Below are 1,028,492 nucleotides of genomic sequence, written 5' to 3' on the forward strand. Positions count from 1 at the left end.
GTTATATCGCGGGGGCCTGCGGGCCCCTGCAGCCTTGGGGACCACCACATTCCTGGGACTATGTAAATTAGGTGCGAGGGGCACACAACCCTTCCGCAGCCCCGGGGACCACCGCCTCCCCGGGGCATGTTTTGCAATTCATTATTTAAATATGCAGGGGGGCCTCGCAGGCACCCTGAAGCCCTGGGAACCACCACCTCCCCAGGGCTTTCAAAATAGAGGGCGGGCCCCCCTCCTGGAGCCCTTGATGGCCCTGGGGACCGCCCCCCCTGATATTGCTATTTGCTAAGGCAGGGCGGGAGCATGACTTCCGCCCTGTCATAGCAAACCCTGCTTTGCTTCATTGAAGCGAGAGCAGGAAAACATGCTCTCGCTTCAATGAAGCAAAGCAAGATTGCTTTTGGGCAAGGGGAGCTGCATGTTAGAAACTCTCCTTGCCCAAAAGCAATGCCGGTTCCCACAGGAGGCGGGGAGCCAATGGGACCATGGGGGCATTAGGGCTCCCCCCAAGGTCCCCAACGAAGAGGCCAGGCCACGGGGTTGGGGTCACCTGGGCCAGAAGTGAACAAGGGAAGGGGAACCACGCAGTCCCCCTTCCTAATAATTAAGAAAAACATTCAAGAATTGGGCATGCCCCGGGGATGGGGTCCTTGGGGCGAATATAAATGAATGGAAGTGGACCGTTTTTTAAAAAAAAGGTTTTGAGTGGCGATCCTAACATGGCGCTCAGCATGGCCCCCTAGTGTGAACGCGCTGGGTGCACGGCTCTCAGCCTGACCCCCTAGTGTGAACGCGCTGGGTGCGCGGCCTTTAATGCGGCCCTCTAGTGTGAACGCTCTGGGTGCACGGCTCTCAGCGTGGCACCCGAGTACTTCACAGGTCTTTAAAATACCATTTACCTGTAAATGAGGATTCGCTGTGTTTTCACCCCTGCATTTCCACTTTGCCTATGACTCGAAGAATTAGCTCCCCCCTGAAATGTTTATCAGCCTCCCCTAAATTTGGTTCTAGTTGCGTCCCTGACTGGCGTACGCCGGCTCTTCCCACTGCGCTTCGCCTTACAGAATTCCAATGATTCTATTAGTGAGGTAGTGTGGCTCACTGGTTAGAGGCGGCAGACCCGAGAGCAGAGAACGGCCCGAGACCAGGGTTCGATTCCCGGCGCGGCAGGTTTCTGGACCAGGGTCAGCGGACTCGATAATTCTCTCGCCTCGGTGCCCACTCTGATCAGCGATCACACTCGGCAACTCTGGGCATTAGCTTGCCTCATCTTCACTAACGGCCCCACCAGACCGCCGGGGATGCCTGGTCTCACCCTGGAGATACCCATTAAGGGACCATCTCTCAGGGAAGCCAGGAAGGGTTTCGCAGCGGTCGAAGCGAGGAGATACTCCTCCGGGAGTGATTCTAGCGCTATATAAACACGCAAATTATAATTATCCACCGTATGTCAATGATCCAGCTGTGGGGCTAGGAATATCTTGCAGACAGGATTCTGGGCCTTTTATTACCGGTGCTCCACGGACCTAGCAGCTCGCTTTAGGGGATCCAGTGTAAGGGTTCTGGGTTACAACAGTCAGAATTCCACAGAATGAGAATGCAGTATACCACAATTAGTATTCCAATCTCCTGGACTCGGTTTTCCAGGCATCCGGGGGTATTCTCACTAGCCAGTGGCCTAGATTTTAGTGGGCAGGAACCCAGGGTACTAAAGCAAAGGCTGTGGGGATCCCGTAGCAAAGAAGGCGGGTGCCTCAGCAACCGGTAGAGTTCCTATTCACGCTCCATGCGTACCGTCGGCTCTCCCAAGGCTTAGTTTGCAATCCTGACGCTCCGCTGGGATTGCCACTGGGTGGCAGCCAATTGGAGCCAAGCTCGTGCCCGGGGGTTAGGTTCCGCCAACGGTACACAGTCAAAATATCGAATCTTTAATTTCGACTTACACTTATATCGAGTTGCTAATATCGAAGGGACAGAATATCGATGTCCAGAATATCGATGGCCAGAATATCGACCCTAAGGTAAGTAATATCGAAATTACTTATATCGACAGCATATATATCGATGTAAGTAATATCGACATTACTTATATCGATAGCATATATATCTATGTAAGTAATTTCGATTTACTAATATGTGTTAGAAATTTTAGTTAAGTATTTAAATTAATTGTTATAATATGTGTTTAATATGTTTTTATAAATAAAAAATATATAAAAGTAAATTATATGTTTTACTACCAGAGCGGGTTGTGGGTTTTTAGGGGAATAGGGTGGGAAGTAATTTATTTGTAATTAAATAATTATTTGTTAATGATTCATTTATTTTGCAATTAAATATTAATTGGCAATGAATTATTTTAATTGATTAATTGAATAATTAATTGATAATTTATGTATATTTTTAACTAAATTATATGTTTTACTACCAGAGCGGGTTGTGGGTTTTTAGGGGAATAGGGTGGGAAGTAATTTATTTGTAATTAAATAATTATTTTTTAATGATTAATTTATTTTGCAATTAAATATTAATTGGCAATGAATTATTTTAATTGATTAATTGATTAATTAATTGCTAATTTATGTATATTTTTAAGTAAATTATATGTTTTACTACTGGAGCGGGTTGTGGGTTTATAGGGGAATAGGGTGGGAAGTAATTTATTTGTAATTAAATAATTATTTTTTAATGTTTAATTTATTTTGCAATTAAATATTCATTGGCAATGAATTATTTTAATTGATTAATTGAATAATTAATTGATAATTTATGTATATTTTTAACTAAATTATATGTTTTACTACTGGAGCGGGTTGTGGGTTTATAGGGGAATAGGGTGGAAAGTAATTTAATTGTAATAATAATTAATTTTGGGTAAAGGAGTATTTTTAGGGTTCAGGGTCAGTTTTGGTTTTTTGGGTAAAGGGATATTTTTAGGGTTCAGGGTCAGTTTTCAGTTTTTGGGTAAAGGGGTATTTTTAGGGTTCAGGGTCAGTTTTCAGTTTTTGGGTAAAGGGGTATTTTTAGGGTTCAGGGTCAGTTTTCAGTTTTTGGGTAAAGGGGTATTTTTAGGGTTCAGGGTCAGTTTTCAGTTTTTAGGTAAAGGGGTATTTTTAGGGTTCAGGGTCAGTTTTCAGTTCTTGGGTAAAGGTGTTTTTTTTTAGTTCAGGGTCAGTTTTCAGTTTTTGGGTAAAGGGGTATTTTTAGGGTTCAGGGTCAGTTTTAGGTTTTTGGGTAAAGGGGTATTTTTAGGGTTCAGGGTCAGTTTTCAGTTCTTGGTTAAAGGGATATTTTTTGGGTTCAGGGTCAGTTTTCCCCACTGTTGCACCCACTGGAGTGGGAATAGTAATTTTAACCCCTACGCTATCCAACACTATCCATACTGTTGCACCCTCTGGAGTGGGAATAGTAATTTTTACCCCTACGCTATCCAACACTTTCTCTACTGTTGCACCCTCTGGAGTGGGAATAGTAATTATTGTTAAGTAAGTATATATTATATATGATTTGTAAATATTATTTTTTTTATTAAATATGTATTATTATTTTTTTTACCATTATTAAATATATTTAAATATGTTTAAGTAATTTATAAGTATTATTTACAGTATTTTTCATGTTATTTTAAACCCAAAAAAACGATATATTTGACAACGATATTTTTAACATCGATATTATTTTTTCGATATTTTGGTACTTACCATGTTGTACATAGGGCGTCGATATTCTTGTAATCGATATAATTACGTCGATATTTGTGTCGGTCGAAATTCTGTCTGTCGAAATTCTGTCATAGATTCTCCGCCAACATATGTACTTATGCAATCACTCCACCAATCCCCAAGCACTTATAAATTCACCATACACTCTCCTTGCACTACTCTAATCATCCAGTCTCTACCCATGTACTCATAGAATGACCCAGACAAAGTTACATAACCGAGGTCTTCCCCACTGACAGAGGTAACATGGTCGAGTGCACAGTAAGCAGCACAATGTAATGTGGTAGGGCCCAGGACCATCATGCTTACATAATGAACACACAGTCACAGTTAGATAGATAGTGGAACTGGCTACAGGCACGTGCACCCGCCCCCTTTTTATTACCAGGGTCACATGTCCAGTGACGCCTGTGCTGGATGCGTGTGAGGTGAGTGTAAGCCAGCCCTCAGGGAATGGTTGGTGCTGGCAACAACTACAACATTAATCATCGGATCACACATAGAGATTCAATCATAAAGGGTACATGACTTGTTATGCACTAAGGTAGGGGCACCAGAGATGAACGTGCTCATGTGAAGAAATTGTTAATGTCCTTTCGGGATATTCCTGCTGCCTGAGGTGAAATTGTTGTGTCCGGTGTCTACAGCACGAAAGTCAATCATAAAGGGTCCATGAGTTGTGATGCATGGAGTTAGTGGCACCTGAAAAGCTCAGCGTGTGCGCAGCCAGCGATGCTGGCGTGTCCTTGCAGGTCAGGATTGGATTGGATATGTGTGAGACCTGCTGACCGCAGTGTAGGCAGGAGGCAGCGGTCAGCAAGGGCCCACAACCATGTGGAGCTGACTTGAGCTGCACAGTTAGTGGCACCTGAAGGACCCAGCGTGTGCGCAGCCGGTGATGATGTGTCGTCCGGGCGGGCTGCACTGGATACAATGTCTTTTGCCTACTGGACTCTGCAATTAATGAATCAAGACTCAATTTTAATTGTAAGGCCTGATGAACGCAGTGTAGGCCAGAGGCAGCGGTCAGCAAGGGTGCACAGCCACATGGCACTGACTTGAGCTGCACAGAGTTAGTGGCATCTGAACCACTAAGCGTGTGTGCAGCCAACGATGATGCGTCGTCCGGGCAGGCCGCACTGGTAGCAATGTCTGTTGCCTACTGGACTGCATCATCTGCAATCGCAACTTGATCTGAATTGTGAGCCCTGCTGTCCGCAGTGTACATCAGAGGTAGTAGTCTGTACAGACATAACTCTGTGGTACTGTGCGGCTGGGTTTGCAGGGAGCCTGTGTTGCGGAGGTCATGGCGGCGGCCTCGTGGCAGGGTGAGGGCCGACGCTCTGGAAGATGCATTGGCCTTTCCAGGAGTGCCCCACACCCATAGCCCTGGCCTATTTATTCACACTCCTACACTGGAGTGGCGTACGTTGGACCAGAATCAAAATGGGGTTGTCTTTTAACCTCAAACCAGTGGCACTGCCTCTCATGCTTATGCAAATGTTCATTTTCTTTTTGAACTTTTTCTACAAATTCACTCCTTTCAATTTCATGTTCCAGTCGCTCTTTCATTATACTCTTTTGAATCCACATGCAAGTGACTGCAATTTTCTAAGGTTTCTCATGTTTAAGTGGGCCATCCGAACCTCTTCTTCAAAAACACGTACAAAGGCAATTTCCATCAGAAGCAGTTTTTATTAATGTCCAATGCATTTCGAGTCTCGAGGACTCTTCGTCAGGGACAACTGAAATTAACAATAAAATGTACATTACAATATTGAAAATACACACTTTCATTGTATTCTACACATGTACTAATTTCACTCCATCTCAAAAATATAAACGCCTTAATCCCACATTTAAAATTACTGCACTTTACACTATACTAAAACAGTTTACCCTTCTGTGTAAATACATGTCACTATTACGTTCAGTCAGAGACTCCCAGATCCAATTACCTCATTCTCATTAGTAAACATCAAGACTCTGACACCTCCCGTGTTCCATTAACCTAAAATGTAATCCTCCCCACTCGCAATCATCGGTCTCCTCCATTTACCTCGCCGTATGTAATGGCCCTGGTTTACATCCCTGCTTTTCCTTCCCCTTCGTGCATTTTTCCACCCACTTCTTTCCTTCTTAATCCCCCATTCTTTTCCTCCCCACTTATAGTTCAAGCCATCTCTTTTCTGCATACTAACTCCTCTCCCCTCTACCTACTCCCCAGATCAGCCCTCTTTAATCTACACCCGAACGGCAGGGAAACAACCCACTTGTACCTGCTGTTAAAAACTGTCCTCCTCACATCTTGCGCCGGAAGATTAACTCCGTGATTTCCCCACCTCCATTTAAACTTAATCTCTACCCCTCCCCTATTCTGTCATGTGATCTTGTCTCACCTACCTGTGACAGAATAGGGGAGGGGTAGAGATTAAGTTTAAATGGAGGTGGGGAAATCACGGAGTTAATCTTCCGGCGCAAGATGTGAGGAGGACAGTTTTTAACAGCAGGTACAAGTGGGTTGTTTCCCTGCCGTTCGGGTGTAGATTAAAGAGGGCTGATCTGGGGAGTAGGTAGAGGGGAGAGGAGTTAGTATGCAGAAAAGAGATGGCTTGAACTATAAGTGGGGAGGAAAAGAATGGGGGATTAAGAAGGAAAGAAGTGGGTGGAAAAATGCACGAAGGGGAAGGAAAAGCAGGGATATAAACCAGGGCCATTACATACGGCGAGGTAAATGGAGGAGACCGATGATTGCGAGTGGGGAGGATTACATTTTAGGTTAATGGAACACGGGAAGTGTCAGAGTCTTGATGTTTACTAATGAGAATGAGGTAATTGGATCTGGGAGTCTCTGACTGAACGTAATAGTGACATGTATTTACACAGAAGGGTAAACTGTTTTAGTATAGTGTAAAGTGCAGTAATTTTAAATGTGGGATTAAGGCGTTTATATTCATGAGATGGAGTGAAATTAGTACATGTGTAGAATACAATGAAAGTGTGTATTTTCAATATTGTAATGTACATTTTATTGTTAATTTCAGTTGTCCCTGACGAAGAGTCCTCGAGACTCGAAATGCATTGGACATTAATAAAAACTGCTTCTGATGGAAATTGCCTTTGTACGTGTTTTTGAAGAAGAGGTTCGGATGGCCCACTTAAACATGAGAAACCTTAGAAAATTGCAGTCACTTGCATGTGGATTCAAAAGAGTATAATGAAAGAGCGACTGGAACATGAAATTGAAAGGAGTGAATTTGTAGAAAAAGTTCAAAAAGAAAATGAACATTTGCATAAGCATGAGAGGCAGTGCCACTGGTTTGAGGTTAAAAGACAACCCCATTTTGATTGTGTTTAGTAATAACGTGCAGTTTGGGCTAGGCACGTCACCAGTGTAAACGCACGCATATAGGATGGATTTTGAGAGCTACGAGAGAAACTTTGGTATTGGAAGGGGTGTGCAACCCGATTACTCATGATGTACGTTGGACCAGCCCACTGTGCTTCCGCTTCCGCTTCCGCTTACAGGGGGGACAACACAGTTACATGACTGAGATCTTCCCAACTCCCTGAAGTAACGTGGTTGCATCCACTGTCCACAACACTACAAGCACCAGCAGTATATGTACACATGGAGAGGTCTGTGCTCTGCATAGTGAGGTCTGTCCATCACATCACTGCTACACTTGGCATTGTGTGCATTGTTAATGATGGGTGACTTGCCTCCTTCACACATACTTGGTTCCCACCTCTCCCAACATTCAGCTGTTGTGTGGCCGAGGGACCATGCCAATTTGGGAAGGTCTGCTGTCCTGTCCTGCACTGCCTCGGTTGTAGTAGGGGGGTGGTCCGGGGGAGATGTCCTAGGGTGGTGGTGGTGGATGCTTGTGGCCTTCTTGGGTGTTGGGCTGCATGATCAGTAGCTCTATGACATGTGTTGGTCTTCAGATGTGGCTCTGGGCTGGGCTCCCTTTCATACTGTAGGTAGTTATCCTGCTTTACACCAGTAAAAGGCAGATGTTAAATTGTTACTGCTAATGCGGCTTATCGCCTGTTTTTGGTTTTGCATCGCAGATTTGGCTGGTCGTTGAAAATATCGGGAAGTGGTGTTTTTGTGTTTGTTTTGCGTGGGAATGCCTACTCTGCATATCATTAGCGTTAGTTGTCGTTCTAATTTGTGGCAATGTTTTTTGTGGATGCTATCACCGGAAAACTGGTGATATCGGCAGTTTTCACCAGGTTGAGAATGGGATGATAATTCTTTTGCCACTTTTGCTAAAGTGCTGATAACTCAGAGGTAAGTCCTTGAGAATACGCCCCATTGTTTTTTTATTTTTCCATTCGGATTCGTGCACCCAGCCGCTTTAAAAAAAAATGTTTTATAATTTTTTGGCCCTGGGGATTTTTGTGGGATCACCTGAGCAGGCCTAGGGTATCAGGATGTTTGTACCCTGCCCACTTTTCTTGTTTTTTCATCTTTTTTCTTGAGATTCACATATAGCTACAGCAAAGTCCTAATAAACATAAGGGCTCATTTTAGAGTCACCCTATAACCCAACATTGGTGACTTATCACTGAGTTATCGGCACTTTAGCGCAGCAAAAGCGGCTAAAGAATTATCGCCCTATTCTCAAGTTGGTGCACACTGCCACATTGCCCACAGGCTGTTGGTACCAACACAGCGGACAATAAACATCCTTCCGCAGACAAAGAGGTTGGCTGTGCTGCACCTGTTGGCCTCTGGTACCTTCCAACTAACAACTGCGAGAATCAGAGGAGTTTCATAGCCAGCCCTCTTAGACTTCCTCACACATCTTGGATGCATGTCCACAAAAGCAATGTAGGGCCCCTGTATCCGCACCACCCATTGGTCCCATTTCATAGTATTCCTGCACAACAAACCCCAACCCCAGCCGTTGCTTGACGCCTCTGTGCTCCAAATCTAAGATTGTAGTCACTGAAATGGAGTTGCGCCAAGTCATGAAGTCTAGTACTCAACAGTAGTGGAAAAACAGTACTTTATTAGAAAAACATAAATTAACAACACAAAAACATCAAACAATGAGTGACATTCCCAATGGGGAATATCAATTTGTGGATCTAAATAACTGTAGATTATCTTGGAAATCCCAAAACTCTGCATTCAGAAACCTGTTGGATAAATGAAGACAATGGTCAAGCATTAGTATGGTCACAAAAGTAATATGGTACAATGTATTGCACTAGGACAAACCAAAATGCTTACAGGTATGATCAATCCTGCCCAAAATGACCGTAACTGAAGTTTGTGTGGTCATAACCTTTGTAGAAAAGAAAAGGAACGTTACAACCAAGTGAATGTTTGTTACGGTCTCATTATGCAGGATTTATCATACCTGTAAGCATCACGGTTCGTTTCAGCTTGATACACCTGCATGTTCACTTCACCCACACTGCGCAGGAACAGCTGGAGACCAAGCAAGGGAACCACGCCATAGCAGGCTTCCTGCATGTGTAGGGGGCAATTGATTGCACTCATGTAGTACTTGTTCCCCCTGCCGACACTTCACACAATCACCGCAACAGAAACCACGCGCATTCCAACAATGTGCAGGCAAAACTGGACCATCAGGGCCTGTACACTAATGTCATCGCAAACTTCTTAGGCAGTGTGCATAATTTCCTACATCTTTCGTACATCCGAGCCTTGGTCCCAGACCAGTCCACCGCCCAGTGATGACTGCCCGACACTGCGCACCCGGACCTCAATGCTGACCTGCAGCCACTGGGGTGTCTCCAAGAGGGCCCACTACGAGCAACCTCCTAAGCCATTGCTGGAATCCGCTGCAAAGGCCCCCAGCACATGCTACTGCACCGCTCCGAGGACACATTTCTGTACAGCCAGCTGCCTTTAGCGTACATGTGGTCCAGCTGATCTCACAATTCATATTGGGTCTTGATTACCAATATGGTGTATCAAGGCCTACGCATCATTGCAGGCTGCAAACTGCTCAGCTCTGGTGGCACTAACTCAGTGCAGCTCAGGCCATCGCCACTTGCTGGGAGGCCTGTGTCGGCCAAAATGCCTCGGCTGCCACCAACTCTGTGCACCTCAAATCATTGAGCAATTAGTATTATCCCCGTGCACTCGTTTGTTATCTTCAATTGATCAATTCATTCAATCAGTTTTATTTTGGCGCTCATTTGTCGCACGGCGTCTGCCCGTGCCTTTAAGTGTCCAAACGTGATGTGGGGAGGGTCACCTACCCACTAGAAATGTGCGCACAATCTCTCATTAAACACTGGGTTTTTTCACAAAGTTCAAATTTATTTAATTCAATGTTCGTACTCCAATCAAAGAGCTTGATTCAATACCATGTTCAGATTAAATTTCATATGTTGGCATAATCAACATCTTGTGTCGCAATTAATCACAATGGTTCCCAGTTTTTCATCAATACCCAATGCATTTCGGGTCCACAAAACAGGACCCTTCTTCAGGGGTCTGTAAAGAAATGAAATGAAACAGGACCTGTTCACTCACTCCACTAAAGAATACATACCAACAGTATAATCAAAATACGTGCTCAACGTGTATATAGTGCAAACATAATTTCAAATCATAGCGTGAATAGGGAGGTTTCCTCCAGAATTCCCACTGTCACTCCTTGAGCACTCTTCCAATCACCTTGTCAGCCCCATGTACTTATCCAATCACTGCTCCAATACCCTAGCACTTATAAATTCACAGTGTACTCTCTTTGCAGTACTCTAATCATCCAGTCACTAACCATGTACTTATGGAATGACCCAGGCACTAACACATGTAGTGCTACAGTACCCTGAGGACTACCTATGCATCCAGCAATCCCAGTGTCAGTCTTTGACCGCTATAGGTGTTATAGTTGTTTTGATTAGTGGATGGTAGTGGCTGGGTGACTGGAGGAGTGCACGGAGGTGACAGTGTAATTGTGGGACTGCATGGGTACTCCCTGGGGAATTGGAAGAGCAAATAAAAAGTGCATAAGTGGTTATAGGACTGCATGGGTAGTGCATAGGGGATTGTAGCAGTGATCAGTTATTGCCTGGATCATTGCATGAGTACAAAGCTGCTGACTGAAGCATTAGAATACTGCAAGGAAAGTGCCTGAGTGAATTTATAAGTGCGTGGGTATTTGCAGAGTGTTTGGTTTAGTACATAGTAGTGGCTGAATGACTGGAGGAGTGCACGGTGAGTGACAGGGTGATTGCTGGACTGCATGGGTACTACCAGGGAAATTGAAGGAACGAATGAGAAGTGTGCAGATTGTCAGAGTACTGCACGGGTAGTACACAGGGATTGTAGCAGTGCATGTGTTAGTGCCTGGATCATTTCAGGACTACATGGGTAGTGACTGGATGATTAGAGTACTGTGAGTGCTTGGTTTTGGCGCAATGATTGTATAAGGACATAGGACTTGCTGGGTGATTGGAGGACTGCATAGGTAGTACAGGGAGATTACTGGACTGCATAGGTAGTCCTCAAGGGATTGCAGCAGTGCATTAGTTAGTTAGTTGGGTCATTGCATGAGTACATGGGTAGTGACTGGATGATTAGAGTACTGCAAGGAGAGTGCATGGTGAATTTATAAGTGTTTGGGTTTTGGCGGAGTGATTGGATAAGTACACACATGTCACATCAGGCCCGCCCCTCCCGTCATCACTGTGAAAACGCGACCCCTGGCGGGTTTTAAGTTGGGGGATTAATTCCCCTTGAATCCTGAGGGTCCCTGGGGGTCAACTAGCCCACCAGGTACCTGCAGTAAGCGCCACAGAGCTGCATTGCAGAGAGGTGGTCTAAGGCCTGCCCATTTTTTATACCTCTCTGCAACGCAGCTCTGTGTGCTTACTGGAGGTACCTGGTTGGCTAGTAGGACCCTCAGGATTCTAGGGGGACTTAATCCCCCAACTTACAACTCAGGGGGACAGACGGCAAAGTTGATGGCTGTCTGATCCCGTCTTGCTGCCATGCACGGAGATTCAATCATGATTTCGGAGTTTCTAGGATCGACTGCACATCAGAACACCAGACTTCGGTTCCGGAGGGTACGCTACTCCCAGTGGTGTCGGTGTCGGTAACTAATATGTGAGGAATTAAGCAGCTTTAATGTCAGTAACTTTGCCGCTTGCGTGATCTGATGAATGAAAATGGCGGATTTTGGCCGATTTGTTAACGGAGCTTATTAATGGCTCATTAATGACTCGGATCGACACGGGCCCACGAGCACTGCAGAGATTATCTTTCCGGCTTTGTGTTAAGGCGTTCTGCCAGCAAGGCCATATGTAAGCATGAGGAGCCAGTGCTATCAGATTTTGAGGAGCAATTGATAACGGGGCCAACCGCAGATTCCTGATGTCCTGCAGCTGTACGGTGCCTGACTCTAAAATGGCGGCCGTGTAAGACGAAGTGGATCGCTTTATGTTCCTGATGAAATCGGGCTTGGTGTAATAGGTGAATAAACAGTGGCAAGGTGGCCTGAGTGTACTGTGACTGGACTGTGGAGCACTGCGGCGGCGGCCCACCATGAGGGACGTCACCCTCCTAATGACCGGGGGGGCTTGAAATCGGCCCACGGTGATTCAAATTGTGGCGGGCGCCCCTGCACTTTGAGAGATCGGATTGCTCCTGGGTATCAGTGGCATTCCTGGGACTTGACGCCATAAGCTCTTTCACAACCCTAATCCCGGCCCCCGTGGAGCGAAAAACTAAAATGGGTACCGGCTGTTTCTAATTCCAAGGTCAGAATCCCTGGCCTGACCCCAAGATGGCTACCACAGTTTTCCCTACCACCGGACTCCGACCAGACCTTGATCACATCCCCAATCGGCCTATATGGTAGCCCCAGCTCCTTCTCTAGTCTGTTTTTTACTCTCTCCCCTGCCTCCTTCTGGTACCTCTATCCTCGTAGCGTATGTATCTATTCAAAACTTTTTTCCCAAATTTGGAGACCTGAGCAACATGGCTGATGCCTGGTGGAGTTGCTAGACAGCCAATGAGGAGATTGGCCCTGGTTTTCCCCTCGACCATCACCTACCCAGCCAGACATTTGGACAAGGATCTTCCTTGTCTCCCTGCTATGGCTCCTTCCTCCCCTCCTTTCCTACAAATTATCTCAACCTCGTTGTTTGTTTACTGTACCTTACTACGCTATTGTAACAGATGTAATTTGTAACGCAATGATCCTCTGATATAGCGCTCCGATACCTCAGGGTCTAGCCAGCGCTATATATAAATCTTTTTAGATTTACCTTGTTATGCAACGATCCTCTGGCTAAGCGCTATATAACCTTCTCAAATCAAATAAAATAAAAACTGGTTTTCCTGAACGCTGAGACATGAGCAACATGGCTGATGCCCAGTGGAGCTGCTAGACAGCTAATGAGGAGATTGGGCCTGGTTTCCCCCTTGACCGTCACCTACCCAGCCAGACATTGGGCACAGTTCCTCCTCGTCTCCCCGCTATTACTCCTTCCTCCCCTTCCTTCTACGAATTCTTGAAACATTGTTTATGTGTACTGTACCTTACTATGCTCGTGTTTCTGATGTAACTTTTAACGCAACAGTCCTAAATGTAAAGCGCTCTGATACACTCTTGGGTCAAGTTTGCGCTTTATAAAACTTTATAAATAAATAATTTAAAAAAACAACACACCAGAGCGCCTGTTTGCACGGTGGTGAAGGGAAGGGGTGGGCCTGATGCGCCAAGTGTGCAAACGCGCTCCGTGGCATGTTTTAAGTTAGGATATTAAGTCCCCTTGAATCCTGAGGGACCCTGGGACCCAACTAGCCCACCCAGTACCTCCAGAAAGCACTGCAGAGCTGTGTTGTAGAGTGGTGGTCCAAGGCCATGCCCCTTTTTACACCTTTCTGCATTGCAACTCTGTTGCACTTACTGAAAGTACCTGCTGGATTAGTTGGCCCCCAGGGACCCTCAGAATACAAGGGAACTTAATCTCCCACCTTAAAACGCTCCACGGAGCGCATTTGCACACTTGTCGCATCAGGCCCCGACCCCTTACTTCACCACTGTGCAAACGGGCCCTGTGGGGTGTTGTAAATTGGGGGATTAGGTCCCCTTGAATCCTGAGGGTCCCTTGGGTCCAACTAGCCCACCAGGTATCTCCAGTAAGCGCCACAGAGCTGGGATGCAGAGAGATGTAAAAAGGGAGTGGACTTGGACCATCTCTCCGCAACGCAGCCCTGTGGCACTTACTGGAGGTACTTGGTGGGCTAGTTGGCTCCCAGGGACCCTCAGGATTGAAGGGAAATTAATCCCGCAACTTAAAATCCAACACAGGGCACGTTTGCATTCTTGTCACATCAGGACCCTCCCCCTCCCTGCACCACTGTGCAAACATGCCCAGTGGCACATTTTTAGTTGGGGGATTAATTCCCCTTCAATCCTGAGGGTCCCTGGGAGCCAACAAGCCCGCCAGGTACCTCCCGTAAGCCCCTGCTACATAAATAAATGCCCCTTGGACTTGGCCCATTTTTTTTAAGGATTCGCGCACCGGCGCAACCCCGCCTGAAAATTAAAGGAAAAAAATGCTTTTTTTGGGCCTGAGGTTCCCTATGGGACCCCCTGAGCAGGCCTGGGGGTGAGGGTGTTTTTACCTTGCACCCTTTTCTTGCTTTTTTTATGTTTATTCTCACCTTTTCTTTCTCCCTCTGTCCCAGCACAAGATGGCTGCCAACACTTCCTGGTTTGAAGTGTTGGCAGCCAATTAGAGACAAGCTTGTGCTGGGGAGGGGGGGTTAGGCTCCGCCCCGATATCAAAACGTTTTAGTTTTTTTAATATCTCAGGAACAACTGAACGGATTTACACCATTTAACAAAAAGGACTCTTTATGAACCAAGAGCTACCTTTTTGCTAAATGTTGTGTAATTCCATTCAGCAGTTTGCGCTGTGGCCGTGTCTAAAATTTCTTATGGAAAATAACATGGGGAAAACACGTTTTGGGACCTCCCTTTTTTTCTCGTCACCCGCTTGGCGAATCACCCCGGAACTTTCAAGACAGGAGCTGACTGGAGCTGATCACTAGTTTTGAAAATTTCGCAAAGATTCGTCAACCGGCGCCAAAGTTATTGGGAAAACAAAAAACGCTTTTCCTATGGAAACTAGGTCCTAACTATAACTACCCACTGGCGATCGCCAGTGTTGAAAATACTGGGCCTGATTCACAGAACTAACTTAAGGCAAAATCCTAAACTTACTACCATTTTGGTATTTACAGAAGGCACTTACTCATTTTGGTATTCACAGAAGGCACTTACTCATTTCGGTATTCACAGAAGTTAGGAGTCCTAACTTTAGGACTCCCAAATGACTTAAAGTTAGGATTTTTCTCAGTTTAGGAGTAATAAAGTTTGGACTCCTAAACTGAGAAAAATTCTAACTTTAAGACTTTCGGTATTCACAGAAGGCATTTACGAGTCCTGTAGTTAGGACTCCTAACTTCTGTGAATACTGAAATATTAGTTAGTTCTGTGAATCGGGCCCACAGTCTTTAACTTTTTTTTCAAATAGTTCTTGGGGTGGGAACCCCCTAAGGCCCTGTTAGTAGTAGTTGGGTTCAGCAAAATACGACTACTAATACGACACTGTTTCCAAAGCTACTCTACGTTTCCAGGCCGACCCTGCATTACACCGAAAGCTCTTGTCTACCCTCCCAATTGTCCCCATGTATTTATGACTCGATCCACCCCATTAGCACATAGCCATGCTGTGTGCACCTGTGATAGCGAAGGCAAGTGGCCTGGTTGCACCGGGGTCGATGCGAAAAATGAATGAGAGAATTATTGTATGTAGAAAATGTATTTGTAATGGCAATAGAAGCTGACCTGAAATTAACCCCCCTATAACAATGGATAGCAAATGACAGGGCGGGGGAGTAAAGGGGAGGGGGCAGATGAAGAGCAACATGCATGTCGCCTTGTTTTGTAGAATTATTCTTCAGAAATGATAGTGATTGTTCGTTTTCAGAGCGCTGCGAAGCTCCATAGTAGAAACGCCTCATTGCTGGAGGGAGATAGTGGTACAGCTTTTGATGTTCAAAGCTTCATGTTATCCAGTGTAATACATGGAACCAAAGACAGCCGGCCTCTTGCATTTCCATATAAACGACTCATAAAACATTCAGCGCTTCTTTTACATAAAGAGCATTTCTACAAAAAAACAACTTTCATTTAGTGTAGCATACTGAGAATGGAACTGAAAAGCCAGAACAAACCTCTGGTTTAACTCTTTAATCCTTTGACAGCTTCTGACCTTTGTGCTTTGCGAAGAAGAGCCGGATTGGCCTTCTTTGAGGCATCGACTGAACCAGGAGGCAGCGCCGCGGCCACAGTAAATCTCCCTTCCTCTTTGTCTGCCGATGCCTCTGAACACTTGTTTGCATGTTCAAGTGGCTGGCTGCTCGGCAGCGCCTGATCCAGCCACTGTGTTTGTATTCCCAGAGCAGGCCTTTGAATTTAAAGTGTCTTGCCTCATACATATCAGGAAGGCGGAAGAAGGCTGTGCCCTTTTAATATAAAAAGGCATTGTGTTCGCCACCGCTGGGCCAAACTATTCTTTCAGCGCATTAAACTTCATGTTTCCATTCCTTATAACCTTGATATAAAAAGGCCAATGCCGAGTCCATTGCTGCGTTAGACCTTGCAGTAGGCGGCGGAGAGGAAAGGCAAGTTTTAGCAAGATTAAGATATTTTTTGTTTTTTTTTTTAAGAGTATTCGTGTGATATTTCCAGTGAGGTTTATGGTTCATTTAGGTAATGTTAAGCGCTTTGAATGCCTGCCATTACAGTTGCGCTTTTTTGTGCACAAAATGTTTCAACTAACAAAAAATATGCAAGAAGTAGGTACACTGTTTTTTCAGTGTGGTCAAGGTGTGTTAAAGTAGGCATTTTGTGAGTACATTCAAATGTTTAGACATATTCCCAAAAAAGCCAGTAAGACCTAATGGGCCTGAAGTACGATTTCATTTCGTAGATGAAGGATGTACAATTTGAACACCGACTGGTTTGCGAATTGGAATGCAATTTGCATTGTCACCTATGTTATAATACGTAGCATCGGAAATTGTACATTTGCAAGGGGTGGCAAAATAACCTTCATAATGAATATTAATTAAGCAGGTCTATCCTACATGATTGGTTGCAAATGCAGGAATAGAGGCCTGCAATGGACAGCGGAGTTCCACCACTATATGCACATTCCCAATCGCTGAACATTTGTTTTAAAGAAGCTCTGTCTATTTAAAGATCTGGTGCAGTTTGTCAAAAAAAGTTAACCATTTGGGAGGGCATTGTGGAGAGCAGATACTCTGAAATACTCCCTGCAGTCATGGGTAGGCCTTTCTTCTTGACTGTATGTACATTATTATATGAAATATATGTCATTGTGTCATGCATAAAGCAGCCACTAGACTTGATCAGCCGCAAACTCAGTGGCAGAAGAATAACAAATCTGCAATGGGTCGATGGGTGCACATAGTTTCTGTGATCTTTCTGAGTGGAGCACTGCTGACATGGGACAGCAGTGGCAAGGTAGAGACATGTAACATTGATAGAGCAGAATCATCAAAGTGCAATTGGAAAAAATTAAACAGCACTGTTTATTGGATGGGTAGTGGAGTTGCAGCCTATCCTGCTGAGTTGCCCATAAAACGGGACATATTCTCAAGGATTTAGCGCTGAGTTATCGGCACTTTTTTGCAGCCAAATTGGCGATAAATCTATCGCCCCATTCAAAGGCCGGTGCTAACATACCATATCACTAGTTTACCTGCGATAGCAGCCACAAAAAACATCGCCACAGATGACCCCGGCAACTAATGCTAATGAGATGGAGAGTAGGTGTTCCCATGCAAAAAACAGTGAACACACCATTTTGCAACATTCTCAATGACCAGGAAGATCGGCAATAAGAAAACAAAACAGGCGATAAGGCGCGTTAGCAGCAAGAATATAACACCTGCTCTGACCTAGTGTAAAGTCGGACAACAACCTTCATCACTAAAGGGAGCCCAGCCCAGAGCCACACCAGAAGAACAACAGATGCCATGGAGCTAATGAACATGCAGCTCGGACACCCAAGAGGGCCACAACACCATGGCCACCCCCGGAACCCCCCGCCTCCCTCCCCTAGACTACCACAGAGGCAGCACAGACAAAGACAGCAGACCTACAGAAAATGAACCAGCCTCACAGACCTACCACCAGAGGATGTCATGGCCCACTACTGCCTCAAAAGGACAACCATCCTCCGCATCCAGGACATCATTGCTCACAGACTGACGGTACCAACACAGCGGACAACCAACATCACACCTCAGACAAAGCTGCTGACTAGGCTGCACCTGTTGGCCACTGGTACCTTCCAACCAACAACTGCCTGAGTCAGAGGAGTCTCACAGCCAGCCCATGTCACCCAAGCGAGTGGGGAAGATCGTGAAAATGTAGCTTGTTACGTCCCTGTAAGTAATGGCACGGTGCACACCTTTTTTTTCTTTTTTTGTTTTTTAGTTGTTCGCCTTTCCTTCGTTGCATGCGTGCTACCCGAGGAGCGTGGACAGCCCAATGCCACGCAGGTAACTGAATACTGCACTGAATCGGAGCAACATGATGCCCCGTGTCGGATGCACAGCTTAAATGTTCATTGCATTCACAAATGCTACTAAACTTGTCTTTTGTATTCCAATCTTTTTATTTGATGTTTGTCATCCACATTCTTTTTTTCATTGTCTTTGTAATCCACATGTAATCAAAACTTTTTACGCAAGTCACAGGAGAGACATTTATGTTTTCACCATATTCTTAAAGACACAGAAATGCTCATCCAAGCTTCATCCTGCACCCCGAGGGTGTACGTAAATTTTATCCTCTAGCATGATTGTTTACCCAATGCATTTCGGGCCATCCATTCGGCCCTTCGTCAGGGGTAGTCTATCTAAAATGTAAAAACACATAAATCAGACTATGTTCTCCCCAGTTTCCCTCGATCTTTAAAAGCACATTATCGCCCATAGCCCAACCCCCACCAATCAACGTCTTCCCGCAATATACATAGTTGTTGCTACATCACTTATCGGGTATTTTCAACAATGCCTCTATCCCCTCCTACTTCTCTTCCCAAGCTATATTCTTTATAATTCGGTATCCCCCACTTAAATCATGTGTCATTCCTCCGAAGTACCTCTCTTTAAGTTGTCACCCCTCTTAACACACCTGTTCCCCCTAGTCTTCAGCCCCCTCACGATTTCACTGTAAAAGTCTCCTCTCCGCCCTTCCATTCTCCATACCTTTCAATCTGCTAAAGCTAGCCTCTTTTCCATCAACTCTTGCCGAAATCACCAACTGAATCAGTCTTCTCACACATGCTTCTCAAGTCACTCCTTCTTATGCCGGAGTTTGTACCCGCCCCTCTTCCACACCTGTTTCCCAACCGCCTCTTCCCGTGCAACGCCTTACTTAAGTTTCACCACTGTAATACCACTGTCGCCTATCAGGCCCACAATGCACTAAACCCCTTTCTCAAAACAGAGGCTCCAGTTCCCGTTTCAACGATTGCACTGTTAACACAAACATCCTCACTTAATTAAATACCCAACCTCTATTGCCCCGCCCACCCCCTGATGTCAAACCTGACGCTGATTGTTCTGTATGTATGTCCCGCAATATACCGGGCTTTTGTGCGTGCTAAGTTAAACTTGTTTACCCTTTTGAACTGTGATATTTTCTATATATTAAAGAAAGAGTCCTCTATTCTTGTGTATCACATTCGATCCCAGTCTTGCTGTGTTCAGATAAATTTCAATTGTCTCTCTTGTGACATTAACTCCTTTATGATCTTTTTTAATCTTGCGCTTTTTCACTAGTAGAATTTGCTTCCGTGGGTGCTCCGTGTCCTGTGGGCTGAAGAAATTCAAATTACACTGTCAGTAAAGGCACGGTGCACACCTTTTTTTTCTTTTTTTGTTTTTTAGTTGTTCGCCTTTCCTTCGTTGCATGCGTGCTACCCGAGGAGCGTGGACAGCCCAATGCCACGCAGGTAACTGAATACTGCACTGAATCGGAGCAACATGATGCCCCGTGTCGGATGCACAGCTTAAATGTTCATTGCATTCACAAATGCTACTAAACTTGTCTTTTGTATTCCAATCTTTTTATTTGATGTTTGTCATCCACATTCTTTTTTTCATTGTCTTTGTAATCCACATGAATATGGTGAAAACGTAAATGTCTCTCCTGTGACTTGCGTAAAAAGTTTCGATGTGGTGCCACCAAGTCTGTGCATAGCATTCCAGTCACACATGTTTGTGCCGGAGCTGGCATAACAGCGGTTGACCCGCCTCTGGCCTACACTGTGGTCAAGTAGGTCACACAATTGGAACTGAGTCTTGATAACATGGTGGCCGAGTTCATATGTTCATGGGACATTGGATTTCACTGTATTCCCTTCAATTAGGTACCACCAACTCTGCGTATAGCATTCCAACCACACATGTCTGTGGTCCCTTTCTGACCACTGGCTTCGGCCTACACTGCAGTCCAGTAGGTCACACATTTGGAACTGAGTCTTGATCCATGGACACTCTCTGGTTGAACTTTGGTGGTGTCTGAGTCTATGGACCGGGGGTTGTCTTCATCCTTATGTAGCTGATACCGACTTGGTGGCAATGACCAGGCAGTAGCATTCCACTCCTCCATTTGCCGCTTCCAGATAGCTTCTGCCCTCTGCATCATGCCCTGAAGGACACTGCCAGAGTCGAAACAGTGATGCTGACAGATTATCTTGTTGTGCATGCCATCATCTTCCTGATACCCTGCTCAGCACTCCAGGTGCCAAGAACTCAGTGCACCGCAACCCATGGACCGTTACTGGTTTAGTTTTGTGCTGTGAAGAGGTTACGCTGCAATGTCACCTCAGGCAGTGTGGGAGACCTGGGATGATGATGAGGAAGATGATTCAAGTGTAACATACCCCACTGCAGCTCCATCCGCAAAATCCTGAAGGGACACAATCCTAGACAATTTCTTCACATGAGCGCGCTGAGCTCTAGTGCCCCAACCTCAGTGCACTGCAACTCACGGACACTTGTGTTTGCATATTGGGTGACCTCCGGCTACCACCATGATGCTCCGCAGTTGTCACTGTAATGCTGATGTTTTCTGTTTCCATTTTAATAGTGTTCACTTTCAAGTTGTTGCCAGCACCAACTATTCCGTGAGGGCTGGCTTACACTCATCCCACACGCATCCAGCACAGGTGTCACTGTACATGTGGCCCTGCCACTAAAGGGGCCGGGCACATAGCCAGTTCCACAAACTATCTGAGTGTGTCTGTGTGGTCATGATGTATGCATGAGGGCGCCGGGCCCTACAACATTATATTGTGCTGTCTGCTGTGGACGCAACCATGTCACCGCAGGCAGCGGGTAAGACCTTAGACACGTATCTTCGTCGTCACCCATTCAATACGTAAGAGGAGTGGACTGGCTGTCGTACGCAGGTCCAGCGTGGGTGTGTGTATGATAATTGTGGGGCAATGGGCGTGGTACAGTACAGGAATTGTGCAAATGACTGTGTCTCTGTTGCAGTGGGGGTTTACTTTGTGGCTGTAGGTGGTCCCTGATGGGAATTAGACACCCACGTATGTGAACTAATTTTGCTTACATGAACTTTGACCCCACCCACACCTGTTTGCCCCCCTCCTTTTGGCATTCTGACACCTGGCATTGACATGGCATGTGTGCCTCGGTGAAGTGTTGGGAGTCAGCCGTGCTGACGGGTGCTTCCTGCTGTGTGGTCTGTGCAGGGGCTGGGGTCTCCTCTATTTAGCTTGGCTGCCGTGCTCCTGGGAGTGGGTTGCCTAGGATGCCCATGAGCTGTTGTAGGGCGTTGGTGTTGAAGGTGTGGTGGTCTGCTACCGAATCACTGATGAATTGTCTGGTCTGCTCTTCTGGAGGTGTTGTGTGGTCCTCTGCAATGCGAAGGGGAGATGCATGTTGACATTGTGTTGACATGTATGTTGGCACATTGTTCTTGTTTACATGCAGACTGTATGACAATGTACATTGTGACTGCTTGGGAGGTGCTGGATTTTGATGTGGGACAGTGGCCATTTGGACTATATGACGGATGTGAGATTGTACGGGTACATTTCCATCTCACAGATTCCTGCTATGTTAGATGTAATTGGCCTGTTTCTGTGTATGAGCGGACCCAGTTGTGTCCTCTGTTCTGCAGTGTTGGGGTTGCACATTGTACCACATTGTTGTCAATGTGGATGTGCTGTTATTGCTATGTGTGTGTGCTGCAGTGTGCCACGGGGATCAAGGACATGATCCAGGGTCTTTGTGGATATGCAGTGTGCTACACATCGTTGTGCATGTGTTCCATTGTGCCCGTCTCCCCCGTCCCCCCAGTCCGTGGTCATTACTCACCCTGGTGATGTTGTGTCATGTCCTATTGAGCTGTGTTCGGACTCCCAACTCCTTGCACTGTCTCCACACTATTGATTGTAGCCTCTGTTGCCTCCAGCTCCTGTTGTGGCAAAGGACTCCCACCTCCTGTCGTCGTTGCTGTGTTCTTGTTGGCAGGGGGTTTGTGCTTGGCTTTTTACATCATGCCAGCGCCTCCTGGCCTCATCCGTTGACCTCCTCGACACTCCAATTGCACTCACGTTTGTCTAATTGTAGATCAGTTGATGGTAGTGTTCTGTCATCTCCGTGACGCTGATCTGGTTTTCCTGCGGACTGCACATCTTCTTCCTCTCCCTCTTCTCCTTGGCCTTCCCCGACCCCGTTGTTCCTTGCTGGTGGTCTGTGTGGGCTTGTGGGGTTTGCGTTGACCTCTGCACTCGGTCTGGGTGCATCCATGGTGTTAGGATGTTTTCTTTTTGTTTCCCTTTGTTTTTGTTCTGCTTTTATGGTGCCTTTTGCCGCTTGACGGATTGGGATTGCAGGCCTGTTGCTTGTTTTTGCTGCTTTTTGTATCGCGATTGGCCTCTTCGCAAGTTTTTTGTGTTTGTGTTTCGCCTTTTTGGGGCATCATGTTGACTTTATCACAGACATTTGACGCCTTATCTTGAGCCTGTCGCACCGAGTTGAGAATACGATGTTAACACAGAGTTATTTTCCCGCAATAGACTGCGATGTGAAGAGTTGCGTTAAGCTAATTTTGCGGTTTATCACACGTTCTTATGAATATCCCCCATATTGTCTTGCGAGTTTTATGACAGAATACTTCTGGCTCTTAACAGACTCCATAGAGCTGTGACATAGGTGTCAGAGCAGAATGCAATGAAAGCTTGTTTTGGAATGTGGCATTTTCAGTTACATGCAGATGAATAAAGATGTGTAATATAAATCTCTGTGTGTGGTGTAGTCATTGGCGGGTACCCAGACTGGCGAGACGCTACAATTGGAGATGAGATAGGGGATATGCAACCCAAAGAACAACCTTGTTCTCCCAGAGAGTTTGCCACAGTCCAAAAAAACTGCTCTTTTGTGTCATGCGTGTTGCTGTCGAAGTACAAAATCAGTGCTTTATGCAACTGGAGTCAAAGTGCCACTCCAGCTGCTGTAAAGCAGGTAAAGTTGACGGAAGCGTGGCAAAGAATCTATATGTTGATGGCAGAGAACCTGCTGGTTGGGCCATACATAAAGTTTCCGCTCTGCCTCCAAAGATCCAATTGTACATTATACTGATCACTAGAGCAAAAAGTGGTTACGTAATGATACAGGAAAATGTGCTAAAAACTGCAGTAGTCAAATACTAACAAAACACATAGAAGTGCTGGCTGACAGAATAAGTAAGACAGTAGCATATTATCATTGCACTTTCCAAAGTCTCGATAAGCGAAGCTTTATGACCTTAGCACTGGGCAAGGAGACCCAAGAAGAAGCACAGGGGTTGTGCTTACTGAGCTGTCTAACACCTGAAGTGGCTGTTGCCAGGTGATGGCTCAGAACGACTCCAGAGGTCTCCAACCAGTGAACGGCTCCAATGGAGACCAAGGAGGAGGTCACACTTTCCCTGATTGTCTATGATGCTTCTGAAGCACAAAGAACACATGACGAAGGTTCAAATGGATAGCCCACAGTAGCAGAAAAAGCTTCACCTTCAATGTCAGCCACTCACATAACTAGTTACCATGCTGCCACCTTCCTGAAACCCCCACCACATTTCCATACAGCCAAAAAGCAAATATTAGCGATAGATGGACTGGTATAGACCTTTGATGATTTCATTGATGCACTTAAAGTGACTGATAATAAAAAAGTTTTCAAATATCTCAAAATTCTTGCTGGTGATGGTGTGAAAGTAGTCATAAAGAAAATGCCACAAACTGACGAAGAAATCATATATTATACTTTCAGGTTAAAGAAATGCTAAATTTTAAGTTTAATCCTGTACCTAATGTTGATTATGACAGATATATTTTCAGTCAAGAACACTAAAAGGTTGGTAAAAAAAATGGATGGATTTTTGGAGAAACTAGATACACTCATAAAACACAGTAAATTCAATTAATTTAAGGATGAAGAAGCTATGCGTCTTATAGTTATTGATGGAGTCTTGTCAGATTCAGTCAGACAACAAATGCTAAGTGAAAGTCTGGAGCAAGTCTTGATGTCTGCCAGAGCCCAGGAGTGTGCTGAGAGACAAGCTGCTGACATTAAGGCCAGAGGTGCACAGAGTGATTCAGTCATGAGTCTAAAAAGTAAGCCAAAACAAAAGACCGAAGGACACAAAATAATGTCTACATGTGAAAAGAAGTTATGTCTTAGATGTGGATTTCTGATTTCACACAAAGGTAAATGTCCCGCCATTGGACAGATATGTAAAGGCTTTGGGAAAGAGAACCATTTTGTGATGGTTTGTGAAGTGAAGGAAAAAGCAAATTCGTCACAGCATGAAGACAAAATAGCGGTCAGAACATTCCAGCAGCAACATTTGACGCACAACCACAAAGCAAAGAGGTGGCCTCAATTGAGGCGAATCGACACTGAACAAAACTGATTTTCATCTAAATCATTGGCAAATAGTTCTTCCGTTTCAATATCAAATGAAAGTAAGGAAGATGGTGTGCCATGTCAATGTTTACTTCGGGGTGCGCATGTGGGACTGACTGCATGTGAGGAAAAATGTCAGTCAAAGAAAAGTCGACATGCCAAAGTACCAAAGTCATACAAACATTGTCAAAACTTTACATTGGAAATAAAGGGCTGCTCGATACCTTTCATCATTGACAGCGGTGCTTCAGTAGACATATTGCTTGAATAGAAATACACTGAATTATCTCCTTTGTCATGACTTGCACCATTGAAAACTAAAGTGTACACATTGACTTCATTGATGCCCTCATAAAAAGTCAAGATTTATTTGTAGCGACAAAGAAACGAATGTGTAAGCAACCATCCATGTGCTTCAAGGTACAGCGTCAAGTGCCTGTCTGCTCAGTTTCAGTACAACTGCTGATATGGGACTGAGTTCTGTGAATTATAACATGAATACTCACCACAAAATAGTAAGTCAATTCCCTTCATTGCTTCATGGTTTAGGAACGTTTAAGAAATAAAAATAAAGTTGCATATGAATGAAGACATCCGTCCTGTTGTTAAGAGACATAGACAAATTGCTTTTCATTTACATTGAGCTATTAAAAAATAACTTTAGTCATTCCTTAAGCATGAAATTATTGAGTGTTCAATTGGACTGACTTCATGGGTTTCTCCCATAATGGCAGTGCCCAAAGAGGACCGTGAAAGAGCTTTACGCATATGAGTTGACATGCATCAAGCAAACATGGCAACTTAAAGAGAACGACATCCAGGTCCACAAATTGCTGACATGATAACGCAATTAAAAGGTGCATCCGGAGACAGAAGCTCTACAAGCTGAACCCCGGCTGCACACGGCCGGATTTGAATTGAGAACATTTCCCAACCAAAATAATCTCCTGACGGCACTCGTAGCTATCGTCTGTGCCCAATAACTACCCGACTAGGACCGGGTTGGAATTATCACCGGCTCCCCGACCACGAGTCACGATCATTTGATCAGCCCTGATGAGTCACAGCCACATGCTGTGATGAAACACGTGTAGGCTTAAGTGATTGATACAGTGAATCCTGAGAAGTGGACACTGTTCACAAATAAAACTCTTTTGAAAAATCTACTTTGGTGTGATCTATCCGGAATCAATAAAGTACTCAATGAGGAAGATATTTTGAATAAATATAGTGTGCTCTGGTTTCCTGCCAAGCTTTACGCATATGAGTTGACATGCATCAAGCAAACATGGCAACTTAAAGAGAACGACATCCAGGTCCACAAATTGCTGACATGATAACGCAATTAAAAGGTGCAAAGGTTTTCTCTCACCTAGATTTAAATAAAGGTTGCCATCAGTTGGAACTCAAAGAAGATTGATGGTACATTTACCACTTTTTCTACACATGTTGGTCTGATTCAATAAAAAAGGCTCAGTTTTGGTGTGTCATCAGCTTCAGAAATTTTTCAAGATGCAATTTGCCTCTAATACAGCCTGTTGTGAATGTATTCAATTATAGTGATGACATACTGATTTTTTGAGCTACACAGAAGGGGCATGATAAAGCTCTCACACAAGTATGTTGTATACTTACTTATGCAGGTTTGACTTTGAATGCAGACAAGATTGAGTTCCACAAGACAAAGTTAAAGTTCTTTGGCCATATCTTGTCAGATGGGGGTATGACAGCTGATCCTGCAAAAGTACAAGCCCCATCTAATGTTGATTAACCACAGGATGTTTCTATGATACATTCATTTCTTTGCATGGCCAGTTACTTTTCAAGATCCATGCAAGACTTTGCGTTTATAAGTGATCCATTACGAGAGTTAACCAAGAAAAATGTTTCATGCACGTGGCCTCAAAATGAGAGAGAAGTTTCACGTAAATCAAACAAGCCATTGGAACTGCATCAATAAATTCATCACATGCACCACCGAGTTTGTGGTGTATCTATTAGAATGCCCATGAGACATGCGCTATACAGGCAGTACTAAACTAGCTCTAAAAAAATGCATCTTGGAACTTCAAAGAGCTATTACCAACATGTTTTTTAATTATCCAGTAGAGAGGCATTTTTATAATACACACAATAGTGATAGAAAACTTCTCAATTTCTGTGTCATTTGAGATGTCATCAGTGATGTCATCAGTGATGTCACTGACCATGTCATGAATGATGTAATATGTGACATCATCAGCAGTGGATTGCGGGCGCGCGAGTTATAGTGAGTCCAACTAACTATAACGTGGGAATTTCAATGGTTTTATGTCAGTAAAATTTCCAGCTAACTATAACTGGTGTCAAACCTATGTTTTTTTTCAGTGAATGTAATAGGTTTTTTAAATGCTAATTCCTAACTATAACTGGTGTGAAACCTATGGTTTTTTCAGTGAATATATATATATATATATTACATTACACCCCAGGTGCTGTCTGGAAACGCTGTTCGCCTGCCATTGAGCGCCGGTACCAGCCGTGGCGACAGCTACCACAAATTATCAACTCCACAGGATAGGAATGAGGTGGCACACCAGATTCGATTCAGGTAAATATAATCACCAAACAACAACGCGTTCCAGCCCTTTTTTTTAGATTCAAGTAAATGTAATCACCAAACAACAACGCGTTTCAGCCGCAAAACGGCCTTTGTCATGTTGTTTTCAGTCCTTCACAGTCACCATTTCGTATTCATGATGTCATAATCGACATGGAAGAAACATTGCGATCCGCAATTGCAGTAATTACCAAAACAGAATGATTTGTCTCATTTGTACATGATTACATATCGATAAATATATATATATATATATATATATATATATATATATATATATATATATATATATATATATATATATATATATATATATATATATATTACATTACACCCCAGGTGCTGTCTGGAAACGCCGTTCGCCTGCAATTGAGCGCCGTGGCCAGCCGTGGCGACAGCTACCACAAATTATCAACAGTTCAACTCCACAGGATAGGAATGAGGCGGCACACCAAATTCGATGTATATATATATTTATTTTTTTTTCACTGAAAAACCATAGGTTTTAGGAGTGTTATAGCTAGCAGGGCATTTCATTAATACACAACCATTGAAATTCCTCTGTTATAGTTAGTTGTACTAACTGTAACTCTCCTGCCCGCAATCCACTGGTGATGATGTCACATATTACATCATTCATGACGTGGCCAGTGACATCACTGATGACATCTCAAATGACATCACTGATGATATCACTGATGAACTCATCCAGTGAATGTGGTTTGGTTCCATATTTAAATTTGTAATATATATATAGCAATCTGTATTGAAGAATGAGTGGATATACAAGTGTCTGGCTGGACGATTTATTAGCAGTGTGATTGACAGTTTACTTGACTAATTTATAGTGTCTCACTAAATATATTGAATAGTGACTAAACCTTGTGAATATCTGTATTACGTTCTCAGTTGTTGTGTGAACTGCTGCACCATTTGGTTACTAGCTACATGAAAGTCTATATTAGTTATTGATTAGTTAACTGATTATTTGTATGGGAGAGTGAATGTGTGTGTGGTTCGGTGGGGGGGGGGTGTGACTGCCCAAAGATGTGTCAATAGTTGATTCAGTAGATATATGATGTTAAGACTACATTTTATAAAAGTTGTTTGGGTGAGTGAATATGTATATGGATGTGCTGATGAGCAAATATATCTCTCAATTGTACATGTCCAACAAACTACAATAATAAAAGGCAGTGTATGTGACATTTGTTGTATATAAATAAGTATACATAAGACTCAGTGATTGCATGAGTGTCTGTATGAATAACTGTATACTGGTAATAGTGATTTTATAACACACTAAGTATGAGTTACTATCTATATGAATAAATTAAGTGGTGTTTGTATAAGTGTGTAGCTGAGTAAATATAAGTATGATCCATTGTTTGCATAAGTGAGTAGGATGACTGCATAAGGAAATAGGATGTGTGCTAGTGTGTAATGTCACTATAGTTGTATAAGTATATTTGATAGTATTCTATTGATTCTTGACAACATGTATGAGTGAATCTATAGGTAATTGATTAGATGTGTGTGTAGATCGAGGAATCACTGAGTGGGTTTTTAGATACTTGTATTGGTGTGTCAATGGATTCAAATATGATACTCTGTATTTTACAGTGAGTGATGAAAGATTATAGTAGTGTATGATGAGGTGTATCTGATTGTCACGTGGATGATGTCATCAGTTATGTCATTTGAGATGTCATCAGTGATGTCATCAGTGATGTCACTGGCCATGTCATGAATGATGTAATATGGGACATGCGGACATGTGGATTGCGGGCGCAAGATTTACAGTTAGTGCAACTAACTATAACGGCGACATTTCAATGGTTTTGTACGAGTGAAATGTCCAGCTAACTATAACACCCCTAAAACCTATGGTTTTTTCAGTGAATTTCCAAGGTTTTTTAAATGATAATTCCTAACTATAACCTGCTTGAAACTGGTATATCTAAGGTTTCTCTCTTACATCTTCCCTGTTTCTCTGCCTCTGCTGTTCAGCCAGTGAGTATAGAATGTGAGTGTGAATGTGATGTCATTGGAATGTTTGGTATACTGTGGGTGGGACTGTCAATTGGATCCTGGGCTGAGCAGCAGAGAGGATGCTCCTGGTGGGGCTTTGATTACATATGTACTGGAAAACCTATCTGAAGATCTAAGAATATTAAACTTATCATCTGTAACCTACCAAGTCTACTAGAACTTCTTACCTACGACACAACATAAATTGGTGACGAGGTGGATACAAACTAAGCGTGACAACCTTCTTCAAGCTTCTAAAGGACCTTCTTCAAGCTTCTAAAAGGTACTTTTATTCAAGATTTGACTCAAAACGAACATACTTAAGGATTTTACGCCCTCCCGCCCCACCAGTGTTCATATTTCACCGGACAGCCCTTGGACTAAGCGTAAATTTCCTGTTACCTGCTTCTTCCTGCCTAATTCCTACTGCCTGCTTCAAACAGGACATATGCTACTGAAGGACTGGGTTTTTCTAAGACCCAGTGGTGCCAGGGATAATACCTGAAACCTTCGTGGGTAACCTGTTCCGGCGTACAAATGACAAAGTGTCAAAGATTCGAGGTTTATTACTGCAGGGAACACAGAAGTCACAAGAAGTACAACACGTGTAGGTTCTAGGAGACTGCTTCAAATTGTATCTGTGGATCGCTCTTTTTTTGCAGTTTTTTGTCATAGGATAACATGACAAACAAAAGATTACAACCTGGTTCCCACAGTAAATGTCATAGGGGGTCGCTTTCATGTATTCAGGGCCCGGAACATAATTACAGTAGCATTTGGCAATTCCCAACTGTAAAAGTACATCTTCCCACCACTAGTACATTCCGTTCAGCTGTAAACGAATCAAGGAAGAGACAGAAACAGGTGCAGAGGAAGACGAGGATAGCGAACAGATCGAAGAGGGTGTAAAAGGGGGTGGTATCAGGAAACACGATTGCAGGGATCAAAGGAGATGTGCCTAATGAATGCACAACTGGAACAATAGAACGGCACGGCAAGATGAGCCTCGAGCGTGGCCATCTGCCTTACAGTGTCCCCCTCATCATAAAGACACCCTCAAAGGAACACGTGTCTTCCGCAAGAGTTTGGGAATCCCAGGGTCACGAACCGAACAGCGTCCATTCGCTGGCTACTTGAGGGCAAGAAACAAAATGGATGCGTATCTAAAATGGAACCCGTGGGTTCAGATGAAGAAACCCACGAAACAAACGAACGGTTTAGGCTAGCACAGCGAAAACGCGTACACCCACTGAACCCGTCATTTGCGGTTCATAGATACCAGACTCGACCATATTCGGGCGAGTCGAAAAACACCACTTACGATTGTCACGGAACCTCAGACGCTCCTTTTGCCCTCATGTAGGCAAGCACTAGTCGAAATCAGAATCGACTTCGATATTCATCAGGCCATCCAGATGCTGCTGCAACATTATTCCATCCATCAGCATCTCCTTGGTAACAGGCGGCCGCCTTATACACGTCGTAGCACAGAGGCCACATAAGGCAGGACCACACTGCACACAAAGACAACACGTGAACAGGAATGCTGCAACAACCCCAATGATCATCAGAATTTTCCAACCCCAAGTCGACATCAGGCCCCAAAACCACCCTAGTAGCGTCCAATCCCCTACGTCCACGTGTATGGACTCGGAGATCTTATGCAACTTCGAGATGGCTTGATAGACAGTCGGAGCGTTGTCAGGAATGAAAATACAACAACTCGAATGGATCACCTTACATACTCCACCTCTATCTGCTAAGACGACGTCTAAAACCATTCGATTTTGTAACGTCATAAGCCTGTCCGCCTGAAGCTCTGCTGTGATGTTGCCAAGGGCACTCGCAGTGATATTAGCGGTCGATTCCACCACTCCAGTCAGCTGTCTCAGGTTCCTACTATTGATCATAGGTCCCCAAACGGCAAGAAACCCTTAAAGAAGTCTCCTGCTTCTTGACCGGCAGTGTCCTCTTTGCTAATCACACCTCTCACAACTCTGGTCTTATGATAGTCTGAGGCAACAGTAAAAGTCGGTGGCAGCAAATTTGCAATATAACAGGTGCCCGAAAAGTCAAGGGGCAACCATGTATATGCACGGTCGTAACAGACAAAGTACGTACCCTTGGCAGTCAGGAGAACAGGGGAAGAGAGCATTGGTAAAACATACGTTTCAGTGCAAGCACTCTCCCCAAGGTGAGCTCTCGGGCTTCGGTCACGACCTTTCAAACAGAAATTACCAAGGTGGGGTACGATCCATATTGGAGATGAACTTTTGAGTTGTCTATCACCCACTAATACACTATACTCAGCCTCACTCAGATCCCTATAGGCTCGTACCTCTTCCTCTGGGATAAGCGATGGATCAAAGATATCCCTATCTAAATCAGCAATCGCTATTGCCAAAGACTTATGGTACGGGCCGGGACCAAAGTGTGGAGAACGTGGCTCTCAATTGGGGTAAGAATCTAGTGCACTACGAAACATTGTTTGGAATGCTCGAGCTGAACCCTGGGAACTGTAGGCAAGGACCAAGTACGGAATTCCCTTATTGGTGGTATGTGGCATTAACCCACACACCCAACAATTGGTAGTGTTCATCACCAACTGATGCTGATGAAGGAGCTGAACGAAGGAATTGTTCATAAATTCCACACATCTAACCTGCTCGTGTTGAGGTAGGATATGGAAGGAGTGAGGAGAAACAGTGGAGATAGGTTTAGGTTCAGAAGAAGGGGTAGGTGAGGCAGAAGGCAACAATGACTGTATCTTGTAATACACCCCACCCACCAATAACGAAGAAACAGTTAGGAATAGAAGGAACACCTGAAACATGAAGCATTTAGTACGTGCAATTCTATGCAGTTCGAATCTTTGAGCTTGAGCCTTTTCCAATTCCGACAGCTTCGAGAAAGCCATCCTCTAAAACCGTCCGCAATGTTCTTGACGCACTTCGTTCTGTGTAGCAATAGTCAATCCCCAGGAGTTCCTAGGAATCGACGGTCTCCAACCTAGTGTCAGGACCTACTAACCAGAAGGAAGTACCCGCACGGCCCTACGGTCCACCCGGATGTAAGGTACTTTTAATTAAACAGTATACACAAAATCTCCTAGCTGTGGAAATAAATACACATATGCAGAAAAGGACTCAAAATTTACGAAAATTACAGTTATTCAAAAATGTTCAAAGTGAAGAGTGATAATGGGGTAACGTGAATGTCAGGGGAGGAAGAAAAAATATTCTTTATTAGTCTTTAGTGTTGGATCGGAGAAAATATCTGCTTCTCCCAGGATGAGTCTGATCTTCGAACAATTGGTCAGATGATGAAACAGAATCCTGTCGACCAGACAATAGTTCAGATCTTGAGTCCTCTGATGACAAATGTTGCACTGAGATATCTCCCACAGGCTGAGCGTCGCTGAATGGAACAAAGTTCGGCAAAACCTCAACTTCAGACGAAGCGATGCCCTTCCTCACCCACGAGTCCGCTGGCAAAGGTATAGGTACCTTCTTGGTGTGGGTGGCGTGCACCCAGTGCTTGCGGCCCTCCAAACGAACAGCAGTTCTCGTGGCAAGGAGCACCTGATAGGGTCCGATGAATCTTGGCTCAAGAATTTGTTTTCAGCCAAAATTCCTTGTAACCACCCAGTCTCCGGGCTGGAGCTGGTGGCCTGGACCCTCCGTCTGCGTTGGTAGTGCTTCGAAAACCTGTTGGTGAATTAACCTCAGTTTAGCAGTCAGATCATGAAGATAATCGATCAACATTGGGTACTCAAGATCAGAAAACACACTGGGTCTAGGGACCCCCCAAACATTGGCAGGACGGCCGAACACAATCTCATATGGGCTAAGCCCTACTCGAGAGTGTACAGTCGCCCTAGTTGACAGAAGAGCTAAGGGCAAAGCGTCAGGCCACGAGAGACCAGTCGTAGCCTGAATCTTTGCGAGTTTTAGTTTGAGAGTTCCATTGTACCCCTCAACCAAACCTGCTGACTGGGGATGGTTGGCGCTATGGAATTTTTGTGTAATTCCAAGGCCCTTACACACACTCTTCATCACACTCCCCACAAACTCACTTCCGTTATCAGACCATACAATCCGTGGCATTCCATACCGAGGAAAGTATTCCTTCAGTAGGACTTTTGCGGTGGACATGGCAGTATTGTCTTTAAGAGGGTAGGCTTCAATCCATCGGGAGAATGCGCAAACCACAACTAAAACGTATTTTAAGTTATTGCATCGCTCCATATGGATGAAGTCTAACTGGATCACTTCAAAGGGACATGAAGGAGGAGCAAAATGGCCAGGGGGTGTAGGAGTTCCCTTACCAGGATTGTACATCATACATATCATGCAATTCTTAACCAATCTCTCAGCACATTTAGCAATACCATCATTCTTCCATACGGGGGACAACAACTTACAAATACCCTTCGCACTAATATGTGAAAAACCGTGCGCCATAGTCACAACAGCCAGCACATACACATCCGGCAACATCCACCTTTTATTCTCAGACAAATCAATCCAACAGCCATTCGCGTCCAGCTTTCCCGTATTCTCTTTCCACTTGGTCTTTTCAGTCTCGGTGGCCTCATTCTGAATCGCTTTCACACTCTCAATAGTGTCTTCACACATACCAGCTTCTACAGGCCACCTTACCGAACTCGTCACATACATTCTAGTTGTAAGGTTTCTTCCAGTCTCCTTAGCAATCTCATCAGCGAACGCATTGCCACGACCAACATCATCCGTCACCTTACGGTGTGCACTACATTTAATGATTGCCACCTGCTTGGGCAATGTAAGTGCATCCAAAAGATCATTCACAAGCTGTCCATGCTGAATCTTCGTACCATGCGATGTCATAAAACCTCTCTCTCTCCACAATCGTCCAAAACTGTGCGCAACACCGAACGCATACTGACTGTCCGTAAACACATTCACCCGTTTCCCTTTCGACAAAACACACGCTCTGGTTAAGGCAATTAGCTCCGCTGCCTGTGCAGAATTCTGATTTAATCTCGCAGTCTCCACAACCGTACTCAATGTCACCACAGCATACGCAGTCGTCACATCACCATTCGGCAACTTAAAACACGAACTATCCACATACAAGGTACCATCGGGGTCTTCCAATGGAGTGTTTTTTAGGTCTACACGACCTTTTGTTTCCTCCTCAGTTCGTAAGTAACAGTCGTGGGGTGCTACCTCATCTGATTCCATATTGGTTGGCAACAAAGTCGCCAGGTTTAGGACATTGCAGCGCTTTATTTGAATGTGACTTGCCAGAAGCGTCAACTCATAACCAGACAAACTTGCGCTCGTCAGATGTTGAGTTTTCGTACGATTCAAGAGAGTGTCAACTGCGTGCGGAACCATCACCGTAAGCATATTATCCATGACCAATCCTGCAGATTGTCGGATGGACACCGCAGCTGCCGCTGTTGCTCTCAAACAACTCGGCAATGCTCTAGCTACTGGGTCCAAGGTCAAGGAAAAATATGCACATGGACGCTGCTTACCACCGAATTGTTGCGTCAAAACACTCAACGCACAACCTTCCCTCTCGTGAACGTATAGTGTAAACGGCTTACTGTAGTCAGGAGTACCTAACACAGGAGCCGAACACAACGCATCACGTAGTTCAGAAAAACTTCTCTGACATTCTTCCGTCCATGGCAAAGGAGTTGGAACATCCTTGCACGTGAGGGCTACCAATGGTTTCGCTAGCAATGAAAAATTCGGAATCCATTGCCTGCAGTATGACGTGATACCTAAGAAGGCACGCACATCTCTCTGAGTTGTTGGCACAGTCATTCGAGCAATCGCTGCAATTCTCTCTGGGATCAACCTTCTTCCCTCCTTTGACAATAAGTGACCTAGATAGGTTACTTCTTGGCAACAATATTGCAGTTTAGAAGGTGACACCTTGTGATGCAAGTCACAGAGATGCTGCAACGACGACACCGTAGCAATTTTGCAAATGTCCTGAGTGTCCGCAGCCACCAATAAGTCATCGACATATTGGATCAAGGCCGCACCGGCCGGCAGCATAAACACGTCAAGTTGGCTCTTCAAGGCTTGGCTGTATATCGATGGACTCTCACAGTAGCCCTGAGGGGCGCGTTTAAACCTAAAGCTGCAGCCACCTAGAGAGAAACCGAAAAGGTCCCTACTCTCCTCAGCAATCGGAATGCTAAAGAAAGCATTCTTCAGATCGATCACTGAAAACTAAGATGCAGATGCTGGAATCAGATTCAGTAAAGCTGTAATGTCGGGCACCACAGGGAACTGAGGAATCACAATTTTATTCACCTCCCGTAAATCGATGACAAAACGATAAACAGGAGGCTTAGATGGATCAGGCATTTCAAAATGGGCAGCACAGGGCTGTTACACACGTTTCCCCGAGTCTCCTCAATAACATCTTTTTCGATCAAATCGTAGATGATTGCTAACAACGCTCGCTCACCATCAAGGTAGATACGATACTGGGGAATACGTGGTAATCGCACATTGGATTTCAACTGAACAACATAAGGGGAGATGTCAAGCAGGCCCACGTCATTGGGACCTGTTGCCCACAAAGATGCAGGAAGAGAACTCAATTCCGGTGGAAGCTTATCGATGGATAAGTACATAGGAGAGATAACTCTCTCACCCAATGTAAGCTTTACTCCCGCAGGAGAACAATACAGAGTCGCATACAGACGTTTCAGCAAATCCAGCCCCAAAAGATTTTCACCACAACCAGTAGTCAAAATCAAAGGAGCTTGCAGCTCACGAGGCCCAATTGTAAGGGGCAAAGGGTGTGAAACCGGATTGCTAACAGGGGCGCCAGAGAATCCAACGGAAACATTTGTTAAGCCAGACAAAGGTGTGCCAGGGAGTTTCGAATGCATGATGGAACTTTTTGCTGCACCAGTGTCTAACAGAAAAGGCTCAACTACGCCCGAGGTGGCAACTGCAACATAAGGCCCTCTCTGATCAACCGGAACTGATACCACTCCCTCTCCTTGTCTATGGCTGTCCTAGTAATTACCGTCGTCAGTACCCTGATCGACATAATAATCATCCACATTGTACTGTGCGGATCTACCTGATGATGATCCACGCTGATCGAAACAATTATTAGAATCAGAGGAATTATTAGAACGGTCATTTTGATTTTGCGTGACACCACGACCTCTACCTCGTGAAGCCTGTTGAGGACCACTACGACCTCCTCTAGATGAATTACCACTATTTCGATCACGCAAAACTGGACAATCGAATTTCAAATGACCCTCACCCCTACAATAGGCACACTGATTGTACCCAAGCATAGATCTCTGCGAAGAGGAGACATTCCGCGATTGTGACCTATTTGACTGAGACTGCGATCGATTCCGCTGCTGCGAATCATTCTGATTTGAGCGCGGAGGATACGCTTGTTGCAACAATACTTTCGTTTTGAGCTCTTTCGTCTTTTTGTCCGCACGATCATTTTCCTCTTCTCTCTATTCTCATAATATTGGGCCGTAGCCAATATCTGAGCAGAAGTGGAAACAGCCCACGCACTCTCTGAATTCTTTAATTTGTTGCTTAGGTCCGGCAACAAATTTGACACAAATTTGTCCACAAACAATCTCTGACCACCCTCAGTGCCCATATCTTGACCACTATGATCAATGAATGCCTCCTCAAATCTCGTAAAGAAATCAGAGACACTCTCATCCTTCTTTTGCTTGCAAGCGGACAATTTGTCCCAGTTAACTTTCATAGCTGGCATAAGCGTTTTCATAAGGGTGATTATTCTCTGAGGAAGATCGGTAATGAGCTGTTCTGGCTTAGCCCCACCAATTTGTCGGGTATCAGCCGCCACAAGAGCAGGCCAGTCACCACCTAACTCGGCTACATGGTTTTCCTGACGAATTTTCGCCCATACCGGTTGCGGAACGACATTGCCGAACAGCATATCGATGTCGGCAAGATTCATTATCGTAGCATCCACTAGCTGAGACAATTCTTTATAATACCCTGCAGGATTTTTGCGAGGGTCGGGCAAAGTCTGCTTGACCTGCAAAACTTCCAATCGTTTCCACGGAAGATGTATCCACACTCTCTGGAAATGTGGCAGAATAGCAGGATTAACAGTAGCATCACCTGGCATCCACACTGCTGGAACTTCGCGCATGGGGTACTGACCTGGCGTTGGTATCCATTCCTCAGTTTCGTCTTTAAACAATGCTCGAGGCATTATAGCAGGACGAAAAGATAGTAGCTGATCGACAGCACGTCGAACATTGCTACCCACCAATATTCCGCTCGCAAACTGAAGCTGAAGGTCAGTTAGGGCAGCCAATACATCATCAGCCGCATCGACTGATATCTCATCGCGTACGAGCTTGCACATTTCTTCGAACACGAATCTCTGTGTTGGCTCATTGAATTGAGAAAACGTATCAACAACTACATGCGGAGGATTCTTAAGGGGATATCTAATCCAATTTTCCGCCATATTGTATAGTGTGTCACGTTCCCTACCGCCAGGAAGCTGACTTCGTCTTTGGGGAGCATCAGAACCAGCGGACCCAAGAATCGGTCCAAGAGAAGTGAAGAAGTTAGCAGCAACAGTAGCAACACGACGTCGAGCAGACGAGGTAGAAGAGTAAAGCAAAGGGGTAACAATAGAAGGGTCAGAAACAGAAGGAACAGCAGGAGTAACCACAAGAGGGGAAGTAGCGAGAACAGGAGTATGAGTGGGTATAGACGGAGGAGAAGTAGGAACAGGAGCAGGTAGAGGAACAGGAGCGGGTTGAGGAACAGGAGGAGGTTGAGGAACAGGAGGAACCACAGGAGCTGTGGTATCCTGTGCATACGGAGGTGGTGACTTCAGTAGATAGGACAACAAAGGGTCCTCTACTGCTTCTTCTCCCTTCTTGTCCGTACCCGTCGGTAAAGCGGGGTAACACTTATCAACTGTCATACGCTGCAATCTATCAAAAACTTCCTTTTCCTTCTCCTCTTTGTCTTGCTGAAATTGCTCTGCATTTCTCATCGTTGTAACGATACCTTCTCTCTTATTACGTTTAAGCTGCTTGATTTCTTTCTGCTTGGCTTCTTTACGCCACAACCGAAAGGAATCAAACATGGCCGGCCTTGCTTTTCTTTGGAACAATTTAGCTTCAAGATTATCTAAAATCGGGGCCTCAAAACTACCATAAGGTGGCCAACTAAGGACACCATCATCTTTGGTGTAGCGAACCCAACACTCATTGAATGTGATTAGACCCAAACCATGTCGACTATATAATTCGTAAGTTGGAGTTCCGACCGGAGGTATCGGACACGAGTCCTCCAACCGGGAGTCCGCACCACAACCCCTAAAGCAACTGAACAGAGTACTACGGGCAGGCATCGTGCACACTAACCGAGTTTCACAAACGTCAAGGGTTATAGGATTACAATGTCCCTGCAAAAGTGCAAAAACCCTCGGTTTTTGGCGACTGCAGACGTCAAATAGCACAACAAAGAACAAAATACCAAGAACCACAAATGCAATGGAACCATGCAACAACTAAGCACCCACAACAACAAAGGGCTCTGGGAGCGACCCACAAATACTTAACTCAAAGATCAATGGCGTCACCAGGAAGGCCCGTCAATCGTCTCGCTGTACCAAGGTCTACGCCAGGTGCCAAAACAGGTCTACAGTCAGGGCAGCAGTCCGTCGCAGCCGTCAGGAGGCGGGGATCTTCGCGAGAAAAGTCGTCGGGCCACTTGTTTCGACAACAGGATCGATGAAGCGGGGTGCACCTTCCCTCGGAGATTTCACACGAAGTTCCTCACGATCGTCGGGCTTTGGACCGGTACCGCTGATGCAGCCCCACATTGGGCGCCAACTGAAGGACTGGGTTTTTCTAAGACCCAGCGGTGCCAGGGACAACACCTGAAACCTTCGTGGGTAACCTGTTCCGGCGTACAAATTGACGTAAATAATTAATTTACTCTCTTAATTTCTATGCAGGTAAGTACTTAATCAATAATAACTCAGATCGGGTGAAAAAAGACAGAGTCCGTGGTGTTAGAGTTCTAAGGGTTTTATTCCTTAAAAAGGAATGGTCATGGCCAGGATATCATGTTCTGACCACCACACAGGGTGTCAGAAGGGATAGATGAGCGCGCTAACATTTTATTAACAGTACATAGCTTATATACTTATTGTACACCATTGAAAACAGTATAGAAGGCGTAACAGCTGAGAGAAGACAAGATAACAATATGCACGTGGTACATGTGCGTAATCAAGAGGCGTGAACTAGAGGTGTGTTCTGGAAACGTCACTGATAGGTGTCACAAAGGGGTGGCACTAACAGAAAATGTGGCAATGTCAGCAGAAATCGGAAGCTTGGATGCGCACGCAGCTGCATGACGTGTAATTGGAGGGGTGCAGGGGACTTGACATTTACACTGACGGAAAGAGACAAAAGTCTGGCATGTCAGATCAACTTGGGCTTCTATCATATCTGATATCTGATGTTTAGGAACTAAGCTATCTGGGCGGAAAGGTCTCTGGGGCAGAAGCTATTCTATACTTGCTGTGAGTGCGTGTATAAGCGCCTGGGTGTCTGTATGAGAAGCGTGGGGGCATGGGGCCTTCCATGGAAGCATGGCAACGAAGCTATGAATTACTTGCACAGAGACAGGTCGGCCCTTTAGCCCTGTAGCTGAGGAAGGATGTTTACTGAAGCTAGCAGGCAGGAATGTATTTTCGGGGAGGGAAACAGATAACTCGAAGGTTATAGTCAATCTTGGCAGGCAGCAGGCTGAGCCGAGCGCGAGGGGCCGCGCTGAAAGTAAGTCAGAGTTCACGAGTACGGGGGCTGCCTGGGCAGAGATTTCTCGGAGTCAGAAGCCAGAAAAGAGGCTCGGTGGCAGAGATTTAGGGCCTACTTCAGCCAGAGCTGAAAAACGTAGGAGTACACTACAAAAAGACGTTGGCATAGCATACTTAGGAACGGACCATTCGACCCATTCATGGTGGGTCTGAAAGAGGACATGTTAACGTTGGACGCAAATGTATTTGCGTCTTCATAGCTGACACAGGAGGGAAGTTACATGCACTTTAACTCGTACATGGAGACGGTGGGGTACTCGCTAGGGAACACAACTTGACCATAAAATTTAGATTACCTCATTCCCTCCTTGTTCCCTACGGACCCTTCATGATATATCGATCCTCATAAATCGATCAGTCTGTTCTTGTAACATTATATGTTCATCTTTCTTTCTTTGACGATTTGAGAGACAACTGGAATGTTCAAAGCACGAGGTGGCACACAGTCCACATATCGCTGGCCCACACTGTAGGCACAGGCAGCAGCTGAATACTATAACAAGGCCAATGCCTAGGAAGGATAAGATCTTCCATCCCCAAGCTGTTAACGTTGTCCAGAACCAACCGGACCAAGTCCAGGTGCCTGGATTCTGATGTATCTGATTCGCAATTTTATGCAGACGGGTAATAGCTTCATAGACAGATGGTGCATTTTGTGGGATGAAAACGCAGCAACTTGACCCGATGACCTTACAGGCTCCACCTCTATCTGCCAAGATGACGTCAATAACAAGACGATTTTGAAGGACAACAACCCGCATAGCAGATTGCTCCTCTGTTAAGTTACCTAAGGCGGAGGCAGTTTCATGTACTACTGCTTCAAGTGTTCTAGTTAATCTGCGTATTAATTTACTGTTTTGGACAGGTCCTAGAAAGAAAAAGAATCCTTTATTGAAATCAGTGTACTGTTCCCATGCCGTTTCTGTGTAGTCGACAAGTGGAATATCTCTTTTGGGTCTATTCGGTACTAGATTCGTATTTCTATGGTAATCTGGGGGAGCTAGAAAAACAGGTGGCAGAAGGAATGCAATGTAACAGGTACCATCCCAATCTGGAGGCAAACGTATGTATGCGGTATGACCACAAACAAAATAGGAGTGACTGATAGCTTTGAAAGACGATTTACCATGATCACTGAATTCGACCACAGTAGTGCATTTACTATGACCTACGTGTACTGAACCTTTCTTGCTAACACATAATTCACCTGTGACTGGTAATACTAACATATGGGGCAGAACTGGAGCATCCTCGGATTCTACAGTAAGGATCATAAGGCTAATTGTGTAATTACCTAATCCATATACTTCATTTTCTAGATCAGTTCCTATTCGAGTGGGAAGTCCCTCTTTATCAGGATAACAGACGTTGAGCAGGACTAAGTTCAAGTTTCCCCAAACCCAGCCCCCATCGAAAACAGCAATATCAGGATCTAAGGAATTAATTATTCTAAACCATGCCCCACAGGAGCCATTGTGAGTGAACGGGTACGGAAAGAGGGGCAGAGCTCCCTTGTAATTCTGGTAGGGAGGGAGTCGGCCACATATCCAGCAGTCGGTAGCATTATTTGTCTGATGGGAGTGGTGTAACATACTAATGAATGTATTGTTGCGCAGCGCAAGTCTGTAAGAGAGTTCATGTGCAGGAAGTTCACTAAAAGTGTGTTCAGCAGAGACATTGTAAACAGATTGTTCACGCCTGAAAATAGGCCAATATATAGGTAGCAGAATGCTGGCAATAATAATTAGAATACTTAGAAAAAACATTATTAACAACGTCACTATACAGTGACTACGCAGTGATTTGCAGTATGTACGTTTCTTTGCTTCTCTCTCTCTCTCTCTATCTCGATCTAGGGGATACATGTCAGAAACTATTTAACCGATTCACCTAGGGGAGGACTTAAACAATTAAACTGTCTGACTTGCTAGATCGGAGTTTCATACGATATAGTTCTTGGGGAGTCTTTTCTCGTTCAGACACTGTAACGTCTTTTCTTTCATCACAGTCTTTGGTGGGGGTGGACGAGTCGGAGTCCTGTTTTAGTCCGTTTTTTAGTTCATTGCAAAGTTTGATGTGACTCGTGTGGACCCACCCCTTTCTTCCCTCTATCTTCACGGCGGTCCTGGTGGTAAGGAGAACGGTCTTCGGGGACTTCCAGCGGGGCTCCAGCGGACTTTTCCGGTCGAAATTCCGGACGAGTACCAGGTCCCCAGGACGGACCTCATGCGCCTTTACATCGGTGTTGTCAGGGAAGGCTGCGGCAACCTGTGAACGACATGATTGGAGTGCAGACATCAAGGAGGCAAGGTAATCTGTCAACATATTGCAATCAACATCAGTTATTTTCTTCGGAATGGGCGTCCCCCACATATTCGGTGGTCTGCCAAAGACCACTTCGTACGGGGATAGCCCTGATCTTGAATGGGCGACCATTCTCATGTAGAATAGTGCCACGGGCAGGGCGACTATCCAGTCGACCCCCTTTTCTTGACAGATCTTTGCAAGGCGGATTTTTAGTGTCTGATTATGCCTTTCTACAAGGCCTGCTGCTTCGGGATGTCGGACACAGTGGAACCTCCACTGATATCCTAGCAAAAGGGAAACCTGTTTCATCAACTCGGACGAGAATGGCTGTCCGTTATCTGAATACACGACACGGGGCAAACCGTATCGTGGGAAGAATTCACGAACCAACTGTCGGGCAGTGGTCGGAGCAGTGTAGTCTGGAACTGGGTATGCTTCGGTCCAGCGGGACAGAGCACAAACAACTACAAGGACATATTTAAAACCTCGACAACTGTTCATCTGGATATAATCCATCTGGAGGACTTCAAAAGGGTGATCGGGAGGATGAAATCCACCTTGTTCTACAGGGACGCTTTTACCTGGATTGAACTGACAACAGATCATGCAAGTACGCACTTTCTGTTTTGCTGCTGCTCGTAAGTGTTTGTTGTACCAGAGATTCTGTAAACTGTCTAACATCGCCTTCTCTCCTAGATGTGCCGGGCTATGTGCTGTGTTTATCATGACTTGAACCATTGAGTCAGGGAGAAACCATATAGATTTTTCCTTCGTTATCCAACCTTGATCTGTCTGAATCCCTCCTAGTTCAGTCCATTTCTTTATTTCATCTGGCGTAGCATGTGTCTGAATGTCAATTACGTCTAGGGCGGGATCTCTAACTGTCATACACTTTATCGGTACTATTGTCTTTGTCACATCAGTAATCTGGATGTGAGTCAGTGCTGTATGTTTTGCTGTCTGGTCTGCCAGGTCGTTACCCTGGGAAACAGAATCTGTAACTTTAGTATGTGCCTTACACTTCATGACTGATATGCCCGAGGGCAAATGTATTGCTTCTAACAGTGCTTGAATGAGGGGACCGTGTTGAATCTTGGCCCCATGAGAGGTCAGGAAACCTCGTTCTTGCCAGAGGACTCCGAAGTCGTGTACAACCCCGAAGGCATAACGGGAATCAGTGTATATGTTAACATTTCTGTTCTTGGCTAGAATACAAGCTCGGGTCAGAGTGATGAGTTCTGCTGCTTGAGCAGACAGTGTGTCAATACGGTGTGTTTCTTTAACTTCAGTTTCAGTGGTCACGGCATATGCGGCCACTAATTCTCCTGTACTTGTTCTCATGCATGAACCGTCCACATAAAGTGTCAGGTCTGGATTTGTCAATGGAACATCTGTTAAATCTCGTCTAGGCTTGGTTACTGCATTAATGATTTCTATACAATTATGTGGGGCTGGATCTGTCATAACTGTTGGTAATAGTGTTGCGGGGTTCAGGATACTGCAGCGTCTGATTTCTATGTGTGGCTGGAATAACGTTAATTCATAACCTGTCAGTCGTGCTATAGTCAAGTGTTGAGTCTGGGTTCTGTTTAACAAAACCTCTACAGAATGTGGTACTTGAACTGTTAACTGATGACCTAAAACAATTGAGTCACTTTGTCTTATTGCTAACGCTGTTGCTGCTACTGACTTTAAGCACGCAGGGAGTGCTTGGGCTACTGAATCCAATGTACTAGAAAAATAAGCACAAGGCTTATGTGAACCTGCTTGATCTTGGGTGAGGACAGACAACGCTGTACCATCACGTTCTGTAACAAAAAGTGTAAACGGTTTGCTGTAACATGGTGTCGCTAAAACTGGTGCTTGACATAAGGCTTTCTTTAAGTCTTCAAAAGCTTGTGTATGTTCCTGAGTCCAAGGGAGGGCAGTCGAAGTCGCTGCCTCCTGTGTCGTTAACTGGATGAGTGGCTTTGCTAGAAATGCATACTGGGGAATCCATTGTCTGCAGTACGAGGTGAGGCCTATGAAGGCCCGCACTTCCTTTTGTGTCTGGGGTTGTGGCATATTTGCAATTAACTGAATGCGATCGGGAGTGAGCTGTCTCCCCACTTTGGACAGCAAGTGACCCAAGTACACAACTTGCTGAACACAGAATTGTAGCTTCGAAGGAGACACCTTGTGTCCCTTGTCGGCCAGGAAGTGTAAAACTGTCAGTGATGCTTTTTCACATTCGGGCTCACTTCGTGCGGTGATCAGCAGATCATCGACGTATTGCAGTAAAGCGGTGTTAACTGGCATTTGAATACAATCTAGTTGTCTTTTCAGTGCTTGACTATAGATGCTGGGGCTTTCTGTGAATCCTTGAGGTGCGCGCGAAAATTTGAAGCTGCGTCCATTTAAACTGAATCCGAAGAGATATTGGCTCTCTGGATCAATAGGCACGCTGAAGAAGGCGTTCTTGAGATCAATTACAGTAAAGAACGTTGCTTCTGAATCAATAGCAGTCAATAGAGAGGAGATATCGGGGACCACAGGATACTGTGGAATAATGCATTTATTCAATTCTCGAAGATCAATCACCAGCCGATATACTGGCGGTGCATTGGGATCAGTACGTTTAAGAATCGGAATGATGGGTGAATTGCAGATATTGGAGTCGGTCTCGACGACCACTCCTTGGGCAATGAGCTCTTCAATGATTTTCAGTAAAGCCACTACAGCATCGGGTGGTAACCTGTATTGTCTGATTCTGGGTAATACAACACCTGCCTTGAGTGTAACGCGGTATGGTGTAATGTGCATACAGCCTACATCAGTTGGGCCTTTTGCCCACAAGTAATCTGGTACATTTTTCAATCTGACATCAAATTCACGCAGAACATAATGACCCTTGAAATCCCGCAGAAAGAGTCTAACTCCCTCCGGGGAACAGCATATTATAGCTCCTAGAGCCTTCAATGTTTTAATTCCTAACAGATTTTCTGGACATGATTTCGTGAGTAACAGGTCTGTAACACGTGATAATGGACCCACAGCCAGGGGAACTGGTTCTGATACCTCATTTACAATAGGCTGTCCTGAAAAACCCAGGGAAACATTCTGTGAGCCTGAGAGGGGTGCCCCTGGAACTTCATCATGGCTGATTGTAGTGCGACTTGCCCCTGTGTCAATTAAAAACTTTCTGTCTTTTCCCAATACTTGACTGTGTACATAAGGACCTTCTTGATCTACAGGAATCTCAATAAGAGGCAAGCCACCTTCCCTCTCTAGGCTGTTTCATGTATATCGGGAATATTCGGGGTAAGCGGACTGGGCATACTGGTACATCTGCTGTGAAACTTGCTGAGTTGCGGCAATGGGCTGTGGCTGTGGTACTGCTACGGTCTGTGCTGGAATCGAGGAAACATGCATAGGCTGTGTACCCTGTGTATTCTGTGAAGACTGATGTTGGTTATGGTCTTGTCTAGGCGGATGCGGTCTTTCTTTAGTTTTACCTGTCGCTATGTTATGTTTCAGAACTGGGCATTCATGTACGTAGTGACCTGGCTGCTTGCAATAATTGCATGTCCCTTTAACGGGAGCTGCAGTATGACTTGTCTGGGTCGTACCCTTTCTGTGACCGTCGGATGGGACCGTCTGAGCTACTAACATTTTCATCTTTGTGTCTTTCATGCGTTTTTGTTCCTGATCTTGTTCTTCTCTGATTCTGTTCTGATGATATTGTAACATTTGTAACATCTGTGATGGCGTATTTGCTTGCCATGTACTCTCGACCTTGTACACTCGATTTTTGACTAACGGTAAGGAATTCTCGACTAACTTTGATACAAAAAGATGCGGGTACGACTCGCTACTTGGCTGGAGGCCACTATTGATAATGAAACATTTCTCGAATCTTGAATAGAAGTCACTAGTATCTTCATCATGTTTCTGTTTACAGGACGATATAGCATCCCAATCCTCCTTTCTAGTTGTCAATAATCTGGGCAGGACCTGTACTATCAAACCTGGTAATGCTTTAGTTTTGTCCCCAAGGCCTAACCCTGGGACCCGTTTCTTTTCTTCTTCCTCTATTTCTGCCCAGACAATCTTTGTGTCTCCCACCTCCCATTCCTTTTCCTTTAATTTCTCGAATATACCCGTAGGCAATAATACTTTCAACATTTTCATGATATCATCATACGTGTAATCCCCCATTAATAACATGTCTTTAAGCTCTCTATGAAAACCTGCAGGGTCTTTATCATGGCATGGTACTAGTTTCTTCATTTCTAACAGTTCTAATTTAGTCAGAGGCGTGTGTACATACACGCGTTTTAAGGTTTTATCCTCACCCATAACAGGGTGCACTTCTCGTAAGGGGTTCTGACTTTCAATACCACCCCCGCATTGCATGTGGTACATTTTCCTTTCTGGAGGTGGGGCGGGAACATATTCAGAGCTTACAAAGGTATCATATCTGTGTCGCTGTTCTAGAATTATTTGAATTAGTTTAGTGCTTAGACCTCTCCATCTATCCATCAGTAGTGCTTCTAGTGTCTCGTGTAAGGGACCTGGATCAGAATAATGTTTCCTGTATTTGATAAGAAGGTGCTGAATCATGTATACACCTGCTAATTTCTGTTCGTCGGGGGAGAGGTTCAGAAATGTCTGTGCTACTGTGTCATCATTATATATGTCTGCATTTTCGGCCCATGATACAGCTGATCGGGCTAGTTCTTGTTCATCCATAGAATTGAGTACATGGTACCCAACTCGATCTCGAAGCCTTTTATCAGTTTCCTGGAACTGATGCTCAGCAGAATTCGGATTTGTTAAGGCAGAGAAGAAAACTCTCTTGCTCTCTGGACGGATACCCTTCCTAAGGTAAGTTCCCTTACCTACATATGCTATGGTGCCTACATTTCTTTCGGGTTCTTCCTGTTCTGAACAAACTCATATATTCTGTCTAGACGCTCCTTCATTCCTGCATAGCATAACAAGCTATCAGTAGCAGATCTTAACCGTAATGATGCCAATATCATTAAATCGTCTTTTCCGGGTACTGGATCATATCTGCAAACTGACATGTTTTCTTTTAATGTGTCAAGGCGGGATGAATTAGAGGAATGGGGAGATCTGTGCATAAGAGGACTCTGCATACCTCTGAGATTGAATCTGTGAGTTGGTGGCGGGGTCTGAGGACCCGCGGTCGCACCTCCTGAAGCGGACGCTTGTGCATTACCTCCCTGTGGAGTCTGTATCTGAACTTGAATTTGTCGTTTAGGTGGATCAGGCAAACGTGGTTTTGGTAGGTCAGTTTTGAGTACAGGAAGCGGCGGGGCTGGCGGAACGGGGGAGGTCTGTTGCGGTACCGGCGGAACGTGACCTGGGGGTGGAGTGCCACCCCCGTCCCTGTCAGTAGGCAGGGCACGAACAGGCAGATTGGTGTAGGCTGGTGCTACATCTTCTAAGTATGAATTTAGGAATATGTCTTTAGTAGTCTTGTGCATTACTTTAGTTGGAACTAATGGTGACGGCAAATTTTTCGGTATTTCTGAAATGGCGTCAGGTGTACCTTCGGCCAAAAGATACATGTTGTTCACTTGGCTATTTCGGATGCGATCTATTTGTTCTGATTTTACTCGAATTCCTTCAATAACTAATTCGTTTTCTTGGGCCTTTTCTGATTCTTTAAGTCTGTCTTCTCTACGAAGTGCTCGTTCAGCACGTTTATGGGATTCCTTACGCCAAAATTCTATGGCGTCTTTCTGAGATTGTCTGGCTTTCTTTTTCCGTAATGCTTCTTCTACCTTTATGATGCACTCGGCATCCCATGTTCCGTTAACTGGCCATCGGTATCTTTCCTCTAGGTGCTTGGTATAATCAGTCCATAACTCTAGATACAATATGGCGTCTATGCCATGTTTGTTATACATGAAATTACCTGGAGTGTCCCTAGGGGGGATCGGAATTTCTTCCTCTAAAATCCCTTTCCTAGTTCCTATCTGCTTTAACTTGTTGAAAAACGGCATTGTGCCTACTTGATACTGAAATGCTCGATCCTTGATACTTAATTCTGAATGTAACTATTTATACAAAAAAAACACAATAATGCACAAGAAAACAATCACATTCATACCACGACATTAATCACAAAAAACATTTAAAACGTAGATGACTACCCCACTATACTAGATGTACTGCTCAACAGTACAGATACACTGTTGTAACAGTGCAAAAATTCAGAAATTCGGAATACTAGATATACTGCTAAACAGTACAGATACACTGCCTAAAACAGTGCAGACCGGACTTGCGTACCCAAACCCGTCTAGATACGACCCAGCAATGGTACTCACCGGGAAGCACGGAAACAGAAGGCCTCGGAAAACTCGACTGGACTCGACTCGATACTTCGGAAAACTTCGGAAAACTTCGGGAATTTTCGGAAAACTTTCGGAAAACTGGTGGGCCTCTTGACACCTCGGACCTTGCTTCTTTCGGCTAGGCTCTGGTCGGGATCCTCCGCACTCCTCACCGCCTCGTCTGGGCACTGATCGCAGTCTTCGTCACCTCCGTGGGTCAGAGGGAGATGCAGGAAATCCTGCCGGTACGCGTATGTTCCTTCTAACTGATGGCAGGGGACAGAGCTTGCAATGCGCCAACCGGCGCGTGAGGTGGGGGAGGGGTCCCTGTTCGGGCGCCAAAATGACGTAAATAATTAATTTACTCTCTTAATTTCTATGCAGGTAAGTACTTAATCAATAATAACTCAGATCGGGTGAAAAAAGACAGAGTCCGTGGTGTTAGAGTTCTAAGGGTTTTATTCCTTAAAAAGGAATGGTCATGGCCAGGATATCATGTTCTGACCACCACACAGGGTGTCAGAAGGGATAGATGAGCGCGCTAACATTTTATTAACAGTACATAGCTTATATACTTATTGTACACCATTGAAAACAGTATAGAAGGCGTAACAGCTGAGAGAAGACAAGATAACAATATGCACGTGGTACATGTGCGTAATCAAGAGGCGTGAACTAGAGGTGTGTTCTGGAAACGTCACTGATAGGTGTCACAAAGGGGTGGCACTAACAGAAAATGTGGCAATGTCAGCAGAAATCGGAAGCTTGGATGCGCACGCAGCTGCATGACGTGTAATTGGAGGGGTGCAGGGGACTTGACATTTACACTGACGGAAAGAGACAAAAGTCTGGCATGTCAGATCAACTTGGGCTTCTATCATATCTGATATCTGATGTTTAGGAACTAAGCTATCTGGGCGGAAAGGTCTCTGGGGCAGAAGCTATTCTATACTTGCTGTGAGTGCGTGTATAAGCGCCTGGGTGTCTGTATGAGAAGCGTGGGGGCATGGGGCCTTCCATGGAAGCATGGCAACGAAGCTATGAATTACTTGCACAGAGACAGGTCGGCCCTTTAGCCCTGTAGCTGAGGAAGGATGTTTACTGAAGCTAGCAGGCAGGAATGTATTTTCGGGGAGGGAAACAGATAACTCGAAGGTTATAGTCAATCTTGGCAGGCAGCAGGCTGAGCCGAGCGCGAGGGGCCGCGCTGAAAGTAAGTCAGAGTTCACGAGTACGGGGGCTGCCTGGGCAGAGATTTCTCGGAGTCAGAAGCCAGAAAAGAGGCTCGGTGGCAGAGATTTAGGGCCTACTTCAGCCAGAGCTGAAAAACGTAGGAGTACACTACAAAAAGACGTTGGCATAGCATACTTAGGAACGGACCATTCGACCCATTCATGGTGGGTCTGAAAGAGGACATGTTAACGTTGGACGCAAATGTATTTGCGTCTTCATAGCTGACACAGGAGGGAAGTTACATGCACTTTAACTCGTACATGGAGACGGTGGGGTACTCGCTAGGGAACACAACTTGACCATAAAATTTAGATTACCTCCTTCCTTCGGCGTCAAAGATTCGAGGTTTATTACTGCAGGGAACACAGAAGTCACAAGAAGTACAACACGTGTAGGTTCTAGGAGACTGCTTCAAATTGTATCTGTGGATCGCTCTTTTTATGCAGTTTTTTGTCATAGGATAACATGACAAACAAAAGATTACAACCTGGTTCCCACAGTAAATGTCATAGGGGTCGCTTTCATGTATTCAGGGCCCGGAACATAATTACAGTAGCATTTGGCAATTCCCAACTGTAAAAGTACATCTTCCCACCACTAGTACATTCCGTTCAGCTGTAAACGAATCAAGGAAGAGACAGAAACAGGTGCAGAGGAAGACGAGGATAGCGAACAGATCGAAGAGGGTGTAAAAGGGGGTGGTATCAGGAAACACGATTGCAGGGATCAAAGGAGACGTGCCTAATGAATGCACAACTGGAACAATAGAACGGCACGGCAAGATGAGCCTCGAGCGGGGCCATCTGCCTTACAGTGTCATCCCCCTCATCATAAAGACACCCTCAAAGGAACACGTGTCTTCCGCAAGAGTTTGGGAATCCCAGGGTCACGAAGCGAACAGCGTCCGTTCGCTGGCTACTTGAGGGCAAGAAACAAAATGGATGCCGTATCTAAAATGGAACCCGTGGGTTCAGATGAAGAAACCCACGAAACAAACGAACGGTTTAGGCTAGCACAGCGAAAACGCGTACACCCACTGAACCCGTCATTTGCGGTTCATAGATACCAGACTCGACCATATTCGGGCAAGTCGAAAAACACCACTTACGATTGTCACGGAGCCTCACTACCTGCTACTTGCTTCTTTTTGCCTGATTTCTGCTGCCATTGACAGAGTATGTGTTTCCTGATTTCTACAGCCTGCTGTTGTTTCCTCCTACCTTACTCCTACTGCCTTTAACATATAATTTCATACTGCCTATGTCAGGTCGTATACTTTCAGCTGACACATAGTCCCTGCTACTTTTTACAAGGCATATTCTTACTGCTTCTGAGCGTTTGTACAGCATTTCAGCAGCCCATTCCATGACTAACAGTGATTTCTGACTGACTGGCAGACTGCTGAACAGTGATTGCTCCCTACTTATGCCATATTTTTCCTTGTGGAGGAGCTGTTGTCTGCAATTTACCTCTCAATGTCATTTGGATTGGGACTTGAAACCTTGACTGTTTTTACATCTTGCGCATGAAACCTGCTTCTGCTTTTAAAACAGCCTTGAGCATCTTTGACAAACTTTCATGTTTTATTATGTGCAACATCGCTGGGGACACATTTTTGGTGTGCTTTGATACTGTAAACCTTGCCTTTACATTTTGTATCTGCGCCATAAAAATGGAATAAACTGTCACCTACTTACAATGTCTGTTGGTTGCAGCGCGAGCTCTGTCCTCTCCTCGCACAGCGCCCTGCTGCCTCCTTGATGTACTGCCAAGACGTGCCAACAGCTACCCGGCATTGCGTCCCCTACGTGATGCCATCTTGCGACTGCTAGCTTACTCTGCAGTTTCAGTCATTGCCATCCGCGCTGCTCGTTCAATAAAGTTCATTCTCATTTTGCATTGGACCTTTAACATCGGTGTGGCATTTTCGGCTGCAATTCATGTCTCTATGAAGATTTTCATGTCTGTTATCCTCTATGTCTCCACATCCACAAGTGAAACCAATGGAACTGGACTATTTAAAACCAGTGAATACCACGAGACACTCTCCCGGAATACCACGGCCGGACAACAGGTTCTCTACAGGTCCCGACTGAAAGTCTTGTGAGTACCATGCCCTTTATCGACAGTCCGGGTAAGCTACCCCCGCTTTTCTTTGCAGGTTGCCCCATAACTGCCACTGCACATTCACGTGGTCTCAGGTATCGCCCTTACCTCATCTAATTATACCCTAAAGGCTGGCTTAATCAATGCTAGATCTCTGCCAAAACATGCCCAGCATATACAGGATCTCTTAATTGACGACAACGTAGACTGTCTCTCTATTACAGAGACTTGGCTTAAACCTTGGTGCACTCCTGATCTGGTGCATGCCCTACCTCCAGGGTATGGCATTCAAAGGGTTGACAGAGGTAATGAACAACGGGGGGGAGTAGCCATCATACATAGAGATACATTTGGTTGTTCGGTGACAGAAATCCATGAATTAAAGGATGCGGAAGGGATGGGTTTCTGTCTTAAAATCCACGACAACTTCTCTTTTGCCGGGGCACTGATTTATCGCCCTCCTGGATCCTGTACAGGTTTTCTAGGGAGTATTGGAGAGGTGCTAAGTCCATTGATACTTAGATACTCTAATTTTACTATGCTGGGGGACATGAACATTTACCTAGAGTCCACAACGGAAGCATCCACTGCCTCCTTTAGAGAAACCATGGATGTACTGGGTCTCAAAATTTGTGATACCCAAGCCACCCATGAGGCTGGACACACGATAGACTGCATTGCCACTAACTTAGATAAATTAACAACAGACCATCTGAAACCCCAAATATGGACGGATCACGTACTAATACCTTTTACGCTTACACTGGAGACTAATGCTAAAAATAAACATACAGTTGAACGCAACCAGGCCAGACAAGATGACTGGAAAGCTACTATGAACCATCCAGAATTAATTACTATAGCTAGAGAATGCAGATCTAAGCTAGCAGGATCCCCAAACCTAAACACTTTTAGGGCTTGGATGATTGAACTAAAAAGTATGACCGGACAGGGAAGACTCAAATCTAGACCCGGGAAAAAGAAGAGATCAGCTCCTTGGTTTGACCGAGAGCTTAAAAACAAACAGGGGGAGCTACGACGGGCTGAACGTAGCTGGCGGAAAAATTACCACAGCACAGAACGTGGTAAATATAAAAAGATTAAGAAAGCGTATCACGCACTAATCAAACAGGCTAAAACAAAGTATTTCACGTCAGCCATAGTAACAGCCAATAGCAAACATAAAGCGATTTTTAAAATTGTGAACGATTTTAGTAAACCTAAATGTCTAATGCAAGACATTCCACCCTCACAAATGCTTTGTGACTCTATCGCAGACTTCTTTGAAGAAAAGCTTCAGGGTCTGACAAAAGATTTTGAGGTCCCTATTACTGGTCCAAGGTATGAGGACGATAACACAATGCAGGAGGCCACCCAGCTTACAGCCTTTCGTACAATCAGTCTGGAGGAGACAAAACGTGGCATCCTGGCAACTAAATCGGGATCACCATTTGACCCATGCCCTATCGGACTCCTGCATCTCATTGTAGATATTGTCATCCCAGACATAAATGACATTGTCAATAACTCACTGTCTACGGCCAACGTCCCCTCAGAGTGGAAACTGGCAGCAGTGAAAACCTCTACAAAAAAAACAGCTTCCCGACCCCACCACACTATCAAATCTACGTCCCATCTCACTACTCCCGGCACTGTGTAAAATCACGGAGTCAACAGTAAATAAACAGCTCACACGCTTTTTGGAAGACAGTGAAGCATGGCACCCCAACCAAGCTGGTTTCAGGACTCAACATTCCACCGAATCAGCTCTCCTGTTCACTACTGAAACTATCCGCTCAGCCCTAGATCAGGGCAAGAAGGCCGTCCTGATATTATTAGACCTGTCGGCGGCCTTCGACACGGTCTCGCATGTTATCATAATAGACCGGCTAATAACATCTGGCATTAAAGGCACTGCCTTGGAGTGGATAAAGAATTTTCTCAGTGACAGGAGACAAGTGGTGACCTTGGGGGAATTCCGTTCCAGTGAGAAACCACTGTCGACGGGAGTACCTCAAGGTTCCAGCTTGAGTCCGACATTGTTCAATGTCTATACCGCACCCCTGATAAAGTTAATATCGTCCTTCGGCATAGAGGTAATAGCATATGCCGACGATACTCAACGGATCCTGGTAATGGAGAAAGATAACCAGGTCTGGGAGGAAAAACTTAAATGTTGCTTAACGGCCACCTTTGATTGGATGCAGAGAAACCATCTAAAATGCAACACAGGCAAAACCGAGATCATGCCGATAGGCCCAAAAAATGAATTTATTCCCAGACTATGGTGGCCCGAGAAGGCAGAAATACCACCCCATACCACCTCCTCAGCCCGTAACCTTGGGGTACACTTCGACGCCGATTTATCTTTTAAACATCAGGCGTCAAAAGTGGCAGGCACTTGCTTTGGGGTGATAAAAGGGCTCAGGAAGTTCTTTGACTTGCTGCCCCTCGAAGCAAGGAAAACAGTCACGATTGCATTAGTTACATCTCGCATTGACTATTGTAACAGCTTGTATGCCGGTACCAATAAGGCGGTCACCCATAAACTCCAGATGGTACAGCACGCGGCAGCAAGGCTGGTTTTAAAATGGCCTAGAAAATCCTCAGCAACCAAAGCCCTTAATGTACTACACTGGCTGCCCATAACAAAAAGGGTACTGTACAAAGTGCTGATAATTACCTTACGAGCTGTCCACGATCTAGGCCCACTATACCTAAGGAAACAATATGTAAGATACTGCCCAACTCGAGAACTACGGTCCTCAAATGCCAACCTACTGACCGTTCCAGGGTTTAGACTTAAAACCCGTGGGGGTAAATCCCTGGCGGTGCTAGGTGCAAAAGCAAGGAATGCCCTCCCCCCACACTTAAGAGCACTGGACAAGGAATTAGAATTCCGCAAACAATTAAAAACTTGGATCTATAATCTTCCAGATATAACCGCCAGAGCACTAGTGTGACTCCGGTCCTGGTCTCCTCAAGCAGTAAGGCAACTTTAACATCAGGTTGACCACACATTGGCGCCGAGATGCTCCTTGGAGCGATTGTTAGCGCGGTATAAATGGGCCATTACATTACATTACTCTTGGACTCTTCGTTTTCTAGGGTCAAAACCTCTGCCGGGTGATTCCTTGAGGCATTTGCGGCAACTAGCCAGTGTGAGGATACCTTACTTTTTATGTGCCTACCACCCCACTATTTGTGAGTGTTGCTTACGCTGTTTAGCCCACTACAATACCCACGCATATCTTGTTAATCCTCACCTTAACCATACCACCAATATGGCTACACATTTTGCCGCTGTTTTATCGTCTACACAGCACTTTTTTGCATATTACACGTTTACTTAAAATTAAGACTGCACTATAAGCTATCTTTTGGTCCTGAGGAAAGCCAGTTTTAACAGTAAAGGCCTGGCTGAAACATGTAGACCACACCTGGATGCAGAAGGCCCTAATAAATACTCCTATACATCCATCAGCCTTTTTAATGCTAACAGAGGCCCAGTGATTAAAGTATTGATTACCCTCGGGTATTGGGACCACTGTATAGCTTTTAATTTTCACTTTCACGTCACCACACTGCACACTCAGCAATATACCTGCTCCGCTGTATCCAGGTGTCGAAGTACACCAGGGACACATTCGGTGTCACTGGGTGGGCCCGATGATGAAGCATGCCACCAACTAGGTTGGTGGGTGAGGGCTTCATGATCAAACCAAATGGTTTGCCCCTTAACATACAGTTCTGAGTCACTTCACGAAAAGGCTAGTCCTTATTGATAATACAGGTTAGATTAATAACCTTTCTTTCCAGAGCGAAGATCTTCCCTCCAAGGAGAAAATATAGGTGGAGCTAATCCATCAACTGCTGTTGCTGGGTGCCAGGCACCAAGTTGAACCACAGTGAAGGCAGTGAGGGGGAAAGGAGTTGGGTTTCAGAGGCCATGTGGCCAGAGACACTGGACAACGCCATTTTGAACAAACCCAGAAGTTGTACAAGAAGGAGGGAGTAGCGGCAGGGAAGTGATGTATCGCTGTTTGATAGGACACACAGAGACTTCCTGCCAGCCCCCTACTCAACTTTTCAAATGTACTTGCTCAGGAAGAGAAGCTCTCTCTGGGGTGTGGTCTGCTGAGGTGGAAGGTGCTGGAGCCTGGCAATGGGCAGTTGGAAGGAGAGACGCCCTGACTGTCACCCAGGCCCCTGACAGCACCAGAAACACCACACAGAACCGGTGCGCAGAAGCAGGGGCCTCTGCGCAGGGAGAAGAGAGGTGCAGGGAGCCAGTTAAGACCGCTCCCTGCAGAATGCACCCTCATGGAGACTCGGAGAGTGAAGGAAAGTGCTGCCAGTGGTGGCTGGGGGACACCACCAGGAGCAGGAAGACGCAAAAATGGGGCAGATCGGACCCCCAGGGGCTGAGATATGGCCCCTGGAATGTAGGCGACCTTTGACCCCTAAGAAGACCGACGACGAAGCACGTGGGGCTCCTCCGCCGGTCTCAGAGATGCCCCTGGGGTGGGTCAGGTCCTGGGGGCTGCCCCCAAGGAGAAGTAAAGCTGGGGAGCGCCTTCGCGCTCCCCGTGAAGGTGCCCTGAATGGGGATTAGGACCCCACCCTGGCCCCCACCGAAGATGGAGGCGGGGGAGCGATGTTGTGCCCCCCCACGTGGAGGAAATCCAGGGAGCGCCATCGCGCTCCCCATGACAATGCCCGCACGGGGTGCCAGGAGCCCACCCTGGCCCCCCTGAATAAAATGGCGATGGGGCGCGCCATCGCACAAGCCCATGCAGAGGAGGAGGAGGGGTCCGGGACCCCATCACCGGGCCCCGGAGCCGAGCCAGGGAGCGTCGCGCTCCCTGTGAAGGTGTGCGCGAGGGGGTCAGGAGCCCACTCTGGCCCCCCAAAGAAGAACCGAGGTTGGGGAGCGCCATCGCGCTCCCCGGGACGGAGTGCCTGGGGACCCGAGACCCTGTCTCTGGGCCCCGTGAGGAAGAAGAGGGGGAGTTCTGTCACGTTCCCCTCTGGCCCTGCAGGAACAGCGGGATCCGGTGAGGAGCGGGCAGACCAGGTCAGAGCGTCCGGCTCCCGTAGCAGTACGAGAGAGTGCTGGCCCATCGACGAGCCGGCAGGGGCAGCCGGGGGTGGGCTCCGGGGCTGCCCTGCAATGAGGCAGCCATGTGAGGGTCCTGGGTGGGACCGGAACCCCTGAAGGAAAAGAGGAGGCGGCAATGCGGGTGCCCAGGTGGGACCGGGCCCCGCAGAACTAAGAGCAGCCGGGGTTGGGCTTCCCCCCGTGGCAGCATGCACTCACCGGGAGAGGAGCAGCCGGGGGTAGGCTCTCCGAGCTGTGAAATATACCCTGGGTGGTCCGGGTGGGACCGGGCCCCCACCGAAGAGCGGAATGCGGCGAAGCAGACAGCCGGAGGATCGCGCTTTTCCCAACTCAGTGGGGAGCCGCTAATCAAATATGCACGCCTTCCCATAATACTTTGCAGGGCCTGCAAGGTCAAAACATCATGTTTTTCAGCATGTGGTGGCCCCAGGAGAACGGGTCACCGCCACATTAGTCAAAAGGTTCAGGGGGAGCTGCTTGAGAGGCGCAGTTTCCCCCAGCATGAAACTGGAAGTCCCTCCCTAAGTGTCTTAGGGACTGGAGAGAATAACCCCTCAAGGGCTCAGCATGCATTTTAAGCCTTCTGAGCTGGAACTTTAGTTCTTCAGCTGAGGGTGATTGAAACGTGCTTCATGAAGTGAAGGGCTGAGATGGTTGATGTCTGGAAGAAGGCATCCACTGGAGGTGAAGAGGTGTAATTGGACAACAAATGCTTTTACTAATGTTATCCTTTATAGAGGGACTGGAGTTCATGTGTCTAGTGTGAAGTACATGATTAAGGTGGAGTCATAAGCAAAGTGGATTTAAGTGGCTAGACAGTCCTGCTAGGGTATCTGACTGTATTTACTTAAACCTGTGATTTTATCTGTGATGCCTTTAGGGGCTGTAATTGCGATGCATTCTAATGATATCCAAATGTTATGAGTACTGTCACTCTAAAGTGATGCTTAAACATGTGTTCTTGCTGCTGCGCTTAGGTGAAGAGCCCAGACCGTTAGCCCTTAAGATTTAGAGGTGCATACCTTATGGTCAGTGGGAAATGCTTGGTTAGGGTTTTGTGTCACCAAGGCAGGGTTACCTATTTTAAATGCTGGTGGAAGTACTGGGGTGGGTCGCCACTGGGATGGTGCCATTGCGCAGGGCCCTTGCTCCAGGTTGTGATCCACTAACTGCATCGGGGGCAAGATGATGTGCATACATGGGAGTGGTGGTATTAGACCCCACCCCCCCTTGCGGGACGGGTGGAGATGTTATGCAATGTCACAAAGTAATTCCAACAATTTATGTATATTTGTAAATTGGTGCAAAGTATTTAGTAGTGTGTGTGTTTAATAAATGTACCCTTACTTTTATAAAGCAAAGTACAGACTGGACAATCAATTATTGAGTGTTATTTTTGCACACCTGCAAATGGCGATTACTAGCTCACACCGCCTTCCTTGAGTAAGACTCAGAGTGCTCTGCAACGCTACCCTCTGAGAGTCAGGCGCTACAATTGGGTGTTTGGTTCCCAGTGAAGGACAAATGTAGTCATGTTATTTGTGCAGGCCTCACAGATGCTGCCTCATTCTCCAACAGAGACCCACCCTAGGGCAGTGGTAATGTTGCTGTTTACATCATTGCTGAGCTGGAAAGTACACAGAAAGGCGCACAAGAGGGTACACACTGGATCCCAACACCAGTGCATGACACAGGTCCATGACAGCTGCCCTAAGGGCAGATTGGGGTTGAGCAGAGGGAAGTGTGGAATGACTATAGACAGGGCAGATGTGAGATAAAATTCCTTCAATGACCCCAACCCCAGCATACAACTGCCTAACATGGAACATACGGAGAATGGTGATGCCTAGCAAATGGAATGCAGTACATGCTTGTCTTCGATGCCACCATGTTCAAATAGCCTGCCTGGAGGAAACACATTTGGTAGCCATTAAATTACAAAAAGTGCAGAAGAGGTGGAGGGGACAGTATATGGCACAGGTTTCTTCACCTTTGATAGGGGGGTGCTGGTTTGGATTTCCCTGGGGTCTTTATGTAATAGAGTCACATAAATGTGATCCTTATGGTAGATATGTAGTACTAGAAGGGGATCTAGATGGAAACCCCCTCTCGTGATAGCACTCTACGCACACAACACTCAGCTTTCCTGAATCACTTGACACTGGCCATCCACCAGAATCCACAGGCGCCATATCTATGGGGAGGCGATTTTAACTGTGTCCCAGACAATGACCTGGATAGGTCCACCCAACCAATGGTTGAAGCCTGGTGCTACTGCCTTACACAACACTTCAGTCACTGGATGGGTCGCTGGGGGAGATATGGCAGTTGATACATCAGATTGGGATAAAGTACTTATTTGAGGTCATATTGCCCAATTTCTCTAATCAATGCAGATTCAAAGATCTATACATTTATTCTCACCAACCGACTATCAGCCATCATCACAGGATTGATCCACTTGAACCATCATGGCTTTTTTCCGGGATGTGACACAACCTCACACGTCAATACAGCAATAACCGCCTTGGAGTCTGCATCTGCTGTCGAGGGCCCAGTGGGTATGAGTTTTCTTAACCCGGAGAAGGCTTTCGACAGGGTCTCTTGATCCTTCCTTTGGGAGGTTATGGAGACAGCTGGAGTTGATTCCCGCTTTGTCTCCAGAATCCATCACCTTTGCACTGGTCTGAAACCAAGAATTCGCGGTTCGGGATCTCTCTCCGATCTCAATGTTATATTCCATGATGCCAGGCAGGGGTGTCCTCTTTCCCCTCAGTTGTTCACTTTATACATTGAGCCCTTCATTCAATCTCTCAAATCGGCCGAGGATATCCAGCCCTTGAGAATACATTGGTTTGAGGTTAAGGTCCTAACCTATGCAGGTGACATGTTTGTTTTAAATCCTACCCATGCTAGAGACTTAAGGGCGGTAGAGGCAGCCACTCACTCATGCAGGCAGTTTTCTGGCTATAAGCTAACTTCTGATAAAGCACAGGTTGTGTCTAAGGTCACTTCCCCCGTTCAGGATAATAGATGAGTTACAGGCAGTTGTGTATCTGGGAGTAGAGCTATTGGTTTATATGGTGGAGATTGTTGAAAACAACGATGGGAAGCTATATCAACACACAATTAATGTTTTTACTAAGTGGAATAGTCTTAATCTGGACTTGATAGTTCACTGTACCGTTATTAAAATGATTATCCTCCCGAGGTACTTATATCTCTTCCACTGTATTCCTCTTTTCCTCCCTGTGGCCTTTTTTGATAAGATAGAATTTTCATGGAAGAAGTGTATTTGGTGTTATAGGAAGCCTCGCTATAAGATACAGTTTCTTCAGCAGCCTAAGGAGGATGGTGGGGTCTCTCTCTCAGTCCTGCAGGTTTATTATCTCGCCTTGTTTTATTTCTCGACTTCATTTGGTTCCGGACTGGGGAATATGGGAACAGGGGCGTATGTTTGATGACTTTTTCTGTTAGGGGAATCGATTGTTCCAGGAGTTGGTATATTTATTTATTTAATGTGATGTTATATAGCGCAAACATTACCCGAAGGTGTCAGAGAGCTTTACAAAAGAACAATTTTCGTTACATAAGGGCTTAGGATTACATGATTTACATAAGAGATACAAACAGAATACAAATATATATATATTGCAAATGAACAAGTGGAGTGAAAGGAGGGAAAAATTGCAAATGTACAGGTTGTAAAGTCACTCATGGACGAGATACAAACAGATAAACTCTAAAACCACATAGGAGTGCTAGTAAGTACAAAGGTCTACTACGTATACTAGTGGTTTGAGTTATATATACAAGTGGAGTGAAAGGAGGTAAAAATTGCAAACATACAAGTTGTAAAGTCATTCAAGGAAGAGATACAAACAGATACACTCTAAAGTCACATAGGATTGGTAGTAAGTACAAAGGTCAACTACATATACTAGTGGTTAGAGTTATATATATATATATACTTGAGAAAATGTCTACATATGCACTTAATATGAGGCTGTAAAAATGTTTAAAGCGCGTAAAGCAGAGCGTTTGCTTCTAAGTCTGTAAATAGTACTAAAAACGTTGCTATCTGCAATTTTGCATAAACATGAAATGTAACTTGACCACAAATCCCATAATGCACCATAACTGTCTGAAATGGGATAAATAGTGGACATAGAAAAAAGCTCACTTACCGTGAACAAAGCCTGTGATGGCTGAAACGCGTTGGTCCGAGCTGGAGAAATAAAGGAATTGTTGTTTATAACCATAAACGCTGAGTGCCGCATCATTGGGGAGAAAAAAAAATATATATATATATATACAAATAGCAAATTCACTCAGGATTACATTTTAACAGCGATTAGGTTTGGACAATTATATGTTACATATTTACAGAGCAAGAAATTCTTGCCATCGTTCAGCCAGGTGTTCAGGTGGTGTTGCACTCAAGGGTGGTGGTCTTGAGTCTGGAGGGATCCCCCAGTTGGAGATGTCCATAGGGGTAGAAGGCCGTTGAGTTCAGTCTGAGCGGCACATAGTACAGGAACAACGCTCCTTGGTGCACGTGAGCACAGTGTGGCTAGCCTGGCACGGGGTTGAGGCATAAGAGCTTTAGCATGGTGTCTGGTATACTGAATCAGTTTCTTGTAGAGTTCAGTCTGAGCGGCACATAGTACAGGAACAACGCTCCTTGGTGCATGTGGGCAGTGCGAGTGTTCCCATGGCGTTGTCAGGAAGTGCTGGCACAGACTAACATGATACCACGCTTCAGAAGTTCTACTCCATCTGGGCTGGCTATTCACAGTCTGTATAGTGGACACAGATTATGTGTAGTCGGTTTAAGACCTTAAAGGTGTTTCATCTCATTTGAGGTTCTTTCAAGCAAATATTTCCAGCTACAACTCTGCTTAATCAACCTACATAGATATAACCCTAATCTACCTTCTTCTATTCATGATAGTTTTCGGGAGAACTGGGAGAAGGCCAGCCTCCTTAATATGGATCGAATGTTTGAGGGGGGATATCTTTCTCTTCTTTGAGAATTTGCTGCAGCAGTTTCCCCTTCCTCGTACTGGCTTTTAAAGGTATCTGCAAGCATGGCATTTTATTTCTAGTCATAATAAAGATGAGAATAGCTGCTCCAACAATGTCTTATTAGAGTTGGTAATTAAAGCTCCAGTGGAGAGAAATATTGGTTTGGTTTATAAGTTAATCTATTTTTTCTCACATGTTGAATCTGTTGATCCTTTTCAGTTGAGGGTGATTAAATGCAGTAAGTTCCTTAATACAGAGGTAACAACTGTGGATTTGAGGCGTAGTATTCCCTGGCTCAGTCGATTCTGAATGTGTCGCACATTAAGGCTAATCATATTACAGGTATCAATGGTTTTTATTATACTCCTTACCAACATCGACTCATGCAGCTTTGGGTGGATGATCGCTGCTTCTGCTGTGGTCTCGATGTAGCTCATGTTTTGGCCTCTTGCCTTACCCTGCAATTGTTTGGGGGTTTTGTCTTTGGGAAAACTAGCAGCATCTCAAATGTATCAGTAGTGTGGGATTCAAAGCTTATCATGCTAGGGCACTCATTGGTAATCCCTCAGCACTTGGCTGGCTTATATTTCTTCTCAATCTCTTTGGCTAGACTGGTGCTGGCACATTTCTTCCTCGCAGGTGGGGCCCCTGATCCCTGGAACTGGTGGCGCGAATTTCTGAACATATTCCTGTTGGAGATGACTTTGTTAGAGAATGATGCATAGAGGTGGAGGCTGAGTCGGATATGGGACCCAATTGGGCTTTGGATGAGGGAAACGCTTGCTGGTCATGATGCAGGAGTTTAGCTTATACTTATTACCACAATGCTCCCCTGCATTTTTAGGTCTCAAATATTCTATCCCGTAAGGGATAAATAGACAAGAGTATAGAGGGCAAACCAAGCTCTGAAACCATTGCGGATTGCGTCCAGTTCATGTGGTGCACTCGTGCGGAACGCGCGTCCACATCATAGCCATCAACCTCCCTCCCACGGGCATCTGAAGCTTCCCCAGCGTGCGCTCGGCCTCAGGCATTGAAGCGTGAAGCTTCCCAAGCGCGCGCTCAGCCTCACTTCTCCTCCCCCCTAATTCACCCCTGCCAGGACCCTAAGGCTGACTTTTCCAAATCTCTGTCCCTCACCCCTTCTTTATTTATTCTTTCTCTCACCCCTTTGTTTCTTTTCTCGTCTGCTTCTTTTCTATGTTTACTTCTCTCACCCCTATCATTTTCTCTCGCTATCTGACACTTTTTTTCTTTCTCTCTCCACACTATTCTTTCCTACTTCCCCCTCTATTCTCCCTCTCATCCTCCTTCTTTATCTTTCATCTCCCCTTCTATCCTTCCTGCCTCTCTTTAGCTCTCCATTCGTATTGTCGCGTCTTCTCTGGTCTCTCGCCTTTTCTCTTGTTTGTTCTCTTTCTCACCCTCTCTACTCTTAAAATCCCCCCCCTGCTTCTCAAGTGACTGAAAGAGTGAGTTCTAAAAACAAAAGATTCAATAGAAGTTCGAATTTACTTGAAAAACCCACTATAAGCTACAACATAAAGCATTTAAACCTGCGAGGATTGTACCTCGGGAAGACTGGGATAATTGCCGGCTTTGCCTTTCTGCCTTTGCCCTTTCATGAATACATGCCCTCTTTTGTTTGGTTTCAGTGCGCCACAGTTGTCTTCTGTCTGTGTACACACACGTACAAACAAATCAGCCACCTGAATGCACATGAACAAATGCTCCCACGTGCAACATCTCAGATAAATATCTACCACGCAAAAATACACACACACGCACACCTAAACAACCAACCACACAAACAAACGCACACGCAACTACCCAAATATACATACACAGTTACACACACAGACGCAACTACTCAAATACACGTATCTGGGCAAACAAATACACCAGATGCCTCACAGACACAAACAACCACATAAATACACCAACTCTCAGAAACGTGCAAACGCAACCACAACAATACACTTGGTACCCATGCAAATATATCCACATGCACAGACGCAGCTACCCAAATACACATTTGCACACATTCATAAGCTTCCATATACACACCTACCTGCACTGTTGTATTTCTATCTAGGACCCTAATTCAATATTCCCGATTCATGCCCTTATCTGGTTATAACTAATAATATCCTTATAAAGGCATAAGAATCATATCCATATTTAGTAATAGCTCATGCAGTCCAAAACACGGCAAGGTTACTCCCATAGACTCCTAGAAAGCACAACGCGTTCTTTAAACAAACCAAGCCTCCAGCAGCCCGGGAAAACCCCTTGCTTTTGTTTTGATTTGCACAAGAACTCCTAGAGTCCAGAAAGAACTGTTAGTTCTTAGTGACGTCTTATGTCCAACCTTATGTCAAACCCGGCACCTTTCAGTATAAATATACCAACGTTGCCTTAAGTAAACACACGGTGGTTGGGAGCAGAGCGACGTTCTACTTGCCCGGGAGCCCAGCTGTTTTGAGAGCCGACGGAAACCGCCCCTCCCCTTGACGCACTGAGAGAGACGCTGTCTTTTTCTCCAGCCGAGAAAATCCAGCTCCGGTGTTCCCAAGTCACCCTCGCGGGTTGCTGGGAGATCGAGTCCTGAGAAGCGAGATACAAGACCTCCTTCATTCTATAACCAAGGTACGGAGCGGATTAAAACCTTAAAGAGAATTCTTGATTGCGATACTTGGCAAGAACTTAACTTAAAAACTGCAACTTACTTACTCCTTCCCATGTATTAGGCTTAGGTCAGGTAGACCGGGGTAGGCGTATTTAGAAGCACCAGTTGAGTTTGTTAGTTAATGTTTTTATGTATGTATATATTTTATCCATTTTAAAGTATCATATGGCTAAGAAAACCATATCAATGCTTTTACAGTATTATTTCATAATACTACTTTTACTGTAAGCACTTTACTTTATAATAAGTATTGCAATTGTGGCAATTCATTTCTCTTGCATGAGAAAGAAGACTGCTCTATAAAATAACACCTTTTATTGAAAACGCCCGTCTCTCTATTTCTCTGCACTCTGGTGGAACTAAGCATGCATGATTAACTGAGTGAAATAGTTGTCTACTGTTTTCACACAACTCTGGAGATACACTCTTTATTCTGGGGGAGAAAAGTTGTCTTGTTTATGCGGTTGTCAGAAACTAATCCCTTCTTGTCTAAATCAGGACGGTTAACCCTTTCCTGAACATTCGAGAAAGTTTCCAGTGACCTCTGAGCTAGCTGTCAAAACTAATTAAGTCTAACATAGTCAGTAGAGACCTAGATGACCTTAGTCCTACGTCTACACTGCTGTTTATGTTATTCCAATGCGCAGAGCCTATTGGGAATATAGGAACTACAATACAGCACAACCACATAAATACACACACAGACATACGTACATTAGCAAATATACCCACGCGCACAGATGCAACCACACAAATAAGCATAGATTACACCCAAGCACACAAACATTCACAAACAACCAACTACACATAAACCCCTGCACACAAACGCCACCACACAAAATACATACGCGCACACAAATGCGTGTACATACTTACACACACTAAAACATGCTCACATATACACAGATATGCTCGCATATACACGCATGCCTACACGTATCCACACACACATACATACACGTGCATAAATACCTTCAGCGGTTCAGTTGTTTGATTATGCGGTAGTCACTGAAGCAATATTCTCGTGGTGTTTAGTAAATATGTATACTATCTGCCCGTGACATTTCTCTGGGCTCAGATAGCTGGACCAAGGAATGTAATGTTTATGAAATGCGTGAATGGCCCCTCCACTGTTTTCCTCGTTAGAGTCAACAAAAAACAATATAGGGTTATACCTAATGTTTATGAAAACCCAAGTCCTGTAGCAGGACAGATGGGAGTCGGGAGAGATATAGGCACAGCCTACGCTTTCAAAGTCATTGTCTTATCAGACTGTTCGACCTTCACCATCATTGGTCGCATTAGGACACAGGTAACTGGAAACAGATAGGGAAAGGCTGGGGATTTCGAGTACATAGAGGCAGTAAAGGCCTGTGTAGACAGAACCACCACAGCACCACTCAGCACCACCACAGCATCACTCAGCACCACCACAGCACCACTCATCACCACCACAGCACCACTCAGCACCACCACAGCACCACTCAGCATCACCACATCATCACTCAGTGCTACCCCAGCATCACTCAGCACCACCACATTATCACTCAGCACCACCACATTATCACTCAGCACCACCACAGCACCACTCAGCACCACCACAGCATCACTCAGCACCACTACAGCACCACTCAGCACCACCCCAGCACCACTCAGCACCACCACATTATCACTCAGCACCACCACATTATCACTCAGCACCACCACAGCACCACTCAGCACCAACACAGCATCACTCAGCACCACCACAGCATCACTTAGCACCACCACAGCACCACCCAGCACCACTCAGCACCACCCACCACAGCACCACTCAGCACCACCACAGCATCACTCAGCACCACCACAGCACCACTCAGCACCACTCAGCACCAATACAGCATCACTCAGCACCACCACAGCATCACTTAGCACCACTACAGCACCACCCAGCACCACCCAGCACCACTCAGCACCACTCAGCACCACCCACCACAGCATCACTCAGCACCACCACAGCATCACTCAGCACCACCACAGCACCACTCAGCACCACCACAGCATCACTCAGCACCACCACAGCATCTCTCAATTACACCACAGCATGTAAATTGAAAATTGATACTTGTATAGCGCACTACTCACCCGCAAGGGTCTCAAGGTGCTTGTACGAATACCGCTGTGGAACCCAGCCTGGCTTTCCCTGTGAGGCGTCCACTCCTGGGCACCCCCAAGGTGGAGGCCAGGCATCCTTAGCGTTGTGGGGGCCGTTGTGGAGATTAAGCAAGCTATTGCCCAGAGTTGCAGAGTGGGACTCCATGATTGGAATAGGCACTGAGGCGAGATTTATCAGGTCCGTGGAATTTTGAGCCCAAGACCTGCCGAGGCGGGGAATTGAACCCTGGTCCCGGGCTAGACCTCTGCATCAAGGTCTGCCGCTCTAATTATTGAGCCACACTTCTCCACTCTGGAACACTACAGCATCACTCTGGAACACCACAGCATCACTATGCGCTACCACAGCATTATTATGCGCCACCACAGAATCACTCAGGGCCTCCACAACATCACTCAGGGCCTCCACAGCATCACTCAGGGCCACTACAGCATCACTCAGGGGCACCACAACATCACTATGCGCTACCACAGCATCACTGAACGCCACAGCATCGCTCGTCGCCACCACAACATCACTCCGCGCCATCACAGCATCAATCTGTGCAACCATTCAACAACAACTGGTTCAAATATATTCTCTCAATGTTTCAAGCTTTATTACAAATGTCACAAAAAGATGTTAATATTTCACTTCTGCTCTTGGATTTTCGTCACAATGAAATACACTGAACATAATCTTCACAAAAGTTATTTACAAAAGTTTAAGCTATTGCCATTATAAATTACAATCACTTTTATTTAAGTATTAATTATTAAAAAAAATTAAAAGCCATTGTTATTTGTAATATCAATACATCTAAGTCACGTAAATACAAAACATGGTGCATTACAAATGCTATAGGTGTGACATTTGCAAAAGTTATAACTATTGCCATTGTAAATGACAAAGCTATTAACCCGTTGGCTGCTGCCGTCGGCCATTGGCCGACGGCAGCACTACCTCACTGGTGCTGCCGTCGGCCAATGGCCTACGCGACCGCGCCCGCAAAAGAGCGGAAGCAACCAACGGGTTAATTTAGCTATTTTCAAAACAAACACATAAATAAAAAAATTGTCATTTACAAGTCTCCAATAGCTCAAACGTTCCTAATGCGAGACCTATTGCATTGCAAATGCTTGTTAATTTTGAATTCTAAAACTTGAATCTGAATACTGACTGTTCTGTTGCTTCCTGTCTTATGTTTTTCGCTAAATGTTTTGTGGATACTTTATTCTGGGTACTAAATTTGTGTTTCCATTTCATCAATAAGAATAGAAAGGAGAGTGGCTGCATTTAAAAAAAAAACATTATGAGGTGGAGGGCATTAGAGGGAGCATGAAGTGGTCTACTAGACAACTGCTTGCTCTCTTCAGTACTCACAGTCTGCATTCACAAAGTGGACACTGTCCCACACAAACATCTTCCACTTTCCAAATTAATATTACCCTCTTTTAAGTGTCATTATCCAATCAATGGGTTGCAATTGGGGTCAGAAATGTCGGTACATCTCAATGCGAATTGTTTGGAAAGGGGGCTATCAATGTCCTGTCTTCTTCATAAGCAGTCGCAAAGTGTAGTATTCAAGCTTGTACCTTTCTTTCTGTTCCTGCAACCAAAGGTTTTTTTGTGACAGCTCTTTAAAACAATTCTAGTGTAGAACTTGATAATTAAAAGCTTGCAAAGAACGACTTTTTACCCTTCTCAAAAACAGCACTTAAACATTACAAAGAACACAAATCCTCCATTTGATGATTTTAATAACCCATCAAAACAAAAACAAATCTGATTTGCTTCATAGGGACTTCAGACTTTATAGAAATATGTAATTTCTTAAAAAGCTTTTCATATATCAGATGAAATATACGGCCTGCAATAATAATACTGGCATGCGGTTAAGGAGCAAAATACAATAAAAAACTGAATAAACAAAATGTTTTTGGCAAGCCGCTGTTTGCATTTGGGTATAAATCGCGCAGCCACAATAAACCACTTTATTTTTTTACTAAGTCCTGCATTGTAAGATAATGGCCTTGACTGATCACAACGCTGGCATCCTTCTCGAAGCTGTCTAATTCTCTTTCTCTGGCATTTACTGGGCCCTTATTGCTGTAAATAAAAACATCTAACATAAATGAAAAGAGTATTCCTTGCCAGCGACTTGTTCTGTTCTGAAAATCTCTGCTAACACTACCACTCTCGCAGGCCACCTTCCCTAAATTACAATGTCTAGACACTCCATGTAATAATATATTGTTTTACCTTTCAAGCACATGTACATTAAATTCAGGGATATTTATTAATTTGGTTCAACGGCAGCTCCATCTTTCTTCTTGACCTGCATAGTCGGAAATTGTTTCAATTTTCCAAATTGGTATCATAACAGCAAGGAACAGTTGTACGTACTGAGAGCCATAAACCTTAGTTCACGGCATTTCATGAATATTTCCAGCTTGTGCTGATGAAATGAGGAAGACAATAATTTGGAGTACCCATAAATTGTGCTTGGCTGGCTTGCAGAAAAGGTCTTAAACTTGAACAAGTACAGTTTTACAGCCACGAACACTACTGCCATTACACTGGGATCAACTGCTAACCAACACGTCCTATTATCTCAATGAATTACAGCAGCAGGAACAGAATTGACCACTGCCCTGAAGATGTATTTGTTTATCTTTCATTTTTCATAAATTGTTCTTGGCCATTTTCCCCTTTATTAAATCCACATGGATGCTCTCAGTGGCCTCGTGATTTACATCATAGTTATCTGGCCACTGCTTCTGTTCTAGTCATGTTTCTTTTAGGCCAGGGTTCTTCCCGCTGATAGGGCATTTTTTCTTTTTTTGTTTTCTACAATGAATTACTCTTTTCATGTTAATTATCCAAGGTTTTGATGTAAAGAGCACTGTACAGCACAGCTTCATGCAGCAACTTTTCATTTTTTTCACGTCAAAATATGAACCGTATTTATCAAGGGGTTGCGTCGCTTTTGCACCACACAATATGGTGCTTGCGTGACTCAACCCCAAAAGGCGATTTATCAACTCACGCAAGGCCACTTTGTGTGACCCTGAGTGGCTTGATAAATCCAGAGTAACACAGCACAAATTGCTGTGTTTTGTTACTTGATCCCAGGGTTACTGCAGGCGTGTTCTCACACAACACCCACGGGTTTTGACACATTCCCCGATTAAGATTACGTTAAAAAAATACTTGTAAAGTGCATGGCTGCCTCAGCAAAGAGGCGTCCCAGTGCTGAAAGCCAGACTAAGCAGGAAATAGAACAGAGGGAAATATTCCTGAGATGGGACAGGAACAGGACGGAGGAAATTAGGCCTGGGAAAAAACCCACATCTTCACAAGACGTCTGAAAGCCTGATGGTCAGGGTTGCTGCGGATGTGGAGGGGGATAGAGTTCCAGAGAATGGGGGCCAGGCGTCTAAAGGAGTGACCGCCGGATCTAGCTCTGCGAATGTGAGGGATACAAACAAGACTCTGGTTCGCCAAACGTAGGGCACGCAAGGGGGTGTACCGAATACAAAGATTACTCAAGATGTCTGGGGCACTTCCTGTCCGTATCTTATGCGTGATGCAGAGCGTCTTGAAGCGAATACGCTGTTCCAGAGGCAGCCAGTGCAGGCAGCAGAGAAGATTAGAGGCATGACTGAATTTAGGAAGGGCAAAAATAGTATGGGCTGCCGCATTCTGGACCCTTTGCAATCTGATAAGCACTGATCTATTGGAGCTGAGCAGGAGCACATTGCAGAAGTCCAGGCGAGCCAGTATCGAAGCTTAGATAATCAGTTGGTGTGTTTGGGCATCAAAAAGGCCCAAGATCGGTCAAAGGCCATGCAATAGTCCAAAACGTTTCCTGGCTACTGAGTTGACATGTGTTTCAAAGTTGAGATTTTCATCAACTCGGAAGCCTAGGTTTTTCACCGCAGGTTTGGGATGAGGGGGATCACCTAGTGCCCGGGGCCACCAATCATTCGTCCAGAGATGAGGCTCTTTTCCAACCAGAAGAATCTCAGATTTGGTGGAATTCAATTGCAGGAAGTTTGCTGTCATCCATTCTGCAATTACCGAGATGTCTTCTTTGAATTTTATTTTGTCCTGCTCGGGTTCATTAGACAGGGCAATCACCAGTTGGGTGTCGTCAGCTTATGACACCAGGGATATTCCTCGTGCTTTGGCCATCTGTGCCAGAGGGCTCATATATATATTGAATAGCGTGGGGCTCAGTGCAGAGCTCTGCGGAACCCCACAACGGAGGGAGTGAACTTGAGAAGAGAAGGGAGGAAAGGTCACTTGATAGGTCCAGTCAGTCAGGAAGGAGAACCACTCTAGAGCTTCACTCCCAATTCCTATCTCTTCCAAGCGAAGGAGCAGGATTTCATTGGACACTGTGTCAAACGCCGCCTTTAGATCCAGCAGCACCAGTGCTGATGTGCTGCCGGCATGTAGCGCGGAATTGAGTTGCTCTACCACAGCCAATAAGGCTGACTCTGTGCTATATCTTGGTCGAAACCCATTTTGTGGGCTGTCAAGTATATGATTTGATTCTAGAAACTGTGTTAGAGAAGAGTTCACATGTGCTTCCAGAATTTTAGAGAGGAAAGGGAGTAATGAAATCGGGCGGTAATTCTCTGATTTACAAATGTCAAGTGTAGGTTTCTTGAGTAGAGGGACCACTTTTGCGTGTTTCCATGACTTAGGCACCATCGCAGTCGAGAGGGAGAGATTAGGTAGCTCCAGACACTCAGGCAAGAGACCTTGTTGAATTTTCCTGAATGCGTCTGGTTTAAGAGGATCATCTGGAGATCCAGATTTAATTTTGACTACTAGTCTCTCTAATTCCTTCAGGGAAATGGGGGGAAACGATGCAAGGAGGAGAGTCCAGTAAGAACATTCTTTTCACAAGCCCTGGGGGATATACCATGATTGAACTTTTGGTAGATATCTTCAACTTTCTTTAAAAAAAAGGTTGCAAGATCTTCACAGTGTTTGTTGGAGGAGATAGTCTTGCGCAATTCCCTTGGCGCGGAAATCAGGTCTTTCAAAAAAGAAAAGATAGTTTTACTGCGATTGGTGCTAGTATTAATCAAGATAGAGTAGTGAGCGACTGTGGATTTGCGCGCCAGCTTATGATAGGATTTGATGACCGCTCTATATAGTTTTTTGGCCTGGGGGTCATATGACCTCCTCCAAGATCTTTCCAAGGCCTTGCAATTTTTCTTAGCGAGGGTAAGATATTCTTTGAACCGGGCACTGGCCCTTGTGCTTTTAGAGTGTGTAAGTTTGAGGGGGATACACATATCTAAAGCTTGAATTATCCACCTTTGGCATGACGCATTAGCCTCTTCCATGTTTGTGGCTTTAACCAGAGGCTTTGCACAAAGCTGTGAGGAAGTCTACTTGGTTCAATTTATGCCAGGGCCGTTTTAAGGAGGGGTGTTGATTAGGGTGGGGGTTATGGCCAGCTATCGTTAGCCGCATCAAAATGAGAAAATGATCTGTCCAGATCATAGGGAGCGGTGACAAAACTTCCAGTGGCTCTAGATTCAAAAAGATAGGATCAAGGAGATGTCCCGCTCTGTGCGTCACACTGGGCGTCAGTTGAATCAGCTGACAGGCTGCCAAATCCCCCAGAAAGCTGATAATCTCCGTGGATTCTTGTAGCTCTAGATGGAGGGTCAGATCACCTATAATGGTAAGGTTGGCAATCTGGAGAGCCACTGTTACGACAGTATTTATTAGGGCTTCTCCAAAGACTTTAGATGGGCCAGGAGGTCGATAGATTAGCAGACCGGAGAAAGTGAAGTTAGCACTCAGTGAAATTTTAAATAGTGCACTCTCACAGTCAGGAAGATCAAAGGGGGACAGACTGCAAGAATGTACAGATTTGTAAATAATTGCAATCCCGCCCCCTCTTCCTCCAGATCTGGGAGGTCACTTCGTTCAGAAGGACAACATCTGGTGGTCATTCCCCGTACCAATCTAGCCAGAATGGGCGGTCGATCCTTTAGCCTGCTCGCTGCCAAGCTCTGGAACAGCCTCCCGGAAACTATCCGTGGCATGCAGGACCTTCTGGCTTTCAGGAAAGCCATCAAAACCCACCTCTTTCAGTAACCGCACCTCTTGCCTTCTGGTGCTTTCTTCTTTTTCTGTCTTTAGCTCTGCTCGCAGCGCCGGGACGCCCCTTTGCTGGGGCAGCCGAGCGCTATACAAATCCCAATAACATTAACATAACATTAACATCTATTTATGCTACATAATAATAATAATAATAATAATAATAATTATAACTATTATTAATATTATTACTGATAGACCTGCAAAGGAAAGTTTGCCCTCAAACTCAGGGAAGGCATCCAGCGATAATCACTGATCAAAGTTCAGATGTGTGGCCAATTGCCCTTGCCATCCTCTGTTGTTTCTGGAGCACGGTAATCATTTGGAGTGAAGTGTTTTGTTCATTTTAATCATCACTAGTCACTCCACATTTTGAGGAAAGAGGCAGGTCCTTCTGATGGCTACCGGACATGCAAGATACTTTCTTGCAAGCCTACAGAGGACCGACCAGTGTGCACTCTTGCCAAATCAATAGATCAATGGGTCTTGATCCAAGTGCACCTCTGTTGGGTGATGCAGATAGTCTTGGACCACCTTCTGTATTGCCAGTGGTGCTGCCAGTTGCTATCCTGCAATTCTGAACTTGACTAAATTCCTGCTGAATGAGCCTGACCTATTGCAGAGGTTGGCTGTGAACATAAAGCATTTGTTGCTGTGGGATTTGAAGTAGCTAGCAATGGTGCTGCCTGCTGGTGCAGAAGGTGCGAGCAAAGAGTACTGACTTCCGGGGGGTTGAATGCTGCACTTCAGAACCTCTGCCCTGGCACCAAATTTGCACCCAGTAGGCCTTTTTTTATACTGTACCACAATATTAAATGGAAGACCTTGAATATAGAGCTAGAACCCTTTGTAGTCTTGACAAATCCCTGTGTCATAATCTCAAAAGGAAGTAGCATTTGTAACAGGCACTCCAGTAGCCCCCATTTGTCCACCTCCATTGTCATGGTTTTGGCAGTTACATCCCCTCTCCTTTGAATTCCATAATTGTCGATAGTCTTGTATTGCTCAAACAGGCATTCCCGCATGTTGAAGGTTGAATTCCAAAGTGTTGGCATCTCCTGGACAAAGGCTTTTACAGGTCTTTTATTAGCATACTGAAGGATGCTCAACTGCTCCTAGGCTTTGGATGAATGACTGAAATTAGTGCACTAGCCCTTCTTTTTTGAGAAAGTCCTGCACAATTAGATTGAAGAAATGTGCAGAACACAGGACTTTGAAACATCCACCGTCAGCCATGGTTTTTTATTATATTAATGCCATTGTCAGCAGAAACAGTACAAACTGTGAGACCTATGGGTTTAAGCCATTCATAGACCTTGGTATTAAACTGTTCAAAAATGATGGTAGCTGTATGAGATTTCTCCATTACAAACATTGCAACTGTTGCATGCTGTCAAATGCCCTGAAAAGCATAATTTGCAGTGAGATCAGCAGGTAGCCTTCTTAGGGAGGTGGATTGGATGGACTGAACAGCACTCTGCTTCATACTGTTGTGAACCAATTGCAGCACTTCAGGATGTAGTGCTATCACAGCAACTCTGGCAAAATAGCTCCATCTAGGAACCTTTCAATTTCGGCAGAGGGCCTCCACAAATTCCAGGAAGCCCACTCCTGCCACAAAAGAAAAAGAGAGGAGGTAAAGCACTAACATTTTAGTAAGTTTCTCATTGTATGCTTTTTCTGGTGTTACAGCAACTCCTTAGTTAACATATCCTTAATAGTATCTGATTTTCTTTTGGTATTACAGCTACAAGAGACCTAGGTGTACCAGCAGTAGTTAGGCTGCCTGGGCACTTCGGGATGGAAGTTGCTGTATTCGACTGTGCCTTGTGCCATACAGAGATTTCTGTGATGAGGACTGTATGCTATAGGGAGGCTTACAGGGCTGCTTGGCGAGATGCTGCTGCTGGTATCCGCCTCTTCTTCGTCTTCCTTACCGTCTTCTTCTATTACTTGAGCTGCCACTTCTCTCTCACCACCAGCAGCTAGGTTTTTAAAGAGTACTTCCCAAATGATTGCATGTTGTTTTCTGGTACTGTAGTGCGATATGTGGTAAACAGAGCATATCGCAATGTAATCCTCATGCAGGGTAAACATAAGAAAGTTTCAAAAGGGGAGGAGAGCTTACTTATTGTGCCAAAGCTTGAAAAACCAGAGGTAAAGCTAGCTGATGTGTTGTTGTTTGCCTTTCTGTAGGGCATGCTTCCACTGTGTTAGGGGTAGTGGTAATGGCAGCTGCAGGTTTCTGATTGGTGGAACCACATGCTTCTCAGCAGGTTCAAGAAAGGTGATTTATACCTCCTCTGTGCCACTCTCTACACTGATGATCACTGGCTTGTCATTCTCATTACCACGAAGGTAAGGCTTTCAGGAACCTTCCAGTTCCTTTGTCTCTCTGACCCAGCCGAGAACCAATCCATGTCCAAATTATCAGAAGGTGTGCTTGGAGAAGATGGGGGAGTACTCTTTCTTTTCCTTGCTGAAAATTGTGAAGCTAATGGGGAAAGAGCAATCTTCTAAAACATATCTTACTCAGCAAGAACCTTAACCTTCTGTTCTGCTCCTACATCTGGAGACAATTACATTTCAGATGTACTGCTCTCCATGACTGCAGCCACTGCAGTGCTGAGTGGCATGGCCTTAGGGTTTGCTGGTAGTGGTGTAGTAAGGCTTATACGTCCATTGTCGACAATTGCTAAATTAGCATGAGCTTCACTGCCATGAACCTGCTTTTGCGCACGACACTGCAAACATCTATTTTGCAATATTTATTTGTGCCCCTTTTACACATGAGAACTGTCTGCTTTGCTGTGCTCTGAGGTTTAGTCTGCACATGATTTTCAGGGTTAAACAACAATGCCCCTTGTTATTCGGTTCTGATCTGTCTCTCTCACCTAGACATAACAGGCTTCACACAGCTGCACCTCTGGAAATCATGTACTTTAATGTTGCAAACACAAGCTGTTTTCACAAACATGGAGAGACACCTTTCCAGAGAGAAGACCTATTTTTACCTAGCGATATGAACATTGCATCTAGGCTGAGAGGTATGGGGGTCTGATGACAAAGCCCAGAGGTCTTCTGTTTTTATAATAAGCTATCTCTTGTAACAGGGAGGGTGGTTAGGTCGTTCTGTCCTTTTCCATTGTTTTCTATAACATGACATCCCAGTTTGTATTCTATGGAATTGTAACAAAGCTGACTATATTGTGTTTATGCATTCTGCTGCTAGTATTGGCTCATGTACTGCACCATAGAGCGTGTTAGTTAAAAAATTTTTTTTAACTATACTGCTTACTGATTACTTACATTTTGGACAAGTAAGAGTGGCTAAGCGAAAGAGTGTCTAGCTCCTGCGATTCCCAAGATAGAGTTACATGTTCTGGGTTGTCTAATCATTGGTAGCTTCACTGTAGACGGAGAACGACTGAGACACTATAGCTAGTTGGTAATGGATTTTGGGTACGGATGTGGTAGGTTGGTACACCACCTTTTCACTGAGGTCCTGTTTTCCAGTGCATAGTTCTGTGTATGTGCAGAATCCCCGCAACAGTGGTACTGTTGATTCAGGAGTCATATTCTTTCTTTATAGAGCAAGGTGCCGCAGGTGCGTTATGTTTCCTGAAATAGGATGAGGGCTTGATGCCAGTGGTGGCACCTCTCTAATAGCCATTTTCTGGAGTAATCTTTGTGAAACTGGCAGTTACCACTTAGGACAATGAGTAGAAGCACTTAGCAGTGGAGGACTTAGGTGCCACTGTCAGCTGATTCCTTCACTGACATATCACCCTATCAGTACAGTGTGTGAGGTCTTTTGCAGCACCTGCAAGCAATGAAAAAGTCAGTGGCACTTGGGCAATCAGAATAATCTATCCTATGTAACACAAGGGAAGTCAGCATCCTTATTGTGTAACAATGGTGTACCCAAAACATTCATAAACAATTCTTTCATATGATGTTACACATAAAAAGTACGTTTGTGTACCTCTAGAGCAACACCATCACCCTGCTCGACAACCTCGCCAACCTCGGACTCAAGCAGCTGGTGTCCACCCCCACCCACCTCGCCGGACACACCCTCGACGCCGTCTTCTCATCCAGCAAAGACATCGCCTTCAGCCACGCCACTGGACTCCACTGGACGGACCATAGCTGCGTCCACTTCACCTTCAGAAGAACGACGATCCACCACCACCAGCAACCGGTTGCCCGAAGAAGCTGGAACAAGATCACAGCCGACCAGCTCACCGCTTCCCTGAGCCAGCTCAGCGAACCCCAGCCAGGCCGCCGACAACCTCACGAAGTGGATCAACAACTGCGCGGACGAACTCGCCCCACTGAGGACCCCGCCCAGCAGACCCGGCAGTAAGAAGGCCCCATGGTTCACCGACGAACTCAAGAGCTCCAAGAAGAACTGCCGAGCCCTCGAGAAAGCCTGGAGAAGGGAACCAACACCGGACAACATGACCGCCCTCAAGCTTGCCACAAGGAAGCACCACCAACTGATCCGCGCCACTAAGAAAACAGCATTCAAGGACCGGCTGGCCAACAACGCACACAATTGCAAGGAACTCTTCAACATCGTCAAAGAGCTCTCCAACCCCAACGCTGGAAACAACGACATCACCCCATCGCAAGACCTCTGCAATTCCCTCGCCTCCTACTTCCACAACAAGATCGCGGACATACACAACAGCTTCAGCACCCAACCGACGCACGCCACAACTGAACCACCGCCCCCCACCACCACCCTCCGCGCCTGGACTCCGATCAGCACCGAAGGCACCATCCGCATGATGAACTCCATCCACTCCGGATCTCCGACCGACCCCTGCCCTCACCACGTCTTCAACAAGGCCGACGCAATCATCGCACCCCACCTGCGGGACATCATCAACACCTCCTTCGACACCGCCACCTTCCCGGAGAGCTGGAAGCACGCCGAACTCAGCGCTCTACTAAAGAAACCTACAGCGGACCCCACCAAACTCAAGAATTACCGCCCCATCTCGCTCCTCCCGTTCCCAGCCAAAGTCATCGAGAAGACCGCCAACAAGCAGCTGGCCGCCTTCCTCGAGACGAATGGATCCCTCGACCCCTCACAGTCTGGTTTCCGAGCCAACCACAGCACCGAGACCCCCCTCATCGCTGCCACCGATGACATCCGAGCCCTGATGGACAACGGTGAAACAGCGGCCCTCATCCTCCTAGACCTCTCCGCGGCATTCGACACTGTCTGCCACCGCACCCTAGTGCAGCGCCTTAGCAACGTAGGAATCCAGGAGAAGGCACTAGAGTGGATCATCTCCTTCCTCGACGGAAGAACACAGAGAGTCTGTCTACCACCGTACAAGTCAGAGGCCACCGAAGTCATCTGCGGCGTCCCTCAAGGATCCTCGCTGAGCCCCACCCTCTTCAACGTCTACATGAGCCCCCTCGCGGCCATCGCACGCCAACACAACCTCAACATCATCTCCTACGCTGACGACACCCAGCTGATCCTCTCCCTGACCAACGACCCCGCCGCCGCCAGAGCCAACCTTCACGAAGGGATGAAAGACGTAGCCGAGTGGATGATGACCAGCCGCCTGAAACTGAACTCAGACAAGACGGAAGTCCTCATCCTGGGTTCCTCGCCCTCCGCCTGGGACGACTCCTGGTGGCCCCCCGCCCTAGGTAGCGCACCCAAACTGACAGACCACGCACGCAACCTGGGCTTCATCTTGGACTCCTCCCTCACCATGACCAGACAAGTCAACGCCATCTCCTCGTCATGCTTCAACATCCTGCGCATGCTACGGAAGATCTTCCGGTGGATCCCCACCGAGACCAGGAAGACGGTCACCCAGGCCCTCGTCACCAGCCGACTGGACTACGGCAACGCCCTCTATGCCGGAACCACCGCCAAGCTCCAGAAGAGACTCCAGCGGATCCAGAACGCCTCAGCCAGACTCATCCTCGACATCCCACGACACAGCCACATCTCCGGACATCTGAGAGACCTTCACTGGCTCCCCGTCAACAAAAGAATCACCTTCCGCCTCCTCACCCACGCACACAAAGCCCTACACGACCAAGGCCCGAGCTACCTCAACAACCGCATCAACTTCCACGCTCCCAAACGACATCTCCGATCAGCCAGCCACGCCCTCGCCACCGTCCCCCGCATCCGAAGAACGACAACAGGAGGAAGATCCTTCTCCTACCTGGCCGCCAAGACCTGGAACTCCCTCCGGACCGACCTGCGCCTGACCCAAGACCACCTCTCCTTCAGGAAGAAACTCAAGACCTGGCTTTTCGAGCAGTAGCAGCACTCCCCCCCCCCTAGCGCCTTGAGACCCTCCGGGTAAGTAGTGCGCTATATAAATGTCTGTGATTGATTGATTGATAGAGCCATCCAACCCCTATAGGAGGTAGGGATGCAGGAAACAACTAAAATAAATATATTAAATAATTGCTGGTGCCCCACTAGGGCCCAGGGTATCTCTATAGGAGACAGGGGAAGGCAGGCAGACATTTAAAAACATGAATAAAAACCCAATATTGTACTAAAATCAGCCACAAGCAACACACATACATAAATGAGGAGAAAGAAATAAGATTAACTAAAATGTAATAGGACTCTTCTAACAGTATTCCTAGAAAATGGCTTTTAAAGTGGAATAAAGGCTGGGATGGAAGCACACACTGGCTGCACAAAATGGTGGAAACTAGCTCATCCACCAAATGGCCACTGAAGAAGGAGGCATGGAAAACAAAGACTGTTAGATTTGGGGGTCTCTAGTTGGCACAGGTAGGTACTTGTGACAAATAGGGACCCTTGCCTCTAGTCAGGGTAAAGGGGTACACTCCTAAAATAACCCCTGCACACCCCCTTGGTAGCTTGGCATGAGCAGACAGGCTTATCTCAGAGGCAGTGTGTAAAGCATTTGTGACCACATACAGTAATCAAGTGACAACACTACAGATGGACATCACACTATAGCAAAAATAAGTATTCTTTATATGGATTTAACACAAGACCATAAACGATAAAAATCCAAAATACTGTACTTAAAATGGTAGTTTTAGCTTAGTTCTGTTCAGTTCTTAAAATGCGACACTTTGAGTCAATGTACCTTACGATGCGTTGCGCTTCCACAACAACAGTGTTGCAGCGATGGAAATGCCGCAAAGTTCCAGTGCAAAGAATTAAGGACGTGAAGATCTTCCAGATGCAGCACGCTTGTCCGATGATGCGAGAAGTCTCAATTCGATGTGTCAGCTGCAGCAGACACACCCTTGTTCCATGATGCGACGACAACAGCTTTGGCTGCGACACTCTTCTCCGAAGTTGCGAGGCGCTTCCACTCAATCCGACAACTACAGCGGCGACATCCAAGATGCAAAGGCAGCAGCTCCGACGGCGGCACGCTTCTCCGCGGATGCGAGGCGCTTTTCTTGATGCTGTGCAATACGACAACCACAGCGGAGACATCAAAGATGCGACGGCAGCAGCAGCAAAGGCCACACACTTCCTTTTCGTTGTGAGATGCTTCTCTCGATGCGGTGCAATACGACAGCTACAGTGGCGAAATCCACCATGTGACGGCAGCATCAGCGACGGTGACATGCTTCTTCCTCTTGAGTCGCGCTTCCAGCTCCTGCGACATGCAGATCTTCAGAAGGCCCAAAACAGCAGCAGGCACTTCCAAAGAACTCTGAGGAGCTGGGGGTTGAAGTCTGTTGTCCCTGAGACTTCAGCCAGGGGCAGGCTCTGTTCCAAGCCCTTGGAGATCCTTACAAGTTGATGAAAGAACACAAAGTCCCTTTCTTCTCTCTTTGGCAGTCAGGCAACCACTGCAGGCCAATCCCCCAAGCAGCATTTCAGCTTAGGGATAGTCTCTCCTCAGTTTCTTCTGGCTCCACTCCTCAGCAAAGGTTTCTTTTTGTTTGACCAAAAGTGATCTTATTTCATGGGATCAGGGTCTCAATATGTATACTCCAAAATCCTTTGTTCTCTGAAAGCAGAGGGTCCTTTGCCCAGACCAAACCAGTTCTGGAGCACTCTGTTTACATGACTCCTTCTTTCCTTTCACAGTGCAGGGCAGAAACATCAGATGCCCCACAGGAGGTGGAGCCAGCATTGTGGAGGAAAGGCACATACCTAGAGCACTCTGTTGACATGATTCCTTCTCTCCTTTCACAGTGCAGGGCAGAGACATCAGATGCACCACAGGGGGTGGACCCAGCCCTGTGGGGGCAGGCACAGTCCTATTCAGGTCCCACCCAACTCCTCCCTCTCATCAAGATGCAGATCTCTCTATTCACCACTGGGCGGTCTCACCTTATCTTCTGGAATCTCCAGCCCTGCCACTCAAACTCCAGACAAGGAATACACAACCTAGCAAAGGCAGGCCTGGACAGTTAGACAAGAAAATACCTACATTCTAAAAGTGGTATTTTCAAACACAGAATGTTAAAACCAACTTCACTAAAAGATGTATTTTATAATTCTGAGTTCAGGCATACTAAACTCGAATTTCTACCATGTTCCCGGAGTCAGTTAGGATTATAAGATGTAATAATCTAACTGCCCATGCTGGCCTATTGAGAACAGGTAGCCTTGCAATAGTGAAAAACAAAAATGGCTGTAATTCACTATTAGGACATGCCACACACACCAGGGCATGTCCTATCTTGTACTTACAATGCACCCTGTCCTTGGGCCTACCATAGGGGTGTCTGATGTGAAGAAAAGGGAAGGTTTAGGGACTGGCAAGTGGTTGGACTTGCCCAGTCAGCATGGCAGTGCCAGACTGCACACAGGCACTACAATGGCAGACCTGAGACACACCTTTTATGGGCTGCTTCTGTGGGTGGCACAACCAGTGTTGCAAGCCCACTAGGGTGGGGTCTAGAGGTAGCCACCAGGGGCAATATGGCATCTTCCCCATGAAAATGTATACCAAGAAAATGAATCGATAAGTAGGGTCTGCCTGATGGCTCTAGTCTGAATGGGATGCAAGTAGCGTCCCCATTGAGAGTCAAGAATACTTTGTTGAGGGGCTAGGGTACAGGGCTGCAAACTGAAAATGAGGCGGGGTTGCAGGATATGTAGTGAACCTCCCCATTAGTGAGTTTGCCTCTGAAGGCCCTCATCTCTATAGGAGCCAACACCAACAAGGGAACAAAAGAAAACCTAGAGCACCACTGTGGCATGTCAATGGTAGCGGCTTGCCAGCCAGCACTACTGTGAAGGTTCACCCCATAAATCCCTGGGTCAGGTCGCAAAATCTGTAAAAACTACTGCCCTCAAACAACAGACATTTTACAAAGTGCTGCACTGAGCTTACTTAATTTCTCACAGAAATGTTCTGTTCAATGGTGTTGATAAAGGAGGAGTTGCAGAAAAAGAGAGAAAATGATGTTTTTCCTCCAAGTGCATGACAAAGCAGAAAGAAGAATCTTCAGGAGAGGAAGAGGAAGCTGGTACTCTGTGTATAGTATACTCACAGTATATATAGCTCTTCCTTTCTGTTTAAAAAAAGTGAATTAAAATGAGCAGTGCATTTTGAGCTGAGAAAACCCCAAACATTCCGTTCATCTAGAGTGAGTGATGCACCAATCCTACAGTAAAAATGGGTTCTGAGTGCAGACTCAATGTCATTTTTGTCATATCTGCGCTCCTGGCAATTGAATATTTGTCATATTTCTCTGACTCAGCTCCTAATTATATTCCTGGCTTTTGTTTGACCTGCGGGCCAGATAAATTTCACTGCTGACCCACTGGAGCATCAAAGGTGTCCCAATACAATAGAACCATTTGCCAGTGCTTGGGTTCCTGGGAAATGAAAGTGTGAGGAGGGAATCTGCATGTTATAATAGAAGACCAGCCCTCTGGAGCCAATTACAAAGTTGAAGATTTACATTTAGGGGAAAGGGGCCAAGGAGCTCTAACAGTAAGGGATGTGGTTTCAGCTTCACAGAGAAGTCTTTCAAAAGACCACTTTAAGTTTGAACCTTAAAATGGCCTAAAATGCTGTGATGGCGTTTCACCTTTTGGATTGGAAATACATTTCTGCCCATAGTAAAAAAAACCTTTGCACAGGGCAGAGAGAGGGAGAGAGAGGGAGGGTTGGAGTTTTCAGGACCTTTAATAAGCTCAGACCCCTGTCTGGGGTACAGGAGTATCCAGGACTTAGCTTGGATAGGACTTTGTGGACAAACGTTGGCCCCTTAAACCTTCTGAGGGACAGTAGATAAATGGATGAGATGGGTTCCCCTGGAACTTTTGAGGGCTGTGAAGCAGGACTTTAGGATGGTCTACTTACTTCTGCTGTCACATGGGTGCCTTTCAAGGGCCAAGAAGGCTATGGGACCTCAAAAATGTAGGCATGCCATGAAGGTCATTAGTAGGGGGAGCAGCAACAAAAATAAATCAAGCTCCCTCAAAAAGTAAACATTTTTTGACACCAAGATACCAACAGTCTTGGGGTCTAGAGGTAGCCACCAGGGGCAATATGGCATCTTCCCCATGAAAATGTATACCAAGAAAATGAATCGACAAGTAGGGTCTGCCTGATGGCTCTAGTCTGAATGGGATGCAAGTAGCGTCCCCATTGAGAGTCAAGAATACTTTGTTGAGGGGCTAGGGTACAGGGCTGCAAACTGAAAATGAGGCGGGGTTGCAGGATATGTGGTGAACCTCCCCATTAGTGAGTTTGCCTCTGAAGGCCCTCATCTCTATAGGAGCCAACACCAACAAGGGAACAAAAGAAAACCTAGAGCACCACTGTGGCATGTCAATGGTAGCGGCTTGCCAGCCAGCACTACTGTGAAGGTTCACCCCATAAATCCCTGGGTCAGGTCGCAAAATCTGTATATGGTGTCTTACCATATATGGGAAATAAACAACCCAGGCAACCCACAAGTACTGGCAAAGTAAAAAAATTATAAGACAATAATAAGTATAATAAGGCACTAGAGTAACATAGAGAATACAATTTAATAAATTTGATTAAAGTATCATGAAAGAGTTCATTGATATAATGAATTAAAAACACACAATAAAAATATTTCTTTCAATAAATATATCATTAGTATATGTAATATATATTGATAATGTTTCCAATGATATAGAAGGGAGATGGTATTCGTCTACGCGTTTCGACTCGTTGAAATGTGTCTTCCTCAGGACACAACCATCATGTTTCTAAAATGAGATAAACAATAATATAAAACATTCATCTATGTTGAGCAGTGCTACACAATTGATACATCTTTTCCTTTTTTGAACATTGAGGCCAGAAATTTGATAGCTTATATATGATATACCGCATTGTACCTGTTCATTGTCTTTTTTTTTTTAAGAAAAACTATTTACAGCGAATAATACACTTTCAGGATTTTTTACAAGAAAGCTATTTACAACGTATAATACAGTTTAGGACATACATTTAACATGCATATATAAACATGTATGAAGGCAAAATTGCCTTCATAGATATGGCCCTATATGATTTTAAAAAGGAAATTGAAATGTTTTATTTAAAATATGAAGATAGGTGCATGATTATGTACAATAATGAAAGTCACTGAAATGCTTCATTGGCAATCAGAGCTTAACAGTGAGTCATTACATGTTCTAATGAATGTCATTGTAAGACGGTACCATCCATAGAGGTTTTAATCCTGTTGCAGTGGTTTATTATGACATACTTATGCTTTAGTTAATGTGGTAGTGATGGAGCAAGGATTTGCACGTTAAGCGACTTGCTTGTATCATGAACCTCAAATAACGTTCATAAAATAACCAACATGTTCGTTTTACTAATTTTGCACTTTTTTCAGTATACGGGGTGTCCGAGCAACGCTTGCTTATGTGTTTATTAATCTTAATACGCTTGCACTATGAAATGTCTGCTGCTACGTGGGAAATTAGACTGCGCATGCGTCGGTCATAACCATGTGACGTCACGTATTTAAAGTCTTGGAGGGAAAATGATTGCGCATAGGCAATGAAGCTAAGATGGCTGCTTTGTGTTCTCACATGCTTTAAGCTTGCATTGCCGCTTTCGCAAAGCTGTCTGTTCTGCATAAACAATAATGCTATAGTTTATATTACAGTAATGGGTGTAGTATAGTGATTCATGGTATACACAGCCAAGATGCTCCTGGGAACCTGCCCTGCGACCTAGCTGAACGAAGTTGAACTGTACTGAAGTCGCAACAAATGTACATGAATATTGTATTCACCATTGTTAGCCGAACAGCATATGTCATGAGAACATGGAATTCAAGGGGTGGGTACAGAAATTGAATATCAAGCCTGGGAAAGTATAAAATTTAGGTGGTTTGATGACTTAACCTCCTCCTTTGTCCAATCTAAATTGGGGATCCTTACACTTGCAACATTGGGGGGTGGTACACTGACCCAAAAAACAGTATAACTAGCGTAGGTTTAGCTAGAGAAATTGTCCGACTTGTCCGAATAGCTGACCTGTCACTGACCCAACGCACTCTATAGGTAACTAATACAGAAAGCTGCGGAGCACTCTGTTGGGAGGTTAGAGAAACCCATTTCGGGATTTTGGTAATAGAAAGTGCTGGCAAAGCACTTTGCTGGGAGGTTCGAGAACCCAATCGGGGTTATTGGCAGATTCCTTGCAGAGAGGGAGTAGCGTAGGCATTGCAACCTGCGGGACATTGCAAGCTGCGGGTGTTGGACGTACCCTTTGGTGAACCCGGTCCTGATCCAAATTCTGAGGTTATCCTGTCCTGACTGTCCATGAGCTGTACCTGCTCGCCTACTGGCACCTAAGTCCTTGAGGGTTCCTTCCCGTCTTTTCCAACTGACACGTGGACGGGGTTGGTCTTCACTCTATCCCAGGTAAATATAAAATCTGTGTGGGTGATTGCTTATCTATATTTGCATTTCTAATTCTCGAATATTGCAAAGCATAATTGCATATGTTCCCTTTTCTCCCCTGTCCCTTGATAAATGAGATTTTCATGCATTACTTATTTATTAGCATGTACCACTTTCCGACCTACCTTTAGTTAATGCTAAATCGTTTCTATTTTAGTATATGTTCCTTATCTTACCCTCTCTTTATGAGATAAGCTGAATTTAATAGTATGTTCCAATCTTACCTACCCTATAGTATTGAGCTAAATTGAATCTCGAATTTAAAGCTTCTTTAACTACTAAAAAGTCTCTTGGATATAGCATGTTCCTTTCGTTACCCTCCTTTAATCAAAATTGTGAAAGATTGTTATTCTAAATATAGCATGTTCCTTGTTTTACCTTCCCTTATTCAAAGTTCTTAAATACTTAGCTTAATCTATCTCTTGTATAGCTATACGCTTTTAATGATCTTGATTATAGATAGCTTAATATGTTTTAATCTGATACTCATGACATATGATGATGATTAAATAAAGTTTTGAACCTACCCAGAGTCTGTGGTTATTTCTTATTTCTCAAATGTTTAGAAATGTTCTTGACTATCTAATATTTTGACTGAACTCCCTAATCCAGTGTGTTTAGGTTCCTAGTATCTATTTGCTAGGTTATAGATATAGGAATTAGTAGTATAGAGAAATCTCAAGTTATACTGATAGTAGAGCGTGAGTTACCCAAGTAATGTTATGATATATTTAAAAATTATGGGCCCAGGTGAGTATTAGTAAACATTTCCTAGCCGGGTGACCTGCGCGCTCTATCAGTAGCACCGTGAAAAGCCAGTAGGCCTGTCTTTTCATAACTATTCCCTGTTGTACTGTGTCTAGAATAATTGTGGAGTACTGTGCACATAGTGTTCTAAGCTCGCTGGTGGCGTGAATAGTTCAAAGGGTTACAAAGGTATATCCACCTGCCATCATGTGTATATTTGTACATTCATGTGTAGTATTGAGTAGTGTGTGCATAAGAAAGTGCTTTACGTTTCTATTTGTTAAAGCACTGCCTGAACAATGATTTATTGGGTGTGTGTTGCATAACAGCTGATTGGGGTACTGAAACACATTGGGGGCGGTCACTTTGGGGAGAAGGAGACCATCCATATGTTTTTATCAGTTAATGAAGGTTAACTATAATAATTAACAATATATGGAAAACAAACTCTTGTGTCATTAACATCAGAGTAATGAGATTTCGCAGATGTGTGCATTTGGGAGCCAGTATACATATTTATTTAATATTTATTTAACAGAGCATCACAATTCTCAAATTTATCTACTGCTAATTTTGGAAGCATCTACTAAAATGTCCATCTGAGCACCATTGGGGAGACTGCCCAATTTGCTCTCATTCTGGCCTGTGCCTGGGAAACGCTAGTCAAGTAGTTTTGTTTATTGTTGGTTATATATCCCGTCAAATTATAGGATTCAGCTGGATGAACATTAAGCATAGGATGCCAAAAACAACTTAGAGAAGTAGTGATTAATCACAAGTGCTTTGGGTCATTTATTTTATTTTCAAAACCAAATAAAGATGGATCCTTTGGAACCACTGTTATTCCAACCTGTATGCTTTCTGTTTTGAGAATACAGACATACTGGTTTATCTAAAAAAGGATGCTGACCCTCACCTACACTAATTGGCAGTCTCAATCATGGGGTTCAATCCTTCAGTAGCAGCTGTTAATGCAAAGGGGGCTAATCCAGAGATCTTTCCTATGAGTGTTTTTGTATGCCTCATCTAATTTAATTCCCAGTCTGTTGATTTTTAACAGACCTGGGCGAATTGTGTGAGGTATCTGTGGAATGTGTTGCATGGATACGTTTATTTTTTGGAGGAGAAGATGCCACCTCATTCAACTTTCTAGATGACTTGAGACCTAAAGTGCTTGATTTTTAAACTTTTAATTGATTTATGGGGTTGGTACTCATAGCCTACAGGTTTTAGTTTTTTTACCAATGAGAAGATCAATTGAATCATTTTGGACAATAAATCACTATTCTTTTCGCACACTAAAACTTGGCTTGTCTATGAGGAATCTCATGCGGTTCTTCTTTGGGTGTATGTATGTATGTATGTATAGGCATTTATATAGCGCACTACTTACCCGGAGGGTCCCAAGGCGCTTTGACCGCTGCGAAACCCTTCCTGGCTTCCCTGAGAGATGGTCCCCTTAATGGGTATCTCCAGGGTGAGACCAGGCATCCCCGGCGGTCTGGTGGGGCCGTTAGTGAAGATGAGGCAAGCTAATGCCCAGAGTTGCCGAGTGTGATCGCTGATCAGAGTGGGCACCGAGGCGAGAGAATTATCGAGTCCGCTGACCCTGGTCCAGAAACCTGCCGCGCCGGGAATCGAACCCTGGTCCCGGGCCGTCCTCTGCTCTCGTTCATATCAACCATGTCTGATGAAGGAGCACTTTTCGTTGCACAATAAATAATAGTTATGGGGTGTAGTTCCTTCTCATTAACACTTAAATCAGTAGCATTAACTGTAGGTAAAGAATGGGGTGTGTGGCCATGCAAGATGGCTGACAGGACGTGCCTCTGAGAGTCTCCCACTCGATCCTGCTACATCCTGCACTCTTAGGCTTTAGTTGGCTACCCCCAAGAAGGCCTTGCTCCAGTTTTGCTGTTCCCGGCATTGTAGACAGCGGCAGAGTGCACTGAGTGTGATGTCAGAGAGGCCCACTGCAAATCCAGGATCCAGTGGGCGGAGATTGCAGCCTGCTCGGAGGCACCTGCTTGGCCTCTCTCTCCTTCGGCTGAAGCGGTCCCCCCACTGGGGCCGGAATAGCTGTTGGGTGGCTCGCAGGTGAGCTGCTCCCCTGCTCGTGCCTTTGACGGGTGCACCATGTTTGCTGGCCGGCATACTTCAAGCAGGCAGCTGCCAGTGGCCTGGGGCACTGAGGAAGAAGCAGCATGCAGCCTATAGGCTGACACTCACCGTGCTGTGTGAGGCGGGGCTGAGTGGAGCAGCGCAGTGATCAGGTGCCCTCTGCTTGTTCCCATCCTCCTTTTTCCTGCACCAGAGTGGAGACCCCCACTGCGGGCTGTTGGTGAGGAGGCCCATCTGGTAGTGCAGCTGGGAGGCCTGCAGAGCTCCGCCCACGTGGGCTGTCTACTGGGGCCTTTGGCACTGAATTAAGCCCATAGATCCTGACCTTACAGGGTACACCAGGAAGGAGATTGGGACAACCGAGTGGGCCTGGCCACTGTGGCAGTACCTAGAGACTCTGCCTGGGTGCCAGGGCTGGGCCTCTTGCTCTGTGGCTCCTCTGCTGCCAGGAGGGTATTAAGGATACCTGTCCACATCTTCTCCTGGAAATCTGTGCCCCCCCCCACCCTTCTGTGGTCCCAGAGAATACGGTACGGCATGGCCTAGACCTGAGTGCACGCTGGCTCTCAGGTCCTTTAGGCATAAATGGGATGAAATCAACCATCGGGGGCCCTCAGGGCAATACCATGTCTCATTATATGACACCGGTTTCTGCCTTGCAGCGCTCCATGCGTGGGGCAATGGGCAGAGCTGGCGAAGACACTAGGCAACCGACATGGAGCCCGTGAACGCTGAACTGTTGGAGGGTATTCAGGGCTTCGGCCTTGCCATGGAGAATAAGATTGAAACAGTAGCCCTAGAGGTCAATCTCCTGCGCTCTGACCTGTGCAGGGTCTCAGACAAGGGACAAGTGGTGGAAGGTTCCATTGAGGGATCGCAAACGGAGGTGGCCTCCTTGAAAAAACAGGTCACCGATGTGACTTCTCAATGAAGGGTCCTGGAAGCGAGTGTTGAAGACGCGGTGGGCTGCTCACACAGCAATAATGTGCATCTTCTGGGGTTCCCAGAGTGACCAGAAGGGGCTCGCCACAACAGTTAAATTAGCATTGGATCAAGAACACATTGAAGCTTTCTGGATTGTCTCCCCTATTCACTATAGAGAGAGCTCACCCCGCATTAGGGGCTCCGCCTGTGGCCTGGGGCTCCTCTGCAGGCTCTGATTGCACGTATTTTGAATTATAAGGACCAGGACAGTATCCTCAGGGCGGCTCGTGAAAAGGATGCTGCTAAGTATGAAAATAATAGGATCTCCATTTATCTGGACTACACAAATAAGGTGCAGGGGGCCCGAAAGACATTCCTGGAAGTCAAGGCCAAATTGCACTTCATGGAACTCAGCTATATGTTGTTATACCCGGCGCGCTTAAGGGTTCTCTGGGGGTAAATCCTATTTCTTCGAATCACCTGAGGATGTTTGGCGATGGCTAGATGTGTGGGACAAGGTCTCCAGAGAACGTGATGGCTCCTGGAATCCTGGGTTGAGGCAAAGGTCGCCGCTAAGAGGTTCTGGCTGAAGAGAGTATGCGTATCCGGCATCCGTTCCTTCTCGGAGCCCAGGGAGAACAGATGATGCCAGGGTGGGGATCCAGGAAAATGGCACCATGGTTTTGGCTCAGGTTGGGGGAAGCTTCAGGACGGAGGAAGACATGGAATGACAGAAGATGTACATGGAGAGGCCCCTGAAGAAAAGACTTGAACTCCCTTATACAGTTTATTTAATTGTTTGTTGTCTACTGCTTGGGGGTCTTTATTACTGCATAGTGGGCTAGGTTGTTATCCAGACTATACAGGAGGGGGGGTAATTGGTGTCAATTGTTATTGTGGAATTCCAAACACAAAGTGGGGGTGGCTTGTTTTTCTAGCATCCTGCAAGGACTATTAGTTTAGTACAAAATGGGTAATATGATTTGTTGGGTAACCCTCCCACAGTTGTGGTAGGTAAAGGTTGGGGGAGTGGGGTTAGGCTGTAGGTCCTGACTGATTATTCTGGGATTTGCAGTGGAAGAGGAATGGTGTTACACTGCTTGTCCTGAGAGGGGGGGAAAGTTATGATATTCCCCAGATGGGGATCTATCATTAATTGTTGTTCAGGTTTATGTTTTGCTACAGTGTAAAGTGGGGATGGCTTTACATCTCTGCTCTTGATGCTACTGGCTGGTACGGTGTGGAGATGATCTGTTTCATGTTCTGCAGCAGTGCAAAATGTGGTTGGCTTCCCGGGCCTTCTTTTGACCCACCGAAGCGATGAGGGAGGAGATGGTTAAGATGGAATATCCATCTTAAGTATGGTTGAACAACTTAACATTGTCACGTGGAATGTCCAGGGGCTCCGAGATTACGACAAGCCCTAAAGTGTTTATTCCTTCCTTAGACACCACAAGATCCAAATTGCCTGTTTAAAAGAGATGCACCTTCGGAATTCTGAGGTACAAAATTTGCAAAACAAAGTAGAGAGGTCAGGTGTTCTCTGCTTCTTACTTCACCTATGCTAGGGGTGCCATATGGGTGGCCCCAGAGATCGCATTGCTCAATGCATATGCCCCCAACCTAGATGACAGGTTTTTCTTTGAGGGGTTGCAAGATCTGCTATCAGATGGTATAGGACCCCCATCATATGGGCTGGAGATTTTATTTGTGTTTTGGATGGTGTAAGAGACGTCACCCCCTCAGATGGAACCAAACCCTTGATGACGTGCGCTCTGGAAAGGGCGATGTGAAATCTGGGGCTGCAGGATGGATGGTGCCTTCTGCACCCGGAGGGCCATAAATATACATGCCATCCCCTAGCACACAATACTTATAGTCGGCTGGACAACTTTTAAGTGGGTGACCTGGATCACTCTAAGGTTAATGTTGTGACGCTCATGGCGCTGTTTCTATCTGATCATGCTCATCTTTACTACTGTTGGACTGGAGTGGGGTAGTCGGATTGCTGCAGATCATGTATGCCCTCTGACTTGCTAGAGGACCCTGCATGTAAGGAGAACCCCACAATTAGGGAGGACTTGTGAACTGTTCTGAACACATCCAATGACAACAATTGGGGGACACTGAACATCAGGGCCACTGAATGAGAAGCATTCTTTTGTAGGAAAAGAATGTATTATTACTGTTTGTGGGGTGTGTAGGAAATTTAATAGCATCTGCTCTGTAGCAAGAAGAGCAAGACCACTGACCTTACTGGTCAGTGTCACTGTTTTCCCTCGCGCAGCTACACCATTGAGGGAAAGCCCTCAGAGCCTGGAGCTTCCGTGCCAGGTAGGGGGTTGAGGCCCTCCTCCACCCACAGGATCCTGCCTGCGCCTCATCCCTGGTGGTCCAGTGGAGGAGCGCTTTGCTCTTCTGATGTTCTGCTCTGCTTCTGTGCCCTTTTTCATCTTTTTCCTCTCTCTCTTTTTCTCTCCTTTTTCTCTTTTTGCCACTCTGTCCTTTTTGTGCCTTTCCTCTTGTTTTTGCACTTTCTTTCCACGCTTCCACTGCTGCTGCCTCCGTGGCCCCTCCCCCTCCAGTGTTTCACCCCCGCCATCCAGCTGACCACTCTCCCCTTTCCCTTACTTAAAGGCACCCCAGGATCTGTGCCGTTGGCGCGCCAAAGGCAAGATCGTCAGTGCCCATTGGCGATCTGACCAGCGCCAGGGACCCTGGTCCTCCAACCCGCCTCGGTTAGGACCCCAGCACGCTTCACGCTATCAACCCCGGACTGCCAGCTCTCAATGCCAAGCAACACCCAAGGCCTGATCTCCTGCCGACACTGCCGCTGCACCTTTACCCACCTCTGGAATATAACAGTAGCCCTCAGCCTACTGGGTGCCACCGCACACAAACCTCTGAACTGCATCCTACTCAACGTGTGCTCCCTGCACAGACACCCCCATACAAATCTTCGATCTCCTCAACACTCACACTCCCCACGTCACCTTCCTCACAGAGACCTGGACCAACGCCAACGCCACACCCCACATCACAACCGCCATTCCAGACGGATACAAGATACTAACAAAAGACCTTCCCACCCACCCAGGAGGAGGCATCACCATCATCCACAAGAGCTCCCTCCACATGACAGCAACCAACCTGGATGTTGCCTTGCGCCCCCCCATGGAACATCTCCACTTTCAGACCAACCCCAAATCAACTCTCCGTGGAATCTTCATCTACATACCTTCAAGACCCCGCCCTCCTTTCTGCAAGATCATCGCCGACTTCATCGCTCCCCACACCCTCGCCTCCACAGACTACATACTACTCTGAGACCTAAACTTCTACCTGGACAATCACGACAACCCCAACACCACCAGCCTCCCAGAGAACCTCATCAACATAGGACTGAAGCAACTTGTCACCACCCCTGCATACACAGCAGGGCACATAACCCCATCTTCAGAGGAGGAAACAGCGTCTCCTACAGCAACACCACAGAACTGCTATGGATGGACCACCACTGCATCCACTTCTCCTGTAGAAAACCCATCGCACACAAGCGCAAGCATCGCCTTCCCCCGCAGAAGCTGGAACAAAGTCACAGAAGAACATTTTACCTCCACCCTCACCAGCACTCCACCTCCAACAACTCCAGATGCCAACATCGGGGCATGCAACCTCCACCGCTGTGTGTCGGCCAACTGTGCGATACACTCGCCCCCCACCCTCCAGAAAGCAACAGGATGACACAAGAAAGCAAACTGGTTCACCATTGCACTTCAAGAATCCAATCGCTCCTGCCGACAACTTGAAAAGACATGGAGAAACAGCAAAACCCCTGAAACATGCGCTGCCTCAGAACAGCCACCACAGCACACCACCAACTCATCAAATCCACAAAGAAGAACTTCCTCCATGACAGAATCCTCTCCAATGCCCACAACTTCAAGGAACTCTTCTCCATTATACAGGAATTTACCAAACCTGTCAGCAAACAACAGACTCAGGGCCAGATGTAGGTAGCCCTTTACCGATCGGAATCGGCCGAAAATACCGATTTTCGGCCGTTTCCGATCGGTAAAGGGCTAGGGAGATGTAGGTGCACATATTCGGTAATTTTACCGAATCGTTATTATTAACGAATCGGTAATAAGTACCGATTCGGTAATAATTACTGAATCGGTAATATTTACCGATTCGGTAATATTTACCGATTCGGTAAAATTACCGAAAATGCTATGTGGGTAGCCAATTTTCTATTGGCACATGGCTTACAGAATCGGTATTTTACAATGGAATACAAATCCATGGTAAAATACCGATTCCTGTGTACATGCACATCTGTGCATGTACACATGTGCCATGTGACAGACAGACGTGCCCTTAGGGCATGTCTGTGTGCCACATTGCACACATGCCCGTTTTGGGGGTGCTAGAGGGTGTCAAAGTGACACCCCCTGCACCCTTGTGAATTCTTTAATTACCGATTCGGTAAATACCGAATCAGTAATGCCTAATCATTCCTATGGGCTTCAAAGCCCATAGGAATGAATGGGCATTACCGATTCGGTATTTACCGAATCGGTAATTAAAGAATTGTTAAGGATTCGGTAACGAATCCAGATGTTGGGACCTACATCCCATTTACCGATTTTGAAATACCGAATCGGTAAAATTCGGTATTTCAAAATCGGTAAATGGGATTTACCTACATCGGGCCCTCAGCTCCTTCTCTCACCTCAAGATCAAGACGGTCTAAAACAACTTCGACAACTAAGACATCTGCACAGCCTCAGCCCCCACTCCCAGCAACGCCACCCAACAGACCCAACAGACCCTACTCACTTGGACCCCGCTTATGACAGAAGACACCTTAAAGACCGTGAAAACTATCCAATCCGGACCACCCTCAGATCCCTGTTCGCCCCACATCTTCCACAGAGCTGCTACAGCTATTACACCTGAAGTATGCCGGATGATCAACTGCTCCCTTGAAACTGCCACATTCCCTGATGACTGGAAGCCCGCCAAAGTCAACCCCATCCCGAAGAAACCCTCCGCAGACCTGACAGACCTCAGGTCATCGAAAAAGTAGTCAACACTCAGCTAGCAAACTTCATTGAAGCAATGTCCTAGGGATCTCCTACGTCAATGACACCCAGCTCATCCTCTCCCTCACCCAGGAACCCAACATCACCGGGCACAACATCCAAGAAGGGATGACAGCCGTTGCAACTTGGATGAAGAACAGCTGCCTGAAACTCAACTAAGAGAAAACAGAAGTCCTCATCCTTGGCCTACCTCCTCAGCCTGGGACGACACCTGGTGGCCCCCCGCCCTTGGAAACACACCAACCCGGCTGACTTTGCAAGTAACCTCGGCATCATACTGGACTCATCCCTCACTATGAACCACCAGATCAACGTTGTATCCTCAGCCTGCTTCAACACCCTGCCCATATTCCAAAAAACATTCAAATGGATCCCTCCAAATCCAAAAAGACACACTCCCTCATCACTAGCAGACTGGACTACGGCAATGCCATCTAGAATGCCGCAGTCAGACTGATCCTTGACATCCCCCGGCACAACCACATCACTCAACATCTCTGCGATCTACACTGACTCCCCGTTGGAAGAAGAATAACTTTCAAGCTGCTCACACGCATACAAGGCCCACCACAACATTGGACCAGAATACCTCAACAGTCGTCTCTCCTTCCACACTTCCAAGAGAAACCTCAGATCAGCTGACCTCTCCCTGGCCACCATCCAATGCTTCTACAGGACCAGAACGGGTGGAACGTCCTTCTCCTACCTTGCAGCCGAGACCTGGAATGACCTCCACCTCTGAGAAAGCCCTACACAGCTCCAGTTCAGGAAGGACCTCAAGACCTGGTTCCTCAGATGAAGCCACAGAGTCACAACCCCCTTCCCCAGCGCCTTGAGACCCCAACGGGTGATAGTTGTGCTTTACAAACCCCTGATTGATTGGCTTATGGCAAATTTAAAAAGCCAGGAGGACAGATTGGCCACTCTTCAGACACAGGCGGACACCTTGGACAAAACAGGTCTTAAATCCTACTGCCAACTGCTGCATTGGGAAGGGGACAAATCGGGAGAACTGTTAGCATGAATCCTAAAAAGAGAGGTGGAGGGGCACCTCATTGTTTAAATACAGGACGCACAAGGTCCTTTGCGCTCTCTGTGCCAAGACGTGCTGTAAAAGCTTTTGGACCACTTCATGTTAGTTTATAAGGCAGTACACCTAGATGTTGAGGGAAGGATGGAGGGCTTTATGGCTTGGGTGGGGCTCCCACAGTTGCAGAGGACAGCAATGTTAGAATTGGAAAAAGAACTCTCAGTGGGAGAGGTGGGCAAGGCCATTAAGGCTCAATGCAAATCTAAAGCCCCTGGCGGGGTTGGTTTCCCGGCGGAATTTTATCGGGCTTATTCTCCGACTCTCAGAGAGAAAATGTTTGAGGTTTATCAGGAAGCTTAAGTTAAGAGGTGTTTACCACCGACTATGAGAGGAAGTGGTATGCCAAATATTGAAACCTGGAGGGGATCCTGTGGACCAATCTGTCTACAGGCCCGTAACTATGCTTAATACTGATCTAAAAATCTTATGCAAGATTCTGGCAACACGACTGGGGGAGATTATCTGAGATCTAGTCCATGAGGACCAATGTGGTTTTGTGCAAACGCGCAGTACTGCGCATAACATTTGTAGATTGACAGCTGTGCTCCATGCTGCCCTGGATAGAGAGGGGGGGATAGAACTGATCTCTTTGGATTTAGAAAAGGCATTTGATAGGTGGAGTGGGCCTTTCTCGTGGCGGTATTGATGGGTATGTTGTTCGGTCCTAATTTCTGTGCCTGGATTCAACTTCTATACACTGAGCCCTCAATACATATCAGGGTGGGAAGGCAGCTCTCGGAGGCCTGGCCGGTGAGGAAGGGGACTCATCAGGGTTGTCCCCTCTCGCCTCTGTTGTTCGCTTTGGTGATTGACAATCACTACTATTGCTGTGTGCATAAATGGCCCCTTTGAGATTTCGGTAAGGGAATAATAATCATGTAGTCTCACTCTACGTGGACGATGCACTGGTGTACGTTTCTGAGCCGGGAGAGTCCATTCTGTGGTTAATCAACATTCAAAAGTTCTTGGTGCTCCCCATGAGGGGAATGAATATGAAACCACTGCAACAACTACCTGTTGTGGGCCTCCGCTGGGAATTGGAGGGGTTCCGATACCTGGGAATCTGGGTTATCCATATGGAAGCCCAGTACCAACGTCAAAATGTTGACAGCATGTTGTACGGTCTAGAAAACTCCATATCCTTGTGGAATCGCCCGCCCCCCCTCTCTAATGGGCAGAGTGGCGATAACAAAAATGGTCTTTCTCCTGAAGTGTCTGTATCTTGTGCAGAACTTTTTGTTTCCACTTAAGGATCGCGTTTTCTGATGGCTGGATAGCCTAATAGTGGCACTTCTATGGGTGAGTAGGCATAGTAGAATTGCGCTTGCTACATTGAAATGGGACATGAAGGATGGGGACTTGGTGGTCCTAGACTTACAATTTTATTATATGCTGCTCACCTACAGCACGCAGCCTGAGGGCTGGTGGAGTCTGACAATTGGGAGAAATGGCTTTTGGGAGCTGAGTTTGGGAGGCACACCCTGACTCAGCTGCTAATGCGGTGGGGAGATCAGAGGTCAGTTGCCATATTTGATTATCTACACTGCAGGCATCTGGGAAAGGGTGGTTCAGAGGGTTCTCCATAGGGCTCCCTTTAGTAGGGAACTGAAACTGTGGGATCTTGCGCTCTTTAGAAACATTGACTTTGCCATGTCTATAGCTCTATGGAGGAAAGGGGGTTGTCAGGAAACGGGTGACCTCTAATCTTGGGACATCTTCATATAATTTGTGGTGGGACTTTTCTTCATTATGCGAAAATAAAGAATGTGGCCAAAGAACTCTGGGTGGATTTTCTAGTGGCCCGCATTTATCAGATGTCCTCAAGGGCCTCATTGGATGGGTGAAAGGGTGCCATCTCATCACTCATTTCTACAAAGCCCTTAGGAACGACATGCCGCCTCTGCAGAATCCTACGTGAAGGGCCTGGGAAGAAGACATATTGGTGCTGATCTCCGATAAGGACTGTGTTATGGCGCTGAACCTTATTCGCATTGTATTGTGCCATAATCACTTCAAATTATTACATTACTATTTTGTACGCCGCACATACATCACCGCACACAGAATTAAAAGGATAGATCCTGCGAGGAATGCTGCCTGTTTACGATGCTGGAAGGTTGGTGCCACTTTCTGTATTTAGCCTGGAAATGTACTTCTGTTCAGTCTTACTGGGCACTGGTGGTACCTCCCTTAGAGTCAGCCACAGGGATTGGTGTCTCATTGACTACGCTTGCCTGTTTATTTGGAGTGTTGGTGTGCCCCAGAGGTCGTAGGATTCCTCATAGATTAGCCAAATTGGCCCTGCTTCTGGTGATGATGCAGGTGGCTATTGGGGGGATGGGGGCAAGGGCCCTGCTGCTGACCTGTTGGTTGAAGGATTTGACGGAGTGGGGAGCTTTGGAGGAACAACACATGCTCCTCTCCCATAGGGATGAAAAGGCGTACGTAACCATATTACCATGGGTATAGCTATTGGGTTTGTTTCAAAAAAATGGGGACGGTCCCATGGGGGGTAGCTCGGGAGGCGAGGATTGAGGGGTGCTAGAAATGTCTCACTCTCTATGTTGGTTTCATGACGACCAAGTGAGCCTTCATATGTACCTGCATGTTTTGGAGCTTGATGTCTTGGTTTAATGTTATGCTGTCTTGGAACACCTTCAGATATATGTATATCCCATATATGTAATGTAGATCTGGTTGGACGTTTTTATTTATTGTCTGCTGAAGATTCTCATCTGGATTTACCAACACACACTGTACATTTGTTGTTAGTGGAAAATAAACAAAATACAGTTTTTTAAAAGAAGTATAGTTATAGAACAATATGTCAAGTCTAGTGCTTATCAGTAGCCAAGAAATGTTATCTGGAAGTAGTCTGATTCAGGCAGTGATAGTAAGTCCCTTGCTCACTTTGCCACTGGATTCAAGCAAGCCTGGCTGAAGACAGCTGGAATGCCAGAAACTGGTCCTAGGAAGCTTGTTTCCGGTCCAGGGAGGGCATGGCTTGGCAGTTCGGGCTGGACTGTTCCCATGAGGCACAGGGTCAGACTGATTTGCATATGGCCATGTCTGAACTGGGGTGGCAGAGTGGGCTAAAGAACGGTGATGGATTAAACCCAGATCTGTTGACTGGTTGTGAGTGTTTGATTGGTTCAGATGCTCCGCCCATTACCACCCCCTTTTGTACCGCTTTGTCTCCAATACATGTCAGGGATGGGTGACAGCTACACTTTGTGCAATTCCTCTATTCAGCCAAAACACAGGAACAGTAGGTGTGACAGAAAACTCATCTGCATTTTCCTGCATTCTGATAACTCTTCCCGGGCGGGACAGGGGCTGACACACTTAAATAGGGAGTGTCCTGTTTGCCCACAAAGGGCTGATTGCCCCATACTGTTAGTCTGAATCCTTCTGAAAAGATGTTTCATGGAAATCTGGTTACGTCAAAAGTGCTATGCAATCCATTAAACAAAATACATTTACAGCTTTCACACATCTCGACTTGGAAGAATGAAAGGCTGAGCCAGTCCTGCCAGGATTCTACCTGTGACCTGTAGGCTACATCCTGAGTTCAGAACAGGCCTATGGCAGATAACACTGCTAGATTGTTGTAATTGGTATACCGCACGTCACCACGCTTTCATCTCGTGCTTACTTACCATTCTTTGAAAGGTATTCTGTTCTCTGAACTGTTAGTTGCTTCAGAGTTTTATTTAACAAGCAAACCATGCTAGCATTATTACAATCCTTTAGTTTACATACTGTTTGATAAAGCGGCGTATTCTTTCAAGGCATACCACTTTTTGTGCTGCGCAGTTTATAACGTACATTTTTCAGTAATGAATTTCTCTTTCATCTTCTGCCACGGGAGAAGTAAGATATTGCTGAGGTTTGAGGTTATTTCACTTTCTTTAAATGTTCATCACATTATCTTTTCAAAGAACTCCGAGGTGCTAACCCACACTTCACCTTACAGCTTGTCAGCAAGATGCCAGCAAGCGCCTTTGAGGTAATAACCAGAGGTTTCTGGCAGGAGGAAAACGAAAACAAAATACATTTTAATGAGGGAAGGAAAACCAATTACCGAAAGCAAACATCTCAGAGGTACAGGTAAGGCAGTTGCAGCATAATGAAAGAACAGGAAATAATATTGCAGGCAGTGGTTAAGATACATGCAAGGGTTTCTGAGGACAGCCAGTCAAATTGCACGTCTTTCGTTTAAACTGTCATTTTCGAATGGCCGTGGCGGGCTGGTGCTCATCTGCATTAATCCAATCAGATTAAGTGCCTATGCAGTAGGGACTGCCTAACACTCATTAGCCAACTCGGATAATATAACGGGGCCTTAATTAAAAGAACTATTTAACCGTGGAGATGTTAAAATAAAATATTTGCTGTGCGTTCAAAGTTGGCCTGGGATCTTACTTGAGGCCTGAACTGGCGATGGGCTGTTTGAAACAAGAGCAGAAGTGTGCGTGCGTCGGTGTGTATGTGTGTGTTTGGAGGGGGGTGGGGGAGGGGGATTGGGCAATTTGAATCCTTGAAAATATCCAAGCAGCATTCACGATAAGGCTCCTACTTTGTTTCCTAAACCAGAGCTATGCCCCCCGTGAACATTCTGACAATCTAAGAGTCTAACATATTATCACAGAATTCGGCCCAATTCACACACTCAAACGAAGCCCAATTTATCCATCTCCCTTCTAACCCAACAGGTTTTCAACAAGCATTGACAAAGCCAATAGGTCTCGCCTTTGGGAACTTATAAGTGTTTAGCCAGAGATATTGACTTTACCAATGTCTTTAAGCTGTGCTGTACAGAAGTCTGCAGAATGCTAAAAAGTTATAATACAGAAGTGTCAGAAGCATTTTTGTTACCTTAGATATGACCAAAAAAACCACAATGTACAACTGAATGACTATATTAAACAAGAAATGGATTCAAGGATAGTACATCTATACATGCTTACCTTGATGATATATTGGCTAGTCAATAAGGTTGAAGTATTTTATACCGATTTTGTGACATACAACCCTTTAAATGAGTGACTGCCACCTAATGTAACCTACACTGGTTACCAGTGTTCTTCCTTGTCCAACTCTAGTGGCTGATGAAACCATCCACACCTGTGTTTTTATGCCCTGTTAACATACTCTTTGGATGAAGGCCCTCATGCACACACTTCCATGTTAGAAACTGAGGGCCATATTATCAAGACCGGCGATAAAAATTATCGCCACTTTAGCGGCAGGAAACTGCTGCTAAAGCGGCGATAAGGGGCTTGATAATAGGCCATTGTGAATTCTCATAGAAGCCCATGTTGTGGTGTTAACATGGGCTTCTATGGGAATTCACAAGGGCAGATTACCAAGCCCATTATCACAGTTTTAGCGGCAGTTTCCTGCCGCTAAAGCAGCGATAATTTTATCGGCGGTCTTGATAATATGGCCCTCAGTGTCTTAGTGACAGCTTCGGAAGAGCAACTGAAAATAATTGCTAGAATTGAATGAAGGTGCCGCATGTGACTTGGGGCAACTTGGCAGCTACCTATTGGGTGCCCCCCTGGGAGGCTTTTTGGCTTATTGTGAGATGGACCAATCCACAGAAGGCAGCTTCCTTTGATCTGGGGTGGCTGAGTGACGTTTGTCTGTGCAGTGCCTCTGCAACTGCTGTGTCTCAACTCCACGGTTCAGATCAGACCCTCCCTCCAGGTCCAATCTTTAAAGTGCCTTTTAAACTTCCCGGATTGTTCCCTAACTTTCATGGTACCATCAGAGAATCAAGGAAGGGGGTGGGAGGGGCAGCTGTGGTTCTGATTTATGACAATCAAAAAGGATAACAACATCATCCAATGCATGGGAAAATGAAGCTTAACCTCTAGCTTTAATTGCAAGGCACACATGGGCCAGTGAGAAGCCACAACACAATATAACTATAGCACTCTCTGCCAGGGCCTTGCCACTTCGAAGTGAATAAAACAAGTTACTGTTACAAAGCACCTGACTTGGTAAAACGGCTCCACTGTTCTAGCATGCCTTACTTTATTTTCCACTAAATTACAGATTTGCCATTTTAGCTATCATCTGCACCATAATTTGCAGATTTTAACTAAACAAAAAATGATTCTAGCTCAAACTGATCAAAAGTTACTAAAAACGCATCAACACTGCACGCAGTGAAAGGCACTTGGCAAAAATGATTGGTAACCTTTCAGTTGCTCAGCTCAATGCTGTATTGCGGTGCTAAACTAGCATTGATAAGGTGAAACCTATGCTCAGATTTGTACTAATGACAAAATAATGAAGTGATAACATCACAAAATATGCATCCAGACACTACATATTTTGCCTTTTCTTGCCACATAATTTAATCAACCCTGCCACATACTTTGGTCCTCTCCTGCCATGTAATTCGAGTGTCCCTGCCTATGGATAAATTACACTTTGCACGCATATGCTTAGGATCCCTAGTACAGTTGTGCTTCTTTTATCAACTGCAGGATGATGTAGAGCGCAGGTTAGAAGGGATATGTGCAGCCAACAGGTAATACATCCCCTGAGCTATTTTACGATGTTAGTGCATAGACGTATAAGTAAAACCATCTAAAACCAACTTATTAAACATTGCTGGTGTGCAGACAAAAAAAGGGCTTCTGGAATTGCAGAAACTAGCTCATTCAGGATGCGAGGATACCAAATAAGGCAGCACTGCAACATGGAACAAAATTGGTCTCAGAGATTGTTACAGTAAATATAAAGGGTCAGATAATGCAGTTTAGGAGGCTGGGTGGGGTCCAAATTTGGGGCTGTACTCAGTACATCCAAATGACACTGAAAGCGACAGGCTAGCCTAATTCTAACTCCCCTCTCACCACCCCAGCACAGGCCCCCACAGTCACTTCCCAAACACACACGAACCCCAAACACTGCCTGCTCTATGCTTCTCACTCGCAAAGGTAATTAACCACACAAGTCAGCCCTTAACAGAGAAGATAATTGAGGTGAAGGCTCCGAAAGTTACTTGTCCTGTATCACATAATTTACAAGTGATGAAGCTGGGCTTCGTTGTCATACCTCGTGTATCCAAAGTCAACAACAACTGAAAGAGCACTTAAATTACCTGATGTGATCCCCATAAACATAAACTTCCCTAAAAAACAAAGTCAGTTTGTTTTAAATTGTCCCGATCAAAAACAAATTAAAAGTGTCAATGCGATGTGAAAAGCAACATGATACAAAGGTAGCAGCAGGACCTGCTGTGGGGGTCAAGGGAGTCGCCTTGTTTAGCTTATTTGATGTCCACAATTAACCATCCACCTTAAAAAACATACATTTCTGCCTTTATCTATAGAATGTGTGCATCGAGGTTCTGCACAACACTGCTCAATGAAGCACCCTGGTTGTGCATCAGATAAACCGACCCGGTTACAAGACGAAAACAATCATGGTATATCACCACCTTACGAAGAGGCAAATTCTCTTACAGGCTAAAGGTTTTCCAGATACAGAGATTGTGTTTAAATAAACAATACACATTAAATGGGGGGACAGGAAGCCTCAGATTAGCCAGGTCTACGAAAGGATGCAATGGATCCTGTTATGTTCCTGGAGGTCCGCCTACAGCGCCCCGGGCGCTGTGCGCGTTGGTCATGTGACTCCTGATAATAAAAAGAGGTCTAGCACGTGCGAGGGCGCTCAGAGAGAGAGACGCACAGACCGAGCAACCAAACTTATTCCCAGTGTCCGTCTGAGTTTATTCTAAGGCCACGTGTTAGGCCTAGCTAGAAGTAGATGCCCCGGAGTGGAGGACCGAGAGCGATCTCCCTAGGGCAGTCCCTTCCCCATCACAGGACACAACAATTGGCGACGAGGGTGGTTGCCGATCCCTCGCTCCGGGTGTGTGTGTGCCCATTCTGGGGTGAGGCGGCTGCGGGTGCTCCCATTTGCCCGCGGTGCTCGTGCCTTGCTGCCACGCACACCCCCGCACGGCTCGCCTGGAGGAATAACTCTCACCCCTGGCTCTCTACAGGTGAGCGGCGCTGGCTAGCACTTTCCTGTTGCGCATCGGAGCTCGATTGGTCGCGCGAGGCCATCCCTCCACTGACCCTCCACGCCCCGTGCCGCACCGTGCTCGGCTGCACGTGCGTGAATCGCACCCCGGGACGCCTGGCGAGGCGTTCCGGACGGCGCCCGGTCCTGCCCAGCTGCTCGAGGGGACGTGGTGCCGTCTCGTCCCAAGGCACCACCTTGCCACCCGATTGTGGGGCTCGAGTCGCCCGCTCCCCACTGCGGTTGCCGAGTGGACCTCAAAGGCCCTCCTCTGCCCGGCCAGTGGGCATCGTCACGTCTGAGCGTGTACACCGCTCTCTCCGCGCTAATCGGAGTGCCTCTTCGGATCTCCCCTCGGCGGGCCGCGGGCCTGATCCAGTGCGTCCTGGGCGATGGCTACCATTCCGCCCATTGAACCGTTTGTGGTGGAGGGTGCGCCCTCCACTCTCGCACCAAAGTGGAAGGAGTGGGTGGACAGGCTCCTAATATTCTTCGAGGCCACCAAGGTCCATAAGGAACAGAAGCGCGCCATGGTACTCCATCTTGGTGGCAAGGACATCCACTCTATTGCTCGGACCCTTACGGAGGCGACCCCCAAGACCCATCACACTCTAATCAATGCCCTCAACGCGCACTTTGAACCAATGGCGAACCAGGACTACGAACGATTCATCTTTCGACAAGCACGGCAACTGCCGGATGAATCACTGGATGCATACCACTCCAGGCTCAAGAAACTAGCACTGACGTGTGGATTCCAGGACGTTACAGAGGAGATCAGGGGCCAGATCATCCAAGGATGCGCCTCTGCAAAGCTGCGCGAGAGAATACTGGAGGAGTCGGGGAAGCCTCTGCCAGACATCCTCACGCTTGGCCGCACAAAGGAGCTGTCCAAGGCCAGGGCAGCCCACATGGAAGCAGCACTGCAAGCCAATATGAAAGTGGAACCAGTTAACAAAATACAGGCCCGGCCAACGCCCAAATGGCCCAAAAGAACGACAACCCCTCAGGGTGGAGCCTCAGCACAATCATGCGGCTACTGCGGAGGCCCGAGACACCTGGCGCCAGAGTGTCCGGCACGGGGCAAGAGATGCTCAGGATGTGGAAAAATGAATCACTTTGAAAAAGTGTGCCGGTCCAAGAAATTCAGCAGGCCCCGCCAGACGGTGCACACGGTTGCTGAACACGAAGGTGCTGAGGGGGAGCCCAGCAACAGCGACATGGACGATGATGAGGAGGAGCGATCCGTACACAAGGTGCATATGATCGGCACCGCCACCAGACGCACCAGGACGCTGCCCCAGTGCTCCATCCAGGTGGCTGATCAGGACATCATGGCGACAGTCGACACTGGCGCATCGATAAACCTCATGAGTGCGTCCCTCTACCGGGACATGACTACTCCTCCCAGTCTCCGATCCACCCCGATCACAGTATATGCCTACGGCCAAGATGTTCCACTCCGCATCCATGGAAAGTTCAAAGCGACCGTCCGACACGGGGACAAGATCACGCGAGCTAACATCTTTTTGTCGGAAGAGGGTCAAGGGATGCTCCTGAGCTGCCGGACGGCAGAAGACCTGGGGGTGGTCACATTCGCATTTGGTGTGCAGGAAGAATCGGTACAACAGCTACTTATGGACTTTCCAGACCTATTTGAAGGAATCGGGTGTTTCAAGGGCCGGGAAATACATCTGCACGTGGACCCCACTGTGCAACCGGTGGCCCTGCGACACCGTCGCATTGCATTCCATTTGCGACCACTGGTCGAGGAAGAACTGCAGAAGCTGGAAGCAGCTGGAATAATCGAGAAGGTATCAGGCCCCACCCCCTGGGTGTCGCCCATCGTGGTGACGAGGAAACCGAAACAGCCCGGAGCGGTCCGGATCTGCGTGGACATGCGCCTACCCAATGCTGCCATCAGAGGGAGCGCCATATCACCCCCACAATAGATGACCTAATTGGGGAGATGGCGGGAGCCTGTTGGTTCTCCAAATTGGACCTCCGGGCGGGGTATCACCAACTCGTGTTAGATAAGGAGTCCCGGAACATCACAACTTTCTCTACCCACATTGGACTTCGCAGGCACACCAGGTTGAGTTTTGGAATCTCCAGTGCTGCCGAAGTTTTCCAAAATGTAATCCAGGAGCTGATTGCTGGCATACCGGGAGTAATAAATGTCAGCGATGACATCATGGTGCACGCCCGCACAATCCCTGAGCACAACCAACGCTTGGCGCAAGTTTTTCGCAGACTCCGCAGTGCGGGGCTCACACTGCACCGAGATAAGTGCGAATTCCTGCGAAACAAACTGGGGTTCTTCGGATATGTGTTCTCAGCGGAAGGCGTCAACCCTGACAAGGTTAAAGACATCAAGGATGCGCCACCGCCCACGACGGTCACGGAAGTCAGGAGTTTTCTCGGCATGGTAAATTACTGTGGCCGTTTCATCAAGGACTTGGCCAACCTGACTCTCCCTCTGCGTGAACTCACTAAGGACTCCACCCCATGGAGCTGGGGACCTGAACAGGAAAAGGCATTTCAGGACATCAAGGGCTCACTCTCCAGCAACACCACGCTAGCGTTCTTTGACCCGCGACACTCCACTCTCATCGCGGTAGATGCCGGACCGGCGGGGTTGGGGGCCGTCCTGATGCAGAGGGCTCGAGACAAGATAGACTGGTCCCCTGTCGCCTTCGCCAGCCGGTCCCTCACGGACACGGAGCAGAGGTACTCGCAAATTGAGAAAGAGGCCATTGCAATACATTGGGGATGTCGTCACTTCCACTTGTACGTATATGGCAAGCCCTTCACGGTGGTGACAGACCACAAACCGCTGCTGGCTCTGTTCTCAGGAACCTCATCCAAGCCACCTCCAAGAATAGAAAAATGGATCCTGCAATTGCAAGAATACAATTGCAATATCGAGTACCAACCAGGGGCGAAGAATCCGGCGGATTACCTATCACGACACCCCAGGCCCGCAACCCCTGAAGAGAGGGACGAGGCGGAAGAGACGGAGGCATATGTACAGTGGGTAGTGGCCAGGTCATGCCCGCGTCCCATATCACTAGAAGAGGTCGTGAGCGCCACGGCTCAGGATGCCTGCCTACAGCGGGCCAAGGACCTTCTTCGAACCACCAACTGGCAGAGAGCCAAGGAGGGCTGGAGAGTGCTCACCCCGGAGGCTCAGAAGATCATGGACAGTTTGTATCACGTGAGGGCTGAACTAAATGAAGATGCGGCGGGATGCCTCCTGCGGGGGCATCGCCTAGTGATCCCAACGGCTCTCACGGGACGAGTGATCCAACTGGCCCACATAGGGCACCAGGGGATGGTCAAGACGAAGGCCCGACTGCGAACAAAAGTATGGTTCCCGCTCATGGATGACATGGTGGAGAGCGTGGTGAGATCGTGCGCGGCCTGCCAAGTTACGGGAGACAACCCCCGTGAGGCCCCCATCATCGTGGAACCCCGGCCACAAGGACCCTGGGAGAGAGTCAGCATGGACTTTGGCAGTCTCCCGGATGGAAGACACACGCTGGTGATGATAGACGACCACTCAAAATACCCTGAAGTCGAAATCATCACAAGCACCAGTGCAGACTGCGTCATTCCCAAAGTGGAAAAGATCGTTGCCACTCATGGAGCCATGAAGGAATTGAGAACAGACAATGGACCGCCATTCCAGGGTCAGGACTTTGCTGCATACTTGTCGTCTCTGGGGACGCGTCAGAGGCGCATAACACCTCGGTGGCCTCAAGCCAATGGGGAGGCCGAGAGATTCATGAGAACATCGAACAAGGTCATCCGCATTGCCCACGACAAAGGACAGTCAGTGGAAATGGCCATCTTTACGTTTCTTCGAAGCTATCGCCAGACCCCGCACTCCACAACTGGGGTGGCCCCAGCACATCTTCTTCTAGGGAGAGTGATAACTGACTCCATCCCTCATCACCCCCAGTGGGCACCTGAAGTGATAAATGAACAAGCAGTGGCGAGGAAAAGAAACTCCACATGTGAGAAAGTCAGCCAGAGACGACGGGCCGTGGCCCCGCACTTTAAAAGAGGCGATGTGGTGCTCATCCGAAATCGTGTAACCAGTGGAAAATTCAGACTTAATTATGAGAAACAACCATGGCGAGTCATTGGGGTGAAAGGCACCCGTCTCACGGCCATTCGAGGACGAGACAGGGTTACTCGCAATGTGTCTCATTTCAAACTGTATCATCCCTCAGCCCCAGAGGCAGAGCGTCAGCAGGGCGGTGAACAAACTGAAACTGCAACCAATCTGCCAACAGTTGAATCCACAACCCGGCACGAGGTCAGACAAAGTAGCGAGCATCAGGTCTCCAGTGAAGATGTGGGAGGTGACGCGGAGGCCCTGGATGAGGCCTCAGATCCGGAGGGGGCAGACAGAGAGGCGCCAAGTCACGAGTTGGAGGTTGGAGCGGAACTGCTGACTCACAGGGGGTCGCAACGTCGGCTACGTGACAATCCCACCCCCTCCGGCTGGCTGAGAGACTACTTCACGTAAGACTGTTCCCATTTACATATGCATACAGTTGAACTAAGTTGCTGGTAACGTGGCACTGTTTTGAGAGGACGCTGAAGGTAGCGATCCTAATGTTAAAACAAAAATATATATATACCAACGTTCAAATGTGTTTAATGTTTAGGTTTTGGTTTTTCCTTATTTTAAGAGGAATGTTATGTTCCTGGAGGTCCGCCCACAGCGCCCCGGGCGCTGTGCGCGTTGGTCATGTGACTCCTGATAATAAAAAGAGGTCTAGCACGTGCGAGGGCGCTCAGAGAGAGAGACGCACAGACCGAGCAACCAAACTTATTCCCAGTGTCCGTCTGAGTTTATTCTAAGGCCACGTGTTAGGCCTAGCTAGAAGTAGATGCCCCGGAGTGGAGGACCGAGAGCGATCTCCCTAGGGCAGTCCCTTCCCCATCACAGGACACAACAGATCCCGAGGACACAGGTATACGCAGACCCACACACCGGCATTCTGTCCTTGTGCGCTTGTTACCAAAGGTCACTGGCTTTACTGTGCTGTCTCCCTGCACACGTCCAGGACCAGCCACCCCATCGGCAGGCTCTTGTGAGCGTAGTGACTCTCAGAGCACAGCACGGAACAGCTCAGACAAAGCCCAAGGCAGCCGTGATCACCCAGGGATCTCTCATGCTGCATGGCTGAGAAATGCAGTCTACAGCCCTGACCGAACCATTCGCAGGCAACTCCTGGGAGGCGCTGGCTATACCACTTTACAAAACGTAGTGGGGACAGAGCTTGCAATGATTGCGCAAGTTATCCTGTCACTGATCTCCTTAATAATGGTAGTTTACGTGCGCAAACTACAAGCTAAATTGTGAGTGGATATTCGATACAAGCATTGTCCACAAGCGTGCCTTGCACTTAAAGTAAAAAAATAAAACAAACCCTGGAATTGTGTGTGTGCGCGCGCGCTAGAAGCAGTGGGGAAGGCGGGGGTCTGCGCGATTTACTTGCGGGAGTGATAAGGGCTACTATATGGCGGCGCTCGTTCCTGCAAGTAAATCGCCTCACGTGCACGTGTTGCTATTGAAGGCAATGGAACGCTTGCATGTGTTTGGCTGAAAAGCCATGGCAATCGGAAAAGGTCTTTTCGCCTAAGCAGCGCATGCGAGACCTAGAAACTATGGACAGGAATTCGTTTTATTGATTTCTTTTCTTTAAGGGTTCAACGTTTTTCCATCGTTCTCTCCCCCCTTTCTTCTCCCTTGTGTTTTTCTCTCTCTTGCTCTGGATTAAAGTCTGCTGAGAAAAAACATGTGTCAGTCCTCAAGAATGAGTGCCTTTGGGCCTTCCTTGCAAGCACTGACTCAGACGAGGCAGTTGCAGTGAATTGTCTTTAGCTTCCTGACATGACATTATCTTTTTATTCTCTCAAAATCACGCTCTGTACGTACCATGCATTCCTTGTTGCACAATGAATCTACAATCTTCCTCTCACCAATACAAAAGAAGCTACACCTTGCTAGCATGTGGAGTAGGGCCCAAATTCCTTCATTTTCATTGTGATTCAATTGACTAACTCCAATTGAAGTTGGTCCTTCAGCACTCTATTTTTGAACTCCACTAACCCGTTGTTCCTGATGTAATACCGCTGGATCTTTGTTGCATGATTCCATTTAGTTTCAAATACTCCTCAATTTCTAATACTACCATTTATGCAACTAACTCTTCTGAATAACCCTCTCCAATAAACACCTCTGGCTGCCAGCAACATCTCAGGTTTTATGATTGTGACCATGATACCTGGGCCGGATAGATCTACACCTCTTCCATATGACGGGAAATGTCATCACTTTCGCCTTCTCATACATACCCTCAGGAGTGCCATATGCAACGCGTGCGGACCACCACATACATAGGATCCCCAGATTAGGTGACACAGTTACTAGATTGGGGGCTGAAAGTTTGCTCAATGTTTATTCTTTCTAATGCATAGCATTTCAACTTTAAGCAAGTACAATGAGAATGACGCTCTTTGCAAAACTTTATTTGCGTGCTATGTGCCAGACTCCTATTATTCATAAATATGAAAATTGTCATATTTAAAAAAAATACAATAAAGTTTGTGTTAAAAAAAAATGATTCAGTGGGGGTCCACAGAAGGCAAACGTTAAGAACCACTGCCCTGGGAGATCTAGGAATGTAAAGAATGTGATATTGCTAAATCACACAAACAACTGGCAAATTTTATCAAATCATCATGCTCGAATATTGACTCCTGTGTAACATGCCTGGAAGACATTTTGCAGGCAAGTCTATTTCAGACAATATGAATATTATTTTCAAGATCTATTACTCATTGTATATTACACGATCAGCATACCGGTTTCCTATTGTAGTGCTCTACAACAGTTTAAGAAAAGGCTTCTTTTTCCATGATCACCCCGCAGTTTTTGGACTGATGTTGCTGTTTTTTAACTGTTTTACATTGGGGAAAGCTAACTAGGCCCCAGTGCCTGTGCTCTGACCGTTAAACCTGTGCACAATTGAGAAATGTCCTGATTTACATTTTTAACTTGCCTGTAGGTCCCTAGCACATGGTCCTCTGTGTACCCAGTGTCCATATGTTAAATGTTACTTGTGGACACCAGCACTTATTGTGCGACCAACAAAGGGACAAGACAAAGCATGTTTTCGGGCCTGCCCCTGCAGCTTCAGGGCCAGATTCACAAAACTAAAGTTAAAGTTTTGTGTAAGTTTACTCTTTTTTGCTATTCACAAACAAACAATTTAATAGTAGGTTTAGGACTGCTGAGACTCCGCAGTCAAGGCAAACAACTGAACACATAAAAAGATAAGTCTGTTTCTTTGTGAATACCAAAAAAGGGCAAACTTACACAAAAGTGAAGTGTACATTGTGAATCGGGCCCCCACTGGGCAGTTTTAAAACTGCAAATTCAAACTGGCAAAATAAACCTGTTGCCAGTCCTAAACCTACTTTTTTAATACTGATAAGTAATTCCTATGTAGGTCCTAAACACATACAGGGCATGGTGCACCATTTAAAAAGGACATTTGTTCTCAAGTTTTACATGTCCTGGCAGTGAAAAATCTCAAAAGTAATTTTTTTATTGTGACAAGTCTGTCTCTCCCATAGAAAAGAACTGCACTACATTAAAATCCCCTATAAGGCACACCTTCAGTTTGGTAATAACTAGAACCATGGTTCAAGGACTCAAATTAATAGGAGCTTAAAATCCAATCTGATGATTGCGTTTTATATAACGTTTGGAAAATGCCAATTTTAGAAAGTTGGCTTTTTTTTGCTAAATGCCTTCAGTAACCTTTTGAAAGTTAACCCGCAAGTGTCACCTGGCAGCCTACTAGAAGGTGTGAATAGCTCCGGGGAAATGGAACAAAAGTGCATTGGCTGAGAGGAGGTATTACCTCGTCCAGACAGGATGACCTGGGGGATGTGCCCACCAACTGCAGAAACATCAAAGGGACCTTCCCCAGTCATAGACAGATGTAACTCACATTCAGGACTCCACTGCCATTGTCCACATAGGCAGAATGGCAGCAATCCCAGTAGGATGAAAAACTGTTCCATACTTCCCTAGACACACCTCAGGGGTGTGTCCAGTGCTCTCACCAAAGGAAGAAAAATGTTGCCATGTTGGAGTTTGGAAGAGCAGGGTACTGCGGGATTGTTTATGGTCAAATCCCCAGGAAATTATGTCAAAATTGGTAGGGTTTCCCCTTGTAGTCTGTTTTCCAGAGGTCAGCGCGTTAACTGAACCCACATGCTAGTGCCAGACATAAAGGTGGCTCCCCTGAGTACTTTCTTCAGAACACTGCTGGCCCTGTGGAAGACCTTCAGTTGAACCTGTGAAGAGAGACCCCAAGGGCTGGACCTGCTCCCCCTTGTACCCAGAACTGAGAAGTGGATTCCAAGGGTCAGTTGGCTAATCTCCTGTTAAGCTACAGGGACACAAAGCTACAAGAAGCCCACATTCCTGATGAGCCCGGCTGACCAGTTCCAACTGGACCTGCTCTGCAACTTGTTGGGGCTTCCCCTGGATCGAGTCCTGACCCCAGTGTGGTATCCCTAAGGTCCAGGGATCTCATGAGAATAGTGTAGTCCTCCTGCCTAGTGGACTCTTCCTATCAAAAGAACCAGAGGTTACCACCAGTCCACCAGAGAGCTGCTGACATCAAATGACGGTGGGACTCAAGCTGCTGTTTTCCTCGCTTGGAAGATACTGACTTCCAAAACAATATCCATGTCTCGATGTAGAGGATTTTGCCAGGCAAATGCAGAGTGACACCCCGCCGACTACAAAAATTTCCTGGGCCTGTTCACTCAGAGTTTTCTCCCCTTAGTTGCAGAGAGCCTTGAAATTCCCGCCAACACCGGAGTACACACTGAGGAGCTACACTGTTTCTCTTCACATCCAGCTGGCACCATGACAGGTCAACAACCTCATTGACAAGGATTTTGTCCAAGAAAAAGATTGAAATCAGAAGGTCAACTTTCCAAAAGACGGAACCTGTTCCCTTTGTCTGACCCACATTCCATCACAGTCAGCTTTAACTTTTAGCTTTGACCAAGTCTAGCATGACCAGATATCTCTGGTTGGCGTTTGTTTGGTGATAGAAACACCTAAAACTTAAAAAAAACATAACTCTGGTTCCTTAATTCAGATTCTGTTGTTTTGGTGTCTATTTGCTCATAGAATGTACTCTATCTTGATAAATTGGAGTGGTATTTTTATTGCTCTGTGTTTTCTACTTTTTTAACTGTTTTGGTACTGATAAATTCTTCACACTTTTCTACTAAGTTAAGCTGGTCCACTCTGTGCTACAGCTGCTAAGGATTCAGTTCAGATGTAAATTATTGAGACCTAACTGGATCTAGTAAAGGAAAAGTATTATTAATATTTGACTAGGAGTAACATCCACTTCAACTAATATTCAATTTTCTCACAAATACTAATGCAATTTTATGCCACAGTGGAAAATGGTACCAGCAACACCATTTAATAATGGAGTACAATTTTCAGTATTGGACTCTTGAGGAGCTGCTGAATATTATATATTCAATTTACTATATATTATAATGTAGTGGCTCTGGTGTTTCTCAGATTGTTAAATGATTGCCTATCTCTATGGCCCTTAGATATCCACTCTAGTGAGCAGAAGGTTCATGTTATTGGAGAAGAAGAAATGAAGGTTCCCTATTGTTTAAAAGGTGCCTCATGTTCTATCATTTCATATGGATCTCAATTATGAAGTGTGATGGAGAGTGCAGAAAAGAAAAAGGATTTAGTGAAAATTATATTTTGCAACAAGGTGCTGAAATTATGTAGCGCAGCACCAATAGCTGCAAATCCTATTAGTTTTTTGAATATATAAACATGACTTATTGACTAAAAAGCATAGAAAACGGACAAATGTTTGATCAATTTGGTGCAGGAATATATCCGTTAAAAGAATTACGCAATAAACAAATGCGTATTAATGCTAAGAGAGATTCAAATCATATATGTGCAATGAACGATGAGCTGTTACTGCAGCTAATTGTTTTCTTAGAAAAGAAAGCTAAAATAGTTTAGCTTGAGGATACGGCCTTCCATGCTTTAAAGCTGTTTTGATGATCTAAGAAAATCAAGACATCAAGACATCTATTTTGTTTTTTTATAAATTACATTCAAATCATCTTGCGAGAGGCGATATCAATCTCAACTGAAACGTCAGCCACGTCTAGATCATGGGCGTGGAGGAGTGTCGCCCCACTGCTTTCTCTCAGTGTGAGAAAGTCAAAACATAAAATGGTAATAACTAAAAGTTATTTCAATTTTATGTTTCTTTGGCGCTTTGCCACTACTGGTCTAGATCTGTCCTGAAGTTGTGCGAAAATATGGTTGAATGTTCTAGAGGTGATTAAATCAATTTAAATTGAAATGCATATTGTTGGACTTGGCCATTTTTTGCATGGTCATCCCTGAACTTTTTGCCTTCCTCCTAGCCTTTTCTCTGACAGGGTGTCGGTGGTTTTACGACGCCGGGCACTTATCACTGCTGTTCAGTGTGAAATGTGTGTGCTCTCTGTGGTAAACATGGTAAGATTGGTTTACATCTGTTTGGCATATTTAATTTACCTATCAGTCCCTTGGAAAGTGGTACCTCAGATACCCAGGGCCAGTAAATTAAATGCTACTGGTGGACTTGCAGCGCTGAGTCCACCCTCCCCCCCCCTACCACCACCAAAGAAGCCTTTCAAACCTGTCTCAGGCCTCTGCCATTGCATGGCCTGTGCGCGCAGTGTTACTGCCACTGTGACGTGACACCTAAACTGTGTGCCATGTCTATGACACCCCTTTTATTGCATGTCAGTCACCCCTAAGGTAGGCCATAGCTAGCCCTATGGGCAGGGTGCATTGTACGTGAAAGGTAGGACATTACCTTAAGTGTGTGACATGTCCTAGTAGTGACAAACAGCCATTTTGGTTTCTCACTCCTGTGAGGCTGGCCTCCCATAGGAATGCATTGAGGATTCCCTGATAAGTGTTTTTTCCTGATATGAGAGGAGCAGCGTGGTCAAGTTTGGTATGTTTGGGATAGTAATAATAAATGCTGTGCAATGGCATTGCCAGATTTATTATCACTATTTTAGAGATGCCACTTTTTAGAAGTTGGCATTTCTGTGTGCTATGTGTCTGCCTGCCTGATGTGTATTGCATGTTTGGCTCTGGAGTGACAGAAGCTGGTGAGATGTGTGTGGCTCCAGGGAGGGCAGGGTGAGTCAACGGTAGGCTGAATAGGTGATCTGCATTTGGAGTAGTGGGAGGAGTAGTCCCCTGACCCTGAATAGGTCTGAGCCTGCCTAGGTGAATGCTGGCTCCACCCCCTGTGGTGTGTCTGATGACAGTGCCCCAACTTGACAAAAGAGGGTGGGAGCCCTGTAAACAAAGTGCTCCTCACCCCCCAGAACCAGTTGAGGCTGGATTCCCCCAAGCCCTGTGCCAGGGCAGACAAAGAAAATGAACTATAAATATTGGGGCTGTGACCCCGTGTCAGGGTGCTTGTGCTTCCTTGTCACTTTGGGGGGACTTGCTGCTGCTGGGCCCCAGAAGGAACCACCATGAGGGACTGCCTCACTGCTGGAGGGCCTTGTGAGCTGACCTGCCTGGGCCCAGCCTTTTCCCCTCGACCTGAGGAGTCCCAGTGCCTCGTGAGTGCTGCACCTTTATTTCTATGCTCCAGGAACGAGGGAAGCTTTTTGTTTTAATTTGCAGCACTGTGCTGCAATGTATTTGTAGGGGATCCCGATGTGGGGATTCCGCTGCATTGCTGGCTTCGTGGAGGGAGCCCACCCCACATGGATGCCTTCCTAGCGGGAGCCTCCCCCGTATTTCAGTGCGCTTCTGGTGGGGGCCACCCCACATTGATGCTTATTTAGTAGCAGGAGCCCACCCCGCATTTGTGTGCTCCCAGTAGCGGGAGCCCACCCCACATTTGTGTGATCGTGTTGTTCACTACCGCAACCCGGGCCGGAAGTCAGGCAGAGGTTGCCTGGTCTGGTGTTTTCCCCAAAAGCAGGGCAGGAGCCTACCCCACCTCCATGACCACAACGGAGAAGAGAAGCTGCCTGATGGCAGGGAGTCAGGTGAGCTTGTGCCTGTTTGAAGGCAGGACTTCCATGACTGGAGCAAGCCCCCATCTGAGGCGCGGAAGGGGCGGGGATGACACCGACAGAGACCTCACTCCACGTCCTGCCCCCACTGTGTCCTGCCTAGAGGTTGTGGAGGGCCTGACGCCGTCAGCAGAGGAGCCCGTGAGTGGGGCAGAGCTGCAGTTTCAGCACCCCTGTGAGTGAGGCTGTAGCAGCAGCATTTGTTGGTGGAGCACGATTGGTGCCAGTACCTGTTTCCCTCAGCGGTCCCGCAGGAGAGCGGACCGTTTCAACATGAGACCAACCACAATCCCAGTCAGGGTAAGAGGAAGGGAAACTCTAAATTAACCACCGTCTGGTAGCTTGGCACATAGCATTCAAAGCTTGGCTTTAGAGGCAATGTGTAAACTATTTGTGCAACACAGTCTCCCCGGGGAAACACCTGATGCGCTGGGCAGTCAGTTTGGTCCTGTCTATAACATGGCCTCCTTGGCAGAACGGCCTTTATTTCTGCTCTCTGTAGCCAACAAGTTACACAGCGTCTGTCAGGTAGAGGGTGTGCAACAAGAAGAGTCCACAACATCTACTCCTCCAGCAGGTATAATAATAACACTCCAATAGATGTCCACGTAGTCTCCTCCACTCTCCAAGGGCATGGGAGATAGTCTAGGATCTGGGCCCACCAGCTATGGATAGCTTAAACAGTCTGGAGATGCCTGCATTCCCTTCTAGAGGAGACCCGGCATGGGAATTTGGGCTAAACTGTTCCTGAGGGAGCACAACTGAACTTGATAAGCATGACTTGTGTCAGTCTAGCTGGGCCCAGTCTGCCAACATTGATGGCCTGGCATGTGGACTGAGAACTTTCCTGCATTTTTCTGTGGTTAGAATAAAAACATTTCTTCTATCTCTGTGTTGTTTATTTCTTTGTAGAATGTTGACATTAACTCAGACAATTGGAATGCCTACAAGGCAATAATTACCAACAGTTGTTTGCCTGCATTCTACTTTCAGTGGCAGGGGGATGCACATGTATAAAGCATATTGCAAAATTGTTGAATTTGTCCTTTCTGACTTTTATGGGAGGGGAAAAAGCTTGGAGAAAGGGATTAACTGATTTTAACATCTTTATTAGAGGGCAACAACATTTGATCATGTTTCTGCTAGTATTGAGCAGATGTTATCTAAGGCTGCTTGTCCCAATTACATTTTTCCTAGATGCTTCCATTACCACATTTGATTAAACAATATCTTACGTATTACTATATTTTGGGTTAAGTTGACAGATACTTATTGGCAGTGAGCACATAAACATGTAGGGCCTGATTCACAATGGTAACTTGCACTGTTGATTACTTTACTACTTTTGTCTATTCACAAAGGTCTTGATTCACACAGGTAGCTTGCACTTTTGAGTAATTTATACTTTTGAGTAATATGCCTCTTTTTGTTTATTCGCAAGATCTGAGTGCAAGTTCCACTAAAAAACAGTAGTAAGTCATTACCACACATGGCCAACCAATGTTACTGCAATACCCTCCCATAGAAAATAATGGAGGTAGGGAATTAAAATGAAACCAGTAGAAAATAATGTTAAATTAAATACAATTTAAGAGAGATTTTGAGCAGACACACTCTGTTCAGGCTCTCTTGGCTGTAGCGTTTAATTTAACCAACTTGTTTCTGTTTTGCCAAACATCTCTTGTATTTTCATTTATTTAAGGTAAATTCATAGCTGAGCAAAACTTTTATGAGCCAACCAGGAGAGATTGGTTCATCGAGCCTGACTGCTGTCGAAGGAAGGGCTCCAACCCAAACAGATTCATTGTTGACCAGAAGCCTTAATTGATTAGAAGTTCTGCTCAATCCACAGAGTGGAGGTTCATCCAGAAGCAGCCATCATAGGGTAAGAGAACTACTTTCTACTATGTTGTATATGGCTAACTACGACCAGCGCGTAGATCTCTTTTGTTTTTTTCTCTTAGTCAGCACGTTGAAGATGGAAAATCTGTTCAGTAGTTCCTGAGAATTTAAAAAAAGAAGTATATATCTGAGCACCAAGAAGGATTAGCAAACCCTCCCGAGCATGAGCTTCATTCTGATTGGCTGCCAACACTCCAAACCAGAATGTGTTGCCAGCCATCTTGTGACTGGGTAACCCATTCACAAGAAAACAGTAGAAAAAAGATAAAAAAACAAGAAACACCCTGACCCCCGAGGCCTGCCATGCGCCCTTTTTTTTAAAGGAGGCAATGCCCCGGGGTGTGGGGTCCCCGGGGCCAAAAAAGGCTTCAGGAGGGGGCCGCGCGGCCTCCCTCCTTTTATAAAAAATAAGATATAAAAATAAAGATATGGCCATGCCCCGGGGGATGGGATCTATGGGGCAAAAATTAGCCTCAGGAGGGGGGGGGCAGCACAGCCCCATTCCCGTTTTTCTTTTTTGAACATAGAATATGTCAAAAGCCTGGAGGGCCCGTGAAGTCCCCCGCAAATAATTGTAGAAAGTCCCAGGGAGGTGGTGGTCCCCAGGGCTTGGGGGGTCTGTGAGGCCCCCCACATATTTTTTATGCAAATTTTAGCCCCAGGGGCAGCAGGGGCCCGCATGCCCTCCCACACCTATTTAAATAAAGCCCTGGGGAGGTGGCGGTCCCTGGGGCTTGGGGGCCTGCGAGGCCCCCTGAATCTTATTAAAACAAGCCCTGGGGAGGTGGCGGTCCCCAGGGCTGCGGGGGGCTGTGTGCCCCACAAATATGATTAGTATAGCCCCAGGAAGGTGGTGGTCCCCAGAGCTGTGGGGGCCCGAAGCCCCAGCTATATATTTTGGCATTTCCCCCAGGACCTGGCCCATCCGGGGGCTTACAGATACCGAAGTGCAGGAGCCCGCGCTTTGCTTTTTAAAATTTTCTCAATAGCACTTGCGCATTATTTTGACGGGCCCCCTTAGCAGGCCTAGGTGGTCAAGGTATTCTACCCTGCCCCCTTTTCTTGTTTTTGAAGTTTTTTTTTGTACTGATTTCTTGTGACTCGGTTACTGAGTCACTAAATGGCTGCCAACACTTCCTGGTTTGGAGTGTTGGCAGCCAATTAGAATGAAGCTCAAGCTCAAGCTCGGGAGGGGTCGCGACTCCTCCGCGGTGCTTAGATATTAAAAGTTTTCTTTTTTTAATTTCTCAGGCACTACCAAACGGATTTACACCATTTGAAAAAAAGGTCACTTTCTGAAGCAAGAGCTACCTTTCTGACAAATTTGCTGTAATTCCGTTCAGCAGTTCGGGCTGTAGCCTGCTCCAATTTTTTTGCCCTTCGATGGGCTGCTCTGTTGAGCGTATTGATGGGTTCACAGAGCCACTATGTGGGACATCTGCTTGGGATATTGAACGGCACCCACATGCGGAGGCCCATCTGTGTGCTCAGAACTTTTTGGCAACAGCAATATTTACGTGCACCCATTAGGGTAGAGTTCGCTGATCCAGACTACAACACCCACAAGTCAATACGCTCAACAGAGCAGCCCATCGAAGGGTGACATTTTTCCTTGTGTGTGTATCGGTCAGAACAGCACGAAAGACTGTCGAAGCCTCTGATGAAGTGCGGCAGCACAGAAACGCGTCAGGCATGCATAACTCGACACGAAAGCTGTTATTTGCATCGGCATGCCGGTTCCGTTCTTACCCTTTAAAAGCCTGGTGCTAGCGGATGTCTGAGTGCATCTTTGTTCCGGTAGGGAACTTTGGAGCTTTCATATGTGTATATATATATATTCACTGAAAAAAACATGGGTTATAGACCATATATAGTTAGGAATTAGCATCTACAAAACCTTATTTTACTCACACAAAACCATTGAAATTCCATATATACTTAGTTGCACTAACTATATATCGCGCACCCGCAATCCACTGCTGATGATGTCACATATTATATCATTCATGACATGGTCAGTGACATCACTGATGACATCACTGATGACATCTCAAATGACATCACTGATGACATCACTGATGATATCATTCATGTGACAATACAATGCATCTCCTCACACTTTAATATAACCTCTGTTACATCCAGTGTAAAATACAGAATATAATTTTTTAAACCATTGACACACCAATACTAGTTACTGGTGCACAGACAAAATATCGACTCCAAAATATCGAATGGACAAAATATCGAGTTAAAAATATCGAGAATAATAAAATATCGATAACATAAATATCGTTGGTCAAAATATCGATTAAAATAGTGATAAAAAATATCGAGTACAAAAATATCGACAAAATATATATAAATAGTCAAAGTAAATAATTTCAATAATATGTAGAAAAAAGGTTAAAAAAATAAAAAAAATGTATTAATAGTAATATAGATTGTAGTTAATGTTTATGAGCGGGATGTTGGGTTAATAGGGGATTAGGGTGGGGAGTAATTTAATAATAATTAATTAATTAATTAATATATGTTTGTAAATATTTTTAATTAATAATTAATTGGTAATTAATTAATATTAATTAGTTAATGAATTAATATCATTTTGTACATATTTTTAATTAGTAATTAATTGGTAATTAAATAATATTAATTAGTTAATTACATTAATTAGAGTAATTTATTTATATATATAATTTTTAGTTATTGTTAATTAATTATTTGGGAAAAAATAATATTAATTATTAAATTAAATTAATTACAGCTAATGTGCTAATATATTTACTTTATTGTTATTGTTAATTAATAATTAATTGGTAATTAAATAATATTAATTAATTTTGGGTAAAGGAGTATTTTTAGGGTTCAGGGTCAGTTTTCAGTTTTTGGGTAAAGGGGTATTTTTAGGGTTCAGGGTCAGTTTTCAGTTTTTGGGTAAAGGGGTATTTTTAGGGTTCAGGGTCAGTTTTCAGTTTTTGGGTAAAGGAGTATTTTTAGGGTTCAGGGTCAGTTTTCAGATTTTGGGTAAAGGGGTATTTTTAGGGTTCAGGGTCAGTTTTCAGTTTTTGGGTAAAGGGGTATTTTTAGGGTTCAGGGTCAGTTTTCAGTTTTTGGGTAAAGGGGTATTTTTAGGGTTCAGGGTCAGTTTTCAGTTTTTGGGTAAAGGGGTATTTTTAGGGTTCAGGGTCAGTTTTCAGTTTTTGGGTAAAGGGGTATTTTTAGGGTTCAGGGTCAGTTTTCAGTTTTTGGGTAAAGGGGTATTTTTAGGGTTCAGGGTCAGTTTTCAGGTTTTGGGTAAAGAGGTATTTTTAGGGTTCAGGGTCAGTTTTGGGTTTTTGGGTAAAGGTGTATTTTTAGGGTTCAGGGTCAGTTTTCCCTACTGTTGCACCCACTGGAGTGGGAATAGTAATTTTAACCCCTACGCTATCCAACGCTTTCCCTACGCTTGCACTCTTTGGAGTGGGAATAGTATTTTTTACACTTCTGGTATCATACGGTAATATAATAGTATCTTATTTAATTATAGTATGTTACTATATATATATGTTTTAACAAATAAGATTTAAAAAATTTTTTTTTATTATTTTCATTTATTATTTAATTAATATAAGTTAATGTAAGTATTTTTAAGTATATTTTAGTAAATACATTTTAATATTAATTTAATTTAACACTGTTTTTAATAAAGTCGATATTTTTTACAACTATAGTATTGTAAACGATATTTTGTGCTCGATATTTTTGTACTTACCTGTTTGTAGATACAAAATCGATATTTTGACTGTCGATATTTTGTCCACGATATTTTTGCAAGTCGATATTTTGTCCCTCGATATTATTTCAGTGATCCCCAGTTACTACATACGCACTCACTGATTCCTATGTCTACACACAGATTCACTCATTTACCCATACAATCAGTCATACATACAATCACTCATCTTTACAACACTATCATATGCACTCATACACCAATACAGACACTCACACTCTGCCACTCATCCATGGAGTTACTCACACACCTAGTCAGTCCTGTAAAGAATCAATCACACTTCCATTTTCTAATCAATACATTTAAACATAGAGTACCTTACATTTTCAAACATATACTAACACATACTTACTCTCTTATACAATCATTGATACAAGAACACATTGATCTGCACAGAGTCACACATCTCCCAGCCAGCCACACACACAATCAGTCTCCCATACAAAAACTTCGACAATCAATCAATAACCCATATAGTTACTCATATAGCTACTGATCAACACATGCAGCAGTTTACAGAACAACAGACATAATGATGCACAAATTAAGACAGTTTAGTCACTAACCCATGCACTCAGTGAGACACATTTAATCACTCACTCATACAGTCAGTCACGCACCTACTAAATCCTTCATCCAGACACTTCTACATCTACTCATTCTTCAATATGTAAAACATATTTAAACTTTACAGAAACACACAGTCACTGGATGATGTCATCAGTGATGTCATTTGAGATGTAATCAGTGATGTCATCAGTGATGTAACTGATCATGTCATGAATGATGTAATATGTGACATCATCAGCAGTGGATTGCGGGTGCGCGATATATAGTTAGTGCAACTAACTATACATGGAATTTCAATGGTTTTGTGTGAGTAAAATAAGGTTTTGTAAATGCTAATTCCTAACTATATATGGTCTATAACCCATGGTTTTTTCAGTGAATTTTCAAGGTTTTGTAAATGCTAATTCCTAACTATATATGGTCTATAACCTATGGTTTTTCAGTGAATTTCAATGGTTTTTGAATAGCAAATATCAAAAGCTTTAAAATGTCAAGTACGTGGTAGGTAAAAACATTTTCGTGTCTATGCACGCTGATGTGCTTTGAACGCTGCCCCCCCTCTTTTCTTTTAGGAGTATTCTCTCTTTGCAGATAGTGAAGGGTAGGTAATGCAGGCCTTTGCCCCCGTTGTAATCCGTCGTGCCTGCTTCCCTCTCCATTTGATTGATTGTTATCCAAGCATTTACTGTTTTGGAATTGGTTCTCTTTGGTTCATTCTCTATTTACAAACAAGCACAGAGTCGCAATACTCTGTTTAGTCTTTGCAGATAGTGAAAATTCGTTAGAAAAAACAAAAGGAATCAAGCAAAATCAGTAGGTTACTAATGGGATCTCTTTTTGACCTCGCTAAAATAGAAACATTAGGAACAACCCCTCATGAGAAATATGAAACTAGTGAGAGGAACTGAGCTCGACGCCATGATGGCTGCAAGACAGCTCGGCTCCCCCGCCCACCACGCCCAAAACAACGACAAACCCTATGCAAATATTATAAATATATACAACACACCAGCAAAGTAACAGGGTAAAACGTTTTATTAAATAACTATTTACATGGCAGCCTGCTGCAACATCGATCCAAATGAATGCCGCAGTTCCCGGGATTTCTCCCCGACTAATCTGCGGCCTACGAGATGGAGAGGCCGGGGCTTTGACTAGGCGGGGCCTCCGGCCGCAACCACAGCGCCAACGATCGCTTCTGAAGGAGGGGAGCCTTGCCGGTGAGAGCCACTGATCTGAAGAATAGCTGCCTGCGGTGCCTCCCTGAACCGCTTGACGGAGGCCCCCGAGGGGAGGTGTGGTGGCGCGGAGTCGGAGGGGGCACTTGGCTCCTGCCCCCTCCCCAAGTCTTGTTGCCCTGGTATAGCCTGAGATCGCCCCCGACATAGGCGGTCGGCTCCCGGGGTCAAGCGGAACTTGTTGCCTTTTGGTGACTCTTCCATTCTGGACCTTGTCCCACAATCCTTTTGACCTGAAGACACGTCCTGCGGTGCCCTGGTCCAACCATCACATATACCTGCGCCAGGAGACGGCGTGGGGTGCACTGGAAGGGAGAGGCGGCGCGAACGAGCCTCCCCCACCTCCCCAGGTGGAGGTTTCTCAGCTACACCCCAGCGTTTCACTCGGCCAGCTGAGTTGCGCCCGCTCCTGCGGCACAGTGCCTCACTCGGCCAGCTGAATTGCGCCTGCTCTTGCTATTACAGTGTCTCACCCGCCATCCGGCTGAATTGCACCCACTCTTGCGGTACAGCGACAGGCGGCTGCCACGGAGCTCAGGAAATGGCGGTCGGCTCCACAGACTTGGGCCTGGCCTGCAAGGATGGCTCTGGGCAACCCTGGAACTCGGACGCTTGACTGCTAGGGCATGGGCCCCATTCCCAAAAGCGTCCCCTCAGCCTTGAAGATTCTACAAGAGTCACCGGGGCCCCCGACTCCCGCAGACTTCCGGTGGGGAGCAACTGCCATGATTGCTCGCGGAATGGCCACGACGTAGCCACGGGGTGCTCTCATGCTGACGCCAGCTTCAGTCTGAAACATCCAGAAACACTGTAGACTACCAATTCGATCAGTTCCGGTGGAGCCCCAACGTGACCCGGTAGAGAAGAACTTGCCCTCCCCTCTTTGACTGATGGTTCTTGTTGCCAGTCCCTTCTGTTGTCATTTAACTGAACTTTTTGGACTGCTGAAAGGGGTTCTGTTCCGACCGCTGGTTGGTGGAGACATTTTGACTATATTCTGGACCTGCCCGGCCTGGCCCAAAATGGCGTAGGTATAAATGAGACTCGCAACTCCTTGATGTGTACTGGGTGCTCAGCCTTGATATCACAAGATGTGTATGCAGGTTTGGAGCACATGGCGGGTGGGGACGGGTACTGATTGAACATTTGGACATCCCTATTGATATTAAGTTCTGATGTATTATTCATTACTGTACTATTGAAAGTTCGAATTAGCGTAACTCATGGTACTTGCCCGCAAATGTATATCTAGATAATTTCATTGTAACTGTTAGACACCTTAATTCCTGCAACCTAATGGCCCGCCCGTTACGTTTTTCTACAGTGTAAAGGTCCCCTCATCATATACGATTCCAGTTTGCTCTGTGGCCGGCCCACGTGGTTGTAGGCCCGTGTTTGTATACTGACATTTTTGCAAAAAAGAGTTTTCGAAGGAAGTATGGAATCAGCGTCATAACAATCGTCTAGGTTGGTAAGGTTTTAGAATAATGGCTGTTATTCCCAAACAATAGAAGACAGATAATGCAGACCCTTTGCCTGAATTTAGGATTGATTGAAATTTGTATCCGTCACACCTGCCCTTTTTCCAGAATTGTTAGAAAATGGTCGACCGTAGCTTAAGGTATCTGCCGAATGTAAGGTGTGGTATTTTGTCCCATAAAATAAGACTAATTGAGAAACAAATACACGAAGAGGGAACTCGAATTTAGAGACAAACAAAATGAAACATTTTTTGGCATCATAAGAAGGGGAGGATATGTTACACAGAAAAATAATGCGAAAGGGATAGCCAAGATCTGTTGTATCACACGTTCCTGCAGCTACTCTGATACATGGTAAGTAGAAGCTTTTTCGTGTTTGCGCGCGCTGACATCCTCTGAATGCTGTATCCCCCCCTTTCTTTTCTCCTCTGTCGGTTACATCGGAGTTCCGACTGAAGAATGGAGTGGACACGGACCGCACCGTGCTCCATGTAAGGAAAGACATAGACAAGCGCTGTGAGATATTGCATGGAGTGCAGACCATCACTGGGAACGTGAAAAATTGTATGGTGTGACTGTGCGTACATGCCCTGATTGTATGGTATGAATGTGTATGTATTCCATATGCCCGGCCGATAAATGTTCTGTTTGCGCAACTGCCGCGTTAGAAAACAACATCGTGACGGGTCGCGTAACCGCGACGTATCGCGTTGTTGCGTAATGCGTCATATGACGCGCTGCTTTAGCGCACCCGGAAGTGCTCCGGTGCGCGAGGCGCGAAGCGCAGCTTCCCGAAAGCGATCCGGGGCGCGGCGCGGAGCTCGTAACGTAAGCATAACAGGTCATGTAACTTGTTAATAAAACTTTTCATTGGTTCATTTCACTTTTGGGTTCCTAATGATGTAAGGCTAGGTCATGTGACCTAAAAATAACACTTTTCATTGGTTTAGAACTATTTTTTGTCCCAAATTATGAAAACCCCTCCTTGTTTCCTCACTCTGACTTTCATCTTTGTGAGAGGAAGACCTTTTTTCATCACTTAGCAATAGCAAGTGTTGTAGCTTCAGCTGGTGCATCCCCACCACCACCACCACCTCCTAGGAAGAGAGTACCACCTCCTCAGGTGGTGGTTAAGCAAGAGGTGCCCCCCCCCACACCTTCTTGTTGCCTGATTCGGCCAGCTCAATCGATCGAGCATGAGACTCTGTTGTGATCTGAAGAACCGCTGCCTGCTGTGCCTCCCTGAGCCGCTTGACGGAGGCCCCCGAGGGGCGGTGTGGTGGCGCGGACTGGGAAGGGGCGCTTGGCTCCTGCCCCCTCCCCAAGTCTCGCTCGGCCAGCTGAGTTGCGACCACTCTTGCGGCCTACGACATGGAGAGGCCGGGGCGTTGACTAGGCGGGGCCTCCGGCCAAAACCACAGCGCCAACGATTGCTGCTGACGGAGGGGAGCCTTGCCGGTGAGAGCCACTGATCTGAAGAACGGCTGCCTGCGGTGCCTCCCTGAACCGCTTGACGGAGGCCCCCGAGGGGCGGTGTGGTGGCGCGGACTGGGAGGGGACGCTTAGCTCCTGCCCCCTCCCCAAGTCTCGCTCGGCCAGCTGAGTTGCGCCCACTCTTGCGGCCTACGACATGGAGAGACCGGGGCGTTGACTAGGCGGGGCCTCCGGCCGCAACCACAGCGCCAACGATCGCTGCTGACGGAGGGGAGCCTTGCCGGTGAGAGCCACTGATCTGAAGAACCGCTGCCTGCGGTGCCTCCCTGAGCCGCTTGACGGAGGCCCCCGTGGGGCGGTGTGGTGGCGCTTGGCTCCTGCCCCCTCCCCAAGTCTCGCTCGGCCAGCTGAGTTACGACCACTCTTGCGACCTACGACATGGAGAGGCCGGGGTGTTGACTAGGCGGGGCCTCCGGCCAAAACCACAGCGCCAACGATTGCTGCTGACGGAGGGGAGCCTTGCCGGTGAGAGCCACTGATCTGAAGAACCGCTGCCTGCGGTGCCTCCCTGAGCTGCTTGACGGAGGCCCCCGAGGGGCGGTGTGGTGGCGCGGACTGGGAAGGGGCGCTTAGCTCCTGCCCCCTCCCCAAGTCTCGCTCGGCCAGCTGAGTTGCGCCCACTCTTGCGGCCTACGACATGGAGAGGCCGGGGCGTTGACTAGGCGGGGCCTCCGGCCGCAACCACAGCGCCAACGATCGCTGCTAACGGAGGGGAGCCTTGCCGGTGAGAGCCACTGATCTGAAGAACCGCTGCCTGTGGTGCCTCCCTGAACCGCTTGACGGAGGCCCCCGAGGGGCGGTGTGGTAGCGCGGACTGGGAGGGGGCGCTTGGCTCCTGCCCCCTCCCCAAGTCTTGTTGCCCTGGTGTGGCCTGAGATCGCCCCTGACATAGGCGGCCGGCTCCCGGGGTCCAGCGGAACTTTTTGCCTTTTGGTGACTCTTCCATTCTGGACCTTGTCCCACAATCCGTTTGACCTGAAGACACGTCCTGCGGCCTGGTCCCTGAATGTGTGCAGGGGGACGGTATTGATTGGATCAAGATGGCGGCTTCACACAAAGCTGACTCAAGTGTTGCTGCTGATGCTGTGCAGACAAAAACTGGTTTTCAGTTTGTACATTCTTCAGGATTTTTCCATCCAAGGCTGGTTGAGAGTTTGTAGAACGATGGCTTCAGATTTTCAACATACTACTCTTCAACATTCTTCATAAATGTAACAATGTGAGACTCACTAGGAGAAAGGCCGTTTATCTTTCCTTTCAAAATGCTGCCACCAATATTTTCTGAATGGAGGACACCATCTTGTAGCATAAAGGGCAGCGTCAAGGGTGGTTGTTGTATCTGTACCTTTAAATTATTCTTTCATGACATGTATAATGTTCCTTCATGACATGTACAATGTTCTGTATTCTATGATTGAGTTTTGCTATCGTGTCATTCTGTTCCGTTACCTGGACATGACAGCATCGCTTTTCCTAGCCTTTTCTTGTGGGTTTACTTTTCCTGATTTATTCTAAATAAACACTTTTAATATAACTCCTGCCTTCTATGTTGTCTTGCTTACAACAGTGGTATTGCCCAGAATGTCTTGTTTTCTAGTGCTCGTAATGACGAAGCCAGAACTACCGAAAGGGATTCTGGTCCTGCCGCTACTTATTGGAGACATTAAACTATACTCTGGACCTGCCTGGCCTCGACCAAAATGGCGCTAATATGGGAGCGACTTGCAACTCCTTATGACGTTCTAGTTACTTAGCCTTGACGTTATGGGGGATGTATGCGGTCTTTGTGCACATGATGGGTGGGGAAGGGTACTGACTGGGAATACGGACAACCCTATTGATGTCGATTTTTCATTATTGATTATTGTATTAATAAAGCTTTGAAATAATGTTACCCATGATACTCGCCCATGGTGTGCGTATGGACGATTTCATTGTAACTGATCCTGTTATACTTTCAATTATAAAATCAACCTTCACTGATCCTGCAACCGTTTGTCACGTTTAGTTTTTTCAATTAAATGGCTCGCTTGTTACATACTCCTATACCCCTGGCTTTTGACCCTTTCCTACGCACGGTCTGTACTACCGCCCTCGGGCGATCTATGTACTGAACAGTCTACCATTGCTGAAACACAAGGGAATGCATCTCAGAGAGATAAGTCAAGTACGTGGTAGATAAAAACATTTTCGTGTTTATGCACGCTGATGTGCTTTGAACGCTGCCCCCCCCCCCCCTCATCATTTAGATTACCACCGCCCATTGCTCAAAAGCGTACCGGGCGCTCCCCACGCAAAAAAACCTTTTTTTTTTTTTGCCCCGCGGGGCACTTTTAAAGCCTCCACATCAAACCTAGGGGGTCAGGGAGGATCTACTATGCCCCCTTATGGTCATTTCCCCCTTTGTTTTGGCCTCCTCTTGTCTCTCGATCCTACCGAGAGACAAGATGGCGGCCGCTCCGAACTGTTTAGAATGTTGACAGACACCGGAGAGCCAATCAGCTTCGCTTCGCGAAGTTCCGTTGCGCATCAAGTACGCGAACCGGAGCGCTACCCGGAGCGCTGTTACAGATATATTATAAAATCAACCTTCACTGATCCTGCAACCGTTTGTCACGTTTAGTTTTTTCAATTAAATGGCTAGCTTGTTACATACTCCTATACCCCTGGCTTTTGACCCTTTCCTACACGCGGTCTGTACTAGCGCCCTCGGGCGATCTATGTAATGAACAGACTACCATTGCTGAAACACAAGGGAATGCATCTCAGAGAGATAAGTCAAGTACGTGGTAGATAAAAACATTTTCGTGTTTATGCACGCTGATGTGCTTTGAACGCTGCCCCCCCCTCCTCATCATTTAGATTACCACTGCCCATTGCACAAAAGCGTACCGGGCGCTCCCCACGCAAAAAAAAGGGGCTGCTCAGAAACAAAATGTGCCATTTTCCTGAAAATTTCAGCCAATTCTGTCCACAAACGCCAAAGATATTAGACATAGAATTTTCAAAAATCCCATAGAGAAAAAATCCTAACTATATATACCTACTGGCGACTGCCAGTAGGTTATATATATATATATATATATATTTATATATATATATATATATATATATATATATATATATATATATATATATATATATATATATATCTCGTCGGAGAGAGGACGCGGGGAACCGGGGACGAGTTTCAAAAATCCGTGAAGCGGCTGTACCAGGTATTTAAGAGGAGGAGAGCACAACGGTTGTGTGGGCACAAGTTTGTTTGTTAAGACTTAGGCAAACTACTTGCTATAGCCTGCAGCTATTCATACATTGCACAATATAATGTCGGCCGACAGCGTGAAGGAGAGGGAGGCTCGGGCGAGCACAATGTTCTCTGATGATCTCCCAGTAACAACTACCACACGGGAGAGATTGGATACTCCTAGCAGCACCAATAAAGACACTTTAAATAAAAAAATAAAAATACTCGAGAAGAAATCAAGAAAGAAATGAACAAAGTAAATGGTGAGTAGCTAAGTCCCTCCAGCGGTACATAGATGTGAATAAGATACAGAGAGGGCTTAGAATCTTGACCTCACGAAGCTATGAAAACCCGAATCCTGATTTAATGCGGGAGTGGGCGGACAGCAATTTGGAGGCATCCAGACGGCTGGTCTTAATCTTCATTAAGTATGCAGACATCGACCGCGCCAAACTCCTCCATGAGATTGCGGCAATACAGGAAGAGTTGGAATCCATGGGTCCTACCGAGGAAAAAACAAAACTAATAAAAGAAATGTATATCAGACTCAAGAAAGAGGAGGAAAAAATAATTGACCGCAAGACTTATAAATACCAAAGGGACAGGACTGATTACGAAGTTGGTCAGATATTCACTTTTTTGAAAAAATATGATGGCATGCGTACAGCAGCAGGAGACGCTCAATCCGGCGCACGCGGCAGACGAAACTGCAACCAGAAACAAACCAATGCATTGGATTCAACTGCATCGGATTTTAGCTTTGGGCCAGGCTGTGAATCTGAGTCCGGGGCGCAGGTTCGGCAGGATTGAATAAAAAGCCGTCACCAGGCGATGAGATTCATTTTTTGTGCCAGGAACGCCTTCAGTCCCTGCGACCTGGGACTCAAAAGAATTACAACGAAAGCACAAAAATTGTGTCCACAGGAGGAGGGAGAGGGCAAGGACAAGGAAATGTGGGACAACCCAAAAATGAGGGCAGGGGCCAGTGGTCCAGAAAATGAGGATTAATAATGCACAATTAACGATCATCAACCTGACACCTATGGTTTTAACAACTAAGGAGAAAGATATCCTCAAATTGGGACTATCATATGCCCCCAAGACGAATCTCAATTATGCGGAAACTAGAGCTGGCATTTACAAAGCTACTAGAAAGCTTAAATTGAAAAGGTTCCATACTTTGAAATCTGTTAATGGTCGACAAAACAAGAATGAAGCGGACCAGGGGAATGCCACCACTACATTCTCGCAAGAAATGATTACTCTATGGGAAAATGAAGGGGCTGATTCAATAAACAGCGTTGACAGTACCACCACCAAGTGCCCTGAGGTGACCACCCTGGATCCCTTACTCCTTTTAAACCGCCTTCCACATTGTGTCCAGTCATGCCACGCGATGCTATCGACGTATTCCATGAGAACCTCACAAGTGATCTGAAAGAATTACATAGTAGAATCTACAAAAGTCAATATAAATATGATCCATTAACATCTGACTATGAAGCATTGGTGGCCAGATTTAGCAAGGATAACAATATCATTATTCGCCCCAGCGACAAAGGTGGCAATGTAGTTTAACAAACCAAGGCTAACTATGAAATGGAGGCATTCATGCAGTTGAACAATTGTGACCATTATGAAAGGATGAAGGGGGAGGAAATTAAAATCATAAAAAAAGAGTACCATCAACTCCTGTCAAAATGGAAGTCCATGAAATTACTAGCGGAATCCGAATATAAGTACTTAAAAACAGACTATCGGAGGAGCCAAGCTGGTGACCAAGATGGCCGCTCAGGCTCCCGGCTCCGCAGACCTTCTCATCCTGCTACAAGATCCTGCCAGTTATCCTGTGCCTATGCAACTCTCCCGGGTAGATGAAACGAAAAAACTCTACACAGAGTGACCCCGAAAGTTCAATCTGCTTCGAGAACGGAGAAACGTTGCCTTGAAGTTTGCAGCCTACATCAGCATTGAAGCCGGGGCCTCGAGTAAGAATGCAGCCGGCTTCTAGTTGAACAACATCGGCCATAAGAGTTCAGGAGGAGCCGGTCCACCGGAATGGAAATACATTTTGTCCGATTTCAACATCAAATATCCGTATGGATTAGCGCCGAAATGGCACACCTCAATGACACTGCGGACGCAAGCTGAATAATTAGTTGTCGGAGCCCGGAATATAAACGGCTTGGTACCGTCTAAACTGCGACCCGATGGTTTCGGACATATCCTGAAGACAGCTCCGCAATATCCTTGCATGCAGAGGGGTTGGAACGTGTGTCTTTGCTTCTGATTCTACTGGGTCTATCCCGAAGGGCCCAAGGATAGACCGTGAACGAAACGCGCAAAATGGCGCTCAATATCGGCCTTCGTGTGAATCGGACCCGATCCTCCGAGAGGTCTAGGAAAATTCGAACGGATGACCTGGGACGACATATCCTATCTAAGGGATCTCCCAGACCGGACCAGAATTTCCCTATCGAGGGGGACCAACTAGTGCTGACCAGGGTTGAACCTATGCTTGGGGCTATAATGGCGGCGATCGAGGGTCTTCATTTCTCCCTGAAGTGGAAAGCCCCAGCCTTGGAGCACAAATTGGACGCTGTGGCTTTTGGACTGGGAAATAATTACATAGCTTTTGTTCAATTCAAAGACACTGCGGAAGTAACAACATCCACACCACCCGGACTGATGGCGGCCAGCAACCCCATAAAACGAGTGATGCGAGAGACCCTGGTTTGCAAATTAGCTAATGCCCGTGTATTGGAGGTCCCGGTCGTGTCAGTGCTCACAATATTATTATCGACTGAGGATAGATCTCACCAGGCGATGTATCTGATGACTCATGAGATGGCTCAGGAGTGGCTCGACATGGTGGCCCTTTCTCCCTTTCCGAACTCAGTGCACCTGGACTTTAAACAACATCCGTGGCTCTTATCGACACAGATGGGGCCCAGTGACAACGAGACTGCGAAAGCCCAGCTATTTCCGGCCCGCTACTGTTCTTTCGAATTTTTCAAGATGGCGGCTGTTCGGTTGAAGAACATTTGTGTACCTGATTGAGCGGTTCAAGGTTGAGAATGGCCTATCGTTTCAAGACTTTTATTCAAATGGTGGCAGTGTGGGATTCACTCTATGATGTTGGTACCGGGAGGCAGTGTTGGCGAATAATGTATCCCCCGATTTTCGCTTGATAGTGAAATGATAATATATCCATAATGGGGGAGGCTTAGAACTAGCGGGGGGGAGGCCGGGAGCCTGTACAAATGGCCCTCCTCCACTTACTTCTTTTAGTAATTGTAGATTAGATGGGGCGACAGGCACACTGCTGGTTGGGGTCAGGCGTAAGCTACATGCAGGGGTACAGGGTGGGGGGTGGGGTGTTGCGAGCGTTGCGTTTTTTAAAATTTCTATTTTTTATTTTAATTTTATTTTCTTTCTTTACTTACTGGTCTCCTGACTCTGTTTTCAGTATTAAGGTGCCAATGCAATCTCTATTATTTTGATTTGTCCATTTTTGCATACAAGTGTCTGTACTTTATCCTGTTTACGATTTTAGTATCGAGGGGCGCAATGATCATTGATATCCTGATTTTGTGGGTGGAGGGGCCTGTGGGCAGCACGCATTGATATAGGTTAACTCAGCTAGTTTTATAATCCTGATTCGTCAAATGTGTGTTGGAGTCTCAGTGCCCTGCTTCAACGGCTGCTGATATGGCAACCTTTCAATTGTTTGATTCCTTGTATGTTTTGGACCGCATTGCACTTGATACGCTCTTATTGTTTTTCGTTTTTTCATAACAATAAAAAGATTTTTTTTTTAAAAACGGACTACCCTGTGACCCCGGCAATCTATTTCATCCCCAAGGTCCATAAAGACAAAAACAATCCCCCGGGCAGACCCATCATTATGGCGAGAGGTAGTCTTCTGGAAAGGACATCTGTATACATTGAATACTTTATACAGGGTCACGTAAAATCTCTTGAGTCTTACATTCAAGACATAGGGGATTTCTTGTTCAAACTGAACAGTGTCCAGTGGCAGGAGGGCGACTGGATGCTGGCTTTGGATGTCACGGCCTTATGTCCTAGCATCCGCCATACGGATGGCATAGCGGCAGTGCAGTATTATCTAGAGCGGAGGGATGCCAAATACAAACAGCATAATGATATGTTAATCCAGACGCTCACATTTTGCCTGCAACACAATGGGTTTATGTTCAACAGTCTCCTGTATAGGCATCTTCAGGGTGTAGCAATGGAGGCCAGTTTCTCCCCAAGCTTTGCATGCTTGCACATGGGAGCTTGGGAGGAACTGGTCCTCAAAACTTGCTTTCAATTTGAAATGATGAACCGAGTAATTACATGGCATCGATTCATTGATGACCTGTTTCTGATTTGGAGGGGAAGTCAAGAAGAGGCAGTAAAGTTTGTTGAACGTCTGAATGACAATCAATATAACATCCACTTTACAGTCCCCATGAGCCAACAACATGTCCCATTCCTTGACACAGAGGTATACATAAACAATAACAGGTTAGAGACTAGACTATTTCATAAAAGCTCTGCCGGAAATACGACTTTACATGCGGGCAGTACTCACCCTACTCTCTTAATAATGAGCATCCCGTTCGGTGAAATGTTACGCCTTAGAAGGCTTTGCAGCATCAAACAGGAGTTACGTGAGGCACAGGCAATCAGTTCTGAAAGGTTCCTTGAAAGAGGGTATTCACGAAAGACTATAGAGAAGGCCATACACAAATCCTTAGGTTTCAGTCGCCAATCTCTATTGGCCAAATATGACACCTCAATGGAAGCATTGAAGGACATTGAGATGTTGGAATCTGGTACCTCAGAGACAATTGACAACTACAGGTTCATCACGGGGTATTGTTCTCAACATAAAGATATTCGAAAAATGGTGAATAAAAATTGGCCTATTTAACTCAAGGACCCGGTAATTGGGCACCTGTTACCCAGGAAGGCATCTATAACCTATAGTAAAGCCCCCAATATGAGGGACAGGTGGGTCGACACTGGCCTTGAGGTTCTTGCCAAAACATCATGGTTGCACAGTAAGGGTGGCTTTTTCAAGTGCAAATCTTGTAAAGCCTGCACAAATGGTATCAACAAAAGGAGTTACAAAGATGGTTTCAGTGACTAGGAACATCTGATTAGTAAGGCTCTTACGTGAAAAACTGAATTTGCAATTTACATCCTGGAATGCCCCTGTGCACTATGGTATGTGGGCAGCACTAAGCTCCCCGTCCACAAAAGCATATTGCAGCACCTCAGAGCAATCACCTCACAAGATAACACCTACCCTGTTGCATGTCACTTTAAACAACATCATCAGAGTAGCAACAGGGAACTTAGGGGCATATTACCAAGCAATAGCGATAATTATCGCAATTGCTTGGTTAGAGACAAAAATTTATCGCCGACCTGCGGCGATTTTTATCTCAGATAAACCTTGGTATTACCAAGGTTTATCGCAAATGCGATAAAAATCGTCCTCAATGCATGAATATCGCTGAAAAGTCCGCGATATTCATGCATTAGCGAGCTAATGCTCTTAGCCATGTTATCCACCTTCCATTGAATAACATGGCTAAGAACTGCTCAGGGCAGGTGTTAGCTTTTGGAGATATTCACGCTTAGCGCGAATATCTCCAAAAGTTGGTAATAGGAGATAGCGATGTTAGCGACTATTTCTAGTCGCTAACATCGTGGCACGCCCACTTTGCATGTCATTAGTGATAAATATCACTGACATGCAAAGTGGGGCCCAAGATGGTCGCTATGTCCTACTAGCTGTCGCTAACTGGTGTTAGCGACAGCTAGGTAATAGGGAGATCATTTTATCTCTGCTTTCTTGGCTTTTAAAGCCAAAAAAGCGGAGATAAACCCCCATGATAATATGCCCCTATGTTTCTATGTTATTGATACACTCCTGGCAAGCAGACGAGGAGGTAACAGAGAAGCAAAATTGTGCAAACTGGAAACCAGGTACATTTTCCACCTAAACACTAAGCAGCCTGGGGGACTTAATGTTAGGGAAGATCTTTACACCTGTTTACACTAGGCTATTCAAGACAGCAGGTTTCTTTTCCCTTTAGCAATGTTGTTGAGCCTGAGCACACAAAATACAATTAGATAGTGGTTTTTATGAGAATATTAACTAACAATGTATTTATTTATTTTTTTAATCTGATGCCGGCTCACACTTTACATCACATTCGAGTGTTTTGACTGTATATTTTTTATCTGATTGTTTACATTGCTTATATTTTGTACCACAGGACGAGTGTGTATATATATATATATATATATATATATATATATATATATATTAAATCCAACACGGCGTTCCAAGCGCGCACTCAGGTACTGCAATAATCCACACCAGTCAGCAGGTCTGTCAAGTAAGCAGGGTTTATTCACGCCATAAGCCCTACTTGACGCGTTTCGCACCCCATGAGTGCTTGTTCACGTTCACGTGGTGTGAACAAGCACTCATGGGGTGCGAAACGCGTCACGTAGGGCTTATGGCGTGAATAAACCCTACTTACTTGACAGACCTGCTGACTGGTGTGGATTATTGCAGTACCTGAGTGCGCGCTTGGAACGCCGTTTTGGATTTAATATTGTTTACCGGATACCTCACCGGCAGCGCGCCACCCCCACTGGACGAGGGATACCCCACTGAGGTGATCGTTGGATTTCATATATATATATATATATATATATATATTTATTTGTATCTATTTATGGCACAGTTTGCACATTGCGCTCCTCTCAAATCACAACTCTCAAGCCAGGGAAATGCAAGGGACCTTGCTTACCCAGTAATCATACTGTTTTCCTTTGTCATTTTACATATGTAAGAGCGGTATCTACCTCCCAATCATGCAGAGATTTCCTGTCTGTAAATATGTCCTCTGATTTTATAATCAAGTATTCTTTTATCTTGTCCGAATGGAAGCCCCGCCAGCAACCATATTCTACTACAAAAATAGACAGACTGGGCTCAGTCTTCAGGGAGAATGGTTGTTGGTTATATAAGTGTGATTCATATTTACATTTTTGACATTTTCACTTCTTGCACTTATGCACTATTATTTTCAAGCACTTTATGTATGGGTCATGACTTGAACTGTGTATACACTGTTGGGGATTTATCCGATTATTTTCTTAGTGCCTGGTGACTTTCGCATATTGAAAAGTTTTATGTGATCTTGTCCCTGACAAACTTCAATACTGTGTTTCGGTGTATTTTCTTCATTGGAACCTTGGTATTTTACCAGTATTTTCCAATGAGCGGACTGTTTTACATTTGTATATATCATGTATTTTACATTGATTATACATTTGGTCTGTTTACTATGTTCTTGCCTTTATGACCCAATCCGATTGCAGCACTAGCACTTTAAATATTCACCCTTCACAATGACTCGCTGTCATGTGATCAAGGCTCAGGCGAGCCCAAACGTTATGATGGCGACAGCAATAAAATAATTTGAATTACCGAATTTGTGGTCCGTGCTTGGTTCCTGGTCGTGACTGGCAGTGGAGTTGCAGCGCGAAGGAAACTAAGGTTTTTGCATATATATACAAGGGCTGCTCAGCCCGAAACGCGTCATCGTTGGTTTTTCCACCTGACCTTTCTGCAGTAAAAAAGAAGTTACCTAAAATTGTGGTCATCTCCTACTTCTATATATATATATATATATGCGTGTCCATCACAAAAGAAGATTGCCCCACATGAAGACGCCTCACATCAGAGAGCTGATTTCATTCATTTATTTGCAGGCTGCAGTAGTGTAAGTTCATCACTTCCATCAATTTTCAATAGCCATGCGCGTTTCAGACAACTTCTGTGTCCTTATTCACTGACAAAGTTCAAGACACAGCTGCCATCCATGGAAACTGTTTTAAACATTTCCAAGTCCCGTCCATGTTTCCATGGTTACACCCCAGTGGGTGCTGCCATACTTGAAAAATAAACAAATAACATCCCAAGTGGGTAGAACAAAAGTGAAAAACTGCAGCTCTTGCCATTATCAAGTCCCGCAAAAATACACTCTGTTCGCACGGCGTTGTGTTTTTTAGCTCCATCAAACAGCACATAAGCAGCGGGGCATCTTTACGGCCGGACCAGCCGCTGTAAAATTTCACAAAAGAAGGTTGGCCCACATGACGACGCCTCATATCAGCGAACGGATTTCATTAATTTATTTGTAGGCTGCAGTAGAGTAAGTTCATCACTTCCATCAATAGCCATATGTGTTTCAGACAACTTCTGTGTCCTTGTTCACAGGCAAAATTCAAGACACAGCTGCCCTCCTTGGACACCGTATTTAACACTATCAAGTCCTGCCCCTGTGGGCGTGTGCACCACTGCCTCATGGTACTTGAAGTTTCCATGGTTACACCCCAGTCCCAAGATGCTTGTTTCTGGTCCAGGGAAGACATGGCTTGGCAGTTCGGGCTGGACTTTTCCCATGAGGCAGAGGATCAAGACTGATTTGCATATAGTTGTGCCTGAACTGAGGTGGTGAAGTGAGTTAAAGAACCATGATGGATTCAACCCAGATCTGCGACTCGGGGTGAGTGTCTGAAAAGTTTCAGCACTCCGTCCGTCATCTCCTTGTGTTTGCTTTCTTTGCCCTAAGTTGGCAGGGTATGCCCAGACGTGGGTCCCTTGCTCACTTTGCTACTGGATTCAAAGCTAGCATGTCTGGTGAAGGGTGTTACCCAGAAACCAGTCCCAGGATGACTGTTTCCGGTTCAGGAAAGACCTGGCTTGGCAATTCGAGCTAGACTGTTCCAATGAGGTACAGGGTCAAGACTGATTTGCATATAGCTGGGTCTAAAATGAGGTGGCAAAGTGAGCTAAAGAATGATGATGGATTCAACCCAGATCAGTGACTGGGGGTGAGTGTCTAAAAAGTTTCAGCACTCCGTCCATCATCTCCTTGTGTTTGCTTTGTTCGCCCTAAGTTGGTACGATATGCGCAGACGTGGGTCCCTTGCTCACATTGCCACTGGATGCAAGCTAGCTTAGCTGATAAAGGGTGTTGTGGAGAAGTGTGGCTCAATGGTTAGAGCTGCAGACCCTGATGCAGAGGTCTGGCCCGGGACCAGGGTTCAAATTCCGCCTCGACGGGTCTTAGGCTCAATTTCCTCGGACCTGATCATTCTCGCCTCAGTGCCTATTCTAATCATGGGTCCCACTCTGCAACTCTGGGCAATAGCTTGCTTAATCTCCACAATGGCCCCACCAGCCCTGGGATGCCTTGCTTCACCATTGGGGTTGCCCAGGAGTGGACATTTCACAGGGAAAAGCCATGAAGGGTTCCACAGCGGTATGCGTACAGCGCCAGGAAACCCCGGTTGGGGTATAAGTGCGCTTTACAAGTACAAATTCATTTAATTTCATTTCCTTCATTACCCAGAAACCGGACAGAGGATGCTTGTTTCTGGTTCAGGGAAAACCTGGCTTGGTAGTTTGAAATTGTCTGTTGATCAGTGTGCGTACTGCAAGAAATTTGGACATTGGCTTTCTGATTGTCCAGTACTGTGTGCTCAGCAGTGTCCAAGTGGTCGAGACAAATGAGAAATCGCTCAGGATATTCAGGGCCTAGAGGAAGCACGAATGATGGCGCTAGGTTTGATGCTAATACACGTGGGCAGGATGGGTTTAACACTTTTGATAGAAGGAACCAATCTCAAATGTCCGACTATGTGCCGTCTGATTTTCAAGATTTTTCTTATGCATAGGATTGCCTAGGATAGGGTAATGAATCAGTTGAAGTTCTAGTAGATCCGAGGGGTCCCTATGTTACAGCGCACATTTTGGGTTCTACTGATCAGTTTCTTGTTGATACAGGAGCTACTCGTAGCGCCTTGTCTAAACACTTGGTTCCTAGGGCTCCCCTGTCTGGCTTAACTATTACATCAATAGGTTTCGATGGAACACTTTCCCTTAGCCCACTGTTGCAACCACTTGCATTTCATGTTGATAAGTTTATTGCTCCATGTCTGTTTTTGCTCTCTCCAAACACACCAGATAATATTGTGGGTCTTGATATGCTCAAATATTTCAAGGCTACGATACGATGTTCTCCGGAAGGAGTACGGGTTATTTTGAATGACAACTACCCTGTGTTTGAGAGATCCTGTATTATTAAACAGGACATTGCATTAGCTTCACTCCCTAGTACTTTGTGGGCTACTTCAGACAATGATGTAGGGCAAATTGTTATTCCGCCAGTGCATATTAGTGTCTAGGAGGGTGCTTCATTGCCAAGACTGCCTCAGTATAAAATTTCTCGAGAAGGAGAAGAAGCACTCACACGCATTGTACATGATTTGATTGAAGTGGGGGTTGTGGAAGAAGTTTCTTACAATGTTTGCAATAGTCCTATTCTTCCCATTTTAAAAAAAGATACTGACACTAGGATTTACAGATTTGTCATTGATTTGAGAGAAGTCAACAAGATTGTAGTACCGCAGTACCCTGTGGTTTCTGACATAACAACATTACTTACACTAGTCCCTCCAACAGCAACTACATTTTCTGTAATCGATTTGAAGAATTCTTTCTTCTCGATTCCTATTCATCCTGATAGCCGATATTTGTTCGATTTCACTTTGACTAATCGATCATACAGATTTTGTAGAGTTCCTCAAGGGTACACTGAGAGTCTGAGTATTTATAGTCAAGCATTAAAAAGACAACTCGATTCCTTTACCTTGTCTGAAGGAGTGGCTCTCATACAATATGTTGATGACATCTTGTTGGCTGCTGATACCCCTGAGCAGTGTGAAAAATGTACTTTGTCTTTGCTTTCTTTTCTTGCTACACACCATCATAAAGTATCATGAAAGAAATTGCAATATTGTAGACCGAAGGTAACCTACTTAGGTCACCTTCTGTCTAAGGAAGGCCGTGCATTGACAGAAAAGCGCTTGAACATCCATCAGGGGTAACAAGTGCTATATGAATGCAAATCTTTCTTCCCCTTTTATCCTTCCGCTATCCTTCTCACTCCAAATAACTGACTAATATCCACCACTGAAATTACTTTCATATTTCACCATATTAATTCACCACTAATCCTTTATGGGCTTCCTGAATAGCATGTTTCAACACCCCATCAGGGGTAACAAGCGCTATATAAATACAAACCTTTTTTCCTCCTCTATCCTTCTGCTATCATTCCAAATCCAAATAACTGACTCACCTATCCACCACTTAAAATGTACTTGCATGTTTCACTATACTAATTCAACACTAATCCTCTATGGGTACCGGAGTAGCATGCTTCCCACCGAAAAAGCGCTTTGACGCCTCATCAGGGGTAGTAAGCGCTATATAAATGCAAATACAATCAACACTTTCATAGGTGTCACTCCAGAACCAAAAATGTGATGTCAAAGGTACTTAACCTTTGAGACCCCAGATTAGCACTTGTCCTTTCTTAATGTCAAACCTGTCTCCAACAACCTGTTCAACACAGCATGAACCCTGAAATCATGTTCTTCTTTGTTTTCCCCGAATATAAGAAGATCATTTTGATAGCAATGTACACCTTGCAATTCTTGCAAAGCCCTTGCCATCACCCTTTGCAAAACAGAAGCAGCAGAAATAGAACTAAATGGCATCCTTTTGAATTTGAAGGCACCAAAGGGCATAATGAATGCTGGTAACTCCTATGAAACAACATCTAGTTCTATTTGGTGATTCACTAAAGCTAGTCCAAGCTTATGAATCTCCCTTATTTCATCATTGCCACAGTTTAGCACAGACTGATCTTGTATTCTTTCTTCCACAGCTGCCCCAAATTTACAAGTAGATGCAAGTTTCCTTAAACTGGTAATGTGGTCTTCCACCATTTCTTCTTGTCCCTGCACTCCTAGACCAAGGTGATATCTTTCCATTACAGTGCTGTATGCAAGGAAGGTAGTGTCTATCTAATTTTAGAATGCATATTTCACATTCATTAGGATTCCTCTCTTCTTCAGGAATAAGATCTGGTAAAGTCTCCAAAACTTCTTGTCCTTCTCCCCCTATACAATGCAAGAGAAGTGAATACTTACCCTCAGCACTAAAATTCTTCCGACAAACTCTCACATGATATGCAATTTATTGTTTCCATTTACTCCACCTTACCATAGGTTCCCCTGGGCTATTCACAGACAAGTGTGGCAGTGTTACTTTCTGCATCTTGGCCCTAGGAGGCACAATCAAGCCAAGCCCCTAAGATATCTAAACAACAGAAAAACAACAACATCTTTTAGAAGATATTCTGTATCATTTTAATTATCGTTTATGAAGAATGGTTCAAATTACCACATTTAGGGGTGTGCCCATCACTGAGTGCCAGGCAGATACTTTCTTTAGGTATGACCTTTCACAGATTAACTGGTCTACCACTTGCAGAGTGTTCTCCTGACTGAATGACAGGCAGGAGCCTTTCCTCTTCAGTTCTCCAGACCGAGTAAAAAGGCAGATGCATTTCCTTTTTTGGGTGTGCCTGTTAATGATTAGCTGATTCCATTTCTCTTAATGAAACATTCCTTACTATGCCAAAAAAAAGAAAAACGCTACTCAGCAGAGCGACTCCCAAAATGGCAGCAGAATTGAATGTAAGCATATACTGAATGTAAGTATATGTATGGTCGTCGACGTCAATACATTTGTTTCTTGAGGCGGTAGTCCTTTTACTCTTCCAGGACTCAACGTGCTGATATGTCTCAATTCTCTTTCCAGTGGAGATTGGGCTATCACCAAACGCAAAACATTAATGCGCCAATATCTACATCTGATTGGGCTTTCTACATATGTCGCCATCATTGGAACGCATTTGTGTTGCAGCATTGCAACACTTCACCAGACCTCTGTCGGTCTGCAGCTATTCTCCAACAGTGTCAAAATTTCCCCCACCAGTCTCTGGGAGCTCCTCACCTGCTGATTAATCTTCTGACATCAAGTGGCACACGAATTACCTGTTGACATACGGATATCCTCCAAATGGCTGCAAGGCTCAGACTTCTCTGGGAAAAGACCGTTGGGGATTTGTAGTGTAGCAGATGTCCACTTTCAACCTTGTCGCCAGTGTAAAATATTCCAAAGGCCACTGATAAAAAGGGTTTCAATGCAGCTTTATTCTTAACGCCTTAACTGCTTCGAACGTTCTGTGCCAGTGAGGAACGTTCTAATAAACGGGCGGGGCCGCGTCGGCCAACAGACATGCGCAGCACTACCGAGGTAGCACTCGGGACGGCCATTGCCCGACGGGTTAACACCCCAGCCAACCCCTGATGGAGAGCTCAACTGTCAATAGAATCCCCATACACATTCTACATATGACCTACTACAATTGCTTGAATCTCGTGGCAGCCACCACGAGACTGACATCCATCTGCACTACTTGAGAGAAGAAACCACACAGTGCATATTCAATGTGTGTTTTTTTGAGAAATTAATGCATTTCGGTTAGTTTGTGCCTACTTCAAGTAGATGTTAGATTTTGATGCAAAGCCCGGCCTGAGTATGTCGCTAGATTGGACTTTGTAACAAAATGTCCGGCTGCTTGCATTGATCCACCGCAATAATGACACCTCGATGCATCGTGATTCAACTTGGTATAAATCAGGTTTTACACTGTGAAAAGATCATCTTCCTAGTGAATACACCATTTGATGTTGGATAGTAAATAGCAAGCACTGCTGTGTGTTATTTTACATCACCTTAGCCCTAGCAGAAAGACTTAGAAAATCTCTATCTTCATCTCAGAACCCCCACCGATAAATCCCCCCATCTTGCACTACTCTATGATTATGTCTCTGTTTTCAATCCTGTACATCGTTAAACTGTCTTTTCGCTAGGTTTTGACTATACAATCCCCACATACATGCATACATACATAAATACGATTTAATGCATAAACAAAAGGTATGTAATAACAAAGATTGACTGTTCATGATCTTTGGCTAAACTTCAGCGAGCAGACCTCAGTATCAAAATAAAAGTTATGTTTGCCTGTAAAAACCTGTGACACTTTGCACGTTCTCTGAAGTTGCATTGAATTTCAGACATACTGATCACAGATTAGGCACAGAGTTATTGTATTAATCACGTTAGAAGACCTTCAGCACAGTGCTTTGGTCATCTTCCTTAATTTTTGAAAGGAACATAAAAGGTCAATGAGCCCTTGATTACTTTTGCTAAAGCTGATACCCAAAAGGTAGAGGTAACAGCACACAACTACACCGACACATTGGGGCATATAAAATGCTCTAAAATTTATAACAGTGGATCAAGATTTTTAGTTAGGTGAATTTAATAAATATATTGGTTTCTCTTTTTTTAGAGACAACCATGTCTTAGACCTAATGAAAATAACATAACGGTCACGGGGTTTAAAACACGTTGACCCCAGAGTCTGAGACAAGACACTTGCAGTGTGTTTTGGGAGAGAATTGACAGAAATAGTGTTCTCCTTCTGACAACACTTGAAACTATAGTTCCCAGAGCTGCACACATTGGCAGGAGACAAGAGACATTTAGGGGTCTATTAGGATGGCGGTCAGAAAACCATTCTGCCCGCCATGGTAGAGGAAATTAACCGTCCGCAGGTACTGCGGCAAAAGCGGCGGTCAGATTAGGATCAACCACCAGAAAAATCAGACTGCAGTGGAACAATGCCACGAAAGATCACAGTAGCGGGCGGAGCAGTTGAAAATCTGTCCGCGGCAGTCAGATGCGCAGCAGAAAAACCCAAACCCGCGACAAGGCTAGCAGAGTGATCGCACGCACAATTAGGATACCATTGAGGTGACAGCGGAATGATCCGCTGTTTCTGACCTCCACGATCGCTAAAAGTGATGAATAGGAGAGCAGGCGGAAGGGCCACCACACATCTCAATAGCACAACACCACACTCATGCACCCCACTTACATCACCCCACCACCCTCACACCTGCATCTCAAACCATTTGCACATTACACACCATGGCACAAAAGAAAATGCCCAAATTCACTGACAATGAGTTGTCAGTCATGATAGATGAGATAATCAGAGTAATACCACAATTGTTTGGTAACCTGGTCCAACAGACACCATTAGCCATCAGAACACAAATGTGGGAAAGGATAGTCAACAAAGTCATTTCAGTAGGGACCACCCCGCGCTCAAAGGAGGAGATCATGAAGCAAGGGCATGACCTCAAGAAGAATGTGAAAAAGAGGAACAACAAGAACCGTCAGCTGGAGCAGATGACTGGCGGTGGCCCTCCCATTCCACCAAGAACATTCACTGCATGGGAGGAGAAGATGCTTGCCATACTGTATCCAGAGAGTCTAACAGGAATAGCCGGGGGAGTGAAAGCTGGTAAGTACAAACAAACATAGCAGTGTGTCTACCATCACACTGCTATGTACTGTCTTGCACAACTACAAAGCTACGCCTCCTAGGCCTTATCCCATTCATGTGCACCACACACTCTCCAACACATGTCTCACAGATCCAACATTCACTCACTCTGATTCACCCCAAAGGTAGCTAGCAACATTCCCTGGGTTGCTTGTGTACATGCAGCCAGCAATACAAATCCCACCATGCCCCCTGTCCCACAGGTCAGCAGGGTGGAACACTCCCCCCACCCAAGAGCCATGTGTAACCATTCCCTCCCTCTTCTCTACAGGGAGTCAGTCATCTTAAAAGGGAGGGGTATCTGTGGATAGGCAGCCAGCAGTACAACTTCCACCAGGCACCCTTGTCCCACAGCTGAGCAGGATGGAGCAAACCCACCACCCGAACCATGTGGCAGACATTCCATTACTCACTTCAAACTCACAGGTAGGGAGCCCTCTTAATAGGGAGGGGTATTTGCTCAAATCAAACTTACAGGTAGGTAGCCATCTTAACAGGGAGGGGTGTGTGCTCACATCAAACATACAGGTAGGTAGCCATCTTCACAGGGAGGGGTGTGTGGGTAGGAGGCCAGCACAACAACTCCCACTAGGCAAAATCTGAGCAAGATGGAGTACTCCCCCACCCACATGGCAGACATTGAATCCCACTCATCAAAGTTACAGGTAGGTAGCCATCTTAACAGGGAGCGGTGTGTGTGTGGGTGGGAGGCCACAAATGTGCCACAGAACGGGTAGGTAGACAGTGCATGCACCTGCCATTTCTCTCAAAATGCATGGAGCAATATGACCACACCAGCCCTCACCTCCCACCAAAATTGGCACAGATCCATTTTCCACTTACAGTGTGCAGACAGCTAAGCGTATGTAACTGTCACAGAAACCAAAGTGTGACTCAGCAAATCACATGTTGAAGAAATTCAGGGCACAATCATGCACCGCACTGAATACTATCTGTAAGTGCCATGGGACCAGAGCATCAAGGCCAATATGAAAAGAAAACAAGCATGGTATGTAGTAAAAAGAAAGCAAAGCACATGACATGACAAAGGTATGCATGAGATTACAATGCCTAGTTCATGCTCAGATGTAACGTCTTCCATGCAAAGCAATCAACAAAGATTCTTCACATAAAGTTGTTGTGCTGCTAGTCGTTAGATGACAACATGTCCTTGTTATCACAAAATCTGCACGTGGCACATGGTATCTATTGACATGTCACACCATGGTCAAGTAATATATGTACCTTCACATCAGGTCATGACATACAATATGATAACAATGTATACTGTGTGGTGTATCACTTGTAAATAAAAAACATCTAACACCATGCACTTCAATGACTATTTACCCTCTGTTCTACAGATGACCAAGTACTGACAGCTGAAGATGACCACACCAACCTGCAGGGCCAGTCTCCACCCCTGGATCATGGACTCTCTGATGTAGACTCCCTAGATTTCTTGGATGCAAAGCCGGCCCATCAGGCATGCCAGGTTGCAACAGGTCCCAGGACCCCACTGTCCCCACTGCCACCACCTCAGCAATAACAACTACACTGACCCCTGCTGCAATGACCTGTGCAGAATCCACCACCACCAGTGCTGCCTGTAACACTCTCCCTACCTCAGAGGATGACCACCCCACCCCACAATCTGAGGAGGGCAGGGAGAGTACGTGGGTAGGTAGAGTGGTGCTGCCACAGGTCCGGAACAGCAGGGCAGGTGGGAGGGCAACTGGGCGTCAAACACAACCGGACACTGGGACCGAAGACCTGGCCAACATCGCCAGAGTCCTTGGGGCCTATGAACGAGCCCAGGGACACACAGGCCATACACTTGAAGATTCCTGTGAGCTCTGCCTGCTGTTGAGGTCTATAGACACCCACATGGGCCAAATCGTGGACCTCTTGAGCCAGCTTGAGGGGGTTCTGAGAGACAGACCTGTGGCCCAAACAACAGCTCCACCTCCCTCCAGTGGCCTGCAGGATGACAGTTCCCCCACCTCCCCGCAGCCATAGAGATGGGTGAGTCCTCAGACCCCCATGAGCCTGTAGCGGAGGCCACCCTCAAGGGGCCGTCCAAAGAAATCTGAGGGAGGATCCTGTGGCAAAGCACCAGCCAAACGTCAGTCAAAGAGCCAGCCATGATGGCACCCCGTTTTACCTTATTACTATCATGTAATTTGTGAGTGCACAGCCTCGTTTAAATTGGTTGTGTAGCGAGTTTTAATGATTTAGGTGCCCTATGGAGACGTCTCCTGTCCTTGTGGCGTCAAATGTCAGAAAGCTTTAACTCTGCTTCCAATCGGTGATTGGTTGCATCCCGTAGGGCACACTATTATGGTTCCTGTGTAGGATTCCACTTATGTTCAAAAAAGATGAAAAGATATCCAAAATGTATTCATAAGGATGATGTTTATTTTCATAGTTCATAATTGTAGGTAGAAATTCTTTTCATTTCTTTGAAGTTCCATAAACAAAAACTTTATTATTCCATTTTGGTGCTGTGCCCTTCGTCTGGGAACGTTTCTAAAGTGCAAAATAACATAGCTCAGTTTGATTCTACATAAACACCATGAGAATTGCATTTCATTTTCATATATATTTATATACATAATAGTGTCAACATGCGTTACTGGCTAAAACCAGGCTGTGATTGAAACGTGAACCAAGGTGTAGGTAGTGAAAAAGTATGGAGTTAGTGCTATTGAGTACGGCGCAGTGCCTAACGGTGCAGGGAAATGGGACGATTTAGTGTTGGGCTCGTGCAAAACCCCAGTGATATCGACGAGACTTGAAACTCTTCCCAATATTTAGTGGTGGATCTGTAAAGGACTCGAGGCCGTTAGGTCTGATTAAAGCAATGCAGTCTGAGTTGTTGTAATCATCATGGGGGAACCCTGCCTGTCATACTCACTCGGTCGCGGAGGAAACAGCGTTTGAAGGCGAAGTTCGTGAACGATGTGTCTCGGTACCTGAAAATAAGAAGGTAGTTCCTGGTTGATGAATTAAATGGGCGCCCATTGGATATCGCTAGTGTCCGGTGATCGGACTTCGGCAAAGAACCTTGAAAAAAGACTACGGATATGTAGAGGAAATGTAGAAGAAATAGGTAACACCCCAAAAATACGAGTGAAGAATAAAAAGTAAAAAGTGAAGATGAACCTGGATTATGATCCGAAAACCACGGAAGGGGTTGGGAGAAAAAATGGTAAAAGGGGAACATGTGTACGTGTGTTCAAAGAGTAACATTGGTGTGACAATAAGACATAGGAATCTGTAATGTTCTATGGTAAAGCGTATCTCTAATAAATCATAGAGATGAAAGGTAACATATGTATATACATTCATAGTTGTGACCATTACACATGGGGATCTATGGGTGTTACGTAGAGATTCATATCACAGTTAGAACATATTGTACAGAACATTATGCATATAACATGCAGTCTGGAGTAATTATAGGTAACAAGCTAACTCTGTACGATCATTTAACCCATTGGGTTTGATTGCATTCAGTTTACAAATCCAAAAGTTCTCTTGAGGGAGTAAATATTTGTTATTATCACGTCCTTCCATCTTCTGTATGACCTCTAGTATCATACATTTCAATTGTGAGATATTGTGATTGTGTTCTAGAAAATGCGTGGCCACCGAGGATTTAAGATTTTGTGTCCTGATGTTCGATTTATGTTCGTTCAGGCGCACTTTCATTTTGCGTTCCGTTTTCCCTACGTAAATTTTCCCGCAGGGACATTTTAACAGATAGACCACATTTGAAGTATCACATGTTGCTGTCACCGTAAGCTTGATCTTATAACCTTTCATTGGGTGCATTATACTTGTTGCAGTTGTTGCAATTTGCACACGGTCTCGTACCTTTAGCTTCCACAATCTGAGGTTTCGGTGATTTGAGAATCTCCCCTATGCTCTTCCCGCTAGTGTATGCAAACAGTGGTTTGTGACCAAATATGGTATTGAAATCTGGCTCTAAACTTAAAATCGGCCAATGTTTGTTGATGATTTTTTTTAAATCCGCACTCAAGTTTGAGAATTTAGAGACAATCACTGTCCTTTTGTTCGGTGGTTTGATAGAGGATTTGAGTAATGTAGTTCTCTCTATGGCTTGTGTTTTAGTTTTAGCCGCATCAATTATATTTTTGGGGTATCCTCGTTGTAGGAATCAGGTTCCAATTTCCTCTACTCTCAGTGCTGCCTGTTTAGAATCAGAAGTTATTCTCTTCACCCTAATCATCTGTGATGTTGGAAGATGTTGTTTGAGTGGAATTTGGTGGAAACTGGTGAAATGTAACATGTTGTTCCTATCAGTTGGTTTTCGATAAATATCAGTAGATATGTGATTGAGGTCTAGCCTAACTTCCACGTCTAGGAACGTAATCCTTTCTGTGTTGATTTCCCATGTGAATTGTATGCGTTGGTCAATTTCATTTAGGGCTGTTAGTGCTTGTTGCAATGATTCTTTAGTGTTTCTCCAAATGATGAACACATCATCAATATATCTTGCGTATAATTTGATGTTGTTACTCCATTCTGTTTTGGTTAGGATGTGCTCCTCCTCATATTGATTCATAAACAAATTAGCGAATACAGGAGCAGCGCAATTTCCCATAGAGGTACCTACGAGTTGGAGATACCAATAATTTTTGTATTTGAAATAGCTGTGATAAAGTGTAAAGTATACCAGTTCCATGAGGAATATTTGCATGGGTTGGTTAATGCTTAAATTCAAAATGGCTTGTTCCATTGCTTCAATACCCTCTTGATGTGGAATCGATGTGTATAACGATTTAACATCTGCTGTACGCAATAGTATTTTCTCATCTTTGTCAATCTGTATTCCTTGTAATTTTAATAGAAAGTCAGTGGTGTCTTTTATGTAAATCTTCATTGATTTGACTGCTTGTTGTAGATATTTGTCAAGAAATTGTCCCAGGGTTCGTGGAGACTGCCCCGTGTGGAGACTATGGGTCTCGGTGGTGGATTAATTGAGCTTTTGTGGATTTTTGGACCCATGTAAATTGATGGACTCCTAGGATTCTGTTTTATCAAGAAATATTTTGTCTTTTCTTTGATGATTCCTGCTTGGTGTGCCTTCTCCACGATGCTCCTCAAAATGTCGGCGAACTGTTTAGTTGGATTTTCATTAAGTCTCATGCAAGTTATATTGTCTGCAATGTGTTGATTGAGTTTCTGGTCATACATGGTAGTGTTCATAATTACCAAGGCTCCTCCTTTGTCTGCTATCACACATGTTATGGATTTGTTATTGGGAATGGTCTTTAAGGTGTCGCAATCCTTCTGTGTGATATTTTTATATGTTGTTTTATTGAAATTCAATCTAGTTATATCTTGTTTGATTAGATTCTCGAACAGGTCCATAGTTTTGTGGCTGACTGGTGCCTGGTAGGTGCTTCTAGTTTTCAAACCCATGAGTTAATCTGATTGTGATGTTTCTTGTTCAGGTAACACATTTTCAAAAAAATGCCTCAGCCTGAGTTTTCTCAATAGTTTAAAAGTACAGACTTCCAGTTCAAGTTGATCTGTTTTGATAGTGGTACAAAGGAAGTACCCGTCTGTAATGGTTGATTTCGTTGGGTTTAAATAAATGATCTGAGATGTTGATTATTAGTTGTCTCTCAAGGTTGTCTTCTTTTTGTCCTTTTTCGGTTGTGTAATGCTCCTGGTTTGAGATTGGTCTTTTCCTTTTGCCCCTCCTGGGTCGTCTTTGTCTGGTCCTTGGTCTAAAAAGGGAACCGTTGTAGTTTCACTTGTTTGTACTGAGGTAGTTGGTTGTGTTTCATTTGGTAGGGACTCTTGTGGTCTAATCGCAATTTGAGAACCAAGGTTTCGTGGTCTATTAGCAGTGTCACTATCGGTTGAAGAAGTATCTGTATGTTGGTTATAAGGGCGGTTCCTTCTTCTTTGGGCGTATACTTCCGCCCAAGTATAGACCTCTCCTAATATATAATCTAATGTGTCCCGACGGAACTTCCTGATTTTCCTCTCATTAATGTCGTTTGTATGTTTAGTTAGTTGTTCATTGATATATTGTAATGATTTGGACCATTCCTCTGCTGAAATCATACTGGTTAATTCTTCTGCTGTTTCAGCTATTTCTTTGGTTAGATCATTGAGACTGTCCTTACCCACACTGCCAGGTTAATAGCATGTGTCTGTTGGACTGGGTCACCAAATTAATGTGGTGACTACTCGATTGTCTCATCTACCATCACTGACAACTCATTGATTCCCTTTTCACCATTTTGTAAATATTCATTTTCCTGTCACATTGTTGTCAATGTAAATAAACACTCCTTACGCCCCTAAGTTTTCGTGTCAGCTCCATGTTTATCACAGGATGTACAATTTTGACTCTGTCCACAATACATTAGGAGCACTGATTGTCTGGACTCCTTGAGAGGCTGAAGGGACCTAGGAAAACACAAGAGAACACTGTTAACTTGTCAGGTGATGGCATCACAGCCATTACACAACACTTGTCATCAAGGTACTCAAATCTGCACACATTACAATGAGCAACAGTACCAACTTAGACATCCTGTAGCTGTGCATGACTACCCTGTTCCAAAAACATTAGCAGCCAGCACAGAGCTAACAACAGGCAGCCGTCACAAAGCTCACCTAGGACTTTTCACCAACAACAAAATCAGCAGACAATGGCACCATTTTATATTTTCACTCACCTTCAAGGGAAGTAGCACTTGATGAGCTGTTGACGCAGGTCGACACCTTCCTCCTCTCCACTATCCTTGTCACTGTACATGTGTGGGTTTGCAGGCTGTGGCCTCGGCTGCTCATTATCATCCAGGAGCAGGGGGGATCTCCTTGCCCAAGGCAAGGCTATGGAGCATGAAGCATGCAACTGCGATGTGACATACCTTTTGTGGAGAGTACATCAGTGCACCTCCAGTCTTGTCCAGCCAGCGAAATCATTACTTAAGTAGGCCAAACGTACGCTCCACCACACAACATGTCCTGCCATGGGCATGATTGCAGCAGACATCATCCTGGGTCCTGGAATTTCTCAGTGAGCTCAGCAAACAAGGCCGGTTGGGATATGCAGAGTCACCTAGGTGTGAGATACACTGACCAATTTTGTAGGATAAACAGTAGCGGAGAACAGCATGTCACACATACAGCTCACTACTTGACTGCGTACTCACCCACAATCCACGCACACTCTGGATGCAGATTTTCCATCAACTGTGATACGATGCTGTTACGCAGGATGTAGGAGTCATGGGCTGATCCTGGAAATTTGGCACAGACATGTGATATTATCATATCCGCCTGGCATACCATTTGCACAATGACATGGAAATGCTTCCTGTTCTTGTAGATGTGCTCATATGCCTGTGGCGGAACCAGGCCAACAAGTGTACCGTCAATGGCACCAACAACATTAGGGTTGTAAAAATCAAAATCCCATTCCCGAGCACAATGGAAATTTAGAACATCAAAAAGAGTAAATTCAAGGAATTGTCAGTCCAAATCTTATATGTTCATAATCTTCTTTATTCTCACATCTTATTCAGAGCCATGGATATTTTACAGATGGGTTCTGATAATCAAAGTGCGCAGCTGGTATAGTCGAGATGTAGCCAAATATTAGGGATGTGGCCAAGGGCATAAAAATCACCCTTCACAGCCGCCAATTCATGCCTCCTAGGGAAATGGATGTATCTGTCCTTGTAAGTCATCATAGCGGTCAGGACATCACGTAGCACCATGCTGAACATAGGTTGCGACATTTCATCTGCAGTGGACATCGTGTACTGGAATGAACCAGGAACAAAGAAATGCGCCTTACAAGATGGTATCAAAGCAGTCGGATAGGTTCTGCGAGGCCTCAGATGGGGCTTCAACAGAGCATATAGGTCTTGAAGGGTAGGTCGATCCAATAGGAATTTCCGTATGATGTTCTAATCTTCCATGTCCGCCAGCACTGTGAATGGACGATGCACATTTGGTCACCTCCTAGGTGAGATGAAAGGGCACACATGTCAATTAAATTCCCCTATGTGATGTGTCCAACATCTTACGTTTTGACTAAGACAGCACCAACAGTGACTGGCTAAAACACTTCATCCTACAGCACATCTCACATGTAGGGATACCTCGACCTAAACTAGTTGCACACTTGTCCAGTATTCACTCAGAGATTTCCCGCAAAACAGATTCAGTCTATGTGAATTCAAAAAGGTACATTCCAACATCTTGTGCCACCAGCCCTGAGAGTAGTTGCCACAGCACATGTGTGACACAGCAACACTGCTAGTTTCTACATAGTTGCTGTACCTGCCACATCATCTTGGGTAATTCGGACAGGGTACACATTGTGTGGGCACAAAGATCAAGTATTACATGAGTTCAGCAATCTACACAGTGAAATAGGCCCAATATGTGGTCAGACCTTCATTACTGTGTGTTTAGCTTAAACATCTCACACATCGAAACCTGTAGACATGTGAGAGTCCATCACACCACAGAGCTGTGTACATGCACAACAATTTCATAAGTGACATGTGATTGAGTACATGCCTGTGCATGTAATCCTGTGCACTCACATGGCATGTGTAGTCATCAGTGGGATAAATGTCACACTAGCCTTGGTTAGCACTTTCTGGTGGCATGATTCATGTGTTTACTGTACAATGTTGACAACTGGCCATTGACACTGCCACGGCATGATGTGTCCACAGGTGGCAGGAACATGCACCACTACCACAATCACGGATATAGGGACCAATATCAAGCGCCCAAATCACGGTAGCGACCGCCTGGCCCCTGAGGTGTGTCACCGCCAATGCCCACTTCAATCGCTGTAGTGATATACACATTGTAATATGGCAGTTGGTGTGCCCTGCCTCCAGAGTCACGGCCATGGGCACCAATATCAAGCAGCCAAATCACGGTAGCGACCGTCTGGCCCCTGCGGTGCGTCACCGCCAATGCCCATGCCCTTACCGCCAATGGGAACCGCAATCACAGTAGGCAAATGCAATTTTGAAAATCATGGTAGGCATGCTCCCCTACTGCGGAGTTCATGTGATACACTGCCTCATATGCTGACTTCAAGGGAATGGGGTCTGTAGCCTATTTTACACATTTCCCTGGCTGCATATCAGGATGGGAGGGACAAGCAGTGTTTTTGCAGCCGTACAGTGACACTGCAAGTTTGGAAAATGGGAGCCGGGACAGAAATTGTCTGTGCTAATGGGTGTTTGGGTTCATTAGGTTCTTCACAGACTCATCTGTGACATTACAAAGACTGTCCATCCTGAAGGTACTGATGGAAGTGTGTTTTACTTTATATTGCCACTATGGATATGTTAGCATTAAGCACAAGAGTGAATTGCCTGAGGGTGACACTCTTGTTAGAAATTCACCTATGACACAGCAGATTGCTGTACTTTTGAAACATCCCCCTTCCAATTTCTTCATAATGTGTACTGACTCGCATGTGTAGGCACATTTTTCCCTCTCATATTATACATGCATGTGACAGTTCAGATGGCCTACGTTAGACTGCAGTGTGAGCCCCCTGGCCTGCACAGTTACTGCCCAATTTGTCAGGGACCCATCGCTGAATGTAGTGAGACATATGAGTTGTCTGCTACCCTATTCCTCAATGAGCTATCTTATGCCTGTGTATTGGACAAGACAGACCTTGTGATAAGTGTGTGAGATTGTAAGATCATGTTCCTATATGTGACCTCCATGACACAGGTAGCCATTCAGAGGCCAATGGCATTGAGGGGTGTGCAATGTTGGACACACTGAGTCTGCCCCAAAACATAGTTTGCAATGTAATGTATGTCTTGCTCCCTCACATACTGTATTGCAAATGTGGGCCATCTTTACCTTGCTTTGTGTGCTGGCATTCTGCATGTGTATGAGATGGCCAGGTACTCTGTCCATACCTGCATGAATCTAGGTATGATTATCTCATGCTGATGTAATATGTGTCATGCTGTATTGTCTCTGCTAAACATATCTGAATAGCTGTGCTGAGTGTGTGCATGCTCCTGTACTGAGACACAGTGGTACATAACCCAGTGTCACAGAAATGTTCTGTCCTTGTCTCCCATGCCTGCAGATCAAAGTCTACCGGCGTAAGGCCGTTTGGAGGGCCATTGCACGCAAGGTGTGGGCTCTGGGTGTCTCCAACCAAGGGCACACACACTGTCACAAGAGGTGGGATGACATCTATCATCTGAGCAAAAAGGTGGCAGAGATGACGCGGGCTGCACCCTTGGACTGGCAGGAGCATGACACCACTAATGGCCCGCATCTTGGCTGTGACACAGCCAGAGCTGAATAAACATTTGCGGGCCCATCAGCAGCAAGCTGGGGGTGAGTATTTTGGGCGAGTGTGACTTTAGTTGTGAGTGACTGCATGTATTCTAACGCTGAGCCAGTAATGAGCTCTGTGATGTTGCTAGTGTGATGCAATGGCTTGTAAGTGGCCTCTCTGTTGGGGGCAGCTGTCAAGCATTTTCGCTACATGTATTCTCTCATGTCATTGATGTAATGGCCCTTGAGATTGCATTCTGAGTTGTTGCCTTACGGCATTGGTTGCATTAGGGGAGTCAGGAACATCCCATGGCAGGGAACAGCAGTGTTCTTTCGTCAATGTTTGCAGTGCCTGAGCTCAAAATTGTGAGAACTACACATCTGCAACCAATGTGCAACTGTAGTTGGTCACCAAAGCATGACATGGTGGATGGCAGTAGCTTATGGCCATTGCTAAATTACATTTTGGAGTCTGTATCTGTGTTGTCCTGATATGTTGACTCCATATTGGACTGAGACAGCATGTTGGGATGTACATATTTTTCACCCACAGGGACCTTGGTATGCTCACAGGGATCTGTATGTCAGGTTACACAGAGGCACGGGCAAGGTATTTGGCTGTGTGGACATCATATGAGTCAATAATGCCAAGGGTGCATGTTACCATGCATCATTTGAGTTTTGAATTAAGGTTGCACAATGTGACTGCACAGGGTGGTGTGCAACTTGGTGGTATCATCATCTTGTTTTTTGCTTTGCTTGCATATGATGTTTGTATGTATGTCACTAAACTGAACCTATGTCTCTGTCTCTTGCAGCATCTGCCGATGGCATAGAGGGACAGGGGACCAACACCAGTGGTGAGGCATCCTGCACGACTGCTACACACAAGCTCACTGACAGTGATGTGACCAGCGCCTCGGAGGGGGACAGGAGTGTCCTTGTGGAATCACGGCCAGAAACACCAACCTCTTCGTCATCTGATGCCAGCGGTTTCTCCTCGATGTTGGCAGGCACAGGGAGTGGGAAATCTGCCTCCTCTTCCACCACACCTCATCCAGTGCTCACCCTCCCAGCTACTTCCACTAGTGCTGCACGTGCTCGCACCAGTAAGAAGGGAAGAGTGTCATTCTCCCCAGTCACCGCTGCCCCTGCCCCTGTCTCCCCTGCTTCTGTCTCCCCGCTGCTCTCAGTGTTGAGGCAGTGCACCTTTGTGCCAACTGTGTGTGGGTCAGAGAACTCTCCTGAATGCCTACCAAGACCATGACAAGAAATTGGCACAGGTAGTTGCTTTCATGGAGGGCATTCATTCAGGCGTGGGTGGGTTACACAGGACTATCCAGTCTTTGTCCTCCACAGTGATGGCAGCCATTCAGCTGTCACAGGCTCAGAGTCCAGCTCCAGTCCCTTCAGCAACCCCCCTGCTAGTGTCTACATCTGACGAGAGTGACCATACACCACAGCCCACAGGCTCCAGGTACACCACACGCAGCACACAACAGCAGCACCCCAAGAGGGCCACAGCGCAGAAACCATCCCCCAAACAAACTAAAGTGACACAGGAGTACAAAGGCAAAAGCCCTTCAGGTGACACTCAGGGGCATCAAGCCAAGAAGCAGGCCTCAGGCTCTCATGCCTCAACATCAGCCACATCCAAGGACACTCATGTCCCAAAAGCATCTCCTAAAGACAGACAGACATGCCTGCTGTAAAGCTGGTGCCTGCTAAGAGTCCACAGAAAAAGCCCTCTAAGGCAGATTCACCCACAACCTCAACTCCCACCCACATCCCTGTGAAGCTGGGAAATGGGGTTCACCTGGTCAACAGAGGATGGAGGCCAGACAAAGCGTACCGCCCGAATCATCAGATCCCCAGAGGGAAGGTCACCACCTGCACCTGATGCACATGTAATGTAATTTGTACTTGTAAAGCGCACTAATACCCCAACTGGGGTGTCCTGGCACTGTAACGCATACTGCTGTGGAACCCTTCCTGGCTTTTCCCTGTGAAATGTCCACTCCTGGGCACTCCCAAGGTGAAGCCAGGCATCCCAGCGCTTTTGGCTCCGGTGTGGAGATTAAGCAAGCTATTGCCCAGAGTTGCAGAGTGGGACCCATGATTAGAATAGGCGCCGAGGCGAGAATTATCAGGTCCGAGGAAATTGAGCCCAAGACCCGCCGAGGCTGGAATTGAACCCTGGTCCCGGGCCAGACCTCTGCATCAGGGTCTGCCGCTCTAACCATTGAGCCACACTTCTCCACTAGAGTGAGTCTCTTGTGCCCGCCCCACTTCCCACTCTGCCCAAGACAATTATTCCCTATCGAATCCCCAAGAAGTGGAAAGGCAGCCCTCCACATTCTCCCTTCCGCACTGTGTCTCAGGGCAGCATGTCTCCGCCTCCACGTGCCACCACACCACACGGTCCAAGCAGCCCTCCGGCTCCCACAGCCACTGATGCCTCTACCACAGCTGGACCTCTCTCTCCCAGGTCCAGTCCTCCAACTGGCCCGACAATCAGCCACCTCCCTGTCTGACTGACAGCAAAGTCTGAGGCTATGTACCCCTCCCACACCAATCTCTCCCACAGCAGTGCCTGGACTGCCCATTGTTATCCCCCTGGTTGTGTTTCTTCCCATGCCAGTGTACAGTGTCACCCATTCCCTGTGCAGGTTCTCATGCACAAATGTGCCTACTTTGAACTATGGACTGGCCACTGGCCTTGCTGTTTGTAACTATGGATGCCCATTCCCTGAGCCGGTTCTCATGCACAAATGTGCCTACTTTCAACTATGGACTGGCCACTGGCATTGCTCTTTGTAAATATGGATGCCCATTCCCTGTGCAGGTTCTCATGCGCAAATATGCCTACTTTGAACTATGGACTGGTCACTGGCCTTGCTGTTTGTCACTTTGTTTGCCCATTCCCTATGCAGGTTCTCATGAACACATGTGCCTACTTTGAACTATGGACTGGCTATTGACCTTGCTGTTTGTAACTATGGATGCCCATTCCCTGTGCAGGTTCTCATGCACTAATGTCCCCCCTTTGAACTATGGATTGGCCACTGTCCTTGCTCCTATCTACTTTTGATGCCCATCTTGGTGATACGTAATAAAGACAATTACTCCTGTTGTCTGCTTTGTCAGTGTCATTGCTTAGTAAAATGCTTTTCTGTATGGGTATCTTTCATGTGACACATGCTCTGTATGCCACTTTAACATTGCCAATTGCCTGTTTCACTTTTTCAGACTTTGCCAGAGGTGACGGGCCCTTCAGTTCTTCTTGTCTCTGAGGCTGCGGGGTGCAATGATGGTTGTTTGTGATGATCTACTGTTATCCTAATCATTATATTGTCAGGTTTGCTAAATTGTACACATGTCATGTTAGGATACACTACCAGCACAGAGGGGGATTCTATCCACAGGATTACAGGCAGACTGGTCAGGGTCCATCATGTCTGTGTGATCTTTCTTGTTGTGTGAACTGCAGTGTTGATGTATAGTCATCTTGTGAGGGGCTGTCTTCCTAGTCACATGGGTACATTTGAATGTGTGCACTTGAGTGGTCATGATGTGTGAAGGGGTGACTTTGTCAGTAGTGTTGATGTGTGTGTGCCCCTGCAATGCCAACTGCACACATGTATGACCAAGGAGCTGAGTGCCTGTTTGTTTGAATTATCAGCGCTGTGCTTGTGATTGTGTGCACATGTAGGAGTTGTAGGTTGTGCACTGTGCAGTGTGTTGGTGTGTCCTTGCACTCCTGGGGACACCCACTTGTTGTTGCTGCCAGTTGTGGTTATGCAGAGTGTGTGCCAGCCAGCCAGGTCTGTGTTGTATTTTGTTGATCAGCCATGTATCTTGTTCCTATTTGTGCTCACTGTGCAGACCTGCTCAGCCACACTGACATTGTTGGTGAGTTTTCTGATGTATTGCTGTCACTTGAGCCATTTTTGGTTCCAGTATGGTATGTGGATTGTGGAGTCATACTGTGGTAGTGGGCCTCAGCAAGGGCTACCAGTGCAAGGGGTTCTCCCTTCTCTGCAGACCATAGAATAGAAGTTGGCACAGAAACAGGAATAGAAAGTGCAAAGTTTATTAAACCTCATGAGGTGGAACTCCATTCACACAGCACCCTTCGGTAATGTATGAAGTAGCACACTGAATGGAAGGAGCTTGGTCCTTTTATACCCACACAAGGGCTCAAATGAAGGTGGTACAAGTACAAAATGCTGGTTTTAGGTACATATAAGGTCATACAGAAAGTGTACAGGCAACGAGTGGGAGGAGCTAACAGTTTGCTAATTCTGGTGGACACATCCTGACAGTTACAGACTACAGCAGCTGCAAGCTCAACTGAGCATTTGCGAAGGTGAAAGATGCTAAATATATCTCGTCTCTAGGCAGATTTCAAGAGCAGTTAACAAGAATGTAGGACAGAGCACATGGCGAGCACATGGTAGCACATGGCAAACAAAATGGCTGACATGAATACAAAATGGATACCACAAAACGGACAATATAGTCTCTAAATCCAGGATGTCTTATGCTAATGCTTAACCTAATTGCTGCCAAATTACAACAATACCTTCCCCTATCTGTGCTTCTGATGCCTACCCATTGTGAGTGACTCCTCCATATATTTGTGTACAGTATACTCCTGACCTGTCCACTACTGACGTACACACCACTTCAATCTCATGTCACCTACCCCTTGGCTTGCCAGTGTGTGAGCCTTCCCACTACTTCATTTGTTAAACTATGCTTTGTGGTGCTGATCTGTGCACAGGACCAATGTGCCACTCAGGACAGTTTCCCAATTGGTTATGTGTGATTTTCTTGTACTGATTTGCAGTCATAGTTGCTCATGTGCAGTGCAACCATTTGTGCTGCACAGTCTTCTGGTCATGTTGTTTTCACCTGGGTGTCCCTGAGTTGTGCATCTGTGAGTGTTGAGTTAGCTGTATGTGTGTTTGCTGGGGTACCCTTCCTGAGAATGATGTTGTCAGTGTTATTTACTGATTTGTGTTGTGGGAGTTCATGGTGTGGCACTGAGATGTGTGTGCCACTGATTTGGTTGGTATGCACACACTGCTTGGCCTGCATGCAGTGCTGTCAGTGTATGTGGCCTTGTACTTGCCTGGTGTGCATCCCCCTGATGTCCAGCTGAGTTTGCAATGTTATGGTTTGGCATGTGCAGCTGTTGTGTTTTTGTTGTGGATGTATGCCGTGTTTGGCCTGTGTTGACAGATGCTCTGTGTGTGATGTTCTATTTCCATGACATTGTGTGTGAGTAGTTTGTGCATTGTGATATATTCTGATGTGTGTTGCAAGTGTAGTGTGCATTACTTGTGTGTCTGTCACATGCAGCAAAGTGTATTCTTGTTACTGGGCTTGCTTTGAGTGCTCAATGGTGCTATATCCTCCTATCTTTGACCTGCCACTTGTCAGGATTGTGCATGTGCATGCTTGTGGTACACTATGACACCATGTTTACTTGATGGGTGGTGTGGTGTCTTATTGTCCCATTGATCCCAATTTGTGTTCTTGATTGTATTGAGATGATGCAATTCTTGTTTGTGTTGTGGTATGGTGTCTATGCATTGGTCCTGAGTGACAATGTTGTGTACTCCTGTTCTGTCTGAGGTGCCATTGCCTTTCCACTGTTTGGCTGGCCATATGAGGGCTTGTTTGACTTCTGTGTATGTTGCTTGTGAGGTTTGTGTTTGGCTTTTGTTTTTTTGTCAGCATTGGTTCAGGCATCCGTGAGTGTGTGTATGATGTTTGTGGATGCACCCCAGGGAGTGTGATTGGTTGTCAGTGTACTCACAGGACATCATTTGCACCATTCAGTGTGTTTAACACTGGTGTTGAGTGCTGCAGGTGTGAGTTGGGTAGAAGAGGGGTTTGTGTGAAGGTCCAACTTGGGTTTGGCAGTCATGGACTGTGACAATGAGCCATGTGTATGGTGCTGATGACAGACACATGTCAACAAAGTAGAGTCAGACGTGTGGCTGATCACTGTTTGACTACTGACACTTCCCATCATTCCTGTGCCTATGCAAGGCTTGCCTTGATGTCTCCCTGAGTTGTTGAACAGGGGTCACTTTGGTTTAATTCCACTCACTGTGCCATCCATGTCTGATTTGATGGCGTAAGGGTGGTGTGATATGTTCCTTCTCTTGCATGTGATGTACACATGCTTTGTGGCTTGCTCCATGGCTTTCCATCACTGTCCCCTTCACTTTTGGCTGGCCCATTTATTGTTCTCCATTGCTGCTGACATCTGGTATGTGTATGTGAGCAGGCAGACCTTGATGCAGAGCTCTGGCCAGGGACCAGGGTTTGATTCCCGCCGAGGCGGGTGTTGGGCTCATAAATTCCTCTGACCGGATATTCTCGCCTCAGTGCCTATTCTAATCATGGGTCCCACGCTGCAACTCTGGGCAATAGCTTGCTTAGTCTCCACAATGGCACCCATAGCGCCGGGGATGCCTGGTTTCACCATGGGGTGCCCAGGAGTGGACACTTCACACAGAAAACCAGGAAGGGTTCCCTTGCGGTATTCGTACAAGAGCCGGGAGACCCACTGCGGGTAGTTGTGCGCTATACAAGTACAAAGACATTTACATTTACATTTGTGATAGGTAGGACATGTGTGAGTACACTTGGGGATGTGTTACTGTCCCCACCAGAGTGTATGATGAGGACAGGAACCATACATCAGCCCAGGAGTTGTGTGTTGTGTTTGTGTGCGGAGTATGTGATTGGGTACCTGCGGCGTTGTCCGTGACGGTCCATTATTTACTGGTAATGGATGAAATGAAATGAAATGAAATGAAAAATTGCATTTGTATAGCGCATAACCGCCCTGGGGCCTCGCAGCGCTTGAAGATAAAATGGTTTTAGCGCAGGCTCGGGGCAGATCAGAGAGATTTAGCAAACAAATGCGTTTTTAGGGCCTTTCTGAACGAGAGGAGGTTGCTGTTACCCCGGATGGCAAAGGGGAGGGCATTCCAGAGTCTGGTCGCCGAATGAGAAAAAGAGCGGCCACCCCAACGGGCTTTGTTAATTTTAGAGGAGGTGGCCAGCTGCAGGGTACCAGACCGAAGGGGGCGTGTTGGAACATAAGGCATAACCAGCGGGTGCAGAATCGCTGGGCCTACACGGTGGAAGGATTTGTGCATAATGCACAGAGCTTTGAACTGCACTCTGGCAGCCATTGGGAGCCAATGAAGGTCCTTCAGGGCCTTCCTCGCCGACTGCCGACGGGACAGATTGAACAATAGGCGGGCCGCACTGTTTTGTGTGACCTGGAGCCTCTGAAGGACCGAAGCCGGTGCTCCCAGGTAGAGAGCGTTCCCGTAATCCAGGCGAGAGAGAATGAGGGCCTGGACCATGATCCTCCTCGCCTGGAAAGGGAGCAAAGGGAGCACCCGCCGGAGCATCCTCATTAGTCCGAAGCAAGTGGCAGCAGTCTTAGTAGCCTGGACAGAGAAATCAAGGGCAGTGTCAAGCCAGATCCCGAGGCTCTTTATCTGGGACTTGGGCGCAGGAGGAGCGCCAAGACATGGTGGCCAGACGGGTGCAAGAGCAGACGGGGAGGGATTTCCAAGGAGAATGATGTCTGTCTTCTCCCCGTTAAGCTTGAGACAGGAAGCTTGCATCCAACTGGCAACAGCCTCTAGACAGGGGCCTAAGGTGTTGGATGATCCATCTGCGTGGTCTAACGAGACCACCAGCTGCGTATCATCCGCGTAGGTGACTATACGCACACCAAAGGGATGGACTATCCTGTCCAGAGGTTCCATGTAGGCGTTAAAGAGGGTCGGGCTCAGGGAGGAGCCCTGAGGGACCCCACACCTGAGAGGATGTTTAGGAGAGACTGTCTCACCCTCAAAGACCCGGAAAAAGCGCTCACTCAAAAAGGAGGTGAGCCAGTCCAGAGCTGCGCCCGACACGCCCATGCCCGCCAGTCGGTATACTAGCGTGGCATGGTTCACCGTGTCGAACGCGGCACTAAGGTCTAACAGGATAATGGCCACCTTTCCTCCCCGATCCAAAGTCGTTCTTGCTTCCTCTGTGACCGCCAACATGGCAGTTTCTGTGCCATGTTGAGGGCGAAAACCTGTATGGGAGGCACGCAACAGACAGTTGGACTCCAGATAGTCTGTTAAGATATTGTTGGTGTGCCTCTCCAGCAGTTTACTCAACCAGGGAAGCAACGAAATGGGGCGGTAGTTGGACAGGTTGTTCTGGTCCAGGGAGGGTTTCTTGAGAAGCGCCTTCACCATGGCACACTTCCAAGCGAGTGGGACCGACCTGGACACAATGGAGGTGTTTAAAGCTTCCAGGATCACAGGACGAATCACGTCCAGTGCCTTGACAAGGATCCGGGGGGGTGCCGGGTCATTGGGGGAGCCAGAAGAAACTTTGGAGATTAATCTATCCAGGCTGGCGGTATCAAGAAGCGGAATTGTGTCCAGTTTGCAGGGAACCGAGGAGTCAGCTGGCCAAGGAGGGACGGAGGGGGTATTGACTGTAGGATTACTAAAAGATGAATATATGGTCGAGATTTTCTTGGAAAAAAAAGCAGCTAGCTCATTACAGCGGTCTTGTGCCCCTTCAACAGAAGGACGCTCAGCCGGAGCTGAAATGAGGGACTTAGCTATCCTAAAGATTTCTCTAGGCGCATTTGCTGCAGCACTAATTTTACCTTCATAGAAGGAGGTTTGCGCCATTTTAATCTCTGATTTATAGAGCCTCATTGCGGACCTGTATTCGTCTTTCCTAGACTGAGAATGGTCCTTCCTCCATGCTCTCTCTAGTTTGCGGCAGTCAAGCTTTAATAACCTCAGAGCAGGAGTGTACCAGGGTGCAACTTTAGGTCTTCTGATGAGATTACAAGGGCGTTTGGGAAGAACTTGATCTAAAGTGCTGGAGATCCAGTGATCAAAGTTGCTAGAAGCTGAGGCAGGGTTCAAGGCCTTTCTCGGGGGGGTCTTGAGTAAGGGCCGTTGTCCAATCGGTGAGGGGAAGTGAGGACCATTTCCTGCCCATGTACTTTATAGAGGCTTCAGGAGGGGGACAAGAGTTAGAAAGCCAGGTGAACGGTATCAAAAAATGATCGGTCCAAGGCAGAGGAACAGGGGACTCTACATTAAGGTTGATATTACTGTATATGTGATCGAGAAGATGTCCCTTCTTATGGGTCGCCTGATAGCCTCTCTGGCAGAGGTCTAACGCTTGCATGTTGGCCCGCAAGTTATTAGCTGCCGTATCCTGGGGGTCATCTGAATGAATATTAAAATCCCCAAGCAGAGTGAGGTTAGATGAGGTCACGGCTGCGTTAGCGGTGAGATCAGTAATTTGAGTGATAAAATTGTTGAGGGAGCCTGGTGGTCGATAGAGTAGAATACCAGAAAAAGTGGTGGTAGGGGAGAGATCAAGTGCAAAGTGTAAGCTCTCACAGGTCAGCAAGGAATTAGAAGTGACCCGACACTTAAAGGTGTCCCTATATATAATAGCTAAGCCCCCGCCTCTCCCCGATTGGCGGTCGAGGTGCTTAAGGGTGTAGCCTGGAGGAGTGGCCCATATCAAGGACGGGTCGTTGTCAATCTGAAGCCAAGTTTCCGTTAAAAATAGGGCATCAGGATTAAGCTCATCAATCAACAGATGCAACTCTGTGGAGTGTTTAGGTAGCGACCGGCAATTAAGGAGAAACAATCTCCAAAACTCTCCCAACGGGAGGGAGCCGCTACATGGGCGGGAGGTGCTCCATGTACAGTGCTTGCAGTGAAGGTCGGTGTTAGCTGGAGAGACGGAATGGCAGCAGGAAGGACTGACAGGGGGGCGTAAGGAGTGTAACCACAAAGAGTTGTAGACAACTTGATTACCGACCATGATGCCGGTCACCACCCCAGACCAGGACCAGCGAGAAGCGTCTGAACGCGGACTGGCGCAGACTGGCTTCTCTTTGGCGCCTCTTCGGCGCGTATACGGCGCTACCGCAGCGCGTCACCGCTGCGCGGGATAGGAAGAGGTCATATAGATTAGGCCAGGGTGGAGACTAGCCCGTCAACCTCAGGTACAGCACCCGAAAGGCTTGTAGAGCTGGATCCATTGCGGTCTGGACTGGGTGGAGGCGTCTGGGACTCTGGTTTCGCTCTCCGCTTTTGTGCTTCCGCGGTCTCCGGTTGGGTTTTTTCTCCACTGTGGTTTTACGGGCTGTTTGGGGCATCCTGATTTGTTCAGCAGATGGCACGCCATTCCACACGGCGGTGGGTCTCTATTTGCTCCCACCGCCACAGTGGCGGGCCATTTTTATGGCAGTTCACATTGCACCATGGTGGAAAATAAATTGTCTATGTTTGCCCATTGTAATATGGAGGGCGTGAGGACAGCTGCTGGAGGGTGGAAAATAAAATTTTCCGCCACCGCCAGCACCGCGGATGTGCCTCCGCCCGCCATACTAACGAGCCCCTTAGTTCTGAAAACTTTTTCATTCTCCGCCCACGTAATGTTTGTCATTTCCAATTAAGCACTGGTTTCTCATGTCTTATGAATGTTTTTGTCAAGTAATGTATATACTCTATGTTTATGTGTGAATTTTTAATTTTCGTGACACATCTGTTGTTTCTGTGTAATATGTGTTGAATGTGTAAAAGTAGTTAAATTTTCGTGCTGCCCTTAAAGATGACATGATTATAATCCATCAAAAAAAGTCTAAATGAGATAAAGAAAAGTGAAATAAATCACACAGGCTTGTGTATTAGAGACATTGGCTCGTTTTGTGTCTGAAGATTCACAGGGTTCGAAAGCAACTAGATACTCGATTTGTATACAATGTAAGAGTAGTCCTATCTAGTTTGCTTAAGAACCCAAGCCTTCTTCAGGTCCTTAGCTAAAATGTATAATATCATATATTAATGCTCTAAAATGGTTGATGATGGGTGAATTGTTTATAAGCTTCATTGCCAGGAAGCCATCTATGATACTGTTTGGGCACTACCACCTGTTAATGCCCACCAGACTATTCCACCGCTATGGACCAAACACACACATTCTCAACTATGATACAATTGTGTATTTACTATGAGAGTAGCTTCTACTATTCCTTGATTAACTTGTATCTTACCTCTCCAAACACCACACAAAACCCCCTTCAGTGCAATGCCTTCCTACATATGTTGACACAATACAGAGCATGCAACTTTTGTATCTTTTATATCTTATTTACTCTTTACTGATTTGTTGATCAGTGTTCATACTACATGGTCTATTTTTTTATTTGACATTGAAACTTTACTTACTGGACTGTGATATATTAACTCTCTATGTTTCTGGAATATGTCATATTTGCAAAGCTTTTAGATGGCTTATGTGTGACATTCCCAAGTGTGCAGTGTGTTTATGTGTAATATTTTAAGGCTTACGGGTGAGACTGTATTGTGAGTGAATTACACTCTTTTGTTACAGGTGATGATTTAAAGGGGACTTAAAAGAACTGCATCAACCCGAAACCATGAAACAGGTATGTGAATAGGGTGTCTATCGGACCTGATCCTGTGAACCAAGGAGGATTCATAAGTTGAACCTGAAAGCCTTCCCTGTTGCTACTCAGTCTCTCAATCTTATAGCCTCCCCTCCTTGCCACTCACTCCTTTCATTCATCTTTTTGTTTCCCGCTCGCCCCATCTGCCTTATGTTCACATTCCTTGTCTCATTCTGTACTCCCCTTGACCTGCTCCTCTCTTTCTTTTTCCTCCCCTCCTTCATTTGTCTACCCATTTTCTAATCTTCCCTTCTCCATATGCCTCTTTCTCCTCACACTTCCCTTCATGCTACCTTTGTCTCTCTCATTGACTCCCTCCTCACTCCTACAGTTGCCGCTACTCCCTATCTTCTAACTGTTACCCATTGTTTATCTCCCTCCCTCTAACTTTTCCACCTTCTTCCTTTCTTTCGCTCAGCTCTCCCAGAACCCTTTGTCTCTCACCCCTTCTCCCTTCCTTGAATCATGCCCTCTCCTCACCCTCCTCCATTAGGCTATCCTTCTTCCTCTTACACCACTTTTCTCCTTTCTCTCACTTCACCACTCTCCTAAATCATGGGAACTCGTGTTCCTGCCGCTTTTATTTTGAAAGGGTGTCAGTTAGTTAAAGTTTTGTTCCCAAACAGTCCTTTAGGATGCGTGACACCTTATTCTAGTTCTGACCTTTTAACCTACATCATGTTGCATTTTCAGAAAGGTGGGGTCACTTTTCAAGTTTCAATTTAAATACCCATTTTGCTAAATGATCTTGGCTAAAAAGCTATGCTGAGAAGCGGCTATGATGGTAAACATGACAGAGTAACTTGGCACTGTTAACAAGAGAAATACCTTACCTGGTTTTGTGAGAGAGGCTATCTGAGTTGCTTACCACCGGGTTTCTGCAACCTTCCAGGGAATCCTTCGCAAATAAAGGACTTACTGTTTGGATATGAATGCTAGAAGAGGTGCCAGTGATCTAGCTGCACAGACTGCGAAGTGGGGGTTTGAAGCGGCCATGTTGAGGGAGAGAGAGGCAGTCGACTGTACATGACCAGGCACACCATCAGAAACAAGAAAAAAACTATTGTTGACAATTAAGTGCTGGTGCCAAGCACCGCAAAACAATTAAGTGTCGGTGCCGAGTACCAGAAAACACAATCAAGGGGGTGAGGTCATATTTCAATATTCTAAATGCTTCCCTCAAATTAAGCACTGACCCTCAGTGAGGATAGTAAATGCGTAGCTCTTCCGCTCACTGCAGATTTAACCACCAGATTATCCTTTTATAAATCTTTTCAAGCTCCGTGGCCACTACTGTATTGGTCATGTAATTGTGCTTTTGTCAGAAAACAAACAGACAAGGAAGGTGTGGACAGGGATCATGCATGCGCTGAGGAAAAGAGGGAGAATGAGACCTGAAAGTGTACGCAGCTGTGAGCCATGGCCACGATGAGTCTCCAGCAGCTGGTCCGGTCGCGGGGCATCACGATGAGAGGGGAGGGACTGGTGTCAATTGCTATGGTATGAATTGCTGAATAGCCAGTCAGTCAGTCAACAAAGCTTTATTATCGGCTAAAAACCATAAAAGCATAAATATACATGATTTTAGATAAAAACATACCTTTGTACAACAATTCAATGTACTCAGGATTGAGGACAATGCTCCTAAAACAGTTTTAAATATAACTTTAAAAGCGAGGAATAAAAACCGGTCCCTTCACATTTCATTATTAACAATTCCTTGTAAGTTCTACAGGTATGCTAACACAGTTGTAACAGCTTAGCGTTTTAAATTTTAGCTCCTCTTGTGCACCACATAGAAAAAAGGTATCTGGAGGTCGCAAACACAATCAAGGGGGTGAGGTCATATTTCAATATTCTAAATGCTTCCCTGTAGTCCCTGATACCCATAGGCTTACATACTTGAACGATCCATTTGTCTCTAGCCTTAGAGTAGAAGGGGCAGAAGAGCAGAACGTGCAGATCTGTCTCTTTGCTACCTTCACACCCTGGGCATAAACTAGGTGTGTGGTGAGCCATTGACCACTTGTTTGTCACTGCCCTCACTGGGAGTGTTCCGTGTCTAAATTGGACATATAATTTCGTCGCCAGTGAGGGCTGAATAGCGTCCAAAAAAAATTCAGAATGATAATCAGCCTTGACCTCCAGAAAACTATTATTCAACCTACCCAAAGAAGGGTTTAATGCTGTCAGGTCCATTCGATATTGTTTGAGTACCTTTACCAACAGCCTCCTGGGGGTCAGGGCACAAGTCTCTTCTGGAACTAGCCACATGTCTCCCTTCCCCAGTGCATAACAAAGCTTTTTAACATGTGTTAGACAAGGGATTTTTCCCAAGCTCCTTATGGACAATAGATCCCTTAAGTCCTCCCTATAGCTTAACAGCTCAGGTGTGGACCAGAGTTGCCTCCAGTACAGCAAAGGGCGATTGGAGATAACCTGCTGAATGGGGACCAAACCCAAGTCTAGCCGTAACGGGATCAAAGGTGTGCTCTGAGGCAAACTCAGTAGGCGCCTAGTAAAGCTATTCTCAGTGATAGACAGTGAGGAGGCGCTGACGTGGCCCCATAGCTCTACTCCGTAGAGCGCCCCTCCTCTCGCCTGTGCTTTGTAAATATCCACTGGCGGACCCATGGTTTTAAATGAGCACTTGTTATAAACCTTTAAAATACCACCCAAAGCTTGAGCCAGCTTCATACTTCCTTTGGCCATGTGCGACCCCCATTCCATCTTGTCGTTCAGTGTAACCCCTAAATAGTCAAAAGTGGATACTCTTTCGGGCACCGTGCCCTCCAGGTGGGGGTGGGGGCATTTGGGTGATCTGGTATTAAAGACCATATATTTGGTTTTGGAGAGGTTGATCTCCAGATTTCTAGTTCTACAAAAAGAGCAGAATAATGCCTCCAGTGTTCGCTGTATACCCGTAGAAGATTTTGATAACAAAAGGGTGTCATCAGCGATCATCAGCGGTACAAAAGAGGGTAGTGATGGACGGAGCATCTGAATCAATCAAACACTCACACCCAGTCAAAAGATCTGGGTTTAATCCATCACCGTTCTTTAGCCCACTCTGCCACCCCAGTTCAGACATGGCTATATGCAAATCAGTCTGACCCTGTGCCTCATGGGAACAGTCCAGCCCGAACTGCCAAGCCATGTCTTCCCTGGACTGGAAACAAGCTTCAGAGGACCGGTTTCTGGCATTCCAGCCGTCTTCAGCCCGGCTTTCTTGAATCCAGTGGCAAAGTGAGCAAGGGACTCACGTCTGAGCATACCCTGCCCACTTATGGCGGCCAAAAGCGGTACAAAAGAGGGTAGTGATGGACGGAGCATCTGAATCAATCAAACACTCAACCCAGTCAAAAGATCTGGGTTTAATCCATCACCGTTCTTTAGCCCACTCTGCCACCCCAGTTCAGACATGGCTATGTGCAAATCAGTCTGACCCTGTGCCTCATGGGAACAGTCCAGCCCGAACTGTCAAGCCATGTCTTCCCTGGACATCAGCGAACATCAGGGCTGGTATCTTGCGGGCTGCTAAACTGGGAGAATCTAAATCTCTTGCACCCAATAGATGTTCGATCAAACCATTGAGGAACAAAGAAAAGAGCGTGGGGGCCAACACGCACCCCTGCCTCACGCCCTTTTCCACCGGGAAGGGAGCCGAAAGCTCCCCGTTCCTCCCATACCTCACCCTTGCAAAAGTGCCATGATGTAAAAGTTTAAATAGTTGGCACAAGTATACTGGAGCACCCATCTCTAACAGAATCGCCCAGAACATCTCCCTCTGGACCAGATCAAATGCAGATCGGAGATCTACAAAGATCAAATAAAGACTACCAGCCCCCATAGTCACCGTCTTCCAGTAGACCAACTGTAGTCTAAACAGTTGGGTGATGGTAGAAACTATAGCACGAAAGCTCGCTTGGAGGGAGGTCAGGATGTGGTGATCGTCCATCCAACACTGCAACCTCGTTAGTAAAATGCGGGCAAACAGTTTCTGCAAGACGTTAATAAGACTAATGGGGCGGTATTTAGCCGGGTCGCGAGGGGAAGCCTTTTTATGGATGGGAATAATCTCTGCCCACAGCCAAGTTGGGGGGATTTCCATACCATGAAGTATGGCATTAAAATATAGCCAAATTTACGTAACCCAAACCTTTTGCTCCACAAGAATAAATCTCCAGGAATTCGGTCCAATCCCGGAGCCTTCCCTGTAGGCAAATATTGAAGGGCCGCCTAGATTTCCAGCATGGTACATGGATAATAATCAGGATCTTTTGTATCCAATGGAACTGGAGCGAGTATGCTCTTTGAAGGTACAACTAGGTCTGCTGGGAGTGCAGTGTCAGTATGGGCGAAGAGGGGCTTGAAGTGTGCTATCCAGACCTCTTCGCTGAGGTTAGGTATAACCTGATCTAACTAGGTTCCAGAACGCCCTGTAGTCACGTCCATCCAGGGCTTCTTTTATATTTGCCCATCTTGGAACCTCCTATTCCGACTTAGACTGTGCAATTATACTTTTGTAGGTAAGTCTTGCCACTCTAATACTCTGAACAGAACCAGTTTTAACCTCCCTAACAAGAGCACGTTTAGCCGCCCTACAGGATTTATTAAAGCACCCGGCCCGATTGTTGGCTGTGGTATAAAAATAATCGGCCAGGGTAGAGATTAAGTTAGTGTGGATGTGCTCAAATGCATGGAAATAAGAAGAGTCATAAATAGCGGCCGGAAGATCAAAAGCCTCTGCTAGAGAAGAGGCCACATGTTGATATAGCTCCGCTATTTTATCGGGAGCTAACGCAAACTTGGCCCACCTTATACGTCTACCACCTGCCACAGTGATTAAGTTTGTGTTAGCATATGAATCCAGCTCTTCCAATCCATGTTGGTAACCCAGTTTGGATTTTAATTCAAGTGACAGAAGATTATGGTCACTATCTAACCTTTGGATTACGGAAAAGGCCCTAATTTGAGACCAAAATTCTACATTGACCATAATGTAGTCAATGGTTGTACATTTCCCCACTCTATTATAGGTGCACTTCCCTGGAACATCGGGAGGGAATCTGCCATTACAGGCTCTAAGGGAGTGAGTTACTAGGAGCTTGATCTGCAGTGCCAGTGGTGTCAAGCGCTTTGCTGGCTACATGGAGCACTCCTGTATATGCCAGATGGAATTCTCCTCTATGATTACGGAAGGGATCCCAGCCAGGGGTTCAAAATGGCAATTAACCCCCCCCCCTCCCCCCCCCCCCCAGGATTCTATGTATCGGAGAGGAGTACAATGAGAGGAGTTCATCAAGAGCCTCTAACATAGTTAACCCCGCGATTGAGGAGTGGGACGCAAATAAATGTTAAAACCCACCACTGTCGAACCATCCAGATATTTAAGGGCAATGCACATAATATCCGGGGAGTGAGTATCGATACCTTCCACTGAACACCCCAAGTGAGTAGCTACCCATATGCACAGTCCCCCCGAGGGTCTTCCTCTTGGTCCCTGTACAGCTGGTATATGGAAGGTTGCAAAGACCACCCTTATGGGGGCAGCCAACATCCAGGTCTCTTGGAACAAGCACACATCGTACTGGTCCACCAGCTCACCCCATTCTGGGTTGGGTAACTTGGATCCTAACCCTGCTAAGTTCCAGGACCCTATTAATGATCTACGGGGTTGTGCCCTTACGGGGCTATCCATAGTAGGTAGCAACACATTGGTAGGGGGGTTCCTGCATGGTTCTCCCACTCAGTTCCATCTCCTTGGGGGCGTGGATTTAAATGTAAGATTAATGGGGTCGTTGTTAATCCATCTTCATTAACCCCGAAAGCCGACTAGAGTAGCTCCTCTTCTGCCCTCTCGCCCTCCTCCACCACAAAGCACCCAACTACATTGAGATCTAAATTGTTGGGCCTAATTGCATTTTAGTGAGGTGATGTGCAGTAGAGCAGAGTCTATCAGCAGCACCTGGTCCACACTGCTTATTTACAGAGTGCTAATAGTGTTCGTCAGCAACTTCAGGAGGCGCTATGAATGCATGATTGCATTTTAATGAGGTGATGTGGACCACCACGCTAGAATGCGTTAGTCTAATGCCTGATGCGTGGTACTTGGCAGGGCTGAAAAAGTCCAATTTTTTTCCCATGTTAGATATTTAGGTGCCAGTTCACAAAGGAACGTACGACAAGGTAAAAAGGACTACAGGAGTACTGCTGATCATACTCTAAATTGCCTTTATGAATAGGCCCCGAAAAGTTAAATAAGTAGGCAGCGTTGTGATATCTTGTTGTACGTGATAACATTTGATAAGCTATTCAAGCAATCAGGCTGAAAATATGAGAAATATATTTAAATAATTAGGGACCAAATTCAAAGTGCGACCTGAAGCAAAATGTGCCTTTCCAAGTTCCTTAAAGTGGAAATCGTAGCAGCATAAAAGCAATAAACACACTTTGAACTATTACTTGCAGAGCGCTCCTCCGAAATGAGGGTGCGTGCCTTTAACAATATGAATTGCTGAATAGCTGTAATGCTACATTAAGCGCAGAACGATTCATGCACAATCAATGCCAATATACACACTAGATGCGACAGAAACAGTATGTATTGACATCCTATTATGTGTGGGTCTGCACCACTGCATAAAGCACCTCATAACCAGGGGCATGCGAGACAAACACGATAAGCTGTGCACAAAGAATGCGCACTGGCAGCTCACTGACCGAAGGCACCACGTGCACTGACAAAGCAATTAGCAGAGGCACACTTCAAATTAATGTCTGTTAAAAATCCAATCACCCGACTTGCCACGTGATGCGAGGGATTGCTTATTTATGTTTCTAATTGCTCAAAATGTTATACAATTACAAAAAAATGGTGCTACTTTGCTTCTTGTGCAATAGGAAATGTGGCAAACAAATGTTTCTCGAGTAGAAAGATTTTTCTACCACGCATAAATAGAGGAAATTGTGTAACTTTTGCTAAACATAAACAGCACAGTTAGTTCAATCTTTCACATGCAAAAGTACAGACATATATTTTCTCCATTTTCACCTTTGTAAGCACAGCATAAACCGCATGAAATCAATTTGAGCCGCATTTTCCCTAGAATGGAGCAAATAATGTTAGCTGGAGCCTGTCATGAGCCAACGCTCAAACCTTGCACCATAGTGTGCCTTCCGTCAAGCTTCGGTTGTGCACTGGTCTGGAAGCGGAGCCTTCAGTACAAAAACTATGCTTTAATCCATTTCCTACTTCATAAGTGTGTTCTTCAATGCAACACACATGCAAAGTTTGAAAAGTATGGAGAAATTACAGCATTTCTTCTCCGTTATGCCTGCCTCGTGGAGGTGTCAAGTTTTGACTCAACTCCCTGTTAATAGATAGGGATTTGCATCAAAACTCATGGGTGGTGGCATGGGAACACCCTTGTGCCAACCTTAAAACGACCCTTGGCACAAAGTAGAGCAAAGTAGAGCTTTGTGCTACTTGCCATTAATTTGGCCAACTTTTCAACACAACTCCTGATTTGTGTGGGAAAGTAAACACCACCACAATGCTTTGCACGTTTGTGTTAGAAACGTAAAGCAAACCTAGAGTAAATCTGGACCTGCAAGTGCAGATAAATGACTTCAAATAGATTTGTGCCTCGTTTTTAGGTGAAGCTCTAGACAGCGTTAGTTGTTGTCCAAGCAATAAAAAGAACAAGCATTGAAAATGCAATAGGTCTCGACCTTGATTAAGTTAGAGCCATTTGCTTTGCTAATGGTATTGTATAGCAAAGCAAATCTCTTTAACTTAATTAAAGGCGACACCTATTGTATTTTTAATGCTTGTTTTGTTTTCTGGCAGCCCTGATATGCTTACATTCAGGTGGCCTGCAGATTAATGTTAGGAGTCAGGTAGCCGATGTGCAAAGGGGGATAGCAGAAAGATCGGGCTCTTCCTTGTAGTGTCCTTGTGTCTAGGTAGCTAAACCTCAATGACAGTGTAGATAAAGTAGATGTTGAAGTATGTGTTATCCGTCAGCGGACCGGGACGGCGATGATGAGGGTGAGGGAGGGGCGGAGTAGTAAGGGTTGAGATTGTAAGGTGGGGGGTTTTGGGTCAGAGACGACTGCCCCCAGAGGCTGCCAAAAACCTGGTCATTACTCCATCCCCACTCGCGGAACAGGAAACTCGGACCCCTGCTGTCTACTCCTCCTCCTGCTTTGTGCCCTGTCCACTATGGTGCGCGTCACCCCTCAGGGGGACAGCCAGGAGGACTCAGGTGGGCACCCTCCTCCGTTCGGTTACACTGGTCCTACACCTGCTGCTCACGACCGGCGTACTCCTGCTCAGTGAAGCTTGAGGAAAGAAGAAGGGCCAAAGTCTACACAGGCACTGGGCGCAATAACCTGAAAGGTGGCTGAAGGGGTGGAGTGTGCTCCCTGAGATACTTGTGGCACCCCTGACCGCAGTGGGCCGCTAGCAGATGCCCTCAGACAGAGGCCCACATGCCGCACCTGGCGCTGGCGAGCTGCTTCCATGGGACCTGGGGCTCCTCTCTCACTGTGGGCTAGGCGTATCCTCTCCACAAAGCTGCAAAGCTGCTGCACGCCTCCCTCTGTCCGCTTACTGCATAGAATCAACAGGTGAAGGCTTTTAGGAGCAGGCACAGAATAGGCATTGGCGGTGCGATTCCCCAGTGCTGATCGGCTCTGCTATTTTGCTCTTGGCCACAGCTGATGAGACGTCTTCCTAGGTGGGGGGAAGTACTTCGCTGTGCTCCTGCTTTTCACTCACTGCAGCTTGCTGTTGTTGGCTTCGCGCGGTTTACGACTGCAGAGCTTGCTGGATGGGCTGGCAGACCATTGTGCTGGATTGCTGGATTAGAGGTCACGGCTCTTGGCTCACAGCTATGGGCGTTTTGGAGTACTGCTTTCTGCGATGTTCGAGGCCCAATGATGACTGCAGCTTCGAACGCCATAGTTGCGTACAGGAAGCGGCCAGCAAGCTGCGTAAAGAAAGCGGCATTTTCGTTGCTATGACAACGAAAGCATCGCAAGATGGCGTCAGACTGTCCACAGTCCCACGGACACGCGAATGTATTCTGCATTGGACAGATGGTGAAAGAAGCCATCTTTGTCCATATAGACGCGTGCATGAGCCATTGAAAGATGGCGTCAGACTGTCCACAGTCCCACAGACACGCGCATGCTGTCTGCATTGGACACATGGCGAGAGCAGCCATCTTTGTCCATGCAGACCTGTGTATGAGCCCACCGGTGGAATTGATTTCAAAAGGACCTCTCTGGCGAGGGCAGCGCATGGGTCTTTCGGTCAGCCCCCTTTATTCTTTGGCTAGTTTGTGTGAGTACTTTTGAGTACGGCAAATGATCATCCCCCAGATTTTGCGTATGTTTATATTTTTTGCTGGACCATTTTGCATTGTTGATTGGCACAATAACTATGAGTCTCAACAGGACGAGTAAGAGAAGTGTTAGAACCGGCTGTCTCTAGTTGGCAGAGGTATACACTTCTGACAAATAGGGACACACCTTTTCTAGTCAGGGCAAGGGGATCACACCCTTCGATAACCCCTGCTCACCCCCTCGGTAGCTTGGCAGAGCAGACAGGCTTATCTCAGAGGCTGTGTGTTAAGCATTTAGGACCACATACAGTAATAAAGTGAATACACTTCAAATGGACACGACACCGTAGTATTATAAAAATAAGTATTTTTATATAAGGCTTAGCACAAGACCAAATAACGACAAAAATGTACACAATCTGAATAAATACTGTGGGAAGGGAAAAAGGATAGTTCAAAGGTAGTTTCTTCTTTAGCACAAGTCTTTGGTATCAAAGCAAATCTTCTTCTTGGAAACACAGTTCTTAGCAACAGGGTAACCCACACGGGGGCTACACGACGTCGAGGCAAAGTTAATCCAAAGGTTCGGCGTCGACCGCGAGGAGCGCTACGTCGAGCCCGGAGTCACACGGACCCCCAACAACACAGTACCTTTGAAAATGAAGCACACGATGATCAGCGGCGTCGAGCAATCCGGCGTCGCGTCTTTGGTGTCGATCAGGCCTCAGCAGGCGTCGTCGTCGATGATGCGGTTGCAAAGAGTGAGCAGCGCTCACGGCGTCGAGAGGGCACACAGTTGATGCGATCAGCAGCGGTGCAGACACGAGGTCCCTTGGAGCTGGAGCCGTACTCCCACTCACTGGCGATGCTGCTGGCGTCGGTCGGGCCCGGCGGCCGGTCGTCGAGGAAGCGGGACACTGGGGCCGTTACCCGCTATGTCGAGCTGGATTCGGTGACGTCCGTCGGCGTCGAGATTGCTGGTTCTTTCAGAGGTGCTGGATTTACGGTTACAGCAAATAGCACTTTAAGCAGATGAAGTCCTTTAGCCCTGTGACTTCAGCAGGAGACTGGCACTCTTCCAGTCCTTGGAGATTTTCTTAGCAAGCGTGAGAGTACACACCCAGTTCCTCTCTCCTGGTTCCTTGGCAAAAATAAAGAAGCGCTGCAGGATTCCCCCAACAAACAGCACACTGGCAGAAAGGGTAGGCAAGTCCTCAGATCAGCAGGCCTCTTGTCCTTGGTTTCAGGGTTCCTTGTCAGAAGTGATCTGATTTCATGGTTCAGGGGTCCTTCTCTTATACCCCTTTTCGGCTTTGATCCCTTTGTCCATGCAGGGGAATTTCCCAACATCCTGGGTCTGTTGTGGGCGGAGCCAGGCAGAAGCACCTGGCCTATTCACTGAGCAGGGCTGGGTCCTCAGACGCCCAGCAGGAGGTGGAGCCAGCATTGACACTGGCAGGAGCAGAGCTATCGGCCTCCTGGCAGGAGGTGGGGCTAGGATCGTCCATGGCAGGCACAGAGCCATCAGCCGCTTGGCAGGAGGTGGAGCCAGCATTGTATCAGGCAGGGCAGGCTATCAGCAACTACTCTCCCCCTACTCTCAACGCAAATGTCCCACTCATCCCACACTGACTCATCCAGACCTGTGGAGCCACCCAGCTCCTGTCACACACACGCAAGACCAGCAGAAACCAGATATGGTTAGACAAGAAAATAGACACTTTCTAAAAGTGCTATTTTCCAACCCAGAGTCCAAAAACCATCCACACCAACGGATGCGTAATTAAGCCCCGAGCTCAGGGATACCAAACTCAACATTGCACCATGCTCCCCGAGCCAGCTAGGATCATAGCATTAATAATCCCGGCGGCCCATTCTAACTAACGGAGAGCAGGTTACCTCGCAATAGTGAAGAACGAAGATGGCCGTAGTTCACTATTAGGACATGCCAACTTGGTCAGGCGTGTCCTACCTTATACTTACAATGCACCCTGCCCGTGGGCCTACAATAGGGGTGACTAACATGAAGCCAAGGGAAGGTTGGAGGGCTGGCAAGTAGGTATACTTGCGCAGCCTGCGTGACAGCACTAGGCTGCACGTGGGTCTCGCAATGACCGACCCGTAGACATTCTTTTACGAGGCCGCTCCTGTGGGTGGCACAACACGTGCTGCAAGCCCACGAGCGGCATTTGTATTTACAAGCCCCGGCACTCCTGGTGCACTAGACGAGGGACTGACAGTAAACCAAATAAGCCAAACATGGATACAATAGATACATCAATTTAACATAGGGAGCACTTGCACTATGGCACTGATCAGCAGTGGCACAGCGCCCAAAGCATATACCAGCAAAACATCGTAAAACAGTGGAGGCAAACAGAAAAAATGGAGGAGAGACTCAAGCCAATGATGTCAGGTCTAACACGTGTCCCCTCCAGCTGAAATGTGGGGAGAACTACCCTTGACCTAGGGAGTCCTCATCACTAAGGCGGAAAAATCTGGACAGACCATCAGCATTGGCGTGATCTGTACCAGGGCGGTGTTCCACCGTAAAGTCCATCCCCTGTAGGGAAATGGACCACCTCAACAGTTTCGGGTTCTCACCCCTCATCTGCATTAACCATCTGAGGGGCCTGTGGTCTGTCTGAACCCGGAAGTGAGTCCCAAACAGGTAGGGTCTTAGCTTCTTCAGCGCCCAGACCACAGCAAATGCTTCTCTCTCTATCGCACTCCACCTCGTTTCCCTGGGAAGTAACCTCCTACTGATGAAGGCTACAGGCAAGTCTCGGCCCTCTTCATTCACCTGAGCTAGAACAGCCCCCACGCCATGCTCTGAAGCGTCCGTCTGGACAATAAATTCTTTCGAGAAGTCGGGTGCCTGGAGTATAGGTGCTGTGCACATTGCAGTTTTCAGGGTGTCAAAGGCCGTTTGACAAGCATCAGTCCAGATCACATTTCGCGGCTGCTTCCTGGAAGTCAGCGAAGTCAAGGGGTGCACAATGTTACCGTAATCCTTGACAAACCTCCTGTAATAACCCGTGAGTCCTAAGAAGGCTCTCACCTGAGTTTGGGTTTTGGGCGGCGCCCAAGCCAGGATGGTATCAATCTTGGGTTGCAGGGGGGCAACCTTGCCGCTCCCTACTTGGTGCCCCAAGTACACCACAGAACCCTGCCCAATCTGGCACTTACTGGCTTTGATTGTGAGGCCTGCTCCGCGCAGGGCCAACAACACTTCCTGGAGGTGGCGCAAATGTTCCTCCCAGCTGGCGCTGAACACTGCGATGTCGTCCAGGTAGGCGGCACTGAAATCCTCCAGTCCAGCCAAGACCTGGTTGACCAACCTCTGGAAGGTGGCAGGGGCATTCTTCATCCCAAAGGGCATTACCCGGAACTGGTACAGCCCATCTGGTGTGGAGAATGCGGACCTCTTCTTTGCCCCATCAGTTAAGGCGATCTGCCAGTACCCAGACGTTAGATCAAACGTACTAAGGTACCGGGCAGCCCCCAACCGATCGATGAGCTCATCAGCTCTGGGGATGGGGTGCGCGTCAGTCTTCGTGACCGAATTGAGTCCTCGGTAATCCACGCAGAACCGGAGTTCCGGTGAAGCACCAGGCGCTGCAGCCTTCGGGACCAAGACCACTGGGCTGGCCCAAGGACTGCTAGAGGACTCAACCACCCCTAACGCAAACATTTTGGAGACCTCCTCCTTAATGTATGCTCGAACCTTGTCAGTCACCCTGTAAGCCTTGTGCTTCACAGGAGGGCTGTCTCCGGTGTCAACGTCATGGACACACCAATGAGTGACACCCGGAACCAAGGAAAACAGATCCGGGAATTGTCCCAACAGTTGGCGACAATCCTGTTTCTGTTCAAGGGTCAGTGTGTCAGAGAGGACCACACCATCCACTGACCCGTCTTGCTCTTTGGCACACAGGAGGTCAGGAAGAGGCTCACTCTCCTCCTCCATTCCAGCATCTGTAGCTAGGAGCATGCCCACTTCGGACCTTTCTAAGTGGGGCTTCAAACGGTTGACATGCAGGACCCGCAAGGGGTTCCTGGGAGATTTCAAGTCCACCAGGTAGGTGACATCGCTCTTCTTCTCCACAACCTTAAACGGTCCAGTCCACCTGTCCTTGAGCGCACAAGGTTCCACAGGGGACATGACCCACACTTCCTGACCAGGCTGAAGCTCTACCAGAGTGGCATTCCGGTCGTACCATCGCTTCATCTCCTCCTGGCTGGCCTCCAGATTTGCCTGAGCAAGTTCTCTGAAGCGCCGAGTCTGGTTCCGAAAGGCCAGCATGTAGCTGTATACATCCTGGGGAGGTTTCCTGGGAGATTGCTCCCAGCCTTCCTTGACCAGACTCAAAGGCCCTCTTACCGGGTGACCGTACAAAAGCTCAAAGGGGCTGAACCCTAGAGACTTTTGTGGCACCTCTCGGTAAGCAAACAACAGGCATGGCAGGAGGACGTCCCATTTCCGCCTCATTGGTTCTTCAAGACCCATGATCATGCCTTTCAGGGTCCGGTTGAATCTCTGAACCAGCCCATTTCCTTGAGGGTGGTAAGGAGTGGTGTACTTGTAGGTTACCCCACACTCCTTCCACAGAGACTTCATATAGTTCGAAATGAAGTTGGTGCCCCGGTCGGACACCACCTCTCTGGGGAACCCCATCCGGGAGAAAACACCCATCAGTGCCCGTCCCACCACGGGGGCCGTCACTGTTCGGAGAGGGATGGCTTCCGGGTACCGTGTGGCATGGTCCACCAAGACCAGGATGAACCTGTTGCCCAGGGCTGTCTTGGGGTCCAGGGGCCCAACAATGTCAATACCCACCCGGTCAAAGGGGGTACTGACCACCGGAAAAGGTTGGAAGGGAGCCTTCTGCTTCCTTCCGCTTTTCCCATTTGCCTGGCAAGTGTGACAAGTCTTGCAATGGATGTCTACATCCCTACGCATCTGAGGCCAATAAAAATGGGTGACAAGCCTGTCATAGGTCTTGTCCTGCCCCAGATGTCCAGCTAGCTAACGGAACGTCATGAGCCAAACCCAGTAGGAAGGCTCTGAAGCGCTGGGGTACCACCAGCACACGGGCTGACCCAGGCTCAGCAGCCTTAGGCTCGCTATACAGGAGGTTGTTCTCCCAGTACACAAAATGTGACCCTGACTGATCACCTGAGGATTGGGCTGAGGCCTGCTGCCTCATGCCCACAAGAGAAGGGCACACTTTCTGTTCCGCACAGAATTCCTCCCTGGAGGGACCACCATCCTGCTGCCAGTGGGTCAGCTCGGACAGGTCTCCCAGTTCGGCAATTTGCTCCCCTGTGGGCTCCAGGGCATCCCCCTCAGGGTCTACCTCCTCCTGGACCACGGGAACGACGGGGGACGGTCTCCCGCGCCCCCTGCCTCTTCTCTTCACAGCTGGGTCCTGGGCCGTACTTTCAGGCTCCGGGACCCCATCAACACCCTTACTCGCTGTCATCGATCGAGTGGTTGCACACACCCACTCTGGCACGCCCAACATTCTCAAATGCGTCTCCCTCTCCAACTTAGCCCAAGGGGAGTCTTCTAAATCATTGCCCAGGAGACAATCGACAGGCATGGCGGGCCTCACAGCAACTTGAAGAGTACCTGAAACTCCCCCCCATTCAAAGGAAACCTGAGCTACCTCACACTCTTTCTGGGAGTTGTCGGCAGCTATCACAGGGTAGAATGCGTGGGGAACCACCTGCTCTCTGGACACCAAGTGACACTTGACAGCTGTCACACTCGCTCCGGTGTCTCTGAGGGCTTCCACTCTATGGCCATTAATGGTCACCCACTGCCTATATTTACTAATGTTACTAGGCAGAGGGGGTGGAGGGACCATTTCCATGTCTCCGAGCGAGACCAGGGACATTTCTGCGGGACCCCTCCCACCATGGACAACCATCTCCTCCCCTCCCAAGGCTACACTCGCTAACTGACGGGGGTGCACGCGGCGGTGCATTCGAATCCTTTTTGGGACACTGGGGGTCATAAAACCGTGTCCCACCTGCCCACAACCGTAGCAGGTTAGGGGGCCCCTATGAACAGGTTTACCCGTCGGGCCCCTGGCTTCTTCTCAGGGGGAGGCTGGGAACCTTTCCCTTGGTTCCCTTGGGGATTACTTTGGGGCCCTTTCTGAGACTCCTTCTGTTTACCCTTGTCCCCCCACTCCTCTGCTGGGGACCCTGCCCACCTTTGGCTGAGTCTCCCACTGGACCCTTGTGGACCCTGGTACTGACCCAGCGGTCCGCCTCCTTAGCAAGTTTTCTAGGGTTAGATATCTTGCTATCAATCAGGTGCTGGCGCAGCTCTGGAAAACAGTTATTAGACAAATGCTCCCAAGCAAACAAATCATAAAGAGCTTCATAACTTTCCACTTTGCTGCCCTTTACCCAACCATCCATGGCTCTGCAAAAATAAGACACATATTCAACCCACGTCGTACCAGGCAACTTCTTACATTCTCTAAAAGCTTGTCTGTACTTCTCGGGGGTTAGGCCATACCGCAACATTAAAGCATCTTTCATATGAGCATACGACATCCTATCCGCAACAGGCATGTCTAACAGGGTATCTCTCCCCTCATTCACAAAGCGACCCCACAGCCCCGCTCCCCAATTCTTCTCAGGGACCTGGTGAGCCAACAATGCTAACTCATAAGCTTTAAACCACTGACCAATATCTTCGTTCCTATGGTAATCTTTTATCACATCTTTGGGAAAGTAAAACTTACTTTCTGCAGGCCCAGATGGAATGCTGCCACCAGGGGGATTCAATTCTAACTTCTTAGCTTGGATGTCCAACTCCCTCAACCTGGTTTCACGCTCCAAAGCTAACTTCTCTCGTTCAAAATCTAACCTTTTGGTCTCCAAATCAGCTTCTCTTCTACCTCTTGCATTTTCTAACTCCAACTGCCCATTTATCTTTAGCCTTGCCATTTCCATGTTGTATGCTCGCTCTTTCGCCCTTTCTTCTCGTTCTTCAGGGGAAAGACCTTTGGAGGAAACACTGCTACCGGGAGAGGACACAGGCCCATTCACTGGCGCCTCCTCATCCCCTTCCACTGGCGGTACCACCACCGGATCAGTGGGATTTCTGGATTCCAACCAGGCCTCCAAAGCTTTGAGATATTCCTCCTTCAATGTGATGCCTTTGGTAGGAACTTTAAACTGCTTGCAGAAGGATTTCAGTTTCTTCAAGCCGTAGTCGTTTATCTTCGCTCTGTCGAATTCCTCCTCAACAACAACAACAGGGGCAGTGACTCCATTGTCACTAATGGTCAAAGCTGGCAGTGTTCCAAAAAATCAAGCTTCAGAAAAGCGGAGAACAAAAAATAGGATCCTTCCAAGTTAGATTGTGACTGCGCTATGGTCTGCTTTCACTATGTAGCGTACACTAATCACTGCACATGGGTCATAAATGCAAGGTCCAAATCCTCACCGCTGCATCCAATGTTAGAACTGGCTGTCTCTAGTTGGCAGAGGTATACACTTCTGACAAATAGGGACACACCTTTTCTAGTCAGGGCAAGGGGATCACACCCTTCGATAACCCCTGCTCACCCCCTCGGTAGCTTGGCAGAGCAGACAGGCTTATCTCAGAGGCTGTGTGTTAAGCATTTATGACCACATACAGTAATAAAGTGAATACACTACAAATGGACACGACACCATAGTATTATAAAAATAAGTATTTTTATATAAGGCTTAGCACAAGACCAAATAACGACAAAAATGTACACAATCTGAATAAATACTCTGGGAAGAGAAAAAGGATAGTTCAAAGGTAGTTTCTTCTTTAGCACAAAGTCTTTGGTATCAAAGCAAATCTTCTTCTTGGAAACACAGTTCTTAGCAACAGGGTAACCCACACGGGGGCTACACGACGTCGAGGCAAAGTTAATCCAAAGGTTCGGCGTCGACCGCGAGGAGCGCTACGTCGAGCCCGGAGTCACACGGACCCCCAACAACACAGTACCTTTGAAAATGAAGCACCCGATGATCAGCGGCGTCGAGCAATCCGGCGTCGCATCTTTGGTGTCGATCAGGCCTCAGCAGGCGTCGTCGTCGATGATGATGCGGTTGCAAAGAGTGAGCAGCGCTCACGGCGTCGAGAGGGCACACAGTTGATGCGATCAGCAGCGGTGCAGACACGAGGTCCCTTGGAGCTGGAGCCGTACTCCCACTCACTGGCGATGCTGCTGGCGTCGGTCGGGCCCGGCGGCCGGTCGTCGAGGAAGCGGGACACTGGGGCCGTTACCCGCTATGTCGAGCTGGATTCGGCGACGTCCGTCGGCGTCGAGATTGCTGGTTCTTTCAGAGGTGCTGGATTCATGGTTCCAGCAAATAGCACTTTAAGCAGATGAAGTCCTTTAGCCCTGTGACTTCAGCAGGAGACTGGCACTCTTCCAGTCCTTGGAGATTTTCTTAGCAAGCGTGAGAGTACACACCCAGTTCCTCTCTCCTGGTTCCTTGGCAAAAATAAAGAAGCGCTGCAGGATTCCCCCAACAAACAGCACACTGGCAGAAGGGGTAGGCAAGTCCTCAGATCAGCAGGCCTCTTGTCCTTGGTTTCAGGGTTCCTTGTCAGAAGTGATCTGATTTCATGGTTCAGGGGTCCTTCTCTTATACTCCTTTTCGGCTTTGATCCCTTTGTCCATGCAGGGGAATTTCCCAACATCCTGGGTCTGTTGTGGGCGGAGCCAGGCAGAAGCACCTGGTCTATTCACTGAGCAGGGCTGGGTCCTCAGACGCCCAGCAGGAGGTGGAGCCAGCATTGACACTGGCAGGAGCAGAGCTATCGGCCTCCTGGCAGGAGGTGGGGCTAGGATCGTCCATGGCAGGCACAGAGCCATCAGCCGCTTGGCAGGAGGTGGAGCCAGCATTGTATCAGGCAGGGCAGGCTATCAGCAACTACTCTCCCCCTACTCTCAACGCAAATGTCCCACTCATCCCACACTGACTCATCCAGACCTGTGGAGCCACCCAGCTCCTGTCACACACACGCAAGACCAGCAGAAACCAGATATGGTTAGACAAGAAAATAGACACTTTCTAAAAGTGCTATTTTCCAACCCAGAGTCCAAAAACCATCCACACCAACGGATGCGTAATTAAACCCCGAGCTCAGGGATACCAAACTCGACATTGCACCATGCTCCCCGAGCCAGCTAGGATCATAGCATTAATAATCCTGGCGGCCCATTCTAACTAACGGAGAGCAGGTTACCTCGCAATAGTGAAGAACGAAGATGGCCGTAGTTCACTATTAGGACATGCCAACTTGGTCAGGCGTGTCCTACCTTATACTTACAATGCACCCTGCCCGTGGGCCTACCATAGGGGTGACTAACATGAAGCCAAGGGAAGGTTGGAGGGCTGGCAAGTAGGTATACTTGCGCAGCCTGCGTGACAGCACTAGGCTGCTCGTGGGTCTCGCAATGACCGACCCGTAGACATTCTTTTACGAGGCCGCTCCTGTGGGTGGCACAACACGTGCTGCAAGCCCACGAGCGGCATTTGTATTTACAAGCCCCGGCACTCCTGGTGCACTAGACGAGGGACTGACAGTAAACCAAATAAGCCAAACATGGATACAATAGATACATCAATTTAACATAGGGAGCACTTGCACTATGGCACTGATCAGCAGTGGCACAGCGCCCAAAGCATATACCAGCAAAACATCGTAAAACAGTGGAGGCAAACAGAAAAAATGGAGGAGAGACTCAAGCCAATGATGTCAGGTCTAACAAGAAGCAATACATCTTTTGGTCTGTAACTCACAGTCATTACACTAAAATCAATAGGATGCAAGCCCAAGAGTCATGTGTGACAAAAGACAAGCCATTAGGGAACAAGAGACATCCCTTCCTGGTATACCGAGTGTTAATCAATATAAATGTCATCTTTTTTCTGAACATGTTTTTTTCATTTTTTTAGGTACAGGAAATAGTCTAGAGGCATATAAGATGAATAGCAGTACTTGGCTTTGCTGCAGCAGCCGAAAACCTAAACGTGGCCCCTCGGCTCAAGCTGCAGTGGCTACCTCTGCACAACCAGTTCATGTTGCACTGGTAGTTTGCTATGTCTGCAGGTTGTGCACGTAAAAAATATCTGAGAACCGGATGGCTCGCCGGCTGCTCATGCTGGGCTCACCTATTAAAATCAGAGTGCCGGGTGGCACTTCTGTGAAGCTTAAATGTGCTTATGAGTAGGCTAAAACATTTCTACAACAATGCAATCGAAGTTACAGTCCAGTAGTCACCTTGACACGCACATAAAAATGGCTGTAATTAACTTTGAAAGTATTGCAGTTACTGCACAGAAACATTCTTGGAGATTAATAACTCCCATCTCTCCTGGGTGGTACCATTCCCAATTTCACCTAATGCTTGAAGACAAAACAAAAACCTAGGGCCAAAAAATGCCAAAAAATGTTACCTGGAATCTGCTGCTAGGAAAGGCGTGGCAGATATTTGTCTTTTTTTTTTAATTTAAAAGGCTCTCACGGTGAAAAAAAATATGGGAAGTGTGTATGTGGTGCTTATAAAGAAAACGGTTACAGGTGACCTGTTGACTGCAGAAGTGTACTGAAGTGGTGGTGTCAGAGGCCCAGTACTTATACCCAGTGATGCCCTTGAAGTGGGGGAGACTTTAAGGACATGCTATTGAAGTGAACAGATGTTCTCCTTTCCTGCTCGGCTCCAGACTCACTACAAGAGGGTATGCAGCCTTTTGTGTGTGGGCAGGAAGGGATGCTGTGCACACCTACTCCCTCCCTTCCTGCCAGAGATAGCCCATTGAGACACACCTAAGCTCCTATTGTGTGTGTGTGCCTTGGAGAAACACACAAAGCCCAAATGCCACTATATCCAATTGTGTGATCAGAGACAGGCTACAGGCACCAAATGGCAAGAAATTACAAACTTTCTAAAAGTGGCATCTTCAGAATTGCAATTTAAAACATCTGATTTCACCATAACTTTGGATTTTAAATTGTGAGTCCAGCTAAACCAGGCTTAAAGGGTTTATTCCGTCCCAATTTGAAAGTACACTTATAAAATGCAATGAGGTAATTCCAAGGATATCCTATGGGAGAGTAGTAAAAATTAAATGTAGGTGTTTTTCTCTACCAGGACATGGAAAACTTAAAATACATGTCCTGTTTTTTAAATACATTGCACCCTGCTTTCTGGGCTGTCCAGGGCCAACTCTAGGGATGAATTATGTATTAAAAAGGAAGGTTTGTACCTGGCAAAAGATTTAGTTTGAAGGTGGAAATGCCAGTTTAAAAGTGCATACAAAGTCTCTGCAATGGAAGGCCTGAGACATGGTTAAAGGCCTACCTCAGCAGGTGGCATAATCAGAGTTGAAACCCCACTAGTAGCATTTTAATTTACAGGACCTGGGCACTTGTAGTGCATGTACTAGTGGCTTATAAGTGAATTAAATATGCCAATTGGGTATGAGCCTAAATCGCCATGTTTAGAGTAGAGATCGCATGCACTTTAGCCCTGGTTAGCAGTGCTCACAAACCTAAGGCCAACAAAAAAACGAATTCAGCAAAAAGTACGAGGAAGAAGGCAAAATATTTGAGAGTGACCTTGCAAAAAGGACCTTTTCCAACTGTGGGCGACTTAATTCTTGTTCGCAAGGATACTCCATCGTATTGGCAACAGAGCATCCTTATCAACAGGAATACGATCCGCCCCTCAAATTTAGATGCTAGTGGACTTTAGTATTATTCACTGCAGAGACTACTCTCTTTCCACCATGATTAATCCCTCTGGAATAAGGGGCATTGGAGGTTAACCTGTCGTTCTGCCAACCTAATTTAGATGGGTGGAACAACAGGTCAGTTTTTACTGCCCGTCACCGCAAGTACAAGGGGTAGGAGAAAAGACTACCATGGCAAGGGGGGAATTACATTTTTTTTTTTAACCATTTTGAGATTTTGTTTTTGAAAATAAAAAAAGCAGCCTGTTAGGTAGAGTGCTCCGTCCCGCTGATGAAGCCCTGCAGTAAACAGAAAAATGCATTGACAGGAACCACCAAGATGGAGGTTCCTGCTGATGCATTATAAATGACTCCCAGCTTGGCGGTCATTTATACATTTGGCAGGTATTACCTCCACCTGGGCAAAACGCCCTTGTAGAACAACGGGCCGTCTGCCCAAAATTAAATCAACCCCCTATTTACTCCTGATTGTTATAATTCCTTTGTATTTCTACTCCTATCCACACCTATTTACTCCTCTTTTATTTACTCATCTGTTTTACTACTCCTGCTTCTAAGTAGTCCTACTTATCCATGTACTCGTAACTGGTTACTCCTTTTTACTCATAATTGTGCCTCTCGTACTTATTCCTACACTTGCTCTAACCTCTATTGTTATTTCTATTTACACCTACACATACTTCTACTCATACCTATTTTTACTTCTTCTTGCTTCCACACTTACTCAAACACCCACCTAGTCTTACTCCTACTTTTTCTTGCTCCTCCTTACTCCTACTTCTATCACATAGAACAATTATTGCGTATTCCTTCTTAATCCTACTCTTACTTCTCCTCATAAGCTTACTTCTACTTATCCTCACTCTTGCTTATCCCTGCTCTTGTTCCTACTTTTGCCTGCTATTCCTCCTACGTACTCTTCAGTTTCTCCTACCTACTCCTACTTCATACATGCTTATCAGCTAATTCCTACCTCTACCCTACTCTTACTCCTGCCTAGTTCGATTCACTAGTGTACTCCTTTTACTCCTACTTACCTCTTCTGTTACTCCTCTGTGCCCCTTTTCTTCAACTGACTCCTACCCACTTCTAATCTAACTCCTTATTTTCTCCAGATGTTCTATTCTACTACATGCATCCAACATCCACTGTATCCCCAGCACACATCCATTCCTGCTGCAAACACGCATCTCATCGATCCAGCCACCCATGTTCACCAATTCTCCAGCTATGCAACCATATCCATGACCACTTATCCATCAGCATATGTTCATGTAGCCATACAACCACTAATTCCATGTTGTCTACGCCCATATAACCTCATGCGTGCAGTCGGCATCCAGAGTGTTTGCATGTTCCTGTGTTTGCATGTATGTCTGCGTGTACACTGCATGCGTTTGCTTGAGTGTGTCTAGGCATGTGTATGTGGCTATTGTCTATATGTGTTTGAGTGCCAGAATGTGTGATATGTTAGTGAATCCAAATATACCACAACACTACATATGGCCATTACAAAAAAGAACGCATCCACTGTTCATTTTGTTCAGATTTGCACCAGGTCCAAGTTTCTGTGACAGGGCTAGTCATTGATGGGCAAAAATACACAAAAAGCAAACACACGTACACGAGATTCGTTTGACTTCACAGTCACGCCAATTCCTCCCAAGAAAGCCAGGATAGGGAACCTTTTTGCACGTCCGCAGTAGCAACAACTGAGCCATTCGTCATGAGCCTGAATGGACCACGAACCGGTTCAGCGCTTTGTGCTCCGTTCGCAGCAGTGATTGAGCGCCTCCATTCAGGAAGAAGTGGTTTTATCCTCGATTTGTGTTCAGAATCTCGATGCAGAAAATCAACGCGCATTCATTGTGTGTGCTGGAAGCTTTTTCCCATGCAAATAAATCACTTGTTCTTTCTAGCGCGACTATAATATATCACCTACATTTCTTCAGAGAAAGTTCAAGTTACATTTTGTCAGAAATTAACTTTCCCTCAGACTAAAGAGAGCGGGAACTACACGCGAGAATCGAAATAATTCCACGCGCTGGCATCGCGCACTTCGAGAATTAAAAACATGTCATGTGTCACAGACCATATATAATGTACTCTGGGTCCTAGGCCACTCATTCACATTGTAAAAAGTGCCTGCAAAAAAAGTATATTTATCTGCCTGGGGATTTTTCGGTTAATAATTCAAGTGTCTCGGATAAATGAAAGTGTAAAGTTATCCTGAAAGTTAATGTAAACTCGACAAACTATCCTCTGATAGTATATTAAAGTGAACTGTCCTAGTCATTTTGGAGGTAATGGAGGCAAAGTGCACTTTTTTGCAGAATGATATTCCAACACAAATGTAGGCCCTAATATCGATGACGGTCGATGGGATCGCTGACCGCCGAAATTTTTCCAGGGGGGGGGGGGGCAAAATGTTAACGTCATCACCATCCTCCGACATGATGTGTGCCAGGTGGGGCACACGAACCACTGGGGCGCAGAACTAGGATAGACTCAATTAAATGCCAGGAATCCAGGACATGTGTCTGACCCTGCCACGGGCCAACAAACACCACCTGTAGGGAAAACGCTAAACTTTCTGACAAGGTGTCTTATCTCTGTCTGCTAGGTGTGAAGACTTCTGGGTCCTCGATCCAACACCAATCAAGGGTGTCTTCAGCACGATTCGATTTTTATCAGAATACTTTAAAACAACCTATGATTAAAGCACCAGATTAAATATACTGTATGCACAGTGTGTGTTAGGGATTTTTTGCAGCACACATATTTAAAAATATTGCCTTCTTGGTGCTAGAATTCATGATAACTTTTATCCAAAGTTAAAGCACAACTTCAAGGTTAGTAACAAATAATGCAGCAATCACACACGCTAGTGATTTGACAGTGGGTGCTCCCTTTACTAGAATTCCCAGAGCATTGCTAAATTTTACACACATTCAATTAATTTATACAAAATAAAATGTACAGGTCTAAATGTTAGCTATATTTTTTAAAAGAAACTTAGAGTCCCTCCACGTGTAGTCAATGTCAAACTGACATCGTGCGCACATTTAGGGATACAATAATGGCCAGCTCCCTTATGCGGAATCCCAGCACTGTAAATGTGTGGCTAAATGTGTGGCACATGCGGTGCCCGCAGCTGCGCCACATCACAGGTCCAGGGATGCTGAGTCTTACACAGTGGTCGAAGTAGGGGGAAAAAAGTAGGGGAACAATGGGCAGAGATTCAGAGGGCGGGAATAACCCAAGGATTGGATATGTGGGTGGAGCCAGAGATGTGGCTAGAATGCGCAGACATCCCAATTTTTAGTATTTGTTTGGCATTTCACTGCCCAGTTTATTCAACCAATGGATACACATGATTATTTAAGGTTATAATGAGTCATTGACATTAAAATATATTCACAAAGTGGGATATGCTTCTAATCACAGAATGTACCAAATATGATAAAATGTGGAAACACAAGCACTTTGTCTCCGAGTCATGGAGTTTCTGTCATCAGCACTTTACCCTTTTTCAACAGCAGTTCAAACATGAATGGCAAAATATCCTAGTTTGCAAATGTTTTCTCTAAAATTATGGCTCTGCCATATTTGCCTCATAATGCAAGATCTGCTGAATGATCTGACCATTTAAACTAATAAATTGTTTGTAGCTCAAAAGTTAATATAAAATGTGACATTTGTTGCTGCGGAGTGGATGGCCTATTGTAAAGGTTGACTGGTCATCTTTCTCACTGCTGCATTTGTATGTTACACTGGTACTAATAAGGCGGCAAAATCTTTCCAGAGACTGTAAGCATGTGTACACACATCAAAATAATAAAATATCTGAAAATATACTCCATTACGCTGCAGCCTTTTTTTAATGCATAATTTAGTCAACACTATGGCATAATGTTGTCATCCTTTGCTGCATAATTAATTCCAGTGGCCCCACAGCAGGCAGCACATGTTAACCCCTTGCATGCTGCTGCGATTCTGCGCCTGTGCGGCACATTCCGATCGCGGGTGCGGTCATGACGGCCGGGAGCCGTCATCAGCACACGAGCACTGTGTGCCATGACAGCTCCCGGCTGTCATCAGCATGCAAGGGGTTAAAAGTGCTTGTGAATGAAGCAGGGAGACTGTGAACATGGGCGTCCGCAGACATTTTTCCAGGGGGGGGGCAAATGTTAACATCATCACCATCCTCCGACATGATGTGTGCCAGGTGGGGCACACGAAACACTGGGGCGCAGAACTAGGATAGACTCAATTAAATACCAGGAATCCAGGACATGTGACTGATCCTGCCACGGGCCAACAAACACCACCTGTAGGGAAAACGCTAAACTTTCTGACAAGGTGTCTTATCTCTGTCTGCTAGGTGTGAAGACTTCTGGGTCCTGGATCCAACACCAATCAAGGCTGTCTTCAGCACAATTCGATTTTTATCAGAATACTTCAAAACAGCCTATGATTAAAGCACCAGATTAAATATACTGCATGCACAGTGTATGTTAGGGATTATTTGCAGCACACATATTTACCAATATTGGCTTCTTGGTGCTAGAATTCATGATAAATTTTAGCCAAAGTTAAGCACAACTTCAAAGCTAGTAATAAATAATGCAGCAATCACACACACTAGTGATTTGACAGTGGGTGCTCCCTTTAGTAGAATTCCCCGGGCATTGCTAAATTTTACACACATTCAATAATTTATACAAAATAAAATGTATAGGTCCAAATGTTAGCTATATTTTTGAAAAGAAACTTAGAGTCCCTCTACGTGTAGTCAATGTCAAACTGACATCGTGCGCACGTTTAGGGATACAATAATGGCCAGCTCCCTTATGCGGAAGCCCAGCACCGTAAATGTGTGGCTAAATGTGTGGCACATGCGGCGCCCGCAGCTGAGCCACATCACAGGTCCAGGGATGCTGAGTCTTACACAGTGGTCGAAGTGGGGGAAAAAGTAGGGGAACAGTGGGCGGAGAATCAGAGGGCGGGAATAACCCAAGGATTGGATCTGTGGGTGGAGCCAGAGGTGTGGCTAGAATGCGCAGACATCCCAATTTTTAGTATTTGTTTGGCATTTCACTGCCCAGTTTAATCAACCAATGGATACACATGATTAGTTAAGGTTATAATGAGTTATTGACATTAAAATATATTCACAAAGTGGGATATGCTTCTAATCACAGAATGTACCAGATATGATAAAATGTGGAAACACAAGTACTTTGTCTCCGAGCTATGGAGTTTCTGTCATCAGCACTTCACCCTTTTTCAACAGCAGTTCACACATGAATGGCAAAATATCCTAGTTTGCAAATGTTTTCTCTAAAATTATGGCTCTGCTATATTTGCCTCATAACGCAAGATCTGCTGCATGATCTGACCATTTAAACTAATAAATTGTTTGTAGCTCAAACATATCAAAAGTTAATATAAAATGTGACTTGTCTTGCTGCGGAGTGGATGGCCTATTGTAAAGGTTGACTGGTCATTTTTCTCACTGCTGCATTTGTATGTTACACTGGTACTAATGAGGCAAAATCTTTCCAGAGACTGTTAGCATGTGTACACACGTCAAAATAATAAAATATCTGAAAATATACTGCATTACGCTGCAGCTTTTTTTTTAATGCATAATTTAGTCAACACTACGGCATAATGTTGTCATCCTTTGCTGCATAATTAATTCCAGTGGCCCCACAGCAGGCAGCACATGTTAAAAGTGCTTGTGAATAAAGCAGGGAGACTCTGAAGTTTGCAAACTTAGTTTGGTGTGTGAAAATCCTGCATTGCCAATCCCTGCTGAATTGCAGCTACTGCTGCTGAAACAAGGCCAATGGAGGTACCTTTGGGTGAAGCAGACTGGCCTCAAGGGCAGGGCCAGCCATAGCACTGGTGGTGTTCTGTGCATTAATGTTTGTTAGTGCCCCCCAAGTCTCCATAACCACTCGCTCTCAGATACATTTAATTTGATTTACAGCGCCACTCATACCATTGTAGGGTGTCACAGCACTTTACATCACACACATTACACAGAGACAATCAATATGTGTGTAAATCACTGTATAGAAAATGTTACATAAGACTAAGGACTACAAGGTGTAGGAGTCACATGACAACCATACTAGTAGCCCGTAAAGGTTTATAGTGATTGGTCTGGAGAAACACAATACCAGGAATTTAAAATGTAATACCATGGTTGGGGTTTCTCCTTAATAATCAGAATTGATTTCTGTCCAATAAAACACTTTTTGGGACATTAGGATAATCAAAGACTGGGGGACGGGGGGGGAGTGGGGGAGTGGACATAACGCTTGAATTTACACCTTGCAGTTTGTATGCAGCTCTTAGATGACAGTTAATAGCTCACTGTTCTAAGTTAGGATTTTAACTTATAAACTGCAAGTAACAAAAGGATCTCTGACAAAAGCAGTAGCCCACTGACCTATTTACATTATGTGCACTTTGTGATCTGCATGGTGCATGTTCTTTGCAGCTGGTACATTAACCATCTGAGCTACCTTTCCATGAGTCAAAACTTCCACTAGACAAAATTCTGATCTCTCTCTAGGAAGAACATTAATCACCAGAGTCATCATGACATTTTTATTGTTGCCGAAAATTGCTAGAAGCCAGGAAGGAGGCAGCAAGCGTTTTTAAAACAATAATATACTTGCAAACATGATGCCTTCACCTAAAGTCAGCACCCGGTGCGGTCCCCCTGGTTGCACCGCCCTAGAGCTGGCCCTTCTCAAGGGTCCTGTGACCTCAGTGACTGTTGTACTAGGGTGTGCTGCTTCATAGGCCTGACCGCAAGACTGGAGGTGTACTTCAGTAGGGATAATGGTGGACAAGCCTTGAAGGTTAACCTATACTTGTCATGCTAGGGTCCACCTGCTGGTATGTAGACACCAGGACTTCTAAGGTGTTGCGAAGCCTTCTACGGTCTAGCATGTGTTTGTGCTCTCGCAGGAGAGTGGTCTGGTGGGCAGGTTATTAAGGCTGAACCTGGTTCCCAGTTCCAAATTCAGCAGCTCTGACCATAGTGCCACATCGTCTCCCCCACTGAACTCCGACATGCCCAACGGAGAAAAACTCCCACCGTTTTGAACTACAACCCAATTGTTGCCCGCTATAAACACCTGGATGCGTAATTTAAATTGCGCACTAGACAAGATCAATATGTGGCCTACAAAAAAAATGGAACAACATCCTGGAAGAAGCAAACACTTATAGGGAATGCAAAATTTAGCAAACCATGGGAAATGTAAGCAGGAACAACATGGTTAACTTAATGCTTTTACACTCACTATTCAGAAATCAGTGAGTGCTTTTGCCTGAAAAGTTAAGGACACGACTACAGGGCCCTGAATGGACCCATTTCAATGGCCATTGCTTATATCCTTACAAAACTTAAGCAGTATGATAAAAAGACCACATCCCTGAACTCAGAGCTTCAGCACACATTTTGTTTTCCAATCCACACATTTTGGTACCTCCAGGATTGGTGCACTAGTTCCAAGTCCAGGGAAAACAAAGACAAGAAAACAAAAATAGTGCTTCACTGGCAAACTCTTTAAAAGTGGCGCTAATGTGTTTCAGTGTGAATAAAATCAGTTTGGCAAGTTTGTTACCACTCTGTCTTACTTTATTTCGTTATTTATCTATTTTTCATATTTTTAACCTTTTATTCCCAATGCTGCACTTTGGAATTAAAATGTCAGAAAAATACGACATTTCCAGTAAAAGCGTCTTTCTTTTTTGGATCCATTTCACAGGGAAGCAAATAAAAGAAAGTAGAGGAAAGAGAGTGAGAACCCCGTCTTGAAGTCACGGTTTCATGGGCATCTGCAGGGGGGGCAAGGAAGGTCGCTCCAGGGGGGCGGCAAGCGCCCCTCCTTGCCCTCCCCGCAGATGCCCATGCAGGTGACCGTCCGCCAATGAGTTGGCGGTCCCACCTGGCCTATTAAGAACGGACTGTTGTGCAGGTGGTCGTAAAGTGCTTTTTTCTACTGCAGCTTGTGCTGCGGCCAAGGATAAAGGCTTCAGCACAGGCTGCAGAAGAAAAAGGCACTTTGCGCACATCCATGCAGCGTGTGGCCGGTAACATGAGGTGCCTGGCAAAAGGTGCATGGAGGTGTGGGAGGGCACTACATGTACCCTCAGGGCCACTTAGCAGTGGCCCACGAGGGCCCTCCTTGGGCCCCCAAAGTTCATGTCCGTCTTCCTTTTCATGTCGGTGGGACCGTAATGAAAAGGCAACTAGAAGGTGACATCCTAATCCCTACGGTGGTGCCTGCACAGGCACTGCATCCATTGTAGGTATAGGAGTCAAAAGCGCCACCCCGACGGAATCTTGGAACCTGACGGAGGCGGCAGTCCTACCCCCGACCGCTGCAGTCCATTCGGCTGCATCAAAATTCGGAGGACGGAGTGATGCCCTGGTTGTCGAGCAGACCACCACAGATGGCCTGTAGGTCCGCAGCCATTGTATTTAGGGTGTTGATATTACCTTTTGGAAAAACCATTAATTTTCTAGCATGCTTAATATTGAAACTACAAAGACTAATGTAGACATAGAAATGAACACTTTTCAATTTGATTATTCCTTTTCAGAGTAGTTTCAGAAAAGAATGTCTACACAAACATGTTCTGTTGTGAAGGTTATAAAAAAACGATTAGTACACAAGAAAAACATAATGCTGTTTCGAGAAAATAAACAAAAACTGGAGGTATGGCTGTTAGGCCTACCCGAAAATACATCACAGAAAATGAAATTACAGAAGTTTAACAAAAAACTACATCCAATACAAGGGTAAAATAGTAATGAAAACGGAAAAGACTTTCAGCTGGAAATCAAACTCAGTTTTAATTGCTATCTGTAACGGTTAACAAAGAGGGCACTATGATATGCCATGTATGCAGTCTTGTTATGTCAGGAGTACAGGACTGAATAACAGAGGGACACCTATCCCATACTCATGTACAGCAACCATGTGCCATTGTATACTATCGCGGTGGACAGTCTAAATATCGAGTTTTAAATATCAACCTACAAAAATATCTAGTTGGAAATATCGAAGGTACAGAATATCGAGGTGAAGAATATCGTTGGACAGAATATCGACCCTAAGGTAAATAATATCGATTTTTTTATATCGATGTAAGTAATATCGAAGTTAGTAATATCGATTGTATATATATCGATGTAACTAATCTCGATGTTACTAATATCGATATTTGTATTATTGTTAAGTATTTTATTTTGTATGTGTAATATGTTTTTTGTTTAGTATTTTTACTTGTTTTTAAATTATATGTGTACTATTTTTATATATTAATAATGTTATTTATTAGTACATTTTATGTTTTAGTACCGGAGCGGGTTGTGGGTTTGTAGGGGAATAGGGTGGGAAGTAATTTAAATATACCAAATTAATTATTAATTTTTAGGAATTATAATTAATTTTAATTAATTTTTCTGTTAGACTTAGAAAATGATTTATTCGATTTTAGAAATTGATAAAATCATAAAAGCAACATTTCATTAAAGATATACAATCAATAATAAGTTAAAAACAACAGAGAGAAGGGGCGTGGCCAAGATGGCGACGGAGTGAGACGCTCTCTGCGTTCCCTCCGGCGCCGACTTCAACAAAGCACCGAATAGCACCCCCGGGACCGTGCTTTGACCGGTGGTTCTGTTGCCAAGGGGCACCGGAGCATAGTGGCTGCGTTCTGGTGGCGGCGCTAGTCCCTCGGAGCGTCCCGCGAGGAGAGGCGCGCTCTTGGAGCGGAAGCGGTGGAGGGCCTGTCCGACGCCGGACTAGCGTAGGAGGGAACGCCGACCGGAAGTGCAGGCAGAGCGGACGCCGTAAGGGGATGGAGGTCGGCCCGATGCCTGGAGCGGCACCTCAGTAGCCGGCGGGATCCCCGGAGGTCAGCATTTGCCCCGCTGCCCCCTCCCCGTGTGTCAAGTGTGTGGAGCGGCGGCGGAGCCGGGGGCTGAGTGCGGATCGGAGGAGCGGAGGCCCTGCGGAACGGAAGGAGGTGAGTGCCTGGAGGCAGCCGGAGGGGGCTCAGGACCGCGATCTGGCACGCGGAGGGCACCGACTGAGCCGGGCTGCTGGGCAGGACTTGCGAGGGGGCGGCATTGAGCTCTGGCCGAGTGCAAGGACGGCCTGGTGCAGGTTGGGCGGCCCCCCCTGAGTGGGTCAACTGAGGATTGCGGCCACAAGTAGCCTACGCATGCAGGGCACCCTGGACGGCGGCGGCCTACAGTGGAGGGGGAAGCGAGGCACCTGGAGTCGCAGCTGCGGCCTACAACCTGAGTGAGGCTCGGCTCGGAGGGCCTGTGCCGAGCAGCGAACCTGAGCGCCATAAAATCGGGGAGCAGTGGCCCGGACACGTGAGGCGCTCTCTGGTCTTTGGGGGCACGCGCACCACTGAACTGTGACCTGGTGGGGGCTGTCGCAAGATCTGAAGGGCTGGCCGTGAAGTGGAGCGGACCTGCTACAGCGGCCCTAGCACCTCGAAGAAGGGCACAGGGAGGCCCGCGGTGTGGAGCGGGGGAGGGGGGCCAGCCTCGGTCACCTCACCTCGCAGACGGCGATTGACGCAGTGGGTTGTGGTCGCCGGCAAATTGTGGTCGGCTTGGGAAGACGCACACGACCGGCCTTGTGATGGCGAACAACCAGAGGAGGGGGAAGACCAACAAGGATGGCCTGACCAGGGGCTCCCAGCTTCCGCCATCGCCTGGGGCGAGCTCCTCCTCCACGTCGGGGGATGGTGAGGCGCCGGTCACCAAAACATTCATGACTGAGCTGTTTGCTTCCATTAAAGATGACATCTCAGAGCTGCGGTCCCAGCTCGCGTCGGACCTTAGGGAGGTGAGGAGAGACCTGGATGGGGTTGGCGAGAGGGTAGCCACCCTAGAGGACCATGATCTTAATCTGGCTAATGATGTCCATCAGCTGCAACAGGATGTGCTGCGTCTTAGGGAACAGAACCTGGACCTGCAGTCCCATGCGGAGGACCTGGAGAACCGCTCCAGGCGGAACAACGTCCGTATTAAGTCGGTACCATGGGACGGGGAGTCCGGCGATCTGAGAGGCTATGTCCTGGCGCTGTTCCAGCAGATCTTGGGCGACGAAGAAATTACTGATGTCAAGATGGACAGGGCCCATAGAGTTGGTCTTCCTAGGCGCGGGGGGGGCCCTCCGCCGGACATCCTAGTCTGCGTCCACGATTTTCAGTTGAAAGAGCGCATTCTGAAGAAGGCCCGGGAGGCTACGTCTATCCAGTTTCGTGGGCACCACCCGCAGCTGTACCAGGATTTGGCAGCTTCTACTCTACGGAAACGGCGTGAGTTCAGACCAGTGACTGCCTTTCTGCGGGACCGCAACATTGCTTACTCCTGGGGCCACCCGTTTCGCATCATATTACGTTGGAACAACAGGCTTGAACAGATCAGGTCCCTTCAAGTGGCAATGGATCTACTGGGGATCGACGGACCGGATGCTTCACCTGGCGATAGGAGTCCCTCTGCAAGGGGCCGGCGACGGTCCCCCTCCTGGCACAGGGTGGGCGGGGAGGGGGGGAGGAGGGTGCCTGACAGGACCACCAGCATGCAAGAACGGGACGACGCGGTGGCCTCGGTTGCCACCGCCACGCTGTCTGCCTCTCAGCTTGGTTCCGGGGCGGCGTGATTTCTGAAGAAGGATCTGGCTGGCGCCGGAGGGGCGCACCCCTGCAGGTATCGTGGGTTCGTATGTACTTTGTGAGAAGACGCCCAGGTACGAGATTTGTGGGGGACATCGGCCGATGTCTCCTCGCCATCCCGTGGAGGACTCTTTTGGACTTTCGATGGTTTGTGAGGGGGTTTCCGGGGGGGGGAGGGTCTTGGAGGGGCTGTTTGGGGTGTTGGGGTTGGGGGTGAGGGGGGTGTTGGTGGTGACGCGGTCGTGTTGTGGATAGTGTTGTGTGGTGGTGAGAGGGAGGATGGGAGGTGCTGTTGGTATGGGAGATGCGAGGCGGGTAGGCATGGGACTCGAGGTTGGGACAGTGGGGCGGAGGGTTGGCGGGAGCCTGATCTTAACACGTGTTGTAACCGGGGCATCTTCCGGCAGGGGTGGAGGGCATGCCCCCGAGTTATAGAGGATTCTTGTTTTTTGTCTCACGATGCCTGTTAGCATAGGGACCTGGAATGTTAAGGGACTGAACTCTCCGCAGAAAAGGCAAAGGGTGTGGAAATATATAACGGACCACCAATTAGATATAGTGGGTCTGCAGGAAACTCACCTTACGCGCACAGATGAGCTGCGTCTTAAGCATAAGGCGTATCCCCTAATATACAGATCCTCTGCGTCCACAAAGCACAAGGGGGTGGCCCTCCTCTTCCATGCTTCGCTGCGTTTTCAGCCTGTGGCGATACGCACGGACAGGGAGGGCCGCTGGTTGATGGTGAAGGGGCTGGTTCAGGGGAGGCTCTGTACTTTTGTTGTGCTGTATGTTCCTAATACTGGCCAGAATAAGTTTTTGCAAGGCTTACTGCATAAAGTGGGTGATTTTGTTGAAGGGCAGTTGTTCCTCATGGGGGACTGTAATTTGGTGTGGGACGGGGCGCTGGACTGTTCTGGCGCTCGCAGGGCGGATACTGGTGTGTTCTCAGAGATGTCACGGCAAAAAGTTGCGGAACTGGGGTTGGTTGATGGGTGGCGGTTTCTACATCCGACGTCCAGGGATTACACGTTTTTTTCTCATGTACACCGCTCATATTCACGACTGGACCATATATTCCTTAGCCAGGCTCTTAGAGGAGATGTCCTTGACTCCACCATACTGCCCCTCTCGGTCTCGGACCACAGCATGCTGGTACTTACTCTGCGCTGGTCGTCGGCAGGCACCGGGCAACGGAAATGGTATTTCCCGGCTTCGGTGCTTCGGGACGAGGCTTCTAACAAGGCGCTGCGGGTGGCCATTAGGGAGTTCTTTGCCCTCAATCCACCGTCTGATACCTCAGTACCCAACACGTGGGATGCCTTTAAGGCGTCCATCAGGGGCACTTGCTTGGGCCTTAACGCACAACTCAATAGGATGCGACGCAAGGAGAGGGAGGCCCTGGAGGCTGAATTGGCTTCTCTCGAGCAGGCGCATAAACTCAACCCCTCGAGGGTGACCCTCCGGCCTCTCACGGCGGTACGGGGGAAACTGAGGGCCCATTACAGTAACAGGGCGGAGTTCACCCTACTGCGGTTGGGCCGACAGTCCTACTCTTGTGGTAACTAGGTGGGGAGGCACTTGGCCCGACAGCTTCGTGACAGGCGGGAACGTGAGTACATTGGAGGGATCCGCGACTCTGCTGGACAGCTGCAGCATCGGGACGAGACGAAGGCGGCCATCTTCGGTCGCTTTTACTCGGACCTATACAAGGGGGAACAGCTGGAAACGGCTGCCCAGAAAGAATACCTGGGACGTCTGCCCCTTCCGCAGGTGTCTAAGGAATGGAACGAGCTCTTAGGGGCACCGATTACCAGGGAGGAGGTGCTAGCTGCTATTAAGAACTTGAAGCTTCACAAGGCGCCTGGCCCGGACGGTTACACTGCTGTGTTTTATAAATCTTACGCTTCCGAGCTCTGCGAATTCTTGGTCACCCTTTTTAATGACGTGGCCACCTCTGGTTCCTCCACTGGCTCCCTGGCGGAGGCGATGATTACGGTCTTGCCAAAGCCGGGGAAGGATCCGGCACAATGCGCCTCCTTTCGCCCGATAGCGCTTCTTAATTTGGACGCCAAACTATATTCGGCGATCCTGGCACGTAGGCTACAAGACCTTATGCCGGCGCTAATCCATCCGGACCAGTCTGGCTTTATCAAGGAGCGCCAGACGCATGATAACACACGTCGGGTGGTGCATCTAATAGAAAAAGCGGAACGATTTCGTATACCGGCGGTCCTAGTGGGCCTGGACGCCGAGAAGGCCTTCGATAGGGTGGACTGGGGGTTCCTATTCAATACCATGACTGCCTTTGGTTTTTCGGAGACCTTCATCACTATGGTGAGGGCTAATTACTGCTGCCCCCGGTCCCGGGTTGCGGTGAATGGTCATATGTCAGCGTTCTTTGCTCACACTCGAGGCACTAGACAGGGTTGTCCTCTGTCCCCCCTGCTATTCGCGCTGAGCATCGAGCCGCTGGCGGTGGCGGTGCGGGAGCATGGCGGGATCCGAGGTTTACCATTCGCGGGGGAACAGCATAAGATTTCGCTCTTCGCGGACGATGTCTTGTTCTCTATTACTGATCCGGAGAGCTCGCTACCTTGCATCAGGGAGGTCTTGTTGGAATTTGAGGGAGTGGCAGGCTTTAAGGTCAACTATAGCAAGTCGCACATCCTGAATCTTACCCTGTCGCAGGTCGAGAGGGACCGGGTGCGGCCGCTGACTCCGTTGGCCTGGGCCACAGGTTCGATTGTCTACCTGGGGGTCCATCTGACTCCGACGGTGAGCGGGCTGTTCCAGGCCAATTTCCCATCTTTGCTGGCAAAATCCCGGGCGGAATTGGACAGGTGGAAGCCAAAATTTCTGTCATGGCTGGGCAGAATCCATGCCGTGAAGATGGTCCTCCTCCCTAAATTCTTATATTTGTTCCAAGCCTTGCCTATCCCCATGGGCAGCGATTTCTTTCGGCGGCTCAAGACTTCTTTATTGCGTTTCGTGTGGCAGGGGGGTCAGGCACGGGTCTCCTATGCAGTTCTCCGTCGACCGAGATCTGAGGGTGGGGTTGGGCTCCCGGACCTGCAGTTATATTACAAAGCGGCGCAGCTGAGAGTCTTGGTAGAGTGGTCGCAACAGACCTCCGAGAAACACTGGCTCCATATGGACCGATGCGTTGCCGGTAGGTCAATCTGGGACCTAGCCTGGAAACCGAAGAAGGACCGCCCTCTCAATGCATATATCAGCACTCCCACCAGCACGGTGTTGAAGGTGTGGGACTCACTAGCGGGAGATGACCGTTGGACCACGTTCCCTTCACCGTTTACGCCCTTGCATTACAACCCAGCTTTCCCACCGGCGCTACATGAAGGGCCGTTTGCGGTGTGGAGGGAGGGGGGGTGTCGGGCGTTGACCCATTTGTTCCACGGCCTGGACACCCTCACTTTCGCTAACTGTATGAGAGATTATGGGGTCCCCCAGACTGAACAATTACGGCATGTTCAGCTGCTTCACTGGGCTACGTCACCTGGAGTAGTGGAGGCGGCTACGAGACCGCCGACGCCGTTTGAAGCCTTTATATTGCGGACGTCTGCCATGAAGGGGGCCATTTCCTTCATTTACCAGCTGTTGCTTCAATCGACGATAGCTCCTCGACCTCGTTATATGGGGCAATGGGAAGAAATGCTGGAGCGAGATGTCTCGGACGCGGAATGGTCGGCGCTATGACGCGACTTGACGACCTTTAACCATTCCTTGCACTTGAGGGAAGCCCACCTCAAAACGGTCATGTAATGGTATATGTGCCCGACTAGGCTTCACCGCATTTTTCCGGGGACCTCAGATAAGTGCTGGAGGGGTTGCGGACTTCTGGGGGACTTCCGCCATATCTGGTGGGACTGCCCGGTGATCCGTCCGTACTGGGAGGAAATACTCTCCCACTTGAAGGACATATTGACTTATCCCATTGATGAATCTATGGCCTGTGTCCTGCTAGGGCTGCGTGACCCTGGCCTCGTTTATCAGACCAGGGCAGATAAAAAGATTTTGTGGCTATGCCTCGGCGCAGCGAAGCTCACACTGGCTGCGGCCTGGAAGAAGAAGGAGGCCCCGGCGGTCTCATTGTGGCATGCGCGACTGTGGAGGTTGCTCAGTCTGGAGAGAGTGGCGGACATCTTCCTGGGCCAGTATAAGAATTTCCGATATCAGTGGGGTCCTCTGGTTACGTTTCTTTCTAAGGGGTTACCCTCGGCCGTATGTCCGGCTTCTTTGAGGTCGATGCACCTCTTTCAAGTGTAATGTGGATATGATTGAGTGTTGAGTGAATGGCGTCACCACCGGGGGGGAGGGAGGGGGTGGGACAGGAATGTTGGTTGTTTTGGTTTTTTGGGCTGTGGAGGATCCACGAATTGATTATCTGCACCGCTTGTATGGAACTTGGAGGTCTGGGGTCCGGCACATTGCAGCGCTGGTCATCTTAGCTGGACCGACCTAATGATAAGCTGGTAGAACACTGTGTACAGTGGTCCTAATTGATATGTTGTCTCGAGCCTGGACTGGATATGCTTATGATATGGTTTGGGTCACTGCTGATGTGCGTACAAGGATTTTGCCTTGAATGTGAGTACTGTGCGGTTCCCCCGCAGCCCTTTGTTTATTCTCCTATGCAACTCAAAATAAAAATTTTACAAAAAAAAAAACAACAGAGAATGCTAACAAGTTATACATTTTCTTTTCCTCTGAATGCTTTTTAAAAAAACAGTCATGATTCCTACACAATACACATTGTTATGTAATTGTAAAAATAAAAGAGCCGGACGGCATTGCCGCCATGTACCATGCATTAGAAGGAGTATAATCCATCTGGCCCGTTGAGATGCATAAAATCTACAAAAAAAAAATCACATGTAAAGTAGATTGATTTAATGAATTACATTTACAAAGCTGTCTGGACCAGTTGTTAGTATTAGGGAACAAAACCAGGCGAAAAAAACAATAAAACCTAAACCTGGTCAGAATATATCTATCATATCCCCCTAAACACCACACGAAGGGCCTTATTTAGGATAAACCGGCAGTCAAATTAGGATCAACTGCCAAAAAAGACGGACCGCGGTGGTAGCGGGCAAACCAAAACCGCCCGACGCGGGCGGTAATGTCCAAAAACCGACCGCGGCGGTCAGAAACGCTGCGGAAAAGTGACAACCCGCCGCAAGCAAAGCGGAGACACCGCACAGGAAATTAGTATATCCCTAATGGTCCTGCGGTACGATCCACTGTTTCCAACCGCCGCGGTCGCACACAGGAGGGAATGGGAGAGACAGCGGAAGAGCTTTATCATAGCCACGCAGCGGACGAGACATGAAAAACATGGCGGATGATGCTAAAACACCGCAACGATGCCAAACTTAGTACAGTTCAAAGTAGCCATGCCCTCCAAATACACAAAACACATACCAATGAAAAAACAAATGCCAAAAAAAATACATACAATTCCCAGGACATCACCCACAACACACCTGACAGCAAAATCCCATTTGGACACACCCACACAGCTGAGTATAAAACCAGCCCCTTTAATGACCACAATCCTTTGCAACACTCCAGAAGAGAAGGGCATACACCAGATCTGACAGGAGAGGCAAAAGAACACAGCACACACACCACCACCACCATCACTACCACCATCACACCAGCACCAACAATCCCCCACCACACAACACACTCACACATCAACACCACACCCACCACACACATCCCTGCACCCACAAACACTTCAAACACCACGCACCATGGCAGCACAGAAAATGCTCAAATTCACAGAGAGTGAGTTCACAGTCATGGTAAATGAGATAGAGAGACTGGAACCACAACTGTTTGGTAGCCTGGTCCAACAGACACCATTAGCCACAAGGACACAAATGTGGGAAAGGATAATTTAAAGGGTCAATGCAGTAGGGACCACCCCGCGATCCAAGAAGGAGACCATGAAGCAGTGGTATGATCTCAGGAGGGTTGTCAAAGAGAGGAGGAGCAAGAACTGGGAGCTGGCTAACCGGACTGGCAGTGGCCCCCCCATCACACAGAAAACATTCACACCATGGGAGGAGAAGGTGCTTGCCATACTGCATCCTGAGAGTTTCACAAGAGTATCCGGGGTAGTGGAGGATGGTAAGTACAAACAAAGAGCAACCAACACACTGATAAGTACTTCCTTGCACAACTCAAACACCATTGCATTGTTCACCCTCACCTAACAGGTAGCTAGCCATCTTGCTTGGGAGACTTGTTTGGGGGTGGGAGGCCTGTACCACGACTCCCACCATGCCCCCTGTCCCACACCTGAGCAGGATAGAGGCCTCCCCCACCCAGGAGCTTGTGTCAACCATTGCACTGTTCACTCTCACCGAACAGGTAGGTAGCCATCTTGCTTGGGAGGCTTGTTTGGGGGTGGGAGGCCTGTACCATGACTACCACCATGCCCCCTGTCCCACACCTGAGCAGGATAGAGGCCTACCCCACCCAGGAGCATGTGTCAGCCCCATTGCATTATTCACCAAACAAACTTACAGGTAGGTAGCCATCTTCACAGTGAGGGTGTTTGGGGGAGGGAGGCCTGTTCCACGACTCCCACCATGCCCCCTGTCCCACACCTGAGCAGGATAGAGGCCTACCCCACCCAGGAACACGTGTCAGCCATTTCACTGTTCACCCTCACCTAACAGGTAGCTAGCCATCTTGCTTGGGAGGCTTGTTTTGGGGTGGGAGGCCTGTACTACGACTCCCACCATGCCCCCTGTCCCACACCTGAGCAGGATAGAGGCCTCCCCCACCCAGGAGCATGTATCAGCCATTGTACTGAGTGTTCACCCTCACCTAACAGGTAGGTAGCCATCTTGCTTGGGAGGCTTGTTTGGGGGTGGGAGGCTTGTACCACGACTCCCACCATGCCCCGTGTCTCACACCTGAGCAGCATGGAGCCCTCCCCCAACCAGGGGCATGTGTCAGCCATTGCATTGTTCACCAAACAAACTTACAGGTAGGTAGCCATCTTCACTGGGCTGGCTGTTTTTGGTTGGGGGGCCTGCATCACTACACACAGCACCAATTGCATGCAATGCATCGCTACCTGACATGTACGAGTAATTGATGTTCCTCTGCACCATGTAATGACGCACAGTATTGCACTTAATAATAATAGTGAAGATCTCTCAATTGTGCAGTGTACAAACAGTGAATTACACGCAGGCAACAGAATACTTGCACAGTTCCCCACACTGACCATTCCCTATCTAATCCACAGGTGATGAAGAACTCACTGCTGAGGACAACAACGACCAGCAGGGCCAGTCTCTACCGCCGGTACATGGGCTCTCAGATGTTGACTCCCCGATAGTTTGGACGATGAGCTCCAGGCCGGCCCATCTGTTGTGCCAGGGACCAACAGGTCCCAGGCCCCTATCCTCCCCACCACCAAGTCTGCTGCAACAACAACTACACAGCAGACCCCTGCAGTTACAGCCTGTGCCTCCACCGCCGCCACCTCTACCACCACCCCACCACCACCAGTACCACCTGCAGCACCCTCCCTGTCCCAGACGATAACCACCCCATACCAACAACTGTGGACGGCAGGGAGAGTGTGCGGGGACCCACAGTGGAGCGGCAAAAGGTCTGTGGCAGCAGGGCAGGTGAGAGGGCCAGGGTCACCCTCAGACCTCAGGAGGTTGGCACACCATCCCTGGAACCCTTCACCAGAGTCATCGGGCCATATGAACAGGCCCAGGGACAAAGTAGCAGGTCTGATTAACTATTACGTGAGCTCATCCTGCTGATAAGGTCCATCGACACACGCATTGGACAAATGGTGGACCTCATGGCCCAGCAAGTGTTGTTACTGAGGGACAGGCCTGCATATCAAACAACACCTCCGCCCCCCTCTGGGGTGCTGCAGGATGACAGTGCACCATCCTCCCCTGCGGCCACAGAGAGGGGTGAGTCCTCAGATGCCGCTGGCCATGCAGCAGGCCCCCCCGCCAAAGCGATCAAGGGGGCGTCCAAAGAAAAGCCTGTGAGTCTCTGGAGGCAAAGCACCAGCCACAGGCTAGTCACGGAGCCAGCCCTGATGGCAACCCTCTTCCCCACTGCATTGACTGTTTGGACTGTCCTTCCCCACCCTGCCTTGTGAATGGCACCTGTCTGTTGGACTGGGTTACTACATCGATGTGGTGTCTTCTCTTGCATCTCATTTACCATGACTGAAAACTCACTGCTCCATCACCACCTTCATGTAAATCTGCCCGCACCCCTCACATGTCAACTTTGTAAATAAAATACCTTACACACTTCAATTGTTACAGCTTTGTCTTTAGTGCAATATTTACAGTGTTCAAAATGTCCATGATTTATCCAAAAGATGTACAGTATGTAGGCCTGGATAATTTTGAGGCACCTAGGGAGACACAACAGAACAACAGTCTCTAGCGTTAGTGTGGCATCACAGACACCACCATACATCCACATATGTCTACTGGCAGACAACACAATGTGCAACAAGTGTCAACAAACAGAGTTCTGTATATGTTCACATGTGAAATGTCACTGCCACATTTCCACACACAGGTGACTCAAAATGTGCCTGCCTGTACCATCTGCACATAGCCCTCCACAAAAACAGCAATCACACCAGACTAGGTACAAGTTGTACCTCGTCACCCACCTTCAAGTGAAGTAGCGGGTGATGAGCTGTTGACGCATGTCAACTCCTTCCTCCTCTCCACTGTCCTCATCACTGGACTCAGGTCCCTGAATAGGTGGGGGCCTTGGGTCCTCACCATCATCCAGGAGCAGGGGAATCCCCTTGTGAATGGCTATGTTGTAGAGCATACAGCATGCCACATTGATCTTGCAGGCCTTCCCAGGCGAGTATGACAGTGCACCTCCAGTCCTGTCAAGGCAGCGGAATCTTGACTTGAGTAGGCCAAAAGTCATCTCAATGACACGACATGTCCTGCCATGGGCCTCATTGTACCTGACGTCAGCAGGGGTCCTGGGATTCCGTAGTCGGCTCAGCAGCCATGGACAGTGGGATATGCAGAGTCACCTGTGAATGACAAACACACATTGCAATGTTGCACAGGCAGAGGGCAGCAGAACACACAAAGCACTCCATATCACCAGGCATACTCGCCCACAATCCAAGCACGTTCGGGAAGCAGATTAGCCATCAGCCTGGGCACAATGCTGTTCCTCAGGATGTAGGAGTCATGAGCTGAGCCAAGAAATCTGGCACACACATGCAATATGGTCATGTCCGCAAGGCACACCACTTGCACATTGACAGAGTGATAATGTTTTCTATTCCTATAAATGTGCTCACTCGCCTGTGGTGGCACAAGACCAACATGGGTGCAATTGATGGCACCAACAACATATGGGATGTTCCCAAGCGGATAGAAGTCTCCCTTCACACCGGCCAATTCTGCTCCCCTGGGGAAATGTATGTATCGATCCTTATATATCATCATCGCTGCAAGAACATCCCTCAGCACCAGGCTGAATATGGGTTGCGAGATCCCTACAGCGCTGGCCACCGTCTCCTGGAAGGAACCAGTTGCAAAAAAGTGGAGGGCTGCCATCACTTTGTATGTGGGTGTGAATGCTGTTGGGTAGTGGCGACGAGGCTGCAGGTGGGGTTCCAACAGATCACAAAGGGTCTTCAGTGTTGGTCTGTCGAGGCGGAATTTGTGAATGATTGCTATATCCTCCATGTCCTCCAGCACTGTCAGGTGATGTATGAGATTAGGCCTCCTCCGAGTTGAGATGTAAATGGACACGTGTCAATGACAACCATCATGAGATGGCCACAGCACTTCCTGTTAAGGATGTCACGGAAAAACAAAGACTGCCATGAAAGACGCGTGGCACACCAGCTTACATGGGTGGACATTTGAGACACACAGAGGGCACACCTCTCCATTTACAATACACAAGTGCCCCAAAAAACACATAGGTCAATGTGAATGCACACATACTGAACCCCACATTTCACATGTGCACGCCTCGTATGGTACCATCCACCAATGTGTGTAAAATGACTATGACTGCCTCATACTCATCTGCTGTACCTATCACACCTCAATGCATCATGTGAACTTGGCACACATCCACAACCCAATGATCACAGTAGCTGGAAAACTGTCAGTTGTGTGCATGAGCTGATATGAAAGCACAAGTAAGTAACAACACCATACAGTGAGACAAGCCTTGCCAAGGTCAGCACTGACCCACAACACATTGATTGGTTACACATTATTGACACCAGCTTAACACTGTCAAGCATCATCAACCCTCAAATGCATAAGTGACATGGCAGGGACCACAGACCAATGTGCGTCACACATGACGTGCGTCCACCTGTGGATTATATGGAATAATGGCATTGTGTGCACAATGATCTGCCCTTAACCATGTTGCTGATGTGTGCTGATGCAGTGTTCATGATGGACATTGCCATTGCATGTGCCCAAATTTGCTGTAGCTACCGCCACGCCATGGCGGTGGGACACCAGCACCACCCCCTTCACAAGTGCGGTAGCCATTGGCATGGAGACATGGGTAGATGGCTGTGGGCATGCTCCACCACCCAAATTGTGGCAGCTACCGCCTGGCCACGGCGGTGTGACACCAGCACCACCCCCTTCACAAGTGCGGTAGCCATTGGCATGGAGACACGGGTAGATGGCTTTGGGCATGCTCCGCCACCCAAATCGCAGTAGCCACCGCCTGGCAACGGCGGTGTGACACCAGCACCACCCCCTTCACAAGAGCGGTAGCCATTGGCATGGAGACATGGGTAGATGGCTGTTGGCATGCTCCACCACCCAAATCATGGTAGCTACTGCCTGGCCACGGCGGTGTGACACCAGCATCACCCCCTTCACAAGTGCGGTAGCCATTGGCATGAAGACATGGGTAGATGGCTGTGGGCATGCCCTGCCACCCAAATTGCGGTAGCTACCGCCGGGCCATGGCAGTGTGACACCAGCACCACCCCCTTCACAAGTGTGGTAGCCATTGGCATGGAGACATGGGTAGATGGCGATGGGCATGCTCCGCCACACAAATCGCGGCAGCTGCAGCCTGGCCACGTCGGTGTGACACCAGTACCATCCCCTTCACAAGTGTGTTAGCCATTGGCATGGAGACATGGGTAGTTGGCTGTGGGCATGCTCACCCAAATTGCGATAGTTACCGCCTGGCCACGACGGTGTGAAACCGCCATGAGGCATTGCTTACAGGCAATGGGAGCGATGATTGCTGTGGCATGATGCAGTTTTGAAAATCGCGGAAGGCGTGCTCCGCCACTGCGGAGGCGGTCATTGGATGGGTTTGAAAGATGCACCATCGCGGTAGCGCACCCTGGGCCCCTGCAGTGCATCACTGCCATGGAGCATTGCCTACAGCCAATGGGAGCGATGATTGCGGTGGCATGAAACACTTTTGAAAATCGCCGAAGGCGTGCTTCGCCACCGCGGAGGCGGTCATTGGATGCTTTTGAATGAGGCAGACCTGGAAAACCAATTGTTGCAGCTTTGCACCTTCCATATGACCCCAGGGGGCTATAAATCTGATCTGTGGGAGTGAGCCTCACATTTTCACTGCTTACAGAGTCTGCTGCCTAGGACCCTCTCCTGCTGCTGACTTAAGTGCCTGCTGCCTGGAACCCTCTCCTGCTGCTGCCTCAAGGGCCTGCTACCTGGAACCTTCTCCTGCTGCTGCCTCAAGTGCCTGCTGTCCGCCCTGCTCAATGCCTCCAGTGACCATGACAAGACATTATACCTGGTGGTTGCCTACATGGAGGGCATACACTCTGAAGTGGGTGGACTACACAGTACAGTCCAGGCTTTGTCATCCGCAGTGATGTCTGCCCTTCAACAGGCACATGCTCCCATTCCTGCTCAGGTGCCTTTGTCCACCCCCCAGTCAGTGACCACATCAGATGACAGTGACCACAGTTTGAATGTGTCACAGACACGATACAGCACAAGGAGAATACTGCAGACACAACCCAAGCGGTCCCGCCCACAGACACCATCCCCACAGAAGAACAGAGCCAACCCAGATTGCAAAGACAAGAGCCCGTCAGGGAAGAGCAAGGCTGAAAAAGCAATGAGGCTGACATCAGTCTCACATGCCTCAGAGACATCAGCAGCAAAGGACTCTCCTGTCCCTAAAACTTCACGCAGTGCTAGGCTCGCAGTGTCTGTGTCCACTGAGGAGGTGTTGTATGGTAAGGGTACACCTAGGAAGGGCCCAGGGCCACATCCCCCACCACATCAACTCCAATTCCAAGCCCAGTGAAGCAGGTTGAGGAGGGCACTGTAGAGGCTAGCCCTGGCAAAGAGGCAAAGGAGGGCACTGTCGGGGCCACCCCTGGCAAAGAGGCAAAGGAGGACACTGTAAGTGGAACACCTGGCAAGCAGGGGAAGGTGGTCCAGAGGCGTAGCCAGGCAAAGCATTCCGCGGGATCCTGCACGTCACCAGAGGGAGTGCCAGTGCCTGCACCTGATGCGGGACAGTTGGTGTGTGTGCCTGTTGTGTCATCACCAGTTCCCATTAACCCCAAGACAGAGAAGCCATTTCACATTCCCAAGAAGTGGATGGGCACCGCTCCAACCTCTACCACCCACACTGTGTCACAGGTCTGCATGACTCCACCTCCACGTGCCACTATACCACCTGATCCAAACAGCCCTCCAGAGTGACAAACCACGGATAGCCCTACTTCACCTGGGCCTCTGTCTCCCCAGGCAATTGTTCCTGCTGTCCCAGACACAAACCCAGCTCCAAGTCCGCCTGACAGCCAAATGTGAGCGGCAGTCCCCCTCATACACCTGTCTCTCATACAGGTGTGCTAGTCCTGACCATTGTTTGCCACCTGGGTGTGTTGCTGGTCATGGAAGGGTACAGTCAAACCCACTCACGGTGCAGCTTCTCATGTCCTGAGTCCGCATTTCTCCCTGGCCACTGAAATTGTCATTCACAGCTGTGTTGGGCTCTCCCATGTACAGCCTCTCATGTACTTGCTGTGCCAACTGCCATGGACACTGGCCCTATTGCTCTGCTATGTTGGGATCTCCCCTGTGCCACGGACACTGGCCCTGTTGCTCTGCTGTGTTGGAGTCTCCCCTGTGCAGCCTCTCATGTACTTGCTGTGCCAACTGCCATGGATACTGACCCCCTTGCTCTGCTGTGTTGGGCTCTCCCCTGTGCCATGGACACTGGCCCTGTTGCGCTGCTGTGTTGGACTCTCCCCTGTGCAGCCTCTGATGTACTTTCTGTGTCACCTGCCATGGACACTGGCCCTGTTGCTCTGCTGTTATGGAATGTTTTAAAACCATCAAAATGTAATTCATCCAACAGCCAGGTATCCTGGAAGCACAAAATGTCAAAGCTCTTAGTAAAAACTATCCAGGCTGGATTGTTGACCTTGGATTGAAGCCCAGAGATGTTCCAATAGGCTATTCTCACCTGCCCCAGGGCATACTTAGATTGAAACCCTGACACCGAGTCCCTCCCCTCCCGATCTTGACCCTTCTCTAACTCTATGATAGCACACATGCTACTATCGGTACTTCCAGCTATTACAAGTTCATTCTGTACCTTCTCGCTCACTTGGGTAATCTGCCCCTGCTCTTCAATTCCTAATGCCGGAATATCACCCATATTATGTGTACCTAGACAGTTAGTTAGATCCATACTATTATGGGCAGACGAAGACAGGACTGCTACTAGGGAAACCTTAGACAATATCATAGGATCATTTTTCGGTAATACCGCCACGGGTACCAAATCGCCAGCTCTTTGAAAAACTGTAGGCCCTTCACTAATGACAGACTTATTAACAGTAATAGCTACCATTTGTCAATCCACATCCTCCAGTGAGTATAACGGTCCAAACCTGTTTGACACTTCTAGATTGTATCTCCTTTGGTCGTTAGGAGGGGTACCAGCCAGGGCTATGTTATCATTGTCTTATCATATCTACTTGAACCTATCCGGGTCCAAATTTCTTGTGCTAAGGGAGGGGAGCCTAAAGATAGAACCATACAATCCCCTTTAAAAGTATTTTTGCTGGGACCTACCCACCTGACACGTCTCACCCTTTTAAAAGAATTAAACATATCTTGTGTCAAACCCGTCTTAGCTCCTAACAAATGCAGAGATTTGTTCCTCAGTGTTACCCAATTTTCTCTATCTCCCTCATTAGATGGTGGCACATTTGCCAAAACCAGTGTGTACGGAATTGCTGCAGGTGGAAGGTTCAAGCTAGTAAGAGTAGTTTTGTGAGCCTGATTATGAATCATTCTGCTTTATGGTCTAGGGCAGTTATCTACAGGAAGGGAGTGGTTACCACTTTTTCTATTGGGCTCATTAATGCCCCCCTCTCTGTTGCCATCCTTGACAGTTGCACATTTGGGGATTTTGACTTCTCAGGCCCTAATCCCCCAGAGCGACTAACTCTCTCCCCACTGCTTATCTGCTTGCCATAAATGGGAGCACAGTCTGATAAGGGCTGGGTGTAATTGTTATCTGTCCCCCTGCCCCTACCTGGCTCTAATTGTTGAGTGCTTATATCCTTTAGGTGCCCTGAGATTAATGCAAGGCTAGACTCGATTAAGTTGAGTCTATTCACCAAGGTGCTGACAGCATCTTTAATGGAGATAGTTAAGTCCAGACTTAATAATTCCACCCGTATCATTACTATTTTGGCCTATAATTTTACCTTTATGATTTATACTTTTTACGCGTTCTTTTGCTCTATTGTTGGCTGTACACTCCTTTCCTGGTATTGTACTGTGCTTAGGTTTTACATTTTTTGGGGTAAGCAGAGCTTCATGAATCTGTGGGGGTAATGCTATAAGGGCTGATTTCTTAGACACACATACTCTTTCATGAGGGGGTGATGGTGCTGCTTCCAGATCATTTACAGATATCTCATCAACTCCCTAACTGTACACAGCCATTTTGTAAATCATCTAATGTCTCGTGTGATGTTGATTTTAAAGCCACATCAAGTAGTCCCTGGGAAGGAGGATTGATTTTGCTAATATCAATCGAGCCAAAGGACTCTTTGTTCAACTCCTCCTCTACATTAGGGATTTGTTGTTCTAGTGCGACCACCGCCCCTGTCAAGTATTTCATGAGGGATGCTCCAGGATCTTTAGCCTTGTTCGCTTTTTGGCCAGGAGGTGTGGTATGCAGTTTTCTTTTCCCCATTTCGTACCCCTGAATGTTTCCTGTCCTAATAAAAAGAGGTGGGACTTCTCCTTCTATAATTCCTAGACAATGAAACTCTGATAGTGGGCAAGGGCCCCCTCTTTCAATACAAATAAAAGAAGAGAGTATAATCCAAAACTAGAATAAAGATGAAATATAGAAATGCAACCATACAGTCCTGGGGGATTAATACCTTTTAGTAAATTAGCCCCCATCCCATACGCCTCAAGGAGACCCCCCAAACAATCAACAAAACAATGACCAGCGGTTTATGTGTCCCGTATATCCAGGAGTGAGGGACCAGAAATATACACATTTGTTAGAATTGTCAATGGTTACTGTGGAATTGACGAGTTTGGATTTTTTTCGTCAAGGAACCAAGAGTCGTGGCCCAGCCCGGCCTCTTCCGGCCAATGACGGCCTTAGACGGGCCCGCCCTTGGCCCGGGCTACGCCCGATGCTGCCCACGCTCGTCCAGCAACAGCTTGGTGCTCCTTATGTGCGCCTCCTGGTGCTTGGGTGGCGGCGTGCACGCAGCGAGTGTTGCCAGTATGTGAAGTCCGGTGACTCGTGGCGGTGGCGGCCCCCCCAGAACCCTGGTAACCAAATGAATGCAGAGGGCAACGTAATGCAGTGTTCCCAAGCAGGCAAAGTAGCAGCAGGGCTTTGCGTTTATTTCTGTATCGGGTTGTGGGTTTATAGGGAAATTGAGTGGGAAGTAATTTAATTGTAATTAAATAATGATTTATTTTTATTTATTGGTATTGATAATTATTTTATTTTTAATGAATTAGTAATTGACAATTAATTATTTTAATTGATAATTATTTTTAAAATTGGTAATTAATGTTTTGAATTGGTAAAAAAATGAATTGGCAATTATTATTTTAATTGGTAATTAATGTTGTTAATTGTCAAATAATATTTTAAATTGCTTATTAATTTTTATTAATTGGAAATTATTTTTAATTAATTGGTAATCAATGTTTCATAAAAAGTATTTTTTGATGTGGAAAATAATTGTATTGTTTAATATTTTTTCACTGTGAATTAATTTTAAATAATTTCTATTTTTTTGTAATTAAAAATATTTTATTGTTCAATATTTATTATTTGGTGACTGATTTATTAATTATTATTTATTGGTATTCATTGTTAATTTATTGTTAATTCATTATTCAATTGTAATTATGTTTTTAATATTTATTAATGGGTATTTGTAAATGATGTAGAGGTATTTAAAATTGAAATTATTTATTATTTTAAATACTAAAATTATTTATAAGTATGTTATATTTAAATTCTACGCTATCCAATGTTTTCCCTACTGTTTCATTCTCTGGAGTTGGAATAGTAATTTTCACCCTTAAGCTATCCAACGCTTTCCCTATTCTTGCACCCTCTGGAGTTGGAATAGTAATTTTTGCCACTACGCTATCCAACTCTTTCCCAACTGTTGCATCCTCTGGAGTTGGAATAGTAATTTTTACCCCTACGCTGTCCAACTCTTTCCCTAAAAACCTTCTTCAGGACAGTTTCTCAAATATTATATACATATATCTCGCTCAGATTTTTTCTTTCTGAGGTCAAAATAATTAAAAAATGGGGTGTCCTGTTTTAGGTCCACGCTCAAGACAACAAATATCCTGCTTATGTCTTGTTATTAGATCTGATAATTCCGCACTGTGTCGGAGGGGCCACTGATTAATTAGGGTTGCTTAAAGAAAACGGCCTCCCTGCTCCTCCGATCACAGCGTCCTGGGGTTTTGTTTTGTTCAATTTTCCATTGAACAAAACAGAACCCCCGGACGCTGTGATCGGAGGAGCAGGGAGGCCGTTTTCTTTTATTCGGACGTTCTAAATATCACAAGGAACTTCACCTATCTAGAACCAGCTGACAAAGCATACATAGCACGCGGCTACAGTGAATTATCAAGTCCTTATTCTAGTAGGAGTAAAGCAACCCTAATTAATCTGTGGCACCTCCGACACAGTGCGGAATTAACAGATCTAATAACAAGACATTCTGATCAAGCGGGATATTTGTTGTCTTGAATCTAGGGACCCTCCCACAGGTAAGCCCTTAAGTACCCTTCGGAAAGAGTTGGGACAATTCAGGGGACTCTCCCAGGGGCAGGTCTGGACAGTGGGGAGGTTACTCCCATGTCCTTTGTCCGGTTTCGTGCCAGAGCTGGTTTGAACTGGACTCTGCAAGGAGGTACCAAGTGTGCCCCTAATGCAGATTGAGTGGCACTTTCAAACGCACCCACCCGGCCCCAATACACTAAATCCTGTCTGGGAGGTGGTCAGAACCTCTATGTGACAGGATACCTATTTATATGTCTTCCCCTGTTTGAGCTTGGCTCAGCAGCAGGAGGGCAGAATTGTGTCTCTGGTCGGCAGCAGCCATGTTGTGCTATCCCGGTCTAGTGGACTGGTATCGAGAGCACTGAGAGCCTAACGGAGGGCTCCTCCAGTGCTTGGAATCATACCACCCACACTGTCTATGGTGTGGGGGTATGATTCCCACATGTTTGATACCAAACATGATATGATTGTTTGCAGCTGTTTTCGAGATGGTTATTGCGTAATTACGTGGTGCCCCTCAATAGGGTATATGACTGCTTCACTTATAACCCAAGAGAATGGACTCCATAGGTTGTAGGGGTGTCCTGCTCAAGCAGGGGCAGCTTCACACTTAGAACCAAGCACCCTGCCTTTAGGATTGTAAAGGCCTGCTATAGGAGGGAGATATAGGTTTAAAGTGCAGTGGCCATAGATATAGAAAACCTATATCTTTTGTAAATGGTGCAAGCACCAACGTACACAGTGTGCAATGGCAGGCCTGTAGTTACAGTTTGAATGGTCTCTCATATGTGGCATAATACATGTTTCAGCCCATAGGGGACTGTTGAACTTGGCCCTTTTTGCAGGGTCGTCCCTGAACTTTTTGCCTTCCTCCTGTATTTTTTCTGACCTGTTGTTAGCTGTTTTTTGACTCTGGGCACTTAGCCACTGCTGATCAGTGCTAAAGTGCATATGCTCTCTATGTTAAATTGATGTATGGTTTAATGACTCCATGATTGGCTTGTTTGGTTTACTTCTCAGACCCTAGTGCAGTGCACTGTGTGTGCCCAGGGCTTGTAAATCAAATGCTGCTGGTGGGCTTGCAACACTGGTTATGGCACCCACAGAAGCATCCTGTAAAAGTGTGTCTCAGGTTTGCCATTGCAGAGCCTGTATGCAGTCTGGTACTGCCATGCTGACTGGGCAAGTGCACCCATTTGCAAGTCCCTACACCTTCCCTTTTCTGCATATTAGTCACGCCTATGGTAGGCCCAAGGGCAGGGTGCATTGTAGGTAAAAGGTAGGACATGCCCTGATGTGTGTGGCATGTCCAGATAGTGAATTACAGCCATTTTAGTTTTTCACTATTGCACGACTACTTTTTACCCATAGGCCAGAATAGGCAGTTTAATTATAACATCTTATAATCTTAACTCAGGGAACTAAGTAGAAATTCGAGTTTAGAATGCGTGAACTCAGAATGATAAAATACATCTTTTAGTGAAGTTAATTTTAACATTCTGTGTTTGAAAATACCACTTTTGCCTAACTATCAAAGACTGCCTCTGCTAGGTTGTGTATTACTTGTCTGGGGTTTGAGTGGCTGGGGGAGTCCAGGAGACAGGGTGAGTCAGCACAGGGCTGAATAAAGCTATCTGCATGTAGATGGGTGGGAGAAGTTGCACCTGGGCCCTGAATAGGGCTGGCCTGCCTTCCACAATGCTGGCTCCACCTCCTGTGGTGCGTCTGATGTCCCTGGCCCACACTGTCAAAGGAAAGAATGAGTCTTGTCAACAAAGTGCTCCAGGACCGACCAGAACTGGTTTGGACTATGTCCAGACACTCTCTGCCTCTAGAGACAAAGGATTTTGATGTATAAAAGAGGGGACCCAGATCCCAGAGAATTGGATCACTTTTGGGAAACAAGAAGAACCTTTGCTGAGGAGAGGAACTAGAGAAACTGAGGAGCAGACTATCCCTAAGCTGAGTGCTTTTTGGGGGATTAGCCTGCAGTGGTTGCCTGACTGCCAAAAAAAGGAGAAAGGACTTTGTGCTACTTGCAAATCAACTTGTAAAGGATCTCCAAGGGCTTGAGGTAGAGCTTGCATCCTGCTGAAGTCTCAGGGACAACAGACTTCACCATCAGCTCCCCTGCCTTCCCTTGCTGGAAATTGAAGTGCCTGCTGTTGAGCTGGGCCTTCTGATAGATTGCATGTTGCTGGGATCTAGAATAGTGACTCAAGACGAAGAAGCGTGTCACTGCCGCAGCCGTTGTTTTCGCATCAATGGAGAAGAGTGTCGCCGTTGCAGCAGACGCCATCGCATCACTGCAGAAGCATACCGTCGCTGCCGCTGTCGCCAACGCTTCACCCGAAGCGACTCACCAGAGAAGCATTTCGCAGAGCCTGTCGCAGCTCAGAAGACTCGTTGAGTCGCGGCACGGCTGTCAGGCGTTCACGCATCGTTGTCGCATCAAGAAGAAGACGCCATTTTGTTTCATTGCACCGGATCTTCATCGCAACACAGCGGTGCTGGTCGCATTACCACGGAAGCGGAGTAAGAAACCAATGCATCACCTCCCCGCGCGGAGAAGAACTGACGCATCCCCTAAGCAGCAGTAGGGACCTGATGCAGCCCCGTTCTTGAGTGTAAGGAACCAACGCATCACCTTCCCTGCAACACTTTTGTTGTATAGCGTCACGCATCCAAAGGTACATTGAACTCAAAGTGTTGGATTTTACATCTAAAGAGAACTAAGCAAGTTTTATCATTTTTGAATACAGTATTGTGGATTTTTGTCGTTTGTGGTCTTGTGTTAAGTCTATATAAAAATACTTATTTTTATAATACAACCTGTGTGGTGTCTATCAGTAATGTTGTCACTGAGTTACTGTATGTTTTCACAAGATAAGCCTGCCTGCTCGTGCCAAGCTAACAAGGGGGTGAGCAGGGGTTATTTTAGGAGTGTACCCCCTTACCCTGACTAAAAGCCCCAATGATTAGACAACCCAGAACATGGAACTTACAATACCTCAGGCAATGTGGAACACATGAACACTCTTTCGTTATACTCTCATACCAGTCCAGAACAGGGAGTAAAAGGAGACACGAGCAAGTTTGAAAAATGTATTTATAATGCTGTGTTCTCATGCACAGTATCTTAGCTAATACAAGCAAACATTATAAGCAACAAGATTATCAGCATAGTTACCATTCCATAAAATACAAAGGGAGAAAGCATATTACAATGCTAAATGGAAACGGGTTAGAATACATCTATATCTCACCCTCCCTTGCTAGTAGGTTACTTTATATCTACAGAAGGTCTCTTGGGATTACAAGGGCGGCCCCGTACCTCTGGTCCTAGCAGAAATGGATCACATCAGTTTCTGCCACAGATCTCTGCATGCGAATGTTCTCCAAGTGTGTGTGATCATGCCTACACAGTGCATTATTAAACTCGCCAAAATCAGAGGTGGCCGCAGCTGCATATATGTTATGTCTAGAACGTGCGCTGATCATTCCGAACAACAACCACTGTGTTGAAATAGCCTTGAAGGCCTCAGCACTCACTGTTCAGACAAAGCTTACCAAGCAAGGCTGCTAATATAGAAAAACATATTATTCTTGTGTGAAGCAAAACACTCTGCTAAACTCTGAACATTTATAATAATGTGTGCCGTGTGCAAAGGCAGCAGAAAGAAAAATGGCATGTAAACTTCTAATAAGCTCATGCCAACTTAACACAGTGTAAATGCAAGGCTCGTCCCCACAACACTGGGGTGTACCTAAGTACTTACCAAAACAATTTAAGGGAGACAGCATCGATATTGGGGTCCTGATTAGCAGGATCCCAGTCAGACTAGTCACAAACAGCTTTGCACCAGGCAAAAAGTGGAGGTAACTATGCAGAAGGCTTCTACCTTCCTACAGTCTCCCTAGGAGTGTGTAGCTCTGCATAAAAGGTCGCAAAGCTGGTGGCAATCCTATATGAGAAATAACAACCTAGGCAATTACATATCTTGTCTACACAATGATAGATAGGGGAATCAAAACATTAACAATTGAGATTCTGCTTTTTATTGTCACAATTTTAATTTTAAAAGAGACACATTGTAAGATACATACATCATTAAAAACGACTTGTGTCTATATGCAATATAGAACAAATCAGATACAATCTTATTAAAACCAAAGTCACAAGACTGTCAAGGAATGAAGAAAACAAAAAATGTGGCACAACAGTAAATTTGCCGCGCGTTTCGGCGAACCAGCGCCTTCTTCAGGAATAGCCACTTATAACCTAAGAAAAAGTGTATAATAAAATACATTTATTAGACATTTATTACATTTAATATCTAATTAAATCACATTAAAATTCTTTATAAAATGAGAGAAGCAGATCCAAACAGATACTTTGTAACAACCACAGAACTCATGGTTAAAAAACCTAGACTATAAGGAAAGGTTTGTTTCAGTGCTCATTTGGGACATTAACTGTATATAATTAAGGGACTCCACATCACTATCTGCTAGCTGCACGGATTGTAACCTATCTAAATGATGATCAAACAGTACAATATACTTACATAAAAGACACTTTTGACAATGAAGTAAAAATTTATCGAAATATTTTTCTTATTGATATGATGTTTAGTACATCTGTAAAGAAATTACGGATAAAATGTTAAAAGATTTATCCCATGGAGAAAACTGTAATTAATAATAGGAGGCTGCCTAATTCTCTCTTATTACTTACAAAAGATTCTTGGTATGTTTTGTTCTTAAATCCTGTTACTCAGTTCTAGAAATGCTGTTTGCAATCGCGATGTCGAATATGACAACCCACCGGCTGAGTTAATTATTCACGTATTCTTTTTTTAAATAGAAAAACATGATAACCATGATAGTGGTATTTAGATAAGTCTTCAGTTGGTAGATATCCGTCAAACTAACATTCTTAAGTGATTATATATATTCAAACCTATCAAAAAAAATCACAGAATTTTCAAAAACGCACTTAGTTATATGCGTAATGAAAGGATTTGAACTATCTCAAAATAGAAAGATAAAACGATGAGAATGATAAGCCAAGGATCTGAATTGTAGCGAAATTCCAACATATTAGATCCACGAGTTTAAGAAATGGAAGACTAGAAAAGTGCTACCTCGTTGTTTTAGTCATCTTATAGCCTATCATGAATCTCAAAGTTTCAATGCATTAAAAAAAATGTTTTACCTTCCAGTTCCTAGTTAGGGCGAAGACGTGTATATGTTTAGGCAGATAAAGTGCGCCTTATAGTGGCACGTTGTAAAAGGGTCTGTTAATAAATTCTAATTAAAAAGAAAAAAGGCAATGGCATGTGTGATTAAGAATACACACATATAAGACATACCAATACATTAAAAACAGAAATTAAAGTTCATGTAGGTACAATTACCTAATGGACATAGACGGCAGCCCTTGCGTTCTGGTAAATAAACGACGATAATAAACGAAGCTGTAAAAGCGACCAGACATAATATTAACTGAATGTTAATACCCCAGCTAAGAGTTACAAAATTCCAAGTAAGTTACCACAGCATGTTCCCTTAATAAAAATAATCATGTCCACAGACATTAAGCAAAATCCATTACTGCAAAGCCTACCTAGAATAAAGCCTCGCCAAAAGTAACCGAAGGTCGAGCGGGAAGTCACGGTGTCCTACGTCGTGAAGAACCAATTGGCGGATAGATAGCAACATAGTGTTGACTCCCAGGCCTTTTAAATACTCGCAGTTAATTGGTTAGCTATACGATAATACGTCATGTGACACAGCACATGGCTATGTCACATGACCTTACATAAAGATAGAGAACAGACTTGATCACGAAAAGAACAAAAATATTTCTTCTTAATCCCCCGGTCTCTAATAATACCCAAAATTGGCACTAGGAGCAAAGTGGTAATTACATACTCACAAAAATAAGTATTTTCCTCGATATGTAAACTCGCAGCCAATATGATAATTACATGGGAGAGCATTACATGATGTTATATCTTGACCTTTAATAAAAATAAAAAACAGACTTATTCACGAAACGTAACCAGCTTAATACGCAAAGTTAACATTTCTTCTAATTAACGCCGCCTCTATTAATAACCGAAATTGGCAAAATGAACAAAAACTAATGAAGGTGGGTATTTTCTCTGATATAAATACGCGCAGCCCATTAGTGAACTAAATGGGAGGGCATTTGAATACTCGCAGCCCAATAAATAGCCACATGGGAGAGCATTTCATAATATAGTACCATACCTATAAGAACAGTCACTCATGCTAGTTAAAAAACTTGAGATATATTATATATTTCAAAGTTGATCTCAAATGTCTATACCAAAGACATATATGGATTCCATTGAGTGAAAAAAACACCAGTTTCTGTAACGGACCTAGGGATCCAAAACTACACTAAGTGTAAGAACTAGATTAACCAAGACAAAATCACATATAGTTAATGTTACTCAATAGCACCCTTAATGGTATTAAACAATAGAGTTTTCCCATGGAATTTCGCTGTTCAATCCATTTTTGAAAGTGTCCAAGGAGAATATCCAAAAGACCTCACGTTTCCTTCTTATGCACATTCCTCCCTTAGTGTCCAGGGTATTATTTTTTTCTAGTATTCGCCATTTGAAATCGTCTGGTCCATGATTACATTCAATAAAATGTTTCACCATGGGTGACAATAATGTTCTTATGGCGGAACGGTGTTCCGTCAGTCGAACTTGAATAGGCCTCGAAGTCTCTCCAACATATCCAAGTGGACAAGGACACTGGATAAAATAAACAGTGTTGGATGTTTTACAATTCCACATTTGGTGTCTTTTATGTAAGTATTATGTACTACTTTATCATCATTTAGATAGGTTACAATCCATGCAGCTAGCGGATAGTGATGTGGAGCCCCAAAATGAGCACTGAAACAAACCTTTCCTTATAGACTTGACTTTCTTATAAGTCTTTCTTGTCCATTTCTGGGGGAATGAAAGTATATGCACTTTAGGTTTTTTAACCATGAGTTCTGTGGTTGTTACAACTTATCTGTTTGGATCTGCTTCGCTCATTTTATAGAGAATTTTAATGGGATTTAATTAGATATTAAATGTATTAAATGTCTAATAAATGTATTTTATTATACACTTTTTCTTAGGTTATGAGTGGCTATTCCTGAAGAAGGCGCAGGTTGCCCGAAACGCGCGGCGAATTTAATGTTGTGCCACATTTTTTGTTTTCTTCATTTCTTGACAGTCTTGTGACTTCGGTTTTAATGAGATTGTATCTGATTTGTTCTATATTGCATATAGACACAAGTCGTTTTTAATGATGTATGTATCTTACAAAGTGTCTCTTTTAAAATTAAAATTGTGACAATAAAAAGCTGATTCTCAATTGTTAATGTTTTGATTCCCCTATCTATCATTGTGTGGACAAGATATGTAATTGTCTAGGTTGTTATTTCTCATATATAATTGTCCCTGACCTAGGAATTGAATTAATTTTTAATTCAGGGGTTCCTTGATATTTACACTCATTGAGCACCTCACCATCTGGGCCGTGAATACCTGAAAAGGTCCATGGGGTGGAGTGCTTGCTGACACAGATGATGTAATAATTTACTTGACTTACCTCTCCATTGATATACTCTACTCCTAGATGCCATCCACATTAGTCTAGCCTCAGCTAATAATTCACTTGCATGTATCTGTTGCATAAGGAGCATCTGACGGTGTGCCTGACTTCCATTCCCCTCCCGTCCCCATCATTTCAGGTCTATGAGCTGAGCCTCGGATTTTAGAAATGTCTCACAGCGGCGCATGCGCAGCATCTCGCAGTATGATATGTCTTTGCCTCAAAACGTCAGCTTCATGGCTTCCCACAGAGTCGCCGCTGATGTGATCGATCTTATTTTTTTGCTTAGATATTCATCTATTGCTTGATGAATGTGTATCCTATATTGTTCATCGTGGAGATGCCATGTGGATAACCACCAGTGGAAGGCAGGGCGCTCAGGCCCAATGTTGAGTTCAAGTGTCACCGAGAAGTGATCCGAAACACCCCATGGCAGAATTTCAGCAGTATTCATTCTATACGTGTATCTGGATGAGATAAATATGTAGTCTAGGTGAGAGAACAAGTCATGTGACCCTGAATATTATGCATACCCAAGTTTGTCAGGTGGATCCTCCTCCATGTGTCCGTCCACCCTAACCCATCTACCAGGGATTGCAGTAGTGACACACAAGGTATTGGTGGTTGATCCCCTTCTCGCTACCTATCCTGGCTCAAATTGATTACGATGTTCCAATCTCCTCCGACTATTGTCAATACGTCAGGTATTACAGTCCACAAAAATATCAGGTGCTCCACTAAGGTCAATGTGAGGAGTGGAGGTACATATAATTTACTTAACACAAGTTGTTCCCCATATATTGTGCTCATAATAACAATGTACCTGCCTTGGGGATCTACCCAGGATCTCTCACATAAATATGGGATTCTGTAGTGAACTTTGATGGCCACTCCCTGGGCATAGCTAAAGCAAGAAAGGCATGGTGTTTTCGTGCCCATAAGGTGGGTCTCCAGCAGCAGTAGGACATCCACCCGGTATCTTTTAGCCTGGCAGAGAATGGAGCCCCTTTTTTATTTTATCCAAGGCGCCTCTAACGTTCCAACTCATTATCCGGTGCCCGACCCCGGGGTATCTGTCATATCTGTGGGCATCGGTCCAGGCAGTGTATGTGTCTCAGGATAGACCAATGTATGGCGTCTGGAGGGAGTATGTTGTATATGATGTTGTGATGTAGGACAACAGTGAACTAAAGCATTCCCAACAATCCCCCCTCCCTCCGTCCCTCCCTTATACTTCAAACGGGTGAAGTATCTTTCACGGAGGGGGTATGGCGCTGACCCCAATGGGAGCCAGACACACGTCCACTCCAATGGATCCCATTTAAACTCCCCATACGACTGTAACAGTCCCTAGAGTCTGTAAATGTCCGCTAGTGAAATGTAGCTCTCTAATTTTACGCCATCTGCAGCTATATACTTCGCAGGTTGCTCAACTAGGTAAACATTGTTTCACAAAGTTGTCTTTGTGCTTTGAGCTTTGACTGTTCTTGATGGTGAGTCGGTACAAGACTTGGAGCGTCAACGTGATCTGGATTAGTGATTGCGTCTTCCTTGAGATTTAGTCTGTGTGTGGACCAAATCACAGGAGGATAATTCTCAGTCAGGGCGCGGCGGGGTGTACATCTTCACCCTTATCATTTCATCTGCCCACACAAAGACTTCTCTGGAGACTCAAAGAAGAGCGAGTGTGATCGTTAGGTCACCCGCATGCGGGACTGGAAGAGCAAGGCACATGAAATGTTTATTCCGTGTTGGCGAGCCTTTGCCTCTGTGAAGGATTGACAATGTTGTTGGACTAGCTTAGTGTAGTCCGGAAATATCAATATTCGTTGAGAGGCAAAGAGTAGTGAGTCATTTAATCTGGCGTGCTTCAGAATTACATCCCTGCCATGGTAGTTTAAGAGCTGTGCTATGACGGGTCTCGGCCTGGCACCTGGTGGTGGTTTCAGGAGCAGTGCCCTGTGTGCCCGCTCTTTAATGAGGCATGGAGATGATGTATATGGGGGAGCCAGTCCATAAGCAATACTAAGAAATTTCTCCATATCATTCCTTTAGCAGCCCTCGGTGAAACCCACCAACCAAAGATTGTTCCTACAGGCTCGCCCTTGCGCATCCTCAACCCGCGTTGCCAGCCCCCAGAGTCCTCTACCCCCGACAGCCTCACCTCAGCCTCTGGAATTCTCTCTACTGCATTACACAGATCTTGATGGATTAGCAATATATCAAGGTCAACCACACCTATCTTCACATTCAGCATATCTCTTGATTGTTTTAAAGCTGCTAGCAGTGCAGTGTTGTCCAGTATAACACTAGTGGATCCTCCAGGCATCCGCACTGGAGCCCCCGCACCCACGTAACTATCCATCGTGCTCTATTTAGCACCGGCACCTGGCACCTTGTCCTTCATCCTAGGGTGGATCCGTTGAGGCCCACGGTCCCAGCTACCAGCTGTGGCAGGCGTGTGGTAAGGCCAGGCCGTGTAGCCATGTCATGCTCTGCCACAGCGTCGCGCTGAAGAGTCAACCAGGGGTTTGCTTGTTTTCCCCCTTTTTTATGTCTTGCTGGTCTCAGCACAGATATGTTTATAACAAATGGAGGCCGAGGGGAGCTTCCTGCTCGCAAGTCGCAACGGTACCTAGCCCGACTGCTTCTGCAGATGGACGTGCCCCCACCACTCCCTATGGGGTCTCTCGTCTGCCAAGTAGACACTGTCCTAGGGCATTGCCACATTCAATATGGGCTCAGCCATGTCTGGTGCCTCAGTCTCAGCCTAGGGAGTCTGGGGCCCACTACAGGGCACTCCGCTGCTGCATGCACCAGGTAAAATGCATGTTCCAAGGGCACTGTAATCGACTAAGTACCAGGCACTTAGACCACGCCATCACCCCTCTGCTCCGCTGTGCAGAACTACCTTGTTGTCTGTGCCACTCAGCCCACTGGGCCTGCGTCCTTTCACCAGACCGGCCAGTGCATACTTCCCAGGCTGGGTTTGACCGGGCAGGAGACAATAACCAGGCCATCTCCCATCCAAGCACGTCTCGCCCTGGCACAGTCTGTTTCCGCGGCTCACGCTCCGCAGCCTGATTTGACTGCCGAATCAGGGCACGGCCTGATTGCCATCTGCCGGGTGCGGCTGCCAGGTTGTCTCTGCAGCTCCTCCTTCAACAAACAGGCCACTGTCAGGGAGCTCCTGCACAACCCCCTAATGAGAGGGCCTAGCAGCATTGCTACTGCTTTACTCGCCGATGGAATGTGCAGCTCCACCGGTGATCTCATGGAGCTCGTCTCGGGCCTCTGGACCTTTCGACTGTTTTCGCTGTTAGGCCGCAACACTTCGATCGCCAGCTTCTCTGCATGCAGAAGACTTGGGGTATCATTGTTCGCCTTCCAGTTTGTGCCAGCCAAGTTGGGGCTTCACTGTGGGGCACTGGGTTCGTTTATCGACCTGATTCAGCAGGAAATATGATGGATGTGTTTTGGGAATATGGGAGCTCATCTAAAATGTGTCCTCCATGTTAGACTGCTTGGCCACGCCCCCTTAGTACAGTATAGTTTTAATACTAGTCAGGCTTAGTCAAAAGGTAATAGAAACGTACTGTATATTTTTCAGCATGTTTTAAAATGTTAGTTCTTGTATGTCAGAACATGTAACGGTTTTAGTTAACTATGCATGATGAACAATAAAAGGAAGATATTGGCAAAAAAACTTGGGTCTCTGGGGCAGAAGACTACTTCCAGTGCATTTAACTGTACTGTGTCATACTCAATCCTTTGTTTCCTTCCACAACAGATTTATGATGTGCTTCTAGTTATGTAGTGTTTGTCACACCTTTTCCCTAATCCCCGTTCCCATCATTCATCATATTCCCTAACCCGCTATGCCGGGCTGTGTGATATATTGAGGTGTGACTTGATTTACACCATAAATGGATCGCACACTTGGTATGGTGGATGTGGTGAAAGCGACACCAATTCTATCACCTAAGCAATAGCCCACTCTTGGCCCATTTACCGACCCATGCTTAATAGTGATCCATATTTTAGATATAGAAGAACATCATTCATCAGTATCATAATTTAGACCATGTATTGTGTAAATGCGTAACCTTGTCCACTCCAGAATTTGAGGCTGCTGTTAATGACTCGGTATTTCATAACTTTAGTTTTAATTAAATACTAGTTCCCTATTGCTCAGAAGAAGTTACTATGACCTGGTATTTTTTCACTATCAGGTATTATTTGTTGTGTCATGTCTCAATTCTTTGTAAAGCTATAATTTAATTTATAACCCACTAGCTCAGATTTTTTATTCCCATTTAGTTTCCTGTGATGCATAATCATTCTAATTAATCCAACAGTTGGAGTTTACCTGGGAGGGATTGGGACCTCGCTTGTGAAGTTGTCATGCCTTCCCTGGTAGTGCTTCATCTATATTCAATTAAGAGAACTATGGAGTGAAGTAAACTAGTTAAGTTAGTAAGTAAGCAACTAACTGCTTGTGCAGATAAGTAATCATTTATCTAGGTTGTTGTAGGCAATATAGGCTAATGGTCAAGATAGCTACAGAGGTATATAGCTAACTATAACTAACTGGCATACACTTTTATAAGCAGATTAAAAAACAGGCGGCATAAAAAGGCAGCAGTGTTAAGTGAAAGTAAACCACAGTTAAAATACTTTCGGCATAAATTTAGATGAAATATCTTTTTCCTCATTATTATTACCCTCTTCATCCATAACAGGCCCACCCCTCTCCACAAGCAAATTGATACCTCCCCATTCCACAACCAGTTTCCATGAAAATGTCCAACACCTACAAAAACAGTCACAACTCCCTTCCTACCCTCTCCATCCACAACATGTCCCTCCCACTAAAACAAAAGATTTAGGAAAGGGCTCAAAGAGGACATTGTCCATTTGGGTCCAGGGCTGGTCCAGGTCATGCTCTTTCCTGCTGATCCAGCTCTCCCTAGGGTTCAGCTACTGGAGGATACGCCACAGCAATGTTCTGTCAAAGAGCGCAGCAGAAGTTCTAGTTAGGGACCCTGACAGCTGGATGTGGTGCTGCTGATGGAATGGCCAGGAGGTTGAAGGCTGTGGGTGACTGGCAGCACTGGGGCCTGTCTCACAGGCAAATATTTCTGCCTTTTCCTCTGCCAAGGACACCAGCCACCGATATTCCTGTTGGACAAGGTCCAGCCTCTGTCGCTGCGGATGGGCCACTATCTCCTGCCTGGTGTGTGGCATGAGTGGACCAGCAGGAGTAGCTATATCAAGAAAAACAAAAAAGAACACGCAAGCCTAGATACGACTACACTCGAATGGTACCTTATGTATCAACTATACATTTCCTTTGATGTCGCCCTTTCTTTTGATTTGATTTTGTTTTCATTAGTTGTGGTGTAAATGTTCGAAAAAGAAGATATCTGGTAACAAATACCGGCATATGTATAACCTTTACATCTTTTTACTCATGAAACATTGTCTGTCATGCTCTCAAAGCCGAGTTAAGTACAGGTCACGTACCCTTGTATATGCTGTTGTGTCTGCACAAGAATGACCACTGTGGGAATGAGTTACAAATGATAACCACGTCTCACTCTACAATTAGAGATAACAGTATATGTGGGCTATTGGCGCCTATGTTATTTTACGAGTGCACGTTAAACCCTGAGATGTAGACATGACAAGTGCTATGAATGTATGTGGGAACTATATTGATTGTTATACACAGTACTTTAGCACTGGCAATGTTACTGTAAGTGTGATACATGCTGATGATTAGATCTTATGTAACAGAAAATATAAAATGCAATAAAGATATTTAAAAAATAAAATAAATCAAGAAAACAAAAAGAAAAAAGGCAAGTTGTAAATAATGCTCTGTGCAAACAATTGTTTAGAATGAATGGGTGGCACAGTAGCAGTACAATGCTGGTCCCCCAGGACCATTAAAAGGCACTGACTGTTTGGCAGAAAAGTATTAAGGCAGAATAACACCTACTGAAAAAACACAGATTTTATTTTTCTTTTCCTTAAAAGGTTTTTCTAGTATCTAAGCAAACACTTTGAGTGGAAAAATAAAAAATAAATTATCTCTCATTAATGGGTAGGGTATTATGCACTGTGGATTACAAGTTGTGTTGTGCTAAATAATGGAAGCATTTGGGAACAAAAGGGGTTAGGTCCTTTATGTGGTGAGGGCTAGACCTAATATCAATAGTGAACAACACAAAGTACCCAAACCACAGTGACTGAATACATTTTTTTGAGACAGGGTAAGAAACCAATTTATTGTCGCTTCCCTAGACACCATTATTTTGTGTCAATCATTTTGTATTTTTTATATTTTCAAAGAATTGCTGACAGAAAAAGACATTGATTGCAAATATTTACAAGGCTAAACAAACTTTAACAAACATAAAAAGGCAAAGACTATTTACACATTTAGAAACCATTATGTCACACATTAGAAAGTATTCTCACATCAGACATTAAATAAAACAATTATTGGAAAAATAATACAAACATTTTTATCACAAACAACAAAAAAATTGCAAACACTGAATGAGAGAAACTAGGGGTTGGGAGGATAGAATATAAGTAATTAAATGATATATATTTTAATGCTGGACCAGCCGGTCCTAGCTTTTGTACAACAATGATACTTTGTATCTCACAAACAACACTGCTGACGCGTTTCTAGACCAGACTGGAGTCACTGGTCTGTCTAGTCTAGTGTGTGGGCTCCTTATTACCATGGAGTAGCTATAATGACGGCGTGCGCTACATACCAAGGCTGCTCAATGTAGAATTTCAGAGGAGGTCTTTTGGAGGTCCGTTTAAATGAATAGCGTGGCCGAACAGAGAAGCCTAGAAAGATTTTAAGGATGTTTTTTAATTACATGATTGATTCATTCATTATGCTAGTGGCTGAGTCAGTTTGGGGAAGTGAAAGTGTACCTTTTACCAACCAATTCAATTTTATTTATTATGTTTTGGCTCTCAAAGAGGGCCACATAAAGTATACAATAAAAGACAACAAGACAAATACATGACAAAATCATAACATTTGCAGGACAAGGTTAAGTACAGAACAGACATGCGAAACTAATCTACAGGGGGTCGGACAGTCAAAACATCTCCAGATACATATTAATAAATAGCTAAAAAACCTTAAAAAAAGTTAAAAATATGGAAACAGAACATTTGATTGGGAGGGCAATAAAGTGCATGAAGAAAGCCATTCAGAGTGACAATGCCAAGGCGGAGACAGATAACTTTTAACCATCGGGAGCGCAATTTACGGAGCGCGGGGCAAATCAGTAAAACATGCATACAGTCCTGGGTGCTCAATTTACATAAATTGCACATAGCAGAGGAGCCATACCATTTGGATAACAGTAGATTTAGAGGAATTAAGTCGTAACGTAAGAGAAACCAAAATCTACGAATGCCATGCGGTAGGTTCCATATGACATAGGGTTGTGGCAACTTCAACACATAGGAGTTAAGAAGAAGGTCTACATTCCTTTTCTCACAGATTAACTTTTTATCAGAGTGAAAACATAGATCCCACGAGGCTTCCTTCAAAAGGAGTTTTAACTGTAAGGGTGAATACAAAAACAAGGCGTTTTCATCTAACTTTAGAAGGGTTACCGCCCTTCTAAAGTTACTTACAAGTTTAGAAAACTCTTTAAAATTACCCAATAGTTCACTTCTGAGGAGAGCTCGCATAGTCCCTACTCCCGCTCTAGTTAAACAGGCCACCCATCTTATTAGGGCACATAATCCCTGTACCCAGCTGCTCCTGAGTCCAAAGTCGAGCCTGCAGGCGGCCACGGAGCACGCAGTATTTAGGGAAGATAGAGATCTTAGGAGTTTCCCTTCAAGCTTATGGCAAAAGTCCCAATTTTTCACCTCTATAAGTTCAATACCATACAAGATTGTTGCGGGAATTTTTGATCTAAAAACTTCCAATAGACTCGAGAAGTGCCTTTTTCCCGTTGCCTGGTATAAAGAGTTTAAACCTTTGCCGTGGGCAAGAGCTTTGCGTGAACAATGCTCAATATGGAGCCTCTCACTCAAGTTAGCCGTGATTATTTTTCCCAGAAATGTATAGGACTTTACAACCTCCAATTTTTGGCCCCCAATAAACCAACCAAAGTCTACAGAACGGCACTTCTTCTTACCGGCTATGCACATCACTATACTTTTACTTTACTTTTGGTAATGTTGATCTTCATACAATGGCCTGCTGCAAAAGCGTGAAGAGCATGTAGCCGATTTGCAAGACCTTTAGGGGTCAAGTCAAGAATAAGGACATCATCGGCATACATCAGGCAGGATATAGGGGTCCCCCCCACCACCGGGGCAATACCCTCACTGGCAGACACAGCCACAAAAGGGGAGCCAATAAACAGCCTTGTTTAAGGCCATTCGCAGATGGAATTTGAGAAGATAGCCCCCTTTCGCCCCCCATCAAGACCCTACACCAGGTCTCTGTATGGAGAGACCGAACCAGCTCCAACAGATAGGTTGGGGCACCAAGCGCCGCCAATTTTCTCCACAGAGTTCTACGATCTACTTTGTCGAACGCTGTGGAGAAATCAATAAAGGCGGCATACACTACCCCTCCTCTCACCTGGACATATTTATCTGTGACCACATGGAGAGCGGTGAGGTTGTCTAGCGTTCCATGGTCCCTACGAAAGCCGGTCTGTTCAAACGGCAAGATGTTGCTGTCCTCGATCCAATCGGAGAGGGAACTAAGAAGACATTTCGCAAAGACCTTTCCGATGGAGTCGAGGAGAGCAATCAGGCGGTAATTGCTGGGGCTATCCCTGGTTCCCTTCTTAAAAATGGGGACCAAGATACTTCCCCTCCAGGATGCAGGTACCGTTTTGGACAGAAAACAGGCTTTATACAGAGGATACAGGATTTTACTCCACCTTACAGGGTCTTGTTTAAGGACCGTCATGGGGAGTTCATCCGGGCCCATTGCCCCAGAGGGGCACATGTTTTTTATAGCCGTCTCAATTTCTTTTTCTGTGGGGTAATTAATGAGACCTTCAGGTGTAGCATTTATGACAATATCATCACCTATAATCCCGTTCCCTGCATAGAGATCCCGGATGTAAGAGATCCATACCTCTTCTGCTATAGGGATGGGAGAGGGACTTAGTCTCGTACCGCACCCCTTCCCAATTATTGCCCAAAAATCTCTGATTCTACCATGAACAACAGATTCCCTCAGATTAATCCAAACATTGTCCTCCCTTTCCTTTTTAATTTTTAGCTTAAGTCTGCATCTCTTTCTTCTTAACCTGGAAATTTCTTTTCCACGTTCCAAGACTCTATCTAAATATTGTTCACGGACTAGTTTATTTATTTCCTTATTCAGGGTACGCAGTATACTAGGGACCACTACCCCTTTTCTAGGGCGTACGATTTTTTTGGCATAACGAATGATATTTCGCATGAATGCTTCAAAGTAAACTATTTCGTTCCCACGCCACTCATTTAATACTATTAGGGTATCAGACAAGAAGTCCTGTACCCCATTAATAGCGGAAGGATTCCAGAAACACCTTCCCGAGGAAGCGTGGAAGGCAGCATCACTGCCATTGATAGACCAAGACGCAGTGGTTATGGGATTTAACGAAATATTTATAAACAATATGCTATGGTCACTAAGGGAGGTGGGTATGATCTTAAGATCTTGAATATAAGGAAACAAACCATAGTCTGCGATTGCATAGTCTAAGATAGAAGACCCAAAAGGAGATTTGTGAGTAAATTTAGCAGGCACGTCAGACGGAAATCTCCCGTTTAGTATGAGACCGTCAACGGCCGCTAGTTCTTTTAGCAAAATCTTCCCTCTTTTATTTGTCACTAACTTATCAGGGAAGAGTGTTTGGGGAACAAAATGTGCCTCTTCTTTAGCTTTATTCCTGAAAAGTGTACCTTTTACTTTGGGTAGTGCCAAGTGCTGGCAGGATCCATTAGGAGCGGCGTGACCATCAATTTGGGTTCTGAGATATGGGAGAGATTGACATTCAGAGGCTTGGCGGCATGCTAATGGTCTTTCACACTAGCTTGGACAATTCAAAGAAAGGTTGCCTACCTTGATTTGATCTCTCGTTTGCGTATGAAAGGGGTTGTTCATTTCAGCATTCTAAAGGGAAAAACAAAGCGCAATCTTAGTGGGATGTTCTTGCTAGTTCAGCGCTAGGCGCGCGTGTTAGTGTAGATGGGGCAAATACCTGTAGCTGGAGCTGCTGCTCTGTGCTGCTGGATTCGAATTTCTCTCAATAAAGATGGCCGCCGCTGTTTCCTGCTTGTTATATATGCAGAAACTGTGCTGATGCATTATGGGGCATGTAGTCCCATAAATCACAATTACTTAAAAAAAATGTTGTTAATGTCAGAAAAATCATGAGTGGGTGCTGGGCATATTGTCGTCAACACCTTATCGTAGTTTGGAAGTAATGGGTACCTCACTCCCAAATATTTGATGTATTGTTTGTTTTAAGGCAAAGAATGACTCTGCTAGGATGTGCTAGCGTTTTGGGTTGCTTCTCGGGCCAGGGACCTATTCACATGAGATAGGGGACCCAGACCAGCGGGCAAACCAGGAATGTCTAACCGGTGCAAATCAGGACAGATGTAATTAGATATGCGCTATCTCAGACAGGTTGTTCAAACCAGTCTGTGCACTGTTAAATTTTAAAATCAGATACGCTTTCTTTTCGTAACAGAACGCGCTCGTCGTGGCATTTTGACCTGGAATTCACAGTGTACAGAGCAGACCATTTGAATTCTTGTTCATTGTGGGACTTCTCACAGAAATGCTCCACCATTGGAGCAGACATCACCTTTTTCTTAATTTGCGATCGGTGCTGGCTTATTCTTTGGTTGACTTGCTGACTGGTTTTTCCAATGTAAATTAATTGGCACGGACATAGAACATGTACACAACGTTCTTTGTTCTGCAATTAGAAAATTCTTTGTGCTTCCACTTGATCGCATGATGTACAAACTCGTCGCCTTCTATTGTGCTGGAGCAGGCGACGCAGTTACCACACTTGTGGTGGCCCTCGATTGGCTTGAGATTCCATTGCGCCAATAAGTCGCTCTTGGGCTTAGGAATAACCACATCAGCTCGGATGAGTTCCTGGCCAATGCTGCGATTTTTTCTGCAGGCAAAAATGGGTTTGGGGAACGGGCAGCTCAACCCCTCCAACAAATGCCAATTCCTTAATACAGCCTGTGAGAAGGTGGCCTGATATGCAGTGCTCACTATTCTAGTGAACACTATGTATCAGTCCAGCAACCCTTATTGATGATTGGTTGTAAGTCAACCTTATAGACCAGCTATCCTAGTAGCGTGGATACGAGCAGTCTAAGGCTAAAGACTCGAGAGGGCGTGTTAAGCCAGCTGTTTACCACACATATACCCCTTGAATACCAAGTGAAAGGACACCACACAAGTGTTATGAAAATAAACAGTTATTTATTAAGAATCACAACAGCCCTGTACTCTTTATGAGGACAGGGTACTAAGCACAAACCAAAACTCTTACAAAAATACTTAAGTTAGCACAGTATATACAAATGCCCGAGGGGCACGGAAAACCATATACTTGAAAAGTGGAATGCGAAATTACTAGCAGGTAAGTACAGTACTAATAGGCTTTGGAATCGCTAGGACTTGACTATAGAATCGTTAGATTACTTCTAGGAGACCCAGGGGACTCGGGTGCAGTGTGTGCACTCTCACGCGAGATGCGGGACAAAGTCTATGGTAGCTAGAATTTGCAAAGTTAGTGTTCTCGGGCGAACCCGACCTGGTAGGGAGAAAACGGAAGTAGATTCTGACCCTTGGATAGTGAGGCTATGCTGGGGCACCGAAATGCCGAAGTTACCTAGCCCAGGGGCTGCAGCTGCATAGGACTCAAAAGACGTCGGGAATTCTCGTTGACGGACCAGGAGCCTGGAAGAAAGAAGTTGCTGGCAGGCGACCAGTGAAGAAAGTTCGGTGGATCCAAGCCTGGATCGATGGAAGATGACACCTGAAAGCAGAGGGGACCAAGTTCGAGACTACTAGCCAGTAGTCAGTGGGCACCAGGAGGGCACCGGATGGTAGCCACCTCGACAAGGCGTGTGGGTGACGCTGGGCTCGGAGATCTCACGGACCAGGAGGCGTTGTCGGCGACCAGGGAGGAGGATCGAGCTGTCCCACGAAGATAGAAGCTGTCGGCGTCGCTGGACCCAGGGTTGGGCAACAAAGCCTTGGCAAATTCAAGCCCACGCGGTGGACCTAAAATGGCGTCTGGAGTGGACCAGGAGGGTCCGGGGTGCCTCTCTTCAAGAAGGAAGCAAGGGCCAGTCTGGAGCAACCAGACCAGCAGCAGTGATGTCGTCGGGCGTCGTTCAGAAGGCCACAAGCCAGCCGGCTAGTAGCCAAACAACGCGGTGCACAGCAAACAGCAGAAGGGCCCCACGCAGATCGTGGAGATGCAGGGAGGCTGACCTTGGGTGCTGGAGCTGCGCAGGGTCGGGGCTTCTCGGACCCCAAAGCACTCACCCGTGGAGGACACGGTGGGCTTGTTGTAAAGATGTCGTGCAGTCTTGGCGATAGTCGGTCCCTCGAGGTCTCGTCGCACTCACGGTTCTCAGCTTGGCTGTAGAGGTGAGTAGAGGTCAGAGGTGCCAGGGAAGCCGGGTCTCGTCGAGCTGGGTCGTCGGATTCGTGATGAAGGACTTGCAGCAGACCGCAGTGTTCTTTAGGATGGTGCCTGCGGATGCAGGGTGACTACTCCTTAGCCACAAGGGAGAATCTTGATGAAGAAATCGTGAAGTCCTTTTGCAGAAAGTCGTGTCTTGATTCCAAAGATGATCTCATTTTTAACAGGGGGCCCGCTCCCATCTTTATACTAAAAAAGGGGGCTGACCCGGTGACTAGGTCCTGCCTATGGGTGGGACTAGGAGGGGGGTGGTTACACCCCTCTGCCATGCCGGACTTCCCCCAGGCCAGGGGCTGGTGTGCCCCTGGAACTGGTTCTGACCGGCCTATGCGTAGTGAGCACCGGGGTGCCACTCAGCAGTCACCTTCCTGTAAAGCCCTGCCTACCCAGGATACACAAAACCATGTCTGGGACGGTGCTAGCACCGCCCCTGACAGGAAACCCTTTGTCCAGGCTCCCCTCGCTGGAAGGACTCCCAGCTGCAGGGGGTCAGACTCGTGTCTGTGGTGGCAGCATCCATTTTGTGGAGCTGAGGCTTCAGTTAACTTTAACCGGGGTTCACAGTTACATACATGTCGTGTCCCTCTAGAAGGGTGGAATGCTAACCCCGTCGCCAGAATTGGCGAGGGGTTAGTATTCCAATTCGTATGACACCTTACTCGACATGTTTTGATAAAGCAATACCAAAGTTAGCATTTAACCGCGAGGATTATAATGCACTTAAGAGTATATGGTATGCGATATCATGGAACAGCTATTTGGACTTGGTTCCGCAAGCTGCAGACAGGCTCAGCTCATGCCAGAGCACCATCTCACACGATTCCAAGCACTCTGCCTTCAGGATTGTCAAGGCCTGCCATAGGAGTGACTGATAGGAATCTGTGTGTCCATTTTAGGGTTAGGTATAGGTATACTACACCTACAGCAAAGGGTGATTACACGACTTTGCCCCAGCTGTCATGCAGCCAGTTGTGTCAAATTTAGGAGGCCAGCCAGGGGTGGCATAATACATGCTGCAGCCCCTGGCAGCCCTGGGTACACCCATGCCCTGAGTTACAGGGTCTGATAGGGTGGCCCAGTACCAATTGGAAATGTACCTAGGGTACATGGAATCCATTTTACAGAGAGAGCAGTAGGCCTGGGGTCCTGATTGGCGGGGCCCCAGGTCGACTATGTCAAAAACCAGCTAAAACACAGGGCAAAAAGTTGGGGGCAACCATAGTCAGGAGGTACCTTCCTACACAACCCCCCCCCCCCCCCCAAACGAAAGGAGATAAGGCTATCCTTGTCCAGGTAAGCCTCTATTACCTAAGTGGCCATATAAGGAAGGACCAGCTCTGGCTTGGTTTCCCCCTGTGTCATGGTCCACTAGGCAACCCCTCACCCTAAGGGTATCTGAGGGTCTCCACCATAGGGAATCTCTGTCTCTGGTGTGTCTTGGGAAAGAAGAAGGCTGATGCTGGGATGGAGTATTGAAGTGAGGCTCCTCTACCTTTGGGCTCAACTTCCTCCAATCACCAGCCATCATGTGTGCCTTTCTTTCTTTAGCTGAGATGCACTGAGCTCTCAGGGTCAGCCTCTGGCTACCTAAAGCTGGAGGCTGAGTCCCTCTGTTTGGCTTACTGGAGGGACAGGTCAGGTCTGGGGTTTTTAGGCCCCATGTTTGGCTGTGCCCAACAGTGTCCAGCTGTGGGAGTTCCCTAACTACTTTTAAGGGGGATCCCTCGGGAGTCTGTTCTATTTTCACTTGGCTAGGCTTACCAGCTTCAGTGATCCTAATCTGCTGATTAAGGGGTTCTTTTGGACAGGGGGCCCTTTTGGGTCCACCACTGGCCTCCCTGACCTCCACAGCCCTGGGCTGACTGAGGCAGGGTAGAGAGGTGCAGGTTACCTGCTCCAGACTGGGTCCCACCTGGGAAGGGTCCACTGCCATCAGAGGCTCTGCCAGGCTAGGCCTGACTACCTCTGGGGCAGTTCCTTCAACATGGGTAGAGTCAGTTCCCTGAGGAGGCTGGCTCTCACCTAGTGTCTGGGAGGGGGAAGACTCTTCTTCCTCCTCAATGCTCTCTGTTTGAGTGGAGTGATCCATTGTTTCAGGCTTCACAACCTCACTATCTGTCTGAGTAGAGGCTGAGACCATTTCAACCTTGCCAACCTTTTCAGGAGGGCACTCAGTTTGTGTTTGGGCTGTGACTGTCACAGCCCTCCTATCCTGTTCTGGAAAGTCTGTCTGAGCCTGGGCAGTGGCTACCACTGCCCTTCCAACCTTTTCAGGGAGGAATGGTGCTTGGACTGGGGCTGTAGCTATTACTGCCCCACTAACCTTTCTGGATAGGCCTATCATTCGGGAGTGAGTTTCTTGCTCCACCTCAGCCCATGCTGAGAGTTCCAGGTCATTCCCCAGTAAGCAATCTACAGGTAGGTTATCTGTCACTGCCACTCTCATGGGCCCTGTGACATTACCCCAACTGAGCTTGACTACTGCCATGGGATGCCTTCTCTTCACTCCATGAATGTCTGTCACCTGATAAGTAAAACCAGGGGTCAGTTGAGCAGAGGGGACCAGATGGTCACTCACCATGGTGAGGCTGGCCCCTGTGTCTCTGAATGCCTCAACTTTCTGACCATTCACTAAAACTTCTTGTCTATACTTGCCCAAAATGTGGGGTCCAGTAGTGAAGTTGGCAAACCCCATGCCAGTCTCACAGACAAGAGTGTGGTCAGGGAACCTGGCTAAGCCATAGTCCTCCTGATTGCCCAAAGTAATGCCCACCACATTCTTGGGGGCACTCCCACCACCTGGGGGATTACCACTAGTGGTAACAGGAGGTTTAGGAGTATTACCTGGGGGTACATTTCCCTTATTACCATTTGTAGGGCAACTGGCATCACTTTTGTAATGGCCCACCTGTTTACAGGTATGGCAATAAGGTTTCTTCTGTTCTGAAGGAGTGTTCTGGGACCCACCACCCTTGTTGGAGTTTTGGGGCCCTTGGGAAGTCTTCTCTGTGGATTTATCCCCACCCTTCTCTTGAGGCTTGGTTGATTCCTTTTTCTGCTCACCACCCTGGTTTTTAGGCCTAACCCTGGTTCTGACCCATTTGTCTGCCCTCTTACCCAATTCCTGTGGAGAGGTCAGATCAGAGTCTACCAGGTGCTGGTGTAATAACTGGTTCTGACAATTATTTAAGATTTGCTCCCTCATAATTAGATTATACAATCCTTTAAAATCAGTAACCTTACTACCCAGTAGCCAGCCTTCAAAAGCCTTAGTGGCACAATCAACAAAGTCAGTCCAATCTTGAGACTGAGTTTTCTGGGTGTCTCTGAACAGCATCCTGTATTGTTCAGTGGTTAAACCAAACCCATCAACCAGTGTATTCTTCAAGATTTGGTAGTTGTTAGCATCCTCCACCCTTGTGGTGAGGAGCTTATCTCTACCTTTACCATCAAAGGAGAGCCACAAGATAGCTGCCCACTGACTCTGGGGAACACCCTGCACAGTGCAGGCTCTCTCCAAAGCAGTAATCCATTTGTGGATGTCATCCCCTTCTTTAAAGGGGGGCACTATCTTATTCAGGTGCTTTGTATCAAAACTCCTTTCCCTATTGCTAGGTTTATTGCTGCCACCAGTGGGCTGTAGCCCACATAATTCTTGCTCTCTAGCAAGGGCAAGTCTCTCTTTGGCCAGGGCAAGTTCTTCCCTTTCAATCCTCAGTTTGATTGCCCTTTCTTCAGCTTCATACACTCTCCTCTTAGGGGAAGACATCCCTCTGTGAGAAGAGTTGAGAGAGCCATTGGTTCGAAAGGATCTGTTAGAGCCTCTTGATAGAGACCTAACTCGTCCATTCCCAATATTAAGCTGACCTGAGAGTGGGCCCAGGAGTCCCCCAGTACCAAGCTCATGTCTGCTTAAGTTGGACCCGGTTAGTCTAATGACTTCTACCTGTCCCTTATCTGCCTCATCCCCTGACAACTGGTCTTCATCCTCATCCTCAGCATCATCTGCTTCCTGGAGGGGATGGTCCTGGCTATCAAAGGGTCCCTGTAAGGAGGGCAAACTCCCCTCTGGATTAGAAGGGTCTGGGTTACCAGCCCTACTGGCATCATAAGCCTCTAAGAGGCCAATCAGAAAGGAGGTTGTGGGGTTAGACCCCTGTTTTAGCTTCCTGAGGGTACACACTTGTCTCATCTCATGGAAGCTAAGAGCAGCATATTTTGAAGTAAGGACCTGTGGAGGGTCCACTGACACAAGGGGATACTCAGAGTTTCCTCCTTTGTCTGACATGCTGATTCTAGTGTGGTGTAAGTGATGCACCTACCTACACTATGTGTTTACCTACTGATCCCTTGCTAAGAGTTGCAGCCAAGGTGTGCTAAGCCTTGAGGAGCTGCAACAGCTGGTTCAGTAGAACTCAGAGTATTCTAAGCTTAGTTATATGTACTAACAGTACTTATGTGATCTTTCAACAAGATATTCTTAGGATACGTGTGGTACAACAACAGCAAGCTCAAATCCCAACCGCTGCTCACCAATGTGAGAAGGTGGCCTGATATGCAGTGCTCACTATTCTAGTGAACACTATGTATCAGTCCAGCAACCCTTATTGATGATTGGTTGTAAGTCAACCTTATAGACCAGCTATCCTAGTAGCGTGGATACGAGCAGTCTAAGGCTAAAGACTCGAGAGGGCGTGTTAAGCCAGCTGTTTACCACACATATACCCCTTGAATACCAAGTGAAAGGACACCACACAAGTGTTATGAAAATAAACAGTTATTTATTAAGAATCACAACAGCCCTGTACTCTTTATGAGGACAGGGTACTAAGCACAAACCAAAACTCTTACAAAAATACTTAAGTTAGCACAGTATATACAAATGCCCGAGGGGCACGGAAAACCATATACTTGAAAAGTGGAATGCGAAATTACTAGCAGGTAAGTACAGTACTAATAGGCTTTGGAATCGCTAGGACTTGACTATAGAATCGTTAGATTACTTCTAGGAGACCCAGGGGACTCGGGTGCAGTGTGTGCACTCTCACGCGAGATGCGGGACAAAGTCTATGGTAGCTAGAATTTGCAAAGTTAGTGTTCTCGGGCGAACCCGACCTGGTAGGGAGAAAACGGAAGTAGATTCTGACCCTTGGATAGTGAGGCTATGCTGGGGCACCGAAATGCCGAAGTTACCTAGCCCAGGGGCTGCAGCTGCATAGGACTCAAAAGACGTCGGGAATTCTCGTTGACGGACCAGGAGCCTGGAAGAAAGAAGTTGCTGGCAGGTGACCAGTGAAGAAAGTTCGGTGGATCCAAGCCTGGATCGATGGAAGATGACACCTGAAAGCAGAGGGGACCAAGTTCGAGACTACTAGCCAGTAGTCAGTGGGCACCAGGAGGGCACCGGATGGTAGCCACCTCGACAAGGCGTGTGGGTGACGCTGGGCTCGGAGATCTCATGGACCAGGAGGCGTTGTCGGCGACCAGGAAGGAGGATCGAGCTGTCCCACGAAGATAGAAGCTGTCGGCGTCGCTGGACCCAGGGTTGGGCAACAAAGCCTTGGCAAATTCAAGCCCACGCGGTGGACCTAAAATGGCGTCTGGAGTGGACCAGGAGGGTCCGGGGTGCCTCTCTTCAAGAAGGAAGCAAGGGCCAGTCTGGAGCAACCAGACCAGCAGCAGTGATGTCGTCGGGCGTCGTTCAGAAGGCCACAAGCCAGCCGGCTAGTAGCCAAACAACGCGGTGCACAGCAAACAGCAGAAGGGCCCCACGCAGATCGTGGAGATGCAGGGAGGCTGACCTTGGGTGCTGGAGCTGCGCAGGGTCGGGGCTTCTCGGACCCCAAAGCACTCACCCGTGGAGGACACGGTGGGCTTGTTGTAAAGATGTCGTGCAGTCTTGGCGATAGTCGGTCCCTCGAGGTCTCGTCGCACTCACGGTTCTCAGCTTGGCTGTAGAGGTGAGTAGAGGTCAGAGGTGCCAGGGAAGCCGGGTCTCGTCGAGCTGGGTCGTCGGATTCGTGATGAAGGACTTGCAGCAGACCGCAGTGTTCTTTAGGATGGTGCCTGCGGATGCAGGGTGACTACTCCTTAGCCACAAGGGAGAATCTTGATGAAGAAATCGTGAAGTCCTTTTGCAGAAAGTCGTGTCTTGATTCCAAAGATGATCTCATTTTTAACAGGGGGCCCGCTCCCATCTTTATACTAAAAAAGGGGGCTGACCCGGTGACTAGGTCCTGCCTATGGGTGGGACTAGGAGGGGGGTGGTTACACCCCTCTGCCATGCCGGACTTCCCCCAGGCCAGGGGCTGGTGTGCCCCTGGAACTGGTTCTGACCGGCCTATGCGTAGTGAGCACCGGGGTGCCACTCAGCAGTCACCTTCCTGTAAAGCCCTGCCTACCCAGGATACACAAAACCATGTCTGGGACGGTGCTAGCACCGCCCCTGACAGGAAACCCTTTGTCCAGGCTCCCCTCGCTGGAAGGACTCCCAGCTGCAGGGGGTCAGACTCGTGTCTGTGGTGGCAGCATCCATTTTGTGGAGCTGAGGCTTCAGTTAACTTTAACCGGGGTTCACAGTTACATACATGTCGTGTCCCTCTAGAAGGGTGGAATGCTAACCCGGTCGCCAGAATTGGCGAGGGGTTAGTATTCCAATTCGTATGACACCTTACTCGACATGTTTTGATAAAGCAATACCAAAGTTAGCATTTAACCGCGAGGATTATAATGCACTTAAGAGTATATGGTATGCGATATCATGGAACAGCTATTTGGACTTGGTTCCGCAAGATGCAGACAGGCTCAGCTCATGCCAGAGCACCATCTCACACGATTCCAAGCACTCTGCCTTCAGGATTGTCAAGGCCTGCCATAGGAGTGACTGATAGGAATCTGTGTGTCCATTTTAGGGTTAGGTATAGGTATACTACACCTACAGCAAAGGGTGATTACACGACTTTGCCCCAGCTGTCATGCAGCCAGTTGTGTCAAATTTAGGAGGCCAGCCAGGGGTGGCATAATACATGCTGCAGCCCCTGGCAGCCCTGGGTACACCCATGCCCTGAGTTACAGGGTCTGATAGGGTGGCCCAGTACCAATTGGAAATGTACCTAGGGTACATGGAATCCATTTTACAGAGAGAGCAGTAGGCCTGGGGTCCTGATTGGCGGGGCCCCAGGTCGACTATGTCAAAAACCAGCTAAAACACAGGGCAAAAAGTTGGGGGCAACCATAGTCAGGAGGTACCTTCCTACACAGCCTGTCTTAGTTTGTGTGTGTCCGGGCAGAAGGTGGTGACGCATACGAGTTTCTCCAAAGGTGCGCGCTGTTTGGTTTGTAATAAACATTCTCTAGGCGTATATTTGGCACGCTTAAGAGAATGTTTGAGGAGCTTCCGTGGATAACCACGCTCTTGCATATCACAGCAAAATGCTTGGGCATGCAGCTCATAGTCTTGTATTTCTGAGCAATTCCGTCTTATTCTTAAAATTGCCCATAGGGTAAGTTAGCTTTTAGACTGCGGGGATGTGCACTCCTGTGGTGTAGAATCGTGTTTCTGTCGGTGTCTTTCCTGAACAATGATGAAACCAACCGACCGTCAACACACCTCATTTCAATATCCAAAAAAGTCATCCGGCTAGGGCTATTTTCTATCGAGCATTTTATATCTCTGTGCCTAGTGTTAAGCCATCCGTGAAAGGCCATTAAATTGGTCTGGCTCCCCTGCCACATGAGCCAGACGTCGTCTATGTACCTGTACCACTGTAGTATTTGATGTTTAAAGGGATTATTCATGTCCACAAACATTTCTTCATACTGCGCCATGAAGAGCACCGCCATTTCTGGGGCATAAGGACATCCCATGGCGGTGCCCTTCACTTGCATGTAGAACTGACCGTTAAAGGTGAAGTAATTTCTCTTCAGTGCTATTGCTGCCAATTCTAAAATGAAGGCAGTCGGAACCCGATGTGGTCTTTCTCTCGTGTCCAGATATAACTGCATGACTTCTAGGGCTTCTTCCTGGGGGATTTGGGTATACAAGGACGTAACGTCCATTGTAACCATGATTTGCGATTGCGGATCAAAGATGGTACCTTCGACTTTGTCCAAAAAGTCGGTTGTGTCACGCAAATAAGATTTAACCTGGCACACAAATGGCTTTAGAAAGAAATCCACATATTGCGCTATCGGCTCTAAACAGGAGTCACAGCCCGACACGATGGGACGTCAGGGTGGCTCTGTCAAGCTCTTATGTATCTTCGGAAGAAGATAGAGGACAGGGGTCCTAGGGCACTTCTTTAAGAGGTAATCATGCTCCTTATTGCCCAGGAAACCACTTTCTTTGCCGGAGTCCAAGACTCTCGCAATTTGTCCCTGGATGTCCTTTGTGGGGTCCTCTGTTAGTGCCCGGTACCAGATGGTATTGTTGACTTGCTTCCCACCCTCTGACAGGTACATAGGACGGGGCAGATGACTATCGCCCCGCCCTTGTCCGCCGGTTAAATCACTATGGAAGGGTCATTTTTGAGCGAACCTATTATGTCTCTCTGTTTTTTACTCATATTTTGTTTGGTAAAGGCCTTGGCTTTCTCCATCTTGGTGATGGAAGACAGTAATGTCTGTTCGAAGCCTTGAACCTGTTTTGGGATATTAGTGTAAGGAACAAAAGTAGATTTGTTCCTCAAACCAGTTCTTTCTACACTAGAGGTTAATGGAGCATTGGCGAAAAACGCCTTCAGTCTGATTTTACGGCAAAATTCTATTGCCTCCATTTTCAATTTGGTGAAATCGGTGTTCCTACTAGGTACGAATTTTAGACCAAGATTGAGTACTGTTTCCTCCTCCATAGTCAGAACTCTAGATGACAAATTGACTACAGTAGAGGAGTTACCTATGACTTGTAATTGCTGCTCCGTGTTCGCATTTCCCATGGTATCTTGTACCTGGGTTTTGTTTGTTTGCCTTTGTCTAAAAAAGACACTCCCCTCTTTTGGTTTCTATTGTCAGACCCCGTTGAATCTGAAGAAGATGTGCTTGAGAAAGTACTGAATCGGTTTCTAGATCTGCCCTGGTATGTTGATAAGGCCTTACGAGAATCTGATTGTGAGTAGTAGTCCTCACGTAGGAATGGATAAACTTGTTCTGTTTTAAACGCCTTGACGTCGCACTCGTATCTGTTGTTTTTGTCAGTTATGGGATTGTCCTTAAAGATTTGAATATCTTTGTCTATTTTGTCCAGAATTGACTTTGCATCGGTGACCACCTGGCTGGTCTCAATGGACTTGGTCAATTCCTCTATTTCCTGTGCTTCCTTGTTACATAAACGTTGTGCCGTTTCAATGGTATGGACCATAAGGTCCCGGCTGCAATTGGTATTAATGTAGCTAAAACCTTTTTTATACTCCGCGTCTTCTGTAAAGATGACGGGTACGTTTTTCACCTGAAGGCCCCAAGGGATAGTTCCACCCTTGAGGTGCCTCAAGAGAAAGTAACCGTGTAGCTCTGTTCTCACGTGTTTTATGCGTAGTCGAATCAACTTGTCTGATTCGTTCTGCTCTTTTGCGCTAGTCCTCAAAGCTACTGAGAAAAAAGGAGATGAAGCTATCAGATTTTGAATATGTGTCTCAGTGAAAGACAGAGTCTCTTTTTCTGCCATATTTTGGAGAGACTGAAAGTCCCTCCAATCAAATGAATGTACTTTAATCAAAGGACTATGTTCAGTCCAGAAACCCTCACGGGTATGCACCCGCTCTATCAATTGGGAACAAAAGGGGTTAGGTCCTGGTTTGAACAACCTATCTGAGATAGCGCATATCTAATTACATCTGTCCTGATTTGGACCGGTTAGACATCCCTGGTTTGCCCGCTGGTCTTGGTCCCCTATCTCATGTGAATAGGTCCCTGGCCCCGAGAAGCAACCCAAAACGCTAGCACATCCTATTAGAGTCATTCTTTGCCTTAAAACAAACAATACATCAAATATTTGGGAGTGATGTACCCATTACTTCCAAACTATGATAAGGTGTTGACGACAATATGACCAGCACACACTCATGATTTTTCTGACATTAACAAAAAAATGTTTTAAGTAATTGTGATTTATGGGACTACATGCCCCATAATGCATCAGCACAGTTTCTGCATATATAACAAGAAGGAAACAGCGGCGGCCATCTTTATTGAGAGAAATTCGAATCCAGCAGCACAGAGCAGCAGCTCCAGCTACAGGTATTTGCCCCATCTGCACTAACACGCGCTCGCCTAGCGCTGAACTAGCAAGAACATCCCACTAAGATTGTGCTTTGTTTTTCCCTTTAGAACGCTGAAATTAACAACCCCTTTCATGCGCAAACGAGAGATCAAATCAAGGAAGGCAACCTTTCTTTGAATTGTCCAAGCGAGTGTGAAAGACCATTTGCACGCCGCCAAGCCTCTGAATGTCAATCTCTCCCATATCTCAGAACCCAAATTGATGGTTACGCCGCTCCTAATGGATCCTGCCAGCACTTGGCACTACCCAAAGTAAAAGGTACGCTTTCACTTCCCCAAACTGACTCAGCCACTAGCATAATGAATGAATCAATCATGTAATTAAAAAACATCCTTAAAATCTTTCTAGGCTTCTCTGTTCGGCCACGCTATTCATTTAAACGGACCTCCAAAAGACCTCCTCTGAAATTCTACATTGAGCAGCCTTGGTATGTAGCGCACACCGTCATTATAGCTACTCCATGGTAATAAGGAGCCCACACACTAGACTAGACAGACCAGTGACTCCAGTCTGGTCTAGAAACGCGTCGGCAGTGTTGTTTGGGAGATACAAAGTATCATTGTTGTACAAAAGCTAGGATCCGGCTGGTCCAGCATTAAAATATATATAAATCATTTAATTACTTCTATTCTATCCTCCCAACCCCTAGTTTCTCTCATTCAGTGTTTGCAATTTTTTTGTTGTTTGTGATATAAATGTTTGTATTATTTTTTCAATAATTGCTTTATTTAATGTCTGATGTGAAAATACTTTCTAATATGTGAAATAATGGTTTCTAAATGTGTAAATAGTGTTTGCCTTTAATGTTTGTTAAAGTTTGTTTAGCCTTGTAAATATTTGCAATCAATGTCTTTTTCTGTCAGCAATTCTTTGAAAATATAAAAAATTACAAAATGATTGACACAAAATAATGGTGTCTAGGGAAGCGACAATAAATTGGTTTCTTACCCTGTATCAAAAAAATGTATTGAGTTACTGTGGTGTGGGTACTTTGTGTTGTTCGCTATAAATAATGGAAGCATGGCAGCTAGCGCATCAGGTATTTTGATACTGCCTGCAGCTGGGGCAGCTGTTGTTGACAATTATTGATGTTCAATTTAAATGGCCACCCCTCCCTCGATAAACTGTCTCAGATTAACTTTTTTCATTCATTTATTTAACTTCGGCTCTTTTGAGTAATGGTCATTGCACCTTTCCTTTATCCCTAGTATCTTTGAACACAGGCAATCAGGTCATGTCTTTTTAAGAAAGGGTGGTTGCAACTGCAAGCTGTTCACCTTCCAACGGCTGCGGGACGCCTTTAAGCTCATTGATCGTGACACCCGCAGGTTGATGTTGCTGTATATTTCATTTTATCTACCGGTAAGCGAATACTAAATCCCTTTTCCCCGATAAAATGTCTTAGATTAACTCTTTTCATTTAGTTTATTTCGGCTCCCTCAAGTAATGGTCATTGCACCTTTTCTTTGTCCCCCAGCATTAAAGACAAAGCCAAGGGAGCACATATACTGACTGCGGTCCCTGGTTACTTCAAAATTATTGATTCAACTGAATAAAAATTAACGTAAGTCGACACCCACCTAATTGTGGAGACAGTTCACAAATACTTTTGTCCAGCTCACTCCGTCTGTGTTTGTTGTCTCCCCCATCCGCCCCCAGTCCCAGTCCAATCCAACAAATGAGTAACTGCAGGCTTCTCCATTTTTTCACGCCCGCAGTCTAGAACAAATCATCAATAGAAACGAGCGCTATACCCATGAGCAGCTGTCCCGTTTCAATATCAGAAACTATCTTGTCTCGCATATTAGGTAAGAGTCGCTTAACTATCGTCAATAATGTTATGGTGGTTCTAGGCCACTCGACATTCATTAAATAAATTATCCGGTCTATGCTTATGTTTTCTGACCCATAGTACTGGAATCAATTGGAGTCCCTCCGAGTGCTAAGCTAGATGTATCGACTTGTTTAACACTAGGTAAGAATGGATAGATTTATAGCCAGAACAATATTTTTTACTTATAAATAAGTTGAATCTATAATTAAAAGAGCTCAAAACGTTTTATATCACCTCTTTGTTTATTAATTCGGCCTGATGGTTGGGTACAATTACTAGAATCTGGGTCCTTTTAACCACTCCCACAACTGAGAACAGGTCCCCCTCCTGTATTCTATTTACCATTTGGAAGCATATAGAATATTCAGCGTTGGGTAAGGAAATTGCACATACAATTTATTGTATAGCTGCAATTTCTGATAAACATAAGTATCCTTATGTAGCTACTTTACAGTTTGACTACCACATTAAGCAGAATTAATAACAACTATATATTCCTATTAGGCATTTACGTATCACTACATCTTGCAAGTAATGTTCAGTGAGACCTGTTTCTATTCTCAGGAGATGTGTTTATAAGACTACTCTTTTACTTAGTTCAGCTATAAGAACAAAGAGAACTAGGTAAAAAATCTATCTAAAGATATATGAAGAAAAATTCACCAATCTGCTACCTTTAGGAATATGACTCTAGTTTATCAAGCTCTCTAAGTTTGCCATACGTTTGATTTAAGGGTCCAACTATCTCATGAGGCCCTTCCAGGTATAGACTACACCACTGCTCAAATATAACATTAAATAGTTTGTACCTTGTGCAGCTCTATAGTTTGGCTACACAAGTAGGGAGTTTTCGACATATAAAGCAGTTTTTGAAATACATCTATATGTACTTGTATTGAGGTATGCATTATAGGCGAGTACAACTCTCCTAAGTATGATTTTTAATTTGCTCTACATGTTTTTCAGATTGTGTATGTGGCTCCTGAAGAAGGCGTTCTTGTGAAAACGCCGAAACGCGCGTCGAAGACAAAAATTGTCCGCCACTGTTTTATGAATTTGGAATTAATGGTGTTATTAACATTTTTACTTTGTATTTCGTTGATTACCTAGAATAGGTTATGTGTCTTATTTTTATTATGTGTCTGAATTTAAATGTTTTTATTCTGAGTATATATACTTAATAATAAATAAAAATTTGTACTTTTTTAATTGATTGTTGTGCTTTATAATTGTCGTTTTCTCCCTGGTGACATTACATTTGGTGCTTCATTTGGTGCTTTTTTTCACATTGACACTCTTTTCAAAATGCCTTTCACTCTCTACCCTGACTCCAAAGAGGCAGATGAATGATAAATAGGATACTACGTCACACACCTCATGTATAAAATGTGGACATATTATCCTGTCCACTGTAAGTAGACGTTGGGGAAAACAATGCACTACACTACAGGGAAAGAACAGGCTACATAGATTGTATTTGGCGTGTTTGTCACAGACAAACTTGAAATCCAATCAGGCACTTAGGAGCCCATTAGGATTTAGGGCGGATCGCTACCGCCCGCATGGTGGTGGCGATCCGCCCTACATCCTAGCCCGCCCGCCACCCATTTCCCCAACCACATTAGTATGGCGGGGGACCGCGGCGGACGGCAAGACCGTCCGCCGCTTTTCCGCCCAGTCAATGAGTTGACCGGGCGGAAAAGGGTTTCAAAGGGTGGCGGTGTCTGCTAGACACCGCCATCCATATCAGAATGCAGGTGGGAGGATGCCTTTCCATGGTGGCGTTTGTGTTTGGGGGCCATCAGGATGTTGGGGGGTGGGAGGTGGCACATGGGGGGGGTACCTATGGTACCCCCCAGCAGTTCCATGCACAACATGGTAGGCACCACACGGTGCCTGCCATGTTGTGCGTGGAAGTGAACAACATACCTTCCTGGCATTGTGGCGAGCGGTGCTGAATGCACGGCCAGCCACCATGCCAGGAATGCAGGTTGCGCCCGCCACTGTGGCGTGCGCATTCTAATTGCCCACATCCTAATGACCCCCTTAGTCTCACTTTACTAGCTGGCCTCGCCCACCACCACAAATAATTTCCAGCAAATTAATTTGTTAGGCAGTAAGGAAAGGAAAGTTGACTTATTCTACTGCACAGTAAGGTAGAGGGATTAGGCAGGTAGGTAGACCTTTTGATAAAGAATAGAGGGGTTGAAGTGAATTGAATACACTCTTGAAGTAGTAGTAGTTTATTCTCTGGAGGAAACAGCGTAGACAACCACCAAGACAGGAATGCCAGAAGATCTGAGCAACTCCCACATACAGAATGTAGAACGTATATAGGAAACATAACAATTCCAATGATGCAATATGAAGTCATCTAAAAGGGATACTACACACCTTCCCCCTTTTAACCCCTTCCATGCTCATGACGAACCCCAGCCGTCATGCACTACGGTGCTCGTGTGCTGATGACGGCTGGGGTTCGTCACGGCTTAACAGGAGTATGTTTGACACGAGAACTTTTCCTTAAGGGAACATCAGTAAATTGTGCATCCAACTTATCCACATTAAGATTAGGAACGTGAGTATTAGCAATACATTGTTGAGTTAAATTGTCACACAAAACATTAGATCCACAAGATCCACAAGACTCCTGTCCTGGAAAATCCAATACATTTGAAAAGAACTCATCATTATTTCTGGTTGAACTTTGCAAATCACCCCCAAACGTGTCCAAAAGGGCAGGATACGAATTACCATTAGACTCAGAAGAAGAGGGTAGAGAACTCATTTTCAAATTAGTAGCTCTACACAAAGAAACCCTTCGGAAGTTCCACACTTTACCCCTTCTACTCTAACAGCTTTGCTGAAAACTTCTGTAACTTTACAAGGATCAGACCATTTGTTCCACCTAGACCAACTTTCATCCCTGATCTATGACCAGTTGAACAACCAGAAGAACACCTCATCATTTCTTGATATTTCAAAACGTTATTTCTAATCTGGGATGGATCAACACAAGACTCACAAGGAATCTTCAACTTCATCCACCAAGGTAACAATTTCGAACCAGGTTTCCTACCCTTTAATAGTTCAAATGGGGATATACCCGTAACTGAGTTAGGCGAAGTACGGTACGATAGAAGAGACGCACGAAGAGTTTTTTTCCAATCTAATTTGCTTTTAACAGCTAGTTGAATGGATTCCTTAATGACTATTGAAGCGCTCCGTTTGACCATTGGCCTGAGGATTGTAATTAGACACCCGTTTGTGTACAACACCACACCTATCAAGGAAAGAAGAGAACTCACTTCTGATAAATTGTGGACCATTATCCGATACCAGCTCAGCTGGAATCCCCTCCCTACAAAATATTTCATCAAGAAATTCAACAACCGGGGAAGAACCAACTCTGTCCACAACCTTCACTTCTGGCCATTTAGAGAAGTAATCAATCAATACCAAGATGAAAACAGACTTATTATCCGATAAATCAAGAGGACCAATAATATTAATCCCAAGTTTCTTCCAAGGACACATAGTATACTCAATGGGAGAAATATCCATTTTGGCAGCCAAAGGTTTAACTGATTTATCACTATTGGCACAAGGAGAACATGAACTGACCCATTTGTCTACCATCCTATCAATACCGGGCCACCAATAGAATTCGCGGATTCTTCTTTTAGTGTTGGACATACCCATGTGGCCTAAAAATTATTTTTTCTCGCAAATCACAAGGAGGAACTATCTTATCTCCTCTAGTTACAAAACCCTGATCAAACATGAGTTCCTCTATTATTTTACTAAAAGACAAAACATCACCAGAGAATCTTCATGGAGTAGGACCTGGTGATAAGCACTAGCCAAATCTAAGGTTGAAAAAACACAAGCACCAGAAAGAGTAGAAATCAGTTCATGAATATTGGGTAACGGATGTCTATCGACCCAAATTTCACTGTTCAAACTGAGGAGGTCAACACATAGGCGAAGTTCGCCGTTGCTTTTAATTGATAAAACTACTGGAGAAACCCAGGGAGAGGACTCAGTTGGTTCAATAATTCCTCTAGTCACTAAGTCCAACAACATAGTTTTCAATTTGTCTCGGTATGCTAGAGGTACATTTCTAACTTTATGTCAAACTATTGTCGCACTTTCCTTTAAAATAATTTTATGTTTGAAATTTACAAATTCACCTAAGGTGTCAGAAAAAATGTCAGGAAACTTGCTTTTAATTTGGACAGTGAATTCATCATCAGCAGGAGGTACTAGATAAACTGGTGGAGAAGCATTGGGATCCAATTTGATCCCCAATTCGTGTTGATGTGGACAACTCAGAATAGAAGCTCCTTTGGAGGCAATATAAATTTTGCCTTTAATGTTCTTATGTTTAAATTTAATATCAGCCCACATAAAACCCAACAGATCAATTTTCTGACCAGTATATCCACCCGGTCGAACATCTGATGGAAGTAAACTTGATGAATTCCAGTACCTGTTAAAGATATCACTATCAATTATACTGTACCAGGCACATGAATCTATGAGCATAGAAATATCTATACCATTTATTAATATTTTGTCTTTGGGAAAACCTTTACATTTAGTGTCACCAACACATAATAACGTGTTGATTTCCTGAATTTCTTCAAGATTTTCATATTCTGAATCAGTTAGTAAATTTACTTTTTGTGGAGATCTACACATTTTACTAAAATGCCCTGGTTTTTTGCATTTTATACAAATTTTATTCCATGATGGACAACCTCTGTAATTACCAACATGATCATTTCCACTACACCTATAACAAATCACCTGGTTTTTCTTGCTAGTAAATCTGTTGTCCCTTGCAAAATACTCCTTTTTAGTTTGAGTGAAAGGAAACTTCTTTTGATTATGGACCTCCTTTACCAAAGGAACCTCTGGAATTATTACCTTATTCTTGACATCTTGGCCTCTAATCTCACTAACAAAGAGTTCAGATTGTTCAATACCTATAGCTATATTTAATACAGCATTAAGAGAAGATTCAGTTCCCATCCATAAACGTTCTTGTATCTTTTTACTTTTGGTTTTCATCATTATTTGATCTCTTAATACCTGTTCGAAATTAATCGTTTCAAAAGCACAAGAACCTGCTAAAGTTCGTAATGCGGCTACATAGTTTTCAATAGACTCATCGTCTTTCTGTGCTCTAGAGTAAAACTTAAATCTCTCCATTACTGTGTTGATTTTCCTTCCAAACTTAGTAGCTAATTGTTTTATTACGACCTCAAAAATGTTAAAATCACCTGCACCGTCAATGGGAGGTAAATTTTCTAACTCCTTAAGACCTGCACCTCCTAAACAATTTTTTAAAAGTGCTAACTTTTTTTTGGGAGAACACCCATCTTCTTCCACTACATCCACATAGGCTTTTAGTGTTGGACATACCCATGTGGCCCTCATGTGCCATAAAAATTATTTTTTCTCGCAAATCACAAGGAGGAACAATCTTATCTCCTCTAGTTACAAAACCCTGATCAAACATGAGTTCCTCTTTTATTTTACTAAAAGACAAAACATCACCAGAGAGTTTTCTTTCTTCAGGCCACCCATGTTTCAAAAAATCCACCGCATTGGATAAGGAACCATCCTTACACATGGCATCTCTCCAAACAGTTTCAGAGATAACACTGGACGATGCATTACACTTTACATCATTAATATCGTCAATGGTTAAAACCACATCAATATCTCGAGAAATATTGTCAATTACTTCTGAAGAGACACAAGGCAATCTAGACATGCAATCTGCATGAACATTTAAATGACCAGGCACATATTACTATGCATTGAAATTCTTGTAGTTTGTTCGATAAACGTGCTAAACGTGCTGTCAAAGTACGACCACCTCCAGCAGATAACGTGTTTATCAAAGGTTTATGGTCAGTTCGCAAACGGAATTTTGTTCCCCAAAGAAACTGCTTAAAATGTTCGACCGCCCAAGTACAAGCTAAAAGTTCCTTCTCGATGGTGGAATAATTAAACTCTGCACCACGAAGAGTCCGAGATGCATAAGAAACTACATATTCCTCACCCATATTCTTTTGCATCAGCACAGAGCCAAGGCTGACATTACTTGCATCAACACACACAATGCATTCTCTACCCAAATCAAAAGGTCTCAAAAAAGGAGCATTGACAATCTATTTTTTGAGTAATTCAAAAGCAATCTGTTGTTCATTGTTCCAAACAAATTTTGCATCTTTTTTTAACATCAACCTTAAAGGATGAACCTTAGAAGAGTAATCTCGTACAAATTTACTATAAAACTCCGTAAGGCCCAAAAATGACACCAATTGTTCTTTATTACTAGGTGCTGGTGCCTTAGTTATGCTTTGAATGTGATTATGTTTTGGTTTGATGCCTTGAGCAGAAATTTCATGTCCCAAGTATTCTACAGTGCTTTGTCTAAATTTACACTTGGAAAATTTGAAAGTCAAACCTTTTTCCTGACCAGACCGTAGCACTTTATCCAGGTTCTTGTCATGGTCTTCAAAATTTTTCCCATATATTAAAATATCATCTTGGAAAGCTATGGCATTATCACAACCCTCCAAAACATCTTTCATGAGTCTTTGAAATACTAACGCCGCACTGGCTAAACCAAATGGCATGCGTCGGAATTGGAACATGCCCTCTGGCGTTATAAAAGTGGTGAGAAACTTAGAATCTTCATGGAGTAGGACCTGGTGATAAGAACTAGCCAAATCTAAGGTTGAAAAAACACAAGCACCAGAAAGAGTTTTTACTCTTTAACTTTATAAATTGATTGCGCCTCACCTGTGGGCTGATTGGAAAGCTCTGTGATGAACAATAGTTACTTACCTGTAATCTGTGGTTCTCCAGTATTGGTGTCTTTCATAGATTCACATGCCTGAATCATTCCCAGTCGTCGGAGTGGGAGCCCACGGTATATAAAAAAGCAGTAAAATATACCATTTGTACATAACAAATAACAGTATACCCAACCAGGAAGTAAAGTAGCCCCAGCTACAGTATATGAAACTTCCACATTAGAGACTATCCAGGTCATTATGTATAGACCAAACTGCAGCCAATCAGGCCACAGCTCCCACCAGAATGCTCTCCCCAGAGACCCAGGCTCTCAGATTTTGTAGCACGGGAGTGTACCTGAGTAACATATAGATAAAACAGCCTGAGTGAGACTCTGAGGGGAGGCGGGTGGGTGCATGTGAATCTATGAAAGACACCAATACTGGAGAACCACAGATTACAGGTAAGTAACTATTGTTCTTCTCCAGTATTAGGGGTGTCTTTCATAGATTCACATGCCTGAATCAGAGTAGTTAGCAGTAGTAGTAGCAATAATATCATACATAGCTCTTGGACGCCAAGGCACATAGCAGTAATGCAATGACATAATGAAAAGCAATAACATGATAGGCGTCAAAAGAGCAAAAGGAGGTGGGAGAGAAATAGCAGAGGCTCACCTTATTGAAAAAGATTACGCAGGACTGCTCTTCCCACCGAGGCATCGGTATCGCTTGAAGAATCCAGACAGTAATGCCTCGTGAATGTGTGCCTGCTGGACCAAGTTGCAGCTCTGCAGATTTGCAGGAGAGGCACACCAGCAAACAAAGCAGTTGAAGAAGAGACTGCTCTCGTAGAATGAGCTCTGGGTAAGGTCTGTAAGGGTTTACCTGCCTGTTGATGGCAGAGCCCTATCGCTGAAGAGACCCACCTAGCGATAGTCTGTTTTGTCACTGCACAGCCTTGTCTCGGTCTGCCATGCGCAACAAATAGCTGATCCGTCTTCCTGATGGCAGCTGTCCTTGAAAGATAGAACTTAAGACATCTCTTGATATCTAGCGAGTGTAAAGTTTGTTCAGCTGGTGTCTGCGGATTTGGAAAAAACGTCTTAAGTATGATTGGCTCATTCAGATGGAAATCCGATGGTACTTTGGGCATGTACTTCGGGTTGGTGCGCAGTACCACCGAGTCATTCGTGAATTGCAAGAAAGGTGGCTTAGATGTGAACGCCTGCATGTCACTAACCCTTCTGGCTGATGTTAACGCCAGCAGCAATGCAACTTTCCAAGTGATGAACTTTAGATCTACTTTATGAATCGGCTCAAAAGGATGGCGCGTGAGTTGAGCTAACACTATATTCAAATGCCAGGATGGAGGTGGCCGACGTACTGGTGGAAACATACGAAATAAACCTTTAAAGAACTGCTGGATTATTCTAGAGGAGTACAGCGAATTCGTACCATCTTGACGGTATCTGGATATAGCCGCTAGAAACACTTTAAGTGTTGAGTGTGCCAAGCCTGATTTAGCTAGATGTAAAAAGAAGGGCAAAATCCTGTCCGGTTCAGCCTGCATCGGATGTAAATTCATAGTGTTGCACCAGGCACAAAAACGCTTCCATTTAAGCCTGTAAGTTCTGTTCGTTGAAGGTGCTCTAGCATTATTCAGGACTTCTTGACAGTCTTGTGGAATGTTCAAGTGTGCAAACTCATGGTGTTGAGGAGCCAAGCTGATAATTTCAGAGAATGAGGGTCCGGATGATATACCTTGCCTTCTTGAAGTGTCAGAAGATCCGGAATTTGAGGCAGTTGAACAGGTTCGCACTCTGAGAGGAGAAGAAGCTGTGTGAACCAATATTGCCGGGGCCACCGTGGAGCTATTAGGATCATACGACACGGTTGCCTCCTCATTTTCTTGATGACTTTGGGAATTAATGGAATTGGAGGGAAGGCGTAGGCAAAGAGCCGTTACCAGTTCATTGACAGAGCGTCCCCGCAAGACTCCTTGTGGGGAATCCAGCTCGCAAAATGAGTACATTTCTTGTTGTGGTAGGTCGCGAACAGATCGAGATCGGGGCGACCCCATCTCTGGAAAATTTGATCCAATGCTGGTTGATGCAGTCCCACTCGTGAGTGCTGCATTTGGATCTGCTCAGGGAATCTGCGAGCACATTGGCTACTCCTGGGACATGCACTGCTGTCAAGTTGATATTGTGTTCCAGAGCCCAATTCCAGATTTCCTGAGCTTGCTGGGACAACCGGGCTGATCTTGTGCCCCCCTGCTGGTTCAGGTAATGCATGCTCGTCGTGTTGTCTGTTCGGATCAACACGGACGAGTTTGACAGAGTCGCCTGAAAGGATTTTAGGGCGAGGAAAATGGCCCTCAATTCCAACAAATTGATGTGCCATTTCCTTTGCTGTATGTTCCACTTGCCATTGATCGTCATCCCTTGAAGGTGAGCGCCCCAACCTTCTAGCAAGGCATCCGTGGTTACGATGAATGTGGGGACTTCTGCGAGAAAAGCACAGCCCACTTGCAGGTTGCGTTCTTGAGTCCACCACAGGATTGCCTTCTTCATTCGAGGCGTTAATACGATGACATCCTCGAAAGAACCGGACACCTGTACCCATTGGTGGCTGAGTTCCTCTTGTAGTGGTCTCATCCTCAGACGACAGTTTGGAGATAGGAGGATGCACGATGACAACATCCCTAGGAAAGACTTGAATCTCCGAACTGAAACGCACTTTCTTATGAGGAGTGCAATCGCCATTTCCTGAATCTTTTCTTGTCTTTCGTTTGAAATGAAGACTTGAGCGAGTTTGGAATCCAGAGTTGCTCCTAGGAAAGATTTCCTTTGAGATGGTACCAGGTCCGATTTCTTGAAGTTTATTGAGAAACCTAGACTTTGAAACAGGCAAAGGCATGTTAGGATATGTTTGCTTGCGGTGGTGTGGGAATTGGCCTTGATAAGGCAGTCGTCCAGATATGGGTATATCTGAACACCCTGCAACCGTAAGTGGGCCGCCACAGGTGCCAACATTTTTGTGAATACCCTCGGGGCTGAACGCAGCCCGAAGGGAAGGACCTTGAACTGGAAGTCCCTGCCAGCCACTCTGAACCTTAGGAACTTCCTGTGCCTGGGGAAGATGGGGACGTGGAAGTAAGCATCCTGAAGGTCCATTGTTGCCATGTGGTCCCCTACCGTCAGAAACTGGAGGATCTCTTGGAGTGACAACATTCTGAACGTTAACTTCTTGATATATTTGTTGAGGGCACGCAAATCGAGGATGGGGTGCCATTCCCCCGATTTCTTGCGTATCAAGAAAAAACGAGAGTAAAATCCTTTTCCTCTCTGATGTTGAGGCACTTTCTCGATTGCCCCTTTCCGAATCATTGCATTGATTTGGATGAACAGCTCCCTGAGATGTGCTGGGGGCGGTCCTTTTGGGGGTGAATTTGGAGGGGTCTTTACAAATTCCAATATGTGACCTTTTGAGATTACATCCAAGACCCATCTGTCTGTGGTAATATTTGACCATTGTGAGCAATGTAGGGATATTCTTCCTCCAATTTGTTTTTGGCTAAGGCAAAGTGGTGGCAGGATGCTTTTCTCACTTCTTGTTGGCGTTGTCCCTGCCCAGATAGGTTGCTTTCCCCCGGGGCTGAGTGTAATTACTTCGTCTTTGGCCATAAGGTTGTTGTTTATAAGGTTGGTACCTTTGGTTGCTCTGGTTGTTAGTATATGGGCGTTGCTGGTAATATCCTCCTCTACTGGAGAAGTTACCCCTTCCTTTAGCACCTCGAAAGGAAGATTTACGGTACTGCAGAGTACCTAATGACCGTGCGGTTTCCGTATCTTTCTTAATGGATTGCAAAGCCTCGTCCACATGTGAGCCAAAAAGGAACTCGCCGTCATAAGCCATATTTAGAACCTTGGCTTGTACCTCTTGTCTAAAGGATGTAGATTTCAACCATCCCTCTCTTCTAAGTACTGCAGCACCCGCTAACTGTCTGAATCCTGTGGCCGCCACGTCCACTGCCGCATCGATGATTTCAGACGAAGCACATTCGCCTTCTTGCAAAATTTTTGTGGCCTCGGAGCGGTCTGGTTCAGGCAGTTTCTGGATGTATGGCGATATGTCAGACCACATTTGCCTATCATACCTGCCGAGAATTGCTAAAGAATTTGCAGCTCTGACTGTGGTTGCCGCGATAGTAGATACCTTTTTTCCAATGTTATCGAGACGCCTCCCGTCCCTGTCCGTAGGAATCGAGATCTGAGTTGACGGGTTCCTTGCCCTCTTCTGAGCTGCCTGCGCAATAACTGAGTCCGTCTTTGCCTGACCTATGAGACAAGCCGGTGAAGAGGCGGGCGCCCTATATTTTTTATCTACTCGCGGCAATACCGCAGGAGAAGAGTTTGGCGTGGCCATGATCTTAAGACCTTCTTTCCAAATAAAGTCTATAATGGGAATAGACCAACTTTGTTTCTGAGATAGAGTCTTAAAATCGTACAGAAAACATTCATCTTGTTTAGCCTCCATGGAAATGAGAAATCTTTTAGTAGCCTTGTCCATAATCCTATGGAAGTTCGCTATATCCACCGGTGGTGACTCAGCCTTCGGTTGTTCATCAGGGGATGGCGTGTCCGCTTGATAATCCTCATACTCCGACGAGTCCGATTTATCCAATTCCCCTTCCTCATGGGTTTCCTCATCAGAATTGTCATCCTCCTGTTGGTGGTAGGAGACTGGTGTTGAAGGCCGGGCATGCTCTGCCCCTTCCGTCATCGCAGCCCCTGCATTGTGAGTTACCTGAGGCTGAGGGGAAGTAATGCGAGAATCGCCCGACTCCGAAGGCGGGAAACGGCGATAATAATCGCTTAGCATATGCTGCAAATTTTCAAAAAGTTCCATAGGCATTTGCATCCCTGGCGCTGGTGTATTCACCAATGTAGGCGCTTGAATTTGCTGTTCCTCATCCTCCTGATCCTTAACACGTATAAGTAAGTCAGAAGGGCTTTCAGCTGCTTGAAACATGTCATCACCAGATCCCTCCTCAGAATCTAAGAGCCTGTCAGGCATTTGAAGTGGCGACATAGATGTGGACTGAGATGCCCGTTTCTGCAACAGAGTTGTGGCTGGAGATGGTAGGGGTATGGCAGTGCTTCTTGCTGACCATACCTGCAGGTCTGTACAAGACGACAGCTTTGGTGTGGTTGGATTGACTTGTAGTGGGGTTAAATCCGAGCCTTGTGATGTTGACTTTGTCGTTGAAGACAATAGTTCCGTCGACGTCAGAAGCGATGTTATTTTCGTCGACGTGGTGGCTTTCGTCGTCGACGAGGTGACCGTCGACGGAGTTACCTTCATCGTCGACGGGGCCATCGACGAGACAATCTTCATCTTCGTCGACGATGATTTCGTCGACGCGTTCGTCGACGGGGTCTTTTTCGTCGTCGAACAGTCCGTCGACGGCATCTTCGTCGACGACGACGACGTCGACGTCGGCAAGGTCTTCTTCGTCGATGGTACGGCTGTCGACGATGACAAGGGTTTTTTCGATGATGGTTTCATTTTCGTCGACGTCTGATCGTCGACGAGAGGAGTGACAATTTTCGTCGACGAGATGGGACGAATTTGGACATGGACATAAGTTGGAGAGGAGGCTGAGGACATCACCATAGACGTTTTAGGTGAGGAGAAAGTCATAGTAGAAGTCATAGCAGAGGCAGCCTGACTGGAAATTGGCAGAGCTGTTGGTGCTTTAGTCACAGGTCTCTGAGGAGACACTAAAGTCGCTGTCCTTTTAGAGTCTGTAAGCCTCACAGACTTCTCAGAGGTTTTCTTACTTTTAGAAGTAGAAGGCTCACCAGCATCTGAAGCGATCTGGGTCTGCTTCGCCACTTTAGCTTTAGGAGTAGGCACAGCACTCTCAGCCCCCCTCTTCTTTGATCTATTAGAAGACCCTGAGGCAAAACTTCCTACCTCAGAAAGTGGCGCATCTTTATCCTTAATACGCTGAAGCCACAGCAGCAGGCGACCCTCTCTATCCCTGAGGGTCTTAGGAGGAAATTTGCGACAGATCTTACACTCCTTAGCCTGGTGATCCGGGTACAAACAGTAGATGCAGCGAGTATGTGGATCCTCTTTAAACAATCTCGCTTTTCCGCAAGAGTCACAGGCCCTGAACAGGGACTTTGAAGTAGACATTGTAAAAAGTAAATCTTTACAAGTAGAGAAAGAACTGAGCAGAGCTCAGAGGGACTCCCTATCACACGACGTGCGGTAAAAAATCTGAGAGCCTGGGTCTCTGGGGAGAGCATTCTGGTGGGAGCTGTGGCCTGATTGGCTGCAGTTTGGTCTATACATAATGACCTGGATAGTCTCTAATGTGGAGGTTTCATATACTGTAGCTGGGGCTACTTTACTTCCTGGTTGGGTATACTGTTATTTGTTATGTACAAATGGTATATTTTACTGCTTTTTTATATACCGTGGGCTCCCACTCCGACGACGGGGAATGATTCAGGCATGTGAATCTATGAAAGACACCCCTAATACAGGAGAACACGCACTCATTATACTCCCGCCCCGGTCCGCCGCGTCCATTCTGGGCGTTTGATGCGGAGGGTGAGGAGGAGCCCAGCACTTCCGGGCTCAGGGCTGCAAGGTCAGCGCTCTAGTTGCCCCTACCTTTCCATAAATGTGTGTGGGTCAGCGACCGCGCAGCGGACGCGTGCAGCGGGCGCGCCGGAAGCGAGCCGAAGTCGAGCCAAAGTGAAGCCCGTCTGCGCCCAATCGAGGCCGACCGGGGCACGGGGCCACGACCCCTGGCTGTTCTGGGTCCTCCCACATACAATATGGAAGACAGGCATTATTAGATCTATGTCCGTCGACTAATGCACCCTGCTGGCACACTATGGAGGCGGCATCTCTTCGAAGCTGCTCCATGTGTCCTTTTAAAATTGCTAGAGAACCGACTAATGACCTAGACAAAGGTCGGGTACAAGGAGGACTGCTAAATTGTAGATCACTTAGCAAACATAGTAATCAGATCTGTGACCTACTTGAAGAAGAAGCACTGGATATACTCTTCTTAACAGAAACTTGACTAGGAGAACACTCCGACCCCGAAGTTATAGAAGCCATGCCATCTGGTTATTCTCTTTCCAGACTACATAGGAAGGAGGGGAGGGGCGGAGGGATTGCAATTGCGATCAAAGCTTCGCTGGAATGTTCTCTATCACCCCTGCAGATTGACCACTGTGAAGCTGGCCTATTCACAATTATAACTGGGCCTCAACATTCTATATCGGGTATTCTTGTCTATAGACCCCCAGGTAGGCTCTATGACTTCACTACCAGCCTAGTGGAAGCGGCTGCCCACTTAGCCATAAGGAAGAGCAGAATCATGGTACTAGGAGATATGAACGTCCATTTTGATGACCAACTAGATAAAGAAGCAAAGGACATTAGGCAAGAGCTACAGTCCCTACAACTGGACTTAAAAAACAGTTCCCCCACCCATAAACATGGTCACCAATTGGACCCTGTTTTCGGAAACTGGTGCGGAGTGAAAGTTCTAGCATCCTCACCGGTACCCTGGTCAGACTACTTTTTAATTTCTTTTCACATTTTGATATTAGAGCCTGAGATTAAAAAGCACAATAATAACCGTTACCAATGCCGTAAATGGAAAAACTTTTCACAAGATACCTTTAACAAAATACTCGAGCTAGGAGGACAGCCAGGGGGCACGGACTGCAAAAGCGTATACAGTAGGTTAGAGGAACGCATCTTAACTGCCCTAGACTCTAACGCCCCAATACGCACTACCAAGGGAGTTAATAGCAGAAAGAAATCCGCCCCATGGTTCACACCAGAGTTACAAGCCGCAAAATCTATCTGTAAAAAATTAGAACGGCAATGGCGCTTAGACTTCTGCCCTATAATCAAAACCCCTTACAAAAAAGCACAAAAGGAATATAACATCAAAATACGTACCACTAAGGCCATGCACTATAAATCCTGTATTGGAGAAGCAGAAAACTCCTCTAAGGAGCTCTTCAAAATTTTCAAGGAGATCTCAGTGATAGCCAATGATAACACTTCCCAAAACGACTCAGTGGAAACATGTAATAAAATAGCCAACTACTTTTCTGGAAAGTTAAATGACATCTATGCTACTTTCGCTGGAAATATAACATCTGGACATGACCTTGTAGAAAGGGAAGGAGCTAGCTCTGTGGAGGTATGTTTACAATGCTTCACGGTCCCCCCTCCAGAGATCCTTAATAGCATATGTAAAAGTATCAAATCTGGCTCCCCTCGTGACCCAGCTCCACCTAGGGTACTAGGAGAGAGCTTGACTGTACTGGAGCAGTTTTTCAGGCATGTGCTACAGGTCTCCTTTGCTTCTGCCAGACTCCCGGAAGTATGGAAGAAAGCAATTGTTCTCCCGATCAAAAAGAAGCCGAATGTGAGCCACAAAACTCTTGAAAACCTAAGACCGATCTCCTTGTTACCCTATTTGGCGAAGGTGGCGGAGAAAGTGGCTAACACTCAGTTAGTGGCCCATCTGGAAACGAACAATCTCCTTCACGCGTCTTAGTCTGGCTTTCGGCCTGGATACTCTACGGAGACTGCCCTTCTGAGAGAGACTGGGGGGAGCTGACAAGGAGCAGATGCTGGACACACCATGGCACTGATCATGCTGGACCTCAGTGCTGCGTTTGACACTGTAGCACATTCCATCTTGCTACAGTGCCTAAACAAAGCCGGGGTCACTGAGTCGGCGCTGGGCTGGCTGAAAGCATTTCTTACTGATCGCAGCTTTCAGGTACAGCAGGGATCTTTCTCCTCAGACAGCATAGCCTTAGAACAGGGGGTGCCTCAGGGCTCTGCCCTGAGCCCCACCTTGTTCAATCTATACATGGCGCCCTTAGCAGATGTGGTGCAATCGTACGGTGTAGAATTAGTCTCATACGCCGACGACACCCAACTGCTGATCTCTCTATCCCAAGCTGCTACCACTGCTGCTGCCAACTTCAAGGCCTGCATGCAGGACCTAGCAGGGCCGATGAATCACCACTGCTTGAAGCTCAATGGCTCCAAGACGGAGGTACTGGTGATAGGAGGGAATGACTCAAGCTGGACGGGGGAATGGTGGCCAAACTGTGTTGGCCCTCTGCCTACTCCCTGTAAAGAAGCTAAGAATCTGGGAATTTGGGTCGATCCCAAATTATCCTATGATGGCCATATTCACAGGTTAGTGGGAAAATGCTTCGGGTATTAAAAACTCTCAATCGCACCCTGGACCTATTTCCCTTAGAGGCTAGACGAACCATGACCCAAGGTTTAGTGACCTCCCGAATAGATTATGGCAACGTGCTATTCTTGGGAACCACCGAAAAAAACTTGAGGCGTCTGCAAGTACTTCAAAATACTGCAGCACGCTTGGTTCTGAGACTACCCAAAAGAGCAGCATCTAAACCCACTCTTGCTGCTCTACATTGGCTCCCTATAAAAAAAAGGATCCTATTCAAAGCACTCTTAATGTGCCATAGGATTATATGGCACAAAGCTCCTCAGTATCTTAAGGACCTAGCCCTCACTTATGAGCCATGTAGAGCACTGCGCTCTAAAGGGACAGGCCTACTCAAAATCCCCTGTGTTCATAAAGCCAAACTGGGAGGCCGCTCTTTCAGAGTGCTAGCTGCCAGCAAATGGAACTCACTCCCGGTGAACATTAGGTTAGCAGAAACAGAAACTAAGTTCAGAAAACTTTTAAAAACCTATCTCTACACCTTATAGACTCTGTCTATATGTCACGGCACTGTCTCTCTCTCCACAGCGCGGGGACACGCCGAGATGGCGTCACCATGCGCTCTACAAACTCCTTTACTATTATTATTATTATAGAGTAGAAATCAGTTAATGAATATTGCGTAATGGATGTCTATTGACCCAAATTTCACTGTTCAAACTGCGGAGGTCAACACATAGGCAAAGTTCGCCGTTGCTTTTAATTGACAAAACTACTGGAGAAACCCAGGGAGAGGACTCAGTTGGTTCAATAATTCCTCTAGTCACTAAGTCCAACAACATAGTTTTCAATTTGTCTCGGTATGCTAGAGGTACATTTCTAACTTTATGTCGAACTGGTGTCGCACTTTCCTTTAAATAATTTTATGTTTCAAATTTACAAATTCACCTAAGGTGTCAGAAAAAATGTCAGGAAACTTGCTTTTAATTTGGACAGTGAATTCATCATCAGAAGGAGGTACTAGATAAACTGGTGGAGAAGCATTGGGATCCAATTTAATCCCCAATTTGTATTGATGTGGCCAACTCAGAATAGAAGCTCCTTTGGAAGCAATATCAATTTTGCCTTTAATGTTCTTATGTTTAAATTTTATATCAGACCACATAAAACCCAACAGATCAATTTTCTGACCAGTATATCCACCCGGTCGAACATCTGATGGAAGTAAACTTGATGAATTCCAGTACCTGTTAAAGATATCACTACCAATTATACTGTACCAGGCACATGAATCTATGAGCATAGAAATTTCTATACCATTTATTAATATTTTGTCTTTGGGAAAACCTTTACATTTAGTGTCACCAACACATAATAACGTGTTGATTTCCTGAATTTCTTCAAGATTTTCATATTCTGAATCAGTTAGTAAATTTACTTTTTGTGGAGATCTACACATTTTACTAAAATGCCCTGTTTTTTTGCATTTTATAAACATTTTATTCCATGCTGGACAACCTCTGTAATTACCAACATGATCATTTCCACCACACCTATAACAAATCACCTGGTTTTTCTTGCTAGTAAATATGTTGTCCCTTGCAAAATACTCCTTTTTAGTTTGAGTGAAAGGAAACTTCTTTTGATTATGGACCTCCTTTACCAAAGCAACCTCTGGAATTATTACCTTATTCTTGACATCTTGGCCTCTGATCTCACTAACAAAGAGTTCAGATTGTTCAATACCTTTAGCTATATTTAATACAGCATTAAGAGAAGATTCAGTTCCCATCCATAAACGTTCTTGTATCTTTTTACTTTTGGTTTTCATCATTATTTGATCTCTTAATACCTGTTCAAAGTTAATCGTTTCAAAAGCACAAGAACCTGCTAAAGTTCGTAATGCGGCTACATAGTTTTCAATAGACTCATCGTCTTTCTGTGCTCTAGAGTAAAACTTAAATCTCTCCATTACTGTGTTGATTTTCCTTCCAAACCTAGTAGCTAATTGTTTTATTACGACCTCAAAAATGTTAAAATAACCTGCACCGTCAATGGGAGGTAAATTTTCTAACTCCTTAAGACCTGCACCACCTAAACAATTTTTTAAAAGTGCTAACTTTCTTTTGTGAGAACACCCATCTTCTTCCACTACATCCACATAGGCTTTTAGTGTTGGACATACTCATGTGGCCCTCATGTGCCATAAAAATTATTTTTTCTCGCAAATCACAAGGAGGAACAATCTTATCTCCTCTAGTTACAAAACCCTGATCAAACATGAGTTCCTCTTTTATTTTACTAAAAGACAAAACATCACCAGAGAGTTTTCTTTCTTCAGGCCACCCATGTTTCAAAAAATCCACCGCATTGGATAAGGAAACATCCTTACACATGGCATCTCTCCAAACAGTTTCAGAGATAACACTGGACGATGCATTACACTTTACATCATTAATATCGTCAATGGTTAAAACCACATCAATATCCCGAGAAATATTGTCAATTACTTCTGAAGAGACACAAGGCAATCTAGACATGCAATCTGCATGAACATTTAAACGACCAGGCACATATTCCACTATGCATTGAAATTCTTGTAGTTTGTTCGCTAAACGTGCCAAACGTGCTGTCAAAGTACGACCACCTCCAGCAGATAACATGTTTATCAAAGGTTTATGGTCAGTTCGCAAACTGAATTTTGTTCCCCAAAGAAACTGCCTAAAATGTTCGACCGCCCAAGTACAAGCTAAAAGTTCCTTCTCAATGGTGGAATAATTAAACTCTGCACCACGAAGAGTCCGAGATGCATAAGAAACTACATATTCCTCACCCATATTCTTTTGCATCAGCACAGAGCCAAGGCTGACATTACTTGCATCGACACACACAATGCATTCTCTACCCAAATCAAAAGGTCTCAAAAAAGGAGCATTGACAATCTCTTTTTTGAGTAATTCAAAAGCAATCTGTTGTTCATTGTTCCAAACAAATTTTGCATCTTTTTTTAACATCAACCTTAAAGGATGAACCTTAGAAGAGTAATCTCGTACAAATTTACTATAAAACTCTGTAAGGCCCAAAAATGACACCAATTGTTCTTTATTACTAGGTGCTGGTGCCTTAGTTATGCTTTGAATGTGATTATGTTTTGGTTTGATGCCTTGAGCAGAAATTTCATGTCCCAAGTATTCTACAGTGCTTTGTCTAAATTTACACTTGGAAAATTTGAAAGTCAAACCTTTTTCCTGACCAGACCGTAGCACTTTATCCAGGTTCTTGTCATGGTCTTCAAAATTTTTCCCATATATTAAAATATCATCTTGGAAAGCTATGGCGTTATCACAACCCTCCAAAACATCTTTCATGAGTCTTTGAAATACTAACGCCGCACTGGCTAAACCAAATGGCATGCGTCGGAATTGGAACATGCCCTCTGGCGTTATAAAAGTGGTGAGAAACTTAGAATCTTCATGGAGGAGGACCTGGTGATAAGAACTAGCCAAATCTAAGGTTGAAAAAACACAAGCACCAGAAAGAGTTTTTACTCTTGAGGAAAATTAAATTTTACATGGCCAATGTCTCCCATGCATTTTCCCTTTCCGGCCTGTGATAATGATGCCTTTGCATTTGCGTCCCATATTAAGGTGCCAGTCACCAAGTTTTCCATAAAAGAAACGTTAATTTTGCAATGAGGCCCATGTGGCCCATGTGTTTGCATTGTACACTTTTAATATATCACGAAGAACCCATTTTCGAACCCATTTTGTGGCTCAGCCTGAGCCAGTCTCCGAATTAGGGTTTTCATGCCTCCAGACACTCTGAGGGCTGCAGCTATGTATCCCTGACCTCTCGCATACTTCTGGCTAAGCCAAGAGGGGCCCAGCCCGGGGTGCCAAGACAGTATTTTGCATAACAGTTATCTGCTTGCTCTACAGAATCACATTCCTGCCTGGTGAAGAAGGTAAACAGAACCCGTCTGTAGAGATAGGGCCTAGCCTTTCTGTCTCCGTTTAAGTGATTTGCAGTGCTCGCATCCATAGAAAGCCCAAGGCCCCCACGCAATGAACGAAGAAATATATGCCCACACTGGCTCTTGGTGATGAGCGACCTTTGCTTCAGGTAATACATCCCCGGACATAAGATATCAGATAATACCAGACGTGCTGGTCGTCCTGACACTGAAGGCCTCCCTACTAGACCGAAAGTCAGCTCCCCCCAGTCCCCCAGTTACACGTCAGTTGCACGTCATGATCAAGTGCGCACACAAGTAGGGCAAAGTTCCAGCTGGCCATGCAACCCCCCTTCACGTATCCACCCACCTGTGACTCACCTATGACTCCTAAAGTGAACGCCTACATGTACGCCCTCATGCACGCCCACATGTTTCTTATCTCTCTTTCTCTTGCTCTGCCTAGAGCGCTCCTCCCTATGATACGAGATTGAATGTATAAATATTGTACTCTGTGAATAAAGTTTAGAAGACCCTTCCTGAACCTTAGTGGTGATGGAACCGATTCTCCCCTAACTCGAGTTATTGAAATAAAGCCCTTTTGAATCGGACACCACGGACTCTGCCTCTCATTTAATGCATGACCCATTGTTTAACTATAGAAATTATGACAGGGTAATACTTTATCTACCACATAAATCTGGTGCCCGAATAGGGACAAATCCCCTTCCCCACGCGCCGGAGATGTAGGTCCAGCCCTTGCCCCCTTCTACAGCCGTGACGGACTTCAAAGTGTACACGCCAGCGAACTTCCCGCTTACTCCCTCAGGCCCGCGGAGGGGGACAGACTGCGACCAGGCATCCACACGAGGCGGTGAGGATCGCGGATCATCCCAACCAGAGCCCAAGCCGTGAGAGAGAAAGGTCCGAGGTTTCCAGAGGTCCACCTGTCCGCGCATGCGCAGTATCAAGTATCCGAGGCCTTCAAGTTCTGCTTCCCGGTGAGTACCACTATGGGGAACGCATAAAGACCGGTTCGTTCACACAAACACGGTAAAGACGGGTTCACGGTAAACGTGAACTGGGTAAAGACGTGTTTCACTTTTGTGGACACGGTAAAGAAGTGTCTCGTTTACGAGACCGGTATGGTTGTACTGTATTCCAGTGCATAAAGTTAACTGTTTTCAAGTACATGTTTTTCAAGTCTATGTATCAGTTAAAATGTATCTGTTTTAGTGTTTTAGTGTTGTAGTGTGAATGATTGTTTCAGTCAGACTATTTTGTTGTGTATTGTGTTTTCGTTAAGTTGGTTGGTAAAGTTGAAACCGACTTTTCAACATGCCACTGTTTTCAAAGTTACGTCAGATAGGGACCAGAAAAGGGATACTAGAAGAGCCAGTTAACATCCCGCCTGGAGACACACCTGGTCATTATATGTATAATAAGCATGGGCTAGATGCCGTATTGTATTTAGACTTATGGGTAGATTACACGAAGGATTTAGAGGAAAAGTACAGATGGCCTGCCTCGGGAACGTGGGATTCTGAATGCATTATGAGAGTAGAGGAAGCGCTATGGAAAAAGAAATCAAGACCCTCTCAGAAAGATGCCATTGAGTTATGGCGCAAAGAAGCACATAGGAGATCAGAGAAAGAATTCCACCAAGCAGAGAGAAGTAAACAAGCAGCGGAAAAAGCCAAAGAAAAAGAACTGCGGGAGGAGGGGGAACGGTTCAAAGCAGAGCAGGCTGATAGAGAAAGAAATGCCGTCGTTACTGGTATTTATCCCGTCCTCTCAGAAGAACTAGCTAGAGTGACCCCCTCAGAAACACCCCGTAGATCACGTACGCCACCACCTGTACCCTATAGAGTACGTAGAATGAAGCCAACAGCATCCAAGGCTTTTATTTCCTCCTATCTAGAAGAGTCCCCACCGGATTACGCAAATACACACGCAAACGCAAACGCAAACGCAGATTTCCCTCCGCCCCCACCAGCGGATCAGCTCCAGCAGCTCGTGAAAGACGACGTAGGGCCCGGGGCAGTAGGAGGAGGGGGGCCAACACCTACTGTAGATGTAGCAATCCCTCACTGTATATACGATCCAGAACCAGGAAAGGGCTCAATGCTCGTGATTTCACTAAGACTAAGACAGGCCGTTGCATATTTGGACACACTACCAGACATGAAAGAGCACCTAGATAAAATATACTGTTTCATTAGGACGTGGGAGGGACCTGAGTGTATAGCACAGGCCATCGAAAAGAGAAAGGTGGGGGTTAAGAACAACATCCTCCGCTTTATTGTTAACTGCCTGATCAGAGAAAAAGACGAAGGAAACGGGGATGTAAATCCTGGTTTGATAGAATGGAGTGATCACATAGATGCCGGTAGGCATGATAGAATGGGACAGACAGATAGCATGATACGGAAAGTACGAAAGGAAATATTAGCAACACAAAAAATAGAGACTGACGAGAAGGGTGAGTCATCAACGGAAGAGGTAGACAGGGAGAGAGACAAAATGAATTATGTAGGTAATGCACGACGGTTTGACAGGCCCAAGTGCCTCGACTACCGTAAACAGGGGCCGGCTATAAAAGAAAGATATTCCCTTGAAAATCTATTCCAAGCTACTGAAAAAGCACTGGACTGACGGATAAGGAACGAGCGATCTCACACCCCACACGAAATGGAGTTGGCCCGGTCAGCCACCCAGTGGGTGTCCAATTCTAATATATATAGCAATGATATAGTGGCTCAAACTTTCTTGAGCCTTCCGCCGAACGAACAGCGTTTGGCCGGTATTTACATGGTCCAACATTTGATAACGTTGTATGAGAGTCAATATTCCGATCCTGGTCACTTGTATAAATTACTGGACGACATAATTCTAGAAAGATGGACAGGCCTGTAAAAGGGTTCAAAGACAACCAGTGACCAAAGACCCTTTAGTGTTGCCCGGCGATGTCGCCTCAATGACCCACCAATATTAATCAAATGAAGAAGCAGGCGCTGGAGACTGAAAGGCAGGAAACGAGGATTTAATCTCTCCGGAGGAGAACACATCAATTCGGACAGCAAGTATCGTCACGAGGTGCTCTAACCACATCTCTGAGGCCTGGCCTCTTATACACAGGTTTATGATCTTTATTGCACGTAACACATTCTTGCAACACTTTGATATGTGAAAGAACATCCTCGGAATCTCCCCTTCAGGCCCGTTCCCACATACATTTACAGTTGAATTCCCCACCCCGGTCACAACAGGTGATGATTATCGCGCAGCTGGACATTCCGCCGATTCACGGAATGCGTGGAGTTTGATCGGATCTCATAGAGGGGGGCTTTTGATCGGCTCGAGGGTCCTTTGATGGGGAGGGGAGGTTTCCTACTGTACGGGGTAATAAACAGTATCCGCAGGGCCAGGTGGTGGCTTGGGAACAAGGAAGACAGACGGGCACACAGGAAAGAGGGGGTTTGCATCAAAGGGCCTGAGACCATGAAAGGAATGAAGGGAGGTGTCGCGCTGGGAACAGGATGGGGTTCTGAGGCCGATCTGCGCTGAAGAGGGGTTTATGACCCAAGGCATGTGAGAGCGAGGGGGTTGTCAGCGTGCGGGGGATGCCTGCGAGGTTAGGAGAGAGAGAGAGACGCGCTGGCTATCAGCGAGGGGCAGAAAGGTCATGGTGCTTAAAATGGCTGCCTCCTACGCGCACGAATGAGCTTGAAAGGGGCAAGATGGTGCCGATAATGTTGACGTTTGCAGTCTAATCTTTAACAGTCCTCCCTTTTCAACATATCTTAGCCAACTTGCTTACTCAATGTCAATCTTCATCAAATTCCTAACCTCGCATCATATAATGCTCTCATACGTTCGTTTCCAAAGTCCACAGTCTTAGGGCAAATACAATTTACGCATAATGTACACAGAGGTGGCAGACATTGAATTCCTAAGCATAAACCGCATATTACAACTACAGGAATCAGGATAATGGTGAATAGTCTCCAGCCCCAGTTCTTAACGGTGTTCCAGAACCAACCACCAAGCGACCATTCTTCTTGTTCTTGGTGGACTTCTGAAGAGAGTCTATGAAGATGTTCGATGGCTTTGTACACTGAGGGTGAGTTGTCCGGTATGTACGTACAGCAGCTGGACCCAATAATGCGGCATGCTCCACCACGATCCGCAAGAACCACATCTAGGACAAGGCGGTTCTGGAGGGCCACCAAGCGGACCGCTTGAAGTTCGGCGGTGTTGTTAGCAAGGATACCAGCCGTGATGTTCATTGTTGTCTCAACTGCTTGAGTCAGATGTCGGATGGCACGGCTGTTTGCCATCGGGCCCCAAAGGGGGACAAGTCCCTTCATAGCATCGAGGAACTGTGCTCCTGTTGAGTCGGCTTGTTCAATGTCCTTGGCTCGTTTTTGTCTGTGATGATTTGCTGGTGCCACATAAGTCGGAGGAAGGATGAAGGAAATGAAACAAGTGCCCCCCCAGCCTTTGAGGAGCCAGGTGTAAGCCTTCGTGCCGCAGACGAAATACATGTTTGGGGATGCCACAAAGGAAGGTGGGTCGGTGGAGTCCAGAGTTCTGGAAAACCGGCAAGCACTGTGGCCTACCAGCTGAGTCCCAAGCCCTTCCATGCACATGTAGCCGGTGACGTTGATGACTGACAGGGCCACAGTCAGAGTGGCAGCCGTTCGTTTTCGCAGGTAGGAGAAGGTGGTTCTGGTTGGATTATTGAACACTTGCATTTCAATTTGCTCTTTAGCAGGAATGTCCAAGTGGAATGTGTTGTTGGTGGTCTGCGGGCAGAAGTGTGTCTTTGTTCTGTTCCGCCAGACCCCGTGGTAAAAATGCGTTACGGTTTTGCTGGAGGTGGCATTGTCCTTAAAGCTTTCTTGCAGAAGGATCAGCCAAGCAAGACAGGAGCCGTGAACTGAGAAAGGTGAAGGGATGAATGGTATCGAGTGTCCAGTGGCGTGGGGTAGCAACCCACAGATCCAACAGTTGGTGGCATTGGTGGCAAGGTTGTGCTGGTGAAGTAGTTGTACGAAAGAGTTATTCCAAAATTCCTTTTGCCTCTCTCTGAGTTGGGGAGAGAGCGAAATCAAATAATGTTCCTTCATGGTGGTAGGCTGAGCAGTAGTCAGGAATGTTTTGTGAGCAGGTGTGTTTTCTTCCACAATCCAGAGTGTGGTCATGAGGAGAAAGCAGAAAAGGATTGTGATGAAGAGTGCAATTGTCTTTGAGCTGAGGAGTCTGTCTGCTCTTGGGTTTCTGTAGTGGGTATTTCCTGTTGCTTCCATCATCTTCTTATTTGGCGCTTCCATCATCTTCTTATCTGGCGCTTCCATCATCTTCAAGGTGCTCGGTGGTGGGCAGAACCACAGACTTCGTTTAGCTTCTCTCCCGGTAACCCTTGGGTGTGTTTAGGTCACCGTTCTGAGATTCAACTTAGTCCGTGGTCTGCTTAGCCGGAGCTCCCTCCCTTCGGCGCAGGAAATACCCTTCTCTGGATGGTACAGTGGGATCAGAGAATTTTGAAAGTTCAAGTGCTTCGGTATCAGGATAGCAGGTCAGTGACGGTCGGTCCTTGTTCAGGAGTTCTTCTTGGTTGTCGATGTTTTCTGTCGTGGCCAGGGTCGAGGAGATCTTCTTACAGTGGTGCGCATGCACCCAGTTGTGTTTTCCCTCCACTCGAAGTGCTGTTCGGGTGGTGATGAGGACTTGCCAGGGGCCCGTCCACCTGGGTTCCAGACTCTTGGCACGCTGGAAGTTCCGGATCAGGACGAACTCCCCAGGTTGGATAGTGTGTCCGGGACCCCTGGAAGTGTCAGGGATGGCATGCAGCACCTGTTGATGGATAACAGACAGTGTTTTAGTCAACTGGCATAAGTAATCAGACATTAGGACGTCCGTCATGAATGGAAGTTGGTTTCGGTGCAGACCAGACATTCATAGGCCGGCCGAATACAACCTCATATGGTGTCAAGTGGTGTTTGGTAGGGGTGGAACGCATTGAGAGCAATGCCAGTGGGAGTGCGTCTGGCCATTTTAGTCCTGTGGTAGCCACTATTTTGGCCAATTTTAGTTTCAGTGTGGCATTATGTCGTTCAACTAGTCCAGCAGATTGGGGGTGGAAGACTGCGTGGAACTTTTGTTTTACACCCAACCCCTTCAAAATGAGTTGGATAACTTCGGCTACGAAGTGGGGGCCATTGTCGCTCCACAAAATTCGACAAAGGCCGTAACGGGGGAAAAACTCTTTTAACAGAACTTTTGCTGTGGCCATAGCAGTGTTGTCACGGGTTGGGTATGATTCCACCCATTTGCTAAATGCGCATACCACAACAAGTACATATTTCAGGCCTTGACATCTGTCTAGTTGGATGTAGTCCATCTGCAGGACTTCAAACGGGTGATTTGGGACCCCAAACCCTCCCCGGGGTACTACAGTTCCTTTCCCGGGGTTGTGTTGCAGGCATATCAAGCATTGCTGGACCAGACGTTTGGCGGAGTCTGTGATTTTATCGTTGTGCCAAACCCTGGAGACGAGTTCAATCATGGGGGCTGATCCTATGTGGGCAGGGGAGTGTGCCATAGTCAGTATGGGAATCAGGTACGAGTCAGGTAGCAACCATTTGTTTGTGTCTTTTGTCCGCCAGCAGCCTTCGTCATCCTTTAATCCCACCCGTGTCCATTCAGTGAGTTCGTGTTGTGTGCTAGCCATTTGAATGTCTCTAATAGTGTCCCTAGCATCAGTCCATTTTTCTGCTTGTGACCTGGTCACGTACATATGTGTTGTCGTCCTACTTTCAGCTGTCGTTCGGGCAGTGATGTCAGCTAGTGCATTTCCCTGTCCTATAATGTCTGTCACCTTTTTGTGTGCCTGGCATTTGATGACTGCAAGCCTTTTGGGGAGAAGGACGGCTTCGATCAAGGCGGAGACTAGATTCCCGTGCAAAATGGGGGTGCCGTGTGAGGTCAAGAATCCCCTCTCCCTCCAAAGGAGCCCAAAGTGGTGAACCACCCCGAAGGCATACTGGCTGTCGGTGTAAATGTTCGTTGTGGTTCCTGCTGCTAGAATGCAGGCTCGTGTTAGGGCAATCAGTTCCGCTGCCTGGGCAGATCGTTGCGTGATGCGGGCTGTCTCGACTACAGTTCGAGCCGTGGTGACTGCATAGGCAGCTGAAGTGGTGCCATCGGGGAGTTTGATGCAGGAACCGTCCACCCACAGCTCTCCGTCAGGGTCAGGAAAAGCCGTGTCTCTGAGGTCAACCCTACTTCTAGTCTGTTCGTCCGTAAGGGTCACGCAGTCATGCACAGGGTGCACATTGGGATCGTTTTCTGGTAAGGGTAGCAGAGTTGCCGGGTTCAGTGTGGTGCATCTCTTCAGAGTGATGTGGGGTGCGAGCAGAGTCAGTTCGTATCCAGTCAGTCGGGCACTCGTCAGGTGTTGCGTCTTGGTTTGGTTTAGGAGGGTGTCAACTGCATGGGGTACCAGTACTGTGAGGGAATTCGAGAGCACGATCCCCTCACTCTGTCGGATAGAGATCGCAGCAGCAGCTACAGCTCGAAGGCAGGCAGGCAAGGCTCTGGCTACAGGGTCAAGAGTGGCAGAGAAGTAAGCGCACGGTCGTTGCTTTGGGCCGATGGACTGGGTCAGGACAGATAAAGCGCACCCCTCCCTTTCGTGAGTGTAAAGGGAGAAGGGCTTCGTGTAATCAGGGGTACCTAGCACAGGGGCCGAACAAAGGGCATCTCGTAGTTGCGTGAAGGAGGTCTGACACTCAGGGGTCCAGGGGAGTGGGAAAGGGACGTCTTTAGCTAGCAGTGAAAGTAGGGGTTTTACTATGAGGATAAAGTTGGGTAACCACTGTCGGCAGAAGGAGGTGAGGCCTAGTAGGGAGCGAACCTGTTTCTGAGTCTTAGGGATAGGAGTTTCGAGAATGGTTTGGATCCGGTCAGGAGTGAGTTTCCTTCCGTCTTTGGACAAAAGGTGGCCTAGGTATATGACCTGGGGTTGGCAGAATTGCAACTTCTTCTTGGAGACCTTGTGGCCATTTTCTGCAAGGAAGTGCAGGAGTTGAATGGTGGCTGTGACAGCTAATGGAGGGGTGTCGGCTGCCAAAAGGATGTCATCGACATATTGCACTAACACCACTCCATCGGGTAACTGGACTTGATCCAGTTGTCTCTTGAGGGCCTGGCTGTAGATGCTAGGGCTTTCTGTGTAGCCCTGGGGTGCTCGGCAGAACCTATATGAGCGGGCTTTGAGGATGAAACCGAAGAGATATCGGCTGTCTGGGTGGATGGGGATGGAAAAGAATGCGTTTTTAAGGTCAATGACAGTGAAGGTGGTGGCAGTAGAGGGAATCAAAGTCAGGATGGTGGTGATGTCTGAGACCACGGGGTACTGGGGTACCACCACTTTGTTGATCTCTCGAAGGTCGATGATAAAGCGGTATGCTTTCTCATCCCCTTCTCCCTGCTTCTTGATGATGGGCAAGATTGGGCTGTTGCAAACGTTGCTAACCACTTCCTCTACCACCCCTGCGTCTATTAGTGACTGAATAATCTTTACCAATGCCTTCTCGCTCTCGGGCGATATCCGATATTGTGGAAGTTTTGGGAGTGTTGCATCTGGTCGGACAGTAATGTGTACTGGGTCAATCATCATGCGCCCTACGTCCGAATCCGTTTTGGCCCACAGATACGGAGGCAGAGTGTCAAGCAGGGATGTGTCAATGTCAGTGATGGAAAACATGCGTCGGGGAGGGCAATGTCTAAGCAGAACGGGGTTGTCGTAAAGAAAAACTCGAACTCCGTCTTGAGAACATCTAATTGTTGCTCGGAAGTGTTTCAATAAGTCAAGTCCCATAATTGCGTCAGGGCTATTGGAGGAAAGCAGAAACGTGGTGTCAGTGGTGTTGTTTTCTAAGTCGAAGAGGATCGGGGCGGACAAAGGGTTAGTGGAGGGCGTTCCATCGAAACCTGTCGACGTTATTAGTGAGCCAGACAAGGGTGCCCTTGGAATCAGTCGTTTAGATAACGCACTACGTGTTGCGCCAGTGTCTACCAGAAATGGAGACTTTGTACCCAAGACCTTAGCAGTGACGTAAGGGCCTTGCTGGTCAACATGGAGCTCGACTGGATCCCTCCCTTGCCCTAGGCAGTCCTATGCAAAGTCGTGAACGTCATCGTAGTCAGATTGCTGGCATTGGTTCTGTCTGGGTCGGTCAAATGTGTTTGGCCTGCCTGATCTATCGTTAGTTGCGTCATTTGGGGGCCCTCGCTGCTGTCCCCTATTTCTCGGCCATTTGCTATGTCCCTAGGATCTTTATTTCTGATGATTTCCAAAAGAACTGGGCACTGGGATTTCCAATGGCCCGTTCCTTTACAGAAAGCACACTGGTCCTCTCTAATGTCTGTACGTCCAACGTGGGGAGTCAAAGTGCGGTCCCTGGGAGGTGCAGTTTTAGGGACGTTCGTCTGATAGTTTCCCCGGTATTGGTCTCGTCCTATAGTCACCCCTTGCAGTTGAGCAATCATCACCCTCTCTTTTAAGTCCTTCTTCTTTCTCTCTGTTGCTCTATCGTTTTCATTTTTCTGATGTTCATAATATTGGGCCATCTGGAGGATAGCCGTAGGTTTGGAGGCTGCCCAACTACTCTCGCTGGCCTGCAGTTTCTGGGAGACCTCTGGTGACAGACCCTTAACGTAATTCTGGACAAAAAGATGGTGTCCGGTTGCAGTGGTCAAGTCCTGGCCGCTGTAATCGGAGAACACCGTTTCAAACCGGGAGAAGTAGTCCGATACATCCTCCTGAGGTTTCTGGCGACAGGCCGTTACTATCGACCAGTCCACTTTCTTTTCTGGGATCAGGGTTTTTAATTTCTGTACGATTTTATCCGGGAGGTCTAAAATGGCTTTCAAAGGCTTTTGTCCGGGTTCTCGTTGTTTATCTATGCCATCGAGTTGTGACCAGTTATGTCCAAACAGCTCAAGGTGGTCGACTTTCCGGATTTGCTTCCACACATCAGCTGGTTGACATAACCCGAAAAACAAGTCGATGTCAGCCAGGGTCATAATCGTTGATCCTAGGGCTGTACCCAACTCAGTATAGAAGGCAGTGGGGTTTTTACGTAGGTTAAGCAGAGATTTCCGGAATGTCAGAATCTCTTGCCGGTCCCATGGTTGGTAGACCCAATTGTACACTACCCTTCCTTTTGCATCTTTGTTGTTTGCGTCATCGTGAGTCCCTTCACCTCGTGGAGGAACCCAGTAAGGGGCAGCCTCTCGTATCGGCATCATGGCGTTAGATTGTTCAGTTTGTGGTTTGGTCACTACAGATGCCGTGGGTTCGATTGTCGGTTTCCGTTCAGTGAGGTGGCGGAAAACCTCAAGCGTACGCATAAGGAGGTCCGTCACATCACTCTCATTCTCATCCCCGATATCGACCTTCCGGTACAGAGTCGTTAGGCTCTCGGGACCTTTGTCTCGATATCGGTCCTCGTATGCGTTCAAGACGTGGTAACACAGTTGTACAGTAAAGTGTCGTCTGTGACTCCCTGTATAAGAGTTAAACACATCCGTGATGGACTCCTCATCTTCCCCCTTCTCTACCAGTATCCTTGCTATCTTGTCGACCCCTGCTCGTTCATTTTTGCTTAGTCTGTGTGTTCTTGCAGAACCAACCCTTCGGGCCTCGGGGTCACCTAACGTTGTCGTTTGCGCGGTATCTAATGCAAGGGGTTCGGCCGGCACAGAGGCCATGGGGGCCGAAGCTGTGGCGCTACTCTCGCTTGTACCTGGGGGTGGTGGGTGTTGTGCTAAGGGTTGGGAAGGGGCATATGGAGGGGGCATGTAGATGATCGGAGGACCTAGCAGCAGATCATCGTTGGCTCGTTGTTTCAAGGGTAATTCAGGGTAGAGCGTGGAGGACGTTCTAACCGGACACTGGCTGGACCTTTCTATTTCTAGTTTCTGTTTGGCTTCCTCCCTTTCTTTTATCTCTTTTTCTAGTTTCTGAGCCGCTAGGTGGGCTGCTTTTCGCAGCTCTTTTCCCAACCTACTCTCAGTTCTCTTCTTTCGTTGTTCAGTTTCTTTGCGCCACATGCCGAAACTATCAAGCATAGTGGGCGTTGTCTTGTTTTTACCAAGGGCTGTTTCTAGCGTGTTTATTTTATCATCATCGAAGGATCCTATCAGTGGCCACTGACTTTCTCGATCCTTTTTCGTATATTTATGCCACAGCTTGCTATAGGCTATGGCGATCAATCCATGCTTCATAAACATGTCCTTATTAGGGGTGCCTTCCAGCGGAGCCGGATGGTTCATCTCTAATAAGCGGTCCGGGCTAAACAGGCTACTAACCAGTGGGGAGAAGACAGGCATGACGGATCGCAATGGGGATAATAGTCAGCACTACCTATCTTATCACTGCGTGCAAAGACTAGACAGAATATTTCTATTCTACGTTGTTTGCAGGCAGTGAATACCTCAAGAACCAATAGCGGGCAATCAGTGTTTGGTCAATAAATAAAAAATAAAAAATGGTCAATGGGGAGAATAAGTAGGCCCGCAAAGGTCCGCGTCACCTACCCTTTCACTATCTGCAAAGAGGGGACCTATTCTTTCCTGTTTGCAGACAGAGAATCTCCAGAAAACAATCCGTAACAGTTAATCAATGGGGAGGGGCAATTGATCAGTGGGGGAGAAAGATAGGTCCAACGGACGCGTACCTATCCTTCACTGTTTGTAAAGGGAGAGCCTGTTGTTTCTCCGTTTGCAGACAGCGAACCTTCAAATAAATTAACAACAAGTAATACTAGTATTTTTCATCAATTATCAATCATTTCGCAATTTGTCGTGTTTACACGACCTTACCCGGACCGCATGGACAGTTTCTTGTCTTCCGAATCCAGCGCCCGATCGTCCTCTTCTCTTCGTACTCCTCGTGGCACTCCTGATGGTTCCCAGTCAGGACCGTAGATCACTCACGAGAGGTCCGTTCGGAACCAGTGAAGTTCGGATGATCGGCTGTCAGACGAGGGTCTATCGGACAGGGTACCTTCCGATCGTTGCAGTCGTTCACTCTGTCGTCAGGACCTCTCCCACTGGATCCACGAGTCGCTGATGGGCCCCACGCTTGGGACGCCAATTGTAAAAGGGTTCAAAGACAACCAGTGACCAAAGACCCTTTAGTGTTGCCCGGCGATGTCGCCTCAATGACCCACCAGTATTAATCAAATGAAGAAGCAGGCGCTGGAGACTGAAAGGCAGGAAACGAGGATTTAATCTCTCCGGAGGAGAACACATCAATTCGGACAGCAAGTATCGTCACGAGGTGCTCTAACCACATCTCTGAGGCCTGGCCTCTTATACACAGGTTTATGATCTTTATTGCACGTAACACATTCTTGCAACACTTTGATATGTGAAAGAACATCCTCGGAATCTCCCCTTCAGGCCCGTTCCCACATACATTTACAGTTGAATTCCCCACCCCGGTCACAACAGGTGATGATTATCGCGCAGCTGGACATTCCGCCGATTCACGGAATGCGTGGAGTTTGATCGGATCTCATAGAGGGGGGCTTTTGATCGGCTTGAGGGTCCTTTGATGGGGAGGGGAGGTTTCCTACTGTACGGGGTAATAAACAGTATCCGCAGGGCCAGGTGGTGGCTTGGGAACAAGGAAGACAGACGGGCACACAGGAAAGAGGGGGTTTGCATCAAAGGGCCTGAGACCATGAAAGGAATGAAGGGAGGTGTCGCGCTGGGAACAGGATGGGGTTCTGAGGCCGATCTGCGCTGAAGAGGGGTTTATGACCCAAGGCATGTGAGAGCGAGGGGGTTGTCAGCGTGCGGGGGATGCCTGCGAGGTTAGGAGAGAGAGAGAGACGCGCTGGCTATCAGCGAGGGGCAGAAAGGTCATGGTGCTTAAAATGGCTGCCGCCTACGCGCACGAATGAGCTTGAAAGGGGCAAGATGGCGCCGATAATGTTGACGTTTGCAGTCTAATCTTTAACAGGCCTAGGTACTGACTTAATTAACGTCATCCTGGATCAACTACATAAGTACTTGAATTCTCTGAACACATGCATGCTTCCCGCCCCACACCATGACAGAAAGCACCTATACGTAGACAGACAGAACCCCCTACGAGAGGTACATCCAGTCAAAGATGCAAACAATGTGTTACAACGGGTGTATGTTTACACCCCCTTGACGAAATTAGAAATACTGGAAATGAAAAAGATGTTGCCGTCCCATGATAAAGACCCGGGGGGGTTTCACAGAGAATTAAAAGACATTCTCCGCATCGGAGATTATACGTATGCTGACATTCTGAAACTATTGAAAGTACTATTGCCAGCAGGTATTTATGAAAAGCTTAAGGAAAAAGACTGGGAGGTGGGAGAGAAAAAGTTAAGTTGGACAGAATTGGAAACAGAGGATAAAGCCAGGCTCCCGGGGGTTGGTCTTGGTGACAAAGCTAAAGAACTACCTGAACTCCTAATACAGGTATTGCCGAGATTATTGATTACTAAAAAGGAAGATTGGGATGCTATTTCAGCCTGTAAACAAAAACCAGATGAGGACACAAGCGATTTCTATTCTAGATTCGAGAAATGCTTTGCTATTAATAGTGGCCTTAAGCCCGGTAGCGAATCGTATCCACATCTTTTCGTGAGCAAATTAGTAGAGAATTCCCTACCCCAGATCAAGAATAGAGTATTGAAGGTTGAGAGTACTTGGCAAGCAAACAGCCCTTCGCAAATGTTACAGATGCTACAATATCACCAGAACAGGATTAGAGAAGAACAGGATCAGGAAAAGAGACGCTTGAAAGAGACAAAAATGAAGGTGCTGGTTGCCCAAACGGTACCGGCAAACACGAATAGAAATGGTACGATACCTGTCAAGGGGAACTGTAATTATTGCAAACAGCCAGGTCACTATGTAAAGGAATGTGCTGTCCTGAAACACAATATAGCTACAGGCAGAACAAAAGAACGACCACACCCTCCTAGGCAAAATAACACTAGCACCCAACAGAGCACGCAACAGACAGTAGCGACTTTTCCACCCCCACCACCGCCTGTTCATGCCACACCACAAATGTAGCAGTACACGCAGTCAGACTATCCAGAATACCAAGCGTTCTCATGAAACAGCCTTGAGAGGGAAAATGGCTTGCCCCTTATTGAGGTTCCTGTAGATCAAGAGGGTCCCTATGTACATAGTCGTGTATTGGGACAAGACAGAAAGTTTCTGATTGACACAGGGGCGAGCAGAACTACCATCAGCCATGACGAGGTTCCAGAGACACCCCTCTCGGGCTCACAGAATGTTTCCCTGGGATTTTCAGGAAAGCCTATTGTTAATGAAGTATCGAAACCAGTCTCCCTCGGGGTTGGTCCACTGTCACGTACCACAGACCTGCTACTGACTAAATCATGTCCAGAAAACTTACTTGGTATAAAGACTTTAACACCTTGACTGCTACAGTAATTCCCCCTCTGTGCTGCAGATCCTTGAATCCCATTATTCATGACGAGCTCAGCTCGTCATGAGCACACAAGCAGTGTACTGCATGACGAGCTGAGCTCGTCATGAGCATGGAAGGGGTTAAAAGAACTAGGAGCAGTTATTTGTTGTTCTCCGGAAGGAGTGCGACTGTTCTTACGTGATTTTAAGGGACATTATATGTTGACAGATTTTGACCCCAGACTCCAGAAAGTACCACAGCACCTATGGGCACAAGGTCCGTCTGACGTAGGTTACATTAACATAACACCACACCATGTCACTCTCAAAGCAGGAGTAGTACTACCACGTATACGACAATACAAGTTACCACCTGATGCCGAAGTGGCCTTATTGAAAATTATTGACGAACTTATTGCACATGGGGTGGTGGTGGAGACTGACTCGAATGTATGTAACTCACCTGTCATTCCTATCCTTAAACGATCAGACCCTAATGCACCACCAGTTTACAGACTAGTTGTTGACCTTTGAGAATTGAACAAATGTGTAGTCCCACAGTACCCAGTGGTCCCAGACATTTCTTCATTACTGACTGCTGTTGATTCTGAGGCAACATTCTTTACAGTAATTGACTTGAAGAATGCATTCTTCAGCGTTCCAATTCATCCTGACAGCCAGTACCTTTTCGGATTCAGTTTAAAAGGACCCAGTTTTAAATTCACGAGAGCACCACAAGGTTTTACAGAAAGTCCTAGCATTTACAGTCAAGCGTTAAAAAGACAGCTGGACAGTATTAATATGCCTACCGACACAGCACTGATTCAGTATGTTGACGACATCCTTATCACAGCACGATCAGAAACAGACTGTGAAAATGCATCACTGACGGTTTTACACTTTCTGGCAGACAAGGGGCACAAAGTGTCCCCTTCGAAGTTGCAATTCTGTGCACAGCAAGTGGTATACCTTGGACACTTGCTGTCCAAGAGGGGTAGACATCTGACACAAGAACGTATTCAGTTAATTTCTAACCTTTCACAGCCCAAGACACAAAAGGAAGTGCGTGCCTTCATTGGCCTCACTTCATACTACAGGCAGTGGATTCCCCAGTATGCCTATCTAGCCAAACCACTCATACAGTTGACAACACAGGAGGCAGCGTCTTCGACTGTCCTCCCTTGGACACAGGAACATACCTTGGCATTTGAAGAATTAAAAAGAGCCTTATGTCAAGCGCCAGTTTTAGCGACTCCATGTTACAGCAAACCCTTTATGCTTTTCGTAACTGAACGAGATGGAACAGCATTATCTGTCCTCACACAAGATCAAGCAGGAAAACACAGGCCTTGTGCTTATTTTTCTAGTACACTGGACCCAGTGGCCCAGGCTCTGCCTGCGTGCCTGAAATCAGTTGCAGCGACAGCCCTAGCCATACGACAAAGTGAATCGATAGTGCTAGGACACCCTCTGACAGTACAGGTTCCACATGCAGTGGAAGTTCTCTTGAACAGGACACAGACACAACACTTGACCATAGCGAGACTGACAGGATATGAACTGACGTTATTCCAACCACACATAGAGATCAGCCAATGTAACATTCTTAACCCTGCTACACTTTTGCCCTCAAGTACAGTAGACACTGCACCACATGACTGTGTGGAAATAATGAATATAGTGACAAAACCAAGACAAGACCTGACAGATGTTGCCCTCCCAGACCCTGACCTAACACTCTATGTAGATGTATCATGCATGAGAACGAGCACAGGAGAGTTAGTGGCAGCATATGCCATGACCACTGCTACTGAAGTCATAGAGACACAAAGAATAGACACACTGTCAGCGCAAGCAGCAGAGCTCATCGCTCTGACACAAGCCTACATAAGAGCTAAGGACTTGAAAGTGAACATTTATACAGATTCACAGTATGCTTTTGGCGTAGTTCATGATTTCGGAGTTCTCTGGAGGGAGAGAGGTTTCTTGACCTCTCATGGGGCCAAAATTCAGCATGGCCCGCTTATTCAAGCCCTGTTGGAAGCAATACATTTACCTGCAGCCATAGCCATCCTGAAATGCAAAGCACACACCAAAGCTACAGACACCATTTCCCAGGGTAATGACCTGGCAGACCGAACTGCTAAACTTACAGCCCAGACACCAACAGACACGACAAAGACAGAGGTACCATTACTGACAAAAAGTATGACAGTCAGGGATCCTTCTCAAGATGTACTCGACATACAGACACATGCCACTTCAGATGAAATAAAGAAATGGACTGAACAAGGAGGGGTCCAGACTGACCAAGGTTGGATGACAAAGGGCAAAGCTACATGGTTTCTTCCTGATTCCATGGTACAAGTGATCATAAACACAGCACATAGTCCAGCACACTTGGGAGAGAAGGCAATGATAGACAGCTCACAGAATATCTGGTTTAACAAGCACCTACGTGCAGCAGCGAAACAAAAAGTAAGGACTTGTATGATCTGTTGTCAGTTCAATCCAGGTAAAGGCATCCCGGTGGAACAAGGCGGATTTCATCCTCCTGACCACCCTTTTGAGGTTCTCCAGATGGATTATATCCAAATGGACAGATGTAGAGATTACAAGTATGTCTTGGTAGTTGTATGTGCACTATCTAGATGGACAGAAGCATATCCAGTCCCAGATTATACTGCTGTGACAACCGCCAGGCAATTGGTGCGTGAATTCTTCCCTAGATACGGATTGCCCCGTGTCGTGTACTCAGACGATTGTCAGCCTTTTTCTTCTGAATTAATGAAACAAGTGTCACTTCTGTTAGGATATAATTGGAAGTTCCATTGTGTACGACACCCTGAAGCAGCAGGCCTTGTAGAAAGACACAATCAGACAATAAAGACGAAACTAGCAAAGATCTGTGCAGAAAAAGGCGTGGATTGGATGGTAGCCTTGCCGGTTGCCCTCTTTTACATGCGTATGGTAGCCCATTCCAGAACAGGCCTATCGCCATATGAAGTGGTTTTTGGTAGACCGCCGAACATGTGGGGTACGCCTATGCCTAAGAAAATAACTGATGTTGACAGTAACATGCTGACAGATTACCTGGCTTCCTTGATGTCTGCACTACTCTCTTGTCGTTCACAGGTTGCCGCCGCCTTCCCTGACAACACCCAGGTCAAGGAACACGCCATAGTCCCTGGCAACTTCGTTTTTGTGAGGAACTTTGATCGAACAAGCCCCCTTGAGCCGCGTTGGAAGACACCGAAATTAGTGTTACTGACCACGAGGACAGCCATCAAAGTCGAAGGGAGAAAAGGTTGGCTCCATGCCCATCATTGCAAAAAGTACTTTGGAGACTCTGGAACTTTGGTAAAGAATAAAGACATTACAGACTATGAGCCCCCTTTGCTAGAAAAGACTCCACAGCAAGAGTACAGGTCCAAATTAAGATCTAGAAAGTTAGACGACGTTTAATCATTTAAGTTCACTAGGTGGTGAATCGGTTAGACAAGATTTCTGACATGTATAAGATCCCGGACCACAATAGTAAAAAGAGCAAAATGAAAGAGAAATACTGCAAGATATTACGTAGTAGATGTATAGTAACTCTGATTTTTATGTCTCTTCTGTGCATCACTATAATATGTATCAGCTTAATACTACATGTTTTCTTTCCTCCTATTTCCTCACATATACACTCTTTCTTTAATGACACCGTAGAGCATACATTTAGTGATCTGCCACCCCATGAACTGTCCTATCGACTAGCCCTGGGCAACAATACTTTTATTCGGATGTTGCACCGTTCCCATCAGACCAGCAATGTGACAGATTGTTGGGTATGTGGCCGACTCCCACCTTATCAGAAAACGAAGGGAGTTCTGCCCCTCGTCCCTTTTCCATTCTCCCACAATGGTTCGTGCGGAGCATGGTTTGCCTTAATGTCATCAATAGACAGAAAGTTCACAGTTTACCAGGGTGACTGGATATGGGGAAACTTGAATAAAGTAATGAATGAGGTATGTTTTCCAGACGAAGACGGACTCCCCCAAAGGAAGGGGACCGATCTAGAAAATGAAGAGTATGAGCAAGGAAATGCTTCCCTCAGCTTTATAATGCTGAATGTTCAGCCCACGCAAAATGCAGGTCCACAGTCTATTTCAGTCCTACAAGTAAAAGGTGATTTGTGCGTTAGAAAGAAAGGATCAGTACATATGGGACACAGCGAGTGTAATACTGTAGTAGAGTTTACTGATAAAGGAAAGTCTTCTTTCAAAGCATCTCGCCATACCTATTTCATTTGCGGTCAGACAGCCTATGTACATCTGCCCTTAGACTGGGGTGGGACATGCTATATATCGTTCCTTCTGCCACCCGTCTTTCTGGCCCCATCCAATTATCATCGAGATTCACGACTAGAGCATGTTAGACACAGGAGAGAGACAGATGCCTCAGTGATTGATCAGACTGAGACAGCCTGGGAGCAATATACAGATTTCAATAGAGGATTCTTTTTCTTCATAGGTCCCGTCCAAAACAGTAAACTCATATGCAGGTTAACAAGAACTCTGGAAGCAGTTGTGAATGAGACTGCATCTGCCCTGGCGAACTAGACCCAGGAGCAGTCTGCTATGCGATTAGTTGTTCTTCAGAACCGCCTTGTTCTTGACGTCATCCTGGCGGATAGGGGCGGGGCCTGTAGAGTGATCGGCTCCAGTTGCTGCGTTTTCATTCCAAATAACGCGCCATCTGTGTACGCAGCAATAACAAGGCTCCACAAGATTGCTCATGATATACATCAAGACCCAGGCACATGGACTTGGTCCAGTTGGCTCTGGGGTGTAATATCGGCATGGGGATGGAAAGTGTTGTCGTTCCTAGGAATGATACTGCTTATGATATTCGGCTGCTGTCTCTGTTTGCAGTGTGGCCCGGCGATTTGCGGCCTGTGTGCTACTGCCTGTGTTCCACATCCACGTATACAAAGGATCAAAGATGAACAAATGATGCTGTATGATCAAATATACGTTCTCATGAATATAGACGTGTCCTGAAGGGTAAAGTAGGGGACAAGGAGGGAATGAGGAAAATAAAATTTTACATGGCCAATGTGTCCCCTGTATGTACCCCAACGTTTAGTGTATGTGCATGTCTCCCATGCATTTTCCCTTTCCGGCCTGTGATAATGATGCCTTTGCATTTGCGTCCCATATTAGGGTGCCAGTCACCAAGTTTTCCATAAAAGAAACGTTAATTTTGCAATGAGGCCCATGTGGCCCATGTGTTTGCATTGTACACTTTTAATATATCACGAAGAACCCATTTTGAACCCATTTTGTGGCTCAGCCTGAGCCAGTCTCCGAATTAGGGTTTTCATGCCTCCAGACACTCTGAGGGCTGCAGCTATGTATCCCTGACCTCTCGCATACTTCTGGCTAAGCCGAGAGGGGCCCAGCCCGGGGTGCCAAGACAGTATTTTGCATAACAGTTATCTGCTTGCTCTACAGAATTACATTCCTGCCTGGTGAAGAAGGTAAACAGAACCCGTCTGTAGAGATAGGGCCTAGCCTTTCTGTCTCCGTTTAAGTGATTTGCAGCGCTCGCATCCATAGAAAGCCCAAGGCCCCCACGCAATGAACGAAGAAATATATGCCCACACTGGCTCTTGGTGATGAGCGACCTTTGCTTCAGATAATACATCCCCGGACATAAGATATCAGATAATACCAGACGTGCTGGTCGTCCTGACACTGAAGGCCTCCCTACTAGACCGAAAGTCAGCTCCCCCCAGTCCCCCAGTTACACGTCAGTTGCACGTCATGATCAAGTGCGCACACAAGTAGGGCAAAGTTCCAGCTGGCCATGCAACCCCCCTTCATGTATCCACCCACCTGTGACTCACCTATGACTCCTCAAGTGAACGCCCACATGTACGCCCTCATGCACGCCCACATGTTTCTTATCTCTCTTTCTCTTGCTCTGCCTAGAGCGCTCCTCCCTGTGATACGAGATTGAATGTATAAATATTGTACTCTGTGAATAAAGTTTAGAAGACCCTTCCTGAACCTTAGTGGTGATGGAACCGATTCTCCCCTAACTCGAGTTATTGAAATAAAGCCCTTTTGAATCGGACACCACGGACTCTGCCTCTCATTTAATGCATGACCCATTGTTTAACTATAGAAATTATGACAGGGTAATACTTTATCTACCACACTCTTTAACTTTATAAATTGATTGCGCCTCACCTGTGGGCTGATTGGAAAGCTCTGTGATCACGCACTCATTATACTCCCGCCCCGGTCCGCCGCGTCCATTCTGGGCGTTTGATGCGGAGGGTGAGGAGGAGCCCAGCACTTCCGGGCTCAGGGCTGCAAGGTCAGCGCTCTAGTTGCCCCTACCTTTCCATAAATGTGTGTGGGTCAGCGACCGCGCAGCGGACGCGTGCCGCGGGCGCCCCGGAAGCGAGCCGAAGTCGAGCCAAAGTCTGCGCCCGTCCGAGGCCGACCGGGGCACAGGGCCACGACCCCTGGCTGTTCTGGGTCCTCCCACATACAATATGGAAGACAGGCATTATTAGATCTATGTCCGTCGACTAATGCACCCTGCTGGCACACTATGGAGGCGGCATCTCTTCGAAGCTGCTCCATGTGTCCTTTTAAAATTGCTAGAGAACCGACTAATGACCTAGACAAAGGTAGGGTACCAGGAGGACTGCTAAATTGTAGATCACTTAGCAAACATAGTAATCAGATCTGTGACCTACTTGAAGAAGAAGCACTGGATATACTCTTCTTAACAGAAACTTGGCTAGGAGAACACTCCGACCCCGAAGTTATAGAAGCCATGCCATCTGGTTATTCTCTTTCCAGACTACATAGGAAGGAGGGCAGGGGCGGAGGGATTGCAATTACGATCAAAGCTTTGCTGGAATGCTCTCTATCACCCCTGCAGATTGACCACTGTGAAGCTGGCCTATTCACAATTATAACTGGGCCTCAACATTCTATATCGGGTATTCTTGTCTATAGACCCCCAGGTAGGCTCTATGACTTCACTACCAGCCTAGTGGAAGCGGCTGCCCACTTAGCCATAAGGAAGAGCAGAATCATGGTACTAGGAGATATGAACGTCCATTTTGATGACCAACTAGATAAAGAAGCAAAGGACACTAGGCAAGAGCTACAGTCCCTACAACTGGACTTAAAAAACAGTTCCCCCACCCATAAACATGGTCACCAATTGGACCCTGTTTTCGGAAACTGGTGCGGAGTGAAAGTTCTAGCATCCTCACCGGTACCCTGGTCAGACCACTTTTTAATTTCTTTTCACATTTTGATATTAGAGCCTGAGATTAAAAAGCACAATAATAACCGTTACCAATGCCGTAAATGGAAAAACTTTTCACAAGATACCTTTAACAAAATACTCGAGCTAGGAGGACAGCCAGGGGGCACGGACTGTGAAAGCGCATACAGTAGGTTAGAGGAACGCATCTTAACTGCCCTGGACTCTACCGCCCCAATACGCACTACCAAGGGAGTTAATAGCAGAAAGAAATCCGCCCCATGGTTCACACCAGAGTTACAAGCCGCGAAATCTATCTGTAAAAAATTAGAACGGCAATGGCGCTTAGACTTCTGCCCTATAATCAAAACCCATTACAAAAAAGCACAAAAGGAATATAACATCAAAATACGTACCACTAAGGCCATGCACTATAAATCCCGTATTGGAGAAGCAGAAAACTCCTCTAAGGAGCTCTTCAAAATTTTCAAGGAGATCTCAGTGATAGCCAATGATAACACTTCCCAAAACGACTCAGTGGAAACATGTAATAAAATAGCCAACTACTTTTCTGGAAAGATAAATGACATCTATGCTACTTTCGCTGGAAATATAACATCTGGACATGACCTTGTAGAAAGGGAAGGAGCTAGCTCTGTAGAGGTATGTTTACAATGCTTCACGGTCCCCCCTCCAGAGATCCTTAATAGCATATGTAAAAGTATCAAATCTGGCTCCCCTCGTGACCCAGCTCCACCTAGGGTACTAGGAGAGAGCTTGACTGTACTGGAGCCGTTTTTCAGGCATGTGCTACAGGTCTCCTTTTCTTCTGCCAGACTCCCAGAAGTATGGAAGAAAGCAATTGTTCTCCCGATCAAAAAGAAGCCGAATGTGAGCCACAAAACTCTTGAAAACCTAAGACCGATCTCCTTGTTACCCTATTTGGCGAAGGTGGCGGAGAAAGTGGCTAACACTCAGTTAGTGGCCCATCTGGAAACGAACAATCTCCTTCACGCGTCTCAGTCTGGCTTTCGGCCTGGATACTCTACGGAGACTGCCCTTCTGAGAGAGACTGAGACCCTGCGACAAAGAGCAGATGCTGGACACACCATGGCACTGATCATGCTGGACCTCAGTGCTGCGTTTGACACTGTAGCACATTCCATCTTGCTACAGTGCCTAAACAAAGCCGGGGTCACTCAGTCGGCGCTGGGCTGGCTGAAAGCATTTCTTACAGATCGCAGCTTTCAGGTACAGCGGGGATCTTTCTCCTCAGACAGCATAGCCTTAGAACAGGGGGTGCCTCAGGGCTCTGCCCTGAGCCCCACCTTGTTCAATCTATACATGGCGCCCTTAGCAGATGTGGTGCAATCGTACGGTGTAGAATTAGTCTCATACGCTGACGACACCCAACTGCTGATCTCTCTATCCCAAGCTGCTACCACTGCTGCTGCCAACTTGAAGGCCTGCATGCAGGACCTAGCAGGGCGGATGAATCACCACTGCTTGAAGCTCAATGGCTCCAAGACGGAGGTACTGGTGATAGGAGGGAATGACTCAAGCTGGACGGGGGAATGGTGGCCAAACTGTCTTGGCCCTCTGCCTATTCCCTGTAAAGAAGCTAAGAATCTGGGAATTTGGGTCGATCCCAAATTATCCTATGATGGCCATATTCACAGGTTAGTGGGAAAATGCTTCGGGGTATTAAAAACTCTCAATCGCACCCTGGACCTACTTCCCTTAGAGGCTAGACGAACCATGACCCAAGCTTTAGTGACCTCCCGAATAGATTATGACAACGTGCTATTCTTGGGAACCACCGAAAAAAACTTGAGGCGTCTGCAAGTACTTCAAAATACTGCAGCACGCTTGGTTCTGAGACTACCCAAAAGAGCAGCATCTAAACCCACTCTTGCTGCTCTACATTGGCTCCCTATAAAAAAAAGGATCCTATTCAAAGCACTCTTAATGTGCCATAGGATTATATGGAACAAAGCTCCCCAGTATCTTAAGGACCCAGCCCTCACTTATGAGCCATGTAGAGCACTGCGCTCTAAAGGGACAGGCCTACTCAAAATCCCCCGTGTTCATAAAGCCAAACTGGGAGGCCGCTCTTTCAGAGTGCTAGCTGCCAGCAAATGGAACTCACTCCCGGTGAACATTAGGTTAGCAGAAACAGAAACTAAGTTCAGAAAACTTTTAAAAACCTATCTCTACACCTTATAGACTCTGTCTATATGTCACGGCACTGTCTCTCTCTCCACAGCACGGGGACACGCCGAGATGGCGTCACCATGCGCTCTACAAACTCCTTTACTATTATTATTATTATAGAGTAGAAATCAGTTCATGAATATTGGGTAATGGATGTCTATCGACCCAAATTTCACTGTTCAAACTGCGGAGGTCAACACATAGGCAAAGTTCGCTGTTGCTTTTAATTGACAAAACTACTGGAGAAACCCAGGGAGAGGACTCAGTTGGTTCAATAATTCCTCTAGTCACTAAGTCCAACAACATAGTTTTCAATTTGTCTCGGTATGCTAGAGGTACATTTCTAACTTTATGTCGAACTGGTGTCGCACTTTCCTTTAATATAATTTTATGTTTGAAATTTACAAATTCACCTAAGGTGTCAGAAAAAATGTCAGGAAACTTGCTTTTAATTTGGACAGTGAATTCATCATCAGAAGGAGGTACTAGATAAACTGGTGGAGAAGCATTGGAATCCAATTTAATCCCCAATTTGTGTTGATGTGGCCAACTCAGAATAGAAGCTCCTTTGGAAGCAATATAAATTTTGCCTTTAATGTTCTTATGTTTAAATTTTATATCAGCCCACATAAAACCCAACAGATCAATTTTCTGACCAGTATATCCACCCGGTCGAACATCTGATGGAAGTAAACTTGATGAATTCCAGTACCTGTTAAAGATATCACTACCAATTATACTGTACCAGGCACATGAATCTATGAGCATAGAAATTTCTATACCATTTATTAATATTTTGTCTTTGGGAAAACCTTTACATTTAGTGTCACCAACACATAATAACGTGTTGATTTCCTGAATTTCTTCAAGATTTTCATATTCTGAATCAGTTAGTAAATTTACTTTATGTGGAGATCTACACATTTTACTAAAATGCCCTGGTTTTTTGCATTTTATAAAAATTTTATTCCATGCTGGACAACCTCTGTAATTACCAACATGATCATTTCCACCACACCTATAACAAATCACCTGGTTTTTCTTGCTAGTAAATATGTTGTCCCTTGCAAAATACTCCTTTTTAGTTTGAGTGAAAGGAAACTTCTTTTGATTATGGACCTCCTTTACCAAAGCAACCTCTGGAATTATTACCTTATTCTTGACATCTTGGCCTCTAATCTCACTAACAAAGAGTTCAGATTGTTCAATACCTTTAGCTATATTTAATACAGCATTAAGAGAAGATTCAGTTCCCATCCATAAACGTTCTTGTATCTTTTTACTTTTGGTTTTCATCATTATTTGATCTCTTAATACCTGTTCGAAATTAATCGTTTCAAAAGCACAAGAACCTTCTAAAGTTCGTAATGCGGCTACATAGTTTTGAATAGACTCATCGTCTTTCTGTGCTCTTGAGTAAAACTTAAATCTCTCCATTACTGTGTTGATTTCCCTTCCAAACCTAGTAGCTAATTGTTTTATTACGACCTCAAAAATGTTAAAATCACCTGCACCGTCAATGGGAGGTAAATTTTCTAACTCCTTAAGACCTGCACCTCCTAAACCATTTTTTAAAAGTGCTAACTTTCTTTTGGGAGAACACCCATCTTCTTCCACTACATCCACATAGGCTAGAAATGTGGGATACCACAGGTCCCACTCTACCTTAGGATCCCCAGTAACAGGTAAGAAATGCAAAGGAGAGTTAATATTATTAGACATTTCAAATAAATAACATAAAATTAGATAAAAAGAATTGTACAGTTAAAGAAAATTATGAATTAACAAAATAACGTAGTCACCGTGGTCAATCTCGTTTCTTTAAGGAGATTCTGAAAGTTTCTGAAAGTTTGATGCAAACGAGATAATCGTGCAGCAGTCCGTCAAATGCAGATGTCCGTTGTGTGCAGGAAGGCTGATAAGAATCAAATTACAAACAATCAGACGTGGCGTATTGCAGCGTAGCGTTAATCGAAGACAAAGGAAAAAGAAATAAATCAAGAAAATGGCAGCTACGTTACGTCAAAGCGTGTGACACTTTGACCTCTGTGAAACGCTTTAGACGCTTTGGCGAACGTCGTGCAGAACGTTGACACAACGGATACGCTTAGACGTCAACAAGAACCCCGAAGCTCAGCCGTCAACATAAACTCTGAGGCTCGCTCACCATCATAGAACTTCGAGTCAGGTTCAAAAAATGCAGAGCGTCCAAAGGTATGAAAAATCAAGAGCTTTACGCTTTTCACTGTTTCATTAACATGAGCTTTGCTGCGCTTTAAACGAAATAACAGGCAGGCTGAGGTTAACTTTGTAAAAATTAGGTATGCCAAATAAAAATACGAAGTAGCATACAAATAATGCCGGAGATGACAACCAAATTGATGAAAGTTAATGAAAATATACTGCTAAACACTGCCGCAGGTGCAATCAAGGCACAGAATTAATTACTGCCGCTGGTGCAATCATTTACACATTAGAAAATAGTAACAAAATACCTTTAAGACGCGTGAACGCTGTTTCTCGAGTTTTTCTTCCTCTTTTAAAAAAAAAAAATAATAAAATACTTCCTTCAAAGAGTGGGTCCTTCTTCAAGATCCCATCCTCGTCGCCAATTTATGAAGTGAATTGAATACACTCTTGAAGTAGTAGTAGTTTATTCTCTGGAGGAAACAGCTTGTACAACCACCAAGATAGGAATGCCAGAAGATCTGAGCAACTCCCACATACAGAATGTAGAACGTACATAGGAAACATAACAATTCCAATGATGCAATATGAAGTCATCTAAAAGGGATACTACAGGGGTGTTACTGATCATCGATTCATCATGTGACTATTAGGCTTTGGCTTATCCAGTGACTGCAGTTGATGAAAGTCAAAAGAGAAGAATCAGAACAAGTGTAAAATAAATCTGTTCTGCGAAAATCATGAAATATATTTTGGAATCACTGTGCATGGCATAAAATGTTGCGTATGCCAAGAATTGATTTTTCTATTTTTTGATAGGCCGGGATAGAAGAACTTAGGAAATAATAAAGGAGTGAAGTACTGAGAGGTGACTGAGTTGGTGAAGGGAAGCACACCTTGTGTGTCCGGTTTGCAATGATTTGAAAACTTTGTAAGTGACCCATTAACTGAAGCAGATGCATATTGCACAGCCAACACTGCAGTAACAAATTGAACCAGAATGCACTTTAGTCACTGGTGGTGAAATGCCTGGGGCGGGAGGCTTATGAATGATAATGAGCGGGATACATGTCTGCCTCACTTAAAAAATACAGTGAGTCAAGGGATTACAACAAAAAAGTAAATGAAATAACCTCCACTTTGAACCATAGCTTTGATAACCATAAAATAATGTTAACAAAGTAGGTGAGCAGCATGCCCCTCTCCAGAAGAGCTCTCTTGCTTATTCATCCTAGCAATCCTATTATTCCTTCATCATTTCATTCTTCTATATACACCCATAGACACCATGATTTAAGCTTTACCTTTTCTCATTCAGTCTTTTACCAAACTTTCCATTCAATTATCCACCCTTTCTTTTAACCATCCTTTCACCCATCCATCCCTTTATCCACCCATGCACCCTTTTACCCACTCACATATCCTTTCACTCATATACAATTTCATGCATCCTTTCTTTAAACCTTCCGTTCTTTCCCATTTTCCTCAAGCCATCATTTTTAGTGTTCATTATGTGAGCTTTTACTGAGCTTCAGATAGAAGAGGCCATAACACAACTACTGCTGCAGCTAGTAAAGCAGGGGGTTTACGATCACGAGTCATGATGACACACTGGTAGCTAGTAAGTATAATAGTAATTGTCACTAAGACAGCAACCCCTGCCGCTGCTTCTCCCCCTACCCCCTGCTGCCACTTCTCCCCTTCCAACTGACTTTCCTTTTCCTTCTGCAGCATCACATCAGCCAGTGGCACTGGCGGTCTGTGTGGCTAGATACATTACTTTTTATATTTTGTAAATTTGTAAATGCTACATATGCCTCACCTTAATTTTCAGAATAAAAAAAATACAGCTGCAATACATCACTACAGGTCGGTTAGCACTGCAGTATCTTCCAAGAAAAAATATCACTCTCCGATCATTTCTTTGTGGGTTGAAAATGTTAGAAAAGCCAGGTGAAGCCAACCAAAACCTTTTTATAATAGAGGGGTAGAGCTATAGCCTATGGTGATCATGATGACTATGAGTCATTGAAGCACAAAGAAGGGGGGGAATAATGTTCAATGAAAGACATGTGATGTTGGTTGGGAATTATAATGGGACCTCATTCTTACCAGCCATGCTGCACTGTCATGGATACTGCTGGTATACTGTATAAATGAATGTTATAGCACAACATTGGGGATAAAGGGGAGGTCCATGACCATGGCCACTCTTGTTAACTATTAGAGCATGAGCAAGAAAAAGAAAGTCTTCCCAACAAGCATACATGGTGAATATTTATAATAGTCGCTTACTTGGGCATGCAATCTTCACAATAGACAGTAGAGTACCAAAAACCTGTTCTTAGTCTTACAGTATCACAAGATATATAGGGGAGAATTATACATTACCAACAAAGCAGTAGATAAGTGATCTAGAGACAAGTACAGGCCCGAAAAATTCAACTACCAAAACAAAAACAGAAAATAAGGGGAAAAAAAGTTAACGCAGTGATAACATGAATGAAACAAAAATTGCATTGGAGAGATGGGGAAAAAGGAGACACTATAAAAAAAGAAACAAGTTAAAATTTGAAAGTAGGATAGGGGCCAGAGGTAAAGCAGCTAATCCATTGTGCTTTGCACACGTAGGTTTGTATCCCATACTTGTCGCCACATGAAAGGATGAAGGCAGGTAAGGGTGTTAGATCAACTTTATTTTTCACCAGCAATACCAGGCACCTACTCCCATCCCAGAATCCAGTACCAACATTCCAATATCCCAGGATTCTACCCTAAGCCCACAACAATCATAAAATCTAACATTAGGGAAATAATAATAAACATTAGGACTTACTAGACTGAGCAGAGCCCTCAGCAGCAGCGCTGGTGGTTGGCATCTCCTCCCCAGCTCTTCCCGACCTGCCTCTGCACTGCTTCACTTCTTGCACTTGGGTGCTCATGTAAGAAATGAAGACAATAAAAAGAATAGATTATTGGTGCAGTCATTATGATAGGCCAATGCAGTTACATTGTGCTTATCTTAAACAGATATCCTATAGTACCAGTATCATGTCAATCCGCTATCTTTGAGTCGGCCATACTATTCCTAAAATACCTATTCATATTCCCTTAATAAAAACGACATTTGGAACTAATGCATTGCAATGAATGATCTTTGATTCTAGTTTCTTTTCTCAACCCCCTTCACAGACCAACTCAGTTTCCCTTTTTTTGCAATGCATACATCCATACTACACATCACTGTGAAATACCTTGAGATTGAACGAGCTACATTAAGAAAGAAATTAATTAGCCAAAGTGAGCATTGATGAGTACAATTAGGTAGTGCCGAGTACCTTCCTAGCTGCAAATGGATCACATAATGATAATATTCTTAACGTAAAGTAAACATAACTTACCTCTTAGTGTGAACACCAGGGTCTTTGTGAAAAATGTTTTAGCATTGTAGAACACAAACACAACAAATAATGAATATCACAGAGCCCTGGAATCTCGAAGCCAAGCAAGTCGAGCAGGTCCTGCTTCCTGTCAAGAATATCTGCCCAGCGGTGGGTCAGCTGATGGATGATGCGCTGAACCTGGATGGTGTGCAGCACACACTGGAGCACCCTCCCTAAGCACGGCTGATGCTCCCGCAAGAGGTTCCACTGCCAGGTCTTATGCCTCACTGGAGGGGAGGTGATGCTGCTTGTAAAAAATGAGCGATGCCACCCCCACCTCACTAAAGATAGCCTGGGGCTACACACCTTGCAAGGGAGGCAGCTGCTTGCATTTCAGGAGGGCCTGGCGCCATCACACCCCTGTTTGCCCTGTTCTGACATGGTGCTGGGTAGGGGGAGGAAGGAAGGAAGGAAGGAAGGCAGGAAGGAAGGAAGGAAGGAAGCAAGGAAATTAAATAACAATGAAGTAAAGGAAAATAAAATAAAGCACAAAAATTCATGAAAGACAGGAAAATATTGACAAAAATGCAAAATACAAAGAAATAAAAATGCACACTGATATAATAAATAAAAATTAGGGTTAGATTAATTAGGAGGGTAGAGGATTGAAAGGATTAACAGGAGAATCAAAGATAGTCCCAGCACCATGAACAGAAGAGAAAAGAAGATGGCCGTGCCCATGCGAACTGTGTAGTGCAGTCCATGCATTCGCCCAGCACGAGGACACACTCTGCATTGATTTTGTTGTGGAAACACAATGCGAACTGGTGAGCTGGGCAACTCCACTCATTTACGAAACTCTGCATAGCACAGCGGAGTTACGTGACCACTTCATAGAGTTCTGCGTAGCGCGACTCCACAAACTCTGCCCATGGCTTTTTTTGAGTCACACACAGTTGTTACAGTACAACTGTTGCATTGCCTGAAGTAAAGTTGGTGGAATTCCCCAGTTGACTAGTTTTTTCCACAAGATGTTTCTTGGGACACATTTGCATCTTATGAGATGGAGTTCTAAAATGTGCTCAGTTCTTAAAATGTCAGGATTCACTTTAAATAAGGCTTGCTGAAGATCATTTGGCCCTGGCATACCATCTGGGTGACTTCTGGAGATAGCTTTAGGAATTTCTTTGTGGCTCCTTTTTCAATGCGGTTTATTACTTTTCAAGAAAGGTTTTAAGTTTTTATTTTTGCAGATATGCAGGATTTTCACCCAACATTTGTGGTGTTGCTGCTTGACTTCCCGTAATGTTTTTTAAAAAAAATTTTCTTAACCTTTTACGCATGAACTTGCTCATATTCACTTTTATGAAGAAGGTGATTTTCTTTGTTCAGGATGTTTTCAGTAATAATACAAGCTTTGAAATCCAACACACTTTTTTGCCATATCGTGTGGTCTAGCCACTACACTTGTATTTGTTGGGGAATGCAGGCAAAAGTTTAAGTATAAATTGTTCCCACATTGTTATAGGGTCCCTCCTCCTGCGAGTTATGATTTCTAACAGGTGTGCCATCTTGGCTATTATTTCTGACTGATCGTGGGCACCCCATTTATGCCTTATTTGAATTTCAGTGTGGTCACTCACTAAGTTGATGTTTGAGGTTTTGAAAAGGCTGGTGTTGGTTTTGAGATGTATTAATTAAAAAAAATTTTCTTAACCTTTTACGCATGAACTTGCTCATATTCACTTTTATGAAGAAGGTGATTTTCTTTGTTCAGGATGTTTTCAGTAATAATACAAGCTTTGAAATCCAACACACTTTTTTGCCATATCGTGTGGTCTAGCCACTACACTTGTATTTGTTGGGGAATGCAGGGGAATGCAGGCAAAAGTTTAAGTATAAATTGTTCCCACATTGTTATAGGGTCCCTCCTCCTGCGAGTTATGATTTCTAACAGGTGTGCCATCTTGGCTATTATTTCTGACTGATCGTGGGCACCCCATTTATGCCTTATTTGAATTTCAGTGTGGTCACTCACTAAGTTGATGTTTGAGGTTTTGAAAAGGCTGGTGTTGGTTTTGAGATGTATTAATTGAGGTAAATGATCACTCTCTAGTAGTGGATCAATTCTTTTTTGGGTGATATATTCAAACCAAGGGCAATCTTGACATGGTGTAATTGCGATTCTCCTATTAACATGACCAGAGAATCTGGATTTCATTAAAGACACGGAGGCTAACATTATGCATTAATCTTTTTAATGCAGCTCACAGCCGCTTACATCACAAAGGTTAAGAATAGAACTAAATGACATAACAGTGTCCATAAAAGGCGTGTGCCCAGATAAATCAGCCTCTTTTAGAATGCATGAACGAAGAACAGATCTTGAAACTTGAAGGAAGTATGCTTGAAACTTGTAAATCCATGTGGGTCATCAATTCGAATTGTCTGAAAGAAAATGAGGCAAGTCAAGAAAGGTACAAGGAAACCTTCAGAAGTAAAGAAAGGCAAGGTTAAAGGTATGGAACATTGAAAACATTGTAAACCAAATTAATCCTCAATATCCCTCAAGGGAGGGACGGGGGGGATAATGTTAGCCTCCGTGTCTTTAATGAAATCCAGATTCTCTGGTCATGTTAATAGGAGAATCGCAATTTCATTACAAGACAGGAGGCTACAGGATTCTCTGGTCATGTTAATAGGAGAATCGCAATTTCATTACAAGACAGGAGGCTACATTATGCATGTTGGTAGCCCTGAATCACAACATCAGAAACATGTTCAATTGGTTTACAATAATGATGAGCGAAGGTAGAAGCATTAGACCAATCAGCAGCTTTGAGGATAGTATCCAACTTACCACCTGACCAATATGATTTGCTGGCCATTGCACTTCTTAGTGAATGAGCTTGAAATTTTGAAAGGTCAATACCAGCGAAATTCATAGCCAATTTAACCCACCTTGCGATAGAGGAGGAAGAGATGGGTTTAAAGGGTTTAACGTAGGAAACGAGGAGTTGATTTGCATCAGGGGGTCGAAGATTAGACATCCTGGAATCATACTCTTTCATACAGTCAACCACACAGAGCTTTTTACAGAAATCAAAACGTGGATAGAAGATAGAATCAGACATAGTCTTAGTTCTCCTAAAAATTTCAAATTTAACACCGAACATCTCATAAGATCTATTGGAGATGTCTAAAGCTTTAACATCTGAAACTCTGCGACAGGAGATTAAACAAAGAAGAGAGGCAAGTTTGATAGAAAGACATTTTCTGTTAAGAAGGGAATTATCAGGCCAAGAGCAAAAAAGGTCAAGTAACAATTTAACATCCCAAACAGATTGATATTTAGGTCTGGGGGGTCTCTTAAGTCTGATACTTTTAAGGATCCTACAAACAATAGGGTTTTTACCTACCGTTTTACCGTTGACGATAGAGTGACCTGCGGAAATGGCAGACCTATAACAGTTAATGGATCTATAAGAGAGGCCACTGTCGAAAAGTTCCACGAGGAAATTGACTATATTAACGATAGGAGCTTCCACGGGATCCAGGTCCCTTTCCAAGCACCAACTAGACCATTTTTTCCAGATGTTATTATATCTGTAGTGTGTTCCAGGTGCCCAAGATTCTCCGAGGAGTGTAAGAGCAGATGACGAAAGTCCAGACAATTGGTTAGATTGCCTGACACTTTCCAAGCAAGAAGGCTCAGGCTCCCTGAAAGAACCAGGTGGTGATCTTCTCCGTTTGCGTTTAGGAGGAGACCTTGAGAGGCCGGGATTAGGAGAGGAATGTCGTAAGAGAGTTCCAAGGCTGTGGGGAACCATGCTTGAGACGGCCAGAAAGGAGTTATCAGGACCAGGGAGCACTGTTCTTGTCTCACTTTCTGAAGAACCCTCTGAATCATGGCAAAGGGGGGAAAGGCGTAGGGTCTGAGAGGGGCCCAAGGTTGGAGAAAAGCGTTGACAGCGAGAGCACCCGGGTCTGGCATCCAACTGAAGTATTGTGGAAGTTGGGAGGACAAGCGACTTGCGAAGAGGTCCACATCGAAGGGGCCCCAGAGGTCGGACAGGGAATTGAAAATGGTTGGATTGAGTTTCCAATCGCTGAAGTCTACTAGGAACCTCGAGTTCCAGTCTGCGGAGAGGTTGGATTTTCCGGGGAGGTATTCGGCCCTCAGGGAAATCTTGTGTTCCAAACAGAACATCCAGAGTTTCTTGGCTAGGTCCGAAAGGTCGGCAGATTTCGTACCGCCAAGGCGGTTGATATACGAGACTGCGGAGACGTTGTCCATCTTCAGGAGGACGGATCTGCCTTGGAGAGATTGTCTGAAGCTCATCAGAGCATAGAGCCCGGCTGTCAATTCTAAGAAATTTATGTGGTGGGAAGACTCTGAAGGGGTCCATATACCACCCGTGTCCTGGTCGAGAAGACGAGCACCCCAACCGTGAAGGCTGGCGTCTGATTCTAGAACGAAGTCTGGAGATGAACCAAAAATAGCTCTTCCATTCCAGGCGTCCAGATTGTCCAGCCACCAAGAGAGTTCCAGTTTGGCTTCTTCGTCTAGAGAGACTTGGTCTCCATACCAAAGTCCAGATCTGAGAGCTTTGGCTTTTACTCTCTGAAGAGCACGGTAGTTGAGGGGGCCAGGGAAGATAGCTTGTATCGAGGAAGAGAGTAGACCAAGGAGTCTGGCTAGTTCTCTCAGGGATAAGGAGTGGTGTTTGAGAACAAATCTGATTTCTTTCCGAATTTTGGCAATCTTCTTTTTGGGGAGTAAGAGAAGACAGGTTGAAGTATCCACGGTGAAGCCGAGGAACTCCAAAGATTTGGAGGGTAAAAGGATTGATTTTTCCCTGTTTATAATGAACCCAAGACTTTCTATGAGGATCATAGAGGTCTGTAAGTCTTCTAAAATTTGAGAGTGAGATTGGGACATTATTAGTATGTCGTCTAGATAAATGATGAGACGGATACCCCTGGCTCTTAGGATGGAGACTATCGTTCTCATGATCTTGGTGAAACACCAAGGGGCGGAGGAGAGACCGAAAGGGAGGGCCTGAAATTGAAAAAGGCGATTGTCCCAGATGAATTGGAGAAAGGACTGATGTTCTATTGCCATGGGAATGGTAAAATAGGCGTCTTTTAAGTCCAGTTTGACTAGCCAATCTCCCTGGAGGAGAAGGTCTCTGAGCAGATGGATGCCCTCCATCTTGAAGTGACGGTAGACGAGGTACTTGTTTACCTCTCGAAGGTTTATTACTGGGCGCCAACCCTTGTCTTTCTTCTTGACTAGGAAGAGGGTACTCACGAAATTCTTTTGAGACCAAGGGACCTCTCTTATTGCGCCCTTTTTTAGCATAGAGGAAACCTCTTCTTTGACGATTTCTAGATGCTCCGGGGAGAGAGTCATAGGATTGGGAGTGGTAGACTGGAAGGGAATCTCTGTGAAGTCTATCCTGAAGCCCCGGACTGTTTCTAGAACCCATGGATCTTGGGTCAGGGATTCCCAAACATGAAGGAAATGTTTTAGTCTGCCGCCGACCCTGGGAGGGGAAGAAGAAAGGGGTGCACTTACTTGAGGTGGTGTTGTTGGGAGCACCACGAGCGGGAAAGCCTCTTCCGCGTGAGCCTCTTCCTCTTTGAGGGAAGTACTGTCTGGAGTTGGAGGGGTAGAAGCCTCTGCCTCTACCGAAGGAACCTCTACCTCTTCCGTAGGTGAAAGGCCGGAAATTGCCACGGCCGGAAGAACGGCCTCTTCCACCGGCCTGGCCAAAAACACGCTTCATGTTGTTTTGGGCTTTGTCTAGGGCTGTAAAGGTTGCCACGTACTTGCCGAGGGTCTTAATCATATCTTGTCCAAAGAGGAGGCCATTAGGTTTGGTTGTTGGCTCTTTCTCTGCAAGGTCCCCGAGTTTGGGGTTGATTCTGATGAGGACAGATTTTCTCCTCTCAGTATTGAGGGAGGAGTTGGCATTGCCCAGTAGTACAATGGCCCTCTGGCTCCAACCCTTAATCAGGTTAGTGTCTAGGGGTGTGTGAGAGATGTGTGATTCCTCGGCGAGGTCTAGGATTCTGGTGAGGGGGCCCAGAAGGTCAAGGAGGTAGTCTTGACATGTCTTAAGGGCTCTTTCTAGGCCTTTTCTTGGGTCCTTGCCCAGTTTGAATAGGAACTTGATTAGGTCAGGGTCCAGATTCGGGGTCTGGCAGACTTTCCCCTCGATGAATGGACGGGGGCACTCCGATCTCATGGTGTTACGAGATTCCCTTTGAAGGGAGTTTCTCAGCCATCTAGTGACGAACTTAGCCACGTGGTCGTGGGGGTACCACCTTTTGCTGTTAGGGTGGGAGATGTTCTCCGGGGAGAACATTTCGGCACCGAGGGGATCGAGGATCGCGTCCTTTGAAGAGGGGGAGGAGTGCGCCTCCGAGGGAGGGTTAAAGTCCCATTCGTCGGTATCCTGTTCGTCAAGGTCTAGGACAAACTCGTCCTCGGGATCCAGGAAGAATTCGTCTTCCTCTGAAGTAGAGTTGGGGCTTGTCAGAATCGTGCCACTATGGGCGACGTTACCTTTTGGGGCGCTTAGGCCTCCCGTGCTCTTTGAGGTGCTTGGACCTCCCATGCCTTTTGAGGTGCTTGGACCTCCCATGTCTTTTGAGGTGCTTGGACCTCCCGTGCCTTTTGAGGTGCTTGGACCTCCCAACTCGGATGAGGTGGCGTGACCTCCACTGGTATTGGTACAGTGCTTAATTTTTTTGGTGGATTTGGAGTGATCAGCTTCGGGGTCTGAAGTGTCCTCGTCAGGTAAGAGGGACCTTTTGTTGGACATAAGCTCACGGAATGTGTTAAGCATGCAGGTCCTCATCTCCTTCTGAAGGAAGGATTTAAAATTATCAGAGTTATGGTTGGGGGAGCTTGCCATGGCGTCCTCTGATTCCAGGTCAGACATGCCAGGTAGGTAGTGACTACAGAGTATGGAATTAGCTCCCTAGAGTAGGGTGATAGAGTTAGGTAGTAAATCACCTCTCCTTGTTTTTCTCTTTTTTTTTTTTTTTTTATATTTTTTTCATGTCAGGGGCCAAAACTAGTCAGGAGGTAAGTAGGTTTAGTCACAAACTGTAGTGTCCGGAGCGGGGAACAGCTGTTTGGTGATAGCGCAGTCGGGAAAGCCTTGAAACGGCAAGCGCTCGAGCTACGAATGGTTAAGGCGGAGGAATGGACCTTAGCAGGCACACAGCGTTGCGTTGCTGTTGCCGAGGGCCATTCCTCCAGTTTGGTTGAAGCCGATGGGGGTGTCGGGCTTGGTGAGCTTAAGCGTGGAGCAGAAGAAGCATGGGTACTGGGTCCGCGGAGGGAGAGGATCCGAGGAGGTAGGGTTGCGCGCGAGGCGCGAGAAGGGAGCGCGGGGGGCGGTCTGTGGCGGAAGACCTCGTGCGAGGGGGAGTAGGTAGACAACCATAAATTGGAAGTCGAGGGGGGGTGGGAGCGGGGGATCGCAGCGAGTGACAGCGATCGAGGGAGGGGTGGGGAGCGAGTAGCGCCACAGCTTTACATAGAGAGGTGTCGTAATGAGATAAACAATAAGCATGTTAGACATAAACAGTAAGCATGTTAGACAGCAGTCACAGCATTAAGGAATATAGGCATCCTATCGAAATCTAGGCATCATAACAGAGTAAGCTGGCATAAGTTAGTAGTAATGATTGAAGAGAGTTACTTATCTGTTGTGAGCCGCATTCAAAAGAGGCTGATTTATCTGGGCACACGCCTTTTATGGACACTGTTATGTCATTTAGTTCTATTCTTAACCTTTGTGATGTAAGCGGCTGTGAGCTGCATTAAAAAGATTAATGCATAATGTTAGCCTCCTGTCTTGTAATGAAATCTATTTTTGAATTACTAGTTGTTTTAATATGTGTTTGTGCTTGTAGATTATCACTGAGCCATCTACCATTCAGAATTTGCAACCTCACTGTCATACAGCGGGTTAAAACATTTTCACCTAATTTATTGTTTGCTTGCTTGGATGTAGCTGTTGGGTGGAATTTTCTATGCATAATTCTGCAATAGAATTTGTTCACCCTTGTGTGTAGTATGAAATACGTCGGCATTAAAATAACCTTGGGTGGGTAACTGCGCCCTGCCAATTAAATTTGCGGAGATTCGCCTCTGTGGCGGAGCGGAGCTAGCCGCTCCCTCCCCCTCCCAAATTCTTTAAAAATTATAAAAGAAGGCACTTACCTGCGTTCCTGCCTCTTCCCCTGCCTGGCCGCTCTCATTCCTCCTCTTCCATCCTTCTTCATTAAAAAAAAACACTACGTTGTACGTCTTGCAAGTTTTTAAACTCCGTAGAGATACGTGTAGAGGCACTATGCCAGCTCCATCCACACTTACATTAAAGTCCCCTGTGAGAAGAAAATATGCCTTGTTATATTCAGTTTTCAGCTCCATAATTATAGTGTACAGTTTCCCCATGATCAATGTTTTTTCTTTGTATGCTTGATTAATGTAAATTGTCCATCACGTTAAGTGTGCCAAAGAGTTTAGTACTTCTGCTTTATCTTTTCAATATTCAATATTTCTCACACCCTCTCTACATTCTCATCTGCTCCTATTGGTTTCAGTCCTAGCCCAGCTTCTATGACACCCAAAGGCTATTCAAGCTCAGGGCATGGCTTATGCTTGAAGTAGAGTGCTAAAACAACAAGCCTGGACTGGATACCATCATGAGAGAATTGCCACACTCTATAACCCATGCCAACAGAAACTTTGGCCATTGGGACATGGGACCACATTCAAGGGTTCAGGTGTCAAGAATGATTCCAATTTTCAAATGTCTTCCCAAGGTGTAGTCTCATCTTCAACTACCAAATAAGATATTTCTGTAGTATCATTCCCACCTGAGTTAATAAAATTGACTACAAGCATCTCCATTTGCAAAGGCTCAAGGCTAGACTACTGAAATACACTTTACAATGGCTGCTCACAATCTCCAATTCATCACTTCCAAGGGCGCTCGACCTCGGACCTGGGGAACCCGGTTCGAGTCTCGGTAATGTCGCTAAACCTCCTGTGATTCTGGGCAAATCACTTAATCTCCCCGTGCCTAACAAAATGAATGTGTGTCCTTATATAACGTAACTGGTGCTATGTAAAGCGCTCTGATACCCGGTTCAGTTCGGGTCTAGTTCGCGCTATATAAAACTCTGCAAAAAAAAAACAAAGAAACTTTATCAGCCCTACGTTCATTCTCGCATGATGCTTTAAGCAATATTCTGAGCTGCAAGAGCCATAATGGTGACTCAGTACATACATTCAGTAGAGTCAACCCCTTCATAATTTTCTCCAATTGTTGCCAATTCATGCCAAAGTATTATTTAAAATTCTTATCTGATGCACTCCTTGTAGATCTCTTTGTTTAATACACTATCACTTTTAAAGGTCCATGTTTTAACACATATTACATTGATGGTATATCAGTAAAAGTCTCAGCCTATCGAAAACGTTAAATTCTGAGCTGCATAAACATTGTGTCCGCGGCTGTGCTTGTTTACTAGCAAGTTTAATCTTAAAGTTAGAGTGCGCCAGAGATGAATAATCACCATACATGGGCAGTGCATCGACAAATCCAAATGTACAGTTTCATAACTCTAATTATAGGTGGAGGAAACACCAGCTTTCTTCCAGGAGAGTCTTCACCAGTTCTGTCAGTGGAAAATGTTTATCCAACAACCTGTCTTCCACATGACTGCCAGGTCTCCGTTGTGATAGCCGCACCCTATTAAGGAAGGGCTGCCAACACTGACTGCTCCTCCCCAAATCTTCAAAGTCAGGCACAGTGGACCTGGTCGTGGACAAGCAATGGTCCTCATGGTCAGGGAGAAAAATCTGTTTACATCACGGCCATTGATGTTCTATTATTCTCAAATAAACTGCCCATTTGGGAGTTTGCGAAAAGCAAAAAAGTAATAGTACCTATTTGGCATTTGAGTAATGCCAACAGTGGATATGCCATACTAATTGATTCAATGTAGGCACAGAGAACCCTGCCAGACAAAAATGGATATCTAATTATAGAAACTGGTTGTCTGCAACTTTGTGCGTTGACATGCTACCTGTCATTCCCTATATCAGCCCTAGGTTCATTCTCGCATGATGCTTTAAGCAGTCTTCTGAGCTGCAAGAGAAGTAATGGGCAATAGAGTGCTTCACAAAATATTAATAACACAACATAACTGAATATTTACTTAACTCTCTTCTGCAAATATATGGAACTCAGGCTGGACAAATTATAGAGCAACTCACCACAACTAGAGCCATGATAGGATAATGAAAATGTTTATAAATTAAATCAGGGACTTAACCATGCAATACAAAAATAAAGGGCACTTTAATGCTGAAGAAAGTAATTCACTGAAAGATGTTAATAATGTTGACAACTGTTTAATTCCTAATATGTAACATAAGAGAGCAATCCTCATTAGCAGCACAGGGAATTCAACATGGGGCATCTCGAATTTCTTAGGATGCGCAAACCTTGTGCTTGGAATCCAAATGGAGCAATGTACTCTTCTGTCTCTCACCACCCCTACCAATGAACACATACAAAAAAATGTGATGGCCAGTGGTAGAAACAAAGAAAGGGGAAGGGATGAGTGAAAACAGAGAAACGGACTCCACCATTCTAACATGTCACTTGTATTGGTCAATGATGTCTGCAGGTAGTAGTGTTTACCTAAAGGCCAAGAGATATCTTCAGGAATTTGCGAATAAAAGTTCTGCGCTTAACTGCAATAGTGGTTGGATATACCATAACAATATCTTTGTGTAACAACTCTCTGCACTTTGATGTTTGATTGACGTACTTCACAGGTGATAAGCCGCACTATATAAATCTACAAATATACTTACTTACCTTAAATATAATATCACTAACGCCTTCTCTTACGACTTTAATAACTATCTCAAGCTATGTTACTATTCGCTCTTTGTGGAAGATGAGCTACAGCTTTTGTTGGACTCCTTAGCACCCGAGAAGAATGTTAATATTCTGCTGCTTCCTAGTTTACAATTAGTGTAGACATACTAGAACTCTAATACTGGATGCATGACATTTTTATATAGCATGAGCAAGCAACGTAGTCCAGACTAAATAATCCTTCCTGTTTTCCATCACATGACTACATTTAGTAAAATGTAACAAACCCATTCTCTTAGAATAGTTCATACAAATGTTCAAAAATAGTGTTGTGAATGTATCTCGGACCCTAATTAGATATTCCCGATTTATGCCCTTATGTGGTTATAACAAATCATATAATTATAAAGGCATAAGAATCATATCCATATTAAGTCATAGCCAATGCAGTCCAAATACAGCAAGGCTACTCCCATAGACTCCTAGAAAGTACAACATGTTCTTAAACAAACCAAGCCTCCAGCAGCCCGGGAATTCCCCCTGCTTCTGTTTTGATTTGTCCTAGCACTCCTGAGAGTCCTGAAAGAACTGCCAGTTCTTAGTGACTGCCAGTTCTTAGTGACGTCAAACTCGGCACCTTCCAGGTATAAATATACCAGCATCTGCCTTAAGCAAACACACGGTGGTTTGGAGCAGATCGGCTATCTACTTGCCCGACGCCCAGCTGATGCGAGTGCCGAAGGAAGCCGACCCTCCCTGCTGACGCACTGAGAAAGACGCTGTCTTTTCTCCTGCCCAGAAAATCCAGCTCCAGTGTTTCTCTGACACCCTCGTGGGTTTCTGGGAGATCGAGTCCTGAGAGAGAGATACAAGACCTCCTTCATTCTATACCCAACGTACGGAACTGATTAGACCCATAGAGAATTCTTGATTCAGATTCTTGGCAAAAACGGTAACTCATCTACTCCTTCCCTGTACTAGGCTTAGGTTAGGTACACTGGGGTAGGCGTATCTTAGAAACACCAGTTGAGTACGTTTAGTCATTATTTTATCATTGTATGTATTTTATCCATTTTAAGTATCATATGGCTTAGAAACCATATAAATGCTTTTACATTATTATTTCATAATACTCCTTTTACTGTACGCACTTTCCTTTATGACAAGTATTGCAATTGTGGCAATTCATTTCTCTTGCATGAGAAAGAAGACTGCTCAATAAATAACCCTTTTATTGAAAACGCCCGTCTCTCTATTTCTATGCATTTCTGGTGAAACGAAGCATGCACGATTGACTGAGTAAAATAGCAATATATTGTTTCCGCGACTCTAGAGATATATTCCTTATTGCAGGGGAAGCAAAGTTGTCATGTGATATGGTTGTCAGAAGCTAATCCCTTCTTGTCTACTCAGGAAAGCTAAATGCCTTCTTGTTTACTCGAGAAAGCTTCTAGTGACCTCTGAGCTAGCTGGCACACACAATTAAGTCTAACATATTCAATAGAGACCTAGTCGACCTCAGTCCTACGTCTAAGCTATTGTTTATGTTATTCCAATGCGCAGAGCCGATTGGGAATATAGGAACTACACTACAATAGTTTAAAGTTAATTTCCACCAGCAACACAGCTTTTAGAAATAGTTCTGCTTACTTCTTCAAAAGTTCCAAAACAAAACAAGTGGTTCTTATTAAGGAAATCTAAGATCTGCATAGAAAGGTCATGGCTGAAACAACATTATCCCATGATTGCCACTCAAAGACATGATGGTCCACTTGGGAAATTATACCCAGATATTCAAGTGGCCCACTCTCTCTGCAGACCACACAATAGTTCATGGCCTGGTGGCAAAGGTAGTTCATTGTTAAAATGATGTATCAAAGTCATTCTCTGTTCAGGAAAAGCCTCAATTCAGACAGTGCCAACCCTCTGCAGGGACCACCAGTAGTTCCTTCCCTGAAAGAAACTCAGTGGAAATAGGTTTGGAGTCGTGCTTCCCTCCTCTCAGGAAAAAGAGGGCATAGAGGTGCGCTGTTAGTCACATGCATCACGCTTATCTTGTAGCCTTTGACTGCTATTTGAAATACCCAGTTTCCAGGACTCCTGGAAAACACAGAAACAAAACAAGGTAAAACATTGGGTAATAAAATGCTGGCCATTCAAAGAGTAGTGCTATAAAAAAGCAAAGGCAGGGGATTACAAATTCAGGCATTGGTAATGTAACTTCTGGGAATACTCAATTTTATTCACAATTAGGACATGGACTTACCCCTTTTGTTCTGTTAAAGGGGGAAGAAACAAGCACAGCTCACTACAGGAACAACACAATGGCAGAAGGCAAATACAAGAGAACTAAACAAGAAGTAAATCAACACAAATGCTGCAGGAACATGATGTGCAGAGGAGAAACAACAAAGGTGCTCCATGGAGGAAAGCCAGGTGTGAACCTGAAGGAGAGTGAGGTAAACCTGCCAACAAACAAAGTTTGGTGGCAAGGACTGAATGCAATCTTTGTCTAGGTCAAAGCCATCATGTTCTCTAGAACATGGTGGTTTTGACAGAATACAATATTGCTGACTTAGTTGGAGCCGATTTCAATTTTTATTTCTCTACTATTTGTAAAGCACAACATTTACCAAAGTGATATCCTGGCACTGGAGGAGCTACAATAGCTCCCAAAATGAAAGGTAAAACTTAGTCAGAAAGTTCAAGGCTTTATGGAAAGTAAGATGGTGGTATTTAAAAACTAAGCAGCAGATGGAGATAATTTCAGATCTTATATGCTAGCACAGAGAAGATCCAACTTCCCACTCTGGAATCTAGGAATAGAGAGTAGGTGGGGAATGGAAAACTGATGGGGCAAAATGGCTGCTAATGCTGGAATCTATTCGGCAGATAGGAAGGTGAAAAGCCTTGAAAATCATGTACATAGATTTAAAAATAATGCACTTGGAAATAGTAGCCAACATAATCTAGATAGAAATGTGGAATTGGACAACTATAAGGAAGTTACAGAGCAAGCCGAGCAGCCAAGTTCTGGATCACCTGGAGCTGGTGAAGGGTGTAAGCCCAAGATCCAAGAAAAAGGGAGTTGCAGTAATCTAACTGAGTGAGAATGGTCACTTTATTACTGTTTCATTGGAACGATAAGGTGGAAAAGGAAGACCTTTGCATAGTAGTTTCAGAAGGAAAAAGCAAGTGGAAGAAGACTTCTGGCCTTGACTGAGAGAGGGATTTTGTGGTTGAGGCCGACGGCCAGATTCCTCACCTAAGTGCAAGGTACAGGCATACTGCCCTATTCAGTGGGACAAACTGTGAGTGGAGGAGGCTGGGGTGACTTGGCCCAGGAAATGACCAGAAACTCAGTTTTGTCAATATTTAGTTTGAGTAAGTTCTGGCCAATTCAGTTCACCAATAAAGCCATATAATTCCAAAATGTATTCATATTGTTGGTATCAAGTGAAAGCAGGATTTGTGTGTCATTCGTATAGCTCATCACTTTCAGTCCAAGGTAGAGAATAAGTTCAGCAACCCAACATTAAAAATGGTTGGACTTAGTGCAGAGCCTGGGGAATCACTAAGGTGATGACTTTGATATCATAGAAAAAAGGGATAAGACAGATCACCTGAGATCTGTTGGAAAGCTAATCATTGATCCAGGCAAGGGATACGCAGAAACCTGGATCTAAGAAAGATGAGCAAGGAGACAATAATGATATATCATGATGAATGCAGTGGACATATCTAAAAAGACATGGGCAGATGCTTTGCTCTGGTCCACCATTATTCTTACATTATCTACAACAGAGATAAACATGGATTCCATGATATCAGAAGGATGGAATTCAAATTAAGCAGAGTTGAGTGATGCCTTGGAATAAAACAAATCAAAGAGTTGTTCAATGAGATATTTTTTAGCAACTTCATCAGAAAATAAAGCAAGGAGATTGGGTACGATTTGTTGAAAATGGAGAGGTGAGATGTAGGTTTTTTTTAGTAGGAGCATGATAAAAGCTTGTTTTCATACCTTAGACACCATAGATAGATTTATAGACTGTTTCCAGATGAAGAGAATATTTTGAGTGAGGATGGTGGAGCCCATCCTTATGAACTGGTCTAGACATGGATTGAGAGGTGAGCCAAAAGAAACCGAGGATCAGAGAACCGGGAGATCTGCCTAAGAAATAGGGGAGAATTTGAACAAGAACGACCTGGTAATGAGTAAAGGGGAAACACTAATTCTTGGGTCTTTGGGGTTACTCGAATCACGCTAGGGAGGCTCAGACAGATGATATGTTTTTGAAGAAGAAATTTAAATTTCATTACAAAGGGTTTGTGAATGCTTTGACAAAGAACAAGTCACTCCAGTGAGATTTCAGATTATTAAAGAACTCTCTAGCTGAGTTTTTGGGGGTCCCAATTATTTCTGCATAAAAAGTTGCATTAGTAGCACTCACCAGGTGTTTATAGTTTATCAGAGAATCTTTTAGGACTCATATCTCCAGGCCTGCTATAACTTTTTGCAATTACGTTTGACTTCTTTAAGGGTGAAATTATACTCAGGAGTGATGGGCTGGGTCCAACTGAATCAGTGAAGGGGAGTGTTGCTATTAGTCACCTTGTTCTTCTGAGTCTTCTTTGTGCTGGGACGCAGAGGAAGCAAGGACCCACATTCCCTCATGAGCACTCAACCACCAATCTGACTACAGTACAGAGTTGAACAGTGGAGTACTTCCAAAGGAAATGGAGTTGAGAACAAAGAAAACATTAAAATTAACAAAAGAAAATAATTAACTAGAGACAAATTGTGCATCTACCTGCAAGAAACAGATACAGCATCTTCACTTGTGTGTAACCTCCTTAAACCTTCTGCTAAATACAAGTGCCACTTCTCACCTTTCTCTGAAGTTTAGGGAGCAACTTCTTCAAATAGTTTTTTTCTTATGCTCGCTTACTTTAAGCTTTAGAAAAGACAATACTCATAAAAGACTCCTTTCATTAATTATTACAACATATTAACAACCACATAAATGTACCTTAAGAAGTCCTATCCAGTTTTTAAAGATTAACTTCTCCTCGTGGCTTCTTATTGTCACTTGGAATGTGGGTACTGATCACCTTCAAGATTTGCCGAAATAGAAAGGAAAAACAAGCATGTGTTTAGGCTAATATATGCTGTACAATGTTGAACTCACACTTCCATGCCAAGCACTCTGGGCTCTCATAAAGTTGCCCACTGATACAGTGTTAAAGGCACACTGTATGGGGACTCCCATTCAAATGATTAATGATGATATTAAAGGATTGTTACTTATATACCAAAACAGACTGCCAACTCGGCATTCAAATCACAGTTTTACTTCAGGTTACACTTACCAACATTTACTCAAAGCACTTTAGTGTCCATTTCACAGTCCTTAATATTTTGTGCAAACTAAAACATTTCCATGGGCGCTCTTTCAACCAGTCAGCAACTTTGCTTTACAGCTTTTCCAGTTCGGAACTTATCTGAAATGAGGAGATGTATTGTAATTTACAAAAATGTATGGCACATGCAGAGGGTGTGGAACCATGAGGAGGTGACTGCGTTGATTTGGTGTTTAAGGGTGAGTATGCTATCAAGGTTTTTGCTGAGGTTTCGTCTTGTCCGTGTTGAGCTTCAGGCAGGTGGTCCTCCTCCAGTCAGCTATGCTGGTCATGGCGTTACAGATGTTTTTACTGGTAGTGGAGGGGTCTTCGGTGGGCGAAAGGATGAGGTTTGTGGCATCCATGTAAGTTATGATGTTGATTTTGTGGGTTTTAATGATGTCTGCGAGGGGTATCATGTAGATGTAGATGTGAACAGGGTGGGGCTGAGGGACGCTCCTTGGGGCACACAGCAGACAATGGTCTTGAGTTTTGAGGTGAGGGTGACAGGTATATTCTCTGAGTTCATCACTTGAGAAAGGATGCGATACATTTGACGGTGTTTCCCTAGACGGATGTTGTTGAGTCTGGTGATATCAGTGTGATGGGATACGGTGTCCAATGCTGCTGAGAGGTCAAGGAGGATCAAGGCTGCTCCTTCACCACAGTCGATGAGGGATCTGATGTCGGTGGTGGCGGTTAGGACTGTCTCAGTGCTGTGGTTTGCTTGGAAGCTGGGTTTGGAATCTTCGAGCAGGTGAAACATCAGAACTCCAAGCCTGTGTGACAAATGAATTATACAATTAACCATCATCTAAAGTCTCATGTGCTTTAACAACATATTTGCTGAGGGAGCGCACATTAATCAGCAGCAACCCACGGTCACAAACATTGATGTTATGCTCTAAAGAGAGTGGTGTAGGTGTGGTCGGTAGGGAGGAATGTTCACCTGAAGGGGAGAGGGAACCTCGTGAGTTGGAGAGCTCATCTTTTGTGTAAAGGAAACTTATGCTCGGCTATGAATCCCTTAAGTGCAAGCTGCTGGGATATGTGAAAGCAAACAAGTTGCAGCAGGACTACTCCAGATGTGAGCTCCTTACCTTTGGGTGCTTAGGAGCTTCAGAGAGCAATTCAGACAAATGGCCAGCACTGGACTTGGAAGTGGTGCACACTGGCTTGCCTTTGCATATAATCAGTATTCTCACTATGGGCCATATGTATCAAGGCAAAATGGGTTCGCAAACGCTGAAATTCCCAGAATTTCGGCGTTTGCGAACCCATTTTCGCAAAATGGTATGTATCAAACAATTTGGGTGCAAAATAAGGAATCGCAAAATTTGCCATTCCTTATTTTGCGATTGCATTTGAGGAATCGCAAATTTTGCGATTCCGTAAATGCAATGTATCAAGGAATTTTTTTTCCAAAATGCCCTTAAGGAATCGCAAATTACCACCAACTTCTAGTTGGTGGTAAGTTGCGAATTCTTTTAAAAAAGCATTTTGAAAATCTGATGGTGCCACGTGACGTACATACATGCCCATATGCGCACACATGTAATTTTCAGAGGTGCAGCAGGGTGTTCTTGAGACACCCTTGCACCCTTGAAATCATTCTCAATTTGCGATTAGCAAATTGCGAATCGCAAATTAAGAATAATTTCCCATTCATTCCTATGGGCCTCCTGGCCCATAGAAATGAATGGGAAATTATTCCTTAATTGCGATTAGCAATTTGCTAATCGCAGTTAAGGAATTTTAAGGAATCGCTTAAAAATAGCAAATTTCTTCATACATACCATTTTGCGATTTCTAAATAGCGATTCCTTAAAAATCGCTATTAAGGAATTGCAAAAGGGTATGTTGATACATATGGCCCTATGTGTCTGCTAACCCAGATACAATAAATGCCACCCAATAGCACATAATTATGTTCACATTTTTCATAATTACTGAAAAGCAAAATATGTGAATTTTAGATACTCCAACTTCTAAAGTATGTAATAATGAAATAATTGAGTATCCAAATAAGGTAAGCAAAAAGGGTTTTATTGTGACAGGTTCATCTGTGTACAGAAATCGCAAACCTCAGTGTGTTTTGGGTAACCACACAAATGCAGAAGACTCAATGTCTCCGAAGTTCAAACAGCATTGTTTCATATTCTATTAATGTTGTTGCTCTTCATTACTTCTACAATTCAAGACTTTGCCTTCCATGATCAACTTCTGGTAGCCAGTGTACTCTAAAGTGAAAGAAACCTTTCAGGCAAGTATCTACACAAGTTGTTATATGTACCCTCCTATTCTGCTCAGCCGTTATCCTCTCTTCTAGTTGCTATGCCTGCCTCTTTGGTTGTTTTTTCCACTCTCACAAGAAGGCAACTTCTTCTTTACCCTCCCATTTTGCGGCTACACATTAGTATAATATCTTCTACCATGCCTGAGATAAGTGAGATTAAGTCAATAGAAAGAGAGAGAAAAGAGCAACAAACAGGAAATAACGAAAACACAACTGTCTTAATCTCCAATCATTCCTATTAGGGTCCCCTTAGGTAGAAGTTTGTTAGAAGACCGAGACAGAAAGCCAGTTGACTGCAACCACCCCATAACCCTCTGAATAATATCGAACAATGCTTGAGTAAGATCAATTCTAGACAACAATCAACCCTGTGAGATATATCATGAATAAATAGCGGATCCTAAACCACCTTTAATCATGGAAAGGCACACTCAAAACTACAAAGATGTATGTTAAAGATTTATTTTAAAATGAAAACCTGTCCTAGTGCCTACAGTATGAATCATACCTACTATTAAAGCCAACAAAATAGTGGCAGCAATGTTTCTCAAAAGTATGCATAGCAAAAAATATTGTAAAATATTTAGGGATATTCAAAGCAGTCTTTATATTAATATCTCCCGGCCAATTTTTTCTCGGCTAGGCTAAGCTAAAATACAACACAAAACATTCTTTATCAAAGATGCTTGACACCATCATACCTCTTCTGAACAATAGAACCAAGGTTCAGCAAAGTAATTGCACCTGCTATTCTCGTCTTTCTTGGCAGGCAGATAAGCCCATTAAACAAAGGCTAGAAATTTCCGCCTGGTAGCCTTTAGCAAAGGAAGATAATAACAGTTCTATATGGCCTTTGTCTTAAGTCTCTGGTACAAAGTTCCTCCCTTTCGCATTATGTTCTGTTTGTAGTTTATTTAATCTATCTGAACATTGTTGAAACGTTTTAGAATAAACAAAATTACCAGGAAAACCATTGGACCCTTTCACTTACTTACATTCTATGAACTCTTGCCTATCGTTTCAAAACTATATATGAGACGTGAAGTTATCAACTGCAATTAAGCTTTTTTATTTACTTAAAACCAACCTATACAGAAAAACATGAATATATTCAAGCATGCTTGATTGTCACATTATTTTGCAATGCATAATGACATGAAAAAATGTGCATTTCAACTTGACGTATACTCCTAAGTGAACAACATGTGAAATTAAAGAAAGGGACACCTAAAAGGAGACATATACGATAATTATGACTGCACAGTAGAAGTGTGAGACTGGATGAGATGGCAACCACTATTCTCTCCTCTGGGTTCGCTATTGACTCTGTGGGCCCTCAGTGTCTACTTGGTTCTCATAATTAGCCCTCATTCTTTGCCACTGCATCGTGGACAATCCCCCTCTCTCCCGGGACGCCTTCCGATGATATGTCCTCAGTCTTCCAATGGCATTTTCCTCGTACCTTGATCTCTGTGGTTCTCCAAGTCTTCCTGTGGGGTTGGGACTACAGCCTGTTTCCTGTTTTTATACCCATCTTTGTTGTCCCTTCTTACTTATCCTTCCTTCCTTTCTTTCTTTCTTTCTTTCCTTCTTACTTTCTTTCTTTCTTTCTTTCTTTCTTTCTTTCTTTCTTTCTTTCTTTCTTTCTTTCTTTCTTTCTTTCTTTCTTCCTTTCTTCCTTTCTTTCTTTCTTTCTTTCTTTCTTTCTTTCTTTCTTTCTTTCTTTCCCTACTGGAGATAACTCCAAAAGCTTCTTTCACTTCAAAGCGGGTAGCAGGTATAAATATTGGACCCTAAGACCCAACTCTTCAGATCACTTCTGGGCCTGTGGGACACTCAGAAGGAGTACTCTATTCCCCTACTCTGACCTCTTGCCTCACTTCCTCTTCCTGTTATGTGAGTTTTCCTTTAGCTTTCCTTATTTGTAGATGTAGTGTTGCCCAGAGGTGGGACAGAGATCATTTATGGGGCCAGGAAACCCAGTAAGTTACCATACCCATGTCAAACATATATATATTATTATATTTTTCTCTATGATATTGCCTTACTACTACATCGGTAAGGAAATGATACAATTACATCACCACTATCCTTTTAGGTTAGGTTATTTTGGATTCCCCAGACAAAACTTTTATTTTATCTTTTAACTTATTTTATACCCTAAAACATAACTACCTACTAAGTAATACTTTAATTTTCTATTTTTAAATGTTCATTAACCTTATCCATTTTCCCCTATACTTACAACTACAATATGCCACCCACAATGTAAGGATGCTAGATAATATCAACTTAGAGCCCTCCAACAATGAAGGAAGTGTGTTCATTATGGACAAATGATAATAAGACAAAGAGGTAAAGCAGCAGTTGTTTGATAAGGCTTGTTACTAAGAACTAGAATCAAATCCCATGGAAGCATTCAAAGAGAAATACTTTCTGATGAATTTGGTCTCCCTAAATATCACTTTACAGTAAGTATTCTAAATTAAAGGTATGCAACACTTTCTAAGATAACATCCCTATAATGTGTTGCAGTGCACTCAGATGTTGATCAATGTGTTAAAATTCTGCTTGGAGAATAATATTTTCATTTCTATTGGAAAATATATTTCCAATGACAAAATGCAGTTATGGATACATTCTTTGCTCCCACCAATGCCAAAGAAGGAAGCATCCTACACCAGATACATAGAACATATGATGCTTTGTGTGGGATTTATAGACAACTTTTTTATCATCTTGAATTTAGAAGAACAACTGGCAGTAGAGTTTGTACTCAAGATAAATTAAAAATATGTTAATCTTACACTGATCGTCGGATATTATTGCTGCCCTGTCAGCTAACTTTTCCCTGGTTAAAATAGACAGACAACACAAACTTGGTGGACAAATTGTTAATATTTTTAAGAAGGCGTCTACTAGAAAAATTGATGAACTTTTAATTCCTGACTGTAAAGCTCTGACATTTACACTTACTGTGACGCCCAAATTCACATTCTCTGAAGCGCTGATTTATTACCCTGGAAATTGGTGCACCTCTTTACCTGCGCTTTTGGCACCATTTAAGATCAGGTTGGCCTCCTCTCTCCTTCACATCTCACAACCTTACCTGAAATTTTGAACTAAGAAATGTTGTAAGCTGAACCTTGTAAGCAGCTACTCAGCACGAAGCCTACCCTCCGACAACATCTTGATTTGGATCGAACTATGATCCTTCATTGGTTGTAGGAGGTGATTGATAGCACTTTTCCTGAGCCCACTAAAGGTGTGGTATACACCTACCCGCCTGCCCCATGGTTCTCTGAATCACTTATATACAAAAATAAACACTGCAAAGTATTGGAAAGACTCTGGCGGAAGTCATACGCTGTAGATGCTAAGTCGGAATATAAAGAATCACTCAAACCCTACCATGCCTCTTGTAAATCTGCTCATGCTTCTTATTATACAGTTACAGCACTAAGGCCCAGAGCTGCCAGAATTCCCTTTTTAAAGTGGTGAAAAAACTTTTGGATGCCAGTAACACCCTGTCCAAGCATGCTCTTTCCCAACAAAAATGTGATGAATTAGCTCTCTTCTTCACTCACAAAGAGGATATCATTCATTCTCAGCTGGCCAAGGACTCGCTGCTGCTAGCAGCTAAATCCAACTACGATCCCTCTTATAGACATATAGTAATGTCCAAATCTTTGGCATCTAAACAGAATATCCTGCTAACTTAATCAAATGGTCTTCTCTGGACCTATCATCCTTTGTTGGTATCTTACGTTCAATCAAATCTGGCTCTCCACTGGACCCTCTTTCCAAGATAAGCTCTGGCTGTTAGATTCACCGGCCCTAATGACAATTATGGAGGTTTGAATACATCTCTTAAACAGGGTCTGATACCTCAGCATTGGAAGCAGACGCTAGTCCTCCCACTTCTTAAACAGGCCATCTTGAATCCTGACTGTCTTTCAAACTTCAGTCCCATTTCCTTGTTATCTATTTTCTCCAAAGTGCTGGAAAAGCATGTCAATGCCCAACTCTCTTCCTTGAATGACACGTATTACCCTCTCCACCCTTCCAAGTTGGGTTTCAGAGATGGGCACAGCACTGAATATCAGCATAACAGGACATCTTAGACAATATCTGGATGAGTGTGGCATGGCTGAACTCATCCTACTAGACTTGAGCGCAGCTTGGGAGATGGCATCCCACCCAAGTCTGGTTCATAGGCTGGAGTCAATAGGCATGACAGATTCATCCCTCTGCTGACTTCTCTCCTTGTTAAAGGACCGCACGTTTCAAGCTTTTTCGTCCAACGTGAATTCCCAAACACAAGCCTTGACTTCTGGTGTCCAGCAGGGATCAATCTTAAGTCCTTTACCGTTTATCATCTATGTAATTTACCTAATAGAGAGTTGGGGATTCACCCATATCTCACACACTGATGATATCAAGATCATCTTCTCCTTGTCATCGGCAAAGAGAAATGGTCCATCCTTACTGAATCTGGGTATGATGAAAATCGTAGCCTGGCTGAATAAGTGCATAAGTGCAAGAGACCCCTCCCACTCCTGTATCCAATGTAAACAGCCTGGGCTTTCTTATTGATGACAAGCTCTATGAAGTCGCTAATAGTTAAGATGACTGCCACTTGGTTTGCAGTCCTTAAACGGCTGAGAAAGATCTTATGGCTTTTTCCTCTAACAGCATAGAGGACCATTATCCAGTCACTGGTAGTTTCCTCCCTGGAGTACGACAATGCACTGATTTAGGTGCCGATAAGTTGTCTATACAGTGCCTGCAAATTGTCCAGAACACTGCTGCCAGACTACTCAATCACTTACCCAGATATGTTTCGTTTCTCATTTATTAAAATAACTTCTTTGGCTTAAGGCAGCCAAACGCATCGAATTCAAAGCATTGTGCTATATGTCGAAGGCTAAATTTGGCCTGAGACCACTTTACATTCAGGAGCTAGTATCTCCCTACCAGCCGAATCGGCTACTAAGATCCTTGACCCAGGCCTTGTTTGTTGTTACAAGGTTTCGACTAACCCATATGAAGGGCCATTCTTTTGCCTAATGGATCCTAAGCTTTGGAACTCGTTACAGGATGATTTAATAAAATGCGAATCGTTTCTCATCTTCCGTAAGATGCTGAAAACATGGTTATTCTGATTTTGAACTGTTGGGACAGCTAATCTCAACCACCTTTGCGCTGGGAAACCCCTTGGGATAGCTGTGCACACTACAAGCTAATAAGAATAAGAATAATAACACTGACCCACAAAATACATGAAAATCCATTGGAGTGTATAAATAAATATCTCATGGTTGAAAATAGTCAATGAAAAAGTTCCTTATTCAGAAAAGGTAGTGCCTAAAACAACACACTCTAATCCAAAACATCTGAAATTAATCATCACATATAAAGAATGTATAAGGGCACGATGTAATTGCTTCAATGATGTAGGTTACCCATATAAGTACATTTTAATTCCAAGATATTTTTTATGGGTATGATGGTATAAGTATCTCATGCTTTGCATTACTTTAAAGGGATTTTCCAGCGCTAAACAAGCTTAGCGCTGAAAAGTAAATAAGTAAAAAATATTTTGCGTTGATTTACAACACTTTTGTGAGACAAACATGGCATAAAATCTTAGTAAATAGACCCTCCAGGAGTTAGAAGTGTGCATGCAATCCACTGTATTAAGAAGACAACTATCAAAGGGTGCTGAGAAGGTGGGAAAAAGAGTGCCTAGAACCCTACCACAGACCTAGGAAATGAATGTTTAAATGAAAGAGGAGCTCTAACCTAGCTGCACCTGAACATCTGTGAGCCCTAAAAGGCTGCCACCAGAGACTTCTGAACACAAGGGGATCAGTGAACAGACGTGGATTCACTTTCCTACTTCCTTCATAAAGAACAGATGGAAAAACGCTGTTGGACCCATTCATTCCCCTTTAATCTTCAACCCTACCCTCTACTCAGGATGAATTGTGACATAAGGCTGGCAAACCCATAAATGTGTACCTTGCCACGAGTGATGGCTGAAGTAATGTGATGGGGCAAGCAAATCTAGGGTTGAGAAAGCGACAGCTAAAGTGACTCTCCCCATGTAATGTACCATTGATATAGTAGATGCATTGCAAATATGTTCAAATTTGGGAAAAGGGACCTGATGATAATAGGAAAAAGAGCTTCCTGGAATGAGAAACCTTTGAAATGTAACAGTTGAATATTCTTAGGAAACAACTAATGAACATTAAAAAAAAACCTAAACCAGTACAATGGGTAGTGTTCCTAAATTGACATTTGAAGCCTCGAAGCGGAGGCTCGAACCTCAGATGTGATGATTGAAAGATGCCCACAAAAAACGGAGATGCCAACTTGAGGGACAGGGTCAGGACTTCTTCTCTGTCCTCTTTACACATATCTCCAGAATACTAATGAGAACTCAGAAGTTGTTGAAAAAAAGGATATTTTGGAGGTTTTGCATTTTCACTTGCCAGTACGATATGATGGTAGTCTATTCCACTATGTGTCTGACAGTGGGCTTGTCAATAGAATGGCTTGAGTACACAGGCAAATGAAGCAAAAGTAAGAATGGCAGCTGTCAAAAGCAAGGCAAATTGGTGACACATTTTCTTCCACACCCCCTGTTCCAAAGGAATGCATCATGCGGAACAGTTTATGACAGGTTACAAGATAAACTGCAAGGGAGTTGGAGAGAGATGCTAGACAACAACAATATCCACACTTGAGCGGGAAAGAATATAATGACCTTGATGGTATGTTCCAAACCTAACCCAATGCCCTTCTTTCCTTGGGAGAGTGCCCAGGTTCCGGAAAAGGAGAAAGTCTAGTCATGGTCCATGCTCCCTGTTCCCAGCTGACCTATTGAATATGGAACTCCAGTTCCCCAATATTTGAGGCAACCCTCAAATGTTTTGTGAGGGACTATGACCAGTATTTCAATATTACAAACCTAACTTTGCTGTTTTTGACGAATTGCTAAATATTGTATCCCAAGTTAAGTAAGAGATGGGTAATGAGAAATGGCCAATTGGCCTTAACATGTGCCAGAAAATGTAGTCTCTGCTATAAGAGAGATATACCTAATTGCTGTTATTGTAGTATGTCCTGTGAAAACTGATTTGACTAAGATTAATAATTACCAACAAAACAAAGGTGAAACTCAAGCTGATTATCTTGACAATTTCAGGGTTGTTTTGATCACAATTCTTGTGTTGCTGATTCTGCTAAAATTGTTCATGGAGCTGTTATAACCTTTTTTGTACAGGACATCCTGAGTACTATCTGCATTGAGGTGGAAATGAAGGGCATATGTATAAGCCCCTATCGCCATGGGAACGTCACTTTTTCTCACGTTTCTTTGGCGATAGGGGCTTTGCCTTATTTACAAGGCAGCATTAAGCCCTTGTAAATAAGCCCCCTTTCACACTACGCTTAGCATGAAAGGGGTGGGCAGTGGGTGTTATGGTGGGTGTTCCACTGCACCCTCCATTGATTTTGACACTGCAGCCAATTTACAAGGACCTCATGAATAGGAGGCAGAGCCAAAATTAAGACTAGAGGAAACCTGGTCTTAACTTGGCAAAACTATGAGAAATGCTTTATTTCTCCTCGTTTTTGCTTTTTCCATGTGTGCTGTCCTGTGCAGCACACATGGAGAAAGCAAAACATCCTGGATTGTTTGTGTCTAGGAATATGTCCCTTCCTGCACATAAGCAATCTTAAAGAAAAAAACATTGGGTAACTTCCATGTATGCAGCATTAAGCAGCACACATAGAAGTGACAACACCCCATTTAATGATTGTTTATGTGCAGGAAGGGGTACCTACCTGCACATAAACATGTGCAGGCAGGAAGATTGTTTATGTGCAGGAAGGTCCCCCTTCCTGCACAAAAACAATCTTCCCCTGAACACAGGCATCCTTGCACTATGGTGCAAGGGTGCCTGTGTTGGCACTAAGCTGCTGAACTTAAACTTAGCACCAGTGCAGGGGGAAACGCAAGGCTGCATCATATTGTTGTAAACGTGGTGAAGTGGCGGAGTGAGGCATAAGCCATGACGGTTACCGCCGCACTCCCCCACTTCTTTTTACATATGGCCTGAAGTGTCTTTCTGAATCGGTTTCTGTTGCAAATCATTGAGAACCTGTGCAAAAAAGAGAGAAAGAATCAGAGTGAGGGATAGTAGGAATTTAACAGTGGTCATTGGGACACTGTGGACATGCCTGCCTTAATTCTGAACATTATAAGAATACCCAGGTTTAACATATCAAGTGCCCCACCTTTAAGGAAAGCCCAGGAGGAGATTATTGTTTTGTAAATGCTTTCGTGTAGGTTAGAAGCCCACTTCATGCCTTATTGATACTAGTGATGGTGGATCTGTTCTGAAAATCTCTGAATTCTCATTAGCTCTCTCTCTAGCTCAACAATTGAAGCAGTTGTCCTTTCTAATATGCACATGTCTAATATGCGATTGATCCTGTGTCTGTTTCCTTGGGTCTTATTACTAATCGACATGGCTTTCTTGAGCCCTATGTCACCTGCCAAGCTGCTAAAAAGGGATCTGCTGTGTACATTGAAAAGTACTGTGTAATGTACCAGGGATGGTGCTTATTTAAACGTGCCTCATGAACATAAAAATGTTGTTTCAGAAGTGCTGTATTAAGACAATGACATTTGCAATACTGAAAATCCTAAACCCTACCACCTATCCATGTTACATGTACTTGATCAGGCCCGTTCACCCTGTGGGTTGAGTATGCTAATGATGGAGGCTATGTTTTCACTGCAGAGCCTTCAAATATCACAGAGAACCCCATGAAGAAGCTCCGTTCAGTCAGTGCTGTCCTGTTGAAACAAAGGAATTCTGGTACCTACTGTGAGTAAGTGAACCGCCCCCATTTTACCAGTCAAAACAGGATTTGCATATCATTAAATATATTGCATTTCCAAGTTATGCTGTTATGTCTAATCCTGTTGTTATATTATCGTGTATATCTACAACTGCATCATGGTTTACGGTGGTTGATCTATGTTGCCTTCTTTTCTATACCAATACACCTTGACCACCAATATCTTATTGTGCGCACGTTTTCCGGGCGGGCAAATTACTGCAGCTCACCCCAAGGCTTTACTGAGTCACCTTCCATTTTTCACAAGCCCTCAAGAAGATCAGTAACATAAACTGAAAAGTTCCTGAAGGAATTATTTTAGTATTATTTACCAACTTATTAAGATGTCATAAAAATGAACATAATTCAATAAACAACCGGAGATTGTACTTATACGATCAGTGAATTTATATAATGACATAAGATATATACAAAAATATATCTTATTCGATCAGCATAGGTAATACATCCATATGACAATTCATGAATGGCTACTCAAACAAAACAACTGCTACTTAAATTCTTCGTATGAGCAGTAATGATTGACACTTTTGCAAATTATATGGACAATATATACAATTTATGCCATATATACATTATTTACCAACTATATACATTTATACAATACATAGTCTGATGGTATTAGCAAAACAGTGTCAATTCGTCGACGTTTCGGTCTCACACTTTTTTAAACGAGACCATCATCAGGACCAATGTTGCACCATGAATCTACAGTAAAACAACATATTATAAAATCAGTAATCGCCTCATTGTGTGTTGTGTACCGTCTGCCCACACCGGATATGGTGCCTAAAAAGTGGAAAACTATGTACAGTGTCTATATACATATATACAACTATACACTTAGACTAATAACATAAGCCAGATATCAGCAGTCTATTCTAGGTGGCCAAAGGGAGTGCAAATAACCTGTAACTTTACCAAGTGGACACATCTAATAGTATAAAACTTCACCTCTTCCAACAATACTCACAAGTGAAATGTCAGAATAGTCTTGTCCTATACAAAAATAAACCGAAGTATCTATTAGGTTTTGACCAGTCACTTGTATCCAACTCAAGCTTACATGATTCACCAGAACCTTGCGCTTACCTCTTGAAACTTGTACTAGAGAGAGGCAGGTCCAAAGTTTTATTCATACTCTTCGGGCATGGTTAGAATGCCTGCATGGAATCTATATAATATGAAGAAACATTGAGTGTCCCTTAGTATGTATACACCCAATGCGCCTAAAGATTAAAATTAAAGTCTGAACTTATATTGCCTCTACACGAATACCAGAAACGCCAGCTTCACTTACTTGTTTGGGAATCTAACACCACCAAAATCCACCGCTCGCTACAACAGTCGAGTGCCGGATGGCGTCTTCCTGGAACTCTATGGCTACTAACACGGCAATCACGTGATGTTACGTGTAGCGTGGTGGCCATGATTTATGTCCCAAAGAAAGTGCCTGACTATCTGCTGCCTTTGTAATACAGGTCAGGCACATTAGGGTACCTACAGCAAATTGTAGTACCGATCAGATCGGTATTGAGCACAAAAAAGGTAACAATATCGTGCCAACATGAAACAACTCGTCTATTCAAATATACAGATATAGAATGGAACGGATCTAAGTCATACAGACAGCTCTCTTAGATAGGAATATCAGAGGCTTTTATTTGACATAGAATACGCTAGATGACCTAACATAGGAGACAGTCAGTCCGAATCAAAACATAGATCACACATCCAGAGTCTATCTCAAAGTTGCTAATGTCTGCCATTCCACAAAGGAATTAGGTCCCCTTTCCACAGTTTTGGCTGACCATATCCATCTGTTCTCTTTTTGGGTTAGCAGACGGTCCACATCACACCTTCTCTTAGAGTTTTTAACTGCCTCCAGGACAAACCACTTCATATCATGAGGAGAATGTTGCTTAGCTAAGTAATGCTTTACCAATGGTGCTGTTTCTACCTTACAGTGTATCCTTGACTGGTGTTGCATGATGCGCTTCTTGATTTCTTGTGTGGTTTTACCTATGTAATAAAGAGAGCATGGACATTCTATACAGTAGATGACATTTCTAGTCAAACAATTGGTGTGTTGTCTCAATGCCCAATTCTTCTCGTTAATACAAGAACTTTTTATAGTTAGTGTAGTCTGGCAAGCGCCACAGGAGCCACAGGGGTAATGGCCCATTACAGGAGGCATTCCCCACATGATCTGGATTGTATTTGCAACTGGTTCTTTGTAAGCCTTTACCAAGTAATCCCTCAGATTGCGTGATTTTTTAAAGGCAAACCGGGGAACTGGAAGTTGAAGTTCAATTTTGTGTATTAGGTGCCAGTTCTTTGTCACTATCTTCTTGATTGAGTTGGATTCAGACCTGAATGTGGTGACACATGTAATCGGGTTATCAACCACACTATTAATCTTTTTTGGTTCTAGTAGAGCTTGCCTGTCATAGTACCAGGCACGTTTCATTGAACTCTTTACAAGACGATATGGGTAGTTCCTCATTGAAAGTTTTGTTTGTAAGATCTTTGCCTCTTTGAAATAATCCTCCCTTCTGGTACAGTTTCGTCGTAGACGTAAAAACTGTCCAAAAGGGAGGTTGTCCCGTAGATTACGTGGATGGTGACTTGTATATTTAAGTAATGTATTGCGTGCAGTGGTTTTGGTGTATAGACTAGTAGCTAGTCGCCCATCATTGTTCCAGATTTTCAGATCTAAAAAATTGATACATTCTTTATCATATTCCATGATGAACTGCAGATTGCATTCGTGTCTATTGAGCCACTCATGGAACTCTTGCAATTGTAGGATCGTTCCCTCCCAAATTAGACAAACGTCATCTATATACCGTAAGTATTCTTTTATACAGTTCACAAAAGGGTTGTTATTGTAAAACACCACATCTTCAAATGCTGAAACAAATAAATTCACTATATCAGGGGCAAAAATTGTGCCCATAGCAACTCCTTTTAGTTGCCCATAGAAGTCACCATTGAAGATAAAGTAATTATCTTCCAGTGCGATCTTTGCACAACTGACAATGAAGTCCGTTGGTACTTGATGGGGGCCTGGGCTTTTGTCTAACACCTCTCTGATCACTTCAAGAGCTGCTGCTTGGGGAATGTTTGTATAAAGACTTTCTATATCCATAGTAACCAAAACATTGGTTACATGGTCATATTCCTTTCCTTCTAGGCGGTTGATCACACTGGTACTATCCCTAGTGTAAGACCTGGGCAGTGTCACATCAGATTTAATAAAGAAGTCCACATACTCAGCTAGTGGCTGTAGGATTGATTGACAGCCAGCAACAATAGGTCTGCCGGGTGGTTTTTTATCATTTTTGTGCACTTTTGGGAGTGTGTAAAATGCAGGAATTGAGAAGTCTTTTTTATTTAGATAGTCAAATTCTTTTTGGCTCAACCAAAAGCCATCTAGACCCTGTTTTGTAAGGTTGAAAATCTTGGATCTGATCATATCAGTAGGATCTCTTGGTAATTTCTTCTAATGCGAGGGGTTATGTAGTTGCCTTAATACTTCTAGATCATAGTCAACTTTGTTCTGTATTATGATGCTCCCGCCCTTGTCAGCCGGTATGATCAAAAGCTCATCCCGGCAAGCAAGGGTTTTAAGAGTCTCATGTTGGTCTTTTGTGAAGTTGAACTTAACAAATTTCCTGTCATTAAACATTTGTTCCACCTCTGTTAGCATCACATTTTCAAATGATATTATTACTTTAGGTATCCGATTGGAAGCAGTAAAAAACGTTGAAGAGCAACGTAATCCTGTAACAGATTTTGACTCTTGAAGAGATACTTTATTAAAAAAAATGCCTGAGTCGTATTAGTCTGAATAATCTGTACATCTCCACATAGGTGGTAAAATGATCGTTTCTACTTGTTGACACAAATGACAGACCATGACTTAGTACATTAATCTCTTTGCTGCTTAGTTCATGTGATGATAGATTAAAAATTGGCACCACTTCCAAGTTCAGGTTATTCAGATCAGCCATTATATTGAGGTTTTCTGGTGGGGTTGACTCTACCACTCGTAGTAGTTGTTCCTCGTTTGGCAGTACCCCGGAGTGTACTGGTTCCTGTACCAACCTCTGCGAGTGTTCCTGCTGCGGCCTCTCTGTGAGGCTTGGCCTCTCCCAAAAAAGTTGCTGGATTTTGTCCTCTACCAAATCTGGGATTCTGGGGGTTGCTTCTTCCAGGTGTTTCCTCTGAGCTGGAAGATGCTGTATCTGAAAAGTTTGTATGTTTTGGGACCCAGTTGGATTGGTTAGATGCAAAAAAGTATTTCTTTAGATAAGGATATGTACGATCCTTTGCGTAGTTTTTGATATCTTTTTGAAGCTTTTCTGTTTTTTTGAGGATATTGGTTCTTTGGTCTCTAATTTCTTAAGGAAGTCCTGATTATCTCTGGAAGTAGTATCTTCTAATACTTGTTTTTCTAACTCCGCTATTTCACTTTTTAGCCTATCTATATGTTTTAAGGCCGTCTCAATGCGCAAGCCCATCCAGCTTCTTGAACACTTATTTGAAACGAAGCTGAAGCCGATTTTGAAATCTTCGTCTTCTACGAAGATTGCTGGAATGTTCCTCACTTGTAACCCAACTGGAATGATGTTATTATTCAAACTGTCTGTTAAGAACTTTGCATGCAGTTCTGTTCTGATGAATTTTTTATGTAATCGTTCTAAATTATTTCTAATTGTTGATTGCTGGGTACTATGGCAAGAGTTCCCTACCCGTTGTCCTAACAACGAGGGACCTACCGCAATTCTTGCAATGTCGTCATCCGTGTAGGTGAGTGTTTCAAGTTCAGACATATAGTAAATTTGGACTATCTACAAATATATATACAATAACAAAAACAGTCAATACATAGCACTCACTTTTTGAAAGGATAGAAATGGATCTGAGTAGCATTTAGAGCCTCAGCATTGCAGCTTGAAGGAAGATGTGTAAGGAGAAAGGGTTGAAGCTGGCAAAGAGGTCCATAAAGAAGTACCAGATAACCCTTCAGAGCATTGGGGCAAGTTTTCTTGCTACACCACACAGGAGCAAGAGGAGAATGGACTGAGGATGGAGAAGACATGGAGGAGAAAATGGAGAATGGCCTTGTAATGGACCCAGTGCCAGTGGAAGAGATGTATCTTAGGATCCATATTACCTACCTTGTCCAGAGCAGTGTGTTCTTTCATAGAGTGTGAGTCCATGGAACCTACACAGGAAGCCATTGCTGACCTGGGAGACCTGCCTGAGCTAGCTGGGTGGTAAACGACAGGAGGACCATCACAGCCAGAGTCCTGCAAGGTGTAGAAGAAGAGCCCCACACTTGAGGGCTTAAGGCGATAGGCCGCGACCCAGGCCAGTGGTGATACTTCTGCTGACCACTACATATATTGAGAGAATGGTCTCTTGTATAGAGAGCCTAAGGGCCTTAAGTCTGGGTCAACCACAATGTTGGGGGGCCCCCAGTTCTATAGGGCCTTCCTATGGGAGTTGGTGTATGAGATGCCCTCGGTAGGATTTCTGGGGCAGGCCAAGACCTCCGACTCCCTGGTCACTCACATTTATTGGCCCCAGATGAGGACTTAGTGAGTTGCATTTTGTGGGACCTGTGTTACCTGCCAGGAAAGTGGTACTTCAGGAGTAAAAAGTAAGACCCCGCTGTAATCGTTCCCCATGGTAGGTACACCTTATGAGAGGTTGGTTTTGGATATTGTTGGGCCTCTAGACTGCAAGACAGCTCTTGGCAACAGGTGTATATGGGCTTGGTGGGCCATGCCACCAAGTACCTGAGGTCATACCCCTCACAACAGCGATTGCACCTGTGGTAGCCAGGGTGCAGATCAAGAATATCGACTGGAAAATATCGACATACAGACTTTATTTGGATTTGGAGTTAGAATAGTACATTATTATGGTTTACTATCCAGCATTTTCAGAGACTTAATTTGGATTTGGAGTTAGAATAGTAAATTATTATGGTTTACTAGCCAGCATTTTCCCGGAGTTTTATTGGATTTGGAGTTAGAACAGTACATTATTATGGTTTACAATCCAGCATTTTCCCAGAGTTAATTTGGATTTGGAGTTAGAATAGTAAATTATTATGGCTTACTATCCAACATTTTCCCAGACTTTTTTTGGATTTGGAGTTAGAAGAGTAAATTATTATGGTTTACTATCCAGCATTCTCTCAGAGTTTCATTGGATTTGGAGTTAGAATAGTAAATTATTATGGTTTACTAGCCAGCATTTTCCCACAGTTTATTTGGATTTGGAGTTGGAATAGTACATTATTATGGTTTACTATCCAACATTTTCCCAGACTTTGTTTGGATTTGGAGTTAGAATAGTACATTTTTATCGTTTACTATCCAGCATTTTCTCAGAGTTTTATTGGATTTGGAGTTAGAAGAGTAAATTATTATGTTTTACTATCCAGCATTTTCCCAGAGTTTATTGGATACGGAATTAGAATAGAAAATTATTATGGTTTACTATCCAGCATTTTCCCAGAGTTTAAAAGGATTTGGAGTGAGAATGGTAAATTATTATGGTTTGCTATCCAGCATTTTTCCAGAGTTAATTAGGATTTGGAGTTATAATAGTAAATTATTAGGGTTTAGTATCCAGCATTTGACCTGACTTTATTTTTATTTGGTGTTAGGATAGTTAATTATGGCCTTTATTTTACATTTACAAATTATTATAATGTTGTAAAAAAAAGTCCACATTGTGTTGTTTATTACCATTTTATTAGAATATTGTAACATGTTGTTTTATATATGTTCTGCAAATTATATATTTTTACATTGATGTGTACATGTATTTGATACTTATACAACAGTCTACATTTTTTTGGAGAAAAAAATAATGATAAATTAAAATATCATTTTTACATTAATATACAGTATCTTTTGTATTGCATATTACTTTTATTTACACATTAAGATATTTTTTATGAACTTGTTTTCACATTTTTAAATTAGAATTTAGAAAAGTTGAGATAGTGGTATAAAGTTAAACATCGTACATTTTTTTACATAATGCTTTTATTATTTAGCATATTGTATTTTTTTCAATAAAATGTAATATGTTAAATAATTTACAAATGTTGTACATTTATATTGAAACAAGTACATATATATGTTGGTACATTTGTCCATTATATGGTAATTACAAGTGAATGAAATAAACATACCTTGTAATAAGCATTAATAATTACATGACAGTTGTGTTTTATATCATTATTAATGTATGTTTTACAATTTGTAATATGTTTATATTAACCAATAATTTCACAAAATATACATTCACATTTTTATTAAATTGTGTTTTTTTAGCATATTAAAATGTAATTTTGTAAAATAAATTACATTTTATAAAACAAATTTGAATATGTTAAATAATGTACAAAAATGTTCAATAATATTTAGAAAAATTAATATATTTTTTAGAACATTTGGGTAATATTTTCAAATTACAAGTGTATTTAAAAAAATGTTTTAATGTACTTACATTTTTATATTATAATTTTTTATAATATAATAATTATTGTATGTTTAACATTTTTTATGGTTACATTAAACACTAGCTGTACCCGGTCACGCGTTGCTGTGGCAAAGTCTGGTTAAATGGAAGAGAAAGAAAAGAGTAAGCACACGTTTCTAATATGTTTAATTTCACAAAGCTTGTGGGCATACAATATGTTTTGTGTCTATTGTCTGTATGCTTCCCTTGTAGTTGTTGCGCAGCAAGCAAATCCATAGGGTCTGTTCAGCCTTTCGATTAAAAACACGTGCATATTGTACACACTCCTATTCGAATCCAACGTTGTGTGTATATAAACACGAGCTAATGTTGCAAAGTGAACCAACTTCTCCCCCCTCCCTCCACCCACTTCCCGGTCTGCCATCCTGACACCAACTGTCCATTCAAATATATGTAGACTATTGTCTCTATGCGTCCCTTGTAGTTGTTGCACAGCAACCAAATTGATCTGGTCTTTTCGGCCTTTCGATTAAAAACACGCACATATTGGACACGCACGTATTTAAATCCAACGTTGTGTGTATATAAGCATGCGCTCATGTTGCAAAGTGAACCAACACCTCCCTCCACTCACTTCCCAGTCTGCCATCCTGACACCAACTGTCCATCCTAATATATGTAGACTACTGTCTCTATGCGTCCTTTCTGAATGTTGCAAAGCGAACCAACTCATCCCCCCTCCCTCCACTCACTTCCTGGTCTGCCATCCTGACACTAACTGTCCATCCTAATATTTGTAGACTATTGTGTCTATGCGTCCCTTGTAGTTGTTGCGCAGTAACCAAATCGATAGGGTCGGGTCGGCCTTTAGATTCAAAACACGCGTGTTTTGGACACGCGCGTATTCAAATCCAACGTTGTGTATATATAAACACAAGCTTAATCGAATTCAACGTTGTGTCAAAATTTCGGTGAAGAACTTTTGGAGATTTAAGATTTTGAACAAAGGAACATTGACATTTTTATATATCTGTTTGGGCTTTTGATTAAAAACATGCGTGTATTCAACACGCGCGTATTGGAATCCAGCATTGTGTATATAAAAACACCCCCCTTTTCGAATCCAACGTTGTGTCAAAATTTTAATGCCATCGGTGAAGAACTTTCGGAGATTTGCGATTTTGAACAAACGAAAATTTACGTTTTTATTTATATAGATTTTCAAAAAATATATACATATACATTTTTATATTTAATATAAACAATTTTAGACACATTTTTGGACATTTTCCATTCATTCTTATGGGAAGTTAGTCCTATTTAGTTTTAATTAGGCGGCCATTTTTTTTCCCTTTTTCACCTATCTTCTTCATTGTTTGGGTCATTTACGAAGATGGAACTCATGGTTGGGTGCTGCTTCGTCTGCCTGCCTGTAGGTTTACTTTTATTTACTTTTAAGTTTGTTTAAAGGTATTTTTAAGTTAGTAGTCGTGTTTATTTATTTGTAAAAGTATTATTTATAGATTTTTAGGATAGTACGTAGGGTCGTTATTTCGTAGATTATTTTGTATCGAATGTTATTAGAATGCTATGTTGTTTAAATAATACTTTGTATATGTTTTGTTATATGTATTATATGTTGGTATTTCTATTTGTGGGTTTCTATATTTGTTATGGGTGGGAGATGTTTAATTCCTTTTACAGGTTCGGAGTTCGGTGAACATATGGATTTGTTTTTTAAAACATAATATTTATGAGATATTTTTTTTTTCGGGATGATTGAAGTTTTTTACATACAGTTGTATTTTTTCATTTTGTGGGGTATTTCTGGACTACATGGATCACATTTCGTTTGGATTGTTTTTTCCCATCTATTTTGAAGGTATTCTACAGCTACATAACTGCAAGTTATTTTGTATATTATTGAGGGTGGGAATGTCTATTTTTCATTTTTATTTTTTATTAGTTATATTAGGTCATATGATTTGGAGTTTTATAGTAAAGTTTATGACATTATTTAACTAATAGAAAATAAAATACTTTAGGGCCGATTCCCATCTCCGTCGGAAATCGCTCCGACCGAGCCGGATCAGAGGTGTTTTCCAACCGATCCGGGCTCCTGCAGTCCAACCGAGCAAGTACGATGCGGCCATATGCTGTCGGACTCATTTCGGTCGGACTCTCATTGAAGTCAATAGGAGCCGGTCATACAACGCGTACATGGGCTTCCATTGACTGAATGGGTAAGTTTCGGACAAGTGCGTCCCCTACAGTGGGTACGCGTTGGTGCCATCCGCACCGTACAAGCCTGTGTTGGAGAGACCCATGGGTCTCCCCCTGTGTCCGAGCCGTAAGGCTGCGGGTAACAGGGGGTCCGATGCAGACCCCCAAAGTCCAGCTCCGGGAGCTGTTGCGAGCCGGAAGCTCCGACTCGATCCGGCTGTCCGAATCGCGCATCGTACTGGCTCGGTCGAATTCGCCTCCATTGCGCGCCACAGTTAGCTTATGGCCGAGACATACGGAGCAGTTCAGACCCGGAAACGATTCGACCAGGGATTTTGCGCTTGTTTGCATCGTACTTCGTCGTCTTGACCCGTGTACGAACCGGACAGAAATTCACTCTCCGAATCCGACCCGATAATCCCAAACCCAATTCGGAGCCATTCCGACCGAGATCGGAATCGGCCCCTTAGTGTATTTGATATGTTTTTAAACTTTGATGTTTTGTTTATATTATAGAATAGATTTTGCTATCTTATCTATGTATTCCAGACCCTGGATGTTAGGGTCTTCTTTTTTGTTGGAGGTATTCGTACATTGTACTAGTTTGTTTACTTAGTTTTGGTCCTATTTTGCTCAGAGATTGTTCAACTCTGAGCTCTTGGTAACTTTGTTCTTTTTTAATTGATCGTAGGAGTTTATGGAGTGTTAGCTGTCCTCTCCCTATTGTGGCCTGGGAGGCATTATGCCATCCTTCTACCGCATTGTTAGTTTTTGCTTTTTGTGCGATAGCGCTGCTTTAGACATTCCAACAGGGAATTTGAAATTTTGGTTGTCTTCGGTGAACTGAAAAATGCAATCTCCCCACCCAGGTGTCCTCAAAGTAATCTAACAAGGGACTTAATTTTTTTTCATTATTGCGGTAGAAAGGACTATCTATTAATAGGTTATAATAATTTGCTACTTCTGTTTTTGGTACAAATGCTAGTGCAATCAATTTTTTAATTTGGTATGCAAAGTTACTATTAGTAGAGTAGTCCATACTTAAGGTGGATTTTTGTGGGTGTCTTCACATACTATGATTAAAGTGGTAGTAACACCCTTGAAGTGCAGTATGTTGGTATATTTTGAGTATGGCTTGAATCCTAGCTAATTCAAAATAGATTATTATCCTTTGTGGATAATAATTATCAGATAAATATTTCACTGTTGTTAAAAGCTCTATATAGGTGGCATTGTTTTTATTTGGAAGTAATGTATAAATTAATGGTATATTTGTTTCCTGAAATTCACCATGAATGGTGTAAAGTAGATAAAATGGTTTAGAACACTTTAAAAGTTCCGTCCATCATCCATGATTCACACAATTTTAATTTTTTGCAAGTTATTATTTGTTGCAAAAATAAGAATTCTTTTATTTTTACTTTTGTTGTCATATATTAGGAATTTGTCATCTTTGCGGGCAATAGTATATTCAGGCAATATATCTATTTCTTCAAAGGTTTTAGGGGGGGGTGGGTCAGAAGCTCTTTTGTTTTTGTTTTCAGTTTTAAAGCCTCTATTCAAGTACATTTATTTATATGTAAAGTTGTATTTTTGTGACAATGCTTTCTTTAATGTAGAATTAGAGAAGGTATTTAGTAACATTTGCATTTTATTATTTTTGCTGGTGATGTTAGCATCTTTAGTTTGGTTTTCAAAAGAAGAGGACATTTTATTACTTTAGGTAGTTAAGTTAAGGAGGCAGAGGCATTCATAATAATACACCATTTGTTTTTTCTTACCTGTGTTGTAGTATAGTTTGTTATAGTAGGTATTTTAGGTATTGCTTCTTTCTCTCTCTCCAGCAAAGTAACGTTCTCCCTCTGTGTTTGGCCGATAAACGGTAATTTTACTTAAGTTAAATCTTGGTTTTTATAGTGTTTACTTATTTACTTCTCTGTTTAAATTGGTTTGTGTTCTTTTAGTTTGAAATCATTGATTGAGATACTTTTTTTGAATTTTGTAGCAGTTAATTTCTGAGTAGGTAAATATATGTGTTGTTTGTTTGTTCTTTATAATATTTTATATGTTGTTATTTAAAAATATTTGTTAATAATTGTATTTTATAAGGTAAGTAATTGTAGTTTATGTTATATATGTAATTCATTATGTGTATATATTTTGTTGGTGATTACTTGTACTTATTAGTTTTTTATAATTGTTTTATATTTGATTTAAATGTATTTTTTTATATTTCTTTTTATTAAAGCAAGGCAACCACAGAATACATGAGTGCATAGATCATACAAGGGTCGTCCACAATGTCAACATGCAATGCAGTAAATAATGAAAGGAGGGAGGAGGAGAGGGTACAGAATAAATACGACATCATCATTCACAGCAAGGGGTCATGGGGAAAGTGGGACATCAAAGATTGCATTCGCAGGTGGTACACATATGTTTCCCCTATATTGATTCCAGGGGCCCCAAACATTATTCTATTTCCACGGGCGGCCCGAGCCAAATACACAGTTTTTTCCCGGAACATGCACCAGTCCATGTTTTCTATCCACACCTCAATAACAGGCGGCCTCTGGGACCCCCACTGCTGTGCTATGTTCCGTTTGGCAATCATGGTCCCCAAAGTCACTCATTAGGTCTGTGCCGTATTGAGATCAGTCGGCTCCCAGATATTTAACAGACATCTCCTAGCCTCCGGTGGGAGAGCCACCCCCGTCACTTCCTGCATCACCTCATGGACCCTGCCCCAGTATTCAACCATATACCGACATTCCCATATGATATGCAGAAACGTCCCCAATTGACCATATCCCCTCTGACACAGACCCTCCGTCGTGAAACCCATTTGAAACAAACTGGGACCCGTGACATAGACCCTGTGCAGAATTTTAAGCTGAACCAATCTCAGTCGTGCTGGAATCGCGACCTCCTTCGGTGAGGAGAATACCGATTGCCAGTCCTCATCATCAAGTTCAAGGCCGTCTCGGGTCCACTTATCCCTTAATTGTATCAAAAGGTCAGCTCTATGATTGAACACCTTCTTATACACAAGGGAAATGGTGCTATCAGGCAAATGAACATCTAATATACGGTCCTCCAATGCGGTTGCTTCCGGTACCTCTGCTCCCTCTGGGAAAACGGATGTCAGTGCGTGATGAACCTGCGCATAACGAAAGTACTCCGCCCCTCCCAATTCGTATTCAGTTTTTTAAGGCTCCAATCGACTTAACCTTTCCCTTCACCCAGAGGTCACCCACTGTGGAAATGCCTATGAGATCCCATTTGTCGAAACCCTTGGTATTACATAGTCTGCCAAATCTCTCAGAGCCGAAGAGCGGGGTCGTTAAAGTCAAACGATCTTTCCATCCAAGCGAGCTAGTGGCATCATGCCATATCCGTACGGCCTCCCTGGTCGGCCCAGTCAAACTTTTCTCCACAGACCCAGTGTACCATGTTAGGATCCAGTCCTCTTTCTTTGGCAATGTACAGGTAGATCACCTGCTACCGAGCGGGAGGGGCTTCTGTATATAAGGTCTTCCTACTCATGTCTCATTGCTTGGTTTTTTGTTCCTGTCGTTTTGGACCCGCTCTGCTTGGATTGGATCGGCTCTTCGGATCAAGCTCTGCCTTCCGTGGGGATATAGAGAAGCCTTGTCAGACTGGCCGGCGGCTGCCGGTTTGTGTTTGTTAGTCCCTGCCCTTTCAGGAACTTGTGTCCTATTTTTGCTCTTTTAAGCAAAGGTTACCTGTGACTTTCCCCCGACCTCTGTGACTTCGCTAGCCCTTGGGACTCCTTTAGCATTTTGCCCGGACTTCGTTGCTGTACGCGGCTGCGTACGGACCATTGTGCGGAGTCTTCCGGGGTTTGTTGCAGCCTGTTTCTTTCGTTTTGTCCTTTTTTGGTTCCTTTCACGAACATTTTTGGACATCTGGTCATGGAAGTAGCGTTTCTCCTTAGTTAGTTAGACTAGGTGAGGGGGAGGCCTACAACTCTGGACTTCGTGCTTATTTCATGAACATTTGCTGAACATTTTAAGGTTTTTTTTATGTCCGTTGACTTTTTCCCCTTCTTTCAAATCCTAAGTTGTTGTTTCCTTGGATTCGAGGCGTATGGGGAAGCTAACCACACCCACTCCTTTACTGCATCCGGAGAGGGATCTTCGGTAAGAGGGGCGTTTTGCCTAGGGGTATCTATTATTGTACTTGGCCATAGAATGATTACTCGTTGGGTTATATACCCCTTGATGTTTCCCTATTGAGCTGTTTTCTTTTTTGTTCCCTCCTACAGGTGCGTGCATTAGTCTGACGGGATCAGCCTCTCCGAGAGTCCAAAGGTTCCCTTGTTTTTTCTTCCCCCTCCCTCTTTAAGCGTTCTGGTAGTTAGTGCTCTGTGTGTTACATCAGTGCGCTCTGCTAGGGCGAGGGTAGGGGATAGGGATCAGCATCGCCTCTGCAGTATTGGGCCCTGTTGGATGGTCAAAGTGACATACAGCGCTCTGCTATAATTGTCGCCAGGAAGTATCCATCTATCCATGGCATAGCCTGGATTCGATGCGGTTCCGTACGTACCATGGTTAATAGCCCCCAACTGCGATCCCCAATAATATCTCTTGATATCAGGGAGAGCAATTCCCCCATCATACCACGGGAGCGTCAATTTAGCTAACGCTATACGCGGCCTGTCATCTCACAACAACTTCCGCTGTAAACCGTCCAGTTCTCGAAAATAACTAGCAGGAACAACATCAAGAGTATTTTGAAGGGCATAGAGAAAACGAGGGAGCGACATCATTTTAAAAAGGGCAGCCCGCCCCAACATCGAAAGCGGAAGCTTCTGCCAGCCCGCAACATCTCGTTTCAGCCGAGTCAACGGAGGCAGAAGGTTCTTTTCGTATCTAACCACGGGATCCATGAATACATATATCCCGAGATATTTAAACCCCTCCGTTGTAATCTGAATAGGACAGTTACAAGGCAGAACAGGGGCGTCACCGCACAGTACATACAAATAGGATTTCGCCCAGTTTATGATCAATCCCGAATTTCTACTATAGGAAGCCAACACGTCACAGAGCACAATCAAAGATTTCCTGGGAGAAGTCAAATAAATAATATATCGTCCGCATATAAGGAAATGCGATCTTCGAACTGCGGAGACCACCAAATATCCTTGATCGAAGGCTCCCAGCGAAGCCAAGCCACGAGAGGTTCGAGGGCCAATGAAAACAAAAGTGGAGAGAGCGGGCAGCCCTGTCGAGTTCCCCGCCCAAGACAAAATGGCGCCGAAACACGACCATTAACAACCACTTGAGCGAGAGGCTCTGTATAGAGGAGACGCACCCAACCGATGAATTCCGGGCCGAAACCAAATTTAGCCAAAACTGCCCACAAATACGGCCACTCAACAGTATCAAAAGCCATTGTGGCATCCAGCGACGCCAGTACGGCCGGCTCACACAATGTAGAGTCCCTCGCAAGAACCCCGTGCAATTGCCTAAGAGTCACCGCCGTATTCCTAATCGGGATGAAGCCCGAATGATCCGGATGGACAAGCTCACTAATGACCATAATCAATCTGTTAGATAATATTTTGGCCAAAATCTTGGGTTCCGAATTTAACAACGATATCGGCCGATACGAAGCACATCTGTTCCTAGGCTTCCCTTCCTTATGAATCACCACTATCGACGCCAGTCTCTGATCCCTGGGGAATAGACCACACTCCCGGGACTCCAGGAACATGTCTCTCAAATAGGGAGCAATCTTGTCCGGTCTAAGTTTGTAAAGCTCAATCGGGAGACCGTTGGGGCCCATTGCTTTACCCGAGTTCAGGGAGCGCACCGCTAAGGCCACCTCATCCGCGGTAATCCTACCGTCCATGAGGTGACGATCTTCCACAGACAGGCACGGAAGCGCTATGTCCCTCAACAGTAAGCAAGAATCTTCCTCCGGCCTATCCGACACAGAAGAATAGATAGTACGAAAGTGGTCGGCAAAACAGTCCACTATCCCCTGCGGGTCGGTTATACAAGCACCACCCTCCATCTCAATCTCAGGAACCACACGACTAGCTCTATCTTTTTTATCCAGCCAGACAATTAATTTACCAGCCTTGTCACCAACGTCATAAAGATGCCCTTGCTGTTCTCGACTAAGGGCCTTCGCCCCGTCAGTAACCAACGTTCTGTATTCTAGCTGCTTCAGTTGCAAGACATGCAGTCTAGCGCGGGTCACCTCGTGTTCTAGCTCCAGTTTTAAGTCGGTTATTTTGGCCTCAACTCTAACCACATCTTCCTCTTTCTGCTTTTCGACACCAGCAATAAAGGATAAAGCCTGACCCCTGAGCACCGTTTTTATGGCCTCCCGCGAGATCGACGAGGAAATTGAACCCTCATTCTCCTGGAAATAATGCTCCAACGCCTTCACTAAATCATTCTGAATCTTAGGATTGCGCAGATACCAAGGGTTAATGGGGGCTATCCTACCTCCCGAGCCAGGAACCAGTTCAAATCTAAGCCAAAGTGACCGGAGTGATCTGAGATACCTCTAGCCATATGCTTGACCTCCGCAACCTACGACGCCTGGGCCGCAGGTACCTGGACATAGTCTATCCTCGAAAGACTACCATGGGTTCCTGAGTGGAAGGTATATTGCTGCTGACTAGAATTAAGCAATCTCCTGCAATCCATTAGGCCCAGTGTCTCAATGAAGTCCGGCAGCCAGCCACGGGCCCTTCTGACATCCCTAGGCGGATACCTATCTAACACACCGGAGACCACCGCATTAAAATCACCACCAAGAATCAAGAAACCACCAGGAATATCTAGTATAACCCTTCCCAAGTCATCAAAGGTCGTAGACTGCAGGCCAGGAGGAACATAAATAGACACCAGAGAGAGAGTTCGGCCTTCCCAGCGGCCTGATACTGCAACATAGCGCCCCCTCTCATCCGAAACAATAGATTGCACCTCTAACGGAAGAGAATTCTTAAGAAGGATCCAGACTCCCCGGGACCCAGACGTAAACCCAGCATGAGCCACAAGTCGATACCCTTTCCTATTCATCGCTTTGCAAGTATTCCCTACCAAGTGGGTTTCTTGAAGTAGCACCACATCAGGAGAATGTCTTTTGAGAAATTTCAATACTACACTGCGTTTAATATTATCCCCCAACCCATTCACATTCCAGCTCAACACTCTCAACCCCCTACCCCCCCCTCATGAATGAAAAAGGGAGACCCAACCCTCCCCTGAGCCCAGCACAACAATGAAAAATTCTCGCGATACAGTGCCTTGCAGGAACATGAACAAAACAAAACAAAGATTCATTACCCCCGCACCCGCCCCCAAACATCCCATTACAATACCCCCCTCCCTGCACCCCTGCTTCCGACTATAAAGCCACCCCAACTCGCAGTGTGCCTGTCGCCCCCACATCTAAACTAAACTACAAGAAGTAGCTCCGAGGAGGAGAGAGACCCACTGATAGCCCGTTAACCCCCGACTCGTATTGCGTACATCAATATGATGAGAACAGAACCACAACAATAGTCAGCTCCCTGGTGTCCCCAGATACCAGAACAACAACACTCATTCCTGCTCCTGCGATCCCCCCTCTGCACCACCGCTCTGTCTCTCTGGTTCTTGCTGGGCCGACACAGTGTCCAACCAGTCAGCCGTGATTTCTGGCTTGTCGAAGAAGTAAACCCGCTCTCCGTGTTCGATCCTCAGCTTAGCCGGGTAAAGCATGGCATACTTGAGTGCCATGTCCCGAAGTCTTATTTTCACTCCCAGAAAACTGAGTCTCTGCTTTTGGACAGCCTACGTGAAGTCCGGAAAGAAACTGATGGACGAGTTTTCCTACTTCAAGGGCCCACCTGCTCTGGAGGCCTGGAGGATGGCATCTCTGTCTCTAAAGTTAAATATTCGAGCTATCATGGGCCTAGGCGGGGTGCCCACACGCGGCTTCCCACCAGGGATCCTGTGTGCCCGCTCAACAGTAAAGAACTTGCTCAGACCTTTGGGTGCAAGATGATTGACAATGAGATCCTCGACAAAGAGATCAGCCGCTTGGTCTTCCGCTTTTTCCGGCACTCCGATGATACGCACGTTGTTCCTCCGGGCCCGTCCTTCAAAATCCTCCAGGCAACTGACAATGAGGTCATTCGAGGCCCTCAGATTCCGAACCTCGGTCTGCAAGTCTGTGACGTCATCCATGTGACTCTACGTTTTAATGTCCAACGGTTTGACCTTTTCTCTAGTTTTCTTGAGGTCTGTCCGAATCAAATTAACCTCGATGGATACTGTGTCCAACTTATGAGCAAGGGTCTCCATTTGCTTCCCAATGGAGGACTTGATCCCATCGATGGCGGCCATTACATCTTGCAACGTTGGTGCGGCCGCCAGAGCCGGGGAGTCGTTTGCCCCGTCCTGCGACCCACCCGGCCCACTAGGTGAGCCCTTAACTTGGGCATAGTGGTCCATAAAATTCGATTGGGTGTATCCACCCCGTCTAGTGGTCTTTGATTTCTGCTTGTCCCCCTTTAACTTGTTCGCCATTGCAGGACAATCTCAATTCGTCGTCCGATTCAGGGGGGGGGGGGCAGGACTCAAGACTGACCGTCAACAGACAAGATCGATCTCATAGTTTCCGTATCTTATAGAGTAATCGATCAGCGATACGTGATTGCACCGCTCCCACAGAGTCAAAGTACAGGAAGGTATCGACCCCAAAGCACCAGCGATGGTCAGCAAGACACCTAGCCCTCAAGGCAAGAGGTCGCCACTCAGCCAATTGTACAAATTATCCGGCACACCAAGAGCGACAGGAGCGGCCGTTCTAGCGAAATGTATCCAGGCCCGAGTATGGCGCCCAAGTGTTGAAATCGAAAGTGAAAGTAAGGCGGGACCGGCCACTTCCAGTAAACTGCGCCGTTGTTGTTGAATTACACCTCGGGCACTATGCCAACTCAAGCGCCGGGCTTCCGAGAGGTAGAGGCCGCAAACTCTCCAACTTCACAGCTCTGGCATCCGGGGTCTGTTCGGTACACGGATTACAGCGTTCGATTCTCCTGTGGCTCAGCTACAAGAAGAACTCAACAGCAAACAGGATTAGTTGCAGGATATATGCGGGGGCTACGAGGGTCTCGGGAGCCCTCTGCTCACGCGCCCATCTTGGATGCGTGCGAAGCTCCTCCTATTTGATTTAAATATATTATTATTTTTATATGTTGGTATTAGTTTATAATATGTTTTAGAATATAATAAATTATTCAATAGTTGTGGGGAGTGTTTATTAAATGTTGAATAGTATTATCGATATTTTTTGTATTCTTTATAATTATATTTGTAAGTCGATATTAGTGTCATCGATATTATTGTAGTGTTTCATTTTAAATTACCCTGTTTCGATAATTTTGTTGTCGATAATATTGTACTCGATATTTCTGTTAACGATATTTATCACGACGATATTTAGGTATCGCTATATATATATATTTTTAACTTTATTTAACGTGTGTATGGCGCAACAAATCATCCCCAAGGGGATCTCACAGCGCCTAGCAGCAGGAGAACCAACCACCCACTCAGCCTGAGCCCCTAGAACAGCCATGTTTTTAGGCTCTTCTTGAATTGCCCCAAAGACGAACAGCCACGAAATCCTTCCTGTAGCCTGTTCCAATGGAAGGGGGCGAGATATGAAAAGGCGCGACCTCCCATTCTGGCCCTATTTTACAAGGGACTAAGAGATTTTGATTACTAGATCTCAGCTGACGCCTCGGGATATATGCTCTCTCCTTCTTTCTTAGGTATGCCGGACCCAGGCCTTGCCTTGCTTTGAACACCAAGATAAGAAGCTTAAAGATTGCTCTCTTCCTAACGGGCAGCCAATGCAGAGATAGCAGTAGAGGACAGGACGGGGTATGTCTGGGCTTGTTCAAAGCCAATCTTTCCGCAGTATTCTGCACTATCTGGAGCCTAGAAAAGAGTTCTTCCCTGGCGCCCACCAAGAGAGCGTTCCCGTAGTCCAACCTGCTCACAATCAACGCCTGGATGAGGGTCTTTCTTGCATCCAGAGGGAACAAAGGAAAGACTTTCCTCAGCATTTTGAAGGTCCCAAAGCAAAAGCTGGACAATGCTTTTACCAGAACCTCCAAGGATAGCTTACAGTCCAGTAGGATTCCCAAATTCCTAGCCTGATTAGTAGGGGAGGGCGAGATCCCCAGTTCCGAAAGCCACCAATCTGGAGACCAGAGTTCCTCCGCCTTCCCAAACAGAAGGATCTCCATTTTGTTTGAGTTAAGCTGGAGAAAATGATCTCTCATCCAGGCCGCTATGTTCAGCATACAGATCTTAAACTTGGTTCTCGTGATCGAATGATCTGAATCAAATGGAATGATCACCTGAGTGTCGTCTGCATATGAGATTGTCTCAAACCCACAAGATCAAGCAGACAACGGGGCCACATATATGTTGAACAAAGTGGGGCTTAGGATGGAGCCCTGGGGAACTCCCTTATTCAGAAGGGTGGGATCTGACATAAATGACTCCAGTTTAACCCGTTGGGATCTGTTTGCCAGAAAACTTTCCAGCCACGCCAGTGCTTGGCCCTCGAAACTGATCTCCTGCAGTCTACTAAGCAAGATAGAATGCGAGATGGTGTCGAAGGCTGCCGACAGATCTAACAGCACCAGCATGGTCGGAATCCCCTTGTCAAGGGACATTCTAATGTTGTCTGTGACTTCCATCAGGGCTGCGTCCGTGCTATGTACTGCTTGAAAGCCCGATTGAACAGGATCTAGAAGCTGATTCTGTTCCAAATAACCCTGCAGTTGTTCGTTGATCAACTTCTCCATAACTTTCGCGCCACACGCAGAAGAGAGATCGGCCTATAGTTTTTCATCCCTAAAAGATCGGCTGACGTCTTTTTCAGAAGTGGTCTAATAAAGGCATTTTTCCACTTATCAGGGAAGCTCACCGTACCCAAAGAGAAGCTATAGACTGCCGTGAGGAGAGTTCTGCCATCACATACATTCATTGATCACAAAAGAAGGGGCACGATCTACCTCTGAGCCTGATTTCGTGGCTGCCAGAGCCACCCTTACTTGCTCTATGGTGAAGCTGGAGAAAGAGACAAGCTTGGGGAGGGAAGGGTCCCTACTCATCGGGTTGGGAACCCTTGCGGTCTCACTATCCCCCATCGAATTGTAGATATCATCTATCTTTTCTCTGAAGTAGGTAGCTACCTTATCGCATAGGTCTTGCAAGTGAGAGACCACTGTGCTGCTCACCGTCGGATTGGTGAATTCTTTTAATATCTTGAACATTTCCTGTGAGGAGTTATTTGCCTCCCTAATCCGTATACTCAGATGTTCTCTCCTGGCAGTTTTGCAGCGACCTAGCTAAGCTCTGTGTGCCAAATTATAGGCTGATTTATCCTCTTTGCTTTTGGTCCTTCTCCACTTTCTTTCCTGAACCCTGCAACAACTCTTCTCCTCTTTAAGTTTTTCCGAGTACCATGGCGCCGGTGCTCGTTTCTCTTTTATCTGTACTGTTTTGAAGGGGGCAATGCGGTCGAGCAAAGTCTTAACAGCTGCCTCCCAGTTCTCCAATGCCTCGTTGCTGTCCAGCCCCTCCTCTATGGAGGTGGCTGTGAAGGCTCCGCTGAATGCCTCCGGCGTAACCTTCCTCCAAGACCTAAGCACATCCTTTCTTCCCAGGGGCATATTTTTGCCCTCAGGCTGAGTGAAGGAGAATCTTAAGGCCTGTTGATCCTTCCATGTTAACTCCAGTGGAGCTTTTACGGACAAGAGGAGTATATTAGTATAAAATATTGTTTAGGTATAGGTTGGCGATATTTTTGTATTCAATATTTTTGCAGCAATATTTTTGTATGTCGTTGTTTTTGTGTTTGATATTAAATCAGTGATCCGCTAGCCAGGGCAGTGATGTGGGATCTTTACCCTTGTGTGTCTCCTCGAGATGGTTGTCTCTGACACGAGCACCAATATCAATGTGCCTACATGAAGCCCATGTGGGATGAGTGTGGGGTAACAAAAGATCTCCTCACCATACCACCACAAAACAACTGGGCTTGTTGAAAGATTCAGCAAGAACCTGACGAGTATCATTATGGACCTGTGCCAGCCCGAGTTGTAAGTAGAATATCCTGTTGCCATGCCAACTCTTTGACTACAGGGATGTGCCCAAGAAAGAAGTGGGCTTTGAGTTTCTGTTTGGCCACCTTGATAGAGGACCTCTCAATACTGTCAGGGAGGGGAAGGAGAAAGCACCCATGAAAAATTCACAGGATGTTGTGAGCTACAGGTTAGCTCTTGGAGTTCATATAAAATGCTTCAGCAAGGAAGCCACTGAGAATCTTGAGGCAAGTCAGGAGATGAAAAAGCAGTGGTTTGACCAGAAGGCCATTCTGGTCATCTACTAACCTGGCCAGAAAGTATGGGTCATTGAGGGAGTGGAGCTCAAAACCTTGTAGGACTAGTGGACATGGCCATATTAGGTCAAGGGAAAAAAGAGTGAAGGTACCTACATGGTAGACCTCCAGACATATAGGAACTCTTTAGGTGCACCTCATTTGACTTGTCTCGGCCACACTTTGAGAGGTCTGACTTAATAGTTTTATGCTGATGGTTGGTGAGTAAGAGGATAATGAATGACTCCTAGACCTTCTGCCTTCCAAGGAGCAGAATGGGTCAATGGAGGGAGTCATGGTTACATTTTCCTTTCATGTTTTCTCACTGTACCTTTAAATCTTTTTTGTTGTTCTTTAAGTGTTCTTTAGAACACTACTGTCTTCTAGGCTTCAGGTCAGTTGCACTGTTACTGTTGGCCAAGAAGCATTCTCTGTTGCTGTGCTGCATATTAAACCTACTTCAACCTCAAGCTGTTCCTGTGGATTACCTAACAAAATTTGGCGACGAGGGTGACCTTCTTCTTATTGAGGATTGCAGCACAGGTGTGGAGTCATTTATCAAATTTCGTTTTAATTGGAAAAGCTTCGAATTTAAAGACTGCACCTTTTAGAATCGTTTAAAAGGATTTACTGAGCATCGTTTTAAGGAAGAAGAAATTCCTGTTTTAAAGACTCCTACCAACATGAAGTTATCGATTTAATACTAAATCAAGGTAATTCTGAAGTGTTTACCTTTGAATTTCTGACTCTGGCTGGTGGATGGTGAACAACACGCGAGACCCAACACGAGACCGACGCGTCTGTTTACAGACATCATCGCTGGAAGAATGCTCCTCTGTTTCTTCCCTCAGGCGTCACGAAAGACAACAGCGCAAAACGTCATGAAAGGGAACAGCGCGAAGATCACGTGACCATGTCCTGTGCGCGATGATGCAATCGCGTAACGTTCTATAGCGTGGCAGCCATCTTACCTTGTTTATTTTGATTGCCATAGCAACGTTTCACCGCGGATCGGTGATTTCGTTTTTCAAAGCGTTTGTGGCATTTCCGAAACGGAGAAAAAGGAAATAAACTAAAGTAGGCATTTTCTCTTCGTTTTCATTACTCTTACATCTTTTGGAGGATTAAAAACTGAAGAACTATTTGATTTGAGTTACTTTCAAGTTACATTTCTGCTATTTATTTTAAAACATTAAGAAGTTACTTTTCTCTCACCTTTTACAGAAATATATACCTCATTTATAGAGTGATTCTTTTGGGGTTTTTAATATTTTTAAGGTTTTTGATTATTATATCACTCAAAAATTCAAGACATGCAGTTTGATCCACCTGAAAAGTTTTTACAGAAAAAAGGTGATCCTCCAATTCCTTGGACTCGCTGGAAAGAAGAATTTTTCAACTACATGAAAGCCATAGATGGCGAACGCATGGGTGCGGAGAGGAAGAAAAGTATTCTTTTACACTGCTTAGGTTCTGAGGGACAAATGGTTTTTAGAGCTTTACCTCCTATTCCACCTGAGTTGTGTGAAGGTGAAGGTACTAATGAATATAAAGAAGCATTGCTTAGGACTGAGGAAAGATTTAAACCTGTTTCTAATATAGCCCTTAATAGATATAAGTTCTACACTCGTGCACAACAAGATTCGGAATCGTTTGATGAATTTATGACTGCTTCGAGATCTTTATCCATTCATTGTAATTTTGGTACCATCTGTGATGAAATGTTGAGAGATCAGATTATTGTTCATGGAAAGAACAAGAAAACACAAGAACGTTTATGGGAACTAGGAGATCCAAAATTATCTGAGGCAATTGCCATTGCAAAATCACTAGAACAGTCTAAAAAATGGATGCTCACGGTTCAAAAACATACTGTTAATAAGTCAGATTCTCATGATGAAGTTTGTCTGATCAAACATAGAGAAGGGCAAATAATGATAATCCACATTCAAATTATAATGCCAACAGATTTAGTAATACGGGAAATTTTAAGAGGTTTGATATATCTGTGATATGTTATAAATGTGGTAGTAGGACGCATGTTGCTTCATATGCTGGGTGTCCTGCCATCAATAAAGAATGCAGGAAATGTGGAAGGTTAGGACATTTTTCTACTGTTTTAGAGATTTAAGGAAATTTGTTCAAAATCCTAAAGGTAAAGTAGCTGTTGTTACAGAAGAACTATCTAAAACTTGCAGTTGTGTTTGTGAGAGTACAGAGAATTGTGCTACATCCAATAAAGGTTTTGTAGTCTATCTCGCTGAAGAGATTTCTTTGAATGATGTTGATTGTCAGGTCATTAAGAAACCCATTTGTGAAATGTTTGTTTTTGGAGTAAGTCTTAACTTGATGGCTGATTCGGGCTCACCTTGGACTATTATTACTAAGGAGTATTTTGATGAGCGTTTAGGAAATGTGTTAAATTTTACAGACAATCTTCCATCTGAGATTTGTGCAGTTAGTTTCAATGGTTCAAGGGTAGAGATGTTAGGTCATTTTGTGGTCAAGATTACTTTCAAATCCAGGTGTGTAGAGGTTAAATTGTATGTTGCAGTTAAAGGTGTGAATGTGATTGGTTGGAAGGATCAATGGAGATTTGGCATAATATGGATGAGGATGAGAATATTTCTTCTATTTCCCATGAAAAAGGAACAGAGTTAATAAAATCAGAATTTAAAGATGTTTTTTCTGACAAGTTAGGTATGCTTCGGAATTTTTCCGATCAAATTAAGCTCAAATCTGGAGTGGTTCCTGTTAAGCAGAAATTGAGAGGGGTGCCTATTAATATTAGGGCAGATCTCAAGAGAACTTTGGATGATTTGGTTTCGGAGAAGATTATTGAACCCATTGACTCTGCAGAATGGGTTTCTCCGATCGTTTTAGTTAGGAAACCTGACAAATCTTTGAGAATGTGTGTGGTCAGGGCGCTTAATTTAGCTATAATTGTGGACTGTCATCCCCTTCCTAATATTAATGAGGTTGTTTCTATGCTAGAAGGTGCTAAGGTATTTTCCACTCTCGATTTAAGATCGGCTTATTACCAAATTACTCTTACAGCTGATTCTAAATGCCTCACAGCCCTTATTACTCCTCAGGGTCTTTTTCAGTACACAAGAATGCCGTTCGGTTTGGCTTCGGCAGCCTCAGTATTTCAAAGGGTCATGTATTTTTAGAGATGTAGATCACTTTGTGAAGTGTTTCCAGGATGATATTTTAATTTTTTCTAGTACGGATGAAGAACACCTTGTTCATTTACGTTGTGTTTGTGAGAAGTTGAGAGAGAGTGGTTTGACCTTGAAGGCTAGCATGTGCAAGTTGTTTCAATCTTCAGTTGAGTATTTGGTTCACGCATTATCAGGGGGTGGTGTGGTACCCAAAAGATCGAATGTGGATGGCATTACTAAAGCTCCCCCCCTGTTAATAGAGACCAATTACTATCCTTTGCAGGCATGTGCGAATATTATAGCAAGTTTGTCAATAGCTTCACCACTAAGATGGAGCCCCTAAGGAAGCTTTTGAGACATGGTAATTCCTTTGTTTGGGATAAGGAACAACAGGTGGCATTTGATCTCATCAAATCTGATATTTTGCATGCTCCCACTCTTAGACCTTTCTGTTTGAATAAAATGTGCATCATCATCACGGTTGATGCAAGTATGTATGGTGTTGGATCCGTTTTTGTCTCAAAGGTCAGGCCAAGAATAGTGGAATGTATGTTTTGCATCTCGCACACTTAATGAAACAGAGCGCAGATATGCTGTCATAGAAAAGGAGCTTTTGGCTTGTGTGTGGGCGATTGAGCACTTCAGAAATTTCATTTGGGGAAGTAAATTTGTGCTGAGGACTGATCACAAGCCATTAGTTAATATTCTTTCTCCTGGTGGTGGGTGGAATTCCACGGCTCGCATTTCCAGGTTAACTTCCAGACTTCAGGAATATTCTTTCACTCCAAAGTATGTCCCAGGGAAAAAAAATGTTGTTGCAGATTTTATGTCTCGTCACCCATGTTTAGTTTCTGATTGCAAAAATGTGTGTGATTCTGAAGTTGTTACTTGCTTACAAGATGCTCTATCTACTTCTTTTGGTGAGATCTCTGAAGATATGTGGGAAACCTCTGATAACCAAGATCTTACTTTACAGTCTATCAAGAAGTATATTGTAAAAGGATGGCCTGATAAAAAACTTTTGAAAGAAGATTTTATGCCATTTTTCAATGTTTCAACTGAATTAGAATTGGAGAATAATTTGGTGTTCAAGTCTGGTAAGTGTGTCCCACCATTTACCATACAAAATTTGATTTTAGATGTCGCACATAAATCTCATCCAGGAATGTCGGCCATGAAAAGATTGATAAGGAACTATTTCTGGTGGCCAGCATTGGATCGTTTAGTTGAACACAAAGTAAGAGAGTGTACTGTTTGCACGGGAAATGATAAAATGTTGAAAGTCAATGTTCCCCCTTTGAAGACAACCTCTTGGCCTACTTCTCCTTGGAAAAAAATTGCTTTTGATATATCTGGTCCATTTATGTGTCTTCCATCTGATTCTCGGTATGTATTTCTTCTTGTAGATTACCATTCAAAATGGCCAGAAGTTAAGTTTGTTTCATCTGCCTCTTCCAATATGGTGGTAGAATTTTTTAAAGAAGTATTTTCCAGAGAGGGGTGTCCTTCTGTCATGGTCACGGACAATGGGGTTCATCTTACCTCATTGGAAATGGAGAATTTTCTTAAATTACATTCCATTAAACATCATACTGTTTCCTTTTATGAACCATATGAAAATGGATTGGTAGAACGTTTTAATAGAGTTTTGAAAGGGTTCATTTCTGATGTTTCCAAGTCTGGTTCAGATTGGAAAACTCTTTTGAGAGAGAAACTTTGGCTCTACAGGACTACCCCCCATTCAACTACAGAAGGTAGTCTGTTCAGCTTGCTCAAAGGACGTGATCCTGCTTCTACCATTTGTCCTTGGTGGTTCAGGGATAAATGTTCCAATAAATCTTTTTCAAAGGAATTGGTTGAACAACCCGCTCAGAAGGTTGAGGATAAGCAAACTAAAACCAAATTGTGGTATGACAATAAGTGGAATGTCAAATCTCCAAATTTTGCTGTGGGAGTTGTTGTCAGGATTAAAAAACCAGGGGGCATATTATCAAGAATGGGCGTAACATTATCGCTGCTTTTATCGGCAGGAAACTGCCGATAAAACGGCGATAATGGGCTTGATAATATGCTCTATGAATTCCAATCGAAGCCCATGTTAGATGTCTTCACATCTAACATGGGCTTCGATTGGAATTCATAGAGCATATTATCAAGCCCATTATCGCCGTTTTATCGGCAGTTTCCTGCCGATAAAAGCAGCGATAATGTAACGCCCATTCTTGATAATATGCCCCCAGGTCTTATTTCAAAATGTTCTGATAAGTTTGGTAAACCTATGAAACTGGTAAAAGTGTTTAGCAATAGTGTTATTACCCAAGATGGCAGCCTGTGGAACATGAAGCGTGTTGCCAACTGCCCGACTGTGCAACAAGCCTCTCTTCCTTGTACTCAAAAAACTACTAGTAGTTCCATTGCCTCAAGAGTCAAGTCTTCTGATCGCTCTAGATTGTTTCCTGTAAAATTTGATGATTATGTTTCATAACCCTACTTAGTTCTTTCTTTTTTATTGAAGGGAGATGTGTTACATTTCCTTTCATGTTTTCTCACTGTACCTTTAAATCTTTCTTGTTGTTCTTTAGGTGTTCTTTAGAACACTACTGTCTTCTAGGCTTCAGGTCAGTTGCACTGTTCCTGTTGGCCAAGAGGCATTCTCTGTTGCTGTGCTGCATATTAAACCTACTTCAACCTCAAGCTGTTCCTGTGGATTACCTAACTGTCATCCTCTCCCCTATTCTGACAGAAGAGCAGAAGAGACGCTGTTGCAAATTATGGGACCAATCTCTCTTTATCACTTGCACCAAGCATCATCAATTGGTGCACACATGATAGTGATACCTGGGACATCATGCCTGTCAGACATACAATTTGCAGACTGTCTGATAAAGTGAGAGCAAGCATCAAGGATGAGGTTTCAAAGAAAATGAACCTGGGGTTGATATATCCCTCTTGTAGTCTCAGCTCTAGCTCAGTGGTTTTAGTAACAAAGGCTGCCCCCACAGGCACCAACCCAGAGCTTAAGCTCTGTTTAGACTACTGGGGCCTCAGTTCAGTCACCAAGACTAAATCTCATTCCACTCCCAGATCTGACAGGCTCATAGATAGTTTAGGGGTTACCAGGGGGCATATTACCAAGGGGGCGATAGGCAATTATCGCCGATTTAGCTGCCGTTTTTGGCCGCTAAGCGGCGGTAATTCTATCGCCCTATTAGCAAGCTGTCGCTAACTGATGTTATCGACAGTTTTTAGGCGATAGCGAGTGGTTTGGGGCCCGCATTGCATGTCAGCGATGTTTATTGCTAATGACATGCAAAGTGGGCGCACCCAACCAGCTAGCGACTGAAAGCAGTCGCTAACGTCGCTATCGCCTATTAGCAAGGCAGGCGTGGTGTTGGAAATATTCGCGCTAAGCGCGAATATCTCCAAATACTAACACCTGCCCAGACCAGTTCTTAGCCATGTTATCCAATGGGAGGTAGAAAACATGGCTAAGAACATTTCGTTGCTAATGTGTGATATCGCTGTATTCTCAGCGATATTCACGCATTTCGCCGCTATCGCTGGATAATTTAGCACAATGGAGAAAAACGTTGCTAATAGCATGTTTTCTCCGCTAACATATCCAGCGAAAGGCAGCGATAAAAAAATTGTGCTAAGCGCATTTTGAGATAATTATCGCTATTCTTTGGTAATATGCCCCCAAGTTCCTCAGCAACTTTTATTTGACTTTAGGGTATTGGCAGATTGGCCTGAGGTTGGTAGGAAGAGGTAAGCATTCTCCACCACAGAAAGGTATTTTCAATTCAAAGTTATGCCCTATGGAATAAAGTATGTCCTTGTCACCTTCTAGAGGTTGGTCAACCAGGTCTTAGCTGGCCTGAAAAACTTAATTGCAGCCTACCTGGTAGGCCTGACTATCAAGGCCAGTAAGTGCCAGAAAAGACAGGTTTCAGTGGTGTACTTGGGTCACCAAGAGGCTGGAGGCCATGTAAACTTCTGCAGCCCAATTAACTGACGATTATGGCTTGGAAGCCTCTCAAGACCAAGACCCACTGAGATCCTTCTAAGGCTTGATAATACAGGAGATTTGACAAGGGGTATGGAACCCATGTTGCCTCCGTGACTGAGCTGTCTTGAAAGTGTGCAGCTCAATAAGCTGAACCAACCAATCAGAGGTGTGCTAGAAGTAGTTGACACCTTGAACAAAGCCATGCGTTCAGCACCATTACTTCAGTAAGGAATTCCTTGGGCAGACAGATGCTTTAGTGTATGTATTGGGGCTGTTATCTTACAGCATGGGTGCATATTATCAAGAACGGCGTTAAAATTATCGCAGGTTTAGTGGCAGAAAACTGCTGCTAAAGCAGCAATATTGGTCTTGATAATATGCCTTGGAGAATTCCAATAGAAGCCCATGTTCACACCAGAACATGGACTTCTATTGGAATTCTCAAGGGCATATTAAAAAGCCCATTATCGCCGATTTAGAAGCAGTTTTCTGCCTCTAAACGGGCGATAATTTTTAACGCCGTTCTTGATAATATGCCCCTAAATGAGAAGGGCCTGGGCCAACCTGCAGCTTTCATCAGAAGGCAGCTACTACCCAGGGAACAAATGTGGAGTACAAATGAGATGGAAGCATTTGCAGTTGTTTGGCAACTGAATAAACTGAGGCCCTCCGTGATCGGGGCTCATTTCTAGTTTCAGAAAGACCAAAGACCCCTCAAATACCTGATCCGAATGCAGGGTGAGAATACAGCGGAGGTGTCCATCTCCCTGGAGGATATGAACTTTATGGAGGACCATCACCCTGGGATAGACCATGTCATTCTGATGGTCTTTCTAGGTTTTTCCACCTTAACAATGTGAAATCCCATGGGGATGGGTAGTTTTACCTGCCTCTGCTGGGGTGAGGGTTGTTTTGCAGTGGCGGTTTCTCTGCTAGGGGGTCGCGCCTCCTCCACCTTTACTTTCACCAAAAAAGCAAAGCAATCTACAGTGCTAAACCTGCGGTTTTCGTTTTATAAAAATACATATATGCACACATACAAACTTACTTGAATTGGGGCCTTATCTTTTGCACTGTCTACCAGACTGTCACTTCCGTCACAGTGCTTTCTCTAAAATTACGTTGCTCTCATGTAGAGTATTTGCCGGGCTGACAATCTCTCCGCCCTGAAGCGTGTGAGGTCATCAGCTCGGCAAAGACCTTGCATCAAAGGCCAGTCCCAACCCCCTGATGACGTGGAGGTGAAGTTAGCCCCGGGCGTTGGAGACACAAGCCCTGTAGCGCTAAGCCTCCACGTCAATCAGAAAGGGGTTGCATTTTCACCAAATCCTTTCCCAGCTCGTCATATGACCCACCCTGTGACGAGCTGGAAAGGGTGTGGTAAAGGCTGCAGGCAGGACTGTATTATACTGTGCAGACTCGACTTGAGTCTGCTTCTCGCCGCATAATATTTAATCCTAGAAGCCATTTTCCTTCCCGGCCCAGCAGTATGTGTCTGTTCAGAGTCGACATGAATTACTGCCAGTGTCAGGCCACTGAGGCCAGCTAGACTCGTGCTGGTGATGACGGTCGGTGGGGGATCAAAGGACAAGGTGCTGCTTGCGCACTACCAGGTTTGTGCCCTGTGTCTGAACCCTTGCAGATATGCTGTATTAGTAGTATGGGGTAATGTGCTAGCACTCTCCGTTGGAAGATGTCAGAGTTTTTGTTGCCGTTGCCGAGCATGTGTTTTTAGTAGACCCCCTGGGTGTTTGTCATTAGAGGAGGGACAATAGGGGCAGAGGACCTGGTGAGGTGTACAATGACCCTGGTTCCTTTGAATTTTTATTGCTTGTTGTTAACACTGAACTGATCTTTACGCAACACAATACCACACAGGATCTCAGAAATGAATAAAAAAATCGACACCATCCTTCATTTAGTGATATAATTAATGCTTATGAACAGAAACCTATTTCGATTTACAGATAGGGTTGTTCAAAGAGAGAGGTCCGTGCCTCAAACAGTATGGTAGTAAAAAGGGTCGAAGTTTAGATAAAGAAAAAACATCACAATGCATAGACTGCAACTGGGATCTGTGAATGATGGTTTGTTTACATAAAAAAACAGAGGAGTCAGTCGCATGGCCTGGCCTGGCTTGAAGGCAACTTCCCTCCAGTTCAGCATACAGATGAGGTAAATACAAAAATCCAGCTGTGCTCTGCACATTTGCACTTAGGGGCGTTAGTGATCCAAATCATTAATTGTGTTTCGTTATTTGCTTGAATTGGAAATTGGAATGTGTGTGTTTTTATTGGGGGTCGCAGGCTTGTGTGGAAAGTTGTTGCATTCCATACTATGGTTTTATTCCAATACATGTTTTCTATAGTGTGTATGTTCGATCTCCTGACAGGACAAGAATCCTGATCTCTGTCATTGCATTTCTGCCTGTAAACTCAAGGGGTATGGACAGAGTGAGTACATCTGACCAGATGCCTGAATAGACCGCAGCAGAGGGATCCAGTTTACCAGAGAGCGTGCTGTATTGTTCCTTGCCTGTGTTACGAATTCCATACAAAACTGAGGCCTTCGTGCCAAAACAGGAATGTTTTTGATAGCTCAAAACAAAAAATATTTAGATCTGTTTTTTGTTTTTGCAGTTGATTCATTCAAGCTACAAAGCATCAGAGTTTGTCATTGGAAAAATAACTACTTTTCATACAAAGCTACTAAATCAAATACATCCTCCTTAACTGACAGAAGCAGTACAGTTACAAATGTGGAGTTCAATATTTGTTTGTCTGTCATAAAATTGATTCCTGGGTGGAAACAGGCACAGCAGCACATGACAGAGAGTTGTTTCTAACTATTGCATTTTCCTGACTTTCAGAAAGTGGTTTAATAATTCCCTTGAGGGTGAGGGATTCTCTCTGTACAGCTTGAAGATCCAGATCACAGAGTGCACTGTGGTCTACCAAATCTGAGGTCAGGGTGTGGCTGCTTCATCAAGTGGTTGTGGTGAGCCCGCCTCATCAAGTGGGATTAAGGCGCATTGGAGCCAACTGCCTTCAGAGGGCTCCCCTTGTGTGGGAATGAAAAATTAAGATACTGTGATTCCAGGGATGCACTCTGACTGTTGCTACGGCTTACAGCTAGTGGCTGACTGTTTCGATCATGCTATACCTCAGTGACAGCAAGTTAACTGCTCGCTGCTGACATCAGTCACTAAGGCTAGAAAGCAGGCAGGACTGCCCATAAATGACACGAGAACTTTCAGTGTGACTTGTTAAAAAGCATTTTGCTTTTTGGAGTGACCCTCATATGCTGGAAAATATACACCTACTAGGCTTTTGTAGTAGTTTGGTACCACCACTAAGTGGAATCATGAGGTCTTAACTTGCCATAAGGAAACGTTAGGATGTGGGACTGACACAACGTGTCTTCTTCCCCACCCCTGAACAAACCCAGCCTCACCACTCGAATACCTCACCAGCCGCCACTGTTGTTTTGGAACTTACCATCCTTTGTGTAGCGCACTGCCAGATTTTTGCCTGTTTTTAATGGCTACAGAAACCTGTGCACTTTACTCCTGCTATCCAGTGAAAAAGTGCCTATACTTCCTCTTTCAACATGATGAAGTTGGTATACCTCAAATTGGCATATGTAACTTATATATATATATATATATATTTTTATATATATATATATATATATATATATATATATATATATATATATATAAATATATATATATGTCCATGATATATGGTACCAAAATATACCCAAAGCCTGGAAGTCAAATGTTACATCATGTGAGCAGTGACAGTTTAAACCTGACAGACCTGTGATCTGGGCAGAGTGCATGGTATTTAAAAAAAAGGACATGTAAAGGTTTACTGTTAAACATGCCCTTACAGTGAAACAGACTATTTTCACTGTAGCAGGGCTAGCTCCTCCATATGAAAGCATAGGGAGACAAGATTACATTTAATATTTCTATCCCCAACTAGAAAGCACCTACAAAGTTCATTTTGGACTGCTTAAAACATCATTACAAATACAAATCATTGATGAAGTCAGATCTATAACAAATATTTTACAAAATGTACTTTTAAAAAGTTACCTTTTGCTTCCCTAAAGCTTCTAGAAGCCCATATGCCTGAGCTTCCAACTATTATCCAGGAGCTGAATAATGCCTTGATTAGGTGTGAACTTCTCCCCAGAGCGGAGACACAGGCCAATGGTGTGGAGAGATATTCTGTTACTCTGGCAGAAGTATCATCTGGGCTGTGCCAAAAAAACTTAATTTAATTCAGAGAGATCAACCTTGTTACAGGCAGATGAAGATAACACCTGAGCCTTGCCCCCTCCTTTGTCTCTCTAATCAGCAAGGCACCCACCCCAGTAGGAGAGGAGCTATCTCAGAACTAGTTTTGAGTGACCACAGAGGAGGGGTTGCTCATTTCCCGAGCCACACATCTAAAGGTTTGCACAGGAGTAGAAACGTACTGCCATCTTTGACTTGGGTAGAGAGGTACACTGTGTGATTGTTAGCAGTAGGATACAGAGGAAATGTTACAAAAAGTGGACAGGGTCACTCCTTGGAACTTTTACCCCATTGGTTAGGATGTAGCCAGAGAGTTCCCACGCCCACAGGCTGGTGCCAAGCATAAATGTGGCACCCACAATACCCTTCTCTGAACACTCTCTGGAACTGTGAAGTAACAGAATATTACTGGTCCTGCACCCCATGACCTGAGAAAAACCTAGAAGACTGGGCCGTCTCTACCTTTGCTCCCAGGACAAAGAAGTGGACTCTAAGGGTCATAAAAATGACCTATTAAGCAGCAAGAGGTCTTTTTTCAACTACCCATCTGACCAAATCCAAATGGACCTGCCACAGATCCTGCTGCTGGAGTGAGTCTTGCTCCCTAAAATGGTGTCCCCAAGGTCTGTGGCTTGTGTCACAGTGCACTCCTCTTAACAAATACAGAAATCTGTGAAGTATATAGGTTTTGACTCCAAAGACCTGCAGATAATCAGAACTTACCTCCCAAGCTAATCTGATGTAGGTGCATTGCTGCTAGGCCAAAGATTCCAATTGCTTCCGCTCTGAGGTTTACCACAGTAGCAAATCCGATTTAGTGAGACCTTGCTGAGAAGATATTCAGCCTTATCGAGCCCTCTTTAGCCGGTGGGTGTCACCTGCACTTATTTTCCCTTCAATGGATATTTCCCAAGAGCAAGAGAGAGAAAAACAAAGGTGAAAGAATGAGAAAGTGAAAGATGGAAAAACTGCCACAAATGAAGAAAGCAGGAACCTGCAGGAGTGAGCTAAAGGTGCAGTAAGTGTTTGGTAGTCACTTAAAGAGGCAGGAGGTTCACCAAAATCCCATTGCCTTGGTATTCAGCATTCAGGTGTGGCCGGGACATAAGAGCAGAGCTTAGGGCACCGGCCATTATCCTTCTACACATTAAGCACTGCTTTGCCTGCTGGTACAAGCCGAGCTCCAAAAGAATGTCTAAGTCCAAAAGTAGAAATGTTCACTGTGCAAAGGAGCAAAAGGTTTCTGGCTGGTGGGGGAGATTCCTGGAGCTTGAAGTTCAAATTCCTCCCACAAGTACACAACTTAATTGAGACCACATCCAGCGGCTATTCTGCAAATGTGGAGCCTTCTTTGGCCACAACCTGCTGCTTTAGTAGACTGTGGATTTTTGATTAAAATATTCGAGCGAGTCAACCCTGGTTTCTGTATCCGACTTGCGCTAAAACACAGTCAACCTTAAATTGCTCCTAGGTACCAGTCAAGGGCAACCAGATGACCACGGTTTGAGCTTATCACCTTTTAGTGGAGTTTTTTCACTTGAAATTTTCAAATACATAACTCCAGTTTTCTTTCATTGGATTTTTATTATTTTGGCGTCATTTAATGTATTCTACTCTACTTTTTAAATTGATGTGGGATTTTTCTGGTGCAGTGTTTTGACTTTAATACTGTTTGAGTACAGCATGCATACTTTACACTCTGCCTTTAAGTTAAGCCTGTCTGCACTGTGAAATAGCTACATTATTAACTAAGGCGGATACCCCCTCCAACTAATAGTCCACATTTCTTACACAGTGCATTTGTTGACTGAGCCTAAGCAAGCTACAACTTTTCATAAAACAAACTGGATAAAGCTTTGGTCAGAATTAAACAAATGGGACATTCCTTCTCCACTATTAAAGCTGATCCAATTTGTATAACTCATACAGAATCAAGGTTAATATTAACAGAGAAAGTATCTAAGCTGACAAAATTTGATACAGGAGCGGACTGTCACAAGGATGTGTTCTAATTCCAATACCGTTTAATATATTTATCTCTGGCTTACCTGAAACATGCAGTAAAATGCCTGTTTCCTCATAGGGTAGGTTGAGGGTACATTTCAGAATTTTCAAACTTGAAGACATTATACTGGTGGATCATTCTTTTTGTGGTATCAGCGAGCCCTCAAATGCAATGAGTGATTATGCTTATGACACCAATCCCTAGTTTAATGTGGATAGGACAAAAGTAATGATTTCTGACAAATCACATAGATATAATAGACGAGGAACTAAAATAGTGCTTTGGGATTGGTGAATAGTTAATATTATCTGGTAGTAATTATAGACCAGAAAGTGACAGTGACCACTATGTGTTTGCCCAGAACTAATCTTGCACCAAGAATAAGGAACCAACTTTCAGAGAAGCAAAAAGTCTTCCCCAGCCTACAAGCATTGTGTAGAAACCTAAATATCCACCTATTCCGAACACACATGTCAGTATAAGATACAACTTTGCTGCCTTTTCGTCATGTCTTTAAACTCCACCTTGCATTCTTTTCTGTACTTATGTATACCTTGTTAATATGTATCATTTGCATGGAAGCTTCATATCACTGACAAATTTCACTGAACTTTTCATTATTCTGTAAAGTACTTTAAAGCCCTTGTGGCTAAGTCGGTGCCATACAAAGAGCTCCAAAAATAAATGTATCTAAAGAAATGGGGTATTTGTCGAATAGTTCTTCCAGAGAGCATATAATACCAAAATATTGAAGACCCTGGTACATGCTGCATATGCTTGGCATTTTGAAACAGATGCAACTGAAATAGAGGAGAAGATCAAGTTTGGAGAAGAGAATCATCATTTGGAATGTCAAGTCCCTTTCATTTCATGGCACTAGAATTAGATTTAAAATCTGCCTAAGACATTAATCAGAATCACAATATTTTTATAATTCAAGACATAATGTTTGCTGAATATAACAAGATACAAAGATCATTATAAATAACTGTGTATTCATGACTAAACCACACAGTGTTGCATGTGCACATGTGCAAATTTTAGTAAATCAGGGTGAATGGCCTCATCGGCGGGGGCGATCCTCCCACCATTATAATGAGATTTATTCACTGCCATATTAGGATGGTGGTGGGTATCACGGCAGACGCAAAGTCTGTCCGCCGCCTTTCTGCCTGTGGCAATCGTTATGATTACATGCTGGGCGAAGCAGGGCCACTAATATCGTGGTGGTGCCTAGCAGGCACCGTCCACCATATAAGGATCAGGGCATTGGACAGGGGTTGCATGTTGACGATGCTGCCAGCGTCCTGTCCATCATCCCCTGGGTCTCTTGCTCACTTTGCCACTGGATTCAAGCTAGCCTGGCTGATGATGGCTGATTAGCTAGAAACCGGTCCCAGGATTCTTGTTTCTGGTCCAGTGAAGACATGGGTTGACAGTTTGGGCTGGACTGTTCCCATGAGGCACAGGATCAGACTGATTAGCATATCAGTTGACTGGGGGTGAGAGTTTTTCATTTGCTCAAGCGTTCCGTCCATCATCCCCTTTGGTATCGCCATGGAAAGGCTAGCGTGGATTGGCTGGAGTTGGGGAGGTGCACTGGGGGTACCCATCAGTTCGCCCAGAGACTGGTACATGGACATTTTAGAACTGGATATGGACACTCTTTATCACTTGGGGATGGAAGCTACTGACTGTTCTATGTATACTATTGGTGATACTATTTACATGCTGTGTATGTATACAATGTGGTCCCATGCTTTGCTCTATTTGCATTACTGCTTGTACACCTGCCAAAAGAAATGTTGCAGAAATGAAAGCCCAACAAATGCTAACTAAAGAGATCACTGAACTAATGAGCATCGATGTACTGGATGCACATCTAGATTACCCCAGATAAACTAAAGTCTTCAGCTAACGCTAAAAGGGTCGTCTGTTGTAAATTGACAGTGATCAGGTTAGCGTTAGCAGAAGCCATCCTGTATTTAGAGGCTATCTTGCCCGTTTTGTGAAATCCATTTTGTATTTCTGTCAGCCATTTTGTATGCCATGTGCTACCTCGTGTTCACCATGTGCTCTGTCCTACCTTTCTGTTAACTGCTCTTGAAATCTGCCTAGAGATGAGATATATTTAGCATCTTCCACCTTCACACATGCTCAGTTGATCCTGCAGCTGTCTTTGCAGCTGTCACTAGAATGTAACTGTCAGGATGTGTTTGCCAAAAACAGCCACTGTTAGCTCCTCCCACTTGTTGACTGTGAATATTCTGTATGACCATATATGTACCTAAAACCAGCATTTTGTACCTTACCGCCTTCATTTGAGCCCCTTTGTGGGTATAAAAGGACCACGTTCCTTCCAGTCAGTGTGCTACGCCATGCATTACCGAAGGGTGCTGTGTGAATGTAGTTCCACCTCATTAGGTTTAATAAATCTTTGTTTTCTATTCCAGTTTCTGTGCCAACTTCTATCCAACTGGTCTGAGGACTCTGTGCAGAGAAGGGCGATCCCCTTGCACTGGTAGGCCTTGCTGAGGCTCACTACTACAGCGTGGTGCCTGTTATGTGGTGCTGGGAAATGCTGTGCATGCTCTTTTACCATTGTGGACGGCGCTGCAGCCAGCAGCACCGTCTGCATGGTAAAAGGCACTAGTGGGCGTATCCCAATTGGGCTGGTGGGACCGCCGCACATCTGGCGGGCAGTCCCATCACTGTTATGATGGTGGGCGGACTGATGTCTGCCCGCCATCATAATGAGCCCTGTGGTTTTTTTGCACCTCATTTGGCAAGTTAAAAAGGTAGTACTGGACTGAAAGATGAGAGAATTCATGATAATGCTAGATGTCATGGACATGTCAATAGATGCTACAGTATCTAGAACAATATTTAGGCTGGCAGGTAAACAATACCATACTAGACATGGCAATGACATGAAGACATAAGAATTCTTACAAAATTATTCTAGGTTTTGCTATTTGTGTTGTTACCCCATCTGCCATAAATTATTGAAAAGTAACGAGGATAGGGAAGAATTTATGAAAATCGGAACCGGTTGCTTCCTGCTTATGGGTACTGCTTGTGCTTCCTTCAATTTGAAAAAAAGACCCGATATGTAGATTATGTGAAAATGGACTAGAAACAGTAATGCACATACAGATGCACTATGAGCAGATGGATTATTGGCAAGAAAGATTAATTAGTTCACGAATCTCAAACAGCCAAACCATGGAATCATTTCTTAGACACCATCCAGTACCGCCACAGCAGTGCTTGAGGAGGGGACATGGTCCAGTTTGGAACGTATTTAGGATGTGCATGTAGATCAATGCCCATCACCTCCATAGCATGCTGAAACAGAATACACATTTGAATGCTGAACATACGAGAACACAAAAGTGCGTTAGGAATCATTATTTACTTTGATCAATCCTGGGATGACTCATCATCACTCAACGCCTGTCCCAAGCCTCCTGCCCAGTATCATAGGACATTCCAAAATGGCAACCTGAAGTGGTCAATTGAAAGACCTCTCAGATAGCTTGAAACCACCCCCCAATCTGCCACAGCTGGCTAGTCCCTTCCTTCAAAATCTTCAAAGGTGAGCCCCTCCTGTGATGGCTCCAGAGATCTGGATTGAGCCTTCTTATATACAGATGCAGACCTCACTATTTCCTTACCTAGAAAGCTAAAAAGCACTGGTAAATTAATCTATTGTGTGTGTGTGTGAGGGGGAGCGGGGGTTCATGCTCCTGCTGGCCAGTACACTAATTAGTTTGGTCTAGCAGGGGCAACACAAGCTAGGTATCTAATTAGAAGCTGAGTCTGAGAAATGTAACAAATCTTTAAGTGTGCATATATGAAAAATAAATGACATTGGGGCCATGTCTACCATATGATCAGTGTGTCACACTAGTCTCTATGCCTCACTATGTCGAAATGGCAGCCTGGTGCAGATTTCTCCCTTAGTCTATAATGCAGTGAAGCACACAGACTTTTCAGTAATCACTATAGATTTCACTGCTCACATCATCAGACCTAGTATGTACTAATCTATTTAGGATCCTTCCAGCAACAGGCTACCAGTGCACAGATATTGGGTTGGGCTGTATGATCATACACTCAGCGAATAGATGTGTGCATCTGCATTCTTTTTAAATGCAACCAACCCAGGCTCTACCCCTAGCTGCACAGCAGTGAATCCTGTTTAAAAAAGGAGTCAGTGGTGGTTAACACTTTCAATCCGTTATAACAGTGCTTACAATGGGTGAGACTCAGTCATGGCAAACGTTGATGCACTAGGTAGACTAAAAAGCAAAAAATCAATGGGATTAAATGGGTCAGACCCCACTTTGCTAAAACCTCTATTGCCTGACTACGTACCTTGATGGTATACATATATATGGTCAAGGTACATAGATGCGGAGTCAAAAATTGAAAATCTGTACTTACCTTTACATACTATCTTTGATAACATATGGTGGTTGATATTTATGTAGAAATTAAAACTTGATATTGTGGTCTAGCACCCTTTCGGGTTGTGCCAAAATCAGTAAATACTATGAAATACATTTTCATGCACCAAGTGCTAGGCACTTCCTTTCAGTTATCAGACAATATTATTCCAGTATGATGCTTCCCAAATGGCAAATGTCATTCCTTATGAGGCCTTCATGGCTATTGTCTTGTCAATATTCCAAGACTAGATCCAAACAAAACTGCCTCTTGCCACAAGCTTCTTTCTTGAAACCTAAGTCTTTTTTTTAAGGCAAGATTTTTTCAGCAGCAAAGAACTGGCCACTTTTGTCCATTCTGGAGGTAGACGATTCTGTTGTGATGTTTGTCCTTGCTTCCATTTCCTTCTTCTTCATGTATGTAACTTACTGAGAAATTAGCAAACCTGATTACTTATGTTTAGGGTAAGCCATATGCAACTGCTAATGATTCAAAATCTACAAGTGGATTTCAGGTGTTGCAGGTCTGGCTCATACCAGGGTATCTGGAAGAGAAATAGATAGTAAAGGTCTAAGAGTAAAATTGATAGTCAAGAAGTTTAAAGTGGACAACCTAAAGGAGCTCTTAAAGAAGTCTTGTTCTAGTCCCAAATTTTCATGAAGCCTGAGAAAGGTGCCCTAACTTCAAATATATTAAAATCTGACAGGATGCGTAGTTGTCCTCAGAGGCCTAACACAGATGTCTCTGTAGTTTGTAAAGCTGAAAAATTTTACAGAGGTAAACAGGATCATGGCCATAAAGAGTCTTGTGGGTGAGGAAGGGTGTATTTACCTCTGTTACATGCTTTTTCTCTCACCACTCTTCAAATTCATGTGGTTGTGAAGGACAAATGTTAAATAATATATCATGTAATAGTTATATAAACTTCAAACATTATTTATATATTCCTCTCTTCTCTATATTTGAACTTAAGGTCAAAGCGAACAAAGAATCTTTTGATTTTAAGAAAGACCATTGATTAACTGATGGGTCCCATTCCAACATAGTGACTAATTCTTTCAGTAACTACCTGCCCACCTTTTATCTTAGACATTACTAATATGACACTTGGTGACTCAGTGGCATGCTAAAACAGAAACATAGCTTGTTTTGATCAGGGAATGGTAACAGATTATTAAGGCCTAATCATTGCCTAACAAAATTATTGTGCCTTAAATATCACTTTAAAAATACTGCAAAATTGGAGAAAATAATACACAATCTACACCCACTGAAGCCATATTTTTGTAAATATTTAGGTCACCACATTTATGTCAGATAAATGTCTTTGTCATCGATTTTGTGGCATACAACTTTGGATTAGACCATTCCAGAGAATTTCAATCACAGCCACTGAGAACACACATGGTGGTGTGTTAACTTTTGAAAGTTTAAAGCACCATAGGCTTATTCACACTACTCAGTCAAGTTTTAGTCTAATTCTCGGGACAGGTAGAGCTGTCAAACGTGTGTATCATGATGTTTTTGAATGGGTGGGTGGTGCAATGATAGGTCTTTCTGGACACTTTTCATAGAGGCCGAAAAACTATGCTGTGTTTTCTCAGGAAACTGTAGGGCTGTTTGGAATTTTTCACAGGAACATGGGGTAAAAGTTGCAAATGGATAGTTTCCATATCACTGCAAACCACGCGTGTCTGGAAAGAGACAATATAATAAAGTGTTTTGTCCATTTTATTTATTATTTCTTGAATTCTACTGCTGCAATTTTTTTGCAATAATTTGCTCATGGCAGCCAAGCAGCAAGTTCGACCACTTGGAGGATTACATATAAAATATTTTGATGAAAGATCGCAGAATCCAACTCAATGCTGAAAATAGAAAGGAGATGGTGCCTCTATCATTCAGGAATTCAGCTGAAGGGGTTTATATTTGCTCACCCTTTTGATCTCCTATTACTCATTGGTAAATATAAAAATTCACAGCATGTTTAAGTATGGTTGATTGAACGTGGGTCGCATTTGAATTACAAAATGCTGACGATAAGGTAATAAAATATTGCAACAACTCCTTCCTCTTGTTTAAGTATGCTTTTTATATTTACACCAAGATTTACTAGGACTACAGTTGTTGGTGTTTCTTATACATGGGTTGGAAAGACACATGAGGTTTTGTTAGAGGTATATTCGGAGTTTAAGTTTATATTTAAATTGCATATGAATTACCAGTGACTGAACAAGTTATGTTTCACACCACTAGAATTACAGGAATTGTGATATGTGATATTGAATTGTTTAAGGAGGAGAGAAAACATCTCATCCATAGCAGACGTTTGCTCATATACCTATATTTAGGTATACTGAACGATTTATTCAGCAAAGCAAAAATAGATGCACATATTTACAAACATATACTAGATAATGCTAATCACTTTTTTAGGTCTAGTTTTAGCCACAACTTTTTGGTTTTACAAACTATATGGGCCTCTTTTATGAAAAGTGACATATCGCTGCGTGAAAACAGCGATGCGTCACTTTTCATTGCACCCTCCTAGCTGGATGTGTCATATTTACAGTTTGGTAAATAAAATGGGCAACCCAAACTACCCTTGAGGGCTCGGGCAAAAGAAGAGGAATGGGTAAATGTGCCTTCAAGGGATTTATCTGGTTATGTAATTAGATTGTTTTATGGTGACATTTGAGAGCAAGATTAACTGTATGCTTGCTAATGGATTTCTTTAAAAAAACATATTTCTTTATGCAATTTCTTCAAACGGGTAGAACACCGTCTAAGGCAGAACAATCTATATCATAGAAAGAAAAGGTGTACAAAACAAGCAGAAAACTTTCTCAAACCGGAAGAGAGTCTAACACGGTGAGCATCATGATGAGCCAAGTTGTTTTGTTCTCCGATTTACAAGTCGTGATTGGGGGCGCATGCTGAATCCTTATGCGCTCCCAATCATTGATCACGACTTGTAGAACAAAAGAATTGATTGAATCCTTCTGTCGAGCCTTTAATAGCGATAATACACCAGAGTGCAGTCCTCAATTTCATTACGTAGAAGATTGTCGATATGCATTGATCGGTTTTAATAAGGTCTCCTTTTGAATTTTCTTTAGTCAAAACAACTTGGCTCGTCACGACGCTCACTGCGTTAGACTCTCTTCCGGTTTGAGAAAGTTTTTATCAACACGCTGCAAAGCTCGAATACGCTTCCTTCGGCGTTTCTAAGTTTTATATGATTATGTGATTTTTTTTCGTCTTTCGTTTTTAAAATCACAGTATGACTAAGACTCCAGCAGCCCACATGGGAATCACTTTAAGGACTTCCAGTCCCAGAATGCTAATTTTTACTCACCTGAGTTTGCTTTGCATGAATAAAATGGAAGACACTGGAAACCTTTCTTGCTGGTGTTCTTTGCTGCAGCACTCCTTTGATGAAGGGCGTCGTCCCGAAACGCGTCGGAGCAGCGGCAACCTTGAAGCTGTCCCTATGCTTATTGACCTCCTGGGAGTGCGTTTCCAACGTGGGGCGACTCTTTATATATATATATATATATATATATATATATATATATATATATATATATATATATATGTGAAAGCTCCAAAGTCTCCTCTTAATCTCCAAGAAGCCCTCATATTGTATGATCACTCTTGATATAACCAGCTTGTACACGTGCATAGACCATATACAGGGTCTCCAAGCAATGGAGTATTTACTAAGGAAAAAACCATTGAAATTTGCCATGCATAATCAGATGTTGTTAGAACTAATTGAATTTTGTCTCCTAAATAACATCTTTCTTTTCCAAGGCAATATATTTAGAGAAATCTCTGGCACAGCAATGGGCTCCTGCTTCGCCCCCAGCTACGCACATTTATTTGTTGGTTGGTGGGAGGAGCAGGTAGCCTGGGCCCCAGGAAATGACATTTGGTCAGAGAAGATCATAGCATGGTACAGGTACATTGATGACCTGTTTCTGGTCTGGGACGGGTCGATTGAGGAAGCTGAAAATTATATAAGAGTACTCAATGATAACAATTGCAACCTCAAATTTACTGGCCAAGTAAGCTTGGTGGCAGCAAGCTACTTGGACTTAAGTGTAGAAATACACAATAGTCAAATTAAAACAACTCTGTACAGGAAGCCGACCGCTGGTCATCCCGACAGTTGAATAAAAAGCAGGACTTAGCGCGATGCTTTGGTGTCTTTGCCGATTTTGGGTAGAAACATTATTTTAAATAACACTCGCCACTTGAATATTGGTTTGCACTCTTCCTGCATAGCGCTGCCTCCCCCAGAGGGTCCAGCCGATTTCAGGGCTGTTCGACCTGGTGGCAAGGGCGGAACTATTGCGGCGGCCATCTTGGGTAGGGCTATCCTCCCTTAGGGGCGAGAGTCACCGGTATAAAAAGAGTAAAAAGACTATAGCGTAAGATCACTGCTATTTTCGCCTGAGGCTTGAGCCGGGCGGTCATTCTTTTCTCTTGCTGCAATTTTAAAACTTCTTATTGTTTGCACTTGCTCTTTGTGTCCTCTCCCCCCTGCACTAGCGCGCGGACTTAGCGCGACGCTTTGGTGTCTTTGCCGATTTTGGGTAGAGACATTATTTTAAATAACACTCGCTACTTGAATATTGGTTTGCACTCTTCCTGCATAGCGCTGCCTCCCCCAGAGGGTGCAGCCGATTTTAGGGCTGTTCGATCTGGTGGCAAGGGCGGAACTATTGCGGCGGCCATCTTGGGTAGAGCTATCCTCCCTTAGGGGCGAGAGACACCAGTATAAAAATAGACAGCCATGACTCCGCGCAGCGGACGCGGTCAGCGGACGCGCCGGAGTCAAGCCAGATTCCAGCCCGTCTGCGCCCGTCCGCGCACGGGCCGGGCACAGGGCCAAGAACTCTGCTTGGACCACTAAAGGGAATTACAGTAGGCAGGAACTACTAGCCATAAAACCAGACCATGAATGTGACCTGCACAAATTAGACCCTTCGGACTGGACAGGCCCGGTGAGTTGCCATAAATGCCACAGTACATTCGCGTGGTCTCCGCCCTCACCACATCTACTACTCCTACCCATACCCTAAAGCTGGCTTAATTAATGCTAGATCTCTGCCAAAACATGCCCAGCATATACAGGACCTCTTAATCGACGACAACCTAGACTGTCTCTTTATTACAGAGACTTGGCTCAAACCTTGGTGCACTCCGGATCTGGTGCATGCCCTACCTCTAGGGTATGGCATTCAAAGGGTTGATAGAGGTAATGAACAACGGGGGGGAGTGGCCATCATACATAGAGATACATTTGGTTGCTCAATGACAGAACTCCATGATTTAAAGGATGCGGAAGGGATGGGTTTTTGTCTTAAAATCCATGACAACTTCTCTTTTTCCGGGGCACTGATCTATCGCCCTCCTGGCTCATGTACAGGTTTTCTAGGGAGTATTGGAGAAGTGCTAAGTCCATTGATACTTAGATACTCTAATTTTACCATGCTGGGGGATATGAACATCTATCTTGAGTCCACAACGGAAGCATCCACTGCCTCCTTTAGAGAAACCATGGATGTACTGGGTCTCAAAATTTGTGATACCCTAGCCACCCACGAGGCTGGACACACAATAGACTGCATTGCCACTATCTTAGATAAATTAACAACAGACCATCTGAAACCCCAAATATGGACGGATCACGTACTAATACCTTTTACGATTGCACTGGAGACTAATGCCAAAAATAAGCATACAGGTGAAAGCAACCAGGCCAGACAAGATGACTGGAAAGCTACTATGAAACATCCAGAATTAACTATCATAGCTAGAGAATGTAGACCTAAGCTAGCAGGATCCCCAAACCTAAACACTTTTAGGGAGTGGATGACTGAACTAAAAAGTATGACCGGACAGGGAAGACGCAAACCCAGACCCGGGAAAAAGAAGAGATCTGCCCCTTGGTTTGACCGAGAGCTCAAAAACAAACAGGGGGAGCTAAGACGGGCTGAACGTAGCTGGCGGAAAAATTACCTTAGCATAGAACGTAGCAAATATAAAACGATTGAGAGCGTATCATGCACAAATTAAACAGGCTAAAACAAAGTATTTCACGTCAGCCATAGTAACAGCCAATAGTAAACAGAAAGCGATTTTTAAAATTGTGAAGGATTTTAGTAAACCCAAATGTTTAATGCAGGACATCCCACCCTCACAAATGCTTTGTGATTCTATCGCAGACTTTTTTGAAGAAAAGGTTCTGGGTCTGACGAAAGACTTTGAGGCTCCTATTATCGGCCCAAGGCATGAGGACAAAAACACAAGGCAGGAAGCCACCCAGCTCACAGCCTTTCGTACAATTAGTCTGGAGGAGACAAAACGTGCCATTCTGGCAACTAAGTCAGGATCACAATTTGATCCATGTCCTATAGGACTCCTGCATCTCATTGCTGATATTGTTAGCCCAGACATAAATGACATCGTCAACAACTCACTGTCTACTGCCAACGTCCCCCCAGAGTGGAAACTAGCAGCAGTAAACCTTTACAAAAAAAACAACTTCCTGACCCCACCACACTTTCAAATCTACGTCCAATCTCACTGCTCCCGGCACTGTGTAAAGTCACTGAGTCGACAGTAAATAAACAGCTGACATGCTTTCTGGAAGATAGTGAAGCATGGCACCCCAACCAAGCTGGCTTTAGGACTCAACACTCCACCGAATCAGCTCTCCTGTTCACTACTGAAACTATCCGCTCAGCCCTAGATCAAGGCAAGAAGGCGTCCTGATATTATTAGACCTGTCGGGGCCTTCGACACGGTCTCACATGCTATCTTAATAGACCGGCTAATAACATCTGGCATTAAAGGCATTGCCTTGGAGTGGATAAAGAATTTTCTTAGTGACAGGCGACAAGTGGTGACCTTGGGGGAATTCCGTTCCAGTGAGAAGTCACTGTCGACGGGAGTACCTCAAGGTTCCAGCTTGAGTCCGACATTATTCAATGTCTACACCGCACCCCTGATAAAGTTGATATCGTCCTTCGGCATAGAGGTAATAGCATATGCCGACGATACTCAACTGATCCTGGTAATGGACAAAGATAACCAGGTCGGGGCGGAAAACCCCAAATTTTGCTTAACGGCCACCTTTGAGTGGATGCGGAAAAACCATCTAAAATGCAACACAGGCAAAACCGAGATCATGCCTATAGGCCCAAAAAATGAATTTATCCCCAGACTGTGGTGGCCTGAGAAGGCAGAAATACCACCCCACACTACCTCCTCGGCCCGTAACCTTGGGGTACAATTCGACGCCGATTTATCCTTTAAACATCAGGCGTCAAAAGTGGCAGGCACTTGCTTTGGGGTGATAAAATTGCTCAGGAAGTTCTTTGACTTGCTGCCCCTCGAAGCAAGGAAAATAGTCACAATTGCATTAGTTACATCTCGCATTGACTATTGTAACAGCTTGTATGCCGGTACCAATAAGGCGGTCACCCATAAACTCCAGATGGTACAGCATGCGGCAGCAAGGCTGGTGTTAAAATGGCCAAGGAAATCCTCAGCAACCAAAGCCCTTAATGTACTACACTGGCTACCCATAACAAAAAGGGTCCTGTACAAAGTGCTGATAATCACTTTTCGCGCTGTACACAATTCAGGCCCTCTATACCTAAGGAAAAAATGTGTAAGATATTGCCCAACTCGAGCACTACGGTCCTCAAATGCCAACCTACTGTACGTTCCAGGGTTTAGACTTAAAACCCGTGGGGGTAAATCCCTAGCTGTACTAGGTGCAAAAGCATGGAATGCCCTCCCCCCACTTTTAAGAGCACTGGACAAGGAATCCGAATTCCGCAAACAATTAAAAACCTGGATTTACAATCTTCCAGATATAACCGCCAGAGCACTAGTGTGACTCCGGTCCTGGTCTCCTTAAGTAGTAAGGCAACTTTAACATCAGGTTGACCTCTCATTGGCGCCGAGATGCTCCTTGGAGCGATTGTTAGCGCGGTATAAATGGGCCATTACATTTACATTTACATTTACATTCCCTACGGGGAATATTTAAGACTCAGATGCAATTGCACGCTGGATAGTGATTTTCAGGAGGCAGCCAACAATAGTACCAACAGGTTCTTAGCTGGAGGCTACATGGTAGAACTTCTCAAAAATGCCCTTCATAGAGTGGACCGATTACCTAGGAAGGAATTGTATGAGAAAAAACAGAAACTATCTCAGGAGGATGGTAGATTCAGATTAATAACTACATTTTCTCAGGATGCAGGCTGGCTCAGATCAGTTATGAAGAAACACTGGCATGTCTTGAAGACAGATAACATAATTGATTCTGATATACCACCAGCCCCACAGATAACTTTTAAAAAGGCAAGGTCTCTTCGAGATCAATTGGTACACAGCCATCTTGACCCAATAGTTAAAAAAACGGGTACACTACAGGAGGCAAGAGGTTTCTTCCCCTGTGGAAGATGCAAAGCCAGCGCCTTTAGCAAAAGAACCTTGACTTACCAGGTGAAGGGATGCAAAAAGGGAAAAAGGATAACTAAATTTTTGTCCTGTCACACCACCGTTGCAATAAATTGTTTGAGATGCCCCTGCAACTTAAACTATGTGGGGAGCCCCATTAATCCAGTAAAACTGAGGATTCGTGAGCACATGCGGGCGATAGCAAAGAAAGATTTCACCTACCCTGTCGCTTGGCATTTCGCTATCAAACATAAAAGCGATAGAAATCTCCTACAGTACTTTTGTATAGATCAAGTACAAGAAAATCAAAGAGGAGGAGATAGGATACAAAGGCTCAGAAGGCTGGAGTCTCGCTATATTGTAGATATGCAAACCAAGGTGCTTGGGGGACTTAATAGTGGGGAGGAATTGGCAGTACACTTGTGAGTCTGTGATGTTTTAGAAATAAAATTTCTTCTGAAATGAATTGTGGTGTAAAAATTAGAAATTGACTGTAAAATACGGATTTTTCTTGATTATTGTATGTATATGAAATTTTGGGGATATGGAAGCGGGTACTGGATTTAATTTTTTTTTTCGAGAGAGAGATAGGAACATAATTTGTGTTTTATAGAGATTATTTAAGCTAGATAATGAATTGATGTAGACAAATGGGTCATCGTTTATGGATAAGGCATCCACTGTGAGAGACTAAGCAACCAATGATGGTTGCCTATGCTGATCCACGGCAAGATCAAATGTAATGGAATAACAATTTTTATTGAAATTTGAAGGCAGCATACACCCGCATAGTTAATATGTATATATGTGGCTTTGCATATGCTTAGTATGGATAAACTGTACTTACAAGATGGCGCCCATGAATTATTCTGATGCGTGTTGTCTCTCATTTGTGTTTATCGAGTATCTGGTCTTAAAATGGCACCGTACAGCGCATTAAGGTTTGACACAGAGGAAGGGAGTTTCTCCCGAAACGCGTCTGTCTTTGGCAAAATAAACCTGCTATGCTGAGTACATTTCCCGTGAGTGTTGTTTGTCTTTTTCTTGGAGATTAAGAGGAGACTTTGGAGCTTTCATTTATTTCGCGGAAACACCACCGCGCACACAGCACCCGTCTACAGCAGTGACTCGCTGTTCTGGCGTACTTTGGAGCGTACATATATATATATATATATATATATATATATATATATATATATATATATATATATATATATATATATATATATATATATATATATTAATATATATATCTCAGTCATGATTAGACCTTCAATCTTACTCTAGCAGCTGATTTTATTCGTTTGAGCTTGCAACTTTATCCTAAAATTTCAGGCAGCAAGTTCCTCATCTCTGTTTTGTTTTCTTTGTTACCTCGAGTCCAGCTCCACGACAGCTTGTTGATTAATAACAGTTTTACTGTTATATTGCACATGTATATTTTACATTTTGTATTGTATTGCTTATGGACTTTCATTTCCTTTCCCACGTTATGGTTGATGTCCTCCAGGCTGCAAGGCTGCAAAAAGAAAGGCAACGTGGCAAAGTTCAACATGACAACACTTTATAAAAATCCATCTCAGCAATCCTGGCTTCCTGGTGAGAAGAGTATTGACTTATTACTAAATGATAACAATGTAATTGACTTACTACAGATGGATAGCAATGCTACCGAGTTACTGTGGACGGAGTGTAAAGCAACACATTTTGATCATACCTGTGTTGAGATAATGTACTCTTCAGATCAGTAACGTAAGACATATTCACTCTCCTAAAAAAAATGTCTTTGTTTGATGTACAATATGTGTATGACATCTGCTTTTATGTTATAAAAATGCTGAGATGGGGCATAAGGTGTGTATTCATACAAAAGCTCAAAAATGTTCACAATTTGCCACAAAACCTACAAACAACAAAGTTGATTCTTATACTTTTTTATCAACTCCGTGAAACAAATAGTTGTACTCATCTTCTACAAATGATAACTTTATTACATGGGAACCGGTGAGCTCAAAACATACTTAAAATGGCGTTTTTTTAAAACATCTCAATAAACATGTAGCGAACAGTGGACATATTTTTCTTTCTGCTGTTCGTTGACGAAAGGTACACTGGCAAACGTCTGCAATGAAACCAAGTGAAGAATGTAGCCCTGATTTAGTATTTTCGTACAGTTACAAAAATTAAAACTCATGGGTGCTGAAGGTCGTGTTGTCCAAGTTGCTCTGCACTTGCCATTCAACTTTGAGAGGCATGGGCCCTGCACTGTGAGAAAGGAACACACCGATACAAAACAAATCAAAGAAAGCAGCTGGCTAATATTTTAAAATAGAGTGCAATGTTACTACAGAATGCAATAAAATATCAGGGCGGCATAGTCAAACAGCACAACGTAAAATCATTTCTGAAATGTTTCCTCTGAAACATAGACAAAGCAATAAAAGGAAGATATATATGTATCACTGAAGCATAACAATGTGAGATAAGAGCTTAAAAATACAAAAGTACTTGGAATGAATAGTGCTACCCTTTCTCCTAAATAGGCATAAAAATATGTTCATTTTCCTTCTTTGTTTTCCAAACCATTAGGTGAACGTAGTCAGTCATTTCCTGTTACTCTCTATAACTTTAATGCACACGAAAAAATATCTACTGCAATAGAAATAGTTGCTTCATTAACTTTTTTTTGCTACATTTGCAAATGTAAACAGCGAGGCAGAGCCAGACATGACTCAAATGCATGATGGAATATCTTTGTTGCATACGTACACTGTAGAAAATAATTATTCAATATGTCAGGCACCATTATTTGAAATGTAATACATTAATATTTACTAGAAAAATAGTTTTTTCTATTTGTTCTCCCAACGTCTTTAATGAAATAGGCTAATCTGACAGTGCCTCCAGTAGCTTGTAATGTCTTCTAGTTCCCGCTGCAAGGTTTGTCTTTTTTGGAAGAGAGGAGAAAATGCAACGTGGAAAAAGTTCTACTTCCGTTCTCTTAGAAAAGCACCGTTTACCAGATTTGCATGATGTAGCTGTGTAGTCCTATATCCCTGAGCAGATATGCCGAGGAGCTTTCCCTTCATTAATTGTACAAAGCTTACATTTTTAAATACAAAGAAGACATTTTCCTAAGAAGTAGGTTTCTAGGAATTTGGCTAGGATTACACGTGAAAGGAGTGCAAATGTCAATCGTCGGTCTACGGTAAAGAAGTATTTATAGATACAGCTTCTTAACATTTATTAAAAAAATATGTACTAGAAGATATATCAGGACTCATGATTTAAGAGTATTCTGCCAAAGGCACAAATGTTTATTTTTCAGTCTGTATATTCATAAGAGGGAGTCAAGAAGATACTCTGGCACAATTCGAGGCCCTTCCACATAAATCCCCTTGCTTGCCACTAGGTGGCCCACTTCTTCTGGCATTTAAACCGAGGAACTACCCACACTGTCCTAAACAAATGCAATTATTCTACCTTAATAGAAAACGTTTATGACTTGCATCATACTTTTAGTGCTACATCCTTCATGAGTTTCTAAATTGCTTTAAAACAAGCTACTTATTCAGCCATTTCAGAATCAACAAAATTGCATGATGGTAGGAGAGTTCATCCCATCATGTACTGCTTCCCTGTCCTTCATTAGGGAAGCATGCACACAATAGGTGAAATTCTGTCACTGCCCTCTGCGGTTTGTTAGTGCCAAATAGCAGATGGCAATTATTACAACTTCAAAACTTTGAGGAAAGACTGGATTGGATAATGTTGACTGTACAGTCTGATGACCTAGTAATTTTAGAAATGCATCTAGTTGCATATTGTTAAATATTAATGATATGCTACATCACATGGTGATCATAGCAATATAAGCATTTAATTTCAATCGCCTTTACCATTAAGGCAGCTGACACGGCAGGTTCTCTATAGAGAGAAAGGCTAAATCAAAGAAAAATAAATCTGAAAAAAAGAACCAAGTACAAGTCTAAAGATAAGCAACTTATAGTTTAATTTAGTATACCTTAGAATTATACCCGCTTTGCCCCTCTAATTAAATCTAAAATATTTTTTACAACCCAGAAACAAATGTCTTTTCACTGTACCTCATATATATCCTTAGGATATTCTTGCAATACTGTATGCCTTATTGGCAAAATATTATGCCTCTTTTAAGGGTGTTCTTTCATTGTTTCCAATGTTCCTAGCCCAGTAGTGTTGCATTGCCGTGCACAGCTGGAAGTGATAGAATTGCCTATTATAATTTCCGGGATACTTTCATGTTTACAGTTGTGTGTCATCTAGTGTACAAGAGTACTTCTCTAACTACAATGAACAAAAAACCATTGCCTTTTCGTGAGAAAACAAGTTATATTACCAGAAACTCTCAAGGTGGCAGGTGGTTTATGGATGTTTGTAGCTTTTGAGAATACGGGAGGGAGGCAGCAGCAAGGAGGGCCGGGGGAGAGTAGGGGCGCTTCTTAGTGTCTCAGAATGCATGCCTTCTGAACACTTCCCAGAGAACGGCCTTTGTTGCACACTGCTCACTTTGTTAGCGCTATGCACTGTGACTCACGGTATCCCACTTTCATTTTGATTTTACTGCTTGGTCTCCAACACTCTGAAGGGGGCCTTGAAGATACAACCCTGCTCAAAGATACAAACTGTAACAATCTGAAATATACCCACTCCGTCCGCAGCCAATCAGGTCTATAATATAACTTTTAAATTACATTAGGATACCTGACTTTCTTAATGCATGTTGGGCAGAGTGAAGTCCGATTTGATAGAGTTGTATATTTTTCAATCCTCCGCTTTTGAAACATTCTTCATTAAAAGAGGGAGAAGGAACAAACATCACAAAATGGCTGCGCCGCGTTCTGCAAACTGCTCTGCAGGCCTTTATAAGACATTTCAAGCTACTGTGCTTCCATCATGAACATCTATTTCTATTTAATTGTGCTAAGTGCTAAAATATTACTCTTGCGTTTTTCCATCTTTGTCAGCTTGTGCAATGTTCCTATGTAGACCCCTCTGGATGTGAGTTGTGAAGTCGTACTTGTCCGTGCAAAGATGCTGGCATATGCTGCACTGGAAAGGTCCACTGTCACCATGGCAACTCATATGCAAAGCATACATCACTTCATCCAGAAAGACAATGCCACAGTGCACACATTTTGTTGACAGTTCATCTTGAGTACTTTTATCAACTTTCTCCTCTTTAACTACATTCAGTAAACTGTCTTCCTTTGTATTTGACGGAGCTTTTGACTTTTCCTTGGAGGCCCCGTTTGCAGTTGGCCCAGGTCTGGAATGCTTTATCGCCAAATCTAGAGGAATGTCATTGTCTGTGGTGACAGATGGATAATGAGGAGGCATATTGAAGGTGGGATAAGGCACATAGTTTTGGCAGGGATTTGGTAGGCCTGGCACATGACTCAAGTAGTGTGGATTGCCAGGAACTGACAGCTTATATTTGCTCCAGAACCTAAGCCAGTCCGCTTCGCTCTGGAACTCGTTGTGTACAAATGGAAGTCCGAAAATTGGGTACTGGTACTTTTCAATAGGGCTTCCTGGTGGCGAATAGTTAGAGTGCTTTGAGGGTCGCATGTATTTTTCTATTGGACTGCCCCTCTCTGAGCTTCCTTTGCCATCCGATACAGATGAACTATTTCCTGGGTCAGCATTATTTTCCTGAGGACTTTTTATCTGAATGTGCAAAGGCTGCTGCATCCTTTTGTGAATATCCAGAGTCTGGTTAACCAGAACTGATTGCGGTGCAGAATGGCTTTTAGTCAAAGACACCTGAGCCTCGTATTTACTCAGGCCAGGTTGCTGGATTTCTCGCTGATGATGCTCAGGAGGAGGCTCCTCTGATCTCCTTTCTAATGGACTGCCATTCACTTGCTCTTCACCGCTCCCCCTGTGCTGCTTGCTTAGGTGCTCCGCGTGCAGGGTCTCCGGATTAAGGCGTTTCCTTGTTCTTCTCCTGATGATCTGCTCACCATTGTTCTGTTTAATGATATTCAAAGGCCTTGGTGTCTAAATGCAAGACATAAATACCAAAATTAATGAACAGTCAAAAGAAGCCTGGAATACACAAACGAAGGACATATTCATTTCATGCATGTGTAAGAGCTACTTATGATCATCATCAGATACATGAAGAACATATTGCTAATTGCACAGAAACATAATTGGGGAACCTTTAAAATTCATCTAAGTATTAAGAAAAATAATAATAGACAGTACATTTTCATGGGTTGTCAATTGGTGGAGTGAGTTTTGATGAAACTAGATTTTTTTCCATAAAAGACTAAGGGATGTGCAGGACAACGCTGAGAGCATCTTGTGGGAAACACGCTCGCTGTGCATGTACACAATAAGCATTGATCTCCAGTGAAGACAACGGAAGGCTAAAAATATGGATCTCATAAAGGATCTATGAATCGGGATCAGGCACGAGAATGAACACCCTTTTCTTCTTTTAATTTACTATGATCATTTTTTATATTTCTGTGACAATTATAATATTAGTGTCTCCATTAAGAGAGAAATTGAGAAACATAGGGGAATATTACCAACAACTAGCGATCATTATCGCTATGTTGGCTTAGCGGCAATATTTTTATCGCCGAGCAGCGGCGATTTTTATCGCTTAGGAACCTTGCTATTATCAAGGTTTATCTCCTAAGCGATAAAAATCGGCCGAAATGCATGAATATCGCAGAAAAGTCAGCGATATTCATGCATTACCGAGCTATTGCTCTTAGCCATGTTATCCACCTACCATTGGATAACATGGCTAAGAACTGCTCAGGAGCAGGTATTAGCTTTTGGAGATAATCGCGCTTAGCGCGAATATCTCCAAAAGTTGGTAATAGGAGATAGCGATGTAAGCGACTGTTTCCAGTCGCTAACATCTTGGCACGCCCACTTTGCATGTCATTAGTGATAAATTTCACTGACATGCAAAGCGGGGCCCAAGATGGTCGCTATCTCCTACTAGCTGTCGCTAACTGGTGTTAGCGACAGCTAGGTAATAGGGAAATAATGTTATCTCCGCTTTCTTGGCTTTTAAGGCCAAAAAAGCAGAGATAAACCCCCTTGACATTATGCCCCACAATGTCTAGAAATGTTTAATCTAAAATGTAACAAAGGTTTACATTGTATATCATATGATCAAAATAAACAATAAATTGCCAACCTCAATATCACATATTTCCTGAATTATCTTTTGATAATAAAATGAAGCCGTTTGAAAACTTGTTACTGTAGTTTAAGGGGCAAGCAACATTAAGGACATAAATTAAATTCTAATCAAGAAAAATAAAGGAATAATAATTAAGTATGGAAGCAAAGTTGGACATATCGATAAGGGTTGGCAACAGTCCCCCCATGAAGTAATGAAGACTAACAACATTTTACACATACACATAGGTCAAAGTGCAATCATACCACTGTAGTAGTAATACAGTGATATGATAGTGGTGCGATAGAAAAAAAAGTTATTTTATCGCTGATATCATTTCCCCTGCTCGACAAATCTGCATGAACTTTTCAGAAAAAGTACATGTCTGAGTACGTTTAGTCCTGGAAATTTTAGAGCAATTTGGTCAACTTCTCATAAGAATATTTTACCCACTGATGTCAAAATTATTAATCTGAAAAGCATCGGATTTTGCAGAGATTAAGTGCTTATAACGCAGGGGTGCATTTCCTAGCTTTGCAATTAATCTGCTCAGATGGTTTTGGGAACTTGTTCCAACATTAGATTTTAAATGTGAGCTTATTTATTTTTATTTATTTCTTTAAATGAGTTTTATATAGCGCAGGCTAGACCCGAAGGTATCAGAGTGCTTTACATTACGTTCCACAGTGTTACACAAAATGATAACAATTACACATTACGTCAAAGAAATAGCAATAAAATGGGAGAGGAGAGAAACAAGAGTCATAAATAGTGGAGGGGGAAAGGAGGAGATGTGAAGAGGGAGGATGAGGGAAGACATGACAGAAAGACAAAAGTAAGTCTGTCTAAAAACTGACTGGGTAGGTGACGTCTGAGGAGGGAATCCACGGCCCGTCTCCCCTTTAGCTAAACAAGGTAGCTCCGTCGGGCATCAGTCAAAATAGCTAGGTCTCAATTGACGAGGGAAAGTTCACATATAGACAGGGTGAGGACTAAGGGCTAGGACAGGTGAGGGCAAAGGTCAGAAGCTGGAAAGAGGAGAAGAGCAGAGAGGAGATGGTTAGGGAAAGGGGGTAGGGGAGAGGGGGAGGAGGGAGATAAGGTCAGGAGAGACGCAGGAGAGTTTGCCCAAAGACCGGCTGGGCAGGTGATGGTCAAGTAGGAAATCCGTAGCCATTCTCCCCTATAGCTCGTGAGGTAGCTCCACTGAGCATCAGTCAAAATGGTTAGGTCTCAGCTGTCATGGGAAGGTTCTCAGAGTAAAGGTCCTGGTGGGTGAGCGGGAACAGGGTTGGGTGAAGGCTGGTCAAGGTCCGGACGATGATCTATGATTTTTGCCCAGGAGAGGAAAGGGCATCAAGGAAGGTCTCACTGAAGCGGCCTACTTGTCAGGCCCGGGGGACGAGTCCTTGATAGTTTGGATTAGTCGGCCCCCATGAATCTCTATAGCCCAGAAGGAAAGTGGGAGAGCGGCCATCTTGAGATCATGATTAAACGCTGGGGCAGAGATTTTTGAGCAGGTCAGCGTTTTTAAGATGGAGCAAGTGAGGGGGGTGTCCGTGGTCTGGGAAGAGGCCCGCTACATTTGGATGAGCTTGAAATCTGAATCATAAAAATATCTGATCATTTTTGCTGTGTCAGCAGTTTTCCACTTTGTGAACACAAGCAGGTTTGCGGAGCCCAATTTATTTTATTTATTTATAGTTTTGTAAGGCACGCAGATACCCTAAGGGTTTCTCGGCGATTAGCATGATTAAACAGAAGAACTATCTACTTAGAATAGCCATGTTTTCAAGAGGTACTGTCTCTGAGGGATTTGGGAAGAAAATTCCACAATTTTGGACCAAGCACTGCAAAAGATTGTCCTCCCATCCGGGCAAGGTGGAATATCTGTACAGTGTAGAGAACCAAGTTGGAGGACCTCAGGGGACGAGATTGCTTGTAAGATGTCACTAGCTCTTGGATGTAGTATGGTCCTGTTCTAGTTTTTGTCTTTAACATGTTGCAAAGAGCTTTAAGTTGGATCCATTTAGAAATTATCAGCCAGTGGAGTTCTCGAAGGAAGGGTGAAACTGAGGCATGTTTGGGAAGTCGGTACAGCAGTCTAGCTGATGAATTCTGGACCATCTGCAGATGCCTCATTGATGCCGGGCATGCTCCCAAGTATAAGAAATTACAGTAATCCAGACTTGATATACCTAGGGCCTGGATCACGTTCTTCTGAATGGATTGGGGATCATCCAGATGATCGTCCTCACCTATTTCAACACAGCTAAACAGGCGGTAACTTTAGACACCTGAGGTTTCATTGTTAATTTGACATCAAGAACAAATCCAAGGTTCTTAACCTTGGAAGGTGGAGTCGGAATAGGTCCCAAGGAGTGGGGACAGTGTTGAGGGCCCCAAAGCTGGACATCTTTACCCAGGATCATGATCTATGTCTTATCACCATTCAGCCTTAGAGTGTTAGCGCTCATCCAGGTGGCTACTTGACTCAAGCACAAATTGGTCAGAGGGTCCATGATACTGGGTAGATTACAAAGAGAATATAATTTGTGTGTCATCTGCATATGAAAAAACAGTCATACTGAGATTGGTCTGAAGTTAGACCAGATCAAGCATCCAGATACTTTTTTTTAGGAGTGAAAGCATCATAGCGTGCTTCCAACTGTGAGTGATAAGGGCCTCATGTAATGAAGTGTGCATGAGATCAACCATCATATGTAACAATATTGGATCCAGTATGCAAAGTTTGTACGGTGGTAGAAGATCAAATGGGGAGCCTGATTTGATAACTTGCAAAATAGTGAGAAAGGCAGAGAGGTCAAGAGTAGGACAGTGTTAAATGAAGACTATTCCAATGCCACAAAAATGTCTGTGAAGCCATCTTGGTAAAATCCAGATCTAGTATGAGTAGCGTTAACTTTTACAAGGACAGAATATAGAATTTCAGACACATTAATTTAAAATGAGGTTGCAGGGGTTTTATCAAGCTTATTTTCTGTTTAAGAATCATAACATACATAGTTTTCCTTCCCTGTTAGAATTAGAGTGATGTGGCATAAACTATGTTACTACCTTTAGCCTTCACCATAAACCAAACCATAATCTTGAACTTAATTGCAACTATGCAGTGGTAACAGTATGAACTCTGCACAACGCCTAGCCCTGGGTCATTCCTGGCTCAGGTGCCAGTTGATATAGGTACTGTAGGCAGCCACTGCAAAATCATTTTGCCCTCTATGAAAAAAACACCTTTGAAAACAAATGTGCCCGTCTCTGTTCATTACGGGGGGAGACGTTATGCTGAGGTTATAAAATCTGACTGTTTCCATAGGAAATTCTCAGAATATCAGAACACCAAAAAGGAAGAACTTCCAAGCCAGTTGCATATTGTGGGAAGAAAGACTTGCCCAAATTATGGCCAAAGGGCAAGCTTGAGCCCAGGAAGCACAGTATGAAGGTATATTGGAAACACCATGCATAGCCAAAGCTCTTGCCCTGTATCATTTTATTTCAGAGCAAGGCATCTGGCTTGACTCAAGCAGCAGCAAGGGCATTGGCTATTGAATGTAGAGGGTGGACGTCAAGCATGCTGGTTGGCTGTCTGATGAGGATAACTTGGGGCACAGGGTGTGGTTATAGTACTCATCCTGTATCTTAAATACTTTGGCTATTGAAGCACCACAAGGAGTTTGCTTTAACTGCCTGAAGACTGATTGGAAAATAACTATAAAGAACCAAATATACACAGGTGGGCTACGATTCTGCCCCGCTATCGACTTTGTGATTATTACAATAGAGGATTATACGATCATTTCCCACCTACACTTCAGAGATCATTAATTGGGTAACATGAGAAGTTTTGTGATTGATGCCTATGGGTGGACTCTATCCCTTAGAGGAAGATGACCCTTGAGCTGAACACCGCTTGGCTGTCCCTGAAACTCTCACCAGTCCTCAGAAAGACCTGCCGATGTATACTTATTAACACATACATCGAGGGTTGAAACTTTGATGATATTTTGACTAGTACATGTCCTTGGTCAAACCATCCTAAAATTGAAACTAATGTTTCTAAAGGGTGTATGTCGAACCATTTTATTAAAGAAAAATAAGATTTTGAATATACGAAATTGAGCAATATTAGTATGGTGTATTGTTTTACATTCATTGTTTTACATTCATTAAAACAGGTGTGGTAAATATTGGTCTAACACAGACCTCACACACCATATTTTTCATGTATTGGTTACTGAGTGACTTAGTTCACAAACTGCTCTTGGTAACATGCATATATATTTTTGGTAAACCACTATCAGATTTCGCAAAGCAATTGAGTCACCCGACAGAACACTTTGTAGCTCATACCATATAGACTCAGGTTCTGAGGGACACAGGGTAACCCCATTCATTTTGATGGTTTAAATATTTTAGCAGCACAGAGTCTGGCACTAAAGCCATGCCCTGCAGCAAACTGGCTTTGGAAATGTAGTAACAGGGTATAATGGATGATGACATGCCATTTCTTGTTCCCAGAGCATGCAAGGTGAAGCTGACTGAGGTGTCCAATGGACACTGACATGATGGAAAGTGTCCACTTCTTTTGTTCATTGGCCAGGCGTTCGGCCAATGGCACTGGAGCCAGAGGTACTGAGCACAGAATGCAATCAACTGAGACACTCTATGTCATGGACATGGCAGCAAACAGTGCCAAGGCTGCACTAACGGCGGTGGTACAAAATGGCAATACCGACTCTATATCATCAATAACTGTGTTGGATTGTAAACACTGTCAAGTGTCCATTCCCCTATTAAATAAAAGAGCAAGCAGTGAAAACCTCAACCAAGCAAATCAAGTGTTTACAATTGCCCTCATCAATGTGCGGTCATTAGCCAAACACAGACAAGAGGTAGCCGATGTAATCATCGACAGGAACATAGATATAATGTTCCTGACGGAAACTTGGCTGGATAAAGCATCCGACCCTGACCTAGTAATAGCTGTTCCACAAGGTTTCAAGTCATACAGACTAGACAGAATTGGTAAAAGAGGCGGGGGGATTGCTATAATCGCCCGCGACTCTTTTAAAATTCGAACCACTGCCATTCCCTCAACAGCATATGAAGCGCTCCAATTTGATATCCACCTCTCCCCGTCACATAATTTTAAAGGTGTATTACTATACAGAAGACCAGAGTCGCGGTCGGAATTTCTTACAGAAATACTCACTATCCTAGAAACTACAGCTACTGATAAATCTGTGACTCTGTTAGGTGATTTCAACTTTCACTTGGAATGTAATGAAGACAAGGATACTACTTCTTTGCTATCCGAAATGGAGGTTTTTGGACTATCCCAGTTGGTGAAAGGACCTACTCATAATGCAGGCCATACCTTAGATGGTATTTTCACCAACCTTGAAAATATTTCAGTGACTGAAGTCCTACCAATGACTTGGTCCGACCACTATATGGTACTGGCCACAATACAAACTAATAAAACATCTGTCGCCACTTTACTCCCCCCCAAATCAGAAGCGTTCAAGGTCTGGAAAGACATTAATATCCCCAATTTTAGGGAGGCGTTACAGAATTCCATACCTAAATGGGCTACAGATCCAGACACCGCTACTGAACAATATCACACGTGGATAGGCCAGACAGCTAATAAACTGGTACCTGAAAAAAGAATGTCAAGGAACAGAAGCTCCCCCTCAGCACCATGGTACACCGAGGAGCTTAAAAAATTAAAACAGCAATGTAGAAATAAAGAGAGAATCTGGAGGAAAAAGTATGAAAGTGAAGATAGAACAGTATACAAGGAATTGTTAACCCAATATAAACACCTAATCACAGAGACAAAAAAGAAGTTTTATACTGAACAAATTGAAAGCGCCAAAAACTCAACTAAAACGCTCTTTGAAATAACTAAACATCTTGCGGGATGCGCCCCAGACCTTAGCCCTCCCTGCTCCCAAGATTTCTGTGACTCTTTGGCATCCTTCTTCTTCACCAAAGTGAATGACATATTTTCAGCTTTTAATCTAGATGACACCCAACTCCATGGAAGGATAGACACTTCTTCTTCAGGTAATAACTTATCCGGTTTTAAAGAGGTTACGGAAGTTCAAATTCGGGACATTATAAAAACAATTAAATCTGGATCAGCTCTGGATCCCTGTCCTCTGAAAACCCTTCGTGTAATAATGGATACTCTTATCCCTGTTATTACCCAAATAATCAACCTCATGTTCCGTACAGGCAGCTTCCCAAACCAATTAAAAAAAACCCTAATTAAACCCCTCCTGAAAAAACCCGGCTTGGACAAAGCAGAACTTAAAAACTACAGGCCCATAGCAAATTTACCCTTCCTGGCTAAAATAGCTGAAAAAGCCATGAATAATCAACTCACGGAATTCATCGAGCAACACCATCTGCTCGACGAAACACAATTTGGATTCCGCAAATTTCATGGCACGGAAACAGCGCTCATTAAAGCAGCGGATGACATCCGATTAATCAGAGACCAAGGGGGCACAGCACTATTGGTGCTCTTAGATTTATCGGCCGCTTTTGACACGGTTGACCATAAGATTCTGGTCAACCGTGTCGAAAAGATGGGCGTGCAAGGCCTGGCAAAAGATCTGCTGGCATCTTTTTTAGCAGAGAGAACCCAGGCAGTCATACTGGGCCAGTCTGAATCCGCTGAGCTATCACTGCCATGTGGGGTACCTCAAGGTTCATCCCTGAGTCCGACACTATTTAATATATACGTGTCGGACCTTGCCAACACCATCAAAGCGCACGGGATGAACCTTACCTCATATGCGGATGATACACAGCTGATACTGGCTGTCAGAAATGATGGGGAAACAGTGGCGGAAAATTTCAAGACAGGAATGCTGGCCATTGGAAAATGGATGTCAGCAAACTGTCTGAAATTAAATTCCGACAAAACTGAGGTGGTCACTTTTGGCCACCTCAGCCCTAGCTGGTCCCCAACCTGGTGGCCATCATCTTTTGGAGTAGCGCCCAAACCAGTCACGAAAGTGAGAAATTTAGGAGTCATATTTGATGACAACCTTAATTTCATGGCCCACGCCAATCAGACAGCCTCCACGGCTTTTTACAAGCTACGTCTGGTGAGGAAGATTCTCCCTTTTCTCCCAACAAATGTGGGAAAGACACTGATTAGCGCTTTGGTCCTATCAGCACTGGACTACTGCAATGGACTGTTTGCAAACGCCCAAGTTAGGATAATTAAGAAAATGCAAACAGTCCAAAATGCAGCAGCCAGACTTCTCCTTAAAATCCCTAAATTCAAACCTATAGCAGAGTCATTGAGGAGTCTTCACTGGCTTCCGGTCAGGAACCGAATTAAATTCAAGACTTTATGTCTCGTCTATAAGGCACTTCACCGTCAAGCGCCGCAATTCCTGTGTGATCACCTGGTTCCATATACCCCCTCTCGAACGCTACGATCTGCAGGACAGAATGACCTAGTAGTGCCACGGACTAGGCTGGTCAACTGGGGAGACAGACGTTTCCTAGTTGCCGCCCCAAGATTGTGGAATACTCTTCCACAACCGATAAGATCAAGTCCAAACCTAATGTGTTTTAGGAAGAAATTGAAAACCTGGCTTTTCAACCTCTGAAAACTTTTTCCAAGCTCCTATAGGAGGGTAACACAGTATAGCGCCGAGACGCCTGCGGGTATTTGTTCGCGCTCAACAAATGCTAATAATAAATAAATAATAAATAAATAATAAATAAATAAATAAATAAATACCTATTGCTTTGCTATTTATCATTTTTAAATATCCTGTTTTTAAACATCTTTCAATTCCTCTACTTTCTCCATATTCCTCTAGTACAAGGAGAAACAAACGTTCTGGCCAAATACTGTTTTTTTACCTTTACATTGTCTAGAATTCTACACATGGTGTTGTTTTTTCCTACTTCTCTTCTTTATATCCAACTCTCAGTTCATCAGTATTTTTTAGCAAACCAATTATTATTTCTGTCCATTATCCTCTTTGTGCCCTTCCCTTTTTTGAAAATGTTCTCTTCTTGATTTTAAGACTTTTTTCTCTAAAAAAACAGACAATACATTTTTAGTCAGTAATCTAAGTTCAATATGGTAATTTTGCAAACGCTACTCGAGCAACTGAAATTAGGCGAATCAAAGTTAAGGATAATTGCATCAGGGGAAATGATGGCGCCCAGATGACTATGGCTGTGGAACTGTGAAACCGCACTCCCACAGTCCTACATAGCCTTGAGTCGGAGGTGATTTGAAAAATCTTAAATGAAGTTCCAACCTGAAGGACTATCACCTACCTAATTGATGTTACACTTCTGGACCCATAACCTTAATCTGCTCAGCTTATTATTGCCTTACACTTCTTGGCTAAAGCAGTGGGGCTCAGATAAGTCATAGTTGCCACTGGTCTGGAGGGCAGTCTGCATGGGCAACAGTCTGGTGGTGGCTGGAGTAAAGGCGCTAGAGGGAACATCGGAATCACCAAGAGTAAATAGTGAGTGGACATTGATAACTCAGCTTTCAGTGGCACAAAAGAGCCTGGCCAGCCTTCTGGCTGCAGTCACGGAAGAGTTCACCAAGAGGAGTGACAGATATTGAAAGAATCCTCATGAGGAGAGATAGAAAATGCACCTCCAGATGTGTTTGCGTGTGACAGAGAATGCAGTGCGGGCAGAGGCAGCACTAGACAGGCAATAGCTGTCCGGAGGCAACCAGGGATTTGCTATAATGTTACACAAGAGATGAATAATTATTCTGTGGATTTGACATACTGGAATGCAATTGGTCTTAATACCAGGAAAAGACAAAGGTGTATGCTAGAATTCCTGAGATCTAATGGCATCCAATTAACTCGTCTGCAAGACATGCACCGTATGCAGGAGGAGTTAAAAAGTATTTTAAGGGGCCATTCCTGTACTTAATAGGTAATATCAACCAACCATACATAGTGTAACAAGTGTGTAGCTTTGTTAATTAGAAAGAATTTGAATATTCGCATAATTCGCTCAGAAGCAAATATTAGTGGTAAGAGTATGTAAATATACATGTGTTGATTACTATGAGCCTAATCTAGATGATCCATCTACTTTAAAGCAGCTTTCCTTAAACTTTTGGATTACAACGCCCCGATATTATGTAAACTGCAGAAGACCCTGTATAACACTCTAGAGCTTAGTCTGCTCCAATATAAACCACAAACATAAACAGGGCTCTACCAGGTTGGATCCAATGGCCAAGTAAGAGGAAGACTCATTATTTGTCAATTCAATGGTATACTAGACACCCTCAGAACTCAATCTCTAATGTTTCTATGATCTGAGACAAAATGGTGGCATTGCTGGGCTGCAGAGAAGGAAGGCACCAACCGATTAAACTTTTCTTTTGTCAAAAACTTTTAATTATTTAATTATAGCTTTAGGTTAGACTTCTCATTGGTAGATAAGAGGATACTACATCAAATGTTGAAGATAGATTATCCCATCATATCCACGCTATGGTAGCCAGCGGGCCTGCAATTTATTATTTTTTTTTTAATTTTTGGAGGGGAGCCGTGCAGCCCCCTTCCTGAGGCCGATATTGCCCCGGGGACCCCATCCCCCGGGTCAATAGCCACATCATTGGGGACCTCGGGGAGAGCCTCAAGGCCCCCACTATCCCTGCCGCCTCCCCACCTCCTGATGGAGTCGGCATTGCTCTGGGCAGAGGGAGCTGCAAACATGCAGCTCCCTCTGCGCAATAGCAATTCTGCTTTGCTTCTTGGAAGCAAGAGCATTTTTCCTGCTCTCACTTCCATGATTCCAAGCAGAGTTTGCTATGGCTTAGCAATGCTCCAGCGGAGCCATAGCAAACTGCAATGCCCCAGGGTGGGCACCCCGGGACATGGCTGGCGCCTGCCATGCAGGGTGGCGGATCCCAGGGCCCTGGTCCATTCTACATTGTAGCCCAGGGAGATGGTCCCCGGGCGTCTGCAACAGAACCCCAGCCTTTACATAATTTATGCCCCACGGAGGTGGCGGTCACCAGGGCTGTGGGGGGCCACATGGTCCTCTCCGCATTACGTTAAATTAGCCCCGGGGAGGTGGTAGTCCCTGGGGCTCCATGGTTGGGGGGGTGGGGGGGGGGGGGGGGGTTCTACCGAGCTTTTGAATTTGTGTCCCGGGGAGGTGGTTGACCTGGGGCTGAGGGAGCCACATGGCCACCCTGCATTACATTAAATTAGCCCCGGGAGATGGTGATCCCTGGGGCTCTGTGGGGGGGCTCGCATCATTTGAATTTAGGGCTGCGGGGCTGCTGGGTGGTTCCCGCATTGAACATAATTAGCCCCAGGGAGGTGGCAGTCCCCAGGGCTTTGTGGGGGGCAGGAGCCCCCCACGCACTCCTTTTAAACACAAAGGACAAGAAAGGTGGCGGTCGTCGAGGTTGCGGGGGGGCCGGCATGCCGCCCCAATTAATAAACATAGTCCGGGGGATGCCGCATCTATTTAAATGGTTGCCCCTGGAACCTGGCCCACGTGGGGGTAAAGAAAACGAAGCGCAGCAGCCTGCACTTCATTTTTAAAATAATGTTTATCTGGATTTGCGGATCAATCTCAAATCCCTCCAAAAATGTAAAAAATAAAATGCTTTCTTTGGCCCTCCCTCTGAGCAGGCCTGGGGGTCTGGGTGTTTCTACCCTGACCACTTTTCTTGATTTTTTTAAAATGTTGACCTTTTTTTCTTGTGACTCGGTTCAACCGGGTCACAAGATAGCTGCCAACACTTACTCGTTTGAAGTTTTGGCAGCCAATCAGATCGGAGGCTCGAGATCGGAGGGGTTCGCAGGTCCTCCGCGGCCAAATTTGTATATCTGAGAAATCTTTACATTTCTCAGCAACTACTGAATGTATTTACACCATTTATTTAGTGTACTTCCGTTCAGCAGTCTGGGCTGTAGCCATGTCTAAATTTTCCTATGGAAAATAACATGGAAAAAAGGCGTTTTGAGACCCCCTTTCCTTTGCCCCAGCTTGACGAATCACCCCGAAACTTTCAACCCAGCAGCTGACCGCCCCATTCGTTTTAAAAATTTCACAAAGATTCGTTGACGCTAAATATATTGGCAAATCAAAAAATGCTTTCCCTATGAAAATGAGGTCTTAACTATATATATATATATATATATATATATATATATATATATATATATATATATATATATATATATATATATATATACATGTATGAAATTTGCTATGACCAACAACAATTCCTTTTAGGCCTGTTAATTAACTGTCATGAACTTGTTCCTTGTTTTGGTTTCAGATGTTGCAAACAACATCAACACACTAGAGTTGCTTCAGCACATTTCATCTTTTTCAGGTGCTATACTACCATTAAAAAACAGGAAGGCTGTCGAAATCAAACGGTGCACAGCAAAAAAGAACCAAGGGATATTTTCCTCCTGACATATCTGCAACCATCCATTAAAATCAGTCCTATATTTGTAAAGTCTGCAGTTCTATCTTCTTTGTGTTTCATTCAAACTGTCCTTAATCATGTGTTGCACTGACAAAGACCTATCACACTCTAACAAGGGAACGTACTAGCTACTCCGCCTACTCTCAGTACACCTGCCTTCTTGTCTTCGACCAATTATCTTGACACATGCTGTAGTGGTTATGAATGGACAATTTCTTTGAAGTGCACAACCTATGAAAATAAACTTGACAGATACGATCCACTAGTTTGAAAATTCCAGGCACTGAGAGCTCCCACCCACCCCCGAATGGTGAAAGTGAAATGGCTGGTCCATAGGGGAACATGTATTCTTCTCCTGTTATTTAGTAGTATAAAGTTAGATGATGTTTTCACTTTCTACCAGCAAAGTAAAAGACATATAGGGGCACATTATGATGGCGGACGGACCTGAGTCCGTCCGCCACCATAGAGCAGGAGGGAACCTCCGCATGGGCTGCGGAGTTCCCTCCTGTGCAATTAGGATGTGTCCGCCACCCTGGCGGTCACATCCTTATTTTTAACATTGCGGCGGGTGCGGCTTCAAGCTGCACCGCAGCAATTTGAAAAATGCACGCATTGCATTTGTATGTAGAAAGTGGCAGGCACCGCGCGGTGCCTGCCGCTTTCTGCATACAAATGCAGGGGGGTACCATAGGTACCCCCCATGTGCACCCCCCACCCCCCCTTCACCTAGGGGGCCCGAATCGGGTCCCAGCAGTGAAGTTACACATGCTTTTCCACGGCGGAAAAGCCGCCGCGGAAAAGCATGTTTTACAGCCCATCCTAATCTGGCTGACGGTGTCTGAGAGACACCCTCACCATATTAGTGGTTTTCCGCCGCGGTTGTAAGCCAACCGCGGCGGAAAAGCTGCGGACAGAAACCAGGACCCACCAGCCATCCTGATGTGGCGGTGGGTCTTTGATGGGTCCGCAGAGGATTTTTCCGCATCCTCCGGGCCGGCGGTGGCTTCCGCCGGTCCGGAGGATGCGGAAAATCCTCCATCCTAATGAGGCCCTTAGGGCTGTAGTCCTTAAGGTTTGGTTTTTGTTATTTCATAAAAAATTGATCAGTACTACAAGAATTCAAGTAGTGTTGCTTAGGTTGAAATTCCTATACAGTGTATGTTCAATTGACTTTAATTAGAAATCATATTGTTTGCTACTCTTTTGATAACACTAAATGATAACATCTTTATTCTGTACCCTGATAATGATTTTCAATTTTTCCAAAACTCTGCAATCTCTTTTTACCTAAGTACAACCCCTGGTGTACCAAGTACTGTGATGTCATTGTCATTCCTTTCTTAAGATAATTGTCTCCACTTTATGCCAAACATCATCTGACTTTGCCTGTTGTGTTTCTACAGAGGTTAATTATTATAAGCATATATCTGATCACCCTTTGCAGATAACTGTGATATTGTGTGTATAGGTTCGGCATTGTGTGAGGATGCTTATTTTATAGCTAATAACTGATTTAATTTACTTTTTTCTTCATTTTTACCATTATAGTGTCACCTTTTGGCAATTTGGGAGTGTTACTTTTGCACAACACCAATTGCCAAAGAATTGCTTGTCGTAAATCAAATGGATATAGAGATCTCAGAAAAAGAGTAGAAACCCACTAGTGTAGAACAAATTAAACAAATAAATACTCCACATTTTAACGTTTTTTATTGGAATAACTGAAAATAGTACAGTAAAATGTATTATGCATTCTACTGGTTCCCACAGACCCCACAACAAAAGCTATAGGAGCAGAGTGCACTATTTCCCAGAATGCTGCAGGGGTGTAGGTTTAATTAGAAGTATACAGAGGCCTACTGCACCCCATTTATGTCTGTATTTTACTACCCAACCAATATTCCAGTTATCCATTTTCCTTGCTTGCACTAAATTCACTGACATTCTTGCTGCACCTATAGTATGCTTCTTGCCCCTAGGAGGAAGAACCCCAATATCCCTAATGATCTGGCTACTGATTTGGTTTAGGTTATCACTTTATGGCTCTTAACAATTACATGGCTTTGGTTTTCACATTCAAATATGTGATATCCTACAATAAGCTTACAAATAATGCATCCATCACCTAAAGAAAGTCTTACCTGCACACTGCAGTGACTTAAGAAAATATGACATAGTGTTGACAGGAGGGCTACACATTACAGAAATGGAGACAATTGCTAGGTCGCTAATATCTTTCGTTTCTTCAAGGGATTCACATTCTGCATCTGATTAGACGATAGCAAATTTGAACAAATTGAGCTAGCAAGAGGAAAGAGGACTGGTCTTTTGGACAAGCACTCTTCACTGTTTGTGATTTGAAGACATAAGCAGGCCCATTGCAGATCATATGCGATGTAAAAGACTTTTTCAGATAATGTTTAAAAACACATAGACCAGAGAAAGACAGGCTAACAAAATGCTGCACGAAACATTGTTTGAAGAAATGTTGTTCCCCTTTCATATATAGCTGTGGGCTTGAGCCATAAGTAAGAACCATGTGAAAAACCTTGCTCTACTTCACAATCTTTTAAAAATACTGCCAAAATAAACATTAACTCCAGAATAATTCGTTCCCTTCACAACAGCCAGTAGAAAGCTGCATTGTGTGAAATAGATTTTCTCGCTGAATTTGGTACATAAACTCAATTGAGTGATATCACAGAGTCCACTACAGAAGAGTAGTGTGGTTTTTAATAAACGACTCGTCTTTAGAGAGTGAAAGTTCAGATTTCAATTACGCCTCCTGCACCTTATTAGGCATTCTCCCCAAGATATTCAGTGTTCCAGGGAGACCAGCTGGCTAAATGCGTGAGGGTGTGCAGAAAGTAATCTTAACCCTGGGCGGCAGGGCCCTGGGGGAAACATTGCTGAATAAATCAAACTTTATAGACATTTGACCAAGGAAGGGGCTGAGCTGCCAATGTTCCCTGATTCAGGAAGCACCTTGCATGTTCATTGGAGCCACCTGAATCTCACCTTGCTCCCTGTCTATGCAGGACCCATGCAGGAAAACCAGAAAATTGAAAGAAAGAGACAAAAAGAACCCAAAACCAGCTCCTCTGTCTACAAATCGAGGTGTGCCTTGTGGGCTGGAGCTAGTGTGGCTGCATCGAATTGGGCTCATGACCATGCCCTTAGCTTGAGCGTGCAGGTGTCCCACGGAGGAGTAGGGGCACACACAGGGCCAAGACACGTGCCAGTGAGTGCTTGGTTGTATAAAACAAATAAAAGAAAAAGAGAAATATTTACAGGCACTGACGGTTTAGTCAAAAATACATAGGCCTGGGCTACAGAGACCCTCCACAGTGCACTGTCACTCACCTGCATTTTTTCTGTGGTGCTCATGAAGGAGGAGGGGCACCACTACAGTAATACTAAGCTCAGGGGGCAGCGTATAGAGCAGTAGGCCTCCACAGTAGCCCCACTTCACTATTTGTTTGATTTGGGGGTCTCTAGTTGGCAGAGGTAGGTACCTTTGTCCAAATAGGGACCCTTCGGTCTAGTCAGGGTAAGGGGGTACACTCCTAAAATAACTCCTGCTCACCCCCTTGGTAGCTTGGCATGAGCAGGCAGGCTTATCTCAGAGGCAGTGTGTAAAGCATTTGTGAACACATACACTAATACAGTAACAACACTACAGATGGACACCACACAAGTTGAAGTATAAAAATAAGTATTTTTATATAGACTCAACACAAGAACACAAACGACAAAAATCCACAATACTGTACAAAAATGCTAGAAATAGCTGGGGGCCAGATGTAGGAGCCCTAATACCGGTCGGTAACGGCCGAATTCGGCCGTTACCGACCGGTATTAGGGTTTTCTAATGAGGGGGCCTATATTTTACTGATTCTGTAAATTTACCGAATCAGTAAATTTACCGAATCTGTAAAATACCAAATCGGTATATCTACCGATTCGGTAAATCCAGAAGTAGGTGGCACTTCAAAGAGTGCCACGGGCCCTTTAGGAGTCAGTATTTACCACTGAATCCTATTGGGTGGTAAAATACCGAATTCAGGTGTACATGCACATCTGTGCATGTACACCTGTGCCATGTGACACACAGACATGCCCTTAGGGCATGTATATGTGCCACATGGCACACAAGCCTGGAATTGGGGTGCTACAGGGTGTCAAAGTGACACCCCGTTCCCCCTTGCAGGATTCGGTATTTACCGATTCGGTAAATACCGAATCGGTATTTACCATTGATTCCTATGGGCTTCAAGGCCCATAGGAATCAATGGGAAATACCGATTTGGTATTTACCGAATCGGTAAATACCGAATCTTTCAGATTCGGTAATTGTAAAATAAAAATTACCTACATCTGCCTCCTTCCTATTTACCTACTCTTAAATACCGAATCCGTAAAATTCGGTATTTAAGAGTAGGTAAATCGGAATTACCTACATCTAGCCCTTAGTTCTCTTTAGATGTAAAATGCAACACTTTAAGTTCAATGTACCTTTGGATGCGTAACGCTATACAACTAAAGTGTTGCAGGGAAGGTGATGTGTTGGTTCCTTACATGCAAGAACGGTGATGCGTCGGGTCTCTACTGCTGCGTAGGGGATGCATCCGTTCTTCTCCGCCTGGGGAGGTGATGCGCCGGTTTCTTACTGCGCTTCCGTGGTGATGCGACCAGCAGCGTCGCGATGCGATGAAGATCCGGTGCAATGAAACAAAATGACGTCTTCTTCATGCGACAACGATGCGTGCACGCCCGACGGCCGTGCGACAACTCAGCGATTCTTCTGAGCCGCGACAGGCTCTGCGACATGCTTTTCCAGTGAAGCGACGGCGTCTGCTGCGACAGCGACACTCTACTCCGGTGATGTAAGCCGCTTCGGGTGATGCGATGGCGGCAGCACACTTCTCCGGTGATGCAACGGGGTCTGCTGTGTTGGCGACACTCTTCACTGGTGATATGACGACAACAGCTGCGGTGGCGACACGCTTCTCCGTCTTGAGTCACGCTTCCAGCTCCCAGCGACACGCAGTCTCTCAGAAGGCCCAGCTCAACAGCAGCACTTCAATTCCCAGCAAGGGAAGGCAGGGGATGCTGGTTGGTGAACTCTGTTGTCCCTGAGACTTTAGCAGGACACAAGCTCTATCTCAAGCCCTTGGAGATCCTTTACAAGTTGATTTGAAAGTAGCACAAATATCTTTCGCCTTTCTGTGGAGGTCAGGCCACCACTGCATGCCAATCCCCCAAACAGAACTCAGCTTGGGGATAGTCTCCTCCTCAGTTTCTCTGGTTCCTCTCCTCAGCAACGGTTCTTCTTGCTTCCAAAAAGTAATATAAAGTTCTTGAGCCTGGGTCCCAATAATTATACTAGCAAATCCTTTGTCTCTGGAGGCAGAGAGTGTCTGTGCCTAGTCCAAACAAGTTCTGTGTACTCCTGGAGCACTTTGTTGACAAGACTCCTTCTTTCCTTTGACAGTGTAGGCCAGGGGCATCAGGTTCACCACAGGGGGTGGGGCCAGCATTGTGGAAGGCAGGCACAGCCCTATTCAGGTCCCAGGTGCAACTCCTCCCACCCATCTACATGCAGATAGCTCTATTCAGCCCTGCGCTGACCCTGTCTCCTGGAATCCCCCAGCCCCTGTCACTCAAACTCCAGGCAAGGAAACCTAGCAGAGGCAGTCTTGGACAGTTAGGCAAGAAAATACCTACTTTCTAAAAGTGGTATTTTCAAACACAGAATGTTAAAACCAACTCCACTAAAAGATGTATTTTATCATTCTGAGTTCAGGCATACTAAACTCGAATTTCTACCTAGTTCCCTGAGTCAGTTCGTATGATAAGATGTTATAATCAAACTGCCCTTACTAGACTATGGGGAACAAGTAGCCTTGCAATATTGAAACATTAAAATGGCTGTAATTCACTATTAGGACATGCCACACACACCAGGGCATGTCCTACCTTTTACCTACAATGCACCCTGACCTTGGACCTGCCATAGGGCTGACTAATATGCAGAAAAGGGAAGGTTTAGGGACTGGCAAGTGGGTGCACTTGCCCAGTCAACATGGCAGTACCAGACTGCCTACAGGCTCTGCAATGGCAGACCTGAGATACACTTTTACAGACTGGTTCTGTGGGTGGCAAAACCAGTGATGAAAGCCCATCAGCAGCATTTGATTTACCTGCCCTGGGCACCCACAGTGCACTGCACTAGGGTCTGACAGTAAATCAAATAAGCCAATCATGGAGTCACAAATCCAAACATCCATTTACAATAGGGAGAGCATATGCACATAAGCACTGATCAGCAGTGGTAAAGGGCCCAGAGTCATAAAACCAACAAAAACAGGTCCGACAAAATTCAGGAGGAAGGCAAAAATTCAGGGATGTCCCTGCAAAAACGGCCAAGTCAACACAATTGAAAGGTACTCACTCTATGTAAAAAAAGAGTGACCCCAGGACAGTTTTACTCTAAAGCAGAAGACTCCCCGGAGCTAGGACTTTTATCTACAGGTTCTGGAGTGCATGGACATTTGATGATGAGTTCTGTTGTTGCTTCTCATCCTTAATAAGAAAGACTCTAGCATTGTAAAGTTTGAATGTTGAAAATGTTATTGATGTGTGTATTTTGACATATGAAGTATGCAGTATTTCTTTACTTGAAAAAAGGAAGCATTATCTCATAACTGTTTCAATATTAAATTGCATTAGGTTAATGAGTTTATATTTTGCATTAGATTAGTTTAGTCACACCTTGAAAAAGCCGATGGGCCAGACTTTTTATTAATGCACCTTCAGGTGGAAGGGGGTTATTGTGTTTCTACGGAATAAGGATTAGGACCTACCTGTGTGCAAACCAGTAGAAGTAACTCCAGCGACTGCGGTACTGAGTACATTTAGGGGGTTCTAGGTATGTGTAACCTTTCTTTAGTTTCCCATTTGTAGACTGTGAGCCCTTTAAAGGGTTTCATTCAATGTATGGAATTCCACCTGCCATTTTCAAGATATTGGTTAATTTGTGTGTGTACTGTTTATAGTGTGCTTAACAAAGTAAGTTCCCTTTTCATAAAAAAGTGACTAGACAGTGATTTATTATCTTGTTGAGTTGCTGAATTCTACTCCCTGGACCACACTACCTCCTCTGAGTAAGTCTTGGATTACTCTGCCTCACTACACTGAGATTGCCAAAAATGGGCACCTGGTTTCTTGTTTGAGCCTTAAGACACCAGTGGCAATAGACGATAGTTGTGCCATGTGAAGCCTAGTTCCCTCTGACAACCTGGGCATGAATTTCTGCATCTGGTGGGCAAGTGATGGCACATTGAAACCTTTACTGAGTTCTCCTGCATTATTCACATGTCGATCTGCTTCTTGCATTAAACATTGATAGCATTGGGATATTGAAGGATAGTCCTCAAAGCAATCCAATGATTCAACATAAAATATACGACACTAATTACATCTCTATTGCTTAAAATGAGGGCTCCATTTCCTTAAAGACAACCCTCACAGAATAGCCTCGACAGGCTACACAAAAGACCTGCGCTAAGGATTGGGCATGCTGCTATTCTAAAAGCTTCAGATTTAAGGATACAATCATAGACTGTGTGTCAATAACCTCTATAATACATTTAACCCCTTCGCTGCAGGGGTTATTTTCCCGCTGTGCTGGGGGCGCGCACGGCGCCCGCATGCTCATGACGAGCTGAGCTCGTCATGAGGCACGGCGCTCCTGTGCTCATGATGAACTCAGCTCGTCATGACCACACCCGTTCCCGTGGAACGCTCAGCACAGCAGGGAAATTATCCCCGCATGCAAGCGTTCCACGGCTCATGATGAGCTGAGCTCGTCATGAGCACCGGAGCGCCGTGGCTCATGACGAGCTCAGCTCGTCATGAGCATGGAAGGAGTTAAATTAACTAATGGCCATTTGGTTCCATGCAAAAGACAGAATGGATAGTTTATCGTTATGTCCATGTAGCATGACTAGCATGTCAACTGAAAACAGTACTATGTATTCTTCCAGTAGAATCTTAGTTGCCTAAATTGCTACATTCCATAATATTAATTATCATTGGAGTTTCCCATTAAAATAAATATTTTAAAAAAACTTTTTAATAGCATACATGCCTATCTTTGTGGCTACACAAACCTAAAATGAATAACATGTTATACCAGACTGACAATACTGAAAGCCTCGTTAGGAAAGTAACTGCAGTCCAGGAAGTATTTCCAATCAATGCGTTGAAGCGAAATAGAGGTGCTCACCGCCAGCACTGCACGGAAAGCGTTTCACCCACAACTCTACAGTAAAACAGAACACCCTACCGAGTGAAGCTTCTGATACAGGCCACACGCGTTGCACACATATCCACCGTTTGCATTTTTCCTCCAGAGCGAGGTCTTTGTGGTCAGACAATTGGCACAAAATACACCGGAGCCTCTTCTTCTCTGAAAAGGAAAAGACAGGTCAGGGGTGAGTCACGTGTTCTATAAAGCTAGAACAAATCAACACAGGAGTTCTGGCAATATGATGGCACAAATGACAGGCTAAAACCACAGAGCCCATAATGAGGTCAGGTTCGGCTGTGCTTCACAGGAACCAGCGAGCATCCCAGCAATAAACCCAGCAATGATGGATGAGGTGTATGAAACCTTTACAGTGAAAGCCATTTATTTTTAATTTAAGATCGAGATCCAATTACTACTGCTTCATGAAAAGAAATACTGAAGTAGTTTGTTTCTGACTCCCAAAAATTATATAGATGATAAACTACCCAAAGTAATATTATATATATATATATATATATATATATATATATATATATATATATATATATATATATATATATATATATATATATATATATATATATATATATATATATATATATATCTACACACACACAAACAGATAAGTGTCGCCTCCCTGAGTCACAGCCACTCCCCAGACTCAACTTGCACTTTTTGAGGATGATTCCTCAATGAAACTATTTTTGATTTCATCAAGTTGGAGTTAATGAATAACATTTTGTTATTTTGTTAAAGGTCTTCAATTCTGGAAGTCAAATATCAGACAAATATGTTGTACATATCCAAAACGAGCAAAAATATGCATCAAAATAACTGAATCCATTTCCTACTTCCAAAATTTCCCATGGCAAGACCACCTCATTCCTACAGCCTATTTTAAAGCCTATTGCATCCACACCCCTGTATCCCCTGGTAAATAAATTCTGATCAGAAGATTACTAGGTCATTTACCAACTAAGTCAAAAGAACACTGGTGTGGTGCAGACCTCACTAAAGCAGCAGGATGTCAAGTGTGACACAAGTTAACGTATACTCAGCTCTAATGCTCCCTATTATTGGCATAAAATTCAATGCTATTAAACTGTAAATATATACATATCTAAAAAAGGTCTGCACGCACTGCATCCGCACGAAAATCAATTTTGATCCCGACAAAGCACTTCTGAAGCTTAAACGCTAGGAATTTTGAAGCAAGGGAACTGGAATGGTTTTAGAAAGAACTGAGGGGCCCTACTATGACAAGTTAGGATTGAAAAATCTGCTATTTTTTATCTTTGTGTGTTAATATTGATATTGATGGGAATGTGACCTCGGAGGCCAACATGGCAGACGCAATATTAACCAGGAACTCTGGCCAGAGTTCTCCAAATCCGAAAGACACCTGATTACACTGCCGATGGGGCAAATCATTACACATGGTTTGTTGCTTTATATCCTCTGAAATATCTGGACGTTCTCTGACATAGAACTAGCAACATATTCCCTTATACAAGCTTTGTACAATCCGGTTTGGGAGAAGATGCATTAGCAGGCTATATACTAGCCTTTCAGCGTCAAATACCCACCTCACTGCAACCTTAACTTCCAGGGTTAAGAAAAGTGCCTAGGAGTAACCAAGTAACAAACAGCCAATTGGAGAGCCCTTCTAAATGCTGTCCTCCATGGTGCAACTATGTTTAATACTGATACCAATAAATTCAACATGTCACCTACCATGCAAAGTCTTAAATGACTACAATACAGATTTGTGGTTCTTTCTAAACAGCATGTACAGTCCACAAGATCCGGAATGCGCTGGTCTACCCACCCAAACACGTTTCCCCTCTACAGGGTGAAAACCTCTAATATGCGAATCTAAATTACAACTTGATTTTATAAAGACTTAAAACGTCTTCCTCCGACAAGAAAGCTACTATGTCTCACTCCGTCACCAATCTAGAATATAGAACAAACTTCCTCTAAACATTAATTCCGGACATCCTCCCATTTGGTACAGAGTGGACTGAAAGCTCTTCTACGCCTATAATTTACTAGTCCTAACGATTCATACACCTTACCCTTTCGAGCTACGATTAATATATTTTAAGTCAACCATTGCACTGTGTACCTCATATTACTTTCTTTTTCCTAATTCAACCTCTGCATTGAATCAGTGTTATCACACCACTCTACGCTTACAGTGATCGTATTGTATAGATCGTTCTTTTGTAAGAACCACCTTTCTATTATCATCTCAAGCTTTTAACCATGTAACTCATGGGCCCATATATGGTGTTTCTTGTGTTCAGTGCTCTGACACCTTCAGGAACCAAAGCCAGTACAACAAATACAAAAATAATATGAAGACCATACACAATAGCTTAGTAAACGCGCGCAATGTTCAGTTATATTTACATATATGTGAAGTAGCAAGTTGCCCTAACATACATGTATACCTAAACATAAGCTGCCCTTAACCCAAGTCGCTCTATTTTTGCCCTGATCTTTGAGGAGCAGCTCCCTATGCGTGACTTTTATAAGTTAGCTGTGCGAATTTGAATTAGAATTCGTGTAAGATTTTGCAATTTTGCTGTGAAGTGAGTTTAAATGCGTTTATGGCTGAAACTGAAATATACTTCAGTAAAAAATGGAAGTTATCAAAAAAGTATTTACTGTCCTGGTTTCGCGTAGGTAGACAACGAATTGAAAAATATACACAAATTCACTTTAAAGCGAACGATTCTTCAAGAGTACTTTGCAGAATGTTACCTCAGTCAAGAAAAATCAACTCAATAATTTGTTTTGCCTTTGCAAATGTATTTTTGTATGCACAAAGGGAAGGCATGGTATTGCCTCTAACTACTTTTTCATTTCAGAGGTATAAATCATGCATCCGTCATTTTAAACACAAATCGAAAAGGCAATGGGATGAGACATGTGTACATTATTTCCCCGCTACAGAAGGCAGAAAACTTCACATTTCCACACTTCAGCCTCTTTTTCTATATTCTATACCTTACTCTGTAAAGCGATCACCAATACTAACATGCAGAAAATGAGTTTCCTTTATTGGAATAGATTCTCAATTCAGATGCCTTTTCATAAAGAAATAAACTGAAAGACACCCAAAGTGTGACACATAAATATTTTCTCAAGTAAGAAAGATAAACCGAGTAAGTAATTTATTCCCTGACCAATATAGTGAGTCATAAACTGCAGGGTTTGCTCACTTTTAACCAATTTATTTAACTTAGCCTGGTCCGTGCAGTAGCGGTAGCGGTTGTCATGCCAACAATGTACAATGGCTTTAATTGTACTCTGATGCATATGAAATGGAAAGCTTTATGCAGACATAACTTTGGCTGTGGGGCTGGAGCACTTTCTTGGCATTGACGGGGCACTTGATTCATCGGGTGTTTCACAATGTATCACTAAAAAGGCCTGGTGAGCAGTCAGTTCCCTATAGGGTAATTTTTCCATCCAGATGCAAGTGCTATCAGAGGCCCTCGTCAGCTAAACTAATTATGATCGTGCCATTTGCTGATGGCTGCTCCTTCGAACGTTCGACATCCCCCATTAATCACCGATAGGAGGAAAAGGAATGAAACGTAAAGAAATGAGGGCTAGGAGGCTGCGTTGCCATAAAAGTCTGAAACGAGTATAATAATTTAACAAGACTGTAGGAATTTCTTTTAGTGAGACCAAAGTCAGCCAGGCAATTGCCCTTAAGAACCAAGAACACGTTTTTGTGAGTGCAGTAGGATGTTCATGTTTAGGCAAATATCCTGAAATATGGCATTATAAATATATATGTTTTATTTTCTCCCTATTTTCTTTATCTATCGCAACAGTTTCTCCCTGTCCAGGTTCACAACTTACATCATTCATATTACTTAATAATGTTATAATCTCTGAAGCACACGAAAGGAAAATACTCTGTAAATAATACAGTTGGTTCGACTGAAACAGGATTGGACAGGAATCAGAAGCACAGAGCTGGGCAAAGAAGCATTTTGTGCATGTACTAATTCACAAGCAGGGGTTTCACTTGAGCAACATACAATGCATGTGTGCATTTTTCAAATTAAAACAAAAATAAAATAAAAAAAAACACAAATAATCCTGAGAGAAATCTGAGATTTATGACTGAACTGGTAACAATGGAGAAACGCCCTTACAGAGATAAATCTGAAGCCACACAAGTAGGAACCTACACCATGCAGCAAGAAATATATTTACAGTAAAAAGCGAGATATCACTCCACTGAATAAGGATGGTTGCTGCCATGTGGCATGTTAAGCTGCATGTTTCTGCAGGGCTATCACTAATGTGATAATGGTATATAATAATATAAGTATTATTATATAATATTATGAAAATGTGTGTATGTGTGTGTGTGTATATATATATATATATATATATATATATATATATATATATATATATATATATATATAATGGATGCTAAGTAAAAATAGTACTTTACATGGATGGTGACACATGAATTATTTTTCATATAGAAATGGATATGACAGAATTTATGTGAGTTATGTATATTAACCAATCGGAGGTACGGTCTCAGATTTATTTCCTTAATTCCAGCTAATCAGTCCCTAGGCATAACAGTGCATTTATAAAGTGATGTCCCAAATCTCATTGATGAACTTCATATGGTACTTTTCTTTTATCAGCATCATCTTTATGAAATGTTAAAAAAAGCGCACAACATTCTAACATCACTTATACTACATGGTCAACTGTAACTTGTAGGCAGAAGATTAAACAACCTATGCCCTATAGAGAGACATACTCTACCAGAGTAACACATGACTTTTCTAAAACCCAACCATCTGAACAATTGTGAATAATTTACGAGTTTCTATTTGTACTGCAGCCAACCAAACAATAGTAAATCTTTTTTATAGAAATGTTATGAACAAACACGTAAAATAGGAGTCTTTGAAACAATAGCTTCAAACTACTGGACATTTCGCCTTTTACTTTGTCACCAGAATCCATCAATAGCATAACCAGACCAAAACACTAGGTTACATTTTGTAATCCCTTAACAATTTGTTCCCTTGTCAAATGGCACTCTAAGTAGTTTCCAAGTCAGTTACCAGCTCGTTTACTTGATCATCAATGACAATGAATACTTAACCTTACAGTGCTAGTCTCTGCCTTTGTCCTTCTTTTGGTACAGCTGGTAGCTGCTGCTCAAACAGAAGGTAATGTTTGGCCTGGGTTTCCATCTGGATAGTGCTATTTCATCAGCCGCGTGCACTGCATCACCAAATGTGATGCACTGCGCGCAACGAAATTAGTTTTATTTATTTATAGGTTTACTTACCTGTTAAACTCCGTAATCCATACATTACTCCCCCTCCCCACGTCACCGCCCCGCAGGAACTCCTACTGCCGACAGCGGCTGTATTTCATACTCGCAACAAGCACACAGTGAGAAGTCAAAGCAAGGTATTCATTTGGGTCAAATGGCCACATTCAGTGGTGTTGGAACAATTTTCAGATTGGGGTTCTTCCCATCAATGTTACATCACTGAACTCATAGGGATTGTGAAAGATCCAAGCGTCACTCAAAGAACAAGTGTAACAAATGAGCCACGCCCATTCATGATAAGTACGTAGGTGGTGTTGCAGTTTGGAGCACACAGTTGTTATGTTATATATTTATTTGTAGAGCGCGCTGTTAGTCGAAACTGTCCTGGCACAAGTCGAAACTGTCCTGGCGCAAATATAGTACTAAAGAATGGGGTGGCAGAGCACTGTCATTTACAGGCAGCACATTTTCCATTGAAATGGACACAAAATGTGGAGCACACAGTGTTACTGATACTGAGTGCACAAAAGAATAATATGTGGAAATCAGGTTTCAGCGAATATTTGCAATTTGCACATCACCAAGTAAAGTATCTCTATTTGTTTTGATCCTATTAAAGTCTTTAGGCCTGATTACAATCTAAGTGGATGAGATGCTCCATCACAAACGTGACGGATATCCTGACCGCAATATTACAATTCTATCATATCCTATGGAATTAGTGATATGGCAGACTGGATATCCGTCACATTTGTGATGGTGTTTCCCATCTGCCAAGATCGTAATCAGACCCTTTGTTTCCATTACACTTCAGAATTACATAAAAAGTGCTTCACTAGGCTTCCGAATTGCTAATGCAATTCGAAATGCATTTACATATCATTTATTGGGTATTTTAGTTTTCTTGTGTATGAGAAAAAAATACATCTGGCAGCCTTTCTTTTCACACCAGCAACATTATCACAAGGTTCATTTGAAAAGACCCTCTCACTTTGCAGTCAGCTAAAGAAAAATAGCACAATTGTCCATGTTGAAAGAATAAGCAGAAATTTGTCAGAAGACAGCCTGATATTTGTCCTTTGTCTTTAAACCCCCAGATAATATGACAAAATGAAAACAAAAGGTAATGGCATCTTTATTTCTCACTGCCCTTCAGAACTCAAGCAGGGTTATATTCGGGGTGCTGCTGCACCCCCTGTTGCCCTACTTCAGGTGCCTATGGTTAATAAAAGAGAAGGGGCCCTAGCTGGTTCCTCAATCTGTGTGATGCTCTGAGCAGTATCTCACCACAAGAGAACAGTTATCTGGACAAAGCAATTCAGTGGCAAAGCACTTTCATGTAGCTGGAACAAGAGACGACTGGAGAGTCGGACATCAAACAAAAACACATTTGAAGCACAATAAAACAGTATTGATTAAAGAAATGAAAGTAAGGAATGTTAGTACTATTAAAAAAATATATCCATAATTGTTTTGTTCCTCTGCAAATACAGAAGATATCTGTAGCTTTATGTAGTGTGATCCGTGCCCAGGAGCCTTGGTATGGTTTACAGCAGGACCAGAGCATGCGAGGCACATATTTTTTAAGGAATGGGGAGGGCACCAGATTTGTACACAAGAACCCTATGATGCTGAACCGAGGTCTGGGTGCCAATCTGAATCCCCATTTCCTAAATCGGCTGAGAAGAAAGAAGCTCAAACAAGCATAGATGGTATTACAGGGACTCAATGTAGAGATCACTGTGCCCAACAAAGTAAATCGGACTACCAGAATTAATTTTAACGTCTTCATCATGCATTCTATTAAGCTGCCAGCATATCACAAGACACTGCTGCTCACCATAACGGATACTTCCTACTTAAGGTACATTTTCCAAGCTGATTGTTGCTCTCTACTACAGGATACAGAGCATTTGCCCTGGTGTAATTATGAGGCAAAACAATTTTGTCCTAGTTTACACTGTGCCTATAAAGAAACGAACCAAGGACATTGTGCTAAAGTCTGTTTTTAAAAATGATTTTTATACCATGGGGCAAAATTGTGAAAAGGTGTTGTAAAACCACTCAAACATTTATTACCTGTCTTTTACTAATACATCATGTTGGTGTGTCAGAGATGTTTGCAAGAAAATTCTAGGCCGGTGTCAACTTAAAAAAAAAATATATATATATAGGAAACTGACTTTGCTCTACTTTTCTATATATGAAAAAAGTGTCAACTGAGTAAGTAGAAGATAAAGACCAATCAGTCAATTTGAAAATGAACCAATAGGCAATTATAAAGCACACTAGTATCCAATTCTGCTGCAAAGAATACCTCAGTCCAGAAAAAGCATGAAAGAAGAAGGTAAATAAGAAACATAGGCAAAGTAGATTTTCATCAGTTTACTGAAAGTACTATAGTACCTAGTAGTTTGAAAAGAGGGCAGGAGGTAATTTCAGAACATTGCGTTGAGAAATTGAAATTAGCGGCCACCCTTTCTGGAATGCTAATATAAGGGATAACCAGAAGGCTGGCAGTATCAGAACCTAACGATATTGCAGGAGTATTTACTGAAGAGAATTGGCAGATAGGCTGGACCAGAAAAGTGTACTGCTATTATTATTTGCCATTTGTAAAGCGCGCAGCTACCCATCGGGTTTCCTGGCGCTAAGCACTACAGAGGCAAAGCTAAACGACACTACCATTAAAAAAGCCATGTTTTTAGGAATTTGCGGAACTGTATTAGTGAGGTACACCTCCTCATGTGCTGAGACAAGGCATTCCACAGTTTTGGACCTAGATATGCTAAGGAGTGACCACCCAATCATTCTCTCTGTATTCTTGGTACCCAGAATTGTCCCTGGCGAGCGGATCTCAAGTTTCAAAAAGGAAAATACAAGGAGACCAAATCTTGTATATATTTAGGGCTAAGGCCTGCTTTGGCTTTAAACATAAAGCATAGGGCTTTGAATTGTATTCTATGTTTGAGTGGTAGCCAATGTAGCTCCCACAGAATGGGGGAAGCCATGGTCGTTCTTGAGGAGTGAGTAAGGAACCTAGGCGCAGCATTTAGCACCACTTGAAGGCGACGGATAGTTGCCTTATCCGCATCCAGGTACAAAATGTTACTATAGTCCAGTCTGGAAAGAATGAGCATCAAAATTAGCACCCTTATTGCTAAATGAGGAATAATCCAATACATTTTTTTCACCAACTTCATAACGGCAAAGCAGGATGAAGCAACTTTGGCTGCTTGGAGACGCATAGACAAGTCTTCATCTAACCAGAAACTCAAGCTTTTTACTTTTGTAGAAGGGGCGGGGACATAGCCTAAGTAGTGAGGCCTGTGCTTCGGACCCCTTAGATGTGGAATTTTCCCCTTGACCAGGACCTCCGGTTTGTCCCCGTTCAGTTGAACTACTCTACGGCACAGGCCTTTATGCCTACAACATTTTGCTATAGGAAGTCAGTGCAGAGTGGTGAGATGGAAGAGAGATGCCAGATTCCCTGATGTTGTGAATGAGACTCATGGCCCCTTTCTGCACCAGCTGAAGCCACTTAAGATGCCTTTTGGGAAGACTTATACAAAGAGAATTACAATAATCCAGACTAGAGATTACAGGAGATTGGACTACAATAATAAGTGTCGAAGAAAGAGAATCAGTAGGATCTTTTTTGAGAGATATGTGTTAAAATAAGCAAGAGAAGATGAGTTTGATGAGTTTGGAGATGTGAAGTTCAAAAGAGATGGTTGGTCTTAACAATGACACAAAGATGATTGGCTCATGATGCCGGAGCCGGGTGCTCCCAATTCCGAGGGTCCCCTGTTGGAATTCTCAAGGGAAGGATGCCCAAGGATCAGAATTTCTGTCTTCAATTATTTAAGTTTGAGTAAGTTAGTATTCATTCAATTGAGGATGGCAATCGTGCAATATTTAAACTTATTCTGTAGGAAGGAGGTGTCCCTGAAGATCATTACAATGAGTTGGGTTTCGTTAGTGGGCAAAGAACAGAAAAAACAAATCACCTGATAAAGAGTCCAATGGGGTAACATAGATATTTAAAAAAAAGAATTTGCAATGCAATGGGTCTCGCATTTGCGCAAGTTTAAGATATTGCCATTGTAAATGACAATGCCTTTTATTTATTTGTTTTGAAAACCAACACATAAATAAAAGGCATTGTCAGCTACAATGTCAATAGCTCAAACTCTTGCAAATGCGAGACCTCACTCCAAGCACACTGAAAGGGTGGGGTGGGGAGGGAAATGCTGTGGTGGGGAGGCCCATGTGTTAAAGGGCAGTGCTCAGCTGTGTAAGCGGCGCCGAGGAAGTGAATACGTCACCACCTCTAAAGAAAGGGTCGCGGTCGCCATTTAAGCAAAAGCGCGGAATGGGGCGCTTTCGAACAAAAAAAAAATTGTTTTGTGGCTTCCTGTATTGAGCTTTACAAAAAGCTGAATACGGCCAGCAGCATCTAAAAAAAGGTGCGCGGCCACCATTAATACGAAAGCGTGGCATGGAGCGCCGTAAAACAAAAAATATTAAATAAGCCAGCCCATATAAAGAAAGGTCTAAGGAAATAAAAGGTGTATGGCCACTATAGAAAAGAGTGCCACGCTGCTGGGAATTTTTTTTTTTTTAAATAAAAGCGGACGCAGTGCTGAAACCTAAACCGAGGCGCCCGGAGGCAAAGCAGGCACTCTTGCAGGAATGCATGTTGTCACTGCAATATGAGAAAATCATTAAAGAAAATAGTGCTCAAAGACTGTGAACAAAAACATATCGTGTAACAACACAAGTTAAAAGGCCAGTCCTCATGGGAGGTTACAAATGTAGAGTAGGTGGTACCAAGGAGGGGCGACAAAGCCTATTCATGAATCAGAAGCAACCATTTAGAAAGAACAGTAACAGGAGCCAATTGAAAAGTTGAGCGGAAAATGGGCAGAGCTTCAAGTCCATCCTCGAATACAGCATGCCTCACAGAGCAGCGCATGTACTGCTCAGGCTCAACCTAAAAAGGCTATTGCTCGGTGAAGAGCCCTGAGGGACTCCACATGTAAGTGGTCTGAATTTTGAATGAATAAAGGGTGATTGAACAAAGAACCAGAGTGCAAAGAAATATTTTTTGAAAGATCAAATGTTCCAGGGGAGAGAAATTGATCAGCATGAGAAGAGACTGGTTGTGGGTGCTAGAATGGCAAATTGATACAGGAACCATATGCATACTATGAGAGGTGGAACAAATTGAGTTAACGATATCAAATTTCGCATGGAAGAAATCTGAAAGACTGTTGAGTAGTTCTTGAAGAGGTAATATCTGATAGTAGACCTCAGGGGAGGAGAGGCTTTTAATGATTTGAATTTTTCTTTAGATTTGATAGATGCTGTGAGGATTATGCCGTCATAATACTGGCAGCGTGCAACAAGGATTTGCTGCTTATAGTCCCTCAAGATCTATTGATACATGGCATTATCGGCAAACGCGTAGTGCAATTGGCATTTGTGTTCAATTTTATTTTAGCCAAATGTCTGTTTTCCTTAGAGATGGAGAAAAGCAGGGGCAACATTTGCAGGCAGGATCTATGAGTGGACTTGAGAGGGATTAGAAGCATCAAGAGCCATAATTTACCCATCACATAAAGACTTCGTAAAGTGGATACAATGCATTTGTCATTATGTAAACAGAGCAGACAAAATGTAAAATCAGTTCACGTCACGTATGCTTTAAAGCAAATACATTTCCTACATTTTCTGTTCTACAATCAGCAAAAAAAAGGTGTCAATGGCTTCACCCTGTGCCATTTTTGACCCCGTGCTGTGTTTCTGTAACTCAGCCCCGGATTTCTGATAAATTCTTTAGTCTCCTTTTTCTATTTGTCTAGCTCCTTGGTTTTCTGTCACCTGTCGAAATTATCTTGCCATACATGAGAAACAGGTTGGGGTAAAACAAATGTACAACCTGTAGGTCTGACATTTAATCAATAAGCTTACAGCGTTCTCAGTGGGAAAGATTCTCTGCCAATATAACCCAGCAGCACTTTTGTTTTAAGAGCTGCAGAGAAGCCCACGGCTTCCACAATGTGATATCAAAGAGTGGCAGAGACCGTGCTCCTTTAGCAGTTCTCATGCTTGCCAGGCAGGAGGGAAGGCGAGGGACCGGTTGGGCACCCTGCCGACCTATTCATACTGGATATGGCAAAGCAAGTGTATCCTGCTGATCCGTTTTACTAAGGACTCCCGCAGTTCAAAAAAGGCCTGATCAGAATTAATCTGTCCAAGGTGTCTGCTCCATGAGTAAAGCCAACAAGCATTTGCAATGCAATAGGTCTCGCAATTGCGAGATTTTGAGCTATTGGCATTGTAAATGGCAATGCCTTTCATTATCATAAAAGCAAATGTCATTTACAATATCAATAGGTCGAATATTGGCAAAAGCGAGACCTATTGGACTGAAGAGCGCAGTGTCCCTGAAGCGGACGCCGAGCTCTCCATTAAATTTAAACAACCAAATTAAAAAGAAACACAGCGCAGTGTCGTGAAGCAGGCGCCGCGTTCACCATTAAAGTTTTTAAAAAAACAAAAAAAACAGGGCACAGTGTCCCTAAAGCAGATGCTGCGCTCACCATTAAAGTAAAAAAAAATAGAATGAGACAGAGTACAGAGTCCCTGAAACGGGCGTTGCATTCAACATTAAAGGTAAAAAAAAATTAAACGGAGCGCGGTGGCCCTAAAGCAGGCGCCGCGATCAGCATTCAAGTTTAATTAAAAAAAAATTAAAAGCTGAAAGAAAGCACGGTGTACCTGAAGCGGTCGCCGCATTCATCTTAAAAGTATTTTTTTTTTTAAAGCGTTTGCCATTGTACCGTGAGTGCTGCGGGGTAGGGGGCAGACACTGTTAAAGTTAGAGTGGCATAACTCTAAATAGGAGAAGCGCCTGCTATTGTCCTGTGTGGGCGCGCTGCAAATACAACAAGCATTGGAAATGCAATAGGTCTCGCACCATTAGAGTTAGTGCTTTTAGAATTGTTTATGGGTTTTTTTTGTAAATGTTTAGCATTTTTGTTTCCTGTAGCCAATGCAAATGAATTACAAATAAAAAAAGCTATAAACATTTCTAAAACCTCTAACTGAAATGGTCTGAGACTTATTGCACTGTGTGAGGGTGAGGTGTTGAGGGTGAGTGAGGGTGAGCGTGAGGGTGGGTGAGGGTGAGTGAGGGTGAGGTGTTGAGGGTGAGTGAGGGTGGGTGAGGGTGAGGGGTTGAGGGTGAGTGAGAGTGAGGGTGAGTGAGGGTGAGTGAGGGTGAGGGTGAGTGAGGGTGAGGTGTTGAGGGTGAGTGAGGGTGAGCGTGAGGGTGGGTGAGGGTGATTGAGGGTGAGGTGTTGAGGGTGAGTGAGGGTGAGGGGTTGAGGGTGAGTGAGAGTGAGGGTGAGTGAGGGTGAGGGTGAGGTGTTGAGGGTGAGGTGTTGAGGGTGAGTGAGGGTGAGGGCGAGTGAGGTGTTGAGGGTGAGTGAGGGTGAGTTAGGGTGAGTTGTTGAGGGTGAGTGAGGGTGAGGGGGAGTAGTTGAGGCTGAGTGAGGGTGAGTGAGAGTGAGGGTGAGTGAGGAGTTGAGGGTGCACGTTTGAGGGTGAGGATGTGTTTTTTTTTTAAATTGCGAAAATAAGTGCTTTGGTAGCATTCTGCTCTTCTACAAGGAGCACATCACAACACAAGAAAACTAGTTCGCTGCAGTGCCAGGAACGACTGTAGCACCGCACAGTTCTCTTTGAGAACCACAAATATGTTTTTATTTATTATTCGTTTTTAATATCGGCCAAGTCTTGGCTGGTCTCACAATGTTTCATAAAAACCATGGCAAAGCAAAATGGGCAGTGGCAAAGCTAAAAGACTGCTAGCCAATTCCAGACAGATCAGCATAGCCAATGCTTGTTTTTAGCATCGCTTTTCTGTCTGTTTACTTTATCAGTCGGGGATCGTATGGGCAACGGTAGAACACTTTTTAAAAGGGTTATTCGTGTTTCAAGTATGAACTGATGGGAAAAATATTAGCTGTAGGTGATTTACCTATTTTTAACAGCTCCAACATTACTGGTGATGTGTGGCGGAAGCTGGCCAAGTGGGAAGCCTACTCGTCAGTCAAAGCCAGCCTCTAACTTGAGTTGTAGGAGGGATGCTTTTTAGGAGTCCTTTTACAATGAACTTCCTCTGCCCTCTCTGCTGTCCACGGTGCTCTGAAGGCCAGTCTCCCCGCAACGCACATACAGGAACCGGAGCACAGAAGAAGTGGAGGAGAATTTGCCAGTTTCTAATAAAGCAGGCTTAGATGCTCGCTGCCCGTGCTTGGATTATCAACAGGGCGAGGACAATAAAGTGGAGAAAAAAGGGGGGAAAGTACTCGGCTGGAAAAAGATGCCCAGATCAAGCAGACGCTGACGAACAAACACCCTGTTTGGAGAAATGCGACACGGCGGGAAGGGGAGGGGGCGGAGCGGGTAAAATAAACAAGACGGAGGGAAGAGGGGGGAGGAGAAATGCGACACGGCGGGAAGGGGAGGGGGCGGAGCGGGTAAAATAAACAAGACGGAGGGAAGAGAGGGGAGGGGGGAGGAGAAATGCGACACGGCGGGAAGGGGAGGGGGCGGAGCGGGTAAAACAAGACGGACGTGCACGCGCTTTTAAGCTCAATGCGCATGCGCATTGAGCTTAAAAGTCACGGGCACTGCAAGGAATCGCCACGATTCCTTGCAGTGGATAAAGAGTGGATAAGCCCCCATAGTCTCGCTTGCTCGATGCGCATGCGCATCGACAGGCGAGACCTAAAAAGCAGCTGAGATTGTCCCCATTGTTATTTGGGGACAATTGTCCTCACTGACTTATAATGCAGACCTTGTAACAAGCCAAGTAAAAGGTCCAGTCATTATGGGAGGTAACAAATGCAGACACGGTGGTACCAAGGAGGGACAAACAAGCATATTTACTAATCAGAAGCCAGCATTTACAAAAGACAATGACATAAGCCAATAACAAATATGGGCGGGAGTGGGTAGGGCTTAAAGTGCATACTCCAATACAGCTGCCTCTAGGCTTGACCTAAAACGCACAAGTCTGCCTGTTGATATGATTCCCTACAGAATGAGAACAACACCTCTACAAAAACAGTCATGAAATGAACAATAAACACCACCTTTGCTGAAAAATACCTGCTGTTTGTTAACTGCCAGTGTCCAGCCACCATGGAGTCCTAGTAACCACCCCGCCAAATATCATTTGAGCTATCCAGCTCTTAGGAACATTTTATGCTGCACTTGGTTAAAAAAACAGGAAGATGACACAGTCTCAAAGCCATCAATCAAAGGAACTTGCCACCCACCCACCCACAAACCATGCAGTGTTTAAGTTTTTGACCAAGTATTGGTGTTGGGGTGGGGGGGGGGGGTTGTCAAAAACCTTTGTTCACAGGGTGTACTCTGTATTGGCCCAAACCACATTTAAAATTAACGTTTAGGAGTGTTAGAAATGGAGTAGCATGGTGCAGAGCGGGCGGGCCAAACTTCAGTGGACATGTGCAAAGCATCCACGCCGTACACACAGGCGACACACAAGACACACTGTAAAAAGAGACCACACCAGTTTTGGTGAAAGAATAACTTTTGTATTGTCAACACAGGATAATAATCACAGTACTTTACACTGCGCCAACTGGCACCAGGGCAGTATTTACAGGGGGATAATTTACATTGCAGGGCCAATTGGGCCGCTGCCAGAACCATTGCGAGGGACAAGGGAAAAGCATAAATGAAAAAGGTAAGTCCGTCAGTTTCAATGTTGCGTTAAAGACAGAGAGCATTAACATTTGGCATAACACATTAGGCCGTAAAACTCTTTAGGCATCAGAACCCTTCAGGCCTATAACATTAGGTGAAAAACTATGAGTGGGCCACAACCTCATTAGCATAAAAGTATGGGCAACTCACTAGGCGTGACGTTAGGTACAAACCGAAACAAAAGGTTAGGCATAGGCAAAGTCACATTAGCGTGAGGCAGTACAGTGGAACCAGGCATCAATACATTAGGACTACCTCCTGGCATCGTCACTTGGGTAATAAACCCATTTGCTTAACTCACTTGAGTATAAGGCCTAACACCTTAGGTCAGGCATGAACTACCTGAGATCATCCTAGTATGACATTAGTCAGGGTCACCTAGGGCGTGAAAACAGTGGGCACACACCTATGAGCTAGGCATCAACAGGGAAAACATTTGGCACATTAGTAAATGGCCCCGTCCCAATAGGCATATTCAACACTGTAGGCGCAACCATATTCAGGTGGGGCACAAACCTATGAAGCCTTAGACCTAAGAACCGCAGGGCAGACACAGTGGCACCTAGAACATCGTGCCTTGACATTAGGCACAATCTGGGGCGTAAGTCACCTCCTGCATTTGCATATAAAAAACACAACAGCATAAACCTCAGTATAGAAGCATTAAGCGCGATCATTAGGCCTAACACACATTAGTCTTATGGCGTGAAGTGGGCCACATCACATTAGACACCATTGGAGCATCAGGCATAATCACAGCATAAATCCCATCATGAAGTGCCCTGGGCATCACTTTGGGCCTGATCATATTAGCTGGGGCATAGACCGGTGAACATGGGTTATCTTCACAATACTACTGCCCCCACACGTGGCAGCTGCCCACCGCCCAGCGGGGCAGTTGTGCCTCCGAGAGTCAGCACGAGTCTGTAGCTCGCGCCGCATTGGGAACCTAGGAGCCCACTCCGGGACTCCTGAAGTGAAAATGGCCAATACATTGCAGCTGCCCACTGTTAGCGGGGGCAGCTGTAAAGTCCCACTGACGCGGCGGGGGCGGGCACCGACAATGTGCCCCGTTGCCCTCTCCACCCCCCATTTCCTCAAAAGGCCCCTTCCCATGCCACGGGGGCCTCAGGCAGTTCCCCAACTCCGCCCCACTCACCAGGATTCCTGCGGGGGCTCCAGGCTCCTCCTGCTGCTGGCAGCAGCTCCACGCCCGACTCCTCAGCCTGCATGCGGGGTTCTCCCTTCCCCTTGGGAGACCCACAAACCACTGGCTGTTAGGCTCCGGGGCGGAGGCGGAGCATGCTCCCGTCCTCTGTGATCGGGACGGCTCCTGGCTTCTCTGTCTTGTCCGCCGCGGGGCTCTCCTCAGCGCGTGAGAGCCCCGCCCACGGCAGCGTCTCGCCCAACTTTGCTCAGGCCTATTCCGGACCCACAGGGGCACTGACCAGCGGGGTGGGCTCCCGCTCCAGTCTCGATCCGCAAACGGGGCTCCCACGGGAGCCCCGCAACACCTCCTTCCGGCTTATTCCCGTCTCCCGGCAGCGACTTCCGTCGTGCGGGCCCCGCCCACCTCCAGGCGGGCTTCAAAGCTTCCGCGTCTGCAGCACCTCTTCTCCCCGGGCCGCAGCGGTGATCTGGAGCAATATGGCAGTGCGGGGTAGGCACCCGCAGCGTTTCAAACACTTGCGGGGTGGGCACCCGCAATGTCTTCAGGCGGCAGTCCTCCTCGTGGCGGCTCGGCCGCGGCGGTGATTTGGCGGCAATCCGCGGGGTGGGCACCCGCTCATTAACTATGCATGCAGCGGGGTAGACGCCCGCTGAATTTACATGCAGGCAATCTCCACACGCGGTGAAACTTGCATAAGGCAGCGATAACCCGGGGTAGGCTCCCGTGGCGCTTCAAAGTAAAACAGTTCTCCTTGGCCCCACAGCGCTTAGAGGATTACAGCGCTTGGGTAGTACAGCGGGGCTCAGTCCTCTCACTCCAGCGCTGTAGGTCTCAGCTCCTCTTCCTCTGGCACATCAAATGCAGCACTCATCCAGCGCTACCCGGCACAGCGTCGCAGGTTGGGGTGGAAGCGCTCCTCTCCTCTAGTGCTGGGAATATAGCACTGCACTCTCCAAGAGCTAGTCAGCAGGCAAGCTTGGGACAGGAGATAGTGCTCTTCTTCACTGGCACTCTGATTATAGCGCTCCTCACCTCCTTCTTGGCACAGTCAGCATGCAGATAACGCGCTCGTCCCTTCCAGGCGCTTGCCAGCAGTCAGGGCCCAGGGGTAGCGCTCACAAGGCGCTAGGTAGAAGAGCCGCAGGCACTACTGGGCAAGGTCAGCAGTAAGTGGGTACTCATCAGGACAGGGCGGTAGGTCCTAGAAACCATCCTCCTCTGTAGCGTGGCACTCCCCCTGTACAGCAGCCTTTACTCCTTCAGAGGCTTTCCCTAGCCCTGTGGACAGCAGAGGGGTTTCAGTTGGGTGCAGGGTCCAGCACACAGGCCTAGGTGGCGGTATCTCCTTGCTGCAGGTCCCCTCACGTTCATGTCCCTGCTCTGTCTGAGCACATGGTGGCACAGCCCCCCCTACTTATACACCCCTCACTCCACCTACCGGACAGTGCCAGAAGCTTCTAGAAGCGTCTGAGGAACTCGTTCTAACTGGCTCTGGGGGAGGAGTAGAGCACCCTGGGTGCCAGGCTTTCTCTCAAAAAGTTGGGATGGCTGGGAATCGAACATCTAGACTGCTAACCCACTGCAGTCAGGTGGCACCACACACAGCCATGGCATCCATTTTAAACGCAGCATGTTACCAGGGTACATTCTTACAATGGGGGGTTAACAAGTGTGCAATGGAGTCGTGTTTGCGGAAAAACCGCAGGTACATCCCCTAAGAGGCACACCAATTATGATCACAAGAAGTGGTTCAAAGTTCACTTGAAAGATAGCATTTATTTTCTTCAATGCTTGTTTCTTATGTTTCTTTTTAGATTATCATACTGATATTCATAGCATATCAGAGGACAACACGGTTTAACATATGAACAGTTGGTTCCAATGCATTTCGGGCTATGCTGCCCTTGATCACGGAAAGCTGAGGAGGAAGAATACAGAGACAGAATATCAGGGAAAGGTAGTATCTACAAAGCGTGGGGGCAAGTTACTGGTGCTAGTGGTGAGGGGACTAGGTCATCCAAAAAGTGCCCGATATTAGCGTGAAGGGTGAGGGAGTGCTCGGGATTTTACCGCGTGCGTGACATTAAATAACAGATACAAGTGCGCGCCGATAATTAAAGTCTTACTTCATAGTTGAAGAGTGGTAGCGCTGAAACACGCTATCCATCGGGTAACCGCCGGTTGTCTGGCGTGTTCGTGAGATCGGCTGTGTATAAGAGAACAGAGATGACGGACTAATGCTGGGAGTTAGTCAAAAGGGATGACGGTCGGTAGTGCAGTGGCCATATTGGAGTGGCGGGTTAGTGAAAGATAATATTATTATTAGAAACCAAAGGGGTGAGGCAAGGGATAGGAGATACAGGAGTATAGTGAAACAATTAAAAAGTTGTATTAGTACATGGATATCATAGAAAGCAACTAAATTCGGTACGGTCGTTGAGCCCATGAGGCTTCAAAGTCTGTAATAAGTAGATCCATTCGAGTTCTCTCTTGAGCAACAGTTTGGTGTTGTCGATACCTTCTCTCTTAGAGACAGTCTCTAGGATGATAAATTTCATTTGGGCGATGGTGTGGCGTGCATCAATGAAATGCATGGCAATGTTGGATTTTTCTGATATCAATCTAATGTTAGACTTATGCTCGTTGAGGCGTGTTTTTATTTTCCGTTCTGTCTTGCCAATGTATAATTTGCCACATGGGCATTTTAACGCGTAGACTACATTGGAGGTGTCACAGGTTGCATCAACATGGAGTTTAACGTTGTGTCCTTTCATGGGGTGCTGTATAGTATTGCCTTTAATGACATTATTGCAATGGTTGCAGTTTAGGCAAGGTTGAGTACCACGGTGATGTTTGGGTTTGTCAGTGGGTCTTGCGAGAATTTCTTTGATGTTACTACTCCGAGTATGTGCAAATATTGGAGGTTTTGTCAAAGATTCCCTGGAAATCGGGTTCATTCTGTAAGATGGGCCAATGTTTCCATATGATCTTTTTATATGCTGGACTTGCAGTGGAAAATTTGGAAACTAGTACCATGCGTTGATTTGTGCTTTTTTGGGTTTTGGTTAGACTGTTGGATCTCGATTATTGGTTACACGAGATCGTGCTTGTTGTAGGACACTGTTAGGGTAACCTCGTTCAAGAAATCTATTTTGCATTTCTGTAATGCGTTTGTCAACGATAGATTCATCAGATACAATTCGCTTGACACGCAGCATCTGAGAAAATGGGAGATGTCTCTTCAGGGAGCCTTGATGAAAACTAGTGTAATGGAGAGAGTTATTGCGATCAGTACTCTTTCTATATAGATCGGTGATTAACCCTTGTGAGGTGTTTTTAATGTGTACATCCAGAAAAGCGATGTCAGTTTCGCTGATTAGCCATGTCAACTTGATGCGTGGGTCTTTGCTGTTGATTTCTGTCATTAGGTCATTAAGAGATTCCTTGGTGTCTGACCATAGGAAGAATAGATCATCGATGTACCGTACAAACATCACCGTGGTACTCAACCTTGCCTAAACTGCAACCATTGCAATAATGTCATTAAAGGCAATACTATACAGCACCCCATGAAAGGACACAACGTTAAACTCCATGTTGATGCAACCTGTGACACCTCCAATGTAGTCTACGCGTTAAAATGCCCATGTGGCAAATTATACATTGGCAAGACAGAACGGAAAATAAAAACACGCCTCAACGAGCATAAGTCTAACATTAGATTGAAATCAGAAAAATCCAACATTGCCATGCATTTCATTGATGCACGCCACACCATCGCCCAAATGAAATTTATCATCCTAGAGACTGTCTCTAAGAGAGAAGGTATCGACAACACCAAACTGTTGCTCAAGAGAGAACTCGAATGGATCTACTTATTACAGACTTTGAAGCCTCATGGGCTCAACGACCGTACCGAATTTAGTTGCTTTCTATGATATCCATGTACTAATACAACTTTTTAATTGGTTCACTATACTCCTGTATCTCCTATCCCTTGCCTCACCCCTTTGGTTTCTAATAATAATATTATCTTTCACTAACCCGCCACTCCAATATGGCCACTGCACTACCGACCGTCATCCCTTTTGACTAACTCCCAGCATTAGTCCGTCACCTCTGTTCTCTTATACACAGCCGATCTCACGAACACGCCAGACAACCGGCGGTTACCCGATGGATAGCGTGTTTCAGCGCTACCACTCTTCAACTATGAAGTAAGACTTTAATTATCGGCGCGCACTTGTATCTTTTATTTAATGTCACGCACGCGGTAAAATCCCGAGCACTCCCTCACCCTTCACGCTAATATCGGGCACTTTTTGGATGACCTAGTCCCCTCACCACTAGCACCAGTAACTTGCCCCCACGCTTTGTAGATACTACCTTTCCCTGATATTCTGTCTCTGTATTCTTCCTCCTCAGCTTTCCGTGATCAAGGGCAGCATAGCCCGAAATGCATTGGAACCAACTGTTCATATGTTAAACCGTGTTGTCCTCTGATATGCTATGAATATCAGTATGATAATCTAAAAAGAAACATAAGAAACAAGCATTGAAGAAAATAAATGCTATCTTTCAAGTGAACTTTGAACCACTTCTTGTGATCATAATTGGTGTGCCTCTTAGGGGATGTACCTGCGGTTTTTCCGCAAACACGACTCCATTGTTACCCATTGGTGTTCAGACGGATAACACCACCCTCTGAGAGCACCCAGAATTTCTGACAACCTTCCTCCAATATACCTACCAACAGAGTTGTGCACCCCTCAAACTCTTTTGGGTTAACAAGTGTGCACACCATTGCATTACATTTACTAGGGCATCTCACACCACACATGGCCTATACAATTCTCAACCATGGGGGAGACATCCTAAAATAGGGGGGGGGGGGGAAGCGAAAAAGTTTGGGAAAATGGGCCAAGTCCAACAAGGAGATTGAGGGAAATTTCAGGGTTAACAAAGTAGAAACGGCCTTTCACATAGATAATCCTGGCTAGGTTGTCTGAAGTACCAAAGAGCAAACAAGCACTGGTAAAGCACATATGTTCCATGAGCTATTTATTGGTTTTGCCAGTAAATTGTGCTGAAAAAAAAAGAGAAATAAATAAATGTATGATAACATGGCTTCAGCTGATGGGCACATCATTCCCTAGGGGCTTGCTTGCATGATGATATATGTGTCCTTTTGCATAAGCAAACATAGCGTACCAAGAAAATGACATGGACACAATTTTGTTTTCTTTGCCGATCGAAGCTGGCGGATGTTTGCTTTACTTGCACAGCGGCACTTTTTGGAATGTAGAGCAGCCCAAAGGTAAATGGCAATTGCTGGGCCCACCCAAAAAAGTAAAAGGTTTTATTGAAAGGGCAGTGAAGAGTGGGGAAACAACACAGAATGTGTGAGGGATGAAGGAGCAAAGGAACGCTTTAGGCTGGTGCCAGGGCAGTAAAGAAATAAAATATTTTAAAAATTGCCAAGTAGTGGGGAATACAATGGATGAGCCTGTGGGCATGAGGGTGCAACACAGCATGTGGGGGAGTGGGGTTGGGTGTATATTTGACAGCAGCAGCACACGAGGGAGAGAGCTACAACCCAAGCACACCCTAATGGAATAAGAAAATAAGAAACAAGTAATTATAGTAAGGAAGCTATGTTCAGTTCAAGAAACAAGCAGAAGAAAGAAGAAGTCATTGAATAAGAAGCAAGCAAATGAGAGTGACAAGCAATCCAATTAAGGTTAAGCAGTAGGCTGGCTCTAAGCCCACTATAAGTTTTTGGTATAGTCACAAGAGGTCTTTAGGTGAGTCCTAAGCATGACTCTTAAGATCAATCAGAGGTAGGCCTGTTTATTCATTTTTAGACAAGCAACTATGCTTATGGCTTTCTACTCAGTTTCACTTCACCCAAGTACAAGTGCCCTTGCATAACTTAGGCATGAACATTTTCATTTATTTCACAATGAGGGTTATTTTTCTAATGTATTTAACAACCTTTCTTCTTTGCTTTTAATACTTGAACAGTATCAGAAAATTAATGAAAATTGAGGTACAAAACATTAACAAAGCATGATGTCAAATATAATTTAAAGTGTCATACACACCACTGTAATAAAGCACAAGAAGCCAGACTTAAGACAGAAAGGAATAACTGACCTATTTTTCAAGATCATTAAAATATATTATGCTATTATTTCGAGGTACGTTGGAATTAAATTTTAATTCTTCAATGGTAAAATAATTTGTTTTCAACTGAGCCCTGTAGCAGAATAGTCAACTGGCATGGTTCACCAAATGAATTACTTATTTTTAATAGATTATATTGTAATCAATGCTTATATTTATCAATGATAAGGCACCTGTCCTGTCTAATTGAAATACCATTTTCAGATATGTATTAAAAGATATTGCATGTTGTACTACATTATTCTCTCAATTCCTGCGGATATGAATTGACCAGAATGATTCAATTCGTAATGGCTTCAGGCGAAGACAGTGTGAGTGTCCAACTCTAGTTATGTGATGCAAGATCCTGTGGCAAGTCTTTACTCCCTTGGGGACCGGGGAGGTGGGCTACTGCAGGTAAGTGTGAGCTACACATGGCGTTGGGCCTTGTTGGGTCTACTCATATCACCATGGCTACAAGCTTCTACACAAAGCAGGGCTGGACAGCAACTCATTAACATACCCAGACTATACAATATATAACAAGTATTGCATAGCAAATTGGTTGTGCTTCTTTTTTTTAAAAAACATTTGCATTTACACCTCCATGTCCTTCAAAATCTGTACTCTGTGGCAACCATCACAGGGCAGTCTTTGTCTGTGCTGAGGCCACTTAGAAAAGCCTATTTCTGCCCAGTGACTGTTTCCATACAGCAGTAGGTGACAATGTGCTTGGACAGGAAGAAGGTAAAGTAGGAGCATAAGTAAGTAGGAAGGGAAACAGATTGAACAGAGGCGAAAAGAATGAAGGAGGAGGTGAAGGTAGAGGCCAGATGAAAGAGAAAGAGGGGAAAACAGAGGAGAAGGTAAGAGGACGGAGGTAGAGAAGATACAAGAATGAGAACAGGATAGTTAAAGTTGAGGAGAGACAGCAGGTTAAAGAAAAAAATGAAGTAGAAAGAATTACTTGGTCAACAGATCTGCAAATACCCAGTGACAGGAGGCGTGAAGGGTTAGGCAAGGAGGAGAATAAAAGACAGAACGACAGAGTAAGAAAAGGTAATAGTGGAAGGGTGGGGGATCGGTGAAAAGCAGTTGAGAGGGTACTGGATGAGGCTTATGATACTGGAAGCGGTAGGTCATGTTATTGTGAGTTTCTGAAGTGTATAGCGGCCAAGGTTTCAGATTGCTATATGTGACATTTTCATAATTTCAGTGAAATTATGAGTGACCTTTCAACAACTATGAGTGACACTTTCTCGCAAGCAAAATCAATGAAGACGAGGGAAACATATAAATAATTGAAATTACACCAAGTTGAACAACGAGAACCTCTTAGAAGATCTCAACACTTTGCAAAGCAAGCAACAGAAATGGAATGGCACTAACCTAGTGCCCTTGTAACCTGATTGGACTGTTAAACAAACGTGTAGCCATTACAGCCACACAGATAGATGCGGTCACAGAGGTACCACACACCACTGGCAGTGACCAGACGGCTCTGTTGACTTAACGCAGCTGGCGCTGAAAGTAATTGGACCAGCACCAGTCTGCCGGCACTATTAATAATTTAAAGCACATTTTGAAGCAATGAGTAAGGCACTACTTACTTTGTGATGCAAATCTCGAGGAGCAGCAATTCCCATGGGTCATCTTGCCGCAACATCTCCTGCAGCAAACGCCAGCCCGAGCTTGATTCTGTAGCTCAGCAGCAGCTGTATAGGGAGGTGATGGGCTACTGAGGAACCACACCATTATCTACCGCAATCCGTGGAGGGTCAGCTGAGCTACCCATTGGGTCCTGTTGCATGAACATCATTTTTAAGATAAACTCACAGCAGCACAACGCGGTGACGGTGCAAGCAGTGCTGCCATTGTCTTCAGCCTGCCAAATGTTTACTCGAACTGCAGCCACGGTGCCCTTTCGTCGCTTGTGTTCCTGCCGGCAGGCAGCAGCGCATCCGCTATAGCCTAATAAAGAATGTGTGTCATGAAACTGCACCCTGACCTCACCCAGGCTGATGTCACAGTAGTAGCCATTGGACACTAAATCTCAGTCATGATGTATAATGCGCAGAGTTGTCAGGTGATAGATCCTGTTATATTGTAGCAGCTTAGAGCTTCGGACTCTGAGCCAGCACCCAAGCCTGCATGGAGCAGCACGCAGGGCACACTGCAATTCCAAACCAGCTTTGGTTTCAATCAGTCAGTGTTGGTGCATGATTACTAGTGCTCTGCTTGACAGATGAGGAGGCATTTTTATGCTAGACTTATCTTTTTAGTGTGTTGATGCGCCGAAATGAGTTAATCTAATGCCTGATGCGTGGTACTTGACAGGGCTGGCAGTGTAGATAGAGGCAACCACGGGGTTAGGACTGCAGGTCTTAGCTATGCAGTACTCCTCTGCTGCTGCTCTGCTGATTTTGTGAGTGGGATATATGGGAGTGGTAGCAGGTGAACTTTGAAAGTGGGAAATAAACAGTCTCCCCAAATTTCCTAGGTGAATTTAGCAAGCAACTCAAAATTCTTTAAGGGACATTTTTATCTCTGAATAAATTAGGCCAGCTAGTGTATTTTACAGTACAATTTTTTAATAAGGGTGCTGAAAAACATTGTTTGGTCATGCAATATCTAAAAGGACAAGAGTGTGCTAAGTAAATACAGGTAAACAAAGGGCCAACAACAGAAAAACTGATATAGTGGTTAAAAAAAGGAAATGTTCTGTCCAATTTCTCATTAATTTGCAAGAAAAACCACATGAGATCCACTTTAATCTAGTGACGAAAGCAGAGTCTGAATATATACCTTTATTTCTGAGTTATTGCCAAAAATTATTTGGTAGCCAGAAGTGGCATTTATTTTGTTTGAGGGCGCTTGTAAACCGGTTGCGATCATCAAATGCTCCCTCCCCCTCTCTTAGACTCTGCTACGGATAGATAGAAATCCCAGACTATACAATACGGGGACCGGACTACTACAGAGAGGAGTAGTTCATTGAAAATACCTGTTTCCTTAATAATGCAATCAAGCCCCCTTTTTCTCCTTACTCGCATGACAAAGCACTGAATTGTGAGCATAATTTCTACATGTTTTTCCTCGGTGTTCCCTTCATAACCTGACGTTGAGAAAGACCTCTCAGTCACAACAATCCCCGATTTGGTCCTGCCGAAGGTGGTGCAAGTCTCCTAAAATATTTTAGCTTCTTTTAGGAATTGGTCCCTGTATGTAGAGTCACTGAAGGATGCACTTCACAATATACACCGACGTGGCCAGAATAAAAGATTATAGTCACAATACGAAATCATTTCATTACAAACGCAACCGCAACGCAGTGATAAAAGGTCACGAAAACAATGAAAATGTACAGATATAAAGCTTCAATAAACAAGCAATGGCAAAAAAATGGCAGGCTTAGTCCCGTAGTGCAATATTTCAGTGAGGAGAAAAATCAATAAAATTGTGTCAGTACAAGACTATGTCCACCACTTAACCCAAATAATGTGAACCATCTCACATCCAACATTACATTCTTGAGAAATATATTTTCTCTGCGGATTGATTTATTGGTGTACATTTAAACCAGTGCACTGTCCTATATTATCACTTCATGTGCTCTAGAGTCTACTGTACGATTGACTTTAGATGTGTGCAACAGTAATGCATTACTGGAAAAGCATGTCTGTGGACACAAGCATAGGCGCAGTTAAGTTTTGAATGGCAGTTTCATTACAGGCACTCTACCGCTCTGGGTTGTCTCACGAGGAGGCCAATTTGTCCTATATTGTTTCATCTAGCAAAAAATGAATTTTTTTGAACTGGCCTACAGACAAGTTTTAGCAGTTATAAAAAGGCCTATTGGAGACCATGGCAAACATATCCAATGAGCTTTGGGAAAGACCATTGTGCAACACTGGTTGGCTATATTGTAACTGTAGTTAGCTAGCTTCTTATTCAATGACTTTCCTTACACTTCTAGGGTTTGTCCCTCCCCTGGAGCTTAGCTTTTCTACAATCCTTTTGATGTAATGACTCGAATCCTTCCACTAATCAAATTCAGGGAACAATTTTTTTAGGTCTCACCTGAGACAGTGCATGTGCTGTCACTTACTAGACATTTTGTTTACTACAAAGGGCTTGGAGGAGCATGCACCAATTACTGATTGCTTCATTCTGATTAACGTCCCTCCACAGCTCGTGCTGTGATTGACTGGGAGAAATTGGGTTTTTGGTTGAAGGGGGAGAGGTGATCCCTGTTCAAGCAACAGTCACAATCCCTGCGAGGGTGCTCCACAAAATTCACTAAACTAACTTGTGCGTAACCCGTTGGTAGCCTGGCACAAAAGCAGTCAGGCTTAACATAGTCGCAATGTGTAAAGTCATTATCCAGCACACAAATAGTAGATCCAGTCAAACAGTCATATGCTTACTTACAAATTCACAAAGGCACCCATGCACCTACTCACTGACTTGAGTGAGATTCACACAACCAATCACCGACCCATTGTGATACGGATGCACCCACTCAAAGATGTACTGAAGCCATCATGCATTTAGTTACAGAAGTATTGATAGACTGATCCACTCTTGTGCCTATATTTTCAAATACTTATACAGTGAATGAGAGACTTAATGATACAGAGATGCATGCAGTCATAGATTACACTGAAAACGTTATGCACTGTGTTACAGAGATATTAAGAGAGTTGTAAATCTATACTACTATTATAAAGAGAGAACACAAACCTTTTGGCAAGATAAACTCGGGAACCACAGCGCCAATCCACACACCCAATACATTGTTGTAATCCTCAGGGTGTGCAGATGGACATAGGCTATAGAAAATTTAAAAAAAAGTAAATTTAAAAATATAACTTAAAAAAAAAGTAGTGCCCTGAAAGTAGCGCTGGCCGCGACGCTGACGGCCACGACGTAGTGCTGGCCGCAACGTACGTGGTGATGACGAGGAGGAGCTGCGGTGAAGTGAGGAGCTCGGGGAGGAGCGGCGGCTCAGGTAAGGCTCTGGGACATGGGACAGGAGGGAGCCGGTGCAGGAGTTTGGCCCGGAACAACTGCGGTAAGGCTCAGGGTCTGGGAGCAGCATTTTAGGCTTGCGAGGAGGAGCGGCGGTGAAGTGAGGAGCTCAGGGACGAGCGGCGGCTCAGGTATGGCTCTGGGACATGGGACGGGAGGGAGCCGGTGCGGGAGGTTGGGCGGGAACAACTGCGGTAAGGCTCAGGGTCTGGGGGCAGCATTTCAGGCTTGCATGCACTCCGGCCCACCACGACATTGTCCGGGACACAGACAATGTCGTGGCGGGCGGGGGCCGGGGCGGGAGTGCTCGCAAGCCTGAAATGCTGCCCCCAGCCCCCTTCTGCCCCAGGCAACGCTGGGGCGGGCTGCTAGTTATATAATACAGTCATTTAGATAGTAATGTGTTTAGTGTGTTGGTTATAATCCATCCATTCACAGCACCGCCCGCCACAATGCTGAGCCATGTCGTGCATGCAAATGTAGGGGGCTACCATAGGTACCGTCCATGTGCCCTCCCCCATACATCCTGGGGCCAGTAGCAGGCCGCCAACTGTGAAAACGGCATGTCTTTAAGCTCCCATTATAATATGGATGGCGATGTCTAACAGACACCGCCACCATATTCGACCCTTTTCCGCTCGGTCCACTGGTTGACCGGGCGGAAAAGCGGAGGACAGTCTTCCCGTCCGCTGCGGCGTAAATGGGAGGCGGGCGAGGGAGTATGTCGGGCAGATCGCCACCGCCATGCAGGCAGTGGCGATCCGCTCGACATCGTAATAGACCCCTTAGTGTCTAAAATACTAGAAAATGAGTGCATATATGTGTTTTGCATCCCCTAAAAAAGGTGCGATCATTGCGGTTACCGGAGTCATTTCGACTATCAGTGTAATTGCAAAAACAGGATGTAGGGTTTAAACAGTTTCTTTAAAAAACTTACTAGAAAAAAATGTGTAAAAATATGCTTTTAAAGCAGTGATGTGGTTAGTAATGTGCTTTTGTAATAGTTAGAATGAATTTTGTAAGTTAAAATATTTTAATGTGCTGGTGATCATTGAATGTCTTTTTTTGTTTTGTGATTTTGTGACGTGATCTCGATCATGGCGACGTTGTCATGGATTTCAAAGATTCAAAAAAATATATATTTGATAAGAAAATTAACAAGATTTTGGCCTCTTGGGTGCCTCTGACAAGTGCCCTTGTGTTGAGAGTGTGTATAAGACAGCTACAGAAGATTAGTGTCAAAAATCTATTAAAATATCTGTATATATGTATTTTTGAGTTTCTGAAAAACATGCGATTTCTGCGACAACCCTCATCGTTTCAATGGCCGGCGTCATCGCGAAAACAGAAAATAGTCTTTGTAGATGATTTTTCTGGAAACTCTCTACAAATATATGAGTTTGAAAATAACACTACAAACCACGCGCTCTTCCCGACTACCAATGGCACAGCGATGAAGTTGGTAGTTGCGAATGCACATTTTTTTTGTAAGGGTTCTCTCCAAAATTGATCATAGAAAGAAAAGTAAAAACAATATCTTTCTAAATAATAACACTTAAACTTCATTTGAATAGTGTCTTTAAGTGTATTTTTCAGTATATGAAATACATTTGCTGACAACAGATTCTTCACAGTAAATGCGACAAAGTTGTGCCAACTCAAAAAATTCTTAAAAATAAAACCAGTTATTAATGTACTTTCTGATAAACACATACCAAATCAAGAGACGAGTGGTATTTAACCCCTTGGGCGCGGCCGCGATTCTGCGCCTGCGCGGCACATTCCGATCGCGGGTGCGGTCATGACGGCCGGGATCCGTCATCAGCACACGAGCACTGTGTGCCATGACGGATCCCGGCCGTGATCAGCATGGAAGGGGATAATATAAATATAATATACAATATCTAATTATAGAAAGACAATACGAAAATATTTGAGGCTCACTTTAAAAATAATGAATACAATAAAAACCTTGAAAATTCACTGAAAAAAAGAAAGTTTGCAGGGACTATATAGTTAGGCTGACATTTTACTCATACAAAACCAGAGACATTCTGCAGTAATAGTTAGCTGAGCTAACCGTAACCCGCGTCTCCGCAATGCACTGCTTATGACCTCACATATTACATCACTCATGACATGGTCAGTGACATCACTGATATCTCAAATGATATCACTGATGAAATCATCCAGTGACTGGGATTGTTTTTAAAATGTTTATGAGTGATAAATATATGTACACCAAGGTGTATTGATGAATCAGTGGGTGTATGGGGTCACACACTTATAAGTGCCTTTATGAATCTGCCACAGATGCCAATTAGTAAACGTAAATGCACATTAGTAAAAGTACAAAAAGGGCACAATCCTTTCTATGCGTGCTAACTGTATAGGAATATTGCCTACACATTTCTATTTTATTCCCATGTTAGATGTTTGAGTCGAATTTGTAAAGGCTTAAAAAGCAAATGGAGTCTTACTACTTGTACTCCTAAATGCCTTTGTGAATTGGACCCTTGTACTTTTTTTAGAATTCAAATTGACTCTTGTTTATGAGCATGACTACATAAAATGTAGTGCTTACACTAGGAAAAAACATAAGCGCCAAGACCTACATATTTTTCTACTACTCTTGCTACTGAATAACTGAGCTTCTCCATTGCGGTATCCATCCGGTCTCTTTATTTCACTCTTGCAATTTCTTTTTTCATTTCTTGCTTTCTACCTTGTCACTGTTTCCCTATCTGTATCTCTCTTCCTCTTGATCCTGTGTGTTTATTTCCTTCTTCAAACACGGATGCCTACCACCTGCAACCACCAGCACAAATTAAGCACTGAATAAAAACAAAATTCAATTGCTGATTAAAACATTTGTTTGAAACGTGGAGTCAAGGAGTCCTATAGATCATGACAATTTCCCCAGGGTTTGGGATCATAAATCATAAAACAAACGGACAATCAACATTAAAGAAATACGGATAGTAATCATGTATATTTTCCTCTCTTTCCGTATCCTTTTGTTATAGGTGTTATTCATATTGCCCAATTTATGGCAACGCTGAAAACTATACAAACTATTATTTAATCAGCAACAGACATATTACTCTCACTCCTGCTGACAACTTGAATTAGAATATTTTTGCTTTGTGAGAAAAGACCCATGATCTTAGAGCTGCAATGGCTTCTGCAAACATCTGCTAACAATCATTGCTACTTCCAACAATCAATTTCTGTATTCAGGCAGCCATTTCCTCCAGCTCTTGTTTAATTATCCTGCATCACAAACTTCAACCGACTTAAGCAGCCTGGATTACAAAGATTTTTTTAAACTGTGACAGCAGTGAAATGACTCCCAGGAGCACAACACAGTCCTGCTGTTTCACCCGGTCGAAACACACAGGCACAAACTATCACGCTCCAGCAAAGAAATAAAACACACACAGACATAAACGTGTTTTTCCAGGGACATTTGCATTGCGAATGTCACGATAAAGAACGAAGTGCAGCTTTTATATTGTATGCAATGAGAAGTGTACCAGTATCTGTGTGAAGTCACAAACTGAGACTAATCTAAGATCTAAGTAAAATGCATAAACATATGCATATTTTCTACTGAGTGAGATCCTCGACAATAAGAGAAGTTGTCCACATAACCTGAGTGTTCCACTCTGAGGAATCTGATAGGAGGGGAGAAGTGTCACCAGGATGCTATAAATAACATACATAACATACCTTAGTGATGTCATTCAACACTAATCCTTTAATGGGTTCCGGAGTAGCGTGCTACTCGCCAAAAAACTAAAGCACTTCAACACCCCATCAGGGGTAACAAGCGCTATATAAATGCAAACCTTTTCCCTCTTATATCCCTCTGCTATCCTTCTCAATCCAAATAACTGATCAATATCCACCACTCAAATTACTTTCATATTTCACTATACTAATTCACCACTAATCCTTATGGGTTCCGGGGTAGCGTGCTACTCGCCAAGAAAGTGCTTCAACACCCTATTAGGGGTAACAAGCGCTACATAAATGCAAACCTTTTTTCCCTCTTCTGTCCCTCCGCTATCCTTGTCAATCCAAATAACTGACTAATATCCACCACTCAAATTACTTTCATATTTCACTTTACTAATTCACCACTAATCCTTATGGGTTCCGTAGTACCGTACTACTCACCGAAAAAGTCATTCGACGCCTCCTCAGGGGTAGTAAGCGCTATATAAATGCAATTACAATTACAATATTTAATGTCAACAATGAGTTTTTTGATAACGTAACTTGTGGTGTTGTGTGAAATCATAACTTTGGCTTGGGATATCTAGTACATTATGAATTTGTAGCAAACCAAACCTGCTGAATTTTAGGGGAATTTAATGTTTCAAATCATGTTTATAATTTACCATTCAATTAGTCAAGATTAGGGCTTCGGGTTTTATGGTATTTTTTTTTATTTCTGGTCTGTATTTGCCCATATTTGTTTTTTGGCCATTTTTCTGTTTTTATCCATATTTATTTTGTGTTTTGCATATAAATGTAGTTGTAAAACTGTACATTTCCATATTTATTTAAATGATAGATGTGCACTCATACTCTGATGTCTGTTGTGTTTAGCTATTTAAGCGACCAAATATTACATAACATTACATCCACTGGAAAATATTAGCATTATACCACAAATGTATGTTGACACATGCAGTTATTTCATCCTGTTTTTCATTTTCCCATGCTGTCCATCTGCTCAGCTGTTGGGTTATAATTCATGAAAGACAGCACAATTTGTCACTTAAAAGAAGCACATTTTCTGTTTTTATCCACTTTGAAAATAAATGCAGACAGAAAAAACATTGTTTTCTTTGTGTATATATCTGTAAAAATCTGTAAAAACAGAAAACAGAGAGCCTTAATCATGATGCACACACATCCATTGCAGGACACTGCTGCAAGGCTCAAACTCAACCTCCCATGCCGCACCCACACCTCACCCCACCATAGACAGCTCCACTAGCACACGACTCACAAATGCAGACAATTCAAACTGATCCATTCACACATACAAAGCCTTGCACAACTCTGGACTAGAATACAAGAACAGCCACACACACTTTCACCAGCCTGCCAGATACCTGTGCACTCTCTCCACTATTCATAATAGCAGAGCAGGAGGTCGCTCATTCTCCTACATCGCAACCAAAACATGGAATGAACCTCCCGCAACGCATAAAAGCCTCATCCTTATCTCTAGCGGTCCGCAAGTAGCTGAAGACCTGGCTCTTCAAAAAACGTTGTGGGACCACACGCCTACACACCTGCTCAAGAGCCAGGATACCCTCAAAGGTAATTAGTGCATTATGAAAATCTACATAACATATAGTAGCTGTATGCTTTTTAATACCAGTTGTCTATAATACAATACACAGAGTGGGCTTTGGGTCAGCCCCATACTTATGACTAGACAGTTTTAATCTATTTCACACTATTTTGCTCTCTTTGCCGTCTGCCCTCTAGCTTCTGCCACCCACCACCCACACTTTTCACATTTTTTACATTGCTTTTGTGAGGACTCCGTAGATGCACTTTCCTCTGTAAGTCTTTTTCTCCCTCTCTCCTCCCCTTGCTGCCCCTGTGTTATTGGTTGTTTTACATGTTTTAATTATTTTTGTGAGCGCCTATGAGTTGCACACTTTGTATTTGTGCAAAATCCCAGCTATACTTGATTTCTTGGTTTTTTTTTTTTAATTGCTCTTTATCGGGTTTTTGTTGCAGGTCTTTATCCCCATATACAAATCTCTGGCAGTAAGAAACAAGATGAGTATGTAGATGTGTGCCAGCCATGCCCCGCACAGGTGGAACACATCACACTAACATCATGAAACAACTTCACAAGGTCATTAAAAGCAAGTAAAGAACATAGTGGAAGGTGGAGCCAATACTTCATCTGGTAAAACCCATTTAGGATAACACTGCCTATCACCCCCACGAACAACTCAAACAAACAAAAACGGATACACCGTTTTATCTGGTCTGTAGTCCTCTGTTCGTCTGATCTAGGGACAAGTGCTGATAGGATTGTATGCTAGCTTTTGACAAGCATGGCTTAGCCAGCTCAGGGTCTTAAACTACTGGTTACATCATCGTTCACCTGAGTCCATTTCCTACGTTCTTTTTCCAGGTCTGCACAGGTGGGGATAACCATGATTTCCAATATACTTAATTTCTTCATTTACCATTCCAAACTGGCCTTCCACCATCTTCAAATGCAAATTAATAATGAAGTATAAAAAGAAAACATAATTCCAGGATGGCTACTGACCATGACCCTGCAAGAACATACGCCAGCAGCCATCTGGAATGTTTTCTGTTATAATTGGAAAAAAAAGGATTCAAGATGTCCACCCATGCATGCCGACACATGGATAAACATATTGCTATGGTTTTCTTTCCAACTTAAAAAAAGCATTCCAAAATGGATGCAGCATGCATGCGCCCAGCGGCCATCCTAAAATACTCCTTCTTAAACTTTATGAAAAGTATTCCAAGGTCACTGCTGTGAGTCTGAAGGCACAATAGCCATCTTGGAAAACATTCTGACTCAAGCTGATGCACTTACGTACACAGTGCATATGTATTGACTACAAAGGATGTCAGTCTCAATGTTTATAAAGCCAGGACCCACTGAACAGGAAAAGATATGGCCATATGCGACATATTCACAGCTCAGATTCAACCTGGATACATGTCTGACCATCATGATACACATTTTTGATCCTCCCTCCACCACACGCGCAGGGCTGGGACCAATCTTAGGCTGTCAAAAGAGACTTCTGCTGTATCCTGGTGGGAAGATGTGAGCTGTACTACTCTTGTGAGTGCCTGGCCCTCTGAACATGAGCATGTTACGAAGAATGATCGGGGGAAGAAGTCTGACCTAGAGCCAGCAGAGCCTGCAGCTGGATGATCATACCTGACAACAGACCTCTGATTTAATACGAGAGCCGGCAACATACTTGAAGTTTCAAAATATGTATCTGTACAGTTCACCTTCATTGCTCTTTTTAACCCTTCACTTTGTAGGAATCTGTATCACCAGGTTTCCAGATAGAGCCGAACAAGATTTTTTCCTTTTTCGCTTTACGTATTAAGCCAGTTATGTCTTGATAATGTAATTCCACCATTCCAATCACTTAAATCATCACTTTACAACTCATGGTTCCAGAAGCAGCACAGTTTTAAATGGCAGAGGAGCAAGATTTTAAGTTCTAACATCTCAATTGTGAGTAAATACTATTAGACCCAGTGTATGATTAAAGTTCAGCGGGCCCCCGTTGCCTAACGTCTGTTACTGCAGTCAGCTGTTTATGGGATACAGGGCCCTAGAATTCTGTGTCCCAAGGAACTACTCTGGGGCTTAGTATAACTACAGCACGCCCAGTCCATTTGTCAGACAACCAAGTTTGCATACAGTTGGAGGCCTAAGTAGTAAAACTCAGAAGTAGGGGTGGAGCCAGTGTCAAAAACCATTGCGTCCCAGTTGGCCACATTAACTTGACATTGTGCTTTGAGTGTGAACACCAGCTCAATGGCACATTAAAGCCAATATAATGTTTGCTTGGTAATCAGAGTTCAATTTGGGTATTGGGTTTTAGAGACCTTAGCAGATTCCATGTCCATGTCATCTGGTCTCATGCCAAATGAGTTCGCCTTGTCTACTTCCCTTTCCCCCAGTGCGTTTAAAAAAATCAGGGCATTGCAAAAATGTATCATAGAAGGAAATGTATTGATAGCATTTTGTCCAGCACTGTTCTCCATTGTGAAACATAGATATGGAAAATAAATGAGACACAGGTTTAAAAAAAAAACTGAAATATCAGGATACTCTAACCCCAGAATAATTTTCTGCCCATCCACAATTATTTTTCAAGTGTGTCACTGTACCTAAAGTATGTTATATTTAGGAACCGCTGATTTTTTTCTGTATGCAAATACAGACATGCTCTTTTTAAACAGCAAAGCTCTGGCTAGATATGGAGTGTCATTAATGCATCATTCTGTATCCGTTTTATATATGAACAATAGTTACTTACCTGTAATCTGTGGTTCTCCAGTATTGGTGTCTTTCATAGATTCACATGCCTGAATCATTCCCCGTCGTCGGAGTGGGAGTCCCACGGTACATAAAAATAGCAATAATATGCCATAATTATACAGTAAATATTACTAGAATAAACCAGGAAGTAAAACAGCCCAACTACAGTAGGAGAAAAAACTTCCACATCTATGACTATCATAGTCATTTTGTATAGACCAAACTACAGCCAATCAGGCGCCAGCACCCACCAGAATGTTCTCCCCAGAGGCTCAGGCTCTCAGATTTTCTCGCAAGGAGTGAAGGTAACCTAAAATAGCCTAAAAGAGCCTCTGAGGGGAGGTGGGCGGGTTGCATGTGAATCTATGAAAGACACCAATACTGGAGAACCACAGATTACAGGTAAGTAACTATTGTTCTTCTCCAGTATTAGGGGTGTCTTTCATAGATTCACATGCCTGAATCAGAGTAGCTAGCAGTACATCCTTGTCAGGCAGATGAGCCTGTTTGTCAACTTGCCAGTGAATAGTACGTAAAACAGTATAATTGAAAATACACATCTTGTCAACGTATAGTAGAATACAGTTCTGCAAGCAAAATTAACAAACATGGCATAAAAGAGCCTGACAGCTAAAAGGAGGTGGGAAACAGAGGCTCACCTTATTTGAAAAGGTTCCGCAGGACTGCTCGACCCACAGACGTATCTGCTTCGCTGACTGTCTCCAGACAGTAATGTTTGGTGAATGTATGGCGACTAGCCCAAGTAGCCGCTCTGCAAATTTGCTGAATTGGGACTCCAGCAAATAAAGCCGTTGATGAAGCCATTGCTCTTGTGGAATGAGCTCTAGGAACGGTCTGCAGCGGTCGTCCCGCTTGCGTATGGCAAAAGGCAATGGCAGACGAAATCCATCTTGCAATTGTCTGCTTAGAGACTGCCTGCCCCTTACGAATAGTCCCGTAAGTGATGAACAGCTGATTGGAAGAGCGCAAGGAGGATGTTCTTTGCAGATAGAATTTAAGACATCTCTTGACATCCAAGGTATGCAATGCTTTTTCTGCTTGTGATTGCGGATTAGGAAAATATGTTTTCAGAATTATAGGCTCATTGAGGTGGAATTCCAAGGGTACCTTGGGAATGTATTTTGGATTAGTGCGGAGTACTACAGAGTCGCTTGTAAATTGCAGAAAAGGCTGTTGGATTGTAAAGGCCTGGAGGTCACTGACTCTTCTGGCGGATGTCAACGCCAGCAACAAAGCCACTTTCCATGAGAGATATTTGAGGTCAGCCTTGTGAATTGGTTCGAAAGGATGACGCATAAGTTGTGCCAAGACTACATTGAGATGCCACATCGGTGGAGGTCGGCGTGTTGGAGGAAACATTCTAAAGAGTCCCTTGAAGAATTGTTGTACAACCCTAGTCGAGTACAAGGAAGTAGCACCGTCTTGCCGATATCTGGATATCGCTGCTAGGAACACCTTTAAAGTTGCGTGAGATAGACCTAATTTTGCCAAATGTAGGAAGAACGGTAGAATCTCTTCCGGTGTTGCTGAAAACGGGTGAAGCCCATTTGCCTGACACCAAATGCAGAAACGTCTCCATTTCAGACTGTAAGTCCTTATTGTGGACGGTGCCCTCGCCCTGGCCAGTACCTCCTTGCATTCTTCTGGGATGTTCAAGTGGGCGAACTCCCGGTATTCAGGCGCCAGGCTGCTAATTTCAGAGATGCTGGATCTGGGTGACAGACCTGACCGTCCTGCATACTGAGTAGATTCGGGACTGGATCTAATTGAATTGGTTCGCAGTCTGATAGCAGGAGGAGTTCCGTGAACCAATATTGGCGTGGCCATCTGGGTGCAATTAGGATTAGTCTGCACGGTTCCTTCTTCACTTTCCGCAGAACTCTGGGAACAAGAGGGATTGGAGGAAATGCATACGCATAACTTAGGGACCAGTCCAGAGAAAACGCATTCCCTTGAGAGTCCTTTTGGGGATGCCAGCTTGCGAAGAGCTTGCATTTGCTGTTGGTCCTTGTAGCGAAAAGATCTATGTCTGGGCGACCCCATAGTCGAAAGATGCGCTCCACCGTCTGTTGGTGAAGCTCCCACTCGTGAGTGGAGACCTTCGTTCTGCTGAGCGTGTCTGCCAAGACATTCTCTATCCCTGGAACGTGTACCGCTTGAAGATGTACATCGTGTTCCAAAGCCCACGTCCACAACTCCTGGGCTTCCTGGGAGAGGGGGAGAGATCGAGTTCCCCCTTGCTTGTTGACATAGTGCATGCTTGTTGTGTTGTCCGTCTTTATCAACACATTGGAACCTTGGATGACTGCATGAAACGCCTTGAGCGCCAGAAAAATGGCTCTGAGCTCCAAGCGGTTTATGTGCCAACGTTGTTGCAGGGCAGTCCACTTGCCACTGATAGTGAGGCCTTGAAGGTGCGCTCCCCAACCCTCGAGAGAGGCATCTGTCGTGATGGTGAGGCTTGGTGGCTCTTGGAGAAACGCACACCCCTTTTGAAGATGCCGTTTTTGCATCCACCATCTGAAAGAGTTTTTCATTGTCGGTGTGATCCTGATCATATCCTCGAACGTTCCTGAGACCTGCAGCCACTGCTGGGTCAGTTCTTCCTGTAGAGGCCTCATTCTGAGGCGACAGTTCGGTAGCAATGGGATGCAAGAAGAGGCCATCCCCAGAAAGGATTTGAATATCCGAACAGAAACTGACCTTTTTGACAACAGTTTCTGTGCCATGTCCCTTATCCTGAGTTGCCTTTCTTCCGAGACAAAGGCTCGAAGTTCCTGAGTGTCCAAAGTTGCTCCCAAGAAGGTTTGTCTTTGTGACGGTTGCAGTTTGGATTTTTCGTGGTTGATGGAGAGGCCCAGGGACTTGAACAGGTGTAGACATAGTTGCAGATGCGACTGAACGACTGCTCGAGAACTGGCCTTTATAAGGCAGTCGTCCAAGTATGGGAATATTTGGATTCCCTGTAGCCGGAGATGCGCCGCCACTGGAGCCAGTACCTTGGTGAAAACTCTTGGCGCCGACCGTAGTCCAAAAGGTAGAACCTTGAATTGGTAATCCCTGCCAGCCACCCTGAAGCGCAGGAACTTTCTGTGACGTGGTAGAATTGGAATATGGAAGTACGCATCTTGGAGATCTAAAGTGACCATGTGATCCCCTGCTACCAAAAGATGCAATATTTCCTGGAGCGATAACATTCTGAATGTCAATTTTCTCAAGTATTTGTTCAGAGCGCGAAGATCTAGAATCGGGCGCCGCTCTCCATTCTTCTTCCTTATCAGAAAGAATCTGGAGTAAAACCCCATTCCTTTCATCTTTTGAGGCACGCTCTCGATCGCTCCCTTCTGCATCATTATTCTGATTTGAGCAAATAATTCCTTCAGGTGAGCTGGGGGGGGTCCTTTTGGAGCAACGTTTGGGGGAAATCTCTCGAATTCTAGGGCATGGCCCCTGGATACTATGTCCAGGACCCATTTGTCTGATGTTATTGACTGCCAACTTGAGTAAAATTTGGATATTCGCCCTCCAATTTTTTCTTTTGAATAGGGCAGCGGTGGCGGCAGGTGAAAAATTTCATTGTCTTTTATCCTTTCCTCGGTAACTTGATCTACCCTTGTTTTGGGGATAGGAAGGCTTTCTTTGGTTGTAAGACTGATAGCGTTGAGTCTGGTACCTTTGGTTATTTTGCCTGTAAGAGGATTGCTGGCCATATCCACCTCTGGTAGAGGACGCTCCCCGTCCTCTCGCTCCACGAAAGGGCGGCTTTCGGAACTGAAGAGACACTAAGGATTTCGCAGTTTCAGAATCCTTCTTTATAGTTTGCAAGGCTTCTTCTACCTGAGGTCCAAACAGATATTCACCATCATATGGTAGATCTAGTACCTTATGTTGAACTTCTTGCCTAAAAGAAGTAGATCGCAGCCACCCCTGCCAGCGAAGAACTGCAGCTCCTGCCAGCTGCCGAAAACCTGTTGAGGCCACATCCACAGCTGAATCAATAATCTCCTCCGAGATTCTTTGGCCTTCATGCAGTATCTTGAGCGCCTCAGTCCTTGAAGTTTCAGGTATAAGATCAAGGTATGGTGCGATATCGGACCACATTTGCCGGTCATATCTTCCCAATATGGCCAATGAATTTGCCGCTCTAACTGTCGTAGCCGCCATTGTAGAGACACGTTTTCCAATAGAATCCAAGCGTTTGCCATCCCTGTCAGGAGGGGCCGTTAGCTGGGACGAAGGATTTCTAGCCCTCTTCTGTGCCGCTTGAATTATTACAGAGTCCAGTTTAGGCTGTCCTATAAGGCACGCTGGAGATTTGTCTGGAGCCCTGTACTTCTTCTCCAAACGTGGTAGAACTGGAGGAATGGATGCTGGTGTTGCCATGACCTTAATTCCCTCCTGCCAGATGAAATCAATAATGGGAATCGACTTAACCTTTCGCTTTGGTTGGTCTTTAAAGTCATAAAGAAAACAATCTTGTTCTTTATGCTCCATATCGATATGAAAACGTTTAGTGGCGCGTTCCATCAAGAGATGGAAGCCAACCACATCCACTGGTGGAGAAATCGAAACTGCTTGGCGCGAAGGGGAAGGTGTGTGCTCCTGATATTCATCCCACTCCGACTCATCTTGAACCTCACCTTCCTCCCTTTGTTCCTCCTCCTCCGAAGACAAAGGGTCGGCTCCTTCCGCATGTACCTGTGAAGCAGGCGATGCAGGAAGTACTGGCTGCAAAGTTGGTGTCGGCACCTCAGTATTAGGAGTAGTCGGCTCTGAGCCCGCTTGCTCTGAAGGTGGGAACCTCCTGTAGTAATCGTCCAACATGTATTGGAGATTGGACAATAAAGCCATAGGCATTTGAGTGAGTGGTATGGAATCCACCTGGGATGGCATCTGCACTTCTGGATGATCTTCCTCCTGTTCATCCTCCTTCAACTGAATATTCAATTCAGAAGGACTTGTAGCCACTCCAAATCTCTGATCTGTCTCCTCCTCACTATCAGAGTCCAAAAGGCGGTCAGGAACTTGCGTCGTCGGTTTTGGTGTGACGAAAACCGTAGACGGAGACCATACTTGCAACGCGGTACAGGATGAAAACTGCGGCGTCGACGGTGCGTTTTCCAATTCAGTGGCCGATATTGTCGGTGCCTTTGAAAGTGTTGTCGACTGGATGGACTTCGTCGACGGTACATCCTTCGTGGACGGTACCCCCTTCGTCGACGGTACGTCTCCCGTCGACGGTACACCCTTCGTCGACGGTGCGCTCTTCGTCGACGGGACGCCCTTCGTCGACGGTATGCCCTTCGTCGACGGTCTCGTCTCCGTCGACGGTATGCTCTTCGTCGACGGTATGCTCTTCGTCGACGGTATCTTCGTCGACGGTATGATCGTCGACGACTGGGTGGGCGTCGCCGACGGATTGATCTTCGTCAACGGGATTTTAATCGTCGACGTGGAGGCCTTCGTCGACGGAACGCTAGTCGTCGTCGGAATGACCTTCGTCGGCGGCAGCGCCGTCGACGATATTGTCGCTGACGATCTTTTCGACGACGGCAAGGCTTTCAGACTCGATGTCGACGAAGAATCGCCGACGGCCGTCGTCGACGAGATAGGCCTTACCGTCACGTAAACCATAGTAGGGGAAGACGCCGCCGTCGTCATAATCATTGACGATTTAGGAGATGAGAAGGTCATCGTCGACGTAGATGACGCATCGGCGGAGGTCTTCGTCGACGAGCTGACAGAGGAAGGCGTCTGAAAAGATGAGTCCTGAGAAGAACTCTTGACAGTTTTTTGAGGCAAGTTCTTGGCGGGCTTTTTATGAGACGAACTCTCCATGTCTTTGCCTGAAGAGGCAGCCCTTGAACATGAAGGTTTGTCAGAACCTTTTGGTGGTTGATTTTTCTTAGCAACCTTAGCCTCAGAAGATGGTTGATGTTCAGATGCAGGCCTCTTCCTAGACACAGAAGTGGAACCTGAGGCAATACTGTCAACATCAGACACAGCTTTATCAGAATTCTTTAGCTTTTGTAGCCACAAAAGCAATCGACCTTCTCTGTCTCTCTGGGTCTTTGGAGGAAATTTCCTGCAGATCTTACAGTCTTTGACTAAATGATCTGGGTAGAGACAATATATACATTTCTCATGAGGATCCTCTTTAAAAAGCCGGAGCTTACCACAGGATTCGCAGGCTCTGAAAAGAGACTTCCTTGAAGACATTTCAACTGGAAAGTAGAGATATAACACAAGAAACTGAGCAGAGCTCAGGGAGACTCCCTTCACACGACGTGCGGTAGAAAATCTGAGAGCCTGAGCCTCTGGGGAGAACATTCTGGTGGGTGCTGGCGCCTGATTGGCTGTAGTTTGGTCTATACAAAATGACTATGATAGTCATAGATGTGGAAGTTTTTTCTCCTACTGTAGTTGGGCTGTTTTACTTCCTGGTTTATTCTAGTAATATTTACTGTATAATTATGGCATATTATTGCTATTTTTATGTACCGTGGGACTCCCACTCCGACGACGGGGAATGATTCAGGCATGTGAATCTATGAAAGACACCCCTAATACTGGAGAACAAGTCTTACCTCATAAAGTAGGTCTTGACTAGCTGAAGGCGAAACCTTTGGAGAGTTAGTTATACAAAGGGAATAACTGGACTATTTGTCTGGATGCAATAATTCATGTAATGCAGCCTGGATGGAGAACATGCTAAGTGTGCATGAATGTTTGGCCGGCCCGAGATGGCCAGCTAAACTGTCATTCACACTTGGAGAGTGCCACCACTCCTTCCCCCTGCGGTGCTCTGGCGTCACAGAGCTCAGTCCCGCCTACAGGAAATAACTGAGCCACTGCAGTAGGAAAAATAAAATGATGATAATGTTGTGTTATTATAATTTAATTTTTCCCTTTTTCACTGCTCAGAGAGCAGCGGAGCGACACTCCTCCTTAGCGGAAGAGTGGCCTCTGGTGGACCCGGCTCCAGTGCCTCGTGTCACCTGCCTTGCTCCCTTTCACTCTCTCTCTGACCTTGTGTTTTAGCTCTCTCATTTGTGCTACTTCCCTCACTTTGTGCATTTTCTCTCACTCTTTGTACCTTCTCTCACTCTTTGTGTGACTTTTGTGTCACCTCTCTCACTCTTTTGTTTCACTCCTTCTGTGACTTTTTGTGCCTTTTTCTCGCTCTTTCGCCATTTTCTTGCACTATTTCACTGACTTTTTGTGCCTTTTCTCTCGTGCTTTGTGCCATTTCTCGCACTCTTCTTGCCTTTTCTTTTACATTTTCTGAAACTGCTTTGTGACTTTTCTCTTGCTTTTTCATGTTTTCTCCCACTCTTTCTGCTACTTCTTTGTGCCTTTTATCTTGCTCTTTTTCCCTTTCATTGCCCTGTGCCATTTCTCTCGCTTCTTTTCTGACCTTTTTCATCTCTAACTCTTTCTGAGACTTTTGTGTCTTCTCTGTGCGCCCTCTTCTTGCACACCTTTCATGGACTGTCTGGGTCCCTCCTCCACCCACTCCTTACCTGTTCCTCACAGCCTCTCTCCTTCCCTGCTGTTACGCTACTCCTCAGCCCTGCACACCACCCTCTGCACTCTTTTCCCTCCACCTAATGGTTGTCATAGCGTGGACAACCTACTGGCATGCAAAAGGCATGCCAAAAGCAAGCCCATCTGCGCCTGGACTGTATCCACCACCAGAAACCCTGGCCTTCCCCACGAACCACCACTAACTTGCTGCTCTCCACCTAGTATACGGAAGGCCTCCGAATGACCATGCCACAAAGCAAAAACTGGAACAGAAATGCAGAATCAGCAAATGGTAAATGGAAGGGATCCACTGTAGCCAAATTAGGTTTCTTTTTATTACCTAATTGGGATAAGGGGAATGATTTTTCTTGCTAGCATTAGGGCCACAGTATCCTTGTTAAACCAATGGAGGTACTTGGCATTGTGAGAGGTAGAGATTCAACATATTCCTATATGGATTGGGCCCAAAAGAACACTACGGGACACATTTACCATTATTTCAAGTAATGCAGTGCATCACCTATAGTTGCTGTGTTGCAACGCATTAAATATAGAGATTAGGACAGCGCCATTCCTACAGAGCCATGGCATTGCTTCTCTCGTCCAAAACGCAGGTGCAATTTCAGCTGCCTAGTGCCATGTGCACAGTTAGCACCATAGCGCAAAGGTGTTTGCGTTTGCCTAACATAGGTTTTATACTGGAAAGACATCCTTCCGGTGCAAAATACAAGGCTTAGAATAACTTTAAACTGTTCCCACTTTGCATGTGTGCCTCACAGTACAGCGTAATGCAAAGTCACAAAACTAGGAAGAAAACAAAGGGTTTCTCTTTCTTTCCACCCACTTTGAAGAGGTGTTATTTTTTGGTGGTGAAGCCATGTCTACAAATCAAAGTAGATAGGGCTTTCTGTCTGAAACCCTGGGTGGTAACATAACGCTCGGATTTACATTTCTTTTGGGCAAATTGCGAGTGCAAAACATGTATTGCAAAGAAAAGTAAATTTTAAAAATCAGCATTGTGCACTGGCCCGCATCACTTTTGCTTATTTGGCACTAGCATACGTTTTTGTAAATCTAGCCCTATGTTAGCATGGTAGAGTTTTTACTTAACCAGTGTGACTTGCAGCTAAAATCTCTCAAATACTTTTGATAGCACTAAAGTTTGGGATGTGAATATAATCTGAAAAACTCCTTTACAACGTTTTTTTAACATGTGCCTTGCTTTTCTAATGCATACTATATCTAGATATCTTGCATGCTGACTTATATTTTGTGTTGCAAATAGGTGCAATGCAGGCACGAAACAGGATAGTTGTTTAACTTTAAGTCAGAGAATGAAGTAATCTCCCCTCTTGTTGTGTAAACTAGGGTTCTGGCTTAGTTTTACAAGGTATGACTTTCCCACCCATTAGTGCCTGAACTTAGTTCAGCGCACCAATGCTTCAGCATGCAAAGCCCATGTTGTTGTAGACCAATACAACCCCACTTGATATACTTGTTGGTGAGATGGTACATGCTTTCTGGGTTCCTATCAGTCTTGGAAAGAGTTCAGGAACACTTTGGTAATTCAAACTCAATTTTGTTCTTTAGAGTATCACACACAAGCACTGCACTAAGAAAAACACAATATATATTTAAAGGTGTGTACACAACTGCAATGTATGTCACTAATAGAGAGACCAATATGAACATTTCTAACATGGATGAAACGTCCTTGGCAGCCTAACACCATAAAGGTTACTTCTGTGTGCCACGCTATGAGAGCATGTAGTAGCTAATTTGCCTGTTGGGTTTCTTGGGATTCATCACACTGCATACATGTTCTGAGCAGAGAAGCTGTGATTATCAGATTTTGGCCTGGGGAGAGTGTTCCCTAAAGAGAAAAACACATTAGCTGGGCTCAGCTACTTTCCTCTTGATATAGGCTTGGAATCCGTTCTTAAGTTTGGTGCAGACAGAATATCAATGTAAAAATATCGACTTGCACAAATATTGAGGTAAAAATATTGTGGGTCAGACATATCATCAAAAAAAATATTGTGGTCAAGAATATCGATTTTAGGTAAGTAATATCGATATTTCAAATAGCGAAGTGTTTAATATCATTTGCAAAAATGTAGTTGTTAAAAACATCAATTTTTTATTATTGTGTATTTTAGTATATATTTTCTATGTATGTGATGTATTTATTGGTATAAGAATTGTTGGTATTTGTATTATATGTGTTAAAGTGTTAGTAGTTATAAAATTAGTTTTATTAGACTTTGGCATTTTTAGTACCGTAGCGGATTGTGAGTTTATAGGGGAATAGGGTGGAAAGTAATTTAATTATATTAAATGTAATGATTATTTTTAGTAGTTATTATTTTTTTTTATTTGAGTTTTGCGTTTTTAGTACCGTAGCGGGTTGTGGGTGTATAGGGGAATTGGGTGGGACGTAATTTAATTATATTCAATGTATTGATTATTTTTAGTATTTATTATTTTATTTATTTTTGAATTTTGCGTTTTTAGTACCGTAGCGGGTTGTGGGTTTATAGGGGAATCAGGTGGGAAGTAATTTAATTATATTAAATGTATTGAATATTTGTTATTTATTAATATTTGTTGTTCATGAATTAATAATTAGGTGTTAATAAATTTAAAATAATTTAATTAAAAAATAAATATGGTAATTGTGACATTCGTTTTAGGTGTGTGCTGTGTATATTATAGTGTTAAATCATCTGTATTCAATTAATTTTTAATAATAATCATTTTTTATTGATTATTAATTATGTTAATTATGGAATTACATTTAAATACAACTTTTTACTTGTTTTTTCATTGGTGTGATGTTATAGGGTAGGAAATAAAATAAATTTATGTTTTACATAATTTTTTGTATGTTAATATTTGCTTCTTCCAAATAATTATTGTTTTTAATAGTATTTAATTTGTTATATAATATTTGTAGGTTTTTGTTATATGTAATTTATACTATATGTGTTCTTTTTATATGTTTGATATTTTTAAATGTATAATTGTTTAATATTGTTTATTTATTTTTATGATTTTTAAAAACAATTCTATTGTTTAAATGTTATTAGTAATTTTTGTTTCTCTGCAATCCAGCACTTTCCCAACTGTTGCACTCACTGGAGTGGGAATAGTAATTGTTACCCCTCTGATATCCAGCACTTTCCCTACTGTTGCATTAAACTGGAGTGGGAATAGTAATTTTTATACCTTCGCTATCCAGCACTTTCCCTACTGTTGCACTCACTGGAGTGGGAATAGTAATTTTTACGCCTCCACTATCCAACACTTTCCCTACTGTTGAACTCACTGGAAAGGGAATAGTAATTATTACCCCTTCGCTATCCAGCACTTTTCCTACTGTTGCAGTCTTTGGAGTGGGAATAGTAATTTTTACTCCTCCATTATCCAAAATGTTCCCTACTGTTCAACTGACTGGAGTGGGAATAGCAATTTTAACCCTTCCACTATCTAGCATTTTCTCTACTGTTGCACTCACTGGAGTGGGAATGGTAATTTTTACCCCTCCACTGTCCAGCACTTTCCCTACTGTTGCACTCATTGGAGTGGAAATAGTAATGTTTTCCTCTCCGCTATCCAACACTTTCCCTACTGTTTGTCTTACTGGAGTGGGAATAGTAATATTTATCCCTTTTCCATCCAGCACTTTCCCTAATGTTGCACTCACTGGAGTGGGAATAGTATTTTTTACTTCTCCGCTACCCAGCATTTTCCCTACTGTTAAACTCACTGAAGTGGGAATAGTCATTTTTACACTTCCGCTATTCAACTCTTTCCCTACTGTTGCACTTACTGGAGTGGGAATAGTAATTTTACCCCTCCGCTATCCAGCATTTTCCCTACTGTTGCACTCACTGGAGTGGGAATAGTAAGTTTTACTCCTCCGCTATCCAGCACTTTCCCTACTTTTAAAGTCATTGGAGTGGGAATAGTAATTTTTACCCCTCCGCTATCCAACATTTTCCCTACTGTTGCATTTGTTGTATTGTGAAATGTAAGTTTAAATTTTTTGTTAATAATGTAATGTTTTAAATTATTATAGATTGTTTTTTTATTTTTAATAATGATATATATAATTTTATTTTTATATAATTTTTAAGTTCACAAATTAAATAAAGATAATGGTTAAATATTTGCATATGTATAAATTATTGTTTGTGTGTTTATCTTTTTTAATTAAGTTTATGTTATATTTAGTTAAAACGTATATTACATTTAATTTAGTTTGTTAAAAATAATATTATTATTTAATATATTTAATATATTTTATTTTATATATATTTCTAATTCAATGTTTTTTATATCTATATTTTTTACTTTGATATTTTTGAATCAATATTTTTGTACTTACCTGTTTAAGTATAGGGAGTCGATATTTTTGCATTCTATATTTTTTCTTCGATATTTAGAACATCAATGTTTTTTACATCGATATTCTATCACTGAAACCTTAAGTTCTTAACATAAGAATGATGTTCGGCAGTCTGGAAGGACCTCTTGTAATAACATGGAGGGTTCTATAAACCGAAAGTTTACTTTTGTTGATACATAACTCTTAGTATTATTGGTCTGGAAATGCTCCCTCTACATCGAGTGTTCGATATTTGTTGTATTAAGTAGCAAAAGGTAAACTTTAGCTGCTTTGTTATGTTTCTTGCTTTTTCGGTTTGTTTTCTGTAGAAAGCTTTGCTACCCACGTGGTGGGATCTGCTCAATATAAAGGTCATAAATGAAAAAGAATAATTCACACAGTGCTAATTGCGTGCAATTTTTATTACTATACTTGCTAAGGCTCAATTACTGTTCCGTAGAGTTTCACCCTGCAGTAAATCCCTCCTTACGCTTTGTACAAGGGCCTGTTGGAGGGACAGTGGTGGTGCAATCTGCATCTGGTATGTTGTTACAAGAATCGGGTGTGCTTCTGGGAATCCTTGTTTCAGTCTTTGGACAAGTACTACCTCAACAATAAAAACAAATGAGTAATCTAAACCCATCCTCTTGCAATGATTGTGCTAAAGAGTAAAGCTAGGACTGGGATCGACCATGTGTGAATCCTACAGCAGGAGGATGTAAGGAGATTTGTTTGTTCAGCTTTCCACGTCACCTCCCTGATGTTTCTTCAACACCTGAAACCAGGTGATTGCATATCTAGCTGTAACAGGAAAACGCCTCATCTGAAAGAATTTTATTGACACCCTTTCTGTTTATCCAAGTCTCATTGCCTCTCGCAACACATTCTATAACTCGTGACACTACAATCGCCGTCTAGGAGTGATGCCTATATCCTTTATGTCCAATAGCTTCTCAAGCATCACGCACATTCTTGATGAGATACCCTCCAGGTCATGTAATTCTAAATACCAAGCATGTCTCATTATTTCATGAAGGGCTCTGTCCAACACTTTAAAACAGTACAGGTAGAGGGCTCCTATCCCCGTTAGCTGTCTGTTGTTGAAGACCTATTGTGTAAAACATCAATACTTAGAGGGTGCTTTGGGTCAGCTCGTGAGTTGCCTTTTTTCTTGTTATTCTTATTTGCTTGCTCCTTATTTGTAGGCTTCCCTTTCTCTTCGTCTGCGTGAACCTCCCTGAAGCACAACCTCTTTACTATCCTCTCGATTAGATGACTTGCATTCTTCCTGTCTATGGGCGCACAGTATTTTTCTTGCTCTTCTCCCATGTTCTACTTCCCTGTCTTATCTTTGCCCCAAGCTGTCCATGTAGCTTCTCACCCCCCCTCCTCGTCCCTTTATTCCACTGCCCCTTCCCCCCCTGCTTGACCTTTTTGTTTTAACACCACCCGTCAACCAGCTCCTCCATTGCTCTCCTGCCACTCCCTACTGTAAGTTGCAGATGTCGGTCTGCACTGTTTACTTGTGGAGAAGTGTGGCTCACTGGTTAGAGCAGCCAGACCTGGAAGCAGAGGTTATTGTTGTTGTTATTGTTATCTGAGGCTTATATAGCGCCAAATCACCGTCAGGTCTCTAGGCGCTTCTGACAGAGGCAGTAACAACAATTGAACCAGTGAACAGAAGTACAGATATAGCAAACTTTAATCAAATGGAACAGAAGGCTTCCCTAAATAAAAGCGTTTTAAATGACTTCCTGAGGTCAGTCCGGGACAAGGGTTCAATTCCCGGCTCGGCGGGTCTTGAGTCCTAAAATGTCCATGTACTCAAAATTTCTCGCTCTGGTGCCTACTCCATTCATGGGTTCACACTCTGCGACTCTGGGCAATAGCTTGCTTAATCTCCACAACGGCCCCTCGCGGCGGGATGCCTGGCTTTCACCTTGCGGATACCCTGCCTGGGGTTATCTCACAGGGGAATACCAGGATGGGTTCCCTAAGCAAGCGCTTAGAAACCAGTGGTGATTCGCGCTATATAAATTCCTGTACATTTACATTTACTTGTTCTCCTACACCCTCTTCCTGTTGTACCGTTGCTCCTCCACCCCTCCACCACCGCATTCCTTTTTTATAAAGTAGTTTTTCTTTCTTTTTCTTATTTAGAGGTCGCTACAGCTGCGCAACTGCAATATCCTGCCAGGTCTCTCCTTTTTAATTCATGTGTTTTCATGCACGTTAAAATAAATTTAAACTACCATTCCAAGGTGGGAGTCCGCCACCTTGGAATGGTAAGTTAAAAAGAACAAATATGGCTGTCATAGCTTCATGAAGCATACATGTGCATGTGTGGTCATGCATTTGCACATATACATCATTACACTGGTGCTTTTTGCCGTTGCTGAATAGCGCTGACAAAAAGCATTGGCAAAGCCAAAAAGCGCCACCTGTTGGCTTTGTCAGGGCATGTTTAAATCATTGTTACCATCTGCTAAACATGTCAAATACTCTTCCTCATCCACAAATTGTGAAAGCAAGGGAGCATAAGAGGGCAAATAGAAATGAGCAAGTGTTAACACTAGGCAGTAGATGGGCAACAAAGTGTCCATCACAGAAACAATACAAAACAGGTTACATGCAATATTTCTACTCTCCGTTTTACATGGCTTTTCCTCAATTTCCATCTTTCAGTAGGACTTTACAGTATAAAAATACCTTTCTTTCTCTCACTTTGTTCGTTTATATAATAAAAACCTGCAGAAACTACAGAGCTACCAGGAAATATTTTGGAACACAGATTAAAAAATGTTTATGCAGTTGTGCTTCAATCTCAATTGCTTTTACAGGATTATTAACGACAAAATAATTTCTAAATCCCACCACTTACTCCGCTGTGAAAGGCTGTCAGCTTCATAATATTCAAAGTTGCATTAACTATATCAGTTGCCATGTTCAAGGGGACATGATAAAGCGATTCTCTTTAGTTCAGACTTTACATTTCTTACAATAAATGCTCAGAGATCTGTCTATTGCTCTACTCCCAAGTAGGAGCTGACTTGTGCTCATATACACTACGTGATGATACTGCTTCAACAACAGCTCTGCAACAGATGAACGGCCCGCTGTACCAAGATCCTGATTGGTAAGCACGGAAACCTCATCACGATCCCCAAGGTGAAAAGGGCCCGCATAGGGGGCCGCCGATTCTCGGTCAACACAGGAAACAAATGGAATGCACTCCCTCTGAGCCTCAGAGTAGAACCCAACCTCCTTCGGTTCAGGAAAACCCTCAAAACCCTACTCTTCCCCTAAACTGTCATTCCTCCCGACCACTCCCCTTGCGAGTAAAAGGTTCAGCGCTGGGATACCCACTGGGTGACTACGCGCTCTATAAAACCATAAATAAATAAATAAATAAATAATTGTAGGCGCAAACTGCACACTGACTTTTTGCGAGCTTTCTGTCATATTGCAATGGGATGTACTAAATAGTTTCATCATAAAAAGCCAATCCACAGTGGTTTGCAAAATAGGCAGCCTAGTCAATGATAATTAGGCAGGTTGCTATTTATAACCATATGCGTTTTGCTACTAATTTAGAGAAATTGTCCTGCAGGAGACTGCACACCTCCATCCCTGTGTTTGCATTCACAAACATGATTTTTTAAATTCAAATGAGCATGTGTTCTTTAAAGGAACAGGTTCTGCTTTAAATAAAAATAATGTTTCAATTTTTTTAAGTCATCGAGGAGAGCAGGCGCTCCCTAGAGACAACCTCACACAATTCCAAAGGGGAAATTGTAACACAAGGGCAGCTTGCCCTATGCAAATCACTTACCACTTCCTTGGTGACATTTCAATCACTTCCAATTAGAAATATTTTTACAAAACATTGACATGCACTACTGTGAATCGCAAAGAGGTGGGGATGCCTATTTAGGGACATGCATTATTGTGACTTGGAATAGTCTGAATACCCTATTTTCCACAGAAAAGGCCTTTCCGACTTGCAAACGGGATTTATTGTATATCCAAAAACCATTTTGTGATTGCTAACCCTATGATTTTGTCAAATGCAGGGTTTTGCAACCATAGAATGGTATCCTACATCAGGCCCCAGATTACTTAAAACTTGTTGTCGCAACATCAAAATCTAGCGATACCATGATTCACCATCTTAGTCATTGTACTGTTTTGTACTCTATGTCTACTTTTGACACTATTTGATTTTACACTGATCACTGAGTGAACTATGACACTTCAATTCTCAAGTTAGATTCAAAGAACCCCACTAAAGTGCAGGGTAGTCACTTTGTATACAAATATTTTCATGCTCATATTTTTAATTCAATTCTTTGCTTTTAACGGCAGTCTATTTTGTTATTGTCATATCTTTCATATCTACATTAAGTTTCTGTTTTCTAGGGCAGAGACCCCACCTGAACTTGAAGAATGGAAGAGAGTCAGGGATTGGCTCACGGTCAAGGAGCAGCCGGCTTATGAGGCCAGGGGGTATCCGAAAATATGGGGTGAGGGGGCGGCCACCATTATTGCAAACATACACTATAATACTAAAAGCCTTGATAACGAAATCCTGACTTAAGGGCCGATTATGATCGCGGACGGACTTGCGTCCGTCCGCGATCATTGAGGAGTAGGGGACGTCCGCATGGGCTGCGGAGTCCCCTCCTGTGCGATTAGGATGTGACCGCCAGGGTGGCGGTCACATCCTCTATTTTTAACATTGCGGCGGGTGCGGCTTCAAGCTGCACCCGCGGCAATGTTAAAAATGCACGCATTGCATTTGCATGCAGAAAGAGGCAGGCACTGCGCGGTGCCTGCCTCTTTCTGCATACAAATGCAGGGGGGTACCATAGGTACCCCCCATGTGCACCAACCGCGGAGGAAAAGCTGCGGACGGAAACCAGGACCCACCAGCCATCCTAATGTGGCGGTGGGTCTTTGGTGAGTCTGCTGCGGATTTTCCGCATCCTCCGGCCGGCGGTGGCTTCCGCCGGCCCGGAGGATGCGGAAAATCCGCAATCATAATGAGCCCCTAAATTGGGATACAGGTTACATTTGTGACAAGTTGTATAGATCCGCTAGAAATGGCTGGATGAAGGAGGGATGGTGGGGAAGTAGAGGGATTGAGGGTACAGCACTTCCATTGTTCTGTGTCTATGTTGTTACCTCATGTAAAACTTAATAAAAAGTGTAAGCAATTTTTTTCCTTCTATTTTCTATTTAGTATTATACATCTAAGAGACCAAATCACAACAAACATTGACAAAGGCAATAAATCTTGCCTTTCAACAGTGTGTACTGATCTTTTAACTTTGCCAGTGCTTAGTCATTTCTTTTCCCCATCAACAAAGGGAAAATAAATTCTTGCTTGCTGATACAGAAGAAATTCTGCAAAAAAAATGCAATGATGATTATGTGTAAACGCATCTTCACGTACAAACATATGTGATAACACTATGGTGGCACCAGAGTGTAGACGTGTATGCATGCATGCGTCACCACAAATGCACATCAAGGCACAGGGGCCATTTTATTTAACATTTCAAGATAGCAAATGCTCCTTTTGGATGGATAATTAAAAATAAATGTTAAGTGTACAGAATCGTTTTTTCTCTATACAAATGAGCAGCCCAGCGGCAAAATGCAGTTGCCAGGCCCACCCAAAAACACAAAAAAAGAGAATTTTCTTAAAAAACAAATGCAACGTGGGGTGGGTGTGCGGTGATGGACTGGGCAAGGGCCGCTGGAGCAAAGAGTACTGCAACAAGTGGCAGGCGATGAGGAGGGAGCTATAAAGGAGCTGGGTAAAGGGTGTTTGAATGAAAAAAAGCAAAAACAAAAAATGTCAGGCAGCAGGGCATGGGGTGGGAGAGGAAATATACATGCTTGGGAGGAAGTAAAACAGTGAGTGGGGTGGTAGAGGAAATGGATAAGCATGGGAGGAAGTAAAACAGTGAGTGGGGATATGAAGGGAAAGCAGCACACAGAGGAGAGAGAAAGAAAACACATGTACTACCAAGGTGTGCTGGGTGGGAAAGAAAACATGAGTTTATTGTGTTCTGGAAGGATACAAGTCATCCAAACAAATGTATGGAAAATAAGCGAGTCTCCGGAGGAGGTACATACACAAGAAGAGGAAGGAAAGCGATTAAATAAGATGCAAAAAACTGAGGTTGACAAGAGAGCCAAGACAGCCAACCAATGGTAAGCAATACCCATACCCAAAGACCTCTGCAAATATTGATACTGGACCTAATAGGTTTTGAACAATAGACAACTAAAAGCTGAAAATTCGGGTAGGTATGGTTTTCCAGCAGTATTCACTTGCATGTAATTTGAGCGGCAATTTTCCACACTCATGGATGAATTATTCTGCATATAATACACCATCCCAAGTGTGAATTTGGATATTGCTTTCTTTCTCCTTGGATTTAAAAGTATACAAAAGGGGTATGGGAACAGAGGTTTGTAAGTGTTCGCCTATCTGTAGCTAGGAAAAGCCCAGAGCACACACAAAGCCACTGTTAAATGTAAATTTACTAATGCAGACATTTTACAACACTGGCATAATTTTCATAACACCACAATGTTCTTCATTACAAATTCATTTTGGAGATCAAATGCTGTTAATTCAGATTCCATGAACCAAAATAGGAGCTATACTTAGTAAATGTATGCAGTTGTCAACGCATACATACACATTAGGTGCAGGCATGGTTTTCAGATAAGGTTGGTGTTTGTTTGTCCATGTACAGAAAACTAATGCCCCCTCCCTGGCATATTACAGAGGAAACATCTTGCCCCAGTTAACATTCATCGCACAACCCATACTAAGGGGGTAATTAGGATGGCAACCCGCCATAAGGGCGGGGGTCCCGTGGGGGCCATTAGGATGCGCCCGCCACAGTGGCGGGCGCTTTCTGCATGCCTGACAATTTGGTGAGCGGTGCACTCAGCACCGCCCGCCACAATGCCAGGAAGGCATGTCGTGCACTTCCACGCACAACATGACAGGCACCGCGCGGTGCCAGCCATGTTTTGCATGGAACTGCAGTACCAATGTGCACCCCACAGAGTCCCTGGGGGCCAGCAACGGACCCCCACAAACAATTCCGCATGCCTTTCCGTGGCGGCAATGCCGCCACAGAAAGGCATGTTTTCGCCCCATGATAATATGGCTGGCGGTGTCTAACAGACACTGCCACCATATTAAACTCTTTTCCGCCCGGTCGACTAGTTGACCGGGCGGAAAAGCGGCAGACACTCTTTCCGTCCGCCACGGTCCCCCCCGCCATAGTAATATGGCGGGGGGAAATGGGTGGCGGGCGGGACGGATCTTGGGCGTATCACCACCGCCATGCGGGCGGTGGCGATCCACCCAAGATCCTAATTGGCCCCTTAGACTTTTAAATGTATCGGCAAAAAAACGGGCATCAAAGGTGTTAATGCGAAGAAAGTGTACCAAAAAAGTGGGGAACATCAGGCCAATTAACTACCACAGGAAAAGCGTCACCTACCTGAAACAGTGTACTCAGTGAATGGACAGGATAAAGAATAATTAAATGCCAGGAGAAATAGCACTGGTTCTAAATAATGCTGCCACTATACGCCTGGGTACATCAAAAATATACATGAGTGTTCTTCAAAGATTTAATGGAGCTGCCCAGTTTCTATTTTTGATCTGTTAAAATAATCCATGGTGCTCCTAATAAGAAGATTCTTCACAGTTCATATTTTCAGAGGTGATGTTTACATTTCCCAGTATTGCTCAAAATGCCTGTGGTATTGAACAAGCTGAACAGGATTGTTGGTTGTGCCAGGGATATTATTTAGATGACAGATTCTTTCACCGGTTGCCAGAGCAGGTGTAAGTCACTTACTGCTTATGAGTGTGTTATGTGAGGCGCAGACATACATAAATATATAAACAACTGTCCACTGTCCAGTTTACTGAATGTTCATTCCTTATAGTTACTAATGTAAATTACAGTCATATAATAAGCTTCCCTTAGCAAGTAATGTTAAACTATTACAGACTCAATCAGACAAGTTAAATCAAGAGGAAAGCAGAACTCTTTCATTTGTAATGCTGCAATAATGAACATTTAATGTATTCTTGGAATTAAATAAAACTCACTGCGTTCGTATTACAAATCCACATTTTAATCCAGAAGCTAGTTCTGAGTCCACCCATGGGAAGGAGCTTGCTCTATCTCTAGATAACACAATGAGGCGTCGGTAGATTAGACAAATACCTCAACAGTCCTGTAGGCCACACAGCTAACAATCTGGTTACAGCATAGAGTAGTACCCCGGCAGTCCATATCACCCCGTCATGTGTGTCACCTATGGCCAGTCTTTGCCTTTTACCCAACAGTATATAGCGTTCTATGATGTGCAGTTATGATTTCAGCATTGTGATTATATGTGCTCAAAATCCTAACACGCAAAGAGATGTTGGATAAAAATCTTACACTGGCTAGAAGCGCCATCTATGACATGGAGTCACTTGGTAACTATGCATTTATAAAGCTGTAAAGTCCCTTCAAACATTAAGCTGCTCGCAGCACCCTATACCCATTTATCAAATGACCTCAGTTCGGCCATTGTGCTCTATACTGAAATGGCTATAGCCACACTATAACCAGATCGGCGATCTCACACAGGAACTCTTCCACATGGCCAACTCTGCACTGCATTATGAAACAAACATAGCTACTCTGACACCTTCCTCCTTGGTCTTCTCAATACACTTCACAGTTCCTTGGCATGGTCCTCAACTTTGTGACCATTTTCAGTCGCTCACACTCCACCATCCTTTAGCGCTACTTCCACTAAACTCACTGGCCAATAGGCTATCAGTGGTCCGTATTGGTGTCCAGAACTGTTGTCCTCGAGCATCCATAGGCGCAAGGTACCCCTTCATCTGGAGTAAACCTTCTCCAACTGTACCCTTACATCTTATTTACATGACCGCTTCACTAACTCTCTCTCCACAAACAATGCAATGTACCCTGCTGATTCAAGACCTTCACTCTCTTGGTGGCCTATCCCTTTGTAAACAGGCACTGGCACCAACAATGACGCATTTTAATCAAATAAAAAATCCAGATGTGAACACTAACCACAACTTCTACAGACTAATGTCAGTGCTATTGTACCATATTGCCTCCACACACTCAAGCACCTTGTGCTGAGTTCTGTTCTGCAAACAACAAAAACACAGTCATATTTATACACACGTCTGTGAATAACATTATTTTCATGAGTCTGTTTTACACTATTATCATACACAAACACACACACACACCTTAAAAAGAACATCGAATTATACATTTTCTTTTGACAGCATACTTTTGACATACAGGATTGTGTGTCCTCAAAACCTAAATTCATGAGTATATCTCAACGTTGTACACACAGTAAATAACCAAAAAGATCAAAATCAGGTTGGTTCAGAGGTTCTGTTCGCCATCAGAGGCCAGTGTAAGCATCATACAAGTCCCAGTGCTGTTTCTGTAGCTTAACTAGTGCTGCGGTTGTCGAAGCCCTACAAAGATACAAGTACTCTTTGTTTGTTCAGAAATAATAGCCAAAGTGTACACCTCAATGTCATTGGCAATCTATAAAAACATTAGCAAAAAACTGACAAATAAAAGTTGTTTGTAGCGTGAATACTTTATGACTTGGCTTGGTGTGGGATGTTACAAATTTGATATTCAATCTCCTCCAAATGTTATGAAATTATTTAAACTGAGGTCAATAAATGTACTATTTAAAAAACCTAAAATATTGTTCGCATTATTTAGGGTCAGTCTCTTGGACACCAGACACGCATTCTGTGCTGCAAACAATGTAGCCATGCTGTATATGAAGTGACTTTAGTTCGAGGTAGTGTGGCTTAGTTACCATTGTCATTTTTAACCTATTTGAAAGCGCCTGGCCTTTTCAGCTGCTCATTTTTCTTTAGAAGTGTCCAACCACTTTTTCCTATGTTTGTGTTATTTACTGGAATAACTGTGTTTTTATTTACTATAAATTTATCTTTGCTTTATGTTTATTTTGACTTGAAGTCGAATAAAGTCATATCTAACGTAAAGTAAATTAATCGAAAGCTCGGTACCATATTGAAAAACATCTAAGACGTTTGTGTCCACTCCGAGGCCATACAAATGGAAGAATATGAGCTGTACAAGTGCCTATATTACAACATACCATGTCTAATACATTCCTTTGGGACAAGCATTCTATGAGGTGAACAAGGGTCTTCTAACATTAGCTGCCATTTAGCAGCACTTTCATTCAAAACTATTTGCTGACATTATTATTTCATGGCCATCAAAATAAGTACTTGGAATATCGACCTCAGAATAATGAACTGCATATCCGACCTGCCGGAATGAGTTCATACAGATCGCAGCATCAAGCGCTTCGGACAGGTTTCTTTAGGTCGATCTCCCCTTCAAACACAAATCTTAATCACAAAGGAGCATGAAACTGCTCAGATAGAACCTAGAGATCCGTGTTTCTATCATTTAAGAAGGAACACAATGCACAGCTGTGCAATTATAAAGTCAAGATATTACAAGGAGTGCTCACAAGGTTAACTGCAGATCGAAAAGAAGCTTCTTGATCGAGGGGCAAATCCTGTTTGGAAACACGTGTTGTTTAGATTGCTGACATTCTGTGACATTTCTAAATTCCAGCTATAGCGGTATTCACGCTAATCATAAAATTGCTATAAAGCACCCGGTCGGAGCGTTCGGCAGAGATCTATTGGCTGCCAGCAGCTCTGATTGCAGCCCAGGAGAGAGTCGCTGCACAGGGGTGGCAGTTTCTGAACCAACCTTAAATCACTTTAGCAAACGACCACTGCACTGCTGCTATAGCACACCTTTTACATTCAATCTCTGTGACCATTTGGTTGCTGTTTTTTCTGTGAGAACTTTGAGAAATATTCTTTTGATGGCATTTTGAGTGTATCTGAACCAGTCGAAGCAATGCTGTTCAATGACAATCTATTTGAAGTGGTTCATCCAAGTGATGGCAGTTCAAAAGGTATGACCTAAGTGATTGTTTATGTCTCGCCTAGACAGCGCAGACGCTCTTTTGTTTTCTATCAGGGGGCTTAGAGACTGCCCTTTCCTTACTATTGGTTGGCTACACTGTCACTCTCATTTGCTGGCTTCTTATTGGTCTGCTGCTGAAGGCTTCCTCCCTCTTTGTGTGTTTGTCTGTTGCCTGGAGCATACTTGTGCCCTCCCACTACTCATTTTCTTCACTACTTTTTTCTTTGGATTCAAGCACTCTACCAGAGTGCATCTTTTTAAGCGAGCTCCCACATGTACTTCTCTCCTTCAGCGTTCCTCGCCTGTCTGTCTGCTTGCCCCCACCCAAACTCCCTCCTTCCAAAGCCTGTCTTGTCTTGCCCTCACCCTCACTCCCTCTTTTCGTTGTTTGTGTCCGCTTGCTCCCACCCTCACTCCTTCAGTTTGTCGTTTGTGTACGCTTGCTCCCATCCTCACTCCCTCTGTGATCTGTGTTTGCTTGCCCCTTCTCTCCATTCAGTGCCTGCGTTGGCTTGCTCCCTCTCTAAATTATTTGTCCTTGTTGACTTGCCTCCATTCTCCCTCCTTCCTCATTGTTAGCCTGCCCCCCAACCACCCTCCCTCTGTTTGCTGTCCATGTTGGTTTGCACAGGGGAGGCCTTTTGGCTTTGCCAATGCTTATTAGACGTGATTTTGGACTCATTGTTAGTTAACATTAATTCATTTCAGCGACATAAATAATTAATGTGAGGCGCTCCGTGGTGAAATAAGACATGCTCCAGTGATTTCTTGCCTCCAGGATCAAATTGCCAAAAAAAGAGGGGTTCACAGGGGACCTCAAGGGGGAGCTTGACTTGGCCCTGAGAGACAACACTGACACTACGAAAATAATCCCAAGTGGTCCCATTATCATGTGTCATGTCATGTGTCTCTCACAGGATTTTTAGCATGAGGAAAATTCAATATTACTGCTCCACATCCCTGCCTACACATAACTGTGGCATACATTTAGAGAGTACATATCATTCAGAACAGGTTATGATGGAATATAAATTTGAGCACTGGCTGTACTTAATGTTTGTTTTTTTGCTTTAAGTGGTATAGCTCCAATATAAAAACACATTACAAAAACTGGGAGAATAAACAGATATCTCTTTAAGTTAGACAGTTGAATGAACTGGTGTATTTGTGTACCACTTGTAACAGTAAAACAAATATAACAATATTTAGGAGAACATTAATGGAATTAAAATGGAAGAGATGCTTCAATATTAAGCTAGACAGCACCAACTTATACAGCATGACGGGGATGTGGCCTGGCCGGATGCAAGAAGGCTGCACTCAAAGTGGGCTCTGCTGGCCAAACTCAAGATCCAATAAAATCCTGCAGACAACGGCCTTTTCGGAAGCTGCAAACAGTTTACCCTGACTAATCCTTACCTGCAACATCGACTGGAGCTGTTTCTGCCTCCCAGAGTCTCTTGAGGGCCGAGAGCTGTTGCTCGTCTGAGGGGCAGGGCCTACGCCTCGCAGGCCGGCGGGAACCCAGACATTCCACCTCTGCTTCCAGCGGGGCTGACTGGGGCTCCGTGCAGCCGGAGGGTCGACAGTGGTTCCTGCTGCTACAGGGTGAGTGGCGTCGCCGCCGGGGCTCTCTGCGGCGGGGTTGGGGGTGCATGAGCTGAACTGCCCGGCCTGAGCCCAGGGTGCTCCGGCGCCGTTTTTCACCCCACTCCCATTCGGCACCTTCCCTGCCCGTTCTCAGTGCCCTGGCCCGGTGACCTGAGTGGTGTAACCCCCACGCCTACCTGTCGCGTCTGCCCCGGGCTGGAGTGCGCTCTTCATCACACTGCTGCGGTGCTGTGCGGGGATCTCTGGACCCGCTCTTACCTCTGCAGCCTCTCCCGGCGGCTTGTGATGCCGCGGCCCCCAGCGTATACGACATCAGGTGTCTGGATTTACTGAGGCCTATTGTGTTCCCCTATGCCTGGCCTGCCGCCTAACGCTTACGCCGGACCTGTGCGGACCTTGTGCATACTGCGGTTGGTCCTGCCCTCTCAACCACGCCTGCTGCTGCTACTCGAGGTGAGGTGTGCCCGTTCTCCACGGCCTCAGCCCAGAGCGGTTGGTGCTGCTCCCGCCGTTGGCTGTACAGGGCCCGCTCCTCTGATGCTGCCGGGGGCCCATCCTTCGCCTGCTCTCTCATCGCCTCATTACTGCTGCAGAACTGCCATCTAGAGCTTCACAAGACTGCTTCAACATACCACTGCTGCAGTTCCACATTTGGGCTCTCTGCCTTGCGGTGGCTTCTCTCCTTTCGGGCCCTCTTCGGGGGAGGCTTCTTCTGCTTGGCCGGGGCGCAGTGTGGCACGCATCTTGATCTATGGGCCCCCCTCATGCCGGATGACTGTGCCTTCTTCTCGGGGACCCGTGGGCCTTTCATAGCTGCTCCCTGCCTGCTTACTCGTCCTCTTCCCTGACCTATGTTCCCTGGGGAGTCGCACCGGTGGAGAACCTCCCCGGCGGGGTTGTCATCCTGAGGCCCACGCTGCCATCCACTCTCTTCTATCCAGGTGCCCTCTAATCCTGTCGCTCTGACTTTTCGGAGGTGAACTGGCGGTTCGTCCTTGCGCTTAATGTGCTTACCCAGGGCACTTTGTTTCTCCCCCTTCTCCTGGTGGTGCCTGCTGTGAGATTTCTCTGCCATGGGCAGGACTGATCCCAAACAGCCCAAAATTGCATTTGATCATCACAGGTCGACTCGCCAGTATGGCACTAGCTCGGACAGTGGTGACCCAGCAGCCACCATGGACTTGCCCCCCTCCCGCGGCGATGACCTAAAAGCAGTCATGTTACATGTAAAATCGACGGTCACTGTAATAGTGACCCAACTGGACCAGCTTTCTGCCTGGCTGGACTCTGTGAAGGCCTGTGTTGACTCACACGACAATCGTCTCCTCCACGTCGAGTTCAGGGTCTCAGACGCCGAGGATGCTGCCACTCAGGATCCTCAGAAGCTGCTATAGATCGACAAAATCCTCGCTTTCATTTGGGCGAAAAACGAGGACTTGGAGGTACGCTCCCGTCGGAGTAACCTCCGCATAACTGGCGTCCCAGAATCCACCAACATAGCCCGTATGGAAGCCTTTGCGGAGCTACTAGTCAAGAAACTCTTTAGTGAGGTACTCTCCTCAGTTTTTATTGTCGAACGTGCACACCGCTCCCTTGGTCCACGCCCCGGTCCCGAAATACCTCCTCTCCCTATCATAGCAAAAATTCTACATTTCCGAGATCGGGATGCCATTCTCCGTGCGGCACGGGACATGGGCAAAATAAACCAACAAGGCAATTCACTCTCGTTCTTTCCGGACTACACTCTTACTGTTCAGGCTGCCAGACGTGAATACCTTCCTGCTAAGCGGATTTTGCAAAAACACGAGGTCTCTTACTGATTGGCGTACCCAGCAAAATTGAGAGTTCGACGGGGCTCTAAAACACTTGTATTCCCTGATCCCAGAGATGCCCTCGCCTATACAAAGAAACTCAAAAAATCATTACACCCCTCACCATCCATCTCTCAGCCTGCTGAAGTTGATCAGCTTAGTGACAATGATTGATTGGTTGTACTTTATGGGTTTATTAATCACTAAACGTTGTCTGAAGTTCTGGTAGCTTGGCCACCTTACTTAACTGCAGGGGTGTCCGCCTAGCCCTACCATGGCCTAACGGGGTAATTCCCTTTCCTACTATTGTTTCTCCTCTTCCAAGTTGTGGGTTTCTAGGGTGGGAATGGGTGGTATCTCAGCCTGATTGGTGGGTTGGAGTGGGTGTGGGGGCGGTGGGTCTTCTGGGGCCTGTTTGGGGGGCTGGAGTGGGTGCGGGGTTTGGGGTCCTCTTGACATTGCTTTTTGGTCTGTTGGAGTGGGATTGCTGAGTAGTGGTTGGGATATTGGAAAAGCGTCTGGGATTGTTTTTTGAGTCCCTATTATGGGAGGGTTTGTTGGGTGGGGGTTACTGGTACTTTACCTTTTGTTTAATCTTTACTGGTCTGTGTGGTCAGATCGCATCACTTTCTTGTGTTTATTGTTTCCTTCTGCAGCAAGTCGGTGCACAACATCCTCCCCTGTCCAAATTGCACTGCTCTTCCCTCTCCATCCATTTCCCTTCTGGGTTTCTGCGCATTGGGGGCTTCCTTCAATACCTTGCCTGTCCAAGAGACTTGCTTCTAATTTGCCAAACCTTTTGCTAGGGGCCTTCACCCTGCCGGTGGGAGCTACTGCGCTGATGCACACCATCTGGTTCTACCCGATTCTTGTCCTACTTGCTCGGCGACGCACTTTACTTGGGAATAGTACAACATGACTGACACCATTAGCTGGACCTGGAACATCTGTGGTCTTAACGATCACCGAAAAGTCAGGCTCATTCACTCTCACTTGCAGCGACACAGGGTAGACATATGTCTCTTACAGGAGACACACCTCTGGTCTGAGGCTTCCTCCAGACTCCAGTCGCGCTACTGCGGAGAATCACATTCCTTGTTTTACTCCTCTTATGCAAGGGGGGTTTCCATTTTGATACGCAGGGGTATCCCCTGGCAAACTATTCAGGCACTTACGGATCCCAACGGTAGATACGTATTTCTGCATGGTTCCTTGTTGACTCAACCCATGACGATCGCTACTGTGTACGGCCCCAACTCTGATGATCCCGATCTCTTTACTCATATATGGCATCTTATCGCTTTCTTTGGCCCGCTGGCTCTTCTCTGGGGGGTAGGATTTTAACATCACTCTTTCAGGGGCACTGGACCGTTCTGGTCCCCATTCTTCCCATCCGCGCGCTACTGCATTACTTCAGTCCATACTTACTGACAACTCGCTTTATGATGGCTGGCGTCATATGTGGCCCAGCGCCCGCGAGGGCACTTGCATCACAGGAGCCTTGGGCTGCTGGTCAAGCATTGATTTCTGGCCCACCTCCCCGGACGTCCTCACCTGGCTTACCTCTGCCACTCATATGGCGCGTACCTTTTCGGACCATGGACCGGTTCAAATCAGTCTTTGTCTCCCTCACTCCCCACAGAGAGCATTCACATGGCGGCCCCTTCTGCAAGTGCTCTGTGACACAGTCTTCTGCGACGAGATCCAAACAGCCATCACCAATTATTTTGATTTAAATGTGGGTTTGGTAGACTCTCCTTACGTTCTTTGGGAAGGCTTCAAAACAGTAATACTGTGCGAGTGCATTTGTAAACAGGCCGGTGTCCTCCGTTCAATCCGTATCACTCTGGCAAAGTTGGAAACTTGAATCAGGGCTCTGGATGCCGCTCAGGCTGCACACCCCAGGCCCAAAACTTTCGCGCTTTTAAGGCAAAAGCACACTGAATTTACTGAAGAGGCTGATAGAGAGCTTGCCTTTCTGGGCAGAGAAGCCCGAGTCCGTCGCTTCGTGGAAGGCGATCGGCCTGGAAAGACCTTAGCCAACCTCCTACGCTAGCCGTGCTGCATCATACATTACGGCTTTCAGTGATGGGGGCCCCACTAGAACCACCTCCCCTGAAGAAATCAAGGCCAGTTTCATGGATTTTTACTTGCTGCTCTATACCGCTGCACCCCCCCCACCGTACTCCCCCTCGCGCAAGGTCTTCGAACAATATTTCAAGACTATTGCCCTGGTATGGCTGGAGGATTATCATCGGAAATTCTTAGATGAGCCCTTCACTAAGGAGGAGATATTTGCTGCCATAAATAGCTTGCCTGGCGACAAGGCCCACTGTCTGGATGGTCTTCCAGCCTCTTTTTATTAAACTTTTGTATCGCTTTTAGAACCACATCTGGCTGCCATGTACAGCGACTCTTTCGATAAAGGTCTCTTTCCTCAGTTCCTCCGTGAGGCGATGATGACGCTGTTACTAAAGCCTGACATACCAGCCGACTGTTGCAATTCCTATCGCCCCAAAACCCTTATTAATACTGACAATAACATGTTCACTAAATTAGATACCTCTCGCCTTCTTCTACTCATGCCTCTCATTGCTCTCCCGGACCAGTCTGTTTTCCTTCCTGGTCGGGCCAACTCGCATAATCTCTGGATCATTTTTTTGTTTTTTCACCAAAACAACCCCAGTCTCCCTGCTGTTGCCGCTCTTCTAGACGCCACTAAGGCGATCGACATGCTCAACTGGTCCTTTTTATTTTTTCTCCTACCACGCATTAGTTTTAGCAATAGTTTACACGAAAGATATCTCTTCACTATACTCGCCCCTTGGCTCGTCTTCGAATCAATGGGCAGATATCGGATCCCATCTGTATTGAAAGTGCGCTCGGCATGGGGGTCCTCTATCACCTATTCTCTTCGCCATCGCGATGGAGCTTCTTGCGGCCAGACTCGGGCAGCATCACACTCAGAGGGGTTTAGGTTTCTCAGCCCGCTCCCTCCTGGTCTCTATGTATGCGGATGGCATCACTCTGTATGTTCGCCACCCCAAGACAATCTCAGCCTTCTTGTGCGTGAGATAATATGCTTTGGTGGATTGTTGGGAATACAGGTGAACTGGAGCAAGTGTGTTGTTCCCCCTTACGGATGCCACCAAACCATTTATGCCAGCCTTTTTCTTTGTTGGGCCTCTGGCCCCACCCGCTACCTGGGTATCTGGCTGAGTAGGGACTTGGGCGACCTCTGGAGGTCTAACTTCGGGCGTGCAGTGGATTGGCTGGAATCCAAAATTCCACATTGGAGTCAACTTCCACTGTCTCTTGCTGGTTGCATAACCATTGCCTAGATGGTGGTTCTGCCGAAATTCCTTTACCTTTTTTTGAACATCCCTATTCTCCTCACTGCTCATTTCTTTCGTAAACTCTGTTCTTTGATCATCTCTCTCGTTTGGGCCGGTAAACAGCCAGGAAACGCGTATGATATCCTCACTCTCCCTATGTCGGTAGGAGGTATGGGCACTCCTAATTTTAAGCTTAACACCTTATGCGCCCAGGCCAGCTTTCTGCATTTTTGGATCCACCCCTCTCCTTATCAACCACACATGGCTGTGGAGACTGACATTGCATCCCCCTGGTCGCTGGCCTTGGCCGTTTTTGCCCCGGCGAGTCGCCCACGTGCGGAGGTGGACACGATCGAGACTTGGTCCGGACTGCGTCGACTCTCCAATCTCTCGATGCTATCGGTTAACGCCGTGCCGATTGTGCGGCATCCTGCGTTTCCCCTCTCCAACCATCCGGTATGTCCAAACATGCATCACGCTTGAGCCTGTCGCCATTGGCAGATCTATATCCCGGTGACACGTTTTATTCTCTTCCCTCCTCTTCTGGTCCGCTGGATACTCTATTGTTTTATCAGTCGCGTGCTAAATGTCGGGAGATACATTCTACGTTCCTCCTGCCCCCGCCCACGGGGGCAGGGGGATTTTATATATACATCCCCGACTCCTCACAAAATAGTCACTAAATGATAGGCCCTCACGTTGTCGTCCACCTTCATCTCCACAGATCGGGCGCACCTGGCGTGGGGCGAGGATTTGGGCATGGACATCGCTCAGGCTCACTGGCTCTAATGCTGCAATCAGATGAAGAAACTGTCACCCATGTACCGGCTCCGTCTTATTCATTTCAAGTATTTACATAGGCTATATTGCACTTCTGCCCAGCTTCACAAACTAGGACTCATACCTAGCGATAGTTGCATTTGTTGCGCTGCCCCTGCTGCGGACTTTGCTCATCTAACATGGCTGTGCCCCAAGGTGTCAGATTTTGGCAGGCGGTATGCGCCGCTATCTCCGAGATTACCTGGGCGCCGGTGCAGCCTGACCCACCATTGTGCCTGCTAGGCTTTGTAAAATTCTGCCCGGAGGCTTCTCGTCGCCTGATCGTAATGTTGCTTGTTTTGGCTAGGCGTACGGTGGCCATGTGTTGGGGATGCAGACCAGGGCCCCAATTCGCTCATTGGCTCGAGCTGTGCTGCCTCTCCTGCGCTGCCCGCTGGCACCCCGCCCGCGGCGGCCGCCGGTGCTGGTCAGTAACTGCCTCCCTCTATCCCTCTGCTTCCCCTGTTCACTGCATTTGCCACCATCACTGCAGCTGTGCCACCACCTCCTCTAGGGAGGGGAAAAACATGTTAATTTTGTTGTCATAGCAGTGCCTCACAGAATTTGTGTCTTGCATTTTGGGATTGTCTTTCCATTTACGATATTCAACTCAATATCTTCTGTGTATGTCGATCTGATCTGATGCAAAATGTATTCTGACTGTACTAAACTTGTCAATAAAGGTTTTGAAAAATAAAAAAAATAAAAATAAAAAAAATCTTATACAGCATAATATAATTTTGGCAAATACTTTAGAACAAGCATAGACAAGTCATTCATTTGTATATATTTGTACACTGAATAGGGTTAAGCTTCAGTAAAGCACTTAATAGGCATTATATGTCCAGCACCAGTTCAGGCCTCCCTCACACAAGGAACAGGTACAACACAGCTATCAACACTACAAGCTTTGTCATGGGGCAGGTACTGTTGGCATCATATTCTAGTAATATTGTTTATGTGTTTATATGTGCTTTGGTATATAGCAACGGGATACTGCACAAGGGGTTAAGACCCTTGTACAGAGCCCTTTGGAGTTTTCAGAGCACAAGGCCCCCTCCAGGATCATAAATATTATTGGACTGCAAGTGTATAAAATGTCGGTGAAAAGATGCTAGCAAATGGGGTAGAGGTGATAGACAAAAATATACAACAAATAGAGATACGTATAATGTTTCTGTCCCTGATGCAGAGGCTCTACACTTGGGTACATAGCTGGGCAAATCATTGATTTGCAAACCCTGTTACAGATTTTACAAAAAAAAACAGCCTCTAAGAGCCCTTTCTGATATGCCTCCCACTCAGGCAATGTCCCATCCAAATCAACAAGCACTGTTAAAGCCAATGGGTCTTGCCTATGCGATATCTAATGGCTTTGTCAATGCTTATTTTAGCCATGTTGTACACCAGTGCAGGACAGCATTACTGAAAGAAAAAAACACAGAAATGAAATGAAGCAGTCAATGCTGTCCGCATCATACCGCGTTTTTACATTTTCTTTTAACTGTGCTGCAGTTCAACAAAATGCAAATAAAAACACCGACAAGGCCAATTAGTTCTACTATGTATTTTTTTTAAGCATTGACAAAGCCAAATAGTAGAGCTATTTGGCTTTGTCAGGTTTTTTGGGCCATGTTGTACACAGATTAAACACAAACTGTACATAAACACACCATACATGCTCTAAAACACACATACACGCACATACAATGCAAGGAAATAAGTTCATCAGGATTGGCTGGATAGTTACAAATGAGGGAGAGTAGGGAACCTTCCCTGCAGGGATGTAGATCGAAAAGGTTTCATACTTTATTTCTACAAATCACCAGATTGCCTGGTAAAAGAAGACAGTTGTCACCCTCCCTACAACTGGAATAAACCTATTAGTGTCCCTCCTTTGATAAAAGAGAAAGTAAAAAAGCTCCTCCAGTGGACCCATAGATTTTGGGTTTACTGAAGGAACACATTGTGCAGGTCAAAAAGAAAGGATGGACAAGTCAGTCCATATTTTAAAACCATACGGAAGACATGTACCGCAACAGAGCTTCCCTCACAAACAGAACCAGCACACCAATCTGGTACAGCTGTTTTGCCATTGCTTTGGTTGCCCCTCAGGTTCAATAATCTTCTACACCTACATCTAGAGACTCATATGTTTTGTACGAAGCTTATGATGACCAGCTAACCTTTGTTTAAAATATCGAGTCCCTGCTCCCATCCTAGGCGGTACAGAAAACCTAATCCTAACATGACTGATGAAAAGATGATTTAGCAAAAATGTGCCTCTCACTACGCTAATCAGAACATGTTTAATGTTGTGACTATTCATATTTAGCCAAAAGTGTCTGGTAAGTGCTTAGTTAGAATTATAGATACGGGCACACTTTGTATATTTTGCCAAAAAAATCTTCCCTGCTTCGAAGATTGCAATTGCGATTTTCCTTTATACACAGAGGTACCAGTTGCACCTATCTCTTCCCAATAGTCTAGCAGTGGAGGCTCCTCTGCAATGGTGGAGGAGCGTTGCCTCACCACTGCCTGGCTCAGAGCCAGCAAATGTAAAATAAAACAATGTCCTTACATTGTTTTATTTTGCATTTGCCAGCTCTTAGCCAGCGCTGTTGGGAGGGGTGGGGCTGAGGCATAGGAGTGGAAAGAGGAGTGCTACGGGCACTCTCTAAGTGCTCATGTGTGTTTGGCCAGCCGTCTCAGGCCGACCAACACACACATGTGCACTTAGTTTTTCTCCAGCCTACCTCATTGAGCAGCAGAGCTGGAGAAACCCCACAGACTCCCTGGTCTGAGCATGGCATCTTTCATGCCCAGTGAGACAAATTACTGCACTGCTTTGCAGCACGGGGATAGGGATTGGACAGGGAGTCTGCCCCAAGGGCTACTGGGACCAGACAGGAAGAGGAGAGGTGGTGCGACAAGATGCGATGCTGGAGGCGGCCGGTGCAAAAGGTACGTTTTTAAAAATATATATTGTATTTCTAACTCCCATTCGCCACTGCCCACGCGGCCCCATTACCCTTTGCTTAAGGTGGCCACTACTGCTGTCTAGCTCTATTGTCAGGTACCATCAATATGCAGGCCATTATGAGACTAAAGTCATGACTATTAAGATCCGGTTAGATCAATGTAAAGCTACCTGACTACATTGGTTAATATTAGTTTTTGCTGCCAAAGCCACTGCAATTTTTTCACCCACTTCCTTAGTTTGGAAGCAGGTGACTCCATTACAATGGTGAAAGACAGTAAACTGGTCCAACAGCAGATATCGTTCTGGCAAATCTCCATAAGAATCCTTCATTTATGGAACATGCATGTGTGAGGATTGTGAAGGGACTCTCTATTATCTGGCTTTATTCCCGAAGAGTTGAAGAAACCCTACATCATTCCACCATTGAAAAATACGTTTATGGGACCCTGAGAACCTAGACAATCATAGACCGAGCTCACCATTATTTCTACTTGCTTTTCCTACAACAGGATTGCTAAATATTGTGGCAAATTTAAATGTGTGTTGCATCATTGTAAAGACTATTTTGCACCCATGTCACCACCCACGCACTCATAACCAGCAGAGTGGAAACACCCTCTATGCTGGGATCAACAAGACTCTGCTCCGCAAACTCCAGACCATACAGAACACTGCAGACAGACTCTTCCTCAGCATCCCTCGACATGCAACACATCACCCAAAACCTGGGTAACTTCAACTGGCTCCCCGTTGAGAAGAGAGTAGCTTTCAAGATACTCACCCACGCCTGCAAATGCCTCCATAACACTGGACCCCAATATCACAGTAATAGAAAATCCTTCCATGTACCAAAGAAGAACCTCTGATCCACCGTCCTCGCCGAACTCCTGCACATCCTCAGACCAAGAAGGAGTGGAAGAACCTTCTCCTACATCACGGCCAAGACCTGGAATGACTTTCCAATCGAAAGCAGATGTGCCCGCACCCTGCACATCTTCAAGAGGACCATCCAGACCTGGCTCTTCATCTGACCGGAGCGTGACCCTCCCCCACCAGCGCCTTGAAACCCTCACAGGTGAGTAGCGCACTTAAATATTCCCTGATTGATTGATTGACACTGATCGATAATCTAGACCATTCAATCTCGTACTGTGACATTGGCAACCATGCTTCCTCTAAAGCTACAATACGTATTATATACCACTCCTGTCTGAAATAACCTGTGTCTAGAAGAATTAATGAATTTCTATACATTACAGCTCTCTTAACTTGTGAGAACATCTTTCATGGATATTTTATCCTTCGTTGGAATAACCTGACAGGCAGTCTCACCAGGCAACTCGGGTCTTTACTTCAAGAGAATGACCTAAACCAACAGCAAATGTGCCATCCTACAATTAGTAATTTATGAACATGGCTATATGACTATCCTTACCGGTATCCATGTTAACCAGCCAGACCAACCTAATCCTATTCGATATTCTTGACTTATCCCGCCCACACAAGTTATGCTGAGAAGGTGCTAACCATGATCTCAGATGAAAAGGTCAGCAAATGTAGCAAAGTAGACTCCATGATCAATTGCTTCACACTAGATGGACCTCCCTACAAGTAATTATTTGAACTGATGGTATATAAACTCATCCCAACATTTCTAAGCCATCCAGAAACAGTAAAGGGGAAAAATCTTTAATGATTACAATTAGGGCTCCCGGTTTTCCGTTTAAACGGAATTTTACATATAAATACAGACGGAAAACAAGTTTTTCTTTGTCTGTATTTATATGTAAAAACTGGAAAATACTAGCACATTTGGTGGCACTGCCGTGCTCCAGCAGAGAGTTACAAAACAATAGAATGGTATGGTGATTGCTCACCACAGAGTAAGTATCGCCTCTGGCGTTGTCACAACAAAGCCTCGTAAACAAGTGAATGGTCTTTTAAAGACCTGTGAAGTACTCGGGTGCGGCTGGCAGCACAAAAACTGTGTGCGCAGGGGAGGCAATCTCAGCCCGGACTTGGACTATTGCATCAATTTAAGGCGAGGAGTGCATCCTCAACAATGTTTCATGCTTAGCAATTTCTCTGTCACGAAGGAGGGTTGCACGCAGTTGAAGACTTTCACAGGTGTTATTTCAATCAAGATTAACATATCAGTACTGAGACAGTGAAGAGTTGGATTGAACTCTCTGCAGTTACAAGTGCACATGTGACATCTTAAGGACCGTGGCTGATACAAGACTAGTTGAACTGTGGCAATTCATTTTACGGAACTGATAGATGGGGTAGATGCGAGCTCGGCACACAGATTGGAGGCATACGAGGATAGATGAGAGGGGCACGATCGTGTCAGTTTGCATTGAGGAGGTGGCAAACTCATTACGTATTATCAGGAGAAGGGTAAAATGTGAGATTTGTAGTCAGATGTCAGTGACTTGGAGAGAGAAAAGGGGGGAAGAGTGGTGGAATGGGTTTGATTCACGAGGATAGCTAGAAAGCAGAACGGCATTGGGTAGTGCATTGTGGGAGTTGTGGTTTCCATGAAAGGACTGGAGTACGGGGTATAGTAGAAGGGTGAAAGGCTGAAAGCGTCATTTGTAAAATGAGAAGATGCACAAGATGAGCGTTTGGGAGGGAGATGGAAGTTATATGGAGAGATATGGGAGATGTATGAGCGGCAGAATAGGCTTGATGCACGAGGATATATGGTGATTTTTCTTTTTTTTGTTTTTTTGAATTATAAGGAAACAGTAAAGTGCAAGCCACCCTCACTGTGCAATCTGTGTCAGTTAGGGTATGGAAAATCACGATATTTTTCCCAATTAAAAAATGATAACATGCAATTTAGAAAGCAGTGTTGGGCACAGACATGCATGCTTTTTCAGGCCGCATATTACTCTTGTCTACTGCATAATTTGAATTGAGTTGCTTCCAGGTGTTTATAGCTGGGCACAATTGGGTTGTACCTGAAGGCAGTATGAGTTTTTCTCAGCGAGGCCCTATGGTGTTCAATGTGGGAGACGATGTGGCACTCTGTGCCGATGACAGAAACTGCAAGGCTCTGAGACAAATAGCTTTTGATAGCACTTTTAGGCGTATTTGGGACCTTCTGCGAATGGCAAAGTTTTCAGATGAATGTATTGTGTTTACCAATAACAAACAAGTGCCTGTGTGCATTGTCAATTTAAATAAATGTGGAAAAATACTAGCTGCAGCGTCGTCTTTTACTTGTGGGAAAAATAAATATGGATAAATACAGATAAAATGCCAAAAAAATAAATAGTTCAAGTTCAAGAATTTGTATAGCGCACTACTCACCCAGAGGGTCTCAAGGCGCTTTGGGAGGGGGTTCATTATTTATCGAATAGCCAGGTTTTAAGTTCTTTTCTGAAGGAGATGTGGTTCTGTGTGAGGCGGAGGTGAGTGGGGAGTGAGTTCCAGGACTTGGCCGCTAAGTAGGAGAAGGATCTACCTCCCATGGTGGACCTTTGGATACGCGGGACTGCGGCGAGGCCTTGATTGGAGGATCTTAGTTGGCGGTTGGGTGTATAGAGGGATAGTCGAGTGTTGAGGCATTCGGGTCCTAGTTTGTAGAGGGCCTTGTGTGCGTGGGTGAGGGGACGGAATGTTATTCTCTTGTTGACGGAAAGCCAGTGGAGGTCTTTCAGGTGGCCGGTACTGTGATCTTGGCGAGGGATGTCCAAAATGAGTCTCGCCGATGCGTTTTGGATGCGTTGGAGTTTTTTCTGTAGTTTGGCTGTAATTCCGGCGTAGAGGGTGTTTCCGTAGTCTAGTCGACTCGTAACCAGTGCGTGGGTGACAGTCTTTCTTGTCTCGGTGGGGATCCAATGGAAGATTTTTTTGAGCATACGAAGTACGTTGAAGCAGGAGGATGAGACGGCGTTGACTTGTCTGGTCATCGAGAGGGAGGAGTCTAGGATGGAGCCTAGGTTACGTGCGTGGTCTGTGGGTATGGGTGCGGAGCCCAGATCCGAAGGCCACCATGAGTCGTCCCAGGCAGAGGGGGAGGATCCTAGGATGAGCTCTTCCGTTTTGTGTGAGTTAAGTTTTAGGCGGCTGTTTTTCATCCATATGGCTACTTCTTTCATGCCTTCGTGAAGATTGGTTTTGGCGGTGTTGGGGTCTTTGGTGAGGGAAAGGATCAGCTGGGTGTCGTCAGCGTAGGAGATGATGTTGAGGTTGTGTTGGCGCGCGATGGAGGCGAGTGGACTCATGTAAACGTTGAAGAGGGTGGGACTAAGTGATGATCCTTGTGGTACACCGCAGATGACTTTGGTGGCCTCTGATTTGAATGGGGGGAGGCGGACTCTCTGGGTTCTTCCGGCGAGGAACGAGATGATCCAGTTCAAGGCTTTACCTTTTATGCCGATGTTGCTGAGGCGTTGTATGAGGGTGCTGTGACACACAGTGTCGAAGGCGGCGGAGAGGTCGAGTAGAATGAGGGCCACTGTTTCTCCGTTGTCCAGTAGTGTTCGGATGTCGTCTGTTACTGCGATGAGGGCGGTTTTGGTGCTGTGTTTGGCTTGAAAGCCGGATTGTGATGGATCGAGGGAGTTGTTGGATTCTAGGAAGGTGGCGAGTTGGCTATTGACGGCTTTCTCAATGACTTTGGCCGGGAATGGGAGGAGGGATATGGGGCGGTAGTTTTTAAGTTCAGAGGGGTCTGCTGTGAGTTTCTTCAGGAGGGCGCTGACTTCGGCATGTTTCCAACTTTCTGGGAAGGTAGCAGAGTTGAAGGAGCAGTTGATGATGTCACGGAGATGGGGTGCTATGATGGAGTCTGCTTTGTTGTAGATGTGGTGGGGACATGGGTCGGTTGGCGAGCCAGTGTGGATGGAATTCATTAGGCGGATGGTGTCTTCAGTGGTGATTGGGTTCCAGGCGTGGAGGTGGTTGGAGGGCGGTTTAGGTTCTGAGGGCGGTGGAGAGGATTGTTCGTTGGAATTGTTTTCGAAGCTGTTATGTATGTCGGCAATTTTGTTGTAGAAGAAGGAGGATAACAAGTCGCAGAGGTCTTGGGAGGGAGTGATGTCGTTTTAGGCTGCGGTGGGGTTGGTGAATTCCTTGACGATGTTGAATAGTTCCTTGCTGTTATGGGCGTTGTTGTCGAGTCGATTCTTGAATGCTGATTTCTTGGTGGATCTAATCAGCTGATGGTGTTTGCGGGTGGCTGACTTGAAGGTGGTCATGTTGTCAGTGGTTGGGTTTTTTCTCCATGTTTTCTCGAGAGTACGGCATAGCTTCTTGGATTTCTTGAGGTCATCGTTGAACCAGGGGGCCTTTTTGTTGTCTTGTTTGGTGTGATGGTTTTTCAAGGGTGCTAATTCGTCAGCGCTGTGAGTGATCCATTGTTTGAATTTGATGGCAGCTTGGTTTGGGTCCGATGAGAGGGCGGATGGGTTCTGGTTGAGCGATGTGAGGAGTTGGTCGGTGGTGATTTTGTTCCATTTTCTCCGGGGGATAGGTTGTGGGGGGTTGTGGGTCGAGGTTGTTTTGTAGCTGAAGTGAACACAACAGTGGTCCGTCCAGTGGAGAGCTGTGGTGTGATCGAAGGAGATGTGTTTGCTGGAGGTGAAGATTGGGTCGAGCGTATGTCCGGCTACATGGGTGGGGGTGTCAACAAGTTGTTTGAGGCGAGATTGGCCAGGTTGTCAAGAAGGGTGGTGGTGTTGTTGTCGTTTTTCTTTTCCAGGTGGAAGTTGAGGTCACCTAGTAGAATGTAGTTCTCGGAGGCGAGGGCATGTGGACTGATGAAGTCAGTGATGTCTTCGCTGAATTGTTTACGGGTTCCTATTGGTCTGTAGATGAGGGTGCCTCTAAGTGTGGTTCTGGGGTCGGTGTGGATCTGGAAGTGAAGGTGTTCGGCGGTTGTAAGGTTATCGTCGGAGCTGGTCGTGATTTTGATGGTGTTCTTATGGACGATGGCGATGCCTCCTCCTGTTTGGACGGTGCGGTCTTTCCGGATGATCTTGTAATTGTCAGGGATGGCAATGGCGATGTCGGGTGTTGATGATGCGTTCATCCATGCTTCAGTAAGGAAGGCGATGTCCGGTGTTGTGGTGTCGAGTAGATCCCAGAGTTCAGTGGCGTGTCTGTGGACCGAGCGGGTGTTCAGCAGGATGCACTTCAGGTGGTTAGAGTCAGAGTTGTGTTTGGGGTTAGTGGATGTGGTATGGGTCTTATCGCTGGTAAATTTGCAGGAGCGACAGGCGAAGGGGCCGTGGGTACGTCCCGGGGCAGCTTCGTAGCATTGTGGTGTGTGTCCGGGGTTAAGGGCGAGGAGAGTTGCGGCGTCATACGTGAGGCGGGGGGGCAGGGTAGGGCGGGGAACAGGGGGTATGGCGCTGGGCGCGGACCAGGCGCGGACGGGCGTAGACGGGCTTACCTTTGGCGCGCATGGGGCGCGTCCGCTGCGCGTGAACGCTGCGCGCGAATGCATCTGTCATATATGGATAGTGGAAGGGGAGGGGCGAGGGAGGAGCAGCTGGGAGGCGGGTGCGTGGAGGATATCCGGCCAGAGGGGCACAACAACAACAACAAAAATGGCTGCAAGCTAAACACAGAAGCAGGATTGGGGTAAAGACCCAGTGGGCGCAATGCAAGTACAGACACAGACGATCTAAAACACGACTAAGCAATTAAAATATTCTAAAATCGAGCTCTATGGCAGTCTAGCGCTACGATTGAGATTCACTTGGCAATAGTGAGTTAAACAGGTAATTTAGCGGTATTATGTACTTTAGCCGATATTTAATCTAAACTGTTAGACTAGCGCTGAGATGTCTTGTAGTGTTCAGGCAGGCAAGAGCGAGTTAAGCGGTGTAGCGCTACGATACCAGATGGTTGGTTCTGAGGAGCTGGGAGCAGCGTGAGTGAGCGGCCGCTTCTGATGGGAATCAGGGCGGTCACAGCTTCGCAGAGGGGAGAGCGGCGCTTACAATGCTTGTGGGAGGGAGGAGCAGCTGGGAGGCGGGTGCGTGGAGGATATCCAGCCAGGGGGGCACAACAACAACAACAAAAATGGCTGCAAGCTAAACACCGAAGCAGGATTGGGGTAAAGACCCAGTGGGCGCAATGCAAGTACAGACACAGACGATCTAAAACACGACTAAGCAATTAAAATATTCTAAAATCGCGCTATATGGCAGTCTAGCGCTACGATTGAGATTCACTTGGCAATAGTGAGTTAAACAGGTAATTTAGCGGTATTATGTACTTTAGCCGATATTTAATCTAAACTGTTAGACTAGCGCTGAGATGTCTTGTAGTGTTCAGGCAGGCAAGAGCGAGTTAAGCGGTGTAGCGCTACGATACCAGATGGTGGGTTCTGAGGAGCTGGGAGCAGCGTGAGTGAGCGGCCGCTTCTGATGGGAATCAGGGCGGTCACAGCTTCGCAGAGGGGAGAGCGGCGCTTACAATGCTTGTGGGAGGGAGGAGCAGCTGGGAGGCGGGTGCGTGGAGGATATCCAGCCAGGGGGGCACAACAACAACAACAAAAATGGCTGCAAGCTAAACACTGAAGCAGGATTGGGGTAAAGACCCAGTGGGCGCAATGCAAGTACAGACACAGACGATCTAAAACACGACTAAGCAATTAAAATATTCTAAAAATCGCGCCCTATGGCAGTCTAGCGCTACGATTGAGATTCACTTGGCAATAGTGAGTTAAACAGGTAATTTAGCGGTATTATGTACTTTAGCCGATATTTAATCTAAACTGTTAGACTAGCGCTGAGATGTCTTCTAGTGTTCAGGCAGGCAAGAGCGAGTTAAGCGGTGTAGCGCTACGATACCAGATGGTGGGTTCTGAGGAGCTGGGAGCAGCGTGAGTGAGCGGCCGCTTCTGATGGGACAGTACAGTACAGACAATACAGACGGAAATGGCAAACAAATAAATACCATAAAACCGGGAGCCCTAATTACAATATAGCCAAACTTGCAATGTGGTAGCTGCTTTCTACCCAAATGGGAGTAATCTCATGCCACAGCATTAGGGCATTAATAGACAATAGTGCTTCAACCAATGCTTATTTCTATAAGAATGAGTGCCAGTACCTAAAACTCGTCAGAAGCCCATAGGCCGCAGCTAGTAAATCCAAAGTGAGCCGATCAGCAATGCTGCACAGTTTTCAATCCACTTTATGCCTCTCTAATCCACTTCCAGACAGCCTGCGCCCCTTTATTTCATTCTTGCAGTTTCCTACCTTTCAGATATTTTTCCTGTCTTTTTCTTCTAATTTCCTTCCTCTTTGTGTATTTTCCCTCTCCTACTCTCTGGACAAATCTAAAGAGATAAAATATGAGCTGGTCCCCAAAAATAAGTGCCCGTGGCCCCCACCAGCTACCACTGGCTCAATTTAAGCACTGGCTTTACCTGATATCATTTGGATAGGAAACAATCTAAATAAACTGATACTTTCTATAGAATGGGCTTTATTATGGAAACAATCTACCATGATGAGGAGAGCTGCACTATCTTTACACGGTGAGAAATCATTATCTTTCCTGGAGCACAGAGTGTACCATGTACCATGGTACCTTCTACTTTAGAATACAAAGGCCTGGTGTACTTATTGCCTTGGCACTATAACAAGTCTTTAATAAAAAGTAAAGGAGTATAGGATTTTTGCACACATTTCTCAAAAGACATGGCGTGTGGTGGACAAAATTGTTAGGGCAAATGTTGTGCAAAGGATAGGAAGAGATGCATTTCTGGCTCTTTTACCAGTGATGTATTAATTAATTCCCGCCCCACCTCACTGCTAAAGGGAAACTGATTAATTGCATTAATTTAACAACTGCAAGATCATTACAACAAATCATAACCAATTATTATAGTAGACGCAAGGGTGTACAGGACAAGATTCAATCACATAACTGCTGCTCTAGACTCGACGGAAGGGGCAAACTATTCAGAAAACAAACACATTTCAAAGAGCAGTTGAAGGTACAGAGTATTGCACCATGTAACACAACCTGATCCCAGACGCAGCCAGAGCCTTTGGGCACAATCTCAATCTCAAATGCTCCGCTGACAACCTCTGCAGCTCTTTTCGAAGACTCTCTGTGACTTCAAACCCTTCATTTCACCTCACTGCTGGAAACACTTGAGGCAATCTCGGTGGCCACGAAATAGAAGGAAAGCCACCTGAACGTTACTTTCCTGTCTGGGAAACAAACTGTCCCTCGGCTAGACTGTAAAAATACCCTGAAGACCAATATTTACTAAGCATGACATACACACAGGATCCTTGTTAAAAATCTACAACAAATAGCTCATTGGGAACACATTTAAAGGCATCAGAGCGACTGAGTCTGTCTGAGCAGTGCTCTCTCAGCCAGAAGAAAAGGTTTTTTTTCGCCATTTTAATAAATGGCTTACGATCCGCTGGCTTCACACCGACATTTCATAATTTCAGTTCCATCTACTAATTATCAGTGGTATGTTTGTAGCACACAGAGAGAGACCAACACCAGCAAATCAAGGCGAGAGAGACAGAGGGATCAAGGCGAGCCACTGGTCGAAGACCGCGTCGCTGCTTAGAGTGCTCAGTCAAATAACGTTTTGCAAAATTAACAACAGGAACTTTGCAGTCATATTGTCTGGGGAAAAGAATTGAGTCAAGTCAGGCCATACAACTGAAATTAAATCTTACCAGCTTCACAAACAGCTCAACATTCCTCCTATGAGAGCTACCTAAAGGGATGCGCAGCTCTATCCAACGGAACATTAAGACATATCAGCACAATTCAGACGTATGCTTTTTTTTCTTTTTTTCCCCAAAACGACACTCATTATTCATTGAAGAAACGTATCTAATACAAGCGGTCTGGATGTACCTAAAATGTGAATTTATTCCTTAGGGACTTGTTTTAGTTTGCTGACTGTAGTCATGTGCTTACTAGGATTTTCTTACACAGCAATCGAGATCATAAGCCTGAATGGCAAAGTCCTCTATGAGGTTATGCCATATGAAATACAGACACAGCAGGTCGGTACCATGGGGCATATGTGAGCATGAAGTTTCTCATTTGTGGTTTGGCTCATACTGCGCATGGGAGGAAGAAAGGGAGCTGACTGACAGAAGGAGCTCCCGGCCCCTCGTCAGGACCACATTACTGAAGGTGGGACTTGAAACCCTCATACTTTACAATACTTCTTCTTTATTTTCCACCACTAAACAAGCATTGAAAAAGTCAATAGGTTTTACAGTGCCTGCAAATAGTGGTCCAAAACATGTGGGTACCAATGCACATATGTATACAGAGCATCACATCTGCAAATACCTATCTCCGCGAAGCTCAACAAACATGCACGCATGCGTTGCCACAGAACAACCAGCATGCATGTATCAGATCATAAAGTGCAGCAGATGGCACAGGAGAACTGTCTGTACTGTGGAGGAACAGGCTGGTGTTCATTCAGTGCATATGGAGTTTTACAATAGTGATCATTGATCATGTAATTAATTATATGTTGCACCTGAGTTTTAGACAAGGCCACTGAAATTATGTGGCTTGGGAAGGCCACATTATGTGGCAGGGGTGACTAAATTATGCAGTAATAAAGGGCAAACAACGAAGCTTAATGTTGAAACTTTTGTGATAGTATTACTACATTATCTTCTTATTTCTCTACTCTTTTTAACACTGTCTGAAAATATGTTGCACCGCATTAGTACCAGTTTAACACCCAAATATAGGACTAGGCAACATAAAGGTGTATAGTAAACCTTTGCAAAGGGCCTTCAAATGAGGGGCAACGCGTGTTGCAGCATTTTTAGTAACTTTTGAACTGTTGTGCTAGAAACACATTTTTTGCTAGAATTATCAGATTATAAAGCAAATTATGAATTATGTGGCAAAAGCTGCAAATCCATAATGATGGAAAAAAACACCACAGCTGCTCAATTACATCATTCCCGTGGCCCTGGTTTTAGATTACAGATTGTGTAATAAATTAATTGTTGAACCTGATTTGTACAATATTTTATATTGTATAGCAATTTTGCTGATGACAAAAAATGATTGTATATATTGCATAACGTGTTTTTTTTGTACCTTAATTTTTAGTTCGTGATTCTGCACGGCTGAGTGCAATCACTCTTGAAGTTGGTACCTCTGTAGGTAGGTCATGCTTTCAGGTAATCCGCTGATCTTTCCCTTATCATTGCCTTCCCCTGTGTCTTCCTCACTTTGCGCCTCCGGACAACTCCATCTCTCACTCCCCTCTTTTTCAGACTAATTTCCTCTACACACATATCCGCAAAGAATGAATGGCTCTGTGTGAAGCAGTACCAAAAAGCAAACAAATCCAGCTTCAGCAAAGTGCCTTGGGGGAGGGGGAATCTTCATGAGACGGATGCTCAAAAGAATCTGTTATTAAGGGGGGGCAGAAAACCCATTGTCCACTCAGCTGCTCTCTTAATGGGCAGAAGTGTCACAGCTGGGCTCCAAGGCCGGAGGCTGCTGGGGGCAATATAACCTGTGCACTCCGAGGGGGTGTGGTCGCTCTCCCAGCGGCAGGGGGCTGGAGGGCTCGCTTCAAAGGGCTCTCGTTCGTTTATTGGTTCGTTCTCCGCATCCGCTGCACCGGCTCCGAGAAGGAGGGGGCCCTCTCTGCAACTGATTTATTGTCTGCAATGATCTGCTATTGTTCCAGCTTCAAACAGCCGCTGATCTTAACACCTCTTGCCCTTTGAAGTCAGATGCATAGCCCCTATACGGTACTTCCGGTTAACGGTCGCCATGATGCTGAATGTGAAAAGCTCCAAGGGGCGCCGCCAATCTCCTCGCAAGGACGTAGCTTCTCTCTCCTCCGGTGCAGCCGTTGATGACGTCCGGAGAAGGTTCCCTCGTGGCCTTATACCGCATGTCATATTCCATCTTCGTGCTTCGTTTATGGTCCGACAAATTACGTCGGAGAGTGGTCCCAGATCCAGAAATGCAAACACGTATTGGTAAAGTGAAATATATATATACTGCTTCTTCAACATCACTGTATCCGATTCGAAAAGTTTCACAGAATGAACGATAGTAATACTTCTCAATTACCCTGAAATGCACTGTAGAAAGCACATTTAAAAATGTGTCTAAGATTTTAAATAAAACAACGTGTAATTTATATATACAGATAGACCACTCAATATAATACAGAACAATCTATAGCTGATAATATCTACTCCGATTATGTAGCTTCTGCCTCTAACCCAATGGCTGGCTGCCATAGAGTCTCAATCTGTATCGCAGCTGGTTTCCATAGAGAAAGAAATACACTGCATGTATTAAACATGCTAATGTACCCCACGAAAGCCCATGGGCCACCATAACACAAGATTCCATTTAAAGCCGCTTTTTCGGAGAAAGACGCAGATTTTCTTTACCCTAGTGTTCGGAGACAATACTATAAAGTGTTGTAATCACTTTACCCCTCTTCGAACAATGCCCGCTAATACTCATTTATGTCTGTCTATACATCAGAATGGAATGATATCATCTGCAATGAGGCCTCAGACAAAACTGCAAAGTGACACCCATGACATCTCTTTTTATCAGTCCTGTGTTTTTTATTAGCCAGCGGCCCTCTGCATACTGGGGTTGAAAACTCATTCTTAAAATCGTAAAAAGAAAACTACAAGCCCCAGCATTCACAGTGCTGATGGCTAAAAAACAGAACGACTGAATGTATCACACATGGCATACATACACGTGGCATCTAAGAGCAGAGCTTAACGTAGGCTTGATTCGCCCGGGTCTCAGACCCGGCTGCAATTAAAAAAAAAACACATTGAAATACACCCCCCCTCCCACACACACACCTATATTGACGTCCTTAACTGTTATTATGAAAACACTAGTCAAGTTCTGAAAAACGAATGATATAAACGTTAAGGGGTAATCTTTCTATTCCTGATATATTACATAGTATTTATTTAATCTTGCATTCCCTAATAGTCTAATATATATTCCCAGGGTGTTGTGTTTATGTATTTTTGTTTGTGTAACGTATTACTCTTGCATAAAGCATACTTTAAGGACTCCAAAACGGGCCACGACTCAGGGCTCAGTAGTGGAGGCTGAGGGCAGTGTGAGTTTCTCACTGTGCCTGTCTATGGGTCAAAAAAAGTGTTCAGGATTCATGACCATCCAATCCTTGGCCTCTCTGCAGAAAGCAATGGTCACATATTCCAGTTCAAATTGTGAGTCTGTGAAGATATGTGTGAAGGAGGTACATAGTTGTCAAGGGGAGAGTAAAAAGAAAGTGCAATGTTTACAGGTGAATGGGAATGGGGGTGCGTTCTGTTAATTTATTTAAAAGTTTTATATAGTGCTAGCTAGACCCTAAGGTATCAGAGCGCTTTACATACAATGAAAAATAGCATAACCTAGCTTTACATAGAATGCATGACATGGGAAATAGAATAATGGTGAAGTGAAGGAGATGTGAAGAAGTGCACTCAGGAGGGAGTGAAAAAGAGGGTGCTAAAGAGAAAAGATGAGGTTAAGATATGCAGATGGACGAGATGTGGAGAGAAAATGACATGCATGTCTAAAAGAGAGTGAACATAACTGGAGAGATTGAGACACTCTGAAGACCATTAGTTACACCAAACCTTCATTTCTTGCAGCCTCAACGCGTGTAACTAATGTCTACTCTACGCCTTTCCTGTTCTGCAATCAATTCTCGAAGATAGCGCTGCCACCACCTGCAGGACGAAAATAAATGAAATCCTGACGACGGTTATATGATTAATTCAACATATTAAAATATTTCCCCTTAAATCACACTATTTTTTCTGGAACGACTGACTGCCCGTTAAAAACAGCACATGCAAAAGGGGCAGACACCAAGAAACGCGTTCGCTTTCGCCAATAAAACCTGCATCATTTAAAGGAGGTCCCTGGAGGGGTCTCTGCTTCCTGATTGATGTCATCTTAACCACAGCCTGTGGTCCCAAACAGTGAATCAATCATGCACACATTACAGGAACAATCGGGTTCACATGCCTGCATACTGGCGCTTAAATAAATGCCTGTTTCGACCCTGGCACGGGACGCTGTCTGGAGAAGGCCGCACCGCCGGTGCATCATCCGCTCGCCATTTTGTTTTGATGTATAGGCCGCGAGCCTCGCGCGTCCTTCTTAATCTGACGAGCAGCCAAGGGAGAGAACGTGCTCAGAAGTGTTGAAAGAAAGGCCCATTCTCTGCCTGGGGAGCTGCGTCTCGTACAGGAAATGAACACAAGTTTTCTGTACGCTTTCCAGCTTCTACATCAGCTGTTCCTTAGCTCAGACCCCAGACTTCCAAAACAGAAGACCGAGACGCCCACTGCTGTAGTTATGAAAAAAAAAGCGGGGAGTAGCGCTTCCCTCGTCCTCCCTGCCTTCTTTCATAGCTTGTCTGCGACTTACTCGAAATGCGAGCAGCTTTATTTTAACAAGTGCGAGTTATCAGCGTCTAAATATCAAATGAAAGCCGAATGGATTCTAGAGTTGTTTCAGATTTCCAGCCAGAGGCCCTGGGCTCCCTGCACCGGGCCTGGCGCCCGGCCAGGCCCAGTAATAAAGTGCTAAGCAGAAGACAGGAAATACTCGAGAAGTCGAACAATGTTATGACAATGTTTATAACTTTTACAGTCAGGCCTGGCCGCACATCTGCACAGCATCAGACCCTGGTCAGGCCCACTGAGAGGAAACCATTCTTTAGCTGGCAGCGGTTCGCTCCAGCCAGATGTTATCACTTTGCCGGTATCTTTTCACTGAACAACAAAAAAGAAAAAAAACACGTTTTTTCACATGTCTAAAGAGGAAATGGGAGTCTCTTGTTTGGGAGGCATTTTGCAATAAATTCATTCGGCTCTCTGGCTGATTTGCAGTGACAGGACTGAATGCAGTTCCGAGACAAAGCCAAGCTTCCCTTTGATGTCGCGGCGCTCGGGCCCTGCCAGTGCAAAGGAAGCAGCCTTATATAGAGGCACAGCGCGAGCTGCAGTGTGCGCGTGAATCACCGGGGCTTCAATGCCTGGGTACATCTCAATAGGCTGTGAAATTGGACAGTCACCTGGCATGTGCTTATTTACACACTGCCCTCCGCTGCTCTTCTTCAAGTGCCTGTGCGCGGCGCGACGGGCGTCTCTCATCCTTTCTGAAGCAGCAGTAACTAACGTCTCTGACACCTACTCATTCCGGCAGGCTGTCACGTGAAATGTCAGATCGCCGTCATTACTCGCATTGTTGCTGCAGGAAGCCTGAAGCATGAGTCACCATGGGTACACATGCAAACAAACCCGGAAAATATGTACAAACGGAATTCAGTTGCGTTGTGGTAAATCCACCGATAATTAGGAAGAAAGCGAGTTTATAAAATGTGTATAAAGTGTGGGTGGTTTTATTGCACCACAGCTGTGAGATAAAAATGTATTTCTACAGGCGAGGGAGTTATTTCACGGATGCTTGTGAAAAATGTATTCCGACCGATGGAGGCCTAGTCAACCGAATTGTGGTATACTTTCTGGGAAATATGGCGAAGGCGAGTCTAAGCCGGACTTGCTTCTCACCAAATTATAAGATTGCTCTAAAAAGATCGCCTTCACCGCCAATCTCTGTAGAATGTTTGTATATGATTGCCTTTATCGTATCAGTGAACTCTTGACACGAGCAAAGTTATGTTTGGTCATGCTTTAGAGCTAGCATGCTACTAAGATCCACATGGCTCACTAGAAATCGACTTGGACTAGCAAAATAGGCATATCTGGGGCTTAGTTGGACCCTTCTGGCCAGTCGAATCTCCTAACTTCTGTGTGACTGAAAGCTTTGAGAAATTTCTCTTGGGCACTCGAGCAGAAAAGTCCACCCTTCAAACGTCACTCATGAAACACCTTCTGATTTCTTTATGGTAAGAACTAATGTCAATATTTTAACTAAATCTGACGTAAACACTCACTCATGGAGTTTTCTTACACCGCTAACCTACATAACAGTGAAAGAGCGATAAACGAATCCCTCGGGCCGAAACCCCAGGAACTTTGGTGCAATGTGGAAGGGTGAGTGACCCCCTTCCTGTTGTCATGAAATAAAAAAACACAGTCACCTTTGTCTAATTGATCAAGAAGTTGTTTCTCTGAATAAACTGATGTATTGGTTTAATTGCTATAAATGTTATGTTCAGTTTAAAGCTACTGATAAACACTGTCATATGAAAAACGTTCAACATAATTGACACACGTTGAGCCATTCATCACCAAAACTGCACAATAAGAGAGCTGAACTGCATGTGGACGCAGGAGCCTCGAGATGAAGAGCGAATGCATGTCATCTGGAAAATCAACTGTGGCCTCACTAAAAGGGAACAATTTTTGTTCCATGTCTCATTCTCCATGGGAAACCTTTACAAGGGTCTTATTTGTCCACTGTGCTGTAAGTTTCAGAACAGTATAAGCCCTTACACAGTGAGGTAGTCAAAGTACATCAATGCAAGCAGGTGAAGGACTTACTGATTTTATCTTAGAAAAAATTGATAGAAAGTGTCATTTATTCAATAAAAAAACAGTGATTGTGTGCGCAAAGGTATATGCTTTAGCAAAGCTGATTCAGCTGACTTTGCAAACGCAATGTGGCAATGCGCAAAAGTGCTTTGCAATTTTTAACTGGCATTGTAAACAATGCAAACCGTTTCAAGTTAGAGTGGGAGGAGGACGGTATGCAGCAATCTCACTGGTTTGCAACTAGCAGCGGAATTCGCACAGGCTTCGAGGCTGCTTTTGAAGTCTGAAAGGGTGACCTTTCCACTCACAATATTGTTAACATTAGTAAGAGAGGGTGGGTTGCGCTGTTGTGAAACTATCTAGATGCACAGCACACAGACATAGCCTTCATCCAGGAAACATCCTTAACTACCACTGAATCAACCAAACCGAAAAGGGATCAAGTAGTCACGATAATCTACAAAGTTATTCAAAGAAAACACCAGCAAACCCAGATGGAACGGACTCCAGCACTAGGAAGTGCAGAGTAGTTATTCTTATTAGAAAATCCCTCCCCCACAAAATATTGCACCAGTGAATTGACAGGGAAGGCAGGCATGCCTCTTTGAAATTGAAAACTCTTGGTATATTCCTAATCCTCGCCATACTATATGCCCCAATGCAAGCAAGTGAGTTTCTCTCCCCGCATCTCAAGACTCTGCAAAATTTGGTTCTACCCAAGTCCTGGTAGGTGGCGACTGGAACCTGACATTAGATGCCTTTTTAGATCAGATGGTCCAACAGGGTAATATTACGATGGTGATAGGGCTGTTCTCCATGACGTTCTGACTGACCACCCTCTCCTACACATCTGGAGGCGGCTCCACCCTACTGATCTTAACTACACATTCACCTTTGAGGTTCATGGCACATCCTCTCTCTTGGACTGTTTTCTGGAACAAACTTCACCCCTTCCAGTACTGTCTTCATGCACGCTTAGTAGAAGGCATAATCAAGCACTTTCTGGCATGGGCGGAACTGGACCTGGGGTGTGTTTCAAACACCCTCCTCATTGTGACATGTACCAGCCCATATATGTGTGATTCTGCAATCCCTGCGAAACGCACCAAACACAAGCAAATGAATGTGGAATCATCCCTTTGGACCTCACACTTTGAATCAGTGTATACCCAATGTCTGAGCGATCTTAAAAGTTCAAGAAAGAAACATACTCTCTGAACCTTCTAACCACATCTCAGGTGGAATGAGCACTAGTAGAATTCAAATGACACCACTATGAGAGGGGTGAGAAGCAGGTCTATGATTGGCGCTACAAAAACACCAAATGGAGTCACAGGTGATGGTCGCTACTGTCCCGAATAGCAGAGGTTTTTTACATACTTACGCTACGGCGATTTAAAAAACATTTGCATTCTACTATAAAAATTGATACCACTCAGAACAACCCAATACAACATTAACAAAGGAGGCCTTCTTGAGCCATATATGACTCCCTACCCATTCACTCAAAGGCAAGAGCTAATTGTTATGTTAATTATTCTTGTATAGCGCTCGACTCGCCCGGGGGCATCTCGGCGCTGACTAGCAGTGTTCCTGAAACTGAAAGGGAAGACAAGTGAGATTAGAATAGGACGATGAGAATACTAAGTAAGAGATATCACAGGATATGCAGACCTCACCACCTGCATATTTCCCTGGGAGGAATTCTATAAAAATGAGTGCAATTAAATCCCTAATCCTGAAGGAAGGCAAATAGCATTTAGACTGCCGTAGCTGCCACACAATCTCCTTAACGTGGATGTACACTTATTAGTCAAGGTATTAGTTACAAGGCTACATAAAGTGATACCCTCTTTGGTATATGAAACACAAGTTGGGTGAATACCAGACTACTCCTTCAGAAACCATTTGAGGACTCTGGACGCCTTTTACCCGTAATAATCTGCCAGTGGCACTGGGTCTCGTTTGATGTGGTTTTGTGTTTGACCAAATGAAATGCGATTATTTCTTCCAGCATGTCAAATGGAGTGACTAGGATGTGTTTCAAAGACAAGTGTCAAACGCCATACATAGAAAACACAGCGCAAGCCATATCTCATCAACCCGGCAACTAAGCAGGGATGCTCACTATCGCCACTCCTTTTCAAATTACAATGGAGCCCCAATTAGTTGCATTACGAGCGTTCTATTATGTTGCAGGAACTCCACTGTCTTGCAGTCAGGTTAAGTCTTCTTTTATTGCTGATGACATTTTATTAACAATTACGTATTCCAAAGCTTCAATTTATACTATGATGTCAATAATCAAATACTTCTTTCTCTGAGATACCTGATTAAAAAAAATCAACTGATGGAAATACGTGGCACTCCCCATGTCCAGTACTAGGACTAATAATGGACACCTCAATATGCTTTGAGTGCTAATGAGACTACAATACCCGGGGATTGGAATAAACAAGGGACTAAAGGAGATGATTGTTGACAACCTCAACTCCCAGATATCAAAGACCCAAAACAACATATTATAATGCGCCTGCCATGACCTGTGTAAGTGGGGCAGGGTCCAGGTAGTTAAAAGGATTATTGAACCATGGTATAATCACACTTTTATTATGCCTCTACTAATGATACAACCTTCAGTACTAATTCCCATCGACCCTGACATAAAATCAATCATTTGGACAGCTCACATCCCAGGTAAAAACCATGCAAATTCCACGTGCACACCTAGGCCTGAAGACTGTGCATGCTTCACAGGCATAAATAGTACAGTGTACTGTTTGTCGCAATTGGTTTACTTTTAACTCGCTACAACATCTCCGGTGTTGCGTGTACAACTGAAATGTGCCATATTGGATGGCACCCAGTGCCTCACACATTTCTATACCCATAAAATGCTCATATCAACACTCAATAGCCTGAATGTACAAGTCTCCATAGCAATATGGAAAGCTGCTAAAAAAAAACAGTAAACGTAGCCCTAGTGGTACACAAACAAGCACCCAACTGGAACAATGCAAGCATCTGTGTTGAAGTCAAAGTGTTCTACTGGGAATGTTGGGAGGAGAAGGGGATTACACACCTGGACCAACTCTGTCACTCAAACTAGTCTGTATTCAACCAAAGCCATAAAAGCACAACATTCAGGAAAAAACGTAACACAGTAAAAAAAGTCAGAGCATACATCACCGAGTACACTTTTAGAAACTCAGGTACATAGACAAAGTACAATATAGCACAAAAACATCCCAAAAGCAAAATTGCATTCGATAAACATGGGACGCCAAAGAAAATTCAGGATTAAGTATGTAGTGAATACAAGCATCCATCTAAAATTACTAGCATACGATTTAATGCAAATTAATTATAACAATATTTTAAAATCAAGTAGCATAATGTGCCCAAAAATATTTAAAATCATCCAGCAGTTTCATACCTTTTCCTAATATAAAAACATGATCTGATAAAATGTAACATCCCATAATATATTTCTTGGGACTCTACAGGAATATTATTCCAGCCTTGTAGTGTCTCAGTTTGACTTGCACAATAACGAGGTTAAGAAAGAGTGTCTCAGTCCTGAGAACAGAGTGCAAAGCAAGGTAAGGTATCTAGTGCATTGCGTCGAGATGTTGTCACACCCGCAGGGTGCTAAGTCCTGCTTCCAAACCATAGGTATAGGAAAAGCAAGTTTGAAGAGCAATGTGTGTAGCCTGAAAAGGATGAGCCGTTGGCAAAATGTAGAGTTCACTATTATCACAAACAACATGCTCAAATCCTTTGACTCATTATATGCAGAGGCAGCACTATGCAACTCTTACCACTGGGAGTATGACCAGTTAGCTAACTTTCTGAAAAGCCGATGTGGCAATTGTGACATGTTATTGGGTGATTCACGCATCCTACAATACATCAAGACCTCGGGCTCTTAACAAGGAGTGTGATCAGGCCACTATATGGCCATTGTTGACTGCCCACTCTCGAACCAATCTTATCCACTACCATACATTCTAGAAAACAGCGCTGAACAAATGATATTCAGAGGGAGACTGGCCTTCCCTTACAGATCTGATGTGTTTTGAGATTGCCTGTTCTTTGAATTTGAGGTTGAGGGTCAAGATTGATTGGCACTTTAAGATTGGAGTGTCTTATTATGAGATCTAGAGATTCTATTAAGGCATTGCTTTATTTTTATTACATGCTTTTCTTAGTCTCAAACATTTTCTTGCAAAGTGTTCTGAAGCATTTGTGTACTCAATTTACACTCAATAATATTATAAAATAAAAGAAATGTTAACCGCGAACAGAAATGTGTATTGCATATGTTGCAGCAGAAAGAGGCCCATTATTGGAAGTTATACAAATTAGTGTAAGTGTGAGTCGATCCCCATCAGAGAAATGACTCTAAAATTCCCTTTCACAGTGCCCCTTCTGGAGTCAGCCTCTACAACTAAGTATTCACTATCAATGATCAAACCAGTTTGTTGACAACTTCCAAAGACAGCTTCCAACGACATTGAGGCTGCTTTAGATTTAGTACTTAAAACTCACTTTGGGAACAAATTACTTTTCAACTGCATTGGGTTATGAGTTAAAATGTCCACATCGTAATCACATTACACTTTTATTGTCTGTAGTTTAGTATTAAGAATGTAATTGTAGAGGCAGCAGGCTCATGTCCATTATTTTCTGGCTTTGGTTATTAATTAACTGATCACAAGTCGTCTACAATTTTAATGAAGTATTATTTCAAACACTGAATTAATTATTGGAGGATTTCAAGTCTGTCAATAAAGTATTTCATAAGCCATTTAAAACTAATCAGAAAGAAAAACATATTTTTGGGTCAATCATTTGGAGTTCCCACAGGTTTGATCTGTAGTATAAATCTGCACTTACTACTTCTAGGATACTTCAATTTATTGGGATCCAATTGCAGCAGATGCTCCACCACTCATTAGTCAATAATAATGATGTACCTGCAGCAAGGACATCTACCCATGCCTAGGTTTTAAGCTGGTGCTAATGGTTGTAAATGTTTAGGACTTTACTATACCTCTATACCAAAACAATATAGTTGCTGTTGCATGCGCCACTAACCTGGAAGTAGGCCCAATCCACAGGAACGCAGATAAGTTGCCTTCTATATCTATAGTCTATCATAGTCTACCACATAAATAGTTGAACATCTCAAGATTTAACCTTATTGCTGTCAATTACAGGGAGGAAAAGAGCAAAGGCAGACGTAATACTAGTAGACACCATTTATGCGATCACCTCTGGTAGCACTGTATATAAACATATTTAGCATGCCAAAATGATGATCTATTCTTTATGCCACATCTGTATACATTTCTAAGATACTGCGATCCAGGTATGTCTTCAGTTAAGGCAACAGCTAACATGCCAGTGACAAACACTTCTACCTAAACCAAAACGATCTGAACTTAAACAGAAAATTGCTATACTGTTGTATTTTTAAACAAAGTCTCCCAAGTAGTGTGCCTTTGCATGTGATTTAGATTTTACTTAAAAATTATTACCAACATCAAATTAAATAAAATGCCACAGTCGCATAGCTTCAGCATACCCTCCTCTGTCAAAAAGTAAGGCAGAAAGTTTCACTTATTGTGTACATTAATTTGCATGTAAATGAGAGTCAAGTAAGATTGAGCAGGTCAATTTATAAAATAATCATAAATATTTTACCTTCAAACAACATCATCAGTCTCATGCACTCATACTAGAGATATGTGATAGGGACCGAGGCAGAAACGTGTGAATTTTCTTCAAGATGTGTTTTATCTCCTATATTAGCTGTAAAAGCTTAAGCCATTATCAGGATCCACAAGAGCCCATTTGGATCCCTATCATGATATGTCGTCTTCAATAAGCTTGAATAATCTGCTAGGAAACTTGCTTCCTCTAATAAAGTAAATTTAATAAAATGCTAATATTTCTAGTGAGGTATGTGGATCTCTTGTATAATGTATCACTATATATAGTTACACACAGTTGTGTGGCAATGACAAGTTCTTTAGATTTTCCTCTGAAGGACAGCAGAATATCTCAATTTTTAAATATTGTGATGGACTAATGAGAGCTTGTAAATCCCTCCTTAATGTATGTAGTTGTGGTTCCAGTGCGAAAGGAGTAAAGAACATGGCCCAAAATAGACTTATGACAACAAAGCATTATAGGTATGCCCTGCTTTAAATGACCATGGTCAAACAAGGTCAAGCAAAGAAATAATAATGTTCCAAAGAATGTATGACTACTTATAAAAAAGAGATAAGAATAATTATTTACAATTGTCACTAATGAGCAAACATTTCCGGGAATGAAAAAGCATCATCAAATGTTGGCTAGGCAGAGGTAATGAACGGCAGCTCTCAAACCACTGTGTCTATCATCCCAAGCGCAAGAACATGTAGCCAGTAAGGGAGGAATGGTGAACAAGCAAAGTGAAATAATGTGGTACTGTAGCTGGTGTAATGTATAATAACTTGTAAAGCACCTGGCTTTGAACTCCAGCAGCAAGGAGTTTCTCCACCAGTAAGACCATACACAAAAGATTTGGATGGAAAACACATTGCTAAAAAGCGGGGCTACAAAGGTGGAAGCACTTTACGGAATAGGTTAGAGCCAGATGATCAATAGCCAGATGAACATGAGCAATGTTCTATGGCACAATATGATGGCTTTCCAAATACCCATTTCTACAGATGAGACTTAAACTCAGGAACTATACGATTACTCAGTTTACACTATAGTCAGCAGGAATTAGCCAAAGTTTAATAAAACATTTTCGGGGGGAGGGGTGAAGAGACAGGAAGCAGATAAACAAGGTACTCCCCAGAACTGCCAACGACAGGAACTTTTGGAGGATGTTCAAAATAGACTATCACCTGAAAAATATTAAATGCCTCCAAATTCTTTAAAAAGCTAAATACTTTCAGTAACATGTTGCTTTATAACATGGATTTCCTTACATAAAAACGGATGTTTGAACATTCCCATCCTTTACAGTGAAAGTACTGAAGGTATATGAATGGTGTTTTATCTGAGCCTTGTACAAAGGACAAACGTTATCCAATGACAGACAAAAAAGGTACAATGTCTAATATAAAACATCTTCACTTAAATACTGTTATGAGATTGCATCTATGAAAATTAGATTTCAGTGTTGAACGTAAGTCAGTTAAGAGAATTGGAACCGATAATAATTGCATCAGCATTTTAACTGTGCAGCATAACACCACATCATCTTCCCTTCCACTACTAAATTGAATCATAACACTTCTGATCTTCAGGCACTTCACAAATGTGCTAACGTGTCAAAGCACATAAGTCATAACTTCGTATATCACAGATGTGCATTGTGGAGTATCACGAATCAGCATTTGTTGCAGAAACCATATAGCACCCTCTCACACATGTGGCTGTGTTTTTAGAAGTATTATTTCAGCATCTGATAGATTCCAAATAATGATCCCTGATAAGGCTTTCCAAACAGTGTGGAATAATAGACAACGTTCAACACATATTAGAAAGCTGCAGGGTTCAAATGAATATCTGCATTAAAATTCCAACCTGTCCCTGATTTTTCCTCATTTGAAAACATGGAAGGTTTCAATGTCAGGAACATTTTTCAAAGAGTTTACTCATTAAAAAAATGTTAGAAGAATATGAGGAAATCTTATTGGCTGCCTGAACTAAAAAGGCGAGGAGGTCACTAATTGGGCATGAGGATCATATTGATTTTGTAAAGCGTGTGAGTCACAAAAGAATCATTTAATCAAACAAGAAAGGATTTACAACAGCAGGGACAGCACACAACTACTCATGGTCATGCAGATGAAAACAACAATGTTTAAAAAAAAATCGTTATCTTGCCATTTTCACTAGTACAAAACAACACAGTATGGCATTACATGTAACATATGAACGTCACACAGCTTTCCCCCACAAATCTTTGTTTCAATATATCAAATCTTTGTTGCAATATATATATATATATATATATATATATATATATATATATATATATATATGTTGCACATCCACCCTCCCTGTGTTCTATCTGTTTAGTAACAGCTAATCAACCCATTGACACAAAGTCTGTATCATGACAGGAGCATTTAAAAAATCAGATCATTCCATCCACTACGTTGAACATTATAATAAGTACATGGCAAGGTCCCTACTGTGAGTCATGATCTTCAAATCTGGAAAATTCCGGCATCATGTCAAACCAGTCCATTACATTATCTGTCAACTTCTCATCCCTCCTAAGACATCAAATGTGAATCTCTTCTGCCAAAGCCCAATTCATCACATCTCTAACCCTTAATCCAACAGTGGGGCTCTCTGCAACCAGCCAGATTCTTGCTACACGTCTTTTTGCCAGAAACAAATCAAAGTGTAAGACTTTGTATCCCATTTCCTTCTTTTTGGTATTGGTGATAATTCCTAGTAAACAATCTTGGGACAAGAGAGCTAATGGTACGGCTGTGACCCCATTCAACCACTCAGTGATATCGAAGCAGAATTCCAACACCAAAAAAAACCCAGACGGAATGGTTAATGCATAAGCAAGATTATCGGCTGTCCACAGACACGTCTACTCTTTAAGGATTATTCAAAAACAAATAACAATTTTGGAATCTAACTGCTCATGGAGAGCTGCAATCAATTTACATTGCTCTCCATTTAGAAACTATGTGCCTTAACAATGGCCTTCCTTACTTTAAAATATCATGTCACTCTTAATTCTGCATCAAATTTAGCATAAACAGTGCTCTTCCTACTGTAAAATCAGGCCAGGCAAAGTGTTGCATTAAGTACACGTGCCGCAGCCATTTTTACTGACAGCCTAGGAGTAAGCCGGAAGCACTGACTTGGTCAATCAGTATCCTTTGAGTGGAGACAGCGGCATTGGGAAACAGGAGCTCTACTGAATTGTTAGATTCACTTACTTGTAAGGTGGATTAACAATTGTGTTCTATAGCCCCCCCCCACCCACACACCCAGGAAGTAAAATGGTGCGCATTTTACTATTACATCTAATCATGCTTTCAACTACAATTTTATTAGCAGAATTTAGAAGACAACCGGGCAGCGGTCCAAACTAGTATTGGAGCAAATCATGTATCATTAGAAAATTATTAGTGAAAACGCATAAACAAATGCTCACCAGAGTCAGTTATTCCACTGCAAACCCTACAAAGCTATTGGCGATACATTATCTGTCGCCATGTCACAACACCTTTCAATAGAGGAAGAGGGTTACATTGAACACCCATTAAAGTGCAGATTTGTACTGTAAAAGGTTCCGGATTTCTACCTAATGTTTCCATTCTAACAAGGCACATCCCACAGTAGAGAGAGCCACTTCGTTGAAGGTACAGTCTTCACCACCGCTGAGATGTTTCAATGAAGCACATTTTTATTCAACAGTTGAGAGGAGTACCTCGGTACGCCCTGCAGACAGACAGAGGTTTCACTAGAGCTCTGATTCTCCCAGATTTAAGCCATAGCTCGAAAAGTACATGTCTGATTCTAAAGCCAACTCTCTAAATGCAACTATATAAGGGCATCTTATGCAAACACATTAAGGTGTCAAGTATATGTCAAACGTGCCTCCGCTGGATCTATTTCCACCACTTCTTGTATTCCCAATGGAAATGATATTGACTTACAAACGACCCAATCAAAGCAAATTGCATTTTCATTGAATTTATTTTGTGCCAAGTCCCACGTGCAGCTATCCCAAGACACACTAGCATTATGGTTGGGAGTTCACAGTCAGCCTATTGGAGGATACTGGGGCTACGTTGGACACTGACTGCTCCTTCCCGAATAAGAGAAGCTGACACTGAAAATGACCAAATAACAAGAAACCTTGCCCACTCCCTTCAATATTTGTCATGCCAAAAGTCGCCCTTGCTACTTCATCTCTAAAACTGCGTTAGATGCCAGATCACAATTTATCCCAGTTGCTCTATTAGACAATAAAAACTTATTTTATTGTAGCAATGAGCTATCCGTTCTGTCTAAAAGTAACAAGTTGTAATTTTATGGCAAGTTGCCATTTATAACTATGCCAACATGCCACTGTATTTTCTAAAAAAAAGAAAGATATACTAATTACTTAACATCGCGTTCTGCTATGTCCCTAACTTAAGAAATTAAACAAAACCAAAATATAATAAATCTTAAACCGGTAGTGAGTGTCATTCACAAAGATTATCTACAAAGAAATGTTTTGCAATAACTTTTTCATAGCAACGGATGCTTTCCTTCATACTGTTTCAAACAGCGATGTGTATGTAAATGTGTGTTGTTTTTGGAAGGACACAACTTACTAACACAACAGGTCAAGTGTTGTATAGCTTGTGGACTGCGCTGAGAAGGAAGAATGGGCATTAATGAATGTGATAGAGCGCAACAAATCTGCCCTATAAATATATGCTAAGCCCTGTTAGAACTGACAGAGTAGTTAATTACTTCTTCGTGGAGGGCACCCCTTCCCCACCACATGTTTTATAGGGCATAAAAGGTTAGTCCCGAAAAATTAGCATTACAAATATCACATTTACTTCCAGCTGGAAATGTGCAACTATGTATGACAATACAGAGCTCAATGTTGGAGCATGTTTTTCTTTTGTTTAACTTCCCTCGTTTTTGTAAGACAAGCCTGCTTACTGGAAAATGCCTTAGAGCTTTATTCAAAACACATGTTCAAAGATCTGAATGAAAAGAGGCTTGCCTCAGTCTGGAGCCTCTGACCGATATATCATTGGAGTGCGCTATATCACTTTTTTTCTGACTGTCAGAACACTTTTATGTCTACAAGAGTTATGTAAACTCAGGTTGGTTTTATATATAACGGAGCTTGACAGAACATTTGCGCAAAGTTAAACAATATCTGATGTAGCCAAGTGTAACTTTTCAAAGTGTGCTTTTTAAGCACAGGCAGGCAAGCACGATGCAATCAAGCAAAGATTAATTTGAAAATGCAAATGTTTGAGATTATTAAAACCACATCTGTTCTGAGAAGGCACATTGTGACTGTTTATCAAAAGATAGTTGTCATTACACCATTCTCTCCATTTTAGTGTAGACATTTCAGGAATACAATATTTGATTAATTTCTGAAATACACCTTGTAGCTAAATGTCATCATCACTCTCTATCACATACTCTTATATTTAATTAGAACATTGGAATGTTTGGAGCTCCATTGAAGACAACGGAGTGTTGTCGACTTCTAATGACCGGTAGAAGCTTAGAGCTCCAACATTCCAATGTTTGTTCACAGCAGTTGCTGTGAACAAAAGGCTGCACGTGGTTGGGCTCCGTGAGGCCTTTGTTTTACAAATTAGAACATTCTGCCCCTTGAGAGAAGAATGTTCTAATAGCCATACATCCCTCCGTAGCGGGCTCTTCCAACCTTTAAAGGCCCGCCCTCTTGTTAAAGGTCCTCACCCTCGGCTCGGGCCTTTATCGCTGGAGCAGACCTTTAATGACCGCTAGAATCTGCTATGGTGGACTCTAAGGCTATAATAGTTAATCTTTGCCCTATAGGACTTTCTTCAAACATCCATGGGTAGGTCTGTGTGATTACTAGTTGTGAACTAGGCACCTTGTTTTCAGTTTTAAAGGTGAAGCACAGATAACATATTTTTGAAAGCCTAATATTGTTGTTCATATGGGGTGCACCCTTAATATTGAACTCATATTATCGGTGGGGCAGGTAAGTAATTCTAGACTTTCTGTACCTAACTCCACATATATGTACCAATGTGGTACATATATCTGCATGGTATGTAGGTGTGGAGTTAGAAATAATACAACTATACTTCCCCATATGCTCTTACCTTTTGATATTTTGTCCCTCAATATTATGTCTTCAATATTCTTGAATCACAACATATATGGTGTTGATATTGCAGTTGTACAACTTTCCATATATATTGGATGTTGCTATCCTACTTCCTACTAGTGCATCGATTGACTTTTCCCAGTTATTATTTAAAAATTCTGGTCATCCAGATAATGAGCCACCTACAGTTACCCATCACATGCATAGCGATCACACAGACAATGATAGTAAGGAGACAGAGACACTATGACAAAAACTAATGGGGAATGGCATCATGTACACAGTGAGATGGAGGCAAGTTGGTCAACGTCAAAGAGAAAGAGGCTCTGATAACTTGGGTAAGACACATGTACATTGGTGTGAAGGTAGCAACCATGGGGACTCTCAGTTGGAATAACCTCCCACCAGTAACTGCAAGCCACAATATGGCCAAACAGTGTGACATGGGCCAGTAAATGGACGATACTGTAATATGTAAGACTTAAGATAATGTTACTTTACAAAAGTTGTGCCATCTTTAAACAGTACTCAAAATATATGGTACATTCATGAAAAACTATATAGTGTGTTTGTGAATGAATTCCTGTCCACAACAATTACTGATAGATTCTTTATTAAATGACTCATGGTCAAAGGGGCAAATAAGAACCGGTTATCACTCATGTCAAGTTTAGAATAAGGAATCAATTTTGCAATCAAGCATCAACCTAAAAATAAAGGACTGCAAATGCATAACATGCACTGATCGGAGCTACTATGGGTTTGTGTTAAACCACAATATTTAAACCTCAGAAATCTGTAAATACTGTAACATAAACATTAGACCAAACAGATAACTGTTTCCTCAAACTGTAATGTGATTAATCTCTCATTTATTCAACAAACGAAAATTCGTAAAATTGTACACACATATAGCGTACACCCGGTGGAACAGCTATAAGGGCAAGGAAGCAGGCAGGTTCACAGCTAAGTCTCCAGTGACCCCAGAAGCACAACAGGGGAGCGGGGTAAAAACCTACCATGCCCTGGCCATTTTGACTGACCCCCTGACTACCACCCTCTCCCAAACTGGTCTTTTGACTGTCATCTCTCATCTGCTCTGAGCAACCGGAAATTATCAGGGAACCTATCCCAGAATTGGGAGAAAAACAGCATGAAAGGGCTTAATATCCTCTGTGCATGTGGTTATTTATAATTTAATTTAGTGCAGGAATACCAGTCAGTTTCAGAGGTCTGTGTATCAAAATCCTGCAGACTCATAAGGAGGCCCCTAGAGGGCAAGAGGAGAAGTGTTCCAGGTAAGACATAAGGCACCTAGATATGTTAAATTCAGCGTACCCAACCATTAATGGATGGTTGGCACTTAATAAAAAATCCCAAGCAACTATACTTTTGCTATGGTGCAATCCTACTAATTTGCCACTCAGCTGATTCTGTGAAATCAACATTAATTAAAGAAGCAATGTGCCATAAATATTATGCGCATATTAGCGAACATATATAAATAATTCTTTACTTAAAAATAGAATAAACACCCATACAGAAAGTAACATAAGTCTAGTCACAGTCGCTGCTCTTCCTCCACAGAAGAAATTGTATATCTTGTATAAATGTCATTATATGAGTAACAGTCAGATGTTATTTTTCCCTCCCAGCTCCATGCTCGGTTTTTCTTTTAAAGCAGGGTTTTGCACACAATGTTCTACTGTCCAACTATTTAATATAAATCCACATAAATCTTTCCATAATTACTGCAACATCTCACTTTTAAATATGATTTATACCATATGAGCTGCAAATACCAATCACTTTCTTTTATTAATATGAAACTCAGACACAGGTCTCAGTTAGTGAAAAAGTCTCTTTGTTTCATCTTATTAATGCGATCCCTGCCAAGGGCCATTCACTTCAAGTTTTTTAAGCACTAAACTGGGTAAAAAAGGTCTTTTAGACGTAATGGAAGCTGTGTATCGTTTAAGAGAAACAGAAGGTAACCAGATTTGAACACGTGGATTACAGGCAACTGACAAGTTAATTTAAATACCTTACACCGCCCCAGACCAATTGAGGCTGTCCAGTGTTTTCTCTACACATGATGTAACCAGCTTCTTATGAATAAGCCTCTTGTTAAAACTACAGTTGTGGAACATGCCTCTGTAACTTGTCAATTAACTCGTCAAAATATTAAATAATATATTTCGGGAAAACGTGAGCACGCATATTTACGGACCCTGGAGAAAATGGGCTATACACACTGTCAAGTCATATCACTTTTCCTGATATGGTACAGCTAAGACGTGGTGCCGGAAGTAGGCCCAGGGTGCCTTAATCTACACCAAACTGTTGGGCTAAGCACAGATGCCCACTACATCACCTCCATTACATCGCCAAACTACCAATCACCATTACATTGTAGATCAGTACATTGTCTCAGGTAAGTTAGTTACGCGTAAGAGAAATTTCACTTAAAAATTGAGTTATACATTTAAATATATTTTTCAATACTTTAAAAAAAAGGGTGAGATGGGGATTCCCCCCAAAACGATCTATTACTCCACGGTGAAAGCTGTGTAATGGTCAGTTAATGTAGGGGAAAATGACAATGTTACCACCACTAACAATGTAAATTAGTTCAATTTAGATTAATTGTATTAAATGCATTTTATGAAAATCTGAAATGGATCCAACCTCCCCCGACCTTTCTAAGAAAATTCCTGATCTAACATTATATGTGCCGCTTTAACCATGATTTCTCAAATGTGCTTGAGGTAGGTAAGTAACATTGAAAGGTGACCACTGCTTACTTTTGCAAAGTTATTATGTTGATTATGGTGTTAGTAAACCAATACTATGTGTATTTTCGTTTTGAAAGGGAGTTTTCAGAATAACAATTTCATGGCTATCATATTAAAATGTTAATGGGCCAGGCCACAATGTACAGAGAGATTGCAAAAATTAGTTGCAAACTTCACACTAACAATTTACTGCTATGATGTAATTTTGTGATGTCACCTATGGATTATTAAGTTACATGGCAAAATCTTGAGTTGTAGGGAGTCACACAATTTGCCTAACGAATATTAATAAGGCAGATCACTATTTGTGACACCCTGTGACTGGCTACAAACAAAGGGATAGTGAGCAGTAAGAAACAACAGCCTACAAACCCTGTGGCTGCATTCCGGTTGGACTTGGCCCTTTCGGCAGGGTTATCCCCAAACGTTTTGCCTTCCTCCTCCTATTGTTCGCTGAATTCGTTTTTTAGTTGACCATAGTACTCTGAGCACTTTACCACAGATAACCAGTTCTAACGTGATTTTTATCTCTCCTTTAAACATGTTAGATTGGCTTTTACCCAAATGTACTTGCATGTCCCTAGTAAAGTGCCATTACATGTGCGCAGGGCCTGTGAATTAATTGCTACTAGTGGGTCAGCAGCACTGATTTTGAGACCCACTTCAGTAACTCTTTAAACTGACACTTTCAGAAAGTGGGAGTTTTCTTGTCTTAGTTAGTTGTTGCTTGCAGTCTGTCTATGGGTCACATTACTATGAATAGCTGACAGCAGAAAAAGATCCCTGATCCCTGGTTTTCTGACACTTTTATACAAGAGAAAAAGCTTTGTAAAAAAAAACTGAACGGACATCCCTAAATTCAGGCTCTGCCGTGCGGGAGGACGCTCTTTTAGCGTCAAAGCTGCAACCATTTGGAACTCTCTTCCGGTTGAAATTCGCCTGCTGGAGGACCTTACGCTTTTCCGGAAAGCTATTAAAACCTTCCTGTTTTAGTCAGTCATCTTAAAAGCCTTCTGTTTTAGTTCCTGTTATGTTATGTCCTACCTTGTCACTGCGCCAGGACGCTCCTTAGCTGTAGCAGCTGTGCGCATAACAAATATCGATAACATAACATAACATAACATAACATGGAGAAAAAATTATAGCCTTGATTCAAACATATTATGCAGAGTAGCTTTAAAGAAATATGTTGCCCTGATAAATCTCTCAAAGAGAACGTTTTATGAGGGGTGTTTAGGAAGACCAGCAATAAACAAAGGGACATTTTTAAGGTTGTTGAGTGTTTTACTGATCCTGTGGCTAGCCACAGAAGTAAGCTTCTATTGGTGGACTGGTGTGAGCAACTAGCACTATTTTTTCACAATAAAGTCCAAGCAATACCGAACAGTCTTCCCTCAATTTTTATCCTGGATGTGACTTTTGGCTGTACAGGTCAGTTGGCTATACCGATTTCAGGTGGCCTCTCGGAGTTCAATATTATCTCCCTGGAAGACTCTAGGACAGCAATTTTAAATCTTACGTTAGGCTCTCCTAAAGATCCTTGTCCTTCTACCATTATTAAGCCCATTCTGAACGCAGTGGTGAATAAGTCCTTCATGTTGCAAGAGAGCATAAACTGTTCCTTTATTTAAAAAGCCCTGTGCAGGTCCAGATGTCCCAGGCAATTATATGCAAATTTTCCTTTTTCCAGCGCCTGCTAACATAGTTGAAAAATATGTCAATTGACAGCTCTCAAGTTATCTAGAGGCCAACAGGCTTCTTCATTCGAGCCTGTCCGGTTTTAGACCTAGGCATAATACTCAGACTGCCTTGGTGGAGGTCTCGGATTGTATAAGATGTACCATTGATGCTGGCGGAAGAGCAGTCCTGGTACTGTTGAACCTGTCAGCAGCACACAACATGGTCCCACATGACTGTTCACACGCTCTGGCGAGATTGCCATTAGAGATAATGCCTGGAAATGGCTTAAATCCTTTCTTGAGGACAGGAGTCAGGAAGTTTAACTACCCTCGTACTCTTCTGTCAGTCGAAAGTGTCATTCAGAGTCCATCAGGGCTCTGCAGTTAGTCCCACTATGTTTAACATCTTTTTTGTCCCCCTTAGGTAAGGTGGTGGATCCATTTGGGACCAAGATTATTTCCTATGCAATTGACACCCAGATCATCTTTACCTTCAGCAAGGGGGCTTCCATCGATTCAGATACAGCCTTGTCTATCTGTTGTTTATGAATGGCTGACATGCAACCATCTGAAATTCAACAGAGAGAAGACCGAGGTTCTTAGTTATGAACACAACGTTGTCCTAAACTACGATGTTCACTGGCATATAGGGGGACCTTCACTAGACACCCAAGTTGCTGTTGTAAAAAATATGGGGATCAAATTTGACAATAAAATATAATTTCATAATCAAATTATCTCAGTGGTTGGTGTCTGTTTTGACATCTTGGGTATCGCAAAGAAAATATAATTGTTTATCTTTTTAATCGAAGATTACTGTGGTATTGGCCTTGGTGATGTTCAGACTGGACTAAGCCAATGCATTATATGCAGGATTACCAACATATCTCCTGAAAAGACTTCAGGTCGTTCAGAATGCAGCAGCTCGATTGGTTCTAGGATTGTTGGGATGGGAACATATTTCCTGTCATTTGCAAAATTTGCTATGGCTTCCCATTGGAAAACAGATCCTTTTTATAGTAGTACTCTTAATGCATAGGGCTCTCAATCACCTTTCCCCCCTCTTCTGTCCCTCTGCTATCCTTCTCAATCCAAATAACTGACTAATATCCACCACTCAAATTACTTTCAGATTTCTTTATACTAATTCATCACTAATCCTTTATGGGTTCCAGAGTAGTGTGCTACTCGCCAAAAAAGCACTCCAACACCACATCAGGGATAACAAGCGCTATATAAATGCAAACCTTTTTCCCTCTTCTATCTCTCCGTTATCCTTCGGAATCTAAATAACTAACATATCCACCACTGAAATTACCTTCATATTTTACTACACTAATTCAACACTAAGACTTTATGGGTTCCAGAGAAGCGTGCTACTCGCCGAAAAACTGCTTTGACGCCTCAGGGGTAAAAGGCCTATATAAATAAAATTACAATACAACACAATACAGTCATTCTAGACCCGACTACCTTTTGGCTACGCTTGCTTTCTATAGCCCAGCGAGAAACTTATGCTCATCTCATCTGGTAATCATCTGTTCAAGGTCCCTAAGGTTTGTTTGTCTAATGCGGGAGGTTATTCCTTTTCCTTCTTCTTTATGGTGGAACATGTTTCCTTTTGAACTGTGTCAAACAAAGGCTGAAGCCGGTTTTAAGAAAAAGCTTAAGAACTCGCTTTTTTCTCAGTAATCACGTTCTGTGTCTGCCTCTTTTCCCATATTGTATAACGGTAGGACACTCTTGACTAGCCCTTCACATTCACAGCTGGGCTTTGTGTATTCCTCTTAATACAGCCAGGCACAATGGGGAGCTTAGTTGTGCTAGGATAGACCTTCACTGGCAGGATGAGTGGAAGGAGCTGGCCCAGCCACACTTAGATTTGAATAGGCTGGGTCTTGTCTTAACACAAAGGGCTGCATACACCCTGTAGTTAGTCTGGAGCCAGGATCAGGAAGGCAGGGCAGCTCCCCACTTCAAAGGCACAACTGCACATAGATACTAGACCTCAGACACCAATTTAGCAGTACACATGTGGACCTTTGGCTACACTGCCAGGAAGAAGTACTGCTGTGCTGCTACAGACACTGCCACTTTGCTGGTTTGCAACTCTAGAAGAAGTGCTGCCTTGCTGTGCTGGTCTTCTGCCTGCTGCCTTCTTGCCTGGGTAAGAAGAACTGGACCTGCAGCTTCATCTTGCACCCAGCACCCCAGAATGACTCAAAGGAGTAGTCTGCTGGCCTCAGCGACATAAAAGGCTCCCATATCAACTCATGGATGCAGCTGCAGCGAGTTCCTGACCCCCAAGTGGTGCCTCTCAGGTTCTGGATCCTTGGTGTGGTTCACAGGCTCTTAAATTCAAGCAAGTGGGTTATTTGCGACTAAGAACAGGCCTGTTTGCACTAGAACTGTGCCGCTCATACCGAAATTCAGTGCAAGCTGCCACCAGCCCCGTCCATGACGCCTGGCCTGCTCTTAACGCTGACCACCGCACCCAATGCTATCCTTGCTCCCTGCTACCCTCTCCTATGTGAATGGTAAAACGTCAGCTGGACTAATCTAAACTGTATCCAACCTGCGTTCCATCGCGGTCGGCCTGAATGTTTGACTTTGTCACTGTCTAGCACAACCAAATCGCCATGGTTGGCGCTATCTCTTTTAGGCACCATTTTTTACTTCATTCTTTAAAAGTTCATAACTCGGGTTCTACTGGTTGGATTTTTTGTAATTTTGGCCTTGTTATAATTTATTAAATTAGGCTCTATTTTTCTAATATGGTGTGGGGTCATTTTGTGTGGTGTTATCACTGTTTTACTGTTTGGAGTGTTGCCCAAATACTTTACAAATTACATCTAAGTCAAGCCTGTCTGCCCTGTGCTCAGCTGCCAGGGGGTTGAGCGCAGGTTAATTTTGGGTTTACTTGTTCCTTGTCCTAACAAGAATTGTAGTTTCTGCTTGACCAGGTGTCACATCCCAGTCAACCAGTAGCCCACATTTTTACAATTCCTACATTGGAAATGTTTATCATAAATTTCATTGTGTTTCTCAAACGGTTGAGGGCTGCTTTAAAAACAAAATGTATCCCATTTGGGAGGATATTGAGGGATGCAAGTTGTTGATATATTTCATTTTGATTCACAATTAGGCGGGGATGAGATTTCAATGACCTCAAATTGAGGTTGGGAACGAGTTGCAACCCTCCATTTTGGGATTTGGAAAGGGTTATCTGAATCGAAAAATGGGTTTTATAAAGTGTTAAATGTCACTGTATGGTTGCAAACTCCTTGATTTTTTCATATCGCAGGGATTAGGACCACAAAATGCTCTAGTACATGAAGCCAAAAAAATCTGGAATGTATGCCTATATTATGCCCTAAAGTGGGACAAAATCCCTCTCTCCAGTTGTATAGAATAACATTTGGTATGGAGGACACTAATCTCCAAAAAGTCTGCACATTTATTGCAACTTAAGCACAATTGTATTTAATTTGCAAAGGTAAATATCCATGCCCTATCAACATAATCAGAATGGCCTGCTCTCACATTTGAGATTTGTGAATGCTAAAATTGTACCAAAATGGTCCACCATTAAAAAATGTAGTATTATTGGGGGGTATTCCTGGGTGATCATGTAGAAGAAGTTGAACACTCACAATTGAACGTTTGTGGATAGTCACATATGCAGTGTAGGTAGCATCACCCCCTGGAAACTCACACTAGGTTCCTGATGTCAAGGGCATGAGTAAATGTATTTACAGACCGAGAATGGGGAGTTAATATCCCATATTTAATTGAGGTTTTTCAGTGGAAAAAACTAATTTACCAGTGGGGAATCAAAAATAAAAGTTACGTTTGAAAATGCTTGATTATGTCCTACATCCATGTGCAGAACATTTCCACTTGATGGAAATGTACACATGTGATTACTATTGAAGAACATATGACTGTAAGAGATTTCCAAATGTGATCCTGTTATTCTTAGTGATTCCCTGGAAAATTGATTTGAATATAAGACTAGCCCACCAAGGAATAGATTAATGACTTCTATGCATCACCTTTTTATAGATTGTGTCCTTAACGACCAAATCATGTTACGTAAAGTGCACTAGGTGGACAAAGCACATCAAACTGTTGTTTACCATGCTACCTTGTGCAGCAACAGCAGAATAATGTTATGATGGATCTTGCAACCCAATCTTACACATTGAATACTAAGTTCTCATCCTCTGAAAAGCAATGAAAAGGAACTCACATCATTAACAATGGAGGGTTGGGCAACAAAAAAAGAGATCAAGGCAGCACAGAGGTGCCCATCTTCCATGTATTCCACAGCACATGCCACTGTCACCTGCAACCTCTGTCTCCTCAGCTTGATAGATCTGCACAGCCATCAACACTGTTGAACATCAACCCCGACTCTAGACCATCTCCCCAAGAATAGGGTTTGATGGCATTGTCCTTCAGTGGTTAGCATCCATCCTAAACAACAGACTGATTCTCATCCAAACTTCAATCTGATCCCATCCATGTGATCTACAGAGTAACCAAGAGATCTATCCTATGTCCAGTAGTCTTAAACATCAACATGGACTTTCTGGGAACCCTCCTGGCCAACAGGATTATTGACATTCATCAGGAAACATCTAATTCCCAGCACCAGCTAAAATTCACATCAGGAAATCCCATTGCTCATTTTAACTTATACCACGACAAGCCAGGAGTGGGTATCTTTACTGCCCATGTAGCTCCAATGTCAGGAGACAACAGTTGTGGCATTTGCTGTAATGCCAACAGAAATGTGCGCACAAATCGCACTGACCCATGAACCCTATCAGCTTGAAACCACAATTGGCACCAAATACCTTGTTATCCACATTGAAATCAATATCACAATGAGAATGCACATCTGGAATTATAAAAATTGCCTGTCACCAGCTCATTAAGCGCTCGGCAAATTGAAAGTCTTTCTCCTTTACTTTTTGTAACAGCCATGCAAGCCCTCATCCACCCCCACCATGACAGAATCAAGCTTGCAGTCATTCCAGAAATATGTGACTCTTCAGAAGTGTGCCCTTCAGTCAGCTGTCTGACTGATCAAACGTTTCAGGAAGTTTAACAGAATCACACACATCCTTAAATCGCTCTACTGGCTCCCACGACAAGCAAGCATCGCCATCATAAAGTGCTGTCTCACCTACAAAATAATACACTCAAGCACTGAACCCTTTCTGGCAAGCAAGATCAAAATTCCAGTTGTCTGCTTAGCATTCGTAATAGTATCTTCATCAGGCTTAAGAGAAAAAAATACGGGAAGATCAAAGCAAGATGCAAAGCCTTCTTTTGCTATCCAACAAGCTCCCTAACTTTTTCTCAGCAAGAAGTTTCTGAAGATGATAATTTTCACACCTCCCTGGTCAGGAGCAGGTCTGTCTTTCTAATTATGGTGAAGTTCCGTTAAATCCATCATGACATTAATGAGAAGAATAGAGGTTTCTATGCATACCAGTGGAGAGTATTGACAGATGCCCCAGTCTTGTTGAAACATGCACCCCCACCCTCTGGTAGGCTGGCAACCCTAGCCCAGGAACAAGTGTGTATGGAGCTACACTCTCTGTATTTGCACGAGTACTGACCCTTGAGATAGGCCTGAGGCACTCTACCTACCATAGCTGTTGTCCTAAAAAGCCAGGGGTGCTACAAAAGACAATGTGAATGAGACCAACAATCTCTCATTGTGTACAGAGTAAAGAGGGCATAGATAGCCATGCAGTCAAGATGTGTGTGTGGTCCAGTCCACAGCAATGTTTCTCCAACTGAATGCCAGGTGTGGAGTCTGCACTCTATTTAGCCTACTGAATAGAGTGCACACTTGAAAAGTGTGCACAGCATTAAGCCTTGAGGCCCACAAGGATCCCTATCCCCCTCCCGTCTCTCATGGCCAGAAACAAAGCAATTGCATGGATGACACACTAGCAGGCCTTTCCTGGGTCCCACCTCGCAAGACAGGTGACTAGATGGGGACCAGGAAGTGTAGGATGTGGCCTGTGTGTCAATACCCCTCCTGTTGTCACAAGGTCCAAGGGCTATTTAGGGCCTAGACCATCTTATGCTACCCCTTCTCCTTTGACCATTGAGATCACATGACTGGAATGGACACAAAGCTACTGGTGCATCACACAGAGGTATTAAAGAGATTGCTTTGTTAGGCTAGGCCTCAGATTGTGTCTAGCTAGTACCACCCCCTTTTCATTTGATTCCTAGCATCTTAGTGGATGGCTTAAGGTTGAGGGTGGTCAGGAAAAAGGAAATGCCAGGCACCTGAGCTGCCTCAGTTCCTTAATGCAGTTCTGGCCAAACTGGGGAATGGCAGGCTGCCTTCATCCGAATCTGAATCAAAGCCCAAAGTACAAGTAGTGGAGTGATCTTGGAGATCTGGGGTCCCTCCATGTGAAGAGTGTTCTCCTGTCACAAACAGTCCAGGAAACGAGCCATTGAGTCTCAGAGCAGGTCCTCAAGGGGTAATTTACACCGAGACTGCGGTGGCGGTGATAGAGCAGGGGTTGGAGGAGGCTTCCAGGCCCTCTGGTGTGGTTTCATACTAGGTGTGGTGACGGTGAACGCATTTGAAACCATGACTTGCAGTCTTGAAAACACTAAAACGTTTGGGAGAATACTGTAGCAAAAACCTAAAATGTTTCTATATTAAATTGATTTTTAGCAGTCCAAGCTCAAAAGAGTAGGCTGTCGGCTAGCCAAGCAGGACCAGGCCCCGTTTAGGTGGGTTTGCAATGTGGATGTTAATTTATTCTACCTTTTTTCTCGTGCTTCGTGCTCCTTAGAATATCCCAAATTGCTGTTGTACAATTGTAGGCAGCCATATACTGTTGGCGGGCATAAGAAAAGCTCCTTCATGCTGACACAATTTGTTCGCATTTGTTAGGAAGACGCGAAAAGAAGTCTCCTACTGTGTGAATTTCTGAGCATCTGAATGAATCAAGCATAAAAAAATTACAATTATAGTATTTTAGTCTTTTATTCTAGTGGCCACTCTCGGTGGCATTTTGAGGCTGCTGCTGGGTGAAAGGACCGATTTTCTTTCCAACATGGTAAAATATTGTAATCCCCTTTGATCTCCCGCAAAGCCCATTTGGAGGTTAGCAGCGTATGTATGATTTTAGGCAGAGCTTATGCTACTGAGAGAAACCATTCACGGTTTTCTATTCCCATCTGCAAGGAACAGATACACATGCTGCATAGTACAGGGACAATTACTGGTGTATTGGGGGCAGTAACCTGTTCTGCAGTTGTGCACTTCAGACAACTGAGTAAATAGATGTAAAATTGCAGTGCCCATATCTACATTTGAGAGCCGCTCATATGGAGGTCTTTCACTGCGAAACATGTCAAGTGGCAACCCTACTGCAGCAGAAAGCAGATTAAACATGCCACAGGCTTTGGGTCTGTGGTGTTCAGGGGTAATCTGAACATTGTTTACATGCAATTACAAAAGTGAGACACTGAATGATGTGCACTAGGTCAAGAGACGTGTTCAGCATCCTATGTCCAACCCACTATGCTCTCACTGCTTTAGGGATGAACACTGACCCTATTCATAGGCAGCCAGACTATCTCAAGGAGTCTCTACGCCATGCAGGAATCAAATAAGTTCCTGAGTCTGAGGGTGTCCAGATTACTATAATTGCCTTATAGTGGTAAATAAATGTTACCACCCGATGAGCCTCTGCTATAGTGTGCCCCCTTTTGTACCGCTTTGTTCGCCATAAGTGTGGCAGGGTATGCTCAGACGTGAGTCCCTTGCTCACTTTGCCACTGGATTCAAGCAAGCCGGGCTGAAGACGGCTGAAATGCCAGAAACCGGTCCTCGGTAGCTTGTTTCCGGTCCAGGGATGGCATGGCTTGGCAGTTCGGGCTGGACTGTTCCCATGAAGCACAGGGTCAGACTGATTTGCATATGGCCATGTCTGAACTGGGGTGGCAGAGTGGGCTAAAGAACGGTGATGGATTAAACCCAGATCTGTTGACTAGGTGTGAGTGTTTGATTGGCTCAGATGCTCCGTCTATCACCACCCCCTTTTGTATAGCAGGTGTGCCAAGCATGGCCTCACGTGCCGCCATCTAACAGCAGATGACATACCACTGCCTTTTTCTCCAAATCACAATTTCGAAGAAGACAGGTTTTCAATGGAAGCTACATGTGGCACTCCAACCTTAAAGAATAACATCATAACCAATATTGTCCATTTCCATATTTCAGGGAACCAAATAGGAGCTGTTCGCCTGGGTGGAAGCAAATTTAGTTTTCGGCGATATAGATGAAGGGGAATAAGGAGAGAACCTTCTTTTCTCAACATATCATGAGTGATGACGGGGAGAAGTCAAAAACGTATGCAAGAGACCAACTACTAACTCAGCCTTCAGGCTGTAGGTCCTAATGTATATGGAACTTCACTACAAGGTATAATTATACATGCCTCAAAGTCTTTCACAGGAATAAAAAACGCAACATTACACCATTTGCCAGCTACAAGCTCTTCTTTGAAACACAGGGACTACTGAAGTCTTGGTGATGGCTGTGATCACCCATAAGTGCACGATTTATTTACTTAGCAGACAGTAGTCATTTTCCAGGGTGTAGGCCCTGACGATTCAAAAACAGTAAAGATGTGGTGTCGATCAATGAGGGAAGAGCTCAAGCAAAACATCTGTGCAAATGGGTTGTGCAGCAGCGTCCGAAAAAAATGACTTCTGCTTCCGAATTAAAGACAAACAAGATGCTTGCAGTGTGGAGAGAAGGCATGTCCCGAGATATTGTCACGTCCCAGGAGCACCCCTGTATTTTGTTATCATTTGCTGTCAAGCTGTCACCCGTTTGAGTTCGAGGTCAAAAAAACACATCTGATTAAGCATCAGGTGAAAAGGATAAATACAATGTAAAATAAAAATTATAGAAACAAACAGTAAAAGGCCAAAGGAAAATATGCAAAAACAAAGCGACCAGGACACAAAGCAGGAGGACAGCACAGTTACATAGAACTACTTTCTAAAAGAATATATTAAGAATTTGGTAGCATAAAAACTATTATTGTCATTCCGTATGTGAAATTTGAGCCAAAGCTTTTTTCATGCAATTCAGATTAGTGGGGCGAAAGTGAGACTACCAAAAACAGACCTAATACACAGTCTAAAGTTGATTCGCAATTCGAGTAAAACACAGACTAAAGCATTGTAGCCTGGCTTGGTAAAATACTTGAGCTTCACTCTATAGGCCCCCTTAGAAGGCACTTAGACACACGTGGATGTCCATACCTTTAAACTGGAAACTAATTTGAGTGACGTGCACTTCATAGTTACTTTAAAAGCCTTCATTTATTTTCCAACAAAGGCCATAGAAAAAAACCTTGAAAAATACTGTTTGGGCAGTGGTTAAATTGTGAAGCATAAGTGCCAGAGCTCTCGTCAGGCGGCATCATGTATAAGCCCATTTCTCCTGTTAATGCTCCCTAAAACAGAACTAACTACTAACTATGAAAGTGGGGAGCGGATGTGGTTCAATGGCCAGAGCTGTGGACTTTGGAGCTGGAGAACCAGATTTTAGTCTCAGCTCAACATCCTCTGATTCTTGGCAAATCGCTTAATCTCCCCCGACCTACCATACATGAGTGGCGCCTTAACTGGTGCTCATGAAAAGCACTGTTGTTCATGATTAAGTGCAAGTGCTGAGCACCGGAAACCATCGGCTCAAATTTAGCACTGATGTTGGGGCACATTGCGTGAATGTCTGGCAACAACATACATCTTTTTCTGCATTATTAGCAATACCTTACTGTCAATGTCAAGAGCACTGTAAATAACTGTTATTACTATTAGTACATTTCTACTCAATTTTTCAATCTCTGAGGATGAAAGACTGAATGGACTCTAATGGGATTCAAATCTGTGACCAGCAAGTCATCCAAGATGCCATTTGTGTGTGCTAAACTCAATAAGCTAGCTCACTGGCTATGGGCGACCACTACATATTTCAGCTCAGAGGGACTAATAGCAGAAGTGTTTGTAACACTGGTAATGTGAGCAATCGGAGACAAAACCCACTCTGTAATAATACAGGCTTGGCAAGAGTCTGAGGGAGAGGAGTGTTTGTTAATACTGATTGGGATCTTCCTATCGCAAATGCTGGAAATCGTCCCCCATCATATTGATTATGTCATGTGTGCCTGTGTAAGCAAAGGTGTAAGATATATGATGGAGTACTAGCTCTATTTGTCCTGAAAATAATGAAACCAGTAAAATATTATTGAGTTTAGTATAAAAGGCATAATAGATGATTGATTTTCAGATTGTAAATGTACATCTTCTGCAGGGATAGAGCTATTACAGGTCTAGTCTTATTATTCCTCCTCATTGACTCCTATTACAAAACAGGTACAACAAGGAAAAGTTAGAACCAAGAACATTCACTTTCCACCAGCTTAAAGTTTTGTGAAACATTTCTTAGTGTCTTTTCACCCTAGCCCACTGGAAAGAGATGCTGAGGCTACAAAGAAGGCACACTGAGACGCTGAGACGCTGAGATCAGACCCGGGACCAAGGTTCAATTCCCGACGCGGCAGGGTCTTGAGCCCAAAATGTCCACGGACTCGGTAATTCTCGCTTCGGTGCCTACTCGAATCACAGGTTCACGCTCTGCAACTCTGGGCAATAGCTTGCTTAATTTCCACTACGGCCCCCCGCGGCGGGATGCCTGGCTTTCACCTTGGGGATATCCAGTAGGGGCTATCTCACAGGGAAAAAGCAGGACGGGTTCCCAATGCAAAGCGCTTTGAGACCTGGCGGTGATATTGCGCTATATAAAAACCCATCCATCCATCCACACCAAGCTGCTAGACTTTGTCTCAACCGTAATAAACTGGATCCTGTCAAGGCAGCCCTCAAATCTCTCGATTCACTTATGCAGACTCAGGTAACCAAATTCAAGGTTCTCAGCCTAAAACAAGACGTATTTAGAGCCAGATTTAAGATGAAGTACCAGAGAGGGAAATCCATTTCAGATCTAAGTATTCAAATCTGGAACTCATTGTAATCACTGAAAAACTTGGAAACCATCAAAAACAAAACTCAGGACTAGGCTATTCATATCCAACAATGAAAACCATTGAGACTACCTTACCCTCGATAATGGATAGAACCCTACGATGCACAGTTCAGCCACTGGCAAGCATAAGGTCTTAGCGTCTCACAAGAGGCACTTCGACATGCTTCTCTATCCAGGTCTTTGCTACCTGTCCAGGGGCTGTGGAAAGAAAAAGCTGCCTCTACACACTTCTTAGCACTACAAAGTAGCTTTCTGTGACAGGGCAATGCTTTAAAATCAACTATACAAATAGGTGCATACACAGTGTTTTCAATGAGAATATAAACAATAAAATATTCTGTTACAACCATGTCTATGTACACTGAAGTCATATCTACAACTTTAATTTGGGAGGTATGTGAACATGCTCTTCTTCATAACAATATCAAAACTCAAAACTGTTTCTGCCTATCCATTTATCAAAGTGCTCCATTTTGAAAACAGTAATATTGATGACCTCAGAAAAAGATTACAAAAGATGTATAGATGCCAGCAGGTGCTATAGGATATCTCAAGATTTATAGTTTTCATTTCTTCACATGTAGCCGTATGAGGCAGCCAAGGGACGTGCTTCGTTTAAAGTAGGGAGCACAGCACAAGCCGCCTTCAGGAAGCAGAGGAGCAGAGGTTCAAATCCCACAGGTAATAGTCTCACCTTGGCCAGGAGGAAAATATTAACTGCGAGATACTTTAAAGACTGCAGCAGCCAGCATGGGGAATTCTCACCCGGGGAGGCAGGAGCCTTCAGAGCAGCGGAGGGCAAAATAAGTACCACCAGAATTGAGAATTTCCCACTCACCTGGGAGCTAAAGACCTAAGAGGGAGGCAGGCTCTTCAACTACAGACGAATAATACACCGAGCAGAATGGAAACTGGACTCATCCAACATTTATGAACATTATTACATTCAGAGCAATGCTGTGCTGGAACTCGATATTACAGCTTGTAAACATCAGTGGAATATGAAAGGACAGGGCAGTAAATCAAAACAGGTTTCATGCAGCAGGTGTTATCCGGCACCCTGTGGATTTCAAGATCTCAGATGGGATGCTGCTCCTGGTGGAGTTCACCATTAATGGGGCCATTTGATCAAGGAGTTGTTGATGGATATTCTTCTATACCCTCTTACATTCAATGCACACCTTAGATACGAGCTCTTTGGTCAAATAAACCAAAGCATGGCCGGCTTCAGCTCTCTAGAGAACTGCTTGTGGCATGAACGTAAACAGCGCAAACCCAGGCAACCGATCACCAGAAAGTAGATTCATAACTCCATACAATCTATTCTAAATGGAACATTTCAAAGTGTAGTGCTCGTGGCATAGGAGATGGGCCGGTATCCAGAGCCAAGGACACTGCTAGGGAAACTATTTCTGCATTTAGAGTGAGTGAAATACAATTTATGCATTTCAAAGGGCAAAATCCTCCTCCCTATGGCATGATATTGTCTGAGCCCTACAGAGACTGCTGAATGATAATCACTTGGAAATATGCAATCATTGATGTGAGAGGTGTAGTTAGGAAAGGTAAAGTCATTCTAGGTTGTGGTCCGACTGCTTTGATTAATGAGATTAGAAATATAATGATTAACTTTGTGTTTTTCCTTATGCTAGATTACGGTATATTCCCACTTTGCTAAACTCTGAATAACAGGAATTCAATTGTATACTATTAAATTCATAGCAAGCGAATTAAAAGTGATTGATAAGTTGTCACAAAGGAATTTTTAGCTAGTACCTAAATATTGTGGGTATGATTGATCATCATATTAGAAGGGAGCTTACACCTAAAATCTAGGTTGGTAAATGAGAATGATCTGTTGACTAATCTTTAGCATTTCAAGAGAGGATCTTGTTGGAGCATGGCACTGAGGTAAATATGTGACCCTGCAAACGGACCAAGCAGTAGTCTGATGCATCACAGTTTGAGCAGCAGAGATACAGTCCAACGCTCACAGTGGCTCTTAGCATGCACTCTTAAAGCTTTTTCTGAAGATTACCATCAGGATTATAAACTGACAAGTAGATTAAACACAGGTCTAGTAATAGTTGTCCTGGGTGGTGGCGGTCCAGAATACAGTGCTGGCAGAGGTAAACCCTACTGTTGCTCTCTTACTATTAAGGAAACTTGACACAATAGGCTCACTTGAAAGGGTATACAGGCATCTGTCTTGGGCCCAGGGTCTTATACGAAGAGGAACAACAGCAGAAAGTGTCAGCTGACAGCCTTAGCTTGGTCTGCCAACAACTTTAACACCACCATATTGGTCAATGCATGGATGTCTGAAGGTCTACAGCTCTGTTTCAGTTTTGCTTCCAGAATGACACCAGTAAAAATGACAAGAATATTCCTGGACCAAAGCATGGGTTGAGGTTACCTTGTGTACATGCATTCATACCACTGGGTCGTGTTTTGGTTTCTGAAATTGGCTGATCCTTATTTGTTAATCCCTTTATATAAACAACCATAGAATCAAAGATGGAAGTGGGCAAGTAAAAACCTCCCTGACATATGAATTGGTCTGGTGTGTCATACACTGTTGCAAATGAGTTATCACCCCAACTTGGGAGTGGGTAACTTATCAATGGTTCACAACTGGAATTACAGCTGCAAACCATTAATATATAGGATCCCGATTTAGCATTTCGAAGAGACACTCAAAATATCCCACTTTCGCATATCCAAATTGATAACCATTTCTATAGTTATTTTTAAAGTCAGAAAAAGGTTTCCAAATTGTAAAATGTGTTTAGTATTATGAACTTTGAATGTGTGATGTTTGACACCCATATCTTCTATCTGAACGACCAAACTTAGAAAAGGTGCCCACTAAATGTTAAATTAAAACATTAGCTTTTAAATGAAAATAAAGTAATAACACAAACATAAAGCCCTTTCCTATTTACCAAAATATACATCTCAATGATTTCTTATATTTATTTAAGTACATCATAAATGTTTTGTGAGCCATGTGGATTTGTATTTCAATGATTCTGCCCAGAATCCACATTACAAATGCCAAGCTTTCTAACTCTGTCTCTTTTTTGTATGTCATCTATTGCTTTGCAGCTCTTTTTTCTCAGTTAAACACTTGCACTTCCTAATTAGCTCTCTTCCTTCTTTCTTTCACTCTATCCTCTCTCTTTCCCTCTTTCTTTCCAGCATAGTCCCACACATACAAACACACAAAGTGCTACTTTGTATTCCACTCTACAACTCTTTCTAATTCATGTTTTGCAACAAAGGTTGAACTTATTTATCTTTTTATTCTGGTCTTTCACACTCTCTATCTTGGTTTTCCTTTCCCTCTGGTTCTATCCCTCCCTCTTTGCTCACTCTTTCTGTGTTCTATCTTTCTGTTCTCTCGTTCTTCCATGGCCGGATAGTTATTACTTCCCATGGGATCACATAGCATCCCCTTATATACTAGGTTTTTCCCACACAGCACTTGCACTGTTTGCGACACCTCTTGTAAGTAAAAAACAATACTTAAAAAGGGGTTACAGCCCATCCATTGCTTACCATTTGTTAATTTTCTGGTCATTCTCATGTATTTGCTTTCCATTTGTTACTGCATGCGATTGCCTATTGGTCTCCTGTTTCCCCTCATCTTCCTTTGTGTGTTTATGTTTTCTCTGGAGCATAGACCACGTACCGCTTCCTTTTGGAGTGTTCATCTGCTGCTTTCATAGCGAAAGCAACTTTCTCTTAATTTGTTACCCAGCAGTCTGTTGTGCCCCATCACCTGCCCTCCTCCTGCTGCCCATTGTCTCCCGCCACTTGCCCTCCCCTGCTGTCTGATCAACTGCTGCTTTCGTTGTTGGAGCTACTTTTTAGCTTTTTGTAACCAAGCTGTCTATTTGGCCACACCCCCTTCCCCATGTTGCTTGCTACCCTCACACTCCCCGTGCTGTTTGCTTTTTTATCATATGTTGCACAGCAGCATGGGCTGTTGTGCAACATGACTTAAAGGGGAAACAGCTCTATTACGCAGTCATTGCTGCCTCCATCATAATGCTTATTATATTTATACTTTAAACCATGTTGCCCAGCAGGTTGTGCTGCTGTGCAGTATATAAAAAACATTGAAAATGCCAATAGATCTTGCATAGGTGAAACCTATTGGCTTTCACAGTGCTGGTTTACTCCTATCTCTAATTGCCAAAGTGGTGGCACCCCAGTCACCAAGAGACAACAGAATGTACCTCGAGATCAGGGGCTCACTCGAGGAAAAAGAGACCAAAAGCACATGGTACAAGCACAACTACAGTATACACCACCTCTTCTCTAAACATTACTATTTTTTTGTACGTTTTTCCAATAAAAACATTGTCAATTTCTTGAAATAAAGTCCGGTGCCCCTGAAGCTAGATCATCTTTTCGATATCCGAGTGAAATCCTAAACGCCCGAAGCTTCCAAACCGTGTGAGCAGTAACAAAGCAAAGCCGTGACATTTCAAGAAAGGGATAGCGCCCGGCCACCTTCCTGCTGGCCCTGCTCTCTGTAGTACAAAGCAAGCACCAGGAGGAAGCAGCACAAAGCCTGGCGATCGCCCACGCTGAACCCTGCTGAAATATTAAAACCAAAGAGATCAGACTGGTTTGCTCCACTATTGTGATGTGCACCCTCCCCCCCCCAGCCCCCCCCTCCCCACCCACCAGGACGATTCATCAAGATCTTCAACTTGGGGTTTTTGTTTATATTGACTGGAATGAACGACTCAGGCTGACTAAGACTGCAGTCTGTTGTTTTTAGCAGCAATGAGCTCAACAGAATCTTCATGCAAAGAGATCATCATCAATCTTAACAGAAATAACCAATACAACATATTTTTACTGCTGGTGTTAAAAGGCTGCGTGCTGGCTGTCCCCTTCACTCACGTTTCCAGGAGCAGCCAGCAGCAGACACAGCAGCCCAGGCCAGGCAGGCTGCATGCTTCACATAATGAGATTTATTTACCTTTGGCTCCTAAGCTATTGTTTCAGTCTCGGTGAGATCTATTAAGCAGGATCAAGGCACTGGTTTGGAGGTCATGAATTAATGATGCTTGGATTCTTCCAGCAGACAGCACGCTCAATCTAAACTGGCTGCTGAGATGAAGTTCAAGTGTGTGATCGTCATGGTGCAGCACAAGCAGCTACTGAAACACGAGGCAGGCTTCTTTAGTGTGATGGAAATAAAGAAATCATTTGCAAGTTGATCATACGGTTATGAAAGGACAGAAAGTCCTCTATGGCAGTCATTAGAAGCATTGTATCAATGAGGCAAAGGACCCTCTAGAGAGCATCTTTGTAAGCAAGCCACAAGTGTGATCTTGTAAGCCTTCAGTATATCAGTTCACTGCACTCTTCACTGAGCTTTGATTTAAGAGTAAACCAAGCCCAATGCTTACACATAACTACTGCTCCCCTCAGAGATATTGATAACATGTGGCGCTAGTTGAAGAGCAGAAATGAACATCGAACCAAATAAAATAGTTGCAGTTACAGCCCCCAAACATGAAAAAAAAAGATTTGCAGGATCAGTGATTTTTTCTTTTTTATATCAAATTAGAATATCTATCTAAATGGCTAGTTGAAGAAAGGTGTGTATTATTTACTGGGGATATATACATTTAATGGGGTAGGTAGTTCTAGATTTATTAATAAGTCATGCATTATGAGGCAGCAAGTAATATTGCTGCACTGGATTGCGTGAAAGGGCGAGAACTGAACAGCACAATATCTACTGAGATGTGGCGCTGTCCTGCTCTCTCCCTGCATTGACACACTTTAGGCAGCCATGTGCCATCGCAGACACCCTTGTGCGATAGTGAAAGGACGTTCGTGTTGTCTAAAGCATAGGTTTTACACTGAAGGTGGCCCCATCCAGTACAAAACCTAAGTTTTAAGGCATGTCCCACTTTGTATGTGTGCTGTACAATGCGGAATACATTCACAGTAGGAAAAAAAAATGAGGAGAAACAAAAGCATTTCTCCTTGTTGCGCCTGCCTCGAGGTGGCACAGGATTTTTAATCAAATCCGCCTGCAGTTCTTTGCAGATAGGGTTTTAAGTCAAAACCCATAAGTATTTGCATAGGAACACCAAGCACCACTCATGGAACGCCCTCTTGGCACAAAGTAATGCAAAGCAGTGCGCTGCACAACTTGTTACTTTGGTTTACTATCCAACATGCTGGATAGTAAATCCCATCTGAACACTTTGCGTCAGGTTTGCATTCGAAAAGTAAAACAAACCCAATGCAAAACATTTGCACATCTGGCCCAAGTGTGGGATATGTCTTCAAATGTAGCTCTATGAATTGCATATTGTTTTGTTCATTTAAAATGTTCAAGCAAACGTGAAAAATGGTTTACAGTTTAATTATCTGAAATGATTTAGGAAAAAAATGGTGTATATTTTTATAACTCACTTATTAAAACACAATATACATTTTAATCAAAAAGAATAAAGATTCGTTTTCAACGCCCTAATAAGCAAATTAAAACAATTCACATTTACAATTTCAAATATATTAATATTGAGAAAACTATATGCCCAACAAGAAAAATACAGATCCACAAATAACCATGGACAAGAAGGTAAAACGGTTGTGAAGCTCTTGTTGCAATGAGTTTATGTGCACATTTAGTTACATGAATAACTAGAATTCCAGCGTTTTTAAAACAAAAGTGTTATTCCACATTCAAATGAGACTACATGAAAGCAATCCTGTATTTAAAACCAGTCTGTTACTACAAAACTACCGATTTATTTTCCTGCTTCGGTCATAAAGAGCTATATGAAAGGTCTCTTAGTACAATTGATGACCTATTTTCTAGGCAAGTCTACCTGCTACCTACAGGCAGTAAGTACACTCCTGCCTGTCGGAGATACCTGCTGATGGCCTTTAAAAAAGTGAGCTTAACAAAGATGTCTTCAGGTACCAGCCTACTGATGATGTAATGTACGTGCCATTTGCGGTACAAGTCAAAAATTCAGCTTGTCTTTCAGTGCACAAAAATATGTGCTTTAGAGGCAATGATGTTCGAACTAGTAATACAAGCAACATAGTTAGCATCAAAGCAGAATTACACGTTATGGACCTTGCCAAGAGTGCCTATTTAGGACTGGCATTAGCTAAAACTGTTTGATAATAATAAAACTATATATATAATATTATAAGTAATAGGGTCTTTCAGCCAGCTCACTACATCCATTTCTCCGTCAGTGTGTCATTCACGTTTTTGTTTTGAGCACCACAGCATACAGAATGGAGTGCAGGGACACCTCACTGCAGTCATTGGCTTACCTCTGAGTGACACATTCTGCACTTGCACAATCTGCACTTATACACAAAAAGTAGTCCTCTTCAACAGTTTTACAAAAGCATTTACAAACATAGCAAACGCCAAAAATTGCCATACTATTGGCTATGACCATTCTTATTTATCTGCTTCTCGCACAACAAATATAGGTGCTGGTCCAGATGATGGTACTATTATGCTTTGGCTACAAGAATTGCATTGATATAGGGCTTTCTACACAATCTAATAGAACAAACCTTTGTTGTAAGTCTCATCCTCAGCTTGAAATCCACTGACCATCTCACTACAGCACAATAATTCTGGCACTGGCTGTCAATCCAGAAAAGTGCAGACTTTAAAGCATTGTGCCTGCTGCAAAGCCCTAAAGTGTTCCCTTTCCAGACTGCCAGTAAAGTATGCCCTTTCATGAGAAGTTCACCAGATTCCAAAGGTCGGCATTCTTGTAATATCTATCCTCGGCAAAATAAGTTACAAGCGATTTCAGAAAATAGCCTCCATCCCCTCTTCTCCACTCCACCTGGACCCTGACCACTTAATGTCAGTGTAGTGCTAAAACGTGTATGCCTCATTCTGCTTATGAACTCCTGGACTCCAATGTCCTATAATCCCTCTCATCTACTCCTGCTGAGCACTTGTCCTCTGAGAAGCAGAGTAGTACTAGCAACTTTCTATTCAGCTCGGCTTATATCCGAGCTATATCCCCTTCAGCTCCCCCCTTATATGTTATGTTCCAATTCCAGATACCATCTTCCTCTTTTCACCATGCATAGTACTCCTTATGAGATTTCTGGTACAGGAACAACCACACCTGAATTAGTGCAAAACCGTAGGATTTATCAACAAAATGCATCCCTCTTGTGTTGCTGCTTCATACAGGAACTTTCACAAATGCCCAAACCAGTCCAACACACCAATAAGGATCCTCCTGGTTGCCTGAACCCCCAACCCAAATGATAAGGGTTTTCCGCCCTCTTACTATGCACATAACCTTGGATAGTTCCATGCCCATCTATAGGGCTGCCCTTCAACAGAGCTCTGTTGTTTGTTTTCTATCTCGTGTTGGACTCTTTAAACAACACTAATGCTACCACCGTCTACTTGGGCACTGTTCCCATACTCCTGACTGACATTTCCTGGAACTTTAAAATGTAAATAAAATAACCACCATTAAGAGAGATGAATTAAACTATGGCCTTCACCTTATTTCAGATCAGGCTGTGCTTCTGGACAAGGTATGGTTTCTAAAACTGAGACACTAAATGCAATGCTAATTCTGATTTAAGATTAACATTTTGTTATCAGTTTAATTAATTAGCCTCAACAAATGCAATCTGTTATCCAATGTCTTGCTACGATGTGAACCTTACCAGGAGAAATAGGATCACAGCTACCCTCTAAGTGTGACCCAAAATTGTATCTCTCGAGCATGACTATGACCCCTTTTTTAAACATGATTGACCACAAGTGACCACAAATACACACAATATACAAAATATATTTCACTGTTTAGAATACAGTTAAATATTGTAGTATCTCACTTCTAGGTGATATATCCATTATCCAATCTTACTTCAATGAGATTTCTACACATACATCACAGAACATCTGCTCTAAGTGTCATTTGCAAGCAGCAAACCTTTGTGTGTTCTGATCATACATGGTGGTTTCACATGGCATTGTTAACCGTTCCACAAACCAATTTGAAATATAGCCTCTAACTTTTTGGAATTCTGAGACTTCTTTGTAATATGTCAATATTTTACATACATATTCATAAATATTACTTAAACAATCTAAGTAAATATAGTATACTAAAATGATTTACATGCTTTGTAAATATCAATCTATGCTGATGTTAAACACAATACCAACTGACCATAACTGCCTATCTTTATTGATTATCGTTCCTCTTGCACTTACCCAAGTGTATTTTGTTCATTAAAAACAAATATATTTTCTTTAGTTTTTGGCTGCATTTTAGATTACAGCTTCTTTGAGCACAAAACATGTATTATCTACTATGTATGGCACTCTCCTGCATATCCTATTTACATAAGATTTCAGGTGACTCCTAATACAACAAATGCAGTACCGGAGGAGACATCTCAGGTTTTCAGCAACATATTGAATAGATTATAGTAAACAGACATTTCCATTTTCTTTTTCAATATACATTTACATGCTGTAAAATTACTAAAGGACTTGAAGCATATTTATGACATCTGTTTGCCTTTAGCTCTGTTAAAATAAACAGTCTGTTCCCTTACCTAACCTTGAAAAGTAAAAATAATCTATGCTCACTCTAAAACAGTGTGCAATAAAGTTGGCTGCAAACAGTCAATACTTTTATTTTGGCATTGAAATCTCAATGAATTACATTGTTTTACTTTACTGCCATATGCATTTTTAAACTAATGCTAGACATTTCTCATGGGTTTCACTTTCACAAATAATCAAGAGTGTATATTGGTTTCATAATGAAAGAAAATTATAACCCTAACTAATTCACAGCAAAAAGATAGTATTATTTCACAAAAGAAACTCCCTTGAAATGAAAGGTGGCCTACCCATCCTCAGAATATAAAATGGAAGTTATTTTTGAATTGATAATGCCATTATGCAATTTTTGTTGAATTACCTAAAGTATCACTAGACCTTGCAACACACATGGTGCCCGCGTGTCTCACGCTATATCAGCTCCCTACACAGGGCAAGTTCATCTGGTGAGGAGCGGAAATCATAGGTTGGAATATCCCTGAACAGAATGAGTTCCCAGCTCGTGATTCAAGCGTCTTCACAGATGACGTCCATTACAGGGGTGTGAAAAAATAAGAAATCGGTGTAGAAGCTGGTGTTTAATTTTTTTTTTGGTTGTCGGTAGAAGAGCTCCGCCCCCTAAAGATCCCAACCCCTCCTCTAATATGGTGACATTTTCTTTTTACAATTTTATAGGTATGATATGATGGAAATTTTCATACATGAAATGTTATCTTAATGCTTGTGTGAGTAGGTGATTTTAATTGCTTGTTGGTTATAAACGCTATTTGTGCACTAATGCGCAAGGGTATATTTCGGAGAACGGCCGATACTTAAGAAACAACTTTCGCAAACAGCGAGATTAGAACTGCTAGCAGAATGTTAACATTTCAAAATTATATATAAATATAATATAAAATTTCACTTTAAAAAATGCCATCCTTTCCATTCCTGAGTGCAGGGTAGTTTATGATAACTAACTGTTATAGATAAAACATGTACTCATTTTAAGTATCTCACACCATTGCATGCATAGACTGATTTGCTTGGGATAATATTCATCCTCTACCAACATCTCCACCAGCAGCCACAGAGTGAAACACATACGTAATTTCTCCAGCAGACCAGAGCACACTTTAGTTGTTGCCTCTAACTTAAGATACTCTTCAAGGGCCTGCAAAAAAAATGTTATGATGCGTTTTTATGCAGCAATCTCAAAGCACTAGAAATAGCAGTTCTTACCCATTACTCAATTAAGGGATATTCAATGTATCTATAAATGAAAGAAGAAAGGCTGAGCTAGGCTGTGGAGAGTTAGGCTTAAGACCTGCAGATCACACCAGATGCCAGTAGCTAGTGTCTATGTCACTGACACACTTTGGCAGCATATTTACTCATAAGACTTTTTTTTAATGGGCGCAATTCTGAACCTCCTACTTCCAGAAAGGATATAGACCTAGAAATATCATTGTAACACATTCTGTCCAGTGGGGTTGTTTTGATTTTTTTAAAGTTAATATGTGATGCCATGCTCTGACGAGAGCATAGAAGTTTCACACCCTCATTACATGATTGGTCGGAATAGGGTTATACAAAATTATGTTAGCAGTCTCTTCTATGACATACTCAGCCATCAGTTGCATAGAAAATAATGTTTGTGCTCTAATGCAGGCCACCCAGACCATATTTTTTCTTCAACAGAGAGATCGCCTAAGAACAAATGTGTTTATTGAAATGTTTATAAGAAAGTGTTAGGACCTAACTTAAAACATTAGTAGAACCTATGTCACGACTTGACTGACGTGTAACGTTTTGTTTCAATTAAGCTTTGGAGAAATGGCTGAATTAGGTCTCGAGAGCTATGCCTTGAAACTTTTATGGTCAGAGACAACATTCTTATTCGCTTGTCTCTCACTGTTCTCTAAAATAGTGTGCATTTCAAAGGGTATCCCTTTTTTACTTTGTTGTCGTTAGTGAAGTGAGTAATGATGAGAGAAGTATTTTTACCTCCATCCGCCAGTAGGGATAAAGCCATTCAAGACGGCATACACTGTCCAGCACTGCATACCACTGCATGCATGAAGTTGCCATTTTTTGTTTAGGACAGGCGATAGCGAAAACCTTTAAATTATTGTAATGTCTTTATTTTTAGTTTGCTACTTCAATAAAAATGACCTGAAATAAAAAAAAAATTTACTAAAATGTTATGTACAATATGCTTACTTAAAGGGGCTTTCAGCCAGGCCACTTCATCCATTGCTCTGTTATCATGTCGTCCTCATTTTGCTTCCACCACTACAACATACAGCATAGGGCAGTAGAACAGCCACTTCAGCCACTGACTATGTTATCTGTGAGCGATGGCCTTCTTCCCTTTCACATGGATCTCATCAACACACAAAGTCATTCCCTTCACCACTAGGGACTATAAAAGCAATATGTGCTTTTGGAGACAAAAAAAATATTTTTTTGTTTAGTCACTTTTTTAGATTGACAACAGTCGACATGGCTGGTATCCAATGGCAGACAACAAGTTTTGCCAATGCTTATTAATTATAGTCCGTTGTCATACCTGCAATCATTTTTGGGAGAATCATGCACAGCCTTGTCACTATTCTCGTGAGCCCCTCGAATTTATTATAAGGGATCTCAACCAATTAGACCTGATTTAATAATTACTATGTGAAGTCAGACTTTTCCCTTTACAACCTTCCAACAAGCAAGAACACAGTGAAAAAGAATTCAAAGTAATTTCATACATGTTTGGAACGATAAAAATGATTTATCGGTAGCTGCAATATAATATTGATGTGTTTTATTGTTCCAATAAAATGTGGCATCACCTTGACAGAGTGTTTATATTTTCATATTTTCAGTCACAAATGTGTTCTCCTATGCCAATGCAGAACAACATCTACTGCTGCACACAGACCTGCAGCAAAGCTGAAACCTGGAGCTAGTAACAAATTCTCAGAATGTGTGAACTGGCCCCCTTAACATACTGTGCTCACAATTTACAATAAGATGTAACACGCTAGACATTCTTTACTGATGGTGTTAATGTGCGAAACTACTGCAACCAATTTCTCGAGTTAACAGACCATAAACGTTAGCCTCCGGCATTGTTGTTCACAATGAATATCAGGCTGCAAAGAAAGATGCTTCAGGTTAGCACAGTATCAGGGCAAGTACGTGTGCTGCAGCTCTACATCACTGGGATGGCCCCTGGAGGTGCTCTGTCTCGTGTGGAGCATGTACACAACCCCTCCTTCTCTACTTTCAAATACTCCATGAATAACAGAGAGCTCGGGGAGGGCCATAAATTATCTATTTATTTCTAAATACATAAACAAATGCAAGTGAACAAGGCAAACACAGAATGGGAGATGAACAGATAAATGGCATCCTATTTGGCAATAAATTGTTACTCTCATAATATATATTTAATCTCATTACTTCTTGACTGTTGACACTTGATTACGTTTTGATTTAATTACCATAAAGCAAGATAGCCCATATAAGATACAAATTTATTACGAATATGATCACTTAGAAAGTTGTCCTTCATGCCAAATTTTTTATTATACACTGACGTGCGAAAAGCGTGCTATTTTAGAGTAGGAGCAGGCTTTGCTGTTACTGGAGAAGGTTCATTTGCTCATCTTGAATTAAATCATCTGCAACAAATCACATTTACGGACTGATGTATCAAACCATCGAATCCACCACAGCTGCATCCTGCTTCAGTTTCAATGGCCTTTTGGGGATGGTTAGATCCATGTGGACAGGCCTAGTACATTAAAAACAAGCATTTGCAATGCAATAGGTCTCGCATTTACAAACGTTTGAGCTATTAGCATTGTAAATGACAATAGCTTAAACTCTCGTAAATGTGAGACCTACTGCTTTGCAAATTTGTATTTTTATTAAAGAGCCTCATGCCGCGCTTACTGCATAATGGAAGCTGTGCCCCTTTTTCCAGATGTGCCCTGTCTAAGCATAGGGGTGTGGCCACTATTAAAGTGAAACCGCAGTATGGCGGCTTTTACAAAACAAAATCCAGAAGCCCTCATGTTGCAGTTTCACTTTAATAATGTCCGTGCCCCTTTTCTTAGACACGACATGTCTAAAGAAAGAGGCAAACCTTTCAGCACGGCATGGGGTGCTTTGATGAAAAACAATATTTGCAAAGCAATAGGTCTCGCATTTGCAAGAGTTTATGCTATTGTCATCTACAATGCTAATAGCTCAAACTCTCATAAATGTGAGATGCCATTGTCCTGTGCTGCTTGGAAAGGTAAAGCGCACATGGCGCACTGAATGTTGCAGGAAAGGATGTCATTCCTGCAGTAGGGCAGAACCCATTAAAGAAAATAGTGCTTAAATCAATCAATCAGTCATTTGTTAAGCACACTACATACCCGCGAGGGTCTCAAGGCGCTGGGGGACGCTACTGATCGAACAGCTAGGTCTTTAGTATCCTCCTCAAGGTCAGCAGGTAATAAAGCATACCGAATAACAACATAAGTAAAAGAGCCAGTCCTCACGGGAGGTTTCAAATGAAGACAAGGCAGTACTAAGGAGGGACTAACAAGCTTATTATCTAATCAGAAGTCATCATTCACAAAGGACAACAACACAAGCCAAAGAAAAATATGGGTAGAGAGTGTCAGAGCTTCAAGTCCCTACCTGAATACAGCATGCCTCGCAGAGCAGCACATGCACTGCCCAGGCTCAACCTAAAAATAGTGGGATCTTGTAATTCTGGAAGGCAAATGTCCTGGGACAATGACATGTGTAGGAGACCAAGTACAGTCTAGGGGTTTCATAAAGGTACCTACAAGGGGGAGGGGGGTTTAAAATGCATGTGAGTAACGTTATTTAACGGAAGAGGCACAGACCACTCCAAATGTTTTCAAGAAGAGGGAAAGCCTTTATTTGTTTGTATTTTTAAATCAGTCAGAGAATGGCCCCTATTGTTCATAGTGAATGATTGATTTCTGTGCCCATCTATGCATTCTTTAACATTAGAAAAGGACATTGGATACCAAATATGGGTTTACCTCACTTGTCTAGTCAGAGTAATATTCTTTAGCTTGGTGTTTTCATACATTCTTGTGTTAGTTGGTCACACTTTGCAACTTGTTATCTACAATAGTCACTCAAATTTTGATCCTTCATGATTTTCAGCTAAACTCTAACAAACTGCAATCATGGCAAAACAATGAGATGGTTTTTTAAACTCACTAAACTTTAAGTCCATTTAGACTACAAAATGTACATTTTTCTGGCAGGTGACTGGATCATTCTGCTAAGACAATGGTAATTCCTAAGCTTGAGCATGCCGGGGAATAAAGGCTTCAGGGGACGTGTGCATCTGTGAATGATACACTGCCTACTTGGGTATATAATGTGCCTTTCATCATACATAAACGCAAATGTTTGCTGATTGCTACAAAGTAAGAACCTTTCGTCTACTTTATGACAACAGAGGTTCTCAAAAATTGTCTTGAGGCATCTTGTCATGGTTCTTGACAGTGGAGGAGTCTTTAGATGACAGGCAGGGAAATGGTAATGTAGCATGTTCAACAGAGAGAAGGAACTGGGCAATCTGATGGCTTGAAAGAGGAGCAAAAATATCCTGAAAGGTTGGATATGTGGATGCAGTACATAACAAAATGGATCCCATTAGAGGGGCTATTGCCGTCCCTTCTAGCATTACTGTGGCTGTCAATGAGATGATCATGTATTTATTTCAGTTTACCCATTTTGTATGTGGGTTGCAATGTTCTTATTTTGTGTTTATTGCAGTATATATGCAATGCATTTTAGCAATTTTACTAACGAAACTGATGATGGTAAGCACTGGAAAAGCAATAAACCGAATAATAGTGATTAATGTTCAGCAAATTAAACATTATTCAAAGTACTGATTATTTCCTACCATATAGCTGTCTATGGCAGTGTACAATTCACATCCATAATTTGTAGTAGTGTTTTTCAGAGCAGAATCAAGTTGACTATGTCACTTTTCTTCCATCAGCCACTCTTCCTGGCACGAGTGGCCTACTTCACATCTGCCTGTAACTCTGACCACTCAAGTATGATCACCATCTTCTGAAGATGCAATCTATACTATAATTGACACCCGTAAAAGCTCCTCAAGATAAATGCACAATTTCATCCCACTCTCACACTTTGATTGAATCATGCTGCTAAATGCATTTCCATGATTATGCGTATATGTCAGCGAGAAGAATGGATACGCTCTTTTCTTAGAAAAGGGTTTATGTTAATGTAAAAATATCACGTTCTAACAATAGATGCAAACACTCCTCACCTGCTGAGTGGAAAAAGAAAGAGGCTGCTAGGGATATTCTTTTCTGAAATGCTAAAAAGGGTTCCTACTCAGATGGATTTACAAACAAGCACCGACACTTAATCATAAAATGGGCTGTGCAAATTCAAGAACAATTTACTGCAAATAAAACCGGGAGCTATTTCCTGTATTTTTTTACATTATATAAAGTCAAAATATATTACATTTATTGAATAATTTTAAAAGGGATACTATGAGAACATTCTTCTTTTGTGTGTGATCATCTCTTTTTGTGCAAACAGGTATTGCTGATTTTTTCTTTTAACTCTGCACACTGGGTTACTGTTGTCTAATCACCCATGTATGACCTCTGACCCCTAAAACACTGCACAATTGGCTAATCTCCAATTGGCAAATTTAATTTTCCAGTAAGGCCGTACTATAGGGTGAGGAATACCTCAATGGCAAGGAAAGTTGAATGTCACATCTGGACTGCAGCATCTTTTTTTACCATCCACTAGGCTGACAATGAGAAACATTGCTTCATGCCTATATGTGTAGAGTGGCGGTTACAGCTTTTAAATCTAAAGGGAAGCCTGTAAATACAACTCTTTTTGACAGGGAATAATCCAACCTTTTGAATATGTCACCCCGTATATTAAATAAGTCACCTCTAAGTTGGCCTACAAGGTATGTAACTAATATTTAAAGTGGCACATGCAAGAAATTCATGTTGGCATGTTCCTACAGTGACTAGCCACCAAAAGCCAGTTGCGTGATAAACTGTCTATAACTGATCCAATGCTAAATAATATCGTTGATTTAAAATATTAGTTTTGCTAACTTTCATCCGTTCCGTTGATGAAGAATGGTGCTACCATGTTAGATTATATTCAAAATAGTGCACTGTGGGAGAGTTTGCCGTAAGGCAAATAGGATGTGTTGCATATGTTTGAAGGCTTGTCATTGGGAACTTTTTTCTCATTCGTTACGGAGTGTCTAGGAGTCACCGAGGCCCACTGGCTTGTAAAGCCCACAAAAGTGGCACCTCGCCCAAGCTCATCAAAACACCTTCTGGACCTGTGGAAGAAAGGAAGAAGATCGGATCTGCTGTTTGTAACGTATGTAGTGCCCTGAGGGTCACTTATACCCTGGACTGAAAAGTGGATTTCAAAGTTCCAATGGATAACCGCCTGTGTGGCTGCAGGGACACAATAAGCTGTAAAAGGCCCTTTTCCTAGATGGATCACCTGACCAGTAGCAACTAGACACTGAATGATCAATTCTGGTACCTCTGTTAGCTCCCAAATGCTGACCCTGAGATCCAGAGAGCTTCTGAAGAGACCAAGAGAAGCTGCTCCAGAAAGTCAAATATTTTGAAGTTGTTTGGACTACCTAAAGCTCTGGAGCATCGGTAGAACCTCACTTAAATTGTGATCAGTTTTTAGAGGACTCTGGAGAGACTAGGCTAGACCAGTGGAGGATTTTGAGCTCCAGAACAAAGATTAAGGGCTAGATTATGAGCAGTGGTGCAGCGGTCACCGCCGCACCAGCGGACCGGCTGCCAAATTACAACCTTGGTGTTCGGATCACCATGGGACTGCTGCAACCACCAGAAAGCAGTGATCCCTGGCAGTGGTGCGGCGCCGTGGCTGTCTGAGGAGGCAATATGCTTGGAAGTGCTGCTGTGGCACCGACAAGCATATTATGACTTTTCCCACCACCAGCCATTTCATGGCAGTGAGTCTGCTATGAAAATGTTGGTGGTGGAGAATACAGGACCCCTGTGTCGCCTGTGCATGCAGGGGGCACATGTTGAGCCTATTTGTGTACATGCACCCCAGTTCCTACACAGCATGATTGCAGAGTCTATGCTGTGCAGGAAATGCCTTTGGCACTCTCATTGAGGTGCCTTTTTCATAGATATTGCCATGGGACCACCAAGGAACTGCCCGCCAGACACGAGAAAACTCGTAATCTGGAGGGCGGCCATCACATTGCTTTGGTGGTATGGAAGCAGGGTGGGGCTGTGGCATCCAAAACCTCCACACTGCTAAAGTCATAATCAGGACCTGAATCTGAAAAAAAGCACCCAACCAATGAGAGGACAAAATTGAGTATTCCTACTCTGCTTTTCCCAACAAAACCACCAGTTTCTGCAAAGATTAGTTTAATGGTTATCAGACTTCATCTGGTTACATCCTGTAACTTTGCCCTGCTGGAGGATTGTGGCTTCCACTTCAGAGACTAGGTAAAGAGGCAAAAGCCTTGACCGGAACTACCTCCAGTCCATTACGGTCAGCCTGAAATTGTGCCTGGGTCCCAGTCAACTGTGAACAGTAACTTCTTTACATTTTGTTTGGGCTTTTTGCCCTAAAAACATACAAAAAGTATGCCTACAGTTCCCCTTTTTAGATTTAATTCATTTTGCGTCATTTTTCTAATTGACATTTTCTATATTTTTAGAAATTATTTGAAGGATTTTTATTGTGTTATGGTTTGGCTTTTTTACTGTTTTAGCACTGCTAAATAATTTACACACATTTCTCAAGGTTAAGCATGCATGCTTTGTGCCACAGCTACTATGGGTTTAACCCAGGTATTTTTATTGAACGTGTGTGCTAGACCTGACAAGATTTTGGGCTTATTACTTGCCAATGGCTGACATCCTCCACAACTAATAACATTTTTTATAGGTGTCAGGTTTGTCTTAAAGAGTAGAACTAGTTTGTAGGTAAGTAGGCAAAAGGGAAAACACGAGACAAGAATGAAACACAGTATGATAGCTAGAGATAAATCCTACCCCAATTTCCCTGCACCCCAATTTAGTATCCTACTTTAACAATAAGGATCTTTCAATGATTAAACTGATTTAAAATAGAAAAGGAACTACACTATGTGGTTTAATTGTATTTCTAATACAATCTCTTTCAGAAAGTGTGACACACCCAGCCAAAAAGTAGTACTGCTGATAATAACAATTAGGCTTACTTTGATCTATTTTTGGCCAATAACAAAGATAGGACCCTTACCACGAAAAAAGGATGGGGAAAATGAAATTGCATGCATTAACAGGACGATCATTTCATCAGTAGCATGTGAACAATGGAAAACAAATCATGTGCAGTTCTCTTCACCTCATGAGATAAACCCTGAATTGTGTAACACAGTAGTAAAAGCAAACGTGTAACAGTGCAAAATGAAGTATGGAGTTTACCAAAATTTCCAAAGCAAATATTGCAAGCGAAGAAGGACGGCATACAAAATGTAGGACCGACGTGACCATGCACAGATGTCACGTCAGTAAAAGTAAGTATAGTACAAGAAACAGTGAACCTTTTATTAAACAAGAAACCACAAAAAGATGCCCTTCAGTCAAGGCGAATACATACTGCTACATGTGGTGCATAAAGTTGATACAAATGCAGCGTGAAAACCCATGACAGTTTACAGAAAGATAACAATCCAAAACGAATGTTCAAATATTTATTTAATAAAATATATTTATTTAGTGAGCTTTTTAATAAATGTTATGGTTATGTTGGTATCTTATCAGCGTTTGTATAGTGTGTTTCCACTGCCTTTTTAATGCGGGTGCCCTACCCATCTGATACATAGACAGACAGAACGCCCACTATAGTGTTTATCACCGAAACATGGGCCAAAGATTCATCCGACCCCGATCTAATCGAGGCGGTCCCGGATGGGTACTGCCTGGCCAGACTTGATAGACAGGGTCGAGTGGGAGGCGGGATAGCTATCCTTTACAAAGATCATCTTCAATGCCATACCGTACCTATACCTGATTTTCCGGACAGTTTTCAAGCACTCTACTTTACTATAAAGGAAGCGCAATGTCCCTTCTTTAATGGAATCTTACTCTATCGACCTCCAGGTTCGAGAACCCATTTTACGCACAACCTCCTCCAATCCCTTGAACCCTACTTCGGCCGAGTTAACTTTTCCATCCTGGGTGATTTTAACTATCACTTAGAACGCCATGACCTTTCCGATACCTCATGTCTCACTGAGGCTTTGGAATCATGTGGGCTCACGCAGCGTGTCACCGGAGCCACGCATCGTGCAGGACATACACTGGATGGTATCTTTTCCAATGATCCCCGTCTGACTATTAAGGATCCGATTCATCTATCCTGGTCTGACCATCTGGCGGTTCCTTTTCTTCTGGAACGCCATAGGGTGGACTCCTGTAAAAAAGGGAATCACATAGTAGAGACTGCTAGAAACTTTAGGAATATCAATAGTGATTCCTTCGTGCCCTGGGCCGCAAGCCTTTCTATCACCGGCTTAGACAGCGTACAGGCTGCAGTCGCCCATTTTGAACAGGTTACCACTGAGGCCCTGAATAAATTGGCTCCAGTTCAGTCTCGCCGCCGAGCTAGAAAGAGACCATCTGCCCCTGGTTCTCTGACTCCCTCAGACTTCTTAGGCAAGAAGTGAGGAGACAGGAGAGGCTCTGGCATGCTAGTTGGGACCTCAAGAACAAGGAAGCCCATAAACTCCTTGTCAAAAAATATAAAGCTGAGATTGTGCAGGCTAAACAAGAATACTTTGTCACCATGACCAACTCGCTTTCCTCGCCGAAGGAGCTTTTTAAAACTGTGGACTCTTTAGTCAAACTGCAAGCCCCGGACCCTGTCATTCCTTCGCAGGACCTATGTGATAAGATTGCCTCCTTCTTCCACACCAAAATTCAGGAAATTCACCTGGCCCTCGAGGAACAAAGAACCTGTATTAGTGCGCCCACCTCAGGGGTTGAGATGAGTACGACTACTACAGACATCTCCCCACCATGCACCTTGGACTCTTTCCCCCCGTTGGCCTTACAAGACCTGGAGTTACTGCTAAATAAGACCAAGTCTGGTTCTCCCTTGGATTCCTGCCCGCTGAAAGTCATCAAGCAGTGTAGGGAGACCCTCCTGCCACCGTTGCTAGAGGTAGTGAATCTAGCCATTAGAGACGGTGTTTTCCCTACAGAATGGAAGAAGGCGGTAGTAAAACCCCTGTTAAAAAAGGCCTCCCTGGATCCGGAGGTCCTAAAAAACTTCCGGCCTATCTCGCTGCTCCCTGCCCCAGCAAAGATGCTTGAGGCACATCTCAACAAGCACCTCGCTGTCTTTGTGGAAAGCTCAGGATGCCTAGACTCCTCCCAGCATGGATTCAGGAGAGAATTTAGCACCGAGTCAGCCCTCACCATCGTGCTCGATAAGATCCGCACGACAGTAGATGGGGGCCAGACCTCTCTCCTGGTCCTGCTAGATCTATCTGCGGCCTTCGATACCCTCTCCCCCTCAGTTCTTTCATCTCGGCTGAGGGAGGTGGGGGTGAAAGACGCAGCTCTGGATCTTTTGACCTCTTTCCTCACAGGGAGGGAACAAAGAGTCAAGCTGGGGGAGTTCCTATCTCCATCCCGACCAGTGCTGTGTGGGGTCCCTCAAGGGTCGGCACTTAGCCCGACCCTTTTTAACATCTATGTGACCCCACTAGCCAAGCTGATAAGATCTTTCGGGATGGAGGTAGTTTCCTACGCAGACGACACTCAAATCCTCGTCTCTCTCCCCCATTCTGATGTCCTAACCGCCTCCAAGTTTAGATCTTGTATGGAGGCGGTCGGTCATTGGATGATTCAGAATTCCCTTAGACTGAATGGGGAGAAGACTGAGGTGATGGTGTTTGGGGGGAAAGAAAACATCTGGTCAGGCAATTGGTGGCCTGACTCTCTGGGAACATGCCCTTCCCCTACTACATCTGCCAAGAATCTCGGGGTGCTGATAGACCCTGCCCTTGATTTGGGCAGCCAGGTGAGTAGAACTGTCTCCACCTGCTGGGGCTTGATTCACATCCTACGAAGGATTAGGAAATATCTTTCCTTGCAGGCTAGGAAACAAATAGCTGTCGCACTCATTGGTTCTCGTTTGGACTACTGTAATGCGCTGTATGCTGGGCTTAATAGGAGTCACCTACAGCGCTTACAGGTAGTCCAAAACGCCATAGCCAGATTTGTTCTGGATATTCCCAGACGTTCCTCGGCCACTGCGGCCAGGAAAACGCTGCATTGGCTACCGGTAGAACATCGAATCAGGTTCAAAGTCCTATGCTTGACCTACAGAGCCATCGCCAAAAACAGCGACTCTGGAATCGGGTCCATCATTTCCCACTACATACCTGGAAGGAACCTGCGTTCCTCCGGAAAATTGCTTCTGACAGCCCCCCGCGTACGAAGAGCTAGATGGGGTGGCAGGGCCTTTTCCACTCTAGCTCCCAAACGGTGGAATGACCTTCCCCTGGATCTGAGATCCCTTCCGTCTCTACAGAATTTCCGGACTGCCCTAAAAACTCTCCTCTTTCGGCAAGCCTATATGTAAGGTCTTCTATCTCTATTACTGATTATTTTGTTAGGCGCCTTGATACCTGCGGGTTAGTGTTCTGCGCAATACAAATCTTCTTCATATCATATCATATCAGACAGTTGCCCTGAATAATTGAACATACTTGTGGGGGGTTGTGCATGATTATCAGAGATTTGTTTGCTTATATGACTATATTAGAATTGGTTAAAGTTAAATGAATTTAGACCCAGTATAAATCTGTGTGGTTTATGTGGCAAACAATGGCGGCTTCTCCGTAAAGGCAGAGAAGCGTCGTCCCACTGCCAGAAGATGATAAATAAAACGATAATAAAACATTGTTATTATTGTTTTATTTAACTTTCCTGCCTACCTGGGAGTGAGATGGGCCGGGCCATGGCAGGGAGCAGTGCGCACTTATAAGTGTGCATGTCAGTTTGGCCGATCGTCTTAGGCCGGCCAGACGTGCCCATTGTCTGGTTGGCTCCATTGTCTGGTTGGAGAAAAGCCACAGGCAGACAGGCACTTTCTGAATGGCAAACCAGGCCACTCAGACCAATCCTGGCCCTTCTCTCATATGATGAGAGAAGCGTCTGGATGTGGTGGGGAGCCTATGCTTTTAGGCCCATCCACGTCTGGAGGAGGAGAGGAGTAGGAGTGGAGAGGCAGGTAAGGGATTTAAAAAATTTTTTTTATTTCCCAACTTCCCCTCCCTAAACTCCCGCCGCCCTACCAGTTTCGATTGGTGGGAGGTGCGACTGGTGGCAGAGGACTTTGCTGGTTTTTCATTGTGCTGGTGGCTGAATATCCATGCTAGTGCCTAACTGGACATTTATAGACAGGTACATGGCTATGATGCAATTGTCTGAATTTCAGAGTGTATGTATGAATGGGTTTGTGTGGATGTGGTTTCAGAAATGTTTATTTGAAGTGAAAGTGGAAAAGATTGAAGTAATAAGTGTGGGTGAAAGGTGCCACTGGGCTCCCGAAAGAGCAATGAGGTTTGCCACTTCCAGACATTGGAATGTCAGTTTATGCAGCTATACTGAGTTCAGACTGGTAGAAATAATAAGATTTCAGCTAATGTCTCTGCTTTACATAAAGAGTTGTGACTTTTTTCAAATTTCGAAGCACATTCTGGTGTAACACTATGAAGAAGTTTATTTTGCAACACTCAAAGCATTTTATATAGTCAAAGTAGTGTTTACAGACTTGTGAACCTACTATAGTTCAGGCATCCTTCACAAACTGACAGGCAAAGACCTGGAGAAGGTATCCTGCACCCATGTCGAGGAAGCAAACCCCGTTATAAGCACAGTCAAGCAAATCAATACACGAGGATTGAGGAATGCGATGGGCCATGTAGCTCAAAGAAGCCTGGTCAGGGCTATGAATGCACTTGTACGTAGTGCCTTCTTATACTGACCAGGATCCAGTGTAGCATGCATAATGGAATTCCAAAATGACTGTGTGTGTCAGCAATCACTTTTATCAAGAAATAGAACATTATGAGGTCTCGCCTTGGCATTGTAAGGTCAACAATAGTTCTGCTCCTAAAACCACAAGAATCACCAATGCACTTTCATGTCAAAGAGAAGGAGCTGCAGTTCACAATGAGGTCATTATTGGGAGATCTGGTTAATTGAAATGCTTTCAATGCAAGCTTAGAGACCTGCATTGTTAGGCTAGTTACTAGCAACCTTGCAAAAGGTAACACATCGAATCATTTTATTAATTACACGGTGTCACATCCTCTACTGTTGAAGTCGGAGAATTACATTCCCGAAATATAGTTATTTCTATTTTATATCTAGTTTAGATCTAATTATTGATGATACAGTGACATACATTCATTTTTTAACGGACTGACCAGAGTGGAACTTGAACTAAGTTATATTTAAATGTATGATTTGGAAGTGTGACATTCTATACGTACCGAATTTATAAACATAGTTTACATGCTTTGAACGATTGGCTAAACACACGGCAAAACCGATACTTAGATATGGGAGGGATGCTGAAGATGTGGAACTGTATATGGTTTGAAAAAAACTTCTCCTTGAACTGGTGTTTAGATTTTGGGCTGAATAGGACAACGCCGTAATAAAAAAATCACTTCTATTGGCAATTTAGGGAGACTAAAGTTCATGTCAATGGCCCCCAAGGGACTTGCAGTTACAGACATAACGTGCAAACAACCACCACTCCGCCTGTGCTAAAACAATCTCAGCCCCCAATCTACAAGTAGACTTCTTTTCATCTGTATTTCAAATTTTGGCTTTCTTTGCTTTTTGTAATATAGACTCAAGTCTTGTAGGACAAAATCCATTAATGACCAGGGTTCACAAATGGTTTATTTTTAACAGTGCACAAACATAGCAAAGTGAAAGCTTTATAAAAAGTGGGTAGGGATAAAACACCTCTAAAAATATTACTTGATACACACTCAGGAGTTTTATTATCTGTGATCACAGGTATTACAATCTTCTCTCGAGCATTAACTGTAAACCAGAATGTAGTATCTGTGAATTAGCCATTAAAATGCCATCTCTAATTTCTATATGTCGAAATTTTAAATAACACCCAATACTTAATCTATGTTAATAACAAAACTTAAGTAACGCCCATGTTTCAGGGGAAATGCTTGTCTATTTGAAACAATTGATGCTCATGAGGTTAATTTTTAAACTCCATTCTTGAAAATCATTACAATTTGGCTGCTTTTGGGATGACATCTCTGGTCGAAAAAACACAGGATCAGCTGATTTCCCATGGACCTTTCTGCCTATAGACCCCTGGTGCGAATTGAAACTAGCAAAACAAGAATGTAAAAGGTTTGAGCATCATTGGTGCCGGGGTTATAATCCTGAAAAAATGGCAAGTTAAAGACAGTCCTAATGGAATTTTAAAAAAATGGTTTTGGAGGCCAAGCCTAATTGTTATGCTACCCCAATTCTAGGCACATGTAACACTGCTAAAGAGGTGTTTAAAATGTTAGCGAGATTTTTCAGAAATGTCTGATTATTGTGACAGTGAAACCAATGTTATTTTCAATGGTTTTACTTTTCCATCAGTGACTTTGTCAGTCACTTCCCCAGCTCACGCTCCATTGGAGGGTAGCATTCAGCCTCCCTGTAATTTTAACCTACTTTCTTCAGAGGATATTTTTGATTTGATGTCTCGGATGTCAGTTGGTTCCCCTCTTCAGGCCTGTCCTTCACACGTTTTACAGAATGGGCTTCCAGTCCTGCTCCATGTTTTCCTAGCTTTATGTACTAAATCTATTACATCTGCAACAGAATTGAAAACCTGAAAGTAGGCACTTATTTTACCCCCCCCCCCCCGTGAAAAAAAAAATACAGACCTCACAATGACGAGTAATTAACAACCCATTAAAATTTGTAGAAGGTTACCAACAAACAACTGTCACATTATTTAGAAAGCAATAAGATCCTCCTTAAGGGCCATTTGGGTTTTAGGCCTTTCTTGTGGTACATAAACTGATTTGCCTTCTGCTCTGGATGATCTATGACTTTTGAAAGACATAGCAGTTCCTCTGTCCTTATGCTGCTGGATTTGTGGCCTTAGACACTGTCTCTCATGACCATTTCTTGCATTATAGACAGGAGGTTGAAACTCGCGACTCTGCTTGCATGTGGATTAAGTCTTATTTATCAAACAGGGCTCAAGCTGTGCAGCCGGGCCCTTTTCAATGTAAGTTCAAATCCGTTTCTCAGGGCTTTTTACTGAGGCTCACTCTTTTCAATATTTATATGCATCCTCTGGACTTGCTCATCCACACATTTGGTTTGAAATTCACAGGTTATGCAGACAATGATATCAGAAGATGGTACTTCATGTGATGCTGTTTCCACTTTTAATAAATGCTTGCTGTTGGTCACAGCGAGGATGAGTTTCAACTCTTTTGGAAGGTTCAACACTGAGAATACTAAGGTTCTAGAAATCCCTGAGCGAAATCTCCCTCAAAGTCTTCCTGCAGACTTATGGCCTTCCCATGTAGGCACACCTTCCATCCTCGTTTCCTCCGTTTGTAAACCTGGTTTTCAGTTTCAAAAAGATCTTTCTTTACCTTATCAGATAATCAATCTCTCTTTTACGGGTTGAAACTACTCTGGAAAATCCTACCTTATTTGCTCCTTTGGAGTAAACCTTTTGTGGTTCAAACGAATCACTGACAGAAAATCGACGTCGAAAATATTGACATCAAAAATATCGGAAGTAGAATAACGACATCAAAAATATCAAAGTCCCATCTACATTAAGGTAAGTGCAAAAATATCGAGAAAAAAAATATTGTTGTAAAAAATATTGTAAAAAATATCGTTTTTTTAATGTTTAAAAATAATATAAAATAAATAAATAATACATATAAATAACATAAACATACTTAAAAATATATTTAACATTATAAATAATACATATAATATAAAAATTAAATAAACATATATATAATATATATACTTACTTAATAATATTTATAATTAATTACTCTAATAACGTATCAATTATTAAAAACATTTGATGATTTATGAATACATACATAGGCATACAACAATAATATAAATAAAAATATCAAAACTATATATAACAAAGTTTAAAAAATAATTTTAAATAAATTAGACACTACATTAACTAAAACAATAAATATTGTATAGCGTAGGGATTAAAATTAGTATTCCAACTCCAGAGGGTGCTACAGTAGGGAAAGTGTTGGATAGCCTAGGGGTTAAAATTACTATTCCAACTCCAGAGGGTGCAACAGAAGGGAAAGTGTTGAATAGCGTAGGGGTTAAAATGACTATTCCAACTCCAGACGGTGCAACAGTAGGGAAAGTGTTGGATAGCGTAGGCATAAAAATTACTATTTCAACTTCAGAGGGTGCAACAGTAGGGAAAGAGTTGGATAGCGTCAGGGGAAAAATTACTATTCTGACTCCAGAGGGTGCAACAGTAGGGAAAGTGTTGGATAGCGTAGGGGTAAACATTACTATTCCAACTCCAGAGGGTGCAACAGTAGGGAAAGTGTTGGATAGCGTAGGGGTTAAAATTACTATTCCAACTCCAAAGAGTGCAACAGTAGGGAACGTGTTGGATAGCATAGGCGTCAAAACAACTTACTAATAATTAAAATAATAATTTTTCTGTACAAAATAACAATGTAATGATTAATTTACAACAAATTAATTAATACCAAGAAATAATAAAAAAATTACCAATCAATAATTAATCAACAATTAAAAGAAATATAATTAAATAATTATTATTAAAAATATCTTAAATAAAAATAAAATAAATATTGTATAGCGTAGGGATTAAAATTAGTATTCCAACTCCAGAGGGTGCTACAGTAGGGAAAGTGTTGGATAGCCTAGGGGTTAAAATTACTATTCCAACTCCAGAGGGTGCAACAGAAGGGAAAGTGTTGAATAGCGTAGGGGTTAAAATGACTATTCCAACTCCAGACGGTGCAACAGTAGGGAAAGTGTTGGATAGCGTAGGCATAAAAATTACTATTTCAACTTCAGAGGGTGCAACAGTAGGGAAAGAGTTGGATAGCGTCAGGGGAAAAATTACTATTCTGACTCCAGAGGGTGCAACAGTAGGGAAAGTGTTGGATAGCGTAGGGGTAAACATTACTATTCCAACTCCAGAGGGTGCAACAGTAGGGAAAGTGTTGGATAGCGTAGGGGTTAAAATTACTATTCCAACTCCAAAGAGTGCAACAGTAGGGAACGTGTTGGATAGCATAGGCGTCAAAACAACTTACTAATAATTAAAATAATAATTTTTCTGTACAAAATAACAATGTAATGATTAATTTACAACAAATTAATTAATACCAAGAAATAATAAAAAAATTACCAATCAATAATTAATCAACAATTAAAAGAAATATAATTAAATAATTATTATTAAAAATATCTTAAATAAAAATAAAATAAATAATAAAAAATAGCAAAAAACAGTAACTATTAAAAAACAGTTAGCAATTAATAATTAATTAACAGTAAATTATTGATTAACACAAATACATTAACAAAATAAAATGTAATTACCAATTAATAATTAATTACCAATTCCATAAACAATTACATAATTATTAAACATGTATTACCAATTAATATTTGATTAACAACAATTTAATACGTACTCAACACACATTTTTTTACTTAATTACAATCAAATAACTTCCCACCCTATTACCGTATAACCTCACAACACACATCATTAACACAATAATACACTTAATATAATTACCAATTAACCAATTAATAAAATTGAATTACCAATTAAAAAAATTAATTACCAATTAAAAAATGAATTACCAATAAAAAAATGAATTACCAATTAAAAAAATTAATTACCAATAAAAAAAATGATGTACCAATTACAAAAATAATTACCAATTAATACGTAATTAAAAATAAAATAATTATCAATACCAATAAATAAAAATAAATCATTACTTAAATACAATTAAAGTGCTTCCCACCCAATTCCCCTATAAACCCATAACCCGCTACTGAACTTAAACGCAAAAATTAATTACAATTAATTTATAAATCCTAAGAATTAACAATTAATTTAGTATAATTAAATTACTTCCCACCCTATTCCCCGATAAACCCACAACCCGCTCCGGTACTAAAACACAAAATTAACTTAAAAAAAACATTATTAACATATAAAAATAGTAAACCTATAATTAAAAAACCAGTAGAATACTTGACAAAAAACATATAACACATACATATTAAATACCTAATAAAATACATAACAATAATATAAAAATCGATATTAGTAACATTTAAATTAGTTACATCGATATATTTGATATCGATATTACTAACTTCGATATTACTTACATCGATATAAAAAAATTCGATATTACTTACCTTAGGGTCGATATTCTGTCCAACGATATTCTTGACCTCGATATTCTGTACCTTCGATATTAGCAACTCGATATTTCTGTAGGTCGATATTTAGGATTCGATATTTAGACTGTGCACTGGTTCAAACCACTGTTCTTAGCTGCCTGGTTTACTGTAATTCTCTTTTACAGTCCACACCTGCATCTATTTTGTATCTGCTACAAGGAATTCAAAATGAAGCTACCTGTCTAGCTTTGCATCATCCTAACTGCTCCTCTGAACCCTCAAACCTGAGGCCACTAAATCGACTACCAGTTTCTCAACAGAAAACTCATAAGGCTATGTCTATCATTTTTAGGGCATACCATAGTTTTAGCTCTACTTATTTGCATAATAATTTTCACTAGGCCTAAGATCAGATGTGTGTCTTCTGGCTGTTCCTAATGTACACTGTTCTTGTGTAGGTGGCAGAGCTTTCTCTGGAAACCATCTACCATGCATTAGCATTCTTTACACAAAAGAAGGTGCTGATGTATTGTACCGCAAAATCCATTCATTCAAAGGTAATCCAGAGATACTTAATACATTATAACAGATGTTTATCAATAATCAGATTGCCTTAAATCGCTGAGTGGCTCTTCAATAAACACACCTTTGGAAGAGATCACTTGTATTTAAAGCTTTATTAGTTGTTTATAATCCTCATGAAAATCTCACATACTCAAGATCCATCGACGTGTAGCTATTAGCATATTCAGAAATGGAATCCAGTCGCACGAGGGAGATCAACTCCTACATCAGAAATGGGTTTTTGTAGACCGGACATGTAGGCCCTAATTAGGATGTTGGTCGGTAAGCCTCTGACGAGCACCGACCGACATCTTAGGTTTTGATTTCGACCGCCGTATTACGATTACGGTGGTCAGAATCCAAACCGGCAGGTCAATCCGGCTGGCTTCTGACGGGCTCCAGGTACCCGTCTGCCAGTCAGAAACCAAACATAATCCCTTACGGACGGCGTTTCCGCCGTCGTTATTATGATGTCAGTTGCTGACAGGCTATCCATGTCCGGCTTTCCGGCATTGAAAAGCCTGTCGGAAAGTGACTTTGGGGAACCCTAGCAGGCCCCCCCTTTCTCTCCAAGGCCTACGATTGAGGGCCGGGAGGAGCACCTATGGTGCCCCCCCTGCGAATCCCTGCACCGTGTGGCAAGCACCATGAGGTGGCTGCCACATGGTGCAGGGATTTACAGAAACGCCCATTTCTCGATGGGAGCTTGTACTGCGGCCAGTTTGCGACCGCCTCACAAGCTGCCATAGGGAAAAGGGAGTGTGGGACCGCACCATGTGCAACAAATCAAGCTGGGTCACCACGTCATTCAATACAGAATCTTCTTTTGAAGATGCCACACTTTTTAATAAGTCTATTACACGTTTGAAAGAAATGACATGCCTGTATTCTTACTAGACAAGTAGAGTGTAGATTACCTTCTACAGCAAATGAAGCAAATCACAAAATAAATGCATACCTATGGGGAAACCACTCGGCCAAGCTCATAATCTGAACATTACAGTTAAAATAAAGGTTTTGCAAATCTTCACGAAATTGCTTTTAGTAAAGGGAAAGAATGGAATTGAGGGATGGCAGAGATTGCACAGCCTGATTAGTTCCTGGGATGAATATCACTTACAGACCATCACTACTCTGTAAATAGTACATGCATGCAGCACTTTGAGCTTTCACCCAATTATAGGCAAGTCTGGAAGTAAATACACCTTGCCTTCTGAGATGCAGGTTTTATTTATGGGTTCATTAGGTGCTTAAATAAGCTCATTGTCCATTTACTACTCTTTGTTATAGGAGTTAATGGCAGAAACATCCCCTGAGCAACTCCTTTTCACATGTCTCGATCACCTTTCACATATGTATCACCTTTTAGCAGAAAAGAGAACATTCCACTAACCAAAATCGAGCATAAATTGCTTCAACGACAAATAACTGTTTTCCTTTTCCCTCACCCGATTCCTTGCCTTAGTCAGCAAGAAATATTTCATAATTCTCCCCCAAACTGAGACCCATCACTTGCTCTGCTTCCCAACTCAGGTACACTTTCATGATGGTCCATGCATCCCGTGCCTTCAATTATCTTGGTAAAAGCTTCCAGCATGGTATATTTTTCTTTTCTAGACTCTCTAAACTTGGAGTTCTCCTGCAGTGTTGCCGTCACATACATATTTTGTGTAACTAGGTTGAAACGCCACCTGAAGAGGATTTAAACCGAAGCTAAATGTACAAGAATTAAATAGATAGAAGAAACGGAAAACTAAACAAAACAATAACATACTCCCGTCAAATGTAAAAGATGGCAACCTCTGTGGAAGAGAAACATCACAAAACAAATATAAAACAGAAAGGGTTCCATTTTCCTTTACTTTGGGAGATTCCCACAGTAGTGCTTGGAAAGTTTGAAAGAAAAAAAAAGAACTAGGCAGCACTTCAGTTATTTAACAGCAATCAATTACTTTCTGTTTCAAACATATTGTCACAAAAGGATGGCAGCTGAATCTCTTTACCCCAGCTCATTTGCCTTTTCTGCCCCCACACTCCTGTTATAACAGTATTTAAATAATAAGAGAAAGACCTGCCCTGTTCCTTTTCATGCAGCAATGCAAAAAAACACACTAGGGGCCCGATTCCGATCCGGTACAATTACCGTCCGTACGATTCGCATCCGGAGCAGTCTCCGTACGACTCGTACACACGCCGTACGACCCGACGAGTACGATCCAGACCGGGGTATCAGGACGCGAGTCGTACGGCCCACGTCAGGTAAGGGCGATTCGTACGGAAAAACGCGCAATCACATACACACCGTATGCGCGTACCCCCCATGAACCCACGGGTACGGCGCGTACCCCTGCGATCAGGGGGGGGTACGTGCCGTACACAGGGGGCGTACCGTACCTGTTTTGGGGCGAACTCTGCTTTTACGACTGTTTTCAGCTCCCATAGAAAAAGGGTCTTACGGTGCGTACCTGACACGAACTCGTATAAACCAGCCTTGAACCGTACAAAAGTCGCGTACAGCGTGTTCCGAGTGAGACCCGTACGGAGATTTGATTCTTACGGTCTCTGTACGATTCAAACGGAGTCCAGCTCCTGGTACGAATCGTACTTCGTCGTACATACAGGGGACGTTGCAGGGTACGATTCGTACGGGAAAAACGCTCCGAACAGCTATTCGGAGCGCTTTTACCAGATCGGAATCGGCCCCAAAGTATTATCCCTTTTCCCAGCATTTTTGTTCCCTCAATTATGACCTGCTCTTTGAATAGGAAACGAAAGGTAGGCTGCAGATAATGTTTGGCCTGGCCCTAAAAATGTTTCTGACATGCCTGGATCTAAAGACCCACACTAGGCAAAGTCCTGAGTCCCATCTACCTTTCTAAGTGTCACACTCAAAATGTACTAGCGCAACCTGTTACGCCACGGGTAACCGGAATAATTATAAACACAAGGAACAATAATTCACCAATGACTCATTTAAAGAGATTTATAAAATCTTCTATAGCACCCCATTCAACACCCTCCCAGATCCACTCATACTGTCCAGCTTGTGGGAATTCGCATCCAGGAAAAAAACAATCATGCAGGTTTCAGATTGAAATAAGTTTCCTTGATCAAAGTTGAAAGACTGCAAAGCCCAGCCTAAAGCTCCTGGTACAAAATGCCCATCAAGTGTCAAGAAACAACACTTCCAACGTAGAATAGAGAATATAGAAGTTAATAACAGGAAAGATTCTACCCTTCTACACTTGGCATATGCCACACTTTGTACCCGTGCAGATAAAGATGTATTTGCTGTGATAGGAATTCCTGTCAAAGAAAGTCCTGACATCCTGTACAATGAAATCCTTACCGGCAGTGTGGCCTGGTGGATTAAACTACTTCTTGAACAAAAGAGGGAAATTTTGCCTACCTTCTCTGAGCTAATGTTTCACAACTTTCCTGCATACATGAACCTTCGCCTGATCCTATCTAAAATGGAGAACTAAATATTGAAAGATTCCATATCCCTATTCCAAAACTTTCTGTAGCACTGAAGGCAGTATAATATTGCCAACAGTCCCTATCGTCCTGGCCTGTGCTGTGTCTTATGTATTTAGTAATACCAACACACAGTAGTATATAAGAACTGACAGTGGCCCATATCTCTTTCATAAATGTCTCAACAAGAAATGCAACACAAATACATTTTCCTAGGTAGCAGAAAACCACCTTTTCATGAAGTAATGGAAAATGCTGCAGACAGAATGTGAACATTTCTGACAATAAGGAAGATAACCCTTTGTGATTTATTGTGTGGCCGCAGATAAAACAATCATTGACATAGCCAGTAAGTCTTGCCTTTGGGACCTATTGGCTTTAACAATGTTTTTGCCAGGCAGAATAGTATCCTGATACAGTGCCTTTTTGCTGCAGATATAAATATAAACATTTCTGTAGGCACACACCAGGTATGCACATACATGCATACAAAATGATAAGACTGTTTTTTAAATGAGTGAACGTTTCTTTTTTAACCCCTTCGCTGCGGGGGATATTCCCCCGCCGTGCTGGGGGGGAGGGGGGCACGCACAGCTCTCACATGCTCATGACGAGCTGAGCTCGTCTTGAGGCACAGCGCTCCTGTGCTCATGACGAGCTCAGCTCGTCACGGCCACACTCGTTCCCGTGGAACGCTCAGCACAGCAGGGGAATTATCCCCGCATGCGAGCGTTCCACGGCTTATGACGAGCTGAGCTCGTCATGAGCACTGGAGCGCCGTGGCTCATGACAAGCTGAGCTCGTCATGAGCATTCAAGGGGTTAAAGTGGGTGGGGGAAGCCACACTGGGTGGTAAAGAAACACTGGGGGAGTAATGCTTGGGAGGGAAGCATAATGGGGGTGCTGGTGAAGGAGGAAGCAACACAGTGCCACAGGTGGGGGAAGCAACTTGGGAGTACAGGTGGGGTATCAAAAGAAAGACAGCAACGTGGACCCGGCATGAATAAAACACAAGGATAAGAAGGCAACACAGGGGAGTCAGGGTGGAAGCATATGGGTGAGGGAGAGTAACATGGAGCTTGGTGGAGTGGGGGAGAGAAGCACACGCAGGAGACAGTCTGAAAACCCATGCACTCTCAGAGCGCTTAAACTAAAAGAAAAATGTAGCGCCTGAAAAAAGCGAACACTGGAAGGCCACAGTAATGCTTCCATAGTGCGGGTTAAGGAAAAACACATGAAAATGAAGGGAAACCCACACACACTAACTAATAAGAAGCAAGCAAATGAGAGTGACAATAAAGCCAAACAATGTAAGCAATAGGCAGGCTCTAGGCCCACTGTAAGCTAACAATGTGTCAGAGCATGCGCTGCCTGAAGCAATACCTTTAAATGGATTTAATTGTTTGGCTAAAGCAATGCTTAGTAGAAGAGTTATCAATGTTTAGTACCTTTTTGATTCAGAGATGGGCAGAGTGAGCAGTGTGCATGGTGAGAAAATATATGTTTGTTCCACTCAATCAATTCCACTACAACTATTTTAAAAAGGAAATACACTGGACTGTATTATCCACAAAGTGCACTGACTCTGAATCTATATATTAAAGAAGGTATTCAAAACTCTATGTTGCAATAATGTAGTGGGGACTCACGTGATCTAATAAAACATCTATTGTAAAATTCTGACATAATAGGCCATTCTTATATTTTTCCATGCTAGTCTTCCTTGAAATGAGGATCTGTGCAGGTAGGAAGAAAGGTGCAATTAGCGCGGGTAGGCAAGTGCAGATTCTCTGTTATTTGCAGCTGTACCACATATTACCCACTAACATAAACCATTTACTACGAGCAGCTCAAAGCGAGTATGCATATTTCTTGTAAGCAAAGATTAAAGGCTGGTTGCCAATTCCACGCTCAGTAGTACTGCTGTGCTCAGGCACACAGGGGAACTGAGCCTGAATCTATTGCCTGCCGGAGCCGACTGGGCCAGAAATGCTCTAGAGGGAACGCTCTCTGCTCGCCCAGAATTAACTTAGTGGAAACTGATAAATGATGCCACCTGCCTGTCACACACAGAGCACCACTGGTCTGGGGCCTAGTGGACATTCAGTGTGGTGGTGGTCATCTCAATGTGTGAGGTGTGCAGGGGCACCTGGGATCCAAGGAGAGAAACACACAATGAAGGATCATTAGCTGGAGGGGTTTTATTATGTAGAATTTACTTCGTAGTTACTTGAGGCTACAGGGCAGAAATACGCACACAGGAATCTGCATCTAGACTTTAATGTGTAAGAGACCTTTCACGATGGGAGCACAGGGACCGAACAGGAGGAGAATAAAGATGATCTTTTAGGAGGGGGTTGACATGAAAGAGTCAGGCCATAGGACGCTCGTGCACGAAATGCCTCCCCTGGGTACCATAAAGACCGGCTTTATTAGGTTGCCGAGTTCAGCTCTTGACCTTTTTTGATAATTTCTTCTCACAGGATTGCAGGTTGCCCTGGGTCTCAGCTATTGTTTGCAAGATGGACTGTGTGACTTTGGAATTTTTTTAAATGACAATCTTTGTAGCATTTATTACATTCACGTAATTACTGTTTTTCTTTTCCTTTTGTAAGTACACACGCCGCTTAGGTGCATTAGCACGCGAAAATGGCATTGGAAATTCACGATTGGGTAACCTTGTTGCTGCAGTCGTTTAAAATAAGAACGTGTGCACAGGTTTTTCATATAAATGCTAGACTGTGGAAGAAAATTCGGCTTTGCATAGCCTTGTATTTGAGAACTTTCACGTCTCAAATAAAAACATATTCTCTGATTTCATTAACAAAGCCAGAGCTCAGGCGGTGCCACCTCAATCGAGAGAGCTAAAGATAACAATGGGACTGTGAACTCCCGTGTCCATGGCAACAGGAGCTAATTCTTCTTTCCAATCATGGTGGCAATTCTCTCCCATGGCATGAATCGGTTACAAAACAAAACACTCTCAAAGACTTTTTGAGCCAATAGCCTTGCAGCTAATCGGCTAATAGGAAATAATCTGCGGTTAATACACACATTCCAGTCAGCCGTGTGTTTTCTTAAAACTGGCTCGCAAGCCCCCTTTCAAGCAAAGCATTGTAAAGGATAGAAAACAGATATTCATTAAATGTAGAATAATACTACTTGGCCACTGTGTGTGTCACAAATGTGCTGCAACGTGCACGCGTGTTACTCTTTGTGGGTGTTACGAGAGACAGAAAAAGAATGGCATTAATAATACATTTAAAAAATGCACACAACTAAGAAACTTCAGCATTTTAGAAAAAATTAAGATGTGTATGGTATGTCAACTATGCTCTGATGCTGCAGATGAATGACACAGTATTCTTGAGAAATGCAACATCATGGCAGTGCCCCTGGGGTTACTGGCTGCACCTGCTGGTTACACGTGTTAGATTATCCAAGCAGCACTTCTAAAGTCAAATATGGCACTGCCTGTGAGTGATCATAGTAATTATCACTGCAATAAGTTATGCTTAATGATTCTGGAATCACAGTGGCAGTAATGAGATTTACTAATTCACAAGTAATGGTAAGACTAGGCAGATAGTGACCAGCCTCACTGGGAAAAGATTCACAGATATAAGTATATATATATATATGTGTGTGTGCGTGTCTGTGTGTATGTATATATATATATATATATATATATATATATATATATATATATATATATATATATATATATATATATATATATATGTATATATGTATTCCACAAAAAAAATGACGATGCAGTGTGCAGTTTTCACATTTTATTCTCTGCCGATACAGGTAGCGTCAGAGAATAACATTTGTAAACTGCACACACCATCTGCATTGTTTATTTGGGAGTATTACTGAGACTCAGCGCGAGGAGTCTACTACGACGACACAACTCAGGAGGGGCAAGGAATGTTCAAGCACAGTGCGAGAATATATATATATATATATATATATATATATATATATTCTCTACAAGTGTTTAACGTTCCAAAAATGTACCTAGAAACAACAGTTAAAGTCTAGTGGTGGTTACTCATTAAAAATCAAAAACTACTGAAATCCGCAAGTTATGGTTAGAAGTGCAATCAATTATTGGTGCAACAGTCATGCAAAAGCAATGCTCAAGTCCTCAGCTTTAAAGAAGCAGACAATTACAAATGTTGTAAACCTTTTACAGATTACAGTAGAAATCACTTTACCCTGATTACTCTGACAACACAAACGTGAATTTGGTATCATTAATTAGTTTGATTATGTGTTGTTTAATTTCACTTTCAGGAGTTGTTATTTATTGGTATAAATATTGTGAGGTCATAAGTGTTGCATTTGGTACACCAATTATGGAAGGCATGGGGGGAGGAGCCAAGATGGCGATCGGAATGGAAGCGTAGGCTCCCGGCTCCTCAAGCCTCCGAGCCCCGCACGGAAATCCTGTTCATGATCCTGTGATTGCGCTGCAGCGGGGTGACGGTGAATGCGCGCAGACATCGCTCGCGCGATCCCGAAGTCTCTGCCGGCCTTATAGCCGGAGAAATCCACTAAATCGATTGGCGGCCTCAACGACCCTGGAGCCGGGACCTCGACCGCGAAACATGGCCGAGTGCTAACACATCAACCGCGGCCAGCTGGGCCTGGGCGGAGTCGGTCCACCGGGACGAAGTAACTGCTGAGAATTTTTTTTTTGCAGGAGCTCTGATTGTCACACGACGCGGCTGGAGTACATTCTCGAGGTGGGGGCTCAGTGGAAATACTGTTTAACTGCGGAGCGCTGAAGGTGAGCTGTGTCGGCTCTGTTTTCGATTCTGCCCGGTTTTCGCGGGCCGCTCCCGAATTTGCCGCTAGCGCTGAATCGGAGGGAGGATGGCCGTTACAGGAGACCGCTCCTTAGACGTGTGCTTTGAAGGCCCCCGTGATTCGAATTGTAGTCTACCCGAGCCGGACTCGTCCCTGCCCTACCTTCATTCTCCCTACAAGGTGGAAACGCCTGATGGCTGCCTGAACGAGATGAAGTACATCAACCTGCCTATCGAAGTACTGCGTGATGGGGAGTGCGAGTTACCAAGTAGTGCTGTGGTGTGGGAAATACAGCCTACGCTGTCTTGCGGTGACATTCTTGCTGCTCTTGGTGACTTACAGTCCGTTTGGAAGGACGGTTCCCGAGCGTTGGGAAGAAAGCTTGACGATATTGCGCTCAAACTGGGGCGATTTCGGTCGGATGGCTCCCAGGTGCGCGAGGATTAGCCCCTAACTGTCTTTGAGGGGGGTACTGTGGTTGCACATGGGCGCGGAGGAGAACGGATGATCCCGGACTGTGTTGGTACCTGTGGACAGATGCCCGTATGCCTCTACTATACGGAAGGATTCCTTTCTCAGCAGAGGACGGTGGCCTCGTCCACTGTATCGCCACTAATGGCCCAGACACTGTTTCAGCAACTGTTGGCTCCTGTGACTGCTTCTTCTTTCCTTGCCCTTGTATCCTTGCTATGGAATACGTGTCATGGGACGGAACTGGGGGTGATGGTCGTAAGTGAAGATGACTTTGTCGGTGGTCGGCGACGTCCATTTTGTATTTGCATGTTGCTCTTCTACCTTGTGTGGACATTTTGCTCTCTTGTGTCGGCTGAGACGGGATTTACTCGGCGGGCATTCATCAGAAGACTTACAAGAACAGGCCAAGGCTAAGTGGTTCTCTTTAACGGTTGACATCTATTTGGCTGGCGGTGGAGCGGGTTGGCGTGTTCTTATGACACACCTATTTGCGCAGTATGTGATAATTCTCCCCATTTCTTATCGTATTAATTGATTACTGTTGTTGACTGTTGCTCTTGGGGTGGAAAATAAATTCGTGGCAGGGGAGACCGGGAGCCTGTATGTATGGATGGCCCTTCTCCGGTTTTATATACCTTTTTTCTTTCTCTTCTTTCTCTTTTCTGTATCTATATTTCGGGTACTCGTTTTCTGGGCGACAGGCACACTGCAAGGGGGCGGGGTGTAGGCCGTAGCCTTCATGCGTGCAGGGTGGGGGGTTTGTTTTGTCCTTTCTTAGTTTCTATGGGCCCTTATTTCTTCTCTCTTCTTTTCTTAGTTCTTCTTATCTTTCTTCTTCCTTATTTTGGGTCAGCATGGAGGCTAGGTGTAGCGCCGCTTGCCGTTTCTGTTCTTTGTGTTACCGCTAACACTATTTAGGTTGTTCCACGTTTATGGGGTGGGTAATGTCTGGTACGAAATCTGAATATATGCTCCTTTATCCTGCTAAGTGTATTTTTGTGCCGCTCTTCCGATTATGATTCTCCGCTTTGTTGACATCAAACCAAAATTGTACATAGTTGCTTAAGTTATAGGCGTATCATTACCTACCACACACTACATGTGCATCAAAACGATGAAAGGTTGACTGAGACAAACTGTGAATTAAAGATCTCCAACTGAGCATTAATCACAGCATTATACATGAAAGCAGCCTCAGGGTTTGAATTTGATTGCTAAATAGATTATGTAGCTCTGCACCCATTAAAAATTCATATATAAAAACTGAAGAAAGAAGAGAACAATCATTTTGGAGAAGAAAATCCTGACCACCTGTACCCTAAACCATAAAAAATATAATTCCAGGTGCGATTCCAATAACACCGGCGACCATCTTACAAGAAAGATTCCAACTTACACAGGAGTAAAACAGGGCTGTGTACTTGCCCCAACACTTTTTAATCTTTTTATGGGAGACCAATCCAAACTGTTGAACGATTGCAACTTGCACGCTCCAAAACTAGGGGGCTCACAGATCTCAAACTTATTTTACGCAGATGACTTGCTACTCATCAGCCAGACCCAGGTTGGCCTCCAGCAGCTGTTGGACATTACCTCAAGATATTCTATTGCCAACAGACTTACTATCAACCGCGAAAAATCAAAAGTTATGTGCAGTAATCTTTCTAAAAAGAAAGCAACCCGAAACTGGCTCCTGTCATCCAGAAAGCTAGAAAAGGTTTGCGAATACCGATATTTGGGGGTAATCATAGACCACAAAGGCAACTTCACGCCACAATGCGAAGCCATAAAAAGGAGAGGATTAATCGCTGCGGCTGCACTCAGAAACTTAAAAAACACAGTTTCCGGCCCAAGCTTACTTCCTCTTATAAAGGTAATACAAGCAAAGTTAATCCCAGCCATCACTTATGGCAGTGAAGCTATGAGAGTGAGGGACGCCCCATTATTAGATAGAACAGTGGCAAAAGCACTTCGCATGATTTTCGGCCTTCCAAGGTATTCTTCGCCTGCCCAAATGAGACTAGAGTTCGGGTTACAAAAAGAGGAGCTCGCACGCAAGGGAGCCTAAATAAAAACCTAGCACAAAATAAGCAGGGGAGACTCGAATACCCTAAACGCTCTCCTGTAGAAGGAACTTCAAAGTAAAGAAACATGTCCGGCAAGGAGGTACTTGGAGGCAGCCATTGAGGACCTTGGCTTACAGCAACTCTGGACATCTCCAGTCTCTACAGCAGCCTTCAAAAAGGTGGTCAACAAGACAGTACGGAAGGAATCATTGCTGCAGGAAAAAGCCGCTTTAACAGACCGGGCTCATGGCTGGCTTACAGTTCAATCGTACACCATGCCCTTGCCTCAAACCTATTTGCAGACAGGTTTTACAAAAAAAATAAAAGAGAAATTCCTGAAATTTCGCCTAGGGCTACTGCCATCAGCGGCCCACCTACCTCCATGGCTACGGCCACTCTCACCAACAACATGCCGACTATGCGGGAATGGCAAGGAAAACATAGTCCATTTGATCACTGCCTGTACCGAGCTCATCCATGATCGATGCGTCTTTTTGCGTCCACTTTTTAATTCGGCAAGATACGGACCTGCAGGCAAGCAGTGCTAGCCTGCTTCAAAGGGGATGACATCCAACTGAGCTGCCGAATGGTTAAATTTCTTGAAACAGCTGAGGCCCGCTTCAAAACTTTGAAGAAACTGAAATAATCGAGTAGTACCGTAAATAGTCCAAAGGATGAGTTCAATGGTACCCCAGAAGACCAACTCCCAGAGTGACACGTTTGACTCTCCCTTATATTGACTAGTACTGATTATACAATAGGGACATCTCAAACTGGTATTATAATTTAACTATTCTGTCCTGTACTTTTTCTGTATAATCGAGCAGTACTGTAAATGGTCCAAAGGATGAGCTCAACGGTACCCCAGAAGACCAACTCCCAGATTGACACTCCTCCCTACATTGACTAGTACCGATTATACAATGGGGACATCCCGAACTGTTATTATTATTTAACTATTCTCTTCTGTACTTTTTCGGCCATGCTTTTATTAATGTATATTGTTGCAATGATTTTAATTAATTATGCAAATAAAGTATCTTATCCAATAACACTGGGCCTTCCTTGTTGGACCACTTAGCAAGTCCGTGGCTTTGTGTGCATGGTCTGCTGTTTCCTTTACATGGGGTCGACTGGCTCCAAGTGACCTGTTGACTGTATGAAGCTTTCTAAACCGGCTTATGATAAAATAAAAAACAAACACAAACCTTGACCTATTCGGTAACATACATAACGTTTCACTGATGGAACATGTAAGGCAACATGAAGAATCAATAGCCAGTTTGAGCCTGTCTAATATCATCAATAATGCATTGAAAGCAATCAACAGGCAGATGTCTTATAAATTGTTATGTCATCGTTTAGATGTTAAAAAACTTTTCAGAATTCAATGTGATGTAGTTTGGGATCCTAATTAATTTCATGGCAAGGACTTGCATTTACTGCATCAATGGCAATATGTAATGATAGTGAAAAAATCTTCCCACAATAAAAGAAAGTAGCAGCCTGAATAAAATTAATACTGTGCCAAATACCTATTTATAGCACATACTTGCTTCTTCAGAAACGTGAAATCTATAATTCTACAGAAAACATCTCTCTGTTATGGTCTCTGTAAAATTATTTCAGCATGTGATTTTCAACGACAACAATCTTCTCCCTTACCCTTTGTTCCATGAGCCATTATTTTCCCTACTCTTTCAATGCCATATTCTCATGGCCCCCTGTCTCCCTTCAACTTCTTTCCCTGACTCCCTTCTCCTTCTCTCTATCACCTCTTGATTAACCAAGAGGCCATGTCAGAAAAGAGCTACTAATTAATTTTCATAATAAAATCAAACCAAGATGCACAACTGATTCAGAATATAAAGGTACATTTCATGAGGTAAGATCCAAGTGGGGACATTTACTTCAAGTTTACTTTTTGGGGATACATTTTTGTTTACATATTTACATAGGAGTTTTGTTAAGTGCGACTTGCCTCCTCGTTGTTGCTTTAGGGCACTCCCTGTGAACCTTAGGTGTATCTCCCTACACATCAGCCCAGGGGCTTACAGCAGAAGATTCATGTTGCACTGTCCTCTAGGAAACTCTGAGGAGACTGTCCTGTTGGCATTGCATGAAAGATCTGTGTGCATGCCTTCAGTACACGTCAGACCTCTCCTGCACCTGACACTCACTGACTGAGGAGTGCAATCATTCACCCCTCTGTCAATAGGCACTGTGTTAGGCCTCAGGCATTTACTGGCCCCTAATGAGAGAGAAGTTAATGAAGTCTCAAAGAAAAGCTGGAGAATAATGCTCCAGCACAAGTCACAAGACCCTTTCTGCATTACGTCCCAGCAGGGTGTAAAAGGAATGTGCACTACAGGGATTCTGTATCTGCAGTAGGCCTGTGCAATAAGGTTTGTATCATCATATCTCAAATTTGGAACACATCAAAAATAAGTTCACTCAGTCCAATGGGAAGGACTCTATGAAAAGGACTCTACGAAAGGTGGAAGTGTTCAATACAAGACAATTGATGGCATATTCGAAAGTTTATATCAACTACAAACGAGCTGCTTGACTTTAACACAAAGGACACCATCTGCAAGGAAAGACCAAGACATATCAGTGTTTTCATGTTTTGAAATATGAACATTGATACTAAGGCTATTGTAGTTAAGCAACTAAACCAAATCATTTTTAAGCACAACACAAACTCCACCTATGTTAGAACTCCAACTCTAATGCCCTTTAGAAGGCACTGAAGGCTAACTTTCCAACAGGAACCTGCAACATAACATTTCTAATATGGTACAATGGGGAAACAACCTTAAAAATGCGGTCAAAACACCGCAATACATTTACATCACTGCTTTAACAACGCAAGTCGTTATCACGCCTTGCACTGGAGGGCGCTCTAGACTAAAGAATAGTGTGATTTATTATTTCAACACCTTCCCTACTGTATGTAGGCTGGAGTTGGAATAGTAAATTGTACTATTCCGAGGTCCTGCACCCTACAGCCCAAGTTGTTGTAACAACTTGAGTTGTGAAAACAGCGATGTAATGTACTGCGATCTAAATGGTTGTGTTGTAACATCATACATCCGTTACAATGCACTCAAGTGAACATGTTTACCTTCAGGAAAAGTCCATCACTCACGAAATACAATAATAAATAAAAGTATAAACACAGTTTGAATACAATATCAGCTGTAAATGTGCTACCTTCACAAAATAAAGCTTGTATATAACCCCCCAAAATTAGCAAACCCTATTAAATAATGTGTTTTCCTTTTCTAAACTCGTTAAAAAAATCATCCATTGATATTGTTCTATCAGATGTTCTCTGCAATACTCATAAACTTAGTGTATGGCGTGCAATTTGATACTTATTCAATAAAAGTTTAAATGACTATGAGACTGCATGGACAATGGTGTCATCCTGATAATTGCTAATAGTGTAGTTGATTTATCTGCTCCCCATACCACGATTTCAAGTAGGAAGCATTAGAAAGACAGGGAATCAAACTCCCAAGAGTGGAATTCATTCTATATTCAGAAATAGTGGGGAAATCAGTGAGTACATTATTTGAGAGAATGAGCAGGTGAATGTGAGCGAAACATTCTTAGTGAAAGTATAATTTAACAGGAAGGAATGTGGTAACTGCATATTTGAAAACTTGGCCCAAAGCACACAAACAAAATGTAATTTTTTTTGCTTGTGTAGATGTCGCTTACAAGTGCAGAAAATCTACTAGATGTACAGATTTTTCTGCAGGTGTTTTTCCCGGAGATCAGTGGCATGGACAATGTAAAAACTGTGGACTTCACAAAGTCATAACATTGTGGATTACACAAATATTTTGAATACACTTTCCATATTCTCCTAAACTTCTTAACTTCCAATGACAATTAACAAACTTGGGTGGTTCAAAGGGTGTGGAAAATGCCTGTAAAACCTTAGCTTGAGGAAATTTTGAAGACAGTATTTAATGAAATTAACAAAAAAGGATTCCATTTATGGAATTACTTTTTCATAAGACGAAAAAAGACGTCTCACTTAATGCACAAGCAAATACAATACACAAACAATTAACACAGCTAATGGAAATATTTATTGAAGTTTAAAGTAAGGAAACCTCCAGCGACATTGAATAGAAGACATGAGAATCATACAGTGGAACACAACTAGCTGCATAGGCTATTAATTGCAAACTTAAATGTGAGCCTTTTGTGGCTAATGTATTATTTACACTGCAAATTATAAGCCAGGGGCCACAACATCCATTTGGAGCCAGGGAGGAGTCATCCATTTCTGAAGCATGAATTACAGAGCTCGCCTAATGAGAGTTAGCCTCATATACCATAATCGACCTTCTAGATGCTTAGTTACAGCTGCAATGGAGTTCCACCAGGAGAGCAATGTTGTTCCATATCAACATCCACTGAACCACATCACCGTTTGGATACGATGACTTACAGTGAAGACAGACATATAAATAACTTTTGATAATGAGTTGCAACCAGAAAACGTTTTTACCCTACTTCAAACATCCAGACACCAAACCTCGCCTCATGAGATCCTCTTCTACTTGTCAGGAAATAGCAGATGACCAAATTGAAGAAAGAATCCAAGAACCTTACAATCTGCTGGAAATCTATGTTGCATACCTGTCAGATACTTATAGCCACATTGTCTGATTAATAATTATTTTCCAAATCTCATTCGACAAATAAATAATTTAATTATAGACACTCTACTACTTACTTTCCTTACAAGTAGAATGCTATACCTGAACCTTAATGCTGATGCTATGTTGTTTTGTGGTCTGCCAACTTTTCTGGGCCTACTTTGCACCTTATAGAACTTGAAATACAATTAAAAAGGCACTTCTAATAACTCAGGGCAAGACTAATTTGATATTTATGTTTTTGAAGGTCCTAACCATTGGCCATAAGACAATTAGGGAGGAAGATATATTTATAAGATGAAGGTTTGAGGGAAAGGAATTACACTAGAGAAGGAAAATTAGTGAGCTAGCCACCTTCTAATGCAAAAGGCATCTCTTGCGTTCTTTAAAGACAAAAGGTGTACTGAGGAGCCTTAAAGACAATATAGGTGGGCCCAAGCAGGAGTGATGATGAAGTCTGAACAGGTGGAGAAGTATAAGGAAACTTACAATCTTGAGTTATGATAATACAATTTATGGAGGTAAACCACAAACTCAAGTTAAAATGAAAAATATGTTTCTTTGAGATCAAAAATCAAGTAGCATTTTAACTAAGGAAGCTGTAAATACGGAAGGCGTCTTTTCAGCATAATAAATGTGAGTGTAAAATATGTTAGTCATTGTGGTATTCAATTAATCCAACAAAGAAAATTTGATAGGATGGTTGCAATAATAGAACAAGAGGAAACAACCGTTTATATTATAGGATAAGTGTATACAGATGTTTTTGCATCATTAATAGGAACTGTTTTTCAGTTTGGTTACAAGTGTCTACTGTTAGCTGATTCTATGATGACTGACATGCAAAGAACAAAACTTCTGCTTCGGTTGACTATGTATTTAAGTAGTGTGGTACCATTTTATAGCATGTCCATTGTTATCTGCGTTCTCTAATTATCAGTCAGTGCTGATGGTTTTGTTCAGGTAACTTGTAATGAACTAATAAAAAGGTAAGCCCAAAAAAACATGAAGGAACAGCACGATTATGAAATAATGATACCAGACATGTGGTCGAACTTTACAGAGGAACATCTGTGAATATCACCAAATGCAGCCAGAAAAAGCAGACGACATGGTACGTTGGAATGAGCGCTGGCACGGATAAGCTCCGGAGGAGTTACATAAAATGAGCCAGCTGTGGGCACAGTTATTTCTAATGTGGAAAGGATTGTAAAGCCTTCATGGTGGCACACAAGAACCGTAGGCCACCGACAAAAAGATTTTATAGGCTAGGTTGCAAAAATATCCAGTGCAGGGAAAACAAAACTTTATGATTGTGAGGAAGGAGTGTATGCTTTCAAGAGTCTAAGCAGCTAATGTATCAAAGGGTTTTACCCAGTCGGTGTCTATAGGAATCTGTGTAACTACATATGGGAGAAGGATCATTTTAAGTATGAGTTTGCTGAATTATAAAACTATTTTACTGCAAAAATGAACATCTAATGATTTAGCGCTCTGAATATAAACTAAAAGCTAGAAGAAAAGTGAGTATTAAGATGTCTTTTTATGAATGATTGGTTTAATTCAATATGGTTTACTGGAGTCTAAATATACATTATTAAAGATACTTTTTTTGTGGACTGACTTCATATTTTGTAATAACAGGAAAGAAACAAATAATTTCTGACCCTAAACATATGTAAAGCAAAAACTAATTGTAGGCAATTCTTTAAATAAATCAGCTATTAAACTTATGGGCATCAGATTTATTTCACATCTGTTTTAAGTTACTGTTCAGTCCATTGGGTACATGCAGTGTGAAAGGAAATGATGCATCAACAGGATATACGCTGAATACTCATCCAGGGCCAGATTCACAAGGGTTTTGCTGTGAGGAGGTGATAGATACTCTTGCAGTACTACAGGATTACTTCTGAGTTCCAGGAGTAGGCTAAGATACCTGGCTAAGTACTGGAATTCAGGATTCAGCCAGAACCAATGAGTAATGTTCTGAGCCATAATACACATGCCAATTTTAGACCTATTGGCTTTGCCAATGTTTTTTTAAAATTATTCTGTACTCCTAATGAGGGCCTAAGTATTCACTTAAAGGATGGCAGTTGAGGTATAAACCAAAGGAATACTAGAAGGAGAATAAGGCAAGCCTCACACTGAAAGTTTGGTGACTACTGAAAACTCAATTACTGGATTTCACAACTCCCTGGCATAGGCTCTTTCCTACCGCCAACATGCGGGTCAACCACCACCGAACGATGAGTGATGCAGACCCTGGGACTACAACAGAAATAAACCCATACATGTATTTCCATAATCAAACATGCCCTACACTTTAATCAAGGAAAACATATTATTTAAGTATAGGACAAGCCATGGAATTAGAAAGTCGAGTTCCTGTATTATTAGCACAATTTAAAATTAAGGAAAAAAATACACAGTCAAGAGCACTATGACTGCCACCAATTTTTGGAGAAACCATTTATTTCAGCATATTTTTGCATTAGGAGATAAGGTTAGATTTGCCCAATTCCTGTTGAGGATAATCAGCAAGACTACGGTTAGAGAAGTTGACATGCCAGTCCTAAATTCAGTTACAAGTGTACAGTCACCTGACCTCTGGGAAATTTTTGCAAAAACGGTTCTACTTCTTAATTATTTTTTAACCTGGCTTTGTTTCGTCCATTGAACTGCATTTTGAATTTTCACCAATATAACTGAAAAAGTAGTTGCATAACTCTTCATCTGACAAAAGCAGCAAAACGCATCCAAAGCAGCCAGTAAACCAAGACAAACACGAGCGTCTTTCACAATGCAAATGACAAAGCACTCTGAAGTACTGCTGAGTCCCAGTCCAGTGATAGCAACACTATACTGCAATCACAACATGAACCAGTAATTTTTATGGCAGTGTTTGGCATTCCAAATGAGATACCTATGGACTCCGGTAGGATGAGGAGGTCCAAAGTGTAGACTGAATATATTCATAACAATAAAAGTAAACTCCGAGGTTATTAAATGCATGCGAGGAATAAAAGAAAACATGCATCATGATGAAGTGCCAAATCTATAAATTCTCCCTACCTTCATTTGGTGATGAGCAAAACTACAGCTCGCAAACCTCACTGTCCGTCTCTATCCTTTAAACAAGCACTCCAACTGTATACTGCTGCCGACAGAGGGCACTTCAACGGCAACGAAGCTTCAAAGACACCACTACATCCAAACTACTACCGATCTCAGGCTCTCATATGACCCGTTTGTATTTTAAAATCATGACGCCTTTATTTTTTCAGAAGTGCTTTAAATGGAAATGAGAAGTGCTGGTACTCACTAATTAGACTGGGTCGGTCATTAGGGGCATGTCTGGGGGCGTGGCTATGAGCCAGGAATGTAACAATAGCCACATAAGTAAGCTTTAATGCAAATTTTCTGTACAGCACTTGGATGCCAATGGGTCAAATTTAAGCAATATCAAACTGCCTCTTTAAATAGGAGACATGGCAAGCATCAGCTTTTATGTCATAGGTGAAGGGCCTAATTTTTGGCATTTTGAGATTGCGCAAATTTGGGCCATGGGCATTTAAGCACTCTACATGACAGTCGGAACATTTGCACAGGGTGCTGAGCCGATGTAAGGATTCGAACCTGGTTCCCCAGTTCTACTTTTGGCGTCTCTGGCCACATCCTCAATTCAATTCTTCATCTTTATTCGATCAAAAATATATTAAACCATAAAAGCACATTTGGCAATGACAAACACATATAGCAATAAAACAGTTCATTCTCAATCCAATTTCGTTAATATTTTGTTATCTCTAAAATTAACACAAACAATATTTAAAGGAATGCAAAAAAAAAATCATGTATCATATATATAACCAGTTCGTTCTGGCCACATCCTCATTCTTGTTGCGATGCCAATTAGAACCTATCACTGCAGGAGCACCCCAACGCAGGAATACACTACCCACTGCCTGCCAGAGCTCACATAAACACGCTCCATCTGAAAGGGTCAATATTTGTAGTTTTTGCGTTACACGTACCCGTACTTCAGTGCCTGAGCCCTGCTGCTTCTGGGAGTACCGGTACTCTCCAAACCCAAAAACAAGTAAAAGGTACTCAGGGGGAGAAAACTGAGAAGTGCTGGTACTCAGTACCGGTGACTACCGGCCCATTTAAAGCACTGCTTTTCAGAGAAAGCATGAACAGACGTCTAGCCTCCCATGTTAGGTTATTTCATCAGCAAATGTTTGTTGGTGTTGCTCTATGAAGAAACACGCACCGAGACTTTGTGTGTATTGTACCTTACAATTAGAAGAACCGAATAGCTTAGTTCCGTGGTGTTTGCGCGCCGCCTTGAGTCCTGAGTTACGAATGCTTTTATCAAACAGGTCGTTCTTTCTTACTCGCAGTATAACTCGCAGTGCTTAGAAGAACCATACTTTGCCATTGAAAGCGCTATGCATGCTGGAATATCACAAGCACAAACTAGGCTTTGAGATTCGGAGTCTAGAACAGACGGAGGTTAACAGACTGCGGTTTTATCAAGTGAACAGATCCGGTTTGAATACGGGACAGGACAGCTCTGGTCCATTACTGCATTTTACACGTCAGGCTAACTCTGGAGCACAAAGTGTGACGTGCATTTTCAATCTCAAAGCAGCATACATCGAAACGGCTGACAATGACACCTAGAGGTGCCTGATTAGCAGGCGCACAACACCCATTGGACTCACCGGGCTTCAGCCCCCCCGTCGTGTGTGGCAGCCCGGGGTGAGACAGATCCCAGGCACACACACAGCCACACCGAACGTTTCACAGGTCTTTAAAAGACCATTTGAATGTTAATTAGGCCTTGCTGTTGTTTCACCCCTTGTTGGAGGCCCTGCAGCTCCACTCTGCCTACTGATTAAAGGTTCAGCCCGCCCCGACATTTTTTCTTTGCCCCCCCCGAAATTTGGCTCTAGTTGCGCCTCTGCTGATTAGATTGTCTAGAAGCAATGTAAATTAGCACCTTCCCAATTCATAGTAACTGGGCTTAACGTAGAGAGCACGCTAGTACTGGAAACCAGAAAAGACAAGCATTTGCAATGCAATGGTCTCGACATCATTAAAGGTAGAGCTATTGGCATTGCTCATGACATTTTTTTTTCTTTAAATCAAAAATAAATGGCATTGTCATTAACATTGCCAATACACAGCACTCTGCACTCAACAGCACAAAATGCTCTGCACACTCACTCTGCACTCACTGCTCTGCACACTCACTCTGCACTCACTGCTCTGCACACTCACTCTGCACTCACTGCTCTGCACACTCACTCTGCACTCACTGCTCTGCACACTCACTCTGCACTCACTACTCTGCACACTCACTCTGCACTCACTACTCTGCACACTCTCTCTGCACTCACTACTCTGCACACTCACTACTCACTACTCTGCACTCACTACTCTGCACTCACTACTCTGCACTCAGCACTCACTACTCACTACTCTGCACTCACTACTCTGCACTCACTACTCTGCACTCACTACTCTGCACTCAGCACTCACTACTCTGCACTCACTACTCACTACTCTGCACTCACTACTCTCCACTCACTACTCTACACTCACTACTCTGCACTCACTACTCTGCACTCAGTACTCTGCACTCAGTACTCTGCACTCAGTACTCACTACTCTGCACTCACTACTCACTACTCTGCACTCACTACTCACTACTCTGCACTCACTACTCTGCACTCACCACTCTGCACTCACTACTCTGCACTCACTACTCTGCACTCACTACTCTGCACTCACTACTCTGCACTCACTACTCACTACTCTGCACTCACTACTCACTACTCTGCACTCACTACTCTACACTCACTACTCTGCACTCACTACTCTGCACTCACTACTCACTACTCTGCACTCACCACTCACTACTCTGCACTCACTACTCACTACTCTGCACTCACTACTCACTACTCTGCACTCACTACTCTGCACTCACTACTCACTACTCTGCACTCACTACTCTGCACTCACTACTCTGCACTCACTACTATGCACTCAGCACTCACTACTCACTACTCTGCACTCACTACTCTGCACTCACTACTCACTACTCTGCACTCACTACTCTGCACTCACTACTCTGCACTCACTACTCTGCACTCACTACTCTGCACTCAGCACTCACTACTCTGCATTACTACTCTGCACTCACTACTCTGCACTCACTACTCTGCACTCACTACTCTGCACTCACCACTCACTACTCAGCACTCACTACTCTGCACTCACTACTCTGCACTCACCACTCACTACTCTGCATTACTACTCTGCACTCACTATGCACTCACTACTCTGCACTCACTACTCTGCACTCACTACTCTGCACTCTGCACTCTGCACTCAGTACTCAGTACTCTGCATTACTACTCTGCACTCAGCACTCACTACTCTGCATTACTACTCTGCACTCACTACTCTGCACTCACTACTCACTACTCTGCATTACTACTCTGCACTCACTACTCTGCACTAAGGTGGATATGAGCTTGATTAAGGGTTTAAAGTGCATAGAACGTAATAAAGGGCAGAAAGTCCATAAATGCATGACTCAGTATCACAGTTCGATTCGTGAATCATGTATCAGTGTATTACTAACTTGATAAAAGGCAGCATTTGTATTCCTCAATCGATATAGAAACTATGCTGAACCAAGAAGCTGTTTATTAACAATTTTATCAGAAATAACAACTTCACTTGGATAATCATGAGATGCAATATACATATTTAAAAATAAGCATTCTTTGATAGTGTAGAACGCAAAGTTGCAAATAATTATAGGGAACCATTTAAATCAGTCATATCGTAAATTGCTTGGAAAACGAAATAACCAAAAGAGCACATCGGTTTTAAATCGATAGATTTAAAGACATTAGGCCCTCGAGGAAATTCGACGTGTAAAAACTAAAATAGTAATGCTCAAATTCCGCAATTCCGTGTTGGACGTCGTTTCAGTTTCGCTTCATGTGATCTCTGTGGCAGGGCATCCATTAAGTCGAACGGGTGGAATGTCTTTCGCACTATGCAGGCGATGTCAAAACACATTACTTGCACTTTCAACACGTGAGATTGCAGCTAATAACGTGGGAAGGGTTGACAATGCCCCCGGAATCCCGCCGCGGCCTCCCCGGAAGTCAGGCACGGTCGCCTGTGACGGGGGCGGGGCCACGTCCAGACCGGAAGAGGAGGCAGGCGAGTCAAATGCGTCTCGCGCCTGGGGCTCCTCTGAGCGGTGTGGAGCCCCGGGGCCGCGCCAGCAGGAGGTTGGGCGCCGCGTGCTGAGAGCAGAGTCCCCGACATTGGCCAGGTAAGTTCCAAAAGGCTGGGGGGGCTTGGTGCACTTGTGTGTGTGCGTGTATGCTCGTGTGTGTATGTATGTGTGTGACGGCGGGGGAGGGAGGGAGGGGGGGCCTCGGTGCACTTGTGTGTGTGCGTGTGTGTGTGTATGTGTCAGGGGGGGTGTCTCTGTATGTATGTATGTGCGTGCGTGCATGGGCGCTTGTGTGTGTGTATGCGCATGCGTGTGTGGTGCTTGAGCTTCCCAGGAGACAGCGCCTGGACACAGCGCGCGTTCCCGTTTCAAATCGGCTTCAAGGATGCGCGCGGCCGAAACTGTCTCCTGGGAAGCACACTCGCTAACAAAAGATCTCGGCGAGACGCGCTTCCGCGCGTTTAGCCGAGACCTAAAAAAGTGCAGGCTGCACATCAGAAGATCAAGAGACTGTGTTACATCTAACATCCTGGCTGCTATTATTTAATAAAGAGTAGATGAGCCCATCCTAGTTCATCCAATCAACGAATATGCTCCACACGTTTATTAATTAAAAATATATACCAATGGGAATTACCGGTGTACAGACATTTTTTTTAAAAAGCCGTTTTCTGTCTCCAATTTATTGCCAGATATTGGATCTATTTTTGATAACCAGCTTCAACAAAAAAGGCATTCATTGTGGGGCATGAAAATGTGTTGATATGTTTTTGCGCAGTGATTATTTAAGTGGGACTGCATTAGGACAGGTGTGCAGGCTACTTAGAGCTAGAGTATGAGAGATTGTGTTATTTATCGTTCCTGATAAATTACGATACCATGGGCTAATTTATTTATCGGTTGCGATGAATTACGAGATCATGAGGAATAATATGTGGATTTTGATGTTTAACGCACCAAAGTCTGCATGATACAGTAAATGCTGTATGTTTTCCACTGATAAATCTCGGCAAGTTTGACCAGGAGTTCACACATGGTTCAGAATATTTTGAGGAACTCGTAATCAGGGCCTTCTTATGGATATTTTTTAACCCCTTCCACGCTCATGACGAGCTGGGCTCGTCATGGCGTAGCCTCCTCGCACGCTGATGACGAGCCCAGCTCGTCACGTAAAGTGCGGTTTTAAAAAACTCAGTACAGGAGCGGAATTGCGCTAGCGCGCATGCGGTTAAGAGAATCCAAATGCATTCTTGAGTTGTAAGCAAATATGTTGGTCAATGGGGGTGAATAAAAAAATCAATAAGGCACCCCAGGATGGAAGGAATAGTAAAAAGAAATTAGGGTTTTGAAAAAACTCTTACTTTTAAAAGAGAGAATATTTTGCAGATAAGATTAGTGATGACTAACACTTCAGGTGATGCTGGACTATTAATATTTTGCACTGCTGTATCTAGAAATATGAGCAGTGTATCTGAAATTCAGCCAATTAATCAATCAGAGTACTTGTAAAGCGCGCTACTTACCCGTGAGGGTCTCAAGGCGCTGAGGGGAGAGGGTGCAACTACTGCAGGAAGAGCCAGGTCTTGAGGAGTCTTCTGAAGGCGAGTAGGTCTTGGGTCTGCCGTAGGTGGGTAGGTAGGGTGTTCCAGGTCTTGGAGGCGAGGTAGGAAAAGGATCTGCCACCGGAGGTTGTTCGTTGGATGCGGGGGACATCGGCGAGGGCGAGGCTGGCGGAGCGGAGCTGGCGGGTCGGGGTGGAGAAGTTGAGTCTGCTGTTCAGGTAGGCTGGTCGGCGTAGTGGAGTGCTTTGTGTGCGTGGGTGAGGAGCTTGAAGGTGATCCACTTGTCGACCGGGACCCAGTGTAGGTCTCTGAAATTGGGGTATACCTCTTGGTTGCTACTAAAAAGTCTCAAAATATTAAGCTCATTCTAATTAGGACATTCTATCTTCATTCATTGAGTCCTTTTATGGCTGTCACTTTAGATCACATACATTTGTCATAATATAAGCTACTGTGTGACCATCGCTACCATTTCATAAACAATCTGGTTGACTTAAAGCTCGAGAATGTACCTGAATGTCAATGTGCTTACAAATACCCAGAGGGAATGTTCAAAAGGACCCACGGCAGGCACATACTCTCATTATCACCACTTACAGGGCTTGACCTGCGGTAACTCGTTTCTGAAGATCATGAACTCTAGGCTTTCCTTGGCCACCCAACTAAATCACAGAAAGTTCGTTTTACGCCATTCAAACTGCTCAACACATTTTCCCTCATGTACATTCCTATTAGAAGCACCAGGCTACCATTAATCTTATCAGGTCCCAACAAGCAAATGCAAATGGAATCTATATTGGGTCCCACTGAGGCTACTCCCAAGACTATCGTGAATCAAAAATGTAGCAGCAGACAATTACTACAGCGTCATCTACAGGACTAAATATCACCTGGATTCCAAACACCTCCCTTTCTACCCTACGCTAGGTGCTTAGCCTTTAAAGCTCTCTACATTTTCCACTAGACCATCTGTGGAAAGGATTCAACTTGCACTCAAGTAAAGCTGCAAATATGCTCAAATAAGAGAACCCTCCACTATAGCCTGCCACTATGCAGACTACAAAGCATCTACATAAATAAACACATAAGTGGAACCTTCTTAACCCGAAAGGCAGCAAAACTGGAACTCTTTTTTAGCTAAGGCACAATATGTCCATAACAACCAAAAAATACAGTCAGTCCATCATGACTTGACCTGTCTCAAATAGATAATGAAGAAATAATACAGATCTAAAATGCAGAGGCGAATGGCATCTATGGGTAGTGGGAGGCGGGGGGGAGGGAGGGGGGACTTGGGGGACACGCATGCGCGAAAACAATATATATTTAAATATTTAAAAAAGGACCTGAAGATGAAAATGACGTCCACCACACTGGACGTCTTCTTTCTTCAACAGCAGCCCGGCCACCAGGCGCTGCTTTCATACTGCATGAGAGAAGCGTCCTGATTCGAGGGAGCGGCCTCACTCAGTGCTCCACAGCAGTCTGGAGGCCTGCACTTGCTCTATCCCAGCTGTCTTAAGACAGCTGGGTTAGAGATGTTTGAAGTGCACATGTGTGGCTGGCCGTCACACTACAGCCGGGTAAAAATACATGTGCACTTTAAACAGTGCATTGACATCCCTCGTTGCTGCTGTCTCTCAGCAGTGCCCCCCTCCCCCCCCCCGCCCCCCCCGTCCTGATGCTCTGTTTGGGACGGAGGATGAAAAATGAAATGGTAATAAATCCCAATATTATTTTTCATCTTTGGGGCTTTAGGAGTAATATAAGTGGGGCAAAGCTCCTCTGCTATAACGGAGGAGCCCCCCTGCCAAAAATGGAAGAAATCTTGCTTGAATATTTTAGATCCATATTAAGTTATATGTCACTATTGATCTGCATGCATGCTCATGTTCATAATGACTCAAAAGCCTTTGACATTAATGCATGACAGCAAGCTAGGCTCCCACATAGGTCACACTCCATTAGGCACAAGAGTGTAGCCAGGGCTTTAAGTGGGATGAAAAAACTGCGGGGGGGGGGGTCGAAGTAAATAAGGGCGTTGCTTAAAAACAAGTAAATCAAAAATCTGTGCTTGGCATAGTGTGAAGGCAAACTTGCTTTTTGCTGTTTCTGTCATTGCATCCAGATACATGATACAACAAGTAACATCATACCTACAACAAGTCAGGACCATTGGCTTTGTCAATGGTTGTTAGTTGAATAAGATGAATAAGCAGCAACTATGGCTTGTGTATAATATTGAAAAAGTTTCCACTTAAGCCCTGGTGACACCACGACAATGTTGCTGCTCCCGATTATCAACAAGAGAAGGAAAAACCAAAGAGACAATAACTCTATTTAAAGGAATTCCCTTCCCCTACAACGCTCACCTGGCATAATGTCATGCCGTAACTTCTCCAGTCGTGAGACGTGGGCAGTGTGAGCACACGCACATTGACGTGCCTGCTGTCACTAAACCGACTGCCTGTGCCAGGGCACAAAACAGAGCCCAGTAAAGACCAATTTTGATGCCCCCTTTAAACAACTGCTGGTGCTCAGCACCGGTGACACCCGGCCCACTTAAAGCCCTAGGTGTAGCAACACAAACACATTAGGAGCACATCTCTGGCCATCACACATTGCATCATAGCAGTCCGCTCAAATAGACTTTACAACAAACCCACATTTTCCCATCCAAGAACAAGCATGAAGTAGTGTTGCACCAGTTGACAAATATACTCTGGTACCTCAACAGAGCTATGAAGTAATGTACAAATGTCATTACTATGCAACACCCAGGTTGAAGTGTGACATTTTCACTCTTGATGAGCACTTTCTGGGGGAGTCCTGTAGTGAACATTTTTAATCACAGATAGTCCCCCAGGCACAAAGCATATAACGTGGTTGATGCCCTCTATCTCACCTGTCCACCATCAACCTCTGCAAGTTGTCTTTGAGGAAGTCTCTCAGAAGAAAGGGTGCATTCAGGGACAGCCATCCGACTCGGTGGAGACTACTGGTTCCCTTTCATAAGCCAAACAGTCCACAAGCAAGCACATGCTGAGAAAGCGGTGGATGAGACTGGTTTATGAAGCTGACCTATGAACTGTGAAGCAGGTGAACACACTCTGTATGAGGAGACGGTACTATGAACTAGGTGCCTGGGCATCTTGTGCCCACAACAGTAGAATGCACTGTACACAGTACTTCACATGGTCTGGTACTGTACGGTACGGAGTACCGGCCCTTTTTAGGTTTCGCTGGGGGGCGGAGCCGTTAGGCTCCTCCTCCAGAGAAATCTATTGAGTACAGTAAGGCACTATGGAACACGCCCCCCGTCCCATTGGCTAGCTCCATAAATGGAGCCTAGCCATTGGACGAGGGGCCTGTCCATCAATGCCGGACCAGACACGGGGGCGTTCCCGAGATTCTTTGGCTTTTGCCGACGTCACGCGACGCCGGGAACGCCCCCGAGTCTGGTCCGGCCGGGCCGTGCTTGCTGCTGTCCTGCCTTGTCCCTCCTCCCGCCGTCCCCACGTTTCCCGCCTCCCTCCCGACGTCCGTGTCCTTTCCCGCCCCCCTCGTCCTCTCCCGCCCCCCTCGTCCTCTCCCGCCCGCCCCCCTCGTCCTCTCCGAGGTTTCTCCGAGGTTTCTTCAGCCGGCCGGCCGGCCAATCCTAGCGCGGCCGGCCGGAAGTGCCCGCCCCCCCGCCGCCCAGGGGAAGAAGGAAGACGGCGGCCCACAAGAAGTATGGCGGCCCACGCGGGGCTCCCGTGGCCTGCCTGGAGGGAGCCCCGGAAGAAGCGGAGGACGTTGCCGGGCAGGTGTTGCCGAGTAGGACAGCTGCAGCCCCGCGCCTCCGCCCACGGTGAGTGCTGTGTTGCTCGGGTGTTGCGTGGCTCCGCAGGTCGTCGCTGCTCAGCTTCAGCTCCTCCTCCAGCTCCTTCCTCAGCTTCTCCGGGGTCCCTACATCCATGATGTACCTGTCCTTGGAAAACTAGGGAGAATGGAAAAGAGCCGGGTTAAAACGAGCTGCCCATGCCTCGGCCTCACCTGCCTGGGAGATCCGAGCCTGCACTTTGCGCGCCGCGCCGATGACAGCAACTTTCATTTTCTTTCACCCGGTGACTTTCCCGTGGGTGTTTCGTTTCACAGCCGGCCCCGGCACTTTGATGTCGAGCAAAGGTGAACTCGAAGGGAAAAGGTGCAGCGCTGACAGTAGTCACAGCGTGTAAAGGAAATACACGTGCCGGTACTCACTGCACACAGTGCTTGTTCCTTGTTTCTCCTCAGTAAGGGGAAAAAAACGTCGCTTGCAGAACAGCTGCGCATCTAACTACGTTCAGTGCTAACGCGAAAAATCCCTTAAAGATCCCAGAATTTGTTTTAAACAACGGTCTATTTCACACTGCAATTTGCAGTAACAACAGTGAAATGTAACAAACCTGTTTTGATCTGACAAGCGAGTGCCAGATATCACGTTGCTGGTTATCGTTGCATCCTTCCCTGGCTGGACACGATCAAACAGGACATGGTCAGGGTATTATTGTAGAATACAATCACAGACACCCACTGCTGCTCCCCCACTGTCGGGAACAGACAGGTACGCAGGTTTGGTTCTGAAGAGTTGATCTGTAACATTTTCCAATTTCTCCTGTATAAGCAAGTTCCTTGCATTTACTTGTTCACCAGAGCTTGGTACTTTAACCGCGATGTAGGGCGATGGTTGATTCGTAGACAAACACACCCCCGCCCCTTCAGTGGTCCCTATTCTGTTTATTAAACACCACAGTGTTGTTACTCCACCTGTCACTGGCAAAGGGGAGGGCTTTATTTTCCCTAATAATTTGAATAGATATACACTGTAACAGCGGGGCGTTTAATTGTTGAATGTATCTATGTTTGTATACTTTTATGTATATCATGTATTTGCTCTGAATTCTACTTAGTGTTTCCTGCTGGTCCCTGAATAGGGAGCGGGGCAGGAATTTTCAGCAAGTAATTGCTCGCCATTGCTTTCTGCAGTGGACTGCCACTCGCTTTTTGTATATGTAGAATTATTTGTTTTGTGGTTTATCTCTCCATCACATGATAGATTTTTTTTCAGTGCATATCTGATTTTGCCACAACGAATGCATATGTTATATGTTGTTTTTTTGTGTGTTTGGGACGATCTCTTTTATTCTCTCTACATTCTTTATGGGTTCGATGAAAAATGATAAAAATCACCGAAAGGAAAATAAAACAAGTAACTGTGCGCCAATTGCATGAAAAAATATACATTGGTTTAAATACACGTATCCGAGTTAATTGCTCCTTTTTAAAATAGGGTTTCAAGCTACCTTAGTTGTGCAACGTGAAAAACAGTTTGTCCAGTTTTGAAACGTAAAGGTGAAAGCTACTGAACAAAGTTAATATTTTTTCAGGCATTTTCGAATGATAATATTCTATTCGTTTTGGCAAAAAGCTTGTTGAAAAGCAGTCTCAGTGAGGTATCATTGGTGATAGACTGAAACATGTTTGCCTTGGGTGACTTACGTTTATTTTTGTGAGCTTTCAAGCACAGGTTCCTGTTGCATTTTGTTTTCAGTCAGGGGGCCTAATTTAGAGGTCAGAATGAAATGGGTTAAAAATGCAAACTATTTTTGTGCATGTTTTCCATCTTCCATCTAATGCTTGTTGAGAGGAAGCTGTTTTTGTATGCTCATTTTTTGCCCTTAGTTTGCAACCAGCTTACTACATGATGGTGATAAAACATAGTGCACAACGGACGCAATGAAATGCACAAAATCAATTATACCTCATTCACTTTTAGTGGTACAAAATGCAAATATATTCATGTAGAGCACAGTGTAAAAACTCCTCTGTCAACTTGGCCTTAGCACCAGTTGTTTTCTCAATGCTGCTTGCATTCACATTACTGCAAAAAAAAAAAGAAAATATGCTTTTAAAATTCGTCCGTGTTGTTTTCTGCCTACCCCCACCCGCTGTCTGTGTTGCTGCCTGCCTACCCCCACCCGCTGTCCTTGTTGTTGCCTGCCTACCCCCACCCGCTGTCTCTGTTGCTGCCTGCCTACCCCCACCCGCTGTCTGTGTTGTTGCCTGCCTACCCCCACCCGCTGTCTGTGTTTTTGCCTGCCTACCCCCACCCGCTGTCTGTGTTGTTGCCTGCCTACCCCCACCCGCTGTCTGTGTTGCTGCCTGCCTACCTCCACCTGCTGTCTGTGTTGCTGCCTGCCTACCCCCACCCGCTGTCTGTGTTGTTGCCAGCCTACCCGCACCCGCTGTCTGTGTTGTTGCCTGCCTACCCCCACCCGCTGTCTGTGTTGTTGCCTGCCTACCCCCACCCGCTGTCTGTGTTGCTGCCTGCCTACCCCCACCCGCTGTCTGTGTTGTTGCCTGCCTACCCCCACCCGCTGTCTGTGTTGCTGCCTGCCTACCCCCACCCGCTGTCTGTGTTGCTGCCTGCCTACCCCCACCCGCTGTCTGTGTTGTTGTCTGCCTACCCCCACCCGCTGTCTGTGTTGCTGCCTGCCTACCCCCACCCGCTGTCTGTGTTGTTGCCTGCCTTGAGGGAGCTGTCTCTCAGAACTGAAGGTCCGCTCTCTGCGAGGTGGCAGGGAGTCTGCTGAAGGCACTGGAAGCTTGCTCCAGATAGTGGCAAGGAATGGCTGGACACAGGTCACATTGAGCACGCATCAGTCAATTTCCATATCGAAACAAGGTGTGTGGCTTATTGCGAGTCTCCCCTCAAATCCCACGGCTCCCAATCGAAGCTGTACAGATTGTGAAGTCTTATTTTGGGAGTCAATACTGGATGTTTGGCCCACCTGTGCAAATTCAGCAGCACACCTGACAGAGCACTGCGGAGGCCCGTGATTAGTGGGTGGATCTCGTTGCCAGGCAACAGCAAGGCACTTTCAACTTTTAACCACCATAATAACTGCATTTTTTCTCGAGGTTTTACCTACACCTTAAAGAAGACAGCTGCATAGTTACCACATCCTTGTGACTGGGGGTGAATGTTTGCATTGTTCAGCATTCCGTCCATTGTTTGTTCTTTTGCTTCCGTTGTCCTAAGTGGTCTGAGATTGTGTGTCACATGGTGCAAACCTGGCTGGTGATGTTAGCCTCTCATCCTTCCAGACTGGGAAAACAATCACCAGCGTGACTGTTCATGAAGCTAACACATCTATGGAGTACTACATGCATGTTATGCTGCTTCATGGAGTGTGCATATGCTGTATATTGTGTGGTAATCACTTTTCTCATATGTAGTGCTGTGCTGCCGACACATTAAAATGTATAATTTACAGTGGCCCACTATTTGCCCATCTTAATAGTGAACAGAATGTTAGGGTAAATATGTAGCAGGCTGGAGAAATAAAACACAATACATTCTACACTGTTTAAACCTTTTCGTGTTTTGGTTACACTTATTATTGGAATGAGTGGTCGATTAATATATATTTGAGCCCTTCTTAGAGATTTTATGTTGGGGTCATGTTCTTTATGGTAATATATCTTCCGAAATCCCGATCACTGGTCTTTAACGTAATTATGTTTGATTTTGAGGTTTCAAAAACAGCCATTTCCCAAGGGACCGGGTGGCACAGCATCCGGAGTCTATACACCTCTAGGTGATAGCTCTAAAACTGCCAAAGTCAGCAGGGAGTGTTTTTATTAAGGTGCGGAGGTGGGAGGTGCGTCTGTGCCAATGTACCTGAATGCGTGCGGCGCGAGGGGTGTTGCTCCGAGTGCAGGGATTTCTGTGCCAGTGCGGGTGAGTGGTGTTCTACAGGAGAAGGGGTGGGCCTGTGTGGATGCAGGAGAAGGGGGTGGCCCTGTGTGGATGCAGGAGAAGGGGGTGGGCCTGTGGGTGTAGGAGGACGGGTGGGCCTATCTGTGAGTGCAGAGGCAGGGGGGTTTCATGTGTAAGTGCTGATACAGGATGTGTGCCTATGTGAGTGCAACAGGAGAGGTGTTTGTGAAAGCCAGGGGAGGAGAAGTGGTTTCCCTGTGCAAGTGCAGGGGATGAACAGTGCTAGTGTGAGTTCAGAGTGATGAGTGTGTCTTTGATAGTGCAGCCCATTAAGGTCATACTTATTTGTACTGGCCATGCTTGTTTCTTAACTTCCTGACATTTTGACGCAGCGTGAACACATTACTTTTTGTGGTCCAGCCCACGTAGTTTAACTTGTCTGATTGCAAAATGCCTACTGTGTGCCTACAACCTGTCCATTGCTTACCATTGGTTGTGTTTATTGTCAATCTCATTTATTTGCTTCTTATTCAATGACTTTTTTTGTCTCGGATTGTCTCGGATTTTGTCTCTCACTCCGTGAGAGTGCATAGGTTTATCAGCTCTTTTCTTCTGTCCCCAGTGTGATCCCCACAAAATTCCCCCCCCCCCCTATGTTCAATGTTTCTCTCTCAGAGCTGTTGGCAATGTAAATAACAATGCCATTTATTTATAAGTAAAAACAAAAAAAGAAATGTCATGAGCAATGCCAATAGCTCTAACTTTTCCAAAGGCGAAACCATTGCATTGTAAATGCTTGTTTTTTTTTTGAGAGGGAGAGTACCAGCACTTCTCAAGAGAGATGTAATACTTTTAATTGGAGAGTACCAGCACATCTCAGAAACAAGCAGGTACTCGGTTACAGAGTGCCTGCACTTTTATTTTTCCATTTCACGTACTGACTGTACATAACAAAATTAAACGTCACCATTCGTTATCAGCAACGTGGATAATATCTACTTATGGGACAGGACAGACTGACAATTGAAGCATTTGGGCTAATGATACATGATTAACATCTCTTTTGACACGTTTTGTTTACAAAAAGCTGTGCTACCTGCCCTGGATGGCTCATAATGACTGGTCATGAATATAATTCGAAGGATGTCTTGCTAGCACTGTAGACAATAACATAAACAGAGACTGGAATTGGTTGCATGACTGATTAATCACATGCCTCTTACTGAAATCCTGTGTGCTACTGCTTACGTCATCAAGGTGGAATCTGTCATCAAGGTGGAATCTGTCGTCTTTCTCTCTGTCCCTCGTTGCTCTCTGGGTCATCTCCCAATCACCTTTTTCCATGCTTCCATGGAGTTTAGTGGGCTTATATGCAGAAATCCATGTATTACAAGAAATGTTCTACAATTTGGCATTATTTAAGATGACTTGTGTTAATATAGTTGGTATTTCATATATGACGTGTTATATTATGGGCTATGGAGGTAATCTGCAGTGGGCCTATACATCTTACTGTCTGGTTGGTTTTAAGGGGATTTATAAGATGAACTTTATGTACTTCATTTTCCACTTTCATGCTTTCTTCTTAACTTATTTTTTAACTATCTGTTGAAGGTTGACAAACAGCTTCAGAGCACTCACCACAATAGTTTTGCATTCCTTCTTCCCACATTGCATCATTAATGCACCATATTGAACATTAACTATACATACAAAAAAGTAAGCTGGTTTCAAGCCTGCTTGTTATTTTTGTCCCCCACATTTGCATCATTAATACATGATATACAAAATTAACTATATATAAGGCAATGTAACCTGGCTTCAAGATTGCTTGTAATTTTTTTATCAAGTCTCTTCTTCCTAGTTTCATTCTGATATGATGCTGACATCCAAACCTTTACAGATGTTGGGACTAAAATAATATTTGGATGCACTATGTTAAGGAGCCCATTTGAATTTAAATATTTATGCATTCTCTGTTTATTTGTCTATATTTAATGTTTATCCTCTGCTGAAAACTTTCTGTTATGCTATTAGCTGATATGCTCAGTGCGTTCATGTGTCTAAATCATTCCCTTGCAATATTCAAGCACTTGGTTGGTAAGAAGTAGCAGAGCAGTAGCAGTAGCAGAGAACTGAAAACCAAAATCAGCCCAGGCAAAAAATGCTTATGCAAGAGGTCCATGAATTTATAAAAGAACTCAGAATGCAACCTTTGGCCTACTTCCTCCATATGACGGGTACTTGCAATAGACTTACTTTCCTGGCCACTTTATCCCGTTGATAATATATTTCACCCAATTCATAGAACCCTAAGGGCGTACAAGTAAGTTCCAAAATAATTTCCAAATCTACACTAGTCTGTTATTCCTACACATTTGTTGTGTATATCTGTTCTCACTCGCATGAATAGGATTGAGGGAATAGGAAAAGGTTGCTTTTCACAGAAAATGATTTTCCTTGAAAACTCTTTCCTCCCCCAAAAGCCTCTGTGAAAATAGGGACATTTGGTGTACTTTCCTACTCTTGCTTCACAATTAGTTCAGAAGTGCAGATACATAGAGAAAGGAGCGGCTAAGTCTTGTAAACACAACAGTGGGGATTTTCACCTAATTTAACCACACTCCTGAATGCCCACAACTATGTGTGGGTGTGTGTGTGTGTGTGTGTGTGTGTGTGTGTGTGTGTATATATATATATATATATATATATATATATATATATATATATATATATATATATATATATATATATTCACTGAAAAAACCATAAGTTTCACACAAGTTATAGTTAGGAAATAGCATTTAAAAAAACCTTAGAAATTCACTAAAAAACCATAGATTTCACACGTTATAGTTAGCTGGACATTTCACTCACACAAAACCATTGAAATTCCCCCGTTATAGTTAGTTCAGCTAACTATAACTCGCGCGCCCGCAGAGTACTGTTGATGACGTCACATATTACATCACTCATGACATAGTCAGTGACATCAATCATGACATCACTGATGACATCTCAAATGACAAACTATCAATATCACTTAAAAGATATATTTCAGGAGTACCACAATTAGAGCATTTAAACATTTCTTTGTGTTATACCAATTAGTTTTCCAAGAGACATTTAACATCTGACCTACACATGAATATTTATCTGTGAATTGGGTCCTGTTTGGATAGAGCTATATCATATGAAATATATTCGGAAGCTTCTTTGCTGATTACATCTGGGCCATTGGACATCTGAAGCCACAAAATAGAATACAGAATGTTAGAAAGTTTCCTCTCCTCTCTTGAGTGTGCGGATTATCATGTGATCCCATTCTTTCGCGATCCTCTCCCTACATCTTCCCATACCAGTGCCCTCCATTGAGACAGTGTCTGTACACTGTCCCCCATATGTCTGAACGATACTTATTTCCCTATCAACATGAAAATACTCGCCTTAAAACACTGTTGCTTATTACTCGTAGGACTTCCATTATTACAAACATATTCAGAGATCAGTCACCAAAAATGAGGCGCTACCCTAGGTCAATACGCAGTAGAGTGGCCTATATTTACTCACACATTCTTGCCATGACATCATTTTACACAATGTTATTTCTGCAGAAGTTAATCATCAACTCCTCTCTTTGGCATCTGTATAATTATTATTTTATCTTAGAACAAGAAGAAATATAAATGACGTCAGAACAAGCAGGTCATTTCAAAAGTAGCCCCATAAAGCAACATTTGTTCGAGCACTGCCTTTACACATGCTTTGTTGGTGTCTAATAAGTAAACTATGTCCACTCCCCTCATATAATACCTACTTGGGCTGCAGCGTTGGCCCTTTCCTCAGCTGATGCCGGGTTGTCCTGTACATTTTCTAACAATTACTCAGTCTCTTGGTGACCCAAACAGGGAGTCACGCCAGACAGGCATTGTCAAGAATCAGAAGTCATTTTTCGTGGCTAGACACTCACACCTGACACAGCAGGGCCTGTCGCGGTATACTTTCTGTGTTTGTAGAAGGCATTCCACTTGAAAACCGCAGACTGGTAAATAACTAGAACTGTCAGAAATGTGCCTTGTGGCCTTTGAAATCACTGTGGTCCAATGCTGATTCTTTTCTAGATAATGTTCTTAATATGGACACGGATACTCAGCTAAGTGCCTGCTAGCCACCATGGCCCTTTCCGTCAACTTAGATATTACAGTATTAGAACCAGCAACTGCGCCTAAAGAAGTGGAATATGCTACCCACTCATTTTAAGAAAGTATCTGATCCTTGTAAATCCCAAAAAGTGCCTCTCAAAAGCAGGGCTTCCCTTAGGATTGTACAGGCCATCATGAGCCAGACCGTCCTAAGTGAAACATCACTGCAACCACAGCTATTCGCTCAGTGAGAGGACGCGCACCATGCTTATGGTTTTGCTTCTTCCAGTGCTATAAATGTAAAAAGTAACAAAAATTAAAAAAAACATGAAAAGCGTCGGGGGTCTATCTTTCCTCTTTAGCATGTACAACTTTTATTCTGTCATAGAGAATCTTGCAGGTTCCAGGTCCGCTTCTGACTTCCCTAGACCGTGGCACCGTGTTCTGTTTTATCTATATTAAATCAACTTGTTTCTCCAACGCAGTGGCGTGGAAATTCACTTTAGGAGAAGAGCGAAGACAATACTGGCTACATTCCAATTTGTGTAGGAGACATTAGTGCTTTGCGAGCTGAGCCATACACTTCAAATGTATAGCGTGCAATCTTAACTCACACTGACACACTGAAGAGCCTAAAGAGAAACGAAATTCCACCAGTTTCATGCATCGTTTGGGATGGGCTCCATTCTGATATCGATTCGTCAAATTTACCACATGGCAATAATAAACACACTTCAGCAGTAATACATTCCAAAATAATAGGGGAAATTTGAATGCAGAGAAAAGAATTACTCCGCTGGCCAAATCCTTTCCTCCCTCAAAAACGGAACATCTGCTGCATACTTAAACAAAAAACACAGACACAAACTCACTGCAGGTCAGTCACTAACGAAAAACGCATTTCCATTCAGAAGCAGCTCCACTTAGTCTGCAAATAAATCTTCTCTGTCAATAGCTCGAAGGCAAAGCGAAAAAAATACTGTATGGATCAAAGAATGTAAGGTTTTCAGAGGAAAGAGCTGGGAGCTTACTTCACTTCAGGCAATCTGCATGCGTTGGTGGGAGGGGTGCAAAACTATAACAGCATCTAATGTGACTCTTTAAGCCAAACACCCAATGGCAAATATTAATATAGGCGTATGTCTACGAGTGCTCATTTTCTTTTATGCTGCAACTACATTGTATGACTTTTGCGATTTTTGCCTTTTGCAATGTCTCCCAGTTTGACTTCATGCATGTGAATGCGTTAGTGGCATAGAAAGATAACTTTCACCACATAGTCAATCGATAACATTTAGTTCTGGAAGACTGTAAGAGTTGTTCTCTGCAAGTTTACCTTTTACTGAACTTTTCTTTTTCATAAATCTTTTTATTGCAGTTCAGCAGAAAACAAGATATAATAACCAAATATTTAATCGGCACATGTTCACACTTTACATGTCTTACATACATATGGACAGTCGCCTATTATCAATACAGTATTGTGCTGCTTGCTTTTACTGAACTTTTCTAGACAATAAGACAAAAGTATGCAGAATTTGTCTTTAAGGGGCCGATTATGATAGCATTTTTTCCGTATCCTCCGGGCCGGCGGAAGCCACCGCCGGCCCGGAGGATGATGAAAAAACGCTGCAGAGCCTCCAAAGACCCATCGCCAAATTAGGATGGCTGGTGGGTCTGGAATTCCGTCCGCAGCTTTTCAGCCGCGGTCGCCTTCCGACCGCGGCGGAAAAGCTCTAACATGGCTGGCGGTGTCTATTAGGCACCGCCAGCCATATTAGGATGGTGGTGAATACATGCTTTTCCACGGCGGAAAAGCCGCCGTGGAAAAGCATATGGACTTTCACTTCGGGGGCCTGTTGCGGGCCCCCTGGGTGAAGGGTGCATATGGGGGGTACCTATGGTACCCCCCTGCATTTGCGTGCACAAAGCGGCAGGCACTGCGCAGTGCAATTTCAAACTTGCGGCGGGTGCATCTTGAAGCTGCACCCGCCACAATGTTAAAGATAGAGGATGTGACCGCCCCCTGGCGGTCACAACCTAATCTACTAGGAGGGACCGCCGCAGCCCCTGCGGACGTTCCCTCCTCCTCAGGGGTCGCGGACGGACTTGAGTCCGTCCGCGATCCTAATTACCCCCTTAGTGTTTTCTTAAGTTTTTCTGCACACAATGGCAGTGCTCGGGACAACGCCAGCTGATTTCTGTGAAGCCCATCTCATGTAGAAAAAGTTTGCTAGCTTTAATATGGATACATGTAACACATTTTTCAAAAGTCCCATATTTTCACTCAGATGAAGCTAGGTGAAAAACTTTGCAACTTCGCTCCTACTCATGTCATCATTTTCTCCTTTACCTGCTGAACAATGCACCGCTGTATAATGCAATAGGTCCCTCGGTTGTGTCTGCAGAGGCACGCTGCAACACTGCTAGTTAGAAGGCTCACCGGCTCACCCATTTACCGGTCTGTCATCACTATTCCATGTGGGAGTCACTAGGTGGTTTAGATACTACTTTCAGAGCTACCCTGCTCAAACCTTTAGACCTACGAAGATCTATAGCCTCCCTAGAGCACCATTGTCCACAAACCATGTTTACAGGGGCACGGATTTGCTGAAAATAAGAGCTATAAAAATGTGGGTAATATTTCTGTCAGTTCCCTAGTATGGCGTTATTGCATTAAATTGAAAAATAACATATGCCAAACCAAAGTAAGTCTTTGTCGGCTTATGACTGGGGTCCGAACCCAGATTGAGCAGAAGTATTTATTACAAGGAGTAAATCACTTCCTCCAGCGTCTTGCCTGGGGAGCAACATTTTAGTCTCCTATAAATCTTTATAGTCGGGCTAACTTATCAAGGGTATCCCATCTGAAAGGATGCAATTGAAAGGTGAGATGTAATCAACAAGAATTCTTATTAATTTCTTTTTTTAGATTTGTGTTATCCAAGACCATTGATTTTATTAATATTATACATCTAACATTTTTACATATAGGGGCTTTAAGTAAACCTTCTTCACCCATAGGTCTGGAGTGGTGTCATTTGCAGTTGAATTCCACCCAGTTCAGCATAAAGCACCACTCAGATATTAGCCTACTTCAAGAGTAGTAAAGGCATTCTGCTTTTTCACAAGGTGCACATCCGTAAATGTAGTAATTCCATTCATTGTCAGAGCCTACTATAGTAGCATTTTTTGTGACCACAACAGTGCTCAATGTTTTCCTTTTAGGTCTGCCCTTAGCCAAGACCTTTGGATTTCACTAAAACTATATGTACAAAATGCTTACTTCTAGGGGCTTTTAGCCAACCCTCTTCACCCATCGGAGTGTTATTGTGTCATTCACATTTTTCTTCTGCTAACTGCAGCAGGCAGCATGGAGCAGTGGGACAGCCCACTTCAGCCATTGACTACATTCGCAGTGAGCAATGGCATTCTGCCCTTTCAAAGGAGCACATCCACACACAATGTAGTCTCATTAAGTGCCAGGGACTACTATAACAATATGTGTATTTTAGATGAAAATATATATATATATATATATATTTTTTTTTAGATTGATGGGGAATTGAAAGCTTCCTCAAAAATAACGTTTGGCAAAAACCGTGACAAAACAAACATTGACAAAGTCAGAAGGCTGGCTTCGAACAACCAGACCTGCTAGCTTACCCAATGCTTGTTTTACAGTGTTGTTATTTACCCTTGCCCCCTTTCACCACAATTAAGGTAATGACCACAAAAGAAAGAAAAGGCAATTAACATTTGTAAATGAATAAGTAGACTATTGGAAACTGTCCTCTAATCCTGCCAAATATGAATAAATAAACCTGCCCACTTTCTCCATATGCTTTATGTTCTGTTCCAAATATTCACTAAACTTCAAAGGCAGTAAAACAGCAGCAGACAACAATTATTCTAAGCCTTCTGAATGGATAATCAAACTGCAGTGTTCCAGACAGACAGATAACATAACAGTATAGGCTGCTGCTGAGGACTGCTCAGATTTTTAAGGCTGTAGCACTCATAGGCCAAAGACAATGGGAGATGGCGTGTAACAACCGGTACAGTTTGACAATAATTGCTTTAAGAATTTTACTTTGTATTCTTGGGGGATCCAATGCAAACAAAGGAGTAGAAGGGAAACAATAATCGCTGCTGCAATACTTCTGCTTTGAATTCCAATGTTCGTATTTCTGTATCTTCCCGTTAAATGTAGAACATTCTACCCTCAGTTGTCCGAATTCTAAAATAGATATAACTGCCCTTCTATTTTGAGCAGCCCCAGTATTTTATGCCCTTTTATTCTGAGCAGCCCCAGTACTTTATGCCCTTTTATTCTGAGCAGCCCCAGTACTTTATGCCCCTTTATTCTGAGCAGCCACAGTACTTTATGCCCCTTTATTTTGAGCAGCCCCAGTAGTTAATGCCCTTTTACTTTGAGCCGCCCCAGTACTTTATGCCATTTTATTTTGAGCAGCCTCAGTACTTTATGCCCTTCAATTCTGAGCAGCCCCAGTACTTTATGTCCTTTTATTTTGAGCAGCCCCAGTACTTTATGCCCTTTTATTCTGAGCAGCCCGAGTACTGTATGCCCTTTTATTTTGAGCAGTCCCAGTACTTTATGCCCTTTTATTCTGAGCAGCCCCAATACTTTATGCCCTTTTATTTTGAGCAGCCCCAGTACTTTTTGCCCTTTTATTTTGAGCAGCCCCAGTACTTTATGTACTTTTATTTTGAGCAGCCCCAGTACATCATGGCCATCTCTATTGCCATAAGCCATCGTCTGCATCTGACTAATAACATTTACTGCTGTAAACTCAGAATCTCAATGATGAAAGCACCTTCCAGAAAGACTCCCAGACAAGTAAAAGCTCTTAGAGGAACCATGCTTTCCATTTAGAACTGAGACTCTAGTATTACAAACATTGGTAAAATCAATAGGTCTCGCATGTTGGTCTATTGGTTTTGCCAATCGTTTTAGCCATTGAGGCACAGTATCCCCAATGAAATGCCATGCGGCTAAAGAATTAAGAAAAAACTTTGAACACATAAAACACATCACTTTATTGGAGCAGGCGGCACACATTCGGGCACCAAGAAAATGATACAGTTGCTTCTTTATTTTTTTCTTTTTAGTTACTGATCTCAGACACATTGGCAACTAAAAAGAAAATAAATGCATGAAAGCATTCTTTTTTTTTTAAATGGATGGGGGAAGCAACTCGGGAGGGTGCTGGTAAAAGCTAAATGGGGGATGAGAGACGAAAGCAACAAGGGATTCAGGTTGGGGAACGGGTATTTAAAGTTGTTGGGGGAAGTGATAGGTAGCGCAGAAGTAACTTGGGGGTATGGAGCATAAACAGCATAACGGACGAGGAGCTAAAGTAACATGAGGCAAAGGTGGGGGATGAAATGTGCAAAAGAGATCACCGAGGACCTTGCAGAGAGAAAGTATATACATGAGAAGACAACATGGGACGTGTGGGGGAGAAGCGCGCAGGCAAGGGAGAGGAATGAGGAGTGTGGCAGGGGAGAGAAGCACATGAAGGAGACAGGCTAAGTCTGCAAGTGCAAGTGCAGCCATGGTCCCTCTGCCACTTTGCCTCACTACACCTCTCACCTTAAGTAATGATCTAAACAGCATCTCTATATCCCACACCCAATGTAAAGCTATGGATCTTCTCCCACTTTTCCTCTCCCCACCTTAGCCCTGTGTGATGCTCTCTTGCCCCATTTAGGCGGCTTCTCCCACTGTGGTCTGAATAATAAGCTCACCTGACGCTCCCTACATGTCTATGTTCACCTTTGGTCCAAGGGAAGGTCTGTTGCCTCACTTGGCCTATCCAGAAAGAGAAGGTTGTAGCCTTCCTCCCATTACATGTAGCCCACGAAAAGAAATGATAACTGTCCAGGCCTGGTCCCTCTCTTAGCCTGGCCTTAAAAAAAGCCCCTCCCCCAAGAGAACTACTAATATCTCTCTGATCCTTCTTCACCCCTTGTCTTGCACAGGGACAAACTCTGGTGCCTCTTCTTGCCTAGGGCTCAATGGCAGGTGTTGATGACTTACACATCTTGCTTCTCTCCACATTTAACACATCCTTTCTACCTTAGGTCACAAGAGAACTTCTGAAGCTTCTAAATCGGCTTCTTCCCACTGTGGGCCCCAGACCACGCCCATGTGCCACTCTCAGCCTGTCACTCTACTCCTGCACCCTAACATAACTGTTGCTGCCCCTTTCAGCCTGTTCATCCGAACCTGAGCCTCTCTCAGCATATCTGTCTCCTCCTTTAAACCACAATGAGCGCTGCTGCTGGTCTCAACCTGCCTCTTCACATCTTTGTTCAAAGAACAGCACTGGTGGTTCACATATTACTACTCTGCAGACAACGTGGCTTTTAATACATGCACGTTAGTTTCAAATTAATTCTCATATAGTTTCCCAGTTTCAGCATTGTTCAGGTTCCCCTTGAAGCATTGGTTTCTCCCTAAGCTGTAATGGCCTATAGGTGAAAATAACACTATGTATTCTGCACGTGGGTTGCCTGGAAAGCGAACCTGTTTTGATAGCTATGTAAATGAGAAATACACCTATTTAGTAATCTGCGTTGTCTTTTTTACATCAATCTGTCATGAAACCATAAGGTTTATTTGCGTCATTTCCTTAGGCAAGAGATAAAACAATTAATCTGTAAAAGCAGGCCAACAACCATTGTTTCTTCTTCAGTGAAAAGTGTTATCTCCTGTCCAAGGAACAGTTTGCCTCTTTTAGCCTAAGCTTACTTTCTGGCTTGAAAGAAAACATTCTTGTCTCTGCCAGCCTCTGTGTCAGCCCTTTCTTCCGCACAGCCTCCAAGTGAAGCCCCAATTTTTCTCAGACCACAGGTAACATGCTCACATGGCCCCACACATCCTTAAAGACATGGCGTGATGCTGCCAGCACACACCACCTCGCCTGTCAATAAGAGGAGCTGTCTGAGCGATGCTTTTCTTTGACACTAGCCCTCTAACATCACCCTCAAATGGTGAGGAGAAAAAGAATGCAAGGAACTGAAGAGTTGACATTCTGGAAGCTTGTACGTAATTAGTACAGACCATGGATACAACTATCTGCAAGCTTGGCAGAAGGTTTAGTTTTTTTAGGACCTAAAGAACAACAACATTATTAACAAACAAATAAAGATGCCAGAACTGATTCACTGTAGAAAGGAAGGCACACAGTGGGTATAATTGTAAGACAACAATGTTAGTGTCTATTTATACACCCCACTCCTCCGCAAGGTACATCACTCTAAGCCATTGTATAACGGTATCCTGGACCTCAGTGGCAAACGTATGCCAGAGAGAGGATTTTCAATGCTGATGCCACTGATCATGTTCCTGTGGCTAGTGCTAAAAATCAAACATTCAATCTGTCCCCAAACCTACTGCATGAATTTGCATTTGCAGATTGTAAGCTGATTTATCATCTACTTTTTGCTTCAGTCAAATCCATTTAAATCAGTTTCCCTTCCTCACCATAAACATTTTTCAATGCATTTGTCCCAAGTAATAAATTGTGCACTGCCTTCTGCTGTGAATCAGCGCCTTGCTGAATTAAGTTCCTTTGGTCCAACACATTATATTTTCTCGTATGACATTGGTCCCTGGCTATCAATTTTGCTCAGAAAATGCATTTTGTGGGATTCAAACTGCCTGACATTAAGTCATATGCTTCTGTACTGGCCTTGGTGCGTCTCAGTTAATTTAATGTGTTGAATACAAGCCGCCGCATAAGGCTCCCTCTTTTGTTCGCATCGTAAGTCTTCTGTGATGTGGTTGTTATTTTCCTCTATTTATCAATATTGGATAATTCATCCTGCTGTGCTAAGGTGCAGTGTTCAATCCTTTTGAATCTGAGCTGAATGCCAAGGTTACTAAAATTACACTTCCAGACAGGGCTATCATAGATTGTTCATCTAACTGAATGTCATTTTACCAGCAACTCCAATATGTTGACATCCAGAAGAATCATTATTTTCTGTTCCAAGATGATTCCTAAAACATTTACTTCTAAAGGTATTTTTCTCTGCCTGGTGACACTCTCTGTGCACGTGATCTTTGCTTTGAACATCTGTTCTCTATGGTGTGTGCTTAAATATTCACAGGAAACTAACCTATTAAGGTTGTATTTGGCTGTTTATCTCAAGGCTATGAATCCCCAAAGATTTTTCCCTGAAGAAAGGGGCATTTTCTGTTCTCCGATCTCTTTGTCGCGTCAGATAATTATGCCCACCTACTGTGATGGCACAAGGAATTGGAAACTGATCGAACCTTTACCCCCATACATCAAATACTACTACACGTCCAAGTAGAAAGCATGAACCAACTTTTAGATCCTTCTCAGAACACGTTTTTCTATTCAACTGATCAATCTTGACTGTCAGAAGCATGTGGAAGCAAGTATCATACACTATGTCTAAGAATATATTAATTCATTTACATAATTCTAAACGTGTAGTTGAAGGAGGCATTCCTTTTATTCAGGTCTGTAAAGATGTGATCAATCTGCTTCGATGGTTAAGCTGTCAGACAGGCCACACCAGTGCCTGACTCTGCTCCAGTTCTACCACAATTTCAAAGGCCATTACTCTATGTGCTCTAAGGTACCACAGACCACCCATACAACCAGCACCGATGAGGATGCTCATTGTTTGACAGTGTTTCAAAGGAAATGGCAAGCATGCATTTGTTTAGGGCGAATTGGTGATAGAGTTGGACAAATCCGAGGAATGTAAACCTTTACCAGGAGATAAGGAGTTAAAGGTACATGAAAACAATATTGTTAGTCTGAAATATAGGAAATTTAATCGGAAAGCACCTGCATACACTGAGTGCATGAGGTACTTGCGCAGTGTAAAAAGTTCCAATGAACTATGGTAAGGTGGTTTATACATTGAGCAAATATTTATCATTTACGATAGTGTTTGTGTTCTGTTTAGATGTTGCTCCACAGTCATCTTATTGCAAGAGATTATTTTACAGGGCTATGGAAATGCAGATTATGATGCAAAATATTATTTTACAGGACTATGGAAATGTAGATTATGATGCAATATATTATTTTACAGGACTATAGAAATGAAGATTTGGAGGCTGGTCTGTAGCATATTGGGCCTTTTCCATAAAATAATAATCATTAAAATGTACAACAAATTATCAAAAAGAGTTAAAAAGCTTTTGTAAAGTATCTAGTGGCCTTCACAAACTAACAAAAGGCACACTAAAAACCTGTTCCCACTATTTAACATTAAAACGTTAACTATACAAAAACACACCTTCTGATCTTAGAATTCAAGAGCTGTCATTCGCACTACAGAATGATTTTTTGCAATTTAGTTGAACTTATATGGACCAGATCCATTGTGTCCAGTCCCCTGCCACGCTGCAAAAACAACCACTGCACTAATTCAGCTATTGCCTATCAATGAACTACAGCCTGTTTTCCACCATCAATGGAATCAGGAGGATCCGAGAGTAGTTCGGTAATAATGAGGATTTGATTGCAGGTCCCAGTTACAAGCAAAGAAAAAGAAGATCTGTTAGATATCTGGTAGATGATGGAGCCATACTCAGGTTTGTTTGCTAGAGTGAGGAATGGGTATAACCACTTTGGGCATATCTCAACTGAGGGAATTAAGAACCATCTTGAGAGGCTAAATTGAGTGCAAGGTTGAACTTTGGCACCTGTTCCTGGGCAAAGAAGAGGGGGCCAGGAAGTTCAGAAAAAGGCTGTTCCAGCCAGCTAGAGATCCTGCATTTACAAAGGTTTGTGTAGGATATTGACACTACGGCAACAGTTGCAATGATGTTGATGGAAAGTCATAGTTTGGTGTTAAAACACACTTCTATTTTATGGGCAGAGAAGAAGCAATGATTCTAACTGGGTAAAGTGAAAATTAAAGATGGAGTGGTTTGGCAAAAAAGCACAAGAAACAGGATTATTTGATGACATTAACGGTAAAGCAGAATGAGAAGAAAAACAGAGTAAGGACTGGGTTTTATGGGATTATTCCTGGTAAAGAGTTGGGGTTGGAGAAAAAGAGGCAGCATGGCATAGTGAAGAACTGGTAAGCAAGAAAGGACATAAGTTAGGAAGAGTTCCACATCTGTAGTATCCAATCTTGATAAAGATGATAGATTTTTCATTTTGGGTCAAAACTTTGAATATACATACATGGCGAAACTGACAATTTAATGGCTGATCAGCAGAATCATCTTACTTTATGGTTTTAGTCATTATCCCTAAAATACATTGCTCCTTTGTCTCGGATTGACTATGGTCAAATCTTTTTTTTCTTTTTGCCATGGAGCAACTTCCTCTTTTTTTTACTTGTTTGCACGGGGAAATGGCACTGTGTATAGTTGTATAATTAACTTTTCTTGTATAGACTGAGCACTACATATTTGTTATAAGTTATTTTTTTACGTATTCTTATTTACAAGAAATAACCAAACAAACATGTTAGAATTAGTTCCTTTGTGGCATTCACAATGTATATGTAAATGAGTCACTCTGTGAAACTTACAACAATATCAAACAAGGCGGACCAAATGTTGCCTTCCATATACTTCGTAAACATAGGTTCCTCTCTTGACAGGGTTATCCTGTTTGGTAACATGGACTGCCAGGAATGCTCTTAACCTCGCCTTAGCAGCATTCCAAATGCTCAACTCAAATGGTCATGGCTGTATGTCACGCTTACTCTGGTTTCTCATTGATTGTCACCTAACGCTTGCCTCAAATTGAAGATTGCCTGCATCATTTTCCAAGTCCTACTACTTTCCCCAGCCCTCCTGAAAGCACAAATAGTTTGCAATTTCAGGTGGACCACACAGAAACAAGTGTAAGTCAAGTCTTTGTCTAGAAAATGTGTAAGACACTATATATTGGTCCTCTACATCATCTACTACTACATTGTCATGGTAATACTGTAGTGGATGCAATATGACTGATGTGATATAAAGCAAGCGATATAGAGAAGTTAGAACACCTGGAACATACCTCAAGTAAACATGCACATTGAGAAAGGTATTCTATTGTACTACTACAAGCATAGGGAGCCCAACATGTCTCCTCCCTTCTCACTGTCCAAAAGGTGTTATCAATTGCACTCTGAATTCCTCTGCCTGCTAATTACCCATGCCCCTCCCCATGCTTCTGCCTTTTCATAACATTGAATACATGTTTTGCTGTTATCTACACAATATGTTAGTCTTTAAAGACTACAAAGCAGTCTACATGCACTGTTAGGAAGGGCCATGCTGTACAAATGTTTATAAAAATAAAGGCATCTTAATAACATTAGAGTTGTTTAACATAATTCTTAACATACTACACATGCTACAACTAGTTTTACACTACGAAGCAGTCCCAATTGTCAACTCAGCAGCATTTATACTACCAGCATGACAAAATGCTGACATAAACTTCAACAGAGTCACCTGCTTTTTAAACCTTTATCACTCTCCAAAAAGTGTTTATTCTGTTTTCACTTTAATGGGATCACCCTCTTAAATGCCTGGCCTCAACCCGATTTCTGAGTCAAAGTTGGACAAGTATGAACACTGCTAGTAAAATGCAGACATTTTGTCTACGTTGATTTTCTCATTGCATTGTAGCATCAATCCTGCAGCACCAAGAGCAACTATGCATTCAGCAGTGGCCTGACACACCTCTGATTTAGCAGGCATTAAAACCCAGACTAGACCCTACAGCTGAATGGGGACTCCAGCCCGGAGTCTGAGCTGCCATTGTGCTCCATTGCTTTAATTTGACCAAGGGTGTGTGTCAATTGTGAATTCAAGTTGCAAAGTTGTCATGCAGCATTCCAACGACATCCTGTACAAATACCTCATGACACTGAATATTATATAATTTCAAGAAGACATCGAGTGTTTCCATCTGCTTCCTGAGTTTTCACTGTTTCAGTTGGGATGTGTGCTACGAGTGGGGAGCTCAATTCACAAAACAACTTCCACACCTAAGTTTTTTTTTTATTTTTTATTTTTTTATTTGTAATACAACTTTATTATGGTCTAACCAAAAAGGAACGGGAACGACAGTAACAGGGTTCACCACTGAATGTGATGCGACTGTAGCAGTCTTTAAATTAGATTCGAAACGTGAGGATAAAGTAATTGCAGTCTAAAACAGCTAATGATCCGAAGGCTCGATGTATGAGAGCAACTCCACATTTAGTATTTTTACTCACTCACACATATTTTTCATCAGAATGAACCCACTCCCAGGGGCAGGAAGTGGGTGTCCTATTGAACACTTACAAATTGAAATTATAGTCGGTATTTACAAACGAGGGTCATATGAACTGAGATTATATTCACAAAAAGTGGTCACAAATTGCTCACCAACCTTTTTCAAAATGCAATTTGATTTTCCCAAATCAACCTATATGCAAATAGATCCAATCACTACATATCAAAAGGTGTCACAGAACAACCTGCCTAATTAAAATTCATAAGACAGGTTGCAAATTAAGATCCGACCCCCCACACCGATTGACTACAATCACAGAGATGGTAGCCTGCAGGGGACAGGAGGCCCCCAACCATAAAATTGCTTTCTCTAATGGAAATATTTTTAAAGCAGCCCGAGTTACTTAAATGAAGTGGGGGCTGCATAAAAACAAAGGTTTTCCATTTTGAAAAAAGTTGGTGAGAGCAGGAAGTGGTCTCCTGGACTACTGCCTACTCCCCTTGAGGCTGCAACCCAATTAACAAAGGGGAAGGGCTCCATGGGGATACTCATCCCCTTTGCGAATCAGGTTTCACCCCAACTTGAGAGTCCGTAACTTATAAATGGTTTGCAACTAGAATTGAGGTCGCAAACCATTAATACATAGGATACCAATTTAAAATTTGGAAGTGATGCCCTAAACATGTCACTTCCTATTTGTAAATCCATTCCGAAAAAGTTTCCTGCGACGATAAATAGGTTTACTACTTTTGGAAAAGGATTTTATTGTTCACCAACTAGTCAAATACTTATTTTTGCATTAAAACAACATATTTTAATTCTAACTCTAAGGATTCAAAGAGGTAATACAACACTCATACACAATAACAATCCCCTTAAGGTCAGGGCTTGAGTTCTCAGTGGCAAATCCCTGCCCTCTTCTCCTAATGTGGTTAGGGTAATCTTCATTCATTGGTTGCCAAATCCAGAGAAGGCTCCCTGGTAGGCCTTACTCAAGAGTCCACTCCGACTCCCTACAAAAGTAATCAAAAGTGTCTTTGGTGCCACAGCACATTTAGCAGCGAGTCTCTGGGGCTGGTAAGCCGATAACAAGTCTTACCCACTACAGCAGCGTGGAAGCATCTCAGTGTGTGCCCCAACCGCGGGCACTCACAATGCTCCAGTGTAGCTTGGTCGAGTCGAGCTGCACATTTAGTGTGCAGCAGCACCCAGCAGGCGTAGGCTCTCCCCGAGTGTGTCTGGCCGACACCAGTAGTGATCAAAGGTGCTCATCAGCATAGTGCGTTACACGATTCCCAACAAGGGATGAGGTTTGATCCCGGTGCTGCCGATCGGTTCCTGGGGATGCACTCTTGGCGTCCTCTTCAGTCCATGGGACCAGTTGGGCAGTCTTCAATGCTTGTTTCGGCACACAGGTCATAGCTTTCAGTTCTCCAGCCAGTGACCCAAATTTCACAGCTCACTCGGTACTGGCAGCCCCTCCTTGCATACGGGCTTGCCGCAACACCTGCAAAGGAGGCGCCGATCCTCACTGCATGGCAGTCTATACCACGGGGGCCCCTCTGGGCATTCAGGGTTGCCACCAAGGCATAGGTTTTGACACTTGTCAGCAGCAAACACTTTCAGTGCAGCCCTTTCTGGCATATGACGTCATTGCAATTATGTGGTACGGGGTTCACTCTCCCTGAACAGCATATGGCTCATGATTATCTTCACAGCGGACCTCTCCTGGTATACGGGGGTCGCTGGCCTGATTCTGCACACAGGCAATGACTTGCTTGGTGCAGCAGCTGTCTCCTTACACCTTGCACCAGGAGTCCTTGCAACAGTTCTCCCCACTGGATCTCGCTCCCTCCAACTCTGTCCTCTTCCACACCAAGCACTCTGGTCTTGGCAAGCAGGCAATCAATGGTGCTCCAGGCATCAGAGCAAGTGGTCTTGGTTTCCCTAGGTGATGTTTCCTCACTCAGAAAGGAGACTAGCAGGCCTTTACCCCCAGTTGTGGTCAACTTTTATGTAGGGGTTCTGCTTCTTTTGAAGTGTACATTTTCCTCTCCTTCTTCCTCTTAAAAGGCTGCCTGTCCCAGCAGGAGAAACTCCGAAGCCGACAGTTCCACAACACAGGATATGACAGTGACTAGAGTTCACAGCTGGATATCAGTCACAGTGATAGGTGCTGCAAAAGGTAAATCCTGGGCTCCCATCCCTACCCTTTATAGATTCCCTAATCAGCCCCATATCCTTGTTGAAATGTGTTGACGCCCTTTCCATGAGATCCCTCACTGAACAAAGAGTAATCTTTGAAGAGTACAGATGGATTCTCTCTCTCTTTCCCTTCTCCGGTTTGTCCGACCCAGCTCACAGGAATGCAGCAATTGACAAATCTGTCTGGGGTATTCCTCTGCACCTCATGTTTTCACCAGGCAGGCCTGGGTTTCCCAAATTGGAACCTAGAGTCCTCCATGTAATGTACCATGACAGGCATAATTGCACTTAGTGTCTGTACACAGTAAATACACTATTCAGCACTATAATCTCCATGTATTGTGCCATCACAGACACACATACAATCAGCACACACATTCGCTCTGCGCACACTGCTCAGTACTGTAGCTTTTCTGTATTGTGCCAAGTTGTGCAATATGCAAAAACACCCCCTGCTAGCACACACAATCATCATGCATGCACTACACAAACTTCACTCTACATGTATTGCACTTCTCGCATGCATACATACACCCAGCAAGTGCTTTCACTGCGAACGCACTGTAAAGCACTACATCTCTCACGTAATGTATTACTCTCTGATAAACATACGCCTAGAAAACATACTCGCCATGCATGCACAGCACAGCTTTATTCTTTTACTATACCCTTCCAGGCACACATACATCCAGCGCTGAGTCACCACTCCAAAATTGTACAGAACTTATCATTGACTAATTATTTTTTTCTGGGGGATTGCCACACAAAAATGTTTATTTCCAGCACATGCCAATGTAGGCTACTCTACCACCGGAATTTTACTATTCATTTTGGGTTGGGGTAAGCAAAACCATAAAATGGTCAACATGAATTTAGTGAGTAGTTGGACAGGACATTCTGCAAATAGCTTTTAAAACATCAAATTATTTTTTTTAATGTTTTTATTGCTTTTTCCCCAAATTCAACCATCTGGCATATATAATTAAATAATGTTATACAATTCTCATCGTAGTCATAGTTCTATATAACCACCTGTGGACATTCTTGCCTGCATAGTTATACAGTAAAATATTCTAGCGTGTAATTTACATCCCTCTGCCTTCTTTTATCGAAGACATTCCTACAATCACTTCCAGATTTATCGTCGGTCAAGTGACTAACCAATTCTCATCAGTTCGCCCAAGATACGTTCCATTATAAAAAACAACCAAAAGCCAATCCCATTCCTATTCCCCTCCCCGTCCCTTGCCACCGGTGTGTCCTTCACATCCATACAGGATACTACAATATGCTGGGTTTATTTAGGCTAATGTAGCACATCAACCTTCGACCTGCTCAATCCCATCGAATTGCCCCAATGTCACAACAGTGCTACCTAAGATTGTCAGGAGTCCCCCCATGTTCCAATCGTTCATGACCCCCCGCCCCCCGACTCATCCAGTATCGAGGCACCATCTAACCACTTATCATTAACTAATGTAGGCCAAGGGTGACTTAAGCACACAGCACTGGAATTTTAAAGCATGGGTGAGCCTGTAGGCCTCACTTCAGTGACACAGTTTAAAAAGGACCTCCTACTGCTCAATAAACTGTATGCTGCCACTACTGTGCTTGTGCTTCTTACCTTTTGGTGAATGTAGTAGCCTTCCAACACAATGAGGGCAGCACTTTGGGAACCCCTCGTGCTACAATAAGATCGTAATCTGTGAGAAAGTCCTGTCAAAGAACACATGCATGATCCATGTTTGCCTATGGCAACAGAAATCAGCATTAGGAATCCAAACATCAGTACAGTTGGGCACGCAGAGCAGGGGGATACATCCCTTAACATGCAGAGGACTACTGTCATAAAATTTATGATTTTCAAAAAAGTCACTGCCAAAATAAATATTCAACTTTTTTTGTGACCCACTAACTCTTTGGTACAAAACACAATTTATCACTGCATATAGTGTATGTTACACATTATTTGTTTAATATGTTTCAGCAGTTGCACTAAACACCCACTGGTTCTATTCTGCTCTATATAAAACTCCAAATCAATAAAAATTGTGTATACCTTACACTGCAATGTCGGTGCACAATACCTTATGTGCATTCTTTGCAAAAATATTTTTTCAGTCATTAGAACTATCACAGTATAAACAGTAGAGCAAAAAAACAATGGTGAACACAAGGCACACCAATTTATGAACCCTTCTAGTTCCCTGTGTGCCATCTACTAGTCAGAGCAACAGGAGAACAGCCATGCTTGAGTACACCGCTCTGTTCGAATTATTGTGGAAGAAACATGGCCTGCCCGAGGGACTTCCAGTCTAAATGAGATGGCTACAAAAGCTTGAGTAATGCTTAACGCTGGTAGCATGCATGACCACATTCCACACAATGGCACTCCTGTCCTTTTCATTCAGCTGTGACGCGCACTCACATTCTGCTAAATGGCACTGCTTCGGCTACACGCATTTCATGCACATTTAGGTCTAACAGCCCCATTTACTAAGCACTGAAAACCATTTAGTGGATGCTAAAAGTTTCACCTGCACTCTCTACCACTCAATGTATTAAGTGAATGGATTACAAGACACAACATCCACCAAAGGGAATAAATGATAAGACAGAAATACAATGCTCGCTGAAATAAGTTTTACAATACATATTTTTTACCATATTTTTCAACATGAGAAGCACTAAGGTGAAGTGGTTGAGGTGGGGGATGAATGTCAGCAAAGGGGCTACAAGGACACATATGTAAGCACATGGATGCTCAGGGGCGGGGCTTTTAAGCAATGTGAGGAAGAAGAAACATAAAATGATAATAACTTAGAGTTATTATCATTTTATGTTTCCCGCCTTTTTAGGGCGGGCGGGTAGGAGGGGCTGCTCTGCTCTCGGAGCAGGGCAGGGGAGGAGTGGTTTGCCCACTCCTAAGTGGGCAATGACTGTTTGGTCAGCCCTCTCTGGAAGCCCAAATCAGTCATGCACACTTTCCCTGTTCTCCATGCACGCTGCATTACAGCCTGCATGGAGAACAACCCCAGGCCCCCATTCCCTGGTTGAGCATCGAACCAAGATGCTAAAAACCAATCACAACGTTGCGATTGGTCAGGGGAACCTGGGTGCTCACCAATCACAACTCTGCATTGAAGAGTTGTGATTGGTGAGGGGAACCTGGCTGTACTTCCTATGCCTGTCTGACGAGTAGAGAAGAGACGCATGACCCGGCGCAGCAAGGTAAGTGTTTTTTTAAAGTGCGCACAGTTTCCCCCCTACAAAACCCCCCTCGCAACCTTGCGTGCCCGCACATGACCCGCCACTTGTGAACCATGCTGGCCACCATTGTGGAGACTACGATGGAACAAGGAACTCCAGGTCAATGAAGTCTACTGGTGGAAGATACATTGAAAAAGGCAGTACCTTACAGAGGACATGGGTAAAGGGAGGGTTATTTTCTTGCTCGCTAAACAACACTGGCTGTTAAGGATACTGTAATTGTAAAAAGTTGGCAATATGGACCTCCTACAAAATGTGTGTGAATGGGGGCACCTTTAAAAGAGTGTCCTTACACCGTCTGCTGCACTTCCATCACAGACTCAAACTGACAGGCCCACACAATGCAGACTTATTTTAAATGTAATTACATTTAAATAAGATTGGGGCACTGAAGCTAAACAGAAATGATGCATACAGAATGTGTTTCCACTTTATTATTGTTGACATCTAATTCATAAACGTTTCACTGGAACCATGAAATAACTTTGATACATTTCCACATAAAGGGACTAATTCAGGAAGAAGGCAAAGATCCCAGCTGCTGTAGGGGTGTCTTGTCCAGCTGGGCGAATGGGTGAGTGGGCTGTAATCTTGTTGCTTGCAAATGTGGCGTTCTGCAGGTCATGAGCTCAAAAACCAACACACCTCACTCAGACTTCCATCTTTCTAAGGTGGGTATATTAGGTATTAGTAACATTTGTTATTTACAGCACTTTCGAGTGGCAGAAGTGTGATATTTAGTACTTTTGAAATAAAAATGGAATGTTTTTATTAACAAAGGGCCCATTCGAACTCCTGAATACTTAGGCAGATGCAAGCCATATAATCCTATATCTATGCAAGGCAGGCTATCTGGAGATAGACAATCACCTGGGTTAATGTTAGTGTTGCATTCCACGATAAACATCATTTAAATCTTTTTTTCCTTCCATTAGACGAATATTTTCCCTATTAATACATTTTTTTTGTTTTGTTTTTTTCTCTTTCTTACCCTGGAAAAAAATGCGTATTCCTGATTTTTGCAGGAGTATTTCCCTCTGTTGTTGTACTATTCCAGGGTGGGAAATGCCATGCAAAGTTTGTGAATAATCCAAAATCTCTGACTTCTTGTGTACATGTTTTATTTGGCATTGTCCTTTGCACTTTACTCTACTGAATGCCGCAGAACAGAGATTATGGTACTATCATTTTCTGACCAGGACAGCCTTTCCTTTGAATGAGTTGGGTGGCCCGGCTCCCAGTAATCAGCATGTCAGAAAGTTAGAAACCTAGGGATAATATGTAGTTCAGATCTTTCATTCGCTTCTCAAGTTCTCTCTCTAATCAGTAGCTTTCCGTCCATTATCAGCAAGATATTGTCACTAAGGCAACTGATTTCTCTAGTGCAAGAGGAGCACCGACTGAGATGAATGGATTAATGGAATGAAATCATCTAAAAGCAGATCCCAACCACCTTCCACCTTCATTTCGGAAAATCATGAAGTGCAAACTTTTCAGACAACCATGCATCGTATCTCATGCGTTGAAACAGCGTAGAGTAAAACCAAATAGCAGTGTGAAAACTGAGGGCCAACACTGCCTACTGTCAGCGGAGTAAGCCAGATTGTTTGATATTAAGAACTATGTTAGTTGTTCAGAAACATTAATCAATTTTTTACATCAATGCCAGAGATTATACAAAGAGTCAAACTAGTTGCAACTGAGCAACTGATCCCAAGATTGCCTTCTCTTGTCCCCATAGGGTGAAAGCTCCAATACCTTCTGGGTACCCAAAATTGATCTACACTGATTAAGGTTCAATAAATAATTGGAATGCTCAAATGGAGTACACAGCGGGCTCATCATCTTTGAAGTAATAGGATTCAATACTCATGCCACCACATATGAATTTTCTCATTTTAGAGAGAATAGCACATAAACCATCCTTGGGTGCTGCAGATTTCCACTGTCCCGGAGACCAACTCTCTTAGCATTCACTGATGGATGAGATTCAATCTCTGAAAGTCCATTGCAAGGCAATCTACACCATTAATTTATACAGTAAATTACATTTACTATTGAGACTAAAGAGTTAAGAGAATGTATTTGCCCTTCAGTGTCTATTTGTTCTAGGGAAATTGTGACCCTGTATCCAATTAAAACTGAGTACCCACCAAATCTCCTCACAGTTAGCACACAATGAGCCTAAAAAAAAGGGGGTAGACAAAAATTACGTTCCACAATTAGATACTTGTGTGGCTCTCCCACTGACAAACATGTAGGTTAGAAGTAGACTATCATCATAATTTAGGACTGCAACTCTTCTGAGAGAATGCTTATGGCTCAGGAACTTCTACCACTTGGGGCTTGCATACATTTACTTCTGCCACCCGTCTCATTTCTCTTCCATTCGGATATCATGTGGGACCAGTGGTCGGACAGGTTGGGATCTGAGGGGCACGATGTGCCCATACTTTTTTTATTTGTAGAGAAGTTGTTATTCCGACTTTTTGGGAAAGGACATCTGTTCTGGGACGGTAAATTCCGACATTTAAAATGCTTCAGCTGAAACGTGCTGTAACATCGAGGGAGGGGCAGACAGCTAAACAAGCCTTAGTGCCAGGGTGCCTACATGCCTGAAAGAGATGTAAATGTGTGCAGCTGGTAGCTTGGAAGCTGGAATTGTCTTTAATTGGTTGAATCCCTTGAAGCTCCCTGTTGACACAGATGTATTCCTTTTGAGTGTTATTGCAAGGCTGACCAGTGAAGTGTGTGCTTTTAAAGGACAGTTATCAAAAAAATCCACTGCATACAATCTTGGATATTAAAAAATCTATATTTTTTTTATCTTAAACTGTTTTGTAGCAGCCTGTCTTACATTGTGTGTAATGCAAGTTTAAAATAATGACTTACATTTTCACAATGCTTTCTGTCACAGTCCTCGCACTAACCATACACAAGTCACTATTCTCCACCGCACGAACCAGGAATCAGTTCTGTATCTTTCTGGTTACAGACACAGATCTCTGCAGTGCATTAAGTAATAGTTGTTTCATAATGTACAAAAGTGCATTTATTTTTTATTTAATCTGTGCCTTATGTTGTATGTAGTTACCTGAAGGTGAAAGACCAAAACAAGTTATAGAATTGTTTCCTTTTTTTAACCATGCCCCACACTCACTCATCCGACCCATTGCGCGCAGCATCACAGTTCCCCTACTTTTTTTTAATGCACTTCGACAGCTGTGCAGGACTGTTGCTACTGGGCCACATCAAGCCACTCAGCCACAAAGAAATGCGAACAAGTGCCATGCAGAGTGCATTACTGCAGCTTGTATGCACGAGAGCTGTAAACAGCAACTGGTCAGCAGTTTGTTGGTGGCTGGCAATGTGTAGGTAAATGCTACTCATGATCGCTGCATGGAGCACATAAACATGATTGGCTGTGATTCGGGTGCATCTAGTGCCTGGAATCTTTAAAGTCTTCAGAGCCCCACTAGTTTTGGTGGGGTATCACCCTGGAGACATGATGCAGCAAGGTGATGTTATTCAGGATCCCACAAGATGTTTTCCTAAATATGGATGCAGATTTGTTCCAGGAAACTCCACTAAGCCCCTGCAGATAAAGAATCTGCGCATGCAAGGAAGCACCCAGTAAAGTGGATTTTGGAGCCGACTGGATCCATGAAGTATGTATGAGGAGGCAAGGATGGGAGGAGAAGTACTGTGGCTTCACCTACAGCAGGGAGGAATGCAAAACTCACTACTGTGAAACTACAAGCAGTGATGCCACTCAAAGACAGGTGTGTTGTTGGCTCCAACCCGGATCTGACATCACTCAGTGATTAATGCTCACTTCACTTCCAGTTGTAAATATTTAACCAAACATTCTCTATTGTATTCCTATGTGATCAGGAAACAGCATTCTTCATACTGTTTATCGAGACCTGTGTTGACTGAATCAAGTTCGGTCTATCAGAAAAATAAGACAAAACTCAAATAAACGCAATCTTCAAAAAAGTTTCCTACTTTTAACATTTTGCTCAAAAATATTACTGAAGAAAGCCTTTCCCGCCAAAACCTCTGATTTGCAGTCTGAATCCGTAGTCAGTGGTTGGCACGGCTGCATCCTAAAATGCAGCAAAGAAATAATAATTATTAACCTGCAACAAGATTAATAGAAAGAACGAAAATCCTTTTGACTGAGAACGACTCACCATTTCTGCTTCACACATTAGCAGTAATCCCTTTGGGAACACGCCGTTGCATGTAGTTTTGATAACCATAAGTAGCCGAAATGAGCCTGCCACAGAGTCGGAGTATCCCGCTCACGAACACGGATTAACCTTCGCAGGTCCTATTACCATTTAGATCGATATTCTTTGCTGCTTCCTTAGGTCAGCAAGTATTCAAATCACCCCAGCTGCTTTACATTACACAAGCCCTGGACAGATGCAGCAATAGCGTGGCCATGTCAGAGCGAGGTACCAGTGCCCGGCTTAGAAGCATAAACAGCATACCTTGAAACCTATACGAAAAGTTTTTCAGTTGGAGATTTTCATATTTTTTCATGGCACCTAATTTTATTGAATATAATAAAGCATGCAGCAGCTTAGAAGCACGGCTCTCAAACTTGGTGGTTTCTGGTTGAGTCTTTTTTAGTGGCCTCCTCTGGAAGCACAGAAACTGCAGTCATATTATAGGGCATCAAAGAGGGAAAGTCTGTACAATGAATCCCATTCATCCAGCGGCAAATGTGGAAATCTCATTTCACTTCACTTCATTTATCTTTCCCGTGTCCCCCGAGGGGACAGCCGAGCACAGCTTTCGGAGATGCTGATAGCAGGACTGTACTGCATGCTGGCTATCTCTCTGGTAGTGGAAAACTGCATAGCAGGTGATCCCTCAGTGGATTACCGATATCACTTAGAGAAGATCACCCAGCTAAACTAGAGCAATTAAGAGAATAAAAAAGAGTAACATAACATGAGTATCTGTAAGGCGCATGATCACCCAAGGGTATCTTTCACTGAATAGAAGATGTTTATTGTTATCCAACTTAATGGTATACATTTTACCAACCTCAGAGGAATGAAAGGCTGAGTGGACCTACCAGGATTCGAACCTGTCACCATGAGGTCAAACACAGGCCCCTAAGCCACCAGAACCAGTATCCAAAGAATTTTTATAAAAATCACATATACAGACACACACACATTATTACAAATCTGCAAGCAATAACATGCATACTAAAAATGGTTATACCTAGTACAAGCTACCAAAGTAAAGTTTAGTTTATATCCCATGTGCAAAGAAAAAGACAAGTGGAGCTATCATCAAACTACTCAAAATATAGTACAATCTGTGTAGTGGAACTGCTCCAAGAAAGGGAGGTTTCGTCAAGTGATTCAAGCCTCTAGAAAAAGCACTTGGACATGGACCATCATGGGCTAAGTAGAGCCGCAAGGGCAGACTACATCTGCTGGTAGTGGAGCATTAAAACAAAGCAAGCAGTGATAAACTATCAAAATAATGAGTGCAGTTTTCTTTTCACAGACTCACAATAATGGATTCTTTTTTAAATATATTTCCTACCCACTGAAAATGATTTATGGGAAATTTGAAGCTTTTCTTACTGGTTTCTCTTTGTATAATTTCATCACGTAACTGCAATGTTTCAATTCAGAATTATGGCTACGAAGGAGAGCTGTATCTAGTTTCAATTTGATGCATAGCACAATCTGCAAATTCCCAACTATTATAATTGAACGGAACTAGTAGGGGAGTTAGGCTGTCTGTTTGATTTAAGTGTGATTTTGGGAGCCATTAATTTTGGACGCCGGCCATCGAATTTGAAGCATTGCCTGAGTATATGTATAAACTTATTATCAAAGCACTTTCTGGTGCCACAAACTAGACAACTTAAATCTATTGTTAAAAAGACATTATAAGACAGTTTTAATGGCCTATGCAAGAATAGTTTCCACCTTTGTCTCAGTTTCTATTTTTATGTAAATGAAAATTCAAGACAAACGGAAAAAGCAATTGGGCCTAAAAGAAGTAGGCTGCAGATCAAAATGTAAGAGTATCTGGCAGGGCTGGACTGGCTACCGGGCGTTTTGGTGTGCTGCCGAGCTGGGGGCTAATTTCACTGTAGTGGGGGCTGATTTCGTTGAAGGAGACCTGCGTGTGCTTTGAAATAAACAATGCAAAACAAATGTTTTTCAGCACATGCACGTCCCCATCAACGAAACCAGCCCCCAGCTCGCCAGCACACCAAAATGCCCGTTAGCCAGTCCGGCCCTGGTATCTGGTCACAAAATACTGGTTGCAAACTTCCAGCAATCTTTTTGCGACCTGTTAAGATTTCCAAGAACTCATCTATGTATTAATAGGTAAGTCCTTAAAAATCTGAATTGGAGTGGGTTGGGGTGTGACCTACCTCATGAATATTAATGAGGCAGGTCGTAAATTGTGACTCACTACAACTGGAGGAAATAACAGGGATGGCTGCCCGCTGTGTTTGCAGAACCACCATTTCTGTGATTGCTTTTCATTGATCATTGCGTTGAGCCCATCCAGGCCCAAACCAACCTAATTATTAAAAAAGTGAAAGCCTGTCCTTTTTTTGGGAGGGAGGGGGGACCGCGGATAGGTGGAGCTGCCATCCTGTAATTTATTTGTACATTTTTTACACCAGTGAGGATCCCTATCCTGCCACTGTGTCATCTGTGCAGTAGTTAGGTCACAGGTTTTGTGCGAAAGCCTTTTTTTTCCTCAATAACTTTGGTGCTGTTTTACAAATCTGCACAGATCTTTCCAAAAAAACAGTTCATCCACTTTTGTTCCATCATAGAAGGTTTGTGCTAATCTGTTAAGTAGTGGCCAAATCCTGAAAAAAATAAATGAAAGGTTACATTAGGGTGTAGGGTGGGCACCTTCACCACAGGACCGTAGTTTGTTGAATTACTTAAAGTCCACAAGCCCTGTAGGTAGCTGTCACAATGACTGGATGATGTAATCAGTGATGTTAACAATGATGGCTCTTTAGAAGCCATCTGTAATGACATCAACTATGTCACTTAACATGTCACAAGTGATGCAATATGTGAAGTCATAAGAAGTGCATGATGGGGATGCATGTTGCAGTTGGTTCACAGGTGAACTGCAGTGCTTTTTCAATTTTTGAAACATGAGTTCTTATCTCATTTCAACACCAACCTCTAATGTAAATGTAATCCTTCTTTTTTCAGTGAATATATATGTAAAAAGCCTCCTCAAAACATATAGTTATTTTTCTACTATGGCACAAGCAATTGCTGCACCGGTGGTTGATATACTGCTTGTTGGCCTGCAGCTGCATCCTGTGGTGATGCCAGATTTGTATGTGGTGATGTCTAGACATCATCCCCAAGCAACGGTACTTAGCAGAAATACAAGCTGCTCATTCAGTCAGCATGTACCCTTTGAGAGCTGCTGGAAAATGCTTTAAATATCTTTATGAGTGCCACAGATAAAGGTCTGCCAATAGGGGTAGCAGAAAACACTCCAGTTAGAAATGTTTTACAAATGCATACAATTCTTGCTACTTGAGATTGTTACATGGATTGTACTTGCAGAAGTGATGAGTTTGGAGGGGGTGATGGGGGCAGGAGCGAGAAGTGACTAACTATGGTTGAGCCCAAGAGGGGAGGCAGCACCAGTTATGGGGGTATACACCTGTTACAACGCAACTTTTACAACTACCTACTATTACAACGCAACTTTTACAACGCATACCATTACAACGCATTGCGCTGGGGGGCGCTCTAGGATAGGGAATAAGTATAATTTACTATCCAACACCTTCCCTAGTGTCCACGGGGACTGGAGTTAGAATAGTAAATTATACTTACCACTATCTAAGCACCTCAAAGCGCTATGCGTTGTAATGGTATGCGTTGTAATGGTCGCGTTGTAATAGTAGGTAGTTGTAATGGTATGCGTTGTAACATGGTACATCCGTTATGGGGAATGTGCCAAGTTAAATAGGAGAGGAAAATCCCTTGAATTATACACCATCCCCATAGGCGAATTCACCCCACAGAAGCATTTCATAATTACTCATGTGACTAGGAATAAGAAGAGAGTTTACTTCAGGACTTCGAGAACGCCGACCCATAATGTAGGCAAATTATAACATTTCACTATAGGGGGCGTCTGAACAACATCAAATTTGATGCAGCAGTATAAAAGTACATAATAGTACATTATGTTTGAGAAAACATTTATCACAGATACAGACGTGATTCTGCAGGTCCATGAACCATCAAAGCTACCCTCAATCTACATTGTGCTGCTTCCTGGCAAATTTCAGACTGCTAATCCTATGATTAGCCCACAAAATACTGAACCATTTTGTCCACAAATAAAATCAAATTCATGTGATATGTTCACCCAGGATGGCAATTTAAAAATGGACCACAGGAGCACACACGCGCTACTAACAAGACTGCAAGGGAATACAAGCATCCAATCTATATGTACCACAATAGAAAGCACCAATTGAAAACTGTCTGCAGCTCAAAAACAACGCAAAAAAGCCACAAACAGCATGATGGAATCAAATATTACTCCTAGAGGTTTAAAGGGACCAACATAACACTTCAATGTGGCAGTCCGTGTACTCTAACATCTGAAGGGAGTTGGAGGCATGTGAGAGCCCAGAACAGTGATCATTTCAGGGCATTCTAAGCTTTTCCTTTCAGTGCATTATAAGCCCTACATACTGACCCAATCGCTCACATTTGCTGAGAATCACATTACCAAATGTGTTGACACTGGATGGTTATTGCATTTTTTGCAAATAAAGAGCTTGAAAGAAGTTGTGCCTCTAATGCATTTCAGTTGACATGTTCCACATTTCAGGTATATTTGAACAAAAGGCCTTGCCAATGCGGACACATTTATAAAAGTATTAAACGGGCAATGTGTTATAGGGTCCACATAAAGTGACCCTGCTTAGAATCATTCCATACATACCATAACAGCTACTTGCATTGAACATGCTACAAAATGAAATGTAGCCTGGTGTGAGAATAGCATATGCAATTATTTTTAATAATGCTCACTCTACTGAATATGAATGATAAAGGCTGGGTTAGCCCAGCCCTATTTCAAATCTAGGACTTACTCTGAGTGAGCCTTCAAATGAAACAACCAGTCATATCCATGCTGCTGCGAGGAGGATTGGCTTGCAAAATACTATAAAAGTGACCTATGTGGTATAACAGTGAGCTATGCAGTTTCCCAGGGTCCAAAGAGTAAAGAGTTAGCATTTCCCCTTTAGAGCTCATGCGTGCTGAACTTCAAGATCATCGGTTATTTTCAACATTGTCATTCTCTTTCCAGAGTCTACAATTGATTTGTAAGACATTCTTCAAGTGAAAAAAAGTTCTTTAAGTGAAAAACACACGATGCTAACATATTATTATAGCCTTATAGCCCACCGTAGCTGGCTATACCGGCCATTAAAGGCCTGCTCCTGAGTTAAAGGCACGAGCCGGAGGGGAGGGCCTTTAACAAGGGAGCTGGACTTTAATAACCGGTATAGCCCATCTATGAAGGGCTATAAGGCTATTAGAACATTCTGCCACTAGAGGGCAGAATGTTTTAACAAACAAAACAAAGGCCTCTCTGAGCCCTATGGGATTAAAATCCCCTAGGGCTCAGAGAGGCCTTAGTTCAAACAACATTGGAATGTTGCTCTGCACTGTTGTGTATTGTTGCTTTACATTAGGTCAGTCCAACTAAGATCCAGGAATGCAAGATATATGTCTGAAGTTTACGATGTTCTACTATATATTACAGTTCCATTTGCAATCATTGTGTTTAAATGCATTTTAGAATAATATTCTTATAATCAGACAAGAATCGGACACTCTGATGTTTAACACCCTGGTTCTGTGCTTGTAAGTGATCGACTGAATGAGGTAGGATGGGGAGTGAATATGAGAAATGAAGGGAGAGGTTGGGAGGAGATATGTTATTGAGCTACAGCTAATCTGAAATGGTGACTACATCTCTCTCGAAAGAAGGACAGACCGGGAGGGAGGGCCTTAGATTAGTAGCTAACAATGGCATTCATAAATCAATTTCCAAATCTGATAATCAGAATGCTAAATACCTCCTTACATTGTAAAGAACACACACGCAATGAGGAATGCGCTGTTTCGTTTGGGTTGTTTACATCTTATGTTCACCATTAGTCACACAGAGGAATAAAGAAAAAAACACATTTGATTGTTAGCTGGTGAAACTGCGCCAGAAATAAGAGGCAAGTAATGCTAATTATAAAGTCAAATGCCGAAAATGCAAATGTGCTCCTTTCATGGCAAATCCAAACGATGACGTGTTTCTACTGGATATTTAGTGAGAAAAAAAACATATTTAGGAAATCATCCTGCAGTTTGACATGCCATAAGATATCTCGAGGCAGCCAAATTAAACATGGAACTTTTATAGCGCAGACTACTGTGAAGTGCCCAACTCATTTCAGTTAAGCATGAAAGTTGCTATGAAACAGGGAACAAAACAATCAAAACTCAGAGATGCTGCATCTTGAATGGTAATGACATTTGTACAATGATGGTATTACTTCTCCAAGAAACTGCAAACAGGGGTAATTATTCAATTCTACATTAAAGAAGACGAAAATAAATATAGTGAAAAGACTAAGCTTTCGACTACGTTAGTTGCCACAGTAACAATGATTATAACAATAATCATTATTACATTGAAGAGGCATAAATAAACATAATAAATAGACTACCAACTGAGCCAAGATGGAAGCCTCTTTGGTTAATGATTATGCGATGGATTACTGTTGTTACATGTAATCACCTTTGAATTAATTTTTACAATAATCAGTATGAATATTATTGCTGCATTAAAGATTACAATAACAAACATGAAACAAAGACAAAGGGGCACATTACGATGGAATAACGATCGCCACCCCCGGGACCGCTCCCCTACCGTAAAGTGTAAAAAAAAACCACCACATTATGATGGCCGTGGGTACCACGGCGGAAGGAAAGTCCAGCCGGCGCTTTTCCGCCTGTAGCAATCGTTAGGATTGCCTGCTGGTCAGAGCGGGACCACTAAAATGGTGGCGGCAGAAGCCTGCCGTTCCGTGGCGGTTGGACCGCCATTGAAAGGCTGGGAGGGATTGATTCCGGGGGCCGTTGTTGGCCCCTCTTGAGGGGCTGGGGGTGCACTGGGAGGCACTCATGGTACCCACCTACATTTCACAGCACCAAGTCGCAGGCACAGTGTAGTGCCTGCCACGCCGTGCAGTGAAATGCACAACATGCTCTTTTTCACATTGTGGTGGTGCAATGTTAACGGTGAGGAATCTGACAGCAGTGGTGGCGGGCCAATCATAATGGGATGAGCGGGACTGCCGCACGAATGGCTGTCGGACCCAATCCCCGCTACAGTGGTGGCCGAAGAAAATCCAACCGCCATCGTAATAATCCCCTAAATTCTCAGTCAAGACAGTCATCATTGTATTAACTGCACAAACAGTAACAAAAGCTTTTAGCTTGTGTCTGCAGCAGATGGAGACTTATTAGCCATGGAGTAGTCACTATATTGAGGCAATACATTAACAATCTGTTTAACCCTTATTCAGTACATTTTTTAATTCAGTAATTTGTTACATGACATACTATATGCAAGGTTGCAATATCGCTGTGTTTCCATCCTCATGTTATTTTTTCTTTGTAGCAGTTCATTCAAACCAACAGAGAGTTATCAAAATAAAGTAAATACAGAACTATTTGAAAAACTTGTGCCAGCTTCAAAAAGAGCATGTGCTTTCTGAATGGTTTTCATAGTCTCATGCTCAGCTTGACCACACATCAACCTTGGACGTCAGCAAATGAGAAGGTCTGGTTTGGCACAATGAGAAGTTTGGATGAAAGAGCTTGAATCATTTTGCAGTCAGAAGAAATACTTATTCAGCAGACTCTTGCCGTAATATAGTGTGAGACCAGATACAGCTGTTGCTTTTAGGTGGGTGGGGTTCCACCTTTCCAAAATCTTTTTTCTGCTCATTATTAGTTGCAGTTCTAACCTCAAGCTAAATTTGTGAACCTTTTACAGGCACACCTCTTTGATTTCTCTTCAGGGTACAAAAAGTTATCAGGGTCCAAGAGAAATCCAAGAACTACAGAAGAAATGTTTTACTTTGAACATCTGTGTTTAGTATGTGTGCGGTACAGTAAGCACAGAGTCCCATTTTCATGGATTTTGGCACGTACAGAGCCAATATGTTTGTACATTCGTCAATCCATTTACCTACGCCTTGAGAAAGCCCCATGCCAGTGCACCGGGATGGTGAAAAACACGTGTTGGCTGATTTTTGGATATTTTCTTTTCCTTTTGAGAATCAAATTGGATTTGTAGAAGAATAAAGATTTATTCTATCATTGTTCTGGATTCATTCTTCCATATTGGAATTCTAATATGAAAGATTATTCAGGTACCCAGCTCTGTCCCTCACCATTTTTACTGTTTCTATCAAGAACAGATGAAAACAAATGCTCGAAATAATTCTCTTCTATCCCAAACATTTCACTTACATTATTCTCTAAATTATTAATGAAGGGACCTTTTTTATGGTGACGTTATTAAAGATTCATCTGTGTTGTGTAGCTGTCTCAAATGAACAACAATGTCTCAATCTGTATTTGAAGAATCTGTAAGATAACACCAGTAAATCACAAGGAAAAATATGTTGATCTTATAGCTGTCATTACTTTACTGCAACAAACTTAGGAAATCACACATATGGCCCAATGGCAATACAAATATATATTTTAATCATTATTATGAGAGGCAGTAATTATGAGCTAAACATGGTTTTCTTACTGATCAGTAACATAACCATAGTAAACAGACTTTCAGATCCTCACTGGTGCCTAATACGGTGCGCAGACATAATATCGAGTCCAAAATATCGATTGGACATAATATCGAGTTGTAAATATAGACTGGACAAAATATCGACAGGACAGAATATAGATAACCAAAATATTGTTTTTAAGGTAAGTGATGTAATATCGACTGTTAAAAATATAGAAAGTTAAAATATCGAAGTATACAATATAGATAGTTAAAAATATTGATTTTTTAATATCTAATTATTTATAGTGTATTTTTATGTTATAATATGTGTGAAAAGTGTGTATTTATGTTATAATTAATTTTAATTAATTAATTTTGTTTTTATAATTATTGCGTAATTTAATTCTGTAGCGGGTTGTGGGTTTATAGGGGAATAGGGTGGGAAGTAATTTAATTATAATAATTAAATATGTCGATTTATTTATTGATAGTAATTTTTAATTAATTGTTAATTAATTTATATTTGTTAATTAATTAAATTTTAATTGGTAATTAATTTAATTAATTGATTAATTGGTAATTATGTACATTTTACTAATTTATTTTCTGTAGCGGGTTGTGGGTTTATAGGGGAATAGGGTGGGAAGTAATTTATTAATAATTAATTAAATAATTAAATTTATTTAAATTTATTTAATTGGAAATAATTGTTTAAATACATTTTTTATTATTAGATAATTAATTGTTCATTTTTAATTAATTGGTATTAATAGGTGATCAATTGAAATAATTATTGTTAATTAGTAATTTTAATATATTAATTATTATATTATATAACAATTTTAATTATTTTTAATTAACTATTAATAGATATTCATTTTTAAATAATATATGAAGTATTTACTTTCCATAATGTTGTATTCTCTGGAGTGGGAATAGTAATTTTAACACCTACGCTATCCAACGCTTTCCCTACTGTTGCACTCTTTGGAGTGGGAATAGTAATTTTAACCCCTACGCTATCCAACGCTTTCCCTACTGTTGCACTCTTTGGAGTGGGAATAGTAATTTTTACCCTTACGCTATCCAACGCTTTCCCTACTGTTGCACTCTTTGGAGTGGGAATAGTAATTTTTACCCTTACGCTATCCAACGCTTTCCCTACTGTTGCACCCACTGGAGTGGGAATAGTAAATTTTACCTCTACGCTATCCAACGCTTTCCCTACTGTTGCACCCACTGGAGTGGGAATAGTAATTTTAACCCCTACGCTATTCAACGCTTTCCCTACGCTTGCACTCCTTGGAGTGGGAATAGTAATTTTTACACTTTTGTTATTGTTCGTTAATAATATTGGCTATTATTTAATTATATTTTGTTACTATATAAATATGTTTTAACAAATATGAATTAAAACATTTTTTTTTACTTTCATTAATTATTTAATTATTATAAGTTAATTTAAGTATTTTTAAGTATATTTTAGTAATTAATTTTTAATATTAATTTAATTTAACATTGTTTTTAGTAAAGTCGATATTTTTAAAAACTATATTTTAGTAAACGATATTTTTAACTCGATATTTTTGTACTTACCTGTTTGTAGATAGAAACTCGATATTTTGTCTGTCGATATTTTTTCAACGATATTCTTGATGGTCGATATTCTGTCCCTCGATATTATGTCAGTGATCCGCCTACTACACTGTGTTTTATGTGTGATTAGAGTTGCTGGTGTTTGCAAATGTATAGAACATGAAAGAAGTTAGCTGCAGAATTACAAAGCTAAATACCCCATCATTAAGGTCATGCATTGAAAGTCCAACTGGACCTGTGAAGAACCAATGACTAGATAACACAGGATGACAGGGTGGATGACAGCATAATTTACTGAGCAATTAATGGGGTCAATCTCCATCCAGTTAATATTTCATCACTCTTATCTGCCCATATATCCCTGTCCTCTCCTTTCCCTTCTGGTCTTACTGCCTATATCACCTCTAAATTGAATAAACTCCGGGCTTCCTTTGCCAAGTCTTCTTCTGAACTTAATGCTTCCTCTTGTGCTGTCACTTTGCCACTGTTGGTTTTTGATACTATCCCTGAATTTCATTGTTCTTTTTGCTGTGGATTTCCTACAGTTTCCACTGATCCTCCTTAAGCATGGGCGGAAAATCCGTTCCGCTCGCGGATTTTCCGGATTTTCAGTAAATTCGCAATCCGCGAACTCTCGCGAATTTACTGAAAATCCGCAAATTCGCACGCAGCGGATTTTTTTGCTTGGTGATACAATATTGCGGCGTGCGTCGTTCACTTACCGTCAATCAGCGTTTGCCGAGTTGTTTTTCTCGATATTTTGCGACGGCTGCGCCATTTTGGATCTTGCTGCGGGATCCCGCGGGAGTTTGGCGACGCATCGCGAGAGTTCGCAATTGTGAACATGTAGATGCAGCGGGCAGCAACAATCTCGCACTCGCGAAATTACAAAATTTGCAATTCTGCCCAAGAAATCCACCAGCAAGCAGCATAAACCTTCTGAAAATGATGATTTTTATCAGAATAACTCCTCAGGTTGACATTTGCATGCACTTTTTTGGATTTGAGGCCTTTTTGACTTTCTTTGGATCACTTTTGGATTAGAAATCAACTTTCACAAGTAAGTTTGTTTGGGGCATTACAGTTGCTGTTCTGCAGAAAAATGAGTTTTGCAAAACTGAAAGCACTCAGCAGGTGCAAAAGTTCACTCATCATTAGTAACCATTCCCTGTAGTGCTTCCTGAGGGGCCCCTCCAGAGTCCAGTTGCCTACTTGCAACTATTCCATGATCCTGCTCTGACCCTCACAGCAGGCTCATAGAATAGCTACAAGTAGGCCACAAAGGTCCTGGGAAAAAAAATTGCACTGCAACAGAAAGCAAATTACAGATAAGGAAGCAGGTGCCAGACAGGAACTTTAAATTCAGTGACACATTAATCAACCCCAAATTAATTAAATGTCAGTTGAAGCAGGGCAGGTGTGCTTGCTTCCCCCCCCCCCCATAATTATTATTTATTTAGAGAATTTGTAAAGCGCGAACTGACACCTTGCAGGCTTCCTGGCGCTGGAAAATACTCTGTTGACGGTAGACCGGGAGAATAGTTGGGCTGACAATTTATTTGGGGAAGAGCCAAGTTTTAATGCGTCTCCTAAAAGGGAGAAGCTGTGGAGTCTGACGTATGTCAGTGGGTAGGGTGTTCCAAAGCTTGGCCGCGGCTACGCTAAACGATCGGCCCCCTGTTCTAGTTCTGTTAAATCTGGGTACCTTTACCAGGCAAGCAGAAGAAGAACGTAGGTTTCTCGCAGGTGTGTACCATTGGAACAGGACTTGCAGAGGTTTGGGTCCAAGTCCATGCAGAGCCTTGAAGACAATGCAGAGGGACTTGAATGCCACTCTTTGTTTCAGGGGCAGCCAGTGGAGCTCTGCCAGAGCAGCTGTGGCTGAGGCCCTCCTCGTCCAGCCAAGAGCCAGCTTGGCGGCGGCAGATTGGATTCGCTGAAGTCGATCCAGGATCGTAACTGGAGACTCCAGGAGCAGGGCGTTACAATAATCAAGGCGACTGAGTATCGTGCACCTGACTATCGACGCCCTGGCTTGTGCCGGGAGAAGAGGCAAGATTTTCCGCAGTGATCGGAGCAGGGCAGTGCAGATCCCCACAGTTTTTGTCACCTGGGTTTCCATGCTTAGGTTGTTGTTCAACATGGCTCCCAGGTTGCGCACGGAAGGCACTGGTAGAGGTTTGACACTGAACTCCGGGGGCCAGAATTCATGTGGGAACTGACGGGGTATCTTAGAGCCGGAGCAGAACAGGACCTCCGTTTTCGCGGCGTTGAACTGGAGGGAGTTACTATGTAGCCATCTGGCCGTCTCTCTTAAGCAGTCGTGGAATGTTGAGAACGGAATGGCATCTTCACCTTCCCACGAGAGAATGAGCTGTGTATCATCCGCGTAATTAATTGTTTTGACCCCAAATGATTGGATCAATTTAATTAGCGGTATAAGGTACACATTGAAGAGGATAGGGCTGATGGAGGAGCCCTGGGGGACTCCCTGGGGAACTGCTGCAAAGGCGGACCGGAAGGGGGGGAGAGAGACAGCCTGTCTTCTGTCCCGAAGATAGGAGTGAAGCCAAAGCAATGCAGTGCCTTCCACTCCTACTTCCATAAGTCTCTGCATCAGCCTGGCGTGGTTGACCGTGTCGAATGCGGCAGACAGGTCCAGCAGTATCAAAGCCACTGGCTGGTTCCTGTCCGCTCGCATTCGAAGGTCTTCCATGGTAGTCAAAACTGCTGTTTCTGTGCCGTGAGCGGGACGAAAACCAAACTGGTAGTCGTCAAGGAGGTTGTTTTGTTCCAGGTGGGTAGACAGACATGAACTGACCCAACGCTCGGCGACCTTTGCTGGAAATGGCAGCAGGGAGATGGGTCGGTAATTGGAAAGGCAGTCTGGGCTCAGGGAGGGTTTCTTTAAAAGGGGAGTGACTAGTGCCTGTTTCCAAGGGGTGGGAACAAGGCCACTCTGCAGGGACTGATTGCAGATTAGGCGCATGGTGTCAAAAAGTTCCGTACCGAAGTTTTTCCATATTTTTGGAGGTAGGGGGTCAAGTGGGGAGCCTGAGGTGATACCAAGCACAAGTCTTTCAAACTCGACAGCCGGGATCGGAGGGAATGCCTCCATTCTTGCCAGAGGGCCAGAGCCAGGGAGCGACAGGTTCCGAGGGCTGGTGTCTGGTCTCGGCAATTCATTGGTTTCAAGTGAGGGGGGTGATTCCAGGTTATGGATAATAGTGTTTATTTTAGTAATAAAGAACTCTGCAAGGTCATCGCAGAGGGCTTGGGTGGGAGGTTGTGTGGTGGTGACACAGTCCGGGTTGGACAAATTTTTGAGTATTTGAAAAATACTCTTTGAGCTGTTTGTGGCATTGGAAATAATGGAGCAATAATGTTTAGTCTTGTTAAGGGCAATGGCAGTTTTATACTTCCGGAGGTGTGTTTTCCAGATGGTTTTATGAGTGTCAGAGTAATCCTGCCTCCATTTTCTCTCAGCATGCCTACAAGCTAGTTTGAGAGCTCTTAAAGAGTCATCAAACCAGGGGGCCGGAGCTCGTCTCTGGGGTTTACCCTTTTTCAGTGGGACGAGGTGATCCGCAGTACTGGAAATCCTTGAACAAAGGGATAGATAGTTAGCCTCCACCGATTGTGTAGTAGAGAAAGTGTCCTCTACCTTAAACACTGGGCCATTCAGCCTGAGTTTGTCTAGGACCTTCCAGTCTCTGTATGGAGGTATATGACCGTGGGAAGCCGGTTTGCCATACCTGCTGCCTACTATGTGAAATTTGATCAGGGCATGATCAGTCCAGCACATTGGTAGAATGTCACTCAGAATAGCCAGCTGTGGGGAGGAAAAAATTAAATCTAGTTGGTGCCCTGCTATGTGAGTGGGTTTGTCCACTAGCTGGGAGAGTTTCAATCCTTCGCAGGACACTAGGAGATTGTTGAGGGCGGAATCTAGGCTGCCGTTGGGCCAAAGGTTAAAGTCGCCCAGGACAATCAAGTTATTGTGGGAGGTAGCCATATTGGTGATGGTGGTGAGAAGCGACTGCTGCTGAGTGGCGTTAAACGTTCCCGGCGGACGGTAACAGATCACCGCTGTGAAGGTAGTACCAAGATGACAGTCCATTGAAAGGCCGAGTATTTCGGTCCCGACCACTGGGTCCATGGCAATAGTTTTGGCTGACCAAGATGCTCTGTAGATTGCACCAACACCACCGCCCCGCCCCTTAGGACGCGGGAGATGCAGGATCTTGAAGTCTTGTGGACAGGCCCAGTCCAGATCTATGTTGCAGTCGGAGTGGGTCCATGTTTCCGTGAGGAATAGAACATCAAGATGATGATTGTCTATGAGCAGGGCGATTTCGTGGGAGTGTTTGGGCAAGGACCTTACATTCAGCAAGCCTGCTGTGATTAAGCCTTTGCGCGCGAAGTCGTGCAGAGGATAGGCGGTGTCTTGGAAGGTCAAATGCCCCTCATGGGCAAAGTCTCTACGGAGGAGTAGAGCCTCGCGCGTCAAGTGAGGTATGTTGCTGGTGGACGGGGATATCAGGGCCGACAGTGGCTCACCAGGCGCTGCCGAGGCGCGGACGAGCGCAGACGAGCTTGCCTTAAGCGCGCCTTCGGCGCGCAAACGGCGCTCCCGCTGCGCTCGACCGCTGCGCTTGTGTGGCCGACACATTTATGGCGATGTTGTGGGCGTGGCCTCGCAGGGGGCGTGGCTCGCCTTCGAACCGCGGTGGCGGGTGATATGAGATTCCTGTCTCAGCGCTGATTGCCGCTGTCTCAGGAGTGCCTAGAGGGTCTGCTGGCGCGTGAGGCAGCGCTTTAGTGCAGGTGAGTTAAAAGTTACATACACAAAATACGAGTGAATTTTTTTAAAAAATGGCGTAAGAGTACCGTCCTCCGGCTTTCCGCCTCAGAGGAGTTTTCAAATGAGGTTTAGTCGCGCTGCAGGCAGCGTTTATAAGAGCTCCTTGGTGGGCGTGGCCTCGCAGGGGGCGTGGCTCGCCTTCGAACCGCGATGGCGGGTGATTTGAGATTCCTGTCTCAGCGCTGATTGCCGCTGTCTCAGGAGTGCCTAGAGGGTCTGCTGGCGCGTGAGGCAGCGCTTTAGTGCAGGTGAGTTAAAAGTTTCATACACAAAATACGAGTGAATTTTTTTAAAAAATGGCGTAAGAGTACCGTCCTCCGGCTTTCCGCCTCAGAGGAGTTTTCAAATGAGGTTTAGTCGCGCTGCAGGCAGCGTTTATAAGAGCTCCTTGGTGGGCGTGGCCTCGCATAATCTACAGTGATGAATCAGAGGGTGGCAGTGATGTACCAGAGGGTGGCATGGGTGAATCAGAGGGTGGCAGTGGTGAAACAGAGGGTGCTGTGAACCTGTAATGATGAACCAGATGTAGAAACAACAAAGTCGTGACCGTTGCGAGCCGACAAGTAAGTTCGCAATTGCAAACTGGTACAAAACCCTCGCGAACTGGCAGAAACCCTTGCAAACACAAAAAAAATCCGCAAATTCGCGAGAACTTGCGGATTTTGCGGATTGCGAGTTCGCAAATTCGCGAACGCCAGATTCGCAAAATTCGCCCATGCTTAATCCTCCTCACTTATCCATCACTCAGAGATTTATAAAGTGTACAGCTACTCAAGTGTGTCCCGGTACGAAGGGCCAATAACACAATAGTCGCATTTTAACCCCTCTATTGTATCTCTTCTTGATCCTTCTCTTACCATCGCTGTTAATTGAACTGCATTTCACAGAGCTTTTTCAGCCTCTTTTAAACATGATTCTGTAGTTTCTCACCTTAACTAACATTCAATTTGAGCTAGTTGTCTCATACATACTTTGTATATGTGTACCTGCTTGGGGCCAATTCAACAAGAAAGCCTACTCCTGTATGTGCTATTCTTAAAATAGCACACCATTAGTCCTTTTCTCCCTACCCACATATGAACCATTTAGAATTACTTTTGGTATGACAGCCAGTTCTTGTAACAAAGTTTGCCATTGATAGGCAAAAAAATAACTTCAAGCAGGGGTAGTTAAACAAAATATAATACCTGTGTATATAAGAAGTTTAACAGTAGATTACACAAAAGAGTAGCATACATCACCCACTCAAAATATGACAGCAATACATTTTGGGGATTGACTGTTCACATTTAATTGTTTGTTTTTTAATAACACCTACCAATGGTAGAACTCACTTAAGTTTACATTGCGTAGAAAATGCAGTAAATGCAGTAGGAGACAAAACAAGAGCTACAAGGAAAGTCTAGAACACATAAACCTAATATGTTAAAACTTCTCCATAGAAATGGCATACAATCCATCATGGCAGATGATGTAAAGAACCAATCATGCATTATGCTATGAAATATTTACCCCTAGAATGGCCAGGCAGTGAGTGTTTAATAGGAAGTAATACTATACTTTAATAAAATGTTACTGTATTTAAAATACCAAATTACAAGGTCTTCCATTCACAATTTCTGGGTGTCATGGCAACAATTTTTGTTACAGTATAACACATCACGTTAATAACTCACTGGACTGTTGCGGAGACCAAAATGTTTAAAATCACTCAAATCTACCATAGGCTCAATATTAGAAATAAGTTCCAGGTGGTAATAATTATCACTTGTGGTATTTGATTTCACTGACTTTGCATCTAAATGTATCCTTGACAAGTTAAACCTTCCATCGTGTGCTTGCTCTAATCGCTGGAGCACAGAATACAGATAAAGTGCGAGACGGAGAAAAAGAGAGGGATACATAGAGAAAGAGAGTATAAATTAGGCCCTATATTTTAAGAATTGGAACTCATTGTTTCTAAATGGTACATTTCAGACAAAAAGATCCATAGATATAAGCTTCACTGAGCAGACTTTCAGTTCTTTAAAGGAACTCAAACACGCTGTCCTAAGAGTCTGCTACTGAAACAGCAGCTGCCGAAATGTATTTCGATATGGACATGGTAACATTCCCTTAGAGGGTGTCGTAATTCGTGTGAGAATGTACACCTTCAATACGTACAGAATACGTGGATTTCATATACATTTTAATATTCAGACATGTACATTGTTTTCATTGCCAATTTATTTAGAGGAAACTGTTCAAAAAATAAAGCTATGCTTCAGATAATGTTGTCTTGAATTTATTCTCATAATCCTATTGTATTTCACCTGTTACACCTGGTTCATCATTACACCATAAACACTCCAAATACAATGTGCTACCATTACTCAGATCATTAATAGAACAATTTCAGTTGCTCAGGAGGACCTGCAAATAACTCTTTTTTTTTTTAATGCAGCCCTTTTTCCTTAACCCCTTGCATGCTGATGACGGCCCCAATCCGTCATGCACTACGGCGCTCGTGTGCTGATGACGGCTGGGGCCGTCATAAACCCGCCCACTCGCGATTTTGCCGCACAGGCGCAGAATCGCGGCAGCATGCAAGGGGTTAAAGGAAGCAGGACTTTGTTTCTAAAAGATTTTTTTTAAAGAAAGTTTCACTGGCAGTAGGCAATGGTCAAGTGGGTAACTGTTTACTTTCCCTGAAACTTTTTTAGCATTCACAAAGGGGAAAGGCTTCAAGGGGACTACTTGCCCTATGTGAATCAAATACTACCACAATTTGGGAGTCATTAACGGACCAATGGCTTGAGATCAACATTACAGCTGAAAACCATTGATAGATTAGGACACGAATCACAATTTGGAAGCAACAGCACAACACGCATCTTTCAAACAGCGATTTGTAATCCATTTATAAACTCATACTGCAATTCAGAAACAGTATTCCAAATCAGTATGTGTTAAGTGGATACAAAATGCGATTTAACGGTCCACAAACCCTCTAATTTAGAAAATCAGAGGTTTGCTACTTACTGGTAAAAGGTTTTGTATTTCAGGCCTCACATTCTATAACAAATGCAGAAAAAAGATATCTGTGTATTATAATTGTCATATAATCACCCTTTCAACTTGTTAAATTAATGTTACAGATGGTTCTATTGTATTTATTGTATATTGAAGGCTGATGGTAATATAAACCAAAATTAATACTATTTACAAATAAACAAATAGAAAGTATTCCGCTTTTACAATATTTGTGTGATTTGCTAAAAGGAATACTAAATTCCTACTAATATTTTGAGCTAATATTCAGTATCAGTCACATGTTTGGTTGGCATTCAGATGTATCAAAACATTCAAACAATGAAGATCTCTCTCTAAGGAGACTCAAAAGAATTAGTTGAAAAGAATGCACGTCTTTTTCCCCATGTGACCCACAGTAATAACTACTGTGCCAATGGGCATGGTGCTAGTACAATCACCTTATGACAGAATTGAAAACAGTTGTTAAAAAATCACGAATAAAGAGCCTTCTATTCTACTTTGTTTTAAATTATGCTTCATTAAAACTCATATAATTACTGCATTAATTAGACTGAAAGCTCTCCCAGCTCTCCTTACTGGATGTTTTGGCTCAAAAAAAGTACCTATTCATTAATACAATTGTTAAGCCTCTTGATAATCATAAAACTTGGGGGGAGACACAAACGTGTAACTTATTATTGAGCAAAAAGAGTGTAAATGTGTCACTGTGTAAGGTGCAAAAAAAAAAAATACGGCAAGATTTTCATGAGGAAAAAAGTATTTCTTAGGCTCTTTACCAATGGTATGGTAACATCTGTAAAATCGCAATCACAAAAAAATTGTTATCAAAATTGTGGCATTCAATTTCTTAATTTTATTATCTCCCTATGTAATGAGAGACAGGACTAACCATATGCGTGCTGAAATATGACATCTTCCATACAAAACTATTTGATTTTGCACCCTCTGTATGTTTCTACCTTGTTGGGTCCTATTGTGAGATGAAGCTTGAGTCTCTATGGGACATCTTGTGGCCCATGTCTAAACATGCCAAGACTGCTTGAAGCAACTCATTCAGAGAGCACAAAAGTGGTAGATTGAAAATCTCAAATCGATTTGAAGCAATAGCATAAGCATAATTTATAATTAACTATTACCATTCTCATGTCCAATCAAATAATTGTGATCAGGTTTTAATTAGGCATGGTGCAAGCATACAAATTTAAATAATTGGTGCTATCATGTGGTCTCACTTTTAGTTAGCAGGTTCTGTTGTCAAATATGTTGTTTATATTAGATGTTTCATATGTATTTCCTGATTTCATTGCGGTCTTAAGTGTAAATGATTATTCTGGCAACATCAGGACTGGCATCTAGAGAATCTGGACCTAGAGACAGAGTATTTGAAAATGGAGATGTTCTACTTTTAAACATACCGTACCTTATTTTCATGAAAATAAATTACTTTCAAAATAATTAAAGTGTTAAGCATAAAACAAGCATGGTTTGCTTCATTTGTCATTGCTAGATGTATACTTCTCTAGCTGTTTGAGGGAAAGCGTGACATTCTTAGTTCAACATATAGGTTCAATTTTGACGTCACGGGATTTTGCTAGTTTTACTCTTTCACCATGTTTAGACCTTATGGGCAGATTTACAAGCCCCTTGCGCCACGTTTACGCCACTGTTGCGTCACTCAAGGCGGCGTAAACGTGGCGCATCCCTACGAGGCATTTACAACGTGCGCCACAGGAAACCTGCGTCAGGTTTCATGTAGGCGTTCCGGTGCAGGGGGGGGGCGTTCCGTCGCAGGAACGCCCCTGAAAAGTGACTCAGTAAAATCTACAAGATTTCACGTTATTCTGCGGAACTGTTGGTTCTATGAATAATTACCAGAATACTTATTTTTCTCTGTCACTTATTTAATTATTTGCTTAGTCCAAAGCTATGAAACAGTGGGCATTTGTATACCTACAACCAACAGATTTCCTAAACTTGTTATGTCTTAGACTAAGGGCTTTAATACGAGTATGGGTCCTGGGACCACTGTCCTTCCGATGGCGGTCTGACCATTCGCTCCACCCTATTATGAGTGTGGTAGTGGACCACCACAAGACCACCACCTCTACTGGGATCAAGGATCCCGCTGCTGCAGTGGTCACCAAACAGCCTGATTAGGCTGGTGGTGCCAATGCTGGCACCACTGAGCACCTAGCGACCTGCATTTTTCACCGCCCATTTCATGGTGGGGACTCCGCCATTAAAAGGTTGGTGGAAATGCAGGTCAGAGAGTCCTAACAGGACCCCTGGCTAAATCTGGAAATGGAGGTGAGTGCAGGGAGGGAGCACATGTTGTTTCTCCCATAAATTGCACCTCCGTTCTTGCATTGTGTCGCATGCTTCACATGGTGCATGCCACAACGTGAAGGAACATGCTGCAGGCTCTCTCACGAGGCAATATGCTTGTTAGGCTCTCCTATGAGCCTTCGCTGCAGCACTGACCAACTGAAATAAAGTCATAATCCGGCGGGCGGGCTCACCATGGGCTTGGCAGTCTTCCTGGGACTGCCCCGGTGGCGATCCCATTGGAAGACCGCCAAACTCGGAATACATTTTCTATTGCATGTGAGCATGATATATTCAACAACTACTTTTAAAATCAATGTGCAGCTTTTTATTGGAACTCCCAAACAAACAGAAAGATTGTCAATAGTTTTCTATGGATCATAAACACGTCTACTCCAGCTCCAGTTTTCAGTAGAGCTACTTCTTGTGAAGTAGGAACTCTATAGAATCTGTGCCATCTGCATTCAGTTACATCTTTGTCAATCAAGAAAGACAAAACTAGAAAACAGGACAGATTGCTCCCCCGCATGCCTGCCATTCAACATAATCTTTACAATAATGGCAAACACTGTGCTAAAACCCCACCTACCAATATACCCGGCCACCTTTCCACCTTCAATAGCGGTTGTTCACAACAGTAAATTGCAATTTGAGTTTAATTTGTCTCAGCTATTACAATTACTACACTCCAAGATTATTTGAAATTTATTTTTGAAACAAAACATGTTATAAGAAGAAAATTATGGTGTTGTAGAAATGAAGGGAGTTTAGCAAATCCCTGTGAGTTCCTTGCATCTTTCCCCAACAGTTTGCAGGAAACGTTGAGTTTCTAAGCTCAACACATACGTGTTCTAAACTGTCCTCACAATCTACCCTTTGAGATGTATTAATCTAGTTCTTTAGCATGTTTGCTAGTTCTTCAGCTTCACTATGTTTAAAGCATAGGGCCTAAGCTTCTTCCTCTACTCTTTTTTCCACTGTAGTAGTTGGTGAGCTTTTCTGTGTCTCATTTTGTAACCAATCTTTCTATCACTTTATGCTGCTGAAATTTAGATTTTACAGTTACCTACCAGAATACTTATGCTTTCTCTCAGTCACTTCTCCAATGATTAACTACAATCCTAAAGTATGAAAGTTGAAGTATAGAGGTCCCTTTGTAGGGCAAGGTCATCAGAAAACAAGAGTGAGCATTTATATAACTACAAACTAACACATATCTAAAACTTTTTATATCTTTGATTAATTGAAAAATATGTTCTTTTACTGCCCATTTTTAAAATCAATGTGCATGGTTTTATTGTAATAATTCACAAAATACTGAAAGATTGTGAATAGTTTTATGCAGTTGCAGTTTTCATTAGAGCAACTTCTTGCTAAGTACGAACTCTACAGGATCTTTATTGCCTATGTATAGTTACTTCTTTGTCAAACAAGAAAGACAAAAATCAGAACTAAGGACATATTACTACCTCTCATACCTGCTGTTCAACAGCATCTTAAAATAATGGAAGAAAATATTCAGGGATCCCGCTTCTCCACTTACCACACCAACTTTCCACCGTAAATAGAAGTTGTTCACAAACTATCCTGCACTCAGTCAGGGTATCCAAAGATGAAGTGGGGAACTGAAAATTGAGGTTAAATTGTGCTAGCAGTTAAAAATGACAATTCTAGAAGAGGACTTAAACCTTTCTTTGATATAAGATGATTTTTACAAAGTAGTATGTAATACAACACTCATGGAATGAGTTGTCAGGCACACGTTGTGCCAGAATGTCCAACGTCCACTGACAGCACGATACATGCAGTCGGAGGAACTGTACTGAATAACAACCAATTGAAGAAGTCACAAAAGCCAAAGGACTTTGAAGCATGGCAACCAGTAAGCATAATGGATGTTTCTTTTCCTAAAGCATTCACCATGAGCTTTCTGCAAAACAGATTAACAGTAGCTCTAGTTATTCTGAAGAACCACAAGAACAAGATCCTCCAATATTCCATTCATAATTGGTCACACACATCATAATCATAAATAAACATGGATTTGCAGTCATTATCCAATGCAGGTCATATTGCTGGAATACTGGAAGAATGCGTTGTCTATTTATTCAAATTATGTTGTAATAGCAGTATGTTGCTAACTGGTGGGGAGTATGAGTATAACTAGTAGTCAGGTGAGAGCATTTAAAAGTACTTAATACTGAGGTACTTAACCACAGAAGGGGGAGTACTGGCCTGGCACTATCTGAACTGGATACCTGCCAGTACTGGAGTAAGGGAAGCTAATATCTGCAGGAATTAGAGGAGGTACTCTGTGCTTCAAAGTATGTAGTTACCCCATACCTGCAAGTGTAAGAGGGTGGAGGTTCACTCACACTTCTCAGTACCTTACAAATTACAGTATACTCAGGACTGGCGATGTTACACAGTTACATCCTGGACTGAAGGAATGACATAGTCCGTATCTCTACGTAATGAATGTACCATACTTGGTCCTGGCCAGTAATGAATACCACGCCACTCAGTATCTCTCAATACTGAAGAAGGTTTTCATCGCCTGTTCATACTGGAAATATGGTACTGAATATCTATAAGTACTAAGGTTAAAAAAATGTTTGCCTGTCAGCACTGGAGGAGAGGTTCTAAGCATTTGCCAGAACAGAAGAAAAGGTTTATCAATAGTAGTTAACATTGGACGTAGTGTACTCAGTATCTTCGCGTCAGACAATTTATTCTTTTATTATCCACACCCCCTCTCCTAATTTGCACAGGCTTTCCTACAAAGTCACTAAAAAAAGCCCAGTGTCAATGGAAAATACAGGACAGAATAGCCTCTTCCCTGTCAGAACCGCTCATGTGGCACCAGTTTGTATGCCTAACTACAATTTAAAACTTCTATTCACTGTCAAAAGTAACATTGCCAATGCATGTTTTTAGAGTGCAGATGGAATGGTTGATCAATGGGAAGAACCATAGAATATACAGTCAGCGGCGTAACAAAAGTGTAAGGGGCCCGCCCTGCAATGTACATAGAGGGGCCGCCGCTCAAGATTTAATCCGGAGCACTCAGGCCTGAGTACTGTGATGAGGGGGACTGTGTTACGCCCCTGTATACAGTAAAATTATGTAGAACTTTATCCATGCACTTTTTTGGCCCTTGTTACAGTACGCAGCCACCCAGTGTCTGCCTCAAGAGAAGTCTATATTTTCTACGATTGCAAGCTAGAAGGGCCTCAACAGAATTTTGAATATACCAGAGTAATCGTAGTAATTTCAATAATTCTGCACAACTCTTTGACACAGAATTGCTTATGATTTCGTGATTGCTCCTCCTCACATAATTAGGAGTAATTTGGGGAAACAATCCTACTGCAAGAGCACATTTAGCGTGCACGAGTTAGTGTTCTGCGGTGTTCAGCACTGTTTCTTAGTGCAAAAAAGAAAAAAGCAATTAATGCCACTAGTACGTTGAGGGAAAATCCAACCCCAAGAGCCTATTTAGCAATCGTGAGTGACTGCTCATGCTCACTTATCGTGTTCTGTTGCATTTAGCAATTTCTTAGAGAAAAATGAACTCTTGTGTACATTGTGGGTGTGAAGGGGCATTTTGTCACAAAGAAATAGTACTAAACGCGAATTACTCTATTTGTGTAATTTAAGGCCAATCATGAGGAATTCTTAAGACAATTCCACATCATTATGCTACACAAAATTACATGAGTTACGCCCACCCAAAAAACTAGCAAAGTTTCTCCCCCTTTCTCTTTCCCACTCACTCATGCTTCTAGAACTCTTTCTCAATCACGTGCTTCTGTTCACTTCCACTTATGCTTTTTCTCATGCTTTATTTATGTTTCACTGCAACACACTCACTTTTTAAACCCTTGTCCCTCCATGCCTGTATCTCCTGCATATTTGGATGTCAGGTAAGTAAAATTCTACACATAAAATAACATTCCCCCCAAAAATTAGTTTGAACACTTTAGATTGCCAACTATCAATAATCTTGGAAAGTTAAAAAGTAAAATAGATAAACTTAATGACATCACTAAATATTCAGACCCTTTTTATTAGTTTAAAATGTTGCTCTTTTTAGGCAAGCTTACATTTCATTTATAATTCTCAAAACTGGGGGAAAACTTAATGAGGCTTAAAAGATCATGCATAACATTTAAGCAGATTGAATTCAAGTCAAACGTGTGTGCGTGGCACATAAACGTACCATGCTTTAATATGAATCAGGCCCTTTATTTCAGTGAAATGCATTAGTGTTATCAAGATTAAATAAAGAGAGGAATGTAGGATAAAAGCAATTTAAACATATACAAGGGTTTTGTGGCAAAGCAATCCTGAAAAGGGAAAACATCCAAATCCCTGAGGTGGCATTCATGTGGGGAACACAAAAGGGAGAAGATATTAATCTCAAAATGACTCCAGGTTAGTATGAAATTCACTGGAAAACACCTGGAAAGGAAAATATACTTTTTATAAGGCACATGAATGGCTATATTGTGTTTGGTTTAGAGTCACAGAGCATGTGGTTTCTTAGAATGTGAAAAACAAATGTACCTCACATAAACTACCTCCAATACTTTAAAAAAAAATGAAAAAAGCTTTGATGATGGAGAAAATCATTGTTAAACGAGGCCAAACTCACAAACCAAGCAAACTAAGTGTGATCAGAGAGATTAAGCAAATTGCTCTTCTGCCATCCACAAGGCCTTTTATTTAGATACAATACTGAATGTTTAAACTAATTTGTGGACTTAACCAGGCAGTGTGGGAGCAATACCGCCATCAAATATACGTCTGTTTAGGAGTTCACTGATACTAATATAGTGTGCTACAGCCACAGATGTCACATGCACTGATAACACCTAATTTTTAAAACAAGAACTAAAGTGCAGGTACCTGAAGGGTTAATGAACCTAAATGAACCAAGCTGGTGCAGGTAGCAGGGAGTAAGGCAAAAAGTCAAGGGCCATGGGAGATAGTACACCAATTTATTAATGTATGTTTTTTTTCTTTCAATAAAAGCAGGGGCATTTATACATAATGCACTTCACATAGCAACAATTTAGCACGGAATATAGATGAAACCACGACAGGGTAATACGTATGATAGTAGGTGTGATGGTGAAATAGAGAGGGTATATATATCTTAAATACATAAATGTGTCAGGGAATGTTGAAGAGAGGGGGTCCACATAGAGCAAAAGAACTGTGAGGTTAATACCTTCTTAAATGAGATGATGTCCTTTTAGAGCTGTCTGGCAGGTAGGGGCTGAAGCCATAAAGTGAAGTCAGCTGGGAGAAACCACCGGTTTCATCACTGGAACCTGGAGGCCGTGCAAGGATCTTTTGGTGCGAATAGGAGGTTTTGGTTAGGATCTCAGACAGTCGAAGAATAGTCCATTGCTATTTGGAAGGCTAGAATTAGCACCTTAAACTGGACTACTTTTTTTTGTTAACTGCTGTTAGGAGAGGTGGATGGCGTTTAGAGTGCCCTCTAGGTGTAGCATTGCTAGGCAAAAAGGAAGTAAAGAGTGAGATGGGGGGCATTAGAGAGAGCAGGGTACAATGAGTAGAGTTTTTGTAGCTGTATTGTCCCTTTCTGCAGGGCAGTACAGGCTGCTAATTGTCTGCCTATCCTGCAGAACTCTATACTGCACCAACAAGCTGGATACCTGCCATCTGTTGTGCATTAAAATGTTATAGCAAATAAATAAATATATAATTATGTAAGTAAATAACTACAAAACAAATGTATAAATAAGAAAATAGAACTCTTGATTCCAGTGCATAGTGCAAAGAAACAGTATTACTAAACTGTGGGTGATGGTATAATGCTAGTTTGACATGAACATTCTTGTGTTCAGCCCCTTTCAGAACAACAGCCCCTGTCCTTCCCTCTCCTCTGCACTACAGCCTTCCACTCAACACCTACTTGTTGATCTTCCCAGCAAGGCAGACTATGGCAAGCGAGAGGATTCCATTTACCTGAACCTGGGGCTCTGTCTCTTGATGGACTTCTTCTCAATCCTAGAAGTGTGTGCATGGCATTTAACAGCTGTCCTGGCCTGGAAGTTTTGCAATTTCAGGTAATTGTTTAAGGACTTTATGACGCTTCACTGTGTGAAATATTCAGTATCTATTTTAACAAATTGAATATGTATTCTGCTACCATCCAGGCGTGGAGAATCCATCAAAACTGCTTACAAGGATAACGAAAGGCAAACAATTCGGCATCTAATGTAATTTGGATGCTTCCAGGCACTTTAGTACCGCTACCTAAAATCAGCAGGTGTCGAGTGTCTCTGGTGGACAGCAATACACACAAACTGTTCATACAGTGGGCCATCACACTGGATGCCTCACTTATCAAAATGCGCCTCTTTCTAATCAATAATAACTGATTGGGTACTCTGGTAGGCATCCTCCGTCTCCCTGTGAATTTTCCTATAGTGCAAGGGGAATTGCTGACCTAATAATCTTGTTCAGGACCGAGACGTAAATGGAGACTGAAACTCAGCCATGGATCCAGCCCTCCCCAACCTAGGTTGGACATCCCTTGAATTAGAGTGTCTGGCCTACTTTTTGAATACAGATCTAGAATCATATTCCACTTGATCTTCTGAGGCTGACAAAGATCAGCAAAAAAATAAACTCTTGCAAATGCTTACAGCCCCTGAATTAATTCCCTGTGTTTCCAAACAGCCATCCTATTTGAAATAAGATAGCAGCATTCCCCATTTACAGACCACGCCACTCGTACAAAATGCAGTTTCCAGTTGCAAAAGAGGGATCTGTGTATGCACACGTGGGTCTGACGTGCCAGGTCCATCTAAACGTCTCTTAGCAACGATGCTACACTCAAACATATGCACCAAAGGCACAGGATGGAGGAATACAGACCATAATTCTTTCATTTTTTTTAAAAAGTATCTGGTAAGACTTCATCATCCCATTTTAATATCTGACATTCTAAACCTACTTTCGGCTAGATTTAGAGGAATATGTGTTTCGATCGTCTACCTTACTACACAGCTTACCATCCAACATAACTATCACTGCGTCAAAGCGGACCGCACATGCTACATCATATATCAGGGCTCTGAGCTTACTCTGTTGAATAGAAAATGTCAATGAAAAAAGGAAAATACACATAAGTGCAGAACAAATGTTTAAACTGCTGCTCAGCTCCTCTCCTTCATTTACATACTTTTAAAGCAATAACAATCAAACTCTGTCAAGTGCATACTGTTTTCACTTACACGCACAGCTTTTCTACCCAGACTAATTTCTGCAGTTTCGTAAATCAAAAAAAAAATGAAATATAAAGTAGCATCTGTAGTTGGTATCACACGCCTCCTTCCCTTGCTGGCAGCCCCGTCGCAGGCACCGGAGCTGAACCTGCTGAGCTATCCCTGCGCTTCACGTGCTGATAAAGTGAGACGGAGCAGTAACAATGGAATGGAAGCGAGTTGTTGTGGCTTTGCTCAGCACTCCTCTTCAGGGAACCCTGATAGCGGCTCCGTAGCAGGACTGGTCCTTATAAGGCAACGCCTGCCATGGATCCAGCGGCAGACATGAGCCAAGACACCAGCGGCTCTTCATTAAAATCACGTTTCAGGAACGAACACTCGTCTGCACACAAACACCCAAGGAGTTGCATCCTTTAATGTTCCAAGTATCTGCAAAGCTGCTTGCTTTTCAGAGCCCAGAGCAATATCCGCACTTATGAGGGCCCTATCGAAAAAGGAGTGCCTCCCTTTACTTCTATGTTTGGAGGAAATGTCCGTCTATTTTGGCATACACAAAGGTGTACAGAGCACAGCATGAAAGCTGCAAAAGTTGCTCGTACGCATAACGCTTGTGAAATGCCAGTTATGATGATGGGACGCGATTTATACATTTGTAAATGTGCGTATTCTGTATTCATTCGTTCAAAAATGTCATTGTACGAGCAGATTTTCTACTTTAATACTTTTTCCCAACACACGAATTTTGGTGCTTTCTCTTCCCAGCCCTCCCCAAAGCAAAATTACTAATGCCCCTGAAAAGAGCAAAAGTGAGACAGTTCCAGAGTGGGAATGGGTTAACAAAACCTTTGAGAATGCACGCAAGCAAGCACGTGTATGAATGTTCTCAATTTCAGCACAGGTATGCCCAGTTCTATTCACTTTGAGAGAGGATATTTTCCCTCAAGATGTTTACAAGTGCAAGTTCATAGTTTGTGAACCACAAAAGCCTTTTTTGGTTGGGTTTGGGAAGCGCCTGCGCTGCTCTGCGAGGCATGTTGTACTGAGGTATAGACTTTAAGCTCCACCCACTCTTCGCCTTTATTTTTATTGGCTTGTGTTAGTGTTCTTTGTAAACGGTGGCTTTTCATTCGTCAATAGGCTTAGTAGTCCCTCGTAGTACCACCTTGTCTCATCTTGTAACCTCCGATAAGGACTGGCCCTCTTACATGTGTTGTTACTCAGAAGGCTTTAATTACAGCCTCCAAGTACTATTTCTTTAAATGGTTTTCACCTGCCTACTGTTGCAGGCAAGACACACTCTTTTTTGTTGCTTTTTTGGGGAGTTTTATGTATGCTTTACATGAGCAAAAGTTGCATTACAGACGGACACAATATTTTTTTATTAGGCACTGGGAGAGGAAGTGATTTGCCCAGAATCACAGGATGTTGAGTGTCCCTGCCGAGACTCGAACCCGGTTCCCCAGCATCGAGGCCGACCGCCCTAGCCGTTAGGCCACATCTTCTCTCCTAACGCTTTTTTTTAATAGCACGGCGCACTACAATGGCGTGACGCGCCTTTGGTTTATTTGAGGCACTGAAAGCGGCTGCATTTTTTTTCTATGTATTCACTTTATTTTTGTTTACAAGCGCCCCATGCCGTGCTTTCATGTTAACTGAGGCTGCGCCCCATTCTTTAGATATGCTGTGTCTAAAGAAAGGTCTGAGGCCACTACTAAAATGAAACTGCAGCATGGGGCGCTTTTACAAAAAAAGTGTTTGTTTGATACCTTGCCATTTTTTTTTTTTTGTAAAGCACCCCATACCCCGCTTTCACTTTAACGACCGCCACACCCCTTTCTTTAGACGCAGTTCGTGTAAAGAAAGGGGCGCAGCCTCCATTAACCCATTAAGTGCGCCCATCGGCCTACGGCTGTCGCGAGCACTACCTCGGTTGTGCTGCGCACGTCATGGCTGACGCAGCCCCGCCCGCGCAATCGAACGCCAGCAACACGGCGGAATTGCCGCCGCAGTAAACGGGTTAACGTGAAAGAGCGACATGGGGGGCTTTTACAAAAAAAAGTATTTGCAGTGCAGTAGGTCTCGCATTTACGAGAGTTTGAGCTATTGGGATTTATAATGTCAATAGCTCAAATTCTTGGGAATGCGAGACCTACTGCATTGCAATTGCTTGTCCATACTAGTGTGGAAGAAGAAAGACACTAACTTTACTTTCCATAGCCAAAGTGGTCATGGTGCAACAGTACCAAAACAAATTAAATCAGACACCATGCTGATTCTCAAGAATACAGGACACCCACTGTTATAAAAACATTGTATGGATTGTGAACTATATCAGAGTCACTCTGATTCTTGGCAGTTATGTTCGTAAATTTACCAGTATTTCTAATCTCTGCCTTTACTTTGATATTTCAGTACATTCCATGACAATGCTTTTTGATAGTGTATATGCTGGTAAACACCAGGAAATCTGCGTGAAAAACCACAGTCTATTCACAGAATCAGGGTTTTAGTGGTTTTCCACTTACTCTTGAAGAAAGCTAGACGCTGACATTTGCACAGGAGCAAGTGAGGGTTAGGAGAAGGGTACAGAGTGAGGGTTTGTTGGTGTCACAGTGGCTAGTCACATAAACTATTTTGAATACCCACAAATTAGGAAACTTTGTGGGTTTTTACAAACATTTTCCATGTGATTTTCATATCAGAAAGGACATGAAATGTACTATTATGAAGGTAGAAGTACGTGTGTTTTGGGGGTGGAGTGAAGATTGTAAAACCCCACTATTAATTTATTTTTTTGGAAAAATATTTTTATTGCGAAACCATAGAAGGCACAGGTTCTCATGGCTTTTCAGGCCAAACCCCATTAATAATTGATGTTGTAGTGGAAGTGGCTTTTCCAAAAGCAAAAGAAAATTCTATGTTGAGAACAATACGTTTAAAAAATGGCAAATGCACTGCAACGCTAAATCTTAATGAATGGACTATATTCCTGCATCAGTCTGCCTTAAGGTAGGTTAAAGTTTGCTGACACACTGCTAAACCAGTGGTGTAACATAGGCCAAAGCAGCCTCTGTGGTACGGGGGGCAAGCTTAAGTGGTCACCTATTGACAGTACCCTGGCCAGAGAGCTCCTGGCTGAATCCAGAGGGGCCCCTCCATGTAGCTTGCGGGGAAGGGGTGAGGGGGGGGGCTCAACTTTTGTTACGCTAGTGTGCTAATTATCCAAAAACATAGCTATGCAGGATTTGTGTATGGGCCCCTTTGTGAATAAAAACAAAACTTCAAATAGACGAAGGCACCAGACTATGCCCACTGGAAATTTCTGATTTGTTGGCGAGCTCCTAAATATGCAATGACACTTTATTGTGAGACAAAAGTTAATTTATCTTATTATGCATAATCTCTCCATCAAAATTACTTTTGCACTAGACAAATCCTGAATATTACTCAGATTTATGGGAAAGCTCATGCTACATCTCGTTTTTAGGTCTTGCCATCGACAGCACTTAGGCTATCGCAGAAGAGCCTGTTCTAAATGAAAAAAACCATCAAAAAGGGGTTAGAGCTCACCCATTAATTACATTTACATATAATTTTTTGGCTTTGACATCACGCTCTTTTAAACACTATGGCGGGAAGTACAGTTACAGAGTCGGGATATGAGGACTGTCTCAAAGTACCATCGGTTTGAGTGTACTTATATACATTTCTTGAAGCATCATAAAACAGTTCATTGATCCTGTTTCGGAAGAGGAATGTAGGCTTCGTCATGGAGCCATAAATTACTCCCACCTGATGAAAAAGGCAGGTGGGTCTCGGCCTTGCGTGGACACAATGAGAGACAGTGCGTAATGTGTCTAGATGACCGGCATGGGGAGCGCGTGATCACTGCATATGCTGTGTTCTGATTGGCTGAGTGTTCTTAACTTCATATGGCATGTAACTTTATGGTGTTTGGGAACATGTGCCCCTCCGGCCATGTGCATTTTTTGGGGGCCAATCTCTCCGGACCATGTCACAGCCTATCTGTGGGACTAATCTGGGTTTTTCCTGCTCCTGTCTTTGTCCTGTTGGTTATGTGCCACCCCACCTGTCATTTGTCAATCAGTGGCCTCAGGCCTAGGTCACTGGGCCTGCCTGACCACGTATTTCTGACTCGGGGTTGTTGGAGAGGTCATATCGGGAGATTTCGACAACAGTGATTCGATTTTCTTTTTCCACATAAACGTATCATTGTGTACACTGAAGTCATTAATCAGCAGGTCATTTTTAATTCTAAGCCTGATATTAGGTATATAAATCTGAAGCGGCTAAAATAGAAGACTGAGGAGATGCAAGCATCCTATTTCATTGTCATTCCATGGCAATATTACCTTCTATTTACAAGGGCTAAAACACTTTCTTTTGTAATGCATTGCAAAATGTGACTTCTCCAGCTATTGTAAAATACATTGTGAACCAATGAGGCATTTAAAAGAACAAGTTCTTTATTTGCACGGGCCGGAACATAATTTACTAACCGCACCTGCATAATGAAAGAATTACTTATTTTTGCCGTAGGGTTATTTTTTATATAAAGTGCTCCATGTTGCTATAAGCCACCTCACCGCACTTCAGATTACGTATGCATTCGCTTCCTAAGGTTACTTTGTTCATCTTCTATTACATTCCAAAGTGTTATGAAGGCCGTAAGACTTCCCGATGCTGAAGAGAAACCGAAGATTCACCATGGACCATCTCAGATGATAGATGGGTTGCCAGATAGGGGATGTGAGCAAGGATTAGTCGCGCTGGATAAATTTAGCCGTGAACAAAAAAAAGTGACAGCAGATGCGCCCGCTGCTGTTAGGATTTAAGACAGAAGGCTCAAGTTGAAAAATCAAATTTACTTAGTTTGTGAAAGGAACATTGTGAGGCTGCAAGTCAAGCAGAGACAACGAGGTATTTGAGAAAGTATTATTTTTAAAAAGGAGAATCAACAATGCAGTGAATTGTATTGATCTACAGATCTATCTTCACACATTTTTATGTTGAATATTGCTTAAGACCATCAGTCTTTTCAGTTTCTTATTCAATATTTTTGTGTAGGTCTATATAAGAAATTCATGTTCTATAAAAAAAAAATCAGCATATTACTGATATTAGATATTTAACACACTCAGTAGAGCACTGTTACGAAAACTTTTTTATTTGTAACCAAACAAAAATTGCTACCAAATTGGCAAATCCTTAAGAAGGGCATTATCAATACAGCTAAGGGTGATCACAGCACCCCAACATCATGAAACTTACAAAGATATAGGCTGGCTGCAAAGCTGGCAATTTGGGCACGTGTGAACGGCTTTTTCACCACCAACCATTTCATTTAGAATTCAAGCGATGAACACAGCATCTTCTGATATGAAACAATAATACCAATCTGGGTTAAGGATAAAGCACAGGAGACACAAAGAGTGCCGCTCAGATCGTGGGTTGTATCGAAGACCATAACAACTGGTGGTAATGTCGTACATCATCCATCTGAGTTATGTCATCGCAGATCATGGGCCTCATTAGAGCAGAGAGAAGGCATGGTGTGGTGTACATTACCCCCTAACAGCTATGTCAGAATAGGAAGATTAATGGTGGCGGCTATCACTTTTTGCTCCGCTCATGTTGGCCACGGCTCATTTTGCTAAAGAAGCCTGCTGCCGGAGGTTGCCATTAATGGGGGCAGGTGGACTAGGAGGCTAATGTCTTCATCAGGCATGACACATCTTCATTGGAGAGCTAAGCTGCCCGTGCACATGCCTGAGAGGGACACAAAAATAAACATTGGACCTTTCTCATGGTTGAGGATGAACTTGTCCATTGCCACATTCACTTTACAAATGCCTTAGTATTGGTCGACTGGAGTTATAGTATACTTATTATAGTTGATGCAAAGCTTTACAGACACAGTTACTGCAGACATGACTATGTAGGTAAAGCCAGATGTGCAGCTTGTGCTTGTGCTCCCACACAACCAATAAAGCCTCCGACCCTCATGTGATCTCCAAAGTCATCAAACACAATGACAAAGGCAACCTATCACAACTTTCAGGAGTTGCTTCACCCTCCAGTGAGGCCAACAATATTTAAAGCAAGACATATGTTTTAGGCGATTGCTTGTGACAATTCACTGACGATCTCCCATCTCAATTTCACCTAAACAGTGCATCTTCGGTGTGACTAACAAGACAAGGAAAGCAGCGGCTTCAGAAGGCACCGTGACACACATCAGGATACAATGCTGGCCTGTCTTAGCTAGCCTTGCCAAAGCGTTGGCAACAAAACAACACATGGGTGTTTCATTTTGCAGAAGTGGCTACACATGAGTCACCCTCTCCTGTTATGAGAGCAGAGCTGCTGCCTTTAGTAGGCTCATTCTGCATTCTGGTGAAATATAAATTTATTGACTGTGGTAGGAGCTCTGTGTCAAGAGGTATTAGGTCATCAATACACATTTATGAAACATGCCTCTTTAAAGCGAGCAGGGCTATCTTCATTCCAATCTCTGACCTTTCATGCACAGTTATTGATTCCCTGACCATTTTCCAGCGTGCAGCAGATTGGAGCGTTTAGCACAATAAGAACCATTTTCCCCAGCAAATGTAAAAGCGGGAATGGTAATACAACTTGAAATCTAATAATGCGCTGAGCCAATTGTGCAATATCGAGCGCATAATATCATATGCGTTCATCCATCAATACATAGTTCGGCTCCTTGTGCCTCCTATCACGCACCAGCCCACAGTAAGGCAGGGAGAAGGAGACGCAAGGAATACGCTTTGGCAGGTGAATTGTCTCACAACTATTTAGCAGCAGTATGAGGAAAATCGTGATTAATACTTATATTTCTAATTATAAATATTTTTTATTGATTTTTCTTATGGTATGGGAAACATTACATGAACACAGCGAATCAGCGAGCACAGCAGCAAAATAAACAGGACAGAGCATAAAACAGAGAACAGAAAAACAGGGAGGAAAAAAAATCATCCCTTAAACCTCCTTAGCCGATAAATAATCCTAGATGGTCACAGCCATCACTGGTGCAATAATCCTGAACAGCAAGTTTAGGTTATACTCCCCTCAAGTGTAATAAAGAAATACATCATGTAATATTAAAAAGCAGCGGAAATGCTCAGCCGAACTGAGACCATGGTACTCCTTTTGAATAAAGGACTGAAACTTCAAGCCACATTAGCACACCGGCCAAATCAGGATTCCATCATCTTTGCTTTTTAGAAAAGAAATTCCCAAAACTTGGTTACTCTCAGCGTGTGACCGAGTCGCAGACGTGCTGTTTGTATAGAACACTGAAGATCACATTTCAGCACTATAGACATTCTATACTTAATTCCACTTTATTTAAGAGCAGAATTTAAGATTAGATGCCGGACCATGAAGCTTTACATTGCAGCTCTATAAAAGAGAATAGGTATTGAACCCTCCTAACCGTAATCTTAGGCCCACTCTAAATTTTAAGTTGCAGTCTTGGGTTGGTCCTGGTGATCGGGTCTTGCAATTTACCCCAAGTGCCTCTTGGTACCATTAGCACCGCTGAAACCTATAGGCAGGTACCATGGCTTTTTCACCGCCAAGTGGTGATTGTAGTAGCTGCAGGATTGCACCAAGAAACCCTTCATGGCAATAGTGCTCTCCAAATCTGCAATTGCATTAGTTACGTTTCTGTTCACAAGAGTCATATCATAAAAAATATATATATATTACTTGATGAGCACATTTTTGGGAATGAGTGAGCATTGGTATTTTTATCCTGCAGTCCTCTGTACTACTCCTCTGTAGGCATTCACTGGCTATACAAGTCGAAATGCGAATGCCAGGATAGGTATATGGGGAATAGACTTCTGAAGACCGTATGATTTGCCTCTGTGTTGATGGAGGGAAAGGGGTGACACAATATGGGTCCCTAAACTGCATCACAAATAAGCATTATGCAGGTAGGGGCAGCAGGGCCAAAACAATGCACATCAACAACACCATGGAGCAGATCTTAGTTGGACAATAATAGCAGGGTGGTAACTGTGCATATGAAGTTACTGTTTTCATGCTGTATCACCATACCCAATCCAAGCGAATGATCCAGTAAGCGGGAATATCATGCAGATATGACAATGCTGTAGGTTTTTCCATTAGCAGATGATTTACCAGTATGAACGCCACCTGCTTTTAGTAGGTGACAGTGGGCCCAGGTTTTACCGCAAACAGTAACTATGGATGCTGTAAAGCTAGAAACTAGTAATCCTGTTTCGGTTGGAAATGAGAGCTTACGGCTAGAACGGGATTCACTTTCTTTCTCACAAACAGACACTAGGGGGTCGATTATAATGGCGGGCGGATCGCCACCGCCATATGGGCGGTGGCGATCCGCCTGCCATTATATTTCGCCCACAGGAAATTTACCCCCCCGCCTGATTCTGTTGGGGGGGTACCGCGGGGAACGGGAAGACCGTCCGCCGCTTTCATTACGATACATGCGGGGATGTGCCTTTCTGTGGCAGCGTTGCCGCCACGGAAAGGCATGCGGTCTTTGCTATTGGGGGGCCTATAGCGGGCCCCCAGGAATTTTGAGAGGTGGGGGGTGCACATGGGGGGTACCTATGGTACCCCCCTGCATTTACATGCACAACATGGCAGCACCGTGCGGTGCCTGACACGTTGTGCATGCAAATGAACAATATGCATTTTTGACATTGAGGCGGGCGGTGCTCAAAGCACCGCCACAGCAATGTTGAAAATGCAGGATGCGCCCGCAAGTGTGGTGGGCGCATCCTAATCACCCCCACGGGACCACCGCACTTATGGCAGGGGGTCCCTTTTTACGTCGCGATGGCGGGTGGACAAATGACTAATGATGCCCTAGGTGTTTTTTTCATTCTGTAACGTAATGGTACCATTAAAGCCATGTTGTTCAATCCTTACTGTTATTTACAAACACACTTGCACTAAGATCCAAGGCTATCCCTCATATTGCATTAAGATGTAGGTGGAGAAATAGGAAACTATTGTCTCCGAAAGAAAAGAGATAAGATGTCATTGGGAAATCGATCAATGTCAAAATAATGTTCTCCATTTTTAACAAATAAAAATCTCTCCCAATCAAATTTGTATCTAACTAATACTCATCTTCATAAACAATGGAACAGTGACTTCTCTTAGGAACCAAACAGCAAAAACTGCAAAACTGTGGCAGTACTTGGATTTTTCCAAATACAAATTCTGAAGTGCGAATCAGATGAAATGGAGACCACCTGGTAAAGTTCCAGGGTGTGGTCATGTTATTTTATCACAGTGACAAGTATTTCCCTACATTGAACTGTTTCTGTTCATGCCGTGAAAAATAATCCAGTCACATTATCTTACAATATCTGCCTACAATGTTCCGTTAGATGGCCTAATCACCAGGACATTCAGACCACTGTAGATCTCTTTCATTCCAGCACAGTATACGTATGAAATCATTGAGAGGCAGTCGGTGATGGCAGCTGAACTCCAAGACATGGCCATTAGAAAAGTGCTCTTGTACCGGCAAACTGAGCACTTGGTGAAATGGACAAGGGGTCTAGTGATGGGGTCGTTGGATATCTGCAGAGTTTATTAAAAGATTTCAAATGCTGCAAAATCAGGCAGCCAAATTCTGCCCAAATGTCTTCAGAAATATGACATTGATACCACAGACATGAATGTACTCTACTTCCAGTAGCTAAAAGAGTACAATTCCAAACAGCTTGAACCTGCCTACCCCGTGTTGAATGTAAGTATGAGTCTGTGATAGCTCTGAAAGGCTGACATATGCCACATAAACAAATAACCAATAGCAGTGTGACCACTCAATTTCCTGTTTATATTATTGATTTGAACTTGGCAACTATTAATAGCCTTGTTGCTATGCCCTAAAGTAATTTATTGCCCAGCTGAATGAAGCATGAAAAGGGAGTCTAATTCACAACAAAATCCACCACCTATCCCTCACAAGGCCAATGTGTCACAGTTTATGAAATCCTGGCACCTTTGGGTGAACAGCGTACCCTGGCTGCCGTGTACACCAGCAAAGACCTGGTCCATCTCAACAGACGTGGGTCTAGAATGAAGCGTGTCTCGATGACCATCACATACAAGTGGCATTGAGTGAGCAGAAGGAGTCTTCTGCAGTACAAGAGTTCTCCTTTGCGTTGCTGTAAATATCTTCACTGAAGAGCCATAAGCATAAGCAGCATGTGGGCAGATTTGTCATTGCTAAAAGGCTATTCTCCTCTAACTGTCAACATGGTTTGTAGAACATTATACAACATAAAAATGTAATAAATAGTGTGTCACTTGCACCTACATGTTTCTTGTCAAATACAACCATATAAACTCGCTACTAAATATGTCTGTTTAAACCAATTCCTTTTCATACTCCTCCTCTTCCTTTTCTTTTACAACATTGTTACACGCATCACACAAACTTTGTAACCTCATTACGGTAATGAAGCGTTATACGTTTTTCTAAAATGCAACTCCATCCAATGCAGTACAATACTCCCTTCATCAAGAATCATAAATACCTTGTCATCGTCAAAAATAACCCCTGCTACTTGTAGAAACCCTGAAAAAAACATAAAACTGAATTTATGGGCATATGGACTTAGTGGACATAGTCTAAAGATTGTGGTTTTGTCCGTGTGCTCTTTGTTCAGATGTCAGTTGTTCCTAGACTTTGGCAATTAAGATGCAATCGCTGTTTGTCCCCACGGTTCTCTCATGATCCGCTTAACTGACCTGTGGAGGCGACATGATTAGGGTACCTGATTTTAACATTAGTGGGATGATGACATCTGGGCCTGTATTGAGTATGGGGTACACTCCCCACACTATGCCCAGGCGCCACTGTAACTAAGTGAAGAGAGGCGCAGACCAGGTCAGTGAGCCTCAATGGTGGAGAAGTGTGGCTCAATGGTTAGAAGAGGCAGACCATGAAGCAGAGGTCAGACCCTGGACCAGGGTTCAATTCCTGACGCAGCAGGGTCTCGAGCCCAAAAAGGTTCACGGACTCGATAATTCTCGCTTCGGTGCCTGCTCGAATCACGGGTTCACACTCTGCAACTCCGGGCAATAGCTTGCTTAATCTCCACTATGGCCCCCCCGTGGCGGGATGCCGGTCTTTCACCTTGGGGGTGCCCAGTACGGGTTATCTCACAGGGAAAAACCAGGACGGGTTCCCAAAGCAAGCTCTTAGAGACCGTTGGTGATAATGCGCTATATAAATATAAATTACATTTACATTTATTGCAGTTAATGCCCTGTCTCCGTGCAGCTGTGAACTCGCACCTGCCCTGAAGAATTGTTATTGAGATTGCTGGTCTGAAATTTAGGGTACTATATTTGGATATTAGTGGGTTGATGAAATCAGGGCCTGTATTATGTGTGAGGTACACTTCCCAGACTACCCGAAGGTGCAACTATGGGTGAGTGGGGCATAGACCAGATCAGTAAGCCCTATTGTAGTTAATGCGTTGCCCCAACTGTGAACTCATGCCTGCCCTGAAGGCAGCAAGCTTTTGAGAGGCCAACTAGCCCTACTGAGGTCACTGGTCTGCCTTTCACTGCGGATGGAGCTGGCAACCCAGCATGCATTACTAAGAGGGGCAACGACCTCCCTGCAAGCAGGTGCAGTGAGTGACTGCAGCCATCTGCAGTAGGATGTCTGGGAAGTCCATGGACCCCTTTGAAAGGTCTCCCTGGGAGGCGCACTGATTGTGTGTCACCTCTTTAGTGTACATACTCAGTGCACCTCCCTTACTTCTATGTCCAATTCTTTGATACAATGTGGGTGCAGGTGCCGCAACGCCACCATGCTAATGAGGGAAGGCCGGATTGTGCTGGCACTACATGGGCACCAATGCTTTCTGTATTACTGAATGTGCCTCGCACATGCCTGTGTCCTCATCTGAATTATATCAAACTGCCCTGGTGGTGCAGGAAGCAGGGACATATGCCTGCTGTGACCCTGGACACTTTGTGTAATGTGGCGCTGGCTGCGGCTGTTTGTAAAGTAATATGTAAAGTTGCTCATTTTGCTACATCTAGGATCCAGCCTCTTTATTCTATTGGTTATGGGAAACAGGGGCGGCCTTAGGCATGTGCAAATTGTGCACCTGCACATGGTCACCAAACCCCAGGGGCCACCATGCCAATATATATCCTTAATATAATAATCCTCTGAGGATGGATACATATTTGCGTGGCGGCCCTTGTCAGGGATTTGGTGGCCTCCAGCTCTTTTCCACTACCACCCTGACCCACCCCCTTCACTGGCCACCGCGCTCCACCCCACCCGGACCTCCTCTTCCGGGGCCCCCTACCTACGCTCCCTGCCCAGGGCCACCATGTGCCTAGAGCCGCCCCTGTGGGAAAGATGTACAGGACGAATATTCCTGCCAGACTATTTTTATCAGCACAGACCATATAAAAGTCGAAGTATATGGTTTTGGAGCTCCCATTTGCCACGATAAGTCACACCGTCAGGTAGTGTCACCGACAGTGTAATGTTGTCTATGCCGCATAAAAAAGCTGAGATATTGGAGTGGCGCCACAAGAGGAACGTTAATGCGCTTGCTAGGGATATTTAAAATGGCATATTTAGAGAGTAAAACATAATGTAGCAACATAAAAGAGCCTACCATAGAGGGGATTAAGTAACCTAACATGCACATGTTGGTCCTCAAAAAATGGATAAAAAGTTACATTGAATTTTCTGGGTATACGAGGAGTAATTTATTTGTTTCAACTGCATGTCTTTGGCAAAAAGCAAACACATTTCATAACTGCGGTATTAGAATAACTGCATGGAGCAATACAGAATGCCAGTATCCAGCAAGCACTACCAACAGTGTTTAATTTGAGCCGATGGATGCCGGTGGGGGCACTGGCACTCATTTCAGGGAAAGGCACTTACTTTTCCTAATCAGACATTTCCTGAGAGCATGAGAGGTGAAAACCCAGGGAGGAAAAGAGGAAGAGAAAGATGGAAAAACTGTCACAAAGAAAAAAAGCAGAAACCTGCAAGCATGAGATAAAGGGATAGGCAGTGTCTAGTAGTGGATTAAGGAGGCATGAGGTGGATTGGAGAATACCAGCCATGGTATTCGGAGCGCTGACATTTAATAGTGCCGGCTGCAGTCTTCCGAGAGGTGCTCTGGTCATCAGTACTCATTTTTTTACACATTAAGCACTGATGTACCAGTGACGAGCAAGAAATAAGTGCATACAAATAAGAAACGAAAAGCAACAATTCCATTTTGATTATTGATTTGTACTGCAGCTGTATTTGTAGAATCTATTAAAAGCAGTGGTGGTGGAGTTCTTAAGAGTATGGTTACATTTGCCCGCAAAAAGCATATCTTACTTTTAAATTGGAATATAGTCTATATTGTACAAATTCTTCTCCCAATTCATGATATGAACACATATTGTTGTACATTTAGGGCATAAGCACATGTACTTCCGAAATCTGTTGCGTATGGCTATAGAATGTCTTGAAATATTTTATATTTAATTTTTGTAAGAATGTGTGCACATTAGCAATGTTTAATTTTTGTTGCCACAGTTAAAATATTCACACGTTCGAACGACTGTGCTGTGTGCTTGAGTCATTTGCCACTTTTAGTAATTGAAAAGCTGTATTCCACCCTTTAGAATGTTTGTGGAAGAGATGTTATAAATACGTTTTTTAAAAGGTTGCTACTGCAGCTTAACATTTCAATTACGTCCCCTGCCAATGCAAAAGCACACTGAAAACTCATTATTAGCAGCATGCCTTTCATTATTTCCCACAACAAAGATGGAAGCTGTTTCTTCAAGTAGGTGTTCATCAGGCCTCTTATCGACGCCGGTGGAGCGCTGCATGCGGTCAGGCTTTCCGCAAATCATTTCACAATTCAGTTGTGACTTGATGAATTATAAAAAATACTTTTTAAATGGCTTAAAATCTCAACTATGACGAATCGCTATTGGAAATAGCATTGTATATTTGTAATTATTTATAATACGTTTTCGGATTAAAAATAATTATTCATAATAGAAAAGAGCATTCAAGAGGCTTCATTGTGTAAAGAATTTTTATGAGATTTTAATAATATGATGGGATTACATTTTTTTAATTTCCGGTCTGCACATATATCTTGAATTACAGCAGGTAGGAGGATTGAATGCAAGTTGGGCACCAGTGTGACATGGAAACACAGAATATTTATGCAGAACACCATGTCTTTGAGACAATTTGCTCGAAACATTTAACATCTTATATTCTAGCAAAATGATGTTCCCAATTCAACCCCAATGAAAGCCAAAGAATGGGTAACTGGCTCCCGGTCCCCCTGCACTGACATTATTATTGAACATTAGTCGGCCTTTGGGTGTCATCTTTTATTCTGGCAACCAACATCTTAATCCACGGTGGACCAACATATACGTCTTTCAGGAGAGCTTCCACGGTGGGAAAGAGCTGAAAGCAGATGTATGTGCCACCCACTTTCAAGCTGAGAATTCCATCAACATCCAAAACATGCATTTGTTGTAGCACAACCATTTGTTTGTCTTTTCAGATTGTTTATCCATGTTTCTAAATGCAGTTTTGTCACATCATTAACACTTTTCTGTTCTTCTGAAACAAAACTTTGTAAACTGACAAAATAATCTTTCCATCGTGCCACCATGATTGATTTTGTTCTTATAACTTAGGGAATCCTGCACACAGTGAAAAAGGCCAATGACTGTTTATGTGCAGGAAGTTCCCCCTTCCTGCACATAAGCAATAAAAAAAAATGCTGTTTTGCAACTTCTATGTGTGCTTCATTAGGCAGCACACACAGAAGTTACAAAACGGTATTTAAAGATTGTTTATGTGCAGGAAGGGCTACCTTCCTGCACATAAACAATCTTCCCCTACACGCAGACACCCATTGGATTATGGTGCAAGGGCGTCTGTGTTGGCACAAGGCTGCTAAGTGTAGCGCCAGCACAGGGGAAAATGGAGGGCTGCACCATATTCTTGTAAATATGGTGCAGCCCTGCGTTTCTGAAGTGGCGGAGTGAGGCATTAACCCAGGAAGGCTAACGCCTCACTCTGCCCCTTCCCTTGTACATATGCCCCTAAGTTTGTAGTAGAATATGTTTACTCCTATTCCTATGAAGGCAGATTAATTAATACGAAATCAGTTTGCTTAATTGTCTCTTGATAGTTTTGGATTCACTTTTGTTTTCAACTGTTTATCTGATTCTTAAAATGTTTGTCTACCTAAGTTCATCTCAGATGTACCAAAATTGATGTGAGCAGTAATTCCACAAAGTGAAAAAATAAAAGGTTGTAGATTTGCCACATCACGCTTTTAGCATTGGGAGAGGGAAAGTAGAAGCACATATGAGTTGCCAGACAAACTATAGGGGAAACCCACAAAGCGGCAACGTTGAGCATTTTCACAAACTTTTTGCATGGCCTTACCTATCCTTCAAACTCTTGTAACTCCACTCCAAGAAAGACGTATGTGTGTATTGGCCACTGGCGTGGTGAGAAGGAAAAGGGAACATTCCAAATTTAATAGGAGTGAAAGGGAAGGGTGTGTTCCACCCATGAAAATGGTTTTGGTGTGAGAAAAAAGAAAGTAAAACAAAGTGTTCATGCAAAATTTAGCTAAATTTAAACTGCATAGTGTTTAATGGGAGAGGACTAGTCATGAACGTCTATGATCACTGCTCTGAGGGGAAATCTATGCAAACTGTAGACGCACGCCTTTTATTTATAGTTTAACAACTTTCACAAAATTCAGTCAGACTTTACCCCGGCATTACCCAAAGCAGCTATTATAAGCAGCAGCTGCTTCATAAACTTTGACAACAGATTAAAAATCTTCTTCATCCTGCTACAAAATCCTCTATTGAAAACATTATTTGCTCAATCACCCTTAACAGCGCAAAATGCATTCATTTGCCTCACTGTTTGCACCAAAATGAAAGTCATAAACTATGGCTCCGCCATAGCATGCTAAGAAAAGATCTCTCACTACGACTGTAAAGACCATGCCAAACCAATATTGATCAGTTCTATTTTACCACTGGATGATTATCTACCCGAGTTCGCCTTGAGCACAAAGCTTGGTAGTTAGTTGCTGAATACCAGAAACAGTGCTATTTATATTAATAACCACAATAAAACAGTATTTGATACTGGTACCTGAGAGTAGGCCTGCCACCTCCCTGTTGAGCAATCACATGGGTTTTTACCTTCACCCATTTTGTAGCCCAAGGCTTCTCTTTCACAGGAGAGGCTAGGAGAGGCTAGCTTGTCACTGCGGAGCGTGCTGTGTAGCGCACACCATGCAGTCACTATGGTGCAATGGCAGCGTGAAGCAGGTGTGCCTCAAGGACTTTCCCTCGCGCTCTTTGATTCGTTCTGCAGACACTAATGAGCATCCCTCTTCAACTTTAATTATTGGTCCCTGACAAGCCAACATAATAGGAATCAGCTTAACCAAGCATACTCCCCAATGACATGTTCAATTACTCAGGTTGTACTTCTCCACCAGAGGTCCAAGGGGCTGCTAATTTACCATTGTCAAAAAATAAACATGGGGTATCGGTTACGGCTAATCCGGAGACTCGCATGTCACCAGATCCCGCACCGCGCATCCTAACAAAATTATCAGCAGATTGCATTTTTTGTCATTTAGAAAACACTAAAATGAGCTCATGTACTGCTGTTCTGCAGCTTCTGTGCTGGAAAAGGCTGAACTCATTTGCAGATTTTTTAATAGGAAAAATCCCCTGGCGATGTTGTTTCTAGTAAAAAGGATCACAAAGCTAAGCGCTCTCTGCTGACATCTGTACATGGCCACTAAGGTCATGGGTTCAAATGCTGGAAGCAGCAGCACAGCTTTCCAGTGCATACATGGTCTAAATTGGATACAATTGAACAGGGCAACACAACTATTAACAGCGTTTAGAAAAACCACACTGCTAAAAACTGGTTCACTTTGTTTTAAAAAATCTATTAAAATTAGTATAAAATATTGCCCTGTGAAAGCAATCATATTGAATCGAGAAAGTGCCTCATAGCTAGCAAGTCAAGTAAAGCATTACCCTAAATAAAGCAAAGGCATTTTGCGAATAGAGTTAAACTGCACAGGTATAGGGGCTGCACTCTGGTCATGTTTCACGTGCTGGTCAGTCACAACATAGGGGCCTAATAGTCTATGCATAACACGACAGCAACAATTCGAGAGCAGTGCTTGACAGTGTTTTTCATTCCTCCCCATGCACTACTAACTGTGTGATTGTTGATTACTGGGACTGCCTGGAGTGAATAATTAAGTAATGCGGATCCTATGGTCCTTAATGAGACACACACCACTTCGATGGTTTTCTGACTGGCCTTCTTTGACTAGCCTGTTGGTCTATTGATTTGAGTTGTCAAAGGTGATCAGCGCGAGGCTGCTGAGACAATGTATGCGAGAGAACAAGACGTTAAGGGAATAAACACATCTTTCTTTGGCGCCTAAAGAGAGCGGAAGGCCTTCTGCTACTGGAGAGACGCAAGGCCCGAGCACAATTCCCTAAGTGATGAGCAGCCTGTACCGCGTTTCCAAGCATGACTGATGTATCAGTAATGGAATCTTTTCCAGCATTTCCAAGCATGACTTACATACTAGTAATGTATTAAACCAGCATTTCCAAGCATGACTTATATAAACTAGAAATGCATTATACCAGCATTTCCAAGCATGATTTATATACTAGTAAAGTATTATACCAGCATTTCCAACCATGACTTATATACTAGTAATGTATAGAATTTATATAGCGCACTACATACCCAGAGGGTCTCAAGGCGCTTGAGGAAGGGGGGGGTGGGGGGGGGGAGTTTACTTATCGAATATCCAGGTTTTGAGCTGTTTTCTGAAGGCTAGGTGGTTTTGAGTAAGGCGGAGGTGGATGGGAAGGGAATTCCAGGTTTTGGCCGCTAAGTAGGAGAAGGATCTTCCCCCCATGGTGGCTTTCTGGATGCGCGGAACAGCGGCGAGGGCTTGGTTGGACGAACGCAGCTGGCGGGTGGGGGTGTGAAAGGAAAGGCGCGTGTTGAGACAATCAGGTCCAAGTTCGTATAGGGCTTTGTGTGCGTGGGTGAGGAGACGGAACGTTATCCTCTTGTTGACGGGGAGCCAGTGAAGGTCTTTCAGGTGAACGGAAATGTAGTCTGTGTGGGGGATGTCTAGTATGAGTCTGGCTGAAGCATTTTGGATGCGTTGGAGCTTTTTCTGCAGTTTTGCGGTGGTACCGGCGTAAAGGGTGTTTCCGTAGTCCAGACGGCTTGTAACCAGTGCGTGGGTGACCGTTTTTCTTGTTTCGGTGGGGATCCAGCGAAATGTTTTTTTGAGCATGCGTAGGATGTTGAAGCATGATGATGAGACGGCGTTGACTTGTCTGGTCATCGAGAGTGAGGAGTCCAGGATGATGCCCAGGTTCGGTGCGTGGTCCGTCGGTATGGGGGCTTTTCCTAGGGCCGTTGGCCACCAAAAGTCATCCCAGGCGGAAGGGGATGCACCTAAGATGAGGACTTCCGTTTTGTCCGAGTTCAGTTTCAGACTGCTGTGCTTCATCCACTCGGCTACTTCTTTTATCCCTTCATGTAGATTGGTTTTGGCGGTGATTGGGTCTTTGGTGAGTGAGAGGATCAGCTGAGTGTCATCAGCGTTGGAGATGATGTTGAGGTTGTGTTGACGTGCGATGGTTGCGAGGGGGCTCATGTAGACGTTGAAGAGGGTGGGGCTGAGTGATGATCCTTGTGGGACGCCGCAGATGACTTCGGTGGCCTCTGACTTAAAAGGGGGGAGGCGGACTCTCTGAGTTCTTCCAGCGAGGAACGAGATGATCCAGTCCAGCATGACTTATATACTAGTAACTCTCATATTCGCTGATGATACCCTCCTCATCTCTAAATCGCCTATGGGCCTTCAGAGCCTCTTAGATAATTTCCAGTCTTTTTGTACCCTGAAAGGGTTTGTAATAAACTCTGATAAAACTAAGTATCTGGTACTGAATCCACAAAAAAACGTGGGCGGCCCCCAGTCCTGAACCTTGTAACCCTGGAAAGGGTCACTGTATTCGACTACCTGGGTATACGCATTTCCGACACCATGCCGTGGAATCCACATATACAGAAAATGCTGCTAAATCAAAAAAGGGTAGCGGTGCTATACTTAGGGAACATCGGTCTTCAACATCTAGACCGATTGCTCCGGTCCTTGATATATGTACAAGGCGAAAGGAGTGAGCTCGGCCCTATACGGAGCCGAACTCAGGGGTACAACCAATATGGATCAGCTAGTAAGATCAGAAAATAAATTCCTTAAAGAATTCATGACACTTCCCCAGAGCACCCCCACAGTTCCACTGTTACTGGATCTGGGGTGTCACTCAATTAATGATCTGGCAATAGTCCGACCACTTTTACTGTGGGCTCGGTTGTGGCGAACACCAGAGCTAATAAAATACGCGGAGGGCCTATTGGAAATTATGTCCATGACGGGGTGGCAAAAAATCAAGTGGTTAAAAGATGTCAAATCCTTGCTCTATGATCTTGGCCTCAAGGGTGCATGGGAAAATAGAATTGCCCCACCCAAGGCAGTACTGAAGAAGCTATACTGGAGTTGGGTAATTAGTAAAGGCAACTCAGATCCCAAACTAGGCAGGATAACGGATGAGTTTTTGCGGATAAAGGATGCTGCATTCTGTGAACCCTACCTAGATATTATACAGAAGCCCTATGATAGGGCCCTGTATTTTAAATTGAGAGTAGGAACATTACCTATACGTGAATTAACTGTCCGGTGGAAAGTTCCTTTCCAAACAACACCTTTCTGCCCAAACTATGAACTCAGAATAGAGTCAATTGCACATATCTTATTCACATGCCCAGCGTACAAATCTCCCAGGAATTGCTAGCTCAAACCACTATGTAGAGACTTGGGGCCATATGTATCAAGCCTTTTGTGAATCGCAAAGGCCGAAATTCGGTGAATTTTGGCCTTTGAGAATCGCAAAAGGCTATTTTGCATGATTTGATATGTATGAAACAATCACATCTTAAGGAATCGCAAATACTTGTGATTACTTAATTTGCCATAGCATTTAAGGAATCGCAATTTAGCGATTCCTTAAATGCTATGTATGAAGCTTTAAAGAATTGCAATTTCAGGTATAGAAATCGCAAATTACCACCAACTTGTAGTTGGTGGTAATTTGCGATTTCTTGTAAATATGCACAATTGTGCATTTGTGAGGGTGGCATATGACGCACATACATGCCCATTGGGCATGTATGTGCGCCATATGCACACACATGTAATTTACAGGGGTGCAGCAGGGTGTCCTTGAGACACCCCTGCACCCTTGCAATAATTCTCAAATTGCGATTAGCAAATTGCGAATTTGCAATTTGAGAATTATTTGGAAATCATTCCTATGGGCCTCCAGGCCCATAGGAATGCATTGGAAAATGCAAAATGCGAATTCGCAATTAAGGAAGCTTAAGGAATCGCTAATAAAAAGCGATTTTCTTCATACATACCATTTTGCGATTCCTAAATAGCGATTCCTTAAAAATCGCTATTTCGGAATCGCAAAACGGAACTATGATACATATGGCCCTAGGATACAAGAAACCACTCCATAGCACTGCGCATCTTAAAGTCTGACACCCGATCGTTATATGTATGTGGCTTGTCCAAGTTTCTGAGATGGGCATGGTCCATTGGATCGAAAAGGCTAAGCGACATCCAATAATTTTCTTTTCCCCTTTACTTGAAAGTACTTTTTATTCTCTTACTCTGTTTTTATCTCTGTTGACGTAATTCATGTCTTTTTTAAAATATTGGTAATTGTTATTTAAACAATTATGTTTATGCAAATATAATCTTTTTATGATTTTAAAGTACTGCCTCACGCTTTTAAGATATGTTTTTATCGAAATAAAGCTTATTTACTACTTACTACTACTAGTAATGTGTTATACCAGCATTTCCAAGCATGACTTATATACTAGTGATGTATTATACCACCATTTCAAACATGACTGATATATGGAATATACCATCATCCCTCAGTTTGGCTTTGTAGCGATGCTGCTATACATATAGGGAAAATAGCAACACTTTTCGACTGTGTTGTCATACTTTAAATGGCACAGCATTGGTACTTATATAAAGATATTCAGTGCCTAGATAACTGCATCTGTCCCAGTAGAGGAATGATCAACAATGCGCATAGATCGAAAATCTTTTAATAATGCATCTCAAATTTCGAACTAAGATAGCAGATGGCATGAGTTGCAAATAATCCTCTATTTAAAACCAAAGTGCTTTATTTTCCACGTTATAATCTTCTCATGAAAGTTAGTGAAACCGAGGGCCCCGCCTGCTTATTTTGACCCAGTCTCATGTTATGTTGTAATGATTAAGTTAGTGATTTGGGTCCAGAGACTCCTTTGAGGCCAATCCGCTGAAGCTCCTGTCAATCTAGCAAACTTCTAAGGACCCTTCCCAGTGATGGCACAAGGACTACAAAGTGCCTGTCTTAGTGCGAATATTGCTTACACCAATGGTTTATTTTATACACCATAGACTGATCTGAGCATTAAAAAAATGTAATTTAGGCTCTGCAAATAAAATAAACTATCAGTATGACTGCGGTCTTCCAAAAAAAGAAATTAATTTCAAATTTCCTTTATTTTAAAATCAGGCATGCTCTCCTGCTAAGAACGACAATTTTCTGGGCTGAGCACGCCAACAATCTGAAGTACCACAGGAGACTCCAGAATAAGATTTCTGGGCATCAATATCTTAAAAAAGAAAGCGGAAACTTGTGAATATGTTTCTGTATAAATTAAGATTATGTTTCTTCCTTCAATCTAAAGGAAGGGACTTGAAAGGAAAGGTGTAATGATAGGGAACATAGGCCGCTGGTTCTGAAAATGAGGGCCACCAATTAAGATTGCGCTGTTTGAACATGCAATTAAGCTGAAATATGTTCCTCCAGAAGATAATGGAAATCCTTTAAACTAGCAAGTTAACAACGAGCCAATACAACAATGCAAAAAGTCCACATGTGCAAGGGGTATATAATACTAATACTCGGATTTGTAGAGAGCGGCTAATCAACCGTGAGGGTCTCTCTAGGCGCTGTTCCTAGGCACGGCGAGATTAAGTGATTTGCCCAGAATCATAGGATGTTGAGCCGACGCCCGCAGCTCTGGCCATTACGCCACATCCTCGCCCTATATAAAAGATTACACATACCCTTGCCGTGTTTCAAGATTCACCTTTCACAAGACCAACACCAATTCTAGTCTCCTTGATTTTCAAATAGCAGTTGTGGCATATAGCATATGCAAAAAGCGTGCATGGGTCTTTTTGCCATAAATTAGCAAGAATTCGCTCTAAAGCCAAGCTAGCGTATGGACAGAGTTTGCAAAAACAAGTGCGTACGAATGCAGTGTTGACAGTGGTCTTGTTAGCTTCCAATGAAAAATTTTTTGCACACAAAGGAATCAATAAAAGATAATCAGATGCTCCAGTAGGGGGGGGGGGGTGTAGTGCAGACAGTGTCTGTCATGTTGTAAATAACGATTGGTACATTCACTATTACAAATCAGTAAAAAGTCAAAAAGTTGATTTTGTGAATTAGTTTTCTTGCATAAGTGCGATGTTTCTATAATATGGCAGCTTAAGGCAGGAACTAGAGAAAGAGATAGCATCTAAAGTGAATCTTTGAGGGAGATCTCTATCCCTTACCGCACGGGGTCCATCTTTACATCAAAATGAATCACATTGAAAGTCTTATCTCGGCAGCTGACATCGCCGTAGCAAAATGGCTCACATATTGGGCATATTGATAAGAAAATCTAAGCACAGTGCAGAGTAACACTCGGTTAGAAATGCAGCCACTGAAGTTAGGTGTGGCTTTGCATATCTGATTTTAGAGCATCACATACTGAGCTTGATACATGATAGCCAATACCTCAGTAACAAGCTCTGGCAAAGCCAATAGGTTTGATGCTCGCAAATGACCACTGACATAAGCAATAAAGAAATGAATGAAGCGGTGCAATACCATTGAAAAGGATCAATTTGTATTTAAAATGCATGGATGAGAAAAAGAATTGCATGTGATGACAGAACGTACTTTTCAGGTTTAAAATAATTTCTCATATATTCTAATGGAAGCAGAAGGACATAACAAATCAACCAATAAAAAGGTGAGATTAAATAGATCTGTAGGCTGATCAAAAATGTGATTGATACTGGCTTAAGCCAATGGTTGAAAGCTTCTGATCCGTGGCTCAATGAGGGTGAACCAAAACCCTTTAGAATACGTATCGAATACAATCTACTCAACCCTAATGTGCAAGTGCCATTACAAGTCAAACCTACAAGGAACATTAGTAAGTATACTAATTAAACACTAAGGCCAATATGACAATGCTTCTGTGCTAACATTACCCCAATCTTACAATTAACATTTGAGGGACTCCTTTATAAAAGGGCATCTTTAAGTCGCCTTGTGGATCAGAAAAAAATAATTTTCCTCCAGTGGTGGGAGATGTATTCACAACACAGGGTAGAAACACAAGATTTCTCAAAAGGCAATAAGGACACATAAGGTGTGCAGTGACCTGGGCCCCGTTCTATGCTACAGTTTTAGTTTTTGTACTGAAGTCGTTTATTTTGCTTACAGTATTCCAGAGCAGGGGCACTGACATAGCGACAATTTACACAAATAATAAAAAAAAATACTTATGTATAGAACTGAGCTACCATTCTAAAAATAACTTCGAAAATTGCAAGAAATAGCCACGTGGAAAAAAAGATGGATGATTGCATATAATTTCTTCACTCTGGCCATGCTTCGGTAAACATTAGATTTTCACTGTATGCTGTGGGATCAATCAAAGAGGCCTCACTTTAAATAGAGATTCTTTTTTCTCATAAATTCAAACCTCTACTCTCATGAGGTATAATTCACAACGAGGTTTGAGAAAACAGTTGGATAACATCCATTAAAAGCAAATTTCTGACTTTTTACCTATTCACACAGAATCCATAGAGAACTCAGGGTACCTATTGGCAGCTGTTCAAATATATTTGCATTCTGAATGTGTAAATATAATGCAAATGTGCACTGGATCAAGTATCCTTTTTCCCCAGATGGAAACAATATATTTCCAAATAAAAGATGCATCTTCCAATGCAATGACATTAAATAAGGGGAACTCACTAGGTTTCCACCTGGAAAACACACTCCTTCTTTTGTTAATAACACATTTTGTCCGCATTTCCACAGAGGAACACTTAGTCCTAGGGGTACGTGAATAACCACAAGCAAAACACCCATAGACGTATCTACAGTCACTTTTAAATCCCAACTCCTGCCCCTTAATCTTAAAATTGTGAAAGCAGCAATTCGTCCACACCGACATAATTGGTGCATTCTGACGTGCGCTTAAAAATATACATTTGCTACAACTCTGATGCCCGGCTGGTATTTTATGACAGTAAAAGGCCACGTCAGCAAAATTAAGGTGTGTACATTTGTCGTTGATTTTGCTCAATATAACGATGCTAAAAACAATCTATAAAAAAGAGGCAAATGTGTAAGGAGAATGCCTTTTTGAAAATATACACAGGTTTCCCAGCCGTGGTAGCACACAACAAGCTCACTCTTTAGGCCACACAGTTGTGGAAGCAAGAGCTATGTGAAGACGCCCTGTGTATTGATTGAGACACTTAACTAACAAGTAACCTAAGTTTTTATTCGAAGACTACTGAAATCTAAAATGCCCTGAAAAACTTTTTCAGAAGAATTGTAGTTAGTTTGGCTCATTTGACAGACAGGCATAACATTATTTTTCAAGAAGATTTTGACTACTTTCTTTTTTCTAAGAGCACAAAAATTCAAATTTAATGGACAGCTGTGAGCAGAAAGCAAGTTAAGACCAAAAGTCTTAATCTCCACTTTGTGCTGCCTCGAATTTCCGAGTATTCCACTCAGGGGAATACTTGAGCAAGAAGGCCGGTGGCAATGCGCGGTATGAGATACACCTTAGCCTCTGTGAAAAGTGAATGGGAGGAGCCTGCGGAAGGGCGTGCCACATACCGCCGCTGCCCTATTGTGACGCAGCCGCGATTAAGAGCAGGGGCAGCACAAGAGCTCTTGTGTTTCTTCTCCTTCTTCGGTTTATGAGATCGGTGAGCTTTCGCATTAAAGGTTGTTCATCACCTGAGGCAAAGAGCATCATCAAACAGATTTCAAGTGAAGCATACCAGCCTCAACAAGCACGCCCTGGCCCTGTGAGAAAGACGTCTCCTAACAATAGCTGCACACAAATCTGGAAATCACTACATCTTAAAGCACTTCAGATAGTCAGTTGCTGTTGTTAAGGGTCTCACACTCTGCTGGGAGCCACACAAAAAGGCCCACGGGCAACCTGTCACTCACTGTCCTCTGCGACTCACCTCTCTACGTTCACGTGACCTTGAACAAGGAGCTAGGCTGCCCCAAGGCAGGGTATAGTGGTAAACCTGGCCGGGCAGGATCTGTCCCACACCCTGCACAAAGGGCTGTCTGTCACAGAGTACTTCTTTCGGAATTATGTTAAGGTTGAGTGAACTGCAGCCAAGGAAGGGACTGAACACACAGCACAGTGCACGGTCTCCAGCTAATCACTAAACCATACACTTGCCCAGAATTGACCTCGGTGTCGCTGTTCTCCTCCCAGGCCACCAAACACGAAGTGGAGTTAAAAATGTATGATTTTTTTCTACAGGTGCTCGTTTTCTGTTGTTTTTTCCTCTTCCGAAAAACGCTACTTGTCATTTACTAGGTTTGACTTATTTTTCTCTCTGGAACCACAGAAATATCATGGCGTCCCAAGAAATATACATTCCATTGCACTGTTTCCAGAAACGACAAATGTGTTAAATTAAAAACTAAGGGCCTAGTTTAGAACCTGGTGGGTGGGTTTACTCTGCCACAACGGTGAAGGATATCCTATCAGCTGAAATATAAATCCCATTACATCCTATGGGATTTATATTTCAGCAGACGGGCTATCCATCACCGTTGTGATGGAGTAACCTGTCCACCGAGTTCTAAAATATAAATGTGAGTGACTGAGGTATTTTATTACTTTTGGTTAAATAATACTGGTAAAGTAATTCTTGCGCTGTTAACAAAAGTCCTATCTGGAAAGTCAGAAATATACACTTATAGGTTAGAATGTCTAACATATGAATACATTTGACACTTTCCTGGAATTCGCAAAGATTTTCAGATGTCCTTCTCTGAAAATATGGCTGCCACAGAGCCCCAGGTATGCTCAGATACTTAAATGACTCAAGCATGCACAAGAGGCTTACAGGTGCAATTAGATTTAAAAATTATTTTGTAATCTCTACTCCAGCTGTTCCGTGCAGGTAACAGCGGTGGGGCCGGGTGGTGGTGGTAGGGGGGGGGGGGAGGGGGGGGGTATTTCAAGAGATGATGATGAGGAAAAATCTATTATTTGTTTAATTTTCCCTCTGTATCGTCCCTCGAAATCCCCCCCGCCCCTTTCCCTCTCCCCCCACACACACGGCCCCACCGCTGTTACCTGCACGGACCGCGGCTGCTCTACTCATGGAGAGTCCTTTTTTTACCTATAAGCTAACCAGTTTTGGAGTTGATATCACCCCATTCTCACCCATGTTAAGTGTTAACTCTGACAGTAGAAATGTGACTACCAATAGGTTCTAAACACATTTGAATAATTGTGAGTTTGTGGTTTTGACCCACTTCGGTCAGAGGATGCCCACGATCTTCCCTGTCAGCAGATTTACTCACACAGGTCATTCAATTTACCAAAAATTCATGATTTGATGGACCCTGACAGAGCTTCCAAGATTTAAATGGTGGTATTGTTCTTCTGACACTAAAGAACAAAAATACCTTTGAGAATCGGGCTTTTCAGGCCCTAACTTTTAAAACGTTTTTGTCAGTGAGTTTTCTTCAGAAATTGCAGCAAAAAAATCTTCTGTGTGGAGTACGAAGACGTGGCAGCTCTAAACAACGATTTAGAGGGCTGACTTTGTTTTTGCAATTGACTTTTGACTGACGGAATATAATTTTTATGCCATGTCGCCTAACTATGTGGAGCAGATTTGGCATAGCACGAAATCTCATGAGTAAAGCCGGTGTTTAATGGGACAAGTTGCGCAAGAGCTGATTCATTTCTGTGAATATGACTGGCTTGTAATACCTCTAGGTTTCCAGATGCAGGAAGAAAGTGTAAAATTACTTGGCTAGGTAGTAGACGCCACAGCTTCGCAAGTAACGTTTCTAAAAACTGTGAGACAGAGACTAAATATTGTATATGATTAGGACAATTTCAGAAAAGTTGGTTAGTAATTTGGGCGGCACATCACGAAACATGACTGTGGGTCGTCTTCAAAGCGTTAACCTAAATTCGCTGATATTTCAATTGCTGGTCCTCTGGCCTCAACATTTTATTCAAACAGTAGTTAGTCTTTGAATTTTTATATGCATCCTCTGAATACACATACACACACACCCACCCAACCACACACATCCATGCTCTTTCTTTCTCTCACACGCTCACTCACTCTTCTAAGATGTAATATAGGCTTACAATGCCTGAAAGGTTAGCACAGGAATAAAATATACTTACTGTGGGCACAGACTTCCTGATATTTTTTAAAGTGGCGCAAACTTATGAAATCACGCAAAAGAAACTGAAATGTATTTAAACAACTGTGCCTTAAAATGTCCTGTTATGACATATTTAGTTTGGAATTATACTACTGGAGAGATCATAGCTACCAATTAGAAAGAATATTGATTGGTGTGGAGATTACAGATTATTTTTATTTATTTATTTTTTTTCCAATTTGTAGGGCGCAACAGCTACCCAATAAGGGTTTCCCGGCGCCTAGACACAGCTAGTTAGAAAGACAGGAGAAGGGTTTTGGCTATTGAGATTATTGTTCAAATAGCCAGGTCTTGACATGCCTTCTAAACCTGGCATAATTTTCCTCCTTTCGGATGAAGGGAGGGAGTGTGTTCCAGAGGGATGGTCCCAGATGGGCGAAAGATCTGCCACCTACTCTTGCCAATTTGAATCTCGGCACACAGAAATTGGCCGCCGATTGCGACCGCAGGTTACGCTTGGGAGTGTAGGGGTGGGCTAGAGCTAGAAGGTATTTAGGTGCCGTGCCCGCTTTAATTCTGAACATATAGTTCAGGGCTTTAAAGCGGATTCTGTTTTCAACCCTGAGCCAATGGAGTTCCCGGCGGTGACTCGAGACTCCAGAGTTTTTAGGAATTTTGCACAGTAGACGGACTGCTGCGTTCTGGACCAATTGTAGTCGGCCGACTACTGATTTGTTAGCGCCCAGATACAGAATATTGCCGTAGTCAAGCCGCGATGTTATAAGGGCATTGACTACGGTCTTTTGCGTGGAAAGACACAGCATCCAGAGGATTTTCCTCAACCATTTGACTATGATGAGGCATAGACCAGTAACTTTACTGGCCTGTTGATTTATGGAAAGGGAATTGTCCAGAATGAATCCCAGATTCCGAACATGGGTCACCGGGGTAGGAAGAGCGCCCATCTGATCAGGCCAGTGTAAGGGATTCCACAAATCTCGATGTTTTCCCAGGACCAAGATCTCTGTCTTGTCGCCGTTGAGTTTTAATTGGTTTCTCGTCATCCAATTCAGGATGTTTTGGAGTCCTGCTTTAAGTAGAGAAGGGGAATTTGGACAGGATTCGGATAGGGAAAAAATGATTTGGGAGTCGTCGGAGTAGGTCATAAGGGTGAGGCCAGATTGTTCAACAAGGTCAGCCAGGGGTCTAAGATATAAATTAAAGAATAGAGGACTAAGAATAGATCCCTGCGGCACTCCATGGGGTGCCGACAGGGCATCCGAAGAGGCTCGTGAGGAAGTAATTTGGAAGGTTCGTTCCGCCAGGAAAGACCGGATCCATTCAAGGGCCTTTCCGCGTACCCCATTTTTATGCAGTTCCTTGATGAGAGTTTTGTGGGAAATGGTGTCGAAGGCCGCGCTTAGATCTAGTAGCACGAGCGCGACCGTCTGACCTTGGTCAAGGAGCTTTCGAATGTGTTCAGTAACTCCAAGCAGGGCGGTTTCTGTGGAGAAACCAGCCCTGAAACCCGACTGTGAGGGGTGCAGAAGTGAATTTTCTTCTGCAAAAGTGGATAGAACTGAGTGCACGTGCCTCTCCAGACATTTGGAGAAGGCAGGGAGCAGGGATATGGGTCTGTAGTTGGCAAGGATTTCCGGGTTTGCTGTAGGTTTTTTTAGAAGAATCGTGACCATGGCATGTTTCCATATGGCTGGGACAGTGGCAAGGTCAAGAGAGGAGTTCAGAAGGTTTGCAATGATTTCCAAGGAGCTATCGTCAAGTTGCTTGATGATTTTGATTGGAATAGGGTCCCTGGGGGAGCCGGATTTGATGGTCTTAAGAATCACTTTCAGTTTGTCTACTGAGAAGGCAGACCAGGATTCCAGTATATTGGCACAGGAGGGAGTTAATTCTGAGTCAGAGGAAGGGGGTGGTTCTTTATTGTTGGCATTAATGTCTAGGAAGATTTTATCAATTTTTTCCGTGAAAAAACATGCTAAAGCCTGGCATTGTTGAGTATTTAATGGGGGTGCTGCAGCTATAGTGTGAGCGCCAGCCAGTTCTTTGACTTTATTGAATAGGGTTTTAGGCATATTAGTGGCTTCCATGATGGTTTTTGAGACGAATGCAGCTCGTGCTTTTGCGCAGGCCGTGTGGTAAAGATTCCTAGCTTCATGATAGCTTTTTTTAGCGTCAGGGGCGTAGTTTTTTCGCCATTTGCGCTCAAGCGCTTTACAGTTAGATTTTTCAGTTTTTAAGATATCATTGAACCATGGAGCCGGGTGGCGGTGTCTGCTCCCTTTAATGCGAGAAGAGGGCAAGCATTGGTTAGCGGCATCGCTAAGCCACTTTTGTGCAGCAGCCGCTAGGCTGTCCATATTTTGGCTGTTACTCGGAGGGTTGTCTTGTAGTGCCGAGTTTAGCTTTTCTAGGTCCACTAATTTCCAATTTTTTCTAGATGGTCAAGGAAGTCGTATTGCAAATTGGGGGTGGGTGGGAGAATAATGCTGAATTTTATTAGATGATGGTCAGACCAGCATATGGGCGTGGTGGCGAGATATTTTAGCTCTTTGATGTTGGAGATTATAGGGTCCAGCAAATGGCCGGCTATGTGAGTAGGGCCAGAGTTGATCAGGGACAGGTTAAGGGCCTTCAAGTCATCAAGTAAGTTTGAACAGGAGGGGATGGAGGGGTCCTCTAGGTGCAAATTAAAATCGCCCAGCAGGGAAAAATTACTTAAGGTGATATAATGTGGGGTGATAAGATTAGCTAGATTTGATGCCCATTGGGAGGAATTTCCGGGGGGGCGATATATCAAAAGGCCTGACATCGTGAAATTCGGGTTCAAGGAAATTTTGAAAAGGCCCGCTTCACAATCTGGGATAGCTACTGGTTCAAGCGTGCATTTTAGATCTCTGTTAAAAATAATTGCTATTCCGCCACCCTAGCTGTTTGTTCCTGTCTATCCTGGCGATGGCGTAGTTGTCAGGGAGGGCGGTAGCAACGTCTGGTCCGGCGCTGTCGTGTAGCCATGTCTCAGTTAAAAAGAGGACGCTAGGATTGTTATCTAATAAAAGGTTAAAAATGTCGTGTTTGTGTTTCGTAGTGAGCGACAGTTGGTACTGTAAAACACGTATTTTAGAGGCTCGTTTTTATGCGGTAGTTTGCGTTTTCTGTGTCTTCTGGGGGTGTCAGGGTGGGGTTGACATATTGTAGTGGTCAGTTTGCAGTTAGCGCAGGAGCGTACTCCAGTTTTATGAAGATTAAGTGTAGTGCACCTAAAGCTAGAGGTAGGGCGTAGCGCTTTCAATTCCGACGAAGATCTTACCAGCCTTATTTGTGCAGGTGGAGCATGAGCCTCTGCCCCGTGCCCCGTCCTGGCACGGACGGGCACAGACGGGCTAGGGCACAGACGGGCTAGTCTTTGGCGTGTCTTCGGCGTGCCGATGGTGTGCCCCCTGCGCTCGTCCGCTGCGCTTCCGAGGAGTGAGCATGGTAATAAGGTGGAGGGGGGGGGCGTGGCTACTTGGGAGTGGCGTGGCCCCGACTCACGTGGGTGGTGACGTTCTCAGGGAAATTGGTCTTCCCACAACAACAGCGCTCGAGTAAGTACAACAAAATTTACACAGTTCGCGTTTTTAAAATCAACAGAAGTAGTGCAAAGTGAAATACAAGTTAAAAATTGAGGAGCAACACCCCCGGCTTCCGCCTCAAGGGTAGCTAGCAGGTCAACACCGGCTGCAGCTCAGCGCGGTGGTTTTAAGCCTCCGGGAGGGGGCGTGGCTACTTGGGAGGGGCATGGCCCCGACTCACGTGGGTGGTGACGTTCTCAGGGAAATTGGTCTTCCCACAACAACAGCGCTCGAGTAAGTACAACAAAATTTACACAGTTCGCGTTTTTAAAATCAACAGAAGTAGTGCAAAGTGAAATACAAGTTAAAAATTGAGGAGCAACACCCCCGGCTTCCGCCTCAAGGGTAGCTAGCAGGTCAACACCGGCTGCAGCTCAGCGCGGTGGTTTTAAGCCTCCGGGAGGGGGCGTGGCTACTTGGGAGGGGCGTGGCCCCGACTCACGTGGGTGGTGACGTTCTCAGGGAAATTGGTCTTTCCACAACAACAGCGCTCGAGTAAGTACAACAAAATTTACACAGTTCGCGTTTTTAAAATCAACAGAAGTAGTGCAAAGTGAAATACAAGTTAAAAATTGAGGAGCAACACCCCCGGCTTCCGCCTCAAGGGTAGCTAGCAGGTCAACACCGGCTGCAGCTCAGCGCGGTGGTTTTAAGCCTCCAGGAGGGGGCGTGGCTACTTGGGAGGGGCGTGGCCCCGACTCACGTGGGTGGTGACGTTCTCAGGGAAATTGGTCTTCCCACAACAACAGCGCTCGAGTAAGTACAACAAAATTTACACAGTTCGCGTTTTTAAAATCAACAGAAGTAGTGCAAAGTGAAATACAAGTTAAAAATTGAGGAGCAACACCCCCGGCTTCCGCCTCAAGGGTAGCTAGCAGGTCAACACCGGCTGCAGCTCAGCGCGGTGGTTTTAAGCCTCCAGGAGGGGGCGTGGCTACTTGGGAGGGGCGTGGGCCCGAGTCACGTGGGTGGTGACATTCTCAGGGTAATTTGTCTTCCCACAACAACAGCGCACGAGTAAGTGCAACAAAATTTACACAGTTCGCGTTTTTAAAATCAACAGAAGTAGTGCAAAGTGAAATACAAGTTAAAAATTGAGGAGCAACACCCCCGGATTCCGCCTCAAGGGTAGCTAGCAGGTCAACACCGGCTGCAGCTCAGCGCGGTGGTTTTAAGCCTCCGGGAGGGGGCGTGGCTACTTGGGAGGGGCGTGGCCCGACTCACGTGGGTGGTGACGTTCTCAGGGAAATTGGTCTTCCCACAACAACAGCGCTCGAGTAAGTACAACAAAATTTACACAGTTCGCGTTTTTAAAATCAACAGAAGTAGTGCAATGTGAAATACAAGTTAAAAATTGAGGAGCAACACCCCCGGCTTCCGCCTCAAGGGTAGCTAGCAGGTATAACAATACATTTCTAACTGTAGGATAAAGATACACAGGGGTAAGAAATAATATGGGGCTGATTGGGAGTATAGGTGATATTTATCACACATCATAAATAACGATAGCACAGAGTACTTTATTTATTTATAAAGTTTTATATAGCGCAAACTAGATCTGTGATAAATACCACCAATTAAGACTTGTTGGGGAATAACATGCTAATTTTGATGTTTAGGTCACTAAAATCCACATGATACGGTAAATACCGTATGGTTTTCCCCTGTTGAATTTCGGCAGATTTGACCTACAGAAATTTAACAAAGGTTAAGTAATTTGACGCATTGGATACCTAACAACTTGTATTTCAAGCTCGTGTGGAAACAGGTTCGTGTGGAAACAGGGGTTTACGCAAGGGCCGAAATTAACAGCCCAACTCCCCTCTTCAGTGAAAAAGCACAGTTAAAGTGGAGTTATGGTTACGAACCAAAACCTATTAACCATTGAAATTCGCCAACTATGCTTAGGTAAACTAACCATTGCTCTTGTCGCTGTCATGCGCAACTTATGACTTAATATATGATATCACTCACAACATGTTAAACTGCATAATTAATGCCTATATACGACCAAGTACGTTACAGATGCACACTTCCTACGTTCATGTGTTCCTCTCACTTCATGATTTTTTATTTATTTTATTATTATAATTTACTTTTTGACTTTTTGCTACTGCATACACGGGTACAGATAGATCACACCGATGACTACACCCGCTTGAACCAATGAGTATATGTTGAGACTGACCAAGAAAGATTACCTTATCCCACCACGCATATGCTCATGTTTGGTTATATATATTCTTCCTTGTGATGACCATATTAGCACTTACAAATGTTACTCTTCCTTTAGGGTGGCTACTATGACCCCCCAATTGTTTTTAAAAGTTTTTTAATTGTCTTATGCACGTATGTGGCCTCATGTCACAGGTTTGTATATAGTACCCTTTGTCGTTTTCTATGTGTTAGTGATTAATGTTCTGTTCCACTTGTACCTCTTGTATCACCTATGTGTTTATTTATGTTATCTATCTTTCTTTAATCTTTTCAGCCCTGACGAAGTTCATCTCATGAACGAAACGCGTTGGCTGATGTATTTTTCTAATCACTTGGATTTTCAAAAATAAAGATTGGTTCAACGAAGATACTGATCGAGCTTCTTTATTAATGTAACATCATCCCGGGAGTGCACCGCTCCATTGTTCTTACAGTAATTATTACCTGAACTATTGAAGGCTAGCACTGGATGATCTAAAAATGTTTTCATTTGACCCAAATACTTCCAAACGTTTTAAAAATATATACAAAAATCATATTTTTGAATGTAGTCAAACGTCTTCATTCTACATTTGTGTCTACATTAGCGAAAGCGAGATGCAATATATGTTTATTATGCAGTTCTTGGAATACTATTCCTATGATCTAACCGAATTTCGAGCTGTAATCACACTGTGCCCTACCCATGCAACTACAACAATTAGATTAGAGTCAGGAATTCCCATGATTTAATACAAGTCACATTTACAGAGACTTTGAGATGTCAAACGTACCTGCTGTGTGACTCAGCTAATTGGAGTAATTAGTAAAGTACCTGGCTCTGATTGCAGGAGCCATTATTCATCAACAAGATTTACTGATACAAAGTTGTGCTGTGCTAGTTTATTGCAATAATTAATTACACTTCTAGCACTGCATGTTCAAAATGCACAATTAAAAACATTTCCCAGAGTGATACATTGCAATGTAAGAAGCAATGGCCAATGTTAGTACCCCAATGAAGAACTCTGCCACCCACCTGGAAAACAACTAGGATATGCACTATCGGCCAGACCAACCAAGTGATACTTCTCTCATCACATCAAAAAAACACAAGCACTGGCGTTGCCAATAGGTTTCGCATTTTGAAAGTTGGAGCTATTGGTTTTGTAAATGACATTTTATATTTATATATCGTTATTGGCATTGTCACTAACAATATATAAATATAAAATGTAATTTACAAAACCAATAGCTCCAACTTTCCAAATGCGAAACCTATTGGCAACGCCAGTGCTTGTTTTAATTTACGGAACTGGAAAGGTAACAATTTTTTTTTTTTTAAACTGCAGAGAAAGACGGAGGGTCGGTGTGGGCAGAAGCAATGCTGAAGGCGCAGGTTGTGAGAAGTAACACAGAGGGCCAGGGTTTGTTGCGGAAGTCGCATTGAGGGAGCAGGTAGGAGTGCACGAGGAACACCAGAGAGCGGGGGCGAAGAGTCGAGCAGTGAGGTGTGGGTGAGGTGAAGCAACAGAGGGCGTGGGTAGGTAGGAGAAGCAATGGGTGAAAGAGCAGTGTAGAGCGGGTGGTAGAGAAGGACGCTGGCGACAGAGCAACATGTAAAGTAGATTAGGAGAGAGGGGCACATGAGCGATGGCTGAAAAGCAAACGACATGAATATAAAAAAATCTACGAGGTATAGAATGACGAGCAACGTGATGAGAAACGGAGGGGGGAAACAAGAAAACGATGGGAATAGGGGAGAAGTGTGGCAGGCAGATGGCTGCGCGGAGGTAAGCCGGATGGTGGCGGGAGAGCCTGGTGGGGGGGCGGGAAGGTACAGAATGACGAGCAACGTGATGAGAAAGGGAGGGGGAAAACAAGAAAACGATGGAAATCGAAAAATAGAAACGAAAGAAAAAAATGACAAGCTAAAACCGGGAAAGCAAGAAAAAGGGGAAGCCGGATGGGGGCGGGAGAGCCTGGTGGGGGGCGGGAATGCGTGCGAGGGGAGCCTGGTGGGGGGGGGCAGGAATGCGTGCGAGGGGAGAAGTGTGGCAGGCCAAGGTGATGTCTTGCATAGAGCCCCGTCCTATAAGTCCACAGCAAGGCAGCAAAAGTGAGCACACTTGGGCCCCTTGCTTGCTCTATTTAAATATTACAGTGTTGTTGCTAGTACACAACAGAACCACCTTCCTCAAAAAGAGGAGGTGAAATTACTTCACAGTCCAGACAATGGCACAGAGCAATAGAAAAGTTTATTTGGGGTACAGATTTGGTGATACTTGACAACGTCTACCATAAAAAGGATATAATGTCCTTTTAAAAGTCCAAAATATCGAGCTACTGCTTATTGGGAACTATAATACACAATAACCTCAATTAAATGAAGCATATAATGTATAGCTAGAAGCGTCATTTTATCACTGTACAAAGTCATGAAAGTCAGGCACGAATATAAACAGAGACAAGATAACACAAAATTATGCCTGTGTATATGAAGGCGCTATTACCTGGCGGTCACGTTATTTTGAAGGAGTGTATGATCCACCAATGCTCATGCCTACAAAATGACAATTTTTTTTTAATGTACGTAACTGGAAACGTAAATACATATATTTTTTTAAACTGCTGATAATGAAAGACGGAGGGTCGGTGTGGGCAGAAGCAATGCTGAAGGCGCAGGTTGGGAGAAGTAATGCAGAGGGCCAGGGTTTGTGGCGGAAGTCACATGGAGGGAGCAGGTAGGAGTGCACGAGTAACACCAGAGGGCGGGGGCGAAGAGGAGAACAGTGAGGTGTGGGTGAGGTGAAGTAACAGAGGGCGTGGGTAGGTAGGAGAAGCAATGGGTGAAAGAGCATTTTTTTTTTATTTACGGAACTGGAAAGGTAACAATTTTTTTTTTAAACTGCTGATAGCAGAGAAAGACGGAGGGTCGGTGTGGGCAGAAGCAATGCTGAAGGCGCAGGTTGTGAGAAGTAACGCAGAGGGCCAGGGTTTGTTGCGGAAGTCGCATGGAGGGAGCAGGTAGGAGTGCACGAGGAACACCAGAGAGCGGGGGCGAAGAGTCGAGCAGTGACGTGTGGGTGAGGTGAAGCAACAGAGGGCGTGGGTAGGTAGGAGAACCAATGGGTGGAAGAGCAGTGTAGAGCGGGTGGGGGAGAAGGACGCTGGCGACAGAGCAACATGTAAAGTAGATTGGGAGAGAGGGGCACATGAGCGACGGCTGAAAAGCAAACAAGACTTATGAATATAAAAAAAAACTACGAGGTATAGAATGACGAGCAACGTGATGAGAAAGGGAGGGGGAAACAAGAAAACGATGGGAATAGGGGAGAAGTGTGGCAGGCAGATGGCTGCGCGGAGGGAAGCCGGATAGGGGCGGGAGAGCCTGGTGGGGGGCGGGAAGGTATAGAATGACGAGCAACGTGATGAGAAAGGGAGGGGGTATAAAAAAATCTACGAGGTATAGAATGACGAGCAACGTGATGAGAAAGGGAGGGGGAAAACAAGAAAACGATGGGAATTGAAAAATAGAAACGAAAGAAAAAACAAGCTAAAACCGGGAAAGCAAAACAAGCCATGCGCCTCGCGCGAAAGGACAATTGTGTAAGCGCTAAATGACTATTCCGCCATGCTCGACTCTTTGGCAGTATTAAAACATAAGCCGAAACAATTAAAACAAGAAACAGGAAAAGAAAAAGCAAATGGCCGGATGGGGGCGGGAGAGCCTGGTGGGGGGCGGGAATGCGTGCGAGGGGAGAAGTGTGGTAGGCAGATGCGAGGAGGGAAGCCGGATGGGGGCGGGAGAGCCTGGTGGGGGCAGGCGGATTAGGGAGATGCTCGTGCTTGTGTGGTCACGTGACCCGCTTTTGTGGTCACGTGACCTCACATGCACTGTAAAGAAACCGCAGTGGAAACCGCAGTGGTTTCACTATTCGATCAAGCCGTTGAATTTTCGCCTATTCCATTCACAAGCGAATGGTAATAGGCGAAACCTAATAATCTCTAACAAATTGCTGGCAAAAGAATTGCCACCAGACTGTTGTATCCTAATGTACTGATTCTCCCCCCTTAACACCCCTTGCTTTTCAAAAAATTGAACTGCACAGCAGCAGAAGCAAGCAACTCCCACCCACATGCCCTCCAAAGTTCCCACTCCTGAACAGCTCTTAATCTTCCTTTGCTAGAAAAGAGGACCCAGCCTTCCAAAACAACATTTGGTGCCTGCAACATCACCATAGCATTTCCGCTGGTTGTGTTCAAGCCTATCAACACTGCAAAATCCTTATATCCTGACAGCCTTTCCAGGGAAAACATTCCCCACTCTCTCCAGCTCCATGACAATTGACTAAAACCACTTCCTTCCCTTCCTAATCCATCATATCTACACTCCAGGTACAATGAAGGAAACCTAATTACAACAACAAATTAAACATTAATGCCTTTCAGTATAAAAGAAAAACAATGCAACGTTATATAGATGCCACCTAAAAATAATAACCAATATTTCTATCAATTAAAATCATGATCTAAATTAAAAGTCTTGATTGAGTAATCGTTTTGACATATCTAAGACCCATAACAACATCTAACCAACAATTAGTACACAGTCACTTGACTGGCACAAAGTAAAACAGGACATAATATCTTCCAGTAGCAGAGAACCTCCATTCCCCCACATACCTCAAAAGATTACATTGGAAAAACCACTCTGCCTCCTTATCATGGTGTCCCTATCCAAGAGCCACACTCTAGCCTGAGTTGGTCCAGCTACCCAGTAAATACACTACTTACCTTCTTAAATAAAAATCAGTAGGAACAAAGTTAGCACTTATGCCCTTCTCCTGAATCTTAAAACATTGGGAGTCAATAACAGTGCAGAACAAATGATAGAATAAGTAAGAATTTACACTTTTTCACTACAGACATTAAGTCATCGGCCATAACTTATAAAAAAGGATCTGCTCAACCATGCATCAGAGCACAACTGTAGGGGCAGCATTTACTAGTAAAATGTGCATCTTCCTAAGTAAACGTACCTACAAAAGTAGAAGATAGAGCTCCTAGGTAGTCAACATTATGGGTTAGCATTTGCCTGCAAATTCAGAACTCTGGAGAGTCCCACCTGTCCATCAAGTGTGAGAGTGCAACCTGCCCTACAGGTTTCCAAGACTGTCTCCTTAGCCCACCACGTTTGTGCTCTTGTAGCTCGACGCACCCATCAACACCATTACATGTTTGAGCAGAATTAATTTGAATCTAACATACCTGCAAAGCAAAGGTAACTGCTGAGTGATATGTGAACCCAGTCCCCCACATTTGAGCACCCCGCGGTTCGTAACATAACACGGAAATATTAGCACACTGTGACAAATATGACCACACACTCATCTAGCAACGATTTTCGCAAATGAACTAAAGAATGCAAGTTGGCATCCAGTACATAATCACTTCACAGGCAACACCTCCATGTGTGAATATAGGCTTCTCCAAGCAAATTACAACATTCAGTCAAAAAAAGTTGAAGACTGGCGGGGACAGAAGTGTAGTTATCATCCACCGCCATTCCATAGCTTGAAACTATATTTTAGGACCTTCATTCATAAACTCTATATACTTGTTTAAATGCATTACCAGCTGAGCAATATCCTTAATATGCCAGATAATTTAGGAGCCTAGTGCATCTACCAGATAAAACACATCCTAACTTTCCAAAATTGCACATTCATTATGGGGCATCGAGTATCAGATCAAGTGAGGTTTCTAGTCAAAAATATTGAAACATAAATGTTTTTTTTTGTTCAAGCAGTCTAATGAATTTTACTCGACTGTTCCTAGAATTCAAGATGTCAGACTACCTGCTCTGATTGACAATGCTCAAATCAGTTCCTTTATTATATCATAGGTCACAAAAGAAGCATTAGCAAATTCAATTATGTTCCACTTTTTGATCTATTGGCTTTGACAATGCTTATTGCTGATGCTATGCAGCCTCAGTAAAAAAAAAAAAAGAAAGTGTGATGATGCAAATGAGCACATGTGCACATCCATGTCACAGTTGGCAGCTATGTTACTCCATATGCAAGAGCAATGCAGATTTTGACAACTGTATAGCCCATTGAATGATGCACGGTAGCAAACTCCTAGTTTAACTTCAGCCTTAGATTGAATAATAAGTATAGACTTGCATCAGATGCATTGAAGAAGCCTTCTATGAGCTTCTGCCCCTAAAGTAATAGTACTTAGATCATGACTTGTCAGATAATTCTCACCAATTAGAATCATTAGTTCTAATACTCAAATCTCGAACTTTTGGACTTTGGGCCATCAGTAAAACATATCCAAGCCTTGAAAAAGACCTGGGGCTGCAGACATCTCACGCGGCAAACCACGTCTTGGCTGACCCAGGTGAACCAGTTTTCTTCAACATCTGATGCGAAAAAAAAAGAAGACACCATCAAGATTTGACTTCTAGCTAACCCTGGGCATAGTTCGCGAAGTAGCGCTACGCGTAGCTACGCAAAGTGCACTTTGCACTACGCGAGCAACACGTAGCACTACGCGAACTGCGTAGTAGAATGTTCGCACTGTGCAAGATGCCGTTTTCAATGATTGCACGGTGCGGACAAGCATCTGGCAATGTGCAATCATTGAAAACGGCATCTTGCACAGTACGAGCTGTAGTTTTCTGCTGTAGTTTTCTGATTTTTACTCGAGCGGCAACTTTCTCAACGCGGACTGGTAGTTTCTCATTGCGAGCGGTCGCGAGCATACGCGACCACTCGCATTGAGAAACCTGACCTCCCTGCGTTGAGAATCTCGCTGGGAGGTTTATTTTCCACACTCGCGATCGGCAACTTGATGTTGCTGATCGCGAACGAGGAAAAAGTCTGGCCGGGATGTCATTTTGCTTGTTTGCGGTCGCCAACTTGACGTTGAGGACCGCAAGCAAGCAAAAAATGACCGCTGCACTATGCTACGCATGTTTGCACTGTGCTACGTGCAATTTGCGTAGTGCGAAGTAGAGGAAACTTTGCAAACTACACGAGCGTAGCGTAGTGCTTTGCCCAGGGTTACTTCTAGCACCTGTTCTTCAAACAACTTTGTTTCAATTCCATATTATACTTCGCATTAGCGATGGATAACGTGTACTATCTTGGTATATGCATCCCCTGTGCTTCTGGCACATACGGGGTGCATTGGATTACACCTAGCGCTTTGGGTTCATAAGTGATCATATTAAAAGTGTCAAATCTGCATCTACAGAAAAGCAAACGGGGTGTGTGTTAGGACTGTGGAAGGGACAGATATCCTTTTGCACAATTTTTTCACCAATTCATTATAATAACGTACAGCCACAACACCTTGGCCCCGATGTAGGTAAAATTGATTTACCGATTTTAAATTACCGAATTTTACCGATTCGGTAATTTAAAATCGGTAAATCAATGGGTCCGATATGTAGGTATTCCAGATGTGCTGGAATACCGAATCGGATGAATTCGGTATTTACCGATTCGGTAAATACCGAATCGGTAATGCCCATTCATTCCTATGGGCTTTGAAGCCCATAGGAATGAATGGACATTACCGATTCGGTATTTACCGAATCGGTAAATACCGAATTTCTCAAGGGTGCAGGGGGTGTCACTTTGACACCCTCTGGCACCCCCAAAACAGGCACGGGTGCCATGTGGCAGGCATACCTGCCCTAAGGGCAGGTCTGCCTGTCACATGGCATAGGTGTGCATGCACACATGTGCATGCACACCGGAATCGTTATTTTACCATCAAATAGGATTTGATGGTAAAATACCGATTCGTTAAGGCTCCTGGGACTCTGAAGAGTCCCACCTACATATGGGTGGCTCCGAATCGGTAAAATTACCGAATCGGTATTTTACCGAATCGGTAACTTTACCGAATCGGTAAAGTTACCGATTCTGTATTTTACAGAATCGGTAACTTTACCGAATCGGTAAAGTTACCGATTCTGTATTTTACAGAATCGGTAACTTTACCGATTCGGTAAAGTTACCGATTCGGTAAAATAGTGCACCTACATGTCAAATCATGTATACCGATCGGTAACGGCCGAAAATACCGATTTTCGGCCGTTACCGACCGACCTACATCGGGCCCCTTGTGCTAGCAGTGTGGAGTTACAAAAAGTCGTTTTGCTTCACAGTCCGTGGCAATAAATGGTGCCAGTGGCCATATTAGAAAAATTTGAGAGATTATCTGAAGACCTGACAAGATTCCTTCTTCTGGATGGTTAATGCTGACTTTTGGTGTTGCCAGTCTCAAAAGGGCCCATTCAGTTCATGAAAAAGGTGTGCCACGCTGCAATGAGGGATTATTGTGGGATTAGTAGAGAGGGACAGCATCACTAACCCACAGCATCCATAACAAATGAAAAGTGCAGGGGGTGTAAGGGTAAGCTTAAAGACAAAGGAGACACAACAGGCTCTTTCAGAATGAACAAGTATTGGCAAAACCAGTAGGTATCGCCCTTGTAATTTACTGGCTCTGCCAATGCTGAACAGCATTGGTAAAAAGCAATGCTTTTGACAGATGCTGATTGACGTTGGCAAAAAAAGGAGCGAGGACGTAGCTGTGCATGTGTGCATCTTGAAAATGACACAGGCACCATTTCCTTTTTTTCGATTCACCTATCTAAGACAGCTGGCGCAACTTGGATCCGTCTATAAAAAAAGTGCACAAAAGCAATATTGTTCAGCGCCAGCAGCAATTTGTTATCAGACCTTCACAAAAATATATATATATTTTTTTTTAAACATTGGAGGTGTCGTGTAAGAGAGGATTGGGTGGTGGGAGAGGGAAGAAGCAAGGTCGAGTGGGCATGAGGGAGGGAGCAACACAGAGCAGGGGAAAGTACACTTAGGAAACTGCAACACGAAGCCCAGGGAGGCTCAGGGGAGAAGTGCAAGGAAGAGGGAGCAAGCTGTCAAAAGGGAGAATTTGGGATTATCATTTGTGCTAACAGCATACCCCAACCGCTTCACATTGAAGACTGAGCTCCTCAGATTCTTTTGTAAGATGCTTTTGCGATATTTCTTTAGGCACTCATCAGCTCCACTTAGAACATCACAAACAGGACTACGAGTCCCATTGACGTTTGTGCCCTCTTCCAACTCTATGACCAGTCAAATTCTGGCATATGAGAACACTGTACTTAAAGAGGTCTCCAGGACACTTGAGACACCAAAGTATACGATTATCAATGTCAGCAGGTTGGAGAAAGAAGCTTTAAAGTCACTCAAAAACAAAAGACATTGTTATTAAGCCTGCTGACAAAGTCGGAGCTATTTTGTGCAAGAATTGAATAAATACAAACTGGAAATCATGAATCAATTGCAGGATGGTGTCAGCTATTGTAAGTTGCGTTCAGACCCTGCCAAGGACATGGCTTAAGAAATTTTGTCCATCACCAAGGTGGGTTTTGAACAAGGTTTTCTAACTGAGCATGAATTTCACTACCTTAACCAGAAGGATCCGAGACTTCTTACAAAATACACATTGCCCAAGATCCATAAAAACATGTCCAATCCACCATGAAGGGCCATTGTGTCTGGGTGTGGGTCGATTTTGGAGCCTTTGTGCAGATACATAGACCACTTTCTTAAGCCCATCACAGAAGGAACTAAAACATATCTGCGGGATAACCTCCAAACCATTGGGTTTATTGATGAATTTCCTTTTGACCCTGAAGAACAATTACTGGTGACTTGTTATATAGTCTCCTTATACACTATTATTCCCCAGCGTCTGGCACTTGAAGTCATCCGCACGATATTAGACAGAAGACCAGCACCAACGGCGGTGCCGACTGATTTTATCATTGCACTGTTGTTTTTCACTATTATGAAGAACTTTTTCCTTTTTCAAGGAAGTTTTTACCTCTAGACCAAGAGAGTGGCCTTGGGGGCGTCCTTCGCACCGGACCTGGCCATTATCTTCATGGGTGATTTTGAACTTTCCTTTATTGACAATCCTAAAAACCCATACCATGACAAAGTGACGGAATGGAGGCGGTACATCGATGGTGTGCTTATGATATGGACCGGGTCTGATGAGGACCTACTCTCATTCCATGATTGGCTCAATAAGCAGAGTAATGACATCCAGTTTACTATGCAGTCGGATAGACATAAAATTGACTTCCTAGACATTACGATCTTCCATGAACATAGTAAACTTCATTCCACCCTATACCCCAAACCAGCTGAGCGAAATTCACTCTTGCGCTACAGCAGCCACCACCCGCGGAGCCTACGGGATAATTTACTGATAGGCCAGTTCTTTCGGATCCGCAGGAACTGCTCAAGGAGAAGTAATTACATGATGGAAGCAGACGTCCTAAGTCAATAACTACTCGAGAGAGGGTACCCACGGCGCCTCGTCAAAAGAGCCTAGAAGAGAGCCTGGTTCAGCCCCCGAGAAGCCTTACTGATGGTTAAGGACAAGATTGATCGAACTTTGGAAAGGATGATCTGTGTGACCACATTCAGCACTCAAAGCCATGCTATAAAAAAGATTATCAACAAACATTGGTCATTAATCTCAGCTAACATTGCCCAACCAACTCACGCCTTCAAGAGAGCGGAGAGTGTCAAAGACCATGTGGGCCGCTCTTTCCTGGACAATCCAGCTGCACCGTCTCTAAAAACATAATTTGGAATCTGCCCAAACAGGTAGGGCACTACAGATGTGGCAATTGCAAGGCATGCAGGCTTACTATTCAAACTAAGAAATTCACCTATAAACACCACCAAATTGAATTACAGACTTTCACCAATTGCAATACGAACAATGTAATCTATGGGATCATTTGCCCATGTGGATCCATCTATGTGAGCCAGACACAACAAAAAATCAAAACACGGATACTACAGCATTGTAGTAGAATAAGATGTGACGTAAAAGGAGCGCCATTGGTGGAACACTTTAAGTTATAAGCCCCTGTAAGTTCTTGGTATTTCTACAATACGTCTTTTGCATTCGGATGGCTAGTGCTCTATGGTTGTTTCGAACTAAAAAAGAGAAGAAAGGGAGGACTGTGGGAGGGAACCGTCCAATAAAAAATGGGTTTGCAGGAGTGGTGGCCCTGAAAGGGACAATGAAGTGAAAAGGAAAGAAAAATAAAATGGACGATGGGTGCCTAGAGTGCACAGGGTCAATGGGGTTAGTGGGACCAGGGCAACTGTTACAAGGGCAACAACGTTGTAAGGGGAGTATACAAACCTGAGGATACAGGGCAGGAGAAAGAGGTTTGGAGGTAAAATGGATTGAGGGTGAAATGGAGGCCAGCTGGGAAAAAAAACAGGAACGAGTACCATAAATGGTGAAAAAGATACTTTAAAAAAAAGAAATCACCACAACGGGCTGTCTATAGGTTGGTTCAAATAACCAATACATTTATTTCAGGTTATTAAATAAGTTAGAAAAAAGGGTTAGTCAATACAAGTCAATTTAGATTTTTATGGAAATTAGTATAAACGGCATTGCATCTTCTGCATAGAAAAGAAGACCCAAAACACAGAGCAAACAGGGACAGTTTAGGAAATAAAAGCAGCTCTGGCAAAAAAGTTCAAACCGCTCACTCCTCTTCCTTCTCTTCCAGTATACTCTCTTTCTGTCTCTCTTCTCACCGTCTCTCTGATTTATTTCCATCCCCTCGCTTTCTTTCCTTTCACTCTCCTTCCCTCGCCTCTCTCTTTCCCTCCTAGTTGTCCATGCTGCAATGAATCCTGGGTAGCTGGAGCAGCAGGCACAGGTGCCAACCGCGGCTGTGAGCCTTCTAACAAGCAGTAGGAAGCCTATGGGAGCTACTGGCATTGGCAATTTTTTGTAGCCGTGCTGTACAGAAGTGTGACTGCTGTGTAGCTTAGCTAAAAGTAATAAAAAGCGAATATTTTAAAAACAAAGCTAATTACCACTGGCCGCGTAATATTCTTTTGTTGGCTATGTGCTCCCAAGGCAATACAGAGGCAGGACAGGTGAAAGGGAAAGGGGAGCACATGGAAAATGGACGGTGGGCGGGAGAAGCTTAGGCAAGCCCCTGGAACTAGCTTGTGTGAGAGGGACTGGGGAAGGAACAAGTACACGAGGACGACAGCTGAAAAACACACTCACTCTCATAGATAGATTAGCCAAAGTGAAAAAAGTAGTGCCTTAAAAAAGTGAGCAGTGGAAGGCCACAGTAATCTGTGCTCCAGGAGATGAACAGGAAGGAAACCTATGGAAGCTGATGAATAAGAAACAAACAAATGAGAGTGACACAATAGACTCGGGGACACAAGATATACAGAAAATCATTCAAGGAAGACACTTGCAGATAGAGATAAATTGAGAAAACAGGGCAGAGGGCTAGGGTGACAAAGAGCGGTCAAGAACTAGGATAGACAGACACACAATGATACACAGAGAGATAAATAAGTTAGATTGATATCATGGTAATGTAATGATGATGTTAAAGTAAGGTTTTCTATATGGCGCAGACAATAACTGGACAAATAAAGTCTGAGTTGCAGGTACATTAATAGGATATCAAAAATAAATGTCCATTTGATGTTCTTATTAGGAATGTATCAAACATATGGCTGATGCCTTTTCCTGGAGAACCCTAAAGATCACTCTTCACAAAACTAATAAACAGTGGTAGGCAAAGGCTGACTGTGCAGTCATTTATAAATAACAAATACTGTCTGCAATGTGCACCTCAAAACTCGTGCTGCACTTTTGAGGGCCCAAAGATTAATTTCTAGGAAAATCCAGACAAGCAAACAAAAGAGAAAGAGTGCGATAAAAACTTGTTCAGGCAGGCATTTCGAACCGTGCGGTGTTTAGTCTGAAAGACGACAACAACACAGCCACCTAAATGAAAGGCTTGCACTCTAAAATACATTGCCGGGCTCCAAAAATACAGCACTAATTAAGTAATAGGATATGTGACACACCACGGTTATCAGATCATATCAAACGTTTGCTGTTCTTTCGACATAGTCTGCCCATGCGGTCACTGCGCATACCTCAGGCCCCGGCATCCCTCCCCCTGGTTTGTGCCCTCCAGTCCGGGGCACTTACCTCATCGTTATCTTTAGCACAGGCCCGTTCATCCCTCCCTGCGAGCGGCCTCTGCCTGTCGCACAAGTGCACACCGGACTCACGCTGGTCACTGCATCCCGGCCGATGAAGCTTCTGACTGCTGCAGGCGGCTGCGAGCTCACAGGCCTCCAAAGCCTGTCTGTCCCCAGACCAAGGCAGCTGCCAGCCCCTGAACTGAGACGTCTGGTTCGAGGGTCACATATAAAGACTTGTTTCCCTGCTGACACGACGTGTGATCTTTCAGAATCAATCGGGTCCTGGTTTGTATTTCAGGACAGGGACCACAAATAAGGGTCCCTGCCCAGCATCTGAAGCAGGAAAATATGGCATAAACGTATAAAGGTTCTTTTTGAGACCTCTGGAGCCCCTCATCCGTGAAAATAAGGCCGCCTTTCACTCGAGATACTAAGCATCTGCTTGGAAAAGGCCACGTTTGTCCACGAATGGCTCCATCCAGCAAAGATACTTCCCACCCTACCTCCCTGCCAAGAATGTTTACAGACTGGAGTATCCTTACTACTCCTTTACTGTACCTACTAAACTCCCTTACCCGACCAGAAAGAAGAGGCCATCAAATGGCGGGGCAGGGTTCAGGAAGCAGCCCTTCTCAAAGAGGAGATGCCGCCTGCATCTGTGAATATTTGGGAGAAGTGCTTAGACTCTAAGAACAACGGGAAGCGGTAGACCTCATATTTTAATTCCGCACATACTAGAAAGACACCTTCTCAGCAAAGGTGTATAGCTCATATACACAAAAATCTACGTAAAATAATAACTATTTTCTATATTGCTCTTCATACCACAGTGTTGTATCTAAGCATTGGAATAACAATATGTCAAGATAACCCAATGTAATGGTACTCAATAGAACGACCTTGGAAGAAACCAGTTGGCCCTGCCAGTAACCCGGCTAGTCAGCCGCAGGTCACAGCAGGTGTCAGCAGTGAGCGTTAAATCACTGAGCACTGCTTACATAGTGGAGACAATAAAGGTAACGCTATAAAAAAAGAAATATGCTCTAGCTCACAAATCACTCACTCTTAGCAGTAGGACATACGTCACCAAGCCCTTGGTGCCTTCTATAGCTTTGTTTTTTCTTCTTTTTACAATGTATTAAAATGTAACCCGTGTTATTATTTATGTAAGCATTACTCACCGGTAAATTGGAATTTACCAGCAGATTATACCCTTGCTAGACAATGAATGACAACACAACACTGGCCAGGGACTCTGATTTTAAAATTCCAAAGGAGTCTCCTCGTTGCATTGTCCAGCAAAAGATATTCGAGTCTTTGGGGAAATCCAAATTCAGTCAGCAAAAGTAGTTACAAGCTGAATGGGGATTTCGGGATGAGCTGTGATTGCGCACTCTCCGGGGTTTTGGAGGACAGATGTGGCCAAGTAAAACCTGGTGGATGTATCTGTGGAAAGTGGCCCAGAAGGGAGAATAAATATAGGTGAAAGTGTGTTGAGACACCCATTCCTGCAGTTATTCCTCATTCCAAAGGGTAAACGTTTAAAAAAAATGCAGTAACACCGCACTCCTGAGTTACTCCACCCCACACTATTCGAATTCACAGGAGCCCTATTATAGCATCCGGAGTCGCACAATTTTGGAAAGAGAGAGCCAGTCATCTTTTTTCATGGAAGTCAGTGCACTCTTGGTTCTAAATTTGACTTTATGGAACCTCCTTCTGCTCTTAATACAAGGATAACACTTATCTTGATTGTGACACGTTAAAGAAGTTATGAAGTTATTAACATTAATGAGCGGTCTCCTCCCTTCTCTACTGAGGCTGTTGCCCAGGAGATGGCACTGGTCTAAGCCGTAAATCTGAGCTATGCAAATTTTTAATCATTGACTCATTTGCATTTCTTTTGATCTGGAAGAAAGGGTGCTTGGTTTGAACTTGCCAGGATAGGTAAGGCAGCAAGATTATTATCTGCAGAATTTGCAATAGAATTTAGTCTCCAGTTCTGCCCATGTGATGAAGCGTAGACGCAAAGGCGACAGCAGAACTGCTTGTGAAATGGCAGTAATTACTTGCTGTCTCCACAGAGATCTCCACCCTGTCAGGACTTCTCTTGTAAAACAATTTGTTCCTTGAGTGATTTAGTATAGCAACAACCACCACTTAAGCTCATCCTGGCTTCAGCAGTAGATCTGCAGCTGGTTCAAAAAGAGATGGCCTGCCCTCACATAGCAAATTTAAGAACATACCAACAGGGCTCCAGTGATAATGCCATCGCAGTGCCCACCAGGAGGCGTCAAAATATTTAGAGAGAAATTAAAAGTCTGATTCATTATTTTACATCCAAACATGCTGGTCTACGTGGGATTCCTACCAGGGATATGGAGATGAAGCCTAGAAAGGTGCCACCCCTCCACATTTCTCCATCCCCACAAGTCAGGAGCCACCCAGTTCTACTATGGAAGATGTTTGGCAGCTATTGCCAAGTGTCAGCTTCCATCCACTGATTAGGCTGTGCACCCCTCTCTACCCGAAACTTAGACCTGGTGACCAAGAGGCTTCCTTCGGAGGAGTTAATAATGCTGGGACCTTGTTACACCAAACCACTATCAATCCATAATAAGCGTTATTCGGTTAAAATGAAAGAACCATAAAAGCATACAACAAATGCACAATCAGATAAAAGTCATACAAAAAATTAAAGTCATGAACGATTCATACCACTGTACCAGGGTACAATCAAACCCTTATCGAAATGCTTGACCTGGCAACAGCATTTAAAAAAAACTAGCAATTTTAAAAACAATGTCCTCAGAGAGCATTGGTAAAACCAAGAGATGACCCTAATTGTTTAAAATGTCAAGCTTCAAAAAGAGGGACCAAAAAAGCCTTTCTTGGGAACTCATAAAACTTGCAAAAGATATTCTGCTGAGACGCCTGGTAGCAGCCGCAGTGTACCAAAAAGATGGATGATGCCAACCCCAAGGGAAAACGAGAAGGATGGGGGTAACAAATTAAGTCTGAATCTAGACAACATATATCAAACGTAGCTAGAAGTAACACAAGTCAGATACGGTTCTATGCCTAAATACGTTTTCAATAACACATATCCTTGCCCAACCTTTTCTGTAGGGCCAGAGACTCTCTCTCTCGTGTAGTCTATGTCTCACGAAGTTGTTGGTAACCCAGCCTCGATCTACCTTTACTTTCTTATCCGGGCTAATAAGCATTCCCAAGTACTGAAGAGCTATCTTGATCTACTTTAGCCACTGGATTTTCAGAGCAAGGTCGAGATATAGACACTCCTGCAATATTGCTCAATTTAAGAGGGCTCCTTTCTTCCAAGTGTCAATCCAATATACAAGGGGGCAAAGGGCTATAATGTCAGAGAGGGTGCTCTGAGGGATGTAAAGAAGGCATCTCAAAAATACATTTTGAGCCACCTGGAGGGGATCATGTGATCTATAACCCAGATGGCACTCTCATAATTATTATGTTTCTTATATAGCGCCTGAACCGACCCCCGAAGGGCTATCTCTGCGCTTGCCTTGGGAACCCGTCCTGGGTTTTCCCTGTGAGATAGCCCCTACAGGGCATCCCCAAGGTGAAAGCCAGGCATCCCGCTGCGGGGGGGCCGTTGTGGAAATTAAGCAAGCTTAATGCCCAGAGTTGCAGAGTGTGAACCCATGATTAGGTCAGGCACCGAAGCGAGAATTATCGAGTCCATGGACATTTGAGCTCAAGGCCCTGCCGCGTCGGGAATTGAACCCTGGTCCCAGGTCTGACCTCTGCTTCAGGGTCTGCCTGCTCTAACCAGTGAGCCACACCACTCCATAACAAGCTTTAGAGACACTCTTGGCTCGATAAATTTGTTGCAGAGCTCTAATCGGTTTCCTACCCAATCTGGTGGCAACCTTTCAGATGGCTTCATCGGTCTGGAAAAGATCTGACTGCTTACTGGATAATATTTATTTATCCATTTGTAAAGCGCCTGGTTACATATTTGGTGTGTCCCGCGCTAGGGCAGACTCTCAGTAAGGTTGGCAGAAACTATTGAGGAGTATCCAGAGGCAAAATAATGGGTTCCATCATAAATCAACATCAAACAAGACACCATGATACGGAAAAACCTTCACCCATGTGAGCATAATGTGTGCCTATCTTAAAAATGTTAGACTTTGTGTTGCTTGGGCCGACTACCATCACGTGGGTCTTACTAACATTAGTGCTAAGATCCAATTAGTCCATGAAACTCACAAAAGAGTTAACAAGAATGTGGAGACCCCTGGCAATTTTAGCCATGAGTGCGGCAGCGTCTGTATAACTCACTGTCTTAACCAGCCAGGTGTGATTGGTGAGCTTTGAAAATATATTAGAAAGAAAGACTGAATATGAGAAAGTCTGTCCAGTGTATGTAAGTCTATGTAGGTCCTCCACACACCAGCAACAAGTAATTAATTGGCATTACTTTTCGAGAGTAACCCTTGTCATTACCCTGTGTGAATCTTGACAGAGGGTCCACTCCTGGAAATTTGGGAATAAGACAAAATGGCTCAGAAAGTTTTGTGACTCGACCTCAGTGAACTGGTCATATTCAGTCAAGTGAAGGCTGCTTTGGGGTCCTTCACTGCTGTGAAGCACCTGTGCACAGAATAAATTCCAGTCATCGAAACACCGCTTCCAGCTCAGGGATTTGCAGCATACATATTGGGTCCTGTCGGCACCAGTAAACTTCTGCTGTGTGTCATATACCACCCTTATGATGCCTGCACTTAGCCTCCTTAAGATAACATGTCAAGAGCTTCAAGTGTGAAAAACTAAAATGACAGGATTCAATTGGTATGCACTTGTGTTTGCAGGCAGCCATGAAGTACTTCAACACATCACATAGTAGACAGGCCACAGAAAATATGACTTTGTGGGTAGAAATGAATTCACTACTATGAACGAGGACTTTATTATCACAAAGCCATGAGAGCACTCATCTGCGAGCTGTTTCGGGGGAGACTTCAAAGTGAAAGTGTTGCGTTTGAGGAGAATCACCTAAACTCCATATTTCCAGCACCCCCCTGCAGCATGTTAAACCGAAATGTGCGTTTGTCCCCACATAGGTCAGGGACTAGATCACTCTATTAATACCAAAGTCCAACTCAACAGCCTGACTAGCACTGAAACCATGGAGGCTACCACCCCACAGTATGGCATTCTCAATGGATTTGGCTCGAACCGGTCACACATTCAAAATCCTAAATGTACACGGTATGGCTGAAAGGCTACATGGCCTGCATGCACCCCCAAAGGCATAGTCAGGTGGTTAGTTGCCTGTGTCTCATGAACCATTTATGACAGCATCAGCAAGCGTTGTAAGGATGATCCTACGTCTTTCGCCCAGAGAGACCTCTACAGAGCCCCATGCACCTCCAAACCATTCTGCCGTCTAAATGTAGAAATCACCTCCACCCGACCAACTAACCACACAACTGCACACCTTGAATGTCATTCAATAATTCATTTATGTGCGTTTTAAGAATGGGAGGAAAGAAAGCATAGGGTTCTATCAGATGCCTAGTATGGTCTTGTCAGCTTTCCAAGTCATTTCCCAAACACCTTTCCCTGTAAAACACCATATCGGGAGGGTGACAGGAAATTAAGTGCCTAGGTCATATTTGATTGTATTGTGACTGTATTAACATATTCGCTGCAACCAGCAGCCTTAAAAAAACATCCTGGATGGAAATGGGTTCTCTTTCAGAGGTTTCCCGCAAGAATCCCTACCAAACCTCAGCAAAATCCTTTCACACAGACAGAGCCTCGCGATCTCATCCCATGGTGAGCTCGCTGGCCAAGGGTACCCTGCTGTAGCAAAAGAATCTCTTTGCCAGTAAGCAGATTTTGTTTTATGACATCTGGCTCAAAAAGTTTTGGCAATGGTGGACTTAACGCCTAGTGAGTCATTCTTTCTGTACATTTAGCCATGAAGCGACAGCAATTAAAACCTGGAAACTGGAGGTTGATGACATGAATTCAAAAAGACATAAGTAAATGGAAATGTGGCCTGTCGCTAGCAGCCCACCCATCACACCCAAAAAGTAGGGCACATCATAAGGTGAAATGTGCTGACCATTGGGACTGTAGGGTCACTTGCATAACTACTGCACAGATTAGCTTTTAAATTGCAAATTCCATGTTTGAATCCTAGCAGGGCGGATCGTGCCTTTCACACTTTCTAGGTCAGTAACCCATATGTAATTACAAGGTAAACCAGCATTTTTTCAAAACGCCACTCAATGATAATGTTGTCCATTGTACAGATAGTCCAATGTGGGGATTAGGATGACAAATACATCCTTTCTGTTGACTTGAGGCACTCAGATTCAGGATTGGCTGGCTGAAAGACTGGTGCTCTAGAACAGCTTTATCAAACAAGCATTAACAAAGTCAACAGGCATAGTGTTGGGCCCCAACCTTTTGCTTTTGGCAATGCTTGTTTTATTTTCTTATGGTTTTTGCTAAACGTTACTGTTGGGGAAGCTACCAGGACCTCATCAACTGGAAAAAGAAATACTGGCAAAATTCAAAAATATTTTTTCAGTCTCGAAAAGCATGTATTGCCATGGTAGTCCCTTGCACTTAAGGGAACTACTTAGAATGCGGATGTTTTCCTTGTAAAAGGGCAGAATGCCAACACTCACAGTACAGTAAGTAGCCAATCGCTGACATGGAGTGCTGTATCCTATACTAAGAAAATTAGAATGACACAGTAACAGATCAATGGCAATGGAGGAAGAAGGACATTATTTAAATAATGTTATTAAAATCTTTATAATTAATGTCTATCTATGGTGCAGATGGACCAATAGCTAGATTTAATTTATAATAAAACTCTAGAATATAGCTTTGTTTGCCTGGTGCATGTTTGGGAGAATTCGATTCTGACCTCTAGTACTGATCTGCCTGGTGTCCTGGAATTGATGTATCTAGTCATACATTTGATATACCTATAATATGTATGTAAGTATATAGACGTATATGTTCATATAAAAACACGTATGCCAAGAGAGGTATATATTGACCAATTTAGGTAAATCAAGGTTAAGTGGAGAAACCTTCACAATAACTAAGTGGTACAGGGCGGGCCTTGTGTTACAGACAATTTAAAAACACTGCTCTGCAAACATTAAGTACTGAAAAAACTTTTTGCTCATAAAATACACTTCAGGTTAAGGAACCATGGATAATGTTCAGGTACAGAATAAAACCTTCACTGCATAAAACTTACAAGTCGTTTGTGACAGACAAAAGATGTGTGCTCTTATTACGAATATAACATGTACTAGAAAAATAGTGGTCCTTGTTTACAAAAGGTTATGTACAGTAAAATGAATTTAATAAAGTTCTGAGAAATTTCCCATCCCTAAAAACAGTACAGATTCTCAGAATGTCCACCAGACTGACAGGTTTTCCAAAAGAACAAGGTTAACTCCAGGGAAGTAGCAGGTTAGGCTGCTGGGTAGGGCGGAACTAGGATTGTTGAAGGCCAGGGCAGAAAGGGAATGTGGGAGGGCCCTCTAATTTACATACAACCTGACACATTATGGACTGTTTGCATCTCTATAAATAACCCTCCTGGTGCTGCTTCATGCAGACCCCTCCTGAGCTGCAGTCCTTCCCTCTCTGTCACCTACAACCACCTCTTTTGCAGATCATAATAGACTGAAGGTTTAAGGTTTGCTTGAGGGCTTAGACTAGAGGGTGAAAACTGATGGGGCAATGGGCAACCTGTGGTACCTATGTATGGATTGCAGGAGAAACCTGCAGAATGTGTCTACTTCAACTGGGACCATAGGAGGGGGACCCTACAACCCTAGGCCTTGCCTCGTGACACCAGACCATCGAGGCCCAGGGGAGGGGGGCCCCTCCTGTAGGCACAATTACAATTAGACACCTTGCTCTCAATTAGATGAACAGAAGGGCTGGTGTACCAGGTCCTGGCTGTGCGTACTGGTGTGGGCCTCATGCTGGTGGGCTGAGTGCGTGGCCCTGGCCAAGTGGCTACACTGACCACACCTAGCGCCGGCCCTGCTGCTGGGAAGATAGCAAACACCCACAAAGTTTTAACATGGAGTCTATTTGTAAGTGTTATCAATGGTTTTTCACACCCAGCTTGAGCACTTGATTTAGTGCTGAAAAATGCCGGAGTAAATCCCTATTACAAGTCAGGCAGAGCAGTGTCCCTGGGTGGGCTAACACTGCACCCAATTACGACTGGCATGCAGTACACGTGGATTTCTTGGGTTTTCAAACGCCTGATCCTATGTTACCAGCAGTAAATTAAAGCTGTAGATTCACTTTATGCTGTGCTGCAAAAGCAGTTCATCTTTGGCCCATCGCCAGCACCTGACATCCCCTGACAGCATGCAATACCCCCCTTGCCATGCCAGTTGTGGCTCGTCATTTTTGCAGGGAGGGGAGCAGGTGGGCCACACACACTCACACACACACAATACACTCACTCCCACCTATGCATTCACAAATGCACTCAAACACACACACTCAAACACACCCATTCACAACACTCACTCACAACAAATTCACACATTCATAAATACGTGCATTCATGCACCAAACATTCAATAACATAACATGTACATGTCTTGCAGGTCCAAGAAAGGAAAGCCTTGGAGATCCCAGGAGGGTTGAGACCCTAAGTCAGCCAATGAGGGAAGGCAGCAGTCCCTCGCTCTTCACAGAGTGGGATAGGTTAAGTGGGACTTGCTGACCCCACCCCACTCTTTAACAAGGAGTCATGATTGACACTCGGCCCTGGCGCTTCAGGGCTTAGAAATGAAGCGCCCTGGTCCGAGGCAATTGATGACACTCCCCCTCATCATGAGGCAGAGGGCTTTGAGGCACTTTTGCCAGACTGAGGAGGTCACACCACCAGGCTAGGAAATCCACAGCCTGGCAAAGTTCAGCTCAGGCAGCCTGCGCATTTAGCACATGTCTAGCTCCTGGCTGCCTGACCTGAACAAGAAGAGTGTCAGTCAGGCTGGCCTTTGCTCAGACTGACAGACAGTCTTATTCTCTTGAAAAAGGTGAGGGGTGCGGCCCCTTCGCCCATATGGATGGGCCGTGGATGATTTGCTGGGTACATGCCTCGTACTAGTCAACCTGCACACATTTACCAGCTGCTCCTGTGAGTTAAACCCCCATGGAGTTCGGAATTCTGCCCCTTAAATCCAGTTATGCATAGTTATTACCCTTTCCTGAGGCTTAACCTGTAATTGATCAGAGCTGGTGAGGTGTTGCTGTTAGTATCAGTGATTGCGGGTGTGGAGTTTCCGCTACACCAGTCCCATACAAAATGAAAGTAATCAGGGCTTGAATGCACAAAACAGATCTAAATCCTCTTCAAACATGTCGATGTTTCAGGAAGGGGTTTACACGTGGATTAAACAGGCAAAGTGCACATTTGGTGGAAGGAGATTTTCACCCCGCAACCTACGTCCAGACCAAGGAAAAAAAAGGTAGGCTCCTTGGTAATCTATTAATCCCTGAAGTGGTGGAAATCTGTGCAAATCCTGAACAGACACCAAGCGCTCGTCCATGTCCACAACCAGGCCTGTGCCTTTGCTCTGATCAACAACTGACAGCCCTGCTTTAATCCGGATGCAATCAAGCACACAATGCCGTGAGCAATCCACACCCCACAGCGTATAATGTCCTGAACAACACTTGATTTGCTTCAAGAAACCACAAGATGACGCACTCCGGCTGTGCGGCCCATGCCCTTCTGAGTCACGCACAATAATAGCGCCCACATTCTACCGTGTGGTTGGAGGCGGGAGAAAGGCTATTGTGCCCATAATGGCGGAGTCCCACCACAACAATGAGAGCTTAAGTGGCCTCCTGTGCTCTGCGCATCACGGAGGGCTGGTGTCTAACTGCAGCCTCCGAGCACACACTCTCAGCCTTGACACCACAGGGCAGGACACTTGCTTCTCGCTGAGAGAACACGACATCCTGGCCAAGCTTTTAGGAACTGGAGCAAAGCAAACAAGCACACAGCCCGAGACCACGCGGCAGCGGAACTGGCCTGCTTTCGGCATTTCATACAGGTGTATCGAAAGGCGAGTGCAGGGTAATAAAGAAGTACGAGGTAACCAAGTATGGGCAGAAGATTTACCACAGCTACACGTGCCTTGGAATATGCAGCCATCCGCATGGGCATCCTTGTTGAAAATGCAGCGTGTTTGGTACATTTGTTTATCTAAATAAAGCGCCCTGTGGTTCCCTTCGGCACATTATTCCACACTCTGCATTACTGTGGCTTGGATCCAATGTTATCATAGGTGTGCGTACACAGTCACACAGCGCGTTACATGGATGGAGCCGGGGGCCTATGTGTGTGATCGAGGGGTTGGTTCACCGAACGCCTCCTAAGCCCCACACTCGCTCATCCTACTTTGGGGCATATTTATGAGGCTGTTGCGCCTCTTTGCGCCGCAATTGCGTCACTTTATTTGATGCAACTGCGGCGCAAACAATGCGCCCTATTTACAACGTGACGCATCTAGGAGATGCGTCACGTTGTAAAGCACTGCGCCATAAGGAGGCGTTCCTGCGCAGGGGGGGCGTTCCTGCGCAGGAACGCCTCCTGAAAGTGGCTGAGTGAAATCTATGAGATTTCACTCATTCACTTTCAGGGCAATGCTGCGTCAAAACCCTGCGCCTGCTTGAAGCAGGCGTAGGTCTTGACGCAGCATTGTGCAGATGGTGTACCCCCCGAGCCTTGCTGGAGCTGCGTCGCGCTTGCGACGCAACTCCAGCAATGCGCCACATTTCCGGCACAGATGCGTCACGCATCTGTGCCGTTTTTGCACCATGGTGCGCCGCATTATAAATGCGGCGCACCATGGGTGGCGGAGCTGTGGCGCACTGTGGCGCACGGTAACTGGCGCATCCCTGGGGATGCCCCAGTTAACATAAATCTGCCCCATGTCTACCAAAATGTATAACTGGTGCGCTTGTAAAGCGCCCAATAGCTTAGGGTCGGGTTCGCGCTATATATACCAGCAAAAAAAAAAATATATGAGGAAGGTAAACAATTCGTTTAGGGCTTTTCCGTTTAAGAAAAAAGTCGAGGATCACACAACCAACTGCTTGGGTGTCGGGAGAAACTAGTCAATCAATGGGCTTGAGTGTTGTTTAGGCTGTCAAAGAGCCAGATGACAGTTTCAACACCTGCGCGAGACTTCAGAGTCTGCGGGGGAGGGGTGGCTTCACACACGCGCCTTCTGTCACCGATAGGAGCATTTATCTAAAAGTGGCCGGACCACTCCGGCACCCGCGCTACTGCGCACCAGAAGTCACCCTTTCCTGCGTCCAGGTTTTGTACACACGGACCGGAGCAGCGGGTTTGTATCCGCCAGGCTCCATGCATGTCCCCGCCAGACCTTCGGTATGCGGCCGGCTTCGGTCCAAGCAGGCCACCCATCCAGAATTACAAGAGCGCGCGAATTATCCACGAATGACAGGGTGCGGGACGTGAGCTCCGCACTGGTCACACGGACTGGCTCTTCTAACACTGAGAGGAATGGGGGTCACATGTCGATCTTTGAGGACATGCAGCAAAGCCACACGTCATCACACATTTAATGCCAGTGTTTTCACAATCAAGGCTACTAACTGCACATTCTAGACAGCGAGTAATGATGCACCAGCAGGGGCCACCACCTTAGAGCCAGCTTGATGTGTGTGTGTTTGAGGGGGGAATAATTATCACTTGTGTATGCTATCGAAAATAAACATGCAGCCCATTTCAGGACGAGACCTTTACATGGCTAAAAACTTTGTTACAGAAGATTTCGATGACGTGCAAATTTATGCAAGCAGCATGGTAATGCATGGCCATTTTAATAAGAGTCATTAATTAAAATCATTGGATTAAAGGAAACACTTTTCCAATAAAACACAGCACTTAAAAACAGAACACGCATTTACAAATCAAAAGTAAGTGCAACAATTTAAAGGCTAGGGCATTAATCGGTAGACTAAAACATGCGCTCTATTGCGCTAAAACATGTGGCCATTGGCAGGTCACAAGTTCGATTCTCAACACCAGCCCTTTTTTGCCGTTTTATATCGCGCCAACTCGACCCGAAGGTATCGCCTCTTATTTACAGCGTTTAGAAGTGGCAAAAAAAGTCCGAAGTGCGGCACTGTATATCACAGCATTATTACTTTCACTAGATAGTGACTATTGCGTGTCGAATTCCTTGGCTTCCCCAACGCCCCCGTTTCTGAATCCTCCGAAGCAGATTACTCTCTTCGCGTGACCCCCCTAACCCGTCAGACGAGTTGGCACAGGGTGCAGACAAGAAATTCTTACAAACTGTTCCATGCATGTAATTTTACAGCGCTCCCTAGCACACAGAAGTCCATTGTGAGCCGCATTCGGTCAGGTGCAGAGCCCCCGCGCAAAAGCCTTTAAACTAGCAAATCAGGGAACACTTGTGCAGCCTGATTGGTTTTCACATTTTTACGGCTTCGGAATTGTTGGGCTTGCCGGGGGCATCTGGTTCTCTTCAAATTCATTGCTGCTTTAAGTATGCGTTTGTGGAACAGGAAACACCGCGCGCTATCAGTCATGGTATCAATCTGCTGAACAAGGTATGTATTATCTGACTGAATTACCAGAGCTGGGAGCGCGGGCGAGGGGGAAGTCTGCGCAGGAACACAACAAGCAGCTCGCGACATCTGGAGCTACCCGAGCACGGCTTCTTTCTGTTGATTCTGCTCCGGGCTAACGTAAACATCTGCGATTCCTTCCAGTGTGCACATACCAAATCAGATGATATATCAAAAAGAAAAAAAAGTTGTTCGGCGTTTGCAAATAAAAGAAATCGGGCTATTGTGATAGGTTCTGATCCGAAAAAAAGAGTACCCCAGGGTAAAATGTAAATCTAGATCACTTATTACAGCAAAAAGAAGCCGGCGTTTCTGTTAGTTGAACAGCTACAGAGCCAGAGGAGGAACAATCTGTTTTGCTCCTGCCCAGACTGCCTGGTGTTATGAAAGGGCGTGTGTCTGTCTGGCACACTCAGGCAGCCCCGCGATACTCAAGGCCCTACTTGTAATGGGAAACAAATCGCAGGTTATTGCATGTCAGACATGAATAGAGTATGTCTGCTATGCACATTGCATTATGGGAATTGTAGTGCTGCGTGCATAATGAGAAGGAAAAACGACTTGCTCTAGAAGACAGACAATAAAGCATGGACCGGAAATCTAGTTGCATGTTAAAAGTGGGAGAATATTGCAATTGTATTCATATAGCACTTACTACCCCCGACGAGGCGTTGATGCGCTTTGTGCTGGGCTGAAGGACGAGGATGTCTTCCTCAAGCAGGCTTCAGAAACCCCAGGTGCACATCATGGTGTCGAGCGACTCATAGATTGTGTCATCAAGCCACCGGCCACGTTATGGTGTCAACTTGGGTCATATGTGAATTAACCACAGCGGGGCAGTCTAGTTGCTGATGACAGAAGAAGGATCGAACATTGAGAGGGTTTCCAAAACAGCCAAAAAGCTGAGTAGGCAGCCATCCATGAACCTGTCCTCTGTGAGTTTACCCAGGGCTGCTCCAGGCCTCAGGGGCGGATGGGCCAGCGTCCTGATCGGAGCCCTCTAGACCCTTCAGGCGTGGGGCAACACTTGTAACATCTCAGAGGGTAACACCTAGATACTCTGATCACATCGGGTGGAGGAATAATCCCTTACTCCCGATGTACAAAAAGCATACTTACTTCGTGGCAGTAAACAGATCCACAGCATACTCAATTTTCATATCAAGTGATTAACAAAAAATGCCGGCCAGGGAAATAGAATTTACAAAATTGTTTACAAAATTTGCAAAATAACTTCCACACATTCTCTGCACACAATAGAGCATATATGTACAATGTTGGTATTGACTGTTGGTGATGCAAAGAGATGCAGTCAGGGTGCTGGTCCTTTTTACCTCCTTCAAAACATCCCAAAAGAAATAATATTCGTCACTTTGGTGCTTGCAGTTTCTTTGTCAGACATGTTTGGTGAGGCCTTTTTCTTTTCCAATCTCTTGAATAATAATATGAACTGTTCATAATCTCAGAAACTCCAGCTAGACACCCTCAGTTCGAGCTGGAAGTTCTTGTGACTGCAGCAGTCTGGGGGGGAGGTACTCATGTGGGCATGGGCTCGTCCAAATGTGAAGGGCCTCAAGGATAGCCAAGACAACCATACCGGGACGCATATGTCACTAGAACCTCAAGTGTGACTTCCACCACACCACAACTTCTGCCTAGCACAGCAAGAACGTAATTGCTGCAGTAAAACCAGGTCAAGTTGTTTATCGGGTCCTTTATCTGAAACCACATCCCCCGTGAGCCCATTAGAGCTAGTGGCTCGTGGCATGGTCGAAATTCCTTTACATGATCTTTGAAAGACAAACTCCAAGCCCTCACGTGGAATCTCTAAGTTCCACAATTATGCATCCACATGAAGCTGAGGCTGCTGCTCACCAAACCCCGGGCTGACGAACGCGACTCCATGACACAGGAGGGCCCCCAGGTGCAAACTGAACCCATGCCCTTGCACTGGTGTGGAGAAGAACGGACAAGTCAGACCTAGGCAACAAGGCAGAGTTGCGGGAGGACCGTGGGGAGTGCAGTTGCAGCTCCAAATTGCTCAGTAGGAATGAGGGCAGAAGCAAATGCCTGGTACAAAAGCTAGGAAGACAGGAATCATGCAGAACTTTTCAGCACTAATGGCAAAAGAAAAAGTATCTGCGGGGATGCCAACCATACACTTATAAAAAAAATGACTTTCCAGGTTTTCGGTAGGGATTTTTCACCACCACTAGGGGGTAGTGTTGAGTCTCCTGCATTTCCTCACCTTATTGAAGCGGTAGTTGTTGGCAGAAGGCCCAGTGTGACTAGGGCCTGGTTTGGGACAAAAAAAAGGGCAGTGAGGCAGACTTTGCAAGTCTTGTCAGAGACACTGGTACATGTAAGAAATGAATGCTTGAGTTTATTTTATAGGTTTTCTCTTTTTAACTATTGAGCTCTGCTGATGTAGATCTCTGCGGTCAGTACACCGCTCCTATTGTTGCACTCAACAGAAAACCAACTTACAAGTACATATATCTTCTAATAAATAGTCTACGTCCTCTATTTGGTGCATCTCAGTTATTTTATATTATTTGTCTTTGTGTTTGAGGTTGACCTTGAATTAAGGCCACTGCACTTTGGAAGCATTGGTTCCCATTGGTCCTATAGAAAGTATTATCTGTTTCAAATTTATTATGCTTATTACGAAGGACTACAGAGATGCAACACGTTGAGGGTTCTTCTTGAGGTCAAGTGTCCTCTTGAGGACACTGTTAGTTTGAGAACACCATTTGTCTTGTAAGTATGAATTTATGTGACTACTGAAGCAAAGATCTTTTCATCTTGTTTGAATTACATGTAGTAGCTTACATTTTTTCCTACTGCAGACAAAAAACTCTATCCCCATGACATCAAAAGTTGATGTGTACTCAATATCAACAATATTGTCACTGCTTTAAATGGCTAATTACAGAAGTCAACAGCTGAAGGAACTTTTTTTCAAAGTGTCAAATGTGGTATGAAAACCAGTTTTCAGTAAATTTACTAGCTTTTATCCATTTGGGCCTGGGGAAACAAGTATTTTAATAAAATCTGGAACTTATGCACCACAGGGGTGATTTTGTGGAAAGCATGGCATATTCATGTACTTGTTGAAAAATTCACTGAGTTTTCTTTATTCGGTAGGCCCCCCTCTCGAATTTAATACATGTTTAGCCAGTTCACATCATGTTTGGTACATCATCTCCCAGCCTGTGTGCCCCACTCCTGTAATGCTGCTTGTAAATTAGTCCTGTATTCCCATGTGGGAGCATGGTTTTAACCCTTGAGTGTATCTACCCAGTGGCCACATGTCGCACGTGAATCCGTCCGGCTTTTCACACAACAGACCACTGTTTAGTTTTGCTTTTTACATTGTAAAAATTAGTTTAATTACCCCAGCATGCACAGTGCTGTTTGCTGGTTCTGGCTGAAGGCGTCACCGATGACATGAGGTACTTGTTAGGTATGTAACACATTTCTGAGACAGAACGGCTGACTTTTTAAGGTTGTATTTGTCATCTGACACCCTCTCAAGACTGGGACAAAGGAATTTGTTATGACTCAACAGAAAATCCAATATCTTTCGGGCGACTGTATAACTGGTACAGGTAGGCACAGCAGGTATTCCACTCACCCTGCTGCTTCAGAGGACTCAGCATGAGAGGTTCAGGCAGTCGCTTCTAAGCACACCAAAGTAGCTTAATATGTCGAGCAACCAAACAACTGAACAAACTAAGCGGCCTGTGTCACACGAATAAGAAATTTGACATTTTCAGACAGTGTCCTTGCATAACCAACGTCACAGTTTCAGAGCGTCCTGCGCTGGCCTGGTGAGAGGTGGGAGAAAATGTTCATTTTTAGCCTCACATTTTCGTGTTACATTGCTTCCAGGGTTGTAGGTGTTGTGATAGAGAAAAATAAAAGTTTAACACCCTCGGACTTCCCGGTCCCTGCCATGGATAGTAGGTCGCCATCCTTTAGACGCACGCAAAAACATCACATGGAATTTCACAGTTTGTTGGCGAGAGGGTGAGCGAAAACAAGGCAGCGCAAATATGTCGAGCACAGAAACACGTGCTTAGGTCAGTCTGGGGCCAACACACAACCCTCATGATTTCCCATCGGCCTCCAAGGTCGGACCGCCATCTTTTATAGCGGAGTATCCCTTCTATGAGGCCTTCTCTGGCAGCGAGAGTAGAAGATTCTTAACCCGATTCAATTGTCTTAGCGGATTTACGTTGATCACCCAGCGATTACGAGAGAACATGGCACACGGCTCCCGATTTTAGAGCTGGGGAGCCAGGTTTGAGTCCCAGTGTCGGTTCAACACCATGTGTTCTGGGCAAGTCACTTAATCTCCCCTTGCCTACCTAAAATAAATGGTGCTCACGTAAAGCCTCAAATACCACCGGGTCGAGTTTACACTATATAAGACTGTAAAAGGAAATAAAAGCAATATTGGAGATCCACAAAGAAAAAGACTATAGGTTCAAACACGCAGGACACTATGAAAGGTAAGTCTTTGCGTTTTTGGCATTGCCAACACACCACCTTTTAGATTCTCTGTTTATTACGTATTCTGACTTACCTGAACTCTAGAGTTTCGTTTTATTTTAGTTTCCAATGGGAGGGGTTGGAGGCAAAACCATACTATGGAAGTGGAGAAAAATGTGGGTGGAATGTACGTGAAGTCAATCAACCAACCCATCATCGGCTGCAGCTGGGAGATCATGCCGGTTGTCTTATTGGTCGAACATGTTGAGGTACAGCCTGAACTGACGGAGCGATGGTGAGGCTCTGAGGTGCAAGGGGAAGGCCCCCAGTCAATCGCCAATGCAGCTGGAGGTACAAGCGGCATGTGTACAGAATTCCTTGCACTGGGACCCAATACTTTCTGTAAGTAAGATGTGGGGGGATCGCAAGGAACACACCCCGCAGGGTTCCGTAAGGCACCTGGAATTTGAATACCTTGCCTGCACACCCTACAGCCCAACAAGCACAGAGAGCGCGGGTGGGAACTCTACCCCGCAGATGGATGTGCGTTTCTGCTAGGCAGTGGCTCTGATTTCTTCCAGGAATGGCGGAGACAGCACTCTGCAGGCAAAATCAGCAGGGCTGGGCAAGGGCCCAGAAGACACACAACATTGATACCTGGAAGTGTTTCATTCTCTGCCCACGACATAGATCATTCACCACCTTAGGCAAATGTGACACAGGTGGACAGGGAACACATCTTCATGCAGAAGGAGGCCTTAACAACTGCAGCCAAATTCTGCGTGTGCAAAGCTCACTTTCTAGCAGAAACCCTTAAGCCCTTTGTGGATAAATGCTGCACAGACCAGCAAGTAGAAGCACCTGTTTGTGAGCATCAAGAAGTCTATAGTTAAAGTGGGTGTTCAGAGACACTGGTTAAAGTAACTTTATTTTAAAATAAATTATTATAAATATAATTGTAAGTTCCAACCTGTGTTAAAATAGAATTAGTAGCCCCCCTTCTAGAAGCAGGATTGGTTCTTAGTTCTAGGAACTGTGCGCAAGAACACTAATTCAAAGTCAATAGTACCTTCTATGCACCAATCAGAATCATAATTTCCTCCATTAAACAATAAAGCAAAAAAAAAAGATTAAATTCCTGTTCAGAGTACACGTGCCAGCTGAGCAGCATCGGTACTATTGTTTTACTATTATAAATTATAGGTTTTTTTTTAATTAACATGTTTTAGCGCAAGATTATACCTCCCACAATTAGGCGGCAGCATGCTACTTTTTCCTTGCTGTCTATTTTTGAGGCTAATGCTTGCATAAAAAAGCAGATGCGTCACTTTGTAAACCCCTGCGCTACATTATACCTGCGTCAGGTATAATGCATGCAGGGGGGGCGTTCCCGCGAAAAAAGCAGTGAAATCTGTGAGGTTTCACTGCGTCACTTCTAGGACGCCGTTGCGTCAATATCTTGCGCCTGCCTCACAGCAGGCGTAAGACTGACGCAGGCCCTCTCACATGGGGCGTGCCGCATGTGAAAGGACGCATTGCTGGAGTTGCCTCACTTTTGTGACACACTCCAGCAATGCGTCACTTTTGCGCTTACAGATACGTCAGAAATACTGACATATCTGTAACTCCTTGCGACATGATGCATCATACATTAAATATGACGCATCAGGTATGTCGCATGGAGTGCGCAGTGAGAAGTTACGCATCTCTGCTTTCACGCAGTGATGTGTCATTTCTCATAAATGAGTCCCCTGGTTTTTAGAGGTATTCTCACAATATGTAATTATGTTTTCACCCTCAGGGTTCCTGATAAGGAGATAGTTCCACAAGTTGGGTTATGGAATGGAAGAAAGCTGTCTGCAATCTACAGCCCTCAGTCCAGGCCCACAAAGACCTCTCTCAGGGGAGGAATGCAATGTGTAACCAGGAGTACAGGATGTACTTTACATCTGGGGAAGGCCGGAGACTGTCTTGGACTGCTCAGTGGACTGTACATACAACCATGATGTGGTGATGGGCCAGCAACAAGTGGCGGTCCCAGAGGGAATAAGATCTCATTAGGATGAGGCACAGTATAGCTGCTGCATTTTAAACCCATTATATCAGAGAGCTAGAATAAAGGATTCTGCTGAGGTCCAAGCACAAAATCACTGTGGCTGCAATGGCCGCAAATTTGCTCTTATCTGATGCACATTGGCACGCCTTCCTTCTATAAAATCTTCTCTTATATCCGTAGCGGACACAGAATACATCTGGGATGATATTCAGGACAGGAGTTGCTGCCTTCCCCATAAAGGGTCAGTTTGGTTGTGTTTATAGTTGGGGATGGCAGGGGTACGGGGTGCCATAATGGCACAAAAAGGAAAGGTTCAGCTCCATGAGAGGGAGTGTATCACGTTCGCATTTATCTTCCATTGACGCTGTTTGCTGTGCAATTCAAGACTGTCCAGATAGTGGATCCTTCTCTCCCCTTTTTTCTCTCCTGCCTTTTTCTTTTCTTTCCCCCTCTGTATCCTCTCTCTCTCTTTTCTTCTTTTTGCTATCCTCTTTTCTACTCTTTCATTCTTAATAGTGATACCGTATACAAAGATTGTGTTTCACTGACATTCATTCCCCTCATGGTTTTCTTCTCTCTTTTTTTTTTCACAATTATATTGCTTGCGGGATTTATTTGTTCTTCATTCGAATATGCCTAATGCACCAATGGATTTTGTTTGTATCACTCTATATTCCATTTAATTATTTATTTTCTTTCTTAAACTTTAATAAATTTATTGAACACAAAAAAAACCACAAAAAAACACACACAAAAAAAAGTCTGTCCAGACATTTTCTCATAGGTAAATCTCACTGTTATCAGTGCCAGCACCATGAAAAGAGTTGCTTATTTCCACAAGTGCTTGAAATAATGTATGAAAGTACAAACTGGCCCAAAGTTAACTTTACCAACAAGGACATTTCACCAGACAACTAGATGATGTGTCATAAAATTCGAATAATTCTTAGTATAGTTAGGCTTGGTTGTTCAAGTCAGTATCTTGCAGATTTGATATGCAGCTAGATAAAAAGTGACAGGCTCTCCTGGAATCACGTGGCCTAGCCTAGCAACGCCGCCATGCATGTTGTGTTTACAAAACGCCGGAAGGCTTATAACCTGATGTCTCTTCTCCTTTGTTCTTCTGTCTGATTCACCTTTTCCTAAAGGTTTTAAGTAACATCCACCCACTATGTTATTACATACTGCCACACACCCAAATAATGATTTTACTGTCTGAGGTGCTTTTAGCATTCGCTGCGAACGCATGTGGTTCAGGGTGGGGACAGTGCTGAAGGGTGGGGACATTTCTGAAGGGTAGGGTTTCTGTCCTCAGGCATGCCCTCCTCTAAAAGCAATGCAAGCCCAAGCACTCACTCTGCAAAAAATGCATTGAAACAAGCTTTTTTCCTTTTCTGCAAACTCATAAAAAAAGCGAGTTCATGTTTGGAACAAAATCATTTTGATTGTTTGATTCTACGTCATAGTGTAGATTAACCAAAATACATTGTTAAATGCTAACTTATTTTACAATCCTTTTTAAACCTACTTTTCTGTCACAAATGCTATATTGGTTTTTCTTCACAAGCAGGCAACAGAGAAAACTATTTAGACAAATACTTGAGCCAGATCCTATAACTCACTAACAGCTCTCACTCACAAGGTACTCACAGCTAAACTGGTAGGGCAGACCCTCTGCACCTCTGAACCCCAACTCCAAGTGTAGTGCACACCTATTCATAAGCACACTCACCCTAAACCATTTAGAACTCCCACTATAGGTAAACACATCTCCAACCAACAACTCTCTTCTACCACCAAGACACACTCAGCAACATACGCTGAATAAACGCCATACACTTCGCAGCATAATAATGTGCCACATAAGAGTGTTAAGCACTGAAAACAGGTGCTCCTGCCTCAACGGGAAGAGCTTGACCAGTTTCAGGCCCTTGGGGAGAGAGTTACCGGGGTGGGGGAGCAAAGGGTAAGGCAAAAGCTAGGTTTACCCTACCGGATGGAGGTTAGGTGTCGTCTTCAGACAACATGTGATATGTGTCAGCCACGACAGCAACACTTATACATCAATGCAACCAGTTACAGCACAAACTGCTCGAGTGCATGAAAGAGGAGATCCCTTGGCACCATGTCTGTGCAAGGGATTAGGAAGAAACCAAGCACAATACATATCAGTGTGGATCACTCACACTATTTAACATGAACCATACCTGCTGTTGCTAGGGAGGGGAGAAATCTCAACGCTCCAGTATTTCAGGGTGGTGCATCCAGCCCAGCATAACAGCAGCACAACAAAGAGTGGCCCCAAATCACAAGCGTTTCTCTGGCGCCTAAGTAAGAATCACCCTTGGGCCAATCCTAATTAAAGCATACCTTTGCTGTGTCTGACTCACACACCTGAGTCAATGCAGGATTCCCTCGTGGAAGAAGGCCTTGTGTGGATCACGTGTTCCACGCTTGCAGACACTATGCACACCAGCGTTGTCAACTCCATGAGAACATTGTTTGTACCGCAGGGAAGTTGAGAGTGAACTCGATTAACAATAATACAATAGTAACATTTGGGGTCAAACATTTAGGGGCCCATTTCAAAAGCTTACTTGGGCATTTAAGCTGGAAGAGGCAAAGTGTGGGCGAGATCAAAAATCTGCCTAATGTTCACTGAATGCGTTTAGGCTGCAGGATATGTATTAACAAAAAACAAAAACTAAATTAAAATAGAATCCTCCTCTGCTCCTAATTTTAACACGTGTAATGCAGGCATGGCTTTATAACCAAAAGGAATTAAAAAATACACCCTCATTGGAGATCTCCGCTCCTCAAATTGTAATCTTCAAAGCATTCCCGGATTTAGGAAAAAAAGAAACAGGAGGACCCAGTATTACAGTACAAGCGCCAGCCTCACGGATTTCTTTGTTTTTACACTTAACACCATTAGTGCGGCGCATTTTCCCGCTGTGCGCTGAAGATTTAAAAATCCAGCGGTTTATGACGAGCTCAGCTCGTCATGAGCGTACCAGAGGTGTACTTCATGACGAGCTGAGCTCGTCATCAGCGTCGAAGGGGTTAAAGGTTAATAACTTGACTTCATATAATTCAGAAAAACATAAAAAGAGATGGCTTTAAAAAAAAGCCAGTTATTGATCCTATCTTCTATTTGATCTTTGTCGGAGTGCCAAGAAAGTGAAACCATTGGGGAAAGAGCGCTATATAAAATGGATCAATCTAACACAACAACACATGGCATGCAGCACACATATACAGGGTCAAGAATATCGGCATACATTATCAATGTACCTTATTGCCTCACATGCTCTCGTGCACACAATATGGGTCACAATTTGGGTCACAAATAGGTGAGTGCTTACAACGTAGTAAATTACATACGTTCATAGGCCTGGATTGCACAGAATCCACTTACACTCCACATCTCAGCCTTTCAGAAAGGAACCCTCTCTTTGATCCATAAGAGGAAGGATAAAAAAAAAATGTTTTTGACACTGAGAAAGTTAGAATTATAATGATCGAACAGAGACCAGTATACTAAGGAGAAGGCAGACTAGCAGATATCGGTGACCTTAAGATGTCAAATTTGCACCGATTTTATTTCCATGACCGTGGAGCCACAAAAATCCCCATGGCTAGAAACTGAATGTAAATGTAAATTGATACTTGACTGTTAAAGATTAGACTGCGAAACGTCAACATTATCGGCGCCATCTTGCCCCCTTTTCCAGGCCCATTCGTGCGCGTAAGCGGCAGCCATTTTGAGCACCATGGCCTCCCTGCCCCTCACTAATAGCCAGCGCGTCTCTCTCTCTCTTAACCTCGCAAGCATTCCCCCGCACGCTGACAACCCCCGCTCTCTCATGCCTTGGGTCATAAACCCCTCTCCAGCGCAGCTTCACCACGGAATCCCATCCTGTTCCCAGCGCGACACCTCCCTTCATTCCTTTCATGGCCTCAAACCCTTTTGATGCAAACCCCCTTTTCCTGTGTCCCCGTTTGTCTTCCTCGTTCCCAGGCCGCCACCTGACCCTGCGGATACTGTTTATTACCCCATACAGTAGGAAGCTTCCCCTCCCCATCAAAAGACCCCCGAACCGATCAAAGCCCCCACCCCATGAGATCCGATCAACCCCATGCATTCCGTGAATCGGCGGAATGCCCTGCTGTGCGACGACCATCACCTGTTGTGACCAGGGTGGGGAATCCAACTGTAAATGTGTGTGGGAACGGGTCTGAAGGGGAGATTCCGAGGATGTTCTTTCAAGTTCTAAATTATTGCGAGAATGTGTTATGTGCAATAAAGGTCGTAAACTCTAGTATAAGAGGCCCGGCCTCAGAGATGTGGTTAGAGCACCTCGTGACGATACTTGCTGTCTGAATTGAAGTGTTCTCCTCCGGAGAGAATAAAATCCTCGTTTCCCGCCTTCCAGTCTCCAGCGCCTGCTTCTTCATTGATTAATATTGGTGGGTCATAGAGGCGATACCGCCGGGCAACATAAAAGGGTCTTTGGTTACCGGTTGTCTTTGGAACCCTTTTTAACAATTGGCGTCCCAAACGTGGGGCCCATCAGCGACTCGTGGATCCAGTGGGAGAGGTCCCGACGACAGAGTGAACGACTGCAACGATCGGAAGGTACCCTGTCCGATAGACCCTCGTCTGACAGCCGATCATCCGAACTTCACTGGTTCCGAACAGACCTCTCTCGAGTGATCTGCGGTCCTGACTGGGAACCATCAGGAGTGCCACGAGAAGTACGAAGAGAAGAGGACGATCGGGCGCTGGATTCGGAAGACGAGAAACTGTCCATGCGGTCCGGGTAAGGTCGTGTAAACACGACGAACTGCGAAAGTGATAGATAATTGAAAGTAATTGATAATTGTTGAGAAAATACTAGTATTACTTTTTGTTAATTTATTGGAGATTCACTGTCTACAAACGGAGAAACAACAGGCTCTCCCTTTATAAACAGCGAAGGATAGGTACGCACCCGTCGGACCTATCTTTCTCCCCCACTGAACAATTGCCCCTTCCCCCCATTGATTAACTGTTATAGATTGTTTTCTGGAGATTCTCTGTCTACAAACAGGGAAGATTAGGTCCCCTCTTTGCAGATAGTGAAAGGGTAGGTGACGCGAACCTTTGCGAGCCTACTTATTCTCCCCATTGACCATATTGATTTTTTATTTTTTGACCTAACATTGATCGCTCAGAATTGATTCATGAGGTATTCACTACGTGCAAACAACGTAGAATAGAAATATTCTGTCTAGTCTTTGCGCGCAGTGATAAGATAGGTAGTGCTGACTATTATCCCATTGTGATCCGTCATGCCTGTCTTCTCCCCACTGGTTAGTAGCCTGTTTAGCCCGGACCGCTTATTAGAGATGAACCATCCGGTTCCGCTGGAAGGTACCCCTAATAAGGACATGTTCACAAAGCATGGATTAGTCGCTATAGCCTATAGCCAGCTGTGGCATAAATATACAAAAAAGGATCGAGAAAGTCAGTGGCCACTGATAGGATCCTTCGAAAACGATAGAATAATCGCACTAGAAACAGCCCTTGGTAAAAACAAGACGACGTCCACTATGCTTGACAGCTTCGGCATGTGGCGAAAAGAGGCCGAACAACGCAAAAAGAGAACTGAGAGTAGGTTGGAAAAAGAGCTGCGGAAAGCAGCCCACCTAGCGGCTCAGAAACTAGAGAAAGAGATAAAAGAAAGAGAGGATACCAAACAGAAGCTAGAAATAGAAACATCAAGCCAGTGTCTGGTTAGAACCCCCTCCGTGCTCTACCCCGAATTACACTCAAAACAGCGAACCAACGATGATCTGCTGCTAGGTCCTCCGATCATCCACATGCCCCCTCCATATGCCCCTTCCCAACCCTTAGCCCAACACCCACTATCCCCAGATACCAACGAGAGTAGCCCCACGGCTTCAGCCCCCATGGCCTCCGTGCCGGCTGAACTCCTCGTATTAGATGTTACGCAAACAACAACGCCGGGCGACCCAGAAGCCCGAAGGATTGGTCCTGTTAGAGCATATAGACTAAACAAACATGAACAAGCAGGGGTTGACAAGATAGCAAAGATACTGGTAGAGAAGAGGGAGGATGAAGAGTCCGTCACGAATGTGTTTAATTCTTATACTGGGAGTCACAGACGACACTTTACTGTACAACTGTGTTACCACGTCTTAAATGCGTACGAGGACCGATATCAAGAAAAAGGTCCACAGAGCCTAACGACTCTGTATCGGAAGGTTGATATCGGGGATGAGAGTGAGAGTGATGTGACGGACCTCCTTACGCGTACGCTTAAGGTTCTCCGCCACCTCACTGAACAAAAATCAAAATTCGAATCCACTACATCTGTAGCAACCGACCCACAAACTGAACGACCTAACACTATGATGCCGATACGAGAGGCTGCCCCTTACTGGGTTCCTCCACGAGGTGAAGGGACTCACGATGACGCAAATAACAAAGATGCAAAGGGAAGGGTAGTATACAATTGGGTCTACCAACCATGGGACCGGCAAGAGATTTTGACCTTCCGGAAATCTCTGCCTGACCTACGTAAAAACCCCACTGCCTTCTATACTGAGTTGGGTACGGCCCTAGGTTCGACGATTATGACTCTAGCTGACATCGACTTGTTTTTCGGGTTATGTCTACCAGCTGATGTGTGGAAGCAAATCCGGAAAGTCGACCACTCTGAGCTGTTTGGACATAACTGGTCACAACTTGATGGCATAGACAGACAACGAGAACCCGGACAAAAGCCTTTAAAAGCCATTTTAGACCTCCCGGATAAAATCGTGCAGAAATTAAAAACCCTGATCCCAGAAAAGAAAGTGGACTGGTCGATAGTAACGGCTTGTCGCCAGAAACCTCAGGAGGATGTATCGGAATACTTCTCCCGGTTTGAAACGGTGTTCTCCGATTACAGCGGCCAGGACCTGACCACTGCAACCGGACACCATCTGTTTGTCCAGAATTACGTTAAGGGCTTATCACCGGAGGTCTCGCAGAAACTGCAGGCCAGTGAAAGTAGTTGGGCAGCCTCCAAACCTACGGCTATCCTCCAGATGGCCCAATATTATGAACATCAGAAAAACGAAAACGATAGAACCACAGAGAGGAAGAAGAAAGAATTAAAAGAGAGGGTGATGATAGCTCAACTGCAAGGGGTGACTCTGGGACGAGACCAATACCGAGGAAACCATCAGATGAATGTCCCTAAAACGGCACCTCCCAAAGACCGTGCTTCAACTCCCCACATTGGACGTACAGACATTAGAGAGGACCAGTGTGCTTTCTGTAAAGGATCGGGCCACTGGAAATCTCAGTGCCCGGTTCTTTTGGAACTCACCAGAAATAGAGATCCTAGAGATTCAGCAAACGAACCAAGAAATAGGGGACCACAGCGAGGGCCCCCAAACAACGCAACTAATGATAGATCCAGTAGACCAAACACATTTGATCGACCCCGACAGAACCAATGCCAGCAATCTGACTACGATGACGTTCATGACTTCGCATAGGACTGCCTAGGGCAAGGGAGGGATCCAGTCGAGCTCCATGTTGACCAGCAAGGCCCTTATGTCACTGCTAAGGTCTTGGGTACAAAGTCACCATTCCTGGTAGACACTGGCGCAACACGTAGTGCGTTATCTAAACGACTGATTCCAAGGGCACCCTTGTCTGGCTTACTAATAACATCGACAGGTTTCGATGGGACGCCCTCCACTAACCCTTTGTCCGCCCCAATCCTCTTTGACTTAGAAAACAACACCACTGACACCACATTTTTGCTCTCCTCCAATAGCCCTGACGCAATTATGGGACTCGACTTATTGAAACACTTCCGAGCGACGATTAGATGTTCTCAAGATGGAGTCCGAGTCTTCCTTTACGACAATCCTGTTCTGCTTAGACATTGCCCCCCCAGACACATGTTTTCCATCACCGACGCTGACACTTCCCTGCTTGACACTCTGCCTCCGTATCTGTGGGCCAAAACGGATTCGGATGTAGGGCGCATGATGATTGACCCAGTGCACATCACTGTTCGACCGGATGCAACACTCCCAAAACTTCCACAATATCGGATATCGCCCGAAGGCGAGAAGGCATTGGTAGAAATCATCCAATCACTGATAGACGCAGGAGTGGTAGAGGAAGTAGTTAGCAACGTTTGCAACAGCCCAATCTTGCCCATCATTAAGAAACAGGGAGAAGGAGATGAGAAAGCATACCGCTTCATCATTGACCTTCGAGAGATCAACAAAGTGGTGGTGCCCCAGTACCCTGTGGTCTCGGACATTACCACCATCCTGACTTTGATTCCCTCCACCGCCACCACCTTCACTGTCATTGACCTCAAAAACGCATTCTTTTCCATCCCCATCCACCCAGACAGCCGATATCTCTTCGGTTTCACCCTAAAAGCCCGCTCATATAGGTTCTGCCGAGCACCCCAGGGCTACACAGAAAGCCCTAGCATCTACAGCCAGGCCCTCAAGAGACAACTGGATCAAGTCCAGTTACCCGATGGAGTGGTATTAGTGCAATATGTCGATGACATCCTCTTGGCAGCCGACACCACTCCACTAGCCGTCACAGCCACCATTCAACTCCTGCATTTCCTTGCAGAAAATGGCCACAAGGTCTCTAAGAAGAAGCTGCAATTCTGCCAACCCCAGGTCACTTACCTAGGCCACCTTTTGTCCAAAGACGGAAGGAAACTGACTCCTGACCGGATCCAAGCCATTCTCGACACCCCCGTCCCTAAGACCCAGAAACAGGTCCGCTCCCTACTAGGCCTCACCTCCTTCTGCCGACAGTGGTTGCCCAACTTTAGTCTTGTAGTAAAACCACTGCTTTCATTGTTAGCAAAGGACATCCCTCTCCCACTCCCTTGGACCCCTGAGTGTCAGACTTCTTTCATGCAACTACGAGATGCCCTCTGCTCGGCCCCTGTGTTGGGTACCCCCGACTACACAAAGCCCTTCTCCCTTTACACCCATGAAAAAGGGGGGTGCGCTTTATCTGTCCTGACCCAGTCCATCGGCTCAAAGCAACGACCATGCGCTTACTTCTCAGCCACTCTTGACCCTGTAGCCAGAGCCCTGCCTGCTTGCCTTCGAGCCGTAGCTGCTGCTGCAATCTCTATCCGACAGAGTGAGGGGATCGTGCTCTCGAATTCCCTCACAGTACTGGTACCCCATGCGGTTGACACCCTCCTAAACCAAACCAAAACGCAACACCTGACGAGTGCACGACTGACAGGATACGAACTGACTCTGCTCGCACCCCACATCACTCTGAAGAGATGCACCACACTGAACCCAGCAACCCTGCTGCCCTTACCAGAAAACGATCCTAATGCGCACCCTGTACATGACTGTGTGACCCTCACAGACGAACAGACTAGAAGTAGGGTTGACCTCAGAGACACGGCTTTCCCTGACCCCGACGGAGAGCTGTGGGTGGACGGTTCTTGCATCAAACTCCCCGATGGCACCACTTCAGCTGCCTATGCAGTCACCACAGCTCGAACTGTAGTCGAGACAGCCCGCATAGCGCAACGATCTGCCCAGGCAGCGGAACTGATTGCCCTGACACGAGCCTGTATCCTAGCAACAGGAACCACAGCAAACATTTACACCGACAGCCAGTATGCCTTCGGGGTGGTTCACCATTTTGGGCTCCTTTGGAGGGAGAGGGGATTCTTGACCTCACACGGCACCCCCATTTTGCACGGGGACCTAGTCTCCGCCTTGATCGAAGCCGTCCTTCTCCCCAAAAGGCTTGCAGTCATCAAATGCCAGGCACACAAAAAGGTGACAGACATTATCGGACAGGGAAATGCACTAGCCGACCTCACCGCCCGAGCGACAGCCGAAAATAGGACGACAACACGCATGTACGTGACCAGGTCGCAAGCAGAAAAATGGTCTGACGCTAGGGACACTATCAGAGACATTCAAATGGCTAGCACACAACACGAACTGGCTGAATGGACACGGGTGGGATTGAAAGATGAAGAAGGCTGCTGGCGGACAAAAGACACCAACAAATGGTTATTACCTGACTCATACCTGATTCCCATACTGACTATGGCACATTCCCCTGCCCACATAGGATCAGCCCCCATGATTGAACTTGTCTCCAGAGTTTGGCACAATGATAAGATCACAGAGTCCGCCAAACGCCTGGTCCAACAATGTTTGATATGCCTGCAACACAACCCCGGGAAAGGAACTGTAGTACCCCGGGGAGGGTTCGGGGTCCCGAATCACCCATTTGAAGTCCTGCAGATGGACTACATCCAACTAGACAGATGTCAAGGCCTGAAATATGTACTTGTGGTGGTATGCGCATTTAGCAAATGGGTGGAAGCATATCCAACCCGTGACAACACTGCGATGGCCACAGCAAAGGTACTGTTAAAGGAGTTTTTCTCCCGTTACGGCCTTTGTCGAATTTTGTGGAGCGACAATGGCCCCCACTTCGTAGCCGAAGTTATCCAACTCATTTTGAAGGGGTTGGGTGTAAAACAAAAGTTCCACGCAGTCTTCCACCCCCAATCTGCTGGACTAGTTGAACGACATAACGCCACACTGAAACTAAAATTGGCCAAAATAGTGGCTACCACAGGACTGAAATGGCCAGACGCACTCCCCCTGGCGTTGCTTTCAATGCGTTCCACCCCCACCAAACACCACTTAACGCCATACGAGGTTGTTTTCGGCCGACCTATGAATGTCTGGTCTGCGCCGAAACCAACTTGCATTCATGACGTCCCGGACGTCCTAATGTCTGATTACTTATGTCAGTTGACTAAAACGCTGTCTGTTATCCATCAACAGGTGCTGCATGCCATCCCTGACACTTCCAGGGGTCCCGGACACACCATTCAGCCTGGGGATTTCGTTCTAATCCGGAATTTTCAGCGTGCCAAGAGTCTGGAACCCCGGTGGACGGGCCCCTGGCAAGTCCTCATCACCACCCGAACAGCACTACGGGTGGAGGGAAAACGCAACTGGCTGCATGCACACCACTGTAAGAAGATCTCCCCGACCCTGACCTCGACCGAAAACATCGACAACCAAGAAGAGCTCCTGAACAAAGACCGACCATCGCTAACCTGCTATCCTGATACCGACACACTTGAACTTTCAAAATTCTCTGATCCCACAGTGCCATCGAAAGAAGGGTATTTCCTACGTCGAAAGGAGGGAGTCTCGGCTAAGTAGACCACGGACTGAGTTAAATCTCAGAACGGTGACCTAAACACTACCAAAGGTTACCCGGAGAGAAGCAAAACAAAGTCTGTGGTTCTGCCCGCTACCGAGCCCCTTGAAGATGATGGAAGCGCCAGATAAGAAGATGATGGAAGCGCCAAATAAGAAGATGATGAAGGAAACAGGAAATACCCACCGCAGAAACCCAAAGGCAGACAGACTCCATAGCCCAAAGACTATTGCGCTCTTCATCACAATCCTCTTCTGCTTTCTCCTCATGACCACACTTTGGATTGTGGAAGAAAATGCACCTGCTCACGAAACATTCCTGACCACTGTCCAGCCTACCACCATGAAGGAACATTATCTGATTTCGCTCTCTCCCCAACTCAGAGAGAGGCGAAGGGAATTTTGGAATAACTCCTTCGTGCAACTACTTCACCAGCACAACCTTGCCACCAACGCCACCAACTGTTGGATCTGTGGGTTGCTACCCCACGCCACTGGACATTCGATACCATTCATCCCTTCACCTTTCTCAGTTCACGGCTCCTGTCTTGCCTGGCTGATGCTTCTGCAAGAAAGCTTTAAGGACAATGCCACCTCCAGCAAAACGGTAACGCATTTCTACCACGGTGTCTGGCGGAACAGAACGAAGACACACTTCTGCCCGCAGACCAGCAACAACACAATCCACTTGGACATCCCTGCTAAAGAACAAGTTGAAATGCAAGTGTTCAATAATCCAACCAGAACCACCTTCTCCTACCTGCGAAAACGAACGGCTGCCACTCTGACTGTGGCCCTGTCAGTCATCAACGTCACCGGCCACATGTGCCTGGAAGGGCTTGGGACTCAGTTGGTGGGCCACAGTGCCTGCCGGTTTTCTAGAACTCTGGACTCTGCCGACCCACCTTCCTTTGTGGCATCTCCAAACATGTATTTCGTCTGCGGCACGAAGGCTTACACCTGGCTCCCCAAAGGCTGGGGGGGCACTTGTTTCATTTCCTTCATCCTGCCTCCGACTTATGTGGCACCAGCAAATCATCACAGACAAAAACGAGCCAAGGACATCGAACAAGCCGATTCAACAGGAGCGCAATTCATCGATGCTATGAAAGGACTGGTCCCCCTCTGGGGCCCGATGGCAAACAGCCGTGCCATCCGACATCTGACCCAAGCAGTTGAGACAACAATGAACATCACGGCTGGTATCCTTGCTAACAACACCGCTGAACTTCAAGCGGTCCGCCTGGTGGCCCTCCAGAACCGCCTTGTCCTGGATGTGGTTCTTGCGGACCGTGGTGGAGCATGCCGCATTATTGGGTCCAGCTGCTGTACGTACATACCGGACAACTCACCCTCAGTGTACAAGGCCATCGAACATCTTCATAGACTCTCTTCAGAAGTCCACCAAGAACAAGAAGAATGGTCGCTGGGTGGGTGGTTCTGGAGCACCGTTAAAAACTGGGGCTGGAGACTATTCACCATTATCCTGATTCCTGTGGTTGTACTATGCGGTTTATGTTTAGGAATTCAATGTCTACCACCCCTGTGTACATTATGTGTAAATTGTATTTGTCCTAAGACTGTGGACTTTGAGAACGAACGTATGAGAGCAATATATGATGCCGAGGTTAGGAATTTGATGAAGATTGACATTGAGTAAGCAAGTTGGCTAAGATATGTTGAAAAGGGAGGACTGTTAAAGATTAGACTGCGAAACGTCAACATTATCGGCGCCATCTTGCCCCCTTTTCCAGGCCCATTCGTGCGCGTAAGCGGCAGCCATTTTGAGCACCATGGCCTCCCTGCCCCTCACTAATAGCCAGCGCGTCTCTCTCTCTCTTAACCTCGCAAGCATTCCCCCGCACGCTGACAACCCCCGCTCTCTCATGCCTTGGGTCATAAACCCCTCTCCAGCGCAGCTTCACCACGGAATCCCATCCTGTTCCCAGCGCGACACCTCCCTTCATTCCTTTCATGGCCTCAAACCCTTTTGATGCAAACCCCCTTTTCCTGTGTCCCCGTTTGTCTTCCTCGTTCCCAGGCCGCCACCTGACCCTGCGGATACTGTTTATTACCCCATACAGTAGGAAGCTTCCCCTCCCCATCAAAAGACCCCCGAACCGATCAAAGCCCCCACCCCATGAGATCCGATCAACCCCATGCATTCCGTGAATCGGCGGAATGCCCTGCTGTGCGACGACCATCACCTGTTGTGACCAGGGTGGGGAATCCAACTGTAAATGTGTGTGGGAACGGGTCTGAAGGGGAGATTCCGAGGATGTTCTTTCAAGTTCTAAATTATTGCGAGAATGTGTTATGTGCAATAAAGGTCGTAAACTCTAGTATAAGAGGCCCGGCCTCAGAGATGTGGTTAGAGCACCTCGTGACGATACTTGCTGTCTGAATTGAAGTGTTCTCCTCCGGAGAGAATAAAATCCTCGTTTCCCGCCTTCCAGTCTCCAGCGCCTGCTTCTTCATTGATTAATATTGGTGGGTCATAGAGGCGATACCGCCGGGCAACATAAAAGGGTCTTTGGTTACCGGTTGTCTTTGGAACCCTTTTTAACACTTGTATAGCGCACTACTCACCCGCAAGGGTCTCAAGGCACTTGTACGAATACCGCTGTGGAACCCATCCTGGCTTTCCCTGTGAGACGTCCACTCCTGGGCAACCCCAAGGTGGAGGCCAGGCATCCTTGGCGTTGTGGGGGCCGTTGTGGAGATTAAGCAAAGCTATTGCCCAGAGTTGCACTCCATGATTGGAAGAGGCACCAAGGCGAGAATTATCAGGTCCATGGAATTTTGAGCCCAAGACCCACTGAGGCAGGGAATTGAACCCTGGTCCCGGGCTAGACCTCTGCATCAGGGTCTGCAGCTCTAATCATTGAGCCACACTTCTCCACTGAACGATATGCAAGGCATTCTTCTTAGGATGGTGAATGTCATCAATGTTACAGCGGTATATGTGTTCATTGCATCCCAAATGGCTGCCCCAATACTCTTATGATGATGGAAAATCGACCATACTTTTAGGCCTAACTTCATAGTAAGTGCCATTTACTTTCACGTAATTTCACTAATCCTGATAGTGTTAAATATGGTACATTTTTGTATGGAATTTACATTAATTATGGTATTCCTTCATAACTCTTTACCATATATGTGTCTAAAATGTTCTGGATTCAGACCGATTGTGTTATAATAATCTTGGCAATTAAACAGAGGTTTCAACCATATGCATTTATTTTATTCATATTGTTGCATAAACAATCTATTTCTATGCATATTGAATAACAAGTTCTCTTATTTTACAATTAAGTGGTACTGTATTTAAAGACATGTACTGCATTTACAGACCTTGGAGGGATAAGAGCCTTAGTAAACCATGGAGGCACGTGAACTCATGACCCACAAATCACAGCAGATGTCAGTGGCAAGTACTTCCTTTACTGAGCTCTCTTCCCTGCTTACAGACACCATCTATGACATCAACACATTTTTCAGAGAACATGACACTAACCTAAAGGTGAAAAGCTGACCCTTGCACACCGCACCAACTACAATACCGACAACAAATGCTAAGCTGCCTGCCACCAACAGGCACATACTTAGAGAAAAGAATTCCTACCTTTGACTACAATACAAAATCATGCATATAACTGCAGCCATTGCACACAAGCTCCACGCTGCCTGACAACAATAGGCCGTTCAAACGCGTACAAAGCACTAGAAGGCCAAACACCCGCCTGGTGCAGACTTGTAATACCGCCGTCTATGGCAGAACAGAGCCCCTATTGAATAGCACCGCTATATTTATAATGAAACAAGGACATTATCAGCAATTTGAAGAATAATGCTTGCCATATGTGAAGACCGAAGACGAAAAATCCGAAGAACACCGTCTTGTTTAAAGAAAGTCTATACTGCTGGACTCCCCCGTCTTACTAATGTGCCCCTTAATTAAAAACCGATGTACCTTTTTTATTTGATCCAGTTACTTCATGCAATGCTTGAGTGCACACCACACACAATCACTGCCATGTCATACTGCTCATACGAAGGCATCTCTCACTATTCCTTTATACCTGTGATCCTGCAGAGGGGACTAGAAATCAAGAAAAAACCTGCACTGCCTTTCACAGATTCAGGCCTATGCAAAAACGCAGGTATATTTGTTTAGTTCTATGGTTTGAAATCAAAATTTTTGCACTTACTAAGTCTACATTTATAAATGCGGACGCATTTGTTAATGGGCCATTTGATATCACAATTGTTTAAAAACTTAGCAAAGATAGGGCTGTGGCTAAAGTATACGCTGTCAGACCCTTTGGAAACAGGTTCTCATGGTGCCATCATGTATTAAGTTGTATATATCCCCAGAATTGTGTAATTTTCCGCCATTAGGGCTTAAACCTATCACATTGTTCTATTCCATCGTAAAAATGTAAACAGTATTGAGGTAAGGAACTATACTAACCGTTTTACTATGCAAATACTGTAACATGAACTTTATGTGCACCAGCGTAGGCTACATTAAGAGTAACTGCCCTGTACATCTGTGTCCGAAAGTCACCAAAGCAGAAAAAAAATATATACTAGAAAATTTGTCAATAAAACATCTAAGGATTCTAGAATAACTGCAATTTGCATGCCCTAAAAGAGGCACTGGAATGATGTGCCACTGGAATTATGGGGCAAGACAAGAACACATTTTGAAGGCCATTATTTGGCATTATTATTTAGTTATGATGCCGCTGTGAGACACTCAGGTATTGATAAAAAATTGATCCTGACACTTTAAGAAACTGAGTTTTTAAGCATCAATACACATTCAGAAGATTCTATCTAAAATGTTATTCTCAATAAGTGATTTAATTAATTTTCATTTTAAGTGGGGTATTTATACAGTGCACACAAAACTCAGTGGGGCTGTGGACAAATTGAAAGAGTCCGAAATAAGAGTCGAGTAGAAGCTGACAGAATGTACGTGGGACCAGGAGTACACGGTCTCTGGGGGGCGAGGCAGAAGGAGACTAACATGGAGGGAAGGATACAAGGGTGAGTCAGACTGCACTTGAACATAAAAAGAAGGCACATTTTTTGTTTTTTCCTGAAGCTCTAGCTAGAGGATGGAAAGCTGAAGTGAGAGGTAGCTCATTCTTCCTAGCATGGAAATAAAATCTTTCATACTATTTCTTTTCGTACCCAGCTGCATGCTTTGAAGAGACCTCCAGAGACATGGATTTTGTCAACAGTTTGTGTCAAAGGTATACTGTGATGCATTCAGCAGAACTTCTGCCTACATATGGAGTGGGTATCTCAGAGCCGCCCTTTTTAGAAATAAAACAACACTGTGGAAAAGTATTGCCCATAATAATTATGTAAGTGTCTTATAAAGGTGCACTTTAAGAGATGCGACTTCACACAGATGCACAACGATTGGATCTTTCCTAGAAACAATACAGGAATAATAGCTGCTTTGAAAATACTGTGACCAGGCCCTGAATTGCCAACAGCAGTAACACATAGCATTTCACGGAAAAGAAAGAATCACTCTACCAATTTCGCCAATTCAAGCATTAGGTGTTTTAACCTCATTAGGGAAGAAACCTTTTAAAGTATAGGTAAAGCGCACAAAGGCGCAGGGCTAGTGCCTTCCCAGATAAGGATACTATTGTCATACAGTCTTCTTCAGAGAAAACTTCAGTCTTATTGAGTGTTGTCTCACTCTACTCAACCTACCTACCAAGGGACAGTCGTTACCTATACTATTTTGTTAACTACTTAATACTGGGGCTAAATACTTTCTATGCTGTGTGGATGCACACTACGATTTCAGCCGTACTGCTGAGTCGGTTGGCATCTTTGAGATTAAACACTCAGAGTGCAACACTTCTATTCTGAGATGCAATGCCTTTATGGCTCGCCACAAAAGAAGAGCTGGCATGGGTGTCACTGGCAATCACATCGGGTAACCCATGCAGATTTGGTTGTTTAGAATACAAACATCTAACTATGACTACCAATAGCATTCTGTTGTTAAACAAGTTGCATTTTTAAATCATTACTGACTTTTTTAAACTGCTTGCTAATTTTTCTTACTTCTAAACACTTCCTCCTACAAAATACACACACCATTTTCTGCATGGTCACGCAGAGGGTTGTGTGTACTTTTTATTATGAGAGTGCAGCCTCACATAGAACTTCTTGCATGGCCCATTAAAGTTGCTTATGCAGTCTCATAATTTTTTGTGCAACATTTGTTTGTCTTTCCTATTCTGGGGTATGCATTTGTTGCAGGATAGAGCTGTGATACTTGCGTTGTACTTGCAACATTCCTTCCATTACATTTTCACATTTGATGGTCAGTTGTGTCACGGACAACAGTAGTACAAAATACACGGAATAATCGTGGTTTTAGCATACCGTTGCACACTAATTGACTCAAGTCCATTACTGCTACTAGTGAAAACATTAGTTTAGTGGAAATTATAAAATCCAGAACAAGGGTTATATGTTTGAGATCATTACTTTTTATAAATGTTGATTTTATGTTTTATTGTGCATACTTAAGGCATGTTTTAGATGTGAAATATCAAATACGGATTTTCACACAAATGAGCACTATTTAACCCCTTAGGCGCGGCCGTGATTCTGTGCCTGTGCGGCACATTCCGATCGCAGGTGCGGTCATGACGGCCGGGAGCCGTCATCAGCACACAAGCACCGTGTGCCATGACGGCTCCCGGCCGTCATCGGCATGGATGGGGTTAAACATTTACAGAAAACCAATACAGTTCAACAATTTCTACAGGAGTAAATTAGAAAAAGCAGAAGTATAAAATAGTAAACGATTTTCATCATCAATGATTAACCATCATGATGCTTTCTTGTAAATGGTGAACTGGTTTTTGTACATTTTTGCGAAAAATATTTTAAAACACGTGTACTAGTCAATTCAGCGACAGTGTGGGAATTATTATACATTTAGACTGTCCGTATGTTGCTTAACTGTTCAAGATTCAAGGAGACAAAAACATAGTGTATGGGTATTGTAAAATTGATAATGGATAAATGGTTTTGGTATAGCTTCTTTAAAGTTTAAAACTTTTTAAAATATATTTATATTATCATGCAGAATTAAAAACACTTGTCAAGAGGTCCCTAAACGCAGATGATCAAAGGATACTTCATTGGACTGCATAATTTGTATCTTTGAGGATGATCAGTATTTGGCATGTAATAAATATTAGTGTTTGCTCTTACATCATAAAGATGCAGTGATTTAGTCAGGTTTTGTGGAATGATTTGTGAGTCATTATATTATGATATATCGATAGGTCTCTTTCATAAGGGTACCCTTTAAGATGCTAACTAATCAATACTTCACAAATTTCATTCATGTAATTTTGTTTGCATGCCATATTTGCCCCCACATATACTCTATTACTAATAAACATCGTTTTTTTAAAACCTTATAAAACAATTTATGAAAAGTCATAAACCTAAAATGTCATTACACATATATAGATATGGTAAAAATAAGTAGAATTCAAATTTGACCTTGAATAGCAACACTTGCAAAAGGTTTCTTATATGAAGTTAGTTTATTTTACCACTCTAGTAATAATAGGAATAACATGGAAGACAAAACATTCCTCTCAATTAAATATTGAGAGATGCTAAAGTTTCCTGATGTTCGATGCTCTTTGCAAATACTGAGTGAGAATAGGTTCATGAGATTTGTAGGAAAAGTTGAAGAGTTTATGCTTCATACTATATAGTTATTCAGCATGTGTTTCAAACATTTTTATCTGACACACCTGTAAGATGGGTACATGTACAAAAAGTAACAAAGCTCCATAAAATACAGTTCCACAATAGCATAGGGTTCTTATATGTGTTCTGTTACTTAGGCTTGCTCTGCTAGCCCACATATCTTAGTGCTCACTATTTGAGCCACAAGCTGAATTAGCAGAAAGTAAATTGATATTTTCCTCTGAAAATGAAAAATACTTGGACTTTATGAAATAATAGATATTGGCCAAATATGTAGCAGTATGTGAGCGATAGTATGCGTAATAAGATACAGGAGAGTGGCTAAGAATTTTGAAAGTCTCGCAAGCGTGGTACTGGATTTGGAAGGCAGCAGACCTTCAGCATAAGGGCAGTACTGTGCTGCACACTGTGTCCTTGGGAAAAAAGGAATATTAGCATTTCAGTTAATCACATTGCAGTGTCAAACTGTAGCATTACACCTGTTTCTCCAAGAGCCAGTGCCTTAAGAGACATCTGCTGTGCAGCCGATTTAATTTCACAGCCATCACATGACCTTGTTTGATCAATCAGATTACTCAATTTTTCTCACGTGACATTATAACTCCCAGCATTTCTTTGCATGCCATCTGTCATAACTGTGATGACAATCCTGATGCAGTCAATTGTTCTCTGAACCTGATGTAGAAAAGAACTGTTTGCAAGATGAGAATCAAATTGCTACACTATATCAAAACAGACCAGTATATTCTTATTCACCTGTTTGTTTCTGGCAGGGATGAGAAACAACAAACATTGTAATAAGTAAGAGTATTTTGTACCATTCTCCTACAAAGCCCCTTAATGCTAGCATTCTTATTATGTATCTTGCACCACACTACTGTAGAACATAGCAGCAATTCAGATATTTTAGTGCAGCAGATGTGTAGCCTTCTGGGACTGAAAGCAATTCAAGTACACAAGGATCCTCATTATTTTGCTTAACCAGCAGGCAAAATTAAACGGGATTTAACCATGACTAACATTTTGTTGGTAGAGTATGAACAGCTTCCACAGAGTCATGCACAAAAATTACAATGTATATTTACACTCATTATTTTCACATCCTTATTCATCCTGAACAGTCGCTTTACCATATAAAGTGCAGAAAAAACAATTTTATGTGCTATACCCTTTATGAACAAAAGAGTTTTTATAATACAAGAAAAACTCCTACCCGCAGGAGCGACTGGGACTCATCTTTTGATTTCTCTCCAGACGCAGAAAACTGTGGGGTAAGTGATCCAGATTTTTCCCCTCCACCTCCTCCTTCTCCAGGTGACACCCCTTGAAGGAATCCCTTGGCCTCAACTGCTAAGCCATACACTGGCCGGGCCAGATGGGCAGCCTCTACATTTGGACTTTCCCTCGAAGGCTTTGGCTGCTCTTGGTTAACAGACACAGTGGTCAGAAGACCCAAGCCCACCTGTGTGTATGAGGGGCTCCCTCTCATGATATCGGCTCCTCTCCAGGACACACTCCGGATGTCATCGCCAGAGCTGTCGGACCAAACTTTCTCCCTGAGGACTTCTTTTTCTTCCTGTTTTTCTTTCTTGATCGTTGTTTCAGAGATGGCTTCTCCTGTTTTAGAATCCAAATTGACCAGACTATACACCTTCAGGTCAGATTTTGACTCTTCCTTGACAAGAACGGTGCCATGACACTCCCCTCCATTGGGGAGATCAGACTCCTGGCAATGCACGGTGTTGAAGTGCTCCAGCAAGGACTGTGTATCTAAAGCTGTAAAACTGCACTGGCGACATTTGTAGCAGTTGTGCGCTCGCCTAAAAAATAAGGGGGAAAAAGGGACATTTAAATACATTTATCTTTGTTTTCTATGTCTAGCAAGTCAATACATTCCTAGCTGATAAACACTAGAACGTTTAAGCAGTGGACGAATGAGCTACCACACTATCAGGTAGAAATCTACACATCGAGATTTTCAAACAGTGTTCAGTTTTTCCAAAACCTTATCTGATACTCTACAGACCGACCATCAATACAAATCTAAAGACATTGTTCATTATATTTGTGATGTCAATGCTAACAGTAAATGTCTTTCATAGGCAACTGTAACAAGTTGCACTTTTTGATACCAATACTGTTACAATACCATGGGTTCAGGAGTCCTCTTTTTGACCACCCTACAACTAAAACACCATGGATGTTTCACACCAAAAGTCTGAACCAAACCAAAAGTCAATTGTGCAGGAATGCATATCAGTATTTCTCATACATCTTTTTAAATGTTCTCAGATAAGAAATAAGCACTAAACCTACAGCACACATGATAAAAAAAACCCTAGCATTAGGTGGCATTCTATCAAAAGAGACACATGAATATGTTTGCTGACAGTGTCACAGAAAATTGCTCCTTCTGGTTATTCAGGCAACTGATAAGCATTACAGTTTCAATTATTGGAATATGAAGCCCTTTGTTAGAGGGTACCACCAGCAAAGTCAAGCATATTGATGCCAATTCCACATGCCGTAAAATAAGCAAATGACACATGCTGCAGGTTCACCAAAGTATTACTGTTTGATTATTTCTATATTCATAAATGGGCAGGAGAAAAAATAACCTCAGTGTTGTAACTTGATGTTTAACAGTTTTCCATGTTGCCAAATGGTATGAACCCTCCACCCCTCCCCTTTCCCGCAAAGTGCTGTTACCCTAGGTGGAAAGCTCGAGAGGAGCTCACCATAGAACGTTGAGTGTGGAGGCGATCGTGCCGAGGCCGGAACCTAATAAACCTGCTCTTCTTCTACATGCGTGTGAGCAGTTATTTATGAGCAGTTCTAACAAAGTAGCGACGAGGGTGGGATACGAACCCACGCGTGCAAAGCACAATGGATTAGCAACATTATTGGTTTCCCAAGATGGATTGGTTGGTTGAAAGTACAGTGAAAGAGTGTGTTTCCTGTGGGATGAGTGACAAATCAAAAGTGGTACAGAAAGCACCCCTTATCCCGGTGGTGGTACCGTCCAAACCGTGGGATAAGCTTGGCCTAGATATCATAGGTCCCCTGAATCATCTAAGCATTTCCCAGAGATTTATGTTTGTACTTATTGATTATCATTCCCATTGGATTACTACTAAACTGGTGCCCTCAATAACCACTGCAATCCTAATTGAGTTCCTTAAAGAAATATTTTCAAAAGAAGGAGTACCTAGTACCCTCGTAACGGACAATGGTGCTCAAATTACATCAGAGTCGATGAGAGAATTCTTAGAGGGTTTAGCCATTTCGCATGTGAAGACACCCTTCTACTGTCCCAAGGCCAACGGGATGGTGGAAAGAGCTAATAGAATGTTAAAAAATACTATCCAGATGGCCGTCACTATGCATGAACCAATTGAGGAAGCAATCAGGAAAACATTATGGTCATATCACTCTTCCCCGAATGCTGTGACTGGAGTGTCTCCTTTTGTGTCCCTCAAGGGGAGAAACCCAGGATCCAAACTCACCCCCAACTGGCTCAATGGGGGCAATCCGGTATGGGTGGACAGAGATTCTACTATGAGAAAGGTGGTTCAACACCAAGCGGAGTACAAAACTAGATATGACCAGAAATGGGGAAACTCCAGTAGGAGATTTCATGAGGGACAGTGGGTGGTGATCAAAAAACCTGGTATTGGGCGTGCCAAGGTCTCCTCCTTCTCCAAACCATCGAGAATCAAGAGGGTAGGCAGGAACTCTGTCGTTTTGGAGGACGGCAGCACTTGGAGCATGGACAATGCTAGTAGTTACCCCAATGTGTGTGTACCTGTACCCGATTGTGATGAAAATCCAGAGGATATACCATCCAGTGACCGTTTGCCCAGAGACTCAAGAGTACGCCGGCCGCCGCGGTGGCAGGAGGACTATGTAAAATAGTATTGGTGTAAATAGAAGCCTCCACCGGAGGAAATGTATGCTGTAACTTTCTTTTGTTTCCTGACAGAGGGAGATGTGTTGTAACTTGATGTTTAACAGTTTTCCATGTTGCCAAATGGTATGAACCCTCCACCCCTCCCCTGTCCCGCAAAGTGCTGTTACCCTAGGTCGAACGCTCGAGAGGAGCTCACCATAGAACGTTGAGTGTGGAGGCGATCGTGCCGAGGCCAGAACCTAATAAACCTGCTCTTCTTCTACATGCGTGTGAGCAGTTATTTATGAGCAGTTCTAACACTCAGTTTAGCCAGTTGTACTTTACAAATTGTGAAATCACAGAAAAATGTTTAGTCCATCTTACATTTATGCATAGCTGATACCATAAGCAGCACAGTTTTGATCAAACCAAACAAGAAGCAAAGCCCACACGCAGACAGCAAAACAGTTGGCATAAATGCAGCATCTAGAATTTAAAGAGTCCATCTGTTGATTACTGTCAGAAATGGGGTTACTAATTTAGAACGGAAATCACATCAACTCAATAACCCAATCTGGTTAGGTCATTACACTGTTCTGAGTGAATGGTTGCTAAACGCTTCATAGCTATAGCACACACAGCAGGCAATCCTTGGAGAAGTGCATGGCAAGAATCAAGCAGTTGCAATACTATTCAAGTACCGAACACAGCAAAATTAAATTCCCAATCCAATTTAACAAAATAGAGAAGATGTTAATAAGCAAAAGTACACCAAGATCATCAAAATCGATAAGGTGAACTGTTCATATACATTGTTATAGTATTAAAGTAAAATGCGCCTAGAAAAAGTCAAGCACTACGTAGAAACAACAGTTTCTGTTGACCTGAGATCTGGGCACAATTTCAGGCCAACTGCGATGGAGCAAAGGTTAGATTCCCTGTGCAGGTTGCCTTCGATAAACGTTTTACCATCAGATTCAGTCTCTAACTACTGGGAAAGCTTCTTTTTGCAGTTCTGCAGACACTAGCTCCTCAGGGATGCTTCTGGGCACCCGGTCACTGTCCAGCCAGGTCTCCTGCGGGGTCTAGTCTTTTCATGTCAGACATGCCATCTTGGAATCAAGAGTCTTCCTGCTTTTTTATGTCTCCAAAGTAGATAAAGAGGAGGCCAACAAGGTGACCCTTTTAGAGCAGTTCCAGTCTCTGGGTGCTAGCAAGATTCAAATGTCATCCAATCAGTCAGAAGTTAGGATTTTTCTTACAGCAAGGCCGTCTTCATCAGAATAAGTCTTCCAAGTTTCAAGAATATTCTGAGGAGGAGGTGGTGGAGCTGTCAGATGCATCCTATGCACGCACCAGTGACTGGAGAAATCCTACCAACCAATACTAACACTTTTCTTTCAATACCCCAATCTCCTTTTGCAGCAACTTCTATTTGCTTAATTTTATTGTAATTGCATTTACATAGTGCTTACTACCCCAGACGAGGCATCAAAGCGCATCATTGTTGGATTGAGAAGGATAATGGGGGAAAGAAGAGGGAAGAGTCTAGAAAGTGTTTATTGGGAGATCATAGTAGTAAGATGAGGTTTGGTATGAGTATAATGAGAGATGGAGGAGGGAGACTCTCTAGTAAATCACTGCTAAATCACTAAGGTAAATCTGCTAAATCACTAAGGTAAAGCGCACGCAGCACGCTTGTCACAGCAGCAGGAAAGGGCTTCTTTATTTGTTAGTTAAACTCGGCACTGCTAAATTACTCAGGAAACTTATTTGCTCCACTAGAGGTAACAGAAGGAGCTGTCTCCTACCGCCGCCGGAAGCGCCTGGTTATAGGGCTCCTTAACTTGATTTTACTGGCGCTGCATATTTAAAACTCGCAAAGCACTTTTTAATTCGGTGACACTCACCATTTCCTCTCGTGCCCTGGCGTGTTCCCCGGTCCACCGCTGACTATTCAGATTATGTGAAGGGATCGATCGCTCGAGCCGGAGGTGTCCCCCTCTCACTTCCGGTCACAAAGGAGGTTAGCAGTCTAGCTGCTTACCTTCACCAACATAAAAGCCCATACCATCGCATTGCATTGCTGGATGCTAAATCATTAAGGTTTTTTTTTTTTTAGGTTTTTTTAAATTTTATTTTGAAAATTTCGGATGGGTAACAAACAGTAACCCCGGGTATAAGCATCAAAGCCCCCCTCCCACCCCTCAAGGTGTGAATACATCCACTTAACATTTGTCTACTTTCCTACTACAGTTCAGGGAATACACAGCCATTTAGCCAACAACCCAGTAAGCAGGGCAGGCGGCGCATACCTCATACAGCATTGCTAAATCACTAAGGTAAAGCGCACGCAGCATGCTTGTCACAGCAGCAGGAAGCGCCTGGGAAAGGGCTTCCTTACTTGTTAGTTAAACTCGACACTGCTAAATCACTCTTGCAAATTATTTGCTCCACTAGAGGTAACAGAAGAAGCTGTCTCCTACCGCCGCCGGAAGCGCCTGGTTATAGGGCTTCTTAACTTTATTTTACTTGCACTGCATATTTTAAACTCGCAAAGCACTTTTTAATTCGGTGACACTCACCATTTCCTCTCGTGCCCTGGCGTGTTCCCCGGTCCACCGCTGACTATTCAGATTGTGTGGAAGGATCGATCGCTAGAGCCGGAAGTGTCCCGCTCTCACTTCCGGTCACAACAGAGGTTAGCAGTCTAGCTGCTCACCTTCACCAACATAAAAAGCCCATGCCTTCCTCTAAGCGCAGCGGACGCACGCAGCAGGCGTGCTGCTGGCGAGCACGTCTGTGCCCGTCCTCGCCTGGACCGGGCCCAGGGCCATTCCCCCATGTCCACTCACCCCTTTACCCAACAACAATACATTATCATACTCTTCTGCCCAGCTTAGGGATATTAACAATACCACCAAAAGCCACTAGTGCCCCCGTTTCACTCTCGAATCCAGATCCAATAAACCATCTACACACTGTCCCTTCTGTCCTTCCAAACTGGCCCTTCCTTTCCCATCTCCATCCCCGCCTCCCACCACCCTTCCCCCTCCCTGAACACATTCTCTCTGCCCTTATAAACGCACGCTCCCTTCCTAAGCATAAATATGAAATCTCAGAGTTACTAACCAGCCATAATTTAGACCTCTTTTTTATTACAGAATCCTGGGGTGACCCCTCCTCTCGACCCGATTTCTGTACTGCCACTCTTGATGGCTATTGTGTACTCAGACAAGACAGACCTAACAGAAACGGAGGTGGCCTAGCCATTTTTCACCGAGAACAATACATAACTAAAATAGAAACCATAGACTCACTAGTCTGTGAAGCACTGACCTTCTCTGTTGCCCTATCCAACACCCAATCATTCAAAGGAACACTCCTCTACCGCCCTCCGGGCCCTCGAACCAACTTCCTTACAGCCCTAGACAGCTTGATAGACAATAGCGGGAACCCCCGACTATACAATTTTAGGAGACTTCAATTTTTATTTAGAATCCCTCAATGACAAGGACACCTCCTCCTTCACAACCGACCTACAAGGAGCGGGACTACTACAGCTAGTGACCAAACCCACCCACCTGGCGGGACACACTCTCAACGGTCTTTTCACCAACAGCTACATCGCCCTCTCCTCTGTCATCCCCCTCACCTGGACAGATCACGCCGCAGTATTCTTCACCATCCAAATAGGAAATACCAACCTCCCGCATCCCAGCGCCCGCATTCCCAAACAAACCTGAGCATGGAAGAACATTGACACCCACCTCCTAACAAATTCCCTCTCCAATACACAACATCATCTCACTCCAGACCCGGAGCTAGCATCTAATAATTATTCACAATGAACACAGCGCCTTTAGTACTCTGGCACCACCCAAGAACATCTCTACTAATCGGAATACCCCTTCCGCCCCTTGGTTCTCGGAGGCGCTCAGACTTCAAAGGCAGCACAGCAGAAATTTAGAAAGACACTGGCGTTAAAAACTACAATACCCAGGACAAACAGAAATACAAGGACACGTTAGCCAAATTCAAACAGCTCATCATCACAGAGAAAAGTAACTTTTATCTAACACAAATAGAATTGGTTCAAAATTCTTCCAAACAGCTGTTCCAGGTAGTAAACAAACTATGCAATCCTCCCATGTGCCCAAACATAGACACCTCTCAAGCCTTTTGCAACTCCCTCGCCAACTTCTTTGCAGACAAGGTTACTACCATCTACTCCACTTTCTCCTCCCAGGCTAACCCCGACCCCACGAACCGCCACACTCCCACGAATACCACCTCCACTACTTACTGTAAATTCAATCAGCTCTCACCAGAGCAGATATCAGAGTTAATCTCCTCCATAAGATCAGGATCTCCTCTCGACCCTTGCCTTCATTCCATCTTAAAACTCATCCCTGAATTAATAACTCCCTTTCTCACTAATATCTGTAACTGAATGCTCCTCACAGGCTCAGTCTGGAAAAAGGCATTATCAAATCCCTCCTGAAAAAACCCAATCTCGACCCCTCAGACTCGAAAAACTACAGACCTATTGCCTGTCTTCCATTTCCATCGAAAATGTTTGAGAAACTAATGAACAGGCAATTATCCAAGTTCATCGATCACAATCACCTCCTGGATGACACTCAATTTGGGTTCAGGAAGGGCCATGGGACCGAAACGGCCCTTATCAAGGAAACTGACGAGATCAGGATGATCTTAGATCAAGGCGGCGTGGTAGTCCACATACTACTGGACCTGTCTGCTGCCTTTGACACGGTCGATCACGCCACTCTCATCGACCGTGTCTCCTCCATTGGCATCAACCTTATTGCCAGGGCCCTTCTGGCCTCATTCCTAGCCAACCACACCCAATCAGTAAAACTAGGCAACTTCTACTCCCCAGTATTCGCTCTCCCGTGTGGTGTGCCCCAAGGATCCTCGCTAAGTCTGACCTTATTTAACATCTATGTGTCGGACCTGGCCAGGGTCATCAAAACACATGGGATGAGGCTAACTTGAGGGGACAAGGCAGAGGCTTGAAAATCACCCTCTGTTGACCGAACAGCATCTTCTGGAGTGAAGAGGCTATGATATTCCCAAGTGAGGGAAGATGGTGACCCAGCACTTGTTGAAGGATGAAGCACTCTAAAAGACAGCCTTGTGAAGTTGAAATGACAATGAATTAACCTTTCATAGAAGGCTTGTGGTGGAAATTAGACTTATCCTCTGAGGGCAAACAAGGGTTTTAATCTCACCATTCTTAGTCCTAAGGAAGAGACCTTCCTTGTTCCTAAGCCTCATAAATGAGAGTCCCCAGGGACTGAAACATCTGAAGTATATTTACCCAAGAGCCCTGTCACAGGAACCCAGCTGCCACCAGACTAGCCTGCCTTCAGCTTCTTGGCCACTCCTCTACATGACTGGATCAAATCTAGTTTTTTCCTGAGTGGAGGGTCCTGGGATGCATATGAGAATTCCTCACTAAATATCCAAATTAAAAGAGGTAGTGCTAAGCCTGTTCTTTATTTTGCCATTTGTTCCTGTCCAATTCCAAATAGATAATCTTTTCTAAGAGTTAAACAGTTAACACTCATTGGCCTTTCCTGGATCCAGAGGCAATCCATTAACCTTTCCAGCCAAGGATGTGTCTCCCAGCTCTGGAATGATGATCGGGAGAAGAGGCTTTAAGACAATTCTGGCTCAGGCATCCTAACATAGATTTTTAGAACATCTGATATCACCATTAAGTCAGATTTTAAACAAATAAGTAGAAAATAACTAAGAATAATTTTTATAACCTATTACTACATGGAGGTGGAAAATAAAAATGTAATTCGACATGGCCTACTCAGGTGAAGTCTATACCTAAAGAATGAAATAGCTTTTGATTTTCACTAAGGCACTAATATGTAGAGTGCCCTATTTTGTTTATACCACCACTCTGCCATGTGGGATTTTGAGGCACACTTCAGGGGTAACATACATCTATATATAGCCATTTCGTACATAACATAGGCAATTTTCCCTGCCATGTGTCACTGCAGTGCTTTAAAACTGGAACCCAGCCAGAGCACTGTGGTGATGGTGGTGGAAATATATTTTTGTCACACATATGGGTGGTGAAAATACACACTTGAGCCAACATATGACACTGAACTTTCCATGCCATAGGAGCACATACTGTCTATCGTGACGGGGAGTGATCCTCTTGAGGGCTGGATAAATAAAGTCTGTATTAAAAGTATATCCCCATAACCATGGATTTATACGATCAATTTGTAGGCTATGTAATTATTCTGTACCTCTTGTGCTGACTTGGGTTGGTTATTTACTTGTGCTATTCTTCCTGTATCTCCTCACACTTCTACATCTTAGATGCTTTCATGATGTATATGTATATCAGGACATTTTGGCAAAATATGAAGTGCTTTGCAAAACAGATATGTGTGCTGAAAAGTACCAAGCATTACGTGAGTCCACCTACTAGATATTAATTGGAGAAGTGAGCACATTTTACTGTGGAGCAATAGCTCATACAGCACCAGGAGACTACAGTGATTAACAAATATAAGACAATACATTGTAAGCAGATGTATATGCATCACATAGCCTCACATAGCTTCCTGCCTGCTACAGGCAAGAGAAAACTATTAAACAAAATAGCGCTCGGAGGCTGTAATTTAAGCCTACCGAGCAACAACATATGTAAAAAGGGGTGTCCTCATGAGAGGTTACGAATTAAGACAAGGCAATACTAAGGAGGTACTAACAAACCTATTAACGAATCAGAAGCCAGGGGTTACGAATGACAATAACACAAGCCAATGAAAAATATGGGCGGGGCTTCAAGTCCATATTCTAATACAGCATGCCTCACAGAACAGCGCATGCTCTGCCAATGCTTGACCTAAAAAACAATAATGGACCCTTCAAGAAGAGAGCACGTGGTTTAAATAAGAAGTAGTTGATCCCCTAAAGGATTTCCAAGTATACAATGTCATTCACTAGCTAGATGCTAACTCTTTCTGCTATGCAATTAACTAAGAATTCAGATTGGTAGGGTTGCAACAGTTGGTTCTTTAGAACTTTCTTAGTTAGCGAATGCAACGCATAATTGTTCTCTTTCCCAGAAAGGATGTTTGATGGTAGGAGGGGTTTGCTTAGTGCCACTGGAATTAGTATTGTTTGTGAGAGAGGTGTAAATTGAACATTCTTCAGGATTCCAGAAAAATAAATATTATTTATCATGAGAGAAGACAAAGCGTTATGGGTGGTCTCTCGAATAAACCAGGTGGAAGACAATCACCAACAAATTATTTGGACATCATGTCAGGGACTGGTGTGTTGCTTCAGACAGACTTAGAAACCAGGGTAGACAGTATGAATGGATGACCTATGTTAGATAAAATGAGAGAGTGACAAGTACAGGCAGGCACATGCATTAGTCAGTAAAAGCGAGTACTATCCTATTAAAGGTTTACATTTAAGAGGTACAACTCATCTGGCAGTGCCTGGTCTACCTGTGTGTTTGCAAGACATAGACCATTTGTGACTGTTGAATGCACTACATGCCCCATGATCGACTAGAGTACCTGGTATACTTAATCACTATCCTAAATAAGCACTTAATAAAATATATGAAGTCACGTGCCTTTAGTTCATGTATTTTAGTGACTCGAACTGGGAAACAAACTTTACAACGCAACTTTTACAACACACTACCATTACAACGAAACTTTTACAACGCAACATCCATTACAACGCATGCCATTACAACGCAACTATTACAACGCATGACACTACAACGCATACCACTAAAACGCATGTCATTACAACGCAGTCATTACAATGCATACCATTACAACGCATACCATCACAACGCATATGACCCTTACACTATCCAACACTTACCCTACTGTTGCACCCCCTGGAGTTAGAATAGTAATTTTAACCCCTACACTATCCAACACTTACCCTACTGTTGCACCCCCTGGAGTTAGAATAGTAATTTTAACCCCTACACTATCCAACACTTACCCTACTGTTGCACCCCCCTGGAGTTAGAATAGTATTTTTTACCCCTACACTATCCAATACTTACCATACATGCAATGTAATGGTATGCGTTGTAATGGTATGCGCTGTAAAGGTAGTATGCATTGTAATGGAATGCGTTGTAAAGGTAGTTTTAAAAAATTCGTTGTAATGGGATGCGTTGTAATGGAATGCGTTGTAATGGATGTTGCGTTGTAAAAAAATGTGCTGTAAAGGTATGATTTGTAAAAGTATGCGTTGTAACGTCATACATTCAGTGGAACATGTAAGAACCACATTCTAAAACATTTAGGCACTGATTACAAATTATAAAATATTGGTGAGGTGCAAATGTCACAAACAAATATATGTTACCAAGCGGTACCAGTACCGTGCAATTATGAGCTAAACATGTAATGGGGAATAACACTGTGGACCTGGGTTCAATAGGAGTAAAATCCACATATTTGCAACTGCATTGTTTAACGGGGATTCTGAAGGCAAAAGAAGAAATGACAAAAAGGTGCCTCAATGCGTCACCAACTTCCTCTACACATAACTTAAACTGGGAAAAGGATTTTAAATATAGCCCAATTAAACAACACCTGCAGGAATGGAGAATGTTCTGTAAGCTAAATTCTGTAAGGATAATTACAAATTAGTCTATTAGAAATAACCCAGAGTATAGTTAGCAAGGCAATGGATAGCCTCATACTTAGGAATGTGATTATTTTATTACATAAGCACAGTTACAGGCAGTAGCAAAACACACATTGATGGGGCCCCCAGGCGGAATGTGAAGAGGGCCCCTAAAGTCTCCCATATCTCACAGATATCCATAGGTTTTAGAATGTATAGGGGCCACCTGCACCCCAGGGGTTGCATTACACCCCTTGGTTGCAGGATCATATCCTGCTGCAGAATGGCTCTAAACTAGAGCAGGACAATGAGCTATTGAAGGCTACAACATGCTACGTTCATCCGTAAATGCCAGGGTTGGTGGTAACATGGGATTGTGCAGGCTGGGTTGCGGCCATACAAGATGCTGGAAGAGCCATGCAGAGTGGCAGCAAGCCATTCAAAATGCTGCCTGCCAAACCCGGCGAGAAGAGGATCTATGAGAAGGGAAGCAGGGGAGAGATACGTTATATCCTTAGAGGCCCCTTCATGCTCGCAGGGAGTTTCACAAATGGCTGCAAAGGGCTACTGATGCTGCCCATCAATTTTGTTTAAACTAAATGGAGAAATGTATTTTGAGTGATGCTAGAAATTATGGTCCGTCATTAAGAAAACTTTTAAGGATAGTATGTCTATGCTTAGCTATGTAGATTTAGCTTCACAATATTTTTGTTGTTGATATTCTGACTACAATATTTTTGTAGCTGAAAATGTTTGTGGTCGATTTGTTGACATACAGTCAAGCATACCAACAGGTATCATATGCACTTTAAACCGAAGAATATCTGTCAGATACCTATAATTATGCATTAGCCCGGAAAGATTGATATTCCCACTGGAGAATCAGGGGACTACACCTTGTAAAAGTTGGGAATAACTGGAAAGTCATTACTTTTGGGGTATCCACTAACATCTGCAGTTCATTTCCTACAATAACTACACACCTAATTCCACATCTAAAAAGGTACACTTAGGCAATACCGTCTGGGGGCAAAGTGGGATAAAAGACCACAGCTGATTTGTCTGGGTGCGAAAGAAAGGCTTTCACTGGATTGGAAATATTTTCCATACAGAGGAATAAAGAACACAAATGCATACACATGTACACCTGTCCTCTAACTTACAACTGTGGATTTAACACTTTGCCAGAAACTTGCATTCATAAATTGATGACTGACATGGAAACATACATATATGAGATTTCCGAGAACTGCTTAGAAATAGCAAATGAATCGAATCTTTATTTGTATGCCAATATACACAATTTTACACAATTTCATCACTCGTGCCCTGAATCACAACAGAACGAATAGGAGGATGGAATGGTGAGTCAAGTTAAAGCGCATACAACTTAAAAACATTAGGCAGAGAAAATGTAGCATTTTAGTGTGTAGATGTTCAATATAACACATGCACAAAACAAGCCAGGCTGCTTTATAGCAGTAAGAAAGGATTGCCAATGCATGATTGCAGGGGAGCATCATTGTACTCTCGTTGGCACCAAATCTTTGAAACAAAGTTTGCTAGTAATTGGGAGGTGGCATTATAAATACTTGATACAGGTGCATCATTTGGTGATTGGGCCCTACTAGTAATGAGAAGGATTCTTTAATATTTTCATGGACGTGGCTGACGTTAGTACATTACCTTTTGTGATAGCATTCTAACTTCATGATTCTCAAGCTTATGTTCAATAATATGTGAACAATAAGAAAAAGTGGGTGGTGGAATTAGGAGATATTTGTGTGTGATTGTTAAGTACCATCTACACAGCCCAAATGTTTTTAAAACGGTCTCTGGAAATTAATGGGTTCAAATTGGCTTCTAATAAACTTTTTCACAGAAAAATAATCAGATGTCTTGAAATAGATCTAGGAGGTCATAGCACAACAGTTGAACTATGGAGTAAATTAAACAAACATAGAGGTTAGAAAGAAACATGATGTGAGGTACCCAACTTGCGCGTATAAATGAGCAATGCAGGGGTTTGTGGATGACCTCAATGGGTAGAGAATTCGCAGATTGTCCATTACCAAGCACAATGTTGTACTTCTTCAACATTTATGGGATGTAGGGAGCTTGTCATAAGAGACAGAATAAACATATGCATATAAGAAAAGATGTGGTTCTAATAGAAATTGGGTCAGTTATGCAAATCTAATAATGTTCATAATATATAATTGGCAAATATGTAAAGAGAAATGGGCATACAAGTCAGTAAGATACTTTTGCACTTTTTTTGTCTTTCAAAAATATTTCCAGTAGCACACTTGAAATTCCACATCAGTCGCAGGTTCTCAGGCATATTATTTGGAATTGGATGCGACATATTCCTCAGATTTCCATTTCCCTTTTTTTCCATTTCCACAGGGAATATATTTTTCTATATGGATAAACACCCTCTCTTACATTTCCTGCGAGTTTTAAGGTGATCTACCTTGTTCCACCCACTACCCACCACTCCACCCCTTACGCAACGTTTACTATTGTGTAATTCTAAATTATTGTGGCATAGGATAGCACAGTAGTAAAATTATTTACGGCAGACAGGAATCCTTTGGTTAAATACATCACTGTAATAATTTAAATGCCAAAAACTAAATACGAATTATGGAGACTTCGATATAAAAAAGGCATTTTTCTCATAGGTTCCGGACACTTATCTTCCTTCTGTGTACATTTCTTCCAGTGGATGTAATGTTTGATATCTTGTAAAGGGGTCCTATGTGAGGAAAGTTTTATAAGTCTATTAAGTGTACTGGTAACAGGGAGACCTCATGCTCTGGAAGGGAGAAGGATGAGGTATAGAGGGTGGGAGCTCAGTCTACCGTGCTGTGCAGCTAGAATAAACATGGATAATGAGTTCCTGCTGTCTGTGTGTCATTATGTTCCATGCAACTTGATATGGTGTCAGAAATTGCAGGAAGTTACTAACTTGACTCCCACGTTTCTTTCAGACAGCGCCTTGGACCTCCCAAATGATTCCCTCTACAGAAAGTGGACACATTCAAACCGGATTACACACGTCCTTCCGCTGCGGCGTGTCTAGTCTGTAAAGATGTGTGGCAAGAATATGACAACTTCATCAGAGCAACCCTACCAAAAAGACTGCAGGGAGAAACAAGAAACACTATTTGGGTTTACATTCCACCGCTTTTGACTCGCGGAGTAATACATAAAACAGTGCGCTTTGTCTGCCTCGTTGGGCAATGCCTTTGAACTTGGTATGTGAAGTAGTTTACCAATGTCATGGATCCGTTGGGCAAGACATACATTTTACACAACAGTTGTGCAAAATGGGCATCATGAGCAAATAGGTCTTTAATTGACTGACCGAACTTTTTTTATTTTATATGTAGTACTAACTAAATGTTAAACTTCCTTCATTTTTACATACAATTAAGTCATATCATGCTTGCTCACATATTTTAGATAAGCCTCCGGGTTTTGGGGTATTTTTTCTTTTCTTCTGCACTTAACTATTTTTATATTTTATAACTGTATCAGTTTTGCCTCATTTATTTTTTATTGGTTGAAAACAATAAGTTGCAGCTAGTCTATTTATTATTGTAAGTAATAAATGTACACTGGCAGTTGGATTATAAAGTGCTATGCAGTGAAAAACATTAACATTGTACTACTGGAACATGGGCACACCTGAAGTTGGTAAAGCATTATTAGCAAACCATGTTCCTGTTTTAGCACCCTATCTTGTCAATGTTCATAGTGATTGTCCGACTATCATGATTAACAGCATGGGCAGGCCCTCGAAAAAAAGCTCCTATTCCAAAATTGTTCCATTTTTTAAAAAAAATGTGATGCCTGTCGCCACTTATGTGTAAAGGTTCTTAATAGAGCAAAACCAAGAGGTCTCAATTAAAAATAAAGACAGTTAAACAACCAAACCACGGAACTTTAGTATCCAAACGAATGCTGACAAATTATGAGGGTCCCTTACTTGCATATCCGACAAAACTGGGCAGTAGTTTGAGGGTTCCTTTCTAGCTACAATTGATAAAACGTGAAATTATGGTATTATGGTATGTCTAACGCGGCCTGGACTGGTTGCGCAAACAGCAGATATAAAACAGAGACAACATTTTTACATGTTGCTTGCAGGAGATATGGGTTCTAGTATTTAATTTAAAATGGCGAGTGAAAAGCCTAAGGAACTGTCAGGACATTCCTATGGTAGGGAGAAATGTATATTGAAGGTCAGAGACAGGAATGAAAAACATGAGGCAAAGCCTCGAAATAGAAAACAGGTGCAGAGATAAGGGCATGCTTAGGAATACTAGGTGGACTAAGGGAGACTACCGAAGTGAGCATGTAATAAAAAATTATGAAGACTGGGAAATATGGGTATAAAATAAATTGCTTTTAGGGTCCATCCTGACAAGGGTTGCCCCAATATAATAATCAAAGTTCTTACAATCACAATTACATTATCGTTGATAATAGGAGAAAAAGTAACAAAATGACATATCATGTATATAACTTAATCTGTATAGTCTGACTATTTTTAAGCTGCCTTCCTGTTCTGATACAAAGATTGGAGGCATCACTGTAGTCCAACTAGGGTAAGCTAAATCCTGTCTTGGGGTCAATACATAATGCATGTTGTGAATACTTCTTTTTCATTATCAAGTGTAGGTCTGCAGTGACAATGTGTCACTCACTTATTTGTTCCAATTGATAACAACGTCCTGATTATTGAATGCTTGCTATTTCTGTTGTTACCAAATCCATACATTACTGGAAACCGTAGCATGACGTATAGAGACCTAGGTTAAGTATCTATGCCTCTCGTTTAGAAAAAAAAAAGAAACACCTTCTTAGGTGATACAATTAGAGAGGGAAGTTCCTGAAGAAAGTACACGACCCTAATGTTTGGGCATCCAATAGGTTTGAAACATATTGGTCTTTCTAAAACGTATTTAATTATTCCACTAAAAGGTTTTAGTCCTACCCACTGAGGACCTTAATAACATTTTCTGTACAGCCATGAGGTAGCTTTAACAGTTTACCTCTCACTATTATCCAAACATCACACCCACACCAGATCATTGAGGTCCCCACAAGCGCAACACGTTTGGTCAGGGTAGAAGCCCACATTGTTGGTCCTTTCCACAAATGTGAGGAGGGGCTTTACGATGAAGCATGCCACCTCTAAGTAGGTTAAAGGCTTCCGCCCTTAAAAACGGACATTGGGTTGCCTAGTTTTTTTGCAAGTGGGCACCATTGTCTATGGTATACAGGTTGCTGAGGATTTGCCCTGATAGTCCCTCTTCCCCCCCCCATATTGACTAAACATCATGAAATTAGACCATTGTCTTCACTTTACCAAACATATGTGGAACACCCATGTGCTAAGCCTTATCAAATAGTTGCTAACCATTTTTATAGTTCAAATTCCTTATAGAATGTATTCATTGATAATGCTTGTTTCATTTTTACTGTTATGTCACTCAAATAGTGCACTGGATATTGTTTAAACTATTTAACCATGACTGCCGTCTTTTCACCAAATATTCTTGAACTACTTAAACAATGTATGCTGTCTGTGCATGAATACAATATTACATATACACAAAGGCTGACAGCGAATAGTGTGTTTTCTATATCTGAATTTGACAACCCAATTCATTGACAAATTCAAAATGTATTATGCAAAGAGATGGCCACCAAAATCATTGACACAATTTTCCTAAAAATAATTTGTCCATTTTGCATGAAAATTGTGGTTTTGATTTTGTTAGCCTTAAGTGAAATACTTTTATTATAAATTCCACAGCAACTCTCAAACTATTCCCTTCATTCTGTCTTTCTTTTTGTACAGCAGAATATCGTGGAGCATGGTCCTTATGGAGATTCTGGCGTGATTTTGTTCATATGTTTATTTAACTGCTCAACTGTTTTGGATTCATGATAACATTGTAAACGTTGAGGATATTGCTGAGGCTGGGAAGCTACCAAAACTTAAAAACAAGATAAAAAAATATTATTATTATTTTAGTTCAATACTATAATTGATACCAAAGAAGGGTGCTACAATTCCAACAGACAGTCTAAGACATGTAAGCATTGAGTTGTTCCTCAGGTTTCGCTCCAATTTTGTGGGGCAGGTTGTGTTCTAGTGTATTCTAAAGAGCTGTGTGTGTAATAATTAACACCTGTAGGCAAGGCTTTCGACTGTCAAATGCAGGGCACGTGCCCTGAAAAAGAAAACTTATAAAAAAAGAGGGCTGAGGGGGGAGGATAAAGAAAAAAGAAATGGATGTAGGATCCATAAAAATATTATTAGAAAGTCCGGCCACTTTCCCTAGGACTATGATTAGCAACTTCACATGGTGGAACTTTCAATAGAGCTGGGCGCACGCATGGTACAAACAAAATGGTGGGAATGGCCAACTTTGTCCTTGGGTTGGCATGACGCAATTGACACGGGTCCAAATCAGTCCATTCGAATGAAGATTGATCCCTGTCAAAATGAGAAGCACAATTTCTGACAAACATTTCTTTGCTTGAAAGCAAAAGGCGTTTAATGACTTTTGCATATTACTTTAGCACTAATAAACATTTGTCAGAAATGATCTGACAACAAAAAAGAGACACAAGTCAAAGGTGCACACACGTCTATCATATAAAAACATATACCATAGTAAAAGTGAAACTAAAAAACAGTAACAGTGGACACTTTAAGCATATATAAAAAAAGAACCATCACCTCAAATGTTGTAAGCAAGAAATGTAAAATCATCTGGCCATAAATTGATTCCCAAATACGGGTGCCCAGCTCCCAAAGCCCAACTTACCCATAGACGAGTTTCCTTAAACAAGCAGGTGGGTAGTTTTTGATTTGCATAAATCTTCATGTGTGTGTGGTGAAGAAAACTGTACTATTTCAAAAATATATTTGCATTACACTTTTCTTTCATGGAAAAGATTATTCCATTAAATGTTATTCGCTCCTCAACATACAGTGATAAAATAGAGGCAATTCATGCACTTTCACATGCTTTCGAAACAACTTATCCCTGGATCATTCACGCTATGGTTTTGCAGTTTGGTTAGGAGTGAGGAATGCATTACAATTGTTTCTCAATACCCACAAGGCTACACCCTTGGTGGTGCTATCTTCGCCTGCACTGCATGTCATTCCTTTTAAGGGGACGGGGATAATGCGCACATTTCTCTTGCACTAACTAGCAAGTCACTGAGAGAGCCTCCTTCTTTCTTATAACATTTTTTTTTAGTGGTCTCGTTCCAAAAACTGTTAACTTAAACTTAAATGGGGAAAGCTAGGAATTGATTGCTCTGCAAAATTAAAATACATACCAACGATATGGCACAGTAGGGGTCATAATCCACTGAACCCTTCCTGTAACAAAGTGTTAGTTAAAATGGGCTACAATATTGTCACACGTTATTTTACCTATGTTTATGCATTCAAAGTGTTTATCACTGACTGATGATACCCTGCCTGCCAAGATGGCTAACTGTTTTTGGAAATTAATAACATTCATCGATGTATTCTCTGAACATGGCTTACGCGCAATTTCAGGGCAATCAATGAGAGTAGGAAGAATTTCCTAACAAAATAATCATCTTTAAATTCAAGACTGATATCACAGAGAATGAACCACGATTTGGTTTATTATTTGGAGTGCAATCGATTGAGACTCTTCATGGAAACCGCATAGGGGGTGGAAAATATGAATTACATAATGGTTCAAATCTATTGCGCACGTCAGGGTGGATGCCTATTACTTCTGTGAAAAAGTGGAGTTTGTGGCTGGGACATCCTTGCTGTGACTTTAGAAAACTGATCAACATCTCTAATGTCATGTGCCAAATTACAGAGAAAGACTAGCATGAAGGGAAATGTATTTTGTGTTAAGGGGAGGATATACAGACAGGAATGCCTAGGATCGAGTTAAGATGTAAACTGGTTGGACTTGCCGTAGTTGAAGTTCACTGTGAAGGTGGTACCTTGCATTAGGCCTGTCCAGTCAGTCTCTTCAATGTTCAGGTTGAGCCACTGGTGCACATCATCTGGTTTCCATGGCATCTACTTTCTTAAACGTGACAGTACCATTCACAACGTCTTGGGTGCTAGTGGCTACCATGTTGTAACAGTGGCAACATTTCACACATGCGCGGAAGAGGTCAGGGCCTGGGTGTCCGTCTACGACTCAAAACAAATCTATATCGAATGAAGATGAGAAGGTGGGAGAGAGGATTCCTTGGGTACAGCTTTATGGCCAGCTGATTTGGGGCCTCGCCCCAAACCAGTGTAAGTGATGAGGTAATTGGGGATTACGTCTGATCCTCAGTTATCTCCATCCGTCCATAATTCTGCATGTACAACCACCAGATTTTTCAAAATAAAACAGCACTTTAGGATTAGAGGAGATTAATGCTGTCCAGTCTGATCAATGGCTGTGGCTACACAGGTGTGGTCCAGATCAGCCAGGAAAATATTCTGTACATTTATCTTACCAAAGGGTCACTGACATAGACACCAATTAGCAAGAATTCTGCATTCGACTTCATACATAATTTCTCCAGCTACGCCGCTCCTGAAATCCCTGCTTTGGCTTCAGATGCAGGTTTGTGAGGCACTGAACGCGATATGCACTTTCCCATGGCATCTCTAATAAAAGAGAGATGGACCCCAAAACCAAAGGGAAAGGGTTCCATCAATTTTAATTGAGATTGCAGACACGCGGGACGCTTTCATAATAGCGCCAATAGGGAATGCACGCTGGGATTATCACGTGCGACTCATGGTTCCCTATTCCTGGGACTGTCTACCCACAATGAAATTTTAATATAAAACACTACAGTGTGTATATATGACCAAACCAATACCGCGTGTGAGATGTTCATCACTCCAGATTTATAATAAAGCCGTTAGGTACAAAGTTCGGATACCACGCAATACACAAGCTTCATTGTCCCCTAATTATTACCAAGATTAATAGGAGGATAACACTGTTCTTTAACCTTGAGAAGATATTTCGCTGGACGAATATCTTTTGTGACTGAGAAGGAGGCTGAGTACCCCTTATCATAGACTAAGCGATACTTTATGATTGAGAACCATTGGGAAACATTCATTACAATTGTCCTGATGAAGGTGGTCTAACTTTAAATACACCACCGAAACGCGTTGATGCATAAGGAGTAATACTGGAATAAGAAATCAAGGAAAATTCTGAATTTTTGATGGAATTTAGTCCTTTACCTGTACCTCCTTTTTTATTGGAATGTTGGATTTATTTATTTTATAGTGTTCCGTCCTGTATGTTTCCCATTTTTAACAAAATATAGTGTATGTTAATAAACTGTCCAGATTTACTTTTATTATAGTGTTTTCACTAGTCTCTTTAACATTGTTTATATTGCTTCCTTGTTTTGAACTGTTTTGAATTGGTGTGTTTATATGTGTTTGTCTATAAGAACTAGTCTTTCTATGGTAATTCGCCCAAAGGTAATTATATTTTAACTTGTTGTCACTTTCCCATGGCCCCAACTTTATTTATGAACCACCACTAACCATTTTAACTGAAGGAGGTTGTTGAAAATCAGTTTATTTTCACAATAGTATTGCTATTAGAATTCACTCTTATTATGAACGAATTTTGTTTGACGTTCCGCTAGGAACTCGGCGCTAAAAAATCCTCTGCGGTGCAAGAGATCTACAAAAAACTTAAAATTAGGAAATTAAATATCTTTGCAACAATAGGAATGAATCTCTGTGTCGTGTGCTTCCGATATGTTGTAAGATAAAAAGAGTAGAAAGAGCAGCCTGAAGAGGTTGATGCAGGGCTCCAGGAGAAGAAGAGTGAACAACATTATATTCTGGGTTCTAAGGAGGCCAGCATCCAGAAACAAAGCATACATTTTCTGCAATAAGGAGAGAATTATGGTATCTGTAGAAAAGGGATGAGCTGCATCAATGCTAATTTCATCAGCACAGAAAAGAATATTATTACCTCAGGGTGGACGAGAAAAAACAAGAACTACTTTTCACTCTAACCATAACCATCAGTCAGTATCCAAAGACTAAGCTAGGCATAGCGTTCCGAAATTCCTATCATTATCAAAAGGCCGACAATGACCAATAGGTATCTTGCCAAAGATACACCTGATATCACCAACACACTTTTGATTAATCCAAATTAAACTCACCCAGCCACCTAAACAGTAAAACTACAACTTGTGAAGATGGCACCACAGGACTCTCATCTAGTTACGAAATCAAAATGCACTCTATGTACCTTCTATGTGGTTTTAAAAACCATGGGATTTTATATGGTTGTGCTGAAACGTTTGGAGAATAAAAAAGAGGGCCAAGAGCAAAAATAAAAAATATCTGAGACATTTATCATTGATGGAGCACTTATTACGGATATGGCACTTCTCAATGACTAACGTGATTAGTTGTTGATATTACATTTTGAGCACCATATGCTCTATCCAGCTAGAGATGACAGAATTGAATGAATGTTGGAGAACCATACAAAAACCACTCTATAATATGGCGTGAGGATCTGCATGTGGCAAATACGATCGGCCATCCATAGTTAACACAATTCGTCTAGTCCTGTATCTCCAACTCATAACATCTAATAATGGAAAGTGGGCCCTTGAAAAGGAACACGAAGGACAGGTGGCAGTACATAGGAGTGGTTGGAAAGGGGTTGTTTGTGTAGCCGTGTCCACTGTTCCATAGTTGTTACCTGTCTGACCACTTACATACGCAATAAAAATTAGTTTATCACATTTGGGAGAAGAGACATCCCAAGCCACCATCTGCATGCTTTGCTATTCTAAATCTGGATATATCATGCAATTATGATAACATTCCAAGTTGGCATTATATTTAGATTTTTCTCCACCCTCTTACCTGTAGTGTCTGGATATCTCTTCTTCCACCTGTGTAACAAAATCACATTTGTTACATGAAAATTCTTTGCTTTCGTGGATGGCTTGATGACCGTCAGATACTTGCAAGGGGTGTACCTCCTGTTTGACATCCGAGGCCTGTGCTGCATGCGCTGTGTCATAGTGAAGGAGGAGGACATCCACATCAGGGGAGGAGAATGGACACTGGTCACACTGATGCTTGACCCTTGTGCTCCCTGTCACGCCAGCTGACAGATGCAACAGCAAGAGGGCACAGTGGGAACAATTGCTTTTCCTGCAAGCAAAGGGATAGGTGATTTCTCCAAGATGCTTTTCCGGGCTGCATAGGCCTCGGGGACAGAACGGGCAGTGCTTGATGGTGCATTTGTGAATATTATGGTACTGCTGGTAATGGCGCAGAAGTGGCCCCACCACTATTACTTCTGGTCCATGACTTTTTGAATACCTAAACTCACAAAACTGACAATTGTAGCTTGTCACCATGCCATCCTCCACAGCTTTACTGGAGAAATCCTTCTTTTTGGACAAGCTTAAGCCCTTCTCAGTTTTTGGAGTGAGCTCCCCATCAGCAATTTTGGCCACATCTTGCTGATTAATGACTGATCCCCTGGACAGCTTGTCATTAAAATCTAATGCAAGACCCCCGGACGGTAAGCCTCTGTGCTGCTTGCTGTAATGTTCTAGGAGTTTCAAGGTGCTGGGTGATTCACAACTGAAACTGCAAAACTTGCACCAGTAGTAGTTGGTTTCTTCTGAATTCTTTTGCCTGGAAGAATCTATTGGTTTGATGGGCACAGAGTATCCAACTGGTATATCATCTGTAGATCTGACGGTGATCTTGTCTTGCCATTTGCCTGAATCTCCAGTATCGCAGGATCGCGGGGAAGGGATGGATTTGTTATAACTCTTCTCTGAAGGTTTACCAAATTCAGAGGGGTGGGCAGCCTTCATTTTGTTAGGGTGCGTCTGTAAAAAGTGTTGCTCAAGTTCCGTTGAGGAGTTTCCCATGTATGTAAAGTTGCAGAATTTGCAGCGGAAGTACTTGGTGTTACCTTGACAATCTGGAGTTTTACGCCCAATTCCAATAAACGTTCCACCCAATGTAACCTGTAGACGTGACACAAAAGAGAGGACATTTAGATTTTTACTCTCTGAAAAATTAAGCAAAGCATTTCCTCCAATTGGGGTAGTGTTCATAATGTGCATTAGCAGGTCTAGTGTTGTAGGCTAAATCCTAGGATACATCTGCACAATGTAGTAAAACCTCTGTAGTTCTATCAGCATATGCATAGGAATGATGAACATGACCATAGATGATCACACAACCTAGAAACCCCTTACTCTGTGTGAAAGGACTGACCTACTAGTAGATTACATTTCAAAACTATCTTCATAAGAGTCAAAGGAGAAACTGAACCTGCAGGAAGAGGGAGTTCAGGGACCATAGCCAAGAACATCAGAGGAATGAAAGCATGTTTGGTATGATTTGTTTCACAAATATGCTCTAAACAAGTCTGTTCATTCATTAAGTGATACATTACATCAAATATGGTCTTCCTGTTGGCAGAAAATAGTCACATCTCTAGGTGGCATGGAAAAATAAATTGATGCCATGATTAGGCAAATGTAGAGGAAACCTGTAGTAGTAGCAGCTCATCTACCTTGAACGTTTCTAGATTGGTCTTGTTTTGTTTTTTACTTTTGCTTCAAATAGAGAAACAGGCATTGGAGGGCGGGTGGGAGGGTAGAATGAAATGGGGTGGGAAGGCAAGCGATGGGGAAAGAAGAATCAGGGATGGTAGGGTGTGTGTGGAGAAGAAACAGGGATGGGAGAGTGGGTGGGAGGGAGGGGGGAGAAGAACCAGGGCGGGGAGTGGGTCGGGGAAGGTAAACACAAAAGCGTTGATCATGTCATTTCACTTTTTGTTTAAAATAAAGATAAAGTAACTGAGTCACAATGTGAACAGCAGATGGCCAGTGGTGGGACACTTATTTATTAAATGTGGTTTATCTGTGCTTGGTCCATGCACCACTGAAAGAAAAGGTAGTGACGCATGGCAAGCACTGCTCAATTAAAAGGCAGTAAAGAACAGTGACAATGCTACAACCAAACGGTACGTAATGGGCTGGTTCCAAGCCCATTATAGAATACAAGAGCCTCACATTAGAGAGTGAATGCACTAGTGCTTGCTCATGCAGGCAAGACTTAAAAATATGCCAATATTTTAAACAAAAGAAACGTGTCCTGAATGCTGAATTATTCAAACAGTGTAAGAGTGAGAATTAACCCCATGAGATTCTGTCATCAAGTAATGCTAGAGTGGGTGACTTGGGTCCAAAGCTGTAGAAGGTACATTTTTTTTCTGTATGGTCACCCCAGCCTTTTTGCCTTTTTCTTGACTCTATATTTGTTGAACGTAGAACTTTGTGCACTTTACCCCTGCTAAACAGGGGTAAAGTGGGTGTGCGCCCCCTTTAAAATGGTAAATTTGGCTTATTCCTGATTGACATATTTAACTTGCTTACAAATCTCTAGTATATGATATAGAAATGCACTTAAGACCTGAAAGATAAATGCCACCTGTGGAATGCAGCACTTATTTTTTCCATTCATGGAGTGGCCCTGTAATACATGGCTTCAGGTCTTCCACGGGTACCCTGACTACAGCTGCATCAAATCTGCCACAAAAAATCCATTATGACAGGGGAAAATCCCTGCTTTTAAATATTAACAAGTCATTCCTTAGTACACCTTGATGTCCACAATGAAATAGCTACAAATGTATATTTCATATTTATCAAAAAATCAATTAATTGGTGACGTTGGATTTTTAATAAATGTTTACAAAAAGTAACTTTTAGGAGGTTACCTTTCCCTGCTGAAAGCTCCTGAAGGCTAATTTGCATTAACCAGCTACGAGCCGCCCAACCAGTGCTTGAAATTAATTAGGTTTGAAAACTGCTTCCACTGCAGAACAGTGGCTTAGAGCTGGTAACGGAATGGGCTGGATTTGGGACATGTGATCCCCATCAGCTCAAGAAGGACAGTTGGAGTGGGTCCCGGAACTCCATTAACTTTATAGGGGCAGAGGTGAAGCCTGCCCATTCATATTTTAGGTAAGAGGAGACTTGAAGAAGGGAAAGCATTTGCTCCATAGGCTTGCACTAGTCAACCCAGTGGCAGGGAAGCTACACCCAGAACCAGTTTGGAGTGGACCACGGTGAGGGGACTGCTCCTTTCCCTGGCATCACCTCCTGGTTGACACAAGGGCTCTTCTCAAGGGAGGAAAGGTTCATCCATTTTGGATTTTAGAAGTAAGGTGCGCTGTGTGATTGTTTGCTGTAGAAGACAATGGAATTTCTGAAAACATGGGTGCATTTACGCGAGGGAACTTTTACCTCCTTAGTTATGGCGGGGCTTGCAGTCATCCCCACCCACTGGCTAGTGCAAATCATAAATGTGGCACCCCAAAAATCCCTCCTCAGGAGACTTACTGGACCTGCAGTAGAATAAAAGAGGACTGGTCGCTACTTGCTTGAACCTGAGAAAACTACTGAACCACCTGACCCACTCCTTCTTGCACCCCAGGGGTTAGTTGGCTAACCTCCTGTGAAGCTGCAGAGACCCAACAAGCTGCAAAGGCATTTTTTTTCCTGATATGATCAGTTGGCCACTATTAACTGGACTTACAATGGACCCTACTGGTAGCCTCTGATGGAGGGAGTCATGGCCCCTAAATGCTATCTCTATGATCCTAGGAACCTAGAAGTGACCCAGAAGAGCTGCTCCTGAAACCTTGATATATTGTGTGTTCAACCTTTTTTGGATTTCTAAGACCTCCAGAGATTCCAGTCTTTCACTTTCATGGCTATTATTGGTGCTTCATGTTTTTTAGCATATTTGTGTGTGAACTAAACTTTAAGAACGTATAGCTTCGCTTACCCCTTAATTGATTTTTTGTTTTTTTGGTCTCATTGTTTTTTTATTATAATGTACTCTATTTTGCTAATTTAGAGGGGGGTAGTTTGGTGTTTTGACTTCATTGCTGTTTAGGCATTGCATAACTACTGTACACATTGCCCTATTTTAAGCCAGTCTGCTCTGTGTAAGAGCTACGGGGATGAGCTCAGGTTAATTTAGTGAATTTTTGGGGTTCACCCTGACGATTTTCTTTCAAAATTAGAGGTAAAATGCTATTTACAACCCTCTATAGTCCAGCAACACTAATCGACATTTGATTTAAAGGGGGGGGGGGGACGTTGTTTTTGAAAGATAATACCAAATTGTAATCTATAAGGCACATATGTCCAGCAACAAATATGCAAAATGTAATACCCCTTGAATATTTAGAGCTCTCATCACACAGAATTTTTAAGAAATTAAGTGCCCACGGATGTCTTTTAAATCACTATAAATCAGTAACCGAGTAAACCATGGAAGGATACAAAAGCACTTTACCAAAACTAATTTGAATCTCCACAAAGGTCTTTTGGGTAAACATGAATTCAAAGGATACTTGTTTATATTACATTTTGTCTGTAACATTAGAACAACTTGTTAGAAATTAAATAATATAATACAATAAAAGTGTGGAGTTCTTCTCCAATAAATGTTTGCTTAATTTAGTGGCGAAAGGTTCTGCCCTAGAAGACATTTGTCAAAGCATAGTGGGTTTAAATGAATGTGCGGTCTGGTATGTATACTGCATGGGCACCGCTGAGTAGAAACATAGTCATAAAAAGACCCTGCACATCAGTTGCGGTTCTCAACATTTGAATTGCTCATTAATATTACATTTTCACATAATTACAATTAAATTACATTTAACATATATTTACAAATTTAGGCATAGGATTTGCTCAGCAACAGGGGATTTCTGCTCCAGTGCTAGCAAAAGGATTATAATCCAGGCTGCTCCAAAATCAGCAGTTTAGCCAGAAGACCACAAGCGCTGGAGCGGCTCTCTATGTAAACCAACGAAGGTACAACTTTCGAGGTGCAAGTCTTCACAATGCATTCTACTGAAGCTTCAATAACGTTTCCAGAACGCACATTTACCAAACTACCTAGTACTTTAGGGAGCATGATACAATGTTCCTATAATTCCCAAGTCATCAAATTTTGCAGATTTCATTATTGGCAGCCGTACATACGTTTGCAAATTCCATAATGGCCAATTAGCATGCTTCAGTTTCCATGCTGCATCAGCCAGCACATTGTGCTATTTCACACACAAGGATTCTAGAGTGCACGCTTAATCATCTTCGGTTAGCAGAATGCATGCTGTTTTGCTGGTTCTGGCTAGTTGGGCCTTAAACTCACTAGATGCTCCATTTGTGTTTCTAACATAATAAACCCGAGGGGAACAAGTGTTAGCATAGCTGTTAGAAGAACAGCATTTGGAGAGGCGCCACGTGCTCTTTTTCATGAGAACAATGCTTGTGCTGTGTCGCACTAGAATAATAAAAGTGAGGCAATAAGCCACTTGTGAGCAACATTTTAGGGTGCTGCGAGTAATATGTTGCTCACGAATCACACGCTGGGTACCACTGGTGTGCAAGAATGGTGCCTCTGTTCCTGGGCAACAGAAGGCCGATGTACCTGTTGTGGGGTCATATAACCCCCGAATTACTGTTTCACAGATTTACCAGGCACGTTTAGCAAACTGGCAAGCATGTGAAATCACGTAACCAGCACCGGGGTCGCAATTCGGAGGACTGTGTTCTCTCCTCAAACAGAAATTGCGAACTAAACCAACGTGAACAATACAAGCAATGCATGCAGGCAGCCAGACACCTTCAAGAATACAGAATACAGTTCATAAAGTACAAAAATAAAAATATTACACCTCGTGCCCAGCTGTACTCACGAGGGCATTACGTCAGGCAATAACATTGCCATACACTGTAATAAAAAGCAAGAATTTGCCAGGAACCTGCTGAATCGGATTATTTCGAGTATAATTTTATCCTAAAACACGTTTGCCTAATTAAAGAAATAGGCACATTTTGACAGCTGGTCAGAGCAGGCTCATGTTCCCAGCTTTTATTGTGCTGTTTTGAAAAGCTCTGCGCTTGGCGGGGAAACAGTGGCGCAGTGAGCTTTCTTCCATTTACTGCCACCGGCTCTCTCGCGCGCCCTTTTACTTCCCTCACCTTCACCTGAGAGGTGTCAGTCCTCTAGCAGCACCGAGATTCAAGCTCTCAAAATGCGTCCACTTCCGGCTGAGCACCACACGCCATCACGTGCTCGCCACAACTAAAGAGCGCGCTAACTCCGCTCACGCGTTCTTGTAATTAACGACCACACAGCAGCATTAAACACGTAAGGGTTTCCAAGGCAAGCTTTATTTAAATGAATGTTGTCATAGCAGACACTTGATCTGGCTCTTCCCAGGAGTGCACCACACCTGGTTGACGACGTCACAGCGTGATCTGCTGTTGAACTGGTTCAAAGCCAGCGTCATCTGCGCCAGAAAAGGGCTTTTCTTTTTAGAAATACGAAAAAGATACGTTTTCAGGACGGAAATAAATACCCTGGCTATATCAGTGCTCAGGGAAGGACACCAACAAGAGGTGCCCTCCCAGTTCCAATTACAGTGTCGATAACCTGCAAAGGCTTGGCAGATTAAACACCTTTGAGAAACAAACAACAAACTTCGTTCAATAGCTGATACACGTTTGTAAGAAATGTACTCGAAGCTACAGGCTAGAACACCAGCTCCAAGTGAGGTCTCGGAAAATACAGGCAATGGAATAGTTTTAAAGTGCGAAGCCAGTAGAAGAAAACTGCATAGATAAAGAATCAGCGAAATTATGGGGTTAGAATCAGATACCACACCCTTACAGTATGTAAAATGTTGCTAAATATTTCTTTAGTGCAGCTTAAGACCACCTGGGCAGTTAATATAGCCCGCCGTAGCGGGCTATACCGGCTATTAAAGACCTGCTGAATCGTTAAAGGGCCGAGCCGAAGGCCCGAGCCGAAGGCAAGGGACTTTAACGAAACAGCGGGACTTTAATAGCCGTATAGCCCGCTACGAAGGGCTATAAGGCTATTAGAACATTCTGCCACTAAGAGGGCAGAATGTTCTTATAAATTAAACAAAGGGTTCTCGAAGCTCGAGGGGATATAAATCCCCTCGAACTTCTAGAAGCCTTTGTAGAACATTGGAATGTTGCTCTGCAGGCCTTTACCGGCCCGTAGAAGCAGGGAGCACTCCATTGTCTGCAATGGAGCTCCCAACATTCCAATGTTCTAATATAATCTAACCAATGGTGTATTTACAATTCAAAAAGAGAGCCAACTGCTCTCTATTGATAAATCTAAAAGCCACAATAATTCAGTAATGTGAAATACAAAAGGCAATTCCAAAAGTGATCAAATAAAGCAGATAGCTGACTTCAGTCAAGGATGCTTGAAATAAGTTGGTAAAATGCACTACTTGATAAAGAAGAAAAATCCTTTGAGACTGACTAAGTGACAGCTAAGTTAAGCTGATGCAGGACCTCTATTAAAAAATTGATGGATGTCCCATCAACCTTATTTTGAGACTACTGATGTCAATGGCATTCTAAATACAGCGGATGGGACTGCCGGCACTTTTTGGCAGATGTCCGCTCTGCCAGCCTCTACATAAGGCCCATAGTTTCTTGGCTCTGAGATAGGCTGCCGCAAGTGCCAGACTGGACTTGCCTTGTGCATGTGCTTTTCAGATTCTGCATAAGGCAAAGTCTTGGCGCTAGGATGTCTATGCGGCCCAGACTCATGTCCTCATTACTATATTTTGATGCACAGCAGCTCAGCAGGCCTTTCGGGTGCACTGCCGTGCATCACAATAAAAGTGCAGGAATGCGCTGTATCTACAAGATATGGCACATTCCTGTCCTTTTCCCCTTTGTTAGTGCACAAACAGCAGCCGTGTACCAACGCAGACACCCTTGTGCCAAGGTGCAGGGGCGCCTGCTTTGCAGGGATGATTGTGAGTTTGCAGGAAGAGACATCTTTGAGCACAAAAACAATTATTAAGGGCGTTTTGCTCCTATGTGTGCTGCAGAATGCAGAAAGGGTAAAAAAAACTAGGAGAAATAAAAGTATTTCACCCAGAGCAACAACCATGAAAAGCCCCTTTCATGCAGCGTGAAAGGGGCCCATGTTTACAAGGCCATAAAATGTCACGAAGGGTGACTTTACCTGGCCTTGTAAATATGGGCAGGCACACTGTGCTGCTGGTGCAACAAAAAAGTGACGCACCGGTGGCACAATGGACTTGTAAATATGCCCCTCAGTGTATAGGGCTCAATCCACTCTACTAGTCTACCAGCTAAGACAAATAATATACTCTTTTTTTATTCATCAGAAACTACTGCACAGTGGTTTAAAGTTTAAATGTAAAATTTTCTGAACAAGGACCGAGGGAATATTAACATTTTAAAAATAATCGAGGAATCGTCACCACCACACACCAGCCCTTGGCAGGCATAAATGATGAGGAGTTGACCCGGAATTTGCTGGTGCAAAGTTTAAAGTGGTTTTATTGTGCCCAGTGCGTCCGCCATGACGCATTTCGCTTCCTCACAAAGCTTGAAAAATAATATGTAACTCCTGTAGCGCTACAGAGTAACGCATAAGTAATGCAAAATCAAAAAAAGAAAAATGATAGACTAGGCTTTCAGCACAAAACCTATAAACGAGTCGCTTCACACTGCGCTGGAGACGGAAACTTGATAACAGAAGTAACTGTGACCAAGTAGAACGCAAATCATGCAATATAAATAGGTCGCAATTCAAGCAAGCTTAGTCATGGTGCATTAGTGGTATGAAGATGACGGAACTTTATATTATTGAAACTGCTTATCAATGACTAAGCTGATATGGGGCGAATTTTAATTTACATTAAGTGTACCGAAGTGCTCTGATTTAAGGCAAATGTTTAAAAATTATTTTCCCAATATTCTACACTGAACTGATCTGTAGGGCTATTAGAATGTATTTATTCCACGAGGGTGCAAGAAGGGAGGAACATTATATTCATTTATTTATGTTTCTGATTTTGTAAAGTGTCAGCCAGTTCTCACACACCATGAAAGCACGATGCAATGCTTGGAGCGAAAAAGATGATCAAATATCTAGACAAACACATCATGCAATAAAGGGTCAGCAGTCAGGAATAAAACACAGCAGACTAAGTGACATCAAAACACAAATAAACTCAGAATGAAGTATGGTACAGAGTCGGTAGTACAGTATGGTTAGTTCTGTGACAGAACAGGGCATGGCTGATTCACAGCACAGGAGCAACGTCTTGGATTTGCAGCCGGAAAAAAACACAACTCCTAACTCACAGAATAATGTCTTGCATATATTCCTGCTGGCAAATACAATTATTATTTGCGACAACCTTCTATGGTATATTTTCGCATTGGGGTTTGTAACATGGGCATCCCAGTGAAACTGATGTGTGTCCTAGCACTTAGGTCCCCAAAACCTTTGATTGACTTTGGACACTTAGTTGATGTACTTACACTTAGTAATACAAAAGGATGCCGCTGTAGAAAGTGACTTTGGAAAATACCCAAACTATTTCGATAAATATTGGGTTAATATGGGGGGAGGGAGACCGTCATTCGGAATATTTTTTCCAGAAATTGGCAACAAAAGAAACATATTTTCATGTGTTGCACATTTTGGTGGGATTCACTCCTGCTGATTTTGCTCAGGAGAAAGGCGAATGGGCAAGTATATTTAAATGCATATGCCTGTGGATTCCTAGGAACCTATCGAATGTCGTAAATGTATACACATGACTAGAGGAAACAACTTTGGCAAGGACTACTGGCTAGAGGGGCTTTCTGGAGCACTGGGGCTCAGCTACCCGATAACAAAGTCATACACAGTGACCATCGGTCTAAAATCAAATATATGGGTGAAGGTACACATAATCACTGTTTTAGAAAGACATAGGCTGTACATATATCATTAACAGGTAATGTTCTGAGGCAGTGGGACTCAGCCACCCACTAACAAGGTCGCAGTGACCATGAGGGCAGAAATAAAATATTTGCATAAAAGGTAGAAAAAGGTGTCACTGTTATGGGAAGAAGTAGAATACATAAAATCATTAATTTCACGACCTTTCAGCAACCATCTTTAATTAATAGTATAGCAGAGTAGGAATGGACCCTAATTTGTACACAAAAATTCAGGCGCCGCTGGCACCGGTAAGAGCGGTGGAAGCTAGGTAAAAGTAAATAAAAAATTAAATGAAACCACTTACCTTGCGCTCGCCGTGTCGTCGATTCAGCGAGCGCAGGGTAAGTGGTTTTTTTATTTTTTTATTTAATTTTACCTTTCCCGTCGTCTGTTGCCCCCTCACCCACCCCACTGCTCTTACCTGTGCCTGCCCTGCCTGCAAAAAATGGCACCCCAGTCATTATTTGGGAAGGAAAAGACAATCATAACTGGACCGTTAGTTATGACTATGGGAGATGGTACATGGAGCTCCTCAAGTCCACATGCCCAGATACCACTTCCTCTGCTCCACCAATGACAGCCAGGCCCCAATTTTTGTATAGCAGCTCTTTCCATCATTGTTTTTAATATTTAAGTTGCATTTCAAGCTTAAACTTTGGGCACGTTTGCCACAGAAGTACAAATATTTGATTTACAAGCAATTTTTCATTAAGTTTTAATACATTTCGAGTCTTTATGTGTTACATAGTAAGCGCCAACATCTGCCCACTCTTCAAAAGAGTCCACCTGAACTCTTACCAGGGCCGGACTGGCTACCGGGCATTATGGAACGCTTCTGAGCTGGGGGCCTGCGTGTACTGAACAAAATTCATTTTGCTTTAATTATTTCGAAGTACACGCAGGTCTCCATGAACGAAATCAGCCCCCACGGCAGTGAAATCAGCCCCCAGCTCGGCAGAATTCCAAAATGCCCGATAGTCACTCCGGCCCTGACTCTTACCCAGTAAACCATAAACTTCTCAGGCAATACAAATGAAAAACCTCTATCTAGTGTGGTGGGAAAATTATCATGTCATGGTATCACCCTATGTCTACTGTTAATATCATAAACTCCACAGGACTGAGAATTGAATGATAAATGAACTGCGATGCTGATGTACTTGCCTTTAATAAAAAAAGAGAAATAAATTAGAAAAATATTCAGAAAGAAAGTGAATATATTACAAAAAGGTAATGTAAAGTGTTAGATTGGAAAAGGCCCATTGCATGGGTCAGGAGAGGCCGCACCTAGAGCTTTCCACATTCTTTATATTTTGGCCTCAGTGTGCGACAAACATGCGCACTGGCCCACTATGGCATGGAATGTGATGCAGAGCTGAGCTCTAGAAGTGCACATCATGTGCACCTCTCTTTAAATGAGCATGACCTATGTTAGCTCACCGGGCTGTGAAGGAGTACAGATGATGATATCTGCAGAACAGACCTTTTAATCTGTTGCCTGGGCGGAAGAGGTGCCTGCTGGCCTCTCCCAGTTAAATGGCAGGTCAGTTCCCTGCAACAGATTATTTCCCTAACTCAAGTGGGACTTGTATACTGCTTGATGTGTAGAAGGCATGAGGATGGAGCTGTGGGAGAATGTTACCATAAGCAGAGGATGAAGAAAACCTGCCAGGCAGTAATGTGAATTTCAAGGCTTTTCCAAAGCATTCCTGAGCTCCTGTACAGTGGACTAGACTTTGGATATGAGGTATAGGAGACAATGGGTCCTTTGGAAGTGTATGAAAAGCCCTTGCCCCCATCCATTGAGCCCCAAAATGTTGGATGGGAATGGTCCCGGAGCATGTCTGGAGGAATACACAATCTCTATCAGCAAAGTTGTTATATGTATGAGACAGACAATTCCCATTTACTGTGCCAGAATTTCTCATCAACCAGTATGGGGTCCCACACCAGTGGAGAACCAAAAAGATGCTTAAGCTCTAGGCTTGGGGTCGTTACATGTCAACTCCCTTAGTCCTGAAGAGAGGTACTGAAAGTAGGCAAGAACAGGAGGAGCAGAGCAGTGGCAGACTGTGGTGCAGTCCGTACTGCCAGGTTGTGTAGTGAGACCGTAAGTCCATGGTCGCTATACAGCGTGCCTAAAGTGAATATGTTCACTCCTTAATGAAGCAGCTCCGTCTATGCCAGATTGGCATTAAGAAAACCTGCACCACAATCAGCAATTTCATCCAAAGTAGCAGAAGTGCTTGTGCCAGATTGGTGCTAAGAAAGAAAGAAAGGAAGAAGATGCACCTATGCTTGCTTACCCCTGGAAGAACTACCAATCTGTGTCCATGGTTGTTTGTCGCAGATCCTTGACCAGGATCACCCTCGCTGGACTCTTCACTTTTTTGATAGATGGGTTGGAGTTTGAGCCTAAGAAAGATTCAGCAACAAGGATTTCCTTACCCAAGTTGAGTGTGGATGAGCGCACCTTCACGAGTTCTGGCCATGCGGCTCAACTTCTCCAGATCAGAAGACGAGATCCTGCCCAATCTCTGCATCCATAGGAGGATGCAGCACGACTGGGGTTGTACCCACTTCCTCTCCCAAGTCAATGTGTGGACATACACAGCAGCAGGTATGGCACTTCCTGTCAGCCAGCAAAGTGCAGCAGAGTGGAATCACATGTGCCTCATGATAGCCAGCACACCAGGTTTGTTGGGGACTCAATAACTCTAACATTGGGAGCGCTATGCAGGCAGCAACAACCTTGTATGTCATGGCAGCAATAGATTTACAGCTTTGGAAGAAAAAGAAAAGATTGTGCCTATCAGCATTGGGGTGTCATATTGGTTTATGCTTCTAAGTCTGTCCTACCAAATGTAAACAACATGGAAGTAATTGAGTTTTGAGTTTCTATCGTACACCACATTCCCGAACAATACTGGAACTGTTCAACTTTGCTACCCAGAGAGTCAAGTGCTAAAGCAGTGTACATGGTACCAGTTTTTAGCTCAACGGTAAGGTAAAGCCCGAGGACGCCAGTGGCAAAAAGCTGCCACTGTGAATGTCAGACCCCACTGACCCTTGCTTGACTTGGGACTCCCAAAAAGTCCCCAAAGCACTTAAAGGGACGTTAGGCAAAATTAGGCTTTCGAAGTCAAAAAGAATAAAGACTTGGAACACTGATGCACATTAGGAAAAACTAGATCAACAGACTCACTAAGATTAGCACATTCATTTAATGATGTTCAGCAAAACTGCAGTTAAAAGATCAGATAATGTTCCTTTAGAAAGTGTTGCTTGATATGAAGAGTACACAATCTATTGAGCACCCAGATGCCTTATTCCAATTTCATAGTAAATACAAGTGGAATGGAATTATAATAAAATCAGTTAGCCAGAGGAACTAGTGAAAGCAATTTTACTGAACTAAACCCTTCTTTCTTCGGTTAAAATGCCCTTTTTAGGTCTCGCCTGCCGATGCGCATGCGCATCGAGCAAGCGAGACTATGGGGGCTTATCCACTCTTTATCCACTGCAAGGAATCGTGGCGATTCCTTGCAGTGCCCGTGACTTTTAAGCTCAATGCGCATGCGCATTGAGCTTAAAAGCGCGTGCACGTCCGTCTTGTTTTACCCGCTCCGCCCCCTCCCCTTCCCGCCGTGTCGCATTTCTCCTCCCCCCTCCCCTCTCCTCCGTCCGTCTTGTTTCTTTAATTTAACCCGCTCCGCCCCCTCCCCTTCCCGCTGTGTCGCATTTCTCCTTCCCCCTCCCCTCTCTTCCCTCCGTCTCGTTTGTTTAATTTAACCCGCTCCGCCCCCTCCCCTTCCCGCCGCCTCTCCCTACCCGTCTAAATGTATTAGCTATTTTTTGATATTTCTGGCAGCACACTAGAAAATACATTTTTTTTTTAGCAGGAATAACACATAGTAAGAAAATGCTACCGCAAACACTTTCAACAACGTTGTTGCCGCGCAGCATATGCCAAAAACAACACCGCCGCTGCTGCCGTGAGCAATTCACGTATTTCCGGCTGTTTACTTCCCCACTCACTGTTCAGCGTATTGTTGTATTCTCTTCAGCTTCTTAACCAAACTACATCAGACTACCTTGAGGGAAAATTGCTTACGAGAGATATTGAATTTTCCCTGCTCCCTCCAGTATTCTATTATTTGGACAGCCTACGCCCACTGTTATTTACAGGATACAGCTAGCTATGTTAGCCTCTTCTAAGGGGCAATGTAAATACTGATACTTGTGTTCTGTCATTTTTTCTATGTACAAAATCCATTAAAAATATTTAGACCACAAAAAGTGCGTAAAATTTCAAATCAAAAACCATTTTGTTGCTTACTGGTTATTAGACGATCACCAATGTTTTTTATGCATCCTTTTTCCTGTCTAACTAGAAATCACAAACTAGACCTTGTTCACAAAATAATGTGCATGCTCATAATCATTCTTGAATTACCAGAAGGTCAATACAATATAGTATCCCGTCACAGTCTACCACCAGCAGTGAGAGGTCTAGTTACTGCTTCGGATTGGATCAATGGGGTTACACACGTCTCTGCGCGATGATGTCATTTTGTTACTCTCTTTTGATGTGGACTCTAGGAACAGTCCTATTTCAGGCTTAAACATCTGATGTCAATTCACTGAAGGTGTATGAAACACGGTGTCCAGGTAGGTAGCATCAGACCCCTTGATGAAATATGGCGGGAACAACTCTTATTTACCTTTACATTTATTGACTAGTGCTACAGTATGTTTTCTTGAGCATAGTGGTAAAGCATTTTGCAAGTAGCAACTTTTATTTTTTGCAGTTACTGATATTTGCGCGTCCACAACACTGTACGCAGAACAAGAACATCTGGGGGCGCCGCCATGCTTTCAATAATCTCCAAATTCTCCACGGACCACCCTCCGGCGTCCGCCCCCTCCCCGCCGTGTCGCATTTCTCCTCCCCCCTCCCCTCTCCTCCGGCCGTCTTGTTTGTTTAATTTAACCCGCTCCGCCCCCTCCCCTTCCCGCCGTGTCGCATTTCTCCTCCCCCCTCCCCTCTCTTCCCTCTACAGTTCTGCTTTTGCTCTGCCGGTGTTTGAGCACACGCATTCTGGGATGAATGTATTACATACATGGGGGGCTTATGTGCAAGCCTCTTGCGCCGCCGGTTCGTCACCTTTCCACACATTACAAGAGACCCACCGGCAGCGCAAGGGGCTTCTAAATAAGCCCCATAATACCTTGGCCTCGTGCGCTTGTAAACTCACTTCGCACCATTTAAGCTGCATGGGACGTCCGAGCGTTAGTGGCCTGGGGAGTTTGGTGGCAAACATACATCACCCTCAACCCCTCACCCTCAACCCCTCACTCACCCTCACTCTCACTCACCCTCACTCAGCCTCAACTACTCCCCCTCATCCTCACTCACCCTCAACCCCTCACCCACCCTCACTCACCCTCACCCTCACTCACCCTCAACCCCTCACCCTCAACCCCTCACCCTCAACCCCTCACTCACCCTCACTCTCACTCATCCTCACTCACCCTCAACCCCTCACCCTCACTCACCCTCACTCACCCTCAACCCCTCACCCTCACTCACTCACCCTCAACCCCTCACCCTCAACCCCTCACTCACCCTCACTCTCACTCATCCTCACTCAACCACCCTCAACCTCACTCACCCTCAACCCCTCACCCTCAACCCCTCACCCTCACTCACCCTCAACCCCAACACCTCACCCTCAAACCCTCACCCTCACCCTCACTCACCCTCCCTCACCCTCAACCCCTCACCCTCAAACCCTCACTCACCCTCAACCCCTCACCCTCAACCCCTCTCACCCTCAACCCCTCACCCTCACTCACCCTCAACCCCTCACCCTCACTCACTCACCCTCAACCCCTCACCCTCACTCACTCACCCTCAACCCCTCAACCCCTCACTCACCCTCACTCTCACCCTCACTCAGCCTCAACTACTCCCCCTCACCCTCACTCACCCAAAACCCCTCACCCTCACTCACCCTCACCCTCACTCACCCTCAACACCTCACTCACCCTCACCCTCACTCACCCTCACCCTCAACACCTCACCCTCAACCTCAACCCCTCACTCACCCTCACTCACCCTCACTCACCCTCACTCACCCTCAACACCAACCACTCACCCTCACTCACCCTCAACCTCAACCACTCACCCTCACTCACCCTCACTCACCCTCACTCACCCTCACTCACTCACCCTCACTCACCCTCACTCACTCACCCTCACTCACCCTCACTCACCCTCAACACCTCACTCACCCTCACCCTCACTCACCCTCAACCTCAACCCCTCAACCTCAACCCCTCACCCTCACTCACCCTCACTCACCCTCACTCACTCTCAACCCCTCACCCTCACTCACCCTCACTCACCCTCACCCTCACTCACCCTCACTCACCCTCACCCTCACTCACCCTCACACAGTGCAATAGTTCTCAGACCATTTCAGTTTGAGCTTTTAGAAATGTTTATGGCTTTTTTTATTTGTAATACTTTAGCATTGGCTACAGGAAACAAAAATGCTAAACATTTACAAAAAAAACCCATAAACAATTCTAAAAGCACTAACTCTAATGGTGCGAGACCTATTGCATTTCCAATGCTTGTTATCATTGTTGGTCCACAAAACCATATTGCAATATTTGTTTTCTCTTGTTCAAATTTACACAAATACATTGTTCCAAACCATACTACAGCCAACACGTTTTTTGCGTCCGAGTCACTTCTTCAGGGTAAATGGGAATCAAATAATTAGGCAGATAAGCTGTTATAAGAATTTACCATTGCACTTCCTGGTCCCCTATATGGGTGTCATAATCTTCAAAACCAACGGAAGAGGAGTTCTCTCAATAGCCAGAACAAGTTTTAATTCTCCGTGTCACTACATCAAATTAGTGTGGGTTGTTGCAAGATATTCATGTGATGAGCACAGCAGTGTATGGGCCAAGCTGTCTGTTGGACCTAGATTACCCAAGCCTACATATGGTAGCTTGGCACAGTAGTGGTCTACAGCTAACTCAAGGCGTTGGCTAAGTACTTACAAGTCTCACTCCCAGTAACACAGTGATGAACCACTAAAATAAAGACACAACACCTCTGTTTGGAAAAATACCGTTACCTTTTATAAAAATAATATGTCTCTTTGGATTTAAATCATACAGGATACAACATCAATTTCTTTTAGGAGTACACATTACACTTTTGCTTTGAGAAATTACTTTTCACTCCTCCAGCTGTGGAAAAAGGGCAGTAAATCACATTCAATTAACAAGGGTTCAGTAAGTTATAAAAGTAACTCGTTTGATAATTTAAGAGAAACCCATTAGTTTCACCCTATGCAGGATTACCTACATTAGTACACAATGTCAGCAATACCTCATCAATACAACTTGCCAATTCACTGGTTAGTTTACCACATTCAGGGCTATGCCCTTTATCCCTTTATCTGCACCTTAACTTAGTGCTAGATTGCACACACAGAGTGACCTGCAAGAATTCCACTGGTTTTACTGCTTTTCACAACAACTGCTAGGAGTTTCTGAAGGAAACTCCCTTCTAACAAGACCTGTCAGCGCTCTTCTGATATTAGTTTAAGTTCCCCACTAATTTCTAGCTTAATAGCCACTTGTCAGAAGCCTATAAAAGTGAGGTTGGGGTTATGTGACTCTTTCCCCCCCCCCTTCGCTTACTCTGACACAGTTCAGGTCTTTACGTAGATGGGATAACAGGTCACTCGGTTAGGCGCTTTGATTTATGATTCTAGCGCTACACCAAGGAGGATTTAGCCCTTTCCTTTCTCAACCCCCCTCTCTCCTTACTGTCTTGGTGGCCGGTGCGCCACAGTTCACAGATCTTTACTTGGCGCCCGCCTCCGAGGCTTCGTTGCAGTTCAGCACGATGGTTTGTTGACTAACAGGACGCTAGGGGTTGGCCGGTCAGTCTTCGTTCCGAGTGCTGGCTTCGCAGATAGCGCTCGCACGCAGGGGGGATAACTGTGGCTGAGGCGGCGCTCTTGGAGACCTTCCGGCGCCTCCTCAGTCAAGCCGGCAGTCGCGCTGAACCTCCGGGCATGCGCGGACGCACTCGTACCTCTCCCGCCTCCGCACTCGCTCACAGGAAGGACACTGCTCTTCACGTCGACGCTGCTCTCCTGGGCCTGCCCGACCCTAGGCCCCTCCTGCTTTCGATAGCGGGCGCGCTGAGGGCATGCGCGGAAGCACTTCCTGCTCTGCTTGACGCGGCTGGTGCCCCCGGGGTCCCGCAATCCGCTAACACAGCGCCGCTACTCTTCCTCAGACACCTTCAGCTCCGGCCTCTCAGGAAGGATGTGCACACACGGCGCCCTCGCTCTTCAGGGCGCTAAGGTGCCACAGACGCCCACCTTCACTACAGCTGATCCACAACACCGGTGAGCACAGCGCTGGGTATGGTCAGTCAGGAATACCCTCAATTAAGAGTGTTCTGAGTGGTTTTACTGGGGCTCTGAGATAGAAGGGTCTTCTTCCTCCAGTAGTTCGATTTCTTTGTCAGTAGTTGTTGTCTTGAGAGAGGGATCGGTCAAAGGCTGAAGGGGGAACAATCCTCTGAAGTAACTGTCAGCCTCAATGACAAACTAGCTGCTCTCAGTGTGTCCACCTCCTCTCACCACTGCCTCACTCCTCTACTCTGGGGTCAGCACAAAATGGCTGCTGGTCACTGGCCTTATATAGGTTAGCCTGAGACCTGCAGAAGTCTCTAGTTAATTCCAGAAAGTTCCCTAATGTTATCCTATGGACCTGTCCTCCAGTAGTGTCCGTTATGGCAGTTGGTGGACACCATTTTAGATCTCTGGAGATCCCTAGATTTTCAAGGAGGGTGACTAGGCCTCACAAGTTATGAGGGAAAAATGGCGTCATCGCCAAGGAACACCTAGCCCCCTGACAGCATTAAAAAATTCCTGATGGACTCATGTAAAAATAAAAATAGAAACTCTGGGAGGCTAAGGGGGACAAAAATAAATCATGATGGTTAGAGTCTTCCCAGAAGCAGACAGGTCTAACACGCGTCCCCCCCAGCTGAAAGTGGGGAGAACTACCCAACCCCTTGGGAGTCCTCATCACTAAGGCGGAAATACCTGGATAGACCGTCTGCGTTGGCATGGTCCGCCCCAGGTCGGTGTTCCACCCTAAAGTCCATTCCCTGTAGGGAGATGGACCACCTTAGTAACTTGGGATTCTCCCCCTTCATTTGCATCAGCCAACGAAGGGGGCGATGGTCAGTCTGAACTAGGAAGTGCGAACCAAACAGGTATGGTCGCAGCTTCTTCAGAGCCCAAGCCACCGCAAAGGCTTCTCTCTCAATTGTACTCCACCTCCTTTCCCTGGGGAGTAGTCTCCTGGACAGGAAGACCACGGGTTGATCCAAGCCCTCATCATTTAGCTGCGATAACACTGCCCCAATGCCATGTTCTGACGCATCTGTTTGGACAATGAATTCTCTAGCAAAATCAGTGGCCTTGAGAATGGGAGCGGAACACAATGCTTGTTTCAAGGTCTCGAAGGCTCGCTGGCAAGCCTCCGTCCAGACTACCCGTCGGGGTTGCTTCTTGGAAGTAAGTTCAGTGAGGGGTGCCACGATGGTGCCATACCCCTTCACGAAGCGACGGTAATATCCAGTGAGGCCCAGGAAGGCTCGGACCTCTGTTTGAGTCTTGGGGGGCTCCCAGGCGATGATAGCCTCAATCTTTGCCTGGAGGGGCTGCACCGTCCCTCTGCCCACCAAGTGACCTAGGTACACCACCGACCCCTGTCCGATCTGACATTTGCTGGCCTTGATTGTCAATCCAGCCTGTTGCAGGGCATGAAGAACAGCTTGCAGATGCTGCAAATGGTCCTCCCAGCTGCTACTGAAGACAGCAATGTCATCCAGGTATGCAGCAGAAAAAGCTTCCATTCCAGAAAGGACCCTGTTCACCAGCCGCTGAAAAGTGGCAGGGGCATTCTTGAGCCCAAAGGGCATCACACGAAATTGGTAGTGTCCCTCAGGTGTAGAGAAGGCTGACCTTTCCTTCGCCTCCTCGGTAAGGGAAATCTGCCAGTACCCTGAAGTTAGGTCAAAGGTACTTAAGTATTGAGCAGCTCCCAGCCGGTCAATAAGCTCATCCGCCCGTGGGATAGGATGGGCATCAGTTTTGGTCACTGAGTTCAAGCCTCGGTAGTCCACACAGAATCTCAATTCAGGTGTGGTGCCTGGTGGGGCAGCTTTTGGTACCAAAACCACCGGGCTAGACCAAGGGCTTCCAGAAGGTTCAATCACTCCCAGCTCCAGCATCTTGGCTACTTCACTCTTGATGCTGGCCTTCACCTTGTCCGACAGCCGGTAGATTTTAGACTTCACAGGTGGGCTGTCTCCTGTGTCCACGTCATGGGTACACAGGTGGGTCCTACCCGGGACAAGGGAGAACAGAGAAGAAAATTGCTCCAGGATCTGGCGGCAATCACTCTGCTGTTCCGGAGTTAGGGATGGCGAGAGAATTACTCCCTCCACCGACCCATCCTTTTCTTGGGACGAGAGAAGATCAGGGAGAGGTTCGCTTTCTTCTTCCTCTGCTCCATCGGTTACCATCATCAAGACAACCTCGGGCCTCTCATGATGTGGCTTGAGGCGATTGGCATGCAGCACCCTGTGGGGCTGCCTCGGGGTCTTAAGATCCACCAAGTAGGTGGACTTCCCCTTCTTCTCCAACACCTCAAAGGGGCCTGTCCAACGGTCCTGAAGGGCATTTAGCTCTCCAGGTTCCATCACCCACACCTTCTGTCCAGGCTCCAGTTCCACTGGGTGAGCGTTGTGGTCATACCACTCTTTCATCACTGCTTGGCTGGCCTCCAAGTTGTCTGAAGCTTGCTTCCACAACTTAGCCATTTGGCTCCGGAAGGCCAGCATGTAGCTCACCACGTCCTAGGGAAGCTTTCTGGGAGTCCGTTCCCATCCGTCTTTCACCAGGCTGAGAGGTCCCCGTACAGGGTGCCCATACAAAAGTTCGAAGGGGCTGAAGCCCACTCCCTTTTGTGGCACTTCCCTGTAAGAAAACAAGAGACAGGGTAGGAGGATGTCCCATTTCCTCCGCAGGCTCTCAGGTAGACTCCGTATCATACCTTTCAAGGTTTTGTTAAACCTTTCCACAAGACCATTGGTTTGTGGATGATAAGGAGTGGTAAACCGATAGGTAACTCCGCACTCCTTCCACATAGCCCGCATGTATGCTGAAAGGAAGTTAGTCCCCCTGTCGGACACAACCTCCTTGGGGAAACCCACTCGGGTAAAGATCCCCATCAGGGCCCTTGCCACCACAGGTGCAGTGATGGTCCTCAGAGGTATGGCCTCTGGGTACCGTGTGGCATGATCCACCAAAACCAGTATGAACCGGTGACCAGCTGAAGTTGGTGGATCCAATGGCCCCACAATGTCGATGCCCACCCTCTCAAAGGGGGTGCTAACGACCGGTAGTGGTTCCAGGGGAGCTTTAAGCTTCACTCCTGTTTTCCCACTAGCTTGGCAGGACACACACGTCCGACAGTATGTGTCAGACGCCACTTTCATTCGAGGCCAATAGAAGTGGGGGACAAGCCGGGCAAAGGTCTTGTCCTGTCCTAGATGCCCTGCCAATGGTATCTCATGAGCCAGTTCCAGTAGAAAGGCTCTAAAGCATTGAGGGACTACCAAGGCTCTGGCTGAACCATGGCCAGGTGCCTTGGGCTCACTGTAGAGGAGTCCATCCTCCCAGTAAATCCGGTAACTCCCTTCAATGTTTCCTGCTGCCTGGGCGTTGGCCTGTTGCCGCAGCCCCTCGAGAGTAGGACACTCTTTCTGAGCTTCACAGAATTCTTCCCTGGAAGGACCTCCCTCCACATGCCATTCAGTAGGGATGGGTAGGTTCTCCAAGGAAGCAACATTCTCCCCTGTGGACTCCAGATCCACCTCCGCAGGTGGTCCAGCTGTCTCACGAGGTGGAGATGTCGAGGCAGGGTCCTCCGGCCTCCTGTCCTTCTCCTCTCTGGCAGCCGGCTGGGCCATTGTTCCAGGCTCCAGCGTAAGTGAACTCCCCCTTCGGGCAGTCGCTGACCTTGTGCTGACACAAGTCCAGTCAGGGGGTCCCAGCATCTCAGAGTGAGTCTGGTACTCCACCCTCCTCCAAGCATTGTGCTCCATATCATTCCCTAACAGGCAGTCAACAGGCACGGCAGGGCTTACGGCAACTCGAAGTGGACCTGCAACCCCTCCCCACTCAAAGGGAACTTCAGCCACAGGGTAGTGGCCCAATCTGCCGTCAGCCATTACGGCGGGATGGAGTACGTCTGGGATGACCTGCTCTGGAGACACCAGCTGACTCCTTACCATAGTCATGCTGGCTCCTGTGTCTCTCAGAGCCTCCCCTCTATGGCCATTGATGGTGACCCACTGCTCATACTTGGTAGTATTAGAGGGCAGCTGGGTCTTGGGAACCATCTCCTTATCTCCCAGGGACACTAAGGTGACACCCGCCCGCTCCCCTCCATTAACCAAAGGCATCTCCTCCCCGAGCACTACACTAGTGATTCCCGGGGCTTTTCCTCCAGTGGGAGGGGGTGGTCTTTTTGGGCATCTCACATCTCCTTTATAGTGTCCCACACCACCACACTCAAAACAATGAACAACCCTTGGCTGCTGGCTTTGGCCAGGGATAGGGTTGCGAGGGGGGTTACTCTTGGGGATGAATCCTCTGCCCCTTCCTTGCAAAGTATTTTGTGGCCCTTTTGAGAACTCCCTCTTAGTTTCCCCTCCCTCTTTCTTCTGGGGGACGCCCTGTCCTTGCTTCTGGGAATTCCCTCCAGTCCCCTTAGTCGACACCCGGGTACTAACCCAGATGTCCGCCTCCTCAGCAAGCTTCCTGGGGCTGGTCAGCTTGCTGTCCACCAGATGCTGTCTTAGCTCGGGAAGACACTTCTCGAGTAGGTGTTCCTTGAGTATGAGGTCATATAGTCCCTCATAGTCTCCTACTTCGCTGCCTCTTACCCAACCCTCCAGGGCCTTCCTGGAGTAGTCCAAGAAATCTACCCAGTTTTGTGTGCCCAGCTTGTAGCTGCCCCGGAACTTTTGCCTATATTTCTCAGGGGTCAACCCAAACTTCTTGAGCAGCGCTGATTTCATAGCCGGATAGTAGGTCTGTTCACTCTGGTCAAGGGCCAACAAAGTATCCCTGCCAGTGGGGGGCATGTATTTGTATAACCCACCTCCCCAGTGGACTTCCAGAATCCCATGGGCCCTCAGCGAGACCTCGTAGGCGGCTAGCCATTTAGCAATGTCGTCACTGGGTACATAACAAGCCATAATATCTTTTGGTAGGTACGGTCTAGGTTCCCTGGTGTTGGTCTGAATATCGCTGCCACCATTCTCTGGTTTGGGGGTACGTAAGTTTAGGGCTTGCAAATCCATCTCCTTGATGGTCCGCTCATGCTCCAACCTCTTTTCCTCCCTTACCATGTCCATCCTGGCTAGTTCTATTCTCATCCTCCTCTCCTCCCTCCTATCTTCTAACTCGGCGTCGGTCAGGCCCCTCTCTGACACGCTACTGCCCACCCTGGAAGGTGTTCTAGGACCTGTTACAAGGTTCTCCCCTCCCGCCTGGTACAGTGTTGCGGTCTCTAGGACAGTGTCCTTATCACTCCCTTCAGGATCTACCTCCTCCCCGGAATGAGCCTCTACCCATGCCCGGATACTGGTCAGCAGCTCAACTTTTCTGGCGCCTTTCTTGAAAAACACTTCCTGCTGCTGACACCATTCCTTCAATTGGGGCACAGTATAATTGTCTAGCTCTTCCACATTTATCTCCATTTCTATATGAAGTATACAATGCTACACAGGAGAAATCCACAAAGTGACCTGAGGTCAACCTCCACCCACCACCAGAAGTAAATTTAGAAAAATCAAAAATGTAAATTAGGAGGGCCGCAGGGAGAAAACTCCAGGTGAGGTCTCGTGGTTGGCACTGCGTTACTAATAAGTGAGTGTAAGTACAAATCCGCTATCCCACCGCTGAAACACCAATTATGTTGGACCTAGATTACCCAAGCCTACATATGGTAGCTTGGCACAGTAGTGGTCTACAGCTAACTCAAGGCGTTGGCTAAGTACTTACAAGTCTCACTCCCAGTAACACAGTGATGAACCACTAAAATAAAGACACAACACCTCTGTTTGGAAAAATACCGTTACCTTTTATAAAAATAATATGTCTCTTTGGATTTAAATCATACAGGATACAACATCAATTTCTTTTAGGAGTACACATTACACTTTTGCTTTGAGAAATTACTTTTCACTCCTCCAGCTGTGGAAAAAGGGCAGTAAATCACATTCAATTAACAAGGGTTCAGTAAGTTATAAAAGTAACTCGTTTGATAATTTAAGAGAAACCCATTAGTTTCACCCTATGCAGGATTATCTACATTAGTACACAATGTCAGCAATACCTCATCAATACAACTTGCCAATTCACTGGTTAGTTTACCACATTCAGGGCTATGCCCTTTATCCCTTTATCTGCACCTTAACTTAGTGCTAGATTGCACACACAGAGTGACCTGCAAGAATTCCACTGGTTTTACTGCTTTTCACAACAACTGCTAGGAGTTTCTGAAGGAAACTCCCTTCTAACAAGACCTGTCAGCGCTCTTCTGATATTAGTTTAAGTTCCCCACTAATTTCTAGCTTAATAGCCACTTGTCAGAAGCCTATAAAAGTGAGGTTGGGGTTATGTGACTCTTTTCCCCCCCCCTTCGCTTACTCTGACACAGTTCAGGTCTTTACGTAGATGGGATAACAGGTCACTCGGTTAGGCGCTTTGATTTATGATTCTAGCACTACACCAAGGAGGATTTAGCCCTTTCCTTTCTCAACCCCCCTCTCTCCTTACTGTCTTGGTGGCCGGTGCGCCACAGTTCACAGATCTTTACTTGGCGCCCGCCTCCGAGGCTTCGTTGCAGTTCAGCACGATGGTTTGTTGACTAACAGGACGCTAGGGGTTGGCCGGTCAGTCTTCGTTCCGAGCGCTGGCTTCGCAGATAGCGCTCGCACGCAGGGGGGATAACTGTGGCTGAGGCGGCGCTCTTGGAGACCTTCCGGCGCCTCCTCAGTCAAGCCGGCAGTCGCGCTGAACCTCCGGGCATGCGCGGACGCACTCGTACCTCTCCCGCCTCCGCACTCGCTCACAGGAAGGACACTGCTCTTCACGTCGACGCTGCTCTCCTGGGCCTGCCCGACCCTAGGCCCCTCCTGCTTTCGATAGCGGGCGCGCTGAGGGCATGCGCGGAAGCACTTCCTGCTCTGCTTGACGCAGCTGGTGCCCCCGGGGTCCCGCAATCCGCTAACACAGCGCCGCTACTCTTCCTCAGACACCTTCAGCTCCGGCCTCTCAGGAAGGATGTGCACACACGGCGCCCTCGCTCTTCAGGGCGCTAAGGTGCCACAGACGCCCACCTTCACTACAGCTGATCCACAACACCGGTGAGCACAGCGCTGGGTATGGTCAGTCAGGAATACCCTCAATTAAGAGTGTTCTGAGTGGTTTTACTGGGGCTCTGAGATAGAAGGGTCTTCTTCCTCCAGTAGTTCGATTTCTTTGTCAGTAGTTGTTGTCTTGAGAGAGGGATCGGTCAAAGGCTGAAGGGGGAACAATCCTCTGAAGTAACTGTCAGCCTCAATGACAAACTAGCTGCTCTCAGTGTGTCCACCTCCTCTCACCACTGCATCACTCCTCTACTCTGGGGTCAGCACAAAATGGCTGCTGGTCACTGGCCTTATATAGGTTAGCCTGAGACCTGCAGAAGTCTCTAGTTAATTCCAGAAAGTTCCCTAATGTTATCCTATGGACCTGTCCTCCAGTAGTGTCCGTTATGGCAGTTGGTGGACACCATTTTAGATCTCTGGAGATCCCTAGATTTTCAAGGAGGGTGACTAGGCCTCACAAGTTATGAGGGAAAAATGGCGTCATCGCCAAGGAACACCTAGCCCCCTGACAGCATTAAAAAATTCCTGATGGACTCATGTAAAAATAAAAATAGAAACTCTGGGAGGCTAAGGGGGACAAAAATAAATCATGATGGTTAGAGTCTTCCCAGAAGCAGACAGGTCTAACACTGTCAAATTTGGAATTTGCAGAACTTGGCTCTAATCACCGTCAAGGTTCTTAACAAAATGTGCGATTCTGAGCAAATGATTTTACCTTCCTAGACCTGACACTGTTAACATACGTACTACAATTGTGTGATGTAAATAAAGTAAAACACTATTCTGTAGTTGACAGACAGTATAACAACCATTAATTTCTACCAAAAGATCTATTTTATGTTAATGTTAATACACCCACAAATGACACCAACAAGTAGCTTTTTGCAAACAATGATCTTTTTTGACATTTTTACATAAATGGTGGAAAAAATGCCATAGGTCTGGAGGAATAACGCCAAAAAGCTTTAGTTTGAGAGGTGCTATGTGTTAAAAATGCTAATGCTAAGTGGAGCAGGGCGGAGGATAGTATGGGATTGGGTAACTTGAGGTACCATGGTGTCGCCTGACATATTAGGAAAAACATTTAGGAGGAAAAAACACTACACCACAATCTAAAAAAATAAAGTTTAATCAGAAATAGATTTTAGAACTGTGTGATATTCAACATGATCATTTTTAGTAAATTCACACAATATGATTTTTTGCTTAGAAAAGTACACCGCTGGGCACTACATTTGAAATATTCTTGGTTTCTGAACCCATTTTTTGAACTGTGTGCCAATTAGAGAAAGCCTCTTTGTAACCATTTACTAAAAAACCCTAATTAGGACTTTTGAGAAGGCTTATTGTAAATGTGTCTTTTTTTCCTTTGATGTTGCCACCTATGGTGTTAGGTAGGAAAGAAAGTAGTGCAGAGTTCTTACTGTGTATAAAAAAACTTGCTCTGTAAGTTGACTAACTGGCGTTAATGAGGTCAACACAGACCAACTGTTTTGTGCAGTGTTATAGAACTGAAATATGTTAACATCCTCCTGTGGCCACTAATGTGGCCGACCACAATAAAATAATGAAATACAAAAACTAACCTATCTCATTGTTTAAAACTGAATCACAGACATATCTTTAAAATGGTCTTGAGTATATACAGTTCTTTTACTATTATGAGTCTGAAGGCATTACTTTAACCAGGATCCTACTATCAAGATGAAAGCAACTTCCACTATTCTCATTGCCCCTTTGAAATATCTGGAAAATATTTCATACTAGCCTGGTGAGATTCCACTCTTCTTTAGGGAGGCCTCTACAACGCACCTGTGAACATCTGTAGATAAAAATGTTCCCTTTTATCTGAAAGTTTTTGAAAAAGGCTGCCACATCTTGTCTTCAGAAACAGACTGAATTAAGAGAATATTCCGAGCTCCTGCAAAACAGATTTTAAATCAGGTACCGGTACCGAGTCGGCTCTGATTGGAGTGCAGCCCCCTTTCTATCATATCTTGGACTCTGCCCTAATGACGCTCTTGGACCTACTGCAGCCTTTGATACTGTCAACCACAGCATCCTCAAACAGAGTTTGCAGGAGGCGGCAGGTGTCTCTGGATTAGCCACCAAATGGTTCAAAACCTTTCTGGATACTACAATATTCAAGACCTTGATCGATAAGAATAATCTCTCGCCAAGAAGATTCGGATTGGAGTCCCGTAGAGCTCCTGTTTGTCCCAATACCGTTCGATAAATAAGTAAAGCTGCTGCATTATCTGTTTTGCTCTCAGAATGTTTACTTTCATGACTATAGAGGTGACATCCAGCTGGTGCTCAGTTTGTCACCAAGAAGAGTGAAGCAAACAAAAAAGTTACCAAGTCCTTGTGCAGCAAATGATGGACTCCTACTTCGTAGGTTTTAATTAGGAAACATTAAGTTCTCTTTGATGTATCTACTATCTGAGAATAATTTGAATCATGGTCGTACTCATCTTTAAGTTGCGAAATTGTCTACTAGCTGCTAAGGAAAAGGCCCAACCTCAGGGGGTCATTTATTAATCATTGAATGTTGCTGGACCTGCAAATTAAAATTGTAATTTCCTCCACCGGCTATCATCTACTTCTGCTCTGATGTAAACTACTCTTCAAGGAAAGCGTAGAGAAACTACTGGTAGGCCAATAGTGGGTGCTAGTATAAAGTACTGTAATGCCCTACATTTAGGCAATCCAAAGTCAACATAACAAAATTACAGGTACTACAGAGCACTGCAGTTCAGGCAGTAAAATACACCCCACTTCCGCATCATATTAGTGCTGTAATGACAGACCAGTTGGGGCACCCTGTAAATCAGATAATTTTAATAAATCACCAGTGCTAGTTCACAAAGCTACATATGGATCTTGGACAATGACACGTACATTCTTGGGACAAACTCCCTCTAGCCCATTGTAGGGTCCACAGACGGAGAGCCACGAAAAAATATTTCTCAAATATAGTATCAACAGTATGCAAAAGTCAGACATCTGACCTCCGCTTGTGTAAACAACTATTCTCCTTTAGAAAAAAAGTTTTCTAATGCAGATTTTAAAAAAGGGATCCACACATATTGGTCTGTTGGTATTAAGCACAATACAAATATGATGAGGATGATTTATAAGTATGTTTTTCAGCCTAACTCAAAAAAGACCTGATTTCAAGCTGCTGAATAAAATCTTGCATTTCTGTTCTAAATCGGAATCCACTGTATAATTTTTTATTAATGTAATTTGTACGCACTGCAAAAACTGTTTTTGTTGACTTTTTTTGGTAAGCAATTTTTTCACAATTTATGAACACACTGTAAAATATCCACTGTAATTCTTAAAAAATAAACTCAGATAACATATTCATGCCACTAATTTTTTGCAGTAGTAGGTTTAGGAGTGGAAAGGAGTTGTGCCAGGCGACGTCCATTGAAAATGCACATAACTCAAAAAATAAGCGGGAATTTGGAGATCCACAGATTTTGGTAGGATATTTCACACCATAAAAACACATATGGTTGGAGGAAGCGTGGTTCCAAAGAGGACAAGTCTGGAATGTACCATCCACAGGAGGAAGGTTAGTGGAGGAGGAGTATGCTTTGGAAATTAAACAAACACAACAACCACATATGCCTCTACTGTAACCCTGCCCTACAATCAAATGCATGTGCGCCTAAAGTTCTTTGAATGTATGTGCAGCAGGGTGGCCGTAAAAAGTCACTTTAGATGTGGCAAATGTATTTCAAAGATTCCAAGTGTAAAGTCCAGGACGCAGTAAGATAAACACAGAGCAGAAGTATTAAGACTTGAGGTGAGTCTTCAAGACCACAAAAGAGAGAGATTGTTGTTAGCATATCTCAGAAATGGCTGTACCTTAGGGATACTGGAATTATGCATTTGAGCAGGAGCAGCATTTTCCACATAATTTTGGAGTTACTTCATGTGCCACATCATTTGATATCCACTCAACATTGTGCAGATTTCCACAAACTTGTACTAGACAATCAAAAGTTACAAAAAAAATGCCATACACATTTCCACACAGCGGCCGACCTTTGCAAAAGGTGAAATGATCACCTTTTCCTTGTTGATTAGTCTGTTAAGGTGTTAAAGTGGTACTGACAAATATAGAACGAGTGCCTGGACAGTCGTGATAGAGAAATAAAGTTTTCACAGAATGTCACACATTATGCTGTACACTTTGTCCCATTATTTTAATCAATCCAGCTAAATATTCTGATCCTCTGTCGCCACATAATTCCACTGGCCACGGCTATGGCCAGGTTATATAGCAAGAGCTGCGGCCACACTTTGGGCGTACATCTAGAGAGGCAAAATCAGCAGAAAAGAATGGTTTGGCTACCACTAGTCACAGTCAAGATGAGGTATTTTAGCTAACTCCGGGAACACGAAAGCCAACCCACAAAGGTCTTTGAAGGGAAAGGAAATGATGTAGTTAGTAGTTATGTTTAGACACGTGCACTATACAAATGTTTGCCAATTGGCAAAGCTCCATGCCCATCTCAAGTGTGGTCTTCAAATGATGGCTATTCTTCAATAACGATATAACGACCCATGTGCAGGGAAACCCAACAATTGCAAAGTTCTTTTCACCTTCGATTTTTCCTGAAAATTGATTACTGTTCTCAAACTTGCTCTACCTCCCTACATATAAAGTGTAAATTCTTGATTGACTGAATTACATGAACTATCCAAACTACTTGGCATAAAAGCTGGAAACATTGGGTAGACGCTGAGCTCCAAGAAGCAAATCACTTCTATGTGTCAAGATCCTTTTCTTTAAAAAAAGAGCCTTTCATTTTCAGGAAATACTGTAAAAACTTGGAATGCACCCCCTAGTTATATTTAACTGGCCCCATCTGTCCGGATGTTTAAAACAAACTCTCGGGAATCATTTACTCTCAGAATGCAACAAGTCTTCATGGTGGTATTACCTTTATTTTATGAAGGATAACCACACTGTTGTCAATATGTTGTTACTTAGAAATTTTCCTCATTTAAATATTTGCTGTCAATTTTTTCAGAGAATGACAGCTGACTGCCTCCATGTTGTTGGGTCTATCCTGAGATCACTTCTTGTTCATATATTAACCAACAAGTTATGTTATGAATGGCCTTTTTTTGAATCATCATGCTTTATTGAAATAATGTATGTTTCAATTTGTATGGATCAGATTGGATTTTAGCCTAGCTGCCTTGATCTTGCCCTATCAAAAAATGGTATCCTGACAAAATATCGATGTTAAAAATATAAAAGTAAAAAATATTGATGCAAAAATATAAAATGAAAAATATTGACTCCCTATACTTAAACCGGTAAGTACAAAAATGTTGAAAAAACATATTGCTGTAAAAAAATATAGTTGTGCAAAATATCGAATTTTATATATAAATATATATATATATATATATATATCCACAACAAGCGCTCACCTCCATTAGAAAGCAAGCAGGACACAGCTCCGGGTACAGACAAGGGACTTTTTAAGTAAAACACAGCTTAGTCCTTGCAGTCCGTGAAACGCTTAGGCAGACTCGTTTCTAGCCGGATTGGCCGTCATCAGTGCAGGTCTCACAGGCTGGTTCGTAAATCCTGGACTTGACTCAAAGACCAATTCCTATGTAGCAGTCTTTCGGCTCCTCCTCCTTTATGCAGGTGTGGAATAAGTGCTTGTGGCTCAGGGAGAACTGCATGATGGTATCTGCAGTCCATTGTGATACCGCATTCAGTGATGGGGAAAACCAAAACATCAAATGATGCTCCAAATTCATGGCGCCGGACTGTGTACCTCCACACGACTCCCTAATATGATTGTCCAACTTAAACCTCCGTTCGTACCCTTATCAGGCAGCTCCGTGCTGCCTACACTCTCCCCTTGCCGAAATTACCGCAAGATGGCAATGGCTTTGCTTAGGGGGGCGCCGCGTTTGCACTTCTCGTACTCCTCCACAGTTTTGCTGATGAACGCGGAGCACCAGATCGAGAGGGTGTGTCCTCAGCTGGTATCAGCAATCCGGTATTACATATCCACAACAAGCGCTCACCTCCGTTAGAAAGCAAGCACGACACAGCTCCAGGTACAGACAGGGGATTTATCAAGTAAAACACAGCTCAGTCCTTACAGTCCGTGAAAGTCTTAGGCAGATGCGTTTCTAGCCAGAATGGCCGTCATCAGTGCCGGTCTCACAGGCTGGTTTGTAAATCCTGGACTTGACTCAAAGACCACTCCCTATATAGCAGTCTCTCGGCTCCTCATCCTTTATGCAGGTGTGGAATAAGTGCTTGTGGATCAGGGAGAACTGCATGATGGTATCTGCAGTCCATTGTGGTACCGCATTCAGTGATGAGGAAAACCAAAACATCAAGTGATGCCCCAAATTCATGGCCCTGGACTGTCTACCTCCACACGACTCCCCATCACTGATGACGGCCATTCCGGCTAGAAAAGCGTCTGCCTAAGACTTTCACGGACTGCAAGGACTGAAATGTGTTTTACTTAATAAATCCCGTCTGTACCCGGAGCGTTGTCCTGCTTGCTTTCTAATGGAGGTATGTTATATGTTAGGTTGATATGTTGGATTGCAGAGTAGTAACAATTAATATTCTCACTCCAGTCAGTTCAGAATAAAAAACAAACAACATTTTAATACAAAAAATATTTAAAAAACAAAATATATAAATATGTTCAAAATACAAATAGATTTAATATTAAATAAAAAAACATATTATAATGTTAAATACATATAACAAATACCTACAAGTATTATCTTAAATAAATTGAAAAATAATTTCCAAACAAATACATATTTTTAATTTAAAATTATTTAGAAGCAACAACATTCGTTATTACATGAATGTACTTTTTTTCATTTCCGACCCTATAACACCACACAATTCACAACCATATCTAAATTTAAATAAATATACTTCCTCAACTAACATAATTAATTACCAATTAAAGAAATATGATTAATTAAAGAACAAATTAAAACTCTTAATAATTATTTAACTTCCCACACTTTACTCCTATGATACCCACAACTAAAATTAAACTGTAAAATAAATAATTACACAATTAAAACTTATTTTCAATTACAAAAACTCATATTATTTAAAAACTAATTATAAAATAAGTAACATTAATTTACTCCCCACACTGTACCTCTATAACAATAAATCCAGACAAAAAAATAAACAAATACCCTAATTAAATATACATTAATTAGTTCATATTAATTATCAACTAATTTTTAATTAATTAAATAAAAATGACTTCCCACCCTTTTGCCCTATAAACCCCACAACCCAAACCTAAAATTAATTACACAAATTCCATATTTGAATTAATAAATATTAATTAACAACTACATATTAATTAATTAAACATAAATTACTTCCCACCCTTTACCCCATAATCCACACCTAATCAAAATCACACAATTACCATAACTAATGATCAATAAATTAGTTAATACAAATTAACTAATTATTAATTAAACATAAATGTCTTCCCCCTACAAACCCCACAACCCGCACCTAAAATTAATTGCAGTTTCCGCAATTAATTTTCTCTCAATTAATTAATATTAAATAAGAACTAATTAATAATTAATTAAAAATAAATTACTTTCCACCCTTTACCCCAAAAACCCCACAACCACACCTAATCAAAATCACACAATTACCATAATTAATTATCAATTCATTAGTTAATATAAATTAACTAATTATTAATTAAACATAAATTACTTCCCATCCTTCACCACTATAAACCCCTCAACCCACAACTAAAATTAATTACACAGTTTCCGTAATTAATTTTCTATCAATTAATTAATATAAATTAACAACTCATTATTAATTAATCAAAAATAAATTACTTCCCACCCTTTATCCATACAAACCCCACAACCCACAACGAATTTTTTTACACAATTTCCATAATTAATTATCAATTCATTAATCAATATTAATTAACAACCAATTAATAATGAATTACAAATAAATTACTTCCCACAATTAACACTATAAAATCTAAATAAAATTAAAAATGATATTATTATAATTAAATTACTTTCCACCCTATTATTATTATTATTATTATTATGTTTCTTATATAGCGCCTGAATCGACCCCCGAAGGGGTATCTCCGCGCTTGCCCTGGGGACCCGTTCTGGCTTTTCCCTGTGAGATAGCCCCTACAGGGCATCCCCAATGTGAAAGCCAGGCATCCCGCCGCGGGGGGCCGTTGTGGAGATTAAGCAAGCTTAATGCCCAGAGTTGCAGAGTGTGAACCCATGATTAGGTCAGGCACCGAAGCGAGAATTATCGAGTCCATGGACATTTGAGCTCAAGACCCTGCCGCGTCGGGAATTGAACCCTGGTCCCGGGTCTGACCTCTGCTTCAGGGTCTGCCTGCTCTAACCAGTGAGCCACACTATTCCCCTATAAACTCACAACCCGCTATGGAACAAAAAAATGCAAAATGTTATTTAAAATAAAATTCATAACTACAAAAAATCTACCACATATATATAAAGAAAAACAATATTTATATAAAAAATATAAAGCACTTACATTTAAAATATAAACTAAAATACATAACACTAATGACAAAATCGATATTTGAAACATCTATATTTTTGCAAACAATATTAATGACTTCTATATTTTTGCAAACAATATTTCTTACCATAAACTTGATATTCATTGATCTTTTGCCTTCCATGTTTTTGCTGATTGACTTGTATGTTTTAAAACCAATAAAATTTGAGTATAAAAAAAAATGTGATATTCTTGACCACAATAGTCTTGCTGTCTACTTTTCACTTTTGTACAGTACTTTTTAGGTCTAGTTATTTCCTCTAACTTTTAGACGTGCTGCTGTACAACATGGCTAAACACATTGACAATGTCAATATCTCTTGCACTGGCAAGACCTACTGGCTTTGTCAATGCTTCTTTCTTTTGCCCCCTCCCACACGCTTAAGTCCTCCCTGCACCTCCTGTGTGGGCGTGCCCCTGGGTTGCTCTGTGCACAACACCCCCACATCTGGACAGGGAGGTGACAAGCTCCTGCACGAGCATGCGAGATTCCGCCTCATGACCCCACAAGCTTGCAGTGCTTTCGGAGGCCTGTGAGCCACCAGGGAATACCCCACCTCTCTCACACCAACAGGTGACACACAAGCCTCTCTCATTATGCCCTAAGACAGCATCGAATAGCAATGCATTTCATCCTGTGACTGTCTTCTCTGTCAGGCAGATATTTAGCCAACACAGATATTTGGTGACTGCCATCAACTCCCAGCAGCTGCTTCTGTGGTAGCTAAGTAGCAACAATTGCATCCTCAGACATTCTTGAATAAAGGATTTAGTTACTGAATCTCATTTGATGTTCCTTCAGCTGTATTTGGCAGGCTGTACTGCTTTAAAATACACTTTTACATTTCAATTATTGGCCTTCACTTTGCACACAACTGTGGATGAGAGCTGAGCAGTCTTAGTTGTTTTTTAGGTCGAAGCCTACCAGGTTTGCAAATTAAATCTTGGGGACATTGTGAAAGCTTTCCCTGGCAATGTCTTCAGCCCATTGCTTACTATTGGCTTTGTGTTTTGTAACCCACATTTGCTTGCTTTCTATTTGATGCCTTTATTTGTTGTAGACTGCAGCTTCAGTTTGTCCTTCCCGTAGAGCATGGCCTATTTACTGTATTCTTCCACGAGTGCTCAATTTCTGTAACCATGCCTTTAAATCGTGTTACATTAGCTGTGCATTCAAAGACATATCTCAAATGTAAAGCTCTGTCTTCTGAGGCAGCTTTTTGATTTTCTTTCTCTGACTTCAAAGTAAGAGTATTTATGTGACAATCTTGCTGTGAAAGCAAAGGTTTTTCTTAAGTACACAACACTAAGTAAATGTCTGTAAATAAACTATGCAGATATTTCAGAATATATTAGAATTAGGAAAGTACTAATGAAACACATTGCTTAGTAATTCTGAAGTGGGGCGGAAACAAACATTTTATTATGACCAAAACCAATGTGCAGAACGATAATTCCACACATTATTTCGCTCCATACTTTTATCAATCAAACTTGTTGTTCCTGCAAATGTAATAGTCATTTTAATTGAAAATGTATTGTCTGTATTGGCAGTGCACTACCACACCATGCATACTACACACTACGCTACTCTACTCTACACTACACCACTCCACTCTAAATTCCTCCACTCTACGACATGCCACTCCACTCTATAATATACAAGTTCATGACACTTCAATCCACACCGCTGTGCAACATGCCACTCCACTGTACCCCATTCCACTCTAAAATACTCTACAAAATGTCTCCACTCTACGACACTCCACACCATTTTACTGGACTCTCAGTCATACTACTCCACTCTAAGACACTCTATGCCACTCCACTCCCTCCATACCACTCTATGTCTCTCCACTCTACTCTTCAACGCTCTACTCAACTTTATACCACTCTAATCTATGACACTCTATACCACTCCACTATATGACACTCTATACCCCTCTACTTTACTCCCTCCATAACACTCTATGCTGCTGTACTCTGTGACACTCCATTGTACAACACTCTATTCCACTTTATGCCCTCCGTGACATACCATTCCACTTCATGCCACTCCACACCACTCCACTCTATTCTACTCCACTCTGCGCTACTCCATGCCACTTTATGTTACTCCATGATTCTCCAAGCAACTCCATTCTATTTCCCTCTATGCTACTCTATGACAATCTTCTACACTCTAGGTCACAATACGGGACTCCCTCTTTGCCACTCCATTCCATTTTACTTCATTCTATGCCACTCTACTCTACAACACTCTACTCCAATCCACTCGACAACACATATGTCACTGCACTGTACCCACTCTACTCCACTACACTCTACACCCTTACACTCTACTTCACAACACTTTATGCCAAGCTACCACACTCTACACCACTTCACAACAACCTGCATCACTCCATGACACTCCACTCGACGTTACTCCTCTACACGACACTCCGCTATTTTACCTTTAGCCATGCTGAACAGCAGCACTCTGTAGTACATCATGGTTAAAACACATTGGTAGAACCAATACCTCTTGCTTTCAAAATGCATGGCGATCATGGATTGGATGGTGAAGGTTTAGTATGCTGTTCATTGTGTGATGTGACAACAGTCTTGTTAACTCACAAATGTACTGGCCATTCAAAAGGTTCCTGTCTTTCTCTCGGTACGTCTGATACAGACTCAGCCAATGAGAGTGAAGGCAACAGGGACCTAGCTATTACTTTTTAGGGTCTATATGGTGGCTTAGAAGGGTCTGGCGGTTAGAAGTGATCTTGGGGAATTCTAGGATTCCAGATAGTTTTGACCCCTTTGCCATCAACTTTTCTGGCCCGCTCATCTTTGAGACTTTCCAGCTTTGAGTTCCAGGCGGCAGGATATGGGCTGCAAGACAGAGACTGTGAAGCAGGTGAGGCTGGATTCTTTGGATATCTATGTGCTGAGGAGTCCGTGGTACTTTGTGATTACAAACATGACACACATAAGTAGAATATTCTTAGGAGAAATTTCTGAACTACCAATTAATCTCCAAAAGTATCAACCCTGGCTAAAGTCAATTTAAACATGGCCTCCAAGAACAATAAACCAATAAACCAACATGTTCAATCACAACAAACGTAAGAATCTCAATGTGTATAAGCTCAAGGAATGGAAAGATGAAGCAAGGAATTTAACACAGACAATAACACACGACTCCTCTCTCACAATGAACCGCCAAATCATCGTCGTCTCCACGTTATGCTTCCACACTCTTCGCCTGCTTCGAAAGACCTTCAGATGGATCCCCACTGCGGCCAGAAAGACTGTCACCCACGCACTCACCAGCAGCAGACTCGACTATGGCAACACACTCTACGTAGGTGTCACCCAGAAACTCATAAGGAAACAACAGAACGTTCAGAACACCGTAGCCAGACTAGTCCTCAACACCCCCTGCCACAGCCACATCTCTGAACACCTATGAGAACTTCACTGGCTCACAAAACAGTCATGTCAAGCTCCTCACACACAGCTACAAAGCCCTCCAGGATGCAGGACCAGCGCCTCTCATTCCACGTACTCACCAGACACCTTTGGCAAACTTGCCCTCGCCACCTTTACTTGGATCCACCAGTCCAGGACCGAAGGAAGATCCTTCTCCTACCTCACCGTCAAAACCTGGAACACCATGACTCTCCACCTCAGGCTATCCCCGTTGCTAACCCATTTTAGGAAGGATCTCAAGACCTGGCTCTACTACTGAACCAGCCTCCCCTTCCCACCAGCGCCTTCTGACCCTAGCGGGTGAGTAGTCACGCTTAGCAAATACTGATTGAATGACATTCCTAAGTATTTTATATGTAGGAGAAATTTCAAACATACTACAGGAGCAATCTTTTAGAGCTATTGGTCATAATATTGGCATAAAGGCTCATAGAGCAAGAGAAACAAGAGAAAAAACATACAAATTTCAAAGGCAAAACAGGAAATAAATTCAGCAGGGTTTAGAGACTGACATGGGTGAGTAATAAAACAGTGTAAGTGGCATAAAGACCTGAGAAGTGCCAAGAGTACGCTGAAAAACGGGCGGATTGGATGAGACCGGCAGCAGTCATTATCTACTTCAAATGATCAGTTTTTAAGTTCCTCTGATTGTGTACTCTAAGTGCTAGGATACTATTCTCAGTTCACACAGTAAAGGTGACAGGCACGACCATGCACCTGTGATGTAAATAATACCCTATATATATTACCATATCCATGTATTGTACTGCTCAAGATATCTGATACAGCAGCTCACTGCTCACACCTGGAATGAAAAAGAACCTGTTAGCAGACTACCATACCATGCAATTACAAGCGAGTGACTTCGCGCTTATCTGTTCAGCCAGGTAATTACAGAGAAGTTGGCCGACACTTGGTGACACCATCTACTCTTGTCAAATAAACTCTTCCTTTTCAAAACCAGGGGCCTTATTTATGAAGGTCTTGCGCCGCCGGTGCGTCTCTTTTAACATGGGAAAAAGTGACGCACCGGTGGCGCAAGGCCTTCATAAATAAGGCCCCAGGTATACAGCTTACACTGAAATGTAATAGCCTCAGCTTGTTGAAAAGATACCAACGTTACCTTTAGGTCTCAGTTGGCCTAAGCACTGCTAAGTAACAAGATCCTTGGTATAGAAACATCATTTTCAATATGTAATATTCTCGAATGCCGATGTATTTCTACAACTATCTTTTCAGTTAAAAAAAAAAACATATGGTGGCATAATCATCAAATACAATGAGCAACCACAAAAGCAGATGAAAAGCAAATTCAAGAAAAACTTAAGCTCAAAACCAACACAAACGGGTCTTTCTAATTACACAATAATAATGTGCATTAAGTTTACTACTGATATAATATAGAATGGACACAAATAGAACAGAGGGAGCAAAACTCAAACGAAAACAAAGATATTTTAAACACGTAACATTGACTGCAAAGCATATGTAAAACTGGTCAATAAAACGAATCTATTTATTCTAATCCTTTTCACTTTTCAAGAGCATCAACAAGCTCATCCTCCCTTGCTGCTCAGGACATTATATTTAAAATATGGTTCTGATCTACAAAAAAACGCACAAGAACCATGGGAAAGGCTGTTCTCATGGAATCTAGCCAGTAGTGAAGACCCAATCAGCACAGAGCCAGTAACCAACTTCATAGAGTCAAGCAAGCACCCCATTCCACAAATCACAAACCCTTTGCAATACCACAAAAAGTTAAAGTGCCAAGACAAAGCAGCAAGACCAACATAAATCAAACTCACACTACTAGAGACTGAATCTCAGACTACTCGCCACATATGCTGTTCTTAACTCCATTCACCAAATGCAGTGGCCACGGTATAATCATGGATGTTATCTAGAGAGTAAATAATGCAATACTTGACTGTAAGAAGCTAGCAACATAAGATATATACAGAGGTTTCTCAGCAGGTATAGTGTGGGAATAGTTTCAGTAGTTTTAGCAGTTATTTTTTTTTACAAATGTGAACATTTCAGCAGTACTTCGGTTGTGCTTCTCAGCAGAGCAGACTTGTTTTCCCCAAGGACACTGAAAGCACGTGTTTTGGAGGGGCTCATTAATATGCAAGAAAATGAAACACTACATATTTTAAGGCAAATACAACTAATGACAAACAGGATACGCCAGCAACTCCACCAATGTTTAAAAGGCAAGGACACAGAATGATAATAAAGTCAGCAAACAATGTATTAATCCTGAGAAAAAACACAGAATAGCTATTGAAAAAACACAAAGAGAGTTCTTACACCTTGAGGGTGGAATCAACTAAACAAACCTGTTTATCACCTAGGACGAGCTGAACAACACACAATACACCCGAGGAGCTCTGCTTATCACTTTTCGTCAGATTGATAGTGACGTTCCAGTAAATTGGCCAGTGGAGCAAACAGATATGGGTCCTTCTTACATAGTGCACTTATGCAAATAAACCCTGGAGACTGGCCACTTATTAGGAGGCTGACTCCCATGGAACGTTTCTTTAGAACTTTACGCGCGGAATGAAGATAGTTCAGTCGCTACTGACTGCAGATGAGAAATGTGGGAAGGTGGCGCTGAGGCTCTCATATGGCTGGGCCTGTCCACACCCCTCAACGACGCCCCCATATCAATCTGCGGAAGCGTTCTAACCTGAACATTCAAGGTCAAACCCTGAAAGGGATTACCTCTTTTTCCCTGAAAGAACATAGACCAATCAAACCAGAAGTTGGCCACAGCATGGTACTTGCGTGTTCATACAACTTGCCATGATAGCCATATTGGCTTCAGATCCCAGCATGTAACAACACACATGCATGTGCATGTTACATGAAGCAGCAAATATGTTTTTCTTTTAATTTACTCTTGCAAGATTCCGAACAGCCATTTAGTGAAAGGAGTTCCATAGTAGAAAATTGAAGCTGCTCGGTACTTTTTAAAAAAAAATATTATTTTTAGGTAACTAACCAGCACCTGGTGGTGCATCAAACAACGAATATTTCCATACATTTGCATTGTTATCATTTTTACAACCATGCATTATGTTGTATATCATACGAAATCATAACATTGCCAATCCTAACCCAATGTAATGTGATACAATATATATCCCCCCATTGTTTCTCTGGTTACCCCTTTCACTTAACCAATAATTCAAAGTCCTCTGTATTGTGACCATTTCCCCCATATTTTGTCCCATTTCTTTGGGCAGCCCCTGCCCTGGAACACCACCTTTTCGGCACTGCAAGACCAATCTAGGACTTCATTCCATTTCACAACACTCGGTGGTTGACTCGCACCCCATTCCCTCGCTATATTACGTTTGGCTACTACGTCCACTGTCATGAGCCATATCTTGGAGTATTTTGGCCAATTCTCATTGCCCGACTCACAGGTGTTATGCCATTTACCCTTGTAAGGTATCTCCTGATCTATTACCTCCGACATGACCTGCATTACTTCTTTCCAAAATAGTTGTCATTTGGGCATGCCCATAGTATGTGGAAAAATTGACCCACTTACCGACAGCCCTGTGCACATTGGTCAGTATTGCTGCTTCCTATCCGGTGCAGAAGCACTTTAGAAGTATACCACCTATGCATAATGCGTAACTGTATCAGTCGGAATTATGCCCTAATCGCTACCTCCCTTGGACTCTGTATCACTTCTGTCCAATCGTCGTCGTCGAATGTCCCTAAATCTTCTGTCCAGGCTTCTCTAAGAGCTATTAGGGGTCAGGGAATTATTTATAATTTTTTTGTACACGAAAGAGACAGCTTTCTCTAATATGCAGGGCATTAGTAGTCTATTTTCAAGTGGAGCATATTCTGCCAACTGCTACCCATCAGGGATATGCTTTTTCAGAGCATATTTTTGTTGCATATCCCGAAGGAACTCATGATCACACATTTGATACTCCACTTTTAACCCCTCAAAACTTATCAATTTTTGTCCCTTCCATGTGTCCCCTAGATATTCTAACCCAATGGTTTGCCATTTACAAAGCTGCTCAGTACTCTTAAACAGTAAGAAAAATAACTAGAAAAGTTTTTTAAACAAGGACGTGTCGGGTGGGGGAAGCAACGGAGGAGGTGGGGTGAGCAAGCCTATGCCACTGATGAATTGTGCTGAGGGAAAGAGAGCTGGGCAGGTAGTAAAAAAAAGGTGAGCTTAAGGGAAAGGGTTGGAGTAGTGATGATAAAACTGGGAGTTAAGAACAACATGATGAGTGCCGGGCAGAATATGAAGGGAGAATCAACACACAGGGAAAGGGCGAGAGAGCAAGAAAACACATGCACTCCTATGGAAATCTAAAAGCAAAAGAAAAAAGTAATTGCCTGAATCTAAGTAGTGGAAACATACAAGTCCTCAATTGAAAATTATGATAAAAAAGCTATGCTCCAAGGGAGGGTCAATGCAAGAAGAGGAAGGAAAACCACTGAATTAGAAGAAAGCAAATGAGATGGACAAGAAAGCCAACCATTGCAAAGAAATTGAATGACCCAAAGCCCACATAAGTATTGGTATTTTACAAAATAGATCTTTTGAAAAGACAGCTAAAGTTGTCTGGAGAGGAGACCAGAAAAAACCTAAAATCCCCCGTACTCTGGTAGACTATCACCAGTTTTTGTGTGTGTTTTTGACCAGTCCAATTGCCCAAGTTGGTTTCTATGATGGGCAAAGAGTTCCAAACCCCAGATAATACGGTGTTTAGAATTATTTTGCCAGTTTCCTCAAGGTTTATATCCGTCTGCCCTAGAAACCTAGAAAATAAATGTGAAATGTAGGCAGAATGCCCTGCATTGTCAGAATTCTGTGTTTCATGTAGAGAGAAATTCACAGAAAGAGGAATTGTTCTGCCATCTTGCATTGTCAGGGACAGGACAATGTAATTACCTTGAGGGTAACTGCATTACGTTAATTACACTGCTTGGACACTGACAAGAGGGGATTGCTTCAAAGAACTGCCAGCTGCAAGAAAACATTGTTTGACATCTTCTGGCCAATCACTGAAAGATTTTTGTCCCAGACTTCAATTATTTTCTGTGTACAAGTGATTTTCCAGACCAAGTTTCTGAATCTGATCCTATGTACAGAGAAAACAGCTCTGATAGAAGGAACTGAAACTGAAAGCTGAAAACGCCCTACACCTAGAGTGAGGCAGGCATCATACAAAACCCTGAAGTAAGTAGGTCAGTTGCGGAAGACCGGCAAGTTTTGATCTGTAAGTTCCTGTGAAACTAAGATGAGTTGTGTTGTCCTGAACTGAAAGGTTTCCCTGCTAATACTGTGAGGTCTTGGGACAAATGGGCAGGCATATGCGGATATGAAGAGACGAGCTTGAATACTGTTGGTGGGTGGTTGCCATTTTACAAACGAGTAAAAGCCACTCCCACTTTTTCTCAGAGGGTATTCAGCTCCTGTGTCTATTGGCACTGATATCCCCCCAGAGTGCTTGGTATCATAAACTTCTGATAACACAATAGAACTCTGAAGAGAAGTAATTATTCTGCCACTGTAAACTCCACAATTGCCAACAAAGCTTAACTTTTAGGAGATTATAGCTTTATTTGCCTCCACTATTGCAAGAAGGTTTGCAGAACAGAAGAGTCACTGTGTCATTGAAGGCCCTCATCCTCAAAAAAGGCAAGCATGTCTGCTCAATTCAGTCACAGAGATCAAAGCAGTGCTCCTGGGTTATCTCCCTTCTTTTGGACAATTTGTGTCCCTTGTTTTAATTAGATTAGCAAGTGTCCGCATCTCATTGAGTTACTGCAACTGGAACAGATGCACAAAATACAAAGCCTCAAATGCTGTCCGTGATGACTGATTTTTGAGACGATAGCCAAAATACCAGTAAAGCAACATATTGATTCCACAGAAAGGTAGCAGCAAGGACAAGCCTTCAGTGCAGGTAAGGAGAAAGATGTGGGCTAATACATCCTGCATTGAAGCATTCATAGCAGTCGCTCTACGGAAGGGCAGATTTCCCCGCAAAAACATTGCTGGCTTGCATGGAGTGAGATATTAATATTTTGAAAGGTGTAGTGGAAAGTGGATTGGAAAGACATAGAATGCCACACTGGCTTCTGCCACAGCTGAATTAAAAAATCTAGAGTTTCAAACTGAAGCAAATCTCAGTCATCCGGCATGCATTCTATTGATGTCAATCAGCTCTGTAGCTAAACTCTAAAATAATGTATGTCAGTAATAAGTGCACTAGGCACAGGGTGGCATCATTATTCCATGCATGTGATATTGTGAAATAGAAAAGTAGAGACTACATTTCTGCATCACCAATGGCATAACTAAATGCCATTTGCACAAGGTAACAATCTGGTGTATGTCCTGGCTCTGTGTTGATCTCACTGCCTATAAACAGGTGAGTTGTGTGTAGCAGACACTAAAAAACAGTAGATGCATTTCCTCACGGTCAGAACATCCAACCATTTCATCTGTCCACTTCTACAGCTACTCTCCCCCATCCTTATTCCTGTCCACAGAAACCCTTCACTTCTACAATTACTCTTCCTCACCCTTCTTCCTGCCTCCAGAACAACCTTCTGCAGTGTCAGGTACCAACAGCTCTCTCCTTGATTATGCCAACTTCCTCTATCACAGACTGACTCAAGACTGTGAAAATGAAAGTGATAGGCATAGTCGAGGAGAAGACGTATTGTGGTTGACTTTGCTGTTTGATGCTCTGGTACAGGGTAGGAGAGGAGGATGAATTGGCTGATCTATGCAACTTTTTCTCCTTCACACAAGGGGAAATAAAACTCCACAATAGTGACTGGAATTCTTACAGCCACAGTATTTAGGGATATGTGAATTTACTCTTAGGGTCTTTCTTTTATGTTTTCACTAGGCTTAGCCGAGGCGCAATAAAGAAAGGACCAACAATACGCAACCCAATGTGAGCTCACCCACTGCTATAATACATCATCCCTCCATGACTCAACGAGCATCCCAAGCCTCCCAGTGAGGTGTATCTTGACTTCTATGCAAAGCAACAAATACATTTTTCCATAGCATACCACGCTACATAGGAAACTAAAACTGCAATGGGAATGTCTGACTTTTGTACCTAGACTCTGTGAACATCCCTTTCAACTAGCCAACTCTTTGTTTAACTAAACTGTGCCTAAATGCAAGATGACATGCACAGCTATACATTCACAAGTAGTGATGCATGATAAAAACAACACAGACCATTAGTAAGCTAGACTTTCAACAAACAAATCTATACTAACCACCAATGACATAACAAACAAATATATACAACCAATACTGAATGGAAAGAGGCACCGATATCCATAAAGGTCCACTGTGCTAATGACATAAAAAGGCAAACGTCAAAGGCTGATTACGTAACATAGGCATCAGAGTCTACCTCTGCTCAACGCGAAACCATCTTGGCGGTCTTTCTAGACCTTTTATTGCCCATAAGCAGTGAGATCCAAACCTAGATTTGTTCTGCCTTATTATGCATCACAATTTATACCGGAAGTTGTGTTCATGTACATAGAGAGCAGGTCCATGCCTACCCCTTGTAAAGAATGCAGATTTCCAAAAGGCTGGTGCTAACACTAAACAATAGCACTGCACGAGTCACCAAGACAGAAAAAAGAATTGGAGAAAGACTGCTTTTCAGACATTTATGGAATTAAATAATATAATAACTGAGCTAATTTAAAGACAGCAGTGACTTTAAATTCTACAGAACTCAGGAGTGAGGAGATGACGAATGCATAGAATCTAGATTTCATTTTTCCCTGGAACCTAACTTTATCCAGCACATCAACAGCGTAGTAAAGAGTGTGTCTCACCACCTGCATCTACATCAGGGAATACTTTCTGTGGTGAAGAGAGAAATAACGGACGGCCATTAAAGTTTTGCATGGGGGTATGTCCATTCAATACATAAAAATGATAACTGTATGGGTACGGCTATAAGAATGCATCACTAAGAATTAAGGGCAGTAGGTAGGGTGATGTAATGCCTCAACAAATCTGTTTTCGATTAACGTCTGCTGTTTATAAGTCTGTCTGTTTTTGATTTACTTTTGGAATGTCCAGTACACCCATGCCATTTAAAAGTCAATATATTAACTTTTGAATAATAGATCGGTCTGGCACGTCGGATGTACACTTTAAAAAATAATGATGATTTATGGTCGCCCGGGGATTCTGTGTATCTTCCTTATGTATTTTCTAAAGTGAGCCAGCTACCAGTGGGTCACTTTGCCCCTTAGCGTCCTCATGGTAGCCACATCCCGGCTGCAATGTGGCGATGCTGTATGAAGAGTGCAGCTCGCAAAACACATCTGAAAAGTATAAATCTGATTTTTTCTTGGCCTGGAATGCAAATAGGTTGAAACAAGAGCATTAACACATGCACTCCGTTTAAACACCTCTTTACTACACTTGCATACAACTCCCCTGCTCTAACTTCCTTTGTCACAATATACTGCAATCCCATTTGATCCACGGCGCTGTTGGGAGCCAGTCAGCTAATCTAGCTGTTAAGCAGACTACACCATTGGTCGCCCTCGGGTCTAGAAATTGTGATGCAATTTTGTGGGTTGAGCAACCATTGGATGGTGCAATACTCACCAACCAGGTGACTAGCCTATACGCACAAGTGGCACAGAGAGAAACGACTGTCTATGGGCTTCTAAAATATGCTCTAATCTAACGTGTGACAAGAAAACGGGTGTATTTCCGAGTTGAAAATAATAGAAAGCAACAAAATAAGTTGCTTTTTTGTATTTCTTTCACTCGAAAATAGCTCTATGGTGTCAGTAAATGTAGCTAAAATGAATTGGCGAGCATCCACACCGTGATGAACTGCCTTGTACAATTAGACTGTGTGTGATAAATGTGGAGATCAAAGACGCAAGCAGTATAATGGGTTTTTAGATCTGGGCGGATGCGCAGCTCTGATAGGAATCTCAAGACATGAGGAGCGCATCAAAGCATAAGGGACGATTCCAAATAAGCCCCAGACAAGTGAGTCTATTATTTATATGTAGAACACATTTCCTCGAACGCAACACAAGTTGTATTTTGAAATAAAATACTGAACTACAATCTGTTATAGGGATGGGGGGGGGGGGGGGGGGTGTCCTCAAAAGGCCGCTCTCCCGTGGATGTGTGTTTTTTTATGTACTCCAATGATCTAAATATAACAGATTTTAAAATATCCGTAAAGAATGCTTAGTCTGTTGCTTATTTTATAATTCAGAGCAAAATAACTCAAAGCGGCAGAACACTGAATTGTGCTCCTTAAAGGAAGTGTGAGACACCACACAAAGATCCGTGAGAAAAGGGACACAAAGGGCCAAGGGACACAAATAAAAAAACATAACATTCACTGCTATTGCTAACGTGAAACTGTGACTTGAACAAAAAATATTCTGGAGAGGGAAATGTATTTATTTATTAACAGATCACGGTGAAAAATAATTAAACTGTGGTTTCCAACATAACTGGGCAATCAGTGTGTGTGAGAATCAGACGTCTCAACTAGTCATAACTTTGACATGTATGCGCATAATGTAAGTTCAACCTCTGTTTGCGCCAGTCGGCATTAGGATTTCTTGATAGGCAGCAGGTAGCGCTGCCTTTTCGTAATTCCGCCCTCTCGAAAGATGCACTTTCCAACTGCTCTCCTGCCCTGGCACACTGAGCAGCCTTGTTGGGGGTGCATGATAGCCATGTGGAGGGACAGATGTTGGAATCTGATAGGTTCATAACTCTGCCTCTTCAAGAGGTGAGCATGTTGATAACAGCAGCAGATGACCACAATTTGGAGCCGCCTGGATACCCTACCTTCTTCAGCCCACTACAGGAGCACTGCTGATCAGGAAGCCATAGGCGGGCCTTCAGCCAGGGGCTGCGACTCCAACTCCAACCCTACATACAACTTGACTTGAGGGAGATGAGCTGGAGTCAGACACAGAGCATCTCCCTGGCATGATCATGTCAGTGAATTACAACAAATTAAAGAAATTGGCATGGTCCTTGGATGGTCAAAGGCTGGACCAAGTTACCAACTATAAATACCTTGGCGTACTTCTAGACAGTAGAGGCTCGTTCAAACCCCAGCTAGAGGCTACAGCACGGAAGGGAACTACTTTTCAATTCACAATGAAGCCGCTACAAAAAGTTCTCCCTGAACGATCATTTGGCCCCCTCCTACAGGTGATTAATGCACGCCTCCAGCCTATGCTCACATACGGTAGCGAACCCATGCAAGGGAAGGACGCTAATGCCCTAGACAAAATAATCAGCAGAGCATACAGGGCAATCTTCCGTCTGCCAAACTATGTCTCCCCTGCCCAAATACGTCTCGAATTTGGCATCCAAAAACAAACGGTAGAGAGAAGAGGCGCCTATATAAAATGCTGGCGCAAATCAAATGCTCGGAACGGGGAACCCTAAACGCTCACCTATGGACAGAATTGTCAATATGATCAAACTCACCCGCTAAGAAATACCTTTTAAACTCTTTGGAATATCTGGACCTAATCAGCCTTTGGGAGTCATCAGCTGACAACAACAGCTTCAAAAAGGTGGTAACAAAAGTTACTAAATTAATATCATCTATCGAAGATAAAGAAACCCTGGCCAAGAGGGCACACGGGTGGGTCGTGCTGAAAGATTATAATTCCCTGAAACCGCATAAATATCTGAAAATGGGCCTCACGCGGAAGACAAAAGATAAATTTCTAAATCTGCGCTTTGGAATTCTACCAATTCTACCTCACTTGGCACCATGGAAAAGGAGGCCAGATGAACATCTTTGCCGTCTTTGCAAATCAGGGAATGAGGATTTAATCCACATAATCTGTATTTGCCCTATCCTGATAGACATAAGGCGCGCTTTATTTCGACCACTTTGGAATCAAAAAGGTGTAAAAAGCTGCAGGCAAGCCGTGATGATATGCTTCAACCCAGAAGAGGTCCAATTAAATTGCAGACTGACGAAGTTTTTTGACATTGTATCCACAAGACTTGCTCAACTACACAGCACAGTGATCAACAGCATCTAATAACTCGCCAATCAAGAAATAGTCTGCCAAGGTCCAGCCAAGCCAAAGCAAGCTGAGAAGATTGACTCATACTTTTAATTCTCACAAGTGGGCTAGAGACACTGTAATCGAGAACGATAACTCAATATGGTTTTTATACCTTTTTTTCCTTTAATAATACGCGCGTTTTTAAGCTTACAACGATTTTAATGATGTACGTTTTATATTGTGAGTTTTAATTAACTGTACAATAAAGTAAACCTAAACCTAAACCCTGGCATGATAAGGGGCACACAACCATGACGAGCAGCAGCCAGACCTATTGACGGATGCCTTAGCAGATTCATCAGAAACCTGGAACATCATTAGGCACAGTGGCATGATGAGCAGTCCCAAGGCATACTGCTGAACATCACGGTGCTGCAGCTGCATCTTAGCATTCCTTCGAGTATCCTAGTAGCTTGACCAAGCCCGCTGGCACTAGGTGGAGCTTCCTGATATACTCAGCAACACCAGAGGGTGACCTGCCTCCTAGTATATAGAAAGCATCTGCTATTATCAGTGAACTCTTTGTATGCTGAGCATCACCCTGTAATAAGTGCTAGGGCCCGGGCAGGTTGAGCATCACCAGGCATATAGTAAATGCAACAGAGCTATCACCCACACTCTGTGCATCACTGTAGCATAAGACCCAGAACCAAGGCCTATCTGTGAACACTCGGATGCATTAGCAGCCCATTATGATGCCAAGAAGCACCCTACCATATTGTACCACAGCCTGGCATCGCAAGAGAACAGTAGCATAAGCCTAATCACACTGGGACATTGAGCAGGCCTTCCCTGTGCAACATCCTTGCATAAGGAGAACTGCCCTGGCATTTCCTGTAAAATCCTTGAATACAGATCAACACCTCCTATTATTGGACAACATTCCTGTACAACCTGGGCAGCAAATTCCTTTTATTGATAACACCATGGCATATCGAACCAGCAGAGCAATAGAACTGCAAACACATTCTCATAAGGAGCTGGCTTATTATATCACTGGCACCACTTTGGCAGAATGGGCAGCTCTCTAATGTTACTGACTGCAACATGACTTATGGCCGGCTATTAAGGCCTATCTGGCAATGGTCCCCGCGCAATTCCTATATGGATCAGAGGTTCTCCTCCTCAGTGGGAAAAAAGGTTGGGATAAAGAGGAGGGTATGATCCTGAAAAGCTTATTCTCGTTACCTAAATCAGCTATGGTACAGGCAGCAAGATTAGAGATGGGAGTCACTTCCTGGGCAATTACAACCAGGATGGCATTAATACGGTTTTGGCAGCGTCTGGAGATAGGGGAGGCGCCCAGAAAAATATCACAGTGGTGTAGAGAGGAAATTACCTCCAGTGAGTTATCATGGGCTAAAGAAGTCAGACTCTCATTAAAGGAAGCGTATGGGAAGTTAGGAATAGAACTAGATGCCCAGTTAGGACACACCAACATAGGCAAAAAAGAACTACGGTCATTGGGAGCGGATGTGTCCCGTACATGTGATTACGAGTACCTTCGGCAAAAAATATCAGTGTCCCATATGATCCAAGTATGGACTTCAGAAGATCATCCCTACCCGTACTTGGATAGGTTGCCGAATCAGAAACTAAGAAGAGAGGTTTTAAAACTGAGAATGGGTGTAAACCCCTGTTATGTAAATACCAGGGTTAAAAACCTCATGATTAATAGTAATGGCAATTGCACATGTACGTTAGGCTCCACCTGTGACATTACTCATGTTTTCTTAGACTGTAGGAGGACCCTTGATATACGTAAGGAGATTTTAGGCCTGTTATTCAAAAATTACATGATTACGAATAGGAAGCAAGCTGCAGAGCTCCTGGTGGGGATGGGAAACTTGGATATAGCCTGCGCCTTGGGGAAATACATGATTCGAGTTAGGGAGTTCCTCCAGAATACAGAGTTATAGGTGTATGTTATCGAGACTGTACTCTAATGTATGTATTGTGTTTGGAAGGCCTAGTCAGATATGTTTTCTCTTGTGTTTTTAACATCTCAGGAGGATACTGTTAGAAATAATGTTGTCAGGGTTATCCTCCGGGAAAAGACTGAATTGCAATTTTATACATTTTAATTCGTGTTTTTATAAAGTTTTATAAATGTATAGTGTATACTTTTATGGTTGTAATAACTCAAATAAAGTTTTAATGACTGACTGACTGACTGCAACATGACTTATGGCTGAAAAAATAGGCAGCATGTTCCTGGCAGCACCTGAGATGCTAGGCAGCAAATGACACAATCAGCACCACAAATACAAATGACATTAAATTCTGGGGTATTATTAGAACACTGAGGTCCGTGCATGGGCAGTGCCTTTGTGAGCAAAGGTGTAGCCACAGATAATGTCCTTGAGAGAGCGCCACCTGTCTTACACAATGGGAAGCATCCTGGCACAGTGAGCCACACTGTGATGCCCTGGCACCACCATACCTTCCGCCCACCACCCTTGCGGCACCTTGATATAGGCAGAACCACCAAGGTATATACAGTGGGTACTACCTATGATAATAAAGATATTAAGCAGCACCTGGGATATTGGGAAGCACGCGTGTATGATTGCTAGCTGAGGGCATCTTGAAATAATGAACAGCATCTGACACTCCAAACCTGCAGCCTGAAAAATTAAGCTGCACCGCTGGTGTTATCAGTCAATCAATCAATCAATCAGGCATCTGTGAAGCACGCTACTCACCTGTGAGGGTCTCAAGGCGCTAGAGCGGGTGAGAGCCATGCAGCTCCATCTCACCCAAAGAGCCAGGTCTTGAGGCTTGGCCTACTTCAGCAGCACGACCTTTACTGGTAATCACATAGCAACCGATGGCTGCATCTCCCAGGGAACTGTGGTGTGCATCATGCTGCCTAGATTTTAAAACTGGCGCTTTATTTTGGGCAAAGCTTTTTTCTCCTGTGGCACCAAACAAGCACAAGTGCGTGTTCATTGTTTCTTTTAGGTGAAATACCTTTTTAATGGGCGCATATAATAACTGGTCCTGAGGCACACAGATGGAATGCTTGCTGCAGCCAGTGGATTGTAATGTATATGTAATAATGTGTGTGTTGGACTGCAACTTCAACTTACAGAACCCAACTAGTTGGGTGCTTAATGTTTTTAAGTGCTGTCAATTTCAGCAGTTGGCATGTACAAGTTCCAGGACAAGTTTCTCAAAAACGTTTCTTCAGGTATGCTTTTCAAGCGCACATGATAATGAGCTCAGTTTCTAAATGCACATCCAAGAGTGGAAAGGCAATATCTGGTATGTTTCAAGGAGTACAGCACTCATTAATTATACGAGTGCATCTGGTGTTTGGACCTTCAACAACTTTCGCTGCATGTAAAACCAAATATATGACAATATGATGAATCACCATATCATAAGAATGTCCCTTTCAGATGAAAAGGGTTGGACTTGGCACCAAATGTAGGTAATGCATCAAACGTTTTATTATTGTTCAAGCTAGGTACATAAACGTGGTGGATGTATTGCATGAAGTTCTAAACACCTCATTTTAGAATCTGGAATCTTCTGGTTTTTGATTGGGTTTGTCCTTTGGTCACTCTGAAAGCAAATAAAAAAAAGGGGACCGCCACCCCCAATTGCTACAGTAATGAGAAGATAAAGACGCATGTAAAATTGTCCTTTGCGGACAGTGACAGAGGGTAACAGTTTGTGTTATCCTTTCATAGTAATGCTGCATTGTGAACAGCAATCTGCTGCTCTTAAGTGTAACTTCCAGTCATGAGAGGCTCGTGCAGGTAAGGGCGGTGGGGTGGGGTGGACACGTCGACAGACAACAATGAATAATTCATTATCCCCCATTTAACCCATAGGGAGTGCGCACACTCTTGTACTATACAGTGGCTCCACTAGGCCACACAGGTAGAGTACTAGATATGCCCTCTTTAGCCTCAGCTCAGCCCCTCCTATAGATTCCGCGGCCTTCCAATTCTCTTCTTTCGTTATTTCCATCTCTTGTATAGCTGTACACAGGTTACTTTGCACCAAACACAGCAGTTCTAACAAGGTTTGTTAGAGTTCTGATACTCATTGGTCGTCAAGTTATTCGTAGTAGGTTCTCAGTCTGCTGCCAACAAGAACAGTTCAGCTAAATAGAGTTTTCTGAAATGCCAGAATTATAAAGATAAATAGCCGTTATTCTGCTGGTCATATCTATGATCTTTTCTTCGGTATGGATCCATTAAATATTCATCCTGCTACCCTGGTCCGATCACCTACATGTTTCTTTGAGGATTTCGAACCCTCAATCTGGAGTTTCAAACACATGCCCCACTAGAATGAATGACGGTAATTCTTGGAGGCATGTTCTCCTGAAAACTTGAAGCTTCCATAATTTCGAACCCTCTCCACCAGTGTGAAGGAACTTAATATTAAAGGCCCCACTGATTTTCTTGGTTTACTGAAGAATGCAATTTCATTGGCTTGGATAAAGTGCCATAATTTAAATTAATAAAAGGTAAACACAATCCATCACACAGTAAATTATCTTGGGTGGAACTCCAATGGGAAAAGGCCAAACTCTGCTAAGCCCTGCATTGGGCCTACAATTTAATGCCATTGTAGAAGGGACTAAAAACTGTTTATAGAGGACGTACTTCTCTTACAGAATTTCTGAGCTCTGAATACCTCCAATCAGCTTTTCAAAGTTACCAGCAGTTTTTTTAACCCTTTCACAACCAAAGGCTGCTATAGCTTCAATAGATATGTGCAAATATTGTAAATTCCTTCTCTCTACCAAAATAGATACAATTTGGTATGACACTGCTATGGGGCTAGGCGGTCTCTCCATCCAGTCTACAACTGCTTGCCAAAGGATTGTTTGCTGACCCATTACCACTAACTAAACTTGAACCTCCCTCCCATCGAGTACTTAGGAAGGTGGTGGAATAAAGCAGAGCTTTTTGCTGTTCTCATAATTGTAATACATAATTTCCACTGTTTGCTTGCAGCTACGGTGCTTGCGACCGCCCTGAATTATGCACTGACCAATTACCACGCTACTTCTCTTATGTCTACATTACGACACAGGTCTTTAATGCAGTAGTCACTCAAAGGACAATAGGGCAAGGTCGATAATATTCTGGATACCTTCAGAGTCGACCTGCATAGGGTACATTTCGGGCTATATATCGTCTGACAAATTATTGCTTATTCATTGGTTTTTACTTGTCTTTTCTGACTGCAAAGTGAGAGGATTTTATCAATGGACAATGTGGAATTCTTGCTGGAGTAAAAGGGGTGAAATGAAAGGCTGTAGGGTGTAATTTTTCCCTAATACAATACAATTTAAATACATGGAATGTATTGCACAAATATTTCAATATATAACAGCAGTTAAGAAACCATAAACGAAGCACTGTTTTTGCAACGTTGAAGTGTAATAGATTCAAAGGTTTTTAATAGGGGCAAACCAATCAAGACACTTGCTTTAAATTTTATTTTTACGAGGGGTTAACTGCTGCAAAGTTGAGCATACATTGTTTTCTATTTTTTTCCTTTAAACTTACCTCATCTAACATGGTGGTCTGCCGTGTTAGAACAGTATATTAAAAATGGCCATAATGTTTTAATATGCATGCACTCACAAGCGTCAAGACGCACATGTAAAAATGCGTCTTGAGGCAAGTATGTGCATTGTCAGTCAATGTGTATACATGTCACTATGCATGCTTGTGCATTGCTAGATATTTTTCATAGAACATCCATTGTAAAATTGTCCATTGTTGAGAATGCATTCGTATGCGATCAGCAATAAAAAAAGCAGTGACAAAGCCAACAACACAGCCTTAGAAGTCAACATCACATCACACCAGAAGACGCACCACTTGCTCAACAAACAAGCACAATTCAAACTCTTCACCCACACTTTAAGGCACTACATAATACTGGACCAGCAAACCTCAATAATCATATCTGCCTTCACAAACTTTTCAGACAACTTGTTCGTCCAGACTCCTATTTGCACAAGTCCCACACATCGGAAACGCAGATCTTGTGGTTGAATCTTCTACATTGCTGCTAAAGCATGGAACAATCTGCCACTACAAAAAAGAGCCTCCTCTTCACTGCCTGAATTCCACAAGAAGCTGAAGACATGGATTTCTGAGGAGTCCCACTAGGCCCTACACCAGCTCAGTGCTCAGATACCCTCCCAGACGATAGTACACTCTACAAATCTGCATAACATTACACAACAGAACAGAGAGCAGAGACATATTGGCATGCCAATGTGCTGACTAACATTTTCTTGGCACAAGCAAGACACTATAAGCGAGGACATGCAAACAATCCTCACCGGATGCAGTGTTTCCTATAGTTAAACTGCTTAAAAAATGATCTATTATCGGAAGCCTTCCATCTATAAATATATAAATATTAAGTTATCGTGTTACAATATATCAAAATGCTTGCAAACATTATCACTTCTGCAATAGCATGAATTATGAACTTCCATCAACACTGTGCACTTTTATCTTTTTAGTTTTATTTCAGGGAAAGTTTAATCATAATAAATCAGAAATTGTCATCATGAAGCTATTTGTGCATCCTTATACGTTCTACATTGTTAAAGAGTCTATTTTGCAGGTGCTCCTTTGTCCTTCCCGTGGTATATTTTCATCTTTGTTCAGTCAACATAGGCGTTCAACTATAACAAAGGCGTTCGACTATACTTTGTCCATATTACGCAGAATCTACTTTGATTACTTTATACTAGCAGCCCGCCCCAGCGTTGCCTGGGGTCGAAGGGGGCTGGGGGCTGCATTTCAGGTTTGCGTGCTCTCCCGCCCAGGCCCCCGCCCGCCACGAAATTGTCTGTGTCCCGGACAATGTTGTGGCGGGCGGGGGACGGGGCGGGAGAGCACGCAAACCTGAAATGCTGGCTTCCCCTACCATCACCTGCCCTGACATTCCCCAGCAGCCCGTGCCCCGCCCACCCGCCCCGACCCTGGCTGCCCCGGATTCTTAATTTGCCTCTGCTGCTCACGCCGCCGGTCCATATTTCTCCGCTCCGCCGTTCTGCCACTCACCACCTGTCCGCCGCCGCTCCTCCCAGCGCCATATCCGCCTCTCCGCTCCGCCGCTGGCCTCACTTCACCGCTCCTCCCCTGCGCGCCATGTCCACCGCTCCTGGGGCGCTGCTCCTCCCCTGCTCCTAACGTGACGACGCACAGTCGTGGCCGGCACTACTTTGGGGGAACTACTTTTTGTAAAAATGTAACTTTTTATATAACGTTTATTTTGAAAAAATGTAAAGCCTATGACCATCTACACACCCTGCCGATTTCAACGGTGTATCGGGTGTGTAGATTGGCGCTGTGGTTCCCGAGTTTACCTTGCCTAAAGGTGCAAGTTCACTCTTTATAATAGTAGTATAGATTTGAGATTGCATTTTTCACATGCAAGGGATAATTCATGGAATATGTCGTCCACTATTGTATGACTTTCTAATTTATTTTCCTTTTCAGATTTTAATAATTTTTATGTACCTATGTTTCAATTCAGGTCTTGCTCTGATATTTTGAAGACAGCACAATGTATTTGCTTTTTTATCTTGATGTTATCATAGTGTTTAATACATACATTTTACAGCAAACTATTACCTTCAGGCATTAGTTATGTGCAGAATTATGCAGTAGATAAATAACTAACAACACAGTCAAACACTATTTTATTTGCATGCTAGAACATGCATCAATGATTTACCAAGGCTACGGGTCTACAACTTTCTCAAATTCAGACGTGAAAGGCAATGTTTGTGGGGCTTTTGGAAGCTTATTCTAGATTACTGCAGTTATCCCTTGACGCACATAATTTTCGCTTTTATTTGTTAGTTTGATATTTACATCTGTTTTGTTATTTTGATGTTTCAAACAGCAAACTGGCTTTTTACTCAAAGGATATGGGCTGAAGTTACGAGCGTTGCATTTCAGGCTGCAGGAATGTCATGTTTCCTGGATTCCCATATAATATTTAGCACTTAGAATCATTGCATGTGCATTTTATATCTACCATGCACCCTAAAAACATGCCATCATTGTGTCTCTCGAGGACAATGGAGCTCCCTGAGATAGAACCAACAGCAAATTTATGTTGACAGGGGCACTGAGACATAAAGTTGCCCACCATGATGGTAAAATCAATAATTCACAAATTAGATATGCTCGTAAACTAATCAAACATATACCTTATGCGATAAAAGTGTAGACCTCCTTCTTTCATATAATAAATAGGTTGCAGCATGAGATACTGTGGTATTCTGATGTTATGATTTTTCTCCTATGTTGTCTCCTATGTTATCCTGTCCCTAGCTGCTCAGCCTGTGTGAGTGGAATGTTGGTGTGTGGGTTATGTGTGGAATGTCTGTGTGACTGGACGAGTGTTGACAGTTGGTGAGAGGGGCTGAGCAGCTAGCAAGCTGCTCCTGGTGGGGCTGTTGATGAGGACTTACTGATGATTTATACTACCTGTTTACTTACCAGGATAAACCTACTTGGATTACAACTTATCAGCGTATCTTCATTACTACATTTATTTGGCGAAGAGCTGCCGACAAAGCTACGTGTTACAAGCGGATCTCAAGAAACTGGCCCAAAAAAAAGGACCTGGAGATGGCGCAACCTACAGAAACTACAGGGGTAACAACCACAATTTTCAGAGGAGTTCAAGTTCGGAGATTTGTATAGCGCACTACTCACCCAGAGGGTATCAAGGCGCTTGAGGGAGGGGGTGCTTTAGGAGGTATCCACAAGAAGTTAACAACTACGATCAAGTTACATGCGTATTTTTCACAGAACAACAATCACGATTACCAGGAAGAAACAAGAACTACCCAGAAAAAAAATGAAGACAACAAGAATCAAGAAAAGATGAAGCACTACGCCTCTCAGCCACACCAGTGTCCAAAACATCAGACAACCCTGCCCAGGCGTGCTGTGCTCATCTGGTTTACTTTCTTTGGATTGTGTATCTGTCTACCAGTGATTATGTCACCAAGACAATTATAATTTTTCGTATCAACATCGATGGAAAGTTTTTCCTCTTCCCTCAATCTTCATCAGCAAGTGACGCAGCGCAAATGTGTCTTGCCTACAACACTGTGTTTGCTGTTGGCTACAACCAGCTTCTGCTATGCTCCACAGCTGCTGTCTTCTACTGAGATGGATTAACATCAACAGTGACAGAAAACTGCTTCACAGGAGTCAACAAACTCAGAGAGCGCACCAGGTCTCTACTTTCCTTAACGGGCTCCAAGCAGAATCTGCATTTTCACCCAAAAATGATAAGCCATCAAAAAGCATATCCATGACAGAGGCTTGTAGATCACCAATAATCCTGTTGTACTCATCCACACATGTCAATGAAGCACAACACAGGTGCCAATGGACCTCCCAGGCAATCAATAGTAATCGGCCTGTGCGGATAACATATTTGGCCACTTTGTGTGCGTCATGAATGGTCTGAGCGAGGGAGGCCAGGAGGTCTTCTGGGACCGCCGGCAAGATCTCGCTGCCCATGTCCCTTAGAACATGCATGTAGCAGCAAAATAGGCAGCCAGCATTAACCTACTACAATGCTAGACTGGCGGAGTAAAACATATGTTTGCAAATCACTCAATCCTCTTGAACTCCGTACCCATAAGAGTTGGGGAGAGTGAATTAAGATTCACATTACAGGTTGGAGCCTAAACCACATGACTCTCTAGAGTAGGATGTTTATTAAGAAAATCAGGTTTGCCAGGGCTACTCTATGCCACCTGCCCAACTGCCTATTCACCGGTGGGTAGTAACAGGGTTTTGACCAAGTGGTTATCAAGGCATTGGTAAGGGCCTTTTAAAAAGTATGTGAAAGCTTAGAAGTGAATGGACAAGGCTGTAAAATGTCTGGTTCTAGTTATTTCATCTTTTACTGCATTGATGTAGAAGTCTGTTATTGAGTCTTGGGGAACTCTGACAGAATAGTGGTTCTAAATCTTTTTTTGGCTTGTTTGGAGGTAACCAAAGGCGGGTAATGTATTTCAAAGATGTATTGACCAACAGGCAATGAAATTGCTCCAAAAATAATGACGAAAGCTATTTGTGACTAAGTATAATGATGTTTATTTATGTGCAGGATCGGAGTGGAACGTTCCAGCAGTTGGATTGACATGAGACAAGTCATCATACCACTAGTTTCATGGACCAGCATAAGGCAAGGACCCACGCGATGTGGTAATCCTATATGAGGGGTTCTGACATAGCCACACTACTACAGAAGGATGGGAAACATATTAGTGTGTTAGAGTGGTTTGTCACTGATCCTCTTTTGCACCTTTAAGATGATAGTTCAATCCAATCATAATACAGTAATCGTTGTGTCTCAGTTGTTAATCATTGGGCCTCACTTACACCTAAGATGGTAATTCAATTCGACCAAAATAAGGTAATAATATAGCAGTCCATTACTATGAAAGAGAATCATATTGTAGTGTCTTTTTATGTTAGAACTTCTGGGCGGATAGGCCATCTTTTGTGTTGTACCACAGTGGTTGTTGTCCTTCAGTTACATTTACAGTCAGTTGTAGGCCTTCTTTTGGGTTGGTGCCACTGGCGTGGATAGTCGATTCTTTGGGCTGTGCCACAGTGTTTGTTGTTCTTTAGCTATCTTCAGAGCTAACAGTAGAAATATCTGTTGTGCATATTTTGTGTAAATGATACATGGATAAGAATGATAATAAAAAAATAATAGATGAAGTGAGAAAATAAGGCACTGCAAGAAGGAGAGAGTGGGACCAGTTAGCAGTTCAGCCTAGAGACTTCCTAGGACCCCAAACTGATGCAAACTCTGCACCAGACCAACATCGCAGGGAAAGCAATGGGCAGAGCTCCCGTCCCTTACGGTGCAGCAGGCACTCGGCCAAACTTACAACCACTGAGATGACAAGATGGGGTTGGTGGAGGCAAAAGGATGACAGCAGGCACGCTCACCACGGGCCACACTCAACTGGTCCACACAAGTCAGATGTCAGTATTTCGAGTTGGGAAGATCACTACCAGCTTGCACCACAGCCCAAGCAATCACGTCAACTAAAGCGGGTGCCCGTGGTAATAAGCTACCAGCACACTGGTAGACAGTAGACTGGTATGTGGCAGTGGCATCTGGATTAAAGCCACAGCGTCACCTTAGATATGCGGAACAAAAGGCAGCAACTGGCAGGTAGAAGGTAGGAGGGATGTTGACCGAGGGGCTCATCAATACCTGACCTGGAGGTTAAGAAATCTTCATTTTCAAAGAGCATTGGCAGAGCTTCACAGGCTACCCCCTTCCCCGCCACAATCTTTCATGCATATATCGCCAAAGTGTGCTATAAGAGATAGATCAAAAAAGCTAGTGTAATCTTTCTTCAAGCAAGCAGACAATTAAACTATTTTGTGCAGCTCACATTTCTGCATATTTTGATGTCATGTTGACAGTAACAACCTATCCAACCTTTCGTGTGTTTCCTCCAGTTTGTGTTTTTTTCAGAGTTTTGCACGTTGAGCTCATTTTGATTTGCTGTGAAAAGCCCCAGTACTATATTTATTACCCCATGAATAAGCTGCAGACGCCAGATAAGAAAAGTTTGTTTTTAAGAAAAAACTAAATGATCTATTTGCTGTCACTTCTAAAACTGACTGAAAACTTCACATCTGCCACTTACCGCGACTATAAGCTCATCTAGTTTTAAAGTCTGTAAACTGCAATGAGATCAATATGTCACTCTTTGTTCTACTGAGCCATTATTTCACTTCATTTTGATTACAGGGATTTACACAGCAGTCCAGAATTTAAACGAGATGGCGCAGAGGAGCTGCTGCACAAACATTTTCATTATCTTTCGATCCTCGCAAGATGGAGGCTTGCTTGGACTTCATATCAATTTGCGACACAACTGCCGTGAAGCCCGGGCCACTGCTAATTAACCCGCGCGCACGTGCGCACGTGCGCACGCGCGCCCCCTGCCTCCAGTGGTCGAAGCACTTCGAAAGGACACCAGAGGAATGAATGCGGTCTTGACGCAGTTATGTGTGGGTGATGGGGACATTTTCGAAACCCTCCTGTTGCTATCAGTGCGGGGAAACTGCTCTGTATTTACTCGCAGGCATGAACATATTAATCAGTGGCATATCTTCAAACGTGTTCTGCACAACATCTGGTGTGTAATGAAAGTGGTGAAGCCAAACAGTTGGCACAAAGGCATATTTAATTTTCTGTTCTCCATTTGGGCTGGGAAATTGGTACTCGTGGAGACAAAAATGCACGCTTCCAGCACTGCCTTTGAATTGCAAACGCGTCCCATCTCTCCACAGCCTGCTGATTATTCTATTTTGAAAAATGTTCCCAAGTCACAGAAAAAGTCTGGTTTTCACTCGATTATCTCATTTATTTTTTCCAAGAGCGTTTGGCGCCCGTTGTTTTATCGTTGCCCGCAGTTTTGCTTTGTTTTTGCTAGTTTTGCAGGCAAGGCCAGGGTTCAGGGGTTTTACTTCTAGCTTTGTAAGTCCAGCCCGGGCTCACAGATCTGTTCCGATTTATTTAAAAAAAAAAAAACACTGCAAAAATAAGTGTCCGGCGAACGCTAAGTATAAACGTTGTTATATATAGGAGTGCGAGTAAAAAAATAGATGCTCCATTAGAATACAAGGGAAAGGACTACAGTACCAGAAGAACACTGGAATGGATTCCTCTGAAAACAAGCATTGGCAAGCCAAACAATCAGGCTATGATGTGCTTACACATGCAAATACAGACATGCACAAATTCTGTTTGCATATGTTGAATGCAGAAATTCTGTGTGGCACATAAAAGTCACACGTATTGAGTTTGCCAAAGCTGGGGAAAAATATAATGTTAAGGATAGATTACTCTATATAACTAATTTAGGAGATAAGCAACGTGAGTCACTGGGTTTATTTTTCAGATGTAAAACAGTACCACATGCATTTCAATTGAAGCGCCACCTAGATGGGCGGAAGGATATACCAAACAGCCAATAGTAAGTGATGAGAGAGGTGGACTCCTCTGGGTGGAACTAAAGCACATACTATGTATATGTTAAGTAATTAGAAACATGAGGAATGCAGACAGCAACGCTGTCAAGCTAGACCAAAAAAAATATTAAAGGATCCTCACTGCAAGAGACGTCCATCATTAAGTATTAAAAAATGTGATAAAAAAATTAAATACATTACATTTCACTATAAACACAAGTTACAGATCCTAAAAACCAACAATTCAAAACGTTAATACAAAATAACTTTGTGTAAAATGAATGCCTTTTTATGTCACTATCACCGAGCAGCTTTGCCTTTAACCTATATGTAATCTTTGTATCAGTCACGAAAAGTCCTCTTTTTTATGTATGCAGCAGCACCACATCAGTAATTTTGCACTGGGGTAATCAATACTGCGGACAGCGGAATTTCAGCGATGCAGAATCTCCACATTGTTACAATAAATCCACTGTGAAAAAAGGTGTTTCTGCATCGATAGATTATTTTGCCCTTTTTCAGAGACCTATCCTGCCAAATTGTAATTGCAAAAAATGTCTCTGACAACCCAGGTATTTATTACTACCGTAGTATGCAATATTTTCATAAATTGATGGGTGCTATTTTTATACATGGTATCAGTGTAATAAGTACTAATTAATGACTGCTAATCGAATATTCTGTTCCTGTAACAGAACGATGCATAATCCTTTGCACCCCTTTTAAAGGCTGAGCAAACTCAGTCTGATCAATTTAGGATTAGGTGGGGGCTAGGACAGAATGAAAAATAATAAGATTGTTAATTAGTTCCCTTCTGCAGACAGTGGGTCCTGGTGAATAAAAACAGTGAACAAATATTCTGTAGAATAAAAAGCGGAGCTCTAACCCCTGTAAGACCAGCTCTAGTGGATCTCTGTGGCATGGAGTGTATGAGCAAATAAGAAAATCAGAAAAAATATAAAATGTTACAAAGATTTAATAAAAACTTTTATAAATATATTTAGTGCTCTAAATTTCTGTTTTGACGCTTAGTGCAAAAAGAAAAGATCAAAAGAAGTCTTAAAAACTCATTCTAACTTTCTATGTACTTGTTTGCTTTTTCTTTGCACAATTGAGTCTGACAGAAATAGAAAAAAGCAGCCATTGAAGTAAAATGTGCTGTCCAATACAAAAATATTATACGCAAGTGCAGTGAAGAATATGCGTTAAAGAGGGATGTTGGACAACGCACTAACCGTGATGACAATGATCACCAGCAGCATGGTGTACTCTTGAGTAGCACACCATCTGCACCTACCCCAAGCCAGTGGCCAGAGATGAGATGCCTTAAGAACTTTTAAATAGCAAGCAGAATATTTTAGGTCAGGAGTCCAAATTTTGTACAAAGTAACTACCTACTGTGCTTAGTAAGAAGACTGGACTTTAGATTTTTGCAACAAGCAGAGAAGACACAACATCCAAGAACATTCAAATCAGCACTGTTTTGTATTATTACAATTTAGGATAACTTACATTGGTCCAACCCTAGCACAGCAAAACCTTTTCTGATTGTAGGCGCAGCATGGCAGCCCTACGCTGCTGGCGTCATAGCTTGTTGCCTCATAGTGCCATGCCCAGAATCAGCCTTGCCACAAACTGACCGACATCGGATTTTCCTCTCCAAGGTGTTGCATATGCACCGCTACACGGGGTAACGACGAAACAGAGAGAAAAAGAACAAAATGTTGATTCTGAACTGAACTGAAAAATGTCTGAAAGGATTCAACCCACTGGATTTGAGCTTTTTTTGTTCGCCCACCGTGAAGGTGAACAATCCAATGTGAAGCAAATCCTCAGTTTTCAATTGAACAATCCAATCTAAGATTCAAGCGGGAATCAATGGATTCATTTCATTGAACGGCTGTTTACTCATTACCATAGAACCACTCCAATTAAGCGTGCTTTGCTGTGCAGAGCTTGGACAGCCCACTGTTTTACATGGAAAAAGGAGTTGGAGACACTGTTGAACAGGTGGTGCAAATCAGGCTTTTATTAGGTGAGACGTATTTCCTCTGGCTGACAGGGTTCCGTCCCCATTTATGTAGCATGTGTTCTATTACTGGGAGACATCAAGGGGAGCCGGAGAACACACACTCAGCATATGAAAGCCGATGAAAAAAACAGCAAGGTTTTGCAAATCAGAAAAGGCAGAGTGATCCTGCTAATCTCCTGCTGTGCTCGCCTAGATATTCAGAATCGGACACATTAATTCCATTTCCAATTACAAAGTACGTCTAGAAACGTTTTTATAAGTTTGGCAGCTATGTTTTATGTTGAGAACAACATCAGGATATCAATTCCCACACAGCCACACACAAAAAAAAAATCAAACCACTTTAACGCTCAACATTACTGTGGCCCTCAGTCCGAGAAGCTCAGAAATCCCAGTTCAGGCGATAATGGGAGTTAAAGGCAGAACTGGGATGCCAACATGTGCATTCATTCTGCTTGAAGTATTATTGCATCCCGTGACCTTGGAATGTAATGTAAGTTGATTAATAAATAAAGTGCAACACAGCCCGAAAAAATGGGTTTCTAGGCTCTGAAGCCTGGACAGCAGAACACAGGTTGAATCCCTCCTTAAGGCGCTGTAAAAAGCCATGTTTTCAATTCTTTTAGAAAACTAGTACAGAAATGCATGCTTCGGAGTTTAGGCAGTAGTTGGTTCCAAACCATCGCACCCAGGGCAGCGAAGGAACAGCTCCCCTCTGCTTCAGATGGTGTTTGGGAGGTCGAACACAGCCGAATTGAGAGGCTATCGAGATTCTATTGGTGGAACTGAGCGGTGAACAGGTTTTGGAGACCGCTGAAGATAGTTTTTTGAATGTCTGATTTTAGTGAAGGAGAGGATTTTAAATCTGATTCTTTTTTCTAATGGTAGACAGTGCAAGTCCACAAGTTTGGAAGAGATGTAACAATTTATAGGGAGGTTCAGCAAGAGATGACCTGCTGCATGTGCCTCTTAAAGTTTCTGAATCAGACCCGGGTACAATCATTTAGCGTCATCCACTCTGGAGGAGATGAGTGCACGCAACAACGTTTTTCTTGCTGAAAAAGGAAGCAACCTAATCACCTTTCTTTAAGCTTTTATGATGCCAAATAGCTTGTGACTAATAATATGATTTTTTTGTTTGAAGGATACATTTTTGTTAATTTCCACTGAGGTTTCTGACCACCTCGAGGGGGTAAGTGGTGAGCCCATCTCAACTGGACACCAAATATGAGACCGCAGTTGATGTTGATTGCTCAGGCTTCAGAGCGTTATGTTGGGTGGTTTGGAGCATGTGCTCCTCGTTCCACTGGGGCTTGATGGGCCGCAACCGATGGATGGGGTACGAACTTCGGCACCAGACTGGGAGGGGACTGGTCTCACATGAGCTGGTTGGTCAGGAAGTCTCCCTTCCTTGGGTGTGGTAGTTTGCTGATCAGTGGGGGGGACCCACCGGCCCCCTCGACTGGTGTATTGATGTATCTCAGCGCAGGAGAGACGCGGATGTCAGGCATCAGAGAGGGCACTTCCCTGCCGGTGTATGGTGGGGGAGGTGCAGATGCCTTTCGTGCGGGTTCGAGGACAACTTTGCAGGCTGGGCCACCTCAAAGATGTCTCATAGTTCCAGTAGGGCTTCTCGTTTAGCCATCTGTTGACCTACATATCTGGTCTGTATGTGTTTTCTCGTGTGTTCTATTATGTTGACATTGCCTTGGTATGAGCGTATCACTCACAGCATTGTTTCTCTAGGTTCCTAACCTGTGTGGGGAATCTAGTTCACATGTGTTATAGCTGTGACTCCATGATGAGTTAGGAAACTTTTAAAGGAGTTTGAAAACTTGTGACTTTCTTAAGGATTAAATAATTCCAAACTCTACTCTGATCATGGGGAAATTGTGTACACAGGGTTGTGCCAGCAACTACTGGTTATGAACTTTATTAAGGAGAATAATGCATCACATAAAAACACTTAACGGTAGGCAAAGACAGTGCAATGAAATAACAACAACCTGTAAGAAAGTGCAATGGTTAGTTCAAAACAATGCAAGTTTCAATTTAGCAGCAGAATAGGAAATATCAAGTACTGACAAGTGGGAAGAATGAGGACTATTTCATAGGCGCATAAACTTATTAACAAGACATGACATTTCAACATCAAATACAATTGCAAAATTTATCAGCATCACAACATCAACAATGCATAAATTGAAATTCCTAATGAAAATAGATGAGGAAAAATTGACAGAAAAAAAATGATTCTTTTTTCCAAAAAACCCTAGCCCGCTCCTAGCGCCTAGTGCTCAATGAAGAGGCAATCTTTTGCGCGGTACACAGGGTTAAGTGAGCCCTATGGTCTGTCAGTATCGACTAGGGGATGAAAATAGCAACAATTTTCGCAGAGAAGAAGGAACAACCTGAGAATTATCTGCTCATTCTGGCTAAACACAAGCTACACTGTATTCACCATTATGTATTTTTCGGTAACATACAAATTACATACTATATCTCACTCAGGGGTCATTCTTAGCACCTGTGGGACGCTCAGCGGCCCAAGCAAAAACAAAAACAAAAAACACCTCTTCACTTCTTTCAGAACTCCATTATACTAAAAAAAAAGATCCTATATCACACCCAGGGCTTATGCCCTCTGTGTAACGCTCAGCAGTCCAAGCAATGAAAATAAATAAGTGGCCCTATCTCACACCCAGGGCCCATGGCCCATGCGTACCATCTGTGTGAAGCTCAGCAGTCCAAATGAACTAAACTATAATCTACTTTCACCTTCCCTAGAGTGCTCACTAGGGAACAAGTGATCGACATGCTTGTCCACATGCGGGCACTGAGGATCAAATGTAGTCTGTTACCCTGTGACGGCGGCGTCCGGACAGACCTCCACCTTGCAGATTCAGCTGAACATTTAATCAATTATGGTGACTGCTCACCAGTCTTGTTGCGCAGATGTGAATCCATTCGGGCAGGGGTTCTAGCCCGTCAGGAGCAGTTAGGCTCAATAAACCAATCTCTCCTAGCTGGCTTGCCAGAATGTTGTTCGGATATGAATTTACCTTGAAAAAATTAAAAGAGGCATTTGGCAAAACAGCAACAAGTTGGTTTAATTAAATGCAGCGGATAGGAGAGCAACCAGAGTCATGTCTGAAGACTGTCTCGATGTACAGAGTAATTGGTAGAGATTATATTCAGTTCTTGAAGTACAATAAATTGATTACGCATTCTAGTAGAGTGTGTAAATCTCTGCCTTGTCATGAACCATAAATTCAAGCTTCTGATAAGGGGACAAAGGTGGCTCTGAACTTTGTGAAGACCCAATGTGGGCCAGTGTGTATGTATCCAGATGTCCGGCAAGGGGAGCATGTGATCATTGCGTGTAGTGGTTATGCTGTATTCTGATTGGTTGAGAATCCCTAACTACATGTGGCACCTGACTATGTGGTATTTTGGGGAAGGGTGCCCCTTTGGCCAAACATGTTTTATTGGGGCCAATTTCTTCTAACCTTTTGTGGTGTAACTGCCTATTTGTGGGAATCGATCTGGGTTTTCCTTGTTTGCGTTTGTCTTCGGGCTAAGTTTAAAGCCACCTGTGACCTATCAATCAGTAGGCCTGGGTCACAGGGCCTGTATGACCACGTATCTCTGATTAGGGTTGATGGGGAGGTTATCTCGGGTGAATTTAACAGAAATGATACAAGTTCGTTATTACATGTACATATAACATGGCAGTCACTGATATTGCATTTACTGACATTCCCATTATTAAGCCTACATTTGTCATGGGGTACATTGATATCGTACTTACATTTTTATGTGTATATATAATATGGCGTACATTAACATCACATTCACCGATATTAGCATTGTAAAACAAAATATTGGGGCCACCCTGAAGAATGTGAAGAGGGGCTCCTGAAACTCCTGTATCACACTGCTATTCACAGGCTTTAGGCTAAATGGTGTCCCACCGCACTGCAGGGATTGCAGGAGCCTGTGTTATTTCCCTTATTCATAATCTTATTGATTGTGTAGAAGAAGAGAAGGGAAAACAATGTCACCACTGTCAGATTAAATCACATAGGTCAAAGTGACTTCAAATAATGATTTAGACATCTAACAATTTCAAAGCTGGCAGAAAAACAGAAAAAACACTTGAAAGATGCTAGATGTCATACCATTGTGTTTAAGTAATCTATCTCAATGAAACCACAGAACTCATTTAAAAATTAGAAACAGCCCGTTTTATGTACAGCCAAGAAAGAAGAGTTCCAAGGGAAATGTGCAACAACCTTTCTCACTCAAATTCAAAGCAGTTAGAGTCAGAGTAAGTGCTTCGGAGAAGATGCTTGTATTTAGGCGGAGGCATTGTATATGCAAACGTGGGTGACTTAATCCTGCCAAAAAGCATATCAGTAATGGAGCCATGTACATCTGTTATGTGTAGCAAAGGGTTTTAGCTTCAAAACCTTGGCTTTCCCTTTGCTGGCCTTTGGTGCCCTAGTACTACAGATAATAACCCTGTCCTCAGAGATCTTAAGGGCAGTATCAAGAACACAAGGTAACCAGTGCCCTGTCTATTTCCTGTAGTTTGCACTTAAGCCATTTCCAGAATCTCCAAAGATCAGACAGGAGGCTTGGTAGTGTATAAAGGTAAAATATGGGTCATTTGGGGTCTAAGGACACGTGATATCACTTCCACTACTAACATTTAAGTCAACTGACTGGTATATAGTGATGCTATGTCTAAATAAAAGATTTTTTTCAGATTAAGCACAACAGTACATAGCAAATTCATTCCTTTTTATCATCCCTTGGATTCAACAAAGCTTGTTCTTCCCCAATCATCTTCATTTGTATACCACACTCCTAGTTTGCTGCAGTCCTGTCTGGAATTCAACTCTTCCAAATATCATGAAGTACTTTCCAACCTCTTTAACGAGAGTATCTTTACACTCCACATTTTTCCACATTTTTCCTTGAATTTTGAAGTTGGTGCAATTATTCAGCTTGTCTGTAAATTATTTCTTCTCACAGAGCCTTATATTTTCATGTGGTGCAAGCCTACGCAATACTGCTTCTTATTGCTCCACTCTCTAGGATGTTGTTCCCTGGAAAATAACTTGTGGCTCTACACAACAGTACTCAGCCATGCCCTATTTCTTTCCTCAAGAGCATTCATCTTTATTTCATACTCGCCATAAAGGTCTTCATCCAAATTTATATTATCAACCTTGCTTTTCCTAGGCATCAGTAAATGTTTTAAAATGCTACTACTCTCAGAACCTAGATAGTTTTTCAACCTGGATAATTTTCACTTTACTACAAATATGTTTCCAAGGCCTCCCTCCAGTATTCCTGTTGCATAGCTGGTTCTCGACACTTAAGAAAAAAGGTGGAGCCATTACTAATTCCATCATGGAACTGGTAACATTTCAGTTGTTTTTCAAAGTAATAACTAAATATACAGTACTTCAATACCAAATAAATGCGAGTTCAACCATACAACAACCTAAAATAATGAAAATAGTCACTGCCTATTTTAATGTGGTGGCAAAAGAACAAAAGAAATAAAATAATAAAACTGACCGTCATTATCAATGTGCTCTTATATGTGTAGTAGCTGTTTTATTTTTTTTTATTACAAGACTTTTCACTCTTTTGGTTTTTCCAAGAAATTCTGGTCAATTAGAATCTGTCAACAGGGGTGTAGCATGGTCAATAAGATTGGGGAGAAGGGCGGAGTGTGAGTTTCAGATTTCCCAACAATCACGCTGTGATATTTTGTTAACGCACACTATATGAGAAAGCACAAAATATGGCGATGTAACGATCCACATGTTTTAAGTTCTTTTAAAGAAAGAAGAGGGTGTGTGTATGTGTTTTTGTCAATGTGAGTATGTAAAAATCCCGGGTGAAATCTGACAGACACTTCACTATACTGAAAAAACTTGTACCCAACTATTTACTACAGAAAATACTTTTTAGTGGGAGTGTAACTCCCCAAATACCCCCTGAAGCAAATCCCCTGGCAGTCCTGTATGGACGATTCAATTTTCCCCCCCAAGTCTTTTCACTCTTTCTGGTTGTTTTAGTAAATTCCGGGAGACTAGTCTCTATTGCCTTTCAGTTAATAACAATTAGTTTTTCTTAGAACCATCCACTACAAGCAGAGATGCCTTTACTCCTGCACTTGTGCCCTATACGCAGTCTCCACTTGGACTGGCTGCCTCACGGTGTTATTTAACACAGCATCCCGTGCATCCACTTGCAGAGCCTTCTACATGACTGTCAGCCACTTCCGCCTCACCTTGCCATTCTAATCAACACAGTATACCACTCACGGGTGACTCAGAGTCACTGCCATCATACAGTGATGAAAGTGGGGGTGGATTTTTGTGTCCTGCACATTGCCACACTCCAAAGCTGAACCTTTCCAACCTAAGCTAAAGTGTTATGTTCCCCTACAAAGCAAGGCACGAGGCAGGCCAAGAGAGCTGCAATAGTTTAGTAAGTCCAGTGCCAAAACTGCAGCACTTATAATGTCTTAGTGAAGGTGGAAGAGGTGTGGCTCAGCGGCTAGGGTGACTGACGCCGGACGCTCGGGATCACGGTTCAATCCGCGGCAGGGGTCTGCCCAGCACCATGTGACTCTGGGCAATAGCTTGCTTAATCTTCCCGAGGGCCCCCAGCGCTGGGAAACCTAAGGGTAGCTGTGCGCTTTACAAATACAGGATTATTATTATTATTATAAGGTATATTATGGTAAAGCCATGGATCCATCCCACTATGTTATGTTATGATCCGACCATAGTAATAGAAACTGCTAGTTTCTCAACTGATTTATGTTCTGGTGACTAGGACATATCATATTGCTCAGCAGATGTCTCATTTGTTCGCTCGTCTCCTGAACGCACAGATGCCTTGTATAAATAAAGGTGTAGTGGTGAAAAAGCACAACAGTATATAATGGAGAATCAAGGTAGAGCAACTGACAAACTTAGAAACAGGGTCAAAGAGTTATTTTTACATTCCTTAATTTATGAAAAAGTGGAGGGTAGCAAACTGGACCACAACTAATCAGCATCAAAATGTAAGAGGTTAGCCATTAAAACAAACTCGCTCTCACACTCAAACAGGAATATACAATTCAGTTAGCTCACCAATACCAAGCACATTTTAAATGAAGGTTATGTATCAAAGAAACATCCCATGCTAGGTGATGGCAGACAGTAGAATAAGAAAATGTGCCCGTACTGCAACGGAAATTCCTACAAGCGCAGGGGCGGCTCCTCCGCTAAAGCGGAGGAGCGTCGGCCCACAGCGTTTCAGCAGTGTAAGGAAAAATAAAATCATAACTCAATGTTATTATCATTTTATTTCTTCCTGTTGCGGTGGCAGCAGCTTTGAGAGGCGGGCGGGGCTGCTCTGCTGACAGAGCTGGGGAAGAGTGATTTTCCCTCCCTAAGTACGCATGAATGTTTGGCCAGCAGTCTTGTGCCGTCCAATATTTCATGCGCACTTAGCATGTTCTCCACCCAGGCTGCATATAACATGCCCAGGCCCCCAGTCCCAGTCTGAGCAGCCCCTGAGTGCTTCCTGTTCCGGCCGGATGGACGATGAGGAGAGACGTAATGAGGAGGACACAGTGAGTAGAACGAGGGGAGGAGGTAAGTTTAATTTCCTTTTTTATCTACCCCGCCACCCCCGATCCATGCCGGCAGCCACTGCAGAAGAGCTATGTGGTGATAACGTCAACAAGCAATTCAAACTAAGAAAGCAGAACTGGCAGGAGTTGCAGGGTTTTCTGAATGTTATGTTAGGTTGTGCTATATATGTAGTTGGTAGTCAAATTCTAATGTATTTGTATTTAGAGAGACCATGAAATGATATACTCTGCATCTCATACACCTAACTTTAATGATAAAGAGCTGGCCTATATGAGCACTTACCTGTCTACAGTGAACATAGGTTTTACTACACTGAGTAGTTACAGAGGTAAGCAGCGTAAGAAAGGCATTTCAAAGTCAAACTTGTTAATTTCAATTTGTTCGCAGTTGAGACACAGAGTCAACATTGCATGTCTGGCGGAGGTTACACGACTATACGTTTAAGGTTTCCATTGAGACTAACAGGTTCAATTTCCACACATTGAAGGCAATTTATAAGGTAACCAGGGAGGCCAGATTATTGAGCATTAGTACTGCCTTGGTAATAATTACTTCTGAAAGGCAGGGCCGGACTGGGAACCAAAACCAGCCCTGGCAAAGTGCTCGGACGCCCCCCCACCCACCTCCCGGGTCGGGCTATGCTGCAAAAACGTCCCTGTAACAAAAACGGCCCCCAGGGACCAAAAACCGGCCCCTACCCATGCGGCGCACCGGGGGTTTGCCCGGTGCCTGGAAAGGCCAGTCAAGGCATGCTGTAAGGGCATGCAGGTCCAAAGTAGTATAGGTCTCTGAGGTGAGGCTTATTTAGCCAAAGCAACCATTTGAGACCAATTTCGTACTTTAATATTACGTTAGAACCCTAAACCTTCAGCAGATTTTGTTTAGGAAAAGTTATGGCCCAAGGCAGATGGAAATGTGGGGCTGCATGTGTGAGAGTTGAGCAGGTGACAATAGCCCACAAGAAGATATGTATCTAATCCAACTCAGCATAAAACATTTCTTCCTATGCAAACTGAAAGAAGTCTCACCAACATAATACACTGTGGAACCAGAAGATTGTGTCATGCTTGGAAAGATGAAATGACCCTACATATGTAAGCTTTGAATAAAAGTTATACTTATTGTATGTTATAAATTGTAAATGCACAAAATAATAATGTACTGATTGTTTACAGACTGTTTACAACAGAGTGCTTTACAGCAGAACCATTTATATGTATATCTGTATTTTCTCAAGAACAATATATATAGGTATATACGATGTGTAAACTTCCTATTGTGTTCCCCTATCGTTTTTAATGTGACGTGATGTTGGTCGTAATTGAGGTATGTTTGGTGAATAGTTGGAAACATGAGTGAATGTCGTTTGATTTTTTAATTTTGATGAAATATGGATAAGAAAATTTGTAGCCTTGTTGGCAAAACATTGATAATATTTTCTCAAATTTTTTGTTTAATCATGATGATATATTAAATATGAAAACGTTTTTGGATAAAAAGATAATATGTTCTGAAAAAAAGGTAAATAAAAATAATTATGTGTATGTACACTGATTGTTGGGGTCAATATATATGCATTGAATAATCATTGCAAATTTGAGTAATGCAACTTGTAAGGTGATAGAGTAGGCAACATCATCAAGTGGCCCATTGACTTGACTTAAATATATGTGTCATCAGCACAAGAGGGAAAGGTGAGTGTCCGACTTGATTCAATAGAATGTTGGGAACGAGACCTCTAAGTGCCACGATTGAATAGTCAAGACTATTCCACATTAAAGAGAGTCAACCAAATATAAGGGATCAATTGTCTATGAAGGTGCAATGTGAGAGTGCAGTATCTGTCATTTGCCTTTACACAGAAACAACATCAGGCACTGGTGTTAATGCAGCATTAATTAAATAATGAAGAAACTACTGGCAGACAGTGTGTTCCAAGACAAAGTTCTTATTTACCATTAACAAATCCACCGAGGTGGGTGGTGAGCACTAATATGAGTAACATGTTTAGCCATATGTAATCACATTACTTGGTCAGTAGGGAAGAGCTGCATCAGCAGGGACTTGGAAAAATAAAAGTTCCTGAGAAGGGGTAACATGCAATCAATAATAACAAGTTCATAGCAGAAACAATATATTACAATCTTAATGGAATGTATAGGAGTAGCGGGAAGTATGAAGAACTACAGGTTCTTTCATTTGAAGTCTAAATAATGGTTAATGCCATCAACATTACAACACAAAATGCTTAGATAGATGCAATTTTCCTGCTAGGGGTACTGTAAATGTGTTAAAAAGTAGGGCTATGCCTGAAGCAGTAGCATGGCATTGATCATTGCTCTGCGACTGTCCAGCGCAAGGTAGAGCCTTTTGCTGCATTATCAACCGTCTTAAAGGTGCTGAGGGTGGATTTCACTGTAACCAAGTCTGAAATACTTCGAACTTCTCAGACTGTGGTGGACTATAAAGAATGGCCCTATGAAGGCATTTAATGCAATTGTATACAAAGATAGTATGGGCCAACATCAGAATGGTAGAAGTAAATGGAGGAGTGTATATCTGAGGCTGTGTGTACAGTACAAAACCTCCTAAGGGCCAAAAGACTCCAATATATTGTCACCATCAAGGAATAGTCGGCAAGCCCTGGATGTTAAGGTGAATAATCTCAATGGGAGCATCCATGATTTATACAGTGAGAGCTAATACAACAGTTACACAGCATACAAATGAAATGCATGACTTCTGCCAGAAAAACATATGAAACATATACAGGAAGAAATAGGGGTAGTTATCATTAGTCAAAGAATTGCCTACTGACATACACCTGTAGCAGAGGTATTTGCAACAAGTGCACACACTCAAACTCGGACGCCCTAATGCCTCAGTGGTCCCCACCCAAAAATCGTGCAATGATTTCAACTCTTTCTTCATCAAGAAAATTCAGATGATAAAAGATAGTACCCCACCAGCCCCTTTACCAGTGCTATCCCTACAGAAGATGTGAATCCTACAAAGCTCACAGCTTTTCCGTCAATCAGCAAAGGTGGTGTCTCGAAGTTGATGACCAAGGTTAAATCCGGCTCCCCTGATGATATCTGCCTTCCTTGGATCCAAAAAGGTATCTTCTCAGATTTCCCTGACCCACTGATCTCTTTGCTCAACCTATCCTCAAGTTAGGGAATGGTCCTCCTCACCTTTAAGGAAGCAGTAGTCGTCCCACTTCTAAAAAGAAGGTGGGGAAGACTCATCTGTTTTGAAGAACTACTGCCCCATCTCCTTGATTCCTTAGCTGGCCAAGATACTGGAGGCTCACATCACCCAATATCTTTGCTCTTTTCTAGACGACTGCTCTTACCTTGACTCTCATCAGGTGGGATTTCGACCCGCCCATTCTACGGAATCCACTATACTTTCTGTAGTGAGAGAAGAAGCAGACAAAAGATGGGCCCAGGTATTAGTCCTTTTGACCCTATTGGAGGCCTCTGACACAGTGGATCATGGCAACTAAATTGACTGTGTCAGGGCTGCCGTCCTGCAGGGATTGGCATTAGAGTGGATGAAATCCTTCCTCTCTGACTGGACTCAGTCACTTCGCTTATTTTATTCCCTTTTTGTTCATTGAAGGTCAGCCTCAGGGCTCCTCTTTGCCCAATCTTTTATTTAATCTTTGTATCCGACTGTTGGTATATACTCTACAGAGGTGCATGTTGCAAATATATAACTACGTTGACGATGTCCAGCTAATTTTTAACATTGATGACTCGCAAGAATCAATAAAAAAATTTCTGCGCACTATGCTCTATATCCGTGATGTGATGAATTGTCATGAGCTGAAGCAGAATTCAGATAAAACTGAGATTGTGATATTCAAAAATAAACAGCATAGTTGGAATTCCTCTATCTGGCCATTGGAGATGGGTACCCCTCCTATCTCTTAAAAAGCGTTGGGATTCTAGATGATGAAGACCTTTTATTGAAACCCTAGATAGGCTCAGTGATTTTGTCCTGTTTTTTTCAACTTTGAAATTTTTTTAAAAATTGTAAATACTTCTCCATCGAGGCCATCATTCAGATCATTATAGCCCTTGTCATGTCCTGAATTGACCAGGCTAACTCTCTCTATATAGGCCTTCCCATAGGCTTGAGTCAGAGGCAGCTTGTCCAAAACCAAGCAGCTAGATTGGCCTGGTGTCAGCCTTGATTTTGCCACACCAAACCCGTACTGGAAAAATTACATTGGCTCCCAGTCGCTCAGAGAACCCTTTTCAAAATTGGGTGTATTATGTTTGCATCACGATGCAGCAAATGTCCAACTTTTGTGACATCAAGAATTCAGAATTATATTCTGAAGCACAATCTTAGGTCTGCACCACAAAATCCATTAGAAGTCCCTAAACTAACAAGAACAGATTGGGTGTAACTAAGTTTGCCGTGCCTGCTCCTGGAGTTTGGAATTCCCTTCCCCCCAAAATCAGAGCCACAACTTCTTATACGACCTTTAGGTCTCTATTAAAAACCTGACTTTTTGAGACAGGCTTATGGTTAAGATTGGAGTCTCCTTTGCCACTTTGTTTTTCTAGCACCATGATATTTTGTTGGTGTACATGCGCTTTATAAATATGCTTTAATATAACTGTCTACCCTGTGAAACCTTGCACATGAACACCTATTGACATTTCCTCTATAGAATGTATATTCCAGAAGATACACAAAGATTTGAGGTGTTGGTTCATGAACCTTTGCATGGCAATACAATGGCATATGTAATGCCTACACAATGGCAAAACGTGCCTTCACCCACATCCACGAAGTACCATGAATCAGAAAATCCGATGAATGAAAGAAGATGCAGACAGAGAAGGTGACAACCCGACAATAGCGGGCAGTAATTGTCAGATAAATATGAGAACAGGGCATTGACCCTTGCTACCTCAGATGAGGCAGGGGAAATATCAGTTGCAGTTAGAGGCATCAAAATGGCATGTAATGCCATTATTTTTTGCACTGTGGATATCCATCACCATTTACAGCAAGTCAAGTCAAGTCAAGTCAAGTCATAGAATTTATATAGCGCGCTACATACCCAGAGGGTCTCAAGGCGCTTGCAAGGGCCAGAGGATTATTAATCGGAGGCCAATCATCACAGACAGTATTAATTATTTTAGGGCCATGTTTGCACCATTTCACAGGCCCCCTCCCCCTACTTCTTGCCATAGTATGCCCAACACATGATCCAAGAAAAACCATAACAATATTCTATGTTAAATATTAAAAAGAAACATGTTAGCTTTGTGTATTGTATACAAAGGATTTCAGCTTAACATCAATACCCTGTGAGAGAAGATAATCCTTCTGGTGGAAATAAAGGCCTTCAGATTATCATTTTAGCTGGGCCATCAGAAAGTCATGTTGGAGATGCACAATGAATGCACTCTCCCTGGGAAGGCCAGTTAATCAGGTTAGGACAGAACAATTTTACCTTTTGTGTACTAAGGAGTATAGGGTAACTGGAATACTAAAGATTGAACAATGGAATGATTTTCCCTGAATTTCATAGTAAGAATTGCGAGAAAATGTACATTTACAGATATTGAGACAGCCATGGAGAAATATCTTTCTCCCTATTCATTAAATTGTTCTTGAACAAATAATGAGGTGAGGAATCTTTCTCCTTGCAATTTGGTTTACACATATTCAGCAGTGCCCATTTATCTTTCACTCTTATAGTTTAATACAAGGTTCTCCAAAGTAAGTCCGTTCTGGTGGGCCGGATCCATGCCATATTTTGAGCATATCACCATTTAGATAAATGTAGCTAACTTAAAAATCTGGCATGGATCTGGCCCTCCAGGATCGACTGTGGAGAACCCTGATTTAATATATACCACCCTAAGGAAGTATATTTAGAAGTCAAAATATTAAGGGCATTAAAAAACTTTAAAGCACAGCAGAACTTCTTAAACGTCACAAATATTAATGCATATAATTTCCAATTGATCAGAAGTTATTGCTACTGCTTTGGGAACCTAGTTTGAGATGATCCTAACACTACGAATTGCTGGCCAAGGGATAGGCAAACTGATCAAAATGTAGCTGATTTTGTGCAGATTGAGACTGTAAGTGTGTGTGTCAAAATATTCTTGAAGATGGAGGAACACTTTAAATCCAAAGGTGGCATCATGCTACCCTCAGAATTACTGAAACAAAAACATCAAATATTTAAGTGGACTAAGAGTTTTCCTAATTCAAGTGTCGGCAAAAAGGGGTAGACCCAGAACACAAGACGCAGATTGGTTGCATGGAATGTGTAGCCATTTCATCCCTGTGGGAGGCCAGCATAGACTGCATTACAGTAATCTCAGTATGTGTTGTCTTGTGAAAAGTAAATCAATTGTACACATGCTAGCTCAGTATTTCTATGTGGAAGAACATGTTTTAATCGCCTCCCTGTTTAATGGGAAATAGCACCAAACAAAATGTCACACAACCACATGGTGGATTTGGGTCTCCTGATTAACAATTATGATCAAAGTATTTGAGATTGCTTACAATATTTGAATCTTTGAAATATAGACCTATGCATGTTCATGTACACCACTGAAAACCAGTATCAAGATAGAATTAAAAAAGGAGATCAATATCAACATCTGGAGAAAAAACATGGACCCCCATTCCCAGATTGCCACACTTGATCGGTGGCTCTCCAGTGCTTATGACACGGTGGCCCCTCTGAAGCGGACGACCATCAACCGCTCTCATAATGCCAATAAATGGTTCAGCCCTGCTATTAAAGCTAAAAAACTAGAGGTAAGACAGGCTGAACGAGCCTGGAGGCGAGCATACTGCCCCACTCGTAGACAACATTTTGTTACCATGCTCAAAGAATACAAAGTAGCCATCTTGACAGCTAAGTCCGAGTATTTCTCTAGACGCATCTTGGCGGCAGAATGCCAATCCCATGAAATATTCTCATCCGTCCACGAGTTGGCTTCATCGGACAGAACCCTGCCTAAGATTGCCCCCTCTCAGGACTCATGTGATTCGCTTAACACATTTTTTATTGACAAGATAACCCTCATTAAAGCTAACATCCCTCCCCCCCTCCTACTTTCACTCCACCCCAACCCCCTGAAAACAACCGTTCCCTCACCACTATCCCTCCCCTCACTAGTGAATCCCTGTCCCCCCTGCTTAGCCGCATTAAATCTGGCTCCCCAGCCGACATCGGCCCAGCACGCATTCTCAGCCAGTTCTTTTCGGCGTGCCCATCCCCCGCCCTTGCCCTCCTGAACAACTGCTTCACCTCAGGTTCCGTTCTGGCCCCTTTGAAGACTGCCATATTTCTTCCCATATTAAAAAAACCAGGAGCCGACCCTTCCTCTCCTGCAAACTACCTCCCCACATCCCTTCTCCCTTACCTGGGAAAAGTAGCAGAGTCCCATGTCACCCAGGTGCTCAGCTCCTTTATAGAGAGCAGTAATTATCTTGCCCCCTGTCAGGCGGGCTTTCGACCCCGCCACTCCACCGAGAAGGTGGTTATCTCGGTCATGGATCAACTAAGGGAAGGACTTGACACCAACCCCCCCAGGCCCTGGTTCTCCTCGACCTATCCGCCGCCTTTGACACGGTTGACCACTCCATCCTTTTGTCCCGTGTTAAGGCGGCGGGTATAGGGGGACAGGCCCTTGCCTGGATAGGATCCTTCCTGGAGGGGCGCACAGAGGCGGTCCATCTGGCCGAATTTTCTGCCTCGCCTAGTAGGGTGATATGTGGGGTTCCCCAGGGCTCCTCTCTCTCCCCCCTTTTATTTAACCTTTATATTTTTCCTCTCATTTTTGCACTTCAACAGATGGAGGTCACAGTCTACAACTATGCTGATGACCTCCAACTCATTTTTAATTTTTCTTTCCCTTCACTTGGTATCTCCAGCTTCCAGTCGGTCCTACTGTTTATCCGGGCTTGGATGAACGCAAACCATCTTAAACTCAACCCGGATAAGACAGAGCTGATCCTGACTGGAGGATGTAGTAATCCTTGGTCGTCTTCCTTGTGGCCTAACTATTGGGCCCCCCTCCCTCCCCTTCTAATGCTGTCAAGACCCTTGGTATCACACTCAACCATCATTTGACACTTCACACCCATATAAGTTCTGTTGTCTCTTCTTGTTTTTTTTCTTTAGGCATTATTAGAAAGGTATCCAGGTTCTTTTCTCTTTCCGCACTTAAGCTGATTGTCATGGCCATGATCTTATCTAAGATCGATTACGGGAACATCATCTACAACGGTGCCCCCGCCTATGCACTTCAACGCCTCCAGATGGTGCAGAACCAGGCAGCTCGACTGTATGGCCTACCTAAATTCCATCACTCCACCCCTTTTCTGATAGCCCTCCATTGGCTTCCAATTAAACAAACAGCTCTCTTTAAACTTGGTTGCCTCACCTTCCAAGCTCGGGCAGGCACTGCTCCTGCTTTTATCAACTCTGCTATTACTAACTACAGCCCTGCCAGAGACTTACGTTCTTCCTCCAAATCTTTGCTAGTTATCCCCCGGTTCAGAAAAAAACGATCTGGTGGCCAGAAATTCTCGGTACTGGCACCCACCTTCTGGAACTCCCTCCCCCCCTCTCAGATCCTCTCCTTCATACATGGAGTTCCGCAAAGCCCTAAAGACTTTTCTGTTTGAGCAAGCTTTTAGCCTCTAGTCCTCTCTTCCCCACAGTTTGAAATCCTATAGCGCCAAGAAACTGCCTAGTGAATGTGCGCTCTACAAATAACTCAAAATTCAAATTCAAATACAACCACATGGTGGATTTGGGTCTCCTGGTTAACAATTATGATCAAAGTATTTGAGATTGCATACAATATTTGAATCTTTGAAATATAGACCTATGCATGTTCATGTACACCACTGAAAACCAGCATCAAGATAGAATTTAAAAAAAGGAGATCAATATCAACATCTGGAGAAAAAACATGTTACCAATTTGTTAGGAAGCTCACGGGGCTGCATATGTTCTTGTAACTAGTGTGCCACATTCAATTAGACTTCCTAATGAGTGATAACCCCATGGACAACAGAAGAGATCTAATGGCAAGAAAATCCATGTGTTTGCTTGGATATCTTAATATTGGACCTACATATTAGATCTAGCCACTCAACATTTCATCAGAAGTAAGATATCTGCCATAGGTCGGCCAGGCCTCCGCACTGATTAAGAGGTCAGACCTAAATCACCTCTTAAATTATGAGTGCACTGAAATATCTCATGACTTGTCAGCACAAGAGAAAAAGTAATTTGTGGAAATGGTGACAATTTGAATTGGAAAACGTTCTTCATACTTCTATTTACTCAGTGTGATCTATGCTCAGTATCTGCTGGCCTCATGGCTGTATCCAAGCAATCGATTCAAGTAGCATGTCTTCCCTCATCCCTACAGAATAAAATGCTAATCACCTGGTAGAAGGCGCCCAGCCTGCTTGACTAGTTGTGTTCGGGCAGACTGTAATGGTGTTAGTTATTACATTTACAAGAGACGCTTGTAATGCATATCGCGTGTCATAACAGAACACACGAGTGCTGAATGCATTCAATTCACTTCATAGGCAGTTCACTGAAGGAAAGAGCACTGTTTGCTTCAAACCAGTCCAACCATGTCATACTGTTTAACATTAAATAATACCAACAGTATAGTAAAGTTAAAATATTTAAAAAGCAATGGCAAATAATTATGCCAATGAAAACGTATCTGCATAATCCAGGCAGTCAAAGCAGCTTACACAATTGAAATTAAATAGCCCTAGGGTTATTCACTACACATCCTGCTACTCATCCTTATAATAAAACTGTGTACCGAGCAGAAACAATATTGTCCTTTTTCTTATGCATGTTCATGAACAGTTTACTAACCTGTACATCATATGTCCCATTCAGTAATAGAGGCCTCTGGGAGTTTATATCCTGGATGACACCTGTAAGCATTGACCTGTTGACCTTCTGGAACTCTTTGGAATGACTAAACTGCACCATGTTATGTAGAGCTAAGATTTTCGAATCTAGTTCAGAATCCTGTCGGGTGCGGTTGTGCAATCCTAGATGGTACTTGCGGAAGTGTTTAATCAGGTCCGTGGGGTCATTTCCATAGTAACCATATCCACAGATGTTGCATTTGAAATCCTGAAGCTCTGGGGACAGAGGGGCTGCATCTAAATTGTCATTTGCTGACAAGGTAGCGTTTGCTTTACCGAGTCCAGCACCCCCATCTGAAGGCACTTGAGGGTTTTCCGAGGCAACTGATGCTGGACTAGAAACATAATTGTCTTCTGGACAACTCTGCCCTTTCACTGTCTCATTTGGTACCATCTCACGTTTTTCATGAGTCTCAACTGAATCAGTGGATTGGGTGGACGCACCATCCTTGGAATCATCTGACCTTCTCGGAGACCTAGAGGGTTCAGATAATTCTCCAGCCACTGGTGACCCAAGGGTAAGCATATTTCTGTCTGTCACCTTGTCATTAGGGAAGGCTGGAACACTGTTGTCTGGGCTGAGAGTTTCATAATTGGAAGCAGGACTTTTACACAATGATGCACTTTTCAAATCCTTCTTAAGGCTGGGGGAATTTTCTTGGGAATTTGGATGGTCCTCGCTGCTGTGGAGATCTACAGGATCCCCCTGCTCACTGCTGCCTTGCATCTGATCTGTGGCGAAGCTTTTGTTCCTTCCAGAGTCCACAATTTCAGTACCTAAAGCGTTGGAGGTTGCTGCTTCACCTTCAGTACCAATGTTTCTTAGAGGGGGATTCTTTTTCCGGACCATATCTAGGAAGAAAATAAAACAGATATAATGTAATTTTTTATATTTTATTTGCAGTGCAAACTTATGTAGATATAAGGTCACAAGTACAGACACCAGTAACGATCTCAGACTTAAAATTGCCATCAAAATAAAAGCCAGTTTTGTGTAATATTGAACCCCCCACCCCACCCAAACAGTCAGTTCAAGATGTCCAGTAACTACATTCTCAGTTACTGATGCCCCCATTATCAGTAACTCTGGCAGGGAGGCGGCAGTTTTACTGGCTCAAACTGAGAGGGTCTCAGAACAACACAACACGTAATTACTGATTCGATCATCAACAGGAGTAGCGAATCTAATAGTAAATTAAAAGATTCATTGGAAAACCCTGAATCCTATTTTATTTGCACCTAGACATTTCCCTAGTTAAAAAACAGGACCAGTTATGGGGAAAACATATGGGAATTTGTACAGAAACATGGGAAAAACATATGGCAATTCGTACAAAAAAACAGATTCCCATTGTTTTTCCTCTGTTACAAGTTAACAACCCCTAATGCCCTATATCCCAGAAAGCACAAATACCCTTGGTTTTTGGAACTTCAGGTGCAAGGAAACTGATGCAGGAACCGCACTAAGGTCAGAATGAAAGCCAGTGAGTGATAAGTGAAAGGTGCACCCCTTGACAGTTGTAAGAAAAAAAATCTGAATTTTAAAATGGAAAAAAATGCTTTTGAGGGTAACAGGGAGAATTTAAGGCAAAACAAACTTCGATGTAAAAATGATGATAAAGTAAATGAACATTAGAAGAACAATAAACTGCTAAATGGTGGGAGTTAGAGAACAGAGGGGCATATTATCAAGGGATTTATCTCTGCTTTTTTGGCTTTAAAAGCCAAGAAAGCGGAGATAAAATTATCTCCCTATCAGCAACAGGGTGCTAACACGCAAATTTGCATGTTAGCACCCCTTTTCTCTACGTTTCCCCTTGCATCTCTAATGAGATGCAAAGGGGGCATTCCAGAGAAAAATAATAGGAGAAATGTTGTTAAGAGACATTTCTCCTATTACCAAGGATATCGCTAACCCTGTTAGTGATAAAAAAAAGCAGAGCTTTTTTTACACCTGGTATTTTCCAGACTTAGCCACGATATCCTATGGAAGGTGGATATCATGGCTAAGTTTGTGAGCCCCTATCATCAAGCTAACGCCAAACTTCGAGAGATTATCGTTGTTTTTCCAGCGATAATCTCTCATTTGGCAGTTAGCGTCAGGATTTTTATCACTTCTGAGATAAACGTTGCTAATAGCAAGTTATCTTAGCGATAATTTCCGCCGATGCTTTGCGATAAAAAAATCGTTGCAAAGCCTAGTTAGCGATAAATATCGCTACTCGTTGGTAATATGCCCCAGAATACGTCTAAATTAAAAGGAGGACAAAGTCTGTGTATTGATGTAGCTTGTGACAGAATGAAGACACAAACCAGGGGGCATATTACCAAGCATTAGCAATAATTATCGCTATTGCTTGGTTAGAGACAAAAATTTACCGCTGAGCTGCGGCGATTTTTACCGCAAATAAACCTTGGTATTACCAAGGTTTATCGCAAATGCGATAAAAATCGCTGCAATGCATGAATATCGCTGAAAAGTCAGCGATATTCATGCATTACCGAGCTAATGCTCTTAGCCATGTTATCCACCTCCCATTGGATAACATGGCTAAGAACTGCTCAGGGCAGGTGTTAGCTTTTGGAGATATTCGCGCTTAGAGCGAATATCTCCAAAAGTTGGTAATAGGAGATAGCGATGTTAGCGACTGTTTTCAGTCGCTAACATCTTGACACGCCCACTTTGCATGTCATTAGTGATAAATATCACTGACATGCAAAGCGGGGCCCAAGATGGTCGCTATCTCCTACTAGCTGTCGCTAACTGGTGTTAGCGACAGCTAGGTAATAGGGAGATGATTTTATCTCCGCTTTCTTGGCTTTTAAAGCCAAAAAAGCGGAGATAAACCCCCTTGATAATATGCCCCTAGAACCTTACACTGAAGATAAAGCCTGTGATTGTTAAAATAATAATTACAGCTGTAAGGGCGTTTCCATTATCATGCGAGCACTACAACAGGCACGATGCATATCCCTTCTATATCAAATTGTATTTGGTCGGTGTTAACAGAATAAACAGCAAAACTCAAGAACGTGAATGGGGAATAACTGCAAGCTATGATGAACATACATACTACTGTCTTACAACTTTATCGGTGTTGGCATGAACACCATGTTTGGCACAGTCCTCTGCTCAGACTTATTAAATGAAATATAAAATGCTGTATTTAAGTAGAAAAGTACAGTTACTGACGTCCAAGTAATGAGCTGCCCTTTGTAACCTATCATTTTCTTCAGCCCATCTCAAACAAAATACTCATTGGCAGATAAAGGCAATTGTGGGTCAGAGAAATGCATTTTAGCGCGGGAGGTATCACAGATGTCTAGATGAACCATCGCGCAGAAAGTAAATTCATTGATGTATAATGGAAACACATAATGTCGGTCTGACTCTTAGTATGCATCTGTTAATAAAAAAAAAAAAGGTGCTTTAAGGAACAGAGCTGTATGCTATATAAAGAAAAAAATATTTTACGGTTTTATTTGTTTTAAATAGAGTTGACTTTGTCACTTAGCGGAACTGCGTCCTGTCACCTTTGCGAAAATTGATTCAAAAACATAGCACAGTATCAATTTTGAAAGTGCTCCCAAAATATTATTTTCTCTAATGTCTAGTAAAGTAAATGGTTCAAAATTGCAATCCTTTTCAACGTTGGCCTCTACGCTTCCAAACAGGTTAACTGTCTCGAATGGGAGTTTTCTGAATTTTATTGCTATTATTAGGGACACTTAGATAAAAAAAAGTGCTTACAATTTTACAAATTACCTTTCAAATTAATGTCAGTCAAAAGCTGTTACATAGATCACAAAACAACTGAAAGCAGCTGATTTTCCTAAAAACCGCACTTACAAAACTTGGCACCAATATTTCTGGAAAGGGATGACACGCATGCTGCCTCCTTCTTTGTCCATTTCAAACAAAAACAACACGGGGGTGGCGGGGTTGGTTCACAAAATTGTTCAGTTTTATCACGAATATAGTGATCTTGATGCAGTTATGTAAAGATGATTACGCAAATATATACCTGCACCTTAGAAAGGTTCCTTTGTTTGAATAAAACCGTTTGCTCGAGGCAGCATGTGGAAACAACCTGCAAAACAAGGACCTTAAAATATAAACTCCCAAACAGCTATTCCTAATTAAATACATCACTAAAATGTTGACCTGCACTCTAATCTCCTATGAAGCAGTTGTTCCAATGTGCTAGGAATGGAGTTAACTCAGTCCTATTGAAGTTGGGAAGTGAGGCTGACCAAATTTAAAAACTCAATTCTGCAAAAAGAATTTTAGAGAGATATTTATGTAAAGACAGTGTTTGTAGCCTATATTTTAGGTCTGTAGGTCTGGCTGTATCACACAGCTGTTGGCAGACATATATGATTAACTGAAAAAGAGATTCCATAAGTTCTCCCCTGAGAAGGTCTCAGGCTCTGCCCACTTGTTGGATTCCTTGTCCACATGTTAGCATTTCATTGGACAGAAGTTGTGGGTGTTACTGCAAAAGGGTGAGTGTATTGCACCATTTGCCTGGTGGGAAAGCGAATGATCAATACAAGATTACTTTGGTTATGGCAGCAAGTCAATGATCAAGCTATAGGCCTGATCCAGTTACACTGAAAAATTACAATAAGAGCAGTAGACGTGATATATGTATTGTGAAAAGCATATATTAATGTAAATACGTATTAAAGAATGGATTGCTATTAGTTTGGGTACACAGCAAAATATCGAGTATTAAATATCGACCTACCATAATATCGTGTATGAAATTTCGAAGGAGCAGAATATCGATGTCAAGAATATCGTTGGACAGAATATCGACCCTAAGGTAAGTAATATAGAAATTCTTTATATCGATGTAAGTAATATCGAAGTTAGTAATATCGATAGCATATATATCGATGTCACCAATTTCGATGACACTAATATCGATATTTGTATTATTTTATAGTTTTTTATTATGTATGTGTTATATGTTTAACTTAAGTATTTAAAATAATTAATATTATATGTGTATTACTTTTATATAATAATACATTTATTTATGAGCAAATTATATGTTTTAGTACCGGAGCGGGTTGTGGGTTTATAGGGGAATAGGGTGGGAAGTAATTTATTTATGGTAAATTGATTATTAATTAGTAGGATTTATTAATAAATTATAATTAATTGGTAATTATTTTTAATTAATTGGAAATTAATTTGAATTAATTGATTAATTGATATATATGTTCTGTAGCGGGTTGTGGGTTTATAGGGGAATAGGGTGGGAAGTAATTTAACTATGGTAAATTGATTATTAATTAGTAGGATTTATTAATAAATTATAATTATTTGGTAATTATTTTTAAATAATTGGTATTTCATTTTAATTAATTGAATAATTGATATATATGTTCTGTAGCAGGTTGTGGGTCTATAGGGGAATAGGGTGGGAAGTAATTTAATTATGTTTAATTAAATATTAATTAGTAGGAATTATAAAATAATTGTAATTAATTGGTAAATAATTTTAATTAGTATTTCATTAATTTTATTTAATTGGTAAATAATTTTAATTAATTCATAAATGGATAAATGTGTTCTGTTGCGGGTAGTGGGTTTATAGGGGAATATGGTGGGAAGTAATTTAAATTTCATTAAGTAATAATGTATTAAAAATAATTGTATTGTTAATAATATAATTGTTAATTAATTATTAATTGGTAATTAAATATTATAAAATAGTATTTTTTTATATTTATTATTTGTTAAATCTATTTAGCTAATCATGTTTTTTATAATTATGTATAGGTATTGTATATGGTTTATATTTATTTAATTGTTTATATTTCTATTATTAAAAAAAAAAGCTTTTATTTATAAGTATGTTATTTTAACCCCTACGCTATCCAACACTTTCCCTACTGTTGCACTCTCTGGAGTGGGAATAGTAATTTTTACCCTACAATATCCAACGCTTTCCCTACTGTTGCACTCTCTGGAGTGGGAATAGTAATTTTTACCCCTACGCTATATAACGATTTCCCTACTGTTGAACTCTCTGGAGTGGGAATAGTAATTTTTACTCCAACGCTATCCAACGCTTTCTCTACTTTTGCACTCTCTGGAGTGGGAATCGTAACTTTACTTCTACGCTATCCAACGCTTTCCCTGCTGTTGCACTCTCTGGAGTGGGAATAGTAATTTTTACTCCTACGCTATCCAACGCTTTCCCTACTTTTGCACTCTCTGGAGTGGGAATAGTAATTTTTACCCCTACGCTATCCAACGCTTTCCCTACTGTTGCACTCTCTGGAGTGGGAATAGTAATTTTTACTGCTACGCTATCCAACGCTTTCCCTACTGTTGCACTCTGTGGAGTGGGAATAGTCATTTTTACTCCTACGCTATCCAACGCTTTCCCTACTGTTGCACTCTCTGGAGTGGGAATAGTAATTTTTACCCCTACGCTATCCAACACTTTCCCTACTGTAGCACTCTCTGGAGTGGGAATAGTAATTTTTACCCCTACGCTATCCAACGCTTTCCCTACTGTTGCACTCTCTGGAGTGGGAATAGTAATTTATACCCCTACGCTATCCAACTCTTTCCCTACTGTTGCACTCCCTGGAGTGGGAATAGTAATTTTTACCCCTACGCTATCCAACGCTTTCCCTACTGTTGCACTCCCTGGAGTGGGAATAGTAATTTTTACCCCTACAATATCCAACGCTTTCCCTACTGTTGCACTCTCTGGAGTGGGAATAGTAATTTTTACCCCTACGCTATCCAACGATTTCCCTACTGTTGAACTCTCTGGAGTGGGAATAGTAATTTTTACTCCAACGCTATCCAACGCTTTCTCTACTTTTGCACTCTCTGGAGTGGGAATAGTAACTTTACTTCTACGCTATCCAACGCTTTCCCTACTGTTGCACTCTCTGGAGTGGGAATAGTAATTTTTACTCCTACGCTATCCAAAGCTTTCCCTACTTTTGCACTCTCTGGAGTGGGAATAGTAATTTTTACCCTACGCTATCCAACGCTTTCCCTACTGTTGCACTCTCTGGAGTGGGAATAGTAATTTTTACTGCTACGCTATCCAACGCTTTCCCTACTGTTGCACTCTGTGGAGTGGGAATAGTCATTTTTACTCCTACGCTATCCAACGCTTTCCCTACTGTTGCACTCCCTGGAGTGGGAATAGTAATTTTTACCCCTACGCTATCCAACGCTTTCCCTACTGTTGCACTCTCTGGAGTGGGAATAGTAATTTTTACCCCTACGCTATCCAACGCTTTCCCTACTGTTGCACTCTCTGGAGTGGGAATAGTAATTTATACCCCTACGCTATCCAACGCTTTCCCTACTGTTGTACTCTCTGGAGTGGGAATAGTAATTTTTACCCCTACGCTATCCAAATCTTTCCCTACTGTTGCACTCTCTGGAGTGGGAATAGTAATTTTTACCCCTACGCTATCCAACGCTTTCCCTACTGTTGCCCTCTCTGGAGTGGGAATAGTAATTTTTACCCTCACGCTATCCAACGTTTTATATAATTAATTAAAAAAATATTACAAGTATATATAATTTTTTATATTTTTAAATTTTTATTAATGTTATTGTTTTATGCTTGTAAATGTATTTTTAATTTAGAATATAATTTATTAATTAACAAATTAGTAAAATATTTATAACAACTTATTTTTTCAGTACATATATATTATATATACCACAAAAAAATTATATATTTACTGTATATATTTAAATAATGTCTTATTATTATATATGTATTATTTATTAATTTTAAACATTATTAGATACTTTTAACTATGTAGATTTTATTTATTAGTATTATTTACTTTATTTTACATTTATATTTTATAAGAAAAAAAACGATATTTTTAACATCGATATTTTTAACATCTATATTATTTTTTCGGTATTTTTGTACTTACCATGTTGTAGATAGGATGTCGATATTCTTGCCCTCGATATTTTTGACTCGATATTCCTGTAGGTTGATATTTTGTAGGTCGATATTTTGTCAGTGATCCATAAACCTGTTCCATATTCTGCTTAACCAAATGGTCATTTTGTATAGATTTTAAAAATTCATGACTGTATGCTTGATTGATCTCTTGTGGGGAAGCATCTGCTCAATTCAGTAGCGCGGAGGCGGCTATTGTGCAAATTCAATCAACGGATATAAGCCTGATTGGTTCACTGAGAGAAGATATATCGCAACCAATAGGTCTGATCTGTTCATTGTGAAACAATTAGGATGGAGGAAGTAGGCCAGCCTATTTTATTGTGAATAGCATTTGTTAAAGCTAATGGACCTATAACAGTGTATTGTTATCACACTGCATTATAGATGTGTTATCACACTCTGTGACAGGTATAGTACTACATGAAATCTCACAAATTGCTGTAGTAGACAAGGTTCATTGGGTTGGTCAGCCCCTCTGACATACCCTGGTGGTAGAAGATTTTCACAGGGATAATCCATGTTAGACCCTTTTGTGAGGGGCTGTCTATCGGTTTGCTGTTTGTAATTTAGTACATATTTGTAATTGTATAACTTATGCATGATGATTGCTAGCTTAGTGCACTTCAGAAGGTCTGTGTTGATTATGTTTAAGAGCCAGTGGTAATGGTTATGGACCCTATTGGTTCATTGGGAAATAATATGTGAGATTCCATGTACTTGCATCTGTTTATTATGAAACGAAGCCAGTAGGCCTGACAAATGTATTGTTAAAAGTACGTATTGAAGGCAATAGGCTTTTAAAGAGTGTATTATTATTACACTATGCTAAATCATTTAGTAAGGTTTTAGCACAAGTTTTGTTACAGACAGACACATTCATTTTTTAGGCACAGGGAGATTAAGTGATTTGCCCAAAATCACAGGATGTTGAGCGTCGTTGCCGAGACTCGAACACGGTTCCCCAGTTTCGAGGTCGACGGCCCTAGCCATAAGGCTAATCCATGCTAGTATCCCTTGGAAGGCCTGACAAGCTTGGTTGTCTTCCAGGATTATATAATGAAAAAACATATTTTAAAAATACATACATTCTTATATAAAAGTATGCATACCTATATATGCATAGAGGGGATATGATTCAGGCCTCTGATGGCACTGGTCTGCATGAGTGCAATTTACACTCTGCTCCCATCCATGACAGCATACCCACTTCAGCCATAGGCTTTCTTGACCAGTGAGTAACAGTGTTTATGCACATCTGCCTGAAAATGAGTGTGCTGCAGAGCCACAGCTGATAGGACAGTGCTTTCGTTTAGCTGTTTCTCCCTTTATTGGTCCTCTTTCATTTCATTCCTTTTCCTCTTTTTATTTTCATTTTAGAGCATACTGCAGATCCACATACAGTGCTATAGATCTGCTTGCAGGTCGTTCAATGTATATGTTGTTCTCTGCATCCATCCCATGTGGCCACTGCCTCTCAATCAAAAATAATGGAACATTACTGTCCACAGTGGATCATTCTATTACCATTCCACAATGATCAACACATTAGTTCTGAATGTGGTTGCTATGCTGGAACTTAAAAAAAATAATGCACTGCGTACACTACCATTGTAAGCCACCCCCTGCTGTGTTTAGTTTTATTTGCGTTTGCAAACATACGTCTATCATATTTGTGAGGCAGCATGTTTTCTTTTTTCTTCTTATAGATTGCTTATGTTGGTGAATGTGTGTGTGTTTTATTGTGGTTGTTTAAGTAGGTGAATTCAAGGTTGAAGTTGGGGGAAGGAGGAATGCATGCATACAGGGATGAGTGACAGAATGCCTGTGTGCTAACTTGTTGAGCGCTAAAACTCATCAGTGACCGAAGAGGCAATTATATTAATGAGTCAGGCACAAACAATGTTTGAGTTTGTATATTTGTGTTCTGTGTTTGTCTGTGTTACCACATGGAACCATGCTCTGCACCAAACAAACTAACAAGAGAAAAATAAAACTCATTGCTTTACCCAAAGAGAACCCAGTTATAATGATGGTGGACATTGTAAATGTTGGAGGACGTGGCATGGAAGCCAGACTCATCTCTGTACGGCTCCGGACATGGTGCCACTGATCCAGCATCCTCCTGGTCAGCACAATACACAGGGGATCTTTAACTAACCTCAGAATAGTTACCCTATCCTTTGCTGCCCTGGCAGGCATTTATGAGTGCTGAGGAGGTGTGGCAGTGGTGGTGGCACCCTTTACAGGGCCTGCGGCAAACCAAGATGTAATCCAACCTACCCTCTGAGAGTACTAAATATACAAAGATTGACTCACCTGCTGGAAGAAAGAGGTGGGAGTGACTCCGCTGCTGCCCATCAGGCAGACGGGGGATTGGGAGCTGATACCCAGAATTGCAGAGGTGCACCATACTGGGGCTTCAGAGGGCCTGGAGCCACCCCAGTCACTTGTGCTAGTGCAGGGCTGCCCTTTTGTATGCTTCAATCATAGGCTGGTGAACTGGTTGTGCTACCCAGTGCTGCTGTGATCATGGGAGGGCCTATCCTGGAACTGACACAAACGAGGTGGCAGAGGCCACTGAAAGCACTATACCGGAACCCCCATGTTATTTAAGATACCGGGTGCCATGCTAACGCAGCACAGAATTACTTGAGGAAAAGCATATGCTGCCAGATGCCCATACGGCCACAAGGTTATCTCCTTGAGGCAGTGGTTCCCAAACTTTTTTGACCCGTGGCTCCCTTGACCTAATTGGCAGTTGGACGTGGCTCCCCACCATGTTTTTTTACCCGCGCACGGGGTGCCGCGGCGCACCCTTTGGGAACCACTGGTCTACATTAAGATCAAAGCCTAGACGTGATGAAGGATTCAGAGAGTAGCCATCACTGTCCTAAAATTTATATTTACAACCACTCTGCCTTGCACCCTTCTCCCCTCTGCCTTGCAACCTTCTCTATCTTGCACCCTTCTCTCCTCTGCCTTGCACCCTTCTCCCCTTTGCTTTGCACCCTTCTCTACCTTGCACCCTTCTCCTCTCTGCCTTGCACCCTTCTCCCCTCCGCCTTCCACCCTTCTACCCTCCGCCTTGCACCCTTCTCCTCTCTGCCTTGCACCCTTCTCCCCTCTGCCTTGCACCCTTCTCCCCTCCGCCTTGCACCCTTCTCCTCTCTGCCTTGCACCCTTCTCCCCTCTGCCTTGCACCCTTCTCCTCTCCGCCTTGTACCCTTCTCCCCTCTGCCTTGCACCCTTCTCCTCTCTGCCTTGTACCCTTCTCCGCTCTGCCTTGCACCCTTCTCCCCTCTGCCTTGCACCCTTCTCCTCTCTGTCTTGCACCCTTCTCCCCTCTGCCTTGCACCCTTCTCCCCTCCGCCTTGCACCCTTCTCCTCTCTGCCTTGCACCCTTCTCCCCTCCGCCTTGCACCCTTCTCCTCTTTGCCTTGCACCCTTCTCCTCTCTGCCTTGCACCCTTCTCCCCTACGCCTTGCACCCTTCTCCTCTCTGTCTTGCACCCTTCTTCCCTCTGCCTTGCACCCTTCTCGGCTACCCCCTTTCACCCTTCCCACCCAATGGAGGGGGCTGCCACCTGGAACAATGGCACCATTTCAAAAACATGATGGACTCCCCGTGCCTAAAAATGAATTTGTCCGTCTGTAACGCAACTGGCGCTAATGTAAAGCGCTCTGATGTCTTCCGGTGGAGTTTGCGCTATATAAAACTGCAAAAAAATACTTGGTAGGGGGACTTGTGCTGCTTTTGGGGAGCACCTAATCGGATGACGTAGTAAAATTACAAAGAGCACGGCGCAAGAGGCTTTTCACATCAGCATAAATTCGTAAACAGCCTCTGACCCCGCACCCACCCACCAAACGCTCTCCACCAGGCATCTGACCCACTACCCACCCAACGCTCTCCACCAGGCCCCTGACCCCACACCCACTCACCTAACACTCTCCACCAGGCCTCTGACCCTGCCTGCTTCTACGTGGGATAAAGGCGATCCTATGGACTCCCCAGACAACCCCTTGTGGAAAACCAACATTAACGGCTAAATTACAACAAAATGAAAATGAAGTAACAATTTATTCTTAACAAAATGCTCTCTCTCTGTGAACATGGGAAAATGTGTAGTCCCTACTTGTGAGATGTCTTTTCACTACATGCATTACCCCACTGAGGCAGTAAAAATAAAATAAAAAGTGTGAAATATCGAATAGGCAGAGTGGGGACACATGGGATACTGGAATCAGTCAACAAAACAACAAACCCTCAAACCCTCCTTAACCAGTTCCAAAGGAGCGTAAATGCGCTTTTGAAGACCTGTGAAAAACGTATGTGTTAAGACGCCAGAAACAGCAGCTCGAGCTGCAGCAGCCCGGGCTCAGACACAGGCCGGAGGACAGAGGAGAGATGGGAGAGGCAAGGGTCTTAAATTCCTTTTAGCCCCTACAAGCATGCAGTCTGATCACAGGTATCAAGAGGCAGTTACAGGGTCATCATTATGCATAGCGCTTTCGTGCGCTAATGGCCCTGTTAATCACAGAGGAGAATTTCCTTTGTCGTCCCCCCCACTCTTGTCCCCACCCCCCCGTGTGCACTCCAAACTCTGGGGGGATATATCCCCCTCGTCCCCCACACTTCCTACGCCTGCGTCTTGGGGTCTGTGATTACACCCCAGGCGTCCCGGTCGCTTCAGTGTTATTTAAGATTTCCTTCGGGAAGTCCTGTGAGCACAGCTCTGTAATTTACCCTGAATCAATTGCAGCTCCAGAGTTGTATTTCCACCAGCCAGCTATCGGCCTCCGACCGCCACTAAACCCTGGTGCTTCCCAGGGCTGTCCAGCCTCAGCCCCATTCACAGACCTCTCTGCCCTCCCAAGACTGTGGGGCAATGTCTGGCATGTGTGAGGCTTTCTCCGTCATTCACACATTGAATCCACATCCTGCACCGCGGCGGCCCTGGCTTCTAATCACGGCGCACCGGGGCGCCGCGGCGCACACTTTGGGAACCACTGCCTTGAGGAATGGATCAACTGGAGACTCCCATCCTGCTGCGCCCACTCTTAAGGAGAAGCCAGGTCAGGTGGCTCAATCAAAGCAGTACATGGACCGGCTTTCAGGACGTCCCCTAACCCATGGAGTTGACATAATAAGACCAACATTTCTGTGCTATACACAGGGTCACAAGTACACCGTGTGGTGGGGCATTACACATACAGTGAGGCCCTTTATATAGAGAAGTGGTTGGCCTCAGAAAACATAGCCCAAATATTGACAGTGAGTGAGGTCTAGGATGCCATCATCACACTGGTATATCAAGGAGGAGGGAGATATTGAGATAGCAACTGATTTGATATTGTCCACCCTGCACGCATGCCACTCCTGGGGCTGTACTCCAATGCCGATTCCTTTTAATAAAGACAAAGTGTATCCCACACCAAAACAAAGGAAAATAGATAACTACACCAAACTATTCACTGTTAAACAAAATGTCTTAGGTGTGGGGAAATGTTGATGGAGCAGGTGGAAGAATTGAGCCATAAAAAGCAGACATCAACTTCTCGTATCCTTCAGGAAATATATGAGATTCAAAAGAGGCCCTTGAAACGAAAACAGTGGAACTCAGTGCTGGTGTGACTCGTGCAAAAGAGAGGTTTAAAGAAGATAAGGGATGGATATCAGAGCTTGAAGACCCTGTGACATACTTCAATTCCACGGTAGCACAGCTCACTGCTGACTCACAAGAACTGACCTACCAAGCACAGGATGGTGAGGGTCAAGTCTAAATGAACAATCTACATTTTGTGGGGTTTCCTGAACAAGTTAAGGGCTCAGATCCTGAGTGTTTTCTTACTATCTGGTTAGAGACAATTGTCCCAAAAGAGGAACTGTCACAGTGCTTGGTACATTATCAAGCACTTAGGGCCCTATAACCAAGGTCTCCCCCGAGCGCCTCACCCTGACCAATAGTAGTACACTTTCCCAGTGTTCAAGCCTGAGATGTGATCCTTCGCTCAACGAGAACAAAAGGCAAGGTAAAATGTGCTTACTATAACATATTGATAATCCCAGTCTACACAAGATTGGTTCAAAAGCAATAGTCATCTGACCTGATCAAACAAAACTGAGAACTATGTGGATTAAATACATGCTACTATATCCTGTAAAACTCAAAAGTATTATTTATACTCTTTACAATCGATTTTTTGGGAATCTCCAGAGCAGGCATGGCTTTGGGTGGAGGAGAGGCCCCCACTAGTCAACATACATCGACATGTGGAGCCGGAGGTGGGCAACGTCTTGCCATGTCGTAGAACAAAATAAGGATGAAGACTCAGATTTAGCCAATGGCTTGAAACAGGGGACCTTGGGACTGGACAAATACCTCGTTTAGAAGGGTTTTTTATACTTGGGATACTCTAGGTGACAAGGATGAAATCTGCTTAGCCAAGATAAGGAACATTTGTACCAGTTAAACGACAAGTACTTCACCATGCGAAGTATGATGTGGCGGAATGGGGTGCTCGTCAATCTTCTGTGTTCACTAAACAAATGGACAGGGTTAACCAAGCTTAATCCACTTGATAATACTATACATCTATGGAAAACACTACACCCCTATATAATACTGGCAAGCCACTTAAATGCCTCTCTTGGAATGGCAATGGCCTCCTGAATAAGTTAAAAAGGGGAGAAAGCTTTAAGAAGCCAAACCGTATGGAGCAAATTGTATTACTTCAAGAACCCCACCCCCATGTAATGGGGAGTAGGTGTAGATGCCTAGAAAATATAACTTCAGCCAAGCCTATCATGCCAGCTTCCATAGAGGCCCTAGAGCAGTGGCAAAAAAACACCCACTTGCCACTATTGATGGATCAGGTTAAAACTGATAACCTGGAGTGAGGTATATGCATGGCGGGCTCACTGAATTGCTCTCCAACTGTACTATGCTGTCTATGCACCACCCCCACTCCCCCATGCCTTTCTGTCTTATATCAAAACAGTCGTGTTCTCCGACGGGGGTAATAGGTGCTGACTTCAATGACCTCGTGACCACTGAACCGTACTGAACAATTTGTCCCAAAAAATAATATTTAGAAAAAATCTAAGTGCCTGTAGAGTGTAATCCATTTATATACAAAATAAAGACAGCATGAACTGTCATTTGATTTCATGCTCTAAAAGCAGTACAACTGAACTCATTATAGTTTATGTAACTTTGTCTTTTGGACTCTAAAATATTGCAACTAATCCACTCATGGGAAGAATGCTAAGATAACAGTGCACTCACTCTGGTCTGAATGTTACTGTATTCAAGGAATTTCATAGCAGTTGCTTAATTTTGGAATTGTGGGCCACATTTACATAGTTTTCTATTTTATTTTTATTTATTTTTAAAGTTTTATATAGCGCTGGCTAGACAGGGGGTATCAGAGCGCTTTACATAGTGTCAGATCATAGTTACAGGTTACATTGTTACAAAGGTTACACAGTTGTTAGAGCATGGCAACATAGTTTCATTGTACGGTCGAGATAATAAGCACAAATACCTAAGGGTAAAAGCGGGCCAGGGGAGAGATTCATGGGAGGGGGGGTAGGAGCAGGGGAAGTAGGCAGATAATGAAGGCGGGAAAGAGGAGGGAAGGGTGAGAAACACCGCATGGAAAGAGATGGGGAAGGGCGACGGGGGACACAAACCGGTAGACAAGTCAAAAGCAACGTCCAAAGTTCAGTAAGCTCTGATCCCAAGGGAAGTGGTAACACTTCCCTATCTCTGTTGCGAGAGGCTCCCTTTACGCAGTGGACTCTCTCAGAGGGGTCTATGAGACTCCAAGGCCTACATACTGGATCCTTCCCCAAAAAGGGGACAGGGAGTGCTTTGGCAAGGGGTGCCATACCAAACCTCAACAGTGAGGGGCTCCCTTGGCGCAGTGGACTCTCTCAGTGGGATAACTGAGACTCCAGAGTATAAATATTGGATCTTTCCCCAACAAGGGGAGAAGGAGTGCTTAGTCAAAGCGCACAAAGGACAGGGGGCTAGGCAGAGTAGCAGGCAATGGGAGAGATTTAGGGGAGAGGGGATAGGAGCTAGGGAAGTAGACAGAGTACTAAATGGGAACATATTTAATTAATGAGTTATTATATAGCGCTGGCTAATCCCGAAGGAATGAGTGCGCTTTACTTGAGGAACAGTAATGTTGCAATTTACATCAGTTAAAAGTTACGAAAGTATCAAGAAAAGCATTTAAAAAACATAGGGGCAAGGTGCATGGAGCAAGTAAGGGTGAGGGGATAGGAGGGAGATAGGACGTAGAGACGAGGGGAAAATCTGCCCAAGGTCCGGTTGGGTAGGTGACGGCTGACGGGGGAGACCACAACCCATCTCCTCTTTAGATATCTGGTAGCTCCACCGGGCATCAGCCAAATCGCTTGGTCTCTACAGTCTGGGGTAAGTTTTGCAGGTTCCAAGTCCTGATGTGTAAGCAGGTTAGGGGATAGGTTCAAGGTCTGATCAATGTTCAATTGTTGTTCCAGGGAAGTAAAACAACGTGAAGGGGACCACTATGGCAGCCATCTTGGGGTCAGGCAGGGGACTGTACTGTACACTGGATAACTGGTGGCCGTCCTAGGGTCAGGCAACTGGCAGTTAGAGTCAGTATCCAGGAGAGCGGCCGCCAGAGAATAATAGTCCCAGCCCTAGAAGGGACACATGGAAAGGGGTGCCCAGCCTACCGTAGCTCAATGCGCACCGGGGCCTGTAAGCTCATCATCCCCCTCATCACTCTCCCCACTGGTCCACACCAACGCTATAAGAATCTGCAAAGGAGGGAGAGGAAGAGTCCACCAGCTGTATCACCGGGCCCCCGTATCGGTATTGCAGGCAGCAATTCAGTCCATGAGCCCGGTCTGAGAGAATTTCCTTTAGGGCCACCTGGTTTCAGTTGGGCTGGCTCGCACAATTGCCACTGCAGCTACTGCCATCCAAAGTAAGGGGAGAAACGCAGGGGGCACGCTCCCAACTCCAGAAGGTCTTACCAGGCGGTTATGCTCATTTCATGTCTCAGCTGGAAGTGGTACTCGAAGGTAGTATACCACTCGTCTTCCTACCTCGGGGGTGAGGGGGCAATCTGGCCCCAGCGGCACTCCGGTTGCCTCAGTTCTGAGCCTGATCCTAGCGTCCCTCACTCCGTCAGTGCCGCTCACCGCTGCTCAGGCTCTTTGTATGCTCGGCAGATCCCGGCACTCAACAACAACAGCTATCACGTGCTTAGCAACTCAGTGGCTCATTCAGGGTTCGAAAACAACTCTAATTATTTTTAGTGTGGAGGAACAGTGATTAGCCTCCGAGTACCTCAGGTGTCTGTCTTGCAGATCGCGGTAAGCGATTCCTAGTAGACCGTGCTCTCAGGTGATCATAAGCACAGAGACCCCACTGACATGAGGAAGATAAAGAAGCAAGTTGTTGGGCGGCTGTCTCACTGTGAGCTGCAAGCGCCTGTGAAGTATTAGGATTCATCCCTGTTGTGACCGCTTCAGTGAAGAGCGCTCCCTTGGACCTGTGAAGGGCAGCGCGCCATGCAGACACTCTGTGGCCGAGTCACGGCCAGATTTGCTCAGGGGCTGCGCTGTTCTCACTCCCCATGGCCGGCGTGCAGATGTTGCTGCTGAGCTGCCGCGCTGCAGGGGTCGATGTCGGGCACCGACTCATCTGCTGGTAGGCGCCGCTGCAAGCATGCCACGGAGCTAGACTAGGGCAGAGAAGCAGATGCGGTAGTGCTTGAGGGCCTCGAGGCAAGAGACTCACAGTTGCGGGCAGAAAGACGAGCCAGCTCCTGATCTACATCTCTGTACCCGAAGGTTGTCATTTTGGGGTCCGACTGCCAGGTTAAACGTTCTTCACCCCAGCCAGCTTTGGCTTTTTCTCCTACAAGCGAACGCCTTGGAGAAGCCAGGGGTACACCAAAACCAGCCATTCAGTCTCCTGGAGGGGAGATGGCTCGGAAGGAGGCCACAACCCAGGCAAAACGCCAAATGGCGAATCCTTGCCCGGGAGCTCCCCGCCAGAGCTCCTTACACTTCGGCCATCTTGGCTGTTGCTTCTATGTGCACATCATTCTTATGCATGGACATAAAATATTGAGAGATTATTTAAAAAGCTGTGGTGTCACTTACTTCTGACCAAAATGCTATTCAGCCTGGGAATTTTCCAGACTAGCACTATTCTTCAGAAGTGGGTATTCCTAGGAAACTGTAAGAGGGTTGTCAAGAAAATGCAATGCACAGCAGTTACCCCCTTCCACGGGTGAGTAGTCGCGCTTTACAAGACATCTGATTGATTGATTGATTGATTGATTGATTGGTTGATTCATGGCTTCTCCACATCCATGTATACTGCAAAATGGCCACTTATAATTATTTATTTGAAAACAGCAAAATAGGTATTGGCCATCTCACAAATAATCCCAATCTTCATGAGGGGTGGGAGTAAGAAAAGATTCTTAATGGAAAATCGTAATCAATAGAAAGTAAAATGGAAAATTAAGAGTTATTTTTAATTTCTCAGATTTCCTAAACCATGCATGTGGATTCTCCACCATATGTATACGCTGCACACATACAGTAAGAAAAAAGAGTTGTACTCATGAATATATATATATATATATATATATATATATATATATATATATATATATATATATATATATATATATATATATATATATATATATATATAAATAAAATACTCTTATGCACATAAATTCTGAAACTCATCGAAGGTTTGCACATTCAATAGTGAGTTCTGTAATTCTTGTTGTTAATCTCTGTAATGAATTCGTGTGCTCCTGGACAGGGTAGCGTGCAAAGGTATAATCAATGATAAAGCAACAGTGAAGATCATATAGACATTGTAATCAAGTGCTACTGGCTACACGGCATACAAAGCCTGGTGTCATGGGTGCCATACTCTCATGCAAACCACGAAGGGTTGGGTGAAATGATACACAATCCGAAATCAGGATATCGTCCAGATATAGTATATCAATATTTGCAACGAAAGCTGCAAAGTATCTCACTTCATTTTTAAATATAGAAGGCACAAGAGAAACAGGATTGTGAACACAAATTAGATTATGTAACAAAAAGAGTGATGGCTGAGACAGAGGCAGACCTGCCCTGAGCAGATTTTCAATCATAATTCATAGTGCTGTTTGCCTATGTTTACCCGAAAATAAGAGGCTGTTGACAGAGTTGTAGCCTAAGGTTGGAGTATGGTTAAGAGTGGTTCAGCTTCAAAGTCAGTTATATATAACACCCCATACCCACTATAAAAGGACATTCTAAATGATGTGTAAAAGAAAAAGATACTTACCTTTGGAAACGCATTTCTGGTGGATACATATTCTTAGCAAAGATTCCTCACCTCATCAATATCCTTCCAGTTATTAGTTATACTGGAGTGGAAACGTTTGACCAGCAACAACTCTGCAGTGCCACTAGGTGGCTTCACCCATGACGGTTTGCCAGAAGTGATGGCATTGGGGTTTATTAGGTGACAATTGGTGCGCTGCTATCCATTCCTGTTTTTGTTGTATACCCCTCACTGCTGCATGAAAAGAGTAACCCCAAGATACGTGGCAATAGAGACAATAACTTCAAAGAACATATATGCACGTCTTGGGATCATATTATTCACTGCATTAACTAATAGGGGAGGAGAGCATGTCATGAGGAATATATAGGAATATTAAGTAACCACTAGAAATATCATTTCTAAAGGTTAGCAATTTTTCCACTGAAGGATACATCTTCCTGCATACTTCTAGCCTTCTGAATGATTCCCAATGCAATACCTACAAGGAGGTGGGATTGAGCAGTACAGATTTCCCAAGAAGTTATGCAACACAGCTTGAGCAAATACCCCTCATTACGTGTGTAGCCCTTTAGGTAGCAATGCTCGACACAACTATCCAAAGATAAACACATGGCAGCTCGTCAGAAATTAGCCAACAGAAACCCTCTGGTGCGAGCTGTGGAGGACGCTATAGCCCGCGTGGCGTAGGTATAGCAGCCAAGATGATGCCTGCAACTTAAGCAAGAAACCAAAGCGACCCTTCAATCTCCATGCACGCAGAGGTAGCATGTGGTGGAATGGATGACTTAACTATTCTGCTGTGAGAGCAAATCCACCCAGTGTGAGTGAGGAAGATGTGAACGAATGCGTAGTGCCAAGAGACTGATGTATGCGATCCACCTCAGCCAGTCTGCGGTGATAAGGATAAGCTGCCCTTGATCCTACCTCACCCTCCAGAGGATATATATTCAACAGTATCAGTGGACATGCATACAGAAGGCCATGGGAAAAATAGAACCTGAATGCATCCCTCAGGGAACCAATCAGATGAATGTTTAGTATATTTTGGTAAATGTGCAACAGAATTTGTATGCTAATTCTTACATTTTACATCATCATGGCGTCTGGCCATCTCATAATAATCAGAAAAGGGTATGCAAGCCTAGTACAGACACATATTGGGGAGAGACATCTTCTGACTTTTTTTCATTTAAATCTTATGAAACAAATGTAATTTATTCAAAATAATTAAATATTTAATTTAAAATGCAATTAATGCAGTAATATTTTTAATTTTGTACTGCACTTCACTTAAGTATGTTAACTACTTTGTTTAAAAAAACTTTAATAAACTTTTCAAATTTTTTTCGTCCTGGTGGCTGAGATCTCTCCCTACATGGGAAAACTATAAGTGTAACTCTGCACTCCTAGGTTATGTTCCACCCCATGAAGTTAGGAGTTGCAGACATTTAAGCCTACATACACTTCATAGTAAATGTACAGTTGTAAATGGCCTAAAGTAGCAGATTAACTACTATATATAAGGATAAACGTAATATGTAAATTTACTCATGTATCGGTTTGCCTTTGTGGCTAGACTCTATATGGTGGATTTCTTGTAAGTTTCAGAAACTTACTAATAATACAAATAATCCTCGAGTAATACGTGGGAGGTTTGTGGATTACTGTCCATCAGACTCCCTCGGTCAGATTGTTAAATTATCTAATCATGCACTTTGCAAGAGGGTTTACGGGGTCCACAACTGAACTGCATCTAAAAATGTATCAAGAGGGACGTGCATGGCAGGAAACAAGCCACTTCCAATTGGATACCTCAATATGGAGAAAATCACCCCTGTCGCTTCAGGTGTAGTTCCTACTCAGGACCTCAAGTGACAAGCAACTTAAAACTTTCCACTCTGTCCTGGAGGGAACCTGCAAGGTGAACTGCTTTGGTAAATACCAGATTGCTGAACTACCTGCTAATGGTGAATTACATTCCAGAACAAGGTCCATGACCCCACACTTCACTGACTGTTGATATGGTGATGGTGTTGTCTGACAGAATCTGACTGGAGCGCCCTCAGAAGGGAGGAATGCCTTCATAGCAAGCATGCGGTCCACTCTCATGTCGCCCAAATACGAACAATAGCCCAGCTAAAAGGTGTCTGTGACCATGGGAGACTGTATCATTGAAGGACTGATGTGACAACCCACCAAACATTTGGAGAAGTCCATTGACCAATTCAGATCCAGATTAATTTACTGAAAAATCTGCACCTGAGATGAGAGACTCCCTCAATGTTGGACCACAGTTTTCTTAGGTACCACTGAAGGGCTCACATCCACCAACTGGCATGTAACACAAACAGGCTGCCAGAGGCCATGAGGCCCGGCAGACATTAGGTGTGCAGAAATGGGATAGATGTCTAAGTCTCAAACATTTGAATAATTTTCATAATATCTTAGATCCTCTAACGATGAGAAAAATCCTTCATGTGGGTTGTGTCCAGTACTGCTACTACAGGTGATTTTCTGGGCACATTCATCAGCCAGTCATCCAAGTATGGGAACACATAAACACCTGCATATTGCAGCGAAACTGCCACATTTGCCACCAATTTTATAAAAACACTTGAATGTTCACAGTTCAAATGGATCAGAATTTATCTCAGGGACTGCATCTTCCACTTGAACTGCTATAGTAAGAGTTTCAAGAGGTGGAGATCGAGATCACTGTCATTTTTGGGGATCAGGATGTAAAGGGAGTAATAGTAGGTGCCACCACATCTACGCCCCATTGGATCCGTGGACCAGAAGTTTAAAGGCAGCAATGCCAGTAGAGGAGGGTGGGTACTGTATCAACTGCTGCTGTTGGTGGAATCCAAAAAACAACCCTACCCCAAAAGAGCAGTAAAGCTGTTCAGGTGTTTGAAGTGGCTCCAGGAGTTGGTGCTGCTGGGAGGACTGTGCCCTTGAGGAGCCTCAAACCTTCTTACATTGCTGGTCGAATTCCCTTGCTAGGTTGGCCAGGGCCACAAAGAAAACTGGCACACTATTGTTTTTGAAGTGTATGAGGAAAGAATCATCTTGCTCTCTGAACAGACAATTGCAGGTCTAGGAGATTTGCCTGCACATCTTCTGAGAAGCCATAGGAATGTGGCCTAGCATTGTGGGAGAGCGTAACAGGCAGCACTTTGGATTCTGTTCCGTAGCATCCAAGCCGTTGATACTCACGACAGAAAATGTTAATGCAGATTATTTGTTAGGTTGATTACTATGGTCAATTCCTGTAGGGCATATCAGCCCAGAAGACCGGTGGTTTTCTTTGTGTGAAGTGTGAGACTGAAAATGGTGAACATTGTTTTTCAACAGAGTCCTGCTTTTTTAATCTATAACAGTAAGGTCTGTGGGAAATGCATTTATGTTTAATATAAAGTAGGACAATTTGACCAGTAGACTTTCTAGTGATCTTTTCCTCTGCTACTCAGATGATTTTGGCCAGCTTCAAAGGCAGAGCTCAGACAAAAGAAGCTGCACAGAGCAACTCCTCCTCCACGATGGATTGATGGCAAGCACGCCTGTTCACAACTGTGAAGGTGGAATTCTTCAGGTGGGATCATACTGCATAGAATCAGGCAAAGGGTGCAGCCAACATTCTATTATCCACCTAGGAGATTTTTTTAAGCCTGCAAATGGATAGGAATGTCTTTGTACCTGGACCATTGCTGACTGTCTTCTTAGTGGGATCTCACTGTCACTGCATGTATTCGTGGGGCTTGGAGGAACCTCCTGATTGGGATTGTGTAACACTTGTGAGCATTGTGACGCTCTCTGTTCTGCAGAGGCCGGTCATGATGGATCACCTTGATCAGGTGTACTTCTGAGGAAACCCACCTCCCACATAATCACCTCCAGTCGATTGACGAGTTGTTGCATGTGGGCTGGGGGGGGTCCCTTACTCACCAACTGATGGGAGCTGCAGTCATGTGGAAGGCAGGGGATTGCCAATTTTTGAGCCTGCAACACTAAGATTTCTAGGCAGTCACCACTGTGTCCAGTCAAAAACGACTAAACAACTCAGGTGAGTTGGGATGGTGCAGGATGGGAAGTGCGGGGAGGTTTAGGGCGACCTGTGGGATACATGGATTTATTCTGAAAAGTAAACACCACTCCCATGGTCATAAAAATCTATTGAAGCATTGTATTTTCCATTTAAATAAAACAACAACAAAAAATGTGTAAATTGGACTTTTGATAACACAACATAAAACTGCCTCCTGCAAGTTACAGGCTTGGAGCTCAGGAATGTGGGTGAGTGCTACAGATGTGTCTCAGCTGCAGACTATGTATGTTAATGCCAAAGGTGAGTGTGTGGGAGGGTGAAGAAAAAGCAACTTGCGGGTCACAGTTACAAATATCAGTGGGTGAATGCATCTTCTGAACAAGTGGGCCCGTCATAAAGTTTATTTTTATTTTTTATGTTGTGTATTCAAGTCAGAGTGAAAGGGACTACGAGGAACAGTGAAGTGCTTTACAAAAAAACCTTTTTAAATTCAGCATGACTGAGTCTTCCAAACTTAAGATACTGCACAAACAAGGCTGTAAGTTAGTTTTGACAAGAAAAAAATATGCTCCCATATCCTTGGTGGTGGGCCTTACTCTTCGGGTGAGTAGATGGTTCGAGTTACTTGACCTCCACATTTGATCAAATATGTCTGACTTTCAGAGGTCAGCCCGAAATGACCAACAATTCGACTTAAGTATTATGGGAAGTTCCACAATATCTGGCATTTAGTTTGTCCTCTTACTCAACTCGTATTGATCCAAGATCTGGTGTACACATGCCAGAAGTCTTTTGCCAAGTTTGCTCCAATCCGCTTTGACACTCACGGTGTTCGTGTCCTGAGCAAATATATTGGCAGAGAAGAGCATCAAGGAACGAATATAAATAGAATAATTTAATAAGAAAGACAAAAGCAGATGTGTTCCAGCTAATAGGGACACCGTACAGTTAATACGAAAGTAAACGTTGAAATAGACCCCATGGGGCCTACGTACTCACTGGAACGCTATCACTCTAACCCTTCAGAAAGACTCGTTTTGTAAATATAAGGACATTTTTAGAGGAGTCCGCGCGCTGCACGGCCCGGAATGGATAGATACTCTCGCGGTATTATCGCAATGACGAATAGCACATTGCTTAATGAGTTTTAGTAGGTGCCAAGAACGTTTTGTGTAAACATTGTTTGGTTCAACAATGGATCACGTATTTTGAAAATCTTCCCCTCACTCCCTTCACGAGACATGCAACTTTCGTTACAGGGGCGCGAGGGCTCTGTGAGTTGCCCTCAGAGCGTTCCTCTTGAATGCTGAAAGCACATTTGAAAGCCCTTTCAAAGTCGCCGCAGCAAATGGTTCTATCTCAGCTTTGACGCTCGTGTACATGTTGGAAAATAACCAAATTTGGGTTACAAAGGTTTATAACATGTTTCACAACACATTTTTCACTTTTAAGACTGCATGTATTCATTTTTGCTATTGTTTTTCCTCTGCTCACACTTAGGGCCTGATAACACATTTGGTGGATGGGTTAATCCATCACAAACGTGAAAGACACGCCCTACGCCGAGTTCCATTATATCCAATGGCACATAATGGAACTCGCAATACGCAATATCTGCCACGTTTCTGATGGAGTAACCCACACACCTAGGGGCCGATTATGATCGCGGACGGACTTGCGTCCGTCCGCGATCACTGAGGAGGAGGGGACGTCCGCATGGGCTGCGGAGTCCCCTCCTGTGCGATTAGTATGTGACCGCCACCCTGGCGGTCACATCCTCTATTTTTAACATTGCGGCGGGTGCGGCTTCATGCTGCACCCGCGGCAATGTTAAAAATGCATTTATTGCATTTGCATGCAGAAAGAGGCAGGCACCTCGCCGTGCCTGCCGCTTTCTGCATACAAATGCAGGGGGGTACCATAGGTACCCCCCATGTGCACCCCCCACCCTCCTTCTCCTAGGGGGCCCGCAAAAGGCCCCCGCAGTGAAGTTACACATGCTTTTCCACGGCGGAAAAGCCGCAGCGGAAAAGCATGTTTTACATCCCATCCTAATCTGCCTGACGGTGTCTGAGAGACACAGTCACCAGATTAGAGCTTTTCCGCCGCAGTTGTAAGCCAACCGCGGCGGGAAAGCTGCGGACGGAAACCAGGACCCACTAGCCATCCTAATGTGGCGGTGGGTCTTTGGTCAGTCCGCTGCGTTTTTTTTGCATCCTCTGGGCCGGCGGTGGCTTCCGCCGGCCCCGAGGATGCGGAAAAACCGCAATCCTAATGAGCCCCATAACTCGTAATCAGGCCCTAACATTGCGCAGAGAAGAAACATAAAATGGTACAAAGCAGAAACATAAAATGGTAATAACTACCATAATATGTTGCTGCTTCTCACACTGCAAGAAAGCAGAAGGTTTGACTGCGGGCGGGCGGGGCTGTTCTGCGAGCAGGTGAGGAGTGGTGTGCCCTGATTGTTTGGTCGGCCCTCTGGGGCCGCCCAAACCAGTATTGAGCAATCTGCCCTTTCTCCATTCAGGCTGCAATGCAGCCTACAAGGAGAAAATGGCCTCCGTGTAAGCCCCTGGCTGGGCAGCTTCCCCACCAATCACAACGCTGCAGTTGCAGCATTGTAATTGGCTATGGAAAGGGGAGGGAGGCTGCCCTGTTTCCTGTTCTTGCTAAAGGCAGGAGAGCAGGAGCAGGTGCCAAGAAGGCAGGACCCGTCTGGGGAACAGGTAAGTTAAAAAAAATTATTAAATTAACCCCCCTCCTCCCCACGATGCCCACCCCGCGCTACCCCATACCCCCACACCCGCGATTAATGCCAGCCACAACTGGGCGCTAAGTGTTCCTCAGTACTTCAAGGTTAAGTGTATTTTGCCCAGACTGCAAAAAAAAACAGGCTTTTTATATTTCACATTCTGCAGTCTCGTTTGTTCGGGTAACAGCAGCGCATCCATGTTGTACTCAGTTCTTTGACTTTCTAGTAACTCTGCATGTGTCAAGCAAGAGTCTATTCTAGCAAGCAGTGTAGGCCAGGGTCCTTCAGATTACCACAAGCGGTGAAGATTCACAAAGGCCTTCGACAGATGTAGTGCTACCAAATGTAGTCTTTTCATTTATGTCCATTTTGACATTTTTCCTAGTTCACTCTTTCTTTCAAAAGTTGCAACATAATGTTCCAGGTGACAAGACAAGCCAAACTTCTCTCCACACCTCTTTACCTCAGCAGCTCTGCCACCACCCTTACATTCACACCTTCTTACATTAAAGCTTAAATTGTAATAATCATTGCATAACATTTTACTATAATAAAATGTCTATCAGGAATGTGTAATTAATAAAGATATAAAACCCTTTTTAATTGAATGCAGATCAGAAAATATGCTTATTGTCACCACTAACAACAAGCACTGGCAAAGCCATTAGGTTTCACCTAGGCGTTTTTTTTTTATATGTTGCTCAGCGGTTGAGCTGCTGTGCAACATGGCTTAAGCTAAAAAAAAGCGCAGCGACGCGGTCAATGCTAGCCATGCCGTAGTGCCTTTTTTTCTTCAAGACACGATGCACAGCAGCTCAACTGATATGCAACATGTAAAAAACACTGAAAAAGCCAATAGATTTTACATAGGTGAAACATATTGGCTTTGCCTATGCTTAGTTTTTACAAACAACCCTCTCCTCTACGGAAAGGATGTAGCGTAATGGCCAGAGCTGCTAACTGTAAACCAGGTCCGAGTGTCGGCTTCAGCTCAACATCATGTGATTCTGGGCAAATCACTTAATTTCCTTTACTCTTCCAGGATGGCATATAGAGAAAATGTGTGGGATTTAAAAAAAAAATATAAAGCATCTAATGCTTTTCTGGTGCTCAGCTGCTACTCAATGGAAAACTGCATGTCACACAGGGTGGAGGGATCAGAGGGTAATGTATAATCGGTAAGGATAACGCTAAGCACAATGCAGTTTATTATTCACCAGAGGGGCTTGAGGGGGCCCAATTATCACCTCTGATTTGTCCTGCAAGAGGGGATCTCGACAGACTCGTGTCTGACAAGGTGTAATCCACATATGGGGAGGAGAGAGAAGTGTGGCACATTGCTGTCCGTGTTCTGGAGAGGAGAAAATAACCCTGTACAAAGTAGTTTTTTACATGGAACTCAAGATGTCCCATGCTCCTTGGGAGGAGATAATGCCATTATGTTTGTTCCTTTGCATTATGGCACTTGTAGTTTAGCAAAGGGAAATTTAGAAATCTAGCATTTATTGAGTTTGTGCACCTTAAATTGGGAAAATAAAATGCTGTTGGGATTAAAACTGCTTCTGGCTATGAAGAGGGTGTGGTCTGCTCTTCTTAACAGAAGGAGCGGTTCATGCTTCTGACACTGGGTGTGACACCTGGGCAATCTGTAACCACATGTTTGTTTTCACTCCCTAAAGTCTTGATGTCTGTTTCTTTTTCCCTTGTTTCGCGCCAGGATACTCCCCAGTAATGGAGCGCGTTATAAAATGGTTTAAAGTAAAGTAAAGTAAAGTCTCATGCTCTGGCACTGCTCCCATAATGATGAAAAATGAAGAAGAAGAACTGCTTGGAAAACCCTCAGCTAAAGGGCACCCTTGTCGAGTACCCCTCAATATCATGAAGGGAGCAGACTGATAATTTAGATAATACTAACTTTGCTCTTGGGCATTTGTATAAAGCTTTAATCCAGTCATAGAAGCATCTGTGGATATTATACACCGTAAGTATGGCCCAAAGCCAATCCCATGTTACACGATCGAATGCTTTTTCCGCAGCAAGTATGACCATTCCTATGTCCAGATTTAATTTAGATATTTACAACAAGGCTGAAATGCCAGAAACCGGTCCCCGGTAGCTTGTCTCCTTTCTGGTGAAGAATTGGCTTGGTAGTTTAGTCTGCCCTGTTCCCATGATGCACTGGGCCAGGGACAGACTGATTTGCATATAGCTAGGTTCTGAGCTGGGATGGGGCAGTGAGATAAATAACGGTGATGGATCAAGCCCTGATCTTTGGACTGGGTAAGAGGGGTCTGTTTAACTCAGACACTCTGTTCATCACCACCCCCTTTTTGTAAATCGTTTTTGGCCACTATAGGTGTGGTAGGGTATACTCAGACATGAGTCCCTTTCTCACTGCTCCATCAGGATTCAAGCAAGCCGGGCCGAAGAAGGCTGAAATGCCAGAAACCGGTCCCGGTAGCTTGTCTCCTTTCTGGTGAAGAATTGGCTTGGTAGTTTAGTCTGCCCTGTTCCCATGATGCACTGGGCCAGGGACAGACTGATTTGCATATAGCCAGGTTCTGAGCCGGGATGGGGCAGTGAGATAAATAACGGTGATGGATCAAGCCCTGATCTTTGGACTGGGTAAGAGTGGTCTGTTTAACTCAGACACTCTGTTCATCACCACCCCCTTTTTGTAAATCGTTTTTGGCCACTATAGGTGTGGTAGGGTATACTCAGACATGAGTCCCTTTCTCACTGCTCCATCAGGATTCAAGCAAGCCGGGCCGAAGAAGGCTGAAATGCCAGAAACCGGTCCCCGGTAGCTTGTCTCCTTTCTGGTGAAGAATTGGCTTGGTAGTTTAGTCTGCCCTGTTCCCATGATGCACTGGGCCAGGGACAGACTGATTTGCATATAGCCAGGTTCTGAGCTGGGATGGGGCAGTGAGATAAATAACGGTGATGGATCAAGCCCTGATCTTTGGACTGGGTAAGAGTGGTCTGTTTAACTCAGACACTCTGTTCATCACCACCCCCTTTTTGTAAATCGTTTTTGGCCACTATAGGTGTGGTAGGGTATACTCAGACATGAGTCCCTTTCTCACTGCTCCATCAGGATTCAAGCAAGCCGGGCCGAAGAAGGCTGAAATGCCAGAAACCGGTCCCCGGTAGCTTGTCTCCTTTCTGGTGAAGAATTGGCTTGGTAGTTTAGTCTGCCCTGTTCCCATGATGCACTGGGCCAGGGACAGACTGATTTGCATATAGCCAGGTTCTGAGCTGGGATGGGGCAGTGAGATAAATAACGGTGATGGATCAAGCCCTGATCTTTGGACTGGGTAAGAGTGGTCTGTTTAACTCAGACACTCTGTTCATCACCACCCCCTTTTTGTAAATCGTTTTTGGCCACTATAGGTGTGGTAGGGTATACTCAGACATGAGTCCCTTTCTCACTGCTCCATCAGGATTCAAGCAAGCCGGGCCGAAGAAGGCTGAAATGCCAGAAACCGGTCCCGGTAGCTTGTCTCCTTTCTGGTGAAGAATTGGCTTGGTAGTTTAGTCTGCCCTGTTCCCATGATGCACTGGGCCAGGGACAGACTGATTTGCATATAGCCAGGTTCTGAGCTGGGATGGGGCAGTGAGATAAATAACGTGATGGATCAAGCCCTGATCTTTGGACTGGGTAAGAGTGGTCTGTTTAACTCAGACACTCTGTTCATCACCACCCCCTTTTTGTAAATCGTTTTTGGCCACTATAGGTGTGGTAGGGTATACTCAGACATGAGTCCCTTTCTCACTGCTCCATCAGGATTCAAGCAAGCCGGGCCGAAGAAGGCTGAAATGCCAGAAACCGGTCCCCGGTAGCTTGTCTCCTTTCTGGTGAAGAATTGGCTTGGTAGTTTAGTCTGCCCTGTTCCCATGATGCACTGGGCCAGGGACAGACTGATTTGCATATAGCCAGGTTCTGAGCTGGGATGGGGCAGTGAGATAAATAACGGTGATGGATCAAGCCCTGATCTTTGGACTGGGTAAGAGTGGTCTGTTTAACTCAGACACTCTGTTCATCACCACCCCCTTTTTGTAAATCGTTTTTGGCCACTATAGGTGTGGTAGGGTATACTCAGACATGAGTCCCTTTCTCACTGCTCCATCAGGATTCAAGCAAGCCGGGCCGAAGAAGGCTGAAATGCCAGAAACCGGTCCCCGGTAGCTTGTCTCCTTTCTGGTGAAGAATTGGCTTGGTAGTTTAGTCTGCCCTGTTCCCATGATGCACTGGGCCAGGGACAGACTGATTTGCATATAGCCAGGTTCTGAGCTGGGATGGGGCAGTGAGATAAATAACGGTGATGGATCAAGCCCTGATCTTTGGACTGGGTAAGAGTGGTCTGTTTAACTCAGACACTCTGTTCATCACCACCCCCTTTTTGTAAATCGTTTTTGGCCACTATAGGTGTGGTAGGGTATACTCAGACATGAGTCCCTTTCTCACTGCTCCATCAGGATTCAAGCAAGCCGGGCCGAAGAAGGCTGAAATGCCAGAAACCGGTCCCCGGTAGCTTGTCTCCTTTCTGGTGAAGAATTGGCTTGGTAGTTTAGTCTGCCCTGTTCCCATGATGCACTGGGCCAGGGACAGGCTGATTTGCATATAGCCAGGTTCTGAGCTGGGATGGGGCAGTGAGATAAATAACGGTGATGGATCAAGCCCTGATCTTTGGACTGGGTAAGAGTGGTCTGTTTAACTCAGACACTCTGTTCATCACCACCCCCTTTTTGTAAATCGTTTTTGGCCACTATAGGTGTGGTAGGGTATACTCAGACATGAGTCCCTTTCTCACTGCTCCATCAGGATTCAAGCAAGCCGGGCCGAAGAAGGCTGAAATGCCAGAAACCGGTCCCCGGTAGCTTGTCTCCTTTCTGGTGAAGAATTGGCTTGGTAGTTTAGTCTGCCCTGTTCCCATGATGCACTGGGCCAGGGACAGGCTGATTTGCATATAGCCAGGTTCTGAGCTGGGATGGGGCAGTGAGATAAATAACGGTGATGGATCAAGCCCTGATCTTTGGACTGGGTAAGAGTGGTCTGTTTAACTCAGACACTCTGTTCATCACCACCCCCTTTTTGTAAATCGTTTTTGGCCACTATAGGTGTGGTAGGGTATACTCAGACATGAGTCCCTTTCTCACTGCTCCATCAGGATTCAAGCAAGCCGGGCCGAAGAAGGCTGAAATGCCAGAAACCGGTCCCCGGTAGCTTGTCTCCTTTCTGGTGAAGAATTGGCTTGGTAGTTTAGTCTGCCCTGTTCCCATGATGCACTGGGCCAGGGACAGACTGATTTGCATATAGCCAGGTTCTGAGCTGGGATGGGGCAGTGAGATAAATAACGGTGATGGATCAAGCCCTGATCTTTGGACTGGGTAAGAGTGGTCTGTTTAACTCAGACACTCTGTTCATCACCACCCCCTTTTTGTAAATCGTTTTTGGCCACTATAGGTGTGGTAGGGTATACTCAGACATGAGTCCCTTTCTCACTGCTCCATCAGGATTCAAGCAAGCCGGGCCGAAGAAGGCTGAAATGCCAGAAACCGGTCCCCGGTAGCTTGTCTCCTTTCTGGTGAAGAATTGGCTTGGTAGTTTAGTCTGCCCTGTTCCCATGATGCACTGGGCCAGGGACAGACTGATTTGCATATAGCCAGGTTCTGAGCTGGGATGGGGCAGTGAGATAAATAACGGTGATGGATCAAGCCCTGATCTTTGGACTGGGTAAGAGTGGTCTGTTTAACTCAGACACTCTGTTCATCACCACCCCCTTTTTGTAAATCGTTTTTGGCCACTATAGGTGTGGTAGGGTATACTCAGACATGAGTCCCTTTCTCACTGCTCCATCAGGATTCAAGCAAGCCGGGCCGAAGAAGGCTGAAATGCCAGAAACCGGTCCCCGGTAGCTTGTCTCCTTTCTGGTGAAGAATTGGCTTGGTAGTTTAGTCTGCCCTGTTCCCATGATGCACTGGGCCAGGGACAGACTGATTTGCATATAGCCAGGTTCTGAGCTGGGATGGGGCAGTGAGATAAATAACGGTGATGGATCAAGCCCTGATCTTTGGACTGGGTAAGAGTGGTCTGTTTAACTCAGACACTCTGTTCATCACCACCCCCTTTTTGTAAATCAGATTTAATTTAGAAGCAGCATCAAAAGCAACTAAGGCAGTATTTACGTGTGCAGTCGTATCCCTGCCGGGTATATATCCATGTTGTTGACCTGAGACTAAATGTGTCATAAAAGGTGCAAGAAGCGTGGATTTTGCATTAATATTTATTAGCTAGATAGGGCAATATGACCCACCCTCTACTTTAGACTTATTCTTTCTTAAGAAGAAGACAATGTTTGTCATATTCCACGAACTGGGTACCATCCCACTCACACTAATATAATTCATAATCCTGATAGGAATCAGACTGTTCTTAAATATCTTATAGAATCCCGCCGGTATTGTATGCTCACCTGCTGCTTTTTCAGCAGGAAGAGCACCGATAGCATCAGATATTTCATCAGCTGTAATAACTAAATTAAGAGTGTACCTGTTCTGTTTTGAGTCTATGAATAATTTTACAAAACTTGCACTTATCTATATAGTCAATAAATGTGCTTTTATCAAATACATTAGAGTTACTATATATTGACTGATAAAAGCCAAAAAAATTGTTCTAATATCTTTTCAGGCTGAGTATAATGTAACCCCCCAACACCTCTTATACCCTTTATTTCTCGCTCCACCCTTTTTTCAGAAAGTGGATGTGCGAGCACTTTACCTACTTGTTCGCCGTACTCGTATTGAAGAGCTTGATTTTTAATATAACTAGCAGCCGTCTTATCCTTAGGGGCCGTGTTAGTGTAGCTGGTTTTAAATTAGAAGTAGATATGTTTGTGAATATATAGAGGCTGCCGTCTGTTGAGTAATACTGCTTCTAATTTAATTCGCATGTGCGGTTTCTAATTGTCGGATGCCTTCTCTAATAGCCTTGCTTGCCAACTTTTTGGTACAATTTAATGTAAAAATATATTGCTGAGTAGCTCCTCTTATGTAAGCTTTAAGTGAATCCCAGATAGAGAAGAGTGAAGGAGAACCTTTGTTATCTTAAATAAAATGACTAATATTGTTTTTCATAAAAGCTTGACACTCTATATCTATCAGCAAATAATGATGAAAGGAAAATTGGCGTGTTAATTTAGTAGATGAGCTAAGCACACGTTCCAACAATAAGGGATTGTGGTGTGAGTCTATCTTGAGGCACATTTCACACTTAGCTATATTAAGGATAGCATTATTGGTCAAGAACATACCAATCCTTGAGTACTGCCGGTGTGGTTCACTATAGTAAGTATAGCCAGGTTGAAGAGGATGCAATGACCGCCAGACATCTTTCAGACTATGCAATCGAGCCATTCCCATAATGGCGGCCCAAACTTTTCTCATTCTAACCGAGGCGCCTGGATTAGTTGAATCTAAGCATAAATTCATGATACAATTGAAATCTCACATAATAATTAGGGAAACATCCTTTACAACAAAACTTTCACAACGCAGTGCTATTACAACGCAGGTTTTACAACGAAAACCATTACAACGCATTGCGCTGGGGGGCGCTTTGGATAGGGAATAGATTTAATTTACTATCCAACACCTTCCATAGTGTCCAAGGGGACTGGAGTTGGAATAGTAAATTAAACTATTCACTATTCAGCACCCCAAAGCACTATGCGTTGTAAAGGTTTGCGAAGTAAAACTGGCGTTGTAACAGCATGCGTGGTAAAAGCATGCGTTGTAACATCATACATCCAATAATTAAGTCTCCCTGCCAATCGAAAAGATCTAAGGATAATGTCCAGGTTTGGGCAATAAAGAGCACATAGTACAAACTTATAACTATCTATAAGTAGTGCCCTTTATCACCTCTACTTTTTGCTCTATATATAGAGCCATTTATTAGATCACTGTTTGTCAACTTATCCATTCCACCTCTACTAATAGGCTCTGAAGAATTTAAAATAATAGCTTGCGCCGATGATACAGCTGTTTTCTCCATAGACCCAGTCAGAGCTATAGAGGCAATCCAAATCGAAGCTAGTACATATGGGAATTTTTCCGGATGCAAACTGAATGTTAACAAGATACAGACCATTCTTAATTTCAAGATGACAGGGAGGTAATTGGGGCATGTACCTCAGCAACCTATTTAGGTGTGCAGATTACTGGAGATCTGGGACAAATTATAAAATTTAATTACGATTCTTAGCTTAAATTGATGATTTCCAAAATGAGGGACTGGCATAATTTGCCTATTAGTATTATAGGGCGCTGTAATATTATAAAAATTATTGTTTTGCCGAAATGTCTTTTTTTATTTAGGGCAATAGCTCTGCGAGTTCCGAATAATTTTTTCTAAAAACTTGAGGGGGCCAGGATGGCAGAAAAGGTGGCATATGTACACCGGGGATGCCCCCGGAAATGGGAAAAAGTTTGGAGAGTGTGAAAAAAAATTCAGAGGCTATATCTGTGAGCCACCTACGCTAGAGATGGCAGATGATTCAGAGTGAGGGGTGGGAAGGGAGGGAAAGGGGTACTCAAAATGTTTACAGGAACATCTATGTTGCAACAAGTATTGATAATGTATGCAGTAGTGCCAAAATTGACACCAATGAATAGTAACCAATGTATGTGTCATGTGATTTTATTATGCCCTGGAATTTTATTAATAAAAAAAAGTTTTTAAAAAAATACTTGTTTTGTATGGAGTTATAAGCAAACGAGATGTGCTATACGATACCTAAAACTTCCTTACAGATATGGAGGATTTGAATTACCCGATTTTAAATTATATTTTTGGGCTGCTTTCGTTGGACGCCTACGGGACCTTCTATCTCCCAGTAGACAACATTTTTGTTAGTCTTACTATTGGTAGTGAGAGCATTATGTTTTTATATAGGATTAATGATCCAAACTATTTTAAAAGAGTGATGCATCTTAGCATGCCATTATGGTATAACCCTATGCTTCCGGCAATTTTCCATGATATGCAAGCTTAATCCTGGGACAGATATGGTTTTATTCAACCAAGCCATTTATAAAATGCCACTGGGTTTCAAGCGTTCTCAAACTTACAGATGATATCTGGTATCCCTAGGAATATGTTTTATAAATATCTACAGATTAGAGATTGTTTAGGGGGGCGTAGAGATATAAGACAACCTATGAGATAATATATACTAACTTATTTACACTCAGAGGCAAAACTGACTATTACCAAGGCATATCAGCTATTCTCTCAATTATGGGAGAATGATAGTTTAAAGCTAGCGTCAAAATGGAGTGGCTATTGGGACAAGATATTAGTCCTGGAGAGATTGAACAGGCTTTAGAGACTTTAGATGCTGCGTTATATTCTTTTAACCAAACGTTGCAACAGTTTAAAACAGTATATATGCTCTACTATACTCCAGAACGAATAGCTAAATGGATTGATCCTAATGGCATAAATATGAACGATAAATGCAAGTGCGCAAAATGTGGATTGGTTGCCGCTGACAGCTTGCATATGTTTGTCACCTGCTCAGATCTGGCCACCTTTGGAAAGATGTTTTGCATATAATAGCTGATCACTTAAAGATTAATATACAATTGACAGAGAAAGAGCTTATGCTTGGCTATAAATCAGATGCTGTCCTAGGATTAAGATCCTTTATATCAATTATTATAACAACTGCATGATTATGCATTGCCCACGCTTGGATATCTAAAATACCACCCAGGGCTCTGGAGGCTAAGGGAGACTTTCAAAAGAGAGATGGCTATAGTTAAGAGCAGAGGTGCCCGCTCTGAAAAGAAGTTCCATCGAAATTGGGGGCCTATGTTAAAACTAGAACTGTAAAAGTGCTGGGTATTAACCCCTTGGCTGCTGCGTTAATTTTCCTGCTGTGCTGGAGGGCGGGGGGCGCGCACAGCGCCCCGGTGCTCATGACAAGCTCAGCTCGTCATGAGCTACAGTGCTCCTGTGCTCATGACGAGCTCCAAGTGTTTGTACCCTCGCACCACAACAGTTTAAAATGGGGTTGTCTAAAATTAGGTTATGTATTATTTGAACAGGCGCTTACGAACAGAGAACAAAGACATTGCCTGCCCCTGGTGGAACGCAAGATAGCATGGCCTAAGGTATGGAAACGTTTTTTTAAAAAACAATACTAGACAGTTCCTGTGTCCATGATTTTAAATTAAGTGATAAACGACTAAATGTCGTTTGTTTCACAGACTGTCATTCTTGGAGCCAAGCGCCCAGCTGTACAGTTAAAGGACAGAGTTGTGCCCAGTGATAGAAAGCAAATACAACTGAGTATCACACAGGTACAAACTTTTATCCAAACGGTTGATTTTCCTACATTGGAGGCGAAGTGGTTGTAAACAAACCATGTTTTTTACATCCCAACAGACTAATACAAAGCCCTGAAGATGGTTTGGAAACTAAGAGTCCAAACTTGAAACGCGTCGGCTATTTCAACAAGAGCGAACTATATCAACCAAAATGTTTTTTGAAAAACAGTGATACATATCTCTTTTTTGCTCTGTGAATGTAGTGATAGCATTCTTGTTCACATAAAGAAAATTTGTTTCATACACTGCTTAACTTTGCAATTATATTTTGGATGTCAGTAATTGTATTCAAAATGATTCTCTACATTGCTTAAATACTTCAATCTAATGTTGGATGTATTGTTTATGTTTATTGGTTGTTATTTTTGTAAAATTGTGAATTTTTGTTTTTGTGAAATAACTTTATAAGTGTTTTTTGTAGTTATTTGTCTGTATAGAGTTATCTTCCACTGCCATTTCCAAAAAATTATTTCAAAAAAATATGAGTGAAGGGTATAAATAAATATACCGGACCGGACTAAAATAAGTGTGTTTGGTCCCTATTTTCAACAATTGATTTTGAAGAGGGGGCACCTTTTTGTCAAATACAAGTTTATACGACCCAGCCCCCCTTCAGCCCCACCAAGGGTCTACCTCCTTTTTGTGCGTCATGACGAGCTCAGCTCGTCACGGCCACACTGGTTTCCTTAGAACGCTCAGCACAGCAGGGGAATTATCCCAGCGTGCGAGCGTTCTAATGGCCATGACGAGCTGAGCTCGTCATCAGAACACGAGCACCGTGGCTGATGACGAGATGAGCTCGTCATCAGCATGGGAGGGGTTAATGTACTTCCGAATATTTCTCTTTCTTTTTTGGTTATCTCTTACAAGCTTATTTACTTAATGTATAGATATCAATTTTTCTCTTGATGTGTGGCGTATATATTTACTCCTAGAGATAAATAAAAAACAAAAAAATTTTAAAAAGGAAAAACCTCAGCTGCAAATAATAAAATGGTACCTCCAGAAGCATACAGCCATGAAAGGATAACGGAAGCAGTACTTGGTCCAGGCTCTATGGCACAAAGACGGAGGTGAGGAGGAGGCGAGAGGGACATGGGAGCCCTGTGGAAGTCAGTTAATGGTAAGTAAAGTGACGTGGGAGCCACCCAAAGGTAGAAAAAGGTAAGTAATGGGCGGGTTCTCAGCCTCTTTAAGAGATTTCTTAAAAAGAAGAGCTTTCACAAGCACAGCGTGCAGGCAAAACCTAGAAAAGTGTTGGCTTTGAATTTCTCTAAATTGAAGATGAAGTTCAAGCACACAGGAACGACATAAGTAAAAAAAGTTTGAAAGTCAAAAGAAAAAAACATTGGTAAAGTGTTGGCCGATCAATCTTTGCACTGTGATGCATGTTTTATTTAAGATGTGATCAAACAAAATGCTGTCACTCAAGACAGTCAACGGCTGAAGTAGGCTAACCCAATGTTGCATGCTTTATAATACCATTGTGTGAAGTCAAAATATGACTGACAGCTGAAAAGATCAATGGATGGGGATGGCTGAGCCAAACTCCCTCTAAATATATATGTATATATTTTTAGTTATGCACTTTTTCCCTATATGAGATTCGAATGACAGCTGGAACTGTCTCTAAGCCGGACTTAAAAGTGCTTTGCACTGCAGTTCCTCTTTCGAAAGAGAAGAGTGGTAATGGCAAAGTATCATCATTAGAGTTTGAGGTTGAGAACACTAAAAACCATAATAATAAAAAAAACTATCAAAAGCGTCCCAGTCACTCTATGCTGCAGTTGATATCAGGAAACATACACAGGCGAGTAGCTGAAATTTGCTGTTCTGGTTTGTGTGTCATTTGGAATCTGGTATTTGAATAAATTACAGGGCCTGAAATGCCATCCCAGTAATAAATTCAATTTTTAGGCACCAATGTTATAATAATGTTACCATTTGCATATTGCATGCTGCACTGTTAATGGTCTCTCCGCTTGTAATGAAGATTTGTATTCTAACTATTCATAGTATTTACAAAAGTTTGTTGTTATATATGCAAAAAAAGTCTTCACCCACTTGTGGCCGGGAAAACCAGAAACAAAACAAAATTAAAATAAAAAAACTGCATACACAGAAAATAATAAATGTGAATGCAAATTATTGAAAACCCCTCTAAGAAACAAGAAAATAAATGCTCATTTGGAGCAACCTTTTGGGTAAGCAGTTATGCACAATACGCCCGCACAAGGACATGGTGTGCTTGTCTTCACAAGGAAGATGGCGGAGTAATGCACCTATGTATGGGCACCTGGTTCCTCTTCATCTCAGAAAGATGTGCCACACATGATATTATACAAGTGTAATGTAGGATGTGTAAGGACAGTATTAAATTTAATTATTATCTAACTTTGGAAATATTGAACTCTTCTGAAAACCAGCACAATTGTTCTTAGGCGCATAGTAGTAGGCACGAAAAGGTAATCGCCACAGCAAAGGGGTCTTTTCATTGTTTAAAAGTAACATTTGTAAACTTAATTATTTTGCTGACAAACTAATTTTTATTTACACAAATGATCATAAAGAATAGTCTTTACTGATAAAGGTACAGTACAACATTTGATATTTGTAATTTATTTTGGGAAGTTTATGTCTTGAACATACCACTGAGTGCAGCTGAAAGGTTTATGTGCGGCTCGGCGTTGTATGCTACTGTGTACAGGTTACGTGAACATATGTAAATGTTTTTAAAAGGATTTGGAGAAACAAGCATAGGTTAAGCCAGGTCCAAGCCTTAATAATTGGCTTGATGGTTAATTAAAACAAACATTGGTAAAGCCAATAAGTCTCGCCTATGTCATCTATTGACTTTGGCAATGTTTTGCAGCCATGCTGTACAGCAATATGGATGCTTTGCAGTGTGGCTAAAATCAATATGATAAAAATGCAATGATGCAGCCAGGGCTAAAGCTCTTTTTTTAAAATGAGTTTGCACTGGATGCATTATAATCCATTTTTTATTATTATTTTAGGCATTTTGCTATACGGAATAGCTAGAAATTATTGCCAAATTCCCGAATCCCCATGCAGTACAGTGTTAACAAAAGGCAATGGCAGAGCCAATAGTCTCAAAGACAAGACATTGATTTCGACAATGCCTCTTAGGTCTCGGCACAACACCTGTGATTTTGAGCAAACAGTTAATCTCCCCCTGAGCGAGAAACAAAAAAACATGACATTTGGCAAAACATCCTTTCACAAAAAGAAAGCAATTGTCCAAGTCCATGTCTTAGGAAAAACTAATTTGGAAGCAAATAACATCTGTTGTCAAAATAAACATCAATTTAAAAGGTGAAAGGGTTCCTTTGAAGTGCGATGGCATGCTAAAATATAGCTACAAATGGCAAGAGGTTCAACAAGGATAACAAGGAAGAAGAAAAAATAGAAGTAGTGCCTCCATTACAGCAGGATTGGCAGAAGGACAACAATCAAGCTGAAGCAATCAGAACTTTGTCCATGCTCCATCTAAAATAAGAGGAAGTGAAGCCAGCATGGCAATTAGAAGGCAGCAAGTAAAACTGACAATGAAGCCAAAGAGTGTTAAGCAATGGACAGTCTCTGACCCCCTTGTTGTTTAGAAAATCTCTCATAAGCAAGAGCGTATGGAGCACAGAGGTTGTCACAAGCTAGACCTAGAAAAATACTGCAAGCATTAGCCACATAAAGAAAATGAAAAAGAAAGCATGCCACCTCATAAAGTTGACAGCATAATCTTGCAATTAAAAGGTTTAAATACAAAAATTAACAATTAAATGGATCAGTAAAGGTGCTTCCTATCAGGCATTTGAACTTAACACGGTGTCTATGCCTATTCTATGTTTTAATGCACAGCACAGGAACATATGATTCATATTGGCACAAAGAAAAGTTACTATTGGATTTGAATTATTGTAACCTGAATAAATAGTTTAAAAACAGAAGAATAACTAAAAAAAAGAAAAATGAATGGAAAGAAAAATAGCACTGGCATTCCCTCCAGCCATGGCACTGAACTGCACATCTTTTTAAGCAGAAGTGTAACAGTGCAAGAAAGTCAATGGTTGAAGAGTGATGATCCAGTGCCAAAGCTCTGGTGGGCAGAAGCAAAATGTGAATGACAGCTGAACAGAACAATGGATGTACTGGAGTGACCAAAGTCTTTATCTCACACACACACTTTATTAATTATGATTTGTTTATATTACATGAGGCTGACGAGTCAGTTAAAGTTTTCTCTACACAAGGCTCAAAAAAGGAATACATACATGTTACCTGGTGACATAATATACATATTTACTGAGGTCACAATTTGTCAGCATACACTTGTGAATTGAAGTCGATACGGGAGGAAGAGTTGCTTTGGTGGGAGGTGCCCTGAGAAGAAGAAATATTTCATTCTTTTCTGAAGATCTGAAGTAACAGTGCTGTTTTAAAGGCGGCGGAAGTGATCATTTCAGAGGGAGGGGATAAAACAGGAGTATGCTTTTTTCTCTATTTTCTTTATCTTTATTTTGGTACTTCCATGACCAGTCGGTTGGTTCTACAGATTTTGCGGGTGCAAACAATGAGAGGTTTTTTGCTTTGCAGTCAGGTAGAACAAATATTCTTACTATTACTGATAAAATCAAACTTTTATGAGTGCTGTACCTGGCTGTGCTTTACAAGTAGTTAACTATGTACACTGAACATACAGTGAAAGGCACGCAGTCCTCCCATTTATATTAGATGTTCTTGGTGATCAAAGAGCAGTATCAAGACTAAATTTATGTCCTCAAATTAATACTATAGATATCTGAAGGTATTTGCAGTTTTTTTTTTAAGATTAGATACTTTTTTCTATTGTATTGGTTTTCACTTGCCTTTCATGCATGGTTACATGGATTTGGAAATTAGAGGCAGTGGATGGGAGGACTCAGACAAATGCAAACTCCAGTAGCACTGCATGCACACCATTAATATGCTCCCTATTAGGCTACAACATGCCCTGCTTCATGCACATGGGTACATGCAGCACAGAGCCATGGATTATCAAGTTTAACCATTGCTCCTCAGTGTGTACATGCAACCTCCATGCCTATGATGATCCCTTAAGCTCTCACAGTGAACATGTGAACTCTCTGTGCGCGTGGCCCTCACTGCACTATATACATGTTCACATGAGCACCCTATCTTCACTTTTGAAAAGGGACAGGAACCCCAAAGGGGGGGTGTGAAGCCTGTTGGTGGTTATAACCAAACACGCATGCATAGGGTTTCATAGATCGAATGGGACCTTTAAAGTTTGCTTCCGCAAAGTCCAAAAGGGATTAAAGTAAATTTTAGCCACCGCACTGGAGCTGGACATGAGAAGCTTCTTCTCCTGTAGCAGAAGCAGGTGTGAAGGCAACAAGGATCTCCTCATTTTCCCGGGGACGCGCGCCACAAAAAACAAAGGTGCGTAATCCACACAAGGAGTGAGCCAGACCAGTTTGTTAACCCTAAACTGTGGACCATGTGGGGGGAAACTGCACAATGTATTTTTCTACTAGGGAAGCTGCAAATCCCTTAAGTAACACTTTCTTTTATGTTTGCAAATAACGACTTTTACTTCTTAGAGTGGATTTATACTGAATCAGCAGAATGGCATGCCTCCCATGTACAAATTAGCAGAATGTTCAGTTTTCTGAGCTTGCTGAAACAATTATGGCTTACTTCATCATGAAGGTCACCTGGTGAGTGCATGCTGAATTGAATATTGCTTGAATCTTTTTCATATTTCATCTGCCTTTGCTATCAAGTCGCTTCTCAGAAATGATGATGGTAGGTAAAAGCCAAAAAAATCAGACTAGTGTTATTCAAACTTGTAGAAAGGTTCCAGTGTATGAAGATGATTAGCTCATTCTTGGCCACATATGCAATTGCCAAAAGGACATGGATTACAGAACTGGCTCGCACCAATGCCATTTGTGCTCAATTTTTCACGAATAAAGAATGAAGGATTAAACATGTGTGTCCAGCAAAGTTAAGGTTTTACTGATCAGTATTGCTTTTATAAAGACTTGCAGTGGTTCATCTGTTCGGCATATGGAGAAATATAGTAGATTAATGTCAATAAATTCAGTATAGCTGGGTGAAGCAATGCAGTTTACAAGTCACTGGCATGTGTTAATGTGACAATTTGTATGCCCTCTTTTAATGTTTTCTTTATTGGTGACTAGTGGGGCACAACTGTTGAGGTAAAGGATATTCCATTTGTAATCACCTTTTGAATCCTCATAAATACAATACACAATGCATAAAATGGGGAAATCACAAATCAGGAATACTCCAATCATGCAAAAAAATAAAGATACACAAAAGCTGTCCTTTCTCAAACCGTTTTTTAAAGTCACAATGAAAAGCAATAGATAGAAGGTTATGTGCTCACGCTCTATTGTCAACAGTAATGGGTGGAACTTATTAGGGCTGCTACTAGGGATAATAATGACGTCTATCTATCGTCATGAATAATGTAGTAAAACCACATTAACAAATTGCATACAATATATCCCGCGCAAAATCAAACTATATACAAAACAACTATCAAAGAAAGCATCATGTTCCGAATTAGGTGTCAGTCTTCTTCTTTAATGGCTAGCAATCAAAGAGATGCTGTAATGAACATTAAAGAAGAAGACTGACACCTAATTCGGAACATGATGCTTTATTTGATAGTTGTTTTGTATATAGTTTGATTTTGCTCGGGATATATTGTATGCGTTTTTCAAAGTCAGCTATCAATTCTTATGTTGAAAGGGCTCGACAGGATAAAGAAGGCTGCAAAAGCCTGAGGCTTGCTGGTAAAGACCCGCCACCACGCCTCCAGCGAAACCAATCCTGGATCTCAGCCCATGAGCTATGCCTAGTGAAGAGGTCCAGACATGCAGTCACTAAGGAAGCATCTTGGGACCATGTTATAGATGTACATGGAATGACTGGGTAAACAATGTATGCCGCTAAATATCATCAGCAGCAATGGTTCCTTTACAACACTCATCACGATAGCTGGAACCTGCAATAGTTCCTGAAAGAATAAAACAATGTCTTTTACAATGTGGATTTCTGAGCTACCATTCAATCTCTGTTAACATTGATCTCAAAGGTGGAACACGGCGGTATCAACAACTCTAACTGGCTCCACTACAGAACATTCTGAGCACTTCTGCTCAACTGAAAGGATTGAAAAAAACAAGCACATCACACTTGCCTTCATGGGCCCAAATTGGTTGATGTGCCAATTAGAAAGCTGTAGGAATCTATAAACCATCCAACTAGGCACAACAATTTACTATCTCAGTAGGTCAGTCCAATACACAAGCCATGATATTGCCAATTTAAGAGGTGCAAAGAGGATAAGTCCTAAAGACAAGTCTATCAAGATAAACGACTAAGGCCATGAACATCATCCACATATCAGGCCTGGTCCCTCATTCCTTCACTTTAGTAAGAGGCTGGTAACGAATCTCTGTAAGGATTCCCCATTCACTACACAGGAGCCTCTAAAATCCTTCTCCCAAGGACGGATATTCGAAAAGGACTCAAGCCTCTGACATCACCCGACCTTTTGTAAACAAACTTAAATAATGTCTACACCATACTAGTATCTACAGTTTTCGGTTGCTAATAAGCTCACTTTTCACTTTATAGGTTCCAATACGTACTTACCCATGCAATGCATACTTGAAAGCTGCCCTATATTCACATTTGTAATAATAAGAAGTAAGATAACAAGCTTAGTCCTAAACCAGACAGAAGAGCAGTGGTAAGTCTATTGCAGGGACCGAAAGAAGAAATAGAACTGAAGATACTTCTGTCTAGACCCCATTCTGATTTGGGTTTGTGGAGCTGTGACAAGTGAAGGAAGAGAATGAGTCACAAAACACAAGTGTGCAGCACAGTCACAAGACTTGTATATGAAGGCACAAGCAAAATTGAATAAATGTGTATCTAAGAAATTCACAGAATACAAGGGATTCACCCTTTGGACTAAAATGAGGAAGAAAAATGGAGAAGCATGAAGGCAAATGTAAAGGTCTGCATTAACATACACAAATTAATAGAGACTAAACTGGAGAAAGCCAATTAAAACGTGGTATTCTATCTATTGCTCTTCAGTCCACAGTTCTGCTGCTCCTAGGCTGTAAATAACTGGTGTTAACATTAAAAAGTTTTCTAGTATGCAACTTACAGATAATGATAAGACAGAGGATGATTCTTCCTTGCTGGGTTCTAAACGTATAATGTACCTGTGAGTGTGAACTCACTAAACTAGCTAGTCGATGAGGACAGAGGTCCGAAAGGCCTATCAGGATGAGACAGCAAGTGATGGGTTTTCTTGATACTATTCGTAACAGATTGGACGTGCAAGAGGTCTGATTCGTTTTTAAAAAAAAGGGTTACAAAAAAGGTTACATGAAAATGTCAGTGCTAGACAGAATGGAGAGCATCCTTAAGGTTCTGTCTAGCACTCGGCCACTGCCTAGGACACTCCGAGTTTCAGGACTGATTTAGGAATTTTGGGATTCTGGAAATATTACCAGGTATCACAGAAGATCTCTGAAGCTTCATACTAAGCTTGATTTAAGATCACATGGATCTAGGTATAATAGGAAATTGCAATTGAAAAGACTTTCCAGCTTCCCATTAGACACTCCGCTAAGCAGGCTTCAGTTAAAATGGGAAGTTCTGGGTTTGAGAAAATTGCTGATGAAGTAGATGAATACAAGGGAGAGTTGGCTGAGAGAACAGAAAGTAAAAGATCCTTCTCTTGGGGTATCAATTGAAAGGGCTTGAGAACAAAGCCACGCACATGGACTTAATATGGATGAGAACCTGTTAGCAGGCATGGGCTACTTGGACATCATGACAAAACCATCTGCGCTTTAATATATGCACATCATTTCTGAAAGGGTGCTTATGGTGTAAACTGTTCGTGTGCCATGGTGCCATTGCTTGAGTTTTTGCAAAGGGTGCTGATGATGTAAGCTGTTCATGTGCCATTGTTTGATAACTTGCACCATAGATCCCTGCATCTCAATGGGGGACTTCAGATGCACATGATTGTGTATGCTATATATGAGTGCAAAAGAAATTTGGTACTGTGAATAGAACATGATGTATCTCCAAATATATGTATATGATACAAATTATGTATGATAATTATTACTTATTTTACTTAACAATAAACTGTAAAAAGTAAATGTTTAATCTGTATCTCAATACATTGATTACCTAATGTTTACATTAAATTAATTAATACATAACTAAGCTTACAACAAATTAAATGAAAATGGTAGTTTGGGTGGGTCATTTATTTAAAATTATTGTTTAAAAATAAATATTGAGGCTGGAACCAGCTGCTCAGAAGGACTTAGAGCGCCCCATCTCCTTGAAAGAAATTGAAGAGGTGATCACCCTGGTTTCCCTGGGTAGGACCCCGGGCCCAGATGGCATCCTGCAGGAGTTTTATGCGGCATACCGTGGCACCCTAGTGCCCCACATGGCCAGCTTCCTTTCCGCTGGAAACGGATATTGCCACCATCGTGGTTCTCCCGAAATCCCAACCTCCCTCCCGAATGTGTGCAGAGTATTGCCCCATATCCCTCCTCAACACCGAAATTAAGCTATATGCCACTATCTGGCCCAACGACTGAAACCTTACTTGGCCTTCCGGGTGACCCGGACCAATGTGGGATAATGCCTCAGCGTGGGACCTGCCACTGCCTCCGAAGGCTGCAGCTGGCTCTGGCACACCAGCACCTGCTTACCCCATACTTGGTACTACAGTCCATAGACTTCGAAAAAGCATTTGATTCGTTGGACTGGACATACCTACAGGGCGTGCTGACCGAGATGGGGTTCGGGCCTCACTTCCGTTCCCTGGTCTGGGTCCTGTATGCTCATCCGAGAGCACAAGTATTGGTCAACTGGGTACTGTCGAAGGCCTTCCCCATCACCAGGGTAGTCGGCAGGGATGTCCCCTGTTTCCTTTGCTATTCGCCCTGGAGATAGAGCCCGTGGCATCCCTGGTACGGGCTGAAGACCGCCTCTACGGGTGGGAGTGGCCCAATACTGCCACGGACAAGATCGCATTATATGCGGACGATGTCCTTGTCTTCCTGTCCGACCCAGCCTCCTCCGGGCCACATTGCATCCAGATCTTGCACTCGCTTGAGCAGGCTTCAGGGCTGCGGCTAAATCCCGGGAAATCAGTGTTGGTCACCCTGCATCTCTAGAGAGTGCTTTGATTGGCAGTCCACTATACCACTCCGGAGGCAGTCCTTTAAGTATCTTGGGATCTAGATTACCCTTCTTCCCGAGCTGGACTGGTCCCTCAATGTGGCCCCGTTGGTTAAGAGGGTCAAAGAAGACCTCCTTAAATGGAAAGCGCTGCCTCTGAATCCCCCCGGGAGGGTGGCCCTGTTTAAAATGATGATCCTCCCCAGATTCCTCTACGTCTTACAGAATACCCCCTTCTTTTTTCCCAGGACTTGGTTCCGGGAACTGGACAGTCTAATCACCAAATTTCTCTGGAGCGGAGGACGGGCACGTGTGGCTCTGTCTGTTTGTCAGATTCCCTCCTACGAAGGCGGTATGGGGATGACGCACTTGTATTTTTATGTCTCCTGGTAGTTCACGACTGGTTCAATGGGGCTGGTGGGTCCCAGCCTATAGGCTTGAACTGAGTGAACTGGGGCTCGCGGACATTCAAGCCATGATGTATGGGGGGCCCATTCCAACCTGACTGCCTGATGTGACACACTCTGTGCTGTTGGCTTGGCGGGCTTCGCTCCGTCACACTGGGTGGATGAAGAAATTGACCCAATGCACCCCCTCTGGCATGGGACTTGGCTCCGGGAGGTTAGTGGACTACAGGGGTTTAAAACCTGGGACCTTATTGGTATCTCCCAGCTAGGGGATATATAGGCCAGGGGCCGCATGCTGTCCTTCCAGGAGCTCCAAACTCGCTACTCCCTACACTCATCCCAGTTTTATAAATATTTGCAATTGAGACATGCCCTCCACATGCACATTACGGATGACACGAGGCTCCCCAAATATAGCCCCACTGATGCTCAGAGGATGTTGGGAGACTTGGGTAAGGGAGGGGTCTCCCGCATTTACCGCACCCTAGTTAACAAAACCCCCAAGTCCCTGGATAGGTTGAGGGATCAATGGGTGGATTGGGTGGGCCCCCTTGACGAGGTGGACTAGCGTGATGCCCTTATGGCCCCCAGAACAGTCACCATGTCCACCAAACTCAAGCTGATTCAGCTCTACTACTTACACGCTGCGTACCTCACTCCCCTGCGCCTGTATCGAGCGGGCTTGCGCCCAGATGCGTTATGCGCGAGATGCAACCATGCCCCGGCTGACTTCCTCCACATGGTGTGGTCGTGCCCCCGTTTGGAACAGTTCTGGGGATCTATTGAAGTGGAGCTGACAGAGGTGTTGGGCTGGACGGGTCCAGGAGTGACAAGTTATTTTATAACACAGCTATGATAGTGGCCAAGCGGGACATATCGGCAGCCTGGAAGAGCCCTGACCCACCGGCCCTGGAGACGTGGCGTAGAGGGGCGGACTGGTGCGCGACCCAGGAGATAGCCCTTTACAAGGCCAAGGGTTGCGTGAAGAAATACTGCAGAGTGTGGGGGAAGTGGTTGGGGATCATGGGGGGTCCTGATTAACCGGGCTCCAAATCTTGTCCATGTAATTTTTATGGGGTTTTTGATCGGGGGTTACATTGCTTCTGCGAATGGATTCAAAATTGTGATTTCCGTGTACTGGCTGAATTGTTCTATGTGTTTTAAAATCAATAAAATGAATATTGATGAAAAGACATTTAAAAAATATTAATATGTTTAATATTTATTATTTAATGCACATATAATGATTAGTTAATGTACTCTAACGTTTTAATTTATTAGTTCCAGGTTGAACTTTTTTTTTAAATCAGTTTACATTTATAGTACGCAGTAAAGTATGTTTTTGTAAAAAATTATAAACTTTATTAAATTTCCCCCTACTTCTCCATACAAAGAGTAGTAGTAACTTTACACATCTACATTCTGCAGTAGGGGGCTTTATCCTCTTATTCGATAGGGTGCAGATATGCAAGTCTGCATCTAGATGTAAATGTCCATTCGGAAATGGTGAATAGCAAAAGAGTGTAGAGTTACACCTAGATGTAGGAGTAGATATACATGTGAAAAATATACACATGTATACGTATGTTTGTAAATCGGGCCATAGTTTTTAATAGAGGGCATAGCGACCACTAGTCTTCTGTTTCAGATGGTAACTGATGTGTGACAGTGCAGTGTAAGCTGAGGGAAGGTGTGCATCAAATGTAATACTGTGACATTTTTCATGTCCTAGGATAATCCTGTGGTCAAGGTTGTGAACTATCAACTGAACATAATAGGAAATCACCTACTGTCACTAAAAAGTAACCACACATGATACCTGTGCTAAGAGTTAAAATATAAATAATAACAACAATAATAAGCCTAGTTTATATGGGGATGGCCATCATGGACTTCCCCTTGGTCTCACCAAACCCTCATCAAGATATAATTGGTATTATTCATTTTATGCAAGGCAGAGAATCAATGAAAATTGTGTTCATGTGGAGAATTCTGTAACTGACCTACTACCAAAATGTATTTAGGTATTTATTTTATTCTCCTTAATCATTCGGCCCAAATGCATGAAAGTTGAACATGTATTGAAGCCAAGGAGGAAAAGCAAAAAATAAGTTTTTAAAAAATTCTAAAACCTACATTTGTAGTATATGTTCACTGATTTGCATCCTTTTCAGCATCACTCAAATGTTACAGTCCTCTATCGCAGATGTTTGCTACCATGCGACTTACTCTGAACCCATATAGAGTGTGCTTGCCAACTTGAGTGGGTGGGGGGTTACTTGTCAAGTAACAGCATAATATGTTTCATTCCTTTTGCCAATTTCAATAACCATAATTTATATTAAATACTTTTCAGATCTAGCACAAAGTAGTGCTTAATGGTTCCAACATATCTTTCCACTCACACCAACCATCTGCAAGTAAAACGTTTCTACAGCTAGGTCCAATATTTAACAAGTTTCTGTTTTAATGACACAAGCCCAGATGTTGCAAGAAAAGCCAAAAGTCGGGTCTTACAATGGTCAGACAAGCAGGAATTCTGCCAGAAATGAGAGAAGATGATATATTGTGGTATCTAGAGTGAGGCCATGGCGAGAAAAATATGAATTTTAGAATTTCGAGAGTTACCCACCCTGACAAAAAGTTTGTAAGTATAGCTTCTGAGCCTGGATGTAGGTACTTAAGCATTTACAATCATTTGCGAACTGACACCCTTTCAGCTGTGCCAACAGTTTTTGTAGGTCTGGCTTGACAGCACACATATCACTAGGTGTTATGTGATCTAACTAAAAAAGAGCTTCCAGGCATACTACATAGAGAAACTTCGGCTCCGCCCACATGTTGGTAGCCAGGACTACATGTTTTGATTGGGCAGAAACTGTGTGTTTCCCCTCCACTTAGCTGATTATTTTCCTTATTTAGCCAGCTGCCCGAGGCAGCAGCAGTATGGTTGTCTGAACTTGAACCATCAGGGGCATACACAAGACACTGAAATGCTGCTAAGGTGTCTTAGATACTTTATGATGTTTGTTTTTCTCTGGCAGCAGCATACATGGGAGAAGGGCAGTCATGAGGGATATATTGTAGTCTCAGCTGCTTCTTTTTCCATCATTACCTTTATACTTTGAAGTGCAGTTTTGTGTACATAATCAATATGGGATGCCTAGGGCTACACTAATCTACATATATTTTTAGGTTCAGCTTGACAGAGCAACTGTTGCCTGACATTATGCCTTATGCCAGCTTCCCTGTGTTACATACCATCAGGTCTCCTGACTCTGCCCTAGTGCGCCATTGTGTATGCTTGCTCACTCATCCAACACTCTGCCACAATGTCGTACTGTTCGTTTTTAGTGCTGCTTAGCTTAGCCTTTCTGTTCCTGTTACTCTAGTATAGTGCCTGATGTCAGTCAGCCATTTTGTTCCTGTGTAGTCGGACACTAACTGTACTCTGCCATGTGATTTTGGACCATTTTATATCCATTCTCCAGCGCTTAACTTGATAGATCTCTGCCACTCGCCTTGTTATAGATGTTGCCCACGATGGAACAATGAGCTGGCACGCCACACCACTCATTTCCCGCTGTCCTTGCCTTGCTCCCGCCCCCGCTTCCCACCACCCAATGCCCGCCCCCTCCCAGGACCTACTTAAGTGCAGTCCCATTGAGCAGGTGATAAACCAGCAACCCTTCTCTCACTCGATCCTCGATTGTGCCATTACTGATATATCAGCCTCCTGACCTCTCGCTTCTCTGTTTAGCTCTCCCATGCCACTCTCTGGCTCCCGCCCTCATGCCACTCTTTTAGCTCTGTTTTCGCTCCACTCGCCCTCTCTCTGTATTTTTCCCCTTAAATCGCGTTCTTACCCTCAGCTTCCCTAACTCTTATATCTGCCTTACAGGTTCCCTAACTGTTGTCTTTGCTCTACAGATTCTTTAACTCATGTCCTTGCTTTTCATATTCCCTAACCCTTGTATTTTGCTTTCAGAGTCCCATTACTTGTCTTAGCTTTTCCGATTTCTCATTTTGTTTTGTCTTCTCTCCACAGACTCCTGCTTTTTCGCTGCCACCCACTCCCCCGTGCAGCCCGATCTTCTTCCAAGCTGTTTACCCCTCTCGCCTCACTCGCACCACGCCCCGCGCACAGCGCCCCACCCCTCCCAGCTAACTTACTTAAAGGAGGTCTAATTGAGCAGGTCCTGACCAGCTCCCCATCTCGCTCGCTCCGATTGTGCCATTTCTAATATCTCTGCCTCCTGAACTTTCTGCTGTGTTCAGCTCTCCCTAGCTACACCTTTTTCATTCCTCTCCTCCCTCTGCCACTCTCTCTCCTGCTATTGTTGCTCTCTAAGGTCCGCTCTCGCTTCACTCGCTCTCTCGTCTTTGCTTTTCAGATTCTCTAACCCTTGTATTTTGCTCTCAGATTCCCATTGCTTGTCTTTGCTTTTTAGATTCCCTAACTCTTGTCTTTGCTTTTCATATTCCCTAACTCGTCTTTGTTTATCAGATTCCCTAACTCTTGGCTTTGCTTGTCAGATTCCATAACACTTGTATTGTGCTTTCACCTGGATATCCTTGTGGGTGACTAGACGCGCTATATAATACTGATTGATTATGTGATCAACAAAAAAGAGCTTTCAGAGTACTGCTGAGAGAGGGCATAAGGCTCCACCCACATGTTCATTACACAAATACAGGATTTGATTGGCTGTGATTCGTGCACGTCGATTAAAAGACTGCTTGTATTGCACTTTCTGGCTTGTGACAAAGTTTATACTGGATACTGTAGGCCAATGATCACGGCTATAGGCCTGATCTGTTTATTATTAAATCTTATGGTAAAGGTACTAGGCCTGACATATTTATAGCAAAAAACATATGTTAAAATAAATAGCATTTTAATGTGAGTTGTTATTACTCTATATTAAGGTATATAGGTAGGTATTTTGTTACAAGGAATCTCACAGAGCACCTTAGTAGGCAATGGGTTTGGGGTTGCATATTGAAGGTTTGCTCTGGGGATAGCCTTATTAGGCCCACTTAGGACGGACGCCATTTTCTTAGCCACCTGTAATATTGTATACCTTTCTACTTTAACCACATCGCTGCTGTGCATTTTCCCCTCCTGTGCTGGAAAATGCTTTAGTACATCATTCATGACGAGCTCAGCTCGTCATCAGCACAGCTCCACTGTGCCTCATGACGAGCTGAGCTCGTCATGAGCATGGAAAGGGTTAATGACAGTGTGACCGATGGCTGCCTAGTGGAAAAGCTTGTGCTCCAAATTGTAGGTTGGTTATGGTGACAAGCAATAAGACTGATTGGTGCACTGGGAAATGTTATGTCTAATGCCATAGGTGCTTTCTTCTTATTACAAAACTCTATGACAAAGGCTTTAAGTCTGGCTTATGAACAGTGAAAAGCACATTTTAAAGCCAGTAAGTCTTCAAATCTTGAAGGTTTTCACTGGGATTATACTTTATAGGCACAGTTGGGTGGTGTTGTATATTATTTTGCAAACTGTATTTTTCCATATACTTGTATTTTAGATCTGTATGTATGATGGTTGCCAGTTTATATGCACTTAAATTATCCGGTGTTGGGTAAAATGTAAAGCCTAAGGTAACAGTTGAAGGTTTCATTGGTTCATTGGGAAAAGTCATGCCAGATTTCATAGGTTTCGTCTGTTTATTGTGAAACATATGCAAAATCCAGTATGTCTTCCATACATGTGAAGAGCATGTTTTAACGACAATAGGCGTTTATGGGCAGATTGATTTTACACTGCGCTAAAGCCTGTGGGCACGTATTTTGTTACATTGAATTTGACAGATTGCCATCGTAGGTAACATTTCTGGTGTTGGTGACCCCCCAGAACAAATTCTGGATTCTGAAGGTATGCTGTACAATAATACTTGTTAGCGTCTCTTAGGAGAGGTAGTATTTTGCTTTGGCAACCAGCATTTTGTTTACATTTGTTCTTTTATGACTGTACGCTGGATGGTTTCCATGTGGGAAGCCAACGATGAAGACTATAGGCCTGATTGTTCATTGATTGACATATCGAAAGTGAAAAGCATATGTTACCACATGATAAAATCAATAGGCTTTTAAGGGTAGATTGTTGTTACTCTGAATGAAGACATACAAATAGTTTTTTTGTGAAATCCAATTTCAGAGAATACAGGATTTTGGTGTTGGTCGCCCACTCTGACAAAGCCTAGGAGTAGAATTTCACTGTGATACTTCTTGTGAGGCCCCATTGCAATGTGCTGTATATTGTTTTGCTACATCCCCGGTAGCTTGTTTCCTTCCCAGTATAAGAATTGGCTTGGTAGTTTGGTCTGCCCTGTTCCCATGATGCTCTGGGCCAGGGTCAGACTAATTTGCATATAGCCAAGTTCTGAGCTGGGATGGTGCAGTGAGCTGAAAAACGGTGATGGATCAAGCCCTGATCTTTGGACTGGGTAAGAGTGGTCTGCTTAATTCAGACACTCTGTTCATCACCACCCCCTTTTCTGAATCGTATATTGTTTTGCTACATGTAATATTTGTAAAACAAATTTAACATACCCCTGATGATTGCCAGCTTATGCACACTTCAGCAGGCCTGGGTTGTACACAGTGTCAAGCCACTGGTAAAGGCTAGAGGCCTTATTGATTCACTGGGGAATGTTTTTAGCATGGTGGCATCATCAGGCCTGCAAACAAAGACAGTTAATACTGTAAACTGCTGCTGTTGAATTAACACCGTGGCCTGGCTAAGAAAATCATTTACCTAAATCTTATGACAATTTGTGTGTTACACAAATCCCAAATACCAATAACAAACACAATCCCCTCGGATTTCATGCACCTCTTTGACATAACCAATCAAGACTATTAAAAAGAAACTTGGATGCACAACTTTTGCCAAATTCATCTGCTTTTCCTAACGGCAACATTAATGCTCCCTTTCCTATTGGCTTTAAGTGCAATAAATAGCTGGGGATGGGAGGGTGGCTCAGTGAGTTACAGCTCACGGCTGACAAATGTGATGAACTGAGTCGTATGTCAAATTCTGGGCATGCAGATTTAGCCTTTAATCCTCACGAGGTCGGTACAGACAGTATTATAAACTGGGTGAGAACAGCATCTGTTATTTATAGCAGATAGAAGCAGTAGAATTATGATGTGAAGCACTACATAAAAACAAGTTGTTAGTATAATTGAAAAACAAACGACAATGCAATCATTACCCTGCTCTAGGACCACTAGATATTAAAGATGAAGATTGGATTTTATTTTTTTATTTTATCAAGGGTGTTGGACCTAGTTTTGCCAAGTCACATAGGGTAGCCTGGCCTAGGGTAAGACAGTCAGTTTCCAGAAGCACAAGTGTAAAGTGTGCACACCACCCAGCAGTAACTCAATGCAGTTCCACTTAAAAACGACACTACACCAATTTTTGTGGAAAAATATGGATTGATTTATAAAAATAGATTTGTTTCACTATGTCTCTTTTACACCATTATTTCTCCTTATATTTCTTTTCACCTTAAGTATTGGAAATCACTTTAGAAATTCATATTATACTCCTTTTGTCATTTACATAAAAGTTCAGCACTACTTTTACCCATTCTTTCTAGCATTAATACACAGTTTATGAAGGATAGACAGTGGCTATTCCAGTATGTAGCTTGTTCACATGTAACTAGGATGAAGGCTTTAGACTTAACTCTACCAAAGGGGTACTTTTAACAATAACTAGACAGTTCCTAAAACCCCAAAATCAAGAATCAATATAAAAATTCATCTCCTTTCATAGTTTACACATTGGTACATTTCACGTTCATTTCAGGTGAAATTCACAAAATTCAGTTAATACAGGGAGATAGTTATTCCCTTCAAACTGTACAGCTAAATGATTCACTTTATGCAGAAAGAGCAATGGGGGTTCCTACAGGCCTATCACTTCTCCCTGTGTCACTGGTAACAAGAGTCCCCAATTCAGTTCTGTCAGCCTACGAGTGAGAGGAAGCCCCTGTCTGGATTGACCAGTACCTGCGCACATAACTCTCTCCTCACGCCTGTATTCGTTCACAGCACCGACAGTTCCCTTACAAGGTCTCTCTCACTTACTTCGCACCTGGCGGTTGAAGTCAAGGGGGGTTCTGTGACCGGAGCCGGTTGGGGTATTCAATCTCCCACCTTCATGGCCTTTTTACAATTACCAGGGCCCCAGAGCAACGGATTTCCGGGAGGAGGGGAAGATCCCTGTCGGCTCCCCGGCTGCTCCACCCTCCGGCTGACTCACCACTGGGACCTGCGCCGTGCAGAGACACCGCCTCGCCTCCGGTAGTGTCTCCCCTCGGCCTGCTCACTTGCGAGGGCGTTTCTGAGGGAAGCTGCGCGTCCGGTCCTGCGCAAGAGAGGGACGTCGTCACTCACCACCAGCAGTTCACCGCAGGCCGCTTCCTCAGCTAGGACGCTTCCCTCGGTCGCGCTTCCACTGAGCTTGCGCAGGGGGCGAACACTGCTCTCTTCTCTCCGCGCTGCAGCAGAACCACTGTCACCACCACTCGGGGACTTCCTCGAACCCCCTCACCTCCACGCTGGGCAGTTGGCGAGCCGGCAGCTGGGTTGTGCCCTCAGCAACGATGAGGTATACACCTGCAGCCCGCCGCTCTTGAAACACCATGGGGGTGGAGGGGAAGGTGGAGATCAGAGCGCCTTACAGCTCTTATTTTCGGGGAGTCCCAGGGCAGCCTTCGGTCATTGAGGACCTAGATAGGGTCAGATCCACAAGCGGGGAAGTATCAACAGTTGGGGATAGCAGCCCCAAAGGACCATCAATCCGCCCTCAGCGCACTGTCCTCCTTGACCTGTAGTCTCAACTCCTAGCTGGCCTCTCAGCAACTCACTCTAAAATGGCCGTCCTGGTTCTGGCCTTTTATAGGCTGACCCTAGGAGGTCCGGAAGGGACCAGAAGGTTCTAGAGGGTCCTTATTCTTCCCTATGGGTCAAGCTACAGGTGTGGCAGTTATGGCAGTTATTGGCGTCCATTTTGTGGGTTCCACAATTCTAGTCAGAAAAGGCTCCTGGGCCTTTGGTGAAAAACTATGAGGGCAAAAAGAGCATCTAACCCCCGGTCCAACACCAAAAAAGTATCCAGTGGACATAAAAATTAAGAGGTATGAGGGGCAAAAAGGGGACAAAGTAAATAATAAATTGGAGGGACTACCCAAAGGCAGACAGGTCTAACTAAGGGTATTTCTGAAAAGCGAGCCAAGCCTCCGAGGGCAGCAGAGCGCCGTGCCCGGCAGCAGGATAATTAGCAAAGGACAGATAGGTCAGATATGCTCAAAATGAGCACACAGGACAAGAAACGGTCTAAATAAGGACAAAACGCGACGCCACTAAGGGGTGAGAGGAAGGGGTGTTAGAGGATATTCGGAATATTACAGGTAGGATAGCAGTACAGGAAACATGAAATATAAATGCATAAATAAATCACAGTGGGTTTGTTCCTTTGCAATAACCGCCTGCCTTTCCCATTTAAGCAAGCTTATCAAGTGTACAGCACACAGACCATTTATAGTAGAAAATGCCATATTTCCTGACACTGACAAGGAGTGATATCAGGTTTGCTGAATATATTACCGCGAGACGTGCAACACTCTTGGCAACTCACGTTCCACGTCTCACTCGAAAGCTTTCTCTCCAGATGTACTTCACTTGGAAACCATGTGCCATGGGGATGCCACTGTGTCGGCAGACTGTTGCTCCAGAATGCCATGGCAACAGTTCCGGATGGCGTTTCTCCACTCCTAAAATGTTGGCAGTCTTACACAGGCACAATTAAGCTAAACAGAAAAAGTAAACATCCCTGCACCTGAACAGGCAAAATAAAGCAGCAATCGAATGCGCTACCACCAGACCAAGCACACATTGAACGCCTTACCTCCTTAATAGAGAGGCGGGAATACACAAAGTTAAAATGTTAGGAAAAAATATATAAAACAAAGACCCACAGGAAATACAATTGTAGAAGAGGAAAACAAGCAGAGGGTCGAAAGAGCGAGAGAACAAAAGGAAACAGTTGATGGCGAAGAGATGAGTGAAAAATATGAACAAAGGTTTAGTTGGAGGAGTTGCAGCATAAAGTAAGATCGAGTGAGGCAAAAATGTCTACTGGGAAAACGTAGACAAAGAAACAACTTTGAAATCAAAGTAAAGAGGTCAACGAAAAATCTGACTAGCTAAGAAAATATGATTGCTGTTTCCAATATAACAAGTACAGAGCATAATGCTAAACGCAAGAGAGATAAATTTTCCAGCACAACATGCCATAAACGTGTTTATATTGTACCCGAAATAACATGTATGTGTGCTAGAGAGAGAGGGTGCGGGGGAGGGGGGTACCAGACATTTAAATGGATGCGTCTTTTGTTTTTCTTTGTAGTACACTGATTTCAATGGAGGAATAGGTTCGAACGATTCTGATTTTACCTCAGTTCAGAAAATGAGACTCAATATAAACTGAACAGTTTGCTCATTAGAAAGCCATGTTAATAATCTGACAGTTAATTTTGAATGCACCCCTTGTTTCTTAATACTTGGAATGCACAGAGTACAAATGAAGGCATTTCACATCCGTGAAAACATATGAATCCAAATAAAGGAAGGTGTGAATCGGGCATTAGAAAATCGGCCATTTTGTTGATGCAATGTTTTGCAGAGTTTTTAGAAATGCTAGATTTGAAGAGCAATTGTAAGGCCTTTTTAATGATATTCTTTATTTGTTGCATTTCTTCTAGCTAGGTAAAGGAGGCTGGCTAAAATTGAAGATTGTGTCTAGAAATTCCCACATTAGTAGTAATTTGTGTAGTGTAGGCCTTGACCACAAAATTACACTCCCTCCAAAATGAATCATGGACGTGTTGTTGTAATTTCTTCATACAACACCGAAAAAATTTTATAAAAACATTTGTACATTATATGTACAAGGATAAATACGTTTCTACTGCCTTGCCTAAATTCAGAATGACTGTATATTATTGGCATGAGTACACCTGAAAGATTTTCTTGCATGCCTTTCGATAATCTCACAAGGCCTGATTTGCAGACATTCCAACAGAAAATCTGCTACTCAGACTGAAACCTTCGAACTATGTGGATTTCAGATCTCCAAGAGTCTATCCAAAATTACTCAGAAATAATCTTTAGGGATTTTCATGTGTTCTTTGCAGCACCACATTTATACATTAGCACAGAAAAGTTTTTGATTTTTTTTTGCAGGCGAAAAATAGCTTCCTAAGAATAGCTCCAGTCTCTCATATTGCCATGAAATTTGGAAGTGATATACCATATCAATCTGAGTAAACTTCCATTACTTTCAATTTCGCGAAATGCCATAAAAAATATTGGCGAGTATGGAGAAAATCACAATGGAGGTCTTTACTGCCCATGTGACACTTTATGTCCTACCTCGTACCATGAAATTGGTGCTGTGAGATCACTCTATACCAGACAACATCTATATCCACAAATCTTGATACTGTGAATAATAATCTCAGAACATATGCCCAAAGATTGTGAATCGCCTCATAGTGATGTTAGGTATGTGATAACATTGCAGTAGTTGTCTCCACTGGGATTCAACATCATCCATATGTTGACTGGATGTACGGAACTGAAGGTGCATGTTTAGGTGTCGTGGACAACCTTGAGCCTGTTCACTTTTCATTTATATGACCTGAGATGAAATTGACAAACACTTCCTATTGAATTTCTGCTTTGGCTACTTTCAATATGTATTGATGTTTCCACACTTGTCACAAAATGGTTCTAGCATGAATCTATGTATTTTTTTGAAATTAATGTCATTTTGCTGGTCACACTTGGGGCGTTTCTCTTGCTGCATAAACTCTTCAGACGACATGTTTCTGGCATGTTTTTATATAGTTCAGAATCCAGTATTTTACTGTGTGGCAAAGAGGTTTGTGTGTTCGTGCTCACATTGCCATGTGTTGCTAAGCACATTGCTATCTACAGGCACCTGTGGAGGGCATTCCCATGGGTTTTTGTAGTTACTTCATATTCATATCAATGTTATTGATTATTTCCCCCATGACTGCAAACAATTGTAGTCTTCTTAGGCATACTTTTAGTTTATTGAAGACCAATGCTTGTGACAACTAATACATTCCACATTTCTCTCTACTGACTCAGTTAAAATACTCCACAAAAAAATAAATTCCACATTAAATAAAATAGATTCCATATTAATGCCATTACCATTAGTTCCAGATAAGAGTGAGTCATAAATGAAATGCAATGCAAAACAAAAACTCCACGATTGCCAGTTCGTTGCAGTCATCCTCTTTCACATTTGTAATCCACCAAAACGTTCCAGATATTGATGTGGTAAGAGGGGGACCACACAGTTTGAAATAGTGAGGGTACAACTCATTAATGAACTACATGCAGATTTTCCATATTTTCTAAGATGTTTAATTGGAAACATAAAACATGCACCAAATAAGCGAGCACATTTGACCAGTTGGCACTTACTTAGAAGCTGCTTCCTCTGATTTTGTTGGAACATCCAATCCCTTGTACTACTTCCAAGAGAACACATAACGCAGACATGATGGAGAAGAAATGTTTCATCTTTGACTACACAAGGAGACCATAACTGAATCCCACTGAGAAAAAAGAGCGCAACTCAATCTTTAAAAGGGCCACGGACCTAAAACGCACTTCCTCGTGGCATCAGTACAATTCAGAGCCTAACATAATAAGGCAATAGCATGACCCAAAATGGCATGGGGCCCTTGCTAAAAACTGGAGATTGGCACCCTGCGGCTCCCTCACTCCAGAGGATAACTTCCAAAAATGAGCATGCCATCCTCCTCCTCAGACTACCATGTGTTTTGAAAACAGGGCCAACTCACAAAGGTATTATGGACTATGCAGTACGTGCATGGAAATCGTTTACATACGCCTTTATGTCTTTGTGAATTTGTCCCAAAACATTTAAAAGAGAATGAAATGGAATATTCAAACAATTAGTAAACACTGAGAGAACTGCGCCTTCTTTGTACTTTTACTGATATAGGGAGTTGGAAGTTTTGGGGCCAATTCACGAAGACATGTACGAGTATATAAAAGATTACTCTTTTAGTACTACGTTGATGCTCATCCATGCTTGGGTGAACCCGCCCCAATGGGATTCTGGAGTTATACCTCTTTCTAGAGCCCAAAAGGAGACCACTGCTGTATGACGCTTAAAGAGGTGTGGGTTGAACCCGTATTGAACACTTATAATATTATTTGTATCATATTGGGTGCATCATAATCGATCAGGGTACAGTCCATTCTTTTAGGTATAATTGAAAATTAACAAGGCGTGAAAACTAGGGGTGGGCGGAATTTGCGTAATCGTGTTAGGCAAATCTCTGCGAAACGGTAAAAAATCTCTGCGAACACGCAGAAATTCCGCGATGCTCTTTAACTGTTCGCAATCGCTGTTTGCTTGTTCGGGGGGGAAATATCTTGTGAACATGCATTTGAGAAAGCGAACAAGCAAAAGATTTTGCGAAGTTGCGGAACGCAGAATTTTGGGTAATTTCGCGCTCTCTGCGGAACGCGAAATTACCCAAATTCCGCGAGCGGAACGGAATTTACCGCACTGGCCTAGTAAAAAAACATGCATCAGCTGCATTCATCTACCACATGGGTAAAGTAGACAATCACCAGACGCTTGGGTGCTCCTGTACAGGAAAATCCACTATAACAGAGCAATAGGCAAAGCCAACATCAAGTCAACTTAAGCTTAAAGAAGTCCATCATCTAGGACGATTGATGGCAACAGAAGACTATTTTTAGTTGTTAAACTTTGATGCGCTCTTTGGCTGCTGGGCAAGAAATCAAATTATTAACGCAAATAATGTTACCACCTTCAGGGCTCGACAAATCCACTAGCCCGCTCGCATTTGCGAGGTAGAATTAATGAGGACGAGCTATTTTTAGGTCCTTATCGCCCTTTCTGGCGAGTAGGAAGACAAACTAACTTTTGTCCTCTGTCTTTGAAAACGGAGCAAATGTGACAAGATACCAAGATTTAAAGGCATTTTTATTGCTCACAAAGGGAATGAGCAATAAAGATGCCTTTAAATCTTATCTGGTCACTTTTGCTACGTTTTCAGAGACGGAGGTCAAGTAGGTTGCAGTTAGGTCGAGGAGATTTTCCAAGGTACTAGACCTGCAGGACTAGTACCATTTTTCAGATTTTTCGAGCCCTGACCTTAATAGGTCAGCTGCACATTATGCATCCCAAAATAACGAGGCCCGATCTTGCCCGAGAAGCATATTTAAACATCACAGTGGAACATATGTTTAAAGTGTGAAATCTATTACTCTATTTCTCATAGTTTATACTGCTGTCAATGTTAACTCCTTAATTCTATTTCATTCTTATGAATTTTTGGGGGATTCTCCTCAAGGGGCTTCAGGCACAGTGCTGATGTGTGATGCATGTACAGGACCAGCCTGGTGCAAATGGGCTTCAGGCTAAGTGCTGATGTGTGATGCATGTACAGGACCAGCCTGGTGCAAAGGGGCTTCAGGCTAAGTGCTGATGTGTGATGCATGTACAGGACCAGCCTGGTGCAAAGGGGCTTCAGGCTAAGTGCTGATGTGTGATGCATGTACATGACCAGCCTGGTGCAAAGGGGCTTCAGGCTAAGTGCTGATGTGTGATGCATGTACAGGACCAGCCTGGTGCACAGGGGCTTCAGGCTAGTGTTACCTTTGCCTCAAACTGTAAAGCGCTTTGATATCCTTCGGGATCAAGTTTGCGCTATATAAAACTTTATAAATAAATATATTTAGCATTTCTCTGCTTGCAGGGGGCAGGACAGACAACAGAGACTACTATTTTGGAGTTTCCAAGTTGTGTGTTTTATATTTTGTTGAGGATTGCCACATGGGTGGATGTTCTCTTGTAACAATTGACAGGTGCATTTGCTTGTGAAATGTTGCCCGACTTCAATGATGATTTATCTAGCATCATGGAAGTGTTGGCCCGCATCTTTTACAATATTCAAATTGGCTGCAGGACTAGAAGATGTGACAACAGGTGCGAGCCTGTCTATTCTCAGAATAATTCCCATTTCAAACACAGCGTATGGAAAAGCTTTTCTAGGAAGAGGATAACAAAGGAAAACAAATGTAAATTACCTTAACCCGAGCTAATAACGTGGTGAAAAGCTACCACTTTAGAGATAGGGTTATGTATTTAGAGTTATGATATCTGTATATTGAACAGGCCAATTTTAGGAATGCAAAAAAACCCAGATATTTTTAAAATATCAGGGACAAGGCTTATAAAGTTACTGTTCCTTTAATCACCTAGCCTCTTAGTGTAAAATAGTAGCCAAAGGGGTGAAATTAACCCAGGTGGTAAAAAAACAGGGTGGCACAGACAAAAATCATGCGACAGACAGCATGTGTGTATATTTCAGGAAGGTGCCGCAAAGGTATGTTCAAGGCTGCACGCTCTGTGCATTTCTCCAGCTGTGTCGAATACGAAGGTATAAGCACACAGAAAAAAATCAAACATCCTTCTTTTAATCCCCTGCAGCCGACTCCCACACAAAATTCCATGGGAAAGGCTTGTAACACCAAGTCGCTGATCTTTTTAATGAATATAGCCCTTCTTTTTGATACTAGACTTGTAACTCTCCTGGCTTTGATTTCTGTATTTGCACGATGGGGCGATGCCAAAGGCCCTGACATTAGTCTCTGCCACACAGACATAGGAAATTTAATTTAAAAGCTGGTAGTCTGCCAAGGCCATAAAACACATGCAAAGAACTTTTAAAAATTGATTGGGGGGGCTCGAACTCCATTATACACAACTGCAACAAGTTGCAGCAGCCTGTGTAGCAAGTGTGTCTTGTGATGTGCACAGAATATATGGGAACGGGACTTATAGGGAAGATATTGCGAGAGCTTGTAATCTGGCCAGCTGTTTCTCGTTCTGTAGAAACAGCGCTGTAAACCACCAAGAATGAGACTGTTCTGCGCTGGGGGGTCTGCGCGACATTAGTCACAATCAAAGCAAGGTGGAGAACAGTTCCAGATTTCCATGGACATGTTATCATTTATTTTACATTCCATGTGGCTTCCCTCGTGTGGCCTTGTCGCTTCCCACACACACGTGTGTGAACTCAACCATCTTATTCCCCCGTCTAATCTCGTATGTCTCTTTCCGTTTCTGTCTCTGTCTCCGCACCTGGTAGGCCACGCGTCTTCCACCATCGCTTCCTACACGCTCATCCATGTGTGCACCATTCACTCCAGCTCTCTCCTTTTTCCGTGTGTCTTTTTATACCTCTGCCTCGGTCTACTATATGGTTATTCCCCGTGACCTCCCTCATATGTCCTCATCGCCACCTACATCCATGTGTACACCGAGCTCTCTGTCTCTCCCCTCTAATGTCATATGTCTTTATCTCTCTTTCATTCTGTCTCCTCTCCTGGTTATCCATGTGTCTTCCCTCATGTGTCCTCATCGCCTCATGCACGCCCAGCAATGCGTGCACCGAGGTCCCCATCTCTACCAGCTACCCATATCCACTTTGCCTTTGATGCCAAAAAACACAGTCTCTCTGGGCGAATTCTGTATGTCTCTCTTTTCATCTCTCTCGCTCTATCGCTCTCTTGTGTTTCTGTTGTGCTATTTATTCCACATGGATTTCTGAACATGGATAGGTCACGGTAGCCTCCTCCACATGCACGAGTGTATGCTGATCTATGTCTCCAGCATCCAATCTTGTGTTGCTCTTTCTGTGAGTCTCTGTCTTGTCACTTGTTTATTCCAAGTGAACTTGTGTGGGCTCATCGCATCTGATACAGCTGCCCATTAATGTTATATGTCTATTTGCATTTCTCGCTCTCTCCACTCCGCTTCTCCTGATTATTCCACGATGATTCCCTTAAGTGGATTCATTGCATTCTGCACGCACAAGCACGTGAGCACAAAACTTTCTACAATAATCTCATGTGGTTCTTGTACTTGATTGCTCTTTTATTCTCTTCTCTCCTCTCCATTTTAATTTCAGAGATGTTGCAGGGAGTTTGCAGTCAAGTAGCCAGAAAAGGATGCAAACTGAGAGCCTAATTATAAGGTAATTTACGCTCATCTGTATGTATTGAGTGCAAAATATGATACTGGTGCCCGAGCTTTGATGTTATATGTAGCCTATGTACAGTTGACTTTAAACAGTGGAAATTAGCATGCAAAAAAAGTGACACCCAATTTGCATTATTTTGCATGTGACGTTACTACAAGGTATAATCTCAAATCTCTCCAGTCTGTGTTCATCTGCAAACACCCTAACAAAATGCAACAATTTAAACGTGTGAATGCATGTTCAAGTCGTCTCAGTCTGTTTACCTCACGATCTTTAGCTATATTTGTTTTCATCTCTGACTAAGCAGTCTATGAAGTTGGGTCAGGCCGAAAATTCCTATGGCCTAACTTCTTGCCAATGTTCCTGCATATAACATTTTACTATTATTTTGTAACAACTTGACACACTAAAAAAATAAAATAATTCTACTTTACCATCTACCCAATGACGATCAGTGGTAATCTAATACTGGGCTCTTATCGGAACGATCTGCAACAAACATAACGCCGGAGAAAGTAAAGGAGGAAACAGATAAAAGAACCAAGTTTGCAAAAGCGCCCTGCGCAAACATTTTGATTGGACTTTACCAAACAACTAGTGTCTGTGGGAAGGAGGACTTGGAATGCTAATGCATCAACTTGAATCATTACCTAGATTTTACAACCACTAAACTAAGGTTTAAACAGCTTTCCTTGAATGGGGCTACAGAGCCGTACAGGAGCCAAGTGACTGACACCCGCCGGGCATTAATTCCATTCATGCTACTGGTCCTCTGTTTATGGGGTTGTAAAATGCTTAGTTATAGTCCCAACAACACCTACTTCATAGAGAACAGGGGCAGAGAGGTTGGTATACACCTATGATTTTCTTCAGATTGTGAGACAAAACTGATTTTTGATTCGCTTTCAAAGTGCTACAGGGAAATCAATCAATCAAGCATTTGTAGAGAGCACTACTCACACACGAGGGTCTCAAGGCGCTAAGCGGGCGGGGCGGAACTGCTACTGCTCGAACAACCGTGTCTTGAGAAGAACATTATGCTATCATAATATGCATTGTGTGATTAATTGCCCATGATTATACTCAACAAAATAAAGAAATCACCAAATATGTGCCATGCAAACAAATGTATGCACGTTAATTCAACATATGCTTTTTTCGCCAACCTATTTGTTGTCACATATCAGAGTTAAATGGGTCTATTGGAACCTGGTTTTCTTCCATGTATAGAATTCTACTGTGTGCGAGGTAGGCTAAGGATACACTCTTCAACTGTAGTATACAATAATCTGAAGTCACAAGGCACTGTGTTCGACAGCAGTTGCAGCAGAGCAATTAAAACATAAATTACAATAAAATCAAGACGGATAAGAGCAACTATATATGTTTCAGTTCATTCCTAAAGTAAATAAGGGAAGGAGCAAAATATACACTGAAAGTAGAAAGTTACAAACACAAGGGCCCATTATAGAGAAAGCTTGAAATTAAATCTGGAGTGGGAGACTTGGAATTTGGATACATAATATTTCCTTTCTCTGAGTAGTATGCCAGACAATGACTAACACTAGTTTAGAATTCAGATACGCACGCCACTTCTAAATTCAAACTTTAGTATTCAAGCAGGCCGACTTAAATTGGATCTAAAATAAAGGTGCAACCAGCAAAGTGGCACTACCTACTTTCCCCAACAATAAATTGGGCCACAGAAGTAAAACACCTTTTCAGGTGAAAAGGCACAGGGAGAAAGGCCAAACAAGAATACATCCATCGCTTCCAAGTTAGAAGAGCCTACATCACTGCAAAAAATTCATCAGTCAAAAGAAAACATTTAATCTATCTTAGAAGCTACATGATATCAAACAGACTACATCGACTGCAGTATGTAATCTCAGAGTAAGGCATGGAATCAACCAGAAATGTCAAGAATTTTCCAAAGCTTGCCAGAGATGAAAGAATGATTATCAGATTTTATCAGTTGTAAATCCTATTGTGCCTGTAGTTTAGAACTAGGGGTTGTCACTCCTTCTCCATATTAGAAGACACATCACAATTCCTATTCTTACCATGTGAGCATATTTTCTCTCGGTCTGTAAACTTTGCTTTCCCTGACTTTTTGTTCTGTTTTTTTCTTCATATCTTTCTGTTCTTGTACATTTTACTCATATATTATTTCGCTAGCTCACTAATTATTGTGGAGTGCTTTGGAGAAAGAGCCATTGAAAATCCATAAATAAATAAAGACGAATGGATACACAAAAATCAGAAAGACTAGGAGTTACTCCTGTTGAAACCAACAAAAACTCGTTTTTTAAAAAAAAGTTTATATAATTTATATGTGAAGCAGACCTCCTACATTCATTCAGACATTAGTCAATAAGACTCTTACACCTTATCAGAATGCATGCATTTCAAAATAAAAATGAAGTTGGGATTCTACTCTCAACCTTCTACTTCCAAAGAAAAAGTCCTAAACATTTCATCACTCACCCTCACAAACTGCCCCCAAAAAAGACTAGCAAGTGTCTTCATCCCAACATACAAGATGCAAGAAAAGAACGTTTTTTATTTTCTATGGACTATCTTTTATACATGAATCATATATTTTTTAATTTTGGTTTCAATACAGGCTAACTAATAATAATGTGGCTTTGTGACCTTCAGGGAAAGAGTCAACTTCTGGTATATATTAAGGAAAACATTATAAAACTTTACTCACTACCTGCGTCCTTTCGCCTTCCAGAAGAGCCATCTACTACCTCCCACACTTGTCTACTCAATATTAATGTATTTCCTCAGCAAAATGAATGCAATACCATTGGAAATCATCGGATTTGTTATGAAGAGTATATTTTTTGGACAGAGAGAGAGAGAGCGTGTGTGAGGGCGCGAGAAAATGACTGTGTGAGTGTCTGTGTGTGCCAGAGAGAGAAAGATAGTGTGTAGATGTGTGTGAGAGAGAAAGTGCCGTGCGTGTGTGTGTGTGTAGCTTGGGTTGCCTTGGGGACCGACTCTGTCCTCACAGCATGGGTTAACCGTGCATTGTGAGGACTTGTAGCGGTACTGTGTTTAGGTACTTTTGAGTAAGTTTATCAATAATCTAAAAGCACATTTAGATTGGCTTGATTCCACTTAATTGCCCTCCCTACTATCAAAGCGCACATGTACTTAGAATAGATATTACACACATCATTATGGTCAATGGCCGGTCTTCATAATAATAGGTATGTTATGTGCTTTTTGTGTGTGTGTGTGTGAGAGGACGAGAGCGAGAGAGAGGAAGTGAGAAATAATCTCATTTTCAGCGATTCCTATGTAGAAATATTTCACACAACTGCATCTCAAAGCAGTACACCGAGTGCTCAGTTTGTCAGCTCTCCTCCATCAGCACATTATTCAACAGCCAAAGCAGAGAAGTGCCAAAGGTTTGCAACCTAATTTCAAAGGAGGTTCAGCATGTCCTGTATTCTGTATATATGGGGATTGTACAAAGCTTACTTTCCCCTTCAAACCTTTTCTTCTTGTACTGCCTCGGAGATTAGTTTAAGAATTGAGCTTTAATTATCTTTTATCGTGCATGTTAGTAACTCAGCACTTGGGGGCCACCTTGAAAATGCTCAAAATGATGGTAAAGAATCCAGCAAAAAATGATGCGCACTGTAAATGGTCATATGAAACTGTTGCTTCTACTGCACATAATACTTGGGAACTGTAAGTCATGCAAGGACTGGGAAGTCTTAAGCAGGCTCAATCCACATATCCTGAAACATTTTCAGAATGGAAAATTCTGCTGGTCAAGTAATGTGTTTTTGTTTCAAGGATTATGAATGGCTTCTATGCATCCAGGACATAGTCAACCATTGTGAGCAAAGTGGAAGCACATGTGTAATTTCTTGAAGTCATATATTCCATTTAGCTAACAGGTGGAGCAGGAAAGCAGGTAATGAGCCCTCACACAAGAGGCCGTTTGGACGGCTCTGGGAAAGAGTATTAAACTGCACAGGGAACCATTCACTTACAGAATGTTCAAATCCCGAACTGTACTGTGGACATAACACACCAGCAAATGAACATGATTGAAGGTGATGTTCACTCTCTCAAAAAAATAAAATAAAAATCGAGAGCAGTAAGCTTCCCACGCGGGTGTTGCGCAAGACACATTACAAAAGCGTGCACATTTGCGTGTACCTTATCAAATGCAGTCACAACTCAATAAACTAAAATCAATCATTTTGCAGAAACGAACACCCAAAATTGCAGACTAAGGAGGTGGGCGTAGGCAGACATTAGGCTGATGGGTAATAATTAGGTTGTGAACAGGTATCTGGACTGTTCAGAACTATATAAACTATCTGTGGCTGAATTTCTATGAAAATGATGGGATGTCTGGCGAGGAAGGAAGGCCTACATGCTGCGTAAAAAGAGCACCGGGTTGTGGAGACTGCTTTTCGCTAAACCCCACAGGATGTGAGTGAAGAGCTACAACCTCCATTGAGAACATACAGAAACATAAATAACAATACAGAACCTGAGGACACCATTCAAGGAAACGACTGACCCAAGTAAAACAGTAGCTTGTTATAAGCGGCCACTGATGCGAGGTGGTGAAAAGGATCCACAGGAGCAACACGGTGCTCTCCGTCAGTGTGCCGCGCAGTTACTAAGCTGGAGATATCAATACCCTAGAGTACTGGGGTCACCGCCAAGGGGAGCATCCTGATATGTGCCACTGCAGACAACACTGACACTGCATTACTAAGCCTCTGCTGCAGTGAAGTAGTAGATGTAATCATTGTATCCGAACTGAGACAGCTCACCATGCAGCTTTACACAAATAAAGACTTTTGGAAGTAAGTTCTGCTATAAACAACTTACAAATGCAGTGCTGTGTCCAGGTATGGAGTGAGCACAGACTTCCTGTTGAGGAAACAGGACACATAATTACATTCATGAATTCAGATGCAAAATTTGCCTAGTTCGTGAATTTGCAATGTGCTCTCAGCGTACCAACGCTAATAATTTGTGGCACAATAGTATAATCTAAGTATAAAAAGGTTCCTTTTCTTACGGCTTCACAATATATGAGCACACACATTTAATTGTCAACATGCTGCTCTCTTTTGCATTTCAGGTGCATTTTAGAATGTTTTAATCTATAAGAGGTTTATATGATCAGTCCTGCTACACTGCTTACAACTTTATCGAAGAGTTAGCATTGGATGGACACCTACTTCTGCTATTTTAATTAATTGAATGTCTCCTTGTGTCACACATATGCGCTAAGTATCTATGTATAAGTGTAATAAGCATATATGCCCATTGGTGAGGTTATATGTTGCAACATTTTGAACATATGTAAGGGCCTCAATTCGGAGAGAGACATTACTATGCAGAACAAAGTAGATTGGCAGTGGGCACAAAATTGCATAACCACAGCTAATTATACATTATTCAAGCAAATTCTAATCTTCATTCCCAAATTAACAAAGTCACTGGATGAGATGTTAAGAACGTTGGGCAATTCTGTGGCATCCCGCACAGTGATGTGCACATTCCACAATCCTGAGCATTCTCTCTAAGAAATCATTTTTAGGTTTGTGTTTTCAGCAAAGCTGAAAGAGACCTTCTGCTTATAATTTGCATAGAGTTGGCTTTACGTCCATCCATTTCAACGACTAGCTTTCTTCGACCATCCCTTTTAGCAATTGGCTTGAGGCTTTGTCAATCTCTCTGGAGTACTGGTCTTTCACCTTATACTGCTGGCTGGTGATTGTATTGTTCTTTCTCCACTTGAGTGCTTAAATTCAACGGCATGAAGGACTACCGTACAAATGTAGCTCTATCTATTCCTACTTCTTCAAGGTGCTAACATTATATGTTTGCACATTTAAAAAAAATAGCAGCATTGGCTCTGCCAATGATTATTTATCTAGGGAGACCAGATACTACTTTCTTTCCCCTTCAATAGAAGATCATGTAAAAAAAAAACATAAATATGCTGAGCGAATACTTCTTCCTTTTATCTGCATTATTCAACACCTACCTTGCCACCTCTATGTTTCTGCAACCCTGGTTACAGAATAGTAGTGTAGCCACTTCATGCAACTGAGAATGTAACTATTTCCAGGTCTCTGCGCAAACAACGAGGAATACAGAATGTCTTTGTTTGACCACTGTAGAAGCAGCAAGACCCCTTAGAATTCAAAAGAAAGTCAATGACCATTCGAATGCACAGCTAAAGTAGATAAGCAGAGAGACTCGATTGAAGGCAATATTTAAATTCCATAATGATTGAAGTAATTCTGACAGAAGCCCTAAATCGCGGGATTCTAAAATGTGTACTCCTCAGCACTGCATGCCTATAAACACACAGTACACTGCCAACATTGAAACACTAGAATAATTTAACACTACATTTTAATTTGGTGTAAAGAACAAAAAAATCTCATGTCGTTTTGATTTCTGGTTGCAATTATCTAAATGCACAGCCTTAGAAATGGCACAATAATTTATTATGTATTAAAATAGAGCACTCGATTTATCTACCAGTCCCAAATGAGGAATAGTATATACTCAAGGACTCTCTGTGGCTATGATGGTGCGTCATAATCGTGTGTGTGTCATACAGTTGAGATTCCATTGCCTGCAAATAGCATTTAATATAAATAAAAAGAAGATCAGAATAAAAACCATTAAATAAACATACCGTACCAATAAAAACCAATTATAAAAATCAAGCTGAGAACGACACCCAAACCCCACCACTCATGTAAAGTACCTCCGGATTATCATCAACAGCAAACTCAAGCCCAAGTCACTGACGTCACCGCCTCATGCTTCCATACCCTTAGGATGCTGAGGTAGATTATCAAATGGCCCCCAATCAGCACTTGGAAAACAGTCATGCACAGTGCTTTAAATGGGCCGGTACTCACCGGTACTGAGTATCGGCACATCTCTGTTTTCTGCCCCTGAGTACCGGAATGTATTTTCGGGCACGGAGAGTACCGGTACTCTCAGAAGCAGCAGCGCTCAGGCCCTGAAGTACGGGTAAAATGGAGCGTGTGTATGTGCCGCTCTGCTTGTGTATTTGTGTATTCCTGCGCAGGGTTCAAAGGGCTTCAGCCCCCCCTCCTCCTTCCTCCCTCCCCTCGTGTGTTTCAGCCCGGGCACACTAACAACCGCACCGCACCCGAGTACTTCACAGGTCTTTAAAAGACCATTTGCTTATTAATGAGGTTTTGTTGTGTTTTTCACCCATGCTTAGAGCCCCTCCGGTGATGTGCTTTGCAGGGGTTGATTCACCCTTGATGAAACCCTGCTGTGTTTCCTGAATTAAGTCAGGCAGCACAGTAAGAGAATCTTTCAAACAGTTCTCTGTCCATGGTGTCTTGAGAGGGCCGGTGTGAAGGTGAGCCTTCACAGAAAAGTGTAAACGTTCGTGCTCACCCGACCCTCTCTCAAAACTGGGACATTTGTTCATGTATGCAATAAGTGTCGGCACACCGGGACATTTCCCGAAAAACTGGGACTGTCCCGGCAAATCCGGGACGTCTGGTCACCCTAAATTAGTGAGTACCGGCACTTTTAATTTTCCATTTAAAGCACATGTCATGCATGCCCTGGTCATAAGCAAGCTGGGCCATGGGAGTACCCTCTATGTGGTGTCAACAGAAAACTCAGTAGAAGACTGCAGACCTTTCAGAACCCTGCAGCCAGAATAAACTCAGTAGAAGACTGCAGACCTTTCAGAACCCTGCAGCCAGAATTACTTTCAATCTCCTAAACCACACTCACATCGCAACACAACTAAAGGAGCTCCACTGGTTCCCCATTCACAAATGAGCCCCATTCAAATTCTCCACTTACACTTTCAAGGCACTACATAACACAGCATACCTTAACAAGTGCATCTGCTTTCACAAACCTTTCAGGCACATCCACTCATCCAGACTAATTGTACACAAATCCCATGTATAGGGAAACCCAGATCTGGTGTCGAGCCTTCTCTACATCGCTCCTATAACATGGCGCGACCTGCCTCCACATTTAAGAGCCGCCTCCTCACTTCTTGAATTCTGTAAGAAGCTGAAGACCTGACTTTTGGAGTAGTTCCACTAAGCCCTAGGTGTGTCTGACTCACACCCACTCAGCACCAAGTTACCGTCCAGGGTGCTAGTGCACTTTACAAATCTGCATAACATAACAAGAAAAAACTAAACTAGGTACCCCTATGCAGTTATATAAGTCAGTTTACTGTATTACAAACACAGGAAAGGCCAAGAAGAAGCTGCAACTTCAGCACAATTTTCAAATACAAAAGCAACCGTCAGTGTGAATACTGTGAGTCATTGCGTGTTAAACTGCCCCAGTAGAATATTTGGTTCTCTTATTCTTGGTAATTTCCAAGTGAAGCACAATCTTTTATAGGTGTGCCTGAAACCAGAAACAATTTGAAGCGTCTGCATCTGTTGCACAGGTTTTTCCACAGCAAGTGCCTTAAAACAACCTAAACTGAAAAAATTGAAGTGGGGAGCTAGTTGATAGAATGAAAATGGGTGTAATGTCAGGTGTTCTAGTTTAAAGATTCCTTCACCTATTCGCTATAGCTTTGTCTTGCTTCCTCTTTACTTTTCTGTATAACTACAACACCAGTCTCCACCCAATTCAGTACTGATAGCAACTTATGTTCAATGAAACACATTGAGAGCTAATGATATTAGTGTTGTATAATCTTAATTTGGTATATGTATATTAATTCAACCAGGCAAAAGTTTTCAAATTTAATAAGCTGGGCTGCACACGGGTGAGCTTCTCAGAGGTTGCTGGAGCGATACAGTAGCTCATAAGCTACTGGTTGGAGACCCCTGATCTACAACAACCTCCAGTGTTGCAATTGCTATGGACCAGCAATCATTTTCAATTCATCGTTGTGCAGGAAGGAAAGAAACCATCAGCCTCCACCTTCAATGTTGCTTTCCAACTGCCTGATGACTTTCTCTTGCACAGCCCGGTTCAAAATTATTTTCATTATCTTATGAGTAGTGAGCTTGTATACACCATGTTTTGCCAGCACCTTCTCGGTACTTAGGGTCTATTAAGGTGCAGGACAGCTGAGTAAGTTGGTACTCAGCATTTCCCACAAAAAGTCTGCCACTCCAATCTAGGAAGAACAGAGGTACAAGATTGTTTATGCAAACATTTGTTGAATTTGGAAGAGCGTCAACAAACTATCCATTGTGATAGGGAGGAATCTCTGCACCCTTTTGAGGTTGATGCTGTGGTTACATGCCCTTGTGGGTCTGTACGGGCACAACCCCAACCTCAAGACTTCAGCAAACGACCAACAATCTCAGCCCAAGAGAACTCCTCTATACAGTTGCCCACACATTGAAATCCAAATATGTTATTACACTATACAGAAGTTATACAACCCCTGTGAATACTAAATAATTCTGCTCACTGACACCGTTGAAATCAAATAATAAAGATGTGTTCTGCTTCTCTAGGAAGGCTTTTGCTTAAGTTCCCTAACATACCACGTTGCTCCCTTTCGGCTGAAGTGACTGAACTTACTTAGCAGTTATCTGTTTTGCGAGCATCATGTTTTTACAGCAATAATAATAAAATACATGCAAATAGATACTTCCCCTCTCATTCACTGATCTGTTCAAATGGCATTCACTTTTTGCTTCCATCCACCACAGGATAGGGCATTGTGTCAGCCTACTTGAGATACTGGTGTTCTACACTGTGAGTGAAGGCATTTTGCTTCTGCACGTGTGCACAGCCACCTAAAAGGTAGTCTACTTCATTACATTGTCTGATGGGCCAATCTCTTCTTTCATATCATTTATTTGTAATGATTATGTCATTTTTGCTTATAGTTTTGTTTTGCAGACCTTTTGTTTTTGCCAATCCTGGTTTCCTGTGGAACTTCTATTTTGATCAACACAAAGAACATCCCACTTAACCCCTTCGAATCTCATGACGAGCTCAGCTCGTCATGAGCCACGGTGCTCGTGTGCTCATGACGAGCTGAGCTCGTCATGACCTTTAGAACGCTCGCACGCTGGGCTAATTCCCCTGCTGTGCGAACGTTCTAAAGAAACGGGTGTGGTCATGACGAGCTCAGCTCGTCATGAGCACACGACCACCGTGGCTCAGCACAGGGGCGCTGTGCGCACCCCCCAATCCCCAGCACAGCATGGGAATTAGCCCAGCTACGAAGGGGTTAAAAGAGTTATCTTTTACACTATGTGCTTCCTATGTTGTTATTATTGGAGTTGTTACAATACCGTTCAAGTCATGATATTCCCTAATATGAGTGCATATTTGTCGTTTGCATACATGACAACAGACCCGACTCTGGCAGGAGACTCACAATTTTTTTAAGTCGAAAATGTGTTTTTTGGGCTGCTTCCGGTTTTAAAATGTTGTGATTTATGTTGTTGCTTAAGGGTCTGTGGTCCATATGACAATACACACTAACACATCCGATTCAGGCTGTTGGGGCTCACAATTTTTAAATAACAAAATGGCTTTATTTCGCTCTTTCTACATAAAATTGCATCCATTCCATCACAAATCAATGGGTAAAATAATTTCCCTAAATTTTCAGAATTTCCTCCTTTCTGCTTCCAAATGTTGGCATTAACGCTGGTAGTAGAGACACACACACACCAGAATATGCACACACACAGACAAACTACTTATCCATGTACCTGATACACACCTCCATCTTTAAATAGCAGTTGCTTATTTTTCAGTAAAGTGACTACTTACTAACATTCGTATGTGCTTGAGTACTAGTGAGTACACTTTAAGTTTCATCTGTAAATTGTGGTTATCCTAAGTGATGCTGGCAGATGTTATTCCACATCTGCCGGCTTCCAGGGTGCAATGCTACTTCAGGACACACACTGTAACTAATTTACAAAACACAAGCCTCCGGAAAAGGGAGAGAGTTAACAGGCTATGGAAATGATTATGACAGCCACACAATATATCTTAATAACTGCAGCAATTTGTCTTTTATCCATGGATTTTGCCTTTCTTCAACACTGTATTTATTGGTGTATTTACAGGGTGATGTTATGGATCGGGCAAAAATAGTCGTAAGTCATTTAATTACAGCAAATATTTCTTTGCTGACTTAAACAGTTTCAAAACGGAATCATGCATACTCCCGACGCCATCTAGGCATTACCAATGCGTGATCTTTTTGCTGTTGCAGGTTAGAAAGCCCCCATTACGCTTAATTGAACCCCTAAATTTCAAGCCCAAAATCTATCTGCAGTTAATGAAGCAACACATTTATACTGTAAGCAGGCACACATAAAAGTCAATTTTATGTCTGCCCATTGATCAAAGCGCCTGTATATAATCATTTTATTAGAAAGTAATCTTTTTGTTTAATGGAACGCGCGGCTGCTGAATTTGCAAATCAATTGCTCATTATTGGCGCTTTGCTGTTCCTGTTCCTCTCCGCCCCCAGCACTGCAGTCTGAATGGCCAGTTCCATAGACGGGGCATCATCAATCAGCACGCCCTGGGAGCCCGAGTAGTGAGAGGGAGGAAGGACTGTGCAGGGGAGGAGACGGGGCGGGGGACGGGGCGACGGCTTTCCGCTGCACTTCCGGTGATAAGACAGACAGGCCTGGCTGCTACCACAATGCGCGTATCAGCGAAGGCCCAATGAGAAGCCCTGCAGACGTGAACGTGACATGTCTGTTTACAGAGACTTCTTTCGCGCGCTCGGCCAAGTTCTGCCCGCAGACAATGGCGCGTGGCTGAAAGGGAAAAGGTTTCAAAGACGGCATCGGCTTTCCTCCAACTTTCAGAAAACACGGCCTGCCCAGAGTCGCCGTGAGCAGAGGAAGCAGAAAGGGACAGCCGAGGCCTGAAAGGCCTTCCAAGAATGCTTTAACCACCATATTGTATAGAAATGCAGAAACACTGCAAAAAAACACCGATTAATCGTATAATCTGTAAAACAGCAGACGCGTTGTTAGCAGAGAGGGAAGTCTGTCGGAAAGTGCATTGAGGATTCTCCTAATTAAATCTCAGTTATTGTTTTACACTGACTCACTATTTTGCAAGTGCTGCACGCAGCCCAAGGAAGCAGCAAGGAACACGAGAGGCAGCAGTTTAACTCCAACATGGCCCCCTTCCATCTGATAACTCCCCTTTACACGCACAGGACACAAGGGGGTAGGATGGCCACAACCCTCCTGTGGTATTGTAACGTGGCCAGGAAAACACATTTGTTTAACACTTTTCAAGACCTTAATATGAAATGTCAGTTCTCACTCACTACAAGCGGAGAGAGCTTCGCAATATCCTTGCATACAGCGCGAGCACTTTCAGCTTGTGAAGGGCAGAAAGTAGCATCACGTAGAAGCAGATCGTAAACAATAGATGGGTAGCATTTCAGTATCTCACTGATCTGTCCTTCAACTTCTATTTTTTTCTACTTTTATGTTTCACGAACCACGCCTGAGGGCTAGAGTGCTTTACACCAGCACCGGAACATGCTACCACCAGGAACCTCTGCTACGCTCACCTCACCCTCACATAGATACTGCACATCTTTTGCTGCCGCACCGAAGAACACTCCTTCTACCACCTCACTGCCAAGTCCTGGTACACCCTTCCCCTCCACCTCTGTACATCACTGTCACTGATGGACTTCAGGAAGAGACTCAAGTCCTGGCTCTTCTACTAATACCCCCAGCACAGCGCCTGGATACCCTCATGGGTAATATGCTGCACTTCTACAAGTATGGTTTGATTGATTAAGGGGACTGTTTCAGAAAACCTGCAAAGGCGCACTTTTGTCCATGCACAAATCAGTGAAATGCACCATAATAACAAAGAACTAGCATGATCTGCTGTAAATCTGAAGAGTGGAGAGTTCAGAGCACACCGATATGGAGCAGAATGCACACACACACACACTGCTCTGGGAGTATGTGTTGCATGCCTTCTTGAACCCTAAGGACAGCCCTAAGGTCACAGATTACGCTAACCCACTTTATGGGTGCCCCCCAATGTCCAACAGATCTTGTAAACATTCAGTCAGCAAATACCTTACAATACTGTCAGGTGTTTGTGTGTGCATGCCCTGGACAAGGAATCCCAACAATACATCTATGCATGCCCAGCCACCCTTTGAAAGGAGACTACGAATCCCAAGGAATATATCGGTGTGCCCGCAAGTGTTTGCCTGGCCCACCTTTGCAAGGGGACCAGGAATCCTCAGGGACACAGAACCCTATACTCCTCCCCCAAGAGGCCCGTCTTAGAGGGTAAATGAGCACCCATCTATGTATTTTTTTTCTCCCTTGCATGCTTCCATATCACAACGATGCATTGGGCCTCGCTGATTAGTTTCTGGGCCACCACTTGTACATGTGGGGGAATGCTCGCTTGTCCAAAGTACAGCTACTAAAACAACCGATTCTGTCACATGAAGAGGTGCACCCTGGAGGGCGAATGCCACTTCGTGCGCATTGTGAAGAGCACACAACTTTGTAATACAAAACTAGCAGCGCTGTCTACAGTATTCAACAAGTGATTATTCACCTGCTGCTATAATTAATGCAACAAGACAGCTATTGATTCTTAAAGGTATGTAGGAAGAAAGTTCTGACAGCAGCTACCTGCTTAGTGCCGGCACAACCGTAGAACACGGTTGGTCCTGCACCATCAGACTCTTGATTGACTACAGCCTCAGTCCCAGCAGCGGTGTATGTCACTGGGAGGAATCTGTGCAGCAGATGAACCGCGCCAGGAGTTGCAGGAACTATTTATCGTGCATCTCAAAGTCCCGTCACCTGCCAACTCCGCAAATCCTGTCATGCTTTTCAATTCCATAATAGGAATATCAAATCTTCAAAAACTATGCGAAGATCAGTTCCCTGCCTTACATATTTAACACAATTCACTGATAGCTGAGAGGGTTGAACACCTGCTATAAAAATTGGTGTAGCTTGCAGGCAACTGGTTAACATGTTGGCAGGACTAACAGGGCATTCATAATAACAAGGTAAATACAATTGAAATCATTTAAAAGAAATTACCCCCATTAAGTTGATTATAAATGCTAAATGCCACGAGATATGAGTTTGTGGCATGCACTACATATATTGTCCATATTTGACTATTATTACAAAATAGATACAGCTCAACGCCATAGTCTGGGCCAAGTTTAAAAGGAGAGGGCCCACACATTTCTCAAACACTCCAACAAGCCTAAACCTAGAGGTAGAAAGAAACTAAACATTCGAGTCCATTCTCAATGCTTAATGCAATAGCTGTGGTTGAAACCTCTGGCTGCTGAATCTACATCTGGTTGGCCCCTGCCTGTAGAGGCACAGTGAGCAAATGTACATTGATCCAGAATTTGTCCCAAAGTAATTACCAGTGACTGAAATCAATTCAAGTACTCCACCCATCAGAATTGTGTTTTTCCCAGTGAGATTCTGGCTAGTACTGCGACTTCCCTCTACTGATCCATGCCTACGCTTTTGGCCGGCAATCACTTAATGAATTACAATGCAGAATTTGGTCGCAGGAATGAAGTGTTGTTTGTGAAGGAACTAGACTTTGTTAACCTGCAGGCATGTTACAGACTTTACGAGAAACAAACAACTGGTATGTGGTACAAGGCATGAATCAAACAGCAGTTTGGGTCTCACATCTAACTCTATGGTTGTCATGTCAGACTAAATAGTGTCCGTAAAACGTGTTTTGAGTTTACATGTTTCAGACCTGCAATTGTGCCAGGGGCTGGTCACATGACCACCTCATCTCCTCTTGTTCCCGGGGCATTCCTAAGAGACCAGCCTCTGTACAACATCCGTGGTCAGATCAAAGACTCGCAAGACCCTGGGAAGAACGTGGGTCCTTATATTGCCCCCACACAATGCACAAGGGAGGGGCTATTAAGACATCAGCTCTCACAACACTTGGCTCAACTGCAGAGCAAACCATTAACAAGGCCATTCAAACCAAGATCTTACTGTGCGAATAATGAAGGTATAAAATGAAGGCACAGCTTGGAAGCACAGGCTAGGAACTACGAAAAGCAATTCAAAGGCGCTAAGGCACCACAACATAATGTGCCCCAGAGTTAATGCAAAGGGACCATACCAAGCACAATACGTCCAAGGAGCCAGGCCTCCTATGTATTCACCAAGGTAGCAACTTGCCACTAAAAGATGTAGGATAGATGACAAATAGTATAATTTTTAGAACAATTCAATCTCTGTTCCTTCCTGGGTTGTTAGCAAAAGGGAACATTTTGAAGTAAAGCAACCCTTGAGGGGAAAAACTGTCCTCTGGCTTAAGGCTCCTCTCTGTAAGTATAGAAAGTCCCCTTTAGCTTTCCTCACAAAAGACACAAATCCGACCCTACAAGAAGGTCCTGTTCATGCACCAAGGTGGATTTTAAAATAGATACAAACAAAACCTAATTTAGCCAGAAACCACAGTTCCATGCTTGAGTCCCAATACATAATTTAAGGGCAATATTTTAGAAAAGCCATTGGAAAAAATCAAACAATTGTTCTCGAGCAATTCACTTGACTCATTTCAGTAGGATTTAAAGTTGCCATCAGCATAGTGATATTTGTATAATGTTGTCTTGACCCTTGTAAGGCCCAAAGCGAATGTCTCTCTCAGTATCACCAATAACAAAAACAAATTAGGTATAGTGGACCATGGTAAGCCGGAAGTTCTGGTCCTGTAAAACTTCAGTACAATGCTTCATCTCGGAGAATCGGCCATTATTTTTCATTGACAGGGAATTCAGCAGACCGGAGTAGTTCAGTACTTAGCAGCTTCAGATTGACAATGAAAGAATGGTTATCCCACAGCACAGATGCATTAGGTTATGGTGTGCACTAGTAAGAAGCCCTTTCCTGTCTAGTGTTTTACATTTAATCTACATCAATTTGGTCATAAAAACTATTAGATATAAACTGTCACTGCTCTGCAGATACTGCTCTTGAATTTGGAGCTATATATGGCACTCAAATGCCGCAATCACGACGGGGTGCATTAACTGACCCAGGTAGCACCATTTTTTTAATTCACAGAATGGGCTGAGGTGATGTTATATCTTTTCATTTTGATGTATCCTCTAAGATACATAATGTGTCTGTATTAACTAGCTCTGCCCCTCTAACACTTTTAAACAAGCATTGGAAGAGCCATTCGGTTACGCTTTGCCAGTGCTTGTAGAATTGTGGCAAAGGCAATAGCAGTAGGTGGTCAACCTGGAACATTGTTTTATATATTTCCAAGTTACCACCACTTTGTAACTCGATGCTGCAAGGCACCCATTTGGGAATGGTGCAAAAATAAGTATTCAAAGTGATAGTTGTATCGTGCCAAGATGGCCAACATGTTGCATCGAGCTGCAATGCAGTGGCCCTCAGAAAGGAGTAAGAAGTTGGGGAGGAGAGAGAGGCGCATAGGAGTAGAAAGAGACATTGGAGGAGGAAGGGAGTGAACAGAGGATGATATATGGAGGGAGTGATGCCAAAGGAGGCGAGAGAAGGAGAGCAAGAGGAAATAAAAGCGGGACATGCTCTTCCACCGAGTGCTAGAACTGAACTGCCATAAAGAAAAATAGTTCCCAGACATCAGCAATGGAATTATACACTCAATCAGTCAACAAGCAGGGTGAAAGCTATATTCAAGGGGTGGTACCAACACATGGATCGAGAGAAAAGCCACTAAATCAGGAGCAGGGAATTAAAATAGTAAAGAAAACCACCGAATCACGAACAAGGCGCAGACACAAAGGCCACTCAAAGTATATTCTAAAGTATTAGTTGCAAACTTGTCTGTAACAGACAGCGACAGACAGCTAAGCAGCCTGCAGCAAAACTGAACTATTTTGGCCAAAACATGAATTTATTGCGTTTAGTGAATGAAAAGAGTCATGCTATAGCTTAGAACTCATTTTTATGTCGAAATGTGTCTCTTTTAACAAGTGACACAATGAAAAGCGTCATTATTAGTTTCCACAGAAAAGGGTGTGTTAAGAAAAGGTAAGTATCATTGTGCTTTCTTCTAGCGCATTTGTTTGGTCATTTAGTTGAAGGTTAATATGCTGCAACTAAGCAGTGTGAGACAAATTTAGTTAACTCCTTTGCTAGTTAGCAGCGAGTGTCTACAAAAATAGAGTCCTTTCTTCTTTCTTGCTCTACCGTTCCAGGGATCGAATTTTCAGACACGCACCTCATACTGCAATTTCATTTCTGAATGGGTGATATATTAATCCCGACGCTCGGTACATTTTTAGAGTACAACTATCTGTTTTTTCTAATAAATTCCTATACAGATTAACCCAAGACTACCAATTGGTTTCCGTTGTATTGATTTCTACTCTTGTATTGTATGTATGTAAGAATATATCAATAACTACATATGGGGCAGCATGAAGCGCATTGCAAATGCTACTTACCAGTATGCATCTGTTCTTGGCATGTAGGGCTGCTGACATTCATATCTGTGCATAGTCCGCCACCTAGTGTTGGGTCCCGATGATTGCACATTGTTGTCCTGGAAGAGTCTTCGAAGTATCACGAGATAGGTGGCTCCTCCCCTGGACTACAGTGCGCATGGGCATCGCCTCCATCCCCAGATTGTTTTTAGCCATTGGCAGAGATGGAGTGAAGAATGTGAGTGATGACCATGCTATGAGCATATGTGTATAAATGAATAAATACTGCAGCTGCTACAGGCGCCGGGGAGGAGGGTGGGCGATATGAATGTCAGCAGCCCTACATGCCAAGAACAGATGCATACTGGTAAGTAGCATTTGCAGTTCGAGGCATGTGGGCTGCTGAATTCATATCTGTGCATAGAATACATAGCAGTCCCTCCATTATCTGCGGCCGCCCGTGTCAGCTGCAGCAGTCTGAAAAAGCGTTTTTAGAACAGCCTGACCAACAGCTGCCTGCTGTTTGGAATGCACGTCTACACAGTAGTGCTTAGTGAAAGTGTGTGTGGTAGACCATGTGGCTGCTCTACAGATATCTTCTAAGGGAATGTTACCCAGAAAAGCCATAGAGGCCCCCAACTTCCTGGTGGAGTGGGCCCTTGGTGGGATAGTGAGAGTGCGCTTAGCTTTAGCGTAACAGATCTGGATGCACTTAACTATCCACCTAGCAATCCCTGCTTTGGAGATAGCGTTTCCCTTGTGGTGCATGGCAAAAGCAACAAAAAGCTGTTTGGTTTTGCGGAAATCCTTTGTCCTGTCCACATAGTACATCAAGGCCCTTTTCACATCAAGGGTATGGAGCATGCGCTCCGCCAGCGTCTCTGGGTTTTGGAAAAACACCGGCAATTCAATTGTCTGGTTTATGTGGAATTGTGAAACCACTTTGGGTAAGAATTTAGGGTTAGTGCGGAGCACCACCCTGTTAGCATGTACTTGGAAGAAGGGTTCTTGGATGGTGAGCGCCTGCAGTTCGCTAACCCTCCGTAGCGATGTAATAGCTACTAAGAACGCAACCTTCCAAGTTAGAAACTGGAGCTCACAGGAGTGCAGTGGCTCAAAGGGAGGACCCATCAGCCTTGTAAGAACCACATTGAGGTTCCATTCCGGAGCTGGTGGGGTCCTTGGTGGAATGACCCTTTTGAGTCCTTCCAGAAAGGCCTTGATAGCAGGGACCTTAAAGAGTGACAGGTGCTGCCTATTCTGAAGGTATGCTGCCATAGCAGACAGGTGAATGCGGATGGAAGAGTACGCTAGATTACATCTATACAGGGGAAAAAGGTAACAGATGATGTTTTGAATGGAAGCGTCTAGCGGGTCAATGTTGTGGTTAGCACAGTAGATGACAAACCTCTTCCATTTAGCCGCATAACAAGCTCTAGTAGTGGGCTTCCTTGCCTCCCGAATGATGTCCATGCAGTCAGAAGGAAGATTAAGGTAGCCAAACTCTAGGACTTCAGGAGCCAGATCGCCAGGTTGAGCTGTTGCGGATCTGGGTGCTGAATGTCGCCATGGCTCTGCGTCAGAAGGCTGGGAGTGAGATGAAGCCTTTGATGCGGTACCACGGAGAGTTCCAGAAACGTGGTGTACCATGGTTGGCGAGCCCACGTCGGAGCAACCAGGATGAGAGTCATCGAGTGCTGCCTGAGCTTGCGTGCCACCAGCGGTATCAGAGGTGCTGGGGGAAAAACGTACGCAAATCTGCCTGACCAGTTCATCCATATCGCATTGCCCAGTGATTGGGGGTGTGGGAACCTGGCGGCGAAGCTTTGGCATTTTGCGTTCTCCTTTGTGGCGAACAGGTCTATCTCTGGATGACCCCACCTTTGGAAGTACGGTTGGAGTACTGATGGATGTATCTCCCACTCGTACATCTGATGGCTGTGCCTGCTGAGCAGATCTGCCATTTGATTGTCCTTGCCCGGGAGATGCTCCACCATGAGGAAGATGTTCCTCTGAATGGCCCACTTCCACATGCTCTGAGCCAGATGAGACAGCTGCGGAGAGTGTGTGCCTCCCTGCTTCTGAATGTAGTACATGGCCGTCATGTTGTCCGTCCGGATCAACACGACCTTGTTGCACAGATGTACTTTGAACGCCTTTAAGGCCATGAAGATTGCCATCAGTTCCAGCACATTGATGTGCATCTTCCTTTGCTGTAGTGTCCATAGTCCCTGCACAGTGTAATGGAGTACATGCGCTCCCCATCCCTGGAGAGAGGCGTCCGTTGTCAGGATAATCTGTGGGACAGGCTCTTGGAATGGTCGGCCCTTGCAAAGGTTTTGTGGATTCCACCAATGCAGAGAGTTGTATGCCCGACCGCTCACCAACACTAGGTCTGTCAGTTGCCCACGAGCCTGAGTCCACTGACGTGCTAGGCACTCCTGAAGCGGGCGCATATGCAGTCTCGCGTGCGGGACAATGGAGATGCAGGAGGCCATCATGCCTATCAACTGCATGAACACCTTCGCGGGAAGCGAGTGTTGGGGTCTGAATCGTTGGATCAGCGCCTGGATACTGGCGATTCTCACTGAATTCGGCTGCGCAGTGGCTGCCAGAGTGTCGATTGTCGCGCCCAGATACTGTCGCACGTGGGCGGGCTGGAGATGGGACTTTGGGTAGTTCAGAGAGAATCCCAGATCGTGCAGGAGATGAATGGTGCGTGACACGTGGTCGACGCACTGCTGCTCTGTTTTTGCTTGAATGAGCCAGTCGTCCAGGTATGGAAAGACGTGGACGTGCTGGCGACGTAGATGCGCCGCCACAGTCGCCAGGCATTTTGTAAATACCCTTGGTGCTGTGGTGACCCCGAACGGCAGGACCCTGAACTGGTAATGCTGGTCTAAGATTGTGAATCTGAGATACTTCCTGTTGTGGAAAATAAATACAAACTTGGTGAACATTATCGGCGCCATCTTGCCCCTTTTCCAAGCCCATTCGTGCGCGTAAGCGGCAGCCATTTTTTTGAGCACCATGACCTCCCTGCCCCTCGCTGATAGCCAGCGCGTCTCTCTCTCTCTTAACCTCGCAAGCATTCCCCCGCACGCTGACAACCCCCCCGCTCTCTCATGCCTTGGGTCATAAACCCCTCTTCGGCGCAGCTTCACCACGGAATCCCATCCTGTTCCCAGCGCGACACCTCCCCTCATTCCTTTCATGGCCTCAATCCTTTTGATGCAAACCCCTTTTTTCCTGTGTCCCCGTTTGTCTTCCTTGTTCCCAGGCCGCCACCTGGCCCTGCGGATACTGTTTGTTACCCCGTACAGTAGGAAGCTTCCCCTCCCCATCAAAAGACCCCCGAACCGATCAAAGCCCCCACCCCATGAGATCCGATCAACCCCATGCATTCCGTGAATCGGCGGAATGCCCTGCTGTGCGACAACCATCACCTGTTGTGACCGGGGTGGGGAATCCAACTGTAAATGTATGTGGGAACGGGCCTGAAGGGGAGATTCCGAGGATGTTCTTTCAAGTACTAAAGTATTGCGAGAATGTGTTATGTGCAATAAAGGTCATAAACCCTAGTATAAGAGGCCAGGCCTCAGAGATGTGGTTAGAGCACCTCGTGACGATACTTGCTGTCTGAATTGATGTGTTCTCCTCCGGAGAGAATAAAATCTTCGTTTCCTGCCTTCCAGTCTCCAGCGCCTGCTTCTTCATTTGATTAATATCGGTGGGTCATAGAGGCGATACCGCCGGGCAACATAAAAGGGTCTTTGGTTACCGGTTGTCTTTGGAACCCTTTTTAACAATTGGCGCCCCACGTGGGGCCCATCAGCGACTCGTGGATCCAGTGGGAGAGGTCCCGACGACAGAGTGAACGACTGCAACGATCGGAAGGTACCCTGTCCGATAGACCCTCGTCTGACAGCCGATCATCCGAACTTCACTGGTTCCGAACAGACCTCTCTCGAGTGATCTGCGGTCCTGACTGGGAACCATCAGGAGTGCCACGAGAAGTACGAAGAGAAGAGGACGATCGGGCGCTGGATTCGGAAGACGAGAAACTGTCCATGCGGTCCGGGTAAGGTCGTGTAAACACGACGAATTGCGAAAGTGATAGATAATTGAAAGTGATTGATAATTGTTGAGAAAATACTAGTATTACTTTTTGTTAATTTATTGGAGATTCACTGTCTACAAACGGAGAAACAACAGGCTCTCCCTTTATAAACAGCGAAGGATAGGTACGCACCCGTCGGACCTATCTTTCTCCCCCACTGAACAATTGCCCCCTTCCCCCCATTGATTAACTGTTATAGATTGTTTTCTGGAGATTCTCTGTCTGCAAACAGGGAAAAATAGGTCCCCTCTTTACAGATAGTGAAAGGGTAGGTGACGCGAACCTTTGCGAGCCTACTTATTCTCCCCATTGACCATATTGATTTTTTATTTTTGACCTAACATTGATTGCTCAGAATTGGTTCATGAGGTATTCACTACGTGCAAACAACGTAGAATAGAAATATTCTATCTAGTCTTTGCGCGCAGTGATAAGATAGGTAGTGCTGACTATTATCCCATTGTGATCCGTCATGCCTGTCTTCTCCCCACTGGTTAGTAGCCTGTTTAGCCCGGACCGCTTATTAGAGATGAACCATCCGGCTCCGCTGGAAGGCACCCCTAATAAGGACATGTTCATGAAGCATGGATTAATCGCTATAGCCTACAGTGAGCTGTGGCATAAATATACGAAAAAGGATCGAGAAAGACAGTGGCCACTGAGAGGATCCTTTGATCTTGACAAAATAGAAATGGTAGAAATAGCCCTTCGTAGGAATGAAACAACACCTATTATGCTCGATAGTCTCGGTATGTGGCGCAAAGAAGCTGCACGACGAAGGGAAGGCGACGAATTTAGAAAAGGTGAAGGGACACGACGGACAACCCTCCAAACGTCTAGTAGGCAAAGGGAAGGGCCAGCGATGGCACAGTCCCGAGGAGTAGACATGAAAAGCGAACGGTGTAAAGGGATGTGCCGACAAGCCAACCCCGGAACACAACGACCCGAAGGTAATCCCCCGACATTACGCACAGGACGGACAGATTTAAAACAAAACCAATGTGCTTTCTGTAAATGTCTCGGGCACTGGAAAACCCAATGTCCGACTTTGCAGAGCATAGGTAAGAATGGAGGGTCGACAGAAAGGACAGGCCGACAGAAAGGGAAAAGGCACGAAATAAAAACCAATCAGACTAGTATGGACAGGACAGATAGAACCACCCCGTTTGATTATGCTCGGTGGCACAGATTTCGTCAGACCAATTTTAATGACATGTTAGAGTTCTGGGACTGATTGCTCTCTGTTGCTCCCCCACTCTGAAAAACAAACACAACTGCAGGTCAGTGTAAACAACCCCCCGTTAGAGAAAAGACTCAAGAAAGCCAAGCGTCTATTATATAACTTAGGATTTAATTACGGTAAAACACACAACCAACAGTAAATAGAATAACTAGTAGAACTCTCTAAAAAACAAACTTTACTAATAGGAAAAATACAAAACATATTATGCTCACTCCGGAAGTCTTCCAATGTAACAGTTCGATGGTCCCGCCCATCCGAAACACATAGCACGTGTGGGGCGGGGCCTGCCAGCAACCATGGGCCAAAAAGAGATCGCTGGCGAGAAGGTACTGGAGACTCCACACAGCAGGCAATGAAATGGTCTTCCCATACTACCCTTCCAGGGATGGCGTCCCCCGGACCGCGAGTAGGGAGGGGGCGGATGAAAATGACCCCCTCCCTTGTATCTCCTGGTCCGGCCATCACGAATTTCTCCATCGAACGGATGCAGGGTGGGCAGGGAGGAAGAGGCGACGCGGACGAGCCTCTTCCACCTCCACAGGTAGGAGGCTTCCCTGCCCTGGCCCGACGCCGATGTCCTCCAGCCGGGCGACGGCCATATTTCCTCAGCACAGGACATACAATGCCCGACTAGTATACTTCCTTAGTACAGGACATACAATGTCCGACGGGCATATTTACGGAGCACCGGATGTACAGTGGTCCCCCAAGAGTCGGAATCAGGGGTGTAGGGTGGTCATCATGTGCGCCCCTGATTCCAAGGGACGGTGTAGGATGCGCCGGGAGAGGGAGACGGCACGGGTGAGCCTCCCTCACCTCCCCAGATGAAGGCTCCACTGCTGCACCCTGGCGCCCCGAACCAAAATGTCCTGCTCCAGCAACATGATGCTCCGTCTTTCGCCATCACAAGAAGTTTCTTCCTCTCCTGATAGATACAACGAAGGGCGGTTGCTGCAGGGTCTCAAAATGGCGTCTGGGCCCTCGAAAGGCGGGTCTAGGTCGCTGGAGTAACTTTGTCCGAAATTGCAACTCGGGCACTTGCCCACCTGGGCGCAAGCCCCCACCATCGACAAACATCCCCTCGACTTTGAAGATTCTACCAAAGTCCCAAGAGCCCTCGGCCCCTTCAGGCTTCCGGTGAGGAACAGTTGCATTGATCTCAAATGAAATAACCACGGCACAGCAACAAGATGGCGGTGCTCTCGTGTCTGCATCAGCTTCCGTCTGAACCACCCAGGAACATTATGGGCTAACGAACTCGAGCAAGTTCCGGCTGAACATCAACATGACCCGGTAAGAGAGACTCTACCCCCTCCCTCTCTTGATTGACGGTCCACACCACCAGCCCCTCTGTTAGCACAGTTTTCTTTTGAACTGCCGAAAGGGACTCTGGTCCAACCGCCAATTGTCGGGGATATTTTGCCCCTGATGCTACTTCCGGACTAAACCGGCCTCGCCCAAAATGGCGCTGGTATCAATGGAAACTAACGGATGCCTCGTGGTGTTCCTTAGCTAATGAAACTTGATGTACTAAGATATATATATATATACGAACCATTGCGCACTCGATGTTAAAGGGAGGAGGGTTCACTTGGCGAACATTTAAGAAGGGTTCCGTAAAATGTTGATTTCAATGAACAATTTATTTTTGATATTTGTTGTAACTGATACATAACGTCGCTTATGATGCACACCCGCGGTTTACATCTAGGAAATGTGATTACGATGAACTTGACTGTGTTTCCATTTATGAACTGAAATGCCCCTGATTCCTTCGTCACGCAATGAAATGTTTTTGGTTACTTGCAAATAATTAATTAGACCTTTTTTACATGTTCTTGTGCTACAAAATAACCCCCCACTGTATGTGCTTCCATCGACGACATGTCAGACCAAAATATGAATTGCGCTCTCACATTTTACGTACTGAATAATTCTACAAATAAAGGTCTTAAAAAGCTATGGATAGGCATCGCATACTTTTGTAAATGCGGGTATCGGTGGGAGGGTTTTTCTGTGCGCAACTGTTCTGCTCTTTTTTTAAGGTTATCCGAGAAATGGTTGTTCGGCCCTGGGTTGATGGTCGAATCAAAGGTATGATACGCTGCCTCCAAGATATGCGACTAAGCTCAGGAACTGACGTATGAAGAAGGACCTCGACTTCTGAGAATGGGTAAAGTAAAACGGTGTGATTGATAAAATATTATAAAGATATGGTGGTCGAAGGTACTAAGGTACAGGGTTGAACGAAGAACTGATATGCCTTAGAACATCACAGCTTTGGGAATGATTTAGGGATCCCGATGGCCGGATACATCTACAAAACCGGGTACCTCACGCTAGGCACCTCTGATTCCTCTTTTTTAGCGTTTTCACTACACACGATCCTTAAATGCCATCCTCGAACCTCCCCATGAACCACCTATCACATTGCCTGCCCCCATGACTTTAGGAAACCAAAACCCTAAGGGATTATATCCCGAAGAGATAAGTACGAGTATGTGGTAAGTAAAGGACTTTCGTGCCTATACATTTGATGTGTTCGAATGTTGTCCCCCTACCTCCCCTTTTTTCCCCCTTTTTCCCTCTGCAGGTTACATTAGAATCCCGATTAGAGTATCATAAGGGATCTGGAACCACGTCACGCCCGATGCATGAAGACGGACTAGCGCTGCAAAACGGCACAACAAGGACGCTCTACCCAATGCACGACCTTTTTACCTGATCTAATGCTCTTCTGTCCCAAAACTGCATGCTTTCTACATCCTAACACAGACCCGAAACGTCTAAACGTTAGGTAACGCACTGAATAGCCCAAACAATACACGGTCATACCCCATGTCACACGTGTACTGTTTGGCCTATTGTCTGTCTCTCTCTCTCTCTCTCTCTCTCTCTCTCTCTCTCTCTTACTCTCTCTCTCTCTCTCTCTCTCTCTCTCTCTCTCACTCACTCTCCCACCCCTCCACACTTTCCCTCTTCCTAGCAACTGGCACCTAATTGGCGAACCTGGTGCACCTCCTGATTGGCCCCAAATACCACAAGTATTTGCACAAATTTGTCCTAAATAAAATTGTATCGGTACCACGTTACTACCTCTCCTTTTCTACTAAAATATGGATGAAATTTAAATTGACCGATAGGAAAGGGACAGGTAAGACGACTAAGGTTCCCTAAATTTGACCCACTCTCAGGGAACTATTTGTCAGTGGCTTCTATGATAAAATGTGTCTGTGGTAATGCGACCATCCCCATTGAAAATTGTCTCCGTACCCCAAGCTGTAAGAAATGATCGAGACACCCCCATCTACCCAAAATGCCCCCAGTTTGGTATCAGCTGCCCTGAACGAGAACTTGAAAAACGCCCCTTGCTCCGATTCGCTGTGTTCCTAATCGTTTTTCATAAGATCCCACCTTCCCCGAGGATAAGTTTAATAATTATCGCAAACCACCCCCCGAGTTTTTGTAGTAACCAGGTTGCGAGGATTTATATAGAAAGTTAGAAAGATGTATGCAAAGTTAAAAATTAGATCGAAAATCGAAAGACCTTGTTGCTGTAAGCCTTGCTGAAAATAAGATGTTTTGATGTAATGAAGACTTGTTTAGCCTATGTTCATCCCTCAGAAGGATGCCTATCAGACTATGGTGAATAGCACGTTGCACTTTTTGTAAAATACAAGGCCCTGAAGACCAGCCTAGCCTTGCAAGACTCGTACTAGGGAAATGGGTCTCTGCCAGAAGAACTGACATCTACTATAATAGACATATGACAAATGAACGTAATAATCATCAAAGCGTCAAAGAATTAGCCAACAAAAGGAAGTTGTAAGGAATCCAGCAAATCCATCATCAATTGTTTATACGTTAGCCGCAAAAATCTCAAATGTAGCGAATGCTTACCCCAGTTGCTTGGTGTTGGGAGAGAAAATAGATTTATGTAATTACCTTTTTTCTGCAAAATCTCTAAAGACTGTCTTTTCAACACTCATTTAAGGGTATCACTGTCGGAGGGGAAAGAGACCGGATGTGGGAGCACGCGGCCTGACTGCGGATGGTGGAACATCAGCGACGGAGGCCGAGGCGAGACCACAGCAGTAAGGAGTCGCAGGACGGGGCACTGTTTCAAACAAAGCTAAGAAAAGGGCTGACCTGAAGCCCCTGCTCTATGATCAACGTGTGCCAAAAAGTCCCCGCTCTCTGAACATGGTTACGGACCCGCCTGTCGCAAACCCTCCGTCCCCCTGATCTGTTCCCGACTTGGCCTTGCTCCATCCCCTCCTCCTCCGACCTACCATAAGGACTGTTCACACCCGCACCTTTCCACCCGAACTCCCAAGTTCCTCCAAATCCTACTGAGCTACCCAGAGAAGAGTACTCCCTGCGTCAGAAGGGAGGGAGCTCCGACTAAGTAGACCACGAACTATGTTAAATCCCAGAACGGTGACCTAGAACTCCACCAAGGGTCGCCCCCGAAGAAAAGATAAACAAAGTCTGTGGTTCTGCCCGCTACCAAGCACCTTGAAGATGATGGAAGCAACAGGCAATGCCCACCACAGAGACTCAAGAAACGAACAGATCTCACAATTCTGGAACAATTGCATTTTCCATTGCAAATCTATGCTCTGCATTGCGGAAGAAGATGCACCTGCTCCAAAACCGTAACGCATTCCTCCTACGAGGTCTGACGAAAACCAAACAGAATGCACCCCTACCCGCAGACCCCCAACGACTCAATCCACATGAACATTTCTGTTGATAGGTAATCCAGGTGCTCAACAGTGCCGACAGAGGACGACAAAGGACAACGAGAACTCTGATATATATATTTTTACTGTATCTCATTTCTCTCCCAACCACCATTGGACTGACTATGCACCCGCCGTATACAAAAAGGACTTACTTATATGATAACTTACCAGTTCTTATTCTATGATCTGTACCCAACGCCCTCGCTACGTAATTCTAGTCTGATATTACATTACGATGACTTTTTCTGCAACCAACTTAACGATGAACCCGCCTACTAGATGATGAGATTTTTTTAATATAATGTTTATAATGTGATGTTTATGTACAGCTCTTTTGCCTAAGTCCCCTCTCCCTTACTTATGATCGCTGCATATAGGTGTAGATAGGAAATAGGCCAGCAAGATGTCTTGGAAATGTTAAAGGGAGGACTGTGGAAAATAAATACAAACTTGGTGAACATTATCGGCGCCATCTTGCCCCTTTTCCAAGCCCATTCGTGCGCGTAAGCGGCAGCCATTTTTTTGAGCACCATGACCTCCCTGCCCCTCGCTGATAGCCAGCGCGTCTCTCTCTCTCTTAACCTCGCAAGCATTCCCCCGCACGCTGACAACCCCCCCGCTCTCTCATGCCTTGGGTCATAAACCCCTCTTCGGCGCAGCTTCACCACGGAATCCCATCCTGTTCCCAGCGCGACACCTCCCCTCATTCCTTTCATGGCCTCAGATCCTTTTGATGCAAACCCCTTTTTTCCTGTGTCCCCGTTTGTCTTCCTTGTTCCCAGGCCGCCACCTGGCCCTGCGGATACTGTTTGTTACCCCGTACAGTAGGAAGCTTCCCCTCCCCATCAAAAGACCCCCGAACCGATCAAAGCCCCCACCCCATGAGATCCGATCAACCCCATGCATTCCGTGAATCGGCGGAATGCCCTGCTGTGCGACAACCATCCCCTGTTGTGACCGGGGTGGGGAATCCAACTGTAAATGTATGTGGGAACGGGCCTGAAGGGGAGATTCCGAGGATGTTCTTTCAAGTACTAAAGTATTGCGAGAATGTGTTATGTGCAATAAAGGTCATAAACCCTAGTATAAGAGGCCAGGCCTCAGAGATGTGGTTAGAGCACCTCGTGACGATACTTGCTGTCTGAATTGATGTGTTCTCCTCCGGAGAGAATAAAATCTTCGTTTCCTGCCTTCCAGTCTCCAGCGCCTGCTTCTTCATTTGATTAATATCGGTGGGTCATAGAGGCGATACCGCCGGGCAACATAAAAGGGTCTTTGGTTACCGGTTGTCTTTGGAACCCTTTTTAACACTGTGGGAAGGATGCAGGGGAATATGAAAATAAGCATCCTTCAGATCCAGCGTAGCCAGAAAATCGCCCTGCTGAAGCAGGGGAAGCACCTGCTGCAACGTGAGCATATGGAAGTGCTCCGAGAGGATGTACCAGTTCAGGGGCCTGAGGTCCAGGATCGGTCTGAGTGATCCGTCCTTTTTGGGGATCAAAAAGTACAGGGAGTAAACCCCTGTTCCCCGCTCTTGCAATGGAACGAGCTCTATCGCCCCTTTTTGCAGCATAACGAGAACTTCTTGCTGCAACAAGGTCAAGTGCTCGCCGGACATAGGACGGCTTTTTGGTGGTATGTCCGGTGGAATGGATGTAAGCTCTAGACAGTACCCGTACTGGATAAGGGACCTCACCCACCTGTCCGTGGTGATGGCCTTCCACGCTGGCAGGAACTGCTGGAGTCTCCCCCCGACCGGTGTTGTGTGGTCGGGGGGCAGTGACAAGACGTCACTGTTTGTTGGTGGTGGTGGACCTGGAGCCATTGTTTCCACGTCCTCTGCCTTTGATATTATTGCCTCTGTAACCCCCTCTACCCTTGTTGTTATATGAGGGTTGGGTGTTACCCTTGTAGTATTGTGTGGACTGGGATGCCTGTCCCCTCGTGGTGCCTTTTGAATTTGAGCGGCGAAAGGAACCACCCCGAAACTGCTGACTTTGTAAAGCCCCCATTGACTTGGCAGTTTCGGTATCCTTTTTAATTTTTTCCAGGGAGGCATCCACCTCAGGGCCAAACAAATGGTCAGGATTCACTGTATGAGCCAATAACGTGGTTTGGATGTCGGGTTTAAACCCCGAAATTCTGAGCCAGGCATGGCGTCTAAGTAACACACTGGTATTGATAGCTCTTGAGGCTGTGTCTGCCACATCCAGGGCACATTTGATGGATGCATTTGTAATGAGTTTACCCTCCTGAATGAGCATCTCTCCCGCCTCCTTGTATTGGTCAGGCAAGTGTTGCAGAATGGCCTCTAATGTGTCATAATGTGCCCTATCATAACGTGCAAGCAGGGCTTGGGTGTTAGATATTCTCCAGATGTTTGCTGCCTGCGCAGCAATGCGTTTGCCCGAGGCCTCAAAGATCTTCGACTCTTTGTCTGGGGGAGGAGCGTCACCAGTAGTCTGCGAATTCGCCCTTTTCCGAGCGTTGGACACAACCAAGGAGTCCAATGGCAAGTGTCCCTTGATATAAGTGGGATCCGTGGGCGCCGCTTTATATTTCCTGTCGATGCGAGGGTTGACCACCCGTGCCCGGGTGGGCTCTTTGAAAACCTCCGGCGCATGTTTCAGCACCCCTTTAAGCATTGGTAGCGTTTTGACTTGCTTTTCGGCTACCGAGAAGGTGTCGAATAAGAAGTCCGCATCCACGGGGTCCGAGTGCAGCTCGACGTCATGGTTCGCCGCAGCTCTCTCTATTAAGGCATTGAAGGCCGCCGAGTCCTCCGTCGGGGACGTCTTGGCGGCGAAAAGTTGAGTGTCCTGACCCGACTGCGGGTCATCTGTGTCACCTCCTGCGGCCCAAGGCACATGCTCCTCCTCCGGATCCGAGTACGCAGGGTAGTCGTACTCGGCATCTTCCTCGTCCGCATCAGCCACGGGTGAGTGCGTCGGCGAGTGTTCCAAGGCCTGTGGGGACACGGGCTCCACCAGAACCGGAGAGTCCTCAGAGTACTTCTTGTTCTTGAGTGGAATCTTAAAAGGTTCCAACGCCGGCTCCGACGTAATCTTACGTTTGAGGAGCGACAGTTTCCCAGTGTTCGCGTCGATGAGTACTTCACGACGTTCTTCCGCCGCAAGCGGCTGGAGCCGAAGCTTCGACACCACCAAGGCAGCTTTCGGCGTCAATACCTCCTTTGAGTGTCCGCCCTGTTTAGGCGCGAAGGCCTTCGGCGCCGACTTGGGTGGAAGGGTAAAACGAATGGGCGTTTGCTGTTTAGCAGTCTTAGGTGTGGGTTGAGGCACTACAGCGTCCTGATCGGGAACCACAGTGGACTGTCGGATCCGCTGGAGGGATTCCCCCACCTTCTTTGAAAAGGCTGGCGAGGGCTGAACCGGCCCGAGCGACCCCTCTTCTCCGAGAGCCTGATCTCCGGTAGGCTTCTTTTTCGGTGCCGACGCCCCATGGCTATGCGCGCCGTCGTCTTGACGCCTTTTCGGAGCCGTCTTCGGGTCCACGACCCCTTTCGGCGCCGACGCAGCCGCGTCGGAGGCCTTCACCTTCGGCGCCGACCCAGAGGGCTTCGGGTCGGCCATCTTGGCGTGGCTCTTCAAGTCGGCCATTTTGGCGTGGCTCTTCAAGTCGGCCATTTTGGTTTTTGTGGAAGTTGACGCCTCCAGAACCTTCTTCACCAACGCCACTTTCAGTTTCGGTTTCGCATCCGAGGGTGTGAGACCAGTTGGCTTCACTTTCGTTTTCTTCACGATAAGTGATGGCTTAGAAATGTCCGTGACCGGGCCCGAAGGCGGGGACGTAGGACTTATAGTTAGATCTCGGGTAAGGCCCGAAGGCGATCCCTCGACCTGGGCCGTATAAAGGGGAATAACCCCTGAGTCTGATTGGGGATGCTCGTCCTCCGAGCTATCTCCCATCGTGGCAAAAACCTGATCGTCGTCCCCTACCTCGTCGGTGACTTCGTCAAAGTTCTCCTCACCCGCGTCGTAGGTCTCACCCTCGGATGCGGGATTCGAGTCCGAACCTTGCTCGTCGTCTTCTCCCTCGACAGATTCTTGGAAAATGTCGTCTGGTGGGGGTGCCGAAGCCGACAATTGAGCCTGTAGCCGATTTGCCCGGCGAATCTTTAGAGTCTTCTTACTTCGGAACTTCGAACACGCCATGCAGGTGTCTTCGCGGTGATCGGGTGACAAGCAGGTATTGCACACAAGGTGCACATCGAGGTGTGAATATTTAGAATGACACAGCGGACACTTCTTGAATGGAGTCCGCTCCATAGCAAAGGGTGTAGTGTAGGCCCGTCCGCGCCAAAGCACGTGGAAGGGCAGTAGGAGATCGGAGCTGAGAGTCAGAAAGAAACCCGCACGCAACTATACCGACGCCCAGCCTAAAGACCTTTTGGTCTCGAGTATAAGTTGAACAACCAACGGTTCCGACAGAGGGAACCGAAACACATCCGAACCCAATGGCGGAAAAAAACAATCTGGGGATGGAGGCGATGCCCATGCGCACTGTAGTCCAGGGGAGGAGCCACCTATCTCGTGATACTTCGAAGACTCTTCCAGGACAACAATGTGCAATCATCCGGACCCAACACTAGGTGGCGGACTATGCACAGATATGAATTCAGCAGCCCACATGCCTCGAACCTGCTGCTTTTCTATGGTGCTGCACTCTTCAGCCTGTTCCACCCCATGTGATCAAAGAAACTTTGAGACGACTGAGGGGGAGGGGGGGACTGGGACTGGATTTATGTTTTTGGAGGCTCTTGTTAAATCGCATCAGGCACAAAGTGGATATACAACCTACAGAGCAACAGTGTCTTTGGGGTATTGATGATTGAGAGTTCTAACTGAGTCATCTACTGACTAACACGCTTTATATTATGGGACTTCTGACCCCCTGGGTAATTCCAAATTAACAGGAACATATCACCACCCATCTCTCCCGATCCTATATTCCCAGCACAGCTTGATTTAGCTGCAATCTGCAGTCCATCCATCAAGCCTCTCCTACTGTAAATGAGTGCACGTTACCACGCTAGAGTCCTGTTTTCACACAAAGGGTGCTGCCTTCATGCCACGTCATGCAGAGAATTCAAGGTCTCCTGAAAGACCTGACCGAATCAAACAATTTTTCATCTGAAGGACTTTGGCAATAGCCGGACACTGGGGAAGATCTTTAGCCTCCAGACTAGTGTCTACTATATTCATGCACTTGTGCCTGGGGCCACACCAGCAAGTTTCCTGAAAGACAAGACACTGTGACTACACCTGTTGAATGTGGAAATGCTTCCTATAAAGTACCATCCCTATAAAGGGGAAATTGGGGTCTGATGTAGCATAGGATTTTCTCTATTCCATATCTATGGGAAATACATGGATACATAAGTGCCTCAGTCTCTTAGCTACAATTATATATAAAAGTAGGAACATGAAGGTACTCAAAGCTCCCCGAATAGACACCAGACACTGACTTAGAGCACATTTTTTAAAACCAACTTGTACAACATTAAGACCTTCTATGTTTATCAGTTGTATTGGCAACCTAGGAATAGTATTTATAGGACAGAGTCAAAAAAATGTTATGGAAAATGCCAGTATACAGGCTTTTTGTAGTCCCCACCGCCACTTTTGCCCATATTTGGGCTACTAGTGGCTGGTTTTTAGACTCACAGAGTCCACTAAGGCCTGCTATTCAGACCTCAGTGCCAGTGTTCTAACCCATTACAAAGCATATGTCGAATTGGTTATCCCCAGTTAGCAACTTCTAGTATATGGTACCCACGGTACCAAGGGCATTCTAGTATATGGTACCCATGGGCATTGTAAGGCAAAATGTCCATGCAGGGCTGCAGCACTTTTTGTGCAACCCTGTGTGTGACAAACTACAAAATGGCACCTAGCCAGCCACTCAGACTGGAAGGGCAGTATCTACACTGCTAGTTCAATTTTGCCATTGAAACTAATGTCAAAGCCACGGCTTCCCTTAAAAATACATGTAAGTCTCCCCTAAGGAAGGCCTATAGGGGCCTAAGGCAGGAAGCTGCATATTATGAAGTAGGATATGCATGTTCATATGTGTCTTAGCAGCGAAACATCTAAAATTGCCGTCTTGCTGTGGAAAGGCTGATACTTCAGTCTGGCTAACTGCTGAATGGGACTACCTAGCAGGGTACTGTAAGGTATCAAACTAATTGTGGCATTAAACCCGACCTGATGTCCAGATGAAAGTTTAGGTCACTATTGAAGTAAAGCAACTTTTAGAAAGTTGCCACTCTGTGACCCAACTCGTCCAGTACCCTAACACGGGCACTGGCCCACAGACATTTTTTTGCCCACCTCAGGGGTTGTGTGTATGACTACATGCTTGGAAGCAATAGCAACCCGTTGCAGGGATAGGTGTCACTTCCCCTTCGCAGGAAGCCACTCATGGTGTTAGCCCTAAAGGCATACTTCAAAGGTGAAGTCACCTGTGGTGGGCAAATGGCAATAACACTCTAGAGGGGTTCCCTTTGTTCAGGTAGACAGGGACAGAAAGGGAAGACAAGTGCCCAAACCGGTTTTCCTGTGGTCATGTAGTTCACAGGTAGCCATACTTCTAGGGTGGGCTAACACGTGCCTGACAGTCGAGGAAAGGATCAGACATCTTGAGTTCATAGCCACTTTGGAGAATTGCGGCTGACTACCGCTGGACACCCCACAAGACAAAAGTTGCAACGAGATAGCTGGGCCCGGGAGTGCCATCAGAGTCCAGATTGGCTACCCAAAAGGACACTGGCTCCCACTAAATGATTTTGCCGGGCCACAGTGTATTGAGACAGGTAGCCCAGTTGCAGCTGGCCTTCCAAAGTCTCAAAGAGGACTTCAAGGGACCCCTACTTCTGTGGCCATAGTTGCCCTACAGAACCTGCAGACCGAGTAATCTCCACAAAGGCACCCCCGTCAACCACAAACCACACCATAACCGGAAGATCCTTGAGTATCCTTTCATCCTATATCCTCAGCATCAGTGCCACTCCTTTAAAGTCTATGGCGGCTATGGCCATAAAGTAGGGAACTTGACTGGAATGTGACATGGTGTCTATGTAGCTCTCCAGATCTACTCAATTGGCCCCCCAAGACTGTCTCCCTGTTGTACTTGTTTGTCAAAGTCGTGCCAGAGTAGCTAAACTAACTTTTGATTGACCAATGCTTGTTTGTGGTTGAATTAAAAAGTGTTAACACCTTTAAAATCTGTATCTCCTGAACCCTCCTGTAGATTTTGTTAAATACTGTACACCAAGTTCCTTTCTGGGTGCCTTGCTGTTTGAAGCCATAGCTACCCAGAGTTGAGCATACAGTTGTTCAAAGGAGCCTGACTGGACCAAAACCATTTTCGCAAGTGAATTGCACTGTAAAGCTACATAGCCATACCATATACTACACCAAAATCCTCACACAAGTATTGAAGTTAAAGAGAAATCTTTATGATGCACTCAACATCTTTATAAAGTCTGTCCAGACATATTCACAACAAATATAAATGAGTCTTCATATCTGAAGTTTACCCTATTGAAACGAAATACTTTCTGTATTAATCAGCTTTCCGTATCAACAACAAGGTTCAGACATCTAAGAGTGACAAGGTTTTTGGAAGAAAGAATGACAGAAGATAGCAGCAGACAGTTCTAAAAAGAAGTGTTCATTGATCAACTTATTATTAAACATCTTTTTGATTTTAAAGATTTTATCGAAACAATGCTATGCTTCTTATATAAAATAGAGAGTTTTAAGGTGAAGACATTTGAGAAATCAGAGGCAGGCAGTAGTGGTATTTTGCTGATTAGCTGTAGTAAATGTCCTGTGGCATAAAATACCTGGGTGGTGATGTGTGCCTAGATGCAGGATTTAGACTGGGCTGGTGGCCTTGGAATGCGTGTCACTATGCAGCACCAGAAACACATATGCCCCTATTTCCTCCCTGCTTCGAAGCGGTCAATCGACCACCAATTACGATATGGATTATATCTGAACACAGAGGTATAGTGGTCATTCCGTCCCATGGGTGAGTCCAGTGGTCTACAATCAGCTTAAACACACTAACAAATTAACTTCATGGTAGTAGTAGTAGTGAGAATACCATTCGTATATTAAAAAATAAATGCAGTAGGACTGATAGATCACAAAAATCTCTATTTCCTGATTTGCTCACATGCCCCTCCACCGCCAGCATTCAAAGTACATTACTGTAAATCCTTGCAACGGCTAATAAACATTTTAACAAGGAAAACTGCCATCCCGGTCTTTTGAATAAAATGTAGGTATCAATTAAAGATGCTTTTGCTGGTACGATCTGTGCTTGAAGTGTACCTCACATATGAATCCCGCCTGGGTGCACTCAATCTTTAATTTGTGTGAGGTCTATACATTAACTACCATTGCGTTGGCTAAGCACAATAAAAGTTGTTTAAAAGTGGGAAGTAACATTTGTTCCCCAAATGTCTGTGGTGCTCAAATTTGCACTCTATGAATTATCTAATCCATACTAAGACAATTCACAGGACTGACTGCACTATTCCTACAGAAATTGTAAGATTACACACACTCTGGGTTGGGCAGCCAGCATTCTGAAAGTTTCCCCTTACAATGCATGCTTTAAAACCCTGCACTGCAAGTTGTTGAGGGAATACCTCGGACTAGTAATACTTTATTGCAGGACTGCTCAATCTCATTTTATAAATATAACTGCAATAAGAGAAAATGTAGAAAATATATAGATTCAAATCGTTAAATGTTTTTGAAACGAGAGTGGTATAGGGGCTGCATGTTTCTTATTTATTATATTGTACAAACACACCAATATATTTATGCATTTCCTTTCTAAATTGTTGTAATGCATATAGGGGCATATTTAGGGGCAATTTATGGTTGCAAACAATCCCCACTTTCAGCACACTTTTAGGATTTGTGCAACAGTGAATGAGAGACAAGGAGAAATAAATTAAACCCAGATTATGGACAGTTCATAAAAAAGTGAGGAAATGTAAGAGGTTGTACATACAGGCTTAGCATTAAATGCACTTCGTAGGAACCCGAATTTATGCTTAACTGAAGCTAATACAAGTAATCAGAAAAGCTCAAGGTTACAATGAATTCTGAAAATCAGTATTGCCGCATCGATCCCAGAACAGGCAGGGCGAGGAGGAAAGCTGACAAGCAACTCTGGCTGTGACTCCACAGATGATTCCAAACCTCCCCACTGACTGTTTGAGTGATCCTGGGCACGGCAGTTGGTTGATCTATGTTATATATTTAATCTGTTATGAAATAAGAGCAACGCGAAAAACAGCCCTGATGTCCAACTGTAAAATTTCTGTAGTTAAGAGATAACTTTTCTGGTCTTGGTTCTCAAGCTATTTGTCATTTGAGATATTTATTTGCCTAAAGCCTTTAGCTGAAGAGTCTAAATTCTGTGTACAATGCAAGATAGGCCTGCTAATGACAAAAGCATGTATGTTCTGTGTCCCTTGAAGAACAATAACACTAGTAATATCTGCTTAGCCTGGTAGAAAGCGAAGCTTTGCTATCTAAAGTCAATGCCTTGACCCTCTGTGTCACTTGAGTGAAGGCCATGTCAAGTAAGGGCCAAAATTACAAATTTGTGAACTTGGAAAAAAGCTCTGTTCTCAAAAGACAATGTCTCTCCGGTCTGTGGCATTTGAAGAATATATCATTTCTAAAGGTAATGATTCTAAAATGTATGTACATAATGAATCGCTCTGCAGTGCGAGGCATGGACCTGTGAGTTATGTGTCCCCCTATGGGATGGATATCTAAACCTCTGTATCGTTCTAGCGAGGAAACCAAATGTCTGTTAACTCTCTGAAAGCTGGTATATAGGTCTCCTGTCTCAGGCAACTGATGTACGCTCTTTATGGTTTGCTCAGAAGTGTGAAGTTTAAGTATGCAAGGGTTGTGAAGTAAAAGGCTGAAAGTGAATCAACGTGGTTGTATCGGACTGCGTGGTAAACTGTGCATAGTATGGCATGCAAACAGGTAAAGCAATGGAAGAGTGTGTTGGTCAAACCAAGACCCTAAGTAGGTATAGGGCGAAGTATATGAGTGAAAGCAGAGCGACAGGGCAGAATAACGGATCCAAGGAGAAGAGAATGTGACCAGCAGGAGAAAGCAATCTACAATATCAAACACAGAAGAAAGATCAAGTAGCGTGATGGGGGAGAGATGTTTAGTGTGTACAGCGGAAGGTATGAAGCTGAGTATGTGTAACTCAGTGAGCATGAGGAATGAAAAGAAGACTATGACATGATACAGTGACAATATAAGCATTCAAATATTTCAGAAAAATAATGGGCAGGGAGAGATTTTACAATAGTTAGATGTGGAGGATGGATCCAAGGAAGTAGCTTTTAAGAAGAGAAAGAATAGATGCAGTGTGGAAGAGGGAGTTATTGCTCCTAATAAAACATAAAATGTAACTAAAGAAGTCAAAAACAAGTTAATGGTAAAGAGGTGAGGAAGGGCGAGTGAAAATGAAAAGGCAGAAGCAGTAAGCATGGGAAATTGATATCAGTGGATATGTCAGCAAAAGGAAAGATTGCAAAAAGGAGTAAAAGCTCAGCAAAAAGTAGGGACTGATTTTGAGGAAATAATTTGAGCTGAAGAGATGATGAGGTGGAGAAGTGAAGAGATAAATGAAAAATAACCAATCATATTGACCCAGAGTTGGGATGACTTTAATGAGTGAGAGATAGGACAGACATAATAGGAGCACATGGGGAGTGTCAGTCAAGCTAAGAAAGGATATTGTCTGAGAGAAGAGCTGGAAGGAGGTTGAATAGAATGCACTAGAGTGAAAGAAGCTAGTATCAGGAAAATGGTAGAGTGGTTGAAAGAGTGCTGGACAGAGTGCGGAAAGGGAGAGAGTAGTTTAAAAGAGGAAGTGGTCAGACAGTCGGATGAAATAAACTGAGAATGCCAAGCAGGAATACGCTGAATACAGCTGACTGGTGTGAACAGAGGGGTCAAAAGTATAACTGAAGAAAGTTTGTGGGCAGTTTAGGGGGTAAAATAAAATGAAGTGAACAAAGGTGTTCTTGTGAGCAGAGGTATTCATAAACAATGTTCCCTCTAATTATTTTCCTCTGTGTGCAGCAGAGTAAGGTCTCTGTGCGCTGCAGCCAAGGCTATCTGCGCCAAGAAACCTGACCACGCTTGTAGACCAGGGCTTTGAGTGGGCTGAAAATACTCTGGGATCTTTCAAAGGGGCGTAACCAATGCAATTAAGGGTGTGGCTTCAAAGCAATTAAGCTAAAAATGAGTGCATCGTATAGTGTGCCGCCCTACTGATATTTTGCTGCTTCTGTCATTGCATCCAGATATATAATACAAGTAACATTACACCTATAAGAAGCCAAGACCACGGCACAAGTCCTAAAAAAAAAGTGGGGAGACGCTGACGTCACAACAGAAAGTGATGTCACCAAAGGTGGCTTGCACCATCAGACTCATTGCCTCCCCTTACTCACCCCTTAGATGCGATTGCATCAGAGAAGCCAGCGCATGAGCAGCGTTCTCAATGGGCTACGATCTCACCCCAGAGAGGCCAAAGAGTGAATGTGTGGCTCCATTTGCTCCAGTTATCGAGCTCCCGGTAAAATAAGTGGGGGGGACGCCGTCCACCCGCGTGGTACCCCGACTCGAGCCCTGGCCAAGACTATTGGCTTTATCAATAGTTGTTTTTAGCATCAAGATGTATATAATAATGAAAATGCTTCCGCTCTTGTGGTTGGAGTTGTGGCTTAATGCTCGAGCTGTCGATTTTGGAGATGGGTTTTATGTCTCAGGTCAGCCTAAAATCCTGTGATTCTGGGCAAATCAATTAATCTCCCCATGCATACAAAAAATATACATAATAATAAATCATGTAAAGCGCTCCAATACTTTTTCGGTTGAGTTTGCACTATATAAAAACTTGCTGCATTTCTTTTCTCTGTGTTGTGGAGTGCAAACACGACCCTAAACCCCTTCATAAATATAGTCCTAGGTATCTTTCATTACTTTTTCACTCGAGGGCTTACTAGCATAAAAAAATTATGTGAGAGACCAGCGAGCGCAGCGCAAGTGATTTCTCCTTGCATGCATAATTTAACTAAACTTGAATAATATGACATTTTGAAAACTTTAGAAAATTTTGCACAATGTTGGATGAAAAAACTACAGACATTTTGGCTGTTCTCAATAAAGTTTCACCCTGGACTACTTTTGTCACATTTTTGATAATAACTGCTGCATCTTCTTTCAAAATAATTACTAGAATTACTTGGAGTAGGACAAATACCGCTATCTTTGAGTACGATGGGCTTTGCCTCAAGAATTGGTTAATGGAATATACTGTCTTTTACAAATAAATATAAAACATGTTCCTTAAGTACTCTGATACCAAGAGATGAAATACATTTCTAGAGAAAACAATACAGTACAAATAAAATATATCACATAAAGAGAAACTGCTGGTAGTAATTCAATTTGAAGGGACAGCTTCTGTGCCAGTGTAATTTGGTAACATGTCTAATGGCAGAACGATTCTTAGCCTCCATGGGTATGACAAAGCAATTTCTGTAAATGACTGCCTTACGGCTTGCATTTGCTTATTTATCCTTTCGAGCTGGCCAGTCAGCAATCCTGGCCTAAACTCCCATTTTAGGAACACCGGGGGTGGCAGAAATATGATGGGAACTTTCACTACGTGGCGGCCCAACAGGAGACATTGCTGAAGACCCTAAAGTGCCATTCTGTGACCTGAAACGTCTCATATAAAATCATCGGAGCGTGCTTTGGAAGATACATCTGCACCAATAGCCTGTGCCACACTAGCAAATGCTCTATCAGTCTGGGACCGCTTTAGGCTGGTCATGATGTGAAAACGTGCTTTGTGCTAGTGTGCTGCAGCAGAAAACGGAGTCATTTTGGCTTCCCGAATTACCAATCCCCTTCTGGAGAAAAGCCTCCAGCAAACAAAATGGTAGCATGGAAACTCAGAAGTGTCCATCTAGCATATATTAAAATGTTGCACTCCTGTCTATGCACGCTAGGTTTGCAAATTGGTACTGCCCAGAAGTCTCTTTAACTTCTTCATGGTTGCTGAAGCGCCACGTTCCAAAGTGCGAGAAAAGGCCTGGCATCACCTGTACACATGTTGTTCGATGTATTGCTGGACCTGTTTGGAGATTTAGACAGGAGTCATCATAGATCTTGTGCAATGGTTGTCCTTCTCTGCAAAGGCCTCGAAGTCTCATGCGTGGGCTTTCATATTTATACACTTGTTGTAACCGTACTCGGTGCTCGCCGACATCTGATGGCAGGCTGCAGATTTCTTGACATCATGCCTGGTTTCACTTTGTTTTGCGTGTCAATCCTCCACATATGCAATCCCAAACAGTTCCCAGGTGACGACGACGGCTGGCACCGTGGGGCGGGGTTGTTCCTGCTTGTCCCAGTGGGTGTGACGAGGCTGCTCCTGTGTCCCCGAGTTTGGAACGGTGTGGGTAGTCAGAAGGGGGGTTTGGGCTCCAGTTGGAGCCTGTCCAGCCGTAGGGTCTGTTTATGTGTGTGGGGGCTGTAGGGTTACTGCTCCATGCATCTCCTCAACACAGCTGTGATACCGGAGGCCCTCAGCCCCTCTCTCCCCGATGCTCCAGGCCGGTGAACCGGGCCTTGCTTCCCTCAAGTGCCTCCCCCCGAGCTGGAACCGCAACCTGAGACCCCGGTAGCAATTTCAGAAGGATCCCGTGGAGAGGGAGGCGAAAACTGATTGTCAAAGGATTCCTGTTAACCCCATCGCCCGTCATGCGCTGCAATTAACAGGGAATCCTTTCACAATGGCCCACAATCAGCCGCAACTGGGATCCATTAAAAATGCAGCAAGTCCAAAACCACGACGTGTAAAGCACACGTCGTGCTTTTGGACTTGATGCGTGCCTTTTTTTAATGGAGAGAGGCTGCGGGCTGATTGTGGGCATTCGTGAAACTATTCCTGTTATCTGCAGCGCCTAAAGGGCGCTGTGATTAACAGGAAGACTTTCACAAAGGCTTCAGGCAACCAGTAAATTGCTGTTTTTCGCCGCTCGCGTTGTAAAAGCGGGCGGCGGCTAGAACGTGTGCGCGCTTCACAGGAGGCACTGCGCGCTCGGTGCCTTAAAGGTGCGCGGGCGCCCAGGCGCGCGGGTTAGAGGGAACACCGCTCATAAATATTAACTCAAAGCACAGTAAATGACATAAATTATTTATTTATTTGTGTGTTTTATAAAGCGCGCAGCTGCCCCAACGGGGCGTCCCGGGGCTAATAGATTTGGCAGCAATATGAGGCGGACATAATAGGATTACCAGAAGGAAAGTTGAATAATGTTAGGTATAGTACTCCTGGAGATTATGAAGATTAAAGTAATACAGGATGTAACTTATATTTGAGTCAATTAGCAAAGAAGTAGTAATGTGAAGCAACCTAAAATTTGTTCCGGCAAGACGATGTTATAGTCTGACTCCAGAATGGAAGAAGTGGGGTGAATTTCAGAGTCAAGATCTGTGTCAACACAGCCAATATCTGTGTCAACGATCGAGAAGAATCCTATTCCCTTTGAGCAGGCTCCTGGACCAGTATCAGAGCCTTCATTAAGATCTGAGTCGCAAATGTTGCAATAAGAGGACAAATCAAATGAAGATGCAAGACAGAACAAGTAGTGATAAATAAAACAAGTACATGTTTCTGGATAATGGAGAGAAAGATAACTAGTGAATGTCTACAGGGGTTAAAGAAGCCGTATCACAGAGCATTTACGTAGTACTATGTGCTAGCCCCACGACACGCAATCTACCACCACACGCAATCTATCTAGGAGATGTTCAAATACATGTTTATTTCCTCGAAGGACATAAACCGGATTTAGTATGGAGAAGGATACTCTTAATGTCATTGACATTCATATTCACCCACGGTTCCCATCATGGTAGGAGCTCTAGGAATTCCTCTGTGAAAACACCATTCACTAACCTGCCTACCTCATACTAAAGGTATATGAGAGGCAAGATAGGGAACACTGTCAGCGACAGACACTGACGCATCACTAGCCCTGCTGTCCGTCTACTGGCATAGGGATGGGTAACAAATGTGGCTGTAGTTTGCTGGAGTATTCTTCTGCAGTGGCACCAACTCTGAAGCTACACTCCCTAAACAAAATTAACAGTCAATTGACATGTCTGAGAAATCTGTATAGTATTGGGCCTGGAAGTACTCAGTAGGTCTTTTAAAGGCATAAAACCCCCAAAGCTCACGTTGGCAGGCATGCTTTCACTATCACTGCCTAATAAAACTGAATCTTTCTATGCCAACACTTTACCTCCAGTCCAACCATCTTCTGTGAAACAAAACCCTCAAAACCCTCGCTCATTTCCTAAGCAACTGGAATATGAATACCCCTTTCCAGCCATTTTCATTAGAGCCCTTTCACATTTTTGGCGTAACAGTGAATTCTACCAATAGAAATCTAATCAAATCATATGTTAGGGCTTTACAAATTATATTGTACCAGTACTGTACCCACTGTGGAGAAGTGTGGCTCAATGAGTTGAGAAGTGTGGCTCAATGATTAGAGCGGCAGACCCTGATGCAGAGGTCTAGCCCGGGACCAGGGTTCAATTCCCCGCCTCAGCGGGTCTTGGGCTAAAATTCCACAGACCTGATAATTCTCGCCTCAGTGCGTATTCCAATCATGGAGTCCCACTCTGCAACTCTGGGTAATAGCTTACTTAATCTCCACAAAGCTAAGGATGCCTGGCCTCCCCCTTGGGGGTGCCCAGGAGTGGACGCCTCACAGGGAAAGCCAGGATGGGTTCCACAGCGGTATTCGTACAAGCGCCTTGAGACCCTTGCGGGTGAGTAGTGCGCTATACAAGTATCAATTTACATTTACTGTGACAGGCAGTCTCTCCCCATATTTCTTGCTGAGACACTTGTTAGCATTTGGCCATATTCTTCAGTACGTGTAGTGGGCAGTGAGCAGCTAACATGTTTTGGATAGGGGGTTTATGAATAAGAAGTGATATATTACACAGGCATTTAAAAGTCAGTTGTAAGGATGTAAGAAGTGAATTAAAAGAAACAATGAATTATAGATCTACAGGTTAACATCTAGGATCTTGAAGGGGGTAGGTTTCCAAAAGCATCTGCTGTTTGCAAGCCTGGCACCCATCTTACAAATGCAATATGTATCATATTCTCTAACATCCAAATGGGTGGTGACACTATATACTGGCTGTCAGACCTTGCAGCCTTAGGGTGGTCTTCCCCCCAACTTTTTGCCTACCTCCTATACCTTTCTGATCTGACTTTTGCTGGCTTTAGGACTTAGTAAACTTTACCAATGCTAATCAGTGCTAAAGTGTTTGTGCAGTCTCTCCCCTAAACATGGTAATAATGTTTCATCACCAATTGGCATATCTAATTTAATTATAAGTCCCTAGTAAAGTGGTACTCCTTGTGCCCCGCACCTGTAAATTAAATGCTACTAACTGACCTGCAGCACTGATTGAGCCACCCACTTAAGTAGCCTAATAAACCATGGCTCAGGCCTGCCACTGCAGTGCCTTTGTGTGCAGTTTACATTGCCATATCATCCTGGCAAACAACCTTTTTGCCACGCCTAAATCTTCCCCTTTTTATACATATATTCTCCCCTAAGGTAGGCCCTGTATATCCCACAGGGCAGGGTGGAATGTATTTTGAAAGGCAGGACACATACGTTAAAGTTTTACATGTCTAGCTAGTGTAAGTCGTTTTCAATATTGTAGGTGTTATGTCTCCCATAGGATAACATTGAGATTACCTTATTACATTTTATAAGTGTAATTTCCAATTGGGAAGAGATCAATCTGGTGTCTCTGGATCACAATTTAAAATGACAATTTACTGTGAAGTCGGATTTTAAAAAGCGATTCTGAAAATGCCACTTTTAGAAGGCTGGCATTTTCATACTTTAGCCATTTGGTGCCTGCTGCCTGTCTCTGTTCAGCCTGGATAGATTGACAGATGGGCTTTGTGTATTCCCTCTTGAAAGCCACACACAAAGGGAGCACAGGTCTGACTTGGTGGGCCATCCTGGGAGATGGGAGGGTGGAGCTGGGCAGGAGGAGCTGGGCACAGCTTTCCACTTACACCTGAACAGCCTGGGTCCTGTCCACACACAAAGTGCTGCATACTCCCTGTAGAAAGTCTGGAGCCAGGGTAGGAAGAGAGGATTTTTCTGCACTTCAAAGCTCTCCTTTGAATTCTCCTCCACTCCGAAGGTATCACTGGGTATAACTACTGGACCTCGACACCATGACTTCAGTACACTTCTGGACAAGTGGATACTCTGCCAAGAAGAAGGACAGCTGTGCTGCTGTAGGATTGTCACTCTGCTGGATTACTGTTCTTGAAGACCTGATGCCTTGCCGTGCTGACCTGCTGCTTTCCTGCCTAGAGAGGAAAAACTGGATCTGGAACCCATCTTGAATCCACAACCCCAGTGTGACTGCTTTCTAGTCTACTGGCCTCCTGATCTGGACCTCAGGCACATAACAGGCTCCCCACAGCTCCTGTAACCGTCTACAATGAGCTCCTGACCCCCCAAGAGTCACTGGACCCTTGGAAGTCATTTCTCCTGAAATCAAACTTTTGGGCTCTTCACAAATGGACTCATTTGCTCCAGAACCACGCCACTCACACAAAGGATCAGTGCGAGCCACTACAGGTTTGTCTCTTTGCACAGCAAACAGCGTCACTCACGACTGCGAAGCTCCAGCCCCCCCCCGACCGCGACGTCTGGCAGCTCTTCACACCCCGCAAACCACTGACAGCGACGCTCTCCTTGTTCCTGGCAACCTGCATCCCAACGAATGGGAGTCTTGGCACAATTCTTGAGTAGGTAAAACGTCACTTGGACTTCACTGGAAATGTATTTGATTGGGTGCCTCATGGCGCTTGGTTTGAACTTTTGGATTTGGACCGGTCCAGCATGACCAGATGTCCCAAATCGGCTCTGTTTTATAGTTTATTCTTCAAACGTTCATATCTCTGCTTATACTTATTTGATTTTTGTCATTTTAGTCTTGCTTCATTTATAAAATTAATCTCTCTTTTCTAACCTGGTGTGGAGTCTTTTTGTGGTGTTTTCACTATTTGACGTGTTGCACAAATACTTTACACATTGCCTTTAACGTTAAGCCTGGCTGCTCTGTGCCAAGCTACCAGGGGATGAGCACAGGGTCATTTTGGGTGTGTCTGTGACTTACCCTGACTGGGAATATCATTCCTGCTTGGATAGGGTGCATACCACTGACAACCAGAAACCATTGGCAAAGCTGGAAAATGGCATGATGACATTAGTGTAGTTACTAATAACAACGCACCTCCACAAACCAATTTTTGTTAGTCCCATTTTTATTGTATAGTCCATGTAAGTTCTACAGACCTCTAGGCGTTTTTAGACTGTACTTTACATGCTTCTATATCTGGTCTTAGTGTCAATAGCAATGCGGAAGTGGAGTAATGCAGAGAGCAGTAGTAGGCATGTTGGTTCCACAACAGTCTCTATGAAGTGTTACATCCTTACAGCATCCTTTTGACATCTATAAATACTGTGAAAACAGAATGCAGAAAACCCGTATATCATGAGTGTACTATGGACTGGTCAGCAGATGATAGGAGCATTTCCTAAACCATTTAGTGTAACTGCTGTGCAAACTGAAATAATTATGTCCAGAACAGTTCTGATCAAATACTCTAGCTTAGAAAAGTCTGCATATCAGTTGTTTCAATTGCTCGTTCGATGGTACTCAGTTTGAAGATCTCTTAGGAAATAAAGGCCGAGCCAGCCTTACTCTGTTCAATCTAATTTATTAGCCAGGAAAGTACAAAGCGGTCTCCTAAGCAGTTATGCCAAAAGCACAGCTACCTTGCTGCCTCAGCGGAAACAAATAATTAATTGACAGTTTGCAAGATTTGAAACATTGGCATACAATATGAGAACTACTGTGACAATTTAAGGATTCTTTCCTGATATCATATTTGACAAAATCTGGTCGCAGAAAGTACCAGTTTAGTGCATATGATATCTTTTTAATGTAAAAGGGCTGACAACAAGTTACAAGAAGTCTTGAAAAGATTCTAAACGTGATCATATGGCTGATAATGTAGTAGTTTATGTTTTAAAGTTATGAGGTAATGCAAATGTGCCTTTTGAGTTAAGTTTTGACAAATAACTTAGTAATGTATGTCCACCAACTGAGACGGCTCACTGAAAATAGGAGTTATGAGTGCTGCGGCAGTAATTAAGGGAAATAAAAAGGACCATGCCAAGCATTTTTACTGAAAGTATAAAAATCTGTAGTTGTACATTAGAATTTTAGAATCTAGCTGCTAAATTTCATAAAGCCAGCTTTCTGAAAAAATGCAGCTATGATGCTGAATTTAAGGAAAGTAGATTTACAAAGCCTGGAAATGACCACGTTTCTTAATGAAATTCATCCCAGTTGCTTCAGGACAATTATTTCCATAAAAATATATTTAAAAAAATATCAAAGATGCTGAGCAGACTCCAGGAAAATAAATGTATTCAAACAGCCACTCAGAACAAATCCTTGATCAACCACAACTCCTTTCATGCTTCTCTATGCACAGCTAAGAAAACAACTGATTACATATTTCTAGCTAACATAATCTCCTTTTGTTTCTTTTTACTGGTATCACATTAGACTATTGAGGTTTTTAAGGTCATGTGATCATCTGATTTCCTTGAAGGAAACAGGTTTTGGACCATTCCTTTTTAAGATTCTAGTTTATAAATGTCATCAACGACAAAAATGAAAAATGTCTAGGCCATCACAATAGGAAAACTTCAAAGGTTAATAAATCATTTGCATTACCTCAATTAACACTGTATATGAAATGAACTACACAACTATAAGCAAAGGCATATTAAAAGATTTCTGTTACATTTTCTTCAGCCTGTTACTCGACTGCATGCCACCCATGTGTTAAAAAAAAGGATCTTGACAGTCGAAAAGCAATGCATATTCAAAAGATTAAACAATATGTCCAATAAGATATTACTTCAACAGAAATAACATTTTTATTAGGACAGGACAGCAGTAAAGCATTCTTAAATGATTTAATTTTCGAATCAGAACTAACGTCTACACAGATCATAGTTTTACTAAGAATTTACTAATTCGTTGCCAGGAAAATGACACAATTAAAGCGCTCTAGACTCTTGGGGCAATCCCAACACACTATTTAATTCTGTTCAACTTAATAAGAGCCACTTCATAGAAATGGGATAGATACTGGTTACCTTGGTAGTAAACAATAAATCATGGTGGCATACTTTATGTGAATTATCTCCTGCAGTACTGCCTTCAGTTTGGGGGAGAATATATTACTTAGGCTCAAAAGAAATACAAATAGCCTGAGGTACTTCAAGGTGGAATTGAAAATCACAACCCACAGAGGAAGCCTGACCCAATTATTTTGTACAGATTTCCCAATCACCCACCTAGATTCAGAACGATTCCCGCTATCACATTTTTGTGCAAATAATTTTTGACGAGAAATAGCTAAACATTATAAATAGCATTTTATGATAATGTTTATACGACATTCAGGTCTTCTGTTTTTGCTATGGATCAAAATGTTAGAAAACAGTCTCTCTTCTCTTTAGCTTTGCGTTTGATGTATCATGTCATATGTAAAACCATAAGTGGGAATTGAGGGTAGGGTAATTAATCATGTAGTTGCAGGAACTGATTCATTCAATGTCTTCAGTGAGTTTAGATTGAAACACCTCATTTTTGTTTGTGCCGGGGAAGGCAGGAGATGGATATGTTTTGAATGCTGAACATATATTATCTATTATTAAGAACAAAGTGCTCCAAACTATTTCAAGGTACCTCTGAGTTTTTTCACTTTGTAGATAGAGGCATTCCGTCTCATGACTTTATTGTAAAAATGCTCCCAGGAATCCAATACCCCCATATGTAAGGTTTTTAGTACTTTGTGTTAAGGTAATTAATTGTGTGGGAATTTGTATTACCGAGTTATACACAGGCTTTTATTATGACCTCCTGATCATAATTGATTATATCTTAAATACCATTGACATTTGCATGAATTATGTCATAATATATTGCCCACCTACAAAATAGTTTTCTAGAAGTTGTTTAGAGTTTTGCAGGCAGTCAAAATCTTGGGAGCAGGTACAAGGACAAGAGAATTTGGAACACTGACAGGTGCAGTCTTGAGAAACACGAGTGCCACCCATTTGTGTGTTTAAGTGGGAAAAAAAAAAAAAATATATATATATATATATAAAAAATATATATATATATATAATATATATATATATATATATATATGGGTCTGTAATAAAGAGCTATAAGCTTTTGGGCCGTGTTCATGCTATGCATAACATTACAAAATACATTGTATATTGAACCGTTTCAGGTGTATTTGATTATCACCTTGTTATTCTCACATGGTAGCATATTCATTCTGTGATATAGATCAATGTACTTTGCAATCACCATTTTATGCCTCTTCAAAATGATCTGCGTGTCGGAACCAGACTACTTTCCTAACTATTTTCTTTAATTACTGTAGAGACACACCTCTGATGATGCAAACATTCTTAATGCCTGCAGTGTGTTTGCGTTAGTAACCAAATTCACCATGGTCATTTGATTTAAGTTGACTAAGCATGAAAACATCAAAAACTGTGTTTAGAAATGCAACCTCTCTTAGTTGATAAAACTACATTGAGAATTTACAACTGGAGTGTTCAATTTTTTGCTACCTTTTGTTCTGACTTTGAAGTCACATATTCGTGACACTACGGATTTTCTCAAAAAATTGAGCAAGATCGAGTGGAAGGAAGGCTATACCCTGATGGTGTTGGACATCACCAGCCTCTACACCGCTATTGATCATGGTGATAATCTGTTGGCCATAAAATACTATCTGGACCAGAGACCGTTGAAATTTATGAGGCATAGCCAAATGTTGATAGAATTTGTCCAATTCTGCTTGACTTATAACATTTTCCTTTTCCAGACAGAACTATTTCGTCAGTTACCAGGAACTGCGATGGGCACCTGCTTCGCCCCCAGCTATGCGAACTTGTTCGTGGGCTGGTGGGAGGAGCAGGTGGCCTGGGGGGCAGATAATGCCTCATGGTCTTGCAATCTCATCAGTTGGTATCGTTTCATAGACGATTTATTTATCGTCTGGAACGGTACAACGGAGAGTGCTAAACAGTACATAGGGAGACTCAATGAGAACAGAGTAAACCTGGAATTTTCAGGTGAGGTGAGTCAAACCACGGTCAATTATCTTGATGTGACCATGTATGTAGAGGGGGGAGCACTCAAAAGTAAACACAAGCCTACAGCGGGCAATAGTATTCTGAGAGCCACCAGCAGTCACCCTGTTAGTCTTGTCAAGTGTATCCCCTATGGGGGACTACTCAGGATAAAGCGTAACTGTACGAATGATGAGGAATTTCAAAGGGCAGCTAGCCAATGCATAAAACGCTTTAAGATGAGAGGGTATGGGACAGAACTCCTTAATGATGCCTACATAAGAGCCAACTCCACTCACAGGGAAGATCTGTTCAAAAGCAAAGACAAGAAAACATCAGTCAAGAGTGGGGGGAAATTTAGGCTCATAACCACTTTCTCCCAGGATGCCGCTTTTCTAAATAAAACCCTGAAGAAAAGCTGGCATATTTTACTGACAGATCACCAACTCAAGGATGATCTACCTACTAATCCCCTGATCACATACCGAAAGGCACGTTCTATCAAGAATGATTTGGTGCAGAGCCATTTGGTTGATCCCCCGAAGACTAATGCCTTTGGTGAAATCTGTGGCTTTTCCCCTTGCGGGAAATGCAAGGCGTGCAAGTTCAGTAAAAGAGTACGATCTTACACAATCCCCAAAACAGGGATACAACGTAGGATCAACAAATTTATAACCTGCTCGACACCATACTGCGTGTACTGCCTTATATGCCCTTGTGGGCTTAAGTACATCGGAAGCACAGTAAACCCTCTGAAGATGCGCATCTTAGAGCACATGCGCGCTATTGCCAATTTTGATGAGGCATACCCGATGGCACGCCATTTCGATTTGGCACATAAGCGCAATCGGGATCAATTGAGTTTCTTTGGCCTGGACCACGTACCACTGAACCCGAGAGGAGGGGACAGGCTTGTCCGACTCCGTAGACTTGAGTCCAGGTACATAATAGATCTGCAAACCAAGATGCCATTGGATATGAATATACATGAAGAATTGTAATCTCATCTGGGGGAGTAGATGTCATTAGTCCACCTACAGTGTTATTTTTGATATGCACCTATGTCATCTATGAAATTGTAGCTACATGGGTTATGGATATAGAACTCTCTTAAATACACTAAGGTGATGACTTGAATTGATGTTTTGCTGATATGCTCTGTATTCTTTCTATTGCTTTTATTTTTGTCATTTTGTTTACTCAGGTCTATTTGAGTTTCTGCCTATTCTCATGATTTATGAATTGAGGCAATTAACCATCTTGTTATGATTATTCTAATTGGATAGTATTTCTTCCTGCTGCATATGCCATTGATTATGATGCCAGATAATGTGATTGTGCTATTGTTTTTATTTTTGTTGTGATCGATTTTTTCAGTGTTTAGTATGCATAGTGTTACTATATGTAGGGACTAGATGCATAGGAGTTAGGGTCCTCCTGAGTTCAATGTTTGAACTATTAGCTTTTTTAGCCCATTCAGGGCTGGATGGCTACACGAGTACAATTCTTTTGTAATTAATTCTCTTTTCCGTGATTTTCTGGGGGGTATAGGAAACAGAACATGAATTTTTCCTTCAGCATTCCGACCATATATATTGTTTTGGAGATGCACGTTACACATATGGTTTATTTATTTACTGTATGATGCCTAGTTTGATGGAATAGCCCATTCAGGGCGTAATTATTGTGTTCCAACTGAGTCATTGACTGTGATATTTGCACATTCCAATATGGCGCTTTTGTTCCTTTTTCCTCCCTTTAGGTATGTCCTATGTTTATTTCTATGACCCTGTTTCATTTAAATGTCGACGCCTCTGCCGGTTCGGTAAACTTAGAGAAAGGTTCCGACCGAAACGCGTCAGTTTTTGCTGTGTGTAAATACATTTTGTAAACGTACCTCCGTGAGTGCCTCCTTTCTTCCTGCGGGAGATTTCGCTTTTGGGGAGGTGGAGCAGTAATTGGTTTGCGAGTGCACCCTCGCAACGGAGGCACCCGCCAGGGAGTGCGGCGCTCTGGTGCTTTCTGAGCTGTGATATATATATATATATATATATATATATATGTATATGTATATATATATATATATATATATATATATATATATATATATATATATATATATATATATATATATATATATATATATATATATATGGGTCTGTAATAAAGAGCTATAAGCTTTTGGTCTGTAATAAAGAGCTATAAGCTTTTGGGCCGTGTTCATGCTATGCATAACATTACAAAATACATTGTATATTGAACCGTTTCAGGTGTATTTGATTATCACCTTGTTATTCTCACATGGTAGCATATTCATTCTGTGATATAGATCAATGTACTTTGCAATCACCATTTTATGCCTCTTCAAAATGATCTGCGTGTCGGAACCAGACTACTTCCCTAACTATTTTCTTTAATTACTGTAGAGACACACCTCTGATGATGCAAACATTCTTAATGCCTGCAGTGTGTTTGCGTTAGTAACCAAATTCACCATGGTCATTTGATTTAAGTTGACTAAGCATGAAAACATCAAAAACTGTGTTTAGAAATGCAACCTCTCTTAGTTGATAAAACTACATTGAGACTTTACAACTGGAGTGTTCAATTTTCATAGTTTCAATAAGATGCAATATATTTTCCTCTGTGTAATTTCGATGTACTCAAAAATAACTTAACTAAATTTAAATAGGATGGCTGTATTATAAAAAAAATATTTGAGCTTCCCAACTAAGTCATCCTTGTTGACTGAATAACACCAGTGAGTGATGCTTAACTTAATTCTGTATCATGTAGGTTCATGGTTTTTACAGTCATCTTTTCCTTTGATCTGCCCTTCTATTTTTATCTGAAATAAAAGTAAAAAGCCTAACCGTATACTAAAACAGGTTCAACTGGCTTTGATGGTGATGTGAACATATATTTTCAGACATTCAAACCAAACCATACACCAAAATTATTATCCTTTCCTTTTCCCGCTGAACAACTCGCGTGCTCCTTGAATGCATGTACAAAATGAACCACTGCCTTGAATTTTTCCACTGTTTGCAATAATCTTTACTTGGTGACATTACGTTACAACCACAAATGTAAGGTGGTATTTAGTTTACTTCTCTCACGATAGGCGTATTTCATAACTAGAGCTAACCTTTCAATAAACACTTGCTAATGTCTATAGGAAGATGGAGGAATTTGGATATCTGCTTGTGCATCTTTGTGACATGCTGATATGCACTCGTCAGCATTTAGAGCACCTCCGTGTCACAGACTCACCTTGAGATCAAGGCACAATTATTCATAATCATTTTTTTAAGTGGTCTGAATATGACTTAAAGTGTGTCAATTATTAAACGAATCTCTCTAACAGGAAATTCACTCCCGCAATTTTAAATATTTGTAAACACGTATATCTATGTGTTACTTGACCACATGCTTACCTATGAATCAGTGATTTAAAAATAGAAGAAATTTTGGAGAAAGTCAAGGACACGTTTAGAGACTTGTGAGTGCAAACACAATAGGCACATTAGAGAACAAAGACCAGTCTAATAATTTTCTACAATGCAAGACAATATAGCATGAGAGCAGACATGCAATTTTCAATGTCTTTTCAATCACTCTTACTACAGATTATACTGAAAATTCAATTTAATTTAAGCCCCAAGATAGAGCTGAGCATTACCAGATCAGTGGAATTTGCTTGATGGGTTATTTGCTCAAGCAACATGCCAGGGCCCCGCCCCACACAGCCAAACCTCACCGCCTGCCACCCACCAGATTACTAGTTTTCTCGTTGTCTGGTGGGCAATCCTTTGATGTTCCCAAGGCAGTGCCTATTAAAAAGACACTGCAATGGGAACGCCAAAGCCCATTCCTGCACAGCATGGACCAGTCCATGTCATGCAGAAAAGGGAGTGAATGCAGACAGAGGAGCACCACTGCCAGCGATCGTGGATCGTGGATCCCTGGCGGTTCTATAGCGGTACGATTGCCGTAGTTGCAATATGGCAGTCGGACCACTGGGGCAGTGGTCCCCGACTCACATCGCATCTCAACCGCATCTCAACCGCAAGTTTGGCGGTCCTATGGATCACCAAACTTTTAATTTGGCCCTAAGTATTAAAAGTTTTAATTGCACATATCATAATATACCTTCCCAAGAGTTTTATATAAATAATTAACAAAACCTTTGGACTACATAAACTGTACCTAGCTGCAATGGACACAAGTGGCCCCTTGTGTTAAACAATTACCCAAAATGTTCAGGACGGGCTTGTTCATCACAGCGAGAGCCGTGCAAATGGATACCCTTCTGCCTAAACGAAGTGGACTGCTGGTAGGATATCCCCATTGGCGTAGCACATTGCCCTTCCAGCCGCTACCATACTTTTTTCAACTTACATCTGGTCAGGAATGTAAACTTTAAACAAAATATCTCAGAATGGAGAACCCAGTGCAATAACCAGTGCAGTGGACCATAATCATAAGAAATGCCATAAAAAGGCCTGCATAGATGATATAAGCTACCAGTTTACTGAAAACCATAAACCGTGTGCCACTTCTTCGCTGCTAAGCTTTACGTTGTATAACACGCTGCTAAGCACTGTGTTACACTGCTAAGCACTGCATTGTATAACACAATAACCACACCTCAGTGGTCCCAAAGAATGACATGGAAACACTTGCTCAAAACAAAGCATGTGGTCTTCCAGCCAGACACCCTCCACGCTGTTGCATGCTGCCCATGTAGGCAAGTGCTTCAGTGTCCACAAAGAGGTAGTAAGCACAATATACATGTTGCAGTATAATATAAAGAGCACTGCTGTACTGTGCTTTGCCATGAGGCTCATGAGGTGGAGAGACACGTGCATGTAATGCTTATAAAGTTTCATCTTTAAATCAGAAATACAGTGCAGCACAACTATTCAAAACTGACAGTTGAAGCAAAATCCCATTAATAGTTAAAACTTAGTAGAAGTGTAATAATACTCCAAACTAAATTACTGAGCCCTAGATTACATAAAGCAGAAAACACAGTTTACAATCAGGTTTGGTGAGTTTCTGCAGGTTCAATAAGCCACAGTGATGTGTCCCGTCTCAGTAAATTAGGCTGAGTAACCAGAAGAAACACGGTGCACAGCAAAGCAGACCTTCTTGGGCCTTGTATATACATCAGCGATGATTTAAACACATTACACTGAGGCAGTACATTCAGATATTTGAATTGTTAGATCATCCCTTCACTCCAGAGCTACGGAGGCTGCCAACTGCCAAAAAAGTACACACATCAAAATATGTTACCTTTGTTCAAACAATGCTGCTGTTCATTATATAACAGAAACTGTCAGAGTTAATCTCTCAAGAGCCCAGATTTGGTAAATTCTTGGAGCAGAGGTGGCTGGAAATGGTTTGAGGCAAAACTGAAGCATATTGTTTGAGTAAACCTCAGAGGCAAACCGAAGCACAAAGGTGAAGCTTTTGCATCACTGTCTAGAGAGTGTTTGCATTTATAAGCACCAATAGTTGACAATCATCACTAGAGTGGAAACAAAACAAGACACTGTAGTCTGGCAGTCTGAAATACTTCAGTACACGTTTGTTAAATTTCCTAAGGGAAAAAACTAGCAGCCTGTGAAATGCTTGGAGTAGAAGGAGTTACGCTATGCCCTGCTGTTGGGGCTCGCAACCCGTGGTTTAAATTAAGGGAATCTGGGATACATATAAATATATTACTGCACTAGCACATTTCAAGACCTGCACACGGAAACCACATGCAAAGTGGAATAATTAAGGTCATCACTATCTATAACAAACATGCAAATGCAACTTTATCCTTTCACCATAGTTTTCTTTATCCTCAAGACCGTATACAAGGAAATTAAACCATTTGGAGGCACTATTCTGTTTTGCCCCAGGGTACATTTAAAAAAATGTAAAAAAGGAAAGGAATCTAACAGGATTTCCTGATTGGTCTCTGATCTAACTTTAGGGTGTTATTCATTACAATAGATGAATCCAACCGTACAGGGATTGCCACCGTAACCTCGATGCAGTGCCGATAGCCCTGCCAAGGATGTGCGGCATTCAACTGGCACAGCTTTTTTGTCAGTTAGACCTCAGGCAGTTGGTTTGTTGTGGTTCCGTAAAATCATAATTATTGTCTTTTCCCAGGACCTTTATGAGCTGTCGGCATTATCCCAAAAGACTGTCATATTGCCACGCCTGAAGGCAGTCTGTCGCACGTTGTTTCAGGCTCTCCATTGGGGTTAGACAATTGTCGCATACGCAAATATACATTGTATCAAACTGTCTTATCCTCAGATACTGTACATCTTAACTCATACAACTGAATTGTTCTTGTTTTTTAAATGCCAAAATAAAAGTTTTAAGGGGCCCTCTCAAAGACATTGTCCACTTTGCATTATTATTTCTACTGTTACGCTGCAAAGTCTGCACTGACATAAAATGCAGCAGAAGTTCCTGCCAACTGGATGTTACAAGAAAAGACACCCTTGCATGATCCAAAATAATGAGCATTTATTTCAGTTCGGGGAGTCGTACTTATCTTCTTACACAGTGGTGGGTTATACACAAAGCCTCTAATGTTACTTAGTCCTAGTGATACAACTGTGCACCACATTGCGAAGTTTCCATCTGATGAATGAAGACTCCTTATCTTCAGAAAGTGACCTCATTTACACAGTCTGAGAAACTACTATGGTACACTTTATGTCCCTTAAAAATGTTATTCACTTTTGAGTAAACCCGAAAACATTTTTGCTAAATTCAGTTATAGTTCAGTATAGTTTATTTCCGAATTGTCTTGTTCCATAACCATCCCATATCTCATTTTCCCATCTACCCAAAATTATAAATGACCGAATCTTTTCAACACCCAGTGTGATGTGTTTGCACATTAAAAATGTAGAAGACGTATATGCACCAGTTCTCAGTTTCAATGAAATAGCAAAAAAAATGTAAAACATTTTGTCTACGAGAAAAATGCTTTTCTGAGACATAAACTCACTTCTCAAAGTGAAAATGAGAGTGGGCGCCTTTGTATGTAGTAAAGGTATAACACTGTATGTCTTCAGAGTTCGCTGTGTTCTAGTAAGGCACACCATATTGTAAAACACTAGAGGACCCATAAAAAATGCCAGAATGTGTGAGTGGTGTAGGTTGAATGATATAAAGGACGTGCACGGAAACATATTGCTAATAAGAGCAATAATCTCCAAAAAACTTGCTACGTGAACTTGATCTTCAATCTTTTTCGAAAAATATCTTCTGAATTTAAGACATTTTACAGTGTTTGGCAGTTTGACAGGGAAAGACTTTTGCATTTGATCATTCATAAGACACAGCCTATCTACCCAAGTGAATCCAACTCAGATTCTATCAATACATACTGTATTTGCTGGGATGACTAAAGATCGTTGCCATGAGAAAACATGATTCTCTTTTTATGAAACTTTCAGTTGGAAATCTAATGGCCATATCCGTTTGACTATGGATTGAATGTGTAAGTTGGAATCCTAAAAGCTGAAGATTTTAAACTTGAAAAGACCCCCAAATTGGCGCACTTGTAACAAAACGTATAGTTACCCACTGAAATGGGTTTACTGCAACCTTGAACAGAAAGTTTTACTTGAATTTAGTAGCAATTATAAACTCTGTAACTGTTAAAAAAGGTGTCCTCAATAACGTCAAGTCTTCAGTGACTCCACCTGTGCCAGCACGTAAGCGTAAGCGGACCAGTTCCAGCAAGGCTTTGCCTCTTTGACAAGGATGTGGAAGACAGAGCTCCAATGCATTTAATCAGTAGTTCCTTAGGGTCCCAAATCAGCACTAAATCATACAGAGTGCAAGGGATTGTACCACTGTTCTGTGCAAATGTGTATGTTCCTTAAATAAAGAATCAACAAGTAGGTCTCTCGTAGCCTGGTGAGGGGCTGGGTGATTTAAGTATAGTCTTTCGAGCCAGGAGACTCAATTTCTTGTCCTGGGTTGGTTGAGACACATGGAGCGCACCCTGTTTCTCTACACCTCAGATCCCTACACCAGCAATTTTTAAAACGTAGACATGGGATATTGCTATGAAATGCACAGAGTAAATCCAGGAAATTAAGGGACTTGAGAGCTCGTTCTTGGCTGAACGTAGCAACCGCTGGGATTACTGCGTATATTCTTCTCGCTTCGATTTAACTCAGACGGAGCACATGTACATAATATGCAAGCACTTAATGAGAAATAATGAGAAAAACATGGTTTTGCGAGAACAATGTTTCACTTGACTAGAACTAGGCACGTTTACCTGACCTTATTTCTGGGTTGGCACTGGCAGCATACTCGAAGTCTCTGAAGCGGGGTTTCCTCGTGGAAAGTGCGCCAGTGAGCAAATTATCTAAAATATGGCCCACCCTAAAGACTTTCCTACTAACTGCACATTAAAAATATCAGAAGTCCAAATATTATTTCTGTCTCAGTTCTCCTTTATTCCAAACCTTTTCACAGAACTGAGACAACTTGATCCACGAATGCCTATCAGACTTTCCCAAAGGGGTACTTTTTCATTTTACTTGCAGATACTGCAGCTTGAGCAGTTCGCAGTGGGTTTGTTTTTTCTGAATAATACCAACAGCAATCCACACTATATCTTTGGCACGCACGACTCAAATATCTGTGTTCTTCTAAGCACAAGCTGGTGTACAGAGGACATACATTTTAAGAGTTTTTCTAATAAAACAAGATTGATATTTACAGAGAAAATGTCATTTGATAGATTTTCTAAACCCTCAAAATTCAATTTTTGTCAAATATAATTTGTTTTCCATATCCCTGACGTTTAAAATATCCCATGCTTATCACGCGTCTTTTACATTGTATACCATTACATTTCTGGTACGTTCCTCGTCTTTGCTGTGTTGTTAATCACTTTTAACCCTGCAGCCAAGACGAGTTGAACACTCATTTTCAGTTTCTGAGTATTTATTTTTCTATTTTCTCCGGTTTCCCATTAGTTCCCGTGCCCACTAAGGCTCTTCATGCTCAGCTCCTTTGCAAGCAAAGATTAATTTCTTAAATAAAGTCTACTCTTTCCTGCTGAAGAGATCTGTATTTCCTCCATTTCTTGCCATATTCTCTCATGCCTGATCTGAACATTATTTCCTTGTTTCTCTTCAGCCAGCTTTTCATCCTTGTCACGCCATATAATGTTGTCACTCTTCCAGCCCCACTCTGAAACCGGTATCCCGTCACTATGGTTTATCTTGTGCAGATGCAAAAGGAAACACTGACGTGAAAACGCCAAGTGCCAATGTCCAGATACAAATTCTAAGCTGGCTTCGGATCCTCTTCTGGGGCCCAGTTGCTGGACGGCCACATGCAGGTCCTCCTGTCAGATCCCCCTGCGATATTTCTCCTGTCCAGCTTGCCTTCAGACTGCTACCTTCTGCTGCCTGTCTACCTGCTGCCCTCTGTTTGTGTCTCCTCTATTAGTTTCTTGCTCGGTTTTACCACTCCTGCTCGTGTTGCTGCCCTGTTTTGCCTTTTATTGCCCTTTGTTTTGCTCACTTCTGCTGTTTTGCCTTTTCTGTTTGTTTGTCTGCCCTCTGTTTTGCCTTTTCGTTTGTTTTTCTGCCCTCTCTTTTTCCATCTCCTGCTCCATTTTGCCATTTCTGCTCATGTTTTGCCCTCCATTTTGCCGTTTCCTCAAGGCCTGGCTTTACGACAGAGACCTCACACCCCTGTGCTCGGATACCCCCAGGGGTGACAGTGCAGCGCTCTACAAATGCTGATTGATTTAATTGAAATAGGTGCAACACCAAGGATGCATGGGACTTTTTACACTAGTGCTCATTGATCTCCAGTCAAAGGGGCCAAAAGAAAGAAGGGGATAAGCTGAAGTGCACGGAAAAAGCAGCCATTCAGAACCATGAAGTAACTGTATGTCAACGTAAAGCACCATTTGAAACAATCCAATAAGAACACCCCATAGGTCTGTGCCTCCAGCATCAGCAACGTGCTGACAGTTACCAGGTTTCCACCTGGCGACCCAAACTCCGAAAGTTTAACACGTGTGTCTTCTAAGGCAATGGGAGAGATGCAAATTCCAGAAGCATAACACACAAATCCATCAGACTTGCCTTCAATAATGACTAGGGGTTAGACTGGTTATTAAAGGCCCTGAAACCAAGTTATAGGCCAAAGTCAATGGTGAAGGAATATGACATGGGAGAGACCCCTGAGTGCTTGAGTATAGCTGGAGCTTTTAACCCACGGGCACAGCCCAACGTAGAAGGGCAATAAGGATATTAAAACATTCCACCCACTACGGGTAAAATGGTCTAAATTAAAAGAGGAGAAATAGAAAGACAAGCTTTGGAATGTTGGAGGAAAAGGTCTACTCCAGCCATTACAGGCGCTGGGTCACTACACGTTCGTCAATGGAGCACTCAACATTTCAATATTTCATGTTTTCATTCCCTTTCACAAAACTTTGAGAACATACCAGACTCAGAATGCCCCATCAACCACTGGGCACATGTAGGAAAGAGAAAAACCATATACGGAAACTCCTCTTTGGTGGTTTTATGTCACTAAGTCTCTGTTCATTCTTCTCAATTTCATGTATCTGTGTTGAAATATATCAAGGTCTCACAGACTTTGTTAGCATTCTTTTCTCCTCATGATCTTTAAGTGCACGCTGCAGCATATGAACAGTTATCTACAAAGGCAAAAAAAAATTACTAAAAGCCCCCCCAAAAAACTGTCTAGTGGGTTGGAGCAGCATTGGCATGTGTGCACTTTTGAATATAATTGTTATCCACATACCATAAATATATGAATACTATGACCCTGATTAGAAGTGCCACGAAGGGGGGGGGGGGAGATAAGTATTTCATCTAGTAAAATCCAGTACCCAGGGTTCAGAATTCATCTGATATCATAATAGCCTCCAAATATGGGTTTTGCTCTCAAAATAGGGCTAACATGTGGATGCCTCCTGTAATTAAATCTTCTGCTTTATACCAGGCTTTTACCTCTGCGATGTTTCAGCAGGTTTAACCTGCAGAAATGTACCTGGGAGAATTGCCTGGCTGCATACAACTTCACACAGGCATCAGAATCATCTGGTCCACTCGTAATCAGGACCGGAGATTTGCTCAATGTACCAAAAGTTATACCGTTCAAGGTAGTCTTTACAACAACAATGCCAGATACTACACGCACTCTCTCGCTAGCTAGCCAATTTTTCAACACTGATCGAATTATACCTCAAACCACACAACTGGTTTGTGTCTTAGACCTGCACTATTACAGCATTTTTCCTGAATCCACATACTTCTTCTACAATATGTGGGTTCTTCACATGTAACTACATACAGGAATAATATAGGCAATAGTGGAGTATGTGCAACTTGTCTGCATAAAATAAGCAGGTCGGCATAAAACAAAAATCATGCGCACTAACTTTCTAGCAAATGTATATGGAAAAAGTCCCTCTTTCTGTGGGGTGGGGATGGGCCACAGAAAAGAAAACATGCAACATCCAGAAGCCAAGAAGAGAGAGGAAGAAATTATTTCAGACACACCAGGATATTGTTGATCTAGCAAATCCTGGAGTGTCACATCACCACATCCAATATAAAACAAGAAAAGGAAAGCCAAGGAACCAGTCGTTTTTGCTGCGCCTATTCCAAATGTGTTTGAAAGGTAGCTCAGTTGGCAAGCAGAGTTCAGTTTTGTCCATGTGGGTCACATAACTTTGACAGCCTTCAACGATGAGAAAGTGCACATACCCCAATAAACACTATACTACCACAAAGAGAAGATTTTACGTTTCTTAAACATTTTGTGGTACAATAAATTAATATAAGTCCAACAATATCCTATAAGAGATAGAAAAACCTTGTGAGTATGGCCCCAGTTGTTCTGGACTACACGTTTTAGTTGTCTGTAAAAGAACCTATATATATATATATATATATATATATATATATATATATATATATATATATATATATATATATATATATATATATATATATATATATATATATATATATATATATATATATATATATATATATATATATATATCCGGTCTCCTGCACAAGACATGTGGATGCGAAGGAATCACGAGCCACTCCAGCCAGGTAGGGTTCAAGGTATTTTTAATGGGCAAAGAAAAAGACGCGTTTCGAGCACACAGGCTCTTGGTCACATATGTATATATATGTATATATGTATATATATATATATCTTAGTTTCAGAAAACTTTAGAGAAGACAACAACTGGGGTCATACTCACAAGGTCTAATTATTGCGGTAATATCTCACTGATGAGATTTCACCCCTTTTTTCTTTTTACAAACACCTTTGCTGATAATTTGTTTACAAGAAACAGAATGCAATAACACATACATTCGAATCATCAGAGGGCAATATACTCATTAATACCATTGTTGAGGGAGGGGTAGGTCATCATGACTCACTCAAGAATATGCCTCTTATAAATCTTGACCATTCCTAACACAACTCAGTGGTAATACATATGTTACACTCTGCACATAGACAATGTTTACTTTATAACAGTTAGTTTGGGAATATGACCCGATTTAGCATCAAGTGGTTCTGGTGATGTCACAGAACACACAGCCGAAGGTCAATGGTTTGCAAATGTTAACGGAACTTGGAGATGACACTATAGGTCCGTTTTGCACACCTTACTGATTATTTATTATTTATATCACTTGTTTACTTTGGGGTAGGTAACTTGAAACTGATTTTTAATTCAAGTGCAGCTAACAATGGCAGTGAATGGAATTAGAATTATTTGGTTTTGTTTAACCTTCAAGGTTTGTTTACCAATAAGTTGTTGATAAAACAATGGCCAGAGGTGAGCGCTGCTTTGTTTAGATGAAGACGGTATGCCTATTGTGTGTACAACAATGTTCTGCATTTTCAGCATTTGCCACAAAATGTGCAGATTTCATACACACAGAATGTAGCTCCACTGGATGAAAATGATACTGCCAAAGAATATGCCACACAGTTGGAGTTTTTCTGCATAATTTAGAAAACTTTACATTTGGTCTTCCATGCTGCATGGTCCTAGTAGCACAGACAATGGTAACGCTCTGCAGTGTGCTTGGGGGCTTGTCATTATGATAATGAAATCCATATGTCGTAGGAAACAGAAATGTTTTCTATAGTACACGGTTCCCTATGAAAGCTGCTCTTCTTATCGCCCCATGAAGATCGATGGGAGAAAAAGCTCCATCCACCAATCAATGGGCCCTATTTTTTAATGTATGACTTTGTGGGATTACAGTTCAAATATACCTAACTTTTCAACCACTTCATGACCACTCGGAGCATCTCATTAAATTCTAATTTCTCGAAAATGACTGAAAGAATTTAATCCAAATAATAAAAAGCACGGTTTCAGAGAAAAGTTCTAAGTTTCTGCCAAATTTGGTGTAATTTAATTAAGCCGTTTTTTCTGTATTGCTTCCCACATTTTCCTAGAGAATTAATATGGGAAATCAATGTTCTGGGATTCCACTGTTTTTCTTGGCCCCTGCTTGATGAATCACCCCAAACTTTTCCAGGAAAGAGCTGTGGAAGATTATTTTTTGGGGATAATGTTTTGTGACGATTCATCAAATGGTGCCATAGTTATAAGCGAAACAAAAAACGCTCTTCCTACCGAAACTCTTTCCGAACTATAACTCTATAATGAAGACCACCACTTTGGAGAGAGTGAGCGTGAAACAGTGTGTGTGTGTGCCTGTGCCTATCTGGTAAGATTTCCCAATTGTTCATTTCTTTCTATTTACTCAAGTATCCCTCCAAGATTAAACAAGTGTTGCAAAGGAACCAGCACCAATGGATATGTACATAATCCAGCAGAACAGTAACATGGAAAGGTCATGCTTGAGGGTCAATAAATAGCATTACACAATAATAAAAACGAAGTAAAATATTGCAAAGATTGCGACGGTCATACATTATATATGTTTACTTCCCCAGTAATCAATTACTGCATTTTTGTGATTGTATTGCTCAGTGGCTCAAGGTGAGGCAAAGAGGCGGAGAAGGCGGTTCTTTCAGTCCTCCATTTTGCACATAATAAGGAATTAAATCTACATCAATTCCAGGAAGACGGCTATCCTGTCGAGGAGTGCTACGAGGGAGAAGGACATAAATCTTGAGGCTGATCAGTATCATAAGGGAGCATAAAAGCAATGCTAAAATTGTGAGAGTGGAGGTTAGTTAGGAGTGCAAATTAAGGTAATTTGAGTGTGATGCGAAAGCTATGTAACAGATATATCTCTGTATCCAATCTGGATTACTTTGTGTAAACGTAATTTATTTTTAGATGTTTGTTTGTATAATACCCACAATGCCAGAATTCCACTTTAGTCACACTGAAAAATACAGCGGGTTGGGGCACTCATGAATGGTGACATGGAAAACTGCGGGAGAGTCAGAAGTCTAAATTCTAAATTTGCAGAACAGATGAGGATCTTCAAAGGCCATCTTAACTTCAAACATTCAGCCCCATCTGGAGCGACTATAACATGCCTCAGAACTCTGTTATAAATGAAAGTCTTAGACGTGGAGTGCTGATAAAAAAAATGTAATTAAGAATCAAGGATGGCATCATTTAAACACTCTCAATGCCTAAAATGATGCTGTGGTCTGCACTCCACACGGAGCCACATTAAAAGCTGCTCATGTTCTTTATACTGACACTGAGGCACAAAATCCAAATTTAGAGCTACCTGACCAAACAATTTACCATTGTTTTGAATTTAAGTGGGGCAAAGTCCCTCTCCTGAATGTAGTTATCTTTATTGAAACTTCTCGCCCCTATTTGAGTATTTTATGGAGTAGTTTCCATTAAGAATCGCTAAACAAACATCTATGAATTTTTAGAATGAAATGCCACATTGCAGGCGCATGGAAGGCTTGTATAGTGAGAACTGCCCAGGACGTACAATGTTATACCATGAAGCCAGTAAAGTAAATGCGATCTGGCTGGTTGAGAGCCATGAGACGCGATGTTTACTATTAGTGGTCTCAAGTCAGTGTGGGACATCAAAAATCCCTCGCTATATTCTGTCCAGACAATGAGAATAATGGTGGAACCTTACACTATCAGATGCACCTAAAGGCTATTTAAAGACAATGAGATATTGTTATGATTTACTTAGAGACATCTTAAAATATCTTGTGATATTAACAGGTGTGTGGTCATGCTAGCTATCAACCTCATTATATCCATGCAGGGATCCAAACGATTAACAACCAAATTAAACTATGCATCAATTTTCCAAGGGAAATAACACGCTGAGGAGAGACTTCAATTTTAAAAGTTATAATCTGAAGTGCAAACAATGTGTTAAAAGCAGTATAAGAATTTCTGCTGATCCCCGCAGAAAGAGTTTTAATAACAGCAAGGAAAAGTTGAATAAAAATAACTAAATCAACAGGGCCTTTCTTCCTCAGGCCAGAGGCTCGTTTATAAACGAAGCAAAGAAAAGTTGGCAGTTTGGCCACAAAAATCAGCTCTGAACGCTATTTAGAGTTAAAAGCTACCAATTACCCCTCTCTGTTCTTCTAAAGTAATATATGGCATTCTGACAGTCAGTGAAAAGGGAAAGTAAAGGGGGGAGGGGGTTAGGAATGAGGGACGGAGTCCTAGATCGAGCGTAAAAAAGTTTCAAGCTTGTAAAATCGAATCAAGTGTAAGGCAATCCTGGTAGCTCGGCAAATACTTGAAACTTTCTAATTTTCAGGACTCTCCCAGAACAGTTCTGTTCATCCCCAAATGTTAAACCTTTTACTATGTCCTCTGATTGCTTGTGTTGTGTGCTTGTCATTCTTTTGTGTGCTTGGCATTCTAGTATCTTCTTGGCACTCTCCTGTGAGCTTGGTATTGTTTTGTGGTAGTTGGATATCTAAATAGTTCTTCTCTTGCTAAAGCTACTCGACTGAACTAAACATGGTTTACACCAAATTGTATTCCTCTTCTTCAATTTCAATATCAATTCTGCTTTTCAACAGTTTCATTTATGACATGCCCAATTCTGCCTCCCGAATGTCCTGGGTGCTCCAGGCAATTTCCAACGCTCTGTAAAATGTTTGAAATTATGCATAAATGTCTGAGAGGCATACGGCAACGATTAACACGTGCTGCCATTTGTGTTTTTCAAGATTAGGAAAAGAACTCCAGGAGTTTGAAACTACTCATTCTGTCAATCGGTAGAAATATCTCCTCTGTGGTTAGGACCGAGGTGTATTCTGGTGCACGGAGCTGCACACCTGGCCACCCCAAAGTTTCATCAAAGTGAGAGAGAGCAGTGAAGCTTTTTTACTCTCCACCTGCCTGAACTGGGAAGAAAAAAGTATTAACTTCTGCATTGTCTCTTTCCATTTTGGTGTTGGTTGCATAATTCCTTCAGATATGTCTATAAAGTAAAATGCTGTATATGTGATGTTGTTATCTGGGTTATAAAAAGGAAGGAGCAAGTCCCACACTGGACATCAACTTTTCACAAAAAAAGGAAATGGCTTAGGCTTTCTTAATTTTTGTTATATGCACAGCAGCCAAAGGCTGATGAAAAATCACTCTATTCTCTTCAACATGTTATTGCTCCTTTGTAGGTGCCGGTGTAGTGGGTCCCTTCTGTAAATTAACCTCAGATGCTGTTGTGTTTGCGGTTATTTCAGCGACACGCGGTGACGGAGCTTCATATGTCCTAACCCAGTGCCCATGGATAGGGTTTGATCTTGTGCCAGGGTTTGACTTCAGATTCCAGTTGGGGATGAGTACAGTCTTCATTAATTAAATAATTTTATATGAATAGGTATTTCCACATTATGTTTTCTGTGTTAACTGTTTTACGCTACCAGAGCAAATGCAGCAGGAATATGCAATAAAATCATAAATGTATTTACATATCTGGAGCCAGGCTACTAAGTAAATAGACTGATGCGGCTTTGCGTAAAAATTTCAATTAGAGAAAGATGGCATTTGCCAATGTGGCCATTAGTGATATTCAACCTCTAATGTGACATGTAACCACAGACATTGTACACCGGGGACCCTGGTGGAATATCAAATAATTGTCTTTTGACAAAATTAGATTTTCAATGTGCTTACTATAGTGGAAGGCAAGGTATACTAGAGACCAAATTTAGAATTATGGACCAAGATCCCCCGCATTCTAATACTAGATGGGCCACTTAACCAAATTGTACGATCCTGGGAAAAAAATTAATTTCAACTGCATGTCACTTTCTTTAGCCAGCAAAATGTTTATTAATGAGATGCAGACTAATCCTTTACATTAAACTATTTATAAAATACAATAAAAAAAACAACTAGAGTGTGAAATCAGGCATATGGGATACACTATGGTTAATGCAGCTAAATTCACATTTCTTCATCCCTCCACCTGACCAGTGCACCTGTCTGTCAGTTGCCCAACAAGTCGCATTTTTTTTCAAGAACTTGTGTTTCCTGAAGAAGAAAAAAATGCTGGCCAATTTTCCATTGAGGAACCAAAGTTCTAAAGCTAAACAATGAGATAGTAATTTCCCTTCTAAAAAGTAGAGGACTGCCATCACGTTCCTCCTTTTTGAACCTGCTCCGCGGCGTGCACTTTCCCTGTCACTCCACCTTCTCTTTACTGGCCAGCAAGGAGAACAGAGCTAGAAAACTTGAAAGTTTGTTTCCTTCAAAGAAAAAACGCTTGGAGCTTAGGGAACGAGATTTTTTATAATCAAAGTAGTCATGGACTAAACTTTTTTTCGAATGAAGGCAGTAAAATCACATTTAAACAACAAATGTACCTGTCTTCCCAAAAACACAACATGCTACACCTGCTGTGTGTGTGTGAGACTTGCTGTAAGGCATGTTGCCTGCTCAACTCCCAGTTCTGGAAGGGACAGCAAGTTAAGTCGATGAGCAGACTTGTACAAAAGGGGGGTGCAACTTAAATACTCTAATCTACTCTACACACGCTTACAAATTAGCAAAACCCACAGATGAGCATACGGAGCTCAATAGTGATAGGAACATCATTACAACAATTGATTTCTCTGCATTAAAATTGATTTTAATGCTTTTAATCGGGGCTGAATTCATTTATACGGTAATGTTTCCCACCGCACCCTCTCCGAGCCAGGGTGCCTCGATGGCAAAGCCTGAGGTGTGCTGAGCGGAGAGCAGTGTCTGAATACAGGGTGAAACACAGAGCCTGTGCACGCACCTGTGTGGGCACATGGTCCTAGCAGCGTCCCCCTGGCATCCACAAGGAACCTGCTAGTTTGAGAAAGAACTCGCTGATTTGGCAAATCATGTATGGCCCCCACCTCCCAACATGTCACTAAATCAGTTGCTCAAACACAAAAAGCAGCATTGATTTTTCTCTTTTATTTACTGATTATTTATTGCATCTTTTATTCCCTCCTCACAAAGGAGTTCTTTTTGCCAAACATCCAGAATCTCTCAGTTTTACATCGAGGTGACAGTGACGAAGCATAGTGGTCTCAACAGGTGCCACGTCAACTGTTTAGTATAAATAGTAATAAATAGCTACTTTCATAGCAACCTGCCCCGAGGTGAAGACCCCCGAATAGGCCTACTCTTCAACCAGAACTCCCACTCTGGAAACCACAAAGCGCAGAACTTTACAGTGCTAACTTGGGAAAGGAGGGCTCTTTTTGAAGACTTGTAGCACATACATTGTGCACTAAAATGGTGATGATGCATTTTTCAATTTCATAAGGAGTCTGGGAGAGAAATTAGAAGGTATATTAATTGGGTTTATTTCAAAGTTTGCTGACTGGATTTGTATGGCTTTTTTGGTGGCGCCTGTGCCTCGGTTCCAGTCTCTGGACGTGGATTCTTAGTGCCTAGAAGCAGAAATGCCCCCGGCATAAAGGGTTGTACTGAAAAGTGCGCATCCGCGGTTTTGTACCAGTGTCATGAGACGTCTGAGGTGCGATCATGGGGCGACGGCTGCACGGTGTCCCCTTCCTGTGCCAAAAAACGCATCCAGACTACCGCACTAGCTGTCCCGTGGAAACTAAATAAAGCGAAAGCAAACAGCAAATGGAAAGTCTCATGAATGAAAGGCCTCATTTTACACTCATTTCAGAAGGTGACTGTCCGTCTGTTCGCGCCAACACGTCGAGCACCTGGACACGAATGGGCCTCCCCGACCCGGACAGCGTTTCCTCACGGAGTCCCTGTACTCGTGTCCCCAAGAAACACCACTAGGGCCCCGCAATGAGTGTTCTCTGCTGGGCCGACATGTTACCCCTGATGAGCTGCGCCATGGCAGAGTTTAGGAAGAAGGCAGCTGGCCAAGGCCCCTGGAAGATCCCTACACGTTTACCTCCCTACCCAGGGCATTGCTTTGACTAAATAAGGATATGTTTCACGTGCCTGGCACGCCACCAAAACACAATAGAAAGGGGCGGCCGGTGTCGAGAAATCTACCCAAATGTATTCAGATGTGTGCTTCGTAGAATAAAATAGGCGTACTAAAGCTTTGTGTCAGGGGGCTAAGTTTATCTACGTCATCTCACCATGAAGCCCCCCCAGGCCCGACTCCCACACACACCCTGTGGACAGGAGGCCGCAAACGGAGAGGCACCTGTGCACTGTAAGGGCACATCTAGCGCCTAAGACGTCCAGACTCTACTAAAGTGCACTTCGGGTGCTCAAGGCGCACAGCCAAGTTTGTATCCGGCTCTTTATAATACGGATGCGCGTGGAATAAAGTCCCAACACTTCAAGTGTTCAGGCACATCTAAGTTTTGCATTTAGTTCTTCAGTATACAGGCGCTTGGGACGGCCTCTTGTACGGGTAAGTCTGAACTTGCCCTTGGTGTTTTAAAATGAGCAAGCACTTGAAGCGACCTTCCTGCACTTAAAATGTGCGCGCTCATCTATAGAAACTAGCTCCTGACATAAATGTATATCACTTGGAGTGTACAGGCCAGAATCAAGTGGCCTCAAAATGCCCTAAATGGCTTCAAAAGTACAGGCACGTCAGACATACTCTTTTGGGGCTTACGATATACAGGTACGTCTATCATGGCTTCTTGACACTGCAAAAGTCCTGACACGTCTAAACTGCGCCCTTTGTCCATGCTGTCCACCTCATCCTTTGCCCATCACTGTAGTGTTCGGGCCTTGGGTCGCACTGACATTTAGAACCCAGACCAGTTTTCCCTGATGCACATGGTCCATTTATATAACACATATGAAATATAAAGGCCATGGGGGAGTAATCGGAACATCTGCACCTTTAATTGCAGTTTTAAAAGTCGGTTTGCATGGTTTGGACGTTCCTGGTTTTTGGCTCGGCGAAGACGATGAAGCCCAGGTCTGTGATTTAAATGTATTTATGTTTTCCATCCCGGCCCCTCCTGGAATGCTCCACTTGCACTTACAGCATCTCCGCGACCACACTGCTCCACTTTACTGTGGGTTTATTTAAAACAGGGTTTATAAATACTTTCCCAGACGTTCCCTTCCGCGGCCGACTTCCAATAAAACGTGTTCCCATTTGTCTCTGAGAGAAACTGCTAACTTTGAGGGCCCGTCTCTCTCTCTCCTGTCTGCAGCGCTGTCTTGCATCAGTTGCTGTTCTGCAAAGTGAGGTTCAGGGGGCACGATGTCCACGTGCGTGAAAAAAATGCACAGTAATAACTCACGTCACTTTAGCTGCACCTGAATTCGGGGCCTTGGATTTTCATGCGCCACGTGTGCAATAAAAAAGGTTAGAACTTGCAAAATTCGGCTTGGCACAACAAAGTATCTACACCAAACCAGAGCTAGCATGTGCCCTCCTTTCCTCGCTACTTAAGCAGCCGCGGGACCGGCTAATCCGGCCTGCCTCTCACCGGGCCCAGGTCGGGGGGACCAATGACTACAAGGGATTAGGTTTAAGTAGCAATGAGTCATTTGGGATTGTGCGCGAGGGAGCTGGACGCGGCCCCTGCATTGGGCTCTGGCTGGACGTGTGAGCAAAAACAAAACACCACCGGCCAGGGGGCAGCGTGGGGATCCCAGAGCGCAGCCATGGAGGCAGCCCCATTCATTCATTCATTCAGCGCTTCAATGAGGGGTCACGCTGCGCAGGGAGGTGTCGCAGAGGGGTCGCGCCCCCTCACCTTCCTGCATACCCTGTCTTCAAGCCAGGAGCTGTGATGCGACACCAAAACATGCATTGTTTACATTCATCCCTATACATGTGGGGTGAGTGGGGATGGAGTCAAAACAAACAGCAAAACTTCGATGTGAACTTACTACTGCTCATGGCTGTCCCCGGGCCCCCCGCTCCTCATGGCTGGCAGGGACTTTCGGCAGTTAGCAGGAGGAGGAGGGGGTGGTCATGGAGACCCGCTGCCCAGCTCCGGCCAGATGCACGCTGCTCGCCCCATGGCAGGCGCGGGCGGACTGCTTCCCGGCAGAGAGAGCGGCGAGGAGGAGGGTGCTGGCGAGAGGGGGAGCCCGGCGTCCCCTGGAGTGACCCCCCTGCACCCGGAGTGCTGCTACTGCACTTCTGAGGCAGCCGACTCACGGCTTCCAGACAGGATGGACATGCACGTGAAACCCGAGAACAGCCCCCCTCCCCTCCCCAAAGGCAGAAGAAACTCACTTCCAATGCGCCCGTGCGGCAGCCGTGCGCCCCCACCACAGCCCGGGAGCAGCACGTCCCGCAGCGCCCACGCTGCCAGATCCCAGCGCCTCTCTCCCCTGTCTGTCTGTCTGTCTGCCCCCTCCCCCGCCTCCCCGCACCAACGCCGCTATCGTGTTTATCTCCCTCCTTACCTGTTGATTAATCGTCAACAATCTCAGCAGTCTTGAAGATGGTGGCGCTCTGACCCGAGCCATGAACCGCCTTCTGTTGTTTGCAGAGTTGATCTTGGACGAGGATTTTTGGGGAGAGAGAGAAAGGGTTTCCTGGTCCCCCCCAGTGTGTGCTGCGAGGAGGGAAAGGGGGGTCGTGGGGGGTCTTGTGCTGGAAATCTGACGGCGCCCCCCCTCTGCTCCTCAGACCGGCTGGATCTCGCAGGCTGATCTCGCTTCTTTATCAGAAATGTTATCGCTTGTCAGGACCTCAGTCTCGGAGCATTACGTCAGTTTCAAGACACCAACACTATTAATATCAAAGGAGCCTTTAGCAGAGGGAAGCACCACCCCAGCCTGAGAGCTCTTAAAGCGACAGGAGCCTCGCAGCCGCCAGCAGCCACCATTCCTCTGCGGCCCGGCCAAAAAGTGAGGGAGGGATGCAGCGGCGGCGGCGGCGCGGCAGCCACACTTGTCTGGCCCAGCAGCAGCAGCAGCAGCAGCAGCAGCAGCCTGCAGCACTTCACGTGCCTTCCCTCGTCTGACCCATCCTCCCGGCGCTCCGAGCGGATGAGGGCACTGAATGGACTGCCCTGCATGCCTGTTACCGGGAAAGAAAGGAAGGCAGCCGAGCGGTCGAAGCCACCGCGTTCGTCGGGAGAAAAGCATTTGATTTTATTTTCAATGTCCTCTCTGATAAAAATCAACTGCAATCTGGTTCCTTCATTGTTAAAAAAAAGTATTTTTTCCGCGCTTCATATCTGTTGGATTTATCGCGCCTATTTTATTATAGTTGCTTTGAGGGTTTCGCTTACCCACTTTTTTTTTAAGAAGCTCACTAAAATAGTACAACTATGTAAGCATGTGTTGGTACTTTTAATACGTTTATAGCGTTTTTTTATTTGAAATATCATTTCAGTACAAGGCGGTTTTTGGAATTACCGCCGCGTTTCAGTACTTTTAATAAATCCGCTTTTTGTATTAGATGCCAGTGACCAGTTTATTTGACTAATACTAAGATCTGTGGCCTTAAAATACTAACCTGCACCCTCTAATCTTTGGCACGTTTTCTTAGTCGCCTCTTTCTGAATCTGCGCTTTTAGTTTTTGTTACAGACGGTCCTTTTTGGAAGTTGATATTTTTTATAAATAAGGTTTCCTGGTTTGGGAAGAAAGTAACTTTTCCAATTGCAGCTTGGTGGTGATGTGCCCTCTTCCTGGCTGAGCAAATAGGTGCTGAGAGAAAGTGACCGATGAAAGAGATGGTCGGCAATGACTGCCCGGCGGGGGCTGGGGGGCGTTTGCGGGAGGGTTTATTTCCTAAAAGTTCCTGATTCTTTCAGGGAGGGATGAAAGCGTATTGTTGGAGGGGCGGGGATGGGGGGCGGAAAATCCGCAGCAAAAGTGAAGGGGCGCTGCTAAGCGCCAGGAAATGTTTTTTACACCCCCAGTGTAAACAGAGTGTAAAGCAGCCAGGCTAGGTTAGGGAGGTCGGATGTGTGCAAGGGGCATTCCAGGACGCATGTGGAGAAACATAAATACCTGCGCATCGCAGGCCTGGTCCTCGTTATTTCAGTCAGTGTTACTTAAACAAATTAAGTTAGGGACTGCAATGACACGTTCTGGAGCCGCGAGTTACCTTCCTGTTTGATTCAACACGTGCCCTACCAGACCAGGCCACACTGTACTGTGCTGGTTAGGGCTGCTGTCCGACATATGCGCACTGACCTTGACCTCACAGGACTCTGAAAGGTCATTCCATCCTCCAGACCCACACCAGTGACTAGTTTCCGACCTCTCAATATTGTAACTGGGTGTGTTTATTTTTCTATTTCTAGTCCTAGCCATTTGGGGCGGTGCAGCTAAACCGAGGTAAGGGCACGTCCAGGTCACATCAGAGGTCACTTGGTGCTATTTGAAGGTATTTTTTAAGCGCTAGCCCTCAACATCAAAGTGGTCTCTGGGCGCTATACAGCCGGCATAGGATGCTGTGCACCATTCCTCGTTTCTAAAGTTTGAAAGTTTGAAACAAAGTTTGTGCTCTGTAGATCCACGCAGACTCCCACACGAACTAATATAACTATAATAGTAAGGAAGGGGTTCATTCTGCTATAGAAGCTTTTCACAAATATACACATAGTGTAATGGGGTTGAGGAGATGGCGGCGCACCCTGCACCACAAGCAGTGCCTATGGGATCCCTACAGAGGTTGCCAGTGCTTGCTGCTCGTGCAGGGTTTCCAGCACGTCTCCAGCGTGGGATCCGGAGGGCAGACACCAGGGTGAGCCTTTTAGAGCCGGCCTGTGAGTAAACACAGAGCTTGCATGAGCAGTTGAACTGCTTCCTGTGCGCTGCCTGCGACGCTGACAAGACTGTCTTGAAATGATACCAGCCTTTTGAAATATTCCGCTACCATTGGGCAAACTTTTTTTACTCTTACAAAATGTGGTCAGCGCAGGCACATGGAAGACATCCCGATGATGAAAGCTTATCTTTTTCGTTTCCCCTTTTTATCTCGTACGAGGTGTGCCCAGAGCCCTACAGATCATGGCCACAGCTTAATTGGCTTTTTCAAAAGACATAGTGATGTATATGTGTGGGCATCACAACAACGTGAACATAAGTGTTTAACAAACATAAAAGTATGTTACGGAACGCGAATAACCAACAAGACAATTGTAGTTCTCTGTTCTCCCTATGGGAAGGAGTTAAAGTTGAAAGATAACAATACCCCCCACTACGGGACATACCTCAGAGACACTTAGTAAGCAAAGCTAGAGAGTACGATCATCTTTAGAAGTATGCTAGAGGGGAGTTTGGGGACAAGGTGGTGTTTTCCGACTAAGAACATTTTTTTGTGAAAAGAAAAAGGCTAAATGGTGCACTTGACAGTACAATCTCTAAAGAGTTCGCCTCCAGCCCCACCTTCAGCAAAAGCTCATGCAGGCTTTTCCAATTGGGTGCCCAGGGAATAAACCGAAAAAGTAAGTGCTTTCTGCTGCTGAGAATGACCTTCTATGTAGTGTGGGGGTGGAGAGCTCGTCTCCCTCCCCCATTTGATCATGCCTTTCCTCACTTTTTTCTGTTTCCTTCTTTCTTTCACGTTTTGTTATTTATTAGCAGTGTTCATTCTTTCGTTATCTTTCTTTTTCCTTTTTGTTTTATCTCTAGCTTTCTTCCTTCCCATTTCTCTTTATTGTTCCCCTTTTCTCTATTCCCTACTTTTCTCCTCTCGTCTCCCCTCCCCTCCCCTATCCACTCCTCTCTTTGCCTTTCGCCTCCCCCCTACGGTCTCTACTTCGCTTAGTTGCTCTCTCTCTTTCTTTCACTAAATTTCCCAGTTTCTCTTTCCCTATCACCATTGCTGTACCTAACTCCTTTGGCAGCCCTCGCCACCCCTCCCCTCACCTACGCAGCTCTTTAGTATTACCCAGTGTGCTGGGTCATATCCCAGTGGAAGTCCCCACTGTAGCTGCTGAAGTGGGGGATTCACTACACCGTTACAAATCAGGGCCTTTAACTTTTCATTTCCATTCTGACTGGCCATTTCCTTTACACAACCAATACGCTTTCTTAAACATCTCCAGGAGGCCACACTTGAGGCCTTTCAAATTCAGCAACAGTAATTATAATGTAAACACAGGCAATATTCAGGACTCTATCCACTCAAGTATACAAACAACAATTACAGACATTGCCAACATTTTCAAAGATTTTATACATATATATATACATATACATATTACCTACTGGCGATCGCCCGTAGGTAGTTATAGTTAGGATTGTTTTCCATAGGGAATCTGCAACATTCTTTTGGGAATAACTTTGGCGCCGGTTGAGGAATCTGCCTGAAAATTTCCTGAAATTTGCCTCGCTGCGCTCCGCTCTTTCCCTGAAAGTTTGGGGGGATTCGTCAAGTGGGGGCCGAGATAAAAGGGGGGTCCCAAAACATGTTTTCCCCATGTTAATTTCCATAGGGCGGTTGGACTCACTTTTAGCCCGAACGGCTGAATGGATTTCCACCAAACCTGGCAAAATTGTAGGGACTGGTAGCCCGATGTGCCTTTGTTATGTCTCAAGATATGCGCTCCAGTGGATTTTGAGTAATTTAGGTTAAAAAAAAGATATATATCTATAAGCGCGACCCGTTACACGCACCAGGGCGCGTACCAGCTCGCTACGCGAGTTCGCACGCGGAAAGCTGATTGGCTCTCGGGTGTCTGTCAACATTCCAAATAGTCCGGAGCGGCCGCCATCTAGTGTCTCGGTAGGATTGAGACACAAGAGGTGGCAAAAATAAAGGGGGAAATGACCAAACGGGGCAGGGTAGACCCCCCCTGATCCCCTAGGTTTGACGTGGGGGCCATAAAAGGGCCCCGCGGGGCAAACACATTTTTTTTTGATTTGCGCGGGGGAAGCGCCCAGTACGCGCACCGGGGAGCGTACCGGGGAGCGTACCATGGGGAAAAAAGAATGACAGATTTTTTTTAAAAAGTAGCATTTTTTTATAAATTAGAGGTAGTTCCAAAAAAGAACTGTTTTTTTTATTCTTTTTGTTGTTTTATATTTTTTTTAATTGTTTTTTTAAACATTTTTTATTTTTTTGGCTTTTATGAACAATTTTATATATTTTTTGGAATTTTTATGGGGACAAACAAAAAACGGAATTGTAAACGGCTCAACTGGAGCAAAAAAATCAGGAAAAAATTAAGGTTTCTTTGGGCACTTGTGGTTGTCACCAGCACGGTTGATGAGTTTAACACTTTGCTCACCATGGCAAATTGTATGCCCACAAAATATGCACACTATTTTGAAATTTCCAAACTGGGTTTGGATGTTTGGGACCATCTCCCTTGTCTCTGGTCCCGATGGAGTGGGTTGGGTACTTTGGGAGGTGCTGGGAGAAGATTGGGGAGGGTTTCTGGTCAGTTCTGTGACCTCTGCCGCACTATAGTTGTTAGGGTGCCGGCGTTGCATGTGGCGAATCATGGTGTTGTTGCCAAAAGAATATTTTTTGGCAGGGTTCCCCCTGGAAAGTACAGTGCCACAGATCAGACAAGTCACCTTTGGCGCAATTACTTTCTTTTGGCCCCTTGGGATTTAAAAAAATTCCCACACAATGTGCTCCTTTGGCTTGTAGGGGGTAGTATCTTCTGGCAGGTAGCGCCGCCTCTCCTCCTCCTCCTGCTCCTCCTCTTCTTCATCTCCACCACTGTGGTGTTGTGGTGGTCCTTGTGGTGGTGGCTGAGATGCTCCTGCTGCTGCTGCTACTGTAGCCATTTCTCAGTACAAATAGGTACTAATAGCTCTGGAAACAGGCCTTCCTCACTCAAAGTACAAAGTGAGAATGAGGAAAAAAGGTGGGGGCTTTCATCATTAGGAAACAAAACTGTCCTGAACCAATAAAAAGTGTTATTTTCAGGTCACATGACCCGAGCTTTCATCATTTGGAAACCAAAACTGTCCTGAACCAATAAAAAGTGTTATTTTTAGGTCACATGACTCAACGCGCTTACGCTAAGCGCCCCGGGGCGCTTACGTAGCGCGATTGTATGCGCTCGGGTGCGCTTACTCCGTGCGTATCACGCGGACGCGGCTACGCGATACGCCACGATGATGTTTTTGTTCGCGGCAATAGCGCTAACGGGACGCTCACCGGGACGCGCCGCAAGACTGCGCTTACCTGTGCGCTCACCGGTACGCGCACCGGGAGCGCTCAAGGGCAAAAAAATATATACATATAAAAAATAGTATTACATAAATATTCAATATAGGATTCATTATAAAAAATATTGTATTTGATAGCAATAGAAATTTGCTATTAAAAAAACTTTGAAATTCACTAAAAAAACATAGGTTTGAGGCCCTATATATAGTTAGGAATTAGCATTTAGAAAACCTATGAAATTCACTGAAAAAACCATCGGTTTCACACCAGTTATAGTTAGGAATTTGCATTTAAAAAACCTATTAAATTCACTGAAAAAACCATAGGTTTGACACCAGTTATAGTTAGCTGGAAATTTTACTGACATAAAACCATTGAAATTCCCACGTTATAGTTAGTTGGACTCACTATAACTTGCGCGCCTGCAATGCACTGCTGATGATGTCACATATTATATCACTCATGACATGGTCAGTGACATCACTCATTCAACTTTAGTTATCACTTTTTCATGCAGAATGCTCCTTGTAGCAAGAATGGTACTGCAACTCATGGTTGGAAGCTGATGCACAGATGCAAAATATCCAAATGTATGACAGTATTCCGCTTGCGTTTATCACGCATGTCTTTGGAACCCTGTCATTAGAATGAACGTATCATTAGCATCCCACTCAGAATTAGTGCACTTGCTACATAGCCTACTACTATCTACTGTATAATTTGCATATTTTACAGAAAAGTGATTTTGTTGCAAGGCCTCTAAGTTTATGAAATTTTAGTGCTTCATAGGTTGCATTTCACATCGGGGTTCCTGAGATTTCTTGACCGTATGTTCAGTTTCTGTGTGTTACACCTCACATCATTGGCTTGGTATTCCCCCAAACTTTTTACCTTCACTCCTGTTTTGCTGAAGGTGTTTCTGTTGCCTTTAGGACTTTGTGCACTGTACCACTGCCAACATCTGCATGCATCAGTCTCAAGACGCACAGCGATACAGACATAAGTCGCACAGGTCAACAAACAAGAAACCAATTTTAGTCCAAATAAACCATGTTTATTCCATGACATTCAATAATTTTCAAATGCACAACGGAGGCAACTTGATTCCAAGCATCAAATGCTAAATACATGCCCATTCAGGCTTTATCCTATAGCATAACAGAATTCACAGTACGTCCTTGGTTACTATGTAGATATCCACCCAATGCTTTTTGAGCATGGAATAAACATGGATTATTTAGACTAAACTTGGTTTCTTGTTTCTTAACCCGTGCAACTTATGTGTGCATGGCTGTGCAGCTTGAGATTGGTGCATGATGATGCACCAGCCAGTTTTGGAATTTCATTTGTGCCACTGGGACAGAGCACGTTTTAAGCTTCCATGCATAACTTTTGCCTTTGATCAGCCTTTTTTTGACATTGACAAAAATTGGAGTGCATTCACACCACCCTGGGTCAGTTATGACTAATGTTAATCTATCGAGCGATCTGGGATAGGTTCTAAGTAGATCCCTCGGAAGTCAGTCCATCTCTTCCAGATCTTGGGATGTTTCTGGGGGCAGCCCCTCACAGCAAATATAGGTATCTCCAGCCCCATACAGAAATCAAAGCCCTAGAATACTGAAGTTTTGGTTTGTTCTCGACTGCAAATGACCTTGTTCGCAGCAAGACTTTGCTGCCCAAGACGACTGCCAACGTGAAGCTCCGGTAAACCCAACACTTCGCACGACAATGGCCAACGGAGAAGACCAGCAAAACAAGATCTGCTCATTGCACAACAGCAGCAACAGCCTGCATTGCCCACCAATGCGTAGCTCCAGCAATGACCGCCTGCTACGCCCAACCGGATCTTCGTGCTACAATTACAACCGTCCACAACGCTCGGTCTGCTCTTTTGCTCTATAGCGAGAACCAACCCCAGTGCTCTCCCTCCTCCTCAAGGTCTTCTTCACTGCGAACGGCACTTTTTGTGTCAGACTTTGAGATGGTAACTATGATGAATACAGGCCTCAGCAAGGCCTGCAAGTGCGAAAAGGGTTCGCTCTTCTGTACGCAAAGTCCTCAGACTACATAAGAAATTGGCACGGAAACTGGAAATAGAAAAACATAGTTTAATAAACCTTTAAAGGTGGTACTACAGCCCACACAACACTCTACAGTATTGTACAAGGTAGCACAAAGAACTCGGACATGCGGTCCTCTTTTATACACAAAGAAGGGGCTCATAAGTGGGCGGTTACAACTCAGCATGATTTATATCCATATATGGACATTTTGCAAACATGATCGATACAGGGGTGGAGTTAACGGTTCATAAAACCCCTCAAATGCACATTCCAATCTCCTCTAAGCAGGAACAGATGTTACACGTACTGGGCATGTGCTAAACAAGCTGGAACTATTTATAGCCTGTTGCTGGGCAAACTCCAGAGGTGACGGTCAGTAAAGTAGGACTTGCCTCATGGTGAGCACATGGCGGAATGTAGCCTACAAGATGGACGCCGGAAAACAAGATGAAGTCGGGCCGTACTTCCAAGTATGAGCGGGAAAACTACAACAAAGGCACAATAACATGTCTTCAGTGAATGCTTAACATTATTGCTGTTTTATTTACAACAGACGACCCTTTCAGCATTTGCTGAAGACATTCGGTTTCCTTGGATAATCTAAATATTCATAGTTTATATCGATGCTCATCATATCCGCTATCTCTCTAGTTATAGTTTTCTTATGAGCAGCATCCGCAACAGCTTGTTTATTAGGCACACAAAGTGAAACACACAACGAGCATATTATAGGGCTACATTGAATGCATACACAGCAGGTGAATAATATGGCAACAATTATACATAGTCCAGTGAGGACCCTCCAACCCCAGGTAGAAATCAAGGTCCAGAACCACCCAGAGAAAGTCCAAGACCTATTTTCTTGATGTATATCAGCTGCAATTTTGTGTAATTTGTTAATGGCTTTATACACAGAAGGAGTATGGTCAGGGATGAACACACAGCAGCTACTTCCGATAATTCTACAAGCTCCACCCCTATCTGCTAACATAACGTCGAGAACCATTCGGTTCTGCAACGCAACAATTCTAGTAATTTGTAGCTCTTCAGTAAGGTTCCCAAGAGCTGCAGCAGTTTGATTAGTAACAGCTTTCACTACTCTCGTCAATCGCCGAATTTTCCTGCTATTCAGAGCAGCTCCCACAAAGAAAAACAGTCCTAAATTGAAATCTATGTACTGTTGCAGACTAGTGTCCGTCTGATCAATATCATCTATGGATAAAGTCAGTTTGAATCTGTTCACAGTTACATTATTCAATAATTTCAAGTCTTTATGATATGAGGCAGGTGCCAAGAATACAGGTGGCAATAAGAACGATACATAACATACTCCAGACCAACCGGCTGGTAATCGATAATAGCCCTTATTCCCACATACAAAATAAGTATTATGTGAAGCCAGGAAAGTACTGTTATTCAGGACATCAATGTTCAATACAACAATACAATCGCTAACACCTATAGGAATGTGGCCTACACTCTGTACACATAAATCAGCTTGTGCTTGGGCTACTGAAATCACAAACTTCTCTTGTCCAGTAGTGTCTCTAGTGTTCGTGAGGACATAAGGGGTCGATTCATTGTCCGGTCAATATTCTTCCCACTCCCATATAGTTCCGTTAGCTTGTGGATAACCGTCTTTATCTTGATGACATTCCTTGTTCAATTTGAAAATCAATCGTCCTACTGTAGGTTTTCTTGTAGCAAAAAGCAAAGTGTACCACGCTCTACAAGAGCCGTTGTGAGAAAAGGGAAGTGGTATAAACGGTGTTCCCCCTTTATTTTGATGTGCTGGCATCATCCCACATATCCAACAGTCTGTGGCATTTGTAGCAACGTGGGTTTGATGCAACATCTGAATGAAGGTGTTATTCAAATATGACTGTCGATGTTTCAACTCTTGATATGGGAGTGTATAGAAAAAGTGCTCATTTGGTACTGGAGTGGAAACAACATTCAGTTCACGGGCAGGAGCTTTCTCCTCAACAAACCACATGACTGTAGCAATGACTGCTATAACGAAAATGAACCCTACAGAACCAAAAATCTTCTTTTTATCCATCTCGAACAAAATGTACACAGTATCTTCCTGAAACTAAAGTGTTGTCAGAACTCTTACCCCTGAGGTAGCCGTTGTTTTCTTCACCATCGGGCCAAGACGGGTGTCACTACTCTAATGCATGGCTGATCCCCCCCTTGCCTCATTGGCTCTCCGTTTCACAAACCTAGGGACCGTTCTGACAACTTCTCATACAATTGCAGATTCTTTCCTTGGTCGTAGATTGTATCTTCTCGATGCAGGCGTCGTTTGGTCCGGGAAGAACTCCTCATAATCATCAGGTACCACAGCACGGCCTCTCTCCGTAGTCAGGATATCTCGATGGTCAGTCAGCACAGCAGGTTCCACCAAATCAGGTTGCACTTTCCGGCAGTAGATGGAATGTATCCAGTTCCTGCGATTTGTCACTCGTACTGCTGTTCTTGTGGCTAGGAGGACCTGTTCAGGGCCACACCTTCTCGGCTCCAGACTACTCGACCTCTCAAAGGACTTTATCAAGACGAAATCACCAGGCCGGAGATTGTGACCTTCTCCTGTGGACCGATCAGGGAGTGCTTCTCGAACCTGTTGATGAATGGAAACCAAGCTATCAGTTAATTGTGCCAAATAGTCATTCATTAAAACACAAGGTACATCATACACTGAACTTGGTTTGGGCACCCCCATATATTCATGGGGCGCCCGAAAACTATCTCGTAGGGCGTTAGGCCGTCCGAGAGTGTGGTACCGATCTGATAGACAACAACGCCAAAGGCAGAGCATCTGGCCAAGTCAGAGAAGTGGAAGCCAGAATCTTCGCTATCTTCAATTTAAGCGTGCCATTTAACTTTTCCACCAATCCAGCCGATTGAGGGTGGAATACTGCGTGGAACTTCTGTACAATGCCTAATCCCTTCAGAACATACTTAATAACGTCCGCCACAAAATGGGGCCCGTTAACACTCCACAACAATCTACAAACACCGAAGCGAGGGAAAAATTCCTTCAAAAGCACCTTAGCAGTAGTCCTGGCAGTATTGTCCTTGGTAGGGTATGCTTCAATCCATTTACTGAATGCACAAACCACAACCAGGACATACTTCAGATTATTACAGCGTTCCAGCTGAATATAATCCATTTACAATACTTCAAAAGGTGCAGTGGGTGTTGCAAATCCTCCGGCTGGAGTTCGTGTCCCTTTTCCCGGATTGTATTTAAGGCAAATCATGCAGGTCTGCACCACTCTCTTAGCTGTGCTAGCAATCTCTGGATGCTCCCATACTAGCGTAAGCAATTTCCCAATTGCCGAAGCTCCAACATGTGCTAGCCCATGTGCCATCTGAACCTAAGGTTGTACGAAGGCTGTGGGTAACTTCCACTTATCCATCTGCTTATTCCTCCAACAGCCCTCATCGTCCAATTCTCCATCTTTGTACCATTGGTCTCGTTCTTTCTCAGTAGAAGTCTTTTGCATTTCTAATACCTTTTCCCTAACATCGTGACACCGCTCAGCTTGTGACTTCACGACATACATCAAAGTAGAGCCAGGCTGCATCGCAGTTTCACGTGCCACTTTGTCTGTCACTTTCTTGTGTGCACTACATTTAACTATAGCTATCTTCTTAGGGAGCGTCAATGCAGTCAAAAGGTTTTGTACTAATTCTCCATACATTATCTGGGTTCCATGTGATGTCAAAAAGCCCCGTTCCTTCCAGAGCAGGCCAAAATCGTGCGCTACTCCGAAAGCATAGCGGTTGTCTGTGTAGACATTCACACATAATCCTGCACTAAGCTCACAAGCTCGTGTCAATGCTATCAGTTCTGCTGCCTGAGCTGATTTCTGTGGTATGCGTGCTGTCTCCACTATCGTGTGCAATGTGGTAATTGCATATGCTGCGGAAGTGGTTCTGTCTGGTAACTTTAAACAGGAGCCATCCACCCACAGCTCTCCATCCACATCTGTAAAGGGCGTGTCTTGTAAATCAATACGACCCTTTGTCTGTTCCTCGGTCACAAAGACACAGTAATGCGTCTCTTGCGCCTCAGGCTGAGTCACTGGAAAGGGTAACAACGTGGCTGGATTCAGTGTTGCACATCTCTTCAATGTTATGTGAGGAGCCAACAATGTCGGTTCATATCCTGTCAGACGAGCACTAGTTAAATGCTGCGTCTTTGTCTGATTCAAAAGGGCATCAAAAGCATGGGGGACCAACACCAACAGCTTATGAGATAAGACTATCCCTTCACTCTGGCGTATTGACACAGCTGTCGCCGCAACTGAGCGAAAACACCCAGGCAACGCTGGGGCAACAGGATCAAGTACTGCCGAGAAGTATGCACAAGGGCGCTGCTTATCGCGTGCATCTGCACTAACACTGATAACGCGCATCCATCTCTCTCATGCACATACAATGTAAAGAGCTTTGTATAGTCAGGGGTACCTAATACTGGTGCTGAACAAAGGGCCTGACGTAATTGGTGAAAAGCACTCTCACATTCATCCGTCCATGGAATGGGAACTGGGGTATCCTTTGTCAACAAGCCTAACAATGGTTTAACTATGTATGAAAACCCCAATATCCACTGTCTACAAAAGGATGTAAGGCCCAGAAAAGCTCAAACTTCTTTCTGCGTAGATGGTACTGGTGTGTCTAAAATAGCTTGAATACGATCTGGTGTGAGTGCACGCCCCTCCTTAGACAAAAGGTGACCTAAGTAGGTTACCTTTGGTCTACAATATTGCAGTTTCTTTTTCGATACTTTGTGATTGTGGGATGCCAAGAAGGTAAGTAAAGACAAGGTGCACTCTTCACATTGTTCAGGGGTGTCGGCGGCCAACAAGATGTCATCGACATATTGTATAAGCGCCACACCGTCCGGTAAAGCAAAGGAATCTAATTGTCGTTTTAATGCCTTACTGTAAATGCTAGGGCTCTCAATATAGCCTTGAGGAACCCTACAGAATCTGTACGATCTATTTTTCAACGTGAAACCGAAAAGGTATCGGCTATCAGGATGAATAGGGATCGAAAAGAAGGCGTTCTTCAAGTCTATAACAGAGAACGTTGTTGCAGTTGGCGGAACCAAAGTAAGGAGTGTCGTAATATCGGAAACCACTGGGTATTGAGGTATCACTATCTTGTCAACCTCCCTTAAATCGATAATGAATCGATAAATCCTAGTGTCAGTATCCTTCTTCAAAATCGGTAGGATAAGACTGTTGCAAACATTGTATGGAACTTCTTCAACCACTCCAACTTTAATCAAATCCTGAACTATCTGTGTGAGCGCCTCCTCCCCCTCCTGTGATATCCGATACTGAGGCAGGCGTGGCAGCACAGCTCCCTCCTTTACACTAATGTGCACCGGAGGGATAATCATCTGACCCACGTCGGTATTGGACGTGGCCCACAAAGAGTCAGGCAAAGAGGCCGGTGCAGCCTCTATGGTGATCATGTATACCCTCTCCATCAATGGATAATTGTCATTTAAAATGACACGTACTCCCTCAGGGGAGCACCGTATCGTGGCCCGAAAATATTTGAGCATATCCAGGCAACGATATTATCAGGAGTGTTTGGGGAAAGTAGGAATGGGCATGGTGCAGCGAACTGATCTACATAGAGTGCAAAAGGTTGTGACAGTGGGCTAACAGAAGGCGTTCCATCGAACCCTATTGACATAATCGTTGAGCCAGACAGGGGAGCCCTCGGAACCAATTTATTGGACAAAGCGCTACAAGTAGCTCCTGTGTCAACCAGGAACCTATCAGTAGAGCCCAAAACATGTGCTGTAACATAAGGACTCCTCTGATCTACTGGCACTTCAACTGGTTCCTTACCCCATCCTACGCAATCCTACGCATACTGTGAATCGTGCTGCTCGGGAGGTGCATAGTCAGACATTTGATACTGATTCTGTCGATCAAAAATATTGGACCCATCTCGGGGTCGTACATTAGAATCAAATCTAGCTCGGTCATTCGTGTTGTTTCTAGGGCCTGAAAAGTTTCCTCTACCCCTCATAGACCCCTGCCCACGCTCCTGTCGCTGAGCACTCAACAACGGGCATTCATTCGCCCAATGGCCTCTCTGCCTACAATACGCGCATTGATCCCGGGCCAAATCAGTACGGCCCGAAGGAGAGTTAGGAAAGTCCTGCCGCCCCGATCATTACCTCTATGAGGCGGTCCATATACTTGCGCTAACATAACCTTCGTTTTCAGATCTTTAGATTTCTTATCCTCACTACCCTTTGCTTCTAATTCCTGACGCTCGTAATACTGAGCCATCGTCAGGAGGGATGCTGGTGTCGAAGTCGTCCAAAAACTTTCACTCGCTTTTAATCGAGCTGCTATACTTGGCAATAAATTTGAAACATATTTATCAACAAAAAGGTGGCGGCCCGTGTCGTCCGTGAGCGACTGACCACTAAAATCATTAAATGTTTCTTCGTGTGAAGAAATCTGAAACGGATTCATCTACTTTCTGTTTACATGACGCTAACATAGTCCAATCAATTTTTTTAGGGGGGATAAGCGTTTTCAATTTAGCTACAATAGCAGCCGGAAGGTCTAAAATCGACTGGGGCGGTTTCTGTGCTGGTCTCCTCTCCCTGTCCTCATCCTCAAGATCCGCCCATCGAGCTTTAAATGCCTGAAGGTCATCAACCTTTCGTATTGACCTCCACATATCTGGGGGTAATATAAGCCCAAAGAATAAATCAATATCAGACAGAGTCATAGTACAGGATTTCAAAGCCCCCTCAACTTCTTCGTAAAAGGCTGCGGGATTCTTTCGAGGATCAGGTAATGCTGCCTTTAATGCCATAACATCGGCCCTATTCCAAGGAGTATAAACCCAGTTAAAAATAAAATACCCTTGAGCATCAGGAGACCCTTTATCCGAACTAGTACCCGCTCCTTTAGGAGGAACATACATCGGCGCCGCCTCCTGCATTGGTATAGCATGCACTGTATCGATCTTATCGAACGGGATGCCGGTAATGCAATTATGCTGCCTAATACGTTGCACCAGCGGCTCCATGTAGAGCGCGAACAGGAGAGGAGAGAGCGGGCACCCCTGCCTGGCCCCTCTGCCGATCGGAAACCGCGGGTAGGTGTGACCGTTGACTCGGACTGCTGTGTTTGGCTGACGGTAGCAGTTAAATATACGGTTGCGGAGCGTTTCCCCTACCCCGAATCTTCGCAGCACCAGGTCCAGATAGGGCCAATGCACCCGATTGAATGCCTTCTACGCATTGATAGTGAGGAGCATACAGTCCGGCCTCGTCCGTGACCCAGCCTCGATAAGATGGAGGGCTCGCCTGGTGTTATTGCTAGTCTGTCGCTGCGATATGAAGCCGGCTTGATCGGGTTCCACCAATTGTTGCATGTATGGTGCCAGTCTGCTTGCAATAATGCCTGTGTAGAGCTTCAGATCGATGTTTAACAGGGATATCAGCCTGTAGGAGCTGCACCGGGTGGGGTCTCGCCCGGGCTTGGGGATCATCGAGATTGCCGCCTCCAGCAGATCCGGAGGGATGGCCCCAGGCTGATCAAAGGTGTTAAAAATGTCTCTCAGTAGTGGGGCCACCTGCGGGCAGAAGGTTTTATAGAAGGCTGCCGTGTAGCCGTCTGGCCCTGGAGATTTCCCTAGTTTGAGGCGGGATATCGCTGAGATTACCTCCTCAAGGCCAATGGGCCGATCGAGGAGCGTCGCTTGTGCCTCATCCAGGGATGGGAGGGTGACTCCCTGCAGATAGCCCTGGCCGTTCTGCAGGTCAAGGTGGTCCACCTCATTTAAGTCAGTGTAGTAGTCTCTAAAAGCCGCCGCGATGGTTGCGTCGTCTGTAATGGGGGCCCCGCCGCCGGACTGGAGGGCCCGGACATGTTGCCTCTGACGCTGCTCCCGTAACCTGCTCGCTAACAACTTCCCGCAGCGGTCACCTCCGGTGTAGTATGCATACCTTAGGCGCATGGCGGCGAATTCGGCCACATCCTGGTCTAGAGCTGCCAGTATTTTCCGCTCCGTGCATAGCTGCCGCCACGCCTGCGCCACCCCTGTGCGCTGGTGCATCTGCTCCAGTTCCGCCACCCGCTGAGTGAGATCGGCTCTCTTCTGAGCTCGCTCCCTATTATTAGCCGTGGCTATGGAAATAAATTCACCGCGGAGGACCGCTTTGAGTGCCGCCCACTGTGTAGCTTTGGTCGTGTCATCGTTAGCGTTGTGGGTGAGGAACTGGGCGAGTGCCGTTCGGAGACGGTCCACTGTAGCCGGGTTCTGCAAGAAGCCATCTCGCAATCGCCAGTGGCGCTGTGGGCCGGGCGCAGCCAAGATGAGAAAGGATGCTACTACTGGTGAGTGATCGGACAAGGAGGCCGGGAGGATCTCTGCGTCTCGAGCCTGATGCACCAGCTGGGAAGAGCACAGGAGGTGATCAAGCCTCGCATATGTTTTGTGGGCTGCGGAGTAGTAGGTGTATGCTGTGGCCCGCGGATGTAAGTGGTCGACCAGGTCTAGGTCTGAGAGGTGAGCATGTCCCGCTGCTGATAATGCCCCTACTTGACCGGACCGCTGGCCGGAACGATCCGCTGTGTTGTGGAATACCAGGTTAAGGTCACCTCCTAACAGTAAGTGTGGGTGTGTGGTAGCTGTGGCTGCTTCTAAGGCACTATACAAAAAGTTCTCCTGACCTTCGTTAGGTGCATATATGGTGCCCACTAATAACGTCTGTCCCGCTACCTGGAAACTGTGGACCAGCAACCTGCCCTTGATCTCAGCCTACTTCCGTAGGACCCGCCCACCAAAGGATTTTGCCACGAGGATTGCCACTCCCACTACTTTTTTATTTGCAGACGAGAAAAACTGCCAAGGAAGGGATCGGGATTTGAGTCTATTCTGATCCTTGGGCAATAAGTGTGTTTTCTGCAGGAGGCAGATGTCTGCCTTCGAGTGTTCCAGGAGAGATAGGACCGCTTTGCGCTTGAAGGGATTATTGGGCCCTCTCACATTGAGTGAGAGAATAGTTAAAGGACGTGTCATTCTAAGCGGGTAGCTGGGGCTAGCTGTGCATCGCATCGACTCCTCGATGGTGGGTTGTGGTGTCGTGTCAGCGTTGCGCTGTGGTCTACGTGTGCCAGCCAAAGTGACTCAAAAGGAAACTTAAAATTCTGTGGACAAGGAGGCCCTCCCCCCTCCCTTACCCCCCACTTCCCCAACGCCCCCCCCAACTCCTGCTGTCCCCACCCAACTCCCTCCCCCCACCCCTACCCCAACTGCGAGCAACCCATTAGTGAACATTGTCCCAGGTACAGTCAACAGTCCGGCTGGCCCTGTGGTAGAGTGTAAAGTTGAAGGGGAGACAATGGTGGTGGCGGCCCAGCGGCCCCCCGCCCTGACCCCCTCTCCTTATGGCAGCGATGCATATCCACAGCTTCCTGAGCAGTATCTCATGGTGCGCTAGCTGTATCCCTTGTCACCTCTTGTATGGCTGCCTCGTGCTCTTGCGCTATGGTCTCCGGGTCTGGCTTGCTGACCTTCTTCTTTGGCCGTCTGTGTCTCACTTTCTGCCAGCCGTCTCTGGCGCCCATGGAGCCCGGCGATTGAGAAGGGGGGGCACTAGTCTCGTCCCCAGATCCGTCCTCTTCCGGGGGGATGCCTAGCAATTGGCAAGTGTCTCGCAAGGATCTGAGTTGGTGTAGTGTCCCATTCCACTTGAAGATGATGCGAAAGTGATGCCCCCAGGAGTATGGGACTCCTTTGTCTCGCAGGAATGTGGTGACCACCCTGAATGTCCGCCGGTTTTGTAGTGTGATAGCGGACAAGTCCTGAAACAGCTCCACCGCTTGTCCCTGGTACGTAAGGGGTTGCTTCTGCCTGGCTACCTTCAGGATTCGTTCCTTAAGTGGAAAATCAGAGAGGAAGGCTAAAATGTCCGGAGGGGGAGCCGATGTGCGACGTTGTAGACTCACTCTGTGCGCTCTATCTATTCTGATCTCAAATCCGCGGGCTCCCCGAGTATGTCTCAAAACAGACCCTGGAGGTACGCTGCCACGTCCCCCCCTTCAGCTTTCGGGGGTACATTCCGGACGCGGATGTTGTTGCGTCGTGAGCGGTTCTCCAGGTCTTCTGTGTGTGCCTGAAGATCCATCTGTTGCTCCTGGATCCTGAGAACTTCTTGCTGGATGGCATGCACTTCCTCTCCTCTGGCGGTTTCTGCATTCTCCACTTCTGCCACTCTCTCCCCCATCTCGTCTACGTTGTGCCGTAGTTCTTTGTATCCTCCAGCCATCTCCTGCTTGAGAGTTTGAATGTCCTCTTTGAGGGAAGTGAACAGCGCTTCCATAAAGGACTTTGTGGCCGGTGCTTCTCCGTCTCCCCGGTCTCCGTCTTTAGGGTGTGGAAGTGGCGCTTGCTTATCCGGGCTTTTCTCCCCCTTGGCTGTCCCTTTTGCTAGCATTTCGGGAATAGTGCACCCGCCCCTGCGGTTGGAGGAGGACATCTTTGCTGGGCGTCTCCTGCTGATGACACCTCTTTTCCCTCCGGTGCCTTACACTGAGGTGTTGCTGTCACTGCGCCGTCGCTGGGCCCTGCCCAGGTCTGCCTGTGATCTGTTTGCGGGGGGATGTGGTGCTAGGGCTCCTCGTCTGCGCAGGAGCCAGTCGTCTTCCCTGGCCGTCGAGGGCTTTCCCCGTACTCCTTGAACTCGCACTTCCTCGCTCTCCCTGGGCCTGCTCCGCCTGCAGGTGACCCCGCGTGGGCGGCTACTGTCGCTAACTGGGGTTGTTCCGGATGTTCCTCACCTCGTGTCGCACCAAGGCTGATTCGCGGGGGAAGTGCACCCGCTGCTTCCGATCTTCGCCCTCTAGTGCTGCTGCCGGGGTTCCGTTCCTGACTCCCGCCGCCACCAGTGGGGGGTGCTGGGATCTGTGATAGGTGCCGGGCCCCCTCGCACCTTGCGTGCTCCGGTCGCTGCGTTCAGTGCGCGGCCCAGTGAGCTCCTCTCTATGCGGCGCCTAGGGTGGTCTGCCTGTTCGTCCTCGGCCGGCTGTGTGGGCCTCCGTAGATTCGCCCGTTGGTTCAGTTCATCCCGGCCCGTCCGATGTGTTTGCGCCGGGCCGGGACTTGCCTTTGCAGTCTGTCACCCCACTCGGCTACAGCAGCCGAGCTCTCTGCAATTATCCGGACCACCAGATGCTGGCGTGTGGTCTCCAGTTGCCCCCTAGGCCGCTCGGCCGCTCAGCACAGTCCCGGGCGGGCCTACCACTCTCTGGGCGCAACCGGGCCTGTTCGCGCCTGTGACTAGTCCCCTCTGCTGGGTCGCCTCGGCCCTGGCTCTCTGAGGGCCCGACTCACTGCCCCCCGAGCTTGACGTCTGGAGTGTCTCACCGGCTACCTCCTTACCTCGGCGGCCGCCGCCGCTGTTGGGTGCAGGTGCACGAGCTCCGCGTGCAGGCCCAAGCCGGGGCCTCCCGTGGCTTCACCCGCCGCTCACCGTGGCGCCCGGTCCAAGGAGGTGCGTCCTTTCCGAGCAGCGACCGGAACCACGCACCGCCTCAGCCGTGCAGAATGTCCCTGTGGTCTGCGTCGTTCCGGCCTCCTCTCGGGCGCTAAGTCTCGGCTCTGCCTCGCTTCCGCAGGATAGGCAGCTCCGATCGGCACCTCCCGGCAGTTCCGCGGCCGAAGGAAGCATTCCGGGCCTCCAATCTATTTAACCCTTGCGAAGCAGCGCGGGGCCCCGCAGCTCTCTGAGACTGGTTTCCCCCACAGCAACCTTCGATTAGAGCAGCGCTCAGGGTGCAGGGAAGCTGATAACCGGCTTTATCGGGAGTCGGGACGAGGAGCCGCCGCTAGGCACGTCCGCTCAGGCCGCCATCTTGGCCACACCCCCCAGTGGCCACCTTTTAGCCATTAAAGTCTGTATTGAATAATTAAAGAAAATATTCAACAATTTGGCATGGATAGTACAAAAATGACAAATTGGTGGACTGTAAACCTAGAAAATGTAAATGTAATTCCAAACCGAGAGGACATTATGATCCCCACTTAGACGATGTTATGTTTTATTTCACGGTTTTCAGAAATCTTCACATCACGGTTACTGTTCTCAAAGTAGCAGTTATTTCACGAGGTCACTCAGACTTTGGAAGTTTCAGACATGCTGGATTTATTTATGGTCCACCATCTAGTGGCATGGATCCTAAATTTCCTCCTCGCCAGAAAAAGCCATAATAAATATGAATCTCGTTTATTGTTCTGCAGGACTGTTATGTAAAGAAGTGCTTCAGAGGCCCCATAGTTTGAACACACTGAAATAAAACAAGACAAAATTGGGGAGAGGATGTGGTCTCACGACTAGACTGCCGACTTTGGAGTTAGGAAACCAAGGCTCAAGCCTCAGGGTCGACTCCACATCTTTGTGTGGTACAATGATTCTGAAATATCAAAAGAAGGGAGGTCTCCTTAGTAGTCCAATTAGGGACAAGGAGGATGAACTAAAAGAACTTAAAAAGTCCCAATATTCAGTCTTTGAAAGGACCTCTTGTATACACCCCTCATAACTCAAGAAACCAAAATTGATAACAACCACACAATCAAAAAGTAATACAATTTTAAACATAGAGTAAAAACAATAAATTCAAAAAACAGTTTTTAAAAATTGAACAATTTATTACAAATAATTAAATTGAATGTTTGATACCAGCAATGCAGTGCCATTAATTAAAATTTAAAAATGTGCCCATACACATGAAGAACATTTAAAATTACAAAGTTCAAAGTTGTCGACGCAGCGTTTCGGTTTATTACGATAGCACCTTCATCAGGACAAGGTTCTATTTAGAAAAAACATACAGTTAGAAACAAGCATTAATCTTTGGAAAAACTTTCTTTTTCATATTCTACGCCACAAGTATATACTAACATGCTTTTGAGTTATATCACAGAGTATTTTCTCCACATTTATACAATCCTGTGACGGCATGGAGATGGCATGCTCTCGCGAAAGTACGCCTAAGTAGTACCGCGATAACTTGCATAAAAAGCACCCATTAGACTGATGGCTACTATCTATCCAAACGAGGTTACCGGAGCCGTGAGGGGAGCAGGGAGGCCGATTCAAGAGGAAAAGGTAAGAGTCTTCCCCATGCCCCCGCTCTTGTAAAATCCCGCTAGCCTGAGTTAGAGCGGCAACATGTACAAAGACGCCAGATAGCGCAACGTCGTAAGGGAGAAGGCGTTCGTAAGCTAATCCGTGTTCGTTGCCACGCTGCCAAATTGGCAGTGCTCATGATTAAAAACGTAAGATAATATGAGTACTAGATGGGGTGGTGCTATCATTAGTAAATAGGAAGCGTGGAACACAGCAGCTGCACGTCACCCTTGTTTAACGCCAGGGTACCCCCCTTTTTTCAGGCATTAAACCTGCTTAACAATGTGATTTAAACACTGATAATAGAAAGAGGGAGTCAAGAGTAAAAGTGACTATCCACTTAACAAGATATATAAGCACAAACAAGGATTGTATCACGAAATGATGTATAAAATGAACACAGTAATATCCGACAATGCAAATTGAGCCTCTGATAATTAGGTTTGGTGGCCATACAAATTGTGAAGAGATGTATATTTTAATTAAATACAGGTCAATTGAACAAGAGACCGCAACTCAAAATACGGCACTGGTAGAATTAAAAGGAATCCAGTCACGCTGCTTTGAGGGCTCCATTTCCCTGTTTTCAGTGTAAGTACTATGTCCTGTGGATTCATTAGATCATTTAGGGGCCTTAAAAACTCAAAATATTTAAACATCGGATCTTTAATTTGAGGTTACAGGCATCTGCGGACTTGTGGCTGTGAATGACTAGCACCTGATGAACAGACAAAACTGGACAATAGGTTAGTAAAGCCTCATACTCTAGAGATATGAAGGAGTGTGAATATTGAACCACCTGAAAGACCCTAATGTACATATGTGTCTCTCCATAGTTCTCAGCCTCTCCACAGAGCACCCGAAATTGAAAGGTAATACCGAATGATTGGGCAAGCTAAAAAACCTAGGCTACTTTAATTAAAAAGCAGAGATTGAAAAAGCCGGGCATCTAATTAATAGATGTATTTGTTAATTTATCTCCTTCCAGCAAGTAAACTGTGGCATAAGTGTAAGAACAGAGCTTTTATTCCTTGAGGCTTCACGAACAAAAAAACCTCTAATTTAAAAGAGAGGTTGAACAAACTATCTAAGTTATGCACAATGAATCATCTGTATATGCTACCATAGAGTGACACAGGTCACTCTTATTCGAGCCCAAAAGTATAACCCCACGTAACTCAACCACCATAACTACAAAAAACAGGATTGTATAAATGTCGAGAAAATACTGTGTGATATAACTCAAAAACATGTTAGTATATACTTATGCTGTAAAATATGAAAAAGAAAGTTTTTCCAAAGATTAATGCGTGTTTCTAACTGTATGTTTTTTTCTAAATAGAACCTTGTCCTGATGAAGGTGCTATCGCAATAAACCGAAACGCTGCGTCGACAACTTTGAACTTTGTAATTTTAAAAGTTCTTCATGTGTATTGGCACATTTTAAAATTTTAATAAATGGCACTGCATTGCTGGTATCAAACATTCAATTTAATTATTTGTAATAAATTGTTCAATTTTTAAAAACTGTTTTTTGAATTTATTGTTTTTACTCTATGTTTAAAATTGTATTACTTTTTGATTGTGTGGTTGTTATCAATTTTGGTTTCTTGAGTTATGAGGGGTGTATACAAGAGGTCCTTTCAAAGACTGAATATTGGGACTTTTTAAGTTCTTTTAGTTCATCCTCCTTGTCCATAACTGGACTACTAAGGAGACCTCCCTTCTTTTGATATTTGTGACTCACGGTTTGTTAACCGGGGAGGTGTTATCTATACCCTAGAGCAATAGTAACAAGTAGCCGATATGGAAGGCATAAAAACCCTCAACTATAGCGAGGATCAATTTAATAAAATAATTAATGGCCACTACCAAAAATATCTCATCTGTGCAAATTAATAATACTGATGAGGAAGAGTGGCGTAACTTATGGAATACCAAGAAAAAGATAATAAGAACAGAATTACACTATGACTTTCTAATTGATTATTGCAAGAATGGGATAATCCCTAAGGGACTCCAGGTAAGGAATGAACCGGGAATATTCATTGGCAACCATAAATTTATAGAAAAATGAACCCTTGTGGCCAATCGATGCAGCCGTGACTGGATGCTTTTAATAATAGAGACAGCATCAGATATACTTAATATAGAGAGACAAGAACTGAAAGACCTAGAACAGAAGTTAACTGAGAGCACAGCACTCGAGGATGCCATAAAGAAGCTGAATGATATCCAGAAAGATGTCGATGGCTACAGAGATTATCTATTCAATAAGAAAAGCAATAAATTAAGAAAATATGTCACCAAATATAATCCTGAACTCATCTATTCATACTTACAGAAAGATTACTATGAACTCCCCAGAGAAATGCCCCAATATCGCAAACCCTGGCAACAATACCAGGGTCATATTTTCCAGAAGAAGAAGGTCAGATTTTTTGACACTTCGTATACTAGCTCTGATAGTGAACCAGAAGTACAGAGTGACAATAGAAATAACAGTAAAGATAAGGAAACTACAAAAGGCTCAAATAGAGACTCTCTCTCTTTTTTAGAACAGCGACAGAACTTTGTCCAACATAGAGGGAGAGGCAGAGGGAGAGGCAAATATCCCCCTCAACCTCAGTATCAACCAAGACCCTATACCAGGAGTCAGAAAACTTGGGATATCTAAACAAAGCTCCTGTGATCAACTAATCTGAAACAGAACTGTCCACCATAGAAATCAAACTTCTAGAGAAAGGGTTAGGATATGCGATTGTATCACCAGTTAATAGATTTAACCTTGAAAGGGACCTTCAAACTTTCTTTAGAAAAGTTAGACTTCAGTCATTCTTTGAGGATAAAGATAGGGCCCCTTCTCTCAATAAATCTGGCCTTAAGCCCAAATCTACCTGGACTCCCCAGATTGGGCAAGTAAATAAAGAGATTGAGGCTTTTGAAACACTTGTAACTAAAAGTGTCTCAGATTTACTTGATCAAAAAACTGGATTGACTTTAATTTGAGCAAAGAGGAAAAAGAGGCCCTCACTAAATTGGAAAACTGCGATATGTTAACTATTAAACCTGCAGACAAGGGCGGCAGCATAGTAGTGATGTCGACCACACAATACAATGATAAAATGATCTCACTGCTAGGTAATAAAGAACATTATCAAATATCAAGTAGGAAGGATTGGTTTGACCTTCAGAGCAAGATTAAAAGAATGTTAGACTTCGCAAAAGAAGATGACATCATTTGTGATGAAGACTATAGATTTCTACTAAATACTAACCCTACAGTCCCAGCACTATATGGACTACCAAAAGTCCACAAAAATCCTATAGACCCTCCTATGAGGCCCATTGTGTCGAGCATAGGATCATTAACAGAGCCACTTAGTAAATACACTGACATCTTTCTGCAACCATATGTAACTAAGCAGAAAGCGTATATTAAAGATACAGCTGCTATTATCAAAAAAGTAGAGAACTTACCTTTTAATCCAGAAACACAATACCTTGTTACTCTCGACATCGAGGCATTATACACAAACATACCTCAAGACAACACAATAGATATGGTTAATATCCTACTGTGCCCATGTGATAATGACCCTACCCCCCACGAATTATTCATTATTGAGTGTGTAACTATTGTTTTGAAAAACAACATTTTTATATTCTATAAAGATTTTTTTAAACAAATCAAAGGCACCAGCATGGGAGCCACCTGTGCTCCTAGTCTGGCATGCCTGTACATAGCTCAATTTGAGGAGACGCATATATTTAACCCAATTGCCCCGTTTTTTGAAAATATTTCAGTTTGGTCCCGGTATATAGATGACGTTTTTTTTTTATTTGGACCGGACCATTAGAAACTTTAGTAGAATTTATTTTCTGGTTAAATCTAGGAGATAGCAACTTTAAATTTACGGTTCACCATGATCAATACCAATGTGAATTTTTAGACATAATAATAAAACACGACGAAGGTAGTCTACAGGTAGAACTGTTTACTAAAAAAACTGACAGAAACATGATGCTTCATTACAAGAGTCATCATCCACCCTGCCAAAAAAATTATATTCCCTTCGGACAGTTCCTAAGACTGAATCGTAACTGTTCCCAAAATCGCGATTTTGTAAAACATACAGAGGTCTTAACTACGAAATTCTTGAACAGAGGCTATCCAAAATGTATGGTTAAACAGGCATTTAAGAGAGCGAAGTATTTTAATAGAGAGAATCTTTTCCAATAAAAAGTTAAAGAAACCCAAACGGATAAACGGTTAGTATTTGTAAGTAACTACAGTGGAATAAGCAACAAAGTGAAAAATATAATAAATTGGAGTTGGAATCTGGTGACCAAAAAGAACAAGGAAAAGGTTCCTAGACCCATGTTTGCTTTCAGAAGTAATCGTACCATTAGAAATAGCCTAGTCCATACCTATAGCGAGGACAATAAGGTGTCCCAATTGAGCATTAACAAAACCCCACTTCCTTTGGGGACGTTTCCCTGCAGTAATTGCTCAAACTGTGCAAATATAATTAAAGGTGATTGTGTGGAACATAACAAAACAAAGCACAGAATAAAATCGTTTATTAACTGCAGATCAAAAAATATGGTATATCTAATCAAATGTCCTTGTAATTTTATATACATTGGTGAAACGTCCCGCGAAATCCGGTTGAGGATTAATGAGCATAAATCTGCCATTCGTTGTAACAAAAGAGGTGCCCCCCTTACAGATCATTGGAAGACAGCGGGACACGGCATTGATGATTTGAGATGGTGTGGTTTAGAACTCACCACGCTCAATAGTAGAGGAGGCAACACTGACATCAAACGTAAAAAGCGTGAACAATTCTTTATGTCTAGATTCAACTCAGTGAGAGAGGGACTTAATACTAAGGAAGATTGGGAATGTATTCTATAAGACGGTGTAGGGTGTTAGATCGTCTTTAAAGATCATCAGAACAGGCATATGCCCCATGGATGGGATAAGTTAAAAATATAAATCAGGGCTGTAATTGTAATTTTAAAACATGATAATAACTATAAACAATATTGAATAAGGCAGATCTCCAGCAGAGACAAATAACCTCTAATTACATTCTGCATGGTATAAATAATTTGGATTCATTTGCGCTAACATCACCAGATAAAGTAGCAATAGATGCATAATGGTTGCTATAATCTCGAAATCCTCCCTTGCAATTTTAAATCAACTTAAATTGTAAGTAGTTGGGAGATTAACTGTGTTTTTGCGCAAATAAGAAGAGTATCCCACAACACGTATATATACTATGTGTTGTCCTCAAGCAAGAGGGTATGATAAACAAAATACGGCGATATAGCGATAAATGTCCGCATTTCTACCCAAATAAAGTTTTGGGGTCTTCTTGACATCTTAAACCATCAGGTGTCGAAGGTGATTAAAACTACAATTGTAGTCCCCGGGGTAGGCGGCGCTTCTCTGTGATGGCATGGAGATGGCGTGCTCTCGCGAAAGTACGCCTAAGTAGTACCGCGATAACTTGCATAACAAGCATTTGCAATGCAATAGGTCTCGCAGTTGTTAGACTTTGAGCCATTGGCATTGTAAATGGCAATGTCTTTTATTTATGTGTTGGTTTTTAAAATGTTAAATAACACATAAATAAAAGGCAGTGCCATTTAAAATGCCAATGGCTCAAACTCTAACAACTGCGAGACCTATTGCATTGCAAATGCTTGTTTTCTTTTTCTGTAATTCTAAAAGCATAATTTTGCTTCAAGAAACTCTATGTACACATTTGTCTCCACATCCAGATGTGTTGTTTTAAGAGTCCTCTATTTTCAGCACATTCTTCATATTTCTGCCATTTTGGTGTTCTGGTGTTTACTGTGCATGGTTCAGGTAATCCTAAATATATATAAATTACTGCACCTGCCTGTGTTTTTGTCCACAACTAACGAGGCGGCTCGTTATCTTTCATTCTGACTGCACCATGCGTGACCCCCCATCCCCACCCCCCGCACTGCTTATCTTCCTGTGAACCACATCTAAATCCAATCGCCGGGGGTTGTTTGGCATTATCGGAGGTTGTTTAACCTCATTAGCAGCAGACAGTATACGCAGTAACATGTTTAGGGCTATCTCCTTCTCTCGCCTTTGTTCATTATCAGTCCTCTGCTTCACCCTCTCGCTGCCAGGCCTTCTACTCGGGGGCACACGGGGGCTCCTGTGCCAGGCTGTGAGTGTTCCACGTGGGATGGTTTTGAAGGCTCGCGGCCTGGCTCTTGGCATCAATGATAGATGCGCGAGAAGCTGCCTTTCCTTCTAGCCTGTTAATGGACAGCCTTGGTACTTCTTGCCAGCCGCTGCTCTCGGATTGACGGCTGCCCCCGCCGCCCCCCACTGCTGCGGTGCTATCCGTGTCACTTTATATTACCCCGATCATTACAGACACCTGGCCGCGCCCGTGCCCTCGCGGTAGGGCTGGCACACTAGCTTTCAGGGACTGCGAGGGGAGATGTGAGTGCAGCCTGGCACGGGCACGAAGCGTGAGGCCCGCGCTTCTAGGGCAGGGGGCACACGAGAGAAGGGTTCACAAAACCCACTCTGACACAGTACATGCCCGCACTGGGCCTTTCTTCCGGTTTCACCTCACTGCCTGGTACTTGATTCTGTTACGTACAATTATGCGGTGAATGCGGTGGTTTACGTGCTGCTTGTAGGTGGCACGGACTAAAGGAATCCGCGGAGCCACACGGAAAGGGGTCAGGGTGGCCCTAATGCCAAGCAAGGCTGGCGCCCTGAGTCCACCAGAAGCTAAACCACTTTCACAAACACAGCGGCCGAGGGAACAGGTCCCCCTCAGTGCCAGGGGCAGGTTCCGCCCACCAGCCTTCCGTTCTTGTACCGTGCCAAGAAGCCCCCTCCGCTTCTGGAAATCCCACAACATGTAAAGTAGCGCACCTGCTGAGGCAGAGGCGATCGGGGCGGGCCGGCCCAGATGAAGTTGGGTGCCCAGTGCCCACCCCTGCTAATTTCACCGTACGGACTCCCGTTACGGCGCTCAGACTCCGACCAGGTGTCAGTGTTGTGACAAGGCCTGGCTTGTGTTTCTGTGGCTGTGAACCCCGCTCACAGGTGGCTGCAGTCTGGGAGCTGTGCGCGAGCTGCGGGGGCTCGGGCAGGGCTCTGTGAGTGCGAGCTGCGGGGGGGGGGCTCGGGCAGGGCTCTGTGATAGAGCTGCGCCGGTCCTGGGTCAGGTTGCCCATAGCAGTAGGCTGCCTGGTCCCCACGGAGGAATTCCGAGTTTCGTGCCGTGGGACTGGCCAAATATGAGCAGGGCCCTCTGTGGCTTTCGTGCATAGAGCTATTTTAAACAGCAACGAGAACCGGCTCTCAGCCCCTCTGGGCGCTGGCACAGAAAGCTTGTTAGAGGAATTATGTAACATTACATTTAATGGCATTACACATGGCCTAATTGTCTACAAATGTGCGTGACATATCGAGTTCCCACAACAAAAAGAAGCAAATAACTCTCGAAACGGCTGGCAGAGGGACCCAGGGTTCAATCAGCCTCTGCTACACGGATCTCAATATTGCCACAACAGACTTCATTGCAGGTCAATGCCTGCCTCTTTATCAGCGCCGCGCGCCCCTCTGCAGACTCCCCCTGTATTCCAGAGAGGTGCGCAACGCGATCCGGTCTGGAATGCAATTCTGTGGAGACAAGACCTGGCCGCGCACACAACGTTATCCTATGGGGAAACGCTGCGCACCGCCAGGTCTTGTCTCACTTCGGTGTTCTCAGACAATAGTTCTCTGGCGAGAACGCGCTTTTCAGCGTGTTATAGCAGAGACCTAAAAAGCACCAATAAGACTGATGGCTACTTTCTATCCAAACGAGGTTACCGGAGCAGTGAGGGGAGCAGGGAGGCCGATTCAAGAGGAAAAGGTAAGAGTCTTCCCCATGCGCCCACTCTTGTAAAATCCTGCCAGCCTGAGTTAGAGCGGCAACATGTACGAAGACGCCAGATAGTGCAACGTCGTAAGGGAGAAGGCGTTCGTAAGCTAATCCGTGTTCGTTGCCACGCTGCCAAATTGACAGTGCTCATGATTAAAAATGTAAGATAATGTGAGTTCTAGATGGGGTGGTGCTATCATTAGTAAATAGGAAGCGTGGAACACAGCAGCTGCACGTCACCCTTCTTTAACGCCATGGTACCCCCCTTTTTTCAGGCATTAAACCTGCTTAACAATGTGAGTTAAACACAGATAATAGAAAGAGGGAGTCAAGAGTAAAAGTGACTATACACTTAACAAGATATATAAGCACAAACAAGGATTGTATCATGAAATGATGTATAAAATGAACGCGGTAATATCCGACAATGCGAATTGAGCCTCTGATAATTAGGTTTGGTGGCCATACAATTTGTGAAGAGATGTATATTTTAATTAAATACAGGTCAATTGAACAAGAGACCCCAACTCAAAATACGGCACTGGTAGAATTAAAAGGAATCCAGTCACGCTGCTTTGAGGGCTCCATTTCCCTGTTTTCAGGGTAAGTACTATGTCCTGTGGATTAATTAGATCATTTAGGGGCCTTAAAAACTCGAAATATTTAAACATCGGATCTTTAATTTGATGTTACAGACATCAGCGGACTTGTGGCTGTGAATGACTTGCACCTGATGAACAGACAGAACTGGACAATAGGTTAGTAAGGCCTCATACTCTAGAGATACAAAAGAGTGTGAATATTGAACCACCTGAAAGACCCTAATGTACATATGTGTCTCTCCATAGTGATATATCTAAAACAATACGGTGGCCCCCCTCCGGTCTCAGCCTCTCCACAGAGCACCCGAAATCGAAAGGTAATACCGAATGATTGGGCAAGCTAAAAAACCTAGGCTACTTTAAGTAAAAAGCGAGATTGAAAAAGCCGGCCATCTAATTAATAGATGTATTTGTTAATTTATCTCCTTCCAGCAAGTAAACTGTAGCATAAGTGTAAGAACAGAGCTTTTATCCCTTGAGGCTTCACAAACAAAAAACCTCTAATTTTAAAGAGAGGTTGAACAAACTATCTAAGGTATGCACAATGAATCATCTTTATATGCTACCATAGAGTGACACAGGTCACTCTTATTCGAGCCCAAAAGTATAACCCCACATAACTCAACCACCATAACTACAAAAAACAGGATTGTATAAATGTGGAGAAAATACTGTGTGATATAACTCAAAAACATGTTAGTATATACTTGTGCCGTAGAATATGAAAAAGAAAGTTTTTCCAAAGATTAATGCTTGTTTCTAACTGTATGTTTTTTCTAAATAGAACCTTGTCCTGATGAAGGTGCTATCGTACTAAACCGAAACGCTGCGTCGACAACTTTGAACTTTGTAATTTTAAATGCTCTTCATGTGTATTGGCACATTTTTAAATTTTAATGAATGGCACTGCATTGCTGGTATCAAACATTCAATTTAAATATTTGTAATAAATTGTTAAATTTTTAAAAACAGTTTTTTGAATTTATTGTTTTTACTCTATGTTTAAAATTGTATTACTTTTTGATTGTGTGGTTGTTATCAATTTTGGTTTCTTGAGTTATGAGGGGTGTGTACAATGATTCTGGGCACATCACCAAATCTCCCTGTGCCTGCCAAAAAAAAAGAAATTGAATGTGTCCTGGTGTAAGTAACTGGTTCTCATGTAAAGCGCTCCAATACCTTTGTGTGAAGTTCGCACTATATAAATCTGCACAAAAAAATAAATATAAGACATGTTTTGTAATATAACCAAAATGTGCCAAATAAATATGGCTCACATTTTGGGACAGATTTACTATGTTTTGGCCTAATGCACCAGAGTGACCAAAAGTTGCTGTGCTGCATCAATGTGTGAGAGAAAAAACAGCCCAATATCTAGTAAGATATGGGGCTGTGTTTCTCTTCTTCAGTGTGGGCACACTTTAGGCTATCTACAACAAAGCATACAACATTGCACCATGGTGCAAGAGTATGTGCGTTGTGTCAAGCATAGGTTTTGTACTGTAAGGGACACTTCCAACACAAAACTATCCTTTAATACTTTTCTTACTGTATGTGTCCTGTGCAGCGTATATGCTAAGTTGGAAAAATATGGAGATTTTTAAAAGTAGCTTCACTGTTACGCCTGCCTCAAGGAAGCATCCTTTAAAAAACAAAATAGTGGTAGACAAGGATTTGCGTCAAACTCCGTGCATGGTTGCATGGGAACACCCTAGTGCCATGTACAGTACTCCTCCTTGACGCAAACTACCTTGTGACAACTTTCCAATGCAACCATCCGCATAGTACAAGTTTTCCACCCGCCTAGTGCTGGTTTAGCATCTATTTTGTGGTACAAAACCAGCGCAAATATTAGTAAATCAGGGCTTTAATCTCAAGAAGGATACACATATGCGCTTGTTTTTTACTAAGTTCAACATTGTATATGTTTTACACAGTGTATAATATTCTGAAAGGTAGAAAAGATTATTAATACAGTGCTGTTCATGTGCTTCCATGAAAGACTAAATTATAAGTTGTTGTTGAATATACTTGGAGCTACTTAATGTGTGGTATTTTCTTTATTAAAAAAAACCTTTGCATTTTTTATAACTCTGGTGTCTCCTTTTTATCAGGATTTTACAATCTCGAAACAGCTTGGTAATAATGCCAAAAAACGTGTTGCATAATTTGGGTTTAATTGCATAACATGTCACTTAACGTACCTTTCTTGCCACATAATTTAGTAAACCTTGCTACATCATTTAGTCTACTGCTAATACATAATTTTATGGTCGTGCCTGTAATCTCTATGGTAATTAAAAAACTTACTTCTCCACAAACACACCCACATTTTTGGTTGGTCAAAGTTTGTGCCCACTTCAATATGAACTGTTGAGAATGTGTCACATGAATGGTTTGATACTGGAGAAAACAGTTCTGTCATCACAGTGGAACTTTATAGACATTGTTTTCTATGTCATTTTCATTGGCTAGGAATACAAGAGTCTGTCATGTGCTAGGAACTTGTCTCTGACATAATAAGCAATACCAATGTGATGCGGACAAAGTGCATATCCAGTGGCAATCTACATTTATGTGCGGTGGCTCACTGCCTGAAGGATTCTGCACAGGACCCATGTCAGAAACTCTTTCTGTTAATGCAGAACCTCACCTCGTACATGTAGCAATTCTGTTTTTATTGTAGATGTTGAACCTCAAAAACAGAACTATCATTCAATCCATCGGACCACAAATTTTCAGAGACATTTTAATATAGATCTTTCAGAATATGACAGAGTGGTATACCCCCTCATCACCTAATTCTATTCTGGCCGCTGCGGAACCAGCAAACCCAACCTACACAGCCCAGCATAGAACTCTCCTGTCTACAGACAGACCATAATGTCTTGTGTCCTCTCCAGGCTATTCCACTAGGCCATAGTGGTAACCTTCAAGAAGCCTTGTTGCACACAGGCCCTTCCTTTCCAGGCCATTACAGACAGGCTGCAACAGAACCCTCTCGTTGGAGGTCTTTCCAGGTAGGGCAGAATGGAAACTTTCTCCTGGCCGTACCACCCTGCCCATTTAGATCTGTCAACTTTGTAGGTAAATAGGCCACGTTGAACTTATCCCTGCTCCAGGTTATTTCACAAAAGCCACAGTGGAACATTCCAGATTCCAACAGAAAAATAATAAACATATATTTATTTTAATGCACCTTCATCCATGTTTAATACAAGTTGTGGCTCAGGCACTGAGTTCAAAGGAGAAGATACATAAACCCCCATTCAGTTATTGGCTGTATTACGTAAATCATTCATTGAGTGAATCCCTGGCTCAGTAGGTGAGTGTGATGCTGGGCGTACCGCAGGCTGGAAAAGCAGGCAAGGAGGCCGGATATAGTGGGCGATGTTGGTGTTTATTCAGATACAAGGTAGAAAGCAAGAGGTGGGGACAAAAGAACAAAATCCATATAAGGGCTCCGAGGTCTGCTTCAGGGCTTGGGTCCAGTTCCTTTCTTCAGGTTCTTCTGGAGGCTCGGGCGTCGGGGAGGAACCTCGGAGGGCAATATGAGTCACAAGAGACCTGTTACTCTGGCCTGGGATCTCGATACAACACTTCCACCGTCACCCGGGTAGTGGGGAAGAGAAAGGAATCACCGTGAGGAAGGGGAGGGTGGTTTCGAGATGGAAGGTAGGGGGAAAGAGAGCGAGTCGAGTGAGGTCGTGATGGGGGATGGGTTTCCACACAGTGAGGTGCTTTACAATTAATATACAGTGACTTTGACTATGTTCGTGCCTAAGGGAGAAGATATTTACACAGGATCTACAATGAGCACCTAGCGAGCTCTGAGGTGGAATTACTGGTACTCACATGGTCCGCCGTGACTCTCCGTTGAGTCACGACCGCTCTTCAGCCACCTCCTCGGGTCTCCACCAGTCCTCCGTCCACACGTCGTCTTCGGTCGCCTCGTCTCCTCCTGCGGCTCCAGTTCGAGTGTCCTGCCACGATACTCCAACGGCGTTCTTCTCCCAGGTCTCGGCTTTTCCCTGTTCTGACGCTGCCACGGGGGTGGGACTTCCGGGGTTAGAGGGTTGTCCTTCCTCTGGTCGACGGCCTCCGAGTGGTTCCTGCAAGAGAGAGGAAGGCGGGGTTCCGATGGTCATGGCTGCAGCTCCTAAGCCCGTTGTTGTCATGGGGAAGCGTTCGTGGGGCTGCAGTCCCGGCGGGAAGGAAGGTGTCACAGGTGTGTGGGGGCGTTCTCTGGGTAGGGGGGTCCGAGTCGCCGTCTCACAGTGAGATAATGTGTTGTTGCTTATACAGTGGCCAAGATGCATGAAAAAATTATGGGAACTGTGGACCCGATTCACAAAGAGCCTCTGCTGTCGTGGCAGATGCTTCGCACCTGTGCAGTTACTCATTGCAGAGATTTGTCTCGAGTGCTGAGATTCCCCCACCATTGCGGAGATTATGCCACAGGTGTGAAGCATCCACCACAACTGTAGATGCTCATTGTAAGTTGGGCCGTGTTGGCGGGAGCACAATGGGAGTTGCGTCCGTGAAAAAATATTCTATAGCTAAACTGCTGGACTTTCACAAAGAGTAACTGCAGATAAAATAAAATGCACAGATCATGAATTAAAAATATTAAAATTAATCTTACAGTGCAGGAACCTCAAAAATGTTCAACCATGCTGGAACAGTTATAGCAACTGGTCTCTAAAGGCAGCTGCTTCCATGTTTGTAACTCCAAAATCGTGACCTGCTTGTATTAAAGTTGCATGGGAGATTCAGTTCAGGAGAAAACAGAACACCAGCAATGCTTAATTTGAGCCAGTGCTTGCTGGTAGGCCCCACCGACTCTCATTTCTTCTCACTGGGACTAATTTGTTTCTGTGCCATGCATGGCAGCCCTGAAAAAAGCATTTACTGTCGGGTCTCCAACCAGTATCTCGTGAGCTACTGTAGTTCTCTAGCTACCTCTGAGTAGCATGCCTGTGTGCTGCCCAGCTTATTAAATTAGAAAGATATTGCTTGGTTGAATTAATATACATATAACAAAGTTGAAATTACACAACATTAATAATATTAGTAGCTCTCAATGCATTTCATTGAACATAAGTAGCTCTCAGTACAGAAACGGTTGGAGACCCGCCATACACAATCTCCTGAATCCCAATATATGGTCCGTCCCATTCGTCCATTCCTTGTCCATTCAAGTCATGTCATGGACAACTTGACGCTGGTGGTGTCACCAACAAAACATTGAACTTAGCAAACAAAGCATATTTTTGGTTTTCTGTAAATGTCCAATGCTTGCCGCATGACTGTTAGCTCCTCCTCGTTTCTCCCTCTGCTTTTGTTGTGTAAGAAAATTCAACCCAGTTGGATAATGGCATTGATTGACCGAGACCATGGCGGGGAGCAGTTGCTGCAAAGACTGGGCTGGCACTATGCCACTGGCACATGTGTGTGCTCCTCCGGCTGAAACTACCTCAGTCCTACCCTGCTCAAATATGGCCAATTAGCGATACCCCATTGGCCCACAGCCTGCCCATTGTTCAGTTACAGAAAGCCCCAGGCGACAGTTTGCCACTAACTGTCTGGAGTATTTACCATGCCACCACCCATCCTGCTGTTGCCTCAGTATGGATTCACAGCCTGCAACCAGTTGAAGGCAGCTAAACACTATAGACCCTGCTGGTGCTGTCAGCAGTAAAGGCAATCACTAGTAAAGACCCCATACTGTGTCTTGGGTTGACCTAATTGGCGTTCCTGGCTGGAGCCACCAAAACCTGGCAACATCATCTGATGGTGACTGGATGCACTGCGTCTATGGATACTGGTCCCAGTGGCCCATTGAATTGGCAGTGATGTCTCAGGATTGTATCGGCATGGCTGTCACTGTGCCAGGTAGTATTCATTTACTGCCATGTTTTACTGCAGATAATGAGGCCAGGTAGGCACTGAGCAGACCCGTGGAGGATCAGTAAGGGGCAAGACAGGACTTGAGAGTTCAGATGCCTCCACAGTTCACTTAGTAGGGGCAGTATCAGTTCTCTGTAACTGGTAAGGACTTCACGGGTATTGCACTGGGTGCCAACCATTACAGTGTCACTGCAGTAGCAGGAGTAAATACACCAGGAGCACTGAGAACACTGCTTGCCAGGCTGGATACCTGCACTTAAGTACTACTGCTGCAACAGTACTGAACCACTTAACTGCATATGGACAGTCCATTAATCACCAAATAGTACTCACTGACAGCACAGTGGCCACAGCAATAGCTTTAGCACTCACAACCCATGGCAGTCTGATAGCAGCAGTAGCCAGCAACAATTAGGGCAACCTATGTAACACACTATTACGATTTGCTCCTGGCATTGGCAGCAATGAGTACATGGGGACTGGGGCAAGCAAAAACAAGATGCAACCAAGGTAGAGTACTTTATAGACTGTCAGTAATGGGTATGGGCAGTCTCTAGGGCTATATGGGGCACTGTCACTGATCACAGTTTACAGGAGTCACAGCAGGGCAAGGAAGCCGCACACTGTTTGTAGGTGCTGTAGTGTGACCTGAGGATGACCCTGGCCAACAGCGGTATCGACCAAGGAGAGGACAACAAATTCAATTCAGGGTAGCGCCGGTGTGACCAATCCAGGGCTGGAACCACTGTACCCAGTTCCCACAGTGTTTACTATCTGACCCCCATATCAGCAGTTGCACCTCGACCGTCTTGACACTAAGTGAGAAAGACAGAGATTGAGGTCAGTGGGGTTAAATATTGTAATTGGATTTCAAATTTTTTTTGAAAGATTTCCTTCTGCAAATAATGCTCAAGAATTGCCCATACTGGGCAGGAAAAATAATGCTTCACTTTGGAAGTGTTTCTATCTGTAACTATGCTTGCATAATTTTGGCAGTGATCTGAGTGAATGTTGAGTCAAGTGAGATCCAGGCCTAGCTGATGATCTCACCTTATTGAATGGGTTTAACATAAATATGGACTTGATGTGGTGTTCAGACTGTGTAAGAATTAACTTGTCACATTTCGGCAACTGAAATACTTCTATGAGCGTGTATGTGGTCTTTGCCCTCCACCACACAGGACCATGAAAGAATGGAATTCATATTTCATGAGTGTCCTTTCAGAACCTTTGGCTTTCTTTTACAAACACAAGTGAAAGTTATGTAAAATGAGGGATTTCAGCACTCTCCCATCTCATTGGGTTAATTTCTCATGGATCACAGTCCGTCGTAATTAGTCTGCAATAGTCCATGATGTATCAACAGGTCTGCGGGGGCCGGTGTATAGCTGGTTTGAGTCCTTTCTGGCCGACCGCCAACAGACGGTCTGGGCTCCTCCGCACTCAGCCGTAGTGCCGCCATTAGAGGTAGGAGTTCCACAGGGCTCAATTTTGAGCCCTACCCTTTTTAACATCTATTTGGCCCCTCTGGCGGCACTTGCGGAGTCCTATGGGGCCCGGATCGTCTCGTACGCAGATGACACCCAGCTCCTTTTTTCCTGTGATAGGAACTCAGACTTTGATGGGGAGAGCATTAGAGGCTGTCTGGGGGCTGTCTTTGATTGGTTTCAACTCAACAACCTTAAGTGCAACTCGGATAGGTCCGAGATGTTGTTCTTTGGCTGCCCCTCTGACCTGAGATGGAAGTCTTGGTGGCCTTTAGCCATGTTTCCACCCTCTGTTTCCTCATCAGACGCCAAAAATCTTGGAGTGAAGGTAGACAACGGTCTTACCCTAAAGCCACACATGCTAGGCCTAGTGGGCAAATTTTTCGGGCTTCTAAAAATGCTCTGGAAATTCTTGCCTCTACTCTCTTTTGCCCACAGAACAAATAACTGTCCAGGCACTGATAGGATCACGACTGGACTACGCCAATGTTTTATACCTCGGCCTTCCCGAATTCCTGTTAACACGACTGCAAATTGTGCAGAATTCTGCTGCACGAGCTGTGTTTGGCCTGCATCGTAGATCCAGTGCTAAAGACCTTTTAAATGCCCTGCATTGGCTTCCAATCAGGAAGCGCATTATTTTCAAGGCTTTAAGGCACTTCATGGTTCGGGGGCCATCTACATTAGGAAGCGTTTAGACTTCTATCAGCCATCGAGACCACTCAGGTCATCTTCTCTGGCCTTGGCATCTGTCCCGGCAATCAGACGTGCTCGCATTGGAGGCCGTTCCTTCAAACGCCTGGCGCCACAATTGTGGAATGCCCTACCATTGTCATTAAGGCTGAATGTCAATCTCTTAGCCTTTATGAAAGACCTCAAGTCGTGGCTGTTTGTTCAGTAAGCTTTGTCTCCTTCTCTGCTACGCTCCTTCTTGGGTTTTTTATCGCCGGGACACTCTTCTGAGTAGCTGAGCACTATACAAAACATTTATTAACATAACATAACATATCCTCTTTTCTGTCAAATTCAGATTTTCATCATAAAATTCACCTGAAGCTCAGTAGTCATAATTGATAACCAAGAATTATTATTTTTAAAATCTCATAATTCTCATAGGTTGCCTCAGGAAAATTCATCTCCTTGATTTATTTTTTAAGCTACTCTATATAATTCTTTAATTTATTCACTTTCAATCTGAATTTTTTATTAACATTTTCATCATGTATGAAGTAGAGTGGAGGGTTTCCTCGCATTCCCCTAGCAAATCAGAATCATGTTCTTCAAAATTTGAGAAAAATAGTATTCTGAGGCCTCTCTGCACACTTTTGTTTTCAATGTATTTATGTAGCGTTGTCCCATCCCATCACTTTGCAATTTGTTATTTCTTTAGTCCATCCTGGCTGGGTGCTGCTGTACCATGTGCAACCTTTGTTACTGATTTACTAAAGAGGTCCCCCAAACGTTGCTCCCTCTTATCGGTCAACTCCATATCTTTTGTAAGGACCTTACATCTCTGTAAAAATCCTTCGGAGACTGTTCCAATCACTCAAATATACTAGTGCAAATCTCAAATTACTTAAACCTACATACATGAACCTATTTTTGTATATATCAGACCAGATATTCACAGAAAGGGCAAGGAAAAAGTATTCTTTGTATATGACCAGTTAAAAGCTAGATAAGGGGGGCGTGTCTAAGATGGCGGCGTGATCGGACGCAGGTCTCCGGAGCTCCCTGCCCGATCCCGCCACTTCGCCAAGAATAGCCGCGATCCTCCCTTAATCGGCACTCAGAGGTCAGAGGAATCGCCCGCCGGTGTACGACCAGCCGAGATACGGATGCACTTTGCGCCTGCGGCGGGGGAATCGCCGGAGACTCGGACTTGGCGCCATCAAGCAACGGCCGCGCCGCCGGACCGGAGGGGGTCCCCTTGGCGGCCACCGGGGGCCCGCTGTCCCCCTGTGAGGTGGGGACACTCCTGAACACCCGGCGAGGCTTTGCTGAGCCCCGCCTCCGCCCGCTCGGGCCCTGGGGGCTTGCCGCTACACCAACACTTCTGCCCGGGCCGCCCTGATCCGGCGGCGGAACACGCAAGACCCGGCTTCTGGCCTACTCGCGGACCGCGAGGGGCCTGTGCATCGGACCGGCGGCGAGTCTGGCAGGGCGCCGGCCCGTCCCTTCTACAGCGGACCTCCTAGAATACCTTCCGGGCTGCCACACCAGTCGCCGGAGAGGGCGGCTGCCGCCCAAGCAGCCCGGTGGGTGGCCCGGTGGCCGTGCAACTCGAGGCCCTGGCTTCGGGCCTAGTCTACTCCCCCACCTTCCTCGGATCCCTGCCGAGAGCCCACCTGAGCCCCGACAGGCCCCGCAACCGGAGGGGCCCTGGACGCTGCCCCCCGGATCTCAGGTGGCCCCCAGCAACCCGGGGCAACACAGCTGACTTGGCCTGGCGAAAGGAGTCCCTGGGCACACCGACCTACCACAGGTGAGGAGAGTGGAGAGGGAAGTGGGAGAGCTCGGGGGCGCAGTCGAGTCCCCGGCGAATGGACATCCCTGTGGGCCCCCACCGCAGAATCCTAACTGGTACATCTGAAGCGCCTCTCCGGGGGGGTAGGCCGCACTCCACTCACTGCGGTCTGTCGCCGGCTGGGCGGAGGCCGCCTCCTTGCCCCCCCCCCCCCCTGGGCTTGCGGTCATCTGGAGACATTGGTCCCTGCCCGTGCACAGACGTATAAAGCCGCCTGGACACTGCCATACCCTCCACTCCCCGTCCGCCTCCTCACTGGTCCCTCTTGGGACGCGCGCTCCACTGCCCTACTGCCTGTCAGGGCCCTACCCCCTCACACGCCATGACGGGGCAAAGAGGTAAGAAGGGATCACAAACTCTCCCTGAACTGTTGGCTAAATCGCAGCCCAAGCTTGGCAAAGACCCACCGTCCCCTGGGACTGGGAAGGCATCACCTGCGGCCACTGATGACCAAGTGCCCATCACCAAAGCCTTTCTGGAGACGCTCTTCAACTCGCTACGGGAAGATTTCAAATCCCTGAAACAGGAGGTGGCGGGGGAAGTAAAGGAACTCCGGCGGGATGTGGAGGACCTCGGCGAACGGGTGGTCGCAGTCGAGGAGGCTGATCAAGCCAGGAGCTCCGAGATCGAACTGCTCCAGCAAGAAGTCCTGCGGCTCACGGACCAGCACCTTGACCTCCAGGCCCATACGGAGGACCTGGAAAACCGTTCCAGACGGAACAACATACGGGTCCGGGGGGTCCCTCAGAAAGACGAGGGGGCTGATGTCACCGCGTACCTGCAGACCCTTTTCAGGAGCATTCTGGGAGAGGCAGACGACTTCCACATCCGCATTGACAGGGCACATCGCGTGGGACTGCCCCGCAGAGCCCCAGCCCCGCCGCCGGACGTATTGGCCTTTCTTCCGGACTTCCCGCTAAAAGAACGGATCCTCCGGGAAGCCCGGAGAGCTCAGCCCATCCAGTTTCAAGGCCATTCCATTGCCCTATACCAAGATCTTTCCGCCACAACTCTCCAGAAAAGGAAGGAATTCAAGCCAGTCACGGACTTCCTGCGGGGAAAAGAAATTTCATATTCTTGGGGGCACCCCTTTCGGATCATATTCAAGTGGAACGGACGGCTACAGCAGCTACGATCTCTTAAAGACACTTGTGATCTCCTGGGTCTAGACTAAGTGGATACGGAACCGGTTTTCAGGAGCTCGCAGGGCTCCTCCAGAGGGGGTTGGCAGACTGTACACCGCAAACGATCCCCTCCTCAGCGCTTCAAGCCCGATGCCTCTGTCATTTCCCGGGAGCGTGAGACTGCAGTGGCAGAGGTGATCAAGGAAACCTCTTCCCCAGAGTGACAATAACTCTTGCTAAGGAGATTGTGTATCGCACCTGCTCAGCCCTGACGGCGGGTGGGTCGGGCGGGGGGCCCGGAGGAGCCGCCATCGGAAATGACCCCTTCATTGTTCTTTACCACGATCCTGTGTGCCTTGACAGGATTGGGACTACAGGTTTCGGTTTTGTTGGGATTGGGTTGGGGGGAGCTGGGTTTGGGGTTTTGTTATTATGCTGCCGCCTACTACTGTCCTTATCTGCATGTACTACATTGCATACTTTGGTGGCTGTGGGCTGTTTTTGGGGGGGATGTTGGGTTAGGGAGGGATCCAGGGTGGGGACCAGTGTGCCGCGCTAATTCAGCTCTCTCGCGGAGAGACCCTTCACCAAGATGCATATGTCGACTTGGAGTATTCACCCACACAATAGGTTCACACCCAGACACAACTAGAGGCCATACCATACACTATTCGCCAAGAACCGCCACATGCTCCCTTGACATGCCTATAGGCCAATCAGCGCTGCATCACACACCCCTTGCGCGATGACAGACAACACCCTTAAGATTATAACGCTTAATGTAAAGGGGCTTAACAACCCGATCAAGAGGAGAGCTGTTCTCTCTTACTTGGAAAACTCTGAAGCCGCTATTTGCCTGCTACAGGAAACGCATCTCCTCCAGAAGGACTGGCACAGAATGCGCTCGCGAGCCTTCCCACAGCAATTCTTTTCCTCCCTTCCAACAAAGAATGCCGGGGTTGCGATCCTAATCTCTAGCTCCGTTAGAGGGAGAGTGGGTAGCAAGGTGGGGGAAATCAGAGGCCGCCTCCTGGCATACACCCTCACTGTGGGTGACACAACACTCACAATCGGCTCCCTGTACGCCCCAAACACAGGTCAGGAAGCCTTCTTAAAAGGCCCCATATATCCGAAGCCCTCCAAACCCCACATACACCCCTACTCCTGGGCGGGGACATTAACATTGTTATGGATACACATGACGATCAGTCTGGCCACCGCTACGGAGATACTGGGGCCTTGTCATCTGCCGGACATGAATGGCTGTCCGAAAGGGGCTTGGTAGACCTCTGGAGGGCCCGACATCCGACTGCCTCACAATTCACATTCTACTCACATGTGCACCACACCTACGCCAGGCTTGACCACTTCCTGGGTTCTTCAGACCTCCTTACAACCCTTGAGGACGTTACCATCACGCCCGCAGCCCTCTCTGACCATGACGAGGTGGAACTCTCCCTCGCTATCCGTGCACCCCGCCGCCCCCGGGGCCCATGGCGCCTCCACGAAACCTTGCTACAACGCCCTGATGTCACTAAACGTATTGGGGACTGCATAGACACTTACCTATCTACCAACGACACACCGGGCATCTCAGCGACGGCTCTTTGGGGGGCGAACTCATAGCTATTGCGGCTGCGGAAGCTAAAGACCGCAAAAGCAAGAGAGAGGACCTTACGGCGCGGGTGGCGGAGCTGGAACGGGTACACAGTCGCACATGTGCCCCTCGAGTGTGGAAACAACTAAAGGCTGCTCGGGCCCAACTCGCCAGTCTGGACACGGACAGGGTGGAATTTGCAGCTCTCCGCCTATGGCATACTTACTATGTCGGAGGGAACAAAACGGGGCGTCTACTGGCCAGTGCTCTAAAAGCCAAGACCCAACGGGCCAAAATCACCACTTTGGTTGGCACCAATGGTGAAGCGCTCACAGACGACGCCCAAGTGGCCGAGGCGTTTCGTTCATACTACGCCTCCCTATATGGGGGGGAGGAAGTCTCATCCAGGGATATTGAGGCATACCTAAACACTGCGGCTATCACCGCGATCCCTGAATCTACTGCAGAAGCTCTCGATGCCCCCATAAGCCAGGAAGAAGTCTTGGCTGCCATTTCTCGACTGCGCCCACTTAAATCCCCAGGACCAGACGGCTTCTCAGCGGGCTTCTATAAGCTCTTCAATCGGCGTTTGGCCCCGGTGCTTGCTCGCCTCTTCAACTCCTTCGAGGGGGCGGCAGCCATACCTCCGGACATGCTAGCGGCTGAAGTGGTGGTGCTTCCTAAACCCGGGAAAGAACCCACGCACTGCTCTGCGTTCCGCCCCATCTCGTTACTGAACCTAGACCTAAAGCTTTTTACTGGTATCCTTGCTGCCCGCCTTGGCCCGTGCCTTCCTGGTCTTTTGGAACCAGACCAATCTGGCTTTGTTCCAGGCCGCCAATGTGCAGACAATACTAAAGGGGTGCTCCACCTTATTGATAAGACACATTCTCGAGCTTCGGACTCTGCGCTTCTTGCCATCGACGCGGAGAAAGCGTTCGATCGCGTGAACTGGGATTATCTACAACACATACTCCGCCGGTTCGGTCTCAGTGACCGTTTTTGCTCGCGCATAGCGAGCTGCTATCATCACCCGCAGGCCACGGTTCGCCTGGGGAGCCTGCGCTCGCTCCCGTTTGAGATCCAGCGAGGCACCAGGCAGGGGTGCCCCCTCTCCCCCCTCCTATTCGCGATGTATATCGAGCCGCTAGCACAGAGAGTCCGCGATAACCCGAGGATAGAGGGCATCGACTTCGGGCGCGAACCCCATCCTATCAGTTTATACGCGGACGATGTCATAGCCACTCTACACAGCCCTGATACTTCTATACCTGCCTTCATGGAGGAACTTGACTCGTTTGGGGCTGTTTCAGGCTTCCGCATCAATATCGCAAAATCCCTCATCTTACCTCTAGGCAAACATGCGCGCCCGCAGGCCCCGGCAGTGGGTCACCACAGCGGCCTACAGGTGGCCGACTGGATACCATACCTAGGTATTACCCTGACTCCCTCGACCGACCTCACGGTCTCCACTAATTACGCAGCTCTCATCACCCAGATACGCTCAGACCTGACGAGATGGTCCAAACAACCTCTTTCTCTGTTGGGGAGGGTGGCCGCTATAAAAATGTCGGTCCTGCCGCGGATTTTATATTTGTTTCAAACAATCCCCATTATGCCCCCAACGGGCACATTGAAAACCCTACAAGACTTACTGTCTGGCTTTATTTGGGAAGGGAAGAGAGCCCGACTTCACAAACTGCTTGCACACAGGAGCATGGACGAGGGCGGTCTCGGTATCCCGGACTTGGTGCGATACTTCCAGGCATCCCAACTCCGGTACCTGGTGGAGTGGTACAGACCCGAATCGGAGAAGAGATGGCTCTTCCAAGATAGAGCCATGGCTCAGACGCCACTGTGGCGGGTTCCATTCCTGGCCAAACACCACAGGCCCAAATACATGTCACGGTCCCCAATCACTCGCACGACCCTACAGGTGTGGAATCGGGTAGCACTTAAACGCGGACTGACTACTTTCCCTTCCCCTTTCACTCCCCTTCTGGACAACCCTGACTTCCCCCCAGGTGAGGGCCCGGGTGCATTTTCTCAGTGGCGGGGCTCAGCGTGCCGAGCTGCGGGTCACCTTTTTGACCTGAACGGATTTCTTTCCTTCGACGAAATTAAACAAGGATACGGGATAGAACACCCCCACTTCTTCCAATACCTTCAGCTCCGACACTGGCTCACTGACCCGAACGTCATTACCCTAGTGGGCCGCCCCATGACGGACTTCAAGAAGTGGCTGCTTACTAAAACCACAGACAAGCGCCTCATCTCCGAACTCTATAAAATGCTTGCCCCTTCACCCTCCCAGGCTAAATCACCCGGTCAACGGCGCTGGGAGGCTGAACTTGGGAGAACCTTGTCATCCAAAGAATGGGGGTACATCTACCACAGAGCCTCACACACTACACGAAACACCAAAGCAAGAGAAACTGCAGTCAAACTCGCCATATATTGGCACCTTACTCCAGCCCGATTACACCAAGGAAACCCGAAGCGCAGCGACCTTTGCTGGAGAGGGTGCGGGGAACGTGGTACCTTAACTCACATCCTCTGGGAGTGCCTCGAGCTGGGAGACTTTTAGAAACAGGTCCTGGATGACATAGACTCCACTTTCGACACTGAAGTCCCGAGATTCCCTGCATACACCGTGTTGGGCCTGCCCAATGCCTTAATGTTTCCCCTCAAATCACTGCGAGGTCGACAGATGGGCATCGCTATGCAGGCAGCCACACAACACATCTTGTCATTATGGGGCACTACGACTAAACCTACACACACGGGATGGCTCCACAAACTGTGGTTCACCCTTGGGATGGAGCGTATCCACGCCACTCTCACCAGCTCCACAGACGCCTTTCGCAAAGCGTGGCATCCTTTGCTGACCCTCTTATCCAAGGAGTTCAATGAAGTTACCTGCCCCAAATATCTTAGGGTTTTGCGTCTCACTAGCACCACCGATGACTCCCGGTGACTCTACTCTTGGCATCGTCGTACTCCCGCCACACAATGCAGATGCCACTGACCTTCCTGGGCACACTGGTCGGGGTGGAGGGGAGGGGGATTTTATGGGGAGGGGGTGGGGGTTTTTGGTTCATGTTGTTTTTTCCATGTCAATCTTTTGCCCTTCCAAGCATGACGTCAAATCGCTCATTGAGCATATCTTCACTGCTTATTCTGCTGCACAAGGGAAGACATGCTTGTCTGTCCCGCCCGCAATGTATGCTCTGAGCTTACTTTTCTCACAGAGATGTCTTACTATTTGCCTGTTTAAAAATTTCAATAAAAACACTTTTGAAACTAAAAGCTAGATAATGCTGTGGAACACTCAAATTTAACAAATAAATCACAATTGTTGATTGGGGCTAGAACACCAATCAATTCAGTTAATACAGTTCTCTGATTACATAGGGCCATATCTTGAGCATGACGGTCCTTGAGCGGGCCACCACACTAGCGTCCTGCTCCACGACAAACAAACTCGACCTTCGGAGAGAATAAGAGTAATCTCGTGGTCTGGCTGGTGGTCCTTTGGCGCCATGGCGGTGCCTATTAAAAAGCCTGTTCCAGTACGGCATGTAATGTAAAGCCCATGCCGTGCTGGAAAGACGGTGACTGCACACGGGGGAGGGGGCGCAACATGTGCCCCCCTGCAGGCACACCATGGCCCTGAGGCCCCCTTTGTTTCCTCACAGCAACAGTTTTCATGGCAGCCTCACTGAAACTCCTAAATTGCTTGGCAGTGCCGTAGCAGCACTGGTTGCATATTAGAGCCTCTCACCACCACGCCACTGCTACGGGTTCAATGATCCTGACGGTTGCGGCAGGCCTGTTGCGGTTCCATCGCCGTATTCATAATATGGCCGGAGAGCTGACAGTCTGGCAGCCCAGGGACTGCCACCACAAGTTTGGTGGTCCGATGGACCGCCAAACTCATAATCAAGCTGGTAGGGCATATACTTTATCTTTCATCTATCTCTACGAATTCACCCTGCCCTGGAAAAGTTATTTGTGACATTAATTTACAAAAATGACAAAACTGTGTTAGGTTATCACATTTAAGAAAAACACTCAAATTAAGTTTGTTTTAGATACTGCATCGTAAAAGCATACAGAATGTTGAGGTAGGTTTGTGATGACATTTAACTGCAAATAAGCTAGTTTAAAGTTTAACAAATATATTGATATATGTTTTCTTTATGCATAAATTAATTTAGTAAACAAACAATAACATTTCTATATAAGAATAAAACTGTTTATCTGTTAGAAAAATGGTTAGTAACACAAGTGTGTAAAGTAAGCACTAACATTGATGAAAAAATAGATGCTATAATACATTTTGCTATGTAAAGGTTTATTTTATTTATTTATTTATTTATTTTGAAAGTTTTATATAGCGCGAACAAGATCTTCGCAGATATCAGAGCGCTTTACAGAGGAGGGGAGCATGTATACGCAGATACATCAATCATGTTAGAAGTACATCGAAGTGATATCATAACACAATCAAGTAAATCAATTTCAGAGTCAACATAAGATATGTTGGTTATAAGATACATAAGATACAAGGGTTCGAACAAGTAGTACAGATGAGTATCGAGTCTTTGTAGTTTTTCCCCAATAGTCGTTCAAGTGTATTTAGCCATGAGGATTGCTTTTACTTCTCTCTTGAACAGTATGGTAGAGGTGATGAGCCTTGTTTCAGGGGGGAGAGAGTTCCAAATCCTGGGGGCCATTCCTGAGAAAGAGCGTTTATAGGTTTTTTCCTTGCGGAATCTTTTAGGCTTTAGCAAAAGATTGTTTGTGCCTCTAGTGTTCCTGGAGCCTCCAGAAATCGTCAGCTTCTGAGCGAGGTATCTAGGTGAGCTCAGGTGCACAGCCTTGTGGGTCAAACAAGCGATTTTCAGGTGTATTCTGGCTTCAAACGGCAGCCAGTTCAGGGATTTGAAGTCAGGGGAAATGTGAGAGTGTTTTTTTGATCCAGTGATAAGTCTCGCTGCGGCGTTTAGAGAGGCTCTTATGGGTGCCGTAGTGGCTAGGGGGAGACCGCAAAGGGCGGTGCTGCCATATTCTATTCGAGGTATGACTAGTGATTGTACCGCAGTTTGGAAGTCTTTGGCTGGAAGGAAAGGTTTCAGTTTCCTCAGGGTGTTGATTTGGTAGTTTGCTCCCTTAGTTGCTTTGTTGATGTGTTCCTGCATGCTGAGATTGGTGTCAAGTGTTATGCCCAAGGATTTCGCTGAGTCCACGATGGTGGGTTGGACATTGAGTGCCGTTAGGTCTTTAAGCCACATTTGCGCGGTAGTGATCTTCGCGGGAGGTGCGATCAGGAGGAACTCTGTTTTAAGGGCATTGAGTTTGAGATGATTAGCGGCCAACCAGGATTGGGTGCTTCTGATTGTTGAGTTCAAAAGCGTGATGTCTTTGGGTGATTGTAGTTTGAGATAGAGTTGGGTGTCATCAGCATACATGTGGAAATGTACATTGGATTCTTGCAGCAAGGTGGTGAGAGGTTCCATAACTAGGTTGAACAAAGTTGGGGATAAGGAGGATCCTTGTGGTACGCCTAGTGATACAGGTCTTGGTGCGGACATCAAGTTGTTGCTCTTGAATTTCTGCGATCTGTTATGCAGAAACGAAGTGAACCATTTGAGCACAGTTCCAGATAGGCCCATTCTTGTGTTTAATAGTTCGAGTAGGTTCTCATGTTTGACGGTGTCAAATGCGGAGGAGAGATCAAGGAGGATGAGGAGGCAGGTATTGTTATGATCTAGGATTTGGAGGGCGTCATCGATTATGTGAATCATGGCAGTTTCCGTACTGTGATTGGCTCGGAAGCCTGATTGGTGAGAGTTGAGGAGATCAAATTGATTAATATGATTAGTCAATTGTATTTGTGCGCATTTTTCCAGCAGTTTGGCAAGAGTTGGAATGTTGGTAATGGGACGGTAGTTGTTTAGGTCAGAAGGGTCGGCTGTAGGTTTCTTTAGCAAAGGTGTTACTTGTCCAACTTTGAGGGAGTCGGGAAAGATTCCTTGTTGAAGTGAGCTGTTAATGATTTTGGTCCAGAGTGGAAGGAGCGACGGGGTAAGAGCTTTTACAGCATTAGCAGGAAGGGGGTCCGTGAGGTGATTGGATGGTTTCAGAGTGCTGAGCAGTTTGCCAATTTCTTCTTCCGTGTAGGTGACAAAGGTTGACCAGGTTGCATTGTTTTTTGGTTTAGTGGGTGTTATGCCGTGTGGTTTGGGATAGAGGCTTGCGTCCATGAGGAGATCATTCTTTATGTTATTCGTTTTTAGGTTAAAGAAAGCGGCGAAGTCTTCGCAGGAAGGGGCATTGCACATAGTGTTGAGTGGTTGGGGTTGTTCTTTGGTTTGTGATCGGATAAGCTCAAACAGCTTTCTCGGACGGTTTTTGGCTTGGTCTAGCTGACGGCTGAAGAAGTCTGATTTAGATCGTTTTATTTTCCTGAAGTAGGCATTTCTCTTTTTCTTCAGGTTTTTTAGGTTCAGTGCAGAGGGGGCTGATCTCCAGGAGCGCTCTGCCAATCTCATGGCACGTCTATCGTCATTGAGACTCCCGTCATACCAGGGATTGGAGATTTTTGTGGTGTCTTTTTTTAGCTGCAAGGGCGCGACTTCATTAATTATTGCGGTCATATTGTTAAGATAGTGATCAGTCAAGGATTGGACGTCCTTCACGCCAGCCGGAGGAAGTAGTAAGTTGTAGCTGTTGGAGGGCAGAGAGTTTGAGTTTAGTTTTTTCATGTCTCTTTTCCAGACTTTGGGCCTGGCGGATTGGATAGGGTTAAATTTAACTTTTTCATTGATGAAGAACGTGATGATATGATGGTCCGACCAGTCACAGGGTTGGATAGATTCGAGTTGGATAGCGGCCTCTTTGGAGATGATGAGGTCGAGGATAGAGCCTTTCTTGTGTGTTGGACTGTTGCAAATTTGTGTAAGGTCAAGGGCGTTGAGGAAATTCTTCAGACCCTTTACCACAGCATCATTATGATCATTCCAGTGGAGGTTGAAATCCCCAAGGTATATTTGTGTGAGTTGCCGCCCGGCGTTGGTTGAGATCATGTCCATGATTTGTTGGGAGAAGGTGAGGTTGTCACCGGGTGGGTGGTAAACGCCGTGAAGAGTGCAGATCGGTTTGCCCTCACTGATAATATCTAGGCTGATGTATTCACAGGACGATGGGGAGGGCGGGGAAGGTGAAGATACTTTCAGTACAGAGAGGTTGCTCCTGTATATACATGCGATTCCGCCACCTTTTTTATTGCCAGACCTGTCAAGTCTAGTGATGAGGTAGTTGGGGGGAACCAGAATGTCCATTATAGGTGTAGAAGACTCTGTTAGCCATGTTTCAGTCATGATGATTAAGTCCAGATCCAATTTTTGGATGAGATCGGCGATAGCGGCGGAGTGCCTAGCGGCTGATCTGCAGTTTAGGAGAGTGCATTTGAGATGGGGTGTGTCGAGGGTGGAAGGGTGCTCTAGGGCGAGGGGGACTTTACTCAGGTTACTATGGATAGCGACTCTGTTGTTCAGTGTGGGGTCTAAGGGGATTGGAGTGAATCGTAGGTATGGCAGTGAGTGTGTCGGGTGTGTTGCTGAGGGGAGCTGGGTCATAGGAGCGGAGGAGGGTGATTGTGTCTAGGTCCGAAAGAGGGTTGCAGGAGCGAAGGGGGCGGTTTTCACGATTGTGAACAGGGATTGAGGTCCAGTGTGGTGGAAGTCGAGTGCGTGAGTTCGCCGCCCGGGTGGAGGACCAGTTGGGAGGGGAGGTGATGGTGGAGACGCGTGAGTGGTGTCGGGGGTGTGTGCTGAGTAAATGTTTGATGATGTGAATGTCTTGTTTGATCTGTTGAAGAGTGTTGGGTGGGGGGTGGCTGGAGTGTGATAGACAGAGTAGTTGTTGTTTGATGCTGTACATGTCTTCTTTGAGTTGGAGGAGGGAGGCCGTAATGTGGTCCACTGAGGGACATGTGTTGGAGGTGGGGGTGGGAGGGTCAGGCGTGGATGACATAGGGGGGAGGTTGGTGGTGTGGATTAGAGTATTGGTTGTGGGCGTAGACTGCATGGTGGAGGATGGGCGTTTATTAGTGGTGAAGTGGGTGGAGGTTGGGTGATGGGGGGTAAGACTGGGGGGGGGGGTAGTGGGATTGTAGATGGTTCTATTTAGAGAGGGTCGAGTTGGGCTGATGGAGGTGGAGTGTTCTGTGTGATCAGTTAGTGGGAGGAAGTGGGGGCTGAGAATGGGTGGGGATAAAGGGTGGGGTTTGCCTTTGTGTGTGTCGGTCTGATGTTGATCTAGGATAGTCGGGATGCGGGTGGGAGCTGTGGTATCAGGGGTGAGAGGAACGGGGATGAGGGCTGGTGTGTAGGTGGAAGGAGTGGGGTTGTTGTTGTAAGAGGGAGAGAGATCTATGTCAGTGCTTGCGGGATGTGGGATAGCTATGGTAGGTGGGGGAATGACTAAGGTGCCGGGAGTGGAGGGGTGGTGCATGTCTTTTTGGGTGGGAGCTGTGGTATCAGGGGTGGGTAAGTGGATGAGGGCTGGTGTGTGGGGGGAAGGGGTGGGGTTGGTGTAAGAGGGTAAGTAATCTATGTCTGTGCTCGACGGGAGTGAGGTAGGTATGGTAGGTGGATGAGTGACTGGGGTGTCGGGAGTAAAGGAGAGGTGCATGTAGTTTAGGGGTTGGGGTGGATTAGAATGGGTGTGGTTTGAGGCTGCGGTGTCAGGGGTGACGGGAATGGGTGTGGTATGGGAGGGTGACAGGGTGAGGTTGTAGGGGGGGGAGGGGGTATCGCTGGAATGTGTGGGTGAGGGATCTATGTCTGTATGAGCTAGGTTAGGAGGGTTGTGGTTGGGGGCTGTGAGTTCAGGAGTGATGGGCCTGCGGATGCTATGAGTGGGTGTCCGATGACTGGTGAGGTGCTGTTTGAATGTGGGGAACAGATTGTCTAGTAGTTCGAGGTTCTTGTCTGTGGATTGAATTAGGATAATCCCGTTATTGTATATAGTGATGGTTGTTCTGCCAGGGAAGAGTTGTGATGGAGTGATGGTAAGTTTTAGGCCATGCGCGAAATTCCTGGAGGTGGAGACGGAGAGTAGAGTGCGGAACGTGTTTCTCCATTGGGCTCTGCGTGTGGTGTGGAAGATAATATCAATGTTCAGTGAACCATTGACTGGTGAGAAGTAGGTGTCTGCACACGGAGTTTCAGGGTGGGACCTCAGGAAGTTGTGTTTAAAGCGTTTAGCGGCTTTTTTAGTGAGTGCTGGTGGGTAGTTGATTTTATATGTGTGTTTGCCGACGGGTTCCATAATGGGAGAACAGTCTAGATAGGTGTAGGGGGGTGTAGGAAGGAGGGTGTAGTATGGAAGGGTGCACTGTCCTAGACAGTTTAATTGTGCTTTTCAAATCTTGAATGATATATTAACCTATAACGTGCAAAGAGACTTGACAATTATAGGCAAAATAATAATGACATGTTTAAAGTTTTTGTAGGGGCACCTTATACTTACCTGATGTAATTGCAAATCATTATTCTGCATAATTGAAGAACTAATGTGTTGTATTCAATAATGTGAAAATCATATTTTATCACAAATTCATCGTGCACAAGCTGTGTTTCATGAAGGCCTCATAACTTGCTTTTCTTTCTAAGCATGAACTTATAAACTGAATAGTCTGAAGCCTCTAGGAACCTTTCATAATGTTTCTACTTGTGCTCTAACACTCAATAATTCCTTTCACGTTTGTAGCTTACTTGAATAGATTTGCAACAAAATTGTTGCTTCCTAGAGCACATGCTTGAGAGAGGACTGACAATGAATGAGAACATGAACTCACCTATTTCCTAAATGTCATAACCAATCATACAGTGGTCCTAAGGAAAATGCAAAGGAACAGATTACTTAATTCTTCTGGATTTGTATACTTTTACCTACTATATCACCTCATCCTACTGGAACTGACCAATGGGTCAGAATGGTCTCACAAATTTGGTTATGTCAAGGGGTGTAAACTAGAAATCGATGGAGTATAATTGCCCAAACTCTGAACAGGGGCAGTTCCTTTGTCTTCCATCTCCCCTCTACCCATCTTGCGGTACAGAGACTAATGATTTGGACTCTCAAAAACAACGCAAAATGTGATGTATATATATATATATATATATATATATATATATATAGAGATATGCCGCTCCTTGATTTCGCCGTGGTCCCTGCACTCGCGGGCGGGTGCTTACCTACGCGATGGCGAAGAAGAGATTCAATATTCCAGCTGCGGCTTATAAATATTACAAGCACTCATGGGAGCAGTTCACCCTCGTTATATTAGGGTGAAGGTACAAACAGACGTGTTTAAGCAACCGCCTTTCTCAAACTGATATATATATATATATATATATATATATATATATATATATATATATATATATATATATATATATATATATATATATAATCAGACGATTTCTCTGTTGATCTTCAGAGTTAGGGAGACGCACACGAAACACAGTTTGCAGCAGCAATATTTATTGGCAGTAAGAGGCACCTGACGCGTTTCGTTTGACTTCAAACTTCTTCAGAGGTGTGGCCTCAGTCTGTAAGAGTGCGCAGTGGGACACAGGTGCGTTTTATTCAGTCATGCCGGCCTCCTGGTAAACACGCCCATTTTCCATCAGCACGGCATTCTGGTACCTGCAGTCCCATAGTGATGTTTGCTGCGTTTTTCTCCTTGTATTATTTCGCCATGGGGAGGATGTTAGTTTCCTCGCTTCTGCAGGGTCTGGATGGCAGTTACTCAATCCGTTTCACAGCATTGCCAGTTTCTATCCACGTAGTTGACTCAGCATGCCGATTGCTGCCATTCCATCGTTGTCATGGCTCCCTGCTCGCTCATGGGTGAGTTTATTACTGTCTCTTCTGGATCGTGACAGTCACAATTGTCCAGGTCTGTGTTTCTCCCTGAATTGCTTCCCAATCTTTAATGGGACTGCTGGGGATCCATGCCCGATTCTGGTATCAGGCGGCAGCCTCTTTCCCTGGTTTTCGGTTTGGCCGAGACTAGCGTATTTTGGTTCACTTACGGGAAAATTGAGGCGCTCTTGCTGGTGGTGCGTTTTCTCTGCCACAGAACCAGTGGTTTATATTCAGACGATTTCTCTGTTGATCTTCAGAGTTAGGGAGACGTACACGAAACACAGTTTGCAGCAGCAATATTTATTGGCAGTAAGAGGCACCTGACGCGTTTCGTTTGACTTCAAACTTCTTCAGAGGTGTGGCCTCAGTCTGTAAGAGTGTGCAGTGGGACACAGGTGCGTTTTATTCAGTCATGCCGGCCTCCTGGTAAACACGCCCATTTTCCATCAGCACGGCATTCTGGTACCTGCAGTCCCATAGTGATGTTTGCTGCGTTTTTCTCCTTGTATTATTTCACCATGGGGAGGATGTTAGTTTCCTCGCTTCTGCAGGGTGCCTTCTGGATGGCAGTTACTCAATCCGTTTCACAGCATTGCCAGTTTCTATCCACGTAGTTGACTCAGCATGCCGATTGCTGCCATTCCATCGTTGTCATGGCTCCCTGCTCGCTCATGGGTGAGTTCATTACTGTCTCTTCTGGATCGTGACAGTCACAATTGTCCAGGCCTGTGTTTCTCCCTGAATTGCTTCCCAATCTTTAATGGGACTGCTGGGGATCCATGCCCGATTCTGGTATCAGGCGGCAGCCTCTTTCCCTGGTTTTCGGTTTGGCCGAGACTAGCGTATTTTGGTTCACCTACGGGAAAATTGAGGCGCTCTTGCTGGTGGTGCGTTTTCTCTGCCACAGAACCAGTGGCTTTATATTCAGACGATTTCTCTGTTGATCTTCAAAGTTAGGGAGACGCACACAAAACACAGTTTGCAGCAGCAATATTTATTGGCAGTAAGAGGCACCTGACGCGTTTCGTTTGACTTCAAACTTCTTCAGAGGTGTGGCCTCAGTCTGTAAGAGTGCGCAGTGGGACACAGGTGCGTTTTATTCAGTCATGCCGGCCTCCTGGTAAACACGCCCATTTTCCATCAGCACAGCATTCTGGTACCTGCAGTCCCATAGTGATGTTTGCTGCGTTTTTCTCCTTGTATTATTTCGCCATGGGGAGGATGTTAGTTTCCTCGCTTCTGCAGGGTGCCTTCTGGATGGCAGTTACTCAATCCGTTTCACAGCATTGCCAGTTTCTATCCACGTAGTTGACTCAGCATGCCGATTGCTGCCATTCCATCGTTGTCATGGCTCCCTGCTCGCTCATGGGTGAGTTCATTACTGTCTCTTCTGGATCGTGACAGTCACAATTGTCCAGGCCTGTGTTTCTCCCTGAATTGCTTCCCAATCTTTAATGGGACTGCTGGGGATCCATGCCCGATTCTGGTATCAGGCGGCAGCCTCTTTCCCTGGTTTTCGGTTTGGCCGAGACTAGCGTATTTTGGTTCACCTACGGGAAAATTGAGGCGCTCTTGCTGGTGGTGCGTTTTCTCTGCCACAGAACCAGTGGCTTTATATTCAGACGATTTCTCTGTTGATCTTCAAAGTTAGGGAGACGCACACAAAACACAGTTTGCAGCAGCAATATTTATTGGCAGTAAGAGGCACCTGACGCGTTTCGTTTGACTTCAAACTTCTTCAGAGGTGTGGCCTCAGTCTGTAAGAGTGCGCAGTGGGACACAGGTGCGTTTTATTCAGTCATGCCGGCCTCCTGGTAAACACGCCCATGTTCCATCAGCACAGCATTCTGGTACCTGCAGTCCCATAGTGATGTTTGCTGCGTTTTTCTCCTTGTATTATTTCGCCATGGGGAGGATGTTAGTTTCCTCGCTTCTGCAGGGTGCCTTCTGGATGGCAGTTACTCAATCCGTTTCACAGCATTGCCAGTTTCTATCCACGTAGTTGACTCAGCATGCCGATTGCTGCCATTCCATCGTTGTCATGGCTCCCTGCTCGCTCATGGGTGAGTTCATTACTGTCTCTTCTGGATCGTGAAAGTCACAATTGTCCAGGTCTGTGTTTCTCCCTGAATTGCTTCCCAATCTTTAATGGGACTGCTGGGGATCCATGCCCGATTCTGGTATCAGGCGGCAGCCTCTTTCCCTGGTTTTCGGTTTGGCCGAGACTAGCGTATTTTGGTTCACTTACGGGAAAATTGAGGCGCTCTTGCTGGTGGTGCGTTTTCTCTGCCACAGAACCAGTGGCTTTATATTCAGACGATTTCTCTGTTGATCTTCAGAGTTAGGGAGACGCACATGAAACACAGTTTGCAGCAGCAATATTTATTGGCAGTAAGAGGCACCTGACGCGTTTCGTTTGACTTCAAACTTCTTCAGAGGTGTGGCCTCAGTCTGTAAGAGTGCGCAGTGGGACACAGGTGCGTTTTATTCAGTCATGCCGGCCTCCTGGTAAACACGCCCATTTTCCATCAGCACGGCATTCTGGTACCTGCAGTCCCATAGTGATGTTTGCTGCGTTTTTCTCCTTGTATTATTTCGCCATGGGGAGGATGTTAGTTTCCTCGCTTCTGCAGGGTGCCTTCTGGATGGCAGTTACTCAATCCGTTTCACAGCATTGCCAGTTTCTATCCACGTAGTTGACTCAGCATGCCGATTGCTGCCATTCCATCGTTGTCATGGCTCCCTGCTCGCTCATGGGTGAGTTCATTACTGTCTCTTCTGGATCGTGACAGTCACAATTGTCCAGGTCTGTGTTTCTCCCTGAATTGCTTCCCAATCTTTAATGGGACTGCTGGGGATCCATGCCCGATTCTGGTATCAGGCGGCAGCCTCTTTCCCTGGTTTTTGGTTTGGCCGAGACTAGCGTATTTTGGTTCACTTACGGGAAAATTGAGGCGCTCTTGCTGGTGGTGCGTTTTCTCTGCCACAGAACCAGTGGCTTTATATTCAGATGATTTCTCTGTTGATCTTCAGAGTTAGGGAGACGCACACGAAACACAGTTTGCAGCAGCAATATTTATTGGCAGTAAGAGGCACCTGACGCGTTTCGTTTGACTTCAAACTTCTTCAGAGGTGTGGCCTCAGTCTGTAAGAGTGCGCAGTGGGACACAGGTGCGTTTTATTCAGTCATGTCGGCCTCCTGGTAACGCCCATTTTCCATCAGCACGGCATTCTGGTACCTGCAGTCCCATAGTGATGTTTGCTGCGTTTTTCTCCTTGTATTATTTCGCCATGGGGAGGATGTTAGTTTCCTCGCTTCTGCAGGGTGCCTTCTGGATGGCAGTTACTCAATCCGTTTCACAGCATTGCCAGTTTCTATCCACGTAGTTGACTCAGCATGCCGATTGCTGCCATTCCATCGTTGTCATGGCTCCCTGCTCGCTCATGGGTGAGTTCATTACTGTCTCTTCTGGATCGTGACAGTCACAATTGTCCAGGTCTGTGTTTCTCCCTAAATTGCTTCCCAATCTTTAATGGGACTGCTGGGGATCCATGCCCGATTCTGGTATCAGGCGGCAGCCTCTTTCCCTGGTTTTCGGTTTGGCCGAGACTAGCGTATTTTGGTTCACTTACGGGAAAATTGAGGCGCTCTTGCTGGTGGTGCGTTTTCTCTGCCACAGAACCAGTGGCTTTATATTCAGACGATTTCTCTGTTGATCTTCAGAGTTAGGGAGACGCACACGAAACACAGTTTGCAGCAGCAATATTTATTGGCAGTAAGAGGCACCTGACGCGTTTCGTTTGACTTCAAACTTCTTCAGAGGTGTGGCCTCAGTCTGTAAGAGTGCGCAGTGGGACACAGGTGCGTTTTATTCAGTCATGCCGGCCTCCTGGTAAACACGCCCATTTTCCATCAGCACGGCATTCTGGTACCTGCAGTCCCATAGTGATGTTTGCTGCGTTTTTCTCCTTGTATTATTTCGCCATGGGGAGGATGTTAGTTTCCTCGCTTCTGCAGGGTGCCTTCTGGATGGCAGTTACTCAATCCGTTTCACAGCATTGCCAGTTTCTATCCACGTAGTTGACTCAGCATGTCGATTGCTGCCATTCCATCGTTGTCATGGCTCCCTGCTCGCTCATGGGTGAGTTCATTACTGTCTCTTCTGGATCGTGAAAGTCACAATTGTCCAGGTCTGTGTTTCTCCCTGAATTGCTTCCCAATCTTTAATGGGACTGCTGGGGATCCATGCCCGATTCTGGTATCAGGCGGCAGCCTCTTTCCCTGGTTTTCGGTTTGGCCGAGACTAGCGTATTTTGGTTCACTTACGGGAAAATTGAGGCGCTCTTGCTGGTGGTGCGTTTTCTCTGCCACAGAACCAGTGGTTTATATTCAGACGATTTCTCTGTTGATCTTCAGAGTTAGGGAGACGCACATGAAACACAGTTTGCAGCAGCAATATTTATTGGCAGTAAGAGGCACCTGACGCGTTTCGTTTGACTTCAAACTTCTTCAGAGGTGTGGCCTCAGTCTGTAAGAGTGCGCAGTGGGACACAGGTGCGTTTTATTCAGTCATGCCGGCCTCCTGGTAAACACGCCCATTTTCCATCAGCACGGCATTCTGGTACCTGCAGTCCCATAGTGATGTTTGCTGCGTTTTTCTCCTTGTATTATTTCGCCATGGGGAGGATGTTAGTTTCCTCGCTTCTGCAGGGTGCCTTCTGGATGGCAGTTACTCAATCCGTTTCACAGCATTGCCAGTTTCTATCCACGTAGTTGACTCAGCATGCCGATTGCTGCCATTCCATCGTTGTCATGGCTCCCTGCTCGCTCATGGGTGAGTTCATTACTGTCTCTTCTGGATCGTGACAGTCACAATTGTCCAGGTCTGTGTTTCTCCCTGAATTGCTTCCCAATCTTTAATGGGACTGCTGGGGATCCATGCCCGATTCTGGTATCAGGCGGCAGCCTCTTTCCCTGGTTTTTGGTTTGGCCGAGACTAGCGTATTTTGGTTCACTTACGGGAAAATTGAGGCGCTCTTGCTGGTGGTGCGTTTTCTCTGCCACAGAACCAGTGGCTTTATATTCAGACGATTTCTCTGTTGATCTTCAGAGTTAGGGAGACGCACACGAAACACAGTTTGCAGCAGCAATATTTATTGGCAGTAAGAGGCACCTGACGCGTTTCGTTTGACTTCAAACTTCTTCAGAGGTGTGGCCTCAGTCTGTAAGAGTGCGCAGTGGGACACAGGTGCGTTTTATTCAGTCATGCCGGCCTCCTGGTAACGCCCATTTTCCATCAGCACGGCATTCTGGTACCTGCAGTCCCATAGTGATGTTTGCTGCGTTTTTCTCCTTGTATTATTTCGCCATGGGGAGGATGTTAGTTTCCTCGCTTCTGCAGGGTGCCTTCTGGATGGCAGTTACTCAATCCGTTTCACAGCATTGCCAGTTTCTATCCACGTAGTTGACTCAGCATGCCGATTGCTGCCATTCCATCGTTGTCATGGCTCCCTGCTCGCTCATGGGTGAGTTCATTACTGTCTCTTCTGGATCGTGACAGTCACAATTGTCCAGGTCTGTGTTTCTCCCTAAATTGCTTCCCAATCTTTAATGGGACTGCTGGGGATCCATGCCCGATTCTGGTATCAGGCGGCAGCCTCTTTCCCTGGTTTTCGGTTTGGCCGAGACTAGCGTATTTTGGTTCACTTACGGGAAAATTGAGGCGCTCTTGCTGGTGGTGCGTTTTCTCTGCCACAGAACCAGTGGCTTTATATTCAGACGATTTCTCTGTTGATCTTCAGAGTTAGGGAGACGCACACGAAACACAGTTTGCAGCAGCAATATTTATTGGCAGTAAGAGGCACCTGACGCGTTTCGTTTGACTTCAAACTTCTTCAGAGGTGTGGCCTCAGTCTGTAAGAGTGTGCAGTGGGACACAGGTGCGTTTTATTCAGTCATGCCGGCCTCCTGGTAAACACGCCCATTTTCCATCAGCACGGCATTCTGGTACCTGCAGTCCCATAGTGATGTTTGCTGCGTTTTTCTCCTTGTATTATTTCGCCATGGGGAGGATGTTAGTTTCCTCGCTTCTGCAGGGTGCCTTCTGGATGGCAGTTACTCAATCCGTTTCACAGCATTGCCAGTTTCTATCCACGTAGTTGACTCAGCATGCCGATTGCTGCCATTCCATCGTTGTCATGGCTCCCTGCTCGCTCATGGGTGAGTTCATTACTGTCTCTTCTGGATCGTGACAGTCACAATTGTCCAGGTATGTGTTTCTCCCTGAATTGCTTCCCAATCTTTAATGGGACTGCTGGGGATCCATGCCCGATTCTGGTATCAGGCGGCAGCCTATTTCCCTGGTTTTCGGTTTGGCCGAGACTAGCTTATTTTGGTTCACTTACGGCAAAATTGAGGCGCTCTTGCTGGTGGTGCGTTTTCTCTGCCACAGAACCAGTGGCTTTATATTCAGACGATTTCTCTGTTGATCTTCAGAGTTAGGGAGACGCACACGAAACACAGTTTGCAGCAGCAATATTTATTGGCAGTAAGAGGCACCTGACGCGTTTCGTTTGACTTCAAACTTCTTCAGAGGTGTGGCCTCAGTCTGTAAGAGTGCGCAGTGGGACACAGGTGCGTTTTATTCAGTCATGCCGGCCTCCTGGTAAACACGCCCATTTTCCATCAGCACGGCATTCTGGTACCTGCAGTCCCATAGTGATGTTTGCTGCGTTTTTCTCCTTGTATTATTTCGCCATGGGGAGGATGTTAGTTTCCTCGCTTCTGCAGGGTGCCTTCTGGATGGCAGTTACTCAATCCGTTTCACAGCATTGCCAGTTTCTATCCACGTAGTTGACTCAGCATGCCGATTGCTGCCATTCCATCGTTGTCATGGCTCCCTGCTCGCTCATGGGTGAGTTCATTACTGTCTCTTCTGGATCGTGACAGTCACAATTGTCCAGGTGTGTGTTTCTCCCTGAATTGCTTCCCAATCTTTAATGGGACTGCTGGGGATCCATGCCCGATTCTGGTATATATATATCCTCACTTTTCCCTGGCTAGATGACACAGAATAACGGGAGCGCACTCACAGTCAAGTTTCTGCACTGTTTTATTTTCATTTCAGCATATGAGTATAAAAATAACGACCCAGCAAGTTTTGGTTTGCCCTCAGACATTGATCACAGGTTGTTCTCCCAATATCATTGTCAGTGTGCTTATTTCCTGTCAGCACCCATTTAGTGATCATTTCCTGTTCTAAACGCAAAGGCTTATAGTTATGGTAGTCCACTTTGAATAAAACGTTTTACAAAGCAAAAATGGGTGGTGACAGGAAATAAATGCACTGACAATGAAGGTGGTGAGTATGTATGTATGTATGTATATATATATATATATATATAAATATATATATATATATATATAATATATATATATATATTATATATATATATTTGTTGGTATATATATCTATTTCTATATCTATATCTATCTGTCTATCTATCTATCTATCTATCTATCTATCTGTCTATCTATCTATCTATCTATCTATCTATCTATCTATCTATCTATCTATCTATCTATCTATCTATCTATATATTCACAGAAAAAACCATAGGTTATAGTGGATATATAGTTAGGAATTTGCACTTACAAAACCTTGAAAATTCAATGAAAAAACCATTGGTTTTAGGCCATATATAGTTAGGGATTTGCATTTACAAAACCTTATTTTACTCGCATAAAACCATTGAAATTCCATATATAGTTATAAGCGCTAACTATATATCGCGCACCCGCAATCCACTGCTGATGATGTCACATATTACATCATTCATGACATGGTTAGTGACATCACTGATGACATCACTGATGACATCTCAAATGACATCACTGATGACATCTCAAATGACATCACTGATGACATCTCATTTGACATGACTGATAACATCACTGATGATATCATTCATCTGATAATACGATGAACCTCTTCAGACTCTAATATAACCTTAGATACAATCAGTGTAAACAGACACTCACAGACTGTCACTCATCCATAGAGTTACTCACACACCTAGTCAGTCATGCAAAGAATCAATCACACCTCCATTTCCTCAACTATACAGTTATACAAACTTTACTTATTCAAACATATACTAACACATATTTACTCTATTATACAATCCCTGATACAAGTTCACAATGATCCATACAGCCACTCACACATTCACTGGCTCTTATGCACAGTTATTTATATATGTCAACTCTCACATGTACTGTGTTTTACATATGTACTTACTTTGACATGTAGCACTGAGATATCCATTCACTCACCAATACACTCATGCACACAGTCAACCGCCCATACAGCTGTTTCCACATGCACTTTTGAAACCATACATCTAGTGAATCAACTGCTCACACATCTATGCACAGAGTCATACACCTCCCAGCCACCCACACACACACTCAGTATCCCATACAAATACTTGGACAACCAATGAATAACCCATACAGTTACTCATATAGCTACTGATCAACACATGCAGCAGTTTACAGAACAACAGACATAATGATGCACAAATTAAGACAGTTTAGTCACTAACCCATGCACCCAGTGAGACACATTTAATCACTCACTCATACAGTCAGTCATGCACCTACTAAATCCTTCATCCAGACACTTATACATCCACTCATTCTTCAATATGTAAGACATATTTTAACTTTACAGAAACATACAGTCACTGGATGTTGTCATCAGTGATGTCATCAGTGATGTCACTAACCATGTCATGAATGATGTAATATGTGACATCATCAGCAGTGGATTGCGGGTGCGCGATATATAGTTAGCGCTTATAACTATATATGGAATTTCAATGGTTTTATGCGAGTAAAATAAGGTTTTGTAAATGCAAATCCCTAACTATATATGGCCTAAAACCAATGGTTTTTTCATTGAATTTTCAAGGTTTTGTAAGTGCAAATTCCTAACTATATATCCACTATAACCTATGGTTTTTTCTGTGAATTTCTTTGGTTTTTTAATAGCAAATATGAAAAGCTTTAAAATGTCAAGTACGTGATAGATAAAAACATTTTCGTATTTATGCACGCTGATGTGCTTTGAACGCTGCCCCCCCCCCTCCCCTCTTTTCTCTTAGTAGTACTCTCTCTTTGCAGATAGTGAACGGTAGTTAACGCAGGCCTTTGCCCCCGTTGTAATCCATCGTGCCTGCTTGTCTCTCCATTTGATTGATTGTTATCCAAGCATTTACTGTTTTAGAATTGGTTCTCTTTGGATCATTCTCTATTTACAAACAAGCACAAAGTCGCAATACTCTGTTTAGTCTTTGCAGATCGAGCAAAATCAGTACGCCACTAATTGGATCTTTTTTTGACCTCGCTAAAATAGAAATATTATAAACAACCCTTCATGAGAAATACGAAAATAGTGAGATGAACTGAGCTCCACACCATGAGGGCTGCAAGACAGCTCGGCTCCATCACCCATCCCGCACAAAATAACGACAAACCCTATGCAAATATTAAAAATATAGACAACACACCAGCAAAGAAACAGGGTAAAACATTTTATTAAAAAACTATTTACATAACGTTGGTTTATAAGATGATGTCAGTAGTGGACCGATGTGTGAATAGGTCGAAAACAGCACAAGGCTCCAAGATCCGGATGGCAAGCTCCTGGATGTTGGGTGCCATAGTTCAGAGTTCTGAGTTTGAGCCTTTTTCAATGCCTGTGCTTTGTTGTTTCCCCTCCATCAAAAACAAAAAAAATATATAAAACTGTGCAAAAATACAAAAAAAACAAAAAATGTTTACAAAAGCAGTGCTTGTAAGACTGTCTGAAGCTTATTTCCACCTACTGCAGCTTCACTATTCTCAAAGTAAGTGAGGGTCGTTTGTGGACCTGACTGCATTTGAAAACAATGTTATATAGTACCTCCCTAAACCGCTTGACGGAGGCCCCCGAGGGACGGTGTGATGGCACGGACTCGGAGAAGACGCTTGGCTCCGACACCCTCCCCAAGTCTTATAGCACTGGTATAGCCTGAGATCGCCCCCGACATAGGCGGCCGGCTCCCGGGGTCCGGCGGAACTTTTTGCCTTTTGATGACTCTTCAATTCTGGACCTTGTCCCACAATCCGTTTGACCTGAAGACAAGCTGTAGTGGGGCGCCCCTTTACCGTTTCAGTTGCCATTCCGCCCGCTTTTGCTACACTGTGCCTCTTCCGCCATTCAGCTGTTTACCGCCCGCTCTTGCGACTACAGCGTCTCGCTCATCATGTAGTTGAGTTGCTCCCGCTCTTGCGGTGCAGCGATAGGCGGCTGCCACAGGACTCTCAAAATGGCGGCCGGCTCTTCGGTTTTGGGCCTGGTCCACTAAAATGGCCCTGGGACACGTTTGAACTCGGACGCTTGTCTGCTAGGGCTTGGGTCCCATTCTCGAAAGCGTCCCCTCAGCCGTGAAGATTCTACAAAAGTCTTGGGGGCCTCCGACTCCCGCAGGCTTCTGGTGGGGAGCGGCTGCCATGTTTGCTCGTGGAATGGCCACGACGGAGCTACGAGATGGAAGTGCTCTAATGCTGACACCAGCTTTAGTCTAAAACATCCAGAAACACTGTAGACTACCAATTCGATCAGTTCCGGTAGCGCCCCAACATGACCCGGAAGAGAAGAACTTGCCCTCCCCTCTTTGACTGATGGTTCTTGTTGCCTGTCCCCTCTGTTGTCATTTAACAGAACTTTTTGGACTACTGAAAGGGGTTGTGTTCCGAACGCTGGTTGGTGGAGACATTTTGACTATATTCTTGACCTACGTTGTTGCGTAATGCGTTATATGACACGCCGCGTTAGCGCACCCGGAAGTGATCCGAGTCGCGGCGCGCAGCGCGTAACGTAAGCATAACAGGTCATGTGACTTGTTAATAAAACTTTTCATTGGTTCATTTTACTTTTGTTATTTTAATAATGAAAAGGTTGGTCATATGACCTAAAAATTACGCTTTTTATTGTTTTCGAACATTATTTTTTTTAAAACATATGTTATAATATTCCAGGCTAATGTACTTTCCCGGAAAATGTACAACTGTCCTGCAAGTAAAATATATTCCTTTTTCGAGAAAAAGGGCGTTTCTTCGTTCCATGACGGAGCCGTTGAGTAAAAGATACTCGGCCTGCTGTCTTAGTCGCCGATACGCCTGATTATCAGATTCTTATTGATCACTTTATGTTGCAGGAGTGGAAAACACAACTGCCCTTGACCATTTATCTTTACTGCGTTCCTACATATTATACCTTTTATCCGTCATGTAATTGGACTGCTTTATTTCACTTGCCTTTTACTGATTCGAAAACAGTGACTAAAAGTAAAAACTTTACCAATGTAAATACTACTACCGTGTTTTGTTTTAAAAACCTTTATTGTGAAAATGTCAGTATACAAATACGGGCCTATAACCACGTGGGCCGGCCACGGAGCAAACTGAAATCGTATATGATGAGGAGACATTTACACTGTAGAGGAACGTAACGAGCGGGCCATTAGGTTGCAAGAACTAAGGTGTCTAACAGTTGCGGAATCGGTGGACGTACATTTTGTAATTAAAATAAGACAGGGCCACTTACAATAACATTTTCTAGATATACATTTGCGGGCAAGGAGTTACGAGTCCCATTTATACCGGCGCCATTTTGGGCGAGTCCGGGCAGGTCCAAGATATAGTCAAAATGTCTCCACCAACCATCGGCCAGACCAGAACCCCTTTCGGCCCTTTATGCTACAAGATGGTGTCTTCCATTCAGAAAATATTGTTGGCAGCATTTTGAAAGGAAACAGAAACAGCCGTTCTCCTAGTGAGTTTCACATTGTTACATTTAGGAAGAATGTTGAAGAGTAGTATGTGGAAAATCTGAAGCCATTTTTCTACAAACTCTCAATCAGACTTGGATGGAAAAAAAATCCTGAAGAATGTACAAATTGAAAACCAATTTTTGTCTGTATAGCATCAACAGCAACGCTTGAGTCAGCTTTGTGTCAAGCCGCCATTTTCATTCAATCAATAGCGTCCCCCTGCACACATTCAGGGACCTGGTCGTGTCTTCAGATGAAACGGATTGTAGGAAAAGAAGCAGAAAGGAAAAGGCAAAAAGTTCTGCCGGACCTCGGGAGCCGACCGCCTATGTCATGTGCGACCTTTGGCCACACCAGGGCAATAGTGAAGCTGCAGCAGGTGCAAATAAGCTTCAGACAGTCTTACAAGCACTGCTCAGAACTCTCAACTATGGCACTCAACATCCAGGACTTGCCATTCGGATCTTGGCGCCTTGTGCTGGTTCCGACCTATTCACACATCGGTCCACTACTGACATCACCTCATAAGCCAACGGGGCACCCCACGCCGACTTTCGGCGCAGCATTGTAGGATGGCCACACCAGTGCGGCAACTTGCTGGACACCACCTCGGTGCCATCCGGATCTCGGCGCGTTCGAGTCACTGTACCGCAAGAGTGACCGCAACTCAGCTGGACACGCCGTCTTTCGGCGCAGCATTGTAGGATGGCCACACCAGTGCGGCAATTTGCTGGACACCACCTCGGTGCCATCCGGATCTCGGCGCGTTCGAGTCACTGTACCGCAAGAGTGACCGCAACTCAGCTGGACACGCCGTCTTTCGGCGCAGCATTGTAGGATGGCCACACCAGTGCGGCAATTTGCTGGACACCACCTCGGTGCCATCCGGATCTCGACGCGTTGTGCTGCCTTCGGCCTATTCGCACATCGGTCCGCTACTGACGCCGCCTCACGTGCCAACGGATTTTCTACGCTTTTTGTAGCCCTATGCCGCAGAACAGGTCATGTGACTTGTTTATAAAACTTTTCATTGGTTCATTTTACTTTTGGTTTCCTAAAGATGGAAGGTTTGGTCATATGACCTAAAAATAACACTTTTCATTGGTTTAGAACATTTTTTTTTCCCAAACGATGAAAGCCCCACCTTGTTTCTGGATCATTCAGACTGAAGCTGGCGTCAGCATGAGAGCACCACCATCTCGTGGCTCCGTCGTGGTCATTCCACGAGCAATCATGGCAGCCGCTCCCCACCGGAAGCCTGCGGGAGTCGGGGGCCCCCAAGACTTTTGTAGAATCTTCACGGCTGAGGGGACGCTTTTCGAGAATGGAGCCCAAGCCCTAGCAGGCAAGCGTCCGAGTTCCAAGGTGTCCCAGGGCCATTTCAGTGGACCAGGCCCAAAACCGAAGAGCCGTCCGCCATTTTAAGAGTCATGTTGCAGCCGCCTATCGCTGCACTGCAAGAGTGGGAGCAACTCAACAACATGGTGAGCGAGACGCTGTAGCCGCAAGAGCGGGCGCAACTCAGCTGAATGGCCGCCACCTGGGGAGGCCCGTTCACGCCGCCTCCCCCACGCCCCCCCCCCCCCCCCCGGGCCGCCGCACGCCAATTTTCGGAGCAGCATTGTAGGATACCAAAACCAGTGCGGCAGTTTACTGGACATCACCTGGGTGCCATCAACATCTCAGCGCGATCTGCTGCCTTGGGACTATTCGCACAACAGACCGCTACTGACGAGGCCTCCCCCCGCACCACCCGGGACGCCCCACGCCAATTTTCGGAGCAGCATTGTAGGATCCCAAAACCAGTGCGGCACCCAGGCGACATCACCTGGGTGCCGTCCAGAACTCTGCACGTTGTGCTGCCTTGGGACTATTCGCACAAAAGACAGCTTCTGACCATTGTTGCTTTTTTGGGTGAAAAATGTTTAAATGTTTTTACAGTTTTTGTTCCATTTATTATAGTTAAAAGTTAATAAAGTTTTATAATCTTACTTTGTTGGAGTGTTATCTATTTTTTTAAAAACGGGTGAATGGGGCCTTGAATCGGGTTACTGTCATGTGTGGGCTTTGGAAGTGTGCTGCTGCAGGATCGGACATTTCAAACTCAAATGCACGTTCTTTTTCTTACCTTTCCGAAGCATGGAGCGCAATAGCAGGCAGAGAAAGGGTGACGCACGTGTTGAACACTGCCTGGCCTGGCAAGTTGCTGGCAGTGCCCCCCCCGCCCGCTCCTGAAAGAGGGCACACACACACCGCCGCCCCGAGTACTTCACAAATCTTTAAAAGACCATGCGCTTGTTCATGAGGCTTAAATGGTTTATCACCTCTTCTAGAACCCCTGCATCGACCCTCTGACATTTCCTGGAAAAATTACCATGTAACACAATACCAAGCCCTGTCAGCTGAAACCCCCAAGGAATCGTGGGGCATATTATCAAGGGGGTTTATCTCCGCTTTTTTGGCTTTAAAAGCCATGAAAGCGGAGATAAAATTATCTCCCTATTACCAAGCTGTCGCTAACACCAGTTAGTGACAGCTAAAAGGAGATAGCGACCATCTTGGGCCCCGCTTTGCATGTCAGTGATACTTATCACTAATGACATGCAAAGTGGCGTGCCAAAATGTTAGCGACTGGAAACAGTCCCTAACATCGCTATCTCCTATTACCAACTTTTGGAGATATTCGCGCTAAGCGCGAATATCTCCAAAATCTAACACCTGCCCTGAGCAGTTCTTAGCCATGTTATCCAATGGGAGGTGGATAACATGGCTAAGAGCATTTGCTCGATAATACATGAATATCGCTGACTTTTCTGCGATAATAGCAAAGTTTATCTGCGATAAAAATCGCCGATGTGCGGCGATAATTTTTGTCTCTAAACAAGTTAGAGACAAAAATTATCGCTAGTTGTTCGTAATATGCCCCCGGGTTTTTGCTTGCAGAAATCGGGAGGCGGGAGACTAGCACTGAAATCAGTAGTCTCACGCCTGAATCGGGAGGGTTGGCATGTCTGAATTCTCTACAGCTGGGGCCATAAACTACATCCGCAGGGGTAGGTGATAGCCTGGGACCAGCCTGGCATCTAAAATGGCTGCCGTGCACGACAAAATTGTGGCATTGGAAAAAAGGCAAGATGGCGCAGCCGCTGGAAGAGATGTATCAACATATATGAGCCTCCTCAGCCACCCTCAGGAAACATAGGGGATTAGGATACGTCTCCCGCACCCCCTTATACCTAGTAATTTAATTAACGAAGCACAAAATGGCGAATTCCCGTTTCGCTACCAGTTTGCGGCCCAGTTCGCGGCCCGTGAAGCGCTTCTACCGTGAAAAATCATTTTCTTTTTTATTTTCCCCACGGGACCCTTTAATAACCCCAACAACATTCCTAGGGGGTCAAGAGGGGGATACCTTGCCCCCTTTCATTAAATTCCCCCTTCGTTTTTCACCTCTTCTTCTCTCTCGATCCTACCGAGAGATAAGATGGCGGCCGCTCCGGACTGTCACGCAGCAAAAAAAAAAAAAGCTCACGCACAGCCGCTGGAAGAGATGTATCAACATATATGAGCCTCCTCAGCCACCCTCAGGAAACATAGGGGATTAGGATACGTCTCCCGCACCCCCTTATACCTAGTAATTTAATTAACGAAGCACAAAATGGCGAATTCCCGTTTCGCTACCAGTTTGCGGCCCAGTTCGCGGCCCGTGAAGCGCTTCTACCGTGAAAAATCATTTTTTTTTTTATTTTCCCCACGGGACCCTTTAATAACCCCAACAACATTCCTAGGGGGTCAAGAGGGGTATACCTTGCCCCCTTTCAATAAATTCCCCCTTCGTTTTTCACCTCTTCTTCTCTCTCGATCCTACCGAGAGATAAGATGGCGGCCGCTCCGGACTGTTTAGAATGTTGACAGACACCGGAGAGCCAATCAGCTTTCTGCGCGCAAAGTTCCGTTTCGCGAAAAGTAAGCGGACCGGATCGCTGCCCGGAGCGCTGTTACAGATATATATCTTGTTTTGAACGTTAATTTCTCAAAAACTACTGGAGCACATATATTGAGACCTAGCAAAGGCACATCGGGCTAACAGTCCCTACAATTTTGCCAAGTTTTGTGCAAATCCATTCAGCCGTTCGAGCTAAAAGTGAGTCCAACCGCCCTATGGAAAAATGAATGGGAAAAACGCGTTTTGGGACCCCCCTTTTTTCTCGGCCCCCCCTTGACGAAACCCCACCAAATTTTCACCAAATTGCTCAGAAACAAAATGTGCCATTTTCCTGAAAATTTCAGCCGATTCCGTCCACAAACGCCAAAGTTATTAGACATAGAATTTTCAAAAATGCCATAGGGAAAAAATCCTAACTATATATACCTACTGGCGATAGCCAGTAGGTAATATATATATATATATATATATTCAAACTAACAGGTTGCCCACGTAGGTGACACCACAGACCGAGAAGTTGAAACAGCTTTTAATGGCAGGCAGCAGTCACAGCATATGAATCCTCTGCAGACTTTAGTACATTACCCATCGCGTTTCGAGCGTCACCGCGCTCTTGATCACGGGTTTAGCAGGTGAAGAGACAAACAGGCAGGCTTTATTTTATTCAATTTAAGTCCCGCCCCTCTGGGTTTGAGCCTCGGGGCATGCTTGTCTTTGTAGTTTTTTCCAAGTGGATGCCGTTCTGTTTTCAAATGTCCTGAAACAGCTTTTAATGGCAGGCAGCAGTCACAGCATATGAATCCTCTGCAGACTACGTGGGCAACCTGTTAGTTTGAATGTGAGCGGCCTGCTCGGTCGCGGTGACACCCTGCTGCTTTGCAGATCTGGTGTTTGGTATTTACCGAGCACTGAAAGAACGGAGAAGGCTGCATGGCAGGACGTGTTAAAAGACAGTGCAACAGGGTTTGTTTTCCATCCTGCAAACCATCGGAATATTCAGGACATTTGAAAACAGAACGGCATCCACTTGGAAAAAACTACAAAGACAAGCATGCCCCGAGGCTCAAACCCAGAGGGGCGGGACTTAAATTGAATAAAATAAAGCCTGCCTGTTTGTCTCTTCACCTGCTAAACCCGTGATCAAGAGCGCGGTGACGCTCGAAACGCGTTGGGTAATGTACTAAAGTCTGCAGAGGATTCATATGCTGTGACTGCTGCCTGCCATTAAAAGCTGTTTCAACTTCTCGGTCTGTGGTGTCACCTACGTGGGCAACCTGTTAGTTTGAATGTGAGCGGCCTGCTCGGTCGCGGTGACACCCTGCTGCTTTGCAGATCTGGTGTTTGGTATTTACCGAGCACTGAAAGAACGGAGAAGGCTGCATGGCAGGACGTGTTAAAAGACAGTGCAACAGGGTTTGTTTTCCATCCTGCAAACCATCGGAATATTCAGG

At 43.9% G+C, this 1,028,492-nt stretch overlaps 1 protein-coding gene across 3 annotated transcripts; it reads right to left on the reverse strand.

The window, feature by feature from the left end:
* Window positions 1-377,993: 377,993 nt before the first annotated feature.
* TRPS1 (transcriptional repressor GATA binding 1) lies at window positions 377,994-958,657 on the reverse strand. 3 transcript variants are annotated; one of them, XM_086966135.1, is made up of 6 exons: window positions 958,142-958,657; window positions 821,837-822,747; window positions 740,394-741,520; window positions 718,091-718,697; window positions 403,072-403,194; window positions 377,994-382,065 (listed from the first exon to the last, which is right to left on the reverse strand). In XM_086966135.1, the coding sequence occupies exons 2-6, from the start codon at window positions 822,743-822,745 to the stop codon at window positions 381,001-381,003; spliced, it is 3,831 nt and encodes a 1,276-aa protein (XP_086822261.1). In that variant the 5' UTR covers window positions 822,746-822,747; window positions 958,142-958,657; the 3' UTR covers window positions 377,994-381,000. The 3 variants fall into 3 exon arrangements, with proteins under 3 accessions (XP_086822261.1, XP_086822262.1, XP_086822260.1); XM_086966136.1 differs by lacking the exon at window positions 958,142-958,657 and adding an exon at window positions 957,617-957,856 and having other exon boundaries at window positions 718,340-718,697; XM_086966134.1 differs by lacking the exon at window positions 958,142-958,657 and adding an exon at window positions 957,617-957,856.
* Between the last annotated feature and the right edge of the window lie 69,835 nt (window positions 958,658-1,028,492).

This window comes from Lissotriton vulgaris, chromosome 4_1 (assembly GCF_964263255.1).
Source record: "Lissotriton vulgaris chromosome 4_1, aLisVul1.2, whole genome shotgun sequence".
NCBI lineage: Eukaryota > Metazoa > Chordata > Amphibia > Caudata > Salamandridae > Lissotriton > Lissotriton vulgaris.

Coding starts and splice junctions, on each gene's coding strand:
- TRPS1 (XM_086966134.1), bottom strand. Junction 741,521..821,836: donor ATGGGACATATGATGTACAG/GTTAGTAAACTG, acceptor TCACGTCTACAG/GTTACATTGGGTGGAACGTT. Junction 403,195..718,090: donor AGTCCCAGTCGCTCCTGCGG/GTAGGAGTTTTT, acceptor TTTCCTTTTCAG/AGAAGAAGAGGCTCCGGTGT.